Source organism: Crocodylus siamensis, chromosome 9 (assembly GCF_052110815.1).
Source record: "Crocodylus siamensis isolate JL-2025a chromosome 9, ASM5211081v1, whole genome shotgun sequence".
NCBI classification, from domain to species: domain Eukaryota; kingdom Metazoa; phylum Chordata; order Crocodylia; family Crocodylidae; genus Crocodylus; species Crocodylus siamensis.
Genome location: NC_143403.1, coordinates 482,843 through 1,590,077, shown reverse-complemented (window position 1 = coordinate 1,590,077; position 1,107,235 = coordinate 482,843). Strand labels below are relative to the sequence as shown.

Sequence of the window (1,107,235 nt, the reverse complement as noted above, 5' to 3'; positions counted from 1 at the left end):
CAGTAAAGCAGGGTTAGGAAGGATATAGAGAGAGAGGCTGTGAGGAGCGATGACAGAATTGTGCAGCTGGGTAGGGCACCTTGCCACATTAAATGCAAGAGAGCAGCAACATGATTCAGATCTTGTCCCGTGACACCCACCGATTAGGTTGGGACACGTAAACAGCATTGGCTTCTCTTGCCCAGGAGTAACATTATTAACAAGATAAAGCATTTCCAAAGGTTTTTGTTACTCAAACTAATTTTTAAACGTTATTTTTGTGCAGAAAGATCCTCAAGCTTCCAACAGCCTGCTAAATCTACCAGCTTCCATGTGTGCCTGAAACTCCTGGACCCTGCTAGGGGTAGCAGCTCCAGCTGTTGTCACTGACTGCAGAATCTTGAACAACTTTATCTGAGCTCACACATGACAAAATTGAGATTTGAGAACCCATCTCGGGAGACAGTAAAGTCCCATCATTCTCTTAACATTAGTAAGCAGTTATAGCTGAAGTCTAATTTGAAGGCTTTGATACTCCCAGCCATTTAGAATAAATTAATCAACAGATTCATAATGGGCCTTTCATGACATGGACTTGGCCCCCTAAAGGTGGCAGGCAGCTTGATTCAAGGCAAGGGCTTGGCTTTGCAAGTCACTGCCACCCTATCTTGATGGCAGATCTTGTCAGATTCTCTAGATTAAAGAGTACTGGGGCAGGTTGGTGACTCGCTGGGAAATGTGTGCAGAAATTCCCCAGCACTGCAAGAAGCACTCCTGGCCATTTAGTATGTGCTTTGTTCCTTCTGCGTCAGACTTTAACCTGGTGACCTCGCCTGGGATGCAGGAAGCCTCCTGGGAGAGTGCTCCTCTTGGGGATGACATTTGCTAGAGGAGACTCTGGGCCACGTGATGGTCCTGCACAATCGCATGACAGCAGTTACTGGAGGGGAAATGTTAGTCTTGGTATCTCAGTTACTTTTCACCCCAGGTCAATAATGCTCTGGTTGACCCGTCTTTCTCCTTCCTTTTCAGGTGGCAACAATACTCGTCCTTACTTATCCCAAACAATAGCTGTTTTTGTGGTGCTCTAGATATCAGGGAAAATCTCACATGCCTGTAAGGTACCTTGAGCTCTGGTTTGTAAGGGACCTATAGTAACATACGAAATGTTTTGCTGGATGGAGGAGAGGGATCAGGGGAGATAGGAGTGGGCAGTGGGAAGGGTATGTGAGCAGCTTCCCTGCCCAGTTTTGCTGAATCTTTTCTGGGTGTCATCAGCAATTCCCTGTCAGGAAAAGGGTGGGTTTCTCTGTGCCAAAACAAATACCGGGCAGGAAGGGACAAATTACAGTCATGTGTGTGCTTTCTGTCTTAGCTGCCTGATTTATAGACTTTGATTCAGCGATTAGAGATGAAAGAAAACATTCCAGAGACCAAGACCTGCACGTTGCTGGGGTCTCGTGTCTGCCTTTCTGTATGAGTTACTGCAATGAGGATGGGAAACAAAAGAGGAAAATTACGGGGGGCATGCTGGTCACCACACACTGCCTTCTCTCTCGGTATTTACTGAGCGCAATCTGTGCACTTGGCACTGTACAGACCACGGGAAAACAGTCCCTGCCCTAAGGTGCTGGCTGTCGAGCCAGACAAATTATAACATTTCAGACTCCTGTTTGTCTCTGAGAACAGTAACAAGGAATGCGGACTAGAGGATGAATTTATTGCTTTGTTTTGTAGGTAAATAAGTGTGGGCGAACTCTGCTGTCTGCCAGATGATGATGATGATTTATTATGTGTGTTACCATGGGGCTTTGGGGCACCCGCCATGGCCCAAGGACCCCCGTGCTAGGGCTGCACAAAGAGAGCAAAGAAGCAGGTCCTGCCCAAGCAACTTAGTCTAAGAAGGGACAGCAGATGAAGGCAGACAGATGGGGGAACACGAGGAAACGATGAGTCGGTGTTGGGCACCGTGAGAAGCTGTGGTCTTAAGGCACCAGTAGCATAATGCAAGATTCTTGTCATCATCCTGGAAGAGGGCGGTGTAAGGAGTGGTCTGACTGAAGATAATGAGGTGGGTTCGCAGACGTGGGGACCTCCCAAGCATGAGCAGCTGTATGGAGATGTTATGTAGAAAGCACTGGCAAACTTGAAACTTGGCCTGGATACAAGGGCTTACAACGAGGTTCAAGTCAAAGATAATGCCCAGGTTATGGGCTTGGTGACAGGCAGGAGAGTGGTTTTGCTGCAGCTATGGAGAGGAGGTTTTGTGGGATGAAACTGAGAGCTCTGTTTTAGCCATAGCAAGCTTGGGTTGTTGGCCAGGCATCCACGTGGAAATGTGAGAACAATAAGCCAAGCATTTAGCTTGGTCGACAGGAGACGGTTGGAAGGACGAGGGATGAGATGTCCACATAGATATGGTGGCTTCGCTCATGTTTGTGGGTGAGCCAAGCCAGGGATAAAGGGGAGGTGGCAAAGAGGAGGGGTCTGAGTGCAGGCTCCCCTGGGGGATGCCATAGGAGGCTGGGAGGAGGGCAAGGGAACTCCTCTGAATGGTAAATGTAAGAAACAGTTGGGGGAAGAACTAGGAGCAGACAGTTGTGTAAGTCAAGATTTCAAGGATGGCAACGTGGCTGACTGCAGAAGGCAGCTGACAAGTCAAGGAGGAGGACAGAGGACTGGTTCAGAGACACAGCTCAGAAGATGTCACTGAAAGCTTTGTTGGTTGGCTGTACAGACAGCAAAGGGTGGATGGGTGCTGCACCGGAAAAGAAAGGTCAGCATGGAAGAAGGTCATAGGCAGGTTCATGGAGATAGCAGTTTTATGACTCTATATGTCTCTCAGGATGATAGAGAATTGCAGTTGCAGGACACTTCCCCACCTGCACTGCGACAAGGAAGCTCACATATGTGATTTATCCGCAGTGAAACCATGGACAATGTGTGCAGCCATGTGTAACTGCTGTGTATGGCTTACGAGGGCAGAAGCAGAAACTGCTCCTGAGCCCAGAGTCAAAGTGCTCTGTGCCTGCAGAAGGCAAAGGGTAACCATTCAGTATCAGGGCTGTGCATGCTTTGTGAGGCTCAAGACCATGGAATGCACCATCAAGGTGAGTGACTGCCCTTGGACAGGTCTAGCATTGAATCCCTGCGTTACGTGCATGAGGGTAGTTTATCTCCCTCAGGAGGGATACCAAAAGATAGTAAATATGTGCAGTAGGGTTCAGGCATCACGGTGATGAGTAGCAAAACTGGTCTAAAGGAACAGGCAAGTTCTGGAGCAGAGGGCACTGAAGATGCATCTGCAGTCCGTGTGAATGAGACCGAGCCTGGGTTCTCAGGCTAAATGTCTTTATTTCCATTCCTCCTCCTGTCTTAATCAGTTCATCTATACAGTGCCTTTGTTTTCTATTTATTTGATTGTTTTTTGGGCCTGACTCATTTCCTTATTCAGAACCAGTAAACTAGGCAAGTTAAACTAGTCCCTTTGCCAACTCTCAAGGCAAAGCTGCTGCTGCTGTCTGGACTAGACAAGACAGCAGTACTATTTGATTTGAGAGGGACCAATAGAGCTATTTCCTTACCTGCAGTAGCAAAAGATGGTCTTCTTCCTGACCAGAAAGTAACCTAGAAGATCTGTTGCAAAGGTAGGTAGGATTGTCAAGGGGCTAAACACCCAACTGCAACTGCATTTAAGTGGGTCTTCGTGCCCAGCTCCTTTGGATTGCTTTCAAAATCCCAGCAGTTTCACAGTCCTGGCATTACTCTGATGACTGTCTCTGCATTATGTGCAACATCAGCTAGTTTCACAACTAGCATTAGCACTTCTTGTGAGTTGTGGGCTTCAATGGTGAGGCTAAAGATACAAGCCACATGGCCCGCTGCTCACCTTGTTATATGGTTGATTATATTTAATGACTAATTACAAAAAAAATCCTTTTTGCAACAGTTTGCGTGAATAGAAATGGACTAGAACCTCAGGCTCCGACACCTCTCATTTCTGCATTAAACTTTGAAGACATCGTCTTCATCATCGCTTCAGCATGCCGGATAAAAGCAACATCAAAAAAGCCCCCGTCACGTTGCATTTGCCCCAGGGGAAAAACCCAAGTGGCCAAACATGTAATTTTGTGGTTTTCCACATGACCACGGTTTGCTTTGTTTTTCTCCTTTGCTGGTGTTCTGGCACCTAAGCACTTCGGAGATTTGTGAGACAACAAGAGTCGTATTGTGCATATGCAAAAGGACTGGAAACGAACCAGTGATAACGTGTTTCTGCTGGGACTGGAAGCAAGCAACCACCCGGAGACCCCAAAGCAGCACTTCTGTTGTTCGGCTAAAGGAGGCCGCCCCAAAACTAGACCCACCGTTTTATCCACAATCTACTGAAATAGCACAGCGTCGCTCTGGACTACTCAGCTGTGTTTTTTATTTGTTACAGGCTATAAACCTGAACACCTCAGCACTTTGGATCAGGCATCGTGGCTCTGCTTGTTACCGCTTGAACCTTTCTTTAACTTCAATGGCAAAGAAAGGGAAAAGCGGTTGGGCTGGTCCCCTGCTCATGTGGTCAGACTAGCTCAACCGGTAATTGAAGAGATATGCCTTTCCTCTGAAAGGGCAAGGTGGGTTCCCCCCCACGCACACATTTTCCTTCGCTTACTGAACAAACACTAGATCAGTTCGGCAGAGGTAAACCTTGCACAGTGCAAGGCTCGAGACCGGAGGGGCCAGGGCTTTCCAGCCTGGAGAAGGGTGACTGGGGGGACCGACAAAACAGCCACGGCGTGGGGAGAGCGGACTGTGGTTTCATATTTGCCACCTCTCGCAGGGCCGGCCATGCTCGGGAAGCGGGTTTAAAACCAGCAAAAGGAGGTTCTCTTCCACACAGCGTCTGGTTTGCGGTGCGGATGGTTGCCAGACGTTAGTGGGGACATAACCAGATCGAGACAAGAATAGCCCTGGGGTGTTCAGCCCCAGATCTGGCCACCCTGCCTGTGCTGCCAGATGTCCAGACCTGTGGGGCCCGATCCTGATGCGCGGGGCTGGGCTGAGCAGGGATGGAAGCGAGGCTTCGGGGCCTGACTCTTTTCTGTGGGCCAGGTGGGGCTCCAGGGCCCGATCCTGGTATGAGGGGCGGGGCCCTTGGGCCCTATCCTGATACGTTGGCCAGGGCAGGGCCCGATACCGGCGCACAGGCACGAATTCCGGCGTGCTGGGCAGGGCCCGATCCTGACACGTGGGGCGAGGTGGGCGGGGCCCCAGGGCGGCCGGCAGCAAGGCAAGATGGCGGCAGCGGAGCCAGCAGGAGGGGAGCGGACTGCTTTTCCGCCCGCCCTGCCCTCGCCTCATGGTAGAGTCGCAGCTCCGGGACGCCCGCTGATTGGCCGCGCGTCCTGCACGGTGCGGCGCCATTGGCTGCGCGCGGCAAGTCAGCCGCCTCAGATTAGCCGCCCGGAGTGGAACCACAGGCAGCCGCGCGCTGCCGCCGGTGCTCGTCTGCCGTTGGCCGGACGCGAGCTCAGCGGCCATTGGCTGGGGGGCGGGGCTCGGAGACGGCGGCCGCTGCGGGCCAAGGTAGCGGCAAGGCGAAGGGCCGGCGGTGGGATGGGTGCGGAGCCGCGGCGCGAAGCCGGGGCTAGCCCCGTCTTCACCCTGGAGGAGGTGTCGAGGCGGGCCTCGAGCCGGGAGGCCTGGCTGGTCATCCACGGCCGCGTATACGACGTCAGCCGCTTCTTGGCCGAGGTGGGCCCGGGCCCAAGGCTCTGCGGGGGCGGGGCGAGGCAGTGGCAGTTGGCGGGGGCAGGTGAGGGCTGGAGCAGGGGCGGGGCGGGGCGGGGCGGGGGGGTCGGATGCCCGCTTCCTGGAACCTGCTTCTGTTTTCTGAGAAAGTAGCCGAACCTTCGGGTTGATTTCGCTCCGAAGAAATGCTTCAATATTCTAACGTCAGACTCATGAGGCAAAACAAATGCGTGCGGGGTCTTCCTTTTGAGCCGTGTCAGGCAGGGGCAGGACTTTGTGGGGAGACCTCCCGTTATTTATTTGCAGTGGGACATGTTGTGTTTTGCTGTTTACGCCCCATCATCACAGTAGCCTGAGGAGTAGTGCAGGGCTCTTCCACAGGAAGACGTGGTCAAGGGCAGGCAGCTCCCGACAACAAGGTGTCTTTGACCCCGGAGTGGCTTAGGCTGTCCCGTGTCTGCTGTAGTTGCGTACAGCGTTTATAGAGAAATGCAATGGGAAAGTCTTGCTTTTCTCTGTAAGGGTCTCCAGAATCTGGAACACACTCCCAGCAGAGGTGGTACAGTCACTGTCATAGGTCAGGTCGGAAGGGACCTGAGCAGATCATCAAGTCCGACCCCCTGCCAGGGCCTCCTTGGACCTGCTCGAGATGCAGTTGGCCTTCCTGACGGCATCCCCACACTGCCGGCCCATGTTCATCTTGGCATCAGTGATGGCTCCAAGATCTTTTTCTGCCTCTGCACTGATGAGAAGGGAGTTCCCCAGCCTGTAGGTACAGTGCCAGTTGTTCCTCCCCAGGTGCAGCACCTTGCACTTGTCTGTGTTGAAACCCATCCTATTCTCATCCGCCCACCCCTGTAACCTGTCCAGATCTAGTTGTAGCCTGTCCCTCCCTTCTAGCGTACTCACTTCCCCCCTCATTTTAGTGTCATCTGTGAACTTGAACAAGGTGCTTTTCACCCCCTCGTCCAAGTTGCTGATGAAGATGTTGAACAGTCCAGGCCTGAGGACTGAGCCCTCGGGGACCACACTGCCCACATCCCTCCAGGTTGAAAATGACCTGTCCACCACCACTCTCTGGGTGCGTCCCTCCAGCCAATTTGCGACCCATCTGACTGTGTAGGTATCGACACCACAGTCGCCTGATTTTTTTTTAATGAGGATGGGGTGAGAGACAGTGTTGAAAGCCTTCCTAAAGTCCAGAAAGACTACGTCCACCATAACACTTGTGTCCAAGGATTTTGTGACCTTTTTGTAGAAGGCCACCAGGTTGGTCTGACAGGACCTGCCTCTAATGAACCTTTGTTGATTGCCCCTAAGCATAATCTCCCCTGCTGGTCCTTTGCAGATGTGCTCCTGTATAATTTTCTCAAAGAGTTTCCCCAGGACCACAGTAAGACTAATGGCCCTATAGTTTCCTGGGTCCTCTTTCCTCCCTTTTTTGAAAATGGGGACCACATTGGCCCTTTTCCAGTCCTCTGGCACCTTGCCAGAACACCACAAGTGCTCATAAGTGTTCAAGGTGAGGCTAGACAAGGATCTTACAGAGCTCGTGTGAACCCAATAACTTCCTGCCCATGGCAGGGGACCAAGTTGATGATGTAGCAGGTCCCTTCTGGTCCTTTGATTCTATGTTTCGTTGCCAGACTTCCATGGTCTTGGGTCCCAGATCTTTGATGTACCCATGCCTGGCAGCAGACTTGCAGGGTTGCTGTCATATCTGTTATTGTGAGCTGCAGTATCTGAAATGTGGCCTACAGAGGCCACCGTCTTGGGTGTTTATAGGATGGTGCCAATCAACGTGTTTGGTTTTTTTCCCAGGCCTTTCCTGATATCCGGTGTCCAGCCATGTGAGAAATGGTGGGAAGGTGATTTGCAGGAGTCTGGGTGCCTGGTGGCATGTGACAGTAGGTGTATGAAAGAAGTATCAAGTGATACTTTATTATTTATATTCCAGGAGCACCCTGCGTCTCCAACTGAGGGTAGGGCCCCCATGTACTAAGCACTGTGCATATACAGAAAGATGCAGGGCCTGCCCTTTCATACCTTTCAGTCTAAATGTCTGTGAGAGGAAGCAGGCACCTGAAGGCAAGCATCCTAGGTCACGCAGCAGGTAAATAAATGGCAGAACCTCAGTCGCCTGCCTTCTACCTCAGTTTGCTAGACAATCCCCTGTTCCCTAGTTCAAATGCCTGTCACGTTCCTGGAGGAGTCCACAGGCACAGGCAGAACTAGCTGTCCTGGCTAAACTCCACAGCTCAGGTCCCCATTTAAAAAAAACAACAGAGAAACCCAAGAGCAGGCTGCTTGTGAGTGCCTTGCTCACTCCATACCTTTTGAAATAGTGTTAATGCTTTGCCTACCCTTAAGCACTTTGCCATTTTAACTGTGGCATTATTGTTTATTCTTGAACACAGTAATGCTGTGATAGAAATGCTTATACTGCTGCTTTGCTTTCTGAGCTAAGTAACAATAATATAGTGGTACAACTGCAGGACTGGTATAACTAAGGCCGAGCCTGCGCTAAGCCTCCTGCTGAAGGTGACAGCTGGAGTACTGCATCCAGTTTTGGGCTCCACAATTCAAAAAGGATATGGAGAAGCTTGAGAGGGTGCAGAGGAGAGCCACGCACATGATCAGAGGTCAGGAAAACAGACCTTATGATGAGCGGCTGAGAGCCATGGGACTCTTCAGCCTGGAAAAGCGCAGGCTCGGGCGATTTGGTGGCCGGCTATAAATTTATCAGGTGTTCACCAGGATCTGGGGGAATGTCTGTTCACCAAAGTGCCCCAAGGGATGACAAGATTGAATGGTCGCAAACTGTGTTGCGACCGATTCAGGCTGAGCATAAGGAAGTACCTTTTTACTCTCCGAGCCCCCAAGGTCTGGAATAGATGGCCGCCGGAGGTGGTTCAAGTACCCACTTTGAATGCCTTCAGGACACATTTGGATGTTTATCTTGCTGGGATCCTATGATCCCTGCTGACTTCCTGCCCCTTGGCAGGGGGCTGGACTTGATAATCCTCCGGGATCCCTTCCAGCCCAAAAGTCTCTGAAATCTATGATGCATTTTACGTGCGTGTAGGGTTTATGTATGTGTGCATCCATTTATTTCATAGATTTCATAGACATTAGGGCTGGAAGGGACCTCGGAAGATCATAGAGTCCAGCCTCCCACCCAAAGGGCAGGAAGTCAGCTGGGGTCATAGGATCCCAGCAAGATAAGCATCCAATTTGCTCTTGAAGGTGTTAAGAGTAGGTGCGTGAACCACCTCCAACGGCAGACTGTTCCAGACCTTGGGGGCTCGGACAGTAAAGAAATTCTTCCTTATGTCCAGCCTGAAGCAGTCTCGCAGTAGTTTATGATCGTTCGACCTCGTCATCCCTTAGGGCGCTCTGGTGAACAAACGTTCCCCCAGATCCTGGTGGTCACCCCTGATAAACTTATAGGTGGCCACCAGATCACCCCTGAGCCTGCACTTTTCCAGGCTAAAGAGCCCCATGGCTCTCAGTTTGTCGTCGTAAGGTCTGTTTTCCTGACCTCTGATCATGCACGTGGCTCTTCTCTGGACTCTCTCAAGCTTCTCCACATCCTTTTTGAATTGCGGAGCCCCAAACTGGACACAGTACTCCAGCTGTGGACGCACTAAGGCCGAGTACAAGGGGAGAATGACGTCCCGGGATTTCCTTGAGAAGCATCTATGGATGCAAGCCAGGGTTTTGGTCACTTTACTAGTCACAGCATCGCATTGCAGGCTCATGTTCACCTTGTGGTCAATGACGACCCCCAAGTCTCTTTCTTCCGTAGCGCTAGCCAGCGTAGCACTGCCGAGCCTATAAGGATGCTGCAGGTTTTTCTTCCCAAGGTGGAGAACCTTGCATTTTCCGGTGTTAAACACCATCAGGTTCTTGTCTGCGCATTTGCTGACTGTCCAGGTCAGCCTGGATCACCTGCCTTTCATCTGGCATGAATGCTTTGCCCCAAAGTTTGGTGTCATCGGCGAACTTGGCCAGTCCACTGCTGACTCCAATGTCCACGTCATTAATGAAAGTGTTGAACAATATGGGTCTAAGGACAGAGCCTTGGACCCCACTGTTCACAGGACACCATGGTGAGTGTCATCAATTACAACCCTCTGGGTCCGACCTCAGAGCCAATTTCCCAGCCAGCGGATCATGGTGGACCCAAGGCCACAGTTGGCTAGTTTCGCCAAGAGGTGATCATGGGATACCAGATCAAAGGCTTTTTTGAAGTCAAGATAAATGACATCAATCTCATCTCCCTTGTCCAGGTGATAGGTCACCTGGTCGTAGAAGGAAATGAGATTGGTCAAGCAAGACTTACCCACAACAAACCCATGCTGGCTATCCCTTAGGATGTTGACCTCGGCCAGTCCATTAAGGATGGCCTCTTTAATAAACTTTTCTAAGATCTTCCCCAGGATAGAAGTCAGGCTAATGGGCCTATAGTTAGCCACACCCACTTTCCTCCCTTTCTTAAAAATAGGCACCACATTGGCCTTCTTCCAGTCTTTGGGAGCTCTGGTGTAGTGCCAGGAGTTTTTAAAGATCTGTGCCAGGGGCTGGGCTATGACACTAGCCAGCTCCTTGAGTACTCTGGGGTGTAGATTGTTAGGGCCAGCTGACTTGAAGGTATCCAGCTTCTCAAGATGTTCCTTCACAAGGTCAGCATTTATGGAGGGCAGGGGATCTCCCCCACCCAGACCTCCCTGTCCCGTAGCGGGCATGGGTGTCCCCTGGGACTGATGAAAGACTGACGCAAAGTACCCATTTAATAGGTTGGCTTTTTCCTGGGCATCAGTTGTCAGTTGTCCCGTCTGGTTCAGCAGGGGTCCAATGTTGCCCTTGCTTTTTCTCCGGCTCCCCACATATCTGAAAAAGGACTTTTTATTGTCCTTGGTGCTCGAAGCTAGTTGGAGTTCAGTTGCAGCTTTGGCTTTCCTGGTATGCTCCTGCAGGACCGGCCCAGTGCAAAATAATCCTCCTTGGAGGTTAATCCCGTCCTCCATCCTTTGTAGGCTTTTCTTTATTATTTTTCTTTATTCTAAATGAAAATGTTATACCAGCAAAACCCCTAGGCTTGATGTCATTACCAGCACAAAAAGAGCATTTAACCATACAGTTAATTTTTCACAAGGAAGCTACAGTTACTTGTCAAGGCTGCTCTGGCCTGGGGTGGGGTTTGCTAGTATAGCCAGACCAGTAGAAGTCTTCTAGAGTGCGCACAAGCCTGTGCCTACAGTAAAGTCTATGGCATAGTTCTACTGGCAGGAATCACACTGTTTATTGGCACAGCAAAGCTTTTAAGTGTAGATTAGGCCTTAGTTTATTGACCAAAGCAAGTTCTAGCCCTGTTAGTACTGTGTAATCAATACAGGTATTGGAGAGCAATATGGAGACGGTCAGATCCAGGGACTTTAGGCTTGTTTAAAATATATCATAGTGGCTGATAAATTGTTCTGCTTTTAGATCTCTGAATTGCTTTTAACTGCAGCTGTCAGGGGTTCAGCATGGAATGTTCCTCCCAATCCTCTGTAATTGCTTGGGCAATTGCTAATTGCTGCCTGCTCTAGCCCTGGGCCACATGTTATTTGTACAGGATTGCTGAACTCACTGAAGTGCTATCGCAGGGTGATTGCATAAACTCTAGGAGGCCTCTGTTAGGAGATTGTTGAACTCTGCTTCCTGGTCTCCCACTAACCAGGTGTTGGGCAGTCTGAATATTTGAAGTGTGTAGGTTGCAATCTAGATTATTTTAGCCTTTTTTTTTTTTTTTGTAATGTTGCATCACTGATTGCATAATGGGAACAGCAGCTAAGACACTGGACTTGCCCCATGGTAAAAGTCCATTGGGTCATGAGAACTGGATGAAAAGAGGGAGATCTGCAGATTCAGGTGCTGCCTTTGCACACAAAGTCCCTGAGCTGGCTGTTGTCTATCTCTCTCCCCAGGCTGGCTCTGCAGCAGTGGAGGGCATACTTCTGAAGTCTTGGGGTAAAGCACAGCTGTTTTTGTCTGTCCCTCTTGAATATTAAATGCTGTCATTTGGTCTACAGTCTAAATATACTAAACCTAAGGATGCAAGTTACAGTAGTATCTCTGTGCTGCGGTTGCAAAAGTCTTTAAATACCTTATCCTAGTTTTTGATGTAGCTCACAAGTAGAACGAAAAGGGTGGAGGAATTGATCCTCCACCCATGTTGAACAGCTGTGTTGAACAGCCAGGGGGAAGCAGAGGAAGGAGTCAAGGTACCTTTTTTATCATTCTAATCTGTTTTAGCTGTAAACAGCGCTCTTCTGCCAGCCTGCTCCTCTCCAGTTCCTCACCGTGGTCACGCTGCTGTTTCGGGCAGTTAACATCTTCCCCACCATTTGCATTTCTGCTTGTCTTAAACACCTGTATTACAGAAATGGCTGTCGCTCTTTAACATAGATACTCTTACAACCCCTCCCGCAAAGCAGGTATTATCCCTCCCATACAGATGGGGAACTGAGATATGCAAAGGCAAAGGCCCCAGTATTAGGAGTTCAGTTCTGAGTAGGAGTTGGTGCCAAAGGACCTTTGTGTATCTGGATCTAAGTCACTTGCCGAGGTTTGCACTGGAAGCCAATGGAAGGGAATTAGGCTGGGCTTTGGAGAGCCAGGGTTAACGTGCTGACCACTGAGCCATCTTTAACAAGTAAGAGTGTTTGCAACAAACTTATTCTGTCCCTTTGTAAAGAGACCCTACAAATCACAAAGCTGCCTTCTCTGAAGGTTTTTATCTGATGCTATTACAAGCAATACAGCCCTGATATCTATGAAATCTATGAAATGAAGGTGATTGAACAAGATGCTGTACTGTGAATCTGACAGAGCTTTGTGTATGCTCGCTTTCCCTTGGTGTGGCCCTTTGACATATGCAGGGGAGGAGAGAGAAGTTCCTCATGGAAAAGCCTGGCTCTAAAACCACAAGAAATGTCAGGGTGCTCAGATGCAGGTGGAGGAGCGGGGAAGTTTATTTCCTATATGTTTGTGCAAACGGAGTGGGTTTGAAGTCGATGCTAAGTCTGACTCTCTGGGAAGAGTGGCTCCAGTAATGAGAATCCTTGGGCATGGCCTCTTAAGGGATAGGCTGAGGAGGAGCATGTTTTGCCCTCCTCCTTCGCTGACAGATATGACTTCATGAAATCCACTCAATTCAGCTTCGTAATGGAAAGAGCCTAGGCCATAAGCAAGGCAGGCTGGGCAGATTTGCCATAGCTGTATCCTACATGAAGTTGTATTCAAACTAAACCAAAATCAGTGGTGCCCTAAGTGCTACCTTCTGTTTGTGGAATGAAAACCGTGAAGCTAATGAGTGGCCTGTTAGACACTTTCTGGACCGGGACAGAAGCAAAGTTTCTGTCCTGGAAAGGTGAGGGTCAAAGCATCATTAAAAAGCTATTGCATGGCTGATTGTGCCACGGAGCTGAGGGGTACAGCTTCCTGTTTCCGTAGCATGGGCAGCAAGGAATAGGCTAAAGCTGAGGTTTTAAAATCCTCCATGTGTCCCAATGCATTTGTCTCCTGCAGACTCAAAGATGGCTGGGACCAGAGCACTGCGAGGGCTGGTGGCAGGGAGCAAAGGCTGGACTCCTGCTCTTGTTTGTTAGCAGACGTGTTTTCAGATGAACAGTTAATGACCCCCAGAGAAGGGTTCTGTTGCATTTCAACAAGTTTCAGGTAATGAAGAGCCTGCTAGGCCCATGTAAGATGAACACTGCCTGCCTGGGTGGCTCCTGTCCTTGTTCTCTGGCCTTGTTCAGAACTTGCAGGTCATTCTTTCACAACAGTGCTGCTGCCTGTAACATGTTATTACTCCAACACCAGGGACTGGGGATGAAAGCCTCTGCATCTCTCCTCAAGCTAACTGTCACGTGTCCTGTCTGATCCAGTGGCCTAATTAGCCAAAGAGCTTAGTGTCACTTCTGAGCTTGTGTACAGCGTTTATCTTTGGCTTAGTGGGTTGGCAAGAGCTGTTCCCAGCCCCCTGGATGCAGACTGGTATGACAAGCTTGTGTAATGGGAACTCTGGCTTCACTCAGGAGTTCCTGTACCGCATCCTTGTAAGGACCTGTTGCATGTACTGTTTGCCACAGTCCCCCGTCCTCATTGCATGGGATTGGGGTAGGGACATCGACTTGTGTCCCTCCCCCACAGCTTATCTGAATTGCCCAAAAACAGAGAGGCTCACTGTCTGCCCCTGAGCCACTCTTGGGGCTAGTGATGGTAGAGGCTGCCTCAGAAATAGGGTACAAGGGCAAACGGTTTCTGAGATGCCCCCGTACAACAGTAGACGTACATTAAAAGTGAGGGAAAGTTGAATCTGGGAGTACAGCACCTTTCCTTGATCACCTCTGCCCTTGTTCAGGGGAAACAACTGACCTAGAGTTTGATGTCAGAGATCAATATAAACGCTCCTCTCTCAAGCATCTGTTGTGACTTACAGCGGGGTCAGGGCATGAGTGTGTTGAGTCGGTGGCCTGTGTGAGGTCTGGTTGTGGCTCAGGCCTCCATCTCCCAGTCTTCTCTTTCCAGCAGCACTGGTGGTACGCTCCAGCACTAGTAAACGCTTTGCCATTCGGGTGCTGCTGTGCACAGGTGTCAATGGCCCTTGATGTTATTTTATTGCCTATACATTAAGTATGAAGACATCCTACTCCAGCAGGGAAAAGATTCTGGTTGTTAAAGCGCTATTGCTGAGGGAAAGCTGAGTCCTGGCACCAGGCAAAATGCTCACTTATTTGTGTGCATTCCCATTTTTGTTTAATTAAAAAATTTATTAAGAGCTTCATTAACTTCTTCTAGCCTCTTACCTTCTCCTGCGGTGCAGTCTTAATACTGAATCTTGAATACTGCCCAGAGCTTTTTAATTTCCCTGTAGGGGCTGTAGCTTTATGAAGTTTCCTGGAAAACTAACCGATCTCTTACACAAATAGTGTCTGTTTTTGCATTTGCTCTGGTATGACAAGGTAAGAACTGTCTGGCTCCTTTGCTGGGTGTCTAGACTAGGGAGTCAGTTTTAGAAAGGTGATGTCTGGTGATGTCTTCATGAGTGCAAGTCCACTTGGATCAAAGGGCTGATCATGGTGAAGGATGGCTGCACATGTCCACATATAACTTTCTTTTTATTCTTTATTCTTCTTGCATATAACTTTATTTTACATGGTTTTTTAGCAAGTCCATCCAGCAATTTTGTTAGAGAATGTGTCAGTGCATTTCAGACCCAAGAGTGGAAGGATGAGTGAACTGTGCCGATCTAGTCTTCTGCCTGCTGTTTACAAAAGCAGAGTGTTGCTAAAAGGTAACATTTACTCCAGCCTCTGTGGATTCCGCTGTCTGCCCCTGTTTTTTGGGATGGGTGGATTGAAAAAGTAAATTATCTTTGAAAGTAACATCTGGTAGAAGTCCCATGGCTCTGCAAGCAGGGCTCTGACAGAGCTGGAAGGTTGTTCTGGATAACGACATGTAACCTGGCAGTCACCAATGGCCCACTCTATTACAGCGGTGTTGCTTGGCTTTTGTTGAAGTCTAAGACAGCAAATGTCCAATTGCGCCTGCTCCAGGCAGCACAAGCCGCCTATTAATAAGGTTTGTTATGGACCTGGACAGAACTGGGGACTCACCCAGGGCAAGGTACTGAGGGCTGCAGAAGCTGGCTACAATCTGTGACTGGAGCTCAATGATTTGCCTGGTGTTGGGATCACAAACATGGTATGTTTGGTATGACATGTGGTATCCAAGTGGAAAGATCTGGATTTTTGGCAGCAGATTCGGGCAGTCTGGGGGAAGAGGAGGGGCATTAACTACTGCTCTGTGTCTGTGGGAGGAAAGAGAGATTGCAAAGGGAAACAGGTGTTTCTCTGCTGTAATGAATTTACAGTCCCTGTGTATCTTCTCTTCTGCAGGCTCACAGGCTGTGGGGGAAACTTTCAGGTAGCAGAGAGTGGGCCTCACCTTCTTGGTCTACATGTTTGGTTGTGGATGCTCTAGAAAGCCCTGTGCCCAGAGGCACCTAGAGTCCTGATCTCTCTCGAGCTGATTGTTCGCACACTTACTCTTAGGGGGCTGCCCTTAACAGGCCTTTTGGCTGGTGATCTTTGCTGCTGGAGTTCTGTTTCTGGCTTCTGAACTGGCCAGTGCTGGGGTACTGAGAAATGTGTCCAGCCCTTGCAGAAAGAGCACAGCCAGAGAGCTTCCATTAGCAGATACCCCTTGGCCTCTAAGGTTTGGTCTGTGCTAGAAACTTCTGTTAGGATAGGAATATTGATAAGGAGTGTGGCTTTCTAAGAGAGATTCCTGCACCTGCAAAATACTTATATGCAGCCCATGCCATCAAGAAATGGCGCAGACATCTGTAATCGTACACCTAACAGACTATGCTGTCAAAACCTTCTATAGGCATGGGCACACTGGGAGAAAGACTTGTGCTGGTAATCTCTTGTTCTGAAGTGGTTGATTGCCGGTCATTCCAGCTTTCCAGCCATGAGCTGGGAGGTAGGGCTCCACATGAACTAGGGGAGGAAGCCAGGAGCGTGTCCCTAAGGAGAAGGAAACTAGTATCAGACTGAGGTGCTTCAGAGGTGAGTCTTTAAAATTAAGATCAAACAGTAACATTTAGCTTTGCTGCTCTCCCTGGCTGCTGAGTGTTCACAGCTTTCTGGATTTCAAACTAGGCCACATTCCGTGCTGGTATACAGGTTGTTTCAGCGTGCAGGCAGGAGTTGCATCGGCTTATGACATTAGCAGAGTTCACCTCTCTCTCTGTTTCTGTCTCTCTCCTTTATTGCTTTGTGTGGGAAGAGGGCCATAAGCAGCCTATTACTGCAGCATGCTGAGAAGCAAACTGGTAACATCACCCCTACGCACACATGCAGTATCAGTTGCATCTTCCTGAGCAAGCGAGGAAGATGGGACAGAATTCTTTATGGATGGGCAAAATGGGAAATATGAACAGGAGAGAGCCAGGAACAGACATCTCTGCAAGCAAGAGAGTCAGTCTTGCTGTGGGTGGGGTCACAAAGATGCTTGTTCTTTTGTTTTTTCTGGCCTAGATTGGTTGCAGTCTTGAATCAGTGTCCTGTATGGTGTGTTCCATGTGCCAAGCTCTGCAGTGGGGGCTCATAGCTTTATGCTTTGCTTGCTGGATGCTAACTCATGGCTTAATACTGCTGTGTTGTACTGCTGCATTAGCAACCCACAAGTACGTCAGGAGTTGGACCAGCCTGTCTAAGAACTCCAGAGCAGACTTGACCCATAAGCTCAAGTCAGTGGTTCTCTCTGGAAGTTGGGAAACTGCTGTTTGTTGCTGTGGGGATTTTCCTATCAGTAGAGCTGGCAAGGCTGGATTTCAGGGGTGTGCCAGACCCTGCAGTGCCCTTTCATCCCTTTTGACAGCCTGGCTGGGAGATTGGAGAATGGATCTTCAGCGGAGCTTTTCTTGAGTTTTTGGTCTGCAGTGACTGTGCTGAACTGAAAAGGGTAGAAAGTAGCTGTGTGTTTGAGGGAGGGAAAGCTTCTCAAAAATATATTTTTTCTTTTATCCCACAGCACTGTGCTCACTGAATTCCTTCTTTTTCAGCATCCAGGTGGAGAGGAAGTTTTACTTGAGCAGGCTGGGAGAGATGCCACAGAGAGCTTTGAGGATGTTGGACATTCGATAGATGCCAGGGAAATGCTTAAGCAGTGCTACATAGGAGAGGTTCACCCGGTAAGGAGGAACTGGTTGTGATGTCCTTCTGTCCAAGTACATTGCATGTGAAAGAGTGAATGCAGTACTGACTGTAGAGCCCTTTACATAACCCAGCAGGCAGTTTCATCCAGGTCTGTTATCACAGTGATGAGTTGTGTACTACTTTTCCGCAGCAAAAGAGATTACATGATGAAACAGAGGGTACTTAAAATTAAAAGCTGAACCAGTCCTCTCTCTTCCATCATCCAGAAGTGATTTTTGGCTGCAGTTCAGTCCATGGTATTAAAGAAGTCCCTTTGGGCTGATTTAGCACCCTGAACTTTTCCTTATAATGTGAGTCGGGATGTTAAGGTGGTGTGGGATAGCTGGTAATATACCTCTGCCCTCAGCCTGATTTGATTTTTAGCAGGTTAAAGCCAGCGCTTTTTGGGTGCTGAAGGCTTGGTTACATGAGAGATGAAGTCAAAATAATCCAAGCAGTGGCTCAAGCAGTGTCAACTGTGTGCATGCTGATTCTCCCTTGGTGACTGAAAACTTCTTTCCAAAAGGTTAAATTACAGTATTTACCCTATTCTCTTTTCTCTTCTTCCCCCCCTCCCAACAGTGTGACCGTAAAAATGAAGGGTCTAAGGTAAGATCTCAGTGTTCATTTGTTTTGTTTTCTTTGTTTCCTTTCCTGCTTAAAATTAATGTGGAGGGGCTTGTGCTACATTTAGTTAGCAGATGTTCCATTTCCACACTATGTGGCATTAGGCTGCTTTTGTTTTTAACCTAGGTGAGAAATGTTATGTAAAGAACAGAGACTGGGTGGTTTGGTGAAGACCTCTGGAAAGAGCGTGGCGTAAATAGAGTAACCACCTGAACCTGACAGCCTGATCCTCGGTGGGAAGTAGGGGCTCCCTGCAGTGCCAGTACCAGTAGGAAGTGAAACTGGTCTGCTGTTTCTTTTCGTATGGGTATCAGTGGTATTCTCACCTTTTATCCCCAAGACCATTTTTGCACTTTTACTGAGAGTCAGCGCGTTGGCCTTGGTGTCCTCCCACAGTCCAACTCTAGTAACTGGAGCTAACAAAATTGCCTTGAAATGGTAAGGGAGACAGGATCTGTCTTCTTTTCCCATCCTTGGATCTTTTATAATGTTGCTATGCCAGTCCAGGCAATGTAGGTGCCACCTTCCAGCCAGGATTAGCTGTGCTACATTGGCAGGGAAAGTGATTCTTGCATATGATGAGCTGTTAGACAGAAATTCCAATGTTTAGAACAGAAATAAAACTACCAGGGATATCCTAACCCCTCTTCCTTCAGAGTAATGCAGACTCCTCTGGATTTGTTTTGTGAATCCAGTATATAGAGCAAGCCGACTGAACATGGGGGAGGCTTGCAGGGTCAGCACACTTCAGGAGTTCTGCAGCAGACAGCCCAGGTAGATGTAACTTTCTGTACAGTGACCCAAACTGCAAAGCAAGTGGAATTAGTTTTGGTAAAGGTGAGGCATGTTTAATTCTGATCTGGGCACAGAAGTTCTTGCCTGGGCATGGAGAGGAGCCGCTTGCTGGCTTGCAGTCCTGGCTGTAAGAGGTACTAGTCTCCTTCTGTGTTGTTCTATTGCACTAAATAATTCAGTCATTCAGAGGGAGAGATTAGAATAATTGTTCAAACACCAGTTCTGAGCATTATGTGTGTTATCTGTGTATTGTCCTTTCTTTTTTTTTTATCCCTATTCCCCTGCTTGTGTCAATACGGATTTGGAGTGAGCATGATGTCCTAGTTCAGTTTATTGAACTTGTCCTAAGAACATCACCTTTTGATTGTAAACATGATGTCCAGGGAGGTGCCCTGGTAACCCAAAAGATGTTCCCCCCGCAGTCAGGAAAGCCTTAATTGCCCTGTATTTGCAGCCCTTGAAAGGGCTTACGCAGACATATTAATGTCTGGAGAAGCCAGAACAATGCTACATCATTAGGTTAAAGACCTTCAGAAGTGGAAACCAATTGCACCTGTTACACAGTCTATTGCAGACCCCTCAGAGGTACGGTGTCTTACAGTGCCCCAGCAGGTGCACATGTGAGGAGATCCCTGCAGGGTCAGCTGTTTGCATGTTGGTGGCTGGCAAGCTGGAGGGGAGTGCCATGCATTAATACTGTTGTTTGCAAATGCAAGCATATAGTGGTAGGCATTTACCTTGCTTCCTGGCCTAGAAACGTAATTCTGTGATAGTTCATTCTAAGTACAGGACAATATCACTGATATCTGCAGTACAAATGACACAGTGATTGAGTATTTCCCGTTAATCTCTCATGTGTTTCTAAGGTGCCTGTCATCTCAGTATGTGATGCATTGTATTTTAACCCCTTGAGTAACATTTGAGTAACTAGTGTTACCCAACTGGCCTCTTGAATATGACTGGAATCTTCTGGTCCTCTGCAGAAAGGGAAAGGGAGGCTCTCCATCCTAATTTCCCTGGTGCTGGGCCTAGGTTCACATCTTTGCTCACTGCTGATTCAATGCTGGCTTCTTCACTTTAGCTGTGTTTGGGAAAGGGCTCTTGTGTGTCTGGAGAAGTGATAAAATCCTCCACTTACAACTCAAGCAGCAGAGAAATGCAGTGGGGTGCCAAGCAGTGCTCCCACTCTGCCTGTTCCTTTATTAGATACCTCTCAGCCTAGCCCAAGATGAGCGCAAGATATACAAAGTCTGCTCGTTGGCCTTGACCAGCTTCTTCAAATGGTAGCATCAGAAAGGGCTAATGGATCTTTTTTATTGTTCCCATTTAGCATTTTCCTAGCTCCAGTCTTCTCTTGAGAACTTGGTTATCCCCTACAGATGTGCAGGACATACTGACATGTAGTGTGCTCTGGCACACTAACTAGAAAAGATTATGGTGTTTGGATAAGAGTTTAGGTCTTCTTTTGGAGGACTATTAAAAGGAGACTGAGAAAAGCAAGCTGTGGTGCCAGAAGAAGAATAACACCAGAGATTCTGTGGTATGCTTAGATATCTGGAGCCTAAAAACCCCCTTCTCCGCTTGATGTGGAATAGGACAAGCTGTTGAAGACTGCTTTTCCCCTACCCCAGCACATCTTCACTCTGGTAACTGATTTATTGATGTCTTGGGGCCTCGTGTATTCTGTCTTGAGCCCTGTGGGTCTCTAGCTCTGCTCTTTTACACTTCACTTTCTTTCCCCTAGCCACCCTTTGTGGAGGGAAGCATACCTGAAGGATGGCTGGGTTGAACAGGGAACCCTACATGCACAATTTGTGCTTTAGTCACATTGTGTAGCTCAGACAGTGCATTGGGGAGCTGGCAATTCCATGCTTAAGACAATAATTTTCTCTGGCATCAACTTCTTGCCTGAACTTTGGGGAAGTCTTCCAAGAGCACTTGAGCCTCCATTTAAGTACAGCTGTTGCTCTTGGTTGCACTGGTATGCGATCTCATCCTCTGATGTTTAGTAAATGTCCTGAAGACTGCTCTCTAAAACACAGATCTTGGTCCAGATGTGATGAGGCCCCTTTAGTTTGGCTGAGTGTCAACATGCACCTCTTGACCACTGCTGTTCCGTTTCCTTCATACTGGGTAGTTCTGCAGTTGGAGCTGGCATATTTATGCAGCTCTTCAGTTCAGAGCTGGTGCCAGGTGAGAGTGCTGGGAGGAATGGGAATGGAAAAGGGCAGGGGTGATGCATAGGAGATGCATGCGGGTGCAGGTGCACCCCGTAGAAAAAGACACTGCTGACACTTGACACCCCACCAGTGGCACTGCCAGCGGTGTTTGTGGGAGGTCCACAATCCCTGCTGGCTTCCACTGCTGGCAGTGGCTGTGGGTGGTCATTGACCCTTGGTCAGCGCTCCTCCCACCGCCGCAGGTAGCGGCTACAGGAGCTCCTGCTGCCACCACCGCCCTGTCCCCCCAGCCACCGGGGGTACAAGTTGTTCACGGAAAAGGGAAGTGTCTTTTGGCAGACTCTAACCTTGAACCCCATGTTCTGTGGCTAGGAAGCTGCTGATATGCACACTCTGCTCCAGCAGACTCCTCAGACCTGCTCCTTAGGCTTGTCTGCCTCTTGGTTCCTCTCTCTGGTGGCAAACAGACTGTCTTTGTGCTGCCATAACAGTTCTTCTGCCATCACAAGGATAAGCAGACAGACACCTATACTATTTGTCATGGCACGTGTGCCCCACATTTGTGGCTGTGACAGAGGTGGTAATAGTTTCCACTGCTTTATTGGGTCTGTTGGCTTTATGGCATGAGAGTGCAGACAGCTCAGAGCTGGATAGGCACTCTGAGGACTTGAGGGGCTCGATCCCACCCACCCCTTAATTCCCACATAGGATTGGGCCCCTCAAGCCCTGAGAGTGCCTGCCCAGCTTTCCCCTCTTCTGGAGTTGTGCCCCAAAATGTCTGGGGGAACTGTAAGCAGGGAAGATGTCATGTGTTGTCCCACAAGATCAATGGACACATCCTGGCACAGCTTATCTACTTCATTTGGTTACATCTACTTCTAGCTTCTGTGGCACACCAAATTTTCCTCTAGCCAGAGCCGTTTTGTCTGCCTTCATGCCTAGCTTGGAGTTAAGTGAGTCTCCCCTGTCACAGTGAATCCATTGGAGTTACCGGAAGGCTTCCTGTCTGGTTCAGACATCTGCTGTAAGGAGAAGGGGGGTTGCAGGAGACTCTTGCCTTCCTGTTGCATGGGTCGTTCTGCTCAATGACAGTGTGACGCTTTGGAACCTGGTTTATTTTCACAAAGGGATGCTTGGTTTTTAAGTTGTCTTGTTCTGCTCTCTCTCCTATTTTATAATTTTTTTTTTCTCTTGTTGCAAGTTGCTTTGAGCGTTCGTTGAGAAGGGCGGCATATAAATAAATGTCCACTCAGTTCTTCATCCACGGAAACCAGGAAATGCCAATCCTCTGCTGGAAGTCTGTTCCTATAGCACTTGGCTGTGTGTCTGTGCTGAAACAGAGTTAAAATAAAAGAAGTGATGTGAAAAGCCAGTGCATTGGTCTAACAATACTACTCACTTCTAACTGCACTGGCTAGCTTGAGCTGCTCTTCCCTTGGCTAACCCTAATGAAGAAACCCACCAGCAGATGGAAGGGAGAAGAGAGCTGACTTTCTTTGAGTGTGGGTGGTTCCTGTAGGCATGCTGCTGCCAGCGCTGTGTGTGGAATACCCTCCCAGCCTTGGCCAGCAGGCAGTCGCACTTGGCTCATTCTAAATCCTTCCCAAGGACTTTAGTTTTCTGTGCCAAGTGCAAGAAATAAGACTTTAAAACAAAACACAAACCTTGTTAAGTCACCTCACGTTATTCCCTTCTGTTTGAACTTCCCAGTTCTGTCCTACTTGCTCTGCATTGGTCTGTTAGTCTTTGGACCCAAGAACTGATCATCTGTCCTTATTTTTATGTCTCGCATAGCGCTGAATGTCCTGTTGGTGCTTGGCAAACAGTGAGACAGCCCCATGTTACACAAGGGCAGGTTGGGTACTCCAGCTGAGGGGGGCTACATATGGCTCTCAGGTCTTTCAGAACAGTCTCTGATCTGACCAAAGGGGTTACTTCCATGCTCCGCTCTTCCTGAGCTGCCCACCTTGATCCCTGCAGCTTAAACACGGAGGGAGGAAGTTGAGTCACTCACACTTTTGTCCATGGAGTTGAGTTAGTGGTTTCTTGTTTACACAAAACCTGTGATTATTAAATAAACCTTGTAAGCAAATTGGTTTTCTTCTGAAGCTCAGCAGGCACCTCGGCATGCAATGGGAAGTGTTCTCTGTGCCCTCTCCCCCCTGACATCAGCACTGGGTTATTTCCACACCTTGAACCGCAGACCTGTTTGCATCATTCGCTGTGTCCCAATCACTGAACTGTTAGTGTTGTTAGATTTAGCTCTGGAGACATGTACAACCACTTGTGTTTGGCCTTAGAACAAGAATTTTGTGTTTAACATCACTGAGCTGTTAGGATGTAGCTTAAAACTCAGGTAGTCCAGGACCAGCATGGGGCAGTGTACTGGAACACTAATAAGGGGAAGATATGATAGACGCAACCTCATTAAGGAGTTAAATATGTGCTTTGCAGTTGGCTTCTTTTCATGCTTGGCTTGGAGGCTTGGCTTCTAACACTCTGCCTTAGACAACATTTTCATTAGAAATCATTCAGAGTGGGGCTACTGCCAGTAGCCTGGCACCACGAAACAGTAAAGGAACTAGCAGTGCTCTGAAGGGAGAAGCAGCTTAAGTCTCTCCTGGGAGGGTTTGTTTGCTACAACCAGCCTTGGAAAGGGTAGTTCAAGCCAGGTCGTACCCCAGCTTGGCGAGATGGAAGAACTGAAAGGTTTTGCCTGCCCATGGGCCTTCCAGATCCTTCTGTTTCAACGTTTTTTCATAAATGGATGCAGAGCTTGACTACAATGTATGTAGGAGTGGGTGCCAGTCTGGGCATGGTGCTGTATTTACTCAAATCCAAGACAAGATTCCCCCGGGGGGCCTATCTTGGATTCAGGTGTCAGCAGGTGGCTGCTGCAACCCTGGCACCGGGGGCAGGGCCACAGCCTGAAGTCAGCAGCAGCTGTGGGTGGATCCAGGTTCAGGAGCTGGGTGGCAATGTTGAGTCTGTGGGGTGGGGGTGTCCATGAATGGAGGGACACGAGATGGAGAGTCAGGCTGCCCTCCTTCTCCACCACCACTGATGCTTTCCCCATCACAGCGGTGGGGGGGACAAACTTAAGGCAACCCTTCAGTAATTTGATTCTGTACATAGGAAATTATAACAAATTTATAATTTTCCATGTATAGAATCTAATTATCGTGGGGAGAGCCATCTTATTCAAAGTCATTGTGCATTGGGTAAATGCAGTAATTATACAGAGTACTGCTATTTACATATGTCAAAACAGTGGATCTCTGTGGAGTCCTAAGAAATTTAAGGGCTGGGCAGCTCCCTGACAAAGAGAAAATCACTTGGCTATATTTAAGATGCTGCTGCCTGGGGAACAGGAAAAATCTAATCCTTTCTTCTGCTGGGTTCTGAATTTGTAGGATCATCTCAGGAGAGACCTTTCTGCTCTGCTGTAGGCAGCAGTAGCATAACTAAGGCAGGGCGATGGGCAGCAGCTGCATCAGCAACATGGTAACATCTAGGAGTTGCTGCTGCCTCTATGCACTGCACTGTCCTGGGTGCCCAGCTGGTCTGTTATGCCTCAGATAGGCAGGGAAGTAGCACGGTCCAGTGTGATACAGAAAACAGAACAAACAGGTGGTGTTAGAAACAAGATAGAAAATAATGCAGGAAATGGATCATAAAAATATGTTGCCAGCTTTACATCACTTTCTTCTAATGATGGTGGTACCCCACCTTTAAACCAGTGCCCATTCTGGTCACTGACTTTCAAATACAGCATAAATGGTTAAGTGTAACATGTAGAGGGACTGAAAGAGGACTTCAGTGCTTGTGACTCAGACTTTCTTTAAAAAATGTGAGTGTGCTAGCACCCAGCCGTGTGCACCTATCCAAGGCACGGACAGCTGACTGGACACTTGTAGGTACCCTGGAAGACATGTCTTGGGATGATTTGAAGGAGAGGGAAATAGGCTTGAAAATGAGGTCAGAGAAGGTGTACCATGAACACAGAGTGACATAGCTGCAATTGCAAAGATGTTTCTGGGAAGGGGCAGACACAAAGCAGATCAGTAATATAACGATGGAGCCCACGGAAACAATGGTGGGGAGGGAGGGACAGAGTTATGAAGAGACTTGGAGGTGAAGGATAAGGTTAAATGTGATATGGTAGAAGTGGGGTATGTAGCACAGGGACTTGCAGAAGGAACACGTGATATGGGTCGAATAACAGGAGGCCATCTTGACTAGTTTAGAGGGCAGCAGTGATATGTCATGGAGGAGCAGTCATCAAGACAGGAGATGAAGGCAGCCAGAATGCATGGCAGTTGTCTGGACATTAGGAAGGTTGCCTGGAGGTGTGAGACACGTGCAGAGGGGTTGAAATGTCCTAGGTCCTGTGTTTGAATGATGGGAAGGATGGCGATGTGTGCTAGAGTGACTGCAAATGAGATGGTCCAGGGGAACATCAGTTTGGGGAAAGGCTCACAGGTGAGAGATTTGTCTCAGGCCTGGGGGATCCACACATTCTCCTCCACTGTGAATGCAGCAGATTGAATAAGTCACCTGCACAGATATTGGATGGATCTAGAACAAGCTTGTGCTTACATAATAGGTCAGACTAAGGACCAGGATGAGGAGGAAAGAACAAAATGCCCGTGGTGTGGGGAAGGATCTGGGAAGGGCAAGTGGGAGGGTTATTCTGTGTCACCTCCACCTTCCTTTTGTAGCTTTATTAACACCATTTGTATAATATGTCTTTTCCTTTTCCCCCTTCCTTCCTCAGGATCCAGACGCAACACCTGGCAACCAGCTCAGGTATGGTATCTTGTTTAATATGGGAATGTGAAAGTGACAGGGCAGGGTGGTCCATCTAGAGCAGTGATTCTCAACCTTTTTTGGACAAGGACCCACTTGTAAACATCAGTGGCTAGTCCCAGCCCAGTACCCTCGCTCCCAACCTGCTGCCCCCCCAACCCCCCTGTGTGTGGGCAGGGGGGCTCAAGCAGCCCCTCACAGGCTGGAGCTTTGCTAGCCTACTGGGGAAAACCCACAGTTTCCCATGTTTTTCTACTTTGAAGGAGAATCCATTTGTAGAGTTTATTCGCAACCCTTTCATATATTTTTGCGACCCACTTTTGGGTTGTGACTCAGATTGAGAAATGCTGATCTAGGGCACATCTGTCTTGTTCAGTGGGCAAAGCAGAAATCCCAGAACTCGAATGCAGAGCTACTATTTTTAGACTGACTGAATGCAAGATAATTCAGAGCTGTAGGTCACCACTTCAACATGGAGAGGTAGTTAGTCCTTGTGGACAGGTCCCTCCGCACTGAGCTCCATCCTGTCCAAAAGGAGCCTCCTTTCATCCTAGATCTATACTCTCTGGTCCACACCTTCACTTTATTTAGCTGTGGCTGCAATCTATTCTGTTCCGTAGTGGGGTTGATTTAGGTGAACACCACAAATTCATGCCCTGTTGTTTAAGTGGCACTTAGATGTGCACATTCTGGGTCCACCAGAGAGGAGGGGAGCTCTCTGTAGCACTGAATCAGGAGAGGTGCCTACATTTTACCCTTCCATGAGGACACTGGCTGAGAAGTCAGTCTTGTTGAAGGTGAGCATCTACTGGTGTCTAAGTATTTGGTCTCTCACCGACTACTATGAGAGGATTGAGAATTTGCTAGATCAAGGCAGTCATGAATGTAGGGTATGTTAAATAAATTAACTTACTGCTTTCTTCTGTTTTTTGTCTTGTGTGTGGGTTTTTTTCTCCCTTTAGTTCCTGGTCAACATGGCTAATCCCCCTCTTTGGAGCCCTGGTCATAGGTTTAATGTGTCGCTATTACATGTTGGATGGGAAGTCCTCTTGAATTGGCCTCGCTGGAACTTTGAGAAGCATGAGTGAACGCACAGGAATGAGAGACAGTGTATGCACGCACACAGGAGTTGTGGGATTTTGGTTGCCTTAAACCTCGCATATTTTGTTTTTAGTTCCGAGCCTGCTAGCAACACTGATTGCCTGCAGAGCCAAGTTATTGTCAGGCAGTGTCTGTCCTAACTCTGGGACCCACATTCCTTTTGGTGCATGGAGCAAGTGCAACTTCTTACTATTCCAGTACGTGTTCGTGCATGCATCTCTCTCTCTCTTTCTCTTTCTGTAAGTTATGGGCAGCTTTTCTTTCAATGCCTTTTTTTTGTTAAGCCAGAGAACATGAAATAGCTGCTAGTGTGTGAACCTGTGAATTGCTTCAGTTCTTCATATGAGTATCATCAGAGAGAAACTGCCAACTGTCTCCTGTCCTATCCAGCAAAGACGTTCTAGGACTGACTAGTAAAACTGCTTTCCTGGTGCATGCAGGCAAGATTAATGGGAGCAGCAGGAAATTGTTTGCTCTCGCTGCCTTTTTCTGTATGTGTCTGGTTTTAAACGGTTAGGCAAATAGATGTTTGTAGCTTTTAAAAATGCTCCAGTTCACTTTGTAGTATTTGTACCAGCTTTTAAAAATGCTGCAGTTCACTTTGTAGTATTTGTACCTGTCCCTTCTAACCTGCCTGTCCTGTAAAATGAGAGCTCACAGTTGTCATACCTGGGGCCCCAGCTTCCCTGCCTGTTTTTGCTACGTGCAGTAATATTAGGAAACAGCTCTGATAACTGGCCTCTTTGAACAAAGGTCTTCTGTCTGTTCCTGAGCTTCTGGTCTGCTGCATGTACTTGAGAAAAAGCTCAGCCCTATCTAAAATGTGGGGCTAAGCAGGATCCAAAACAGGAAGAAGACTTAAGTCTCCTACCTTGGGAGCAATGTATGATGCTCTTGGGACTGGAACTGGAATGTGATGTTCCACCACTATCTGTTGTGTAGTTGGCCCCATACAAGGAAAAAAGGTGTTTTGTGGATTGCCAGGCCTTATTCTTTCCTGACTTACAGCACAAAGGGAACAGAAGTAATGCTTGTGATTGACATAACAGAACAGCTTATAGGAAAAAGGAATTGGTGTTCTGGTTCTAACATCCCCCCATGGTTCTCTTTACCATTGCTCTGACACTGGATTTCAATAGAGTATCTTAGCAGGTGAGAAATGCCTTCTTTGCTTCTCTCTTGTTGCATGCTTTTCTCCCATATGTAAAGTGTATGTGTGTGTGTCCCCTTGTTCTTTTCTCTTCCTGTGCAGGTAGCAAACTTCCTGGCATTGTGGTTTAGGTGACTTAACCTCAGGGAATTGAAGTGTCATTTTTTAAATGTACAGGGCCATGAGAGAGAGAAAGTAGGAAAGAAAGTCCTCTGGTGTTAGTTATTGAGCTTCCAGGATGGCAGCATTTGGCTTTGTATTGTTGGGATTCCACACAACAGGAGTTTGGTCAAAGACCCTTCTCTTGAGCACTAAGAAGGGTGTAGCTACCATGTTAGTATGGTGTCTGGTATATGAAGCTTCTGATTTCCGTGTGGCATGGCACAAAAGACTGCTAGCAATCCTTAGGCATCCCACCACTGCAAGCTGTCCTTGGTTCACTGCTACAAGGAAATAAATTGGACACATCAGCCCAGTTTCTTTTTTGTTGTGTTCCAAGAGAGATGTAAATTTGAGCCAGATTAAACCCACCAGCAAATTCCCCAATTCCTATCATAAATAAAAAATAAACGGGCAGCCTGAATTAGGACATCCAGTTGACAGGCCTGTAGATCACAGGCAAAATGAGAGCTGAGTGGTACAGGGCTTAGAAAAGTAGATCAGGTTACATTTCAGTCAACTTGGATTTATGGAAAATAGATCTCCAGTTCTTCTCAGACTAACATATCTTTTGATACAAGAGGTTTGACTGATAAAAGTAATAGTCCTGATGTGATGCCTAAACTTCTGTAAAGCAAGAGACTTTGTACTGCAAGACATTTGGATAAATAAAGTGGAATGATACAAAAACCAACACGGCCCATTACATGGATTTAAAATGACCTGATAGATCTCAAAGCACGTATAAAAGGTGACCGTTCATTAAGTGCTTGTGTTTCTAGTGGAGCCCAGTAGGAGTTGGTTCTTGGCATTATGCTATTTAGCATTTATCAAAGACATGAAAGAAAAATAATCAGCAGTAATAAAGTCTATAAAAGACTGAAAGACTGGGGGAATGGCAAACAATGAAGAGGACAACTCGCTGACATCTAGATTGACCGGTGAGCTGCACACAATCAAACAGCATGTCTAAACGTGGCCAAATATCAATTTCTGCAAGTAGGAATGATGGACAGGCCACGATAGTTCTGTAAAGGACTTTGGGGGTCATGATGGATAAGAAACTGAACATGAGCTCCCAGAGAAAAGTAATGAGACTGATTTACTATGGTCCTTTCTGACCTTTATGCACTGAATAATTATGTTAGCCAAGGAGGTTTCTCCACTGCCAATGAGAGCATATAGGATGGAAGGAACTGTCACATCTACTTGTTATAAGCAGCATATTTAATATTTTCTAGATTTCGTCTAATGAGACATACTGTGATTTGTATTTTAAGTGAGAATTTCAGGTCTCACTCCGTTTGCTTTTAGCCTGCACAAAGATGGTATTTCACAGATGCCATTGCCGTTAGCCTTGGAACAAGGCTTTACCACTAATGCTCTGGAATTGGCTGCGCTGAGTTGCTCCTGATTCCTGGGGAAGGGGGGAGAAGAGGGACATGTTCAGCCAGTGCACGTATCTTCTGCTGCTGGAAGCCTGGTTCCAGTACAGTGGGATTCACTTACAGATTGTGCACTAGTCCCTCTTGTTCCACAGATCCATCCAGATGATGTTCTCTGGTAGGCACGTGGCACGGCCTAGAACTAAAATGCAAGGATGCTGCTGGTCAAGATGGAAAACTGGAGCAGGAACACACCTAGCTGTTGCTGGCACTAACATGAGCCTGACTGCAGTCTGCCTGGATCTTTCATAAGCACTTCCTTTTGGAACAGGGGTTATTGGGGTTCATCCTGTTCTTTTCAGTTCACCTGGTGACGGACCCAGTTAGGTTTAACACTTTTTGAATGGACAAAAGCAGTGTTAACAAAGTTTGTTTACCTCTCTTATTTCAGGAATTTTTTCCCTAAACAAATCTTTGTCTTAATGTTGACCTTCTCTCACTGCAGATGTTTGTTACCAGCCCTGCCACACAATAAAGGTACTGTTTCAACTCTCATCTGTGCAAGAAAAATATTTTGCTGAAATGAAAGCTGGGTGTGTGAGGTCTGCTCCCTTCTGGTATTTTGGAAAGGGATCCTGGTAAACTACTGTAACACAGTAGCAAAAGCACTTATTTATGAATGTAACCAAATTAAAACTGGTCTCCAGGGCACCAGTGTAAACAACTGTTGTTGGTAGCTTTTGACTCTTTAAGAACCTAGTTCCTTCACCATCCAAATGCAAAGGATAACAGTGAACTGGCTCCATGAGTGATAAAGACCAGGTTATACAGGTTTGAATCTGTTCCCATCTCTGTTTGAATTTTAGTTGATAAAGATGAGGACTGGAAAGGGAACAAGATACATGCCTCTGTAGAGCCAAGTTTGAAATGTGTTTGTCATCTTAATTGATCCAAGGAAAATACTGGTGGTGGTGGGAAGAATTTAAGCAGCTGCCTGGCCCTGAAGTTGGAATGACTTGTACAATGTGAATTCTTGTCTCTTGATACTGTTTAACACTGCATTGTATACTTGGTTTTGGGGGTGGTTTTGGTTTTTAATAAGCATCTGTACAACTAATGAGCGCACAGTTTTTGTATGGTAACTGTCAGATGTTTCACTAAAGCTGGGTTATTTTACTGCAGACTTGAATCTTTCTTTTTTGCTTATTTTTGTATTTTCCTTATAATTGAACAAGATTTCCTCATTTTTTTACATCTTCCAAATTCCTTGGGTCACATCAGCTGTGTCTGTCTTTTTCAGACACAGGACTGGACACCTCTCCTTTGTGCATCTATGAGTAACAAACAGCCACTTTTTTGGTCTCTGTTGACTTCCTCCTGTGCTTATCCTCAGGTGTATGCACATGTGCTCTTGCTGTCAACATTAGTTGGTTACAAAGTGGGAAATTGTTCTGGCAAGCTGTATAAACAATCTCTACTTCCACAGTTGGGCCAGACAATTTAAAATAGTTCAACCTTTTAATTAAAAATTAAAATGATGTTCCGGGATTTGGGTGTAGACTGCGCAAGTCAGTTGCTGAAGTGACAGTAATAGCATTAAGTTTTGGTTGTCTCGTTTGGCCTTGGCAGTGGCTAGTGCTTGTTCATTCAACAGTACTGCTTGCCAGTGAACGTTAGGCACATCCACTCCATGCTGTAAGGGGCATGTTGGCTCAGCTGTCAAGGCATTTTGCTACAGCTCCAAAGCATGAGCTTGAGTCCCCCTTCAGTCATCCCAGAAGCTGCCCCCAGGTACCTGGTGATTTGGGCTGGTGACTTAAAAGCAACCAGATGTACTGCGAACTGCATTGCTTCCATGTCATCTGCTTGGTTATGGAAACTGAAATGCCTTAACCATGCTAGCCCTGAGGCCTGCCAGGATTGGGGAGGACCTTTGATTCCAGCCTGTTTAGTTGAGGTTATACCCATGCATTTTGAGACCAAGACCATAACTTTCCCAGGCTGCCTGGTGCTATTTCAGGAAGTAGAGTCCTAATTTCTAAAGGTAAGAACTTCAGTATGGGGTGAAATTGGGGGAATTTAACTGCTATAGTAGCGATACATAGCTGCCCATGCACTGAAAGGAAAAAAATGTTTGGTTGGCACCCATTCAGCTAAATCTGTGCTGAAGATACCATTCAGAGCATTGCAACCAAAGAATAAAAGTGTTTCTTGTAAAACATTAGGAACATGGTAATCCAAAGATAAGGCATTGTGCAGGCAATTAAGTCTAATGCTTTCTTGCATAATATAGTAAGGCCACAGTGACCTACATCTTAAAAAACCATTACTAACTTTTTTTTTATTAATGTAATGCATCAGTACACTATATAGGCCTATGAGCTGCATAGATACCGCAGTTAAGGGTACTTAGTGCTCTTAGAGCTGCCACCTGAAAATGGTTCCTGATTTCTTTGGCAACATTATCCTCTTTGAGTGATTTTCTTTTGTCACTAGGCATTATCATATGCCTTCTATCACAGTTCATCACCTCTGAGAGTGACGTTTTCTGTAAGTGAGTAATGATTCTGTACCAAGGATACAGGTTGTAGTCATGTTGGTCTACAGGGAAACGGGATCAGAACTCCAGGTAGAGGTGATTTTTTTTTTTTTTTTTTTTTTTTAATTAGGTAAATAGACCGCTTTAACTTTTCTCACCCTAATTTGCGCAAAATTAACTTTTCCAACCAGGAGATCGTGCAACACCTTCAGCTCTTGTGTAAAATACGAATTTTCATTTCCACCTAGGAGAAATTTTGTGACTTTTGCATTCTCCTATGCCTGAAGAAGGGTGAGCGTGCCCAAAAGCTTGCAAATAAGGAATTTTTTTTTGCAGATAATCTAGTTGGTCTAATAAAAGCTGTCACCTCTACCCAGAGTTCTGATTTGGTACCAATACATTCTTGTTCTAACCACAAATGGAAGAATTTCACACTTTTTCTATTGTGGTATGCCTATCAGTTAGTTTATTTTGCAAACATCTGCTCAAGTTTAGTTGGTTTGCCCAGGAAGGGAGATGTTCAAGTGGCAAATTCGGTACCGATACGAACTTGGTCTGAGGGAATGCCATAAACAACTAGTAACATAAAACTAAATATAGCCTCCTGTCTTTCATGATCAGTATTACCAGAGCTTTCTAGCAGCCCCCACTCTGTGTGTGTAATACAAAGTTGGTAGATTTGGGTTGCTGTTCCAAGGAACTTGGAGAGAAGCTGCCTTTACTGCAAAAACGGTTTTGTTTTTTAAACCACTAATATTATCCCACTGTAGTTTTTAACTGTTAGTGGCAAGGTCAAGTTTTAATATTATATTGCTGCCAAGGACTGATGTTACCTCTCTCTCCTGTTGTTAATAACAACAGTGTCTTGTATTCAGTGGGATGTTTACACAGGAATAGCTAATGTACTTTACTCCACAAGAAGTACACAATTTTTTGGCAGTGAAAAGAAAGCTTTTGACAAGTAAATATATGCACGGTCGCGGTAGAGGAAGCCATGAAATATATGCAAGTTGCACAGATGCTAGTATTCACATATACAAGTGCAAAGAGCACTTTGTGCGCTGAAACCCTTTCATATAGCATCAGAAAACAACTTCCAAATCCATGAGCCCCTGTCTGGTGTTATCGCTCAAAGCACAGATTCAATCTACCCCATCAGGGCACTTATAAAGATTGCCACTTTCAATGAAGTGCTGTGCTATTCATTGGATACTGCATTCCTGCAGGGGGCTGTCCAAGACATTCATCTTGTGAAATGTAATTTTGAAGTGTCCAGATCCAGATCTCAGTCTGTGCAGCTTGACCCATGCTTCTCTGTCAAGGTCACGCCCAATGAAGGACCCGTTTGGTGCTGGCATAAAATGCTGTAGGAATAAGATAACGTGTACATGAAGCTACAGCCTTGCAGCCCCTGTACCCAGCAGGATCCGTGGCTGCGCTACTTTCATCAGAAGCAATGCCTTGCTGATAATGGCTTCAGCTTTCACAGAAAAATGTTTTACTTTATTTCTCCCAGTAGGTGCGGTAGGGAGTGGAAATGAATGTTTACTGTCTTCCCTTGGCTGAGCCTTCCTCAGCAGGAGATTCGGAAGAGGGTGGTACGGGACTATGGCCCGTGAGGTTAGCAATTCCTGGCCTGTCTCTCGCAACAGGTCCCGTTACAACGAATGACCAGAAGCCCCGTGCCTCTGCCTATAGCTGTGGGGCAGCACTTACCTTCCCTTACTAAGAGCTGCAATAAACAGAGCAGCAATGCATACCTCGAGAAGAGGCAGTGCTGAAGATAGCCTCTCTCCCTGCACAGCCTCTGCTGCTGAAGCTACTGGGCTTTTCTCCAGCTGACAGATGGCGATACTGAGGTATTCCTGGCACCGACAGTGTTTTGTAGGGAGTTAATTTTTAGCGAGGACAAGAGGCAGGAGGTCCAAAGTGTTTAACTTGGAGCAGTTATGCCTCTGACTTGCCAGTCAGATTTTTGCAGCTGAATACAAAGGAAATGTATTTCATCCCCCACTGGTGCTGGTGCTAGCTGTCACCCATGTGGTGCTAGAGAGCTTCGCTTCGCAGGGGTTGTCCGGCTGTGACCCATTAGGACGATCTAGTGGACTGACTTATGGAAAGCAAGATTGTGGCACAGACTTGCAGATTCTTCCAGGGAACGGACTGCCTGGCATCTAGTCTGTGACGGACACAAAGAAGTTGCCTGCCTGGATCGTGCTGTCATGAATTGACAGCTCTGGCTGAATTGTGAACTCCGGCACACTGGAGCCAAACTGCTGGCAAGTGGAGTGGAAGCGTGGAGCGTCTCGCAGCTCCCTGTGGCAGAGACAGGCTGACTCACTGGAAGCGATGCGTTCGATCCTAGGCGATGAAAGGGGCCTTTGTACAGCTCCACAGCCTGTTTATTCATGGAGTATGGTTAACTTCATCTCCAGCAGGACCCACACACCTGTCCTTCCTGTTGTAGGTAAGTCACCAGGACAGCTAATCTCTAGACGTGCTTGATCAGAGACCTGGTAAGGGCCACTAAGGTCATTCAGTTGGTGAAGAATCATTAAAGGCTGATTTTGAGATATTAGCATGTAATAAATACTTAAGTGGCTGCACAGTTATAATAACACAAAGGAGCCTAATGCCCTTGTGCTGGCTTTATTCCACCCACAACGAGTTATGTGAGATTACTGGGATGGGGTGGGGAGGCAGATATTTGAGCTGCATTTCTTTGCAGATATCATACTGGTGTCTAAAAATCAGTAAGCCAGATTATTTCCAGGGCTGTAAAAAACTCCTAGTGTGTTCTCATCTGAACATCTTGGTCTTCACGTTGGCAAATATTTCAATAGTTGGATCCAATTTATAAAGAGTTTTAGGAAATGGCTGCAAAAAAAAAAAAAATTTTCCGTTGGAATAATTAAAAATGCCTTCCTTATTCAAAACCAGTCTGCTGCATCTTGTACAGAGAAGGCATCAGGACTGCACTAGCTGTGGATTGTCGTTGATTAATAAAGGCAGCCTGAAATACTGTTCTAAGATTTGTTACAAGTGATCATCTTCTCTTGACATCTTTTATAGCCTCAGGAGATGCCTTTTCTTATTTCACAGACAGTGAAATATGTCTTATGGGGCACAGCAAAAAGTTACTTGCTTCACAAGGTAGGGGGAAAAAATCACAGCTATAATCTTTATTTAGGATATTCTGACATAGGCATCAGCTTGTCTTAAAAAGACTGAAACTAGCCCTGAGAGCTTTCTGTATGGGTTCCACTCTACCATGTCAAATGGAAATACCCCCCGTGCTTCAGAGTCTGGTGGGGTCTTTTGTTAGAATTGTTTGTTAACAAAACCAAGCACATCACGCCCCATAACGTGTGCGCACGCATGCGCGAGTGCATATGTGTCTCAACTGAGTTAAAACGAAGACAAAAATGCTGTTCTATTAAACGGCAAAAAGTTGATCTTGTAAACTCCGGAGGGAGAACATACTGCAGCTATATTTCCAAAATATTGTTGCCTAGAGTTACCTAAAAGTGGCCTCTAAGAATAATGGGAGCTTCATAAATAGACATGGTTTAATTAAGATGCCTAACTTCAGGCACCTGCTTTCAAAATGAAAGTCTAGATAAATGTGATATTTGTATATTTGTACAACAAGAGTTTGATGATATCTGGATAATTCAATGAGATTAAAGGAGGAACTAACAATGACTAATGCTGGATATAGCAAGTAGTCTTATGAGAATGACTAATGCCGGATATAGCAAGTAGTCTTTGTGGGGTTGGACGCGACAATCTGCAAGGTCCCTTCTAGCCCCTACCAATCTATGAATAACCCTCCTATACTCTTATGTTAATACTTATTTATTTAATAAGTTAATAGCAAAAAAGAGATACCTATGCAAACACTCCAAGTGCCCAAAACATTTTACAACAGCAAAATATACTGAACAGTATTACGAAAAGAAAAACAAATAGGAACAAAATTAACTCAAGTAATCAGTGACTTGATTACAGAAGTGATTTTCCAACTTTTCTCCATGTATCTGGCTAAACCAAAGCAATGTCTCTGCACCTTCTCGTATGCATATATTGTATTAATTTATGGTGAGACTTAAGCCATTCACTAATGAGAGGAACTCCTGTGTTGACATGAGAGAAGAGGCGCGTTGGGATCTAGCAAGAGACTTCTCTGTTACTGAAGGAGAGAGGCCAAGTGAGCAAAGATGAGCAACGTGCGGCCTTGTAACAGGAACAGCTGTTAAGGCCACGAGGCCAATATAAGGAATAATGCTGAGTTCTGGAGACAGTATTTGTCTACTTAGAGAGCGTGTCCTCTTCAAGGCCAACTCTACACTGTCCTTATTGGCGGATGTGCGCACAATGCTATTCAACCTGGGTTACTTTCTGGAAAATATAGTTCACTGTTCACTCTGCCACAAACCTGAGCACATTTCAGTTACTCGCCTTTCCTTGGCTTTCTCCATGCCCGAAGCAACCTCTCTGGGCTCTTTGCAGCCCAAAGGCCCCATAATATGCATTGCTGAGTTGTATTAAAAGTAGCTCATTGCCGAGGAAATATTAGTTTTCACTCCTGCAAAATTAATTTTTTATTCTCAGCCCTTTTGGTGTCGGTTAGTCTGGCCTCCACAGTTGTAAGGAACGCTGTGGATTGAAGCTGTGTGTCTCGTGCCCCTCTGTGCCTGGAGGCTGTTGTGCATCCCACACCCCCCGCTCTGCCAGAAGGAAGTGTCCATGGGATAAGGCCTTCGGTTAGTGTCCAGTGGGTAATAGGGCTGTCATGTCTTAAGCCAGCTGTTCCCAACCTTTTTAGACCGTGGACCATTAAGCTGCGGACGAGCAGACTGGAGTTCAGAAGTGACTGGCATTCTGTGGACCAGCAGCCAACCCTTTTTATACTCGGTATAAAAGAGGGTTGGTTGCTGGTCCACAGCAGACTGGTCACTTCTGGACTTTCGGTCTGGCAGCCAGCCCTTTGCAGCCTGGGGGTAGGGAGCCTCTGCCTTAAGCCCATGGTGATGGCCAAAGGAGACTCTGCCTTCCTTGGATCAGTCACAGACTAATGTTTGGAACAGTCTCCTGCCCGTGAAGGGGCAGAGCAGGGTTCAGCTTACGTTCTATGTTTTTGGGAGTCCCGACCCTCCTTTTTGTCCTGTCTGTGAAGAGTGCTGTGATGACCAGATCCTGGTTCACAGCTCAGACATCCTGGCACTGCCACAGAATCAGTGATCAATGATCATCTCAGTGGCATCTTCATTAACTAACCAGCGCGGCTGACTGCCAGTGTTTGGCCCTTCTACAGGGGTGGTAGCCCAAGCCATGTTTTTACCTGCTCTTTTCCCACCTGCCTGCAATGAAACAAAAGCAATTTTTCTCTTGAGACAAAAGCAGTGAATTTAAATATATCTGTTTCAATGGCGTGATGTGCATCCTGATTTTGTAGAAGGCTATTACTGTACAAGGATCCTGGCTCTGAAGGATTTTGGTTATACACATCTTGCTGGTACTCCAAAATCCAAACACAACCCTGGAGCTGCAGTATTTATTTCTGTTGAGCTATTATGTAAAGGAAAGAGCTTCTCCCCCATAATGATCCTAGTCTATATAAAGGTAGAACAAATATATATATTTTTTTACTTTAAAATGTAAGACACCTCCTCAATACTATAACAGGTAAAAATCATAACTTCTTTAAAAAAGACTAAGGAAAAAGATATTTGCAATTAATCCTGCTTGATATGCTGGCCAACATCTACCCTCAGACTGCCACATTTCTCTCCAAGCATTTGCTGATATCTACCTTCCTTGGTGGCAGGAACTCAGAACAACAGTACTTCTAGGTGTGAGTGAATGAAAACAGGTTTATTCTGATAAAAATGAAATAATATGTAATTTTTTTTGTGAATACATAAAACAACAATCTAAGCTCTGCCAAATCCTTTAGTTCTACAGTATGCTTGATGTAGAATACATATTGTATAGCTGAGATTTTATTTTTGGATCTGTATGTCAGCTGGTTTTCTACAACACTACTTTTGAAGATGCCCTGTGATTTTAATATGTAAAAAAACAAAGTTTTTCTCTAGCTTCCACTAAGCCCAGAATGCCATAAGGCCCCTAAGCACCATGCTAGATAAGATTCAGGATTTTTGTTCCATTTGTCCTTCTAGACAGGGCTCATGAACCTAGTTGTTGATTTTAGGATTTAGAAAATTCCTCTTGGAAAGGTCTCAGTTACTGCAACCATGCTAGATTACCAATTAGAAAAACATTCAGTCTGGGGGTTAACATACCACTTTGTAGCGAACATAAAGTACATATTTATATATTTACAGAGCAAGAGGAAAAAAACAATCAAGTTTCTAGCATGTGGTGTGGAAGTTGATACAGACGTGTCTTGTAACAAAAGGCAACCCTAGAATTTTAAATACTGCAGCTTAAAAAAAAAAGTAATTAAGGAATACAATTGCATTTATATTACTACTGCTATCTCAGCTGCTTTTACCTGAGGATCCCAGCACTTTAGAAACATTGCATTTTATAACACTCTTATGAACCAAGTAAGAATTGCATTCATTTAACAGATTGGCAAAATTAAGCAGAAGGATGTGAAGTAATTTTTCCCAAAGTCACACTCTCAGATAGTGACACAGCTGAGGAAAGAATGAGGAGGCTGACTCCTAGTCATGCTTTAACCAATATACAGTATCAGGTGGTAGCTGAACTTTAAGTCTCCAGAAAAGCAGGTGCACAATATGGCAACTAGTCTGTATTTGCAACAGGTTGCACACATCATAGCCTGTCATTTGCATGTACAGTTGATGAGACTGTTTGTGCATTCACATTCATTACATGTGTAAATTAAGTGTGCAGATAAAAAAGACGTGTGCATACAATGCTGTATGCATGTTTCTAAAGAAAAAAATGGGAAATGTGTTTAATGTCTATATTGCTCAGAGGTGGTCAAATAAATACAGCCCACTAGATGCTCTCACTTGTGTTAGTGATGTGTGTAGATGACTGGTTTAACCGTTCAGGTCATCCACTGATTCCAATGGATGCAAGCTGCCAACGTGGCCTGCTGTAGAAGGTCTGAAACAGTTCTGAGCCTCCTTACTTGATTGCCTTTTTCATGTTACTTTGCCATAGAGGGACCGACTTCTATCAGTGTAAGTTCTTGTGTTCTTTCTCTCCACCATCAAATCCCTGGTAACCAGACAAGGGTTCAGAAAAGCAGTAAATTCACAGTTGTAATAATGCTAATGGGTCCAACGCCAAACAACTAGTACTGACTTAACATAAGTCAATTAACATTGAGTTGCAGCCCATCTGTTGCCCTCAGCCCTCTGATGACAATACTAGTGAGAAGTACATTTTAAATTCTGGATTGTATGTAATCCTTATGCTTTGCCACAGCCTGGTGGCTTAGTCACGAGGATACAGTTAACTTGGGTGTCACGTGTTCGGTGTTGTCTCATCTCTAGGGATGCTGCTAGGACAAAGTACTATAAAACAAGTTTCCTGCCAACTTCAGCTTTGGCAGGAAATAGTGACCTGGGAACACGGGAACTGCTGACAAAGCCTAATTATTTTCTTACAGTCTTTCTAACACCAGTTTGAAAATAAAACACTTACATAGTTTCAGAAATTGCAAGTGGAGTTAACATATTAGGCATGCACCTGCTAATTTCCCCACATGATCTTGGTTTAGTGTCCTTCCCACTCACACCTGCTGTTATCCAACTGTTAGTATAGGGAGTGCTTAATTATAAAGAGAGAAAGTGTCTTCATTACACTGAATACATGACTTTGTAATTTGAAATTTCCACTTTCAGTGCCTGGCCTGTTAGTCATTTTTGTCTATTAATCACATTCATTTCATGTATTAAAAATGGAAGTTCAAGGCCTGTGCAGAAAATATCATCACAGCTCATAGACATGGAAGAGACTGCCTTGGTCACACCCCACCAGTGTGGATTGTTCATTGACCTTGGGTGCTTGATCCAAGCAAGGGGGTTCATTAGCTGGAGATAATTCCACAGATCAATCTCATTGCTAGTAAATTTTGCCCAGTAGTGTGTCTCATTTCTCTTTTTCCTGAGCTTCTTTCCACTGTGCTGAGTTGCACCCCGCAAGTTCATCCTAAATAACTGCTTTCCCACCTTGTTGTACTATCTTCACTGACATACTTTTTCACCGATTCTCAAATTATTTTCTGAAGAGTCCATCACAGTGGTCAGCAGAGCGCAGCCCTTTGAGTTGTTACTGGCTCTTCGACACGTTGCGTTCTCGTTACAGAGCTGTCCGCAGAATGACAGCGTTCGAGACCCTGTCACTTACCGTATCCCTTATACTTATTAGACATCAGCAGCCAAGTTATTCATATTTAATTTTTCTAATCTTTAAAAAGTGTTTCCAGACCCAAGATTTTTTTTTTTTTTTGGTCCTTTTCTCTGAAGGCTGTGCAGACTGTCTGTCCATAGTAGTGGTTCTTAATGTTTTTAGACTTGAGGGACCACTTGGAAAATGCCAGCTCCTACTTTTCACTTGATTTTTGACTACAGAAAATAGAGCAATTCTTCTCTTGCAAAGAACTCGGAAAGACTGCAACAAGTCAGAATGATTTTGACACTGGATTCCTGTTTGACGTCTCTGGGTTTATCTTGGGAATCATGCATACACACCTAGCTGTGCTAACTTTGTGGCGCTCCACGGCACCCTGGAAATTATCTAAAGGCACCTTGGTTGAGAATCACTGGTCTGTTTTCTGGCATCAAACAATCCAGAAGTGAATGCAGTATTCCAGGATTTGTATCAGTAAGCCAGTTATCCTTTTCCATCCTGTGACAGCTCCACATGCAAGAACAAACAGTGTATTTGCCACAATAACCCACAAGAAGTTTCACTTAATTTGCTATCCACTGTCACTTTTGGCTTTTTCTTCACTTGCTTGCTTTTGAAAGCTCTCCTTCCTATTGGACCTGTGTTTTATGTTATTTTTCTCTAACTGTATTAGGGTGTATTTTTAGAGATTGAGTCTCAAGGCTATATCTTGTGTGTTTTAAAATCCTTTTCACAGCTCTCAAAATTAATTCATCTTCATGAGAATTTTCAACAATTTCCAGTTGACTATTATTTACTAATTTGTCAAGTTCACTAATGAAGTTAAAGAAAACCAGGACTAAGAGCTTGTCTACACCAGTGGCTTACACTGATGGAAACTCAGTTGCATCCTTCTAAAGAGATGTGTGTCCACTTGCTGGAACTCCTCCCTTCTCTGTAACTGGCAAATTCCTTGAGTGTCGCTCCTGTTAGACTCCGGAGTATTTTCACATCAGACTAAATTATATCACAGCAACAACCATGTGGTCATTTCTGTTCTCCAAGTATTTTGGCTGTCCCCAACTACCTTCCTATGCTACTTCATAACCTGTCTGACAAACCGGTCTTGGAGACATGGGATGAACAAGACAATGCCAAGAAGCTTGAGACCAATGACTCATTCTGCCTGGAGGTACCTGGGAGCCAGGATCTAATAGAGCTGCAGGATCCCAACCAACACCCCACACAGATAAACCTGGACATCTCTGTCCCTATCCCTGTTACAAGTCAGCCTTCCACTCCCCGCAGTGCTCAGACTGCCAGAAGTACCTGCAGAGATGACTGGTAAGCATCATGGATGCACACCTTGCTGGGGTTATTTGACCCCAGCAGTCTTTCCTGCCCAGAGCAAGGGGGCTGGACCCCATGATCTCACAAGGTCCTTTCCAGCCCTAAACATCTCTGAACCTGTACATGAGTCACTGTCTTGCCTTTACTGCAAGGTATCGGTACTGCAGGCTGAGATGTACACCAGCCTCGTTATTCCCAGTGAACGTGGCCCTCCTCCAAAGATAGCGGCCCTGTAAGCACTCGGAATAGTGACTTGTCTGTTGTTGGGTAAAATATATTCTCAGCCTGCCATGCACAGCTCTGCACCCCCTTTCTTTCCAGACCTGTCTTCTGTCCTCCCAAAAATCCATGCCCCCAACATCTGTTGAATCTGGCTTCTCAGCCTCCTCCCAGCCCTTTGCTCCCCCACAACACACACCCCTCACATCACATGCTCAATTACTGATCAAGCCAGATTTAGGGAAAAGAAAAAAGCCAAACTCACTACTTTATCCCAGAAATGTAATTCTTGAGCACCAAGTGTTCTGTACTTCTGTTAAAAAGTACAGGCTGTGTTTTGATTAATTAAGAATTAATTCAGAAAATCAATACAGATTTACCAGTGTTTCCTTTCCAATAAAAATCTTACTAAGGCATTTTTTAAATCAACATAGGTCTTAGTCTTTTTCCACTAAAAGCTTTATCAATGCTTTTTCCCAGTCTATTAAAAACTCATTGCACCAACATGAAAACTATGAATAGAGAACACACTGCACAGCTTGTGCAAGGCACAAACACTCTTAATTTCAGGCAAGGCCTGAAACTCATTGCAAAATAGCACTAATGGCATAGCAAAGGCTGTGCCTATCTGCAGGGGGTAGAAAATGGCACTTCAGATCCAGAACACGTTTTAGCAGACCTCTCCTGCTGCGTGGTTGGGCTGCCGTCTCCTGGCTTCCTAAACAGGTGGCTATTAGGGCTGTGCAAAATTTTGCCAGCTGTTTCGTTTCGACACTTTTGACTCATTTTGAGCTCAAAACAGCGAAATGGAAACGAAACAAAGGGCTTTGAAACAGCCTTGAAACAAAATGAGGCTTCAAGTTTCAAAGCAGCCAGCAGGTGCCAGATGGGGGAGAACCAGGGCTGCACTCCCAGCAGCTCCAGGCTCAGCCAGGAAAGGAGTGTAGCCCTGGCTCTCCCCGCCTCCTGCAGCTGGGCTGCGAGAAGCCTATCATAGTGCAGGGGAAGGAAACTGAGCCCTGAACTCTGGACTGTGCTAGTTTCCCTAGACCAATGGTAGCGCTCAGCTCAGCCCCAGTTCCCTTCCCCGATCAATCCCAGTGCTGGGGAGGCAAACTGAGCAATGGGGCTCAGTTCCCTTTCCCAACTCCCCAGTCCCAAACAACATCCTTCCCTCATCTAGCAGACAGATGGGGGCCTGCAACCCTGGGAGGACTGGCACAGCTGCTGCAGCCCTACTGGGGTTGGGCCCTGATCTGCCTGCTGGATGAGAGAGGCTGTTTCGAGCATCCCTATTATGGCCTATGGGCAAAATGTGAAAACACCCTTGGAACAGCATCGCTGTCTTGACGAAACGGAACAGCAGTTTAAAATCGAAACGAAACGCTGTTCCGACGAAACCTTGAAACGCAAGTCAAAATGGAACAGTGACGTTTCCCACAGCCCTACTGGCTATGCCCCTCCAACCATGCAGAACATATCTTTCTGCTGAATAATAACAATGTGTATCTTGCTGCGTCCCCCTTCGTCTTTGGACACTTCTTTGCTGGTTTGTCAAACGGATTGGGGATAACTTCAATGCTGGGACTGCCTGCAGAAATGCAACCACAATCACCTTTCTTGGCACAGTAGTATTATGCCCACATGCAATGCCCTGATGATGCTGAAATTTGCCCCTGCAGCCTGTGATCCTGTGCAGCCTCCCTAATGTGACATGAAATTCCACAGAGCAGCAATCCAGCAAGCCCCACACATCAGTCAGCTAGCTCCCTGCTGACAGGAATCTGTGAGGACGTCCCATGCATCACAGTTTCAAAGATCATAGGAAGAAAGGTAGGAAAACATGTCCGGTGTCCAGTCTCCCAAAACCAGAAAGACCGTCTCAATGGCATCCCAAAATTGTGGAGCAAACCACATTTTCTCTCTGCTGCCACTCATGCTGTATAAACAATAACTGTTGTTTTTCTGACGTGTTTGGCACCTCCAATACCCAAACTCTGAACTATTGCCTAATAGCTGGCAAACTTGAGAGTTAAAGAAAAAAAGAGGACAAAAGACTGAATAAACCAGGTGGAAGCCTCTGGGAAAGACAGGAGGCATTTCTGAGGTAAGAGAACGAGGTGCCAAGGAAGAGGGCACCAAGGAGCTGGCAGAGAAGCATCGCTCGTTGGTTTGGTTCCAGAGCTGGTGGAAAAGAGGCTTGTGTGGATGGAGCAGAATCTGGCTGTCGCTGAACAGACTATATAGCTGGATGCGCAGAGGCAGCTGATGGAGATAACAAACAGGTGAGCACAGACTGCATGCCCCGCTGAAGGTGCTGTGGCCTTCTACCTCCCCTCCCACCACCCTTCCTTACCCTGCAGTATCCCTCTGCAAGGACTGAAGCCAGAGGTGTCTGGAAAACGTGTCCTGTTGGGAGCAGTAGTTTGGCCCTTTTAGTCTGACAGGGAAAACAGGTCCATGCACAAACTGAGATCCTCCAGCCCAAGCAAGGGTGGCTGCCAGCATACACTGCTCTGGCCCCGCAGATTGCAAGAAGAAAGGCTAGTCTCCACAGCTGTGTACTTTTGCGCTCCAAGCTTTGAACTTAGATCTTCATTACCTCTTAATTTAAAGCCCTGCTGTTTGCATAGTTCTCACTGTTTGCACTTTTGGGACAATAAAGATTTATTTTTGCCCATCAGCAAAAGCACTGCTGTTTGTAAAATTCATTGACCTCTAAAAAGATTCTACAAAACATGTAACAAAACCTGCATCAGACAACAGAGCCACATATGCCTGAAGGTGTAGGTGCTCAATTTAGACATGCTCGTAAAGCTAAAAGTCATATGCTGTTTAAAATTTATGGAAGCACAAAAAGAAAACACAAGAACCCCACAAATCCATAATGCACAACAAGCCTTCCCCCTCCTGTAACTTCAGTGACATTCACACCCTTCTATTAAACATTCATAGATGCATGAATGAGTCACATGCAAAACCAACACCTCATGGCGAAAAGCTACCCAACATGGCTTAATTTGTTGTATAGTGTAAACATTTTATCTTTTGCTCTCGGCAAATCCACAAGGCATTGTGGACAGCGTTATTTAGGAGGAAGCATCCTGTGGGCTGTTCAAAATATCTTGAAAGTCTATGAATCCAACTACCAACTTTCTGTGAGGTCCTCCCCTTTGCTTTTGCATCTATTGTGCAGACGGCATACAGCTCTTATGAGACGGAGGTATGCTCAGCTGCCTCAAGCCTTCCCGTTACAACCTGCCATCTATTCTCCAGGCTCTTCAGTGCACTACTCCACTGCCATTGCGTTTGTGCTTAGGCAGGAGTTAACAGTTCTTTTCTAGGAGCTAAATGACCAGCAAAAGGTTTGTCAACCACGGCAGTTGTAGGTAAGAGAATAAGATCCAGGACACTGACACCAGTAATGCCCGTGTTAATTGTGCTAGCAAACTGCCCTTTTTCATTTGGAAGAACAGGCAGGACATCCAGGAAATTCTGGTATCAAAGTAAACTTTTCCAGACCAACCTGCAAAGATGCTGGTAAACCTACAATGGTGGCCAACCTGGCACTGCAGCACAACGGAGAGCTCTTTCCTGCTGTCATCGCCCAGGCCTGCTACAAGACACAAATAATAATGTTTCATCAACTGCACCAGTGCATCTGGGAAAGGCCACGTGGGCAAAGCCAAAAATGTCCTCAGGGTAACAAGCTTGACAGCCTGCAGTGACAGTAGTTTGTAAATATGAGTGCACACTTATTAACAGCCATCTTAACAGTTGATCTGCTAAACCAAACTGGTCAGCCACTGGGGATGGTGATGATCATGCTTCTGAATGGATAGGGGAACTTTCGTATTGGTGTGTTGCTTCTCTGCACCAGGAAAGCCAGCTTTGTCATGCTGATGCTGCATGCTCACTGCTATCACATAATCCTTTCCATCCACCTGACGCTTTTTTCTTGAGCCTAGAGAGAGCACAAAGTTGGTCCAAGTAAAGTGCCTTTTGCAGCAGCTTTTCAATCACATCCACCTCCTTCTCGTGTGTGTTGTCTGTGGCCAGGCAGCTGGTTTGCAAAGCTGCAGCTGTCTGGCAGCCTGTCAAACATCCATATAAGCAACTGATGCCCCACTGCCAGCATTGCAGCATAGAGAGCTGCTTGTTAATAATAAGCTTCTGTACTTTGAACATGGTGCCACCTAAAAAAAGGAGGCTGTGGGATGGCACAGGAAGAATCCTGGGATTTTTAAAGTGACTCCCCAAATAAGGAACAGGTTTATTTCCACCTTGCTTCTGCAAAATAACCCAGCATACTGAGTGCAGGGAAGATCCTCCTGCATGGAAGGCAGCCTTGAAATAAAAGCTAACTGTTAAGCTGGATGCACCCATTGATGCCAGTTAGTGAGAAGCAGTTATATCAAGCTTTTGGGTATCATAGTACCCTGAGACCTGACGAAGGAGGTAGTGTGATGCACAAAACCTTGTAAAAACCTATCCCAACCACATAGTTGGTTCAGTAAAAGAGATCACCCACAAAAACTTTTGCCTCTCGTAGTGAGATGCGATGACTTTTATTGTCATTTGTTCACAGGCTATTTCCAGATGTGTTTCACTGTGTGGGATGATGCTTACATTCAAATCATTTCTAATTATTTTGAGACATGCTCTGGTAAGGGCTTCCCTAAAATGGATGCAGACTACGGTCTCCTTGAATTAATTTTGTTAGTATCATTAAAGAAAGTAATCATATTTGCCCAGCATAATATTGAGTTATAAATCTGTGCTGCTTATTCATCCTGGTTTCCTTATTGCAGAAGTGGTCACAGATTATTATTACATGCATTTTTAAGGTGGCAATTACTGCAATAATAATTACAAATAAAATGTTCCATTTCCCATCAATTCCCTGAATTGAGAGTAAATGGATTATAGTATTGGGATTTCTACTATTTCCCTATTTTAGGATGACTACATTTGTCTCCCCCAAAAACAAACAAACAAAAGCTGTCCATGATTTGATAAAAATAATTGCAAGTATATCAGCAAATTCAATATTAATCTGCTTAAATCCTTGATATTCATATAATCTGGGCCTGCTTGTTTGTACCGTATTACGTATGTTCCATTTTCCTGTCTGGCCTGTTTTTTTAGTTGTTTGCAGTATGAAATCATAATTATTTTAGTGGCCTATTACTTATTTCACTTGTGGTTTGTTTAACATCAAAAATTTGAAAAGCAGTTTAGGAGCTCATGCAGAGTAACTTCAGACCTGATCATTTTTTTGCCTTCTTACACTTAACTTTTCCTGACATTTGTTTCCTTGTCTTACTTACCTGGCATTAATAAATTCAGCTCATTTTTGCTTTGTTGCCCTTACCATTCTTCTGTAGTTTAACTGGTTTTATAGAATATAATCTTCTTTGGTGTCTTGCCCTTTTACCCCTTCCACCACGGGTCCTTATCTCTTTGGATCGGTATCTTGTCATTCCACATTGACTACTATGTTTCTTGCAGTTCCTCCTCAGCAGAGGGGTACCGGGACCCCACCTTTCCTTTAAACACAGTTTTTTTAATACTTCATGTTACATATTCACTGGATGTTGTAATGCCTGAACATTTGCATTCTTAAAATATGTGTCTTCTGTAAGCCCAGTCTTTAGTATGTTTCATTTAAATGAATCATGATCACTTCCACACTTACTATTCACCTTCAATTGTTTCCCATTCCTCTTAGCAAGAAAATATGCCAAAGCAAAGGCTCCCTTAATCCTATGTTCTTTGCACCATGAAGTTTTCCACTTCCATTAAGTTTAACCAAACGTTTTGTTCAGCAGATGTTTTTCATGGACATCGAACTGCCTATCTTGTGGTCTCCAGCCTGTTGATGACCCAGGAATTTTTCATTCCTCCTTATCTTGGGGCTCTTTCAGAAATGTCAGCAGCAGCTCCCCTCCTCCTCAAATTCTTGCACCCTTTCAAAAACTATTTGTGCTCTTAAGACTGGATGTTTTTCTAAAGAACATGCTCTAGTTCAAACAAGAATTAATTCAGGGAAGCTCTATGGCCTGTGTTATCCAGGAGGTCAGACAAGATAATCACGGTCCCTTCTTGCCTTATAAACTGCTTGTTAAGCTCAAGCTTGTGAAACCTTGCACAAGTCATTTCAACTCTGTGCCCCAGTTTTACCCTTTGTATTATTTAAGTAATGTTTTGTCTTTGTAGAACACTTGGAGATCCTCAGCTGAAAAAAAAATCACATAAATGCAAGTATTTTGTTTTCTTTGCCAAGCACATCAAACGCTGGTACTTTTTAATCATGTTTAATCTTTTTGCCTTTCCTGGACTGATTGATAGATGGTGTCAACATAATGGTTCCAAGGATCAGCTCACCAAGACTGTGATGCCTTCAGCTCTTTTAATAGAGTTGAATACTCTGCCTTTAACGTGTAGAACAGCAGGCAGGAAAGTTTCAGGAAAATGTGTTATTAGAAGAGACTTAGAGATGACATGAACAAGCTAGTCTGCAAGGGGAGGTAAATTTGGGTTTCAGGATGTACGGTTCTGCTCAGAGTTCTTACGACTGGGTAGATACTCTGCAAATTGAAGCACAGTAGGGGCTGACTAGAAAACCACCATTGCTATGTATGTGGCAAGACTTCTAACTCAGTTGTTACAGAGTTGTGGGTTTTACTCACAGCAGGAGACATCCTCTGTGCCCTGTAGGTGTGTCGCTCTCTCACCATTTCTATTTTCTTTATGTGACCCATAACATATTTTGGCCAGGGAGGGGCTCTGTTACCCACAGAAGGACCAGTACTAGCGTCTGTGTGCATATGGTTTATTTAGGATGTGAGATACCCACTGGTTACATTGATCAGATCCAAGCATAGTCACCCTGTAAAAAAAAAAAAAGAAAAAAGAGGAGAAACTGCTATTTTTAAAAACAGAAATTGTAAAATTCTCTTTCCCTTCGGTAGGGCTTGGCTCCAGGGAGCACCTCTTCAGCAAGGAACATGACGAGGCACTATGCTGAATATTTAAACCAGTAGTGCCCAATCTTTTGCCCCAGGGAGTGATCCAAAGTTGGTCCATGGGACGGATGTTGTGCTCCGACTGAGCCCCAAAAGCTTGGATTGGCCCGTGCTGCCAGCTCCATCCCTGTGCACCCAGATCGGGCTCCTCAGCACCCCAGCCCTGTGATCCAAGTGCAGGGCTGTGTTACCTAGCACTTGGTTCGGGGCGGGGGGGTGTTCAGAAACATGGCAGCAGGGGAGCACTTATTAAGGCTACCATTACTTCCTGCTGCCAAACCCGTGGGGAGCCCCTGGGCTGGATGAGGATGATGTGGTTTGTAGACAAGCACCCCGATCTGAACCACCTCCGTTTGCAACCAAACCTTTCCCTGCAAAATACAAGGATCACACGAAGCCATCACCTCACACCTTTGTCCCTCCTGGCTCCCTCAAAGCGCACGCGCGTGGTCTCCCTGGCGAGCTGCTGCCCCCTCCCCCAAAGGCCCGCGGGCATGCGCATGCGCAGGGCGCCGCTCCTCTCCAACCCCCCCTCCTCTCCTTGCCCGGTTGGCGCAGGCGCAATTGCGGCAAGAAGCCCACCTCCCCCTTCTGTTCGCACATGCGCACGCCGCCGGCTGTTCCCCTGGTAACGCCCCCCCTGCAGCCCCGGGGCCGCGCGTGCGCAGAGCATCCGCGGAGGGGGCGGTAGTCCGTGCCGTTGGCAGCCGCCGGATTCCTGTCAGGCCCGGCCCGACGCGACGCGACGCGACGGCTGAGGCGCGCCCGGCCTGGCCCTGTCCGCGCGCAGCGCCTCGTCCGGCCCCGCCCAGCCCCGCCGGAGCGCCCCACTCCCGCGTCCGGCCCGGCGCCCCGCTCCCGCCGCCCCCTCGCCCCTGCCGGGCCGCGGAGCTGCGATGCCCTCGGACTTCATCTCTCTGCTCAGCGCCGACCTCGACCTCGACTCCCCCAAGTCCCTCTACTCCAAGGGTGAGTGCGGCTGGGGCCGGGCCGCGCGGCCTCCTCGGGAACGCGAGCGGTCCGCTTGGCTGCGCCGCCGGGCCTCCCTTCCCCTGCCCGCGGGCCCAGCTCCGGGCACAGATGGGACCGCCCTCTCTCCCCGCTCCGCCCCGGGCAAGGGAGCTCCACGGACTGCCGGGGAAGGGCCCCGCGGGGAGCAAGTGGGGGAAACGAGGGGAAGAGGGGCCTGGGGGGGAGCAAGTGGTGGGGAAAGGGGCCGGCGGCGGCGGGGGAATGAAGGAAAAAGGGACCCATGGGGGGAAATGAGGGGGAAAGGTACCTTGAGGGGGAGCAAATAGGGGGAAAATTAGGAGAAAATGGGTCCGGGGGAGTAAGTGGGGAGCAAGTGGAGGGGAAAAGGGACCCATGGGGGGGAAAATGGGCCCTGGGAGAAGTGTGGGGGGGAAGGGCTCACAGGGGGCTAGCCCCTGCAAGGACCATGCCAGGCAAGCCCGGTGATGTGTGAAATGGCCCGTCCACAGCCACACATGAGGATGCAGCGGAGGAGTGGTGTGCAGGCAGAAATGGGGGCTGAATGCTTTAAAGAAAGTGGGAGGCACTGATGTTGCTGTGGGCAGTTCAGTGAAACCAGCCTCCTGGCAGGGTTAGAGAGTGAATAGTTGCGTGTAAACATGAATGGGCAAGCTTGTGGGTAAAAACACACACTTCAGCCAGTCCCTCCTGGCAGTAACTTCAGGAGTGTTGCAGGGATACTGGGGGTGTTGGTCTAAGGTCGTGGGCAGGCATGGTTCTGTGGGTAAAGGTGATGTCTTTTATTAGACCAGCTAAATAGTCTGCTGGTGTGTGCACTCTTCTGGGTGTAGCATAGGACACTGGGACTCTCTCAGAAACAAGTGTTAAAGCACCAGGAAACTGAGAGTTAAAAAAAAACAAACTCAAAACACCAGGAAACTGAGAGTTAAAGTTAAGTTTAAAAAACAAAAAAATTCACTCACCCAGAGAACTTTAATTCATAGTGAAACCATACAGTAATTATCTCCATAATTGTGTAGTACCAGTTTACATGAGTGCTTATTAAAGACACTGTTGTAGTTTTAATTTTCTCTTCCTCATCCTGTCATTATATGATGAAATAAAGATTATTTGGATACCTTTAAATTTAAATTAATTCAGTTGGAATTGTTGTTTAAATTAGTTCCCCAAAGGGAACTGTGTTAAAGTTTTTTAACTTTTGTGACCGTCTCAGGAGTGTAATCCATGCCAATCCTGACAGCTGTGCCAATAAAACTTTTTAAGTACAGGCCAGGCCTAAATGTACATGGCAATATGGAAGTTTTCTGGTGCCTTGACAGTAATGATTTTGGTTAAAGTGATATAAAATCTAAATTGGATGACAGGCAGATCATTAGTTTGATACTTTACATTGATCTAGAAAAAAATATGAATAATTTAAGTGATTGAGGAAAAGAAATATCATTTTCATTATGTTAAAATCTTGTGTATCGGTAGGAGTTCAGAGTGAACTTTAAAAATGACTCTTCAAGACCATTCAAGATTTGTTTAAGATATTGTAACAAATATCAAGTCTTTGGGTTGCTTGGTAAAGTCGGCTTGCAGCCTCTCTCTCGGCTTGAGTTATATCATTATGTATGCATGTTTTGGGTTTTTTAACATCTTATTCAGTTTCCCTTTACAGATTAGTTTCCTCAAGACACCTTATTATTTAGGTTTCAAGCCTACTGCAAGACTAGCCACAAGTCCCAAAGCTAAAAGTAGTGCCAAGTAGTAATTTTTAGGTCTCCCTAATCCCTGTAGCATCTGAAAACTTGACTGCTGCAACCAAGTAATAAAATCTTCAGCTTTACCAAAAGTTTTTATGTATCCAGAAGCCATTGTCAAAAGAGTGACGGACATCCGTAAAAAAATGATGGAAAAAATAGTTCTAACTCCAGACTGTAAAACTTCCTCTTCAAGATAAAGTAGTTAAAACATTGTCATGTGTAATAAGATTCATCCCTGGCAGTGGGAGTGGTGCCTACTTGTGGACACTATTCCCGTTCCTTACATTTGTACCACCCCATCACACCTTTTATGTCACTATTAGCGTGGGAGGTTGCCTCCAGAGAATGAGAATGTGGTCCTGATTACCTTGTTCTGTGCCGTCTCTCTTGGGGTTCTTGTCCCTCCACCCTGTCTCTCAGGACTGACAGCCGGGTCACCACTTGCTGGGCCTCTGTCAGCCCAATAATACAGCAGTAGACTAGGGCCAGGCGGGCCAAGCCCCTCCTCAGTGGTCTCCTTTCCTCCCCTTTAGCCACTCCCATGCCTGGCAGCCTAAACAGCAAATATAAGCCAAGCAAACACAGTCAAGTGCAGCTGCAGGCCTTTCTCTAAGCTGTTCCCCAAGCTTCCCCTTAGCTTTTCTGGCTTCTCCCAATTTGGGCCCTCCTGGGCCTGCTCACAGTTCCTCCTCCAGTCTCAAGTATTGCTTCTCAGCTTCCTTTCACAGAGAGCTCTTTCAATCAGGGTGAGTCTTCACTTGCTACAGTGCTTTACAGAACTCTCAGCAGTGAGCTGCTTTCTCTTGTTCTGCCCTTTCTGCCACAAGTGCAGGGAACATCTAGTCCCCAGCCTCCCAGGAGCTTCCCTCAAAGACAGACCCCTTTTTCTTACTCTCAGTAACAGGGCAGGGTCCCCTGTTACACATGTAAAAACAAATTAGCAATATAGAATACCAGTCAGTAGAACACATAGTCTGAAAACCTAGAGGTTAGTTGTCCTATGATTTACGGCATCTGCTGAAGTAAGCTATTACTTACAAAACCTTACGCCTCTCCAAATGAATTAGTCTATAACATGGGTGTAAAAAGTACAGCCCAGGGGCCAGAGCCAGCCTGTGGAATCCCATCATTGAATTCCCAGTACTGCTTTTAGCTCTCAGAGATGACCCACAAGTCATGAGATGTGCACTGGACTGGCCCAATGCACAGGGCCTAGGATGTGTGCTGCATGCGGCACCTACTGCAGCTGGTCTAGGACTCAGGTTGCACACAATACCTGCCCTGGCTGGTCTGGGACTGCATTGCACATGGCACCCACTCGAGCTGGGTCGGGACAGTTGTCACATACAGCATGGGTCCTCAATTGGCTGGGACAGGTGCTGCATGCATGCGCAGGTTCTGGAGTGGGCACCACATTGTGACTGTCCCGGACCAGTTGGAGCAGGGGTCATGTGTGTTGAATTCAGTATGTGGTGGGGAGGAATAATCTGCAGGCCTGATCCCGATTCATCATCTAGCCTGTGGACTGGCTCATGCCACTCATTGAGACTGGGGCCTGATCAGTTTGGCAGTCCTGGTCTATAATATGCCACTCTGCCCTGCATTCTGTTCTGTGGATTATAGTACCAAATGCAGCACTTAAATCTAAAAAAATTAAGTAGATGACAAGCTATTCATGGTAGCTACTCAAAGGTCAAAAACAGCTTGTCAAATGACAGGCCCTAAATCCAAAATGATTGGAATCTATTAATTTAGTTAATCCTTTCATTACAGCAATCTTCAACATTTTTAAACCAATTAACAATATTGTGGTCTGTATTCTTTTTACCTAGATTTGTACAGTGCCAGTGCAGTCTTTTCCAGTGTTGCAAGTATGCTTAGAATTGTCTCTCTTTATAATTTATTATCAAATTGCCTGATATAGATGAGTTATAGTAAAGCTGCCTCTGTAAGACCCTTCTTTTCTGTTTTTAAACATTAACTTAGTAGCATATTATTAAGTAGTTTTCTAGGCGCTGCTATTGTGTAATTTAGGTCTGATAGAGTATAAGTGCATATGAAATGTACTTTCTTTTTATACCTTTGGCTTTATAATTTTTGTATGCATTTTATGCAATTGTTGATAGAGCAAGATGAAAGAAGACATCTAGTAAAACATTTACTAGAAGGATGAAACGGTCCAACATAAACTTAGAACTACAAGGTAGTCAGAAAGTACTTAGTTCCATGGTTATTCTTTTGTTGCATGGAATTCTTTTGTTAGGCCAGGGCTGTGCCCATGGGGGGCTTGAACTTTATTTTGTTTGTGGGAAGCCATGCACTGTGTACACCAGATTATTACATTCACAATCTTGTGAAGCAGGCAGCCTGTGGAACTTTGTACCACTTTGATCTTGTCCAAGGTGTGTGGTTTCTCTTTTGATGTGACTATTGGTAAGCAACCCCAGGGGCCCTGGATGTGTGGTTCACCCTGGCCATGTGCATCTGATAAGATGAGATTCAAGCTGTTCTTAGTTGCAGATGAAAGCGGGTGTTTTGCCGTCAGGTATGCAGTAGCACTTAAGGGGGGCGTGTCAGATGGATCCAAAGGTGGATGACTGAGTGAATAATCTTAAGGAAGATGTCCTTCATTATAGAGTAAAATTCTCTGTTTCCTGTGAGATTCACCTCTCTGTCTTCATTTTATCTTTAGGCAGATGTTTTTTACTCTGGTTCTGATATTTAACCTAGACATTGAGAAGAATGGTCCTATTCATATGAAGATGATCTAGGCAGAAGGCAGGGTAGATTTGTACTTTACACTATACATTTCTAATTTAGTTGTCCAAGCAGAGGCTTCATGAAATTCTTGTACTATCCATCTCTTAGTTAGTTAGTCTATAAGGTACAAATCTACCCTGCCTTCTTTTTGCCTGACTTCAGATTAATATGGGTAACTGCCTATATCTACTAAGATCTAGATTAAGATTGTAATGGCATGCTGCTAGCAGTTTAGCTTGAGTTTTCCCCTTTCTTTGCTAGCTTTTCCAAGGTTTGTAGAGATAAGATACAATAATAATACTAAAACAGCACAACATAGAAAATTGCCTGCATCAGAAAAGAGGAAGTGCTGCCAAAACTTGCAGTCCAGGCTTAATATGGGAGGAAAATTAGCCATTTTATGTAATATTTATATATCATCGGCACTCCTTGGAAGTAGGACAGGAATATACTTAGTTATCATCAGCAGAAAATGTATGTGTGTACTTTGCCTATGGACAGGAGGACACAGCATTTTGCCATATTTTCTCACATCCCACATGCCCTCAGATTAGATATCCACCTCATTTGGGGAAGGCAGAATGAAGAAAAAAGTTGTTTTTTTCAGAATTTTACCTACCACAGCATGGATGTACTATTAGAGAGTCCTAGCCATGTGCAGAAGAGGTAGAGTCTACTCCTCAGCTTCACTCACCCTCTCCTTGCAGCTCCATAGCTAACCCTATCACAACTGATAATTCAGACAAAAAGTCTTTTATCTTAATAGCAAATGCTTCTAATGAAGGGATATGTGAGACCAAGTCTTCAAACTTATTCTGAAGAGAAACATATTATATTTTTAATTAGTTTGGGCAAGGATAAAAATCTAGGATTACATACCCCCTGCTCAGTCAACAACAGAACACTTACAGCAACAGAAGGTTTTTACAGAAATAAAAGCTAAAATCTACCCTTTTCTTGGTTACTTGTTCAGTGCAATGCCATGGCATTTTGCATTGCTCCTTAGCCTCACATTTTAGACACGTTACTGTTTATACTTTTTTTTCCCCCTTTTCTCTTCTCCATTTCTTTGCCTTCTCCATGTTCTTGTCAATCTCTTTGAATAGACTCTCAATACCTTTCCACTCCAGTACCAGTATAAATCAAGAAATAGTTAATGCTTCCCTTTTTTTATAGTTTTAACCTTAAAAGGCATAAGGGGAGCAAATTTTGCACCTAAGTAGTTGTCAGGCCGTTTGCTGCATTGCACGACTTATGCTTGTTGTTGTTTGGAAGTTTGGCCTTGAGGCCTGGAAATGAATTTTGAGAAAACTGAGATTAGACAGGTTCTGAAATGCCTCCTGGGTCAAAAGACTACATCCTGTGTACTGGATCTGGGTTGGGGGCTGTTTGTTTGACATCCATTGTGGGCAACAGCCATCATAATAGATAACAGTGTTCCAGTTTAGTCATGAACCTAGTCATGAACCGAACTGTTCTCATGGTTCCTAAATGACATTGCTAAGCATCTTCTTTCAGCTGGAGGGTTCAAGCAAAATATTTTGTAAACAGTGTCCATCATTTAAAAATGATTGGCATTCTGTTTATATTCTTGAATTGGTTGAACCTGTAAACTTTAAAAATAAAATTTGCTTTCTTTCCCTAATTTTCATACCCCATATAAGCCAGCTCATTTTAAGGTGGAGATTTCACAGTTGGGTGTAGGGAGAGAATACTGTTTACTACAGTCTTAATATATTTTAAAAAGATAGCTGTTTTAAGTCATTCAACACTTTTGGTAATCCTAGCAAAAGTAAATGAGTGGCTAAAGTGCAGGTGAAACAATTAAAGGGCATGATCATGGCACTCGCACCCCACCCCCTTTTCCCTTATTTAAAGAGCATGAGAGAGTATACTGTTGAGTCTGCTCTTGGAGTTAAGCATACATGCAAACCCCTTTTCTTATTAAAGTAGAGCAGAGTTATCTGGAATATAGGCACTGACTGACATTGAACATTCAGGGCTTATTTAAATGGTGTAGCAACATGATCCTAATGTGTACACAGTAAAATCTTAAATAGTTGTCATTGTCGAAAATCACTTCTATGCAATGCTCTAAAGGCATTGTGTCATCATGGGTAGAAACTGCTGAATGTTGGTGTGGTTTGAACTTGTTTCATTTTTTTTATGCTGCCCCATGATGGCATAAAACTAGATACTTTTCCATATGTAGCTTCTTGCTTGCATGCATCGGTTTGGTTCACCCAGTTATTTTCTAAATAATTCAGAAAATGTTCAGATTGCCTTACAAAGTTTTAAAGTAGTGCACTAAAAGTTCTCTTGGTTTTCAAAGCAAATTTTGGTAGTAGCACAGTTAATACTGCTATCTCACCTATGCCTGCCAAACAAGCAAGGGACAATAAGTCACATGAATATGCAAGCAAGTTGAAACATGCTAAAGTTGAAACTTGAAGAGAGTAGTGAAAAGTCTCTGATATTGGGGATGCATTTGGCCTTTCTGAAAGACCATATGGAAACAGAATTCTGTTAAAAGCGTTCTTAAGAACGCTTCTCATCTTTTAGTTGCCTGGTACATTGTTTTCCTTGCCAAGATTGGAGGCCAAATTCCTGTGCCAAACTTCTGTAATTGACTGGCAAAGGGAGCATGAAAAAGGACCCACCTTTTCAGGACCCTCATTAAAGGGCCTGATTTGTTGGCAACATCTTGCCTACTAATCTGTACATCAAATACAGAAAAAAAGCAGCAAAGTTCCTGCAGTTTGGTTATGGTACTGAAGACTGATTGGAAAGTGGCAAACTGCAAACCTTAGTCATGCTTGTTAGACTGACACTTTCATCCTGGGTATTGGATGCTTGGTGAATTAAATCCTGTATTTTTTTCTAGGAGCGAGCATTGGGAAGATGGGAGGTACTCTGCCTCCCTGGAGCTCTCATTTTCCTCTAAACCCTTTTTTTAAGGTACCAACTATAACTCTGGGTGTTTGTATTGTTCATAGTTTCATAGTAGGTAGGGTCGGAAGGGACCTGAGCAGCTCATCAAGTCCGACCCCCTGCCATGGCAGGAAAGAATGCTGGGGTCAAATGACCCTGGCTAGATGATTATCATATAAAATACCAGTCCTGTGTTAAATCTTGGTTAGTTTTTGGTTTTGGCATCACTTGGCTAGGAATTTCACTCTGTGTGAAGAATTATTTCCTCATATTGGTTTTGAATTTGCCATCTACCAATTTTTTTTTAAGATGTTGGCTCATTCTTTTCTGTATGTATTTTTTTGTAGCAGGTGAATTACCTGTCTGATTTGTATGTGGGTAAATGCATGACTATTGCCACAACTGTTTTGCATCTTATGTGCAAATTCCAATTGGCAATACAATGTCTTTTGCTTTTCTTATTGGGCATCTAAGTTTTCTACGTGCAGTCAGTTTTTTCTCTTTGGAGCTTAGGTCTGCTATCTGGAATAGAAGTGTGTAGTTTGTAATTTGAAATCTCTTGTTTTCTTACTTTATCATCTGAAAGGATTCAAAGCTGCAGCACTTTGATTTATTAAATTCTGCTTCTTAAATAAAAGGTGCTGCTAGAGGTGTGGTAGCAGGAAAGGGATGGAAAGGGATTATTTTGTTTAGAGTAAACGTAAGTATCGTTTGTCCTGCAGGTGTTTTAGTACATTAACACAACAGCAGAAGAATCCTCTTTTTTTTTTTTTTTAAATTGGCACCTATCTGCCCTTCTGGCAGGTGATCAACAGAACTTCCTTTTTACTGAATTAAGTTTTCATAATAAAGGAAAGAAATTCGTTGCATTCAGGGATTTTGTGTTAGGGTATTAGTTATCCACCAATAGAAATGGCAACGCTGTAGTTCTGTGAAAAACAAGGTCATTGTTTGAATGGAAATGGACACGTTAAACACTGCTTTAATACAATTGCTCAATCTGTAGGTAGTTATGCTCCTCTTTTAGTCGAACAAATAGGAAGAATTTATGTACTTTAACAATAACTTTGATCAGCTCCAATGGAAGCTTTTTGTTGAAGCTAATCCCTTAACTAATTCTTCCACATGATATAACTTGCCCTTGGAAAATTGAGTGACTCTTGAAATATTTGAGCTAGCTGACCTTTTCATAATGCTTGTTTAATTGAGAGGGCCAGATTCACAGCTTGTTCAGTGCTTCCACTTTAGCTTGTTCAACATCTGTTATTTTTTTCATGTGGCTTCTTTTACTTTAACCTTTCCTTGTGCTATTCCAACATTAGATGCAGATAATCTAATTGGTGCAGCTTTTTGGGAACAAGTGCTGCAAGGTGTGCATATCTGCTAGTAAAACCAGTTCTCAATGTGGAACTATGGTTCTTTATTACTTTTTGCTGAAGTTAGGTGGTGCCAGTTTGGCCCGAGGCTGCTTACAAAATAACCCCAACTATGCAAAGAAGTCTTCCCTTCTGTAGTCATCAGGTCTTCAGTTCAATTCAGTCCTATCAGTTGGCACTTGTGATCCAGGTCCAAAAGTAACTTGTGACCTGCATAAGACTTACAGTATGAACTCTGCAAACTGCTTGACTGGCTTTCTGCATGCATTGTTGTAACACCTTTCTTTCCATGTCTCATGTCAGTGATTTATGATGCCTGTTTGAAAGCTCATGCAGAAAACTTTCTTGCTGAACAGATTGCTCAGTGTTTAGCCTGGCCTCAGTTTGGACAGAAAAAAACAACTGGACACAGTGTAAGGAATGTTGGTAGATCTTGGGAGCTTAGTATCCTTTCTCGGAGTTTCCTTTACCTCACTGAAAGGAGGTATTTTATGCCTTCTGAAATTCACTGCTTCTCTCTTAAAAGCTATAGGTGAGAGCAGTATTTCTCAACTCATGATTTGCTACCCAAAAGTGGGTTGCAGGACTATATGAAAGGGTCACAAACAAACTTTAAAAATGAACTGTCCTTTAAAGGAGAAAACTTGGGAAACTGTGGCTTTTCCCTTGCAGGCTTTTGCAGTTCCAGCCTGCAAGAGGCTGCTTGGGGGGGTGCCCCTGCCTCTCCTCTGAGCTCCCCACACTATGGGGCACAGGGGCAGGGGGCAGCAGGTCAGGAGCGAGGGCATTGGGATGGGACAGGCCATCAATGTTTACAAATGGGTCGTGGTCCAAAAATGGTTGAGAACCACTGTGTTAGAGGATGTTGTGACCATCATGGTGTAGAATAACATCAGTATGGATGCCATGAAAAAGCTGCAATAAAGCCTGAACACTGTGCAAGATAGCTTTTGTGCATGTGTTGCACCGTTCATTGTTTCAGTGCTCCTATTCTTCTGTTTCAAGTAACATTTTAATTCCAGTGCAGAATAGCCTTTTTAAGCAAAAGTGGATCTTGGATGCTTATATCAGGCTCCCCATTTATGCCTCGAGCTAAGTACGTGTGGATTTGGGGAAGAATCTGATAAGACTCACTTTTTGCAAAACAAGTCAATCTTAGTATGTTTTCTTATATGAATACTTTCAACTATAATTACAATTCTACAGTTATTTAAGAGAAGTTTTTTCTGATTTGCTCAGCATGCTTCATATTAGTTATACCTAACTTTAATCAAAGTTAAATGAGTGCTCTATATATGTATTGAGTAGTAATGATTTAGAAACAATAGAGAGTTGAAACAAAAGTTTGAATGAGAAAGGGCTACCATGGTTTGTTCGTATTCTTTACAAATACTGTACTTATTAACTTGCACTTTGGTCCATATTTTATGCATATAATGCACTTCAGAAACTTCTTGTGATAATTAATCATTCTGTGGCCCTGCAAATTGTTCCCTGACAGCCATCTTTGTATCAGGCAGTTAATTACAATAAAACAGTCTGATCATAATATCCAAGCTTATTTGGCAAAGACGCAGACCTGCTAGACAAGATTTTAAGTATTCTCAAATTTCAACGTTAGTTTCATTTCATCTGAATCCCTCCTCAGTATTGTTATATTTCAAGCAAGAATGTTGTTGAAAATTGACACTACTTTAAAATCCTACCTTGTGAGCCTGATGCATAATCTTTTTCTTCTACTCTTGAATATAAACACAGGATATAATGGAGAAATGGTTAAAGAAGGCTTGAATGTGTTCATTGCAAGTAGCCTGTGGGTGTCATTAGGTAAATGTGTGAGAACAAGGGTGTCAGATATGGAGCCCATAGAGTCCCTCTGTCCAGCCCACCAAGCAACCAGAAGTTGGGGGCATGATCTGCTGCAGAATCTGGGGCCCTTAGGCCGGAGAAGGGCAAGCTCAAATGCCCATGTAGTCCAAATCTGACTTGTGGCACAGGGTGTTTGACAATCTTACATTGTGTTAGATGTAAAGCATGCCTCCAAGAGGAGCCCTTGTGTCGCATTATAGATAACTGATTAGCCATCTTTACTGTTGGTGGGATGGGCTTTCTTTGTGTGTGGTACGGCTACTGTCCCACAGCATGAGGGTTAGCAGTATTAACATTGAGTACTAGAAGGTAAAACAGAATGAATCTTGCTGTGCCACAGAAATGCTGGTGTCAGTCAGGCTGCTGTATGTCTTTAACTGCTTTTATGTGCATGCCGCTATTTTATTTGAATTTATTAGAAACAGTGTAGTAGGCTCAAATGCCAGGGCTAAGCATCTCTTCATGTTTGTGCTGACACATACTGTTGGTTAAACAGTGGATATTTGTAATAAACTAAATCTACAGTAATATTTAATGTCAACATTGTGCTTGGATTTTAAGCACAAAGATCATGAGGTAGGAAGCATACATATTTCTCAGCTGTTACAACTATAAAATTTAAGGCAAGCTGGTGACCAGGTAAAACAGGATCATTTCAGTTGTTGCAAGCATGCATAGAGTTTTATTATAAATAATGTTATCACATTTTATGTGGAACAATTTTTTCTATTTATTCCAACCGCCACCCCTCTGAAACCAGGCCAAACCCATTCTGCAATTCTCCATGCATCCTTGTAACTTTTGACTGATGCCTGTATGGCAAAATAGGTCACTCTTAGCCTCTCTCTGGAAAGTGTCATGGTGAAGGAGTTGACACCATGGAGTCCTTTTCAGACCTTTGGACTGGGCAAACCTATAGGAATTTAGTTAAAAAAATGAAGTGTGTGTATCTATATAGATAGATATAAAATATATATAATATGCTGAAAAATGGGACTTTGGGACATACCGTGTGTGTGATAGAAGGTGCTGTATGAAAGCTTGGGCCAAACAAAGGGCATGGGTGGCTTCTTTTTCCACATATGCCAGGTCAGACAATAAAACTGAAAATAAGTGTGAAGGTATAAATGCTGCTCCTTTGCTCTTCGTCTGACCACAGGCCCCTTTCCAGATGATGGGCCTACACTTACCTGCCGATGAGGCATCATATATTTGGGATTAGACTGTCCAGGCTATGGTTCTCTCTCCTTGCCATTTCTGTCTGCAGCAGGTCCAGCTGGTCTTTGAGTCTCAGACTTACTTGTGGAAATCTACAACCAGTACAAAAATAGTGGTGCAGGCCATATTGTTCAAAAGAAGATATGATTTACTGTACCACAGGAACAGTGCAAGGAGAGAGAAAAGGGATAAAATTACAAAAACATATCTGCCTGTTAATTTAGCCATTTTAATCCTTCCTTACCACTCTGTATAGGTTTCATCTGCCTCAAGCACTCCTGTACCTCTTTAGCTGATGCCCTGAGGACTTGGGGTTTCATAGAGTTAGTCACAGCACAATACTTCAGAACTATGGTAACACTTCACTTAAATATAGAACTGAAATTCTGGAATCTGTTGGTTTAAGAATAAAACAAAAAATGTCCCTACTCATTTCAAGTGTGAGATCGTGTATGCTTGTAAATTGGCTAAAATGGACACCTCTGTGTCTTGCAACCAGACACAGGTTTAAGCTGGGGAAAGAGGAACCAGTGTCTGAAATCTGTAGTTTATGGTACCTTGTATAAAGTTCAGTGCTGACTACCTTGGAAAGAGGAGAACCACTTTAACTCTTTCTTACCATCACCCCTTATTGGGAATTAAAACTGGTACTTAGTAAGGGGAAAGCAAATGTTTTTTGGAGACTGTTTATTTGGGAAGTAGAAAGTTGGGCAGAGAAAATAAATAGCAATAATCTGGAACTGGACACATGGTAGTGGTGTATGCACTGTTCACCCCATGATTGCAAAGCTCATTTTTGAAAGTTGTTTGGTAACTTGTATGTTTTTATTCTTGCTCCATTTGGAGAAGTTAAATTGTACTTGAACTAGTAGCATTGGCAACTCTGGGAACACAGTGAAACAAGTAGTAGCATACTTGTGTCTTGTTCGGTATTTGTGAATGATATTTTTGCTGAAGACACTAAATCAAAGAAAAAGCTACATTAATATGCAGCTCAATATGTTAAGATGTTTTAACTATTCTGAAACAAAAATTAAAAACCTAGGAAATTTAGAGTTAAGGTTACATTTAAAAGACAGGCATCTGTAGAAATCCACAGCTGAAAGTGTACTCTACCGTGAGGGGACAAATAAGAGAAAATCAGATATCTTTTAAAATTAATCTGGACTCTCAAACCCTAAAATCCCAAAATTGTCATTGTTGCATACAGTCACTTTACAGCAAAATTAGGTTGTTTGAAGACTTTAATTGTGTATTTTCCTGCTGCTGTACACTTGGATGTGTGTTTAAATGTTAACTCTGAAATGCCTTAGTTTAAGAAAATCAAGCATACATACATGTTTTTATTTTTACCGTTTTACATGATTCATGCATACTACTGTGATTAATGCATACTACTGATCCCAACCACCTGGATACAATGGTTTGTCCTAGATTATGCAAATACTTTAGTCTCTATGATTTATATACCAGAAAGAAGCATTTTAGTTGTTATTTCTTGTGGGAAGTAAAGCCTCTTAATGGCTTAGTGCAGGGATGTCAGATGCAGCCCATGGAGCCCTATCATCCGGTGCCCAGTGCTGCCCGTGGTTCTTGGAGTTGACCCACAGGCAGCAGGCAGGGTGCACTGTATGGTGCCAGATGTAGTGGCCACTCTGGTCACTCTGACCGTGCTCCACATGGCTCCTGCTCCAGTATACATCCCAGAACAGCCACAGTGTGCAGCCGGGCCCACACCAGCTGCTCCAGGACACCAGCATGTAGGCCTGGTCTGTGGGTCTGATCGGGCCTATGGACCAGCTTTGCATGACTTCTCTGCTTTTGGCCACATCAGTACTATTTAATAGATTTCCAATCCTGCCATTCCCTTGTTACTTTTGACAGGCTAATATAGAGTTCATAACTATCAAGGACAAAGCTTTTGAAAGTCACTGAATTCCTGTCTTGAAGCAATGATTGCTAAATAGCACTTTTTTGATCAGGAAAGATTGATTTAAATCACCAGGCAGAAAGCCTCAATTTAAATTACTTTTAATCAGCTTTTCCATTTTATTTATTTTCTAAAGAAAGTATCATTATCATTGGTTGGCATAATCATTAAAACATGGATATACAACTAAACAGAGCCTTTACACTAGTTTTGGTGTATCTTTTTGCTGCTTAGGACCTTAATCTAATCTAATTTATTTAAGCAACTGTAGTTTAAAATTTTCAGGTTCTCATTAGTTTTACATTTTATTTTGTTAGAAAGTGGGGAATGATATATGCTCATTTACTAGATAATTAACTTTTGCACATGATTTGTGTCAAGCAGCTGTATTAGATTAGTAACTAGAATTTAACTAAACACACAAAACAGCCTATAAAATTTAGCATATAAAATTAGAGCTCTGGTAGGGAGAATCTATAAAATAGAAGGATGAGACAACCAAGGTAAATTCCTTGAATCATCCTGATAAATCAGAAGCTGAGTTCCAAAGCCTGTAATGATTTTAGCAGTCCTTTGTAGCCAGTAGTACTGTTCCTACATCATGAAAGATCAAGACCTTCATATAATATGTGATCTATTGTGCCATTGTTAATTGCACTTGACCTAAAAAAAAAAAAAAAAAAAAGAATGCCCCTCCCAATTCTTTCTGTGTACAGAAAAATATGACGCTGTGAACTCAGATCTCTTGTTTGATGCTGCATTCATATTTAAATGTTTTTAGAGAGTATATTAAGTTCAGGCTTTAATATCTATTATATTAAATTCAGATTTAATTAAACATTTATTTTAAAAATAAAACATATAATTTAAATAACAAGTGTATAATTTAATCTTTAAAACTGATTTAAGTAAAAAGGATCAACCTTTAAAAAAGATTGATTTTTTTTTTTTTTAAATAAACTGTTCTCTACTTCTAGATTGTGTAAATTGGACACAAACAAGACACAGGATTTATACTGTCTGTCTAAATTATACAATACTCTTTGAGTTGTGAATGGAGATGACTGAAGCACAGCCAGGAAAGCTTTATCTGATATTTGGAAGCATGCCATAAATAGTATTCAGCTAACACATGCCTTTGTCAGTTGTTTAACTTCAACTTTAAAAGGATTAATTTCTCCATTTATCCTGCTGTGTGGAATCCTGAATATTGAGATTAGCAGCCTTTGTAAAAGGACTTGGATAGTACATTAACTGATTTGTTGAATTATAAATTGCTGGCAACATTACCTTTATTACTGGAATATATATTCCAGTAATAAAGGTAATGTTGCCAGCAATTTATTTATTTATTTATATTTTTTGTGTTAACAGTTGCTGGCTTCTTTTTAAAGAAATTTTAAAAAACAATTCCCCCCTGCCCCAACCCTTCAGCCTTAATCTTGTTAAGGTAAAATGCCATCATCTTTTAGACTAGTTACCTGTGATTAAACCCTAATGACTTCGGTAGTCATTAACACTTTACCTATTGGCTTTACTTAGGAATGGATTTCTTTAGGCAAGCTCTGTTCCCTTTTTGCTAACAAATTTGGATCCACAGTAATTCACCCTTGGACAGCTATGCTAATGGTGGTAACTATGGAAGCTGGACTGCAGCAAGGACTTAGCTTGGAGAGCATACCTTTATTGCCACACTCTTGTGCTGTAGCGAGGCCTATTTGTTATATGCTGGTGGTGGGCCTAGTGCCATCAGGAGCTATAAGTTCCCCATAGTGGTTGGAGGGTGTCTACTACATATATAACAATAAATTCTGTGGGGCAGATGAGGAGAGAACAGGAGTACAGGTCAGAGATTGATAACTAGGATGTCAAGAAGGACAATGAGCAGAGAACTCTGACTAGTGCCCACTGCTCGCCCACTGCTCCTTGAATAGTGAGCCAGCGGATGCCACTCAGTGGGACTCTGCCCAGAGATATGCATGGACAAGGGAACAGAAGACAGCTGCATTTGACTGTGAACTTGTGCCTGGTCCATAGCACTTATTTTGTAGTTCTGTATTCTGTAGTACTCAAAAAATATGTCTGCCTGAGCCCCTTGTGCAGTGGTTCTCAAACTTATTAAGGTCAGGGTGCCCTTTGGAAAATACCCGCTCTTAGTTTTTACTCCTTTCTTGACTACTGAAAAATAATAGAGCAATTTTTCGATTGCAGAGAACTCAGAAAGATTGCAACAGGTTCGAATATCTTGATGCTATGAATTTCTTTTAGAAATTTCTACCTTTATCTTGTGAATCATGTATAGCTGTTTGCATACTTAATAGAGTACCTGTTGTGCACACCCTTCAAAGGATCTCACAGTATCCCAGGGTGCCATGGCACCCTGATTGAGAATCGGTGCCATACTTGCTAGCTGATGTGATGACTGCACAAAGGTTGTGGTTATACTGTGGTCTGACTACATTAAATCATGGATCTGTATCAGGTTGAGGAAGCCAACTTTTTTGAAGGCAGTAGCAACCCACATCTAGATTTGTTTGGTGTTTCATTTTCCATGTATTGCTGGAGGTGAATCAGGACAAGCTCCTACATGGGTCCGTGAAGGGGTGCTTCCACATGACAAGTTCCAGAGCCATAAGTCTGCATGATGATGTGACCCAGCACCTTTTGATAGTTGTCCTGCTCAAGCAGTAGTTTGCATCAAAAGAAATCTTCAATAGTTGCAAGCACTAGGAGTTGTCTCTGCTCTTCCTTATCAGCATCCTTCATGATGAGCTCCCTTCCAAGACTGCAGGGTCAGAAACTGATATACCCCCTGTCATCTCCCATTTCCTTCTATTTGCATCCTGCTGGAATAGTTCACTCACAAGCAGGAACAACTCATTCAGCAAAGTAGAACTGGCGCTTGGAGTCAACTTGAGTAGACAGGAGCACAAGTGTGTAAATCCAGAATTGTTTCAGTTCAGTGTGTTGCTGCTCAGAGAACACCTTTCTACAGACACGTTTTCCCATAACACCAGGTAGAACCAGTTGCTAGAGTGGCTTAGGTTAGAAAGTCACTAAGAATCCTGTGTTATGCTACTGGAAGGTCTAGTTTCAGATCTGGGCAACTGCCATGTCTGTATGAACTGTAGGTGGAGGTCCTATGTTGCTCTGCCAGTGCAGGTGAGCTTGGGAAGTATGATGTGCACATACAGGAGCCCAGGCCAAGATGCCCTCTGCAGCGCAGACATACTGACAGTTTGCTGTACTTTTGAACTGGTTAATCGGTGCTAAACTACCGATTTACAGTTTTAGTGAGATTCTAATCCTGTACTTCAAGCCTGGGCCTGGGTTTCAGTGTGGTGCTCATTCTTAGTCAAAATTTTCATTTCAAGGTGACATCTGCTTTGACTATGGAAGATTACCTGAAGCTCTGGGGTGAGGACTCTGGTTGACAGCTCTTCTCTTCGGGCACAATAGAAATGTCCATGGCAAACACAAAGCTTATGTGTGCCAAAGACGGTGCTTTTCTTTGGGGCCTGTCCCAGAGATTTTAGCAACCTTTTCAAACATTGCTACTTCCTGTTCTAGGCACTAGGCATAGTCTGTTAACCTTGTCTTTGCTAGCAAGTATGTGCAGCACATTGGACATGCAGTGATTCCAAACAGTCAATTGAAAAAAACAATATGCCAAAGAAAACTTGCATTACAAAAAGTAAATAGAACTTGTATCTTTCTTTTTAGAAAAAAGGCTTTCATGTAACAAATACCAGTCACATTGCACTAAAGTGCCTTCTTAAAGGTACTTCAGTGCCCTGGTGATGAGTATAGTAAAAGAACCTGAAGGCAACAGCTCTTAAAAACAAACCTATCCTGAAACTCTTAGATGAAATGAGAGTAAAGTGCTCAAGATGCCTTTAGTGTAGTGTTTTTATATGAAGGAATCTGAGGACAGATTGATACACTGAAACGTGGTGGGACTTAATGCATGATTGGGTGGTAAATGTCAAGGGCTATAGGCTGTACAGGAGGGACAGGATAGGAAGGAAAGGTGGGGGTGTGGCACTCTACATTAAGGAGGAATACCCATCCTCTTCAATTAACAAAGAATCGGAGGAAGGGCACTCTGAAGTGCTTTGGGTTAGAATACAAGGCAGTCGAGGGGAAAGAGACTTAACAGTGGGGGTCTACTACAGACTTCCCAACCAAGGGGAAGAGCTCGACCAGGAATTCTTAGGTCAGCTCACGAAGGTAGTGAAGTCTAAGGATGCGGTAGTCATGAGGGACCTGAACTTCCCGGACATCTGCTGGGAAGAGCAGTCAGCCAGAACTGACTACTCACATAGGTTTTTAGCCAGAATGCAGGACCTCCATCTAACCCAGGAGGTGCACAGCCCCACCAGGCGAGACGTCTTGTTGGACCTGGTGCTGGCCACGGGAGATGACCTGGTGAGGGGGCTGCGGGTGCTCAACCACCTGGGTGACAGTGATCATTGCCTGCTGGAATTCACCATCCAGTACAAGGTAGCAAAGGCCTGCAGCAAGGTAGCAGCCCTAGATTTCACGAGGGCAAACTTCAATGAGCTAAGGAGAATAGTCGGGGAAGCACTGAGGTCCAAGGAGAGTGGTCGCTCCTTAAGAAGATGATCCTCCAAGCCCAAAGGGAGGTAATCCCAGTGTGGATCAAAGGGAGCAGGAGGGCACACAAGCCCCCATGGCTCACCAAAAGCATCCGGGAATGTCTCCTAGCTAAAAGGGAGGCGTATATCCAATGGAAGGGAGGGGCCATCACCAGGGATGGCTATACTGCAGTTGCTCGGGGATGTAGTGGACAGTAAGGAAGGCCAAGGCAGAGATGGAATTGGGACTAGCTTCCTGGATTAAGGACAACAAGAAGTCCTTCTTTAAATACATAAGGGGTAAAAAGAAGGTTCCGGGTAATGTGGGGCCCCTGCAGGATACGCTAGGAAATTTGGTCATCACACCAGACGACAAAACCAGCGTATTTAACGATTTGTTTGCCTCCATTTTCCTGAGCAGGGACCAGAACAGTCATGCCCCCGCTGGGCCCCCCCACAGGCTCCAGGGGAGGCACACCTAGGCCAAGGGTTAGTGAAGAACTAGTTAGGGAACTTCTGGAGGGACTGGATGTATTCAAGTCAGCCGGTCCAGACAATCTCCACCTTAGAGTACCAAAGGAATTGGCTAAGGTCATTGCAGGACCCCTGCCATGGCTTTATGAGCACTCGTGGTGCTCTGGTGTGGTGCCAGTGTGTTGACTGGAAGAGGGCCAGTGTGGTTCCCATCTTCAAAATGAAGAAGGAGGACCTGGGAAACTATAGGCCAGTTAGTCTTACCTCAATTCTGGGCAAGCTTTTTGAGAGAATTATTCTGGCACATATCCACAAGGGGCCAGGAGGGGAGGTCATGCTTAGGGGCAACCAACATGGGTTCATTAGCGGGAGGTCCTGTCAGACCAACCTGGTGGCCTTCTATGATCAGATCACCAAATCATTAGATGCAGGGGTAGAGTGGACATAGTCTTCCTGGACTTTCGGAAGGCCTTCGACACTGTCTCTCACCCCGTTCTCATTAAGAAACTGGGGGACTGAGGTGTTGACACCTACACAATCCATTGGGTCTCCAGCTGGCTGGGGGGGCCGCACCCAGAAAGCGGTGGTGAACGGGTCATTTTCAGCCTGGAGGGATGTGGGCAGTGGGGTTCTGCAGGGCTCGGTCTTCAGGCCCGCACTGTTCAACATCTTCATCAGTGACTTGGACGAGGGGGTAAAAAGTACCCTGTTCAAATTTGCCGATGACACTAAGATGTGGGGGGATGTGGGCACGCTAGAAGGGAAGAACAGGCTGCAGTCGGACCTAGGCAGGTTACAAGGGTGGGCGGACGAGAATAGGGTGGGATTCAACACGGACAAGTGCAAAGTCATGCACCTGGGGAGGAAAACCAGCACTGTACCTACAGGCTGGGGAACTCCCTTCTCATCAGCGCAAAGGCAGAAAAGGATCTTGGAGTCGTCATTGACTCCAAGATGAAGATGGGCCGGCAGTGTGGGGATGCAGTCAGGAAGGCCAACCGCACCTTGTCATGCATCCACAGATGCATCTGGAGCAGGTCCAAGGAGGTGATCCTCCCCCTCTATGCGGCACTGGTCAGGCCGCAGCTGGAGTACTGCGTCCAGTTCTGGGCGCCGCACTTCAGGAGGGATGTGGACAACATGGAGAGGGTCCAGAGGAAGGCCACTCACATGATCAGGGGACAGCAGGGAAGGCCTTATGAGGAGAGGCGACGGGACCTGAACCTGTTCAGCCTTCACAAAGAGAAGGCTGAGGGGGTATCTAGTGGCCTGTTACAAACTGGTCAGGGGGGATCAGCAGGCACTGGGGGAATCCCTGTTCCCCTGAGCACTGCCAGGAGCGCCCAGGAATAACAGTCACAAGCTGGCAGAGGGTAGACTCAGACTAGATATAAGGAGGCTCTACCTTACAGTCAGGGCGGCTAGGATCTGGGACCAACTTCCAAGAGAAGTGGTGCTGGCTCCTACCCTGGGGGGCTTTAAGAGGAGGTTAGATGTACACCTTGCTGGGGTCGTTTCACCCCAGTACTCTTTCCTGCCATGGCAGGGGGTTGGACTAGATGATCTACTCAGGTCCCTTCCAACCCTAGAAACTATGAAACTATGAAGATCTTCCTACAGAGAAGACTAATTTTGACTGGATGATGAAGCAGAAATTAATTGCACATTATTCAGCCTTTTATCTTTTGTAAGTTTTCATTAATGGCTGTTGCCTTCAGTTATGCTATAACAATTTACTCCGACTGTGGATCTCGTCCCAGATCCTTGTGTATTTGTTACATTAGTAGGTATACCTTGAATTTGTCATGCTTGCAGATTTTTCTTGATAGGTATGCATGCATGATGTTCTAACGCTAGATACTGGCTTGTATTTACAGTGATATGAGAGTATTTACTGTTTTGGTCTTGGTACTTCGCCTGGTGAGGTATTATTCCACCTAGTTCTGAAACTGTGTAAATTGTAACTGATTGTTTTTCATAAATGTAGGTGGTATGAATGAAAATTTGCAGCATCAAACTGTAATTATACCCTTTTGGTGTGTATTCCATAGAACAGAAAATTGTTTTTCTTTTACATAAACGTGTTGCTGTCATGGACCTTAGATGAGTACTCAGGGCCTCTGGTCAGTATGATTGTATGAAGTATTGCTTTCTGAATTTTCAGGATAGCTGTCAAGAAGATCAAGTTTCAAGCAGCTGACTTCAGATGCAAGACTACAAGGGGCTGGATAATCTGATCAAGGGCATTTGAAGAAATTTGACAGCATCTAAAATATTTTTCACAAATGTGCCCTGTCCCCTTGTGTCCTTGTGTTGCATAGCTGGATTTGCAAAGTATAGAAGCTTCCAGCTAGTTCACTGAAATGTGTGTGGGGCATAGGGTTAGGGAGAACTTGAAATCTTTCTTTAAATATGGTGTCCACTACTTACTTGGATAAACAAGCAAACAAAGTAGTAGTAATGTTGGAAACAATGCAGTGTTGTTCTTCATCTCTAACTTTTTTTTTTTTTTTACAATTTCAAAATTTTGAATGTAGGAATTGATGTTATGGATCAGATTAGTGATTTTTCCTAGTCTAATATTCTGTCCTATGCCCCTGAGTATATAGATTTGTGTCTCTTTCTAAACTATGGGCTATTTTTAAAATCTTTACTATTATAAGTGGATATTGTTTTCAATCTAGAGTAACTTCTACAGTAACCCCCCTCTAGCTAAGTTTCTAGCTGCTTCCTATTTTGTTACTTCTTCATCTACTTCATAGTTCTTGCACTATTTCCCTTCTCCATTTGAACTAGTGCTTTCCTGTTGGGTGCTGTACTACATGCTTTATGGAAGTTTGGTTAGATTTTGGTTGATTTACCACATGGGATATCTGGATCTGGGAGATCAACTATCAAAGAAAAATATATAAGGTTAGTCAAGCACAGTCTACATTCAGTAAATCCACGTTATCACATTTTTCATTCAGGACCCAGCCATTAGCTTTTCTTCAGTGTTTCCTCTAGACCGGTGGTTCTCAGCCCGCGGGCTGCATGCAGCCCAGGCAGCACACTGTTGCGGCCCATGTGACATCCTATTAAAACATTTTTTTAAATGGAAACGCAGGAAGTAAGTTGTGTGGGTATGGCCCACATAACACAGAGCAGCAAGTGTGTCCATCTGTGACAAATAGGTTTAGAACCACTTCTCTAGACACTAACATACTGTGATCAACTAAGGGGTTTTCCCCTTAAACATAGACACTGCTTTTGATGTTCTCTGAATGCATTGCATCATGTCCTTTTTGATAGATAGATTAAAAGTCCTTTTTATTAGGGGTGTACAAAACAGGCTGTATTTGATTTGGATTTGGCCTCATTTGGGGGCAGTGATTTGATACGTTGATTCGGATCACTATTCCCTATTCGATTTGGCCAAATCCAAATCTGAAGATTCAATGCTGATTCAGAGAATTAGCTATTTGGCCATAGATGGAGCTTTAAATGTTTTTTCTACATATCTCAAGGTACCAGGCGTGGCTCGTAAAAGCTATGATGCTGGGGTGGATGGAGCATCCCACTGGGGGGGGTCCCCCCGCGTGCTTGGCGGCAAACCCAGAAGTGGACTGGAAGTACTTCTGGGGAATGCACTGGGGGCCACCCTGAGCCAGAATGGTGCGGGGGGGCCCCTGGTGCACTCCCTGGAAGTGCTTCTGGTCCACTTTCAGGTCTGCTGCTGAGCACGCTGGGGACCCCTCCATGTTCCTGTGGGACGTTCCATGCGCCCCAGCATTGCAGCGTTCAAGAGCTGCCTGGTACCTTCAGGTATGTAGAAAAAACATTTAAAGCTGTGCCTATGTCCAAATTGTCGAATCTCTCTGAATCGATTCGGAGAGATTAAAGGGTCTCCTGATTCAATTTGGATTTGGAGGTCAGCCACTGAACTGGGCTGAATCTCTGCTGAATTGAATCAGGGACCAAAGCTTCGTACAGCCCTACTGGTCAGTGTCTAAACTAGCCTCTCTGTTTAGTTCCTGGTGATCAGGTAAAATTCCAAATGTGGAATGTGGATGTGCTAAAGGCCAGACCTACTCCACCAGCTTTTACCACCATAACCATGTTCGTTCATGGATGTGATGAGGGGCAATTTATGAGCAACAGCCATGCAGGCAAGACTCCAGTGTACGCACCTGTATTGGCAAAGCTGTGCTTGTTTGCTTAGTAGGGGTGGGTGGTGGAATATGCAATACTGGCAAAGCGCTCCTAGTGTACACCTGATCTAAATAATGACTTAAATGCAAGAGGTCAATTCACAACTCAATCAGGCATCTCAATTATGTACAACTATATTATCAAGCAACTCTTCCTCCTAAAGGACTCATCTAATATTAACTTTTTAACATGGGTTCAAAAGGCCTTATTTGCTTACAGGAACTTGATAGCCTTCTGATTATTCTTGCTCTATGGCTTGTTTTTTTTAATAGCATTTCAAACCACACTTCACGTTTTACAGAGCAAACAAAGATAGGATCTCTGACTCAAAGCTTATAATCTCATTTGAGATGTTGTATACAACTAAGCAAAAGAACAGAGGAAAAGGACAAGTAAAGGTGAGGAATATTAGTTTGTTACTCAGTTTAACTATGCACATGATGTGGGTAGGTCAACAATTTGTTTTAAAACTAATTTTTACATCTGTTGTAAGCATCCCTGATCATTGGTGATGCATAGGGAGTGCATGCTGGCCTTCTTGATAGGACCTTTTAAACCCTTTAATCTTTCTGAATTGAATTGGAATGCTTCAAATCAATTCGGAGAGATTTGGAAAGATTCGGACATAGAGACAGCTTTAAATATATTTTCTACATACCTCTAGGTAGCAGGTGGCTCATGAATGCTGCAGTGCTGGGGTGCATGGAGGGCTCCCCAGTGTGCTTGGCAGCAGACCTGGAAGTGGACCAGAAGCACTTCCCAGTCCACCATGGAGTGCGCCGGGGTGGGTGGGGGCCTGGGCCTGTGGCCCCCCCCCCGGCTTGGCAGCTGGTGCCTCCTGGGTCTGGAGGGGCACCTAGGGTCTCCCCACAGCCAATCACCATGCCAGGGGGGTGCAAGTACTTCTGGTACACTTCTGGGTTCAGTGCCCTGCACATGGAAGGACCCCCTGCACTCCTGTGGGACTCTCCTTGCACCCCACCATCGCAGCATTCACAAGCTGCACTGGTACCTTGAGGTATGTAGACAAAACTTTTAAAGCTGTGTCCATGTCTGAGTTGCCAATTTTTCAGACTTGGCATCGAATCTTCAGATTTGGATTTGGCTGAATTGAATTGGGGGGCAATGATCCGAATCAACAAATTTAATCACTGTCCCTGATTCAGGCCGAATCCAAATAGGACTTGCTTCACATAACCCTACTGACCCAGTACTTCAGAAGTCTGAAGTGCTGTGCCTGGTCTGGCTGCTGATTTCTCAAATCTCATCAGGCCTTACGTTTCATTTGCAGGCTGCTTTTCTGCACGCAGCACCATCAGTTCTGAAATGTCAGGGAATGTTCTGGGAGCCACTGGGCAAAACCTTACTGATTTTGTTGAAAGTTGGAAGGAGCGAGCAGGAAATATAGCGCTCCTCTCACCTGGTTAGCAGAGGTAACACTTGAACACTGTGCCCCATTTTTTGGGCAGAGTGCCAAAAACACCTGCAACCTCCACTTGTAAGATGTTGGCATGCCAGGGGTGGGTGGCTGTGGAGCAGTGAGAAGCTCAATCCTTGTTGGGGCAGCACAGCCCTGGCCACTTCTCCACCGTCCACTCTGAGGCATGCGTGCCAAGCAAAATTCTTTCGCGTGCCATGCTGTGGCACCCATGCCGGGGGTTGTGGGACTCTCCATAACACTGTCCAGCATGACAGTACCTCGCATCTTAGTTCTGCCCATCCTCTCAGTTGAATTTAAAATAGTGGCAGCCCACATGAGAAAAGCAAAGACGTCCTTAGTAAAGAGACCTGGCAAATATACCTATAAGCTCTGCCTCTTAGGTGGGCAGAAGACCTTGTCATGGAGGCAATGGTGGATCCTGACTTGGTGTGGAAGAGGGAAATGGTAAAGAACAGAGAATAAGCAAGTAAAAAACTGGAAAGGTTAGAGATTGGGGATACACAGAGGCTCTGGCTTGAAAGGAGATTGAGGGACATTTGTGAGGGAGACTGGGTGGGGTGGTGGTTGAGAATAGGAGCATATTTCAGCATGGGACACACACAGCCTCTGGCATTGAGTGGTGAATGGGACAGTCTTACATGTATGTCACCCCTGACATAAGGGCAGAAGGGGTTTGTAGTAAGCTTCAAAGTAGAGGAAGATGTGGGAATGGCATGCAAAGAGGTTTTAGGGGGACATGGATGAATGCTGGCAACTCCTGGTGGGTGCACAGAGTTCAGGCCACAGGAGCAACACAGAGTGCAACCCACTGATCTTGGAATATGCAGCTACAAAAGTCTGCTAGCTGTGTATACTTATGATCATTGGTGTCGTCATCATGATTTCTAATAATGGTATATTAGAAATATACCAATATTTGAAATGAAGTAAGCCTTGACAAATGCTATAGGATTTTCAGCTGTGAAGACTTAAATCTGTGTAACCTGAGAGCAGGCATTTTCAACAGCAGCAGTGTTAGCATCAGTACCAGGCTTGATGGTATGCCTCTAATGAGCAAGTGAGTTTGTGTTTTCTCTGTATGCATCATTTTTTGGTTTCTGTTCCGACTGTCAGTAACAGAGGTAGATGATACTTCTACATTTCCTGGGAAGTGGAAAGAAAGAATCAGTTCCCTACACACAGGCATCTGAGCAGCTGTAATGTCCTGGTTCCTGGTCAGCATTAGGTTGGGTTGTTGAACCTGCTGTAGAAATGAATGTCTTTTATGCATAACTAACAGTGCTCTGAGCCTGTGCTGATCACTGTCCTTGATCAATATATCTGCCTGCTGATTAAAGTCATAATGTGTTCTTACTACATAAATAAGAAATCAGAGATACAGTAGTGACTGGTACACAGTATATGGAATAGTTTTCATGGAGCTACAATGATCTAAATGTGGCTGATTTGAGTAAGGTTTGGGGCTATCAGAGTCATGCTTTATGTGGGCTGTTTGCTTTGAGTTTCACAGATACATTGCAGAAATTCTAGAGTCTGCAATTCTGGGCTGTTTCAGCTTTAGATTCGTTTGCTTAATGCTGTTTATGGCACTGTATGCATAGTACTAGTGTAGTAAGAGTAAATCACTTTTTATCTGAAACAAGCAATGGAAAATTTCACTTTGAAATCTAATTTGCCTGGGATTGGGCTCAGCACAGAAAGATCTCTTAAATGTACTCCAGATACTTCAAAGGAATTTTGAAGCAGTGGTCTATAATCTAGGTTTAATAAGGGTGCAGTCTGTGTTTTGCCCTTAACTTTTCTTGGAAATTTCAAGAGGTTTTTCTTTTATTCTTTCAACCATTGCTTTCTTGGGCATATGCACTGCTTTACCCTAACAGAAATCACTCTTAAGTGATAATTGCCACTGGTAATTAACACTTTCACATAGATCATATTGGAAGGCTAGGTGAGCAAATAGGCCATACTGTTCAGTGTGAGGGCAAGCCTACACAGAGATGCTCAGGGAAGAGGGCAAGCCTACACAGAGATGCTCAGGGAAGAGTAAGTTAAATTAACTAAAGGTGTGAATTCAGAGTGTATTAATTAAAGCATGGAAACTTCAGTGTGAGCATTCTCATTCAGAAGTTAAGCGTCTTTAATTTGGTTGTATCTTCTTTATGTCTGGATTCTTGAGTTTACCTTGAGCCAGGTGTTTTTCATTCAGGTGTTTGAGAGTCCTGGTTACCTGAGCTGTTTGCACTTTTATGTAAAGAAATGAGAGATGGTGTCATCCATTTTTTGTGACTGTTTTGACCTCAAGTTTAATTATACCTTGCCACTAGATGTTAAATAAGATGGAGGAGAAAGAAGCAGAAGTAGAAAATAGGGATTTTTAGAGTCCTGGCTTGTTTATCATACATGTATAAAATGTATATGATCATGATAAGTATGTTGACTTGCAAGTTGGAATGCAACAGTGTGGTATTCTTATCTTTTTGAGGTCAAACCCACATAGTTATTATGTTTCTCAGGCACACAGCAGTACTTTGATAAAAAATGTTGTGGATGGCAATTTAAAAGTTAATCTACCTGACTGAGCACTCCCCCCTCCCGCATGCCTTGGGGAATGTCTGCTGATGTACAGTCTGTTGTGGGCATGATGAATTAAGAGACTGGGACAAGGAGGGAGAAGGAATGTGAAGGAAGGTAGAAAAGGAAGAGGGCAAGGTGGTAGGTGACTTAAATATTGTTAGGGCAGTGCTACACGGAAATCTAAAAGCAAATTCACTGCGTGTGAAACTTGTGAGAAGTCTTGCTGAGCTGCTAGAGGGAGTGATAATGTTAGACTAGTGAGGGAGAATAGTTTGGCAACATTTTAACTTGTCTGGGGGTAGGGTAGGTATCCATGAAAGTGTGGTGTGGCTCAAATATCAAGTGTATAACTTGGAATTGTCCATCTTTGAGTCTGCTAGTATTTCATGCCATGCGTTTTTAAATGTGTACTAAGGGGATAGACTGTGTTGTAATGTTTTTGCCAAACAATCCTTCAATCTGTAGTATATCCTAGCATACTAGATGATACTGAGAATGCTACTAGTTATTCTTGCCCTTCATAATCTTTTAGAAACACAATACTTTACAAACATGCAATCAATACATTTTCCAGCGGGGATGCCAGCCAGCCATGATGACTGTTAGGCTTAAAGTGTTGCTGACAGAGTGCATGCTGTCTTTCTTCACTATACAGTATGTTGGCAGAATTAAGGTGCATAACCATTCATTTTTCAGAAAGTCTAAAGTGAAACTGCAGCCTTAGGTTGTACTTGCTTCCTTGGGAAGATAAAGAAAAATAATGTTCCTTGTATCTGCTTACAGTTTAAAGTTGGTGCACACTCAGTTTTTGTATCACAGCTCCTAGTAAATCTTCAAGTCTAAATGCATTTGGCAAACAGAAGGCTTGATTCCTTGCTGTACCTTTAGGATCACACATTGCTTTGGCCTGTCCAGTACTAGAAAGATGTAATTTTATTGTTGAAAGTTAATAAGAGAAACACAAGTGGTTGATTGGTTAAAGATAAAATCAGAGCTGTGGACAGCTAAAGCAGCCTACTCCCTTCTTCTGCTTCTGTTTTCCACTACTAAATATATTGAGGTTTGCACATGTGCATGGCTAGTTAATACCTCTCCACCCACGTTGATTGGGGTTTGCACCTGTAATGTAGGTATGCACAAATATCTGTATATTTAAAGTTAAAAAATCCACTGCTAAGGTGTTATTGTGACCTGTAAGACTATGAAACATCTCATTCATATTATTCCAATAGATAGTTTTTACTTTATATTTTGGATTTAAGCATTCGCCTACAGTCCATGGAAGAAAAACATTGTGTCTGCTGCATTAGAACCAGAAAGTAAACTGGACAAAATAAAATTGAGTTTTATGTTGTCCAGCTTTATTTTGTCATAGTCTTCCTAAAGATTGCGTTCATTCAAATCTTTGGATGAGAATCCAAACCCTCAACTCTTTGAATTCCTGAATTAAGATATTCATATGTGAATGCCTGCAATTAACCGGAAAACATTGGCTGTAAAGATACCACAGCGTATTTGGAGAATTTTTTTTTTAGTGTTGGCTCTTTGTCCAAATTTTGATGACTGTTCAGCACAGATATTGCGACCCTGTCCCATTTTCTGCCTGCATTTTTTTCTGTGAAGCCTATTTTGAACTTCTTGATTTATTTAAGTTTTCTCAGACTACATTGTAACAAATAGCAGAAATCTCTGTATAACATGCATTCTTCATACTGTTTCTGGTCTCCCAGATAAGGTATTTCAGTGTACCAGGGAATACCAGTTCCGGTTGTAAAAAGAGAAAGAAGAAATATGTAGGGCTCATTCTTTCTCAATGGTTTTGCATGGTTACTCCTGTCTTTTGTGGTGCTAGTCTTTACTTACACTTGTGAAAGGAAGAGGAGAATTAGGTATATAGTATTATTGAGACTGGTCTGTGTTAGTCTGTCCATACGTAAAGGAAAATTTTGGCCCAGTTGACCAGTCTTTATTTATCTTGGGACCCAGTCAAGAAGGTGGACAAAAGAGTTGTGCTTATTTATTTTGGGATTTTTGTCACTCTAGGCAGGTATACTTCTGCTTTGAGTGGAGGGCCAGAACTGCCCCACTAATCTTACAAGTCTGTAGAAGACTTTGCATTGGGGATGTTGAAACAGCAGTTGTCATCTCAACTTTGGTTCGGTGAAGCTGTTACAGTGCTAAATGAAACCCAGTCGCTTCACTTTCATGTTTTATCCCTTCCCTTTCTTTTTCTGTATTTCATAATTTTGGATAGCAGCCTCTTCAGGGCAGAGAAATTTTGTTCTTGCCTATCTGTAAAATTCCATACTAAACAATGACGGTATATATAAGAAAACAATCATTGCATGATTTAAACTAGCGTCTAGCTTTGTGCACATGATTCCCATTACTGTGCGTTGATTGATGGGTTAAATGTGGGCCCTGAGCTCCCTTTTTTCTTTTTATCTATGTGTTATAGCTTGTACCTTCTGAAAAAAAAAGTACAAAAATACTGTTACTTTAAAACTCTGGCTTGAGAAATAGAAATTACGTATTTAAATCTTTTAGATAGGCTTTTTAATTCTCAAGATATTCAGGTGAGCATATGCTCCTTTTGGTGCAGTATGTTAAGTTTGAAATTTGGGCTTTTTGGAAAGCTTCTACCGATAGTCCTTCATAATTGAAAATAAGCTCAAAGTCTAATTTTGCTTCCCCATTCTTAAGTACAGTTTAGCTGATGAACTGAGGCGATCAAAGTAGTAAACACTAAAATAGACTAATCATCATCTGTTCATCATCTACAAGGGCAAAGTGCTGTATGAGGACTAACAACATTTAGTTAAAAAATGGTGGCTGCAAAATTGTTTCTTGTTACCAGCACTCTTGGAGTAAATAAATAAGGACCTGTAACATTTAGTTTGGCATATGAAGTATGCTTAGGTACCTACTTCTCATTTAAATACTACCATCTTCCCTTCTAAGGTTGTGTAAGTATGGTCAAACCAATAGCTTCTTGTCTTGAATATATACCTGTTTTCTACCTGCAAAGTTTTCAATAATTATGACCTTAAATATATGCTTTTTTAAAAGTCTTCTCTTGTCTTTCAAGGTTTTTACAAGTTTAACAAAACACATTTCAGTCAAGTCAACTTTTTTTAACTTTCACAGGATTCATTCTAAATTCACTCTTATTCTGGCACTTAACATTTCATACCAATAGGGGAAAACTTACAGCAGATAAGGTTGTTTCATAACTAGAACAATAGGGGCTATTTGTAGTTAACTCTGTCCTACGAATAGAAACATTTAAAGAATGCAGTAATGTAAAACACAAAAATTCCCAGCATAGAGTGGCATAGTTAACTTTTGGGACCAGTTTCCAGCATTGATAATATTATGCAAGAATATTGCCCATGATTCTCCTCAAATGCTGAAACAGGGAATTCAGTCCCCTAGTGTCAACAACTTTTATCTACTATTGCATCTGAAAGGCTATGCTGAACAAATGTTAAGGTTTCAGAGTGAAACGCTTGAAAATTAGAAAATGCCAGCATATAGATTGTGTGTTCAGTCTTAATTTGGTTCCTTTGTGCATTTGAATCATGGTATGGTCTTTAATTACATACCATCTCTTGCCTCATTCAGTCCCCAGGAAGGCCCTGCCCTGGAAATGAATCAGCATTATGGAGAAGAAAAACATCCTGAGTATCCTTGCCTCATTTGTTGCAGAAGTTAGCGTATACTGAATGAGGCAGGGAGTTGGAGAAAGAGGTCTGCTTGGCTAAAGCAATAGCTGCTACCCTGAGGAAAGGGACTCTATCTCTGTTTCTGTTGTGGATTAGCTGTGTAATGCAAATTACTTAGAGGAAACTTTTCACAAATAGCCACAAATTTTATATTCCATATTTCCTGTGGGCCTAACTTAAGCCTGTGGTCTCTTTGGCAGAAGTACTTTGAACATATGAAATGCTGTATAGTATTTTTCAGATTTTAAAAGTAGGTCTTAGACCTCTCAGATTGGGCACTCAAAAGTAGCAAAACATCTGACTTTTAATATCTCTGCACTTTAGTTCCCTATTTGTGTAAAATGGGCATAATTCAACCTTCCCTCTCTCAGGGATTTGTGAGGCACACTACTGTAGTGATAAGAGCTGTAGAAAATCCCACGAAGAAATTACTAAGTCTTTGTTCGGAACAAGCTTGAACAACGTGCTGTAAATAGGGACAAGTTTCATACAGTAAAACTGAGATTAAAACAGAATATTGAAGAGTTACCCATTATAGGAACATTATTCATCTTGTGATAACAGCACTGTGAAGAAAACAGAACGTTCTTGTGTAATTAAAGACTATTGTAGTATATATGCTCAAGAAGCCAAATTAGGTTTTCATTGGAAAACGTAAATTTGGCATTTCCTGGCTTTTGCATCTTTTTAATGACAGTGTTCTTTTGACAGTTTTTCAGATGTAATAGATTTAAATTGATGGTCATTAACTATAGAATAAAGTGATGAAAACGCAGCCATACCAACCCTTTTAAATGGAGCAAGCTCCTTAGAGCCCTAATCACTGCAGCAAAGCAAAATAATTGAAAACGTAAACCAATTATATAAACAGTACTTGGAAATATATTTTCTAATCTAGAAACATTTGGACCACTGTCTTTCACCTCTTTTCTGTGTATTCAGTCAATAAAAATTAAGAACTTTTTGTGCTGTATGCCAAAAGGTCTTTAGTGCGCTGACATAAATATAGTTATTTTCTCTATATTAACTCCTAAAACCAATAGGGAAAATTCTAGGTATCCCTAAAGGAGAAAGAGACTGATGCTGCATAAAGCATGTTGACCTAGATCCAGACTGAAGATGTGTCAAATGACCAAGATGAAAGAACAGAGTGCAGGCAGTCCTCGGACTTATGACACAATTGGTTCCTGAAAACCACATCTTAAGTCAAAATGTTGTAACTTGGAACTGATTTTTCCTATCGGAAACAATGTTATAAATGGGGGACTGGTTCCTGAACCAAGGCCCGATAACTTATTTTCACCAAAAATAACCCAGAATTTCATGCTAAATTAATTATAGAAGAGTAGTATTAGCTACATTAATGTGTTTCTATTGTAAATAGCAAACTTGTTAGTTTGGAGGCACTTTGAGGTGACTTTGCTGGACTTTTTGAAGGGCTCTTGGCTGGAGTCTTCTCAGGAGTCTTGGCTCCAGGTTTCTCTGGAGTCTTGTCTGCTTTCTTAAAGAAAGTCTCCAAGGCAGTTTGGACAGATGTTCTCCAGGGAGATGGGCGATGCAGTGAACTTGTTCCCTGGCGTAGCTTCACATCAGATCAAGCATTGTAAAGTCGAAACGGACATCACAGTTGAAACAGGGTGTCAATTTATAAATGTGGTAACTCGAAACATTGTAAACTGAGGACTGCCTGTATTAGAGCTAATAAACACCTGAGATCTACCAGATTAATAACTGTCTGTTCAATGGTATCAAGAGTCTTGTCTCTTTCTCCTGTATTTTGGACTCTAACATCACTCTGCCAGCAAATTAAAAACAGAAGCATCACATTTATTAAAATACTACTTTTTTCCTTTTCAGTGCCCTCTTAACTTTCTTTCCATCAGAAGTTACCAAGTTAATTAATCACTATTCAGGTTCTCTTTTTTTGCTTGTCTTTTTTTCTCCTCTTCCTTTAATTTTAAATGCAAAATATATTTTAATAAACTTTACTCTTTTGTATTCAGCACACTTAAGTTCCTTTCAGTTTGCTAATAAAAGCAAATTTTAAAATGCAGATTTTGTGCATTTTAATTAAATTCTTTTTTACATCCACATGCAGCCTGAAAATGTTGTGAATTAAAACAAAACAACAAAGCATTTATTCACGTTTTCTCTTAACATAATAAAAATGTAAAAATTTAAGAAGCTGAATAAAAATGTAGGAAGCAACATAACTACTTCTGTAAGCACATACAGATATACTGTATTCCTGGTTAGTGAAATGAAATACCAAGTTATATTTGGTATCTCTTATACCAAGAGATTTGTTTCGGTTTTTTTTTTAGAAAAATAACTAATAGCAAACATTAAAATGGGTGTTTGAATCAAGGGTTCTTGCTTGCTGGCGTAAATCATGATTAAAATTAGTTATTTGACTAATTTTGATTTAAGTCACTCTGCCTGAATCAGCCAGTTCAACCTCTTACATTGTTGTTTGAAGAGATGGGAGAAGTGCAGCTTAGATGAAGTCAATATTGTAGTGTTAAGGAAAATGAGAAATTGGGCTCTAACTTTTTCTAATTGTTTTCCTTTTTTAATAAAAGGGTACATTGACCTTTGTTACCCACTTTTGCATATAATAAAGCAGCAGCACATGGTGTGAGCACCTTTCTTTTTCTTTGCTTGCTTTTGCAGTTAACTTTTAAGAATTTCAGTGAACATGATCAAAATGAAATCCTTCTTCCTTCTTCCTAAAGAAGAAGACGTCAAATTTATGATCATTGATCAACTAACTGAATGGGCTGTTGGAAAGTACCTCACTTCTTGTCATTTTTCTGTTGTTGTTTCATAGGGAGTCTCTCTATCAGGTTGTCATACAGACCATAAAAGGGCACAGCCTACGAAGTATCCGTCTTTTGACTAGGTCAGTCAGGATTGATAAACTGACTCAAGGTTGTGTCAGTTGTGTTTGTCTTTGTGTACTTGGCATATTACTAAAGGATCCTTGCACTAAAAAGTGGGTATCATTTAAACGGAACAAAAGAGCTCACTCAAAGGAGCTCACTCAAAAGCTTTGGGAGTGGGCAATGGGCCTAAAATCAAGGTGAGGGAACACCTTGAGGAACTGGACATTTGCAAGTCCGTGGGCCCAGATGGAATACACCCAAGAGCCTTGAAAGAGCTGGCAGACATCATTGCATCCCCCTTGGCAGAGATAGTTGAAAAATTATGGCACTTGGGCAAGGTTCTGGATGACTGGAAAAGAACCAGCGTGGTCCCTATTTACAAGAAAGGGAGGAGGGATGACTTGGGGAACTATAGACCAATCAGTCTTGCATCTGTCCCTAGAAAAATCCTCAAGAAAATTGTCAGGGGAATCCATCAACACCAGACTGATGGAAGGCAAACTTCTGAATGCCAGTCAACATGGCTTTGTGACTGGCAGGTCATGTCTGACCAACCTCATCTGCTTCTATGACCAGGTAACATGTGCCCTGGACAAGGGAGATTACATGGACATCATATACCTGGACTTCAAGAAGGCCTTTGACCTAGTTCCCCATGATGTCCTTATGGTTAAGCTGTGTAACTGTGAGCTTGATCATCATATGGTCTGATGGCTAGGCAACTGGCTATGGGGTCAGACCCAAAGAGTACTAGTTGAAGGGAGCAAATCAACATCACTCAGGGTGACCAGTGGAGTTCCTCAGGGCTCGGTACTTGGGCCGGTACTCTTTAACATCTTTGTTAATGATCTGGATTCGGAGTCAGATGTGAACTCACCAAGTTTGTGGGCGACACCAAATTATGGGGGAGGACGGTCATACTGCAGGGCAGGCTGGGGGTACAGGCTGACTTGGACACAGTCTCAAGGTAGGCCGACCAAAATCTGATTGCTTTTAATGCAGAGAAGCGTAAGGTGCTGCACCTTGGTAGGAAGAACCCCCTGCATACTTACAGGCTAGGTACTACTACGCTCACTGGCACCACGACCGAAAGGGACTTGGGGGTCTTGATTAACCGCAAGATGAATATGAGCCACCAATGTGATGCTGTGGCTGGCAAAGCTAACCAAACTCTGGCATGCATCCACCGTTTCATCTCAAGCAAAGCCAGGGAAGTCATCCTCCTGCTTTACTTGGCCCTGGTGAGACTGCAGCTGGAGTACTGTGTCTAGTATTATGCCCCCTCCCCACTTTAGGGAGGATGTGAAGAAGCTTGAGAGAATCCAGAGGAGAGCCACTCATATGGTCCACGGCCTGGAGGGAAGGCCATAATACAAGGAGAGGCTGAGGGACTTGGGACTCTTCAGGCTGGAGAAGAGAAGGCTCAGGGGGACTCTTCAGCCTGGAGAAGAGAAGGCTCAGGGGGATCTAGTGGCCTGTTACAAACTAGTCAGGGGAGATCAGCAGGCATTGGGGGAGTCCCTGTTCCCCTGCCAGGAGTGCCCAGAAATAACGGTCACAAGCTGGCAGAGGGTAGACTCAGACTAGATATCAGGAGGTGCTACTTCACAGTCAGGGCGGCTAGGATCTGGGACCAGCTTCCAAGCGAAGTGGTGCTGGCTCCTACCCTGGGGGTCTTTAAGAGAAGGCTAGATGTACACCTTGCTGGGGTCGTTTTTGATCCCATTACTCTTTCCTGCCATGGGAGGGGTTTGGACTAGATGATCTACTCATGTCCCTTCCGACCCCAGAAACTATGAAACCTGTTCGCCAGAGCTCCCCAAGGGATAACAAGGTCTAATGGCCATAAACTCCAGGAAGGCTGATTTTAAACTAAACATAGGGAGAAAGTTTTTTATAGTGTGTGTGTCCAGGGTCTGGAACAAACTCCCCCCAGAGGTGGTGCAAGCACCTACTCTGGTTTCCTTCAAAAAACAGGTGGATATATTCCTTGCTGGGGTTACTTGATCCCAGCTCACTTCCTGCCTATGGCGGTGTGGCTGGACTCAGTGATTTCTTAGGGTCCTTTCCAGCCCCTAATGTCTGTGAAATCTATGAAAATACATCTGATTTCCAGCTTGCAAGTATTCCCTCTAAAATATTTTACTCGCATTCCTTGCGAATGAGTTGAATAAAAAGTAAATACTCTAGAAACCGAAATGTCTGCTATTTGTGGGCGTATATGTCCCAAAAACCTCAGTAAGAGTATCCTTATTCTGTCCCATTTTAGGGAGATTTTGAGGTTTAGAATATAAACATGACCTAGACATGTCTTATACTTTTTAATATAATTATTTAGTATTTGTTTTGTCTTAAGCATACAGCTTCTTCATTGCAGTACTAAATCTGTATTAAGCTTTTACTCGCATTGCATTGCCTGCCTGAGTACAGTTCCAAAAAGTTCCTTTTACAAAAGGAATTCCATGCAAATCTAGCTTACTTTTTGTTGGACATCCCAGTTATTTGTTACTGGACAAGTAATAATATGTGCACAGCTGGCATGGCCAGGTAGATATTCAGATACATGTGAAAGCAGAGTTTTCATAAGCCTTTGGTACGCACCTATATTTGCAACTCTAATTGTTAGCATACTCCATTTGCAAGCTTCAGGTGCTGGAAACAGCTATAACATTTCTGCATTACTTTGGAAGAGCTGGCTGTGTACTTGTGCACTAATTTTGTAATAGTCATGTTTTGGTCTTCATGTTATGCGCTAGTAAAACATACTGTAAACTAACTTGATGGCAAATTCTTTTTTTTGACTATATGGGCAATTCAGGGCTGTATTTAAATAGTAATTTAATTGCAGTTAATAGCTTCTGAGCCATCAACGGATGTGTGGAAAAGCTGAGTGAATATGTTGTTAGGAGTAACATTTTGTGTTCTTGCCCTTGTAGTTGTGCTGTGTTTTAATTATTATGGCTGCTTATATACACAATAAATTAATTCAAAATAACTTAAGGTCTTGTACTGCTACACATTATTGTGATGTCTGAAGGCATTCCACACTCAATAGACTGGGAATAGTGTTGCCTCTAGTGGACTCTGCTGTCTCTGGCTCTCTTCTACCTTTTCAGTTTATAGAAATCTTTGTTTGGAATAGGCCTCTTTTTTTCTGGGGATGTGTGAAAAGCAGTGATTCATTGTGAATGTCATTCTGATTATGGTGGGAAAGTTATTTAATAAGAAATCTTTATAGCCTTGCCTAAAGTTGATCACACTTGATTGTGCTACTCTACTCTGGAAGTTTGTTCTACAACCTGACTCTGGACTACAGGTTTCTTGTCACCTCTATCATGTCTTATTCTGGGTTTTGTCTTCTGCATTGTTCCAGATGATTGCAGCTGCCTTGCAGGTTCTCATATGGATCCATTATGCTTTGAAATGGAAAATAAAAAATTGCTCTATCGTGGACACTTCTACTTCAATCTTTTTAAATAAATGTTATTCCAATCCCTAGCATGTTTCAAGAATTCTGCTAATACAGCATTGTAGAGATTCTTGAGATATTGCATGTGTGGCCCACATTTCTAGGCTAAAATATTAAATGTGATCCAGGTGTCGCAATTTGTAAATGCAGAAGTGTGTATTACAGTCTTCTCTCTACCTCCAACAGAATCTGTCTATGACCTTCTCCCAAAGGAGCTGCAGTTACCACCCTCTAGAGAAACATCTGTAGCATCCATGAGCCAAACAAGTGGTGGTGAGGCAGGTTCGCCTCCTCCAGCTGTCGTTGCTGCTGGTAAGGATTCCATTTTATTCTATTATGATATTAAGGTTATAATTTTCTGGCCAACATGAACAGTGATGACAGTTTTGGTGTCTAAGAAAACATCCTGAATCAAAAAATAAGAGCTCATTCTAGGAGACTTCTGATAATGAAACTAAGTATAATTATATAAGTTACTATATATGCCATCTTAAAAGTTAAGTTAATAACACCAGCATTGCATTTGTAATGTATTTAAAAGAAAGATTTAATATTAGTAGTTTTTTTGATTGGTACAGTCTTCAACATTATAGATGTGTATCAACTCCTAGAATGTACTCTTGTCTCTAACTGTAGAAAGCACCAATTTGGAACCGAATCAGTCTGTTGACTGTTTATAAAACAGTGAATTCCAACTAGGATATAAAATGGAATATGAGATCATATTTTGGCCATGAGGCTTTTATCAGGCTACAGAAATAAAAAATACAGTTATCTGGAGGTATTTTTGCAGAGCCTGAAGAAGTTCTCAGGGTTAAATCACATTTGCTTTTGTAGTACATGCTACAGCTTTTTATTTTACACTGAAATGTAAATGTAATTTACTAGTCACTATAAAATTAGAATTAATGTTTTAATTCTAAACTGTAATTTACAAAAAGAATTATGCTCCCCTTGGGGGAAAAATCTAAGGCATGCTGTTTAGTCTTAGTACATTGTACTTACTTTATTTCCCAATAAAGCATATTTTAGAGTAAAATCAGAAAGCCCCTTTCATTGATCTTCATTTTAAAAAATAATAAGAAAGAGGTAGGATGCTGCTAAGAACAAAATTTTGATTTCTGAAGTTGGCAACAGTGTAATTCACTGCTGACTTGCACAGCTGTAATTCCTCTTTAGTCAGCTGGTATGGACTATTAAGGACTTTCACTTTAGCAAAAAAGCAAAGTAATCATTGCACCTGCAGATAATGTATCTTCTCATGATTTGGGATTTTTGGGATAATCTGATCCCTGCAATCTTTATAAAAGTAATATCAAGCTTGTAAAAAAAGAAGTGTGTTGGCCTTAAATTCTACAAAATTAATGTTTGAAATGGGAATGCTGAGAGCTGCATTATAAAGAAAGCACTTGCTGTGTGTTCATATACACATTAACCCTGTATGAGAACATTTCCCCAGAACTGCACAGTGCAATAAGCAGTCTTCCTGGCTGGACACTTAAATGGTTTAAACCTGGTAGAGAAACTTTACAGCAAGGATCACCGTTCATGTTTTGCCAGACATTTTCTAAAAGAATCTGTGGATTTAATTGTGTCCTGTGGAATTCGTTAGTCACTACATTTTATAAGATGTGGTATTCTTTGTAATGTTTGATCCCCAAATAGTCTAGTGCGCCCTTAATTTCAAGGTATTTTAGCTCAGTATTTCATAGTGAATCTGGTTTGATGTTACAGCAGCAACTGAGCATTTTTTCAGAAACAGATAATTTTTTTAAAGGTATTGCTACATTTTTAAATCCACAGATAAAAATTGACTGCCAATTATTTCTTTATTTTTTCCTGAGACAAGTTAAGTAATGAATTTAGATAAATGGAACTAAATGTCTGTTACTTCTAGGCTTTTTGCCAATACTGATACTCAATCCAGTTCCTTTTAAAAAAAAATCTGGAAATACGGTAGCTATGTTTTAGTTTCACTGCAGCACAGACCATTCTTTCCTTAAAAACAAGCAAACAAAAAAACAACTAAAAAACTATTGTACTTTAGAGGTTTATTTTTAAACAGTGGAAGAAAGTACCATATTAATTGAACCTAAAGAACTTTCTAATGTCACCCAGATTCATGTTAATCAGCACTGTGAGAAACCAGTTGAGCCTGCAGTTTTATAAGGTGCAGTTAGGAAGCTGGGTCAAAAATAGTATCCCTGATTCTAAGAGACATAGAGATTTAGACATTCCAAGCTTTATTAAAAAGCAGGATGAAACATTTTAAGTTTTCTTCTCATCACTAATGTTACATTCCTCTAAAAATGAGGATAAGAATGATGGAGTCTTAGTCTTTTCAGTACATTTATATTTGTGTTTAACATTGCCCAAAGCCTAAATCATTGATCAGCCTTCCCCCTTTCCCCTGTTGTATAACAGTGATGAACCCTAAGCCAAAGCTTTTTTGGAAGAATCTTTCAAAGGAACATACAAGGAGTTAAGTGATGCAACCCTGTTGATTTTTCAATGGAAGCTCAGGGTTTTAGGGAGTTAAGCACCTTGAAAATCCCATCTTGTACCCTGTCAGTTTTATCCACTGTTCACTTGTGTCACCTGCTGAAATGACAAGTCCGTCTTCTATTTTATGAAATTAATGATAATGTTAGTATATTTTCCTTTACTCTGCCTTCACCATGCCCTTGAAAGAAAGAAAAAGATGTGCATCTAAGGAGAAGAACTTTCCCTTGGAAAAGAAGACAACGGGGGGAGACTTGCCCCCCTTTTTGCCCCTCTTCTCCCCCCGCCTCCCCCCCACAGAGTGAGAGCTGGGGCTGAAAAAGAGAATCTGTTCTCCTCCTCCCCAAGAATTTGGAACTGTTATGGAAGATGAGGGAGAGAAAAACACCTTTATGTCCTCAGGAACTGCTTGAGTGTGTCTGAGGCCTGATTATGTTAACCCTAATCTGAAACTGGGAAAACAGCTCTCCGCAGAAGAGTGGAGGGTAAGGAGAGGAGGAAAGTGTGGAGCTCTACAGGGAACTCTAGCAGATGGTTACTGATGTTGCACCCAAAGGATGTATTTGCATTTCCCTGACCATACAAGTGATTACTACTGTAAAAACACTTTCCCATTCACTTCCTTGTGCACATCAAAGTCAGAATAAAAAAGCAGCATAGCTGGAGTTTGGGGTGTGTGCTTAGCAGCACTCTGCTTCTGGTGTTTACATCGGTGCATTCCCAAGGCTGCTCTAATAGTGGTTACACCATGTTTTTTGACATTTGGTGTGATCAGAATGAGTGAATGTACTGGGCAAGTCAGATGCGGTACAGACTCTTGTGAGCTCTTCAACCCCCTCCTGCTGCTTTTTCAGAAGGACCACTGGGTCCTGCTGCACGTTTCTTATTTGATCTTCAGAGGTGAGATGAGTTGTACAGTAAAGGTTCTGCACTGAGAACTTGGGATTTATTTTATCCAAAGGTATGTGTTCTGACCAGAGGTATTCGGCTTTGCCTTCCCCCTTCCCTTTGGCCACAAGGAGAGGTGTATGTTACTTCAGCTGGCCTGGGAGGTCTAAGGAATTCGGCATTTGAGAGATGAGTTAATAACCACTTTAACTCTATTTTGGAGGGCTTGATTCTCCAATTTCCAAAGGTGCCCATATGTCTCACGGTGATGACCTCCATTCAACCTGACCATCACTTATAACAAAACAAGGCCTTCAAAAAAGAGGATGTCCACACTTTCATGTGGCTGACACTTGTGTGGGTGGTAGATTTGATAGGGAAGGTGACCTTGGCAGCTTAGAGCTCCAGTCTGTTTGTTCTTGAATCTTTCCTTTGTTTTGTGTAAATCTTTTGTGTCTGATCGTATTTATCCTGAAACTACAGTGTTTTATGGAAATGCTAGGAGGCCAAACTTTTGTTATTGTAGAATAACTAATTGAAATTGACTTGGTTATTATTTTAAGAGATGAAGCAAACCAGAAATGTCAAGTGTCAAGAAAACAGCTGCAGGTACATATTTAAGTGGCAGTGAGAGGATTGAATAATAGACAATGACCAAGTGATCAAAGGTTTTTCCCACCACCTCGTTTAAGATTTAACATAAGTTCATTCTCTTTACCTCACCACAAGGTAGCACAGTATCTGCATAGAAAACTGTTAGCTTAGTCTTTTTCTGTCAGGTGTGTTGATCTAAGGTTTTGTTCCTTACAGTTATGTGTTACATAAAGGTCTTGCTGCAATTAATTCTTCAGATTTTTGAAGGAGCGGGATTAGCTGTTTTCTGTTATAAGGGCCTGGCAGGAGCAGACTTCTAGTTCTTCTATTTAAGATTTGTTTTACAATTTACAGAACTGTTTAAAACTAAAATAAAGGTTGATAATTGGGTTCTCATGAACTTATTTGATTATTTTAATAATAAAACAGGATCTCGTATTCATCAATCCAGGCTGAAGGGGTTTTACCCACTCTTTTAATGTTAATCAGGCAAGTATAACCAACTAGGAATCCAGAGTTTTATGCTGCAACATTTGATGCCCTCAGCTTCTTTCTCAGGCACCTAGATCTGTTGCACTTCCAGAAAACAGAAGACAGCAAAGAGGCTCCCTAGGAGATAGCATTAGACTAACATTGTGGGCTCTCTGTTTATTACTCCCTTTTGTCATGTCTTCATTCAGAGAGCAGTTACAAGAGGAACATGCAAATGAAGTATGTCCCTCACATACCAACATGAGCATATTCCCAAGAGTAAATATGGATCATTTGTGAGGCTCTTCAGTTGCAGATGATAGAGATGAAGGCTTTATACCAAGTAGTTCCAGTGTTGGCTACACTCTGATTTCTCGTTTACAGAGACCGGTGTGGCTGGAGCTCACGTAACCTACTTTCCACCTTTGCCTGTGATTTATAATTTTCATTCCTTTGTAACAAGTGGTGCTTGCTTCTTCAGGTGTATTTCTCAAATGTTGACCAGATTTTTTGCACTGAAGGATACTTTTTGTTCTGCAACGTTGGTTGAAACAAACTGTCATCTTTCTGTTCAGAATGCTAATTTAAGTCTCTCTAACTGCGTGTATTACTAGAAACAAGTCAATAAACCCTCTGCCTTCTATTTGGAATGCTTCAAAAGCCAGTGCCTCTCTATCCTGAAACACTTTAAGCTTTTTGAAAGATAAATGTGGTGTGTGAACCTTACCTCTGAATTAACAGGTGTGATAATTACCCACTACATAGAAAACTGCAAGAGAATCTTGGTTGTGAGCTGTCTTCCTTTTTCTTGTCCCTCCAAAATAATTTTTACAAGGGTAGTTTGCAAGGTGTTGAAGATAAATAAGAATGAATCCTTTCCAGCATATCTCATTATTATTATTATTATTATTATTATTTTTTTTTTTTTAGAGTTCTTGTTCCTCTTACCATTCTGTCACAGTAGGCATTGGGTCCTGCTTCCATGTTTTCCCCTCCCACCCGGCATTAAGAAAAGTCTTCCAACCTACAGCTGATTTTCTGTTAGCTTCCAGTTCCCGTCTCAGTGTGTTTGTTTCTAATGATAATCAAACAGCACACCCTGTAAGCACAGGGTAACACTCACTTAACCATATTCATTTCATCCTTTTAAATTGCATCTGCACATGTAGAATGTAATCAGGTGCGTGTTGCATGATGTATTTTTCTGCTAACAATATCCAGTAAAAAAAAAATTAATATCTTGAAAGAGCATTGCATAGACTTGCATATACAAACCTTACCTGCACTTTCTCATATCCCCTCTCCTGTCCAGAAAGAAAAATGTCTTCTGTGGGATGCTGTTAGTTGCCATCCTGGTGATGTAAGGCATTATGGCATTCCTTTATGCAGAAGTTTGTCCCTCTGAAAGTAGGGTAATGGGAAAATCTACAGTAGTGTAGTATTTGCTAAGTAATTGAGTCTATACCACTGCTGTGGGCTGCTGGACTGTTTCTTTTTTAAAAAGTGTATGTAGCAGGTTTACAGAGGTAATCAAGCTTCTCTATAAAACAAAACAGAAACCCACAACAAATCAAATTCTCAAATACATTTTTGCACATTTCTGTGAAAATTGAATTTTGCCATCTACTTGTTAACCAGTGGAAAAGCTAGATAATTATTTTTCCAGTCTTGAGACCGTAGACTAGAGGAACTAGTTCATTTTATTTTCCTCCATAAAGCTGAAGAAGCTATATAAATTGTACTTGCGCTTAAGTAACTGAAACTTATCTGCAAATAAAACCTCAAAATCCTAGAATCATTAAAAAATGAGGTTTGGAAGGGACCTCAGGAGTTCACATCTAGTCCAGCTCCTTGCTGAAAGCGGGACCAGCCCCGCCTAATTATCCTGGCCAAGGCTTTGTCATAATTTCATAGTAGGTAGGGTCGGAAGGGACCTGAGCAGATCATCAAGTCCGACCCCCTGCCATGGGCAGGAAAGAATGCTGGGGTCAAATGACCCCAGCTAGGTGATCATCTAACCTCCTTTTGAAGACCCCCGGGGTAGAAGCGAGGGGTCTAGCCAGGTCTTAAAAGCCTCCAAGGATGGGAAGTCTGCAGCCTCTCTGAATAACCTATTCCAGTGCTCTGCTACCCTCTTTGTGAGAGTTTTCCTTAATATCCAGCCTCAACTTCCCTGGCTGCAGCTGGAGCTCATTGCTCCTTGTTCTGTCATCTGCCCCCACTGAGAACAGTCCAGCTCCATCTTTTTTGCAGCCCTCCTGCAACAAGTTGAAGGCTGCTTTTCAATCCCGCCAGTCTTCTCTTTCCTTGACTAAAGCCCAGTTCCCTCAGCCTTTCCTCACAAGTCATGTGCCTCAGCCCCTGAACAATTTTCATACCCTCTGCTGGACTCCCCAATTTGTCCACATCCTATCTGCAGTGGGACTTGGATTTTGAATAATTGGAACTAGGGTGTCACATTTTCTTTAAACCTTCCTCCCTGCCCCCTCCCCATGTATTAATAGTGAAGTAAAGGCATAGTTCTGTCCAAACCTAATGGCGTATTGGGCCAGCATGTTTAAGGTACTTGTGAACAGTGTATAAGGAGTCATGCATCTAGCAGCACATCTGCCCACCTTTCACTCCCTACCCTGAATGAGCAAGTACCTGTCCCCCCTTTTTCTTCTTTTTTACCTGGCAGAAGCCTTTCACATGAGTCTGGAGCAGGGCTTATGCTTCTGAAGCTGTGGCTTACTCTGCCATCTTACCCCATCAGTCATAAATATCTGTCATATTTCTCTAGCTCGACAAAGTTGCCCATGTCAATAATCCGTTTCCTCTGGTAAGGAAACAGTTACCAGAATTTTCAAATGCTAATGACAGCCTTGACCCTGTGAGTTTCTAAGGTCATATTGTGACCAGATTATTAGAAATGAAATGTTCAATCAGCATTTCAATTTGGTGGCTAAAGCCTTTGCAAGCTTTGGTTTCTTGCTGTTAAAGGGCCACTGGGTAACAAGTCCCACCAGCTAATAGTTGAACAAGATAGCAATGAGGTTCTATGCCTAGGCACATCTAGGAAAATCAGTTTATTGCACGTGTTTGAACAAGCAACCTTAATTGCTTCTCTCTCTTTGTAGGATTAATATAAATTAGATACTAAAACTCTTTAGGTCAGGGCCTGTGTGGTTCTGTGTATTAGTATGGTGTACAACATCCTAGGGCCTCTGGGCATTAATGCTATAAATAACTCATGAGCAAGATGTTTTAAACTGCGCTTCTGAATAGGTCACTGTTGGGCATGCAGTATCATGAGGGTAGTGCAGGAGAGACCAAGCTGAAACTAGCTGTGTGACCGTTAGGGGAGGGGATCCCTTTTATCCATCTGAAATTGTCTAATGGTGAGAACTCATGCTCTGGGACATGCAAAGTAAAAGTCCTATTAATAGACTTTTTGGGGGGTGGAAGCTGCAGTTGGCAGTGTGCTTGCTCTCCCTCTTCAATAGAAGAAAAAAGTAGACCTTTAATTCTCTCATTGCTGCCTTTGTTATAGTCCCAAGTAGCTTTCTGCCTTTTCTTTCTGATTTGAGGTCCAGCCAGTAGGGCCTTAAGTTCCCAGAGCTCTTGAGTCAGACCCCCTCTTCTTCTATAAACAGGTTCTTGATGGAGGTTTCTTATATTAAGTATTTCTTCCTGTTTCTTGCCAGGTTTGGAATTCAGTTGGTAATTATGAAATTATGCCATTCTTAGCATGTTGCAAAAGACCCTGGAAATAAGGGGTAAACCTGGTGCGCAGTTGCTCAGAAGGAATTTCTTGTAATAGTGGTGGTTAAAAAAAAATAAATAAAAAATCTCCCAGGCCAGCGTGGTTGTATTCTTGAAAGGAACCAGTGGATCTGAGAAACAGCGATAATGTCCCATCTGGAGATGCTTGTAATATAGATCTGCCAGTCAAGAAACCTCACAGTTATTCCTTTAGGATAGTAAGGAAACTGGAGAGATGAAAGGAGAGAGCAGCTGAAGGGATCCAAAAATTCTGACTTGCTTGATTGTATCTGATTACCGCTGTGAGTGGGAAAACCTACTAAACTGAATTGGTGGATATGAGTCACTAACAAAAGTTCCAGGTAAGAAATTACCAGTTATTTATTTCTAAACTTGCGTGTTAACTTAATAAGGGATATTATTTGTATAAAAATGAATTGAATTGTGTATGTGTTCTCAGTATAAAGCACTGCTTGTATCAGCATATGAATGTAAGGGGAATTGAAACTGTTTTTAGCTTAATGTAAATTAAATTAACAAACCTACCTGAGATCTCTTTGTGACTATTTTTTAATAACTGGTGAATTGGATTGCTTGATATATTTGCTGGGACGCTAGTTGTTTTCTCTATTAATACACTTAACTTGCATTCTAGCTCCGCCATTCAGAGACAGGCATCGTGTGGTGGGTTGTGTGACAGTGTCTGTCAGTAGTGAAGACAAATAGTGCCAGAGACACTTAACCCATCCAATCTCACCCAGGGTATAGGTCGGTCTTGTTTTCAGACTTCTTCATAAGTCTCTTTCCTTTCTTTTGTTTCTAAATAGTGGATTGATACTGATTGAAACTAAACTTTTTTTGTAAAGTTTTTGACTTTACACATCAGAAGAAGAAAAGTAGAAATCCAAGGTTGGCATGTGAGGTGTTGAAAGCAGTTTTGCAGCCACTTTGTAAGTTCTGGTTCTCTTAAAACTTCTGGACCTCTTAAAACTTTAGCAACACAAGGTTGATGTTGAAAATTGTGTGTAGAAATCTTCGTTTTATTTTGAAACAGTTATTTTGTGTTCAATGGTTCTACAAATAAATATTCACTGAAAGCCTGAACATTTAATTATCGAACATATAAAACATAAAGTAAATAAACTACATTCACAAAGGCTGTATTCCATTGTGTGAGGCCTGTACAAAATCCAGGTTTCACTCTGTGTGGTGCTAAGTCTTTTTTTCTCACTAAGTGTTTTCTGAACAGCCAGTAGTGGACCACGTGGGATGGATGAGAAATGAGATTTCTTTAAGCGTTTATCATGTGTTGTGGCTGTTCATACACAGGTGATGGAAAAAAAATAAAAAGGGCCCTCTCTAATGTATTTACATTTGAAATCTTGAGTTTTCCACTTTGGGATATAACTTGCTTTGCAGTTAAACTGCAGCTTTAAATGCCGGTAGGGTGGCATTTGTTTTTTTTTCTTAGTCTGAGCATCCTTGTAGTACTGAATAACTTCTGTGGAGAGACACCAAGGTTTTCAGGATTGGCTTCATTTAAGCCTTGTTTGATGAGAGCAACTCCCTAAATGGCAAGCAGTGATCATTTTTAATTTAGAATTTTTTTTAAAGCTAAAAGTCTGTTTAATTTGGTAAGATTATAAAGTATAGAAATATGTATACACAAATTACTTAATAATTTCAGAAGATAATAACACTTTTGCTTTAAAGTGGTTGATCTTCCTGATATTAGCTTGGAAGCATGCATTTATGCCATAATGGCACTGCATCCCATCCTACTCTCTCCTTTTTTGGCTGCTTTTTATTTTCAGAGTGAACCTAAATTATTCCAGTCAGTAGAGGAGGGTGTGGGAATTAGTTTACTTTGCTGTCCTGAAAGTGAGATAGGCACTTGGGACTAATAGGCAGCTTTCAGGCTTTTAGAAGTGAACATACAGCTGCTGAACTGATGTCCTGACCAACTAGAATTCTACATCAGTCCTAGGTACACTGCAAATTAAAGGTGCTTTTTCCTTCTTTTGCATTACAAACTGCAACAGTAACAATTACGATAAATTACAGTTCTCAATTTACTCTAGGTTCTTGCATTTTCAAACCACAGAATTACATCTTGTTAGTGAGTAAATTGTTGTTGAAAATTAAACAGGAAATGACGTGTGTTAAACTGCTTGTTTTGTATTAATCTGCTTGGTTTTACGGAGAAATATTTGCAAAGGAGGAGCAACAAATTTAAGAGAAACGCATATGTAATTTCTTCTTGCTTCATCTAAAGTAGAAGAGGTCATCAGAATAAATTTAGTTTCCAGCAGTGGTACAACTTACTTTGACAGGAAAAAAAATGGAATATAAAGTCCAGTTGCAGGGCTTGTGCAGGCCATGTTTATAGTCCTGTGGTAATGCACCCTTCATGAACTGCACTTGGCTTATTTTATAAATTTGAATTTTAAAATTACTTCATTTTAAGAAGGCGGTATTGAAATATGGAGTAATATTTAGTCTTGTATGTCAAATATAAGTATAGTAACAATAACATCTAAACGATATTTCCATTTGTTGTTATTGGCAAGCACTGTTAATTAAAGCACAGGTAGTAGAGCCATCAGTAACAGAGGCTCCCTAATGTGTGTCTAAAGAATAACTAATGGTCCAAATCAAAAAAGAAATGCTTACGTTGGAAAATGTGTGCCTGTGCTCTAACTCTGCAGAACCTGAAGAGAGTTATTGACTAATGCCGCTGACATTCAGGTGGTTTTTACGCTCATTTTCTGTATTGTTGGGAACAGTACCTTTCCTCTGAGAATTTCTTAAAAGGTTGAAATAGTAAAATGTTTTCATTTTATGAAATAATATCAGTGAAGGATTAAACAATTGAAAACTTGGAATAAAGAGCATGTCTTAATCAAGAGATCCCCTTTATGTATTGGGGATGTGTGCATTAAAAGAGGCTTTGAAATAGTTTAAAAACAAGATGGGAACTGTATAAAATCTGTTTAAGCTTGTTATTCATTACAGTAACTTTATGAATTCATACTTGGCTGACCCTCCTTGTTTATAATTTGAAGTAAGAAGATAAGTTGGCAGGAGGCCTATTGGCCCTACCTGTGAAAACTAAATACTGCTGCTCTTTTAGTGGTACCGTAAGATGGAATGTTTGTAAATCACCAGTGACATTAATTTATTCTGAGAAATGAATTTCAAATTTTCCTGTTTGCACAAAAGCATATCAGCAAGCAATCTGGTTCTTTCATTGGCATTAATGACTTTCATGCTTCTCATATTTTTTAAATTATTACAACACTGATTTGTACATACTTTATGCCAGTTGCGTGCTAGTAGATGGTATTGCTGTGCATTTGAGAGGAGAAGGATATTTGAAGTATATTAAACAAAAATTGTTTAGTTTGTCATTATTATTTCCCTCAATTAAATATCTGCATTACTGACAGCAGGAATACAATATAATCAATCTCTGAAAGACCACAAACTTGCTTAAAAAAACAAAGAAGAAATTTTGGCTTGGAGCCTTAACAGTATTTTCAAATAAGTTTTCACTCTGCACTAATAACCCTAAGGCAGCATGTCCTTTACCAGCTATTTAGTTTTATGCTAATAAGTAGTTTTGTTCAATGAATTTGTACAGGAAATTGAAGGTAAAAAGCAACTCATGGGTTACTCTGCAACGTTCTATACGCAAGATAGGATCACAGTGTCCCAGTGGAGAATCATGTGTAAAGTGTTGCTTTAAAAGAACTTTCTTAATGTTTTACATCTGTTATTTGCTACAAAATAAGTTTACATCAGTAATCTAACTGTTCTGTAGAAAAAAGATTTAGGTTTTTTTCAAATCTAGAAACTTGCTACCTGTTTCACGGGTCAGGTGCATAATCATTACTTCACTTAAGGTCTTGCAGGGTCCAAGAGTTGTTTGTATTATGCATGGTGTTTAGTCATCTGTAAAAAGATGAATGCCTTAGAGAGAGAGAGAGTGTTCTTGTGCAGGAATACAGATCTGCAGCGATTATTATATGCTTCATGTATTCCACTTGCAAACACTGCATGCAGCATGCGTAATGTATGCACACTGCATACTTGTATTCCTGTTAGGGAGTACACAAATACTGAATGGAAACTAATGTTTTATTTTAGCAAAACAAGTTAAAAATCAGCGTATGGTAATAAATGGTCTCAACTCAAAGTGGCTGCAAATCGGCTTCTAAATATATCATTGAAATTAATATCTAGTTTGAATAGTTCTCACAAATTTTGTAAATGTTCCTAAGGAAAAGCATTGCATTAATGCATGACACAAAAAAGATAAATTTGCCTTTAAATTGGAATGCAGTTCACAGTGACTGAATCTTCCAATTTCAGCCACTGCATTTGCCAAAGAACAAACTGGAAAATGGAACTGGTATCATTCAACTGCTCCAGATTCTCCAGGAGATGGGGGAAAGGAACTTCTTTCTACATGGCTGAAAGTAGAGTAATTTATTGATAAACTGTACTGACAACTACATTTCTCTTTAAACCTTACTAGTGCCAGGTTGGGCAATATTTAATTTCACTTAAGGAAGAAAAGCATTACATGGGTTTTTTTTGGTTTTTTACAAGAAACAATTGAATCCCTGTTTTAAGGACTTTTCATAAGTAATGTTTTCCATTTTAATTGCAAATATACTATTTTTAGTAGAGCTGGAGTGTTGTAGCCATAGCCATGAGGGTCCAGGAAATGTATGATGTGAGAGAAGGGAGAATGGTAGTGAAGTATAGGAGCAAAGAGAGATGATCAGAAGTAGCTTCAAAACTAAATATGGTTGAACGGATAACCTAATTATATAGAAAGGGTGTCCTGTTCTCCATCCTTTAAGCAGCTGCTTTCATTTATCTAGAGGTAAACAGAAACCATTTTTTTTCTGTAATTTAGCTAAGCCTGTGTCTGCTTTCTCAGACCTGAAGAAAGGCACTTTGTCCAGAAGCTTGTCAACCATCTTTCCTGACTATACATTTGGTCTAATACAAGATATCACAAAAAATCTTGCCTATTTTTTAAGTTTGTTGTTACTGTTGTTTAAGCCCATAGTTCACAGCTACACAGGCTTTATTTTTTCTTTTTTACTTCTCCGAGATTTCCTCTGTCATTCAACCTGGATTAATAGAAATGATTCCTTCAATTTTCAATTACGCATGAAGAATCTGTTAACTCTTTAATTTGAAAGAATCTTGTCGTCTTGCAAGATAGATACTGTATACTGTACTTCAGTAATGACAATATCTTTAGCTATGATATTCCAAGGTGTGCAGCATCATGCCATGGATATTTACCAAGTTATTCTGTTAAAACGTGTCCAATTCCTATTATTTATTATTTGATTTGTTTGTGTGGCCAACGCTATTTAAACAGAAGAAAATAGTTTATTTCCCAGAATCTTATCATTTAATCTATAATAAGTCCAGTGGACTGTTCTGTAATAAACCTCAATTAAAAATATATCAACTTTAATTTTAAGTCATTTTTGTTTGTTTCACTTGCATGCCTATGGTAAAAGGTTTGAGAGAGATTTGTCCAGAAAGTCTTTTTTAATAGAAATGATTATGTTGCTCTCTTCTGTGTGTTTTTTAACCTCTTAATCCTGCTTTCACGTTTCAAAAGCAGCCTGATCTTTAGAATGCCTGGTTTAGTCAGTCAAATCATCTTTGGGAGTAGGTGGGTGGAGGATCCTATTAATTAATGTTCCTGAAGACACTGAAGCCTGAGCAAACTTTAAGAAATCTGTCCCACATTGCTTTTTTCTCTGTATAAGGGAACTAACAAATTCTAGGGGAGTTTGCCTGAGGCTGCCTCTTCCAACCTCAGATTTTGATTAGAAACCTCTTACATTTTGTACCCAGCATGCTCCAAATCAGATATTTCATTTCCATTCTGACCTTACGCAACCAGGAGTTGTATAGTGACTGGTACCAGTTCCATTTTGCCTACAATTCAGTTGATTTTTCTATTTTATTTCTCATTTTATAATTGATATCTGGAATAATCAGCAGCTCTTTTCTCATTTATTTTCTCATATTTTTATTCCAGGATTTGCCTCTGAAGCAGGGAGTGTCTGCATTAAAAATGACCTGTAGTTCTCTGCTTCATAGGTTAGAAACTTATTTTAATATTTTGTGGCTAAGCACAGTCCCATCTTTTTCAAAAAATTCTATTAATGGTTTAATTGGCATTGAATGTGGACTACAAGCATTTTGCATTGGGGTTTCCATTATTTTTGATAAAATGGCTTACATTCAAATAATTAGTCCTGTTGAGGCAGCAAATACTGTTTACTTGCAGCCATTTTTCTGACTTAAAGTTAAGTTGTTGTTTTTTTTTTTACTTGATTACAGCACAAAAGTTTAAGTACCATTTGGACACTTCAAAAATATTGTATTGCTTAGGCCTTCTGTTGCTTTAAGCATTTATATTTAAACCTTACCAAATTCCAAATATGCATTTGGGGGAAAAATCAGTTTACAAATCATACTATTTCAGTGGGAGTGCTATAGCCAGCACAGATCGCAATAGGTATCTTGTATTTACTTCTGAATTATACACCGCAGATGCTTCTTCAGCTCCCTCCTCTTCCTCCATGGGCGGTGCTTGCAGCTCCTTTACCACCTCTTCCAGTCCTACCATTTACTCTACCTCAGTCACCGACAGCAAGGCTATGCAAGTGGAGAGCTGCTCCTCAGCCGTGGGGGTAAGTAACCGAGGGGTAAGTGAAAAGCAGTTAACCAGTAACACAGTCCAGCAGCAACAGTCAACACCGAAGAGACACACAGTCCTGTACATCTCACCACCACCTGAGGATTTGCTGGATAACAGTCGGATGTCCTGCCAGGATGAAGGGTGTGGATTGGAGTCAGAGCAGAGCTGCAGTATGTGGATGGAGGATTCCCCCTCCAACTTCAGTAACATGAGCACCAGTTCCTACAATGATAACACTGAGGTGCCACGTAAATCACGCAAACGCAATCCAAAGCAGAGGCCAGGGATCAAACGCCGAGATTGTGAAGAATCCAACATGGATATCTTTGATGCTGACAGTGCCAAAGCGCCTCACTATGTCCTTTCTCAGCTCAGCACGGACAGCAAAGGCAACTCAAAAGCAGGAAATGGGTTGGTATCTACATTTTTTAAAGTTCTATAAGCATATGTAAAACCAGACTAATAAAACATTTCTTGATTTTTATTTTTTTTCTCAAGTGTCTTGCTTGGGTTCTCACATAAACAGAGCCTGTCCTGTCATGGTGTTTCTTAATCTATGATAAATTTTGTACTGAAAAAGGCAAAGCTAAGATTTTTTGAAATGCAAGATTCTGAATTTCATTATTCATTCCAGCACTGATGCGATTAGCTAATTTATTTTCACCAGTTGATTGAAGTTCTTAAAAGATAGGAAGTTTTAAGCGAATAACTCCATCTCTGCAAATAAAAGAAAAGAAACTAAGAAAGCCATACATTTTATACAGATCTTACATTTGTTCAGTACTGCTTTTCCAAAATTACCTTGTTAGATATTTATGTGAGGATCTCAGTCTGTACACTTACCTCTGTCTGTCTTTTTCTCTATTTACCAAATAGAGAGAGCCATGGGTATAGAAATTAATGCCTTGTTAAGATCTCTCAGCATTTAAATTAACACCTCTTCCACTTTTTGATAAAATGTTAAGATTATATGCTGAACCAAATTTTGTTTTACGTGTTAATTCAATTCTGTATTTGATTTTTTTCAGAAATAAATCTCTAATCCTGTTTCTCTCTGTGCTTCTGGGTTGTGTGCATGCGTGTGTTTGTATGTGGGCACGCCTGGGTGGTGTTCTCTCATCTCTCCACTTCACACTGTTCACTATATACATTTCAGTAGTTGCTTTAGAGAGAAACTGTACGTCGATTTACAATAGTGTGATTTTTTTTTGTTTTGTTTTGTTTTGACTTGTGGCTTCTTTAATACTTATTTTTATGCTACAGTCTACAGTGGGTACATTTGTTTTTACTTTTATGTATGTGCTTGGAGTATGTTTTAATGTTCACTACTGGTGTGGTGAATATTAAAATAAGACTGAAGGGAAAGATGAGGATTTTTTCATATTCCAAAGGGAAAGAGCCCTTTAGTCTGTATTCACAGGGTCATTGCAGGTCCATACTTAAAATGCCACTAAAACCAATGATACTAAGAAACTCTCCAGAGTGTGCTGCTGCTTTGTAGTATCTTAGAGAAGTCATTTAGTAAGATGGGAACCAGGGTGTAGAATACACACACGTGCCCACTCATCCTCCAACAAAAATACATAACATAACGGGTAATAAAAATGTTAGTCATTTGAGTGAGACCATCCAACCTCTTGTATTTTTACTGGGGTAAAATAATAATTAAGTAAAACATTAAATATTTATAACTTGTTTTGTGACTTCAAAACGGAATACATATTGATATAAGACATTTCCTTGGAAGGAGAGAAAACAGGTAACACCAATCTTAAAAGAAGCCAGTTAATGATCAGTTACCATGGATAGAAATTTTCCCTGAAGTTAAGAGCTGTGCGCTCATAGAAGTCATCTCCAGACAAGATGGAGAGACTTAGAAAGTGCAGACTAATAAATATGACCTATGCAACTTTAAAAGTAAGAAGTTACAACTATAATATTCAGTATTAATGTAGCAACAACTAACCAGCATATATCAATAAAAAAAGAGGTTTTCTAAGGACAACCTTAAATTTTGGATGCGGTTCCAAGTAGTAGATTTGTATTGAGAGGGGCTCTGGAATCAGAAATGCCTAGCATGTGTATAAAAAAAAAACAAAACAAAACCCTTCTGTAGTTACACTGTGGAGGTTCAGCACTAGAAATCCAGGTTGTGGAAATTACTTTTTGTTTAGTTTTGTTTTTTCTGCTTAGTGGAGCTCAGGCAAATGAACTGGCCTCTGGAGAAAGGGACAGAAAGGACACTTGCTATTCTTCCTGATTGCAAAATGGGCACACCATTAGTTTCAGAAGAAACTAATTGTTTTCTCTGAAGGCTATAAATTTAAAAAAAAAATGGGTGGGGAGGTGTTCTTTACAAGGTGTCAGTTTGCAAAGCCTGTTAAAAAGGGGTCAAAATGATTGTCCAGGGGAAAAGGAAAAATTCCTGTTTCTGATTTTGAATTACCTTATCTCATTTTTCACTCTTTCTTTGAACCAGTAGAATGAGCTTGCTAACTTTACTTCAGAATGCTCTGTTTCTGACTAATCTCAATTAATAAATACATATAGGTAAAATATAAGTGTCGCTGTTTGTACTAGCATGGAAAATGTCAAGGCAGCTGATTCTAGCAGAACAAGATAACTAAATTAAAGGGACAGTAGAAATGCTATCTCTTTATAGTTCAGAATCGGGACTGAAGAGAGATTACAGTCGATTGTTTAAAATTCCTCTCAAACAGTTATTTCCAATCTAATTTGCTAATTTCAAGATATTCTGGGAAAAAATTTTAAACATTTGGTAAGCAGTGCCTTTTCAAACAAAAACAGCGCGATATATATGCATATCTATACCCAATCAAGGTAAATCACGTTCAAACATCAAATTATTTAAGGAACTGTCTAGGTAATATCAGAAGTCCCAGCTATTAAATGTGATTATTTTTAGAAGTTGCATGAATGTGACAGTTCTAATGGGCTGCATTTACACTGTTTGTTCTTCCCATCAAAATTCCTATCAGCTTAAAGCCTCCTTTATTAATTGCTTAGCTGGAATTCTGAGCATGTCAAAATGTGTAAGTGATGGCACATCTCTTATCAAGCATTGTCTTGTGACGTTATAGATGACTAGGTGAGCTGTACAGGTCAGGAAAAATCTTGCTGCTTTAAACAGTATGCCTTTGCTTTTATAATAGTTACATTGCTTAGTGTTTCTTTTCAGATTCTCTGTGGGAAGCTAGTATGTTTAATCGCACAACTAAAAATCCTAAATGACATGAAAAAGGAAATTTACTGACTGAAAGATTAATACTTTAACTGCTACTGTACTGGAGTAATGTCCTGACAAACATCTGGAGGACTGAAGGTCTAAAAACCTTTTATTCAATTAGTATTTTTGGTGCAGCATACTGCTGGTATCTTTGTCTTGCATAGTATTTTGTTGGACTTTTATATGTTGTTCCAACTGAAGAAATGTTTCTGTAAAAGAAAAAAGAAAAAAAAATCACCCACTGGATGAAAGCAAAAAGTGGGCTTTTTTGTAACAGCCTGTCTGGCTAAACTGTGGCTGAATAATGAAGAAGCTTGCCAGTATAAGGGTACTGTTGTCATTTTTATGTTTTTATAACCTCTGTGATCTGTATCTTTGCTATTTAATCTGAAAACAAGTATACCAAACAGGTCTGCTTTAGTCAGTGAAGCAGACTGGGTTTCATGCTGTACTCCTGAATAAACAGGCCCACAGGCCACTGTCATCTTTTTGTCATATGTTCTTATCTATGACGAACCTGGTGGATTTAATTTTGTGAAATATCAGGCAGGTAGAGCAACCTTTCTTCCCCCCCAACTCATGGGAGGGCCTCTTGTAGTAGGATCAATGTAGTAGCAGTGGAGGAGGGGAGTTTGAAAATCTGCACACACAATATGCACTTCCTGCATGTGCAGAGTCCTGCTCCAGTCTGTTGTGCAGTGAGAATTTCAGGCAGGGGCTGCTGTGTAGACCTGCCAGTCTGTGAATCCACTGCTAAATAAGAGAGGAAGCAATGCGGACAGCTTCAGTTTTAAGACCAGCAAACTAACTGCGAAGTGGTTCAGCCACCAGTCAATGGCTTTGAGGGAGGGGTGGGTTCGTTTTCCTCTTTGCTTCAACTTCAGAGAAATTGTCCAGCTGCATTGCTGGTGTGGTGCACTTGAAACGGGCTATAAGTATTAGGCAGTTCATAACCTTTCTCTTATTTCAGGCTGTCTTCAGACATAAGAAGGCAACAGTTTATCTGTGTCACAATCAGGTCGCCTTCACAGCTATACTTGCTTAAAACTCTTTCTTTTGGTCAAGTTAGAGATTAAATCCTGCACGAGCCAGTTAAGCCCTCCTTTTGACTGTCCCAGTTACCAGGGAGCATTTCTGTTTGCTACTGGTAAAGGGACGTATCAGACTTTGGTTCATAATTGTTACACAAACCTCTGCTGTGCAAGGTCACTGAGATGCTGACTCTCTCTTGGTCCTTTAAAGTTGACAGAAAAAATGGATTGTGGAATGTTAAACTTTGATGGGCTTCTTCATTCAGGTTTTAACTATGGAACTGATTGCAAGACAATATACTTTTATGACAACATACCTGGGAAGAGACTGTCCTGTTGCATGCAGAGCCTAAAGGACAGGAGAGACACTGAGGTTACAGTTGTGCCAGGCCCCCAAGCTGGATGGGAGAGCATAAAACAGATTCCTCTCTCTTTTCTATTTTTCTCCCTACCAGGATGTATTGGCCCCCCAAATTTCTTTCGGGTCCTGGTTGCATGCACAGCATGCGTTTTAAAGTTAGTAAAATTATGGCAAATTTCTATTGACTGTTTGTCTTAAACAGTATTTTAATATGCATCTCTTAGGCTAGTCTGAAATACTACTTAATATCCAATCTAAATACTACTTAATAGTATTTGGGAAGTTACATAGTTACACAGATTCAGGAGGAGATAGGCAGAAGAATGCTTTTTCTGTAGAAAAGGAAAATTACATCCCTTGTTCTTATTTCTGTCCCCTCTCTCTCTGATAGCTTGGTCTAAGCATTTTTTTCATCCATGTTCTGACTATAAAATATACTTTACCAATAACAGCCCATAAGCCTTCCTCCTGCCTGTTGTTAACTTATTTTACTGCTAATTATTTCTCTTCCTTTACTTGTAATCATTTGCGTTGGATGGAGGAGGCAGGGAATGACCATTCCCTTTGTCCCTTAGGGTTCCTTCCATATCTTGAGATAAGTCTAGTTAAAACATTTGATCTTGCCTCTTACCTGATTATTTGCACTAGTATTGATGGCACTCCCTTGCCTTGATTTGCTTTTATAGGAAAATTTCTTATAACACTTCTCAATGGTTTGCTTTGACTTCTCAGAACATCAGAAAACCAGAAAGGACCTGGAGGGAAGAAGACACCAATGTTGTGTGGACAGTATCCGACTAAAAGTGAGGGGAAGGAGCTGAAGATAGTGGTACAACCAGAGACACAGCACAGAGCTCGGTACCTGACTGAAGGCAGCCGAGGCTCAGTGAAAGACAGGACACAACAAGGTTTTCCAACTGTGAAGGTAGGCTGTTTAGCAATACATTAACATCAGGGAATGCCTCTACAGGAAAACAATTTTGATAGAATCTGCTACTTCTTATTTTTCAAATAGCACATATATTTTTAGATGTAGACTGCTTTCAGGTATATTACTGCTTTAAAAAAAAGTGCAATTTAAAAGTGAAAAAATTGAGGAAATTCCCTGCAACCATCATTCATTATGCCTACCTTATAAGACTGCTTCATGCAGTTTCTGTAAATATATATAAACAAATATTAAAGCTTTTCATATCAGGACTGTTCACTTCAGTTTGTCATGTGAGCATTAAGAAATGATGTAATCTGTGGATTACTAATGGGAGTGGAGGCAGTCATGACATATCTTGTTACTACAGCTAAGGAAGCCAGAAACCCCTGTGCTTTTTGTACATTTCAAGAGGAGCATCAGCACATCTCAATCACAAGCTATCTTGGGCTGCAACTAGTACCCAGTGCTTTTGAGGAATGTGAACCCTCCCCCCCACCCCTTCCTACCAAGAGACCCCCATCACCTATAGAAACAGGCGGGAAAGAATTTCTTTCTGGTCTCATGTAGCAACCTGCAAAGTCCAGAAGCATGAGACAGCCAAGCACCCTGCACTCATCTCCGCAACCTCAGGATTGCATAGTTGGCTCCCATACATCACACCCATCTTCTCTATAATCTCATCTTGGCTCCTTTAATCTTACATAACCAAGCCAGTTGTGGAGCTCTGCTTCATTCTCCTGTTGCTGAGTATGGTTCTCTCCAGTTTCTACCTACTCTTCTCATGATCTCGTGTGAGTGTTTGTGTCTTCATCTTCCAGATTTCTAACATTGCTCTTCCCCAGGCACTCCAGGCATAAGTCATCCCTGACTAGTTCTTATTCAGTCTTTTCTTGAAAACCTCCATGGCAGAGTCCACAGCTTCCCTAGGCATCTATTCTACTGCCTTAAGTAAAGGTGAAAATGTCTTTCCTGATATCCAGTGTAAATCTACTCTGCTGCAGTTGCTATATGTCTTACTATCTGGAGCAAGGGAGAAAGGGTGTTTGCCTTTCTTTATTGGGGTCCCTTTTCTTTATGGTGAGTAGCTACTCACCAGCTCAGGCAGTTGGCCTTAAAACAAGTTTTGGTGGAACAGTTGAGAACCATACACTGCACTCTGGGTCTGGTACCAAATCTTTGCATCTATCAAAAGAAGAGAATGTGGAAACAGGGTTATCCAGAAGGCCTCAAGAACAACATGCGTGTCCTTTCAAACTAATAGCAGCATTGGCATTGTTTCGTTTGGCAACCATCATTTGCTGGTTACCGTACCAGCTATACTAGTATCCTACCAGCTAAGCTTACTGAGTGCTTCCCCAAAGTACAAGAAACTGTAGGAAAGGAAGAACATTTCTTTCATGGTATTGTTTGTTGAATATGCAGCCCAAGACTTCAAGTCAATCAAGAACTGCAGGCAGGCTGACAGAGCTATAGTCTGAGTGGATCTGTGGAAAACTAATGAAAACTGTCATGTCATAAACCCATCCACAGGGGACCCTTGAAGCCCTGAGTTTTCCCCACTGTGCTGCTGCTCACCCCAAGGAACAGATCAAGGTTGCTCTGGGATAGTAGCTCTCTATCCCAGCATGCCTCTGTTCCACTGCCCTAATACTGGACTTTACAGACACAGTGAAGGAATCTTCTTAACTCATATCTAGGTTGAGAAGAAATTTATAGGCCCCATTGAATTGGAGCAAATTCTAGTTGGGCTTCCTCATAGTCAAGTCAGTCAGGACAGTGATTACACCACATGCAAGCCTTAAGGGGTGCTGCACTCACCTGGGTTCATGGACTGTCTGAGGAATCCATTTTGAACAAGAGTAAGCATATATAAACTGGCAAGAGCTTGTGGCAATCCAGTATGGTCTCCAGCCATGCACAGTATACCTTTTTTGTGCTAATTGACAGGCACCCCCCTCTGCCATACTGTATTTTAGCAGACAAAGGGGAACAAATCTGCAGTCTGTCAAAGAGAACCTCACCGCCTGATATTTGTATAGAGTAGAATCTGCAGTGATTAGCTGACTGCACAATCAAAAAAAAGGAGGAGGTTTGAGCCACCTTTGTTCAACTGGCAGAACTTGGATCATACAGAATAGGAACTAGGGCTAGAAGCATTTCATTTCTTGATGAAGGAATTTGATTTCCCAGGATCAGAACTGTTCGGCTTCTACTCGGATAAGGAGATCTCGCTGTTCTTCTCTTGTTGGTAGGATCACAAAGCTGGGCCAACTGTGAGTGCCCTTATGCAGAGATGATGAGAGGGGTGCTTGTGTGCCTTCCCTCTCTTTGTTGTCCTTACTAGAACACTGAGGAAATCAGGAAGGGCATGATACAAGTATTACAGGCAAGGAGACTGTAGCCCTCGGACCAAGTTGATGTGGCAAAGAGATCTTGCTTTTGCCCTTTTTTTCAGAAAGGGATCTGATGCTACAAGGAGTTAATTGTGCATCAAAATTCACACAGCCTGAGTATAACTGTCAGGCTCTTGAACAAAACCTTTTAAGTCCAAGAAGTTACTAAGAAAATGTAATATCCATATTTCCAGCTTCCAAAAGGATCTAACTTGGTTCTGGGACTTGGGGTGAGGTTTCCCTACTGGCATTTCCCCTACATTTGCATTTATTTATTAGCTGTATATGCTATCTTTCCCCAAGAAAAAGCTCAGGGCAGCTTACGATAAAAGACTAAAGCTTATAAAAAAAGACTAAAATATTAAAATAAGATGGTATAACCAAACAATGCTCCCCCAGCCCCAAAGCTACATAGACCATGGGTTCTTTTATTTTCTTCAGAATGGATTATGTTGAATTCGTACAGTCCAACACTCAAAGGTCAAATAGCTGTTTTGTCTAGCATCCTTCGTGCAGTAGACAAGGTAGATTTCATCTTAAACAGTTGTCCAAGTGAGAACAGTATCATTTCTACATTTTGCATACAAATCTTTCATGAGATCTGCACTTGGTTGTCACTGTCATTAGAAGCCCTTCATTTGAGCCACTTCTGAAGAAGTTGCCTTACTTCCTAGCTTTTTAAAGTGGCCTATTATTTAATAGCAGTCCCAGCAATGTATATAGTACCTGAGCTGGGAAGTCTTTCCTTAGAAGCTCAGTACTGTACCTTTTTAAAAAGGCAGAGTAGTACTCAGAACCAGCCATGCTTTCCTAGGAGAGCAAAACTCAAGGCTCCGTAGAGTACAGGAAATTGTCCATCCATTCTTTTGTCGTGCCTCATAGGCAAAGTATGGTGTGCTTTGGACATCTGTTTACTACACTTCTTAGCTCAGAAAGACAAATGCTTTTCTTGTGCTTTATCATCAGAATGGAAGGCTTCAAAATTGTCCATTTCCAGGATAAGCTGTTGTATGCATTATAGAAACATAGAAGTCAAAAAGCATAATTGCATCTGTTGAAATTAGAGCTTGTTTCCTTAGAACTGTAGCAGTTTCAAGGCAGATGGATTATATGCCTCATATAAAGAAACTTACAGAGCAGCTTGTCTGGTCATTAATGTCTTCTTCAGATTCTTGAACCTGGATGACCAGTGGTTTTCTTAGGTGGCCTTTGGTAGATTGGTGCTTCTCTCTGTAATGTCCCAGGAACATCCCAGGAACTGTTACTTTTTCACATATATACACAGCTATACTTCCTCCCCCTCAGTCAATGCTTTGAAGATCCCAGTGGTGTGGTTCTGAAGCCCTCATGAAGAACAGGAATATTTTGTTGCCTGCCCTGAAAATTCTCATATGGAGCAATGCAGTCCATAGAGCTTATCACACTTAAGGGCTGTTAAGAGAAAAAAGATACAAGATTGCTAAGAATAAGAGAAGAAAGATACAGGATACTTCTAATTAATTTCCTTGCTCCTTTGGCATTAATGCTCAATTTTGCTTACTAACATAGCCATCAGAGAGTTTCTAGGGTATGGATGTCTCACAGCTGACAGTGTCCCAGAGCTAGAGTTGCACCTCTTCTGCCACTGACTGTCAAATTTGGTCTGCCTCCAAGACGGACATAAAAGAAACCCAAAGCCATGAATCTGTGGACATTTGCTATTCTTAGAAAAGAAAATTTTGGTTAAAACACAGATAATATTTTCCTAATCAAGATTCCCTTTCTGGAAGATATGCTTTAGTCCAGGGCTGTCCAGCTTTTGAGTGGTCAGAGGCTGCAGTGCCCCTAGCAACACACCATGTCATGCAACACCCACTGTACCACTCTGTACAGGCCTCCAGCTTGTCAGACAAGTCCCCCCCTGCCCTACTGTGAGTCCCCAAAGTATTGTTCAAGTCCCCCCCACTGCACCACACGGGCATGCCACACAACTTGCCCTCCTCTCCTCCTCCACACACCAGCACACTGCAGGCAGCTCCTGTTGCACTACACCAAATTGGACATCACTTGGGCTCCCCAGATTACTCTGAGCTCACCAGCCCCACAGGCTGTGTTGCTCCACATCACCCCACCCTGCCCCCAGGTGTAGACAGATAGCAGAAGCTGAAAGGAGGAGACCCTGTGGCAGCAGCAGAAAGCAAAAAGGGGGGGAGTGGGTCCTGGACCAGGAGCCCAGGGAGCAAAGTTTAACCCTTCAGGGGGACAGTTGAACAGCCTTGCTTTAGTCAAACCCAAGTTAATGGACTTAATACAGGATTAACTGCATAAAATTCTGAGGCCTAAGATTACACAGTAAATCAGGCAGCGTGATCTAATTGTCCTGATCTGAGAAATGTGCAGACTATCTACACATGGAGAAACTTTCTGAAAGTAGAGAGCACTTTTTATTTTAGTAGGTGGAAGCATAACTGTATCCAGTAGATAAAACTGAACTTAGATGCATGGCACAGATCTTAAGTGATGAAAGAAACTGACTTCTTAACAAACCACTCAGGAATGTGAGGAATTCTTCATCATTTCATTTCTTTAATTGAAAACTGGGTATCTTCACAAAATGTGCTGAAGCTCGAACAGAAGTTATGAGCTGGATGCAGAGATTATTGGGAGATGTTTTTTGGACTGTTATGCAGGAAACCAGAGTGGGTAATTGTAATAGCCATATCTAGTTTTAAAATCTGTTGGGTCAAACGCATGCACAGTGACCTTACTTTTCTCTGAAGCTTTGGTTATGCTGTCATTTCTAGTTTGTTTTTAAATGGTCATGTTACAGACTTTTGGGTACAGTAGGAGTAATTAGTCTAAAAATGCTACATTCTTTTTTTTTCTATTACTGTATTTGAAACATTTTCATAATGATCCTTGTTTCAAAGTTAATTAAAAAGCCAAACAAAATAATAAGCCACCTCTGTCTACCCCAAGCATCTCTTTAAAGAACTATAATATAGCAGAATATTAAGACACTTATGTACACAACTTAAAAACCAGGATGAAAGTATCTGACTAAACAAGACTGGAAAAAAGTTTTCAATTCAGATCTAAAAGTTCCATGAGTAAATGTATTCTATATTCAGGGAGCTTTCTAAAATGTCCCTGTTTCCCATAGGTACTACTGTTTTTGTTTTTTTATTTGGATACCACAAAAACTCATGCTGTAGCACAGGAACGTCTTTATTGCTCAATGAAGATGTGCCGAATATATTTTAGAAAGGCATCAGGAATGGAGAGATCAGTACAATTAGCTTTTATCATCTAAATGAATGCACAGAGTGCTGTTTGTGAAGAAGTTTGTCAGGAAGCAGGCAAATTGTACTGTATGTATGTACTGATGTCTAATTAAATATACTGAAAAATCTGTCAAAATTACCAATACAGTCTGTTTGAGTAGTACTGCAGGCAGATAGTTTGAAGATGAGTTTTTTTCTGAACTTGAAAACTTAGGAAGTTGTGACTGGATTTTGGCTCTGGGATAGAATTATACCTGAAGAATCTGGTGAACTAACTTCTCTACCAAGGACTACAACTTGGAATGAATTTTTGATCCGGCTTAACACACACACAAGTCCTTCTCTTCTTAATGGAAACTCTTTCAGTATTTCCAGAACATTTGATCTTAGTAGGCCTGTCTCTAAACCAAGCCTCTAACTAAATTACCATTAAACATAAGGTTAAAAAAAAATGAGAATTCAGTCACTTCATGCATGGAACTGTTAGTAGGTATTTTCCCAAATATATAAAATTCTTCTGACCTAATCCATTAACCTTTCTGAAAACATTTTTCGTTGGTGTCATGTATTGGAGAGTCCTCTACATTGCTTTTGTAAAGTGTGTTTGCTAATTAATATGAAGTTATCTTGGACTGTGATATTACTGTTTGTTAGGATTTACTGAAGTAGCTCTAATAGGATGAGGATTAGTATGTGCAGTGTAAAGATCAGTGTGTCACGATGAATGCGAGTCAGGCATGCGAACAACATGACCTGTCCAGCGAAGTTGGTTTTGGATGATCGTGGTCCCAATGCTGTTGGAATTTGCTTCAGCTAAGACACTGATGTTTGTGCATCTATCCTCCCAGCTTATCTGAAGGATCTTGTGAAGGCACTGTTGGTGGTACTTTTCCAAGTTCTTGAAATCTCTTCTGTATGTGGTCCAAGTTTCCAAGCCATACAGCAGAGTTGGAATGACAGTGGCTCAATAAACCAACAGCTTCATTTCAGCAAGGATGTCATGATTTAAGACTACTCTTACTCAAATGTCCAAAGGCTGTGCTCACACATTTCAAGCGGTGTTGTATTTCCATGTCGATGTCTGCCGTTGATAAAAGATGGCTTGCAAGATTGGCAAAGTGATCCATGTTCTCCAGCAATTCTCCTTTGATTTGAATGGAGGGCAGGGGGGAAGGGTTGTTTCTCCATTTGGAGCATGTTGGTAAAGGAGTTGCATTTTCCTGATGTTTAGAATTAGGCCATTACTCTCGTAGACTTCCGAGAATACATAAAGAATGGTTTGGAGGTCTGTTTCAGATTGAGCAATGACAGCATTGTCATCCGCATGCTGGAGCTCCATTATGGATGTTGTCGTGGTCTTCATTTTGGACTTGAGTCTGAGGTTGAAGTGTCTTCCGTCCGTCCTATACACGATTTCAATTCCAGGTGGGAGCTTTCTGTCAACAGGTGCGTTATGGTGAAGATGAAGCTGGAAGACAAAGTTGAAGTGATGATGCAACCTTGCTTCACTCATTTTCACCTCAAATGATTCTGTTTAATTGCCATTGCTGAGGACCCTTGCTGACACGTTGTCGTGGAGATGTCTCGGAACACCGAACTTGCTTGGGCAGCCAGTTTTGGACAGGATTTTCCACAGGGCTTCACATTTTACAGAATTGAAAGCTTTAGAGAGGTTGATGAAGGCCAAATAGAAAGGTCAATTTTGCTCATGACACTTCTCCTGCCTTTGAGATGCTGTAAAGATCATGTCCAGAGTTCCTCGAGATGGTCTGAAGCCACTTTGAGATTCTGGAAGAATTTCTTCTGCAAGTGGGAGAAGGTGGTTAGTGAGAATATGGGTGATAACTTTCCCAGCACTGGCCAACAAAGAGATGCCTCAGTAGTTTCCGCAATCAGCTCTGTCCCCCTTCTTGAAGATGGTAACAATCAAGGCATCCCTTAGGTCACCTGGAATTTCTTCCTTGTTCCAGATTTTAAGGATGAGGACATGAAGCTGACATGTAAGTTGTTCTCCTCCTCCTTTGAAAATCTCTTCAGGTATTCTGTCAACACTGGCTGCCTTGTTATTCTTCATTTTCCCGGTGGCACTCCTGATCTCTGCCAGGGTAGATGGCAAACCAAGGTCTTCTGTGATTGCTATTTGCGGAAAGTTCTTGATCTTATTTTCATTAACAGTTGAGTCATGATTCAGAAGGTCCTGGAAATGTTCTTTCTAGTGAGCTTTGATTCTGTGTCTTTCAGGAGTGTTGTTCTATCCTTTGATCTTAGAGGATTAAGGCCTTGAGTGCTAGGGCCATAGACAGCTTTGGTAGCACTGAGGAAGCCACCAGTGTCACCGGATGTCAGCAGAGTTGGATTTTTTTTTATTTCTGAATCCACCACTCGTTCTTCAGTTCTTGTGTTCTCTGCACCTCTGATTTTGTTGTTGGCATTCATTTTTCTTGATGGCAGAGTTGATGTCATTCTGCCAGAAATGGAAAGCTTTCCATTTCCTGTTGATGAGACCTTGAATTTCAGTGTCTTTTTTGTCAAACCAGTCTTGATGTTTCCTGGTCTTGTATCCTTCTGGTATTTTCACAGGATGAGAGAATACCTGTCTTGAGTCCCATCCAGTGCCCCTTGACTCCTTCAGGGTGCTCTGTTGGTAGTGTCTTGTTCAGGAGCTGCTGGAATTCTCTCTGCTTGAGTGGGTCCTTCAAGCACTCAATGTTTAACTTGCACCTTATCTGCTTCCTTTGCTTTCTTCGTTTAGGAGCATACCTAATGGACATGCAGGAATGCATGAGGTGGTAGTCAGTCCAGCAGTGATCAGCGCTAGTCATGACTCTCATAATCAGGACATCCTGGCGATTTTGCGAGTCTGAACAATCAATCATGTAGTCAATCAAATGCCGGTGTTTTGATCTAGGGTGCTTCCAGGATGTCTTGAACTTGTTTCTTTGACAGAACAGGGTATTTTGTGATGACAAGTCTGTGTTCTGTGCACTTCATCAGAAGAAGGACCCCATTAGCATTTGAATTTCTAATGCCTTCTTTTCCTATAGTACTATTCCAGAGTTTTGAGTCTCTTCCCACTCTGGCATTAAAATCTCCAAGAAGGATGATCTTATCTTCCCTTGGGATATTTGAGAGGATGGTGTCAAGCTGTGAATAGAAGTTCTCACCCCCAACTTTGCCACCATGGGTGACCCTACCGGGAACATGAAGCTCCCAGTGGTCTTGCTCTCAGGATCATTGGAACATACAAGCCTTTCCATAACTACAAGGTGGCAGTCTGCGGAGAGGATAGCAGGGGTGTCAAACTCATTTGGCCCTGTGGGCTGGATTAGGATCTCTGGGTGGTCTGTGAGCCAGAGTACATCTTGTTTTGAGCTTCTTCGTTTGGACAGATGGGGACAAATTGGAGAAAGTCCATAAAAAGGAAGAGCAATAAAAATTAAAGTCTAAAAAACGTGATGCATGAGGATAGGTTAGATGCATTGTGTTCGTTTAATTTGGGAAAAAAGAAAACTGAGGCAAGATTTGTTAATAACCTACATATGCAACAAAAATTTTTAAACAAGGTTTTACGAACAAGAGGGAAATCCATTATTCTCAATATTGAGATGGGACAGTTTAAGTACAGTAATGGGCTTGAATTGCAAGAAGGGAGATTTAGGTTGGGGATCTATGAAGAATTTTCTAACTATGAGATGAGAGTACTTGAGCAGTAGAACAGACTCCCTAGAGAAGGTTGTGGAATCTACATCACTGGAATTTTTTTGGTACAGGTTAGATGCATTTGTCTGGATGGATTAAACAGGGATGATCCTGCTTGAACAGAGAGTTAGACTAAAGATCTCCTGTGTGGTCCCATCCAGCTGTGTGTTTCTGTGATTCGAAATGTTTCAAAACAGTTCTACCTTGCAAACTGAGAGCGGGCAGCATGCTATCACTAGAGGGCTTTTCTGATATGGGTAAAATACTTTAAATATGAATCATAACATTGATCACAATCCTGCTGTTATGTAGTTTTTATTTTCCATGGAAGAATGTGGTACAAGAAGAACAGTCGATTCAAACTTCTGCTGTGTTTGTAAATTATAAAGTGATTCTCTTGCTTCCCCCCTCCCCAGAAAGTGTTTACTCTGTCACTTTTGTTGGCTGGCTGTCCAGTGCAACAGTCAGGTGCATGTTTTAAAGTGTCTTAATTTATAACTGAATACATTGTAAGGTCAACTAATTATCTGCTTCCTGCTGTTTTGGTTCTAGCTGGAAGGTCACAATGAGTCAGTTGTGCTGCAAGTGTTTGTGGGGAATGACTCTGGTCGAGTGAAGCCACATGGGTTCTATCAGGCCTGTAGAGTAACCGGGCGAAACACAACACCCTGCAAAGAAGTAGACATAGAAGGTACTACGGTCATAGAGGTTGGCCTTGACCCTAGCAACAACATGACACTTGCGTAAGTACTACTTTTTAATACATTATTTTTAGGATAAAACAGTGACTGGTATTTGGGGGAGAGGTGGCACTTCAGAAAAAAAAAGTTTGAAAGTACCATTGATGTTATCTTAAATACTCATCTTTTTTATTTATACATGTATAGCAAGACTAATGATAGACTGACTAACTATATAGCCTGGCATTTACATTTTATGGAAAGAAATTGCTTTTTTGTTTCTTCACTGAATAATTTCCTACAAGAATTCATGAGAAGAGAAGCACTGTGGGGAGATTAAGATTTAAGCAAGTCTGTTCTCAGATAAGCTTTTTATTTTGTTCACCATCATTAACTTGGTTCCAGAAATTCTCTTCTTGAACTTGTTCATCAAACTGTATGAAAGCAGTTAAAAATATGAACAAACTTCAGGCACTTACGGCAAATTAAATTGGCCATCTTCGGTATGAAAACGTTCACTTTTCAGATATATGTATCTAAATAATCCTGTACTGCCACTCAAGAGTCTAGAGATGTCTAAAAGTAAATATGTGAACTATTTGACAGATGCGTAAGATTCAGTTGCCCATTCTGTGTCTAAGTACTTTTTAGTGTGAGATTTGTGTCCTGAATTATGAACTAATGATCTGGGTATCTGACTAATATAACACAAACAAATAACAAGAAAAGAAAGATTAATATCTTTGGGCTCTACAATATTGTTCTCTAAAAGCTTTGGACCTGAAGAAGAATGCTTCTCATTTGAAAGCTTGTCTAACTTTATCCTAACTATAGTGTTAGTCCAGTAAAAGCTATCGCCACAAAAAATCCTTGCCTCTCATAATTCCTGGACTGTCATGGCTATAACATCACTTGAACTCTACTAAAGCTTTTGGGGCTTTTCAGAGACGTGTAGGAGGTGAATTGGAGGTGTCAAATGAGACATTTTAGAGATTGCTGTGGTTTCCACCGCAGGTTACTGCAACTGAAGTAAATCTCAGCATCATTGGTTTGAAGTCTTCAGTTTTCTTCCTGTCCTATTTTTTTCCTTTCCCAGACTGATAAACAGCTGTCATGTTGTATCAAGATTGGGATTCCAGGATAGAGTTCAGTCCTGGTGGTTATTTCTGCCTTTCAGTTCCCCTTCAGGCTCCCACTTTCCAATAATTTTTGTTTCAAGAAGTTGTTAAAATGGGAAGTAGCTCTTGTTAGAATTAGAGAAGATGGATCCTGATCTCAGAAACAATCTTGTCTTTATCCCAAAAGAGATTTTAAGAAGAGAAGCTGGTAGGAGAAAGTTGTCCCTATTTGGATTTAAACTTTCCCGTAGAGGATTCATTCAAGTTGTTGTCAATGCTTTTTCTTCCTGCTTCATTAAAATGCTCTTTTTCTCTTGACCTAAAGATTATATGCCTCCGAGAGACGTTTTTCTTGCCATTGGAAACATTAGTGTTCTTAAAATGGGTCAGGTTCATTATCAATGCTGGATTTTTGTAATGTTTTCTCACGCTAGCTAATAACTTTTCAAGACAGCCTGAGAAGACTGTATAACACACAAAGGCAGTGGCCAACTACTCATGGCATTATATGCAACTGTATCTTTAACTTTTTATTAAACACTGTGTTTGTACAGGGATCTTTACAGTATTTTATTAATTTAGGCTCTTTATCTAATCTATAAAAAATCCAGCTTCTTGATAACTGGTTGTACCTGCTCCTTGTCTTTCCATTTTTAATGAAGGCTCTTATGGCAAGAAAGATATTTCCTGTATTTTACATGTCATGTTATCCAGATGAGTGTCACCTTTCCTCTTGCCATTTCCTTTCTATAAATATTCACTAAAATAATGACTGTTTAGTCATTTATCTCCTTGCTAAGCACTTAATAGTGTAATCCTCATTTCTTGTAACTATGGGTAAAAACTTTCAATGTTAACAAAAATTTTTTCCCTTTTTTTTTTTTTTTTTTTTTTTCCAATACCCTTTTGTATTCTCCTCTCTACACCTAACCCCACACCTCCCTCACTTCACTGCTATCTTAGTGGCTGGACTAGTATTGTGTGGCCATAAAAGAAGCCTTCACCTCCAGGTAGCTTGGTCTATAGAAGATACCTAACAAGCACATTGGCATCTCAAAGAAATGGATCTTCCATTTCATTCTGGCAGGCTCTCATTACGAAGTTCAGACAATAGCTTCCTATCTATTCTATTTTGGAAGACCAGTATTTCTGGGACTGATATAAAAATACTTCGTCTTTTACTGTTCCTATAGCAATTTCTTGATCAAACTGCCTCACCTGCTTGCACTCTTCAGCTTGAATCATAGAAAAGTAGGGCTGAAAGGGACCTCAGGAGGTCATTTAGTCCAATTGCCTGCTCAAGGTGTAATCATTCTTACCTAAGCCATCCTAGACAAGTATTTTTCTAAGCCAGGGTAGTCGAACTTATCTAGTTCTGCAGGGCCAGGCATTTGGCAGCAGAACTGTTGATCACTGCAGCTTCAAGAGCTTAGCAGCTGCCATTCCTCTCACAGCTACATTTCTGACCCTACGGTTAGCCCCATGAGCCAGATGACACAGTACCAGGCTTCAGATCCAGCCTGTGGAGAGCCCCTTGGGCTGGATCTTTGACACCCAGTGGTTTAGCCTATTAAAAAAGCCTCAGGGACAGCCCTCGTATCACTACGAGGCAGAAAGCCTAGAACATCAAAAACTTCCTTTGACCTGCCACAGATGAGTCATTGTGGGCATCTCCTAGGCTTCCAACTGTTGCTCTTCCCAACGTATCCAGGCATTGCTAGTCCTACATCATCCGTGACCAAAGCACGCTCAACTTCTGCTTCAAAATGAGATGGGATTTTTGATACAGATGAGGCCCCCATTTAAAAAAAAAAAAGGAAGCAGTATTCTGTATGGCTCTTATTTGATTCAAAGAAAGTAAAGCAAGGTCTTTCAGACTTCTTCTCAGTAAGACAACTTTCTTTCTGTTGTTTGTACAAATTGCATCCTTTTCTACTAGGAGATGTTCTTGTCATCCAAAGAGAAGCCTCCCCAAACAGCATGCAAGACCTATTATTTTAAATTAAATAATTTTGCTTACGGATGTTGTGTTAGCTAACAAAGTTATCTGCTTGGCTTTGGAATGTGGAATGTTTTTCTATAGTAAATGGTCCAAAATCTGCCTTCACAAACATTCATTTGGTAGCTACCCTCAGGTACTATAGTTAGTGTATATTATTATCTAGGTACTGAAAAGATGAGTGCTTTAGGAATATCTAAGAAAAATTGTTGTTTAAGGTTGTTAACCTCCATATACCATCCAACCAGATTTCAGGACTTTTTCTGAAACTTTAAGCCACATTTTGAACATTGCTGATTTAAATGTTTCAGCTTTTATCTGAATCCAAATCTCTCTTCCCTACCCCCCTACCTCTTTTCTTCCTTGTCTCTTATGCATCTATAAGGTTTTATATAAAAGCATTAAATAGATCGTAGCAAAGTAGGACTGGAAGGGACCTCATAAGGTTTTCTAGTCCAGCCCCCATATTAATGGTCTGTAAGGTATTTTTTATTGTCAGGACAAAGTTCTAGGATTTTCATAATCACTACCATCTCTTTGTAGCAAATGAGGAAAAATGAGAGGTTTATACAGCATGTCATAAATTTTTTCTTGAGTGCTTGGTGGATGTATTGCACTGTGCTATTAGTCCTTGCCTGGGGCTGTATGAGTACTTCTACAAGTCATGGCTGCATCTGCCAGGTCCCAATACTATAAATAAACCATGTGGCTTTCATTCCACGGCTGTCTTGAGTGAGCCCAGAGTTTTGGTAAAGAGCCCAGAGCTACCATTCTGTGCTCCAGGACTTAGTGGGATGTGTGGAGGCAAACTGAGTGCTCAGTAGAGCTACCACGTAATAAACTTTAGTTCTCTAGTTTTCCCTTCCTTCATAGTTTCACATTTTTCTACGTTGCTTCAGCACATGATGCACAGAGCAGTCAGGGATGAGTTGAAGGTAAGGTGATATAAATCCCTTAGCGATGCGGTGGTGTAGGTTGCAGCCATGTTGGTCTAAGGACATAGGCAGACAAGGTTCTTTGGGTGAATCTGATATCTTTTATTTAATTTTGTTTAATAAAAGATATCAGATTCACCCAAAGAACCTTATCTGCTTTAGAGATGCAGTAGCACTCCTATTTCAGGGAGAGTTCAAAGTAATTCAGAATTTCAAGAATGAACTAGCAGCTTGGTTAACAAATCTAAGCAAATTTGTGGAGATGGTAAACCTCTGACCTCCAAACACTGGCAAACGTTCTAATTAACATTTTGGAAAACGATGTTGAATTATTAACTTCTATTTCATGCATTGCTAGGGTTGATTGTGTGGGAATCCTGAAGTTGAGGAATGCGGATGTTGAAGCTCGAATAGGACTTGCGGGTTCAAAGAAGAAAAGCACCCGTGCAAGACTGGTGTTCCGTGTTAACATCCCTCGGAAAGACGGCTCGACACTAACCCTGCAGACACCTTCCTCTCCCATTCTGTGCAGTAAGCATCAAAGTAAAAACTTGGAATAAAAAGGGTATTGGTTTTAATCGTGTCTCAGTTGCTATTACTGTGATCACCGTGTCTATAAACTGACTTCAGGCTTAGTTGATGCAGCTCTAATGTGTGTGCGGCAGATCAGTCCCCCACACATATGTCTTATTCACCCTGAAGCAGAGACTTCCTCGTTTGTTGTTTCTTTAAAAAGCAGGTGCTTTAAACATTTCTAAAAAATTCTTTTGCATTCTTGAATGCTTGGTTTATAATTAAGCCATGTGGTGCCTTTTAAAGGTCAGAAGTCTTTTTCCATGTTCCTCTGATTTGATCACAAAGTGAAGTGACTTTTCTGCCACAGGCACTTAACATCTTTGTCATACTGAGACTGCAGTTGTCACCACCCAGCTTTCCTTAGCAGAAATAACTTATCTGAAGTGGGTGAATGCGAGCTTTGCAGAGTTACAACAGTTCATTAACTTGGAAAGAAATTTGATTCTGATTATGCAAAATTAAGTTTTCCAACTGATTCTTAAAATGTCCTGGTGACATTGAAAATAAGGGAGCTACCACCAGAGGTGGCAGCTACAGGACTGGGAAGGCCTCTCTCTTTCCTGCCTTCCAGCAGCAACAGAGCCCTAGACCTAGATGGAGAGTCTGAGCCTTCAAGTTTTTTACCTTTTTCTTTTAATCTCCTCTTTGTTTAGCTTCTTATTGGCTTGTCAAATTTAAGGTCAAAGTGTAACATGGAAAAAATGCTTCTACCCTGAATCTCACCTCCAGTCACCTGTATTTGAGATATATATTTTTTTTAATTGAAAAGGGGAAATAATTATCCATCAGAGTATAGTGATAGACTGATACTGACTTCTAATTGTTAGGAATTCTTGTAATTTATTTAAGGAAAAAGATGAAGGGATATCTCTAATGCTGATGGCAGTCTTCTGAACTGAAGAAAGGGATTAACAGAAGGGAATTACCCAAGGTTGGGAACAGGAAGTGGAAGTTGGAGGTGGTAGTGGGAGTTGGGAGATCCCAGCTAGAGGAGTGATTTTTTTTTAAATTTTTTTAATTTTTTTTTTTTGGGTGGGGAGCACCCAGATAGAGCCCCCAGGCCATGAATTAACCACTTGCAGACCACATACAGTCTGTGGGCTGCCAGCTGGGCAGCCCTGACCTAGTTGATAATCAAAGTGTTTTGCTGGTAAATTTTAGGTTCTGAGTCTGAAGTAATATTTGCAGTCTGGTGTGTCCCAGCTTGAAGATTGCTACTATTGACCATGATAGTAAGAGATAGTTGAAGAAATCTTCCATTTGTTGAGAAACAGAATTTCATATGAATTTTTCAAAAGTGGAAATTAAAGCCAAATGGTACTACTTTTAAAATTTGCTTTTAGCTCTCTGTGTATCAGGGAGTAGAATCTTTAGGTTTCTTCAGTAATTATCCAAAATCTTAACATTTTTCACATAATAATTTAGATTTATTTTTGTTATTTTTTCAATTGAGACGATAGAATTTTTTATTTAAAAGATAACATTCTATTCTTCCAGCATCCTAGAAATAAATTGCAGGAAAGGTAAAATTTAATATATGCACTTAACCATTGAAAATAAATGTTGGTTTCTGAGATGCAGAAAATTACAGGCCCATATGTATAACACGCCACCTCCATGCTGATTCACAGGGGAGATTAATTGTTTTAGCTCACAGCTCAGAGCAGTGGCTCTCTGGCTCAAGCTGTAGCAGCTTATACCTTTTTAGTTCTGGAGGTTCTGCTTTTAGTTCCTGATATGTCAGTGAAGCCTGTCGCACAATAAAAGGAGAAGTGCTGTGGAAATGACTAGTTTGAAATGTATGTTTTCAGAAGCACAGAACTGAATAAGCTGCTTCATTTAGATCTTTATGGGCTTAAATATACTATTTTATGATGTTCCTATAGGTGTGTATGTTTCTTATGCATCTGTTTGCATGTAGAAAAGAGAAGGATCAGGAGGATTTGGTTTGCTGACTCCAATTTCCTCCAGTGCATTTTTAATGGAAACTGCCTTAGTTGGTTCAGACAGTGCGAGAAGAGTCGATTCCTACAGACCATAAAGATGATCACCTACAGCTTCAGTTTGGTTTCTACAACTGAGTAAATTCCATGCTTCTATATTAGTGGATCATCTAGAGGACTTATTTCTGTCTTAAAGAGCCAGTAAAGTAATTTTTCTCTTAGAAAAAACATTGCAACTACTGTAGTTCTATAACCACTAGGATTCCTGTGGGTGTCTGAAGTAGTACAGTTTTTAAGTTTAATTTGTACATTTGAGGCATTTTATGTAATCATTTTCCGTGCATCCACACAAAAAGGTATTTATAAAAATTCAGAATGTACTGGGCCTTTGGAATTAATTAAAAAGAAACTTGTTTGTTGATTAAAAAGAAGCTATTGTTGTCCCTCTTACTACAAAGCTGGTGGGCTGCTTCAAGAAACTTCAGTTGCAACCATTTCAACTCTTCCTTGTTTGACTTTGCTATTATTTACACACAGATTCGCAAATTTCCATCATAAGGAGTTTTGCACTTACCTCTTCAATAAGAGAAGTGATGCACCTAATTTTTGTCATACTCAGATGCACATTGCTCAGACTTCACAGACTTGATAATTTTGCCATGTTTAATGTGAAAAATTGAAACTACTGGTCCCTAAGTTTTATACTAAAGACAGAAGATTTGTGGGGGAGGTATCTTATTCTTCAGCTTGTAATTCTGTAAGGGAAAGATCTTTTGTTAAGCAGCTTTAGGAGTTCTTTCTGTTTCAAACTGCTTGTCTCTCCAATGTAGCTCAGCCAGCAGGCATTCCAGAGATCCTAAAGAAAAGTCTGCACAGCTGTTCAGTAAAGGGAGAAGAGGAAGTCTTTCTGATTGGCAAGAACTTTCTGAAGGGAACAAAAGTAATCTTCCAAGAGAATATTTCTGGTCAGTATGAAAGCAACAATGGCTTGGGCTGAGGAAAGGAAGAATCTGTTTGGGTTTTATATTCCACTGGTTGTTTTTTGCTGGATTTATTGAGAGCTTATGAAGTAACTGATACTATGGGAGCTATGTCAGGGACAACAAAATAGAATTTTAGTTTGTAGAGACGTGCAATAAAATTGGCTTTTTTGGTCTTTTTAAAACTCAGATGAAAACTCTTGGAAAGCAGAAGCTGAAATAGACATGGAATTATTTCATCAGGTATTTATGATTTTACTGTTCAGTATTTGCATATAAATGTGTAGAAACTCTTCTCATGTCATTCCCCAAGACAGACTTGGGTTCTATGTGTGCTATCATTGTTTGTGAGCAAGGAACAAGAATACAAAAATGTAGAGGACGGGATTAAGGAAATTGAATCAGGATTACTATACTGCACTGCACTGCAGGGATGCTAGGTGTGTGGTAATTCTTATTGTTAAGGTTTAGAGAGATTTTATTTGAATGAAGCGTATTTTCCTAACTTGGAGGAAAAATAGAAAATACAATTTAAGCAAAAGTACTCTGCTTTTTATATGCTTCGTATATAATTTTCCATGCTTACTTTACTCATTAAAATTGTTCTGTGTTCAGACTTTGAAACTTAATGTTCCCTAACAGCTTTTTTGCACTTAATAGATTAGTAATTCAACCATGTAAGCATATCTGTCAGAACTAAGCATTTACCTATAGCTTTGGCAGCACGTAAGTAGTAAGGCACACAGTCAATTCTGAGACTGAAAAAGAATGGACAAGAGGAACAGAGACATATCTAACTTAGTAGTTTTCCGTAGGCCTTTGTAATGTCTGTCTCTAAAGAGAGAGACCATACTAAGGAAGCCTCATGGTACAGAAAACCTGTTCTCTGATGGAACTGCTTCTCCATCTTGAACACCAAAAAAATGAAAACACACATTCTGTTCAGGATTGCTTTGTCCCAGTGATATTTGAGGCATACTGCACCCTTTTCCCAGGACAAAATAGTCTTCATTTGGTGCCCTCTCCTATTAGGGCTTTGTTTGTTTGTTTGTTTGTTTTTGATTATTTCAGTTTTTTAAACTTATGGTTAGCTGTATGGTAAAGCACGTACCTTTTTAGATACCACTCAAATTAAACCCCTAGATATACCCATCCTCCATAAAATACTTTAGGACGAGAAGCTTTATAATGTGATTGTAAAGTTCACCCACCCTAGAATTAACTTTTTTGTTGCGCTGCCAGAGCTGCAGGTTCTTCACTGGAAATAAATACCCCTGAATCAAACACCAGATTTAGCATCAGTTTGTTTAATCGTTCAGTGATAAAAATAAAAGGGGAGTTCTACTCATAAAGTGATTATTATTGTTATTGAACGTGAAATGATTTATCTTGCTGAATCCAGGTCAGCAATGACTACAGGAAAAAAAGCACGTATTTTTATTTGCAAAGTCAGCACCACAAACTTAACCAAGGATCCGAGGCCAGACTTTTTTTTTCTTTCTTGTACATTTATTGCAAGTAATAAAAATTCTGCCTATCAAATTTAACTGATCCATTTTCCTTAGCAAAGGAAGATACAAAGATGCCCTCAAAAACATAAGTAGCTTAGCTCAGGTTTAACTCCTAGATACCACAGCAAGATGTAAAAACCTGCATAGAATGGAATGAGAACATGGTACACTACATTGCTGTGTAATAATTAGAATGCTGCCCTTGTTAGCTGTGCCAGGCTAGCAGGAATAGCTTGTACAGAAAAAGAACGTGTCTGTTTTCATACTTAAAAATAAGCAGAAAAATACAAGGAAGAGATGGGTCAAGTATAACGGGTGCAGCTATTCTACATATTTTTGAGAGTGGAGTTTCATTTCCATGCTGAATGATTGGTAAAACAAAAAAAAAGCACTTTTCTGTAATCTAGTGAAAAATAAGTATCTAAACTTTTGCCCTTGGCACTTACCTAAGGAATTATCAATTTAGTACTAAGGGGGGAAAGTCATTGTATTTGCCATATGATTTGTAGCTATCTGAATTTCCCTTGTTTCAGATTACCTCTCCCAGCTATTTAGCTTGTAAGCTGAATCATTTCTGCTCACAGTACTGACGTGAACAATATCTGACAAATATAGTGTCTTTAAGGCAACTTCCTACAAACACAGTGGTAGAAACAGTTCCTTATTTCTAATGGCTGTATAAAATTGAGACACAAACATTAACTTGTAGACTGACCTTATTGCTGCTGCTGCTGCTGAATGTGCTGTTCTACTATGTGGTGTTAGCTGAATCCTTACAATCCTGTAATTCTGTTTCTTGATTAGGCACGTGTATTAACAACTGGAATACTTTTTTCTGTTGACAAATTATTTACAAGCAGGTTGGGATTTTCACACGTTTGCTAGCTATAATTGTTTGAATCTTTTGTGTAAATAAAAATTGCTGTTCTCAAATGCTAGCAAATTGAATTGGTAGGTTTTAATTTTAAGTGTTTTGGGAGGGTTTTGTAGGGAGAGAGGTATTGAATCATAGTTATAGTACAGTGTTGTATGTGTGTCTTTCCCATCCTATCCCTCTAGCTATGCTATATGTTGCAAATAAAGGCTTCCTAGATGGAACATTCCAGTAGCCTTTTCAGCTTGTTCACTTCTTTCAACAGGATCATAGCCATCACTGTCCCCAAGCTCCTTGTTTTCCTTTTAAATCCTTTTTCTTTTGAAGTGGTTGAGTAGAAACTATCTTTTAAGATAGTGAAAGACTTTTTGACACACTTTCTCTTCCCTCTTGCAATTCAGAATCACCTTATTGTGAAGGTGCCACCATATCATGACCAGCACATAACCTCAGCTGTTTCTGTTGGGATATATGTGGTGACCAATGCTGGAAGATCACACGATGTGCAGCCGTTTACATACACTCCAGATACGTGTACGTACATTTAAAAAGCTAAGGGATGTATATTTTGTGGATTTTTCTGTCCTTATCCAGTACTTTGCCTATATAAGGGCAGTAGCCCAGATATCACTGGGGTCACTCAGCCCTTTGTGCCTTTTGTTCGTGTACAAGGGACACAGTTTGCAGACGTGACCCCCCCAACAAGGCCAAAAGAATCTAAACTTGAGCGTGCTGGGTACATGTACAGCAGTGCTAGGAGGTATAAGAACACCACATCTCGGAGAACTAAGGCTAATAACTCTCTCTCCCTGGGCACATCTACACATACATTAATACACCTTTTGTAATGTGCGTTAAATTTAGTACCTCAAATGTGAAGTACTAAATCAATGGTCATTAAGCTGCACTAATACACAGTAGTGCATTTGCATGCTTTTTTAGTGATGCTTAATGAGCATTAGACTCTTACTGTGCATTAACATAATGTCATGGTTTTTTACACGATGCTTTAATGCACAGTAAAATAGTCTACTGCACTTTAAAATGCATGTGTAGATGCATGCTCTGTATGAGAGTATTTTCAGCATATTAGAAATTCAGCACTATTTTTTGCCCCAACAGCTGGTACTCTGAATGTCATTGTGAAGAAGGAAATCTCCAGCCCAGCACAACCTTGCTCTTTTGAAGAGGCCATAAAAGGTACTAAATTGATCCTTATAGATACTGTTTGAGTGAGCTATAATTTCCTCCATTATTTTTGTTCCAATTGTGCACTGAAAGAGTTGGGTTCTGTGGAAATAAGGTTATGATCATGTACAGCGTGCTTACAATTTTTATGTTTTCTTTTAATGTATTTTAATGTGGGATAGGACAGGATGAAAACAATGTACAGGGTTAAAAAAAATCCATCTGAATACTTTTTCTTTTTCATACCTTATGTTGCAATCTTCCATTAGAACATTTGTAAGGAAGAAAGATGAAAGAAAATGGAGTTTTACAATTTACACAAACCCAACATGCAAATTAGATTTAGGAAGTATAAGTATTAATATAAACAAACTAAGATATGAAGGAGTAAGAACTGCGTCTACAAGCAGCCCTCAATTAATACACTAGATTTGGATATTGTCTCGAGACAGAACAATGTGATTGTGTTGGAGCAGAGCAGAGGCTGTTCTGTTGGTGCCCAGAAGTGATTTTATATTAGTGGTTTTGCTAAGAAGAGTATGGCTCCTTATTAAATCTAATATTTATTCTCTACTCATTCCATTGTGTGTAGGTTCTGTAATGGCTCTGCGTAAGCATGATGTTTGCCTCATTGTCTTCCTGGTATGCAAGTTTAGATTGGTCTAAATTTATAGTGTGAAATTTATTTAGACTTTTCCTGTTAGAATAAGGTAAAAGAGGGAGACCTTTCTTTATTCATTTGTTAAAACTATTTTAGCATGCCAAGGTTAATGGAAATTTCCATAACGTGCTCTGGTGAAGGCAATTTGAAAGGAGAACAGATTAAACAATGTGATCACAAGTTTGATAGGGATCCATAGCTTCAGGTTAAAATCATGAAGTAGGTATTTAAAGTTAATTGTCTTCATATTTCAGCTGTGGCAGTTGGTTTATCTAGAAGTCAAATGTACTCTTAGGAATAGTCAAGAGCAGTAATACAAGATATAATGGGCTGAAACTTGAAGTAAATATTTAGGGAAAATCTCTGAAGAATTTTTTTGAACCAGAGGATGATGAATAATGTCAGTGTGCATCAAGATCGAAAGTGTTGGAAACAGGGGTTGATACACTGCATCAGACATCTCTTGCGATCTCCACCAGTGACCAGCATGAGTACAGAAGAAGGCAGTACCATCTCACTACAGAGAGGGATGAGATAATGTGTCTCTGGTATTAGGTCCGATCCTTGTCTCTGACTTCTGGATTAAGACCTGAAGCATGAGGCTTAATATCAGAAAACTGTGCAAGGAATGTTAATTGAATCTTTCTTTTCTTCTGTATTTTTCTGCTTGTCAGTTCTTTGAGTTCTTGTCGCTGTTCCATTGGGGGTTGTTCATGCACCCCATGCGCCTGAGACCAGAGAATGTAGCAGCCCACATGGTCTGCATGTGTGCCCAAGCTACACTGGATACACTGATATCCAGTGATACTGATATAAGCTGTTAATGCGAACATTGTTAGATCTGCCTCCTCCTATAGTGATAGCTCATGTTCCAGTCTGTGCAAGTGTAATAATAACACTGTTGGGACTTTCAGCTGTTTCAGTAAGAGTTAAAGTTACAGCAATTTAGTTACTTCATGCCTACAGAAATCTGTGGACCTAAGAGTTGCATCTTAACCATGGATATGGGCTTCCCCGAAGCAGCTCTCCTTCCTCTCTTAAAGCAGCTACAAATTGTGTTTGTCCATAGCCTAAGGAGCTTATCTTAAGCTCTCCCCCACACTGCTTTTGTAGTGAGTTGTTTATTATTATTATTAGCATCCAGGTTTTAGGGACTACGTGCACTGTGAGTTTCTTTCCAGTTAACTAGTACTATGAGACCGGTTTGTACTGCTTAAGGAAAATGTACTTCTCTCTCAAATGTAATTTAAGTGTCATTTTCCCAGAGGACTAAGATGTTGTAAAATAGGCTTAAGAATCCTTATGTAGTCAACGGATTTTAGTCCTACAGATGTAGTCTACCAGGAGCCCAGGAAGTGAGTGTCCTTTTAGTCTACTTAGATCAGTTCAGTCCAGGATTCCTCTCCTTAAGCATTTGGCAAAGGAGTCTCTTCCAGAGGAGAATGCTGGGGAGAGAGTCTAAGCTGCTTTATAATGAAGGGAAGAAAAAATGCCTTTAAAACCATCTTTCAAAATGAGGTCAAGATTTCAGTCCCAGTTCAGATCTGATGAGAGTCTATGTTTCATAGTTTCTAGGGTCGGAAGGGACCTGAGTAGATCATCTAGTCCAACCCCCTGCCATGGCAGGAAAGAGTACTGGGGTCAAATGACCCCAGCAAGGTGTTCATCCAGCCTCCTCCTAAAGACCCCCAAACATGTTTTTGCATGTTTATACTTAAAGCTCCTAAAATGCATGATGCTGCTTCAGTGCCTAGAATCTAAGGGCCATATGCTGGAGCTATTGGTATGGGACACCTTTTGCTACTCTTCAGTCAGGCGGTACTGAATAATTGAATCAGTCTACGGCCAAGCACAGCTGCCATATTCAGCAAATGCTTCATCACTGGTAATACGTAATGAAGATGCTACTTCCATTGTCCTATCTGCAGCACTGACCTGATACAATTTGACAGACTTTGAGGAGTTTTAGCCAACTTGAATCCTCATTGCTGTTGGGGAATCTGTTATGTGAAGCTATGCTATAATCAGTCCTATATTTCTCTTCAGTATTGTCCGCTAGCCAGCGGAGTGCCATCATGCCCAATTATCCTTAAGTCTTCCCTTGGATTCAGAGGTGTTTTATTCTTTCTCTGGTTCACAAGGTAGCAGAATATAGTATCTCTTGTTTAGTCTAGTAAAGTTAGTCAAGATGAGATATCCAGAGTATCTCAGCGTTCCAGATATAAGGATTAATGGTCCCCAAGTTTTAGTGTAGTTTTTAACATTGGATCACTTTCCAGTTGCATGTATAATAAGAAGTGGCCATACTGGGACCCTTAGGGAAGGCTCAGAGAGAAAATATATCTCAAAGATTTTTAAATTTTGCAAAAATTAATGAAGAGGATACAAAGGCACTAAAAGCTCCACTGAGAGGTTCACTAAACTCTTCCCAAATTACTGGGCATACATCATAGTTGTATTAATGAAGTGCTCCTGAGAGCCTACAGGGATGGTGTAGTATATACTCCTACCACCACTTCCAGGAAAACTGAACAATACTGTCTGATTCCATGGGGAGGGAGAGGGGAGGGAAATGTATTTTCTTGCCCTTGTCTTGGATTCCCTTATTGTCATAGTGGCTAGGTAAGGGAATAGACAGTGTCAGTCACAGACGGTGCTTTTTGATAAAGATGCTAAATGACTGGACCATCTAGGATGAAAAATTAGAGTGGGTGTATACGTTTTGATCACAAGATACCAAACATTCATGACAGAATACAATTTTATTAACTACAATAAATTAGATGTGTTGATGGCTTGCCCCAGGAAAGCAAGGAATAATTTACGGTAATTACAATTGAACAAATTTTTGATAAGTTTATCATTACAAACAACATTAGACACAGCAAACACTGTCTTGAAATCTAAGATGACTGCTATAGTAATAAAATGCTGTTTGGGGCCTAGGCATTTGCAGATTCCGAATAGAATTGCAGGTAATAGTGCGGGTGTTATCGTTTGAGGACAGCAGTCTTTTCAGCAAGGAGACAGAGGTGTCCTGCACGTTTAAGAGAGACTCAGGCCACACTTCATTCATGAGGATTTTGTATACCTGAAATGAAAAGAGGGTTTGGTAAAATTGCAGTCTTTCCAGAGATGAAAGACATGTTTTCCTTTCCCCTGCCACTAGCGTTCCTATGACTAATTGCAAAACATCACAGGTTACAAATAAACATCCCTAATACTACCAACTATTTCATTCCCATTTTGGCAGGATCCCTGAAAACTCTAGACCAAATATTTCCTTGGATCTAGTGCTCCTTCCCAATATTTCCAGTCTATGTGGAGGACAGATAGGTAATGGAAACTTTCTACTGGACATACAGTTCAGTGTCACACAACACTGAACCCCAGCTCATTTTCAGAGATCCCTCTGGAGAGGCTTCTAAAATAAAAACCAAGTTTTATAATTAGGTGCAGTAGAAACTATACCTCTCCAACACAGAAGGAAAGGTTTTATTTTAGATACTGTTCCCCAAGAAAGGGAAGTAAAGTCCAGTTTTGTATCTCAGATGACTAACTGCATTTCTTCACTATTAGCATGCCCATTCTGAATCTCAGTAAAATACCTGTGCTAGATCATGGAAATTAGCTTGCAGCTATACACAGTGTCTGAGTCATTCCTATTCTGAACTAGTCTCAGTACACAATGATGCCTTTCAGCCTCTCAAAAGCACAAAAAGGGTATTTCTGTAAATGCCTTGACCTATTCATAGGAACCAAACACAGTAGTGCTTTTGTATCCAGAGGTTCAAGAATTGATAACTGCACACCTTCATATCTTCTGCATGAGTGCTCATGGTAAATGGAGATAAGTCCATTTTAACTGAGGCCCAGACTACAGAGTGGATTAAAGCAGAACTGAACTACAGGGCAGCAAAAGCTTGTAAATTAAACAGTTGGCTATACTGCCACAAGATGAGGAGGTGAATAGCTTATTAAAATGATGTTTATAAGACCACAAATCATGTTTCTGATAGCTAGTATGAAATATAAAGGGTACAAGTCAAACACTACTTGCTAATTATAATTTCTGTGTATAAAATGTAATTACGGTGGGGGCTTGAATTAGTCACCCCTGCTGCTGCAGTGGGGAAAGCAGTGGCAGTGGGGAAAGAAGCAGCGGTGAAGGGCAGGCGACTTGACCCTGCCTGTCTCCCTGCCACTTGCTTCCCCCCCCCCCCCCCCCCGTGGTGACTGCATGTCCTCAGTACCTGCCTCCTGTTGCCCCCTGCCCCATTAACACTCACCCCCACCCCCAGTGTGCGCCTTCATGATGACTGCTTTCCTGCCTCCTGTCTTCCCCTGCTGTTTGACCTCCTCCAGTGCCTGCCCCCTTGCTGCTTACCCAGTGTGGCAGTTCCAGCTCTGGCCCTGGCTAGGTAGCAGGCAGGGGTGGTGGCAGCTCCAGTCCTTGTACTTGAACCAAGACTAGATTTTTCTTTCCCCCATGTTGAATGGGGGCGGGAAACTGCCCATCTTGGATTAAAGTCAATACAATATCTGGTTAGCCTTCATACAGAAGCACCCCACCCTGCAGGCTTACAAGGAACAGCTTAAAGAAACGACTGCAGATTTGCTTGTGTAGACTAGATCCTGGCAGTGTCACCCTGTGTTCAGGTGTTTATTACATTAATGCTTCTGTCGCTGCTAGACAAAAAAGGTGAAAAGTTCTAAACGTTGTGCGGTTGCTCTGTAGATGGGATGGCATTCGTCCTAGTGTGGGGATAGGTGGAAACTGGAGTTAATTCCATGTATAATGGCATCAGCATATTGTCGTCTTCTGCGGCTGTCAAGCGTTTTAGTCACTTGAAACGTTAATGCAGTATTTCAAAATCTTTTTTTCAGTGCCCAGTGTAAGATGCCTTGAAGAGACTTTCTTATAAATTTGAGGTTCATAACTCAGTTGTGTACAGTTCTATAATACGGGGAAAGTATATATGTGTAGTCGCATAGTGTGGGACTAGTTTAGAGAACTGCACTCTCATCTGGCGTTGTCTCAACAATACTTAATTTAATTCTGAAATCTCTACACACTAAGGAAATACCTGGACAGGACAATAACCATTCAAAAAGTATAAAGTAACTACCAACTAAGCAAAGAGAAGTATTGCCTTTTTTATTATTTTAAAAACTGATTGTCATTTCATCTATTGGTCTTGATTTTTCCAACCAAATGTGTAAGTAAAAAAAAATTACCATTTATATTTGTTCACTGATATCTCTTTATTAATGTCTAATCCATATACTACTGACATCTTAAAGCTATCTTTGTATTGAAATTACAGTTATCTGCTGCTTCCTTAATCTATTAATTGTTCATTGTTTCTGATAAGCACACAAATTAAGGTTGAACGACAACACTGTATCTAAATCCTGCCTTAATAGTATAAAACCATCCTTATCAGAAATACTTGTCTTTAAATGAATGATATACACCAAATTAACAAAAACATGGAGCTATTTTGTGATGGATTTAATGTTTTGGAGCTCTGGTCTTATCTTAGCCATGTCTCCTGCCAGCAGTCCAACATGTCAAAACCTGTGGTTTAAGTATCTGGAAAAATGCCAAACCTGTAAGTGGACAAATGAGGGGAAGAGCTTATTTGGCTATTGATACTCTTTGTTCAACTCATGGCTGAGGATGTATTACTCAAGATACAAAATGTTCTTTCAGAAGAGATAGTCTGATCTTTTGTAGACTAAATGTACTAGGAGCATGGGTGAGGACCTGTGTAGGGCAGTTTGCAGAAAGCTGTTTACAACTAGTTATCAAGAGGTGTAGGTTACAAGCAAGGGAAATGTTTCATAACCTTGTTTTTGCTCTGGGATGAAGAAAAGATACAGCCCCTTAATAAAAAAAATCACTTCCATAAATGTTAAGGCTTTATAGGCTATTTCTTAGTCTACATGATTGGAGGCCATGTTGCAGCAGACTTGACATTAAGTAAGTCAATTTTTTGTACACATCTAACATTTTCCAGTGGTGGTAGGCGCACACTTCGTAACTACCCTAGAAAGAAGTTAGGACTGAGAATTTCATTCCTGAAGAGACTGCCCACATTATTTACAAAGATAATGGAGACAAAATGAGATCTTGCTTGTGTACAGCATCACAGAGTTGACATACAAATTGAACTGAAGCTTTTGTTTGATAATTTTTCAACTATATGAAAATAAGCAAACTTTTTTAAGCTCTTCATTGTTCAGACATGCCCAAAAGTCTGATTGTTGTCCTACAATCCATGTCAAATTCAAAACAGTTTCATAGATGTTAGGGGCTAGAAGGGACCTTGTGAGATCATTGAGTCCAGCCCCCCCTGCATTAGGTAGGAAAGACAATCTTGGAAATTTCTTTTTAACCCCAGAGTGTATAGTTATTCTTGGCTAAAATTGCTGAAGTTGTTCATCTTGAAAATATTACGTATTTAATTATATATATATATTTTTACCAACTTTTATGTATGCTCCAGGAATGTTTCAGGATTTGTGATTGGCATAGGTGTTTCTTTCCACAATAGCATCCCATCTGTCATGGATGGGAGAGTTTATGGTATGCTAACAAAATTGCACTGGGAAGAGAGCCACCATCTGCCCAGTAATCTGTCACTAAGGCACTGGCATGTTTACCTATAACTTTAACAGCTACAATGCAGGATACTATTTTATCTCTCTCTTCTTTTTATTTTGTATTTGTACCTGCAGCAGTGAATGTTACTGGTTGTAACCTGGATAAGGTAAATATTCTTCCTAGTGCCTTGATAACTCCACTCATGCCAAGCAGTATGATTAAGAGTGAAGAAGTATCTCCAATGGAAGTAACAGCAGAAAAAAGATCTCCTACAGTCTTCAATGTAAGTAAGACTTGTCCCAGGATGTTGACTACCACAACTTGCAGTTCTGATTACCCATCTTTTCTGTAGTAGTAATAACAGAAGAGAGAGAGAGCATGGTTGTGGGGGTGGGGGGAGGAGGACTTTTATGGTCTAGATGATCTTGTACTCTGGATATTCATCCAGTGACAGTTGATGAAGCAGTAGGTGATTTCCTTGAAAGCCACCTTCCTTCTTCCCATGTTCCTGCAGTAGGTTCTTAATGCATCTAATTGCATAATACTGTTCTGCCTCTGTGCCTTTTTTTAACACACAAGCAGCCATACAGTTGTAAGAAACTTGACATTTTTAAATTATTGTTTTCCTAATCTTGTCCTCACATTGCCTTGGTTACAAGTGCATTTGTGATGTGGACATGTTGACAGGCATGGAGAGAGAATTGCAGACATTCAGGCCGTTCAGCTGAGTTTGCCTGAATGTAGCTGGAGAATAGAGGTTTCTGAGCAGGACTCAAGTAATCATATTACTCACTATACAGCCTTTTTTTCCCTTTTAGACTACAAAGGTGGTTGGACCAACTCAGCAAAGTTTAGAAAACAGTATGTCCAGTATATCAACTTCTGCTTCCCGTTTACCTTCTGATAATGAAAACCAACAGCAGATCCAGCCTAAGGTGTATCCAGAGACTCTGACTACTATCCAGACACAGGACATTTCACAGCCTGGTAGCTTTCCAGCCGTCTCTGCTTCTGGCCAGCTGCAAAACAGTGATGCACTATTGCAGCAGGCTGCACAGTTCCAGACTAGAGAGTCCCAGTCCAGAGAGGTATTGCAATCAGATGGCACCGTAGTCACTTTGTCACAGTTGACTGAGGCATCACAGCAACAGCAGTCAAGTCTAGCAGAACCAGCACAGGCATTACAGCAACAGATTTCATCAAGTATTTTTTCATCAGCAGGCAGTGTGAATCAGTTACAGAACACTATACAGCAACTGCAGGCTGGAAATTTTCCAACTAATACTGCCAGTGGCAACAGTGGAAATGTTGACTTGGTCCAGCAAGTCTTGGAAGCTCAGCAGCAGTTGTCTTCTGTTTTGTTTTCTGGGTCAGACAGTAGTGAGGATGTTCAAGAGCAGCTCAATGCAGACATTTTTCAGCAAGTCAGTCAAATACAAAGCAGTGTAAATCCTGGGATATTTTCCTCCTCAGAAACAGCAGTCCATTCCAGGCCAGAGAATCTTTTGTCTGGAAGAGCTGAAAATGTCCATTCTCAGCCTGAGAGTTCATTGTCCAATCAGCAGCAGCAGCAGCAGCAGCAGCAGCAAGCAATGGAAACTTCTGCAGCAATGGTAATGGGAATGCAACAGAATATCTGCCAAGCTGCAACACAGATGCAGTCTGACTTGTTCTCCTCCACTACGTCAGGAAATGGGAACCTCCAGCAGTCCCCAGTTTTCCAACAAGCTTCCCACATGATGAGTGGGCTGTCAACAAGCGAGGACTTGCAGATGCAATGCGAGTTATTCTCTTCATCTTCTGGTGTTTCTGGGACTGAAACTACTGCAACTGCGCAACAGCAAGTCTCGACCAATGGCCCTGCCATGTTTCAGACATCGAGTTCTGCAGATGGTGAAGAAGCTTCAGGACAGAATAAACAGATGCAAAGCAATGTATTTCAGACCATGGTTCAGATGCAACACAGTGGGGAAAATCAGTCTCAAGTCAACCTCTTTTCATCTACAAAAAACATGATGGCTGTTCAGGCAAGTGGAACTCAGCAGCAGGGAGGTGGGCTGTACCAGCAAGGTGGGGAAATGATGTCTATTCAGTCCGGGAGTTTCATGCAGCAGTCTCCACATTCACAGGCTCAGCTCTTTCACTCTCAGAATCCTATTGGTGATGCCCAAAATATATCACAGGAAACACAAGGGTCTATTTTTCACAGTCCAAATTCCATTGTTCACAATCAAACTTCTTCCTCTTCCTCGGACCAATTACAGTCTCCACTGTTCCACTCCCAGAACACGATGGGCGTGCTGCAGAGCTCTTCAGTTTCTCAAGACCAACAGTCAACCAGCATGTTCCTTTCTCAGAGTTCAATGAATAACCCTGCAACTCAGGAAGAACAGATGTCATTCTTTACTGCACAGAATTCCATTTCACCACTTCAGACAGCTACAAACACTGAGCAGCAGACTTCTTTCCAACAACAGACGCAGATATCCCACATCCAGAGCCCAATGCTTCCTCAAGAACAGTCTCAGGCTCAAACCACCCAGCAGGGTTTGTTTCAGTCTCAAGTATCTTTAGGCTCCCTGCAATCCAATACAATGCCCCAGAACCAACAAGGGGCCATCTTCCAGCCTCAGCATTCAATAGTCGCAATTCAGAGTAGCTCTTCATCCCAAGAACAGCAGCAACAGCAGCAGAATATGATGTTCAGCAATCAAAATGCCATGAATACAATTGCTTCTCAAAAACAGAATATGATTTTCAACCCAAATCAAAACCCAATTGCTAATCAGGAGCAGCAAGGCCAGTCAATTTTCCACCCACAAGCCAACATGGCGCCAATGAGTCAGGATCAGCAGCCCATGCAGTTCCAGAATCAAACCACAGTGACTCCACTTCAGAATCCCGGATCCACCCAGGCCGAATCCCAGCAGCCAGCCCTGTTCCATAACTCTCCTCAGATTCAGCTGGTTCAAGGATCACCAAGTTCTCAAGAGCAGCAAGTGACCCTCTTCATCTCCTCAGCCTCCATGTCTGCCTTGCAGAATAGCATGAGCCAGCAAGAGCTGCAGCAATCTCCTATCTACTCTTCACAGAACAGTATGACGGGGATTCAAGGGACGGCTTCACCACCACAGCAGCAGGCTTCTTTGTTTCGCAACACAGCAGGGGGGGCTATCAATCAATTGCAGAATTCTCCTGCTTCATCTCAGCAGACTTCAGGAATATTCCTCTTTGGCATTCAGAACAGTAAGTGTTAGATCCTTGATTCTAATTGTATGATTTAACAAAAGCTGCTACATTGGGGTCTGCTAGACTAATTGGATTTGCATAGCCCTGTGAAGTGCAGTTTAAGAGCCAAGTAGTAATGATTAGTTTTTCCATTGAAAATGTTGATTATTCAGAGGCAATCGGTAAATTATACCCATACATCTGAGAAACTTGGTTGTTGAGTATCAATACAGCATGTACATGTAGGAGTCAATGTAGTTGCCTCTCTGCTGGCTAGACTCCTTTGGTCCAAAATACTGAAGGTTTAACTGTGAAAGTGGGATGGTTGGAAAGGAAAATAGGAGGTCGCGAGGCGGGGAAAGCAACTAGACTTTTGAATTTCCAATTTTTTATTGTATTTACATTCAGAAATAAAGGAACTGAACAAAGGAGATAAATGTTTAATATTTAACCTGAATGAAACAAATATTAAATATGTAGAGTGAGAGAGTTAGAAAACATCCCTTCTCATCACAGAAATGTTATATATGGAAAAGTGGGTCAGCTTCTACTTTCTGATTGGTTATGCTGCATTTGCCTTCTGGGTTAGTTATGTAAGTGTCATGCAGTTGTGTGTTTTGTTAAAAAGGAGCAAGTTATAGGGTAAGGAAGCAGGGCAGCGTAGTATTAAATATAAATAGTGGCTCAGTGAGGAATTTGTTTTGCACCTCTGGGACTTGGAACAAGATGTTTTCATGAATTCTTTCTTCTTTGAAGAGGTAAATTTATTTTATGCCCTCTCAAGAAAATACATGCTGAGAAAAGATGATGATGATTTATCTGTGCAGGAATAGATTCATTTCCCAAATAGCTCATTACCTAGAAAAGGCTGAAAGCAAATAACTCCCCAGAAAATTTGTTGACCATTTGTTAATGTTATTTGTCTTCAGTAATATATAATAGGAGTGCTTAACTGTTGCAGTGCTTTTCATCTGCATAAGCTTAAGGGACTTTGCTATGGACTTAAACCCCTTCTTACAACAGATATCAATTATCGAGCTGGCTGTTGATTAACAAGAAATTTTATTAGCTCTGCTGGTTTAATTGACTTTGTCAACTGGACAGGCTGCGTTACTGGAGGTCTGAGAGTATGAGGATTTCTGCTGTTCTAAAATGACAGGTGCATTGGGATTGCTTCCTCAGAGCATCCACATTAAAATCAGAGAGGGGCATTTCATCTCCAAACTTAAACATGATCAGTGTACACAGCAGGAAAAATGGCCATATCAAGAACATCCTGTTTTTTCACTACAAGCTACCCAGGAAGCTCAAATGTCCAGAAGCGTAGGAGGTCTGTCGTGCTTCATAAACAACGTTCTGCTCCCTCATTTAGAAATTGAGGTTATCTTGATGAAAAAAGATTGGCAGTTCCTTTTGGAAAATCTTTCTCCTAAGTATTCTTGTGGCATCTCTCACTTAAGGAAAACCTCTTTTGTATTGAAATGGGTTACTTTATGTTAGAGGAAACTGAAATTTGTCTGTTAAAAGCCACTGGTGTTGGCCTTGGGGATGATTTTTTTCTCTCCACTTGTGCACACGTTTTTCTTTAAAATTAATGATAATTTGGATTGTGGTTTGTTTGCTTTTTTTAACCACAAAAGTTCTGGAAACAAAGACCATTTGCATGAGCTGTACTTTTCAAACGTAGTATTGCTCTCGTAACAATATGAATACGGTTGAGGAGACACTGTAGTTTGAAAGACCGTGTTTAACCCTTAGATGCATTTCTCCATAAGTTGTGCGAGAGTGAATTTGCTCCATGCCCTATTTAATTTTTGGCTGAATTTACCTCAGCCCCATAAATAACTTTAGTATATGTTCAACATTTTCATTAATGATGTGGACATTGGAGTCAGAAGTGGACTGGCTAAATTCACTGGTGACACCAAACTTTGGGGCAAAGCATCCATACCTGAGGACAGGAGGGCGATTCAGGCTGACCTGGACAGGCTCAGCAAATGGGCGGATGAGAACCTGATGGTGTTTAACACTGAAAAATGCAAGGTTCTCCACCTTGGAAGGAAAAATCTGCAGCATCCTCGGCAGTGCTATGCTGGCTAGTACTACAGAAGAGTCTTGGGGGTCATCATTGACCACAAGATGAACATAAGTCTGCAATGTGATGCTGCGGCTAGTAAAGCGACCAAAACACTGACTTGCATCCATAGATGCTTCTCGGTCAAATCCCGGGATGTCGTTCTCCCCTTGTACTAGGCCTTGGTGAAGCCGCAGCTGGAGTACTGCGTCCAGTTCTGGGCTCCACAATTCAAAAAGGATGTGGAGAAGCTTGAGAGAGTCCAGAGAAGAGCCACGCATGTGATCAGAGGTCAGGAAAACAGACCATACAATGACAGGCTGAGGAGAGCCATGGGGCTCTTTAGCCTGGAAAAGCGCAGGCTCAGGGGTGACATAATGGCCACCTGTAAGTTTATCAGGGGTGACCACCAGTTTCTGGGGGAACGTTTGTTCACCAGAGTGCCCCAAGGGATGACGAGGTTGAACAGTTATAAACTACTACAAGACTGTTTCAGGCTGGACATAAGGAAGAATTTCTTTACTGTCCAAGCCCCCGAGGTCTAGAACAGCCTGCCATCGGAGATGGTTCAAGCATCTACGTTGAACACCTTCAAGAGCAAATTGGATGCTTATCTTGCTGGGATCCTATGACCCCAGCTGACTTCCTGCCCTTTGGGCGGGGGGCTGGACTCGATCTGGAGGGATGTGGGCATCAATCTGGAGGGATGGTGGGCAGTGGGGTCCCCCAGGGCTCAGTCCTCGGGCCCGCACTGTTCCACATCTTCATCAGCGACTTGGACGAGGGGATAAAAAGCACCCTATTCAAACTTGCTGATGACACTAAGATGTGGGGGGATGTGGGCACACTGGAAGGGAGGAATAGGCTTCAATCAGACCTAGACAGGTTATAGGGGTGGGCGGATGAGAATAGGATGGGATTCAACACAGACAAGTGCAAGGTGCTGCACCTGGGGAGGAAGAACCAGCTCCATACCTACAGGCTGGGCAACTCCCTTCTCGTCAGTACAGAAGCGGAAAAGGATCTTGGAGTCATCATTGACTCCCAGATGAACGTGGGCCGGCAGTGTGGGGATGCAGTCAGGAAGGCCAGCCGCACCTTGTCATGCATCCACAGATGCATCTCGAGCAGGTCCAAGGAGGTGATCCTCCCCTTCTGTGCGGCACTGGTCAGGCCACAGCTGGAGTACTGTGTCCAGTTCTGGGCGCCGCACTTCAGGAGGGATGTCGACAGCATGGAGAGGGGCCAGAGGAAGGCCACTCGCATGATCAGGGGACAGCAGGGAAGGCCTTATGAGGAGAGGCTACGGGACCTGAACCTGTTCAGCCTTCACAAAGAGAAGGCTGAGGGGGGATCTAGTGGCCTGTTACAAACTAGTGAGAGGGGACTTAGGGGAGTCCCTGTTCCCCCGAGCACTGCCAGGAGTGACTAGAAATAATGGTCACAAGCTGGCAGAGGGTAGATTTAGGCTAGATATCAGGAGGCGCAACTTCACGGTCAGGGTGGCTAGGATCTGGAACCAACTTCCAAGAGAAGTGGTGCAGGCTCCTACCCTGGGGGTCTTTAAGAGGAGGCTGGATGAACACCTTGCTGGGGTCGTTTGACCCCAGTACTCTTTCCTGCCATGGCAGGGGCTCGGGGCCAGACTTGGTGATCTACTCAGGTCCCTTCCGACCCTAGAAACTATGAAACTATCTTCTGAGGTCCCTTCCAGCCCTAATGTCTGTGAAATCTGTATTTTCTGTTTTGCGTTTAGTTTAGCTATTTGAGTGGCTGGAGGATGGAAGTATAGGATGGAGGTATATTAATATTCTGTCCTCTCAAGGCAGTTTGTGCAGAGTGGTCTCTACAAGAATGAATTTACGTCCCAAATAATTCACTATCTTAGGAGGAGCAAAATCAAGTAACTCCCCACTAAATCTGAAGATCAAGAAGATAGCTCTTTGTGCTGAGACTGAGTTTGAGAAAGTTTATCCCAAAATGTTTTTCAAAAGCTAAGGAGAGGAGGGATGGAGTGAAATCCCAGTTCAACTTTAATTAAGGCTGTAAACAGACATTGCCAAATGAAGCAGATCAGCTGTGTCTAGTTATGTCCCACCCAGCCTGTTGTCTGTTTTCTTGCAGTGGCAGGGGCCTGATCCTGCAAGACAACACTCAATCCACACCTCTGCAAACACAGGAACCTGGGATCTTCTTGCAGAGGCATGCCTGGGATCTCTGATGTGGGGCATATCTACAAACAGGAAAAACTGGACAGGGGCTTCGGGGGCCTGCTGCTGTGTGCCCTGGGAATTCCCTAGGGAATTTATCCCCTGGGAAATTCCTGGGGCATTGGGGCATGCAGGATTGGGCCCTTGAAGCCCCAGGAGTGCTTGCCCAGAGAGGCAGGAGAGCATGGGCTGCTCCAGGCTACTTGCACTCTCCCAATTTAAAACAAAACAGACATCTGCCCTCAAAATAGCAGCACAAATGAATGCTACCTTTTGTCCACACCACAAATTTGGGCATCTGGGTGCAACGGAGGGCATGAACATCTATTTGCTTTGCTTTGTGTTGCTAAAATAATGTTTATGGGGGCAGAAATCCAACATTTGTTTGTAGCCTAAGATTCCCTATTAGCTGAGTCTGCATTCATAACAGCTAACTTTCCTTTTTTTGCTAATGTTCTCTGAGTTAGTTTGTGCGGCTTCCTAGCTGGTAAGTGTGATCTTGTTTAAAGCACTGAATTTTAGGATGCAATAGCTCTGGGTTCAGTCCCTATCCCTTCTTTAGACCCTGTTTGGGACCATAAGTAATGCTCGGAGTATCTGTAACATGGGGATAATAATATTTTCTGGCTTCTGCTCCCCTCAGTCTATTTAGGTTGTAAACTGCTAGAGATAGGATTTTTTTTTCGTAAGCATATGTACCAAACACACTACAGTGCAACTCCAGTCTCATGTAGGCCCCTCAAAACCACCTGTAATTCTCCTGTTTATAGCAATATGCACATATCTGCATTTCTGGATAGCCCCATGCTGAAATGGATGCAGTTCTGTTTCAGAGCCTGATTTCAATAGAGTTTACTCCAGAACCCATAGGTATAAACAGAGTTCTTCAAGTATACACACTTTCTTACAGAGTTTGGTCCACTAACATATGTGTCCAGATCTGGATCTGTGGGCACAGGTGTTAACTCCTCCCAAATTTCTGCACGTGTCGGCAGAAGTGGGGCACATACAGTGCATGTAGTCAATAATCCCATTATGTTTTTCAAACTGCATCCTATACTTATTTACCAAATTGTTCACTTACTCTCTTTGGCCTTCACAAAAAATGTAAAATGCTGACTGAAATGATTGCAGTGCAGCATGATAGTTGAGATTTAAGCACAATTTCAGTTTGTTCTGTGTTTGTATTGTACCTCATAGATTCATAGACACTAGGCCTGGAAGGGACCTCGGAAGATCGAGTCCAGCCGCCTGCCTCAGGGGCAGGAAGTCAGCAGGGGTCATAGGATCCCAGCAAGATAAACATCCAAATGTCTCTTGAAGGCATTCAAAGTAGGTGCTAGAATCACCTCCAGCGGCAGCCTATTCCAAACCTTGGGGGCTTGGACAGTAAAGAAGTTACGTCCAGCCTGAAATGGTCATGGAGGAGTTTGTGACCGTTCGACCTTGTCATCCCTTGGGGTGCCCTGGGGAAGATTTGCTCTTAGGTTACCCAGTTGTTAAAGCTCTCGACATTTTAGTTGTCGAGTGTAAGTGGTGCACAAATAGCTACGTAAACATAGGAAAAATATGTCCCTTCTTTAGACTTTTCTCAAGACTTTCTCAAGACTTCCCCTGTTGGTCTTTCAAACAGAGTCTGCAAATTATGATTATAACTTGAAGTTTTTACAAGTTGTATAATGCAAAACAGTCATTAATAAGATGTGCTAGAAGCCAGGCTTGTGTCTTTACTTTTGTAAGTTTGGTCTATTCAAAATCTACCACTTTGCCTTTTGTTGTGCTCTGATTAATTTATAATACAAGCCTCTTGGGAGAAACCAGTCTGTCTTTCAATATTTTTATAAAATGCTGCCCTCGCCTGTCACAAAGAATTGTCTAGCCTTACATGATACATAAGCAGAAGGCATTATTTCTGCAATCATCTCTATCTCTGCAGATGATATAACCAGGTTCAAAGCAGGATTAGACATTCATGGAAGACAGGTCCATTAATAGCTTATAAACAGAACAGTCAGGGCTGTCTCTTCTGAAACCCTTAAACCAGGGAGGGTCTGACAGAGGATATGCCCAGTTCATCTGTTCTCCCACAGTCAGAGACAGGATCCTAGGCAAGATGGACCATTGGTCTGACCCAGTATGGCACTGCTGATGTTCTTATGCCTCATTTAATTAATTTTGTGACTTTATGTGGACAAGTCGGTAAAACTTACTCTGCAGTTCGATTATTAGATATACTGATGCAGAGGGAAAGCTGATGCACAACGGCAGTTGCAAATTTGTGGAGTACTGGTGATGGAAATGAAAGGGATGCAGCCATACCTATTACTGAAACAGCCTGTGGACACAGTGGAACAGTCTTCAAGCACTGAAGATAATGTTCCTTTTCCATATTTTTCTTCCAGCCAGGTGCTCTCTCTGGCCTACTAGGCTGTTAATAGTGGTTGATTTTTAAAACCAAAACCATTTCTTCACAAGAACATGCACTAACACAGTGGGGGCCAACCTTTTTGACAGGCATGCCATGAATTAATTCTGTGCCCTCCCTGAGTGCCACTCCTATCCCCTTCCCCTGCCTGATCTGCTGCTCTGCTTTCTGCTCCTAGCCCTGTGCTTCCTCATCTCCTCTCCTCTCAGTGCTCTGCTTTCTGCTTCCTTTCCTGTGCTCCCTGCTCAATTTGTTTTACTTTCTGCTTCTTGTCCTATCTACCACTGTGCTGCTTGTGCCCTCCCCAGTCTGTTACAGGCCATACAGAGAGGGTACTGGTGCTACTTAGCACCCTTCTGATTGCAAATGCTTGCACTAACTGAATTTGTTCACTGGGGAAATGGCGCATGTGACTGTCTTGTGAGTAAAAGCATGTCTGTCTTTATATAAGCTCTTAAGTAGATTTCGATCTCAATAAAGAGGTTTGTTAACAAACTTCTTAAATATGGATTTTGCAGCTTCAATTTTCTTCTGTTTCCTTTTAACTTCTTAATAGACTGTGGCCAGCTCTTAACTTCTGGACCAGCTGCATTGCCGGATCAGCTGATGGCTATAAGTCAGTCAGGTCAGCCACAGAATGAGGGGCAACCACCCGTGCCAACACTACTGCCCCAGCAGATATCTGAGAATTCTCCGCTACCTTCAGCGATGACAACCAATCAGAATATGGAGAAAATAGATGACTTGCTTGTGTCATTACAAAACCCGGGGAACAACATGGCTGGCTCATTTTAATTGGCCAAGTAAGTAGTGGATTTGGGTTTTGTGGGTCTGCTTGCCAGTCATGCAGTGCTCAGTAAGGTTTTGTGTATACACCAAAAAGCCACTCTTTTTAATAGATGGCATGACTTGGCACTCCAACATTATGCATATATATGTTTATTGAAATATTTCTGCTCCTCCTAAGCAAGTGTTTAACTGCAGGTAGCTAGAACTAGTAGATGTTTGTGATCGTCAAGGGATCAGAGTCAGGAGAAAATTGTTTGGCCAAGCTTTGGTTTTGACCTGGCCTTTGTTGTTTTTCCTGTACCAGGATAGCCTAATATTTGTATTGGGATAAATTAGATGAATGGATTGCTGTCAGACGGGTGAGGCATCCCTGAGAACTGCCACCAAATCTGGTTTTAGTTCAAAATTATTTCATGTATGTGTCAGATTTCCCTTTAATCTGCAGTCTTCCAAAGCCCCTCCCAAACTTCTTTGGCATGATAGGAGAGCTACTGTAAGTGCGCCATTTCTGAGGTGAGGTTCTGATCACAGATGGGCATTAAATAGGCCATGACTCTAGACTCAGTTTGTTAGCCTGTCTGTATCCTGCTTCTGTAACTACGTTCAGCCTCTCTAAACCGCCCCTCCCCCCCAGTGAAATTTCTGTTGACGACTTCAGACTTGTTTAACGATGTCAAGAACTGGGAAAAAAAATACTCTGGTGTTCCCTCACACAAGATGGCTGCTTTTTGGGACTGAGTGTTTCTTTTTTCCTCTTGATTGTAGAATGCTTTCAGATGAAAGAGCTACCTAAAAGTAAAATGAGACTTAACTAATTACATCTAACTCTGTTTTTTCTCCTCTCAGAAATCCTGCGAAGGAAAAGATGACAGTTTCCAAGTTCTCTCAGACCTTGTGATTCTGGATTAAGCTATATGGAACAGATTCCTTCTGTCAAAGAATGGCCTGTACCCAAGCAAATATGTAAACTTCTCCCTCTTTTTCTAAAGAGCACATATGCTGCCTACTGCAGTTTCTAGCAACTGAGTCTGTAACTGTAGTATTTGAGACTTCTGAAGTCAATAATGGCTGGAAAGTTGGGCTTTGTTTTACCAGGGTGTGGAATGGGACTGTTGCCATATTCCTAGACCCACTGGTCAGTGATGCTTTTTGAATTCAAAGCAGGACTGCTCAGCTATTATTGTTGTTAGAAAATAATACATGTTGCCATGTTTACCTTTTCTTTTCTCTTCCTTCTTCACAAAACCTCTGTCAAGTAGGAAAGCTTGTGAAGCAGGAACATTGTGTGCCCATGGCTTGAGCTGTGATTCACGACATAGCTGTCAGTCAGTGAAAGAATTGCAGTTTTGACAATGGCACTGAAGAGCCATGGCTGCGATGTGTTAGTTACAGCAGGTGGTCGTAAAAGATGATGCGGATAACTCACAGGCAGATTATCTACTACATCTTGCAGAACATCCAGGAAGATGTGGGTGCTTCCCATCGGAGAAAGTGATTAACAGTTTTCGGTGTCTCTGCTGGTAGGCTTACATATGAACTGTACATAGAATAAGAATTAGGTGGCTCTACCAAAATGAAGGAGAACGTCACAGTAATGTATTCTGAAACCTTATCCTCTGAAATACCTTGAACTTGAAGGGAGCAGTCTGCCTGGCTGAGGAAACATCTCCTTCATGTCTCTCACTACAACTGTGTAAATCAGAGCTTGTCAGCTGCATTATCTTTTCTAATACCGATCTGTCCTCCTTCATTCTTTCCATGTTCTTCCTCTTTCCTTCCCTCAACTTTTACATGATCTTTAAACACATAAGGATGCTATTGGCTTTAGAAACTTTTAGGATGCCAAGGCACCTTTGACTGTGGTATCCAGATGCCAAGTCAGTAGAAGTCCTTGACAGGTCAGCAGGGCTTAAGGACAGTGGAAATGCCAGTTTCTTTCCATCCCCCAAATGCAAAAACTTGCCCTGCTTCTCCAATCATTGCTGATTAAAACCTGACTTTTTAATTTTAAACAGGGCAAACAACACATTTCAGTGTTCTTAAAAACTTCACTTCAGCTGGTGCATCTTTGCAGCCTTTTCAGCTCATGACGGGTTGAAGTGCATGGTTTTTTTTACTGATAGTCCCCATATCCTGCAGCTTCTCCCGGGTCATATATTCCATTAAAAAACAGCCTTCTGTTACAGTACATAAAAAGAACCCACTCCAGGCCATATGGCTGCATTGTGAGGCATGCAAGTTCTTTTGGGTGCTCCAGCTACCCCAGGAGGTATGCTGAGCTCTCACTACAACCTCATGCAGACATTTATTCTGTCTTCTCTGTCTCCTGCACGTAGAAAGCTGTTAACGCAGTAGAGCCAAACATGTCATGTATGGCTGTTATGCCTTGGTAAAGTTGGTATTGTGTCATCTTTAATTTTTGTTATTTTAAGTAAAAAAGAATAGCCTGTAAATGGTTTTTAATTTACCCTAGTCTGTTTACCGTGTGTTTTTTCTAACTTGTGTACCTAGTTGAGCTGTGTAGAAATGTTTTTTGGTTTTAATGGTTTTTCCTGTATGTCAATCTTTCAAAATGTTTATTTGCTCTTTCTGTGTGTGTCTCTCTCTTTCTCTCTCATCGAGAGGCATTGAATTACGTTTTCAGTAGTAAGGCTTCTTGCCGATATGAAGGGAACTTTTCAGAAAGAGACCTGCTCTGGGTCATTTAATTTTGAATACAGTTTTCAATCGTTCAAGTTTTGGATGGTTTATATCTAATGTGTGTTTCATTTTTTTGGAAAGCTATATTTTGTATTTAGGAAATGGTATACTATTTTGCTATTTGTACTGAGTGAGTACATTGGCATAAATATAAAAATTTATATATATATCTATATATATATATCTATATATACATATATATGAAATATTCTTTTGCCACACATTTTTGTGGTAAATTTGTGAGTTTGTCTGATGTTCTACCACAACGTGGCGTCTGATAACGGTGGGGGTGGGTTTTGTTATGTCTTTACTAAGTATTTAAGTACTTTTTGCAACATAAATAACTTGTTCATCTCTGGCCATTCCATCAGGCAGTGTATTGTTCCAGTTGGCAGTGGGCAGCTTCACTGTGTTTGATGCGTCTGTCACTCAGCAGTGTGATGTAGTAAGTAAACCCATTTAGGCAACTGTAAAATTATGGGGTTTCATTCAGAATGAGCCATTCAGCTTTTATTCACTGTCATTGTCTATTTAATGTTTTACTATTAGCACCTTTGTGTTATTATTTTTAATTTATAATTACACTAACAATGTTGTTGGAAATTTTAATCACGATAAAGAAAATTTCCCCTACTTCATAATGTTCGGAGCTGCTTTTTAACCCTGAACAAGACACTTTTATTCCTATGAATTTGTTTTCTTTTCCTCGTAAGAAAAAGTAAAATTTTTGTTATGGTTTCTGGAAGAGCAGTCTCGCAACATTGCCTGAACGCTGTCCGATGAGATATAGATGGGTTCTGCGCCTCGTTGGATTGAGCACAGCTTCCAGATGGCTGTGGGAGGCAGTGGCCTGTAACAGTTCTTCGGAAACTATCTGGTGACTTTTGTAAGATCAACTTATTCACAGTTAGTCCCAGGACAAGGATGTTTGATAACATCCTGCTGACTGAGTGGGCCTACTGTGGACTGATGAGAGATGGGGATAATAAACTGATTTGTATGCTGCTTCATTTTGTTCCATTGTTTGGAAGTGGGAGCATCTTCATGCTGAAATGTTGGTCAGAGCCAAGTCACCAGGGACCAGTTTTCCACTGATTGGTGTCCAAAATAGAACCTTTTGCCGGGACTGCTACAGCTCTGGGGCAGGGGAATATTTGACTTGTGCATATTTTAAGGTTGCTTATAACAAAGGCTGTGCGACCATGTTCTCACTACTAAACAGCATCTTTACTTTCTGTTGTGTCAAACTTACTGTGTCCATTTTTAGGTCAATGTTAAATGTACATTTTGAACATGTGATTTGGTTACAAAAAGTATTTGTCTTCTGAATTAAAACCTTGCTCAGTGGTTGACTAGTGCTTGCGCTGCTACTTGCAAACATCTTTTCAGTTGCGTAAAGAGTGAAGTTCAACAATGGCTTTGGAAACAGCTTGCAAGAGTTGTTTCATGGCAGAAGAACCCAAGTATCATGAGAGTCCCATATCTCTACTTCTTCAGACTCCCACCCATGTACTTTCATGATTTCAGCAGTTGATACTGATATTTGGAGCTTACCCTGGTTTTTTGGGTGGTGTTTTTGGCTGGGAAAGGAGGGTGGTATTTTTAATTTGCTGATCTATTTATTCCATGATGCATCTGCACTGGTCTGGGTAGGAGAGAAGGGTATATAGACAGTGTTTGCCTGTCGAGTTTTTATTGGGGTGGGGGGGAGCTATCCAATCCAATCCTGTTTGGTTGGAAAGTTAGGAGTCATTTAAGGTGATGACAATACGTGTATATACGTGTAATTCTTGCCTTGAGTAGTCAATAAAATTTACAATGATTGCCTCCTGCACACTAAACTTAAGAGGCCCATTTGTCTCAAATTACATGCTGGAGAACTTGCTTTTTATATATTTAAGGTAAACATTTACTCTTTTGAAGTGCGTGTTTTTGTAGCTACCTTTACTAGATGCAAAGTGGAAAAGTATAAAGTTGTATTTGTAGCGTGGATTTTCTGTATATTATTTGTCTTTCTCTAATGCCTTGGACCTTTTGTTAAAGCTTCTATAATCCAAAAATTCTATATCTGAATTTAAGTGGTTTTCAGCTTTAAATCCTTTTTGCGCATTACCTTTCCAATCCCCTTTATTTGCTGTCTCAACAGCATCTCTGTTATAAGACTACCTGGAGAAACCTGTCCTTTTAGCCACCACAGTCCATGCTTTTAGCTAGTCCCCTGGTGTCTATATATGAGATATCAGTACTTAAAAATGGACTGTTCTTAATTCATCATTGAAAGAATAATAAGTTATATGAATAACATTTGTGGCATAGAAAATATTAAGATAAATATTAGTTGAGCAGCTCTTGCCAGTGGAAATGTTTATCGACACTTCCCACTTTGCCAGCCAGTCTGTTTGTTGGCACAGATTGGCTTGACACGGTTTGACCCTTTCAATGGCTCATCCACGCCAAATGCTCTTCCATTATTTTCTTTGTCAACACATACAGTTAAAGGAATAGTTTCAGCCCTGATGCTCCGAGGAGACACTTAACCACCAGGCATTTATTTTGCTAATTTTGAGCTATGGGCAGGATGACCAGTGTCCATGGCTGGGTACTTTTTATTAGTTCTAAATCAAAATAAGAGACAAACAGTATAATGTCTGTGAATTTTAACAGTGTCTTAGCCCTAGACTGATGGCTTTTCCAATTGCAAGGGTGCACAATTTAATAGGGACAAGCCTTGACTTTTCTAGTCTTCCGCTGTGATTTCGGGATGTGTTGTCCTGTAAGAAGTAATATCTACTGCTTTGGTTAGATTTTTCCATTCACAAATTGTCCTTCCAACGCCTTCAAAAAGGAAAAACCATTCAGAAGCTCAAGCACCCTCTTTTAATGTAGCATAGACCTTTCCAAGCAGCAAGAACATCTGTTTTGTTTAAAGCTTTATCAGTGGAATAAAGAAATTTAAGTTCACCCAAACAGGCAAAGCTTTAAGAAGTTATTGAAAATGAGGACATCAGAATTTTGTTTTCAATTGCAGCTCACATGTTTCTCTGTTACTTAAAAGTTACTAGGCTACCTAGTCAAAGCATAGATAGATTAGTGCACATGGGTGCAAGTGTATAGCTGAATAATGGAAGTGAGAAGGAGGGGGAGGAATTGCATAGGGTGTTCTGAACCAGGTATTTTAGGTGGAAAGTGAGACCAGGGGTATTTAAGGTGGTTGCTGAAGAGAGAAAAGCAACCTGCTTTAGAGTGGTTTCTGGGAAATAATTTTGCAGGGGGAGTGGTCGAAGGTCAGTGAAGTTTAAAAGTGAGCTAGTTGGTACTCATCCATTTTTTGTCAGTATTCAGTGAGTCTTTGGGACAGGTCGTGAGAACTCCACGCACAAATTCAGATGCAGTTATGGTAACTGTGTGCACAAGTAGTGAGTGAAGCATAGAAAAGCAGGGACATTTCTGTACGTACACTCGTCAGTTTGAGGCCCATCATAGAGAACCTCTGTGCTATATGTAGTGAAATAGAAGAAAAGATGAGACATAACAGATTAAATATAGCAAAAAATGTACTTGCAGTTGTCTAGTTTAGTTTGCGTTTTTGAGAGGCAATGTAGAAAAGGATTTTCCCTTTTATATAATCATTGTGTATATATATGCAAATATGCCACACCTGTATATTCTAGACCTGTACATATGTATATAGCTGAAATCAAATGTCATATATATATTATTTAGTTTATTATATACATGCATAACATACTGTTATATCAACATTTTTATAAAGCTGACATAATTAATTTTTTCATAGTGTGAACTCACTTACCAAGCTCACATCGATAGCTGAGTACTAGTTATGTCTGTGTGTGTAAAATATAATGTACATCTGGAACAGTTAGTAGTATAACAGTAAGTGTTTTCCTAGAGACGTGTTTTGCTTTTCAGCACTTTGCTGCTGTCTGAACCGTTGCTTTCTGCTCTGGTTTTTCCCTAATATTTATTGCTGTTTGGCAAATATGACATTTGAAAAATGTGTGGAACCAACAGCCTGGCAATCCCGGTCCCATGTCCTGGGTCCGGCTCAGCAGGGGCAGCAGCAGCACGTACTTACTGCTTTCCAGACAAGCTGCTGCTTTGCCAGTTTGTCTTGGCCCTTCCAGGAGGGACCATCTTGTGGGATTCATTTTCCACTGGCTTTTCAGTGCTTGGCCAGTAGCACAAGAATGAATGTTGTTTTGCAGGTGCAGGTACAGGTCCATGAGGAACTGAACTGAGGCCAGTTATTCCTGTTCAAGAGGGGCCCCTAACCCCTGTTGGGACACAGACTTCCAGCTGCCACTAGGCTGAGCTGCATTTAAACGAAGGACCTGCACCTACTCCTGGGTCCTCCCTCATCTTTTTTTTAATACCTGTATATAAAGATGCCCCCAGAACAATGTAATGTCATCATAGCATTTTGAGGTGGTTTTGTATGGAAGCAGTCTGACCAAGAACCGTTCCCTGTGGGTGGTCTCAGACTGAGTGGGAGCACTGCTTTTGCGTGTACTTATTTCTTATGTACTTAAGAGATTAAACTCTTAAAAGGAATATTGATTCCTAAAGATAAGAAGCAGTGCATTTTATTTCCCAGGCCACACCAGGAACTTGAGAGCAAGATTATCACCTTGAATCTGGCATGTGCTTGATTCAAACCATCTCTACCAAACCCACCTTTAGTGCTCAGTGCAAGTAACCTGAATGCCCTTCTCTTCCTTATCTTTCCTCCTGTCCCTCACTAATGCTCCCTTCTACAGAGAAACCTTTTAATAGTTTGTGCTCCTCGAGACTATAAAAATTATCCCACAGTATATACACCCCATTCAGGCAGACACGAGGGTGGTGTTGCTCTACCTTGCTGTGAATCCAACCACAGCTCACTCCAAAGAGCTCTCCAACATTTGCTCTGGTGGAACCACCATGTGAGCACTGGATCTTCAGCCAGCACAAAATGCTACAGTTTCATTCAAGTCCATGGTGGTGCCCCCATCAACACCAGCTGAGGGTCTGGCCCAGGATCTGGTCTGCACAGAGTTTCCAGCGGGGAGGGAGGTGGTGTTCTGCAGGTTAGGACCAGGTCCTGGCTCTTGACCTCTGTTTAAAAAAACAAACCAAAATGACAAATTCTGGATTTTGTGGAGTTGGAATCGGGATGCTCTGTCCTGCCAGAAGGGCCACGACCAGTCTGAAGCCTTTTCTATGCTGGCTGCTACTTGATAGGGGATTGGAGTTATGTCCTCTTATTGCTGTTTGCCTTTGGGTAAGCTCCAAGCAGCCCCAGACTAGAACCTTCTACCTCTGTTAATCTCTGCATGAACTCAGCATGCTCATGGTAATCATTCTTTTCCCCCTGCGTAGTTTGTCTGCCATGTTTTGACTAAAGCACACTAATCAACCACTGAGCTGTCTTTTCCCTTGTCCTGCAATGTGAAAGTAGCACCAGATATTTTGTGCATTTCTGTGTATATGGCTTTCGTAGTTGGGATTTTCCGAGCACTGATACCAGGTGTGTTCAGTTTGTTCTAAGAGGGGATATTTCATTTGCATCTATGTTTTTAGCTATCCTGTGATAACTTGTTGAATATTAAAAAAAATATTTTGCTTCTATTGGGACATTTGTATACTCGCAACTATATTTCTGTAAACAGCTGCAGTCAAGAATAAAACATTGAAAGTTTTCACTTTGCAGTGTAAACTCCTGTTGTGTTCTTTCAGACTGTGAGAAGAGAGCTTGATACAGCTGTGGTGCTGGTCATGGTAGCCTCATGGCTTTGAGCTGAGCCAAAACAGGGGAGGTGGAGCCCAGGCTGATCTCCTTTTGGCCACCTGTTTGGAATCGCCACGTAAGCAAACACTTTTTGTACCCTGCCTCCATCCTTTCCCTAAGGCTTTGTCCTGAAAACTGGGTCTCCCATTCCCAAATTTGTCTTTGTCTGACCCCCCTTCCCCTTTGCTTTCTGGGAAACATAAAATTGCCCCCCAGGATTTCCCTTCCTGCGGACTCTCTTCCTTGGACCTGGTCCCTCTCGTTTCCTGTCCCTCCAGGCCTGTAAGGGTGTTCTTTCAGAACGAAGAGGATCAGAAGTGGGCACAGTTGCCCCACACTGACATTACACTTTCAGTATTTCTTCTGCTATCTTTCATGTAGAGCAGTAGCCTGGTGTTTGTTCTTGACCATCAGCATACACTGAACCAAAAGCAGTGAGCGGGCATAGTGGCACTTCTCTATTTACTGTTTTTGCTCGTTGCTGATATTAAATTAAAATGCACTGATGTGTGCGAGTGGGTCAGAGCATTCCTTCTTGCATGCACATCATGTCTTCGGCCACATCGGGTAGCATGAGAACAGATGCAATTCAGCCACTGTGCTCCGGTCTGGAATTCCTCACAGGCTTCACGGGTCTTGACTGAGCAAAATAATTCCCTCAGCTGCAAAATCTCAGGCCAAGATACCATGGCTTCAAGCTGTTCTCATCGTGTATGTAAAAGATCCCCAAAGCCACATGTTCCCCCTCACTGTTGGTCAGAGACTAAATCATTTGTTGCATGCAGTTTAGGAGGAATAAGAAGGGCAAAAAATAATAACAACTTTTGGGTTATGAGGTATAGAAGCACATGGAGACCCTAGTCCCTTGGCTGGCCTGTCAGCTGGGTCCACTTCTTGTACAGGATTCCCAGAGCTGTGTGTTTTCTGTTCTGGTTAATAGGAAGCTGGCAGCCACCTTGGGTTACAATTCCTCTGGAAAACTTTCATATATTCTGCCAATGACAGTTTCAGAAAATGGTCAATATGTGTTTAGCTAGCTGCGTATTCAATCACATATTTGCAATATTTGTGGTATCGTAAAACAAATCCTCTCCCAAACAAGTGATCCGTAAAACAAATCCTCTCCCAAACAAGTGATCTCAGCAATAGTTTTTTCATAGGATGAGTTGTCATTCCTAATTTCAGATTTTTAAACTAGAATACAATATTGTGACTCTTAGCTACTAAGACACCTAGCTATGGAAGAGAGAGAACTGAGTTGTAGAAACAGGAGGGAGACTGTGCTAGGATACAAGTTTTAAATTAATAGCAAAAAAAAACCCAACCAGCCATCAAATCTAGGGTTAAGTAAGTGACCCTTCCTTTTGGAGACAGGCTGGTACACTCTTGGGTTGGTTTTCCCTTTTGAACATACCTGGTGTTGCTTTCAAACAGCCCCTGCAGCTGAGCCAAGAGCAGCAGGGAGGAGTTTGAGCAAGGGGCCTCAGGTGGCAAGACTAGCCTGCTTATCCCAGTCCTGCTCCTAGCACTGCATTGGGTGTGGACATGGGCAGGACCCTACTGCACAAACCCCTTTGAAGTGGGGCTGTGCTGTGAGCCTCTCAGCCAGACTGCCTGGGGGAAGGCAGCACGTTTTCAGGTGCAGTTACAAAGCGGCGGGGAAGTTGCACTGAAACCCTGCGATCTCAGGCTCCAGTTTTCTCTTCTGGGCAGCTTGGCGCTGCAGCAGATAGTTTTGCCACGAGAGGGCAGCTGCAACTGGAGATGGAAGTAGCAGCTGGAGGGAAAAGTGGTTCACCCCAGCAGGGCTAACTACCTACCACTGCCTGTGATGGGGAAAGTAAAGCCTTTGCTTCTATTGCTCAAAGAGGCATGTGGCAGGTCAGGCCCTGAGCTCACTGTACATGTAGGGAGTTAGACTGGTGCTTTGGAAAGAGCCAAAGTAGCCTAGCCATCTTCTGTTTAATTGCCAGCTGCCTCCAGCCCCCTTTCCCGCTGCATGGGGAGTGACCAAGATCCCCCTGCATCCCACTGTGACAGCATTACAGCCAGTGCTGGCTAAATGGCAGCAGGCATCTCAGGAGCTGAGGGCTTTGCACCTTGGTGCTCTTGATAAGTTTACCCTGAGAAATGAGAGTACTGGCATGAGTCTGTCCCCTGGCAGGGAAACTGCACAGACCCCTAGTAGGGGTCTGGCCCACGCTAGGCTGATCCTGTTTGCAAAACAGCAACAGTCAGGATGGGGGCAGAAACGAGGCAAGTTGGCACCATCCTGTGGTCTGGCAGGATTATTTGGGATGCCATGTGGCCTGAGGGCAGGGACACTTCTGGCGTGACAGGGCTCTAGCATGTTTACAGCGTGTGCTCAGAACGTGGCACAGAGCAGACCGTAAAGCTGAACGAGGAGCTTTGGTCACCGGCTTTTCATTCAAACTTCTGTGTAGACAGGCAGAGCCTGCGACGTGCTGAACTAGGTCTTGGCTGTGCAATCCTTATGTCCTGTCTTGCTCATCTTTGCATCAAGGCAGGATCCACATCTCTGCATTCAAATTCAGGCAATTAATTGTGCCTGTTGCTGCTGCTGCCTTAGGCCATTGAAAGAAGGGAAGGGTTTTGTCCTAAGCTGGAGCTCTCTCCAGTCTCTTTCCCTGCCCAACAGGAAACGTTGTCATCGAGTATGAAGCGGCATGTCACAATTGCAGATGAACAGGTTGGATACAAATCTACGAAGGACCCAGGCAGGGAGTGTCTGATAAAGGCCTGCCTGTTAGGTGCTGCTGCCACCCTCTCTCCCACTCTTTATTTCAGTCAAAGGCCAGGTATTCCCCAAAGCTGTCTCCCCCATCCCAATAACCACAAGTCAAACATCAGGCATAAGAACTGCTGTGGCCGGATTTTCCTGGACACATCTGTTTTACCCAGGTGGGCTGAGGCTGTTGGAGCCAGGGAACAGTGCCGGACGTTGCTATTGGCATCAGAGCCTGACTCTTGCCATTTAACCAGTACCTGATTATGGGGACTTCTGTAGCCGAGGACTTTTATCTGCCCCCATGTCTCTCATGGCAGCCACGGATGGGTCACGACTCCCACCGCTACCTCATGTCTCCCCACTGACCTCTCCTCACTGTGCAGATGCAGCGGCAGCAGCATCTGAGACACAGCTGCTCCATTGCTGCGCTCCAGGATTTGTCACTGCAGCCGGCCTGTTGGACGGCCGCTGGACCAGAGCAAAGGAGGGGCTCCCTCCATGGGCCCAGGTACGGTCAGTGATCCTCACATGGGGGAAGGAAAGCGTGCCTAGCCACAGGTTCTGCTAGGGCCTTGCTTGCTTGCCAGCCAGCTGCAGCCTTACCTCAGGGGCCTTTATCTTTCCCTATGGTACCACCCGATCCAATGCAAATGTATCCCACTCACTTGAGATTGTTTTATAAGCTCCCCAGGTATTAGATTCATTGCTGCATTCCAGGGGCCTTAATCAGAGCAATTTCCTTCCCACACCCATGGCAGGGAACAGAAATCCACAGGCAAGGGGGGAAGCAAACCAGCACATCCTTTTTGCTATTCTGCCTCCTGACCCGGTGTCTTCTAACTCGAGCTCTGGGGAACAGGGGGATGGAGGTGCAGCTGCTCTATGACAAGCGCCGCAAGATGACCCCCTTGGCTGCAATAGCAGGATTTCCAGAATCGGGGCCTGAAACGCGAATGGGAGCATTGTACATGCAACACAAAGGGTTGGCTGAATACCTACCTGCCAGCGGAGGAGCAGATGGGCTGACACAGAGATGTCCGAGTGGTCTCTGAACAGGAAAAGATAATATGCAGGAATGGGGTTACTCTAATGACACAGACACACGTGACTGTGGGGAAATGCAGGCTGCAGAGCACCACCTAGCCTGTACTCTCTTGGGAGAGCCATGTAACATAAAGGTCTCTAGGCCACGGCCCAATTTTGGACCAATGTATAGTCGTAATGGGAGGATGCAAGACCATGACAACTCTGAGCTGTTTGCAAGAGAGAGCCAAAAGCCTTTTATTGAGAATCATTATGATCTATGAGCAGAGAGCTTAAGAGTACCGGCACAACTCTGTGCCACAGAGATGAGATCTCCCCCTTGCAGCACTCGCTCAAGTGCTGCAATCCAGCCGCTCACTTGGGCTACCTGATGGGTATAGATGTGGCTTTGCCATGAGTGTGGAGTAGCAAATTAGCAGAATCTGTCCCAGCCTGTAGCCCCTGCTAAAGGTTGGGGTGGGTGGGGGGGACTAGGAGCAGCCAGGTGTGGGAGTCTGCTCATATTTCTGGGGTTTGTGAAACCGTAGAGTACAGGTAGGTTCTCTCAGGAGTCAGACTCCAGACTACTCGCAGTCCATTACCATCACCACAGCAGACCTCAAGACCTGTGGCTTGTGTTTGGACTCTAGTCCCAGCACTATTAGGGGCCTGCAGGACAGAAGGAGCAGTTGTCCGGATGGTCAGGAGGTACAACGGGCCCTGTGCAGTAGACCAGGGTTATTTTAATCTTTCCTGCAGTACCGTGCAGCAGGCATTGCAGCACTGGAGCATCTGCAGGCCCTTCCTTTTACCCGTACAGAGCCAATACATGTAACCAAAGCCAAGTGCATTCTAACAGCATGAAAATTAAGACAAAAGAGACAGGAAATTGTGCAACTGGCCCGTGTGGAGCGCTGAATTGGCAGACACCAGACGGTGTCGCTGTGGAAGCTATTTCCTCCGGGCTTTGACCTGGTTGTCGGGGGGAATGGCCTTCCCCAAGTGCTGGCCCACGGACAACCCGTACTTCTGATCCTTCTGCTGCTCCTGAGCCTCTGCTTTCAGCTTGAAGCCCCCTTTGAAGCTCAGCTCAAAGCTGCTGCTGGGAACAAAACTCAGAGGTGTCTCCTCCCAGATGCTACCCAGGCGCTCCTTCCAGCCCGTCAGGATTTGGGAACGGATGTCTTCAGGCGTGTGGCCAATGCTGTAAGCGATTTGCGGCGCCAAGACTTGGAAGCCGCAGAAGTACAGCGTGCCGTTCTAGGTGAGAAACGCAAGGGAATTGGTGTCTATTTAGGAAGAAGAGACATGGCCTCTTCCATCCAAGGCACGCCGGGTGCTGGAGAAGGCAGTCCTGGGCACCAGCCACCCTGGATATTCGCTGCAGTGTGCCCCATATCCCCCGACTCCCGGCTTGCAACGGAAGTGCACTTGGTCTCCTCAGCAGAGGCATGGCCTTCGTCCCCCCCGTGCTTCAGGAATTTGGGACTAGCTTTTAAATTCCCCAGGATCTGGGTCCTCATGGGCTGGGTTAGTACATCCCGGCCACTACACAGCTGATATTGCACCCGGTGAGTTTAGGCCAAAAAGAAAGCCCCCATTAAGTCGCTGGTTGGCATGGCTGATGTCCTCAGAGGTGTGGGAGTCGAGCCATCTTAGATGCATGGGTAAGCTAAAGCAGCCGGCTCTGAAACTCGAGTTTGTTCAGCTGCCAACATACTGATGTCTACCCTCCTTCCTCCAGCCTGGGCCACGCAGGCAGTTCCCCGCACAGGCTGGACCACAGGAGAGGGAAAGTCCCTTTTCCAGGGTCCAGCACAGGACTGTTGCCTTTCCTGTCTGTCCCCTGGGACCTTTTGAGGAGTAGACACAAATCCGCACTTTCCTCCCCTCCCAACAAGACCATCCCTAGCTTCATCCCACGCTGCCTTTGGGCGCTCAGGCCCCTTCTTGAGAAGGTGTCACTACTGATTCCCTGATGCCCGTTGCCTCCCCGGGTGTAAATCCGGTACCTGTACTGGCCAGAGGAGGATGTTGATGTCCCCGTTGATGCCGTTGGGGGTGTACATGGAGCCCGCCCCGCCCGTGGTGAAGGAGAGCACGGCCTTCTTTCTCTGCGGGAGACGAGCCTCCGTCACATCCTGTGCGGCACCAGGCTACAGGACCGGCACTAAGCCAGAGCACGGGGAACGCCTGACCTGGGGAGTTCAGCTCAGCTATGCCCTCAGATCACATCCCTGCCGGGCTTCCCCACCCCTTTGCCCTTTGAGAGCGCGTGCAAGTGTCCGCACCTAACGGTCTCCCTTGGAGGAGGAGGGAGAGCAGCAGGTCCGCAAAGCGGGTTTGGTGAGACGAGGGCTGGCGGCTGCAGGCGGGTGGGAGCCCCCAGGACAGGCAAGGCAAGGGCAAGGCAAAGCGAGTAACCATCCCCAGCACAACCTACCTGGAAGGGGCCCTGGTCGTACATGCTGGCATAGGAGTAGGCAAAGCCTCCTGTGAAAACCCGGTCAAACCAGCCCTTGAGGATGGCTGGCACCCCAAACCACTGGAGCGGGAACTGAGGAGGAAGGGGGAGAGACGGGGAGATTGCAGGAGGAGGTCAGGAGGCAAGTCCTGCTTTTCTTTCCATCCGCGGCTGTTCCCTCAGCGAGGAAGGCGGTACCTGGAATATCACGAGGTCTGCAGCCTCCAGCTTCTTCTGTTCTGCCACGATGTCGTCACTCAGCCGGCCCTCCTTCCACGCCAAGCCCATCTCTGCCGCGTAGTTGAAGTTGTTGGGATCCTTCGGCTTACCTGAGAGAGGAGGCAAAACAGGACGGAGGTCGGTGCTGGGGACCGGTGCAAAGGAGCTCTGTGCTTCAGGGGGAACAGCGCTGCTCAGTACCAGTGAAGTCTTCCCGGGACAGCACCGGGTTGAACTTCATGGCGTACAGGTCAGACACGACGACGCTCCAGCCTTTCTTCTGCAGCGCGTCAACAGCAGCATCCTTCATGGCGTGGTTGAAGGAGGTCTTCTCCGCGTGCGCCAGCACGATCAGGGCTTTTCTTCCTGGAAGAGAGAGCGAGAGGCTGGAGCGCTGCTTTTACCGGAGGGAAAGGCACCCCAAAATACCAAGTTTCCCCAGTTGCAGCGCTCAGGGGTGAAGCAGGAGATGGCGTCGCAGATGGGGAGGGAAGGCAAGATAGCACAAAGAGGAGTATGGTCGATGGCGTCAAAGGCAGTTGCTGAGTCCAGGGGGTGAGGGTGGGGGGCCAGGTCTGAGCTGCCAACGAGAGCAGTTTCAGTGGACGTATGGACGGGGACCGGGATCAAGAGGAAACACCAGGCTGCAGTGCTGCCTTCATCAGACCACGAAACGAAAAGGGAGGGGCGGCAGTTGCTGGCGATGCACCCAGGGCCACGGCTGGGATCTTCACGTGGGAGCAACTTGGCACCTTTGCAATGTGAGGGGAAGGAGCAGGGGGAGGAGAGCAGGGATGGAGCGGAGAGCCTGATGGGGAGCAACCAAAAGGAATTGCCTGTGGATGCAGCCCTGGGCCAAGGAGCCAGCTGTGGCCAGGGGCAGCCCCGCGAGAGTCCCTGCTCTCTGTACAGCAAGAAAACCAAAGCCCAGGCGCAGCTGTACAGGTTGGCACCTGTCTGGGGGTTATACACACCCACCAAGATCGGGGTGCAAATGAGGAGCCCTCGGGACGCCTCGTTTACCAGGACTGAGGAGGGCTGTGCGGAGGGAAGGCAGCAAGGGACGTGCACAGGGCAGGCGCAGCAGCCGTGGGAAAAGCAGGAGCATTAGGAGCTGTAGCAAGACGAGCAGGAGGAGGAGGCCAAGCTGGCGTTGCCCAAGCCCGGAGCCTCTAGCCTCCGTGAGAACATCAGAGCTGCCACAGACGGATCAGATCCGTGTCTGGTGTCGCACGGGGGCAGGGAGCAGAGGCCTTGCGAGCTGCACGAGTGTGGATCCATGCTCGTGCTAGCTCGGTGTCTGGAGCGGTTGCACCCCGAGTCTACAACCCTCGGGCTGTGCCCCCCGCACAGCTGTGACCCACCACAGAAGGCTGGGCTGGGGGCCAGCGCCGCGAGGTGCCGTGACCGGCTTGTCGCCCCGTCCCCCCCGGGGAGTGGGGTGGAGATCCTGGGACTTTGCTGCAGGCAGCACATCTGCACCCCTTGGGCAGCTCGGAGAGACTCCTGCCCCGGGCTGGCGTCACTCCGAGCGCTCAAACCTGCTTCTCCAGCTACTGAGCTGGGTTAAAAAAAGTCGACGTCGCATGTCCCCCCAGAACCGTGTCTGCCCAAACCTCCGCGACAGTGCTGCTGTGCGCGCAAGAGCTCCCTGGGGTGCCCCCCCGCCCCGCACTTCAGGTGCAGGCAGCCCCAGGGCAGGGCCTTGCCCCTCGCTCCCTGCCCCCTCCTCCGCGGCAGAGGGACCCCCAGGGGCTGCGAGCCCGCGTCCCATCCCCTTGTCTCTTACCAGCCATGGTGGGTCTGGAGGGAGCCGCCGGTCCCAGCCCGCAGCCACCTCCCCGCGGGCGGAGCCAGCTCCATCCCGCCCCGCTCGCAGCAGCCTCCTGGGTCCTTGCGGTGCCTGGCAAGAGCCAGGGAGACAAATCCCCAGTCACTTCCCCTTCTCCCCTTTGCATTTCGTAACCCTCCCCTTCTTGCAGCCTCTCCTGTCTGCCTCCTCCGTGTCCTAGGGAAGCCCCCATCCTCCTCGCTGCCCTGCTCGAGCTCCTGGCTGGGCTGTGGGGTTATCCAGGCGTGGAGGCACTGAGGGGCACATCCTCCCTTTGTCCTCCCATTTGCCTTTTGGACCGCTGTTTTTAGGGACTGCCCCGAGGACCCCGGGCTCTGTTCCCCATGTGGGAACAGCTCACGTCGAGCCCATCCAAGCAGAGGTCGCAGCCGGGTGGACCTATGTTACACTGACATTGAGCTGCCCCTTCGCTCGGTGCCCTGAGGCCCACCTGCCGTGCTCTTCACCATTTTGAATCATTTGGTGTCATCGGCAGACGTGACCACCTCCTTCTCCAGATCATTTATGAACGGGTTACACAGCACTGGCCCCAACACGGACCTGGGGGACACACTGCTTACTTCTTTCCACCCCCAAACTAACCATTTGGACTCGCTTTTTGTTTTCTATCTTTAAGCCACAGGCAGACGTTCCCTGCAATCCCGGACTACCTAACCTCACGGAGAGCAGCTGACAGGGGTGCGGGGCAGGAGCGATACCGAAGTGCTGCTTCTGCACCACGGAGCCAGACGGCAGACCTAGGAAGGGGCTACCGAACAGGTAAACCTGCTACAGGTATGTGACCAAAAACGCCCGAGAGCCCCCTCACACCAGGTCCCCGACCACTGCCTCCCAGGCCTTTCGTAACACCGAGCTGGCTGCTGGCCCATCGCATTAGGTGACTCAGCCGAGTAAATCCTGCCCCCAGACCATATTGTGTTTGCAGTGCTGCACCTGCATTAGGCTGGGCGCGGCTCTACCAAACAGTAATGAACACACACAAAAGATCTTGCTCTGCGGCTGTGGGCGGAGAACAGCATTGCGTGACTCCTGCACACCTGCAGAGCTAAGTCGTGACAGAGGTCATAGCTTTCAAAGGTGTCGACAGTCAGGGGAGTCCAGACTGGCGCACACGTTACGTGCAAGGGCAGCGGCCTTTTTTATTGTTATGGCAATGGGAGAGCTTGAGCAGGAAGACCCTGCACGGGCCTCGGTCGCTGCTATTGCTGTAGCCCTCCCAGGTTGTAAGCAGCGATGGACTGGGTGCTGCGCACACCTGGGTGGGTGCACCTTGCCGATCGCTGCCTAGCCCAGGGGACAGCATAGCAGACCCTGCCACTTCTCTTCCTAAGACCTTTCAAAAGCCAACTGTATGCCCATTTCAGAGCCTGGCTCCAGATGTTCATCTGTGCCGAAGAGCCCGCAGGTCTTTGCGACTGCAGCCGACTTCGAAGCCGGCGCTCAGACGCAAAAGGGACTTTGAACAGTTGAGCCAGGGGGTCTGGCTGCAATCCTGAAATGCCCCTTGCAGACAGCAACCTGGCGCCTTGTGTAGCTCAGTCCGTACCTCGGGAGGGTGCTGGGCTGCTTAGAAATGCACCAGAGGTAAATGAGTTACCTTTTCACTCTCCGTATTGAGCACCCTGTCCTCTAGAGAGCTGCACTAAGTAGCTCTTAAGGGCCAGACCCAGTGTGCAGGCCTGGGACACTGATGCCTAGGACCTGCTGTCCTGCTCAGCCCCAGTAAGAGGGTGTAGGTCAGACCCTGCTTCCACACTAAGTGAAGGGGAGCAGGTCCACGACCCGCAGCCGGGCTTCTCTGGTCTGGTGCGCTGCCCTATAGCTTTTGCTTTGCAGATTGGCCTTACTGACCCCAGCCTGTGAACGAGCGACACGACACGGTGGGGAGCTGGGGCCTGTACCTGGCCGTACTGCAGCTCAGGATGCCGCTGCCCAGTCACAGTGGGGCCCTGGAAACACTTTGTTGACTGCAGTTGGTATCTAGAGTAATAATTAGAGAAACAAGAGGGGGCCCCTGGAGTCCCCCCCTTTTCCCATGGTCCTTAGTCCAGCCACAGGCAGCATAAACAAGCTAATTAAGCACCCGGCGAGTGTGCGCACAAAAGCTCACACCCACGTGCAAGCTTCACTCGGAGGCTGGAGGGCCCAGAGCCCTGCGGCAGCTGCTCAGCCCGATCCCTCTCCTCCTCCTCAGTTGGCCACCAAGGAACTGTCTCTCAGCTCTGAGCAAGGCAGGACCATGCTACCACCAATGTGATAGGAGAGAGGTCAAGGCCTTTCCTGAAACCAGGAGTGCAGAGATTTCCTCCAAGCACCAGCTCAGACCCATGCACTAAAAAGCCATAAGGGAAAAACAGCATCTGGCCTGAGGGAAAGGAAATGAAGAATGATTTACAGCTCAGTGCCCCGGGTTGGCCGTGGAGAATAAAGCTCAGCAATGCAAGCGCCCTCGGCTCCACAAACACCCCTCCTGGCATGCTGCTGGGTCCTGGCACGGCCTAGCTTTAGCAACACCCCTCAGGGGCTTCACGCCAACAAAGCACAAGGGGCAAACTCCACTCTGCCCCACTGCTCTGCTTTCTCCCTCGGCAGGGAACTCCTGTCTTCAAAAAGCACGAGCAAAGGTCTTGCTGAAAGTGAGCAAGTCTGAGTGCAGTCCCGAAACCAGCCACGCACAACTGTCTGCTGAGAGGGGCAATTTCTGCATTTGACAGGAACCTGAGCGCTGTCCTGCCCTGGGCATCTGGGTTGCGACCGAGCTGCTTTCTGTCAGCGCAGAGCAAACGCCATCAAAACTGATAGAGAAAGGAGTGTGGAGCCAAGTTGTTCACACTGAACGGTCACAGCTGGGTTAGCTCCAGGAAGGCTGATGGAGCAGAGAAAGGCGGGCAGGAAAAGGGGTTTTTGAAAACTCTGGAGATGCTTTTTTCCCCACTCATTAACAAGCCACAAGGCCCAGCAGTAAGCTGCCTTCTGTGCCTCACCTGGAAGTGACGATCCAGCCCTAGAAAGGTCCTAAAGGAGGGATCAGTCCTCTCCAGCCTGTCTATGGCCTGGAGCTCTTCTCGAAGAACCAGGGCACTTGGGGACCTGCACAAAGGGCTTTCCCATCAATAGTCTGGTTTGCTCCCAGTTGGAGCCCTCAATCCCAACTCGTCACCCAGTTGCCAAGTCCTTTTGTGCCTGAACGTTGGCTTAGCTTTGCTTGCGGGCCAGGGCACCGATATACAGAAAGCCTCGCTTGTGGCCGCAGCGCTCTCTAAACGGCATCTTTGTTAACCATTCCTTTCCATCGCTTTCTAGCCACTGCTGCTCGGGCTATGTGCGTCAACCTCACATCCAGCCTAGGCCAGGAGAGGAGACACTTGCTCTAAGTTTGCCTCTGCAGCCAAGCCAGCGCACAGGTAAGAAATACCTCGATAGAGAAAACATGGCACTGGCTAGGCCCTGGGGCTGCAGCTGCTACTTCTTACAGGGCACTGTACATTGCTTCAAGCTAGAGCAAAATATTTGCTCCTGCTGTAATATCGGCACATGTTTGAATGTTACTTTGTCAAGCAGAAACAAAGGACAAGTATTTGCCTCCATATCCAGCTCCCGGTTACAGCCTGATGGTGTGGCTCTGGCAGGCAGATCAAAGGGGAGGGCTGCACCTGCCTCTGCCCAGCTGTGGGCCCTTCCTGCACGATACGCTGTCCTTGAGATGGGCAGGTGCGTCCATGCCATGGCAGAGTCCCTTATCCATTAGATTTGCATGCAGCATGCTCCTGCCGCTGGGGTGCTGTGTATCAGCAGGATGCCAGAGAAATCTGGGACTACAAGAAAACTCCAGCAAATTCAGCTGTGGGCAGCTCTACGCTAATTCCAGCACTGGCCCGGACACCTTTGCACCCCAACCGGAGGGCATCCTGCATCTTGTAAACAGGAGCAGGGGGAACCACAGCAAGATGTACAAGCCAAGCACAAGAACCCACGTGTGGCAGTCAGCTGAGCAGCAGCTGCAGTGCCTCAGGACAGATGCTCTTTCTCCACATGCCGTCTCAGAGCATAAGAACGAACCACAGAACTCTCTCAACTGCAAGCGAAACAGCCACGGACTGCCACGACCTTATTTATTAAAAGCATTGAAGTGTCCAACACTGCCACGCAGCTAGAAACAAGCAGAATATACAGCCAGGTCCAGTTCGATAGATGCCTCACATCAGAAGAGGCCCGATGCTCTGTGCACCCAGGTGAGCATGGAAAGCCGTAGCACCGGGGCTTTCCCAGTGCTGCCAGCTTGGGGTCTGCACAGGGAGACCCTGTGAGAGGCCTCACGCTCCCACGCGCATCAGGCAAGAAAACGTGACTTATTGCTCAGCTGACCCAAGCAGACGGCTCTTCCTCTCCCTTCATCGCTTCTTCACAAACTTCCTCATAGCGGCATTGGGATTCACGCGGCGCCGGCCTGCACCCAGAGCTGCATCCCGGATGCGCAGGTTGGCTGCACGGCTGTAGATGTCGTTTTCTGCAAAGGGAGAAACCCCCGCGATGTAGTCAGGGTCGAAGACGTTGGTTTTCTCCCTGGCCTTTCGGGAAAGCCGCTGCTGCGGGAACTGCTGGTCCTCCACGAGGTGAGGGTTGCTGGCGTGCTTCCCCCCTTGGGGAGCAGGCAGGGAGTACTGCAGGGACAACGTGAGTGATCAGAGTGAGAGCACAGCAGCTAGGCAGAGTCTGCTCCAGACTCGGGCCAAGTGCCTCCCAATAAACTCCTAGCACAAATGGCCCAAGGCTCAAGTCTATGCAGGGGAGGAGCCCAAGGCCAAAGATCTGAGACCGCTGCTGCCTAGCAGACTTCGGCTGAGTAGTTCCAAATTGAAGCGGGACTCAGATCAGAAATGGGGTGAACCTGCAGAGGTGGCAGCAAGCCCTGGAACAAGGTGCCATCTCCAGCAATATTTAGAAGTGTGGGTGTAGCAAGAGCTACTCCAATTCGGCCACAGCTACTGGATGTGAAGCAGGAATTGGCTCCACCCGTGCTAAACGGCAGGTCAGACTAAGCGATCCTGATAGTTTCCATCAGCTAGAGCTGGAAAAACTGCTGCAAACAGCAGCGAGACAAGCCCCTACGTTGCTTCGCAGGTGCCATTTGAAACAACCCCTGCTGCCCCAAGCTCACTGCCCAGAGGCCGGCACTCTCCCCTCTTGCGGTTGCGCTCGTTAGGCTGTGTCACAACAGCAGGGCAGCTCCTGTCCCCATGACGAGTGCTTACCCGAAGCCCTCGTGGGTTCAGGACTTTTGGGTTGTGAGAGAAATGCATGTGCAGGCTGCCGTCATCACTCACGCTCACGGCAACCTTCTTCAGCGTCTTGTTGCCGCAGTGTGGGCAGAAGACCTTGGTCATGTCGGATGTCGTCCTGGGAGACAAAGGGAGGGGGAACAGGTCCGCATCAGAGGCAGATCCACCCCGAAGGAATCTCCACCAACACGATCGAGCTTCGGCCGGTCTAGACTCCAGGGCTGAGCTACATTAGGGGAGACGGAACCGCCCCATCTACGCACAGGGGCAGGAAGAGGACGGTGTATTCGCTTAAGTGGCCAGGAATGAAAAGCAGGTGACTTGTTAGCCCAGAAGATAAGCCAGTTTCTTCAGTGCCAACTTAACCCAGCAGGCATTGATCCACAACCCCCTCCCCACCTGGGCCAGGTTACATCCCTGCTCTGGTACCCAGCCCCGAGCCTTCGCTGCTAGAGCCGAGAAGCTTGGAAAACCTCCGCGGCCCTTCTGCCTGGGGAGGGGACCGCAGCGAGCCCGGGAGCGAGGACACAGAGCACGACAGCCCCCGGGCTCCTGGTGCCAGTTCAGTGCTCGTGACACCTACCTGAAGCAGCCATGACAGCGCAGGACGTAGTTTCTGGCCTGGCGGATCAGCATCCCATTGACTGCCAGCACGCGGAGGCCCATCTGGAGCAGAACGTTCTGCAAGAAGAAAGGAGAACCGGGGGGAATGCCCTCCGAGGGGCTGACAACACCGGTACCGAGGCCTCGAGAAGGAACGTAGTAAACCCCTGCCTCGTGCTGCGTGGAGAAAGACCTTCTCGGATACCACAGAAGTAGTTACGGAATAGCTACACGGGCAAGGCCCGGAGGGCTGGTCAGGGAACGGCACTGCTGCTGCTCCTCACAGGCACAGCCACACACGCAGGCTTCCGGTGGAGCAGGCGGCTGGCCACCTAGTCAAGGGACCTCGTTGAAAGCAGCAAGAAAAGAAACCCACAACGAAGACAAAGCATTGCGGTGCCCGGGCGTGGAATGTCGTCCCCCACGGGGACGCTTCTACCCCGAAACCACTGCCCTAGTCTCTTGCCAGCATTCACCTGATGCACTGCCCTCACATAACGGGTGGGTGCCCTAGTGACAGACGTGCTCAAGGAAGTCCTAAACTCTTGACCTCCATCACAGGGCGGCAATTTCCTCCTGTCAGTCGCGTATTTCAGGGACAGGCTCTGTGGCTTTGCATTACGGGAGGAGAACAGTTTTCGCACGCGTTATTTCAGACAGCTCCCACGTCTCCTCTCTGCAGCTCAGCTCCTGTCTCTTGGTCACAACTTTTGCCACAGCCCTGAGCCCCTTCAATCCTGGCTGCCGGTCTACAGGAACAGGGCGCCGCAACCCAGGCCAACATGTGCCGCGTCTGTGAGACTATGTCAGCTTAACTTGCACCGTCGCTGTGGGTTTCACCGGTTACTAAGTGCCGATGAGCCCCTCACTCTGCTAGACCAGTGGTGCTCAGCCTTTTCAGGCTCAAAGCATTCCTCAGACAACACCAGCGCTTCCTTTTCAGGTGGTTTCTGCTTATAAAAAATACTCAGAGACCACAGCAGGGCAGAATGGGTTAAAACACTCCGGGTTCCTGCGTGAGAGCTCTGGGTTCAATCTTCCGAATCACGTTTGCACACCCAGCAGCGCGAGCACGGCCTGGCACGCTTGTGCCCCCCAGAAGGGATCTCAAGGCAGCCCGGGGTACCATGGGACCCTGGCTGAGAATCGCTACTTCAAATTGATGCCACCTGCACCCCCGTTCTGTGCATGCCCCGGCGGGCAGGGCCAGGGCTGCGCAGGTCCTGGCTGCCCAGTGCTCAAGCTGGCAGGGCCGCAGCTCTTCGACTAATTTTTTTAAATGCCAAATTCCACCACCCTCCAGCATCTTGACCAGCACTGGGCATCATTAGCTGTTTTAATGAAGCACCAGGACCCTTCGTTAACCTCTTGCCCATTAAACTGGCAATTTTATTCCTACTTTTCGCCTCGGCTAGTTTTGGGTTCCTCACCCACGCTGCTTGCTCTGAGACGGCCAGCTTTTTGGAAGTCCCTATCCCCAACCCCACGAGATTCGACTTTCCTTCCCTCTGAGAAAGACCCAGTGGCTTTATCCCGAATCACACGTGCTTCGTCTGGCGATTTCCTCGCTCACCTGCATGGCGAAGTCAGTGGTGACGCACCCAACCTGCACGTCCACGGGAGGAGCGTCATCGCAGCGTCCCACGTCCTGCTGGATCTGCTTGATGTTGCTGGGGGTGATCCAGTCCTTGTCGTCGTCGCTGTCCTCCTCGGAGGCACTTCCCTCCTCGCCCGCAGCAACGGAAACCGGATCGGGCTTCGGGGGGGCGAGGGAGACCCCGTCGGCGGTAGCCACGCGGGCGAGGCGAGGAGCAGGGCGAGCGGGCGGGGGCCGCGCTCTGTTGCTCACCAGCAGCTCCTGCAGGTCCTCCTCGATGCTGGGCAGGGGGTTCCTCCAGTAGAGGAAGGAGCCAAACTCGGGGCTCTCGCACGGGCGACCCTCCGAGACGGAGGAAGGCGCCTCTTCCTCCGGGCGCACGCGCTAGGTTTGCACGAACGAAAGGATGTTACCGGGCAGCGCCCCCCGCCCCGCACGGAGCCGCTCGGGGGCTGCCACGCCCGGGCGCCTTACCTTGGACGGCAGGTGAAACCCAGCGACGTGCACGGGGGCCTCCGGGTGCCGGATGCTGGAGCTCAGCGTTACCTGCGGGGCGGGAGCACCGGGTTGCGGCCGCCCCTGCCCCGGGGCAGCACCGCGGTCCCCGCCCCCGCCCCCCCGGCCCGTACCTGGTGCTGGGGCTCGGCCCGCAGGTGCGCGACGCCGCCGGTCTCGGCCTGCAGCTCGTAGGTGAGCGCCAGCACCTGCAGGTCGGCGCGGGACAGCGACGGGAAGTCGCCCGTCTTCTTGGAGAACTCGGTCACTGCGGGCAGGGCAGGGCAGGGCCGGGGTCAGGGGCGTCTGCGTGAAGGGGCGGGGGCCCGGGGCGGGGGGCGGCACTCACCCAGGCGCACGTGCTCGGGCCGCGGCTGGCGGAAGACGAGCGGGACGGGGAGGGCCGCCAGGCGCCGCCGCGCCGCGCGGTCGCGGATCTCGCCCAGCACCTCGCGCACCGTGTACACGCGGCGGCCGATGTCCTGCGGGGAGGCGCCGTCAGTCCCGACCCCCAGTCCCGACCCCGACCCCCCCGGCCCGGAGCTACCTGCAGCGGCGCGGCCCGCAGGAACGCGCCCGCGTCCACCACCACGTGCTCCACCGCCGCCATCTTGACCCCGCTCCGCGGCATGCCGGGAGTCGTAGTCTGGCGTGCCGCGGAGGGGAGGGTGCCGCGCGGGGCACGCCGGGATCGCTATCGCTCCTCCCCGGCCGACCGTCGGGTCAGGTGACCTGCCGGCGTCACATGACCGCCGCGCGCCGAGCCGGAAGTACCGCACCGCAGTCGCCGGTAACCGCGGAGTGGGGGGAGGGGATGGCTGTTGGCGAGTGCCTGGGGAACGGCCGCGAGCTCGACCGTAGTGCGGGTTTCCCCGTCCTTCCCCTCAGGCGGTGGGTGGGTCTGCGCGTGTCCGGCCTGCACGCCCCGAAGCGGGTGCAAGTCGGGCCCAGGGCGGGGGTGCACTGCACTGCGGGGTGTGGGCGCGGAGCCGGGCCTCCCCGGCCCCGCGGTGGGGGGCTGGGGCGGGGTACCCCTTGCAGCCCTGGGGCTTTGTGCCCCCCGCGCTGGGTAGCGACGCCCGCCCCTCGCTGCCGGGCTCGGGGACGGTCGGCGTTTGCGACAGGAAAGGAGGCTCCGCGCCAGCATCTGGAGGAGGTCCTGGCACCCGGCTCGCAGGCCCGGTGCTGAGCGGCGCAGGACAGCAGCCTCCGGCGCCGCTTGCTGTGTCTGGCCCCCAGGCGTCCTGCCGCCCGCCTCGCCCGTGCTCGGCAGCGAGCGCCCTTCGCCCAGGGCATGCCAGCCCCAGAGAGGGGAGAGGTGGTGCGGGGGGCGTTGGCTCCGGCTTCTTGCGTGACCCCTTGGCAGGAGCAACACAGGACGCCTGCGCCCGCGAGGGCTCTGCCCAGCCTGCGGCTGCCTCCAGACTGCGGCCTTTGCCCCACAGGGACTTGGGGCCCAGAGTCGTGCTGCTGCCGCAGCTTGGCTGAGGTCCGGGGCCTTGATCTCGCGCTTGAGGCTGTTTGGGGTTTGTCAGCTGGGTGCCTGCGCCCACCTCCCTCCTGGCTCCTAGCTGGGATGGCACATGCAGCATGATGCGCTGGCGGAGCTGAGGGCAGCAGAGCTCGCCTCACGTGCCAGCCTCGTGGGGGGAGCAGTCTTTTTGGTCCTTCTCTGCTGCCAGGGTGTTTAGCCCGTGCTCCCCACCCCGGCCCTCCATGGCAGGGGTCTTGCCCATTCCCTCCCACTTCCCCGCTGAAGCTCATGGTGTGGGGCAGGCAAGCGCCAGCTGCTCTGTTTGGTGCCTGACTTGGGTTTGTGAGCGCTGTCCTACATGCCGTGCACCTTGGCCCCTGCGCGCCCAGCTCCTTGCCATCATTACACCTGCAGCTAAAGGGGCTGCCAGCCAGCGCAACTTCCTGTATCAGACAAGGGACAAGGTCTGGCAGCCTAAGGCAGCTGGATCCTGATTTAGCTCCACCCTCCCCACCTTGAGCTCTAGAAGCAGTCGCAGCTGGTCAAACAGTGCAGCAGTACAAAAGCTGTGTGTAACCTGGGTCTCGATCTGTACCCAGCCCTGCTCTGGGAAACGGGGCAAGTGGCCTCTTCTGCTGCCATGGGGCTTGCAAGGATAAGCATGTGTGTCTGTGCGGAAGAGAGGTGACCAAGGTATGGAGTGGCAGGACCTGTTCCTGAGGGGCCCGTCACTGCTGCGCGGGCCCTTGCCTTCTACATGCCGTATTTGTGCAGCAGGAAGGTGCAGCCAGCATTGCTGCTCAGCTGCCCCTTACCCCTGAGCACCCAGGCAACTCCTCTTCTCTGGCCAGACAGTTGCGCTGGGGCAGCAGGGCCACGAGATTGATTGCTGGGTCTGTGCGTTGTCCCAGGGCCCTGTTTCTTTGCAGTGCTGGCCCCATGAGGTTCACTGTGTTTTGCTCTCATGTGCTCAGCCTCTATCTCTTGCTGAGGGCTCCTTTATGACACCAAGTGGCCAGGCCTGTGGGGGTCGGGTGCAGCCCCTGCACTGCTCCAGGCCTGTGGTTCAGTGCTGATTTCTGGCTGAGCCTCTGGCATCACTAGGGTCCTCTGGCTATCTGGTAGTGACTAGTCCCAGCCCCACTGGGGTGGTCCTCTCATCAAATGCAGCCTTGGGCTCCCCTGGCTCCTTGTGAACCTTTGCTCATGTGTTGTGCCTGTCTTTGCTTTCCAGACCTGTGGTAATGACATGGCCTCCACCAGCTGCAGCAGGGCTGGGGCAGGGCTGCCCTGTGAGAAATCTCAGCTCTCACTGAAAGGTGAGTGCAGGGCAGGGCCTGGGGAAAGGAGGAGCCCTGTCCAGGCTGGAACACCTTGCTTTCCAGCCATGGGCAGGGATGTTCCTCAGTCCTGTACTCCCTCCTGGTGCCTGGGAGGAGGTGTGATGGGGAGAAGGCTGACATGGCACCAGCTGCACTCGGGGATTGCACAGCTAGGTCCTGAGAGGCACAGAGCCTTCCTGAGTCAGATTTAGCAGCTGCCTCTTGTCAGTGCCCCAATCCCAGCACCAGAGTGGGGCATGATTCCCTAGCCAGGGAGGGCTTGGCCAGAGGAGAGTTGGGGCCCCCGGGCTGTCCCGGGGAGGTGGCTGAGCTGGCTCATGGGCTGGCTTGGGCGGGAGACCCAGGAGGAGCCTTGTGCTGAGCCTTCTGCTCTCCCCCCGCTCCGCTTGGCAGCTAGGAGGTGGAGCCGGTGCTTGCTCCCGAGTGCCGCCAGGGGGCTCCCGACACCTCCGGCTGCTCTCCTGGCTTCTGGCCTGCCCCTGCTCTGGTCGCCCTTCCTGCACCCCAGGGGCTGTAGCCTGACACTGCCTCGCTACCGCAGAGGAGACGCCTCCTTTCTGGGCTCCCCGACACCTCGCTCTTCCCCCTGGGCTGGTGGCTGGAAGCCAGGTTCTTGCAACAGGGCTGGCTTCTCACTTTGGCCATTGCTATGAGGCACCTGGGCCTCCTTGGGCTGGGGCCAGCTGATGCGTTGCCCTGCAAGAGGCTCAGCAGTGCCATAAGCTCAGGGCACAAAGGGGAGCCTCACACAGGAGTGGGGTAAGCCTGTGGAAAGGCAGCTCCAAAGGCCTGGTTTCCCTGTGCCCGGCCATGTGGCGTGGCTGGGGAGACTGGGTCTGCCCCCTCAGCACAGACACCCTGCGCTGGGCTCCTCCCAGCCTCCTCCGCTGATGACGCCTGTGGCACGTGGGGCTGAGGAGTGGGCTGGTGACAGATGTGACTGAACCTCTCCTGTCGGCCTAGTGGTGTCCATGAAGACGAAGTTGCCCACCCGCCAGTCCCGAATCAACAGTTATGTGGAAGTGACGGTGGATGGACTTTCCAGCGAGGCCAAGAGGACGGGGAAGCGGACTGGGAGCTCTGAGCTGCTCTGGAACGAGATCCTCAACCTGTAAGAGCCCCTGCTGCCTCCTAGGGCTGTAAGAAGGGGCGTGGAGCGAGGACAGGCACCTGGGAGAGAGCATTAGAAATCTCAGTTCCCAGGGGAGGGGGTTGTGCTGGGCAGGAAGGTTTGGGGCTGGCAGGAGGGGCTCTGGCTGCTTGGTGTCCCTGTGACAGCACTGATTTCTGGCTGTTTTGCCTGGCCTGTCTGGGGCTTCCCTGCTGGCCACAGCACTGCTCAGTGCCAGCGTGCAGAAGAGAAGCCAGCAGATGCTGATGGCTGTGCTCTTGGCTTCCCTGTCAGGAATGTCACTTCCCAGAGTCTCCTGGATCTGAAGGTTTGGAGCTGCCATGCCCTGAAGAATGAGCTGCTGGGCGTGGCCTCCATCAACCTAGCCATCCTCCTGAAGAACATCAGCGGGAAACGTACGTATGAGCAGCCCGTTTTGCCCCGTCCCTGGCTGGAGAGGGCAGGGAAGAGGCTGTTGGGGGAGGTGGCCTCCTTGCTTGAGCTGGGCCCGGCAGTGCGGCACCCGCCTCTGAGGGGCGCTGCGCTCTTGTCAGCCGCTGCTCCGTGGTCCTGCAGGATTTCCTGCCTCAGTAGGTGTGACACGGAGGAGGAGTAGCTGGCTGGAACAGCTCCCTACTGAAACTCTGGCCCCAAGAGAGAACAAGGCACCATTGTGTGCGGCTGGGCAATCCTGTCAGGAGTGCGGGGCTGGCGTGTGATGGAAGCCATACCTTCATTAGCCAGGGTGCCGCTGCGTGCGCAGAAACACAAACCCTACTGCTATTTGCTGCCATTTGTGGTCACTAGCTTGCGGCTCAAGGCAGCAGCTGCTGCATAAAGGCCTCCATTCAGGTCCCAGGCCTTGCTAGTGGCTGCGCAGGGCAGGAAAAGGCTTGTGCCGTCTCTTCCAAGCTAAGCTCTGCTGGTCTCAAAAGACAGACCAGGTATTGAGAGGGGAGCGGGGCCTCTGGCCTCCCAGGGTGCTGGGGATTGGTGCCTGGGGCTGGCTGGGGTGAATCGCTTCCTTTGGCATTGCCTGTCACACAGTGAGAAACAGCCGTGGTGTCCCCAGCACGCTCCTTGGGGCTCGTGGCTGTGAGCTGGGCCTGACACAGCCTCTGCCATCTGGGCTGGGAGTAGGGTGGGGGTCACAGGGGCAGTGCTGGGGGCAGATTCCTTAATGTGTGGGGGTCTGCCCCTGCCATCCTCTGTTTCTTGGGGCCTTGGGGTTGCCTGTGGCCAGTTACTGAGGCCCTCCTTGCTCTAACGTGGGGCAGGGGTAGGGGGCTGGGTGTCAGCTCTTTGGGGGAAGTAGACTTCTGCCTTCTCCACTGCCTGTGGCCCTGACCCCATTTGTGCCTTGAGCTGTATGTCCCGGCTTGGGTTGCTCTGTCTGGCTGCTCCCAGGGCTGCCTGTCTCTGGGCTTGGTGGAGCACCGCGCGTGTGCTCCCGGTGCTGTGGCCTGCTCCCACCCTACCTGCATGCGTCCCTTTGCTGGGGCACAATCAGCCCTTTCATTAAGCTGTGTCCCTGGGGGGGCCACGTGGAAAATGAATGGAAAAGGCAACTGGCTGTTCTCGCCCGCATGTTAGCACAGCCCAGAAGTGTGAGATTTTTCCTTGACATGGAGGGCGGGTTCTTAAAGTGGCAGCACAGTGCCCTGCAGGAGAGGTGCTGCCTGGGTGGGGAGCTCGTGCTCGTTGCCCTGCTGGGACCTCCACCTGCTCATCTGGCCAGCTGGTGACGTGGGCGGCTTCATCACAGCCTCATCTGCAGGTAGCGTGGCTGCTGTTCCGGGAACCCTCTGATGGCTCTGGGCTTGCTGGCCTCATGGGAGGCTTGCTTCCCGGGTTTGTGGGGGGGCAGAGGCTTGGGCCTGAATGCACTTGCTGCTGGGACAGTGGGCAGGCTCCTCCCTGATGGGAGTTTTCCTGTGGGGCACAACATCCCTCTGAGGCCTCCCCTGCACACAGCATTGCCCTGGCCTGGCTGAGATAGCTGGAGGGTGAGTGCTGTGGCAGGGGTGGCAGGCACCTGCCTGGTGGCGGGGTGGGTGCAGAGCTGTGATATGGCTTCTCTCAGGTGGTCAGCGTGAGCTGACAACCTCAGCCCCACTTTCCTGTGGTCTCTGACAGGCTGGGCAGCCTCAGCAATGGCCCTGAGAGTATCCAGGGGCCCTGCTTGCTGGGGCTGTGCAGGTTTTCCATCCCCGTGCTGTGTGGTGTGCTGCAGCCTGCTGGGAGAAGGACCCTGGGTTTCTGAGGAGCCCAGGTTGTGGGGAAAGGGCTCCACAGTGCGTCTGCCAGGGCTCGGTGCTCAGGCCAGCCTGAGTCAAGGAGCCAGGCTGAGAGGAACAAGCTCCCGAAGCCAGTGCCTGCTGCAAGGGGCAAAGCCACATTTTCCAGTCTCCCTTCTCTCCCCATTCCCTTGGCAGGCTCCTTTGAACTTCCCTGCTCAGCTCTGCTATGGCCAGGCGGCGCCCTTGGTGCTCTGAGTGGGGGTGGGGAGCTGCCTAGGAAGGCAGTGAGTTGGGTAAAAATAGGTTTAATCATGGAAAACAAGCTGCAGCCTTCTGCGGAGCTGCTCCCAGGGCTCCATTAAAACAGCTAATTTACAATGGCATAACCCCTGCCCTGGGCCCCCGCGCTGCTGCTGCCTGCCAGAGAAGGGGCTCTTTGTTCAGAAGCCGCCTGGGCAGGAGGAGGGTCCCTGTGTGGCCCTTCTGTATGCACACCAGTACTGGGCCATGCTGGTTTTGGCCGGTGCCTCCAGCACTCGTGCCACACAGAGCTATGGACAGTAAGGCAATCACTGGAGTGGCTCGGGTTGGCCAAGCTGCAGCAAAAGCTCCTGCTTTTACAACTGACTGTTCAGTTTGCAAGTTATATCAACAGGCTCCTGTTTCCTGAGTGGCATCGTGTGTGTGGGTTACAGCTTGCGCGAAGCCTGTGCTTTCCCTTCAGCCCCACCTTAGGCAGGGCAGTTGGAGCTGCAGCTCTCGGGAGCGCTATCCAGAAGACAGCAGCACCCCAGACCACGGGGAGCAGGGAGCCCCACACCACTTAACAAGGGCACTGTTGGAAAGCAAAGTCAGAGCTCTGGGAAGGCACATGTGCAGGCTGCCTGGCAGGACTCCAACACCCTGGCTCTGGCACTGCTGGCCTCATGCTCCTACAGGCTGCTGGGCCAGACCAGCAGGTCACAGCGGAGGCTGGGCTGAGCCGGCTCTGTGCTGCCCTTCGAAGGTCACTATACTCTGGGAGTGCTGCGGAGCTGACAGCGGCTGGGACTAGGCTGTTAAGGCAGGACTAGATACCTGCCTTTGGCTTCATCTGCTCAGTAGAGCACAGGAGCAAGGAGGCTTCCTTTTCTCTGCTTCAGGGCCCAGTCTCTTGGTCCCTCCCATGGCTGTTCATCAGGGAGCTGGTATCTACTTGAAGCCTGTGGGCTTGCCGCCCCCAACAGTGGGTCAGTGCACAGAGGCATGGGGAGGGGAGAGGGACTGCGCAGCCCCTTGCACTTGCTGACCAGAAGTTGAGATGAGGGGGGGCAGGTGCCACCTGTGACTCCTCCAGCAGGACTCACCCAGCACGGCCTGAAATGCTTTCCCACTCCTGCCTGATCAGCTTTTCTGGCCCTCAGGCTGAAGGACAGAGGCTGGAGCAGCCCTGGCATTGGGGGCTGGTGACACAGCTTGCCGCTGGCCCTGAGAATGAAGACTCTCCCTCTCGAGTCACTTCTTGGGTGAGAGCCCAGCTTCCCGCTGTCTGCCCAGCACTGCAGAGCCCCCCGTCCCCCTTTCTTCCAGATGGTTATAGGGTCTGAGCTGCCCTGGCTTCCATCCTCCGAGCAGGGGGCAGTGTGCTCCGGGGCCAGGCTGCTGGCTGGGCAGCAAAGCCCATTGGGTGATGGCTGCCAGCCACTGCCACGGCTGTGTCTGAGCTGACTGACCTTGCATCCAGTGCGAATGCAGAGGGTAGGACCCTCTGCACAGAAAAGCCCTGTCTGAAGCTCCCTCAGTCTGCATGTGAACTGGCCTGGGCCATCCCTCTGCAGAGAAGAGGTCCTCGGCTGGAGCTGCTCCCCCCGCTTCTAAGTGGAACGTGTTGTGATGCTCATGCCAAGAAGCCGTGTCAGACGCGTGCTGTCACCAGTGCTCCCTGTGGCTCCTGGCTCAGCCCAGAGCCTCTGTTGTGGCTTCTGCTACCAGCCCTGCTCCGGGGACCTGTAAATCCACTTAATGGTCTGGATGGGAATTCCAGATGGCCTGTGCTAAATGAGAGCAGTGATGTCACGTGCAGGGCACCCGCAGCCACTGAACTGAGGCCGTATTCAGGCCCAAGTAGCCCCCGGCCCCTTCCCAGAGTAGCAACCCCATGTGGCTCTGGCTCTGGCTGCTTGCTGGGACACAGGCGGGCTTTGTGCACGGCCGGTCGGGGACCCGCTCTTGGCGTAGCAGCAAGGTCCCTTTGTGCGTCCCGCGTGCTGGGAGGAGATGCTGAACGGGAGGTTCTGCCAGTGTTTATTTTCCTTAAGCAACCAATTTGGAGATGCTTCGCCTTGGCTACTGAGCCATCTTCAGCAGCTTCGCAGTGTGGGCCTGTGCGGCCCCCATCAGAGCAACTGCCTGCAGCCAGGGGACAGAGCCCCAGTGTTTGGTGGGACGGGGCTTCCTGAGGGCTGGCAGAGGCAGGAGAAGCCGGGGACGAGCAGACTTCTGCTCGCCGCAGCATCCTGTGGGCTTGAGAGCATGGGGAGGTGCATCGGGGTTCACCCCTTTGTGCTGCTGGAGAGGGTGAGGCCAGACACATCACTTGCCTGGAGTCCCGCCGGGGATGGGGCCAGTGATGGGGCCTGGGGGAGCTTGAAGTCTTTAGACAGTGGCTGAACAGCACATCACATGTGGGAGACTTCAGTTGGGCCTGGTGGTCTCCAGTCCCCTGGGGCCAGCTGCACAGTAAGCAGGGTCTTGTTTCTCCCTACCCTGAGCAGCCCGGGGTTGGACCTGGCACAGGGGGCAGGAGAAACTGGCTGCCAGCCTAAGACCAGGATGCCCAGCTCTGTGCAGCTGTGGCTTTCCTGCCTGCCAGTGACATGCTTTCCAGCTGGGAGCAGACGCTGGCCTCGCTGGAGACAGATGTGCCTGGAACCGAGCTGCCCTAGCTCCCGTGGCAGTCCATGGGAGCCCTGGCCCAGGCTGCGCAGTGCCTCTGGGGCTAGGGTCAGCTCGCCCCCGGGCTTGGCCCAGCTGGTGCCAGTGATGGGCCTGGTCGTCCTGTCATTGGACAACTGGGAGACTGGCAAACCCGCTGCAGCCCCGGGCTGTTCCTGTCTAGGGCTTATTGCCTCTCCTGAGTGCTGAGCTGAGCTCTGTCACTTCCCCCTTGCCCCCTTCCCCCCCTTGCTTCCAGTCTGGTGTCACCTGCAGGTTTCATAGGGCCCTCAGCCGTCCCCAGAATGCCTCAAAGCAACTGCTCCGCAGCCGTGGTGTGGGCAGATCCAGGTGGTGCAGGACAGGGCAAATGCTGGTGCTGCCATTATTACCCCACCCGGCGCCCTAGAGTGCCATACAGGGTGGCGCTTGGCCTTGTCTGTGGCACTGGCTGGCAGAGCCGTGAGTGGTCCCTTGCTGACAGGGAGGCAGTGTAGATGGGCTGCAGGGGTCCTGAGTGCAACATCCGCAGTGGGGAGCGTGGCGGGGGTGCAGGGAGCGTCCAGCCTGGGAGCAGTATGCGGCAGAAAGCCAAGGACGCGAGCAGCTAGGAGAAGGGGAGCTATAAGTATGCCTGGATGTGCCAGCCAGACTGCTTCTGGCCCCCATCACAGCGCTGCAGCCTCAGCTGCTTGCATATGTGCATGTGTATGTGGGTGCCCCACCCGCTTAGTGGGCCCTGGCCCAACCCCAGCCTGGTGGCTGCTGCAGGGGGAGGCTGGCTGCTAGAGCAGAGCGGGCACGTCACTGAGTCATGCGTGCGCAGTACAAATATTATCTGAGTGAACTCGTCGGGAAGTGTCTGGGGCAGAGTCCCAGGCCAGGTCAGCCACATCCCTCCGGCTGAATCAAGGCAGTTGTGTTCACGTTTCGCCATTGCGGGCGCTTGGCAACGAGCAGCTGCCTTGCCCAGGGTTAGGGATGCTGGTCCGGCTCCTGGCCAGCTTCGTGGTTTGGCCAGGGCCATGCAAGAGACTCTGGGCAGGCAGCAAGAGGGCCTTGGGCTGGGCAGTGCACAGCCCCTGCTCCACCCCTTGCTTGCGCAGGGATCGTGCTGCTTTCTGCTGCGTGGGTGCTGCAGCAAGCTGGCTCATGGCCTGGAGGGTGCTGGGAGAGGCTGCAGGTCTCTGTTCTTGTTATGGAGCAGTTCTCAGAGATGCTCAGCCTCGCCACGCTAATGGCTGACACTCGCCGTCCTGGGCCTACCCGGTGCCACTCTGGCTGTATAGGGGAGAAGAGTAGAGCTGTGTTCACAGGACAAAGCTGAGGTGGCCACATTATGCAAGCCTCAAGCTGCTGAGCACCCTGAGGGCCAGTTCAGAGGGTGTGCAGGCAGTGTGGAGCCCCTCACATGCCAGGCACATTTTGCCAGCCTGCCCTTGGGGCTGGTTCCTGGCTGGGCCCAACTCAGCAGGTCCTATTAGTGCCTGGCACAGGGCTCACTTGCCTTCCTTGTCCAGGATATCTGCCTTGTGCTGGTGCAGCACAGGTCATGTCATGGCTCCACGTAGCCCACGCACCTCGAATGGGGGGTCAGTTCCCTGCTGCCCTCTGGAGAGGGTGAGTCCCCCAGGTTTCCAGGAGCAGGCTGGGTAGTTGTTGTCTGTCTAGGATGGGCCAGGAGCAATCCTGTGTCTGTGCAGGGGTTGGGCTGCAGGCCCCTTCCAGCCTGCAGCAGTTCTGTGAAGAAGCCGTGGCCAGTGGGAGCAGCTTCCTGGGCTGGTTGGGCACGCTGGCTGGGGCTGCATGGGGTGGCAGCCTGTGCTGCTGCTGCTGCTGGTCCTGGCGCTGCAGATGCCTGGGGAGGTGATTTCCTTGTTGAGCCATGCAGGGAGAGGCCACAGGCCAAGGCTGGGGACTGGAACCCCTTGGCAGTGGTTGTGCCCCCTAAGTGACAAGCTGCCTCCAGCGGCAAGTCCAGCTCAGTCTCTTCCTCTGTGTCCCTCTGTCTCCCATAGTAGAGAACACGCAGCTGATCCTGAACCTGCAGACGGAGAACAAAGGCAGCGTTGTCTCTGGTGGAGAGCTGACGATTTTCCTGGACGGGCTGACTGTTGATCTGGGAAGCCTGCCTAATGGCAGTGCTGTGACAGAGGGTGAGTACCGCCCATCTCCACCAGCAGGCCGCAGCTCGGAGCACGAGGTGGTGAATGCCGGGGACAAGGCTGCCGGGCTGAGATGGCAGCTTGGAGGACCTGCCAGCACATCCCCAACCTGTATCCTCTTCCAGAGAAGGCTCCTGTCCCGGCCTGCGTGCCCACAGGACTCAGCCCAGCTGCTGGGAAGTCTTCCTGGGGAGGGCAGCTCCAGGCCTACCATGGATGTGAGGGCATAGGTGTCCTTGGGGCCCTTTGTCCACAGCAAGTCATGACCTGGAGTCTCCCTGTGCTAGAAGGGTGCAGAGCGAGGACAGGTGAAGGGACCCTGGCTGAGAAGCCTTGCAAGGGGACAAGTAGAAGGCATCAGACATTGGACAGTGTTCCTGGCCTGGGATGAGGAGGTTAGGGGCGGACTCCCCACGCCCTGACTTGGAGGGTGTTTGCCTGTTGCTTGTGCTGGGTTCAGACCCACAGCAAGTTGCGGGTGCCAGCACACCCAAGGGCCCAGCATCCTCAGCACAGGGAAGGGTTCTGCAGGCCAGGAGTGGAGCCACATGTATGGGAAGCCCAGAACTAGTCAGGGTTGCAGGAGCTGTCATGGCATGAGTTCCTTGAGGCCTGGCAGAGCTGCATGGTGGGATGTAGCCCAATGCACACCCATGCTCTTGTAGGCCCTGTGCCCTTCGGCAGGTCTTGTCCTTGAGTTCCCTGTGCAGAGGCCCCGGGAGGCAGGGGACACTTGCTCATTGGTGCTTTCCCTTGGACAGGCAGCAGCTGTCACACCTGCCATGGGTCCTTACCTGCTGGCCTGTGTGCATTGATATAGCGCTTGTCTGCTTTCTCATTTCTTTCCCCTTTAATTGCCCAGGGTCCCAGCTGCCCGGACAGGACTCCAGCAGCACCACGGCAGCTGCAGAAAGCTGCCACCAGCCCCTCAGCACCAAATGCTTCGGCAGCAGGTCCAGGTAAGGGCCTGGGCAATGTGCACTACTAACCCATGGATGGGGCAGGTGGGGGTGTCCTGCAGGAGCTTGCAGTGGAGATGTTGGAAGGCTTAGGGCAGGGGCCCGTCTGGTGGGGATGGCTGCCCTGAGGCGAGAAATGGGCTTCATGTACCTGGCCTCTCAGGAGGCATAGGCAGGACTGAGTCAGCCTTTCCCAAGCACAGCGCAGCCACCTCCCTGCAGCAGTGAGGCACGTGGAACCCCCAGCACGTGCCTGTCTTTGCCGCGGCTGGTCAAACACCTGAGGACCGTGGGCAACCCTTGCGGGTCCGTTGTGTGCTTGGCATTCGGGCCTGGGGCAGAGGTGACGTGTGATTCCACCGAGATCCTGACCGCTTGTTAGCAGCTCAGGCCCGGGTCATTCTGGGCCTCATTCTGCAGGGGTCACAATCCGAGTGTGCCAGACCTGAGCAGTGCTTGGCTAGGAGGCCTCCGCTGTGGCTGCAGCCACCTTGGCTGGTGAAATGCTCCCCGCAGGGCGCTGGGGCTGGCTGTGCTGTGACTTGTGGCAGAAGGTCCAGTGACTCATGTCAGGCACTAGAGATCCCACAGCACTTCTTGCTGGGTAGGCATGCATCTGCCTGCATCCAAGTTTAGGTATCTATGTTCTGCCATCTCTGAAATTCAGTCCTCACTGAGCATAGGTGGACTTCTGCATGCTGTAAAACAGCTGTTGTGGCTGCTGTTTTGGTGGCAAGAGCGAGCCCTGCACACACACGAGGGAAGCTTGGGAAAGGCTCCATTTTCATGTACAGCAGGATTTATTTCCATAGGCTCAGTGAGTGCTGCAGACCTCCCTGAAAGGCTGGATGGAAAGAAAAGGGTTACTTGTCCCCCCCAACCAGCTCTTTCTGCCTGGCCTTCTCGAGGGAAATTGCTGGGTCGTTTTCTTCCCAGCACAAGCGGTGCCCTGGGAGCTGCTGGTAAACTTGGGCTTGGGGCGTGAAATTCCACAGTCAACTGTGCGAAGAGAAAATAAAGAGGCAGTCATTTGTGCTGGGGGAGAGGCTGTGAGAGGCTGGCGTTGTGTGAGGGGGGCTGTACTGACCGTGGGGCAGTCCTATCTCTAGTTCTGCTCCCTGCAGCTGGCCGGCTTTCAGCACCTGGGTCTGGGTGTGGGTACGCAGGATTTCACTCCCTCACCCTGGTGCTCGGGGGAGCAGCACAGGTTTAGTGCTGCTGCTTTGTTGGGGCTGAGGCCTTGCTCCCTGGCTAGTGATGGCTTCTGGGGACACCTAGAGCCAGCGCCACTGGGTTGCTCTTCTCCCTGCCTCTGGTTATCCCACGTAGCCCTGGACATGCCCCAGCACTTCGCATGAGGCTCTGCAGCCCTCCCAGCCCCAGAGGCTGGCAGCGAGGCAGCAGACAAAGCCTGCCAGACATCTGGGTCACAGGCGTGTGGTGCAGGGGTAGCGGGAGATGATAGCAGCAGATGATAGCAGAGCTCCTGGTGTCTGGAGAGTGCTCCGAGGGGAGCAGTGATGAGCACAGCTGGGAGGCTGAGAGACTGCAGGCCGGTGCAGGGCTAGGGTGTCCAGCAGCCTGTTCGCACTAGTGAAGCGCCTATGTCCCCAGCCCATGGCTGTCCTTTAGGGAAGAGTCCCTGGCCCTGCCCCATGAGCACCCGCTCTGCCCAAGGGCAGGGGAGGCTGGCGCTGCTCCGTGCCCAAGGCTCTGTGTTGCCGCTCCCTGTCCTGCTGTCTCGCATGGACCAGAGGAATTTCTCAGCTCCACATTCCTGGCCCTGAGGTGTGGCTCTGGGGCTGTGCCTCCCGTGCTCCACCGCTGCCCTGGCATGGGCTCCCTAGCGCTGCTCCTGCCGGCCCAGAGCTGGGTCTGCCGTCTGCCCTTACTCTTCCCAGCTGCCCTGCGGGTGGCCTCTGGGCTGGGTGAGGGCCACGGCACACCACGGCCGCTGCCCCGAGGCCATGGAGGAGCCCTCTCTGTCTGACTCTGAGCACAGAGAGGATTAGGTTAGGCAGGACCCCAAGGAATGGGGGTCTGGGACTGGGCCTCAAGACCTGCCAGGTGGATGAGGCTGGGGTTCTCCTCCCGGCTGGTTCTCGTGTGTGGGTGTGCCGTGTGAAGCCAGGGGCTGGCACCTGCCACGGCTCCCAGCACCGGTCGGCTGCCCGACAGCACTGCGACTTCTGCCAGCCTTGGCCCCACTCCCGCCCCATGGGTGGCTAGCAGGGCTCCGAGAGCCCGTTCCCAGCACTGCTCAGCCTTGTTTTTTCCCTGCTCCTATTTTAAGTGCTTGTTCCCAGCCCAGTCCTTGTCACATGGCTCCACTGGGTGTGTTTCCACGCTGCTATTAAAAGACAATGCCCAGATGGGAGCGTCCGTGGGAGGGCCAGGCTGGCAGCCTGGCTAATTTGGGCCTGGTGACCCTGTGCGGCCGGCTGGCAGCCGGAAAACATCCTGTTTTGGTTTCTAAAAACTCTCCAGGCAGCTTTTAGCTGCTCCGCACAGAGCAGGGTGGAGATAAGGGCCCATCATGTGCCTGAGCATCTCTATGCCCGGGGTGGGGGGGAGGGTGCGGGCTGCCCATCTGGGGTCAGAGCTCTGTCCTAGCGGTTTCTGCTCAGTGAAGCTGAGCCTCAGAGGTGTGCAGTGGCCTTTGCTCCAGCAGGCCCGAGCTGCCTTGGCCTGCTGAGCTGTCCTGCCAGCCCTTTGCAGGCTGTGGGCAGCTGAGAAGGTGGGGGCGAGGTGTGCAAGGGCTCCCGGGGTGAGGACTGACTGCTGGGGCCAGGGAGGGGCAGACCCCTGGCTCCCCTGCCCTCAGGGCCAGGCCACCCTCAGCTCTGCGCACAGCTGCTGAGAGCAGAGTGCCCGGCTGTCCCCAGGGGCTTGTCCCAGCTCTGCGGGTGTGGCACGATTGATGTTCTGGCCCTGTTGCTGCCAAGCTGCCGCCCTGCTTGGCCGAGCCCGGAGACCTCTGGACACATGGAGAGTTTTGCCCTTTTAAGGGGAATTGCTTGGCTAGAATAAACCAGCCCTTTATCACTCCTCTGCCCTTCCCCCCTCCCTGCCCTCTGCTGCCAGCATCTCCGGCCTGAGCAGGCTGAGCTGGTCCATGGGCTGGGGCCGAGGCCTGGCTGCTTCGTCCCATGCCGGCACAGAGCAACGGTAACAACAGAGTCTACTGGAAACTGCTCTGAATGCAAGTCCATGTGCACAGGTTGGCATCCCCGTCCCTGGCTCGGCTCCTGCCAGCCACAGGTCCACCCCACTGCCCACCCTGTTTGTGCTTGTGCTCCCTCCAGCAAGGACAGCTGGGCTCCATGGGGACCTTGGGGTCTAGTCAGCTCCAGGGAAAGGAGGTGATCGTCTTGTCTGCCCTGCAGCCCAGGGCCAGTGTGTCAGCAGTTACAGCCACAGCTGCCTCTCAGCTTGCACCATCAGCACAGCCCTGGGCTGAGACTGGCAGCTGTGGCGTTTCGTAAGCCAACGTCCCACTCTTGCCAGGGGCCTGGACTCGATGATCTCCTGAGGTCCCTTCCAGCCCTAATGTCTATGAAATCATTACTGGTACATGGTTTTTTCCCCAGAGCTAGCTCAGTCCAGACAGGGCCTCTAATCATGTTTGTGTAACCAGGGGCCAGGCATCCCAGACATCCCTAGTTGGTGACTGGTAGGTGAAGACTGGGAAACCCCTGGGCCGTGCCCCAAGGCGCCTCTTCCTCCAGGAAGGGCTGGTGTCAGGAGGACCGTGCAGGCATACGTGACTGCAGAGCAGCGGGTCTGTCAGAGGGCAGGGTTGGGTTGCCTCACAAAGGGGATGGTCAGCAGTTAGGATCTGCCAGAATAGAGGGGCTGGCAGGGTGCATCTGGGGGAGAAAGCCTGGGGACTAAGCACAGCCCCTGGGCAAGAGGGGTGAGGAGCTGCCATCCCAGGCCAGGTGCCCCTCTCACCCACTGCACTGCACGCCTCTACCCACATACAGGACGCACAGACACGCGGCAGGAGCAGCCAGGCAGAATGCGGGGAACGGCGAGGCCAGCCCCAGCACCAGGACGTGGCACCGGCAGCAAGCCAAGAGCCAGGGCTACGGCAGCACAGTGAATGGCACAGGTGAGATGTCCTGAGCAGAGGGCAGCTGGCGAGCGGTGCTTGGGGCACCGGTGAGTGTAGAGGCACTTGCTGCATCCAGCTTTCTCTGCACCGTGTAGTGCGGCCCATGGCTGCCCTTGTTTCACAGGGGCTGTTCCATGAAGACCAGTTCCCAGCATGCCATGCAGTGCCGCTTCTGCATCCAAATAACCAGTCCGCAGCCCGTGCTGGAACCCGCGCTCCCCCCAGGCTGCTCTGTCACATCCAGTGGCAAAGCTCCTCCTCCCACCTGCACCTTGCTGGCTTGTGTGCCACGTGGACACAGCCTGTCCCTGCAAGTGCCACGGTTGTGGACCAGCCAGGCTCGCTGCCACAGAATGGGCCCTGGACCACCCCAGGTCCTGGCCCTGGAGCCTGGTGACACCCAGCATCTGGCCTCTGGGCTGAAACTTCATGCAGACAGGGTGGGTGCACCTTCTGCCCACCATTGAGTGTGTGTGTGTGTGTGTGTGAGCACCAAGGCTGCCCATGCCCACCCTTCTGCTCAGAGGCAGAGCCCAGGCTGGTAGAGGGTCGCAGGGCTGCAACGTTCCCATGTTGAAAAGGGGCCTGAGGCTGTACGTGGATAGGAGCAGGCAGGCAACATCCTGCTGGTGGATGTGCTGCCGGCTCTCTCCTCCCTTCAGCTGCCCCTCTTGGTCCCTGTGGCCTCCCTGCCCTGTTCAGTGGAATCCAGCGCCAAATGGCTGTATCAGGCCTGGGCAGTGTGCTGAGCCTGCCCTTCTCATGATGTGTACCAGCACATTTTTGGCCTCTGCCCTTTGCCTGAATTCACCTGGGCTGTGGGGAGGGGGAGTGCAGGAGAGGGAGTGCCATCATCTCTCTACAACCCCCCTCCAGTGACGTGTTCATCCCACTTGGCCTGTAGATATGGGGTGCAGGCAGCAGCACCAGGTCCTGGCTTGAGATTTTCCCCACCCATGTGGCGCTGGTGTCTCTCCTTTTGCAGAGGGCTGCAAGCTCCCTGAACATGGGGCTGTGAGGGTCCCAGCTTGGAGCTGGGGTTTCAGTAGCAGCAAGCCACCCCTTCCCTCCTTGCTGATCTCTGCCCTCTGCCTTTCCAGTGAATGGCGACTCTGCAGGGGCCACCGACACTGAGGAGGAGCGGTCTGCAGCGGGCACAGCCTCCGCACCAGCAGTGGCAGTGAGTGTGACAGCCAGCTCCACAGCAGCTGCCCTGCCTACTGCAGCTGTGCCCAGGGAAGCAGAGGAGCCAGCCTCTGGCTCGGGCACGCAGCAGCCCCAGGAGGCCACGCAGGCCCTGGAGGCACTCCCACCTGGGTAAGTGGCTCTGTTGCAGGCCTTAGGCTCTCTTTCAGGGCAGCTGTGTCCAGAGGGTGAGACTCTGCTTTGCTTTGCAGGGTGATGGTGCTAGAGACCCCCAGCTCACTCAGAAAGGTGCTTTGGGCAAGGTGACCTGTGGGCCCCTTTCTGGAAGAGCCAGCTCTCGAGAGGCTAGTGAGGCGGGAGTCTGGGTCCGGCACTTGGCAGCTTCCCAGAGCCAGCTCGGAGTAGTGCAGCCTGACAGCTGGGCCCTGCCCTTCCGAGGAGAGTTGTTGGGGAGTAGCACATCCTGCCTCTGTGCCAAGGCTAAATGAGGTGACCCCTGAGGGCCCTCCCACCCTCCAGCCACAGAGCATGAAGAGGGTCTGAGAGCTGCTCCTTCCTTGCAGCTGCAGAGAACTGCGCACACACACGTCAGGTGCCAGGGGGGCGAGAGTGGAAAGCAACCGAGGTCGCTGGCTCCTGCTGCTGCTTTCAGGAGGAGCTGTCGGTCTTGGTTCATTCCCACATGACGCTGCCCCCACTTCAGCGGCACAAAACAACCCTGTCCCTCTGAGCCACGTGGCTGAAGAATGGTTGTGCCATGGGGAGTAGGGACACGAGTCCCTCTCGGGCTCTCAGGGGGTGTCACAAGGTGAGTTTGGTGGGGTCAGGAGAGGAGCGTGGAGCCCCGACAGACCCAGGGCAGGGTGGAGATGTGATACAGAACAATGGGGCTCCCTAGACACCCCAGGACAGGAAGCTGGAAAAATTGTAAAGGAGCCCTTGGAGATGGGGGAATGCCTCGCTGCCCTGTCGCTGTAGAGCAGGGACGTCTGCACTGAGCTGGCCACCCTGGGCAGCAGAGGGGATCAGGGAGAGGCCTCCCTAGGATGCCTCGGCAGCACAGGGCTTGGCAAGAGCGCCAGGCAGCTCCTGGAGGCAGCGTCGCCAGCTTCACCACGTTGCTGTACCAGAGAGCGCGTCAGAATTTGCTCTGCCTCCACGTGGAGTCCTCTGCTCCAGCTGGCTTGGAGTCCTGTCCCAGGCCACTGCCTTCTCTCCCTCCCTCTCTCCCTCCAGGTGCCAGTGAGGGCCCCGACCCCAAGCAGGAAACATGCAGGCCCCAGGGCAGGAACACGGCTTTCTCACACCCTGTCCTGCCACGGTGGCTTTGCAGGGGCATCTGGGGGCAGGGCTGAGGAGAGGAGACGTGTTGCTGAGTGTGGTGTCCCCTGGTTAAAGCTGTATGACCGTCTCTGAGACGGGCCCTGCTCAGCGCCTGACCCCCCAGCTCCATGTGGCACTTCTCCTCCTGGACTCCAAGCACCGCTGTTACTTTGGGGCATGAAGGCAAAGCAGCCAGAGGGGGTTGAAAGGGAAAATGGCCTCCCACATTTCCTATGGAGCGAGCTGTTTATTTTCCTTTCGCAAAGCCAATGCCTGGAAGGTCAGGGCCTCCCTCGTGTGTCAGTCACAGGTAATTAGGGTTAACGGCTCAGTGCGCCTTTATGCGGGGTGTGTGAGGGTTACTGTTCTCGGGGCTCGGGCACTTCCTGTTTCCAGGCAGCTGGAAAAGTCCAGCACTCTGAAAAAGGTCTTTATTTCAGCTGGAGCGTGTGCCTCCCGCCGGACGGCCTCGTTCTCCTCCTGCCCCTGCCGGTCCCAGGTGGCAGCGGGCATTGTCTCTCTCGGCATGCGGAGGTAGCGCATGCTTCACGAATGGGATCTGTGGAGGCCTCTAAAAAGGGGCTGGGGGGATGCTGCAACCTTGCACCAACAGGCTGTCCAGCCACCCCCCCCCCACGCATTGCGGAGCCGGGCCAAAGATGGGGTTGTCGGCCAACCAGGCCCAGCGGTGGACCCCTCTTGGGGCAGAGGTGCGCACCCAGCTCTGCTGCGGGAGGCGGCAAAGGCTCAGCTTCTCCGTTTCTCCCCTCAGTCTGAGGGGCTATAGAGGCAGCTATGCTGCTTTTGGGGCTTTCCCCGTCCCCCCGCCAGCTAGAGGAGCAGCCGGGGTAGGATCGAAGCGCTCACTTGTGCCCGTTACTCAAAACTTGCACTGGGCTGGAGTGAGTCGCCTACCCTGTGCTCTTGAGCATGGAGCCTGGCATGTGACCTCCTGGTGCAGACTCTGGGTCAAGAGAGGCTGGCCTGGGTTTCGAGGGCACTGGTGGCCTGTTTCAGCTCCGGAAAAGAGGTAGAGCTGCCCCAGACCAAACCCAGCCTGATGCTTGGAGCCTCAGGCATGCCTTAGTGGGGCAGGACAGAAGTGGAGGGGTGTCCAGCAGTTCCTGCTCTGCTGGTATGGCCCTGTGCACCACGCTCACGGCCCCAAAGCCCAGGGGTTTGCATTCCCATTGGAGGAAGCCTCCCCAGGTTTCCTTGGAGAGATGCAACAAGTCTGGTCCTCCTCAGCAGCCCCGAGATGTTTCAGCTCTTCTCAGGCGTACCCTGGCAGATGCCCGAAGCCTGCCACACACGCAGCGCACAGGGAGGCTGGGTTCACGTGGGGATGCCGAGCTATTTATTCTGCCCTGATCGCTGTCTCCAAACATCTGCTCCAGATGTGGGGAGCACAAAGGAGTCTCACATTGGCCTGCGAGCTCGCTGGAGGATACTGGAAGGTGGTCTGACCCATGCACTGTCCAGCAGAGCCCAGAATCCCCCTCCCCGCCCCCCCCAATCCACCTGGCCTCGCATGCAGACGTGTTTTCTTGAGACCCGTGTAAACGGAGCTAGAGCACGTGTGCGTGGGCCGAGAGTCGGGAGGTGGCCATGCTGGAAGGCGGTGGGGCCGGGACTCCGTCTTGACACGCGGGTTCCCAGCCGGCTGATAGGGGCAGGAAGGCAGCCGAAGTCACTGGCTTCTGCATCTGGTTCCTATCAGTGATGATCCCGCGCTGGGGACAGAGCACTCATTAACGCGGTGTGTGTACACGGCTCCGTCTCGCGCGCACAAAGAGGCGCATTATGCTGTCTGGCAGGAGGCGCGGGGCTGTGGTTTCTTACATAAGGCAGGGCGTTTTGTTTGGACGTCAGGGTTACCTCTGCGCTGCCATTTCACACCGGCCAGTGCTCCCTGCGGCCGCGGCCTCCTGCAACCATTTCCTGCTGCCAGAGCGGGGCTGGTGCCGGGGGCAGGCCCGGCACGCCCCTCAGCCTCCCAGCGGCGAAGGGACCGGGAAGAAGTGCCGCAGCCCAGGCGCACGGCGGAGCACTGCTGGGGCTGTGGGGCGTCCACATCCCTCGTGGGATGTGACTGTAGGCTGCACCCCCGGGCCTGAGCAGAACCCAGACGCTAGGCTCTTTGCAGCCGGGCGGCGACGCTGTGGCACGGTGCTTCGTTAGCGCGTCTCTCCCCTTTGCCGCCTTATTAACAGCTCACGCCAGAGCGGGTTGAAGCCAGTCGCATCCCAGTGCTGAGGTGGAGAAATAGCTGCATCTTGTGGGACAAGGAGCCTTCATTTGGCCAAAGTCCAGCCTGGAAGTCGGTGTTGAGAGATGAGTGGGGCCTAGCTGCTTGGAGCAGGCAGATCTCAGGCTGCACCCAGGGGCCATGCTCTGTTGAAGCCCTGGCATCGTGTGGCTTCCCAGCATCCTCTGCTTGCCGACCTGGGCACAAGGAGCGCTCGTCTAGGAGATGCACTGAATCGCATCAGGCTCCAGGGAGGGGGTCCTTTTCTGAGCCTGGCCTGGGGGGCTTCGGGGACCAGCCCTGGAGTCACCTGATGAAGTGACCTAGGCAGGGACGAGTGTGACCCAAGGGCATGGTGCCCAGGACTCTCCTTGGCCCTGCGGCGAATCGGACAGGACACGGGGAACGGGTGCTAGTGGTTCCAGCCCAGCTGCTGCGAGGTGCGACTCGTGACGGCAAGCCAAGGAGCTGATTGCAAGTGGAGCAGCACGCTGCTTCGCAGCTTGCCATGGCACTGCCCAGCTGCACAGCACATGCCTGGGATGGGAGGCCCCGAACCCGTCTCTAGCGCAAGCGTCTGAGTGGGGGAAGACCCTTTCTGGAGGGGAAATCCACCTTCACCCATTGCTGGGAGCTGTGCCATCAAGAGGACGTGTCTGGGTTGGTCAGGCGTCGTGCCAGGGTCCCAATACCCAGAGCTAGCTTGGCTCTGGTCTCCAGGTCCCCCTGGAATTGGGACCAGCCCGGGGGCTCCAGCTCAGGTGCCTTTCCCAGGGGCAGGTGCGAGGTGCTCGGCGTCCCAGAGCAGGAGGCTGGTGGGTGCCATTGGTGTGTTCCCTGTGAGGCTGGGCTCCGGGACCCACCGCTGCCCACGCGTCCCACGGGCGTGCCTGCCAGCCCTGACCTGGCCCGCAGGCAGCGACCTTCGCTGGCAGGGCCCGCGGGGCTCTCCCCTCGCCTACCGCACGCCTGGCCAGATCCTGACAGCACTGCCTTCGCCAAGGCGTTGCGTGGCGCTGAGCGTGACCCGGCCAGCTGGGCATGAAGTTTTCCTGTTCCCATCGCATCCTTTCAGGTCTCGCTCGCCAGGGAGAGGCCAAGGGAGAAAACAAACTCAGCAGCCTCGGTGCTTGACCAGGCTGTCCGTGCCGCGGGTGCCGTCAGTCCAGCTGGCCCCTCCACCGAAGAGAACGGCTGTTGTCTCCTGTCCCGCTCCAAGGAGGAGCCAGGCCCAGCATTCGCGACGATCCTTTTTCCCGGACCAGGGTCAGGAGCTTCCGTTTGCTCCTCTCCCCATGCGCTGGGGTGGGAGGTCTCCGAAGCCGGCTCTGTGGTCCCAGTCCTGCCCCTCTTCACAAGGGCTGCTCCCAAGGGAGCAGAGGTCCTGTCTCGGTTGAGGCATCGCCATGCAGCTCCCAAGTTTCTGGGGCTGCCAGCTTGGCTTCCGGCTGGTCGGGGTGTCAGAGGAAGGGCGTTCTTTTGGGCTTCAAAAGATCCTAGTGGGGTCCTGTTGAGAAACTGTGGCCAGACAGACCTGCAGGTCAGAAGGGAGTAGCTGTGAGGGCTGCTCAAGGGGGGATGGGCCGTCACATTGGAGGTGGTTACAGTGGCCCCCATGTTGCTGCAGCCGGACAGCAGCCCCCCTTTGCTTTGTGGTGTGACCTCCGAGTGCTGTTGATGCCGAGTGGGACGGTGGCTTTGCTGAGACCCCTGGAAGGGGTGGCTGGGGGCTGCCTTGCAGTGCCTGGGCCGGGCTGTGGGTGCAGCGATGCCGTGGGTGCGTGTGTGCCCGCCCCAACTTCTGTCTTGGGCGCGTGCTGTTATCAGCTCTCCTCAGCCGCGTGCCCGGGACCTCTGCTTAGACTGGTCCCCGCTCTGTATCCTGTGATGATGCCGTTTGGGGCCATACGTTTGGCACTGCTCCTCTCACGTGAGCAGTGGGGCCTCGGGGGGAAACCCCAGCTCCCCTGAGCCCTTCGATGGGCAGGGGCGGGCTGTGCTGCTGCCCTGGGAGTTGGGAGGCTGCTCTTTCACCCCTGACTGCTACAAAGCCTCCGGTCCTCTGCGCCCGGGGCCCGCTGGGGAGAAGCCGGTTCTGCACCGTGGGGACCAGAGCTCACCTTCCGTCCTGCTGCAAGCTGGTGGCTGCCCTGCTACGCAGCACGGTGCTGTTCCTCGGCGCTGGGATTGAGGACAATGGTTGGGATGAGCGGGTAGCTCCGTGGTGGGATGTCTGCAGCAGAGCGCTGAAGGGGGGCAGTGGCCAGGCCGTGGTGCCTGGCTGGTGGTGTTGCATGCAGTTGCAGTGGTGGGCACATGCTCGGGGCTCTGGGGGCAGAGGGCCTGGACCACGGGGGCTCTTAACTCTTCACCCCTTGCTGCTAAGTCCTGGCAGCAAGAAGGCCCGTGCACGCTGCCTTGATGCAGAGGAGGTATTACATTACCTGGCCCAAGGCACTGCTGGCTTCTCCCTCTGAATTAGCTTTCTGTGTGCTGGGGCTTGTGCCAGCCCCGCTGTCTGCGCAGCCGCCCTGGCCATCACAACACCGCTCTTGTGCACTCCTTTCCTGGGGCATTTTTGGTGATGAATGGGGAGGGGGAGACGGGCCTGAATGCTTTATCCATTGGCATCCGCACTGGAGCCATCCTCGAGGGTGGGATGGAGGCTGGTGGACGGGCCTGCAGTGAGAAATGCACCAGCATTTGTGAATGAGTGACAGTGAAGAGTGCTCCTTGGTGCGACACTGGAGTCTGCCCTCCTCTGTGCACGGTCTCCCTGGGGTCACCTCCGGACACGGGTCTGAAGAGTTGTCAGTGATGGGCTGGGGAACGAGGGAGAGTTTCTACTGCGGCCCAGACGCCAAGGCTTTTCCCTTAGGCTCGTGGAGAGAAACTGAGCAGAAACATCAAGAACCCTTTGGGCACAAAGCTGGCACGGTGTGAAATCCCACCCGGCCCGGCTTCCTACTGTGGGAGGAAACTGGGGATCTGCGCTCCACCCCGCAGCCAGGTCAGAACGCAGCCCTGCTCACGGTGCTGACGCCAGCTCCACCATCGGACCATGCCTCCAGCAGCCCCTGCCCTACCCTCTGCCATTGCCTGGCTGTTGGCACGTAGTTTCCTCGTTGCACTACAACCTCAGCTCGCTTGATCCGTGGAAAGACCAGTGCAGGGGCTGTGAGAGCAGGCCAGGAGCCAGGGGCTCCTAGGGTCTAGTGCCCGTTGGCTCCCCTGGGTCAGTTGTAAGTGGAGCGAGGCGTGCAGCTGCCTCCCCACAGCACTGCAGGGGCTGGTCAGGGTTTGCACAAAGCCCATGGGGGCTAAACACTGAGGAAATGCCCTGCTCAACGCACCGCGAGGGGCCCAGCAGATGGTCATCCTCCACTGTTGGAAGCCACTTGGCTGCAAAGATGGAGGCCACGCCAGCCTTTGGAGGTTGCTGGATCCATGCCTCCTGCCTCCCAGCTGTGTCGGTTAAAAGCTGCTGGATGCGCTGTCCTGCCTGCATTGGGCTTCCCAGTCAAGGGGAGGCCTTCTCTTCCCCGAGTGGGGTTGCAGCCAGCTCTGCTGCCAGCCCCCCAGCAGACGGTGGATAAACGCCCTGGGGCAGCCTCCTATGGAAGGGCCCCTCTGCCCGCGGCAGGCTGCAGAGCACAGCAGCTGGGTTTGGCCGTTGTCAGAATTGCACGTTCAAGGGGCTAGCAGGCTGCTGCAGGCCCGGAGTCATCGCAGCTGGTGGCTGGGTTGGTGGAGACGCGTGCGTCCTGCCCCGTGGAGGCTGCCGCCTCTGAGAGGAGCAGTCACCAGAGCCCTCGTGAAGCGCGGCTCCAGGAGGGACGTCTCCGACGCCAGGCTCATGTCCTCACCCTGGGAGCCGGTCAGGAGCACGTGCTGCCAGCCGGTGTGGGAGGCCGGTGTCTGGCTGCTGTGGCAGGGAGGCAGGGGCTGTTTCCTCCTGCCTGTCGTGGGTTCGAAGCCTGGGCTGCCCAGTGTCCGTGACATCAGTGCGGGCAGGGCAGGTGGGTCTCCCTCCGGTTCCCCTGACTCGCGTAGCCATGTCCCGTTGGCACCAAGCAGTGGGATGCAGCAGCCTCCCATGGGGGGGCCCGGGTGTCGTGGGAGGGAGGGCGACAGGGCTCCCAGCTGTGCTTGCCCCAAGCCCGTCTGTGCCGAATTAACAGGTCCCATCGCCTCTCCTGCGTGCTGGGAGGCAGACTCGATGGTTTGCATCCTTTTCGCTCTTGCAGTAGCACTGCGGCTGCCTCCATCCGCCCACCTCTGCCTTTCTCTTTCAGGTGGGAACAGCGAGAGCTGCCTAATGGGCGGGTTTATTATGTGGACCATAACACCAAGACGACCACCTGGGAGAGACCTCTTCCGCCAGGGTAAGGCGCTGGGCCTCCTGGCCCCCAGACTAGAGCTGCCAGCAGCAGGAGAGGATGGAGGCATGTCTCCCTGTCTAGACAGGGTGCAGGACCCACCTACATCCCCCTCCAGGCTTGGTTCCCCTGGCCCATTCCTGCCTGGTGGACATTGGCGTCTCCTGCTTCGCTTTCCCCTGGGAGGAGACCCCTTCCCGTCTCCACAGCCATGGAGAGCAAAGGCAGCTTAGCCAGAGCACAGTCACTTCTGGGCAGAACAAAGAGGCCTTCAAGGAATGAGAGGTGAAAATCCTGCACAGGATCCCCCGTCCTGCTGCTGCAGCCGACAGGGCTGCGAGCTGGCCTGGTGCCACCTGTGGCCTGGGCTGCTGCGAGTGCTATGGAGATCGCGAGCTCCCACGGGTCAGGGGCAGGACCTGCTCGTCGGTGCCTGTCTGGTCCCTGCAGCCTCCCGGGGAGGCGGGGGGGACTGCCTGACCGCGGCTGGGGCTGCTGGCTCTGCAGTGACCAGTGCCCTGCTCCATGCCGCAGGCTTGGCTGTAGGAGAGCAGCCCTGCCAATAAGGGGTCACATTTTTGGCTGCAGAAGGAAGTTCCCTTAGGCTGTACCCGCACCCTTCCAAGCCTTCTTGCTCCTCCCTTGATCACAGGAATGGGGGCTCTGGGCCGGCTCTCCTGCCCCCTGCCCTCTGTCCTTCGCACCTTGGCCCTGCAGCTGGGGAACCTGCCGCTTTCACCCTCAGCACCATCTAAGATGCTGCAGGGACCCCTTGCTGAGCACCTGGATGTGCTCTGTCCTTCCCTGCCCAGGCTCTGCTGCCAGCTCAGGAGCAGACCAGCCCCGAGGTGATTCCCTGGCAAGTCAGCATGCTCTGCGTCTCAGCCTTCTCGCTGCTGTGCAGGCCTGGCCTGGCTCCAGCCTCTTGCCACGCAGGGGTAGAGCTGATCCAGATGGACATTCTGGGCACGTGGTGCATGGCAGGTCCTTCAGTGGCCTTGGGAGGGCTGCAGCCCAGGCCTGATGCCTTGGGCCAGCCACAGCAGATGACTCCAGGGCCTCTGCCGGGAGGGGTCTCACAAGCCCTGTCCTCGCTGGGCTGTGGCCCATCGAGCCAGTGACAAGGAGACCAGCAGAGCAGAAAAACCTCCTCGGGGCCAGAAGACCCAAGGCCCTGTCCGTGCCCCCTGCTTTGTCCTGGTGCCTCAGGCCAAGACCCCTCCTGTCCTACAGGTGATGGAGAAGCTTCAGAGGAAGCCGGCACGGCCATGACCCATCAGGGCTTTTCTCTAGCTCCTCAACTGTCCCGAAGCAGGGAGACCCCCGGTGTAAGGCTCACACCTACCCACTCAGCACAGAGGTGCCGCTGTGTCCCCCCCAAAGCTGGCTGCCGTGCCTCTTGGATTCATCCTGCCCCTCTGCCCAGTGCTGTGAACTCACAGAAGGGCCTGGGTGGGGGGGGGGCACGCTCCCGAGGTCCCTGGGCACCAGGGATTGGTCCAGGCTGGGTCCTGGGGCCTGGAGCATCCAGGCCAGCCCGTGCACCTGTGTGGCTGGAGCCATCACGCAAGGCGCTGGCGGGGCGCTGGGGAGGGGCCCATCCATGTGCACGAGCGCAGCTGCTGACACGGGCCCCTCTGCGGTGTTGCAGGTGGGAGAAGCGGGTGGACCCCCGCGGCAGGTCCTACTACGTGGACCACAACACCCGCACCACCACCTGGCAGCGCCCCACAGCTGAGTACGTGCGCAACTACGAGCAGTGGCAGTCGCAGCGGAGCCAGCTCCAGGGCGCCATGCAGCAGTTCAGCCAGCGGTTCCTCTACCAGGTGAGGGCGACCGACTTCTGCCCCGACCCAGGGAATCGGGCTCCCACCCGCCACCAGGCCAGTCTGACAGCGCCGTTGGCTGTAACGAGCTGGGCTTCCCATTCCTTCTGTACCTGGCCTGCTGCGTGTTTGGGGGGGTGTGGCAGATCCCTGCCATGTGCCCCACAGAGCCCATGTGCCCAGCCTGCCTGGGCTTTGTGATGATCTTGTGGCTGGGCTCAGGGCACTGCCCAGTGTAGCTTGGCTCCCAGCAACAACCCAAGGGGCTGTGCAGGAGAGGGCATCCCCTCCCTGAGGCCTGGTGCCTCAAGGGCCAAAGAGCACGGCTCAGCTTTGCAGACTCCCCCTGCTCCCTCCTTTTCCCATGCCCTCGCTCCGTTGTTTGGTGGGGTCGCCGAACACCCATCCTCTGGGGACGTGGCGTCTCTGGCCAGGGCCCTGCGGAGAGGGTGACTGGGGAAGGGTGCAGGCCTTCTCCCATTCCTGGTCCCGAGCCTCCAGACCTGGAGGTGCCTGCCCCTGCTTGGCCCTGGAGTGAGGAGGAGGGTTGGCCCCTGGGATGCCCGTGGGAGAAGGGGAGCCTGGAGCCAAGCCCTCCTGCCCCAGGGGATCGTTTGCTAGGGCAGAGCAGGAGCTGTCTCGGAGCCACAGGAACAAGCACCGTCTGTCCCCGCCTGCGCAAGCATCCCTGCTGCAGCATGTGCCTGGTGCGCCTCCAGCCCCTTGGCCCCTCTCACACTCTCCCTCCCCTGTTCAGCCCGGTCCATGGGCTCCTGCCACTCCTGAGCTGGGCTGCCGCAGGCTTTGCTTCCTCCCACATGCCTGCCTCCTCCCACCCAGCTGGGAACAGGATCTGGGAGGGAAGTGCCGGCCCCAAGTGATTTATAGGCAGGGGAATCCTCCAGCACTGAGCTGGGTTATGAGCTTGTCACTCCCTGCAGTGGCTCCTGAAGTGCTGGCCCGGCCGCTCCCGTGGCTCCTGGTGGTGCTCCCGGCGGACGCTGCACAGCGTGGAGCAGGGGCCTCGCCTTCCAAGCTGAGCCCGATGAAACCCCGTGCTGCCTGCCGTCCCGCAGAGGTCTTGGCTCTCTGCTCCCAGCCCCAGGCTCTGGGTCACGGGCGGAGGGGGCGGGAGAGGCAGCCATGCTGGCTGCCATAACATGGGGTTTCTCCAGCTGCAGTTCTGGGGCACAGGGGGCAGGGCCCTACCCCAGAGGCAGTCCCCTTGTGTCTGCTGCCCAGCCCTGACCAGGGGATTTCTCCAAGCCTCCTGCCCTTTGGCTGCCCTGAGTGTGGGCCACTCACTGTTATCCCATGGGAGCGGGGGGATTAGGCTAGTTCCCAGGGGGTGGGGTACCTGGGGGTTGGGAGCCCAAAGCTTGCCCACTCCTGCCCAGGGGACCTGCTGCAGGGAGTTGGGTCCTGCCACTGTCAGCAGCATCGTGGCTGGCTGCTCTGCCCGTTGCTGTGCCTGCTGCGGCCGGCCTGCTCCCCTGTCCTGCCAGGGCACTGGCCAGCCTGTTTGGCACCCCAGCTCCCGGGGCCATGCATGAGGAAGCGCTGCCCATGGGCTTCGGGCAGCTTCGTGGTGCACCTGGCAGCTCTGTAGAGCTGCTTCCCGGTCCTCATGCAGCACTGCTGCCACTTCGCCACCCCGCAGAGGTCGGGACCAGGCTCCCACTCGCGAGGCAGGCTGGTGCCTTCCCTGGCTCAGGTGGGCCAGGGCCGGCTGCGGACCACGGCCCCCTGCTCCAGCCGTGCGGCTCTCGGAGGCGCGATGAAAAGGCCTTTCTCCGTAACAATGCGTTTCTTATGCGGCTGTGGCAACATCCGCTGGCCCCCGCTCCCTGAATCCCCGACTGTTCCGTCTGGCCGCCCATCCCCAGGAGACCCCCCGGCGGTGCCGGGAGGGGGCTAATCTAAACAGTGCCCCTCCGGCCGGGAGCCCTCTCCCTCCCCCGGGCTGGGCGCGGGCCGCCGCGCCGCTCTCCCCGAGTGAGAATAAAGGTGCTTTGTGCAGCGCGGTCCAACCTGCCGGGGCGGGGGGGGGCCGGGGGAGACGCCTGTCTGCGCAGGCATGAATGTTCCCTCAGTCCCCGCGCCTCGCGCACTGCCGCCCGCTTTCACGGCCGGCCGAGGAAGGGGGAGGGGGCCGCCGGGCGAGCCAGGAAGCGCTGGGCGTGGACAGGGCTTGTGGGAATGATTTCATTGGAAAGGCCTGCGATATTTTTTCCCCTCTTGTGTGTGGTTCTTGGAGAAAGTTGGAGGTGTAACCGTGGTGGCAATCTCAGTCGCGCCGGCCGGCGGGAGCTGAGCAGCCGCACACGCCCAGACCTCTCCTGCCGGCCCCTGCCTACTGCTGCCGCGGCGTAGCCTGCGCGTGGGGCTTGGGTTGGCCTTTTCCCCTGCCCTGCGCGTGCAGGGGTTTTGGTTGGTTTTATTTTTAGTGCCTCGGGAGCAGGGTCCTGGTCCCTGCCCTGGCAGCAGGGCTGGGGCAGGCGAGTGGAGAGCGGGGGGCAGGGAGCCCCCCGTGTGCCCCTGCTCTCCGTAACCGCCTGCACCTCCGTTTTTCACTCTGTGCTTCTGCCCTCTCTGTTGTCTCTAGTCGTCCAGCGCCGCATCCGACAATGACCCTCTCGGCTCCCTTCCTCCCGGCTGGGGTAAGTACAAGCTGCCTTGCCTGCGCTCGCACATTGCTGCTCACCTGGCAGCCCCCCCCCCCCCAGTCTCATCTCTGGGACTGGGGCACTACTGCCTCCAGCTGCTATCCGTGGGGAGGGGGCTGCACTGTACACCACTGTGCATGCTGGGAAGGGGATGCCCGTGGCACTGGCTCGGCCAGGCCCAGCACACGCGCTGATCTCCCACCCTGCCCGTGTGCCCAGAGGCTCCCAGTGCCATGCGCTCGCTCCCAGGGCTGCAGGAGGGGCCCGAGGTCCCAGCTTCTCCTGCCCCTGCCTGGGGGCGTCCCTCAAGGGGCTATTCATGGTGGGGGCAGGAGTGCTTGGGCGGGATCGGGGTGCTCTGGGCCTCACCGTGCACCCTGCTTCCCACGTCGTGACTCGGACGGACGGTGCTGGCCCGGAGCGGGCAGTGGGCTCTGGCTGGGCGGTGCGGAACAGCAGGTCTGGAGAGCCTTGGGGGGCTGTGGGAGCAACGGGTGCCGGGACATGCCCCAAGGGCCACTGCACTGGGCTGTGGGGCCAGGAGCATCCCGTGCATGCTGGGGAGTGTCCTGTCAGTGCTGCGGAGGGAGCTGCCCAGTATCCGGGGGTGTTGCACCTGGGCCCTCTGCCCCACTCCCAACAGAGCATGAGGCCCTGCGGGGCAGCCCCCAACCTCGCCTTCCCCACGGAAAGGGCTCTCCAGCCCTGAGCGGGGTGGGGGGCAGAGCCAGGGGCTGCGGGCTTGCCGGTAGCTGCAAGCAGGGTAATGGCGCGCAGCTAAAGGCGAGGGAGCTGCTCCCCGCAGCGAGGAGAGAGGATTTGGGGGTGCAGGCTGAGCTGAGGGGCTGGCAGGGTCAAGGTCGGCAGTTGCTGTGCGCGTGGCCAGGGTGAGCTTGGAGCGTGCGAGTCCCGCGTTGACCCCAGGGAGAGTGAGATGGGCTTGGCATGGCCCCCCCGCCCCCGAGATGGGGCGTCCCGTGGGCCATGCCTGTTGCGCAGGCAGGCAGGGCAGGGCGCTGGCTCTGGGGCCGTGCGCCAAGCAACACAAGGCCTGGGCGCTGGCTCCAGAGTGCCCGCCAGCGCAGGCAGCACGTCGCAGACGCAGGGGCCGTCCGATGGGCCCACGTGGTCAGCTGTGCATGCCGGGCTCCAGGTACACACGGGCTTCGTGTGGGCAAGGCCTCCGCCTGGGTCCCGAGGAGTGTTCACTCGCTGGCGTCCCTCGGTGACTTGTGGCTTCCCGCTTTCCTCCTCGGAGCAGCTGCAGACGCCGGGGCAGGGCAAGGGGTGGGTGCTGGCCCCAGGTGCTCCGCGCCCCAGCCCAGCCAGCTGTCTGGCCGCGTGACCTCAGGGTCTCAGCACAGCGAGCCTGGCGCGTCCTGTGACTGAGCGCGGCCCGGCCCGGCCCAGCCAGCGCCGTGGCGGGGCACGGCAGAGGTGCTGTCGGGAGCTGCCTTCACTTGCCTGCCAGAGGGGGAAGGGAGGGCTGCTTCCAATTAGCACGGCAGGCTGCGCGCCCTCCCGAGCTGAGACGGCCGCCCCTGAGCTTCCACCCTGCGGCTTCTGCCGCAGCAGAGCAGCACCAGGGAGGGCGGGAGCTTGCAGGCTCTGAAGGGGGGCAGGGACCATAAACCTGCCCGCCGTGCAGGAGTGCCGGGAGCTGGGTCTCTGCAGGAGGGCACCACTGCCTTACTGGGCTCCTTTCCACAGCCTGGGCCTGCGCTGTGCACTGACAGTGGGCACAGAGTCTCTAGGGCAAGGATGCACAAGCAGTGGGTACAGTCAGTGTGCATGGGAGTGTGCCTGCGGCCTGGTGTGCAAGCAGGGCTGGAGGACACATTGCACCGGGAGGGCCAGGCGTGCCCGCAGGGAGCTGGCAAGTACGGCTGTGTGTGCCACGGGGGCTCGGTCTGAACCTCCAAGCGTACCGGGCGTGAGGAGCAGCGATGCGTTGGGAGGCAGAGGGGTCGCGAGAGGTGCGCGCGTATCTAAGGAGAAGTGGTTGCCTGGGGGAGGGTGAGTGTGTATACTGGGTGGTTTGCCTACAGGCGTAGGTGGGCAGTGTGGGCACAGAGGTCTGCGCTGGTTGTGCACACGTAGCTCTTTGTTGGGAACATGTGTTTTGTGAACGGCAGCGGAGTGCGCATGGTAGGTGGTGCGTGTACCGTGTGTCTGGGTGCATGGTGGGTGTGTCAGGGAAGCATGTGCATAGAGCAGGCGTCTGTGCATGGTGCACTCACTGGGCATTCATGGGGGGTGTGAGACGTGCACTGGGGAAGTGTATGGGTATGTGTACAGATAATGGGCATAGGAGGGGCACAAGCGTCTGGGTGTCTAATGTACTTGCTCATTTGGAAAGAGATGTATGTGCCTGGGTGGTACACTGAGTGTACAAGGGATATCTGTTGTGTGCAGGAGAGGCTTGGGAAAGATTCATGTGGCTGTATATGGGCATGTTGTGTGTTGTGCATGCAGCAGCAGTGCCTGGGAGAGGTATGGGCACATGCACTGCATGTTTACAGGGGTGTTTGGCAGAGCCGTGTGTGTGCTGGACATACAGCTTGTGTGTACAGGAGAGATGTGTGGGTGCATGCACACAGTGGATGTGTATAGGAGAGGCGTGTGCACCCTACAGGCACTGGGTGTGTACAGGCGGCTCTGTGTGCTACAGACAGCGTATGTGGAGGGGGTTTATGGGAAAGGTGTGTGTGTGTGTGTGTGTGCGCGCTGCACATACAGTTTGTTGTATGCAGGTGAGCTGCGCACATGCTGCACAGACGGGGTGTGCAGGGGAGCTGTGCGTGTGTTGTGCAGGCAAAGACGCGCTGTGCGTGCAGTGAGCATGTCCGGGACGTCGCACCTCTGGGCAGCAGTGCGGGGGCTGCACTGCCGTGCGTGGCAGCAGGGCCCGGGGTCAGTGCCCGTCCCAGGTGCTGCCCATCCAGCTCCCTGTGGCACCGCGTGCCCGGAGCCAGGGCTGCATGTGGAGCGCAGTGGGAGATGGCCACACTTCTGTCCTAGGCTTGAGCCACTGAGGCTGGGGGCAAGGGGAGTGCAAAGAGCCCGAGTCCCTGGATCTGCTCCATGGGAGCTGGGACGGAGGGGCCCTCCTGTGGAGGTGTCCGGGGCAGGCTAACGTGCTGCCCTCTTCTTCCTCCTCCAGAAAAGAGACAGGACAATGGGCGAAGGTATTACGTGAACCACAACACGCGGACCACGCAGTGGGAAGACCCTCGCACACAGGGGTAAGACTCTAGGGCACTGCCGTCTGCCCCATGTGACTGCTTCTGTGACAGCAGCTTTAGGCTTGTAGCTCCCAGCCCAAGAGCCCAGGCTCCTGGACCACAGATCAAGCTTCCCCGGGCCTGGCACACGTCAAGCTCCTGGCATACGTGCACCTCAGGACAGGGGATGCAGGAAGGAAGGCGCCTACAAAGGTCCAGATGCAGCAGCCTCTCCCTTTGGGATGCACAGCTGTCTTGTCTGAGACCTGGGGGGTGGAGCAACTGTTGTGCAGGCCGTGGTGCTAGGGACAGCCGTCACACGTGTCCACAGATCCTGGAGCTAGGCACAACCATCACGCGTCCCCATGTGAGGGGTGGTTGCTGTGTAGTGCTGCGTGTGCTGGGGTGGCTCCGTGCTGGTGCAGGACTCAGAAAGGGGAGCTCCTCTGGTCCCACTTGGCTGGGGGATCCGACCTCACCCCCATGCAGCCCTGTGGAGCTCAGGACTGGGAAGCTCCCTGGCAGTGTAGCGCCACGCCATGGGCCACGCAGAGCTCTTGTCCCGGGGCTCAGCCAGGTGTCCTGGCATTTCGGCTTCCTGTGAGCCACTGCAGAGCTACAGGGCAAGGAAATACCTGCGCATTAAGAAGGCAGCAGAAACAGCGAGGGGCTGGTGGGGGCTTAGGGCAGGCCTGGGCCCCAGCCCCAGCTGAGTGGGTGGGAGAACCGGCCATGCAGGCGAGATAGGTCCCTCTCCCTTGGTATTCCCCGTGCGCACTAACCTGTCCCCGGTGCGGGCAGGATGATGCAGGAGCTGGCCTTGCCCCTGGGCTGGGAGGTGAAGTACACCAATGAAGGTGTGCGCTACTTCGTGGATCACAACACCCGCACCACCACGTTCAAAGACCCGCGCCCCGGGTTCGAGTCCGGGTGAGTTCCTCCCTCCAGGCTGGGGCGCTGGGTCCGTCGTCCCCCCCCCGGCTGGCAGGCAGTCTGGGCCCGGGCAGGGCTGGGAGCAAGGCTGCGGGTGGGCTGGGGCATGTGCTGGTGGGGCGGCTGCCTGAGTGAAGGCCCCTGCACTTGCCATTGCAGGAGCAAGCAGGGAGGCTCGCCGGGGGCTTATGACCGCAGCTTTCGCTGGAAGTACCACCAGTTCCGCTTCCTGTGTCATGTGAGTGCGGGCTATGGGATGGGTCTGCGCTGGGCCGGGGGCCAGGATGTCCCCAGGGTGGGAATTGGCATGGCTACTTGCCAGCTTGAGCCAGCGCTGCTGGTGACCCGGGGGAGCAGCCCTGCCGGCCCTGGCTGAGCCCGGTGCCGTGTTTTCCTCCAGTCGAATGCGCTGCCCAGCCATGTGAAGATCAGCGTTTCCCGGCAGACGCTCTTTGAGGACTCCTTCCAGCAGGTGGGAACCTCCATGCCCTCCCCTTGCACCCTCGTCCTGGGAGACCTGCGGGAGCAGCCCTTGCGTGGGCACTCCTGTGGGTGACGACTTGCTTCCCTCGTGCCCCAGATCATGAACATGAAGCCCTATGACCTGCGGCGCCGGCTGTACATCATCATGCGTGGTGAGGAGGGGCTGGACTACGGCGGCATCGCCCGGTGAGTCCCGGGGGCCTCTGGCTTCCTCCACGGGGCCCGGGGGGCACTGGCAAGGCTGGGCTCAGGCTTGGACCCCTGTTCCTGTCCTCTGGGATGGAGGAGGCTTAGGACATGCCCTGCCAGGGCAGAGCAGGAGCTGGCCTGAATCCTGGGTGCACCCCAGCAACCGAATCAATCTGGAGGCCCCAGGCCAGGCTCTGCCTCCTCCTGGGAGCCCCTGCTCTCCTGGGGTCCTGCCATCTCGGGGAGCCCAGCTGTGGCTGCCACCCACCACCCAGAAACTGGGCCGACCTGTGTGGAGGGGCTCACTGGGCCAGGGTCTTTGGAAAGGCTCTGGGGCCCAGACTGGCTGCGGCCGAGGGAAGGACCAGGCCGGGTGGAGGGGCTCTGCTGTCTCTGAGGAAAGGCTTGCTGAAGCAGCACTGGGGGCTGGGTCTCCGCTGGGCAGGGGAGGGTCCCTGGTCCCCGACAGCTGCAGCTTGGCCATGCCTGGGTGTTCAGCTTGGTGCTGGGTAACTCTTCTTCCTGCCTCCCCCTTCCCGCGCCTGCCATGCCCTGGACCGCTCCTCCGTGGTGACCCCGCTCCCAGCCCCTGGTGCGTGGGCTTCTGCTCTCTCTCTGTGTCCTGCCAGTGGTTTTACCCTATGGTAGGTTACGTCATGCTGTTCTACCACAGGGTAGAACCACGGACGGGATACCGGGGCGCGCGCTGCGTCGGAGGACTCCTCGTCTCCCCGAGCCGCCAGGGAGGAGCCACGGCAGGACCGGGCGCCTCTCCCGGGCTGGGAAGGGGCAGCGTTCCCTGCAGAGGGGGAGGGGGCCGCATGCAAAGAGGCTCGTGGAGTGCGTGTGCAGGGGTAGGAGACAGCGAGGTCCCTTTCAGGAAGGGCACGTGTGGTTGGGCCAGCTACGGCGGTCTCTGAGCAAGTGCAAGGGCACGTAGGTGCCCAGCAGGGGTGCACTTGTCCACGTCCCGGCAGGGGCGTGCATGTGTGCGTGCAAGTGAACATGGGCATTTCTGGAGTCCCCGGCGCCCTCCAGGCCAGGCCCTGCTCTCTCTCTGGCCTCTGGGAGCCCAGTGGGCAGAAGGGGAGTGGGGCAGGCTCTGCCTGGCGCCGGGTGGGCAGCTGGCCTGCAGTCCCTTCACCGTTCCTCGTCCTCCTGTCTCCCCCAGGGAGTGGTTCTTCCTCCTGTCTCATGAGGTGCTCAACCCCATGTACTGCCTCTTCGAGTACGCTGGGAAGAATAACTACTGCCTGCAGATCAACCCTGCCTCCTCCATCAACCCCGACCACCTCACATACTTCCGCTTCATCGGCCGCTTCATCGCCATGGTAGGAGCCTGGGCCCAGCCTCGTTTGCCGATGGATGGGGCAGCGGTGCAGGGAAGGCCCCGGGCAGCTGGCGCCTGCCTTGTGTGCAGGGGGAAGATGGTGGAAGAGCTCTGGAGTGGAGGCAGCCCTGGCCCTGGAGGAGCCTGGGTACCTGGCCGTGGGACAGGACAGGGCCATGGGCTGCGGAGCAGGGTCTTTGCCTCCATGAGCTGCGCTCGGGGACTGAGGTGGGATGGACTCCCTGCTCCTGCCAGGGCCAGGCCCCCGCAGTTGTCCTGGAGGAGGCAGAGAGGGCGTGGGAGCCCTGGGTCTGCACTGTTGGGCCAGGTGCTCAACCCAGGCCACAGCCATATCCCACCACGGCAGCATCCTCCCACATCCTCCGCCTCGGGGACTGCTCCTCAGGGCTTGCCACGGCTGTCGGGCCTTGCGTGGCTGGGTCTGCGGGCAGGGAGCGGGCTGTATGTCTGGAGGGGCGGGGGGGGTTTCTGCAGGGCCAGAGGTGCATGGGGGTGGTGTTTGGGGCAGGGGCATTGCTGTGGGGCCCATTTCCGGGCCTGATGTTGGGGCTGGGCCTGGCTCCCTGGCTGCTGCCTCATTGTCCTGTGTGACAGGCAGCTCTGGGAGCTATTTTTAGCCAGCCCGTGTGGATGTTTCCAGCTGCCCGCACCTCGGTCATCCCTGCTGCCCGGCTCCACTGCTCGCTGAGCACCCCGGGGGCCCAGCCAGGAGTCCCCGTGCATGGGAGGGGGCTGCTCCCAGGGCTCTGGACCCTGCCCCTTGGTGCCAAGTGCAGGAGGCTGCAGCACTGTCCTGGCCTGCCCAGGCCGCCCGAGCAAGGCAGGAGCCCAATAAAACCCCAGACTATTACTCACTGCTGGGCTGTTCCAGACAAGTGTCTGCATTATTCTTGGCTGCCTCTGCCTTGGGGCTCCTGGAAGCCAGGGACTCAGGGAAGCCGCAGCACAGCTCTGTTTAAACAAGTGCTGTTAATAGAGCTGCAAGGGGGGCAGGCGGCGCCGCGCAATCCGGGGCAGGGAGGGGAGCGAGGTGCCTGCGCGCCCGGCTCTGGAGGCAGGAGCCCCTGTTCCCCCAGCAGGGGTGCTGGCCTCGGTCTCTGGGCCTGGGCCACGGTGCCAAGAGGGTGCCAGGCCTTTCTTCTGCGCACACAGTTTTACCTAGCCAAGGAGGAATTTTGGCCCAGGCTTGTGGGACCACCTTCTGCCAGCTCGTTCCTTGGGACCTTCTTGCTCATGGCTGTTCCCAGGATTTTCAGGCCGCAGCCCTCGGCTCCTGGTCCCATAGACATGACCCCCATGTGCTCTCCCCCACAGGCTCTGTACCATGGGAAGTTCATCGACACCGGCTTCACGCTGCCCTTCTACAAGCGCATGCTGAACAAGCGGCCCACGCTGAAGGACCTGGAGTCCATTGACCCTGAGTTCTACAACTCCATCGTCTGGATCAAGTCAGTGCCTGAGCGCAGCTTGCACCCCACCTCAGCCCTGGGCCTGGCTTCTCCTTGGGGAAAAGGATGAGGTGCCCACAGCGGATGGGCTCTGGCTCAGCCTGACACACCAGGCCCCCAGCTTTCAGGCCCTTGGTGGGCTGCAGCTGCGGAGAAACCTTCCCTCCCGAGGCAATCAGATTGGCCATAGGATGCCCCTGCCAGCCATCACTGAGACCCCAGGGTGCCACCAGTGGGGCCCTAGCCCCCAGTCCTCCCTCCCCATTCCCTTCGCACCAAGGCCTGGTCCCCAGGAGGGATAACGCTCCCCGTGTCTCTGCCCACAGGGAGAACAGCCTGGAGGAGTGCGGCCTGGAGCTGTACTTCATCCAGGACATGGAGATCCTGGGCAAGGTGACAACCCATGAGCTGAAGGAGGGTGGCGAGAGCATCCGGGTGACAGAGGAGAACAAGGAAGAGTACATCATGTGAGTGCCGGCCCCTGTGCACTGCTCCAGGCTGGCTGCTCCCTGGGCTGGCTGCGCCATGGGGCATGGCTGCTGGCAGCAGGGGACAGCCGGGACGTGACCCTGGGAGCTGGTGCTGGTGCCAGCACCTGCAGGAGGCAGAATCAAAGCCAGGGAGGGATGCGGCAGCAGGACCCAGCTTCCATTTCAGCTGCCCATCCTGCCTGCCCAGCACTGCCGGTTCAGTGCTGAGCTGGTTGGGATCCTGCGGGAGCTGGTGGGTTCAAGTCAGTGCTTCCCTGCCACTCCCTGGGGACTGGCTGCCTGCACCTCGCCGGTCCCCACATGGCTCTGCAGGCTGACCTGTCAAGGGGCAAGGTTGCTGCCCAGAAGAGCCAGGCTGGGATCTGCCAGGCTCTCCTGTGTCCCCAGCTGCTTCTGCTCCTCTCCACTTACCTGCTGCTCCTGACTGCTTGTCCCTCCCCACTCTGGAGGGGCAGTGGGCAGGGTCAGCAGGAACCTGCCAGGCTCTGGGGAGGGGGGATGCTGCAGCCAGCGCTGCACTCTGCTGAGCAGTCAGTTTGTCCTCCCAGGCTGCTGACAGACTGGAGGTTCACGCGGGGCGTGGAGGAGCAGACCAAGGCCTTCCTGGATGGCTTCAACGAGGTGGTGCCGCTGGAGTGGCTGCGGTACTTTGACGAGAAGGAGCTCGAGGTGAGTCAGGCATCGGGGCAGTGCCTGGCAGTCCTGGCACCTCCTGTTGGATGAGCCACCTCTGGGCCTACCCTTGTCAGCAGAGCTGCCAGGTCTGAATCCTGCCTGGGACACAAGGGCAGCTGGGACCCTCCCACGGCCTGGGAGGAATATTGCTAGCCCATAATCCTGCCCCTGATTTGGCTCCACTGGGGGGAAAAGGAAGGGAACGCATCAGGTGGACACAAGTGAGGCTGCGGGGATGTCCATCCCCCCGGGGGTCACTGTCAGGCTTGCAGAGGAGCTGATCTCCTGCTGGGCCCCACGGCTGGGATGGACCCAAGGTCCTGCTGCCCGTGCCCCATTGCACTGACTCTGGAGAAGCCAGCATGTCTGCTGTGCCAGGCGCCGTCCCTTTCCAAAGCTGGGGGCTGAATGGAGCCTGCAGCTGCTCTCTGACCTGCCCTGTGGTTCCCCAGCTGATGCTGTGCGGCATGCAGGAGATCGACATGAATGACTGGCAGAAGAACACGATCTACCGGCACTACACCAAGAACAGCAAGCAGATCCAGTGGTTCTGGCAGGTGAGCCGGGCACCGGCAGCAGCCTTGGAGCCGTCCAGGCTGCAGCAAGCACGTGTCCCATGAAGAGGCCTTTGGCTGGAGCTGGCAGCAGGCAGCGCTTGGTGGTCAGCCTGTTTCCAGCAGGAGCAGCTGCGTAGGGGGCAGGACAGGAGGTTACTGAATAAAGCAGTGCTCGCTCAGGTGGCTCAGGGGCCGAGAGGGAAGGGGAGTGAAAAGCAGCCCTTGGCCCGGCAGCCCTCAGGGCAGAGCCCATGTCGCTGCGTCACTGGGGGAAGCTGCTCCTTCCAGGGTTTCAGGCCAAGTCTGGATTCAGCTCTGCCCCAAGCCCGTGGACCAGAGCCCATCCTGCGTGAAGGGCTGAGAGGCAGGTGGTGCATTAGGCCTGCTCTCTGCCCTGGGTTGTCGGTTAGCTCCTGCTGCCCTGTGGCAGCTGCTGGGGTTTAGTGGGTCTCTGAGGTTCCTGATGCACCTGGGCGGAGGAGGGTGTCACCAAACCGAGTCGGGCTGGAGAGGCACGCTTTCCATTGCCCCTCCCCAAAGCGGTGACTGGATCCCCACCTTGTAGGTCGTCAAGGAGATGGACAACGAGAAGAGGATCCGGCTGTTGCAGTTTGTGACGGGGACCTGCCGCCTGCCGGTCGGAGGATTCATGGAGCTCATCGGTATTTATGCTCCGGGTCTTTGGGAAGAGGAGGAGAGTTGTGATAAGTCTCCGAGCCCAGTGGTGCTGGAGAGGGGCATGTGGGGGTGGAGGCACATTTCCAGCTCTCGGGTCGGACGTGCTGCTGCAGATAGAGGCTCGGGCTGTCTCGGCGACGCTTACTAAACATTGGCACCTTCCCCTTTGTCCCGTCTTCTGGAGCTTTCCCACTGTTCCAGGACGGGTTAAATCTAAACATCAGAGAGGCAGAATCTCGGCCGGTTCCTTTCAAACTTTGATGGAAGTGACACGATCCTGAATTTTTTTTTTAAATGGTTTAGCGCTCGAAGTTCCTGTTTAAACACCCTGCTTAGCTGGACTAGAGGGTGTTTTGTTACCATGCAAACTTTGACTGGTGCCTTTCAGGGTTTACTGAACATTTCGGCTTCCTCTGAATCATCGTTGACAACTTTCTCCTCAGCATTGACTCATAGAGCGCGGGGGCTGGAAGGGACCTCGGGTGGTCCCGTCTAGTCCAGCCCCTGCTCACAGCAGGACCAGCCCCAGCTAGATCAGCATCTACTGCTAAGATTGCTTCCGCTCCTGATTTATTTCTGAGTTACTTTTTGTAATCCTTTCGCCTCCTGACCATAGACTTTTTCACTGATAATTTCAGCTCCCTTATCAGTAATTTTGATTGTGGTTGGCTTAATCCCTGGAGTTTGAGCAGTACGATGCCTTACCAAGTACACGTTTGTTTTAATTTGTGTAGTTAGGGAGGGTCTTATCCATATCAATCCCCAGTGAGCTTTTGGCTTCAATGAAGTCCTGCAGCAGTGAGTTCCAGGGGTTAGCGGCATTGCCTGAAGTGCCCTTTCTTAGCCTCGGTGTTTCCGGTTTGGTGCTGGAATGAGACATGTTCTGCTTGCGCCCAACAGGAAGCAACGGGCCGCAGAAGTTCTGCATTGATAAGGTTGGCAAGGAGACGTGGCTGCCGCGGAGCCACACCTGGTAAGGCCTGTCCCCTGCACGATGTGTGCAAGTGCCGGGGCACAGACCCCTGGCTTGCCCGTGTTGTTTCGCACCACCCCACGGCGGGTGCGCGGGGATGTGGGCACCTCTCTGCTCAGCAGTGTCCAGTTTGTGCAGCCACGGGGGAGGTCCGTCGTGGGACCTGCGGGGCGGGGAGGACGGGGCGGCCACTCCATTGACAGCCTGTGTTGTCTTGCCAGCTTTAACCGTCTGGACCTTCCCCCCTACAAGAGCTACGAACAGCTGAAGGAGAAGCTGCTTTATGCCATCGAGGAGACCGAGGGCTTTGGCCAGGAGTGAGGGAGCTGGCCTTTCTCCGCCTGACCAGGCTGCTCGAGGGCCCAGCAGGCGCCAGGAACAGGCTGTGTGCTGTGAGCACCTGCTTGGAGTGGAGGCGGGCAGAGCCCATGCCAGTTCCTCTCTCTTTCCTCCCCAGAGGCAGCTGCAGCTGCAGCCAGTGGCAGCCTCTTGTCACTTGTGCCAGCGCTGCCCGAGGGGGCCAGGCCCGTGCTCCCTCCCAGAGCAGTGTGAGCTGCTCTGGGGGGCAGGGAGGGCACCAGCACCTTGCTGAGTGGGGCAGGGGCATCAGGCCCCCTGGAGAGGGGTCTCTGGACATGTTCATGCTAAACTGTCCCTAGCCCAGTGCCTGAGCTCCTGATCGTGGGGTCTGAGGCCCAGGCACAGCGGTGCCCCCTCTCCCACAAATGCCTCCCTATCCCCACATGTGCCCGGGCAGAGCCACCTCACACCAAAGACGCGGGCGCGATTGTTACCTCCCCAGCACGTGGTGTTGCAGGAGTGAGAGGCAGCGGATTCAGAGCACGCCCGGTTACTCCTCTGGGCCGCGTGTTCATGCTTCTCGCATCCCGGAGCTGCAGGGCCACATCCCGGCAGCCCTTTGGGGTGAGGCTTCTGCCTGTAGCCATGGGCAGCCAGAGCTGCTCGGGCCACCGCGGCCGCTTTGCCGAGGGCACTTGCCGCACTCCAGAGCTGGGGTGGGGCTCTGTATAATGAGCTGCAGTTAAAAGGGGAGGAGAGGGGGGCACTGGTTTTCAAAGGGAGCTCTTCTCATGTTTTTCCTGACTCTTGGGGCATCCTGCTACACAGGAGCAAAATGGGAAGTCAGCTCTGGCTTTGGCAGCCTCGGAGTCTTACATATCTGAGCCCTTGGCAGAGGCAAGGCCACAACTCCCACTGGCTTTCCTGGGAAGGGGTCGGGCCCCAGGCCAGGGAGCCACCCTCCCTGACTGCCCTTTTCCTCATGCCACAGCTCACGGGCTCGCCGGGGTCATGCACAGAGTGAGTGGGTTTGTGAATTTGGCCCCCCAGAAGCTCGGGCTGGGGGCGGAGAGGCCTTGGGGGTGGGCTGGCCTGGCCTGGGGCATTGGCTCCGGAGCTCGGGGCTGTGCTGCTTGCTGCATTTTGGTTTGCGAGTGCGTGTGGCCCGTGTGCTCTTTATTTAATGATATGAGTGGGAGGCAGCGCTTGGCCGTGGTGCTCCTCGGTGCGCGCGGCACAGCTCCGTCCCAGTCTGAGCACATAGCACCCCAGTCTCGCCTGTAGCCGGGGGCTGCAAAACAGGCATCTCCATCTCCAACCAGCCACATTAACTTCTTGGAGCAACGACCTTTCCAGCTGCACCCCATGGCCAGCAGCTGAGCACCCTCGCGTGGCCTGGGCCTGGTCTCCGGGCTTAAGTGCAGACTCGGGGCCTGATTCTCCGGATTCACCGCCCCGGTGTGAGTCAGACGCCCAGAACTGAGGCAGAAGCAGGCCCTCTGCCATTGCCGTGATGCCAATTCCTTACGTGGCAGCTTCTGCCAGTCTGAGCCACTGCCCCCGTGCCCTTTCGTGGCAGACTTGCGAGCAGTAGTGCCTGGGTGTGTGTGTGTGAGCGTGCGTGTGTGTGAGCATCTGTGTACATATCTGTACAGAAACGAAGTCTATGGATACAAAAAAAGGCAATAGCTTTTGATGGGTAACCTGGATAGTTTTGTACTGCACCATCCTGCCTCAGTGACGCCGATTTCTTGTGCAATAAACGATAAGCAGCTGCTTGTGCGGTTTGTGCGTGAGTCTGTGACGGGGCGGGGGCCCAGGGAGGCAGCCCGGTCTGTCCGCCCCTCCACGCTGGGGATTGCGGAAGAGAAGGGAAGAGCTGAAGCCACAGCGTGTCTGGCCCACGGTAGCCGGGCTGTCCCTGTGCTTCCCTGTCTCTGCTCCTCCGCGACATCGCTGGTCCATGCCTGGGCGCTGGCGCCACGGGTGCTCCAGCCTGTGCAGCGATCGCCCTTGCTCTTCGGCCCTCGCCTGCGTGCACCGTTGCTGCCTGGAGGTAGGCAGTGTGTGCCCCGCAGGCCGCGGCTCAGAGCGCCGCACTGAATTCGGAGCTGGCTTTGCCTGGGGCCTTGCTGGCTGCCCTGTCCTGATGGGAACTGCCACGGAGGCAGGGGAGGGCCGTGACTACGGTCTCAGCTCTGGCCCTCCGGGTCGAAGGGAACACCCCAGCGCAGGTTAGTCTGGAGAGGGCTGGTGATGAGCCCTGGCAGCCGGGCTTGGAGCCGAGTCAGGGAGCTGGGTGTGGCGTCCCCTGTGCCAGGAAGCCCCTGGCCCCTTGCCCGGAGTGGTACAGGAGGCTACGACTGCAGCAGCCTCTTCCCTGCGTGGGCAGGAGATGGCCAGGCCAGCCCAGGCCGCTGCAGCTAAAGGGAAGGAAGGCCGGAAATGTGCTTGCTGCCCTTGCAGCCTGGGGATGGCAATGGAGACCACAGGGCTTTGCACCCGCCGTCCGGGAGGTGGTGTGGATGGACCTGCACTGAGCGCAGCCGGGTACTGCAGCCTGGGCACTGGGAGGCACGGGCAGCTAAGGTTAGGGCCGAGTAAAGCAGTCCAGGCACAGCGTGCGGGCCGGATGCCGTCGGGCCAGCAGCTCGACCGCAGTCGGCCTGGAGGACAGCAGAGCTTGGCCTGCTGGAGAGCGTGGGGCCTCCTCCCCAGCCCCACGAGCTTCCCTCCCGCTGCCCTGCACCGTGCCAAGGGGGCTGGCGCTGGCGCGCGGCCGTGCTCCGCATGCCCGTGTTTGGTGCGCGAATGGCCAGCGGCTGCGTCCGGCCCACGCGCCAGCGCAAGCCGCGCCAGCCGCCGGGGCTGGAGGTGAGGCCGATGCTGCCCGGAAGGGGCTCCCCCTGCCACCGTCGCCTGTTCCAGGAAGACGAGCGGTTTTACTTGCAAATCCGCCTCTGGGGGCCGAGCGCCAGCCTGGCCACTGCGCTCGGAGCCTGGGCCTCCCGTGGCTTTGCCAAACAAGTTGAGGACCCAGGAGGACAGCCTGGCTTGCTATGGGCCCCAGGCTTGTCCTCCAGGGCTCAGCGCAGGCTGCAGCAACCCCCATCTGCACCTTCTGCTCCAGAACGAGCTGCTAAACTTGACCCCTGCGCACAGGGTCCCTGTGCTCACCCCTGCCCCTGCCTGGGATGAAACCCCAGTGCGAGGGGGGTTACGTGCAGGCGCGCGGGAAGGCCTTTAAAGCCAGAATACCGAGCCCACGTAGAGCAGAGGCAGCGGGAGCCTCTCACCAGTGTGCGGCACAGCCTGTAACAGGCTCTGAAAATGCCACTTCTGAGCTGCAGTGAGGATGATTGCGAGCAACCACAACCAAGCTGGGCCAACCGCTGTGCTCAGTGTTGCACCAGGGGCCCGGCAGGCAGGGTGGTGTAGCACCCACGGGCAATGCAAGCCAGCTGGCCCCCTGCCCCAGGGAAGGGCCTGCCAGCTGGATGGATTGGACAAATGAGGGGGACGAGGCTGCTAATTGCAAGCACAGGATGAAGTGCTGACCAGAGCCGGCAGCTGCTGCGCTTGTGGTTTCAGGTGCTGGCCGGCACAGGCAGGGCTGTGGGAGGAAGCGTTTAGGAGCAGTTTGGAAGAGGTGAGGGTGCACAGGGCGTCTGACGCTACCTCCCCAGCACAACGCGGAGCTGTGGAGGAAGGGCCAGGAACAGGAGCCAAACACCAGGAGTTTCAAATCAATCAATCAGCAATGGTGCTAGAGCACCAGACCCTCCGTGGCCAACAGCTCCGGCTGCTGCCACACCCGCAGCACAGCCAGGCTTGTAGGAGCTGCCTCCCGTGGACAGCCCTTGTATCCCACTCCTGGCCTTGAGCAGCCCCCAAGGCCTGGCCAGCTGCACCTTTCTCCTGACTGGTGAGTGCCCAGTGTTTTCTTTCTGTTCCCCACTATTGCTTGGCCTCCGTTAAGAGTAAGCTGTGTTTTGCGCATGGGGGTAGGAAGTCTGAGTGGTCAAACTGGAAGTCAGGCCAGGAGTTGCAAGCTTAGAGGCAGCTAGAGAAAGGCCAGAGGCCAGGAATGCAGAGGCAAGACCTAAAGCAGCTTTGAAGCTGCTGGGAGGGCACGTCCCCGCAGTGTGGCGCAGCTCCCTATCTCCACTTTGGCTCCCTTGGGCTGGTGGGGGAGCACAGGGGCCGCCAGCCCTGACCTTGAGCAATGCTGAGCGGTCTGCCCCGCAGCAGAGAGCAGCAATGGGGCTAATGCAGCACTTGGCCTTGTGAGATGTAGGCAGTGATGAACCGAAGCGGGGCGAGAGGAAGCTTCTTGTGCCGGGGCGGTCTCAGTTCTCTGCCACTCGTGGCCGATGTCATGACTTGAACATTCATGTGAATGGGGAGCGAGTGGCCAGCCTGTTAAATGAGAGCATTCAAACCACCTTCCTGCTCCTTTCGGAGAACGAGTAGAGTTTAAACCAAGGACAAAATGCTCCTGCCCGACATCTGCCTCACTTGACCCAACCTGTAATCAAGTGGCTTGTGGATGGGTCCAAAACGCCATGCCCGAGGCCGCCGAGCCGAGCCGCTCCGGTTCTGCTCCGTTGGCGCTTGGAGGGACGACGACCTGGAGTCCGCGCGACTCCTCGTCACAGTCCCAGCACGAGGCGCGATGGCGCTTTCACACCAGCCACTGCTGGTCTGAGACTCGGCTGGCAGCTTGCCCCACTGCGGAAAGCCTCTTCTGGATGTCATTAGCATTTGACTGTCCCCCGCCAAACCCTCTTGGAAAGCGTGGAGGCCGATCACTAGCAGGCTTTCTCCGAGCTATTTCCTCTGTAATTACAGGGCCTGGAGTTAGGGACAGCTGTAACTAAACCTTCAGCCCCCAAGCCGAAGTAAACAGCAGAGCTAGACTCCTACGGCCTTGGGAGGCAGGCGGGCAGCCCCCATGCACCTCGGCCAAGCCAGCGCCACAGTGGTGGCGTTCCTGGCTCCCCCAGCTCCGGCGAGACTTCTGCCCAGGGAGGGTCGCGCTACCCACTCACACCTCTGCTGCCCTGGGAGGACGTTAGCCAGCCGTTACTAGAGCACCAGCACAAACACCGAGAGCAAAGGCTCCTTCCCGGGAGGCCTTTTGGAACAGGCTGGTTTGAACGTGAGCACTGGGCGCCCCCTCCCGCGGCTCTTCTGGACTACACCATCCAGCCTGGACGGCGGCTCTGCACAGCTGTAGACCACTGCCCCGGTAGGAGGAAAAGGCCCCAAACAGCCGTGTGGTGGGGACAGCTCTTGCCTTGGTTTTAGTTGGGAAGAAGGGAACCTTGCAGACCCGTTAGAAGTCCGTGTCTCTCGCGCGTTGCAGACGCTCGGTACCTGCTGCATTCACTTTGGGGTTTCTCAGAGCGAGCCCAGATCTGGTTCCTGTCCTGTACACAGAGCAGCTCTTCGATCCCTGCGCTTATGCTGTCCCCCAAGGTTGAGGGAGTGCAATATCGCCTGTGGTATGATGGGGCCAGGCCGTGTCCCCAGAATGGGGGGGGGGCATCAAACTCGTCCGGCTCCGTGGGCCACATAAGTGGTGCAGGGCCAGCTCCAGGGGTGCGATCAGGCCCACAGACTGCCCCCGCAACAAACTAGACCCAGCACATGCTGTGGCCAATCCAGGACTGCTGCGCGTGGCTCACATCCCCACCCATGCTGTCCTGGGCCAGCCAGAGTGGGGGCAGGATCTGGCATGCTGGGGGCCCTGGACTAGCCCCATGATAATGCTACATGCAGTGTGGATCCCTTGCCATGTCTGGCACACACCTCATGGGTCAACCGGAGACTCAGAGGCTGGGTCTGTGGCCTGGATTTGGCCTGCAGGCTGGATCTTGAACTCCCTTGCTCTAGAGTATGCAGAGCTGTGGGGCCAGTGAATGTTTCTGGTGTTGGGTGGAAGGAGAGTTGTCTCTTGCAGTAGTACGTGGCTTCCCTCCATCCTTAAATGAGTGCTTTAGACCTCAGCTCTAGTGTGAGCTGCTCTCAATTCTAATATTGCAGATGACCAATGCCCCAGGAGGTGCTTTGTTCTCCTGTCTGCTGAGGCTGGCACAGGGCTCTGGTGCTAAGAGGGTTTTTTTGTGACTAGTCTGAAGTTGTTATAACCTGGCCTGCTACAGAAAACCCAGTGCCTTCTCCAAGTCACTTCAGTGCCAAGATGGGCAGCTGTCTTGCACAAAGATTGTTAGCCAGGATGCCAGTGCCAGTGGCATTTCTGGATCTTAGCCATGTGCTCTCTTTGCCTTACTGTTAGCTGGGTCTGTGCTCTGCACACTGGTCACTGCTGTCGCTGGTCTTTTAAGAGATATTTAAAAGAAGAAAGACTGATGCCTGTGTTCTGAAAAAAGAGTGTATGAAAAATTATGAATCATGGGGGACTCTGCAAATAGCTTTAGGGGAAAGAATAGGGCACAACTTTGGTTGCCTGGAAGGCGCTTCTTGCACCTAGGAGTAGGTGCTGTTGGGACTTTTTACAGGTTTGACACAAGCAGTTTGAGATGGAGATGAGTTATCTCACAGCACTTTTACCTTGGTGCTACTAGAATGACTTGAAAAGGAGCTAAAAAAGCAGCACTTGTCTGCTCAGGTCGCTGGTAGGGGTTCAAAACCAAACTGAGGCTACAGCTCAAAGATGCATAAAACTTCAGGTAAAACTTGCAGCATTTCCACCAGATCAGTGGTTCCCATGAGACTCCCTCCATATCTTGCTGAACCCCAGAGAAGTAGAGTTGCATGCTGAGATTGCTAAGGATCATGATGTTCTCTGTACAGGTCATGAACATAGACTAATCCACAGCTCTCTGGGAACAGGCTGCAAGGTCAGTCCCCCGAGCCAGCTACCTCCCTCCTGCATTCCTTGCATCGGGAGCATTACAACATATAAATATATGACTTCTAAATGGAGATTCCTTTCAGCTGATGGTACAGTTCCGAACTTCTTGCTCTTCCTCAACGAAGGATGAGTGGGAGTGGGGAGACCCTTCAGAGGGGATACTGGCAGGGTTTGGAAAGGCTAGCACTCTGCAGACATACATTTGCTTCCTGCTTTACCACAGGGCAAATTACTAATGTCCAAATCCACAAAGGGGTTTAGGTTCCTGTTTAACCCTAGAGGCTCCTAAAGTCCTTCAGCATCTTGGTTTCTATTAGTAAGCAACCATCAATCCTTCTGGCTCATGCATGAGAGGTCACCCAGACCTTCAACATGTATGCCTAGGCAGGAGTGGAGGCTGCCCAGATCTTCCACTGCCCCTTCAGACCATGGAGACAGAATCGAGAGTCCAGATGCCCAGTGCCGCGATGGCTGTTGTTCTGCGTCTCCCATGGGCAACCTTGTCTGTGTTGCTCGCAGTGTGATGTAGTAAACGTGTCCTGAGAGTGCCTCTTGAATTGGTCTTGCACAAATGAGTCCCAGGGACAAGATGTTGGCTGGCTTGACATTCTCAGAAGCTGACATTCTTAAGGTGCCTAATTTTCCTCACTCATTATAGTGAGACAATTGGTCAGCTGCCTTGGGACTGAGGTGCTGTGCTGCCTAGGGGAATCCTGAACGTTAACTGTCTGTGCCTGTTCTAATCCTAACACGATAGTGGGATAACAGTGCTGTCTTGCTGGGCAGTCCTGGGGCAAAGGGCTGGGGAACTGAAGAAACACCTAAAGTAGATTTAATTGGACCTGCCTTAGAGAACTTTCTTGCATTAAATAAAACCTCTGACTAGTCCTCATAACTGAACTGTGCCTGACAAATACCACAGCTACTCTGTGTTGCGCTCTGCTCCTCTTGAAGGTCAGCTATGTGGAGGTCATCTCATTCTAGTGTAAATGTCCACACATGGAATTAATCAAAAACAGTATGCTTTATTTGCACACACTGCCTTATTCCAGGCTAACTTTAAGCACAGGCCAGCCCTCTATCCTGTTCCTTGCTCGACATTTTATCATGTTCCTCCCCAAAATGATCTGTAATCAAAGGGACCTCACTGCAGTACACACATAGCAAGTGAAATATGTAACGCTAGTTGGACACTGTAACACTTACCAGCTCATGTACAGTCCATAAGAGAACTGTGAAGCTGCTTGACAGGCTGCCCAGAGAAACAATTGCTGTTGTCTAGCATCCCTTGCCATGCACCTTGTTTCAAGAGAGCCCATTTAGGTACTGCTTTATGTCAAAATTAGCCACATTCCAAGTTTTAATTGCATCACTGGAGATTTAACCTGCTTGTCTTTCAAGTAGCCTCCTTTCCCCGCCCCCCCCCCCCCCCGAGTTCCTAAAAACATGCCCAATGTGTTTGCGTCCTGCTGGCTGCTTGTCAAGGTGGAATTATTGGTGCTGTGCACACTCAAACCCCTTGACTTAACTGAGGCCCCAGCGTATCAGGTACTGCACAAACAAGAGCTTAAATTTCTTTCATGCTAGGCAGTCATCCAGCTCTGCCTGACTTTTTCCACAGCCTCATCTCTTCCCCACCCCCATTGGACATGCCAGAGACTAAGGCATTCATCTTCATGGGCACATCTGTATTCTCTGCTTCCGTTCCTGTTAACACTTCTTCCATCTTGGAACTATGTTCTTCTCTCTGGGATGCCTCACACTCCAGCATATTTGCCTTGAAATCACCTGCCACTTGCTTCCAGGATTAAAAATGACTAGAAGTCCAAGAGTTACAAACCAAACCATTTAATCATCTCTTTGAAAATAAACAATATAGAAGGCCCAACCTCAAGGTCTCCTGAGCAACAGATGGGGCAGGTAAATTCATCCTCTGCACAGAGCCCTCAGAGCAGGATCGAGTGCCAGAGGAACGTTAAGATGGCAAGCAGTGGCAGCACAGGTGCAGGCGTCATGCATTCAGTTTAGCAGTTTTACAGACCACATAGTATAAACCTCAAATAACTTTTAGACCAAAGCCATGCGAAAAGAAGACAGAAGAGCATCTTGGGACGCAGGCCTTTTCCATTGGTAAAGAATGGAAAAAGCGGCAGTTGGTAACCTCGCCTTTACCTCCCCCCTTCTTCCCTCCAGTGCTAAGGACTGAACAGACAGGCCTTCCTAAGAGTAAGGCTGCCTGCTGCTTGCTGTAGCTGCCAGTCTGTGTAGAGCGAGTTCCCTCCCCACACTATTCAGCTATATGCCTGTCAGATGCAGAAGCAAGGGAAGTGCATATGAGAGTGCCTCCCAAAACAGGCAAGAATAGAGAACTCCCCAGTCACTTCAACAGGTGAAAAGAACCCTCTAGCAGCACAGTGATTTTAGATTACAAGATTTTAATTTACAAATAAAAAACTACACATTTCATTTTTTCTCCTTCTTCTCCTCTTTCTTGGCATCACTCTTTTCCTTGTCTTTCTCCTTCTCATCTTTCCTCTCCTTTTTGCTTTCCTCTTTCTCCTGCCCTTCTTTCTTCTCTGCATCCCGGTTGGCAATCTTGTTGTTAATGAGGTTGTGCAGGGCAACCACAGACCGGATAAGAGAAGCCAAGTAGACTACCACCATCTGGTCATTGGTCTTCAGGTAAAAGGCCTTGACAAACTCTTGCAGGTTGACATCTGGCAGCAGGTTAAAGACATCCTGAAGGTGGTAGATGATCTGGTGATTGATGGGTAGTTTGCCCATGGCCACTTTCTCTAGGTAGCTCCTGATGTCCAGAAGCTTGGAGTTCAGTCCCTTCAAACCATGGACCTGGTTTGTGATGCGCTGGGACAGAGTGCCCACTGTTGTGTCCTTAATATCTCTGAAACATCCACAACAGGAAGGAGAAGCATTAGTACACCGCTTTACCGCAGTCATTTATAGGTCTTTCTACCTCGGAAATGAAGTGTTGCTTAGAAGGGAAGATGAATTAAAAACAAGTTCAGTTACTTGACAAAGTGATTCAAGTCAAAGATCAAGAAAAAACTGGCTGACACTGGGTGTATTAAAAATAGAGATCCAAGTTGCTTTTTATGTACAATGGTGTTTTCTTTCTAAATCAGCTTTTCCTAGTTATCCTGGTTTGAGGGACAGAAGACAAGATTCGGGTCCCACTAAATCCTTTGTCAATGCCTCACTGTGTGGATCTGGGCAAGTTGATCTTGTACAGATTGTACACTATATAGTAGGTATAAAAACTCCTTATTACAGCAGGCTTGTGAGACTTCAATTTTCACTGAAGGATCTGAAATCTGCAAAACAATCCAAGTTTTTCTTAAGGGAAACAATGCCCATGTGGTTGTTAAGAACCTCAAAAAGGTAGAAAGGCTACAAAGTCTGCCTTCGCTGACTGTTCCTGATTTCAAAAATAGCAGTTTCCACTATCAATTCAAACAGCAAAAAGGCTTCCACTTTGCACTCATCTATAAAGTAAAGTTCTGAAAACGTCTCAAGCTAACTTCCACCATTCAAGGAACAAGATGAAATTAAAGCTTTTGACATTTTTGGGAAGCAGTCACACTTTTACTAGGAAGGAGCTCAGTAGATGACATACAAATCAATACCTCCCCCTCATCCCCCTGCAAGCAGTCAGCACTCCTAGATTCTGTAGCACGCCATACGACCCTTGAAGGAGTTTTTTGTTAGAAAAAGTTACCGTAACAAGTGTTCAACACCAACTTCCTCCGCTTCCTCGGCTCCAATTTCACTGGTCACGTGTTCAAATGTCTTGGAGGTTGGAGTCCCATCCTTTGAGGTGCAAGAATGGAAGGTGAACAGGGTTACAACTAGAACAGAGTACAGTGTGCGCACACCCTCAAAGTAGCCAGTTTTATGCCTTCTGGATTTGGAAAAGCAGAACGTCTCATACAGACCAACACATTCACAAAACTAGAAATAATCTTATAGTTGTAATAGTAGGGTTCCTAAGAGTAAATAGTTGCTTTTCTCCACAATGAGCCTCAGACACACTGACAGAACCAATTTTTAAAAAATCTGCCTGGAATCTAGCAAAACGCAAAGCTGAATGGAAATCTGTCACTGACCTACTACTGAACACATCCATGTACAGTGGAAGATGAATGATTACTAGAGATAAAAGGCAAGAAACATTTAAAACTAAGATGATGAAAATGCAAATTAGTATCTAATTACTTGAACTATTGCTGTGTCAGCTGCCATTTTTGCATGGGTGCAAGCACGTCAGAAATAGAAGAATAGTGTTCTAAATCTAAACAGTTTAAAAAAGCAACAGAGTTTCTTAGGACAAGTAGGAGAAGCAGTCCTTTTTTCAAGAGGATGAAGAATGGAAATTCTTGGTTCAACAAACTTAAAATTTACAACTGTGGTTTAAATTCTAGCTTCAGCAAACTTAACGTAAAGGCACAGGACCAATTAATGCAACATCCCCTACTGGACCACAACAGGCAAATTGATGCACACCAAGCAATATGTTTTAACTTATCTATTACTCAAAGTATGCTCTCTTTCAGGAAATCCTAAATGAACTCCCAGTATTCTTTCCTGCCATGGCAGGGGGTTGGACTAGATGATCTGCTCAGGTCCCTTCCGACCCTACAAACTATGAAACTATAAAATAACGTGTACTGAACTGTTGAACACTTACATCGTGAACTTCTTCAACTGAAATATAAGCTTCTGTGGGCAGCCCCAGGTCCTTTGGCTTTACATCAATAATTACCAATACCTAGTAGAAAAAACAACAACAAAAAAACATATTTCAGTATGATACAGTTACTCGAAAGACTAGACGAAGGATCTCGCAGTCAACTATTGGTTCTCTAGATGTTACAAGCCTCTCTAGAAGTTTTCACTGTAAGCAAAGGAAAGATCTGTCTCTATGGTAGGAGTTAGATCTGTACTCTCTACTCACTTCATAGCTGTCAGGCTGCATCTTATTGTGTCATGACAGCAAACTGGAGATTGGGCTGGTAGGAACTGCAGATTGCCAGAAGTTCCATAAGCAGAGTTGCAAGAGCGGTACTTACAGAGTTAGGACAGTATCTTTTCATCAGTTCGTTGATAGCAATATCATTCTTATGTAGTTTGGGGCCTGTGTGATACCATCCAACTATTCTTTCCCTAGCTGGGGAAAAACAAACAACCAAAGATTAGAGCCAGAATGACAGGGAAGCATTTCATAGAGGGATACTAAAGCTCAAATATAGCTACTATCTAACCCCAAATTCTGCCCACGCTTTGAAAGAAAAAAAAATGGCTAACTCCACTTCTGTTCTAGATACACATCTGTAAAAAAACCCTGAAAATACTGAAATGGAATTAAGTTAAAATTGAATTGGTGATGGATGAGGCTGAGAGCAGGCTAGGACCTTAATATTCTTAGTTGCAAGGTTTGGTAAATATGGAAGAATGGGTTTCATAAATACATACTGAATGATTTTTGTACCCAAGCACTTTGAGAAATTGGTGCATATTGTATAAGTGAAATGCAGAGCTCTGCTAATGGACAGCACACTCACTTCCTTTGTGCATTCCCCTGAATTAACTCTACAGTACTACATCAGGAGAAGCTTTAGCAATAAAGATGCATCTTGGGCAGTAAACTCAGGCTCTGGAAACCTTCCATAGAAAACAACCTTTATTTAAGTTGGCAAATGGTAGACTTTGGCAGAAGGGCTTCAGCTGAACTCAGTATCCTGACAGCATGTACGGAAGTAGCCACTTCTATGACAGTAATGGTCCAAATCATGAGGGTGTCTTGTTACAATCAACACCTCGACATTCCTTCTCTTTGTTAATCACATGAGCAGTCACATTCTGCTCTTGTCAAAGCTTCTGAGCTGTCTCAAAGGACAGTCTCCCAGAGAAAAGCGTCATGTTTTTGGCTGGCTTATTGCCAAGGCATAGACTCTACATTCACCCTTATGTAACAGTTCTAGAAATGTAGGACTGGAAGCAACCTCCCTGCCAGTGAGTCCAGTTCCACATCACCTATACTGTAGCCTCTCCATATTCAACTAGCCCTGATAATCTTATAAAGCAGGAGTGACCAACCAGCTGCACATGCCAAAAGTAGCACTGGCACGCAACAGATCAAGGAGATGGCAGGTAGCACAGTGGCAGACTGGGCAGGGAGCAGAAAACAGAGCAGCAGATTAGGCGGGGAGAAGGGGATTGGAGTGGCATGTAGGGGCAGGGCTTAATGTGTGACATGCCTGCCAAAAAGTTGGCCCCCAGGAAGTGTTAGCTCTTTATTTCCAAGACCTCTGACATATCAGAAAACTTAGGATTTGTCTATATGTGGAAGTGGGTGAGAAGTAGTCGGAATTTGAAAGGAATACATTTTTGCATTAATTCTCTATATGAACGTTCTAGAGTGCTGAGCATGGTTTACATTAATCCCTGTAAGACACTCGCAGTACAGAATAATGTGTCCACATGAGGAGGCAGTGTGGAATAGCTTATTGTGTCTTTATTTGCACTATAGCTTATCCTGCACTAACTTATCCATGACAAGTTTTAGGAAAACAGCTACTCCCATGAAAAGCTGCACTTACCATTGACTTTTTTAAACATTCCATACATGTTCTCCAGGTAATCATGGTCTAGAAACCAAACACTGTCATCTTTATCATCCTCATCAAAGGGAACTGAAAACAAAACAGAGATCGATATTTAGTAGTTCAAATTTTAGTCTGAAAACTTCCATACAAAAAAATAAAATGCGTTTCGCAAGTTCCTGCATGGCAATGGCAAAAAATAATTTATTTTGAATTGACGGAGTTCAACCACTCTGCTCTATGGGGCTACACAAACTGCTATAAAACTGAATGGCAACATTAACAGATTCTCTCATAGAAAGGTTTTCTGATAATTACAGAATCACTTTTAAGATGATACAAGTAAAAGCAAGGCAACTTGTAAGTTACTTTAGGCGTGCAATAAAGTGTTTCATAATAAACAAAACAATTCATATTGGAGTAATTGACTCAATATTGGTGGGAAAAGACTTCTGATAAACCAAACTCAAGATCTTAACAGAACATGATAGCTCGCTGGATCAGAAGTTTGTATAATGTAAAAGGTAGTCTTCCGTACAAGGCGAATTAAGATGAACAAGCTACACTCCTATGAAGTCTATTAAACAGAAATCGGAGAAGTAGGGCTGGAAAGGACCTTAAGACATCGAGTCCAACTCCCTGCCTGAAGCTGGACAGGTCTCATGTCCCATAGCGGGACTGAACCTGTGACTTTGGCATTATTAGCACCACCTAACCAACTGAGCTAATCAACCACTCATCATTCTTGCTCTAAATAAAGCTACAATTTAAACAATATGTAACGGAATCATTACAGACAAAATGTAATTAGCTTGTTGACCTCTCACTGGGCACTGCTTGAGGAAAAGAGCTGAAATTTAGACACAATATTAGATCTTCCTATAAATATGTAGCATCTCATCTAAAATAGCACCTGCTGGGGTACAACTCAAGTTACACAATAAACACTTGTTTAGGGTAAAAAAGAAGCCTCTAGCATGAACATGAAATAGAGCTGCTTCTGAAGTTTTGTGCACTAGATACTGCTGGGGAAAAGATGTAGAACCAGACTAACTGGAAAAGGGACTGTTTTGTAGGCAGGTAATTAGCATTCTTTGTGGCAAGGTAAATACTGGCTTTATGACTTGTTAGATGTTGTTTTGAGACTTCTTGCCATTTAGCAATTGGTATAGCAGGTAGACTGATGGGTTGTGAACAGGACAGGTCACACACTCACCTGCAAAACTGTTGGATACATCTAATATTTTCTTCTGCCAAGAACCCAGCAACACACCAACAACTCGCTTCTGATTCCCAACCTTTCCTATTCTAAAAAGAAAAGGGTGTCAGTCTGAATTATGGAGAATGTCTCAAATGCAAAAGAAACACTGGTGGATCAAACTAATTCATTCCACCACCTTAGTTTTATAATTGGAAAAAACAGCACGGGTGTGGAAAGACCAGAAGTCAAGAAGGAAATACTTGTTCTATGTTGCTTACACCGAAAGAAGTCATTACCATGAGCTTTAAACCAAAGCTTTTATCTTACAACGTAATCACTGATAGAAAAAACACACAGATGCTTCTGCACAGCTAATGGATGCAAGTGGTGGAAGTGACAAAGAATAGAAGGCAACTATTGCATCTTTCCAGAATGCCAGATTGTAAAAACTGAGTCAACTTTCAAATTATTCAGTATTATCCATCATATACTTTTATAATGGCACATTTTTCTGTTGCTGTATGTTGCCTTGAAGGGGAGAGAGGGGTGGTTTGGTTGTTAAAAAAACAAACAAAAAAAAAAACCACACACACACACAACACATAAGAAGTACTTGTCAGGTGGTGCAATTAAGTTAATTTAGGCACATTGAGCACAAATTGCACTACACGTTTAAAGGAATATAATTTTATTCTCTGCTGTGCAAATTGAAGCTTTAAGCATAACATGTATAGACCGGACAGATGAAAAGTGCCACGTTTCATTATGCTGAAAAACTATTCTTTTGAAGCCAGTCAGGTGTACCTAACAAAATGGTATTTATAACTCATTAGCAGTTTCACAATATTTAAATGTTATTTTAACTCTTGATTTGTTCTTCCCAAACAGGAAATCTATTTGACGAGATAGCTTTTGCCTTCACACGAGCGAGAACTGCTGTTGTTGTAACTCGCTCGATTCCCAGCATACCACCCCGTAACAAGCCATATAACCAGCTACGCTGCACTGGCACATTGGCTCCAAGTCCTAGTGCTAAACGCATCATCCCATTTAACACACGGGTTGTCCCAGCCCTTCGTCTACCATGAAGACTATTACAGTGGTGTCTTACTTTGCAATAAGAAACTGCCCCGCGAGTCTTGAGCTAAACGGGACACCCGTGCACGTGGTTCCTACTCTGTGCTTAGGTGACGTTTGGTCCCAAATCTGCACTCATGCAAAACACAGAGTCATCCGCATACATAATCCAGGACCAAAAGCATGTACCCGAGTGCATAATCCAGAATGAAAACCGCAGATACGGGCGGCCGCCGCCCAGCGGTTTCCACCCTGTGCTCCGCACGGACCCGCACGTTACATCTACGGGGGTCGGTGAATGAGGACCACGATCAATTAAAAGCATGTGGATACCCACGCTTACAATTCAAGGGGGGGCTGCGCCTCCACGGGAATGTTTTTAGGGGTCTGCAAATGAAGAAAGGTTGAAAAACGCTCAAAGTTAGACTGTTCATTTTTCATGCAAGCAACAGATTTGGGAAATCCAGTGTGGCGAGCCTCGCGCTGAGTTTCTACACGCACCTATGGGGCGGAGTGCTCGGTTATGAGACATGAGAACTTGAGACGTGGTTGTCCATGCAAGGAGCAGTGAGACAAGCGCTGTGCCCAAGTGTCTGCGGGGGGGTGGAGCCCTGCACCGGGTCCGGGCGCGCACCAGTGCGGCGCTCTGCAGGGCCCGGCGTCCTCAGATACCCTCTTGTGGCTCGGCGAGTGCAGGAGCTGCACCACCCCACCCCCGCTGCCCTCAGGCCGGGCCGGCCCGGCCGCCCTGGGGCCCGCGGCGGGAGCAGGCCGGGCCCGTGACTCAGCGGCCGCGCCGGGGCCCGGCCTCACCTGTTGAAGTGATCCACCACGCTGAGCAGCACCAGCGGGTGCACCACCACCCGGTCCACGGCCAGCTCCGGCATCGCACCCCCTGCTCGGCCCGCTCCGCCGCGTCCGTCCGCCCGCCCGTCGGTGCCCGCGCAAGGCCAGGCCCAGCTTTCCTCAGCGCGCTCCCAACCTGCACCGCGCCGGGGCGGAGACCGCACAACGCCATCTTGAGGAGGCGGGGTGGGAAATAGGAAGAGGGCGCCATGTTGGGGAGGTCAAAAGAAGGTAGGAGTTGAGGCGTCATGTTGGGGAGGTCAAAGAAAGGCTCGAAGCGAGGTACCATCTTGGGGAGGGCGAGCGGGCGCCATGTTGGGAAGGGCACAACAGCCATTGCGAGGGAGTCCCGCCGCCATCTTGTAAGTTGGCGCCGTGGAGCCTCGGCCTGCGCCGCCATCTTGAGAAGGTCAGTGAGGCCTGTGAGCCTCGTGCGGCCTCGTCCCTCCTGAGGGGAAGGGAGGGGCGGGGCGGGGCACGGGTAGGGGCAGCCGGGGAGTTGTGAAGGGGAGGCCTGGAGATTTCCTGTCTCCAGCCAGCGCCTCCCCCTGACCCTGCGAGGTGTGAGGAAATACCGCAAAAACACAATCTAATGACCGTATACTTACCTAGCAAGGGAGACACTGTGATGGTGATTTTGGCTCGGGTTTTACTGACCTGGTAGGGAAGATGCCCTTGAATGCCGTCGGGTTGGGTTGCTGGAGGGCAAGGGCCTGTCCTGTGCACTGCCCCTTTGAGAATCTGTAATGCCTCTCAGGTGAGGCTCTCGGCTACACAGTTTGTGGCGATGGGGGCATGTTGGATGCCTACCGTGGATTTGGGAGTATCTGAAGCCCCAGGCGGAAGCATCTGAGGGGAGGGTGACCGTTGTAGAGGACAGTCCTGTTGTCATCTGTTCATACAAAACCAGATGCCTTTAAGTCCTCTCTTTTTCCCCTTGAGGACAGAAAAGCATCGGTTTCGTATCAGTAGAGGATAGGGTAGCAGAAAACCAGACTGTCCTCTATGACGGCTGCCGCATTGGGAGGTAGGAGGCTTGCTGGTGGTAGCGCCACGCAGACGCGAATGATTGAATTCTGCTCAGCTGATGGAAAGGATTTAAAACTGATTTGGCCCAGGACAAAAAAATTAAAAACAAACAAACATGTTTATACAGTACTGAGCAATTGACAATTATTATATTAATGATCAATTACCTTGTGTAGCATTATACATTTTCAAAGTGCTGTATAAAAGTTAAGTAATTACTAAGGGTAGATTTCATAGATATAAGGGCTGAAAGGTGCGTCATGAGATCATTGGGTCTAGTCCTTTACCCATGGCGTAGGAAGTCAGCTGGGGTCAGATCACCTGAGCAAGATGAGCATCCAAGTGTTGCACTGATGTACTGATAAAGATTTTCTTGGCTGATACTGATGGCCGATTATTAACCAGCTGTATCAGCCGATACCGATCGAATAGCTGATTTACAGGAATGTAGCTGGGCGGCTTGGAGAGCAGTGTTCTGCCAGTAAGGCGGTGGGGGGGAAGGGGCGTGGGGGAGGAAGGGTGTGTGAACAGCCAGGGTGATGAATGGGACCCCAGGGCAGGGCATGGGGCACTCATCCAGGGGGAGGGGAGTGACTCTCCGCCACTTCATGTAGCCCCAGGGTATGCATGGGGGGCATGTGCCCCCCAGATTTGTGTGTGGGGTGGGAGTGGGCTGTCTGCTGCTGCTTGGGGCCAGGGTCTGTGCCAGCCTCTTCCCAGTGCTGCACAGGGTTGGGGGGGGTTCAGCTGCATGGGGTGGGCAGTGGTGGTGCTGGGAGGGGTGGCTTTGGGATGGCCATAGCCCCTCAAGCCTCCCCCAGGGCCGCCCCTCCCAGTGCTGCTGCCTGCCCCATGCAGCTGAGCCCTCCCCACCTCTGCCCACCCCCAGCGCAGCCCCAGCCACCTTCTCCCCCTCCCCCACACTGGGAAGAGGTCAGTGTAGCCCTTGGCCCTGAGTCCACAGTGGGCAGCCTGCCCTTGCCCAGTACACAAATCCAGGGGGCACATGCCCCCCATGCCTACCCTGGTGGTGCATACAGTGGTGGGGAGCTGCCACCCCACTCTGTGCCCCCTTGACTAGTGTCCCATGCCTTGCCCCAGGGTCCTATTTACTGCCCTGGCTGGGCAGTGCCTACCACTGTCCCATTCCCTCCCTCCCTTGCCACAGGAGCCTTGATCTCCCTTCCCCACTCCCCTTCCCTTCCCCTTACCCCATCCTCCCACACTTATTGGCTGGATGCTGCACACGGCATTTATTGGTGACATTATTGCCCAAAAAATCCCGATTGCTCATAATGTTAATTTTCCTGTTATCAGTGCTGATCCAAAATGCGACTCATATATTGTGTACCTGTACTAATTACTCTTAGGAAGTGGTGAAGTCATGTATCGAATTTCATCAGTTGAAATAAACACATAAGCTCAATATTGAAACAGGAGATTTGGGTTAGCTCTTAGGATAAACTTTACTAGTTAAGTAAAGAGTTAAGCACTGGAATAGATAACCTCTAGAGACAGTGGATTTTCTGCCATTGGACATTTTCAAGAGCAGCCTTTTACTGGAATAATCTAGAAAGGGAAGATTTTTACTTCAGCAAAGATTGACTATTGGGCCCTTTTGAGGTCCTTTCCAGCCCTTTTTTCCCTGGAGATTGTATTACTTAATATTTTTATTAATTTTTTACTTTCACCTGTGGTTGGTCTTTCCAGTGACTGCTCTCAGCTTAGGTTACAGGCAAAGTGTCTATATTTGCACAAGCTCCTGCGTTATTGGCTTTCCTGTGCTTTTTATCATGAATGAAATACTATAGCTGTAAAGTCACAGAACAAACAGGGCTGTACATGTTAGACATCATCTGACAGTTGTATATTTTCTATCTGATGCTTAATGAAAATTATTCTTATTCCTTTTGTAGACATCACCTATGAATGGCTGGAGAGTCTTTTTTCTGGTGACATATAATAATAAAAGTATAATTACTAATAATATTTGGTGCTGACAGTATTCTGGTTAAGAGTCTTAAGGCCATCTAGAATATTTGTTAATTAAACGCATGGCCCCACTGTAAGGTAAATTAGTATTATTATTCCCATTTTATAAAAGGGGAAAGCTGAGGTATAGAGACGTTATTTGCCCAAGGTCATACAGGAAATCTGTAGCAGAACTGGAAATAAAATCCAGATTTCTTCCATCGCTGTGCTTTAATCACCAAGATTTTCTTTGCTGTCCAGCTTCTCATAAGAAAAAAAATATCTATTATATTTTTCCTTCTTTAGGAATTAACTGTCAAGCAAAATCTACCTACACTAGTTTTAATACCCTTAACAAAATGAACTTGCAGCCTGCCTTTAATTCAGGCTATTGATAATCAAACTGAAAAATAAAATTCTAAAGCCAAGTATCTCTTCCCTGAAAATAAAACAAAATAAAATAATCCCACTGCTTAGGAGCCTCTTCTGCTCCACCAGTCTCAGCTGTGGCAGTTGCTGTCCCTCAGCCAACCAGATGTTCCCATCAGTCACAGATGTGCCCATCTCAACCAATGCTGTGGTTTTCTGCATCCTAAAGACACCGAGGTTCATGCTTCCTCCTCATCTTCTGGTGGACTTGAACAGAAGGATGGTTTTGCAATGAACGCATCAGACTGGAACTTGCCAGATCTGAATTTAGTTTCTGCCATCGATTCCTTGTGTGTCCTTGGGCATGTCAGATAATCCCTCTCTGCCTCAGTTCCTCATGCATAAAATAGGGGCAAATAACACTTTCTCCCATTGTTTGTCTGTCTGACTCATCTAGGCAGTAAGGCTTTTGAAGCAGATGTGTTCTCTATGTATGTATTGCACCTAGTGCAGATCTTGCTAAGGACTTATCAGGGCTCAGGGAAGATGCATAATAGTAATGTAATGCCAGTGACATAGAGACCTGGAGATCACGTCAGTACACATCTCTGTACAACTTTAGCAATTGAATTCAGCTGACTTGTCTGGTTCCAAGTCTTTAGGTAACCTTAGCAGTCTCAGCATTGCCACGATGAGGTAAAACAGCAGCTTGATATCATAGGATTGCTGATTCTCTTTGGTGGGGCCATTTTTGGGTTAGCTTGCTTTGCTCAAGTTCTTTGTATAGCGTGGGAGAAAGCAGCCTTGTTCTAGCCCATGTCTTTTTTCATATGACTTCCAAGATGCACTTTCATTGACATAAGAGGAAAAAATGGAGCTGAACGAAAACTCTACATCCTGGGTATTCAGAATTAACCAAGACTGGAAATTCCAAGTTTGCCATCTCTTTTAAGAGAGCCATTCCTAATACGACAGCACCTGATCTGGTCACTCCAAAACGCTGCCATGGTAAGAGATTCATCTGATGATTATTTGAATCTTTCAGGACAACGTCTGTTACTTTCAGACATTTTTCTTGCAATAACAGAGCCTGACAAACTGCACAAAGTTCTAGTTCCGGGCTAAAGCACTGTGTGCCCTCCCCTTGTAAGCTCTACTGAAGTTTTTCTAGCTGTATGCATTATGCATAGAATGAGGGACCTCTTGTGGAGTTTGTCAAAGTTACAGCTTTTAAAATGCTGCTTTAACATCTTTTTATTTTTTGAAGAATGTGTGTTTCTTTCCAGCAGAGGGAGTTGTTTGACCATGGAATTGAACTGTTAACAGTAGGATTCTGCAGCCTGTTTTATCAATATACATATAAAACTCAATGTTCAAATTAACTAGTTCAATAAGTAATTTAGCTCATTGATTTTTGGGCATATCCTAAGTGCCATTACAAGCTACGGATATTTTAAATGCCATTACCTAATAGAAGGAGTGTTTTAAGCACCTTTTATTGATTTTATTACTGCTTTATTTTGCTGTCTTGGTTTAAAATCATTTTAACCACTGTGTAATCAAGAAGAAATATATCGTTGGTGAAATACAGTCAGTTTCCTAAAAACCTTTGCCATCGTTAAATAAGGAATTACAGTTGTTAAATCATGTCAGGCAATAACTGAGGGACAGAAATGATATAAAATTTGGAGCAGTGGGCCAGCATACCAGTAAGCTGTGTTGACCTTTGGCATTCAGACTCTGTATGTGACAATCACACTTCAATTCTCTTCTTGGTTCTTACATTAGTAAGAAGAGATTTAAAATCTCAGCATGCCAGGAAGGTTGTTGAAGGATAGCAGAGTATGATCTAGAGACAATTAAAGGGCATTTTAATGACCTGCTGTGACTTTTTGTTAAAATTACTCTCTAACTTAGCAAATTTGAAGTTTTTATTTGCCAGATTGTATTGCTAGTACTGTAGTATATTGATATTCTTCACAAAAGGAGTAAATTGACTCTGCTTAAAGGGATTTCAGCTACTTCCTTTCCCAGCTTGTTTGACTTGAGAAGATTATCAGTATTATTGGGCTAATCACTTGGTAGATGTAGACCGGGAATACAGGCTATACATTGCTTAATCAAAGAATTGAAAAGTATGTAGTGAATGTTGGAGCTCAATAAAAACTAGCTAATGAGTTGATTGTATTGATGTTTGATATAATTTAACTGTAGAGTGGCAAACATCAATATCTGGGTATAATTTGGTAATGTCTGTTGTGCACAGATTCCGAGTTTAGAGAGAACAGCAGTAAGAGAGCACCTGGCAGCCACCTAAGACAGGGGAGCTGGATTTTGCCCATTAAATGGAATAGGCCAAAAAATCAAATGGTTCAGTCATTAATGATATTTTTTTTCTTTTTAGACAGTTACACCCAGCTCTCTCTAGAATTTAAAAACAAAAAGAAATATGCTCTCTAGGTCTAAAAAATTAGAAGATATAAGAAAAATAAGCTGACAGTATATAAAAATGAATAAGTTATACATCAAATGCATTATAATGTTTTACCTGCTTATGGTATTCACAATATTTATATGTAATGTATACTTACCAATGATTTGCTACTCATAATTTAATATTGACATAAATACAAGAAGAGAAATCAAGAGCAAAGGAGCATTATGCTATATGTAATCTGCTGTTTGTTGTGCTAGATATCCCCTGCATTTAGCCCCAGTTGCAACTTGTCATATAAAAAATCTCAAATCAATTTTATTATTGAAAAATAACACATTCATTTGCCCCAGATAGTATAAGCTGTAATTTAATTCTGATTTTTCATTCTTTCCTTCGTCTCTTCCTGCTTGATTTTATTTCTTAGGCAGTGTCAACTTTTTGTGCCCTTTGGTGCAGTTAATGTTGGTAATATGCAGTGACATCTCTGTAGGACTTTCTGAACCAGAGCTGTGCCAGTGTCAACCACTGTGTCAGCAGCAGGCGGCAGGCTATCGGTGCCTCGTGGCTGAACGGTTCTTTTGTTTAATATGTCAAGCTCTGTCTTCTTCCTGTCATGCTGGAAGTCAGGCACTGCAGAAGTGTGGGGCCAGCCATCAGTAATTAGAATCTGTCTTCAAACACTAAAGCATTTGGATGATTTAGCAGTTTGTTTTTTATTTCTTTCTGTAACATCTGACATTACGTTTGCGGCTGTATCCTCATTAGGGCTTGAACCAGGCTCATCGCAATGGTATTGAAAAGAGTTATCAATCATTGTTCTAGGAAAACTGTGCTTGCCAGCTGTTTTCCATTTTGACTCTTCCTAGCACAATTCTGTCCAAGATAGCAAAAGTCATTTTTAGAAGCCACGCCGATTTAAAATCATGTTAGAGACCATGCATGTCAAACATGTAAGGAGTAGGCTAAATTCTATTTTGTAATTTTGTTCAAGGGCAGGAGTATAAAATATAGGGTTACGTATTGGCCCTGATCCACAGTGAATTTAACTTTATTTTAACTGAGAGTTAGGTGCTGCAGAAACTGAATGGGCAACGTGGGTCACAAAAATACATCAAGCAGCCTGGATTTGGTCCATGGACTGGATGTTTGGCAACTCAGCATAGACTGAAGCCCAGAGCAATCTCTTGTGTGGTTTCTCTGTGCAACACCAGATCCATACTCCTTTGAAGTAAGTGAATCACGCACATTTTCTGTGGAGGGGTGTGCCATACCTATGGCACTGTGTTCCTCCCTGATGAAGAGCAGCCCTCTCTGTACAGTTTGGGGTCTTAACTGCAGGAGGGAGATGGGACTGGGTGAGCAAGGAGGAGTAGTTGATGAACAGGGACACAAATCATCCTTTTACTGACTCCTTGAATCTTAGGTAAGAAAGCTTCAGTCTGTTTATTTTTTTTGTGTAGCCTACAGGTGGCTGTTGTGGATAGGTAGCATCCTTGACTCTAGATTTGGAAGGGGGAAGGGTATGGCCCCAATACAGAAGGTACCTTTTTCCTTTTATTATTATGAATAATAGAAGCAGGCCTTTAAAAAACCAAACCAGTTTGACAGAGGATTTTAAAGACAATGCATCCTTTAACATTCTGTTCCATTTAAGTACTTTCTGAAGTATGCTGAAAACCCATAAGAACTTGAGCTGCCTTTAGATCTGTTACTAGATTGTCACATAATACCTTGGTGCTACTAGTTTGGACAGGAAGTACATTTACTTCTTTATAAATAAATTTAGTTCTGTCCAAATAGCTATGGTTTCCTGTTGGATATTTTTGGCCAGGACATGTGATGAACTGTTTTGGAAGGAATGATATTGTTTGGAATTGGGCTGGGGTAGTGCAAACCATAGAAGGAAAACAGAAAGCCACCACATTAGTCCTAATTTGTCTCCGTCAAATTGTAATTCAGTGTACTGCTAATGCTGTATACTGAATTTACAATGCTCTGTGTGTGCTTTAATACTAACTGTAAAAATTTAAAAATTAAATTACGTATCATTTTGCTTTTGGGGGCCTTGTAAATGTATGAACAATAATCATTTTGCCCCAGTTGGATTGCTTTAAAGTCCAATGTTTATTTAATCTAAAATGCCTACTTTCAAATAAAGTTTTGTCTGTTGGTAACTATAAATGGGTTCATTTGCTCCTGTGTCATCGGACCTGCATGTACTCTTTCTGCTGTATTTATCCCTGTTGCTCAGAGGAGAATTGTCCCTTTACTGAAAAGTGGAGGTGTAAAATCAACTCAAAACACTTACTGTTGTAGTGCTTTTATGAGTACTGCTGTATTTCCTGTCATCTGATTTCAGAATTTCCTTTCCATACCTGTGGGTGAGCTGGCAACAAACGTAATCCTGTCCATCCTCTAATACTATCATAGTGGAATTTAGACTGATCATTTCTGGATGCAGAAATAGTATTTGCTTTGGCTAGAACCGAGGTGGCAGACAAATACGGTCAAATGTCTAACAATAAATCTGTAAAATACCAGCCCCTTTAATACTGCATGCTTTGAATTTGAAGTTCTTTTCCAAACCATAGGGTTAGAGATGCCAGATAGATTTTTAATGACTATGCCAGTGACTCTATTGAAATGTGTAATGCAAAAAAATTAAATTGTTTATTTTTACTATTGTTTTTGCCACAAAATGAGTTTTGAGAATAGAAAAAGGAACAAACAGTTAAAAAAGACAGGTTCCACTTCTCCTCATTTTTCCACACCTTGAGGACTAGCAAATTCTTTAATATGAGACTTTATTTGTACAAAGCAAAACTTCAAAACCACTCAAAAGCTTTCTTATTAACTGCTGTCAGTCCTTTGATTTACAAGGGCAATAAAGATCTGGAGGGGGCACATTTATCATGGAGTTCAGCACACCAGGAGCCATTTTCTCAAGTGGTAAAGCCAAGTGATAAAACGAGTTCTTTTGTTCTATAACCAAGACACATTCCCAATTTTAAAAACTTGTGTGTGTTAGACTTCTTGGCTTGTAGTTTGGCTGTGTTCCTGTAATACTCTATCTACAAGCAATGATGAATCACTAAGGTGTAGATGCTGATGATGCACCTGGAACAATCAGATTGAATGATGCAAATCTAGCTTCAGCTCGGTTAGTTGCCAACATCATTTTTTTCCTCTATTATTAATTTTTATCTAATTTTCATAGCACTCTTTAAGATTGGATGAAAAGAGTTGTTATAATTCCTTTTCTTAGAAAAACAAAAGCAGTCTGGCTTACAACCATTCTGATGACAACAAAGAAACATTGTTCTAAGAAGTCATGCTAGCAAACAAAATCCAGTTGCTTTTTCTCCTTTGTAAAATGACACTGTGTGCTGATTTTGAATTTTGTTCTTCAGTGTTGGCAGATAAATATATTTATTTTAACAGAATTAAATAAACATTTGTTACCTGCATGGACACTTCATTAAAGGCTAGAATGTGTGAAAGGATCTGCTCATATGACAACTCTTACTCATATTTATGAAGGGGCTCATAGTTTGGCTCCCAGGTGAACTTTATCTGGACTTGAATAATAGAGGAAAAAAATATTTAAAGACTGTATCAGCATGCTGCCATCACCCATCATCTTCCCTTTTATCAGCGAAAGTTCTGAAAAACCCATGTGGTACCAGGACAGCAAGCCAGGGCTACTTTTTGGACATTTAAAAAATATTTAATAGAAAAATAGACTTAAGTGCTGCACTAGAAGCTGCTTCTCTTATCAACCTTTTGGACGTGAGGCACCCCTCCGTAACTTGTGAATCAAGTGGCACAAAATTTCAAAAACGAATTTATTTATTCTGGCACATACGTCCTTATAGAGGGACTAGGCAGTAGTGGTGGGGGATCCTTCAGGCCTGAAACTGCATTTATCTGCTTAGTTTATCTGCTTATCTCCTCATACCTTGTTTATCTCTCGTACCTCTTGGCACCCTTGAAATGATCTGGAATCACCTTGGTTGAGAATCACTGTGCTAGCATATCTCTGAATGTTTTCATCTTTAATCCTTACAATCTTGAGAAGATTTGCCTCCAGTATTTCTGTTGGGCCAACTTTATAAAGCGGGGTTGGGTGGCGGTTCGGAAAAAGAAGTTATTCAATCCTATCCATATGGCATCAGAACCAAATTATGGTAACTATGTAATTATAATGGGAAACATAACAATAACCATTACTACAACAGTAATCATTTATCCCCAAATGGATGCAAGGTACAGTGACATCTGTTTAACAGGGATTTTTGATCATGGCTGCACCTACCATGGCATGGTTGCAGAGTCCTATGTAGAGAAAATATTTGAAAAAACACTGTGCCAGTGGATACAACACTGGATAGATAGACTACATTCTCAGCCAGATTTTCATATGGTTTCTCGATATGGTTGTATGTCATAATTTTTAATGGGTTTATGTGTGTACACAAAATGTTATAGCAGCACATACAAATCTGTTCAAATATATGTACAAGAACTAATGCGGATCAGTTTTGCAAGATATATGTGGGGCAAAGCAATTATTTTGCATCCACTGTGATGTGCATAAAATAATTAAGAAGTTGGGGTCACTTGGACATTGAGTTCTGTTACTATCTTAGTTCACATGCCTATGAAGGCATAATACTAAGAAATTCAAGACAGTGCTTCATGATGGCTGACCCTAGGACTTATCCAGAAGGAAGCAGCTGTTGTGATAGCCAAAAGAACCTATTATAACCATCTTGCCAACATCTGGAAAATTAAAGCTTTGGTTGACCTATCATGGCTATCAACCATGGCAAAGGGATTTTTCAGACCTGTTTTCTGTAATTTTATGTTGGTACTTAAAATTTAGCAAGGAAAACATTTTGGCTGGGAGGCCCACCTCTTTTTATATAGCTGTGGAGGGAGTTGCGTATTATTTCTGATGCTTATCATATTGTAAAATCTTTAGTCTCAGATATTTAAGTTGGAAATTATAAGTATTTTTTTTTTTACCCTGGGGGCTCTTTTATATTGTAGTCTCCTGAAAGACCCTAAAGCTTTGAAAAAAAATGAAATACTTTATTTTATGAAGCAGTTTTGGGGTCAGTTTTTCTAAAATGTATGCTTTTATGTTGGATAGTTTAAAGAACATCTGTTAACTGAAACCAACCGTAAGTGAAGTTGCAGTTATGTTTCCTATTAGTCTTGTATCTTTCCTATTAGTCATGTATGAAAGAGTACAGAGACATCCACCAGAACTGAAAACAAAAATTGAAAAAGCAGATGTTGAGACCATGTTGGCTCATTGCTTTTTTTTTACGGGAGCAAGTAATTATTAATGGATCACAAAATACTGTAAGGCTAGTGTTGCAAGCCATTATCAGGAATCGTAGCAAGATGTATTTCTGATTCTCTATTGTGTGTTGCAGATGAAAATTGTAGCATTTTACTTGGAAACACGGAAGAATATTCTAAAAAATAGATGATGAAAGTTATGACTGGAAGCGTACAATGGAAAATAAAATACAAATTTTAAATAGTTATGCACTTCCTAGTCTCTGAGGGTTCATTTATTATGTTGTCATGGTGAGCAGTGAATAAAAAAAATAAAAAGGCTTGTACTTGTGACTTATTGGTAGTTATCTTTACAAGAGTTCCATGCTGACTTAAGTAAAGATCTCTGAGGAAAAAAAAACAAACTTTATTTTTCAAATAAATTCAGCTAAGAGCCCACAGGCTTCCATGACACCACACTGAATTATTATTAATGTGCACTGCTGTGAGAATAACACTTGCTGCTGTTTAACAATAACGTCTTCCTGAGGAATTTCAGAAAGTCAGTAGGAAAATGAAAGGCAGATTTAAGTACTGCAGCAGAATTAAACTGGTCCATTTCATGGCCAGAACATTTTTATCATCATTTCTGTAGAAAGGGAGGGAAAATTGTTAACACTTCCTGTGTTTGCAGGTCCATGTGTTGGCTGAGTATTTTTGAATGGCTTGCGTGTTTAGCAGGAACAGTTTTTCAAAGCCTGAATAAAATTCTTTTAAAGACATTTCCTTTACTGCATTCTCTTTTTCCATCTTTAACTTGGAATCAAATGGCAGGAACATGTGTAATTTTGCCTATAGAGCCCTCTTTTAAATGGATGGTGTCGAGATTACTTATCTTGGTTTACCTATCTCTTTGTAAGGTGATGAAGTCTATTCACTAGATGATGGGACAAAGCAGTGACTAGGAGTTACAGGTTTTGTTTCTGGTTCTGCCACTCACGTGATCTTGGGCAAACAACTTTTCCTTCCTGTGATTGTCTCCATTTAGACAATGTGGATTTACTTATCTGAGAGGGGTGTTGTAAAGCTTAATTATCACTTGAAAGGTGCTTTGAATTCTTGTCTGGAAGGTGCTGTAGAAGTACTGAAAATAGTAATTTAATTGTATTAATGTTGAAATTAATTAGACATAGGAAGCTTCAAAATCATTTGTACTGCTCTCTATTGTGAGAGGTACTGGGGCTTTGTCAGAGAATCATAAGCTATGGATGGCAGAGCCCTGTGACATCTCTTTGCCAATGTAGGATGCTTCCCTGGTATATTCTAATTAGTGCTTTGTTCAGCCTAATTGTTAATGTTTTAAGAGTTGAAACTTGTCTCGCTTCTTTTGTGAGATGGAATGTGGAGCCACACATCTTGGGTAAGAGTTCACCAGCCATATAAGCTTGGTTCTCAGTAAGCATTTTGGCCACATTGTCCTTCATTGTCGTCCAGGAGATTCCAAAACAAAATCATATCAGCCTCCATCAGCTTGGTCTTCGTGTATCTGTCCACATGCACAGGTGAGTTCTGAGAGAGGGAAAGAAAATATTTTGATTCAGTTGTTTTTTATGCAAAATAATTAATAGTTTAAAAGCTGTGTCTATGTCAGAATCGCTGATTCTCCAACTCGGCATTGAATCTTCAGATTTGGTTTTGGCTGAATTGAATTGGGGACAGTGATCTGAATCAACAAATCGAATCACTGTCCCTGATTTGGGCCAAATCCAAATCGAATAGAGCCTGCTTCGCACACCTGTAAAATGATACAACAGAAGAAGAGTAGAAAACATACATAAATATTTAATAGACTCTACCCACTCTGACAAAATTATTAGGATTATCTCCTTACTGTTACCATGGTAGTATCCAGAAGTGTCAAGCCCTAATTGAGGCTCCATTGTTCTAGGCACTATGTACATTTGAAAAAAAATAAAATTAAACTGCCTTTTCCTAAAGTGTGTACAGTCCAATATAGGATGAAGGAAAATGGGTGCTTACAATAAACAGATGAGGTAGCACAAAGTAAAGGTGATGATATGCAGTGATAACAAAGATATTTGCTTGATGCTTTCCTTTGTAATGTATTCAAAGTAGTGACTTACAGATATCTATGTATATTAGCATGACATCTAGGGAATAACTTCCAGTATTTAAGCACTTCTGTGAAATCCACCTGAACAGACAATGGTCTGTGTGTATTGTATTCAGTTTGATATAGTTAAGTATAGATTGGTATATTTGTCCTGTGTGTGTCACTTTCTCTTTGTGTCTGTAGATCTCTTTCAAGTCAGACAGTTGGTTAATTTAGCTTTATTTTTCACTTGAGTCTTATGTATTTTCATCTGTTCCAAATTTTTATAAAGATTTTCAGAAATGCTTAAAAACTATTTTTTTCTGGATGTAATTATTATTTTGTTAAGATAAGTACTGGTTCAAACTATTTGTAATATTACATTTCTATTGTTTTGATAGTTTATTTTAGCTTAGAGCTGGAAACTATAACTGGCAATGAAAAGTTCTTTATGATCTGTCCAAAAGAGAAATAGGAATAGAAGAAATATTCTCCCACTGTCATACTTACAAAATCAATTGTTACTTTCTGTGTTCTGTAATAAGAACAGACCTGAGGTAGACTTTCATCAGTATGTAGGCTAGGAAAATTAGAAGCATAGCCTTTGGGTCAGAGGGCCCTGTCCATATAAACCTGGCAAAAGAAAAGTATGGTACAAGATTGGATGTAATTATTGAAGGAAAACCCTTGGATATGTTGTAATTGATGACCTGGTTGCTTTCCATTTACAAAAGCACTTCTTGCTGTTGGTACATTCTTTTTTCTTATTTAAAAATATATATCATGTCTTTGTTGATATAAAAATGCATATGGCTTCTACTGAAGATTACTTTCTCAATTTCTGGGAAAATGTCATTCAATCTCATCCATTTTCAGACACCAGTGATAGCCCTTTTAATTTCCCCTTGCTCTTATTGGATTTTGGAAAAGGTTAATTAGTTATCCACTGCACTTGGTGGAAGAAGATTTTTTAAAATATAATATTAAGAAATGTCCTATTGGGGTATGAAGGTAACACCACAAGGGGGTACTATAATTTTATCAAATTTGTCCCCGTAAGTTGGTTTATTAAGGTAAAGTGATTACAGCCTGCAGAGTTAATTTTAATATGCTAATACACCACAGCAAGTTGGGAACTTAAATAAAATGATACAATTAATATGAATTTATAGGAGGTAGGGAAGCTTAGTAAGGTCACCGGTATATTATATTAACACTGCAGATAGCCTTATCAGTTTTACAATTCAGTTTTCTTAGACATGAGCTGTAGATGGTTGCTATATACATTTTATTGACCTTTGAATGAGGAAGTGAGCATCACTTTCTATGGTTCTTGGTTCATTATTGTTGAAGAAAAAATATAACCCTTCACTTTCCAAGTAAAGAAAACTAGCCTTGGATATTTATATGTTTTAATGGCTTCAGTAACTTTATGACTGCAGTAAGGAGTTGTACTATATATTAGTAGGACTTGAAATGAAGATTTTGTGGATTTCATTGGAAAAGTATATTCTTGGGTATTCTTCCATTAGGAAAACCATTACTCTTTCCCCAGTTAAACTTTTTGCTGAGATAGTTGAGATTTCTCTTGGTCCATAGTTGCAGATACTATATACTACTAATACTTGGTGGAGGAGAGAGGGCATTGTAAACTAATTAATTTTTTGAATTTTTATGCCATCAGTGTTTTCACTGAAGCTTTTCAAGGACAGGCTGGATAGGCAACTGTCTGAGACTGCTTTCATTGAATCATAAAAAATGAGGGTGGGAAGGGACTTCAGGAGATCACATCTAGTCCAACCCCCTGCTCGCATCATCACAGCCAGGGCTTTGTCTAGCCAGATCTTAAAAACCTCCAAGGATAGAGACTCCACTACCTCTCTGGGTTGCCTGTCCCTGTGTTTTACTACCCTCCTAGTGAGACAATTTTCCCTAATATCTAACTTAAACTTTTCTTGCTGGAACATGAACCCATTGCTCCTTGTTCTGTCATCTGCCACCACTGAGACCAGTTCAGCTCCATCCTCTTCGCAACCCCCCTCCAGGGAGTTGAAGGCTGCTATTCAATCCCCCCTCAGTCTTCTCTTTGCCAGACTAAATGGGTGTCTGTACATGAGCTGGGAGGCTGCTCTGATGCGCTGTAATTAATCGAGCCTCTGTGTCTCTCATATCAGCATCCCTGAAAGTCAAAATGGTGGCAGGTATGCTTTAAGGCTCATTCAGCAAGCTTTACATAAAATGCTCCCACTGCCATGTTGAAGCGCGGGGACATTGATGCACAAAATGCTCCAGGCACTTTAATTAGAGTGGCTTTTGGAGCTCCAAGAGCCACTCTAATTAAAGTGCTTCCCCTCAACTCCTTGAGCATATGTAAAAATACCCAATAAACCCAGTTCCCTCAGCCTGTCTTCAGAAGTGATGTCTCCCAGCACCCCAGTCATTTACATTGCCCTCTGCTGGACTCTCTCCAAATTATCTATGTACTTTCTGTATAGGGGGATCCAAAACTGGACACGTTACTCCAGATGTGGCCTCACCAGTGCTGAACACAGGGGACAAATTGCTTCCCTCAATCTGCCGGCAACTCTTCTACTATTGCAGCCTAGGATGCTGTTAGCCTTCTTTGCAACAAGGGCACATATTCAGCTTCTTCACTGTAATTCCCTGGTCCTTTTCCTCAGAGCTGCTGCCCATCCAGTTGGTCCCCAGCCTGTAGTGGTGCATGAGATGTTTCTGTCTTAAGTGCAGAAATTTGAACATGTCCTTGTTGAAATCTGCACATGTCCTTCTCAAGCAAATCCTGGGACGTCATTCTCCCCTTGTACTCGGCCTTGGTGAGGCTGCAGCTGGAGTACTGCGTCCAGTTTTGGGCTCCGCAATTCAAAAAGGATGTGGAGAAGCTTGAGAGAGTCCAGAGAAGAGCCACGCGCATGATCAGAGGTCAGGAAAACAGACCTTACGACGACAGGCTGAGAGCCATGGGGCTCTTTAGCCTGGAAAAGCGCAGGCTCAGGGGTGATCTGATGGCCACCTATAAGTTTATCGGGGTGGCCACCAGTATCTGGGGGAATGTTTGTTCACCAGAGCATCCCAAGGGATGACGAGGTCGAACGGTCATAAACTACCACAAGACCATTTCAGGCTGGACATAAGGAAGACTTTCTTTACTGTCCGAGCCCCCAAGGTCTGGAACAGCTCGCCATCAGAGGCGGTTCAAGCACCTACATTGAACACCTTCAAGAGCAAATTGGATGCTTATCTTGCTGGGATCCTATGACCCCAGCTGACTTCCTGCCCTTTGGGCAGGGGGCTGAACTTGATGATCTTCCGAGGTCCCTTCCAGCCCTAATGTCTATGAAATATATGAACCTTGTGAGATTTCTTTTGGCCCAGTCCTCCAATTTGTCAAGGTCTCTCTGAATCCTATCCTGACTCCAACATATCTACTACTCCTCCCAGCTTGGTGTCATCTGCAGACTTGCTGAGGGTTTCATAGTTTCATAGTAGCTAGAGTCGGAAGGGACCTAGGTAGATCATCTAGTCCGACCCCCTGCCTTAGCAGGAAAGAGCACCGGGGTCAGATGACCCCGGCAAGGTGCTCATCTAACTTCCTTTTAAAAATCCCCAGGCTAGGAGCCTGCACCACTTCCCCTGGAAGCTGGTTCCAGGCCCTAGCCGCCCTGACTGTGAAGTAGCGCCTCCTAATATCTAATCTAAACTTACCCTCCGCCAGTTTGTGACCGTTATTCCTGGTCACTCCTGGCAGCGCACGGGGGAACAGGGACTCCCCCAATACCTGCTGATCCCCCCTGACCAGTTTGTAGCAGGCCACAAGGTCCCCCCTTAACCTTCTCTTGTGGAGGCTAAACAGGTTCAGGTCCCGTAGCCTCTCCTCATAAGGCCTGCCCTGCTGACCCCTGATCATCCGAGTGGCCCTCCTCTGAACTCTTTCCATGTTGTCCACGTCCCTCTTGAAGTGTGGCGCCCAGAACTGGACGCAGTACTCCAGCTGCGGCCTGACCAGTGCCGCATAGAGGGGGAGGATCACCTCCCTGGACCTGCTCGAGATGCATCTGTGGATGCATGACAGGGTACGGTTGGCCTTCTTGACTGCCTCCCCACACTGCCGGCCCATGTTCATCGTGGAGTCAATGACGACTCCAAGATCCTTTTCCGTCTCCGTGCTGGCAAGAGGGGAGTTCCCCAACCTGTAAGTGTGGTGCCGGTTCTTCCTCCCCATGTGCAACACCTTGCACTTATCAGTGTTAAACCCCATCCTATTCTCATCCGCCCACCGTTGCAACCTGTCAAGGTCAGCTTGTAGCCTATTGCACCCTTCTAGTGCACCCACATCCCCCCACATCTTAGTGTCATCAGCAAACTTGAACAGGGTGCTTTCTACCCCGTCATCCAAGTCACTGATGAAGATGTTGAACAGTGCGGGCCCGAGGACCGAGCCCTGGGGGACCCCACTGCCCACGTCCTTCCAGGTCGAGAAGAACCCATCCACTACCACCCTCTAGGTGCAGCCCTCCAACCAGTTGGCGACCCATTTGACCGTGTGGGCATCGACACCACAGTCTCCCAGCTTTTTGATGAGGACAGGGTGAGAGACAGTGTCGAAAGCCTTCCGGAAGTCCAAAAAGACTACATCCACAGCAACCCCTGCGTCTAATGATTTGGTGACCTGATCGTAAAAGGCCACCAGGTTGGTCTGACAAGACCTGCCACTGATGAACCCATGTTGGTTGCCCCTGAGCATGCATTCCCCCGCAAGGCCCTCCTGGATGTGTGCCAGGATAATTTTTTCAAAGAGCTTACCCGGGATTGAGGTAAGACTAACTGGCCTGTAATTTCCCGGGTCCTCTTTTTTTCCCTTTTTGAAGATAGGGACCACATTGGCCCTCTTCCAGTCCTCCGGCACCTCGCCAGAGCACCACGAGTGCTCATAGAGCCGCGCCAGGGGTCCCGCAATGACCTCGGCCAGTTCCTGTAGAACCCTAGGGTGAAGATCGTCCGGACCAGCGGACTTGAACACGTCCAGCCTCTCCAGAAGTACCCTAACTAACTCCTCGCTAACCCCTGGCCCAGGCGTGTCTCTCTCGGGGCCCGAGGGGGGCCCAGCAGGGAGGTGGCTGAACTGGTCCCTACTTAGGAAGACAGAGGCAAAGAAATCATTAAATATGTTAGCTTTGTCATCTGGCGTGATGACTAAGTTGCCCTTCGTGTCCTGCAGGGGCCCCACATTACCCGGGACCCTCTTTTTACCGCCTATGTATTTGAAGAAGGACTTCTTATTGTCCTTAATCCGGGAAGCTAGTCCTATCTCCAATCCATCCCACCTGCTGCAATCCATCCCACCTGCTGCAGTGCCCACCTGGGAGGGAAAGGTGCTGGCTAGTGGGGCAGCACAAAGGGGGCAGCAGGCAAGATGGTGACTGCCCCAACCCCAGGCCTCTCCACCTATCAGTGCTGAGGAATGAGGCCAGATAAAGGGCAGCCAACATCAAGATTGCAGCTGCCCTGTCATCTGTCTTCCCCCAAGAGGTCTCTCTGCCAATCAGTGCTGAGGGGTGGGGCCACTGTGAAATGCCTGCCAAATGGGCAAAAATGATTTGTCTTGGTCTGAGTTAAGTAGGTCCCTATATACGAGTAAAACTATTCATTAGTTTCAGGTAGAATAGGTTTATTTTATAAAATGGATCTTTTAGCACCGCATCAGACTTTCTTGATTCCAAGTGATTTCAGTAATGGAAAATTGCTTCCTACCTAGTTTAGACTTATTGAAATTTTAAGCAACATTTGAAGAAATGATGTTGTAATTAAGCAGGTTGTGCATGATATACAGTTTCATTTGAGTAGTGTGGGAAATGTACAATTCTCTGCAGTTGGCATCCCAGGTTATTGTTTTGTTTATCCCTGTATGCCTGAAATGTCACTGATTACTGACTGTTTCATCATTAGGCTCTCTGTACTTCCCTTCCTTGATCTTGGATCCAACCAACTACAAAGCTGGGTTGAGGAGTTTATTGCACTATCTTCTTTTTATATCCATAGTATTAACAACTAAGTCACTTAGACCTTGAAATGTGAACTGAGCTATTATAAATATTTCAAAGGTCTGGACCCTCTTAGTAATTTGTGTGGTTTTGGGGTGAGTTTGGCTTTTTACTAAAGCCTTGCATTTTGGCCTGTAGGCCCGCCACAGCTTCCAGCTGGGACCTGGGGGCAGGCTATAAGAGAAACCCTGGCATTTGCTAGCAAGTTCGCATAGCAGTCACTGGCATCGCTTTTGTGCATTAGAAAACTACTGTGTCTGAGTGCAGAGCACCTGAGCGCGCACAGAGCAAAGGCAGCTGACTTTCCAAGTGTTTGATACCACCCAAATTCAGCTTTGATTTGATTCAGGGCCATTGTGATAGTTAAGGTGGGTATATGCCGGTTGCCTAGCCTGCTGGCTGAGGAGCTTCTCAGCTAGTTCTCACAAACAAAACAGTCTTTTAAACCAATACTGGGAGTGGAACTCCACTGGTCCCAGCACAGCAGCCCGCCCCTTTGTATAGCAAGTGGTTCAGGCCACAGTTGCTTCTCTGCTCTTGCTGTTCTTCTGGGAGCTTTTCAGAGATCCTAGCAAGACACTCTGCCTGTCCAAATGTTCTGCAGTGGGGCTTTCTCAATAGGGCTGACCATTCCCTCTTATAGGGACAGGCTGCCTTGCTACAGTGGTCAAAAGGCTACCATTCAGACAGTTACAAATGACATCCTACAAGAATAATTTGGACAAAATATGTACAAATTTACATTTTTAGTAACAAACATATTTATTCAAAGATAGATACATTAACTTAACTTTTGTCCCTAGAAAAGACAAATTAATGCATTCCAGATTTGTATAACGTATATTATTATTAAATTACCAAATTACATGCACAATTACATTTTTATTAAGCAAGATATAATGCTGACAATGTTACAATAATGTTATAAAGTATAACAAGTTTTTAACTTTAACAGCAACACACACAGTGCCTCTGATACACAGGGGACTAATTTTAAAAGTCAGGGCATTCAGTAATTGAAAAGGAAATTATACAATTAGTCACTTGAGTAATTTAAACATGCACATAAGTATCCCAACTGTGTTGATACTAGCTTTTAGTCAAATTTACTAGGGCTGCTTAGACTTTATCACTCTAATTATGCTTGCTTTGTATCAGACTTCAGCATGCAGAAACCCAGAATTATCTGACAGAGGTTTTTTGTAAATGTTGCATTATTATACTGTATATTTACCACTGCAGACAGTCACAAAAACTTATTTCAGTATTTTCCTCCTAACTACCTTAAACATATGCGATCAATAATATTGTATCACTGTTTCTCAGAACAAAAGAGGGATTTGAAGACATTTAAGTTTTATTTCTAGATCTGCTTCAAATTAAGTCCTTACAGCACAATGACTTGATCCTATCAACCCTCCATGTATGGGCATCCTATGTAAATTTAATGGACGTTACACATGGGGAACTGTAGGCTGGTTCTTTATTGTACAAAATAAGTTTACCATTTAAGGCCTTTTATATGGCAATATTTTATTGTGCCTCTAACAAGTTAGAAGAATTATTTGCTAAAATGGTTCATCTCAGTTCAGTGTACAGTTGCTTCCCATCATTTATTTATTAATTGCACCACTGTGCAGTATAAACAGAAACTAAAAAGATCCTTGTTCTGAGGAGCTTGCACTCTGCAAGACAGTGAACAGATGCAGGAGCACAAAGCCACAGTGAGACCCACAGTTTATCTACTCTATCAGCCTCACCAGCAACAAATGCCTTGTAAGCATCATAAAGAGCTGTATTAGTCTGAGGGCAGGCAGAAAGCAGGGTAGAAATGCATTTAATAGACTAACTAGTGCTGTACACTCGTTTGTTTGTTAGCATCATGACAGAGAAGGAGAGCAGGAATCTTCTCTCATGCATTGAGAAAGTGCAGCCGTGTTTGAAAATCAGTGATGAAGGCTGGCATAGCAGAAGGACAAGTTGCAATCTCAGCAGTGTATACAAGATGTTTGTAGAAAATTTCTGTAAGCAAACAGTTAAACCATGTACTAGGCATACCAGTAATACTAAATAGTTGGTCCAGAAACATGCAGGATTCTTTTTTTGCATAGCGTTAACCTTCAACGAATGTGTTTGTGATACAAGATATAAAGAAATACAAGAGAAACCTTTGCACATGAAGGCCATGAGCTCATCTCTGAATTTTCGTTTGTGAACAGCTATCTTGTTGAATTGGGTAGTGAAGAGGAGAGATTTAGTTCTTAATGTCAATGTTTGGATTCTTTCTTTATTAAAGCAGTTATTTATATTTTTATTGTTACGAGTGTACAGTGAGCATAGGGAATGGATGGGTTGTAATCTGAGTCTTTTTTTAGATATACTAGAAATAATAAAAAAACCCGTTCTGATAAATATACAGCGTAGATAAACACACGTGGTTTTTCATGTTTTGGTGTGACATTTTGCATCTTTTTTTCCCCTGTAGCTGTTCAAGGTGATCACGTTTCTCACATAGGGATGGAAACGCAAGTAGATGCTTCTTAATGTTTGTTCAAGATAAAGATGCACATTGTGGCTGCTGCTCTATAAAAAGGTGAGAAAACAAATAAGAACAAGTGTTAATTCATGTACACAGATTTTGCATCTTCACAGCAGGTGAAAATGCTGTATTAATGCTAGAAATGTCCATCCTGCTGTGTAGTTTTCCTGCCTTATTATTACTTCAATTTTTTGGTCTCAATTGAATGCACCATACTTATTTGCATGTTATCACACTGGATCCCTCTTTATTTCCAATTATTCATTTAAAAACCATATTTGCTTCAAATTGGTCTCTATAAAACAATCAAATTAAAATAATTGTTTTAAGAAAATGTGGGTTTTGGTGTGTGTGTGTGTGTGCATGTAAATTCTTAATCTGGAGGGTATCTCTTAATTGCACACAAAAGTAACATTAAAAGAACATTGTTACAGTTATGAAATCAAGCGCTCCTAAGTTAAAAATGCCAGAGTTAAGGCTTTCTGTTCAACTTTAAGTTGACCCCTTGTGCATATTCACTTTTATTTTAATTACGTGATCCTTGAGTAATTACATAATTACTGTTTCCTTCCACAGAATCCCTGCCTCATTCAGTGTGCAGGATGAATGGTGAAAGGAGTAACTGAGAGCAATAGCAGGTGGCAGGATGTGAGGGGTCAGCAATCTATTGGTATCCATAGAAGCTGGTATAAAGCTAAACTTGTTTCTACTCTGCATTGCAGTCACTTCTGCAGTTGCGCTTCTCTAATTTGTCTAGGTCACATAGCTTAAGAAGTTTCATACTGGTTTGAAGGTTTTCTGGTAGGACACATGCTGATTATGTGGATTTTTCTCTACCTTTTGAAGGCATATTTGCAGATTCAGTATGAAAAAATATATTATCAGTTTTTACTGGTATCTTCCAAATTCATATTAATGGATTTTAAGGCTGGAGGGGACCATTAGATCATATAGTCTGACCTCTTACGTACCACAGACCATTAATGTTCATCCAGATACCTCGGCATTGAGCCCAGCAGTTTAACTTTGACACAATTCTTTGTTCCAGAAAGGCATCCAGGATCTACTTTGAAAACCTTGAGAGGGATTTTTCCCATGATAGCTCAGATGGTTTATCACCCTCTGTGTTAAAAATTTGTGCTTAATTGCTTATTTTAATTTGTTTGTTTTCAACTTCCTAGTAGCACAATGAAGTGGGGAAAGGGTATGAAAATATAGAAGCTGCTGGAGTTCTGGATTTTGTTGTGTTGTTTTGTTTTTAATGGAGGAGCATCTCAATTTTTTTGTCCTCATTATTATTCTTGGGTTGGATCTTAGCTAACCATCCAGGCCTCATTTATAGTTTCTGTCATTAAATCATACCGCATCTGCAGTGTAATATTCTATGCAAAGACAGACTAAGCTAGAATATTGCTGCATCAAATCATTGCAAAAGCTCATGTGTGAACCTGAATAGGAATATTTTACTGTAAACTCCTTTTCTTGGGTGGGATACTCATATCATAATCAATACAAGAGTAAGAGGCTATGTTATCTCAGTAGTGATTGTTTGCATGACCATACAAGTCCTGCCTATGACTGTGGATCTGTGAAAATGTCTGGTTTTAGGTGTTTTCTCCTTCCCTGTTCCCCCTAGCATTCAGGCTTGGAATGGGAAAAACCCTTGAATAGAGTGCTTTATTTAAGAATGGGAGGGAAGGGGCTTAGTCTTTTGGGTTAGGCATGAGGCTAGGACTTAGAAGATCTGTGTATAGTTTCAGGCCCTGTCACCGATTTTGCTGTGATCTTTTCCGCAAATCTCTGAGCATCAATTCACAAACTCTGCCCCAAATGCTCGCTATGCATCTTTACAATGACTACAACTACTAAAGCCAATAAAATAGTTACTGTTATATGAAATAATAGTATCTCTTCTTATGCTCTTATGGTTTAAACTTTCTGAACATTAGAATACAGCAATGTGTGAGGTTGTAAATAGACAAGATTTTCCACTGGGCATAGTGCATATTATGAGTTGCTATAAAGATTTGTATACTTCATAGTTCTGAAGTGATAGACATTTTTTTTTATTCTGGTGGCTGATCACCACTTCTTGTTATTGTCCCCTACACTGCTTTCTCTCCTGAAGTATAATGTGGGAAAGTCTTTTTCCCACTGTGAGAACTACAAAATAAATAAAATAAAGAAGTCCAAATAACTTGGTACTTTGCTTTCACTCTCTGCAAAAATTCCCACCCATTCCTTTCCTTTTCTAAGTGAGCCTGATGTGCATACCATTTTAATCCAGAGTTTCAATTAAATATTAAAATAATTCTGTTTTGGACATTATGCAGAACTGGGAGAATGTGGACCTACCTATTCTATAATCCTGGATAATCCTTTGAGAGGGCCAAGCAAGTGGAGTATGTGAAGGAAAATGTTTAAAAAACATGGCAAATGAGTGTAGATAGAAGAAAGTAGCTAACATATAAGGAAAGATGAGCATCCCATCAGTCATTTTAAGTTTCTCTTTCAGACTATTATATCTAATGCTCATATATCTTGCAATTTGTTTTTCTTATGATTCTTGATATTTTACTTGACACATTTGGGTGCCTGGTTTGTACTTTTGTATAGCTGAATCACAAAATGGGATTTTTCTTTTACAGTTTAATGCAGCACAGTGATCTAATGGTGCGCTGGCAGATCAGTAAAGTGTTGTTATAGTCAGGACAGTGAGTGTAAAAATTGCATCATTGGATCCTAGATTTATTCTCTTTTAATGATTCCAGGAAAACTGTGTAGTTTACAACCTGAAATTTGACTTTTCTAACTACTGATTCCATTTGGTGTCTGAAAATACAGCATTTTTCTTTCTGTCTCTTCCATTATCATCCGTAATAAAGGTTCTGCAGTTGGAGCTTAGTGAATGTTTCTGAATATAGTGTGCAAGCCAGAATAGACACCAAGCTATTTTCCCATATACGTATTGCCTCTGCACAGATAAAAAGAGTAAAACTTGTTTTGATCAGTGCAGTAAGCTAAAAATGACTCAATAATGCAAAAAACGTAAGAAAAATCACTTTGAATATCATTACTTTTCTAATCATAACTATAGTTTGAAGGGTGCTTTAAACAGGAAGGTAATTTGGCTTCTAGATACTACATAATACAGCTAAATCAACATAAATGGCAAAACCTCTCCCAGGGAACAATCTGTGTGAACCTGTCATATTGCAAAGATTTACATTTGTCTAATTGCAGCTCAGTCTAAAATCATTGGGTCCAATCTTGATGTCTGCTGTAGCTTATTTATATTAGTTTTCTGATGCCAAACTAATGCAAGCCAACCTGCCTTGTACCTGAGTTCTCTCCCAGCCCCATGCCATCTTTCATGGGCTTCCACTATGGAGGTGCTGTGATTGGAGCCTAGTCCATTTCGATAACTGCCTTGAGCTTGCTCTGAGTTACTCTGGAGATGAAGCCAATGATCAGACTTTACTTACACGCACACACCCACCCACCCCCTCCCCTCTCTTGCACTTAGTGCTTACTGGGTACAGCTGAGAATCTGGGCTATTATTGTTAGGTATTATTCTTTAAGGTCCTTTTGTTTTCCTTGTTTTCACTTCCTGTTCTCAAAAGACCCTGAATCATAAGGATCCCCCTGCTAGAAAGCTAGAATTTATTTTTTATAGCTAGCCTTAGCAATTCTGAATGGATTTATTATAGTGCGATGAGGCATTGTGAATTGCCAAACTTTTAGCTTATCTGCCTGGGCTGATAGAGCTCCTGATGACACATCTGTGATCTCGTATTTCATTAAGGTTTTATAATGACCCAGAATCTGTCATTGAGTATCCAGTGTACTTTATAGAGTAACAGTGGAAATATAAGGAGAGTAATGGCAAAAGAAACATGCCACTGTTTTCAGTTATAGCTCACATGCAAGGGTGGCTTGCCTGTTACAGAAATTAGAGGTGGAGATGCAGCCATTAGCTCTGAGGAAATCCATTTTATTTCACGGTTGCAAAGAGCATGAAGCTGGACTGTTCTCAGTGGTGGCAGATGACAGAACAAGGAGCAATGGGCTTAAGTTGCAGCAAGGGAAGTTGAGGTTAGATATTAGTAGGAAGAACTTTCTCGTGAGGAGGGTAGTAAAGCACTGGAACAAGTTACCCAGAGAGGATGTGGAGTCTCCAGCCTTGGAGATTTTTAAGATCTGGCTAGACAAAGCCTTGGCTGGGATGTTAATTTTCTATGATTGTGTGATTTTCAAAACTTTTAATGACTTTTGTTTACTGTGGAATGAAACTTCTGGGGGCCTGGAAAGAGGGCAGATTGTTAATATTAATGGCTGATATGTACTCTTCTGATTTACTGAATATTTGATCTTCAGCCTACTTATGGCCATCAGTCAGAAGACGGAAATTTTGAATCCAACATATCCTATTCTGAATTAGGCTTTAGGGAACACAATATAGTTTATCCTTTTTTATGGAATGGAACACAGTATAAGAATTGACATTTTTAATTGTGTTCTATCTGGTTAACAACTATGCAGTACCATTATTCGTATAAGCTAATTGACTATTCTGCTTTCCTTTTAGAATTCACGATATCTGAACTGTGCAAAAAATCAAGCAGTATTAATGTATACCTGTATGTGGGATTTCCTTCATGATAGCACTTCATTAATATTTATTTTGAAATATTTGTTTGGAGGATGAAAAATTAATCTCTTACCTGGACTTTAGATCTCTTGTTCCTCAGCTGACACCAGGAGAAATTGAGTACTACTTGTCATCAGACACTTCATTGGGCTGAATGTTTTAAAAAAATCTTTTTTACTGCCAAATCTGTTTTTGTCACATGACAAGGAAAGAAAGTGGCAAATAGCCTTCCTTTATATGTTAATAGTTTCTGTTACAGAGCTCACACTTTGTCATGGAGAAAGCATTTTCACTTGATGCTGGAAAGCAGTTAGTTCACATTCACATTTAAAAGCAAAAAGAATTTTGTTTTAAACCAATCAAATGGATGGACTTGTGTATGCTGATCCAGCAAGTGCTATATATTTAATTGTTTGAAATTTTAGGTTTAGAAAATTACTCAACTGAACATAATCAACTACTTCATGCATGTTCCTATTGACTAGAAGAGTTGGGAGGGGGCTGCTAATGATACATGGTGCATTTCATGTTCTAGGTTGCACCTTTGCTTCTTAGCTGGTCAGATGACTGAGATATCCAAATGGGATGCTGAAGAAAATTGTGCTTGCTTCAGAATTATTAAAGTGATTGGTCTTATCACTGTCATTTTTTATTTGTTTGATATAGTTTCAGCTGTTGTGAAGGAAGATTCAAATGAGTGCCTTTCAGCTGTTCAATACACATTGGAATATTTGACCGTGAGCACGAGATCTGGTTAGTATGGGTTAAAGTATTTCTCCAAATCAAAGTAAGTTGTATCAACAAGAGAAAAATCAATGTTGCCAGATATATTGTCAAAATAAGTTTGAGATATTTAATATAAGGTGAGCCTTCAATACACAAGTAAATTTTGGAGATTTAGGTTAGAATCTTGATTTATTCAGAAGCAAATATGACTCTGAGTCTTATCCAAGGTTTCACTGGACTTTTCACCAAACCACAAAAGCATCACAGAACTATGCCTAGTTTAGTAAAGTTGTTATTCTGTCTAGGGTTCATACAGTTATTAGCATCTTTTGCATATCTCCATTGTGATGCAATGGCAAAGCTCTGAGAGGAGCAAGGAGCAGCTGTGGAATTGTAAGCAAACCTAAGGAGCTGCAAAAGGTAGCAGTATGCCCCTGCTTTCAAGAGTTAGGTGAGGCAACAGTGTGTGCCTACTCTTCTTGGATATGTTGCAGCTGTATCATTTAACTTCCATTTATTCAAAGGGAAAGAATATTGATATATATTTTTAAATATTGTAATTATTCTTGCACATTTTGAGCTCTGCTTGTGTCATGAGCTTCAGTTTGCTGGTTCAATCTGAGCCTGAGTGGAAGGTTAAGTTAGTTAATTTTGGCAGGTTAGCTGTAGATCAGCCAAGAAGACTGAGGATACAAATGAAAAATTGTGGCCTGTAGGCATACTGTGTGTGTCTGTGCTTATCTAAGTACTGCTGGAGCAGGGATGTATTTTTCATAGAGGAGACTTTAATCTACTCATGTCAGAATAAGGTGTTATGAAGAAGGCTAGTATTGCTTCAGTTTACTTTCCTTTTCTTGTTTTTTGTGCTTATTTTATAAATGTGTCTATTAGATATGCTATGGACAGGCTTTAACTATGCTGCTCCTGTTACCATTAATGGCAGTTGTGTTGTCAGCGCTCCATGCATAAAGCTAAGAATGTTGTTGGCCAAGCCTATTCTGTAGCAGTAGTCTTTTCAAATGATATTTGAAGGTTGATATTTTGTCTTCTCTGAATGTTGTATGCATTTTAAAACTGCATGACTGTACTGTGTACCAACAAATTTTAACCTTGTAAGTCAGTAAAAGGCTTGTTATAGACTATATACTCTCCTTTTCCTTATTTTTTCTTACTGTCTTTTTTTCTTTTCTTCTGTCCTTTTCCTTATTCAATACCAACAAAAAGGGGAATTAAAACAGAACAATACATTCCAAAATTTTGCAGGTCTGACTGAAACCAAGTGCATTCAATGTTGAAGACATATCTTGGATTCTTATGGATGAAAAGCAAACTTCTGTAGCTTTTTCAAAGCTAGAACGTTAAAAGGTCTAACTGGCTTTTACTTAGTGCTCTATATCTAAGGCACTTACATATACATAAGGGACTCATAGGCATCTGTGCTGCCATTTTTGTGCTGCCAACCTCTTCCTGTTTGTGGTGAGGGAACTCCAATTCTGAAAAAGTTTGTTGAAGTGCTAAAACACATGCTGGATGGGTAATAAAGTTTTATTTTATTTATTAGGTCAACTAATCAGCATTAGGTTAATCCCTGGATAGATCTAGGCTTTTGAAAAGGGGGAGGCACATAATCATATATAATGCATTTTTCTCCAGTTAAAGAGAAACTAGATGCATTACTAATATACCCGGGGCCTACCACTGCTTTTCAGTTTAAGATCAAAGCAAAAACAAATGTACGTATTGGAATGTGCACTAACTTGCTAGGTTATACATCAAGTTGAAAAATTGCAACAAGTTAAGTAAAAAATAGTCAAAATAGTCCAAAGGTATTGTGTTATTAGTCCTGTAGTCACTGTAGTTAAATATACATGTCTTATTCAAGTCCATGTAACATAGTCAAGCCTTCTGAAGTGTCTTGACAGTGCTTCCAGTATTCACTGTTGGTCATTCTTACACCTAAGCTAATATTACCACACCTGAGTTAAGGCTTTTAGCTAGCACCTGAAACAGACTTCAGGGCTATGAAGTAGAAGAGAGACATTACCAGGAATGGCTAACTGACAGCAAAATTTCAGAAGAAAGAATAGCTTGAATAGTGGAAATCAGGACTGTTAAAAAGGATAGAGGGTCATTTACACCTGTGGGATGGAATGAGATTAGCAGGAATCAGGGAGATGATAATGAGCCATGAAGTCAATTGACTCTGTGAGCACTGCTTGAATAGAAATGCTGCTTTCCCTCCCACACAGTTGGGTTTAAAGTTTGGGTGGAGCAGGAATCAAAGACGGGTCTGCCCCTGGATTACTCTTTGCCAGATAGCCTGCACCTTTCCTTCAGTCTCCTATCACCTCTGTCTGCCATTCCTCTACTTTGGAAAGCTGCTATTAGATGTAGGCAGAACTGACTGTTGCTGTGTTGTATACTTACTGACAAGTGATGAGAAGTTTTTTTTGATGTGCTTACTCAATAGAAAAAGTATCCTCTCTCTCTTCAGTCAATTTTTCAGACACCAAACATTAAACCCAAATGCTTGTTGTAGAAGCAATACAGTGGCTGCCTTAAAAGATTATTTCCATATGTGTTGTCAGGCATGTGAGGTATCCAAAAGTCCGTTAGACACTTTGGACATACAAGTTAGATTGCACATTTAAACAGCTCCTTATGTGTTGCAAAGTAAATAGCCTTTTAAAATGAGCTTTTTAACAACAATTAAATGCTTATTCTTACACTGTACTAAGACATACATGTAGTGTATGTGCATTCTACTAGCTTAAGTGCCAAAGAATAGCACATTGTTATGGACGAAGCAGTCTGCATAATTGTCCGGTTAGCATTAGCCTACCAAACGGCCTGGCATTCAATACTTTTCCCCACCAGAGGGCACAAAAGTCTGGACTGTAAATGAAATTCAAAAAATGCCTTTATTGGAAGAAACCTTCAATTTTTGCTTGATGCTTCTTTCTAAAATGTTAAAAAAGGATATTATTTATTTAAAAAAAGTTCTCAGAAGGAATGTTTTTAATGGTTCACTGACTTTTCTGTACAGTCACTGTAGAGCCTCGGTCATCATTTTTTCCCTTCTCTAGGTCCTAATAATAGCTTCTAATTGTGGATTTAATATTATGGTGCTGCTCTAAGTTCTATGCCTGAGGCAGCTCATTTCCACTGACTCATGGTTTTTAGCTTTTAATGCGTACACAAGGGAAACAAAAAAGGACCAACATTTCACTAGTTGTCTGTGCCAACTTGAAAATGGCTGTGTAAAAGGAAACAAAATGTGTATATCAGCTTTTGAGGCTGCCTGATTATATCTTCTTAGTTTTGTTGCTTCAGCGTACTTCTCTCCCTTTCCCCACCACCCCTTTCCTGTAACAATGTAAATTAGAGGCTGTGATAAAAACCATGTAGGTCTGTGATTCTCAAATAGTCATTCACCCGTCCAGGGATTGTTGCACAGTGTTAGCTCCAACTGTGCTCTGGTGACAACTTGATGTAGAAGAGAGGAAATCTTCTGACAGTTTCAGCTTCTTTGTATTGTAACTGTCATGGAAGTATTTGTGTTTCGTTTTTTGAGGTTTCCTATTACTTGTATAAGTTTGGGAAAGCCAGATAGCAGCTTCAATTGCAGAATTTTTTAAAGAAGTAAATACACTGTGGTTGAAAAGAGCAAAAATGTAAAAATAATAAAACAATTAAGACTCAATTTTTGTTTAAGGCTGATGGTGATTTCTCGCCCCCACCAGGGGGCATGAAATTAAAGGGTATGCACAGAACCAAATAATTGCCTGGGTACCATGTTTTTAGTAGCAATTGTCTCCTTTTCAAGAGTTAGTAATGCTAAGACGAAGTGAGCGGGAACAGTGCAGGTGGCAAATGCTTGATACAAAGAGGATGTTTATATAGCAAAATTGACTGCTCCAGACAAAGTCAGCTGGTAGCGACTTGGTGACAGGCATAGCAAAGAGATGCGAGAAAAGTATCACAGCAGCAGTGCAGGGGCTATCTGTAGCCATGAAAAGTGAGTGGCTACATTATTGTACAATTGCTGTAGACAAATATAGCTCTCCATAGCAAGTCTGTTCTCACCATTGTCATTTAAGAGCACGGGGCCACCCACATCCATCACTATTGAGGTATTTCTAGCCAGAAACAAACAAGTCATTCAAAATGTTTGCTTTTAAGCACCATAACAATTTGCAGCTTTAGGAAAGATTTATTTTTAAATCCCTATTGTTTTACTCATAATTGCAAATACAGATGGCCCAAATGGTATGGAAAGAAATCTAAACCGTAGAAATTTTAGAGTACTCAAAAATTGGGTTGTTCTGGAAATTTCTCCTACTAAAATGTTTCTTTTTTTCAATATTTTCCCCCCAAAGTGAATAATTACAAAAACGTTTACCTGATTGAGGATTAAATATTTCCTTATATAGTAAATTAGTGGTTTTTCTACATAAACTCCATATATTTACTTTGTTACTAATTCTTGCCTGGAGCTTAACATGGTTAGTCTTGGTTCAGTGAGTGATATCACAGTAAACCTGGCAACTTCCCAGCAGCCAGCCCTTTGCAGATGGAAGAAGGACAAACCTGCCTTATAATGCCAGAGCCTAGCATGAAGAGGAATGCACTGAACAGATTTCCCCCCACAAAGGAAACATGAGGAAAACATCTTGTTATAAGAAAGATATTTAATATGTTTTTCATATTTGGAAGGCAGTTAATGTCTGGGAATGTCCTTTTGCTCTGTGGCCAGCATGATTAATATTACTTTTGATCTTTTATTCAGATTAGAAGTGATTTATTTGCAGTAAAACTAACAGCAATTGTTTATGTTAATATTTAACATTATTTTAAACATTATTTTTTGGGAGGGTGACAGTTTAAAAAGGAAATACATTTCAAATTATTTTAGATTAAAATGCATAAATATGAATAGAAGAACAGGAACTCAGGTACTTACAGAAGAAAGGCATAGATATAAAAAGGCCATGTGAAAATGCACATTACACGGAATCAGGCTAATTGGGATGATTCCAGAGTCTCAGCCTATCTAGTAAATGACCTTTCTTGTGGCCTGGCTGGGAATGTTCCCCCCTGCCCAGCTGGTCCAAAATGTACATCTTAGACCATTTAGCTGGGCGGGATAGGGGGAAGGGGACCCTGTGTGGGGAAGAAGCTGGTTGATGTTTGCTGTTGTCTGTTATTATAGCAGTACATACGTACTTGTAGGCATAAAAGATGAATTATGTAAAGGCATGGGGTTGTAATGTTCTAGCAACGTGAGTTTGGGATAAACTCGTTATTCTCAAGTAGCCAAGCTTAGAGTGAGTTATGCAGCTCATTCTAAAGAAGTGCCAATAAAATTTTGTACTACATCACAGCATGTCTTTATCTGTCACATGTAAGTGGAAAAACTATTTTTCAAATAATTTTTCAGCACTTTCTTAAATATCAGAACTATTTTTTGTGTCCTTACTCCTATAAATCCAAGCACTTTAGTCATTTGAATCCAACTGCCTAGAGGTCAGAGGGAACCACAGAAACCTTGAAATATGACTGTAAATAACCTTTCTGTATATATGAAAACATCATTCTTTTATTTTGGGCTCTTTCAGGGCCAGAAGCTGGGAATCTCCTGTTACTGATCTTATGGGGGTATCAAGATAACAGGCTTGAAAGTCACAGCACTTGAATATATAGAAAAGCTGGAATTGACCACGAGTATCTTGCCCATGCTGCATTGGGCTGGTGAAATACTACATTTTGGGAAGAGTGAAGAAAGCCTTTCTGCTCTCATTTAAACGCATCTGTTTGAAGCTATGGGAAGGTGGGATTGTCAAAGGCTCAGATAATTTTTCATGCAGTTTCATAACTGACACAGGACATCACCTCCTTTCAAGCACACAGGTAAACGGCATATTTGTAAGAACCCCAATTAGTATAAATTGCTACTGTTCGAATAGAATCAGTAGACGTATGCTGAATTATACCAGCTGAGGTTCTGGCCCTCAGTGTTGGGAGAGATTCTGCTTTCACATGTGTGTTGAATGAATATAAACAGGATCAGAAGTTGGCCTGTTTTCATATACATTTAATTTTATATACAACCAGTTTTGGTATGTATGGAAGTTCAGGACACTTTCCTGAGAAAAATAAGTAACTTTTTTTGAAGACTAAAATCTGGCTCATACTGTTCTTCCTGAATATCCTTTGATTAACTTGGAGACAATAGAGCTATAATTTTTCACCAAACAACATTTCCAGAACATGCTAAACTGAAGTTGCTTCTTCAAGATAATTGGATATTTTTTCCTAACAACATTCTGAATGTCAGTAGGAATTTCCAGTAGCAAACAGGGAAGTTTTGTTTGCATAATTGCACAGCTGCATATGTATGATAACCCCAGTACTGAATCACTAGCTTGGGTAAAGTCTCAGCTATCCAAAAAGCTTATAGAGAAATGTTGTGAGCATTTTTATTACACGTCATCATGTTACTCATTGTGATAGGTATCAATAGTTGTGATGTTTGCTTCTGATGTTATAATCATCTACGCAGTACATGTAAATAGTGTTTTCTTTTATTCAGTTTACAGTGCCTTTGTAAACACAATTAAACTCTGTAATAAGAAAATCTAATTCCCACAGAATAATATTAATTTTATTAAAATAATCATTTATCTGCCTGTACATCAGATTTGTACCTCTGAAATGTATGTTTCACTTAAAGTTAACAGAACTACACTTTGGTCTATATCTCTTGTTGGTAAAGAAACACTCTTTCATGTTTCTTATTCTATATCATGAATTAAAAAAAAATGTTTAAACATCAGCTCTGCCAGTCAGTTATATGATTTGCTATCACTTGATCAAATTGGCAAGTTGACCTATGGCAACAGTGATTGGTATTATGATTTTTTCTCTGCAAATTTCTAAAGTACCTGTTTTCATAGTATGAAGTGTTTTGGATTATTTTTGTTTACCTGAGTATCTGGATTACTCTCAAATTAATCAGTAGTGTAATTTCACATCTAAGAATACAAAGAAATTATGTCTGTACTTGAGACAACTGAAAATATCAGAAAACTTTGTCATCTTTGCTAAGTTTTGAAACCTCTAAAGAAACCTTCTTTGGTTCCAGGTCTACTGAAGTGTGGTGGATTAAGTAGAAGAAAGAAACTTCCAACAGAATGGTGTGTATTTCTTGGGCAAAGGAATCGGAGATTCCTGTTTCTGAAATTTGTAAGACAAATAATTCATTACAATGGGAAGTGAAAGGAGAATCTCTATGTTCAGGATTTTACAATCCCAGAGTTCAGTCTGGCATAATTTGTACCAGGGCTCTGAGGTCTTGTAAATTTTACAGTGTCAAGAACAGTGGGTCTATAGTAGAGGGGTCACTGTGTTTGACTGAAGAAGACTGCAGGCTGTTTGGTCAGCTGTCTGAAAAGGAGATAGAGAGCGGGATGCCTCGTTAGATTTCTGAAGATAACACATGCTACTAGAATAGGGAGAGACCACCCAGATTCTGACCCCCTGTTCCAGAGGATTTGCTGATGTAGGTAGGAGCTTATTAGTAGCAGTTTGATTTCAGGAATGAGAACAGTTAGAGTGCTGTGTGTCTTATTTTATCTTAATTAAGTTTCTCCATCTCTGCTTATTATACTAGAATGTTCTTAATTAATTTCACAGTGTAAATGCAAGAGTCCTTCTTAGTCTTGCATATGTTTTTTTATAATTAAGTCTTATTAATTTTGACCTGAATAAAAGAAAAAGATTTCTACATAAATTTATTAATTTATGAAAGCACCCATCTTATAGACTTTGTGGGCTCTTATCATTGTTAAGAAATAACATAAAGTGTTGGTTATTGTCAGTAGAAAAGAATTCACATTCAATATTCCAGCTTCAGACCACATGGTATGATCTTCCTGAGGTTGTCTGTAAGTTCCCAGTCTTGTCCACATTTACCATATTTACTCAAATATAAGACAGTCATCAATAATTAGATTTTTGTACATGGATTTTTGTACATATTTTTGTACATATTTTTAAATAATTTTCCAGGTATAGAATCTAATTATCGAAGATTTGCCTTGAATTTTGCCCCCCTCCTACTGCTACAGCAGGGAAAATAATTAGGGGGGATCAGGTACTCCCCTTGTTCTCTGCTCCTCCACCCCAACTTCTTTGCCTCCTCCTTAGTGTCAGATCCTGTTCTTTCTGAGTATGTGGAAGTGAGGAGCAAAATTTACATATTGGCAAATGATAGCAGGTATCCATAGACTTCATTTGGGCAGAATTGGTATAGTTTACCATTTTTTAACCTGCTGCAAGTTGTAGCACAGGTACTCCATAAATGCACTTTTAAGTAGCACTTTGGTACCTACTTATATATAATACAAGTTATGCATTATAGTAGTCCAAAGCCAAAAAGCTCATGATTTACTACATAGTTCATTGGTCTTGGCCCCACCACAGTCAGCAGCATGTCAAGAGATGGTGACCCCACAGCTTAGCACTGCTCATTTAGTATGTATACTTCAGATATACCCATCCCCACCAGGATTCACCTGCTCATTAGCCCCCTACTCGTGATTGGAACCAGGTGTTCTTGTCATGAATCCTGGGATACTCCAAAAATGTATATGCAGGTGAGGCACAGGGCCACCCAGTCTGGCTCCACCTCACAGAGGGTTGCACAATGCTAATCATATGCAACAGGATGAAAGAGGGGCTGGCAGATGGATTCTGGGTGAGCTGTTTGGTGATGTTTGTCAGATATTTAAGGCTGATGAAGAAATGGAAGTAATTGAAAATGGGAAAGAAAGGCACAGCTGGGCTGTAGGAGTGAAGAGGAAGTTGAAATGTATTCGGCGCAGTGGCTGAAGGGGACTTTGCTTAATAGGCCCTACCATGTATTTTATTCAGGTGGGCTGTGCTAACCTATCCTGGTAGTAGGTTCCTATCAGTGCATTTTCATAGAATCATAGAATCAATGAGTCAGAAGGGACCTAGACAGATCATCAAGTCTGACCCCCTGCCATGGGCAGGAATGAGAGCTGAGGGTCGGAGGGGTCATAAGACCCCAGCCAGGTGCCTATCCAGTTTCCTCTTGAAGATTTCCATGGAAGGTGAAAGCACCACCTCTCTGGGAAGCCTATTCCAGGTTCTGGCCACCCTTACAGTGAAGTAGTTCTTCCTAATGTCTAACCTAAACCTATCCCTGTCCTCCCTCAGCTTGTGGCCATTGTTCCTGCTGACTCCAAGGGGGGCCCTGGTGAGTAGGCTTGCCCTGAGTCCCTGCTGCTGGCCCCTGATAAAGTTGTAGGCAGCCACAAGATCCCCCCTCAATCTCCTCTTGCGGAGACTGAAGAGATTCAGGTCCCTCAGCCTTTTTTCATAGGGCTGGCCTCAGAGGCCCCCAACCATATGAGTGGCCCTCCTCAGGACCCTCTCCAGGTTCCCCACGTCCCTCTTGAAGTGTGGCGCCCAGAACTGGACACAAGACTCCAGCTGCGGCCTGACCAGCGCCGCATAGAGGGGAAGCAAGACCTCTCTGGACCTGTTAGTGATGCCCCTGTTGATGCAGGACAGGGTTGGCTCTGGCTATTGCCTCATCGCATTGGCGACTCGTATTCATCCTGGAGTCAATCCTGACTCCAAGATGCCTCTCTGCCTCTGTGCTGCCGAGAGGGTCAGCCCCTGACCTATAACCATAATGCTGGTTCCCTCTCCCCAGGTGCAGCACCTTGCACTTGTCCTTGTTGAGCTGCGTCCTGTTCAGATCGGCCCACTTCTCCAACCTATCCAGGTCTGCCTGGATGCGGTCCCTGCCTGCCAGTGTATTCACTTTACCCCACAGCTTGGTGTCATCAGTGAACTTGAACAGGGTGCTTTCCACACCCTCGTCCAGGTCACTAATGGAGATGTTGAACAGTACCGGCCCAAAGACCGAGCCCTGGGGGACTCCGCTACCCACACCCTCCCAGGTCGACATCGACCCGTCCACCACCACCCTCTGGGTGCGCCCCTGGAGCCAGTTTGCCATCCATGTGACTGCATTCATCGGTGCCACAGTCCCTCAGCTTGCCCATCAGAATTGGGTGAGACACTGTCAAAGGCCTTCTGGAAGTCCAAGATGACATCGACTTCCTCCTTCACATTTAAGCTTTTTGTTACTTGTTATAGAAAGAGACCAGATTAGTCAAGCAAGATTGGCCTGGCGCGAACCCGTGTTGGCCCTCAACATCACTTCCCCTGCAGGGCCCTTGATAATTTTTTCAAAGACCTTCCCCAGGATAGAAGTGAGGTTGACTGGCCTGTAGTTGCCAGGCTCTTCCTTCCTCCCCTTCTTGAAAATAGGGACCACATTGTCCCTTTTCCAGTCCTCAGGGACTTGGCCTGAGCACCAGGAGTTCTTAAACAGCCGTGCCAATGGCTCTGCAATGACACCAGCCAATTCCCTCAGCACCTGTGGATGAAGGTCATCTGGGCCTGCTGACTTGGATACATCTAAGCTCTCCAGGTAACCCTTAACTAGGTCTGAACTAACAGTCAGGGGACTTCCATCCTTCCTGGGCCTCTCTATGCTATCACCCGAGAGCACCCCATTGTCAGCAGACAGGAACACGGAGGCAAAGGACTTGTTGAAGAGTTCTGCCTTCTCTTGCGTGTCCGTCACCAACTGCCCTGCCCTGCCCTGCCCTGCCCTGCCCCATAGGGGTCCAGTGTTAGCCTGAGACTTCTTCTTGCTACCTATATACTTGAAGAAGGGCTTTTTGTTGTCCTTAATCCCAGAAGCTAATCTAAGCTCCAGTGCTTCTTTAGCCTCCCTTTATCAAATCCCTACAAGCTCAGGTCAGGGAGGTGTACTCCTTCTTTGTCCCTGCCCCCTGCTTCCACTGCCAGTACGCTTTTTTCTTTGCCCTCAGGCCAGCCTGGATATCCACACTCAGCCATGAAGGTTTCTCGGACCCTTTTCCTGCCTTCCTGCGCAGTGGAATTGTGTCCTGCTGCACCCTAAGGATAGCCTCCTTGAGGAAGGACCACCTTTCCTGGACCCCCATACTAGCTACACCCTGGGCTCCAAGTGCCTCCCTGGCTACTGCCCTGAGCACATCGAAGTTGGCTTTCCTAAAGTCAAGCATTTGCGCTGTGCTAGTTACCCTCTCCACCTTTCTCTGAACAGCAAACTGGATCATTTCATGATCACTGTCCCCTAGCCTCCCTTGTACTAGCACATCCCCCCACCAGGTCATCCCCAGAGGCTAATACTAGATCCAGTATGACGTTTTCCCTAATGGGGACGAGTACCTCCTGCACAAGGTATAGGTCCTGTACATGCCTCAGGAACCTTTGTGAGTGGCTAAACCTGGCCGACTGCTCCTCCCAGTTGATGTCAGGGTAATTCATATTACCCATGACCACAATATCCTTTGCAAGTATGGCATCCCCAAGCTGCCTGGAAAATTCCAGATCCAGCTCTTCCTCCTGATGTGGTGGCCTGTAGTAAACCCCTACCACTAGATCCCTCTCCCCCTCCATCCTTGAAGTTTAACCCACAGGGTCTCAGTTAAGCCTTCCTTTGGTCCCATTTGGAAGGTAGAACTGGTATACTGTTACCTAACATAGAGCACAACCCTCCCACCTTTTTCCCCCTTCCTATCTCTTCTAAACAACCTATAGCCCTCTGTCTAATGCCCAGTCAAATGTTTCATCCCACCATGTCTCCACTAGGCCAACCAGGTCGATTTTACTATATGCAAATTTTATAATTACCCTAAATGTTGACTGTTTGTAGTCAATTCTTGTTGGTTTCCGTTACTAAGCACATGCTACTTTTGGCAGCAGTTTAAGGATAGACAGTGTATTTAATGAGGTTTCCTTGTATGCAGTTATGAGATTGGGGAGGGGGGAGGGGAACCTCATCTTGTATTTGAATAAATACAACAAGTTCCTTTTAAGGACCACTTCCAGAAATTATAAAAACCTCATTAATGGTGATATAATCTACTTTAGGGGGAAATAATTATGGTAGTTTTATTGGATGTTGATAGAAAAAGAACCCTGACATTACTATGAGACTCATTACATGGCACCACCATGCCAAAGGAGATACTTCTCCACCATTCCTACCTAGAAATTAGATCCATATAAAAAAAAGGCAAAACAAGATGGCACCCAAACTTCTCCCCTGGGCATCTGGTTTTAAAAAAGATGGATGATATCTTTTAAAATTGAACGTATCCATTTTGTTATTTCTTATATATTGGAGCTTAAAGAGCAAGAAGAATAAAAAAGGATTAGGAAAGACAAATGGCTATATTGGTAGTGGACAGAATCAGACTGTTTTTAATCCACTGGAATTTGGGTAGACCTTTACACTTTCCTTAATGGTTTTCTACTTACGGCCTTGACTCATTTAATTCATACTAATGCCATATTATGCAACAAGATCATTCTGTGAGTTAATTATGCATGAATAATCTTAAAGACAAAACCTAAATCCCCTCACTCTGATTTCAAGACATGCTACTGATTTTTTTAATCTTGCATTATATTTTTTTCTTCTTGTATTATCCCCAGTTACATACCACGCATGTGAGCTTTTCAGATTTGCTTAAAGGAGTTTTTGGAATGATTAACAGTTTTCCTATTACTTATAGGAACATTCTGTTATAACACTGCAGAAGCTATTTGGACCTAAGCATTATTTCCATATGACTATCAGATCAATGGGATACGTTTGTTTTATAATAACCATTGAAAGACCACAGTAATGAGTATTTGTAGCAGTTGAGACTAGAGATCTTGGAGAAAAATTTGAAGACGTGTTAAGGTAATATACAAGTGTATTTCAGAAAGTAATGGCAATTGGAAAATAAAACTATTTTGTGTGCAGTGAGTGGGAAACTGCATGACAGCAGGGACCACTGATGGCTGATTGTTGAATGCACCCATTGTTTATAACCATGTACAGAAGTGACGTGGTCCAGTAAATGATAATTGCACACCAAATGGTTCCATTTTGAAATTGCTGTTACTCCATAAAATGTGCACAGGAGACTGGCTAGATCATATGTACACATTTTCTGGGGACTGGCTGTTCCCCAAAGTCTGATACAGGATCTCATGCAAACAAGAGGAAGAATGTGGCTGCAGAGGGACAGCAGGAATGAGATTGCTATGTGAATTGAATCTTGACTTCACCTTGCCATCCTTACTTGAAGGCTGTGTCTTCAGCACAACCCCTCTATACCCACTGAACCATCCCAGAATTTACTTCAGACAGGTGAGTGTCAAGTGTTGATGTGCAAGTGTCAAGTTGTTGTATTAGCAAACAGGTTTGCTAATACAGCATACTCACTATTCCTAAAGCAAAAAGATGGGACAAAAATTAATTTAAATCAGCCTTTCCCATCTTTACTGGCCCATGGATAGCAACATTGAGCAAATAGTCATGCTTTGCTTTTAATCTCAGTTATTTTAATTTCCTTTGGTTGCAAACAACATTAGGGATCTTACAGGCAGCATGTTACCTGCAAGCTATGTACAGAGGACTACCTCTTAAATTAGTTGTTCTCAACCTGCAGCCTGTGGGCCACATGTGGCCCAGTCCCACATTGCTGTGGCCCCTGTGACATCCCGTTGAAACATTTTTTTTAAATAGTTGCGCAGGAAGTCACTTGTATGGGCACAGCCCACATAACACATTGAGAGCTGCAAATGAGCCACTGTAGTAAATAGGTTGAGAACCACTGACTTAAATCAATATGCTACTGTCACTGATCTGTCATGTGTCATGATCACTAGCCTAAAAGCATCAGTGAATTTAAAAGGTCCTGACCGAAGTCTGGGCCATCTGTCAGACCAAAGATAATTTTGCCCTGAACTTAACGTCCCTTATTTGTTGTTATAACATAGTAGTGAGATACCTAGAGTTAATATATATTAAAATAAGCATGTGCTTCTTGATTCTCTCTTCACCTTCCCATTGTCTCTAACTTTCTTGAGGTTTTAGAGCTGAAAGTTTTCTTGTTTGATGTCAGTTCAAAGATTACATTTCTTTGAAAAAAATTAGCACAGTTGTTCCTTTTCTGACTTCTGTGTGTATGAAAATAACTTGGTTCAATACTGTGTATGAAAGTGACCATAAAATGTTTTAAACTAGACATTTAATTTTAGTGTATTTTATAGTTGTCACTGAAGAAAGGAAGGAAACAGAATCCAAGTTTGAGAAAATGAACTATATCTCTAAAATTACCAGACTCAAGCTTGAGTATTTGGGCTTGTGTGTTAGACTGGGTTTTATTTGAAAGTTTGTATGTATTAAAGATGTTATAAAGTAGGGTCCAATCCCCAAAACATGCATCTGAGTAAACTAGATTAACTTAACTTAGAAAAAAAAAGGTTATTTAATCTCTTTCAGGTATGTGTTTTGAGGTACAAAAAATTGTAAGCAACTCCCATTCAATGGCTGCATTAATTCAGTTCCCTCCTTCATCCAGCAAGGGTGGAGAAGGAAGGAATTGTAATCCCTTGAGACTTTCTTAATATGGGACATTTAAGCAACATCCCATTATCTGGCTCTGTCAGAAGGGACAGTCTAGATTCACATTTGTGTCATATAAAGTGCATATCATTTACAGTGTAACCACCTTAACATTTCATTAGAAATGGTGCCACATTCTATCCAATTGTAGTGAAATCAGTAGAGTTGCATAAGCTTAATTAGGGAGTCAAATTTAGCTCCTCATCTTTTAATTTCTTGCATTTTGTGTATTTAATTTCTGAACCTTAATGTGGTCTTAATATTTAGCATTACCCTTTTAATTAGAGTACATAATCAATTATTTATGAAGGTGTGCAGCAGTGATTTATCTTTCTAACACTGGACAATGTAGTATCTGTATTCCACTCAGTGGTAGAGTAGTCTTCTCCACTCAGACCAAAAATTTCTTGCCTTGGGTAGATATAAGTAGTTAGCCTTGTTAGTCTGAAGTCATGCAGAAAGCAGGGCCTGGTGGCACCTTAGGGTCTAACTAGCTGAGAGAGAAAGGCTTTTGTAGGCAACTGCCTACTTTGTCAGATGCTATCTCAAATTAATCTCTTCTTTGGGTTGTGAAAATCCTGAGAAAATCGTTTGGGAGTCCTCGCAAGCTTTTCACTGGAGAATGTATCCAGTTCCCAGTTTTCTACAATGGGAAGGTGATGGGATCCATACATATTCCACATATGGAATATAAACCATTTCCTATGTTTGTGTACTTTATTTTAAACTTTCTTTTTGGCATCGTCATGGACATGAGTCTGTTGTAGCTGAGGATAATAGTGGTGTAATGGAGACAGTCAAGTCAAGCATGATGGGAGCACGGATGACTGTGCACTATGTACAGATAAGCACCTTTTATCTTGTACATTGCAGCAGAAAATCTTATCTGGGTCCCTGGCATGAGCTCAGTTAAAGGTGCCATGGGATCTGATTGCTGATCCCAAGTCATGCCTCTTGCCATGCCACACATGCTTGGCAGAAGGTGCAGTTGTGGAATCGGAGATCAGATGCCAATTGTACCCTTTCTACTTGCTGGTGCAGGAGGAGCCAGGAGTCATAAGTTTGGGCTTCCCCTGCACCAGCAAGTTGAAAGCCAGGACTGTCCCAGGTTTTGTGGATCCTGGCCTGCCTGCTCTGGGGCCAGGGCAGACAATCAGCTGAGTGTCATCCAAGGCAGGGGAGTTGAAGAGCTTCCTCTTCCAGGATCTTAAACCCTGCGCCTAGTAGCTCTGATGAGGCTGCAGGGCACAGGGGATCAGAAGTTCCTGGTGTTAGAGCCAAAGGATGTCCTATACTGGGGACTTTAAAACCTATGCCTGACAACTCTCATTTCCTCCTCCTCACACTGTGCCCGCAGGGCAGCCCCAGGTACAGTTGGAGAGCCAGGGCTACCCTGGGGGCCAGTTCTGACAATATCTGGACCTGGGGCAGCCTCCAGCTGTTCAAAAACTGGGGCTGCCCCAGGCTGGTGCCGACAGTATTGTCAGCATGAAGGTTGGGACTAAGGGTGACCAGGGCTGATTCTGAAAATCAGCTGATTGTCCAACCTGGCCTCCAGGGGAGCTCTGGCTCTCCAACTGGGCCCATAGTGTCTTTGGTCCCATAGTGTCTTTGACTACCAACTCACTAAGGTCCAACCCTTTTGGAAGTGCTGACTGCACAAACTGTATTTTTAAATGCTGGGGTCGTTTTACCCCGGTACTCTTTCCTACCATAGCAGGGATCGGACTCTGATCTGCTCAGGTCCCTTCCAACCCTTGAAACTATGAAATGTGGCTCCATTTTTCCATGCCACAGGAGAGAAAATGTTTATACCGATTTAATATTATCCCCTCAGTTGGCATTGGTGAGGCCACATGTGGAGTCCTGTGTCCAGTTTTGGGCCCCCTACTACAGAAAGGATGTGGAAAAATTGGAGACAGTCCAGTGGAGGGCAACAAAAATAGTTAGTGACCAGAGGAAGATGAGTTGTGAGGAGAGGTTGAGGGAACTGGGCTTATTTAGTCTGGAGAAGAGAAGACTGAGGGGATTTAATAGCAACCTTCAACTACCTGAAGAGGGGTTCAAAAGAGGATGGAGCCGGACTGTTCTCAGCGGGGGCAGATGACAGAGCAAAGAGCAATGGGCTCAAGTTGCAGCAAAGGGAGTTGAGGATGGGTATTGGGAAAAACTCTCTCACTAGGAGGGTGGTGAAGCACTGGAACAGGTTCCCCAGAGAGGTGGTGGAGTCTCCATCCTTAGAGGTTTAGAAGACTTGGCTAGACAAAGCCTTGGCTGGGATGATGTAGCTGAGGCTGGTCCTGCTTTGAGCAAGGGGGCTGGACTAGATGTGAGACCTAAAATACATAACATTGTTATTTTAAGGATTGTTATCTTCAAACATTTTAGGGCTAGAAGCAAGAGCTAGATACATTAGAAAGCTGAGAACCTCTCATTTTGAGTTCCTAATGGATCATAAAATATACTCCTAAAATATGCCACTTTTTTAGACTGCCTATGTTGTGCTTTGGTGTAATGTAATGTGGTGGAATGTCCATTTGGGGAATGGAGTGAAGAAAACTTCTTTTTTTATTGGCAAGGCAGTTTAATTTAGTTACGTGGTAGGTAGCTGAAGCTGCTCAAAGATCTGGTAAGTTACAAATAGCTCTTGTGAAGTTAATGTCAAAGTGTAGGTGAAGAGGACATAGGTGTATGATAAATGCAATTTATCTCATGTCACTGCAATTTAAAAATTGAAATGGCCATCACATTTGTTTGTGCATGTTCCATATGTGTCATATAGCATATGCACTGCTGTAATAAATGAAGTGCAATCAAAGTGTTTTGCATATATTTTTTTATCTGTTTTCCATCCACTGTCATATTGTTGCCTTTGCCATGGGCATTTAAAACAGAGATGTTCTGAAGAGCCCTGCATGAAATTTTAAAGAAGCTGGACCTTTCATCTGCACAACAGCAGGACACCTCACTGTAGGGACAAGAAAGGAAGAGAGAAAAACTGTTTCTGAAGCAATAGCAAAAAATAACAGCAGAAGCAATTATTTCATCAAAGGTATATTTTCTTTTTCGTTTTAAAAAGGACTTAGTTGGAAGTTGGCTACCTTCTTATGTATGTTTAATTTGTGGTTTTCACATGGTCCAGATAAAAAATAAAATAAAGGTGTCTATTTTTAATGAGCAATCACAATGGGGACATCATGTAATAAAATATGCTTTTTTCAGTGAATGTTGGTGCTCAGTGAGAGTCCTGAGACTGGCGTCCTCTTTCTGCAGAACAGGTACAGCAAGGTTCATAGTAATATAAACCTCCCACTCTTATTAGTTCCAGCCCAGATGTACCCTTACCATGACAGGACCTTAAAGGTCAGAAAGGAATTTGGGCCGTATACCCCCTCATGTCTTTATTGCAACAAAGCCCATTGTGGTGACTTTTATGATAAAGATCTGTATGTCATTGGGAACTACACGAAGATGCACCAACTCATTTTTCACAAGCTTCTGAATAGCAGTCATTGTCAACCAGAGCTGGGCTTCAGCTGGCAGCCAAGAGGTGAAACATTTTTATATTGTGTTCCCAGCCCCTGGACTCCTTCAATTCATTCAGCATTCTTTAGTCTACTGAATTACCATATTTACTTGAATATAAGATGAGGTCTTTTCTTCAGTAAGGATGGAGAGCCCCTCATCTTATCTTATATTCACATACCAAGTGGGAGGGTGTAGCGGGGGAAGCAAGTGGCTGCTGTGGATCTGAGTCTGGTTCTGAGCCCAAGCTGGGGCCAGGCAGACCCACAGCAGCCTTTTTCCCCCATGCAGCTTCTGCCCCCTTCCCACCCTCTTCCCTTCCCCTTACTGTCTGGTGCAGCTTGACTTTGGCTTGGGCTGTGGTCTCTGTGGGGCCTGAAGCACTTGAAAACTCCTTCCTCTGCCTGGCCAGTCAGAAGCACCAACACTGCTGTATTGCCTGCCTGGCCAAATCAGCAGTGCTGACACTGCTACATGTCCAGGCAAGGGCTGAGCTTCTATGTGTTGTGCTCAGGACAGCGGGAGCAGCATCTAACAAGGGAGGGGGGAGTGGAAGAGGCAGAGACTGGGGAGTTGGGGTGGGAGAGAAGGGGCAGACACTATGGGGAGCTTGTGGGGGGGAAGAGGCAGAGAGTGGGGGAGGGGGCAGCGGCTGTGGGAAGCTGGGAGTGGGGGGCTACAGGTGGCAAGGGGACAGGAAGACCACAGGGGGATGAAATGCAGCAGCTCTGAGGATCCCAAACAACTCTCCAATACTTGTAATTTATACCTGAAAATTTTTAAACATGCATATATTTATCATATAGAGAATCTAATTATTGGGCGGGGTCTTATAATTGAGTAAATATGGTACTCCCTTCTGTTTTTTGGGTCCCTCCCTGTGCAGGGAATAGGTTGCTTCCATTCCAGCCAGCATGGAGTAATTGTACCAGTTGCATATTAACTCTAGCAATGCCAGTTGATTGAAGGACTGTTGAGTAAGTAAAAATTGTAACACATGGATTTGTTTTAGCTAGGGTGCAGACTGTGGGAGGGAAATGCCTTCCATCTCTGTGCATTTGATGTACAACAGGTTGAAAACAGATTGCAGATTTCACTGGACTGCTTCAGCAGTGGCTTTGGCTCTGAAGCAAGCTCAGGGACGCAGCTGTGGCCTATGTAGTGAAAAGGTGGAGCAAAAACATCGAAGCCAATAAATGATGCTCTGATCATGACTGGGACCAAGAGATTGAGGATTCCTTAGCCAGATGTTAAAACAAATTTGCTGTTGTATCCAAAAGCTGCTGGGTTGTCCCACACATGAGTAAGATAATACAGCGTGGTGGATGTTTTTCTTAAGGATGGAAAGAACAACTTGAGAATTCTGAGGGAAGTAGCGATTGTACCTGATATTCTTCTTGGTTTCAAATTCCTATAACTTATTATAAATTAAATAGGGCGGATGGGCAGAGAAGGCTGGTTGTACTGTCAGTGAACTGGGGCTGGAACCTTGTTTGAATTAAAATGATGTCTGCTAAGTAAGAGTTCTGCAGAGACATATAAGGCTAAAGCTTCTAGCAGTCCATACAGTTTTTACTGAAAGGCATATTTATATCTTCCAGACTAGTAATTAATCACTCAGTAGGATTTTTTGGGACGTGCATTCACAGAAGATCTTTTTGTACTGCCAGGAACCACAAAGCATGGGCACAATTAAAATGCTGATTTAATTTATTACATTGAGGCACAGAATGGGAATGTTTTAAATGATGTTGACAGGCTGGAATTTCAGAACCACCTATTTGTTTTAAATATAAAACAAATGCTGCTCCCTCCAAAAATTAAATTACATTAATAACGGCTTTCTAATGAGTTACTTGGAAGTCAAATAAAGCTCTTGGCAGTAATTAAGACTTGAAGACATGGTATCATTTTTAGTGTACATTTGTGTGTTAAAGGGAGTACGTTTCAAAGTGATCCATTTATGAAAATTAAAAGGAAAAAATTACCCACTGAGTAAGTTTAGTTTAATAGGAAGGCATTTTTCTGAAGGATGTATTTTAAAAAATCATTAATGAGTGTTTATATTTTACTGATTGTTTCTTTTCTGGATAACCTTAAATTATCATTGTTATATGGATTCTGATATTATCACCCAGTCTAAATCCAGTGCCAAAGATTCTGTAAATGGGAAAAACCAGCAGGCTATATTTCGCCTACAGTATGCGGTGCCGTTACAAGCAAAGGGAGAATTTCATGAGCTGGATGCGGTTTGGAGTATGGAGTGCCTAATAACTCTGCAGGAAGAAGTAGCCAAAACAGCCCATTAGCATCCTTTATCTAGCTGTGTCTAATGAATGCTACATTCTCTATCTTGGAATTGCACTTTACTGGTTTGCCACAAGCTAGAAAGTGCCATGAGATAATGGAGTGTCTTATCTCCCATAGCATAGGAGGGCTAATGTAGTCACATCAGAAAGGCCTTCACCTTCAGGTATGTTGTAGAAAGATGAACTTATCTTAGATATTGTTGGGGGAAACTGCTTCTCTGTGTTCTAGGTTTCTGGCTGGGGTATCAATAGTTGACATGGACTTTCAGAAACAGTACTTTGAGGATATGAAAGAAAATGTTTAAGTCCATTCTATCAGGCTGGCTTAAAAATATTTCTTTGCTCCTTCTCTCAAGTTGTCATCCTCTAGAATCTATATGATTAATGGAACAAGTAATGAAATTATAGAAGGTATGGCAGCTGTTTGCTCAGTAAGAAGCTCTGATACATTCTGTGAAAGACAGCAGACTGCATAAAGGTACAGCTCTGTAAAATTTAGTGGCCTTAGTATTATTTCTTTATTTATTATTTACTAGGTGCTGACAGGGCACTCTGAACCAACAGGTAGGAAAAATAAAAGATAACTGTCCCAAAGAGTTCAAAATCTCAGGCAGGAAGACAGCACTATTCAGATATGGTACATAAGCAAGGGGTTGAGTTCTGGTTTAGTGCATCTATGTCAAGTGACTGCCCTTTTAGTTATTGAAGAAATCTTTTAAGAAAGGTCTTGAGTGTAGAGTTAATGCCATGGAAGAAGGGACAAAATTTAAAATGGGACACAATTTAAAAGAGGTTTGTAGAAGTAGCATAATTCACATAAGGGGAATAGGTAGAAATATGAGAAGAGATGTAAAAAGAGGCTGTTTTCTAGTATAAGGGATTTAGAGGATGCTGAGGCAATATTATATATAATTCTATTACTCTAGTCTCCCTTTTTGTTGCATGTCATCATAACTGCTGAAGCACAGGCTGCGATGTTGCAGAAGGTACTACACAGAATTAAATCTTAGAACTGTTGCATGTAAAACTGTTTTATGTATGTATTCACATCTGTTTCTCCTCAAATATATGGAAAAATACAATGTTTTAGTAGGCAAATATTAAGATGCTCACAAACATCATAAATAGAATTTAAAATTCCTGTGAATAACTTTTAAACAAAAGTTAGGTAGTAAGTATATTTATGTTCTGTATAAATACTTTACTACTTTGTTGCTGTTACATAGATTTCAATGCAAAGCTTTAGGTTTTGGCCAATATCATCCTTGCCTCCAATACTAATAGTGAAACTGAAGATGTGTACAGGAGGAGGAGGTTAAATTGGGTAAAAAATGGCTTCCTGATCTAACTTAGTTTGTCCACATTTGGACCTTACACTTGGATCCTTAGTTAGGTCTAACTGAACATCTATACACATATGGGACACAGTACCAGGGCTGAGACAGCCTAACTGGTTCAGCCTTGTGGCTGCACTCTGCCCCCCCACTCCCACCAGGCTGTTTTTAGTCTTCTGACCCAGCCCCCCACCCCTAGACAGACAACCCCCAATAGACCAGCTAGTCCCCACCCACCTGCCAACTCCTTAAACGGCCTCTGGTGCCAGGAGATCAATTAGAATAAATTGGGATGGGAGGAGGGGCAGGTGGCATCAGGGGGGCAGTGGTTGGTCTGCAGGGAGAGGTTGTTCATTTGTGGGTGGGGGGGTTTGGGGAGTTAAAAATAGTTCTGGTTGCAGAGGGAAGAATCTCCCCAATCCCCCCAGACCCCATGAACCCCTCCTACACAGCCACTATGCCCCAATCCTGCTAGCTCCCCATCCATCTGTCCACCCCTCCCCCAACCCTGATTTACTTTGATTGGGCTCTCAGTGAACGCGTGTGAAACTGGAACTGGGAGAAGCTGAGGGGGATTGGAGGTGGCTCAGTGGGTTTGGTGGGATTGGAGAGGCTTTCTAATCCCACCAACACCCCCCTGAATCTCCCCCAACCTCCCCTGCTGACACTGCTAGCCCCTCCCAATCCCACCAAACCCTCCCAGACCTCACCAACCCCCACCATTGATTCTCCCTAGCCTCCCCCCTACAAACACTGTCAACCCCACCAATCTCACCTGCCCCTCCCTCCAGCCCAATTTACTTTGATCAGGTTCCATATATTGGTGACGGTCTGCAACACCAGCGACCAGTCTACAATCTCATGGTTTAAAATATGCCACATGATTGTAGATCAGATCCCAAGAACTTATGTACAGTTCAAGTTGAGAGTTAAATGGGGCAGCCATTTTTTACCCAATCTAACCTCCCAAACGTAGAAGTGTAATGTCTGTGCACACCCTCAATTTATTCTTAACTCCCAAGAAGCTAATACAATGCAGTGTGCTGTCAGAGTGGTACACTGTGTTGGCATGGCATTATTGAATGAGATCCTGTGGATTTTATGTGAAACCCTGAGGGCAAGAATTCATCAGATTCAGTATGTATTACTGCCTTTTGGCTGTCTTGGGCCAGAGAGATGCTATGACACGCTGCTACCTCTTGCCAAATTTCAGATCCAGAGCATGTGGGTGCTTGTCCCTTTCCAGGAATCTAAAGATTTTTGCAAGGTCAAAACGTGTTTTCTTCAAGCCCCGTTCTTGAAAAAAGCTGAACCTTTCTGTCTAAAAATGTCCAAAACTTCAACTTCAGAATTTATTGTTATACAAAACCCTTGAGAAATCGTATAGTTTAAACCTTGCAAGTGAATGGAATAGCTGAAGATATTTCTTGAGTCTTATTAGAAAAACTAATTCAAAATATTTCAAACCAGGTTGTTTTTAATTCTGCATTTAGGGGAAATGTTTGAACAAATTATTTCAGAAAGTAAAATTAAATAGACCTTCGGGATAAGTACTTTTGTGTAAGGTTATTGTATAAATATTTTTCCAGTTCAGTGGAATGCGGAGCTTCAAGGATTACCTTAAAACTTTAATCAAAAAAATGTCTAAACTGTAAACATAGGAAATACTATTTCTTTGATAACTTGAAGTCTGTTTTGTAATGGAACAAATGAAGGCCTGAAGACCTCAAATACCCTAAGTGATGTATAGTACTTCACACTTCTGTCTTCCAAACTTCAGGCAAACAAGGCCGCCTTTAATATTTGTTCAGCTACAAATAGGGTTATCAAAAGTAAAATTGAGGCAATTTTTGTATTATGGATCTTGCTGAGGAAGTAGTTATTTAGTATATCTGTAGTGCTCTTGGCTACACATTGCTTCCGAGACACTGTATTGGAGCACTTGAACTCTGCTCTCTGGTTTATGAAATAGTACCTGCTATAAAAGTTTTCATCATGAAGCATCTTGAAGTTCTTGTGATGTAAGTAAGTAAAGAGCTAGGGGACCTGGATAAATACTTAGTAAGGGGAAACAATAGTGGATGCCCTAGCATCATTTAGTTAACTTGAAGTGTTTACACTCTACTGTGAGAAGCATGGGGAATAAACAGGGAGAATAGGTAGTCTTAGTACAAGAGCAGAATTATGATATAATTGGGATTACAGAGATGTTCGTATGACATGGCATGGTTATGGATGGGTATAACTTGCTAAGGAAGGATAGGTGGGGAAAAAAGAGAGGAGGTGTATATAAAGGCAGTGTATGCATGTTCTGAGATGCAGTACAAAGTGGAAGGGATGCCTGTTGAAAGCTTCTGGATATAGGTTAGAGGGGAAAGCAGCATAAGGGATGTTATGGCAGGCATCTTCTATAGGCCACCAAACCAGGAGGAAGAGGTGGATGAGGCATTCTTCTTTAAATAAGCTTCCAAATTACAGGACCTGCCTGGTTCTCACTGGGGACTTTAGTTATCAGGACATCTACTGGAAGGGCAACACAGCAGTGTGCAAGCAGTCCAGCAAATCATTGGAGTGTCAGTGGTAACTTTTTGATAAAGATGGTAGACAAGCCAACTAGGGGGAAGCTCCTCTTAACTTGCTGAACACAAATAGGGAGGAATTGATTGAGAATGTGAAAGTAGAAGGTAAAAGTGATGATGATACAGAGTTCAAGATCCTACAGGGAAGAGAGAAGGAATCGGCAAAATAAAGACACTGGACTTCACAAAAGCAGACTTTATCAAACTGAAGAAACTGGTGAGTGGGCAGGATCCCCTGAAAGTCGAGTCTGAAGGGAAAAGGAGTCTGGGAGACCTGGCTATATTTTAAGGAGACTCTTTTAAAGGTGCAGGAGCAATCTATCCTGATGCGACAGAAGAATTAGAAGTTTAACAGGAGACCATCCTGGCTAAAAAGTGATCCCTTCAATGAGTTTAAAATCAAAAAGAAATCCTATAAAAAGTGGTTATATTACTGGGAAAGAGTATAAGAGTATATAGGTGTGGAGCTGGGAAATTTGAGATGCAACTGGTAATGGACTTAAAAGGCAATAAAAAAGGATTCCACAAGTATGTCAAGAGCAAGAGGAAGACCAAAGGAACCATAGGTCCTCTGCAGAATGCAGAAAGTAATCTAGTTACTGATTATGCAGATAATGCTGAAGTATTTAATGCCTTTTTTGATTTAGCCTTCACAAATAGGAGTAGCTACCAGATGACGAGTGCAGTTGGCAGCAAAGATTTGAAAGGACACACAGCCTAGGGTAATGGCAGAACAGGTTAGGGATTACTCAGAGAAGCTAGATGCTTTCAAGTTGACAGGGCAGGATGGAATGCACCGTAAGATACTGAAGGAATTGGCTGAGGTAATTCCTGAGGTATTAGCTATTCTCTTTGAGAATTCATGGAGGTTGGATGAAGTCCCAGATCATTGGAAAAAGGCAAACATAGTGCCTGTCTTTAAGAAAAGGAAGAAGAAGCATCTGGGGAATTGCACAACAGTCAGCTTAACCTCAATACCTGGAAGGGTAATGGAGCAGGTTCTCAAGGTGTCTATTGTGAAGCACCTAGAGAACAAGATGATCAGGTCAGGTCATACTGAAGGTATTGTGGGTCTAGACCCACCAAGAGATACTATAAGCTTCCCTTAAAAAGAGAGACCCCTGGGAATACAACAACTAATTGCTTGAGACAAAAAGAAAACAGGAAAGGGTGTGGAGGGAGTCATAGGCTAATAACAATGGATCCAGAAGGGGACATCGAGCAGAGCACACCAACCTTGATGGACTGGCCCAGGCTCACATCCTAAGGGATAGCCAGCACGGATTTGTTGCGGGTAGGTCTTGTTTGACCAATCTCATTTCCTTCTATGACCAGGTGACCTATCACCTGGACAAGGGAGAAGAGATTGAGGTCATATATCTTGACTTCAAAAAAGCCTTTGATCTGGTATCCCATGATCACCTCTTGGCCAAACTGGCCAGTTGTGGCCTTGGCTCCACCACGATCCGCTGGCTGGGAAACTGGCTCCGTGGTCAGACCCAGAGGGTTGTGATTGATGGCAGTCACTCATCGTGGTGCCCTGTGACCAGTGGGGTCCCTCAAGGCTCTGTCCTGGGACCCATACTGTTCAACATCTTCATTAATGATGTGGACATTGGAGTCAGGAGTGGACTGGCCAAGTTCGCTGATGACACCAAACTTTGGGGCAAAGCATCCACGCCAGAAGATAGGCGGGTGATCCAGGCTGACCTGGACAGGCTCAGCAAATGGGCAGACGAGAACCTGATGGTGTTTAACACCGAAAAATGCAAGGTTCTCCACCTTGGGAGGAAAAACCTGCAGCATCCTTATAGGCTTGGCAGTGCTACGTTGGATAGCACTACAGAAGAAAGAGACTTGGGGGTCATCATTGACCACAAGATGAACATGAGCCTGCAATGCGATGCTGCAGCTAGTAAAGCGACCAAAACGCTGGCTTGCATCCATAGATGCTTCTTGAGCAAATCCCGGGACGTCATTCTCCCTTTGTACTTGGCCTTGGTGAGGCTGCAGCTGGAGTACTGCGTCCAGTTCTGGGCTCCACAATTCAAAAAGGATGTGGAGAAGCTTGAGAGAGTCCAGAGGAGAGCCACGCGCATGATCAGAGGTCAGGAAAACAGATTTTATGATGACAGGCTGAGAGCCACGGGACTCTTTAGCCTGGAAAAGCGCAGGCTCAGGGGTGATCTGATGGCCACCTATAAGTTTATCAGGGGTGACCGCCAGGATCTGGGGGAACGTTTGTTCACCAGAGCGCCCCAAGGGATGACGAGGTCAATCGGTCACAAACTCCTGCAAGACCATTTCAGGCTGGACATAAGGAAGACTTTCTTTACTGTCCGAGCCCCCAAGGTCTGGAACAGTCTGCCAGTGGAGGTGGTTCAAGCACCTACATTGAACACCTTCAAGAGTAAATTGGATGCTTATCTTGCTGGGATCCTATGACCCCAGCTGACTTCCTGCCCTTTGGGCAGGGGGCTGGACTCGATGATCTCCCGAGGTCCCTTCCAGCCCTAATGTCTGTGAAATCTATGAAACCAGCATCCACTACTCCCTGAATGAGTCCACGGAGCCTGTGAATGCTGACCGGTGAAACTGCTCAGAGTTGTGAACAGAGGAGTGACAGGAAAACAGCCCCACACTCACCTGGTTTCTCCCTGGCCAGAGACTCCTTCCTGGTCTGATAGATGGACAACTTGGCCAGAATCAAGGGGAGGTTGACCAGGAGGTCCTGGGACTTGGTGGTGCTGTGGACAGAGAGTACATAAAAGAAAAGGTGTAGTGAGAACTGCAGCCAGAACCTCAGGAGGTGGTTTCAGAGGAGGTAGAAAAGGGGCAACAAGGTCATGATGAACAGCCAGCATGGATTCTTTAAGTCATGCCTGACCAACCTTATTTCCTTCTCTGATAAAGTGACAGGTTTTGTGGATGGGGGGAGACCAATGGACATGATATACCTTGACCTTAGCAAGGTTTTTTACACTTGTCTCCAATGAAAGTACTATAAGGTGGATGCATAATACAACATTGGCTGAAATGTGCAAGTACAGCCTTTGGATGCCTGAGGAAACAGGTGTTTGAAGATCACAACAGATTCAAAACCAAGCTCATGGTTTATCAAGCAGTTGTGATCGCTACTGTATTGTACAGAGCTGAGATGTGGGTAACGTATAGGAGACACCTCAAGTCACTGGTGAAGTACCATCAACACAACCTGCAGATGATCCTTTGAATCCAGTGAGAAGACAGCTGCAACAACAACTTATTGGTGTCCTCTTCCAAGTCAAGACCATAAGCATCAAGGCAATGATTATCCAATATCAACTTTGCTGAGGCAGCCATATCACGCAGATGTCCAACTCCAGAAGCAAGTTTTATTCTCTCAGCTCAGGCAAGGCATGCACTCAAGAGGAGGGCAGAGAAAGCACTTCAAGAACATCCTCAAGGCCAGCTTGAAAACATGCAACATCAACATCAACTCGTGGGAGACTGTCACTCAGGACCCCCCAAATAAAGGAAGAGTCTGCTGCAAGGATCTCAGTACTTTGGAACTTTATGACAACAACAGGAACCGGCAGAAACAGCATATCACGGACTTAATGAAGAAGCTGGAACCACCACCCCACATGGAAGTGTGTGCCTAACTTGCAACAGAGCCTGTCAATCCCAGATTGGCCTTGTCAGCCATCTTCGGACCCACAGATAAGACGGTCATGGAAGACAATCATCCTCGACTGTGAGGGATTGCTGAAGAAGAAAAAACTTATTATTTAAACGTTTATCAATGATTTGCGGGTAAAAATAATTACTGGAATAAATTGTGCAGGACCCAGATATTAGGGGCATGCTAAAAATGAAGAGGACTGGATAGATACAGATCAATCTTCCTGGTTGTCTGGGCATAGACAGATAATATGCATTTCCAATGGACCATGAAAGATCTAGGAACAAGGAATGCAGGTGACATTTGCAGGATGGAGGGGTAGCTCTGGAAAAGTGCAGGGTCATAGCAGAATAATCTGTTGAATATGAACTCCTGATGTGGCATTGTGGCTGAAAGGGCTAATGTGGTCCCATGGTGTATAAACAGGGGAATCACAAATAAGAGTAGGAAGGTTATATTACCTCTGTGTTTGGCAGTAGTGTAACCACTGCTGGAATAATGTGCCTAGTTTGGTGTCAGCACCAGAACTGGAAGTTGAGAGACTGGCAGGGGTTCAAGGAAAAGCTGTGAGAATGACTACATGGTTGGAAGACCATTTAGGAGTGAAACATGTGAGGAGCTTGGAGTTTATTAAAGAGAATGTTAAGAGGTTAATTGAACAAAGTCTCTGCATATCGCCACGGGGAACAAAAATTTAACAGGGCAAAGATATAATTAAATCCAGTGCCTAAAAGTTGAAGCTAGATAAATTTAGAATAGGAATAAAGCACACATTTATACAGCAAAAGTAATTAAGCATTAAAATAACAAGGTGTGGATGGACTCTGTCATTGGATGCTCTTAAATAAAAGGCAAATCTTTTCTAAATGATACAGATGCTTCATGTGGAGAATTTGAAGGAGGAATAAATACAGCAAGGTCCTATAACGAGTTCTGCAGGAGGTCAAATTTCCAGTAGATCATTGCAATCATTCCCGCTTACCCTAAAATCAGAATGAGCAACGTGCTGATATTTTTTTTAATAAACAGAAGTTCTTTAATGAAGATGATAAAGGGGTTAGAAAACAAGCCATTTGAGGAAAGGCTATAGGAGCTAGACATGCTTAGTCTGGAGGAAAAACGAGTTTAGGAGACTCATGGCAGTAGTTTTGAAGTACTTGAAAGGCTGTCATATAGAAAATGGAGAAACTTTGTTCTCCCTTGATATGGAAGTGGGAGATGTCAATCTGGGATGGCTGAGGAATAGTGGATTCTGCATGGGTGCAAGGGGTTGGATTGGATGGCCCGTTAGGTCCTGTCTGACCCTCTGATTCTAAGTTCATTTCCTGTTTTCTGAGTCATTCGGGGAACCCATAATAGAAACTTTGTGGCATGACATTTGCTTCTCTCTTCATGAACTAAATTGAGTGATATCTGCTGATTCCATGCATTTGGAGAAGACCTGTCAGCAGCAATACAAAAATACACAGAAAATCAGAATTTAATGGGATTCCAGAAATAATGTAACTTTAAAGTTTTCCTTTATGTTCCTCTGAGGTTCATTTTTACTTTTTTCCCCTGTTCTATTTTTCTCTTGTTTCTGTGCATGTTGTTTGCATTGTCATTTCTGTGCCAGATATGCTAAATATCATGCCATACTAGAATGACAGCGTTAACTTTTAATTTCCCTGTCTTTGGGAGCTTAAGTCAGAACTGTAATGTTTGTCTGATATGCTTTTTGTATTGAACATGTGTGCATGTGTATATCATATTAATTTGATGAAAGAAACCCATGATGGGATTATCTGGAAAGGAGTAAAAGAGAAGTATCAAGAGAAGTAAAGCTTCTGCCTTTTTAATAAGCTGCACACAAGCATATAATGTCAAAAGCAGTAAGTCCCCTTAGCGAAATGTGATGCAGTACTCTGTGAATAATAAGTGACTGAGATCACACAGAAATGCCAGTACTCTAGTGGCACAAACACCCAAACAGTTGATGAACTCTTGTCCTAAGCTGAAAAGAAAATCTTTTGGGAATGCCTTTGAGTGCAATTGAAGGTTATCTTGGACTAGCTTGAATTAATTTGGTAATCCAGTAGCTTCACATTTCAAGTACAGAGGAATTGGTGAATGAATAAATAGTTGAGGAAATTAAAATGTGGTCCACCATCAGCATGCATGGTGCTTTTATGCAGAACATCACCTGACTGACTTATTTTCATCAGAGGATGTGTGCCGAAAGTTCCAGGAGGCTGACAAACACTGAAGAGGGGAGCTAAGGGCTTTGCCTCTTCCAAATCTAATCCCCTGCTGGCTTATCCTGTAAACAAGATTCATCTGAAGAGGAAAGATTCCATTAATATCTTTTCACCAAAGCTGAGAAAAACAGTTCATGTAAATCTCCACTAATGCTGTCAAAGGGTTTTTTCCCCCCACATATTGAGAACTTTGGTCAGGTTTCAAGATTTGGAGCAGTTTACCTGTTCCCCTTGGTAGGAAAGAATAAAGCTACTCAGATTTGTAAGAATTTCATAGTTTTGATTTATTTTGTTGCAGGCATCCTAAATGCATCTACTCACAGCTTTTCATGGCATTTCAAGAGCAAATTGATAGCCTCTTCCCATATAATGTCAGGTGCTGGAGAACTTAGAAAGATGACACAATAGAATCATAATACTTACTTACAGGACTCAGAGAAACCAGGAGACATGGAAAAAAGTCTAGTAGATTTTGTGTGCTGAGTTCTGGATGCAGTTTCAAGGGCTGCAGAAAAGTTAGGGTCAAAGGCAATTTTGGCAGGTGCACTTTTGGACTGGAGCCCATAAGTCTATGTATGAAAATTTGACTAGTGCGTGGAGTTACGTCGGGGAGAATGTCGTTCAGTTAACGTCATTCTTTTGAGTATGAGTCATTGTAGATCCTGTAGCTGTACTTGGAGCTCAGGCACATAGACTATGACTCTTTTAAAGAACTGTGTCTTTTCAGGCTGTACGTGCGTGCTGTGTTTCCTTGTCCTCTGGTAGCAGAGTGTAACAGGCTGAGTGGCAACAACCCTCCTTCAGCTCCCTCATTGCTGTCATTGCTGGTAGTCTTCTAGGGTCCTGTCTGCTTTCACATTTGTCTAAACTTAACAGCTAGTTTGCAAATGAATTAATTTGTTCTCTTGCTTGGTTCTCATTTCCCTTTTAGTTGGACGTTTAAAAAAAAAAGTCAAGCAGAAAGATAGGGGAGACTGTCCTTCCCAGCAGGGCAAAGTTGCCTAACCATCAGAAATGGTGAACATCAGGATTTAAAGCCTGTCCTTCATGCAACCAACAGCCTTATGCCTCTGCCAGACGGGAATACCAGATGCTTCTTCTATCTTTGAGAAGGATGTATTCCATCACCTGCTTTTTCTTCTTTTCTTGCACTCCATAGTCAAGAGACACAGGGTTCAAGCAGTGCATCTTGGAGCTATCCATGAAGTTGGTATAAAACTCCAGAGAAAAGACCCCCTTCCATGTTGGAACCAATGAAGCTACCCCTCATATGCACTGTAGCTACTAGTTACACCTGTGGTTCCAGACAGTAGATCTAAGAAAGTGGCTGAGTTTGCACCAGAGCTTCCCTGCTCTCTTTAAAGAGAAAGTTATGACTTCTTACTTGCAGACTGGTAACTTTTCATAGTTGTTAGAGGCTGGAAGGGACCTTACAGATCATCAGGTCCAGCCCCTCTGCACTTGGGCAGGAAAGACTGCTGCAAACAGATGACTCCAGCAAGATGGGTGTCAAGATGCCTCTTGAAGATCACCAGGGTGGGTGACTGTACCACCTGTGGAGGGAGCCTGTTCCAAAGCCTTGGCACTCGACTTGTAAACAGTTTTTTCCTTATGTCTAGCCCGAAGCGATGTTCAAGTGCTAAAAGAACATCTGACGTCATTGAGCAACCTATGGCAAAGTTATTTGAAGACTTGTGGCACTCAGCATTACACCTTAAATAGTTTAATTGTTGGTAGGGTCAGAAGGGACCTGAGCAGATCGTCAAGTCCGACACCTTAAATCCTAATCTAGACAAGGCATTTTGCATTAGTCTCCCACTTTGCCCCCTGATCTTTCTTCCTTTTCTTGCTAGTCTCAAATTACATCCTCTCCATCCTACTTCTTCAACACCCAGCTGAATTCTCGCTGTTATTGAAGATTATGGTTAGCCCACAGAAGTCAGTAGCAAAGCTCACACTGATTTAGGATTTCGCTGTGGAAATGCTGAAGCATGGAAATAGTAAAGCAATGAGAACCATAAGAACACTTATTTCTAGGCTAACAATGCAGGCAAAAGGCTGCATTAGGAAATGAATAAATGGAAAAGGAATGCAATTTTATTTCTGAGCTCTTAAGAGACTGTTATAAATAGAGTAAAAGACATTTTAAAACTATTGAAAAAATGACAGATTTTTCAAAAAGCAGGTGTATCTTGAACTTAAACCCATTCTACAAACAACATGTAAATACAGTTCTTACATGGGATCTTGAGGGACTCTTTCATTTATAAATTGACCAGATATGTAATTTTTAAATGTACTAGAAACCACAAACAGATTTTGAAACCTGTCTCAGGACAAGTTCAATTTTTGTATGATTTACAAATTTCTGGGGGGAATAGTTCAGAGTGTAAGTCTCTGTTCCTTTTGGGATTGAAAGAGGCATTTGTTATACTTGTTTCCTTATTTAAAGAAGTAGGTATTATACCTTATACTAGTATCAAATGTTTCTATCCCTAAATGGAAAGAGTTTTGTTACATTGTTGATGTCACAGGTCAGGAGGCCAATAAACACCTGTTTGTTTTGTTCTCAATACAAACTCGGCCTGATGACATCTTTTTAGATTTATCCACACGTTGGAATTTATAGATGACAGGCTCTCTGATTTTCTTTTTTTAGATTCATTGCTTGCAAAGATCTGTTTTCTTAATGAACTGTTAATTCATACCAGTGTTTGCTTGTGATATAAAATACAGCTCTGATGCTTTCCAGTCTGCTTTGTGTTGTGATTTAGTTTGTGACCTTTTTTAAGAAAAGAATTTATTTTCTCTTGAGATTGGTACTTTGATTCACTGAATGATCTTTTTTTCCAGACTTGATTCTCCTCACTGTTTGCACCAATATCTTCATAATATAGAGGAAAATAGTTTTGTGTATGTGGTTACATCTTTTCCTATGTGTTATTTACCATACTAAAGATCAGTTACTGCAACCTTCCAAAGCCTACTGTGCCACTCAATATATTTAGCATGGCAATAATTAAGTTTCCCTGTTTTATTTTTGTTGTTTCCCTGACTGTGACTTTGGCTTTCTGGTAACTGCATTAACGCTGATGTGTGAGCTCAGAAATTGAAACAGTTTTTTTCTCTATAATGTTTGTGGATAAGATTACATACCTATTCAAAAATATTTGGCATGAATTACCATCTTAGCTTATCTTGTTGTTTATTTGTATTGTCACTCATTTTTGACCCAATTAATTAGCCAAAATTTGGCATCCTATCATTGTTTCAGGTAGGAAGAGAAATTGATTTTGACAGCAGGTACTCCTTTGTAATTTTCTTTTTTTTTATGGACAGAGTACAAAGTCCTGTTTGCTTTAATACAGAAGGAATCAATGGGAGATATTTTCTCCCTGACAATCCCAAGCATTTTTCAGCCAGCACTTAGCCCCAAAAGCTTTCTCTTCCTTTTTTCAGGGCCATGATCCCAGTGATTGTTCTGTAGTCTTTTGGCTTCTTCCTAGATTCATAATTTATAAGGCTAGAGAGGACCAACATGCTGTTCCAGTTTGGCTATTGAAATCTCCACCTGTATAACGCAGACTACAGGACTTCTTAATTCTAGTTTGAGCTAGAATATATCTCATCAAAATTTACTTCATTTTCATTTTTAAGTTTGCCAGGAATACGGAGTCTTTGGGTGTTTCTGTGGTGGGTTTTTTTTTTTTTGTCACTTTCCTCTTACATGTACCGACAGCTGTTATAACACTCCTACATCTGAGTTTACAGAGCACAGTGGAACTTCCTTGGTGTACATGGCAAAGTCCTATTCTAGCCTTGTATGTTGCCTTGCTTTGGGTGAAGGCACCTATTTTTTTTCAGCAGCCTAGCCAGCAGAGGAGCACACTTGCTTTTTTTTATCTATCCTGAATGAAAGGTAGTTATGAACCCCACCAGTTTCAACAAGATTTAATCTGAACTATAATAGTATTACTATTGTAATGTCCAGAAGCCCCAGTCAGAACTGGTGGAGAGGAGATCCAAAGGAGGACAATAAAATAGTTTTGCAGATGTTTAGCAGTATTTTTTTCAAATAGGGAGGGGCAGCATGGAAGGAAGTATACAGGTTTTTGTTTGAAAATGTAAGAGATGTGTGACACATGGGCTAGTGTCATGGGCTGCTCTGGGATTGAAATTAGTATTTTAATATTAACTCCATGATTATAGTAAAGGTTGGGGTCAGTTGTGAAGGACTTTAAAAGTGAAGAGAAGTTGTGTGATGCAGCAGAGAAGGTCAAACTGATGGAAAGGTATAAAGGGTGAGTTTACATGGTCAAAGCCAGGAGCAGATCCAGGGCTGGCGCAGTGGTGCAGTCACATCCCTCTTTCATTCCTGGTCCATCCAAAATTTAAAACAAACTGCCTGGCAGCAGCAGCATTTCTATTCAGGCAGCAGTAAGGGAGTCACTTGACCTCATGACTCATCATAATCTGCCTGATTCCTTCTAAGCTCTTAATTCCACAGGTGTTAACAACCTTATTTCTTTTTTTAATGGTCTTCATGTTGCACTAATCAAGCTATTCTTTCTTCTGCTGTCTATTAGCTGCTCCTGGTAAAGATTCTCTTATTTCACAGTCATAACTAAAACCATTAACTCAGGTATGGAAATAACTTTCAGTGAAATGTAGGATGCACTGTCAAGATGCTCCAGAAGCATTGCTTGTGTTTGATGAATCTGAAAGATAAGAAAGAAACAGTATATTTTGATTATTTTTTGCCTGGTTTGCTGTGGTTTTTACTACATAGTAAATGATATAGCACATCAATGCACTTTTCAATATTTATTTTGCTTCATTCTTTAACTGAATAATATAGCTGTAGGGCCCTAGCATAGTACTACAGTTTCTAGTTCCTTTATGCCTGGAGAAAAATGTGTTGTGTGATGATGCGCCACAGTATCCGCACCTCCTTTTCAAAATCCTAGATCCTCCTGTGGTCAAAACATAGGAAATAAAAAGTATCTTTATAGCAGTGTTCTAGATGGATATAAGTAGGGCAAGACTGTCAAGGCCAGAGAAGGGGATTTTGGAGCAACTGAAGTTACACCAGGTTTTAAGGCTGCACTCCCCTTTCAGTTCGACGTCTGTAGCTCATTATTTAGCTCCATAGTGCATTTCTTATTTACAAAATGCTCAACTTATCCTGTTATGGTATGTAAAATTAATTATAATTGAGTTTTTAAAACACACAAAATCCTAGCATTGCTTATGCTTTTAAGAAACAAATCTATTTTATCCAGTTCAAGTTCATCTGGAGAATCGTACAGTAAATTCTTTAGTGTTTATTTTGTCATGGATAGGAATAAAACAGACAAAAGAACAAGTTCTATTGTATATTCAAATACCTGCTGTGCAGTTCTGTATTGTATACACAGAGGGAATGTGCTTCCCAACCTCCTACATAGATATAGAAAAAAGCTATTGCACATAGTCTTCTTCCAGTGCTTTCAGTACATAATTCTAATCTGCCTTATTTGTGAACAGCAACAAAAATATATTAAGTTTGTAGACGGGATTCTTCAGTTAGAACTGAAATAAGAAATAATCATGTAAAGAACACGTTGCCTTGATGGTAAGTATGTGTGTCTGAGAAAAGGACTTAGCCGGGGGTGGATGTTTAGTGTGGCTTGGCCTTGGGGAGCACAACTTGATTCCTTGCACTGGTGGATAAAATAGAAATTGTTGGCTACATCGGTAGGACATTCCAGGATGTCACTATCTGCTCTGGGGCAGCAGGTGTCTGAACAACCCTGTGTCCCCAGGTTAGTTTTCCAGCAGCTGGAAAATGAGTAACAGTGAAGATGTTACTGTACCTGCAGGGGTACTGCCCTCATCACAACTAGTGGAAGTTACTGAGGACAGTGATGGATAAATAAAAACAAGAGAGAGGGTGATTGTACTGATATCAAAGATGAATATAAATAGGAAAGAAACCAGAGATAAAAAGGACCATAAGTCCAAAATAGTCCATGGAGATATTACATGTTTATAGAGAGGTCTGTGGGAATAAAGGGTGTTTATAAATAGGTTGAAGGGGATAATGTGTATTGAAATATGAGTCCAGGGGGATAGCGTGTATTCAGAAACCTATCTACTGTATATAGCATAATAATCCCTGTATTTCATAAACTCATAGGAAAGTATTAAATAAAAATAAATTACAAATGTCTGTGGCTTCATTGCAAATCATTTTGGAGAAGGAAAAAAAGTTCTCAAAATGTGGAAACCATCTTGTGTTAAGCAGCGCCAGAAAAAATTATAATTGTAAAAACTAAATGTCAGCTATAGTTATTACAGTGGCTGTGTTGTTTCCAATAACAATTTGGCATTTTATTTAGTCTGTAACAATCTACAATTTAAATTTAAAATAAAGATTTTTCTTTTATTTCCCTCTGAAGTTGTGCGCCAAGCAAAGCAGAACAGAATGTAACATCTGTTGATGATTAAAACAAGCTTTCCTATGGGCCCTGAATACTAAGTAAACATGGATTTTATCCATAGTCAACAGCATTTACAAATGTAAAGGGAGGAAGCTACTGAGTTTTTGAAGAATGAGCTGCTACAGAGGAAATATAAGTATGGAACAGCAGATGGCGATAATTAGTTCCATATCCTGAAAGGCTTCTATTAAAAACAAAAAAGAAAGGGCAGGATCCTGCACTTTGCTGCAGTTTTAGTAAAGCACCTTTTATGTGCTGTCAGTCCTCCCATTCTTCAGAATCTCTGCTTACAGAACAAGCAGGCTGGCCTGGTATTGTTGTAAAATTGGTGTGTATCTTTGGTTCTCATGAAAGTCAAGGACCCATACTAGTGACTTGAGTCACTTGGAACATTTGCATCTTATTCCAGCTTCTCCCCATGTAACACTGCAAACGCATCAGTGCTAACAGCAAAATTAGGAGGAATTCAACATATGCACCAAAAGATAGTAGGGTGACACTAGTAGCCTTATGCTTCTCTTTGCTTTAACTTGGGTGTTACTGCCAGGGTATCAGAGATGAAAGGGTAATGTGAGATGAAATGGTAATGTGAAGACCAGTGCACCCCTTGCGCCCCTGGATTTCTCATTGGGTAAGAGAAGAGTCTAGAACGCTTCCTCATTACAGAATTATCCTGTTCCATGCTCCTACCCTCCTGTATGCCTTTTGGCTGGTGTACGTTTGTCACATTACTCCAGGTCTACTGCCTCAAAATGTTAATAATTGTTCCTGACTGAAGTTAGACAATCTTACTTCTTATTGCTTTATTCAAACTTTTTTTTGGTTTTGATCAGTCCGAGATTTTCCCACTCCTGTTTTGCTTTGATTTTCTTAGGTTTAAATTAATTCAGAGTTTCAAAGCCTAAGTCTGATTTGCCAATTTTTACCTTGATTTGTAGTGAAACCACAAATGTCTTAAAGATTGTTGAAGTAAAAGTATAAATCATCCTTTGCTTTGCTGAAGAGTTTTGGGATTGAGTTTTGAGAGTTTAACAAAGCAAGGCACATTTTCTGTGGTTTGTGTTTTTCTCGGAACATTTGGCAGAGTTTGTCAATACATATTTTAGAATTATGAGCACATTTTAATTGCTGATACTAATTTCCTCACTTCCATCTCCTTCCATTTTTCTTTCCAATTGGCAGCTGTTGCAGTTGAGTTCCCAGTGCAGCCAACAGTAGAACTGTCTGTTCAATTGTGTACAAAGTACCGAGTGTTACTGTCCCCCAGCCCGACTCCCCCTTCATGGCATAATTACCCAAGGTGGTAACAGCTCTTAAGTGCCTGGTCTGTCACCCTGGAACCAAATGCTTTTCACTGGAAATTAAGGAGAGGCTTCTAAAGTTTTGGTTCTTTTAGCAATGACATATAACAGTCCTCCAGTAGTAAGGGTATTTAGATAATGGATCCCATTACACTGAGTAATGTAGGACATAAGTATTCTTTTGTGGTTAAGAGGAAATGTAAAGTATTCAAGACCCTACTTGATTTCACTAATGTGTGAAGCTGGCTGCTAAGTGTGCTTAGTTTGGTGAAAACAGCATATGAATTGTAGGGCTTTGTTGAGATGTGTACAGTCTATATGTACCATATGAAACCTAAATTAACAGCAAACATGTTATTAAAACATTCACCTTACTGCAGAGATCCTTATAATGTTGCTATTTTCAGAAGTGTTAATGAAGTGTCCTTTATACAATGGATCTAGACCACCATTACTATGACAATGACAACTGGAGGGTGGTGAACCAGGAGCTGGTTATTGCTGAATTAAAAGGAAACAATATTAATTTGTTGTTAATTAAAAAATAAATATTCAAATTTTAAATGAAGAAAAGGGAAAACTCTTACAGAATTCTGAATGGACTTTAAAGCTGCCAACAAGAATAAAATGTTTATGGCGTCTTAAGATAAAACAAGACAAAAGAAGAAGCCCAAGGTTCAGGCTGTAGATTTAGGACCAAGGTTGGCAACCTTCTGATGTTATTGAAGCCTTGTTGACATTTGATGTTGTACTTCAAGCTCCATCTCCTGAGGGAAAACAATTGCAGATAAATCTCAGCTTTATTTTTAAAGATGTAGGTTTCTAGCTTTTGTGGATGTATATAGAAACTTGAAAGCATGACCCCAAAGCACCCTATGGTCTCAAAAAACAGAAGGCAAATGTGGAGAATCTCAAATGTATTTAATTATTTTAGGCTAGTCTTATGATTGATTGATTGGGGTTGACTCCTGACTTCTGAATGGTTAAGACCAGCTATACTCCATCACCTGGAGCCTGATAGATCTCTCAGACAGACTTGGGGAGACCCATAATAGTTTGGGTGGAAAGGGCTGAGAGAGACTGGTTCTCTTCCTATTAATGGTTCTGCTGTTTTCCTCTTCCAGGGAAGTTCGGCAGTCCTTGCTGCACTTCTAGGTGCCTTCAATGGTGATGGCAGCTTTTCAGGAGAGCTGGTTATAATATATTTCTTTGCAACCTACTTAAGAGAATAGCCAGTATCCTCTTCCTGTTCAGCTGTCATTTTTCACTTTACTAGTCAAATCATGCTTGATTATACAGTGACACTGTAATTGTGCCTGGCCAGTTTGTAGTTGTGTCTTGCTGTTAAGCTTTATTTAAAGAAAACACAATTTAAACTGCTTATGCATCATACTGTACAGCATCTCCCCAAAGCAGTCTGTGTATATGACAGCTAAATTATTTACAAATAGATTATTGACATTTTGGCCAAGATAATGAAAGTGCAGTGTTCAAAATTACTTTATTGTTTTTATTACCTTGAGCAACATACACTCATAAACACATCTTCTTAAGAAACCCTTCAATCTTATTTTTCCCTTGTCGCTAAATGCTACAGTTGTAGTGGTATAAAAAGCCTCAGACTTCCAAGGAAAACCTCTTGAACCCCATCCCAGGTTGTCTCATCAGAAATAGAATCGTATTTGTTTAACAAGACATATTTTCTACAAAACCATGCTGCCTGGAATTAATTGTATTCCCATCCTTTATTAATCGGATCCCCTATCAGCTCTTATATTATTCTGGCCAGGATTGATGTCAGCCTAAGTGATCTGTGGTTGCCAGATCATCCCGCTTCCTTTTATAAATAGTGGTATGACATTCACAGTCTTCCAGCCTTCTGGAGTTTCCCAGTATTTCACGAGCCAATGACCTCTTTAGTGAATTCTTTTAGGATGTGTGGGTACAGGTTATCCCATCTGGTCGATTTTTGAATTTTTTTTGTCGCTAGTAGATTTCAGCTCCTTGTTTGATACTAAAGGACAAGAATGTAATTTATCATTCTTTTCTATTCTAAATATGTGATACTGCTGCTTTCTAACTTGGAACAGAAATATCTGTAGACCAGTTTTGCTTTTGTTGTGTCATTTTTAACAATGTGTACCATCTCCGTAAGTAATAGGCCTATTCCACTGTTAAAATGTCTTTTTGTTCCTAATGTACATAAATTTTTCCTAATTGTCTTTAGGCCTGCCTTGATGTTTTTTTGCTCCCCTTACAATTTTTTACACTCTGTATCTTCTAATGTACATTGAGTCCTAGTAGTTTCTTCATTTCTATTTTTTAATATATATTTTTATTAATAATTGCTATCTTTATTTTTCTTCTTAATCAAGATGATTTTTCTTCTTCTTCTACAGTTGTGGAATTGTGCCATTTTGGCCATCTCAAATCTTAAACAACTCCCAATTTTTTTATTCACATTTTTCTGTCTAAAGTTTTCTTCTCACTTATTTTAATTCAAAGTCTGCCTTAAATTTTGGGAAAAGTCACTTTTTCAAATTACCTACCATATGCATTTCTAATAGAGTCTGTCCTGTTTTTTTCTTATAAAGAAGTAATATGGGCATGATCATTGGTCCATGGGCAGCTGCCAACTTCTGAACTAGTGATCAAAACATCTGTACCTGTCATAGTGCGATCTAAGGTACTATTACTTTGTGTTGGTTGCAAAGCCTCTTCCAGTTAAAATTTTTTGTCAGTTTAGTCTAGGGGTACTCTTGGGTTTCTTGTTTACTTAGCATCTGTGATTAATACTTTCTAGTATCTCTGATTTGCATGGAGCTCTGTCATACCCTAACAGTGATATATGCCTTCTTCACCTCTTGCTTGGCCTACCCCAGTGCAATGTACTTGGCATAACATCAACAGACATTATTAAATCTTACAAGTAGAAATGGTAGTGGTATATCTTGTCTGCAACATGGGCTACTGTAGATGCATCAGATCTATCCTCTGATCTATGTAGTGGCTTTCCATAGAAGATTGAATCAAGTTCAAGTTCAATCCTTATCTTCAAGGAACTCCATGGCTTGGAGCCACTAAAGCTACCTAAAGCCCTGAGGTGTGGACTGTTGCTAGCAGCTCTACTTGGGCACAGTGGAGCTCTCTGCTATGAGGTTAAAGCTTATCTATGCAAGAAACTGCTCTCTTGTAGGCCAATCCCAGACTGTGCAATGACTTTGTGCAGGAAAAAAGACTTTTCGCCATCTTCTGTGTGCAAGGTGCATGTCTTCAGTCTTGCCTTCAGTAATACGATACATATTTTTTGTGTGTGTTATATATGTGAGAAAGGAAAAGAGCACATATTTGATGCATGTTAGTCGCATCTTTCAGTTGAATTCTGGAAGATATGTGTAGATGATTTTTTCTTTGATTTTATTTATGGCAATTAACTTATTTTACTCTGGATTTTTCCTTTTGTTCATTTAAAAGAGAGGCCCCTCAAAGATTTCTACATGAGACTGTACTGTTACCATCTGAAATTGTGAGGTTAAATGAGCTGGCTTCATGCTGATGCCTATAAGGCCCACAGAAGTGCTTAAGAATAATATGTGTATGTCATTTGAAAACTGATTGTCATCTCTTGAAATTTCTGGGGCTTTACTGTAAACAGCTGATGATTGCACAGTAACATTTTTCTATCAGCCTCTCAAAGGGCACATGAACATGATTCTGGGACCCAATCTACAATCATGTGGCTTACTTTAAGCTGTGTGAGTGTAGGTTGGGTCCCTGCTTGTGCACACATTTGGTAGTGTTGGGAGCTGTTCAGGGAATGTGATACAAACTGAGGGGAGGGAGAGGGGCAGGGAGGATCTGGGGACAGGTAGTGAGTCTGAGAGGGACTTGGGGGGTCTAGGGAGTGTTTGGTAGAATAGGGGAAGGTGGGGCTGGTGACTTGGAGGGCAGGGTTGTCCATCCAGGATTGGGGGCATTGGAGTGCTAAAAATAGCTCAGTTGGGGAGGGGGTCGGGGAAGGAAAAGCACAGCCCTGGGGCTGCGGAAGGAGTGAGTAGCTGAGTTTTCCCAGCTGGTGAGCTGTGCTCTGAACGTGTATACGTGTTTGGTCAGATCAGGCACAGATTAGCCCCATCTACCTAGCACAGCTCAGGTGAACGAAGTTAGATTGGGCTGGCCATTTTTTGCCTACTCTGAACTCCCCAAACATGTACAGTTTGGCACTTGGATCAGCCTAACACTGAGTTTAATGTTTGCACAAACCCAAAGTTTCTTGACTGCTGTTTAGTGGAAAGCAGATACCAGAATTACACAACTAAAACTAGATTAGAGATTTAGGACAATTTCTGTAGAAAGGGAAAGTTGAAAGTACAAGGCTTACACACTGGAGATGCAATTCATGGCATTTGAAATAAATCTTGAGAGTTTTGCTTGAATAAAGACTGTAACATTGGACCTTTTATCAGCACTTCCACATAAGCTTTAAAAGAGGTTAAAAGTGGTACATACATCTTGAATTTCTAAGCCAGGGAATACCAAGTAACGTTAGCTCATATGGTATTGGTGAGTCCATGATGGGACTATTGGGTCCATACTTGAAAAATGATGTTGAAAGGTTAGAAGGGTTTAAAATAAGTGTTATAAATTTTGATAGAAGATGGCTTTTTAGTGTAACATAAAACTATATCTAGTGATTTGAAGTTGAAATTGGGCAAATACAAACTAAAACAAATGTACATTTTTCACAGGTATGGTAATTAAACATTGGAATAACTTGCCCAGGAATAACTTGGTACATCCTGTATGAATCATAGTTTAAATTGGGACTGGATGTGGCTCCTAAAAATATTTCTAAGCTCTCCAGAAGTTATCAACTTGATTTTGGTATCACTGTTGAGGTTCACTGACCTCTGTTATGTAGGAGGTCAACCTGGATGATTTAAATCAATGAAGATATTAACGTGGCTTTTGCTGAATTTTGTCAGAAAAATCTTAAGTGTGGAGTGTTTATTATGTAATATACAAATGTAAATATAAAAAAGTAATATTCAAATCTAAAATATTAGAATGTCTTTTCAGCCATTTTCAAATTCTCAGTTTATCTAAATCTGAGCCAATCATAAATCTAACCAAAGCTGATGCTTTCATTCATGCTATTAAAAATATTTTATTTTGAACACAATGTTATAAAGCAATCCAGGCGGTGGGGAAAAATATGGTTAAAATAAGAAAGCTATTTAATTTACAAAAATGTCTATGATGTTTGCTAGGGACAAATGTTTATTAGAGACTCAGTATGCCTTGATTAATGCTTATGTCTGCCAAGCACATTGACACTATATTTAGTCATTGCTGTTGGTAGGCTGCTCCTTATGGAATCATCCACTGCAAAACAATTATTTAGATAACATTATAATTTTTATGTTAAATAATAGCCTAAGTAGGCCTTAATGCCACTAACATTTATGATTAAGAATCTAGGTGCATGGGAGTCAGAATTTGTGGATTATGAAATCTGCAACTTCACTATGACACAATAGACTGTAAAGTCTCTTAGGAAGTAGTTACTTTACATTGTGCCAGCGATGCACATTATTTATAGTCCATCAGTTTGCTATGATCAAGTGGTATTACACAGCTTAATAGCCGTACATAGCAGGGATTTCTCAAGGTTAAGAAAGCCAAGATGAAATTCACCTGTGCAGCTACAGTGTTATTAGGGCCATTCTGCATTGTCCTCAGTATAAAGTCAAAAAAGGTTAAAGTGCCTTTGTCTAGATGACCTATCAGGCTTCTTTATGATTATGAAAAACACAACTTTTAAATTTTCTCTGCCTGCTTTTGCATTAGGAAAAATTCTGAATTTACATGTCTTTTTTTTTGCTAGATTATTTTGGCAAGAACTTCGCAAGGCCGAAATACTGATTTAAAAAAAAAAAAAAGGGAAGTCTGAGCTATAGATCTTTCCACTGTGGATGTGTTTTTCTATTCTAGGCAATTTCTGCTTGCAGGGAAAGTCTGGTTGGGCTGAGAAATAGAGGGGGTAAAAGGAAAGGGGGCACATGCTACTCATGTGTTGCCACTGTTTAGGTCTAGTTTAGTTTCAGCTGTGAAAGAGAACAGCAAAAGTTGTAGGTAGGGCAGAACTGTTTCACCTTGGCTGTGTTCACACATTCAGGTAACCTGGGACAATTCTCCCAGGTTTATTCTCTTGGTAATGGAACATACCCAGAGCCATGTGTACAGACAGTTGAATGCTGAGGGGTGCATAGAATCAGGCCCCTCAAGCCCCAGGAGTATCTGCCTGGGGTAGTTGGAGAGTGTGGGCAGCTCCTTGTGCCACAGAGCAAATCAATGCCCAGCAATAAAGTGACATTACTTAACACTACCTTTTGTCACACCACTGATGTGGAATGTCAAAGGGCAGGAATGTCTATTTGCTTGCTATTTGTGCCACCATAAAAAATTTTTATGGCGGTATAAATACAACATCAGACAATGTTCCTTTCTACCCTAATCACCCAACTAAAGTTTAGGATCCTAATACCCACTCTGGGCACACATGTGCCCCTATCACAGGAATATGGTTACCCTCCCAGAGATGCACAGATGTCTCCCATTTTCTATAATGGGGGCACTTACATGCTCAGAGGGGATAATATAATTGCATCTAAATATTAGGTAATTCAGTTGGTCACAAGCTGCCCTTTGGTCCTCAACTAGAGGAAATAGGATTCTGCTCATAGTTTCTCAATAATAATAACTTTGCTACACTACGTCCTATACGCTTAATAGCGTAAGTTCTACAATATAAGTAACATTGTTCATTCAATGTCAGGTACTTTAATAGGAGGTATTGAATGCTGGTGCATGTATAAAAATAATATGCTGTGGGAACCTTCACTTGTGTATTTTATGACCTTTTGTTTTAACTGTTCACCTTTAGCATTCTGTTTAGTTTTTTTTGCATTTAAATGATATTTTTCCCGTCTTATCTCTGGGCAAAGTAAGTAGTTCCCTCCTTAACTAATGTGATCAGCTATACACTCTGCTTATCAGTCTTCCAGATGGACATCATATGCTGAGAACTGTTTTTATATACCTTCGGAGGGATTCCGCTGGAAAAATGCCATGAGAAGTTGGACTAAAACCAATACAAAGGAAATTCTGGAAAGATGAAACCTTCATTCTTAATGCACCTTGTTGTCATGCCTCTCTTACAGGAATATGCTAACTGTTGGTGATCTCCAGTGATATATGCATTGCATTTACTAGTTGCAGGTGCGCTCAGATTTTATCAAAGCTCAACAGTCCATCAAAAACCCCCAAGAAAATCAAGCCTCTTTAAATTAAAGGACCCACGATGAGAAGAGCGTGAGATGGGGTCATAAAGAATACATTTTGCTATACAAACTTGGTTCCTTTTAAATGCATTACCAAATTAGCGGATGAAAGGAAGGCAGTGGATGACACATTTGACTTTATTAAAGCTGCTTATGCTGTTCCAGAATATCTTAAAAATTAATTCCAGTTCTCTCTGGGAACTCTATCTTGTGAATAGAAAATTGGCTAAAAGACAAGCAAGCTATCTAGTTAGGGGAGTTGTTGAATGCAGTGTTTACTTCATCTTCCAGCTCTTTATTGAAACTGTAAAGAGCATTTTAATTAAATTCAGGGAATATTAAGTAGCGAAGGACTGTGAGCATCAGTGAATGCAGGAGTAATACCAAAGTGCTTAGGAAAATTAGAAACAAAAAGAAAAATAATAAAATGAGATTCAGCTTGGAATGATGCAGCTAATACGTCTTTATGAATCTAAATGAAATAATCCATAACATGCCCATTCAAGAGGAGGAAGAAGCCAGGGAGGCAGTAATGCTAAAAGACTATTATGGGTAATAGTAGACAGCAAATTAGACATGAGTTTGCAATGTGACATAGCGGGAAAAATGGCCAATCCTATTTTGGGCTGCATGCAGTAGGCTGTTGCATCAAAACGCTGGGAAGTAATAGTCCCCCTCTATATTGCCCTGCCAACGCACATGGAATATTATGTTTAATTCTGGCACAATGTCAGTAGCTTTCTGATAAGAAACTGGAACAAATTCAGAGAAAGACGACAAGGAGGATCAGGAGTCTGAAGGAATTGACTTACAGGAATAGATTAAAAGCTAAATGTGTGCAGCTTGGCTAAGCAGTGACTAAGCAGGTACATAAGTCTACAAAAATGTGAAGGGGGTATAAGGATCAAAAAGGGAGATGAATTATTTATTGGAATACACAAGGGTTTAAACTAAAAATAATGGGATGAAATTAAAAAAGAAAGACTTAGGGGCAATATCAGGAACAATCTCCTGAACCATGAAATCTGTGAGACTGCAGCAGTCCCTCAAGGAAAGATAAGGAAACTTCATTGCATGTAGCTCTTAAAATTAGACTAGATGGAGGTATCAAATGCAGTGTAGAAAATATAGTATAGCTATATGAAAATATTTGATGTCCTCATTCTTCTCAGATGCTGTGTGCAGGTGGCTGCTGGTATGTGTCCTTTGGCATAATATAGACAAACAAATTACATATTTTTACATATTTTTAATTGACATAACTCTGTATCTGGATATTAACTACATTCTATAACTTGATTTCATATACATCCTCATGCACTCACTTCTGTACTACACTCTTTTTCCTCACTGCACTCACCTCCTCAAATTTGCTTTGTCTTTTTATTTTGTTTGAAATTCACCCTCTCCAGCTTGGCAGGACACACTGTCTGGAATAGCAGAGTTAACAACTTCCTCCTCTGCAATCATGTAGAGTTCTAATCTTTCCCCCATGAGGAACCTTTTTGTGCATCTTGGGCACAGATGCTGAGCAGCCCCATTTTGTCTCTGAAATAACTTCCAGACATGTGACAAATGTGGTCAAACTATTTACAAGAAAGTGTCCACAGGAGCAAGCATGCTAGACAGCTGGGAAAACAGAGGTTGACTCGCGAGAAAGTTTCTGTTGCCTTGACCGGTCATAAACAATGAGAAGGCATAAGTAAATACTCCACATCTGGCAGCCTAAATATATGCATATATTTTTCTTGTGCAAAACGAAGCCAAACATTCATCAGCTAACAGGATGGCATTGATAATACACTATGAACTTAAGATACTTAGATTTATATGAGCAGAAGGACCCATTCTTCACCCAACCATTGCAGTGGTTGTTGGGTTTTTTTAATGAACTTAGTATAACATATTTAGGTCAAAAATATTGTTTAACAAACACAGTACAACATATTTAACATGGAACGACATTTCAAATGACATCCAAATGAATAATCTTTATTGTAGAACTTCTTTGTCAATGATGTTCACAGTGTTTCCTGTTGGTGCCAGTATATACTACCCTCTTCAACTACCAACTCAGGAGCAAGCCACATATAACTGTCCGTGTGAAAAGCATTGCTCCTTTAAATAGTCACTGGAAGCCCCAAAAAGGGTCAAGTGAAAAATAACCCGCCTATAATTTTCTTTGGGTGGTATTCAGTGATTTTGGAAGGTTTAGAGTAGATGGGACCAGCCATTCTCGAGTTATAAGTGCACATACATACGTACACTTCATTTTATTTCTCTCTCTCTGTGTCATATATATATATATATAAAATACACAGTTGTTAACCGCCATACTACTGCACAGTCAGCTAATGCAGTTAAGCACCTCGTGTACACGTGCTCAGTGTGTTGCAAAGTGTACACACTTCATTTAACTTCTTATTAAAATCTATAAAAGGAATAAATAATAGATCTCTCTCTCTCTCTCTCCCTTTTATTCCTTTTATAGATTTTAACAACAAGGTAAATGAAGTGTGTAGACACACTGAGCACATGTACACGAGGTGCTTAATTGTGCATTAGCTTAATAACTCTGCAGTAGCATGGCGGTTAACAACTGTGCTAATAGCCTACTGCACAGTGTTATAAGGTTAATGTGCAGTATGTGTCACTAAATAACCAGGTGCTGTTATTACTGTGCAAGTAACTCTAGTTACTGCGCATTCAGTTAGTACTTCATTAAGGAAGTACTAAACTAAATGTGCAGTATCTAAGGTGCATTAATGAACGTGTAGACGTGCCCACTATAGATAATTTACTCTTCTGTCTTAAAAGTACTGGAGCAGGTTAGTTGAAAGTTCTGTGGCAGAAGCTCATATGTGATTATAAAGTTCAGAATGGACATCCTTGCAGGGACCACGGGGGGCGGGGGGACAACTGATCTCCTGCAGAGCTCGCATCAGACTTGGTCAGTCTATATTATTCTTGCTGTTATTGTTTTAGGATGTCTTTATATAAACAGCCACAGTCTCCTCGCATCTGAACAGTGACTGGAAAGGTTTAGTCTGAAGAAGTAGCTTCGCCCCTTGACTTTGTTTCAGGCCATTAACTATACATCAAGTCATTAGGGTTTTGTAAGATATTGGTATGAAGTTATTACTTTGGTCAGTAAAGGTAAAAGATTGAGGCTTCTCATAATAACCAAACAAGTATAAATCTATTTTAAAATATACAAATCTCACTGTAGTATTATGTGCAAGTATTTGTACTGTGGGATGTTCTTATTGGTTCTTTAATACTATGTTTCACTACAAGCAGTATCTTTAAAAAAAAAAATCCTGACCTTATTTTTAGCTTACACAATGCAATAAAAGTAGGAATTTGGGGCTGAGCTTATGAAGAAGAGTGGAGAGTTTATCTAATATGGAATTGAAAGCTTCATTTGCCCTTTCTGATGCTGACCCTTTTCCAATGCTTGGAGAATTGTTTCAAGTAATCCAATAAATACTGCAGCAAATGGTTGGGAACCTTGAGAATGTAACAAAACTTGTTCTTGTGTTTTGAATGTCCCTTTAGTCAATAGCAACTAAATTGTCTGATGCCTTAAGTCCAGACCACACAAACTATTTTTAAACAGGCTGACTCAGCAGCATGTTCTGAAAATGGTTTCTAAAGCCATCAATTCAGACGGTCCATGGTTTCTTAGCCATGTTATTTTTAATGCTTGCAACTGGAAGAAAAAGTTCTTATCACTAAAATGGAATTTAAATTGTGTCCAAATGAAAACTCTTATGTTTTCTTTTCACCGCTCAAGGCAGATAAACATGTATTGCTTTATGCACTTCTATAAAGCACCTTTTGGTTTCTTGGTATCCCTTTTCTACTCCAGTACATCTTAATATACACACACAGACAAAGACACTGCTTTGTTCACGCTTTTCTCCGTTGGCTAAATTATTTATTTATTCATTTATTCCTTAATTTTTCCTTCTGTCTTCTCCCTGCTGGTGTCAAATGAATTCCTCTTTCTCCAGCAGCTCAGTGGGGAGTGGATTAATGCAGCTGGAACATGACTACAGTAGTGTCAGAATGCCGGGGCGACCTCTTCATTGAAAAAAAAATTGAAAAGTATCCAGCTGTCAGAAGTAGAGGGGGGCTAGGGGAGGGACTCTGGATGCATCTGATTAATTTTTATAGCAGAAGGGCTCCTAGCATCGCCCTGCTACTCACTATAGAAAATAGCAAAAATCTTAATGGAAAATAAAATTGCAAGGCAAAAATTATTGACCATGGGACATATTTGAAGAAATCTTAAGTTATGAACTGTCAGACAAAAACAAAAAAAATGAAAACATGAAGTGCTCGGCTTATAGGAATAGTTGTGTGTCCTCTGACATTTCTTATTGTTTCTAGCAGCAAGATACAGCTGAAAGCATCTCCTTTCCTGTTGTCCTGCTAATGGCTTGATGGATTTTGATTATATTGCTATGCTCAAAGCAACTAGTTAGCCACTGAAAGGACACTGTTTTTTCCCCCTTCTGCCAGCTTTCAGGAGCACTTCTTTAATATTCAATGAAATATCTAATGTTAAAAAAATGTTTAGTCCCACAGTCATTATTAAAGTGTACAGTTTTCCTGTTCACTTTTCCTGTGCTATAATGCAGATGCTTTGATCTAAAGTCCTGCAGTTTCTGGAAGGAGCTTGCATGATTACAATAATGTGCAGTGCTCTTTCTGCTATTCCTATAGGGGAAATAAACCCCACATTAGTTCCATATTAGTACCTGACTCTGAGAAGTTAAAAAGCGCCAGAAAAAGGTTAACCAGAGTCAAGTACACGTAAGAGAGCTGTGATTATTAACGTTTAGGGAGCCATTTGAAAAAAACATTTCTGCTTCTACCAAAGAATTTATGGGTGTCTGCTCCTGGCTGCTTTATGCATTTTAATAAAGCAGTAGCAGTGATGAGAGGGTGTAGGAGTTGGTTATAGGCATGTCAAAACAGGGAGTTTATCCATTTGGTTATGCTGCTACCCCTGACTTGAGTCCTCCTTACTCTTCAACTTCACAAGCTGTATATCTGTAAGGATAATCGGTCTGCAACTTTTATTTTCATTCAGAGTGGAAATGAGAGGAATAGGGTTAAGACCATGTAGACATCTTTAGGATACAGTTAAAATTCTGTAACTCTTCACCATCTGGCCTGTATCTATTTGGAAGGCCATTTAGCTAAAACCAATCAATGGTCTTGTATATTTTGCAATTTTCATGCCAAACTTGCTGTTGAAATTTGTTTTGGAAAGCATGCACTCAAATTAAAATAGTTCCTGTGTCAAGACGTGAGCAGAATTTGAATAATCCTCAGGTGTGTATTGGCACCATATTGGATCTAGGTACAGGCATCTTAAAGTACTGTACATGCTCCTATGCTTATTGCATAGTACCTCTAACAAACATACACACAAATAACTTTATCACAGAAGTCCTTAAAAGTTTCTGTGAAGGCTTCAAATATATATTGAAGCCGTGTGCCCAACTCTGGATTACCATTATTCTCAACTTCTATTCCTAAGCAACAGTTTAGCTCTGTTTTGTATTTTATTGGTGTTTTGCTTACATATTTAAATATAAGCAGTGAATGCCACAGGTAAATTGTGTTTAGTCTGTGTATCAGTTCTCTTGCAACTATATCTATAAAGCACACGGTCCCACAACTAATGTAGTTTATATGCTGGCTAACAAAGGAATTTAGTCAAGGCTGTCCATTCTACTTAATCCTCAGCTCCTCCTTTCTGGAACAATGGTCTCTTTGTTGTGCCCATGGTAGTACATCACCTATCCAAGATCTTCTCTTTCTTCCGCTTGTTCTTCTACTGTCAACTTTGCCTCTGTTATCTTTAAGCGTGCTCTACTAGCTGAACCTCTCAAATGTCTCTATCAAATTTCATGTTTCTTATTAAAAGGTCTGTGTTTAATACTCAGTTCCAGTTATCTCAGACTTATTCATGAGTCATATGGTCCATCCACAGCAGTTTTAGCATTCTCTGATAGTACCATAGCTCAAAGGACTGTAGCTTCTTTATGAAAGATTGTTTGAAAGTCTCTGTTTCAAACCTGTCATTTAACACGGATTCAAGTCTTCAGATCCGTGTCCCTCAGATGTTTATTTTTCCAAAAAGTCCTTTGCTTTTGCTATTCTGGCACCAACTTTTGTGTCCTGTCTTCCATCCTCCATAATATGCCTACTAGGGGGCAGTAGGTCCTTTCTTGTATACTTTTCCTGTTCACTTGAATATTGCATAGCTTTTTTTGGTTTTCATCTAGCTTCTATTCAGTTTCACACAATGTTCTTTGGCAGATTTGTACGAAACCTTCACTGATTCTGTCAGATTAGTTTTGATATCCGAAAGAAAAAATAAACATTGTAACATAAATCAAATTCAGTTGTACTCTGTGATATTGTGCGGTTTCGGAGCCCCTGCCCTAAAAGCACCTGCCTCCCTAGTATCAAGATAGCTAAAATGAAAGAAGGAACCAGGCTAGTGGGAACCTTGGTGTAACAATGTGCAGAAAGAGTTGTATTCTCCAGCCTAGGTTGAACCAGGTATGGAATTTTGTAAGCAGTTTATGAATTTCTTGTCAATTATGGGTTTAGAGCAAAGAGATTCTCTGGGGAGACAGAGCACAGGAGCAAAAACATGCAGTGTATCACCTAAGACATACTCAATACTTGTTAAAAGGTATCAAGAGTTGCAGCTGTTTGAAAGAACCAGGTTTTAGAATACAGCTAACCTTGTTCCTTCAGGAGTGCTACACACTCTCTCTGCAGATGTAGCAGAGCCAAAATATATTGTCAGCTGACGGTAAAAGTTTAAAAAAGTATTAATGGAACATCATTTAATGCATCCTTTGGTCTCTAGCTCCTGGTGCCCTTGTTACTCATTGAAAATTGAGGTGCTTAATCCACAGATATCACAGTCCATTGTGTTGGTAGGGGCTTACTAGAGGATTGCACACATTTCTTTTGAACGAGAACATTGCTGTTGTAATTCAAGTTATTGTCACCTCTAGATTGGATGTGTGTAACTCCCTATTTCTAGGGATGGCAAAAGAAATCACTTAGCTATTGTAGATAGTGTATGTAGTAGCCCACTTTTGAGTAAAACGGCTGATAGTCTCTGTTGACCCCTTGTTTGATTGCAGATGTATCACTGCCCATCTGAATTTGCTGGGTCCTGTCTGTTTTAGTGATCCTTTTAATCAATGCCCACTAATACACTTGTGAATGCTGTGAATACTGCAGTCTTGCCTGCTCCGTCCTGTCTCCTTATGTTCCTTGCAAAAGCCAAAAATCCAGGAATTCCCTTATTCTTGCTGGCCTGTGAACCTTGCCAAAAGGGCAGGAGTTCAGCTGGATTTGTTTTATGCTGTCTTGTACAGGCTTTAAGGTTGTGAGTAGCATCCTTCAGAGCCCAGCCTCCTCCCATGCTTTGTCCTCAGCCATTGGGAAGGGCTTCTTTGGAGGCAGGCAATGACGGCAGAGACTGAACTCCCTTCTTCCACAGTAGGAGCTTTCCTCTACACACAGGCATGGAGGGGAGTTCTGACTGTGAAGATATTTTAGCTAATGAGGAAAAAAGGGGAATGAACTCTTACGGATTGGCTTAATTTCTAGTGCCACAAGGAAGGAGACCTAAAATCATATGCTTTCTCAAAACTGCTCTAGAATTCAGTTTACGCTGCCAGTTCAGAACTAATCTTTGTTCTCTGATTTGGTTTTGTTGACTACCCCCAAAAAAACACAGTAATATATTATGATGGAGAGCTCACAATAAATGTATCTGATTTCTTGGTAGTCAAAAGACCTTGCTGAAGCTGATGGGCCTGCCTGCCACCTTTCATTTAATCTAAATGAAGGAACAAGTATGTGTCTCTTTGCTTAGTGATAGTTGAAATCATGAAAAGTACTCAACTACTCAAATATTTGATTGAGAACAAACACAGGAGCTGGAGATTTATCTGAATGCAGTTGACTAGTTGTCTAGAAAAGGGGGCCAGAAAGCAATAGGAGCAGCAGAAAACCAAGAGAAAGCTGACTTTCATCCTTAAAGATGAAAATGATAAATGCAGATAATGGGACTGGGAATACAATTATGGGAATTACCTCGTGTGGCATGGAAGAAAGTTTTCAATTGTTCGATGCAACAAAACGGGGAGCCTGGATAATCTTCCCAACTTATAGAAAAAAATGGTACATGAAAAGCCAACTCCAGTCGCACAGATCTTCAGTGAATCTGTTAGAGGGGGATAGGGGACAGAGATCATCCTACACTATTAATTTGACTTTACCATTATGCAAGATCTTAGATATTGAAGGAAAAATAATCAAGGACAAAGGGGTAAATAGGAAGTGGGATGCATCAAACCATGGTTTTATTTCAGGAATATTGTTTCAGACCAACCTAATATCCTTCTATGACAGGATAACAAACTCCTCAGCTAAGGGCAATACAGTGGACCCAGTCTATCTAATTTTAAACAAAGCTTTGACACTGTGCCTCATGGAAGAAGATCAGTCAGACTGGGGAAGATAGGTGTGTAATCATAAAATGGATAAGAAGCTGTCTAAAAAGGAGGCTACAATGAGTTGCATGAAAAGGTGAGCTGTCAGATTGGAGAGAGGATGCCAGTAGTGTAACTGAGGATTGGTCTTGGGATCCATCCTCTTTAGAACGTTATTTAGTAATCTTGGTGCAGGAACTAGGTATGGATTTATGAAATTTGAGAATGACACAAAGGTTGGGGATGTTGCCTGTACAGAAGCTAATTGGATTATAATACAGGAAGAATAAGATAACTTTGTGCTTTTTGCCCTTTTCTATAGTGTGGGACCTGGTCCTCCTCTTAAAGAAATCTGAGCATATATTAACCTAATAACCTCTCTGTCCTTGCAGTGTCAGGACCCTGACAGCACCCGTGTTTGCATAGCTTTTTTTTAACCTGTGTCATGGTGGAGGGCATTTTTGACATTTTCATAATGGGCATTGTGGGTTGTTATGTGGGGAAGGGCTGGTAGTGAACAGGAGGCTCTTTCTTGAGAGAGGGAGGCTCCTTCTGATTCAGGGGTGGGTTTTTTTTAAGTTCTTAAGCACCAACAGTAAGGTTGACAGAAAAAGCCAAGAGAGAGAGAACTTGGGCAGAGTACTGGCTGGAAAGATAGGTAGGAATTGTAGGTACATTTTGTACATGCTTTGAAAATATATTAAATGGTGTGAGGCAGATTGGTTACCTTTATTAAATAAATGTGTTATGCTTTTATAATTTAATGGGAAGCATTCTGTTTGCTTCTTTAATAACTTGAGTCATGTGCATATTTTAGGTTCATTCATATACTCTTCATCATCCAAATAAACTATGAAGTAAGAAGCTGGTTACTTCCTGGAGAAATGTTAGTTGTGTAAATATTGTTCTTTGGTCAAATGTTGTAAATCTCAGAAAACCTAAGCAGCTAACTTAGAAGTGTATTTACCTGAAGTTATTTAAAAAGAAAGTGACTGCCTTGACCTGATATGAACCTTGAGTTGTGACAGTAGATGGGGATCATTTAACATGGCTGTACTTTGAGAAACAAATTTGGTGCAGCCTTTCTTAGTGTGATTATTGTATGGCTGATGATGAAGGTAACTGGTATATTTCAGTGGAATATTGGAAATATTTGGCTGTTCAGTAAAGTATTTTTATAGAATCAATGAGTATGATTTGCAGTGTTTGCTCTCTTGAATCATTCTGAGCATAAGGGTTTAAGATTTTTAGTGCATTCACTTGAATTAGTGCTCTCTCTTGGTCTGCTTTTTGTTAAGCTCATTTTTCCCTAAGCATGTGTTAGTATTGAGAGCCTTCCAAAACGAAGGTGAAAATGAGGAAAGTATAGCCTCAGAGGTATGTGTTTTTCTTCTTTGCTTCATCCCACTTGACATTGTTTTGGCCTTAAGGAAAAAGTACAGCGTTAGGGTTTGGGGTTTTTTTTGTTGCTGCTCTTGCACTTGCTTATATAAAGGGAAGAAATAGCTTCTTTTTTTTTAAAAAAAAGAAGTCTTTAATAATTCTGTTTTAAGATTTTTTTTCAAGGTACAACATATACCCTGGATTAAAGTAAAGCCATCAGCAATCATACAGTCAGCAGGAATCAAAGCTTCAGTTCACACAAATGCCCATAAGAGTGCTCCAGTAGTAAAAAAATGAAATAACAAGATTTAAGAGCTTGCAGATATCCGATTAATAGCTGGACATCTGAAAGCACTGAGATGGTAACTACATCTGTTTCGGAATTTACACATTTTATACAGTGTGAATTTTTAATCTGGTATGAGTGGAATTCTCACAATACTCAGACCGTATTTCCTGGTTTTGTAGTCTCTCACCAGAAAGTCAGGCTGCAGATTCTGGAATATAATGTATTTTGGTCTCAACCATTTATTAGAGTGGGTAGGCATTAGGTGAACTGAAATTTCATGTGTGACTTTCAGTTTAACTATGTAAAGAGATGCACAGCCATTGCAGAAGAAAAGACACTTTTTCCCCCATGATATGTAATTTATTATCAGACTAAGTATGAAAAAAAATCAACAAAATTATTTTAGATATATATATCTGTTTATATCTATATATCTATCTCTGAAGACATTAAAAATAAAACACTTTCAAGAGATTAAATATAAAACAAATGCTGCACTTGCTAGGGAACTAGATTTAGTCTCTACTGAGTTCAGTTGCACTTGTGGGTTCTTTTACATTTGTATGATCTTGGAAGATGATATTTTTGGCATCATGCATTCAGAGTTGCTGCTGTTTCAGGAAAAACCACAAATGTACAGACTTTTTCTCTCAGAGTAAAAATGGCTGCTCCAGGAGAAAAATAGCCTAGGAGAGTTTCTCTTGGGAGAGCAAATGTCTGTACATGCTATGGTTTCTTTCAGAAGAGAACATAGTTCTCCAGTATTCCCTGCATTCCCTCCCTCCCCCAAGGAGACTGTGCTACTCCAGTAAGGAGCAGAACATGCCCCCTTCCTAATTCCTACATTGTGCTGCAGGAAAACAGAGGCTGACCATGGATAGGCTGGGGTGGCCAATCAGGGCTGTCCTGTGCATTGCTGCCATCTGTTGCCAGGCAGACGAAGGGAGCCTGCAGAGCATGGTGAGATGTGAGCACAACCCCTCCCCCTAGCTACACGGTGTCAGCATTGCAAGTTTTTCAGTCTTTAGGGCTTCAGCAATCAGATATCTGTACACATGGCTCTGGGTAAGTTTTTCTAGCAGGAGAACAAATCTGGGAGAATTTTTCTGTATTATATGAATGTGTGTATGCAGCCTTAGTTAAATTCTTAGGGTGAAATATTGCTTTGCTGATAAGATATCATAGTAAGACACTGCACTTATATATTGACTGTTAGATTTTTATAATCTGCATAATAAACATGATTAGTAAGAGTGCTTATACATAATCATAGTCCTCTTGAAATCCAAAGTTTGCAGGATCAGACCCTTGATTTATATATATGTATTCTAACCCCAATTAAAACATTATTGCTAAGTTTCATATTAAAATTAAAATGTTTTGTGAATTGGCTCTTTTATAATCATTCCTAACTAAATAGGACACACTTTAAGTGGCCTTTCTATTCCAAGATACTTTGGACTAAGATAAAGGATTTTTACATTTTATCACTGTTTTTGAAGGTTCATTGGATACTATGCTACTGATTCTGTAGAATGCCTATAAGGCAAGCAAAAGAGAATATTTGAAGCCTGAAATGAGATATGCAGCTGAAATAATGTAATTATATTATACTTAATGGAAAGAATTTTAAATCCTATTAAGCCCTTTTCCTATTCTCTGGTTTAAGGAAGATGTTCACAAAAGTACCAAACTGTACTTCCACCAATGCAATAGTAGGTGGGAGTCAGAGATGATTTTGTGTAATTGTTGTATAAACATCTCTAAGTTCCAGGTTTAAAAAAGATCTCATGACTATGTTATCATAGTGAATAGAAACAAGACTTTATGGTAAAATACTTAATTCTCAGGATGACTGTATCGGCGATGTCTCCAGATTTTGAGTGGTGCATATTATAATAAAATCCTTTCTGACGTTCCAGGGCTTATGCTGCATGCAGCATGCAGGCTGGACTTGGTGTCATGCACACGGCAAGGGCCTGGAAAAGGGTATGTGCTGTATGTATCCAGTGCCCCACTGGACCAGCCCTGCATGGGGACACAGTGTGGCCCCATCTGTGTCCAGCCCATGTGCCAGAATGGCTCCACATACCACGTGTGGCACATGGAGTCAGTCTGAGACTCAGGGGCCAGATAACAAGCTGATTGTGGTGCACAGGCTGTATCTCTGATGTCCCTGGTCTAAGGAGAAATGACAGTTGCAAGAGACCAACATGGATTTGTTGAGAAAAAAATCATGTCAAATCAATCAGATTTCTTCCTTTGACAGGGTAACTAGTTTAGTGGGCAGAGTGGAAGTAGAAGTTGCAATGTACCTTTACTTTAGTAAGGCTCTTGGCACACTCCCACATGACATTCTCAGAGCAAACTAGGGAAATGTCATCTAGTATAATGGGTGCATACCAAGTAAAGCCATACTCACAGAGTAGTTATCATCAATTAAGAGTCAACCTGGAAAACATTCCAAATAAGGATTGACATGGACCCCTCCTCAATCTGATGCTATTCAGTATTTTCATTAATGGTGACTCAGGGGATGGATACAGAGTGCACTTTTAAAATTTGCACAAATACAAAGCTAACAGGGTTTGCAAGCAGTCCAGAGGACTGCCTTAGAATGTAGAATTATCTTGATTAAGTAGAGCAATGGTCAGATATCAACAAGTAAAATTCATCAGAAGTAAGAACAAAGCACTGACTCAAGAAGGAAAATTCAGTGCATCTGTACAAACTGGGGAATAGCTGGCAAGATAGCAGAACTTCAGAAAAGGATCTGGAGGTTATACTGTACAAAAAACTGCAGATAAGTTGATGACGGTGGTAGTGTGGGTGAAGGTGGAATACTGGAGAAAAGTCAAGGCATTTCTTGAAGGAGAGTATGGAGTAAGAAGATTGTGGAGATGGCAGAGTATAGGGTGTGAATGGGAGAGTGATGAGAAACAAAAGTTGTAGAAAGGGGTATAGCTCTATTGAACCTTGAAGGATGATGATGATGATTTTATTTTGATATGGAAAGCTGCATACTATGCATCAAGTTTAAGGTTTGTGTGTCTTTAAGGCTCTGTATTACCATATTTTCTTGCATATGATACATCCTGGAATAAGATATGCACCTTATTTTTGAAAGGCAGAATGAAGAAGAAAAATCTTTCCATGTAGCAGCACTTAGAGGACTGAGCCTACTCATTGTTCTGCAATGTGCATTATATGGTAGGAAATATGGTAAGAGTAGTAAGAAAGTAAAATCTGTGCATGACTAGCAGAGAAAGTAAAGAAAGTAAAATTTTGTGTTGGAGTCCAAGTTTACAGCATGAGAAAGGAGGAAGCAGCATGCTGAAAACCTGGACTCCAACTCAGACAGCACATGGATCTGTGAAACTTATTACAAGATGTTGCTCCAAAATTGGGCTTGTCAGCCATGAACAGTTCATCAGGCACCTGACTAGACCTCTTATGCATATACTGTGATCCAGAGGATCAGCGGTTGCCTAATAGAAATACACATTGCAGTTTGCAGCAGCCATTTTTTGGAAAAAAGAAAAGGCATGCGTTGTATATGAGAAAGTAATCAATGTATTTATCCTACTCTCATTTTCTTGTCACTGCCTTTAGCCTAGATGTTCCTTTCATCTGCTTATATCATGTTTATTTCCATGCTGTGTCTTATATTGGCATACGTTCTCCAAACTTCTTTCCTCATTTCATTCAGATCTCTAACAGCTCATGTCTGCTGTTCAGTTAACAAAAGAGGAGGTGGTGGGCATGTGACCCTCTCCCAAAACAAATGAAGAACCATCAAGGAGTTCACATACTTGACTGAATAGCCACAAGATCTCATGTTTGTCACTCTCTTGTTTTTCCTTTTTTGGATATCAGTCAAGGGGCTATCAAATTAGGATAGACAATTCCTGTTCTTTATGCGAGAGTGCAGTGAGGCATTTTGGTTAAGAAGCTGCCTTACCATCTCCCCAAGCCCTCCCATGCATGATGTCTTGGCAGACTTAAGGTCTCTGTAACAAGGGAGTAAGGAACATGCCTTTTGTATGTCCCTGGAATACATGGCTCCCCAAAGAAAGCAGGGAAAAAAGATGCAGAGAAATTGTCTTGCAGGAACTGAGCTGCTCCTTACTATCAGCAATGTTTCATGTGCCAAACCTAGTCCTTGGAATGCAAGTTTCCTTGCCCAGGGACCATGCTTTCTACTGCCTACCATGTTTTGGAGTGCTTGAAATATGTGAATAAATGTAGAGATTAGAGCAGAGCAGTAAGAGAAGATTACTTGAATGCCTTCTTCCCAAAAGCATGCAAGGCTACGTCATGCTTTAATTTTGTTAGTGAAATAGCCCAGCTTCATCTACCACTCAGATTCACAAAGTGCACATGGTACACCTTGCAGCAGGATGTGGTGTCTGTGCCTCAGCAGTTCACCCCAAGTAAGGCCACAGGTGGTATTGCAGGCTTCCGTGCAAGCTCTTCTAAGGGAACAGGGTTGGTGAATGGGCTAAACAAGGCATCGTTTGGTTGCCTATAGAGAATGTACCACTATACAGCTTTCAGTTGTGTGACAGGTGCTGGGGCCTTGTGCATCACTAACCCCACTCTGGGCAGACTTTCTGTCTCTGAGGTCCTGTATTATAGGTTCGACCAGATCTGAATCAAATGCAATTACTGTTTGCAAACAAGATGGAAAACTCTAAACTTATGCTAAAAATTTACACTAGATCCCACTGCCCTGCACAAATGCACATGGACACATAGAAAACCACTTCCACTCAAAAACAGTTCCAAATGTGCAAAAGAGAAAAAAGTTGCCCATCACTTAAATTTAGGTAGAGTGTAATAGCTGTTTCAGGCTTTGTACCTGTAATTTTCATGCCTGGTATAAGGTACATCATTTTACCCAAGGGGAAAAATTATGCCAGATTTCTCAGCACAAACTTTTCAGTGTTGGAAAATAATTATTAAAATATTTATAGTTTATTTACGAGGAGGTTGGATAGATATCTGGCTGAGGTATTATGATCCCAGCACTCGTTCCTGCCCAGGGCAGGGAGTCAGACTTGATGATCTGTTCAGGTCCCTTCTGACCCTAGAAACCATGAAACTATAAGACAAACCATTACTGAGAGTGGATAATTTGGATAACTGTCACCTTCTTTATGCCTTTGCTATATTATCAAATGGGAAACAACTCTTATACAGAAAGCCTTAACTTTTGAGAGGGGGAACAGTGACTGTTCGTGGTCAGTGTTGCTGATAAAGAGAAGTGTCCTCACTCTGTACATTGTTCAGAGTTATTTATAATGAATAAAATGAGGCAACATGCCTATTACATGAAATAAAATGATTGTTTTTTAAATGAATTGGAAGATGGCATAATTAGACACTGGGCATTTGTATTCTCACATTATCACCACAGAGCTGCAAAAATGGAAGTAATTTATTTCATCATGGTAATGCTCCTTTCTGGTCCAACAATTTATCAGAAATGTTAATCCAGCAAGCAGTAAGTGTGTGTGTGGCAGGAGGCGGGGGAGATGGAGAGGAAGGAGAGAGAAGGGATTTAAAATTAGCTTGGAAATATTGCACAACTCATTAAAAATGTAATCATGCATAAAATGAGATCAATGAAAATTTATCTAAAAGTGCAAGGAAAAGGCATTTTCTAGTTTGATACTGGATTTAATAGACTGGATTTTAATTTAGTCAGTTTGTAACAAAAATCCCTCCAGGCTAAATAAAACACTTTTGCCTCCCAGTTATTGTATAGACAGCTAATTTTCTGCACCCTTCCTTCTAATATTCAATCTTATCTCCTGCTGGATAGGGGTTTCAGTATATTGCAGTTTGTTTTCTTTACATTTTCCATTACTGCTTTTTCATTTGCATGATAAATGGTCAGAGGTAGAAACATGATAAAACCAAGCAGAACATTTCTTTATTAATTTTGTTTATATTAGTATAACTTCTTATCCATCTTGTTCCTTTCAAACAACATAGAAGTTATTTTATGGTTGCTTGTTTTATGGTTAGGAAAAATGTTATTTTTTTTAAAGTTACCTTTTTCTTAAAATAACATTCTGTGTGTTCTTTAAGTTTAGCATTTGCTTAAAGCAGGAGGCAAATGATAACGTATTGTTCTTTTAAAATTAGTTATTTTTCCTGTTCCAGGACCCATGGAGCGGAAATGGCTTTAAATGTTATATGTATCTCTCTCATATATGTTTTTTTTTCTTTGTGTGTGTGTGTGTGTGTGTGTGTGTGTGTGTACATTTTACACCACAAAGTTTAACTTACTGCTCTTCAGTCCCATGCTATTCTAAATTGATCACAGGAGTGCACTCCAGCCTCTATGCTGGGCTTATTGGAATGCCACAGAAGCGAAGAAGTCAACATACGCAAGCCTTATTGTGGGATCAGTTCCTGTGCCCTTGTTGTTGTTCCCTTAAATTGTAAACTTTTGAAGACTTCCATAAAAAAATCTGACTTCTTCATTGTCATCTTTACCAGGCTTTGCCATGTAGACAGAATTCATTTGCCCTGTTGTTTTAAATATCAGCAGTCCCTTTGGGGAAAAAACCAAAAAATAAACATCATTTTACAGATTCTGCAAATAATATTTGTTATCCCAGCAGAGTTTGGAGGATATGTCCATGAATAATAATATTCAAATGAGCTTAGACAGAGATTTTCTAAGCCAGCTCTAAATGCTTTGGAGTTCAATTCTCCTGAGTATTACTGAAGATTTAGAATATATGTGCCTGTGCTATTCGTATAATAAATTATGAATACATTTAGAATGAATATTTATCTGTTTTCAGTACATCTATAGCACCTGTCATTGTAGTATCTAAGTACAGCATCTTTTGCATCTTTAACGAAGAGGCACTTTGCCTACCAGTACACCTCCTACAGGGCTTATGATGGTACAAATCTTTGAGCATGTGTAAACAGCTGTGATTATTTTAAAATATCTGCTCATCAGAAAATGCCTCTTTTTCCAGGATCTTTTCCTCCACGCCTACCAAATTACAGTAGTTTGAAGTACAGTAACCTGCAAAAATATCAAGTTTAAAACGGAACTCACAGTATCTAGAAGGAGAATCTTTCTAATATAGGGAATGGGAGATTTCCTGCTTTCCAGTTGACATAACTGAGCTAAAGGCTGTTTCTAGGTCAGGGGTGGGCAAAATACGGCCCGTGGGCCAGATCCAGCCAGCCATGTACTTTTATCTGGCTCATAGCTCCCTCCATCAAATTGTGCCCCACCCAGCCCTTCTGCCCACAAGAGTGGGAGTGAGGCACCTACACCCACCCCCAACATATCCTAGTATGCCTCACTCCCACCCTTGTGGGTGGAAGAGCTGGACCTGCTAGCACCAGGTGGAGTTGCTGCTTCAGGGTTCCCTGGCATCGTGTTCCCTCCGCTGCCAGCTGGGTGGGAGCGTGGGGCTGGGGCTGGCAGCAGTGCAGAGTCCTCACCCAGGGGGGCAGCAGCAGCGTGGAGCTCAGGTGGGCAGGGTGTGGGTATAAGGGGGGGTGGGGTATGGGGACCCCTCCCCCCATAGCACATAGCGCCAGCAGGCAGCGGGGGTGGCAGCAGCAGTGAGGGCAGGGGATGGTGCTCTGCTCGGCACTGGTGCTTGGCTCCTGGCTCTGGCCAGTGCTGCGACGAGCGCAGTCCCCATCAGGCCGTTTGTTTCCTCGACGCTCCCCTCATTCGTGGGGCACAGGAGGGAAGCCTCAGGTGCTAGAGATTGCTTACCACATTCCAGTATAAAATATTCTTGTGCATTTTGTTTTAGAAATGTTAACATCTCTTCTGTTTGCAGCAGGACTTTGGAATATGACAGACTGTTTGGAATATGACAACTGTTGAGAGAACTTTTTTTTTTGGTTCCATTAGATTTCATTTAAGTTTGGCTTGGTTATAAACTTTTGCAAATTGCCATTTTCTATCTGTCAGGAAAACTTGGGGAGACCATCAAAATAACAAGTGAATGTTTTAATACAAACCAGGCCTGCCCCCCTGCTTCCATAGCCATATATCACAGTAGAAACCCACACAAGCAGGCAGCTTTGCCAGAAGATGTGGGGTAGATTTTTTTTCCTGCCCTGAAAGTTCCTGTTCAGTCTTAGCACATAAACCCACCACCTAATTTTTCCTCTTGGAAAAACAGCCTTCTCCAGCTGCTAGTTAATGTAGTTTATTTCTGTAGTTTCAGCTGCTCCATGATACTGAAGACTCAGGTGTTAAGCCTGAGTTGATAATGTTTGATGAAGAATTGCTGGTTGTATAAAAGAACTGGTGATTACCTTTACATTAAAAAAAAAGGAAATTACATTTTTTTAAACTTGTGTTAAAACAACATTATATAAATTGAAAATTTAAGACCACAATACACATGAAGTGCCAGAACTCAGGTTCTGCAGCCTCAAAGCACTGTCCAGCATGGCAAGGCTTGAGTAGGAGCAGTTCCATATGATCCAAGGTGGTCTCCTGGAAACAGACTGCAAACATGGATGTTGATTAGATTCTAGCTGCCTGTCTAAATATATGTGGAAAAAAACCAGAATATGAGCCAACTCAGGACATGGACAGACATTAAAAAGAAGTCACAATGGGATCTTATGTGCGGTCCCAACAATTGTGCTTCCTGCCATGCCACAGGTGCATGGCAGGAGGTGCAACTGTGGGATGTAGCATCAGATTTCATCGTGCCATGTTGATGGTGCCAGGTGCACCTGGGATCATGACCCCAGGCTCCCCTTGCACCAACTATCGTTGCACCTGTGGCTGGAGGCCCCGTCAGTTTATAGGAGCTCCCAGGCCTGGAGGCAAACCATGCACTCCTAGGGATGAAAGCTCCAATCAGTCCAATCTTTGCTCCCATGGCTGGGAGCCCTGTCAGTTCATTGGAGCGTCCAACCTGGCAATTGTCTGCTGGAAGTTTATGAAAAATAATCTGAATAATATATGTATAAACTCTGTAGAACATTTTAAATATAATTTGTTGTCTTAATGGATGACATGTATAGAATTCATCAATGGTGTACTGTGATGTAATGTTTTTAAAAACTTAATTGAGAATGGCTAAATTATTCATGAGTGGAGCCCATGAGTGAATTATGCAGCTTGTTCCAATCAAGTGCAGGTAAAACTTTTATTCCATAGATCATGGATCTTGTATACGCTATATAATGAGTTGCTGGAATTGCTGTACTGCATCAGACCAGTGATGGAAATCCCATTATATGATCATAGGAAAAAAGGATGCGTTTAGGACACTGGCCTGGGACTCTTGAAACTTGTGTAAAATTCCCTGTTCTACCAAGGGTTCCTTTCGGGCAAACCGTTCCCCTGTTGTGTGCCTCTGTGTAAAGGGGATAATTGTGCTGTCCTCAGTGGGGTATTATACAGATAAATACAATCAGGATTTTCAGGTACTCACAGTAATAAAGGCCACGTGAGTACTTAAGCTAGACAGATGTTAAAGAACATCTTATAATGCACTACAGGCTACCCCAGGCACTCAGCTGAAACTGCTTTTCTAAAAGTTTCTATTGACCTCTTCTTGGCCATAGCTGAGAACCAGTGTCCTACTCTCCTTCTTGATCGGTCAGCTCCCTTTGACACTGTGAATTACTGTATCTTGCTGTTCTTGAAATCTTGCTGTCTTTACTTCTATGGCTTTGCATCTTGCAGGTTCTCCTCTTCCTTCTGAAAAGTCTTTTTTTAGTAGAGTCCTTTAGAGGATCTTCCTCCAACTCTCTGTGGTTGTTCCTGGGGCTTTATCCTTGGCCTCTTTCTTTGCTTTCCAGTTAGCTCTGGCTAGTAGCATCCACAAACAGAACTTCAGCATCAGCTGCAAACTGACAGCTTACAAAGCTACCTTTTTGTTCCAGATCTGTTGACTTCTATTCATGCAAAAATCTCAAGCTTTCTCTGACCTTTTGTGCTCAAAAGCTTGCAAAGAACAATTTTTCCAGCTATTCAGTTGGTCTAATAAAAGATATCACATCTACCCAAAGAACCTTGTCTGCCTATGTCCCTAGATCAACACGGCTACAAGCCTATGTGATGCAGGATACTCTGCAAAAAGGACCTATGGTCTTATCCAGTAAATGGCAGATTTTATTTTCTTATGTTGAGTCTTGCATTCATAGAACAGGCTCGGAAGCCCAAAGCAGGAGTACCTTGAGTGCACTGCTCACCATGACAGCTCAGAATATTGGTTTGGCTACATGCAGTACTTCCCCTTTGGGAGCTGGTAAGTGCAGCCACCAGAAACAGGATTTTCAGAATGAAGTACTGTTTAATCACAGTAGGAACAAGAGAAAAAGGTTCTAAAACAGCAGAAGCCTACTTGCACATTTAACTCACCTACAGGCTCTTCTTCCCATGCCAGAGACCCTAAGCAGGGTAAATTTCCTCAAGGCATCCAATCTTTGGGCATTCGGGAGGAAGTGAGAGGAGGACAATTCCTCCAGAGCTGTCCTTACCTTTCTGTCTTGCATGCATCAGGCTGTATTTTTATGCACACTTTGTAAGTTCTTTGTTCTAGTTTCCTGCCTGGATTTACTCTTCCTCCATTGCAAGCCAGGGAACTGGACTCAGTTGGTATATCAGTAGGGTGCCAGGTCGTGCCAAGCTGTGCTCTCCAAGCACTGATTCATGAATAGGAAGCATGCCGGTGTAGTATGGTACATGTGTTGGTAAGTTCTTCCTCTCAGCACAGTGATGCATTGAATGATTTTATTACTTCTGGTCTGGGACCTAGTGCATACTGGACAAGCATGGCATGTCTCCGCCTTGCACTGTGTAGGTGTACCCAGGATGGTCAGAGGTGAAATTTCATGGTGAATGGCATTCGCATTGTCTGTTATGTATGAGAATGAACAGAAGTGATTGCCAAACTGTTTTGCTTATTTAGTTGGCCCCTCCTGGAATGGACCCTGACATAATTATCTAGCAATCCATACAATAACAAACAGAACATATAATATCCACAGTATAATGCAGGCAGCTGCCAGGTCCATCTCCTTGACCATAATGCCTGCATAAAATCTTGAAAACTCAGCTGGTGGGCTGACCAGTCATGCCGGGTCTCAATGTTTCCTTGTTATCCACCATTTGTCTGTATCCATCTCTTATGTCTCGTCTCGTACTTTGGGCAGGCGTTGTCTTTTGTTCTGTGTTTTTACAGTGCCTGGCACAGTGGGGTCCTAATCCATAAGCAGGACTCCTGTGAATTGCTGCAGTACAAATGGTTAATAATAATTGTAATAACTACCCAGCTGCCAAATTTCAAAGTCTGATTGAAAACTCTAAAGATACTAGAGCTCTTCAACATGTTTCAAATATTTTTTATATTGCAAAGCGTCAGGCAGCCTAAATATAGGCATTGCTATTGCTCTCCCTCCTCTTACAATAAACATACTTAGGACTTGATTTACCACTATGTTCCTTCACTTTTATGAAGGTGTAACCCCTCTGAGATCAGTGGCATTATGCGCGCATAAAACTAATGTCGTAGAGATGAAGCAGGTCTTAAGGTTTGTATGCCTTGCTGTATTTACATCCAGAGAACTCACTGTTTTTCTATGCAGAAAAGAATTGCCACACATAGGTTTGGGGGACAGGGGTTGGGAAGGGTCTGTAGATGTGTGTCATCAATGCAAAACATGCACTTTTGTACCCTTTGTGGCCTATCAGCAGGGGGAGAAAGCTGGAGAGAGAGTACAGTATCTGTAACAAAATAAAAGACATGCAAAATGGCTGATAGGGCTCCATGAAAAACTTCATGATGAAAGAAAAACAGTGCTGGAAGTGAGAAAATGAGGATGGAATGCAACTAAACAGGAGTGCTTGGTGCAACTAGTAGTCTCAAGAAAAATATGGTAGCAAAGTACAGTAAGTTAGTGTTAGAAGGCTTCAGAGAAATGCGAAGGCCTTTCGAAAGCATACAATAGCAAGGAAAAGAAGGCAGCACAGTATTAGACACTAACTTGTTCAGAAATACTTAAGTGTAAAGGGTTTTGGTAAGTATAAAGGGAAAAGAAGTATTAAGCTAGGACAACTAATAGCTAAAAGTGTGATTTAAAGTCAGTGGAAGGACTTGCACTGATTTTGGTGATCAGGCTTTAAGACGGGATGAAATTAGTGACTGAAAAACTTTAGCAACTGGCTTTTACCAAGGATAAGACAGCAAGGAAGAGAGGCTCATGAAAGGTATAGAAAGGGAAGGGTTTTGTGTGTGATCAACTATATAGTTGGGAGAGATACAGACCATCGTTTGGGTATGAAGTACCCTTCCTCAAGTCTCTGAGGAATAAGCAGACACAGTTTAAGCTATATAGGAGGTAGAGCAAAACTCCACTATCAATTAAATATAGTTTTGTTGCATATTTGAAAGGAAGACCATGGAAAACTGGGCAACAAATTATCGTACTAATTATTATTAACCTGGTTCACTGTTGTTACTCCAGTTTTATACCAGTTGCATTCCATTACTTCCAGTAAAAATTGAGTAACGCAGCATCGAATAAGGTCCTACACCTGAAAAGGTTAGGGGCTGTTAGTAAGCTATTGCTGATGTTCCAGTTTCCAACTCAAGCTAGAACGTATCTAGTTTTCTGTTCTAATGTTCTTGCTGGCTAAGTGCCCACTCCCTTTTGTTTCTTGAAAACCTCAATTATCTTCTTTGAAATGTTTTTATCCATTATTCTTTTCTTTTTAGCATTTCCACACGAGTCAGCTCTTGATGGTTTCTCATTTGTTCTCTTCCCTCCTCTTTCCTACCTTCCTGATGTATCCTGGGTTGTACGCTGTGCTTTTTCTTCCATATATGCTTCGTGGTGTGCTACTCTCAGTTTGGCAAACAAGTTTAAACGTGGTCTATTTAATGCAGCTAAACCTAGCTCAGGGGAGAAGAAAAACAATTTCTCTGGACTTGGATTGTGTGCTTCATCTGCCTCAGTAGCTTTTGATAAATTGTGAAAACAGTGTCATGATTTATTTTTCTCAGCTTCTTCCATTTTGTGTGTCTTTGGAAAATGCCAGAAGGATATACTTTGTAACCCTAAAACTTTTTATCTTAAACCTACAGAAAATGAAAGCCATCCTTTTCCAATCCATGACTTGCCATTCTTCATGCGGTACTTTGGTGTGGTCCACAGCATTGGACACTCATGTAATGATGTTTTCCTTTTAATCTTCTTGTACACAGAAAAACAAGCATTGGCTTCAACACAGACTTCAGTCATCACTTTCCTCTTCCCATGCCATTACCTCTTAACATTGTTTGGCCTATTTAGCTTCTACATTTTATTTGTCTATTCGATTGCTGCTTTTTAGTCACCATACTTAATGTATTAGGCTGCTGTGCTGTGATGTGTCAAATAACCTTTTAAAATCCAAGTAGATTATGTTCAATGCCCTCCCCCCCCCCGGTCTGGTGTCTATGTTACCTCCTTAAAAAATTCCAGCAGATTTGTCAAACAAGATTTACCCTTTATGAGACTCTGCTGGTTACTTTTTATATCAGCTCACATTTCTCCAGATGTTTTGTGATCTCATCCCTTATTCATGTCTCCAGGATTCTGTCTGCTACTGAGTTAGACTTATCACTGGTTACTGTGGTTATGAATTTGTAATCTTCCTTCTCTTCCCTATTAGAACTAATTTGGATGACTTAAGAATCCACTTAGATAATACGGATTTGAACTTTAATCAAAAGAATCCTTTTTTGGCCTATAGTCAGTCTGCAAAATTTGGAGTTATCTTTTTTCTAAACCTATTCCTTTATTGTTTTATTTAATAACTTAGGGTGTCTTTAAATGTGCAGGCATTCCAGTGAAAATACCAAGAGAGTGTTCTTTGCCCTGAATGGTTTGTAGTCTTAAGTGAATCCTTTTCTTGAAAACTTTCTTTCCATTTTCCAGCCCTATCTCCTCATTCCCTTGTGTCTCCCATATCTCCTGTGGTTAACCTCTCCATTGTGTTTTCATCTCCTATACTTACAATTTTTCAGTCCCTGACACGCATCAAATCCCTCATTTGCTTCCTGTTCTGGGCTACTCCCAAAATATTTTACCTCATCTATCAAATTATTACCTCGGCACTGTTGCTGGCACAAAGTAGCACTCTTGTAATGCAGCTGAAAAGACAGGATTTTCTCCGGAGCATTGTTGGTAAAGAAAAGACAGTGGGGAGCCTTGCTCAGTTATTGGTGATGATGGAGAGGGCTCGCATATTTCTGATAACATTTGGAATACTTTTTTTTCTTAGCTAATTAAGTTGCTGTCGCTGGCATTTAACTGGATTCTTGGAACCTCTTCTTGATTTTTTTTTTTTTTTTTTAATTCTGTCTAATTTCCAGAGTGCTAATTTAGATTTTCTACTCTAATGAACACCATTTCTCTATGTCAGTTTTCAGATGGGCTGGCAAAAGTTTAGCATTATAAACCAAACAGCCAACTGGAGAAATGGTCAGACAATCACGTAAGACATCCCTTTTAATTTCCACCCTTCAAATGGAAAAATGTTAGGGAGAATGACAGCACCTAATACTTTGTCGCAAGGTTCCCTCCGGTTTGAGAGCAGAAATAGTTGGAAAGTAGTTATTTCCATGGAACAAGATTTATGGGAAAGTCATAAGCTCCATGAGGTGTATGGCATTTGGATCGTGGACAAGTCAGTCTCTCCATTACATGTCTATAACTTTCTGCATATTTGTGATTATCCTTATAAATTATGTAAACTACCACTTTCAAATAAAAAAGACTTTGAGAAGGAATTAGAAAACTTATTTCAATGTTGGTAGTTAACTTCAAATCTTGAAAGGTGAGACATTTTGTCCAATGGTTCAAGAACCACAATCTTAGCTTGAACCAACCAAATTTCAGGGTAAAAGAGCACAGAATACCCCTTTTTTTCTTGCAGCTACTGGTACTTCAGCGATTAAATTGTTTATGAACATTGAAGGGCAGGTGAGAAGAGCTCATATTAAAGTTATTGTGCAGCACTATAAATGATGGCTTCTTTTTGAGAATGTAAACTCCATAGCTGTATGATTTGGTAGTAACCCTTTAATTGAATGTAGGCTGCTCTGTTGGACTTTGGCATGCTTTACTACATAGTGTTTGTATTTGCTTAACAATTTGGTTCCTTGAACTAGTAGAATCTTTCTTGATTTTTTTTCCAGGGGAATGAACTACATTCATGCATACGGCTTCTGGAGTTTCTCTAACCAGGAAACCCAGCAGGAGGTAAAGATGATGGGAGCCATATAAATGCTTGTAATGAATAAGATATGTCTTTTACTGTTTGTATTTAACAGCTCAGAAGAGGAAGAACCAGTGTGGAGAGAGTATTCAGATAAATTTAGCTAAGTTGCTTGAGAAAAATTGTGCTTTAAAATTCAATTGTGGGACTGCTTTCTGGGTAGGGGTTTCTCAGTGGACAGACTGTCTCATGAGAGACAAATGGAGTATCCTGAGGGTAGTTGTAATCCTGCAGTAAAAAGAACTCTTCTAAGAACTAAAATAAAAGGACAGTGACATGTTTTCTCTTTGCTCTGTTTCAACATGTTAAAGGGGTTTTTTTTAAATGGATCCTGGTTCGTTGCTGCAGTTCTGGTTAGGCGTATTAGGCATGGTCAATTCTCATCATTGCTTTATCTACTGTCAGCGTAATGATTATTATTTGCCTGGGGCAGATGAAAACAACCAACAGAAAATATGAAGAAAATGTCTCATTAGACTGGTAGATTGTTAAAAATATTTCCACTGATTAATAATTTTGCTTAAACTTGTAACAGGTAGTCATGATACTGGAGCACCTGTCAAGCCTGACATAGTTGTCAACCTGTCAGTTTGTAAGATGATTGCCACCTTATACACTGATTTAAAAGGAGACAAATTTTAAATTGTTGAACATCCAAAGGAAAGATGGAAGATTTGGTTCAGGTTAGATTTGGACAGCCCAAATGTAGCTCAGCTGAGTGCTACACTGCTGTCCGCAAGGGTCAGTTTTCATGAAACAGTGTTGCATCCCACATACAGATGTGGAGATGCCACCTGCAGCCCAGAAATTCTTGCATACAGTGCTGAGTGACCTTGAGGTGTTATATGATGAATTTCCCAGTTTCCTTGAACCGTACCTGTATATTAAAGATGAGAACGAGGGGCGCCATTTTTACTTTGACTGGCTTTAAAGCCTGCCCACATGTTGACTGTTCAGATTCTAGATTACCTCTGCGAGACGGTCTGCCTTATCATGTAGCAAAAATCTATTTTATGTCCTTTAGTTCAACCAATTTCAACTCCCATAGCAATTGCACTGTAAGTGGAGAGGTTGGAGAAAGTTAGCTTCTGATTCATCACTTTTATTGAACTTTAAATTCTTTTGTTTTAATGCACACTTGATTAAGCCAACATTTATTGAAGCAGTTATGGTTTGTAGGAGAAAGAGACAGTTGAATAAAGAACAAATGAATCTAACGGAAATCAAGTACTTAATGCTTTTATAGAAACTACAAAGCCTTAAAGGTGTATTCTTAATGGTAATTTTACAAAACTCCACTAGGCAACTTCAATGGAAGTGACAGTGATTGTTTCAGTCTGGAGATGGGTTTCCTTTCACTTGCTAATCACCTGTTCATGCTGATATTTCTCTCCTTAGTTGTAGTCAGTGAATTGAATAATTTATAGAATGAATTTTGTTGTAAGTTTATTGTGTCACAAGCAGGTTGTAATTTCACTAACAGTACACTTAGGTTATTAAGTAAAAAAATAGTGTGGTTGATAGGATAGTGCATTTGGAGTTTTTTCCAACAAGTTCACATCTTATATATTTTCAAAACAAAGTATTTACCTAATTTTTATTCAGAGTCTGATCTGAGAAATAGGGAAAGGACATTAACATAAATGGGATTGCATTTGCACACTGTTGTTGAATCTGGTAGTTGTAAACAAATTACAGAAGATTTTATATAGACAGAAATAGCATTAAAACTGCATAAGTCTGTTGTAGTGCCGCCTTTGTTTCCTATTTGTTTCTGAATAATTGTCCTAGGCTTGAAAATGAAGAAGTGTTGAAGTTACAGGATGATTCTGTGAAGCTTTGCCCTCACTTTGTGATTAAAGTTGTCACTAATCATCACCTGGAAAGTTTCTTCCATCCTAAGTAGCAACATGAGCAAGGGAGCAAAGCAAAATTATACAAGCCTCATCAGTCTAACTCATGCTTGAGATGTCAGATGTACCATCCCCTACATGCTTATGGTGTTCTTTTGATGATAAAAGGAAAGGGTTTTTTTGTTCTTGTTTTTGTCAGACACACCTCTGCTTCATTTCAGTTTTTTCACACTTTGTCACAGAAATACATGGTTTTGGTTTCACGTGGTTTGTGCAGGTTTTCTTTCACTGACATTGGCTAGAGACAGAAGTTACATGTAAACCAGTTCAAGTGATCAGAAAGTGGTTTAAACCTGTAAGAGAACAGAAACTCAGCGTACATAAACCAGTTTCAAAATGGCCGAAACTGGTTTAAGATAAACCTGATTGAATATAGTATCAGACTTAACTGATTTGGGTCAAACTGTTTTATGAAACTTCTGTCCTAGACTCCTCAGTCTACCTTATGACATCTTCTTTCAGAGCCTGCCAACACTGAGCTTTCATGGACAGAGCATCCTACAACAGTTCTGTGATGACAAAGTTTGTGATTTCCATCACTGACAGCTTCTGATTTCAATAAGCAGATTGCATAGTTTTGCAATATCAAAGTCACTCTTCAGGGCCAGATTCCATCAAGAAACTCTTGTTGTCAGTCTCCAGTGAGATTAGGATGCAGTTTAAGGTGCGTGTTTTTAGGAGGTCTTACTGTTTTGCCAAGTCCTCATCTACTCCCTGAAGAGTGGCCAGATCACTGGGACAGGTAGAATTCCTTGGCCCACCTGGCTACTATGGCAGCTTTCACATGGTTGATGGGTATGAGCCTCAGAGCAGCCTGAATAGCCGTGAAGATATATTGTAAACATGCCTATGCTATCCCAGGGGAGAAGCTGCTGCACTGTGCCATGTGGACATACCTTATTAATGTGGAAACCATTATTGTGTTTGAGGTTAGAGTCTACTAGCTGGACCTCTTGTTTTGAGCATCTTGGTTTTGCATTTTAATTTGTATCCCCTCTTCTCTATCCTCTGCTATTACAATTGAAATAAGGTAATAGTGGAACAGTACTTTTCAAATCTGTTTTGATTTATGGTAATAGATGACAACCTATTTAATTTAGAGTTTCCTAATTCTCAGAGACTTTTCATGCAGCCTTCATGGCAGGAGCCTTTAACAGGGCTGCAGTACCTGGAAGTTTTGTTGAATGGCATGAGAGAGAGGGATATGTGACCAGAAAAAGTTATCTTTCTTATCCTTCTTTTTCAGTCTGTTAGCTATTTAGGTTGTCACCACTCGTTAAATACACAAATAGCATTAAAAGAATACTCCTCCACGCTAGTCTAAAAGTGTGACAAAAAGGCTCAGCAGCTGGAGAGCTTCAAAATAAGGTATTTATTCCCTTATGCATCCACCTCAACATTCTCTTTCCAATAATTATTTTTAAACAGACAGATGACTCAAGGGATAAAGTCTAGAAAAATAGAAGTATTATACAACTATTGCTTTAGTAATATTCTATCTTTTTTGCCTGACTTTTTAAAAGAAGTCTTCAGAGTTTAGGTTTTCTTTGCTAGGTGGGTCTTGGGCTATAATAATGAGTTAAAAAGAACAGCTACCTGGCCAATGGAAAGTATTGGTAGGTACACTCGTTTCTGTTCTGGAAATTTTAGATAAATATTGTATTACTACTTAGGCTATGTAATACTTTGGGTTCTCAAAATGCTATGAATTTAAGAATTTAATAAGATGCTTAAGACATGGGTAGACAAAACCTTTTTCTGCTTTTTATAGTGGTAGTACTGAATCGCAGACAGTTTGATCTGCAGAGTGCACCAGGTTCCTCTGAAGCAGAGCCAAAGGTAGAACTCAAAAATGTGTGGCTCTTAGCCTAGTGCTGTGTGCACCAACCCAGTGGTTCTCCACCTCTTTTATACCAGGACCCATTTGTACACATCGATGGTCAGTCCCGACCCAATGCCCCTAACTCCTGACCTGCTGCCCTCAGGCTCTGTGTGTGGGGCAGGGCACCCCCATTCAGCCCCTTGCAGGCTTGAACTCAGCCAGCCTGAAAGGGAAAAGCCACGGTTTCCTACATTTTTTTTCTTTAAAGGAGAATCCGTTTTTAAAGTTTGTTTGAGACCCTTTCATATATTCTTGTGTCCCACAGGTTGAGAAACGCTGCCTAGCCACACCCTCTTTCAGTTCTAATGTCCTCAGTTTTATCAGTCATATTAATGCTGTTCTCCAGCTAAAAGTAATACAAATAAATCCATCTTCCTTAAGTACTCCTCACACTGTTAAATACTGGACAGGTAGATTAAATTACAATAGATTTGTTTCGATAATGTTTGCAGGACTAGGATAGAAGAAGGATTTTATTGTAGTCTGCTATATGGATTTTTGTTTTAGTTACTTTATGTATCTCTAGCTGCATTTCTCCTGTCACAGTAAATCAGAACTAAAATTGTGAAAGCATCTCTACTTTTCATTTCTCAGATTAAATTCCTGTTAGAAATCCTGTGTTGTGTATATGGTTGTGCGTGTTAAATTTTTAATTTGAGTTTCATTTGTCTGTTTGATTGATGTAATTGATGTGCATCCTTTCCGCCCCAGGATACAGGTTAATAACCTCCTAACCCGAGAAGAAAAGAATGATAAAAGGAGAACACCCCATGGTTTAAGGAACCATTTGTAATATTTTATCTTTTTTTAATCTATTCCTTTATTTTATTTTATTTTTACCCTTTTAGCCTGAAGTGTTTTGTGTTTTCAAAACCTTGATGGACATTTAAAAAAATTAATTACTTCAAGTTTTGTTGGAAAAAATCATTCATAGCAAATCTCCAGGAAAGCTAATTCCATTTACCTTTTCCTGAAGGTCTTGCAAAAAGGAAAATGTATATAGCATCAATAATTTGTGTTCACTGCCTGAGAAGTGATTTTTTTGTTGGCTCATAGTGCAGGAGGGGAGGTGCCATGTAAGGCTCTTAGACCATGCAGTATGACTGAAGTGTGAAAAGCAAGTGTTTGGGTGTCATTAAGGGTTCATAAAGGCAGTATGGGCAAGGAGAAAGCAGGAAAAAGCAGAGGAACTTTGGGTGGTGTGACATAGGCAGTAGATGGTTCTAAATACCTATTTTTCTAATGAAAATGTGACTCCTTAATGTTGTCCTTTTAGCATAGTTATGCTCTTGAGTCAGGTTTCCGATGGCTCACAGATGTTATCTAAATTGGTAAAGAGGTGGAGGCCAAGAGATTTTGCTGAATCAGAGCCACAAAGACCAGAAGTCCTGAGAATGCTGGAGGAGAAAAGAGCACCTGTGCTTGCTCCTAAAGAGCCCTTGGAGTCTTGGGAAGCTTCATCCTAGACATCTTCTCAACTGCGCAAAGGAGGGAAGAAACTCCTTTGTGCTGAGCCCAGTGTAAGTTCAGCACTTGTGAATCAGCTCTGGCCACAGAGAAGACTCAGTCCTTTCATGCACAAACGATGTACTGACTCTTCTCAACACTTCTGGAACTGAACAAGAGAATTTTGCAATATTTTTCTTGATCTGCCTAATAATCAGTTACATCTAAAGGATGAAGGCAAGGAAGGTATCTAGCTGCTTTTCTCAGAATAGAGTTGCTAATACATCACACTCCAGGCTAATCTACTCCAGACTGATAAGATTGTGGCTTTAATAGGTGCTTTTAGGATTTGGTAATGCTGGTACATGCACATTTTTTAATGCCACTGCCATTCATTCCTTCATTCTTTATGCAGTGCTTTAAGATTTAAGCCATTAAGAATTTCTCAGATCTTGAAATTCAGAGGAAAATTTGAACCCTCTCCTCTTGTTCTTTTGTCCTTTTGCATTTTACTGTATAAAAGGAAAATAGTCACCTACAGTGAATAAGACCTCCGAAGTAATTGCAGATTTCCTTTAGGTGTTATCTTATGGTACAGTTTCTCAGTTTTTATGCTGGGGAACACCATTTATTTACAGACAGAAGAGGAAACTTAGGCACATAGGATGAGAAGACTAAGAGAACTCCTGGGTCAACTAGTTCAGTTAATAACCAGCAAAGCTCACATGCAAATCTGTATGTAATGTAACATCAATTGGAAAAAAACACTTAAAACTTCTGTTAAAGGATTGGAAACCAATTTCTTTTTCATTTTTTTTTCTTTTCTTTGTTGTGTAGGAATATCACATTTGAATCAAGCAAAACCTGGATTGTTGTATTTGGATGGGGCTATATAGAGGGATTGGTGATGCTTAACATTTATTAACAACCCGTGGAAGGCTATGAACAGGGAAGCTGCAGAATTTGTATAGCACACTGCATTATTTGTCAGTCAAGAACAGAGAAGACTGTGAAGAACCTCAAAATAGCCTAGGTGAGCAGCATGATTATGGCAATTTAAATCAGCATTGACAAATCTAAGATGAGACATGTTTCAAAGAACAATTTGAACTACTTATGCATCTCCCTGTATTCTAAATTAACTCCAACTACCCAAGAAATAGGTTTAGGCATCATTGTGTATAGCTTAGCAAAGGGATCTAATCATTGAGTGCAGGGATCAAGAAAACAAAACAGGTGTTTAATATGTAGTAAGAACAGGGTAAAGATTAACACTTAATACTGTTATATTGATCGGTGGGGTGTGCCCTCATTTGGAGTGCTGTGTTCAGTTCTGAATATCCTGTTTCAAAAAAAAAAAGTGTGAGAGAGATCTGCATCTCTGATGTTAAATCAAACCCTTGCCTCTGTTTCCCTTTTCTGGCAAGTAGTTTATTCATCTGCGCCTCCCCCCCCCCAAAAAAAAAAAAAAAAAAAAAAAAAGGATGATCATCCTAAAACTGAACTAACTTAAATTAAACTGATAGGGAGCGGGGTGGGAAACCTTTAGTCTTTGTTCCAGTTCTTCATCCCCTGGAATTCATCCATCTGTCCTGGGTAAGTGTGAACCTTCGGATTCATGAAAGCTGCTTTTTCGCTCTTGTTAATGCAGGTGTAACGGGTGTAAAAATACCTAACTTGCATGCCTGCCCAGGTTCTCACTTTACCGCAGGGTCTCAGCAACTCCTTCAGCCTTAAAATCTTTTTTTCATTTTCCGTCAGAGTTATTCATATACTTTCCTCTTGGGCCCCCACAGGGCCCTTGTAGGGACCTTATTAGTACGGCTTCTCTTGAGTTCTTCCTTGGATGTCTCAGTTGGCTCCCCCCTGCATATTCCATAGCCTGCATGTGGAAAAGACTTAGAAATTACCATAATATACACGCACAAAGCATAACAATAATAAAATAATGGGTCTAAAACTTTAATTCAAAGACAACCTGTTTGAAACACATAAACGGATTATGCTTAATTGATCTGTGGGTCTTGCTGCCATAAAATGCTTTTATTGAGGTCATGAGTTTAGCAAGTTTAAAAAAAAAAGATTAGACCTATTAAATAAGATAAACATTAAAAGGTATGCAAACCCTCACGTTCCACACCTGAAGTGGAGAAGAAAATTTCCCTGTGGCATCTTATGCCTTGATTGTCCATTATGGGTTCATTTCTAATCCAGTATGGCAGATCCTATATTCATAAGTAACACGTTTGATGTAGCTAAAAGAAAATGTACCTCTTCCTTGTGACGCTATGATCAAGTCTTATTTCCAGATAAACTATTCTGTAGTTCAAATATTAACCAAGTGAACTCAACCTGTGTTTTATCACTCTGCTATTCCAATGCTCTCCATGTATAGGTCAAGGTTAAGAGGGTCTGGAAAAACAGACATCTGTGTTTGTTATGCAGTAAAGTGTAATGAGCACTGGTGACGTTCTAATACACTTCAGCTGGATATGGAAATGAAACTGATTAAACTTGTAACCCATAACTCTATAGGGAGCTGATTGGTAACGAAACTGCAAAGTATTTACTGTAGCTAATGGAAATATTGTTAGATGATTGGAATGTAATATGTTTTTTATTTGCAAATGTGGTGGAGAGCTGGTTAAGAAGTGCAAATGAGGAGGATTTAGTTAATTAGAAATAACCTTCAGATTATGAAACTATTCCCAAATGCACCATTTTGTATGTTTGAAATGTCCTAAATATAAGTTGCTATGTGTGCATGTAGTATGAATGTTCCCAACTTGTATGTAATGAATGATATAGAAAGAGTAGACAGTAAATCTTACTGTTTACTTAGAAAGCTGCCATAATACAATTTATCATGCACTAATTCACTGTAGGTTATCATAAGACTTTAAAAAGAAATAATTTTCCACTGCTTTTCAGTATGTATTTAGGGAGCCGGTATATGTTTGTCAGTCCATATGTGTGTACCTTGGAGGTGTGGAAGCCCATTGTGTAGTTGAGTGTGCCTATAGAAGCACCTGCAAGAGACCTAAAGGCTTATCTTAGATGCTTTTAAGGCCTAATTCACTAGTGTTACTTCAGTTTAGTTCTAGTGTCAATTTACTTAAATTTGTGAAGTGTAAAACTGGACTAGTGCAATCCACAAATTGGTTATTAATTCCTAGAAAATATATTGAAGAGAATTGTTTTCCTTTTAGGCTATACAGCAACAGACTGGATAAAACTCTTTAACTTTAATCTTAAGAATTTGGCTTTAATTGTTTAAAATTAAATAATTGGCTTAGGGGAGATAAAGATTTTTTATGATACTGTTTATTTTTATTTGGTTAGAAGAGCTAGTGGACAATCTTTGGGCATCAATTGCCCTTTCTTGAGTCTAAGCTTAGCGCAGTGGTTCTCAACCTTTTTGTACCATCAATGGCCAGTCCTGACCCTCACTCCCAACCCTTTGCCCCCCCCAGGCTCCAGTACCCAGGTGTGTGGGGCAGGGGAACCCCCAAGCAGCCCCCATCCTGATATAAAATTGAACTGGGGACTCTGGTATCTGAACGTAATGTAGCTACAGACTAAACTAAAGCAGACACTACTTCAGTGGTCTCCAACCTTTTTAAGTAGGAGATCACCTTTAGCATTTAAAAGCAACCCAAGATCTGCTGTGTGCTGCTGCCACCCCCTTTTCTTCCCCCCTGCCCAGCAGGTAAGTTTGTGGGGAGGGAAGTGGGTTGTAGATCGAGGCAGAGGGAGAAAAAAAATATCTGGAGGTGCGCCTCCCCAGCAGGTAAGTGCCACCTCAGGTGGGCCCCCACTTAACTTACCCCTCCTCCTGTGTGTGCAGCACTGTCCCTTACCATGGGACCCTCCGACACTTACCCCGCATTGCACATAGCTCTGGCAGGCAGCAGTGGCAGGAAGGGGTGCTCAGGACACTTGTGCCTGGTGCTGGTGCTTGGCGGCACATGGGTGTGACCAGCACTGCATGTTGTGGCAAGGGTCGTGGTTATGAAAAGGGGTGCAGCCCTGCCAGGCCACTTATATCACTGATGCTCCCTGCTGCCCACGTGCTGCCCCCGAACTCATGGTTCCATCAGAGGGAAGCTCCATGCACTGGAGCCGGCTGCCTTCACTGCTCCCTGCCACACAGGTCCCTGGAAGTAGAGGGGAGCACTGGGTCCTGCTTTCCTGTGAAGTCCCAGGACCTGTGCAGCAGGGAATGGTGAAGGCAGCCGGTTCCAGTGCCTGGTGCATGAGTGTGGGGGTTGCCCATGTTTGGTGAGGAGCTCTGGTGATAGAGATGGCCAAGCAGGGGCTGCTCCCCTTCCACGATGTGCACTGCTGGCTAGAGCTGCATAGGGGGTGGGACTTTTGGTTCCAAGATGGTGACAGGGGGCAGAGCAACTGCTACCCATGCAGTCCTCACCAGCTCACCAAACCTCATTAAACGGTCCTCCACTCGAAATAATAATTACCCACCCCTGCTCTAGAATTAGGTCTTTAAGAAGGAATTGCTAAAACTATCTAGAAATTGGATCTCTAAACTTTGTCCCATTGGGCTGTTTGCCCAGATTATATCTGAGCAGTTGAAATCCCTCTTCTTACTATTTTGTACCTTTGTGGTCTTCTCTAATTAGAATTTTTCTTCAGAAGAATTAGACTAGCTATATTTATAGCGTTACTACCTCACCTTTCTCTAGCTTAGTCTGTCCCACGTAGTTTTCATAGTTTCTAGGGTCAGAAGGGACCTGAGTAGATCATCTAGTCCGACCCCCTGCCATGGCAGGAAGGATTACTGGGGTCAAATGACCCCAGCAAGGTGTTCATCTAACCTCCTCTTAAAGACCCCCAGGGTAGGAGCCAGCATCACTTCTCTTGGAAGTTGGTTCCAGATCCTAGCTGCCCTGATCGTGAAGTCATGCCTCCTGATATCTAGCATAAATCTCCCCTCTGCCAGCTTGGACTGTTATTCCTGGTCACTCCTGGCAGTGCTCGGGGGAACAGGGATTCCCCCAGTGCCTGCTGGTCCCCCCTGACTAGTCTGTAACAGGCCACTAGATCCCCCCTCAGCCTTCTCTTTTGGAGGCTGAACAGGTTCAGGTCCCGTAGCCTCTCCTCGTAGGGCCTGCCCTGCTGCCCCCTAATCATGTGAGTGGCCTTCCTCTGGACCCTCTCCATGTTGTCCACATCCCTCTTGAAGTGCGGCGCCCAGAACTGGATGCAGTACTCCAGCTGTGGCCTGACCAGTGCCGCACAGAGGGGGAGGATCACCTCCCTGGACCTGCTTGAGATGTATCTGTGGATGCATGATAAGGTACGGTTGGCCTTCCTGACTGTGTCCCCACACTGCTGGCCCATGTTCATCTTGGCATCAATGATGACTCCAAGATCCTTTTCCACCTCTGCACTGACAAGAAGGGAGTTCCCCAGCCTGTAGGTATGGTGCCGGTTGTTCCTCCCCAGGTGCATCACTTTGCACTTGTCGGTGTTGAATCCCATCCTATTCTTATCCGCCCACCCCGTAACCTGTCTAGGTCCGAGTGCAGCCTATTCCTACCTTCTAGCGTGCCCACGTCCCCCCACATCTTAGTGTCATCAGCAAATTTGAACAGGGTGCTTTTTACCCCCTCGTCCAAGTCAGTGATGAAGATGTTGAACAGTGCGGGCCTGAGGACCGAGCCCTGGGGAACCCCACTGCCCACATCCCTCCAGGTTGAAAATGACCCATCCACTACCGCTCTCTGGGTGCGGCCCTCCAGCCAGTTGGTGACCCATTTGACTGTGTGGGTGTTGACACCACAGTCCTCCAGTTTCTTAATGAGAACGGGGTGAGAGACAATGTCAAAAGCCTTCCGAAAGTCCAGGAAGACGATGTCCACTGCTACCCCTGCATCTAATGATTTGGTGATCTGATCATAGAAGGCCACCAGGTTGGTCTGACAGGACCTGCCGCTGATGAACCCGTGTTGGTTGCCCCTAAGCATGAAATCCCCTGCTGGCCCCTCGTGGATGTGTGCCAGAATAATTTTCTCGAACAGCTTGCCTAGGATTGAGGTAAGACTAACTGGTCTATAGTTTCCCGGGTCCTCCTTCTTCCCCTTTTTGAAGATGGAAACGACATTGGCCCTCTTCCAGTGCTCTGGCACCACACCAGAGCACCACGAGTGCTTGTAAAGCCGTGCCAGGGGTCCTACAATGACCTCAGCCAATTCCTTTAGTACTCTAGGGTGGAGATCATCTGGACCGGCTGACCTGAATACATCCAATCCCTCCAGAAGCTCCCTAACTAGTTCCTCACTAACCCTTGGCCTAGGTATGCCTCCCCTGGGGCCTGAGGAGGGCCCAGGAGGGGGTGGCTGTTCCGGTCCCTGCTTAGGAAGATGAAGGCAAAGAAATCGTTAAACATGTTGGCTTTGTTGTCTGGTGTGACGACCAAATTTCCTCTGGTGTCCTGCAGGGGCCCCACATTACCAGGAACCTTCTTAACAAGTCTTTTAACAAATATTGCAGTATCCCATTGTTTTTTTTGATGCTGTTATATCAAGGTTCTCTTTCTTTTCAAGTCATTCTAGTTTTTATTTGTTTTTAACCTATTTGTATTGGATATAGACATAATATGGTTTTTATTCTTGACTAGGTGTCTGCTTCTATTTAACTCCTTAATATGTTACCCTGCTGATTGTACAAAATTTAATCTCTGTGTTCTTATCCTGTCCCTTTTCTCATTCAGTTTTAATTTGCACCCTACTGTTTATTGGATACACAGATACCACAGTCTCTAACAGATGTCTCTGTCTGACTCGTGCACTCCTCAGTTCCTGCCAGCTTTACGCCAACAGTAGGTGTACCTATTCCTCCAACATTTTATTTACTCTGTGAATCAGCAGGCTTGTTGCATTTTGATTAGGATGGAGTGCACACCCACTGTGGAAGTTCCCTCTCTTTCACAATTTTCTTTTCTGATTCCCCTTTTTTGCATCATTTTCCAACCAACCACTGAGACAAACCCTTGCTGCACTGCCACGTAGAGATATCCGAGGTGGTTCTGAATGAGCTAGATTGTGTGTTGGAAGCAGCATAGCTGTGGGTGTGAGCACACAATGTATATCCACTGTTTTGAATGTGCAGGGCATGCAGGATGTGTGTTCAGTTCAAGCAGGCTGTTACAAGGTCTTTTGCCACCTTGCGGTCAGGCACTGGAGGAGTGTTTAGTGTTGTTGGCCACTGCCTTCCCCGAGCTGGTCAAGCCATACAATTAGGGCACGAATGTAACTTTTATCAGTGTGCAGGCTGAGAGTTACACCGGTGTCAGTGTGTGGGCACACCCTGTGTTAGCTTGGCATTCAGGCCGATGTAATTTACCCTGCATAACTCCACTGCTAGCTTGTGTATAGCTATCTCAGGTACTTCTACGTGGCACTAAGGTGTGCATTGTAGATGCATCTGTGGGCACGTAGGTAAAAGACTTTCTCAGTGGTTGGGCACGTAGGTAAAAGACTTTCTCAGTGGTTGGGCACGTAGGTAAAAGACTTTCTCAGTGGTTGGGCACGTAGGTAAAAGACTTTCTCAGTGGTTGGGCCTCACTGTTTTCTATAGGAGTCTTCCAGGGCCCCCTTACAGGTCTAGCTAAGCAGGGGAAACTTGCCTTCTCTGACATAAATATACATTTTAAATTGTGTTTCTAGGACTCTTTCTTAGATCCCCATTGGTGATGGATACCAACATGTCTCATGACCATGGTCATGAAAAGTCTAGGCATTCATCTGTGCTTAACCGTAAGCATCAGTGTTGTATTGTTTAAAGCAGTGGTTTTCAACCTGTGGTCCATGGACTGTCTAAGGGCTCTGCAAAAGATGTCTATGATCAATCAAAAGTATGTGAATACCCACACTTTACAATTCAAAGGGCTCTGCACCTCCATTCAAAATTTCCAGAGGGTTCCACCCACTTCATTTGAAATTTTTTAGGAGTCTGCGAATGAATAATGGTTGAAAACCACTGGTTTAGAGGGCACGTGTGTATTATATGAGAAGCAGAAAGTTTTCTACTACCTCTATAGAATTAAAATGGTAGAAATTGCATCTTAACTTGCCTCAAAATATGTAATTCAAATATTAGGAAAACCTTTCTGGCTGTTTGGGTTATGGGTCTCTTGAACAAACTGTGTTGGGACACTATGGAATCTCCTTCACTGGAGTTTTTTAAGAACAGCTTGGACAAATATGTGTTGGGGCTGGTCTAGGTCAGGGGTTCCCAAAGTTTTATGCTGCAGCCCGGCAAACCGCAGCCCAGCAGTTGCAGCTGACTGTGGCTGGAATTTCTGGCTAGAAGATAGGTAAGGATACTCCCCACCCCAGGGCAGGGGGCAAACCCAGTGCTGCTGCGAGCCCTGCAGAAAGAGCCATGGCCTCTCCTCCCAGCTCTGGGGGGCCGTGGTTTGCCAGGCTGCCGTTTGTTGGTCCAGCAGCTGACCCGCTGCGGCCTGGTACCTGGCCATGGCCTGGGGATTGAGAACCCTGGTCTAAGTCAATGGTTCTCAACCTTTTTAGATACAGGGCACCCCTCCACAAGTTCTCAATTTTATGGCACCCCATTAAAAAAAGTAATATAAATATATTATGAATATTATATTACCACTGTAATTGCACCCTTATTTATGAGCTGAACCCAGAAGAGCTAAAGCAGAAGGGGCATGCTTACCTATATAATGTAATGCAGTCAGACATGCTGCCTTTGCTGTTTCTGTGTCTCAGTTGGGCTCCACGTGCCTCCACAAGGATCGGGTCCCTTGCCATCTGCACCTGGCATACCAACTTCTTACAAGTTGAGGTTGCGGGTGTTTTTGGCAGTGACCAAAAATGTTGCTGACCTGTAGTCTAGACTGCATTTCCTCGGCTTACTGATGAGAATGTTGTAGATTCAGGCATTGTTGAAAGCCTTGCTAAGGTCACCTCAGCTGCTATCCACACATCCACAAAGCCAATCACCTTGTAAAAGTAAATCTGGTTGGTCAAACATGACTTGCTCTTGATGAATCTATGTTGGCTGTTCCTGATCACCTTGTTGTCGTCTAGGTATTTAGTTTCCTCTGTGACATACTCCATAGTTTCAAAGTCATACTGATGAATCTATCATTCCCCTTTTCCTGGAAGGTTACTCCAGCATTCTTTCATTTCACAGTTAAAAACTTTTAAATAATTCCTATTTCACTTCTTGCTTGCTTGCTATCCCCTATTCTGGGAACATTAGGGCTAGTTACGGACAGGGTCTCCTTAAGGCAGCTAGAAGTCATACATGTACCGCAAGAGAGACTCAACAAGGGCCAAGAGTTTTAAAATGTCTTTGTCTCTTTAAGGCATCCTGCATATGTGCTATCTCATCACTCTTTAATAAACTTTAACCTCTTGGGGAAAGACGGACCTCTCAAAGGAGCTGAGAACCGAAGGTCTGTACTGGTAATATCCCCCGCTCTACTTTCTTGCTACATCTTGTACGTTGAATGCTTGCTGAATTTGTTAGTAAGGTCAGGGAAAATCATTAAAAGGGCCTAAACAAGCAGTAGCAATATATTTTCAAGAGTATTTCTAATGTGCTGATTAGGCTTTGACTTCTGTACTCCATACTACAATGTGCAGTTCAGCTGACAGCGATGATGTCTTTCTTTCAGTACCCTATGCATTCATTGATTTGTTACAAACACATAGCAGAATTATTACAGTATGAAACAGCTGCTGCTGATATATCTCTGTCAGCTTCTGTGATGGCAGAAAGAGCCTTATGGCTGAATTACCAGATTGCAGGCACTGCTCCCCAAAGTGTACAAAGGGTAGTAAATGAAAGCAACTCCTGACCTTCCTGGCAGAGAGCAAGGTATGTATGTGTCAAGGGCACAATGCACTGTGATGACCTGGGCTGGCAGGGTGGCTGTTCAGGAGTCATTATCCATTGGCACATTAAAAAAGAGCCCTGAGGCTACTCTAACTTGTCAGGAGACAGTTCAGCTCTGGGAGGAGAGCGGAAAGGTGGCACAAGGCATCCCCTCTCTAGAGGTGTATGCAGCACTCCTGTCTGGGGAGGCATGACGAAAACCAACCCGGGCAGTCAGGAGTATTAAAGGCACGTGACAGTAATGAAGCATAGTTAGGTGGTGTCCAGTGAGTCAGGTGCTGTGATGTTTGGTGAAACGAGGAGACATTAATGCCTGCAGGAGGCAAGCAGACAAAAGTACAGTATGCTCTACCACTGCTGGCTGTGTTCTCCAGGAAATTTATATATAACATTTCCTGTTTTCATAAAATTTCTTCATCCAGGCTTATAATTCAGGTATTATAATGTACATGTTACGTATTTATTTAAGTACATAAATAATTTAATTGCTTGAAGAGTCCCATTGAAGTCAGTTGGATGGATTTCCTTTACATTTGTGGAAAACAACTTGTTCTTTGCTTCGGTTCAGGATTAATGTGAAATGCAAGGGTCAGATCCTCACTGGTCATGACTTTGAATTTGAAAAGAGCAGTTGGTTTTCTTAATTCACTCTATCTAGGTGCCTCTATGGCACTGTCCATCACTGTAGTGTTTCAGGACAGCTGATAGTATTCAAATACCACACTGGATTTAGCCAAGTGATGCAAAGGGAAGAATGTTGGAGCATGTTAAAAAGTCCTCGAGCTGCAGTGCCACACATTGTCCAACATACCATGTTAGATGACTTTTGTCTGCACATATCGGTTATCTATATATTTGGTTATATGTATCTTCTTTTAAATGGAAGACGTTGCTATAAACAGGGGCTGTACAAATTATCCAAAATATGGGATGAGCTTAAGAGCACCTATTATGATGGTTCTTTGTTTCTGGAGTTACAGCAAAATGACCACTGTCCTGCCCTTCTCTCTAAACAGCTGGATAAGAACATTGAAATCCTGTGTGAAAAATGATACACCGAGTAGAAGCTCTCTTTTCATCTTCCTGCTAAAGTTTTTAGGAGAATACTTGCAGTGTCTCAGCGTTAACATTCTTTAACTGCTCCTCAAATTACTAATGCTTCACGTTGCTTTAATCCATTCCTCTGTAATAGCTTTATTAGATTAAACTCCCTGTTGAGCAAGTGAGGAACAGTGGGATTATCACACTTCCCTTTGAACTGCCAGTAAAGACAAAATAAATGGTTAACAAAATAGAACAAATTCAGTTTGCAGGTGATCTGCTGTTTTTAACCATCATAGACGATGTAACTGCAGATAGAATCTAAGTGGTCCTATTATTCCTTGCTTGAAAAATGCCTTTTAAGCATCCTGAAGAAATTCGTGAGGCCAAAAAAGAAGTTGTAATGGGAAGAAAGTTCTTTTTTCCCCGCTTTTGATGTGTTGCTAATTGCATCGTACTGACTGCAGGGACAGTGTGATGAAAACCTGAAAACTTTATTTTTTTTAGCTTTACTTTGGACTAAGCCCTAGGTGAGCCAGTAACAGTCCTTTATCAAGTATCTCCCAGAGTGTTGACTCTTAATGATTGATATTTTTTTTTTTAGCAAATCTAATTAACTATTTGAAGTATTTCGTCAAGAGGCTCCCGATTACTGCACACACGCAGTGGGTGGCTCTTCCAGATTCTCTTAAAAACTCAGTTACTTCACAGCATTCTTAAAATCCTCGTCTGCTGGAGCAATTTGAATTTTGTTATTAGTGACTGCTGGAAATCATAATTCAATAAAGACTAACTCATTTAAAAATGTTTCACGCTGAGTGTGCATTAGGTAACTTGGGTAACTTAGGAGACACAGAAAAACATATACTAATATTCAGGTCTACACAGGAAATTGGTATGGCACTGAGCAGTTTGAAGGAGGCTTTTTGTATTTTTTTAAGAAGCTGCAGCAAGGTTGGAGGGAATGTAATTTTTTTTTTTTTTTTTTTTAGCAAATGTATTCCTTCCCTCTCCCTAGCATTTGTTTTTGCTGATCTATTGGCATATGTCCACTATAATAATAGTAAAAAAACCAACATAGCAGAGGATAGTGAAAATGTTTGATAAACATTTTTATAATAATTTTACAGATAAATAAGAACACTGACATGACCCTTTCCTTAAACCCCTTGTAAGTCCCCTGTTACTGGTCTTGAATGAGCTTGGAAGTTTTAAATATCTCTCATCCCCCATCTCTCCTTCTTTCTCTCCTGTTCCCTTTATAGCAATGCTATTATGCCCATAGAATATATAGTCTTGCCATAGGGGAATGTGATTCCTGCTCAGGTTTTTAAAAACTATATCTGCAGATTGCAGCTGCAGCAGTCTCTGAAAAATATTGGTCTTATGAAAGAATGTCATTTTCTAACAATGAATTCTTCTTCACAGGACACTACACCATTTCATTTCTGCCTGCTACTGTCCAGCATTGGTCTCTCTCTGCAGTTTATTTGCTGTTTAAGTTCACCATATGACGCATGGAGGAATATCTCGACCCCCCCACAATCCTTTTTTTCCCCCAAGAGTTTGTTTCATCTTTAGAATCACAACATTTCCCGCCAGCATCACATGTCTCCGTTCCTGTCCCCTTTCTCCTGCGCTCTTTTATCTGTTTTCAGACTCATATATCCCTTCTGTTTCTTACTGGCCCTTTCTTTTATCCCTGGATCCTGTGTCTGTTCTTTCCTCGGTTCAATTCTCCACTTAACCAAGGTTCAGAAAAAATTGCCTTTCCCCCCCTGCTTCTGTCCTTGTGTTCCTATTTCTCTCTTTCCCTCCCTTCTTCTCAATTTTGTCACTTGGTTTTATTTATCACACATTTTTAAACCAGACAAAATGATCCATTTTCATTTTTCCTCTTTTAGGGAAAGGCTGAAAATGAGAATTGGAATCTCTTCTTTTTTTGTCTTCTCTTGCTAATGTTGGGTCAGTGGGGCTGCATTGTCTCTGGTGAGAACGGTCAGCTGAGGAAATGGGCTCTTTCCGCAGGGTGGAGAAGATATGGTTCAAAAATAAGGCTGAAGTAAAATAATCATTGTATGTGTTGCAGCCCTCAATATACAGTAGTTCTGGAGTAAGACTGGCCTAGCCTGAATAATTAGGTTAAAATCTGAGATAAACAGCTAAGGATGAATATTGAGCGCTTTTTTTTTTTTTTCATCCAGGCAAAATGCTGGCTAAAATAAGTGTTATACTGCTGGAGTAAGGAGACCTGGGTTAGGCTGTCCTCTAGGAGCTAGTTTAGAAGGCTTCGCTTCCAGGAACATGCACACTACACCATGAATAGCAAATTCAACACCACACCATGAATAGCAAATTTTCCAGACACAATCATTTGTGCTTACGACCCATTAATACATATATGTTGCCAGCAGAACCCCAAACACAAATCTTTTGACTATTGCATTGTTTTCTTTCAGGCAGAAGAGTCTGTCTTTCTTCCCTTAGTTTAAAATAGTATGATGAGCCATAAAGGAGGAATTCATTATGATCTGTTAAATGGATCCCGTATCTATTAAATTCTGATATATGTGGATGTTACTGCTGACACTCAAGCTCATCTTTAGTTTTGAGGTATTTTTAAGCAATAATTTCTGTTTCCTTAACACTGCTGATGTAGGGAAGGTAGGTAAAGTATACTGGGGAGAGGGCTGAAAACTTTCCCCACTCTGCCCACCTGTTTCGTGTTTCTGCTGCCTTTCTTTTTCTAAAGTGTTACATATGGATTACATATGTCTTCCTGCTGTAGTACTGTGGCAGAAAAAACACACAAGGAAATCAATAAACACCTGTTATTCCCAGATCTGCAGTTATTTGGGCTCAAAAGTGCCTGCAGGCAAAGTTAAAACAGAAATCCCAGTAAGTCTATATTCCTTCACAGATTTCTTCTTGCCTGCATGAGGGTTTTTTATTTTATATTTATTTCATTTTGTTTCATCTTATTTTATCCCAGAGTGGACCTCTGTTATTTTACTGCCCTGAATTTGTTCTCTCCGATGTATATTTCTCTCCTCCCTATGCACCATATTTTGTATTCAGTAAAGTGGAGATTTTTCAAACGGCTGAAGAATGCAACCTTGCTTTAGCCCTCACTGCTTTCACAGCAGGTTTCCTAAGTTAGGTTGCCCCCTGCTGCTTTTGTTCCATTAAAAATAAAGCTGGATATAAAATATGTTTTGGGACCTGCCATTATAAAAGTATATACTTGATGTAATCTACTGGAACCAAATCATTTGAAAGCCAGTTTAAATATAGTAATAAACAGTCAGTAGATACTTGGTGTGATATAGTTATTAAAAAAAAAAAAAGTAATGGATGCGTTAAATATGATTCTTTTTTTCCAGAAAGAAAATTTGTTTTGGAAAAAGATTTTTACACAATTACTGGTTTGAAAGACCAATGTGACTCATACATAGCATATATACCATATACAGCTGAACCCCTTAAACAGGCATATTATCATCCCCTCTTTTTATTTATCAAGGTTTTATAAAATATAAATTCTTTTGATATACAGATCACTTCCTGCTTGAGCTTGTTATTGGTCTGCATTTTATCTTTGGTGAACTAAGACCTCAGGCTTCAATGTATGTCTTTGTTTCTTCCAAGTGTATCTGTTTCTGCAATGGAATGAATGTCTAGCGCTGGTCCTTTTGCCCTAACCCTGCAAAGATTTATAACCTTTTAGGAATCTCACTGAAATTAGCTGGACTGTTCACTTCATGAAGATAAGCCTGTGCATAAACAGCATGCGATTATGCTTATTATGGCCTTATTTTGGGGCTGGAGCGATGTTTATAAAAGTTCTACATAAAATTTACCTTATTGTACCTCCTAGCTACATTGCCATGGTTTAGGTTAGAAAATTACTAGGGGCATAAGGCAGTTAGGAGCTCTTTCCCTGGGATTTGGATTTTCAACCCCTTTAGGTCCTTTTTCAGCCCTATTTATTTCAGCCCTATTTATTATGTGTGCGTTTCTATGCTTTGTGGTTTTTGGATCTGGTTCAAGAGGTGTTGAATATCACCCAAAAAATGCTGAATGCCCTTGTCTCTTCTTTGAAGTCAATCAGAATCAAGGGTGCTCAGCACATCACAGTACATTACAAATGTTTAGCAAATATCCTTAGTGAGCTAGCAAAAAGGCCCCTTTTACAGCTTTGCTGGAATCAGAGGCCTGGATGTAATGACTGAGCTGCAAAATACATTTTTTAAATGTGAAAAAAAATTAAAAAATGATATAGCATTAGACTTAAATTTGAATGCATGCTGAGTAGTTCAGTTATCCCTGTAATGTCGTAATCTCATAACCCAGCCTCCCTTGCCATTTGTCACTGTCTTGAAAATAAATTAGGTTTTTCTTGATTTACAGTCATTTCTATATTTTGCTAATAAACAAAATCTTGCTTAAAATCGCCGCACGCAAGACTGAGAAATGTTTAAAATTATTTTTTGAAAAATATGTATTATTTTGTTATAAGATCCCCACCTTCAAATGTAAAATACAACACAGGAGATGACGGTATAAATCCAAACACAAGGTTTAGGATGGTGAGCCACCAACTGCAAGCCTTTCCATTTTGTCCTTGTGGTTACTGTGTAATCAACTTCCAGTGATATGTGCTTATTTTTTTTAAATTTTGCATACATTTTCATGCTTCTAAGATATTCCTACTGTCAGCCTCTGGGTATGTTAACAATTAAGTTAATAAAACAAAGCGTATTAGCTAAACCAATACTACCTAAAGCAAACCAAATTACTTCCCTACCAAACAATCTCAAAACTCTACTGGCAGTTGCCTTGCTACCATATCAGCTTGAAAGGGCTTCCCTGAAAGCAAACAAACTCTGGCTAGTAATGTCAGAGCAATGTAGTGTATATAGCAGCTTCGTTAATTCCTTGGGAAAATTTGCTAAGACGAGCACAAAATCTTCTCCTTGACCTAATCCTTGATGATGAATAAACTAATGATATTTTACTTGCTTGTTCTTCAGAATATTGCTTGCTTGGACAAACAGGCAAAGGCTGCTGGCTAAATCCGTATCTAAGCTTATTTGCTAGCAAATGCATCCCATGGTCACCATTTTCAAGAAAAGCTAATGCTTTCCAGTGGTTTTTACCATCCAGTGGTACTGTATTCATGACATTGCATGGTTTCCCAGCACTTGCAGGAGGGAGGTCTTTCTGAGCTAACGCAAAAGGTTGCGATGCTGGCCACATCTGTCTTGCTCCTGCAGTCTCGCTCTCTCTGATTGGTGTCAGTTCTGCTTCCCTGAATGCCCAGGACTGCCCCAGTTTGGGCAGCCAGCCTCCCAGCTTCTACCTGAGTCTGTAGGGATCTGGAAGTGCTCCTGCACCTATTTCCGTCGATGGATATACCCTGTGTCCTCCCGCTCAGCAGGCAGGATTTGTTTAGCTGCTGTTCTGAAGTGCCTGGCTCTGCCCAGGCTTTCTCTTACAAGGAGGGTAAGTGTTTAACACAGCTCTGGTTTCTGGTCCAGGTGCTGCAGCACCGAATGTCAGGGGCTTGTGTCCTTTTATTGAAGTACAGAAGGTATGGGCTATGCCATTGCTGTGATGCATTATTTTAGAATGGCTGTGCTGGTAAGCAGGGAAGAAGTTTTCCACCATGCCCTATGGTTGCATCAGGATGCTGTTCTCCAGCCTGTTCCTGTTATCATCCCTTCATTATGTCCTTTAAAAATTCCAGTTTGTGCCCTGTTCCCCCATCCAGTGGTTTGGCAGGTTCTGTTCTCTTTGGGGTTCTCTGCTGTTTTCCCTTATTTCCAAGTAATTTAATCCAGAGACACAAATCCAACTGTCATCGCTCTGCTGACAACGCACACGTTTACCTCTCACCTCCCGACCTGTCTCTGAGCTGTAAAAAGTCCTGGTAATCCCTCTTCTCTACTGCATCAGATATAAGCTGCTTGTCTTCACTTCTGGAGTCCTTCCCCACCCAAGCTATCATCTCTTATGCGGTATCAGGAGGTCAGCTTCCACCTCCGATTGGTCCATAAACAAGCTTTTCATTGCTTCCTTGTTAGATTTCTCAATCAAGCACCTTCATGCTGCCTGTAACTCTTGAGATGAGCTCCCCTATACATCTGTATAGCTACTTTGTAATCCTTCTTCACATGGCTACTTTGCCGGGATCCCCATGAAAAACTTCACCCATGTAACATGCTGGTGATGCTGAGACTGCCCAGCAGTGATCAGCAATCTCACAGTGGCTCTTCGTACCGTTCCATCTGTCTGTAGCCCTTGGTACAATCTTGGCTTGTAATTTGATTAGAAACTCTTTGGGGCAGGGACCAAATTTTATTCTGAGTTTGTAGACCACCTTGTACAATGGGGTTCTGATCCATGGAGTGATCCAGACACCACCCAAACACTATAAAATAATAAGAACTCCACTGAAGTGCAAAATGTCTTCCAGCACAGGTTGTCAGTTGATTGTTAAAATGAGCATAGTGGCTTGGTTAAGGCCTAGAAGACAGAAGTCTTATAACCCAATGTTATATTGGGTTCATTTCTTACTTATATACTTTCAGGACCCTGACACAGTTTTATTCTGGATTTCTCTGCACATCATCTCCATTTTAACTGTATTTAAAAAGTGCTGCGTCACATGAGAACGTATAGTCTGAGATGCTGTGGGCACAGGGACGGACTCCTGGCTGTGTTAATGATGCCAGGTGTTTAGTTTTTCAGAGACTTCATATTTTTCCTCAGCTGCATCTGATTCTTTTAATTCTTTCTTTCTATTCCTGTGAAGTTTCATAGATTTCATAGACATTAGGGCTGGAAGGGACCTCATAAGATCATCAGGTCCTGCTGTCTGCCTCAGGGGCAGGAAGTCAGGTGGGGTCAAAGGATCCCAGCAAGATAAGCATCCAAATATTTCTTAAAAGTGTCCAGAGTAGGTGATTGCACCACCTCTGGGGGCAGTCTATTCCAGCCCTTGTGGGCTCGGCCCGTAAAGAAGTTTTTCCTTATGTCCAGTCTAAAATGGTTTTGCAGGAATTTGTAAGATGAGCCTTGAGTACATCCTTGCATGTACACCCTGCATCTGCCAAGTCCAAGAATGGTGAGGTCTTGGTTCATCCAGTAGATAAGACCAGTGCTCTGGACATCTTATTTTAAAATACTAAATGTCTTGAAGATGTTTGTTAAAACATGGAAGCAGAAAAACAATACCATTATCTGTCTTTCTAACACAAATATGTGTTACACTGGAGAAAGGGGGTCTGGTCTGTAGACATTTCAACTTTATATCGGTATGGACTAAACTCAGACTGGCTCATGAGAGCTGTTTAATCTGATCTGTTCCATCTATTGTCCATATAAAGTAATAGTTGTATAATTTTAATATGGTAAATTACTATGTGTGTTGTGGCAACACTATGGAAATGTTTCTTAGCTGCACCAGAAAAGAAAGGCATTTAATTTTCTGACTTCCTGCTGAATGCAGGGTGGAAAATGTGTTGATTTAACTCTCAAAAAATGCACAGTGGATCAGTAGATGCAAAGGAGAAAAAAAGAGAGAGAAAAAAAGAAACCCTTTACCATATCTAATTTCATTAGTAAACCGTAAATGGAAAATGATGAAGAGGTAAAGTTTCAAAGGGCTGGTAACCCGCACATTTTGTGTAACATTAATCATGTGCTTTTAATTTTTCTACAGTATTATTCTGCAGTGTTATATTCCTGTTTTATGATTCTTAGAGAGCTGGGTTAAAGTATTAAGACAGAAGTGTTTTGCTTGCCCTACTGGGGAGCTGGACATTTCTGCCGTGCAGCTGGGAGTTCAGAAGATGACTTTCTGGTATGCTGTGATGTCATCCTGCGCTGGCAAAGCAGGACTCCAGGCTGCCACTGCCGCCCGGACGGGAACGCCAGACCCGGCCTCATAATGTGCCCCACCCGCCAGAAGGAAATTTATGGCCACGTGTCTGAGGTTTAGTTCCTTTCTGCTAAAACTGATTCTAAACACTCTTGTGTTTTTTTTTTCCTGGCCAATCTCTTGTTTTCTGCTTTACCCTTTCATAGGCTTTTTCTGTTCTTTGCTTTAAAGAGAGCAATGAAAAGAATTGTCTCCATTATGGTAATTAAGCTCCCAGGAAACAGCCTCATTAGACTAATAAAGAGTAAATAAAGCAGACAAGAGTACATTTTTCTTTCCAGTAGTTCAAGGAAGTTGAGCAATGACGTTAACACCCCACCCACTTGCCCACCCACCTACCTACAGCATAGTTTACAGTATATCTTCATGAGCACAATATGAAATAATGATGGACTTTGTGGTAGTTACTGCAGGATTTTCGGTTACACATAGAGCTGCCTTATAATCCCTTGCTTCCATGTACTCACAGGCGTTCTTTACAGAGGAGTTTCCCTTCAGAGTTGAAATTTTCCATACTTGGTCTTAAGTGACAGGTAATGTATTTGTTAATGTTTAAAGAAAATTTGCTGTTGTTTTTTACTTACGGCAAAGTGAAATCTTAATTTAAAGAATGCAAAGAGTTTTTCTGCCTATGAATAATGAAAAAACAAGGTTGGGGCCTGACAGTGCAGTCGGGTCTCCAGGGTAGACCCTGCAGGCGCACGGGCCCCGGCGACTTCCTGACGTTGTGCGCTGGTGCCGGCTGACAAGGTTCTGCTCACGCAGCCCCAGCTGCAACAGCATCCAGGTGCATACGCTTTTAAAAAGCGCTTCTGAGGGGACACCTGGAGCCCCACTTTCTTTGGGACTTGTCTTAGTGGACTGAAAGAATAGTAGGTTCTTCCCATCTGGCACAGACTGACAGTGCTGTTACTTACTCCTGACCATTTACCTTTCTTAAAATGCACCCAGCAAAATGCACCACAAATCAAAAAGATTAAGTTCCTATTCCCTACATGAAGCTACAGTAGATACAGCTTCAACCACTGTGCAGTTATTGTGTTAAGCAAATCTTGCTGAAAACCAAAAAAAAAGTAAGCAGCCCCTTCTTACTGTAACAGCATCATTTACTAAATTCATACTTGTTCCAATGGTACAAATCCAGTCAAGGAGAGGAAGGCGAAGCATGTGTCATAGAGAAATTTGTGACTAAAGCATTTTTTGTTGGTAGAACCTCTCTACACTTTGGTCTGTTGCTACCTGAACATTAAACTGGGATGCAGATGAGCTTTTTATTGGCTGTTCTTTTAAATCCTTAGCTAAAAATTGGAGGCTGATCAGATGTCTTATTTCCTGAAATTAAAATCTCCTTTTATTATTTTTTTGCTGTCAGCATTCAGAAATTTGTGACCAAAATATATGTCTGGTTTCAGTAAGCCTGACCATTTTGAGTGAGAGAGTTTGGAAAGTGAGTATCTGATGGAATTTGGCAGCGCATAACTGCGGTGCTTCAGGTAGTTCGTATCAGCTTGATATGAGTTGCTCATGAGTTGGAACAAACGTAGGAGAACTTTCAATGTGCTCGTTCTTTGGATACATTCAAAAGGAATTGAAGCAATAGATTCTACTTTTTTTTTTCTTTTTAAAATGATATTCAGAGCACAATTTTGGACAGCATTTCTTTCTAAACAGCAACCGCAGTTGAGGCAGGATAGCTCATTCAAGGTGCATACATAGATCCTCCTTAGCTTTTCAGCAGACAGACTGTGATGGGAGAATGAAATTAACAGTAAAAGTATTAAAATATTGATAGCAGTCATTCCATGTCCAGGCTTTGCCAATTAATTATTAATTTTACCTTGAAGGTTAGTGTAAGAGTTGGACTTTGCTTTATCATGCCTTCACTTGGCAAGATGTTTGACTTTGTTTTTTTTAAACATTATCAGATCTCCAGCAAATAGCTCTCATTTTATGTGGTTAGCAGTTGAAATTTACTTTGCAAGCCGTCATAAAATGAGTGAAAAGATTATGTTCTGAAGGTGTAAAAAAGTGAATGCTCTTTCATGTGTCAGTAGTCCTATGGATCTCTACTGTTTCCTAGTCTCCGCTTTCTATACAATACTTGTTGCTTTTCGCATAGTAAAGAAATGCTATCAAAAGTGTACGGAGTAAAGAGGTGCTTTGGTACAGAATTACAATGCGGGCTACGTGTGTATCTTTTCTTCTCTAAAACAAAAGAGCTTTGTAGGTCTCCAGAAAAAGTAGGAGGCCTTGTGTGAGCAGGACTCACTGCCGAACCTCTCCACAAGCCTCCCTCTTTCTGGTATGCAACGAGCAGAGTGTGTGACTGGTTCAGTGGGATTTCGGGTTAGGGTAGGAAGTGTTACCCAAGGGTTGATCTTGTTGATGTACCATTAAACACTTTCTTGTAAGATGACACAGTAGGTGTTTCTTTTTAGGTGCATTTACTGTGGATCTAGACACTCTGTTTTATCTTTTTTAAATCCATGTGTTTATGGAAATCTTATTTAAGTGAATTCCACGAAAAAAAGGTTGAAGTTTTAAAACTGTTGTTATTAATGTCATTCACATGAAATTATATATTTTTTAAATGAGGCAAGGATTTTTAGTTGTGCTTTAGATTTTATAATGAAACAATTATTTCTTAAATGAATGTGCCGACTTATATTAATGCTTCAGACATAAAAGCATTTATGCACATGTGTAACTGTGCTCATGAGAAGCCTGTTGATGTTAGTGGAAGTACCAAAATGAGTAAAATGTGGTGCATATGTAAATGTCATCAAGACTGAGACTGTTTTGGTCAATCTTCTGTATTGCATCACAAAGCTTTAAAGGATCTGTTCTGTCTTCAGGGTAAATGCCTTTCATTTCTGAAGTGATGAAGCAGCATTGTTCTCTGCTGATCCTTACTGAATTTCAGGAAACTGGTATGAAAGTAAGTCTGGTTTTAAGCAGAGAAAAAATTACGAGTTTTATACATCAGACGTATGAGACCCCAGTGTTTAAGGGCTTTGCAGGATTAGGGCCCTAACGCTCTGTCTCTGTCCTACAAACATTTGCATGTGCTTAACTATGAGCACATGAGTAGTTTCACTCCAGTTAATGGGATTGCTCAGATGAGTAAAGACCGCGCATAATTGCTTAGAGGCTCAGGGATTTCTATCTTTCTGAATTCTCAGCCAGGTTCCTGCAAATCCTTAAACTTTTATTGATGAAGAATTGGTGAGCAATTATGTTTTGTTTATTGTGTGAAAACCCAATTTATTTGGTGGTGAAAAGTGTTTATGATTAAAATAAGGTATTTTTGCAATTGGGACAATGTGTGTGAAAGTTTTAGATCTTTTTTGTTTTGTATGCTGGATTTTTGGACATATTTCACTGAGAAAAGTCAACAGTGGCTGATGGTGTATATGTATATATAAAATAAAGGGCAACATATTCATGGGAACTAAAAAAAAGAAAGGAGACTTGAATCTCTGCAGTGGAAGTGATGGAAATGAACACAGGTCTGAGAGGAAATAGATGTTTTGCTACTGAGCATAATATACAATTGATACAAATCCTGGGGAGAAGGGCTGAAACAAATACAGCATTGCTTTGCTTTTGCCACTTTCATATTTACTAACTGCATCTAAACTTGTTTTTCAACTAGGTTGTAAACTATGATACTTTATATGTCCAGAGGGCTTTTATCTTCTGGAGCTCCTCCTCTTATTACATGTTGGTTGATCTATTTATTTTTATTCCCCCCCCCCATAGTCCACATCAGTTTTAGGTGTGTTTATGAGGTTTATGCATGGAACAGCACCAAGGTAAAGTGTTGGTTAAGAGGACAGTCGCAGGGTGTCTTACCTGAACTTAATTACATCTCTCAGGGGTGTGTCTGCCACCTACCAGACTTAGGCAGCCCAACAATAGCAGCAATAAAAAAAGGAGGTACTTCAGGTCTAGCAAGCAAATAAAACCATTGGAGCTTTTAAATTTTAAGATTATTCTCTGTTCACCAAGTACATGTCACATTTATTAAATTAGGTCTTGGTTCTCCTTAAAGCGAAAGACAACATGCAGTATTTTTCTTTAAGTTTTGTATTTCTTCATTGTGTCTCTTGGAAGCTTACTCAGTGTAGGTGCAGGACAGACGGGTATAAGAGTCTGTCCATCAGGAGTCATTGCTTTGTGGCTTCTGTAGCAGGGCTTCTTGCAAAAGAAAGCTGTAGTCCTTACCCAGCAGCAGCTAAAAGTAGCACAGTGGTGTTACTCTGTTAGGCCTCAGCTAATGCGTTTGCCCTGCTTGCACTCAGGATTTTGATGTTAGAAGCATCCAGAGTATGTATATGTGAGATTTAGGGATTCCAGTAAATGGAGTATGGTATGGGTCTTCAATGACATTAAAAAATGGCACCAGTGATGCCAAGGAAGAGAGAACATTTCTACAAACCAGGGCAGATGAGGGAAGCCTCTAAGGGTCTAGGGCAGTGTGGGGGCGGAGGATAGCTCTGATCCAATTTTTAATTTGAAATTAAAAATCTGTTAATTTCCTTGTTCCGGCCTTGGCATCAGTGGCATTAATATAGATCCAGGGCCAAAAGTTTGCTGTGTAATTTATGTTTTCTCTGTGATGTGTTTGTCTCCTTTATGCGCTAGTAGTTATGAAAACAGGCCACCATCCCTTTCGTTTACCATGCAAAGGCCCTGAATGGCTTCATCTCCTTCCATGGCCCCTGCTTCCTTCAGCTCTTGAGGACTGTTTTGCATGACATCTGCTTTACAACACAACTTCTGTGAATTTGGCACTATTAAATTATGATGCTGTTGCTATAGGGGAGAGAGCATCTAATCACATGGCCATGATGTTTGAGCTTGATTTTCAGGTCATTTTGACTGCTGCAGGCTAATAAGTTGATTAGGTTTAAGTGCCACATCTGGGAGAAGATAGCCTATTACTGGGCAATAGTGAGAACAGCAGCGTAATACTAATGAGAAACGTTTTGTTTTGGTTGGGAAGGGAAGAAGTTATGGTGGACAAGCCTGCTTTCTGGCATCTCCTTGAAAAGGAAGGTCACGGCTGTAAAGCCTGGAAGAAGTATAGGTGACTTGGAATTGTTTTATGTGACTGGTATATTTTAAATGGTATTTTTTTCTTCATTAACAGCACTTATTTTTGGAACACACTTGTAGACAGTTCAGAACAAGAAAATACAAAGTTTTCATAGGTAATGAAACATCGTCTTCCTGGACTTCCGGAAGGCTTTCGACACTGTCTCTCACCCCGTTCTCATTAAGAAACTGGGGGGCTGTGGTGTAGACACCCACACAGTCAAATGGGTCGCCAACTGGCTGGAGGGCCTCACCCAGAGGGTGGTAGTGGATGGGTCCTTCTCAACCTGGAAGGACGTGGGCAGTGGGGTCCCCCAGGGCTCGGTCCTCGGGCCCGCACTGTTCAACATCTTCATCAGTGACTTGGACGAGGGGGTAAAAAGCACCCTGTTCAAATTTGCTGATGACACTAAGATGTGGGGGGACGTGGGCACACTGGAAGGGAGGAATAGGCTGCAGTCGGATCTAGACAGGTTACAGGGGTGGGCGGACAAGAATAGGATGGGATTCAACACAGACAAGTGCCAGGTGATGCACCTGGGGAGGAACAACCGGCACCATACCTACAGGTTGGGGAACTCCCCTCTTGTCAGCACGGAGGCAGAAAAGGATCTGGGGGTCATCATTGACTCCAAGATGAACATGGGCCGGCAGTGTGGAGAGGCAGTCAGGAAGGCCAACCGCACCTTGTCATGCGTCCACAGATGCATCTCGAGTAGGTCCAGGGGGGTGATCCTCCCCCTCTATGCGGCACTGGTCAGGCCGCAGCGGGAGTACTGCGTCCAGTTCATAGATTCATAGATTCATAGATGCTAGGGTCGGAAGGGACCTCAATAGATCATCGAGTCCGACCCCCTGCATAAGCAGGAAAGAGTGCTGGGCCTACATTACCCCAGCTAGATACACATCCAACCTTCTCTTGAATACCCCCAGGGTAGGGGAGAGCACCACCTCCCTTGGGAGCCCGTTCCAGAGCTTGGCCACTCGAACTGTGAAGAAGTTCCTCCTAACATCTAATCTAAATCTGCTCTCCTCCAGCTTGTGGCCATTATTTCTTGTAACCCCCGGGGGCGCCTTGGTGAATAAATACTCACCAATTCCCTTCTGTGCCCCCCTGACGAACTTATAGGCAGCCACCAGGTCGCCTCTCAACCTTCTCTTGCGGAGGCTGAAAAGGTCCAGTTTCTCTAATCTCTCCTCTCTGCACTTCAGGAGGGATGTGGACAGCATGGAGAGGGTCCAGAGGAGGCCGCTCGCATGGTCAGGGGACAGCAGGGCAGGACCTACGAGGAGAGGCTGCGGGACCTGAACCTGTTCAGCCTCCACAAGAGAAGGCCGAGGGGGATCTTGTGGCCTGTTACAGACTAGTCAGGGGGGACCAGCAGGCATTGGGGGAGTCACTGTTTCCCCAAGCACCGCCAGGAGTGACCAGGAATAACGGTCACAAGCTGGCAGAGGGGAGATTTAGGTTAGATATCAGGAGGCGCAACTTCACGGTCAGGGCGGCTAGGGTCTGGAACCAGCTTCCAAGAGAAGTGGTGCAGGCTCCTACCCTGGGGGTGTTTAAGAGGAGGTTAGATGAACATCTTGCTGGGGTCGTTTGACTCCAGTACTCTTTCCAGCCATGGCAGGGGGTCGGACTAGATGATCTGCTCAGGTCCCTTCCGACCCTAGAAACTATGAAACTATAGATAACCTGAGCTAACGCAGCAGTGGAGACAAACCCAAGCACAGCTCAGAAACTGGGTGTGAGTGGAAAATAGAGAGACATGTTTGGGAGATGGCACGTATCAATTCTAAGTCAAATCCTTTTCTGGAAAAATTCTTTCCACAGTAGCAGACTTGCAGCTGTTAACTAATCCCATAACAAGTGGTATTTAGCCACACATTTTCCAAATCAAATATGCTTGCATGTTGGACTAGTTTCATACCCTGTAATACAAATACTTTTCCTGCTAGGAAAAAAAAATTAAAACAAAAATTGCCCCGAGCAATATGGAAAGTGGAGAAAGGGAATGGAGTGTGTGTATGTGTGTAAGATTGAGAGAGAGAGAGCACACCAGTATCTGTGTCAGGGAAGTGCAGGGGGATTTTGCAAGTAGCATGGTATTTGTTGGAAGATCTGATGGGTTATCAAGGACTACTCATGCTTAAATTATTAGTTAAGGCTGTGGCATTAAAGAATAGTGATTTGGTCATGGTCTCATGACTGTGTTTTGCCAGAAGGTGTTTGAAAATTCTTGTCTGTGCTGTCATATAATCTGTACTTCCCCCTTTTGTTAAACGTGTTTTTTCCTGGTCATTTGAATAATGTGTTCAGGTCCTTTATTTAATCTGGATTCAGTCCGACAACGTTTGCAAAGCAAGCAATTAATTGCATATTTTGTCAGAACTTGTGTTAGATCCTTTTTGAAGAGGGTTGAGAGCACTCCCCCCTTTGCACATTTTTAAGAATCCCATTAAAAAATTTTCAGGAGCCCCATACAAGCCAAATGTGTTGTTTCCATGGAAACAATTAATGGGGAGAGCAATTTATAAGACTGATGTAAAAAAATGAGCACTTCATCAGACCCCCTGCTGTTCTGATATAGAGTCTCAAGGAAAAAAACTCTGTTGTGAGGTTTGCAGAAGCTATATGCTTAAAGGAGGAAGGAAAAACGAGAGCAAAAGTACCATCCCTTCCCAGTCCAATGAAACACAGCTTCTTTGCCATGCAGACGTTACTAGGTCTTGGAAAAGGCTAGTAAATTCTCATTTCAGGGGGTCTTTTCAGATGCTTTCTCCTTTGAGAACATTTCCCTCTAATTTCAGCTTCTTCAATGTACACAGGCCTTCATTTGGGGAATAGACACATGACTTCTGATATTCAAGGCAGTTGGACCCCCCTTCCTGCAACAGGACCTTCACAAAATTAATGCAGATGTAGTCTACAGTGTTTGCACTTCTGTATTGAAAGGTCTGTGTGCCTAGCGTTACATAAAAGTAGTTTTCATCTACCACTATATGCGTCTCCTGACTGATGCTTGACGTTGCTTTATTCAAATGTAAAAAGTTCTTCCTAATGAGAAGAATTAGAATCCAGTGTCTTGACTTTAGTGAAACAAAATAGGAACTTGCCATTTATGAAAATGAAGGTTAGGAACCTCTGAATAAAACTACAATTACTCCAGTTTCTAAGCACGTGTCCAAACCGGAACAGCTTATTTGGAAAAGTACTTCAAATCTATGCAATTCTGTTGTATATCAGCATGGATACTGGCTTGCTGACTAAATGTATGGCAGAAATTTATGAGCCGATCATAAAATGTTATTCCTGAAATAAAAATAAGTTGTTCATCTATAGTCCACACTATTTAATTTCACTCTATAAGCAAATATATACAGTAATGTAGAAAGATTTTTTACATGTGATTGATGCAGGTGCAGAAGTTAGGAGGAAAATTCAGTACAATGGCTTACCAGTTTGCTTGCTGTAAATTGTATAGATTTGTGTTCATACATTGTGCATAATAGTTGCATGAATGCAAAACCATTTAAGGAACGTTATGCTTCTGTTTTTTTAAGAATCAACTTCTGTTGGCATTTGTCATGCATGAAGTTGAAGCTGATTAGGAGAGCTGCTGAGAAGAGGTTTTTCCCTGCAGAGGGCAGTCTTGATCCACAAAATACCTGGAGTAGCACAGCGGGTCCCCATGAATCCAGAGCAGCATTTGAGCTAACAAAACATGTGTATGTATATATAAAAAAATCTTTAAATTATGAAAGCATATAATTCCCCCATAGTGTATGAGACTATCTGAAAGGGCAGCCAGTATTAAGAAGTCAAAGGAGGAATGGGGGGAGGAAGAGGGACAGGCCTTGTCTCTTCCACGCAGGTGATTGTTTTGCTGGACATTTTTAGAGATTGAAAGTATTAGTGAATAAGCATGGAGCCTGAGAGAGCATCAACGAGGTCCCACATGGTGGGGGCAAATGTGCATCTAAAAATTAGGAGAAAACAAAGCTGAATGTTTGGTTTACAATGTAATGATGCTGAGAATGATACAGGCAAACACTTTAATTAAACCACTATACAGAAAAAGAAAAGCCCCCAGTAGACTAATTTAAAAATACAGAAATTAATATTAGCATTTTTTCTATGTTTGGCTAAGAAAAACATTAGAAAATGGGCATTTATTCCAGCAATCTTTCCTAACAGTTGATTTATAGGGAAGGAGCGAATATAAAAGACAGCCAGTCCAAGGGACTGTCGGGGTCCCTCAGGATGGAGCTCTAAAACAAGTGTAACTGATGCACAAATGAATATTGCAGCGATATTTGGAACCCCTTAGTGGACTGGGCTCTTTGCAAGAGATTCTGTTTGGCACTGAAGGGCACTGCCCATAGACAGATATGCTACGGAGATTGGGTTTTAGGCTTATTTTACAAGGTTGTGGAAGTGATTGTATGCATTATCTTTAACATAACTCATCAACATTGGAAAAAATCTACAGCTCTGTTATAGGTTTGTATATGACTTTCATTTAGTAAAACAAACATCAAAGAATACAAAGAGCATTTTCACAGAATAACCTACCACTCAAAATAACCTAAAAAAATGTATATCTGGAATATTACAGAGCACTGAAGTCAGAATGATTTTCACATTGCTAATGAGAGTTACCAAATACCTCAGTGAATTTCTTTTGTCACCTGCCTCCTCCTTCTTCTTTTTCAGCATCATTGTCTTTGAAACATTTTCTAGCTCTTTTTCTAAATGCGTGCACTTTAAAATATGAATGGACAACTTGTTTATTTTTTTAATATATGATTTGCATTTGCACTTTCTCTTGCTAATTTAAAATAGTATTCAGTTGAAACAAAAGCCACACCATTACTATAAAAGTGTACTCCCTTTATCCAAGGCAACCGAATGTGAATTTTCTTTTTTAAAAACAAAATATGTTTTGGAGGCAGCATTCAAAATCTGTTTTGCAGCTTGTGATGTGTACATACCGATTCAGTTGCAGGTGAAATAGAAGCAACAAAATGGCAGAACAATTACTTGAAGAGAAGATCATGGAGGAATGTTGTCATATTTCTGTAAGAAGTTCTGCCAGATTGTAGTGATACCATCTTCCTTATTATAATAATCCAGATTGTTTTGCAAATATAAATTATGAGCACTTCAACATTTGTGCAACACAAAAGAATTCAAAACTACTAATTCTTTTTGAAGGAGCTGGCATGTTAAAATGTTATTTTATTTTAGCAGGTTTTCAGCTCTGAATTTAAGGAGATAAAACAGCCTATTCTGAATTATAATGGTTGGTGTTATCTGGACTCTTATTTTTAAATTAACCTGTTTTAAATTATTTACCTTGTAATTTCAGGTTTGTAATTCGGCATTCAAAATTTTGTACAAGGTAAAAATACACACACACATGCACACGTACACAGTTTCTATCTGGTTCTGATTTTTTTTTTTGTGCTAACACCTGTGATTTTAAAAAAAAACAAGGTATAATTATTATTTTTAAATAAAGACAAAGTTTATTAGGATTAGATATTCTTTGTACTCATTTTTCAAAAAAACCTCTTTGAATTAAAAATGAAATTAGTATATTTTAATTTTGTGTCATTGCTTCATTCGGTAGTTAGAAAAAACCACAGTTGAGTATATTTTGAAATGGACTCTCTTAACATGTTAATGTTCATCTAGCAAGAGAAAGAAATCAAACATTAACCTTTATCATGTTTGAAGGACAACAAAATATAAAATACTGCTTTTGCTTTTGAACTATCTAGTTAAAATCTATTATTTAAAAATGTGCTGTTCACCCATATTCAAAATACAGCTTTACTTTTGTGGTTTAACAGGTGAATTCATGAAGCTCATAATTCTTACATAACGATAACAATTGATTGCCATATTGATTTTTCATTATGGGGATTAAATGTTTTAAGTATCTGTCTCCTAACTTTAATAACAAAATAAAAACCAGTTTTAATTTTGTAAAAAAACCAAACTGACCCCGTATTCCCCAAAACAACATCACTTGAGAAGTATGATCCAGACTGCCTGCAGGAAGAAATTCAAAGTTAGGGTGGACACCGTGTCTTTAACTTTAATCTGCATTTTGCCCCTCATCCCAGCAATGAAAGCAAAGCCTGGTCTTAGCCCTAACTTGGAATTTCCTAGCACATGGCATTTCAGCTTTTCCTAGACCCGTAGCATTATTTCGGTTCCATTTTGCATTCGATCTTATTACATAGTGATTTACATTTTTTAAACCTTTTTCTTCTTCTTTTTCATTTGTAGATTAAAGGCAAATGCTGAAATGTATCAAAAATAAATAAGATGCAGTAAAGCCCATTCATCACACACCCTTGTTTGCTGGTGCTTTGTTTCTGTTCCATGCTGCGTGCATTACATTACGTTTCAGAACCTCTTTTTTATATTTTTCTTTTGTAGTTTATTAAAATCAGAATATTTTCAGTATGCTGAAATCCCATTTGTTCAGGAAATCTTGCCTTGCAGGGCTTCATAGGACAAAAACAGATTGTTCTGGGCCTAATCCTGGGTATTTGTTTTTATGATGAAATCAAAAATATAATTGTTAAAACCCAATGTGTCTCCTTGTGTCTCAGCCCCAAAATTAGAATAGCTGGTAGCAAAGCTGTGGGGGATATGGAGAGGCAGTGCTGTGCAATCTGCCTGCAGTAGGTCTTGTTTTTAAATGTAAAAGGTACTGCACCTTCAGTATTGTATGGAGCCTGTGTGCATTTGGCACTTGGCAGGTAGATAGGGATACCAGCAGAGCATGACGTAATGGGAATTGTGTGGAGAGTCAATGCAGTAAAATGGCTTCTTTGGCTACTCAATTTGCCTGTATTTAATGCGTGTTTTCCTCTGCACTGTATCTAATTTGCAAGTGGTGAGAAGGAAATACTTGGACTAATCTAAGACGGTGGAACATAAGTAATAAATCCCCCCCCCCCATTCTCCCCCCATTTCAGCAGGGTTAGAACAGTTTGTTATAAAAAAGCCTTTATGCAGGCAACTATTTATTATTATTTTTTGTTTTAAATATTTTTTTCTAATCCCCCCCTTCACTGTTTTTATCTCCTCATTTTATTCTTGTTTCACTTGTACCCCTTCACTGGATAGGTTTCATTTTCCTTAAAGCTGAAGCCATTCCCTCTCTCTGTGTTGGGAGGCTAGGATTATATGCTTTTCTTTTGGACCTGAGGCATTACTATTTCTTAACCATACACCTCATCCAATTGCCTGGATCTATCTGGGTCCTAAATCCTTCCGGAATTGGTTTCATAGCCGGCAGATTTGTGTGTTCCATCTTGTTTTGGGACTGGGCTTTCATATGAATAACTCAGACCATTTTATATTTTTCCAAATGGAAATTTTATTACGTGCAGCCAATCTGCGCATTAGTGGCTAAAATGAGAAGATAAAAGATTGATTGAAAACATGTCAAATTCCAGGTTTTGCCAGGATGTAACAAAACAGATTTTTATTGCAAAAGGAACACTGACAAAAAACCTCTGTTTAAATGAATGGTCTTCTATTGCCCTGTGGTGGAGAAATGGTTAAATTATGCACTCGTTGGAGTATGAAGGCAGTTCTTCTTTGCTGACAGATAGTTTGACCAGTGTCAGGTTATCCTGATGCGTTCAGCATACCTTCATTGCATCATAAATAAAACAGACAAATTACTTTTTTTTTCCTAGGGTGGAAGCACCAGGAGGGGGAGGGATGGGGGTTGGGGGTATATGATGATTTGGAGGGGGGAGTGAAGAATTAGAGGGAAAAGAAAAAAGAGAGAGATCTTTGCAGGCACTCTATGAATCTCTGCATGGCAGCTGAGAACAATGAGAAAAGCAAGCAATTACCTCCAATCTCTTTCCCTTATCCAGACATAGGAAATATATTCCTGCCTGAGCTTTCCTCCTTCTTCTTCTTTTGTTTTTTTGTATACCTAATTTAATTCTTAGAGGAAGGCGAGGCAGATGTAACAAAGGAAGGAGGGTTTGTGTCGATGGGCCACTTACTACTGCAGGTCCAAGCTCTCCTCCATGGGAAACATTCCTTTTAATTCTGTGCCCTAGCAGACTTTTGTAATCTCTGAAGCAGTATCGGTGAAAAATGAGCAAAAAGGCATTTTACAGCCTGAACTCCTATACAAATTCTCCCAAAATAGAGTGGTGTGAATAGTATATCACCGTATTCCAAGTGCAGGGAACTGACATGCTCTTTAGCCCGCAGAAATCCATCCCAAAGGTGTAAATAGAACCTTTTCTCTGGGCTTCTCTAAACTAGTGTATCCAACAGTCATTTACAAGTGGTTTTTGCATCCTTCTGGAACTTCTGTTTGGATTTTGATTTTTCTTGATTCCTCCTTTCCCTCTTGTTCTGAACTGGCCACAACATAGCCAGTCCTGTGGGTTGCAAAGGGAACTGAAAATGGACCAGGCTATCATATTCACAAGTAATTTTTGACCATCCTTTTCACTTGAAGACCTTGCCAAGCAAACTGGAGTGGTATCAAACTCATTCTTCTCTAATGGAGTGAATTACATTTGCTTGATGGTCCCAAGACCACAACTAAAAAGTCAGGATTTTACATTCCCCCCAATCTGCCATGAATCCCGGACCAGTAAGTAAGAGAAGCTGACACACAGATTGAGAATATGGGCCTCATGTTATAGCTATACTTCTAGCTATTTTTGCAATGGAAAAAACCCAACACATTTAATATGTGCGTAAATTTAGCACCCCTGCTTAGTTTTTAATGATACTATTTAGATGTACATCTATCTGACCTTGTTTGCATACATTAGTCTTGCATGTGCGTACATTTGTTTAAAAACTTCCTTCAAAGGCTCCATATTTAATCTTGTTTCAAATTATTTTCCAAAGTGGCTAGCAATTTCTTGTTTCTTCATTTGGGATGTCTTAATTTTGAGACTTTCACAGGGACTGCCTTTCAGCAAGTGTTGAGCGTTCACCCTTTGAGAAGCTGGCACCTTTGAGGCATCTCTAGTTGAGGATTCAAAAACTGATGCAGCAAAAATTAAGCATTAGTAACGTTTGAAAATGTAGTGCAGTGATACTACATACATGAGTAATTACGTGAGTGAGTTTGGCTTGGTAGATATAACCGCCTGCAACCAGCATGACCCAAGCATTTTGAGTTCTTTCAAAGCTTTCTTTCCATTTTGCCGGGCTACACCTGTTTATTATAGTTACACTGATGTGACGATCCTTTTTCCCAAAATGAGTACTGTCTCAGTCACAACTGAATTGTAAGGCTAAGTACAGACAGACAAAAAGCCCAAGGCTGAATTGATTCAATCTTCGTAGGTTAGTCTAAGTGGTGTAGGTTAAACCGATAAGCAAGGGAACAGATGTTTACTTTTGATTCTGGAAATGCCGCCACATACCTGCAGTAACCTAGGCCAGAACCTCCTAGGCCGGAGTATGCTTCCTTGCTCAGCTGGGGCAGACAGTTTGGGCCAAGGTTAGCCCACCCACCCTGCGAAAGGGAGCTTGTGGGGGAGGTGCAAAGCATCGTAGGATGTTGGAGGACTGTGAGTTAACTTGAATCTGGAGGGGATCTGGGACAGAAGTTCAGTAAACCAGTTGAACCTAAATCAATTAAGTCTGATATTACATCCATCCAGGTTTATCTTTAATCGATTACAGCCTTTTTTAAAGCAGTTTGTGCGCTGAACTTCTGTTTTGTTACAGATTTGAACCAGTTTCCGATCACTTATACCAGTTCATTCCTGTCCCTAGCCTTGGGCATCTTTACACATGCTCCAGGGGGAGGAAGGGGGGTGTGTTTTAATAAGAGCGGCTCTCAGAAGCTGCCCTAATTAAAGCACCCACAGCGTCTCATACTTCAAAATGGTGGAGAGGGTACTTTAACTAAAGCTCATTTGACAAGCTTTACTTAAAGCACCCCTACCACCATTTTGAAGCGCAGGGATGCTGAATACACAGTTTGCACACTCCAGCAGACTCGATTAATCAAATCTGCTCTGACACGTGCTTATTAGCACGCATCACAGCAGGCGCCCAGCACATGTGTAAGTGAATCTACCATCCATACAAACCCTTCAGATATTAGCATACTGGGTTGGACCAGTTGTTTAGCTGAGGCTTTCTTCAAGCAGCTTTAAGAGATTAATCCTGAGACCATCAGTAATCTTATAATTCACTAACTCTCTTACAGATTCCAACTTTTCACTGCGTTTGTAATTAAACTCAGATGCTTCTATTGTAATTAAAAAAAATCGGGCATATCATATTTCTGAACCTTTTTTGTTTTTAAAAGAAAGTTACAGATACTTTGGATGGTCAGGATCAAAATGCTATTTCTTAAAGAGTGTTCTTCGACTGTTTTTAAAGCTGGGGCATGTTCAGTGGTGTAACAGAGAATTTAAAGAAAGTGTTTCTTATTAAATCTTCACCTCTTCCACAAGATAACACAGTTCTGTAAATCTGTAAAGTCTTTGTTTACCCATCCCCTAAAAGATTTTATAGGAGCTTGTTGCTTTGCTGCTCATTGGCTGTGTTTTACATAATACCCTTCAGCATCATTGGTATTAACCTTATTGTTGCTATTTACAGTCATATGCTGGTAATGGTAAACTTGAATGGGATTAATAAAATAAATTAAGTGATAGCAATATTAATGCCATTAACAATCAGTAACAATACTTGACAGCACAAGAATAGCTTGCCATTAGCGAAGCTGGATAGAGTCTATCTAGTATATGCATAAAGATTCCTGACACTTTGTTTTGATAAACCTGAAATTAATTTTATTTCAAGAAGCAGCAATTTTCCCCCTTTCCTAAAAACTTTCTCTTGGTATTTGGCTCTTTTCCCTTCCTAATGTCCGTGTCCATTATATGCAGATGGACTGGCTCCAGATCTGGTACTATTATTGTAAAAGTTATTCTTCATGGGCAGAGGTATAGCAAGCTCATTGAGCCTGGGGCTGGTGCCCCATTTGCCCCGCCTTAGTTATGCTGTTATTCCTAGGCCTGGAGTTTTGCCATTGATTTCAATCCGGACAAGATCAAATGCTCTCTGGATTCAACAATAGCAGCTCTTGGTGCACCTTGAATGAATCCTGCAGTCTGTGTACTGTACTCTTTCCTCCTCAAAGTCCGTTCCGGTGGCAGTGCTTGTTGCACTCCCTCTGGCCTTCCTGGCCTCAAGGCTCTCCTTGTTCCTTTGTTTTTCCTTTCCCACTGTCAGGTTGCAGACCATGGGCTAGCCCTCTTCCTTGATGCAAACCGACCCGACATGGTGGATGTTGGCCTGGCTCTCTTTTGCAATGAGCATCCTGAATTTAGGATCCCATAACATTTAAAAGTGGACAAAGAGTTTTCAAAGGGTTGTTTCCATAAGAGCATTTTGAAAATATGAAGCGTTCATGTATTGGGATGCTATTTAAATGCCTCCTCCTTCATTCCCTAGTTTTGTTCTCAGAGTAAGCAAAAGGTGTCCCTTATTTTAGATTCAAATTACCTCTGAGGGACAGCTCTTTGTCTTTGAATATCTGGAGATGTATCTCAGAAATTTTTATGCATTAAATTAAGATTTTTAATACAATCAGTTTTATGCAAAGAGCAGTAATTCTCCAGTGTCATTTCAAGTCTCATGTCTCTCATGTTAGTTTTGTTTTTTTGCAGTATGGGCCGATACTTGGAGGTTACTGGGTTGCAGAGTTTGAATCGGACAAAGAGTATGGCTTGGTTCCTCTGCCTCCCAATTGTGAGAGAACTGTGCTTTGGTTGGAAGAAGATTACCAATGATCAGGTGTACAAGTTGAGCTGATACTTGATTTTAAGAAACAGAGGGTGATTTGAACAGGGATTCTCATATAGGGAATGTAAAGTTTGGGTTTTGAAGTGAGCTAGCTGTGGTTTTGGCAGATCCCTTGAGAACAGAAAAAGAAATGATTTCTTTATTTCACCACATGGACTATTTTTCACTAGAAAGGCTAAAACCTGATCCCAAATTTCTCATTTCCAAGCATGTTTCCTTTGTAATCATATGCTGGCATCCACTGTGGCGTCTGGGGCTCTGATAGCTCATGCACTAAAAGGCTTATTTGGGTAAATTGAAAAGTTTTCAGAAGAATAAGTTGGACAAGGTGTGGTAGAGAAAAGTGCTGCTAATTTTTGTTCTCCTTACAAATGCTTCTTGCCAATCCTTTCCAGCTGGCTCAAAGCTAGGGTTTCTTACAGAGAGAAAGAAAGTGAGGCCATAAATAAACCTGTGCAGCACACCTGGAAAGAATCAAGTGCCCTGTTAGACCTTGCAGAGGACTCCGAATCAATGCATGTCTGGTTGGTGCATGAAAGTGGCATGGGAAAATGAGCAAAGGCTGCGTGAGTAAAAGGCAGTGAAATGCTCTCCATTTCCAACCTTTTGTAACAATTTCTTTGGGAAGAAAGGGAAAGTATCTTTAGAGTATGTATAGTGGTATTTTGTGGATATGTTGGTAGAAGTGGGCTCATTTTTTGTCGTCGTGGTGTAGTTAGTTAATTTGGTAGCTACCTTCTCCCTATCAGCCCAAGTTTTAACTCTGCAATTACTTCTTTCATAAAACACTGATTTTTTTTATGAGATTTTGCCTGTTGCATCTCAGCTAGGCAGAGGTTTTCTGGGTAGTTTGGGGGGAAAAACAGAATCCCAGCTTCAAAGGCCTGGTGTTTTGAAAACCTAGCTGTGTTTTAGTTTTTGAAAGCTGTTTTCATGTTGGTTTGGTTTATTGTGGCTCCCAGCTCTGAGTGTTGTTTCTTTTGCTGTGCCTCTGGAGGAGAAGGATATTTTAACCTTTTTTTTTGTGGTGGGGAGGGAGGGGTTGAAAGAAATAGTTGTTTGCACTGATAGAGAAGAACTTGCTAAACTTCTGTAAAATAAACTTGCTTAGAAGGGATGGTAGACCAGTGAGAATGAATGGACATAGCAGTCTGAAAAATGGCACAGTGGGTTTGTAGTGGAACGGATGACATTTGAGCAAGACACCACAGACCAGAGTTCTCCAAATATTTCTCGGTCTCATTTCGTTGCGCTAGAGCTTGTGTGTCCTTCGGGCACTGACACGTCTGAATTGTGCATCTTTCACCCACACCACATTGTGGGAGAGTATAAAGAAGGTGGATACAGTATGGTCCATGAATGTAAAATATCCTCACCATGGAACATGTTAATACTCATATGCCTCTTTAACCTCTGCCCCTCTCTAGGACCACATTGCTCCCTTTGGACTTGGCCAGTTAACGTCATAATCATCTGCAGGTGTCACCATTATGAGTGATCTCTTGGGCAATTATAGGTAAATAGAGGCTCATTCTCTCTTCCTTAGGTGCCAAAACTTCAAGTGCAAGCACTGACTGGAAGGATACTTTATGAACTAGATATATTCTTACCACAGGTGCATGCATTTCCTGTGCTTCCTTTGTCACTACCACTGACTATCAAGATCTTTTTTAATGCAAGTGTGCGTTTCCTTCTCTTTTAATCTGTCTTTTCCCACTGATTCATTCTCTGATGACACAGTCCAGTACTGGATATCCTCATGCACTCGCCTGAAGTGATTAGAGTGTCCCAGACACCAGATTGTGGTATTACTGAATGAATGGTGATTACAATGCAAACAGTTTTTAATTGCTCGCACACTTCTTGGGAGTACACAGGGAGCCTAATAGGTGATTGGTAAATTCAAGTATTTTTTTAGTAATGTTCCTATATGTGTTTGGTATACTTCAATATCTGCTTACTGATAAAGTGATAGCATACAAGTGTATAGAGGGGAGGGCCTGTGCTTTTGGCTTTGGCATTGCAAAGTAATTTTATGATACTCAAATCATATATTTAACTTTAAAATATGCTGCATTTTTCAAAGGTGACAATATTGTCTAAGGGGGGAAAAAGGAAGATTCACCTTTTAAATCTTTCCAGATCCCTGCTTTTCTTTAAAAGTAGAATTAATTTAATTACAATTAGCATATCTAAAATAAAATGACCACTGCATAAAACACTGGAATAATGGGAGCACATAGTTAACTTGAGACTAAAGGTCTAGTCTAGTCGAAATGTACAGTACCAAGATGATTCTGAAAATATTCCTTCAATAAAAGATGGAAATAATTACAATTACAGTGCCTTCAAAAAGGACCAGAGGTAACATTTCAGTGACGTGCTGCAAATGCTTATAGCACTGCGTTTTGATAATAATATTATTGCTTAACCTTCCAATGGTGTAAATTAGACCTTCTAATCCTCATTTTAGCAGTAAGTAATAATTGAGGATGTCTGATGGTTTTCACTCACATGGGAGAATAAACCGCATAATTTAAGAGCAGTAAAGCTTTGTATCCTACTTATTCCTTCGGCTTTTTAAAGTTTTAAACTTCTTTTTGAAATGATTTAAATATAAGTAGTTCTATAAGTACTAGGCAAAGGGGAACTGATGTCAATAGAGGGTGAATCAATCAATTGCATTTAGCATGTATGGATTTCCTGCAGAATAAATTATTCTGCATTTTCAATCAAAAGCACACTTTATTTGCCAGTTTGCATGCGTCTTGCATAGGAGCATATTGTGAGAAGTATGTGTGTGTGTGTAAAAGCACATGCTTCATTGCTTTGCTGAACTGGGGGATTATAGAATACTAGTTCTATAGATTTGTCCTTGTGTAAAATAAGTTTTGGACAAAATATGACTTCATCTGTTTATGTAAATTGAAAATTATGGCCAGTTACAACACTGGAAATAACAAATCATATTATGAAATTAGGAATGAGACATAGGATTTATTCATCATTGATCTTATTGGGGTTACATCATAGGTGGACAAAATTTATTTTACAGGAGGAGAAATCTATAGAACTAATATTTTATAATTCCTCAAGTTACACACACACGCACATACACGCACACACGTTAAGCTGAAGAACCCCTTTTTAAAAGACTTATTTATATCAGCCCATATCTTGTAAAAAACTTGGAGGTGATATTTAGTCTTGTATTGTATTTAGAATACATAAGAATAAATATGAGGACTTCAGTAAAGAACTATTTCCTGGAGGACTTAAAAAGGCTGCAAGGCTCAGAAAAGGGATATTGGAGAACACAGATATTCACTTCTATTCAGTGAGCCCTGGGCTTCTCTTTAAATGAGATAAAACTGTGAGTGTACACATGAATGGGTCACTTAACTGTATCACTGTACTTTTCTTTTTTGAAAGATAGCCACCATTTCTCATCAGCTGTCCCAGCCCCTGCACAATGCAAACAAATGGTCAGCAAATCAAGGATTTTTTATCTCTCAGTTAAGATTGCAGCTGCGTACAGTCTGTGGGCCATATGGCCCGGGAAGCTGCAGGGCTTTGGTTTTGCCCATGCCCATGATGGTGCTGGGGATAGGCAGCAAGGCACTGTGTGGAGGCCGAGCAACTTTCAGCAGTGCCTGCACCACTGCCGTTTCTCCCCACCCTCCCAGCTCTGATCTGATACCCCTCAGATTACAGTGAACATAATTATTTTTAACTTCTTATCATGCAAGGTCTTTAGCTCCTTCACTTTCCATTGAGTTCAGTGCTCACAGGAAGTACTCAGAACCTTGCACAACTGGACGCTAAGAGTTTTAAAAAAGACATTAAAAGACGCATTTTCTGCTTGGTTAAATGACTATTTTTCCCCCCTGGACTGAGCCTGGATTGGAACTGGATTGGATTGGTGTGTGGCTTTGGCAAGTCACTTAACCTCTTTGCCTGTTTATGCTGTCTGTCACCTGAGGATCATGGTATTTCCCTGCCTTACATGGGTAGTGTGTGCCATGTAAGAGCTATCGTTATTAATAATTTAACACCTACTTTGGCTGGGCCTAACTATAATTGGTTTTATTAGGAAATTATATTGGAAACAGCCATTATAAGTCTTACTAAATATGCACCAAACACTTACTCTTAAAATTTCATAAAGCTTTTTATGACTTCATTATGACTTCAATACATATAGCGATTTAATTTCTAATTAAGTAATTGAACATGCTGCTTATACTATGTAATAAGATGTAATTACACTACTTACACAAATAGAAACTGATTAGATAAAAGGACATTTACACAACAAAAACTTAATTAAAAAGTATGAAGGCCCTAGGAAGGAGAGAGAGCCACAAATGCCAGAAATTCATATTTTAGATTAAGCCTTCAGTGCCTTATGTCTAATGGGACATGGTTTTAATATTATATTTCATGTCAATATAGGACATTCAAATCCTGAACTATGAATGTTCATGCTTTTGTGACTTTGTCTCACAATCCTAACGTTCTTTTAATGTAGTTTTTGTTGTGTAAATCTATATAAGTGCCATCAGCCATCAAACCTGACATCTGATGGCACGATGCAGACCCAGCCTGCATGTATTAGGGCTTTTTGTGTTTGTGCAGTGGAATCTACTTAAACAAATTCCATTGAAGGCATGAACCTGTTAAAGGAATACATTTTCCCTATGCTGAAACAATAGGTTTGTATCAGATGAACAGCAGTGAAAAGCAGAAATCATTTCAAAGGATAAAGTTCCTTTCCTCCAAAAGATAGAATGTAATAATAATTTTGACCCACTGAAGAAACTAATCTGTTGATTTATCAGTGTTGTGTGTAAGCCAAATTGGAAGACAAGTGGTTATTAAAAAAATAACTAATTGGAAATACTCCTAAGGTTTAACACGAATTAAAAAAATAAGGTAGGTGTGAATGACAACATTTTTGACACCCTTAATGCACCTCTATTGTTCCCAGTCCCTGCAGCTGAGCTTATGGCTAAAGCACCATTTGAAAATGTTAAATTATAACTAAAAAACAGCTTCTCCAGAGATTATATTATTTTTAAATGGATGCAAGCTGAAAATAAATTGCACATGGCAGCCATCAAAAATAATGGAATGGTAATGGGAAGGGAAATTAAGAACAGTGGAAACAGTCTAGTCAGGCTTTTGAACCCCACTGGCCCTGGAAATTCCTATAACCTGGTCTTTATGATAGGGGGACCTGTTAGAGGAACAAAGCCCTATGGCTGTCTTTGTCAAGAAAGTCCTAGAATCAGACTTAGCGTAGGTGTCCAGTGTCCAGTTAACCTCAGAAGTTCACTGTCCCATTCAGACAGTAATCCCAAGGCATCACAGAGGCCAGATCCTCCTATCAGGTGCTCAGCTTTAGTTGGTAGGAATAGCAGCGCTGCTACACAGCACCCAAGCTCTGTAAGTAATGCCCAGTACTGCTTTGACTCTTCCCCATGGTTGGGGAGAGCTGGGGTGGAGCAGATGGGTTTCAGATATTTCCTTTGCTCTAAGTATGTTTTATTGCTTTATTGCTGGGTAACTATGGTTGTATGCCATTGCAGGTGGGCTGATTGCCACTGGTACGCAGCAGCACTAATTAGCCCACCCTCAGCACTGCATGGGGTAGTAGCTACTTTGCTTTTGTTTCATCAGGCAGCCACTGTGGTATAGCACAATGAGTCTGAAGGTGCTGCTCTTGGGTACAGGAAGTTTGCAGTGCAGATATGGTCTTTTGTGGGAGGTTCTTTGGAAGGGTTTGTTGGAGAGTCAGATTCTACAATCTGCTCCTTCCAGAACAGCCAATTAATATTTTTCTCTGGGGAGGTGAAGGAGGGATCACATACTTTGTAGAGAAACAGAGCCCAGCCCCTAATACCACAAGTTCCCTCAAAAGCTTCTGAAAAAAAATAGGTCTACCTATACTGACCAAGGTTGCCAACACAAGGAAAAGTCTTTTACTGATAATCTGCAAACTTTTCACTGACAGCCAAACTTTTTTACTAACATATGTTTTATATAATGTAAATGTAAGTCTTTTACCAGGCATTGTACAGCTGTAACAAGGGCTGGGTTTAAATGTAGGGGCTTAATGCCAACTTTTAAAATCTGACATTATACTAAAGCAATAGCATAATTAGAAGCAGGTGAACAGGGCAAGAATGGCAGCCACCACTGCTGTCAGCCTGATGCCACTGCTATCACTTGTCCAGCCAGTGCCATTGCCTTGGCTTTCACTGCCACCCAGAGAACAACACTTCTTAGTTATGCCTTTGGACTAAGAGGAGTGGAGATCGTCTTATGTGACGAGTTAATTTGGACAGTCCATGGACTCTTTAGGCTTTTCCAAAGCTAAATGATAATTAAACTTCTGGGATCTCCCTGAGCAGTCTGTTGAAGGCCCATCCAAATGCCCGGTTGCTAATCCATATCATTTTGAGATGGGTTAGAGAGGCTTCTTCACAGTGCGGTGGGGCATGATATCTCATCAGGTCATTTTCAGTTGCCAGGAAGGGTTTTTTGTCTCCCCAAATCTCAATTTCCTTCCTACTTTAATTCCTTAGGGGCTTTGCAGGGATGATTTTAGAAGAATCTAGCCTATGGTCTGGCAGTTTGAAAGTCAAGAGGCAGAAATAATAGGTTATCATGCAGCAGTCTACCAAGGCCTAAAAGGAAGGACTGTGATGGTTGTCTGGTCTCAGATGGTGATATCACAGAAATTATTTCTGCGCTGTCATTTCAATGTATTTTTTTTGTGGGGGGAGGTCAGTTACTGACTGTGCTAGCATTAGAGCTAAAAAATACTCAGCATAAGGGTTTGCATATACTTGGGTGTCACTTCAGCCAGGTAATCAATCATTGTTGCTAATAATAATACTCTTAGTATTTAGCTTAACTAACGTATTTCAAAATGGTGACCATGTTTCATTTCTGTTTTACAGGTGGGTAAACCAATGTATTGGGGGTTTAAAATCAGGGGTTCATAAAATGCAGCCCACAAGGGCCTTCTTAATGGCCCATTATAATTCTCTATTAAACCACTGTATAACATTAAGAAGGTTGTGATGAGCAACTTTTGTCCTTGCTGTGTGGCAGTTCATTAATCTGTGCATATGCCTCCCTGCTTGGAAAGACTGAGCTGGCTGCATACTTTTGGACTGTTTCCCACTAGTGACAGCCCTCCACTGCAAGTGGGAAGTGGGCCTTGCAAGTGGCTCTTGAGAAAGTTGGAGTTTGTGCACTGATGGTTTAAGTGATCTGCCCCAGGCTGGGGTGTGAGGCAGAAGCAGAGCCCCAGTGTTCCTGCCCAGTGCTCTTTGTAGTACACTGTGCTGCAGTGAGGAAACAGTCGGAGCTAGGTTTTGTTTTGTCGCTGGGCTAAGAGGCATGACAAAGAACCGTTGGAAGAACAATCAGAGACAGGACTGTCCAACTGGTGGCCTGTGAGCGGTTAACGGGTGGCCCTCTGGTTTCCTACCCAGCCACTGCTCTTCCAGCTAGTACTATTGCTGAGGCCTCTAGTGCTCCCCTTCCTCCCTCCCTCAGCTTTCAGTCTCTGCTCTCGCCCTGGCCACAGCACAAGGGAGCTCATGGAGTGGTGCAGAGAGGCAGCTGAGGTTGGGGCTGCCTGGCTGTGCAATGTGGGGCTGCACCACCTGCACAGGCTGTGCAATGGCCACTCACATGTGATGCAAGTGGGGAGGATGCAGCCCACGTGCCCATGGCAAGGGCATATCCTAAGGCGTGCCTTTCCTGGTAGTTGTACTCCCCCTTTGATTCCTGCTCCACCCAAAGTTTAAAAATAACTGCCTAGCAGCAGCAGCATTTCTCTTCAGGCAGCAGTGAGAAAGTCAATTAACTTCATAGCTCGTTGCAATCCACCTGATTCCTGCTAAACACTTGGTTTCACATGTGTTAACAACTGTCTCTCCTTTTCAGTGGTCTTGCTTTTCCAGAAATGAAATGATCCTTTCTTCTGCAGTTCTGCTATCTCTCAGCTCCTACTGGTGATGTAGCTCCTATTTCACAGTCCTACAGACTGTTTTGAGCTCTAGCTAAAGACTAATTCAGGTGAAAATTCAGGTGTGGAAATAACTTTCAGTGAAGCATTGATGCACTGCCAAGATGCTCAAGAGGTCTAGATTTTGTTTTGTGAATCTGCAAAAGAGTTGTACGTTTAACTCTAATGACTACAGGACTAAAGAAACAGCATTTTTAATTATTTTGTTGCCATTTTATTGTTTTTTTTATGTATAATAACACATTAATGCCCATTCCAATAAAGTTACATTTGTTTTGGGTTCAATTTTAAATTAAATAATATAGCCCTAGATGCCTAGCACATTAGGGATGCATCTCATTTCTCTTTACTTGGAGAAAATATTTATTGTGTTATATGGCATGATGCACCACACCATCTGCACCCTTCTTTTCAAAATCCTAGATCTACCCCTGGCTTGTACTAGTGTGTCCCCCACTAGTGCAGAACAAGTGTCACACAGCCCCTGGCCTCTAAGAAGTTGTACAGCCCTGGTTATAGGAACAGATGGTATGCTAGGTATATGCTGTCCTGTCATACAGCTTTAAATATACTTATATTAGTATCTGCTTTTATGTTTAGATTTTTGGACAAATTTTGCCTTCATATAAGTTTGTTTAAATCTTTGGGAGTTGATGTGATTTGTCTCTTTCTGTGGCTTTTTTTTATTCCCTCAACAATCTAATGAAAATTTAAATAGAAAAAATAAGGCATTCTGTATGCTTTTTTTTCAGAATGGTGGATTGAGGGATGGACAGGAGACTTGTACTTGCAGGCTGAAGATTTTATGCACATATACATAGAGGATTTTGAGAGAGAATTTTTCCCTTATGGCATTGGAATGGTTTTCATCATCTCCATTAAAATAGATCTGAAAATACCATTTGTTTTATGTTTAAAACTTAAATTAAGTTTTCCAATAATAAAATGTGCTTATTATAGCCCGATTCTATCAATCACTGAAATGAACAGCACATTGGTGAGTTTAAGCAAGTAAATAAATATGTTACTTTATTAGACATCAGAAAGGTTTATTGGATAGGAGTCTTCCCTCTGAAGTGGAAGGTTGTGGGTTACGCACCACGCCAGGGACCTGTGCTGATGCGGCATGTGCTCTGCTCAGGACAGAGGACTTTGCTGCTGAGATGCTCTTTGATGGAGCTGTAAAATCCTGGTCCTGCTCAAGTAGCAGTTACCTTCACCAATGCGCTTCTGTAAAAGCTAATCGCTGTGCCGCAGGAAAGTTTCCGAGCCTCCATACTGGCATTCTCTGATGCTGTGTAAGACTGTTTTTAAAGCTGATGCTAAGAAGCCTTCCGGTTGCTGCATGTGTCTAGAGTCACTGTGGTATTGAATGGATTTCTTTAGTGAGCGCTTTGAGAAACTTGGAGTATGGAGAGAGTTGTATAAGAATCACTTTGGTTTTGCTCTGGAATCATATATGGGGCTGGAAAGTACTTCCCTTTCTTTGTCATTCAGAGGCTGGTAGTACAATAAGTTAGCAGAAATGGCTTGCAATGTAGGGATCCTTTTTTTGAACGTGGAACCCTTACAGCAAAATTATTGCTTATAAAAAAGGCTGTTGTGTTTGTGTAGAATCGCTGTCCTTCTGACTGAAGAGCTAGTGCCAGATGAATCTCAGACATTTCAGATACGCACCCAAAACGTTCATAGGCTTCTGCAAATTAGCCTGCAAATCACAGGAGAGCGGCGTTTTCAAACCTTCAACAGATCTCCAGTGGAATCATGAGTTAAAGATCCAGGTAGTCTTATTTGCCCTATTTCTGGGACCCCAGATAACATCATGATTTTATGAATTTCTGTAGATCATTGCATTCTTACAAGTGGCAAAGTACCATGAGACCTTATGGATTGGGGCTCATTTCTCCTGAAATGCAGCTGTTAGATTTTTATAGTTCACGAATGCCAATGGGGAAGGGAAGCACGCAGGACATGGAGACAGGATAACAATATGATGGAAAATTTTATTTGTGTGGATAAGTGTAGAATACAAAGGGGTTGTTAGGTCACGGGGTTCACGGTGATCCCTTGCTTTCAAGCCTGAGGGCTTGGTGCAGCTGACCACTGGTAAGTCCCAGACCGGGTAGGCGGCATAGGGTAGCGTACCTAACAAACTAAAGTAAGCTGTAAAAGTCCTTATGAGGTAAAGCTAACACTAAACTGTTTACAGTGCTTAAGCGAAAATGGCACGGCAGCTCACCAGTTCCATCTTTGTTGCTGGAACGAGAAAGATTACTCTGTTCAGCAGGCCTGAAGGTCGCTCGGGGATTCACCCTGGGGGAGGCAGCTCCTGGGTGATCAGTCCAGTCGCTCTTTGTCACTTGAGGTTCGGTCGTGTGGTTCCTCCGACGAGCGCTTGGAGCGTTGCACCTTTTATAAAAAGTTCTGGCGGGAACTTTATCCAATCATTGCAAGTGTGCATACTTGCTATATTTTGTGTTGCTGTGGGTTTTGGCGGGCTCTTGTTTCTTGCTGCGTAACTATAGCTGGTAATTTTTCGCCTGCTCAGAGACTTTTGACCTGGTTGATGGGCCCTGCCAGAGTCTTGCCTGGCCTGGCCATATTCTGAATAGGGATTCTGACAGCGGCCAGCTCAGGGTGGAAATAGAGCAACTCTTCTATACCAGTAACTCTGCTTCCAGGACTAGGGAATGGGAAGTGAAGACCTCCCCTAAGTTCCCTGCCATCATGGATCATTATCACCTAATACGCTAAATGTGGTTTGCCCAAACTACACTAGGTTCAGAGTCCTGACCACCCTTCATCCATGTCTCAAACTAAGCCAGACTCAAACTTTATAACCCAGACTGGAGGAAGGCCTAACAGCTTGTCTAGCAGTTCTTGTAACTATACAGTTGATTCAGTAAAACAGATCACCAAATTCTGCTTCTTACAAGGTTTGAGAGAACTTGAGCCAGCTTCTGCAAGGCCCACCTTCTCGCACAGCTCCTGCTTTTCCCCAGCATCCCCTGTCCCTCTCCTCTTGTTTCTGCCACAGAGTCTTCTGCAGGTACAGGAAAGAGGTCAGAGCACCTATACCTTCAGCAGTCCTCGGGTCTTATATTTTAGTGGAACAAGATTGGCATCATCTCCCTCCAGTGCCTGGCATATTCAGGGGATCAGAAATGGGAGGTCTTCATGGGGAAAACTTCACCTTCTTTTACCCCAAGGCCATAGCACAATCCGATCAGCAACTTTAATCATGATCACCCTTGCTGCATTGGGATAGATGATCCCTTATTGGGAATGTGTCTATGTTATTTAAGGCATTGAATTGTACTCACTGGATAACAGGCAGATAATGAGGACCGTGCTCTGTGATCTGCATTAACACACAGGTGAGAGCCTGTGCTCTTGTGTTCTGTAACACTGTGGCCTATGAGTGTTCTTTGAAAGTAGCCCCAGATAAATCACGTTACAGTAGCATAGCTAGAGGTTGCAAATCTTTTTGAAGAAAAAAAAGCCCCAGTCCTGACCACTGCTGAAACACGAGCTTCCACATGTATCCTGTTAAAAAATGAAATCCATGTTGGAAAACGTATTGACATGTTTGGGCATACCTCAGAGACAGGCAGGGCTACTTGTGCACAGATGACACTTTCCAGATGTCCTCCCCCTCAGCAATTAGTTAGTCGTATCCAGGCTCAGCTTCAGCTTGCTATTCCAGGCCCACTCAGCAAATTTGGCCAAGCTTCTAGACAAGTTCAAATGGTAATTGCCATGCCAGAAGAAGGGTAACATTCTGGCCACTAGACCAAACCTGTGATGTTTTGAGTTGTCCATCATTGGTATGGAGTTAAAATAAAAGCGAACAGGCGTGGAGGTCAGATTCCCCCTGCTTTATGAAAAGCAGAAGGGGAGTCTCCTTTAACTCCCCTGCCTGTGTAAGCAGCATTTTCCCCATAGCTTGTCTTCCTGTTCCAGCCTGTTTTAACAAGCGTATGGGTGTGTGTGTCTGTGTGCGTGCGTGCGTGTGTGCGTGTGCATGCACACTTTTGGTTTTTAGAGCTGGTCAAGTACATAATTTGTTGTGCTCCTCTTTTCACTGCAACAAACTTGACAGGTTCTAGTCCAGTAAAAGGCAGAGAATTTTGTGAGTCAGTCACGACTCATTGACTCACAAAAACGAGATGTTACTCAGTAGTGGGATGTGGGCCCAGCTGATATAAAGTGCATTATCACAGTTGTGTTGGATGACCCAAGTGACTTTAGAGTGGGACTCCTAGGCCATGTGCACATGAGTGTGGGAGTTTGGTTCCCTGGGGACAACTAGTAGCGGGATACCGTGTGCTGCTGCTGCCAGTTGTCCCTGGGGAACACCTGTGCTATGAGCCCTCTGGCATGTGGTAGGTTACCCCAGGGTAGGGAAGGCTGGGGTCAACACTAGGCTGGTCCCAGCAGCCTTGCCTGGGGTCCTGGGGCTGCACCAGCGGCAATCCTGCTGCTCGAAGCCCGGTTGGCAGCTGGAGTGTGGCTCCAGCTGCCCAGGCTTCAGCTTTGTGTGGCACATGCTGCCTCCCGTGTGCCACTCCTCTTTTTTTGTGCACATTTTTTTTTTGCCCCTTGGATATCCAGGGATCAACCCCCACCTCTTCCCATGCTGCTCCCTTGCAGCGCAGAGAACACCTAAACGTGGTACGTGGCGCCACGGACGTGTCTAAGGTGCCACATACCACAAGGCTGCACTCGTCTGGACATGGCCCTGGGTCTTGTAGTTAAAATCTGTCTGATCTATCTGTCTTGTCTAATCAGTGTTATGTATAGGGCACTGATAATGTAGTGTCTGGAAAGTGAAATGTTAAATAAATATTTTCACTTAAATCACTGAAAGAAAAATGTGTGTTATCAAATGACACATGCATCTCTTTGTGAAGTACGATTTGGATCTTGGAGGTGGAATACATCCAGCAGAGTTGAAATGGGTGTTTGGTTTTGCAGAATATATAAAAGCACGGTGAGCAATCAAAAAGCCCACAGAAGTGATAATCCTTACTTTTGGAGAGTTGCTGTTTTTGTTTTTCTGAAACATGAAATATAAGAACTTTGTATCCAAGGTGACAGCATTGTCTTTTTGTCTCCTCGTTTGTCTCTCTGCTTTGCTCAGAGAATCAAGGAACAGCAAAACTTTTCTTAAATGAACCAGTAAAAGATCAACTTCAAGCCTTCAGCATGTGTATAAAGGCCATGTTCCTTAGAAACAAAGTTTTTGTAGTGCTAAATTATCATTCTCTGGACTCGTGTTGTAATTGTGTTCTGTTGTTTGCGACATGATGTGTGCGCTATCACCTAATGTTGATCTGTGCTAGGAACTTGAGCAGAATGCAATGTTAACATGACAAAGTATGATGGAATGCCAAAAGCTAAGGGGAAACATCTGACTTCTGGCTCGGATACCTGCTCTGCCACAGTATCTAATACGAGAGGAGCTGGGATGTGGAAATGGGGTGAACAGTAAGAAGAGAAAAAAAATTGGCACATCTTTTCTTGAAATTCAATCCTCCCTCCCACCTCCCTGCCCACCATGCCCAGAAACCATCTGCAAACTTTTCAATCAGTTTTTAGGATACAGTGAATTATATCATAATTTTGTCAACCAAAACCATATGTGTTCTTTCTATTGACAACATAGAATAACAAAATCATATTTGTTCAGACCATGAGGCAGGTAATAAATAACTGTGGACGCAATGCTGCAACTTAAGGTTCTTCAAAAGAAGTAATGAATGTTACCAAAAGAATTTAATTTGGGAGGTAAAGTAAACTTTTGAAGAGAAAACCATCTGAAAGAAAAGCTTGTGGCTCAATAACTTTTCTTTTCCTGCTAGACCAATTCTCGTTCAGTGTCCTGAGGCCATAATAAAATGGGATCTTCTACAAACTGCACTAGTCCTCCTGCAGCATAGGATGCACATACAAACTGCAGGTAATAGTTATCGCCATGTTCCTGCTGAGTGTGAGTTTTCAGACATTATTGCATTCAGCCATGTTAACTTGGTGCTGGACACCATTTGGGAAGATCCGAATCCCTGAGGTGAAAAGATTAAATGGGGATTGTAGTAGTTTAGGACACATTTCCTCCTAATTCTCCAGCCATGAAATAACTTTCCTTACTAGTACTAGACAGGCTAATCTCTCAAACGTGACAAAATACTGCCACAGCTGTGCAGCGATCTTCACTCTAGAGCGCTGAAATAGTACTGGGGTTTTGATAGCTTTTGGCAGCAGGCCAATATCTGCTTGTCCGTTGGGTCAGAAAAATACCCAGGATGATCTTGAGTGTACAGCAGTTGAACAAAGGCCTCAGAGACTCGGTTTCCTTATTGAGTAGCTCATGTCACTTCTATACACTACATTCAAGTCTTTGTACTTTCAGAGCTCACACCTTTGTATCATAGAAGTGACAAATGGCAGGAATTCAGATGGGCAAAGTTCTTTGGCTAAATTTCATCTCTTTTATTAGACCAACTCAGATAGTTGCAAAAATTCTTCTTTGCAAGCTTTTGGGTGGAAATGTTCTTCTTCAGGCATCAGGAGTGCCTGCTGTTGTTTTGTGCTCTTCCTGAGCAGGACAGAGGCCAGAAGCCAGTGTGCAAGAATGCCAGTCAGTGAACATGCAAATGTGTGGCACACAATGGGTGAGAAACAGGTGGGAGCAAAGAGAAATGGTGACCTAGTGACAAAATGTATCTGGCAAATTGCAGAATTCAGGTTGTAATTTAAAAAAATTGAGTTCAGCTATTTATTTGGTTTTTTGCAAAGTTTATTAATTTATGGTTACAGTATCAGACCGGAAGAAATGTAATTTTATCTCTAATTTGATTTTTGACTTGATTGATCGATCAAATATTCTTAGGTGTTCTGCATCGGGAAGAGTATTTCAAATATCTCTAGCAGCTTTAAAGTTCTTCTTTTGTTGATTTCCCAGTTATAGGTGTGCTGCACAAGGTGTTGTGGATCAAGGCAAGTCGGTCAGCCTATCCCCCTTCTCCATATACTACAGGTATCCCAGTGGCTCTCAACCCTTTGAGATTCAAGGCACCCCTTAAATGCCAGCTCTTAGTTTTAACTTATTTTTGACTGTGAAAATGTAATAGACCAATTCTTCTGTTGCAAAGAACTCAAAAACTCAGGTCAGAATATTTTTGACACTGTGGATTCCTATTTGAAATCTCTGGTTTTATGTCGTGAATCACATGCAGGTGCTTGTGCCCCTAATAGTGCCAGCATTGCACAACGCCCCGCAGCACCCTTGAAAAGGTCTCACAGCACCACAGGGTGTTGTAGCAGCTGGCTGAGAATCAATATCTTATCCACAAGCAGTAGTATCAGGAAGGGCTAGTTCACCTCAAAAAAGATGAGATTCTGGTGTTGGACCAGATACAGGTTTAAACGAAAATACAGGACAAAGGCAAAACAGGAGGGAAGAAAATCAGATTAGAGAAGGGAAAGCTAGAGGAAAAAGTAGATACAGGATAGGAAAAGAAAAGAATAAGGGATGCAGTGCAGTCATCAAAACTGGAATAGAGACAAGTGATGGGGGGTGTATGTACTGTACTTCATATTTATGTAAATTAAAGGTTATGCCCGGTTACAACATTGGAAATAACAAGTCACATGTATGAAATTAGGATTGAGGCCTAGGATTTGCTCATCATTGATTTTTATTGGGGTTACATCACAGATGAATATATTGGCCCTAGAATTATCAGTGATCTGGAAGTATAAATATAGTCATTCCTAATAACAGTTATGGATGACATACAACTGCAGGAATGGAAAGCAGCGATGACAGGACCATTATGGAGTGAGATGGAAACAGATTGCGTTTTAATACTAAACGCCTTCCACAGGCATTACAGTGCCTGGTCCCTGTCTCCGCCTATTGCCGAGCCAGCACGGACCAGCAACACCCATTGCCGCTTCCTGCCCCCCGGCAGCCTCCCTGCCCCTGTACTCCCAGAAGCATGCTGTGCTGCGCGCGTGCACAGATGGGTGGATGTGGGCCAGAGTTTCTGGCCAGGCTTATTCCCCATCACTTCCTCACACCTGCGGCCAGTGGGAGAGGCTCCAGTCACCAGAAGAGTAACTGCAGCGATGGGGCTATGCATACCCCTTCAGGGGCAGGGAGCGGTTAGACTATAGGCAAAGCAGAGCATGATAGGGTCAGGTACTGCCCTTGCTGCCCTTGTCTGGTACCAGCTAAATTTTAGGTCAGAGTTTTTCAATGGGGTGCCACTAAATTTAAAAAATTTATAGAGGGGTGCTGTGAGAACCACTGGACTAGATGTCCTTTAGCCCTTTCTAATCCAAAAATCTGTGAACCTCTGAATAAAAAATCTGTTTTTAATATAAATTTACACTAATAAAGATGTACTTGCTGTATACTTAACAATACTACTCAACAGTAAAATTAAAATATTTTAAACTTAAATAGCATTCAAGATAGTTTTGAAATGTTGTATGAAGTGTGTTGAATAGATTGACTCTAGCAGCAAAGTACTGGATGCAGGAAGTTGCAGGACGAGGTCCTGAAGGAGTTGTGTTGGTCTCACCATGAGTGTGCAACAGAGCTAGGAGGAGAGCTCAGCTCTCTGAACTGCCAGGTCTGTGATTTAACCACAAGATGATGCTTCCTTTAATTTTCACCCAATTTCTCAGAATGGCTCCTCTACATCTCGGTTTAAAAAGGTGACTAAAGTAATAATAGGACTCCTCATTACTAAGCCACTGGAGTAGGGAAGCAGCATCTCAGCTGGAAATGACGGCTGCATTTTGGAACCCTGCCATGAAATGCTGAGATATGGTTAATATGCAGGAAGGTTGCATTTCTCTGCAAAATAGTGATGGAGATAAAAGCCTGTTTATACTGTCAACACTAATACAAAGGACATTTGTTATTACTTTTTCCCTTGGAAAATATGGGGAATGGACTTGGGATTGTTTTAGTCAAAATGGTGCTTTACATATGGATTTCCTAAAGCTCCAAGTGCATTTGGGACTCGTCAGAGTGATGGCATTTATGAAAGGTGCATTTCAGCATGCCTTCTGGTCAGGCAGCTATGCTGTTGCTTTCTGAAATGCAGCGTGCCTTCCAGGATTGGAAATAGTTACAGTCAAATGAGCATTTACATCTATCCACAAAAAAAATATAACGTTGACCCAGAACATCTCTGAATAATCTCTCTAATCCTAATCTTTAGAATAAATTTAATGTAGGAAATGTTTAAAAAATACTCTTTGTCAATCCTACAAGGACGCTGGACCCGACCTACTCTGGAATCTCTCAGAAAGCAAGCGAGTCTTTACCAGATACCTGGGATTAGAGGGTTTCTGGTCAGAAGCTACTTACGGTGTGTTTCTCTGGTAATAAAATAGGAAGCTTCTGTCTTTAAGATACTTTATAAGGAGCAAAAGCATAGTCTTCTGGTTGAGACACAAGCTAAAATGGGCTTGAAGATCTGTATTCTCATCTCTTTTTCTACCACTCACACTATGACCACTGCCTTTTGTGCCTGAGATGTTTGGCAACCAGGCGTCCAGCACTGAGTCTTTGGGAGCCTCTAGGCAGCCTGTTCATCCTTCTATCCCTTTTCAGCTTGCACATATAGTGCTCTTTCAGGGAGAGCCGGATGCATCTCTACCTTTCCTTGCTCTTGGGTCTGAGGAAGCTCTCTGGCGGTCCTATTGATTACACTGCATTCTAGGGTAATGATTTATTCCCTGTACTGCAACAGGTGTATAAATTGCAGAGTTACCCTCACTCGCATCATTTTATTGAGTTCAGTGGGTTGTGGAAGGGAGGTAGGGTGTTCTGAGATTCAGAGATATAAAGTTCAGAAGAGCCACTGTGGTTACTTAGTGGGACACACTGCACAGCACAGTAATTTTTTTAAACAAATACAATGTCTTTTGGGTGAGCTACAGCACATATTTTAGAAAGATAACTAGTCTTGATTTGAAGACTTCCAGTGGAGAATCCTCCATATTGTTTTGTAAGTTGTTGCAGTCATAATTGCCCTCACTGTTATAAATATGCAGCTAAATTGCAGTCAGAATTTATCTAGCCATGGACACTATTATTTTTTTTTCTTTCTTTGCTAAAATAAATGTTTTCTGCTCTCAAGAATCCTCTTGTGCATGTACTTCTAGGACATGATCTGTGACCACTTAACTTTCTTCTGGTTAGGTTAAATTGATTGAGTGTCTTTTGTCTGTCGCCGTAAAGTAGATTTTTATAGAGCTTGAATCTTTCTTGTGCCTCATTTCTGATCGCTTTTTTCTTTTCTGATATCCTTCATAGTTTCATAGTAGCTAGGGTCAGGAGGGACCTGAACAGATCATCTCACCTGACCCCTGCCACAGGCAGGAATGAATGCTGGGTTCACAAGACCCCAGACAGGTGATCACCCAACCTCCTCTTGAATTTGCCCGAAGTAGGGGTGAGGACCACTTCCCTGGGAAGTTGGTTCCAGATTTTGGCCACCCTAACTGTAAAATATTGCCTCCTGATCTCAAACTTAAACCTGTTCTCCATCAGCTTATTACCATTGTTCCTTGTCACCTCAGGTGGTGCTGGGGAGAGAAGGGCTCTTCCTGTTTGCTATTGATCTCCCCTGATGAGTTTGTAGGCAGTCACCAGGTCCCCCCTCAGCCTCTTCTTGCCGAGGCTGAACAGGTTCAGGTCCCTCAGTCCCTCCTTGTAGGGCCCGTCCTGCTGCCCTCTCACCAAGCAGGTGGCCCTCCTCTGAACCCTCTCCAGGTGGGCCACATCCTTTGTGAAGTGCGGCACCCAGTACTGGACGCAGTACTCAAACTGCGGCCTGACCAAAGTTGCATAGAGGGGGAGTATCGCCTCTCTGGACCGGCTTGAGATGCACCTTTGGATGCATGACAAGGATGGCTGGCCTTGCTGGCTGCAGTCTGGCATTGGTGGCTCATGTTCATCTTGGAGTCAATAAAGACTCCAAGATCCCTTTCCTCCTCTGTGCTTGCAAGAGGAGAATGCCAAAACTCAACATCAGAACTGGACAAGGTGTCAAGGTATGCCAGTAATGATTTTACTAATGCTATATACAGAGGAAATACCACTTCTTCATTGCTGCTCCGTATCCTTTGTTTATAATTCCAGATGTTCTTAAAGATATTATTATTTTGGGAAATCCACATTCAGTTTGTGGATTAAATCCTTCTCGGAGTCACTGCCTTCCCTAATATAGATTCATGCTCTGTGATGTACTGTATTTTCTTGCATACCGTATGCCCCCAAGTAAGGTACACACTTTGCTTTTGGGAGGCAGAATATAGAAAAAAAAGATTTTTTCCAGAGTCATGACGTACAGCAGGCTTGTTCATGAAGACACTGTGCTACAGGCTGTGTGCCATTGTGGTGGGTGCCTTCCCTGTTCCATGTATCCCTCATACACTTGTTATGAGATAAAACTTGCCAGAAGCTGGCATCAATTTGAGGGCAACTGTGCAAGGGTTAAGACTGGCCTGCACCCTCTCCTATTTTCTGGCAGGGATAGAGAAGCTGGAAGCTGTTTTGTAGCAAAGTTTCTTTATCCTTTTATGCCCCCACGTAGTGAAGTTCTGGCAAAGAAAATAGCCTTCCCTGCTTAAGACGTGCACTCCAGTTTTGGAGGGCTGATACTTTGGAAAAGGAGTGGAAAAGGGAAGTGTGGTATGCAAGTCAATATGGTCCTACTTTTTATTTGTTTCTCTGATGCGTGAGCCAGGTGTGGTACTGGAGATTCAGTAGGCACTGGGAGGTGGTGGCAGTCCTGGGTGGGATGTATCCTTAGCCAGTCTTTTGTCAGCCAGGGTATTCATGGGTCCTCCACAAGCAAAGCCTTCTTGTGGGGATGAACTTGCTGAATTAAGCTATGTGAATCCCATTAAAGTTTTCCTTTTGGCTTTTGAGCAGCATCGAAATAGCTTTTATCTCTACATCTGACTTCCTGTGTGGCTGCTCTAGAAGACTTTTCCAGTTGTACCTATTATATGAAATAAAGGATTGGTTGATATAAAATTTACATGGAAAAAATGTGTATCCAGCTGATTTGGGAGATTATGACAGGTATTTATTAAAGACACTTTTTTTCTTTTGTCCAAACTTGATCGTAAGAAATGCATTATTTTTGTCCATTGAAGGCCCCATTTTCTATCCATCCTTTGTTTCATCTGGCTGTTACTTTTTTTTAAAAGGCTTTTTTGTGTCCCCCTCTTTCTTTCTATATGAGATGATAAAATGTGATGCCAAGTTTCTCTGTCCAACAACATATGGTCTGTTCTGTGAGAAATATTCTAGCCTAGGAACAGAACTGAAAAATTGCAGCAGCCCTTGTATTCTCGGTAGCTTTGGTGGATTGTAAGTGGAAAGCACCAGTTCCTTCTCTGGAGTGAAAACTGCACATTTTTATTTCTGCAGATTGTCTCATTAACACTTTATTTTCTTGTAAAATTGCCCCCAACTCCTTTCTTCTTTCTGAATGTGGTATAAGCATTTTTTAAAGTGATATATTTTACAAAATGCGTGAACCTGCAGAGTCCATGACTTATTTTTTTCCTTAGCTCTCCTTTCTTAATCTTTTTGTCTGCAGTATAGATTTAAGCAGTTATTGTTAGTCTCTTTTTTAGAATAAATTTTAGTATTGTATCTGATCATTCAAAAGCACAGAACTCTGGAAAATGCCACCAAATGTGTGACGCAGAACTCTGTCTGTGATTTGAGTGGAAATGCTAAGAAGCCTGTTTTTAACAGAAATTCCTGTCTTGTAGCAAAACAAATTACTGCTACAGAAGTGAAGCAATTTCAAGAGGCTTTAGCTGTTTTTCAGGTTTAGGTGCCAATAAATACAAGGGCCCTATTCTCTGTGTGTTTTAAGGAAAACATGATTGCAGTTTCTTCCGCAGCCACCTCTATCTGGATGCTAGAATTTAAAAAAGCCCCTTCCCGGTTCAGGCACTGGAGTGAAATTCCAGCAGGGCCGTTCCAGGGTGGAAGAACGGGGAGCCATGTTATGGGGGTAAGGGCTGGGAGGGGTGGCTTAGTTGAAGAAAGTGCTACTTAAAGTAAATACTAATGATTTAAAATGTTATTCCTTCTGTGCTTTTAGGGGGAAAAAAAAAAATTAAAGCAATAAAGGCTCCCAGCCTGTACCTCATCTCTACTCACTCCAGTGAAATTCCCGAGAGGGCATCCAGGCTCCCCTCTCCCTCTCTAAAAATGGTGGACCTGGAACCACTTACAGGAGAGGTTTAATAAGAGGCAAATGTGTTTTATATTTTGTATCTTGTTAAGTGAAAAAAGATGGATTCTCACAAGTAGTCTCCTGGTGCAGATTTGAGTGGTCTGTGCATGCAAATGTTGTGATGCTTCGCCTGCTAGCATCCCCATTCTGGTCCCCCTTGGCCACTTAAAATCCCACCCCCCCTAGAGCCGGCAGAGATGAAATTGCTTCATTTGTGGAATGGATCTGCAGATCTAGGAAACTTGTTTCTATCTGATTTGCTGATAATTTACTCCTCATTTGATTTAAAAAAAAGAAAAAAGGAAAGAGAGTGGTGTCTTAGCTCACATCTCCTCTTCCCTAAGGAAGAAGGGATTGTTTCATGGAGCTGAGGAGTATGATTGAAAGCAACTGGAAAAATTAATAAAGATCTACACAAAGATTGCACATGTATTAGAAGACAAGAAAAATACTTTGCATCTGAAAAGCTTGAGTAAAATTTTAACTTACATTCTTGCCTGCTGGAAAAGCGGCTAGAAAAATGTAACTGTTAAAAATATACAGTATGTTACATGAATGTGTGGGTTGAACACATTCCCTTTCTGATAATTTTTTTTATGACCTTTTGGTGCAAGATAGTGCCATGCTTACTGTCTGCTTTCACTAGTCAGTGTTGAGGAAACACATTATATCTGTCTTTGATCCAGAGATCTGGATTGCTAAAACTGATGGCCACAATTAAAGACAGTCCTGTTGAAAACCTGACCTCTGTCTGCTCTCAACTTCATGTAAACTTTTCAATATGGATGTAATTTGGTATTAAATTACCCATGCTTTATTGCTTTTTAGCACAGCTCTGTCCTGTTGCCTTTTAAAGATACAAAGACTAACATAAAAGAAAAATTGCAGTGTATCTGCTTAATTATGTAATTATATACTTGTTTTCCTACATTTAGGAACCTTTTTGTGTACTTTATGCATCTATAGAAAATCAGTAATACTTGGGGAGAATAACTTCCCAGCAGTATTCATAGAGCATGTCCAGCACAAATGTGTTACTACAGTTAACATTTGTGATACAGGCTTGAGGAGCTTATGCTGAAATTCATGCTATTCTCAGGATTGCAAAATATGCCCATGAGGTCATTCTTCAGCTTGTAAAGATACTCTTAGCATGTGGTTTTCACCCTGGGGTCTTGGGCTCTCATTTTAAATCAGGACAGGACATCCCTAGCTTTAATATATTTTTAACTCTTACTGGACGTGGTACTAAGAGCCAGTGAAAAACCTCCTTTCAAAGCACACATTGTCTTGTGCAGTCTACTACTGTGTCCTTGCCTTCATCTTTGCTGTCCATTCCTCCTTTATCCTAGTCACCAAAGGAACTATGGCAGGAGAATCATCTGAATATTCTGGCACCTACTTCATCTCATGTTCAACAGGCAGCCTAATTCTTTGGCCATACCTAACCATAAACTATCATTCTAGTTACTTCCTTAATAAAAATAGCATTTGCTCTGTGGTGCCCATCTCAACACTTGGAGTCACTTGATCTTGAAACACTAATTTTCTCAACCACGTGGCCTATATGTGTGGCTTTGCACATTTATAAGGGGACAAGAAAGTTCCTAGATATCTGAAAAACCACACAAAATGGTTCCATTCTGCTCACTGCCTTGGCTTTTGCATAGTGTTTCGCACTGTTCCTGGGTCCTTTTCCCACCTTGAGGTTTTGTCCCAGTTTATTCAGTGCTTTGCAGTTTGCTAGGTGCACAGTAGCTAGTAAGGTCCTTCTGCACAAACTTGAAAAGATGCCTGTCAGACATTTTGGGCCTTTAGACACTAGGTGCTTGGGCACATGCTGTCACAAAAACAGATTCTACCTAAATGCCTGCCTCTGTTTCCATTCCTCCTGGTTATAAGGTGGTACGATGTCAGCTGGAAAGTCAAGTTTTTGATTTTGGATATGTGGCACGTTCTCCCCACCTCCTTCCTGTAGGTTGGTGTGACAGAATGGGATATGTCTGCACCAAATGGCTAACTCCATTTTGCATGATGGTTTCCATTTTGTGGTATGTGCTGGCCAACCCTTGACCAAGGCAATTCCACTAAGCGAATATGATGCCTTGCTAAGAAGCTCTCACAGAGCAATCTGGGGCCCTCAGCTTTGATTGTTTCTCCACTGCTGGCCCAACCCGATGGAGTAAAGATTTCCCACCCAGGGGTGTCAGCATACCGGGTAGACTTGGTTCCTTCAGCCTAGGCACATAGCAAAAAGCGGCTGCATTCATGGGAATGCTTATCCAATGGGGAAAGGCAACTGGCTGAACAGAGAAAGAGGGAAGGCCAGAGTGACTGTTCAGGCTGTGAAATAGAAATGTGGGATTTGGGGGTCAGGATGGGGGTCATCTCAGGACATTTACTATTTTGCAAAGATTATATTATTCACAGGCACTAGAGAATTAAAATGGCTGAGTAAGAAATTCCTTTGCTAAGCACCTTGCTTTCCTACCGCTTTGTCTTCAAAGGAGTTGAACAAGAGTCTTGGAGTGAGCATATCTTAGGAGTGGTCCTGAGACCATGGACATAACTGATGGGGTCTTGGGAAGCTACAAGCATGGCTTTCAAAGTCTCAGGCAGGACCGGAGAGCAGTCATGTAATGAGGAGGGAGGGGGATGCATGGCGGCCTCTGCGTCACTGCCCTGCCAGCCTCGGCACAGCCACCGATTCTGCCGCGTGCATGGCTGTTGCCCAGGGCACTCAAGCAAGCGCCCAGTGATGCCTCTGCTGGACAATCCCATGTACCATGGAAGGGCTCGCATGAGCTCCGTGTGCTTGCATACCCAGAGCTGGAACTGTGCTGTACGCTGGTCCAGCTGGGTTTCATGCAAAGGGGTGCCGAGTCGGATTGTGAGGCCTGGCTTCATCCTTTAGGGACAAATAGTAATTTCAGACTCTTAGCACTGCAGAACTTATTTCTGAAGTTGGGAGCTTGAAGTTTATCTGGATCATGGTATTTCAGTTGGCCACGCTTTTTTCACTTTCTGTTGCTAGGAGGAAACGTCCTTTAGGCAGTGCTTGTTTAGGCTTAATTTGTAACTTAAGAGTCTTTTTTTAAGTTAAACTATACTTTGAGTTAAAAGAATAATATTAAGGTTGCAATGTAAAGCACTCAAAATAGGAAATGCCACAAGGTAGGTTGCCCATGCAACCTTACCTCTTTTTCCATATGCATTATGGGATACAGTATTAAATTACAGAATCATGACCTAATAATTCCACCAGACTTCAGCTGAATTCAGAGCATAGGAGTGGCAACATGAATGACAGCAGGCAAACACAAGTTTCAAGTTTTTCTTAGTCGAACCTGGACAGAATTTCATGGAACAAACTTCTCTGACCCTAGGGCTTTCTCCCTGCTGAGTTTCAAAGGCCTGGTGCAAACAAGGCAGGCATGAGTTTCTCAGAAAGGGTTGGAAGGTATTTTTCTAAATGAAAAGTGTTGGAAGGTATTTTTCTTAATGAAAAGTGTTACACAGCCCAGCCATCTTCCCATATAAGTATATAGTGTAAAATTTGCTTGCTGACCTCTTGGGCCTTATGTGCTTATAGCATATTGTTGTGTGCTGCCTGTTGTTAGGGTGCGTAAGACACAGGATATGAAATTTAGGATGTGTAGGAAATGGAGCCATGTTCTTATTCAGTGCTTGCACACCCCCTAGACCAGTGGTGCCCTGATCCATGACTAGGGCCCGTATGTGCTACATTAATCACATGATAATAACAATACTGAAAATATTACAATGCCATCATAAAAATAAATGGCTTGCCTTCAGTTGGAATGCATTTTTCCATTTTGATCAACCCATCGCAAAAAGGACAAGGCAGAAATAGGAGTTCATATAATAGTAACAAAAAAAATTAAAACCCTAAAAAGATTTCCGTTTTAAGACCGAAATGATTGGGACTCCCAAATTAAAAAAGCTACACAATATAGTAAAAAGTAAAGAAAAGGAACACTGGTAGCTCTTTTTGTTTTTGTTTTTCATGAGAGCAAGGGACCATTAAAAGGAAATGAAAGCAAGCAAACTTAAACCTTGGCAGTAGGTGAAATTTTTGCATGATTAACTGTGGAACTCATTGCCATGTGAGATGACTGAGGCAGAAACTTAATAAGATTCAAAAAATGATTCACCACTTATAAAGAAGGAAAACATTCACTGTTTGTGCTATGTTGGAATACCTTTATTTTTCGGTGTCAGGCTAAACCTACCAAAGTGAGCAGGTTATTCTGCAATTGTTCATTGAGGTGTCTCCTCAGGCTTCCTCGGAAGCACCTGGTGCTCCTGCCAGTAGTGGAAGGAGGGCTGGGAGACCCGCGCACCGACCCCACATGCCCCTGCATCGCTGGCCCCGGCCCCTGTAGGTGCAGAGCCTGGTACTTGCGCTCTGCCTTCCAGTGTTGAAGCTATGGACTGGGTGGATCACTGATCTGTGCCACTGGGGCAGCTCCTAAGCCACTGTGTTGTCATAGGGGTTTTTCATTATTTGGGGGCATATCTCATGAACAGCATTTTAAACACTGAGTTTTACTAAAGACAGTCTATTTTGCTTCATGATTAATATTGTGTTGCAGGCTCTAAGAGACTGGATAGGTTAGAAATGCATTTTGATTTCCAGAAACATGGGATGAGAGAAGTCTTTGAATTGTAGTTTCCTCTGCACTGTCTTTTGTTAAATATACCACAGAAAGATTTTCTAGCACATCCACTCGGGTACCCAAGTGGATAAATAAACAGATATCAAAACAGACAACCCAAGGGAGATAAAATGTGATTCACTAGAAGACCTAAAATATAAAATAATAAGGTAAAAATGTCATTTTAAAATGTATCCACAAGGTGTAGCAATAAAAGAAGAGCTTGGTGCGCTCACCACCTATTCTTTCTGTATCTCCTGCCTTTCCTAAATCAGGCCTTCCAAAACAAATGCAGCTTTACCCAACTAATAATTTACCTATAGCTATTCTGTAAAAATTGCATCCAGTGGAAAACACATGCTGCATGGGATTTTATTGACTTCCATGCAAAGATACAACAGCAGACTATCAGGAAATGGATGGAAATAGGTTTTATATCATTCCTAGCATTATTTATATATTTATTTTTGCGGGGTTCATTTTGTGGGCCAAGAGCACTTTGCAACCAAAGCAAAAACAAACAAATCAAAAGCCAGCTACAGGTGGTGTGTTTTTTTTCCTTCCAAGCTGATGTTTGGATTAGGGTTCATCATTTTTCGTTCAGCCATGCATCACCCGACTCCCTGCTGTTGCATATATTTATTACTAGTACTTCATCTTTACAGACATACTGCAGGTAAACCAGAACATATAAAATGTATGGACAGGTATCAAGAAGCAATCAAGAAGCAACTGTGACAAATCGAATAATACATTTATCTCCCTTATTGAGATCCGGGTAAGTTATATCTTTCCTGGGAGAATGAAACCATGAATGACTTAGGACAGGAAGGTACTTTTTAAAATTGTGGATTAACATTCGTGTTTGTTTCCTTGCTTACTAGGAACAAAGGTCCAGTGTCAGAGAAGTACTTAGGAAGCTGAAATGCCCAATACTAAAGAAAAGGATGGTTTTATTTAGATTTAGGGGTGTAGTGGTGTTACTGTAAAACCAAGGAGTTTGTATTTACTGTTTTTATAAACATCAACATCTGGGAGTAATTTTCCTGTGGACAGATTCCCTGGCTCTTAGAGTACTTTTGTGTCCCGTGAAACCTGTAAAGTAGTTAAGTACCATTATCCTCGTTTTACACATGGGAAACCGAACCACAGAGCTTCAGTGACCTGATGCACATCTTTTTAATTGGGAGACCAATGAAAAAGAGGAAGAGAAAGCTCTGAACATAATTGCTATAATTTTAGCCGTTGACCTGGGATAAGGGAGAATGAGTTCCTGTTGGCAAGGCTTTGGACTTGCATGCAGTGACCTGGGTAAAGACATTTGAAACTGATCCTGCCACTGCAGGTCAGCAGAATTTTGCTATGGTTTTCACTGGTAGAGTAAAATAACCACATGCTTAATTAGGTCAAGAAACAGCTGGCTTGAAGAGTTTAATTGGATTTTTTTCAGTGAAAAATGGCTTGATGATTAAATGGAAATTTCCACAAAATTTAGTCTTTCCTTCAGTTCTTTGAGTTTGTAATGAAAATATCCAAAATTTACAGAAACTGGAGACCAGCAATGGTATCTTTATAACAGCATTAAAGATACTGAAGAAAACTGTTGTTGAAAATGGAAATGTTTTGTCCATTCATTTATTTTCCATAGCAAACATGAAAGAAAGCATTTTTCATGGATTTCATAGACATTTGGGGCTGGAAGGGACCTCGCGAGATCATCGAGTCCAGCCCCCTGCCCCAGGGGCAGGATGTCTCTTTTAAGCAGCTCTAACAGGAAAGTCACATGCTGGAAATGGTCAAGAGCATGCAGGGCCGGCAGGCTGAGGGAGGCCCAGGCAGTCCCAGGGCAGCTGCAAGGGCTGTGGCTCTCAGCAGTGGGCAGAGGGGAGTCCAGGAGCCTGCTGGCTTCGTGCTTTCAGCCTGGCTGGCTGAGTGGAGCGTGGTGGAAACCTCGGCACTGGCCCCCAGCCCTGAGCGGGGCACAGTCCCAGTGGTGAGGTGTGGAGCAAGTGGGCACCATGTGGAGGGAGAAGACAAGGTGAGGCCATGATCTGTGTACCAAACCCCGTTCTCATGTGTGTCTGGTGCTGGGTGCTGCGAAGGGCAGGGATGTGTTTAATGCCACGCAGTTCATTGTAGGCACTAGGCAAAGGTTGGCTCAGGCCTTGAGGCCTGTCAGGTGGGCAGGTACGGGGAGGCAGGCCAGCTTTCACAGCTAAGAGCAGACTGGGGAGCAATGCGTCTGGCAACACACCCAACCACCTGGGGTTTCCCAGCCTGAAGGACCAGGTACCCTTTCATACCTGTGCTGACTTGTGTGGCTTTTAGCACACCTGGCCAAACAAGGGGTGGATACCAGTGCCAGCATTGAAAGGTCTGGCTTTCACGAGCAGATGAGATGAGCAGGCATTTAAATGCTAGCATTTCTGCTGTCTTTCAGTTGTGACACAATTACTTGTGGGCAGATTTAATTGTATGTACAAAAATGGAGGAGTGGTATGAAAATTAGGCCCATTGTACGTGCAGCTTTCTCATGATTCATATTCAGTACTGTGCTAATTTAACCACCACTTTTTGAATCATTTTAACACTTATCAAAACCTGGAAAGGGATTGGCCCTGCAAAGCAGCTTTTATATTTCTTGCCTGTGAGCTCAAGGGATGGTGGGAACACAAGCATCCACACTGGACCAGACCCATGGGCTATCTAGTGCAGTATCTTATTTCTAATGGTATTTGACTTCTTCAGCAGTCAGTTGCAAGGGACCATGTCCAAGTCCTTTGAAATATCTGTACATGTCAACCAGTTCTTTATCCACAACCTTAATATTTTAGAATCTTTTTAACATGTTATCACACAGGCTTTTTCCTTTTGAGAAGCCATATTGATATACAGTATTATCTTATGGTCTACCAGGTGTTTAAAATTTAATCTTAATTTTCATATTAACCAACAAATCTGTTATGGATGTAATGGTTACTGGTCTGCAATGACAAGCATCACCCCTACAGTGTTTTTTAAATGTAGGCGCATTATTTACTGTCTTCCAGTTCTCTGCTTTTAATGAGAGGGGGAAGACTGAGCAGGATTTTCTCCTCCAAGAGACATAGTGAAATTGTAGTTTGGGATATGCCTACTCTGATAAGCTTGTTTTACAGATATGACTTGATGACATGCTTAACATTATCTCCTGTATCTTCTCAACTCGTATCCTTCCAGTTTATTCAAAATACAGCAACTACGGTCCTTTTCCTCACCTGTTGCTCACGTCAGGTCCCTTTCATCTTTGAAATCTCTCCACCTGTTTTCTCTTGCATTGTGAAGTTCAGGGTTCTCACTTTGTTCCATACATTATCAGCCCCGCTATATTGCTGTCTTCATTTCTTACAGTTTGTCGGCAGTCCCTTGATACAAGGATGACAGTCTTCCAGTAAATAGGGAAGTCCATGGACAACTGAGGAAGCTGATTCAAGATCTGCATGTTGGACTGCAGACATGATAAAAAGTTCTGGGCAGGGGGGATAGACCCTAGTGACGCTGAGTCATGGCTTTTCCCCTTTGTCTCTCTCATCCATCTACCTCTGTAGCAGGGGTAGGCAACCCCTGACACGGGTGCCAGAGCATGTCATGCAAAGGCATTTTGCTTGGCATGCGTGCCTTGGAGCACATGGCAAGGAAGGTGCCGGGGCCGCACTGCCACAAGCATTGGGCCCTTTGCGGCTCCCCTGCCATCCGTCCCTGGCATACCAACAGCCAACAAGTCGAGGTTGCGGGTGTTTTTGGCACTCTGCCTAAAAACATTGCCAACCCCTGCTCTGTGGTGAGGCTGGTTTACTCAAAATGATTGATGTTGTGTCGTATGTCACACCACCACTGGGGATGATTCAGTGCTTGAATTCCCAGGTATTTGTGGTAACATCACATGTCTTCAGTACACCTTGGCCTTCAAGGTGTCCTTGAATCTCTTCCTTTGCCTACCTCTGGAGTGGTGACCATCCCCCGAGTTGGGAGAATAGGACCTGTTTTGGGAGTCAGCTCTCAAAAAACATCTCTGTGGCTCTGCCAATGAATATTCAAAGAACATCATTTCAGATCTTTCTTCATCTCTTCCTGCCATTCACATTTTACCTCCTTTTGTACTTCCCCTAGGTTCGGTACTTCTTCTGCATCCCTGTGTTGTGGCTGGCTAACTTCTCTTCACTCGCTTTCCTTTTTAAAATTCATTTTTGCTGCAAGGTCCACAAACACTTAAGTCATGCCATTAAAATGCTGTCATTATGCCTTAATAATGAACTAGGATTAAATAATATATTAAAATGATAAAGGGGACATTTACATACATGACTAGTTCTGTTTGACTTCAAGGGGACTAGTCATGTGAGTGAAGTGACATGTGAATGTGTTTTCGGGAAGAGGACTCCAGCTTGACTACTCCTTGAGCTAGATTTCACATCTTGCTCCTTTTTTTTCATACAGCACGGTGGGGAGTCTTGAGAGAGAATTGGGCATCTGTCACTGAAATCAGTGGGATTACTCATCCCTAAAATCAGGCATGTGATGAAGTGCTTTGGTGAATTGGGTTCCAGATGATCAATAATCCTAGGCCATGAAAGATAATTGGACACTTTACGAATAAGTTTGAAGTGGAAGGAAAGTTAAGCAATTAGCCAATATTTTAAATCAAGAACTACATGTTGTATGAATGAGATTGAACGGCGAAGCATGGATAGATTTATCATCCCACAACAGTGTTTCCCCCTCCTACTGCTGTCAGGTTGGCCTTCTGACATTGTTCTGGATCCTGAATGGTTTGGGGGTGTGCAGGTTTTTTAAATGCACACGCATACTGTTTGGCATTATCTTTCAAAAGACATTGAAAAACAGCAAAGCAGCAACGGCCAGGCAGACCCTATTCACAACACAAGTTGGTTTCTTGTTTAGGATTCTGCACAATAGGAGCTACTTGGTTGAGCACTGGATAACACTGCACTGTGTTCTCCTCTTGTACAACCCAGAAATGGCTTTCTGTTACACATTTAATATTAAAAAGTACATAGATTCCTCTGGGAAAGAGTGAATGTGGTTAGAAATTTTCTACAATGCATACCGCTGTTAATGTTAGCTCTGCAGCTTAAGGAAAGCCTTATGCAAAAGATAATTAAAAAAAGGGAAGAGGAGAGGAAAAACAATACATGCTTTCTGTTTCATCCACAACTGCAGCTTCTGGGAATAAATAACATTTTATGTTTTGTATGAGGTAGGAAAGCTGGTGTATCAATCACCGTTTATCATGCCCGTGGTCCTGTCTTCCCATTCTTGTTCCCAGTGAGGTGGGTTTGCACCGTTCAACAAGTTGCCAACGACAACCTGATTAAAAAAATTAGAATGGGGTGTGCTCTGCAGCAAGAGTGAAGCTATGAAAGGAGATGGAGAAGTGATGCCAAGCTGCTTCGACTTGCTCTGAGATTTAGCTGCCATAGACAGTACATAGTCATCATCATTAATGCTCTTTACTAGGGAAGTCAATTGTTTTCTCTGTTTCCTTAAAAGCTGCACAGATCTCTCTGGAGAGCCTTTGAGACCCCTTGTCAGGATTGCTCTTTGTTTGCTTGAGTTTATTTGGTTCTTTTATTGCATCAGGGGGCATGTGCATCTTGTCTTGTTGCCTCACGTTTGCAATTTGAAAGGAAAGGGCTAGGCATTTATGCTCAAGAAAGGGGATTGTTTTCTCTTTCAGGTTTGATAATAATAGATATGTACTTCAAACTTGCTAACGTACATACCGTTTAGGGCGAGACAATACCTGTATTAGGAGAATCAGGACCTCATTGAGAATCTGGGTTCATCCCTTCTTCCACAGAAAATGTGCATTCATCTTAAAATCTGCAGTTTGTTGCTTTCTAGAAAGTGCATTTTAAAATGTAGAAACTTTCCTAGATAAGCTTCTGAGAGGTAAGCTAGGAAGGTGTGAGGCAAGCTCTCAGTCTCTTGGTACTTGATTCTTTTGATGCAGCCTATTTTGTCAGTTTGCTCTGCAGTAATATGTTACCTTCCTGTGATTCATTTGAAACAGGAGCACGGCAGAAAGGTTTTTCTGTAGCGAAGGAAAATATGATTTGGAAAATATGTATAACATTGTTTTCAAAGACAGCACAATTTGAAACTAAATTAACTCATCTTCAGAACTGCAGCTGAACAGCAAAACTTTCTCTCCAGAATTTGTGATTATTTTCCACTCATTTTCTGGAATTAAACCATGCTGCTGAGCTGGGCCTTCTTGTTGCTGTCTTTAACAGTCCTGCTGCATTGTAGGAGGGTTTTTTTGACATTTTGTGCCAGAGCTGCATATGTAGTTCTTTCTGAATGGTTTTCAAGCCAAAACATCTTAGCTCTCAGTTTGTCTTGGATTAGAAATATCTGGCAGGTTTAAACTCAGCTGAAGCTTTATTAGGATCTTCTGCTCTGGTGCAGTTTTTTTTTAAAATTGCAATTAGCCTTGTAACCCAAGTGGTGCCTCTGATCAGGTTACCTAGTAAAGGAATTGTAAGTGTGGATTTGTGTAACATCTTAGGATCCTAATCATACTTGCAATGCTGAACTATAAAAGGGATTCCTATAGCATTACATCTAAGGCCGCGCTAAATCTGGACACAGCATGCATCCCCAGGTGAGTGATCGGTGAGGTGCACTAGATGAAATTTCTTCCTCTTCACTCCTGTGGCTGCAGCAGCCATTGTGTCATTCTGCCAAATGCTGCCCTTTCCCCAGGAAGTGGTTTTTGCTGGTGGATTCACACAGTTTTAGATGTCTGTCTCCCTGCTCTATCCAGATCCTCTCCCTGCAGGAAGGCTTCATGACAGTGCTCCCTTCTGCAGAGGGGTGGGTTTGGGGGGTGGGGGGGGGGCGCATAGTTAGCTGCTAGCTTCCTGCCCCTTTTTTCTGCAGATTCTTAGGGGACTTGTCCCAAAGGCACCAAGGACACAACAGAGTGTTGTCCTGATGTCTTCTAAATGGCCAAGGGGATTTTGGCTTGTTTTGTGCTTCTTCGCTAATTTGAGTATCTTTAGCTGGGCAGAATAGGGGAGCGTTTTTACTAGAAGAAACTTGGAGTTGCATTAGACTTCAAATGGTAATTCACTTGCTGTTTGCTTTCGTATTCTCCTCTTTGTTCTCAGTCCCAGTTGCTGAAGACCTCGACTGTTTCACTAAGGCCGGTTCTCTGTCAACCGCTGTTCTTTCCCCGTTTCAGCTTGCAGTGGAGCCGTAAACCGGCTGCGTGACATCACGTGCGTTCTCACGTTCACACACTGCTGTGTGTTTATCACAGGATCAAGTGGAAGGAAAAGAAGAACACAAATGTTCTAAGCTGCGGGCAAACGCATTACAGAAACTCGCTATCCAAGTGAAATAACCTCAGGAAGAAACGTGTCCTTCTAAATTTACTACAGCATGAAAGTCTTTTAAGGCTGGCCTGGCTAATGCTGAATGCACGAGTCTCGTGGCGAAATAGATTTTTCCACTAGTGGGAGCTGTAGTGCTTTCAACACGGTTGTGTATGGCTATTTTGATCAGAAGCACAGTATAATATACACTAGAACAGTGAATTTTCTTTTATCGCTGTAGCTCTATCTAGAGGGGTCCTGAGAAAATGTGCCATGGAGTATAACACTGGGAATGATTTTATCAGATTTTCAAACTGAACAATTTTGTAATTATAGCTATTATCTAATTTGTAGTGAAATTAATTTGTATCTGTATTTGTGTTGTCCCATTTGTCTTTTGTTTTACAGATGCTTATTTCAAATAGATAATATTCACAGAATGAAAGGTGCTCAGCTACACGGTACAAATGAACAATATTTCCTGGGGGGAAAAAAATCTTCTGATTTCTATTAAGGAGTAACATTTAATGTAGTTGGCTTGTGTAGTTTGGAGTATGAGATAGAGCAGTCGAGGAGAAGATGTCTATTTGGTATTTAGGGATGGATTTGATGCTTTAATAAGGGAATCCTCTGTCTCCCTCATCCATCATTCGTCATCCTCATCCATCCAAACACCACTGTAAATTTGTCAGAGCCTTTTCCATATTCAGTACTTGTATAAATAATGGCTGTTGTGGATTGAAAAAAGGAACTGTGCATTTTCTATTTCTGTACTATTTCCAATCATGGTCACGGCAATGTTTAGCAGTGTTTGTTTTCTGCTGCCCGTACTCTTATCTTTCAAATACCACTGTTAGGGCAAAATACATTCTAGTGTTGCCCCTTATTTTGGCTAATGCTTACCAGAATGATATCAGTTTGGGGGCTTTCTATAATAGATGAAACAGACTGCTCCCTTACTACACGCATTTATCATAGCTCATCATTTCTTCCTTCTTTTCTGTGCTATCGTAGGGATTATGCAGTTTCTCTGCAATATTCAGAAATTAATCAAAGCAAGCAAAATCTCATGCCATATTATCCATCACTGGAGGAGAATGATTTCCACAATCCAGGCAGCTTTATGTTGTGTCCAGTGACTGCGCTAGAATTGCATTACTAGAAAATGCTAGAAATTCTATTTTTCACAAAACAGAGCAATTCCTTGTTAAATATTCACAAACAGCGACATTTTAGATCTGATACTTCATCTAGCTCTAATCAGAATTCTGTTTCCCTTATTTCAGTAAGGCGCTGAGCAAGGCATGACGTCCACCTCCTTCTTTGAATTTTTGCTCAGCTGAACAGCTGTCTGGTGCTAATGCAGCTGGGCTGGAGAAGCTGTTTTATGCAATGAGATATGTAAAAACTTCAGGGTTGTTTATCCAGATTTTGGTATATTGAATTTATTATATAATCAAGCTCTACAAATAATTTCTTTCAATAAATTGGTAACTGTAGTGCAGATTGGAGACACTTAGTTTGATTGAAAGTAATAAAGGGAGATTATCCATAGGGTTGGTTGAGTGACGGTTCTGACTTGACCCACTGCCCAGAGAGATAAGAATTAATCTTATAAACCTCTCCACACTTCTCCCCTCTCTGATCCTCTGAACAACCTTGCAGGGTTACATTAACTCCCCTTTGTTCTAAGTGCAGTTACAGCTGAAGGCTGGCACTGTAGGTATTGAAATAACCCCTTTGCAATATGTGACAACTAAAAAAATACCCAAATGACAGGGTGCCTAAGACATGTAGCTCAGGTATTTGGTTCCAAAACAGAACTACTCCAGTGTGTCCACTTGGCTTCGTGATGGTCGGTCTTACTGGCATTAAGAGAACTGCAGTAATGTAAGGAAAACACTTTGTGAGCATAAGAAAGATGAGAACTAAGGGGAGAGAAGATGACCCACTGGTGCTGCAGCCATTTCCCTTCATTCTTGCAGGAGATCTTCCTTTTCGTCCCAAGAACTTACTCTACATCCAGTGGGGGCAGGAAGATACGTACTCTGCATCAACAGCTGAGTTGCAGACTGGCGTATCAAACCACAGTTCATTTGGGTTTACATTTGACAGCCGTTCAGCTGGAAATTTCTGCTACAGAATGTTATGTTATTGAAAGGGGGGTGGGGGAATGTAGTATATTGTAAGGTGACCACTACCAATTAACTTGCAGAAAACTAAATGGAAATTTAGGATAATTGTGGTTGATGTAAAGCTATAGTATGTGTTGTCTCCATTTCCTCTGGTAAGCGGAAGGTGGAAAGAAGGAAGAGACTGGGGAGGAGACGGGACTCTCCAAGCACTCTAAAGTGATCGTGTTGCTCTTCCTTCTCACTGTGCATCTCAGCCTTGTGAGCTTTGGCTTCCTCGGTGTGTGGTGTCCAACCCTGCTCTTTGCTCTTCTGACTTTATCATCGGAGGAAGTGTTCCTTCACTAAGTGGCATTTTAACACTATGTCCCAGGTGTTTATCGTTAGGAACTGACTTTATTTGCAATTTTGTGGAAACCACAAAATCCGCAATTGTCTATGAAATCAACCTTAAACCCCCCTCTTAATAATAAGATGCTGGCTTCCCAGTGGGAGTGAGAGATCCTCGTTACCTTGCAGCCTGCTCAGGAGGGGAAGGTGCCGGCTGCCGGGGTGGCACAAAGGGGGCCGGCACCTGAGATGGCGGCCAACCCCTCTTCTGTTCTCCTCCCCTGGGGCCTCTCCGCCAATTGGTGCTGAGGGGCGGGACTTCACGAAGGGCAGCCAGTAGGCAAGAGGGCAGCCACCCCCTTGTCCTTCCTCCCCTCCAGGGCCACTCTGCCAATCAGCGGTGAGGGGCGGGGCTGCCAGGAAACATCCACAAAATAGGCTCTTCATGCAGCAACAGCGCTGAGCAAATTTCTTTGTCTGGCCGCGAATTAAGTAGGTCCCTATTTATGATTTCATAGATTTCATAGACATTAGGGCTGGAAGGGACCTCGGGAGATCATCGAGTCCAGCCCCCCGCCCAAAGGGCAGGAAGTCAGCTGGGGTCATAGGATCCCAGCAAGATAAGCATCCAATTTACTCTTGAAGGTGTTCAGTGTAGGTGCTTGAACCACCTCCACTGGCAGACTGTTCCAGACCTTGGGGGCTCGGACAGTAAAGAAATTCTTCCTTACGTCCAGCCTGAAACGGTCTTGCAGGAGTTTGTGACCGTTCGACCTCGTCATCCCTTGGGGCGCTCTGGTGAACAGACGTTCCCCCAGATCCTGGTGGTCACCCGATAAACTTGTAGGTGGCCATCAGATCACCCCTGAGCCTGCGCTTTTCCAGGATAAAGAGTCCTGTGGCTCTCAGCCTGTCATCGTAAGAACTGTTTTCCTGACCTCTGATCATGCGCGTGGCTCTCCTCTGCAATCTCTCAAGCTTCTCTTCGTTACCTCTGTGCAGTGAAGCACTTAGCAAGAAATAGCTGTTCTTATGGCAATATTGATATCAGCTACTGCATGCCTAACGGCTTTGGTGGTGAGCCTCAGGAAGCCGCTAGCTGTTTCAGGATGGCAGTGCCTGAAAAAGAATGAAACCGAACCTTTGGCGGGGCTTTTTGGGAGAGATGAGACTCAAAATCAAATGTGTGTGTAGTAAGACCAGTGGGGTTTTCAGCAAACAGCAGAAGGTCACCAGATGTAGTGTGGGCCCAGCATCTGCACTGGTCAGCTCTGCAGGTTACATTTAGCACTGGTCAGAGCCTGCAGGAGATGGAGGTAAATGATGGGGCCAGAGATGAGCTTTGAGGTTTGTAAGAGGACCAGAGGTCACGCAACCATGGGCCAGAAGCTCATTCGAGGACAAGGAAGCCAGCCTGGTGACAATGAGAGTAGCTGAGACTCGGGCTCCGAGCTCCCACGAGTGTCTGAGACATGTGCGGAGGGAGGGGGAAGGAAGTTTCCGAGTGCTGTCATTGTCATCCTTCTTCTTCAGTCAGGTTCCCTATGACCACCATGGCCAACAACCAAAGCAAGCTAGCAGGGGTACATATGAGGCATATTTTCAACATGAGGCACACTTGTGTACAAGCCACTAGATTTGTTTGTAAAGGGAAGGGGGTGGTGGGCATGGGGGGTCATCAGCTTTGTGGGCTGGCATAGATACAGGCCTACTTGATGCTTTTGCTTTGCATTTAGATGATGCCAGTACATAACTTTCTTCTTGTTACAGTTGGTATGTTTACAGTGAAATAAAAATTAAACTATAGTCAAATATGCAAGACAATTTTCAACAGCAAAAGTATATTACTCTTTTTAATAGATAGGAGGATATGTTTTGCTGTCTTGTGCTGTTTTTGATTTTTATTATGAAATAAAATTTAAATGTGTTCACTGGGTGTAGAAGCTATCAAACTGCTGTGATGATTATGTTATGTTTCCCAATTTTTGACTTCTTTTACATTTAGAAGATTAGAATAGTAGAAATTTGTAGCTTTAACTATCTCAGCCCACAAAACGCCGAATGCTTCTATCTTTATTTAATGCTTTCCGTTAAGGATGTGCACTGACTTTGTGGAAACACTCCAGTAACTGGTAAGGATGATGTATGAAATCAAAAAGATTTCTATCCACTGTAAGGTGAAGGTAAACTAGAGTTGTGCACTTTTACTGTATTTTTCAGCTGGAACAATTTGCTGTACCAAAAAGTCTCAGATCAAAACAAAAACAATCTTAAAAAAAAAAAAAAAAAAGATTAAAAAAACCACACCAGCCAGTTTTAACCGCTCCCAAATTTTTTCCTCTGGGAGCTAGTTAGCAGGTGATCTTGTGACATTAGCCTTCCTCACATACAAACGTACCTTTGCTTTCAAAAGCCTTTATTGTATGTTCTACTAGTGATAATACCACAGGGTGAATGAACCAACTTTCATGTCTGTGGGCATCTGTTTAAAACCTGTTATGTTTGCTAGTGAAATTGGTATGATGGTGATCTCAACCTAATATATATTGTTTCATATCAGGAAATAATCACATGATTTGACACTAAAGGGAGTCTTTTCTCAGATGTCCAAGCCTGGGGGCCCAATTCTGCAGCACTGAGCGTTCTCGTTTCCCATTGAAGTTAATTAGTGCGCTCACCTCCTTTCACAATAAGGCATTGAAGGAGAAGTACCATATTTACTCAAATACAAGAGAAGGGTTTTTTCTCCCCAATCAGTACTGGGGGGGAGCCCCTCCTCTTATATCTGCGTACAGGGAAACCACATTAGACATATTGTCTGTCTTTGGATGGCTGCTAAAAACAGCATGTGCTCAGTAATGGAAACCAACTATGAAGCTGATTAAATGCAGCCAACATGGAACTTGACTGTAACGTACATGCCCCATATTAGGCAAACATGTGTGGCCCTTAAAAAAACCCAAAAAAACAGTCTGGTGCTTCCTTCACAGGGAATTAGCCCAGGACCCGGAGGTACTGCAATACCAGGCTGCCACTGGGAGGGCCAGAGCCAGCCCTGACACCCTCCCCTTGGTGCCAAAAATGCATTGGATCTTAGCCAGAAGTCTGAGATGCTGCCTTCTATATCTGTGTGGCACTACTACCAGCAAGTATCCTACCTCTTAGACTCATCAGCCTGGGGCATGGGCGAGTGGTGCCGCCTTAGGGCCCATGGCCGATTCTGCTGACCGGGAGCGCCACAGCAATCCACTCCCTGGCCAGCTCTTGGAGGGGGGGCACCCCCGTGCACCCCTTATGCATCGCCACTGACCTAAGGCTTCAGATACTCCCAGATCCAGGGCAGGCATCCTACATGCAAGCCCCAATCCTGGAGGCCTTCTCTTTGACTTCAGACTAACTTGGCTAACTACATCACTTTGCTTAGTATGGGAGTAGTCAGTCTTCTCAGGTCTGGTCCTTAGTCTTATAGATGCAGATGCCTGTGAGAGAGATGATTTACAGGGATGGAAGAGCATTCCACGTTCACAGAATGGAAATGGCAGTGGCACAGTGAATCGTGGCACCACTGCTTTTGGTTTTTGTTTGATGCAAACTACTGTTCACCGAGAAGCCAAACTGAACATCAAGCCTTGGGAATAGCATGTCTGACATCAATGGTGTTGGAGATATCACAATATTTGAATATCATGTTACATAGAATAGGTCTGGATTGCTCAGTCTGATCTGCCTGTCTTAGTTAAGACTCTATGGGGTGGTTGCTGTGGGTTAAAGAAAATAAAAAGGTCAAGTACCATCGAGTTGACCTTAGAGAGTAAACAATTATTTTAAACACCACGGTAGCCTTGGTTTCAATACGAGAGCTTTTGCTTGTAAGCAGTACCCAGGCCTTCATGTATTTAGGTCTCCTTAAAACTATTTCTTCCCCCCACTTGTGTTAATACAGATATTAAGTCTAATAGTATCTACTTAGCATAAACAAGAAGATAAAAATGATTTCTGTGATTGAAATGTTTGTTATTTAGCATTAAGCATCTTCATACTCTCATGCATTTTGCATTTTAATCCATTCTGTGCTTGGTTTTGGGATTGATAGATTAGTTTTAATCCCCTGTCTAATAGTGGAGTACTGGTGAGATTTATTAAACAGGCAGGGTTTGGTACTTGGATTTAAGAGGACTCACATGCTCTGTTCATGCATATTAAATTTGGGAAACCACTAGTTCAGTTTATGAAAGGGCTGCTAGGTGTCCTTTAGGACTGAATGTTAAATTAAGTGAGCATTTATTTAGAAAATGGAAAAAAAGTTTGATTTTGTTTGTCCTTTTTCGTAAATTTAATATTCTGAAGACAGGGTTTTTTTTAATGTATATGATAGCTCTTAACTATTATTAAAATGTTTCACACTTTTTCGGGAGCTTTCTCAAATGCACATGATCCATGCACCGTTGGACTGACCAGAAAACAGAGAAAGGTTACGTCACCTAGAAAAGGACATTTTTTTTAAAACAACTCTTAGCAGAAAACTTTCATTAACTACCACTTTTTTCCTTGAGAAGTCTACATGCTTCATTGGGTGTGATAATTGGCTATCTTTTGATGTTTCACTACATTTCTAGAAGTATGCACCATTTTTTGTCAAAAGCCAAACATGTTTGGTAGGGAGGTCTCCTGTTTTCTTGATAGTTTTACTTTGCATTATGTAGTGATTGCTTACATGTTTCGGAATGCATTAGCAGATGGTTTTTAGCATGTTAATGCATCATAAATTATTTGTATTGTTTTATGAAAAGCACAAATGTAACAAGAGAGCATATATTCAGAATATTAAAAAAAAAATTGAAGATCACTTGAGTTATAAATTCACACCTTGTTGAGGGAAGAGGAGAAACCTTAGCTTGCACTTGAGCTGGTCAGCGTTCCTGCTGATGCACTGAGAAATGAAGAAAATGAAATCTCTTGTTTAATGCAGTTATAACAATATTATTCAAAAGTTGGTCATAGCAGAAGAGGCAGGATAAATTAAATTATTTGATAAGGTAACAAAACAACAGAAAGTTTTATAAGTGATGCTTTACTTCACTGTTGGCTGCTTCAAGAATCTCCCTAGTTGTTTTAGTAGCTTGAACCTGTTGTTTATGAATATAAGTAATTTATATTTTTGAGACGGCAAGGTACATGTGCAAAGCAGACCTTTAAATTGAAGTAAGCTGCAATCAGAATGACTAGTGTAGGGTTACACCCCAGGGCTGGTCGTGGAGTTCAGGTGGTTCGGCCGTCCACTGCAGAACTGTGTTTGGCCGTAGAGAATGGAGGTGTTTCAGTGTATGGAGACAATGGGGAGGAGGAAGGCAGGACTTAGTGATCATACCTGGTCAGAGGCGATAAGGGGGTTTAAAAGTTTGTTATGAATTGGGGAGGGGGGGAGGGAGATTCTGGATAATTAACAATATATTTTTATCTTATTTAGACAAACTGTACTCTGCATACATAATAACAGTGAGAAAAAAGTGAAATTGGCAGCTTTTTGCTATTTTTCTCAGAATCCACAAGTAAGTATAGCTGTTCAGTGACTGAAAAAAATTATTGCCATAAGATTTAAATGATACAGTTTTTCACTGTGTACAATTAACCTTTGGAATTCATTGCAACAAGGCACTCCGACAAAAAGATTGGGGAATCGGGCATTTTTTTGAGGCACATAAGCACATCTGCAGTAAAAAAGAGCTTTTTGATTAAAGGATATAAATTCTCTTGCTTCGGGACATAACCTAAATTCTGACTGATGGAGATTTATGGCACTTACGGCCAGGTTATTTCAGAAGTGTCTAATCATCATAATTTCTTGTACGTTTCTGTGCAGCTGTTGTGGACAAAAAATTAAGGAGCTAGGGAAGGTCAACTGTATTAAAATATCTTGAGGAGACCTCTCTTCATCATTTATAGACTCCCCCCAGAAGTGGTACAATCACCTACTCTGGATATTTTGAAAAAACACCTGGACGCTCACCTTGCTGGGTTTCCTGCCCAAGCGCAGCAGGGCGGGACCTTTTGATCTGGAGATGTCCCTTCCAGCCCCTGACATCTATGGATCTATGAATGAATCTGTGAATCAGAAATTATATTGAAATCCCCATACGTTCCAAACAGCATAAAAATCACTGGACTATTCAGATCTCAGTAGCTTGCAGGTAGGTATATAACACGCAGGGCATACTAGTTCATTAGAGATGGTGAGAGCAATGTTGTACATGGCTGAGGAAGTTTTCAAGGGCTGCCCTTAACATTTCATTTTAAAATGATGCTTTGAGAGAGAGAGAGAGATGGGGGTGGGAGAAAACGTTCCTACTGTTTTGGTGTCTGTTTCCAATTACCAGGTGAAAACTAGCTCAGTGTTGGCTGATGGTAAGTACCTGGTAAACTGTAGTTCATGACAGAAATTTCTTGGATTTTCTTTTTATAAAGTGAGTATTTCATTGTGTGAAGTCCCAAAGAGCTCACCTACTAAAGTAAAAAAGCAAGAGGCAACAGATGAATGCAGACCACTGGAGGGGCAGGGAAACAAGGTGATAATTAATCTTAGAGACACTGGTGTCAGTGGCCCAACTTGTTAGTGTATGGTAGGTGTTATGACAACAAGTATTAGCAAAGGGTTGAAAGAGGAAGCCTTGATAGCCTCAACCGCTGTTTAAGGGGGGTCCATCCCATGCATGAGGGGCAGCATGGGGGAAAGGATGAAGGCACTTGTTTAAAAATGTAGCAAGTGGGCAGTGAAGATTGGCATCATGAGCTAGTCAAAGGCTAGAGTTAATGTCTTGGTATAAAATGACAGATGATATGTGGGGGTAGGACAAGAAAACCTTTGGAAATGAAAACAAGCAGTTTAGAGTTGATGTGATAGAGAAGGAGGGTCAATGGAAGCAGGGTGCCATCAAGGTGATGGGTTGAGAAAATGATTTTTGCATTTGAATAGATATGAGCATTTGTGTAGGCCAGAGAGACTGGTATGACATCAACCAACACATGAGGTCACGACAGCCTGGATGAAAGTTTTAGTTGTGTGGATGGATATGAAAGGCCGTAACACCGAAAGAACTAGCAAGACTTAAACTTTGACCGTGAAGACCTAGCGGGGGTCTGGATTGAAAATAATACCCTGGTGGAGAGCCTACATGACAGAAAGGTGGTGGTGTCCTTAGCAATCAAGACGGGGAGGGAAATTATGGGTGGTGAGTGATTAAGAGCTGTTTTTGTCGTATTGCTCATGTACTGATGGCTAGACATCCATGGGGGATGGAAAAGAGATGGGCAGAGATTTTTAGTGCAGGCAGAAGAGGACAGGTCTAGAGCAGAGAGGTAAATCTGTGAATCTAGCAGCACAGAGGTGGTAGCTCAGTATGTAAGCTGCTGCAATGCTCCCAAGAGCCGGTGTCGTGGGAGAAGAGAAAGGAGCCCAGAACCTTTGACAAACTTTTAATATAAGGAAACTTCTCCCCACCCCTGAGAACTCTGTCTTGGTGTGCCCACGGATCTGACCCTGTGCTTCTCGGCCGGCACAGCCTTTTCCCAAGGAAGGCATTAAGCCAACATAGTTGTTTGCTCTTGTTTTGGTTTTTCATTAGCCGCTGGGTGGTGAAGACAGCAGTGATTAGCGGTAGCTACTCTGCTGCTGAGCTCAGCTGTACAAAGCGTTCCAGCTCACATTGCGGCTGTTTTAAAGATGTCACTCATGAATATAGTCCCAAGATGTTTTTGCTTAACACCAAAATCTTGCTTCTTTCCTCCCCCTCTGCCCACAAACATTATTTTTTCCCTTTGATTATTTACAGAAGTCTTTGTCATGTCAGGCATCTTCTCTGTTTTGTTAATGTAATTCTGGGATGATAGCCCACTCCCTTGTGACTCTTTCCTCTGCTCATAAATTGGGATTAGGTGTTATTTCAGCATATGGTGCAGGGCTGATAATAAACTTGACTCTCAATAGCAGATTTGTTGTTTCCAACTTTTTTACAGTTCAAAAGTTCTAAGCCATCGCAGAGGCCTGATTTAGATTTATATTATCAAATTGATATTGTATACATTTTAATTAACCTATGAATTGATGCGCCCACTGTAAATCTTCCAATGTCTTTCAATGTTGTAGTTAATTTACTATAATTTGAAGCTATAATAAATGATGTCACATGGGTATAAATAAGAAAACATCAGCTTTTCCCATCATTCGGAGCGTGTGCCTATTGCACTTCTGTGATGCTTGTTGTTTAAAGAATAATTCTTTCCATCTTTTTATGTAAACACATAATGTTAAAAAAGGCAAACTGTAAAATGTTAAAAACCCTGTAGGGTATTAAAAATACCAGTCTCAATGCATGTGTTGATTTCTTTCACTTTCTTTTTAGATCACCAATGTTGGTACAAAATGAGCTGGGAGAGGGAGAGAATTCTAATTAGGTTTAAAAAAGAAAAAATATAGCAGTTTATTTTGAGCGCACGTATGATTTGCAAAGGCACATCCCCATTCCCGATGCAGGCACAGTGAATCATTATTACGCATTTATCATCATAAAAATGCTTATTTGGACTTTTTTTTAAAAAGAAAAGGAAAAAATTATAAAAAGGGCAAAGCAAAGAGCCGTCTCTGAAGGGCAGTTATTGCTTGCCCTTGCTTGGAGAAAAAGGGATTACGTCCCCTCTCATAACCTATCAGTCGTCTGATCAGAAATTCATAATGCAGGCCATCTATTTCTCAGCTCTGCAAGGGCTGCATGATTGAATTTAAATAGGCAAATGCCAGACTTGAGCTTTGACATTCTCTCTGTCTCTCTCAATCTTTCTCTTTCTCCTGCCTTTCCAATCATAATGTCTTTTTTTTCTTTTCTTTTCTTTCCTTTTTTACTCCTCCGCGCACCACCATTTTACATTAGGCATGAACTAGCATGATGAGAAGTTATCAGCAAATGGAGGATGGATGTGGAGAGAGAGAGAGACGCACAATGAGGGAGGGAGGGAGGCAGCTTAAGAGAATTGGATGGCAGAACATTGTAAATTGTTGTGGTCATGCTCTCACTGGGACAGTAAAATCTATTTTTAATGCTCCCCCCCAATTTTTTTTCATTTAAAAAAGATATTTCAGGATATATTACTTAGACTGTATCCTCACCCAACCAGTAAGATGTATGTGGACATAAAGCTTCTTGCCTGTGCTCTTTTTTCTTATGTTTTACATACCTGAGAATAAATTCAAATCTGCACATTTCCAGTCATGGCCTATTTTGGTATAGTACGTGGAATTGCTGCCTTGTGATAGTAACTCTGTACCATAGTAGCAAGGAAGACATTTACACTTGTGCTCTGTAACATACAGTTAACGTCTTACTACCTATCCCCCAAAAAATAAACTAGGAAAAGAAATCAGATTTTCAGCTTGCTTTCCCCAAACTTAGCCAAAAGGGCTTTTCTGTGAGGTAGCAAAGAGATTTTTTTGGTAGGGAGTACACAACGTGAAAGTTAGGTTTGGATGGATTTGGAGAATGCTAACAAGACTGTAAGGGTTTTTCTGCCCAGGTCATTAAAATGTTTGTAGAGTTTTAGGATGATGAAAAGTACTAAAATATGTGCTAAGCATTGTTGGTTGTTAATGAAAGCCGAAATTCCAGTGAAGTGGGCTGGCTTATTTTGTTGTCATCTTTTTCTACCTAGCAAAGATATATATATATAACAGTGTGCCCTTGTCACCCTTGTCTCAGGGCACAACAGTATGCCCTTGCTGCCCAGAAGGCTAATGGCATCCTGGGCTGCTTTGGTAGGAGCGCTGCCAGTGGATCGAGGGAAGTGATTATTCCCCTCTATTCAGCACTGGGGAAGCCACATCTGGAGTCCTGTCCAGTTTTGGGCCCCCCACTACAGAAAGGATGTGGACACATTGGAGAGAGTCCAGCAGAGGGTAATGAAAATGGTTGTGGGGCTGGGGGACATGACTGGTGAGGAGAGGCTGAGGGAACTGGGGTGATTTAGTCTGGAGAAGAGAAGACTGAGGGGGGATTTGATAGAAGCCTCCAGCTCCCTGGAGGGGGGCTGCAAAGAGGACAGAGCTGGACTGCTCTCAGTGGGGGCAGATGACAGAACAAGGAGCAATGGGCTCCAGCTGCAGCAAGGGAGGTTGAGGTTGGATAATAGGAAAACTTTCTCACTAGGAGAGTGGTGAAGCACTGGAACAGGTTACCAGGAGAGGTGCTGGGATCTCCATCCTTAGAAGGTTTTAAGACCTGGTTACACAAAGCCTTGGCTGGAATCATAGGCGACACGTAGTGGGGGACGGGGCATGTGCCTCCCCTGAGAGAGGTTGCTGCCAAAGCTGCTGCTGGCTTCTGCGGGTGGTCGCCATCCCCCCTTGCCTCCGACAGCTGCCAGTGGGTGTGGGTGTTCCCCACTTGCTGCCTGCCACTCGCCACCCTCCTCCTCCCCCCCTACCTCCAACATCGCCAGCAGTGTCTGCGGGCAGTCCCCACTTGCCACCGTGGTGCCCCCCCCCAGTCACGGGAGGCACCCATCTTTCATGGCTGGGATGATGTAGTTGAGGCTTGTTCTGCTTGGAGCAGGGGGTTGACTCCCTTCCAACCCCCATTGTCTATGATTCTGTGTAACCTGCAATCATATTAGGCCTAGCAGATAGCTTGCTTTTTCCTAACCCCCATTCACTGTGTAGGAAAGTGATGCTTGAACTGCCGATATACCAGTAGCTGTATTGCTTCGCCCACCCCAACTTGTCATCTCCAGTGCTGTACATGAAAGCAGTTTACAGTCCAAACTATGTCTTGCAGAAAATGGTTTATTTAAAACAAATGCCTTAGAAGTGTGTGTGTCAATTGCAAAAAGCACTTAAATGCTTCAAGACCTATATGGTTAAACAGCATCTACACATTAATGTGCTTTAGGTAATGCACATTAAATCTATTACCTCCAGGCATTTATACACATACCTTTTTGTCCTGTGATGTACTGGAAATCCGGCGGGTCAGAGCAGACTTAATTAATCTTGATTAATTGAGTTTGCTCCGCATGCGAGCTGATGCACACTGCGTTGTGTTGCATGCAGTTGTATAAGCAGCAAAATGTGCATCAGTGCGCAGAAAATGGCAGTGTGTTTTTGAACTAAAACACATTGCATGTTTCTGCCGTTTTCTCAGCTCTGATGTACATTTCACTGCTTAGACAATTGGATGCGCCACAGTACCAGGTACTTTTAAAAGTGCCCAGTGCTGCAGTGCAAGTATGTGTACAAATGCTCCATTATGAAGTACTAGAAAAATGCACATTAGCCTATTTTAATGCGCCTATTTTAGTGAAAGACCACTTTTTTGTGACACTTTGAGTATTGAAATAGGCACTAAAGCACATGTGTAGACATGCCCAATAGCACTTTATTGCTAATCTAACATAAAATGGAAGGACTTACCTCTAGTAAAAGAGGGTAGTTCATTCATTGTTTTAATTACTGCAAATTTTGTTTTGGACCTGATGAGTCAGCTTGGGACAGCTCTTACAGACCCTAAGTCCTGAGAGGATATGGGCATCTAGTCTGACTTCTGTATGTTAAAGACCATCAAGTGTTAGCCAAAAATTGTATGGAGCCCAAAACTAGTATCCCAGGAAGGTGTCCAGCTGAGTTTGAAGACATCAGATCTACTGCTTTTTTCCTTGCTAATAGTTTTCAGTGATTGTCACCCTTGCCATTTAAAACGTACAGTTTCTAATTGGAATTTGCCTGACTTCAGCTTTCAGCCATTGGTTCCTGTTACGCCTTTCTCTACTAAGTTAAAGAACATTTCAGTGCCTAGTTGCTTCACCCCATGAAGGGATTTATACATTGTAAATAAAATCACTTTTCACTCTTCTTTACAATAACCTAAACAGGCGGAGCTCAGGTTCTGGAATAATTTTTATTGTTCTTTTTTCTTTTTCTTTCCTATCTTCAATTAATCTTTTTTTTTAATGCGAACACAAAAACTGGATACAGTATTCCAATCTCATCATTGCTAAATACAGGACTATATTCCCTTCCTATTCACTGTGTCCCTGTTTATGCATCCAGTGACAGCCTTGCTCTTTTACTTCAGTGTCATGCTGGGAGCTCGCGTTTCGTAGCTTGCCCACTGCTTGCTGGATTGGAGTCCCTCTTCTGAATTCCTGCATCTTGGGGGTGTAATGTTCACAGTATGTTCTGCTAAAATGGAATTTGTTAAATGGTCCCCATTTACCAAGTGGTCCAAATGCCCTGTTTGATTGCCTGCCATTATTACTGTGTACCACTTTGCCTGTCTCTGACATCTGCAAATTTTTTTGTCAATAATTTATTTTTTTTTACTTGAAATGGTGTGTAACATCAGGCCCAATACAGATCCCTGGGGAATCCTTCTACAAATACCCTTTGATGATAATTTTCTATTGACAAGTGTTTTATATGATCAGTCAGTAGGCCAGTTCTTATAAGTACAGTCTCAATTTTGCAAAGTGCTATTTTTTTTTCTAACTCAGATGTTAAACTGTAGTCTTATGTCAAACACCTTGTTACAACACCTTGTCCAGGCCAGGTACAGCTGCCTGGTTTCTACCACATGAATTGCTGCAGATGTTGAAGTGTACAGATATTCTGTCTTTTTCTCCTGGAGCAAGATGCGTGTTCCAGGAGAAAAATAACCCAACTCCAACCAGGTAGAAGTTGCTCCCAAGAGAGTTTCTCCTGGGAGAGTGAACATCTGCATCCTCTCCCATGGCTTAACTGGAGACCAGGAGGAACGAAGCTGTGGGAAAAGGCTCCCCTGCCTGCCAGACTGGGGTCAGCCCCATCTAGAGAAGACATGGAGACAGCTGCTCCTGTCCCTCCTGTAGGTAGACTGGCAAGGGTGGGGAGGAGCAGCTGCCAGCTGCTTCTTATGCACCAGAGTCCCTAGAGTGAGACATGGGCAAGAAGAGGGCACATAACTGGAGCAGGGGGAGTGGCACCGTGAATGCCAGCTGTGAGAAGTGGGTAGGGGGTTTTGCCAGGGAATGGGAGGACTGGAGCAGCCCATGCTTTCCTCAGGCTGGGATCAAACAGTCTTGGGAAGAGGGGCCAGTTGCAGACTGAACATCTGTACTGATCTCTTTCCTGGAGCCATTTCTAGTGGTGGACATTTTCACCCAGCCGCAGTTAAGTCTATTAAGCACACACTTCAAAGAATGCCAGGATGCTTATTTGACAGGACCTGTTTTCCCGAGAACCATGTTGATCAGCATTAATTGCATTCCTGTCCTTTAATAATTTCCTTATTTGTTATATCTCCTATCAGCTTTCCCATTACTTTGATGTCAGGCTAACCAGCACATATCATCCTAATCATTTTACTTAATTTTTTTTCACAAACATTCTTCTCAATTACTAATCTCCTGGAAAGTACTTCATCATCCTCATGTGACGAGTTCATCACCATGCTTCTATCCAAATGCAGAGGAAAATGTTTTTTTTAAATGACCATTTCAGCCTTTTCTACTTCACTGTGAACTGCTTTCCCATCTCTGTCTAGTTGTCAGCCTCTACCATTCCTGGGATTTCTTTGGTTCCTAACATAGTATGAAAACTCTTTTCGTTTCTCTCCATAGGTCTGTTAGCCAGGGAGAGTTCCTGGTTATCTTCAGTTTCCCTTTGGAGGATTCTGCAGTTTGCAGATTTAGTTTAGTTTTAATTGCTGTTTCTTTCCCTTTGTTGCCATTTATGTTAATTTTTTTTTTATTTCTAATTGCTGTCTTCACATTGCTACTGAACCAGGATGGCAAAATTGTCCAGTTCTTGATTGTGTAATTGTCTTTGGGGTTATCTAATACATTCTTCTTAAAGATCTCTCAAAGTCCATTCATGCTTATCTCTCTTATTTTTCTTTCCATTCAGTTTGGCTCTTAATTTTCATCACCTTTGGCAAATTAGGGTTGTTGGGGTTTTTTTGTAATTTCAAGTATAGTCATACTGGTGTGGTCTTTCCTCTGTTAAAATGAAGGTATTCTGATTTTAAAAAATTGGAGCTCTTCCCTTTATACTTATGGAGATAAGTACTCCTACACTTCTTCCACAGGTAAGTAGCCTCTCTCAAGGACAGAGGTAGGAAGAACAGTAGGAATACCTAGGCAGAAACAATACAAAAAGCTAAATTTCTAGTTGATGCAAATAGCCCCATATTGCAGGCAGTCACCCCTGGGTTTGTTTAGTGGAATAAAAGAAGCAGAGATGTTAACTAGTATTTCTCAGCGTGAAGCAAACTTTTACAGTGTATGCTATTACCATTAGTAAAAGGAATGTGGCTAAGAATATTTTTCCCATAAGTTTTCAAAATAGTTTACCACAAATTCTGTTGAAAAATACAAGAAGTTGATTTTGATAGATGAGATGACAAGCTGCTGAATGTATAAAGCCAGCTTTGCCACTTGGTAATCATTTATGCTTTTCGTGACACACATTAATTTGTGTTTTCCTGCATTAGTAAAGAAGTTGTGTTGAAGTTACCAAAGGTTGTGTGATGCTTAGTGTACCAGTTTAGTTAACAAATCCTAATAATTTTACCATGCAAAAAGAGAAAGAAAAAAGACAATTTTGTCTTTAGTTACTTTCCAGGTAATAGCTTTGTTTGCTAGACTACGTTTGCTAAACTTGTTCATCCTGAGATGCCAGATATGCTGTTCGTAGTTCTGATATTGTATTGATTTAAAGTCTCTGAAATGTTTCAGTTTTGAATCTACAAAGTGGAAATGTAATGTTCTTATTCCCTGGGCTTTTGGAACAGCTGTATAAAAAATGTCTTGTGGGGGAAAAAAAGTATTTGTAGTTTTGATTATTTGGCCACATAAATATGGAAAGAAAAATGTTCGTACTGTCAACATGCAAGTACAGTAATAGCCCATTTTCCATTAATTACTCAAGATCTTGACACAAAACTTCAGATAAAAACATAGCAATTACATGCATAGGTCAGAAAAAGGGACATGTTAAAAGAATCATTCGAAAATCAAATTTCTGTGAAGATTTGACTAACAAGGGTCTACAAGATGGCTGGATTCGGAAATATGCTGTAGTTGGCTGTATAAGCTGGAAAAATGGTCAGTGTTTGAAGAATTTGCTAGCCCCTTCTCAAAGACCTTCCTCACAATCTTTTTTTTTTTTTTTTAAGAGATCCTCTGGCAGAACCGGAGTCCCAAGTACAGGTCCTATTGGAACGAAACAAGAGATCAGCCCATTTTGTCAGGCTTTTGTTTTGGATGAAAATTGCCCAAACAGATTGTTTTAATCCTTTGTGGGAGGAGGCCATTTTTGTTTTAATAAACCTCAGTTCAAAGTCTTGTTCCATTTTTCATTTAATAGATCACTGTGTTTAGAGTGATAAAGTCAGGTGTCTGCTGCATCTGATTGTTTCCATGGGCAATTGCAAGGGGGTTTTGTCGAGAAGCCTGTAGTGTGGTACAGGTGCACTTTTGAGGTGGGTCTCTTAGGAGCACTACTGTTTGTGTAGACTGTAAGTGTGGGTGAGTTGTGTAATATTTTGATTTACTCAGTATAAATTTTTTATTAGTGATAGGATACTCTCTTGTATAACACACTGTCATCTCCATACGTGTTTTTAAAAACGTTCAAAATACAAATGGCATGAGTAATTGCACTAAAGTTTGTATGTGAAGCTCTATATAGACCTATTTAAAAGTGACTTATTGTTTAATTAAATGAGTTTGGTACAAGTTTACCTATTTGGCTCTATTTTGAAAGAACCATTTTCTGTTGTTCTGTCCATTCAGAAGAGAGGTTTACAAGAGGACCCCCAGTAGTTGAACTCTCTTATAATGTTCTCATATAATGCATTATTTCCTGTACCTGATTTTCCATAGCTTCACATTACTTTTTGTTTAGTGTTGTGAAATACAAAGAAATTGCAGATTATGTTAACTGATCATTTTTTCCCATGCTCTTAGAGAAGCCCTTCTTTATCACGTCTCTGAGGCTTTCTGCTCATCTTCCTCATCTGTATACGTTTAGTCACTATGGGTGTTTATACACGTGTTCTGGGGGGCATTGTGGGGCTGTGCTAATTAAATGTCCCTGGTGTGTCATGTATCAGCATCTCTGTGCTGAAAAATGGTGGTAGGGTGCTTTGAACTAAAACTGGTCGACTGAGCTTTAATTTCAAGTGCTCTGCTGCCCTTTTCCAGCACAGGGACACTGGCGTATGTGGAGGCTGCTGGAGCACATTAATTTCCACGCTCCAGCACGGAATTACAGCATGAGGCTTCCTTCACATGTATAGGAGCCCCATGACCCTGGTAACTGGTCTTCCGCTAGGAAATAAGAACACTGAATTGGGTCACTTCATAGAAAATGCTAAATACTATCACTGATTGTCAGATCATTGGCTGCCACGTGTAGTGATCTCTGGATTAGAAACAAGGTAGGGGGGTGTTTATGATCTCTAATGTTGGTTGGTTTTCACTGTGGGTTTAACTTAAAGTCTCTCTTCAAAATAATTGTGTCCTCACTGGGAGCCATAGCAGCATTACTGTAGGTTACAGCAGCATACCTTTCCATAGATAAGTTTTAAGTCACTAAGAGGGTTGGAAAGTCAACGCAAATTATTTCATTATACAGTAATGCATTAATGCATTAAACCTAACAGCACCTTTTATAACATGTTTTTTTGTAGTGGACCTATTGCAATGTAGGAAAGAGTCATTCTTCCCACATTACAAATGACCAAACTGTTACATAGCAACCTTAAGGAGTTGATAAGGTGTGAACGTGAAGTTCATCTACTGTAATCATGCACATAAATGACCATTCATGGTGGGGTTGTTGTGTTTAACATCAAATGCCAGTATTTTTGTGCACCAGGATTTGCCTATGGTGAGTTTAACGGGCATAAAATGCAAGGGAAACTATAGACTAAATATTAATGATTTTTTTTCTAATAGCATGGCCTTTTAGAATGTGAAACAATCTTCTAAGAAAAGGACTGAAGATCCCATCACTTAAGTGAATCTATAGACTGGATATAGCAATCAGGACTGCCCTCCATGTGCAGTCCAAATGGACCAGTGGGAAAGGACCATGTGATTTGGTTCATAATTTCTCTTCCTTCTCTTAATTCTTGGGACTTTCACCCACTGAATGTTTGGGCCAGACAGGAATTGTCAACCTGTGAACCAGGGAAGGGCCTGTGCATCAAAGAGAGTTTTCCAGTCAGGCTTTCAATCTCCATTTCTTCATGGCTTCAACTTTATTTAATCAAAAGACCTGTTCAGGGTGTGAGTTGTCCCATCTTCTCCCATATCCAGGGCCCTCGGTATTGGGCTCTGAAAGCTGTCCCTGTGGCAGTCCTGGGGAGTCTCTCTGCTCCCTTCCCCTGTAATGTGTTTTCTGCAGGATGACCGGTCGCAGGCTCTCTCCCGAAGAGTCATCAATACAGAGTGGGCTTTGTAGCATGCTGCATGCCACTTGAAGCTCTCCAGCCCGCTGCTCGCTGGATGGCACTCCCCTAGCTTTACACAAAGGGCCCTGCACATCAACCTCAATTCTTGCCTTGGGCCAGGAACTACTAATGAAGCTTCCTGTTTCTCTAGCTGGTTGCTTGTTCTAGTATGGATCCAGTGATCCTCAAGCTGTCACCTGCCCCCCAAATTCCACAGTCGTAGTTGGGAGGCATCTCATTACTCACAGTTGGGAGCGGGGAAGGGTATTCCTCCCTTCCCTGCTGGGCACAACATGTAGTCCTCCAAGGGCCCAGCTCCAGTAGGTATGTTTTGGGCACGCCAAGTGCACATCAGTAGCATTGAGTTCATCACAGTCCATGACTGCTTTCACTCAAAACACAGCTGAAGGAGATGGGGGCAGTGCTGATGTTCACTAACCTAGGAAGTAGGAGACCTGTGTTAGGCTGTCTTCAGACTGAGGGGATTAAAAACTCACGCCACACCTCTCAGGACAATGCTGAAACCACCAGGCCAAATGCTAGGCTGGATGGAGACATCTCTCAGCTCCTGTTGAAGCTGGTTCATTGTACAGCAAAGAACGCAAGGTCCATGGGACCAGAAGCAGAGCAAAGAGGAAGAGTGATTTCATAGCCCTGCAGTAGGACACTTGTGTATGAACAGAGTCCTGAATTAGGCTCTTATGTCCCTGCTCTCGGGACTATTTATGGATTGCATCCAGTGACTGTTTAACGTGAAAGTGCATAAACGGTGCTTTCGGGTTGAGGGCCTAGCACCTAGGAATGCAACTTGCTGAGTGAGCATACTGATTGCTAGGTTTTTATATAAAGGGGACTCAGGTCTTTCAAGGGCTTCCTGCAGGTGCCTACCCTCAGGTGCAGGTTCCAAGCTGAGGGCGGAAATGTCTGCTTTGCCAGAGCTGCCAAGAGGGGTGGGATGCCAGAAGTGCTCCCTGTTCCCTGCTGCCTAGCTCTGGGTGGCTCCGTGGGTACGGTTTTGGATTGCCCTTCTGAGGCACTCTGCTGCATAGAGTGAGCCAAAGTGCTTAACTTGGGGTTTGGGGCTCTATGCTGAAGGACAGGTAGCTAAACTTTAGGCATTGCCTAACTTGTAGGCACTTAAGCCCATTAATTGGATCTCACTCTAAATCCTGCAGAAATTCTTATCGATTTGGGTGTCTTGATTCTTCTGGCTTTGCAAACTGCAGCTGTAATTTTCATTCTCGTTCCTGATTTTTCTTTCATAAAATAGAATGAGTGCACATGTGCCCGCATATGGTTCTTTGTGTGGGGCTACTATTTCCTTAGTTGCATGACCTGGTATATTGGGCAGCAGCTCTTGTATATTTTCCTCCATCCACTGGTTATGGTTGGCAGTTGTCGTCCATACGGTGCCCCCCTGCCCTACCTTCTGCTTAATGTTCGCATGGTATAGAACTTTTAAAAAGAACCTGGCCTTACATATCTGTGCCTACACCCTGGCCTCAGATACAGAGCCATATGTTTACTACTGTTATCTTCGTCACAGTAGTGCCTAGAGACCCTGCCCAAGACCAGTGTTTCCTTGCATTAAGCACTATACACATGTAGTGTATGTAGTAAAATTCCTGGGTTGATATGACCATGGGTTTTAGCGCTGCTGAAACCAATGGCAAAACTACTATTGATTTCAGTGGAGCAAGGATTTCACTGTCTGTCTAATAACTCGAATGGTTATAATCTGAGTAGACAATATAAAGAAAGGGTTGTAGAAATAGAATACGGTTATCCCCATTATACAGGTGGTGAACTGAGACAGTAACATCAAGTAACTTGCAAAGACCAAGCAGGCAGACTGCAACAGAGCTGGGCACTGAACCCTCCTCTTTGACCATAAGGCTTCTCTAATATCTCGATACTTCCCAAAGAGCCACTAAGGCTTCACGCACATCTAGGAGTAAAGATCTAGATATTTTTACATATTAAAATTATATCACAAGGTTTTAACCCTTGTGAATGTTACTTGGAAACAGTAACATGTTCAATTAATTAGTTGCCACGTACCTAAGTAGTGTACCATATGCAACATGATGAGATAAGTGTTAAAACATGGTTTTAATATTTCTGGCAATGGTATGTTTGGTGGATATCTACCGCTAACTTAGACTAAGGGAATTCACCCCTCAATTCTGAGAGGAATGTTCTGAAAATATTCCTGTATCTTTGTTACGAGGGTGTTACGGAAGTGTATTGTTTTAAAGGATTTATTTAGCTGTTTGTCAATTCCTATTTGGATTGGAGGACAGAAAAAGACAGATGATTAAAAGTAAAGAATTATAATTGAGACAGTATTCAGAGACAACAGTAGTTACAGCAGAGGTACAGACGCATTAGATAGCTGTGGTATGTATATATAGTAGATTTGAGTTATGGAAATAACTCTTGGCAATTTGAGAGAAAGTTTTGCCATCATTCTTCATCCTGGCTGAATTGAATTGATTAGGAGGATTCTGTAATATTTCTCCGGCAGGATTCTTGTAGCAAATATTTCTTCTGTAATATTTAATGTTTTAGTGCCCTTTAATGTTTGTTGGACAGAAGTTCCATGTTTAAGAATAGTTTTTAGAAGAAGTATTAGGTAGAACAGACTTTATTAGCTCTCAACTCATAATCTAACTTGAAATGCATCACAGCTGTCAATAAACATCTACCCCGTGTTAGCATTTCCAGTGTAAAAGACAGAAAAACAATCTACAATAGCGCCAACTGGTGACTTCAAATTCTTTAACATGTAAGCAGTCGAGTTAGAAGATGAATGTTGCAGCTACATCCAATGCTATCGAGAAGGAAAAGTATGAGTAGAGCCCTTTCATTGCTCACATTAAACAAGAGGCAACTAGAGTTAACGTAGTTCTTCTTTTAAAGGCTGCACGTTGGATGACGGAGATACGAAATGGAGGGTCGGAAATAAAGAAAGATGTAACTTCGTCTTATTCAGTGTGATTAATTTTGTCCTCGATATCATTTTCAGAGAATGGGAACTGTGGATGATCAAAAGTTCAAAAAATCAGAGCACTTTCATTTAGGTGCCTTAAATATGAATATCATTGCCTAATTTGGGGCATTTGTTTCTGATAATTGTAGTCTTAAACCCACTAGAGCATTGTGCTGGTTCTTATACTCTCTCTCCTTAGGTTTTATACCTGAAAAGTGGAAAGGCTAGCTGCTTTATGGTCTAAATGTCTTAGATTTTGCTCCAGGATCTTGGGATATTGCAACCAATATGAAAGGCATTCTAATTTCTATTTCCATTCAAAGAATGTTTTAAAAATTAACATGCAAAAATGAAGATGAGTTCAGCCCCATAAGGACCCTTTTGTGAAGCGCATATATAATTTGTAACTTGGCTTCTTTTCAGGTGTACGCTTTTAGGATGTGAAGGCTGGGTAGCGAATTTAAGGCTTGCCAGTTTGGCCAGACAGCCTTCTTTAACTTCTTTGTATTTGGCACGTGTAAAACTTTGGATGCGACTTTCCAGTGCAAACTGACCATTGATTCTTTGATGCTTTTTATTTTTAATTTATGCAATCTGATAATAGCCCAGTAGTGTCCACTAGTGTCACCACCATCACGTGTCAGCATTTTTTACCTAAACCCTCTATTTCAAAATATGTAAACTGGTGTTAAACATTCCCTTTGCAAGTGCTTTTTGGCTGTGGGAGGAAGGAAAGCAAACCTGGCAGGGACAGAGGACTGATTCTATAAACATATGTTCAAAGTTGTCAGCTGGCTCCTGTGTCCTGGATGAACACTTAACATACATATGAAGCTTTTTCAGCCACTTGGCTGCTAAGTCCAGTGGCTCTCTCAAGATCTCAAGACCTTCATGCATCCTTCCCAGGCTCTGTTTCTCTTCAACAAGCCGCTCCTGGATTTTTGAGCAAGTGAGTGTCACATTCAGATCAAATGATGAGTGGCTTTGAATCCCAGAACGTTTAGAGATTTGAAGGCGGCATGTTAGAAATGTATTTGGCCAAAAGACCCAGTGGGAAGACTAGCAGAGATCTCATGAATCTCATCCCAGACCCCTTTTCAGACCTGCTGTGAACCCCTTCCCAAGTCATCAGAAATGTTGTCTTGAGCTTTTGGGATGTCGCAGAAGTGCAGCAAATCTGGTACCTATTCTCCTTCCCCATTCAAATGAAGCCTTCTGCCAGAGGTGCATTTACTCCTGGAGTGCACAGAATCGATAGGCACATACTGATGTATTGTGGCATATTTTCATATTTCACCACATCAGTGTGCAAAGACAGCTCCTCCTTACTTGCTGCTAGCAGTTAGCTTTACCAGTCTCTTTAAGAGAATAGGATAAAGTTTTTTTCCTGACTGGGAGAAGATCCTTGGGTTAGGACAGTTGGAGCATTGCTGTGATTCTGATGCTGTCTTGTGAATTTTCCTGGATATCTCTGGTAATGAATATGACTGATTGAATCATGGTTGATTAAAAACAGCAGCAACAAACTCTTGGCTCAGCCGGTCCCACATAAGCACTGTCTTTGCATTTGTACTATCTTCAGAGTTTTATTTATTATTGAACACCTTTCTCAGTGGTGTCTGTACATTGCAGAATGTATCGGCAACTGATTTGCTACTACAAAAAATTACTTCTGATGTTTTTAGCTAGAAATGCAGCATGTTCTCTATTAGGAATATCACTAAATAGCCACTATATGTATTGCTAATGCCTGTAACTCACCTGCCTGCATGCCTGGTGATTGGGCAGGTTAATAAATTAATTGTACAAGTCCACACCACATGAAAAGCTATACATATAGGGGAAGAGACATTTTACTCAAGATCAGTTCTACAGTATTAGTTTAGTTTGTGGTATAAGTGTGTAAAGGAATTGCCTGGGCCAATCTACACTGTATCATCAAGACATGTTCCTTGTTTATTTTCTCAAAAGTATTTACAACTAATGGTTGTGCAGGTGAGGAAAGGCATCCCTTGGGAAAAAATAGGTCAAACATTTCTGCTTTAATTTAATAGGCAAAGCAAATTAAGCAGCAGTCTCTGCTTCCTCCATATAGAATTAGGCTGGCTTGTGGTGGTAGATATCTGGTCTATGATCTGAGCTTTTATTTAAAAAAAAGCAAAAGTGTCAAGCCCTTATGGTTGTAAAGCTAATCTCTAAACTGTCTATCCAGAATTTACTGATACAATCCTAGTCACGAGTAGCCTAGAACAAGTGGACTCATAGGTATCAATTGGTTTCTAATTTTGCAAACTTTAATGTCAGCATTGTCAACAAGTTCGTTGGTGGTCAAAGCCCACAATTTAACAGAAGAGAAGGGTCCTATTGGAAAAGTGGACGGAGAATTTGGTGTTGTGTGGGGACAGAGCCTGGCTTGTCAGAGTAGAGGAGGAGGTTGGTTCATGGGCTGAAATCAGGACATCACCACTCCCATTTCATTCTCTCGCTGTTCCCACAGTTGATTTACAATCCAGAGAGGATTAACGATACAGCAGATTTCCAAATTGTTGATGCCCGTCACCTTACAATTCTCACAAGAACAGACTCGGCTTGCAGTAGGTCCTGTCTCCGCTCCGGACCCCATAGATACCCACATCTAAGGTGCTTTAACTCTGAAGAAATGTAAAACTCTTGGTTCAGAGATGATACCTTTTATTAGACCAACTACAAAATCGTAAAAAAAAAATAATCTTTCTTTGCTTAATTAACTCTGAAGAGCATTTGAGACAAATGAAACTACTCCTGAATAATATGTTGGAAGCCTTTTCTGTCCTCCAAGGCCTGCTCTTGAATACCATATGTCCTTCCTTTAAAATATTACTAACATTTCCTGTGTTCTGACTCTTTGCTATGGAAAAATATCTTATTTTTCTAAAATAGGTTTTTATTTTTGAAAACAGCTCAAATAATAAATAACAGCCTATTAACCCAGCATGCCGTAATGCTCAAAATCTTCATCTAAAGACTACAGAGAGCACAAACATAACATTTAAAAAAATCATGCACAGTTATTTATCCTCACCAAATCTTCTCCCCCATAGTGAATGCAAGCTGTCTCTTTAATAATGCAAAGGAGTAGTAAATTTCAAGCTGAGGATGGGCAATAACCAGGAGAGTTATTTCCACAATGCCCTAGTGTCAGTTGAGTGGCTTAGGAGCACACCTTATTAGTTCTAACAGGCTGGTTAGCATTGGGTCACCTCTGCGGCTTCATCTCCCCTCAGCAGGGTCACTCATCTCCAGGCTATATTTGGGGAGGAGGGGGATGGGAGGTAACATTTAGAGCGTCTCTCATCTCTCAAGCATCTTTAGAGAGGTTTATTTTTATTTGTTCTCCGTGCGCGCTCCCTTTTTATTCTCTCTCTCTCTTTCCCTCCCCTCACCCCGTCTCCCAGTCCGTACATCTTTGCAACCTGCATAAATTCTATGCACTGCGCAAACCCCTTCCATATGAGAGCAAATTAAAGCAGAAACCATGGCACTGGGGCTTTTCAGCAGTATTGCTTTTCAGAAAAGAAATCATTCGGATTTGGTTTGTGTTGGTGTGCGTGGACAAATAAAGAATGGATTGCAAATGTTTAATGCAAGAATGCTCAACATGGTTGCACTTCCAATAAAGCACGACCATCCTGAGTGAATGCATATGTGTGTGTGTGTGTGCATGCATGTATGTGTGTGTGTGTGTGCGCGCGTGCGCCAGAGTTGTATATGTGTGTAGGCTCACACTAAATGCTGTTACAGGTCTGAGGGGCAAAAGAAATAATTTATCAACTCTTTTTTTTTTTTTTTTACATAAGCAAGTTTGAAAGTGTTGTTTATTGAATGAAAATCTTTTTTCCCAAAGAAAGGAATTTCCTGAAAGCCCTGTGTTATGGAAATGTGTATGCAGGTTATTTTATATGAGCCTACCTCCGTCAACCCCTTCCCTCTCCCCTCCCCCATCTGCCGGTTCCCATCCAAAAATGAATGCAAAGAAATACTATTAGGCTGTCTGGTTATGTATTTTTTATGAGGCCATACAAGACACTGCCTGACCCCGTGCAGCTCATGTTATAACCACATTGAAGATGCTTTTCATTTGGGTTCTGCTTTTCAGCCTGGATGACCTCTATTAAATAAAAAAAAAGAAAGAAAGAAAGAAAGAAAAAAATGGCCTAATATGTGACCCCTGGGACTAGTCGCTTCAAGGATTACATTTAATTCATATGATAATATTGAAATATAATGTTTCTGTGTCTAATGTTTTGGATATTTTTTCCTTTTTTCTCTTTATTTCAGTGACTCTTTGAGTCTTGCCTTAGACATTTTTCATCAGTTTGGGGTGGAGAACACTAACTCAGGCACAGTGGTCAGATTCTTAAAATTACCTTTTTTTTTCCTTGGGAGACAGGGCATGAATACAAAACACCTCTTTCCCCACTTTCTCTAAAGGAGAAGAGGAGAGGCACAAAGGCAGAGAAATTAATTTTTCTAAGAATATGTGTCTGCCAAGATCTTTTTCAAATAAAGAAACAATCTTTATTTTGGCATTTGCTTAACCCGTTGTTAACAGCTGCCCCCCCCAACTTCTCCATCGATGTGAATGCTAACCTCTCCTTAACTCCTTCCTGGCTCCTGCCTTCTATTGTTTGTATTCCCCCCATTGTATCATTTCCAGTGGGAAGCCTCGATGTATTTACTGTACACACATGCATGCGAATCTGTCTCGGCTTTCTTCTGTACACGTTAGTATTAAAAATGCGGTGTTAATGCTCTAGTATATGTGTATAATATCCCAGCGTTTCTGTTAAAAGCATATACTTCAGGGGTTTATAACTTGGCCGTAAAAAGTCTGGGATGAAACGTGACATGCAGCATTTCAGCAGAAGAGCAAATTCATATTTGTCTATTTGCAGAAATAAATTGTGCCTCTTCTAATTATGGTGTGTGTAAAAATATTTGATAAAGTTTATTTGTTTTTCTGCCAGTGTAATTAAAATACCCTTTGATTTTAAAATGGAGTTAAAGGATCAATCCGTGATCTGATCTAATAACTTGTATTCTGAAACAGTGATGTCCTCAAAACATTTAAGTTAATGATATTTTTGCAAACAGCTCCTATACATGCGTATTCACTAGATTTTTTTAACAGACGTTTAATTTGGGGTTCTTAGAGGTGGATTTAATCTATGCATGTGACATTAGGCTTGATGCAATAGATTGTAGCACTTCCAAGCAGCCATTACAGTATATTGGGTAAATAATGTGTGTATCAAACTGGATAACAAAAGCTTAAAAAAAATAGGCCTGCACACATGCTTATCCAATCCCATAAACACGTAGTGATGTTATTTTATTATGTCTGAAGGACAAATACCTGAGTCTTTTTCTTTTCTGTTTCTTACTGTCATTAGGAACATCAAATATGAAAACTCACTTGCACAAAAATACGGTTAAATAATGCTAGGGTTGTAATGAAAACAGACCAAGCCCCAAATTTCTACTTAAGGCAGAACCTGCATCTTTAACCATTGTCCCCAAGTACTGCAAAGAATAATATAATGCACGTAAAATGTATTATTATATGGATAGCTAAGCCTTGATAGGAAAACAGGGTAGGTTAAGGATGGAGTTTTCACATTAACTCTGAATATCGCGTATGTTTGCATTGTAGGCTGGACATTATTCACAATTTTTGGCGAAAACCTAATGATGTGTATGTGCATCCATATGTGTGTGTGTTGCGTGTATATGAATTTCAATATTTTGTGTATGGTTTAAAAAAAAAAATCCAGGCTTTTGGTTCCCCTTTGTAAAGCATTAAGCTGTGACCCTCCCCTCCTCTTTTCCCTCCCCCTGTAGCCCTAGACTTCATGATGCCTTGACTGCTAGCTTAACATGGAGTTGTCTTTTTTTTTTTTTATTTTTTTTTTTTTATAAACCCAGTCACAACACAGAAAGAGGAGGAGGAGGAAGAAGAGAGAGAAACAGAAAACTAAAAACCCTGAAGGATGGTTCTCAAAAATTCTAAAGGAACCACAGGGAATTCCTTTTAAGAGCAAGAGAAAGCCAGCCAGCTGAGGTAAGGCAGTTTGAGCTTACCCTTTCTTTCCTTTCTCCTCTCTCCCTCTCTCTTTTTGGTTATAAATTGCTGTTTCTTTATGGAGCAGGGAGGGTAGGTGGGTGGAGAAGACACCTAACTTCTGCACTGCTTAAGCAATCTGAGAATGGAACTCATGTGAATATGCAAATCGGGCTGCTGGGCTGCGTTGCTGACACGTGTATGTGTTGTATCCTTCTCCCCACCTCCCTGTCTTAGTGTCTGATCTTCAACAGATTGCTGTTGTTTCTTGTGATCACCAGCACTGCGTGCTGAAAAGAGAAATGGGGGGGTGGGGGGTCGGGGGGGGTGTTGCAGGGCTGGAAGGCATGGAATCATGACATGATTGCTGTGACTTTTTTATATTAATGTGTGGCTTTTTTCTAGCTCATTTGCATGTCAAAGTGGCGGAGGTGTGAGGGCCGAGATTAGTATGGAGATGACATAATAATGCAATGAATTAAATGTGATCACTTCTGTGAGCAACCTGGGGGGAGGGCGGGAGAGCAAAGGAGAGGCAGGGAGGGGGGGAGACGGGAGAAAGGGCTCTGATTTTTCACCACACGGTTGATTGATGTCAGGGGCTAACAGAATGCATCTTTTTATTGTTACGATGACAATGATTGCAATGATTATACTTATCATTAATGTGAAATTTAAATTTTAAAATGGTCAGTCCTGGATCTTTGGTGTGCATGCATATTTCGAGCATCAATGTAAATCCTCTTACTACAAGACTTTAACTTTCTCATGTTAAAAGACAGCATGCAGGATTCAGAAGATTATTAATTTATGAAATATAGTGGGTTGAATTACAAAGGTTCCTAATGCAGTTCCATTTTTATTGTGAATGTACGAAGAAGAGATGGGTGAAAAGATGGAAAAGACATTTTTGTTATTAAAAGAAAATCTTTTATTGGAGGGATGTTTTAGCAATTTACAGTCAATGAAATTTAATTTTATCCTTTGCTTTTTGCTTTATCCACATTTTAATAAAACAGGCATAAAGAATAAAACTACCACAATGATTGCTGAACAAAGCAGATTCTCAGGCAGTTAGTTGTGGATCTGTGTGTGATTTTAAAATGTTCTCTGAGCCTTATGGCTACTTTAAAATGTACGTGGCTAGAGGGGAAGAGATTATTTCAAGCATAATTAAATAAAAGAAAATAAAAAGTAACTAAAAGATTAAAATGTCCTATGAGCAGACTCAAAGTTTTCTGTCAAAATTTAAAATAATATTTTGTCTGTAGGTATGTTGTTTTCTTGAAAGCTGGGATACATCTGATGTAGCCTTATTTTTTTTTGTATACACATAAAGTCAGTATAGAAGTTTAGCATGGATTTTGACCCCTAACAATAACCCTAATAATATAAATGACCACTTAAAAGTACAGTTAGTACCACTAGTATTAATTTGGGAGGGGAGGAAAGCAACTTCATTCATTTTCCTAGGTATTGCTAGGATCTTTCAAGGAATATATTAATTGGATAATTGGAATTCAGTAGAACTGTAAATTGAAATGACCATGTCTTCATAAGGGGTGGGGCTGAAAGTGACTCTCTGTTAACTGAATAAAAGTCCTTCGTAGGAACGGCCTGATTGATCATCCTATGGCTCACTAAATACAGAAAGACAGCTGCATGTAGAGCTGGAAAGAACCGAGATCAGCAAGAACTAGTGTCTAACCCTTTATAATCCACCGGAGAAATTCACCTGTCCGTGCTCTCTGATTTCCAAAACACTGGACGTTGAACCTTTTCCTTGATCTCTCCTAACTTAAATAGTTGCATCTTCTTCGAGTTTTCACAGAGCTTAACTTTATTTTTAATGCCGTTCTTTATGAACATTAGTTTTCCTCCTGCTAATTTCATTATTCATGTATTCTGGATTTTCCATAAGCTAATGCATGCCATGGGCCGGTTGTATCCATTGCACTGTTAACCTCCCCTATCACACACAAAGGTGCCAGTTGGATGCTGTTTCTGCAAACAGCATTGGCTTCTTTCACCTACATTGTGCATTAAGGTCCTCCAAGTTCAGCACTGCTGTTCTTTTCCGCGTAAAAGACCAATTTAGCAATTCTGCGTATACTTTTTTGACAAAATTGCAACGGTCTCTTCTCCTTGACCACTGTTTCAGAGGAGTTGCTAAGGAATCGGACTTCAGCAGTTTTCACATAATTTCTAAACACCTGTATTCTCTCTTTCTCTCTGTCTTTCTCTGCACCTGAAGTGCTGTGCATTTATACGTACTGCTTTCTCTTTGCTTCAGTCTTCTGTGCCAATAAAGAAGAAAGGCAGGGATGAGGATTGTTGCTATTGATCTGCCCAAGGGGATCATTAGGCATCAGTATCAATCTACAAATCAGTGGGCCTGTGTTACTTGCTTGGGCAGTCATTGCCAATTTGTTCCTATTAGATGGCCGAGCCCGGAGGTGTTTGATGAGCAGATTGGGTCTTTATCTCAGCACTGGAGAGCACGCAGACTTGCAGAGAGACAGTGGAGGTTTAGGGGATTTTTGTTGTTTGTTTGTTTTGTACTGAAAAAAGCTGCATTTTTATTTTGCTCTCTAAAGAGAGTTTCTATGGGTTGAATATGTTTCTAGTTATAGTTAATTCTCCATATCATCATATTAAACATATTGGAAGTCATGGAGAAACTGTTTTAAAATAGTCCACTGCATTTTATTTGGTACGTTTACCAGCAGTTTTCTGTATATTCAGGCCAGACATTAGAACATCTGAAATACAGACCATTTTCTTTCACCTTCCTTGTGCCCAGTCCTTGAGTTTTGTTGGGTTGCTTTTGGTAAAGTGACTATTGGTGTTACATTTAAATCTGTAGTTTAATTAATTTAAAGTTAATACTTTTAGGTCCTTTTATATTTGAAAACATTGCCTACGTTTCGACTCTGAAATCTAAGTAGTTCCAGCTAGCTAATTTATGTAATTTAAAAAAACAATCTTCATGTCCAGAGCATTGGTGGTAAACTCTTAGCATGGAACATATTATAACTTTCTCTACTCAAATTTGCATGTTATTTTTAATTGGTAATTTTTAGCCATACATGAATAAACATGAATTAGCTGAACAAAAATTTGATATACTTCTGAGGGAATAAAAACGGGAGGAAAGAGTGAACTGGAGTAACGGTATTTATGCAACATCTACTCTTCGTTATTTCATGAAAACCTCAATTTTCAACCATGCTTAGTTTCACTCATGACATCAGTATCATGCACAGACTGAATATTTGTCCAAGAGTTACAGACCTGATTGATGCTTAGTTATTGGATTTCCAATTTTCAGGTTTTGTCAGGGGGGTTAACAGACTTGTATGGGTATTTGTACTTTCCTAATGAGCCTATAGTTTGTCATTTGTGCCTCTTACATCACTTTCCCACTGTTTGGTCAGTAGAAATTTTAAACATTGACTTATGTCCTTCTAAATAATTTTAAATTACTTGCTGCAAAATACGTTTACAATAAATACAACTAAACATTATTGTGGACGATGAAGAATTAACTTAATTGTCAGTTTTCACTGCAGTCATAAGGTCTGCTTGTAGTACTTAGTGGTCATATGCCATACTTCAAGTAGTGGAAAATAAGAATTTCTTTCAGAACCTGTAAGTGTTATGAGTAGTGATTGTTACTGTTTGATTAGTGTTTGAGCAAATCTGGCTGGGGGTGTGTGTGTGTGTGTGTGTGTGTGTGTGTGTGTGTGTGTGTGTGTGTGTGTGTGTGTGTGTGTGTGTGTGTGTGTGTGTGTGTGTCTTCACCTTTCAAGAACAATTCACCTTATTCCATGTGACAAGTGTGTTTGTTGTTGTGTTCTCTCCTATCTGCATAGAAATACATCTGTTTGGTATATGTGACTTTTGGAAGAAAAGCAGTTCTAATTTATCATAAACTACATACAACCATCTCACTTTCATCTTTACATTACATGTATAGAAATCAATTTGGAGTGTACTCAGAGGATTTTTTAGAAGGAGTTTGTTCTACAAATATTTATGAACCTTTTCCTTTGTAGTGGGGATTCTGCTTGAAACAACCATCATGCCATTAACAGCAGATTTCATCTTACAGAAAATGTTGCCAAAAGCTATTGTTTATTTAACTGTATGAGGTTTCATATTGAAATTTGCTTTGCTTCTAATTATAAAAATACATGGCTCTTTAGGAAGAAATTCAGGATTTTTCTTACTCTTTAATAAGGGGGAAGAACACGTAGGAGGGTTGGTGTGAGTGAACTTAAACAACTTTTTAATCTATTCAGATTCTGGCTATTTCTGAGTGAAGACACCAGTAGTTGCCCATTCAGAAGACACATGCTGTATATAATGTATTTTGGTTTTACATAACAAATATTGCTCTTTGCAATCTTTTTGTTTATATTGCTTTCCACATAGCTGCTTTTTCCTGCTTGTTTTAGCACGGTTACATATGTGAAATTTCTCCATGAAACGACTGATACATTCTCAGCACGCTGTGGTGAGTGAAAAAAAGCCCTTAGATTAATGGTCAGTGTCTCATACACACAAATTTGTGTTACGATACTACAGAGAAGCTGCGAATTACTGACAAGATCTAGAATAATTCCTAATGCTGTCGAAGGCTTCATTTTCTCCTTCGCATGATGGATGAGGCATAAGAAGTGCTTTCTGAGATCATTAATGTGCATCATTCTGTTAAGTGTTATTAAAGTCCGTCTGTCTTAGGCAGCAGAAACAATATCTTATCCCTTATTTTGCCTCTGTGTTTTTTAAACTATAACTGCAGATCCTGTATGTTACTAATGTGGCCTTTTTTAGTATTCTCTCTCTCCGCTATCTTTCTTTCTCTCTCTCTCTCTTTTTCCTTCTCTTAATGGCTGGCTTCTGCCCTAGCACTTCGTACATTTTTTGGGTTGTATTTCTTCTTTCTCTTCAAAATATTTGTCACGTGTGAGCTAGATGTCATTTCAGGATTACATTATTTATAACCTTTAGATTACAGTGACACTGGAAAGCATCCTTACTAAAATAATATATTTCAAGGCTGAGCATAGAACTGAACTTTTATTCTGAATTGTGTGGAGCTCGCCTGGCGTTTCGGTCTGGTTTGATCCGTGCGAATTCGAGCAGGCTGCCTCTAACCTTAGGTAGAGCAGAGAACAGGCCTCTCCCTTTCTGGTCTGAGTGCTGGAACTGGTGCACAAGGGATAGACATGTTACTTATATACATTTCCATTTTATGCTCATTTGCACTTTATTTTTCAACTTACCATGATCAGTATTTTTATTGGAGGGGGAAATAGATACAGCAGTAAAATATGCAGAAGGTGAAAACTTTTGCACTTCAGTTCCATGTGGACCAGACAACACGCTTGCATGCTACTCCTTTTGGACTTGCCCCACTTCATTGGCTGCAGCACTTGACTTTTTAGGGGTGGGGAGGGGAGGAGAGCGAGGGAGGGAGGCCAGGTACAGATTACAGATGGATCATATTAAATCAAAAGTAATTTTAACCAAACAGGAGAATTCACTTTAAAGGTTTTTAACCTTTCTTAAGAGCCAATTTTTTCCTAAGCCCTGCGATAATAAAATACAATATAATTTATAGAGCGCTTTCCATGGGTATACATTCCTTTTTTTTTTTTTTTTTAAGGTCAGATAAGCCATATCCAACCACTGGGATGATAATCAAGGCAAAACAAAAAGCAACTGATCATAAAGCCGTTTAGAAATGTAACGTTGCTTTTTAAAGAGATTCAGACATACTTGGAAAGCCTCACTTATATACTTTTAATAGAATTATAGAAGTTTGATGCACAGCTGGTAAAAGCTCAGTCATCCAAAGCACAGCTAGTTTTTGAGCATTTAATTTTATATTTGAATAATTCTCCAGATCAGGCTATAATCATGAATGTCATATAAAAAGATTTTTTTCATAAATTACATTATTTCACAGATGTGCAAATACTTCTGAGAAAAAAATTACATTGATCAGTTTTTAATACCCCCCTGTCTCACCCTTCAGTCAAAAGAAAAAATAGCTTTTTTCCCATCTTTGTCTTCAGAAAGGTGCTAGATTGTAAACATCTGAAGGAAATGAAAGGGGGTTGGCCAGTCCACCCCAAATTCTTTCCAGATTTTCATTCCTTTCACCAGCAGCCTTCTGTTCTTAGAAGAGAGGGAGGTACAGAGAGAGAAAGAGAGAAGATGTCTCTGTTTCTTATTAAAATTTAAAGTGAAAAGCATTGCTATAACTTACTAATTTTTAATCTGCTAATTTAGAGAGGCTTGAACAGCTAGAGGCACAGTTTGGACAACATGTGTATTCTGGCAGTTTAGCGAGGTAAACCATTGCAGCCAATTAAGATCTAATTCTGCACCGGAGAGTGTGCGAGAGACGATCTAGTGTGATTTGGATCGTGTCGTTTTCAGAACAAGTGTTTGTAGGTGTTTGAGTTTTCTTAGGAGAATATGCAACCCAAAGCATGTTTGCTTGCGCAGAGCAATAATAGGAAGAAAGTATTTGAGATACAGCACGTTCTCTTCACATTTAGTAAACCTGTTACAGGATTTCCTTTAGGTGACAATATTTAGATGTTTCTGGAAGCCTGTGTTCCCATTCGATACTGTAGGTGTTTTCCCAACATGCACCTATGATCGTGAAGTGTCATTAGGCTTTACTAATGAAACAGGTGCTTTTGCAACAGAATCACAATTTAATTAAAACATCTGAACACATTTTTTCCAATCCTTTTACTTTTTCTGTCCTGGACATTTAATTGAGGACTCATCCTTTATGCACGCTTTGTTACCGGATTCTGCGTTTTTGACAATGCTGTATATTGTTGCGAGTGGAAAAGATTGCCTTAGTGTTTAAATTGGGTGACAGTCCAGATAAACTGTATATTTTGAAGCTTCCTCTAATACTCTATTTAGTCGCTCCTTTAGGGGAAAAACAATTCTAAAAATAACTTAATAAAAATAAAACAAGGTGCTACACCATGACTGCTTGGTGTTAAATCAGAGTTGCATACTTGTTTTTCAGGAAACTTAAGTGCCAGATACACTGAGTGAAAGTAGTTTGAATGCAAGCGTTTATTTTCAGTATGCAAGTGGTATAAAAATATGCAAACCCGATCACAGTGCTATGGAAACTACTCCACAAAAATGTGGAACGAAAGCTGTTGCTGTAAGCGTGGTTCATGTATTGTAACAGCTGTGACAGCCTGATACAGTCTAACGCTTGTTCAATTATCAGAAAAATATTCAAAAGCAAACTTAATTTATGTAAGATTTGTAATAATCCTTTACATTTATTAAAGAAATTGGTAACAATGACCCCTCTTCCCTAGCGTTGTCCCCCAAATTTAAAGTTTCGATTGTCTTTGAGAGTGGACGCATTCCTGCCCCCTCCCCCCAACTCCAGAAGTGTTTTCCAGGGTTTGTGTTACAGCTATTTGCAGATTATTTTAGGCCTGTGTTCTTTTATATCCACTTAGTAACTTGCAAGAAATATTTCAGGGACAGACCATACTTTACGTGCATCCTTTTGGGGGGGCAGGGGGAGGAGGAGATGGATTTAAAAGTGATTATGTATTTATGATAGATGGTTTCTGGTTTACACAAGAAAGCCTGGACTGATACTAGTACAGAGCTGACCACTGTGGCAGTTTGGAGCGTGTTGCTGTACTTGTTCTGTTCAGCGAATTCAGTCGTACACACATGCAGTAAACTTATTTTTATGTCAGCTATGCTAAAATTTGGTGGATACATAGATCATAAGAGATCTGTGAGGAAAAGAACAATTCAGCCTTTATTTTCACTTCATTTAACTTTTTCTCTTCATTATAAGTAGTGGCGAATATCAGGTTTGCAGGAATGTTTAGGCTTAAAGTTACCCTAACTCAATCCATTTTAATTTTTTAATGCAGTTCATTAGTACATTGTAATGACTCTTTCTGGTTGCATAAAATCACTGACTTGAATAGTTCAGAATCCATGAAAGTGTTGGTCCTTCGATTCATACATCATTTTTATTGAAATTGTTTAGTCTACACAGATGTCCTAGTCTTTGCTTTTGTTACTATCTGTACACGTTCTGTATGCTAGAAAACTAGAAAGCCATTCATTGTGTCTTTCTTTTTTCCCCCAGTTTGACTGAAATAATTGTCATGGACTTCTTCATCAGATCCCAGACTTCATATGTAAGGGGCACTGGCCAACATTGATGGGAGTCCCATGCAGTAGACAGGACAATATATTGCCTGTATTACTAAAGCTGTTAAGGGTATAAACACAAAGTTCATATTGAATTAACAGGAGTTTTGCAGCTGTTTTAAAATTTAATGAAACTTTTAACTATGTTGTGCCTTCAAGGGAAATTAAATTCAGAGAGGTCTCAATGATATAAACATATGGACGTACGTGTTGTTTGTTGGTAAGGGACGTGACAATAGACAGGCCCAGGAGAAGTTTTTGTCATTCTACTTTATTCAGTATAGGTGATTTTTTTTTTTTTTCAGATGGGATCCTAAAATCTCCATGTTCTCATCTTTTAAGTAATTTCTGTTACCTGGAATAAAATACAGCCTTAAAAATTATTGTCATAATTGTCCCCCAGAGAATTCCTTAGCAGTCAAAGTGAAATCCAGTGATAAAATCGAGGGCCACCAGGTAAACTACCATTAAAGAGCTTTTTCAATAGAGAAACTCTTTAAAAGCTTAATACTTCATAAGTGTAAAGTTCAGTGATCATGTTTCTATATAACTTTCATAGAGTTTGATCTTTGAGCGTTGTTTAAATAATCCTTCAAAGCTGCTTCGACAGCAGAAGTGCTGTGTCTTACACTGATGACATCACTAATTCAATTTCAGCTTCATTTAAAACCGAAGAGGTTAACAGCAGAGTAGAAATGGGCAAATATCTTGTAGTCATCAGGCCCCAAACAGGCCATTGTCAGTAAAATGCTTGCAATGAATGGTGGGAAGAATGAGCATGACAATGGAGAAAGAGCAGAGGCTTGTCTTGTTTCAGTGTGCTTAAAATTAAGGAATCTTTGCAAATTAGAAGGATTTTTAATGCTGTTTTCTGAAACCAGTAGACGTGTTGATCAAAATTTGTCAGTTCTTGCTTCTGTCCTGGTCCTGCCAAGAGACCCATGCATGCGGACGCAGGGTACAGGCCTGTCTCGTGTAGGCTTTGGTCTTTATTTGTGTTGAAATTAGCAGCAGTTTTGTCTCAGTTGTCCTCCTGAGTACATCCCAGCTTCCTTCTGCACGTGGAAATCCCACTGAAGTCTATTGGATTGTGAGCAGAAATTAAAGGTAGATGTGCCTTAAAAACTGAGGAAAAAAACCCCAACCTGAGAGATTGGTGCATGATGACAGTTGAAATAGGGATGGCAAAACATTGCAACACATAAGGGTGTTATTCTGATCTTTCATTGATATAAATCTGGAGTGATTTCACTGAATATAACTGAGTTAAAATAGTTTAAAAGAAATAGGATTTGGACTTGAAAGTGTGTGGGAGTTTTCTTTCAGTTATCTACAGGTAAAACTGAACAATATCTCATAAAATAAACAGTCTGTTTAAAGACGATTCCTTGTCGAAGGTTAAACAGTTTTCGTTAAGAGAAATAAATAGGCATAAGGATGTCCAATGAAGTATATAGCACAGTGTTTGGTATTTTTGCATACAACTTTTAAGAGTTTTTTGTTAATGAAGCAATAGGTACTTTATTAGATAGAAAGAGTTTAGTAAATCTCGGTGATACTGAGCTCTCCTTTGGTCCCAAGATTTTCTTAAGTGGATCAGTGTATTTATTTACATGTGTGTCTTTTTTAAAAATAAAAAACCCTCCTGTGATCAAAATGGTGTGATGCACCAGAGGGTGCAGGCAAATAACTCAGCTTTGGAAAATAAATGTAGAAGTATCAAAGAATTTTCATGTATATTGTGACAAACTGAACAATCTCCAGAGTGCATCTCTGCTTTGCAGCTCATCCATTATGTGAATGAGATGTGAAAATAGTGCCTTGTTTCTCTGAGATATCAGCAGACCGCACAAGCTGCGTTACTTAAAAAAATACTGGATCTAGTTAAGTTCATCTATAGCCTTATTCTGAATGAGTGAGTATGTGTGGTCCAGCTCATTTAAGGAAAGAAACTTTTTATCAAGGGAAACAAAATGACATGCTATAACAGGGTACCAGAGACTACATGCTGAAAAGATAGCGAGACGTTTGGGGTGGCTGGCTGGTTGAATTTATTTTTGAAGTGTACTTCCAGGATCTCATTTTTTAAAAGTGCGCACAGGTAGCTCATGCGATTGCATTTCTTGAGCTGTTACTTTCATTCTCCCCTCCCACCTCGTGCTGTTTCCACCAGTGTTTATTGCTGGTGTCCCACATTTGACTGTAAGGCCTTTGGGGCAGAGTCTCTGCCTTGCTGTTAGGACCCTGCACACAACAATTAGGCCTCCACCCTGTTGCAGTGTTAGTAAAACAGAAATAAAGAGAGATTGTGGCTCAATCACTTTCTCCCACATCTTATGTATTCTTTTACAACACAAAAGAATACCTAGTTTGAAATTTAAAAAGTTAAGCAATAAACAATAACCCCTTATTCCAGGGAAACTCTGACAGTGCAGCAACTTATTGCCATAAGCTTATTGGAAAGCGTAGGGAGAAAAAGAAAGATGCATCAGTCAGTTCAGTTTTTATTTTTAATGATATATTGATGTCTACAATTTTATTTCCAAGTGCAATAAAAACTTAAGCTATATTTGCATACTAATTACAAAAGAGAGCTGAGGCAGATTTCAAAATGCACATTATTTATGTTGAAAATTGATGCAAAAATAGGCAAGGTTTTTTCTGTAAGTACTTGGTTGTGGCCATGTCACAAATTTCGTGGTTTAATACTTCAAAGGCAGGGCTACTGGGTGGTAAGCATGGCTAAAAGAAATGTACATCAGTCATAAAATAGTGTAGGATTTTAAAAATAAGCTGTCTGGCTGATCTGATGCATAATAGTGTCTAATCATATCTGCTTCATTTTTCCCTTCGTCCTCTCCAGACTTCCAGCACCTTGTAAACAATATCTTCTTTTCTTTTTGTGAGTTATTTCTAAATGGGTCAAAGCAGTTGCTTATAACTGTCTTTACTTTGGAAATGAAGGTTGTGGTTTCCCTTGCCTTTAGTTGTGTTTAATGGTGCAGGGACATGGGATGAGCAGGAACCTCGTGGGCCATGTGGTCCTGTGTCCTGCTGTCCCAGATACCTCCTCATGGGATCCCTTTCCTAAATTTATCCAGAGAGTGCTGCTTAAAAAAGGATTATTTTATACCGTCACTGCTCCCATTGGAAGGCCCTTCCTAAGGATCAGCCTGGAAGTGTCCATGTCCAGCTGATACTCGAAGGCCAGGCCCCTGAAGAAACCGTAGCCCTTAGGCCACTCAGTTGTGCAGCCAACTGATCACCCTTCTCTTTCTTGCCATTGGATTTATTTTTGGATGGTGGCTTTTTATTTTACAGAAGTGAAAAACAGAACAAAGAAAGAACAAAACCGGGGTTGACGGTGATGTTCTTCCAGCACTGGTGGTGTACCGTAATAAATAATATTCCGATGCAAGAGCCTTGATTGGCATGAGTGGACAAGGGGAAAATTGCAAAACTCCACTGAAAGGGTATAAATATACCCTTTTGTATTGACTAGCTGCAAGAAGTCTGGCGTCTAGGACATTGTTATTGCGTAGGCTGTAGGATCAGTGTCCCTGAATACTTTCAGAGTCTTTGTTCATAAATATCTACACGGTTGTAGAAACAGATGCAAATATGAGTTGTAAATTTTAATTCCTTATATTTTGTTTAAAAAGAACTCTACACGTTAGACAGGTGCTGAATCTGTTTCAGGGCCAGTTTCCACTGGTTTGCTGCAGAGAAATGAGGTTTCTTTTACAAAATAAAAAACACGCTAGCTAGAGGCAGCACACAGCGGATGCAACATGGGATATTCTGTCTCTGAGTAGAGACTGAGGTCAAACATGGCCCTGTTGTCTGTACGACACCGTGTTGTGTTAATGCCTGGCCCCCAAAAATGAATAAATGTATTTCTGCTCTGTCTCAGTCGTAGAGTCCCAGCTTTCTTCCTAGCTGTTGCTACTTTCTGTTCACTTTGCTGAACAAAGCAAGGCCTTCTCCTGTCTTTCAGTCAACATCTCCTTCCTCTCCCTACCGGGAAACAGCAGTACTCCCCGTCAAGCGCACCAGTCACACTGTGCTCCTCACTTATTACCTATTGGTGACCCATTTTACCTCCATCTCTCCAGGCTGCAGGAACTATATCGATTCTTCCTTGTCCTTGTCCTGAGCTCCTGATGTGACCTGCTTTGTCCTCTGCTCGTTTCTAGGTTAGTTGAGGGCACAGTGGAAGAGGAGGCCAGGTTCCTGCATTGTAGAAAGGAGGGTGGAGATTGCCCTTTCTTCAAGTGAAATCCTGCCAGCTGGGCCAAAAGAAAGGACGGGTAGACAGTAGAGGTGCTAAGGGGCTCAGATCAGGAGCAGGAAGGTTTTAGGATTGGCTGGCAGTATCCCCTGAGCTCTGAACGCGGTGCGGACAAGAAGGGGCCACGGAGGCAGGCTGAGCGGGTACCCCAAATTCAGCAGAGCTTCTTGCCTACAATCGGCTCATCTTAGAGCTTCTCAGTGTACGTAGTTGGTGGACATCGGCTGGAGGGCGATGACCCTAATCAATAGTGTAGACACAGCTCTTGCCTCTTTGTGCTGCGGTTTTCCTTTTGTAAAATGGTTGGAATCTTTCTTTTCTCTCCTCCTTTGTCTTGTCAGATTTGATTGTAAAGCTCTGTTAGACGTGGTCCTTCTCTGATTTACATGGGAACGTACAATGCTTGCTTGTTGCAACAAGGCCTAAAATGGGTTGATGCCTCCCTGTGCTTCCATGGTACAGTGCGGCGTAGTCCAGTATAGATACAGTCTTGAAGACCACTGAAATGATTTAGGAGAATAGAGACCACTGTGCTGTGGTTTTGACAATTATATCCAGTAATGAAAAGAGTGCTTCAGAGTGTTCACGGACAGTCCATGGAAATCGGCCTGGGCATGGGTAAAAACCCTGCCAGGGGTTAGCTAGTTTCTAAAAGGTGAATCACTGCAGAGATTGGTCAGTAATGCAAATGCACAAAGCCTGGGTGGTCACCCCACGGCAACACTTTTGATCTCTTGTAAAATCCGTGGAGATTTTATTGCAACTTGTACGTTACACAGAGCATCGCAATCGGTGCTGTGATGTCAGGGAGCAGTCCCTGAAATACGAGGAGAACAGCCTATCTCGTCCTATTCTCATCCTTCCCACTAGAGATTCTGATACACACTGCTTATAAAAATCACAAGCTGGAGATTGCAGAGAGGGACACCAAGGTCGCTCACTGCTAGTGATTATTTTTCTGGGTGTTGTTAACTTGTTACTCAGCAGTGGTTGGAGGGAGTTGAAAAGGAGAGGATTTAGCTGGAAATTAAGAAGGAAAATGCTGGGAGGAGATCTCCGAAGCAGAACATAATGAACTATAAAAGGAACTGATGTTTCAGTGACAATTTTTTTCCCCTTTTTGTTCAGTTCAAAATGTTGGATTGGGCATTTTTCCAGTTCATTCTCCCAGTCTTTTAAAACATGAGCTTTTTAGCTAGACTTTAACTTTCCTTTCCCAGTAGATGGCATTGTAGTCTGTCCAGTCGATGGTAAGAAGCTCTTCTAACCTGTAAGACATAGCAGTTCATTTTTCTGAGCTCTTTCCTCCTCCTCCTCCTCCTCCTTTTTTCCCCCTTTATTAAATATTAGCTGAGTATTATAAATAAAACCCTGATTTTTGTCATTACCTGCAACTTTGAAAAATGGATTTTTTAATATTGTGCATTACAGAATTTGAAATCAATGTTTCAAATGAAACAAATATTAAAATTACTGAGGGAGACTGCTTACGTTCACATCTATGGACCTTTTTGAAATTTTGAATTCTACACAATAATAGACCCCTCTGACTTAACTAAGTACTCTTTCAGCTATCAGTGTATACACGGTGTGCATTTCATTGTCAAGAGTGCTTTAGAAGTAGTTTATTTCAGAGGTTTTGCCTTCAAAATACATTGTCCAGTGAGAAACATATATCATTTATAACTTCACATTAATTTGTGCTTGAAAAATAATCCTCACGAATGTTCATCTCAAAGTGTAGCTGAATGTAAATCAAAAGAAAAACAAAGATGAATGATGTCCCACAGTCCTTTGTTATCATCTAATTGCTAAATGTGCATAATGGTATATTTGGATCCTCCTGTTTTAAGAAAGTAAAGTTCTTACAAGCACAGCTGTCGATGTGTGCTTTGGAAGGTGCACTGTACAGCTCGAGGTTTTTGCTGGCTGCGCTCGTATTTCTGCTTCAGGTATTTGTGTTCGTTTTTCATGGGCTTCTTTGATACCTAAGGGAACCATTAATGCAGCCGAAATAACACGAGATCTGATGTTCTGAAGGTATGTCAGTTCCTGGTTTAGGGAAATATGAGAATACAAGATCTCGCGTTATTCTGGCCCCATAAATACCTCCCTCAGGATTTTTTTTTAAAAGCCCATAAAATGCATAAACACAAATACGAAGATATTTGGGTTCCTGCAGAACTTGAATGCACAGCCCTGCTTTCAATCAGGGATATCACTGAGGAGCTTTTCTTACCTTCCAGCCTAGCTGTCCCTCTCCGTCTAGGAAATGACTATTGCTGCTAAATGGAAGAAAATTCTGCGTCCTCCATAAGGGCAAAATGCTCTCCTGATGACCTGTTCATTAGTTACTAACACTGTCTCTTTTTATAAATATATATTATAAAAGTGTTTTTAACGTGCAGTTATTTTCATTAGAAAACATAAATTGTATGCTTAGTTATTAATCAAGTAAATGGTTTCTTTAGCTCTTAGCTACAACAAGATAACATCCCAATATCAGGATTAAGTTTTCATCTGTATCAACTGGCTTAAAAATACTGAACTTGATTCCTTTTGAATTAACTGAGTCTTATTTTATTTTTTTTTCAATATCACCTATCACCATAGTAACCACTAGCTGTCAGTTCAGTTTCTGACATTTTTCTCATTTGGTAAGATTTCAGAATTGCCATCCTCCCTGCCAACATGTCATGAACAAGAAAAAAAAAATTGCATGAAAAATCTAATGGGTGTCTGGTCTGATTGTCCTCACTCGTGGCAGGAAAGACAAAAACTGATGAATTGTGAAATGTATTCAGAGGGATTCAAGAAAAGCAAGTGTCTAGGACCCCCTCCTCACCAACACCTCCTCGTTTTCATCTTGTTATGCTTGATGCACCATACATGCTTGCCCTGACACTTGGGTTTGTAGAAATTTAAGATTAACAGTTTTTACAATCACCCCGCTGATCCCCTTTTTTTAAAGTCGTCATTAAAAATAAAGTTAGCAGGGCTCGTATTTAGCACCGTTTCCCACTCATTGCCAAGATTTCAGCCCTTCCACATTGACTTTGGACATTTAAATTATTTTGATTACCAACAAACAATTCTGTTTGCTCCTGTGTGTTTGTCCAGCTGTGGGTTTTTTGTGTCCATAAAGGAAAACCAGCAGCCAGGCCACATTAAAGAATAAAGGAAATACTGGGTAACTTATTGGTTGATTGTATGCTAACAAGGAAAACTGCAGCACGTAGCAATATTGTACTTTCTTTTTTCACTCATCAGATCAATTTAAAAATTGAAGAAAAATAATATGTAAAATATATATTTTTAAAAAAACCTGGGTTCAATGAGAAAATGTGTGCGCCTTTTCAATGAAATAAATATTAGCTAGAAATATTATTATTAGTGCAAAAAAGGGAAGTAATATCTACTTTTGGTAAAACAGACATTATCAAGTGGAGAGAACGTGTGGGTGCGTAATCTGGATTTGTATGTATACATTACGTGTACACGTACATAAATGAGGACTGCATGTGTGTCTTGCATGTGTGTGTGTTGGTAATTCATAAATAGACACCATATACACAGAGAGAGAGAGAGGAACTTAGCTGTGTTTCCAGAGGTTTTGTTTTGGGCTAGATCAATCTTATCAGAGTATATTTTTTCCTGACTGTCTACAAATTCAGGCTCAGCAGCAGGAACTCATTTCAGAAACATAAAACTGATTTGATAAGCAGCTGCAGTGCTCAGTTCCTTTTTACTAACGGGTGGACAAGCCCCGGATCCTGAGCACAGAGCTCAGCACTGTTTCTGTTTTGGATTTCAAATGCTGTGGGTTCAGTGTTTAAAAAAATGCAAAAACAAATGAAAGTAGTTGAAACCAAACTGCTCCATTTGGCAGCATTTCTTAGGAATTCATATCTGAAAGTATGTTTGCACATAACACAGACGTGTGTGTAACAGGAACAGAAAACTCAGAAGACATATCCCTTTAAATTAAAAATAGATACTTGTAGTCAAAATTAAATCCCAACTATTATTTTGACAGGTTTTTTTCCCTGAATATTGCATTTTTATTCTGCCAAATCCAAGTGTTTTGAATTTTTATTGTATGATAAAAAAGCGTTGTCTAAAATAGCATGCTCTTTGTGTGCATATACCCCATCGTGCTCCAGTATGTGTGTATGTATGTGCTTTTCTATAAAAACATGCACATATTACTCCTGTGTAAAGTATATATGGAAATTAGGTTGGTTTCTTACTTTAACTTAAATAAAAAAAATTGAGAAACAGGTATTATCTCTGCATTTTCCTGATTGTATTATGAACACATTTAATCCTTGAGAAATACCTTTAGAATTATTATGGCATTTTACAACATATTTCTGATCTCTGTATTTGGTAAAATGTAAATATTTTTGAAAAACTTATTCAGAAATGTATTTGATGAAGCAAATCAACTGGAAGAGTATAATTTTCTTAATAAAAATAATATTGTTTTATACTATATTTGAAAAGAAATGATGTAAACAAAATATACCTTAATGTCTTTATGGTTTATAAGATTTATAACAATAATCAGCAAAACATTGTAACATTGTTTGCACCTTGCTTGCCCTTAAGCCATTGGATTATTCAGTTAATTGTATAAATTTCATACACTATGGGAAATCATGATGTATCATTTATATTCAGCTGTGTCAGGTATATAAATATTAAAATATATTAGCCAAAAGATGGCTGATTATCCCTCAAACATTTTGTGATAAATCTTATCCCTTTATGGTTGGGGGGAATGAGACTAAATATTTTATGTTATTTGGAAATATTCTTTAAACAACCTAGATTTATTATTAACATTTATAACTGCCTCAAAAAAATTCTAAAGCTTGGCTCACTTTCCAGGGTAAACTGGACCAAGGTAAAATTATCTTTGCATGCAAATACACCAATGGTAGAGATTATAATATTTATCCAACATGTAGGATGGACCACTCATACAGATTTCATACTGATCTATTTATAAAATAAAGGTGATGATTTGAAATGCTGATGTAGATATTCAAAACCTTGATGCACCAGTGTTGGATATATGTTTTTATTTTTACACACACACACGCACACACACACATATACCCCCCCCCCCCCATGGATCATATTGTTCATCTCTGTTCTTGCTTGGTAATTTGAATGTTACATAAAGCTCTGCAATGTATATGTTTGTATATGTACGTACACAGTCTTTGTGACAACTTGTAATTTTACTGACAATGTTTTTAATTTTTGTATGTGCATAGCTCTGTGAAAATATGTACCACATAGCATACTGTATAAAGATATGAATATGGAAGGACTTTCTGTGGGAATGTGAAGAAAACATGGTGATACATATTTATCGATACTAATGTATGTGTTTAATGAATAAATAAATACAGAGTTGGACAGTGTCGCAAATGTATTTGGCAACTAGCCGTATCCAGTGAGTGTGCACAGTACATTGAGAAGGGAGGAAATGTTGGAACAGGGTCTTATAAATACATGTGGCTGGAAAGAATAAAATAAAAATGATGACTAGCACTGACAGGCAGACTTGGGGTGTATGATATACTTTGTTCATTTGATTCTTAGAACTCAGTCGGGGTTAAATTGGAATCCAGACATCAAAGAATTCTTTCACCAGACCCAAATTTTGTCCGTATAATTTTTTTTCTTACAGTTGTCATAATTTTAGCTAATTTCACAGTGCAGAAAATTTTTGCTGTTTGAAGTATTTTTTTTCTAAATATACATATAACATAGGGATGGAATATATTTTTCATGCAATATATAAACACTCTGAAATACATATCTACGCAGACATACAAATGCTGTACTTTATGGGTGTTAGAAACTTCCGTTTTTTTGGGTGTGCATTTGTTTATATGCACATTCATGTATATACAGCACATAACCACAGAAGTGTAATCCTGGGATTTGAGAGGAGGAAAGAGCTAACCAGTTTAAATAACAACACCTTTGTTTCTTTTTTTTGCCTTTGACTGTTGTGTCTGAAAATGCTTGAAGCATGTGGTGCTGCATATTTGGTGGGTTTGCAGATTTCTGTACGATTTTTATCTGAAGGTCAGGGCCGTGGAAATACATCAGGTTGCGATTTGGGATGTTTGCCGTTTGCCATTTAGCCTCGCTCCTTCTTATCAGATCGCTTTGTAACATGGGCCTAATAAAACAGGGAGCTGTTAGAAAGAGAAGAAATAAATATTGTTCTATTTTTATGCAGTTTCTTTAGCATTATGTGACGTGATTTTTAAAATGTATTTGTTTAACTTTGTCCTTTTGTTGAAGATTTGTTAATATGTAGTAAAATGTTTAATGGTGCTGGTTTATAATTTCATTGGTAATTTGCATATTCCAAATAAATATTTTGAAACAAAATCTTTTATCTTTTCTTTGTGTTTTTAGAAAACACATGGCAACAGGATGGCTGTACTATAAAGAAAGCTCTAGTTGATAACTTTTGCATGCACTCTATAGACCAGTTTACAATGTAAAAAATCTTTTCCACAAGGAAGCTTTCTTTTACATGCATTTATTGCATTAGATTTTAAAAGTCAGTTTGTAGTTGACCATTGTCCCTGTTTGAACTCTTTTTTTACCCTCATGTAAGGCTGTTTAATTTGGCTGCAGTACCCTGTAGTAAACACAGCACAATTAACCAAGATGTGGCTAACGTATCACTGCATTAGTATTGTTTATGGAAGCCCCAGATGGTGAGAGGGGTTTTTTTTATATGGTGAATGGCAGAGATTAAAGTCATTAAAGCTAACTGTCCAATTTCCATCACTTCATACAGAATTCAGTCTGAATGTATGTTAAAGGAAAGGCTAGTTTTTTATCCATGAGCACTGGGGAAAGAGCCTCACTTTCTGCATATACCTTGAAAGGCTGAAAGAAAGGAATCGTTGGTAAATTAATAGCCTTAAGGCTGCACAGTTTGTCACATTGACCATGGCTTTTCAGACAGGGTATGCAGCACAACTAACCTACACCTTTGTGTCCGTTGGCTTATTTGTAAATGATGGTTTTAATTTACAGCGTTCCAAATAGCTTCAGTCTACAATTAAAAATTAAGGGTGCGAGTGAGTTTGTCAGCTGGCTAAGGAAGCGTGCCATTTGGCATCTTTATTTAGGCACTCGGTACCTATGGACCGGCGTGAGGCGACACAATGGCTTTACACGAATTCCGGCGCACGTGGCATTTCTCATCGGGGTGGATGCTGACAGAAGGGCTCAGCCTGGGATTCTTTGAGGAAACCAAGGCTTATCATTTCCTGAGTGCACGCACAGAGATAGTTCAGGTAGTTTGGAAATTGTTTGTTGCTTCCAGGCAGTTATTAACAGTTCCATTTGCACAAAGCCGTCCCAGCTGTGGTCTCAGCACAAAATGCTTTGCTTATTATTGCCTCATGGCTAAAGCCTGTCCGATACCAGGAGTTTATTTTTCCTTCGATTGGGAAGAGGGGGAGGCAGAAGGACCACCACCATCTTCGTGGAAACGAGATTTTCTTGTTTTACTCTTTGTTAAAGATAAACATTTGCTTTCCATGTTTGATACCTTTTAGGTTTTTATTATTTTGTTGCTAATTTATTTAACCATTAGCAAATTAAGGTAGATTACTGCCTGGATGCATTAAAAGCACCAAGGAGTTGCGGTCCTCGTGGCTATTTCGGGCAATGTCATAAGCGCACTCTTTTTTTTTATTGTCCTCTCAGGGAGCAGAATTTGAACTTAATATTCCATGAAATAAGCCATTGTAATCACGTTGGGTTAATAGAAGAAGTAAAATTGCCTCTCCTCTCACAAGACATTAGAGCAAGGCTGCATTATTAAAGTTTTCTTGCGGACAGGCGGTTTAAAATATATCCTCAGTGGCTGACGCAAGTCTTTTCAGTGGGGATGACAGCTTTTCAGATCTTAATAGGCTGTTCATTTCTGGCCTACGAGTTTTCAGCATTTCTTCTTTTCAAGCCAGGCTGTGACATGATGGCTAAAAACTGACATAAAGAAGTGCCATGTACTGTGAAAACCTTTATTCACTAAGTGGCTCCATGTAAATTGGTGTCAATAAGCAAACAATTAGAACTTTAAAAATTGTTGGTTTAAAACCTTTTTCCTCTTAATCATTTGACCTAAAATTCTCTCTCTCTCTTGCTCGCTTGCTCGCTCTCTCTCTCTTTCTCTCTCTCTTGCTCGCTCTCTTTTTATTTTTTATTTTTTTACTTCTTTGGATCTGGTGCATATAAAACACATGACAGAGTGTTTAGCAAGTTAAAGTAGATCAGATCTTTATTATAAATTGGTGCAAAAGTGATTTGTTAAGGTGAGTATGTTATAGATTTTTTTCTTTCAAACGAATTTTATAGTAAGCTAAACTTAGGTGAAAGGTGAGAGGAGAAAGATGCTGTTTTTTTCCTTCTTTCTCTCTTTCCTTCCCCAAAAAGCACTGTCCAGGGTTTCAGAAACATACCGAATAAACAGCAATAACAGCCTCCTGCTTCTGTGAGCTTGGCTGATCTTGAGAAGCCTGGTGGTGTGTTCACACTGTCTGGTGATTGTTTTCCTTGTATTATTTGCACAAAAGGTACTTTTTTGTGTCAGTACTACTTACAGGAACATAGTAGTACTTCATGCTTTGCCTGCTCTTCAGGTGGAGGGGCTTGGAAGAATTATAGAAGAGCTTTCTGTGTCTTTGTTTTAATTTATGATTTCTCCTTTTTTTATATAACTCTTCTCCTTTTCTCTTTCATTCCCCTTTATGCATCTTGCCTTCATCTGAACATGAAAATGAATAGCCTGCTCTGGTGGCTCCAAGGGTTGGCTGCAGGCAGTGCTTTGTTAGTGGTGTAGCACTTAGTCTCCTTGAGACCAAACGTGTCACTTCTGCAACTTGCTGAATGCCCACTGGTCTAGGGGGAAGAGACTTCGGAGTCTCTGGTGTTAAGAAGCTAATCCTTCACTTGGCTTTACTGAGCTCTTTGGAGGTGTAACGTACTGCAGTCTTTCACAGTGGGTGTTCCAGGCACAGTGGTGGTCCTCTAAAAAAAACAGTGAGTTGCTATTGCTAATTAAATTAATTTACCTTAGTTTTTCTTTATTCTAGGCATTCCCTACATTACAACCTATAAACATGAATACAGGTAAAATACTACACAATCAGAGGGAACCGTATCTATTTCTCTAATGAAAAATGGGTACCATAAATGTTTGTGCGGTCACGTGCACCAACCCTGTCTGCATTCAGAAGATTGCTGCGCAATGTGCATTTCTTCCTTTCCTCATATAAAAAGCGGCTAAGCACAGCTATCATAACGCCCTGCATTAGCTCCTGAGACTTGGATTCTGATGATGCCATCAATCTTGGCTTTTTTTCCCCAAGAAACAGTCTCTGGCTCTAAAGGTGTGAACCATCTAACTAGGATGACCAGATGTCCCAGTTTGGCTGGGACAGTCCCAGATTTCTTATGCCGGTCCTGGCCAGTTGATGAAAATTGAAACAGAAGTCCTGGAATTGCAGAGGTGTAGTCCGGTGGGGAGGCAGAGCCCCATGGTGCGGCGGGTGGGCAGGCACCGCTGTAGAGTACCACTGCCTGGAGCAGCACTGCTGGCTTTGTGTGGGGTGGGGGCAGTGTCCTGGATTTCCTTAAAAGTAATATAGCCGATGGAGGGGCATCCACCTGAGATGGTAACTCTCAGTGGGTGTGAATTGATCCATTCATCTCAATACAGTGTTAACTCTGGGGCCCAGTATCTCAGTGATGCCATCAATGCCGACCTAGCAGAGTACCTGATGACAGGAGGAGATGAGGACAGTGAGCCTGGACTGTATGCCTTGCTTTCTCTGCTGCCACTCTCTAATCCCAGAGTCTATATATCCTGCATTGCAGGGCCATACTACTATGATGGGGTGTGGAGTTGGGTGTAAAGTCTTAGGAGACCATGTTGCACTGTGCATCACTGTAGTCCACTTCTATCAATCTCCAAGTCTTGTCCTGCCACAAAAGGAGCAGAAAGGGCTTGGTGTGCAAGTCGAATGGCTGGATGATGACTCAGCTCAGCAGGATTTGATTCCTAATGGTAAATGGCGAGGTCACCTCACACTTGCAGACCAATGAAAAAATATTTCTATTGGTAATAATCAAAATTTATAGAAAGGGAACATACGAATAGGCTGGTGCTGTAGTGCCCAGGTAGGCTTCTGCCAAGCAGCAGCTAGAGGCAGGCAGTGGGGAGGCTACGGATTTTGTGTGCATGTCTGTCCGTCCGCCCCTACTTCCCAGCTTGGTGCCAGCCAGCCCGGCCCTGCTTTGCAAACTCGGATGGGAGCCAGCCTCAGGTGCCAGGTGGGCAGGTGCCACAGCAGTATCTGGAGGTTTCCTTGCTAGGTGGGAGGTGAGGTGGGAGACCGTGACTGCCCTGGGACAAAGGAGAGCGGGCGCTGAGCTCAGCAGTGCTGTGCACGGGACTGGGGCAGGCTGACAACTTCCCCCGTGCCTGCTGTGTGCTGGGCTGGAGGAGGCAGTGGGCATGTTTGTGCATGTACGTCCCCCCACCTTTAATTTTGCACAATCCTGAAAATGTAAACGAATAAAAATGAAATAAATGCTTACAAATAAAAATCGGTATTATCTGTTGACATTATTAAAAAATAAAAATCGACTTCTGCCAAGCTTAATTATGACCGTGTGCATTTCTTCAGTGTGGTTTTTGGAGCCCAAGACTCTGGTGCACTGGCCACGTTATTACAAAGTTGTTTTTCAGCACCTTTTACAGGGGGAAAAAATAAACACCTGGTAGCAACACCATGTGGAATAGATGGTGGATAAGACATGGAGCTGCTGCTGCTTTTGTTGCTCTTTTAAGGCTCCAGTGGAGGATAGGTGTAGTGGAGCTCCAGTCATCCATGCTTCTTCCTTTGCTCTTCCCTTCTCTGGAGTGCCCTTCAAGGGTGGCCGGTGGGAAAGGATCTGGCTGTGGCAGCTTCACACATCCAGGAATTCCCCATCAGCAGATTGACTGAAGTGTGCCCACAAGTACCAGGAGGGAATCAGTTTGCCCTGTCTGAGGGGTGCCAGGAGGCCACATCCCATTGTCCTTGCCCCCAAGATTACAGCATAGATTGCCCAGAACAACAGTCCTTTGTTCCCAGAGTCCTTGGATTGCAAGGGCTCTCTTTTGAGGACAGTTTTTCCTTAGGATACCAGTAACTCTTAGTGTTGGGGTATGTCTATAGATCTTGGAGATGGACTATCTTTGGCGCCAGCAAGCTCTGCATAATGGAATAATTGTATGATATGTGCATAACTAACCGACTATATACGCTCTGTGCAGTAGTTTTTGCTTGTGAACTTTCCTTGCAATTCGTTGCCTTTTTCCTGCTGAGGTACAATTATTAATTTTCATCTGATTTAGTTTTTCATATTGCCTCTAAAAATCTACTTGCAAAACCTTCCACTTGGGCTCTGTAGAGTACTGAATGTGGTATGGTCATTTCCTTTAGCCCCCCACATCATTTTTTTTTTTTTTTAAGAGCCTTCATTAAAGCACTGCCTTTTAAAAATGCTAAAGTTTGTGGTCTGTAAGTGAAAAGCCCTTCTGTGCTAGTGCATTTACAACAGGCTTAGGCTATGCATGTCCCAAATTAACTTAAAGAAAAAGAATGCAGAGGGAGGCTCAGGCATATTTGAGAAGGGGCATTTATGGCCTATGATCATTACTTTCTGGGCTTTCAGATATATTATTATTCTTTAGCTTCAGCTTAACTTAAATGTGGGAAGACAATACTCATAATAAATATGTAAGTAATATTTTATACCAAAGCTGCTGCGTGTAGAGGATTGCATAAACAACCCATAAATTAACAATAAATAATAATTATTAATTAATCAATTAATACTTAATAAATCCAAACACTTTTATCATTTGGGTTTTTAGCACCATTTTGCAAGTGGGGAGAGATGCTGAAGTGGAGGGGTTGGACCAAGGTTACCCAGTAAAAAGACCAGGACAGAACCCCGGTCTAAATAAAAACTGTATTTGTGAAGAGGGTGCTTTTGGTGCTAGATGGTCTTGTGGTTAAAACCTAGATGAACAGTTGAATGATCTGGGTTCAGTTCTTGGCTCTGCTACAGGCCCCCAGATTTCTGACTGTTGTGTGGCTTGGTTTCTTAGCTGTAATTCTGGATAATAACATTTTTTCTCTTCAGTCCTGCCATTTGGATTTTGAGCACTGTGAAGTGGGGATGTAGCACAAAGGGTCCCTCATCTTGGTCTGGGGCTCTGTGGACTACTCTAGCACAAGTAATATAATAATTAATGTTGATGACCAGGCATTGAAGGTTCAGGAAATAAATGTAAGGCATATATTTCAAACCCATTTGCTTTGTAAATAAAAATGTAAGTAGTTAAAAGGCTCTAGGCTATTTAGATGTAATAGGTGCATGCCTGGTGCACAAACAGGAGTACTGGATAGACGTTATCCAGGGCGCTGCGCTGCATGGGCTCCATGTAATGTAGGACCACATGAAACTTTTTGTAAATATGTGGCCTGGACTCCTTACCACACTGAAAGGTTTCGTCAAGAGTCCGATTGACTTCAGAGGGAGCAGGGTTTCACCCGTTCTGTTTGCACATGGTTAATTTGATCTCAGTTGCTTGGTATTTCTGGCCAAATGAGAAGTTATTGATCTATTGGTGGCTCTAAGTCTTCATTTACTTTAGAAGTAACGTTTCATCATACGAATGTTTGAGCCTGGGTGTTGCAATAATAGGAAGAAGATAGGAACTATACAGCTTGTGAAAGGAGGTTATGGAAAGGAAAAACGGCTTTCAGTTTATAAAAAGTTCACAGCAATCGCACCCACCGATTCACCCACATTAAAATGTGTGCAACCAAAGAGAAAGGTGGCAGCTGAATGTGCCATCCAACCGGGGTAGTTTGTTCTGTTCTACTTTCAGAGAGCTACGGACTAGTCCTATTCAAAACCCTCCAAATTCAACGTTTTTAGTGAGCGCTGTCTCAAAGATGGGATAGGAAATACATAAAACAGGCTCCAGATCTGTTCAGGATCTGCATTTTTTTCTTTTCCTTTTTTTACAAAGATATAAGTGAGATCTCCCTATAAAGACTATAATGGATCCATGAGAATTGTTGTATTAGGCAAAAGGTCTTTTACTCTTCGTATGCAGCATTAGTATTAGAAACATATGTTGTAGGCTCAAGTCATTTTCTTTACAGACAATGAATCTTGGGACTAGTTTTAACAATTTTTTTCTGGTCTTAGGGTTTACCAGAAATGCACAGACTAGGAAAATCATAAGTAAAATTAAATAAAGGGGAAACTTAATGAAAGATTTTTGTGAGTTTGTGGAACTAAATCAGCAAGATGCTCCTTAAAGATGCCCGAGAAGCGTTTTAATTTATTTAGAAATTATTATACTTCTGGGGCATCTTTGGTTACAGTCAGAACATAATTTGAACAAAACGATGTCTACCATTTGCAACAATTTTCAATGATTTGATAATTTTTCAACATTTGGTAGTTTAAAAAAAATGATTGCTATTATTTTCTCTTTCCACTTGAAGCAGTGGACAATTGTGCATCAATATATTCTTCAAAGGTCAGTTGCCCTGACACCGTGTGTGTGCGTATTGCAATATTTTGTAGTGATCAAGGCAGCGTCTTTAAATAAAAGTGAAAAGTTATGTGACCTTCGCTGTCAGACTCAATTTAGACTGTGCCACAACACTTTGCTTTTTATTTTTTAAATTAGCTATTACCATCTTTTGCAGTTGGTCTATAAGCTGAGAGAACCACGCAAGATATAAATATAAATGGGAGGTTTTTATTTTGGAGGTAGATTTTTCCTTGCTAACAGATATCGTGATGTTTAAGAGCCTTAAATTGTTGCACGGCAGTTGACCTGGTTTTGTTCTGTTTTGTTTTATTTCTTGATCTTGGTTTTCGTGCAAAATCTTCTTTTGGGTTATTTATTTATTTATTGTCCAAAGATTCATTTTCTGGGTTTAAAAAAAAAAACGTTGGGCTGTTTTACATTTTTATATTTCTTTTCTCATTCTACGTTATCATGAAACACATGGCTAGATAGATGTTTAAGTGTAGTATTTACACTGGAATTGAGAGTTGTGCATATTAAAACCACTTAAAGGTGGTCAGAGCAGTGATAACATCAGATCGCAAGAATTCACTTATTCTGTTGGGGATCTAGCGAGGAGGCAGAACCTGAATCCATCTGCTTATTACCCAACCCCAGCCAGAAATGCAGTGTTGCCCGGGACCCGGGCTTTTGGCTGGCTTGATCGTCCTAATACATCACATGCTTGTGGCCATATTGACCGACAAGATCCTTTTTGTCTCGATAGCTTGGTGGGGGCTGTCGCTGGGTGAGAGAAGCAACTTGGTTCTTCCAGAGTCACTCCTAATCCTCTCTTGTACTTGTTTCTTTCTTCTTCTTCTAAGCTGAAATTTGGAAAGTTGAGTTGTATAGCGGCCCTGAATTCCAGGAGCATTGCCATTTAAGTATCATATGTTTCTGCTTCATTGTTTTTTGATGGATAAACTAGTTGAATCCAGTGAAACAATGTACAAACAAATGCAAGCTAGAAACCAGAACAACCGTAAAATACGTTGTTTCGCACATCAAAAAAGCTGAACTACTGCTCTTTTGATGATATTATAAAAGGGCTAATTAGATATTTTTATTCATGCAGAATAAGAATTTTGTATTTATTAATAGCAAAATACAAACCCCACAAATGATCTAAATGTGATGTGAGGAAGCACAAGAGTAACATGGCACAAAACAAAGTTCCAGATGCAGCGCGCTGTTCTGCATATTCAAATCAGGGAGGGGAAAGGATGAGGAAGGGCCACAATCCAGTTCCCTCCCCTACCCCATTTCCCCTGGGAATCTGATTTTCATCTGTTCCCCCCGCCCCCCCTTCCAGGTTTTGCAATGCATCTTCAAGAGCGTTGCCGTGTTCACGAGCCTGTCAGAATAACGTCTTGCGTTTAGACATTTGTTTTGTGCAGTGTAGTAGGAGAAAGCAGAAGATTAACATTGAAATCATTTGTGGTGGTGGAGTTTTTGCCATTCATAAGTACCAAATTCTTATTCCACGTAAATACAAATCTCAAACGAGCCCTTTTATAATGGGTCTTCCAAGATGCTGTCTTCAGTGTGAGAGGTGGAATGCTACAAAGAGTTTTATGACAGTAACACAACACCATGCAAGTTGCTAAACTGCAATACAGTACAGGATAGAGGAGCCTGCATTTAACCATGCAAGTAAAATTATTTCCTTTCAAAGCATCAGTGTTGTGATGCACAAGTATGCGATCAGTGGGGATTCTCCTTTTTTTCATCAAGCCATCTAAAAAGCCTAATGAGGAACAACAGACTGGTGAGAAATTCATCACCAGACTGGCTTATCCTTCTACAGAGTTATGCAAGGTGCCTTTGGCATGGCATTAGACTCTTTCTTTCTGTGTTTTCCTAATTTTCCATTACATTATCTGAGTACTGTGAGTATGCACTGGCCTTGAATCTGTTTTGGCAGTATAGCATGAAAGTGTACACAGCAGTATATAATGCATGGAGATGGATGTTACAGGGTTGCCTTATCTTCTCCTTGAACATATTTTATTCCTGTATTATTATATCAAAAATGAGTTGTAATACAATACCGTAGGAAACTAAAGGCCCTATTCAGAGATTACTTGCACCCCATGGAAGGGTGCTTTTCATGTACTGGAAGTCTGATTAAAAAAAAAAACAACAGCCCTACGTGACTCTCCCATATACTGTAACCTGCACAAAAATGGGCAGTTCTTGAGGTTTCCTGTATCAGTATCTGCTCCTTTGACATGCCTGGCACAAACCCGACAGGGTCTCATTGTGGCATTTTTATTAAGAAAGAGGATGCTGATTCTTTTTTCTCTGTCAGCTGCCGAAATAAGAAGGTTTTAAGAACAAAGGGAAGAATTGTGCCAAGGAGAGAGACAAGAGGATTATCACCTCCTAAAGAAAGGGGATGTCCTGCACACCAAGAGATTTGCTGTCCTAATGAGCAGGCAGTTTTTTCAAGGCTGGTAAATATATTTAGGGCGAAGAACATTTGGGTGCCATCTTTACTCATTTATTCATCACACTGTAATGCTGCACATTTTGGGTTTCAGTATATTGCATTTTAAAACTAATGATGCATTCATTCTCAGAGCAAATCTTATTTCTAAGCCCTAATTTAATAGAATTAAACTCTAAGCTGAATTGGTTTTATGAGATAAAACTCTGAAGTTGATAACTGCATTTAGGAATAGTTCAGGTATTGAGTTTCTAATTTGCTTCCTGAGCATGGAAATCCCTCAGATAGTCAATATTGACGACCTTTAATTGGTAGGAGAGGCTCTTGCTGAGTTTCCTCTCTCTTGCTGCAAGGATGGCTGTGTGCAGAAGACAGCGATTCTGTAGCAGTGCGGGGTCCTGCTCTGCTGGGTCGGTCACATCTCGACAGCTTGAGTCCTGACACAGTTGAGTTTAGCTCGTGTTTCCGATCTGCTCACCACAGTCCTATCCCGCGTCTGTCCTAATCGTCTCGTCTGCAAGGAGGAAGTTAGCCAGAGCCCTCTCTTTCCCTGGAATTCAGCTCTGATACAGGGCCTCTATTTAGTTCTGGATATTCCATGTTTCCTCGCTGGGTGATATGGTTTTTGGCAGCATCAACACCTCACGGTTTGGTTGAGAAGGGTCCTCTTAAACATGAACAAGAATTGCCTGGCAAAGAGCAGAGGTTGGGAGAGACGGCCATTTCTTTTGAGGCAAAGTATTTGAACGGAAGAGGCAGCTTTTCGGGCTAATGACAAGCCAAGCTTTCTCGTGATCCCAAAACATTACATCAATTCTAGCTTCATCACTGAAACCCAGTAGCTTTGGATGTTGAAGGTACAACCTGCAAATCATTCTGTGAAAATCCCGAGGAAGTGAGTGGCCATTGTTTCAGCAAAATTCAGCAAAATTTCTCAAATTCCTGAAATCTGTGATAGGTGGGTTTTTTTTTTTAAAAAAGCATTACTTTTATCTTTGGTCTCACACTGACCTTTTTCCTCTCCCGAAAGAATGGGGCATTTTAATAAACAGCCCACACGCTATTAAATAAATGAAGAATTCTAATGCTACCTGGAAATGACTTGATTTCACTTTGATATCAGATGGAAAAAAGGTTTTAATTCTGCTCTTTTGAAGTAAATTGGAAAAATCTTGCTGGCATTGCTAGTTATTTGGTGAAGCTTTTACTCTTGCTACTGCATGTCACTTTTTTATTTGGTTACAAAATTCTTGATTGCACAAATGAAATCCTTGGTTTCTTTTAAACCAGTGCTTGTAGGATAGCCAGTTCCTGTGGACTTTGTCCACTGAACTGTCCTCTGGGATTTATGTCCCCTTCACAGCTACATTTTCCAAAATGCTACCATGGAGTCAGTCGATTCACCTAAATTGACCAATAAGCGTGTGGCACTGTTTCCATGGGCCACCACGAGTACACAATACTTTCTGTCCGGGGCAACAGCTCTGCATGTTACTGGATGTGGGTGGTGGTGTGCTGTAAAAATGTGCACCTGGGAGCCTACAGGTTGCTAGATGAAAGTGTGTTCACATGACAATGCCGTGCTGCTTTGTGGAAAAATAGGTCACTGTGTGGCATCGCGGCTAATGTGAAATCCCATTGTCAGCAGTGAGGAAATAAACTTTGGTCCAGGTTGCTCCCAGCATAAGTACTTCCATTATCCTTTAAATGCCTGTCCCAGAAGCTGGAGATGGCAGAGCTGTCTCCTGGGGAGCAGGGACTCGACGGCGGATTCGGGGCAGAATTCTCAGTCTCCAGAGAGCAATACAAGGTGGTCAAGAACCCTTTCATTTTTTGGCAACTAATTAATCACTCCCATAACATTTTCTGCTTTATTTTTCAATGCTAACTCTTTATTTACTTATTTTTTTCATAGAATATGTTTAACTCTCCTTTGCTCTTATCCACCCCACAAAGATTATAGAAAATATCTGGAGGCAAACAAACCAGCGTAGTGGTAAAGCTGGAGAAGGCACTGCGCAGACCCAGGAAGCGCGAGGTGAGTAAAGCTTGTGACAGGCGGTTGGGGAAGGTGGTAAACGCAGGCTCCTGTGAACCAACTTGCAGGACAGGCTGCTTCTCCCAAATCCCAGGGTGTCCACAGATCAAACAGCAGTGCCTGTACTTCTAGAGAGTCTGAAGGGTATGTAATTAGCTGTGGGTCCACCACTACTCCAGATGCTATGATACCTTGCAGTAGTAAGGTTCTTAGATAGTCTCATAAAGGCCTTTTTAATTAAAAGTAAAAAAAAAAAAAAAATAGCCTCAAGTGCAGGTAAGAGTCACAAGGCAATTTTGGATATGACAAACAGCAAGGAGCCAGGGAAAGCCAACTTGGCAAGGAAAATTCTCATGACAATGACAACAGTCCACCAAAGGGAACAGGGACCAGCTTAGAGCACCATTCATCTGGTCTGTTGGGTCATCAGCCAGCCCTGGGACTGCTTTTCAGAGGAAACCCTCTCCTCGTTGGCCCGGCCAGTTCTGTTCGTGCTCTGCACATCCCACGTCTGCTCTGAGAGAGAGTACAGCTGTGCAGATTGCAAAGGGGTCACCCTGAGATTATCACCTGGCGAATGAAGAGGATGCTAAAAACCTCTCCAGACAGTCACAGTGCCATCGGATATTCATGGTATGTCACCCACAGGGGGAAGGAAATGAGATTCAGTTGCCAGGTGGATCCAGATTTGTACCGGAGAGGAACCTGAGATGGGAGGTCTGCGTTCACTCCAGTATCATGGCAGATCCATTTCATATGTCTGGTCAGTGCAGAAAACTTTGTGCACGATTGCCAGAGCAGAGCCATGCTGTTACCCTTGAGAATACCACGCACATTTTTACAAAATGCCAGCTGACCAACGCCATCCTCTGCCCAAGCAGCCCTTGAGTATGTTGTCCTACCACGCCCTGAAACAAGCTCTCTTACCTCCTGTGTTCTTTACTTTGCACTTTCTTCTTGAGGATCTCACTGCCAGCCGCATCCCGACTGTACTGGACCACAGAACAGGGCTTTGATGGCAAAAATAAGATGTCCTTGTCTGTTCATTTCATTTAATTTCTCCACTAATCTGGCCCATTTTCTCTTTTCTTTTTTGCTCAGAATTCTTCAATCTTCAGTTCTTCATGGTGTTCAAGTGGTGGGGCTACCGTTTTCCCCCTTCTTACTGATTGATACAAGTGTGTTGCAACACCTAGAACAATAGGGCCCCGTTTCTGACGGGGGCCTTTCAGGTGCTGCCTTAGTATCAACACTGAGAGTAATTTAGAGGCAAAACAGTATAGCGCTCAGGCTAGTGGCTGGGTTCCTGTCACAGTTGCCTACAGCCTACTACAAAGGGAACTCAAGTAACTGCATTGTACCACATGACATGCTTTCTTTAAAAACCTGAATCGACAGATGAGAACCAGCTTTCTTTCTGCCTGCTACATTGCCACATAGTTTCCCAGGGAAAAGCATTCTCCCCTCCCCAAAACCCTATTGTGCAGTGTTGCTGCTGCTGACCGGGGGGGCAGGATGGCTGCTGCTTTGCCACGTACCGAGGTGGCTGGACGCCAGTGGTGTGTCAACCAGTGCTGCGCACAGGTTATAAAGCTTAGGGGGAAACTTTCTAGATAAAGGGTGCTACATTAATGCACTTTAGTTGGATGTTTGTTTTACTTAAAGTGTGCACTTGTTCCTAAAGATGTGGTTTGTATTTGCTAAAATGTATTTGCAAAAGAAAAGTAGATCTGGAAATTGATTTCCTGTAAGTATCAAATATATATTTCATTCCTACATGCATGTGGCCATAAGAAAATGAGCTTAAATTTGTGATTAATTTGGAACAGTGTTTGAAAGATTTCCACGGGTCCATTTACACAGCAGCTAATCTCCCATCCTTTTATTAGGCTGAATTTTTAAGGCCTTTTTGGAAAAGCTCACCCACCACTGCTTTGAGGAGGAAGTGAACAAAGACAAGGAGAGAAGAAAATAGATTGGAAAAAAAGAGCTCCATTTTGCTTCAGTGATGCTGAAATTAGTCCTTCCAGGGGCAGTGGAAGAATTATCCAAGCCATTAGATAAATAATGGACTAATAAACTTCTGTGCACCAGGCTAACACACTTTTTTCTTGAGCCTACCTGTCGGAGTAGCTGTACACATCTTATCCCAGATGTGGTTTTTGATGGGATTTCTTTGTGACTCGGCTTATCCCACTGGTTCCTGGTTTGGTGCACTGCAGCGTAATCTAGGCTTATTCTGTTCACACTTTTTCTCTTGCAAGGAGCTGGAATGTTTCTTTTTAGCAGAAACACCTCATACAAATGGGTGAGAGAATCAAGAGTGATGCTGATGTGCTGTTCCTCTTCTGCACACGCTGTATTTTGTTATTAATGGTTAGTGTTTACTTGATTTTGTTTTCATTTTTCATGTACGGTTATATATTCTCACCTGGAGAAATCACAGTTAGCATTCTCATGACAAGTCTGTGTATATATCTACATATACATCTCCTGGGGGCAAAGTGCTATGGTGACAATTTTATTTTACTTCATTAGTTTTCTGAGATGCGAATAGCTGGTGGCCCTGCATGGAAATCAGATCTACAGGTTGTCAAGTTCTAAAAATAAATAAAATAAAAGCCAACCACTTGTGCTGTTTAAAGGAAAAAAAGAGAGAATTGGGTGGGGAGGGGGTGGAGGGTGGAGAGGAAAAGGGGCAGATGGAACTGGCGCAGTTTTCATTTAAATTGCTTGAATGAGAGAGTTGGAAAGAGAGAGACTGCTAACCTAAATCCCCAGTTTCTTAAGATATAAAAACGCAAGCAGAAATGCTCACAGGAGAATTTGACTTCCTCATTATGTTGATGAAATTCTATTGTAATTTATTTCCAACTCTCCACCCACTGCTCCTAGTTGCCCTCACTAAATTTAAAGTACACTGTACAATAGTGTGCAGAAATAATCAGAATACCAAAAAGATTAATTCTGCCATCTCTTCTCCGGTATCCAGGTCTGAAGCCACTAAGGACATGTCTGTACCACCAAAGGGCTGCAGCAGGGAGTGCCCTAGTGTGGTCCAGTACAGCCCACCCCTCCCTTTCTGCAGCCGCGGCAGCCGAGCAGGATGCAGCAAGGCCACTCTTGGTGCAGTGCTAGGTGCGTGTCCTTGGCTTTCTGCCTGGAACTATACCTGGTGCAGCACTAAGGATCCATGGCATCTTTTCTGGGGTGGCACATACACAGAGTAGGCGTGCCGTGTTTCACCGTATGCTGCTGCACTCCTTTAACAATGTAGATGTGCCCTTGGAAAGCCATAGCTTGAGAACAGTGCTTGAAACCCACGTGGGAACTAACAGGCAGCGGGTGGAGATAATGGAGTTAACAATGTTTTTGTCAAGTTCAGCATAGTAAGTGGATGGCCACATTCTTCAATGACTCCATTTTTGAATTATTTGATGCCATAATCCAACTGGAGAGGCAAAAGGCAGAGAGAACTGTACTAAGGTTGGCCACCGAAGGAAAGGGCCACGCTTGGGGGACTGCTGCCAGTGGAGCAGCGTGGGGTAATGAAGGATTCCTGTTTGCGCACTCGTGTTAAAAACTGCAGGTTCACAGCATTGATGAGACATGCTGCTACAATTCCAAGCACTTCATGCAGTTGCCTCCCTGCATTATCCAAAGCTACTTTTGGCTTATCTGGATTAGCCTTCAGCCAGGTAGCCCTGTGCAGGCCTCACATCAAGAGCAGTGCCGACGGGCTCAGGAGGACTAGAGTTAGAGTCTGGTGTTGTTAGAAAGCTGCAGGCAGTACGAACCAGGTCTTCTTATTCGGTTTCTCCATGGCTTCAAACACACTGACTGGGCAGTAGGATGACTGCGTAGAAGGGGTTGCTGCTTCCTCTTCTAACAGAGGTTTCAGTCTGCACTCGCAGAAATTAAAGTTTCTTTTCTCTTTAAGTATAATCAAGTCTGCTGTTTAGCTATAAACTGTTACAAATGATAAATAAATCAATATTTGTAAATGTTATGATGCTCCAGCATCTATCAGATACGCATGGAATGATTTATAGAGTACAGCATTTCAAGCCTGACCCTTGCAGGTCTCAGAAAGCACTTAAAAAATAAATTTACCCTGGCCTCTCTCACCCCATTTCAAAAAGGGTGACAAAGATGAAGTAATTTATAAGTCACACTTTTATTAATGCTTTTAACTTTCATATACTTGGCTTTGTTGCCCTCTGAGCAGCTAAGTGCAGCTCTTGGTCGAATGGTAACCTTTGGTGCTTTGAGGGGGGTTTTGTACAAATGATCAACTCATAAATAGGTGCTGTGCTCCACATTATCCTGCCATAAATTCACAGGACCTTTCAAGTACATCAAGAAAGAGCAACTTGAACTAGGCGTTTTGCTCTGAGTTTACAGACTAATGCAGTACTAATGAGCAGCTGGGCAAAGGGTTTCCAGAAGCATGTCTAATGCTTTATATTGTGATACCATGCTTATTGCCTGGCTGGAGTAGACCTCATAAGACAGAAGGGGAGTGGACAATACAGTTCCTTTTTAGTGACTTGAGCTCTGTGTCCCAAGCAGGGCCCTTTGGTTCTTGCTTACAGAAAAATTGTGGAGCGTAAGAAACATAAGCGGAACTGGGTCCATTAGTCTTGCTTATGATTTTAGGCATTATTAAAATATTTGATATAAAGAAAACCCAAGTATAGACAAGTTTCACAGGATTTGCCATTTTCTTAAAGAACTTTGAATCTTTCAGGGTTAGCAATGTTAAGAAACCCTTTCAGCTTTGGCCAGGCTGCTTACCAGAATTTTTGGAATCACTCATGTTTGATAACAATGAGAAAACATTTGAGGCCAGGTCCTGCTGAAGCTCAGTTAACCGGTCTCTGCACATGAGCTGTGTGGCTGTTGTCATCATTGGCAGTCCCTCAGTACAAGGATGACCATCTTCCAGTCAGTAGAGGTTGTTGCTGAGTCCATAGATAACTAAGGAGGCTTTTTTTATAGCCTTATGTTTGGTTGCAAACGTGGCAAGTAATTTGTCAGGAGGAAGACATAGATCCTTGTGTTGTCGAACCACAGCTCTTTCCAGTTCTCTTCTCTGTCCGATCCCATGGTAAGGCATGTTCCCTCAAAATGATCGATGCCTTGTCTTATATCCTGGGGCCACTGGGGATGATTCAGTGTTTGAGTCCCCTAGGTATTGATGGCAATATTGCATCTCTTCATATAGCTTCAGGATGTGCTTGAGCATCTTCCTTTGGCCATCTCAAGAGTGGCGACCACTGGTGAGTTAGGAGCATTGAACCTGTTTTGGGAGTCACCTTATGATACGTCGTGTCCAACAGAGCTTGTGCTGCATGATCATGGCTTCTCTGCTGGTGATGTTTGCTGGAGCCAGGATGCTGCCATTCGTTCTTCTGACTGATAGGGAGGATTTTCTGAAGCCATCACAGGTAGTGCTCCAAAGCTTTTGAGTGTTTCTGGTCTGTCGTCTAAGTTTTGCACACATGCAACAGGATAGGGATGACAGCAGCCTGGTAGATGAAAAAGTTTGGTTTGGGTCCTCATGCCATGATCAGTGAAGATGCAGTTTTGGAGCTTTCAGAGTTAGCATTGGCAGATTTTTTCGGGTGTTAAATATTGTCATCTATGTTTACTTTTTGGGAAAGGTGGCTACCCTGGTAGGGGGAATGCTCAACATCCTCCAAGGCTCTCCCTCCAATTGTACTGTGTGGAGGAGCAGATGGTTATTTTGGGGTGGGTTGATAAAGTGTCCTGGTTTTTGTGAAGTTGACAGTGCATCCAAGCATTTCATATGCTTCACAGAAGCAGTTGAGAGTGACTTGGAGCTCCTTAATTGAGTGGGCACACATGACACAATCATCTGCATATTGAAGATCAACAATGGTGATATTGGTTATCTTGGATTTGGAATGTAGCCAGGCGATGTTAGAGAGATTCCTGTCCGTGCAGTATTGGATGCTGACTCCAGATAAAAGTCTATTGGCAACGGTATGCAGAATAGCTGCAGTATGGATGGAAAATGAAGTTGGTGAGATCACACATCCTTGCTTGACTCCAGTTCCAATAGTGAAGGGTCTGTTTCTGAGCTGTTGTTTGGGACGGTTGTAGTCATATTGTCATGAAGGGGTCTGCTAATAGTAACAAATTATGGTGGGCATCCAGATCTCATCAAGCTCTTCCATAGTGCCTCTTTTGATTGACTCAAAGGGCTTGGGACGGTCATTGAAGGCCACATAAAGATCTTGAGGCTGCTTGAGGCACTTGCCCTGCAGCTCTCTAGCAACAAAAATCATATCTGTTGTACTTCTGAGTGGTCAGAAACCACGCTGGGATTTGGGCAGAATCTCCTCAGCAAGAAAAGTGTGCCTGTTGAGTAGAAAGTGGGCAAGGATCTTCCCAGCTATGGACAAGAGTGCAATACCACGATAACTGCTGTAATCTGATCTGTCTCTGTCCTTGAGTACGGTAATGGTTCTGGGACTGCTTCAGTCACTGGGAATCTGTTTTCATGTTTCCAGATTTCTGTAATAATGATACATAGTCATTGAGGGAGCTTATTTCCACTTCACTTATAAATTTTGGCTGGTATTTCATCAGGACCATATGCTTTGTTGTTCTTCATCCACTCAGCAGCCTTCAAAGCCTCTTGATTAGTTGATGGATCATCAAGGTAGTCCTTAATGGGGTCTTGTGGAGTGGCTTCAGTGGTGTCACCTTCAACATGAGACTCTTGGTTCAGGAGCTCTTGAAAGTGCTCCTTGCACCCTGCATTGGTGATGGAGCTGTCTTTAAGGAGTGTCGTTCCATTCCTGGACCTCAGAGGGACGGCTTCTCATGTGCTTAGCCCATAGGTAGCTTTGGTTACACTGAAGGAATCACATGTTATGGCTACTGGCAAACTTTTGCATCTCTTTTGCTTTATCCTTTGTCCTTCCACCACTTGTTCTTTTGCTGTCAAATTTTCCTTCTGAATCAGTCTTTGCACTAGATGTGTGTGGCAATGGTGACATCGGGGCTGTAGAAATTCCATGAGAGGAGCAAAAGGCAAAACCAGGAGAAGATATATTCCTCAAAGTAGCCACAGAGAAAAGGACTTTGCTTACCATGGAGTCAGAGTTTTATTTTATAAATGAGGTGATCTGCAAGGAAGCACAAATTAAAAATTAAAATGTTTAAATTCCATTTTGGAGACTTTTAAAACTTTTTTTCTCCAAAAATTGTATTGGAAGAGATATCTGAGATGACAGATGCATTTCTCTGCTAATTGGGTTTGCAACAGAGCAACATATTAAAAGTGGAAAGAATTTAAAGAAGCAAATGGGGTTTCCTTAACTCTGTTCTTCTTGAAATCAATGCTGCACGTTCTTTAAGAGCCACAGTTACATCACCCAATAAATTGTAGCTTCAATTTAAATCATGTTTGGAACAAGTAAAACTCGATTTAAGCAAACATTAAAACATAACCTCCCAAACAAAAGATCTAATCTGGCCTCAAGGCAGAACACACCCACTGGAGAGAAATAAGACCTGCTTAAGCACGTGCACTTTTCTTCCTGGTGGACCCTTGAATGTCAACTAATTTATTGTGTATGTGATGTAAAATGGCTGGGAGCTCTCCTGATGACCATTGGAGCTATTAGAAAAAGAAAAACTGTTAGAGCAATGAAGGGAAAATGCTCTTCCTTAAGGTGCAGATAAGGCTTTTTGTAAAAATGCTCAGGCTAGTTAAAAAAAACAACCCACCATGATGTCACCAAGGTGTGCCTGGTTGCTGCATAACTTGCAGGTGGCTTGGTTGTTTTGTGGCTGAGCTGAAAGAAGAGTTTGCATTACTACTGAACTTGTTTAAGCAACCTAATAGTCATTCCTTGTATGAAAAGAATGTAATCTTTGTTTGTGGGTAGCCCGCTCTACTTGGTCTGGAAGTGTGGGCTGCTTGCACCTCACCAATCTCGATCTAAGCCTATCAAACTACTGTTTACTACTTCCCTCGTGATGCTCCCAATTTATTAAGGGTAGGTTTTCTCCTGACAGTTATATTTCCCAGAGAAAAATTGTCGGAGAGAGTTTTGTTTAATCATGCGTAAACACCTGGTTCCATGGAGTTTATGGCCATACTCGGACAGACTCGAGTGGGACAAGCACTCTCAGCAGGTAGCATTTCAGAAACTGTGCAGGACGGAAGGGCAAGAGGTTGCACCACAAGTGAAAGGCTGAGGTTTGGCCAATGATGGGGTCGCAGTTCCCACACAAGCATGAGGAAGAGGGAAAAGCAGAAAAAATCATGCTTAAAGAGTCCCTAAGTATGTTTGAGAAAGGAGGGGAGAACCACACAGCCTGTCTCTTTGATTTGTTCCTTGTGCTTGAGCAGGGAGGTGGGAAGGCTTCTGAGTTTGGACTCTGGCCGGATCGTGGAGTTGTGGCTTGTAGCTGATGTTCAAGGTATTGCTTCTCACCACGCAGGCACACCAGTGACCCACTTCTCTGCAAAGGCTGCTTATTTGCATGACCTTTTGGCCAGCTTTCAAACTCCAGGAACTGGACACTGGATCCTGTTGCTCAGTACAGCTAGTTGGTGGCGTTGGAAATGTTTCCTGGCCTCTGCCGGCCTTGGTGTCCAGGCAGCAAAACAGACTTCCCTTGTGGGTAGAGGATTTTGCAAAGTTGGTGTGCAATGGAAGCATGGCCAGTGTTGGATTTCCCAGTTGATCTTTCCTGCATAATCCCTCCACAGCTCGAGTAATGAGAACCTGTCTTGAACTAGAGTGAGACCTATTCTAATTGTGACCATTTTGCACGATTGAAACAGCTTGTGATCAGGCTTTGAAAGTTTCCACTGTGCTTCTCTGGTCTCAGCCTGCCTCTCTTGCTGACATCCTCGGCATCTTGTTTCCAAGAGCTGTTGACAATATTGTTTTGCAGACGCTCAGTATCTTTAGTAAGATTTTACTGGATTTCTGTGCTGCACTTAGAGTTGTGATGGAAAATTTGATTTGAGGATCAATCCTGAAACCTTGCATCAGTGAGAAAATAGACTTCAGTATGTATCCAGTGTTCTGTGTGCTTATTGTGGTTGATGAATAATGGTACAAGGGGATTCTCAGACTTTTGCTTCCCTTTTTTTTCCTCCATGCAAGTGGAAAATTTGTTTCCTAAGATATTCATTCCAATATCACCCTTGGAAATGTCAGCATCCTGTACCTTTAAATGCCTGTCCTTTTACTCCGTGGTAGCTGAGTGCTAGGAAAGGTCTTCTGCACCTGATTCTAGCTGGTGACTGGCTGAATAATCAACAGAATATAATTGAAACACATTTTATTTTTGCATGAAAACAACTTATCTTTGCTAAGTCAGACCTGTTACCATTAAGGTATAGATGGACAAACAGTATTGAAATAAAGGGGGAGACTACCAGCTATCAGCTGTTCCATGGTAACTGTTTTTGTAGAGTGGGGAAGTATTAGTCTGAAGGCAGGCGGAAGGCAGGGTCGATATTGTCTACACGATCTGTGGCAAGTGGAATTCAACCTGAGGCAACTATCTCATTTAATTAAATTCACAGAGTGGAAGTTAAACCAACACAGTTTGCTCCCATTTCATTCATGGCTGAAGTGTGCCAGTTTAGCTTCTGCTTACTGTGGAAAGGGGGGTAGACACACAACGGCTACTGCAGAGCAGCTGATGAGCAGTGAGCCTGACCCCACCACAGATGGCGCGAGAATTTGTATGTCTGTCCAAATCTTAAGTGCAGTGAAATCTGCATTGACTCCGGAGTAACACCATAGTCACTTCAGAGAGCTGGGTGAGCATCTTCCTTGAGCATCAGTCGTCAGGACAGCAGTAGCGGTTCTGCAGCAGAAGCGAGGTGAAAGGGCTCCACGACTTCAGGAGCTTTGAACACCACTGACTCTACACACACACTGTTATTATCCAGTATGTGGCAAACCTGTAAATGTGGCATAAAGCAATTGTAGCTTGAACATGCAGATTACTTTTCTCTGAAACACAGCTCAGGTGTGCTAAACAGAGGAGGAATAAAAACTGCTCTCTGGGTTTGTAGTACTTCTGCAGAAAGGACAGATAGGAGCATGGGAAGTGCAAACTCCGTTTTCAAGCTGTTAGTGTTCTCTGTACATTGATAACTAAATTGCTTTGCACAGTTTTGTACAAAAAAGATTGTTATATTTGGATCAGTTCTGGATGGTTGCTGATTGTAGGTGGTCATACAGTGGTACAGGCAATAACTATATCACTCTGAACGGTGTAGGAAAGCCTTGGGGTTGTCATGTGGAACAGGTGCTTTTTAACACAGACTCCCTGATAGACGTTGCCCTTTTTTGTCCAAGAAAGTGAAACAAAAGTAGTGAGGAAACCTGTTTTGAACACTAATGCTGAATAGTGACTCAAGAAGTTATAGCTCTTATTTTCTTGCTGACTGGTTGCGGTAATGGGAATGTTACAAGTTGGGTGGTAATGAGTTTGTCTTAATGGGGAGAAAGCAACTGAAAGTCAATGGGATTATGCTTCTAAATCACCACCTTGTTTCTGAAAATCCTACTTGTGGACTTTCCGTAGTCGGGGGGAAATGTCCACTACAGCCATCATTGTGTCCTTTGGCTTCCAGTGGGTCTGTGCCACTATCCTTCACCAGAGACTTGTCAAGAGTTCAGGTTTTCTGTGTCAGATGGACATCGCTGTGCAGTTTCACAACTGCTTTTGGGCACTCCTATCTCAAGCCATGCTGTGGAGCTTCGAGATTGCACTGAGGTGGGTCCAAGAAGTGTGAAGCCTTAGTGTGCTTTTGTGCATCTCGAAGCAGCCAAGAAACACCCAGCTACGGAGCACAGTGAAGGAACTTGAACACCTGCCAGGCCGTCGGGTGTTGTTTAAAGAGAGCAACATTTTCTTGCTTTTTTTTCTTGCTGTTGCACTCCTGTGGGGGGAGGTAAAAAATATAAATGAAAAAGCCATCAGCACTGAAACAAAGCAAAGACACTGAGGGAAACCAGCCTTATCTCTGAACTTCTTTCTGTTTATCTGCTCCAGTCAGCATATGTCAAGGCAGTTGGCTTTGTATTTGAAAGCCTTCTGTTCTGAGGGGCGTCTCAGTCAATGTAATTCCAGTGTTAATGATTTAAATGATGAAGTGTGCTCGGGGAGAACGCGAACCGTGAAACAGACGGGACTGTCTTCAGCGCAGGACATAAATCCGTGAAAACTCAAGGCTCTGCGGTTGAGCATCTTGAGTGGATTAGCAGCTACACAAGGAAGCCCGGCTGCAGGTAGAGACATTTACTTCCATCAGCCAAGCGGGAGCATTTTACCCACGCTGCTGCAGCTCAGACTTCCAGCCTCGCGTCAAAAACCCAAACAGGAAAGGCAGTGCCGTACCTAGACTCCTGGCGAACTTTTAGTGGCAGGCCCCCTTTGCCAGAGATGACGATTTTTTGTTGCAAAAGTCTTTATCACATCTGTGGTATTGATGTCCTTAAATAGCTCATTCTCAATTCATAACATTGTCGTAGATGCGCAATGTTAAAACTTTTTTTGCAATTGTGATTTTTTTTTTTCATTTTCAGGCTGCTTTTCTGTCGGGGCCCTGGGCGGCCACCCAGTTCGCCCATGCCTGAGTCCGGGTCTGAATAAAGGAAAGGAAGTTTTGTCTGTTTTATCTGTGCATTGCACCTCCAGCTCTCACATCTGAAGCAGGCAAAAGGGCCGGTTTCTTACATGAATATCTCTTATAGTCTCAACGCTTGCACTCTCCATATCCACATCCAGGTCCTCTTCCATTTAATTTAATTTTCTGCTAAGCTTCCCTGGAGAGACCAGGCATATCTTCAATCTGGTGGTCACTGCTCCACTGAATTCTGGTTTGGGCCTTCTCCCAGCTGCCTTTACATTTCACTGAGGGGATGTTTAATTTCAGACTGGCCAAACCCAGGAATTTCTGAATGGAAGTCTCCACCTTATATGCACCCTCTGTCATCTTAAAAGAGTGTTATCCTGTCTTTCTTCCTCAACTTCTTCATCTGTAAAATGGGCCTAATAATATTCCTGGGTTGAAAGGGAGAACAAATGATCACTTCTTACCACAGCATGAAAGTGCTGACAAAGAAACTAATCAAGAGAGAGGAACAGAAGAAATGCTAAAGAGAAGAGCCTGGGTAATAAGCCAGATGCCAAGAATGGCTCATTGGAAAGTCTGTGTGGCACCAGGTGGTTCTGTATTGAGAGTCTGCATGAATTAGCTTGGGTACTGGGTACCTGAAGCAGTATAGTCCTACTGGCACCCTGCATTAATTAGCCCCACGGAGGGAGGTGCTGATGCAGGTTCATCCAGAGAAAGCTTGGCTTTATCCAGATTAAAGCTACTGCACTGGTAAGAATGATGTGCCCGCAAGTATGAAAGGTAATGGGTGCAGTGTGGATAACTGCAGCCCGACAAATCCAAGGCAAAACGCGAGCAATGGAGAGGCCGGTAGGGAATGTGATATAGAATTAAAGGACGGTAATGTAGGTAATGACAGTCAACATGGGGTCATGAAGACTTGAACTTGTTACAGCAACTTGTCACCTTTTGCAGAGATTATAACGGTTGTTGATAAAGGTAAGAGTGTGGATGTAATGCACTTTGCCTTCTGCTGCGTAGTTGCCTGCGTACCACACAGTGTTTTGGTTTAGAGACTAGAATTATCTGAAATCACCCGATGTACAAATGCAACCCAGTCGTGCAGCTAGGAACAAAGGGCGCAGGAGCTTGGAAGACTCTTGGGGAAGTAGTGACTTGGAAAAGACTTAGGGCTCGTAGTAGGGATGTAGCTGAACATGAGTTCCTGAAAGGGCTAATGTGATTCTTGACACTTAAAAACAGGGAATATTGAGTAAAAGCAGAGATATTGTAGTAGCTCAGTATTTGGTACTGGTGGGTGTCCAGTTCAGATGTCCATACTTCAGGATGGATGCTCCATGGTTTACAGAAATGCCATGGGGGTTACTGAAGAACTGGAAAGCTTGTCCTATAGTGAAGAGTCCAGTTTTGTTTAGCGCATCAAAAAGAAAGTTCAGAAGTAACATGGTTATGATCTGAAAGTGCCTGTATGGAGATCAGAGTTTGATAATCGAGGGCCCCTCAATTTAGCAAGCAGAGGTATAATACAATTTAGTGGCTGGAAGCTGAAACTAGACAAATTCAGACTAGAAATAATATACGATTTTTAATAATAAGGTAATTAGCCATTGGAATAATGGTTAACAGATCCTCCATCTGTGGAAGTTTTGACCATGGCTGGATATGTGTCTAGAAGCTCAGTGCTAATTCTGCCACAGCCCTTGGGCTCAAAGCAAGGGCTAATTCGTAGACGTCCTGAGGTCTGTGTTTTGCAGGACGTTGGAATAGATGATCACAATGGTCCTTCTGCTCTCATAATCTCCGAATCCATGCTAATTAGCTATGATTTGTAACACATTTTGAGAATGAAAACACTCAATATATGGTAGACAGAACCATTAAAGGACACATTGATTATAGTAAGTTGGAAGTCAGCAGCAAAAGTCCTACTGAAATCATTTGGAGAAGAAAGAAGTAAGGGCACAGTGGAGTGCTTCTGAAAATCCCATTTATGAACATTTTTGAAAACAGGTGGTATTGCATGAATGGCATTAAGTGGAGTCGATCCTTTGTCACTGTGTATCCAATAAATGTTGTTTAAGAAAAATAGGAGCGAACCAGCACGGGTTCATCAGTGGCAGGTCCTGTCAGACCAACCTGGTGGCCTTTTATGATCAGATCACCAGATCACTAGACGCAGGGGTAGCAGTGGACATCGTCTTCCTGGACTTCCGGAAGGCTTTTGACACGGTCTCTCACCCCGTTCTCATTAAGAGATTGGGGGGCTGTGGTGTAGACACCCACACAGTCAATTGGGTCGCCAACTGGCTGGAGGGCCGCACCCAGAGAGTGGTGGTGGATGGGTCCTTCTCAACCTGGAAGGACGTGGGCAGTGGGGTCCCCCAGGGCTCGGTCCTCGGGCCCGCACTGTTCAACATCTTCATCAGCGACTTGGACGAGGGGGTAAAAAGCACCTGTTCAAATTTGCTGATGACACTAAGATGTGGGGGGACGTGGGCACACTGGAAGGATGCAACAGGCTTCAATCAGACCTCGACAGGTCACAAGGGTGGGCGGACGAGAATAGGATGGGATTCAACACAGACAAGTGCCAGGTGATGCACCTGGGGAGGAACAACCGGCACCATACCTACAGGTTAGGGAACTCCCCTCTTGTCAGCACGGAGGTGGAAAGGGATCTGGGGGTCATCACTGACTCCAAGATGAACATGGGCCGGCAGTGTGGGGATGCGGTCAGGAAGGCCAACCGCACCTTGTCATGCATCCACAGATGCATCTCGAGCAGGTCCAGGGGGGTGATCCTCCCCCTCTACGTGGCACTGGTCAGGCCGCAGCTGGAGTACTGCGTCCAGTTCTGGGCACTGCACTTCCAGAGGGATGTGGACAGCATGGAGAGGGTCCAGAGGAGGCCACTCGTATAGTCAGGGGACAGCAGGGCAGGCCCTACAAGGAGAGGCTGCGGGACCTGAACCTGTTCAGCCTCCACAAGAGAAGGCCGAGGGGGGATCTAGTGGCCTGTTATAAACCAGTCGGGGGGACCAGCAGGCACTGGGGGAGTCCCTGTTCCCCCGAGCACCGCCAGGAGTGACCAGGAATAACGGTCACGAGCTGGCAGAGGGGAGATTCAGGCTCGACATCAGGAGGCGCTACTTCACGGTCAGGGCGGCTAGGGTCTGGGACCAGCTTCCAAGAGAAGTGGTGCAGGCTTCTACCCTGGAGGTGTTTAAGAGGAGGTTTGATGCACATCTTGCTGGGGTCATTTGACCCCAGTACTCTTTCCTGCCATGGCAGGGGGTCGGACTAGATGATCTGCTCAGGTCCCTTCCGACCCCTAGAAACTATGAAACTATGAGTACTACAGGTACCAGTTACAGGCAACATCTTTATCTGGTTGGTCACAGGCCAGTTTCTGTCACAGTCTCAGAGGTCCTGAAACAAGGCCATGCCAACTAACAATAATTTGAAAAGATCTGTTATTTGTCAGATTTCCTAGTGCATCTCTGAAGCAAGCAGGGTGGCCTCGGTAACACCATCGCACGCCGGCGGGGCCTTGGCTTCCCTGTTGCTCACTAATGTTTCCTTAAACCGTTTTATGTGGAATCTCAGCCAAACACATCCATGCCTCTATGGTTTTCCTCCTTTGTCTGTGATTTGAAAAAAATCCAGAGGTAAGAGGATTGAAAACGTATAGATCAAAGCTTTCATTTAGATATTCTGGACCCAGGTGCTAGTTTTAATGTAAACAATACATGTGTATAATATGCACTAATGGCATCCGAACTTGTGTCCTGCTTAGCTCTCAAAATCCCATCCTCGTGTGTTTCCTATGTCCTGCATCCTGTTGTCCGTCTGTCCACGTGTTGCGTTTCCTCTCAGTCGGATCATAAACTCGTCAGAGACGGGATCGTTTATTCTGTGTTTGTTCAACATCTCGTACAGCTGGGCCCTGTCTCAGTCAGGGCCTTTAAGTACCACTGTAATACACATCACAGTAACGACAGCCATCAGAAATGATGGCCATCTCATCCTCATCCGTGTCTGGGGGGCCAAAGGACTGCTTTATTGCTGCACCGCGGTGCGGTGCAGAGGCACAGGATCGGCGGGGTGCAGTCTGTTGTGTGGGGCCAGTGTCTGGGATCGCTTTGTAGCCTACACAGGTCCATGTTGGATCAGGTCAGCCGCCAAGTAGCTGGGGAGTCTCCTTCTGCCCGTGGCCAGCAGTAGCTGCTTTGCAAGAAGATGCAATAAACTCTATAATGGACAGTTATGGAATTTACCTGTCCACAGGGAAAATTTCGTCCTAACCCCAGGCTGTTAGTAGTTTGCTTATGCCCTGAAGCATGAAGGTTTATATCCCTTATAAATTTTTCATTTTATATAATCTAACTGTGGATGTATTTTTAATAACAAAATGTTTTTTTAAATTTTGCTGAGCCCTTGACTTCCATATCTTATGACAGCGAGTTCCAGAAGCTGTTCTGCACAATGGCCAGCCATCTTACCTGTTTTAAATTCATTGCATCTTAATTTAATCGGGTGTTCTCCATTTCTAGCATTTGGACAAGGTACACTGGACCTCTTACTTGCCTACTTTACATACCTGCGTATGTACTTGTTACTTGTGATCTGTTTTCTCTCTGATGTATAATCCCAGCCTTTTAAATGTCTTCTCATATAAAGTATTTCCTGACTTCTGTTCATTTTTATTGCTTGTCTATGGACTCTTTCAGCTATACTTTTTTTTGAAGCACAAAATGGAACACAATTTTAAGGTGAACCATGTGCCGTTGATTTCCATACGGGCATTTATAATATATTTACTGGCATTCTTTCTTTCTCTCTCTTCCTTGAAGGAACATTTTATGTGCTTGTTTGAAGACCTGCTCACACTGAGCAGATGGTTTCATTCAGATTTCTCGCTCTAGATGCCTAGGTGGGTTTCCTTCACAGTTAGGAATGTCTTCAATATGTATAAATAGTTGAAATAGTTTCTTCCAAAGTGTAACGTATTTTACTAATCTTTCTTAAATTATCTCTGCTTTTGTGTTGCCCAGGCTTCTAGTTTAGTTCAGGACTTCTGTTTCTCTTTGCAGTCTTCTCCAGTGCATATTATCTTGCATAATTCTGTCATTCACAAAATTTTGGCCTTCATCTTGCTATGCCAAATCTCTGATTGTAAAATGGGGCTGATGATGTACCCAAGGCCACAGAGAGCTCATGAGGATAGCATCATTTGAAGTACTCTAAGACAAGGATAAGAGTGCTGTAGATACAGCCATGAAGACTTTAATGATTCTGCTTTCTGTGCGGGGCTTGGCTTCTGCACGTAGCAAAAGGTTCATGGTCTCGCACAAAATTAAATGAATAAGAAGAAGCGGCGAATAACTGCCCCTTCACTGAATGAGACTGAGGTCCTGTGGAAAAATCATGGGAGTGTGTATGCATAAGGAAGCCATATTAAGGTGAGGGGTGTTTATACTTAGGAGGTATTTAACCCAATTTAATGGGTTAAATACCTACATTTAACTCGATGAAATTTGGATGCTCCTAGGTTGCACCTAAGAGCCTTAGCATTGTGTCAGGTGCTGCGCAACCACAGGTGCACAGTCTGCCTTAATTCTGCTGTTCACTGACTTTGGGTACTTGAAATCACAATTTAATATTCTCTTACCTCCATTTAATATACAGGCAACCCCCACTTACTGCTCTTAATTGGTTCCTGAAAAACTGAGCGTTAAGCAAAACTGGAAGTGTTTGACGATCCAAGAAGGTGACCCCAATTGTTTTTAATGACCCAAGATGGTGACCGCGAGTGTTATAACCAAACTTGCTGAGCACTAAGTGAAATCAGGTATCAATTTAAAATGAGCGTTATAGCGAAATAGTGCTAAGTGAAACAGCATGAAGCGGGGGTTGCCTGTAGTTGTAAAATATGTGATTAAATATGTAGTTGAGCACTGTGATCGTAGTATAGAGACTGGAAGCAACTTCTGTTAATGGATCTATGGGGATCTGGATTGTCTGCAAATAAAATGCACCCCAGCTTCCACCAGATGGTTTTGGGGAAAAACGTGTGACTGTATGTGAGAAGATGAGGTGTTATTGTCCCACTTTACAGGTTGGGAGCTGAGGCACAGCCCTTGCTCAGGAAACGCATGTGGCCCGTGTCTAAGTCCTGAGCCTGGCATTGAACCATGGTTGTGTGAATCCTTGTCCGTGCTCTTCAACACGAGAGCGCTCTTCACTTCCCTTCAGTGGGGCAAGCACTGCAAGAGCAGCAAACCAGTTCAGAGCTGGAATTGCCCAAGAAATCCCCATCTGGCTGCTGCTTCTCCTGAGACTGCTGTGAGGTATACAGTGAACTGGAATTTGTAAATCCCAGCATGCAACAGTAATTTTCTCCTTAAATTTTAGCTGCATGAACCCATTTCAAACCAGATTTATAACCATTTAATCTAATGTAAGTGTAAATGAGGCCTTTCCTTACCCCTTAGTTGTCTAGATGTTTTTGGAGTGATTAGGACTCAAACAGAATGAAAAACGGGCACAGGACAAGCCGGCTCTAATGACATGACTCCTTAGTCGTTGTCCCGCGACAGATATGGAACATGTCCCAAAGCACCAGCAGCCTTGGCTTACGGGGTATGGAAGTGAAGGGGACACAATTTGGTAATGCAATCCAGAGAAGATTGTGTCAACTTCCCACGTGTCAAAGGTTTGCACGCCTTGCCTAGGCACTGTGTCCCCTCCGCACCGGCTTTGGAGCCAAACCTAACTTCTCGGGGATGAATCACTAAAAGTTGCTTCAGAAAAGTCCTCCAAATGTGCAGTTCAGTTTTGGAGAAGAATGCTTATTAAAAAGTGAGTTAGCACTTCCCGAAAGCAAACTGTGATTTCACACACAGGGAAATGTTGCACAGCTACAAAGTGCAAAGAAACGAGAGGCTGGCATTAGCTGCTAATGTTCTGCTCTCTTCCCTTCGGGATTCGAGCCCTGAACGTGTTTGCTTTGCTTCTTTTTTAGACATGTGTCCTAAACTGCAGCACCCGAACATGTTCTTGCTCTTCCACCCTGCACTGGCTGCTGGGGCTGCCGAGCCAGGAACATAATGGCCCACTCTTTTTAGTTAAAAAAAAAAAAAAAAAAAAAAAAAATAGTTAACCAGAAAAACACTGACTGTTTTTCAATGTCATTTCTTTACTATTATATGTTCCTGCTATTACTATTGAATGGGAGTCATTCAGATGTGCTACTGATGTGGCAGTGGTTCAGCAGCATCATAAAATCAGTTGGTTTCCAAACCAGGCGTTGGGATTTTCATCTAAGCTGCTTCTGTGCATGTCCTGGAAGGAAGTAAAAATCGGGGGCCAGCAGAACATTTTGGTTGCTGACCAGCCTTCAAAGGGAACGGCCACTGAATAGTGATATTCTCTTGGCTGTTACCTTCTGTTGGCAGCACAAAGAAATACAAAATTATACGAAAAAGGTAAGTGCCTTCAGAATCATATAACATCTCTAACATTGATTTAGCTTCTGAACAAGTGAGCTGTGGTGAATGGCAGCGATTTCCACAGCATTTCAAGGGAATGCCACTTAATTTCAATTTTGCCCCAATTCCTGTATGCCTCATTTTATCTGGGTGTACCACTGGTTTTAAAGATTAAGCCAGACAATTTGTCCCTGCTATAGGAATCCTATACCCCATGTGTTTTAGAGCATATTCTGTTTGCTGCAAATCATGGCTCTTGTATACATACAGCATGTGTAGATATAGTGAAGATTAGTAACTACCTGACAGCAAAATGCTGATAAGCAATAGTGCAGGGGATCCAGAAGGCCCCGAGAATCAGCGTCTCATTTTCTGCCTGTTGTGTTGTGTGTGTGAGAATGAGACCCACAGAATATTTACTGGGTTGCTGTGGATGATTACCCACATCTTTTTGACCTTGGAGTCAGGCTGGAAATTTCTGTGAGCTCTTCCTTTTTGTGTAAGATTTCAGGCATTTCTTGTTTTGGGCAGGAGTACCGCAAGGTCAGTCAGCATTTGCTGGAGAATTTCAGGGGAGCGAGTGCCCTGGTCCAGGCTAAAATCACTGAATGAAAAAGGCAGAGCAGCACATGTAAAAGGAAGATTAATCCCCAGCCCAGCAGGCATCTGGGATGTCTGTTTCTAACCTGAAATGAGCCCATGGTCTGTACATGTGCAGCCTCCTGCCTTACACTCAGACTAGCACCCGGCTCCTGTCCTGGGGGGCGAAGACTTTTGCATCGCAGAAGACTCCCAAATCCTACTTGTCTAAGGGTGTCTCATCCATGCGTGACACTTCCTACTTCAAGTCCAGCTCGTGGCTAATGCACAGCAGCCACTACCGTCACCATCCGCATTATGCTCTTCCAATGAGAAAGAAGAACAAGGAAGTAAAGCACGCTTCAGCTGCACTTTTGCTGCATTCTTGTATATTTAGATAAATTGAGTATTTATGTGCTTAGATGACCGTGCTTTTTGTCCAAGGTGCAACAATATTAAAAGGAAAATGAAGCAATGGTAAGATGAATTCCTGTTCAGTCTGGCAGGATTCATAAATACCCCTTTAAATTGCTCAGACCTTTCTTAGGTCATAAAACCCCCAGACCTCGAGCTTGCCCTAGGACTTTTTATTGGACAAAAAGAAGTGAGTTGCAGAGTCCTTGTTTAATCCCTGGGGATGTTGGTTTGAGTATCTCAGCTGATTTCAACTGTTCGGTGGTGAATGAGAAGAGGTGATTTTTCAGTTACCCAGAGCCCACATGTTTCGGGTCCATCGATTAAAACCAACACCTTGAATTGTGTCTGGAAATGAATCGCAGATCATGGGGTGCTACCAAGAAAACAGTTCCCTGCTGGAGGTCTGCTGTTGCCCCTGTGTCGAGCACACCGCAGTCGCCTAGTCCTGTGACGATAAAGCGACATCCTGCATCTGAAGGAACCTCCCTGCAGCAGCCAAGATCCACGCCTGCTTCTACTTGAGGGAGAAGAGATGATAGTAAATAATAGTCAAGGGAGAAGCAAAGCCACATATCAGTGAGAACAGTTTTAAAAGACAAACTAAGCCAGGTCTTCCAGAGATTTACACACACTGACATTTTTCAGGTGCAATGAAAAAAGCATAAATTATTTCAGACTGTCACTTGCCCTCCTTTCTCATGTAAACGCAGGCCGCTGCTTATGCAGGCAGGCACTTTCTCTTTCACATACATTGTGTTTCCTTTTATAATGTAAATGGTGGTGACTTGGCCATTAGCCCTCCTAACAAGACAAGTTTATCCTATTGTTTAGGACCGCACTGTTTCTTCCGTGTATATACAGTGCTCAATGCTCTCATATTTCTGTTTCACCAAACATACCACATATACAAATAACATATTAACAGGCCTCTACAGTAGGCTGTGCTGGGCGCTTCTTTATATCACCCACATGGACTGGGAGAGAGTCTCTCCTCCGGTCCTGCCCTTTTGTGATGCTGCCATGGCATCAAGGGCTGGAAGCTGCTGAGTCTCAGGAGTTGCTAATTCCCAGGATTTCATTGGGAATCTTGAAGATATTGGTGTTTGCTTGAAAGCCTGGCTCCTGCTCTCAGTAATAGTGTACAAGAAGTTGAGCTTTCATAAAACAGGAATGAAAAGTATATATATGTGTGTGTTGTGTTTTGTATGTATTAGTGTGTGCATATATGTGTGTATATATACATGTATGTATATATGTATTCACGTGTGTAGATATACATGCATATATGTGTATGTGAGTGTGTGTGTGTGTATATATATATATGTAAGTGTATATACATATATATATGTTTTGTATATATATATATATGTATGTTTGTATGTATAAATACATTTAAACATTTTGGCATTTTAGTTGCTTTCTAATTTTTGGAGGAGATGTGTGTGTGTGTGTGTGTGTGTGTGTGTGTGTGTGTCCTCCAAAAATTAGAAAGTAACTAAAAAGCCAAAATCAAAATGTTGTAATATGTTTTTGGCAAATCACATGATTGTAGGGGCTCAACTCCAACATTTGAATGCTGGAGTTGTCAGTACTGGACCTGCCTCTGAAAAATCCTCTTTCATGGAGAGTGCTGTTAGGCGGCACAGAGTCGAGCTGTTGGGGTTATGCTGGAGCTGAAGTGAAGCTGCAAACCAGGCAGCTGCAGCTAGGTCCTCTGCACACCTCCTCCTGCCTCTGCTCTTTCTGTTGCACTCAGGATTGCCCTGGAATCAGACCAGATGTTTTTATAAATGCAGTGGGGCTGATAACTTGCATAAAGATCGAGGCAAAGTGTTGTTCCCAGTGAATTATGGCTCAGTTTGTTGAAAACGTGGTAGGAAAATTGTCCTCTCCTGCCCCTCGGCCTTGTTGGTTTTCACTTGCCAGCTTTGCCTTTGTCCCACTCCCTCTGCCAAGGGCCTTGCTGCAGCGGTCGGGCTCCTCGTCCAGCCGAGGATGTTGCCTGTCTCGGGTCCCCACCTGGAAGGACCTGGAGGTACGGCTGTCCGTCACAATGGGGGGCGGCCGGTTTACAGGGCTGGCTGCAGACAGCCTGGCAGAGGCGGCCCAGTGGCCCATCGTCCTTGTAGAGCGATTGAATCTGGCCGTGACATTTCATTATGTTGATTTTAACTGGCGTGAGTAAAACTTGTGGACAGGCTCCAGTAAGGGGGGGAAACCAGGAAAAAGCAAACCATAAATTAAAATAATAACAGTATGGACCAACAAACAGAATACACTTGTACAACAACACAGTCACCCTAATAAATACATTCACTTTGATTTATATTACTATGATAATCCTTACAGTCATCCTTTCAGTAGTTGGGGTTTTTTTTTCATGTGTGGTGATGAAGGACAAAATCAATGTAGGGTCTTTTCATTCTTTTAATAAGGAGAATATAATTCCCTCTCTGTGCTCTGCCAGTCTTGGGACTTGGCTTCAAAACCCATATAAATCTGTAAAATGTATTACTGTCTTAGGATTTTCTTCCTCCTCTTCCTGGAGGAGGGCTTTCCTGGAGATATTTGTCTGTGAGCTTTGGCTCATAAACCTGGTTGCTCAAATACAGTCTTCCTGTGCCCTTCACATACCTGTAAATCGAGTCCATAATTACCCACCTTTCTGCTGTGATCTAGCACTGGGAGCACTGATGGGATGTAGGTTTGTGTGCCTGAATCGTGGGGAGGAGGGTGGACCATTATGAGGAAGGCGAGACAAACTACTTGGTAATAGCCAGAGCTGCCAGAAAAGTGCAAATATTTTCTGTCTGCAACTTTATAAAATAATAGGAATACTACTGACATGCAAGTAATATAGATATAGTGTTGTTTATCTGGAAGTATGCTAAAGCTCATCTCCCATGATAAACATAGACTTGCTGAAATGCAGCTGCCTTTGGGATGCAGTGCATTAACCAGCTCAGAACGTAATACACAACCATGGGGGAAAGAGAAAGTTTAGCTACAGACATGAGAAAAAACCCTTACATTTATGGCAAGTCACTCCAGGGGTACTTTGCATCCCATCTGAAAGACCCAAATGGTTAAAGGCATGGTGTCCCATTTAATTGAGGTGGGTGAGCGGCTGTTCAGCCTCGCTGGCTGAAGTTCTGCCCAAGTAAAATGGGAAGCAACTGGAAGAAATGGCAAGAATTACATGTGCCCCTTTCTGTGTGTGGCTGCTGTTCATTTTTGGAAATTGAAATGTGGGGCAACGTTGGGTCTTTAGCTGCTCTTAAAATGGTCAGACATCTCATTTACCCCTGAACTGAGAAGTGCAACCATTTCTTTCGCTTGTAGATCCAGTTTTGTTAAACCTCTTCTCTTACCTGCTGAGATGCATTTTAAATCCTTTTGGAAACTAAAACCCATACAAAATGCAGCAGGTTGTTGAAGCAGTGTGTTTTTTCTGGGAGCGTGCAACACCAGAGCTGCTTGTTTCCAGGTGGAATTTAAAATGTTGATTTTAATACAGAAAGCCCTGAATGGCCTGGTATTGCCTATTTGAGAGATTACGTTCCCAGTGCCAAGCTAGTTTTGTACCCCTTGGTGGGGTTGACAAGTTGGTCAATTGCCTGCGTATTTTTCATAGATTTCATAGACATCAGGGCTGGAAGGGACCTCGGGAGATCATCGAGTCCAGCCCCCTGCCCAAAGGGCAGGAAGTCAGCTGGGGTCATAGGATCCCAGCAAGATAAGCATCCAATTTACTCCTGAAGGTGTTCAATGCAGGTGCTTGAACCACCTCCAATGGCAGACTGTTCCAGACCTTGGGGGCTCGGACAGTAAAGAAATTCTTCCTTATGTCCAGCCTGAAGCGGTCTTGCAGGAGTTTGTGACCGTTCGACCTCGTCATCCCTTGGGGCGCTCTGGTGAACAGACGTTCCCCCAGATCCTGGTGGTCACCCCGGATAAACTTGTAGGTGGCCATCAGATCACCCCTGAGCCTGCGCTTTTCCAGGCTAAAGAGCCCCGTGGCTCTCAGCCTGTCGTCGTAAGATCTGTTTTCCTGACCTCTGATCATGCGCGTGGCTCTCCTCTGGACTCTCTCAAGCTTCTCCACATCCTTTTTGAATTGTGGGGCCCAAAAGTGGACGCAGTACTCCAGCCGCGGCCTCACCAAGGCCTACTGTTGACTGTCATTACCTACATTACCGTCCTTTAATTCTATATCACATTCCCTACCGGCCTCTCCATTGCTCGTGTTTTGCCTTGGATTTGCCTGGCTGCAGTTATCCACACTGCACCCATTACCTTTCATACTTGCGGGCACATCATTCTTACCAGTGCAGTAGCTTTAATCTGGATAAAGCCAAGCTTTCTCTGGATGAACCTGCATCAGCACCTCCCTCCGTGGGGCTAATTAATGCAGGGTGCCAGTAGGACTATACTGCTTCAGGTACCCAGTACCCAAGCTAATTCATGCAGACTCTCAATACAGAACCACCTGGTGCCACACAGACTTTCCAATGAGCCATTCTTGGCATCTGGCTTATTACCCAGGCTCTTCTCTTTAGAATTTCTTCTGTTCCTCTTTCTTGATTAGTTTTTGTTACTGGTTACAGCAATTTTACAAAAAACCCCTAAATTTTTTGTAGTTTTCTTGACAGAATATGATTATTTATTGTTTTTTGACACATTAATGGAAAATTTGTGCTTTTTCTGGGTATTATTTGGACCTATTTTTTATGATTTTTGACTGATATTTGACCAGTCAGTTGACCAAACTTTTTTTGACTGGTCAAATACCCAAACCTACCTCTTGGTTAAAAAAAGAAACAAAAAGCAAAGAAAGGGAGCTTCAAGCAGGACACAAGGAGATGTAAGCTTAGGGAATTTGCCACCCCTGCCTGGTCCAGAAATCATCCAAATCTGCTGACGTGCAGGAAATCCTGTGAAGTCCCTCTCTTCCCCCAACCCTTAGAGAGAGGAGATTTCATAGATTTTTCATAGACATTAGGGCTGGAAGGGACCTTGGAAGATCATCGAGTCCAGCCCCACACCCAAAGGGCAGGAAGTCAGCTGAGGTCATAGGATCCCAGCAAGATAAGCATCCAATTTGCTCTTGAAGGTGTTCAATGTAGGTGCTTGAACCGCCTCCGCTGGCAGGCTGTTCCAGATTTTGGGGGCTCAGACAGTAAAGAAATTCTTCCTTATGTCCAGCCTGAAATGGTAAAGATGTACAGCTACGGCTGGGATTTGTGGCTGTCATGCTCTGTCGGTGTTTCTTCCTTATGCTGTGAGGCTGCTGGGGTTTGGCTTGTACTAGGACAATGTACTTTTAATATATATTTCATTCTCTTGAAGTGTATTATCTGAGCTTTTAGATGCTGTGAAAACTGGAGAGTTTGATTATATAGACCAAGTTTGCATATAGTTTGGGTATGCTGTCATGGGAGATTTTCAGCATGCAGTTGCTGCAGTTACACATGCAAATAATGCACCAATTTAATGCTGCTGTCTGCTTTTTCGATGGTGTTTAGTGCCAAAGGCCCAGGTGCCTAGACTATATGCTTTATTGCCAACAAGACTCATCAGTGTAAGCCTAGCAAAGAAGCTTTTCCTTTGCTTTGTGTGTGACATAGAGAAGCCACCTTCGCGGTACATGTCCATTATGGCATGCTTTCTCCCCTTATATGTAGGCATCAGGTTCATTGGTGGGTTCTGTTAATGATTAAGAAATAATGGATATTAAATTTGTATACATCCAGGTGAGAGTATTGTGCCTCTCAGACTTAGAAATCAAAAGCCTTGCAGTAGGGATTTGCAGGGGACGATTAGCATGGTTATGGAGCCGTGAGACTGGAGCGCGATGCAGGCACATAGGCGCTGCAGTTGAAGTTTGAAGTTTGGTGGGTCTGAGAGGAGGCTGCAGGCAGGCTCAGACTGGCCAGGTGCCCCTTCCCACGTGCACACGGCAGTGTTAGAGGATCTCCTGGCTGAGACTGTGGCTGTTACGGTGCATTGCATCCTGGATCCGAACTGTTCCTGTCCCGATCTTGATTCAGAACCAGTTTTCTGCATTCGGGAAAAGCGGTAGGCTGTTTAAATCACTTCCCCGTGGCCTTTAACCCGAAAAGATTACCTTTAACCCGAAAAGATTACCTTTAACCCGAAAAGATTTTTTTTTTTTTTTTGAAAACTGCACAGGAGAAGCCTCCTGTCAGAGCAGAAAATCAGATTTTTTTGATGTGATGTTGCTGCATTAAAAGGGCCAATCTTGTGTCATGTAACACGTGAATAATGGGTCTAGCATGTGATGTCAAAAATTTCCAACCACCTCGTAAATAAATCCGGTCACGCCCCTCCCCCCACCGCTCCCACCGAAAGGTCGTCCAGGTCAGCCCCTCACCTTGCATCCCGAATTAAGAATGTGTTCGAGTCAAGGTTAAAGGTACAGTATCCCCTTTCAAAAGGCGCATGTCAGTGTCTCTTGCTGAGAATGATGAATAACGTTTGAAGCAGGCTATCAATTTTCAAGGGCCCTTCCCCCCTTTTTGCAAAGCAAACTTTATTGAAGGCCTGATTCTCAGGAAGGGAGCAGATATTGTTCAGCATGGAGCTCTGTCTCAGTGCAGTTTCTTAATTTCTTCAGCACAGTCTGCTTGAGCTAGCTGCTGGAAAAGGAAAACCTTCACCTCCGCAGATGGCCGTTACTGCAGCGTCTCTTCAGTTTGGATGTTGTGTAGCAGTACACAAACACTGTTACCCCTAGGAGTAAAACCAAGCAAAACGTTTTAGCTCTTTAACTGCATATATTTAATTCTTTAGAGGAGTATATTTATGTTACATCCCGAAGCCTAAGTTGAACGATGTTAAAATTGCAGAAATCAAGCACGCAATGTCAGAATTAAGGGTTCCCATGCTGCCTTAATTTTCCTCTTGTGTGTGGATGCTTTATGGTACGGTCTTTAATGACTTGCTCACATGCAGTATTTCCACAGGACCCTGGTCTGATTTAGTGAACGGGATGGATGGTGCTTACTGAACGCCTTGCTGTTCTACTCCTCGTTCAGCGCCCCGTGCATTCGTTCTTGCACGCTGACCCAGTTAAGCATTTGGTGCATAGTTAGTAATTTCTCCATGGGTGCTAGTGATGCTGTCTCTCATACCCATGCAACATTACAGAACTTATTTTCGCCATGTCCTTGTGAAGTGAGGTGTTGCACAGGGTTTAATCCTTGTTATTGCCTTTTTACACACAGAAAAAACGTGAGCTACTTGAGTCATAGGATCACAGACGATGAGGGTAGGAAAGGAGCTCAGGAGATCACATCTAGTCCAGCCCCCTGCTCCAAGCAGGACCAGCCCCAACTACATCATCCCAGCCAAGGCCTTGTCTAGCCAAGTTTTGAAAACCCCCACCATCTCTCTGGGTCACCTGTTCCAGTGTTTTACTACCCTCTTAGTGAGAAAATTCATCCTAATATCTGTTCTAAACTTCCCTTGATGCAATGTGAGACCATTGCTCCCTTTTCCATCATCTGCCACCACTATGAACAGTGAAATTAAGGTCCAAATATCTAAAGCTGTCCACTAGCGTTGGCTCTCCAGCTTTTGCAGCAAATGAGGTCCTACAAACACCGTGTTAAATAACTGCACAGCTCTTCTCCATCCCCAAAGCGTGGTCTGTCCTGGCAGTAGGTGAGGGGGTGGTCCTATGGAAAGGCAGCCCATCACTATTGTATCAATAAGAAGTGAATATTGATGTGTTTGCACGAGGGGCCTGAATGAAGGTTGTCTTTGGAGTGCTGCAGCCCTAATTTTCTTTTAAAAATTTTAAATTTATTTTCCTGTGTTCTTTTACTGGCCAAACTAAAACCCCAGAAATCCCATGATGGAGAACCATGTCGAAGCCCACCTCCAACATCCGTGGGAGCACGATCTTTGGGCGCACAGCACAGATCTCAGCACCAAAGGTGTAGCTGGTAGCAACAGAAGGTTTTTCTCTTCTGTGTGGTCCAGCCAGTATAGGAAGATGAGATTGTCTTTTGCCAGTGGGTTACGCAGCTGTTTGTCAGACAGCATTGAAGCTTGGAGACTAGATTTCTAGGTGCATTTCTTAGTTCCCCCCAGAGTGTATTTTAGGGTGTAATTACCTTCTGCTGCTGCCCCTAGCCTTGCACTTCCCCTTTTGCCTTTATGCTGCCCAGCTGCTGCCCATGCACTGCCCAGCTCCTTCTCTGGCCTTTGTTCTTGTCCCACTCCAACTTTTCATGCTTTCACCGCTGTCCCCAGCTCCTGTTGTGGTCTCCTCTGATGCTTCTGTTCTTGGTAGCTCCTGCCTTCAGGTTCAGGTTCATCCATGGTGGGACGGAGGGCCAGCCTATGAGGCCAGTTAATGTTTTCAGAGGCACCTGATTGACTTGAGTGTGTTGGAAACCGTTACCCACAAAGGTAAAGGCAAGATTCAGGTTCTCATAAATTGGCAATGACGAGGAGCAGGTGGTGGTCCAGATGAGAGCAGCTCCTTTTATCGAACCCAACAGTGTTGGAGAACGTGGAGTGGATCCTGAGTGAATGGGATCTCCGCTGCCTCAGCAGAGAGCAGCACGGGAAACATGCTGATGTCCCGGTGGCAGGGATGCTTTGTCTGCGTGGCCAGTGCCCAGAACCATTTACGAAACCTCCATTGAGTTGGGAAGTGGTGCCAGGTAAGGCCACTATCCCTCCAAAATCCTGAACCCACATTCAGGGTGGGAGAGAGGTGAAGAGACTCACTGCCATTAGCCTTACAGTGACCGCCAGCAGAAGTTTACATGAATCAACACGTGTCACAGATTTCCATGTACTTTGACTAAAACTGGCTGTGATGAACTAGGTGGTATCTGTTGGCGTGTGTTGATTTTTTTTAATAGTGACTATTGTAAACCAGCCACGTCACTCAGAGTTCAACAAACGCAAAGTTTTTCGGTCACCTTAACAGCAAAAAATGTTTGAAGAACAAAAAATGTTCATTAATTTTTTTAGCGTTTTATGAATTTGAATGACTATATGTGTATATATATATCTGTATCTATAGATTTATATATGAAAGAGAGTGAGCGAGCTAGGTATATGTATGTATGTATATGTGTGTGTGTGTATATGTATGTATGTATGTTTGTGGCAAAGAGCTCTCTTTAGGAAGTTTTCCTACTTTGCTTCGCCAGCGGTAGGGTATTCTGTACCAGTATCGTCCTGTTAGTTAAAAAGACTCTTGTATAAAACAGTGCTTTGGCTAGTGGTGGGAAAACAGTCAGGTACAGCAGCAACAAATGTATCTTTAAATGGAAGGGAACATATTTTTGATGAACTGGGTCATCAAAAAAGCTAGAAATCGATGCGGGGCTTAATGCTTCAAATGGAAAGGGTGAATTTCAGTCCATTTACGTATAGACTTACTTTCTGCTGACCTCTCTTCCTTCTTGGCTGAACCAAACCTGGGCTCTGTGGACAATGCCGGGTGTGTGTCAGAAGCTCTGGTCTGGGAACGAGTATGGTGACCTGCTCTGTGTAACAGCCGTCAACCCCAAACTATACAGAAGTAGCTACATCTGTTTTGGCTTTGTTCGCAAGGCAGAGGGGAGGGGGGTGCGCTCTGTGGTCAAGGGCCAAACTACATGTCATATTTCATTACCTTCATTAGCTACTACAGAAGGCCGCGTTAAAAAGAGAAGGGTTGTAGTTAACTCCTCGGCTGCCAGCTCTTTTAAAATTCATTTTTAATTTCACTTCCTGTTCTTCTCAATTTGTCTTTGCCTTTGTTTTTGGCTTATCAAAACTATAAATCAACCTTATACCCAAGATTTTGCCCTCTTAATGTAAGAGGCAGCAGGCTACTGTTTCATTCTTAGCTAGCTACTTAGATGATTACTGGAACATCTGGAAGCTGTTAGGGGGAACGGTAGTGTAAGCCCAAAAGGGAAAGTGTATTTAGCATTAATAAAATGTTCCTTTTTTATTTTGTCCACAGTTGTCTTTTCCTTTTCCACCTCACATTATTTCTGTGATTTAATGTTGCCGATTTCTTTTGGTGGGGTATGAATAGGTGGGTTGTTTTATTTTGCTAAGGTAAGGGGTGAGCTGGACTGCTGACTAAATAGTCTTCCTTTTTTTTATCCTTACATGAAAGAAATAGAAAAACAATTTCACGTTTGGAATAAATAAAAGATTCAGGACATTTAAAGTATACTGGTGAGTATGTCAATACATTTAGTGTAGATGGTCAACTTCAGCAGTGTCTGAAATAAATGTCATCAGCCCACTGCTCAGTAAACCTTGATCTACTTTACTGTGCCGTACACTACCGTTCAGCTAACGAGAACACCACCTTGCTTGATAACATTTAAAATATATTTTAGTTACTATCAAACATAATTTGTTGATGCTGTTAGGATCTAAAAATATTTCTAGAACTGAGGAAGACTGTCTTTGCTTTGATTTGGGGATCTTCTTACATCGATGAAGTTGGTCCTGAGGGAGTGGGGCTTGAACCGAACAAGACTCTGGTCTTAACTTTAATGCACCAGCTGCTGTGTTGGCCTGCGGGCTTAGACACTGCTTCTCTTTTTGGGGGTGAAGGAACTGAGGAAGTCTTTAAAAATGTCTTAATACAATGGCTAGGTACAAACATGACACAGGAACTGGTATAAGTGATCAGAAACTGGTCTGAATCTATAACCAAACAGAAGTTCAGTGCACAAGGACTGGTCTAAAAATGGCAGAATCTGGTGTAAGATCGACGTGGATGCTGTCGTATCAGATTGAATCAGCGTAGGTTAGACCGGTCTGTTGAACTTCTGTCCTAGATCCCCTCCCGACTCAAACTACGTCGCAGTCCCCCAGCATCCCAGGATGCTTTGTGGTTCTCCCACTAGTCCCCCTGGCAGGGCAGGCAGGCTAGCCTCCATCCAGGCTTGTCTGCTCTGGCCAAGCTCCAGGCTGGCCCTACCCCTGGGCTGTCACAGAGCCGAGGCAGCAAAGCCTCCACGCCCGGCCCTGCGCCTCTCAGCCAGGTGGAGCAGTGTGGGGTGGACGAGGAGGGGGAACGGAGCCCCCCACCCCCTGAGCTGGGGTGTGCTGAGCCGGGGGGCCACGTAGGGAGGGGGAGCTGGGAGGGCCGCCCTCTCCCTGCCCTCAGTCCCCAGCGCGGCGGAGAGCTGGCGGCTCCTGTCTGCAGCTGTCAGGCGGGCGGGGGAGAAGACCCCTCCGCTGCAAGGCCCCGGCCCCGAGCAAGCACAGCCCGTCCCTGACAGGTGGGTATATCTCATGTAATTTCCCCATGTAGTCTTCAAATCCCCGTCTCACTCCCAGGCAAGTCCCTGTTTGCAACTTCTTCTGAAATACAGGCACAGAAGTGGCAAGACTTCGTCTGCAGAGAGGCAGGGCTGCAGTGCAGGTGACAGGCTTTTACCTGGTGCCCCGGTATTGTGGTGTTTTCATGGTTATTTTATGAAATGCCAAAAAGCATTTAAGGGATTCTGCAATCACAAGAATGCCGAAGCACTTGGAGAAGGAAGAAGAACTTTCTTTCTGGAACAGGAAGGTTTATAACTTTAAAACACGTTTTGTCTTCTCCAAATGTAACTGATGAAGATCTGATGAAGAATGTCTTGCGTTCAAAATCTTATCTAACTCTAGCCAAACTATCCAGTTAGCTTAATAAAAGATATCACCCTAAGAAATCTTTGCTTCTTGAAAAATTTAACCAAAATTTTAATTCTGGGATGAGACCTTTCATGGCAAGTTTAAGCCCAGAGCAAACTTCTGCAGCTGAATTATAAACCTTTAAAAATTGGGGTTTATAATGGAAATGCTGACACAACCTTAACTGTAGCGGCATGAGTGCAATGTGATAATAAATGAGGCAGAACAGCAAAGTGCTGCTTTTAATTTATCATTTAGTAGTAGAAAAAGGCTTGTTTACTTCTTTTTCTTTTTCATCTTCTCTGCTCCTAAGACTTTCAGCCGTTATTTTGAAATGTATTTTATAATAAAACCTCAGTGGTTATGTTGCCTAGGGCTTTAGTGTCCATTTTTGAGAGAGAGGGAGAGAGAATTTTTAAGCTTAAAAAATATTCTGTTGACTGATTACGTTTCAGCGTTTTCCTTAGATGTTGTTGCCTTGCAGTATATTTATTAAAGCAAAGATTAAAAATAATTCTGAAGGCCCTCTGAATTGAAGAGGTCTCGTCATTCTGAGACTTTAGTTATGGGAATCTGTAAAACTGAGTTTAATTTTGTATGGTCCGTGTATACTATGTTTGAAAAACCCCAAAGCAGATCCCCCCTCCCCGGCCTTTTCCTCTCAGAGGTAGCCGGGGGGGTGGTGAACAACTCAGCTGGAAGGCTAAAAGTTTCGGCGGTGAGCTGGGCAGGGCGAGCGAGCGCTCGGGGGCAGACATGGCCGGGTTGCCAGCAGGCCACATAATGTTTCTAGGGTCACCACCTGGGAAGAGCGGCCCTTGGGGGCCCAAACTCCGCAGCTACATTGGAAAATCTGGTAGATGACACATCACCCTTTTGTCTGGGAAGGCGAAGTTGGTGGCTTGATGGGAATTTCTAACAGGCTCGGTGCAACAGCTGTGAGTGAGGAACGTTGCAAACCCCAAACAGACACTGCACCAGCCCTCAGGTAAAACTTCAGGCCCCTCAAAATGGCATCAGTTGTCGTAGCGTGCTACGTGTTTGGTATTAGTATGGGTATTTCGGCAGTGTCCAGAGGCACCAACCAGAACCATTGCATTAAAATCTGCATATGCATATAGTAAGAGACCGTCCTTGGCCCAAGGAGCTTGTGGTTTAAAGTGACAACAGAGATGGAAAGTGGGAGGGAGAACAATGGTGGGGAGCAGTTAAGTGCCTTGACTGAGGTTACACAGCAGATTGGTAGCTGGGCTGGAAGTAGACCTTTCTCTTCTGTGGCTGTGCTGCTTTTCCGTATTCGTCAGGGTGAAAATACTTGAAACATTTTTTCCCATTTCCCTGCAATAAAAAAATTCCATCTGAAAGGTGAGGAAGCTCTCTTCTAAACTCAACTGCTGGGATGGAAACATGGCAGAGGGGGAAAAATAAGATGCACATCATAAATAAGACAGGCATAAATCAGACTTTTGCAGGGTTACCTATCTAGTGCATGTGCTAACACTATGAAGTCGTGCAAGTATCCTGTGCTGTGGGCTGTTGGGATCTCCCAATTTGCTTGTGAGAGCAGCTAATGACCCCCTGGGTCTGTAGAGCTAGCAAGGAGGAGGCGAAGTCACTCCCACCACATTAGGCTTCTTGCTTTGGGGCTCTGCTCATGCAGCCACCCTTCCTTGCCCGGCCGTGTCTACGTCAAGGAACTCGGGGAGGAACAGTAACAAGAATAAGTAAAAGGGCATTGTCTGTCTGCCAGGCAGCGGCAGAAGAGTCACAGCTGCTGTGTTGTCTTGCTCAGTCGGCCGCTAATTAGGGGCATGGGACTAAGGGTAACATTTTCAGAAGTGGCCTAAGCTTTTGGGCCCCAACTTGAAACACCCTGCGCCTGATTTGCAGAAATGATGAATACCCGCCTCTCCGGCTGAAGGCAGCAGGGGGTAAGACTGCTCACCCCTTCTCAGCCCTTTAATGCAAGGCTGAAAATTGCTTACTTTAGGACTGAGACTTCTCCAATCGATGACCAACCTTTGAAGATAGGGGTTTAACTTTTTTTTCCCTCTGTCCATCAGTCTCTTGTGTATAATAGACAAATAATATTGACAGTGCTTTGTAAAATGCCTTCATCTTGATCCCTGTATACATGTAAATCTTTATTGTTACTGTTATTTTAATACCATTTGACTTCCCTGGGTAGGTGGGTACCAAACCTTTTATAAAATTGCTACATATTTTACCAGCAGCGTTTCCTCTGATCCGGGAGATCAGACTGAGGAGCCCTGACACAACCGGGCAGGGCCTGGGCACGGTGGGTGGTTGTGAGTGAGAGGTGTTGTGAGAGTACGCTTCCCTTCTGCCTTTAACTGGATTGCTTGCAAAACGAGCAGGTTTAAATTAAAAGCGAAGCTAAAAGAAACCTGAATGCATCTGGGACTTGTCAGCAGCCTCATTCAGATACATTATTGTCACATTTTTCCAAGTCTCAAGCTGGTATTATAGAAGATAATTATCCCGTTCGATACACAAGTCTACTTGTTCCTTATACTAGTCATTCCTATCTCCAAGCAATTCCAGTCTCTCCTTTCCTTAGTTAAGGAGTGCAACAGGCTTATCAGCCGTAAATATCCCGTTTGCATATGCTGCTAACACAGACGTTTTGTGAAGTTGCCTTTGCCTGAGTCCACCTCTTCCAAGATCTTCTTATCAGTCTCAGGCAGATTGCACATTTCATTATGCGTCCTAGATTAGCAAGTCTGTCACGCCGGTCCCGCAGCGTTCAAGTTGGATTCCGTTTGCTCTGTGAAGCCAAGTCTCTTGCAGAAGTTACACCAGCTCCATTGTGAACGTAATGGGTCCCCGGCTTGCTGTCAAAGGGATGGCACTCGAGGACTCTCGAAGTCTGTGTAAGCCCGCGGGTGGCCAGCAAAGCTATTTGGCCAGACAAATTACCATGGCCCATTACAGAGCTCCCTTTCTCTTGGCAGCTGTGGCTGTAGGTCCCCAGATCTGGTCGCACTATATAATGACAGTGCTGGATGCCATTCAGCTCTAGCTCTGCTCCAGGTCTTCTGAGGGCAGGGACTCATGAGGATCGTAAGTTGGGCTACATACATGGCTATTGCCGTGGTCCACTGGACTCGACTATGACTTAATGAAAGCTCGTGCAGTTACTGCCACCTCCCACTGCATCCAGCGGTCAGCACCTTGCTGCATTCTCGTCATGGTCGTCTTTGGGCCCTAAATATCATCAGAGCAGCAAACAGTAGAAACCGTCGGGTGTCTGGACATGACAGCGGACTATGCCATTGCTGGGAAACCTCACAGGATAGGCGTCGGTAGTCCATTGCCCTCAATGTTATTCTTATTTTATCCTTAACAATTCTCAAGCGCTAGCTTCGGGATATAACTGCTGAATTACAAGGCTGCAGGTAACGGTGCCCGCTGGCGTGCAGAGGCACAGTCCGCCAGCGCGTCTTAGAAGCATGTGCCGATAGTCATAGCACTCCTCCGTGTTTCCCAAGAGAGACTGCCCTGCCAGGAAATGTCCCACTGCAAGATGATGTCGAGACCTGGGGCCTCACCCTGAATAGAGGGATTTGCCAAGTATCACTGTGGGGAAGGGAGGCTTGGTTGCATAGCTGTGCCTTGGTTTTCATACTAGACATGCAATAATCTCTGCAATGGAAGAGAAAAGAGAGCCGAAGAGATGGACCCATACTGATTAAGACGAAAATATACATATTACTTTACAGTTGGAGGGGAGAAGAGGAAAGAGATGGATCTGCTTTGCATTAAGAGGAGAAAATGAAGATACATTTTGCTAGTGGGGTCCAGTTGTCTTGTCTGGAGTCGAAGGTAGATTTGTTTCCGGTGAGTACAGTGTAGGGATATAAATCCGATAGGATTGCATTAAAAAAAAAAAAAAGCCTTCCTGATTGCTTATATGGACAGCTGGCACACCTTAAGAAGTAAGAAAGGTTCAGACAGGAATATAATAAGGCCCAGGAAAGTGGCAGCATGAAAGGGATGACCTTTATTTGCAATCATAGCTGAGATTTACAGTTTATTACTGATAGCTTTTATAAAGAGCCATTCAGTTCAGAGGTGAGAGGTTTGTCATCTGGAAATGCAATTAACTTTAGCCTTATCCCAATCCCCCTGGTCTTAGTGTGAGAGCAGCACTTCAGCAATATCATGATTTTCCCTCTAATTTCTTTTTTTATTTTTTTCATTTTTGTCTCTTGCATCCATTGTTCCTGAGCATTAACACAGTTGCATGTTTTTATGGCTGTTATTTTATTATTATTGCTTTGTCGTATCATCGGTAGCTAAAATACACTTGTGATCTGTTATGAGATCTTTCTTTCTTGATTTTTTTTTTGAAGGAAGGGACCTCAAAGTGAGAGACATTAAGCCTGAAAATAATTAGGGAACAGCATGGAGTTATGCAACGTGTATGCAAAATTAATTACAGGAATGGAGAATCTCAAAAAGCAGCTGTTGGTTTTTAAGTAAAAGATGATCTCCTGCCCCCTCACACTTGGTGCGTTCCCAGTATACTGACATGTGCCCCATGTGCACTTGAGCATGCACAAATCCATACTTGGATATACAGTTATCTACAGCCCACATAAAAGCTGTGCAGATATACTGTACATGCACACATACATGCACACTAAAGAAGCGTTTGAAACATGAACAAATGAAAGCAGTTTTGGCATCCCTGCTGTGTATGTATGAGAAATCCCTAAAGGTCTATTTTTGTTTCACAGGTTCAGTTTTATGACCCTCTCTTGTCTGTTAAGTCAGGTCTGTAGGAATTTAAGAGCCAGACACAAAAGCAAGAATTTAGTACACTTGGCCAGTTGGTTTAGGTTATTTGAAATATAGCCCAGTATATTTTCCACAGTAGGCTGCTGCCAGATAGATCAGAGAAGGGAGAGCGATCCAGAGCCTGTGTCAACAAATGTTAACCTCTGTGGAGTGGAGGGACCGGGGCGCGATTCTGCTGAGATTCGTCGTGCTTCTCCGTCCGCAGGCCATGGCCACGGCCAGCGAACTAGGAGCCTGCCGCCGTACACCTGTGTTATACAACACCCAACTGGAGGGACTTTTAAAATTCCTACAGGCTCTATTTGAAAACTATTTACTTGGGGCTAAACTGGAGCAAAATAATTACTACCACTGTGTTTTTCATCCCTATTTTATTGTGGCTATTATTTTCATCAGTGTTAGAGGCTAATATTCCTATTTTTCTCCTCCACTGCCTGAATACAATTGGGGCTCAGCACATAGTCAAACCAGGTAGAAGAGGAAATAGCACAGTCTCCAAGATGGGTTCAGATTAAACCATCTCTAATGAGGGTATTTGGCCCTGGGGTAGGAATTACCCTCTTGGAGCTTGTCCTGGTATCAAATAGAATTAGGCCTACTGTATAGGATTTCTTTTCTGATCTCAGGAAAAAAAGACAAATATTCAATACAGCGTGAAGCAATCTAGTTGTTGAATTGTGTGTAGGCAAGACTGCAGCAGAAGAGTATTGCATTAAAAATATACTTCTATTATCTATCTAATCTAATCTAGTCTATCTAGGGTATTAGTAAGACATCTGTCCCAGTGGTTTCTAAGTGTCTAATAAGTGGAGAAACAGGCAGCCCAGTTTTGGTGTCCTGAAAAACACCTTTCTCTGGTGCAAACAAGTGTTAATATGAAGGGGGAGATTGCCTCAAGCAACATGCTACTAAACTGGAGAAGTAAATTGCCCCTTCCTGCAGGAAGCTTTTTTTCTCAGGGGCTCTTAATTTTGATATTCCTGTCCAAAAATCCTCCTCCCTGGCTTTTGCTACAAAGAAAAATGTCTCAGTTGTTTTTGTAGAATTTTTTTACAGATCCAGGGGCAGGGGTGTCCTTGGTGAGAATTGGGTGTTCGTGTTTTTTTAACAAGGGTACTTTTCTCCCCAACCATTTTGGTTACACAGGGCAGCAGTGCCTCTTGCAACGTGTTAATTTTGTGTTTTGGGAGCCGAAGGTCTAGTTTCTGCCACTTGAGCCGTGGGATCAACTTCTAGGTTCTGAGTTAAAAGCATTCTCTCGAGAAGAAAAGGGGAGAGAAATAGGGCGGTTATCATATATGATGGCTGAAAGATGGTTTCAAAGTTTTAGTTTTTACAGTGATTATCTGGAATGTCATCAGTTCTTTAATACAATTCTGGTAATGTGAATTCTAAATAAATGAAAAATGTCTGTTATCTTTTCTTAATGTCCCAAGCTAACTGATCAGTCTTGTCTTTCATTTGTTTTTCCGTTCTGAGTAGCTGGGCAAAGAGAAGTTGGCTCTCGCTTTGACAAGCAAGTAGTTAATTTTTTTGACCTTTCAGAAGAAAATGTATTTCCACAATACCTTCTACAATGGGTGCCTGGGATTTTACAAAACTTCCACAGGAACAAAACAGACTGTACTGAAAGTTGAACCAAACATATCTTTCACGATGTCTCTCAGGTTCCTGGATGTGGGCTCCCAGGTGCTTCACTAGAGCACCCGGGCATTAAACATCACCTCGTGAGAGCTGCTGGATGCCCAGCACTTTTGGAGATCAGCCCCCTGACCTGAGTGTGTCTGCACATGGACTTAGAAATCTAACTTGAGGCACTTACTTTATTAACTTGGGTGCTTGGTCTGAGTGTGATTGAGTGCTTGGTCTCCCTGCCCATCCTTGCTGCTGTCTCCAGTTGTTCTTGGGGCCAGGGGAGCTCCACAACCTCTCCTGCCCACTCCAGCTGGGCTCTGAGCAAATCTGGGCTCAGCCAGAGACAGCGGCAGCAGCGGTCAGGTTCCTTCTCCACCTGGTCTTCCAGGGTGGTCCCTGTCAGCCCAGGAGCAGGAGCAGGGAACCCACCAGCTGAGCCTGGCTCCACCTGCAGTTCCGCTCGGCCCCAGGCCAGCTGGGGACAGCAGCGATGGATTGAGGAAGGGGAGAATGGGAGAGGAATGAGGGAGGAAATGAGCTGCTAAAGACAAAGGGTTAGGGAGTGGGGAGGAAAGACGGTTACCCGCTTGGAGGACTTAAAAAAAAAAGCCCCTGCTCCAGCTGCTGCTCCTGCCACGAGGTCTGCACGCCTGGGAGTGTTGGGTGTGGGAGCGGGGGGATGCAGCCACCCCTGCAGTGTGGGTTCCTGCTCCCGCAGGACTTCTGGATCCGCACATGATCATCTCCAACGTGTTAATTGTAGTTTATTGTATTTAGTAACACGTTCCTGGGTGCTGTGTCCTCCTTTTGTGAGCACCACAAAACTGTGCGGTAAGGGCTCTTGCTTTACTCCTCATTTTTGCTATCAGCCCACAGATGTTTATCATAGCGTTACTTTTATATATGGATGGAAATAAACACGTGGAAATAAAACAAAAGGTACAAATATGCTTTATAAATATATATTTTATGAACTGGTGAAGTCAGGGCAGTGATAGGCACTATATTGATGAGGCTAGCTAAGATAAGATAAAAATAGTTTAGCGTGGAATAGCTATTAGTTGATGGCAGAAATTGGAGGGTTATTATTAGCAAGGCCACCAACTGGGGAAAAGTATTAAGTGGAGACCTATAGGGATCAGTATTGGACTTACAGTTTATTATTTAACATTTTCATTAAAGATCTTGACAAAGGTGGAAATTCAAACATGATTAATTTTGTTGATGACCTCAATATTGGAAGGGTAACAAACACCCTGGAGTACAGGAACCAATTGCAGTGACCAGGAGAAATTAGAAAGGTGAACTGCAGGCAATGAGATGTGATTCAGTGGAAATAAATGTAGCCCTACATCTAGACAGAAGACAAAATACATCAGATGTCCAACTGGCAGACAAGCTCTCTGGAAAGCAGAGAAGACCTAGAGCAGAGAGCAAACAAAGCATGGCAGAGTTATTTCCATGTAGGAATATAGAGTAGGGTCACTTATGAAACTAAGGGATTGATGGTATGTTCTGCATAGGTGCGGTATCCATTTTGGCATGTTTTGGGTCATTTTAGGAAGGACAAAGGGAAAATATAAAGCACACAGACAACCCAAGGATAGACTGATGCTGCTTGGAGAGCTTCTCTCAGCCTAGAAGCTCTGGAAGGACCGAGCCACAGTAGTCACTTTGGGCAGGGAGAGGGAGAGGAGAGTTAACTAACTAAGAGAAGCACAAATGGGGGGTTTCGGTGCATGTTTTATTTTAAACGGTATTGTATAAAGCTCTCTCAACATTTCTGATTCAATCATGGAAGAGTGGAACTGCACAAAACCAAAACAAAACACATGGGTTTCATGTTGCTAATTCTCTTCAGGTGACTACATGTAAGGCAAAAATCAGTGATTATGTACATGTCGTAGGCTAGGGACAAACATTACTCAGAAACCAGTTCAAGTGATCAGAAACTGGTTTAAACCTATAACAGAACATAAGTTCAGTGCACGCAAACCGGTTTCAAAATGGCTGAAACTGGTTTAAGATACTACATTCAACCAGGTTTATCAGACTTAACTGGTTTGGGTCAAACCGGTTTATGCAATGTCTGTCCCAGACCCCTGTGTGGCCATGTGTGATTGCCTTACATGGGTGAGAGGCTGCCCTGACTTTTGCTTAAATGGGTGATAACAGCTGGAATTAAACAAAGTTTTAAAAAATCCCTAAATGTTAGGGACCTGTGGCTGTTCTTTGATATTCCTCCTGCACAGTGTAGTTTGCTGAATTAAGAGACCACTGCTCAGAAACTGTAGCATACCCAAAGGCCTCTGCATACCTTATCTGACATCCTTTAATGAGCGGATGGAGAGGGAGGGAAAGGAAAGAGTTACAGTCGTGTCTGAGTGGGCCTTTTGGTGATGCTTTTTGGTAATTCTTTGGCAGAACTTCGGCATAAAGGAGAGGTAAGGAGCTAAGATCTGAGTGATGAACGCATATTGAAACCCTAACCCCTTTGCTTGCTGCAGTCTGTTGTTTCCTCCTCTGGCGGCTCCAGAGTGCCCTGGCGTTCCTGTGAAGTGTGGACACAGCATGTACATTTTGCTCTGACTGGCAGGTGTACATGGCAGCCAGCAAACAGTTAATGTGCCCTGTTTCTCATGGCTTTATCTATCCTGTGAAAAAGCACCATTGCTGCCTCAGTACAGTAGGGAGCCCTGCTAATTTTTCTTATTTTTAACTAATCAAAAAATACATCTAAATAAAAAAAATGCTCAGAGTCGGAGATTTTTCACAACCCACATCTTTCAAATGAAGTGAGACGGGAGAAATCCTAAGAGTAGAAACGGCCACGAGCTCTACTGCACCGTGCCTGGTCCTGCTCGTTTTCCTCACTTTCATCCGTGTTCTCTTCCTACCTTCGTTAACCCGCTCTGGGACCCGATTTATGAGCCTACCTTGTACAATGAGCAGGCGCAGTGTCTGGTGGGCGTTTTGCAGTGTGCTACCACCAAATGCATTTGAAATCAGAATCTAGCCAGTACTTTCAAAACTCTTCCAGTTGCTTCTTGAGGCTGCCGGTGTTTGCTTGTTCGGTGGCAGATCCTGGCAGCACTTTGCCTTTCCATGGCAGGCTGGGAGTTCTGCTTCCAGTTTTCTACTTGCAGGCTGCGGACCACGACTTGTTGCATTTATGTTTTTCTTGGAAGTGTGAAGCATTAACTTCAATCCATTTTTCAGGTATACCCGCAGCCCAATTTTGTATTTGTATTTTTCCCCCTTCCATGGTGAATGAACTCAGTTTCTCCTGTTTTCCGTGTGATTTACATCTTAAGATACAAACTAGTTTTGGAGGCTGTGTCTTTTTGAGCACACATTTTTTTTTTTATAAACAAGTCATTTAAAAAAATGCAAGTAATGTAAGACTGACTCTTAACTGGAAGTGTGGTTTGGGGTTTCAGGTAGGGCTATTGCAAGTTTTCAGTGCAGCAAGAGCTGGTTGTTGGGTTTTACTTTTTTTTTTTGGCAGAGATTGTAATTTTCTTTGCCAAATACAGACACTTCTGCTATGTCACCATGACTCTGACAGATGTCATGGTGCTGGCAGTGCCCTCTGATTGCATGGGGTATTGATCTTACAAGCTGGCTGGAATCCACCTAGAGGAAGGAGGCTCCTCTTCTCAGTAAAGAAGAGTTAAAGTTGGCCAGTAAAATAAATATATTTTATACAGTATAATTTACCTCACCTATTTGCAAATGAACATAAATGGATTCCTGCAAGATGTGGATAATAACCAAGACATGGTAGGAAATTAATTAGAATTTATTTGTAATTACACTCTTAACTCAAGCCTATTAGTTACACTTTCTGTTTTTTAATTGCATTCATTTTGTGATTTTCTTCTGACTTTTAAATATGCGATAACATATAATTTAAGCACTCAGAAGCTCATACACAGAAACACATGATAAATCTGTGTCCAAATAGGGTAATATTTTTAACTAACAAATTATATTTTAAAACATTTAGCGTAGCGTGCTTTAAATACTTACATTTTGCTAAGTCATGTCCCGAGGACTTTAAGCTGTGGAAATGCACAGTTCTGCTGAAAAGAAGGGAATCTATCACTAACGGAGCTAATTTTCAGACTACCCTTTCTTTTTTCAACCCTATACAAATGGCAGAGCTGTCCAAAGGGAAAGTTTTTGTGTGAATCCTAGTGTTTTAAGATTTCAAAATTTGACTTTGTTGCAAATTGTAACAAAACCCAAAATTTCAAAGTAATCTACAAATTAATTACCTTTAATTTTAATAAGTCTTTAATAATTGATTTGCATTTCTCAAAATATGTTGTTTCAAATCCTGTCTTTTAAAATGCTTTCTAGAAGATAATTTTAAAATAGAAAATTGAAATGCTTTATTCAGAAATATCAAAAAGAGATAGTTCATCATTATAAAAATAATTTGTTTTTTAAATTCAGAACAAAATTATGGTGGAATCTACATTGTTTTGCAAAGCCTTTCAGACTTGAACTGCATTCTCCTATGGAATATCTGTCCATCAAATTTTATTCAGTGACCTTTAGCTAATAGCTAGCTCTTCTTTCTACCCAGAGAACGGTGCCTGGGTAGAATTGTGTAGAATCTTTCAAATTTGGGAAAGTACAAAACGTCGTAATTTCTCTGGGTCATTCCAAATGCATTAGTGTCATTTCCAATCCTGTTTATGAAAAGTTTATGCACACATATCAAGAAATTCAGTGTATTTTTGAAGAGATTTGATGTAATTTTGAGACTCTTAACTTTAAACCATTAAAGAAGTGAACGTGAATGACTGAATAAATGTCTTCATTTTAAGATTGATCTAGTGCTAAGCATAGACTAGGGTCTATAAAACTTCTTCTGGAGGAAGTAAACTATCTCTGTAATCATTCATGTTATTTATAGATGAGTCTCTGTCACTCGACCCACTTGTACAAAATTAAAAGGTGAGACTGATTTATCATACAGGCATTTATGGAGGTGTCTGTGGCATCAAAACTTGTGTAAGATCAGGGGAGTTAGATATGGCCTATTATTAGGCTGAGAGACAAAACAACAGTTGAAATGAAAAAACCCTGTGTTGAAACAGGGTTTACCTGTACTCTAAAATACTTCCTTGTGCTTGTAGAGGCCTACGCTATTTATGTTGGTGTTCCTCCATGGGACTTCCTGTTCTCCCTGCCTCGTAAGGGAAAAAAGGGGACATGCAACGAAAATAAGTGGCAGCAAGTTCAAAATTGAGGAAAACAAATATTCTTTCATACAACAAACTAGAAGTTATTGCCATTGGGCGTTGTTGAAGCCAAGATTATATATCAAGGTTACAGGAAGAATTGGTCATTTAAATGTATAGCCCAAAGACCCCATGCTAAGAATTTTTTTTTGCAAAAGGACATCAAAGATGAACTTTGGGGTTTAAATCAATTTTGAAAGCCTGGGGATTAGAATTAGATGTTCACTTTCACGGAGATTGGATCATCCCGCCGCTGTCAGCTCTGGGGCTTCTTGCACCTTTCTCTGCTGCATCCAGTGCCGTCCCCTGGGCTTGCTAAGTGCTCATAATCGTGCACCGTGCACTTTGCACCGACTGTCTCAAAGAATGGCTTTAAGGAACTGATGCTATTGCTTTCTATAGATGGCTCTCTTATTCCTTAGCTCCCTTTCATCAAAATTCCCAGTTAGGCTTGAAGGTGACTGTGGAGAAAACATTTTGTGTTTTTGAGAAATTAGGACAAAGGGAAATGTTATACAGAGGTAAGTCACGTGGTTCTGGTAGCATGTGAAAAACAATTACTCCACTACCTTTCATGTAGGATTGGGAAGTTGTTGTTAGGTAGCTTTCTGTAGAGCAGGAGCAGAAGAGGTAATCAGACTAACTGTTCAATTATGTAATACTTTCCAACAGCACAAGGTACTCGTTACTAAGCTCTGCTGGAAATAGAATAAGACAATCATCTGAGGTACAACAATTTGTTTTTATAGCGTGCTAATTTGCTCGGTTATTTTCAGGAGACAGAAAGATGCAGGTCTTGTCCATGAAAGCCTGCAGTGTCAGGCTGCAGACCTGTCATTGGCTTCCACCAGCACGGGCCCGATCCCCACGCAGGGAGTTGATGGAGGCAGGGCCCCCACGTCTTCTGGAGCTGAGGGAGGCCTGACAACATAGGGGCTCCCCGTGCGAATTGCACCCAGAGCAATAGGCCTTTAGGCAAGTAAAGGGCTAAGGGCGAAAGAGCAGGCGGAGGAAGCCTGTAAATCTTTCTTGTTCCCATTTTTAGGCACAATCACAGTTGTGGTTTTAGGCAGTTTTCAGAGGGGTTCAAATGAAGTGAGGCTTGACACTTGACAAGCTGCTTTGGCGAGGGATTGCGAAGGGGAGGGGGGCAGCATGTAAAACGGTGCGGGGTGATTTGTAAGAGGAGGGGAAAAAATCATTGGCGGTAAAAGCAAGTCACTTGGTAATGTATGACAGGTGTCCTTTCCAGCGCTGTGCTCTGAGCCAAGGCAGGATTCATGTGGCTTCCTACCAGCCTAAAACCTGTTGTTCATTTTCCTTTTGTCTGGCGTTTTGTGTGTAGCCAACTGCTTGCTTAGACACTTGAGTACATAAAATGATCATGAAAGACTTGTAGTGTGGGTGGGTGGGTGTACACATCACATCTGTGTCAAAAAGCCAAAAGGATCGGGAAACCTGGACGCCGTTCCCACTCTCATTCATCCCGCTCTCTGTGAGCCGGTATTGTCACATCAGTGGTGGTCAGTGAAGAGCTCGTCCCCTTCCCCTGCCCGATCGGCTGCTCTGTTTCCATGCACATCTGGTTTGCTTGATGTGTTCTTTGGTCCTTTACCATCTTCATTCCATCAAGAAGGAAATGCTCTACAAGCCACAGCCCATTTCCCCTTTCCAGCAGACAACGGGGGACACACCTCTTTTCGGTTTTAGTGGGTCGAGTGGTTCGGTGCTCATGAATAGACTGACGTTCTTGGCGCTAGGGGAACCAGAACTTGAAATCTTATTATATAACGATGCTACATTATTAAAAGGTTGGCCTGCTAGATTTGTTCACACTGATAACTTCCAGAAGTTCTTTTTAAAGCAGCATAGAAATAGCGTGAAGAATTATTCATACATTATGTTCTATCCTGAAAAATTGTCTGGTACCCTATCTCCTTATTGATATAATTAAAACTGGATTAGTTGGATGGATTATAGAGTTTTCTAAAGTCATTAGGGAGTTTTCAGTCTCTCTTGCCAGCCCCCTGCCCCCAAATTTAAGTATATTATTAACTGGTTTGTACCAGTAAGATCCTGCTACACTTCATCCTTAACCCTTTTCCCCTAGTTTCTTGCTGATGTAAGAGCGGTTTGAATGTTGCTGTATTTTACTGGAGCCATGCGTAGATAGGAAACCTTATTCTGCCTTCTATTTCTGATTTAAATCTTAACGTCCATATAGGATGGAAACCAAAATACAAAACAATTTTGTCTTCTGGAAATAGACTAAAAGGTTCTCTTATAATTAGATTTCCAGGCAGATGGAGGCAGAGTGTGCCCAGGTAGCAAGTGTCTTGGCAAAGTGCATTATTGCTTTCTTGCCTATTTTTGGCACGTGGTAGTGCTCACTGTTGAGGTAAATAGAAATAATTTGTAACCTTGGGGAATCATCAGTGCTAAAATCCAATACCAAATTTAGATGATAAGGACTTTAGAATAGGCACCATGTTTTATCCTTATTCTGTAAAGCAGCGATTTATAACTCTACATAAATAATGTATAATAGGAAGTTTTAGGATTGAGCGGGAGGGGTTCATCTGACAACTGTTCAAGTAATGTTAGTATTGGACTGCCTGTGCATGGCCTAATTTCAAGGTAGCTACGTGTTTGCAGCAGCTTGGGAAGAAAAAACAAAAGCTTAAAACCTTTCAGGCAGTTTACTTCTCAAGAGGCAGAAGCTGAAAGACAGCATGGGCGATGCTTTTCTTTCCTCTTTCCAGTCCCTGGAACTGAGAGGTGCTACACACAGATGTTTGCTTTTACTTCCTACTTTCTCCCCCCCCGCATTGAGGAGAAGAATAGGGTGCCGGGGAAGGCTGTTCACAGCGCCAGTGCGAGGTGAGTGCTGCATGTCCGCAGGAATAAATGTGCGTCTTTCATGGAGCTTTTAAAATATTCACGATTTTGGAGGAACTGTTGATTAATATTGGAGAAACAGATAACTGAACATCGTCATCTGAAGCCTGTATTTACCAAGGTAAACATTTATTTTGCAAGAAAATAATTCTTAAGTAGAAATATTTCTAAATCCCAGGTCTGGAAGATAGTGGATCATGCTTTAGCAGCACAGTAGCAATACCAAGCAGACTCCAGAAATATGCTGTAAGTACACATTCATTATAGGAACTACCAGGTCACCTGTAATCACCTTAGTAGATTCAGCCTCAGTCACATCATTTGGTTCAGTACTCTGGGTCAGAAAAACTTCACTTTTGTTTTTATTAATGAATGAATACCCATCTTGGGAAATGCCTTTCCAAACTGCTGTGAGTTAGAATCACAGGATCACTGAGTCGGGAGGGACCTAGACAGATCATCGAGTCCAACCCCCCGCCATGGGCAGGAAGGAGCACTGGGGGTGGCAGGGGTCATAAGACCCCAGCCAGGTCCTCTTGACGATGTCCAGGGAAGGTGAGAGCACCACCTCTCTGGGAAGCCTATTCCAGGCTCGGGCCACCCTTACAGTGAAGTAGTTCTTCCTAATATCCAACCTAAACCTATCCCTATCCTCCCTCAGCTTGTGGCCGTTGTTCCTAGTGACCCCAAGGGGGGCCCTGGGGAACAGACGTTCCCCGAGTCCCTGCTGCTGGCCCCTGAGAAGGCTGTAGCAGCCACGAGATCCCCCCTCAGTCTCCTCTTGCGGAGACTGAAGAGATTCAGGTCCCTCAGCCTCTCCTCATAGGGCTGGCCCCGGAGGCCCTCAACCACACGAGTGGCCTCCTCTGGACCCTCTCCAGGTTCCCCGCGTCCCTCCTGAAGTGCGGCGCCCAGAACTGGACACAGGACTCCAGCTGCGGCCGGACCAGCGCTGCATAGAGGGGGAGCAAGACCTCTCGGGACCTGTTAGTGCTGCCCCTGCTGATGCAGGACAGGGTGCGGTTGGCTCTGCCTATTGCCTCGTCGCATTGGTGACTCGTATTTGTCCTGGAGTCAATCCTGACTCCAAGATCCCTCTCTGCCTCTGTGCTGCGGAGAGGGTCAGCCCCTGACCTATAACCGTAATGCTGGTTCCCTCTCCCCAGTTGTGGCAACCAAGGCAGCATGCATACATTTGCCACCCAGATGAGTTCTGTAAAGACTCAAGTTTTGGGCTGCATTAACAGAAGTCTCGTGTGAAAGGCATGGGAGGTGAGTGTACCACTAACTCAAGACTGGTGAGGCATGAGCCGGAGGATTGGGCTCAGGTGTTGGACTCCTGGTATAGGTGGATCTGCTGAAACAGAAGCAGAGCGTACTAGTGCAGGGGTGGCAGGTCAGGGATGGGATGGCCGAACGCTGGCAGATCCGGCAGGCAGCACGGCGTGGGAAGCACAGCAGAACAGCAACAGGTTGGGCAAGGAGTATGAGGCAGGACACAGAAAACCGAGCAGCAGATGGGACAGGTGAAGGGGATTGGAGTGGCGTTTGGGGAGGGTGTGGAGCTTAATTTGTGGCACCCCTGCCAGAAAGGTCAGCCCCCACTGTACTAGTACATCTGAGAGAATTCCTGGTTCCAAACCAAAGGGTTAAATGATGAATATGAGCAGAGTAGGTGCCAGCAGACCAAAATGTAGGCCACCACAACCGAAACTTCTGCAAACGTTAGAAGGGAAAGGACTTGGCACTTGTGGTCCCGGCCCTGGACAGGATTTCCCTTGCTGGTCAGACTCAGCTTGCAGGAGGGAGGGAGGCACGTGCGGAGGTGAGCAAAAGTCACTTTGTACCACCTCTGCAGCTGCTTGGGTGCTTCTTCAGCTCACAAAATAGGAAAGCCTCAAGTCTCCTCTAGCTTGCAGCTGCTGGCCCAGGGAACGCACAAGCAGGCAGAGGTATTTGGAGCGCTCAAGGCATGACTTTCCATCATGCTGCAAGGATGCTGTTGGGACAAAGTTGGCCGTGGTGTCTCCATGTCTCCTGGGCTCTCCCTTTGCTCGGCGGTCTCTAGGACCGGTTCTGCTGGATTTTCTAGCACAAGGAGGCTGTCACAGGATGGAGTGCCATACTCTGTTTTTCTACTTCGGGCAGTGATCATATGACTTCCCAAAGTGCTTCTCTAAGCTGATACAACTTAAGCGTCATAAAAATAATGCCTGTTGACCTCTGAAAGAGGATGTGAATTGTCAAAGTTCCCTCTTGTTCCATCCTATGGGTGGTCACAAGCAGCCTCCTGCCCCCTCTCCTTCTTGAAGGTGAGAGGTCTGGGCAGTGGCCACACAAACACAGTGCTGCAGCACAGGCATAATGAGAAATACTCACTGCAAGGGGATGCAGGGGTGAGGTGGAGACCAAGGACTCTACTGAGACAAGCTGTCAGCTCAAGGGTTAAAAAATGTTACGGAGATCATTTTACTCCAGTTTCAAAGGATCCCAACCTCAGTCACAGAAATGAATAAAGAAAAACTGCCCAGCTTTAAACATAAATGTCCTAAGGTGCTAATGAGCTAGAAAGAGAAGTGATAGGTTCACTGCGGAGGTGAGACTTAGGAATTTACACTTTCCCAGGGAGACGCTCCAGATTGAGGCAGAGCTCAAGAGACGGCAGTCTTTTCAGGATAGCAAAAGAAAAGGTCTTTCAAATATCAGAAATGTATTTTATAACCAGAAAAGCCCATGATGAATGGGGTAATAATATTCCACACTGCCTATAAAGATAAGTGGTATGGACATTATTGCTTATTTGGACACTGGAGCAACTGTATCACTCATTTCTGAGAGGTTGTCAAAAAAAATTGAAGGGTTTAAATATATGACCTTTTACAGGAATTACTTCAACAATAGTTTATTCTACTGAGTCAACTACAGTTGGTGTTGTAACAATGAATTCCACTTTGAGAAATGCAAATTGAGATCCTAATTGTGAGATTTAATCCACTCTGTGCTGGGCAATAATCTCCTAAGGGTCTGGTTCCTGCTAAAACATGGTGGGTTCCTGCTAAAACCAAGCACACCGTTCCAAAGTTTAAAATGTTAGACAAGGGTGAAAAAAGCGAACAAAGGGAGGTGGGGGGTGGGGGGAATAAAAGGATTAAATGGTCTTGCTTCGTGCAAACACAGCTCTTAATGAAAAAAAAGGCTTGCATTTTGCTGGAGCTGGACAGTGAAGCCTCTTAGATATATAGGGCCAGAATTTCAGATCCTTTGTCAGCGTGCCTCGAGGGACGATGGGAGCACCTTTTTGCATGCACCAAAAGTCCACATCAGTGGATGCTTATCCAGACACCAGTGTGTGCGAGCACCGTTTCTCAGGTTGCACCTGCACATAGGCATTTTAACGGAAGTCCAAGGAAACTGTGGCCCATCACCTGCCAACTTCCAGCTAAAGACTGAAAAGGAAAAAGCCCTTTGTGAAGGAGGGCAGTCCTGTATCAAAATCAGAAAGAACAAAAAAATCTCACGTGAAACAAAGCCAGAATATATTTTCCTTTTGGTGATAAAGTGTGAAGGAACGAAGGAAATATCTCCGGTGGGTGATAAGTGCCATGTTTTCAGTGCTGAAGGAGAAGTTTAAGAAGATTTAGCTGGACTGTTCTCAGCGGTGGCAGATGACAGGACAAGGAGCAACGGGCTCCAGTTGCAGCGGGGGAAGTCGAGGTTGGATGTTAGGAAACACTTTCTCATGAGAAGGGTGGTGAAGCACTGGAACAGGCTCCCCAGAGGTGGTGACATCTCCATCCTTGGAGGCTTTTAATCCCCAGCTCAACAAAGCCCTGGCTGGGATGATGTAGCTGGGGTGGGTCCTGCTTTGAGCAGGGGTTGGACTAGATGTGCCCTCCTGAGGTCCCCTCCCGCCCTCGTTGTCTGTGATTCTGTGATTCTATTTGCTCAACAAATTGTTTATTACAAGTGATCAAGTCTCACATTTGTTATCTGTGGGCTTTGCCAGCTATATAACACTATCTCAATCCATCGGTAAACTCCAGATGTGCATGAACTGATATAACTAAATGATGTCATCGATGAAGATGAGTACTCATTGATAACGCCTTGGATTTTCTTGGGCATGCTAGGTATTAGAGCGCTTTTGACTTACCTAAAGGCTACTGCCAAATACGTTTAGATAACGAGTGCAAATCAACAACTACTTTTGTATATCAGAAGATATCGTTGTATTTCAGTGTTATGCCCGTTGGGTTAACAAATGTAACCGGAATGTTTTAGAGATTAATGAGCTGTCTCACAAAGATTAATTTGCAAAACTTCTGTTGTATATTTATGTGGAGTCACACAAGCATTGCTGCGTTAGAGAAACACCTGTAAGGCGGCAGTAAAAAGAAACACAACATCCAGAATGGCTCACACCTGAAGTGACTATACTGTTGCCAAGGAAAATGCAGTTCTTGGGTGAGATGGGGGGGCGTTTCCCGTGATAGCCTGCCCCCTTCCCGGGCACAGGAGAGGGCAGGCTGTCAATGAAGGGGCTCCCCTAAGGACAGGAGTGATTTGGGGTCCCTGCTGGCTGCAGAGCTTGCCTGAGCAGCTCTCCAACCGGTTGGCTCCATGGGCCGGATGAGTGCTACAGGGCTCCTTTGCAGTCTGGATCAGGCCCCAGGCACCAGACAGGGCTCCGCATGGCCTCAGTTGGCCCCCACATCTCTGCATGTGCTGAAATTGGGCTCCTGGCCCCCACCCCCACCTAGTCCTGTGCGCCACGACCAAGATCCAGGATCCCATGCTGCCCCTGCCTGCCAGGATTGGGCCCTGTGCTTTGCTGAGCACCCAATCTGGTGCTCAGGGCTACAGCCCGGGGGGCTTTTCACAGGCCCGAGAGAGCCCTGCAGGCTGGGCGACACGGTGCCAGGAGCTGGATTTGGTCTGTGGGTGGGGGGGCAAGCACCCCTGGCCTAGCTGACTGTCTGTACAGTCCAGCTCCCGCAAGAAACGTCTGTACACTGCCTAACCGAGGGAGCAATCCAGTACCCTTTGTTCGCTGCTACCCGAAACAAGAGAAGCCAAGGCCAGTGCAAAAGCTGAGCCTCGTGGCCACCCTTGGCTGTTGGTTTTGGTTTGGGAAGACCCTGGCTATTGATACATTCACTTCTACACCTGGGGCAGAATGCGAAAATTTCCCAAAATGTCACATTCCCTGCCATGAATTTTGTACTCACTAAAATTAAAAAAAATAAGCAGTTGCTATTCCAACAAAGGAAAAACAGCTTAGTATTTCAAGACAAAGCCATCTCCATTTGGAGTCTATGGCAAATTTTCAGCGTTCATGGTAGAGGTGATATACCTTTAGCAAAATTTGTGTTGCAAACTGGCATTATTTCATTCAAATTTTTACTTTTAAGTTCTGTTTTTAAACGCTGGTTTTCCAGTATTTAAGTTGCTAGAAATATGTTAAGTTGTAAATAGTTTTTGTTTAATCTTGTATGATGATAACAGTTGTTTTTGCCTCCAAAGGCTACAGATAATTTCTTTTTGGTGGTGGTGCCTGTAAAAATCAGGGACTGGTGGATAGCTGTAAAAAAATCATTTTCATGTGAAAACAATTCTATTGTTAAATAATCTGGTAGAGCTTTTTCATTGATAATCTTTATAAATGATATTGATTTTCCCATTTCTGATTTTAAAGTCAGGAGTCGGGTATTGAGTGAGCTTAGAAAGGTTTGTGCTTTCTCTGAAGAAGTTCGAAGGGGTGTCATTAGTGGGAATTGCTGCCTTTTCCTAATAAAGTACCTGCTTATTGTCATGTATTTAAATAAGCTGCTTTTCCCCTCAAACAGTAGCTGTCCCCACAAGTCTCTAACAACTCCATTTTACCCCTTCATATTTTGATTTTAGACAGCTGCCAGAATTAGTATTTTACAGAGAGCTGAGCTCATGGAGTGCAGTGTAAAGCAGGACAATTGTGCCTCTATTTTGGAAATCGTGTAGGGCTGGAGTTTGAATGCCAACTGAAAGGAAGAGCCTTTTGTACCAAGTGCCAGCCTTATTAGCCAGCTGGATATCCTAAAAAGGTTTCTATTGGCAGACAGCCTGCACGGAGGCAAGTCAGAGGGGAGCGCGCTGGTTATTGAATTGGTAAATAACTAAGCAGCTCCCCGGAGGAAGCGTCCCCTGAATAGGATGTAAAAGCTATCCTGCCCGCGTTTCCCCGGTCCCGCCAGCTGACATGCCTATGCAGGGGGGACACCTCACAGAATGGCTCTCTGTTTGTCCTCCCCGTCTCTCTTTGCTTCGCACGCTGCAGGATTCGGTTTCACTGAATAAATCTTAGAGCCGTTTCATGAAAATTAGATGGTCTGCAAAATGAAATGTTAGCATCTGGCAGATGGCTCGTAAAACCAAATCTAGGGAGCCACCTGGACTTTCGGGATCGCCATTACCTGAACTAAAGGAAAGCTTTACTAGCACTCCTGATATTACGTGCGACTTGCTTTGGAAACCTGATGGGAAATCAGTTTTACAGATGTTAGGCTTTCTCCCGGGTATTGCCTGTTCTGTAAAGGTATGGAAATGGTGCCCCCGTCCCGTGATTGCCTCCTGAAAGAGAAGATTTACAACTAGCTTAGAAAATTTATGAGACACACCGAGTTTGTCGGAAAGGCTGTTTATCTGGGGATGACCCAGGTAACCAAGTCTCTTTGACCTGGTCTCCAGAGGGCCCATGTGCAATAGGACCTGGTGTCCTTTTCTTCCCTGCTGGCGCTAAATCAACCCCAGTTTGGAGGGAAGACTGACACGGTTGAATCATGAATTACCATGGGCCACTTAACTGGGAAAACACTCCCCATTTTTATTTCAGTCCTATCAAGCCCGGGGACTGTGAATTAGTCCAGGTGCGACTGTAATTACCAAACAGACATCACTGAGCGAGGCCAATTCGTGTTGTATGAGAGCACCGTAAATTTAGGGTAGGTTTTTAATGAATGTTTCCTCTTTACAAAGAAACAAAGACAAACAAATGCTTGGGGAATTGCGTGCAGCAGTCTCAGTGTTTCAAATCATGGGATATGACCTCTCCAAGTCTGTAAGCATTATGGCTTTGTCCCGGGAGACGTGAATCTTGTGCCACATCCTCTCTTGCTGCCAACCCGCTACATAACCGGGAGCACCATTTCTGAGTTTACAGGGGGGTAAGAAAGATGAAGTGTGTACGGGTGAGGCTAGCCAGCTTTCCTAGGTTTTCCTCTGGTGCCCGGCATTGTAGTACTGAAAACTGGGCTAAAACTCCTAGTTTGTTTTATTTTGGTGGTTGTTTTTCCTCCTGACAAACTCCTGCTCCTCTTTTTCTTTGTTGCCTGTCACCTGTTATTTCAGAAACTTTACTTCAAGAGTTTGGAGTGTCTTGTTATACTTTGTACATCATTGGTTTATGTGTATGAGCTGCAGTAAAGTGCAGCGATTGCTTAAAAACACTATAGTTACTTAGAAGAGATGACTTTGATTGTGTATTTTTTGTTCCCATCACAATAACACTTTGCAGGTGATTATTAAATTAGAGATTTTCTTTGTTTTTCTAACAAAAAAACCCCCTTTTCATGTCAGCGCCAATTATGAGTGGTAATTTTTCACATTTTACAAAAGAATTTTCTGTCCTACCTCCACGCCCTCCCCCCAGTAAAGAAGGGCTTTGACACGCTATGACAAGGATTTTTTTTTTTGCATACACAGTGCTTTTGACTTTTCTTTAAAAAATCTGTTGACTCTATTGAAATGTGACAGGGCAATATTTAACCTGAATAGAGGCATGTTGACTCCTCTTATTAAAACTGACAGTTAAGGACATTTCTCTCTTTATTCCTTCTGATACATGCAGACAAGTCTTCACTGCTAACTAGTATACAAAATCAAAAACAAAAAAATACCGAGCGAGGAGATGAGTACCTTATAAACAATATATGAATGACAATTGCAAGTTTAATCTAGCAAAGAAACCTTTTTTTATCCTTTAAGAAAATTAAAGCCCTTTCAAATTAGCTTGATATATGAAGACAGGCTGACATCGTTAATTTTCAAGTATTCATTCTTCCTCTTCTCTTTCCCCCTTGCACGCAGATGTGCAATGCTCCACCATGTTCTGGCTAGGCCCACAGCGACACCTATAGCTAAAGGTGGAGTTTGCTTTGGCTGCTGTGGAGGAAGATGAAGCCAGGAGTCTGAGGTCTCTTCTGCACCTTCCTTCCTTGCTTTGGTTTGGCCTGTTTTTATTTTTGATGTTCAGCAGGAGCTGGTGCTGCCGATAGCAGGCTGGTTCTCCTTTGAGGGGAACTTGCCTGTTGATCTTCAGGAGGGAGCTCCCGTGGTAATCGCATTGATGTCCCTCCTACCCCAGTATAACACAACCTCTAAATGCTGGAAAGGCCAAAGTCCCAGGTGCTTTACTTTAAGATACTTTTATGAGTTAAGAGTTGGCAAAGAATGAGGCAACGGGTATCTTTGAGCGTGGGTACTTGGGCTGGCCTCTCTTCACGTCCTCTGCTCCTTCCCAGTCTGGAGATGATGGGGAAAATGCTCTCCCTGCTGCCTACAGCACTGTAGCAGCGCAGGCAAAGCCATCACCCCATCTGCTTCTCCACTCTTTACTTCCACCCGCGCGTATTGGAGTTGGAAGGGCTTTTCTGTGCATGCCTCGCTTCAGGAGAACCAGCCAAGCTCCGTCGGCTCTTCTAGATGATGGCGATGAATTCTGCAGCAGCCAGGGGAAAGCTAACTCTGATGGTCTTTTACCCACAGGTAGTAATCAGACATGTGCATTCACTAAGACATTATTGAATGGGGAGAAGAAAGCTTCTGGTTTATCTGCTCGGGTCATGCACCTGGAGTTTGGGAGCGTATGTTGGCCTGTTACGCAGGGTCTCTGTCCCCAGGCTGAGAGGGAGAGAAGTGAAGGAGGAGCAGGAAAGCTTCACTTGGAACTTTTCTCCGTCCTGGCTCTAACGCGTGGCAGGCGGCAGTCCCGCTCATGTGGTCCTAGAAAATGTTTGCGATTCTGCAAGATATTTGGATTCAGAGTAGGATTAAATAGGAACGTATGCCCTGAAACCCCGGGCGTGTGAGCAGTAGGTGCTCAAGCAACAGAGCTTCCCTCTTGTAGCATTATTCATTGTGTTTGTTGTCCTTTTTAACAGGGCCAGAGGTGAAGCTCAGCAGGAGATGCAAGTGTCTTAGAGCAGGTTAGCCCGGCCTTGTGAATCCTTTCTCCTCCCATCAGTCAGTACCTTTAAAAGACAAAAGTCGGTTGCATACTTTGTGCTAGTCCCAGGTGAGATTAGGAGGATCTATAATGCCCTAAGGCAGACAATTCAGACTTTTACAAGCAATGGTCTGCCGCACCACATGCCATCCTAGCCCCACAGCTGAATTTGGGGCCTCTTGATACTTTTACATATGTGTGAGAAAAGGATTATCAGACCCTCAGCTTTATAGATGAGGAAATCCTGACAAGGCCGATAAACTCGTAACAGTCGTGCATATCACTGGTGAAGACTGACAAAAGAAACACGTGACACAAAACTCTAGATTATAGGAGCAGTGTTGGACAGTTTGCAGATCAAGCTGAACTTAAAGTACGGAAGTTTTCTAGTGGGAGTCACATTGTCGAATAATACTCTGATTAAAAGTAATGTTTTACTGGAGAATCCTGCTGACTCCCCAGGTGGATTTATGTATGATGTTAGGTGTCCAGGCTGGAAAAGGAGAGCTTTTGGCATATGAAAAGCTCTGGTCTATATTGGCCTATTTCAATAAAAGATGATATGGAGGAGGGTGGTATTTGACGAAGGACGTAACATAGCTGGAAGATGCACCACGCCTCGTAGACCAAAGAGCAAAAGGAAGTCCTGCTGATGACAAATAAGCAGAGGGGAAACAAGATGTTTTTGGTAAAGAAAAGACATTGATATTATTCCAAACCAGCCTTCATACAATATTACTATTATTATTATTTATATTCTTGCAGGATCTACAAGTCTTGCTGGTGAATCACTGTATTAAGTGCTGAATAAACATTAAATAACTGTCCCGGTAGCAAAAAGCTTAGTTTTGAATTTAAGTCACAAGAAGTAAAAGTCACATAGACGCAGAGGGCAGACAAGACAAGAAGGCTGGCACAGTAAGAGTGGGACTGTTGTACAGCTGGGGGAATACAAAAAACCCAAATGTGTCCTTTTATGGCTCCCAGTTCCTGCAGGAGCTTGCACGCTACAGAGTCAGACATGTTTGTTGCCTGAGTAAGTTCACATTACTGCTGTCGTGAAATTGTGGTTGTTATGCTCTCTCCCTAGAAGTTTCTGGAGGAAAATTATGATGTGTGTGGCCCTAGTTGACTAAATTTAAAGAGCTCTATATACATGAAAAATGCAAACTGTAACTTCCTCCTCATATACATGGGTAAACTCATCTTCCAACGGCTCTCTCTGTTGTTTTTGTGTTAATAATTTACAAACCAGGCCCTGAATAGAGACATAATCTCTTATCTTTCAAACTAAGTTCTTGGCATCTCTTTCTGGCAGACCCTCGCGGATAGCCATGAAAATTAGCATGGATGGGGCTGAGCAGAAAACTTGTCTTCCAGATTTTCCTCTCCGCTTGCTTTGTTTGTCATGATGATTCCCAACAAGATCTTCCCTGTTGCTCAGCCCAGTACCCGGCTGTACTTTTGACATCGTTTCTAGTGTCGGCTCACTTGTGTCCAGACTGTAGTTAATTGTTCTCTTCTCGACGCCCCCGCCCCAAGATCTGGTGCTCCCCACCTGCTCACTCTGCCAGCACTCTTGCCTCAGCCGCGATCACCTTGCTTCTGGATTGCTATAACCTCTTTGAAGGATTCAGCCTTGCTCCTCTCGAGTCCATTAAAGATGCAGCTGCCTGGACTATCTGTGTGGCTCTGGCTGCATCACACCCTCCGTAAGGCTGTCCGTGGACTCCTCTGCTATCACTGCATCCAGCAAAAGCATTGTCCCCACTTTCAAAGCCCTCTGTAACTTAGCTGCAGCTTGCCTCTCCTTCTCTCGAGTTTGAGTCCCACCTTCATTCCACCAGTGATGCCAGGGTCAGTGACTTGCTTCTTTGTCAAATCCCTTTGTGCCTTCTCCTGTACTGCCAACAGGAGCACGATCAGAGCTCCCAAGGATGCCCCTGGTCTTCCTCCAGGTCTCTGTCCAAAATCCACCTCTGCTGCCATGTGAACCAGAAGCAGCAGCCTGACAAGGGGGAGCAGGAGGTGAGTTGTGATCACTGCAGATATAAACTCTTAATACCATGGTTTGGTAGTACCGGCGTGATGGTCCAGGACGCATGCAGGAGGGTGTGCATTGCATTCAAAAGCTTGTTTAGGTCTATCCCAACCATGCAGTCGGTCCAATACAAGATAGCACACAAAAACTGAAGTCCACAATTGCTATTTATGATGTTGGCATGGTGCCTCCCACAGTGGAGATCTCCACTTTGCAGATATTTAAATGAGAGATTCAGGAAGAAAAAACAAAGGGAGACGTCTTGGTTTGTTCTGCAAATGAATTCAGCACCCACATAGACCAGTGGTGCTCTGCGGGCCAGGTGGGTGAGGCCTGGTACATCAGTGGGCTGCATCTGACTGATGGGCCCTATCTGGCAGGCCTAGCGGGGCACAGAGGGCAGCCTGCCTGTGATCCAGCCCCAGAGTAAGGGGGCAAGGCGTGGGCCCAGTCCAGTCATGCAGGAGGACTGGGCATGGCCCGGGCCCTGTCTGGCCATAGAGGGGTTGGGAATTTGGCAGCAGGGGAGGGGTGACAGTATTAATTGCCACGGCTCCCCTACTACCAAATTCCCCTTCCTGCGGGGATCCTTGCAGGCCAGATATGGTCCAGAGGTCGAGGGGTGAGCACCCCAATACAGACAAAAGCCAACCATAAAAAGTGAGGAATAAAGGCATAACCCTGGCTCAAAGACGATGGTCATCAGTAGACACTACCTCCAGTTCATATCTGTTCATCTTCTGCCTGAGTTTTTCTTTCAGGGTTGTATGTTGTGCTTTACTGAAGTCCCAAAAGTTCAGTATTAGTTTTTGCTGCATCTGTCATTGGATCCTTTTGGTTTTGTGGCTGGGTCTAAGCACAGGAGCTTCTTGCTGTCATCTCTGAACAGGAGTCTAAAGTGATGAGGCTGGAGAGAGGTCCAAGTGTGGTTTCTACGTGGAGTTTCATAGAATCACAGAATCACAGCAGTCAGGTCGAAGGATACTTGTAGATCTTCAAGTCTGACCCCCCGCCTGGGCAGGAGAAAAACTGGGCTCAAATGATCCCAGCTAGGTAGGCATCAAGCCTCCTCTTAAAGACCCCCAGGGTAGGAGCCAGCACCACTTCCCTTGGAAGTTGGTTCCAGATCCTAGCCGCCCTGACCGTGAAGTAGTTCTTGCGGATGTCTGATCTAAGCCTCCTCTCCAACAACTTGTGGCCGTTATTCCTTGTTATGCCAGGGGCGCTGAGGGAAACAAGGTCTCTCCCAAACCCTTCTGGTCCCCCCCTAGTGAGTTTATAGACGGTCACCAGGTCCCCCTTCAGCCTTCTCTTGTGAAGGCTGGACCGGTTCAGGTCCCGTCGCCTCTCCTCATAAGGCCTTCCCTGCTGTCCCCTGATCATGAGAGTGTCCCTCCTCTGGACCCTCTCCATGTTGCCCACATCCCGCCTGAAGTGCGGCGCCCAGAGCTGGACACAGTACTCCAGCTGTGGCCTGACCAGTGCCGCATAGAGGGGGAGGATCACCCCCCTGGACCTGCTCGAGATGCACCTGTGGATGCAGGACAAGGTGTAGTTAGCCCTGCCAACCGTGACCTCGTATTGTCGGCCCATGTTCATCTTGGAGTCAGTAATGACTCCAAGATCGCTTTCTGCCTCCGTGCTGTCAAGAAGGGAGTTTCCCGTTCTATAAGTGTGCTGCTGGTTTCTACTGCCCACGTGCAGCACCCTGCACTTGTCAGTATTGAAACGCATCCTGTTTTTGTTAGCCCACCCCTGTAACCTATCTAGGTCTTGCTGCAGTCTTTCCCTCCCTATTAGTGTGCTCACCTCACCCCAAATTTTGGTATCATCAGTGAATTTAAACAGGGTGCTTTTCACCCCATCATCCAAATCGCCGATAAAGAGATTGAACAGTGTGGGCCCAAGGACCGAGCCCTGGGGGACTCCACTGCCCACTTCCCCCCAGGTCGAATATGACCCGTCCACCACCACCCACCGGGTACGACCTTTCAGCCAATCTGCAATCCATCCGACTGGGTAGGCATCAATGCCACAGTTGCCTAGTTTTTTAATGAGGATGGGGTGGGAGACGGTGTCAAAGGCCTTGCTGAAGTCCAGAAAGACTACATCCACAGTGACACCTGCATTCATTGCCTTTGTGACCTGATCATAAAAGGCAATCAGGTTGGTCTGACATGACCTGCCCCTAATGAAACCGTGCTGGTTGCCCTTGAGCATCATCTCTGAGGCTGGCCCATCGCAGATGTGCTCCTTGATGATCTTCTCAAAGAGTTTCCCTGGGATTGAGGTAAGACTGATGGGCCTGTAGTTGCCCGGGTCCTCCCTCCTCCCTTTTTTGAAGATGGGGACCACATTAGCTATCTTCCAATCATCCAGCACCTGGCCCGAGCACCACGAGCGCTCGTAAAGCCATGCCAAAGGCCCTGCAATAACCCCTGCTAGCTCCCTCAACACCCTGGGGTGGAGAGCATCTGGACCCTCTGATTTGAACACGTCCAGCTCCTCCAGAAGCTCTCTGACCTGATCCTCCCCAACCTGAGGTCTGGAGGTGTTCCCCTCAAGTCCGCCTTGCATCACGGTGGGGAAGTCCCAGTCCCTGCACAAGAAAATGGAGGTGAAGAATTGGTTAAAGAGGTCTGCTTTCTCCTCTGCCGCAGCCACGAGATTGCCTAGCGGATCTTGCAGGAAAGCATGTTTCCCGGTGCTTTCTTCATCCTCCCTATATATTTGAAAAAGGACTTTTTATTATCTTTGGATGCTAGTCCTAGCTCTATGTCCACCTTAGCTTTCCTGACAGCCCCCCTGCAGGCCCGAGCAGAGGAGGTAAACTCCTTGTTGGAGATAGCACCCCCCTTCCACCAGTTGTACGTCGCCTTTTTGGCAATCAGGCATTCCCAGATGCCCTTGGTGAGCCAGGGTGGCTTTCGGGCACTCCTGTCCCCCTTGCTTCTTGTTGGGATGGTCACCCGTTGGGCCCTGAGTATCGTCTCCTTAAGGAACGACCACTCACCTTGGGCACTGAGCTCCCCTGCTCTCGGGACCCCCAGCGCCTCTCCCACTAATCTCCTCAACTCGTTGAAGTTGGCCCTCTTGAAGTCTAGGGCTACTGCCTTGCTTCAGGCCCTCGACACCCTGCACTGGATGGTGAACTTGTCACCCAGGTGGTCGAGGACCTGGAGGCCCCTCACCAGGTCGTCACCTGTGGCCAGGACCGGGTCCAACAGGGCATTTCCTCTGGTGGGACCGTGCACCTCCCAAATTAAGTGCAGATCCTGTATCTCAGCCAGGAACCCCCTGGCTGACTGTTCCTCCCAGCAGATGTCGGGTAATTTAAATCACCCATGACAACTACATCCCTCGCCTTAAGTGCCTCTGCAAGCTGACCCAAAAATTCCCAGTCCAGCACCTCCCCTTGGTTGGGGGGTCGGTAGTAGACCCCCACCATTAGATCCCTCTCCCCACGGCTCCCTTGTATCTTGACGCAGAGCACTTCAACTTGCCCCTCCTCTGACCCCATTTCTCAGCTCCTTGAAACCCCAGTTTCAAGGAGCTGAGATCTTAGCCCACGGTAGAGAGGGGCCCGAATCACACCATCGAGTTGGCTCAGCCCTAATGTTTCTGTTCTAGCCAAGAGAGAGACAAGCAATTTAAACTCCTTCCCCTGATTGTGCTCTTGTGCTTCGTGGCCAGGTACACGGCTGCTGTGAGGACTGATGTGCCACGGTCCAGGCACCGAATTTTGTGGACAGAAAATTGTAAGTGACTGACAGTACGGACTGGCAACTGCTAACGATGCCCGCCACCACCTGTGTCTCTATCCCGCAGCACCTGAGTCGCTTCCTGTCTGCAAATCTTTCTATGGACACCTTTCTTCCGTCTTTACTTTCAGATAGGCTTTCCCTGCAGAGAATGGCTCGGTACTTTGCCCTAAGGATGCCGCACAAAAAAGACAGGAGTGCGGAGTGCAAGTGAAAGACGGGGCAGTGCCCCTTGCTAGCCGACAGCGCAACATCAGCCGGCCAACTCCAGCCTGACTAAAGGGCAGCGTATACAATGAGGCAGACAGAAGTTTGATCTCAGCCAATTTCTGGTTGTTTTAGCTTTCTTTGACTCTCAAACATACATAGCTGTAGTAATTACAAAAATAAATTGTTGACTGTGAGTTGTTCAGTAGTCTGAGTCATGGACCACCCTAAGAATCAGTTCAAGAGCTAGAAGAGTTTCTCCACATCCTTCTTCTGTTTTGCAGTTAGTATGGGGACACTTGAGAAATGATGAATTTCCTGCCTGGAGAAAATTAAATAAAAAATATTATGGTTCATAAATATAAACATTCCTCTTGAGTGAATGAGATAACCAGTGATATCTAATAATGTCTACTGTTTTTTTCAACTTGGCTACGTAGGAATAAAGCATGTTCTTCATCCTTCTCCCAAAGTCAAGATATTGTTATAGACCTTCCAGTTTGAGACATCAGGGGGAATGAACTTCAGTATCGCCACATTATACCAAATGGGGATTTTAGCTTGTCACTACCTGGGGTCCTCAGGTCAACCTCTTTAATTAGGCTTTGTAATGCTATGCGTGAACCCAGTACCTATCAGAGCTAACACTTTTCCTGCCCTGCTTTTATCAGCATGCCCAATTTTCCACCTGGAATTTGTTTTAACAAAGCCCAAATCAGCTTCAGGCTACATGGAACATTTTGCCATTTGGTCTGTTATCCACGCTTCGAAACTCAGGACAAACAAGCTGGAAGCCACATTTTGATGTCAGGTTAAGCTATTATGGTACAAATTGTGTTTAATATATTTTTAAATACTTGCTTTAATATTTTATAGGGGGGTTTCTATTGAATTAGCAGTAAAACAGCAGTGCTTCATATTTTAGATCCTTTTCCACCTTTCAGAGGCCTGTGTTGCACATGATCTGGTTACCAGCTGGACAGCCAGGGGCTGAACACAGAAGAAGGAGCAGCAGACTTCAGTTCTGTCCTGGTATTCAAGCAGTGTGCTTGTACCTGCAGTTTCTGCTCTTCTCACAAATAATCTGCTGCTTACATTTTTGCTTTTTCGTTCTTCATTCCTCAGAAATATAACCTGGAAGCTTCTTTCACTGATTCTTCTATCTTTTGCAGTGCTAACCATTAAAAACAAAGACATTCAGCCTCTGATTTTTTACCTGAGAGATTTTGCAGCCTATCACTGGTCTCACATGTACATTTAAACAGCTGTTTAAATTTACATACTCATTTTTGCTTGTATCTTCAAAGAAGAGCAGTCTGGTCTTCCTCATTATTACTTGTGAATGCCTGCAGTGTGTCTCAAGTAGGGATGGCAACCCAGTCAAGCGACTGGTCAAATATTGTCTATTGACTGCATATTTTTGGTAGGTCAAAAGATTATAGCAATTTTACCCAAAAAAAATATACATTTTTTTGGTAGATTTCTTGACAGAAATATGATTTTTATTGTTTTTTGACCCATGTCTAAATGGAAAATTTGTGCTTTTTCTGTGTATTATTTAGACCTATTGGCAGTTTTTTTATAGTTTTTGACTGATATGTGACCAGTTGATTGGCTGAACTTTATTTAACAGATCAAATACCCAACCTGGATTAGTCTAAAACGTAGGTCAAATTGCCCCACATACCTATAATCACTGCCAGCCACAACAACACTAAAATAGGCAAGGCTGCTGAAACATGAGGTTTGAGCCTCAACAGATTTTATGTTTTTGATAAAATAGAGAAGAATGAACTGGACAAGAGCCCACAGACCACCTGAGTTGTGTTGGAAGGTCAGGTGAACCTTTGGTCCCTAAAATATGAGAGAGCAAATACTAAGGCTAGGCAGGCACCAGATACTCGGTTAAATGCAACCTCTTTAGCAAGGGTGTGGAAGTACATTGCCCCTGGAGAAGAACCAGGAGGCTTTGCAGACCACAGGAAAGACCCAGGTGCGTGGTGGAAGCATGCAACACTGCTGCCTCTCATTAAGGGGAGCCACGCGTACCCTTTGGCGTGAGCAGAAGTCACTGTTCTGCCTGTTCTTTGCACCTTTCTGCACTTCCCTGTCCTTATCGCGAGCCAGGTGCCCCCAGAGAAGTAATTAGGAAGCAGTCCTCATGCTCATCTGCCTGCCCCTTTTGCGGGCTGTGCAAGTTGAAGGAGGTTCCTTGTGTCCTCAGCTACTGTGTACAGTACGAGGGTGCACCAGGATCAAGAGGGGAGCAAAGCAGTGAATAATCAACAGGAAGGAAATAAAAGCTTTCTCATTTTAGAAGGAAAACATCATTACTTTTTGGTGCCAATTGCAAAATGAATGGACAAAGGAAAGACATTAGCTTATGGTTCGGGTTAGTGATCTGTGTGAGCGCATGCTTGAGAGGCGACCGCATCCAAGGGCAGAGCGTGGACTAGCAACAAACGCTTCTTAAAGAATTTTCAAGACTGTGGTTGCTCTGAAAAGTGGCTGTGAAATGCCATTTTGGGGCTCCCTGGTTATGATCTCTCAACGATTTCTATACCAGATGAGCTCAGCTCAAACACAAAAAGAAAATAACATTTCTTGTGTTAGATCTGCTGCACCACCCTGAGCTCTTAGGACTTGCGGGCATTGGAAAACTTGACCAGTTTAACAAGCATTCATCTTGTTAAGTAGACATGCACCAGTAAGGAAGACACACTGGGGCTAGTTCATTTTCCTTCATTAAGCTAAATTAAGAAGCTGTTTAAGCCAGCTTCAGTGTGCTTACTTTGGTGTAACCAGCTCAGTTTGAGATAGGCTGATGCCAGTTTAATATAAGCAAGGCCTTAGAATTAAGTCCTGCATTTTTCTTGTTGCTGTTATTTGTAATATCTCAAGTATCATTACCATAATAAAATGTAATTAGACCTGTATTGATTAATATATATGATTCGGTTGTGTTCAGTGGATTTCCACTGGTGTCGCTGACTGGATCTTAGGAAACTATTCCACCATTGATGCAAGAGAAAGAAATAGCATTCATCTCACTCAGCCTTCATTGTGTTGGCTTTGAAGGGTTAAAAAAAGGTCAGTAAATAGCTATTTTTGTCACTAGTATCAGTGGATCTGGTCTTGGGTGTGTGTAAGACCTGTTGTGTAAGAAGAAGCTGGTTTTTATATAGTCGGTTCTCAGAGTAAACCACACCTTCATATTACCCTCATTTTTCCAAACGAGTGAAGGAGAAGGATGGATAGGATGCATGTGCTGTATGTATCAAGTAAACTACAAATTGACTCTGAAAACTAACCTGGAAACTTCAAATAATTGAGCCATCCTGCTTCCAGCACATGTTCATCTTGTGATCTTGGTGAACTTAAGACTGTTTAAAATGAACAAAGTAAAAAAAAACAACGTGATTTTTCTGTGGGCTGGTTTTTCCAACTCTTCCAGTCCTAATGTTTTTACTGTACTTGGTATATTTAAACAGCAGCAGCATATGTGCCTGTGCTCTTTTGTGTATGCATCTGTTTATGGGTGAGTGTGCATGTGTCTGAACATATGTATGAATTAAGTAGAGTGGAATATTGGCTAAATGAGGGAAACATAAGGTAGCCACCTGTTCTGACACAATATTGGGTACACATGCACCAAAGAGAAGGTGAAAAAACATAACAATCTGGAATATCCGTGTTGGAGCAAAAGAACAAACAAACTAATTTTTCCCTTAGGATGCTGATTAATTGACAGAATTATCCTGCTATTGAAATTTGGCTGGTTGCTCGCGCAGCAGAGTGTGTTGCATAATAACCGTAATAGCCACTTCTCTACGTGTGATAAATTAGCCGGAATTCTTTAGTCCGCTGCATCTGTACTGTAAAACTCATTTTCACTCTCTTGAAAAATCAGGGCCATCTTTGATTTTCTTTTGCTACTTCAAGCAGGCAGGAGGCTCAGTGCTGTCTTTAGTTACAGGTCAGTAGCATGGCCCTATAAAGAATTAAGGAGGATTATAAGGACGGATTCTACAGTAACTCGGTTTCCTTGATAACAGCTGCTCTTACTCATTTGTCTTCTTCCAAGATTTGAACATGTTCCTAAGGAAGCATTGCCATTTGTCTACTATAAGCAACAGTGTGAATTAACTTATGCAAATATATATTTACATGAGAGTGCCCATGTAGTTGATTAGGGCAGTGGGGTGTATTTTTAATATTTAGCTTTTTTTGGTGGACTTAGAGCTGAAAGGGAACGGCTAAGAGTACAACAGGAGAACTGAATAAATATAAATCAGCTGGTTTGGTGACTGTGGATCATAGATCAAGCAGGGAATGAACTAAACAGCTTTCAGTACTGAACCACTAACAGCTACCCCACTGACTGTGCCTCCGTGTATAATAAAGGTTTCCAAGGTTTGGGAAGCAGCACGCCCAGGGCAGCACGGTGCCTCTAGCACCCTAATTTAGCAGCATAGTCATGCCTTAAGAGTGCCTTTGAGCTAGATGCACACTCCATGTCCAGAGTGAAAGAAGCTACCTTGAACTTGATGTGCGCTAGGAGGGCCCACATGGAAAGCTAGTGCAGAATAACTAGCGTGTGGCAGATTCACACTCAAGCCTCCTGCAAGAGACCTTCCCCATGCAGACAAGTTGTAAGACATGCTACCACTTGGGACACTTGGAAGTGGAATGAGGCAGGAATGACGGATCTCGGTCCTGAGCTTGGATGCAACCCATTGTGCAAGAAGTTCAGCCTCAAGAAGACGCGGTGGGAGAAGGGGAGAGAACCTAACCACAGGGTGCCAGGCTTCAGCGCAGGGAGCAGCAGCTGGCATTGAAAGGGGCAGTGATGCTTTTATTTTGCATGTGGTAGGTGCGAGGAGGCTGTGATTTGCTCAGGTTGGATTGGATTTGGCTCCATTTGGTTTATCTGCGCAGCAAAGTGCAGCATGAGGAAGAGATACCCACAAGCTAGCTCTGGTACAAGAAGCTGAATAGCTGCACTAGTTGTGTTGGGCCAACGTGCCCCACTTCTCTGGTGCAGTCAGATGGCTTGAATGCCCCCGGATGGTGCTGTGCAGAAAACCCTGAGGGGGGCCGGATCCAGTCCCACCAACATGCTTTCCATCAACTATTGCCTGCCCTCAACTGTGAGGAGTAAAAGAAGGGTGTGGACAGATAGACAGATTGCAGCAAGATAAAAGGGCAGGATGGAGAGACTTAAAATGCTTTGGCTGTTTTATATGTCCGTTCTTATCCTGTAGTTGGTGGAAAGAAACTAGTCTAGTTTACTTCCCTTAATCCCACTCAACTTTTAACTCAGCATTTGATTTATCTGCTCATATGCTAAATTTATCATCTTCCCTTCCAGGCTAGGAACAAAAATAACACACAAACCGGTATAAGTGATTGGAAACCGGTTCAACTCTGTAACACAACAGAAGTTCACTGCACATAAATTACTTTCAGTGGCCAAAACTGGTTGAAGATACACCTGTATGGAGGTAATATCAGACTTAACTGATTGAGGTTAAATCGGTTTGTTGAATTTCTGTCCCAGGATCCCTCCAGATTCAAGCTAACTCACAGTCCCCCAGCATCCCAGGATGCTTTGCACCTCCCCTGTAGCCCCCTGCAGGGTGGGTGGACTAGCCTTGGCCCAAGCTGTCTGCTCCAGCTGAGCCAGGAGCTGTGCTCCGGCGCCTCCCAGCTTGTGGCCTGAGCCACTGCAGGCATGTGGCTGCATTTCCGGAGCGCAGAGTGAATGCATGTTCACTCCTCGGTTCACTCTACTCAGCTTAGACTAACCTGGGAAGATTGAATTGAGTCAGCCTCAGGCTTTTTGACCGTCTGTACTTAGCCCCTGCGCTGCCTTCAGTGCACCATGCCATGAAGGCATGCCCACAGTTTAATCAAATGCTTCATAGAGGATCCAACCTACCTCTGACCTTCCTAGCTCTCTTTGGCATGTATCAACCTGTGCCATTATTTGAATACAGGATTGCTGTTTTTTGTGGCTTCAATACACATTAGTTGCAAGGAGGCCTGTGACAATTGCATGCAGTTGCTCCCTGTTTTACTCATAATTTGTCTAGTGAAATTGCCATATATTCCCAGTTCCTATATTAATAGCCAGGTCTACGGATTTCATGTGGCCTGAGCAACCTCTGCAGTCACAAGAAAGCAGATAGTTGCCCTGTAACACTTATGCGTTTGCAAATGCTTATGCCAGAGTGGGAAAAATGGGCAATTTTTTGTCTTTCAGTGTCAGCCTTCCTGGAGTAGGGGATGGCGGGGGTTGAATTTTATCCTAACAAGTGTTCTTACAAAAAGCACCACTTGGAAACAAACTTCACAGATCCCTCACTCTCTACTGAGAGCAAACTTGCTGCTTTTCATTAGGCGGTTTGATTGCTATCGAGCTGCTTGTGTCAGTGCCAAAGGCGGCCTGGGCTTTATACAAAGTGCTGTGTAATTGTGCCGATTCTGTGGTCCGCCTTTGGAACAATGTCTCGTAAAAATCTTAAGCAGCTATCACTTTTCATGGCTAATGAACTGAGGATCTGGGAATTAGATCCAGAGCCAATTCTTGGATTAAACCTTCTGAGCCCAAAACAAGGCTGTCTTCAGGAATAAAAAACAGCCCTGGGCCCTTGGAATAGGGCACTACACACTCTGACCTTCAAGATGTGAGATAAGTGACCAACACGAAGGGTGCAGCAAAGACTAATCAAGGAGGAGGCATGAATACCAAAAGGCTTGTTTGAGAGTCAGTAATGCAGTTTGGGAGGTTTTGTTTGTTTTTAGATGCGATTTCTAAAAGGCTTTTTTTATTTTCAGAAATATTTGAAGTAAGTATCCCTGAACATTCACATGCTGATCAGGGGCAGAATTAGTTTAGTGGCCTTAGCCTGCCCCTGGCGAACAGGGAGTGGAAAAAAAAACACAAAACCATTCGGTGCACAAAAGAGTGGAGTGCAATGGTAATCTCTGCAGAGGGTGGGTGGTCTGGATTCAGAATTAGGTTTAAAGGCAGATTTCATTCCCTAGACCCGCGATACTTAATAACTGCCGCGCAGCCCCCCGGTGCCCCACCACCCCAAAAGCCCAAGAAAATGCCTGCCTGGACTGTAGATTTCACCGCTGCCAGAGAAACGAGGACCTGGGGAGCCCGTGGACAAGCTGCAAATACCTGTTTTAAAAGGAACACCCTGGATTGTGTTCAAAATAAATTAGCTACTAGAAAGCGTCTCTCTTCTCCCTTAGAAATTTTGAATTTCCTTTCGTCTCTCAGCTGACAGCATTTGCACTAATTTCTGGTAGGGAGCGTGACCATTCTTTTTTATGGCAAGGTGAAAATAATTTTATTTTCATCACTCCCCCCCTCCCCCCCTCCTGTGATGGATTTACTTGAAAAAAAATAATGACGGGCTTCACAAACTGGCCTGACAGTTGTGATGCGGGGAGTGAGCTGGCTGAGCAGGGACAGTGAGGCATCTCTGTACCTATTATGGCAAAAATCGATAATGCTTTCTGTAAATTGCTCCTCCCAAAGGAGATGAACAAATGCAAGAGACAAGGGAAGCCATCATTCTGTGTGAAAGCCTCTGCACATTTGGACCAGTGCAATTATCAGCAGGGTTGTGTGTGTGGGGGGGGGGGGGTTGCTTTTTCGTTTTGTTTTTTTGGCTAGAACAGAAAGCAACATCTCGTTCCTCTGAAAGGTTTGAATTTAGGGCTTGCATTCTGTGAATGGCTCAGAGCAGGCCAGGGCTTGGGGGCAAGAGAGAAATAAGCACAAGTTTCTGCAGTACTTGCAGCGCCAATGAGATTTGATGAACTTATGCATTCAGACCCGTTCGTTTAATTGTTTTTGACAAGTGACAGTTCTCTCCACTAATGGCTTGGGACCACACTGTCATCCTCATCGGGACACATGCCCTGTCACCCGGGTGGGGACTCCACAGCATGCTGCCCGGGACAGCAGGGATTGTGTGCATGCCATGGAGTTGTGGAAATGTGAGTTGGCTCAGTGTGGAAGGAAACCTGGGAGCAGAGTAGAGATCCTGGGGACGTGCGAGCAATGTAATCTCACTTGCATCCCTTTGCCTTGTCCTTGATGCCTGTCACCGGTGTTTGGAAGGGCAAAGATAAAGTAAATCTTTGAGCAAGACAAAATGGAGGGAGTAAGGGTGGCAGGATCCTCCTGCAGATGCCGGGGCTGATTGGCAGGAATCTCCTTGGGTGACAAAGCTGGCGTGCCCTGGGTGGTAGCTGCACTTCGCAAATGTGTAAGGCAAGTGCTGGTGGATCCTGTTTGCTCATTGCAGCATGACAATATTCCCTGTGTGGCCGTGTCCTTTCCGTGTAGGCTGTGTGGTCTAGTGGTCGGACCATCGTGCTGGGATATATCTTGGTGACTGTCCCTGCCTCACAGGGTAAACTTGGACAAATCCCTTTAATCCCTCTGGGTCTCAGATTCCTCCCCATCAAAAGTGAATAGTAATAGTAATGCCTTCTCGTGATTGTCAGGTGCCTTGCGTCTGCAGGTGAAACGTGCTGACTGAGGGCTGAGTATTATTTATTTGTGCTGCATAAAAACAGCGTGTCCTAATGTTCAGAAATCTCAGGACAGACTTTTCAGTGCTATGGAGTGAAACGAATCGGAGGGCGCTCGACCTGAAACCGAAATTCCCGGATTTCCACGTTTTGTAAGCAGACCCTCAGGAATGGTGTTTCCTGCGCCAGCCATCCTCCGAGCGAGCAGGGCAGGCAGTGTGGCCGCGTGAAAGGAGGCAAGACCAGGCCCCTCAGTTCCCAGTGGCTCCGGTCTGTGGGAAGGTCACCAAGGCATCATGGTGGGGCACCACAACGTGGAGTAGCTCTTTGTCCTACCCGTCATCAGGCCACTGCCAAACCGTTCTGTACGTGACAAGATCTGAGGGGAGCAAAGCCATCCATTAGCCGTGCCAGGCTCACCAAGTGAAACCCCAAGATCTGTCCGTTGATCAAGAAGGCTTAACCTGAGGAATCGTGCCCGAGACAGAGAGGTTGCACTGGGACTGGCATTTGTGTTTCCTTGCTAGGAATTCCCTGCCCGCCCTTTGCGACCACAGACCCGCGCTTCCTTTTTCCATCAGGTGAAGACAGAAAGTTTGTGTCTGTGAAAACATTTTGTGATCTTACTCCCTGCCTTTGGGCTAGTAGCAGTCAATTCCTGGATAGCCCAAAGGAAGAAAATTGAGTAAAACAATGCTTCGAAACTGGGGCAGTTCTATAAAATCCTTCTCTGTCTTGGCATTTCTCTGGCATCCGACCCAATAGGGTTTTGGTGCAACCTGCAGTAACTAAACCTACCTGACTGCTGTCTTGGGGAGAAAAAGTTGCTGAGATGGTCTAGAAGGAGGGAGAGTCACTCTTCTTGAGTGTGGTCAGAAGAAAGGTGGGGGAAGAAAAATTACCAGGTGCATATTGTGAGAGATCCTCGTGTCTGTAAGTGCCCGAGGATGGGAAAGGAGATGCAGCTGTGGTGGGTGAAGAAGTGCAGCATCCATCACTTTGGATCATACCCTGGACCCAGTAATGAAAGGAGGGACGTTGGAGGAGGAGGACTGCACCTCTCCCTGTGAGCACAGTCACTCATCCTGTGGGGCAGGAGTGCCACATGTAGAGACGTTACTCTTGGCAAGATTTGGTAGAAACTAGGAAAGTGTCAGTCCTGTCGGTCTGTGCTAGTATGATACATATTGGGGGGGACAACTAAACAGCCTTTCCTACAAGACCTGTTTGTAAGGAAGTGACTGAAGAATAATGACTGAGAGGAGAGGTTTTATCTGAGCAGCAGCGATGGGAAATCTCACCATGGAGGCAAAAATGGGACTTGGAGGGAAGGAGTGAATGGGGCAGGAGGTTTGTGGACAACGTATAGGTGTTGTTGCACGTGGGGAGGAGAGAAGCCTGCTCTGAGCGATGTGAAATGTGAGCAACATGGCAAAGGCCAGGACATGGCTGTGCATACAAGTATCCCCAAAATGTGGGGATGAGGCCATGGTGTCCTGACGTGCAGGCAGCTTTGAAGCTTTCTCCAAGCTCGGGGTACTGTCAAATGCAGAAAAATAATAGAAGGAAAGCGCGCCTGAGGAATAGGCAGCATTCAACAGATAGTCCTGTCAGTCATGTGGATTATCTAATTTTTGTTTTCTACAACTTGAATTCTTGTCTCTTAGTTGCCATCCGTTTCTTTAGTCAGTATTTTGCCCACGTACTGCATGTGTTTTTAGATCTGTAATAATTATTTGAGACTTTGTGAAAAGTCATGATGGAAGGTATGCGTTTGTCATGCCAGGAAGCATTCCCTTCAATGCAGCGTCGTGATTCTTAAACACAATTATTTTAATTTTCTGCGTGCAGTGTGCAGCGCCCAGGTCCCGTCTTGCGCCGACTGTCTTTTTCTACCAATTGCAGTATGAGTTTGCAGTTGTTTTATATGAAGACACACGAGGCAATTTACAGAGGAACCTGCTTGATTCTAGGAAGGCATTACTTCAGTACTTCCAGGGTGGAATCCACTTTCACAGATTCACGGATTTGTTTCTTCCTCTACTTCTGAAGTGAAAAGTAAAACTAAATCACGGCAAGCGGAGGGGCAGGCCGTCAGCTGTGAAGTGACCTCTTCCATTGCACCTGTTTCTGCTGGCGGGCTGTGGCATCAGAGACGGGGCAGGAAGTGAGGATGCGCTGGGTTAAGACGGGGGTACTGTCTCCCCCGCCTGGTGCAATGAAGCACGGTTTTGTTGTTTAGACCAGTGGAAAAATGGAGCAGGGAGAAACCATTTGTTAAAATCAATAAACTTCATATGATCGTATTGTATTTTCATCGCATCTGAAATAGTTCAAGAAAAGAGTTTAAAAAGCTACAAATCGGGGTCGCAAATAATGCACGTTTTAAATAATTAAACTGCAGAACGCCACTGAAGAATAAAGGCCGGTAATTGTAGGCACTAAGTAGACGCCTGGTAACCCAGTGTGCTGCAGGTCAGAAAAGGGCAGCGAGGAAGGTAACATCCATCAAGCCTATGCCAGCGGCTGGGTATTGGTGATCTGCTTCTGCTAGCAGTAGTTATTCTTCTGAAGGGAAAGCCTTCTAAACAAGGCTGTGAATTGGTTTTCATGCTCGCATTGACAGATTGGGAAAGCAGTTTGTTCTACCAAATTTAACAATGATATATCATTATCACAACTTTGGGGGAAATCTATAAAATCAATAAGTTTGTAGCCTGAACAGGATTTGTATCGCTCGCTTGCTGTGCCGGTGTCAAAGCATGAGCATATGGATTGAGTCACAGCCTGAGATCAATGGAATTTGTGGACAGTAAGCTCAATAACAAGCCCTTCTGAAAAGAAATAGATGTAAAAAGCAAATTTACTAGAGTATAAAAAAAAAGCTAATATCTTTTCCGCGCCTGGCTGTAAAGTGCTGTTTGGCTGCCGTTGGCTGCTGGTACTTTGAAAGCTGTCTAGGGTATGTGCTTGCAATGCTGAGTGCTGCTGCTCCAGCTCCATGCATTGCATGTACAGTTGGATGCTTCTGTTTGTAGGGCTTGTATTAGGAAACTAGCCAAGAATAGGAGGAGGGGGAAAAATAGCCCTTTATATTGTAAACTGAATAAAGAATAAAAACAGTCAGTGTGTCTGCTGGGGAAAGACCATGGTGGCTTTATTTACTTTGTGCTGGCAGGGCTTGCTAATGGAGAAAAATAAAAAGGCATAATTAAATAGTTTAATGAATTTGCAGCTCTTTTGTTTGAGTGGGGCTGGGAATGCATGTTCCAGAGGGCCTCACAAAGAGCTCGGCTGGTAGTGAGTTAAAAGTAGGAAATCAGTCCTTTGAAGGCATTTTTATACTTCATTATCCCAGCATGTAAAATGACTTGTACTAAACGATTGAGGATTTTTTTTTCACTCTCTCTCTTTCTCTCTTCTTTTTCTAAACAAAGGAGAGCATCAGGGCGGCTGGAGCAGAATTCCCCTCGGTGTCCTAGAGCCAATAGATCAGGCTGTCAGCGAGCTGGTGGGCCTGCGCTTGTGCTGGGGAAAAGTGTGGGGCTCTGGGAAGGACAGAGAGCCTCTCAACCGCCACCAGCCCCCACACGCACGCCGCACGGGCTCCTGCGGGACCTGGGGCGATAACGCCTCCTCTCTCTCCGCCGGCTTTTGCTGGGAGCCAGGATTCACTCTTCCAGCGTTCTCGTGAATTCAAACCAAGAAAACTGCCTTTTTTCCCATTCTCTGTTTTTATTTCCTTCCTGTTGAGCCCGGGCTGGTACGCCGGGATCAGCGAAGGTGTTTTTCTCTCTCCCAGCACGCCCAGCGGTGGCATGTGAGATTTTAATCAAAGCGAGAGCATTTTATTGCAATTCTTCGGTGGCTCTGGCACGTTTTCGCGCTGGGGGAGGCGAGGGGCTGTGGGCTGGCCGCTCCGGCAGCCTGCCTGTGCCTTGACCCTCTGCCTCCCCTGTCCGCCCGGCGCACGCAGGCCCGGTCCCGTGGTGATTCTGCTGTTCCCACACAGCCGTGGCGGTGCCCCCCGCGTCGGCTGCAGCACCCCTCGTTCCTGCAGCCGGGAGCGTCCGGTGCAGGACGGCTCCCATCCCACGCGGCTCTGCCAGCCCCGTTGGGCACGCGTGGCTGCCCTCTCCTGTGGTACCAGGGGTCGTGCCCCGTGTGGCCACGTCTTGTCCGTACCGGTATCGCGGTGGGGGTGCTGGAGAAATAGCCAGGCTCTGCTGCAGCTCCCCTTGATGGGGGAAGTAGGCTGCATTCCTGCGCCGAGGCTGAGTGCCGTCGTTTCTTGTTAAATGAGACTTTGGCCCGAGACCAAGCGCTGGAGCTCGGCTGCCCTGAACTCGGCGAAGCTCGAGCCAGGCCGAGCGGCGCGGGACAGGCGGTGTTTACCAGCTCCTTTTGGCCGACCGTGTGGTGGGAGCATTGCAAGGGGGGTGGCTGCATGCAGCCCGTGCTGCCAGATCTTGTTGCCGCACAAATGCGCGTGCGTTTCCCCGCGCAGCCTGCCGGGGAGCGAGCCGTGGGGCTGGGCCCGCTCGGGGCCCTGCCTGCGCGTGAGAGCCAGCTGCCGCCGCGGGGAGCTCCCCCGCGGACCCGGTCTGGCCCGCAGACTGGCATTTACAAAGCATTCCCCATTTTTTACAGCTTGCTTTTGCTTATAAACCACACTAGCTGTTTGTTTCTTGTTAAAATTTACCTCATAAACAAATTTTACTGTGCGAGTTCAAGCCAGTAATTGTTTAATCCTGACTTTCTCATACCTATAATACTCTGGCTATAAACCTGAGGTTTACACTAGATAGGATTTTTCTGTGGCTCCCGTCAGGGAGAGAGGTGCGATATGTCCCAGGGAGCAGAGCCAGGGCCGGAGCGGAGGCAAGCCAGTCTGGGGGAAGGTAGGGCAGGAAGCGCAGCACCGGCCACGTGCCTTTGCTTTCTCTGGGGAGAATCAAAGCAGACGAAGCCCCAGAAGAACTAAAAATGAAGCTTATTGGTGAATTTTAGCCCATGCCATGATGTAATATTTAGGCTCCCCGGTAATTTACAGCCGATAGCAGCTTGTATCGTCCTTCTTGCTGAGTAGCAGGGAAATGTTGTAGAAGTGACTGCTTATATTGATTAGTGAGACTAGAGAGAGTTAGAGACCCTCAGCACTGCCACTTAAAGTGGGCAGGAAACCCAAATTGACCAGTAATAAAGTGTTTGAGGTTGTACAAGGCAGCTCCTGGGGACACGGCCTTCTCGGAGTGGGGATGCCGGGGAAGGGAAGCTGTCAATTACCCTCGGCTGATGCAGACGAACGAAACTTGCAGCCGGCGCGGCCCCCGCCCCTGCAGCTGCACAGGGATGGTCCCAGACATCTGGCCGGGCTGCTACCACCACCAAATACTGGGAGGTTTTTGGACGTAGTTCAACAAACAAACTTACGTTTTGGCTCCTCGCCCTGCTTTCATCTTCTCTGTCACAATCTTATTTGCAGACAGAGGAGAAAAGGAGTAAAAACTTTGTTAGTGCCAAGTGCGCCGGAAGGCGAGGAAACGGGCATGCTTCTTGCAGCATATGTTTTTAGTGTTTGTGGTTGTTAGGGGGGAAGCACAGAGCCGACGTAAAACATTGCGGACAAAAGAAGGGAAGGGGTAACCAGGCGATGGATGAAGCGAGAAATAATGAATCAACAACATGCGTGCAACCTCCGTCGAACATGGTACCTGAGGTAGCAGCGTGTTTGTAATTCCAGTTAGTTTAAACTACCCCCAGTGCTTCTGCGCTGATAGCTGCTTGTTATCTGTATCTAAGCCTGATATTTCACTCAGAATTTTTTTTTAAAAGTGATGCCTGAAGTGTTGCGTCCTCCATAGTTTACGTGTCTCCTTCGGTGAAGACTTCCAAACTCCTACTTCAGCTAGCCTGGTACAGGGTGGCTGCCAAATGCAAGGGTTTGACAACCAGCGTGACAAGAGGCAACAAGGGTGGGAGCCTGGGAAGAAGACAGAACTAATTAAAACATTTATGTTCCTCCTAAATGCTGGGCCAGCGCAGACGGGAAGGATGAACTAGAGGTGGACCCAAACTCCAACAGCCCTCAGGCTGGGGAAACGGCGGAAGGGGCCGTTCAGTAATGCCGATGCGGAGCGCTGGGACTGCTTTCGTCTTTAGATTGTTTTTCTGCTTTTAAATTTAAAACTGTTTTAATACGGGGGAAATTGCAAAGAAAGACCCAGGTGGAATCAATGAGAGCGGGACACAGCGGCAGAAAGTGTAGCGGAGAAAATCTATTTAAATGACACAACTGATTAATCTTCTAAGTACCTGACACCAGCATATCTCAAGGTACTTGATATGAAACATCCAGTGATTTCAGGATGCCGCCTGCGTGCTGCATCGGCCAACCCACAAATGAAGGCAAAGGGAAACGAGTCTCAGTGCTGGATCGAGCTGGACTTCGCACATGGGATGCACGCTCGTTGTTGGATCCTGTAGATTGGCTGAACTATGCCAGATCTGTTTTCCTCCATGGAAATATTAACCAGAAAAGTTTAGTCAGGAACCACAGCTTTGTCTTCCCTTCGTTCCACTTGTAGATGTTGCCGCTGAATAGACACAGGCGCTCAGACGTTCACTCCTCGCTGAAGCAAATCTCTTATTCAGGTCAGTCAAGGCTTTGGCTAAAAAAGGACTGAAAAAATGGCCTGTAATGAGGATTCTCTTAGCGGCTTTACGGGATTATTTTGTGTTCTTTCGTGTTAGTTTTGGCCCAGTTCTGGTGTCCTTTTCAGTGAAAGAAGACGCCTGCACTGGATATTGAAATCCTCTTTCAGTGCTTTAACTAGGGTGTTAGAGCTCAGGGTCTTGGGTCTCATGCTGCCAGGGAACAGGCAGCACCGATCGCCTGCCAACAGTAGATGTTTACTACTCTGATTCCTGCTAGACTGCTCTCTGGCCATCCACATCCACAATTGTATACTACTACGCCCATGAATTGCCATAAAAATACAATATTTGCTTTGGGAAGATGGTTCTTCAGTACTTGTTTTAATTAGGCCACCATGCCCCACTTCTGTGTGGGGATGGGGATGGGGATGGGGATGTGTTGTGCTGTGCTCCTGCAAGTGGAAGTATGAAGGGGTCTCTCGGAAGAACAAGAGGAAAGGTTTCTTGCTGCAGCAGCCGTAGTTCTTTTCTTCACATTGTCTTTGCGGATTCACTCTACCCGCTTGCCTCCCTCTCCTTCAGAGCTTCCTTTCCTCAGGAGCTCTGAAGTGGAGCAGGAGCAGCCGAGGCAGTTACGAAACCCCCGGCTTTGCCTAGTGCGGTGTGTTCCCAGCAGGTAGTGGGCCTCTCTGGTGGGATGGTTTCAGGTGAAGGAGGATGCATCTCATAGGCATGCTTGGAGAGGCAGTGCTCTCACAGAGTCCTGGCGTTATGGAAGTTTTATGCCTTCCTCCAAAGCCTCTTGGGTCAGGATGGCCCATTATTCTTTCTTGAGACGAGTTCTGTCCCAAGAGGAGACACTCTCTCCATCGGTCTTTCCACCGGCCCAATTCCCCAGTGTTCCCATGAGCAGCAAGCCTCTCCAGCAGGCGAGGTCTTCCTCCAAACTCCCAAAGGGCTACGCCTGGGTTTTTCCCTGCGTACCAGCCTGGGCATAGTTTGTCGCGAGCCTGGGGGGAGACGCAGTAGAAAATGTAAGCATGAAGGTCCCAGTTTGCTTCGTTCAACAAGCAAGCTGGCTTCTTTGGCGCTGTGCAGTTCTACATGGCGGGGATCTCAATAAAAGGACTGCTTGGAAAGTCTGGCGGGGGCTGTTCAACGACCGCGCTATGTCTTAACCGAAAGCATCTTCGGACAGGCATTGTCCCTCTAATGCGGCGGCATAGCCCAGGGTCTGCCAGGAACCCGCTGGGATCCCTAAATCTTTCTAATTTGGGAAGCAGTTCAGAGAGATGCAGCAAACCAGTGTCCACTCTGCTCCTCATTATTAGCTTGGTATAGGCAAAGTTTCATGTCTCTCTCATGATATTTCTGAGATTACAGGCTTTCTACCTTTTTGCGTGTCCTGGAGCCCATCCTCTCACTTTGGCATCACAAAGTGCACCATCTAATATTACCATCTAATATGATTAAATGGCATTTCTTATTGGAAGGAGATCCTCTCCTTTTAATGAGGGCTTTAATGCTAGTAGTTCATGTCACTGTCTGGGGAGCCCCTTTACCTTTGTTCATAATGAGGAACACCTCATTTGCACTGTCCCTAGATTTATGGAAGGAGAGGAAAAAACCTTCAATTTATTACATCTTAAATGAACTGCTCCCAAAGCAAAAACAAAAAGGGTAGTAAAGTAGTGTCTCTGTGCTGGATAGTCTGATTTTTATTGAGCAGTGTCATGGTGTCCTGACTAGGCGAAGGACGGTAAGCAGGGTCTATAATTCCCTGTAGTGAACCCCGCTTCCTGATAACCCCCGTGGCCCCTACCTGTCCAGTCTGTTGAACCTGTCAGCTAGGATATTTTATTTTCCTTCCATGGATACTGTCCTGCAATGTTGAAAGCAAGGAAAAGCACTCTTGGTTTTTATACCCTTCGCTGGCAGGAACGGGGTGCCCTCCTAGGATCTGCAAGTGGGAAACTTTTTGGGCATTGTTTGGACTTCACCCTTTTAACGGCATTTTGAACTCCTTTTGGAGCTCCAGCCTGCCGCCTTCAGTAATGATGTACTGGTCTCAGCCTTCCCATGCTGTACCTCTTTGACCGGACCCCGGAGGGATCCCAGCTCTGGGGCCGGCAGTTCCCCTTGGATGTCACAAGAGTGGGTGAGAGAGATCGGTTCCCATTGACAAAAGTCCCTTTTTAGAAACAAGAGTTTAAGGGCCCAAGACTCTCTGAAAAGTGAACAAGTAGTGGCCGGTTACAGCACCCTGTTTTTAATATAATATTAAATTCAGATTCCCGAGTGCAAGATTATTTTTGAAGAAGTTTGCTGTTTTTTGCTTCACATTCATGTAGAAATTAAGTATAATTTTCTTTGATGCACTTGATTTAAAAACAGTTGAAGGGGAGGAGAGAGGACCTCTTCTTCTTGCGGTGACAGTCCACCATGTCCAGGGAGAGGAAGCCATTTAAAACGTATTTCTCAAATGCATGTTAACAATCTGAATCCTATAGGTAATCTCCAGCTTTGAGACAGTAGCTGCGTGCAGCAATGGAGACGATAGCAACCTCTGTCTGGTGCCTCCCTGCTTTTGCTGTGCATGTATGTGGATGTGTGCACGCTTTTTATCTGCGGTTCAAAGGTTATGTAAATTATTTCAGACAAATTCCAGCTACAAATAAAGCTTCTCTTTTTGGTTTTTTTTCATAAAAACTTAAAACCTTTTTATTTATTTCATTTTTTTTGTATGTGTAAGATAAGGAGCCTCCATCTACCCAGTCAGGTTTTTTTTAGACTTTTAAACTTCAGAATATTTTCAATATCTGCAACATTATCTTTTGAATAATAATTACCTCTTATATTAAATTATAAGACAGCAGGATTCAGGATTAGATCTCTCCATATTATTCTAGTGAAGGAAATTATGACAGGGGTCATTTTTTAGAATTATGTAGGAGGGTAAAAGGTCCCAGGCAGCATTAGAAGGGAAGGCGTTTATAATTAAATTGTAATTTAGGCCTATGATTTATAGTTTTCTCAATGAAAAATTTGGTGCTGCAGAGAGATCCTAGGAGGAACTTTAGTGAGATACAACTTAATGAAATAATAAAAAGAAAAATTATTCTGGAATAGACTGTATTATAGTGGCACCCGGTAGCACAACTACAGTATAGCTAATGCTCTGTCAGTATTTCCATTATAAACCCTGTTTGTCAGGGGTTTATATCTAGGCAATAAAATTTTGTTCCAGGCTAAAACTTGGCTTGCAAGGGCTCTGACCAGGAGCAGTTTTGTGACAATACAAGGGTTTTTTTTTAAACTCGTTCAAACTTATGCAAAAAATGAAAACATACATGTTTATCCGTTGCAGACGAGGTCGCGGCTTGCGGCGGCGGTGGTGTTAATGGGCTACTGGCATGGCTTGGCAAACGGGGCCAGATTGTTGTTTCCACCCTGTTCTGTTATTAGTGTAGAAGCAAGCAGTGAACTGGGGCGCGTTATTTAGACTCGGCCGTGTTTGTGTCACGAATGCAGGACGGACATGCATTTCTCTGCCTACTTAGGAATACTGGAATGAAAACAGGATAATTTTTCTGATGATTTTAATGGATCAGCCCAACGCCCCCCCTCACAGAGAAATATCATTACTTGCATTTTGCCAACAGGTTCACGTTGTCGAAGAAGGGTCGAAACATGGGCCCAAAGCCACACGGTGAGTTTGGCGTTGATCTGGCAGCAGATGCCAGGATCGATGACCCGACATGCTCTTGGCATTAAGCCGTGTTAACGGGCTAGTTTATAAGCATGTTGAACGGTTATCTTTGCCGAATGGGTTAAACACAGCTACTTGGTCGGTGAGGACCAAACCCTGTGTTTTTGGCAAAATGTGATTTTAAGTTCCTACTGGATTGACAAGCAGTGTTTAAATCTTATTAGCAGAAAGCAGGTTTAAACCTGATCTCAGAACGAATCCACCAAAATGGTTTTAGGTTCAACAGAGACGGGTCAGCTCTCCTGATACAACTAGTCCAGTCTCGGCACTGACTCACCGTGCAGCACTGGGTGGGTCACTTAACAGTGATTTTCCAAATGTCCAGCGGTGACCGCGCAGGATGAACATGTCAAAATTGTTTGATGTGCATGAATAGGATAGCACTTATGGATACTGAAATATTGCTAGTTAAACGTAAATAGTAAGCTGGATACCAAGGGGCCATTTGCTGATGCAGTTACCTGATACAAGTGTGGAATCACAGCAACTCCATGCCCAAATCTGTCACACGTGTTCACAGGAGCATGTGTTGAAGCCTAGCCCCTTGACCTTACTGTATGGCAGTTTAGGTGACCTGGACTTTCCACCTTTAAACTGTCAATCCCAACACCTGGTAGTGATGAACATAGCGTTACCTGATTCTGCACTTTGGGGAAGAGGCCCCTGTTTAAGTGCTTTTTGAATCCGGACCTAAATATAAAATGATACCTTCAAATTTAGAGGATTATTTAGCTTAAATACATCGTAAATTTGTTTTAACACCCTTGTATGAGAGAGAATAAAAGCGAGAGGTATGTGAAATCTCTGTATGAGAAAGCAACAGAATTATTTATAAGTAGGAAAGGACATATCCTACACTTGGTTTCACCCTATGCTCCAGGGTTGAAATAATTTATCTTAGCAGAGGTTCAGCTAATGTGGTTTTATTTCCTGTATTGGTGAATCTTCACTTGTTCTTGCTGTTTATTCCCGAACCGCAGCGAGAATGCGTAAACCTCTCTTTCTGGTATCCCAGAGTGCTTATGATGTTGCAAGAAAAGAAGGGACATCTTCAAGTGGAGTAAAAGAGGGATACATCCGTAACTAAAGATGAAGATGATGCTGTTTGGCAAATGTCCCTTTGTTATGCAGAACAAGGGCACAGAAAAAAAGGAAGAGCAGAAAGATTTCTAACATGACTTTAGTCTAACATTTTGGATGAAGTCAGAAGTTCTTCAAACAAATCGGCTTTGTCAGAGTAGACGATGCAGTGGTGAAGCCAATTTTGTTATTTAGGGAAAAATTTTAAGATTTGAGAGCTTTAATTCAGTATGTGCTGCACCTGGGAAGAAACTAGTTTTCATAAAGATTTTTTACCATGCGTAATTTAAGCTCTGATTTAAAACTATCTAAATATCTATTTATCCGATAGGGTGTAATAGATTCTTCACAAAACACCTAATTTGTTGAGCAAATAACACATGGTTTTAAAAAATTCTGTGTGTTTTACATAATACATCCTTAGTTACGGTTAAGCAAATAATTTGCGTGTTACAAATTCTTTAAATGCCTTTATTCAGTAGCAGAAATAATTTACCATCTACTGAGTAAATAATATGCACTTTGGAAATTGTCTAAATACATAGCTACGTGATAGAGTATAACGTCTCTAAAGGAGCCCATTAAAGTTTATCATGTCAAAACTTATACACTTCCAGGAGAGATTTTATTTTGTCTTTTCCCTTTTTTAAGCCAACATAAAAAGGAAAGTAAAAAGGCAGATATTAAAAGGGGGACTCTTTCACCTGACACAGACCCAAAAAAGAGTTTACCCACAATTTTCTGTGTGAATCTTGAAATAATGGCTAATTATGAAAATATCTGTTTGAAATCTAAGCTTTCTTCATTATAACTAGGTTTTCCCCCCTTTCTCCTTGACCCTGGGTGTGTGCATGTGCATTTGTGTGCATGCATGTGCACGCGCGTGTGTGTGTCTCGTGTTCTGGAAAAGTCTGTGATCATGTAATTAATTGGGCATTTTGACACCACTCTTGGAACAGGGAGAAGCTTTTATTTAGAAATCAAAAGTCTTTGATGCTGCAAAAGTAATAAACCCCCAAGAAGGTATGTTACAGTGGATGGAGATGTGCTTTCTTTTAGCTGACAGCAGTTCCACCCAGCTGGAAGCCGTAGGAATACTAGCATTGCTATCACGGATCTGCCTCTGTCCGTCTTCCTAAGCAACCTGCACCAGACACGTCATAAGCAACATATCTTGCAAGAGACTATATGAAGTAACCTGCCCCAGGGAACACCTCCCAATAACCCCCATCAGCGAGAAGTCGGCTTACCCCTCGATCCAACTTTTGAAAGAAAAATTAAACCAACAAATGACAGGATTTTGTTGTAGGGACAGGTACTGTGCAATGCCTTCTGTAGGGATGAAGTACCTCCATCAAAGCTGGTCCTTTTCAGAGCTGCCTGAATTCCTCCAGAGATGTATGAAACCCACCAGCAAAGCAGGGGCCTCACCTCCTCTGCTGCTGGCCCAGGCGGCGTAGACCCCGGCCTGCCCTCCAACGCGGTGGGGGAACCCGCACGGTGGTTATAGGGGTGCTGTGTGCCAGGTGTGCAAGCTTCACCATCTGAGAGTGCTGGCTGCTCTGAGCAGGCATTCTTCAACACCTGAGAAAGCCTGTGCTGTCGGTGACCCAGAAGAACGTGGTTGAGATTGCAAAGCAGGGGGTGAAGGGTTCAGACCTGCCAGCGTTGGGCTACTCATGCAACTGGAGTTCAGCCCCCTTCGGGCATCCGTGGTGCAGAACAGCTTCAGGTACACAACTGCAACCTGCTGGTTTTCCTGCGACGCTGTCCCATGCGGGGCAGGGCGTGTGGACCATGCTCGGGCGAGGTAGTGAAGCAGGCAGCTGTCCGTGGGATGCCAGCCACACACGGTGCAGAGTTGAAGTGTGAGTGGGGAGTGCAAGGAGACAAGGCATAGCCTCATGGCTAAAGACCTGAGTATCTATCAGGTGACCTTATTCTCTCCCTGCTTTTGCCAGAGGTTTCCTCCTAAGTGATACTTGGCGAGTGTGCTAAGTTGTGCGTTGCTGCATGTTTCTGTCTTTCTGGTGCCTGGTATCTCATCTGCAGAATTGCTGAATGCTTACAGCTGTCATTGAAATTGGTGTGAAACAAAGTGCTACATAATGCTAATTTCTCTAAAAAGTAAGGCCAAATCATTTTAAATTGTGTACCCAAAATAGTAGAAAATGTTGACCTCCATCCTGGTGTATAACTGGCATTTTGTTTCTGTTGAATACTTGATTTTGCAACCCTGGTGTTCTTATAACACAGATTTTTGTGGTTGATATCATAGGTTTTTTAAAAAAGCAAACATAAAAATTTCTAACAAGAAAAATGGAGCAATTAGGCACCCAGAATTAGCAAATGTTTTTGACCTTGATCCTACTGAAAATAGATTAATGCTTGTGAAGCGCTCAGATTTCATGGAGATGAGCACCATTTAAAAGACCTTGAGGAAATTAAACTTCTGTATTCAGAGCAGTGTTTGCAAATAAATAGGGAAAGAATCACATGATGAACAAGAAGAATAAAGAAAAATATTTAGTGATCTGCCTTGTATCAGCATTCACTGCCTTGTACTGTGGCTTTGCGGTACATGATTGCCTAATTAAAGTAGTCTCATAATGCGGATGCACAAGTGGGCTGAAGTAGGGTTGCCTGTGCAACTTGAATTCTGGCTTTTCCTAACTTTGAAGTGCTTGACTCTGCAACCTCACTTCTTTAAACCCAAGTGGGTGTGTGCGCGCGTGTGTTCACATGTGTGGTGTTACAGATCTATTAAAAAAAAGCAAAATCTGCAAAACAGCCATGTGACCTGTAGGTCAGTCTCAAAATTATACCCTGATGTTTATTGCTTAATTTTTTTAGGGTTGTTTGGAAAGAAAGAGCCTTATTTCTTCCCTTCTTGACCAACACAGTATCTGACCGAGCTGTCTGCTGTTGGCACGATGACCGTGACTTGCTTTCTCGTGTCTCTTGCACGTGGAATTGTAGGGGAGGAGCCCTGCACTCCTGTGCAGCCCCACACATGGTCGCGGGTAGGGCTGAGGCCTTACAGGTGTAGAAATAATGGTGAAACAAACCCAAGTTTTCCCCTTGGGGAAAGCCGCAGTTGTTTCCAGATGAGAGCTGGTTTTATGAGTGTAGGCTGTGTGTAATTCTGTCATTCCCCTTTTCAGGTGGTGAAGGTACAAGGCGCTTCCCAGGGACATTTACTTTTAAAAATGTTTATATACTGTGTACAGGGACTTCCAGTCCCCTGAGTATTTGACAATCCTGTCTTACACTCTTCCTATTCAAAAGAAGGAATCAAAACATGTGAAAAGTTACATACAAAAGAAGTGTGCATATAATCATTTCTAGATGTATATTTGGTATTCGTTTAATTGCTTTTACTGATTTGTTTGTGAAATCAGTATCTGAGACTAGGTCTCTGAAGAAACTGTTTGAAGACTCGCTCCTAATTTAGTGGGGGAAAAGCTGTGTAGAAATGAACAATAGTCAGTTTTCTTCACCTGCCTTTTAAGTCTAGTTTTGTGATGAGGAATCTCGCAGATCAGGAGAATTCGTTGCTTGAGAGCACTTACTTTAGCCCCACATCTTATCCAACTCTAGGAACTTGAACTTGTCATTATCAGACATCGAAGGTCAATGCATTAGCCATTGTACCGGCTCTTTCATGTGGCCTTTCTGAAGAGGAAAAAACCCAGCTTTAATCTTCCCCTTTATAAAATACTGTGTGTACTGGATGCAGCCGAACTTGTCATTTTCTTGCCTGTCTTAGTACCGGGAGCTATCTGGAGACGTTTTGTGATGCCACAGAAACACACACGTCTGCAGAGGCCTAATCTGAAGTGAATCTTCTATAAATAATAAACAACAAATAGGTTCCACTTAGTTATAGGAACCCCCAAATAGGTCACGTACATTGTTTTAAATGCAAACATAACAATAAAACAAATTCCCTAGGCACAGCATTTGATGTGTACGTGCAGATTTTCTGGACATAGTACCAAAAAAAAGCCAACACCTATATTTTACCACTTAAAATATTTATATATCGTCTTTTAAAGTGCTATTTTTGAAATGTTGTTTATAATAAACACCGTGCTCAAGAGCTCCAAGTTGCAGCATAAACACCTCTAATTTCTGTTGACATAATTGCAAAGTAGTTTTTACTAAACTTAATGTACAGTCTTGGGAACTAATGCTGTCATCAGAAAAGTTGTCACCTTTACAACAGTTTTCTTCTTATATAATGCTGATTAACTATCAAAACAATTTTGATTTTCACTGTTTGTGCTAATTTCGGGGGTTTTGTCTGCACCAGTCAAAACAAGGTGGCATGAATTAATGAGCTGATTTACAGGCCACCAATGACATTTTTATATACTGAAACTGCAAATAAAAAAACACACAAAGACAACATCCTCTAACTGATATCCTTTTAAAATGCTGATCTGCAAAAAACTTTAAATTGCAGAAGTGTAACCTATGGATAGGAAAAAAAATTACACTTGGAAGATAACCTTAAACAGCAGCAATTATTTAAGAAGGTTATATAGAGAATTATCTAACTTGCAAGGGCTTATCTTTACATCCAAGTTTAATTGTCTGATACCACATAGCTAGAACCAGACATATTAGATGCTCATTTTGCAAAGTAATTAATAGTAAAATGATTTTCTGAAATTAGACTAAAATTTGGTACGTTGAGCAAGTCAGTACCTCTGTGTTGCAATGAACAAGCGAGTGAGCTGAAACAGGGAGGCCCAGTGACAAGAAAACCAAATTGTGTTCATTGTGCTGGAGTGCGCTCCTCTATACACTGGTAATCCCCAGATCGCTCTCGCTGAATCTAGGAACTAAAACATTACCTGCTTTGGGTGGGCATCAGACACAGGTGGGCAAGTCTGGAGCGTAGGTGGTTTACACCGAGTGTTGTTAGAAGAGCTTCTTGGAATTAAATTGGCTCTAATCTCTTTTGTATTGGTGCTTGCCCCAATGTGGCCCAGGTACTGGTTGAGTGCCAGCATCATACGAATAATCTGTGCAGGGAATAGGATGGCCATGTTAATTAGGGAAAAGATAAAATGTCTAGGATTTTACTGGGAAGTGTTGTGACTTGTCTCTGCCAGCAGCAGAAGGAGCCAGCACGTGATGTCCATCATAGCACAGAAAGCAATGGTCTGCCTGCTGGAAATAGCTATCATGTCTGCTTCTCTGCTTCCAGTCAGCCTCTGAGCACATTACGTGTCTAGATCCAGAACCGGAGAAGTTTCAGGTCCATTCGTGACAGAGCCCAGTAACTAAACTCGTCATTGGTGTTGCTGGCATGGTTTCACGGAGATGAGTCCTGCTAGAACGTAGCATGAATGAGAAGCAAACCTGTGCATGCGAATGGTTTTCCAAGACACACATGCTGGTCTCGTCTTGGCACAGTATTTTGTTATCTCCTTGTTTCTATACTCCGTCAAACTATTCTGTGTCTTGAGCTGTTGCTGAATGTGAGCGAAGGAAAACTTTCCAGGCACATCGCATCACCTTCCGAGGTATTTGGAGGGTGATACTTCGATGAGTATCTCTGTGCCAGCACTAGTAGTCCAGCATTGTTTTCAATTCCTTTTTTTCAGTTTGGAATTTTTCGACCCTTCCTGCTTCTCCCGCCTCCCCAACCTGTTTGGTTATTTATTACCCAATATGTTCTTGATTCACGCATGTAAGACGCCCGCAGTGGAAGTGGAACCGTCTGTAGCTTCAGTCTTTATGGCACGTAGCCTTCAGCGCAGCATTCCCAGACTTGAGAAGCAGGAAGGATTCAGGTTTAGGCAAAAAGATAAGAGAATTGTTGTCATAGGATTATCACCGGATCAAATACTCCACAGGTACCTTAGTTCTTGACATCAGTTTTTGTCTCCCTCCAGGAAAGGCCCAGTACATCTTCATTGAGGGCAGTGGTGTGACCGGATTTTTCCTGGATTGCTCTCGGGCACTGGCACTGCGTTCCTCTTCCAAATGGGCTGGTCTTGTGGCCCGTCATGCCACGGGATGTAGCAGCATTTGCTCACCACCCCTTCTCTGTGGAAGAACGTGGGAGATTTCTGAGAGGACTATAGAAGTAACCAAGCTCTTTGTTCGGTGGTTTTATCTTTTTTTATTACATAAAATGTTTATAGATATTATTGCTGTAAGTTTTCAGATAGTGGTTTCATAATCTCATCTGTGGATTGAACCTAAGATATCCTTGCCGTTGGTATGCAACTGGTACCCTTCACGTGAATGTGATGTTTACTGAAATCCTGCGACGATGGTCTTGCTGTGTGGTTGCAGACAGACAAGTAATCTGGGGAGCTTTCTACAAGCTTTAAGTGAATGGTTGTAAAGACTGTAAACCTTTCTTACGTTATTGTAGCATTTTATCCATCAAGATGCTAGGATTAGGAAATCCAGGTAAGTGGGTCTCTCTGACCGTAAATCTGTTGATTCATGTGGCTCATCATTTGTTGATAAACCACATATATGGATCCATATCTGCCATCTTTGGGAATATTTCATCGTTCCTTGGAATCAAATTATTCTGAGACACTAAACATACCGAGATACTGTGATGGAGGCCATGCAAAAGTTTCTCCATGTAAAATGTTTTACAATTATTAAATCTTTCAAAGAACATCCTTTTGAAAGAACTTCCCTCCTTGCTGCAGGCTCTGCCAGCCGATACGACCTCGTGTGCCGTTTTGCATCTTTGTGGTTTACTCTGGGTGCTAATTACCAGTGTGGAGCATCGTTCAGTGCACACTTCACTGCAACTGGGGCTATTACTTTAAAGGCAAGCTTTGCTCTGTTTGCCCAATGAAATAATATGAATATAGACGTGGTGATGGATGCTTCTCAACCATATAGACTGTCATACACATTTCATAATGGGAAACCTAATCACAGTTGGCATTCCTGAAGGTGTTGCTCTCTGCAGCCATCTACTGCAAAATGGCACTAATTATTGCTGAATTGGGTGCCCATTGTGTGAAACTAAAACGTTGCTAAAATGAGACTTGTCCCTTTGATCAGAAAGGGAGACCATAACAGGCCTGGCCCCCATCCTTTTTTCTCTGCCCCAGTCCATCTTCCATCCAGTTCAGAATTGCTGCCCGCCCCACTCCAGCCCCATTTCACATTTGTCTCTTGGTTCATTTTGCTCCTTTTCTGGGAGCTTGTTTCCAGCTGTCTCGACCCCCGCTGCATCCTTGGACCGCACTTCCCTGATGCCCCAGGGGTTTAGTCACGGTCCCCCTTCGCTCTGGCCCCTCTCTGCAGCTCTCAGGAGTTGGGGACCACGCTTTCACTTGAGCTCTGGAAGCCTGGTCTGTTTGGATCTCCTTCTTTTTTCTCCCTCCTTGTTGGGACTCATTTTTCTCTTGAGCTTGTGCTGCCTTTAGTGGCACAGCATTTTCTGATACGGTATTAACTCCTCAGGAAACTTAGCATCTTCTGGGGAGGTGAGAAGGCTGGTGACTGCTACAAGGTCAGGTGGGTTGGGACTCTTCCTTCTCCATCTTCCCACCTGGAAACTACTTGTTGTGTATGGAAAGTTGACCCCTGTCACCTCTGTTATGAGCCGCTCTCCCCTTCCCTTATTCAAGGAAGGGTGCTCACGCTCCGGAAGCGGAGGTCCGAGTGGCTGGGACATTTTAGGCATGAAACTCAAAGCAGTTTGCTCAAGAGCAGACCAGTAGCTGAGGAGGGGTGGGCAGGACAGTGACCCTGGCTCCAGTGTTTCAAGCAAGCCTGGTAGGATTTGGGGAACCGGGAAGGGGGGAGTATTGTGCTGCAATGGGGCACACATGGAGGGAGAGGCGCCCAGTGTCACAGCATTGAACCGCAGCAGATCGGTTCAGTTAACTGAGACTATCTGTGCTGTGGCTCGAGTTTCCACCCTTATGTAAGAACAAAGCCTCCTCCTTTCATGCGGCCTTGATTATGGCATCCCCAAGACAAACAAGTCTGGCCCTTTGTGCAAGCAGAGTTCTGTATGTGTTTGTGCCCACGGAGGCATCTAACGTGTTGTTGATGTTTTAATAGATGTAGACTCTTGTGCACGTTCACCAGCCAGGGCAGAAGGGTATAGTCCCAGATACAGTCTTATCACCCCCCTTTTTTGTGACTTATTATTATTCTTTGATATCAGCTAGCAACCAGAGGACTTGAGCAGAGCACTGAAAAGTAGCTTGTAGGCCACCCACGGCCTTTTCAGTCCCTGCCTCGTATAGAGAAAAGACAGACCCTTCCCTGGAGAGCTGTGGTAGGGTTCCCTAACCGTCTGCTGCCACGTCCTAAGAGGCAGGAGACCGCACGTCTGTCTTCCTGTCGTGAGCGTCCCTTAATCACGTGTGCTGCCACTACAGCTGACACTTTTAAAGGTTTCAAGGACTGAACAAGGCAACCAGGGCCAAGTGCCCTATTGTGCTAAAGGCCTAATGAAAAACCAGGGGACCATCGTGGCTTCACAGTCGGAAGAAAACTTTAACAGAGCAGTTTTTTCAGGAGCTGAGCCTTCAGTCGCACGTGATACCGCTTTTCAATGTGATCAGTAGCAAATAATAGTAGAAATTATGATTAAACTATGATTAAAAAATCTAGTACAGTTCAGGGTTTATAAATGGCAAGAAGTGTTTAGATTGAAGCGATAGCGCATAAAATAGCACACCCGCTCATGTCCATCCTTTAATATGTGCTTTTTTATTATTTTACTACAGTTTGCTGAAGAATCCACGTCACTTTAGCCTGGTTTTTTTCTACCTTTCTGTTGATTTCCTTCCACTTCTGGCAGCTCCCTATCTTCAGTCTTGGCCTAAGGGGTGTAATCTTCATCCCCTTTTCTGGTTCAAATGTCCCTCTCCTGGTAAATGCCTCTGTGGTCAGAAAGAATTTATGGATGCCTTGCTGCAACCACAAATGTTATTTTGTCTATTTGAATAATGAATTTGGGGATTAGGATGTGAGGAGCTGATACCTTTCAGCCTTCAGATATGCTCACGCATGACACATGCAGGCAAGACAAGTGACAGATATCTGAAAAATTTGGCTTGATGTGAATTGTAGCACAATTCACGGATTGTGGTGTTGGATAAAAGCAAACTCGTTGCAAGGTTGCACTGAAGCCACCAAAATGGACTCGATTTTGGGGGCTGGACTCGATGATCTCCTGAGGTCCCTTCCAGCCCTGATGTCTATGGAAAAAAAAAAAAAATCAATTTTGCAGTCACTTATGGGGAGGGAGGTGCAATCCCCACTCAGTACCCACTGGAGTGACCCCCTAACCTCACAGTCCTGCAAAGATAAGTGGGTGATCTTCCCAAAATTGTTTTTCCAGCCTTGGCAGCCACCCCTATTCCAGCCTCTGTTCCTCAGTCTCCAGCCGTCCCTGCCAGCCCCGGGGTCTAGAGAGGACTCCAACTACTCAAGAGCCTTCCATTGTTTTTCCAGATGGGAAAGGATGTGTCAGAGGAGGGAAGGGGAGAGAGGAACCGTACAAGCTGTAGGAGTCAAGCTCTGCAGAAGCAGCTTCCTTTATTCCTTCTCCTGCCTCTCCATGGGAGGGGACGCGTGGGCTGCAGCCGCCTGGAAAGAGAGTCTTTTCTGCCTTCTCCTGCCCAGCCATCAAGCTGCTGCTGTTTCCTGTGTTTTGGATCACCCTGGGATGCAGAGGGACAGGCAGGCTGATCTTGAGCATAAATTTGATGCCTGTATTATGCAGGTATCCAATTTACACTTGATTAGTTACTGAGCAGTAACAAATGTGTTGACATCTTACTACACAGTAACTGTGTATATGTGGACTGACTTGGGACTAACTTGAGTCATAACTCAAACCACACACAGCGTTAATGCGGTTTAACACCTGCATGTGTAGACTCTGGCCTATTCCTACTTACTGCTCAGTAATATACTACACAGTAAATGTAAGCTGGCATAACGCTCGTGTAAACACGCCCAGATTGGTATAAATGGTACAACTGCTATGGAACGCAAACTCCAGGATCTTTCACTTTGATCCCCAAATTATTTAAAAAACAGATGAACCAAACATTTCAGAAAGGTAAAACCTACCTACAGTTCAAACTCAGCCAAAACTCCAAGGTGCTGAAGACGGACAAAGGTTCAGTTAACTATTTTTGAATATTCATGACTCCTTTTTGGATATAGGAGCCTGTTGTCTTAATGTTTGAGCTTCTTCCTCTGACAGTTGCACAAACTGGCAAAAGGTTTTGTTGCTTGTTCACAAGCGAGCACAGCTAAAGGTGTGCTGTTTCCCTTACCTATGCCAGGTATCTTCTGGATTTATCGTGGACAAGAAGTGGAAGAACTGAAATAGTGTCCAGGAGCTGGTTCTGGCATCACCACCTGAAGTCAGTCAGTCCTTCAAAACTGGTGAGACGTTCTTTTCCCATCCTTTCCCATCTGAGTCCAAATCAGAGGGGTTCAGAAAAATTTAGATGAGCCTCAGATAAGCATCTCAACTTTTTGTTCTTTATAAAAACTAAATCCCTCAATTTTTTGAATTATGGTCATCAATAATTTGACCTTAAGTTTCCATCTCACAGATCTGTCTGTAGCTATTTTCTGAATATGTCTGGATATTTCAACTTCATAAGAGGATCCAGGCAATAGTAACCCTTGAGTAAGCTGAAATGAAGCCCATGCAGTGCTGACCATCTTGTTGCTATTTGAGAGACAGCTGTAATGTGTCCTGCCCTTGTTCATTCTTGGGGGTGGGAGGGGTGCCCACCCGTGTATGCACATGGGGGTCCCCCACAACGTGTTTTTTTTTGCAAGGGGGGAGGTTTTTCCCAGAATTTTGTAGCTGTCCAGGAAGATGAATTCATGAAGGATAGAATACAAATGCAAGCAAGCAAATAAAATGCTGAGATAAGTGTGTGCTAGTTGGTTGATTGTTGTAGTGTAGCTCTTCCTACTTCAAGCTTGCTGGTTGTTGTAATCAATACTGTATTATGTAATACTCAATATTATAAAATACCCTGTATTATGAAATACGCTAATGAAACATGGACAAAATATATCTTGAAACAAACATGGACAAAGTAGACCTATAAAACAAAGAAGAGTATTTTCTCTTTACCTAATATTGAGAATTTTATACTTCTCTGTCATTGGTGCAGCTGGTGAGCTAGTTGGACAGTGAAATTTTAGTCCTTTTACCTGAATCTTTCAACAGATAATACAGAAGTTGTCTCTTTTCTCTGTAGTAATGGTATAGGCAGGTGCTGTGAATCACTGCAGCAAATTGTAGATGACGTATCACGTGAAAAATTCCTGTCCGGTACACAGAGCTAGTACAGCCAGTAGCACTATGTGTTTCAATATTATCCCAGATATATAGCAACTTTTACTTTTTTTAAAAACTCGTGTGCTCCCTATCATCACTGTGGCTTTTGAGACAAAGAGGCCCAGGAACAGAAACAGGTCTCTCAAGAAATAAACATTTAAAAAGTGTTAGCAATGGACATCAGAAATGTCTTCCATAGAGTCTTCCTCCTGTTTTTACCTGCGAGTATACAGCACTTCTGCAAATCAGACACCAGCTACCGAAGCTGAGCACCCAGACAATGAGGAGCGTGCTGCTGCTGCTATCGATAACAGCAACACTAGTAGTAATGTTTCCTCTCTTAAAGGAGATCTAAGGGAAATAGAAATTTTGAACTAGTTAGCTTAACTTTGAACTCCCCTGAGACCTCGGCAGTTTAGTCTAAGGATTTTCTCATTAAAATATTGACTCGTGGTTTTTGTGAAAGAATGATAGTGCTCTGTCCAGGTACATGACTCGGACGCGGGCTCCAGTAATGGAAGCTCATGTGTTACTATCTTTTCCTTACTCCTCTCTCTGACCACTTACTTATCTGTCTGCCTGCCAGCATACTTGCCTCTTCCCAGTTCACATTCCCGTTTGCCTCCCACATAATGTTGCCCAGTTTGAGAAACCTGGGCTGTGTTAAGCTTTCACCTTTTAGAGTAGCTCTGCTGCGGCAGGGAATCCAGAGAGTTGGGCCACGTATGGCATCCAGAGGATGCAAAACACAGTGTTTGAAAGAAAAAGGGGGGAAAAAGAAAAGCAAGTCAGGGTTGCTATTCTGAAACATCCACCTCCTGAAATCTTGGAAATCTTAAAACTGCAAGAGGGTTTCTGTTTTATTTATGATTCATAAGTGGATCAGGCTTATTAAAATCCACAGGAGCCTTTTGTTCATTTAGTTAGTCCAAGGGCCACCCATCAGTCACTTCCATACCACTGTTCTGCACACGAGCATCCTTCTGGTGTTTCCAGCTGTTTATTAAATAATCCCTTGGTAGAAACCAACTAATTATGCCACTGGAATACAAAGGTAATCGGTAACATAAAGGATTTTTGCATATTACATTTATAAAGTTACATATAGAAATGATTTCTCAGAAACAGGAAACAAGGTATAATCTCTCTTTCCTTGCTGAGTGGTTGCTTGGGTATGAGTCTCATCCTCTGGACTCATGATTTTGCTGGATTTTATAAACTGATTAGTTGTCAGTCCTTCCAGTTAATATGGAACTGAATTAGCATAGGAAAGAAATCTATAAATTGTGATATTTAGTCTCTCGGAAGAAAACATTTTTATAAAGACGTGGGAAGCACTTTCACTGTTAGTGCTGACTTACCTGCATTTTCTCCCCTCGGCTTTTCCCCCTCTCCAGTCAAAATGTATGCTTCCAGCAGCCCTGTCCTCCTCTGGACACCCTCGAAGTGGCTAATAATGGCGAGCTGCAAGCAGACGGTGCTCAGTGCCTCGGAGGCAGCAGCTCCCACTTCCGAAGGTCAGCCTTCCTCTTTTCCCAGGTGCTTCCTGGACTTCCGACATTTAGTATTTGGAGCATCTTGTTTTCATATACATAGCTTCCCGATTCCTTCATTTAGTATTTGGCACGTAGGAGTAGTCTGACGGGGACAGAGTGATACCCCATCTAGTCTGGTGTCCTGCCTTCCTCGAGGAAGGATTGCTTGACAAGTAGCTCTCTCTGCCTAACCCTGGAGGTGTTCAGTTTTCACGCACGGGCTTTTGCTTCCGTTTTGTCGATCTGCTCCTTCGAGGGCAGGGAATTGGCACTCGTTTGATGCAGGCTGAGGGGTGCACAGTATAATGTACTCTGTGTGCCAACCCAGCAAGTGGTACGTAGTCGCCTGTGGTCTCTGAATTGGTTCAAATTCTGGTTCTGGCTACTAGCAAGTACCTTACAGACCCTGGGCCTTAAAGCCTAGAATTGCAATGAGGATGCCCTGGGAATTCGCTTAAAGAGCTGGAAGGTGAGCAACAGTTTGATGCCAGTGAGTAACAGGAGGAAGAGCACAGAAGGGCATTTGTGTCCTTTCCCTTCCCCAGTGGGAGGCTTTGGGGAGATGAGAGTAGGCATTGCTACCTGCAAGTATTAGCAGTTTAGGACTATTTACTCAAAAGCATTGAGCACTATCTGTTCCAGCTGAAGTTAGTGGGAATGACTCATTGCATATACTCGGTGTCAGTCAATTTGGACAGCACACATTCAGAGGAAGGTTTAGGGACAGTTGGCCATGGGGAAGCATTATTGCAGAGAACAGTAGTCATGCAGGAAGTACTGATAGTGAAAGGACTGTCCCTCACCTGGATACAGCCAAAGATGGGTGAGAAACAATTGAAACTTTTGTATGCTAATGTTAGGAGCTTGGGGAACAAAACAGAGAAGCTTGAATTATTGGTGCACGACACAAAACCAGGTGTTATAGCAGGAAGATGGGAGCTGGGCCTGGAAGACTTGCACTGAAGAGCAATGCAGGCTCTAAGAAAGGCATAAATAAGGGTACAGGTGATAGGTGCATGTTAATGATGATCGCTGCACAGAAATAAGAAGGGGTAGCATAGATCAAATAGAGTTGTTTGGGGTCAAATCACTGCAGAGGAGGATGGTGGAAGTGATTCTGCTGGGGTAGCGCTGGTCTGGTATCGACCAGGGTCAGATGTGGATATTACTAGAAAACCTCTGTATCTTAATGAGAAAGAGAGACTTCCTACTTCCTAACTTCCCAGACACACACTGGAGAACAAATGCTGTGAATAACGGTAGAGCCCAGCCCTTCCTGGGTGTGATACCCAGTAAACCAGAAAGAGGGGTCGATGCCCACGGGTTGGTCTTCACAACTTGCAAATTATATCGGTAGCAGCTTTCAGCAAATCAAAAGTCCCAATAATAAGCATAGTTTTAAGCTGCGCATTTGTACCCCCTTTCCAAGCCCCTTAGTGCTTTATAAGCATCTGTGCTCATTCTTTCCAAAAAAGAAGGAAAAGCTGTTTCTTGGCTGGACTCCTTACCTTCCCATTCCCTTTTGTCAAAAATTAAAGAATGGGAAGTTGAGTCTATACCAATATGATAAAATGTCCCTGTGAAATTGCCTTTGTATTTTCGCCTTAAATTGCAGGCAAAATGAAGTTGTTCGCTTTCAGTGCTGCTTTGTTTTTGACCCCTTTTTATGAATTCTCAGAGGAAAGAAACATATTCCCATCTTTTATAGTAATCAAATTTATCTGGCATCTCTCAGCCTCTTGAATTACTTATGCTACAGTTGGCCAGCCTCAGGAAGGCTTTAGCTGGTTTATTTATTTATTGTTCTAAAGTGAGGGTTTTTGACATGAGGTCCCCACATCATCCTAGGGGACTAGAGAAGAAAAATGGAAAGTGCTTTCTGACATTATTTTATATAGTTATTTTTTTGCGTAAATGTAAAAAACATTCAACTATCAAGAGAAAAAAATACTTCCTATTCTTATCTATTTGATATTTATTCTAATGTTTTCCCTATCTCCTTGAGAGGGGTCAGTAAAGCTGGTGTCATTGTCATTAATTACAGAGAAAGAAAATATGCAAAAAGGAAAAAAGTGTTTTATAATTGCACATAAGTGCTAATGACAATTCTTAAAACATGTTTAGTAAACAGCTTTAACATGCCTGTGTTTTTACTAAATTGTACTAAATAGATGAGAGTAGGCATCGCTACCTGCAAGTATTAGCAATTTAGGGCTATTTACTCAAAAGCGTTGAGCACTATGCGTTCCAGCTGAAATTAGTGGGAATGACTCATTGCATATACAGGGAGTCAGACAATTTGGACAGTACATATTCGGGGTGCATGCTACGAAAAAACCTTTTGAAAAGTATTAGGTCTGTGTTCACAAAACACAGAAAGTTCAATATATATAAAGAAGCAGGCACTCCAGTTGCCAAACACATTTTTCCCCTACCAGTAAATGAGACGTGCAATAAATCAAACACCCATCAAACTGGACTCTGCTCCACATGCTGGAATTAATCATTACAAAATAACATGAATTTTAAGCATGAAAGCTGCATATGAGCACACATGGGAAAAGAATCTACAACTGGGTAACATTTATTTAGTAACTATCACTTATAAAGAAAGCCAACATGTTTTGCTTTTAATTTGTTTAAAATGATATTTCCAGGTGAGTTTATTTTCCAAAAGTGAATGTGTAAGTTTGAAAAATCAGATTTGAATGTGTAAGGTTAAAATAACACTAGGAAGTGTCACTGCGGCATGCAGCCGAGATTAAATGAAATCAAAGCCCTGAAATCAAAATGAGTAGATTTCAGTTTAAAGGTAAAACAATTATTTTGCAGCTGTGCACCTGCAGCTTGAGTTCTGCTGAAAACAGCCAGTGGGGAAGAAAGCAGAAAGGAGCTGACAGCGTTGCAGCAGGAAAGAGCTGTGTGTTACCATACAGCCTGGGTTTTATTGGGTGTTACCACCGAGCGCTGTTTGCCTTTGAGCTTTCACGGGAGATTTGAAATATACACCCATTAGATAATTTTCTTATTTAGAAGATGGACTTGAGAAATAAGTCTATTAGTGTTATTCCTAGACCTCCACGGGGGTGCACGACGTGCAAAATTCTGTGCCCCCTTTGCAAGGAGCTTACAACATCAGGGCCTGAGCCAGCCGGTTGTGCATCTTCAGTAACTGCCCCTATTTGGCAGAACATTTTTTAAACGTGCACCCTTTTAAAAGGCCTGAAATGTATAATCTATGTTAATGTTTTTACCCAAGACACTGCAATGTTTGTAAATGGGGTAATATCCCATAGTGTTAATTGTAACAGCCTGGGAGCTCCCCTGCAACACTGAGGGAGCAGCAAAACAGAATAAGCACCAGGGACGTGTGTCGCAGTGGAGTTTAGCTGAAATAAACACAAGTGAAAGGCAGGCCGTTCAGAGTCGAGATGCATTTTCATATGATCCAGGTAGCCTGAAGAGGAGAGCAGTGCATTGGCAGGGATCTGAGAGCAATACGAATGTTAATCCTTTGTGCGTCGCTGTACTTGGCCATAGTCCAGAGTTAGATTTAAATTTTCCCTGTTGTATGTGAGTGGATTCTCTAGCGCATTTGATAACTTTTGTTTAGAGAGCCTGAAAGGGTTAAGAAGCAAAGGAAAAAACCTGTAGATTTTTGGTGTGAAAATGAAAGCGTTTGTTGGATATACTTAGGGTACGTGCACACGTTACACTTAGGCTGATCTAACTTGGGTTAAGTGCTGATCTGCACAGATGTTTGGGGAAGTTAGATTGGCCAAACTATAGCCGACTCAAGCTGACTTAGTTCACCCGAGGAGGTGAACTAGATTAGATCGGGAATGAGTTAACCCGATCTACTGAACATCTGCATGGGTTGGGAGTGCAGCCCCAGGGCCAGGAAAGCCCAGCCCCAGGACTGTGCTTTTCCTACCCGCCCCCCCCCCCCCCCCCCCAACTGGGCTATTTTTAGCTCCCCAACTCCCCCATCTCCAGACAGACACCCCTGCAGACCCCCCAACCCACCAAACACCCCATGGACCTGCTAGACCCTGCCCGATCCTGCCCACCTCTCCCCCACCCTGACTGACTTGGATTGCATTCCTGGCACGGCTCCCGGCACCGCGAACATGTGTACACCCAGGACCCGGTCTACAATCACACAGCTTAAAGTACGCGTGTGATCCTAGATCGGGTCCTGCCAACACGTACATGTACCTTTAGTTTGTTTTCCTTGAGCTGCAAATCTATTTCTGTCATCATAAAGCCAAAAACTACACACTAATTTTAATAGAGCTCTTCAATGTTTTTCTGTTGCCTTTTGTTAATTGATTTTTATATTTCAAAATGTGCAGTGCCAGTTACGCAAGGAGATTGTCTTTACCAGGGATCTCATGTCATGAGACCGACAAAGGCTGACCTGCCCATCCTTCTTGTTTTCTACTTTGTTCCTCCCAATATGGTCTCGGTCTCACAATTTTTTTCTCTCTCCAACTCTGTGTTCCTATGAAATTCTCCCTCCGGGGGATAAGCAGCAGTAGTACGTATGTGTTTGCTTTACCTTTTTAGATGAATATGCCAATGCAGATGGATTCTGTTCCAGGGAAATAAATCAAAACGTTGTCACCTAAACTGCTAATTAAGTTTTACAAATGTATAGTATACATTTAATACAAAGAAAATTTAGGAAGTGATACAATGCTTTTAATTATAATGGCCAAGCTAATTCTATCAGTCTAATTTTTTTAATTCATGTTTATTTTCATTGTTTTATTTATTATTAAACAAGCTTTCAGTGGAAGATATGCTCTCTGTCAAGAAGACGAATCAAGTATTGTGAAATATTTCCACCCGCATAAACTGGTATGCGTATCACATGCCTCATGCATGGCTGCTCTGCAGAAACAGATACACGCATTCTTGCCCAACAGACATGCACATACGCACAAACATGGGCACTTCACACAGGTCCGTGTAGCAGCCGAAGAAATGTGGGCCGGTATGAAGCAATGGTGTGCAATATTCTAGGCGTCGGGGTTGTCTGTGCATTCACACACAGGAGGCTGCAGCGCGAGAGAGGCTCCAGTCCGGTCCGGCGTCCGGCTCCGACAGCCCGTTCATCGGAGAGCGGTGGCCAGGGGTTGCCCTGAGAAGATTCTCTGGGCAGTATCATCAGAAAAACTTGTAGAAATGGCCGGCTGATCCCAGAATGAGCTTCTGCTCTTGTCCTTCTAGCAGTCAAAGAAGCCAGGTGGATGTTGTGCCCAGGCCCGTTAAAAGGGGTCGGCCATTCTGCCTGCACCACACACCGGCGGGCACGGTGCCCCTGTCGGAACGAACCTGCCCCCTGCACAGCACGAGGACGTGGGGTGGAGAGAGGGACTTCCAGACAGGCCGGTTGTGACAGCGTCTTCATCAGCGAAGGAGCCGAAAGGTTTTCTTGTTCCCACTTATTAACATGCCACAAGGATGTCGGGCAAGTTCATGCAGCACGTTACCTTCCTGGTAGGCGCTTGCCTGCGAATAACAAGATCTGATCAGTCGGGTTTCTTTGTGCCGTCATTTTTTTCCTTTAAGTTTTCCTTCTGACACAAAACTGACACTGCTGATCCAGCACGAGGTGTCTGTGATCTTAGGATCCTGGAAGACATGAGAACTGTGTGGAAGTGTTTAACGTTTCTTTTTCTTTCGCTTTCTGTTCCTTTTCCGTTTTTGTTCGTTTTTCAGGCTTTACATCTTTCCAGTATTTTCACGTGCACGCTGTGTTTCCCGCTAATGCGCCGCAGGAAATGTAATGAACAACTTCTATCCCTATTTTTCTTTTGCAAGCTACAGTTCGTTTCAGATAAATAGAGTTTAAAAACAAATGTTTCAAATGACAATAGCATTAAATCACATTGTGTTTGTAGGTATAGTAATAATTGGGGAAATAACTATAATAAACATAAACACGGTAGGTTAGAATACATGCAGTTTTCTTTAATACTCTTCTTATACTTCAAAGCTTTTCATTCTTTCTTATCCACTTTTAAGCAGTTTATTCCAATTCATTGTTTGAAAATGGATTTACTCTTAAAAACAGCACAGAGCTGTTACACAAATAATTTAAAGGAGAATAATTAAAATAATTCCCATAAACCAAGCTAAGTATTTTCAGCTGTGAACCCCTTTCTATAGCAAACAGAAATGTGTTCAAACAGCTGAATGTGTAAAGGCACTGCGATGCCACAGGGTTTTTCTGTATGTCCCTTGCTTGGTCTTTCTTTCAGTGCAAGCTGTTTATAGACAGTCTCTTTCCATATGATCTATGTATCTTGGCGTTTATTTTCAGTGCAGATATGATTATAAATATCTGTTCATTACTGTGCTGAGCACAGGGTGAAAGAATGTTGTTGCTACAAGTAAATAAAATGAGTATGTATATACTGTATAGGAGACGCTTAATTGGGTGATACGCTCAAACCTAGACATGACAAAGCATTCCTAAATATTGGATAGGAGCCAGTCCTGTATTGACCGGGAGGTGGAGTGATGAGCCCACGCCAACTGTGCTTTTATATTTCTAATCTCTCTGATATTTCTACAGATAGTTTTAAATAGTATACGAGGAAGATAGCATTCTACATCATAGAAAAAACATACTTAAGCCTTGATCCTGCAAAGATTAAGGCAAGAGTTTATCTTTACTGCCAAAGATGGTCCAAGAACAAAGTCGCGTGCACACGATAGTATGGCTGGAGCACTTATATACAATGGAAACAATTTTGTCGTCTTTGTACTGCAGCCTTTTCATAACCATGCACAATCCAAATATTAAAAAAGATTGTTAGAATATGTATGTTGACATTAGAATTAAAATGTTGTTAGGTTTGGCTAAAAAGGGACAAAGCGGAGCATACATAACTATTTCTTAGAGCAGGAAATTACTACATAAGTAATAAATACGCTGTATCTGCAGCATGGTACAACGCTGACTATAAAGTATTCTGGGCTACAGCATTGCAGTAGATACTGTAGTTAAGGTTGAGATGAGGTTTCTCTTCTAGCCCTCTTTTTAAACTTTATAATAACTTTCTGAAAATAATTCCATTTGGACTTAAATTTCACATTTGTGGTCTTAGCCCACAGATGAAATTTTGTTTTGAGAGATTAAACGTAATCTGTTCACTCATTTTTGAGCCAGGAAAGCATGAAAAACGCTGTTTAATATTTATGCACTTTAAAAAGTGTTCAGTCATTGAGTTGTTGAAGTGTAGAACACAAGTGACTGATTTTTAAAAATTCAGACTTGACGTGGCTTTTGCTAAATGAGGAAGTTGCTTTCTTAAGTATGACTGTTTCTTCAAAAATAAGTTGCACTTAATAGACAGATTGCATTGGGAGCATACCACATATTTTCCTTTGCTGACAGTGGGTAGTACTTGGTTTACAGAGAGCCCCCAACCTCAAACGACGCCTCTCAAGCGACAGCTTATTCCCATCTTCACCGAAGCGCCAGGCCTTGCCTGAGACCCAAAAGCCAGTTTGAACTGGGAATTGTGAAGATGAAATCATCCAGGAGCTGGGTTGTGTTAAGTATGGTTTAACCGGGGGGCTGCGGGTTCTTCTCCAGGACCTGGACGTTGGGTTTTCTTCTTGTCCAGAGCTCCCTCCCCCTCCCCCCTTCCCACCTCGTGGACCCAAATCACCGACTCCACTTCACACGTGCTCCATGCTTGTACTTTCACAGCATCTGATGAAGTGAGCTCAAGTTCATGAAAGCTTATGCTCTCTATATAATTTACCTAGTCTAAAAGGTGCGTATCTACCCTGACTTAGGTTGGTTGCACCACCATCATTTCAGTCTCAGGGCCCTTCTCGTCCTGTACACTGCTTTTTTCCCTCCTAAATTCTCTCTTTCTGCCATTTGAGGTAGCACTGACATTATCTTACCATGTCCAAAGGCCCTTGGACGGTCTAATTTCAAATTCTGCATATTCTCTGTGCACTGATCACCTCCCTTTAGCTGCCTAGCTCTCTTTGCTCTCAGCTGCAGGAACTATTCTAAACCCCCGCTCCTTCCCATGCCACCTGCCCTCATACGCATGGCGATAGTTTGTGTGGATGTCAAGAATAAAGGATGAATTCACATTGCTTGTTGAGGGGAATGAGGAATAAAATGACCACTGACCATTTCAGGGAGGTGAAAGGGTAAAGCAGTGAAAAAATTGCAGCCACAAACTCCTGCTGCAAAGTGCCGAGCAGCTGGTAATAGAGTTTGACTGCCTGAGAGGAGTAATTGCTGAGCTTTAAATGGAAGACGGAAGAAAGCTGGATCCGGCCAGAGAAGGGAGCAGAATGAAGCCAGCAAACAGACAGTCCCTTTCAAAGATGGTAAACCCAGGGGCAGGATGCTTCTGTAAAAAAAAATAATAATAATAATACTAGGAAGATGGCGAACACCCAGAAAGCATCCAGGGTTTTAGGGGACTGCTCCGGCCGTTCCCACGTTGGCCTTTCCCGGTCAGCCGCGGTCCCTCTGCTTGCTGCCTCCCTAGGGTGTGATGACCGGGAACGTGCTGCAAAGCACAGGACAGAGACGTGGAGAAGCCTGTGGGGAGAGGATACTGCTCTCCAGCCCTTCGGTGCATCCGTGTAGCTGGCAGCCGGGCTTTTCTGCGTGCTCAGCCCAGTTCTTCCCACTTTACCAATTGACAGATGAGGCTCAGCACTGAACACGCTGCTTTGCCCCGTTTCTCAATGCAGGGAATATCAGTTACCCTGTCACTTTTCCATGGACCAGTATTGTCCCTTCCTCCGCCCTTTTACGGGGCTCGTGAATGGCTACAAGAGCAGCCTTGTTTTTGGCGAGTTCTTTGTCCCACAGTGTCTCCACAAATGCACTCGTTAGGAATCTTAGCCTCAGAGGTTGCAAGAGAAGAGAGGAAAAGCGAAGGCCGGTGTCCACCAGAGATGCTTTGGGAGAGGTCTGAACGCTGGTGCCCATCACGGCACGGAAACCAAGAAGCCAAGCGAAATATGACAGAGCTGATCTTTTTGTGCATCCGAAACAAAAATCAGGGATCCTGTTTGACCCTTAATCGACATCTCCGGTACATCGCTGGGGATTAGCTGGGTAGCCCACACACTTACACTGATTACGTATTACTTTAAAACACCGGCTCTTTGCGATAGAGTGCAGCAAGGGGAAATGAAATAACTTGAGATCCTTATTGTTAGGTTTCTTTTCCAGAAATAGTACAGTACCCTAATTTTTAAGGTGAACAAGAATCGTGGTTAAAGTCAGTGCAGTTTCTTTTGGGAGGATGCTGACTGAGGTTTTGATAACCATTAGGGTAACTAGTGAATTTTCAACTTAATTAACTCGGAATGATTATTAATGTTAATAGATGAATGCAGTTGGCTTTTCAGAAGAAAATGCAGTTTGTTAAATATAATTCAGCTATGGGAAGATCGTGGACTGATTGTGAACTACTAAAGTCCTGGGACCAGTTAAAAATAATTCCTCAATTTCTGCGTATCAAGTGCATTAATTCTGTGGAAAACAAAAGGGGTAAATACTTTCCGTTAGTTTAATGGGATAATGGCACTAGCAGATCGTTTCTCTGGTGTATAATAATTGCACATTTTATTTAGGGAATAAAATACTTAGATACTGTTAAGAAATAAGAACTGTTCATGGTAACAAGTATTGTAAACAGTCATAGATTTAATCAAAAGAAATGCTTGTTGTTTCATAAAGTAAATAGTTACTGGTAATTCTCTTAAGAGAATTTGGAAAAGATATTTAAAACCTTAAAAGAAGGATAATTTACAGCTCAGAATTAAAGAAGCGTTGGCCTGTTTCATTGCCTTGGTCCAGTGGACAGTAATGATTTTGGGTTCCTGAGTTTTTGTAGCCATCAGGTTTGATAACGTTTATGTATGGCCATGAAAGTCCTAGGATTTCAACTGGCAACTGTATTTGCTTCCGGTTGATCACTGCTATAATCCAGATGCTTATATTTCTGCTTGTCAGGTTAGTCCTCGCCATGAGAGGTGTCGGACCGTATCAGATCAACCGCCTGTCCCGTCGGTATCCTGTCTCATGCAGTGGCCAGTACAAGATGCTTCAGGGCCAAAATCAAGAAATTCTGCAAATGAAAACATGAAATCAGATTTGTTTGACAAACCCTGACTTTCAGAAAGCCACGATACCATTGCATTAATTATGTCACCACCCGTTGATTCTGTCATGACCGAAACACAGATCAGCTCTTCCGTGTTTTAGCAAGTATTTTTAGTGCCTCTATCAAGTTGGCATTGATAGATTTGGAGAGTAGCGAATGTCTGATACCTTTTTTATGAAGGGAAAAGATGTCATCCAGGCAACTTTAGGCCTGGCAGTCTACCCTTGATAATATTTGAGGCTTTAGAATGAATTTTGAGGGGGAAAACAGTTAGGGAAATGGAGAAGGGACCAAACATATTATGTGTTTTTACCAAAGGAAGACTGGCAATAACCCGTTACGTATCATAGTCTAAAAATCAGTTACTTTATCAAGGAAATTCAGTTGATCTTGTTTCAAAAAATGCGTTGAATACGTTTCCACATGGGACATCTTTAGTGGATCTGGAGAAGATGGGGATTAGTAGAGCGTCTGTGGGGTGGGAGCAAGGGGAGACAGGGGGAAGATGAATTCAGACCCAAACACTGCAGAGTCGGGCTCCTAGGATGGCGAGGGGAAGTGACACCAGAGCGCTAGAGGAGGCTGGGTGCTCCAGTCCAGCAAAGCAAAGGCGAGGAAGGATGGGATTGCCAGCTGGAAATGCGTCGGGGGCAGCACCAACAGCGGAGAAGAGCCGGTTACGCTACAGGACTGTGTTGGCACAAGAAGAGGTGTGCGTGCGTGAACTGGCCAGCAACGCGCTGAGGCTGCACGTGAGGGCGTCCTGACTCTTGCAGCAGCGCGGTTCTGGAGCAGCCTCACCACGGGCATGGTAGGGGCGAAAATCCTAATTACTTAAGGTGAAGCTCGTTATGTTAACGAAGGGGATGGTCTGGTGTGGTGCCTGCGTGGCAAGACGCTGTACTTGGTAACCCAGCAGGTTCCCTTCCTGCATTGATGGCTAGGTACAGACATTCAAAAAGCCCGCGGCGGATCGGATCTAAGTTGTGCAGTTTTCTGTAGCAGTGTAGTTTAGATCGGTCGTGAACAGCACATCCCCCTTTGATTGCGGGGTGGGGGGATTTTGGATTGGGTTCCACCATTTTTACACTTGTCTACGTGTGCTGAACTTCTGCTCTGTTATGGGCATAGACCCGTTTTATCTGTTAGGGGTATAGGCCGGTTGCCAATCACTTATACCAGTCAAAGTGCGACGTCTGTATCTGGCCGATATTCTTGCTGGGGAGGAGGTTAAAAGGGCCTCCAGCGTCTCGCTTGTGAACCGTTCTGCCCTTACAACTGGGAGAAGTTTACTGCCCCCCTGAGAAATGGGTTCACTACCCATGGGGAGGTCTTCCCAAAATTTTGCAAGAAAGTCTTCATAGGCAGGCATGGCTCATGCGTTTTTTTGCTGCCCAAATCAGCACAAATGAGTTCTCTCTGTAAACTGGGAAGAAATTCTGACTGCAAGTCCAAGGTCCATCCATTAATCTATGTGTACATTTAATTTTTTAAATACACATTAGTGCCAACATGATATTTGACCTCTAAGGAGGCCCAGCGCAGGAAGATGGTGCGCACATTTGTGTAATTTTGTGGAAATTATAATGTATTTGTCAATAATTGATGCTAGTGGTTATTGCAGTGATACTCTTCTTAAGTATACTCCAGTAGTACTCACACAAATTGCAAATCAAGGAGTTTCTCTCTTCAAGGTCAAGCTGTGTCTCGTGCATTTCTTTACAAAGTTAACTAGATTCCCGACAAAGGGCAACGTCCTGTAGAATTAGGGGGAAAGTGAACTGTTGAAAGGGAGCAACACTAAGCAAGATGTGCAGGCTGGCTCCAGAGGCTGCCTTGGGAAAGAAGAAATAACTTTCCCCTGGTTTGGGACAGAAATAGAAAAAGTAATTCAGCGGGCTTATACAACTTAACCTTCTGGGGGGGCAGGATGGTATTTTCTATTATTTATGTCAGCACAGTATGGGAGAAATGTAGCTAAAACTTTATATTCAGGTTTCACTTGTAAGTAGTTTATAAAACATTAATAAGTGATTGATGTTTTAAAAATTGGTTAATCACTATTGTCCTTTTATATAGAGTCCAATATATCAGTGGATTGCTTATAGTTATGGCTTAGAGCCATCTCTAATACCTTCTACTGGTGCCCGGATAACCATTAATAACAGACTCTTTCTGTAACATGATTAAAACAGTGAACACTCATTTGTTAACCCTTTATAAGCAACTTATTAATGGAGTCCTGAGATAAAGCATGACCCTTTTTTGTATGTAATCATACCTTTTCTTTCTGGAGCTGGAGGTTTCTGTATTTTATTGGTTGCAAAAATCTGGCGGCATAATTACTGGTGAGACAGAGAGCAGGCGGATACATTTATTGAAATGAGAACCCAAAAAACAACCAAATGAAATGTAAGCAGGAGGGGAAGTTGTGTCTTCTTTTATGTTGCAGTTTGAAGCACTGAATTTTCTTAGATTTTAGTCAGCAGTTTTGTGGCCATATGATGTTGCTTGTAGCTGAATATCTTCTGTTTTCTCTTTTTAAACATTAATCAGTAGTACATAGAAATTAAAGCTCTACATTGCATCAGAGAAAGTGCTTTCTGGTCTGCACATGCTACTGACATTGCCTTCCTATTTAAAAATCCCTATGCTAACACTTCCCTTCTCTGACCTCAGGGTTAAACTGCTATATGCTGGCGGATATTTTTTTAATATATATATAAAAAAATTAATTTAACTGAAAATCTCTACGACTTGTATTGTTGGCTTTGGTGCAAGGCATGAAATAATTTTTCCATCTTACCCCACCATTCTTCGAAGGTCAGACTTTAAATTGGGCTGTTACTGTCTTGCTGCAGAGTTTCCAAGCTACGTTAATTTTTGGTCTGCCATTGATGGATGGAGCAGTTTGAATTCTGACATGCAGCAGCCTGACTTGAATGACCTGCGGAGGCAGATGTCAGCCTGTTATTTCATGCCCGTTTGTCAGGAAGGAAAAAAAGCAGCTTTTTTTAGTAGTTTTTCATTTACCCATGCAGTGGGGCTTTTGGTTGCATGCATTCATGTGTGCGCATGTGTGTGTGCATGTGCAAAAGACCATGTATGCAGATTGCATATAATGGACTTGTGAATGCATAAGTCTCTCAGATCTGGAGTGGTGATTGAGGGGACAGCAATAGTTACTGCACACATTTTGCAGTAACTGCATATTACAGCAGGGCGCAGAGTATAAGATCCTGTGTCTCTGTATGGATTGCATAATTAGGCATTGTGTTCACACAGAGATTGGGAATGTGAGCATACCTCTTTCTCAGAGCAGACACGTGGTTACACCGTTATGTTAGTTTACTTTGTAATAATATTTTCAGCATTCATAATTTCCTAAAACTATCTAGAGCCCACCAACAGAGCACCTGTCTTTGGCACTGACATTTTCAATCCTTTTTCTGTGTGCAAGAAGGATTTTTTAAATGTTTTCCCCAAATTCTTAAATCTGTCTCTGATGTGAAAAATAAGGGGAGGAATGGACTTTTTCCCCATTAAAAAGAAAAGGAAAACAACAACAACACAGAAAGAAGTTTTTAGGACAGAGTCCAACAGAAACAGCTAAGGTTTGGAATTTGAAACTTGGCATTGGTGAAGACTAATATCTTTGTCTGGAAGAATTAGAGCACTTTAAGGGCTTCAAAATCACTTCCAAACGTGCTCTGTATGAGAGTCCTATGAAGCCTTTCACCCTTTGTGCCACCACAGTGCACACAAAGATGAAAAAATGAACCGTGAATTGGCAGGGTCAGGGGCTCTGATCCCGGGCTGTGCCTGGGACATTCACATGAAGTTGAGGGAAATGAAAGCATTGTAGATCCGTGGAGCGAAATCTTGAGCCCAGTGAAATTGGTGGAAGTTTTGCCATTGACTTCAGTGGGGTCAAGATTTCACCCTGTCATTTTTGTGGCTTTACGCAGGTTTTGTTGCATTCTCTAATATTCTTTAAATTCTAGGTTTTCATTTTGAAATCTTTCCCGGCTCCTTTTCTATTGTCTTGAGACAGCAGTAGAGAACATACCCGGCGATCGCACACACGTCTCACCTCAATCAACCTAATGGGAACTGCTGCTAAAATGTGCAGATGATGCAAAAATGAGGGAGAGGCACATAATGATGTGGACGGGATAGTTAAACAGACCAGCCTGGCTTGCTCGGTCAGGCGGTCTTATTTGAACATGCATTTTAACACCACCATACATGAAGCCATAGAGGTAGGAAAAAAGAATGTAGGTCAGACTTATAAGATGGGGGATAGTATCCAGGAAGGCAGTGGCTCTGAAAGGATTTAGAGATCACAGTAGATACCCAATTGAGCAAGAGCTCCCAGTGTTATGCTCTAGCTAAGAGGGCAGATGCAGTCCTTGGATGTGTAAGGCGGCAAATATCAAATAGGAGAAGGGAGGTGGCATTGCTTCTGTATGCAGCGTTAGTGAGACCATTACTGGAAGCGATGCCTATTTCTGGTGTCATAGTCTGCGACAGAGGTTGAAAACCTGGAAAGAGGTCAGAAAAGAGCTACAGTAATGATTCAAGGTCTGGAAAACTTGCCTGGCAGTGAGAAACATAAGCAGCTCAATCTATTTAGCTTATCCAAAAGGTTAAGCAGTCGCTTGATCATGGTCTAGAATTACCTGCACAAGGAGAAGTTTCCTGAGAGTAGACGGCTGTTTAATTTAGCAGAAAAATCATAATGAGATCCAGTGGTTGGAAGCTAAATTCAGACTAATTGAGATTAGGGATAAGGTGCAAATTTTTAACAGTGGGAGGTAATTAACCACTAGAAAGGCTTGCACCGGGATATGGTTGCGTCTCCATCACTTGCACTCTTCAAATCAAGCCTGGATATATTTTTAAAAGATGTGTAGAAGTTACGGACTCAATGAAAAAATATTATGTGAGGTTCTTTGGTCTATTTTATGTAAGACAGGAGATCAACTTAGATTATTATAATGGTCCCTTCTGGACTCAAAATCTATTAATCTGTAGCAGTTTTTTCAATTCTTACTTTTTAAAATGAATAAATTAACTGCAAAAAGCTACATTAATGCAACGTGAGCTGGTAAACTTTAGCTGGTCTTTGTTCCTCCTGCACATGGCATATAATGACTTCCAAGAAGTCAGCTGGCTGTAAAATTACTGCTTGTTGTAAAACATGTTCTACAGACACAGAGGAAGAGTTGATTATTCAGCTAGGGCTTTTTGTTTGTTTAAGATGCTTTAATTTTGGGTGCACCCCCAAAAGAAAAAAAATATCTGGCAGTAAAATAGTATCTAGCAGAAAATGCACAGTGAGCCTGGAAGTCAGCTGAGAGCAGAGCTGTTCTAAAAGCACAGTGGAGAAAAATCATTAAGGTTTTCCCAAAAGAAAGCAGAAGGAAATGATAATTGAAAAAGTATATGCATGAGAGGAACAAAGTCAGGGATGTTGAAACAACAAGGGATTTGCAAAATTGCCTCTTCTGAAACATGGATTCAGTGTTTGTGATGACATTGGGTTCCTCTGTGGAGCCGACGTACCTACTTTATCTGCTGCAAAGGGTTTGTGGTTCGGGGGCTGGACTTCCAGGAGAAGGGGACTTCACAGCTCTGGGAGTCTGCTTCCTCAGGAGAGGTCTGGCAGCTGCAGAACTGGCCGAAGAGCACGGGGTCACTAAGACGCAGCACCCGGAGAGACGCCCACACTGGCTTTCTGTTTATGGAGCAAGATTTCCAGCCGCTTAAGTACGAACAAAACGTTTTCCTAGCACGACACAAAATCTGACTTGCTTTCCAGAAAGAGGCAGCCCGTTTCAGGGGACCCTGGGCACTGGAGTGGGTCTTCAGTATCCTTGTTCTCTTCACTTGGTAGAGCTTGTTGTGTGCACCACCACGCCATCTGCTCGACCTGGGGAGTGAGGATAGCTTTCCGCACGTGTCTTGTGTGGATGACTCTTTTTGGAAGAGGGATTAAAAGATGCACACAGGCCGAGTTTCCGAAGTTCAGCTTTGATGGTCCCTTTTGTATATTTTAGGTTGCCAATACACAAAGTAACATAACTTTTGTATTATTTTGCCATGTTTCTTTTCTTTTAACCTAATGGCATGGTTTGAACTAGCAATAAGTTGCTATGAGGAGAAATCTGGGTTTGCCTCTACTCATCATGGTCCTTCAGGGGCAGAGAAGATGGCTAAACTATTCAGCTGCCCCAACATGCATGTCTATCTGCTTTAAATGTATTTTCTTGATTGCTCTTCTCCACTGGCATGTGCCATTTGCAACCATTTGCCTGCATAGAGGATATGACAGACGGTTTTCTCACTCCAGTACAAAATCAACTAGGAGTAGAAATATATGTAAAGCCGAATGAGTGTGAAAAATGAAACCTATCTGGGATAATAGCTGCTGAAAGTGGTGTAGAGAGTATGGAGCCAGTCCTGTTGAGTACACGTTTCTGTTGACAGCCAGAACTGTTTCTGCTGTTACCTTTATTGTGTTTTACAGGAGCAGATGTTAGTATGAATTTTATTACGTTTGAGTGAAGACTGAGGGTCCATTACAATAAGCTTTTACTAAAGGGATCTGATTCATGTTCACTTTTAAACAGGTATTGTCTGCTGCAGTTATAGATGGCTCTGGAATTTTAGTTCACACGTCCACGTTGCCTTTTAATTTAAATGGTGTAATTTAGCTGTAAAGGCCTCGAGGCTTTGCTTATAGGTATATATACAGGCATATTGTTATTAGGATTGTGGATTCTAGTAACTGAGAATAAAGCACTGTTTTACAGACCAAAGTAAGGCATCTAGAATAACTTACATCGCCTTGGCGGTTCCAAGGGCAGTCTTTGCCAGCGCTATCTTGGTATGGTGTGATGGAGCATCGCATAAAGGGAAATGCTCCAGATTCTCTACTAGTAAGTTAATATTCAACTTGAATCATTGTCTGGGCTCCAAATTCTAACACATAAAATGACTTTCCTTTGTTATCCCAATCAAAAGGAAGAAAGCTGTAACCAGAGCCGGGCCACGGACCAGGCTTGGGCTCCTTGGGTTGAAGGCTTGGGGAGATTGATCCTTTGTCCCAGCGTCATCTGGTCCTGGAAAGCAGCCACTAGTCCCTTTCACCTGGTCTTATTGGGTTGCCAGCCCTTTGTACCACTGCAGGCTTAAACCTTGGTCCACCGGCAGCTGATTATGGGTGACCTCGCAGGTCTAAAGTTTCATTTTAGTCCGGAAAGGTCATTCTTGTGGATGGGCCCTCCAGCAGTCCATCCGCTCTGTCCATCGCAGGGGAAAGTCACATGCAGGAGCTCTGCCGTTGCTTCCAGTGAGACGTGTTGTACCTGGCTCCGCCGTCAATTTGCCATCCAGGACCAAGAGGGATGCTCTTAGGATTCCCTCACTCACACCCTACCACACATACACACTTTTTGAATCCCTAACCTCTAGTTCAAGCTGGCTGACGTTATCCTTTTTCTCTGTACCTATGCGCTTCCCATTGAAATGGGCATTTCTTCAGCAAAGAGTCCTGTTGCAGGCATGTTGAGCAGCATGGGAAGCGACTGGTTGATGGGTAAGCCCTAGAGAGAGAACAGTAGCAGTCCTAACTCATACCTGCCCTCCCTCTTGGACTCAGGACCAAGGACTATGTCTGAGTTGTTCTTCACTCATTCCTTTCTGAACTGCAGTGCAGCATTTTCCACTAGTACACAATTTTTCCTCCCCTCTTTCCTTGTTAAAAAAAATCCTCTCTGAAGACCTTGCCTCAATTTATTTAATTCCTTTGGAAAGAAATTTTCAAAAAAAATTATACAAGAAAACGCTGGCAGTTAGCAATATTTCTTTTATACCAGAAAAGGACTATTCCTTTTAAAGTTAAGCTGCTACCTAACTAGGAAAACCACTCACATTTTCTTTGAGGAAATGATTAGTGAATTGAAAGCAAAAATTGCACAGATTATCTTGTTGTTGTACTCTGTAGAGCAGGGTTTTTTTAAATAGTTTTGCGGGGTATTCATAAAAATACACATGTACGTCCTCAGACAGCAGCCAGTGGCCAGTGTGATGTGACCAGCAGCCTTTCAGCTACCCTCTCAGAGACGCGTGTGTCAGCGGTCTTGCAGCAGGTATTCGAAAATGGGCCTACCTTCCCAAGTGCCTGGAGGTTCAGGTTTGCTTGGCCGTTCACGTTTGCATGGACCTGCCCGTGAGTGGTGCTTCCAGTTTGCTCATAGGAGCCACCTTAAAAGATGCAGTTTGGTCGGGGCAGGTGTTTAATCCCTAGTATCAGAAGTAATAAATGGGGACATGCAAAACTTCCCTTCTGTACTTCCTTTCCCTTCTGCTGTCAATCCCAGGACAAAATCCTTCTCACTTTAACAAGCTCGGTGTAAATGGCTCTGTTTGAAGCTGACCACTCCACAGTCAAAGGGATTTGCTGTTGTCTCTGGTTGTTTGAAACGAGTGACAGAAACCCAAGTCAGTTCAAACTTTCTTGGGATCCCACTACAAAGTAGGTGTTTGGGGGTTTTAGCCCCATTTCAGGTCTTGTCCTTGTTCTCTGACCAGGTGTAGAAGCAATGACATTTTACAGGATGTTTCCCAGTTCAAACTGCAGAACAGGATAGAAAAGTGTCATTTGCAATGCTACTTCCATTTACCTTCATGAAAGGTTTCTTGGAGTTTTGCTAATGGACTCGGATCCATTGCTCATTGGAACCAACCTTACTTCCCCCAGCTGATATTTCTTAGCTATTAGCCAAAACGGAATTGGTGTTTCTATTTCTGGTTGAACTATATCAGAGAGATAGCAGCTGCGCTCATTTTTTTTCCAGTTGTTTTTTTTTTTATTTATTGTTATTTAGTTGCATGTGAATCATATTTTCTTGATTTGAAATTGGAAGAAAATAGACCTCAGGCCCACATTCTTCAGGTTGTGGAATATGTTTGTAACAGCTGGTATATTCTGCAAGACTACTCAGATATGTAATTTAGATGAGGAACCCGGGCACGCTTGGATTGGGCAGAAAGCGCTAGTGTGCTTGGGAGGATAGTGCTAGATCAGTGGGATGCTACAGCTGTTTGGAAAATGGGATTTCTATCCTTCAGAAAATTCCCAGTGTCTTGTCATACATATTTGTTCTGATTCAGGACAGAATTTGAAATACTGGAAATGCTGTGGTTTAAAAAATTCTGGAAAGCATGCCTTTGGAACTGCTGCAATTACAATTTTAAACAATCTGTCAGAACAAAATGGTTCGACGTTTCAATACAATTTTACATTTCACAGGTCAATTCAGAACAATTTTCATTTAATTTAAAATGTCATTTTTTTCTGATGAAAAATTGAAATATTTGTTTGAATATATATACATTCTAGGGGAAATATTGATTTCTACAAAACTACCCTCTTACAGGAAAATATTTTGCTTGCAAAAATTTCAGGGGGTTTTACAAAGCTGACGTAGGACCAGTTTTGCTCACATTTTCATTGTCGTCAGGCACTTCCAACCAACAACAGTGTTGAAATGACCACAATAAGATTTCTGCTGAGCCGGGTGAAGGGCCATGCAGGTGCCCTGGCACTTGCCTACCTATTGTTTTGTCTCTCACCTTCTTGACCAAAAGGGCACAGAGTTGCCCAATATCATGTACAGCGGTGCATCCTCTGGGCCTGAATTTAGATCAATGTGTGTATGTCGGGAGCTCTCAGAAGGAAAGAAATGGGCAGACTGCCTTTTTTTTGGTCTCAGGGTAGCTGATTCTGTGGCTGCTGTTCAGAGGTAGAATTTGCTGTCGCCAGCTATCCTGGGTTTATGTGAAAGAGGGTAAGGCAAGCGTATACAGTTGGAGGGGTTTCTTAAACAGAAACCTAGCCTCCATTTAGGCTTACACTCCAGGAGAGTAGATCAAACAGAAATGAGACTTAGTGCAGGTCAGAGTGTAGATGGATACCAGATGGTTCCTAAAAGCATGGGAGTGTACTACGGTTTAAAGAGCCTTAATTGCAACTTCCCCCATTCAGGCTGTCTGCAGGTGCCGCACAGCGTGGCACAGTGCAAGCCGCCGTCCTCTTTTCAGTGGGTACCACCCTTGGTCCCTGTTTTTCCTTCTACACAGATGTAGCCTCCTTACCCACACGCGCAACTTCAGACACCATGTTGACAGTCTCTCACAACGCAGCATCTCAGCTTGTCTTCTCATATGTGTGTAGCTTCCTGCCTGTGTGCATGGGAAAACATAGTCCAGTGCAACGTAAGAGCAACCGGGAAGCTGCGTTACTGGCTCCAGATGCATACATACGTACCACGGTCTGCCAGATCACGGTTATCTAGCCTTTGTCACGGTGATATCCTTTCTGAAGAGGTTACATACTTCAATACCAGGCTCTAACCTTGAAGCAAATGAACGGACTCTCATCTGTTGGGGCATATTCCTGCAAGACGTACCGGTTTCCCAGTTGTGTCATTAAAATTGATGACATATTGTTTGCACATTCATGTTATCCTTTTCAGTATGCTGCCTCAGGGAATGCACGTGGGTTTAACCTGGTGAATTAATGTAGTCAGTAGCCCCAGCGCAGTTAGGAAGTGGCCATAGTCACAGCTCACTTTTGAAGGGAAAGAGATGTGGCATGTCTTGTGTTCCAGGTCACTTAGGTGCTTTTGGAAATCCTGCCTGTACTGGATTTTCAAAGTAGGTCGTCACAGAAACACTGGCACACGGGATCTATCGGACCATCAGCTTGTTGAAATGAACCCAGCTCCATACGCAGAACAGTGAGCATTGCTGTGGGCTTGGTCTGGTGCGACTCTGTTCACGCTCGGTTTCCACCTCGCGTGCCGCTAGATCGTGCCGCGGCTGTAGCTCTTCTGTAAGTCAAAACTGATGACTAAACTTTAGTATCTCTTTGCATCTCCCTCATATTTCTGGTGGTCCTCTGTGTTGCTGCCTGTTCTCAACAGGGCAGGGAGGGATGTATGTGCTTCCTGCAGCTGTTTCCAAAACATTGTCGGTGCTGTTGACGGTGTCGTAGAGGGACTGCTATACAAACACCAAGCGTGCTTTGTTCCTGTCCGCAGCCAGTTTATGTGCGGGGCCTTTGCTAATCAGAAATAAATAATAAAGAGCAGCAACAGAAACACCACATGGCAGCATGGGACAACAATCCCTATGGCAAATTTTCTTGATACAAAACTTCCTGACAAATATCCCATCATTTGGCTAATGTAGCATGGCAACATCAAAACCATACAGAGGAGCACACATTATTGCCACCAGATTATGGTGTCTTCCTCGCTGTCAGATTTATTGAGAATCTCCTGTCCTGCACTAACTACCTGTCACCCAAACATTCGTCAGCAACACGATTTTCTCGCCATTGCACTGCGGTGCTGCAGGCAAGAGCGCGGTTTAGAAGTGAAGTCTTAATGTGAGGAGCCAGCAGTTGTATGTTGAGTGGCGCTGCTGCAATATCAGTGTCTGCGTGCGGCAGGGCAGCCCTGTGCTCTCGTGAGGCTGCACAGTGGGAGTCACTTGCTTTGGCCAGTCATTGCCTCAGGGTTAGGTGGGTTTGTACATGGACGTGGTCTTTCAAGGCTGAGCAGTAGGTCTGTGCAAAGTGGCTAGTGTTCACTTCGGATTCATATTTCTTCCGATTCAGGGGACAGTGATTCGAATCGCTGTCCTGAGTCGATTCAACCGAATCTGATTTGCAGATTTGGCCACTGCCGAATTGGCCGAATGTCCAAATTGACCCCATCCCCTGCCCGTTCTCTCAGCCTGGCAATGGGTGCCCTGCCCGCCCCAGATCCCGGCTCTTTGGAAGAAAAAGCCCAGTACTCACCAGCTACTGCCAGGCGGGGGGTGATCCCCACTGCCCCACACTGCATGGGGGGGCTCTGCACAAGCCCCCACCCCCGCCCACTCAAAGTTGTGAAACACAAACAACTTTGATATTTTTCATAAAAATCCTTATTTTCTGACCACACGCAGCTGTGAATGCCATAGTCCAGGCAGATATCTAAGGTATTAAAATATCCAGTGAATAGGAGCATGCACAGTATAAGGTTTTAAAATGTTCTCTGTCTAGCAAGTGGTTGCTTTTAGTACTGATCCTGCCTGTGTCCAGTGACTACCACTAGACATCAAGTTGATGGCCATCTGTCCACAGAATATCTTGGTCAAGTTGGAAATGCCATGTGCTATGGTTATTATAGTCATTACTGCTCCTCCTGCCTCTTTTTAAATACGGGGCTGGGGTGGCGCGGGCACCAAGGTGCACGGTTGAGGCCGTAGCAGAAGCGGTCACAGCGCAGCCATATCGGAGTCCAACGAATCTACGAGTTACCTTGTCACAAGGACACGTCCAAGGAAGGAAGGAAGGAAAGGAAAGGACTTCTTTTAAATGATTTATGAGACTGCACCCAGGGAGGTGAGCAATGGCTTCCTCAGTGACAAGAAAGCCCTGCTGACCTGTGTAGCTGCCATAGGAGTACATGATACTCATCTTGGGCTTTGGATGCCTACTAAAAACTGGAATGGGTATCTGGGCTGAGTCCTGGACTCTGCACCATTTGGGTTGTGCTCAGACAACGTACACTGCATACGAGGTTGCTATCCCTGCATACGATGCTGTGGCAGGCTAAGTTTGACATCTTCAGCAAACCTTAGGTTCCCAACACGGCTTCACCTGGGTCTTTGACAGGTGACGAATGAAGAGATTATCTAGATGGCCTCAGCAAGGTGGTGCTGTCATGCTTGAGGAGTAAGGTTCTGTGTTAAAACCAGTAGTGTGCTTGAGGCGCCCAATCAAAAGTAATTGTGTTGTCCTAGTGTCACAACGTGTTGGCTTCTGCGTGGCTATCGGAGATATATGTGTGTCAGCATGTAGGTTGCCCTGAGACAGTGGGCTGATTGCAATTACAGATTATCATTCATGAAAGGTATAGTTTTGAGCTGTACTTGAATCTAGGAGCATAGGAAAGGCCATTCAAGGCATTCGGGAGGCTCCCCAAAGCTGCTGCAGCTCCAGAGTCCCGCGTGGGTTTCTGATGGGCAGCACGACCGCCGCGCACCTCCGTGGCAAGCAGAAGTGTGGACTAAGCTCCACTCGGCGCTGAAAAGCCATAAGGGTTGAGCTGCAGGACATGAAGCGCCAGGCCAGTGGCTTTGAAAGCTGCCCGGTGGTGCTGTGCCAGGGTGCTCAGTGGCTGCTGGGCAAAGACCCGTGAATTCAGCCTGCTGGGTTGGAGCATCATCTTCCCTGGTTATGACTAGGTGCCAGTGGTGAGCGTGACAAGACCCCTGACGCCTTGCTCCTTGCATGCGAAGTACAGAAGAGCACAGTGCCGTGTCCTACCGTGGGAACATGTAACCAGGAGGCACGGTCCTGTCTCCTGCTTCAAAAATACCTGCCAGGGGGACTTGCATCACACGTCTGCAAGCTCCGTGTCAACCTGGGTGCCAGGGTGAGACAAGAGCCCAGCCTGTGTTTGTGGCAGCTGCGTAGTACTTGGTGTGAAAGCTCTGGATCTCGGGGAAAACTGTCTTGCTAGGGAGCCCCCAATACCTCCTGCTGCCATGAAAGCTGGGAAGCACAGATCGCCTGTAGCACACCAGCTTACAGTGGGTCCACCATTTACCTCTCCCATTCGAACCCGTGTCAACGTGAGTGAAAGAACTTAAAATCTCTGGAGCCTAGCGTTTTAGGGGAGCCAGAGCATCACTTCCAGTTTGCTGCGGGCTTCACTTGCATCCCAGTTATAATTAGCAAAATGCAGGCAGCCTGTACACATTGCAAAGCGACCGCTTGTACAACTCGCTTCCTGCCTGCCAGGAAAATAACGTTCATTCCTCTGTCTTGCCCTTGCTCCCCCAGACAAGTCAGGTACAGAAACACACATTTAAATAAGAGTAAGGTTGGTATTTAAGCTGATAACAGGCAGGAAATTAAAAGTTAAGGCCTCCCCGACCCCTTAACTCAGTGCGCGCACGTTCCTCTTCTCCGCAGCGGTGCCGATGAAGGAGGACGCCTCGTCCTGCGCTTCCAATTTCCTGCCCGTTGTCTGTCGCAGTGTCGTTGTCGTCCAACTTCATTTCTGAGAAGAGATTCATGTGCAGTGTGTGCGCTCCAGCATCCCCGTCCCTGAGGAGTGCGCAGGGGCAGGCTCCAGATAGTTTATAGAGGGGTCGTATTTTATCTACAAGTAACTTAATTAATATTGTGTTGACTAAAGTGAGGGGAAATTTTTATTCTACATTAACATTGAAAACATGCGTTGGTCCTCAGTTGCGTGTTCGAATCTTTTCCATGGTTTTTTAAAGCTGGTAGTAGTGAAATGATGTTTCAGAGGATGCTGTCAAAACTTCAACTTCCTGAACCGAGGACAGGCTTAGGCCAACACGGTTACCACCGAAAACCCTGCCGAAGACCACACCTGGCAAATTCTTGGGACCAAAGACTGCGGGAGGGGTGACTAAGGGGCGGTGACTGTTAGCCACCGCTTGTACCAATGCTGCGTTCAAGGAGCTTTTCTTAATTTCCTAAAAGGCAATTGGGAGTGGCGTAGGGAAGTTGCAGTTGAGCCCCACACAGCACCGGGCATCGTCAACCTGCTCTTTCAAAAACATAAGTCCAATATTGCACGAAAGCCAGACGGCGCTTTGGGGTGCCCTTCTTGAGTAGTTGAATCCCGAGCGTTTGGCCTTGGGGTTTGCCACCCGCTTTGGGCCAGGCCTTTTCTGCTCTTGGTGCCTAAGTTGTTGTCTATTCTGGGTTACTTCAAAGTCTCTCTTCCGTTCCTGTTTTCTTCCCTTCAGGGGGAAAGGGGACGGCAGAGTTTTTATTGTGTTTTAAATTCATCCCATTATGTCCATCGCTCAGGGATGGGAGATAGATGTGCCATAATTTTTTTTTCATATCAATTCATAATTTTTCTGGTTCTAACTTTGCTCAGTCTCCATCTCCCTCCCAGTCTATCAGCGGTCAGGCTTGTGGCAGGTGCATCTTTCTTTATTGCCTTGAAAAATATGGTGCCTTTATTCTTATTAAACTCACAATATCTTAAATGAAATTCAGATTTATATGTGGAAGTCCCACTATTTGTAATATGAATCATAAACGTCAGTAATGCAATTTTAAGGAGCTGTTTTCCCATATAAGAAGAAAAATCTTTGAATCTAGCAATCCAGCTTACCTGCTCTGAACAAAGGTTCTGGTAATATCTTTCCCTATCCTGTGCAATGGTTTAACAGTACAAAGATAGAGGGGGGAGAGAAACCTTGTAAGAAAGATGGGGTTTTCTCGATATTTACTTATACATATATCATGTGTGTTTGGTGTTTATACATATGTATGAGCTTTGCATCTGTAGACACATGCTAACGCAAACATGGGTATACAGGCACAGGCAGAGAGAGAAAGAAAGAGGTAGATTTAAATACATACGAATACTTCATGCTGCCGCTGTCTGTCCTGTGGCATCTGCATGGCCTGTAAGAGGAGGGGATGGCTTTGCTTTGCACTTGTGCTCGTGCGCGCGCGTTGCTCTGGTATCAGTGGCTGTCTTGTGGGCACGTTCAGAGGCCGGAAACAGCTTTTTGAGGGTTGACTTGCCTTTTTTCCCCCTCTTTTTTAATATTGGGAGGAAAGCGTGTTTTTGGTAGGAACTCTTTCAAGGTCTAATCTCTGGGATTTTCTCCCGCACTTGCCATTATAGTATCTGAGTACTCAGTCAGCCTTTGTCCTGGGAACACACTAGGGAAGCAGCCGGACCAGTTCACAGACTAATCTCTCTGTCCTCCTTACATCCAGACATGGTCTCCAGCCTCCATTTCTTCTCTATTCGATGACATTTATTCTCTAATTTTGGACTGAATCTTCGCTTTGCTTTGCTTGATTCAAGAAGTAGATCCCAGTAAATCTGTTCTTGAGTAAGGAGGAGGGATTGCCACTGTAGATAGGAGTGGTATTCTTTTATGTTCCTATAGAGGATTGCATCTAGTATTTCCTTTAATTTTGAATATCTCAGAACATTTTGTATGGCTGCGTTTTTCACCATTGCAGCAGGGGACACAAACCCAGCAAGGAAAATGACTAAGGAAACAGGAACCGATTTGCCTCCTTTCATAGTGTGAACACAAGAAATGCAAAAGTATATAAGCAAGCAAGCAGCGTCCCTTCCCCTGTTCTTTCAGCTGTAGAAACCCAAGACGTGGCTGAAGTGGGGGCTCTGGGACCTGGCTCTGTTTGCGCTTCTGCCCCTTGCAGGCGGGTGACCCTTGAGGAGCTGTTCCATTTCCCTGGGCCTTAGTTTTCCCCATTGTAAAATGGGGATAAAGACATCAGCCTCCTCTGTAAAGAGCTTTCATATTTACTGCTGTAAGTGCTACGTAAGAGAAAGGTATTATTATTAATAATAGCATGCTCTTGCAGTGATTTGACAAAGTGGAACGTAATAATTACTAGTTTAGTAGATTTGTTTTCTTAATGAACGCAATTTTTCTCCCGAGTGTGTTTCTTTACAAAACCTCCATATGCTCGCTAGGTATGAACCCAGCAGAAAATATGCCGTGTAATCAAATGGTGGACACACACACGAGGAGATTTTATATTATTTTTCTCAAATTACTGCTGAATTTTCCTACAAAAGAGAACCAACTCCATGAAATCCCTAAGCAGAAGTTAACAAAGAGACACCGGTGCAATCACAGAAGGGGAAGGATAAACAGTTTGATTTTTTTTTTAACTGCACATTTCCCTGAAATTGTTATAAAACCAGCAAAGTGGCTGCAGTCCAAAGGGGTCAGAGGTGAAGTCCTGCCTCTCACATTGTTGTGGCCCAGTGATAGAGACCTGGCTAAGCACGTCTTTAGGCCCAATTCAGCGAGACACTGAGTGCCTTCTGTGTCCTGTAACGCACCAAAATCAATGGAAACGAGGTATTTTAGTACCTGGAAGGAGTGGGCACAAGTGATGCAGGCGATCCGGCAAGCACACACACGGTAGCCTTGTGTTTATAACCTTCCTGCTGGATAGCATCCTTTTTTTTTTATCCGTGCACTAGGTAAAATGGGGTTCCCTGAAGAATGATATGTGCCGCCAATATGGTCTATATGCATAATAGATCTCTTAAGTGTGACTGCCGATGTCTACGCAGCAGAGATATGGAGACGGGAGGGGAGAACATGAATATCATCCAACAAATCATTTGTAGCCCAGCCACACCAACTGCACAGGGAAACCTGAGCTGCATTTGTGGCTGGGGACTTCTTGCTGTGACCTGCTGCTAAATTGGATCAGGCTTTCCCCCAGCAGCAGTGTTAAACTCGCACCTTTGATGAAATGTGCACACAGAGCTGGCATATTTGACTGCTTATTTTTCGGGGATAGGTTCTTTATTGTCTCCTGAATTCATTCCACTCTGTCAATTTTATATAAAGAAATGATGGACATTCTATAATTTTGTTTTCCATATCAATTCATAATTCTCGCTGTTCTTCCTCTGGTTCCCATCTCCCTCCCTGTTCAGCAGCTGGGCTGGTGGCAGCTGCATTTTTCCTTATTGCCTTAGAAAACTGCAGGCCTTTTTTTCATATTAAGCCCACAATATCTGCAATGAAATTCAGATTTATAGCTGGAAATAGCCCTATTTGTAATATGAAATATAAACAGTAAAACCGTTTGAGGAAGCATAGGGGATTTTTGCTCTGTATTTTTTCTCTCTCTGAACTTTGCTGCTTGGGTCCCCTAAAAGTGCTATTTTAAAATTTTCTGGCAACATGTTATAATTGATAATGGTATTTAAGCAGCATCTAATACCATCCTGTGTGATGCAGAGTGAGCCATCATAGGAGATGAGCTTAAAAAAATTGCATTAACACTTAGAGAAAATGAAATTTTTATACTTGATTTGCTCATGGTTGGACGGATGCAACTAAACACGATTTGAGCTGTCAGTTCACAACAAAAAAAAAAAAAATATGCAATTTTGGAATGTTTCAAATGAGCCTGATATTAGATTCTATAACTCAGAATGACACAGGAAATGGTATTTGCAACATGATTGGTTCATTAATATTTGGTAATTGTACTCCATCATTTTCAAGGGGGGGTTAGCACGCAAACAAATCTCAGCAGCCAGCAGTCCCTGCATCGAAGCTGTCATCCCTTGGAAGGGGTTTAGGAGACACAACTTGTGTATTTGGAGGCTTTTATTTTTCCCCTCCCCTTTATCATTTCAGGGGAATGATTTTCATCATAAACTAACATGTCAGCCAAAGCATCTACATTTAAAAAAAATATTATTTCACGATTTTCCACATGCACATTTGATGTAAACCCTGGAGGTGTATTCCCTGAGTACCTATTACCTCCATTTTAGGGAAATTACATTAAATTATTAGTGACAAATTTACTTGTCTGCCAATGTGTTTTTCTGGAATTTTACTACAACATCAATACTTGGCTGTTTTATATGGGCCCTCATTTACCTGTCTTTGAAGGCAGTCACCCCTCTGGGAGCTCTGCCTGTCACTAACAGGCACTAGGAACAGTCTTTAAGTTTAACATTCACTGTTTTGAATTAGAGGAAAAAAATATGTTGCATTTTAAAAATATAACATGCCTTTCCAACAAGTCATTGTAATGTCTACTGTCTGCTTTGGCAGAGAGTGACCCCACCGCGCATGCAGCGGGGACATTGTCTTTGAGCGCACACAGGTGCTCCCCAGGAGCACGTGCCTGGAGCAAGGGACTTGCACTGTTTCCATCCTCCTTGTACTTGCTTTTGGGGAATGTGTGGGCTCTGCCTGGGTTTGCTTCTCCCCGAGAACTCCTTTCGAGTCCAATGTAAAAATACAGGCAGATAGAGAAAATGTCAGACTGAGAGCAAAGGTCAAGTACTCTGCTTTAGATCCCCATTAAATACATATAAAGAACAGCAGTTATGAGGCAAATGGAAGAGGTGGTTTTCTTCGAGCAGAAATGGTTTGAGAGAAAGTGTATTTGCCTTTTTTTCCCTTTTAAATCCATACAGTCTGTCTATTCAAACATAATTGAGGTTAAACTCGGAGCATAGAGGTGTTTTTGTTTTCTCTATGCTCTGCTCGTGGTTGTATCTTCATTTGTTTCTGTTAATTAAAACCTGAAGTTATGGGGTTTCCCTCTTCCTCCCACTGAATACCAGGCATCAAAGTGTACGTGTAAAGGAAGGTAGAAAGTCTCCCATGAGTTGTGCTCCTAGCAAGACGTGCCTCTAGCACTGCCACCATCTGCCATCATCCCTTCCGGTCTTGGAAGTTAAACAAGGTTGTGGGGCGGGAGACGTCCAGGGAATACTAAGTGCCATAGCAAATGTTACTAGACACGGGACGGTCCTTCCCTGTGTCCTAAAGTGTTGCACTCTGGTAATAAAAGCTGATACCTTCCACCCCAGAAGTGGATGCATTTTAGCGATGGGTGAGGCTATCCCTATAACTCACATCCCTCGGGCATTTTCCTTGCGCATTGCTTTGAGAGGTGGTATGGGAACCCAGCTGCTTTCCAGCTGCACTGCTGATGACTGCAGCACCATATTGAGCTGCAAGCAATGTTGGCATCTTACCTTTGCTTAGTGTTTCAGCACCCTCTGCAGTGGCACCATGTGCATTTTAGGGCCATGACTCATCTTCTACTCAGTTCCCATGTGTTACAATGACTTGTTCCGTCTTTTTAAAACGAGGATTGGAAGCGATTGGGGCAGAGACCGTACGCTGGGTTTTCAGCCAGTGCAAACTGGTGGGACCCCATGACAGTGCAGTGCACAAGCTCAGTCTTCCCGCGAGCTGTGCATGTGTTTGGACAGGACCCTGGGGCCCCGAGGGGGTTACCACTGCTTAAATAATCAAGAAGGACAGTACTGGGTCCTCTGGTCAAGTTCCAGCAACTGGGGTCCCCAGTGCAGGGGCATCGGGTTTTGGGAAATTGTCCTACTTGGGAGGGCTGGTGATCTGGAACAAGACTAGCATTGGAGTTGAACCGTCTATCCCCAACGAGCAAAGTTGTTTAAGTGCTTGGTTATCTTCAGCTGGCTTCAGTGGAACTGGAGCACCACGTGCTTAAAGGCTTTCCTGAAATGGGCCCTTGAAAAATGTAAGTGGGGATGCTGACCACCACAGGGGCGGGGGGAGGAGGAAGCAAAGGGCAGCACGAATATTAAAGCCAAATTTCTGTTTTAAATACAAGGGACCCTGAAAAGAGGGAAGGGTAATGCCAATGGTATTTTTATTATAGTCTTCATCAGAGCCCTACTGTAGTCGGTACTGCACTGACGTGTGCCATGAAGGCTAAAAAGATTGGCCCTGCCCCACAGAGCATGTGATGGCGCGGGTGGGGGCAGACAAGGTAAAAGTGACACAGCTGTGCTCACTACCACGTATCTCAACTTCAGTTTGCTACCAAGTTGATGCTGAAGCAGTAGCCATGCTTGTTGTATGCGGGGTTTCAGTTTGACCGGCGTGCCCCGTTCACGGTATTAGTGCAGAGATGCTGTGTCCCTTCCCTGGTGCGAGCAGCTCTCCGTTCGTGGTGCTCCGGCCGGGTGGGGAGTACGAGTACTGCCGCTTCGCCTCCACCACGTCCAACGGCCCGAACAGCTGGGGGGTGGATTCAGGGCGCTCCTCTGAATTCATTTCAGCTCATTCCATCACTGTGTTAAAGGGATTGTGTAGATCAATCCTGTTTTTAACTCATTAACTCCAAAACATTTTAATTTTAAAAACGTACACTTGGCTTTCCAGGAAAAAAAAAAGTCTTTGCATTATTTTGCCTGACTTTTTATCTCAGTCCTGAACAAAAGAAAAGATGCAGCCCTGTCATTAAATAAAATTTGATGAGGAAATTACCTCCCACTTGCTACTCTCCACGTTCTTTGTTGAAAGTTGCTCTGTGAACATTATTTGGTGCCAGCTGGGAAGGCTATGGAATATTTTTTGTCTAAAGAGAAATTGAGAAAGCGAGAGAGATTCTGCTCCTCGTTGCAGTGGCTCCCTTCTATGCAACGTACTTTGACTGTTCAAAGAGAGTTTTGCCCTTTTTTTTGGAGAGTCAAGTAGAAATTTTTGAAGGATCTCTTAAAAATGTTCTGATAGTGTCTGGGAGGAGTTCTTCACTCCTGAGTGAGGCCCCCTCGGAGAAAGGCTATTCATTTCTCTCCTTTTCTTTTCATTAACTCTCCTTTCCGCGTGCATAACTCCACAGTCCAGACATCCGCTCTGAGCAGGTAGCTGTCAACCAAGCAACAATGGCTGTAGTTTTGCTTCCTTCTTGCACGACCTGCCCCAGAGGGAGCGTGAGGGGGATGAGCCCGGCGGCCTTCCTGGCCTCTTCGCTGCTCCACGTATGTTAGCAGTCGGGGCTGTTGGGGGCCTGCCAGGCCCAGCTCACAGCACGTCGCCAGGCAATGCAGGGCTTTTAGCACATTCATTTTCAGTGGAATATGTTGAAACACTTTTCCAGTGAATGAAGATTTTTCCTTTTCTGTTTGTTACTCTTTCTAGGGGTGAACCCCTGCCAAGTAGCAGAGGTGCAGCAAGCTCCTTGAGCGCCCCAGGGGCGCCGGGGTTGGGGCCGGGGGCAGTGGTGAGGGGAAGGGAAGTCTTACCTTCCCAGGCAGCTGCTGCTGCTGCCAAAGCTGCCGTGGACGCGTCAGCTCTGCTCAGATAGCGGCAGCCGTGTGGTCGGGCTCCTGGAGCCAACCCTGGTGCCCCGCTTGCTCGCTCCGTCCCCCAGCAAGCATGTTGGGCGCTGACTCTGGCAGAGGACAGGGGCCCACCGTGCCGTTTGTCCCGCTCGCCTCCTGCCAGATGCGCTGCCTGGCTCTGGGAGAGGGGATTCTGGAGCGCCCTCCAAGCTGCCCCGCTCGCCGTGCCCTGGCAGTGAATCGGGACACTGGGGTCTGTTGCGTTCAGGGCCGCACCCACCGATTGGCTAGTTTAGCTGCTCTGCTCTGCAGTTTCCCAGGCTTTAAAATGAGGCTAATGTCCGACGTGGGTTGTGGGATTTATGGAACATCTCAAAAGACCTTTGACCATTTCTGCCGCGTGCGAAAGAACTTGGGGCTGTTCTGGACTGTGCGTTATTATACGGGCGCTATGGATGTCATATCCCGGACCGGGTGGGCTCCTCTAGGCTGCCGGGGCCCTTCGGTGATTTGACGGTGGGCTACATAAGCACAAGCTAATGAGCATTTAAAAGGCACTAGCAGCATATTACTGGCCAATTCACGTATGTCTGGATTCAGCAAAGGGCTAACCTCGTGTTTAACTTTGATCACTTAAGTAATTTCATCCCTGTTCAACAAAGCACCTAAGCTCATGCTTCCCTTTAAGCATATGCTAAGTCCCATCCGTGAAGTCAATGTTTTGTTTAATTGGGGACTAGGTAACTTGCAGTGTAGCCCTGTGCATCTCAGGTAAAGAATTCCTGTACAGTAAAACCGAGCCACAGGATTGACTGGGAAACATGTGGAGTCGCCACACAAGACAACATCTGGCAGCTCTCTGAGGGTCTCTTTTCGTCTGCATGCTCAGAATTGATACTGGGATCCTTTTGTTTCATGGTTCCTGTCGGCCTAGCAGGTTACGACTACGCACAAGATGTTACCTTAATTACTTAAGCTTGTTAAATATTTTTAGCACATGCATTTAAGGAACAGTTCAGTAAATCATTTAACGTTTGTGACAATTAATTACAAATGCAAGATAAAACTATAGTCAAGAAATAAAATGATTGAACATGCCTTTCCTTCTTAATAAATTACCTAAATATCCAGTGATAATTGTTTCAATTGCAAATAAAATTTTCTTACAGAAATGTATATTGAGTCTGTTTGAACAGCTTTATTAAAACATGTCATATGATTCTTAGCTCAGGACAAAGAATGGATATTACAGCAACTTTTTATGTTTTTTCGTCTTTAACTAGATTTTGATATTTTTACCGTTGCGGCTTAACGTACACTGCTTACTGTTGCCTGCTCTCTCTGTCTGTCTCATACGCAGACGGACAGACCGTGCACACTCTGCGTGCGTGTGTGAAAGATCCCCTCCAGAAGGATTCTCATTCAACATCTTTACATTTCTATTCATGTCACCTGGTTTTTCTATATGTCTTCTTATTATCTGTCCTGGATACAGGTCTCAATTGTCCAATTAGATCAGTAGCTAGATTCCTGTTTCCTAGGCAGTCTACCTTATAAATTATAGCTAATATTATTACCCCTTCTCACAATACAAAGAATGTGCCTGAAATGGGGAAGGGATGCGTTCCGTTTTGAGCAAGAAAGGAACTTCCTCTATGTATTTCTGTGCACCTAATCTCTTGTTTCAGCTCAAGATGGAGGGTTTATGATTAATACAGTTGATGCAGAAAATGGCCGATTGCTTGGTTTCTTTTAAATATATCATGCTCAATGCACACAGGCTCTGAGCATCAGTTAGAGAGAAGTGACAGCAGACTTGACCTTTTTCTTCAAATCATATGTGGAAAAAGAATTAGCATGAAACAACAGCCCTTGTTTTAACTTACTGGTTTCTTCTTTAGAGATGCTTATGTGCCCTGGAAATGTAAAATTGCTTCCGAGAACGTGCGGCCATATATTATTTTAAATCAGACTTTGCACGTTATTTACTGTGCGCGCTAGGAGGTGATTTTTGAGGAATTCGCTGACATGTTATTGCTCCTACGAGGTCAACAAAAATATTTGGCTTCTTTTTGTCTCTCTGCTGTTTGAGAGAATGGACCAATACTGAATTGCGAGTCATCCCACTGAATATTTTAGGGACTGGTTAGACTGCTCATAAGCAGGCACGAACAATAGGTCCTATACGTAGGAAGGTGTTAGTTATAAAAGGGCTTAAATTGGCTTTAGTGTAACTGGAAACCAAATAAATGGTTGTGGAAACTAACACAAGGAGATTTAGCAGGTTTTTTCCATAGTCACCAATTACTGCCATTAGAAAGTCTAATATGCACAGCGTGGACCTGCAACAGCTGTGATTGATACAAAGCTTGGCCAATCACATTGTTTCCCTGTCAGCTCTTATTAGTCTGTGATCAATTACCGGGATTTTAGACCCACTTGAATGAAAAGTAAAAACACATTGTTACCACAAATTTCATCAAGTAAATATGCTGTATAAGGAAATATATCAGCTATGACCTCTTTGACATTTTCAAAATGTTTAAAAGCTGAAGTTAATTCTTAGTGATGTCCTTTCATCTTCAGTTGACAACAGAGAGACCTGGAGTGGTGACAGGCCTTGTCAAGTGGGTCTGTCTCATCAGAAACAATACCCTCAAGATCTTTCAAGCCAAATATTCAAATATAAGATAATTGCATTTAAAATTTCATGTAGCTTTTATGTCTTTCCCTGAACCTTCCTTATATTAAGTAACCAAACTTTTCACTCACCACTTTTTACTCTGAAATTTAAAGGATTTTATTGGTAGTAAAAATATTATTTAAATTACTATCAGGTACAAGGCAGAAATCAAGTGCAAGAGACAAAAGCCTGATGATATATTTTACTTCTAGGTTTCTGAGTAAGGTTTTAAATTGATTGTTTCTGTCCTTTTTTGTTTTTGGTTTTTGTGAAGCTCTTCACATTTGTTCTTCCAGATTTCATCAGCCCCTCTTGTCAGTAGTTCCTGTCTTTACAGCACTTACGGCTACAAACAGACATCACATTTGTCCCAGGGTAAACCAGTGTATCTCAGGACAAAGTGCATATGTTCAGCTGTCCATATCCATTGTCCTGGGATAAAGCCTAGAAAGGTTCATGAGATAAGCAGCCCTAACCTTTTATCCCAGGACATCCTAAAATGTGTCTGACTGATTGTCCTGCAGTTGCAAAATTGAATCTGTGGCAGAAAAGCTGTGGTGCGCTCAGCCACTCACTAAACCACAAGTAGAAGGGTGAAGTGTGCATGCCAGTCCCGGGACATTTCTTCCTGGGGCAAACACACGCACAACTTGTCGAGGGACAAATACAACGTCTGTTCCTAACCTTGGTAAATCTCCTATAGGGCTACTGTTTTGGCTGGGCATTTTCTGTCCTGAATGATTAAGCAAGTAATTGAGTCTGCTCGAATTGGAAGGCATTGGAGCACGTGTATAGGCAGGCCCCCTTTTGATGTCCTTCCACAGCAACTGATGAAGTGGACTGGAGTCCACAAAAACCTCTGCTCTCTATACATCTGTGGTTAGTCTGTAAGGTGCATATCTACCCTGCCTTCTGCCAGATTACCCTTAGTCTTTTGCAGTATTAATTAATTTGTTTTTTAATTAAAAACCAGTCACAAGTACAAAAGTGATAGTGAGAGGAAGTTGTCCATGTAACAAAAGACAGTGCTTTTGAACCTTTTTGCAAATGAATGGATCCGGAGCTGGGAAGGCTCCCATAGCTGACCTGTTGATTGTGGGGTATTTTAGCCATTCGTGGAAAAATCTTTGGTTTTGTTTTCTAGCCTGGTTAGACTGAACATTTTCTCCTCTGTTTTTGCAAGCTGTCTGCTTCTTAAGGGGGTGCCTTTACATACACTGTGGCAGTAACTCCTAACACTGTCTGCTGCATCAGTAAAAAAATTGAAAATAAAAGTTTCAGGCCTGAATTATTCATGATATGTGATTAATAAAGAGAATCTTGAAATTCAATACTAGTTGGTAAGTATCTGGTTTCTTTTGCTTGATTTCTCCCTGTCCTCTATTCCAGTGCCAGATCTTTATCAATAAGCGCACTTGAGTCTTTCAGGAACATACCCAGCCAAGAGTATCCAAACCTAACGTGCTGTTCATGTCACCGTGTTGAAAATGGAAGCAGTAAAAGGTGGACCACATTGCAGGGGCAGTTGTCTAGAGCAGTGGTTTTCAACCTGTGGTCTACAGACCCCCACGGGTCTGCAGACTGTCTGAGGGGTCCATGAAAGATGACTGTGATGATCAAAAGCATGTGAATACCCACACTTACCATTCAAAGGGGTCCGCACCTCCATTTGAAATTTCCAAATGGGTCTGCACCTCGGTTCGAGATTTTTTTAGGGGTCCACAAATGAAAAAAGGGTTGAAAACCACCCATCTAAGAGAAGAGACGGTTCTAATGGAAACCAGCAGCTTGCTGGGGCTGTAGGAGTCTGATGGCAGTGGGGGAGTTTATTAGGATATTAATGCCACAGTGCGTGCCCCCTCCGCTCCCGTGCTGGCACACGCATGCAGTTCTGCAAAAGTAATGGGTGCAGCATTGTTGACACAACATCCGCCACTAGCTGCAAACATTCAGGTTTGGGTGATAAAGGCTGGATCCAAGTCCCAGTGTACTATGGATACGGTGGCTCTTACTGAACTGCAGAACTCTCGATTTAAGGGTATCCTGGTGACAAAAGAACCAAAATCTTACAAAAAAATTTTGCACGCAAATGTTAGCCAAATGTCTCGAGTCCACACAATTGGATTATAGAGCTGATGGAGCAAGGTTTCCTGTAAGATTTCTGGAACTTCCTGGGTTGAAATCGGTCAGAAATAGCCCAGGAGGAGCTCTGCCGCCTGCGGTGCTTCTCAGGTCCTCCCAGAACCAGGAAGTCCAGTATAGACCCCAAAATGGGTAGTAGTGATGGGGAAGTCACCAAAGCTTGTTCATACCTTGCAGAAGATTTGATTGCTAGATCATTTTTCATTGTACTAGGCTGGTCTCATCCTTCCCTGTGTTTCTTTATGTAGACTACCAATGCCTGAATATCCTGGGGGCATGTGAGTGTTTCTCCAGTTAAGGTTTAGGATCATACAGACTGTACTGTGATGCAACCTGAGCAAGTTTCCTTCTTTTCTGTACCATCGAAGCAAATTCAGTTTGCTAATAAATTGAATCTGGGTGAAATTACTTTCCTTCCTTAGCTGTTATGTTCTCAGACATATACTTGTATTTCGTGTAGGATTCGCGTTTAGTTTTCCTGTCTGCTGCATTTTCAGAATTATCAAAATGTTTCCTTGAAACCTCCTCTCTCATATAGCCTCCTTGGCTTTCTCTTCCTCTTTTCTTCATTAAACTCTACCACATGCTGTTTTCCTTCTTATGTTCACTGTCTCGCATCTAGTTTGCTTTTCTTTCTTTTTGCCATGTTTGGCACTTTCATGTTACCATTTTATCCTAATTTTTCTTTCACTTCTTGTTTATGGACAGTGCCGCCTGGACTCCACCAGTTCTTTAGTTAAAAGCTGTGCTTAACTGTACCTGCATCACTTTAAGTTTTGTTTCAAGTCACTTCTTCTCCTAAAAAACAGACTTGAGCAAAGCGTTTAAATTCAGGGTCTATGATATTTTTTCTCCTTGGCCTGCCCCCTATTATTAGGTGTTTTAATTTTAGGCTGCAAGCTTTGCTTTAAAAGGTGGGTTCTGTGGCCCAAAACCTTAGCAACTGAGCTGTTTTGGAAAGCAAAATACAAACTCAAAGGTCCCTGCTACAAGTTTTACCATTTAGAAAGTTTCCAGAAGACAAAGCTAGGTCACAGTTTCAGCATACCAAGCAAAATTTTACTTTGTGCTTATCTCATGTACAGTAGGTAATTTATTAAGTTAAACTGGAAAATTGAATGAAAATTCATACCTCTGACATTAAGACTATTGCTGCTTATTCATTACAACCCCATTTAAAAATGCAGGTAATTTTGGTTGCTCAGGGCTGGGGACTGAGCTGTATCTTCTGAGCTTTCAGCCCAGAATGAGAGCTCTTTATGGGCTGATTTTTCTCCCGATTTTAAAAGCATACACATTTTTTTACCATTTACGAAGTTGGAATAAGACCAAAAATGTTTCAAAAACTGTAACAACTGGGAGCCTTTTTTTACACTTATGTAAACAATGGTTCTGCGTAGGAAGGAGTTAGACACGTCATCAATGTGAAATGAAGCTAATTTTTTGCTGTTTTGAAGCAAAACAGCTGAACAGGTTGGTTCCTAAATTTAGACACTTACTTATCCTTTTTGTTGCGAGTGTGGGGGCTTTCTATAACACATGCATTATATATCCTGAATATTTATTTAAAATGCTTCTGAAAAATACCTGCTACTTTTTAATAAAAGTCTGAGAATAAAGATGATATTTGTGCCTTTAAGTAAGGAAAGGAAATTTTAGACAAGTTCAGGAACTCTATTAACCCTCCTTATTTTTTAAAGGGGAAATCATTATGAAAATGATAGCTGGGTACCCCCAAATTTTATGAAATAAATGCATAAAGTTAATGCTGAATTTCCATTCTTAACACAAGCTATAGGCTAGGACTAGTTAACCCTTCTTCTCCCTAGTAAATGCTAGTAAGCCCTTCTTCTGTATTTGTTCTCCCTTTGGCGTGTGTCAGAGCTAGAGGGTACATACAAGTGTAACATGAAGATCAACCGAACCAGGTTAGACTGAGCTAAATGCCCGCTCGTGCAGGCATTCACAGGGCTGAAATGGGGCAAAACATGGCGTGCCCAATCTACGTTAGTTCACCTGAGGAAGTGCACTAACTTCGATTGACAAGGGGTTAGGAATCTGAGCTGGGAATTGCCCGATCTGGTGAATGCCTGCACGCATCCTCAGCACAGCCCCAGGGCTAGGAAAGCCCAGCCGGTTGCCTCAGCCATGGGGTGGTGCTGTTCCTCCCCCCAATCCCGATTGGGCTATTTTAGCCCCCAACTCTCCCCCAGACCCGCCAGCTCCCCTTGACTCACTAGTCTCCCCCAAACCTACCAGTCCCTTCCCCCACCCCAAATTACCTCGGGCTGCTGGCACTGCTCCCGGGAGCAGCAAACAGTTGCACGTGCTGCTCCTGATCTAGGTCTAGGCGGCTTAAAGCAAGCTGCCTAAACCTAGACCAGGCGTGGTGAGCATTTGCGCGTGCCCAGAGACTGCAGCCCTTAGAAGTGCACTGCACACGCTTTCCTGAAGTCAGAGGGGATCCTATGTGCATGAGGTCTGTAGGATCCTGTAGTGGCAGTCGTCATTCTTAACTTTCTGGTCCTGGTTGTTATCTAGCCCAACCACATTTTCTTCTCCCAAGTAGAATTTGTTATATTTTTCCTAAGACGTTTAGACTATGTTTGGAACATAATATACATAGGTGTGCTCAAATGCATTCTCATTACTGGGCACATTTGAACCTGGCTGGGTAAAGTGAGAACTTGGGCTGGAGAACAATTCTTCGTTAAGTGAAAACCCTTGGTGCTTTCATCGTGACTACGACCACTTCAGTGCTAAGCCTTGAGACAGACTGATTGCCCTGTTTAGCCCCCTGCCCTTACCCATACCTTTTACCCAGTTTATTTCTTCATCAGGTATTGGTGCGAGGAAGAGTTTCTCCTGCAGAAATGAGTACTGACATAAACAAGTGCATAAAACCGTATTGATTGCAGAAATGCATTCTAGCAAGAGGTCTAACAAACAAGTGCATTGCAGACACTCCAGTGTTTTTACTTGGAGACGTCTTTAACAAACCTATTTCTTTATCAAAGGCCTGCTTAGCCCAGTTGCACAATAAATTCAGGAGGTGCAGAGTAATGGACACAGTAATTTAGTAGTAACTGATTTATTCTTCTATCAGGTATTCCAGTTAGAAGGCTGAAGGTACCAAGAGTTTGCTTTTCCTATGGGTAAACAGGAAAAGGCTGCAAGCAATTTTATTTGTAGTAAATTGTTACGTTTTAAGGGCAAGAAAAACTCAAGGGGGGAGAAGGAACACATACACATACATGTAATTTATGTATTTATTGTTAATGCCTACATACATACGTAGAATTTTTAACTAATCAAATGATTTCCATGAATGACTCTTTTAATTCACAAGTGAAAATGAACATCCATTTCCCTGACACCAGCATTAGATTTTATATTGGATTCTTTAAAGTTTAATTTTATTGAAATGAATTTAATTAATAACCCTAAAGATTGTCATGCTAAAAAGAACTGCGTGTTTATTGCCGTTTCTGAACAACAGCAGATCTTTAACTCCAGTACGCCCCCCCCGCGCCCAGCGCTCAGCCTCTGCAATGCGAAGTAGTCCCGGGCTCTCTGGCAGGGGAAACCCTTCGCGAGAGCTGCCCCGCTTCGCAACAGTCGTCCTCTCCACGTGCTGTAATACTGTACATATTTACCACATTTAAATACATATTTACATACTTCAGATTGACCCAATTGAATGTAATGACTCCCGAGGCGCCTTTTATAGTCTATTAGGTAAATAGTAAGCATCGTGGAAAACTGTTTCTCTTTGCACAGTCGGCTGTAACGTGCTTAGGTTTGGAGCGGACTAACTTTGTAGCGGGTCTGTGCGTCATTGTTCGGTTTTCACGTTGCTGCCCAAAGTTATTTCTTTCTTTCTATTCCAAGTGTTTTTCCTGGTGCTGTGCTTTTCGTTTGGGGGGGTTGTTTGTTCATTTGTTTGTTTGCTTACAAAGACTTTTGTTGGCTTCTCAAATGCTGAAGGGAGTATATATTACCGCAGGCACACATACTTCAGTTGAAATGAATATGCACAGTCCTTATTCTGACGGTAAGCCCAATTTCCTAATTCCTTCTGACATTCCAGACCATCCTTCAAGTGACCTGCAAAGGAGGTTAAAAAATGGGATTGCCGTTTTTGCTGCTTCATGAACAATAAAAAAATCAGGTTTTATTTTTTCTTTTAAATATGCAAGTTTTCTTCTGTTTTTCTGCTCTTTCATGGATACTAGGTTTGCTCTACCAAGTTATGCTGGAAGAGGGCTGGGCTGAAACAGACTCACCCTCGCATGCTCTGACACCTACTAAATCTTAACAAACGTGCTTTTTCAAACTGTTTACTAGCTAGTACCATTCAGTAAGAGTTAAAAAACTCTAACACCGTATTTTGTAGGAAACGTCTTCCTTTTAAATCTCTGCAGCTCTCAACTCTTTAATCTTTGTGATCTCCTTGCCTTAGTAATACCTCCATGATCATGCATTCATCCAGGACAGATCAGACCTGAATGTCTTATATAAAAAAAAATCAAAACCAAAATTGTTAAAAAACCCAGCAACCACAACAGCAATACTCCAGGCCTTCCTTGTAAATAATAAAGAAGGGAAAAAAGGAGTATAATCCCCATTACTTTTCAGGTTGCATGTCACTCTGGATTTTTAATGAGAGTGCCCAGAGAAACAGTGTTTTCTAGACCTGAGTAAAATGTCCATTTGGGATTTTGGAACCAAAGGGGAAATGGTTCTCTCCAGATTTCACATAAGGCAGTAAAGAAAATGATGCTGGCTATGTTTCAGAATATCTATTTAAAAGTCACTAAAAACCAGATGTGCTGTGCCATACTGAAAGACACAAGTATAATATCAGAGGAAATATGAATTTGATCCTTTTTTCTGCACCAGCAAGAACCATAGTTTAAGACTCAATAAGACCAAGTGTATAATTATGATGGGCCAACACGGACTCATTCACCTGTTACATTTAACATCCCAATACATTATTTTTTGTGTGTTATTTTCTCTTTTTAGCTTTCTTACATAATTATAAAGCATGCAATGGAGAAGAGATGTTTCTTGCACTGGTCATTAGTTAAGGATGGGCAGCATGGCAGTATTTGGCTGACCTGCAAAAGATTGCTTTCTGCATTGGAGCTTCCTTCATCGTTGGACAAGGAGTTTCTGGCGCGCCATGAGATCAGGCCCCAGGACATGGGACAGCTTCTCCTGGGCTTGTAGCCGCAGAGATTTTTAGTTCTTATGATTTTCATCAAAGGGAAGCGAGTATTTTTAAGGTAGTTATCTTGGAGGGGAAACTGAGCCACAGCGAGGAGACGTGACTTGTTTCTAGTTGCACAGGTGGTCGGTCTCAGAGAGAGAATTGAAGTCTCTTGGGTTCTGGTCGAAAGCAGCGGGCATTATACTTCATGGCTTCCCTTTCCTCTCTTCTAGCCAGAAATATTCCAAATTTTGTAGCTGGCCAACCTCAAGCCACCTTAGTAGAAAGGGCAGCAAAAGAATAGGGAAAATCTTTCAGGTGTTTCCTCCATCCAGTCAACCATACCTCTGCTTTATCAAGCTGAACATTAACAAACTGTCTGCAGTCTTGGCAAGACTAGTATAAAACGGTAACTTAGGGTAAAACAGATGCTTTGACCTTCTGAAAATAAGTGAGGAGCAGTTGTTTACACAGGCAGCTTGAATGGCAATTAACTCAAATTAGCTGCAACTGTCCCCAGGAAAAAAGTGTTATCTTGGATACTTCAAAGGTACTTAAAGTGCAACAATAGCCTTATTATGTTTGTAGGATCCCAGGATAAAAGGCTTTGTCCCAAGACAAACCCCACCATCTGTCTGTAGCCTTACCCTTACCGTCACTGGACAAGTTACCAGAGGGAGCAGTGCAAAATTAAATGCTTTGGACCAGTTTCTTCTCAGGTGTTTGAACTAGACAGTCATGGTTATGGGACGTCAGGTGGGAAGGACCCGTGTAGGTATGGAGGCCCGTCACTACGCGCTGGTGTCAGGACAAGAACGCAAGAGCAGAGGCACTTCGCTGGGACCCTCCCTCCTCGCCACAGCTGGGCCGCCAGCACTTCATGGCCAGCATGCCCGTTTACGTGGGTTAGCATTTTAGCTCAGTTTGGTGATTTATGCCACATGGGGTCTGGCTTAAAGTCTTTTCTTCCACCGGATCTCATGCATCGATGTTGGTGATCACTTCAAATTTAGTCGTCACCCGTTACTTTTATGTGCATGACCCCGGTATACAGCAACGTGTAAAAAGCCAAGACATCTGCCCCAGAGAGCTGCCAGTCTGATTTTAGACGCTGTGCAACCAGACAGAAAGAGGATCACAGTGATAAGATCACAGATAGGTTCAGCTATCTGTTAGGTCCCACCAGTACAGATACATTCTGAAGGATATTTTTTTATAGATTAAGTACTGGTATGTTATTTCTGTAGGCAAAAATGCAGAAGAGAATTTAAAGGAGAAGAGAAGGTGTCTGAAATAATTGCTGGTACAAAACCCATGATGGATGTCAGTGGGAATAAGGGTGAGGTGAGAGATGTAGATGATGAAGTGAGAGGTGCAGTGACTGGGGACATAAGCTGTGCTGAGAGGTACGGTGACAGGGTACAGGACAAGGTGACAGCTGTGGTAACAGGGTCACGGTGGGAGGTGAGAGGTACGGTGACCCTCGGCGGCAGCGTGAGATGACACATCTTGTGCCTGGTGGGAAACAAGACCTGGTGACACATTTAGTGCCTGGGATGGGACAGTGGGTGATTTCGAAGGATGCAGTGAAGTCCCGAAGACGGGCAGAGTTCGGAAACAGGTAGTTTGTGAATGGGACGCTACTAGCGGTTGGCTTGCCAGCAGTCGGGTTTTCTTCTGGGAGAAGTCGAGAGCGGAAGACTGAACAGGAGCCGCGGGACACAAGGTTCACGTGTTGCACCGCATCATAAAGAAGAGTTTTTCCTACGGGGACCTGGCTTCACGTCCAGAGGATTTGGGCTTCTAGTCATTCAACACATTGTTAAAAAGCAGGAAAAAAGCCAAACTCCTAACATCAAGGAACAGAAGTTCTGTGTTGATGATCTTTCTGTTCACCGCCTGCAGACTTAGCGAGCCTCTGTGTGTTAGGGTTTTTGTAAAGATTTGTATTTGAACGTAGAGTTTTGATGTCAAATCTCCCCGCTGGACGGCGCCCTGATATCTCCTGCCCCTCAGGAGCAGCTCAGTTTGGTCAGTAAGGGGCAATGCACAAACAGAATGGACCTTGCATTTCCTGGGATTTCAGAAGTAATTCCCAAGAGATGAGTCATTACCCACAATTAAAGATCTGCTGCTAGGTTAACATCTGATGTGAGGCTGACACAATCAATCCGTCAAAAAATCAGGTGTTAATTGTCAGGAGAAAAGGTCATTTTTGGTATTAAAAACCACTGTTCAGAGCAGGGTGTTGAATGCATCCGTATTATGGAGTTAGAGAGGAGATGCCTCTTCCCTGCTTCTTTCCTACAGGGTCCCTGCTGCTTTGCACCTATTTGAATGCAGGACACACTTGGCTGGATTGATAATATTTATTCAAGTGCTTTTTAAAGGACATGGAAAAATGTGCACCTTTTCGTCTTGAATTTATCACCCTCAGTCTGATAGCAAGCGGGGATATGAGTGAAATTCAAAGAGTAAAAATGATGAAAGAAAAATGTACAGGATATTCCAGGTATTTTATAAGCTGTTTCAAAGTAACCTTGTGCATGGTAATGTACTTTGTCCAGAGCTTTCGCAGAAGCCGGGATAGCGTCTCTTTGGTAGGCAAGTGCATGCTGAGGATGTCAACAAGTGACATGATGCCTTCTCTCCCTTCTGTGCTGGGGTTTGTCTCATATCTTCAGCAATTATGCATTCAAATAAAAGCAAGTTTGTACTTTGGGGACAGGTTTGGCAACGTCCATCTGTTGCTTTGGTCACCAACTGATGGAGCGCCATGGGTGTTATTTGCAATAAAATACAGAGTGGGTCTGGGTTCGTTTCTCAGCTTTCCTGAGCGGTACCAAGATTCGTCAGACCTTTTTCTGTATGAAGCCTCTGGGTGTGCAAAGGGGAATGGACACCCACACGTCAGGAGATTTGATTGTTGGAGAGAGATGTGTGCTTACAGGACACACTGTTTATCATGGGCTCCTTCAAGAAAAGCTGTACAGAGGAGGTTTAAGACCCAAAGCTGCTAGCAGAAGATGTCTATAGCACTACATACATTTTAACAGAAGCAGTGTGAAAACCAGTTACTCTCTGGCTTACCTAGAGAAATCTGAATTTAGGGTTCTGTGTTTTCTCTATGAAACGGCATGCTTCGTGGACTACGAAAGCAGCAAAGGCGTACAAGGCAATACTCTGCCTTAGGCCAGCAAACAAAAAAGACCAGCCCACGTAGCCGGTGGGAGCGGGAGCTGCTCCATGGCAAGTTGGCTTTTTCCCAGCGTCGCCAAAGCAGCACCACCGTGTGCAGCACGCGTGCTTCCAGGCGGAGTACGGAGGGACGTGAAACAAGGGAGTATTGCTGTTTGTGGGCAAGCAGTGCATTTCTCTCCGACGTGTCGGCTCGAGCTGTACCTGAATGGGTCAGCTCTGTGCAAAGAGACACACGCAGCTGCACGCAACTTATTTAAGTTCTGAATAAGTCTTCTGGTAATTTAGGATCCCAAGCACTCTGGGATTGCATTGGTGCTGGAGAATGAGAAAGTGAACCTGACTCAAATTAGATGGTCCCAGCTTTGCTGCTGACGCGTCCTGAAGTGCAAAAAGATAAGCAAACCCCACCAGCGTTGGAGAGGAAATAAGATCGCTCATCATCTTTGTTTCATCACCTAGAGTAGCTGTAATCGCTCAGGAGACTGATTCTTTCTGATCGCCGCCTTTGTTTTCCACGTTTGCTTTGTTATGCTGGTTTGTACCATCCCCTATAACGGATATGTCTAAAATCAGATGCCTTTGCTCTTGCAGAAGGCAGGGTAGATTTGCACCTTATAGACTGACTAAATCAGAGATGGATAGCATACGCTGTGGTAAGCAGAGGGCTCGTGCTGTGAGGGGACTGTAACCACAGAAGTATTTGTCCCATTCTTCCCATGCAAATGAATTGGATGAATGGAAATTTTGGGAACGTGCTCTTCACAAGTAGAGTGTGCTGGATCCAGAGCTGCGTCCTGAATTTAGTATGTCAGGAGAGAACATCCTTGTAAAACTGATGTTGGTGTGACTACACACGGATACTTGTCCACGTGAAATACCGTTAATACAGTTGCTAAACAGATGGCTGTTTTGAGAAGTCTCATAGCTGCATTTTGCCTTCTCAGGATACCTCGTATTAATTAGATGTTTTTAAAAGTTTGTCCAAATAGTGATAAGTGTGTGTTTGTTTCCTTCTAATTAAAGTCTGCTGTTTTTCTTTCTAGATGTCTGTGTGTCTATGCAGGCAGGGGGATTTTAAAGGCAGAAGCAAACAGGCATAATCACTTGGTGGTGAATATATTGGAGAATATATTCATTTTCTGTCCCTTGTGTAATTCTAGCATGCAGATACAGAAATATATAAAAATAAAATACAATAACTCAAAAAAAAACCCTTGAAAGGAAGGGAGATCACTGCTCCCTTGTCTTTCTGCAGAGAGAGGTTTCCTTATGCATTGCTGGAAAGTCTTTTGCAATGTCTGTGTCATGGAAATGTATGAAGTGCATTTTTCTGGAGGAAAAAAAGATGTTTGCAAAGGAGCTGCTAATAGGGAAGGATAAAATGGGTGTGAGCGGGTGCATCTTTTGCATGAGCTGCTTTTTGAAATTCCCCACATTCTTAAGAAATAAAAATAAGAATAAAAAACATCTCCTTTCTTACCAAAGGTTTGTCTGTCAGTGATCAGGTGTCATGGAGACCAACACTTGAAATGTGTTCTGATTCCTCGGTCACATGTACGTGGACACGTGTGTGTACACACACACACACACACACACACACGGGGTCCATGTACGCACTTGGTTGTAGCTAGGTTGTGTGTGTGTGTATACAGTATAAGATAATCAAGCTGTTGGTATTTGAGAGAGAATTTTTTTTAATGGTGAGATTGTAGATGTCTGTGAAAAATGCAGAAAAGATCTTTTTTCATAAGGGAGAATTTAAAACTGCATTAAAATTAATGCCAAAGGAAAGAATCTCTCTTCCCCTGAGTGACACTTAGCAGGTCCATGTGTGTGATTTATACACACCCGCCATGTGAAAATGCCTCCGCTGTGTATGCACTGCACAATACAAATGAGATTCAAATATAGGCTGTAAGACATTTTAGAGGGAGAAACCGAGGCAAATTTATAGGAATCTGAAGTAAAGCGAAAGGTCTCCGTGGGTTGGATGCTTCCATACGTCTTTGTTGTCTTCTTGGTTTGGAACGTGTCATTTCTGTGCGACGTTGCAGGGAGGACCCTGCCCAGCACAGGGGAGTTGTCTGCACACATGTATGTTCAAACGAAAAAAATACGAGGGATGTTGCCTGGGTCACTGGCCATTAACAGCTCCTGAGCTGGGTGTGCAAATAGTTTTTCTGGCACAGGCTTCACTTTCTGGGTTTTTTTCCCCCTTTGTAACAGTTCTGTTTCCAAATGCTGTAGTGAATGAAACCTGCCGCAGTGAAAGGTGCATTATCTATTCCTGCCCACTCTCCAGGTCCTTGGTTGTCCTAATGTCTAGTGTGTTGAGGGGTAAATATTTGACCACTCTGCTAGCCACTGCTGCGCAGCCCCCCGAGTGACCCTGCATTAATTAGCTGGGAATTTCAGGGCTTTGAATCTGATTGAATCAAAATATTGTTTTTACAAGTTGATGAAGGCTTGATTGATGTGGGCTCTGCTGATTCTTTACAGGATTAAATTGTATGTACAGATTACAGAGTCCTGCCTGTCACTGCTTAAATGGGAATTGTTTTTTAACAAAGCTAAAATAAGTGCTGTGTGTTCCTTTAAAAAAAAAAAAATAGTCCCCTCCACTGTTGTTTCTCCCCCTCGCTGTCCTGGGGGGTGGGGGCCTGCATTCAACCCCGGAGTGTGTTTCCAGGCCAGTATCGCGCCCCCTCCCCCAGTGCAATGTCATCCTGGTCCCAAGCTCGGAGGAGCCGGAGCGCACAATTCAGCACCGAAGGGGGAAGAAGGGGAGGAGGGATGCACTGAGATGCAGCCCCTTCTGCCTGCTGACCCGCCGAGTCCCATGGGCAAATCGCTGCAACAGCTATCCAGCATCTAGCCCTTCTGCAGAGAGGGCCGGGCCGGAGGGGAACAAATAAATACCCCAAAGAGGATGTGAAGGGGATCGCATGCTGGCAGGTTTGCAGGAGGAACCTGCTTCGCTGTGCTGCATGTTAGACAGCGCGGGAAGGTGTGCTGGGCACCGCGTCCCTTTTCTGCATGTACAGGACGTGTGCTTTTTATCCCCGAGATGCATAATCTTACATGCAGCGCAAAGCAGTTCAAGTGAAGAGGGGACCCTGCACGGTGCGGTGAATCGACCCCCATAAACCTGTAGAAGAAACAAGGCTCGGGATGGTCGGTGCGGGCCCGGCCGAAGGACACAAAGGCTGAATCGCCCTGATTCGCTATTTAAAACGTCCCCGTGTCCGTGGTCAGAATGGCTGCGCTCAGATTTACTGTTGCCGCTGAGGCTCTTTGGGAGCGTGAGATACGGCTGGGGCTGCCCTCCAGTCACCTGGGCCAGGGGTGAGCCCCTCCAAGAGCGGGGCAAGGAGGAAAATGCGGGGCGCGGGTGTGTTTAAAAGCCATTGAGGGAAGAGAGAGGGTTGTATAACAGCAAGCGCATCACCATAATTGCCTGACATTTCACCCAAAGCGCATCAAACACAAGAATTAGTGGCTCCTCGAGGAAGAGAAAGAAACAAAGTTTCCCGAATGGAAACCCTGGGAAAGCAGGTCCCAGAGCAGGGCCCCGGGGTAACCCCTGCCCCCAGGGGTAATTCTCCACCCTCTCGGGAGGCTGGGAGGGGATTGGAGCTATCTCGATGTTTTACTTCTCTTTGAAAAGGCAGCAGCCCTTGTTTAGCTCTCGTGTAAAGATGTCTTGTACCCAGGCATCCTTCCGCTCGCTGTCTGCCATCAGTGCATGAATAATGGATCTCGCCCTCCCAGCCTGTTCGTACCTCTGGAAACCACAGTTGTGGAAACAATGAAATAAAACTCTCACAGAAGTCAAACAACTGTGAATAAAAAGTAACAAAATATAAATGAACCCTAAACTGCCAAGCCTCTCAAGTATACAAAAGACCGTCTTCGAGGGAGGAGCCAGGAATTTGTTAGGGAAGGGAAAACATGATGAGAATAACCTCCGACATTGCAAGGAAACGAAAGGCAAACGTTGGAGGAACCAGGGCTGAGGCTGTTTGGAGGGTGCACGGCTTTGCAGTGATTTGTCCAGGAAGCAGATTTACGTATTTGTGCCCTCCCTCATCTGCGATCCTGCCGGGATTCCTGCCTGAAACCGTATTTTGGATCCGTTCCGACTGGTCTCGTTGCAGGGCTGATGTGAAGGGTAGGGCTGGAGCGATGGCGGGCCGTGTCTGGAAGGGGCTGAGCACTCTTTGGGCTCAGGCGAAGCCACATGGAGTTTTCTTTTTGTTTTTGCGACTGCTCTCGGGGGACGCCCTCCCAGACGTAGGTGTCCCTCTCCCGTACTGCAGAAATACAAGCAGGCCGTGCTCCACGTGGACCTGGGCTGCAAGGAATTTGGAATGAAATAAGATATTTCCCTTGAAATGCAGGACGGGCCGGCATCCGAGCCATTGTAAACCAACTAGGGCTCTCTTTGGCTCTCTATCCTGCATTTACATAACTCTAGGCCAAGGGGGTTTTCAAGTGTGGCCCAGAGCTGACCTCTATACTACGAAGCTATAACCAAATTATAAATCCCTTCATTCAGTCCTCTCCTAGACAATTAGGTCTGAGTGGCTGAGATATACTGTCTATGGCAACACCTCCATAGTGAAAATGAAAATCTCTGTAAACTGCTTCTTTTTAGGCAGATTAGATGTTGCCCTTGGTTTCTGAGCATATTCCTGGTCAGCATATGGACTTTGCTCAGCGTGTAGACGCCTGCAAGACATGTTTGTGCAGGTTAATAGTTGTATGTTGTTACATGAAGCACCGACGTGTCCTCCACACAACTGAATTGCTACGTCTGAAAAATGCACTTCCGGTCGTCTTTGAGAGATTGGCTTTTCTTCGGCTGCTTTACAGCAGAGCAGGTTTTGCCTCCTGAAAGTAGGCAAGAGACACTGAGCGGTACAGCTAGGCCAACCTACACCAGGTGTCTGTGGTGTAGCAGGAAATGTGTAATGACGGGCGTGTGCACTGCTTCAAGCACGTGCTAGGGAATAACTCAGCCCTCTCTCCCCGGGAAAACCATCTGCTTAGTAAAACCTCCAAGTGGCTATTTCTTCCATAAAGACTTGCAAAGGCAAAACTAGCATTTAGTTGTACATTGCTGTTGCCTTTGTCCCTAAAATTTACACCTGTTAATCACTAAACCTTCAATATCCCGTGAGATATGTAATAGTGTAATGTGTATTTTGCAGAAAAGCAGATGTGTCCAAAGGCAGCGGAGAAACACACGCCAGAGTTTGCAATAGATGTCCAGCGTTCCTGATTCCCAGGCACATGTTCGGGCCGTATGGCGAGCGGTGCCATGAAGCACGCACTGCGACGTACAGAAATGCCCGTCTTGTTGCTGTAAATAGGTTGGCCATCACCACGCCATGACCGTGCCCTCAAAAATTTCTGGCCCATCATGAGTTTTCATTTGGGCTGATATTTTCTGATGGTTCTCACACCACTGCATTTTATCGGCACGTCTGGGTGTTCTAGTTATACTGGAAAACACCGTGGGAAGCTGTTAATGTTTGGTCTTTCCCCCTTGGAAACTGTGTGGGGAAGTTGTAGGTTGCTTAGTGTCGTGCAGCTTCTTGGCTGTCACCGTGAATCTGTGCGTGAAGAGTCTGCAGAAACCTGGTCCATTTTAGTCCTTGCTTATACTTCTTTGCCTGGCAGGCGGCTGTGCGGAGGGCTGGTCAGCAGGTTGCTGCATCTTGGAACGTGCACATTTCCCAGAGTTGCCAACCCCAATATGGTGTATAATGTGCACAACACATAACGCGATCACTCGCAGGACTGTTGTAGCGTAGGTCTGCCACTCCATGTTTTGGTGAGTTAAGCAGCAAACCAAACCGTATCTTTTACCCACCACAAGCTTTTTAGGCTAAGAGACCCCTTTTTAAATAAGTGAAATTATGCTGATCAAGCTCTGGGATTGTGCTTCTGCTTGAGCTGTGCTTTTGCTCTCGCTGCCCACTTCCGTCTGATCAGAAAACATTCGTTTGTGTTCGTCTCCTAGCCCTGGACTGGCACCCCAAGGCCTGTTTCTCCAAACACAAACTCATTTCTTTCTGTATTTTCTGTAATACTTGTTCACGATAGTATGAAAATAGATAGATTGTTTTAGATTTGGAATTGAAACAAGAAATCTCATGTTTGTAGCAAATTCTTATTTTTGCCATAAACTATTTTCCATTCAAATAATTAGCTCCCCAAAGTGAAATCTTCTATTTTAGTGACTTTTAGTATAGGAAATCTAGATCTAATAATAAATTTGCATGGATTGCATGTATTTCAGTATTTTTTCTTAAATTGTGTGTGTGTTGAGATGCGTAGGATAAACAGTTACACAAGATGCAAACTGACTTTAATAACAAATAAAGGAGCAGTTCATATTCAGCTTAAAATAGCCCACAGCTAAATTCAGGGAAATATTGTTGAAGCCAAACTGAAAAGTACAGGAAATGGGTTTAATCATTTAGCCTCTAGATTACAAGTTAAGACATTTTAAAGGATTTTTAAAATACAGATCCATACTTTGGGATTTGCTTATTACTTGTATAAATCACGTTTTGTGTAGTACAGCGAGCAATTCTTTAAATTCTCTCTCTCTTATGCTGAGTGTTAGAGTTCGTTTTTTTGCCATTCTTACCCCAGACAAGAGAAGAAAAAACGCACTTGTAATTGTTTAAAATTGTCAGTAACATTTAATTTCTATCAACAATTTCTTAATTGTTGCTTTAAAAAGCAAAGCTTCAATGTGTCAGTCTAAATTGCAATACAAAGGGCTTTTTTAAGAAATTACAAATTATGCTTCTAACATTTACCATTTTCAGATACTACTGATTAGATTAGAGATAATTATTCCTCATAATTTCACTACTGAAAAAGCTATATGTCTAGTCATATCAGAACATCTAAACGAAATTATAGAGAAACAATTTCTTAGCACAATGTTTGCAGATGTATTCAAAATGAAAGAGTGAAGGTTCTCATTTTGCCCAGGATTTCCTTAATTAACATCTGTTTGCTGAATTTTAAAGTTTTAGATCTGGTTTGGTTTTTCTAGCACAAAACAGCACAATCTTTTTAGTACAATTTGTAGCTGTGATTTTTGGAATACAATTAAATGAGATATATCTAATTGTAATGTATATTTCTATTCTTTTTTTATTTCATTCTTCCAAGCATATCCCAGTATAAAACTGAAAAAAGTGTCACTAACAATAATATCTGCCCAGATATCTTCCCCCCTGATTAATTGAAAAGCAAATAATTTTAGTGGGCTGAAATCCATGGCTCCAAAGAGAAGTAACAAGGTTTAGTCAGTGCTGCTGTTTTAACATGGAAATTTGGCTGAGCTTCTTTTTTCATGTTTTAAATATTTCAAATGAAATCTTTTAACGCCAGTGTGAAGAAGTCAAAGAATGGCATTAATCCTAAAAAAGTGCCCTGCTTCCGCAACAAAAATCTTTGACTTTACTTAAGATATCAGGACTATTATCAAAATTAGAAATGTCATTTTCTGCATTATTTTAATGGAAAGCTTACCTTAGGTAGAGCAAGTCCTTTCTGACATGATATAAATGTTTTAAAATAAAAAAGCATTGAGGGAGTCAGAGAAACATTTTAATCTTAATTATTCATAAATAGCTACCTCAAGTCCATTTTCACAAAATGTCAGTTGACCAAGAACCATGCTTATTTTGCATGAGAAAAAGAAGATTGTGCTATAAAAGGAGGCTAAATCAATGTATATTTCACTTAAAATGAAATTTGCAAATCAGAAACAGCCATCTATCACAAAAGTGCATTAACGCTGCAGCGGTTGCTACAGAAAACCCAGCAGTGTTACACATTTGTTAACTCTTTTGCAAGCTGACTGCAGAAAGCCTGTGGTCAAGGACTATTATTCTTTCTCAGGAATTTGTCAGGAATTCCTCGATAACTTTCTCTTCCGTGTTCACCTGGACTCTGGCAGTTCAGCTGGTTTACAAATATACATTGCTAGCGGTCCCAAATGGAAGGACTGTACCAGCCACCTTCGTTTTGGGGATGCTTTATAGTAATCTCCCCGTCCTAATGAGAAGAAATGGACCGACAACCAGAGGTCGGAATAACCGATGTCTTTCTAAGACGACTGTGTTTGGTCTGTAGATATGCCTAGGAAGAGATGGTATATGCCATTTCCACACAATTTTCACAACAAATGATTGCTTTGTTCTTTTTACCTTTGCAGATCCAGGCAATAAAACAGGACTTTGTGGAGTTTACAAGAGGAATTAATTGTTCCTCTCAACCCTCCTCATACCCATAATATTTGTGTTCATGCTGTCCTGCATGGTTGCTTGTATGTTTGTATATACAGGTTTCATTGGCAGACCTAATTTCAGAATACATAATGCATGATTTTGAAACCAATTTGTTATTGTAATAAAATATTTTTAGGAATGCATGGAGGTACTTGAGAGGAGAATGTTAAATTATACATGTATTGTGGCCGAGTGCATTCATTTAGCTCAGTGTGCAGGTGAATCTCCCCGTGACCTTGGCACTCGCAGGGTAGTATAGAATAACAATCAAAGCTCGGATTGGAAATCCTACCATTTCCAAATATTAACAACTTCTTTCAAAGGAAATGCTGATTTCAGCATTTATGTTAATGGAAACATCAGTATCTCTTTCAGAGAACTTAAAAAAGAAGCCATGATCTTAATAGGATTAAAAGCCATGCTTTTTATTTTCAAAATGCTAATTTGTTTTCTCCATTCTGTTTTCATATCAGGTCTTGTTATTCAGTACACTGAGATCCAGAGGACACTGAAAGCTGCCAGAAATGCATTGGTAATGATAGGAAAGCTACATAAAAGGTTTCTGTCTGAAAGGAATTGTATATTCTTTCCAAGCAGATTTCCTCCTTTTCTGCAAGGCAGTTAGAGAAACTAAATGCAGCCGTGCTGCTGAGGTGGGGTGCACGGAGGATTTTGCTTTATGTTTCGACTTTGTGTTTCCCTCGATTTATCCCCTTACCATTAAGGAGCGAACGTTAGTTATTAGAGGGGCATTAATTGAAAAAGCCTGTGACCCATGCTAGTGAGATGAACTGATTCGGCCAGAGAAGTTTGGCTGTGAAATTCAGAGTAGCCCGAGGCACCTGACATCCTGTAATCTGCTTATCTTGCAGGCTTTCACTAGCAGCTCTGCCATCGCTGTTCATGCCGAACAGTGGGGTGTAGAGAGGAGGCCAGAACAGAGATAATAATTTACCATGTAATTTGTTTTGAGATTCCTTTGATAGATTTCAAAACCGAAGCATCCTGCAAGAGAACAGGGCCCTTAAAACCTTTAAGTCAAGCCAATTCTGTGCTTGGTGGTGGGTTATGTAGTGTGTCTCAGCAGGAGGCCACCTTAACGAATGGACACCCAAGGCACTGACCACTATCAGTGGGGACCCTCTATTTATTTAATGGCTTTTAAACATTGCTTCTATTCCTTTTTCTCCTACAATGACTCTTATACTCTGTACTGTAAATTTGGGGAAACAGTGAAAGTGCAGCGCAGCGCAGATTGATGAAAACCATTTGCTGCAATCAAGAGGGGCAGGTAATTTTCTGGACAGATTTGTTTTGTAAATGAGGTGTTCCATTTGGGGAGCGCCGGCGCTGGGCTTTGCTGGCGAGCAGGTGTGCTGATGCAAGACAGCTTGCTTTCATTCTGCACTAGTTAAGACATATTTCTCCAGCCCACAAACTTTTGTTTTAATGCCTTTGTGGAGGCATAAAACGTAAGAAAAACTCGGGGATTTTATATTTAAAACTCTCACCCAGAAGGGAACAGGATCAAAAGGGAAGGTGGTGGGTTTCGTGTTCTCTTGTGGTTTTAATACTTGTTAAGTGACCTATAAACTGGCATTTCTAAGTAAAGAAACATAAGGGTATTTTGTTATAGAAAAATCTACCGTGAATCATCCCCAGCTGCTGTCAGAAATAGGAGAGGCTATTTCCACTCTTGCTTTCAAAGACAAATGTCCAATCTTCCACATACCTTTTCTTTGTTTCTGAGCTGCCCTTGTGTTCAAGCATCCATCCTGCTTATCTTGCTTACTACATTTCTAAAAGATTTTTCCCCATTTGGAAGAGCTGCTCTTGACGTTTTCCCCAGTTGTAAGCCGAGGCACGTGAGGAGAAATTGTTGTCTTCATTGTGTTACTTTTTTAGTGCAGTTGTTTCCAGTTAAAGTCATTGTGACTTGCTTTATTAACCCGTGTTTTAAAAACCCAGGGCCCAAATAAATACAAAAATCTCACCCCTAACTCTTATGCAGATGACATCACAACCTGGTGCCACTGTCATCCCTAGAGGCTGCTCTTTACATGAACATAGCTGTGCCCGAAAAACTGCAAGTCTGGGATTTAGTGGGGAAAGCTGGGGAACAACGCTTAGGAAAGGCCTGTTAGAATGGTTGCGTATTGTTAATTGAATGTGTTGATTAAGTGCTTTGAGAGCGCAGGTTCAGAGCCGAGCTGGCGCCTTCCCGTGTGTTCGATGCCGCATCCCATCCACCCAGCGGGCTTCTGCGTGCACCCTTCTCCTGATGACGACGACGACGACGACGATGAACGCAATGTGCTATTTCATGCTGCGTCATGTATTACATGACATATTGTCATGGCTTAAAATGGTCTCAAAAATACCCGTTCTAGCAGAGTTTGATGATAGTATTCAACCAAATATTATGGTTTTTAACAAAACTGTGGGTTGAGACAGCGTAGTAAAATACTACTAGAAAATAACACTACTGTTTGGTTTGCCAGTCGGGAGGTACAGTCGAATACCAGCAAGGAGAAGCAAAGTGGATGCCAAAGGGCAATAGCCTTAGTTTAGCAAGCGGTCCCTATATGCCTGCAGCAGTCACTAATACGGATGTAGATACACCCAAGTCAAGAAGGTGGGCCCCGCTAGGCTGACAGCATGCTTTTCGACAAAACCAAGAGTTGCAGAATCAGAAAGCAGACAGCTATAAACCCACGCGCAATGACCACACAGTCCAGGCCTGGGGGAAGCCGGGGACCCACTGACGTACTCCAGCGGTCCTGAGAAGAGCAGGAATCGTATCTCGTAGTGGGGGTGGACCCCCGTTGCCAAATGGAAAGCAGGACTTCAAGTCCCGTGCTTGCCAGTTCGATTCACTGTCCCCCGGCACAAACCAGTTCCCACAGACCTCAGTTTCAGGCATTGCCTGTGCAGCAGAGAATTTTTTTTTAGTTTAGGAGAAGTTACTTTGGCTTTTTTTTACCATGTGATTTTGGAAAAAGCAAGCAAACAACAGCCATTCTAGTTGTGTGATCCAAGGGTGTTATTGATTATTGCAAAGTAAAAAAATGTCCAATTCCCCATCTGTCATCTTAGGTCGGACGCAGCTGGTGCGTGATGTGCTCCGCTGGCAGGGGCATACAAGGTATCACGTCACACAGGGGCTGCTCCCGGCCCTCTTACACGTTCCCGCTGAGGCACTCTGGCTCAGACCCCTGCTAAGGGATTAGAGGTGCCCTCCTGCATATGCTAGGACTTTCCCCAAGCTTTGGTCTGTATTTTCGAGTTGGTAATAGGTAGCTTATCATAGAGCGGGAGGACGTTTAAGAGCTTTGAAGCTATACCTGCGAATCGTCTTCTGGCTAGAAGTGTCGCTTGGCCTAAAATCAGGCGGTCCTGATGCCTGAGTGCTGCTTCATAGGTGTAGTATTGCCATCCTCCTCTCTCTTTTCCTGGGTTCCTGAGAGCCAGCGATTGCCCAAATGGAAACAGATTTGTAATTCTGGTGTTCATCAGCGAGTTTCTTTCTGCCTAGATTTATTCAATTTTGAAAAGGCTTCTCTTGGAAAGCAGACAGAGAGATATTCCCATGGCTCTGTCTGGGTTTCAGTCCCATATAATTTTGAGATTCATCTGTATCATTAATAAAATGATTGCAAGTTAGTTTTATGTAACAACATTTCAGCATAATTAGCTTAATTAAGAAACATTCCTCTTTAATATGTCTCACTTTGTAGGAAGTATTGGATGCTGCTGCATAGCAGAAATTTTCCAGACCCATATTTTATGTCAATGGGTTTAGAAATCAGCGGAATGGTTTACAGTATATCAGAGAAGTCTCCCTTATTTGCGGGAAGGATTTTCTGCTTATCTCTCTGTAATGGTGCAGTAGCTTTGCTAGGGGGTGGATTCTGAAGTATCACTTAACATCAATCCATTTCCTTAAGATTTTTGATAACGTGGTTTGTATTTCACCACTAATAAATAAGCCAGGTTTCTTAGCAAAGCTTAAAGAACAACAACGGGAACCTCTGCGTTCACCTGACTTTTTCAAAACCCTTTTTCTTTTAGAATGGGGTTATTTCTCAGGGCTTGTGTTTCCCTTTTTTAAACTCTCAACTGGGGGAAGCTTGTGTTTCCTCCCCATCTCCCTCTTTCTCGATTGGGGTTTGCCGCTGCCTGTTGTCTTCGTCTTTCCCCGTTCCTGGATTATCCAGGCCCGCTGCCAGCCACGTCTCGAGTTCACGCAGCCCCCGGCTGGCTGGGCCCGGGCATCTTGCGGCGTAGTTTCCAACCCAAACTGCAGCAACAGAAACGCGATCCCCAAATGCATGAGACCAGTTAGCCTAATATTTAATTTTGCAGCAAGCAGTGTTATGGCAGCAGCTCTTGACCAACTGCTCTTCGATATGAAAAACTCCCTCCCGTGAGCAGAAGCGGCGTGCGCCACGGGGCTTGAGTTTGTTCTTTCTCCGTGGTGTTTTAGACTGTGGCCTAGTTACACCGATTCACGCACGAGCCCCTTGTTTCTCATTTGTCAAAGGAGAAACGTCTGCGATTCGGTTTCAGACTGTAGGAAAGACGCGGGGAGCTGCAGCTCAGCCCTTCTGATGCACACCAAGGTGCACGTACTCAGATGTGCACAGAGCACGGAGAGGGATCAAATCCCTCGCACGCTGAGGGAAGAACATAGCAGCCCACGGGAACTTACTTTCTCTATCAAGTGAGTTTTCTAAAATACAATAAATAATAAATGGAAACTGGTGAGTTTTAATTCAAATACTGTGAAATGGTATGTAACAAGCAGCAGGCGTGTCCTAAAGAACAGGAATCGTCCCATGAGCAGAGTAGTGTTGACCACGGTTATCTCTGACCCTGCGTGCATAGTGCAACGCCAGTGCGAGAAGTGGAGCTATCCCCGGTGTGAGTCTGGCCTTTACCATACGGTGTGTCCCAGCGGACTATTGCTTACATTTGATTTTACCTCTTACGCCCACTCTGTATGACCCAAAAAAGAGCCGATTTTTCCTTTAAATTTAAACGAAGGAAAATTTCATAAGAAGAGAAGGGACTGCTGTGGATGGAAACTGGGAAGTGGCCTTTCCTATCTTGTGAAGTGCTGGGTACAACAGGGCAGAAAATACAAGTGAAAAGCAGGTTTCTGACGGACAGGCTCAAGGCTGAGAACATTTTTTCCTTAGGTCTTTAGGAGACGAAATGTCAAGTGAAACGAGCCCTTTTAATTTCTTCTCTTACATCCAGCTTTTAATACCAAGGAGTGCAGGAACGGGAACAGATAATGTTTGTCTTATAAACCATAGCGGCAGTTCCCGTTCTGAACGCAGATCTGGGTGCAGGACTTTGTTGTGGGCTCGTGGCTGACAAGTTTGCAGATGCTACGGCTTGTTACCTAATCGGAGCCAGATGCTGCTCCGGAGCAACTTTCTCCCTGTGTCCACATCCCCTATGCCGAGGACGGGATGGCCAGACTGCACCACAGACCTTTTTGTTCTGGCCGGTCCTGCCATATTTTTCTTTCTTTTAATTCTCTGTTTGCTTTTAACTGAAGGGGTTTGCACTGGCCACGGGTACAAGAGGGGGCATGGAGAGAAGCGATGGCCATAGGACATCTGCTTAAATTCAACAGACAGAGAGAGAGGGAAGCCCGTGCGCTGCCAGTTTGTTCTCGGGAAATGGCCTGCAGCAAAAGGAGCGTATTTCGTTTAAGAATTCATTAGACAATTCTGCACATTGCCGTTCAAGTGGTACACAGGCCTGCGAGAAGACTTTCGGTAAAATTAAACATTTCAGTGGGGCTGCAGCTGGCGTCAGGCTTTTCAGACGGCGCCAACACAGAGCGGTTTGTACCCACGCCGAACTGCAAATGGGTGTTGTATTTTGTTTGAGGTCTGAGGAAGCAGCAGAGGGATCCTGATTCCGGGAAGGAAGAGGAGGTCTGCTTGAGGTTTTTGTATCCCTGTTTGCTTTACCTTTTGTACCATGCTTCCCCTGACTTCTCCCACAGAGCAAACGACTCTGGACGAGACGCTGATTGCTCGTTATTAGCAGCACCGGAGCTTTGTGTGTTTAATTGACTTGTTCCCATCTGCTCTGGAAATGGCAGCACGCAGCCCCGCCGTCCAGCTCGCTGCATTGTGGCGCACACCCCTCGGTTCAGTCCTGTCTGGGGCTCGGCCTCCACGTGGCCAAGGATGCCAAGCGTCGCGTAGCAGGCAGAGCCGCCGAGCTCTTTTCATGCTGGAAATTGCCCTGGTGCTAAACAGTTGGTACACGAAAGGTTTAGGGGTTGGAGTTGCCCCCGTTTACAGAGGGATCTGCTTTCTTTCTTTCTCTCTTGAAGAAACCTGCCAGGCAGCGGGCAATAAAACTGAAAATAAAGATCTGAGCCAATGGAAATGCTGTAATGTTTCTCAGCAGAAGCATTAGAGACTGCCCATAAACCGGGCAGTATCTGAAATTCGGACCCTGTTTCTGTGCCCTGCAGTCCCTCTGGGCTCTCTTTTCTCCACCGACAGACTTTGTGGGGGTTTTATTCCCAGCACCTCGGTGCTTTGAGCTTGTGCTCGTGATCCCCCTTTCGCGGAGACCCGGCTTCTCGTGCTCTGGCGATGGTTGGGGCTTTGTCCGTCGTGCTTTACTGCTGCCACTTTTCTGGGCTCAGTCTGAAGCATAAACTCCTCCACCTCCCCCTGAAGCCATGAACGAGGCTGGAGCAGACAGCCCCTAATGAGCAGTTTGAGAGGAGCATTGGTCTAATTTGTACGGCTGGAGCTGGTGGTGATCTCGGGTTGATCCTGCAAGGGGGTCGTATTTTAGACTTTATCCTCGCGCCTGCCGGTAGCACGGGCCCGCTGGGTTTGGTTTGGGGGGCCGTTTTGTCCTGCTGTCTTGCTTAGCGAGCTATTTCTTCACCTGGGTGCCTCTCACTGAAATGTGGAGTTGCCGACGGTTTTCTCTGGCACCTGCGTTGTGGCAAGTAAATTTGCAGAAGTGACTAGCTCAGGAATCAGAGCGAATGCAGCTCAGTTCGTCCCCTCGCCTCGCCTCCCCTGTACAGCCAGGCCTGCCTCTCGCAGACAGACGGCTCCATTTTTAAACAAACTTCATCTCTGAGGACATTTGACAGGAGGGGTCAGGGAGGTCTGCAGAATCATCCTCTCGAAACAAAACCCCCAGAAACATTTGAATTAAGTCACCTCTTGCAATTCCCTCCCCCAGCCTCCACACCCCCAAAAATGGGCCGGGGTTTTCTCCGGAGAACAATGAGCCTTCTCCTTTTTCGGTGCCTGTCCGGCGTAGAAAGAGAAGGACGAGGTCAAAGTGCCAGGCTGTACAGCTTTCTTTTGAGCCAAACAGATGGTGAAGGTTAAGTGACAGCTCTGTGACTGCCTCTTTTGAAGTAATTGGAGATAATTTGTATTTTGAATCCGAACTTGACCACTGTCAGAAGGGAGGAAGGTTAATATGTAAACGATTTTACATTAGCCCCTGTTTCTTGGGGTTTTTTTCCCTTTTTCCCCCCACTCTGGATCCTTGTTTCTCTAATCCTTGCTCCAGGCTATCGGTAAGATTGTCTCTGGGCTCGGTGTGACTTGTTGGAGGCTGCGGTTGTTATGAAAGCCAACAGCAGCTTATTAAGGCCAGTGATAATCTCTGCTACTGATGCATTGTTGCTTTCCCGCGGTCTGGTTAAGGCTGTGCATCCGAACAAGACTCTGGAAACCCGAGGCCTCTTACCTAGAGCAGTTTACAAACAAATCCTGGAGCCACTGTCCCACTGCCGCGCTGGAACGCAGCCTGCCTCCACCTTGCAGGCGGCTGGGCTGCATTTAAGATGCTCTTGTTTTGCAGCCCTTTTTAGTGATCCTAATTGTGGAGCAGGTTTCCTTTCTTGCCTTAATTGTTTCTGAAGTCTTAGGGACTTTTTTTTTTACACCTATTGCAATATCAGGACAGAAAATAAGAATGAAGGTCTGTTTTTTTTTCCCAAAAGTCCTCTTTAAAATAAAGCATGCATTGTGTGCACTGAGGATAGGACTTAAACTGCTGAAAGGGTTGATCAGCAAGTGTCTGTGTGTGCTCTCAAGGTTGCAAGTGAACAGCTAAAGAAGCTGGAAATAATTCATTTCAGAGCAGGAAAAGGTACTGGAAACATTGCTTCCCTGGCAGTTCTTGTTAATTTACCCATGCAGACCCAGCAGCACTTCAGCCCTGATCCCGGTGCCGGTGCAGGCAGGCTGTGCTAAAGCAAGCAGAAACCAGCCAGAATTTCCTAGTCCAGTCTATTTTTTTTTTAAAATGTGGTCTCTGAAAAATATTGTTCATCCCAACCGGTGTGCTGAGGCTTTTGCAAATGGCAGGGTAAAGGGCAGCTATTTTCAGATTCTTCTACTTCTGTTTAAATAGTATTATTTAGTAGCCTCTGTATTTCTCAAATGAGAACTTTACCTTTTTACAGCAGACATTAGTAGCCTGAGCATCACATGAATATGCTACTAAGAAGTAACTCGTATCTTCATGGGGTAGGATTAATAGGATCATTTTTCTGTCCTGTCCCCAAAAGATTTTTTGCACACTGAATCGCAGGGAGTAGTGGAGAGGAAACCAGAACAAAAAGTCGGTGCTGTTTTTAGTGCATTTAAGTGCTGTTTCCACAAGAGTACAGGAGGCAATATTGTACTTTATTCATATACATCAGGTTTATTATGAAACACATTTTTTCACTAACTTGAAGGAGGAAAAAGAAATATTGGCTTGTTATTCCTGCCTTTTTCTTAACCAGGCAAAGTAAAGAAATGGTTGCAAAACCTTTAGAAGCATTCAAGTACCTCAGTGACTTTCATCAGATGTTCTCTGTACAAGAAAAAGAAAAAAATCGTTCTATCTTTTTATTTTTACTTTGCTTTAATCTTATTTGATGATGTCTCAACAGGCTGGGACATGCTTTCTTGGATGGCAATTTCACTGCACCATATGTGTCTCTCACAAGATAGCAGAGTGAAATGAGTCTTGGCAGGAAGAGAACTAAACACATCGACAAAGAAAAGAAAAAATTTATTTACTTAACTCCCTGTTGCCTGCATACATTTTTCCTGGGCCTGCATCTGGCGCAGCAATTCCAAGTTCGTTTCTTAAAATGCCTCTGTGAAATGCAGGGCACATTTTATCACTTTTTCTAGCCATCTGCTCTAGTTTTTTTCCCCCCTGAAATCTTGTGTTAAGTTTTTCACTGGCTAGATGATGACCAAGTTAAAAAAGAGGGAAAAATCCGTTTTTACCCCAGAATATCCATGCTACATGAATGTCAGCCCTGAGCACAGGGGAGACCTGGTTTTTCCTAAGCTGCCAGAAAGCTACTGTCTTCCTGTTAAAAAAAAAAACCAACGAAAAAGAAAGTTATTTAACAATGTGAAATTCTTGATCCACTCGACAGCGTTCTGCCCGGATCCTCCCCGGCAGTCTTACTGGGAGCTTCAGTTTTGACATTTAAACTGGGTGCCAGATACAAGAACCATTGATTGGGGGAGGCCTGGCCTTGCCAAAGGGCTCCCTATCAGTGGGGTGAAGATTACAGGTGCTTATCTTGATTGCTAAGAGACTCCACTTCTGTGCAATGAAGTCTTACAGTGCACACGTTTGATATATTCATGAATACGGGTGATGGCTTTCTCCGGGTTCAGATGTGTATTGCAGGGGAAATGTTTGCCAGGCCAAAGCCAACCGGCTAGGCAAAACGTGTAACTTTGATAGCCACGGGTTCCTAAGAGAAACGTGCGGCTGTTCGTCAGGGGCACGGAGAGCCGGCTCGCACACGTAGGAGAACGCGTGTTCCCACGCTTGCCTTAATGGGCCTTCACTCAGCGGAAAGGGGAGGAAATAGCCATTTTATTTTCTGAGGAAAACTATACAAGTCCATGTATTACTGCGTACTCCAAACCCTTACAACAGCGCATTGTCTTCTGCTTTTATTTGTTCCCAGTTATGATTTCAGATCTGTTTGTAAAATACATATTTGTATAGTTGGATATTTAAGGAAAAATCAATACAATTTCACAGTGACCTTGTTGGTTAGTATGGAAGTATCCTGCAAAAATCAGAACACAAGATCAAAGCATGTTATTAGTGTCAATAAATAATAAAAAAGGAAAAGAGCTTAGTAATCAGGTTTTGCCAAAGTATATCTTTAATTAAAACCAGCAAAAAAAATCTTTGTGTGTGTGCACGTGCATGCATGCGCGCGTGTGTATTATCTGTGTATGTATCTGTCTTGCAGATATTCTTCTGTGAAATAGTTAAAAACATTTCAAAAAATTATTCTGAGACGTTAGAAAGCTGGCATATATTTTATGTGAGGCTGCAGTTTCTGTGGGTGAGGAACATACTGTATGTATATGCAGACTGTTATGGGTATGCAGGGCATGAAACATAATTGTTAGAAGAGTACTGTCAAGGTACTGGAGTACTTGGGCGAGATGTTTTCCAGTAGATCTGCATTGTAGGTTTATGGAGGATTAATGGTACTTATTGGGCATTTTCCGATGTTTATGCTGCATGGATTTTTTTGTATAAGTCTCATTTCCAGACATGAGGGGGTGGCTCTTATTGCTCAAGGGAGGACTTCCCTCAAGAAAATCCATAATAACCAGTTAGACATAAAAGGCAGGATCATATTGATGCAACTTTTAGGGGATTTTAATTATTTACTTTTAAAAAGATCTTCCATAGACTCCTTCTAAATTAAGTGCTCAGCGGTTAGAGATTTTGGATTCATATTTTGATCCTATACACTCATTTTTCTTAAAGAAATGGGCACATTTTGCAGTACACAAAATATCCATTGTTATGCACCTTAAGTGATTGTTCTAATCGGATTCCTGTTGTGAGCACAAAAGTGCAAGGGTCAGGGTGTGATTAACAGGCTATATGCCAAATTGAAATAGCTAATTTGATCTAGTTTTGTTGAAAGAATGGTGGAAATAAATTTTGGCTAAAATCTGTTCAAATTCAAAAGCAAATTTTGCTTTCGCCCAAATCCTTTGTATTCCATTCCTGTGAGCACGGACCACTTAAAGTTCAAACAGGAATTGGGACCTGTCACGCTGGTGCTGTACACACGACGAAGAGTCTCTCTTCCCTAAAGAGCTCGCTGTCTAAGTAAATCTAAGGATAGAAAGATAAGGAAAGAATTGAGCTCAAACACCCCCTAACTTGATGACATTCAGTAATAACATGAATCGCTTGCACACGGTGATGGGTTGAGGCTCAATCCTGCGGTAAAGCCGCGAAGCGGACACCCGTGCATGCTCCGAATCCACTTCTCTGCAGGAGTCTGCTGAGGACACTGGCGGATCGCATGCAGGACAGAGCTGTGGTCAGTCCAACAAGCGATAAGACCACAGGATCACTTGACGCTGTGATAGTTTTCAGCATTGGCAGATGATCTACAAACCAGAAATTAACTGATAAGAAATTAGGAAATAATTTGAAAAGTTTCACAGCGTAGCTGCAAATGCTTTGTGAACAGAAGTGAAATCTGTGGGGTGACTGGTTGGGGATTGTGTGTTCGTTGTGGTGAGTTCCTGCGCCCTTGGGATTTGTGAGTTACTTACAGGAAGAAGTGTTTCACTCCTAAATTTACTTTTTAATCCGAATATTTAAAAGCAGTAATTTCAGCGAGGCAGGTCTGCATTGGCAATATGAGATGTTGAAATGAATCTGTGCACTTGTCGTTGTGGAGATCCTGAGGTTGAGCAGAAAGAAAGGGAGGTGAGAGAAACGTAGTGCAAAGGGGAGCTACGGGCGAGGCTCCAGGCGGTGATGCAGAGCCCTTTGGACAGTCCAGGTTCGCCATCACCAGGCCCGGTGAAAATCGCTGGATTTCAGCCCTAACAAATAAGGGGAATTATGTTTAATTTTGAAAAGAATTTCCAGGCGATTAGAACTGCTTTTTCTTTGCTGTGCCTTTTCTAAACCTTTTGATATACTAAATAATCACTTGCACGCACTTTGTTCACTGCTGTACTGCGCACTCGTGTCCTATGAACGTGCCTGCAGAGAACACGGGGACCTTGTACATCAGTGCAGCCTAACAGTTCAGACACTGCAGGATAATAGTTGGTGATAGGCTCTACCTTACATATTGTTTTAATCATATCACTGAAGAATAACCGAGTTTCAGGAGATAATTATTGTAATCTATGTTCCAAAGAGGGCATTACCAGATTCCAAGTTCAAGACACTTTGCACAATCTGAAGAAATGCAAGAATCACTTCGAAAACTATTGTCACAATGACGATAGGAAAAAGGTTCCTTCTGTTTCCATATTCTTAGGAGAGGAACATTAGCTAAATTAGTAAGAAATGTGAAGCTAAGTCATTTTGTGTTTTTTTTAATGGCTTTTTTAAAAAAAATAGCTGTAAATGTGAACAAGCATAAAGGTTAAAAATGCATTAGTAGCAACAAATATAGAATTTCTTTTGTAAAAAGCCTTTCAGGTTTGACTGAAATATGACTTGTGTTTGAATGCACTGATATTTTCTTTAGATGTGTCACACTTTGTTAGATGTTAGGTAAAGAAATATCCCACAGCTATTTCAACATATTTTCTTATTAAAGAAGTATTTAATAATGGAGGATAGGTTTTGTTTTAAATTAATTTTATTATGTATTTAGCCACTTCTTAACTTGTTAAACATGTATATTTGTGATGTGTTTTTTTGGGATGAAGATACTGTTTCAGTTGAGCATTTTAAGAAATTATCAGTTTCCAACTGCATGGACTGTTTAAAATTCTATATCATTTCCTTTTTTAATGCAGTATCAGTTAATTCTCCAGAGGAAAAGAGATAAGGTGTTAAAATTGGGATAAAAGCTTCATAATGCCAGAAAATCTGCTCTGTCAAACCTGAGCCCTCTATTTTTTTTTGCTGGTGGAAAAGCTGAAAAAGTAAACACTAGTGAGCTCTTGTGTAACAGAAGATTTAAATATAATTTGTTTAAATAGTAGCAATACGATGATTAATATTTATTTGAAAACATCTATTAGCCAGGTCTGTATTTCTGGATAGTTACTGCTTTTTGTTTCTTTTTGGGAGCTTGAATTTGTTTCAGACTAATTGGTCCCATGATGAGAAAATACAGTTGACTTTAGTATTCTCCATTTTTGATGATTTTATTTTTGCAATGTGACACAAAATAAACCACTATTCGAAACTACCTGGAAAATATTGCAGTCAAAATGGAGTTGATTTGCTAGAAATCCTTTCTTTCTGAGCCCAGAAGGACTTCTTTGTTCTTTCCCCCAGAAGGTAATAAGAAATGGATTTCAAACTGCCCAGACCGTAGCAATGGCACTTAGAGGAATGAAATCAAAGCAAAAAATGAAGATGACAAAATGGCAGAGTCCATTTCTTTAGCCACACGGAGAGTTTGACTCAGTTCCTGAGAGTATTTGTAGAAGGATTTCTGCCCTGTTATTCTTCCTTTGATGAAACTGCATCATGGAAGTGGTTTTAGTTTTGTATTTTAACCTCCCCTGTCCAAAAAGGGCCAGTCCCTGGCCCGCTCGGACACAGAGATGCCCGATGGGCTCTGGCTGGGAGTGGGTCGGGTCCCGGGTGCGCGGGGCGCAGGCCGTATCCCGCGCCATGGCACGTTGTCAACGGAGCAGTGTCCAGTCTGTCCTGTCAAGTTTATCGTCCACTCCATCAAAGGGTCTAATGGTCAGCAGAGAGGGCTAAATGTGTCCCCGGTGACCTGACATTAACAGAGTGGACTTGTTTAAGTGTTACTGAGGGTGTCTCAGAATGATTTGGACGCCAATACCCGTTTCCCTCAATGAGCAGTCATTTGGATCATGACTCAATACAGCTTTCCACTGACATGGCCAAGCCCCGAAGTGCTCCTCGGGGAGCTGCCCTCACCTCTGAGACCAGCAGAAAGAAGGGCTGATCAATGCCCTCTGACAACAAGTGAAACAATCACCTCTCCCCCACCCCCCTTCTGTCTGACCAGCTTGGAAATGATAAAGATAAATGGTTTTATCTCAACGTAGAGCCGATGCTGGAAAAAAAGTCTGGAGGCGAATCTAATTGGGTCCCCGCATAGTCCTGGAAACCCTGCTTTTCTACTTTTGCCTACGTACAGTATCGTTCGACAAAGCAAATGTCGAGCAGGATTAATCCAGATTGCACCATTTGGAGCCACTCGAATCGCTGGACCTTTTTATCTCGAGGAAAGCTGCTGCATATGAAAGTGTCTGTTCAAGTAGATGGGTTTTGTTCTTGGGGAGAGTAAATGATGCCTGTTTAGTCTCTTTGCTATTGCAGGAGACAAGCCCCAAGAAAGTTGCCAGCTTTCAAGAAGCATTTATAGCATTTTAAAATAGTTTGTGGTTATCCTTTGATAGTTTAATTTATTTAATAATCATGTACAAATTCTGTACTTCACATTACCCTCTCCTACAGGAAAGAAACCTCGTTTCACTGGTACTACTCACTCCTTCTTTAGACGCCTGTACTTCTAAAGGCATGCAATAAAAAGAGGAATACCCCACACTTTCAAATTAGACCAACTGAAACGGGTACCCAAATACGTGTATTAAAGATAAAAACTGTCTGTTGGTAATTAGTACGCTGTATAACCATAATTTTGTTTCTCATAGTCATTTTAAATGCAACATTTCCTTGTTAGGTGAATGTTTAAGTATTTTCCCTTTGTGCTGGAAAAAAAGCAAGCGATTTTCAGCAGATTAACTTGACGATTGAAAATTTGATTTCTCCAATCTAACTGAATAATTGTGTGCGGCAGGTAAGCGTTTTAGGGGAAATACTTTCAAATTAATAATGAATAATTTCATATCATGATTTTTTAGCAATTTTAAAACTCTTTTGTTTTTCTAAATATTTTCTGGAAAGAATCTGAAAATGTTTGTGCAAGTTAGTGCATAATTAAAGAAAACTCTTTGTTTGACTCTCTCATTTCTAAATGTGTTGACAGATAGCAAGCATGTTTCTGAACCCGTCTTCCTGCTTTCTGACTTGTGACTAGGGATAAAAGTTGCAGGGAAATATGAGCCAAAAAATTGATTTTTGATGGGGAATTGTTGTTTGTCAGAGCTTTTTGTCATTGAGATGACTAATTTATATAAATAAATCAGAAAACACATTGTATTAACATAATTATTTACATAAAATATCTTTACTTTTTCAGCTCTTATTAACCATTTCTTATTTTGTTTGCAGCTTCCAATGCAGCATAGTAAATACTTTGTGTATATATCTATTTCTGAGTGTTGCCTCAAAAATGTTTGAGAATATCCGTTTCCTAAAGATGATGTTTATAAGATGCACATAGTTGTGTGAATTATTTATAACAAAAGAATGAAGTAGATTTGATGCTTTCTACAGCAACACTAACAACAGATTCACTACTTCTTTGGAAACACAAATATTTATTATATTATTGTATTTTTAAAAAAGCTAAGCCTCTGAAGTGTCAAAAGTCAAGCTTAACAAATTTAAAAGCAATGAAATGAAAACCCAGTTAGGCACAAAGGGTCTTTTCTGAATTTACTGAAAGGCTGTTGCAAGAACTAAAGAGGACAAGATCTGTGTCTCTAGTATCCTGTTTATTAGGTCTAATGATCTTCTTCAAAGGAATATCACTGTTACGTGGTATTTAAGCATTTACAAAAATTCGATGTATTTTAGTGCTTTTAGTCAGAATATGTCCACGTATAGTTAATCCGTGAAAAATTATTTATTGTTCTGAAGTCTTTGTCTCCTCCAAGAGTATACAATACATGTAGTAAGTATTCAGTATAAAGACAGATAGGCACCTATGTGTGTGTGTGTATGTGTATGCGTCTATATAGCTATAGATAGATATATGTTATATAAAATAAAAATAGGTGGTCAGAATAAATATAATACCATCTTTTATGCACAAAAGCTTGCAGTTTGTCATATCCACGGACCCTGTTCTTTATTCATATCTTGCTGTGCAAGATTTACATGCAGATGTTTAAAAAAATTTGGGAAGAACAATCTTGGTGTTTATGTTGGTGATTATTTAGTCTGTCCAGAGACTCGGAGACCCAAATGCGCACACATGCGTGCGCATGCACATACACAGTCACTTCAGCTCTACTTAAGGCATGGAGTCTATCTGAAAACAGTGTGGCAAGTAATATCCAGCATCCACAAAACAAAGTGCAGATTCAGGACCGGGCACAGAAGTACCAGCCGGTGCTTACTTAAGAAATATAAACAGCAATGCCCTTCTCTATGGCAGTTTTAAACGTGCTTTTTAAAGTATTTGGGAATTAATCAAATTCTTGCAAAAATGTCAGCTCTCTGCGTTAAAAAATTAAAACCACTTCATAAAATTAATTTGCAAAAGATGCATCTTCCTTCCTGTTTTCCAAATGCGAGTCCTGGTCCTAGGGGTGCAGCTGAGGGCCGAAAGCTGGCAGTGAATCTTAAGAGCCCACATTGAGGAGAAAGGTGCTCCTCGTTATGAGAAGTGCTGGAGGAATAAATCCTGAGGAGGCAACCTGTCTGGAGACAGAGTTGGAAAGATGGAGCTAGGAACTTCATATAAACGAAATGAAGTAACCTTTAATCTGAACCAGGGCTCCAGTGTCTTTCATTAGCTTTGATTGTCCATAAGAAATTTCATACTCCTTTTAACATCAGTTCTAGCCAAGAAGCTTCAATTGCAAATATAAAAAAATATGCTTCAAAGGTGAAAGTGTGCATGGGCAATGAATTGGGGAAAGCAGCCTGCTAAATAGCTGCCTTAATTCTTATGGAAGAAACAGGTCTCCTGGTGCCATGCTGTTAGAGCACAAGTGCATTTTGTTTTTTATCATTTTAATATTATGAACAGAAAATCAGGCCTCTCTGGCTGAGCCTGCTGCTCTGGAAACGTTGGGTGTGTTGTTGTTATAAAACACGGTTATATTCTCGGTCTCCTGCATTAACAATGGGGATAGGGTAGGGGGTGGGTCGGAGGGGCCTGAAATGACAGAATGAGAGAGGGACACACAATAGGATGACCGTGACTTTGAACAAATAAATAAAACATGCGAATCTCATTCTCTGCTCTCTCCTACCCCCAGCCCCCATCCAACTGTGATTAAATTTGCTGTGGTCATTTCCCAAATGTCTGCCTGATAAAAAAGCACCCATAGCCTTTTCTCACACCGTGGCTTAAAGCAGGGGCCCTTCCTGTGGCTAGCAATCTGCAATCCTGCCAATCACACACACTTGCACAGACATGCATGCCGCTTTCATTAGCAAAAATGCTTCGCATTTGATTGTGGCCCAAAAAGAAAAGGGAAAAAAAATCTGTAACTCCAATTTTACCCCCTTCATAAACAACCTCTCCCTCTCGCCTCTCACTGTGCAGCTGTAATGGGGTTTCCTGCACCCCCCTGCCAGGCACACCCACCCAGCGACCCTGCAAACTGTGTGGTGCGCCGTGCAAAAGAATACATTTTAATAAGCCTTGAAAAAAAGAAAAATGAGTTTTGCTCTGCAGTCCTGTTCTTTAGGAACAGAGAAAGGTGAGCATGTTGTGGGGCAGGGAGGGGAAATTTAATATTGCAAAAGATAATGGCAACTATGTTAATATCCGGAATTTTCAATGTACCATAAGTACATTTTGTTTTTCCTTTTAGCACGATTTATAATTAAAGATTTTAATCTGGCTTCACATTGAGTTAATAAGCCCTTTGATTGATTAGGATTCATAAAATTGCCATTTCCCGCTGACGCTTTGTGTTTCTGGGGATGTTCTTTTGAAAAGCCGGGTTAAGGTGAATAGGAAGCAGCCATTGTTTAGGCTGAGCTCTGCCAATTCTGGGAACTCGGAACCGCTTTATTCAGAGTTTGTCCCCGGCAATATCTTGTTGTTCAGCCAAATTAATGCAGATAGAATCTGCTGAGCTACGTTTTAGCCATTTTTAGGGGAAACTTTTTTTTCCCCCCAGTTCCAGCAGGTGTTCCACACAATTGCTGCCTTTCTTTCCTGACCTATCCTCGATGAAATAATATTGCACGTAGAAGCAGGAGGTTAAACTGTTTTAACCACAGAAGGAAAAGTATTACAAAACAAAAACATGGAAATACATCAAAGCCTCAAAATCTTGGTCCTCGCTTCTCTTTTAAAAGCCAGCTCCCAGGTCTGCGTTCTTAGCAGCGTCTCCTCCTTTCTCATTAGGGGTCATTGCAGCAATGTGGCTCTCTGGGAAAGGTGCTCATTACAAAGGTAAATACAGCCGCAGAGAGACGCCGTGTTAATGCTCTTTGACCACATTGCATGGCTCTCTTTTTTTTTTCCCCCAACCTAAAAATAAATGATGGTAAATTCCAAACTCTAAACAAAAAAACAGCGAGAGAGAAAGGTAGCAGTTTTAAAAGTCCTGTCAAGTGGAGGCAGGACGGCTTCTCCAATTAGTGTGTGTGTATGCATGTACATGTGTGTGTGCATGTGCACGTGTGTGCATGTGTGCGTGTGCTCGTGCAAGAGAGTGAGAGAGAGGGAGAGAGAGAGAGAGGGAGAAAATGTCTTTTTTCCCCTTATTTTTAGCCAGGGTAAAAAGTGACCCTCTTTAGCCCCAGAGGGGCCTCACTGTGTGGATTGAATCAGAGCAAATTCCCTTTGTGTTTTGTGCTCTGAAGGGACACGCTATTGTCCAGCGCGGGGCCTCTTGTAACACCGAGCAGTGCTGGACTGCGAGCAAATCCTCTCCAGATAACACTCAAGTTGTTTCACAATCAATACTCGCTCCCCTCCCCCATCATTCACCCCAATTTACTTGGCACAACTATCATTTCCTTTTCCTTTTATTACCATTCAGGCGCTCTATGAATGCAAACATTTAGGGCACAAGAAAAGACCTGGGTGAAGTGGGGGCTGCGGTGGCAGTGCGGGGAGAGCACCGTCCGAGCCAGCCCAAAGCAGACGCTTGGTCAGGACGGAGCAGCCAGCTTTAAATGTCGTTATGTGCAGGGATTTTAATTGGATTGATTTTCTGACGTCAAATATATATTTTCTGTTTCCATTTTGCAGAAGATATCTTTTTAACAAATATTTTTAATCCTGCCCCATTCATTCTCCTGCAGCGCCCAAGAGGGTTTTATGTTTAGATATCTTTCACCGGCACAAATCGACAGTGATGGAAAGATGAAAACCTTGCAATAACACAGGGTTTTGCTTACAAATTGACAAAAATGTCCCTGCCAATCCCTGGTAATTTCCTGCATCTCCATAACTGACCTCATGCATTCAGCATCTTAAGAGCTGATTGGTGGAGTTATAATGTGAACAATGAAGAAAATCTATCCTGAGGAAGAAAAACAAAAAACCCACCACCAAAAATAATTTGATTAATAATCGTATACAGTCCGACATACAAGTTTTTGTGACATTACTGAATTAATAGAAATTTAAAACAAACTCCATTTTTTTTTCTAAACCAGGTCCTAGGCAATGACGAGCAGAGTAAGAATAATTCCCGGTGCAGTGTTTTACATCAGTTAAAGGTACCTTTGAATGAATGTCAGCTCCTTTCTACCTTAGTGCTGGCCGATCGATGCTTCATTAGGCCGAATTGTCTTTTGCCCATGCAACCTTGAAAACAGTCCCTTTAATTACCTGTGAGGAAGTCGGGGACCCTTCTCTCTCTTTCTCTCTCCTCTATGTCCCTCCTTTCTCTCTCTCTCTAGCAGGAGGCTCGGGGAAGTGGGGGTGGGTGGATGGGGGTCACTTACATTTATTCACAGTCAGCCTGAGTACATCACTGCTTGATAGAGAAGCTGGGAGAAGGGAGAGTGGGGGCAGGGGAGTTAGGGAGAATAAAAAAAAAAAAGAAAGAAATATCGGACCCCGAGGTGAGAGGGCAGGGTTCAAGTCCAGACTACAGATCTATTGAAGAGGTTTCAGACAGCCAGGCCTCCACTTGACTTTCTCATCAGCCAGCCCCACGATTCTTCAGCTGCTTCCTTTGCGCGGCGGCTGCTGCTAACTCCTTCATAGTGCTAATTACCTCCGGCTCTGAAGCCGCGCAGCCCAGGCCCGGCAGCGCCCAAGGAGATGTGCTGGGCTCCGGTGACAGGCGTCCTTCATCCGGCTCTCCGCACGCAGGGAGCTGCGTGCTGAGCGGTTTAGAGAGGGAGGTGCGCGGCACGGAGAGCCGTAAGTGCAGCCCAATTTCAGACCTTCCCCGAAAGGGAAGGGGCTGTAAGGAACCGTAGGCCCGGCAAGCAGAGTGCTGAAGAAAGTGCATACCTAATCGTGTTTGTTATGCACTATTAAAAATTCAGAAAGATTTTAAATTCCAGCAATAATCTGGTCATCCTGAGGGATGGGTTTATATTTAAGAGCCAGGTGTTTTACCTATTCCGTTACGATGGAAAATATTATAATGAAGCGATAAACCAAAGCATAGAAATGTTAATCGTGTATGCGTGTTGTAAGAGCAGCCTTGAAAACACCGGCCCCTGTGGGGCTCCCAGCCTGTCCCTACCGGTAACCCGACGAGTTCGGCTAATTTAGGACTTGGGACCGTGCACGTGGACCCCGGGTCACCGTTCTTAATAACGGGAAGCTCGTTGGGCTGCGTTATTGTCTCCCGCTGCATTTCCCACCCCCCGGCCGGCCGTTGAATTTGTATCCTCCGCTATTTCATTGTTTCCCGTTTAAGAAGCAGCACGGAACAAAATCCCTGGGACCGTAAAGGCCATTTGGCACCTGAAATAAAAGGCTGAGGGCAAACACAAATAGATGAAAAGTTGCCGATGGGTTTTTAAGTAACTAGAAAAAAAATCATGTCGTGTTTTTATTTGAATACAAATGTTTTCCTGGCTGGTCTATGATGCTGAAAAATGAGATGTCACCCAGCGCTCAGACACCTCTGCTCTGTTGAGAACCATCTCATTCAGTCTTGACATATAAACCCCACCAATTCAAGTGCTCACAATGGGCAGGTGCCTACCCATTCAAGTCTGCTGTATAAAAATGAACACACTTAATAAAAGCCCCCCTCCCCCTCAATCCCACCCTCGGCTTACACACACAGGCACACACTGAGCTGTCACCCGCATATTGCAGCACAACTGGATCAACCCGGAGCAGAGAAATCTCCGCACGCCCTGCGCCAGAGCACCGCAGCTTACGCTATAGTGATGAGCAATAAATATTAGACCTCACTAAACCCCATCATTTGAAAGTGATCAGCGGAGCCGTATTCTGCATGCGCTGCGAGGGCTTTATCTCACTCCGAGAGCTGTGATGTCACCACATTAAGCTAAAATAACCACTGAACATGAGAACAAGGGAGACGGGGGTGGGAGAGAGAGAGAGAGAGAGAGAGAAATAGGAGCAGGCATATTACAACTCATGTATGTGGATCACACAGCCAGATTGTGAGCAATCCCTGCGCTCAAAGTATCTTCTTAACAGAAAAGAGAGAGGGAGAGAAAGGGAGCCAGAAGCCAGTCTTCAATCCCTACCACTGAGAGCTCTCGTGCATACACTTGGCCAGGGTGTCTGAGGGCGTGAGTGCATTTTTCATTTCTTAGCCTTTATGCGGTCTGCCAAATAAATAGGATTCTGTCTCTATTGACATGTGTTTGGGTAATTGTTCTGTGTATGTTGAGACTGGATTGGAGCGGGCATTGCCACATCAACTCTCTTTCTCACATACACGCTTACATATATGTATTAGCAATGCGCCTATCAATATCTAGAGGCAGGGCACATCCCAGATAGGCTGAGATTCAGGTGTCCGTGCAAGCCGCCTGGCTGACGTCCCTGGTGAGCCCTTCCTTCTGGCGCCGGGGCGGGAGGGCAGGGCAGGGCAGGGCAGGGCAGGGCAGGGGGTCTCCCTGTTCTGGGCGGAAACGGCTCTGATCCGGGCTGGACGCTGCCGTCGCGCCATCCCAGGAAGTCTTGCTAGCGCGAGGGGACCATTCAAGATGGTGACCGGAGGCGTGCACAGCGTCCCTCCATGGGTCACCAGTACCCCAGCATTTGAAAAATGTGCCCACACCAGTTCTAGTGCATTCATTTACGGAAGCATGTGTGCCACCACTTTGTCTGTATTTGTGCATTTGCATGTAAGTGTGTGCACACGCATGTGTGAGGTGTGCACGTCTGCTGCACGCTTGCAGCGGCTCAGTGCGGAAGGATCCGGCATCTGCAGGATTGTCGGCTACTAAAGGGAAGCAATGCAAGTCCCCCCCCTTTGCCGTAACTGTCATTTCTGGACCAGGCGGATCAAAAGCGGGTGAAAGACCTCTCCCGAGGAAAAAAATGACGGTTCCACGGCAGCAGGTCGGCAAAATGGAAAAGGCGCTAACATGGAGGTGCTTTGCCCCAGCCCTTCTTGAGCAGAAACGGAAGAGGGAGAACATCCCCCAGTGCCGTGGGAAACAGCGCGGCCTGCTAGGGCAGGAGAAGGAGTCCCAGCTAGGACTAGGGTCTCTTCGGCCCTCGACTGAGTAAGAGCCGTGGCTTCTTGGAGACGGGAGCCAGCGCGACCCACCAACACCGCTGTGGCAGGCCCGCGGAGACGGTGGTCTTTGCTCCTCTTTTCTCAGCACGTTGCCAGATCCACGACACGTATCCCTCTGCCTGCAGGGCCCGTGGACCATGTGTTGGCCCCCAGCTTGTTGCAGAGGCGCGTGCTGCACTTGGTGGGATTGTATCCCCGCTTCTTCCAAGCGGCGTCTCCACGGCAGTAGGATTCTGCACACGCTTGAGGTGACGTCTGCGAGGAAGGGCAGACGAAGCGTCCAAAGCAAAGAGCAGTGGTAAGGGACCATGCTGTGCGATAACGAGGAGCCGTGGATGACTGATTCGAATCCAGCGTGCTGGGAGCAGAGGGACGCTGAATGAGGGACTCGGAAGATGGCCACCATGTGAGAGATGTCTTTGTACGCAGGTTCCTGAAAGAAAATATTAATAATTTAACTGGGGAGCTGTGATATTGTTGCCTGCCACTTCTTGGGGAAGGGGGGAATGGTGCATCGTGGTGCGTCGCCATATTTCTCAGACCTGGGATAACCCTCTAAGTCAATATTACGTGTGAGCCGTGGCTGCCCTGCGTGATGAGGGTGTGCACCTGTGTGTGCGCACCTGTGTACGTGCACGCGGATGCATGTCCTGTCTGCCATCTACTATATATGCACGTGGCTAGCTGCTATCTGGATGGTGTGTGCCTTTCCCCCCTGCCACAGGGGGTGTGTTCACATGTGCCACACCGGCTGCACGGGGAGTGCCATGTGAGTGCACAGTCACAACTGCTGATGGGAGATGCGTCATGTGTCAAAGCACATGCTGCCAGCAGGCTGGGTTGTACGTGGAAGTAGCTAGTGTTTGCATGGGTCTGTGTCATGTACCACGTGCTTTCCCACATGAGTTAGGACACGCTGTTTCTCTGCTAATCCTCAGCGTCCCAGAGGGGCTTCTTGCTTTACTGAGCATCATGTATTTAATAACTGCGCAGGTATTTGTGCACGAATTTCTGAAATGGCTTCAAAATCTTAGCTCAAGATAGCAGGGCAGCCCAGGCCATGCTTATACAGCGCGCCTCCCTCCGCACGCCGGTGTGTCTGGACACATGCGTGCAGACAGGCGAAGAACTGTCTCCCTTTACTACCTAGCATCAAACAAGGTCAGTGATGCTGCTTGTGCTGCTGCCTTCTTTTATTGCCCGTGTTATCGAGGACACCTGTAAAAGCGCTTGCTTTTGATATTGTGACCCACAGTGTTGCTCACGTGCTGCCTTGTGGTTTAGAGATTTAAAGAAACAGAGAGGGAAAGCGGGAGAGAGAGAGTTTGCCTTAGGTGATAAGCGGCTGTGGAAGGCCAGAGGCCTTATCAAAAATGAAGGCGGAAGGTAGGAAATGCTCCTGGGGCTTCATGTTATCAGTAGTTATTGCAAATCGTGAAAGGGGCTCTTACACACTCAGGCACGTGCAGACACACTCTGACACACCCACAAGCACCTCTGAACAGGGATCCATTTATCTGCACTTGTGCAGATCCATGCGGCAGTGATGGCATTACCCCGGCCGTCTCAGACCGCTCCCTCGCCCCGGCGGTGTACGGGTGTCGGCCTCTCCGGGTGCTGCACGGCTCTCTCACGGTAAGCTTCGCCCCCTCCCAGCATCAGAGCCACCCTTGCCTGGCGCTGGGCTGCTGCTTCTCTCAGCCCGATCCCCAACTTAAACACCATTTCTCTTCTAAGATCGTACCCTTGTTTTTCCACCTGCTGGGAGCGACGCAGTTTGTTTGCAGGTGCGAGCAGTGTGCCGCGTAACCGTACCGTGGCTGGTGCCGGCGGTTGGCCTGGGGCAGGACTGAATTTGTTTGGTGGTGCAGGTGATCTGGGAGGTCAGAGAGACGGTCTCCGTCTGCGTGTTTTTTCCCACTGCTTCTGTATGTACCATCAGCATGGGCGTCGAGCTGCCAAGCTTTCCTGCTACCGGGGGAAGCATCTCCGGCTCGTATCACCGGGTAAATAGAAGGAGCAGAAGAAAGTAGAAGCTTTTTACTGGTGAACAGGAATGCTTTCGTTGTGAGGGTGCGTGGCCAGGAGCCGCTCTCTCCATTGCTGCAAGGCCTTGCTTTTGTGTTAAAACAGAGTGAGACAGAAAACGGAAGCAACTTTTCCAACTAGAAACTACTTCATGCCTAAAATGAAAATCTTCATTTTGGATACACAAACAAATTGCTGTTGGATCAAACGAACGTTGCCCACTAGCTCTGGAGCTGCATCCTGGACTGTCTCGGACACGGGCAGTTCAGCTCGACCACGTCCCCCTGTTCGGGAGCCCTCCACAGCCCATCCTCAAAACCAGGCATGAGACGCAAAGGCTGAGGCATGGGCAAGAAGTGTGCAGTTGTTTACCACTCCCCATGCCAGCCCGTGCAGTGAGAGTCGAACGAATGTACTCAGCGTTGATTATGTGAAAGCCCACGGCATGTGCGTTGAAGTACCACATTTCATAGGCTTTCTCCACTTCTGTTCTGCTGCCTGGTGCTGATCATTTCTCCTGGGTTCCTAAGATTAGAAACAGGGGGATAGTGAAAGGCCCAGCAATTGCATTTCAAAGTATTGCTAAAGGTCACTGGCTCCCAGCCGTATCTGGAGGAGGACTCTCTCACCGCAGAGGCCTCCATCCCTGTGACCCGGCGCAGGCAGTCTGCACGCTGCTCTCAGATGCCGCCAGGGCTGTGCCGCTTGCACATGTGAGCATCGACAGGTGATCGAGATACGGTGCCCATTCAGGGGACGTGGTTAGTAGTTTGCCAGGCCTACGCTTAACTTGCACTTGTACAAGACCCTCGTTCCAATCTCAAATAGGCCTAGAGATGATGCCTATCAGCAGCCTGCGGGCTCTTCAGATCAACAGGAAATTGCACAGGCTCAACCTCTCTAACACGTGGAAGTGTTCTGCTTGGTGCGGCGTTGTTGACAGCGTTTGGCTGGGCCGTAGGTAAAGGTGATGCTTTGCCACGGGCAGTTCAGGATGAGGTGCCTGCTTGAAGCCTGTCCTAATGCCCTGGGTTGGAGGAATGGGCAAGGGGGAAGGGCACCAGGGCGAGAGCTGCCGTGGCCTTGCAGTTCCTATTGATGCTTCTTTTGGGACTGCAGGTGCTGCATGCCTCGGAAAATCAGTGCGCGTTACCACTCCATCCAGGAAGAGCACGGACCATTCGCAGATGCTCCCGCAGCCTGACGACAGGCGTTTGTGCCCGAAAGCTTGCTGAGAAGAATTTTTCCAACTATTTGAGTTGGTCTAATAAAAGATACCGGATTTACCCAAAGAAACTTTGTTGGAAAATCAGGGCCGTTATGTGCAGACAGACCGTGCTTACACTGGAGTTGTGTCAGCTCTCCATGTGAACACGTACACTCGAGGCAAACCTCTTGCGATCACTGTAATGTGGGAGAAGAGTTCCTCAGCTGCCCCTCGTTCCCTTGGCACCGCGGACAGAAGCCCAGCTCAAGCTGTGAGACCCTGTGCTTGCTGACTGACTTCTGGACTTTGGTAGAAGAACCTGGTTTCGAGCCAGCAGACCAGTCGTAACAAGGGCCAGCCCCTCACTGCGTCGGTGCGAGCCGTGCGGCTCTGGGTGTGGCAGCACCAAATCAGTGCAGCGTGGCATGGCAGGCTAGCGCTGTCTCCGGGCAAAATGAGACAGGTGTGCACGGCGCCGTGTGCCACAGCCCCGTTAATCAGGGAGTGGATTACTGCTTCAGAAAGCCTGACCTTCTTGTAAGTCCTCGGGAGTCCCGTTATTGTTCACAAACAAGCGAAGCGGAGCCAGGAGCTCTGTAAACATTGCAGCAGTACAAGTGAATGGTTGGGGAGCAATGAAACCCTGTGAAATGGCAGATGGGAAAAGAGCATGGGACATGCCACGAGGGAAGCAAAATGGCAGAAATTCATCTCGGTTGCTCGGCGAACGAGGAAGATGATAAAGCGCGCGGGGTAGCCAGAGGAATGGGACTGGAGGGATTGCAGTCTGCGTGCGGCTCTGCACTCTTCAGCCACATCTACCGCAACGCTTCGGAGAGGCACGAGCTGTCGTGGAGAGATCACAGCCATGGGCATCAGAGAGGCCTGATTTCTTCATCCTTTACATCACTGACTTTTTGAGCAACTTTTATTCATTATTATTAACCATAACAGTTCAGCAGTACTACCCTGGATAAATCAGTTAACCTTCCTTTCTGTTTCCCATCAGTGAAATGGAGTGGAGCTTACCCCCTTTTGCAGAGAGTCTGAGAACTTCAAATGCAAAGTACAATGTATATTCAAAATAGTAATATTATTTCTTGTGCTGTATAGAGTGAAATGAGGTTAGATGGGAATATTGGCACTTCCTCGCTGGATGCCTGAAGATGTTCAGTGTCATGCTTCAGAAGAAGCCGGGGTATATGGGATGGGTAATTGCAGTATCTGTTACACCTTAGAACTTGCAGCTAGAAAGGGACCATTAGCATTTAACAATATAGTTAGTGGAGACACCACAGCCAAAAGAGCGGGCTGATTAAGATAGACAGCTGGAGGAGAGTGAGACCTGCTCTCAGCACCAGCTGTAACTTGCTCCGCAAAAGAATATTATGGAGAAGACGAAACGGGCTCGTAGACGTGCAGCTCGTCGTCTGCGATGGCAGCTGGCAGCCAGATTCAGCCAGGCAGTGAAGTTTTCCCATCCCCGGTTGCAGGCTGTGGCGGGCTGCCAGGGAAGGCACCCCCATAGCTGACGGAGCTGCCTATACTGGAAGCCCAGCGCGTGGGCAATGTCCCAGCGGCACAGAGGTGGCACAGCCGCTCTGACCCGGCTAGAGCCGAGCCTTTCCTGCAGACCCGGAGGCCCGTAGCTGCCTGCTGACGTTCAGGAGGTGGCACAGCTGCTGTCTGGTAGCCCTGGGGCTGCTCTGGCTGGTGCTTCAGCACACCGCTGCTCCAGGCTCGGGGCGGCAAGCGTGACTTAAAGCCACCTTTGCAACTTGCTTCTGAGTTGCATCAGTTCCCGTCAAGGATCGGGGCCGCTCTGTGTGCCCCTCGTCAGAGACCTGGTGCGGAAGGGCTCTGGGGAGGGGTCTAAACAGGTAGGAGCCTGAGCTTTTCTTTTACACCCCCTACATCACACGGAGAAACCTGACGGGTTGGAGATCCAGAGTTTATGAATCTAGTCCATGGCCTGGCTTCAAATTCACAACGCTCCTTTCTTCTTCTCTCACTCGCAGTCCTACACGTGCCTTGGTGTGTGCACCCCCCCCCCCACACACACACACATGCGTGCTGTGTATTCCCTAAGAAAATAGAAGTGCATTTTGTTGGGAAACGTCAAATGAATTCCTGTGGCTTTTGGTGGAAACCCAGCTCACAGTCACTGCTAATGTGCAGTGTAAAAGAAGAGAGCGGCTCAGATGGAGAAATGCGGGCGGAGGTGGACTGTATTCACCACTAAGCACTGGCAAAGGGTTGTCGCCAGCCAAAGGCCATTTATAATGTCTCTGGCAGTGGCAGCCGTGCTCTGAGAGGCGGTGGAGAGGATAGCTCTGTTCCCACAGCAGATCAAATGGAAACTTTGCCTCTTGCGCTGGAGAAAGTCGCTGAAAATGAACCTGGATCCACTCGTGTTTATCAGTCGTCAGTGGTTTATAAGGGATGCGGTCGGGGATGTCTGCTCAACGCCCTGCCGGGGAGCCCGGGTCAGGAGGGGCCTGGCTTTGTTTCCGCTCCCGGCAGGGTGCGCAGGCCAGGCCCCGGCTGGCTGTGTCGTGAGCAATGCCGGGGCCCACCGTTTGCTTGGGGCCTTTGTGTGCACGAGGCCCAGTCCGTTTACAGGGCTCGGGGCAATATGTTTTTGCTGCTCTCGAAGTGTGTAATTAATGACAAATGGTTCGCTCTCGTGTTACCATTCAGGGCCAGGCAATAAATTAGGGTGAGGAGGAGGGAAATGGAAAGACAAAGACCAGCGGAAAGCGGAGGCCAGCACCCTGGTCATTTCCAAGTCCGGATGCAACGCGCCGTGCTCGACGGTCTCCAAAATCGAGCAGAAGTGCGATGCTCGGGGGGTCAGGGCGTTAGATCTTTGCGGGGTGAAACGGCGATCAGGGTTCAGATTTGGCTCCTCCCTGCTCGGCAACATTTATTTTCCAGTGCTTCTGTCTAATTAATATAAGGCCTGCTCAAGCACACCAGCCCTCATTGGACATGTCACTCGTTAATCATGCGACCCTCCTCGCCTTGGGTAATGACCTTGAAAGAATATATCAGCCCATGATGGCGGGAGTGAGGAATTAAATTGTTTCTCTGAGTGCTTATGGTCATTGCTGACAATTTATATGACACAGCTGCCCTAAGCCATCCGCGCCGGCCATTGTGTGGTAATCATTTTCCCAGCCAGGAATGGATTGCAGGCCAGACAGCGAGTGGCCCAAGCAGCCTCCTGTCCTGCTTTTCTTTGGGGTTTTGTTCTTTGTTGGTGACGGAGGGGCTGCAGGACCTGGGCAGCTTTGTTGAGGTTGCTGAGACTCGGGATGCGGGGCGGCCTCTGCCTTGCAGTGTACGCAGCTTTGCCCTTGGTTTTAACATGCTTAAAATGGCACTAGCCTGAGAAGCGCAGGAAAAGAGGAAGACGAGGTTTTTGGGGTAAATGCAATATCTTTTATTAGACCAACTCAATAGCTGGGGGGAAATGAGCTTTGCACACTGTCGGGGACACGCTTTCAACTATACACCCAGGCTGCAGAGAGCAGCCGAGCGATGCGACCGGGCCCAGGCGGCCCGTTGGCCATGGGTGAGGGCTGGAAGACCCGGGAAAGCTTTCGCTCCTGTGGGGTGTGAGTGGGGCGTTTGGGTCTGCGGGTCTGGGTAGTAGTGGCTTTTGGGTGACTGTTCAGGCATCGACATGCCATCACGTATGGGCGAGCGCGTGCGGACCTGAAGTTGGATGTGACCCTTGACGATCGCGAGCCCTTCCCGGGGCGCTTGAGGAAATCCCAGGAAGCGCCCCTGCAACGCGAGCTGAAAGCCGACTGTCAGCATTTTTGGTGGGTTTGTTTGGTGTTCAGGATTAATGGAGAGAGACTTACTTTTCTTAGAGGCGTAATGAGTATATATCATGCCTAGTTATGTACTGGTATCTACTTTCAGACTGACTTAAAAAAATGTTTATTATCACTGGATTTCATTATTTAGGGAAAATATGTAGCTGAGGGTGTAAATATCAGATTGTGCTGCTCTGGCCATATGGGCTGTTTTTCTCTAAATATAAACAGTCAGTAATTAGCACTAGAAGTATTGGCTAAAAATCGTAAAGTAGGCCAAGAACAAATAAAAACGGCATTTTTCGTTAACACAGTAAAAATGAAGTAGACGTATTTGTTTATGCCTTCAGTAAATTTGCCTCTGTTTTTACTCAGCCATAAGGTTTGTTCCTGTTATGAAAAGAAATATTTTCTATGCAGGGTTGAATATGTTTTAGTCTGCTGCCGTGTGCAGATCCCAACGAGAGACGTTGTGCATGTAGCGGATCTGCACAGACTTGAGTGAGCAAGTGTGTGTGCATGAGTCATCACGTGTGCCCGTTAGGACGTCTGTGTCTTTGTACGCTCATTCTGTTTGCTTGTGTACACCATCACTTTGTGGGTGGTGGTGGTGATAGGGCTGTCTCAGGAGCGAGGGCGTTGAAACCGAGCGTTCGGATGCACGTCCGAAAGACACGCATCTTCTGCTCTTGACCACATCAACCCTCCTCCATGGTGGGGGTCACTTCTCCTAGAAGGACGTGCCAGGGAACGCTGTCATCACTGGAGTTATAACTTGGTCATCTTCCAAATACTACGTGCTAAGTAAAAAAGTATTTTCTTTTATCAGTTTTAAATGCGCTGCCTTTCAATTTCCCTGAATGTCATCTTTTTCTTGTATTATGTCAGAGGATAAATAGGAGTGCCCAGTTTACCTTTTTCAATACTGCTCATTATTTTGTGCTTTTCTATCATACTGCCTCTTATTCATCTTTTTGTTGGTCTGCTCAAAGATTTCTGGTAGATTAGAGAGGCACAATTTTCCTTTACAGAAATCCTGCTGACTTGCCCTATTGCGCCATGTTTACCCAGGTGTTTTATCATTCTAGTTTAATGATCCTTTCAGCCAGTTTGCTTGGTACCAGGCTTGTTGATTTAAAATTTTTAGACTTGCCTCTAGTGGGTTTTTTTTTAAAAATCGGTGCATGTGCTGCCCTTTGGCCCGCTGGTATAGAAGCTGGGGATTTTTTAAAGCGGAAATGGCATGTTTGTGTTAGCAGATTAGCCACTTCAATCTCTGATGCCCCCCAAACGCCTGGCTTTTGCATCTGGCCCTTGTGACTTGCTGCTCCTTCATTTCTCGTTGGCGCAAGACCCCTGCTTTCGCTACCTCGCTCTCTGGCTGTCTGTCTCCTTTCCGTCTTTAAACACAAGAGGAACAGGCCCTGGGTAGCTGTCCTCTCAGCATCCTCTCTAAGGTTATCACTTTTAGAGACAATTATGCAAGTGAACAGTATCTGTACATAAAACCTCTATGTGGAAAAGGGAGGAGAAAATGTCGTGAAACTAAGGCAAGGGCGCGCTGACCCCATGGGAAATAATCTTTTCGTTTGGAGAACGTGAGGCGTGCGGTGCAGCAGAGTGGTTAGAGCTTGGCACTGCCGTTTTGGGCTCATTTTGCTGCTCTGCCGCTACCTCGCTGTGTGACAGAGGACAAATCGACTCATCCCTCTGCCTTGCTTTTCCACCTGCTTCTGCCTTGTGGAGGGAAGGCGTTCTGAAAGATTGCTACTGATATCATTATCATCATTATATTGATTTCTTCTCTGATAATCTTCCTCCTAAAAGTCTCATTAAAAGTTAGCTGAAGAGAAGGCAAAGGCCTGGCACATAATGACTCCAAGTGGAAATTCCAGCATTAGGGGTATGCATATTTCTGTACTCGGACCCAAGCTTTCTGTGCATTACAATGCAGGCTTTAATGATGTGGTTGCATGCTGCTTCGCACATAATTCAGTGTAATACCATGCACTGTTTTCTACCCCCTTGGATAGTAATACCACGCGCTGTTTTCTACCACCTTGGATACCCACTTTACATCTTTTAGCACGTATGCGTTTGGCAAACGAACAGGCAAATTCATAGAAAGCTAAATGTACCCACCCTACTGCTGATTGCGAGAGAACACCAAGTAATAATAAAAACGTGCTGGCATAGGCAGGGGCTTTAGTCTGCAGCTGCGTTAGCCCCGCGCGCTCATTGTAGCCTTTCCTCTTGGGAACGAGGAGGAGAGCGAAGTTGGTGGGAAGCAGCTTTACCACCCGCGGGAGGCGGGGAAGTGTGTCGAGGCAGGGCTTGGTGTGAAGGGAAGGCCGCGTGCCGTGTTGGTGCCCCAGGCTCAGGTCTACCTGCACGGCAGCGTGAGGATTTCGGGTTGTGCATCTCGCAGGGGTGGACGGTCTGCAGTCTTGCCTCCTGGGTGGGCACGGGGGCTCTTCCGTCGTTTTGAGCGCTCCTCAGCTGTCCTGTTTCACGGTGGACGATACCTTGTGGCGGGGGCGCTGGTGGCTCGGCTTCCTGGGAGAAGAGAACCGTAAGTACGCCCTCAACTTTGCAGTCAAGCTAGGCGTTACAGTCGCGTTCGTTATTTGAAAAAGAGGAGGTGGAAAACGACAGTGAAAGGGAAGGCAAGCACACTGCAGGCTCCATTCCCCGTGCTGCGCTCTCCACAGTGACGTCAGCTTTCTCCGAGAGACGAGAATATTTTTAATTTGTTTATCTTGACAATATCAGGTGATTCAGGCGCTGGCGTGCTGCACCGGCACAGCACAGCACCGAGTATATACATATATATTTATATTTAGCAGTTTTTTTCCTAGTATGTTCAGCTGAAAAGGCTTGGCTTGATTAATATTTTCCGCTGTCCGGTAACCATGGCAATGGGGTCAGCAGATATAATACTTAATTTAATCTTTCAACTGCCTCAGTGTGCATCACCAGTGTCCCGAATAATAGAAAGCCTTTTGCTTCTCTCTCTCTCTCTCTCTCTCCCCCCTCTCATTCTCTTGCCTTGTATATTATTATCTTTGCCAGTGGCTCCCTCACATGACCCAAAAGGAATAAACTGTTTTCTTCATTCAGAATATGCTGTTAAACGCGCCCCCCCCCCTTCTGGCCAACCCTCCCCACCCAGCCAACCCCCCCCAATCCACCAGCCAGTCCACCCCCTCCCCACCACCACTCCCACAGCCGATCTCCACGGCATGACAGGGGACGTGGGAAGATTGTGAGAGCTTTCGTAGCAGCACCGTGGAGGTTTCTGAAACGCTCTTCGGCCAAAAGAGCCCATGCGGATTTTCCTCCCCGTCGCCAACGCCAGGTGACTGGCTAACAGAGACTGGATGGCCTGTTTTGCTCTCCAGGTGGGTCCAGTGCATTGCTTTGTCTTCGTTTGGCCCAGTTCCCTCTTTGTCTCATTTATTTTCACCTCCTCTTTCCCTCCCCAGGGTTTTTGGGTTTAGTTTTTTTTGGAAGCTGCCATCTTTGCACAGTGCACGTGCACGCGCATGCTCTGCACGGGTTCTGTGCAACGGGCCCACTTCGGTTTGGGGTCCCAGGCAGATTTAGCAATACTAAGAGAAAAGCATAACGATGTAAGGGAGGTGTTGTTATTTCACGTGCAAAGAGTGGCCATGAATTCTGTGCAGGGAGTTAATCTGCTACCTTTCCCCCTTTTATCTCTAGCAGGAAATATTCATTAGGATTAAAGAGGCGCTGTCCCCAAGATCGAGATGTGTTCAAGGATAGGAGGCCCCCTTGGAGTTTGGCTCGTAGGAGCCCATACCCCCAGCTCTCGTATTTGTGACTATTTATTAATTCGCCTTTGCTCCCCTCGTTGAATGAGATAAGAGTGCTTCTGATTCTTCATGGCTGGAGTTCAGGGGACAGAATTATTTCGAGAACAGGACAAGTAGACTAGTGAATTTATTTTTTCTTTTTCTTAAGTCAGGGAGAGTGAGTTTGTGTATATTAGTTGCTAATTGCCTTCAACATGGTTCCTTCAAATGTAAGGCAGAAGGCCAAGCAGAGGCCATTAAGGTCTCAGCAGAGTTTTCACTCTGATCTTGCTCACTGCAGTTTGTCAAAGGCTATCAGACAAGTTGTTTTGACTCCATCTGACCTGGGTGTTGAGTGGCGGTGGAAAGGACGGAGACGCTGGAAAAGCCAAAGTTCGTTGCATCAACCCTGGTCTGAACACGGATTTGTTCCTGTGCTTGGTCCCTGCATCCTTTCCCGTGAGGGGACTGGGCTTCCTGAGGCATCACCTTGACAAGCACGTTGGTGCAAGCAGATGTAAAACTATCTTGAACCAAAGACAAAAAACCGAAAACCCAACCTAGTGGTTTTACCAAGACCTGGCCCTGGTCAGCTCAGCAGCCTGCCCACATACAAACGGGGGAGAGAAAGTCTCTCTCTCTCACAACCGCTTTTGAGCTCTTTTAAAATACATGCTTTTTGCACAGAGCCACAACATTTCAAAGCACTTTTGTGAATTCGAAGCATCCTTCTCATTGTGTACCTCATTTGCGTTTCATGTTTGAGCATACTAGTTGCTGGTCGGCGCATCTAATGTTGTTCAGAGACTATTCAGCGGCCCTTTCTCCCCTGGGAAGCTAATCCTGCCTGCCTTCAGGAGGGCACCTCCCCGGGAGCAGGCCTGGCTCTGCTGCGGGGCCTGGGGAGGCAAGGTGTTGTGAAGCACTCGGTCGCGTGGGGCCGGAGCCCAGGTCGTGGGGGCTCTTCTGCAGGCCTCCCAAGTATATCAAGGGCGTTGAGACCGCCCCAACAGAGCCTTCTTACAGGAGTTCGAGATCATGTGCATCTCTGATTGCTTTCCTGGGCAAATGGGCAGCGCTGGGCATGTTCGCCACTGAAGTTGCATGCATTTTCAGGAGATCACATGGAGATCGTGCAGAACCACATACTTTATATTTGATGCTTTCAGATGTTTCCGTCATAAAATGAAGCGGCTTTTCCATTTGGTAGCCGTGCTTGGTGTAGAAAACCTGACCATCATTAGAGAACATATAACGATGGAGAGGTGTTGTGGGACTCGGTCGTAAGGCAAGATAGCAAAGGACCAGTGAGATGAATGTCCTGAAGGGTGATAATCCCTTAGAAATGCATGGTCTGTAATACGGTGGTGTGCCTGTGCAATCAAAGGAAGCAAACGCCTGGCAGTGGAGGCCTTATTTGACAGCTAGGCTGAGTCTCCATGCTCAGCATGCTCAAGCTGTATGTGCTTGTGTCCTGTAGGGACCTTGATCAGTGTCTTATACCATTTCCTCGAGATTTCTATAGTGACTTCACACGTGGTACAGCGAGATAACTTGTTCCATCGGGAAGCACAGTCTGTCAAAGTAAGCAAGCGGTGTTTTGTGCAGGAAAAACCGGTCCTGCTGTCTCAGACCTAAGGACTAGCTTATTTTGACTGCAGTGAGTCATTACTGTCCCAGTCGAGAGCGAGCTGCTTTTCACCAAGTGTGTTGCTTTTCATCAGGCCAGACACAGAAGGCAAGATGCGCCTCGCAAGATGCTTCTCCTTTCTGCAGGAGCTGAATGGACTTCTTCCATTCAAAAGAGGCCTTTCTTTCAAATTTCTTTTAATTTCTCTAATTAATTGTGAGAACTCTTTGAGATTTTCCATTTTGTTCACAGTTTGATTCTTGCTCTGAGGTGTTCTCAGTAAATGCTGGGGAGTCTTTAGGAGAATGCTTTAGTTTAATGGATCCTTCGAAAGAGACTCCAATTCTCTTTAATTTAGATGCTTGCTCTGATTGTCACTTCCATTCCCACTATTGGCTTGATTATCGACTGATAGCGGTAAATCATAGACACGCCAAACAGCATCGGAGAGAGGGAAAGGGCCAACTTCCAGTTGGTTAAATGTTTCATAATGACGAGTTTTGGGTTTGATACAATGCATGTCTATTAATTTCTACAGTAAATAAATCTGCTTTTCTGAGTTAATATAGATCCAGGATGTGTTATATTCACCCCTCGCTCTCCTCTTGCTTCTTTTACACTTTGTACCGGTCTTAGAGGGGACACAAATATTTGTGTTTTCCTTGTGAAGAGGAAACAACCCATCAAGGTGGATTTCAAATCTGTATTGACATGATTACATTACACCTTAATTCCAAACTCTTTTCTCCTGTTGAATTGGCCTCTATTCATGCTGTTTGTAAAGGGGCCTTCCTGGCTACTTAAGAAGAACCTGCCATATATCTATAGGTATGTACCGCCTTGTCTGAAAAAATATACACATACAGTTGGTCCTTGCGCGCGCACACACACACACACACACACACACACACACATCCTTAAAACACCATACAGTATACACACAGTCAGTCCATATGTATATGGATCAATTGTATGCATGTGTATATATCTTTTGGTCCATATATATGTGCACACACACACAGATATATGGGGACCAATTGCGGGTATACTGCATGTTGCTTTAAGGATGTGACCCAATACAGTCATAATCACATGCTGCCTGTTTGCAGCCATGTCGGCACGCACCCATTCCTTCGCTGTTTTCTCCCGTCTCTCCACAGACACCCCAGGGAGTGGACTGGCTCCCCTCCACACACCTTCACATCTAGCCACACTTGCACACGCTTTACCCCAACAGCACATATACATAGCCCACAGGCTGTCCAGGTACAGCTACCTTCCCTGGCACTACTTACACTCAGGCTTGCTGCTACCACCATACAAGCACACTTGCATATCCACCCCACTGCACCCATACACCACCGCTCTCGCACATACCACACACCTATCTATCTGTATATGTATACAATATTTGTATACATATGTACATGTATACGTATATGCACTTGCATGCTCACCATCTACAAGCAGTATTCCCTGCTACTGCACACACCTAACAAATGCAGTCACATCTTGCTCCTATATAGGTCTCTGTTTACAAATATATATCCATGGCCTCTGGCAGGTCTTACAACTAAGACGCAAATAACCTGTTCATTGTGCCATAAATAGTAACCCTGCCACTCATTTAAGGACTGAATGGCCCACCAAAACAAGATGTTTGTTTCCACCCAGGACTTCCCATGGTTAGCCAGGCTGTGAGCTGACTTTCAACCTGTTGGTGCAGGGTGGGCCTGGGTTAACAGGATCCCCCTGCCCTGGAAGCGATAACGGTGCCGTTGGGATCTGATCCCACCTGTGGCATGGCATGAAGCATGACCATTGGGATTGGGGCCAGATCCCATTGTGCTGTCAGATGAACCGGTGCCAGGGGCCCACGTGTCCAGACATATAGCTCACAGATACGTGCTGACTGGTGCACTGCAGGTTGTATTTGCCTAGTTTTTTTGTGCACTCTTTTTTTGTGGAATCAGTCGTTCATCTCAGACCGCTTGCGAAAACAAGCAGGGTCCCTACAATGCTGATCGTTTCCCTTGACCCCAATACTTTCTATTCCAGGGAAACTCTGGAAGGCAGCCTGGATCAGGATGAACTCCATACATGGGGCAATGGCAGTTTTGTGCCACTCTCCTCCCAGCAGGCAGAAACGACTCCTAGTTGGACCAGTTACTAATGCCAACAACAACGGGAATGGAGCTGTAGTCTGCTGGATGGGCAGGCAGGGGCCGTGAGGCTTGGCCCCTCACTCCAGCCTGTCTACTGCTTGCGAATGCAGCCCTGTACCGTAGGATTTACAGGCTATCCAAACCCCGTAAATCAGTGCTGTATGCTCAGGATGTGATAGTCCGCAAATTCCAAACACACACGTTGCTCCCTTTTTGTGTAGCATCATATTTATGGACAGTTTCCATAAATTTTGCTCTAAACACCTGCAGCACAGACGTAGCGAGATTATGATGGATAAAGCAGATAATTAATAAAAGACAATACCGCAGGCAGGAGACTGAAACCAGTGGCATAGCATGGTTAAAGGTATGGCAGTTCGAAATGTTTCTCAATAAAATATCCTATATCCACCTGCTGACACAGCCCAGCTCACCTCTCCGCTCCCCAGGGGGACACCAGACGGGGAAGAGCCGTTCGTAAGGGACGGGCGCGTGCGAGTAGCAGTGCCGCAGCGATGTCTGACTCCTCCTGTGTTCTCGTGCGTTAAGATCGGTGGGAGTTTCGGTGTCCAGCAAACGGAGGATGAGGCACGCACTTTTCTCCAGTGTCTCCATCTCTCCAAAACAAGGCCCCAGGAGTCATGCCGCCAGAGCAGGGTAGGCTTATTAGAGGTCACTCTCAGGGGCAGGGGGCACTCCCATCGGCTTTCTGAGGACATCCCCAGGGCACTGTAGCAGGGAGTTGTGCCATTTAGTGCCTCTGAAAACCCTATTGATATTCTGGAGTCTGTCAGCGAATTCAAGCAGCAGCCCTTAGTGGTGAAGAGCTAAGGCTGCGTTCAGCGCACGTCTTAGACTTTCAGGACAGGTCCTGCGCATTTCTAGTCCAATGCAAGTATTGTGCTGCTTAGGTGCAGAAGCTGGACAAGCATGCGGCTCCTTCCTGTGCGTCTACGTTTTTAAATTTTGGTTCAATTAGTTTAATTTTCGGCCCCTGCTGCAGCATGTAACATCACAACATCCTTCAGGGAGAGAGGAGGGGTGGAAGTCAGGTCCGCTCGCTGCAGAGCACATTCGAGTATTAAGTCATCCCAGTTCTCAGTGGGTGAAATCCACCTGCATCTGTTGAAGACAATGGGAGTTTTGCCACGGATTTAAATGAGCCCAGGACTTCACCGAGAGACGCGGTGCTCCGTAATGGTAACAAGCACATGTAGGAGCTATGCTGATGCGTGCGCTAGCCCCCACACAGAGCAATGCCGGTGCCCTCCTCTCCTCTATCCATCCACATGCTGGGCCATCTGTTCTCCGTCTTGTGTTATTTCTTAGAAGCCCCCGATTCTGCTAAGCACAGTCCAGTGCCCAAAAGGCAAGCGCGCAATCTCTGCTCGGAGCTGTTTCATTTGAGATGGGAAGGGAAAAATACTGCCAGAAGCAGAAGACTAGGATTTTGCTATGTGTCGTTTTCCTCGGGAGTGCCAAGGGCATCCTCACAGACACTGAACTTGGGATAAAAGCCCCTGCCCTGAGGAGCTAGTCATTATGAGCATTTATTTGTTAATGTGTTTACCAGATCACCCATAGGCTCGCGTCCGGTCTGGGCCCATGTGCCGGGCGCTGTACGCACACGTTCAGGCCGAGAAGCAAGAAGGTACAGCTCCAAGGGATGCTCGGGGGAGAGAGGGCACGCACACCGCTGGCTCGTCCAGCTGTGTGTGAAGCATCGCTCTTTGTGTTTTGCCCTGTTTTACACCTGGGCTTTAGACCGTGCTCTTATTCCTTTACCAACAGGCATTTTTGCACTTGAGTTTTAGCCAGTTTCTGCTTTTGTTCGATAATGATCACGTACATGTTTTAAACCTTGCCTTCTTTCTAGCTTTATTCAAGCTGAGTACTTCCCGTGTTTTCCAATTTATTTTTACCCTTCTACTGTTTGTAGCTCACCAATGCAGTCGAGAGAGCCAGGAGACAGCAAGTGCAAGAGGGGTTGGGAGTGAAAGGATGAGGACGGCAGTGAGAGCTATGGAGAAATCCTCTCTTTATGCATACCTCCGTTCCTTTTTATTGTTGCTAGTGCTAAGGTTAAGGGAGCAAAGTCAGGCAGAAGGGCGAGAGCGGCAGAGCGGAGGTCTGTGTCAGAAGCTCACCAGAAAGAGCATGTCTGGAGGACAGATTGAAGGAGAAGAGTGGGTCTGGAAAGTGCCCGTCTGCCATCTCCTGTTGCCTGGATGCTTCCGTAAAGTAGCTGCGCGCGCGTCTGTGTTTCTTTTTTCAGCCACATCTCCATTAGCCGAGAGAACCCTTGGAGGCAGCCCCTCCATCCTGTAGGCATTTGCTTTACGTAAACCAGCTAGCAAACCGCTCTGTTAGTATTGATGTAGACATTACCACAAATCGCCACTTAGGGACTTGAAAGAATTGACTAACTGGTTTCAGATCCAATACACATAACTTGATCAGACGCAAACTTTAAGTACACTTGCAGGCGTGCCAACTGCACCTACACGGGAAGTGACTCTTCTGCTGGCTGTTTAAAGAGGCCCTGAGGGGAAACCATGAAAAAATAAAGATCTGGGGTTAAGACATTTACTATGGTGGTTTGAAGATGGAGAGTTAGTCTAAGTCTGAAAAAGTAAAACAGGACTGTTCTCGAGGAGAGAGGTGCTTTCCTACGCAAACTGGTTTTAATTTTTCTCCGCACACTTGAGAAAACGCGCATCGATTCATTTTTCCCATCTGTTGCGGCAGCTCTGAGCTCCTGAGCTTGCGTGGTCTGGGGCTCGTTTACATGAACGCCCCTTCACACTTTCTCAGTGTTAACGTGCATGGCAAGGTGCCTTTGCACTGCTGGCGTGGTGTAAAGGGCTGTTGTGTGAATGAGAATGAGGCCCCTGGTGTCAGGGCACGTGGGAAAGAGGTGAGCTCCCTTCGCACCATCGCGGCTGGCCAGGCAGCACCTCTGCCTGCACCCCTCTGCCAGGCTGCCCGAGATCAAGACCAGCTGGATGCTTGTCTTAATTATCTCCCGCGAACCGAGGAAGAGAAAGCCAGTGGGAAAGCCCAGGGCTGAATGGAGAGGGGCGTTTTGCGTCTTAGCTCCCAGCACAGGCGCAGGGGTGGGGCTGTGAGCGGGAAGAGGACTTGTCTGGGAATTTTCCTGCAAAACCAGATTTTATTGGAAAATCTGAACTGAAGCTTTATGGAAACTTGCTGGTTTCAACAAACTTTAGGCAAGTCTCTGGTGAAAAACCTCCTTTATTTCGTACTAGCTCACCTGGCAGTTGTCTCGAGACCCCAGATTCCCTCGGTGTGGAGCGAGGCTCGGTTGCAATACGGAGACCGGCTCTGGGTCCCAGACCCCCAGGACCCTTGGCTCTGGCATAGCCCCAGGTGCCTCGTGCCCAGAACGGAGGACCCCGTGGCTTCCAGGCCCCCGCCCAAGGGGGCTGGGATTTGTGGTTTTGCAGCGAAGACTGGTTCCCAGCGCTTTTAGACTCTGCCTCACAGAGCTGAGAGCTCACGGTTGTTTTTGAGCTTTCTGTCCGTGGGCTGCTGGAGGGTGGCGGCAGGGATAGTGAGGTCTCCCGGGCGCTCTTGTCATTTCAGGTCCCGGTTTATAGCGTGCAAAGCAGGAGTGAGCATGGGTGGCAGTCCGGAGAGCTCCATAGAGGCAGGGCAGAGATGCCCTGCGTCCCTGTAGTCACCTGTTTCCTCCCAGCACGGAAAGTGCTGCTTCTGCCCGTGTCTGCACGTGGCTCAGTCTCGTTAGCAGTGAGAAGTTCAGTGCTCGCCGCAGGCCTGTGCTCTGTTGGGATTCACAGAGGATGCATGCCCCCGTACCGCCCAAGGGGCCCGCTCTGGTAGACCTGCCCGGAGCCTGCTTGCCGCGCGCCTTCGGGACCAGGCTCTGCACAGCAGCAGCTGCCGCCTCCATGCAGAAACTCAGAGCGAGGGTGGTGGGACTGGTGCCCCGTCTCGCCATACGGTAGCAGCCCCGCAGGATGTGGGGTGCCACTCTGCTTGCTCCCACCTCCCTGGAGGTGCCCTCACCATCGCGCAGTGGGCTGTTTGGGGTGAGGGCACCCTGAATCGCTCATGCCGAAGCTGTTCGACTTTGCATAACAGGATTGGAGACTCCTTGGGCCAGAGAGATGGAGCATGACTTTTTAGCCCGGTGGTTCGGGCACCTACTTGGGAGTGGGAGAGACCTGCGATCTGGGCCTTGCTCCAAGGACCGTTTATTTAATTATTGGGCTGTTGTCTGAAAGGGAGGCACCACCGCTGCCCACTCTCCCTTCTGCTTCTCCCACAACAACTGGGCACTAAAGGAAAGGGGCGACCTGTGCTCTGGTTGTGGAAAGATGGGGCTGAGACATCGGGCTCCAGGAGAGGGTGCCACGCTGTGAGGTCCAGGCTGGAGCGAGGGCTCCTCGGCACCGGGGAGAGGGTGGATGTCAGCCAGATCTGCTCTCGCCTGAGTTTGTTGGCTCTGTGCGCAGCGCGGGGCTGCTCTGAATCCCATCCAGGGGCACCCAGCGCCATGCATGGGGCACCTCACTTACGCCTGTGGATCCTGCTCCAGGGGCCAGGCCCCAACAGGTTAGGCCTTGGGACATGTGGCATTGCAATACCCACATCCCTTCGTGAAGCTAGTCCTTGGTTCGACTGTTTCCCACGCACGCTTGGAGGCCTTTCCTGGACTCCCACACGACTGTTACGTATACGAGTCCTGTCCATAGAGAGCTGTGATTGCCTTAGTCTCTGAACCGTTAAGATATAGTGCTTCTCTCCCACCTTTATGCCTGAGCCTGCCCTTGCTGTAGAATACGTGACCCAAACCCGGAGGGATGCACTGGTTTGGTCCTCCTTGCGTGGCGCGGGGCTGTCCCCCTGCCAGGCCTGCTAGCGCACCCGGCTTTTAACCTGTCCCTTTTCCAGAGCATGCAGCAGGGATCCCAGCCTGTTCCTTCCACAGTTCAGCTGTCATTTCTGTTCGGTCCTTCAGCCCTGGCATTTAGGAGGAAAGGAATAAAATTTTAAACAAGCTTGTTAGCAGCCAGGCGACTAAATAAAGCCCGTGTATAGGACAGAGGGAATACAGATGGATGTTTTCCCCACGATGCCACCTTTCCTTCTCCATTAACCGTGGTCCCCTTGTTTACACCTCGAAGTATGCAGAAAGCAGTGTCGGGAGGAAAGCAGGATTTGTGCATCAAGTCTCGGGGTCGCTGGGCTTTCCCATCACCCCGGGGGCAGGAAGGGCCGGGGCTGAGGGTGTCCCAGCAGGCCTGTGCGTGGAGAGTTGCCTCGATGCACCCGTTCTCAGCGCAGCATCACCGTAGGACCCGGCAGGCCACACCTGCGCAGCCGGAAGGTGAAGATCGTGGAGAGTCCAAACTTCCAACTCTCAGGTGGGAGCTGAAGTTTGAGGTTGTGAAAGTTTTCGGCATGGGTTTGCGGCTTCCCGGCTTGGGCTCCATGTCGGAGACCTGGTGGCAGTGACTTTTTGGAGGACTGTAACAGCCGTGTGTTAGTCTGCACCCTGCATTTGGGACTGTGACCTGGCCAGGGAGGGGTGAAAGACAAAATAAAACTGCGGATGGAAATGGCAGCTCTTTGTGCGGTAAATCGAGGTGTTCCTATCCTTACAGAACAAAACAGCCGCTCCCACGAAGAGTAATAGCAGAAGGGTTTTTTCCCTTGCCTTTGACTCAGGTAGCTGGAGGCCACACATGGCCAGACAGCAATGTCTTACCGGTTGTTGCATCTGGTCGTACAACGTGGATATCGCTGTCCCGTACATTGTGTTCCCCAGAACTGAATATTGCTGCGGAAAGCTCGAGCCTAGCCCAGCAGGGGACTGAAGACTGTTTTCTTATTACTAAACAGAAAGGTATTAACAGCACAATATAAAAATAAAAAAGGGGGAAAGAAAGAAAAGCAAAGCAGAGACAGCCGCCTGCTCTTTTCTTCTTGGCATTATTATTTGTGACAAAGCCCTTGGTCCATTTTTCTTCATAATTTGCAGGACTCCTAATGGGAACAGCACCTCCCAATTACCATGGCTGCCAAAGGCTAATTTGGTTACCCTCAGGATCCTCAATAGAGAAACTGTGTTGGCCCTTTGTAGATATTTGCATACTATACATACCAGGAATGTAAAACAGCTGCCTAGCCCCTATTCCACTATCATGGCAATTATGGGTCATTAGCTCCCCCCTCACACGCACACTCCTTTTCTTTCTTGCTTTCTTCCCTGCTTCCCTTCTTTTCCCTTCTTGCCTTCTTCTCTCTTTCTTTTCTTTCTAGCTCTCTTTTATTCCTCTCTCTCTCTCTCTCCCTTCCTGACTCTGTCAGGTCATAGACCCAGCTGACATTTTTGCAGGGACAGAGGCGGTGAGTAAGAGGAGCTGCCTTGTGTTATTGTTAGCCTGGAAGTCTTACAAACGGTCATTGGGGTGGTGTTGGCATGGCCCTGCTCTTTTATTTTTTGACTACCTCGTTCTTTCTTGCCTTTCTTCGCTTTTGCCCCCTCCCCTCTTTTTGGAAGCCCCATCGCCAAAAGCATTTGTGTGCAGCGTGCGTGTGTGTGTGTGCGCGCGTGTGTGTGTGCGCGCGCACACGCCTTGTGCTGGCTATTAAAGGGTCTCGCGTAGTGACTGTAAGGAGCGAGTTTCCTAGTGGTGACAGCAAAAGCATGTGGCAGTGAGTGGGAGGGTGTGCACGCACCCGCCGGGCGTGACCCACCAGACATCTCCTGTCAACACTTTCCTTCTCCCAGGGACACTCGGACGCTTCTTCTGAAACTCGTGCGGGTTCTTCGGGGCTCAGGAATTAAAGTGGGTAAAAGGCAACTTTGCCTTAATGTGCTGTGCGTTCAGCTTGTCAAATGTTCAGAGCCTTTTAATAGTTTCACTCTCTTCTGAACAGCACTTACAGCCTCGTGGTAGTTTACACGGAAGTGATGGTTTTGCATATGCATTTTTTTGTATAAGCTGCTAATTTTATTGACAATATGGATAGATTGAAAGACCCAAAGCTTTTCTGTTGTTTTGTTAAAGCAAATAAGCAAAGCACAAATGTAAATTACATCTCCAGGTTCACATTAGAGGTTTGCAAATAATACTGAGCTAATGGTTATTGCAAAGGAAAATAGCACTGGGATCAATATTCTATACAGTACAATGCAATACCTCTCTCTCTTTTAATCACCTCATTGCAGAAATGGCATTGAAATTTGAAATCTCATTTTCTCCATTTGTAGAAATTGAACATAAATCATTGTGAGTGAGGGGACGTGGCAAACAACTTCACTCTTGGCAGGATTGCATTACTAATTAGTGCTGGGGAAGATGTGCAGATAGGGAGAACTCAACTGGACCTTCCCGCCAGGAGCAGGTGGTTTTGTAGACAAAGAGCCAGGGAGGCAGGAGGGGCATGTGCTGTTCCCTCTTCACGCTTTGTGTTGCTTTCCTCTTTCCATACACAGAAGGAAATGATGGCGTCTGAACAAAAATGGACAAATAATTACACTCAAAGGCTAAATCATTGTGGTAAGGGTTGAGAGTCTACCTGATGTGGGGCAAAAAGCAATGGAGGCCACCATACTGTCCCCGAAAGCTTATGTTGTAAGTGGGAATCATGCCATACCGAAGGGGAGCAGCCTTTACTGTGTTGTACGTCTTTATGTGCCATGGCTGCCTCCAATGCAACCGACCCCTTGAAGTCTTCCATTCCTAGAAGAGACAAGCGCGCGACTGGTAGCGAACGCAGCGTCCGTGCTCCTTCGGCAGCCCCAGAACGATTCAGGACACCAGAAACATGTGGTTAAGTGAGATGGTCGCTGGGTGGCTGATACAGGCCCAGGAGCCGCAATGAGATCTGGAGGAGAGGGGTTTAGAGAAACAGGGTTTGAGTTATTTATGTGCAGAGTGTTATGAAATGTTATGCTATGAGCGTTATGAAAGCACGAGCCTGGGGACCAGCAAAGACTCACTTGGCGTGGGCAGGTATAAAGTGTAGCCCCTCACCAAGACTCATCTATTCCCTCGCTGTCCCGGAGATTTATCGCTGCCTCTGTATTTTGTTCCATCACTTCCTTGTGTTCCCGACCACTGCGATAGGTAACATTATAGCAGGAACTGTCATTAGGGCTCGTTATCTACATTTGTTCTTCCCAATTTCAATAGCTGAAAGTGGAGACAATACATCGGGTAGCCCTGGAAGGTGAGGGACAAGCAGTGAGAGCTTCTAGCCAGGAAGAACCGACTCCGGCCATCTGAGACCAAGGGCAGACCGCTCCGAATCCGACCAGGCGCACTGTCGAAGGGCTCAGACAGCGGAAAGGAGATGGACATCATGGTGGATTGAAGGAAAAGCTATTGAGCATGTCTACTCAAACCTTTGGGGAAAGTAAGAAACATTATGCTAGAAAAAGCTTGTTCACCCCTAAATTAATCTGTTGTTCTGGATCTATTGGAATCAGAAGGAAGATCGCTGTACGTCACGGCCAAGCTGTGCCCTTCCAGAAGAGCTGTTCCTGCTCCCGTATGAAATCTAGAAACACGTACGACTCCTGCCGGGTCTTCGTCACAGGGACTGCCCAGCAAGTGCCAGAGGTCTCGGGACCCTCCGAAGAGCGATGCCATCGAGGCGCTTGCCTTTCTAGTTCCACGTCTTTCTAGCAGAGGCCTGTCTACAAACCCTTGCAGCCCTGGAGCGGCTAACCGTGCTCCTTTTAACGTCCCACTCCCCCAGGCGGTCCTGTATAACCACCTCATCTGCCCAACCCCCGGACTGGAGCATCTCACAACAGGGACACGGGGAAATTCCCATCAGATCTGCTGCCAGGACATTCAGGTCCGTGCTAGGCCAGGTCCAGTCATCTGCCCTGTGCTGGGTACATCTGAAGAACTCCAAAACTACTCAGAAAACCTTCATTTTCATTGAAGTCTGATGAAAAATATCCCTTACGCTAGGAAGAGGGAAATGGAGGGGAGGGGATCTAAATTCAAAACCCGGTGCGACTCTGGCAGCTGGCTGGCAGGGTTGGTATTGTGACACCGCAGTTTACAGCACATGACAGTGCAGGTGCATATGTACTTATTTTAATATTTTATACAGGATGTGTTGAGCAATGTGTAAACGTGCCTGTCACGCAGTTTCTGTTGCTTGTGTGAAAAAACATTTTAAAGTTATGTAACCTGCTTAACAGATATAACTGAAAGAGACTCCGGCATTAAAACCCCTTAATTTCCTCAGACTCAACCCTGGGGGCAAAAGCACAATTAGCTCTTCCCTGCAGGGTGACAGACCTGGATTCTGCCAGACTGCCGAGAATAAAATCTCAGAGCTGACGATCCGCCCCAGCGTGTCCTCCACGCCGCACGTGCGCCGGTCTAGGGCCTGTTGCTCTCCGTGGCTGCTCGCAGAAATACCCAGCTCGTTGCAGCTGTCGCTGCAGCGTGAGGAAGAGGAGCCCAGAGACAGGCAGGGCAGGGGGTCAGGTGGGGCTAGTTTATGGCACCTCTGCAAGTCGGTGTTTGCAGTCTGTCATCTTGCGCGCCAGAGCCTAAGCTTTCATTAGAAGAAGGGGAGAGAAATCTAGCCCTTCTGCCTGCGAAGCAAGTGTAAATGAAGCAGCAATATCTGCCTGAGGCTGCAGACAGGCTTAAACAATAGTTCTGAGAGGTGTGAACTGTCCACTGTTCATCTCAGCGGGGCGTTTCTGAAGCATAAGAATGATAATTAAAGTGTTACATTTTTAATTATATCCCTGCTCATTGAAGCATGCAGAAAAGAATAGGGATGCTCATATCTGAGGATCTGTGCCCCCTACCATGCGCAGCAGCTCGCTTCGGCGGCTCGAGCGGCCTGAGCTCGCTTTCTGGGAAGACCTGGGGACCGGTCCACTGCATCCTTTCAACTGGACACCGTGGCCCAGGCCGAAGCGTCCCAGCTCCGCGAGTCCCGGCTTCACCTGCCACCTTGAAATCCACCCGGCAATGAATAAAGCTTCGCCTGCTCTCCGGGGTCTTGGCGGCGGCGTTGCTAAGCTCATTTAATGTAGACAAAGGCCTAAGAAACCAGGTCAGCCTTGTGTACACTTCACCTTACCAAAAGAAACACAGAGCTGCGTGTGATCGCCTGGTCGTCCAGTCATCTCGGTTTCTCCCAGAGGAACTTCATATCCATGATGAAAGAAAAGGGATTACAGACCTGCGGAGCCCTGCAGGAGAGAATCATTGCATCAATAATAATAAGCACTTAATAGCCCTTTTCACCTTCAGTCTATGGCACACGTGCCAGCTGGTGAATTCTCCCAGGGGACCCTACGCGGTAGGTGTGAATGACCCCATCTTACAGGTGGAGATGCTGAGGCAGCAAGGTGTAGTGGCCCGTCTGTTGACCCCACACACCATGCTTCTGGTGGAGACACCCAGGTATTCCTCATTTCCAGTTATTTAAACCATGCAGCCAAGCGGGCAGTGCCCAACAGCAGCTTCTGGGATCAAGCTGGAGGGATAACCTTTAAGCTGCTGAAATGGGACCCCATCCACACTGCCTGAAGTCTCCAGAAGAGACGGTGCAGCCCCGTGGTCAGTGGTGTCACAGGTCGAACAGAATCAGGACGGAGCAGTGACCGGCGTTGGTGACAAGGAGATCCCATCCCGTGAAACCCTCGTGTCATGTCGCGTCGGCGCTGGACGCCAGGCTGGGGGGTTATCAGGTGCGAGAAGCAGAGCGGCTTTGGGAGCAGCTTCTCAGCAACCAGATGCGGGACAGTTTGTCAAGTACAAAGTGCAGATGAAAATTTCCTGTGACGCTTGGCGCAGCACTTAACTTTCTGTTGCGTTGTATTGTCTTTGAGGAGCACCAACCAACTTTACAGGTTTCTCAACCAGCGGGCTGTTTGACATTTCAAAACACAGTTCACAGTTTGGACTTCCTGGCTATAAAACCTGGCCTTTGATACGCTAGCTTGGAAATGTGACTCTTGTTGCCACTTGGTACCCAACTTTTGCTCTATACCAGTGGTTTTCAACCTGTGGTCCACGAACCCCTTGGGGTTCGCAGACTGTCTCAAGGCTCCTCAAAAGATGACTATGATCAGTCAAAAGTATGTGACTACCCGCACTTACCATTCAGAAGGGTCCTCACCTCCATTTGAAATTTCCAAAGGGGTCTGCACCTCCATTCAAAATTTTTTAGAGATCCACAAATGAAAAAAGGTGGAAACCCGCTGCTGTGTTCGTTAAAGGTGTGTCTATTAAAGAGCAGAATGAGAAACGATCCATTTGCCAGTTCCTCTTCTGAATGGAAATCTATGTGCGTGTGTGTAGCTAGATTAGATAGACAATTCATGATGGAGTGAGGGTGGTAATGAGATTTTTTTTGGTGAGGTTGAGGTCATTTTATTGGTGAGGCAGAGATGTCTGATACCCGTGAATAGCAAAGCCATCATTGGATGTATTGCAGCTCGTCCCAGATGAACGCCTGTAAATCCTTTATATCAAACTACATCTTCATGTGCTCCATATATGCTGCACATTTTACATAAGAACTATTTTGGAAAAGTTTTAGAGAGTTTTTTAACTTTTTTTTTTTTTTTTTTTTTTTTTTTTTAAATCGGTAGCATTTTTCATATACCCCTTCCAGTAAAGCCAGACTGCTACTGTTACTAGAGGTCCAATTCTCTAGGGCTCAGGGTAGAGAAAACTGTTAATAACAAAAAGTATTGAAAATAGACTTTTCATCTGTAATAATGTGATGATTTTTCACGTCTGATGTCTTCTAAGTCCTGAACCAGTGACACACTCAGTGTCTATTCATCTTTTGAAAAAATACAGCAGGAATCAGGAATTTTACATCCGTAAGGGGAATGTCCCAGATTTTCAAGGCTCCTAGGCCTGGTCAACCATAAAATGGCAGCACTCTCATGTATGAAAAGCCATCGTGAACACCAGGTATTTTGCCTTTCGCTGAGATTCCTGTATGGTTGCTGGATGCACGCAGCCAGATTTTGGAAAATAAAATAGAAATAAATACATCCTGTTGTGGAACATCGGCTTTCCTTTGTTCGGGTTGTTGCCATTTTCAAAGGTGTATTCTGCCATGAGCTATGACTTGCTGTCCTCATGATCCAGATCCCACGGGTGCGTGTTGTGCATGAAAACTGTATACCTCTTCATCATTTCATTTGCAACCAGCATCAGATGTGAAACTGGGTCTAGGAAGGTGAGAGGCTCTGGCAGTAACCCCTGTACCACCACAGGCCCTCGACTTGTATCCCGCGAACAGATCGCAGCTCATAAATGTTGTGCTCACACATCCTCTGCAGAGCTCCAGCATCTGGGTGCAATGTCAGAGGAGCAGCGTGATGGCTCCATCGCTGCAGAAAAGGGGCACGGCTGCTGTACCGTGCCAGCGGGCCCAGCCCCCGGAGTTGGGAGGCCAATGTTGAATGAATCCCCTCTTGATTTCACGTGGGAGCCCAGCGCACTTCTAGATCAAAGTTGTGGCTCATATGCGCTGCTGGGGCTGCTCCTTTAATAATTCTGCTGCCCAACGTGCCCTTCACGTCAGCGCGGGGCAGGACGGAGTGATGGAAAATAACTATTTATTAACTCAGAGAATTGAAATCAGAGGAGTGGGATGAATAATTCCCTGTGTTTCTGGCAGTATTAAAGTCTCCTTCCCAGTGCCGCCGCCTGTGAGCAGATGAGGCTAACAAACAAGAACTCATTTGGTTCAAGCCTTTTCTCGTAATGGTTGTGCAGGATATACCCTTCTCATTTTAATTTCTCTCTCTCTCTCACCGACGAGGCTGAGACTTAGCCGCCGCGCTCCCAGCAACGGCGCGGGGCTCCGTCCCCTCCAGGTGCTCGAGGAGGCGTCCACGGAATAAAGTTTTTCTGTGCGACAGAGGAATGGGAAGGCAGGGGAAGGGGACCCGGGGCTGAGGCAAGCCCCAAGTTAGCCCACGATCTCCCTCGGTGTGCTCATCCCCAAGCGCAGCTGTGACATTAACAGCCAGACATTCAAAGCATAATAATAATTCTGCAGATCAAAGCAGCCCTTCTTCAGACAATTACAGTAAAATTGAAGCTCTCCTCCAAGAGAAATGCATGCCCTTGTTGTGGTTTTCTTTTTTTTTTTCCCTCCTTTTTCTTTTCTTTTTTTTTTATTCTTTATGAGCAAATTGGTTTTTCAGGGCTATAGAAAGAGCTGATTGGAAGCTGAAATCCTCCCTTCTGCCCAGGGGTGGGATTCCCAGGGTTAGACATGTAACATCTGAAGGCTGATTTTTTTTTTTTAAATTGATATCCAAGAATAAAAGAGAGAATAGTAGGAGAAGCTGATCAGGAATGAATAAAGTCTCCTTTTAAGCTGAAATACCCCCTCCCCATTTTCCCTCCAGAAAAGCCGGACTGTAATTGCTTGCAATCACTCGTCACAAATTGTCTGCTCGTATTTGCTTTTTAATTTTGTATAATCTGGTCCATTTCGCTCTCTCTGCCTTTGAGCTTAACCTCTCTGTTTTTGCCCTCTTTCTCTCTGTCTTGCATGCCTTCCCTTTCTCCCTTGCTTTAATTCTTCAGTGCTGTTAAAAAAAGTAGTAATAATTCCCAATGGCTTTTACTAAGCAAAGGCACTTAAAAAAAGAGAGAGAGACTGAATAGGCACGAGGTACATCTGGTTAGATTTCCTTGTTGTCCTTGAAGTTTTTGTTTGCTTGTGTACTTATTTTATTTCTGATTCCCCAGGACAAGAAGGTATTTTAATAAAGATATAGAATGACTCTAGAGTCAACCAAGCACGAGGCTCTTTTTTGCCCCCTGCAAGAACGACAGTGTCCCAGGAAACCAGAGACGTGTCTCCAACTCGTGGCATATGATTGAATTTCCCAGTATACCTTCTGCCTACCTCTCTTTATTAGGGACCCCCTGGTTTCAGGCATACATTAACATCCTGCCTACGTGGACCAGGCATTTTCTCCCTCTTATTGCTGTAAATTATTTACATTAAAGACTATGATTGTGAAGCTGAGGTCATTGCAAACACTGCTGATGTTAAAGCGCTGGGAGAGGGAAGCAGAGTGGGAAACATCCTAGGAGGGAGAGAATCCGAACGCACCCAGAGAAGGGCGAAAACCAGGGTACGTGGGAGAGGAAAGACTCAGCGAGCAGGACGAAACCGAGATTAGTGGCAGTCAGGCTGGTCTTCAGCCAATCCCACTTTCTACCCGCTTTCCAGTTGCGGCACGGAGGTTGCGCGCGCTCTTCTGCTCGGTACTGCGCTGCGAGTGTGCGCTTGTGTAAACTCCAGGTGGGCTGCGATGTTCCCCGACAAGTGCTGACGCTGCCCGCGTCCAGCCCTCAAGGATCGCGCTGTGCAGTAGCCACTCGCATGGGCAGACGTTGAGGTTGCAGTCAAGTTTTGCATCGGTCTTCTCTCATACAAATTTCTGCAGGAGCCAGCTCCTCAGGCTTAGAGTGGAAGCATATTTTATATTCTCAAATATATTTCATTGCACTAGAAAACAGAGGCAGAGGGGCCTGAGAGGAGAGATCTCCGTCGGAAAGTGTAGCAACAGCATGTTTTCTAAGCCCAGCTGTCAGAGAGACGAGAGCTTCTTTTCACTAATACTTCTTGTAAAGCAGAGTCTCTCTCGCTTCAGCAGCACCTCGGGAACAGCTGGGAGATCAAAGGGACAGAGGATCCTACCCCACTGCAACCTGGAAAATATTTCTTTAGCAGCTGCTTCCCTGGGCCAGCTTGGCAGCTGCTGCTCTCATCCCAGGGCTGCGCCCCCGCGCCATGCTGCCTCGCCTGCAGTAGAAAGCGAGCACAACCCTCTCCTCCCCGGGCTCAGCCATCGGGCTGCAGCTGCTCACCTGGGAGCCGTACCCCCTGCTCCTCCTAGCAGCTACCTGTTTGCCTTACCAAAAGGGTGCCAACACGCTCTGGCTTATCGTGCCTGGTTGAGTTGCCTCTTGACAGCTGAGACCCCTTGAGCTGGAGGCCTTCTCATTCTTCCCAGCTGATGGAGATTCCTCGTTAGCTCAGGGGCTACAGGCCCGGCTTTGGGAGCTTTCCTTGCAGGCTCAGTCCCCAGCTGTGGTCTGCAGCGTGCGGGTGGCAGTCCCTCTCCGTCCGCTCCAAGCCACAGCCACGCTGCAGCCAGGCCCTGTTGGTGGATATAGCAGAGCGGCATTTGGGCTCACCTGTAATTCATTACTGTTGCTGTCCAAAGCAGGGTGTCTCAATGGAGCAGGGCTTTGATAACCTCCTGGTAGGGCCTTGCATGTAGGTGTTCTTCCTGGAAATGAGCTCATGTTTTAATCCCTTCAAAATAATGCTAAGGAGCTCTTCTTTTTATTTTTAGGCATTGCAAGGGACAAGCCTGACCAGCCATGGCGATGTCTTTTTCCAAGCCCTGTGGGCCACGGCTCGGTAGTGCCTTGCTGAGGGCGGACGCGGCTTGAGCCGGGTTGGGAGAGCTCTGCCTTGGCTGCTCGACCGAGAGGTCTCCTCTGGAGCTGTTCTGGGATGGGACCCGGTGCTCAGCACCACCTCTCCTCTCCGTGGGGAATCCTCCACAGGTAAATAGCTTTTTTTCTCTCTCTTTTTTAACTCCTAAATGCCTGTTTTAATGTACATAGGGCAGAGCTTGCAGAGCAAACGTTGCATGCCCTGGTGCTCTCCCTTTACAAGCTGTTTGTGAGCCAAACGGAGACGTCTCGGAGGCCTTCACTCTTGAAGCAGATGCAGACTTGCTCTCTAAAAACAAATAGTTGCCAGTTCCTAGCAAACAAACCTTTAGGAAAAAAAGTGCAATTTAAAAAAGAAAATTGCATGTATATTTTTCTTGACACATTTTTAAGGGCTGTTTGTGACGGATTTACAATGCTCATATTATTCAGTTTTACATTTGAAATTCTAATCATCCCTTTGAATGGGCTGGTGCTAGCTGGGAAGTAGCAGGAATAAAATATTTCCATTGAATTATGATTTTTGCTGACATCCTCATTCTCTGGCCCCAGACCATCCTTGGCATGGCCTTAGTCATTTGTCATAGAGTACATTGAAACGCAGGAAGCTGTAGGAATAGAGGATGAACTGATACCCTTCCTGCTTTACCGCAACACCCCTAAAAATGTGGCTTGGGAGGAGTTGGGAATTTATCCAGGTTCCTTTTGGATTTACTTCCCCACTCCTAGACCACAAAGAAAACAGTTTTCTCCCAAGTGCCGCGGTATCTTTCCTAATGGCCGAGCCCTTTGCTGCAAGTTTTGAGATGTAGCCGGACCTGACTGAAAAGATAAGGCCAGCTTCTCAACACCTGGTATTTATTTTATGTCTGTAGTAAATACAACAAGCTTTGTCAAAACACATGGTCCAAGAAGATTGCTGCAGTTGAATTTAATAGAGGTTTAAACATCTGCTTGATGCCCTTTGAGGTTATTCATAGTTTAATGAGTAAATAGCAGAACCACTAGCATTTCTCTTTGGAGAAAGGGAGCCTCTTCCAGGGGGCGAGGACTGAAGCGAGTGTCTCTGGCCCGGACCGTTGTAGCATCCCCATTGCCCCTGGAAATGAAGGCTGCGTCAGGGTTTTCTGGATAAAGCCTTCATTTTGTTTCAGTTAGAAAACCTACCGTGGGTATTCTGGCTAAATAGTAACTCTCCTAGGAAACCCTGGTTTGGTGGCAGCTGCCTGAAATGTTGTTTGGATTTTACTGCTTATTTTGTTAGTTTTTAAGACCAAATGTGAAATTTTTCTCTAAAAGGAAACCTTGTGAAAAGGTGTCATTTATAGCACAATTGTTACTGTCTGTCACTTAATTCTAGCCTTTTTCTTGTTGATCCTTGTGGTTCCTTGTGACAAAATGTAAAAAAGAAATGAATGAGGGGGGAAAGAGAGGGGCAATCCCCAAACCAAGAGCATCAGAGCAAGTCTGATCAATGCTAGCTCCAAAAACTTTTGGAAAACTGAAGAGCTGGACTAGACTTCCCAGGGAGGGGTGCAGTCCCCAGCCTGGGAAGTCTTCAAGGGGAGACCGGACGGACACCGCACGGGGATCACTCGATCTCTATAGTGTTTCTGCCCCGAGCAGCGTGGACTCGATGATCTTTCAAGGTCCCTTCCAGCACTTACGAGTCTATGAAAATGTCCCGTAAAATATTCTGTAAAATAAGACATTTTGAAAAACTTAAAAATGACTCCTTTTCTAAGGCTGTGGAAAGAAAATTAATTCAAGATATGTGAAAATGAGGTGTATTTTCAAACAAGCTGTACACAGCAGCAGGCATGAATTTGTAGATGTGCGTCTCCATACACAGGAACGAGTAGCGAGCGTCAGTGCCTTTGTGTCACCACGGTGTCAACCGTCTTCGGCTCCCTGCCAGATTGCTCTTCTGGTTACTTGTCCACGAACTCTGCGAAGAGAGGCGGTTAGCTATCCTGATGCTACGCAGCTCTGATTTAGTTAGTCTGTGAGGTGCGTGCTCTGCCAGGATGCATCCAGAGGCGTTGTCGCAGCCGCTCTGAAGCGTCTCTAAAACGTGGTGCCTGCCTGGTCCCCGGTCCCACGGTATCGGAGTCCCTCGCCCTCTCTGGTGCATTTATCCTCCCCGGCATTACACCCGTTTTGCACCGACCGGCGTGAGGTCGTCTCCCAGGTCTGCCCCAGCCAGCAACTGGGGCCCCACTGGGCACTTGGAGCAGAGCGCATGGTGCAAGCACCGGGGCAGAGACGAGCGGAGCAAAGAGGCGCACGGGGCGGGTACGGGCCAGCACTGTGCAGACCTCAGGGTAGCGGTGAGCTTTTGAGGAAGGATTTGAATGCGTGGCTTTGCCCATTTGCACTGGCAGCCCTTCCTTGTGACACGGGGCATACGGGAGACAGACCGCGGAAAGCTCGCCCGGTCGGCGCTGGCAGAGCAGAAGCGGTACCTGGGGGCCGCGAGCCGGGGAGGGGGCCGGGTCAAGAGTGACTGGACAGGCGGGGGGGAGCAGGACTTACCCAGGCTAGACCTAATCCTTAACCAGCATGGCCCTCCTCCACGTAACAGCCGAGCGGTGGGTACCTCCAGAGCTGGGTGCTGGATTTCCAAGCCTGGGAGACCCAGGCTTCTTACTTGGTTTTCATGTTAAAAGGGACTTAATGACAAATATAAATCAGCTCCCGCCCGATGAGCATGAGAGACCCTTGATACCTGACTGTTTGGACCCGTTCCTTCCCTGGGGCGGTCTCTTCACAACAGACGTTTCAGTGTCTTTCAGCCACTTAGAAAAGTTCATTATATTTTTAATGCGATTTTAAAAAATTAAAATAATGATTTGATATACAGGCATTGATGAAAGATGTATTTTTAAAGCAGTAAATTAAAATCTCATTAATATTTCAGTGAGAATATTTTGTGCTTATCTGTTTCATCTCTATTTTTGACCTATGGCTCGGAGTTCACAGCATGAAGGAGATGGTGAAATCTGTTCACCATAAAATGTTAATTATAAGTAAATTACAGCACAAACGTTCAATCAGCCACATTAATTCTACATAAAGTGAATTATTGTAGCAGAAAATTTTAAAATGTGACTGAATTTTATAATCTGCATCCTCCATTTTCTACCTTTGCTTTCAGTGCTGAGCCTGCTGTGTTCTGCCCCAGCATGGCTGAGCCCTTTGTGAGCGAATAGCAAGCGCTTTCCACTTAGGACATGTTAAAAATTCAGAAGGACAATTTGATCCATTTGCTTGCAACCTACTAAATGGGTCTTAATTACATAAAATTCCCTTTGCCCATTGGCAAAATGTAATAGGAATTTGAACTGTTTAACCACTCGCTTCTAAAACACGAAGCGGAGAAGGCCTTCCTCCCGGGCGCGGGAACATGACATGATTTCCCTTGCTTTACTGAGGCAGGCGGCAGGGCCGTGGCAGGGGGGAAAAGCGTGAGACCAGCCCAGCGGACCGATGGGCAGCAAGGTGCATGTCCAAAACGCTGCCGCGGGGCTAGTCTGAGACGCTGGAGGAAGGTCTTCAGTGCTCTTTGGAAGTTGAGAGGTGGGATTGCTGGCTTCTCGACTCCGGAGGAGACAGAGGCCTCTTTTAATACTGCAGCTAGATGCAATACAACTTCCTAAATAAATCCAAGTACTGTTAAAGCACCGCAGAAAATGTACAAAGAGAAGAACTGTCTGGCAGCAAGCGCTGAATATGCCATCTGTGCCTGGAGCATATCTGAGAGGTCGAGTAAGCACACGACACGAGGCTTCGAATCCCAGTAGCTTGCAGGGAGAGAAAAGGTTTCTATTTGGTGAAGAATTGCACCAACGCGCTCCTCCCCCTGAAAAAGGGTATGTGCTGCAATAAATATACTGCTAAAGAATGAGGTCTTTTTACTGGCTCAAGTGCCAGATCTGGAAAAACATTTGTGCTTGCTCTCTCCTCTCCCTTCATGCAGTCTCTGATCCAGATTTCAAAGGCTTATATTTCAGGTGTTAAAAGTTTAGGGGCTCTAATATGGTTGTAATCCCAGGCGATATATTAAAATGTTTTCTGAGGAAAGTAAATGAAGGCTTTTGTTGCAACTCCCCCACCGTTGGCTCCAAAATGCTATAAGATGTTTTCTGATTTAAAAAAATAAATTTGAATTTAGATTTTTTTTCTTAAATCTTCTTAATGTTAAGAAATGGCCAGCGGGTGCATTCTTGTGATACTGAAACAGTGACATTTTACTGCCTTTGTGCTCAAAAGTTTTCTCTAACGTTGTAACAATAAAACTTTTGTTTTTTCTGGAGAGCTTCCCATTTGAACAGTTCTCTGTTATGCATTTGCCCCAAATAAATACTTATTTTTATACCTGAACATAGCATTTGTTTGCACATTAATTCGATGCAGGTCTCCTCTTTGCCATTACCAGGAGGCTTATAGGCCAGGAACCTGATTGCTGATCGGGAATAGAAACAGCTAATCAACCTGGTCCAGTTTGGCTGCCCAGTTATCTTCCTGGTCTAAAGCTATGGTTGACCGGTATCAGGATTTCCTAATTCAGTAACCCAGTATAATTTACATCTGAGATTTTGAATGGCCTGTTACACCCAAAATAAAACAGCACCCCTCCAGACTAATCCCTAATCAAGGTTGGTGATCATTGCTGAGTAGTTGAAGGCTTACCATATGAGATCATGTCATCCCTATTACAATTCTGGATTCTGGATTTGCTGTTGAATAGTGAAGCTGCATGTTCATGTTGTGAAAATCAGATATTTGTCCCAAACCAGTGTGGCTCAGCTTATCCCATAAGGAGAACAGGACGAGGGGACTTTGCCCTATTTCTTCAGCTCAACCATTGCACTGAAATCCAGAGCCCTACCCAATGGCTGCAGCCCTTTGGCAAAGATTGAAATGCTTTTCCTGGTAGTAAAGACCGCTCAGAAATTGAAATCCTAACGCCTTTATGAAAGGAAGAAAAATCCATCTATAAAAGTGTGTTGGGGGGGAGGGGGGGTGTGAGAAATTTCCAATTTGCTAATGGCAGGAGCTGCTAATCTGCAAATGTATGCAGGAGCTGGTGATCCCACACCAGTGTGAGAGAACCTTGAGGATTAGAGCGTCTCAGAGGAAGGTGTTGGGAAGCTGGTCCCATTGGGAGAAGGAGCACTGGGATCAGGGCAGGCTGGACCTTCCTGGCAGGAAGTCAGTTGCACAGACGAGCGGTGGAGTATTTTGTTTTCCCAAGTCGGGTTTGAGCAGCGATTCTTGAGGAGACCTACTGCTCGTATCAGGGAGATCCAGGCAGCTTGCTGCCTGTCCAGGGCAGGGCTCCTGAAGAAGTACGCACGGGCCGTAGCAACAGATCGAAGCAACCGCATGCTGTAGTGATGGGATGTAATTGGTGCAATATCTGCACGACTGATGGGAAGCAAAGGACCCCATTTAAGAGCTCAATCCTGCAAAGTGTTAGCACTCTCAACCCCCAGTGACTTCAGTAACGGATCAGGGCACTCGGATCTGGAGACCTAATGCCAGTGAAGACCAGCTTGTGCCCTGGACACTTGGGTTCCAGGTAGCTTCGATGGTCAGAGTATTTCTCAGCTGGGTCTCGATAGCCACTGTGGAAATACCTAGGATAGAAACAAACAGGGAATTTATTGGGCTTCAACTCTGATTCCCTGTAAAATCTTACCATAAAATAATAAACTGTTATAGGGGAATTAGAGATTGGGTTATGCACATACACAAACTACCAGTAATAACCACCCTGATGCAAGAAACCAGATCTGTTTGTTAATATTTTTATTAGACCAAGCATATGGTTGGGAGAAGTGTCCAATAAAAAAAAAATTACAGAACAAACTCTGCTTCTGGCATATTCCCTGGGCCCTAATGGCTACAGCAACACCACTCTGCATTTTCAGCAATAGGCAGAGAGAACAGAGCTGGCACCCAGCTGACCGACTGCATGCATAGATGCTACGATGCAGCACAAATTGCACATGTACACTTATTTTCGGCCTATCTGTGCCCTGATCGTTTTAAATTTACGTTCTGGGCTGCATCCATACCTTGCCTCCGTTGTGACTGGCAGAGCAAGCGCTAGAAGGTGGTGGCTAATGCAGCTCCACAAGATACGACGGGCTGTTCAAGACCTGCTCTGCCCCTAGCCAGAGCTCAGTGCGTGCGCGCGTCTGTGCGTCTTCACGTGTGTGAGCTTTGCTAACCAGTTGTAGTGTATAAACGGCATGAGTGTACTGCATGGGCTTATTTGTGCTTGATTTAGTGGGCAGACTTATTTGGCAGAGGTGTACACCTCTGTGTACTTGGATTTTAACAGATACACGTGCAAGTTAAATGCTGCTGTCAAGGTGCACACTATGCTTTAAAGAACAGGTGGGGAAAGGAATTCATCCCAGGAACTGCGAGATCACCAGGACTTCGATGGCAGATCTGTTAGAGCGGTCTGAAACGTGAGGAGATGGGTGGTTTTGATTTGTTCTGCCATCTTTTATTATGTACCCAACACTTAATAATTTAAAGGCGCAGTACAAGAGCAAAATCAGAGTCTGGCAGCTTCTCTTGATCAAACCCTCCTTTTGGCCCCGCTGCTGCCCAATCTAGGACAGAGGTGACCTAACAAAATGACAAGTAAAAGTATTACCCTATTCTTAAAGGTTTTTATTGGGTTTCTTGCAGCTGCCTCTGTCAGATAAATTATTAATGGTAAACACAGATCTGTTTCTTCTATCCTGTTTTCCTACCCCACCAGCAGCTGGCTGGATGTGTCATGTCATCCATCACGTGCAGACCTGGATCCCATTCCAGCAATAAATATACCTGCGTGTCAGACTCTCCAAGAAGTGGCTTAAAGGGGAGATTCACTAGGATGTTCAAAAAAATCAGTGGATCAGCAAAGCTGTTTGCAGTGGCAAAGAAAGAGAGCGAGAGGGAACAGGATGGATGCTAAGAGCCCTTGTTTTCCAGTAAGCAGCGTGATTGGCAGCAGAAATAAACACTAACGGGAAGCTTGTGTATCAATCTAATTGTATAATTGCGGGTTGCTTTCTGCATGGTTTGATGTGCAGATTGTAGTAATGTGCAGTGTCTCTGTAGCAATTGCTGTTTGGTCTAACACTAGGAAGTAGTTCAGTGGCTTCCTGCGCAGCCGCCTGCCGCTCGCGTGCGACTGAGCTCCAGCATGGTCACCGCCCAAGCTAAGCCTGTATTTTAACACACTTTTGGTGGTTGTTGCCTGCTGGGTGCCTGGAGTTTTACCTGCGAGTGCAAGCCGGCGAGCTGGGAAGAGAAGTGAGTGCAGTGTTATAGTCACTGCCGAGCTCTGCGAGCAGCGATCGTGAGCCCCTTCGAAGTTCCCGCAGGTAGAAACATGTCACGTGTAATCGTTGCTGTCAGCACACTTCGTGTGTCGCTTCCGCACCCGGCGCTTGTGGGACCCCGCGAGGGAGAGGAGCGCTTGCCGGATGCTGTCCTGGGGTGGACGCAGAATGAACCTCTCAAAGCTCAGCCACGTCTGGTCCTGTTCAGGTCTGCAGGTGCGTCCGCACCATTGCACGATAAATAGGCCAGTGGGGCTCGTGTCTGCCAGGTCCAGCTGTTGCCAGGGATGGAGAAGTATCCAGGACAGACTCGGCGCCACCACCCACGCCAATAAGGGTCTGGGGTGCCTGCATACTCCTGTGGTCACTGCTTTGTCCCTGGTTTTAACCCATAGAAGATTTTATGTTGGTAAATGATTGGCTGCATTATCAATGCTGCGGAGAGCATGCCTTAGATGACAAACTAACCCCTGGCTGCTGCGGTTGGAAATCCCATATCCATCACCTAACCCGGTGTACATTTTAACCCTTGTTACATCCGCCTGAGCTGCTTTGAGGAGGGCTGGACCACGACTGGGCAAATCCACCAGCATCTTATCTTGCACGCGCTGGAGCGAAAGGGTGGAAGATTTCCCAAAGATGTCTCGGTTGGACACGGCTTGAGAGACCGACGAAGGCAGAGTGCTGGATGCAGCCAACTCCTTTAAGTTGCATCAACCTCCGCTGAGTTTTGCAGTAGATGGGTGAAGGGTTTTACTGTCCGATCAAGCTGACCCAGCAAGCCCGTGTCTCTCACAGTCTCTAAATGCATAACCCTTTTTTCCAAGCGGGGGGAGCAGCACGTACATGTGTGTGTCTGTGCTGCTCTCTGCTGCTTTGTGTTTTGGAAAGGAAAACCCAGGTTGTTGTAGAAACAGAGAATTTGAAGGAAAATAATGAAACAAGACTAGACTGTTTACTATTTGGCCATTTTTTCACTAATAGTTGTCATGATAACACATCTCCGTATTCCCACAGAACCAGTCTCTATATAGATAATACAGCACTTCAATATTTATGAAGCTTTCAGTAAATATAGAACATTAGTAATTATCATTGTGCTAAAAATATCTACTTATCATTTCCTTTCATGCTATCTATATTGGTTTTTTCTCCCCTTTTTTTCCTCTTTATTTTCTGCTTCTCCACATGACAGACTCAGTAACACGAGTTCTCATGTCCAAGGGGTGGCTAAGCCATTTTGAGAAGATAACAGCTGCTTCATTTAACTGCACAGTCTTTGCGCCCTCAGCATTTAAGCGCTGTTAGGTATGTCGAGTATGAAAGGCGCTGTAGAGAGCCTGCTTCTATTCTCTTTATTGCGATGCAAAATCTGATGCAATTAATTTTTATTATTTTTGCCAAGCTGTACCTTTAAAAAAGAAATGGTAAAAGCTGTAGCCGTCGCATGCTGGTTACCATGCCCAAAAGACTGACTGGTTTTGGCTCTGCCAAGTGCTCCTTGGCGGATAACGATAAGCGACACCGAGCGTCGGATCAGAAGCTTTTGCCAGCCAAATGAATCTGTCCCTCTCCCGTGGTAATTATCCATGCTCAGACTCCTCGTAGCAGCAGCTAAAGTGTTTCTAGGCAGTTTGCAGTCACTGTCATTGTTTGCAACTTTGGGTTGCACAGTTAACATGACCCTCTGAGTCTTGTAGGAAAAAGCAGTTCTTCTTTCCTGGGCAACTATTTCAAACCTCACCACTTTCCGCTCCAAGTGCAAGGCACGGCACACTTCTGCCGTGCCCGCGCTGAGCTAACAAACACGTGGTGCGTCATAAATTTTAAAAAAACAGCCCACACAACACGGCTTCCTCCCAGGAAGATGGCAAAAACCAGATGTGACAGATGCTAGTCAGCTTGCTTAATACACCTCGGAAAGGTGCAGACGCACGTTCGAGGGACACGGTCTGTCACTCTAAACCAAGTGGAGCAGAAGCGGGTGCTTTCTTTCGACTTATCCCTGACCAGGCACACGAACAAAAACGTAATGTGCTGCAGTGGTGCGATGATACGGAGTGAGGAATAGGTGAAATCCAGTTCCTAAATATTTGGTGGAATCGTCTGAGCTTTTATACATGTCTTCGAACCATCCTACAGAAATAAATAGTGACTTCGGATCTTGGTCTGGAACGAAATAGGCCAGGCCCAAATTCCAGGGCTTGTCTTTCCAACCGTAAAGTTTTGAGAGTAATTGTGTTTAAATTGCTACAGGAGCCTGTCGGGTTTCATTCCTGTTAATTACTATAAGACTTTTCCATATGGCTTAGTCTCTGTCTTAATCAGCCTTAGATTTTTTTTCTATAGTATCTTTTGCCATAGTAACAGTACTAATTTAATATTTCTTTATAGTATAGTTAAATAATGTTTTATCCCATTTAGTTTAGGGTATGTAGGAAGACAAAACTCGCATCCATTAATGTTGCCGATGTGTCTTCTCCTGAGCTTATGGAAAATAATAGGGTAATAGATGGATGATTGTGTTTGCCCTGATACATGGAATATTCTTGCGGCTATGCTGAGGAAACGGGGGACTGTTTAGTCAGACTGCAAATCCGCAGTAGACCAGTGGGTAGACCGAGCCACAATAAATAGTATTTTCAGCTGCATATTGATAGTTGATAACTATTGACCATTAGTCCTGACAGAGTTGCAAAGGTTAGGTCGGGTCAGGGGCACTAGGGAAATGTCCTGGTCTTGGTACAACATCTCTGCTGTCATGTGAAGTGGTGCATCAATAACGGAGACACCTGTGTGATTCGGGGGCTTTTTTCCTCCCCCCGGCAGTGCCTTGACATAACCTCAGTGTAGCCTTGTCCTATCTCGCGTAGACACTGATTGCATCCCCAAAACTTAACCTTTGAACTCCCCAAGGTTATGTTCAAGCCAAAGATCACCGAGCTTTTAAAGATCAAGAGGAAGGCAGCAAGGAGGGCTGGCATGCATTCAGGCCTGTGATAAGCTTTAGACACTCATTACTCCAAACGAAGCGCTTGGAAATGCAGGCAGAATCTCAGCTCAGCAAAGTGCAGCGAAACGCGCTCGCTGCATCCGATTATCTTGAAAATGGCTCCTCCTCGTTTGGGACTGGCAAATGGCATTATCGAGAGAGGAGCTGTGTCTGTCTAATGTTCCCATGAGGCGAGCCGGGTCCTCACTTTTGCATATACAAACCACTCTTGGCAAGCAGAAGTTTAATTAAAAGCCTCTCTGAAACTAGCCGTGCTGGGCATTAGTAGCCGTGAGGGGCCCTAGCAAGCAGATTGGAAAACATACCGAGAAAAAGGTTTGATTTCTGGTAAATGTCATCAGGCTTCTGTCTCACTTTGTACCGCTCTGGCGTGCGTGTGTTTTTAATACAGTTGCACTTTGTCTACCTGGAATATGCAAATAGTATTCAAATTAGGCCTCCACGTACAGACTGTCAGCACATACCCCACAGCTCCCCTCTAGCAAGTGACTAATGGGAACATGTGTTCTTTCTATTTTTGTAAGGCTGGGAGAAGAAGGGGAAAGGAGGTCTGAGCTGTGGGGATTAAAATGCAGCATCTCTTTTTCCTGAGGTCTTTTTTCTGTCTGCGGAGAGTCTGTTGGCAGAGCCGTAGCAGGGGCGCCGAGATCCCTGCCTGCTCGTGCTCCCCTGGACCCCGTATGACCGGTGCCCCACAGCCCTGGGCGCATCTGCAGAGGCCGCGGCACGCCGTGCTGCGTCCGACACGCCGCCGGTTCTCTGCCCTCCGTCTCGTAATTGCAGAGACCACCTCCTTTCCCTTCGGGAATGAAAGAATATTCCTGTGGTGACTCCTTAGCAGCCTGTGTGGAAAAGTAATGTTAGGACGGGACTTAATTCACTGTGAGCCGCCTTCGTGCCGTTTAGCGACCAGAAGCAAGGAGGAGAGAGCGGCACGCAGGTGACAAGCCAGTTGGACACGGGACTCTGGGGCCGCTCGGCAGGCCGCTTGCCACGGATCCCAGGTTGGGCACCTCTGCTGCCAATGTCACATGGCTTTCTCATAGCCCCATCTCCCTGGCCTTGTCTTTCAAACCGTTCACTCTTTATGGCAGGGACCCTCTGAGTTTGGAAAATGCTTAGGATTCGCAGAGTCTGCCCTGCGTGATGATACTGCATGGTTATTGTGTGAGGGGTTCAGGCATTCCCAGAGAAGTGCCAGCCCGGTGCCATCTTTGTGCCTCATACAGCTGCAATCCCCCTGTCCCTCTGCCCAGGCAGGTCCGTTTGCTGGCTAGCTGTAGTGGGTCCAGGCGGATGCACTTGGAGAGGACGGCTACTTGTACGTGCCGTCTAGAATCTGATGTTCTCGGTGGTTTGGTCGACACGAACCCCATCATCTCCACCCTCGTCCTGCTTTTCAGTCCTCCTCAACACAAACTTTGAGTTGCAAGGGGCTAAGGGCAGATCCAGCTGCCCTGGCCGTTCAGCCCTCGCGTGGGAGCCCAGGCAGTCGCAGGGCATTTGCACAGCCCCAGTGGACGTGGCTGCTCACGCGCTGCCTCGAGTGCTTGAGCTGAGATCCGTGCTGACGACCTCTCCGAGACGCAGGGGTACTTTAGGATAAGTGACCGCTTTTTTGGGGTGGCCAGTTTGAAATGCCCTGGGTCCCCATCTCTCAGAGTCCTTAACCCTGTACATTCGAGCTCAGCTCTACTCGCGTCGGCTGTGATTATGAGCGCTCAATACTTTTGTGCATCAGACTTTAGGGTCCCAAGCTGGACGCTCAGTTTAGGGTCCAGACACCACATAGACAACTGCTTGACAGGAGCAGGAGTAGAGCCACTTTGGGATAATAACTTGGTTGAGCTTTCTTTGTTTCTTGTTGCCACCGTTGCTTGAGAACAGATTTGTTTCCCCGTGCATCTTGGCAAGGTGCAGACCAGCTAGCAGGATCCGGGCTGGGGGTCAAACGTGGGAGGAGAAACCCTTCGTGCCAGGCTCTCTAAGAGTAGTCTGGTGTTTCTCTTCATGTCTCTTCTTTCTACCCCCGTCAGTCTTACCCTGCAGCATTCAGCTGCTGCATGCAAACTCCCAGCTTCATCGCAACCCTGTATGAGCCCATCCTTTATTATACACCTAATTAAAACTGGCAAATACTCAGACCACAAAGAGCAGTCTTCTGCAGAGGAAACAGATTCCATATGTTAGACTGATGTGCACATGGATGAGTTTGTGTGTGATAAACGGCCTCCTTTAATAGAGAAGCACCAGTGTTAGCCCCGAGTCCCACAGAAAGGCCTCACGCTGCTGCACCTGGACTCGGCATGTAGATAACTGGGTAAATCCAGGTCCTGGCGAGAGCATCGCTCCACCTTAGCGAGCGGGGACTCTGCCACGCTGAAAGGTGTTGCTGAATCCTGCGTGCCACATCCCCAAATGAGCCGTGCCTCAAAGTCCGAGAAACTTTGCAGGCTCTCTGGCCCCTCCTCTGTCTTTCCCACATTGCTGACACTTGCAAGTTTGGTGAATGGTTTTCTGCATGAGGCACTAGACTGCAGGCCGTGTTTGTCAGATAGAAGCATTATCGAGGTGTTTCCTTCTGCTATTAATAAGATTGTCAGCACTCCTTTCTGTTCTGAATAAGTGGAGGAGCACGGATACGGCAGCCAGAATGGGAAGCTCACTCTTCTTAATTAGCGCTAATGCAGTGAAGGTTGTTTTCTGGCCCTGGCAGAGGAGAATAGTAATTAATATGGCAGGGAGACAGTGAGGAGACAGACGGAGAGTTCAAGGCCAGCATGTGTGCCCCTGACCCAGGGGTCAGTGGAGAAGGGGGGCTGTGGGCCGGCAGAGCTTGCATCTATAGGCCACTGAAGACAATAGCCTGGTTCCCACAGGGCTGGACAAAGCTACTGCTGTATTTCTGCAATCACAGCTCACAACTGCTGCATTACAAATAAATTCTGCCCTTCCTCTTCCTTAACGTGACCGGCTTTTCTGACCCCCAATTTAGGTGCTTTGTGTGTCCTAATGAACGACTTTCTTCACACTTCTAAACACAGCCTTAGGGGTCTGTCCGCCTCTCGATGCGCATGTGTGCCTCCACATTAACGCTAATGGGAGCTACGTCTGCAAAGCAAACAGCCAGAGGAGAATGGCCGCCTCCGTCTCCCCACCTTCACGCTCAAAATCTCCTTCTGGCACCAGGCCGAATTTCTCACGGAGCCTGGGACAGGCCTGGGGGATGAGGTGGGGCTAAGGGGGCAGGTCTTGTCTGGCTCCAAAAGGGCAGAATATTCCTATGGGGCCACCTGGTCCAGTTCCCAAATATCACGAATGGAAAACGCGCGCACGCCGGGGGTAGCGTGGCCGAGCGGGAGCGCGCCTGCCCAGGCGAGCGGGAGCACGTTTCCCTGGGTGAAGATGCCCGTGTCGCTTAGGAGTGGCGCAGGGTTGTCACGAACGAAAATCTTCCTGCTCTCCCCCGCGGTCCTGCCGCGGCGGTGTCAGCGAGGAGACCGGGGCCGGCCTGGGAGGCCTCGTGTGTGTTCTCCACATTTGTGAAGCGCCGTTCGCTTTGGGATTAGGACTTTTCAGCAATCTCTTCTGTGTCGGGCACACGCATGCGGCCGCCAGCTCGCCGTTTTAACGTGTTTGGAAGAAAGGCCACGAAGGGGAGAGGGAGGGAGCGCACCCACGCGCGATGTGCTCCCTGCCGCTCCCCACGCTCGTGCCTGTTCGGAGCCGGGTGAAGTGCTCGGTTGTCCGTTTCTCTCGTTTCGCTGAAGTTTTTCTGCATTATAAACAGCCCCTAGCATACAGCTTAAATCTGAGTATTAATGTTTTCAGCAAAGACGAGGTGGTGGGAAGAGAACCTCCAAACACGCAGTTAACACGCAAACGCGGCTGCCGTGTCAGTTATGAAGTCACACTTGCGTGGGTGTGTGTCGTACGATGGGTTGCGATGCACGCGTGCAAGGAGGGGTTGCATACATGTCACCTGTGTTAGCTACACTTCTGGTTCGATCTCTGGCTGTCACGGTACCTCTGAGGAGCAAGGAGCTCTTTGGCCCTGCCTGCGGTGGCCCCCGTGCTCCCTGTTTGCAGCCATACGTGCGGCTTTTTCCAGTCTGACCTAATTCCTTTCCCTGCAAGACGCCGGTCGGAGAGGACGGCGTCTTCCTCTGCTGCCCCCCGCCCCCACTCGCCTTTGCACGGTTTGCGGGTGGTGCTTTCTCAGTGTTTCCTTGGCCTCTTTCTCTCTCATTAACTCTCCGTGGCTCTTGAGGACCATTCAAAGAGGAGTTCACTTACATGAGTCACATGAAAGGGCTCGTGGTGACCTCCCCCTACATACATATGCAGACGTGGTCACTTAGGAGACTGAAACGTGATTAATTGAACTGGCCAGATTGCGAGCACAGCCTACGGTTTGGGGCTCGCTCGTTTTTACCCTCCGAACCGGGTTACCTGGGGCCGGCAGGCATGGCCGTGCTAGCCAGCTGGCACTTGCCACCCCGCTCCAGGCAGTAGCCAGCCAGTGCAGGCGCGACCCCACGGTGCGAGGGAAATTTGGAGCGCGCATGTCATGTAAAATGCCGGTCGCTACCCGGACGGTAGAAATGGAAGGATCCCGCAGAAAGCGACTTCCCAGTAAATAGCAGGGTTTGTACGGCCGCTGAGACTTGTCATTTTAGCTAGTAGGGAGGTCAGCCAAACCCTGAGAAGGAGATTTGCCCAGCTTCGTGGGAGCTAGACAAACCAGATAAACGGGAGAGCTGCAAGATTTACTCCTTAAATGTTCCAATAAAAAATGGTTTAGCAGAGGTATTGACTTCCTCAATTAGATGGCCTTGAAATCACTTTTTTAAAAGCTAGGCGGTATTTAAAATACTGAAGAAAAGCAGTAAGTGGTGCGGCAATGCCTTTGTGTATAGACAGCAGCATCCCTGAAATCAACTTGGTAAACTGCGATAGACCCATGTTACCCGACCTGATGATACCTCTTTCAATATTTAATGATCAAATAGAGGTAACTCCATTTGTATTACCAAAAAAAAGAAGCAGCAGCAAACCCTGGGGTTATTTTTAGATTTCTGCCCATGAAAAAAACGTGACTGAAAACATAAAGCTGATCTGATTACTGGATGGAGCAGCACAAGTTTTTTCCTGGAAGTTTTTGTTGTTTTCTTGATTTCATTAATTATCGTGTTCGATCCCTGAACGAAGAAATGAAATGCTCAAATCCCACTAAACTGTGCATGGGAACACCTGGGAGCAAAACGTGTAGCTCTGCTCGCACTGAACCGCAGCTCGGCGAATGCATCTTTCTGGGATGGTGGGAAAAGTAATCTCTCAGTTTGATTTTGTCCCCGCTCTGACTTTGGAGTGATGAGTCCAGGCTGCTTTCCTCCTGGCTGGCAGAGGATTTGTCTGGCTGGTGAGTGTTTTGTTGTTCTTGTTCTTCGAGCTGACGTCCTTATTCACTAGATGAGAGAAATCATAAACCTGATCCTTCATCGCCGAGTGGCCTGTGACGGGGGCCGCCGGCTCTGGAGGAAGGATCGTTCGTCCCCTCCCGCCCCACGTCCCAAGTGCCGAAGCAATGCGAGAAGCCCTTGTATCGTTCGGTCTCGTCCTGACCATCGAGACCCGGGCAGATGCCGAGGTGCTCGCGTCACTTCAGACCGAAGTTGGAGTAGGGTCAAAGGAGGTGAAGAGGCAATGGGCTATCCATTAAGCAACCTAAGGCATTTGGATTTGTGCCCGATCAGCAAACTCTAAATCATTATATCCCAACTGGGGGATTTATGGCAGAATTACAAAGATGATAATTTATTTCAGCTCTTGCGCTTAGACATTTTTTTCTTTTGATTTTTATCGGCGTAGAATGTTTTACACTTTTTAAATGCGTGTCACAATGAGCGAGAGCGTTAGATGTTGCTTGTAAAAGAGACGTCATATAAAATATATATATCATTTGAAGAAACCATTCTGTAGGCTTTAACCAAAGACCTTAATTTTTTAAATGCCTAGGCAGTGTCTCTTTATATTTTGCTAATCGTATGCAGATATGAAAATCACACATACTAAATATGTGAAATATTATAAATAGTATTTAAAAATATCACTTATAAAATACATTAGCCATGTCAAAATATCAATTTCTGCACAAAATTGGTTTGAAGAAAAATAGCTAATCGTAGCACCCTGTGAAAACAGCATTTTCTAGTATCATTTAATTTTCCAGTACAAGCAGTTTGGGCAGCTATTTCACTTTGCTCCATTCAATCCTGCACTGGTATCAGTTGACTTCATACCAAAAAGCTATAAATGATTTAAATGGATTAGGTTTAATTAGGTAAATTAATGGTTAAGCACATTATATACAAACCTGTTCTATTTTTACAACTTTTACTCTGATAATTTAGTGCCAGAATAGCATGTACCTGAGCAAAATTGCAATGCAGCAAAGTAGATTAATTGGGGGGAAAGATGACAGTTGCTGGGATGAAGCTGGGCGAGCACTCAAACCTGCGCTTGCAACATTATCTCCGCTGTTTTAAAAATATACCCGAGCAGTTAGCAGAGATCAGCTCGATAATCACGGGACGATATTTATTACCACTGGAAGGCATTGCTTGCCGTGCCCCCTCGCCTGCCCCGGAAGAGGTCAGGATGTTTCCATGTCTCTGTTAAATGTTAAGCAGCTGTTGGAGACGTACGTCCTGGCCGTTACGTAGCCTCGTGATGTTTGCCACCTCCAGCAGCAAGATTTGTTCCCACTTCTTGCGGGCACGGCGTCTTGGAAAGCCCCCTCTTGCCTGGCTGGGAAGTGCTGAAGCCAAGTCTTTCAGCTTTCACCCGGGGGAATGGGGCACTGTCTTCTAATGGCTTGACCATGGGATTGGGTCCCTCGCTCTGCCACTAATTCACTGGGTGACTCTGGCAAGTCACTTAGGGCCCGTGTTGTGCCAACTCTCGTGCTCATGAGATCGCTCGTGGCAGATTTGAATGCAACGGCTCGTATGACTGACGCTCTTGGCACGCGGGTGGGCTGACCGGCTCTGCACCCGCTTGCAAAGGCCCCAGTTCGTGGCTGCCCGTGAAGCAGATTCTGTAGCCCGGTGGCCTTCTCTTCGCATCTTGCGGCTTCACGCTAGGTGACGCCGTACTTTGTTGCTCGGGGATTGCAAAAGCGCCATATTGATAAAAGGAGGCTTTGCAAGGAGTGACAGTTTTCTAACATGACGATTAATGGCAGCTGAGAATTTTCCAATTTAGAGGGGAGTCCGCACAATAGATTGATGCACTGGATATGAAGTGCTACAAAGGAGGCTTTCAGTTTGCGAGCAAGTTTAATCCAATGCTTAAACAACCTCCCCTTGCAGAAAATGTAAGTGATATTCCCCAAGAAGTTGGTGGTTGCCATTAGTTAACAACTGGTTTCTTAGTTAATGGTCGAAGGTGTAGTAATGTGTAGTTAGTGCTCCAGTCAGCCTGCGCGATCATTTGATTTCAAGTGAACTATTGCTGATTTAATTGTTGTTCAGCTGTGTGTGGAGCAGTGACATCCTTAAAACAGAAGGGCAGTATACGTTACAGCATTTCTTCTTAACAAGTTTGCCTGTCTTTTTATCATGTTTAGGCTTATAAAACGGAAAACAAAGATTTAAAGTGCTTCACTCCCTACGGCTGAGTGCACCTAACCTTAAAAAATAAAGCTCTGACATCATCGCTTAGTCTCATTTTTTAAAAATGGAAGCCTATTTGCATCTACAACCAGACCTTTTTACTGCAAGACAGGGGCATGGGTAATCGCGTCGCTGCACGCCGTGGTGCGCTTTGAAATCTGCAAAGGAAGAGAGCTGGGTAGGAGCTAAGTGTGATTTATTAATAATTGATGGTTGCCATAGACTGTGTCCATCCGGCCTTCTGCAAGCTGCCCTTTGCCAGGTGCCTTTGTGTGAGAATTAGCCCGTTTGGTCAGCGAGAGCTTTGTTATTCCCGCTCGCTGTAACTACAGAAAAAACTCACAAATTTCCACGCATTTGCACCGAGTGACATTTCACCACAGGCGGATCCAAAGCCTGTTGGACTTGGTGGGAATCTTTCGATTTAGTTCATCGGGCTTTGCATACATCCCCCATTTCTACGGCAAAACCTCTCCGCGCGTCCAGTTTCGGAGCCACCTCACGTCCCAGTGGAAAGTTCAGAAAAAATGTAGGTGAAATGGCAAAGTACTTCCCCCCCCCCCCCCGATCTGTGCATTAGAAAATGCTTCCTATGATGTCAAACGCAACACCGAACCTGCTTTCCTCTGGAGGAATCTAGTCTGTTTGAGGCTTTTAGAGAGAGACCGTGCGGCTAATATCCCTGGTCTTTCTGGCCCCGCAGAATGACGTGGACGTGGAGTATTAGGGTTAAGGAGGGAAGAGCTGCGGTCCTGCCTCTGCTCCTCTCATCCTGAATTTCTTGCCTATATTGCTTGGTGTTGTCGCTTTAATGCTGTTTTAATGTCATTCTTGGCGGGGAGGAGGGGGGAAATTTTGTTTTGTAATTAAATAATCTCTGGATTATTTTCAGTCCATCAAATACAATTGCTTGCTACCTGAATATGGCTGAGGGGACAAAAATCCCACTCCCGGGCTGTGATGTGGCCGGCATAAACATGCTCCACACCTGTGCACCAGGCCCACTTCTGCATTTTCGGTGCTATCTTTCAGTTGAAAAAATTAATTCGATTTTACGTAAATGTGACCACAGTCGGTGACCACATCCTTGTATCGGACAAAGTCTCCATTTCATCTTGAATTAGACGTTTTAAATATGCAAACTTCCCTCTTCCTCCCCCCTTCGCCCTTTAGAGGTGTTGGAGTGCAAAGGGAGTTGTGCAGTTTTCTTCAAATCTAAAAACTAAAATGAAAAAGATCGCCCGTGCAGAGGCCTTTCGGACAACCTTGGGCCTGTTGCCCATTGGCGTGGTGAACTGTAAACCCTGGAAGTTGGCGTCTCCTGACTTTGCACAGCTCTTTGAACCTGCCCCTGCCCCTGCCCCTCCACGTCTCCCTGGGCCCTTGCAGCTGGGCAGAGGGGCGGACGCCCAGCGTGATGGAGACCAGGGAAGGCACTTCCACTCCCCGCCAGATTGATGAGCTTTGCAGTCTGGCTCCGTGTGAGGTGGACGCAAACCCCCCAAAGTCTGACTTCTCCGCAAAGGAAAATTAAATTGCTAACTAAATGAATAAAAGGTCAGGATCCACTGTTTTAGTTTTTCTGTTTGATTTTGATGTAACTTGGCTTTGATGCTTTTTATTGTGTTCCGAGTTAAAAGAGAAAGTAAAACAAAAGGAAAAAGCGAGAAATGAAAGGTTTCGTTCTGAACCAGTTTAAATGATGGGTTTTGCCCCCGTCCCTCCCTGCCCCGTGCAGCTACGGTGATGCCGACACAACCCCGTGATGTGTTTCAAGCGAGGGAAAAGTGCAGCAGAAAATGGTTGTGCCCCTGTTTTTCAAACACCGCCGCGTTGGATTGCACTCCTCGTTGTCCGAGCACCGCCCTCGGTCTAGACATGGGGAGCGGGCTGCTGACTGCCTCCCCCTCCTTGGATGTTGGCTGTTGCTTGGGCAAACCCAAATCGAAGCCCCAGTGCTGCAGGCGCTTCTCCGAGCGGGTGCCGCGCCGGCACGCAGGGTCTGCCCGGGCGGGCCCCCTTGCACACACAGGGCCGCGTTACTTTCTCTCCACGCGCACGCCTGAGATCGTTCTTTCTGTTGCCGTGGGTAGACATGGTCCTCCTCGCCAACGGGGTGAGATTCACCGCTCCTCGTGGCAGGTTTGTTCTCCCAGTTATAATCCTGGCCTAGGATCGTTTTCTCGGCATCTATTTTTGATGGCGGCTACAACAATAGACTCATGTTTCCTCTGCGTCTCTTCCAATCTGAGACAGTTTAATGCAGTAGTGCCTACAGGGGCTTGGAAAGAGCAGTCATATTTTTGGCTAGGCCACTTTCTTTCATCCGTGCAGAAAGATCAGCTGCATTTACTGGCTTTTACTTTTAGAGCTTTTCCTGTCCCTTAGTCGCTCTCCTGTGGAGTGAGTCTCCCATTCCTTTCAGAGGAGAAGGGTGCATTTTACTCATCTGCTTTTTGTTTTGCCTAAGCCTCTGGGACTTGCAGGAGGGGGAGGAATTGATAAAAGCAAAGCATTTTGCCATAAAAAGAAACTAAGAGGGCAGTGGAAGGCCATTTGTGTAATTCCCCAGGCTGCGTCTCTTTGAAAGCGAAGGTCTGGCAGAGTCTACATAACCGCTGAGTTTGGAGCTCCCGTGTTGTTTTACCGTGGGCAGGATGTCCTTGTTTATAAATTAAAGTATAAAGGCACCTTAACCCGTGTTTCTTTTTTGCAGCTTTGTTTGGTAGCAAGTTGGTGAAGTGGCATTTCCAACCAGATAGAGGTGTAAAACACACGCCCCTCTCCATCGGAAATGCCAGTCTGCCCATGCATTTATATAGCGTGTGAGTTTGTCTACAGGCCTTTCCTGCCTGGAAGGCTTATTGACATAGAAACAGGGCTCGGCGCTGCTCAGAAACGGCCTCTTGGGCGTGGGAAAACTGAGATGCAGAGAGGGGAAGTCGCTGGTCCCAGGGGTGCGCGGCAGGGGCAGGTTTCAGTAGCCCGACATCCCCAACCAGTACGTCCCGCTATCCAAAGCCAGACCGTTGAAGGGACATTGTTCTCGGGTGAACAGACAAGTGATGGTTTGGAGGCATCTTCTTTTCCCTTCAGACCTAAAAGTGTTCTCTGCCTTCACTTTAATGCCCAAATACTGCATGAAAGGGGAGCTGCTTTTGTGAGGCTCCTTTTGCAGATGCGACATGAAGCAAACAGTGCTGTTGTTGGCCATGGTGAGGAGATTCAAGAAGGGAGTCTTTTGTGATTTTTTTTTTTTTTTCCCTCCTCATTTTCCTTCTCGTGATTTGTGAGACTTTTTAGACATCGCACCCGGTGCTTGGGGACTGCTGGGTCATGCCACGTGTTTAAACACCAGCGGGAGGAGGAGGTCGAGACGGAAGGAGGTTGGATGAGAAGGAAGACGCTCAGATCATACGGTTACTTATGGGAGCAACGCGCGGCTCAGAGGCAGGGCGATGGGAGAGCGTGGAGGTGGTAGTCGGGCAAGCCGGGTGAGCTGGTGAGGCAGGCCGCGCAAGAAGGACCCAAGGATCTCAACATCAAGCTTGTGATTCAGTTGAACGTGAAGCACAACAGCCATCAGGGAAGAAGCTTCCTCGGGAGCTAGATGTCACGATGGGCAGGGCTTCCTCCAGGTCAGTTGAGCAGGTTTCTATGCAGATACGTGGTGCTCCACGCAGAAGGGGCAGCCTGGAAAGCTTTGCAGCCATAAGGGCCAATGCAATTTGGGATGGCGTTGCCCCAGAGGGCCAAGAGATGCAACCCGCTCTCTGCATGCCCTGGCGCGGCCCCACCTCGAATAGCGAGCTCAGTTCTGAGCACCTCGGCAGTAGAAAGGTATTGATAAACTGGAGGGAGATTAGGGAAGAGCAACAAAAAGGATTAAGGGGCTGAAGGGATTGATTTATGAGCAAAGATGAAAAGAGCTAAATGCGCACATCTCAGCAGAAACAACCATGGGAAGGCACGATAACAGTCTACAAATATTTGAGGGACGTCAACGCAAGAGGCTGATCCTACATCCCTCCTTTGGTAGTTCAGCTAAATCCGTAGGATCTTGGTATGATGTCTGCAGAGTGGGGCCCCAAGAGCAAGTGAAATGTAGCAGCAAGCAGCAAGAGCACGAAAAGAAGAGGGGTGGGAAAAATGAGGTTGACCATCAGCAGCAACGTCCTGATGTTGATTTGCCAGAGGATTATCCCTTAAGGCATGGACCTTTAAAACTGGTCGGAAAGGAGCATGGAGCACAATCCTGTAAGTGCAAGGTGATAATGTGGCTCATCTACTGAGATCCTCCCTGTGAATTAGCATTGGAGGCCTGGACACCTATATATGTATCTGAGAGCAGAAATTCGACCTGAATTTTCTTCTGTAACGCTAGGAGTGCACGGCTCAGGATATCGCAGCATAGGAAAGAATAGGAAACTGTTTAATCCAACAACAGAGAGGGAAGATTCAGGTTTCCCATCAGGAGTAGCAAGAGCTCCAGCATCTGGATTATTTTAACAGTGGTTGTTTTAGACTTTTCTTGTGATTTCACGTTGGAGAAATCGGGGATCGCTGGCTCTTCTCCTAGCACGCGGTGCTTGCAGCTGCCTCTCTAAAATCGAAGGCCTCGATGGAGTTGCTTGCAGGGCACTGTCCAAGGGACACTTTCTGAGTGGAGGCAGAGGATTTCATTGCTGTCTCTCCATCTTCAGTGGGTCGAGCCATTTCCTCTCCTTTCAAAAAGACTCCAAATAAACATAAATCTCTCTCCAGCTCTGACAGCCCACAGTCATCTGTTTACCAAAATAAACTTTAAGCATACATTGAAAAATAATTTCTAGTGAAATATGCATCCCCATGGCATTCAAGCCTGGTATTTAATGCCTTTTTTATGGTTAATAATGCATCAAAAGCATTTCCAGTCTTGAGCTGTCATTACATCACATGCATGATGTGCTGGGCCCCTGTCAGCGACTAAAAAACTTGGAGTCAGTTTTTATTTTTAAAAGTACTGATACATGATTACCAAGACCTGCGTCTCTTCATCTATATCTTTTAATAAATTGGTTGTTTAAATAGGTCAGTCCATCGAAAATGCCTACAGAAGGGCTAGTTTTAAGTATATGGAGAGGCCACACATATAGCAGCTACAAAATCTGCTTATTAGAATCGCTTTTCCGCTGTGGCGTCTCTGCCTTTTAGGTTTTCCTAGAGTGAAATCACAGTCGTACAGACAAAGGTTCCCGGGACCATCCCATTCGTGTTCCCGAAAGACCAAAGAACATCCTTTCCTGTCCTTGCAGTGTTTTGTAGCCCTCGGGGGAATCCCTCCTTCCAGACACAAAGGGGCTCTTTCCTTTCCAGGATCTTCAGGTTAACAGGCACAGCTGGTGAACGGGGAGGTTCAGTGGCTGTTCTGGGGTCTTTCGGCTCATGCAGGTCGAACGTTTCTGCCCAGGTCCTCAAACATATAAGTATTACTATTTGTTCTGCTGTGGTGGCGGCGCTTACCGGAGCGGGTGACACTCGCGTCTGCTGCAAGCCCGCGGGGCTGGGTTTCACTGCTAACGAGACTGGGGCAGCCGGAGCCCGCTCCGCAGGCCGGGCGGGCTGCGCTCCGGCCCCGTACGCGCTGATCGGCGTGTCCCGGGCTGCGGGGATCGGTCCGGCCCGTCTTGGGCCCCGTCCAGAGCCAGGGCTCCGCTTGGTTCAGATGCTGCACAGACTCCGGGGACCCTGAAGAGTTAGAGAAGACCAGGGTGCACGAAGGGAAGAGATGGACCGTGGAAATGACTGCTGTCATGTACAAATGCACACACGTACGTGTTTTTGGCTTACAGCTTTTTGTGCTACATACATCAAGGCCCAGTGGTCCCCTCCCCAGACTTCCCCTGGGCCCAGTGGTCATGCGTTGGCTGCTTTCTGGGAGGACTTGCAGCAGGCACGCGGGTGCGCTAGCAGCGGTCCAGGCCTTTGGTTTTAATATCGAGGACTTTGCTCTGGTCTGGTTCGTGGCACTCGGCCCTCTTTGCCCCCTTCACTATCCGCTCTGCTTCTGTGTCTCTAATCTGCTGCGATTGTTTTGAGAAACGTTTCAGCCTGATACCCAAGTGCTAGGTGCCTTCCTTTTAGACAGCTGTGGTGGTGTTCGCGCGAGAGTGTTTGAGTGCACAGTCCTTGCTAGACGTCAGAGCAAGTCGCTTTTGCAGTAGGGAGGTGCATCTCTGCTAATAAATACTTATGAAATAGCTGCTTTGGGGGCTCTGCTGAAAGAGAGAGAAAACAACGGGCATTAATACTTGACCAGGGTGCGCACATGCATGCAGCATCACGCAGGTGTACACGGGATGCATGCAGACATGTGCACAGGCCCACAAGGACTCAGGATGCTTGCTCACTTGCTCTCCTTGGCTCTCTTGCACACATGCATATTGCAGAGTTGGTCTAATGTTAATGTTTCCAGGTCAGAAGTGACAGGATATTGCAGAGGGCCAGTCACTTAATGAACCCCTGTGGGACCAGCCTGAGTTACTAACAATTTCTCTCCAACTCATCAAGCAGGGGAGTCGCAGCCCTCACTGTTTCACTCCATCACTTCCCTCCACTGCCTTTTCCGCCTGAGCCGCCTGCTCACTCCGCACAAACAAACCAATTATCGCCGAAGATACAAATTGGGCCCCTTTTCCACGAATGCCCCTGCTTCAGCTTTCCACTCACCTCCCAAATCAATCACGGGCGCTTGCAAACGCACATTGTCACTCACGCACACCCACGAATGTGCCCATGTTCTTCCAGGCAAACCTATGCACAAACAAACAAGCTTACACTCGTGTTCGCAGATGCGCATTGTAGGCTTGTAAGAGGACGCCACCCTGGCGACACATGCGTGCGTGTGTGTGTGTGCGCACATGTAGGCTTGTAAAAACACTTGCACGTTTTAGAGTTGGTGGCACTCTCCAGCGCTGCTTTTTCCCTTTGTTACATCCAGAGGTAGTGTCCTGCCTTCACGTCCCAGAGACACGGTGCCAAATGCACGTGTAGTTATCTGTGTGGACAAGGGTCACGTGCCGCGTGGCACACAACAGGGCGGTTTTGAAGGCTCACCTGGGACTTCAACTTTTGAAAATACGCACCTTCCTGTGACAGTCTACCTGTCAGCTGGTGCATGAGGTGACAGCGGCGGTGAGCTGAAATCCTTCTCCGTCAAACTGTGGAATCGTGTCCCGGTTGAAACATTTGTCTGTGGAAGTTTGGTCGTTTCCGTGATTCAAGTACGAAGTCGGATTGACCGATACAACCAAGTCTTCCAGCAGGCTCAGCCCAGCCATTCTCATTCCCGCTTTTAGGAACGTATTCACTTGCGGGTTCAAGTAGTTCAACCTAAATATGGGGCACCCCCCTGTTTCAAAGAGGTAAGGAGCTGAACGTTTTTGCTAGCACCCACAGGTGATCGTTCAGACAAAGCTCCAGGGCCCTTTATTAAGTGTTGTTTTGAAACAACAGCCCTTTCTCATCCATGCCTGGACGCGCAGCCTCCTGGCAGGACCAGCCTAGCATTAAGGACGCTGGCAGCTCCCCAGTCGCCCACTGAGGGTTCAGGCGGTGCTGCCGCCGAGCAAGGAAACATAAAAATTAGAGGCAGCGTGAGGAAATGCCTCTTGATGCTCTCGTCCCATAGTCGCAGCTGGTGTCCGCACAAGGCCTTGTTCACTAACCTAGCGTTCCCCACGCTCTGGTCGCATTCCTGGAGAGACGTGAAGGCCTCCCCATGGAAACCTGCTGTGCGTGTGCGAGCCGTTCCAGCGAATCCTGCTCCAGACCCCAAGGGGTCTGCGGTCCACGGTTCCTCACTCCTACTCCCTCTGCACTATTGATAGCCCTGTTATCTGCAGCTGTATTCAGACAGATACGTCGTCTGAAAATCATAATTAGGCCGATGCTATAGTGACACATCACTCAGACACAGAAGCCTCCAACGCAAACCAGCACTCAATTCAGCTCTGGGTAGCCACTACCCACTCAAGCATGGCAGGAGGCAGACTGAATGCTTTAGTGCATTACAGCTTGTCAATACCCCTGAATAAACTAATCAACCCATTTGCACCTTTATGAAAATGCATTTCGGAGTCAATGGAATCGATGCAGTCAGCACAAACGGGGAGACGTTGGATGATAGAGGGGAGCAAACCAATCAAGTCCTTAAAACAAAGGGTAAACGAGCAGGCTTTAAACCTTGGAGGTTTTTTGCCGAACGCTACACCTACATGAGAGTGTTTCTTGCTGGCTGTGTCCTGGCAGGACGTGCCCGGGCTCTTGCTCTGGTTCAGACATGAGTCGTCCCCTGCTCTCTGGCTTGGTCCTCCAGACTGAGGCCTGGGACAAGGCTATTGCTCATTCCCCAGCATTTAGATGGGAATTGTCCCTTATCTAGGCAATTGGTGGTTTCTAGGACCAGTATTTACCCAGTCCCTGAAGGGATGATCCTCTTGGACTCCTGCACTGCTTCACCCTCGGTCCCATTGGCGTTCCCCATGCTCCTTTGAGGGGGAGGCCCTATTTGTTTGCTTCCGAAACTGTTCAGTGCAGGTAGGAGGTAGGAGATGGGCTACGCTTCAGTCAGTGGCTGTGAGAAGCTCTCGCACGTACACTAAATGGAGTCAGTCATTAGAGAAATCTTTGTTCCTGCCCCATATTCCTTGCATGAAAAGATTAGCAGGAGAAGGACATTGTGCAGAGCCCCTTCGTGGCAGCTCCAGGGGAAGTTGGAGGGCGGGAAGGGGTTAACCACTTACATAGACATAACTATTCATATGTTTAAAATATAATAAAATACATACATTTGTGTTTATTTATCTTAGTATCCCATCCGAGTAAGGGGGTGCTGCTGTTGAGCAGGAGAGTCTGCGCAGTCATTAAACCTGCCTTGAGTTGCTGCCGCGGAGAGCAAGGTCTTGCAGCGCGGCACTAGCATAACCTCGGGAAGCTGCGTTCTGAGTGCACGTTTGTACATGGCTGGTTTTATTTCTTTTTTAAACAACTTGTTGGTGTTTTTCTTCCTTTTTGCTGCAAGTGCACTGGGGAGCTGCACTCCCTTCCCTTTTTCCAAGGGAAATGAGAGAGGGCACAGCTGTCTCTCTCCGGCTGTCAGTCACCACGAGAAATGTGACTTTCGAAGATTCCTGTGCCCAGGAGTTACAACATGTCGCCTCTCTTGAAAAAGCCTCTTTCCCACAGGCTGTCCATCTGCATGGGTTTCTTTCACAGAGTGAAAACCGCACGTGCCTCTCAGAAATGGTCTTCGGAGGAGACGCGTTAGACATTTTATACTTACTGAGCAACAGAGATAATATTCTCCTTGTAAAAATGAAGCATGAGAAGGGTCCAAGTCCCGGTAGCATTTTAGCTGCATTACCACAGAGGGGTGGGTCTCATCCTCTTCAGACTTGGGGCACTCCTTGTCAGGCTTGAGGCCCCCTTCATAATTTTTGTGGATTGAGGGGCACCCCATTTCAAAAACCAGCTTATCCATTAGGGTGTGTGCCACCGTGCAGGGGCTTGCGGGAGCTGCCAGGCAGGGAGAGCTTGAGCCTGCCCTTATCTCCTCACACCTGAAGCCGGAGCCTGCCTCTGTTTGCTCATCTCCTCTCACTTCCAGAGGTGCCTTCAAAGGGTCTCATGGCACCCGGTTGAGAATCGCCATCTGGAAACTCCAGACAGCTTTTGAGGTATGTTGTACATGCATAGGGCAAGCGCCTATACCTGTCCCAAAGAGCTTGCAAACTAAAGAGAAGAGACGAGGTGGGATGGAAAGAAAGACTAGACAGGCCAAAGGTAGGGAGCCAATGTCCCAAATGATTAGGGCCCCAGTTCTGCAACGATTGGCACATATAATTGAACCATATGACAAATAGACTGCTTACATCCTTGGAGCTTAAATATGTGTGTAAACCTTGGCAGATTCAGAGCCTAAGTGATTTGCCCGCATTGTGCAGCGAGTCTGTGGCAGAGCTGGAAGTAGATGCCAGATCTCTTGAGTCTCAGTCCCAGCACAAGATGGTTCGTGTTCTCTCCATCAGCAGTAAATCGCAGCTTGGACAGTCTTGTCATCACTCCTCTTGCTTGCACCGTGTACTCATAAATAGTGCGTCTTCTTGTGGAGACAAAGCTCGAATGCCCTCCGGAAGCAGCGGGAAGCTCCCCAGCAATTGTGATCCAATTTCTGTGAATCTGTCCCTACGGCCGGGGATTTTCTGATGGGGACACCCGTCAGTAGTGTCCGCTGAAATCAGTAGCCTGCTCATGTTAGTAAGTACTTGACGGACCGTGCCCGTAGCTTGTGAGCGGGTCCTGGCAGGGGCAGTGCTATCTTCTCTGCCTGGAAAGCACCATTCACCAGGATGGCACTATTAAATCATATTAACGCCACACTGGGGGGCATGTTTTGTTGGAGGTTTTGCTGGCGACATGGTGCTGCACCAAAGAATGAGGTTTTCTGACATTTGAAAGACCGTCTCACACTTCAGCCTGTTTCTGCACTGGAGATGGCAGGTACCAGCCTGATGTTTCTGAGGCACATGGCTACTGGACCTGCTGCAGAAAGGGGTGACTGGAGACGAGTCATTCTGTCGGTAGTGAAATTCCTATTTTAATGCAATTTTACAGACCCTGATTCCCTGTCCCTTAACTGCAGCTTGTTATTTCTGGCATTAGAGGGTAAAAAAAATAGCTCCTGGGCATGTGACACTATTCACAGGCCTTTAATGTCAGAAATAATGATCATGTTAAATTGGAGCTCATTACAACGAAATGAGACCTCATTGAGCCCTCTTTTTGGGGGGTTGTTTAATGATTTTTCGTTTTCTTTTTTTTTCTTTCTAAGTGGCTCCGAATTAGTATACTGGGGGAGAAGCTGGGGCTTGGGTGGCAAATTTAAATTACAAGAAATGTATACCTTTAAAATGTAAGAAAAAGGCTTGATTTTTCCACTGTTCTCACCAAATACTCTGTTCCTTTGTTACATTTTCAGTTATAGAAATTTCTTGAGCCTCTTAAAGCCACTAATAATAGTCGTATCTAAGGCAGCTACAAAACACATTTAGGACTTTATTTCAAGCCCTGCTTTTCCTATAATGAACATGAGGCTTCCATTTTCTGATTTTTCTGAAGCTTCCTCCTGTGACAGCGGCTTGGCGGTAGGTGTGAGGCTGTGGCCGCGCCTGCGTGTCTCCTTCCAGGCCGCGCTGTGCCGGGTCCCAGGGCCCGGGCCTCGGGTCTCCCCGCCCCGCTGTGCTCCAGCCCACGCCGAGAGCCGCGTGCACGAGCCACCCTGCGCCCTTACGCAGAGCCGCGGGCTCCCGTTGCGACCCGCCGAGTATTGAGAGGATTAGTAGCGCTAGGAAACACGATGCTTTACCCTGTTTTGTGGCATCCCCTCCCATCCCGTCTGAATTTGCCACAAGACTGTCCATAAAAAATCTCAGTTTCCTGCTCTCTGCCCATTTTGCTTTCTCCAGTGGTTTTCCATTAACTTCCCCATCAGGTTTAAACTCTTTTTTTCAGACAATAAAGGCCCTACTCAACTCTGCCTCTGCCTGCGTCTCATCTCTTGCCTCGGTCCCTGGGATCCGGCAGCCGGACTTCTCTTGGGGTTTTGACTGTGTGCTATTCTTCCAGATTTTGTCGTGCTGTCGCCTTCATCTTCCAAGGATCCCGTGTGCTGTTTAACCGACTGCTTCTGCCATTGGCTTTATGCCCGTTCCAGGTGTGCATAAAATGTACTCAAAATACCTACAACTGGGCGGAGAACCGTGCACCGCAGCTCGAGTGCCCTCTTTGCCACCTCGCACCCTGCCATCCCTCCAGTGCCACAAGATTACACGCTCCTCCGGACACGAACGGGGGGGTGTTTGCTCGTAAAAGGCCCGCTCGCCGATTGTGCTGCAGTGGGATACGGCGCTGGGGTCATGTTGCCATTGAGATCGTTTTCTTCAACAGCTGCTTTGACCAAATCACCCCCTTCTCAGCATCCCCTGCTTCCCCCTCTTCTCTGCCACCCCAGACACAAGCTCTTTGTCTTCCAAGCCCTTTGTGGCCTGTCTGCGCAGATGCTACCTGTCATCTCCCTCTTCCAGCTGACCCGTGGGGCCGGCCTTCTCCATCGCCTCCACGTTTCCAAACGGGCGTCTGTGGCCGTCTCCCACGCTGCCTCCCGCAGGAGAAGGGGCTCCCAAGAGGCATCCTCAGACCCGCTTTAGCATTCGTTCTTCCCGTCTCTCCTCGCATCTCTCTTTCTCCACATTGCCTGCAAAGAATGGGCAACTGGTGGGCAGCTGCTGGGCTGAGGGTCATCGGGGGCCGACTCTTACACCGCGTCCTTGTTCTCATTTTCTGCGTCTGTCCTTTTGCCTCCTACCGTAGGTTGCAAGCTCTTTAGTTGAGGACGGTCCTTTTGTTCAGCCCTTGCACGTGGGGTCTGAACCCACGATCGGGGGCCTCCACGGGGTGTTATAGCACAAGTAATTCAGAACAGGACAGGGTTATGACAGTGTAGTTGCTCCTGTTGGGAAGGGAGCTGGCATCAAGGTGAAGGATCGTGGCTGGGAAGCTGTGGCCGAACGGTACAGAGCCATCCCCTCGAATTGTCTGGTAACTGCTGGCCCAGCCCCGTGGGGCGATAGGTTTTTTTCTTTATTTGCACTAGCACGACGGATAAAGCTGCTGTTGCATCTCAGTTCAGATCCTCGGTGAAAGGCAGAGAGACTGTACTGAAGGAGGAGTGTTGTTTTCCTGAGAAAGGGGTCCATCTATTATACTCGGGAAGAAGTGACTGGTGAGGAGGAGGCGGCAGGAGGGGCTCCACCCAGCCAGAAACACCGGCTCACTTGAGTGGTGAGTTCACGCTAAGAGGTGGCACATCTCAGGGTTTTATTTTCCAAACCTGTAACTCTCTAGTACTTACAAGAGCAAAGTGATTGTGTATCAGAATTTATGTATTTGTTTGCTAAACTTCTGTTTCTTGCTTTCCAACCACGTTGTCCCCAGAAGGGCTAAACAGAGACCAGCGTACCCACCGCCCGTTTGGAAAGCTTAGATAAGATGTGTAAAAACTGAAGGGCCTTGGTAGGTTGGAGGCACTGGTTTGGGGAGCTGGAGCAGCTGGAAGGCAGAGTCTGGCCCCCAGAAAGGGCTCATCAGATGAGAAATGTGTGTCCCAGAGCCACAAGCAGTAATTACACAGCATGTAATTAACCCATGGAACTCGTCACCACGGGAGGTTGCAGAGGCCAGCCGTTTAACGAGGTTCAAAAGGATTCGACAGATTCGTGCCGGATGGGTCCATCAGTGAAGACGAGACACCTCCACGCTAGGACTCCCGACCCCTGCGAACGGGGCTGCTGTGCAGGCGACGGGGTGGGGGGCGATGGGTCTGGATAGGCCTTGCAGAAATACTCCTCCCCTTACCACCCGCTCTGCACCCCGCGAGACAGGTCCCCGGGCCGGCCGGACCTGCGATTCGACCCAGTAGGCCATTTCATGTGTTGCCACGGCCCAGTTCAGACCCAGTCTGCGGTGACGCTCGTACGGCAAATACAGGGTCCATTTCCTATAAGAATTTCTAAGACTCTTGAATTCGGGTTCGCGTCTTTCGTCCTCTCCCCTTCCCTGTCAAAATCGCCCCCTCCCTCCATCTCTCCGCCCGGGCCAGCATGGAACCGGGAGGAATTCAGCTCCCCGCTCGGTCTGTTTTTGGGCAGTATCTTATCGGCGCGCCTGCTCGAGCAGCCGAGCAGCATCCCTACTGCCATTTACTGCTCGGCTGTGCAGAGCTGCCTGTAGTGGCCATTTTGTCACATCCAAGCAGAGAGAAAGCAAAGCCTTCCTGAGCATCTCTAAAGTGTAGTGTGTAGTAGCACTGGGGGTTTTTTTCCAATCATCTCTAAGTAGAGGTTTCTTCCTCCCTCCTCCCAGCTCAGCACCCAAGCAGGCAATAAGCGTGCCCTGCATTTGAAATGTAACGTCTCACTCTCTCTCTCTCTTCCTCTCCCTCTCTTCGGCTTGGCAAAGCGCTTAAAAAATCGCTGTCTCTCTAGGTAGGCAAGCTCCCCTTCTGCTGGGAGATGACCTTTTACACAGGAGATAGGGCTGTCATATAAGTGATTTCTGGTATATAAAGTAGTTTTTCTGTTGCATTCTTAAGAGAGACAATATTTCACCCAACAAACATCCTTCTGCGCTGTGTATAATGTGTATCAGTGTGGGTGCAGATAGCGATCTGTATATAAAACTAAAGTTTCGTATTTGTGTGTGCCTATGCGTTTTAGAGAGTGTGACTGGTTGTTTGTTCTCTCCACTAACATTTCAGTGTAATTTTTACAATCGCCTGTCATTTTGGCTGGGTTTTTCCGTCCTGATTCTGCTTCTCTATTGCGAACGGAGCATTATTTGTTTTCCATTTTTTATTTTTAAACCGTCGTTCTTCAGTTCTGCGGGAGACTGAAACCAGAAAAACACTAAGTTCGACGTCTAACGGAAATGTTATGGCTGTGTTCCCAGGGCAGCGACACAGCTACCATAATACTTGTGTTAATATGCTTCAGCATTAAGACCTAAATATTTGCTACATTTTTAAATATTATACTGTATATGTAAATGTGTTATTAGCATGCCACAAAAACAGACTGCTGCAATTACGTCTAATCTGCTGTCGGGTATAATGGAAATATTTGGTGAACTGCTGACTTGCTCCAGTTCCCCTCTGTTTTGTCAGATGAGCACTAATCCCTGTAACGCTGGCTGTTAGGGTAGCTGGAAACCTCCTGACACACTGATCCTTAACAGTGCCACTGAAGATATTTTATACTGTCTTTGTATACTCTTTTATTTGATGGTGGAGAACGGGACGGTTTCCATAACTGCACGCCGAGCGGGGTTGTCTGTAGAAAAGAAGAAACAACCCCCGTTGTACCCTTTGCAGATCTTCTGGCTACGTCCAGTCCTAGCCCTGGAGACTTGCAGACAAGCTCCAGCACCGAGAGCTCGCCCTGCCTTGGAGAGAGCCGAAAGGTGGGCAAGGAGGGGGAGCAATGTCCCGCTGGACGCTCGGGGCGAGTGGGGCAGAGGAGTTGAAGGGGCGATGACAGCCGTGGGCAGGGAGAGGTGGCATATCCTCGCCGTTCGGTCTGTGGGGAGGAGTGGACAAGGGAGTGTTTGCGCCAGACTGTCCGGCCCAGAGGACTTTGAATTACTCCCGTGGAGGGCAAAGCGTTGTCTGCTGTTCGAGTTGCTGATGGAGTCTTTTCTTGCGAAGCCTAACCTCAGGCCATAGTTCATATGCGACTGAAGGTGCATGGTCTCCATACGTATCTGAAAGCGCTAAACCTACCCAGAAACAGGCACTGTTGGAGGAAGTAAATCAATTTTATTACTTCACTTTGCCCATGCATTTCCAGCAGCATAAGGATGACTGTTATTTAGCTCAGGGAATACAGCAGTTGAGTTGCGTTCATCAGATTCCAGTTTAAAGGAATACCATGAACAATTATGTGAATCCAAATTGTTTTCTGTTCTTTAGTAGACACTTTTTCAGACTTCAGATATGTTGTTTTCTGCAAGTGCTGCATAATAAATTAATTGTGTAATTAGTAATAGATGTGTCACTCTTGGGAGTAAATCCTTACTTTGAACAACTAGAATCAGATGCCACTTTCATGTTTAACGCGTTGGCTTTAAGATTTTTACCTCCTTTTTAAATATATGTAGTTTAGTAGATCAGATGATGCCTTAAACTATTGTCAGTGTTTGTGTGAGATCTCACGGTGTAGTTTGGAGCAAACAACAGAGACACTTTTTGGCTTTAATTAGCAATGAGAACAGGTAGGATTTAGACGTTCCTCTTGCCCTCTAGATCTCAGCACAAAGCCACTAATCATAAGCAAAAAATTGAGTGGTGCCTTCCCAGCACTCGTTCTTGTGGCTTAGGCGTGCAGGTCCTAGCTAGCACCAAGAGACCCTGACCTAGTAATGGGCCCTTCTGGCACAAGAATAATTAGTGAATAATAACTGTGCACTTGGCAGAGAAATAGGCCATTAATTCTGGGTTGTTTAGGAGTATTCTTATTTTTAAATGGTGTGATGATCAAGGCATTTTTATTTTTTGTGACCAGGAAGCCTTTGCCTAGAGCACCAGCCTCTGGGCTCTGTCATGTTACCACCAATAACTCCCGGGTCCAGCAAGTCCGTGTTGGACATTGCTGTGGAAACACTTGCCAAAAAATACTGCTGGAAAAAACCACTGGATTCCTAGCAGAGCTGATCACAGTTTAGTGGAATGATTTTCAGTTTTGTCAAAATCAAAATATTTTGTAGGAGTGTGTCAATTATTATGTTTTTCATGAGGAAAGAGTCTAAATGATTTTTTTCCATACTGTCAATTTCTTTCAGCTTAAAATAATAAGTTAAATGAAAGTTGTTATATTTATAATGGTTCAGGTTCTACAAATGAATACACTAGAAAAGCCCAAATGAAATGTTTCAGTACTATCTGAATGAAACATCACTTTACGCTCTTAAAATGACACTTTTCAGTATTTTCAGTCTTTACAGTTTTTGTTCTGTGGGAAATTTTAACTTTTACATTCCAAAATAAGTTTTACAATTGTGAAAATATTGGAATTTTCCTGCAGAATGCAAATACTTATTCTCTGATAGCTCTTGGTATTTGCTCTACCCCACAATAAAAGTGTTTCTTAAATGGCATCTTGGGGTACTAAAAGAAGTTTCACTCGTGCTACCACAGTTTGTGATGTATACATTTGTGTTATAGATAGATAGATAGATAGATTATACATTTGTGATATATAAGAGAAGCGATGCTAGTTCATTTCTCTCTCTGTGCGTGGACGGTGTGATAATAGTCATGTAGGGAAAGTGAGATGATAGTGGTGCTAAACCCCGTAGGTAATGCAGTGCTATCAAATGATGATTTTATACTTCTGGAGTCTTGGAGATGGATAGATGGGGGGGAGGGTATGTGTATAGACACAATTTTTATATATAATTTTTTTTTTTTCAAATCCATAATGAGTTTCTAGAAAGTTGTGGGTTTTGACAAACAATTTGGAAAGAAAGAAGCCTTATTACTCCTATTAGAAGACAGGAGTTATCAAGACTTTACTATGGAATTATGTTACGTCTAAGTATTTTCTCTCTAAATACGGAAAAGTTTATAATCATGAAAACATTGCACGTTATTTTGTATACTTGTTCATACCAAATGAGAAAGATGCTTCATAACAAATTGTAATATATACATACATACAAACATCTATCTATCTATCTATATGTGTGTGTGTGTGTGTGTAAACTGTGTGTGTGTGTAATGTATTATAAAACCAATTGAAATAACTGGGTTAAAGTAATTTAATAACTAAATTTAGTAACAAGCCAATAACATCTGTAGATGTGGAAGTCAGAGGGAAGTAGATACAAGCTCTAATTTCATCTAAGCACAATGGAAATAGGGAGCGGGGCGATGAGCTGGTTGTGACTGAAGCGTAACGCCTCCGAGAGCCAGACAAGAGCAAAGAGAAGGATCCGGAGATGGGGTGCACGAAGGAGGCAGGCGCTGTCTGAGAGTGATTGTATGCCATAAGGAGGACGGAGATAAGGAAACAGCCCTGCGTGGGAAGGATGGTACTATGCGCTGTGGACAGACATGGAGAGAAAGCAGGAATCTGGTGTTTGGGAAACTCATGCAACAGGCTGGGAAGCGTTAGGATTTACCATAAATTCCTGCATACCATGTACACCCCCCCAAGTAAGGAACACCTTGTTTTTTGGGAGGCCAAATGTAAGAAGATTTTTCCAGAGTCCTGGTCAGCTGTGTGCCATTGAGTAAGTCCTCCTGGAAACGGTGTCCAGGAAGCCTGGTGTCCCCGGGGCTGACCTGGGTGAAGCAGCAGGAGCTGCCTGGTGCGGCAGGACAGCGGCAAGGCTGGCGCGAACCCTGGCAAGAGCAGGAGCCAGACCATTACTGCGAATCGTTCTTGATTATTATTTCCAAGAGCTTCTATAAAGTGCTGTTTTCACACCACAGGCCTCTCGTTTGCTGCCTCAGGGGCAAACGACAGAGCTCAGCTAATCACTGCTACAAATTCTTTAGTGGCCGTGAACGGGTTTACTGTGGATGCCCCCCCTTCTGCTTACTGGCAGCCAGTTTGGGAGCCATTAGTCAACAGTGCCTCCATGCTTCTGTTCCAGAGAGGAAGTACCAGCTTCCCCAATTAGTGTGTGCCCCCACAAGTGTGTAGGGTTGGCTTTGGGGGTGGAAGGATGCATGGTATACGCAAGTATATGCTATAAGCACAGAGAGGTAAGAAGTTAATGGACAAACACCTGGGGCTCCTGCATCCATTGGGGGTCTTAGGGGAGAGGTGACCTGATCCCAGTGCTGGGCAGGGAAAGGGGAGAGTGAGGACCCGAAGACAGCAGAGGCACGGGTATCTGGGCAAAGTGGAAGAGGGGGTTGCTTGAGGCAGGATGGGATAAGAGCTACTTTGCAGGCGTTGAAGGTGTGGGAAGCAAAAGGGAGTTGGGAGAGCAGAGGATGAAGAAAGATGCAGGAGGGGATATGGGCTTTGTGGGCACAGTAACGCGACTGATGCCCATTGTCTGAATTATCACGGCAGGACATAAACAGGTTCGCTTAAAGAAGCCACCGTGCTGTGGGCTGATTGCAGGGACAGACGCGATGCCTTGGGGCGGGAGAATCTTCTTCCTTCGAATCTGTCCATGTAGCTGCTGAGCGCTTGCGGAGGGGACAGGACCCGATGAATGGGTTATTGGCAGCAACTCGCATTGTCCAGATGCAAAAATGTTCCTTTCTTTACGGCCCAGAACCGTGCCGCCCCCGGCCCATCCCACGCACGTGGAGCGGTGATGCCTGTACACCCCAATGAGGGTAAGGCTCCTTTACACGCCACTTCCCTGGTGAAGGCATTTACCTGGAGGAAGGGATGGGTCTGGCGTGGGGCAGAGCTGCGCTATGCCAGGTTGAAGCACTGATGTGCGCAGGATGTAAAATAGGCAGGAGCACGCTGCGTGGAAACCTTCATCAAGTTTGGCTCTGTTGAGATGCCGTCCTCGACTGCCCGCGTGCCGCTCCCCGTCCGGCTTGGTCGCGTGTGTCCTGTGTCCAAATGAAGGAGAGAATCCGGAAGGAGTGAACGAGTCTGTCCATCTGTCTGTCTGCGTGTCTCATTATTTCTTTTTCATATGTCATGTTCTCCTTGGTGAGGAAGAGTGAATGCAGTATTTATCAGTATGGAGCAAATGAGCAAAAGATGGTGCCATTAAAGCTTAATGTGTATGTGGGGAGAGGTGAAAGGTCACCACTCATTACCATTGAAAAGAAATAGGAAATTGAACAGGCCATTTCACGTTTGATGGCTGTGCAGATGTTTTTCAGATAATCATATGGGACACTGCAGAATTAGATTAATAAAAACGCTGATAAATATTCATTCGGCGCCTAGTTTCTCCATGTGTGCATCCCTCTGCAAGCCTGTGTGTCGAGGCGCGCACTTCTTTTTGCAGGTGAGGGCACCACCGTGGTGCGTTGCAGTACACTAGGTGACCGTGGTTGTGCACGTGCACTGGAAAGGAGGCACCCATGCGTCTTCGCTGGACCAGGGCACGGAGCAAAGGGTGAACACCCATGTGCTGCATACCAGGCGCTATGTCTCTCAAAGGAGAGTTGTACCCCTAAATCGCAAGATCTTGTGGGCAGATGTGCACTGGCTCAGAGGGCGATCTGGGAGGCACTGTGCCTCTGGCTAGCTTGTGCATCCTGCCATCATCTGCTCGATGGCTGAATGAGAGGGAGGGCCCTGTCAGAGCTCACCTGTGCTCAGAGGAGCGCGCCTGCTGCACCAGCTCTTTGGAGGTTACAGCTCTGCCCTACACCGCTAGCCACCTCTGCTGCCAGCATTTTGCTTTTGCACATCCTTTCGGGGACCAGCTACAACCTGCCTTCTGGGTGTGTGTGGGGATAGGCAGTGTATCTGCAGAGGGAGGGTGTCTGCTGGAGAGACTGGGGTCTCCATCCTTGGCACACCTCAGCCGGCGGGCTGTGTACACGTGTCGTGTGCAGCAGGGCTGGGACGGGAAGAGGACTTGCTGCCCGTTCTGTGTGCAATGGGATACGGGTGCCGTGTGCCAGGGCCCTGTACCGTACTCCTGATGTACGTGTGCGGTGGAGGTTGTGCAGCTGTGTGCATAGTGGCTCAAGTAAGTGGAAGTGAGTGCATATTTTAAGGTCAGGGAAACATTGATCTCCAAACACAGTTGTTGTGGGAGTTGCTAATATGGCAAGTTACAGCATTAAAGATTCAGCATGGCTGTGTATTGATCACAGGGCAGGTCTTGTTAGACAGGGTTTTTTAATGATCAAACAAATATAGGATTAAAAAAAAAGTATAAGGAGTGTCTGCCAAATTCGAAGGATAAGCCCAGAACCCTGCACCGTTTAAGGGCTGCTGACTGAGCGCTCGGTCCTTCCTGGGCCGGCCGCCGCTCGTATTTAGGGTCAGTAATTCTCAGCGCCTGGGGTAGAAAAGCCAGTGTTTCTTCCCCCTCTCCAAGAAGGCTCGCGAAGGGAGGCACTTCAGGTGTGGTGGGTTAGAAATGCAAGCCCCTCTCTGCTCCGAGCCACCCGAAGGCCTTCAGCTGCGTTCGCGTCACCCGCCCAACCGCCTTCTGATGAAAAACAAATAATAATTTGGAGTCAGGCTGGATCTGAACGTGTGGCTCAGGGGTGAGAGATGCCTTATTGCACCCGCCCCCAGTCCAGCTTCTCTTGTTCCTCTGGCTGTTGTCGTCTTTCCAAGCGGTTGACAGCAAAGATAGCTGTATGCAAAGTGCTGTAATAGGCTCCGAGCTCCAACAGCTGTCGGAGATCCAGCCCCATTTAGCTGGTCTTCACAAAATGCGTGCAGCGTTTTTAAGAGACCGGATAAAGGGTAAAGGCAAACTGTGCCCATTTAGAAGAGGGCAGCGTGTGACAGCTGACATAGTGACAGTGGGCCCCTGAACGCTCCAGCAGGAGGCCCTGAAATGCCCATTTTAATTTAAATGTTATTTTCAAATAAAATTGCCACTTCAGAATAATTGCTTCTTACTATGTAACTTGGAGAACACAGTACTGAGCAAAGTGGGCGTAGCTTCCTCTATTGTTGCTGTTCTTATTAATTATTACGTAGTGCCACATGTGTCCACAGTGCTGTCCTATACGTGGGCCTGAAACCGCCTCCTGCCTTAATAAGCCTCGTGTTCCGGGTTTTCTTGGGGGTTTTTGGTTTGGTTTGGGGTTTTTTAAAGTAAAAACCTTTCTTTCATGTAAGGTAGGTAACATGGAGCGAGCGGATTTCAGTCCTGCACGCCGATCGTTTCTTTGCGGTGGTTTTTCTGGCAATGGGAAACTACGATGGTGGACGTAACACCAATGTGCAAAATAAATCACGTCTCCAAGACCCTCTGCAGCTGAAAGGGCTCCTATATGATCTGGCTTACTATCATTTTCCTGCCTCTTCCTTGGACTAGGGCGCAAACCATTGGACAGAAGTGCGAAGCCCAGTATTTCTAACACAGTTTTGTAAATGGAGCCAGCATGGATGCATGTTCTCTTTATCCAAAAATGCCATCAGATGAGGAGGAAAATATTGTTTCAAATCGTTAAATGCTTAGCTATTCTGGCAGTGGTGCTGGGGGATGGTGTTGATTCTCTTTTTTTTGGTACCCTGAGGCTCGGTGTGTCTCAGGATGTCCTGGTAATAGAGTGAGGAGGTCAGAAGAACAGCGGTGAGAGACGCTATCTAATTCACACCTTGGCACCGGCACACTGGGGCTGACACGTCCAATTTACTGTGGCACTGTTTGACAGGTGTCGAGATTCGACAGTCACACAGAAATACACACGACTGCAGAATCAGAGAGGGAGAAGATGATTGAACATCCTGCAAATGAGACACCCGGGAAAAAAAAGCCACACACACAAAACAATTCAATAGAAAATCTAGGCTAATTAACGCCCGCTGTTGCCTGATGCGTGGCATGGCCCCTCAAGGACTCCTCGCCATTTGGGAGTTGAAAACATGTCAGGAGGCTCCTCTGTTCCTTTTGCATGAGAAATATTATGACATTTTAGTGCTAAAAAAGTTCTGAGAACTTTCTCAGTTTTCACAGTGAGTTGTAAAACTCATTGAGTGTCAGCTCTGCCAGGCCCTGTCCCTCACCTCCCGAGGTTGCCCTTGGCCTCCATCCAACGGGCGTTGGCGGTGCATGACTTCCCATCCCCGGGCGCTGCCCCCTCCCGGCGTGACGCGCCTCCCCGGGGAAGGAGGTGGCCGTTTCTGCTGCCAGGGAAGACCTTGACGATCCGGTCGCTGAGTAACTAGGACAGGGCTGTAAACTCGTTTTCCAGGGACCCGATCCTGCTTGGCCCATGGGACACGCGTGGCAGAAGTAGCTGCTGTCATCGGCTGTAGCAGAAAGGCCCCCGCGTACTCAGACACGTCTCTTTGGCTGCTGGTCCATCCACGTGCCCTTGGCTACTTGCGCGCACACGTCAGCAGCATTCGTGGCTGATGAAAATGCAGGAAAGGAGAAAGGCCTGATTGTTTCTCGGGAGTCGAGGTTTTTTGGGGGCAGGTGCTGGGTTTGTACAACGAGGTGCTGGCCCTGGACCTGCTGGTATCCAAACAGTAGCTGTTCTTCAAAGGCTGGGGTGTGTCTGGAGTGAAACACGAGGATGAAACATGCACCGTCTCCATGGGGCTTTGCTGGTCATGATCCAACAAGGTCTGCCCCAGTGCGGCGCCAGGAGAAGATTTCCTCACTCCTTTAATTCACCCAGAAGACTGCTCACCTCCGAGAAATGCAGATCAAACCCAGGTCTCGGCTTGTGACCTTCCTGCCATGGCTCCTGTGGCAAATCCGTGCGCTTGGCTTTGGGTCCGAGAGGGGGATCGTGACCCTCGAGATGCGCCCGATGTGGGAGGCTCTCGTCGTTCGGGGAAACGGCCCCGCGCAGTGTTGCAAATCAATGGGGCACGGCCTGGTCCTGCTGAGAAAGTCCGCGGAGCCAAAAGGGAACGAGCAAAGCTTTTCTTCTTATTATTCATGCCAGGAGCCCGTTGGGAAAATCTTTATCTGCATTAAAACATACATAAGAAGGGGCAAGAAGAAAAGGCCAACAAGAGTGTGTACTACAAAGTGGCTCTTTGAGCTCAGCTCTGCTCCTCTCCGAAGGTCTCCTGCCCGGCTCTTCACCCAGACGGACGTGGGTCCAAGGTTGCATTGCCGACGGCTCCTGCTGGAACGTGTATCCCCTGAACACACCTCCAGGAGATTATCCCGTCATTAAATATTTGTAGGATAACAGGAGAAGCCTAATTTAGTTTTTGTTTCTTTCTCTCTGTGGTTTAATCACAGATGAAAGAGACTAATAGCACTACAGAGCTTTCTGGTGATCAAAGGCCAATCAATCCTCTTTGTGGAGTAATTAACTATTTGCTAAACTTGCGGAATTGATTTCCATTTAGGGCTAAGAGAGAGGGTTTTAAATGAAGACCGATTTACCAGGCATGAGGAGGGAATCTCAGCACTGATGCCAGGAGATATTCAGGGTGATGAATTGGAGCCTACTAATTGGAGCCTGAAAAATACGGCTGGAACCTGGCCCTGTTCACTCCTACTTTGGGGAGAAAATGGGCAAAAGGAAATAAGGCAGAGGATCTGATAGACAGCTCTCGGCACTTGCAGCAGGGAAGGGATGGGGCAGGCAGCATCGGAGGAAATATGGATGTAGCCAGCTCAGATGTGGGGGAAATCCTGCTCCACCCAAACATTTCATCTGAATAAATGCTTACCATTTATTTCTGTCTGCCCACGTGGGACTTGCAGCCAACCGTCTTGCTGGAAACGTGCGGTTGCTGCGCTCTGTCTCCGGTACAAGACCACATTTCCAATTTTGCCCTGATAGACATGCAGTTTAGTAGGGAGATCCTGGTAGCACCAGGGAAATGGGGAAGTTATGAAATGCTAGTGAAATGGATTGTGTGGAATAAGCCTTGGGAAGGGAAGGTTGAAACCTAGGAGTTGTTTGAAAATGAGGGACTAAGTGAATGGGAGATTGCTAGTGGTACGCGGAGCCTTTCACCTCCTTGGCCCTGATGTAGTAATGTCCCGGGCCAACAGCAGCCCAAACCCGTTCACATCTGGTCTTTGGGGGTATTTCACTCCTGTTCTTAGAGGGCAGATGTCTATATTATATCTATATTATAAAAATATACCACCTTCACAATTGTCGCTGGGTTGGTTTTCTTTTTCCCTCCTTGCTCCCCACCTCGTGCCCTGTACTGACACTCACAACTGGCGGCTCTTCAGAGAGACTGAATTTCCCATTTGGTCCTAGAAATACTTCCTTCATAACAAAGCGTGTACCCCCAGGAGCATCCCCAGTGCAAACGCTGACGTGCCTTGTCCCGGTATCCTACTTCCTTCCTGCAGCTGGACGCTGGCCCCATTCACTCCTGCTCCAGAGCGGAGACGGGCAAGAGAAGATAAGGCAGAGGATCTAGTAGACAGGTTTCTGCATACAGTCAACGGCCAGTGTATCGGCTAACTATGCAAAATGTTGATCATCAGCCACTGCTGAGTCATGGGAGGAAACGTGGCACCTTCACGGTGCTGCCCTGCCCTCCCTTCTGCCCGTGCTTCCTTCGGGTTCCCACGGCCACGTCGCGTGGCACAGCACGGTGTTACTGTATGGTATTGGTCCCTAACACCATTGAATGAAGCTCCAGTGGGTGCAGTGGCTTTCGGAAGTAGTCGGTGCAGCGTGGAAGCGTGGGAGCTCCTAAACTTCCCGCTGGTTATAAAAACATGCTTCTGAAGAGACATTTTTGCTGCTGCTCTTAAACATTACAAAACTGGATAGATAAGTTCCAGGGTGGCACTGCAGATGCATATGTATTGGAAACACCCCTTTGAGGACCACCCCCCCAACCTTTTGGGTGACAAACATCTCAGAACTGGCCTTACTCTCATGTGATGGGTACATAAATGAAATCTTTGCATTTCCATCCTAAATTAATCTGTAGGCACAGACAGGTTCAGCTAAATCTCTCCCGGGGCGGGGGGAAGCTGCGTGTTGATCTTCCAAGGGATGATGAGCTGGTGTGTGTTGGACCTTATAGCGAAGTGCTTTGAAATGACTTCAATGTTCAGGCGCGGAGCAGTTTGTTCTGCGTCGTGTTGTACGAGTTGTCGCGCCGAAGGAAGCTGGCGCTGTATTCTGGTTGAACAGCTTCGCTTCAAGGCCTGGCGGTCTGTATAAGGAGCAAACCAGCAAAGAGGCTGGAGGGTTCGGTGCCACGTGGCAACAGAGCAGCCGCCTGGCAGATGGCTCGTATTTTGTTCTGGAGTAGCCAGGAGGCCGGAGAGTTTGTGTTTGCCTGAAAACCTGAAGGCTGCAGAATAGTCTTGAGAGGGGGTCGGTTGCATGGCAAGATGAGCTGCATTGCGGCAGTAGTGCAAGAAGCCGCAGGCTCATAGCGTGCGTGCGTGCGTGCATGTGCGCGCATATCGTGTGAAACCAGTGTGGTCCATGTCATGGCTTGTGTTTAGCAGCACCTTTTGTGGAGTGAAAAAGGTTCTGCTTTATTGTGGGGTAGCAGTAACTTCGTGATGAGTGAGCGAGTGTATGTGCGTGTTGTAAATTAAATTCACTTGATTTTTCATGGGCACACGAACTGAAGGGAAAGTTTCTTCTGATGTCTCTGTAGACCTCTTAAAACGGGGACATAATGACTCTTGGTTGAGAGAGAGCAAAAAAAATTCCATTGCTCTTTAAATGATTAAAAAAGCAGCTGTGTTTGGAGGAGAAGCTGAGGCACTGGTTGTAACCTCTCCTCTCAGCTGACCAGCAGCTTTTAAATGCAGGGGCTGCCATGAACTGACTCACTGCAGGATAATTACGTTAGGGACCAATACGGCCTGTTGAAAATCAATTCTGGTGGACCAGTGTGTTTGTTCGGAAATCCACTCAGCCAATTCAGGAGTACATTAGGCTGCAGGCCCATTGCGCTGACCTCTCCAGGATTGGGGTTGACACTTGAACGAAGGCGTTTGTCCAGTTAAAGGACAGTACTACCAGCAGACTCTTATCTCCCCTAAATTGGATTACTCAGATCTGCTTGTTCTCTTTAAAGATAGCTACTCCAGGTTTTTTTCCTCTCTTTCCGTCTGTCTGAGACCGGTTACTTAGTGATTACTGTTTAATGTGCCGTTTTTAGCTATTCCTGGACAGTTAACACTTAATACCGCCGCCAGCTCTTCCTTCCACGCGGGGAGCAGCGCTGTCTTTTAGCGGTCTGAATTTTGCAGAGCGGTTTTTCCCGGCCCCTTTCCTCTAGGAGCAGCCTGCTGTTTGCCCGTGCAGCAGCATTTGTAGAGCTAGGGCTGGATATCGGCAAAGAAAAGCCCTGTTCCTTACCCAAGGTAGGCTCGTGAGACCACATCGTGTTCAGGGCTCTCGTTTTGTTGAACGACGAGGTCTTCCAGGGGTAGAGGGGAAGGGGGGCATCGGTTAGGGCACTGACCCGGGAGTCTAGTTCCCTGCTCCGCCCCGACCCCCTCGTAGTCCTGTAGCCCCTTGGGGCCTTCCTGTAAAATAGGACGGGAGCACTTCTCTGCCTCACAGGGATGCTGTGAAAAGAACCGGATGAAAGGCTTCTACGATGCTGTTGGCAGATGGATGGATGTCCTTCGAACAGATTACCCTTTTGCACCAAACACTGAATATGCTGCCCTGATCTCCCCGGGCCAGCACCCTGTAGGGAAGCTGCGCGCCGTAGGTGAAGAGGAGGGAAGGGTCCCTCCTGGGACCTCTAAGGAGTTGCCTTCACCCAGTAACCGCGTGGGGTTGCGAAGTCGTGAAGATGCAGGTTCTTCTGCCATAAATGTTTTCCCCAAAGGAGACCGAGCCACGTTTGGGGAGGAGCTTGTGGAGAAGACGTGCAGGATCCACAGGGCCCTTTCATGTCACCTGCTGCAAGAAACTTGAAGCACTCGGTGCTGGATCTAGTCTACTGTGAACAGTAGTGATATAAAAGCAGTGGCCGTGTTACACGCTTGTTTAACACAGGTCACTTCAGTTGTAGAGGTGCTGGCGCTTGCAAGTTACGGCCCTGTCGCCCAAGCCCACCCCACCCCACCTCCCCGGACAGAGGAATAATCAGCAGTTTGCATTTGAAGCCAATGCATTGACCATTGACTGGAAAGGAGCCATCCATTGAGAGAAGGCAACCCTACCAAACGCAATAGCAAATTTTTAAGACGCAGTGGCACAGGGATCTGTCGTGACTCCCTGCTGATTAAAACTTGGGGAGATGGGGAGCCTAATTTGGTCCCAACTAATCAAAGAGAAAACACAACAAGATTCTCCACCATGACATCCAGAGGAGTTATTGATACCTGTGCAGAGAGGTTGCAAAACAATACCTTTGCAAAGGCTGTAATGGTCGTACAAATACAACAGTGGAGACCCAGGCCTGCCTGCTTCAGAAACGATCATCTGAGCTGGTGCTTGCTCCAAATCTGTCTTTGAAACCCACTTTGTTCATGTACCCATTGGATGCCGTAGAGCACAAGAGGACCAGCTAACGCGTTTCATTTTTAAACTCCACCGTCTGCTCATGGGCCCTCACAGTTGGCAACAGCACTAAAGCATGTGCCTGGTAGCATCTGAATTGAGGGTAGAAGAGATTTTTGTGCGTGCATCAGGCTGCAATTTGATTGTAAGTGTATGGAGAGCAGGAAATAAAGCTGAGGGAGAAAGGAGTGGGCTGCGTCCTCAGAGAAGCGCCTTCCACTTGGGAGGAGAGTGAAGAAACCCTGGACCTGATCCTGTTGAAGGGCCAGCTTCGGATTTTGCTTTCATGGAGCGTCTTTCCTCTCTTGCGTTGGCCAGTGCCTTTTGTCATTGTTTTAAGTAGCCGTTCTCTCTGCTGACCCAAGCAGTGGTCTCCTGGACGCAGTTGTTGCGGTTTGGCTGCTGTCTTGGCTAGCAGAGACGCGTAACTTTGTAAGGACCTAGGGTCATATTTCTATGGGGACAGCCGAAGGCAGGGCAGGGTGGCACCTTGGCGACTAACTCATTCAGAAAGGCGTAAGCTTTCGTGGGCAACAGCCTACTCCATCCGATGCTGTGAATGGACTGGCAGAGAGCCGGGGCACTAAACAGAAAGGAACAAAGTCATTTAAATACAAAGGGTAGGGACAGGGGCACTGCGGAGAGGTGAAGGTGGGTCGAAAGGATCAAAAGGGGTGAACGAAGCCGTAGCGAGAGCAGAACAGCAAGACGGAGAAGGCAGTGATGTGGATTTGGGAATTGTGCCTAGACACCGCAATGAGAAGTTCATTAGAAATGGATGCAGTAAGAAGGAGAAGCAAGCAGACTGGCCATTAAGACGCAGCTTGTGAACTTTGTTTTTATACTGAGATGTCTTCGTGTAAAGAAAATACTTAAACATCAAAAGTTTTAAGTCTTTTCTGTGTATATGCAAAATACCCGCCAAAAGCCCCAATGGGAGTCAAAGTTCTTGCTTAGCATACAAAGGCTTATGAGTTTTATAGTGTTCAGACCCTTAATCTACAAAGCGTAATTTAATCCTCTTTTAGCTAGCTGCACCACAGAGCCCCAGTTGTAAATAAACCATACGGTTACGTGGATGCAGCCACAGCTTCTGCTTCCATCACCCGCCCTTGGTAAATATTTCTGCAAAACAGATTAAATTAACTACTGTAGCAGATAGAGAACAAGGTTTGCAGAGCAAACGTTGTAACGCAGCAATCGAGCTTAAACACAACTGATAGCTCTGAGTTTCTGCTCAGTTGCCTGCCAATATCAATGATTTTCTGTTTTCCTGAGTCCGAGCACCTGCCCGTCTGTCCAAGTCCATACAGAGTCGGGAAAGCTAAAAAAAAAAAAATCCTCCAGGCTAACTTTATTATCTTCCTAGTTTACGGGATCGGATTGAAACTCTTTTCGGTTCAGCTTGAAACTGAAACCAAATGAAACCCGATGGCGCTGAAACACGCCAAGCCCCGTGCGGGCGGCGACTACCCCTCCGCGTCCGTCCTCTGCCGGCAGGCGCCGGTGCAGGTGTGTCTGTCCTGCGGCCGTCGTGGGGCCAGGGCCCCGCGGGACAGCCTCACGCCGAAATCACGGGGGCACCGGGGTGCACTGGACTGCCTGCCAAGCCCTCCTTTTTCTGGAGTGCGTCTGCGGGGTGAAGCTGCCTGGCGAGGCAAAGTGTTCTTCGGGGTTTGGAAGAACAGTTCTTTACAAGGGACCAAGAGGTGATTTTGCAGATGAGCCGCTGTATTTTCTCATCGCCGCCGCCTTATTTTGTGGTTGGGGAACCGTTAAGTCCTTTCTTTCACTGCCGCCCCATGCCAGTTTTCCAAATGAGCATGCCAAACGTGTCAATAGATGCCTTAAGGATAATTCCTTCGGTGGGACTTGGAGCCATTGCAGGTCCTCTGAGGAAGCACAGGCTGAAATCAGACCTCCTTTAATGGCACTCAGTCCGTTTCCAATCTATGCGAGAGGAGGAGACTGCCATTCAGTACAACGAAAGTCTCTGGCATAAGGAATTATCTAATCTTTATGGGGGAAAAATGAATGAATATAGTGCTGGTGAAAGGCGACAGGCTGATGTTCTTGGAGATGGAATTCCTCTGTTTATCGACAAAAGGAGCAGCCGCGGGCAGCGGCGGTGTGCGCTCCCGGTGTGCCCTGCACGTACGCTTCAACCGTGTCGTGCATGGGAGCTTCGGAGAGCTTCTTAGGAGTTTTCTCAGCATTAGGGCAGTGGCGACGAGAGGAAAGGACCCCTCCTTCAGGGGCTTATAGCGAGGTTACATATGGGAGGCCGTCGGTTATCGCCTAACCATGTTGTATACATAACTGGGAGCAGCTCATGGCTTCAGGGAAAGAAAAGGCTCACTTTACTCTCCTAGAGGCCTATGCACCTCTGAGGACTTTTTTCTGCCTTTATTGAAGCCCTGTGATGGAAGCAGGCTTGCTGGATGGGGCATGATAAAGGTCACCCCAGGAGAACTGTGCCATATTCCTATCGAGCAGCACTGCGATTGCACTTGGCATCTTTCTTTTGCTAGTGGTCCTTTCCCCGCCTGTCTGGGCGCTCCCGGGACGTCCGTGAGTCTACCGCGTCCTGAAGGCAGTGCTCCTCAAGCTCATGGAGCCAAGAACGGCCTTGGGGCAGGCAGCCGTTGAATTGTGCCCGCGGACCCCGCTCTCACACCTAAATGCATTGCATCATGTATCCACCCTCGATTTTACCTTTTTCCCTCCTTCCATGTTTTTACAGCCGTGTCCCACTGCGACCTTGATGGTGTGGGCATGGCGTGGCGTGGCTGCCCTCTCCCTGTCCTGCTTGCCACGCAGCCCGAGCTCTGTGCAGCCCACACAATGACAACCTCGATACTGGTGAAGGATGAATAATAAGAATTGCTGCCGTTGGTCCCAGAAGAGCCTGCTAAGGAGGTTTGTTTTGGAATAATGAGTATGGAAATTCTGCATCCGTAATGAACTGCAAGCAGTCTTCCAACTCACTCGTGCCGAAAATTCACACTTGCCTTTCCCATAACTTGTCACTTGTGGTTTTTTTTATTGTTCGATATGTAAACAAGGCCAGGAAACCCTTTGTTCCTTTGTGCCTACTTAGATTTGCCCATTAATCCCACCCCCACCCCCCCTTTCCCACCAATGCACGCAGGATTACACAAAGCAAAAGTCATTAATTTTTATCTCCGACTATCTGTAGGGTTTTTAATGTGGCCTGGTTTGCTTATGCACCACCAATTACATGTCATAAGTGCTTGTAGATGCTGGAGCAGTATCGTAGGCTGATGAATCACTGCCTTCTCCTCTGATTAGTATGCAAGGGGCCGTGCTCTTCTTTGAGCAGCTGGCATGCCAATGAGGATCCGGCTCTGCCGGTCAAGGCATCTGGACATGAATTCAATATGGATTGCTTTAATTAAATGGCTAAGCGCAGAAGAAGCTAAGAAACAACTTCATCATTGAGTGAAACTTGAAAATATAGTTGAGACAAGAGCAGAGCCAGAAGGGACTGTTGAAACACCTGTTGTTTCGCCTGGAAGCCCCAGGTTTCCTCTGTCGCGCGTGAAGATGCTACAAGTGTGCCACGCTGAAATTCCTCAGAGAAGGTCCCGTCGACAGAAGTTCATCAGTAAGATGAGAAATCAAAACATCATCAGCTGGAGTCCAGTTTCTCCACCTCTTTGTGGGTTTTATTATAGCTACATATTAAGGTTATTCAAATTGCCATAGCAGTATTTTGCAAAGTAAGGTGGTGTACCGGGGGCAGTCTGCTCTTCCCTTTTACTCTCACCACAGAAAAGCATTAATTAATTAAATCCCCTGTTCATTCACTGGGAAAGGAAAGGGAAGTGTCATAACTGGATCCGTGTCCAGCTTGAATGGCCTTTGTGTACCTCAAGCTCTGAGGTGCCACAGAGAATCGTTTTATCTCTCTGCATAACCGTGGCACAGAAATGCATCTGTTTGGATTTACCTTGCAGTCCTGTCGCTTTAATTCTGCTGCATCGTGTCTCAAACACACGCCCCATTTTATTAGGCTTCGATCTGTCTGGTCGATTACAAGACCCCATCAACTTGAAAAACCTCATTTCCATCTAAAAATTTGAGCCAGCTATTGTTACAAGTAACAACAAATGCCTTTATGTAAATCAGTATGCTTATTTTAGCGCGAATTCCCTGAGTATAGTAGACTGGACCTCGGCTTACTATAGCGGGCAGGAATTAAAGAATTTGTGTTTCCCTCTCCAACGTCCTTTATACTTCATGCATTTGGTAGCACTTTGCAAAGAGGGAGTTTAGCCCTGTGGCAATGACGTGTCCTCCCTCCGTCGCCCCGTACAAACTTTCCTACCAGTCCTTGACGTGGCGCACCCCAAGGCGTTGAGGAACAGGCAGGTACGAGCGGCAAGAGAAAGGAGCCTGAGCATGCTGTCAGACCTACCCTGACAAGGCTTATAAATAAAAAAAGAGGCAAGCAGGCATCTTTTACTATTCTTTTAAGAAATGAAAAATAAATCAGTTCAGATCGTTGAACAGGCGTCTCTCACAAAATGGCTTTTTTGTTTTTAAACTGATTGGCAAATTTGAAAACATTGGAGTAGAAATGTCTCCTTAAAGATTTTTGCAGAAGCGTCACAAAATGCATCATTTAATGCGTGGCGTAGACGGTGTGTAGCCATGGGATAACAGCTGCTTATTTACTGTGAACAAGATGCAAAACCCTATGCCAATCAAAACCAGACTACTGAACTACAGAGAAAAACTCAAGGGCTGCGTCAGGATGTGGTTGCAGGGTCTGTACAAAACCCTTGCTGCGTGGGGAGTAGGCCGCCCCGTGGGTGAGGCACCAGACCAGGACTCAAGAAACTTGGATGCCATTTCAGGATCTGGTACTGGCGGCTGGGCGGCCTTGGGCCAGTCGCAGCATTGCTCTGCATCTCTGCTCCCCTTTGTGAAATGGGGGAAATGATATTGGCCTCTCAGATGAAACCAGCTATCTATGAAAGCTGGGTGCTGTTGATATCTAGTCCAGCCGAAATTGGAAAGAATCAAAGAAACTCCTCAAAACCAGTCAGGACGATTTGTGCACACTCATAGTTTTAAAGCAGGCTACAGGTAGAACGATGATATTACTTCAGTGCAATTCCTGCTTTCGTCGTGCTGCGATGTACTGACTCAAACAAGCCATGTCAACATCTTGAAAGTCCTCTAATAACAATATCAAAGGAAGCAAAACGCATGCAACGAGTGGACGTTTGGTCAAATCAAAGAAAACTAAGGTGTCGAACTGCGGTAGCAAATCTTAGACCATTTTCATTGCACAACAGCTAGGGATTGCCCAGCAGTGGAAACGGGTTTCCACGTGTCTGAACGGGTGGTAAGGGAGGCTTCAGGTAAAGATGTTAGCATTTGCTGCACCAGATTTATTGCAGACACCAACCAGAGGCTACACCGGACAAAAGTGTGTGCCGTTGTGCGACTCCTTGTTGAAGGAGATGTGCATCCCAACGACCCCCTTAAAAATTCATGACATGGCAGAGGCCGTCTTGATTTATTCCCTTGTAAAGAAACTGCAGCCAGGGAGGAATCAGTTGTGGAAGACCAGGCTAAATGGCTTCCATTTCTACACTGCCTGTGTAACCTGGAGGTGTCCGTGCCTGTGGGGTGACTACTGAAAGATTGGAGGCTACTCTGATTTTTGCCCTCCTTGCCATACCCTGGTTGCTCAAATACGCTTAGAAATCTTTTTCTTTTTTTTAAATTGGGCCCCTCAGCATGACCTTCACGTTAGGCCGGGGGAGGTTGAAAGTTATGTGCAACGTCCCTCCCACCCTGAGTCGCAGAGACGGTTTCTCCGGTTCCTTTATAGAGCCAGTCTCAGGCAGGCAACTTTCACTCGGGAAATCGTGATAAAGGAAGAGGTGGAGAGGCAGGGGTACCTCTTCATGGCAACGCTTACCTGCTTGCTCGCTGTCATTTTTCGCTCCCTCCTTCACGTTCGCTTGTTGTTGTTAATAATAACAATAGTGGCATTCAGTTAGAGAAGCCAAAGGCCATGGAGCATCTTAACGGCTGGCAGCTGAAATGATAATTCCCAGTAAGTCGGCAACGGGTTAGTTAAATCCAGCAGAGCAAGCAAAGCATGAGAGGCTCTAGTGCAACACTTAGGACACTCTTTTGTCCTCTCGAGCTTGTTCCTTTGCCATTCAGCATTTCCACCCACCCTCCTTAAATCCCATTGCTGATCTAGGCCAGAGAGCAACAAGGGGTCCCTCAGTTGGAGGGGTCCTTTGTTATCTACCTTTACAGCTTTAAATATTTATACTGAACTCGGCCGCTCAGTCGCTGAATAATAGCAAAGCCAGGAGTCCAGGTTCCACACAAACCTCAACTCCAGAAACCCAATTGCCTGCATTTATTTTGCACTGGCTGCTTCATCTTTGGCAGCCAGGTTGGTATGATACAAGAAATGGTTTCCTGCGGACACAGGGGGATCGATTAACACCCCTCAATGGCTATATCAGGCCCATCAAGGGTTAAAAAGCTTGGGTCGGGGTGCGGGTACAACGAAGTGACACGAAGACAAGAATCACAAATACCAGTGTCTCTGTACGTGCTGAATAGGCGGTGCAGAGCAGAGCAAAGAGTCCGGGGCATTTGCGAGAGCAGAATTGATTTGTGTTTTGCCCCCTGCGCCGTCCTCGGAATATAACTGGCACGCGCGCGCGTGTGTGTTTAGACGGTAATACTCGTGCAGGGCAGCTCTGGCCCTGTCGCACGACACCGCCTGGAACATGGCTGCTGCCCTTTGCTGCACGGAAAGCCCAGGGCAAACCGGGGAGGCACGAGGGCGCGTGCAAGCTTTCGGGTGGTTTCTGGTCCATTGTGAGTTTCTTGGCTGATGTCATCGTCCTTTGCACTCCTCCGCCCCCGTGCACTGCGTGACCAGGAGGACGGTCATCCAGCCCTTCCTCTGGAGAGGAGCGGACGCGGAGTTGGTTATCAAGCGCGGTCGAACGTGGCCACGGCAGGGGCACGCGGAGCGAAGGAAAACAGCCCTTCGTTCTGCACTGCGAGGGATGTTGCTTTGATGCCTTTCGGTTGGGAAATCATGAGTTTCAGCCTCAGCCTACCTCGGGGATTAATGTGCCTAACGATTTCATACACTTTGTAGTTATTTTGGTCCTCGGGAGGATACATGAGTGCAGCTGTCATGATAGCTTGATAGACACCAGAAGGTTTCTTTTTTTCACATACAGTTTACCATCCTCATGAGCTGATTATTGCCCACTGTGTTTCGGGGTGAGGGACAAAGATAATATTTTGTCAGTAGATGTAAAGATCCCATTCCAGCTGTGATATCTTAGAAACGTGGGGGCTTTGCACCATCCGGTGTAGGTCTCCGCATGGCCTCCAGGCGCAGATAGCACGCTGGTGCGGGTCAGTTGTCCTCTCCACGTTGGGAGGGACATCCCAGGGACACGGGCACGCTGAAGTGCAGGTTTGAGGATGAGGGATATTGAAACTGTTCTGTGGCCTTTAAAGAAGCTTAGAAACCCTGGAAGAGAGGAGACGGAAGAACCGTTAGCAAACGAAGGGCAGCGTGGGACATACGCAGGGATGAGCACGTGTACATGGAAGTGGATGCTGGCGGTGTTCTGGGTTTGACTCGGCCGTACATAGCAAACTAGGCGTGCAGGAGTTTGTGCTTGAAAACTGTCCCCAGTCCTGGCTTGTAAGCTTGGCATTACCACTGAGCTAAAATAATATTCAAGTAAAGCTTAGGAAAGAGAGTGCTTGCCTGTCTCTTCAAGCACTTCCACAGGCAGACTTGAATTGAATGGGTACTGGTAACCCAGGTGTGCTGTGGTTTTTCTTTAATTGTGGGTGGTATGCTGTTGATACCTCAGTTGTCCGGGGCATCACGGATATGCGACGTAACCAAAGGAAATCTTCCCCTCTTCCAGCACAATGATGGAAAACCGGGGGAGGTGTTCTCCAGGCTTATCAGCATGTGCCGTGTTATCAGAGAAAGGGGTTTTCAGTCTTTTCAAATTAGAATAAGGGCATCACAGAAAATGTCTGAATGGTGTTGCTGTTATGCAATCTTGGCCTTCATTCCCATTAAATAAATGCTGCACAATTTACTGTTCTCAGTAGTTGTTAGAAGGATTAAATAAGGGTAGCAAACTGCATGATTGCACCTAACTACTTCAATGGCTGTTTTTTTTTTTAATTTTAGTTGTAATGCAATTTTGTTTTTTATAGACAGAAGCTCCAGTGGGTTCATTTGGTAGGTTGGGGTTTTTTGCACAGCTTTGCAGGGGTCATTTGTCAAGAGCCCGACATCCTCTTGAGCGCTACTGATGCATTGAAGCCAGCGTCCAGCTTATGAAGGCAAATCTGATGTCAAAACAAAACTTCATTTGTCCTCCACACGCTGTCCCCTCTTCCAGACGCAGCAGAGCTCTCCCTGCTCCTCGCCGCCGTGCTCCTCCTGGCTTGTCCTGTGTGGCCGCGGCTGCCCCAGCTCCCGCTGCAGAGAAAGCCTTATGCTGGCATGTAGGATACGCTCCTTAGTGCAACCCAGTTTACTCTCATCATTTTAATAGTGGACCTAAGGTATGTTGCCATGTGAACAAGTCATCATGTCTCCATAGCAACCAGCCAGATTGCAGCACAGCAGTCTGAGTGGACTTTTTTTTCCCCCTAGCTTGGGCTTTTTCTTTTGTTAAATTCGCTGAAGGGCTCACAATAGGAGGATGCCGGCTGCTTTTCCAAGCAGCGTTTCATTTAAACCTGGAAGTTGTTGTATAAACAGAAAGGCCAGCGTGCCACTAGACTCACTTTCAAGGCAGACTTGATGAGGGCTTTGAACTGAGACTTCGGCGTGCTTTGCAGTTTGATCAGAACTGAGACGATGACTTGTCTTGGCCCCTTTCAGACTCTTCCCCGCGCTCCTCTGCGCCGCTCCGGGGGGGATCCCTGTCTGGCACGTAGATCGGGTGATTTCCGGGTATCCCTTCGCTCTTGCTCTCGGCCATGTTTTGCTAACCAAGTGCTCACTGGGGCCAAAACTAGACATGCTGAGCGACTCGGTTGTGCTTTTCCATCCCACGTACCTTGTAACTTGTGCAGCTCGAAAGGCCGGCTGGTTCGGGCATCCAGCTGCAAGCCACAGAGGACTGTGGGCAGGTAGGTGGACAGAGGGCTAGTCATAGCGTGGCTGGGCATCTAGAAAGACCAACTGAACCATAAAACTACATGCAAAAAAAAAGGAGAATGTGCAAGTAAGATACAAACCTGAACTGCAGAATCATTGCCGATTCCTTTATATATTTAAATCCAAATAAGGCAGCCATACAGTCTTGAAGCCACCCGTCTCAAATGTGATAGCCCTGTAGTTGGGATGTGAGGTTTCGCTCAGGCAGACGGCTCTGAAATACTGCTAACCCTACAAGAATAGCTCTCACGTGGGATCAGGTGGATCTCCGGAGCTGAAGAAGTAGCTGCAGTGGAGACCATGCCTGGTGCAAGGCTGGTGGGAGACGTCCCAGCCCCGGTGTACTTGTGGTGTGTCTGCAGGGGCTTGTGATGTGTGGTGGTACGTTGTTAGAAAAACCCTCAAAGCCAAAACCCCCCCATAGCGTTACCCTTTCTGCAGCTCAAGTGTCGCTGTCTTTGTGGCGGTCATGCCCCCGCACGCGGTGCAGTCATTATGCACGCTGCGCCACGCCAGCCACCGTTCTTGACCTTCCCGGCCGAACATGCCCCGACAGACGTATAAAGCAGGTCGGGCTTGCGTTCGTACAGGACGTCTTCACCCAGGCCAGGATTTGGTAAGGTGAATTGCCCTCCACAGGCAACAGGGACCAGTTCTGCTTTGTGCATAAAATTACAGCAAACAAGCCTCAAATGACGCAGGACACTTTCATAATTGATTTATGCCGGGGCTCTGAAGTTCTATTACCTTTTGTTTAGCTCAGGGGGCCTGACTCTGTGCAATCCATTGCTGAAACTAATTACAAGATATAATTAAACTGTGACACGAAGATATTATACCGTTAGTTTACTAATGACACCGCGAAGCTGTACCACCAGCACAGGACAGTGATTATGCTTCATTCATTATTTATCCTTTTGCTAAATGAGACGCTGACATTTTCAAAAATTACTTTGAGGTTTCTTAATTGTCGGCAGCAGGATGGACTAGAAGGAGCTCTCCTTCCTCTTACTTACTTATCCAAACCTCAGAAGTGTTATTAGCAAAAAATAAATAATAAATAAAATGCAATCTATAGCCTTTCTGATGGCTGTTGATTTTTGTGAAGGCAGGAGCTGCAGTGTTTGGTCAGCATTTGCACTGAGCAGAAGGTTTTGGTGGCAACCCAGGTCCTCCAGTGAACGGCTTCCTTGCTGTCACCTAGCAGAGAGCCTAGGTTAATTTGGTAACTTGGAGTAGAAATGTTATATCAAGTTTTGGGTGCTTTGGTCCAAACTGACAAAAAACCATCCCACCCTTGTCCGTGGGTGATTTTAAAACAGCTACTTGCAGCTCTGACTGTTCTCTCAGTAACATTTTTGCACTTTATTGATTGGTAATTTAATTTCCTTGTTAGCATTACTAACAAGGGAGCATTTACATATCAGACGCTCGAACACCAAATAGACATGTTGCAATCAGAAGGAAATCGGGCTGCTAATTTGTCTGTCTGTCCATCTCCCCGTCGGTGACTGATGCTGGTGCTCGGTTTTATATTCTGGTAATGCCGGGTGCTGAATGAACAGACCCAAAGGAAGTCACGGTTCCTCCTCAAAGGGCTTGCCACGTGGAGACTCTCAACATGTGCACAGTCTATATTTTTTTAATAAAAAAATTGTATCGTTTTTGCAAATGAGCATCAGGGCGCAGTCTCATACCAAAATCAGTGAGATTTAAGTATGTGCTTATAGTTAAGTACTTTATGTGCTTAAATTCTTTGCTGGTCCTAAGCAGGTTTCACATCTTTTTCTTTTGGGTGCAAGATGCAGGGACGTAGTCTAAGACATGGCAGCTCAGCTTATTCCTCCCTGAGTCTCAAATGAACTCTTTCAATGGTTTTCCAACAATCGAACATTGCGCCGGCTCTCACTTTTTCCTCCTTCCAAGTCCCGTGTTACCCCGAGTCCATCGGCTGACTGGTTTTGCCCTCTGGAAGAGGACTGGGGGTTGGGTTTCCGTCTCTCGGCTCTGGAGACCTGGGTTCTGTGGACACGGTTTATTTACAATTGTTACATCTCTGTTTATTAACCTGGCTTTATTACGCTATCATTTATTGCATTCTCGGAACAATAAAAGATTCATTTACTGGCTGCGATTTGATGAGTTTTTGATGTTCTCTCTGTGTGCATCTTTCTTTCTCTCCCCTCCCCACTCCTCACCGCTCCTCGGGGTCAGAGATCCTACAAGGTGCATTTGGTCCTGTATGGCCGCTAACCTTTCCGTAACCCCGCTGGTAATGCAATCTGCTTGTTTTCATCAGGGGCACCGCTGGACGGCTTAAGACAAGGTTTAATTTCTTCTGAGTGTAATGGCATCCGGCATCTATAATTATGCTATTTTCTCTCCTGTGCTGATTAAATACGATTTACCCAGAGAACTAAATGATGAATATTTGAGTGGAGTGTGTTGAGCCAATAGCTGGTAAAATAGCCATAATAAATAAACTTGGAAGGAGGAGGGGGAGGAAGGTTTAAGAGTCTGTTAGGTAACATTAGCAGGTGCAAGAGGACGGGGAATGAGATTAACACTGAAGGCAGGAAAATACTCCCAGGAAAAGTCGTCCGCAAAGCGAGTCTCTAAGGGAGATCTTCCCACCATCCACCAGCTTGGGCAGTATTTTCTCTTGTTAGTTGTTCATTTTAGGAATGATTTTTATCTAGCACCACAGAGAGACAGAGACTCCTGCTGTACTGGATTTCTGTAATCCTTACGTTTAATTTGGGGGAAGCGGGGTAGCTAATTCATCAGCTGACATATTACCTGAGTCAAAGGTAGGATCCGCTTTGCTTCATGAGATTATACCATCATCTGAACCAGGTTTGGGCCAGCCGTGTGCGCTGCGGCTCTCCCAGAGGAAAAAGCACAGAGCGAATCAGAAACCCGCCATCTGCCTCCTGGTTCCTGTGACCCCCCGAGGAAGGCGTGGGCGCAGCCGGAGGCCCGGGCCCGCGCCGGGGAACGGGGGCTCATCAAGGCTTTGCTCACCCGAACTCCCCTTGCAGCAGGGGATGCAGTGGAGGCTGCCGCTCCATTGCTGCAGGGCAGGGAGCCGGCACGGGGCGCAAGGGGGCCCTCGTGGCTCCCCGTTCCCCCGCACGCACGCGCCTCTCGTGGTCCTGCCGCCGTCGCTTCTGCACAGAACAGTCCTGCTCATCCACGCGCTCCCAGGCCTTTGAAGCATCAAGCGACTCAGTTATCACCTGAGCGAGTCTGGGCCACGGACCCTGTTTCCTACCTCGGGCACGTAAAGGGGGTTGTCTTGCATCCAGGTGCTCAAGCAAGTACTCGGGCAGGTGGTTGTGCGCTGGCAGACCTGAAGGACTTGTTCTTGATGACAGGAGGAGAAAGCACTTTTGTAGAAAACAAACGAACAAGAAAAAAAGAAGTGCAACAAAAGACTTTTGCTAGACGTCCCAGCTGAGGGTAACTCCACAAGCTGGCCTTCGCTTGTCTCCAGGCAGGATTTCTAGCAATTGGACTAGCCTGTAGGACAGCAGCCTGGCGGGAGCCTAGGCCTCAGACTTAGATGTTTATAAGCACTGGCTTGCCTGTGCTCATCGTTTCCACAGGAGTTTGTGTGAATGGACCTTCTCTTGAATCCTCTTTCAGTGGGAGATGTCTTTCTGGCACTGAAAGGACCACTCTCTCCCCATGTTCATGTCCTGTCGCCAGCACCAGGAGTCATGGTTTCAATGCTAGAGGTCAGAAACAAGCTTCTAACCGAGATGACCGCAGTAGGGGTGAGGCCCGTTGAGAAGATCTTGCTTCTCATTCATTGTTCTTAGTGGTTTTTGAGTCACGGTGCAGGAAGAAAAGCATTGGGAATTCCCTGGGTGTCCTGCGGTCTTGCATCTGCTCTGAAGTTCAAGGGTCGTTTAGGGAAGATCAGGCTAGCAATGCATTTCAGCAATCTGGGCAGCATTGCTGGGGCTAAATGATGTCTTCCCCCCAGGAGTGCGTGTCCTATTGTCCTAGGGACAGTCCAAGACGTTCACTGCCACTCAGGCATCCTGCTGCTGGCCCTGGCCTGAAGCCTGGAGGGTGCAAGTGTGCGTGTTGCACGCGTAGAGCTTGTTCTTGATAACACGCCGGGTCTGTAATGCCACGTAGGCCGATACCTCGGGAGCGGAGGGATGAAGTGAAACCTCTTGCAGATCCGTAGAGCCCTCCTGTCTCCTAATCCACTCGTAACACTCCCAGGAAAACGAGAGATGCAGGCACGGTGCTTCTCTGTGAGGAGAGAAGAACGAGGTGCACGTGCTACTCAGCAGGCATCAAAATGAGAAGTCGGTGAGCTGTAACTTGGACAGGGACCTCTTCTTCAGGAATAGGTTGGGCAGGTCGTCTTTCTCGGGTATCTCCCCTCGTGTGTCCACACCTCTGGCTTGTTTCTGTATACTTTCTCTCTCTCTGCTAAATCTTTGTTTGCTAGGGCTTTGTTCCTGAGGACTTGCCACAAAAAATATTAACTCCTCTTTTGGCTAGTTTTTAAGATGGGTTCTTAGGCTCCGTTTATAACCGTTTTATTTATTTCTCTCTTTGAATCTTCATGCGTTGCCCTGAGTGCTGTTGTTGCTTCATACAGATTTGCCAAAGAAAAGAAGTTTTTAACGATGACCTTAAATAAACTGCCAGGAATACTGTACGAAAGAGGGCAGATGAAAAATTAAGCCAAACATTGTCTAGCCTTAGGTCTATTAGGCTGTCCAATAACTTTGCGATTCTGTTTCAGAGTTATTTAAAGTAAGGCCAGGCAAAATGTTTGGAAATGAGCGGTAGGGAGCAATCAGACCTTTACAGGATACAGACAAGATGGCCAAATAGACCTTCACCGCCCGTCTCGAATTGCCAAGTGTTTCGTCTACACACAGCCAAAGATTTCAATACGTGGAGGTTCCTTCCATCTTGAAGGAAATACGATTTGCCGTTGTGGCTTTTGAATATCACTCCTGTGTTCGGGTTGTCCTGGCTGGGATCAAAGCAAAGCCCACCCGGGCCTGCGCGACTCAGGCGCTAACCACCCGTGCGTTGCAGCGAGGATGGGACAGTCCTCGACACGGGGCAAGTCTAGCCGTGCCGTTCCCCAAGCAGGAGTCTAGATCAAGCCCAGCACGCACCGTTGTTCCAGCTATCCGGATTCAGTCGTTCACTGAAACTTCCCAGGGCTGCCCTGGTTTTCCTCCCGGGGTTCAAAGCTACTGCTGGGATTGCAGGCTCTTGTGTCCTTCGCCCCCGCCCCCCGTGAATTGCCAGACTCGAAATACAGGTCACTCCAAGCAATTAGGAAAGCGCTGCTGTTGCTGAAGGATATTCAGCAGGCAGGAAGCCCAGTTTCCAAACGAGTTATCAGGTGATATGACGTCCGGCCTGAGTCAGTAAGATTGACAGAGGGCCTCCGTGCTCACAGATGCATCATTTAAACATGGTGAGATATAAGAGATCTTCTGCACTAATTACTTGGAAGGCTGTATTAATCACAAGACGCTTTAATACCCGATCAATACTTGCATTTATCAACGACCTTGTAAATCACCTCCACTTTAACTCTGCTGTGTGGCAAAAACAGCTTCTTGACATCTTTGGGGTGTGCTGGGTTTGAGAGGGTGCGTGCCAGACCCCTTGATGCACAGAGCTGTGTATTTAGGAGGCTCAGCTCCATTGATGACTTTCCAATCCTAAAATGTTGAGATGGAAAGCAGCTGGGAAGATGGCTTGGTAAAGGTTGCCTTATCGTTGTATTCTGAGCACAACACCAACCTGTTTTTGTGTGAACTGAGCAACAGGTATGCTGATGAGCGGGTTATCCTACACCAGCGGAGTCGGGCAGCATATCTGGCAGTGCAAATGCGTGTGATACAACCTCATGTGAGGGCTGACTGGAGACCTTGGGGTAGTGCTGGACCCCTCCAGTGCAGATCCGACAACATTTTAAGGCTGAGGATGTGAATCGTGGCACTAGTTGTCTGCCATGTGAAACCTAATACACTTTAAATGTTAGGGATGTGAATGCTGGTACTTTCATAAGGGCAAAAGAAGACAGGAAAATAAGGTGAGATGCCACTCTCGAATGACAGGCCAGGCAAACCTCAATGGGAAAAGTGGACTGGACAATATTTTATCCTTAAATATGATGCAGTGAGCTGGAAGAAAGGAACAGACAGGGGGAGAAATTCAAGTGCATTATGGCTTCATATTTAGCTGGGATTGTCACTTCAAATCCTGACAGAGCTAGATAGACCACAGTAGGTCCGGTCTTTAGGGTGAGGAGGAGGATGCAGTGTGAGCAGGTAGTTCTCATTTTCCCAATTTGCCTGAACTGCCACAAGTGGTAATATTGTCCCTGCCTGTACTAACGTAACGGGAGTCTTCCACACCTTGGTTCCTGCATCTCTTCTCGCTGAAGACCTGTTCGCCGGTCGCACCGTGGATAGATCGAGGCCTTGTGCTCGCGGCTGTAAGTCAAGGAGGGGTGGGTTTGCTGGAGTAGTTCACCAAAGTACGTACGGCACCACCAGAAAATAATAACCAGACTCTCACTTAAAACTTCTGCTTAGAATTGAATCCCACACTGAGAAATCGTTGTATATCCTGCATCTTAGCCCCTACTCCTCATAGCAGTTACTAATTTTCAGACAGGTGAGACTGATCTGTCGGCATGCCCTTCTGCAGCGGCGTTAGCACAGGCTCTGATTTCACAGAGGCATCCTTCATGGGACCAGTGCTTTGCTTCTCGTATCTCCAGCGTGGCCGTTCTGGAAGAAAGAATTAGGTGATGGTGGCGTTTGAACCCCTCTGTCTGTCTGCCTTCCTCACGGTGCATACATGACTCTGTTCCTGGCAGTTTTATCTCGGATCCATTTTTTGATGGCCCCGAGGAAATCTTCATTCTGTAAAATACAAAAAACTGCCGCCTTCCCATCCAAACTTTGCTCCTGTCGTACAGTCGCTCCTGTCGTCTCAGAAGCTGCTTAGCTGCAGAGAGAGGTGAGTTCAGTGCTTTCCCTCTGCTCTCAGGCCATTTTTCCTGTGCTGCTTTTTTATTATTTTATTTTATTTGTGGTCCCTGTCATTCTGCCGGGGCAAAGGGGTAAAGAGATCTGACACTAAGTGCGGGGAAATGCTGTATCTGGAATCTATCTTCCAGACGGCAAAAGAATAAAAATTCATGGCAGGACAGCAGCTGCTGACACGTTCCCAAAGACATATTGCAGGTAGCATTATTTATTGTGGCACGGAGTTCATAGAAGTGCTACCTCAAAGCACCCTGAGAGATCCTAAAAAGCCCATCTCCCATCAGGTAAGGCAGATTTATGATGGCTGCTGGTGGAGGGGGTCAGGCAGCACAGTGCAGGGAAGCAAGCTCCTTGCTGAAAGCCTGGTTTCTCTCTAACGTATTCAATGCAGCTTGATTGGTTCAAAGGAGGACTTGAGCCTGTAATGTTGACCATAAAATTGCAGTGACACGCTGCCTTAGATAAAGAGTGCTGGAGGGGAGGGGACAGGGAGAGTTGTGGGAGCAGAAACACTGGGGGCTAGCGCGTGCACTCATATTTTAGGTTAATGTACAGGAAAGAGCAGTGGGGGATGGGGATGGGGACAGATTGATGGTCTCACGAGGGAGAGCTGAACTTACCGCACCGGAGACGCACGCACATACACACACACACACACACACACACACACACACACACACACACACACGGCCCGGTCGCAGCGCAGAATAATATGCTGGACCCAAACAGACCAATTTGACCTCGCTGTTGTCTAAGCTATGGAAGGGAAAGGGCTGTTTTACTTGCAACCCCCGCAGGCTTGAGCAGGTGTCTAATAGGCTTGTCATCAGCCAGATTAAAATGGTGTTATTTCACCAGGCGTCAGGGCTAAGCAGCCTTATAACCAGAGAGCCCACGGGGTGACAGTGGGCCGGCGGGGCATGAGCGGGGCTCCAGCACAGCGATGGCAGCACGGGGTCGAGGGAGAAGTGCAGGTTCGGGTCGATCAGCCGCCCTGCTGACAGGCACGAGACCTCGACGTGGTGGCAGCGGTAGGATGTACGAGGCAAAGTCCTCCCGTGTTTTCAGTTGTGAAGGTGAGCTAGCCGCATCTGGCTTGGTTTCCACAGGAAGCTCTTTGGTCTTCCCGCTGAAGGAGATTGGGAAGAAGAGAGAAATGCACTGGATTTTTCCTAACGCGGGGCATAAGTGATTGTGAAGGCATTAAGCCGAGGCTCAGAACCCATCCCTCGAAGGCGGTGGTGTCGGAGCAACAGGCTGCGTGGCTCGTCACCGCGAGGCCACCGGTTTGAATCTGCATAATAATGTTCATTGGCCTTTGTGAGATGAAATGTGACTCTTGGAGCGGCTCCAAGAACGTCTGATACTGTACTGTAGGCATTCGCATCATGGGAACCGCGACCCCGGCTGGCTTTAAATGGCTGGAAGTGTCGTGAGAGGGCGGTTTTGGAAGCAGCGCTAGACGGGGAGCTAATCGAGGACGGCGGGTCATAAATAGAGCAAGGGAGCAGGTGATCCGGGGTGGGCATTTTGCACGGTCTCTGCCATGCCGTACCTGTTTTGCGGATAAACTGAGAAATCCCGCTACCGGGGCTGTCACCCTGTCACCTTTCAGTTCTTGTGAATTCCCTTCAAAAAGGAAGGAGGCTAAATAAAAATGGAATAACCATTTCTGGAGGCTTGTGACCCCTTAAAGCAAAAGCTACCTGGGGGCATTCTTCAAAATCCTGTTTGAATTCAGCCTGCCATCCCAGAGCCTGCTGCACTGTCATCTCATTGCTTTTCAGTTGCTGTGGGTGAGAGTAGGACTCGGGGGGATTCATTTGCAGTCACAGGATTGTACTGCACCTTCTGTGGACAATTGGGGTTGTATCCTGCCCGGTTATGCAAGTGGTACGAGGTTCGGGGAGGGGGCTAAGAGCATCCTTGCTCAAGAAGCTGTTTTGCCTTTGTGGTGCTGCTCGTGCCCTACCCTGGGTTTTAAACTTTAGAGACTTGCAAACTTTAAAGGTCATTAAGGAGAAAGATGCTCACCCGTTTCCTCTCAAACTATTTCAATATATGACAGATGCCTCACCGCACCTCGCAGGCATGCTGAGCGCAGCCTCCCTACTCGTTGCCTCTGCAGTCCTCTGTTCCCTTGTTCATTATTGTATTTCGTCATTGCAATCTGAATCTGAAGATGAGCCCGTGTGCCTAGCTCGACGAGCCCTGGCAATTATCTAAACTGGCAACCCAGACAAAGAGCAGTGACCAGCAGCGAGGCCCTGCACTGTCACAACAAGAATTACATTAAGTCAGCCAGGCAGTAATTCAGAACAGCGGACTATGCACCAAGCACCCGCCCACGCCACCGGTGCTGCCCCCAAATCCACCAGATTTGGGCTATTTCAGGAAAAAGAGGCACTTGGCTATAGTAGTAGAGACTCCATTTTCTCTCCCTCTTCATTAGAGGTTTGTGTGTCTCGTTGCAGCCCTCTGAATGGCAAGGGTCTAGCAGGTCCCCCTTGTCCAGTCCCTGCCCTTCCTCAGCGTCACAGACGCGGTGCTGAGTGCAAGGGTCCTGTTCTTCCCCTGTGTATCTGGCTGGTGCCCCTCAGCTTTTCTAGCCATTGCACTTGTACAAACCGTCCCTTTTCAGGTCCCAGAGCTGAAACGTGTCCTGTGACCTCCACCTTGGACGGGAGGCTGGAGGAAGTCTTGGAAGCTGGAAGACGCCGACGGCCTCGTCGTCTTCAGCTTGGCAGCGCGGAGCCCAGGCGGCCGCCCTGCCTGTTGCTTTTTGCAGGCCTCCTTCGCCTGCCATGGCTGACCCCTCGAGGTCTAGCACTTGCCCTCATTGATACAAAAGGGGAGGAAGCTAAGTGAATGTTTTCACAGTCTCCGTTTTTTTCCAGGCCAACTGGAGGTTATCAAGGCCAGAGGCTGCTTTCCAGCTTCATAAACCTCTTACGTTATTCGGAGTCATGATTCTCTTATTCAACTGTCTGTGCTTTTCCTTGGGACGACTAATCCCTCAGCGTGACTGGTGGAAGCCGCAGTATTGATTTCTGTGTCTCTCTAAACCTCAGTTGTGTTCAACGCTTGTTAGACATCTGAAGGAATATCCACTGGGCTCTGGGGGCAATTTGAGAGTAGAGCTCAATAGGCTGCACTTGAGAGAAGTTTCCGTAAGGTTACTGGGCAAGCCAACCGAAAGGATTAAAAAGAGAGAGCGGGAAGAAAAGCTCCCGTCTCCCCCCGCCCCAGTAAAACTTTTGAAGGATTTAAACCTGCCTGGCACTTTTGTCTCGCTCTCCTGTCATTAATAAAAGAGCGCTTTATTTGCTTGGCTTGGAGGAGTTGGAGGTCCACTCGAGGACATACCGGTGTTGTCTGGGACAAGGCAGACGTGTTTGATCCCCCGCGTGCATCTGCAGCTCTGGGAGCCGTGTGGGCAAGGGGCCGTGCCGACATGTGTCCGACTGTGAGCCCGGGCGCTGCCTCGTGACGAAGGAGGGCTGTCGGAGAGCCCGAAACCTTTACACTCGTCATCAGTAATCAGCGACTGCATCTTCTTCCTGGAGCGTCTCCTGTTTCGAGTTTGCTGTTGTGAGGCACGAGAGGTCCTGGAGTTCACGGGTCCTGCGCGAAGGACACCGGTGACTTCCTTTCCTCTCCCGGGAGGTTAATGAAGTGAATTTGAGCTGAAGCAATGTGATGCCCAGGCTGTGAGATCTGGCATCCTACCCACAGGGCTGCTGGGGGGAGACGGCCGCCCTCTACTTGTCTCTCCTTCAAGTCTCGCGAGCGAGCCGCTCTCTTCTGCGGAGGGAGAGCGCTGGAGGAGAGCGGGGCGGCCATTTGGATACCAAAGTCATGGCTGGCAATTTGGATGGGGGAAGATAAGTGGCCTGCCTCCTGGGGAGGGGATGCAGGGGGATTAAACACACCTGATTAAAACACTGAGCTCTCTCTCCTGTCACCACCTGGATGCCTCTGTATATTGTGTCCCTTTTCTGCTCTTCTCAACCTTATCTATTTAAATTATTCACTCTCAGGCCAGGGATTGGATTTATTTCAGTGTCTGGAAAATGCCTGACAGACTTCTGAGTGTGATCATGGCCTAAATACCAGTGAAAATACCCACGCCACAGCCCCGGTGCTATCTTACGCTTACCTGCTTTCTTAAAAAAATACTTATAATAAATAACTCAGGCTTGTCAAATAAGTGTAGGTGTTCACAGTCTTACTCACTTTATTCTTATGTGGCCTGCAGTGCTGGGTCCCTTTTCCGAAGCAGGAAACGGAGACCCAGGTTCATTAACCGCTCATCGGATGCAGCGGAGGAGGTCGGCGTTGGCGGCGGCAGCATGGCTCTGTTCTGGAGCACGCGATGCTGAGCGCCACTGTCTCTGGGCATCTTCCAGCACTACTTTAACAGCACGACTAACTGTTGCCGGGGGGTTGTTTAGTTTTATTTGGATTACAGTGAAACTCAGGGGCTCCTGGCACCTAGGCCTGGGCTTCGTTCTGCGTCAGCAGGGAATGAAATAATCCCACGTGCATGTGAGTTGGGAAAAGTGCTTTGCCCTCCTTTGCAATGAAAGGCATGAGTAGTGGAAGTCCAGGTTGTGGCAACCTTACCTTGGCTTGGTTAGTTTATAGTACAGTCGTTGCTACAGGTATTGATGTTTTCTTGTGTTTGCTTAAAAATTGATGTAGTATTATAAATTTTATGTTTTCACCTCTTGGCTAAAGTGTCATTTAGATGGGATCACCATCTAAACGATCTTCTTTGCCTCCATTTTCCTGAGCATGTTCAAATCAGCTGGTCCGGACGATCTCCACCCCCGAGCGCTGCGGGAATTGGCTGCGGTCATTGCGGGACCCCCGGCACGGCTGTACGAGCACTCGTGGGGCTCTGGTGTGGGGCCGGAGAACTGGAAGAGGCCAACGTGGTCCCCATCTTCAAAAAGGGGAACAAGGAGGACCAGGGGAACTAGTTAGTTTTACCTTGATCCTGGGTAAGCTTTTTGAGAGAATTATCCTGGCGCATGTCCATGAGGGGCTGTGGGGGGAGGTCATGCTTAGGGGCAACCAACAGGGGTTCATTAGAGGCAGGTCCTGTCAGACCAACCTGGTGCCTTCTGCGGCCAGGTCACCAAATCCTTAGAGGCAGGGGGAGCAGTGGACACAGTTTTCCTGGACTTCCAGAAGGCCTCGACACTCCCCGTCTCTCACCCCGTTCTCATTAAGAAACTGGGGGGCTGTGGTGTCGACACCCACACAGTCAGATGTGTCGCCAACTGGCCGGAGGGCCGCACCCAGAGGGTGGTAGTGGATGGGTTATGTTCGACCTGGAGGGACGTGGGCAGTGGGGTCCCCCAGGGCTCGGTCCTCGGGCCCGCACTGCTCAACATCTTCATCAGCGACTTGGACGAGGGGGTAAAAAGCACCTGTTCAAATTTGCTGATGACACTAAGATGTGGGGGGACGTGGGCACACTGGAAGGGTGCAACAGGCTACAGTCAGACCTAGACAGGTTACAGGGGTGGGCGGACGAGAATAGGATGGGTTTCAACACAGACAAGTGCAAGGTGACGCACCTGGGGAGGAACAACCGGCACCACACCTACAGCTTAGGGGAACTCCCCTCCTGTCAGCACGGAGGCGGAAAGGGATCTGGGGGTCATCATTGACTCCAAGATGAACATGGGCCGGCAGTGTGGGGACGCGGTCAGGAAGGCCAACCGCACCTTGTCCTGCATCCACAGATGCATCTTGAGCAGGTCCAAGGAGGTGATCCTCCCCCTCTGTGCGGCACTGGTCAGGCCGCAGCAGGAGTCCTGCGTCCAGTTCTGGGCACCGCACTTCAGGAGGGATGTGGACAGCATGGAGAGGGGCCAGAGGAGGCCACTCGCATGGTCAGGGGCAGCAGGGCAGGCCCTACGAGGAGAGGCTACGGGACCTGAACCTGTTCAGCCTCCACAAGAGAAGGCCGAGGGGGATCTTGTGGCCTGTTACAGACTAGTCGGGGGGACCAGCAGGCACTGGGGGGGTCTCTGTTCCCCCGAGCACCGCCAGGAGTGACCAGGAATAACAGTCACAAGCTGGCAGAGGGCAGGTTTAGGCTGGATATCAGGAGGCGCGACTTCACGGTCAGGGCGGCTGGGGTCTGGAACCAGCTTCCAAGAGAAGTGGTGCTGGCTCCTACCCTGGGGGTGTTTAAGAGGAGGCTGGATGAACACCTTGCTGGGGTCATTTCACCCCAGTGCTCTTTCCTGCCGTGGCAGGGGGTCGGACTTGATGATCTACTCAGGTCCCTTCCGACCCTATTAAGTATGAAACTATGAAACCAATATTTTAAGTTTGAGCATCTAAATTCTAGCACCCAGTGTTCATCCAGCTTTTTACTGCATGTTATAATAGCAGAGATATATTGTACATATCAAGGAGATATTTTTCACCGTGCTACATCGAGTTTGAGGAACACAACTCCTGTTGGACACCGTATGGAAAATTAACTTTATGTCAGCAATGTCATTACGCAGAATCTATCAGCTCTTCCTTCCTGAACCCTTTCTGAGATATTCATTAGGAAATTATCAACAGTTTATTCTGAGCTAAAGATTTAGCCCACACAGTCCCTGCTGCGGGGTGCTTATGAGAGAGATTGATCCTTTCTCTGTTCAGATTTGTTTTTAAAATGAGTTTCTAGGAGTTTGGCCCATTGGATAATCCAGCTGCTTGTGTTGCGTTTCTGTATCAGACTTTCCATAGCTGCAAATACTGAAGTTATAAGATGCACGAGCAATGCGGCTTTTTTCAGAAGTGTCAGGAAGCAGTTAAACCTAATGCTAGGAGTCTCTAATAACGTGTGACTATAGATAAGTGTGGCTACTGCGGAGGACGGGGGGTAGGATGGGAAGGATGCAGTGGACAGATGCTGAGAGTTGCAGCGGTCGCTCAGGAGGCTTCCCTGCCCGGCCCTATTTACTAGTGGCATTTCCCTGTACCATTTTGTTATCCTCTGCTCTCCCCCTCCCCAGCTTTGATTGGAGTTTGGCTGTTTTCAAAAAGCAAGTATTAAACCTAGATTGGAATCAAAGCTGTGGTGACTAAGCCACAAGTTCCAAAATACCTCCGGGAAGTTATGAAATCCGCCCCCGAGCCCGCCAGCCTGGCGTGACTGCCTCCGGGGCAGGAGTGTCGCAAGCCGAGGAGCCGGCACAACTGAACCAGCGACAAGTGGAGCCTGGATTGTGCAGCGCAGACCCACCTCTTCCCCTCCGCTTTACGTCCGTCCGTTAGGTAAGTCCTGCGTTGCTCCGATCAGGTCTGATGCTATTTCCCTGCCCTAATTTCACCTCCCCTTCCATCATTAATCACGGATCCCCTTCTCCTCTAGCTTTGCAAAGCCGCACAGCTGTCCATCAGATAAGTAACACGCTGAACTCGGCATAAACGGCACCACTGTGTTCTGGTCCATTTGGGGCAGACGCTGCTGTCCCGGGGGGAGGAAAGCAAGGCGCTTTCGAGAGCTTCACAGCAAACCCGACAGTTTTCCAGCCCCTTCCCCCCTGCGTACTGTAGGTTTTCTCCTCCAAGCTCTGTGTTGCTGGCTTGATCTCCACAGACAGGATCGGTCTAACTTTGTTGGTGCCCTGTCTGTAGCACAGAGGTGGGTAAGACATCGTTTGGGAAACGAGTGGCCTCTCGCCCTGGCAGGCATGCACTGGCTGGCACTGTACCTGGTCCAGCGGTCCATTGAAGTCTGCAGTGTTAGCAAACATGTTTCCCAAATCCTTTGGTTGATCGTTTGGTTTGCTGGATCTTTTCGTCGACCAGCTTCTTCAGCGAGGGAAGAAGAGCTGAGAAGTGCAGATGGCAGCCATATTTCTGAGCTTCTAATCAGGAGATAGCAGATGCTTTTCCAATCCGCTCCATGTTGAAAGGCTGCTAATGTAAAAATTAGTATTTTTGTTGCTGCTGCCAGAATACAGGATTTATATTATCTCCACCGCGTATCCCTAGAGAAGTGGAAGATAATCTTAGAACCGATGAGAGGCCAATAAGCCCCCAGCCAGGGGACAATTTTTGTTTTCCACAAATTTTCATGTCATGTTGCCTAATCGCTCAAGACTCAGATGGCCAAAAATCGAAGGTCTGGTTCTGAGAGATCTTTTAGGGCTCTTCTTCGTCCACACGGTGCACATCCTTTCCCTTCCACTGCTTGCACTGGGCAAGATCTCACGTGGCCAGGCGTGACCCTCTGTGTGGTGCCGTGCCTGCTGCCACACCATGTACCGTTGGGCCCTCCGTGGAGTCACGACAATCGAAAGAAACATTGGGTGCCGTCTTCGCGCCGGGTGAAGAAAAAGTGTCCTTTTCAAAGGGAATTCAGCAAACCTGGCGAGCAGCTGTTGTGTTTTCCTTTGTATTCAGAAAAGTCGTGACCACTTGCAAATGTGTCGGGTTGCCCTTGGTTTCCCCAAACATGGTTCTTTTGACTTGTATCCGGCATTCAGATGCATACTGGGCACGTGTGCACACGCACGCCTTTGTCTGCTGTCCTCCTCGCAGCACACTTGTATTGCAGGCGTCCTTGACCAGGCTGTCCTGAGTTTGCTTTGCAGAGACCAGATACTCTTCGATATCAGCAGGCGGGAACCTTGTGTTCGTTATTCAGCTAGTGCACAGAAATAGTGGTGTTGGCTCTCGTGGAGTGCCAGCCCTGAGTGGGGGTCAACTACACGAGTCACCCCTTCCCGCTGCTTTACAGAAACGGCCGTGGTGCCATGCGAGTGGTGCCGGCAGGGTTTCCTTTCCCACTAACCAGAGCCCCAACAACTCATTTCAGCGGAGATGTGGGTCTGAACCAGCTCTTACATTGCAGAAATGAAGGGCGAGTGCCTGGTTTCTGAGCCACCCAGACTCCCCACGTCCTCTCCCCATTAGCAGCTGGGACTGTAGCATGCAAGTGTAATAGGGTGAGCAGCACTTTACAGCACCAGCTAAAATCACACATTTGATTTGTTCACTTTGATGGTGCATTCGCTCAGCCACAGTTATCTTGAGAAGACTCTGATCTTCCTTAGCCACATGGCCCTTTAAATATCCCATTTCAAATAGGAAGGAAAAAGCGGTCTGGTGGAGCTCTTCTCTTCCTTAGGATCCAAGCCCTTATTAAGGCTTTGCTTTCCGTATATCTATTACTTTCTTCCTTTCTGAAGGAGTCAGGTTGATTCAGTACTTTTGGGACTTGGTTGACATTAATGTATCTGTTTTATGTAACATGGAGTCATTATTAACAGAATCCTAGATAATAAAAAAGGTATAACAAGAGACAAGGAGGGTTTTTTCCCCTTGAAGATAATAGCAGTCATGCTGAAGAAGAGGAGGGCAGAGGTCAGAGAGCCGGTTCCTGATTGGTTGCTCACGCTCTGCATTGACATTTCTGCAGTTTCATCAGAAATTCTAAATAATCCATGTGAAAACTGAGGGTTATTTACAGAAGATATATACGCGCTGCATGAGCTGGTAAGATGCTGAAGACATAATCTTGGCTCTTGGTGCCTCCTTTTGTACAGCAGTTCCTCTGCGGTGATGTAGAGGCGCACGTCGCCCGTGCAGCTGTGCAGGGAGCCACGGTATCGGGGAAAAAACCCAGGAGTTTGGCCATGCTAGGATGAAAGCAGTAAACATCTGCAGAGAGAAAGGGGGACACAGGTAAGCAGACACCAAGGGCTACTGGAGTGAGTGAAAGCAGGAGACTGCGGGAAGCCCGGTCTCCCGGGATGTCCCCACGGCAGGTTTACGTACGCAGGGCTCGGGTCGATCGTAGCCACCCGCACGCAACACCCGTATGCCCCGGTGCTCTGTAGTTTGAGCATGCGCTTGTTGGCACCCCCGGCACGGGGTAAATATGGCTTTCCCTTTATAAAGCAGACTCCAACCCCTCCACGTCTCCGCGAGGATGCGGCAGAGCTCCAGTGCCATCTGACAGCCCCTCTCCGCTCCTTGCCCACTTGGCCCGGGCACACGGACCTGGCTGGGGCCGCCCGTCCCTTCCCTGCCGAGCTCGGCTTGTCCCGGAGACGCAGCCTGGCGCGCTCCCAGCCGGCCGGGAGAGCGCACCGGGGTTGCGGGTGACCCCCGCGCGCCCGCGGCAAGGAGCGTGATTTTGAGAAGCCTCCAGTGGGATGGGAGCGCGTCGGAGAGGCTGACGGGCTGGGAGCCTCGTGCCCAGCCAGCGCGGGCAAGGCAGAAGATGGCAGCTCCCCATCTACTTGCCTCTGCACCAGGGAGCTGAGATGGCCCTCGCCCCCGAGGACGGAGCTGGCTCTTCGGCACGGCAGGCTCATGAGCGGGCCCGACGGCAGGACCGCGGCAGACGGCACCGGAGGAAACTCCGGCAGCGAGCGGCGCTGGAGCAGCTGGGCCGTCTTCTGAGGGAGACCCCAGGCCCGGCGTGGAGAGGGTCAGCCCTGGAGCCGGAGCTGGAGCCGGGCGAGTGGCGCTCCCAGCTTTGCCGTCATTTGGAGGGAAGTTGCAGCAAACGTGGGAGCGATTCTGGGCTGTAACCAGTAGCGCTATTGCTGCGTTATTGCAGCTTCGCTCAGTGAGCAGGTGCCAGGCCGTGCTCCTTCGCTCCTGCCTCCCTCCTCGTCCTCCCCCTCCGCACCACTGGCAGGGAGGACAAGCCACGTGAAGGTACAGGAGTTGGGTTGGTAGTTAAACACCCCATGCATGTCCATCCTAGAGGCAGAGCCAGCTCCATGCCTGGGGCAGCCGATCGCCCACTGCTGCGGTCATGGCTGTTTTCGCACCCCCACAGGGGTGGGACCTGGTTGCCCCCTTCGTTACGTTGCTGGCCCGTCCAAACCTTCCCCTGTGCCCGACTCATCTCGAGGAGACCAAACCGCCGTAAGCTTCTCCGGTTCTCGCTGTCCTCCGGGCAGCAGGTGCTGAGAAGTCTTTGTGCAAATGCAGCGTCCCAAATCCAGTCCGCTGTAATTGCTCCTTCCTTCCGGTCTGGGCTCCAGCTAACGAGCATCCTCTGAGGCGTCGGTGGTCTGCACTCACGCTGGATCTAGCAGCAGCAGCAGCTCCTGGGCTGACTGCTCCACCCCGCCTTTGCAAACAGGTCTACAACATTTAACAGTGCCGAAAATGCTGACCGGCTTTCTAAGGGATGAACGTAGAGGTGAAATCACGGAAGTGTTGGAGTGTCTAGTTCAACCCGCTGCACAAATGTAGGATTTGCTGTTCACAATATTGTCCTGGGGCCTTGCCATGATACAGCACGTTAAAAGGAAATTGTTTCTTTTATCTTTTTCCCCATGAATGAAAAACTAATGTGGTCTTTAACTTCTTTGGCAGACCCCCTGTAGCCATGGGATCCAGGACTCTTGGGGAGAGTAGCCTGAATCGGTAGGAGAAAAGGGAAAGACACGCTGCAGGACATGCGTGACGACTTTGGGCACAGATGACTCAGGGAGAGGAGAGGCAGGACATGGAAGAGAGGAAGTCTGAAGGCGAAAGGAGCGGTCACGTGGAAGCTCAGGCGAGATGAAGAGGAGGAACAAACGCAGCCAAAGGAGCCGTTCGTGCCCGTGCCCCGAGCGTCCTCCCGGGCGCGCGTGGGGACTCCTCTCCACCCCGCCGTGCTCTTCAGCTGTTGCGTTCTGGTTTGGGCGGCGACCTGCTCCCGGGCTTGCGGTGGAAGGAGCGGTCTCCGTCCACGTCCTGCCTCCATGCAACGTGCACGTCAGGGTGGGGAGGAAAGGTGCACTGCTGATGTCCAGCTGCACTGACAGTGAGACGGCGGCGGTTGCGTGTGACCTCATGGTGCACTTCTGCACGTTTGCACTTTTCCCCACCTTTTTCCTTGTTATCTATTTGGTTGCAGACAGCTGGAAAGCCTGCAGTGCTTTGGAAAACACTCCATTTAACACTTCTTTATTTGAATATAATGAATGGGGTTGGTTGTTAGGATGGTGGCATGCGAGCTGGAAGGGTCAAGACATATCCAGTTTTAATAAAGTATTAAACTTTCTTGTAGTCGCATAGAAGCAGGTATAAATTCAATGTGTAGAGAGCAACACCTGCCCCCAGCGCTGCTCTGCGGTCCTTTCTTCCCTTGCATGTGTGGGACCAGTCCCTGTTGATGGCAGGTGCGCTTCCCGGTTGCCTCTCCTGGCTTTGCAAACCAGAGCGCACCTGAACCCACTGTGCAACACGAGGCGTTGACTAGCAAACTCCAAGCTAGTGGGCAGGTACCTATAGCAGCCCACTGCACTCCTGACAGCAGCACCAACCTGCCTCTGGCCTGGGCTGGCCTCTGCCACTTGCACGCCTTAGAGCAAGTGGACCAGGGCAAGCTCTGGAAAGGTCTGCTTCCTCATCTTGAGTCTTCAGAGGGGCAGCTGGGCATCCCAGTTTGGCATGACAGTGTGACTCCACCACTGTGCCACCTGAATGGCCCCAGACGTCGTTCTACACGAGAGGAGTGTGCAGCGGGCAATGGGCATCTCCACTGGCACATTAGTATTTGGCATGAACAGTCTCATTCTGCGGCTTGGCTGAAATGCTGCTACCATCTCCAGTGCCTTCTCTCTGCAGCAGCAGGCAGCCGTGAGCAGGAATCGCTCATCCATCTGGACCCTGGGCATGGCACCTGCTGGCATGGACAGGCACGAGGACTGTGCAGAGCTGGAAATGCGCAGAGGCTTCCTCACGAGGGCTGGATGAATGGACAGTGATGAATTGGCTACCCCTCTTCCCACCCGATCCCCAACCACCAACCAGTCTCCTGTAATTGAAGCTGAGGAGAGCAAACGCGCATGAGCAGCCAGACCTGGGTCCACTGTGCAGTGCAGGTCCCTGAATGTGACCACGATCTAGTTGCAAGAAATTGCAAATGAAATGCATCTACCTGCCTGCATCACTTATCCAATTCCTGTTCTAGGAGAGGCTTAGGGGCTGGAGGCTTCAGACTCCTCTTCTCTGCTACATATTTCATGAACCTCTTTTATCTCCGTTTCTCTCATTTTATCCCGTCAATCGGTGGTTTTCAACCCTTTTTCATTTGCAGACCCCTAAAAAATTTTGAATGCAGGCGCAGACCCCTTTGAATTGTAAGGGTAGGTATTCACATACTTCTGATTGATCGTGGTCGTCTTTTGCGGACCCCTTAGACATCGTCTGTGCACCCCCAGGGGTCTGCAGACCACAGGTTGAAAACCACGGCTCTAAATCAAATGTAGTGGCTGGCAAAGAGTGTAAGAAAATCTTCCCCCTCTCCCATGTGGTGGTGCCGAAGCAAGGACTGTTAGCAAGCTCCCAGCATTTCCAGCTCTTCCTGAGAGTGAGACTACTGGGATAATGCAAAGGGTCCGATCATTAGCATGGAATAGGCATTGCATCCCATCCCCGATCGCAGCTCTTCTCCTCACACGGGACAGCGGACAGTGCAATTCCTTAGTTCTCCAGACCTGAGCAGAAACCAGGTCGGCGGTCGAAGAGGGGGAAGGTTCGTTACATACAATGCAGCTCACCACACGAAGTACTGCCCGCTGATATTTTGACGTCGGAGAAGCCCCGTTCTGGGGCGTGGGCCCAGTCCTGTATTAGGTTACAGACATCGCCGCTGAGATGTACAGAGGTGCAGAACTGTCCATGCAAATAATGTGACGTGTACACAGCGTACACTTCGCACACATAGGCTCCAAAGTAGTGGGGGATTTATGGTAATGCCAATTTGAAAATGGAGTTAGTCCCTCACTATCGCAAGATCGCATAAAAAATCAAAGCATTAAAAAAGAGAATTTTTGTTCCTTTTATCTACTGGTTTCTAAGCCTTTAATGCTTTTCTCTAACCATGAGAACACTAGGAACTACTATTTTTTTTAAAGTGAAACCTGAGTTTTCCCTATTACCGTGTGACTCCAGGAGTGACGGCCTTAAAAAAAATATCACTAGATATGATGAGAGAAAACCAGTGGTAACATCTTGAGAGTTGTCAGCACTGAGTGTGGGTGTCCCAGTAAAGAGCTCATGCTTGCAACCCAAGGCACAGGCCTCAAAATTGCATACTAGCCCTAGTCTGCAAAAAAACAAAACAAAAAAGAGTCTCTAAAGCAGAAAGAGTTCAGTGTCACTTGAAGCTTTTGGTTATAAAAACCTTCTTTCAAATTGCTTTGAAATTAAACTTGGCCACAAGGTCACAGCCTAGGGGGAAATTTTGGATGAATTTTCAAAGCAGTCTGTTTGGACATTTTTCAACTATTTAAAAACAAATGAATAAATAATTACAGTATGTTTTGACTCGGATTCTTTTTATGCGCTACTCTAACTAAAAACTATTTTAGTTTAAAAATACACAAATTGTCATGCAATTAGTGCATGTCTTCACTGCAGCTGGTACTTTGGAAAGTGAGTTATCAATTTAAGGAAGGGGCCACTTAGCACTTTGTACCTTCTGGTCTTTGTTTGCCTCCGTATCTACGGCTTGCTGGGCTCTTTCGGATGAATGAAAGTGTCACAGACCAGGGAATAATGTACCTTTAAAAACAGCCGAAAGTGTGTATTAAATATCAATCAAGGGATACAATAATGAATAATTCCCTACAGTGGGACAGATCCTTCAGCGCTCTGAAAGGCCACAACTACGCTGACTACAAAAGAGCCACGCGCCCTTCGCAAGATGAGGATCTGACCTCAGGCACGGGGCGAATTGTGTACATCTGCAGAGACCTGCGCCTTGTCGGGAAGATGCTCCTTCAAGGAGGTGGCTTGCAAAACCCCTGAAGATTGTGCCCAGGAGCCTTTTTGGGAAGGGCAGCGTATACATTGAAATGAATGAATAAATCACATTTAAAAAGACAAAGCAAGGCAAAGGTACAAGCCAGCCAGCCAAGCCTGGACCTTAATAGCTTATTTTCATCCAGTCTCAGGGAACTAAGTGGGTACCCAAAAATATGAAAATCATGCCGACTTTTCCATGCAAATCGTTTTATTTGCTGAAAAATACAATTTTCTGCCAAATGAAACTGCTTGTGAATTCTGGTTGAATTTGGAAAAAGAGTCAACTGAAAAAAGAATAAGAGAAATATATATATTTTTAAATAGAGCGACTACTTCGGTTCAGTTCAGAGTGACGTTTCATCTTGAAATGGAGCTAACTTTGGAAATATAAAAACCACCCCAAAATGTTTTATTTAACCCAAAATGATTTTGTTAGTGAAAAAAAAAGCTGGGAAATGAATCATTTCTGGTTTACCTGAAATCTTAGTTGTATTTTTCTGTTTGGCAGCGAAACCAAAGCAGCAGTTCTTTGCACAGCTCCGCTCGTGTAACCAGCGCACACGTTCCAGCTTTCCATGCGAGGATCTGCTAACGGCACGCTGAGACAGGCTCACAAAAGAGCGCCAAGCCGGGGATCGGGATGACCCCTTGTCCTTGGCGTGCCTCACTGGGTCATTTGATACCATCCTGTGATCGAGTGGAGGTGTCGCACACCACCGTGACTTCCCTGTCTTTTTTCAAATGGTCTCATCTCCTCCCCATTATCCCTGGTTGATTTTGTTGTTTAATGCTATAATGGGGCGGTCTCTTTCCCGTTGGGTATAAATGGTCACAGTAAGACTGCTGGGCCTTTCAGTTGCACTGCAGTGAATCCCTTAATCTCTTTAAGTAGCTACCCTTTTCTCATCTCCTCCTGGCCATTACCTCGCATCGGATCTATATTGTTATCTTAATCTGGAGTAGAGAGTAAGGTTTGTACTTCTGTTCTACCTTCAGTCCAGCGTACCACACCAGAAGAAGCCGAAAGCAGGGGTACTTCTCTTAGTTGCACGTATTTATAAGATTTAAGCATTTCCTTTGGCACTGAGCAATTGGGTAGGTCAGCGCGATGAACACCACACCTACGAGGCGGCCAGGAACATTGTATAAGTCCATGCTCTGCCACAGGCGTCCATTGTAACCTTGGGCAAATCACCAATTCCCCTTGTGCCTTCGTTCACAGCTGCGTTCCCCGGCCGCAGAGGGATGTTATGAGGGTTAGTGTGTTAAAGACTGCGGGGGTCTCAGTATGTGGTCAGTGGGGGTCACAGTATTATCTAAAAGTTTAACTTACGCAGGCATTGGGATTAAGTACATACTTAAGTGCTTTGCTGAACCGGAGGCATAGTATCTTCATGTAATATATACTGATCGCCTTTTTCTAACGGGCTAGGTCTACGGTGCCTTTGCTTCCACATCTGGTGTTAGTATTGATACCTACAGATTTGATCCATAAGTATTTAGAGCACAGGAAAGGGGGGAGAAGAGGAGGCTATCCAATTTAGAATGGCTGTGCCAGAATCCTAACGAGATCATTTCACTTTTAAGGAAAAAAAGACATTTTTTTCATGCATTTTATTGATTTTCAATATTGTACAAACCCAAGCCATGTAAAGCAATAACACAGAAAAAGATACAGCCATTGAAAAACAATTACAGATCAAATGCCCAGTTCCTTAAATCAAACTGTACAACCAACTTACCCTCACTGGGTCAGGGAATATAAATTATACAGACAAATGGGATAGAAACCCGAGTGTAAAAATTCCCATGTAGATGTGCTGTTTGCATGGTACATTGCAGGAACCTTCCTCCCTGCGATGCTGATGCTCTGCGCTCCTCCCGTGTACTCAGGAGCTGACTGTCTCTCCCGGTGCATCCTCCTCTCACACTTTTGGCATCATAATGCTGCAGTGGAGCAGCGTGTGATGCTTTCCACGTGACGCTCATCAGGTTCCTCTTTCTGCCGGAGACCAGAGGCTGCTCTTTTGAAGAGACGTGTTTAACTTGGCAACATCTTGCTTTTTGTTCTACCTCCTCGTTTGCACAGAAACGTGCGTCAGCCCCACAGTTCAGCAAAGAGCGAGTCTCGTAGCACAATAACGAGGCTTAACTAGTTGAGCAGAAGAGGCCCTGCACTCATTTCAGCAGCTTTTCTCTGGGGCGTAAGGCCCAGGTACACGGCTGCCTTCGCCTAAATAAGCAACGAGGCGCATGACGCGAGTCGCGCTAAAACGTGGCCCTTTTTACCAAGCGCATCATAGCGCATTTCCTGATTCGTTATGAATCTGCTTCAATGCTACATAAAACTAGACTATAGTTATCAATGTCCATCGGTGTGCTTTGCTTGGCGATGCATTTTAGCCGTGTTTGTTCATATACGTGCTAATCTGACAGTTTCAAGGCAGGGCAGGGCAGCACCTTATAGACCAACTTGTTCAGAGATGCATGAGCCTTGGTAGGCTTCAGCCTAGTCGCTCTCACGGTTTTAGCAATTCACAGCATTGTCCTTATCATTAGTTTGAATTACTGAGGTTCTGCCACATACGATAAATACAGGATTGAACAATCGGAGATGTCTGGATGGTGAAACATGGAGGAACCCTTTAAATGGAAGTTATCACGGTGGGCTCGGGAAAGCAAAAAATCTTCCTGAAATTGCCCAGCCAGATTTATATCGGGCAGTGATTCTGTCATCCAGCCCAGGGAAATCGCCACTTAGAGCAATAAAGACGGATGCTAGTTCAGCGCGCAGAGTCCGGGATGCCTTTCTACCACCGGCTCAGCGGCGTCGGCTTGTAACGTTGCCCCGCGGCCGCGCGCCGGGGTGATGAAAGCGACCCAGGTCCGGAGACGTGGTTTGAAGCAGAAGCCCGGCCGGCTGCGTATGGACAGGGCGTGTCGTGCCACTCGCTGCTTTGAGACCCCGGCGATATCCAGGCACGACGGAGAGCGGGTTGACAGAGGGAGGACTCTCCCTCCCTCCAGTGGCCACTCTTCTGCACTGAGAAATGATGGCTCCATTGGCGAGCTGCTCGTTGGAGAAATCCTCCGTGTTTAAAGGAGTAGGTGTCGGGCAGCCGGGGCCGTGCAATGCTAACAGCACTGGTTGTTTTCTTTCCATTTTCCTCTCAAGCTTTTTGAAGATGTTATATCTAGTCAGACGAGTGCAAGCCGGGAACATTTCTGCCCTGAGAACATTTGTTTAAACATCCGTGCAGTTTCAGAGAAGCGAAGAAGGGTCTGACGGTGGTTATAACATTTAGTGGCATATTCTGCTTTAGCTTTTCATGTCGTTGCTAGACTCTTTTTTTTTTTTTTTTTATTATTTGTGTTGCTGTTGGAGAGGTCGGTAGCACGGGTGCATTTGGCAGTTTCCAGCATCTCGAAAGCACTGGGTTTTTCTAACCCGGCAGTCGGTCCCTGGGAGTAAGAAGAGCCGTTTGTGTTGTGCGTGCACGCACACATCTGCACACGCACATGACCGTACGAGATGGCATCTGCACCCTCCAGTGCCTCTACGGTTATTTCCAACAAAAAGGAAAACATGCATTAAAACTTCCACCCGCGCGCTCTTTTGAAACAAAAGCCTAATGAAAGGGTCGGCCTGCCCCGGGGTCCTCTGTGACTAGCTGTAATTCTTGGCAGGGTGTGACATGCTCATCCTCCTGAATTAGTGCAGGGCACAAGGAATTTAGCACGGTGCTAATTGCGATCAGATGAAAACAAGCGGCCTCAGTATGTGGGCATGAAACAAGACAAAACAGATGCCTAAGCTTTTCAGAGCGGTGCCCCACAACAGGAGCTGCCAGACAGCCCCATGCACAAAGACAGCCGGGGGTGCTTTCTACATGTCATTCTCCGGCGGGCAGAGTGTCTGGGCAACCGCCTACCTTTTCTCCCTGCCTGGGAGAGGTTTTTCTCTCTGCTTCTCTGTCCACATCTTTATATTATAGGAGATTATGCACCCTCAGACGCTGCGCCGTTTGCTTCGGCACAGCTGAAATTTAACTCGCCGTGTCCCTGTCGTGCCGTCCGAGGGGGGCTTCGTAGGGCCAGAAAATCCCCGCTGATGAAGAAAGAGATGCAGCAGCAAGGACAGGGCAGCGGGGACTTGCTCCAAAGGCTCCCTACAGCAAGCCTGGGGGCGAGAGGCAGCATCAAACAACGCCTTGCTCGGGGCAGGCCCATAACAATCCCTTTCTCCGGAGGGAGAAGCAGACAGGGGAGGTCAGCGTGGGCCCAGAGACGAGTGTATTCCCCCACCGCTGCGACACCCTCTCCTCTGGGAGCGGGAAGAGCACGAGCCAGCATCCCTGCCCCGGTGCTTGCCCTTCTCTTGCCGAGCCTGGCTGCGGTCTGGGCCCTCGCTGGGTCTCCGCTGGCTTTGCCTGGGGACGCAAGAGGACGTGGCCCGCGTCGGGGGGGAAGAGGCACTGGGTACGTGGCACGGTGCAGGAGAAGGGTTTCCCTTCCCATCTGGCTGATCCGGCAGGGCGTGCGGTGACGATGGCGGGGTTGTTCTCCCTCCTCCCGCTGCAGGTGTAATCCAGAGAGGGAGCATGTACCCCCAACCCCCAGATTATCTGCTGGGGCAAAGCCGTTCATCCTCTTCCTGGTAAGATGCTGCTCCCCGTAAGGATGTGGGCTTGCCAGTCCCTGCAAATGAGCTGTCAGAGATGCAGGGCAACTCTAGTCCCAGTGATGTTCAAAAGTTGAAGGATTTCCCTTTCCCACCAGTCTGAGAAAGGTGCGGTGCTTTGTGCCCCCAAGCCAGGGAGTCTGCGGGGGCCTGTGGGGTAACCCTCCTGCCGTCTCCTGGAAAAGGGGGTTCACACCCTCAACAACTGCTTGAGGTGGCAGAGGGGTTTGGAGCTCTTTAACCTCCTTCCTTGCAAAGGGATGTGTCCGTGGAGAAAGAGTATCATGGGGCTAAGGGGACAGAAAAAACAGTAACGTTTCAACACAACTACTGTGAGAAAAAAGGCAAGGATGGAGAGCAACAGACACCCTGATTCAGTATGTCCAGGACATAAAGCCCTTAGAAGAAGGCATTTCTAATGAAGTCATATTTCAGGTTTAGGGTTATGAGAAGGTTGTGGGATGCAGTTATTTCTCAATGTGGCGTGGTACTGTGCCAGTACCCAAGAGTGTCATAGCCCTGTTGTCCGGGATGCTGCAAGAACAAATTGTGGCCCTTGGCCAGAGTCGTCGCAGCCTAGGATTTAGACCAGATGCAATGCCACCGGAGGAGAGGATCGAGCCAGACTGGTGACTGTGGAGAGGGGGTTTGGGGGAGATCCCAAGAGCGCTTATCCAGGACGTTGCTAGGTTGACAGCCTTGAACACTGCTGTCTCCACACATGATACTAATTTGTAGCGTGACAAGGGGGAGGTGAGTGGTGCCAACTCCGGGCATCAGCTTGGAGGGTGCCCAGTGTCGGCTGCTGCTGCCCAAGATGCAAAAACACCATGTTACACCTCTGCCAGTTTGTCTCGTCGCTTTACTGTGGAAACGCCAGTAAAATTTGTCATTCTGGCCAGTGTAGGTCGTGGCTTTGCTGCTACAGCGGCCAGCAGAAAAGCTAATGAATGCAGTCATCTGAATCACTAAAACTGGGTTGAGCCTTTTTGTGGGGGGGGCAGGTGGCATATAAATCTGAGGAATGAAATGAAAAAAATCTTGGTGGGCTAATGATGCGGATGCCTGATGATCCTCAGCTGCTTTATTTTGTATGAGTATTTGCATGAAAGTAGTGATCAGTGAAATGCATTGCCTGTCTTCGCTATCTTTCTTTATACCGGTCTTAAAAGAAAATATTATGGCAGGCCTTTTGCCTCTGTTTAGTCGCTTCTCTTTGTGGCTCTGGGAGGTAACTCGTACTTCCTGTGTCCCAGGTTGGGTGTCCTGTCTCCAAAGCAAGCATTTAAATATATTCTTTCCTATTATGGGATTCATAGCATTTATCCATCATGTTGGCTCATTTTGCCTTTTCTGATGTAATTTTTGCATTGCTGTCAAGTGCCATGGATGTGAATGGCATTTTATAGGCATATTAGAAACAAGAGAGGTAAAATGAGTACCAGCATTACAAAGACAGAGCAGGGGGGGATTAAGCTCGTGGCAATACGGGGAGAAGGGAAGACATCATTTGAGCAATGCAGCTTTTAGTAGGTTTCTGAGATTTTCTCTTAAACTAAATCTCATGCAGGGGTGAGGGTGGCAATGAAGATCATCCCAGAGCAGAGGTGAGGGGATGCTTTCACATCCTTGGGTTGTGGCTGTACCGTCACATTCAAGGCTTCATCTAAACCCTCATTGTGCATCGAATGGTGGTGGAGGCTGCAATGTGCTTCGCACGAAGCACGTGTTGCAAAGCCGTAGGCTCTCGGGACCCCGACCCTTTATTCCGATGCCGCTTTTCTCTTCTTCTCCCTCCTTGGATGCCAAGTGTCCCCTGTGTTAGCCAAGGACTAGGGTTCAGCCGGAATCGATGGAAGATGAAAGCTGGGATTGTGGGCCTGTTGTCCAAACCTAGCACCGATTTGGAAGTTTCTTTGTTGAGGCCATAGAGTACAGACGTGCCCCAGGATTTCCCCTTGCTATTAGACGAGCTAAACGCAGCCGGCACCGCTCGGGGTCTCCTGAAATCCTTGCCCACGGTAGCAGCCTAGGGAGGTGGCTGTGGCTGTGGCGGTTACAGGACACAGCGCTCACGCAGGATAGAGACATGCCACTTCCAGGCGGCGTGGAGAAGCAAAGCCCTTTGGCTGGACGAGTAGGAACGCTGTCTGAATTGGAAAAAGGTGCGGGTCCCTCCACCCCTACAGCAAGAGCTCGGTCTGCGCTCTGATTTGGAGCGGCCCTGCTCCAGCCCCTGCCCGTGTCGTGTATCTTGTTATTTTATTTATTCAAATTTCTTCATAGGCTTTATTTTTTTTATTTCCAGGTGCTGATTTGGACCGTCTATGTCGACTCATTTTTATCTGAATAAGAGCCACAGTTTATTCTCCAGTCCTTGGCAGTGCCCGGAGCTCTCCATATCTGCCTGTTGAGGTAGGGAAAGCTTTCACCTACTTGCCTGAAGACTTGTAAAAATGATTTTTATGTTGATAGCTGTCCAAGGATGTGTAATATAAAGAATATGGATTAAGAGAGGTGTGCTTACAGATAAAGCAGCTGCTATTTGCTATTTTAAACCAGAGATTTCCAAAGCTTTCTGTGGCATTTTTACTGTTTGCTAGTTAACATCAATATTTGATTTATTTTTCTCTCCTGATTATATGCTTTTTACAGGGACCATTTACATAAAATACTCTTTAGCACCTGTCCTGCTAGATGTTCTTCTCTGTTGGGTAGGACGCTGAGTTGTGGCATTGACTGAGCTAATAGTAGTAAATTTTTCTTGATTTTAAAGAAGTCTTTGAGGTAATCTCCCTCTTTCCTGGGCAGGGTGGCACCTTAGAGACCAACTGGCTCAGAGAGGCGATGTGCTTTTATAAGCCACAGCCTACTGCAGAGTTGCTGTGACCAAGACTGGGGGGACGGTCATTGCTGAGAGAGGCTAAAAATGAGTCGATTCGGTCAGAAGGGGTAAATAAGGCTGTTAACACCTTGAGGGATGTTGCAAAAAAGGGACTTCATAAAAAGCTGCTGCTGACTACGAAAGGGGTGATTTGTTTCCTTGAAACCCTGGGAGTGAGAAACCACAGAGCAGGTGGAGGTGAGTTATGGCGGAAGGACGCTGCGACACGGAGAAGGATTTGGGAGTGGCCGTAGATCCCAAAGAGGTTTGCAGCAGAAGAGAAAGGTCCCAAGCGGGGACCCGGGCCTGGGGCGAGGGGGTGCTTATTGCCGCCGTTCTTCGGCGCCTCGCTCTTTACTGTCAACGGACATAATTTAGCAGGGATGTGTCTGCTTGCGCCAGTGGTGAATTTGGCCCTCATCTTTGTGACCGGCGTCTCATCGCGCTGGCGTAACGTGGGACACCTCTCAAAAATAATGGTGGCTACATGATAAATAATCTGCCTGGTCCTGTACTAAATTTGTGCTCCTTTAAGGGATCTGCCATTCTTCTGCAAAGAGAATTACCCTAGACAATACTTAAAATACTTCTAGTCAAGCTTGGGGACGGAGTTTATTTGTTGGGGTTTTTTTATGGTTGTTTCCTGTATTTATTGATTCTAAAGCAATTTGTTCAGGGTCTTACATTTCCAGCACAAAAGCCCCCGTTCTCCAAGTTCACTGTTTCATCCAAGGTTCATTTTTCTTGATACAGTTGTTTAACTGGAATTGCCTGTGTCATCCCAAAGTGCCTCTTTTTAATCTGTCCATATATCTTGGCGTTTTCGACTGCCACCAATCACCGTGGGGTTGAAGCATCTCCCATGTAAAAATGAGAACAGCAGCAAAGTTTATAGTGGACTTCATAGATCGCCATTTATTTCCCTCTCATTAGAATAAGATTGTGCTTGGGGTAGGGCTTGGGGATTTTTATTATTAATTTTCTTTTACTGGGGGCTGTATATCCCTTAAGCAGTCTTCCTTGATGTGTTTTATCTCAAGTCTTCTGTTTACATCGACGGCACCCTTCAGCGTCCTGAGACTCATTGTACTCACGGATGAGTTGGAAACTTTGGGCAATCCTGAAATGGACAGCGAGGTCCTCTTGGTTCAGAATATCCCAGAGGATCCCAAATTAAGTACCCATGCCTTTTTTCATTTAGGCTGGAGACTCCCTCTACCAGTTTTGTCTGTGGCGTGTTATACTTAAAAAATTAAATCCAACGAGTTGAAGCAGGGATATTGGCATGGAAATACCACCTTCCCTGAGCTTTAACTGATACCCGTGACTTTGATCTGAGAGAGAGATTAGCAGAACAGGGAGAGAGGGAAGACAAGTGAAATGACACCAAGAAAGGGAGGAAGGAGGCTAGAGTACAGAGAAATATGAAAATCCTAATCTTCCAGCAGGAGCGGGTTGGGGAGGAGCTGCAGGCTGCATCTATCTGGCATTAGCTTCTTTGTGCCGTAGCTCGGGCAGTTCTGGCATACTATAAATTTGATTTATTTTTCAAAAAAAATCAATATTTAAAAATGAATATAACGCAATACACTGAGGCAGCAAGTCAGCCCGGGAATGCCCAGAACCACTCAGCCACCTCTCTCTCTCCGAGGAAGCCGAGGCACCAAAGGCATTCGGCAGCGTCCCATGGAAATCCAGAAATTGGAGTGCTGCTGGATTTTCCTAGGAGAGAAGTGAATTTTATATCTGAAGAGCATTCAGAGCAGTACTTTATGCCACCTTGTTATGAGAAGAGTTAAGAAATGCCATGCATGGGGTCAGACCGGCATCCTGTCTCTCGCGGCGTTGCGGGGTGCGTGTTGGGGAGATGGTGAGCAAGGCACCGCCGCCGCCTCCTCCTCCCCCCCGTGCAGCTTCCAGCCGCCAGAGGGTGAAGAGGTTTTGAATGAGAGGCCGCCCCTCTACCGACCCTGCCCAGCACCTACTGGTGGAGCGTCCGTCCAGCCCCCGTCTCACAGATTTCACAGACGCGACCTCGTAAGTTCATCGGGTCCAGCCCCCGCCTTAGTTGTGGCCTACTTAGTCTCTCCTCCCAGGGAGGTCCCTCTTGATCAAGGTAGCTGCAGAAATCGAAGTAGCGTCTACCCCGCTCTCCATGGGGTGCTGAGCTGCAGCCGCTCTCAAGGAGCCGTTGCAGCCCCTGGAGACTGGTGTAATCCGACCCTGGGCCAGGTGTCGTCCTTTCCCAGCGGTGTCTGGGACACGCTCCGAACCCTGGTCCTGTGACCCGGAGCGAGCCATGCTGGGCCTGGGGGCCTTGGTGCCATCCGCTCTGCAGAGAGATTTCACAAGAAGTCAATCCCATGAGCTGTCCCATGTGTCCCACAAGGGCACAATTGATGCAAGGACCTGGCACAACACCTTTCCATTGAGAATACTCCGCCACCGACTTCCAAATATCAATTAATCTATGTTTGCCTGAAAACCTGGGCTGTTGTTATACCATATGGACCCCCCAATATTTTTGTATTCAGGAACTGAGACCCCACAAAGCAGCTGGCTGGAGAACTGGGAGTGAGAAGCTATGAATGACATTTGAGAGGGGAATGAGGGGGTGAGTGAATATAATCAGTAGGGCTTAGAGCTGTTAGCTTTAGTGTCTCTGCTGATTGCAATGGCCAGCTTACACTACTGCAAAAAGATGTCTAAAAAATATATATTGTAGAAGCCAGGCCATGAAAAGATTAATAGGTTAAATATCAAAATGCAGCTGCAAATAAATAGGAAGCCTGCTCAATTTTTGACGCACAAGCAAAAAGCACCACGGAGCAAGTAGTCTGTTGCTCTTGTTACTAAAAATAAAAATATTATATTTCATATTATAGGAGTGGGTGCAACTGCTCTTACTGAGGCTGCCCAAGTTCTTTCATTGCAACTTGTTCTTTTTAGTTTCTCATAATAACTCTTCAAAACTTTTCAGGCTGAGATTTTCCATATCTTTGGTCTCTGACTGAGCATGGTTTTTCAAGTTGGAACAAACTTGTCTCTGCTGTATTTGAAAATGACGACAGTAAAATATTATACTTTTCCATTATTAAGAAATATCTTTGTCTCTTCCTCAAAGCCGTTCTAATGCTGAAGTAACTCAATTGAAATTTGGCAGAGAAAAAGCCTTAACAGTGGAAAAAAGCCTTTGAATGTCCTGGTGAAAATTGAGTTTGATTTAGCTGAGTTACAAGCCTTTGAAAGTTGTCCTTTGAGCATGCACAGGAAAACTGTTAGGCTCATTTACCAAAGCTCTCATTAGGAGCAGGCTGCACAGCACATGCACCTGTGACTTGCTACACAATAAACTCGAGTCCCGGATCCCCGGAATAACCTCAAAACTAACTTGAATCAACATTCAAATGTTTCAACGAAACAGAAGATCTGCTAAAAGGAATTTTCCTCTTGCTGAAGTCCTGTCCCCTATGTCTTGGAGAGCATGCAAAGAGCAAGAAGTTAAATTCTCTGCCCCTGATTGAATGTAATAATTCCCTGCATTTCAAATGGTATATTTAATGAAGCCTCATACAGGGGGAACAAATGTCATTTCTCCAATGTTATTGATTGGCTAATTAGAGTACAGCCTAAACTCTGGCATTTCATTGTTTTGCACGCATGCCTACGCTCTCAAGTGTGATGCTTTCTGTTCTGTGTTGTGTGTGCGTGCGCTTGGGTATGTGTGTATATAAAAGAGACAGCGCGCTACACACCAAAGAGTTGAAAATCTAAATTATTTGCATCTCTGTGAGATTAAAAATGGGCAAAGGAAATGGATGGATGGAGAAATAAATTAACTGAATGAGGTTATGTGATCACTTGGATGATACAGGCTGCAGTTTGCTAGTTTCTGGAGCCAGGTAGGGGATTTGGACATCTGAGGTAGCTTAACGTGTTTCTTTGTAAATATGTATTGTCTAAAGAGAATCAGAGGATCATGGTTTGAGATATTCTGAAAAAGAGGTTGAGGAGCGATTCGCATTCTGCAACAAATGCAATGGCAGTTGTTTTCCAGGATAGCTCGATGTGGATCCCATTGCTGTCCCCTGGTCCAGAGGTCACAGAAAACTGGGGATGATGTTGATGTCCAACAAGAGCGGACAGCCTCCTAACCAACTACAAATAGGAAAAAACAATGTAGGTTTCTGAAGATCCAGCAGCCGTTGAGGTCACAATAGCAATAGATTGGGTTTCAGTTGGATGTTAGTAATGTTGGTTTCTGGCTGCATATGTTTTCCCCTTGGATCTAAAATATTTGCTCTCGGATGAAGGCTTAAAGTGATTCCTTCTTTCCTTCAAGAAAAGAGGAAATCTGTGTCTGTTTCCTGCTGGACTCATCCAATACCTTGTTATATAGAAATATAATAATTACCTTGTTTTTGGAGGGTAATAAGCATTCATAACGCATGAGCAAAGATATGAAGAGCACAAGGTAGCTTTGTTAGTAATGTATGCAATTGTAAGGTTTTGTAAATTGGGTGGGTCGGGTCTCATCGTTTCACTGAAGTTTCACGGAAGCCCCTGTTTGGGGTTTTTTGCATGGGGGGGGGAAGCATCACAAGATTTCCACGGTGCAGGAGAAGGAAAGTGGTGGGAGAGTGAGAAATGCCACTGCTCGTGGACTAGCTCTGCTGCCCGAAAGAAAGCGTTGACTCTGCATCAGCGCGCCGCAGTTCACTAGGAGGATGCGCTCCATTAAGAGGCTGCGTTCCTGCTTTATTGCAGCCACGCTAGCAGTGGTGGTTACAACTGCAGGGCCTCGTTTGCTTTGAATGACCCTTTCTGCCCATCTCGGTGACAACTGCTGCGCTCAGGGGAGATTCATCGTCTTTTTCGGGGGGCAGCTGTTGGTTGCATTGCTACTTTTGCTCAGAGGTGCCACCAAGACAAGAACTGTTTTTATTTGCAGTTGGGACTCTCTGGAAAAGCCCTGACAATAGAAATGCTCTGAAGCAGCTCACTCTTGGACAAACCTGGCTCCCGTCTCTTCCTGCCAGCATCCCCTGCTCTTGGGAAGACGGGTGGTCGCGCAGCCAGCTCGTCCGGGCAGTCTCATCTCCGGGGGCTTGAGCCTTGGGATGTGTTACAAAAAGCCCAAATAACCAGGGCTGAGTCTAGTTCAGGCAATATAATAAAACGTCTTGTCCCACTAAGGCAAATATTCCCATTTCCAAATCTTGACTTGGCCATTCATTAGCTAGGATTAAAGAAAAAGATGAACATCTCAAAGAAAATATTACCCTCTGGTTTGATAATGGCTACGACACACACCAAAACTATGTTCTTCTATTTTATTTCAGTGTTTAAAGAACATCAGGGTCTACTGGCAACGGTGTATAACTGATACCTGTTGCAAGCAACTTTTTACCATTTTTTCCACTACTGAAGACGGCGATGGGATACAGGGACTACCTTGGAGCACATGGCAGCTGAGACAGACGTAGTGATATCTGTTGGCATCACGGATCTGTGTAGCGCTTGCAGGCATTTACAAAATATATTGTGGCAAATGGTCCAGGACACTTATAGAAGCTGCAGTGAAACTCAAGAACCTTTTGGTCTATAATGAAACGTCTGAAGCAAGTGGAACAATACTAAATACAGTCTTTTCCACACTGTCCAGACTATTCATGAAATAATAAAAGGGGAGGGTTGCTGTTTTAGGGGGACTTTTTGTAAAGTATAAGTATATCCCCTCAGACTCTGAAGGTGCATAGGTGCGAAGACAGCAGTTAGCAACTGGAATTTTTCTTCAACCTGAGATATTTTTCTTTGTCTCTGGGAAATCATAATGTACCAATTAATGTGTAGATAAAACATTTAAAAATCTAGCTACTTAGCTCTGCTATGTCAGCTTCTTTCCCAGAGACCTGAAGCAAGGGAACCGTGGTACCCGAAAGCTTAGCTATGTGTAGCTGAGAAGGCAAGGTAGATGGGCCCCTTACAGACTACCTAAGTCAGAGTTGGTCCAATAAAAGACCTCACCCACAGAAATCCTTGCCTAAAATTTCAGGTACTTAAAACGTGTTTAAAACAAAGATCCTCAGCCTGTGTAAATGGACATTGTTCCAGTGGGGTTACACCGATTCATAACAGCGGGGCGTCTCAGAGGCTCGCATCCGCTTCCACTCATACGAGCCAGCCTTGCCAGGAACGACATGGGGACAACATCTGTTCAGGGGCTCTGAAAGTAAACCAAGTGCTGTGGCTTTTTCTGGGAAATGGACACATTTTCTTTCTCGTCCTCCCAAACATCCCTGCTTCCTTGAAATATAACGTATTGGGGGTATTTTGAAGTCACGAGGTTCTTGCAACGGTGGCGTTTTGGGAGATGCGGTATCAGATTCCTTCACTCGGACGTGAACATCGGGGGAATCCCTGGGCTGATCAAATGGCCCCGCGCTCTCCCTCGACCCTCGTGCGCTAGAGAGACAGGAGCCTGAGGCAGGGAGACGGACAAGGGGAGCTTGGGGCCGATTGCTTCCTCCTGTGTATTCGTGTCTTGTACTAACCACTGTCCTAGCAGAAATATAGGCCTTGCCTCCTTGACCTCCTCATCCTCCCCCCCTCCGATAAACCATCACTGTTTTCAGAGATTATGTCTGGGTTTGCCCCTACTTATTATAAAAGGCCATGCAGGGATGGACCCTGCTTATTCTCTTTCACAATGTGGCAGTTTCCAGGGGGGAATCGTGGGATTATTTTTTTGAAACACAAAAGAGGCACAAGAGAAATTTTGCTGCACGTAGCACTGAGTCGGGGCCGGCACCGGCACCGTGGCTGTGGCCATGCCCGCTCCCCGAGCGCTGGTGCATCGGTATGGGAGCCCTGCCTTTACCTGGAGCTCTCTCGTGCAGCATAGATCAACATAAAAGTGTTTCCTTCCTTCAGGGGATGCCCTGACCATTTTGTGCACAAGATGAATGCTTATTTCAAAACGAAAGGAAAGCTGTGCATGTGACCGGATGATTTAGGGAGAATCGTTCAACATTTGCAGCTGCTAAAACTTCTTTCTAATTAAAAATAGAAGAGAAGGAAGGGTGGCGATGATGATAATGGCATTAACAGCAGCTAGAACAGGAACAATCGAGCGTTTCCCTCCTTGCTGTATTTCAACATCCTCTTCTGTGTTTTATAGGACGGTATTACCGCGACGTTGTCATGTGCACGGCAGTCGTACTCGGGCGACTGGCAGAATGGACACGGGGCTCCAGACATTTCCCAGGCTGTCAGCTTCTCTTTTATTTTTTTTTTTCTGGTCCCAATACTGTAAGTCCCCTCCTTTGGCTATCACTGTGTTTAAAGAGACCGTTCGTTTTCATGACCGCTCCTTGAAGCTCTACCTTCCCTTCTCATTAATGAATTTCCAGGCTTTGACTAAAAAACAGAAACAAAATATGAACAAAAAAAAAGAGATCTGACAAAGGACGGGGCTAAATATCCAGCAGGCTCTGCTGCGCCAGCCTGGGAGAAGAGATGGCCATTTGCTGATTGCCTGGGGTTGACATGACTTGGTTAGTATGCTAATTTAGTCCTCTGCATTTAAGATTCAGATCAGGTCTGCGCGGGGTCTCCAGAGCCGCGGCGCGCAGGAATGGGTGTCTGCTGTGCAGCATTCACCATTCTGCGCATGAATTACATAAATACCCAAACACTCGGTCTGCTCCTGTCGTGCTCGCGCGCTCCCCACTTCCCAGCCACGCACGCAATATACCATCCAAACAGCTTTTGGCAAATGCTGCAAAAAAATGAAACGTGAAAAATTCCTCTGTGATTGGTTAATTCCTCTTCCTCTCTGTCCCCAAAGGCTCTTGCTTGCACACTATTTCTTCTGCTGAAGGAGCTCGGAGCGCGAGGGCCAAAATTCAGCAGTAATGAAGCGACGCGGAGCTTGCAATCCGGAACAGAGGTGACACCTGCAAACGCCTCTGTCTGCAAAATCCCCAGAAGATTTGTTCCCCTCACCCACGCTCCCAGCCTCAGCAGCTGAGAAGGAGCCTTGAGCTCTGTGCCCTTAGTGCAGAAATGCAAACGCACACCCGGGAAGAAAACCGGCTGCCAGTATTTCAGGGGGTTGCCAGCTTTCCACAGGCATTTGGAGCCCCTGCTTGCAGCTCCTGTCCTGTTAGGGTCCCCAGAACTACGGAAGGGCTTAAATCCAGAACCAGTGGGAGTGATCGAGTCCAGCTGGCACAGATGATAACCTGCTCTGTGTTCTGGATCACCGGTCTACGGAGAATATAATTACCCAAACCTCCCTTTTCCTTATCTCTCTGCAGTGTTGCAGCAGTTCCCAAGAAACAAGTGAAGAATCATCATCAGCTTCTACTTGTGTTTAGCAGATTTTGGACGTTGTTTTAATAGACTAAATCAGGTGTGAGCAAAATGAGGCTCCAATTAAATGCATAAAAGGCTCTTCCAGCTCCGTCTCTGTCCCCCTCATCTCCTTCTCCACGCTGCTGCTTGGCTCTGTCCCCGGGTGCCAAGGTGTGCTGCACCCGCAGCCCGTGCACCAGGAAATGCCTCGCCACGTCCCCAACGGCAGCAACCGGCGCTTGCTCCGCACCTTCCCATTTGCTTGTCGTTGGGGGGGGCTGGCTCTGGTCCAAGATGTTTTCCTGTCATCGTTTCACTGTCTTTTCTTGTAATCTCTTTTTTAAACATCAGTAACAATTAGCTGACCCCCTCTCACATCCACACACACACATGCATGCGCTCGCTCTCTCTCTCTCTCACCACTGAGTCCCATCACTGCCTTCTTCTGCCTTTTAAGTCTAAGAAATTACAGCTCCTCGTTAGCTGGAGAGCACATTTTGAAAGGCTTGGTGTTTACTCACTTTGCAAATGTTGCTGGCCCTTTTAATTATTCTCCTTTTTGCATACCATAAAAAAGCAGCGAGCTGCTCAAGTCAGCCCGGGCGACAGCATATTCCCAGGAAGGCAGGAGGCAGGATCGTGTTTTACCTCACTGCTGCTGCTTTCTTCCTTTCCTGTCAGCGAGCCAAGGAATCCCCCCAATGCTCTTACGTAGCAGATACCAAAACTGTGAGTCACTTTGCACTCCCCGAGCTAGAAGTCCACTGCCGCCGTGTACGTAACGGTAAGCACAAGGCTGGGAATTTCCCCGAGCCACCAGCGTGCCCCGGAACCAGTTTTCCAGCCGTGCCTTGGTCTTCCTTGCTATCGCTGGCTCTCTTCGGCTCCCTCCTCTCTTCTTGCCTTTTCCCGCCTTTCCTTTTTCTTTCTTTCCTCCTCTCCATCCATCTCTGTGTTGCCAGCAGCAGCAAGCCCAGCGAGAGCCAGGTCCCTCTCGCCTCCTGTTATTTTTTTTTACTGCAGCAGCCTTTGGCTGCTCCCTCTGCCAGGTTGGATCACCAAAGACACACGGCTCGCTCACAATGAATAATCAATACAGATATTGATCTGCGGAAAATGTTTGTAAATTCCTGAAAGGGAATCAGGACCGGGGGACAGGGAGGCTCGTGGGGGACGACCGTGCGGTGCGAGCGGCGGCTGGAGGCAGAACCTCGTTTGGATCCCGAGTCTCGCCGACGCCGAGGTGACGGGTGCAGGAATGTGTGCGCACGCGGCGGGCGTGCAGGGGGTGCTCTGTATTTTCATGTCTCTACAGCTGCTTTCTGTGAAGAATCGAGAGGCGAACGGCTGAGAGGCCCCCATCAGTGCCATGCCTTGGCTGCAGGCCAGCACTGTTTTGTTTCCATCATCGCACGCTACTTGTACATTTGCATAAACACAAGGTTATTTTTTATCCCGTGGCCAAAAAGGGGGTTTTGAAACAGAGAGGTATTATGTAAAGAGGTGGTGCTGTCTGATCACGATTGCTGAGGATTAACCTTCCCATCTATGTACTTGAGAAAGAGGATGAGAAATGCCGGGGTATTAAGTGTGTGGAAGATCCAGCCATTATAGACTTACATCCCGGAGCAGGGAAGTTGCGGGCAACTTTTTTTCGTGCAGCCGGACCCTGATTTGAACTGTGGAACCAGATTTGTTCCCACATCTGTCTCGGCTCAGCTGGGCCGATCCATGTAACTAAGAAGTGAATGAGGTTCATGGAAAATAAACGTGATGTCCGTGAGACACGAGAGAAGGTGCCACCCCTCTCGTGGAGCGCCACGTCCTGCCTGCGGCACTGGCAGCCTTTCTGTGCCCGGCGTGGCTCGGGCAAGGTGTTGGCAGCGCCCGGTTGAATTTCGTAGCTGCGCAGTGATGCGAGGAGGCTGTGCTCTTTGCATGGGGAGCTCTCCTCCTCCTTTCCCCACCCTCCGGGGGTCTGTCTTTCAGCGAGGTGGCACAGCCAAGCCTGGCGTATTGCCGACTGTGCTCTCAGGGCCACCGAGCCTTTCAACTTTTTTAAGGTGGGCAGAAAATCTGGAGGCTGAGAGCAGGGGATGTCTCTTTAATTCCCCCATGCCACGGCCCACGCCCGCTCTGGCGGTGGTGCCTGCGTCGATGAATCGGATCGCCGTTGCAGCGGCGCTGATGCTCACTTCCTCGGCCGTGCGTGCTGTTTTGGTGTCATTTGCAAAAAGTGCCCTGGTCGGGAGCACCGTGATTTATCTAACAACCTCTAGCTCCGGGCAGCTTGTTGGTATGGCGTTTTCCTTCCACACCTCCCCCACCTCTCTCCTCTCTCGCTCCCTCTCCCCCGTTTTGACTGGTAATAAAATCTTCCCTGGATGATTACATTCCTCCCTCCCATTGCTTCCTTTCCTTTGCATTCACACTGCTCCTGGTCTCATGACAGAAGTTGGAGTAACCTTTGAGATAGCAATCTTGAGTGAGACCTCCATGTGAGGATTCAATTCCAATGTCTCCTTTCCGGAGAGGAGCTGTCCGCTTTATCAGCCGGCACCAGCAGGAGGGAGACTGATTTTTTTATTCTTTCTCTGGCTTCTGATTAGCTCCAGCAATCCAATTAGCAGAGGCATTTATATCACAAGGGGCTGAGGAGCCCCTGCTCATCACGGCAGCTCAGACCCAGTCATAAATTCTACCGACACTACATCTTCCCTGTGACATGGATTAATTACAGCTGTGGGCCTCCAGCACAGGTTTGCAAAGGAAGGTGCACGTGAATATCAGAATTAAAGAGGAGGCGAGAAAGGGAGCGAGTTTCCCCGTGCATGGAGGACTGGGCCAGCGGCTTCGTGCCCAAAGGCTACCCACCTGCGGCTGGGCTGGGGGAGGAGCCGGGAGGCAGGTGGAGCGGGTGCGCACTTCACTAGGGCAAATGGGAGCAGGCAGCAACTGGCTGGAGACCTGAGAGTAAATTATGAGCCGAGTGTCTGTGGCCCGGCTGGGAAACTCCTTCCAGCAGTTCTTGTGCTTCGGTGCAGGTGCTAAACGTGATGTGGGAAGAAACTGGGCTCTTGGGGGGTGGTTAAGATGTTGCAGGCCTCCTCAGTGACGTGCAGGGAGATGGGCGCCGCGACGTGGCCGGGGCGTGCTGCGCAGTGTTGCCGGACGTGCTGTTTGCCTGCAGGCGGGATCCCCCACTCGCTGTTTGCCAGAAGTTTGGTCACATTGAAGATGGCTTTCCTGCAAATGGTACTTCTGCCCCAGAAACGGTGGTTTGCTGATGCCATAGTATCACTTCCAAAAACGCTGCTTTCTTGAGAGGCTGTTTCTGATCTTGATTTCCTGGGGCTATCGCATAAAATTTTCTGAAATTATGCTAAGGCGAGTTGGGTATAGGGAATAAGGATATCCAGATGAATACAGGGTTTAGGTATACTTTGTATATCTCTGCTTACCCTCACCTACATCTATATTTCTCTATTCCTTCATTAACCTACAGTATCTATCCATTCATCTAAATCTATCTGTTCATCTCTGTATCAACTATTTATTCAACTATCCGTATGTCTATATATTTATCTCTCTATTTATTAAAACTATATGTCTGTATATATATCTATCCATCATCTGCTGATCTATGACTCTATTTCTCTCTTTGTCTGATCTCTCTTTTTTTATTGAATCACGTGTCGATTTAACCATTCATCTATATTATCCATCTTCCTCTCAATTTTTAATTTAGTCATCAGTCTTTCCATCGATGTATTCCTCCATCCATTCATCTCTCAGATCTGTTCTTATTAGGTTTCTATTAGTTCATACAAATATCTATTTTTAAAATAGCTATGGCTCAGTAAGCCCCACAAATATACATTTTAAAACTTAATTTGCTAAAATATCAATTTCAAAATCAGGATCCTCATCAAAAATCCCTGTGTATCGGTACACCTAGTACATCAACTTTGATTAATTTATTCTGGTCTATTAACATAATGCATAAGAAAATACAGTTCTGTCTGGATGCAGGTATTTTTTTGAAATGTATGAAAACATATTTAGCCAAGATATTACCCTAGCGATGAAAAAGTTAGGCCCTTTTCGAGACAAATATTTTAAAAAATATATGCACCATTTCAGATTTAAAGCAGAATCCTGATGCAGCAATTACTGGGTGAAATTCTTAGCCTAGATGATCATAATGGCTCTTTCTGGCTTTAAAAGCAATTAATTTACAAATCCCTATGGAAACCTGGGTTAAATTTGGTCCAAAGTCAAGTTGTCCCGCTCCCAGCTTAGCATCAGCCCAGTGAGCGAGTCTTCTTGCTCGTTGCTTGTGCCTCTCCCCTTGTTTCCAGTTGAACAAGACTGCTCATTAGTTCGATGGATTTAGTTACCAGTGTGGCCTTCTTTTCCCACTTCTTAGCAGGACATCAAATGATGCAATTACTGTGGTTTTATGGAGTTTTTGGGGCAAAACTTTGGCTTGTATTCCACTGCTGTTGAATAGAGAAAAGGACAAAAACCTTCATCCCCCTTTCCACACGTTTTTTCTGTTATTTCTCTTTAGTGGAGCTACTTTAAACAATGTCAGCAGTACCTTTATTCACTTAGTAGATAGGGCTAGTTAGATGTCTGAAATCAGGCAGGGTAGGGTGGTACCTTACAGACTAACTGGTTCAGAGAGGCATACACTTTTTTGGCGACAACCTACATTCCTGTATGCCTATGCAAGCATATGCCAGCCTGATCCAGTGAGTCTCTAAAGTGTCGTGCTGCCTTGCCTTCTGTGTTTTTCACTGAAAAATGGGATTTTATCACAGCAAAACAGTCACATTTGAAATTATTTCAATTTAGGGGGAGAAGAAATTTAAATAAGTAGTTTAATTTCTTTGAGAGTTCCTTGTTTTGTATCAAGTTTTTTGTTCTGAGTTGAGTGTTTTGGTCAGTGCTTTCCTGCAGTGTCTCGCGTTATCCTCTGTATTGTCTGGTTGGCTGAGTGGACCATTTTCATGAACCATGTTGAAAATAAGCAAACATTTCAGCATTTTGCGAGGAAACAGTTTGTGTATTTATTTACTGGGTTGTTTTTTTTTTACTGGAAATTCCTATACAATTTCAAAACAATATTTCAGCGGTTCAGAAATGACTTGTTTTCAGAATTCTGTTTTGAAAAAATAGGTGCATTTCTGGGATTATGGGGGATAAAACAGAATTTCAAAATTGTCAATTTTTGTATTTAAATGGAAATTTTATTTGTCAGCTAACTACTGTCTGTATGCCGTCTTAAAAACAGGTCCTTGACTGTCGTACGGGCAGCCTATCCTTAACCAAGGACAAAGCCTACTAGATACCATGGAATCCATTTTATTTATCAAAATTGTTTTTCTTAGGGTGAATATTCAAACATGCAAACATACTTGAAGTGGCAGCATGGAAACTATTCAATTTTTAAAGAGATTTTATATGGGGAAATTGAATACATCCATCACACTCTCTCCTGTTTCTTTTCCTTAGGGTGGTTTTAGACACCAAGAGCTAATTGGTGAAGCTTGTTGAAAACTTACCCCTGTTGGGATGGGGTAATGTGTAAGTGCTGGCTGAAGTGGGTAAAGCAGGAGGGGGCCAGAACTTGCAGGTGCAAATATTTTCCAATATGCTGCAGGGCTTCACCTCAATCCTTGTACCAAAGTCGGCACATGGAACAGACTTTTGTTTGCTTTCATTATATAAAGTATGTTCTGTTTTCAAGGGAACACCTCATTTGTTGCAATACAAGAAAAAGTTTGCAGGCCACATGTTTGGGGAGTTAAAACAGCACAGCCTCTCTTGGCACATCTACACATGCATTAATGCACCGTAGTTACTGCACATTAAGTGCAGCACCTGTAATATGTACTAACTAAATGCACAGTAACTGGCTTGACTGCACAGTAGCACTAGCACACTCCTTTTAAGTGATGTTAATGCACAGTGGACTAATTCGACTGTGCATTTAGCGTCTCATGTAGACGCACCCACTTAAGTCTGTACCTTATAGCCGTGTGTGCTGCATGGTGGCGGCTGAACAGAAACGAACAAGTTGGTAACGAGCCAAGCTGACAAAGCAGTCGGACAACGTTCTTGCTGATTGCTCTTGTGCATTTGTTGCTTGTGACACGAGTGATCCATTTTTCTCCTGGCCTCATTCCTGCAGGGACTTCATGCTTTGCTTAGGAAAACATATACATTGATTTAGTTTTACTTTATTTTCTAATTCCTGTATTTCTATTTATTGGCATCATCCTGCATAGCCTGTCATGGCTACTCCCTTTATTTAAGCACCCCAATTTGAGGTGGTTGTTTGGGTGGTTAGGTACCCGTGAGAAATGCACAAAATCAGCATTTCCCCTCTCAGATCTCCATTATGTCTTTGATAGTTAGAGAGAGACGTGCCTTGAATCCTTCACCTTGACCCATATTCTCCATCCCAGTTGATGATTTTATTCTTTTATAAATCAGGCCTTCATGAATTCCTTTGAAAAAACAGGTTAAAGGGAATATTGTCAAAAAATTCTGTCTCTCTCTTTACTATATTATCCCCTCATTTTTTTTGTCATTTAACTCCAATTATGGGATGCTAAGTGCTTTTGGAAATTTCATTGTTAATATCTTCTTACAGTGCTATTAACGTAAATCAACTTTAATAGTGTCCCAGCAAGTGTAAAAGCAATCAAAAATTCAGTACTCACGAATCATTCTGTAATTTCAGCATAAAATGTTAATAGAAATAATATCCAATACCATAAAATATCGGCAAATTCAACTTTAAATATATGTGATAAATGACTTTACCATCATGCAGTGTCCTGTGGACTTTGGCAACCAGAACATTTTATTGGCAAACTTTGCCTTAATCATGCAAGGACTAAAAGACACCTTCCTGCCTTTTGTCTCACTATTCCCAGCACGAGGTATATGTGCAACCCTTTTTTTTTCCAGTATCTTAAAAATCCATCTTTAGTTAAAAGGTATCATCTGTGTAGAGTTGTTTAGTGGCAATGCAAGAAGGAATCTCCCAGGTAGCAGCTGACTGATTTCTAACTCACCTGCTACCTCAGTGCCCCAAGGCTGCCTAGAAAAGCTTTTAACTGTATTAACTGGGACTGAAATTGGGACTTCCTCAAAAAAAAAAAAAAAAGACATCTAAAATTAAAGTTGTAAAGATGTATCAGCCAATTAATGACAAATTCTTAAGAGAATACTGTAGATTTCTGAAAAACACATAAAAGTTTGAATTAAAAAAACAGCACTTAATTTACAGATGTTATACAGATGATAACATCTCTAAATGTTAGTCCTGGTCCAAGCAAGCTTTTCTTCTTCCTCCTTTTCTTCTTTCCTTTTTTGGTGCTAAAGTTCCTTACTTTTTAAAAAACACTGAAGACTTTCTTCGTGACTTAAGTCCCTGCGGTGTCCGCAGACGGCGGCGATAGATCTCGCCTCCCTGGGTCCCCAGGGCCGCAGCTCTCCTACGTCCTGGGGCTCTGTTCGACAGGGAAGAAGAAAACTACAATGGCAAGGGAGGCATTCAAAGTTAATTTCTTAAGGTAAGGCCTCCTGGCCACTTTTCATTTGTAGTTTAGTCTGCTTTCCTCTCCCCTCCAGTGTAGCCTGGCGTTCAGCGAGCCCTGGATTAGTCGGTCTCCTTTTAACCCAGCTGGCTCTCTCCCTCTCTATATGGAGCCTTCCTTGTAGACCCCGTGGAGTCATTTGCACAAGGTCAGGTAGCCCTTTGAATGCTGTGCTGGGTTCACGTGGCATTAAATACCCTCATGAAGGCCATAGGAAGTTAAGTTTCTGTGGAGACTTGTAGCTTCAAATTCTGCCAGAAACATTTCTCTGCCCATACTTAGAATTATTCTAGGGTATCGCATGTTTCCAAGACCAAGAGAAAGCGTGTAAGTTTTTGTTGGCTCGTTGTGCTCGATGAGTAGTCATCAATGGCTCTCTGTCTTGTCTGGAGGAGGTTTCACAAGGGGTTCTCCAAGGGCCTGTCCTTGGTCCGGTATTGTGTAATGTCTTTATTAACAATTTGGATGATGGGATTGAGTGCACACTTAGCAGATTTGCAGATGACATCCAGTTGGATGGAGCTGCAGACACTCTGGAGGGCAGGGCTTGGATCGAGAATGACCTGGATAGACTGGAGAAATGGGCTGAAATGCATCAGAAATTCAGCAAGGACAAGTGCGAAATCTTGCCCTCGGGATGAAATAATTGCATGCACAATTACGGACTGGGGAATGATTGGTTAAGCTGCAGTACTGCAGAGAAGGACCTGGGGGCCATAGTGGACCATAAGCTGAATATGAGTCTACAGTGTATTCGTTTACGGTATTTGCAAAAAAAGAAAAAAGCCAACAGCAAGCTGGGTCGTATTAACAGGAGTCGCTTGTGAATCCGGGGAAGTGACTCTTCCACTCTGCTGAGCACCGGGGAGGCCACACAAGCAATTTGCTCACGGGGTCCCTTCCAGCCCTGATTTCCAGTGGTCCTAGGTTAAGCATTTTGAAGTTGTGCTCTGCAAGCTAAGATAATATTCTAGAAATTAAGTCATCTGATACAGTGAACCATCAAGCGATCTTATTTATTTATTTATTCCTTCATTCAATATATATGCCACTCTTCCCAGCAAGGCTTACAATAAGAGAAGCAGAATATTTATAGAACAGGAGAAAAAACCACTTAAATGGAAAATTAAATATCTGCCTACTTCTTTGTCCCATTTCGCTTAAGCTTTTGAAACCAGCTCTGATCTTTTGGGTGGATTTGATTTAGTTTTGATGACAGTGCACAGTTGTCAAAATTGTGCTTAAAATGGATAGATTTTGTAGATGTATTTTGAGAGAGTAGTGCCTCAGCTGCTCAGCAGGGCGGCAGCTCGGGAATGGAGTTCAGGGGGGCTGGGGCGGCCGTGTCGGGGGCGGGCGGCCGTGTCGGGGGCAGGCCTGCTATCCCATAGCTGCTGTTATCCCAGCTCCGTTCCCCCCATAGCCTGGCGCGATTCGCCTGTGCCGGCTATCCCGGTGTTTACATCCAGCCTCTCTGGCAATGGAGTGCAAAGCAGATGCATCTCAGGAGAGAATTTAAACACTTTTATTTCTTAACATATTTTAGTTTTCTTTGTTACACAAAATTTCATGTTGACTTAAGCAAAACTACCTGGGAATCAATGTCTTTATACCCTCCCAGTGAGCTACTTTCAAAAGGGACAAAATAATGGTAAGAATCTTTATCTCACGTGATTAAAGTCAGTGAAAGTTTTCCTATTGATTTCACTAAGGGCAGAATCAGTCCCCAGAATTATATCTGAAACTGATTTTTACAATCAATGCTTTTATCTCTTTTAATAAAATTGCTAGCTTTGGAGTCTGAAATGATAATATCTTAATAGGAAGACTTTTATTTTAATGCTAAAAATCATGGCATATAAGGGTTTTCTGTTTAAAACAAATCTTTGGCACCTAGAGCTTAATAACGAATCCATTGACTTCACTGGGAATCTTTACTTTGACTTGAGTTGGCTTTGCAAAGAGGCAGGACTAGACACGTTGGCTTGAAATTTGGGTAAGCACGTGTGTTAGGAATTGGTTCTCCGGACGTGCCAGTGTGTTGGAGGCTGTAAAAGAGACTGCTGTGTTTCCTCACATACAAGCAACTTTGACCCCAAAATCAACCCCCCAAAATTGAGGTGCGTGTATTAAGTGAAGATGCGGATTTTCTGCCCAGGAGAGAAGCACCTGCTTCAACTCCTGCGCCGCGCTGCAGCATCTATCGCATTCAAGCAGCTGAGGGAGTCAGTTGACTTAACAACTCGTTGTTCTTCACTCCAGAAGTGTTAACGATTGTCTGTCCTTTTTAATGAGCTGGATGCTCCACTGATCAAGCACATCTTTCTTGGGGCAATCTGCCAGCTGCTCTTGGTCTCTCTCCTCCTCTTTCACAGCTTTGGAGGCTCGTTAGCTTTTCTCGGAAACATAGATCCACCCACAGAGACCAGTATTCAGCAGCAGGTTGGGAAGCTGAGTCAACTGAGAGGGAGGATAAATCTGTCCCTGCTCTACATGGCCACAATGCCAGAAAAGTCTTTTTTCCTTCATTCCACCTTTCAGAAATAAGGTGCATATTATATACGCAGGGGTGTACTGTATACAAGAAGATACGGTATTTGGAAATCGGACATTTCCAATGGTTCCTCTTCCCGTTGTCTCCATCTTGTTATGAATTGGAAATGTATATTTTTCCAAGTTACTTTCAGATTGGATCTCCGCAGTAAAGGCCACAACATGTGTTTTGCTGATGTGAACCTGCCCAGAAAAACGCAAGTGAACATGGTGCTATAGTAGGTACTTTGAATCATGGTCTGTGCACCAAAAGATTGTGGAATTACTTTTTCATTTCTGACAAAACACACAGACACTTTTTTCCTGTAACATTTCACTCATCTGGACTGACAATATTGCCTTCTCACTTAAATAAGTGAGAATTTATATAATTTATATCTAGAAGTTCGGATTTGCTGTTTTCTTGGTCTATAGTAAATGTATAAAGATAATGAGAAAAACAGCAGTGTTTTGATGATACGTTTTAAAATATAATGCATCATTATGATCATTATATGAATGTATTATTCCAATAATAACATCATTCAAGAAGCAGTGATATTTTCAGTACCATTTTCAGAAATAGCAGTTTTATTTTGCCGATCTCGGGGTACCAAGTTGATAGGATGAAAGATTCCTGGCAACAGCCATATTTAAATACCGTATTGTCGTTACAGACGCTACAAGCCACTGTCATGACATCGTAACGGTGACGTGCTGGACCCAGACTAGGACTAGCGGAAACAGCTAGCATGCTCCAGGGATGCAAGGAGCGTTGTTACTCAGATGGGCCAATTCCTGGTCTTCAATACACCGGTGTAAATCGGAAGTGATTTCTTTGTCTTGAATGTAGTTATAGCAGTGTAGCTAAGAACAGAGTTTTGACCACTATTTTTATGTGCGTAATCATAAAAAGTAGATTGGGAGAAAACCCTGCAACAGTCCAATTTAAAAGGTGGTTGGGAAGCGAAATGCTGCAAGGTTCGTTCAGAAAGTAGTTAATATTAGAACAGGATAATACAAGGTTGTAAGGGAAGTGAAACGTTATTAGGGAAGAAAAATATAAACATGTGATCTTAAAACAGTAATTGAAATACAGCATAGCCTTAGCCTTACCAATAAAGTGAACTGGCTGGTTACTGCATCAAGCAGAGCCCCAAATCGGGGTTTTTTCTCTGCAAGAAACAAGGCCTTCAAAACTCCTAATGCAAAGAGCTAGGACTTCTCAGCAAGTGATGCTGCATTTACAATGTTTGAAAGCTTTATCATACACACTTTCCCAGACAAAACTCCCAGAGGTTAAGAGAGCTTCTGAAAATATAAATCCCTACGAAAGTGTGAGCTGGTATCGTTCCACGTCCTGTGGCAGGCCTCGGTAAAGAAATGAACTTCTGCAGGCAGAGCCGAGTCCTGCATTCAGTCTTACGTAAAGGAAACGAGTACAGTTTTTTTCAGATCCTTAAAAATGTAGTTTTAATTTTTATAGTGCACTCAACCTGTTAAAAAATGATCGCCAGAAACATCTTTAAACGTTTCTGGTGACAACGTCGCAGCCGAGGGAAGGGGCTGGGTGAGGGCATTCGGGTGGATTTTTTTTTACATCAGCAGTTCATGACTGGGATAGACTCAGTAGCGTCCGTCAGAAGTTCGTGTCGACTTTAGACGACAATCTTTTGTCCAGTTTAAATGAATCCCCCACCATGGGGAGCCCCGGAAAGGGGCATCCCGACCTCGCCGCGGTCCTGAAGTTTCCTGTGCTCTTCTGCAAACACGGAGGCATATTCTGTGCCCAGAGCGCAAGAGATCACCTTTTTATGAGGAAGTAAGAGAAACAATCTTTAATCCTTTCAAAGCCCAATAATATTATGTATATTGACTGAAACCCTATGGAGTGGGCCTGACAGGGCTTTTTCATTACCACGGTACATTGTAACCTAGCTACCTTGGAAAAGTAACCAATATTGAGAGCCACTTGACATTTGCAAAGGATTATGGGTGTCCTCTCTATCTCTTCTCAAGTTCCCAAATTTACAATGGTCTTAATTTAAAAGTTAAGCCCCGGGATCAGTTGCTTAGTCGGGTGCTGGGCTGCCCTTTAAAAAAAGGTGTGTGTTGGGAGGGCTGGGGGGAGCTACCTTGTGTGCTGATGTGACTGAGTTTCAATTTTGGGGTCTGATTGATTGTTTTAATGTTGTCTTACCTTTTCCATAATTAAAAATTTCTAAACTAGAATTAGATGGATACAGCTGGGAGGTTTCATTCCTGCAGGTGTTGCTGAAATGCACAAAGCAGCAGCAGCTGGTAATGAGTTGGTGAAAATGAAAAAGGGACATAAGTAGCTTCTTTAGCAAATCCCCTGGAAATGACATGGAGCCTCTGGGATCGATAAGATCGATCTGTTCAAGGGCTGCAGGCCTCACTCATCCAACTGCTGGCATATCTCCCCGCACAAGGAAAGCAGCAGTGTTATTACCAGTAAAACGGGTACAGAATCTCCCAAGAAAACGACACGGCGCTCTTGCTCCTTCCCTGCAGAGGGATGCAACATCTGGCGTAGCGTCAGAGCCCAATTCCAGGGCACGAAAGCATCTGTAAGGGGAAGCCCACCGTCCGCTCCAACGGGCCGTGCATCAGGAGTGCGAGTTCTGGCCCTAGCAATACGATAATCCAAAGTCTTTGGAGTCTGAATCCTGCGGGTGTTATCGTTTGGTTATGAGATGTCGCTGCCGCAGTTGCACAGCCTGCGACATGTTGGATACTGAGCCTTCTTGCGCCACGCTTCATTTGTCCCGGTAAAACAGAAAGACCTTTGATAGTAAAGGAGCCCGAGATCCCTTCTAAAACTGGAGCTAGCGCAGCCTTCAGCAGCTAGTGCCGTTTCTGTGATGTCTCCAGGTCAGCATCTAAAAAGATGATATCACCTTAGAAGTGCTGAATGGACAAGAATTGCTGTAAAAAGACTGGGTGGGACAATCATGGACTTGCGAGGAGTGGTGTTGGGAACAGCTGCCAGCCACATGACCATGTGGTTTAAATTTATTGCATTGTGTGCAATACATCTGTGGGATTTTGTTTGGCATCTGCTTTTTGAATGGGTGGAGGCAGGGGAGAGAAGGAGCTGTCATGAAAAAGCAATGAGAGAAAAGAGGAGTTGGCCCCGGTCCTTGGGAAGGGTTCCTTAATCAACTCTTGACATATGCCTGGTCTTTCCTAGATGTGGAAGTATGGGGAGCCCATATTTTGGTGATGATTTGATCAATTTGCTTTTCTTGGAGTCATGTTTTTAAGTTGCTTAATCCCTTGTTTATGGTCAAGCTCAAGTTTGCATGCTGCACCTTATAGAAAGCATTTCAGTTCTTCAGTCAGTGAATCAGTTGTTTAACGAAACTTTGTGGTGGTCTTGGAGGAAAATGGTCTTCAGAGACTGGTCATGACAACTTTTCTGAGCTCTCACGGAGATTAATAATAGCAACATTTCTCCAAGACACTGGAAAGAAAATGGTCCCAAGTATCTAAGTTATGTTCCTAAATGTATAGGACCTGGATCTCAGGTAAATAATTATTCATCTTGCATCAGTTCATTGGTGCAAAAAAACGCTATACTTGGTCAAGCCAGTGAGCTTTAGTGTTCCTTAGAGCGAGGAATCCCAAGGTGATGCAGCCAACTCTGTATTTCAGTGTACAAATATGGAAAATAAGCTACAGGGGAGAAATTATCACCCACTTGTGCCCACCATGATTTTAATGGAGAGAGGTTAAGGACCTGGTTTTCATGGGTGCTCGGCTCCCTCCGCAGGGTCGAGCGAAGTTATAGGCTGTTAGCATCTCAGAGCATCTGTCTGCAAGAGATGTGTGCGTGTTCATAGCTGGTCTTTTCAGTAAACCCACAGCAACTCCTGCCTCCCATCTGTTGCTAGATTACTTCACAACACTGCCTCTCGAGCGAACTGAAATGCCTGGACGATACAAGTCCAGAAGAGAATGAAATGAACTGCAGATCTATAGCAGCATCCCTGGGATTGTAATGTCATTTGTCTGTAACTGCCGAAGATGGAAAATGGGCTGGTGTCCATTCACTTCAAGCTCAGAAAGTATTTAAATTCACCTACAGGTCTTTAGTGTTTGAAAAACTTGTGGTTGCTCTTCCTTGATGTTGAATAGCACTGATAGGTTCAGGCATAACTGAGAATTGCATGCCTCGCTGAGTAGTTCTCAACTTCCTTAGGCTGCAGGTGCCCCACGATAGACTGGAGGCACCCCTCAGAAAATGCCAGCTTCTAGTTTTCACTCTTTTTTTTAACTAAAAAAAATCCTAGATCAATTCTTTTGTTGCGAAGAACTTGGAAAGCTTACAACGGGTTTGATGTTCTGGATTCCTGTCTGAACTCTCTGGGTTTATCTTGTGAACTGTGTTTGCACCCCTAAGCGTGCTAACATTGCATGTCATGCTGAGGCACCCCTGAAAGGATCTCAAGGTACCCCAGGTCCTTCAATACACTGGCTGAGGATCGCTAACACAGGTTGTAGGTTTTCTTCCTAAGACAATGCAACTATCACAAATTTGAAACCATTTTTTCATTTTAGTGCCTGGCTGATGACATCAGAAAAGGACAAACCCATTCAGACAAATCTCTCTGTAGCAGCAAGTTGCTGTGCACGATAATCCAATTTTGAATCCTAAGCCTGACAAAGCCCAAGGTGTTGGGACTATCCCAGTGTCAATACTGGTGGCTCCAGAGGGAGGCAGTTGTGGTATTGCTAGAATAACTCTTTAAACCTGCCATGGTTGCATTGCACCAGAAATCAAAATAGGTGACAATCGACTGAGACATGTCTGTATTTTGTTGTGCATTGCAGCATAATTAGCTTGGTATTCGTCATTTAACAACAGAATTTCTTTGCAAGGATGTTTTCTCAATGTGAAGAAAGTATTATTAGAAAACACAGTTTAAAAAGTATTCAGTCACATGCAGCCATAAGCCATCCCTTGTTGTTGACATGGCTTGAGTGTGGGGTGCGCAGGAGCCAGGGACTGGTGGAGCAAATGGAAGGGTGAGTGGGCAAGCGGGCACAAAACCAAGCAAGTTTGTTATATTTCTTGAGGTTGACACACGCCTGTGCAACATTTCACTTTTGACAGATTTGATGGGAAAATCTTCCTTTGGAAAACTTCCAACTAACTTCCCTGCTGGACTCACTGGCAGCACAGAGCAGTGCGCAGAATTTGAGTTCACTGGGCATGGCACTGTTCACAGCTGCATATGTCTTCATCACCATCAAACTGAATCTTGTAGAAGAACATCATCTTCTTTTTGGATCTGTAAAATCCAAGTACATCACTGTCCAAAATGTCTTGATTTATAAATAACAGGCAGGTAGCTAAGTGATGGGGTACTATGCAGCTGGAAAGTTTAGGCCTGGATTTTTTCATTAGCGAGTGGTGATTGTCATAGTGTATCTCGGCACACGGCAAAGACCACTTTAGTAAATGACAACCCACCATGATCTTTTCCTCTTGAAAAAGGTTCCAATTAATGACTCTTTACTGGTCTCTATATTTAGAAAAAAGTCCTCAAGGTAAAATTGTGTTTGCATAACTGTTTGGATGAAGGGATTTCAGTGACCAACAAGAGATCAGACTTCTGAAATTGAAACCCTGCGCCCTAAACCCCAGACAGAGGACGGCACGGTTGAGACGTGCTCAGGGAATATCCTGCTTTCTTCTTACAATGCGCCATGCTGATTACTCTGAACACATCTACATTCTGCCTTTTACTCTGTAGCAGGAAATAAGACACACAAGTCTGGGGAAGGGCCTGCAAAGCAGAGAAGGCGCTTTAGGGATATTTTCTTGTCCTTATTCTAATACAGGTTTAATAACGAACGCAGCCATTTCTGTGACTCTTTGCCAGTCTGGCATTTGACAGTCAGTTCATTACCCACAGCATCTTAATTTAGTGGAGTCGGCCCACTTCTGCTCTTATTAAGAAAGGGGAAAGGAGCGCTCATGATGAACAGTGAAATGGGAAGACAATGCCAGAAAAAAGTGTTAAAAAACACATCTCTTTTGGATGAAGACAAAAATCTTCTTGTCTCAAATTTCCTTTTACTGATTGAGCCTGTTGCAGTTCCCCTGAATACTAGAGGGAAAGTTGCAAACGACCATAAAACTGTGGGATAAATGCAAATGAAGAGCAAAAATTCAACAGCAAAAATCAAATTTCTCAAGCAGAACAGCAGTATCAGAGCGGGGAAAAATCAAGGCTCTTATTCTGAGGGAGCTATATTTGTATACAGAGCTTACAGGTGGCGGTCGCGTGATAGTCTGAAGGCTCAGAAGCAACACGATGACCTCTGCTGATATATGGTTGCCTTATGCTTTTTATATTTCCTTACTTTCTCTGCTGGTTCTGCGGTCTTTGTTTCTCGTGTTTTCATACCAGCTGGTTCCATGTGACACCGTGACGTGATGAGAAAATGCTGGAAATCTGCTTCCTGAAAGAGTGGTTGGAAGCGAAACGACGCGGTCTGGCTGACCAGCCTGTCCGTGGCAGCAGTCCCAAACCGGAGGCACGAGGCAACAGCCTCTGAGGATGGAGCAGATCCACGTCTGCTCCCGTCGCCTCTGAATCTTCTTCCCTGCTTAGGCTGGAGCATCAATCTCAGTCTTTAACCTCGTGAACTTTGCAATGGCAATTCTGAGAGCGAAATCATAGAGTGCCTCTTCCTGCACCGATGAGTCAATAAGAACTTGACCATCGATTCCAGGGGGAGCCGATCAAGTCCTAACTAGCTGCAGATTAAGACATGGCAGTAATAGTCTGAGAAATGCCATCTTATTACACTGCACAGTTACCAAAGGACCAGTATCTGACTTCACCCGTTTTTTTAATTAATCTCTGCCTCATCCTCCAATCAGAGATGATCCATTTTACTCGTATCATTAAGGTTTAAAAGTAAATCCTCGCTGCTCAGAAATTTATATAACTCCTTCGTGAACCACATTCAATACCACTGGCTAAGTCTTTCTGGTCTGTTGCTTGCAAATACTCAAGAAATATAAATCTAGCCTTTTACAGGACTTTCTTAAGAAACGTTATACCCCTGCCTGCTTCCTCTCCTGCCCCTTTTATTTCCCCTCACAGCCCCACCAATTTCCCTGCTTGCTTAAATTTTATCTCTATTATCCTTTATGTCAGAAAAGTCTGGCAGCTTTTAGAAAACTCTTGACACTTCGGGCTGTGCTGTAATATGCTGAGTTGAAACCCTGCTCTGTATGCTACAGGTTATTAGGGTTAGCAGAAAGAATGTGCATTTATTTACTGAAGGTACTTTATAAATCAATACCTTGTTTTTGAACTCAGGTCAATAGGAATAACTCAGAAACACAACCAACAACTACAGCAACCCTAAAACAGCACTTTCAACGTATTGATTTTTAGAAGAGTATCTTTTCCTGGCATTATTCACACAACCTTGATAAGCTATTCAGTGCAATCAAAAAATTGTAAAGAACTGGGGGGGAGGGGTGTGCATGCATGTGTGTGTGTGTGTAAAATGCAAAAAAACCAAACAAACCCCCCAAACCCCAACATAAAGCCATGTGATAGTTAAGGTTCTTATAAGATCATTCCTGTTCTGCTCTGTACTATGCAGCACGGAGCATACTGTTGTGGGTCAGTAAATAGTAATATCATGAACTTGGTCTTATCACACACTCACATATTTTATGGTAACTATTTAATGACTTTAAACCTCCAGAAAAAGCAGGGGAAAACAGGGGAAAAAAACCCAAGCACACATGTTCAGCCCATGTAGAAACCTTGATGTTTGCTTTTCCTAACTTTTTTAAATGATCGCTATTTTAGGTCTCAACTCTGCCATGACATAGCAAAGCTTTTGCAATTAATTTTATGCAGGTGTTTCTTTTCAGTGCTATGATGCACAGGCCCTTTAAGAAGTATGTGCCTGAAAGGTACTTGTGCAGCACTTCCAGGAAGCACACCCCTGCCTCTAGGAAATCCTCAGGGGACCAGGCTGCACACTTGCATCTCACCAGCCAGAGGTTTCAGATCCATGCCTTTGCCAAAGTGGAAAAGGTTTCTTGTCACACGGAGATTTTGGTCAGGACTAGCCCAGGGGTACTTAGAGGCACACCCCAGCTTTAGCTGGCACATTCAACATAAAGCGATGTGTGCAAGTATTGGGTTCGCTAGCTTCCCTCGTCCTACTCCCTTCTGATGTGGATGCAGAGAATTGTCCCGTGGGCTGTGGTCTTTCTGTATTGCTCAAACTTCTCGAAAGTTTAAAGCAGAATTGTCCAAATCAGTGGCAAGTCCTAGTGGCTTCCCAGTGCCCTGGGCATCGGTGGGGATTGTGCACGCTCTCTTGAATCTTAGCACATACACACTTTGCAGACATTTCCTTTGCTGGTGTAACTCCAGAGGCTTTAAAGGACACGTGTTGCTGTACCCGGGGATGTTGAATGCATCCGACCATGCAGGCTGGAGCTGGAACATGGATCATTGTCATCTGGCCCTCGGGACTGCAAATTTGATAGTGGCTGTGTTATTGCACTGGAAATTTGGTAGCCAGCTCTCCTCCCAGGGCCCTCCCTGAGGGCCAGGAGACACAGCTCTGCTCTCCAGATCCTACCCCGTATTTTTGGATTTTGCAGGATGAAAATTTGGCGGTGGGACATTAATTGCCATGGCTCCAGGAGCTGCAGCTATTAACACTGCCACCGCTCCTCCCAGCACCACATATGCAGCCCTACGGGAAGCCCCACGGCCTGGATGTGACCTGCAGGCGGGATCTTTGATGAAGTGTGAATCTATACTTAAGTGCTTAATTCCCACCCTTTCTGCAGAAACTCAAGTATTTTTTTCCATTTTGTACCTGGAAGTTTTAACCAGAAGATTAAGTGATGAATTTGATCTGGGCTACAGGGGGCTGAAAATGGGAATTAGTCCTGTGCCCGGTGCCATTGAGCCGCCCATGTTGTGGCAAGAAAGGAGAGCGCCTGCCCGCATAGCAGAGAAAGAGCCCAGCTTCGGGACTTGGTGGGGCAGTTTGCAAGAAACCAAGCATCAGCCGTGGCAGCTTGAATATCACTGCTGTCTGGGCCCAGTGTGGCCAGATCAAGGCAGAGGTTTCTCTGAAGTTTACTATAGACCTTGCTATGCAAATCCTGTGTAGCTGGGAAGCAGTTAGATTTAACACTGATGGGTGCTATGTTAAACCCAAAAAATGGTTAATTGATTGATTCCCTGAAGAATGCAGAGATTATAATGTCATGAAATGTCTTTAATCTTGGCAAAATATGATCATCTTAATCTTGGAAATGATTCCAGTTTGTCTTTCTAGCATCAGTGGTAGCCAACAGTGTCCCACCTCCACGCTTAGCCAACCAGGGCAAACTTTGAGTCGGAGAGTGGGATACTCCATACATCCCCCTCTGTCATGCCAAGGACATGTTGGTAGGAGCAGAGCTGTCTGCGAACTTCTTCTGAGCCAGGCTGAATGTGACTGAATTGCTTTCAGTCCTTCTTCCAAAATAATGGGAAGCCTTTACCCCAAAGAGAGATGCGTAGGATGAAAAAAAAGGCCTTAATGGGGGGAAAAAAGCTTAATGTTACATTTAACATTGCATAATGAAGATTAATAACCACAGGCGTCCTCTTCTTTAGGTTGGCGCTCTGAGCCAGACCTGTCTACAGTCTCGTAGCTCAGGCCTCCCTTCCTTGAGCCACCATGTCCTAACCCAGACTCGATGATCTTTCTCTCGCCAGCAGTTCGATTTCCTGGGGCCTTCCTCAGGCTGGATCTCCAGAGCTTCCTCCTCTACCTTCAGGCCCAGAAAGCTGGCAGGCTCCTCTTCTCCTTCAAGCTGCATCACTAAAACTTCCCTTGCTCCCCGTAACTCCGGGGATGCAGACCGCCCAGTTCCCCAGGAGGGTTTCCTGGTCCTGCTCCTCCCCAGCCGGGGCCCTGCCTGACGGAAGAGAAGGGACGCGACCAGAGCATCAGCCTGTAATAACCCGGAAAGCCGGAGCCGCTCAGGCACCCACTGAAAAGACAATAGTGGTGTTTCCGAAGTCCATTACAATATATTAAAAATCTAAAACCACAAGATTTTTTTTAAAAGTGTGATACGTCTTGCTTCTCCCTCACAACTCAAGGATGTGTGGCAAATATCCCGTAATTCCTGATACCCTGGAAGAATGCAGTAAGCTCCTGTAGTCTCCTGGCTTTGCTTCTGTGGCTTTAGAGTGAGTATTAACTGTTTAACTAGATTGCCCGTTGGCAATATTACTGCATGCTCCTTGAGCAAACTCGCTTGATGATTCATGTCCAGGGCAGCTCATGCAAGCTACGGTGCGCCGTGTGGCACTCGGCTAGAAGAAGAAAGGACAACCCAGCTCCAAGACAGTTAAAGCTAACATTTCCCCCCCTCCGTTCAGACGTGATAATGCAAAAAAGAAAGAAAGAACGGGCTCCAAAATGTTAGCATAAACTCACTCATTAGACCAATGCTATTAACTTGGGGCTCCCATACATGATGAGAGAGAGCATTTCAGCACCCTGGGAAAATGGAGATTTCTTCAGATTGTTTGTTCAGTTTTGTGGCTCTTTTATTTCCACATTAGAATACATTTTAGAGCATGTAATTGGATGTTAAATAATATGGGTATGAAATGGTTCAAAAGGCTACACCTAAGAAAGATAAGTAATTGGTAAGTAATCTAACAGATTAAAAAAAAAAGGAGTTCCATTTCCTCCCTGGAAAGAGGCACTGAAGAATATCACGTGTGCTAATATTAGCATTAATCCACACGTGATATTCTTCAGTGCCATTTTCCAGGGAGGAAATGGAACTCCTTTTTTAAAATCTGTTAGATTTTCACTCATGAAATAGTGTCCCTGTGTACCCCAGTCTTGGAGTGCACAAATCCTTTCTGCTCCATTTCACATTCTCATGGGCAGCATTGCCTTTTGAGCTGTGCTGACACCCTGGTAATCCCCATCCCTGGACAAAAGCCGTGGAGCAAGCCCAGGCATCTCCCCGTTCCCTCTCATCTCCTGTGGGTATGAGTCAGAGCAGTAGGAGCTTCTAGCGATTACACTTGCCATTTCTGTGCATAGAGTTTTGATCGGCGTTTGTGTTAATCGGGCAGCTTGTAGTTATTTGTTCTCCTCTCCTTTTAAAAAATGAAAAGACTCTTTTTTTCTTGGTTAGTTATTAAGACTTCCCTTATACCGAGTTCTGTCTTTGTAGCTAAGCAAAGTCTCCTGGCTTTAAAACCTGCTCCGCACTGCTGAAGAATGCACCTGTCCTTGGGAAACGTTTCTGAAAATGTGCCTCTTGCAAATCACTCCAGAAGGCAAGAGATGCTCACCGTACACTTTTTTGTTAGCGAGATGGAGGTGATCCTCCAGAGATCTGGGAAACGGTGCAGGTAACAGGCCAGAAGAAGCCACTTCTTGAAGTGCTGTAAGTCTGTCATAAATCACAGTGGTGGGTATAACATGTTGGTGCCCTCAGATGACATTTTCCAAGGCCAATATAAAGCTGCAGGTTGGGGGGGAAAGGGGAGACAAAGAAGTACTGCTCTTCTAAGGCCACCTCATCCTCTTCAAGGGCTGCTCAAGACCCTGGCATGAGTCCCACTGAGCTCCCTGTCTCAGGACCAAATTCACAGTGGTGATATTCTCAGTACTGACATCGTCCTCGGTGCTCGCTGCAACTGCATCCCTTTGCTCCCAGTCATTCCTAAAGTGAGCAATTAAAAGCGCGAGGCTCTGGGGAAGAGGATCTGCATGCTGAAGAACAACAGATAACAGCATCTCTGTCATCTTCTTCCCTGGGTGACGTACAGAGGATATTCTCCAGTGCCAGTGATAGATGAGAGGAGGGTTGGGACACATTTCTGGACTTGCAACTGCTATCCACAGCTTGAAGATCGGGATGGTAACACTTGCCTCTATAATACCCTCATTAGATCCATAGGACCAAATTCCCCCAGGCTTTTTATAGCTTACATAGATGAAGGGTCAGGCAGTATTGACCCAGACAGATTACCTAACTGGATTTCCAGTTGTATTAGAGGGTGTTATGAATTAGTGGAATTAGACTTTTCAGTAAAGATTAGGGCTCGTTTCATCAGGACGCAGGCAGCGACTGCAGGTTCCTTGAGGAGTCTACCTGTTTCAGAGTTGGGAAGCAGCATGGGAGTCCATTTACCCAACATTGCTCCCCCTTAGAGGCGTCAAGATGTGGCATGCATTTCGACAGGGCTGTCCGTCCATCACTCTTCAGACATGCTAAGCACATGCCGCTGATGCTTCCTCTTGTGAGTCCCCAATCAAAACCAAACAGACACGGCAAGCACTTGAAGGAAGCAGTCGGTTAAGCACAGAGTAGTAGAGGTCTTTTGATGTGCACTTCTTGTGATCCATCTTCTTCCCCCAGTAACACGAAGCCTACGGACTAGTGGTTATCATAATTCAGTGGTTTTCAACCTTTGTTCATTTGAGGATCCCTAAAACGTTTCAAAGGGAAGTGCAGACCCCTTTTGGGACTCTTGCATGGAGGTGCAGACCCCATTGAATTGTAAGTGTGGATAGTCACATACTTTTGGTCGGTCACAGTCCTCTTTCGCAGAGCCCCAAGACATTGTCTGTGGACAGGTTGAAACCCACCATCCTAGTTAACTGCGACAGCAGCAGGCTAAACCCAGTATCCGGTCAGCTGCTATAGAGGGGACGTCTATTATAAATCCTTGTTTTTGACTGCATTCCTTTGCTGGTACTTATGGGCTACATGTAGCAATACGTTGTGCGGTACAAAGCTGGTCTAATTCAACATAGCTAAGTAGCGAGCACATCTTGATGGTTCAGTGTATTACACACCTCAGGCTACTCAAATTTCCTCCTTGACTACCAAGTTTACCGATCTGTCATCTTTTCCGGAGAGCTCGTTGCCTATCTTTGGTATCCCAAGTGAACTACATGCTCTCACCCGGAGGTGTTAAGAATTGCTAAGGGCTATCAGAACTTGTGTAAATTACAGCGATGCAGACAGCATGCTGAAAAATCAATAAGTAATGAAATAGTACTGCAGTGAAGTAGCCAGGAGAGCAATGGGTGGAAAAATCCCAAGGACTCAGTTTCATTTTGTCAAAGTATAAAAGATGATGTTCTGGAGTGATACTATAAAATTATCCCCACCGGCCAGAGAAAATTGAAATACAAAAAGGAATCGAGAGGGTGTGGCATGTGCCTCTCCGATTCGTGTGACTCTCTTACCTTTCGTAAGAATGCAGTAACTCCACTTGATTCTCCTGTGGTGGACCGAAGAAACGATTTGCATTTTGTTAATGAAGAAATGGAAATGGTTTTCCGTCTTCATTTGTTCTGGACTCAGACACGGTCTGCCTTGTTGCATCGTTCGCGTCTGCTCAGGAATCCCCGTGACGTGATCTGGTTGGGTCTCTCGGGTCACAGACAGCAAGGCTGGGAGGGACCAACTCCTGCCAGAGGCAGAATCATCCTTATCCAAACCATCGCATACGAATCCTTGTCTAACCTGTTACTAAAATGACACGCTCAGCCCTGCCGCACAAGGACGCGGCAGAGCACCCACACCTGCCGCAGGTGAAGCAGAGGGACAGTGGAGGTTGGTGTCCTGCTGTTGCGAGAGGTGTTCAAATAAGATGCAGGGGAAAGGGGGTGGTTGGGAGTCATGGGAGATGCCTGAGCGATGCAGGAAGGGGGTGGCTTGTGTGTCAAACTTTGGCTGATCCTGTCACAAACCGGTTGCGTCGCAAGCACGAGGAGGCTCCGACACACTGCAGGAGAGGCCTGTCGGATGGGGGCAGTCGAGACTTTCCCTCCAGTTTCAGTGCCGGCTGCTCCGTGCCGTGGCGTGTCTGCGTCCCCAGTGAAACCCATGTCCCTGCTCTGGGGCTAACTCGGCCTGCGGTACCGAAGGAGACTGTTATTCCTCGGACCGGGGCACCTTAGCTTCAGCAGCCAGAAGGCCCGGCGTGAGCAATGCTGGGCACAGCAGCAGGACCCTGGGGGCGACAGCCTCCTCCCCCCACTCCCCCAGCCCCCTCACGGGTGCCAGCTCCGGCCCTTTAAGAAAAGAAAACAACCAAGAAAAGCCCCAGGACTCACAGCTCCTGCAGCGGCCTGCGGGGGCTCGTGCAGAGCCCCCCACATGGCATGAGGGAGTGGGGGGCAGTGGGGCTCACCCACACCAGCAGAAACAGTGAGTCGGGGGGGGTTCAGTTTATTTTGTTTTCTAAAAGGGCCAAAGCTGGCTTGGGCGGGGCATGCGGGGGGGTGGGGAAGTGAGGGGAGGGGAGGGGGTCAGGGGGCTCATGTACAGCCCCCCATGCAGCGTGGGGCAGTGGGCGGCAGCGGGGATCGCCCCCCTCCTGGCAGCACCAGGTGGGCGCCGGGGGTTTTTTCCCCAAGTGCCAGGAGCTGGGGCAGGCGGGGCAGCCATTGCCAGACTGGGAGAGGGGCAGGAGATGGGCCGGGCCTGGCCTGGCTGATGTGGAGATTCAGCAGCAGCCCAGTCTCCAAATCAGATTCGCCCGAATCGAATCGGGACAGTGACTCGAATCACCAAATCGAATCACTGTCTCCCGAATCAGCCGAATCTGAATCCAAAGTGAATGCTAGCCACTTTGCTGGGGTGAGCAAGCACCCATCCCTTCTGTAGTGAATGAGGTGGGGTCCATGGAGAACAAAGACTGGGTGACAGTGTAATTAGCCACTGCCGTGATATGTATGCACAAGGGGAGCAAATTACAGATGTATAGGGATCCTCACTTCTGGCATCTGCTATCCCTTGGGTACTTTTTGACTTTGCAAGTTAACATCCTTTTATGTAGCTTTTTATATCTAATATGTAGATAGAGCGGTCAGGGTTATGCGTAGCCACATCCTGGGCTAACATCAGCTTGATCGCTTAGACAAGATAATAGAAGTAGATTTTTAGGAGAGATTTAAATGTGTTCAGGGGAGGTCAGCATGGGAGAAAGCAGGGAGAAGCTTAACTCCATATTTGGACTTTGTGCTTTTATGTGTATATATATTTATCATGGGCAAGATGTTGAGGAATGATAGGAATGAGAAAGATAATAGATGCAACAGTAAAAGAAGGCAAAGATGGACATTGAGTGCAATGAGGAAAGAAAACAAGAGTGAAGAGGGGCATGGAAGAAGGCAAGGATGGTGAGGCCACCAGTGAAGGGACTTCCTGGGACTGAATTTGGAGCGCTCAGAAGAAACAAAGACAGGCGTCCAAAGCTCAAAATGAAAAATAGAAAAATAGAGCCCACACAGCCTGGTCTGGGACTGGTAAATCCTGGCAGGACATCGTACTCTTGCTAGCTGGCCCGGCTCGCAGGATCTCCTGCTTTGTCTCTACCACCTCCTGAGGCTGTAGAGGTGGAGCGCTTCATCTGTGTGTCCCCGGAGAGGAGCCGTGTTCACACCAGAGGCAATGTAATGTCCAGGGCAGCCAGGATGGCACCAGATTGGCATCTCTCTTGCCCTGCTCCAGCTTCCACCTCTCACCAGGGAGAGCCTCTGCCTCCCGAAGCGCGTGCTCGTCCCGAGCGGACTACGTCCCTGTCCTAGGAGTGCCTGGGGTAAGACAGCGGAGGGCATTTCTTGATGAAGTGCAAGGCAGTGCTGACTGCTCGGATTCAGAGAGTGGGTTCAAAGATAATTTTTTGGGAATAGTTTATTCCAATGAAACAACCCATGAATAGTCTATAAAAGCAGAAGCTTCCAATGTTTTTAATGCAGTTTGACATTTCCCCGTGTTGACTTTCCCCAGAAGTTGGTATCCTTGACCCGCAGATCAAAGTGCAAATTTATTTTGGCTCTTGGGGTAGGAGCTTGTCATTGCTGGCCTAATCTAGAGACACAAGACTTGGAACAGGAAAAGAAAGGGGTGGAAGATCTAGGAGCCCCAGAGCAGAGGGTGTCTGGTGAAGAAGATGTGGTGTTACAGCATCTTTCTGCTTGCTTTTTTTTGTGGGGGGGAGGGGGGTTGTTTAGTTTTTATTAAGAACAGATACGTTAGCAGGGGGCTTGAAACAGCAGCTTGATAGCATGGCAGGGAAGAAAGATAATTTTGTCAGAAGATATTTGGCCTGATCGGAGGACAAAGTGGATGGTCAAGGAGCTGGGGAGGAGATGACTGTATGTCACCATGTACACGCACACAAGTCTGGACTTGACCTGTGCACTACATGTGCACGTACACAGCAACATACAGCCATCTCCTCCCCAGTTCCTTGACCATCCACCTTGTGCTCCAGTCAGTCCAAATATCTTCTGACAAAATTATCTTTCTTCCCTGCCATGCTATCATGCCATCTCAAGCCCCCTGCTAACTCCCCCGCCTCTCTGCAGAAAATTAAAGTTTCATGTCCTTGCCGTAAAGTCCCCGTCATTCATCTCCCGTCTCCATCGCTACAATGGTCTCCATTCACGTTTCCCTCTGCGTTCTGTCAGTGCCATCAGCCTTGTCAGCTCCTTTGTCTCCTCCCCGTGTGTACGTTTAAAATTCAATTTTTGCAAACGTTTATGCTAGCAGTCCTGAAATTTGTGCCGGTACAATCCAATTGCATAAATAATTGGCAAAAAGTAAACATAGAGCGGGTATGAGCATGACAAAGCACCTTCACTGCTCAATCCACGCTAGTATATGCAGAAGTCTGTCTGCAATATTCACCCAGCTTTTCTGCCAACTAAATCAACACTGTTGCCAGACAAAGAGAGGATAAGCATGATCAACCTTTGTAATAAAGAGTGTGACAACCTGAGCAGACCTTTTTAATGAATTCAGAAAACAGTTCCTGTATCTGACATCTAGATAATTCACATACGCTATTGCCAGCCAAGGGTCCAAAGACGGAGGTCAGAAGGTTGAATGTTTGATACTAGAATCCCCCTTTGTGGTTCCTGGCTTCTGGTTCCACCTCTCCCAAACACCGCGTCCCCTCGGAGAGAGAGGCCTGTGGTTGAATGCAAAGGAGGACATCGCAGAGGTGCTGAGCCCAGCTCTGGAGGGGACTCTTTTCATCCTTGGTCATGGTGATTTGTAGCGTAATTCTCAGCGTGCCCTTTGCAACGAACTTCTAGGTGCCTACAAAGGAAAGGGCAATATCTTGTTAGCCAGAGGTATGGTGTTACTTTACAACCACCAAAAAAGAAAAGAAAAGAAAGAAAACAAATGGGAAGATAATCAGATTTAAAAAACTCCTGTGCCATTTTCTGGTTGGAAGTCTAAAATCTTGAAGCGTTACCGTCAAAGCTTTTCTGAATGACTTGATGAGGGGCTTTTTTTTGTTGTTTTGGTTGCTGCACTCTTGGGACTCATTGGAGTGGCAGGATAAAAATTAATTAGAGGCTGTTTGGAGGGGGCTTTGGAAGATCGCCTCGGGCTACACTTCCGTCTGGTTGTTAGAAGCAATATCATCACTGCCTCCTCTCCCAGTGAACAGCCCGGCACTGGTGCAGCTGGGGGGAACCACAGAACATGCAACACAGACATCAGAGCAAAGACTTCCTCCCAGAGAGATTACTTACCACAAAACCAGTGGATCTACCTGCTGACAACCCTAGAAATATGTCTTGTTTCATTTTCCGGTTTCTAACAGAGGCTGCTTATGAAGCTCATAGAAGCCCAATGAAACATCCATAGGAGGAGGCATATTTTTCTCCCTCTTTACCATGAATTATGCTGATCAGGGGGTCTGGGGGGAGATGATAGAGCGGGCTGTATTTCAGCATTGGGTTTTCTTTTGTAGGGGTGGATAGATATGTCAGGGCATGAAGAAAGCTGACAAATAACCATTTCAAACCAAAAGATCATATATGAAAAAGCTCAGTCGTTTCTCTCTACTTCTCCCCCGCTCCCATATGATTTGAATCCCAACTGCACCATCTCCGTCTGCTGTTGTTAGGACAAGTCAATCTGGAGCTGCACCCCTGGAAATCGGTGCTTTGTCACCTTGGTTTTGAAACCTGCGTCCTGTTGGGGGGCGTCTGCCGATAGACCCCCGGGGCACCCCTCTGCCGTCCCCCGAGCCGTGTCTCAAGGTTTCATCAGACTTCTGCATAAACCAGCCTCTGCCGCTAACCCAGGCAACAGATGCTTAGTTAATTAATTTTCTTATTTAGATCCATTTAACAGAATCGAAACTAATTTTAGCTTTTAGGACGATGCTTCCATTGACTTCAGTGGAGCTGATTCTTCATACTTTTTAATTTTTACTTGAATAGGCGCCTGTATCACGGAAACGGGAGATGAAGTCCGGCGTGTCTATATGATCGGTAGAAAAAGGTAAACATGCCCAAAATGTGTAAATACTTTTTAATAAGTTGATGAAGCAGTTCTTTCAATGGTGTCACTAGGAATCAGTACATATCGTCATGCCTCAGCTCCCTTCTAGTTTTTCGTTTGGCCTCACTCACGGTACTAATCAAAATTACTTGGAAACACAAAAAGGGATGATGGGACTCGTTATCTGTTCAGCCTCCAAAGAAGGGAGAGGACTGTTATGTAACTTAACTACACAAGGACATCGTTCCTTGTGCAGCTCTTCACAGTTCATCCTGTGCGGGAGCCCTGAAATCTCTCTGGCTCTGGTGTGATTTCTGCCGGCAGTCCGAGTGCCGGCTGCTGTCTCCGCAGTACGCAGGACCAGCCGCTCTGCAGCGTCCCCATATCCAAATGTTAACACTGAGCTGGAGGCGTTGTCCTTTCTTCAGGTAGATATGGCCATAGGGACAATAATGTTATTGTTTGTACTAAATCCCTTAGTGACGGACTCTCGGAAATATAGATTCACTGTGAATTTACAAGCAGCCTTGCCTCTCCCCCCGGCCCCTGCGTCAACTTTCTTAGGTTGCTACACCATCAATTGATGTCTAATTTAAAAGGGTATAATATTAAAACATCAAATTTACCATATATATAAAAATAGACGCACATTGTTTTCGATCAAGAAGAACAACATCAGGTAAAATAAAAATTGCTGGTGACAGAGTAGAATTTCAACATTTTTTGAAGTGGGAAGAGAGGCGAAACTGGATGTTTCAGGGACACAGTAACAAAAGCTGGATTGTTTTCCTGCTTAGCATCTAATAGAAAACTAGGAATGGACAGGGTTTTTGTAATGGGGAGTTTTGGTGAGAATTTAAAATGTGATAAAACTCCTTCGTAGGTTTTCAGCAATCAACAGGACCATTTCTTAAATCGATCCATTAGTTTGTAGGAATCAAGAATGCAGGTTACGACTATAGGATGAGGGACTATCTCCTGGAAAATACTGGCTGCAAAGACTTTGGGGTCATGATTACCCAGCTGAATAATCTCTTCCCCATTTAAATACTGGCTATACTTGGATATTAAATCAGAATAGGGGGGTGTTACCGTGTGGTGTGTACTTCTGGTGAGACTGATAGCGTCTGTCCTGATCATAGGTTCACAGTTTTAAAGAAATGGGAAAGGGTTCAAGAAAAGCCATCGTGTTTGTGTTGTGCAGCAAGTAAAACCAGATGATCACAAAGGCTTGTTCTGCAGTGGGCAGCGTTTTATAAAATCAGTGATTAAACACCACTGCATCAATTTTTCCATCCTCCTTGGTGCTGGGGAATTGTTTGGAGAACATAAGAAGTGCTATACTAGGTCAGACCCACGGTCCGTCGAGCCCAGTATCCTGCCTCCGGCTGCTTTAGATGTTATCAGGCCATCTCCAGCATGATGCAATGTATTTACTGGGGCTGCTTTGAGTTTTGCTGTCAAATCACCAACAGATGAGTGCAAAGTAGGGAAAATAAAGGATGTAGCCACTGTTGGCCAATCCGAAGCCTATTTATGAGACCTTTATTTTAATACTGAAGCTTCATGGTCATAAGAGCACAGTTTGTTTTATTTTAATATATTTACAGTGACCAAAAGTGTGCAAAGCTCTCTAACCTAAAGACCTCGCAGTTTAGATTTTCGAGCTGGCACATGAAAGTGGAGGAAGAGTGAGGAAGAACAAGTTTTACAGGAGTAATGAATGCTCAATGTAGCCACACCTGGACCATGATGATTTGGGTGGGTTGTTTGCTAATTTAATACTTCTTAAAGGTACAGTAGCAGAAGTGAATGTGAGGAGGTGCTTGAGTGAAAGGAGGACGGCAGCAGTATCATGGGCTGGTTTTGCAATAGATGAGGCTGAAAATGTTGTAGCTAAATACACATTTGGCACCACATCTATGGAAATGGCCAAGTCAGTTCAGCACTACTAATTGTACTTCTGAAGTCAGTAAGAAACCTGTTGGAAAAGACCCGCAAAGCACTTGTTAAAAAATAATTCACTAGCAAAATGAAGGTGATTGTCTGAATTAATAATGAGTCTCCTTCAGGCTATTCAGCGTCAATATGTAAATACTTCCCCAGGACAGAGACCAAGCTAGGGGGGCAAGATGCATGCACACTCTGGTTCATTTTGATCAGCATAAAAGTGGTCCTTGAGTGGTGAGAGCCCATGATAATGTCGACCAAGCAGAGGACAGGTCAAGACACACAAGCTGTTTCATTTCCTTCCAGAAGCAGTTCCTCGCCAGCAAAGATCATGAGTCAATAAATTGTCCAGTGTGACCAAAATGATCAACTGTCAACTGACTACATCAGGAGATCGTTAGTCATCCTAATTAGTTCCATCTCAGCCTAAACAAGGGTTGAAGACCATTTAAAATGCCCTTGGTATTACCTGATTCTGAGTAGCCAGTACGTATGAGTTGCCATCCGCAGAAAGAGGAGGCTGAAGACAGGGGTGCGCCTGCCAAGCGCCCGCCGGAGGGAGAGCGGCCAGCGTGTGAAACTGCCACGCCGTTCCTCTGGCTCACCCCGACTGATACTGGCTCCCTGCCGCAGCCAAGCCTTCCCTTCTTCGTATGCCTTAAATAAATGACAAGTGAATTAATGCTCTGCAGTTTTTGCTTAAACCAAGTTTTTCCTAAACTCATTGCAGCATTAGCCTTGACTTGACCTCTGCCAGTGCTCACAAATGAGCACCTCTTTTCTCCTGTCTTTCTGCGACTCCCGGAGAGACAGACAGTCGGGAGGAAAGACCTCCAGGATTGAAAACAAAACCTGTAGGAATATGGGACCATATTACCATCCTAATTCACGTGGCCTTAAAAAGAGGGGCAAAGATTGTACAGCAGAGAGAGGTGGTATAATCTGCCTCCATGCAAATGTTATGCTAATCCCCAGCAAAGTTAAACTAGTGTTGAGGGGTTTTGTCCCCAAAATTCTTGGTTTGATTTACTTTTATAACCCTAGATAGGTCATTATTTACTGAAATATTTGATCTTAGTAACCTCCTGTTCCTCAGACTATCTACCCGTTGAGTGGAAAGGTATTCCTGCTAAACTGCTGAGCAGTAAGAAATTAGTGCTTCCTGTATTTATCAGAAACGGTCCATTATAGTAAGAGATTTTTATGGAGGTCTTGTCTCAATGAGAAAAACAGGGAAAGAAAGGGAAGAAAAAAAATAGAAAGAAAAAATCAAACCAACATGCAGGAATATAGAGAATATAATATAGAGAACTAATGAGTTTTTCAGCCTGAAATATTTCTCATGAGATAATCAGGATGAAATTCTGCCAATTTTATCAGTTGGGGTGTCAAAAAAGTTAGAACATTTTATTCTAAATAATATTCTCCCTCCTACCAACATATATTCCAGGAGAACAACATCTACTTTTCCTGAATTTTATTTATTGCTAAACAGGTGTCAGGTCTAAGAAGATTTAAGTTATACTAACACATTAGCAGAACCTTTCCTGCGAGAGCCATTGCATTTCTCCCACTCTGGACCTCTTCCCTTTTTGCACTAAAAGCAAACAGAATTCATTATCTCGTCTCGCCATTGAAGCTTTTTAAGTTCAATGTCAATAGCTAGTTAGGAAAGGGCAGGAGGGTCAGGGATTAGGACTCCAAACTGTCCTTGACGTTCCTCTGTAGGATCATCTGCTGTTTGCATCAACCTAATAAAAAAAAATCCCTGTCCACTATCTCAGGAATGATCAGGACAGGAAAATGTCAGTTTTGGGACTGACAGGACTCTGATAAGAATGAGCTGGAAATGAGACGGAGAGAGAAAAAGTAAATACTGTCATACTAAGTTTGTAATGTACTTTTTAAATGCCTTTTCTTGTGCATGCATGTATGTTCACCAACCAGGCTTTAGTCTTTCGGCTGCTTTTCAGAGCAGCTTTACTGTAAGTCTCTGTCTATTTTTGTTTGATTTGATTTTTACAGTCTTTCCACAACCTTTTAAAGATCTGGAAGGGTCAGTCTTCCTGGCCTGGAAGCTGTGAACACATTCACTCCCACAGAATTCCTTCCTAGCACAGAAATAGTTTCCATTTTCAGAATTATCTATACATATTTCTAGAGTTACCAACATGGTCTGAATTCTCAGGCTTAATCTAACACAGGATGGAAACATACCATTCAGACAGAAAACTTTCAAAGTAGGATGAACTCTGAGTATAAATGCAGTTCCTATTTTTTAAAAACTTGTGTTTAATAATGAGGTTTCCTTATTTTTCCTTTTCATTTTTATTGCAACTTTAATAGTAGAGGAAAAGTGTAGTATTTATTATTCACACCGGGGTACAGTGTTTTCTTTGTGGCGTCTATCCCGCCCCAAAGAGATGTCTCACGTGTAGACATGCCTTTTCTTACTATATTTCATTCATAAAGATATTTCATGAAGGTTTCTCACCCATGTAGCGTGTCTTGCCCATAGGGAAATCTTCCTTTTCAAAATAAGGCAAACACCTGTTTTAGAACGAAATTGCAAAGTGAGTTAAGATCTGTGTCAAAGTCCCCAGGACGTATTCTTGTGTAGGTGGGTTACAATGGAAGCTGTTTCCTGCCAAGACAACTTGTGATTTTATTACTCGGTGAAGTTAGTGTGCGCATACCTCCCGACCAGGGGCGCCTCATCAGTGTACGCTGAGATCCGGATTAGGTATACCGAAATAATTGCGAACTGGGGTCTCCCAGAAACCCTGGAGTGGAGTCTCTGAGCACAGTCTTTATTTCCTTTTTTCCAAAGCTCAAATCAGACATGTGGATGGGACAGCTCTTCCCTGAATCTTGTAATTACTTCTGGGACACCTGGAAAAACTCCAGGTATATCAGGAATAACCTTAGTTTGTTCCTACGTTCTCTTTAATTTTTTTAATGACATCTTATGAACTTGCATCAGATGTTCTCAAATCGTAGTCCGTGGCCCACTGGTGATGTGATCAGCACAGCAGATGATGGCAGTTTGAAGATGTAGCTGATCACAAGGTGTTGGCTTTCCTCTCTCTCCAACTGTTTACATCACATTAAAAGAGGCTAAAAATGTGAAATGGTTCCTATCATTGCTGTTTTGTTGAAAGCAGTTGCTGTAGTTTCCCTAGTGTGTGGTACAGTCACAGATGTAAGGAGAAGTAATTCATGTGATTTCAGTGGCAGTGGAAATAATCCATATGAAAATCTTTTTGTTGAATGAGGTGGGCCACACTGTAAAAAAAAAAAAAAAAAAAAAAAAAAAAATTAAGAATAATTAATTCACTATAGCATATTTTTACATGTATGAGTTTCCTTGTTTTCCTTTTGGCCTCTGCAGTGAAATGTTGTTATATCTCAAATTACTGCATGGTTATTGAAATTAAACTCAAACAATTGGTACCCATTGATTCTGTCCGTTGTCCAAACATTGGCCCAATAACTGCAGAGATTTATGTTCTTGCCAAAAGTAGATCCTTTTATTTGAGGACATTGTTTTCAACAATTGTATTTTGTCTTTCTACCTGATGTTTAATAATGTTGCTGAGCTTTCTCTCTCCCTCCTTCTCTCCTTTTATAACTCCCTTTTGTCTAGATATCCAATTACAATTTCTCTTGGAGAAACCCAATAGAAAAATCTCAAAATATTAATTTTCCCAGACACTAATTGGTACTTTTCTATAAACAATAGCATCTACCATAGTTTGCATTTGAGAATAATTTCAATATCAATGAGATTTTCCCTGTAGAGCCTGATGCTTCATTGTATAATTTGGCAGAAAATTGGTGCAACAGAGTGGATCCGGCCAGTGGAGTTTAAAAAAATATTTTAGATGACAGATGAAAACTTAGATGGCTACAAAGACGGGGCTTTCACTGCATAGCCAGGGAGCCAGGTTGGCAGATGGCCTATGCTTTCACTCTTCATCATCTTGGTAATATTATGATATCAAAGTAAAGGGCCCACATAACTGGGTTTTTGCATGCCGTGATGGACTTCAGGGCCTATCTACAGTGGATACGGGAAAGGCATTCAGCTTTTTAGTGAACTGTGTGCAACAAAATCCTAATATGGAGCTAAATCCAAGAATAGGAATTTTTATTAAAAATAGTGAAATCTTCCTGTGAAAAGCAATGCCAGTTGAATTATAGAATCATAGAAAACTAGGGTTCATCCCAGCCAAGGCGTTGTCCAGTCGAGTCTTAAAAACCTTCAAGGATGGAGAGACCACCACCTCTTTGGGTGACCTGCTCCAGTGCTTCACCACCTTCCTAGTGAGAGAGTTTTGCCTAATATCCAAACACAACTTCCCTTGCTGCAACTTGAGCCCGTTGCTACTTGTCCTGCCATCTGCCCCCAGTGAGGACAGTCCAGCTCCATCCTCTTTATTCACCTTCTTGGCACTGAGGGCGTGCTGCCGGCTCCTGTTCAGCTTCTTGCCCACTGTCACCCCCAGGTCCTTTTCTGCAGAGCTGCTGCTTGGCCGGTTGACCCCCAGCCTGTACCAGTGCAGGGTCGTACATGAGATGCATAGGCATCCAATTATGGAAGATATTTAATTTGTAGACAGTTAAATTAGTAGACAGACTAAGTTATCTTCTTTTTTTTAAATGCCTCTTTTAGCTCCAAGTACAGTCATATAGCAATATTACATACAATCATAGAGCAATATTGGCTTTCTCCTTTCTACATCCTAATATCACGTTAGAGATTTCAAGGACTAGCGTGCACTTTCCTGCCTGCTTGACAGATATCAGAGTCTTAGGACTTGCAGAGATCTCTCTCGAAGCAGGCATTTCCACCATCTGAACATCCTGAATGAGGTTTCCTGTATCCTTGAAGAAAACAGGACTGCTAGTGGCAGTCATATCATCCAGAAACAGTTAAATCCATACCTTGATGGCTGACTTTCTTACACAGACCTTCATATGCCCATACCCTACTCTGTCAATTTGTCTTTCTTTTCCCTTAATCTTTCCTTTTACTTAGGAGGATAGGCCGCTACCTTTTAGAGGTGCCTTTTTGCTGAACGGTAACAGATTTTGAGGCTTTGCAATTGCTAATTTTCCCAGTGGGAGAGAAATTTGACACAGGTTCACAGTTTTCTGAGTCTTGTATACCTTGAACAGAAGTGGCCAAAACTGGGCGCAGGGGAGTCTGCTAAAAAATGCAGGTCAATATACCACTGAGTTTTACCCAGCTGCCAAGAAACATCTCCTCCCTTCGTACCCTCGATTTATTTCTAATATATTGCCTGTTTCTTTCACCTGTTCCCTGGACCTTTCCCCTGGAAGCCCTTTAGCTTTAAGGTCGCCAGCATTAACCCCTTGTATCCCAGAAGCTAAATGCAGACCATTTCGGGTGGGCCTTGCTGCTGATCCTCCTGGGATTTCAGAGCAGTTGCACAGATAGAAACTTTTGCTCTGCTCGCTGTCCCCCAGAACCCGTTCCTCTCCTCATCTCCGTCTTGACAAACAACAGATGTTTGAACCAGCAATTAACTCCAGCACCCAGACAGGAGAGGCTGCTTTAGTCCGCTCACAGGAAGCCTCAGGTCCGTTATGTTTAACCCTTTCTTTCATATTTCATATTTGTATTGACAGGTCATGACAGATTTCATTGGTGTCTGTGCTAGAACCGGGTGCACGAGTGTGTGAATAAAATATAGAAATAAGGAAATAAAATCCACTTAGGAATCTAGCTATTTATAGTTCCCCTAGATGCTGCAGCTCTTAGAAACACGTCTGAAGGAAAAGCAAACTCAACTCCTGGGTTTCTCTGAAGGAGTTAGACTGTGCGTTCAAACCGTTTGTGACCTTGCCGGGTTCCCGGTACCTGGGGCCTCCTGGTATCGTTCGCCAGATGAAAAGCATCTTCCCCAGCATGCCCGCGCAGTGTTTATCATAGCGAGAGATCCTGCCGCTGATTTTATACATGGATGAAGAATTACTTCTTTATTTATCTAGAGCCGATGCCCAAGTCTGAAGAACAAACTTAACATTTTTATTTAGCTAGGGGTTTTTTTAGATCCGCTTCTTTTAGAGGTTAATTTCCCAGTTCAGTGGATTAAACAAACAATAAGGAGAAAGAAGGCTTCTTAAGTAAGATTGTCAGTATAAATCCACCTCTCCCACTGCTTTTCCCACTTCTTTGGTGCCTTACCTTAAGTATATCTGAATAAATGGAAAGGTACTTGGTTACTTTTATATTTTCGGACCCTAATGTTCAGCGCCCTGGGAAAATGTTCACACAATCCACAGCCTCAGTGGTTATAAGCTGCCCCGTCTACAGGAACACGTGTCGCCAGAGCATGGTTTGCTACCAGCAACCTTCTCAATGATCTCCGGGTTATTTTTTCCAACTGTTTTTAGTTCAAAAGGCTCCAGCAGACAAGAGCAAGTGCAAAGTAACCCTATCTTCAGATGGTCTAGTCACCGTCGCAGTCGCACACTATTAATTTAATTTCCCCTTTAGTTGAAACTGTCAACATCCCAGTGGTCTTTCAAGGTAGAAGCTGAACGTTAATAAATTAGAAGTGTGTCAACCAACTTCAGACCATTAACATGGACTTCAACCACTGACAAAAACCTGCAGAAGGATTCCTTTTCCGAAAATGAGCATCTCGTCATAGTTACTAGAGCAATTACAGATCCCAGAATCGTAGAGAAATGGGGCTGGAAGGGACCCGCAAAGGTCATCTAGTCCAACCCCTACTCAGGGCCGGGTCATCCCTGTCTAACCGTTCCAGACCAGTCATGAAATCATATGTATGATTTTAAAACTTTCTTTTGGGGGGAAAAAACCCACAAAATACTTCTTAAGATTATGTGAAGTGCTTAAAATCACACAAGATTCCTTCAGCCCCTCTAAGTAACCCAGAATATTAGGAGAGCTTAAATCTTTTAATCTGCAGCTTTATTTCTGGCCCTCTTAATTGCAATAGCCAACATCATAAGCAGTGGAAAAATCTAGCGGCCCCATTAGGTACAAATAAATAAAAGTCCATTTAAATGGTTCAGATGACTTAATTTCTTATTCTTAAGTCTTGCAAAAGCCAACAGATATTCTATTTGATTCTGTAAATACATGACAAGTTAAAATACATTGACCAAAATTAAATGAAAAGGGTAAAATCCTTCCTTACAAGAGGCCACTAGATGACACCACCATGTTTGTCAGCTGTTGGGGGAGCGAAGTTGAGGGGAAGTGGAAGAGAAAAGCAGCTCTGAAATGTAAGGGTTTGCTGTGTCTTCCTGCTCTCTACAAGCTGCATTTTACAGCATCAGAATAAGACCTGTCCTGTTTGGAACGGACTCATTGACAAGCCCCCATCGCTAGCTGCGCCTTGGGAGCTGCCGTTCAGTGGAGTCCAGCGAGACGAGTCTGAACCAAATTCTTGGCCATACCACACAGATGACTTAAATCAGCTAACAGGGTTTCCACATCGAGCAAATCTCTGGCTGGAATAGGGGCCAGTACAGCAGCTCTTAGGTTGACACTTCCCGACCCCATACAGAGGCACGGCTGGGAAATGGGGCATAGCCTGTGAATCACGATCTCTGCCTGGCCCCAGGCTGCCAGAAACCGTCCTCAAGGCTGTCATGCCAGCCAGCTCTGTGGGACCGGGGCTGCCGACGGGAGCCCAAGATTGGGGATGGCGTAAAAGGAGGGGTTTCAGCTAACTGTAATTGATGCCAGTCTCTGCACATGCAGCCTCAAGTGTTTGGATCCTGGTTAGCATCAACGCCTAAGAAGTGCGTCCCCTAAACCTGTTGCCAAAGCCGCTCAATGAGACGAGAAGAGGACGAGCATTCAGTGAAATGCCGAATCCTTCTGGAAGTGCGAGTGGAAACACAGGTACTTCTACTGCACAGAAGTTTTGTTTCTGCACATGCAATACCCAGCATTAAATACAGAGTTTCTCCAAATTTTTGTCAAAAATATCCCCAAATGACAACTTCCTTTCACTCTACGTAGTCCTGTCCCTGAAGATCCTATTTGCAGATAATTTGTAAAATAATGAGAAAAATATTTCAAATGCCTTTTCTATTATGTGTGCCTGCTAGAGATAAAATTGAACAAAAAATGTACAGAAAATGAAAAGAAAATATATTTGATATCTTTGAATTGGCTTAATAAATCATTATTATTGTAATCATCATCACTATTATTGGTCTGGATTAGCATAGCACCAAGAGACCCCCCAACAGGAACGGAGTCTCCCTTGTGTGCTAGGCACGGTAAAATCACATAGTACGAGATGATCTCCATCCCAAATAGCTTATGTTCTAAATGCATATATTAAGCAAGGTTAGACAGGGAAACAGGGGTATGGAGAGAGAAGGAAACTCGCCCAAAATCGTGCAGAAGGTCCGCGGCAGCCAACAGTACCGGCCCGCTCTTTCTTTACAGTCTCCTGATTTATCTGCAAGACCACCCTGATTTTCATGGAATTATTTATGTGTGGAGAATTAGTCTTTGTCTTCCCGCCTAGGACCGGTGAATCCGTGAGACCAAAACCAATCTCTCAGTGAAACCAACCAGTCTCGACAGCAGTTTGTCATGGAAAAAGAAGCTTCTATTCCTGGGCCTTTTAGAAAAGCAGGTGTCTTGCGTACTGCGTAGCAGGGCCGGCCAGCTCGCCCCGCCGCCCAGGCCGGAGCTGGACACCGTGGTGGTGAGTGGCATGAGGGCAAGCGGTGGTTGCTGGAGTCGGTGCAGCCCACCACCAGCACGCATGCACCTTGGGGCTCCGGCCCTGGGTTTAGGCAGCAGGGCTGCCCACGCTCGCCCGGTTTCTGAATTTCCAGACCCTCTACCAGCCCTGCGGACTGCGAGTTGGACACGCCAGCTGCATACGGTCACAAACTGCCAGTCTTGGCACTGTCTTGGATCCTTGTGGCTGTAACCATCACCCCTTACACTCGATATGTCCAACTAATTCTTGCTCGCTCCCAACACTTTTTTTTTTTTTTAAAAGGCTGTGGTGCAGCCTGGCTCTCTTCTTGTGAGGTTGTGATTTGTTTCTTTGTCTAAAAGATGCTTTTTCATCCAAAGGCAAATGTGTGCACTGGAAGCAATTCAGAGGAAGAGCGAAAGAGCAGTCAAGCATGACCACTATCAAGTTAAGCATAACTTCCTCTGAAAAGGTCTTGGTGCTGTTCAGGACTCGAGACGGTGCGGGACGCCTGACCTGTAACATCAGCAGCCTCCGGAGGAAGGTGGGAAGCGGCGGACTCACGACGCAGAGCAGCCAGCAGTGCCCTGCCGTAGGAACGCAGCCTGTGAATCTCTTGAGAAGAGGCGACTGCGTATGTCAGCCCATAGTTTCCATGCAGAGGAACCTGGGAAAGTTACACTGGCGTTATGCTGACCCTATATTCAAGTTAACTAACACGATGATGATTTTAACATACTTATTTTGAATGTTCGTCAAATCCTTTTTCTTCTAGACTCTAGAAAATAGTCATAGTGCCTAAATCTTGAAACCCATGTCTGGCATTATAGAAACTGGATAAGCAGTACAATCCTAACACTTTATCATTTTTTATTTGTAATGTTTTATTTTCTGAAACAGCCCCGTAGAACATCGTCCCTTCTCTTCAGAGGCACCGGTATGAAGAGCTGTATTTGATGGAGACTGGTTTGGGCTCTGTAATCGCAGCATCTTTCATCCCATTGTACAGGCTTTCTGGAGTTGTTATTTTAATACTTGTGGGAAACACATATATCATCTGGAAGCGGACTAGATGCTCTTAGGAGGTAATTTGCATTTGCCTCCAATATCCTCCATTATATTCTCCTACACATTAATTGTCCAACATGGAGTATTAGGAAGCAAGTTCCCACGTACCTACGAAGAGCACCAAGTAAAGCATCTGTGATCTCACCATGAGCACGTGCACAGAACTAACCAGTTAAATAGCCAGAATATCCACACACCGAAATGAGTAATAAATAAAATGCCTATGATATTTCTCCACAGATCAACACCAATTTAGCAAATAACTATATGTGACTAATAAACAGTCTGCTGAAGTTGAAATAAAAGTAAAAAAATGCAATAAGAGGCTCCAGCTCGAATGAATCAGAACCTTTTAGATCATTTTCTATTCCTTCTTTTAACTAGTCCCGATAAGCATATGCACAGTCCATGTAAGCTGATTAAAGTTACTTACTTTCTTTGCAAACCCCTCAATCAGAGCTGGCCAAATGCAGAAATAAGTAGGTAAGATTGAAAGCATACCAAGCAGCGTCATGCAGCCTTTGCATGCCTCTTTCTTAGTGCTGTTTATATAATATCTTGTAGAAGTCTGTAATTTTTAATCAGTAAATATCTCCCTTGATTTATAGTCTTCTATTAACATGGCAGTAATTCAAGCAGTCAGAGTAAAAGCTGGACTCTGTTTCTTTTTTTCTATGTATAGCTTCTGTTTGATTTTTCTCAGTCCACTTCACTAATTGGGCCTCTCTGACACTATTTGTGGAAGACAGCTGTGGTCACAGGTCAGTAGACTACCTTTAAAAGGACAGGATGTTTAAACTGAGGGGAAACAACCACCTCATCTAGAGTTTACTGAAATCAGAGCAGATAACAGACCGATGAGACGTTAAGTCCTTCGTTTTAAGCATGCACACGCGCGTACCTGCAGACAGGGACAGGTTTAACGCCTCTCGCTCACGTTTACGGAGGGATGGCGAGGACAGAGATCAAGCTGGACGAGAAATTGGGGGCTCGAGATTTCAGTAGATTTCCAATATAGATCTCAGTGGAGAGATCTGTGTGTGTTATATTTATCTAAAGTGCTTGAACTGGACACTATGACACTAAGATGTGGGGGGATGTGGGTGCACTAGAAGGGTGCAATAGGCTACAAGCTGACCTTGACAGGTTGCAACGGTGGGCGGATGAGAATAGGATGGGGTTTAACACTGATAAGTGCAAGGTGTTGCACATGGGGAGGAAGAACCGGCACCACACTTACAGGTTGGGGAACTCCCCTCTTGCCAGCACGGAGACGGAAAAGGATCTTGGAGTCGTCATTGACTCCACGATGAACATGGGCCGGCAGTGTGGGGAGGCAGTCAAGAAGGCCAACCGTACCCTGTCATGCATCCACAGATGCATCTCGAGCAGGTCCAGGGAGGTGATCCTCCCCCTCTATGCGGCACTGGTCAGGCCGCAGCTGGAGTACTGCGTCCAGTTCTGGGCGCCACACTTCAAGAGGGACGTGGACAACATGGAAAGAGTTCAGAGGAGGGCCACTCGGATGATCAGGGGTCAGCAGGGCAGGCCTTATGAGGAGAGGCTACGGGACCTGAACCTGTTTAGCCTCCACAAGAGAAGGTTAAGGGGGGACCTTGTGGCCTGCTACAAACTGGTCAGGGGGGATCAGCAGGTATTGGGGGAGTCCCTGTTCCCCCGTGCGCTGCCAGGAGTGACCAGGAATAACGGTCACAAACTGGCGGAGGGTAAGTTTAGATTAGATATTAGGAGGCGCTACTTCACAGTCAGGGCGGCTAGGGCCTGGAACCGGCTTCCAGGGGAAGTGGTGCAGGCTCCTAGCCTGGGGATTTTTAAAAGGAAGTTAGATGAGCACCTTGCCGGGGTCATCTGACCCCGGTGCTCTTTCCTGCTAAGGCAGGGGGTCGGACTAGATGATCTACCTAGGTCCCTTCCGACTCTAGCTACTATGAAACTATGAAACTATGAAACTATGGAAATCTGGAGCCCAGAATTTCTTGCCTGGAAATCTGTACTGGGAGAGACCTGGATAAGCTTGAATCTTGTGACATGTGAAGCGCAATATAAGACGCCTCTTTTCTCCAGCCCTTCCTTGACGGTAGTGGTGTAGGATAATGCAGCAGTGTTTACCACAAAGCCAATCAAGAGAAGCCCGTATTAGCTATGACCGATGCCATCAACCAACAAAAATGAAATATTTTTCAAGTGTGTTATGTTTTTATTAATAGCACAGTTTAGTTTATCCAAATGCCTTGTAATTAGTATATGATTATTCTCCCCTTATATCATCTGACTTTCTGATGCATCTCATCCACATGGATAAATTTATTGTTTCCTTTTTTAGGTTGCCTTGTGCACGTAGTAAAGGGGAACTGGCTTCTGTCTCTCCATCCTTTCATAGAAGTGAAGCCAGAAAAAGTCCAATACACTGTCTAGTCTGATTTCTTGTAAAGCGCAGGCCATCCATTTTCACCCAGATACCCCTGCCATACATTTGTATGCTACAGGTATCATAAAACATCCCGGTTCTCGTGAGAATAAACTGAATGATGCAGGCAGAGAACGGGAGAAACCAAGGGGTCACCAGTGCTACGGCCCACGGGACATGGGGAAATATGGGAAGGCGTCCTTGCCTCCTGCTGTGGCGGAAGGCAAAAACACCCAAGGTCAAAGTCCCCGCCAGTCTGATGCAAGGGAGAAGGCCTCCCTGAAGCCCGATCTGGTTGTTAGAACAACCTTGACCGTGTGAGCAAGACACAACAGCCAGGCCTCTGGGAAAGAGGATTTCTGTACCGCTTGACAGTACCAGTCCTCCCAGTCCAGTTGTCTGTCTTTAGCCAGGGCCATTCTCTTATTTCAGAGAAAATACCAGATACCTTCTCTGTGATGCGGTGTGATGGAGTCACCCCTCTGTCTTCCCCTTGGTAAGCTGAAGGTGAGCTCCTTAAGACTCGCATCCCGAAGGTTTGTGTTCTGGCTCCGGAGTCTGTATTCGTTTTTGCCCCTAGCATTGTACCGAGGCATGGACAAGTGATAATCTATGAAGACCCCTGATCCTCCTCTGAATCTCTGCTTTTCGAGACAGGCTCCCATCGTCCAACCTGCATTCTAGGTTCTTGCCGCTGTTTTCTTGCTCTTGGTTATTTTAAAGCCTGTTACTGGATTGTGACCATGGAACTACGTCATCCAAATGGCTCCGTATCAATAACCTGTCTTTGTCGCATTTACTACCCCACAATCGGTGTCATCTGCACATTTTACAGTATCTGTTTATCTAAAGAAAAATGGCAAGTTGGATCAAAGCCCAAGTGGGAAGAGAAGCTAATCTGGAAAAAGGCACCATTTGTGCCAGAGGTTACTTTCTGAGATATATTCATTAGATGCAGAAATCTTGGTGAGAAGTTATATTTGCTTTTTTATTCATCTTCATGGGAGTTGTAATTGGAAATGATTGCTTGACTCACTTTTATGGAGATGATGAAACTGGATAGGTATGCTGTATTTGATCTTCACCATGGCTTAGGCTGAAAGACCAACTTGATGATTATTTTCTCATTAAATCAGACTTTTCATTATTTCTAGGGCAGTCATAATGTATCAAGCCTCATTGGGGCTGTACTGTGGGTTTTTAAACCACAGTGCATTTTAAGGGAGAATTTGGAAATATTTCACATCTGCAGGCGTTCGAGCAAGCACTCGGCTACCGAAGCCAGCTGTTATAATCGGCTGCTGCACGGTCCTGTGAAGAGAGATTTAGGGGTATTTTTTCAGTGGATGTGGGGGTTATGATTATATACAAATTCTTCAGTCACCTGTTGCCTCACTTGGCTAATGAATAATCCCCTGTACTGCAGATTGCCTCAATGCCCAAGTGGGAAAAGGAAAATAATTTTGCTTATCTTCATTTCTGTAGGACCTTAAAAATTCATAGGCTGACAGATTAAAAGATATGCTTTGCCCCAGTGGCTATGCTGAAGGTATCATTTAATCTGTAACCTCATTAAGCATTTTGAATGTCTCATAAAAATGAAGTGAAATGTATTTTCTTCCCTGGTCTCAGAAACACGCCCAAAAATAAAGCGAGGAGAAGAAAAAAACTGCCATTTTTGAAGGTTACTCTATAATTGTCTGCTGTGGGGATTGTGGTATTTTCTGAGCGTGGTGCACGAGGTTGGAGGGACCACTGGGTCTGCCTGATCCAGTCGAGCAATGACACTGCTCCCCCTGAGCCACTCGTTGTGGAGCAGATTGTGTGCCTGTTACACCGGTGCACATCCAGAGTGGCCCCGAGCCCACATCTCCCTTCAAACCTTAGGAAACTGCAGTGTGCGTTTAAACAATTGCAAGGCCAGAAAACCACCTTTGTCTAAGCAGAAGTATTTATGGTTAATGGGGTCATCTTGAGGCCTGTCCTGTGCCCGTCGCCAGACATGGTCGTAACACGGAGCTTGGCAGTAGATCTAGTTCAGGATGAAAGCCGTTGGCGTGGAGAGCTGGTTGGTTTCTGATAGAAGGGGGTGGCCATGGGCTCACTGCAAACTTTCACCATGGTGTCCAAGACACTGATTTGTCGGACAGGTATTCCAGAGGGAGATTGGTGAAGGGGTGGAAGATGACTTCATCAGTGACTTGGATGAGGGGGTAGAAAGCACCCTGTTCAAGTTTGCTGATGACACTAAGATGTGGGGGGATGTGGGCGCACTAGAAGGGTGCAATAGGCTACAAGCTGACCTTGACAGGTTGCAACGGTGGGCGGATGAGAATAGGATGGGGTTTAACACTGATAAGTGCAAGGTGTTGCACATGGGGAGGAAGAACCGGCACCACACTTACAGGTTGGGGAACTCCCCTCTTGCCAGCACGGAGACGGAAAAGGATCTTGGAGTCGTCATTGACTCCACGATGAACATGGGCCGGCAGTGTGGGGAGGCAGTCAAGAAGGCCAGCCGTACCCTGTCATGCATCCACAGATGCATCTCGAGCAGGTCCAGGGAGGTGATCCTCCCCCTCTATGCGGCACTGGTCAGGCCGCAGCTGGAGTACTGCGTCCAGTTCTGGGCGCCACACTTCAAGAGGGATGTGGACAATATGGAAAGAGTTCAGAGGAGGGCCACTCGTATGATCGGGGTCAGCAGGGCAGGCCTTATGAGGAGAGGCTACGGGACCTGAACCTGTTTAGCCTCCACAAGAGAAGGTTAAGGGGGGACCTTGTGGCCTGCTACAAACTGGTCAGGGGGGATCAGCAGGTATTGGGGGAGTCCCTGTTCCCCCGTGCGCTGCCAGGAGTGACCAGGAATAACGGTCACAAACTGGCGGAGGGTAAGTTTAGATTAGATATTAGGAGGCGCTACTTCACAGTCAGGGCGGCTAGGGCCTGGAACCGGCTTCCAGGGGAAGTGGTGCAGGCTCCTAGCCTGGGGATTTTTAAAAGGAAGTTAGATGAGCACCTTGCCGGGGTCATCTGACCCCGGTGCTCTTTCCTGCTAAGGCAGGGGGTCGGACTAGATGATCTACCTAGGTCCCTTCCGACTCTAGCTACTATGAAACTATGAAACTATGTAAAAGTCTTGGTGGGATTTGTCAGGAGACTCCCTTCCACGTGCTACATCGGTCATTGATGTGTCTTCGGTGTAGCGGATGGAAGAGAGGGCATCTGCAGAGGAAGCAGACTTCTCGGTCTGTCATAAATATATTGGCATACTGGGGGGCCAGATGTGTGCCTGTGGCAATGCCATTCATTTGTAGGTAGAGGGAGTCCCCAGATCTCAACTCGTTGTGTGAAGACAAAGTGGGAGCGTGTGATGGAAACAGAAGCAGTGTTCTCCTTGGGACTAATGTTGTTTATGGCTTGTTGCCCACCCTGCTGGGGGATGTTGGTGTACAGATGTGTGACACACATGGTAGCTAATAGAGCGGCTTCTGGAAGCTCGTCAGTGGGGCTTAGTTTCCCTAGGTCATTGTCGTTGTTGGCAGCAACCTCAGTTTGAGGATGATCTCTACCACGGCTCATTGACGGGTCATGAGATGACTTAAGAGTCCAGTCCTTGAACCACAGATCAGTCCCCAGGAGCTGCAGATCTTCCCACGGGGGAGAGCAGGCTGCAGGCTGGGATTCCTCTCCTTTTCCTACCTCCGCGCTTTCTTCTGGGCTTTGAGGGCAAGATGTGTTACCTCAAAATGGGCTGCCACTTGGTTGAGACTGCGGCACTATTGGACCCAACTTCTCCCAACTCTTGACCTTGGCATCCATTTTCTTGAGGTATGCTTCCAATGTGTCCTTGTTTCCTTAGGAAAGCTGCGGTGTCTTTCAAATAGCTGGATGCTCCAACGGTGCATGGCAATAAGATAGCACCAACGTACCCTGAAACACCCTCCATGATGGTGCCAGGGCCAGAGACAGTGGCACACCCTGCATTGCCAAGTTTGTGGATCTTGGGTAATAAGAAAAAGTTGCCTGCCCTGAGTTCCCAGGGGAGGGAAATAGTAATCCTCACTTGTGTTTCCAGAAGTAGGTCCTTTAAGAGTTGATCTGGTTCCTCCTGGTATTATGCCATGGGGTCTTCTGTCAGGAGTTGTCAAGCTCCCTGTTGGAAAGTTGTCTCTTGGCTTCCTGTGTGTGTGCTGCTTTGCCCATGACAGCAGTGGCACCCCCATTATCAGCCTGTTTAGGATGATATCAGGGCTGTTTTTAAGGCTGAATGTGGCTCTACTTTCTGCATGACCAAAGTTGTAATGTAAGCACTATTTTTTGGCAATCTTAGAGTGGGCACAGAGGTGGAAACAGTTTGTGGCTCTGGTCTGTGGTCGGTTGAGCAGCGCACGGCTTCTTGTCCTTAGTCATGGGCAGTAAAACAAGCCTTGAATTTCCCCACAGCTGCAACTTATTGAGGTGAACGGGGACCTTACTGGCAGTCCAGTAGATGAACGAGTACTCCAGCGTTATCTTGAGGGGCAAGTGTTTCAGTGTATTGCTATTGGGTCATATTGCTATGCTAAGCAAAGCATGCTTGGCCCTTTCCAGACAACGAAGGCATCAAGATTTCTGTTCCAAATAATGTATAATCTAAATGAACAACCCATTGGCAAAGGATGGGAGATAGGATACAACAAAAGAGAAGTGAGTACGTGGTAAATTTGGGCAGAAATCTTTCTCAGTTCGCTGAATTTTGTGTTGATTATGGCAACACTTCTCTTTGGGGAAATCTGTGATCTCTCTGCTTAAGAGTTGTCCATAACATCTCTCACTTGTCTAGGTTCAAAATGCAGTTAGAAGCCCAGCTCCTCTTTAAGCATCCAGGCTCCCAGTGAACTTTCAGGGGCCTAACTACCATTTTTTACCTGAGTCTGTGTGGAAGAGCTGTGTTTTGAGCAGATACTTTGAAAGAGGAGAAGATGAAGATATGATGGACTAGCTCAAGGAAGAAATCCCACGACTGCATGTGAGGAAGGATTGTCATTTGGTGACAAGGGCGGGTAACTAGGAGTCGGAGAGCCCTTGTTCAGTCCTCAGCCTTAGCATGCACATACTGTAGGACCGCTGTGTGCCTCAGTGCACCTGCCTGCAGAATGGAGAGAATAACTTATCCCACAAAGGCTAGGAGACTTAATGAATGAATGTTTTTAAAACATTCACAAATCTTTGAATGAAGCATCTCATATCAGTGAAAAGGCTGTTGTTGTTCTGATTGTTAGACGTAAAACAAAGTCCTGGACAGCTTGAATCAGTACTGAGTATGTGGTATTTTTTACCAGGGGGATGGGCCAGTGTCCCGACCCGATTCCATCTAGAAAAGGATGGCACGTGAAATAAGGTAACTGGAACTAGCTCGGCATCCTCGACAATCCCCATAGATGCTTCCCCAAAAAGCAGGCTGCCAGGAAGAAATGAGAGACAGGAAAAAATCCGCAGCAAAACGAGGGAGATGCATACGCTCACCGACTGAGGCACCAGCACTGTCTGTTGGGATAGCGTGGGAGAGGGTCCATAGCTGTGACATCCACGCCACGCGGATCAGTGCAGAGTAGGTTCAACTGTCCCAAACGTTCAGACTTTCAGTGCGTGTGCGCCTCGTACCTTTTGTGAGGCTGTTGAAGAAGCAGGGCATGGCCCTCTCAGGACAAGGGATCCCCGTTTAATGGAGAGAAGGAAGCATCCAAACCATCTGAAGGACATGTACTTCATCCATTGATAGTGGAGGTTTGGGCAACTTATTTCGCAGCTTTTTCTTCCTGGCCCTTCTTGCCTTCCCAGCGGGAGCGCGGCGGCGCTGTGTCGTAGAGCTGAAGCCACGGCTCTGCTGAGCTGGAGGGGCCGAGCAAGAGCCCTTTGGGGTATTGGCTGTGCTACTTATTAATTCATGTGGGAATTGCAGGGAATACAGATTTCAACACTGGAAAGTGGGAAAAAAACCAAAGCTTTGAGGTATCAGGTAGTGAAACCTCAAAGGGAGCTGAGGAAAAGGAGTGCTGGAGTAGGGGAAGGGGCTGGACCATCAAATGTCAGTGATTTAGCGAATCAACTGGGTGCCGCCTTTGGAGAAAAGTGAGACCATTTGCATCCAGCTTAGGTAACGGATAAAACTGTTATAAATAAACTGTGAATATGATCAAATGAGCATGGATGCTCCAGTGTGGGCATGCCGTGGCACGCGGGAAGTGCAGCTCTGAAGAAGCACAAAGGGCTTCGGTCCGAGGCAGCGAGGTGCATCTAATCATATGTCAGCGAGAGCTGCTTAGGAGCACACGACTCGCCCCTCTCTTCCCGGAGGCCCGTCAGCGCCCCAGTCCTAGAGACACCGAGGAATTGCGAGGGCATCGCAGAAAACACGGTTGTTATTTTCCCATAGCTGTGAAAAAAAATGGCAAAGGCTTCCTTGTCTGTTCTCTTCCTCCTCCCAGTAACTCCCATTAGGGAGGAAAAAAAAACAGAAACAACTAAGCCAAAATAATCCCGACCGCCATGAGAAATGAAGGCCGTCAGAATGACATTTGACACCATCAGGCCACAGCTGAAGAACAAGGGAAAAGTTTTCGGACGACTGTCACTGACCCATAGTCCCTCACTCCTAACCTTGCTCTCCAACATATGTTTCTCATTTCCTTGCTTATAGCTGGTCCAAGCTAATGATATGTGTTTTGGCAGCCATCCCGTGCTTGGCATAGTGCCTGCCTTGTTCTCATTGTCCCAGCTACTTACAGAAACCCCTTTCTCTGTCTTTTTCTCTCTCTCAGAAAACCAGCTTTATAGAGCAGTAAATATGCAAAGCAGCCTTGCTCTGTGCAGCTACCATCTTGAATAGTCCGCTCCCCCACCCGCCGCACGCCCCATAGCGGCATGAAGACACGGCCCACAAGTGAGGGGTAAGTTCATACAAAACCAGTGGAAATGCAAGCATTCTGGCCCATCGAGCCTTGCATTGCTATAAATATGAGGAACACGGCTATTTTGAGGGACGATGGCATGGGAAAGTGCTGCCTGGAATCTGTCAGAGGAGACGGATCCGTCCGGCAGACATGGGAAGAAGGACCGAGCGCTCGGCACAGGGCGCAAGAGGGCATCAGACTTGGCAACAGCCAGGACTGGTTAAAATAGGAGTGGGAGATGCCAACATCTTTGGTTTTCTGCCTCTGTACTTGCTAACGGCCTGCAAAGTGATCAAGTCAGGCAGGAGGGTGCCGCGATGGATAAGGGATCGGCCTGGGACGCAGGAGCCCCAGCTTCACTGACTGTTGGCGTGGCCTCGGTCCTCCCGAACGGCTCTTGGTGTGTCTGCCTCACAGGTGTGTTGCGAAGGTGAATCTGGCTATGAATTAACTAGCAAGTTTAATGATAAGGCCGTAGAAGTATCTAGACACAAAGGCGTTTGGCTTTTGGTTTCTTGTTGGCATGGGGGCGAGTATCGGATAAAATAGATCGTTCCGTTTTAATGCCCTTTTCCTGGATGCTCGGGGCATTTTGACACGTGCTCTGGGAGGCGCGGGAGGGGGCACTTTAATTAGCGATCCACACTAATTAAAGGGCCCGGGCGCCACGTGTATCAGTGTCCCCCTCTCTGAAAAATGGCAGCAGGGTGCTTTGAATTACAGCTCATCAGATGGGCTTTAGTTCAGAGCGCCTCGCTGCCATTGTCTGGTGCAGGGACGCTGGTGCACGTGATGCCAGAGTCTGCTGGAGCGCCGTCACTTTTGTGCTCCAACAGACTCAGGTAGTCGAGTCTGCTCTGACACGCTGGGTTTCCAGAGCCGGCTCCCGCACGTCTGTAGGCGCCCCCGGGTTCCCTACGAAATCGTGTCGCCCCGTTGCTGTCACACAGCAGACGTGCCTGTATAGGCCAGTGAGTAACACACCTTTAGCAAGGACACTCACATGTGCCTGTTGATAGCAATGCATTAAAATTAAACAACGTGTGACAGTGAAGCCGACAGCCTGCGAGGCACAGACTGCTGATGGCAAAGGGGCTCTGTTGTGCGAGGACCACGGGAGGGCAGGTGGGCAGCCTTTTGGACAGGGCTTCGCTGTCCTCACTCCTGCTCCCGACTGCAGAGAGGGATGTGGGGCCCCAGCTCCCGAACCTTCGGGGTGAGTATCGTCACAGGACACGCAGCCCGTGACCAGGCCTGCATTGCTCTCCGCTGCAGCTGCATCGTGCAGGCATGAAAGGGAGAGGGAAGACTTCTTGATCCTCCTGGCCTATTTCACGCTGGCAGAGGGTCAGGCAGTCTGGCCCTGAGCCTCTTTCTTTTCCAGTATGTTGAACATATTATGCGCTCTCTGTATTTTTATTGAGATTTTTGTTTTAAAGTTTTGCACACTAACTTTTTGGTGCAGGTAGAGATTTGCGCATGGCTTAATTTACACATTGCTTCAGTACTAAGCCAAAAAATCCTCCAGCTTTGACTCTGCAACCTCACTGAAAACTTGTTCCTCTTTCAGGCAAAGCAGCAGGTCCTAAAAACCATGAAATGTAGGATCTTGAGGAGCTCATAATGATAAGGCAGTATGAATAGCCTCTCTTTGGAAACTAAAAAGCTCACTATTATAAATGTGCCTCCTGATCACCTTTGCCTCAAAACTGCATTAACAGAGGGCCAGTCTAAAAGCAGATAGGGCTCACATCATTTAGTGCTTTATAAATTAAAGGCAGTGCCTTAAACATAACCTGTAAGTCAACCGGGAAGCAGAGCAAATGACAGAAGACAAATACAACCCATGTTTAGTAAGAGACTGGTTGCATTCACCACTCGATGCAATTAAATATTACACTAACCGAACATTAAGGTGATATAAATTGGAGGTGACAAAGGTAAGGATAGCATGGTGAGAAATGTGGCCGCACATAAATGAGGAAACATTTCTGACACCCTTGCAACCAAAACCAGTGGCAGCAGATAGGAGTCTAACAAGACCACCAGGCCATAAGAATGCATAGAAAATGAAAGGCATGCCCACTCAGAAAGATTGCTAATAAAGCCTGTCATCTTCTTCTTGTTGCTTTTCTCACTATATAAATATAATTTCTATTTTGGCTGGGCCCTTCTCCAACCCCCGTCTTATTTAAAAACTAGGCAGAGTTTTCAGCAGCAGGGGCTCAGTCTGAAGAGGCAGAGACATGCCACTGTATTTGATCCACATGCCGAATACTGCACAGCCAGTGTTTCCACTAATTCTGCTACTGACCCCATATCAGCATCATTCAAGCACAAGATGCACATACCCTGGGTTAGTGCCCAGACTTTATTAACAAGATAACTCTAAAGATGATAATGTTAAACTCTAGCGCAAGCTCTCCGGGTTCAGTTATTTGCTAGAATAACTTTCTTATGATTTTTACCTCCCATCCTGTATTTCGAAGGCTGTTGCAACCTGCCTTATATTCACAATGGAGTTAACAAACCACCCCAGGTCCAGTAAACCATTAAAATTTAATCTGCAGCAACAGTAGAGTCAGGACATTTTTCACAGCAGAGAAGGTACCTGCGTCGAAAGCTGCAGTCACTGGGCAGCATCTACTGCAAACTACACAATTTGGTTGCTGAAATACTGGGCATTAGCATTTCATCAGCCATGAGGATATCAGACTGGCCTGACGGTGTCACTACGCGAGACGACAAAGACACAACAAGATCCAAGTTGAAGCTGGTGATTCCAATGGAAGATGAGGTGTAGATTTTGAAGAAGGAAGTTAGCCATTGCAACAGGTTCAGTGCGACGTGGCAAATCCTCTCTCACTTGGCGTCTTTAAGTCAGAACCGGTGTTGGTCTCGGGTACTCACTCCAGCATCAGCCCCGTAGCTCTTCTGGAGCCAGAGTCACTGGATGAGCTGCTAAGACCTGTTATGAAGAATGTGGTCAATTCTGGCCCTAAAATCAGTGTTGAAATGGAGGTTAAGAGGGGAGGCTGAAAGTAGCTCTAAGCCTCCCTAATACTTCCAGGATGTGGGGATGCTGTGGGTGCTGGCGTTGCTCTTGGAGTAGGGCTTTTTTATGGGTGACTTCAGGTTATAGCTGTCAAGAATCTCCTCTCAATCAATGCACCAAATGCACTCATGAAAACTATTAATCAGTCAGCAAACTTTATAACGAGCGCTCGCTGAATGATGCTAAAGGACACAAACGCCCAGCCACCAGCGTGAGAACACTTTAGAAAGACTTCACAGGCTGCGGACTCGAGAGAAAGCTGCGCAATCCCTGCAGAACATGAGCCCCATGGCATCGCGAAGATGAGTCCAGCGCAGCGGCCCCGCATGCTGACTTGGGTAGGAGAGCCAGGAGTTGCCACGGCCCAGGCTCCACCTCTGAGTGAGCCACGAAATTCATAACTTTCCTGGACACCGATTGCTCTGTACGTGGTCCTTAGCTCCTGATGGTGTCTCTGCTCCACCAGTTTACTGCGCTCCTCCCCTGACTGTTTTCATTTACATAATGGGGTTTAAAAAGAAGTAGTAACTGTTTTTCCTGCTGTTTAACGTAAGTGTCACCTGCTTCTCTCCCAGACCTGGTGGAGGGCCATTTGTGCCCGAAAGCTTATCTAATCTCTCTTCCGACTGTACACTTGACCCAGTGAAAGATATTACCAAACAACCCTTGCTTTTCACAGGACTCTCTGTAGCTAGCAGAGATGTGCCCACCTTCCTCCGTCGCGCCTGGAGGCTGCACGTGCACGTCGCAGCGCTGTTCAGGAGGAGCGGTCCCCTCCAGGGCTCAGTCGGCCCCTGTGTGCCACTCGCACAAGTTCCTAGCAGGAGACACAATGACTCCTCTGAGGCTACTGACTTTCAAACCTTTACTGAGAAGGTGGTGGATTTCTTAAATGCAAAGGGACTCTTCTATGGGGAGCATTTAATGGAGAATACCCCATCACAGATGCCTTGGGAAGTGTCAGGTCTGGAGAAATGGGTCCCACACTGGAGACAGCATTGAAGAGGAGAACTGGCATATCAGTGGTTAAAATATCACCACGTTTCACTTGCCTTGGATTTCCCATAAACATTCAGCGAAGCTATTTCACTCAATCATGCATATTAACTACTTAAGTTCCCCTCTCCAAGGATGTGGATTGTTATTTTATGCCAAATGTGCTGTAATTAAGTTTGACATAAGCACATGGATTAAATATGTGGTTTGGGGGGCAGTGGGAGATGCCTTTTTCCTTTTTTAGCCAGATGGCGAATGCAACCAAATAATATACATTTTTTTAAATGCCCTATTTTGTTTCTTTTTTTCCATTGTAATCAAACCACACAGGTTAATCCACGAGCTGCTGCAGTTCCAAGGCCAGTTTCTTTTCACTAATTTGAAAAAAAAAGAACGATAAAAATTACCAAGGTTTTCATTACACTCCACGTGAAAGCTCCCTATATGAAGTGTATGTATTGCAGGCTAGAGCTTATTGGAAATAGCATCTGTTGGCAGAGAATGGATTATTACTGAACGAGGAGTGGTGATTGTTCTTCAGTTTGCCCAGATTAACTGGAATCTTTTTTAAGTTTCAGAACTTTAATGAGGACACTCTGTATTTCAGTTTAATTAATTATATTGTTATGCATTTTATGATTCACTTCACTCTGTAGTGAGGAAGTTACCTGCTTTTAATGTTGAAAAGCCCTCAGGTGATCTTTAGAGCAGGCCCTACCTAATTACTTTATTTACTATTGCTATTACATATTATTGCTTATTATTTTTACTACAATAGCACCCAAATCCAGAGACAGGCTTCATTGTGTTCGGTGCCGCGCACACGCGTAGAGGAAGACATCTCGAACAGGGATAATAAACGGTGAGGAGTGGAGGAGATAGAGAAGGTGGCACAATGAAGCAATACGAGGTGCAGTTATACAAACAAAGAATGTGCGCCATGGAATAGCTTGAGATCATTTAAACTTATTTTAATTACCGTCTTCACAAATGCGTTTCACATCATAACCTTCTGCATTCCTATAAACTCTACCTCCCCTAGAAGAATTGGACCGGGAGGCAGTTATGTCTCTACTAAACAATCTATTGTTTCTTTGCTTTCCCCTAGCCTGTATATTCCCTGTTTTCCCTCTACTTATTATTATTTGTTCCCTTGGCTAAAGGAAACCCATCTTGCCATTTTTTTTAATTCAGTGACCAAGATATTCAAAAGTGACTGGTATTGCTGGGACACCTCCGAAGGACCTGGCTTTGGTGGGGAGGGGAGCAAACCAACTAAACGCGAAACCTGAGAGTGAGGGAGGCTGCGGCCCAGAGAGCTAATAGACTTCTTGGCTGGGTATTAAAAGGCAGAGGGAGGCCCTGTGACCTCTGTGCATGCCACGGGGGAGAGCAGAGCACTGCTGAAGAGGTGAGTCCGGTTCTGCTGTCCACGCGTCCAAAGCTAATTAAGCTGGGTTTAGGGAAAAAAATTGCAAGACTGACTGGCGGTCTGGAAAAGCTGCTTTGCAGTGAGGCACATCAATCTATTTAGCTTATGCAAGACAAGGTTCAGAAATGTACCATGATCTACAAGTGTATCCATAAAATATCTCTGGTGGTAGAAAAAAGGGGAAAGGTCTGCCTGGATGTAGACGGCCCAGCGAGCTAACATGATTAAAGCATGCTAGTTTGTCTTCCCCAGTAGCACGTAAGGGAGTGATCTGTGATCTGGCTAGCATTGCATTGGACCACAGGATTTTCCAGCCTGCATGACCAAAAACATATTTACTGCTGGGTCAGCTGTGACGATAGAGGCACCATTATTTTAGTAGTCAAAACACTGCAAGATTCAGTAGCTGGAGGCTGAAGGCAGACAAACTGGGACTTGAAATAAAATGTGAATTTTAAGAGTGAAGGTAAGACCATGATCATGGACGTGACCTGATGTGTGTTTGGTTCAAAGTTTCTAACAGCTGGCTCGTGAACAAGTTGGTAAGGACATAGCAGACCATTTCAGAAAAGCCAAATGAATACTGCTTTCTTCAGAGGCTCCAGAAGTCTGAGTATATTGCTATTTGGGGTCAATCCTGAGGGTTGCCTGCAGCTATCCTGAACCACATGAGCTGCACTTCCCCAATCAAGAGCTCAGCTGCTCTTGAACATTTGTCGGCTCGGCCCTTTGAAGTGTTTCAAAGGCATTTGAGACATTTCAGTTGTTACTTCTGTCCATACCCTCCACTTCAGGTGAATTGTTTCTCAACATTCATAAATGCTTATAAGATGGCACTTATAGGCAAATTCTTACGGTCATATTCACTTTCTGCAAATTGGTACTTATAAAAAGGTTACCGGTTTGAGAGGGATGGCCGTGTCTATGTTCCATCTCGTTTCTGGTCCTCGAGAGATTGTGAACAAACAGAACAGTTCTGGACCTGCAATTCTTCAGCAAACACCTGAGAAAGTTCAGGTGCAACGTGGAGATCTTGAACTATATATTTGATAGACTATTGCCAAGGAATTTCCTCTTTTCAAGCTTTCTGGAAGATTCCTATCTCTCCATCTCTTTTCCTATCTGAGTACCTCATGCTTTGTTTTCCATTCAGGTACCACCATTTCTACCACCAAAGTCTGTGCTGCTTAGCGTTTGTGACCTAGTGGTGCTTACCAAAGTCTTAGTAGCACTAACAGTGGCCCTAAGGCAAAGGGCCATTCATTCACACATATCCATTTCCCTATGACCTATTGATTTGAGCACGATCTATAGTTCTTGGTAACTCATCTCCCAGTGGTTAATTAGGCTCTCTTTAAAACATAAGCAACAAAACAGGATTTTAGGAGGATGCATGATACCCAGAAGCACCAAGTGACAATTCGTGATGCTTTTCAGCCTGAAGACCCAGGGCTGTCAGCCTGCCAAGGAGTCGCCGAGCACAGTCCCACCGGGGGAGTCTCAGCCGTGTCCACGCACTGCTTTCGGATTCAGTAAACAGGTGATTACGCTTGGTTCAGCACAGACACCTTTTCATAATATGCTGAGGGCCTCAATCAGCGATCAGCAACCTTTTCAGTTTGCAGGTCGGATTGACCCAGCTTGGACCGGGGGCAGGTGGGCGCCGGGATCCAGCCACCCCCACTGCTTTTCCCGGCAGTGCCCTGGGGCAAGCACGCACTGCTGAGACCCCCCCACTGACTGCCTCTGACACACCACGTCTGCAGTCGGATCAAGTAGGTCGATGGGCTGGATCCAGCCCACGGGACACGTGTTGCCAACCTCTGGTCGAGCTCAACGAACAGGGCGTCCGTTCCACTGGTTCCTGGAGGAATGATTTTTCCCTTTGCAAAGGCAAAGATGCTGTGATCAAGTCAGCTTTTCACCTCTTCTTTGATAAACTGAAGACATTGTGCTCCTTCAGGATCTCACTGCAATTTGAAAGGCATGGTTTAAAGATTTTCTTTTCTATATTTCCAAATGTTTCATTAGCCTTTTTGGCCACAGCGTGTGATAGGCGGCATGTTTTCACAGGCCTGTTTCCGACAATCCCCAAGTCCTTTTGGGAGTCGCTGCTTTCCAGGATGGTGCCCGTGTCCTTTATGTGTAGCCTGCGTGCTTTGTTTCTAGATGTATGTATGGCTTTGCTTATAGCTGTATTTAAAACCATGTTATTTATTTGCCTTCCTCTTGCCAAGTGTTTGAGTATCGGTGATCTGTCTAATGTGATCCTTTGATGTATAGAGGGGAATGGGAACAGAGAGTGATTTCGCCTCGGTATGCAGCCCTGGGAAGAATGACAATGTAATATTATGCCCAGCTCTGGTGTCCAAATATTAATAAAGATGTTGAAAAATCAGAAAGGGTACAGTGGAGTCACGAAAAATGACTGGCATTGGGAGATTTCAGGAGCTCAGTCTTCCTACCTTTCAAGAGGACAATTGAATGGTGATTTGATTATGCTATATAAAAAGTTCCTGGAAGGAAAATATGAGGTATTGGAAGGTTCTGAAACAGCAAGAACAAATGGCTAGAAGTTAAAAGATAAATTTAACTTAAAAATAAGGAACACATTTTTAGCAGATGGCTCTCAACCCCTGCAACAAGCTAGCACGGGAAGTGATGGAGTCTCCTTTCTTGAAGTCTTCAGATGAAGATTAATAACTTTCTAAGAGACCTGCTTCAGTCAGACACACAGTCCTGAGCTCAATGTAGGGATAGCTGCATGAAATTAAAAAAAACCAGTATCAGGATAATTTGACAAGACTTATTTTTCATGAAAACTTTTGGTTAGTATTAAGTGCATCTTCCTCCTTAATTGTTGAATGGTATGGTCCCATATCGAGGGGCCTCTCTTGCCTAGGTCAAAGCTGCGTGTCCTTTTTAAACTGTGATGCACAACTGGCTTTCTTCCCATCTGGAACTTTCCCAAGTTTCCAAAAAGTATTGAGAATTAACAAAATCCTCTTGAGAGCTCCACAGCCAGCTCATTTAAAATTAAAATGATCCAGGCCTGCTGATTAAAAAAAGAAGAAATGTTTGAATTTAGCAAATGCTATTAATACCCACCTTAATTACTACAACATCATCATTGTTATGTGCTTGCATCGCCCAGCTTCATTCCAGGTGGAAAACAAGTGTTTATTGAACTTGAGTCTCTGCATTGTTGTTGATGGGGTTACCATCTCTATTCAGTCATAACCCAAGTAATTGCTAGGATTTCTTTTGCTCCTGAAATTTCAGAAACATTTGAAAAAATCCCTTGTTACTGTTCTTAGCCCTGTTAGGTATAGACCTAGGTTCTCTTAGCAGTTGTCTCTCTTTCTTAATTTATGATTGCTGTTTTTATAACTGCTTCCACTTCCTTTAAGCCAACGTGATTTTAACCCCTTTATGAGAAGTTCTAAAATTGTAGCCTTTCATGCATTATTTAAGCATTTTTAAACCATTCCCAATTTTCATTCACATTCTTCTGTTTATATTTTTCCTTCTAGTCCATAGGGGTTTTTTAGTTCTGGGAAACCTGTCTCTTGCAGTGACCAGAAGTACTAATGTGTGCATGCAGTACTCATTGGAAGATTTTGGTTTTGGGTTTGTGTGGGTGTGTAAGACTCAGTTCAATGATCAATTCGTCAGACTGGAATCTAATATAGTGTTCTTCTGCAATGACCTCTCCTTGCCATAGTATTACAGCTGGTTATAACTACTACTGTCTTTTATAAAGTCCAGGTCCTAATGCAATTGGCTAAAAATTATACTATTTTTTAATATAAACACCTCAGTTTTGACTGTTCAGTGCAGTGTTGAAAAATACTGTAATAACGGTAGTATTTAATTCCTTACATTTGGGATTTTCCTGTAAATCCCTTGACAAAAGAACCTAAAGACTCAGCTAGTAGGACACAGTTTGAATGACAGCACATTGTTATTGTACTTTATGATTTCTACCGTGTACATTTGTTATATTGAATGATCAGCTATTTGTGATATGATCCATGGGAAAATAGCATTTAAGAGTTCTTGGAAGAGCATAAACACCTTGCAAATGCAATCCTTTTAAGTTTGCATAAGTAATAATCTGTTTGTGAGCTGGGTTGCAAAACAAGCCCCAAATTGCAATTTCTTTGGAAGGATTTAAAAATTGTATTAAAATTTACAATACATGAAATAGCAGCATGAAGGCTCATGCCCAGTCTTACTAAGAGGCTCCGAGGCTCAAAAAACAGGAAAAGGTGGTTTAAAGAATCAATATTGTTATTTAACTTTAAAGATTTTTTCCTGTACTTAACTTTTCAAAGCAAATACTATTATGAATTGTTGAGTTTCTGAATATAGTAAATGACTCGAGTATCTGGATAGTCGGTTCTGGTTTGCCAGATTGACCTCCATTGAGCATGGGAGGCAGGCAAGGAGCCTCGTGTCTATTCCAGTCTCTGGCACTTAAGCAATAGTAATGTTTTGGAGACAAACATACCAGCTAAAATTACTTTTCTAGTTTGTAAAACTGTCATACTTTTGAAAATGGGAGCTTTATTTGGAATAAAGTGAATGCCTAAAGAAAGTAGCTTAATTCATGTATTACAGAGGGCATCAGTATGAGAAAAGTTGAGACCAAACTGCAAGGAATAGGAACTATAGTATATTGTCACATGGCAGAGAGAGAAGACTTTGTTTAATTGTAATTACTTGTCCTGTAAAATATTCTTCCCGTCTCCCAAAATCTGGTGTGGGTCAGACTCCCCCCATGGCGAAGGACCGCAGCCTTTTGTTCCAGGTAAAGAAATGTGAAGTTACCGTGAATATTGCTGGGGACCGTGTTGTTACTTGGGCTGTGTAGTTCTTGCTTCGCCTTTGGTGGATAAAGGCAGCTTCTTGCCTATTTTTTTTTTTTAATGTCAGGGTTAGGATAACAGAGTATTATAGGATTTCTTACAGGTTTTTTACCTCCCTTGACTGATGTCTCTGTCTTCCTTTTCTAGGCCTATTTTTGTTTCTTTCCAAAAAAATACATTTTTTAATTCACAGTCTTTACAAATCCAGCCAAATAACACCAAGGATAGGCTTATTAACAATGAGATTAAAATGGGATGTTTTCAAGCTGGATGACACAAAATCCAGCTTCATTTCATATTTGAAAATATTTAATCAGACATAAATAGTTGCCTTTTTTTCCATTCTGTAAAGTCCAAACTCATGAGCTCATACTGATGCCCTCTGTAATACAAGAAGGTCCCGGGTAATGTGGCGCCCTTGCAGGACGCGATGGGAAACTTGGTTGTCACACCAGACAGCAAAGCTAACGTGTTTAACGATTTCTTTGCCTCCGTCTTCCTAAGTAGGGACCAGAACAGCCACTTCCCTGCTGGGCCCCCCTCAGGCCCCACAGGAGGCCCACCTGGGCCACGGGTTAGCAAGGATTTAGTTAGGGAGCTTCTGGAGGGGTTGGACGTATTCAAGTCAGCCGGCCCGGACGATCTCCACCCTAGAGTACTAAAGGAACTGGCCGAGGTCATTGCAAGTCCCCTGACACGGCTTTACGAGCACTCGTGGTGCTCTGGTGAGGTACCGGAGGACTGGAAGAGGGCCAACGTGGTCCCCATCTTCAAAAAAGGCAGGAAGGAGGACCCGGGAAACTATAGGCCAGTTAGTCTTACCTCGATCCTAGGCAAGCTGTTCGAGAAAATTATGCTGGCACACATCCAGGAGGGGCCAGCAGGGGACTGCATGCTTAGGGGCAACCAACACAGGTTCATCAGTGGCAGGTCCTGTCACACCAACCTGGTGGCCTTTTACGATCAGATCACCAGATCATTAGATGCAGGGGCAGCAGTGGACATCGTCTTCCTGGACTTCTGGAAGTCTTTCGACACTGTCTCTCACCCCGTTCTCATTAAGAAACTGGGGGGCTGTGGTGTAGACACCCACACAGTCAATCGGATCGCCAACTAGCTGGAGGGCCGCACCCAGAAGGTGGTAGTGGATGGGTCCTTCTCAGCCTGGAAGGACGTGGGCAGCGGGGTCCCCCAGGGCTCGGTCCTCGGGCCCGCACTGTTCAACATCTTCATCAGCGATTTGGACGAGGGGGTAAAAAGCACCTGTTCAGATTTGCTGATGACACTAAGATGTGGGGGGTCGTGGGCACACTGGAAGGATGCAACAGGCTGCAATCAGACCTCGACAGGTTACAAGGGTGGGCGGACGAGAATAGGATGGGTTTCAACACGGACAAGTGCAAGGTGATGGACCTGTGGAGGAACAACCGGCACCATACCTACAGGTTGGGGAACTCCCCTCTTGTCAGCATGGAGGCGGAAAGGGATCTGGGGGTCATCACTGACTCCAAGATGAACATGGGCCGGCAGTGTGGGGACGCGGTCAGGAAGGCCGACCGCACCTTGTCGTGCATCCACAGATGCATCTTGAGCAGGTCCAAGGAGGTGATCCTCCCCCTCTGTGCGGCACTGGTCAGGCCACAGCTGGAGTACTGCGTCCAGGTCTGGGCGCTGCACTTCAGGAGGGACGTGGACAGCATGGAGAGGGGCCAGAGGAGGCCACTTGCATGGTCGGGGGCAGCAGGGCAGGCCCTACAAGGAGAGGCGACGGGACCTGAACCTGTTCAGCCTCCACAAGAGAAGGCTGAGCGGGGATCTAGTGGCCTGTTACAAACTAGTCAGGGGGGACCAGCAGGCATTGGGGGAGTCACTGTTTCCCCAAGCACCGCCAGGAGTGACCAGGAATAACGGTCACAAGCTGGCAGAGGGTCGGTTTAGGTTAGACATCAGGAGGCGCGACTTCACGGTCAGGGCGGCTAGGGTCTGGAACCAGCTTCCAAGAGAAGTGGTGCAGGCTCCTACCCTGGGGGTGTTTAAGAGGAGGTTTGATGCACATCTTGCTGGGGTCGTTTGACCCCAGTATTATTTCCTGCCTTGGCAGGGGGTCAGACTAAATGATCTGCTCGGGTCCCTTCCAACGCTAGAAACTATGAAACTATGAGCTGCTAAAAGTTAGTGAATTGACTCCTTTCTGGAAAGAGTTTTGACAGACTTGCTAGTGTGGTTATCTATAGCATGGCTTTTGCTGACATGGTTGTTTTTAAAAAAATCCTTACCACACTAGCACAATTCTGCTTTCACCATGAACGGGTCCCTGTTTATACACCAGTACATTTGTACTTACTTGGAAAACACTACGACCACAATTGGAAGGCATTTGATGTCTGTATGGAGGAAGTAGCCCACATTGTAAACTGTCTGTTTGTATTAAAACATATTAAAAAATTAACTGGCAAGGCTAAGGCCAGAAATCACACTCTGACCTTATTTTTCGGGCAGCAAATGAACAGTGTTCGCCCGACCTCAACAAGGAGCCTGACACTTTGGTGCTTTTACCTCGTGTAGCCACGGACACCTGTGTGCGAGGAGTGGAAGCCATTTGAAACGCGGTAAAGCTTTGGGCCCGCTTTGCCCAGTTGTAAATAGTGACAGGTGGTGCAAGTCACTGGAGGATCTGGCCCATTATCTTTTATGAGCCTCGGAGTAATGGTGTGAGCGCAGAGGAAGTGCTGAAAAAAGGAACAGGAAACAGATGGGAGATGAGATCTTTTAAAACTACACAAATTCTGAGAAATTTTCTGCTGGCCTCACACCTGAGGATTTACTGGTAGCAAAGGGCAAATATTACTCTTTGCACAGATAGAAAGAAAACAGAAATGTGGAGGGGGGAAATGAACTCCAAGTTAATTACAAATGAGCACAAAAGCGCACTCCAATTCTTCCCTGTGGCTGTGCGAGGTGGAAAATGTTGATGAACTAAAACCACATTAGTGTCAAATATATAGGGCATCACATCAGTCTTTCAATTCATTTAGCAGGAGCAGGAAGGCAGGACTCGAATGGAGCCTCTCTCCACGTAGGAAGGCGCAGGCGAGAGGGGAGCTGCTGGGAGGAGCGCGTGGCTGTCTCTAGAAACAAGGGGAAGAAAAGTAAGTTGCTTTTCATTCGTCTCTACCGTTTGGCCACGCTGCGTGGAAGGCAAAGCGTGAACAGGAAGGGGAACAGCAGTGACACCGTGTCGCAACAACAAAGAATACAAATCGGTTCACAAAACCTTCCTCTACCACGCGGTGGCTTTGCACATTTTGCACTGCTGTTTGCGATACCAACTTTTGACGTCACGCTTGTGTCTTGTGGGGCTTTCTCATGCTTTCTTGTCTGAGTGAGGCTGGGCCTTCGAACCAGGAGAAGTTCAATCTTCTTGCTGATAAGATGGTAAAATCTTGCAATCCAGCTGCCCTCTTCCAAACAAATCCCAAGAGCGAGGCTGTCCTGAAATCCAAGACACCCTTCCCCCTCTTCTGCAACTGCATTTCACTTGTGACCTTACACAGCCTGTGGTCAGACAAGATCCTTTGAACACATCCCCAGAGCTGCGGTGATTAGAAGCTCTTTGATTACCCGGCTCAGCTGGTCCTCTGGTCTCCATAATGCTCGCTCTCTCCCTGCCCCCTCCTCAAGCTCAGGCAATATTTAAAGTCAGAGCTCCCCCCTTTTCATTTTCCTATAACGTATTAAACCTCAAGATGTAGTTAACACTAATCCTGATTTATTTAGGATTTATCTGCATTATTAATTCCAGTTGTGTTGGGAAAAAGTGCTAAAGGTTCCAGTCTGTATATAAAGTTTGCTTGTTTATGAGAGAAGAGAGTCCTTTAAAGCTTATCTTTTAGGCAAAATCTCAGATTTTTTTTTTTTAATAATTCAGGTGGAAATTGTCCATAATAATTTGATTTCCCCCCCCAAGTAAATACCCTGTCGGGCTATTTCATGCATTAATCTGGATTTGATGTGGATTTAAACATTTACAATGCAAAATAATTTGGGTTAAAAATAATCCCCCCTGATAAAGCTAGGAGCCCCCCTCCCCAACTGTCATCATCTTTGACAGCCAGGCATCAAATGAGATTCTTGAATATGCAAATTAAGGAAAGAAAAACTGAGCAGGAAAGACTGAGCATGGTATGTTTTATTTGATTCTGCAGTCAATCAAATGTTTTGACTGACTGAATGGGCGAGGAGGCTGGGTCCTGAGTCCCAGAGTCTCGCCCCCAATGTCCCTGGGCATCCTTGTCTTCACGCGGTGCCAGACTGCACCCCGCGCGTGCCCGGACACCTGAGTCTGGGATTTGTAGTAAGAAGCAAGGCTGGTTTGGGTGGGATGTCCTGGGCCACCGTGCCCAATCCTTGCTGTCACAGGCACCCACTTCGTAAAGCCTCTTTCCTGCCCAGTCTTAGGCTAGGGAACTGAACCTGCTCTGTCTTAAAACCAGTTAGGCTTCTTGCCCCCACTTCTCTTTCTAATGGTAGAAACCTTCTTCTAATTTCCAGTATAAATCTTTCCATAGAGTTTATAACCACTGAGCACTGGTGCCAGTGCGCTTCTCTGGGTTAGGTGCCTCTGTTGCCTCTCGGGGAAAGTACAGCTAGCGTGCGGTCCCGTTATGGAGCCAGCCCACGGTTGGAGTTGGAGCCTCAGGAGCTACTTGTCTTTTGATTCAGTCTTGGCATCTTTTTTGTGGAAAGACTTCTCTTCTCACATCAGTTTTGCACCGGTGTAACTCCACCAAGTTCACTGAGTTACTTTTGATTTGTGCAAGCATGAGAGCAAAATGAGACCCAACAATGGCCAGATTTCCCACTGCCTTGGACACTGAAACCCATCCCAAGAGGATATAACATGCCATTAAACCTGATACCACTTGACACCCATCGTTCAGGGTTGTAAGTGGATGCACCAGATGCAAGTTCAGTCCTTAGTTTCACGGCAGTGGGTATGGAGAGGAGTACAGGGACGCTGCCTGGCATTTCTTGGCAAGCCCTGCTCTTATAACTGTGGCTTTTTATAGCGTCGTGGGTCCTGAGGTGTCACGCAGGAGATACGGTTGGTGCACACCAACAGTAGTAACAGAGTCACAATGCTTTAGTCTCTCTGTGTTCACACTCATCATTTGCATGCACTGACATCTATTCTGACTTGCAGCTAACAGATAATAATGCCTCAAAAACTCTTTAGGAGGCACTGCTCGCACAGTGCGATAAGCAGATAGATGTGCCTGGAAACCATACCGTTCAACCGCTATCTTCCCAGTGAGGACCCTTTCGCCACTGCACGTGCTTCCAAGTGGGGGGTTGAAAATGGGCCCGTCACTCTGATATTGGCAGTGCTGGCGCAACGGGGCGACGGTCAGCTGTAACGCCTTCAAATCAAAGTGCATTTAATCAAAGTGCTATTCAGTGACAGTAATAAACTCTGAAACCTTTTGAAGAATGCAAGGCACGGTGGCCCACCATACATTCGTGGCCTCCCAGGTAATTTAGGTATTTGCTGTAACCCATTCAGTGACAGTACCGTCCCGATACTGCCGCTTTCAGGATTTCAGTGGGGAAATGCTATTGTTATACGCTGAGGACACCACACCGGTGTCTTCCTGCATGGGCATTCATCAGCAGCAGACTGGAAACTGTACCAAGTCTTTCTCCCCGATGTGCAAGAGAGTGCTTTCCTGAAAGGTGATTCATAACATGATCTAGAATATACCAAAAACCTAAATCCTGTTAAACCTGAGGTTACTGAATTCTTCCATATTGTATTAATGCTCATCACCTCCTTTTTTTGCAATCAGCCTTGGCTTTTTAAAAATAAATTGCAGATGGTGTTGTTGAGGATGGTCAAGAATGTGTATGTATCCCCCACAGTGTGACATTACCTTGCATAGTCGTCTCAAAAGCTCATTAGATCCATCCTTCACATTTTAAGGAGTTGAATTTGACTCCGGAAGCGGGTTACGTTAGTCCCTGGTTGTTGCTGCGTGCATGGGGAAGGATAGCCCGGATCTGTCTGGGAATCGCTAGGCTGTCATGCTAGCCAGCTACTTTTCTTACCGAACAATACACAGCTGCATGTAAAGCTTGCGAGAGATTTGTCAAGTGAGGAAAACCCAGTCATCAATAAGCAGCTCTGTGGGGTCAGTCAATGAACTGCCTTTCAGATGGTTACCGACCACTGAACTGGTTCTCCAGCAACAATCAAACAGTCTTTAGCTGCTATCAGCCACTTCCATCACCTCCGAGACTGGCAGTTTTCCAATAAAGCCAATATCCCCCTCCCCCAGGGTAGGGCCATCAGCAGGAGGTGGGCATTGTCTTTTTACTCCAGCAATTTGACAACAATGTTAGCTTACACTCTATTAGCAGGCAGCTACACCCTGACCTCTGCCCCTGACATTGACCGCAGACAGCCCACTCGCAGAATGGGCGCCGCTCGTTTAAGGTGGACCGGCGACGTTCGCCAGAGCGGCCCTGCAGCGCGAGCGCGGGACGAGGTCCGTCGGGGGGCCGTGTGCGGGTGCACTCGAGAGCGAACAGATGTGAAGTGGCGCGGTTCGGAAGCGCGTCGCCGCCGAGTTCAGGCCGGCAGTGCCGCGGCCTGGGCTCCTGGTTGAGAACCACGGATCGCCGTCACTGGACAGGTAGAGAGGAAGTGGCTCCATGTGCTTCAGAAGATTAAAGCGGGCAGCAAACTACGCGAGGTGTCCACGTTACAACCGCAGACGATGGAGAGATGCCGGGTGCGGCACGTTTGTGACGTGCGCACAGTGCTTCAGTCTGGGGGGCGGCACGTGAGGAACGAGGAACACGTTTGGATGCAGCTTCGGTAGCCTGAGCCCGAACAGGGTATCGGGGTACGTGATACCCCGGGGCCTGGGGGGTGGACAGGACATAGCACGGCCATAAGTTTAAGAGAACGTTCCCTCAATCTGCTCCCGAGTCGTGGTGGACGTAACACGTCGAACGTTTTCCCTATTGAGGACTTACAGCCCTTCCCCCATCAATAAAAAACATTAGCTCACTAAACATCCTGATGGCTTTGCTTTTCTGGATTAACCCTTTGGGAGCTGGGGTTTCCTTCGTATTTGTAAAGGTATTGATCAGAGATCATGTTTGCCTTTCACACCCTCGCTCTCCTTAGGCTTGATGGATAGTTGCAGTGCTGAAGCTGAGCAGGGAAGTCGCCGCAGCTGCCGAGCAAAGGGAGGCTCAGGGAAACGCCGCTGTAACTGGTTTTGGTGGTTTTCACTGGTTGCTTGTGTGGCCAAAGAGAAGACTCGTAGCAATAGAAAGTGATCTGCTGATTGCCAGCGTTGGGAGCACCCGCTTGATGATTGTTACAGGTAATTCTTCAGCGCAGTACTGTATTAGCAAAAGTTGAAAAGTTATGTCATTCCTGATTAATTAGACTGTTATAAGTCTAAATTGGCTATGACGTTGCTAAACTCTGTTAGAAATGCTGCTTTGTCTTAAGAGAGACACCGCATAAGGAATATTACTGGTAGTTAACAGGTGTTAATAAAACCAGAGTAAAGCATTAAAAAAAAAAAGCACCTGGTTGAGTGAAGGTGGAAGGTGAGATGCTTTCACTGCTGCAAGTTAAGTTCAGGTTAAAGAAGCTGTGAGGAGCATGATGTTAGGAGGAGATTTGCAAAGTAAAAACCCTGTCTTTTATGAATCGGGTATACTTTCGGTGGCCTGGCTGGCTAAGAAAGATTATAAGAACTACCCACCTAACTCTTCTCCCTTTGCTTTGCATTTGACAATTTGTTCTTTCAGTGCACAGAGCTTGGCAGATAACCTGGAACAGAAACCGCGTGTTCACCTGAACTGAGACCATTTTCCTCTTGCACTTCTTACAAGCCGTCCCTCTTCCATGCCCGGTCATAAGAAAGAGTAATGGCTTGTCTGGTTCTGCTGTGGACTGAGAAGAGTTGGGATTATCAGGGCAATATCATCCGGTGATTGAGCCCCTGGGACATTTGCTGCTGGAACTGTCTCTTTGCAGCCCCTTCATAATTTTCAGTGAGTCTACCGGCTCTTTTTGTTAGGCTGAGTACCAGGCCTGTCATCTGTTCGTCTAGTGTCTGGTTCAAGATCCCTTCAGTTTTCCTACTTTCCCCATCTTAAGCTTGAAGAATGAAAAAAACAACCAAAAGTCCAGCTGAGGCTGCTTGTGCATAGCTTCCTTGCAAAGCTGGGTCTACAAAGGTAGTCCGTGCACTGTGCAAAGTCCAGACTCACCCCATTCCTAGGGTTTATTTTTATCTGCAAAGAAAGTAACAGTAAGGTAATATAGACATTCACTCAAACCTCCTCTGAGCCTCAGTTGCTCCCTGGTTTCCTTGTTCAGCACACAGAGATGATCCCCTAGATCCACTTTCCTTAGGCGGGTGGGATGTTTCAGGCAAAGACAGCCAGCCTATTAAGAGCCCATTATTGTAAGATAATGAGACGTGACTGTATAGGCCACAGTCTTCAGACACGTGTGGTGTAACAGGCAGCCAAAAGAGATGCCCTTGCAGCAGCTCCAAGGTCTTTCCTGTCTCTGCTCTTTTGCCTTTCTGGGGCTGGAAGGCCGTCTCGCCCGGCTCCCTGCCCAAGCCGGGATTATCCCTGGCGAAACCATCCAGCCATGCCTAACCTGCAGGGTTTCCACAGCTGCCCCGGGAGCCTCCTCCAGGGCTTCACTGCCCCCACGGGCAGATGCTTCGTTTTAAGTGTCCTCCTTGTCACCTAAACCCGCGCCTTGCGGCCTGGCCCGTTTTGCACGTTACTGATCATCGTCTTTTGGTGCCGATGGCTGAATTGTCTCATTGTTTTCAGGATTCACAGCACAATTCTTCAAGATTTGCAGCATAGCATTGTGAGGAAATTGTCTTTTACCTTTAACAGTACAGAAAATGGCTGAAAACATTTCAGCCCACTTTGTAAATGGGTGTCCTTATCTACCTGCCAACAGGCCATTTCTGTGCCTGGAAACGGTTTCCGCACAATAGTTCTGCATAGTTTCCACACAATATTTTCCATTTCTTTAAAACTGTGGCCTCAGCCTAAAAGGGACGTGTCTCTCCCTTTACGACATGCCCATCAGAGAGGCAACCCCTGAGAGACAGCAGGTTTCGGAGGAATAATTAGGAGGCTGCTCCAAGCCCACCCCTGCCACCGATTGTCTGCATAGCCCTCAGGAAGTCATGTCACTTCCTTGCTGCGGAGGTGGTAACGTGTTGTCCCTTATCTCGAGGAAGGGTTGAGAGGGTTAAGTGCATATTCCGAATGCCGTATCAATATTAAAGTACACCGTATTGTTACGGGCAGCTGCAGCATGAATAATTACACTGTGCACTAGACTCATCGATCAGGCGTCTTCCTGCGAGCAGCGTGATGATCACCTGCCCCGCCATGGGTCTGGTCCGAGAGGTAACGCATCCATTTCCCCGGCCCGGCCCGTTAGGGTTTGTGTAGGAGGATTGCTCTCCTCCCGCACGGATGCTGGCAACTGCACCAGTCAAGGTGGGGGCAGATTATGAGATCCTGATTGATGGACTGTAATCCCTGTGCTATACTGATCTGATCTGGGGAAGATTATATTGAAGGTAGCAGCTCATCTCCAGTGCAGAGAATGGGGCTCAGCCCATAAATAGGGGTTTAATGAGATCTGACAAGCATGATTTCTCTGGTGATATAGTAAAACAACATGGCCAATTCTGATGGCTTGGGAGTCCTGACCTTTAACAAGGACTCGTGACGTGGAGCACGCTGCCCAGGAGAGGGAGCAGGGCAGGAGGCCAGAGGGGCAAGGTCAACAGATAATGAAGTGGTCAGCATTGGATTTCTGTCACTCAGGCGGGTCGAGCGTAGGACGGAAGGAGCCTAGCGAAAGAAATCGGAGAGGAGCGTCCATGCACACACAAGCGACGTGGGTCCTTCAGGAGGCCCACAACGCACGTTAATCTGTCTGCCGAGGGGCTGATCTCGGAGCTCACCACGGTAATGTCGGCGCGACTCTGCGATGGGACAATACCAGCCAAGGGGGAAGTCGGGAGCCTTCTCTGTGTTTCCAGGGCACAGGAGCGTGCAAGGAAAGCGGGAGATGAAAAAGCCTGGAAACATTCAGGGGGAATGGCAGGATGTTGGGTTTTTTCAGCTTGGAGTGGGGAAAAGGAAGGGACTTCAGGCAAACTCTTAGCTTAAACCTAATGTTGTAGTTAGGTATTGAAACTAGGAGAATGGAAAGGAAATGAGCAGCCTGGATCCGAGTGGAGCGAGCATCCTCCATTGCAGAGTCTAGCAGACGGCTTAAAAGAAAGCTGGAGTCTTCCCGCTCTTGAGATGCCGGTCAGGACATCCCTTCGTGACATAACACCCCCTGGTCGCGGCCTTTCTGGGCCGGGCAGAGTCCACGAGTGGAGAAAAGGAAAATCCCTGCCATGCCTCCTCTCTGTGCTGGCACGCGCTCTTCTACGCCGATCTCTGCCCGAGGCCGGGCGTCCTTCGCAGGGGGCAGCTGGGTCGTGGCTTTCCTCGAATCTCTTTGTGCCCCTGAAGCTTTATTGCAAGCGAAAGCTGCCGAAGAAAACCTCGCATTTTGTGCCGATCGGCCGAGAATTCAGACAGCAGGACGGTGGACAAAGACCCGCTGTTGAAGAAACACCGCCGGGTGATTTGCCTTTTTTTTTTTTCCCAAAAATTGGTGCTATAAATCCTAATTTTAGGATAAATTTTTTAATCATATATTTCCTGTAACATTTTAACCCATATGCAATAGTTAAAAATGTGTTTGGCCCCAACCTTGCAGACTTGTACCCCTGTGTAAAAGTCCATAAGTGAAATAGGATGCAAATGGACATGGTAAATCTGGATATATTATCCAACCTAAATCAACAGGAAAAACTAAATAAAAATCATGAGTGCTGAACAGAAAAATAGAAACTATTTGGAAACTCTTTAAGATACACAGTAATAGCCCCAGATAGCAGTAGTTATACAAGGGAAGAAATTTGTTTTCTAATATGTTATTTTAATATTGGCTATCCTTTTTAAATTTTTCAAAAGGCAAGGCCTCCAGGGGTTAAAACGAGCCCTCTACAAAAGTGCCCTATGCATGTTAACCCTTTAGACATGGACACTTCGCTAAGAATTGGACCAAAATGAACACTACATCGGCAGCGTGCCCCTGCATCAGTTGAGCCAGTGAGCCAGGAAAAGTGGGATATGTTACCTCTTTCATTTTTCTTCCTTTTATTTTCCAAGAGGGGTGTCGTACGGTTGCTTGCTTTCTTTGTGTAGTAGTGAGCACTGAAGGCAGGCAGCCTGTTAGTGAGTTGAACTGTATGATTACATTGCGGTGTTTTAATTTGTCTTTGGATGAATTCTCATAAGCTTTCATGAAATCTCCCAGTAGATGTATTCATTTAATTTAAAGACAGTTGGGAAAGGATGTGCTGAGATGACAGATGGAGGAACGTGGGTGTCTTATGGGGAGAGCGAGCGCTTTTTGTATTTACATTTTTGTAGTGCACAGTTGCTATTCTCATCTGTTCCCATTGCTTGCCTTTCTACACACTTTTTTTTCAATATTTCTTAGAAATCCCTCTAAATTTAACAGACTTTACTGCTTTCTTCTGTGCTGTGTGAAAATACACAAAAATACACAGCATTAAAACACAAGAACATATGACAGTGCGGACAGGCAGACTGGCATGAAGGCGAGATAGAAAAATAGGCAGAGCCTCAGCAAGTGGGTCTCAGCTCAGTTTTGTGCGGCAGGATATTTTCCAGAGATGGGGGAAAGGCGAACCAATTTGTCCGTGAGATCTGCTCGCTGTGTATCGAGCACGATGGCCGAAAGTGGGATGTGGAGGCGTCCTTCAGACTGTTCGCGGCTACTCTGAAGCTTTCGTTCTGCAATTAAAGGGACATTATGAGGGGGTGACTGAAGCTTCAAATTTGAGATTTGTTGAAATCGGTGATAAAAGCTGTTATCAATGAGAATTTTTTTATGACTGTTCGAAAAACAATTCTGTAAAAAAACAGCATTGTAAATTGTATGCAAATATGCTCTTGTAAATGTTTGCAACACAGGCGTTGCAGCATTAAGCTGCTGTGCAGGAGCCAGGCAGCTGTACCGATGTCAATTGTAATTAGTGAAGGAAATGGGGAAGTTGTTTGGTTTTTATATACACAGACCTATATAGAAAAACATATATAAGCATGAGCATGCCCAAGAGAATAGTCCCATGGCTGACAAATGTTTCCCACATCTGTTCCATGGTTTGTGACTTGTACCCCATCATAGGATTTTCGATATAACACCAAGTAATAACAATAACATGTCCTTTCAAAATACCCAGGTATGGGGCTACTGGGCACTTTCACAGAAATAACAAAATCCAGTTTTTAATAAGCAAAACAAAATCTTTCAAAAATAATCATTGAGTCACTTCTGTGTGTCCTTAGGCTATATAAAACTTCTTCCAGTTGGCAATTCATGGAGCTGGGTTAGTACAGCGTGTAGGCCCAAAATTTCAAAAGCTGACAGCTGACAGGCGCTCCCGTCTCATGGATAGGAATCCATCACCTACGTTTCTCCCTCGCCTACGCTCGTGCTGCGCCCAGCCAAGGCGACCGAGGGGTTCGTCCCCAGTGCAAAGGAGGAAACACAGGGCCTCGGGCAGAGCTTGTAACTCTGCTTTGGAGTTTTAAACTTAACGTGCACAAAACCGAACTTCTTTTTCCCCGCAGCTCGCTCCTACCGCTTTCATCACTGTTGACAACGCCAGCATCCACGTACCACTCCTCATATATTCAGGTCATATTCAAGTCTTGCTGCTTCTTGTTTAACATTTTCCATAAATTCTGACTTTCTTCTCTGTCCAGACAACAGCAATTCTTGTCCAAGCCTCCAGCCCCTCACCTGTTATCTTGATTACTGTAACCACCCCCCCCGTGGACTTACTGACACCCGCATTACTGAACGCCATCCGTACAACACACACTTCCAGCACCATCTTCCTTGCCTTTGATCTGACCGGGTCCCTTCACTGCGTGCCCTTTCCTCCACCCCACCAAGTCCAAGCTCCAGGTTCACACCCATCGGTCTTCCTTCTCCTTGTTTGCGAACACTTTTATCGCTGCAGCATGCCCAACCCCTCCACTTCACCAGTGATACCAGCCGTGGACACTCATTCTTAGCTTCTCAAACGAACTGCTCCACATCTCCTTTTGCACACCTTCTTGCACAATTCACACCCTCTCCTCTTGACGTGTGTATTGAAATCAGTCGTGTCTTGTTGGAACACCACTTCCAGTAAACAGTACATACAGCCAGCGTAATGTTGTAAGTGAAGAGCTCAATAAGGAGATGCGGGGGTCTGGACTCAGTCCCCACTCGCACAGGAAGGAGCCATGTGCTACGTGGCAGCAGCGTCCAAGGCAAGTTTCACCCCAGGCATTGTTGGCGTTTTGGGCACAGCTCTTGTTCCTCGTGGGTCCTGGGTATGACCATAAACTGCATCCGACTGGGGGGGCTGGTGGCAACGTGGTGGGGCAACTCGTGGCAGGGTAGCTCCAATGAAATACGACATGTTACATCCTCCAGAGTAAGGCAAGTATAGGGGATCTGAAACCCGTAGCCCCCACAGCCTTTCTCCAGCCAAGGAGGACCCACGAGGCAAAGGGATGTTGCCCCGACAGAAACGTGCTCTCGCTGAGGCATCAGGCAGTCGGCAGCAGTTCTTCTCTCTTGCTCTCACAGAAGCTCCCGCTGTCGAGGCGTTGAACATCTGGGCTTGGTCTGGCCTTTGGACTCTCTCGATGGTCTGAAGGAGGGATGGTGGGTACAGGGCAGCCTCCACTCCTCCATACTCTTGCCTACACAAATGTGCTGAAGGTCCTGATGTGATAGTTGCACAGACTTTTGCATGTACGCCACGATCTAGAGGATCGACAGTTGCCAAAAAGGTCCTAGGTAGGTTTCCATCGGGGTTGTGCTGGTGGAGGTTGACCAGACGCACATCTTCTTCAGACCCATGCCCCATCCTTCCCGTGCCAGCTCTTCCCACTCTCTGGGACGCGTTAACTCGTTACAGGCCCCTCGCCCACTTTGGGGAGCAGGAGCTGCTGTTGCATACGCTCCGTCTCCAGGTAAACTTCCTGCCATGAGAGGCCCCTAAACGGCATTGCACTCGCAGTCTGTAGGAAGAGTTAGCTGGGCAAGCACTTCCTACATCTCTCTCTCCCTACCCTCCTGATTTATTACTTCAAAGAATAATAAAACTTTAAATAGGTTGAACCTGAACCGAAACTGTGAGTGTGACACTATTAATCAAGCTGTTGGAGAATCGTTTTACACTGTGCGCCTTGAGCACTGATCCAGTCCACTAAAAGTTGGCCTGAAACGTACTGAATGTGGGATCCAGGAAACACGGCTCTCCTGCTTTCGACCACTTTGTGTTCTCGTACAATATGCAGCCGTGCAGCATAACAGACCATAAAGCAGAACTAATCCGAGCAATTGAGAGAGGAAGACAACCAGGAACTGCCCTGACCTGATTCGCGCGGGAAGCGAGCGAACGGCACAGGGAGAGTTGACCAGCCTTTTCCCCGCACCAGTCGGTGCTGAAGTTAGAGAACAGTAACTTGCATCTTAAGCACCTTTCCTTCAGAAGGATCCCACAATATTTTGCATCATTTATCCCCTGATTATATGCAGAGATGAAGGTCTGCGACCTCTGGGCAGGACCTGCGGAGCAACACAAAGCAGCGTTACACACTAGTTTTGGACAGCGAACAAAAAATGCCAGACGCGGCCGGCGGTATTCCCGCCGCGGGACGCATCTTGCCCGCTTTTTGGAATGGCTTGCAGGCAGCCGTCGCTCCCACAAGCCGCCGTTGCATTAGTCCTTACGGAGGGGACTGGAAAGAAGTCCCCGACGGTTGGTGCTCTTACGTTGCTACCTAAAGAGCCTCCCGCCGGAGGTCGAGTATGTGTGCTGCCGCTTTGGTCCCCGCGAGCGATCCTGCCTGGCTCCTCACCGCGGCGGGGAGCAGCAGACGTTACGCAAGGCCTTTCTGTCTCTGAAGCGGGTAGCCCTTCGCTCGCCGGCGGCAGACGTCCCTGAGTGGAGGTGTGTGCTGAGCTCAGCAGGGTGCTCAGGGGCTTCCCTGCGCCGGCACCGCCGCACGTGTCTTTGTTAGCTCACCTGCCGATGCCTGGCGCTCGCTTGATGTCTCAGTTCCGGAGCAGAGACGCTCCAGCTGCTATCTGGGAAGGCTCTGGCCCCCAAAATATTTAGTTAGCAGCCATTCGCTTAAGTGGAATTGACTTTTTATCGGCTTTCCTCTGTACGGCTGCCACCAGCAAAGGCCGTTTCCTCCTTCGCTCTTCTCTGCCTGTCAGTTCACTCCACATTCCTATCGGCAGCCTTTAGCTCTGATCAATACTAACCGCTGTGTAACAGCTCACGCACGGCTGCTTTAGTTTGCATCGATCAGACCCTTCTTCCAACAGGTAGCCAGCTATTTGAGGCAATGACTTGAGATAAACACCTACTTTTACTTCAGGCTGATTCATTACAGAGGGATTTCAAGCAGGCCTTGTGCCCTGTTTCTAAGAGAGTCATAGAGATCAGATATTCGAGAACAACTTGAGATTATAAGAGACCTTTGTTTCCTTCCCTGTCCTTTCTGAAACGTAGCCTGTAGAAATGATGCCATCCAAATCATTGCGAAAGCCACAGACTGAAAATTACACTTCAAGCCATTTTACTTTTAATTAGATGGATCTGGTACTCGTGAAACCGAAGAGCTAGTGGAGATCACAGGAGCTAGGGGTAGGATGGCTCTGACCTTTTATCTTCCTTCAAGCAACTCTGCCAAATCTTCTTCTCGTGTGTAGCACCTCTCGCCGTTCCTGCCCAGGGTCCCACCGGCGCCGGTCTGCAAACCCACTCCCCTGCTGTAAAACACGCCGATAGCTCGGCGCTGACTCCCGGCGCCGGTCTTGCGGAGCCCCTGCGTGCCGGCCCATGGCAATGCGCGGGGAGCAAAGCGATCGTTTTCAAACGTACCTAAGAAACCATCGAGCTGGTTTGTCGCTAAGAAGATGAGTCTACCTGACTGGGTCACGCGCAAATCTCCTTCCACGCCGCGCTGTCTGAGCCCCAGGACTTGTAACGCCTGTCACACCGTGGTGAGCACACAGACCCTCGAAGTGTAGATAACACTTCAGCAGCCGTGTAGTGGTAATCTTTCTTCTAGTCTTCACCTCCCTGCCACCGCGCTAACAAGTACCGAGCACTGAGGTACGTAGAAAGCATTTTATAGGGGGTCCTGATAGAAAGGTGGGGCCCGGTATTGGAAGAGGTAGGAGGCGCTGATCGCCACGTGGAAGTACTTCGTTATTTGTGCCACACGTGTCTTTAGTGTGGCTAAGGATGGGCTTGTGATTAAGGTACCAGACTGGAGATCTGGATTCACTTTTCAGCTCTGGTACAAATACCAGTATAAAACTCCTGCGTACAAACTGGTTGTGATGAATTTATGCTGGAAATTATTTTTTAAACCAGATCCAGACTTCTCCTCCCACAATGTGGACTTTGGAACAAGTTTCCAGACTTGTGTAGGAACCATGCCCAATGTAGGGTTCCTAGAGTCCTTCCCCCACCCCTTTGTAATGCGTAATCATGTTTCCGAAGGGCACCGTGGTGCTTGTGCATTATAGTACGTCCACGTGCTGTTTTTAATTTCCAAACAGTGATATCGTGATGCTGCATGGCAGGTAGCTTTGCTCTACGTGGGTCCTTTCAGCAGCACACGGCGAGATTGCTGTTTCTCCCTCGGCATGGGCAGCCTCCGTGCATGGTGCAGGACGGGTGAGGGAGGAAGGAGGCAGCACGGCAGCAGGTAAGGCAGGAACAGAAGGCAGAGCAGAAGATCAGGCAGAGAGCACAGGGTCGGGAGTGGAAGGCAGAGCAGGAGATCAAGCAGAGGAAGAGGCCTGGAGTGGCACTCGGGGAGGGTTTGCGGCTGATTTATGGCACGCTTGCCAAAAAGGTTGGCCCACTTTGTCTTTATGGGGATGTAGGTCTACAAGAGACTTGCTGGGGCATCAGGTCAAGCCCCCTGCTACCACAGGCACCCCTGCATATCATTCCTGTCATACACGTGCTAAGCTCCACCTTGAAATGAGTGGGGTTTCTTGATCCCAACATTGTGACTGTTTGAGTCCAGAGCTCATTCCTCTGATGGCTAGAAACCTTTTCTAATTCTCAGACTGAATGTGTGGCCAGTTTTAATGCCTGTTTTTTTCTTGTGCCAGCGCTGTCCTGTGCCTTGCATATGTCTTCTTCCGTACCCTACAGTGTATTTAGAGAGCCATCGTATCCCCATACAGTGGCTAGGCTTACTTATGAGACTGTCTCATAGAAATATAGAAAAGTGAGGCTGGAGGGGACCTCGGGAGGTCACATCTTATCCAACCCCTGCTCAAAGCAAGACAAGCCCCAGCTACATCCTCCCAGCCAAGGCTTTGTCCAGCCAGGTGTTAAACACCTCCGAGGATGGAGACTGCACCCCCTCTCCGGGCAACCTGTTCCAGCGCTTCACCACCCTCCTAGTCAGAGAGATTTTCCTAATATTTAAGAGTCAGTACCATGCCCCTTGTCCCACCTCAGCTAACGCGTGTACACATTTCTAAATGTAGAAATTTGGATTTGCATTTGTAATGCAAATCCTGCTCCATCTCCTTCATCCACCTTTTTGGGGCACACTGGGCAAAGATCCAGCAACACCCTTTCCATTGCCCATGAAAAACTGCTAGTTGGATACTTCCCTTTTGCAGCAATAGCAAGGATTCATGCTGCCACCCCCCTGAATTGCCCCACAGGTACCGGCCCTAGAAAGCAGCGTGTCCGCAGCGAGGCTGGGCCTTGCGCTGCGTGCACGTGGGTTTGGCCCCCAGCAGACAGTGGGGAGCAGAGCGGCCCGTTGCAGAGGTGCAAAGAGCTGTTTGCACTGCGCTCTCTGTGGGAGCCCTGCAAGGGCTGCAGAGACCGCTCCGCACACAACAGGCCTGTGTAGTTTTCTCTCTCTCGCTTTAACACATGCACACTCGACAATAAAAACACTTAACCAGAGCCCTACTTTACAGCCCTTATTTTAGGATGGGGAAGGGGTGGGGGGAGCAAACAAAGACAAGTAAGAGCCTTGGGCAAACATAAATTCTATAGCAGTCCTTAATCAGCTTGTTAAATGTCCCATAGATCCTGCGCCCCAAACCCGAACCCTCCTTACAGAAGGAGGTGGCATCCAGTCTAAAGCAAACACTCGGCCACTTCCAGGTCTCGTGTCGCTGCCCCGTGCACGAGGCCTGCAGGGCCGTTTTAGCTGTTGCAAACTTTCCAGTGAAGTGAGTGTTTATTATTGTTGTCGGTTTGATGCGGTTCCCAAAAGGGCCTAATCAACAAGTAATAAGGCCTCAAGAGAGCAATTAGAAACCTCAACTTTAACTCCCTTGTAACCGGAGTGTAGGGAGTTACCGGTGCCTCTGCTCCCGAGCTATGCAACACAACGTCGCGTCGAGGAAGCAGTGCTGAGACTCCGAAATCGAATTTTGTTTGGTACCAGCGTTTGAGCCCGAGAAGCAAAACGCACAAGATGACTTTCTTCTAGCTGTGCATGAATACCCTTGACGGTCTCATCCTTTAATGCTAGGGAGAGGAGACCTGCCTTCAATCTTGGTTTTTTTACGGGCTTCCTCTCTGGCCTTGTACAAGCTACTTAGGTAGTTGGGTGCCTACATACCTTTAAAAATATCTGGCCCTTGAGTTGTTCTGTGCCTCAGTTTCCCACATGTAAAAGGGAGGTGATACTTGCCTGTTCAAAGAAGACTGCAAGGCTTAATTAGCCAGTGTCTGAAAGTACTCTGAAAACCTTGAATGGAAGTCAGCAGAGAAGAGCCAAGTACTAAATACTTCTCACATTTTAGCAAATTATCCGACTCCCCAAATGCAGGAGGTTTCTGCAGCAGGACAGAATTGAACAGGACAGCCACCAGCGCCGGGACTGGCTCATATTCCCAATCCTCTGGCAAAACACTAATGCAGGAAGATGTTGCCAATATTACAGGGACTTTGAAACACACAGAGTTTATCTTAGTACGCTGAAATGACTAGTATGGCAAGAAGGAGAAGTAGAGGATCATTCTCATATTGTTAACCTATTCTTGAGCAGAATGACCACCAGTCCAGTCTGCTATAGCAACTCCTATGTGCCTACAAGTAACCCAACAGCTGCATGTAGATATTGAGTAGGACAGGAGAGAATTGAACCTTTGGATGCCCCGTGCCTGAGGTGATAGCAGAGACCTCTGTGAACGTCGCAGAAGTGCCGGGCTGGGAGGGACCGCCATCCTGCTCGAGGTGGGATCATCCCCGTCACAGACAAGTGTTCATCTAACCTGGTCTTAAACACGTAGTGAACAACACCCACACAAACACCAGGCACAATGCCTGAAACATCACAGCACCCGAACTTGCCATAGGGGGAATAAGGATACTGCCCGAGCCCTGCCTTTGCAAGGACAGGAGGTGGTTGATCTCTTGCTCAAGAGATCAAGGAAGAGGGCCATGACCCCCAGTAACCAGGCTGGTCCTTTCGCTCTGTGGCTTGGATCAGGGATTATCCGTGAGAGTCATTAACATAGAAAAAGTACAAAAAGTAACTTTTAGGGGTCTTGTGCACAGAAGGCCATCTCCTTGCGGGGGGTTAACACGGCCTCAACCTGCCAAAACAGGACTCCTACGGTTTCTCCCCAAGGCCACCTTTCTCTATCACCATCAAAAACATCACCGTCTCGCTTGTCACTCAGGCCTGTATCTGGGCGTTATTTTTTACTTGATGCTCTGTCTAACTCCTTACATCCAGGTTGTATCTAAACCCTACTGAAGCTTTCGACACTATATCTGTAAGTTTTTTGTCTAAGTGTTTAAAACTTGTCCCGGCTCTCAACATTTCACATTTCAATTACTGCAACATCCTCTTTAGTTTTGACAAATCTCACCTCTCCCCACTTGTGTTAATTCCAAATCCTGCTGCAAAAGTCTTTGAGTCTTTCACTGTATAGCAGTAGTACATTTACCAATGTTTGATTCATTTTTGTGGTTCTTCTTTGAATCCTCTCCAGTATGTCAGCTTCCTTTTTGAAGAGCCCAGAAGTGGGTATTATATGCTGGTAGCAGTCATGTCAATGCCAAATAGAAATATACTATAACCTATCTACTCCTACTCAGTATTCCCCTTTATATATCCAAGGATCACATTAGTGCTCTGAGCCATATCATCAAGACGGGAGTTCATGTTCATCTGATCATGATCCGATTGCATGTAATATAGGTAAAAAGAGGATAGTCCCAACCAGCAATATATGGACTCAGGTGTCTTCCAGAATTCTTAAAGTAGGGGAAAATGATGAAACTGGCAGGGAGAAAAAAAAAGGAAAGAGAAATGTGAATGAAAATAAGGAATTCTTTAGGAACATTTGATTAGACAACCTAGAAGCTGGAATACTATCATAAAAAAGAAGACTACTTCAGCTAGAAGCCCGTCCTTGTTCTGTGGGAAAGTAAAAGTTGCAATTATAAAAATATCTGTGTGTGTAATAAGTGGAAAAGGGACACATAGTAGTTGATATGAATTAGAAAATTGACACCATGAGAAAAAAATCCGTGATTGGCAGGACCAAGAAAAGTATGAAGGTATTTTAAATATGCTAGGAACAAAAGAAATTCTAGCAACTGTATAGCCCCATTAGTGAATTAGAGATGTTAAATTATTAACAATGATGCAGAAAATATGAAAGTGTTCCATAAATATTTCTGTTATATATTTAGAAAGGGCAGGATAATGTGTTTCCATCACATGAAGGTAATGAAGTACTTTCTACCTCAGCATCTACTACTGATATCTGCAGGCTCAAATGAATTAAATCCAAGAGTCCGAAAAGAACTGGATGAGGAAATATCCGGCCCAGTGATATCCGCTTTTAAAAGTCTTGGAATAACATAGAAATTCCCAGAAGTCTAGAAGAGTACTAATGTTGGCCAGCTATTCAGAAAAGGAAAAGTAGGAAGACCTGGGTTACTATAGGCCAGTTAGCCCAGCATCACTCAGGGATAAAATAATGGAAAGGCGTATATGAGACTCAGTAAAGAATTAAAGCATAGGAATATAAATAATATGGAGACATGTTTTATATAAAAAAAAAAAAAAAAAAAAAAAGCAAGTCCATTCTTTGGGCCACAACCTGCACAGGAAACAGCACACCCCTGCACAGCCCGTCCCGTCAGTCTGCCACAAGGCAGTGAACATGTCCGTACTGGGGTCCTGGTCCAGGAGATGGAGCCCGCTTGGCGGCAAAGACTGGTCGAGTGAGCCGTTACCTGACATCGTACGTCTGAGGTCTGGCCATACCCTTCAACTCTTGTAAAGCATTTGACTTAGGACCGTATGATATTCTGATTTTAAAAAAAATAGTGCCACACACTGTTGATAAAGCACATGTTAAATGGACTGATTAATTGGCAGATCTCAAAAAGCGGTTGCAATGGGAATCGTCGTTGAATGCAAGTGTTTCTAGTGAGGTTCTGCAGGGATCAGTACTAGGCCTGCTGCTACTCAATGTTTTCATCAATCATCTAAAAGTAAATAGAAAATCACTGCTGATAAAATTTATGGATGACAAAAGACTGGCAGAATAGTAAATGGAGACAAGGCAGTCATACCGAGCAACCTGCCTCTCTTGGTAAGCTGGGAACCGTTCAGATAATAATGAGTTTTAATATAACAGTGAAAATTATACATCAAGGAGCGAAGGAATCCCCTCCACACCAACAGCATGAGGAACTGTATCATGAAAAGCAGAGGACCCGAGCAGGAGAACAAGTCTAGCATGCAAGTATCTGAACACGAATAAGGAGTGCAACGTGACGGCAAAAAGGGTTCGCGGCAGCGGGTTGCAGGCCTGCGCCTCCTTGAATGCTGCTCTGATCCCCTGCCCCTGCTCTGTCTGCTGTGTGCCGTGCACACGGGCTGCCCTTGCCACACGTGGCAGGGGTCCCACAGGTTGCCGTCCCGCTTGGCCTCAGCCGCATAAGCAGGAGATGGAGAGTACGAGTGGGACACGCGTGGCACGGGTGCTAGAATGCTCTGTCCTGTTCTGGCACCCACACTTTTAAAAGGATGGTGAAAAACTGGAGAGTGCAGAAAAGAAGCACAAAAATATTCCTAGGGTTGAAGAAAATTGAGGCGAAAGGTGTAGGAACTCAGTCTGTTCAGCTTATCAGAAACAGGGTTGAGAGGTGACCTCATTACGATGTACAAGCACTTTCGGGGGGAAATACTGGGCACTAAAAGGTGTTTAATATAGCAGTGAAAGACATAAGCAGCAGCATGGGTGGAAGCAGAGACTGGACAAATTCAGATTAGTAATTAAGGTGCAGTTGTTTAAAAGTGAGGTTGACTAACCATTGGATTAAACATTTCCAGGGCAGAGGGTAGCTGCTTCCTTTCCCAAATTTTTTCAGGTCAAGACCAGGTGATGTGGACGATTTGCTGTAGTCAAGCACACATCAATGGGTGAGTGAAGGTCATTACTGCTACAATGCCAATCCTGAGACAAGGACAATAGATTCCCTTTGGCTGTCACCTTTGGCTTGAACACCTTGGACACATCATTAAAGACCTTCAACCCTTCCTGGAAAATGACAATTTAGCCATGTGGGACAAACCTGCCCCGGGGTGCAGACAGCCTCAAACCAGGTTTCCCAAGCTGCCTGACTCCCATCTCACCGAGGCACCAGGCCTTGCTATGGACCCAGATGCCAGCTGTGCCCCCACAGCATTGCTGGGGCAACTAGCATGGATTATAACATTGGAGGTTCATGTACCTGCCCCTCTACCAGTGTCATTTACACCAGAACCTGTGGACCGTGTCCCTCTGCTGTGTACATCGGATGGATGGGGAGGTCGGTGTGTCATTTATGGACATGCAGCTCATGTTCTTTCTGGAAAGACACGTAGCCTGTGGCAGAGCGTGTTAGCCTGCCTGGACATCCCATTGCTGACCTCAGTGTGGCTGTTCTTAAACAACAAAACTTTAGAAACCAGCTTGAACGCAAAATTATGCAACGAGAAGTCATCCAGAAACTGGATTGTGTTAAGTATGGTCTAAACAGGGGCTGCAGATCCTTATCCCATTACCTACATTGGCTTTTCTGACCCCTTTGTTCCTAGGGGCTTATTACTTGCTTGCTTCTCCCAGCACCGCCCCACTCCTCTCCCTTCTTCCCTCCCTCGCTCCCTTCCCTGTCTTTTGGACTCAAGTCACTCCTTTATTTGATAGACTGCTCTGTGCATGTCCTTTCACAGCATCTAAGAAGTGAGCTTACACAGCTTGGGTTTAGTTAGTCTATAAGGGCATTTATACACATATGTCTGTCTGCTCTGACAGGCTGGAGATCCAGCACGTTGGAGCAGATTGGATTAACTGAGTCTTCTTCGCATGCAAGCTTGCGCCCAGCGCTGCATTGCATGCATTTGTATAGGTGGCAAAATGCACATCAGCATTGAGAAAATGGCAGCGGTGCACTCCTGAACGAAAACACCTTCACTGTGTTTTAATTCAAAAGCGCACCCCTGCCATTTTCTCAGCGCTGATGCGCATTTTGCCGCTTATACAAATGCATGATCTGCAGCCTGGGGTGCACTTAAAAGCACCCGGCTCTGCGGCGCAAGCATGTGTACAAATGCCCTGGGGTGCATCTCTACCCTGATTTTTTCTTCCAAATCATAGAAAAAGATATTAAATCTCGTTGGACCAAAACCCTATAGAAACGCCCCGTTGGATGATGATTCCACAGTCACAATGACTAGTTAGCTAGTTTTTAATCTACTTAATATATGTGGAATCGATTTTGCACAGTGCTAATGTTTAATCAGAAAGTCATGCTAATCTGTTCTATCACCAGCAGATACTCTTAATTCCCCTCCCCACGCAAGCACTGTGCCAAGCGGAAAGCCCTGATTGACGTAAAATTAGACAAAGTGTTCAGCGATGCTGACTTTTGAGGATAGTTCTTAGCTGCGTTCTGCAGACGATCTGTCCTTGCCGTTGTCATGTTTTCCAGTCAGCGAGCGTGTTTATTTATGTCGGTATTGATTGCCTGATTGATTGGATTTGATTTCCATGCTGGCCTCCCCCGGGGAGGTGTCCCAGCTGGATCCCAAGACAGCCATTGCTCAGCCACCGGCCTGGCCGGGGGTCCTCGTCTCGGAGACTGCCCGGTGCCGTCCGCTGCGCCGTACCTGGAGTCCAGCCGATGCGTGCACGCTGCCTTCCCACATCTTGTCACCCGGCCTGATTCCTGGTCGCTAGCCCTGGCTGCTTTATCTCTTGTCCAACATCTTCACTTTGTGACTCCAGGTCCTGACCTTGAAATGCCTTCTGGCCCTTGGCTCCTGGCTCCTAACTCCTTGGCTCGATGTGCTGGCTGAAGACTTCAGGCATCTTGGATCTGCCTCTAGCCCCTGGATTTGGCATCTAGGACGGCTGATGTCTGCCTGACTCGTGGCCTGAAGAGACCTCGGAGTCCGTGCGGTCCGACCCCCTGCATGAGACAGGCATGCTGGTCCCAAATCGTCCTGGTCAAACGTTTGTGCGAGCTCCTCTCGGCAGTGCACCATTTGTTGTAACGGCGTGACGTGGTTCCTGGTGTGCAGGCAGTGGGTCGGCCTGAGACCCTGCCGGGGCCCGCGGCTCTAGCCGGGAAGCTGAGCCGCCCTCCCCTTCCCGGCAGACGCTGTCTCAGGCCTCTGCAGACTCAGGCAGGTGATGCACGAGTGGAGCGGTTTCTAAGCTGTCATGGTAATCCTGTCAGCACCAGGACTAGGAATGTCATGTCTTTTCAAAATGCTACACCAGGATGTCATTCTTTTGGCTGCAAGATCCCAAAATATATTCAGGGTGCAGGTCCACGCTCTCCTCTTTAGGGATAAAAAGGCCTGTGTTTTTCTATCTAAAGTACTTCCGTTTCTTAGTGGCTTGTGTAATATACCTAGTTACTGTGGCTTTTTTCCTGAGAAGTGCGTGGTTGTACACGCACACTGTTCACTCAGAGCAGACGCCCTTCAAAGACTGAACTTTCCTTCTCCTACTGAGAGGGAATCTCTTGGGCAGAAGTGAGCGGTCGTTATGTTTGGGATACAGAAGTATCAAGACTTGTTAAAACAATCTGCAAAGTGCATTAGTCAGGTTGTAAACCTCTAACCCCCCAGACCTTTCTCTCTCCAGTGGAGTGAAAAAACAGCGGTTGGGGAGGGGGCACCGCAGAGGACCACGGAGTTTGCAGCAGCCTTTCTCCTTCCCGTGGCTGCTTTGCTGCTCGTGAAAGGGCGGTGCTGGCGGCAATGCTTAAACTCAGGCACAATCTGGAAGAAGCTGCAGGCACCCCGTACATTTCCCCCCCAGCCTGCAGCACAGCGTGGTTTGCCTGCTCTTCCCCTCCACGGCTGCACTCACTTATGCCTCCTGATCCTGGCGGGACACTTCCAGCTATTTTCCTGCCTGGTGTCCTTTCCTCGCAGCCAGCAGTGCCCCTCGACCTCGGCACTGCTTCCACGCTGCCTGCATTGAACTTAGAGGCTTAGATAGCGTGGGGGCAGGAAACGTATGAACCTGAAAGAGAGCGACTTGCTGCTATGCAAAACTCTACGTGGATGAATGTCCGCTGGGCCCTGGCCAGAGACTACCAGCTTTCTTTCACGTGTGACCTCTGTTAAATATGAACCCAGGAAAAGCCTGAAGCCAAAGGCTTGCTGCACCTGCTGTTGCCCCCAGATGGCATGCACTCCTTTCCGACTGTGCGATGAGCTGCAGGCGAGCTCTGAAGCGGGGCCCGGAGTGCTTCTCCCACTTCTCACGTGTTGCATCTGTCGAGGCTATTTCCTACCAGTAGTCCTCAAACTGCAAAGACATTAGATGCAAACAGGGGTAAATAGAGCCCCTATGTAAGCTATCTTTTCATTGGATGTTCACCCATTGTGCAAAGTTCAGAATTAGAAGTGACAAGAGATTTTCTTATACGCAGTCACACACCTGTGTAACAATATGGCCGGTGTCAGGTAAAGTGAAAGGACTGACTCAGTGAGTGTGTCTACACGTGCATTTATGCCAGCTTAAATTTACCACGAAGTAAGCCGGAATAGGCCAGCATCTACACGTGCAGGCATGAAGGTGTATCAGTGCTGTGTGTCAAATGATTTAGGACTAAAGTTAGTCCCGAGTCAATCCATACATACAGGGTTACTGCACAGTAAGGCGTCTACATGTGCATTACTGCACAGTAACTAATCAGGTGTAAATTTGATACCTGTATCATGCAGGTATCAAATTTATGCCCCAAGTTGGTGTAAGTTGTCATAGTTACTGTGCAGTACGGGCATGCACGTGTAGATGGGCACTTGTCCTGCACAGTAATTTAGGTTACTGCACAGCAACTGCATGTGTAGACGTGCCCAGCATGGAGTCCACAGCTGGCAGAACTGTGTGACCAGTGGGTGGCAGCTTTCATCTAAAGCACCATCAAGGGAGACCTCCCCCCAAGAACAGCGGTGATGCCCTAAAACGGGGGGCTCAACCCCTGGACCATGGGTCAGATGTGGCCTGCAGACCCCTGTTATCCAGGCTTCCCACGAGCTTGGAAATTTGGCAGCGGGGAGCAGTGGCAGCTAACTGCCTGTCCTCTGCTGTCACATTTCCGGACCGGGGGGAGCCCTGCAGGCCAGACAGCGTGGCCCTGCACGCGGCATTCAGTACACGGGACCAAACGGGGCAAGGCCGGGCCAAACGAGGCAGTGCAGAGCGTCACAGGACCGATCCTGACGTGCGGGGCCCAGTCCAGCTCGTGGACTGGCCTTGCATCACTTCTCCCTCGGGGGGGCCAAAAGGTTGAGCAGCGCTGCCCTGAGACAGGTACATTCCAGTGCCCACAGTCCCTGTAGGCAGGAGGGGTCCACACATATCTTTTTAAAACAAAGTGTGTACAGTTAAGTTTGTAAGGTTAACGTGGTGCAAACTAGGGTTGAAAAATAGTATTAAAAACTAACAAAACAGGGAATATTTTGTAACGCTCCAAAAAGCTTGCGTGATGCAATGGATCAGATGTTTCTTTTTATGATTAACACAAGCTAAAATATCAAGGTAAGAGTCCTGGATGCCCGGCTTTGCTTCTGTAGTAAACAGCGAGTGCGTTTTGCTCTCCACGGTAAAAGGAGGTTCTTAGAGGTGCAGGTCTGAATTGATCTGTCTGGCACAGTTTACATGCAGATTGTGCTTTTAACATATATGAATTTTGCAAGTCAGTTGGGTGGGTTAAGTGCTGGAACAGGCTAAAAAGACTGGAAATCATCAGAGCAGCCCTTATGATATGGCACGCCATGGAGGAAGTTCACAGCCGTGACTTTCTGAGGGATGCTTACCACTCCAGTTAAATCACCAGGAATTGCAGGTTCTCAGCACCTCTGAAATTCAGGCCCTTGATGTCTTGGAGACAGGAGGCTGGTGCTGTGAATATATGCTTCTGTTGTTCTGCGCTTTATCTGCTCGCTTCTCCGTTGACGTGTCATGCCTGTAGGGCATAGCTGAGATTCACCAGTACCTCATCCCCCTGTGTAACCAGGTCACACACCGAGCAATTGTCCCCTTTCTGAGCGTGAGCCTCCTCTCCAGACACTGCTGTGCTACCTGCACAGCTGCATCATAATGCTGTATAAAATGGTATAATATTATGTTGCATTATAATAGGCAGAAAGGGCCTGGGCAAAATCCTAGAGGCGATGCTTTTCTTTTTCCTCTGGATTTTACCGTATGTCTTGTGACCCCTCCAAATGTTCTGGGATTGTTTAAACGGAGAATTCCCAGTATGTTTTATTTTTCCTTCTGCCATCTGTTTGCATGTGCACAGGATGCGCATAACAAGCCTAAAAGTGTGACGAGGTTCTTCTACTACCCCACTTTATTAGCGAATGTTGGATCTCGTGCAGCTTTCTGAAGGGATCTGATGGGAGCCAGAAGGGTAAGTCAGCAGGAAGCCTTGTGGACTGGAGCAGTTGTCTGGTCCTGGATAAGGCCAGGGCCTCTTCTCTTTCTGTGCAATGAAACAAAGCACAAATTCCGCACAAAGCGAGTTTGGGAAACAAAATATGATGCAGACGGTCGGCAAAGAGTCCCAAGTCGGCGCGCGGGTCTCCTGAGCTCTGCATCGCATTCCAGTCGCCAGGTGCCGGGAGCTGGACTTTCTGTTTCCCAACACGCCTGGACGCCTTCCAGCGTTTACAGCCTCCCCTTCCCAACACCCCACGTCCTCTTGCTGACCAGAAGCTTTACAGCTTTAAAAAAAATGTTTTCTTTGAATTTGAGGCTCTTTGTGCGTGAATTGTGAACGTGTTCTAGTAAGTGCAAATCGAACTGGCACTCCCAGTGGCTGTGTGGAAAACTGTTTGTGGGATTTGTTTAAAACAAGAGCTTTCTTCCCTTGCAATGAGCTTGTGTTTGTGCCTGTATTAAGCTTTCCTGTATCAGTCTGGACTTCTGTATGGATGAAAAACGGAGTAGCCACCAAAGTATCGGGAAGGTAAAAATGAGTAGAAAATGGCATGTGGCCAATGTTTATAAATCTTTGAATAGGATCATAAAATCATAAAAATAATCACCAAAAGGTAAATAAATTACCCAGGTTACTACTTATTTTCACGTACAGTTTGACACAAAAGCTGAAGCCATGAATGATTTATACATGTTTTAACAATAATACTCATTTTCCTGAAAGATGGTCAGCGCTAAGGCTGCTGTGGGCACAGTGCCAGTTGTTGAAAGGTTAATGTTTCAGCGGCAATACATTAAATTATGAATAATACTCGTCCCAAAATGGAAAGTTATTAGCTCGGTGAGCTTAATTAGCCCAGCTAGAACTTTGCCATCAGCGAGCAGTGCCCACCGCTACGGCGTGGCTCTGCGTACAGCGGGGTTAGAAACCAGAGGCAAAGCTAAAGGAGCCTCTTCTTTCGCACAGCCTGACCTTGGGTCACGGGGCTCACTTCTCGTGCGGCCGCGCTAGCTGCTGGTGCTTGCGGCACCTCTTCAGGGACGGTCCAGATCACGCCCGCGCTGAGAAGTCAAGGCCCAGAGGCGGTGGTTGCAGCCCGTTTGGGTCCAGCGTTGCCGGTTTCTTGGGCACTCAATGGAGACGGGCTTAAAAATCTTTTCTCTGTGGAGTCGCAGGCACAAGTTCTGCTGCCAGAGGACGCTATGAACTGTAGTGCAAGTTACTGGCACGTGAATCCTTTGATGTACGTGAAACGTATGGGTTCGTTATATGGGTGAATTTAATCAGGTTGGCCTCACCCTGCTGACCGGTGGATGTGTGGCTATATCCTCCGAAGAGCCATAAAAATGGCCATGCCAGAAAGGAAGAGAGACAGCGGGCCCAACCCATACGTGAATACAGGCGTGTGCCAGAGAGGAGGCTCCTCCTCAAGAGATGTCCACAGTAGCAGGAGGCACTAGCAGGCTCGTAGTAGGAGCGTAGGGGTGTTACAGGCTTGGCTTGTGATGTTCAGGTGTAATTAGTGAAGAATGGATTTATTTGCAAAGCATTTTTCTTCATTAACGCTTGTTCTTGCCTGCAGTATTTAGGCCTTTACTTCCACAGGCATTTACCTCTTTTACTCATTCATTTATGTAAGGAGCAAAGCGTAGATTTTGTTGCTCTTGGTTTATTAGCCAGGATGAAGCATTGCTTTCAAAATACAAACCACTAAGTCTTATAGAATGATTACTGTTTATTCTGTCGTGGTAGACTATCCTGCCAACGGAGCCGGAGGTGCAGCACGCGACCCCGGGCACGTGCTGCACTTGTGAGAGCCCGGCTCAGTCTGTCGTGTCTTCTCGTTCTTCTAGGTTGGGACAACTTTGCCGAAGAGGAAGTGGAGAACTGCACAAGCTCTGAACCATAACGGCACAGTAAGATGTGGAAGTGATTTATTCGTTCCCATTCCACCACCATTTATGAGAATTAAAAGATGTTTTAATACACAAGAGAGACTGGGCCAAGCATCGTAAGAGAAATCCACCAAGAAGCTGAACTGCAGAAACGAGGCCACTTGTTTTTGCTGACTCTACGTGTGCATCTTTTCATATTCTGAATGGAAAGGAGGAGTCCGGAGGAGAAGAACAAGACGTTCCCATCCACATAAGAGACAACACCAGGTAGGGAGCTGATTCTTCTTCTTCAGTTATTTCATTGCTTTATTAGTTCCTTCTTATCCCTCTCTGATACTTTGCTGATGGGTGATCGCAATTTGTGCTTGTTGCAGTAGGCGATGTGTTGTGAGAGTGACTGGCTTGGAAAACTACAGTGATGTCTTTTTATAGTGCGGAGCCGGTCTTGAGGACAGAGAGAAGAGGGTAGCGTGGTGAGAAATAATTTAATCGCAGCGTGGATGTAAGAGCGCGGGGTATGGTGCAGGTACCCCTTGTTGCATATGTAGGTGACAGGAAGGATTGTAGTGGATGTGACCGTGATGGAGAACAGAGGACTAGGAGGGGGTGTAGGGAGGGAGGGATAGAGAGTTCATTTTTAGGCATGTTTAGTTTGAATTGACAATGAGCCATCCAGGAGGAAATACCAGAGAGATGACCTGAAACGTGAGATTGAGCAGGGAGCACTGGGCTGCTGCGGAGAAACTGTCCTGCAAAGATAACTAGACCAGAGCATGAACATTTGTTTTCGAACCCAGTTACTGTAGTTCCAGTTTGCCATATTATGGCATAACCAGGCTAAAGCATTAGAAGAAAACAAGAAGGAGGGGAGGAGAGAGGATGTGTAAACTTGTACAAACCAGTTCCCCTTTGTAATTAGTCCTGGAGAGCAGGGAAGCAGAAGCTCGTTGTGCATGTGTGGTCATTCAAATTTACTGTTGTTCTTATTAAAGCCCAGTTCTGCAATAATCTTATACCCAGGTAAGGGTAAAAAGAGAGCCAGATGCCCCTAAGCAACCCATAAATAGTGGAGTGAAGACAAAGTGTTTATTACTTAGCCTCATGAAGGCCACATAAGTGCTCTCCCAGGGTGTGTATATGCCTGTGTCCCAGCTGCCAGGTCTGGCTTAGCTTTATTTCTCAAAACACTATAAAACTGGAAATCATTGTAATACTTGATTTTATCTGACTAGTCTCATACGGTATCTTCAGCCACTTAGCTTCTCTTTTGTAGGAGCAACAGGGTCCTCATCTCCCCTGCCTTTCTCACAAGATCTCTTGCAGCATCATTGCCACGGTCTGCCCCTCTCCGGCACCCTTCCCCAGGCAGCCCCCGCACCAGGACGCACTCTCCACGTAGAGGCACCATGCAGGTTATGGTTGATGCCCCTTTTTATTTACAAGCCAAGTTTCCTTTCATTCCAGCACACACTCCTTCTCACCCGCTCACATGTGCATGCATGCATAGTCCACCGTGGAAAACCTCTACGCTTCTCCTAAAGGACTCCCACGGTTTTTCTGTGTGCGGATGCCAGTTCTTTTTGGTTCCCTTGCCAGAGAAAGAGGCTGCCAGTTGTTCAGAAAGCTGGCGAATTGTAGAGGCTCGGGGAAAGAAGTCCGGGCGAGCAGGAAAAGTAGAGAGCTGCTGTCCCGGACCAAGCAATGTTCTTGGTTTCTGCAAATATCTTGAGACCACAGCGCCTTCCTCCATTGGTCTGAGCCGCATCCTGCCACGTTTTCTTTCCAGCACGTTATGAGAGAGCTGCAGAAAGGCGCGCTGATACGGATGAAGCTGCAGAGCTCGGACGCGGTGGAGCGTCTCTGTAGATGCCGACCCTTCCAAGAAAATTTAGCTTTCCTTTCCTATCCCACAGCCCTCAAAAGGAAAGTTTCAGTCTTCGTTTTGGAAAAAAAAACAAACCCAACTGCTTGAATACGGATAAGTGCCACACTCTTGCAGATAGCCCGAAACAGCCTCTCCGAGAGAGGTGTGAACTTCCCCATTAATCACAGAAGAGTGATTATTTTGAGGCCTCAAGTTGACAGTTTAAATGGCAATGCTGGTAAATATTTAATTGCTGAGACATATATGGCATACGTGATGGTGTGGCATAAAGGTCCTATCAGCATGACTTGAGGAGGTCCCCATTACATGTGAATGGAGACACCACGAGTGAATTATGCTGGCTACCCTAAATGCTTGCTGGTCAAACCTTAATACCCGTATTACATGATTGTGTGTTCTGTATAAAACATACGTTGCAGGAAAGCTATTTTAGGAATGTTTTAGAGATTTTATTGGGACGATTTTTCGCATCCATCCCTCTTGCTATAAAGCCAGGTGCCTTTGTTACCATGAGTCCAACTGCACAAGACCAGAGGGGCCTATAAAAATGTCGTTAAATGACAAAGTGGCTTTCATAACTAAAAATGTCACAGGCATGAAGTCAGATAGGCCAAGATCTTCTGGGGCTAGAAGCAGGTGCTGGGTCTCATTGGGAAGCTGCAAATCTCCCCTTCCAGTGGGATAAAGCTCCATTTCTAATCCGACAGGCTTGCAGGATATTGCATTTTGACATCATTACGTTTTTATGAATCGAAAAGCTGGCACTCACCTGGCCTGGGCCTTTGCTAGGGATAATTTTGAGGGAAATACCATCCTTGATGAGAAGGAGGAAAGAGTTTTCAGTAGGTTAATTTATTTTTATAAGCTCCAGTGTTTGAAACCGTTAAGGGACTTGATTTGTTAGAGTATCTGTGTTTGGCGCAATCGTGATCGGGCTGTGAGCAAAGGGCAAGGGAGAGTGATCAAAGGAGCACAGACAATAGCTGTTGTGGCAGGGTGATCATCATCTGTGCATCACTATGTAAGCACCTCAAAATCGATAAAACGTTATTTAAATAAGCCTCTCGATTCCTTCTGCTCCCTCTCAGAGAAAACTAGTGTCATTCCTGCAGTAGAGATAGGAAGCCAAGGCATGGAGTAGTTCAGAGGCGTTTTACAACTCCCCCCCAGCCCTGTCAACCTTGTGTCTGGGGACCACAGGCCAGACGATGAGTCTGCGGCCGAACTGGGAAGAGAGGCCACAAGTCCCTGGTCCGATGTGCACATCCTTAACGGTATGTAGGCACCTCGCTCCTGCTGAAAGGAATGGCAGTCAGGCCCCTCGCTTCTGCTGGGGGTTTGGGCACAAGCCTGAAGACTCGAGACCGTTCCCTCTCCTGAAGCAGCTTGCAAGACCAAGCCCGTATGCGCTGAAATAGGTTTTGCAAAGGGATCTCGTGCAAGGTGTCTCAGCTCCTGCCTGGCTCCGTTCAACACCAGGTTTGGAAGGAGCTGTGCTTGGCCGTGCTTTAGTGAAGCTTTCAAACGCAACAGAGTTGGCAGCGAGGATGGGAAAGGGCATCATGTTTTTTTCCTTCTTCAGGGTAGGTAGGGATTTTTATTCCTTTCTCTCTGTGGGAACAACAGTGGTCAGACGAAAACCAAAAGACCACCATAAAGAAACAGTAATATGACATGAACAGGAGACCATGCCATTGATAAAGAATGGCAAAACTGAATTTAGCATCCTTTTCGGCTAACCATGAAAAACAGGATGCTCTACTGGATCTCAAAGACCTTTTGTATCTTCTTCATTTTTTATTGCAACTTCCCTCTTTCAGGTATGAATGGTTTAGATTTACAAAACAGTGAGACCTTTATTGCTGGCCAGTTTACTAATCAGTTATTAGTCTTTAACACATTAATGTGAAAGCAGTATCCAGAAACCTGTCAGGATTGGTCCCCGTCATGCTGGCACTTTTGCAAAAGCTAACAAAAGAACAACCTCTGCCAACGCACGGAGGGTGATATTTTAAGGGTGGAAGAAGACAAATACATAAAATACACACTTTTTTCCCCTAAAAGTATTGTTATTTTTGTAAGTAGACAAAGAATCAGTTCTTCCCTTACTCCTAGCCACCATTAATTGACTAACTTCATATAATCCAATTTATTCTTTATATTGAGATATTCCCTAAAACGTGAACAGAACTTTCCAGAAAGAGGAGGGCATGGGCCCTGCTCCAAAAACTGAACATCGTACAAAAAGGAAGGCAAGGATTTTGTGGCTGATGTCTCTGATTGGACCAGCGACGTGGCTGGGATAGGGCTGTACCAGATGTCGAACGCTATGCATGCCTCGTCCCAGAGACCCGGGGCACAGCCTTGCCTCTTGCATCTTCCCTGGCCCATCCCAGCTACGCCATCGCTCCAGCGCGACTGAAAAGAGAGAGTCAGACAGAGAAAGGCAGAAAGCAATACAGGAGTCTAGCAAAGGCATCAGAGGACAGGAGCTTATTCATCCCATACTAAGCTTTTTTGGGGAACACTTCTAAATGGAGCAACCTCCCACTTCTGGCAGAGCCGGCTCCCCCGCCGGCCTGGCGCGCCAGCACCAGCTGCTCCCCCCGCCTCGTTCCCATTCCCGGCGCCCTGCCTCCCTACCGACGAGCAGGTTGAATCGCAAGATAAGTTAACAAAATAGAGAGGCAGGAAGTGAGTTGGCTATTTCCTCGGTATTGCAGAAGTGGGTCCAAGGAAGAGTTTGCAGGGTTTTGTGGATGTTGATTGCTCCGGGGCTCACAGGAGCAATCGTGGCTGGGGACCCTTGTGGGAAAGCACCCCTTTGTGCCCGGCTCCAGGCGAAAGGCACACGGCTGCCTTGAAACTTGGAGGTGTTTCTCCTCTCTCCGTCCATCCGGTGCAAAGTGGTAAATGTGCCTATTAAAGTGCTAATGTCCTACAAGTGGAATCCCACCTCCAAGTGTGTTAGGGTAATGAGTTCACACCTAACTAATGGAGACTTAATAGACTCACTAATGGGCTGCCTTTTCCCCAACAGTTTATGACCCCTCAGGATGGCAGTTGTTAGGGCAGAGCGAGGTTAGAGGCTGAGCGCTGTCCTCCAGCCCGTGCAGCAGCTCCCTTTGATCCCCCTGGTCTCGCAGCCCCTGGCCTCGCTGACTTGCTCTGGCTCTGGAGGCAGTTTCCAGGGACACCGTCTCTCCACCTTTCTGCGAGGAAAAATAAACAGTTTGAGGCTCCCGTGTCTTTATTAAACATTTCCTTTAAACTGCATACTTTGGCGCCGTGCCCAACTGCACCAAGAAAGCTTCCACAGAGCAGCGCGAGCCTCCGGCTTGGCCGCATGGTTCCCAGGATAAATGACGCTTTGAGAGAGCACGCACCTGCGGCGGGAGCCCTCCCCGGCTCGGGCCCCGCCGGGCATCCCACGGAGTCCCCTCGGCTCCCTGCCACACGGGAGCCTCCGGGCGTGTTTGGGGAAGAGACGAGGGTGACTGAGGCGTGCCTCGCGCGCTTGTGCGGGTGCCTGCGCCCACCTGGCAGAGAGGCCCGGAGGCCTACCGAACGCAGCGAGCTTTCATCCTGGCGCGGAGGGAAAGCAGGGGGCTCAGGAGCTACAAAGGGGAAGTCCCTTCGGAGAGAAAGCGCACCCTTAAATCCACTGCGCACAGAAATGAAGCGCTGGTGCTTCTGCGCGTCCCTACCTGCCCTCCTGGGCCCCGCAGGGGACCCGCCTCACTTCCAGCATAGCTACCTGCTAGCGAGACGGGGGGGCTTCGCGGTCTTACACGGGCTTCTTCCCATGCCCCTGCGCTCTTGGCAATAGGGCAGAGGGAGGGAAGAGTGCGAGAGCCCGCGTGCAGGGAGAGGGAATCGGCCAGATGGTGAAAGCAGAGACGGGAGAGGGAGGCTCGGCAGGCGTGGGGCAGGGGTGGGAGAGGAGGAGTGCGGGAACATGTACCAGAGAGCGCGTGTGAGCGTGCGAGCGAGCGGAGGGAGGGAGGGAGCGCGCGCGAGAGACGCAGTGATGTCAGCATTTCCTTGCGGACTGGTCATGTGGTGCTTGCCAGGTAAACAGTCTAGAAATAGATGGGAGGAAGGCAGCGTATTGCGTGGAGAGCAGGGCCCGAGGAGCTCGGGCTTCACCCTTTCCTCACCGCTGCATCCCACACAGGCCGCTTCCCGCAGCTCAGACAGGCTGGCCCGAAACACAACAAGGACGACAAAACCGCGGCTGCCAGATTAAATTACAGTCTCCAGCATGTCATGTCATGTTGATTTGAAAGCGCTGGCAAATCAAGGAGAGTGATTTTGTTAATTTGCAAGGCCCTGGTTACAGCGCATCCCTTTCAGCCCCTCTTTTGGTGGCTGGGTTGTACTGCCCTGCAGCGAGCACAGCTGCAGGACCCAGGGAGCTTGGGACGGGCGGAGGACTGCGTTTCCTTCCAGGCAGCAATCAGAAAGCTGTAAACTTTAAGGGGACTCGGTAGAAAGCGCCCAACTGCCGTAGGGGTTTGGTAAAGTAGAAGGAAATCAGTTGCCGTCAAACGTGGATTTTAAGTACTTTCATGAGACGCGTATCCAGCAAATGAGGCCCTAGCAGATTGTGCATATAAAGCTCTGGGAAACCCTAGAAATAGTCTCCACACTGCTGTTTACCTCCCTCTCACCACTCAGATCCCTCCTTGAAACGTACTTCTCCTCCGAAGCCTTTTCTGCAGTAAGCTGCTGTTGAAATTAATAACAAGAGCTGCCTGCATTGTTTGGAGACTGCGACGTCTAATCTTCGGCCATCCTCTAGATCCTGCTTGGACTACTGTACCCTCTGTTCAGTTGAAAACCTGGCCTCTAGTTTACTTTGATTCTGGGGGAGGAAAAGATGCTCGGTCCTTTGCCGGGTTGTGCCGTTAAATTGGAGGTACCCGGGGCAAGGAGCCGTATCTGCTTCTAGCATTCTGGATTTGTATTCGTATTGCACAGTAATTGTAAGTAAGCCATTTTGAAGCGTTGGAGGAAAACTGAAGGAGCAGAGAGCTGGGGAAAGTAAACAGGGCTAGCACGGGTGACCAGGTCCCTTGCTTTCTACCTGGCCCTTTCTTTCGCCCAACACAAATCCCACAAAACAAAGCTTCTGTGCCCCTTAAATGCCTTGTATTCTGCGAGTGGTAATTTTACAAGGACTCAAATAAAGTTGGACTGCAGGGTGCAGCACTGCCTTGAAAGGGAACCGCAGACACTTCCCCCTCGGAGCCAGTTTCCCCTTTGGAGCAGTTCATAGCTGAAGCCGAGTGTCAGATTGTGGCATAAATATACTATCAGCCTTCGGGTTGAAAGATGGATACTTGATACCTCTCCCTGTTGCTGAAATGCACCGCATACATCACTCAGACGCGATTCCTAGATCTTAGTACGGTTATTTTTTGAAGCATTATGTAACTGGATTGCATGGTCAGTGGCGCTTCCTTAACAAGCCTTTCAGCAAACCCTCTGTCTGCCTCCGTCGGTCCGCAGCTCTGACACGCTTATTCGTGCAGGCTCCGTTCAGAGCCAACTCCCTGCTAAACACAGCTAGGAGACAGAGGGAGGCAGGCTCTGAACAGCTCATCCGCTCCCCTCGCTACGTGGATTTCTTAAGGGCAGTCCTCAGCACGGACCTGGGTCTCATCCTGCCAGTACCAGCACGGGCTAGCACCGGCATTTCTGAACGGAAAAGGACATAGACTTTCTTCCTTCCCCGTGGGAAAAACCTTTCAACGAGGAATCCAGTGGAGATCTACCTTTTATATTCAAAACCTCTGGGCAGGCCAACAGGAGAGCTTCAGTTCCTGCTTCCCTTCCTCTCTCTCACAGGCATATAGGTTTTCCCACGCTGCAGCAGAGCCGTGGGTCAGCTTCTGCCTCTGGCACAAGTTCATGCTTGATGCTTCAGAAAAAGGTATAAAATCCCTACAGCAGGCTTAGGTCCTTTCCCACCAAGGTATTCAGGTCCGAGTTTTGCCTGGAGGCGAGGCCCCTAAACACATTTGTACATTTGGCCCTTGGCTGGCAAGGCAGTACAGTGCAAATCGGTGGGGTAAGAGGGGAGAATGCTTTGCCAACCCGTTTGTCCTTAATTCGTGTTTTACAGGACTTTATTGTTCTTGTCCTACTTGCGTCAGTGCGTTGGTTATGGCCGTGCCTGTCATTGCTTCCTGTCTCTGATTGCTGACTATTGCACCAGCCCTTGCAGAATTGATCCAAGATATTAAAAAGTGTGAACTTCCCCAGGGGCCAAACGGCAGAAGTGGGACTGTGCCACGAAATACCCCCCAGTTGATGACTGTCTAAAGGGAGGCAGAATGCTAGAAAAACCCTGGTAGCTGCAGGAATTAGAAAAATATTGCCCCAATCCTGCCTTAGCCTCCTAGCAAAATCTGAATCCAAATTGTAATTGCTTCTTGGTCTCCACCACACTCCCTGGCCCTGCTGTACCCTCCTTCTCAGCCTGCTCACTTCATCCTTCTAGCCCGGGTTTCTTCTCCACTGCTTGCGAGGAGTTAAAGCCTTTCTTCCCGCTGCAACCAATGACTGCCTCGCCTTAGCAAGTGTCATGTGACGCTGTGCAAGAAGGACGCTTTGGAAAGCATAGCAAATTGTCCTGTTATGTCCATTTCCTTGGTGGAAAATGCTGCTGGGGGCAAAGAGTCAAAGTGTAGGGAGTACGAGCTCTTCCTGATAGTATAGACCTACCTGCATGCAGGCGCAGCTTTTAAAACTATGCTAAAGTTTGTCCTCGAACGTTGCCCTGCGTGGCTGATGTGGGTAGTTAGCAGCATTTTCCCTACATCATTCCTAACCCGAACTGCCAGAAGCCTTACCTGTAGTTTCACCGCTTGGTTTGATTATTTTGATGCCTCCAGAGTCTGTTTCTTCTTTTGTTGTCAATCCTTTTTATCTAAGGCTTCCCATTTCTGCCTGCAGTCAATGCTAACTAGAAGATACAGACTGGAAATAAGGCCACAAGCAATTGGGCTCGATGCAGGAATTAGGAGGTGAAATCCCGTGGCCTGTATGTCACAGGAGGACACGAGATATAATGACAGCTGTCCCTTTTCGACTGCTTGTGTGATTGCTTTTAGCTGACAGAAATGACTAATTTTGGTACCAGAGCCTTAGACTGTTTTTACCCTGACAGGCTGGAGCGCTAGCAGAGAAAGTATATGTTCATAAATAGTTGTTGGTTATTTCTCCAGATCCCAAACGTGGGATTCCTATAGACAGATCGGGGGTGGAGGAGGCGACTGTAGTGAACACACAACACAGTTCAAGTTGGCAAAGAGCCCTTTCTTGAAGAATGTAAGTTTAACCTTTAGCATTCAAGTGTCTGGGCTGAAGTGTCATTACGAGCAATACTTTCCTCCAGCATAGCTTCTCCCGGCTCTGTGAGGAGGGTTCCCTACAAGCCCACCCACTTTCCCCTTTCCTTTCCTGAAAATTAAAAAAAAAAAGCTTCAGCCACCTCTAGGCCTGTTTGTAGCAATGACAATTTCTTTCTAACAACACCGAGATGCCCTGGCATCCGCGCGTGCTGGACTACCCGGAGGGGCTCTGGGCTTGCTGCAGCTCACAGAGCAAACACTTTGCAAGACCTCCAGTTGGAAACATGACCTTTGACCCAAACTTAGGCTTACAGTTTGAATCAAATGGTTGGACTTTCCCCCCTTTTTTTTTTAATCAGTCCTTCACAGTCTGGATCGCAGATTAGACGATTATAAAATGATCTGCAGCAGATACCTATTACAGTTTTTTTTTTTCAGGGGAGGGGAGGGGAGGGACGAGAGAAGAAAGAGGCAAAAAGCAGCTGATGAAAAATGGCTTTTCAGGAAACGATCTAAAACGGGGCTCAGCTCTTCCCCCTCTCTAGCACAGAAGACTTAATCAAAATGTGAGGTTACGGCAACATTTGAAATATTAGAAAGACATCAAGAGACGAACATCAGACCCTGCTGCAAACGGACAGACTAGATGTGCCCCCAAATAGTCTCCATCTGTAAAACACTTCAGGACTGATAGAAAACACACGCATCCCAGGCATAAGCGTTCCAACAGAAGGGGGGGTGCAGGGGGCAGCGAAGGAAACGCGAACCGAGGAGAAAAGGAGGAATTCCTGGGCTGATCTGGGTGCTGAGAAGGGAGTCCCTTAAGTGAGGCACTTCCTTTCAGACCTGCCATGTATTTGCATCCCATCCATCCTCTTCAGCCTGGGTGCCGAGCTGTTTTAAGGAGCGTTTTGCTGATCCGAACAATTGGTCAGGGAGGAGCAGGACCCTCCCTCTGCAGTTTCTGTAGCTCCCTGGTGTTCAGTTCCCATAGCACGGCCCTCGGAGGGCACAAATCAAAGCCGCGATACTGCCTAATAGGGGAGGGTCAGGGTTAGCTGCAGGGTACATCACTGATTGAAGTCACACACGGCATCCTGTCTTCAAATAAGCATGTCTCATATAGGAGACTTACAAATGTCAAATATGCCTACGTTCAAGATGGGCAATATTTGGAAACTTAGGGCGGTGCAATTCTTTGAAATGTCTCGTCTGATAAATTTCACAACACACACACACGTGTGGGAATTCGTAAAAAGAAGAGCCAGTCTTTGGGAACGCACCTTTTTCCCAGCAGACTTTTTTATGCAGTTATAATTTGTGCCCTTAGACAATTTTCTTTTCTTAAATAAAAAGATGAGATGAATGTAATTTAATTCAAGGGGATGCAGATGTACTTTGTCTCCATCCATCACAGCAGGTTGGTTTCTCACCATTTTCTAACTTCAGTGTGGGGAACAAGGTTGCTGTAAAGCCAGAAGGGCCTGCACAGGTGGCTAAGGTAGAGGAGAATGACTCAGTCGTGCACATGCTCCCTCCCTCCGTCTTCATCTCAATTCTGAAACAAATCTAGGAGGGAAGACTTTCAAAGGCAGAAAGGCCAGCTAGGTGCCTGATTCCCATTGCAAACCTTTGAAGATGTAAAGATTTGGAAGGCTGTGAACTTGTTCCTGGCGTGTATTTGGGGAAGTTTCTGTGACTTGTGAGCCCTTAAGAAGGAGGGGCTCTTATTCACAGGTGGAAGGGCCCTTCTTGCACTGAAAAGATGCAAAATATCTTACTGCATTTGATACAGTCATGCTGAATTTTGTGGAGGCTACTTGGAAAAGAGGCTTGAAAACAAACTCTTTCCCCTCCCCCCCCCAAAAAAATTAATTAAACAATTTGTTTTAGAATTCTGTTAGTTTGTAATTAAATCTTTGCTTTCCCTTTTAAGGTTGTTCCAATACATTTGAGTTTTATTGAGGTTTTTGTATTTAAGAGTGAGGAAATTGAACATGACAGTGGTTTAAAAAATGTTTATTAATTTCTGATCTTGATGACAACACAGGAGGCACAAGGTTAAACAGGCATTAAAAAGTGCAGTTGTAAGATACATCCATAGAGTATTTTGAGCAGAAACCCCAGGTCACAAAGCCATGATGCTCAGGATTTATCTGGTTAGTGCGTCCGAATTAAATGCCAAGACTTTTTCCTGATTTTTCTTTTAAATTAGAGTTGGGTATATAGCTACATAGGAAGCGTTCATTGTTCCCCTTGCAGGAAAGTCTGACAGACCTTGAATTAAGGCCTGGAAAATAGGAAAGCGGTTGTCTTAGAAATGTGCCAGAGCCCTAAGACGTATCCATGCAGTGACATACCCGGGAGGGTGAGGCGGCTGGACCAGCCCACCGATGTCCCCTCATACCTAACGGCTCAGATAATCCAGTGGTCTAAAAAAAGAAAAGAAAGATTCAGATATCCATTTTTAAAAAGATGTTACTGAATTTTAAAAAAGAGAGAGAGAGAGAGATCATACAGCTCCCTGATTTTCTTTACTGCAGATCCTCTTGCAAATCTTACACCACGTCTCTCTCAAGAAATGCATCCATCCATCCCTCTGGCATGTACATTTCTTAGCGGTGCCCATGACACAACACGCACATGCCTCCAGAAGACACTCGCACGTCTGTCTGGGGCTGCTCAGCAGTATGCCTCTCCAGCCCTGCTGAAATTCTGCATCCTGACAATGAACGTGCTGCTGTTGGCGTCTCTCTTCTCATGCCGCTTGCTAGGCATGTTCAAACGGGCGCCATGTACGAGATCGCTTTTGCCCCTCGCTTAGCTCTTTCGCAGTCAGGTCGGTTGCTTCGATCCTCTACGCTGCTTGTACCTTTTTGAACCCTTAAATTAACGCACCGACTCTGAGGTTTCGTTTTAACCCGTCCCCCCCACCCCCCATTCAGCTGGATGTAAACAAACTTTCTCAATAAAAATACAATCCGAGCCTTGTGCAGGTAAATTGAAGTAATAAATGCTGAGAAAACCGCAGCCCCTTTCCAACTCGAGTACCAAGGTTTGATCCCAGATTTCATTGCAAAAGAGCAGAGGGAACTGGAAACCTGACAAATGCCTTCAAATTGACCTGTCTTCTCACAATGCACACTGTGTTTAACATGAATGGCAGACTTTATCATTTGGAGCTACTTCAAGGACTCTGGCCCTTCATGTTTTGTTTTAATTCTCTAGACATATTTCCAAGAAGCAGAAAACGATACTAACAGTTCCTATCCAAGCTCTTTCTAAACAGCGTTATGTTTTACAATTATTTATTGTCCTTCTTAAGACAGAGGTTAAAAAACAGCCTGGAATTTCCCCCGACACACAGGCACCATGCTCACGTCCCGGTCCCCAGCATCAGCGGGCCAGATCGTCCAGTAGGTCCCTCGGATCTTTAACTCCGAGTGGTATTTCCGGGTCTTGCTGATGGGGGTCTACAGTTAATTTGGTGCGCGGCCCATTGAATTCAGGGGCCGTTCCTTGCCCTTCATCCCACTCGTGTTTTGGGGAAAAGCTTTTTCATCCTGAACTGCTGGATAGCCAGACTATTTCCAGTCCGGGGGACTGTATGCACCTACAGAATGAAGGGAACCTGGACACATTCACCCCAGCACACGTGGAGACCTACGTGCTCCTCATCGCACTAGTAAGGACCTTGCAGCCTGGTCATCTCTAATCCTCTTGTCTTTACCAGCTTGTTAAAGAAAAGTTAGCTCACTAAGTAAGTTCAGTCTCAAGTTGTATAACGCTGTATCCAGCATTTGCTCCACCAGTGCAACGGTGGAATTGCGAACACACACATCTGAGACCAGACAAAGGTGAAACGTGTCGTACTACTTGATCCAGTGACCGAAGTGTTCGGCCAGCTCTTGCTGGATGAAAATACCTATTCTCTTTTCAAGGCTGACTAGGGGCTGGAAACCTCCCTGCTGCTAAGCACATTCAAGAGACCCACACAAAAGATACTGGGCATTTATACCCATGAAGGTGTGTGCGAGCATACAAATAAAATGGAAACAGCCACGGTGATGCATAGTTGAGATTTCCACTTAAACAGGATTAAAATTTCCCCTCTCTTTTTTTTATTTTTTTGCACTTTAATAACGGAACGTCGTTCCCCCCCACAGCACAATAACTCTTTCCAGGACAGCCGAATTTCCTAGGCAGCACCTAGAGCCAACGTGTGCCTAGTCACACGGCACGCACTGTCTGCCGTTTGTCACCACTCTCTGCAATCGTCTCAGCCGTCTGTAGTCTGCTCCCCCGATTTCAGTGTTTGTGCAGCGGGACAACGGCAGGACAGGTCGGCTCACCGGCAGGCTCCGTCCCCCTGCCCTTCTGCCCCAAGCGGAAGTGGGAAGTCCTCTCCCTGCCCCCCCCAAAGTCATACTCGCCTGTCACCAGGGCGAGGGACAACTCTGCCTCCTCTCCTCCGCCAACTTCTGCAGTGCTCTTCCCCTCGTGTTCTGCCCCGAGCGGCTGCGGCTTGACCCCGCGCTGCGCTGCCTGCGGCCGTGGGAAGGGCGAGGCGTAAGAGCGCTCCTCGCTCTGGCTTTGCTGCTGACCCCAGGGGCTGCCGCGGGAGGGGCGGGCTGCGGTAGCACCTCTGACCCCAGGAGCTGCAGCTGCCCTCCTCCTTTTCCGGTCACTTTGAGCGCAGAAACAAGGACAAGAACGCAGGAGCTGCGAGCGCGAGGGGAGAAGAGCACGGCAGAGCCGGGGGCCGTTTGGTTTGCGTGAACTACCCAGACAGACGCGCTCCCGCGTGTTTGCGTTTGTGGAGTCCACGCGTCCCCGTGGCGGGGAGCGAGGGGGCAGAGCCTGCCGCGAAGGTGCGAGGGAGCGCGGCCGGCAGTCTCCGTAACGGTGCCGTGTTTCCCCGGCCCTCTCGCCGCACGCGCGCGTGTAAACAGGCAGAACCCATCCCCCGCGCGGGCCCACGCCAGGGGAAGTGTCCCCCGCCTAGACGGAGCGCGAGCAGCTCCAAGTTGGTGGCTCCGCTCGCCAGAGGCAGCGCGATGGGGCTAGGGGGGCTTGGCTGTTTGTTAAATTAAGAAGTGGACAAGTGGACTTCTCCAGCTCTGCTCCTCACGCGAGGCGCGGCCAGCCCCCCGTGCACGGAGCGACGCGCGGGTCGGGTCACAACCTCCAAATAAATGTCACACTTACGCTGCGGTCGCTCGGCCGGCCCGCTCCGCTGTCCCGGGGACGCCTAGGAGGGGAAAACACGCGGGTTAGTCGGCCGGACACGGACACGCACGCCCCCCGCCCCCGCCCCCACCCCCACGGCGGGGGCGGCCCGGCCCGGCCCGGCGGGGCAGCGCGTGAGGCGAGGCGAGGCGAGAGCCCCGAGAGCGGGGGAGGGGAGGCGGCGGCGGCGGCGGCGGCCCATTGTGCGGCCTGACAAAGGCGCGGCGCGTCGTGCGGACTCTCCGCTCCGCTCCGCGCAACTTTCCCGGGCGCAGGTGGAGGCGGAGGCGGAGGAGGGGACGCGGAGGAAGGGGAAGGGGAAGGGACGGGGAGGAAGGAGGCCGGCCGGCGGGGGCAGGTGCCCGCTCCCCCCGGCGGGGCCGCCCCAAGTTTGGGCTCCGCCCGCCCGTCCCCCCCCGCGCGGGCGGGCTCGCTCGCATTGATCCAGAAGGTGGCTAATTAGCCCTTCCCGTCGTGCCTGGGTAATGAGGCACATGCGCACTGCACTAATCAGCCATTTTTTGCAGGAAACTAATTAGCAGAATAAAGATCCAAAGAGTTTCCCCCCCCCCCGTGCGAGCGCGCCCCCTCCCCCGCCCGCCGCCGCTCGCCCGCCCGCTCCCGCCGCCGCCGTCGCCCGCTCACAGCGGAGTCCGGGCGCTCCCGCTCCGCGCCCGCCGCCCGCCCGCTCCGCTCCGCTCCGCGCCCGCCCGCCCGCTCCGCCCCGCGCGGCTCGGCTCGGCTCGGCTCGGCCCGGCCGCTCCACCATGCTGCTGCTGGGCAGCGGCGGCGGCGGCGGCGGCTCCCGCCCGGCTCCGGCCCCGGCTCCGGCTCCCCGCGCCCGCTGCTGCCGCCGCCGCCCCGGGCTGGCCCGCCGGCCGCCCCGCTGCCGCTGCCGCTGCCTCCGCCTCCGCCTGCGCCTCCGCCTCCTCCGCCTGCCCGCGGCCGCCCGGCACTGAGGGCGCCGCCGCCGCGTAAGTGACAACTTTCCCCTTCCCGCGGCTCCTCCTCGGGCTGCTTTGCATGGCGCCGGGCCGCCCCCTCCTCTCCTCCCCGGCCCGGCCCGCAACTCCGCGCCGGGACGCTCGGCCTGGCCCGGCCCGGCCCGGCCCGGCCCGACCCGCAGGTGCCGCCCGGCCCGGCCCGGCCCGACCTCCCTGCCCGGCCCTGCCCGCGGGCCGCAACAAAGGGCAGCGCCCCGTCCCGTGCCCCGGCCCCGGCCCCGGCCCCGGCTCTGCCCAGGCCCGCGGGGGAGGCCCGGCGCGCCCCTCGGCCGGGGGAAGGCGGCGGCGCGGGCGGCTCTGGCCCCGGACTCGAGGGCAGGGCTCCTCGCTCCGTCTCCGCCGCTCCCCCAGGGCCGGCCGCGGGCACGGAACTCCCACGGCCGCTTCCAAAACACGCGTGTACAGAGAGAGGATCAGGTCGGGCTACGACTCGCAGCCTCCCCTGCCCTGCCCTGCCCTCCCCTTCCCTTCCCTGCCAGGTATTTGCTTTGTAGCTTCCAGCTTTCCCTCCCCCCGCCCCCCTCTTCCCGCAAGGAAGAAAAAAAAAGTATGTGTGTGTGTTGGGGGGGGGGGGAATAAAACCATTGAGTTTAGGCAAATAAGGCTCGGTCTCCGTGTCCTATTACAAAGCACTTTGAATATGCAAGACGTCGTCGCACAAGACCAGTTATTCCAGTTAGGACAAAGTTAAAAAGCGAGAGAAAAGCCAGGCGTGTGTAGATGGTAATTTGTTGGCGAGGCGGTCGTCCGTGCAGCTCTGCCCCGTTTAATTTGCCCCTCGTCTGGACCGGTGTTCAGCCGTGACTCCGAAGCCCCGTCCCGTCCCGTCCCCCCCACCCCGTGTCTTGGCGGAGCTTGGGAGGATTGCTGCAAGCAACGCGTTTTCTGTCTTTTTGTTGCCGTGTCTCGGAGGAGAGTTGGCAGGGGTGGTGTGGTTTGCAGTTGCACAATATGTTATCATGTTTTTAATCACTAAATCATTGCAGCGGTTATAGATTTACAGTCGTAGGGTATTACCGAGAGGAGCGGCGGAGGCGATGTGCGTTTGCTGTGCGTCTGGGTGTGCGTGTGCCTCGGTGAACTTTTACGTGCTGGGATCTGTCCCCTGCTCTGCGGACGAGGAGAAAGTTGCCGTTCCCCCCATCCGCGGAGCGAAGCGGTTTAAAACCTGGCAGGCGGCCGAGCGGAGTTGGAAGGACGGGTGCGGGAGACGCAGCGTGACCCCGTTGCCTGGGCGGGGGTCGGGGAAGGCGGGCCAGCCGCTCCAGTTCGCAGCTCGGCCACCTGTGCTGGGACTCGGGGCCGGCTGGAAGCTGCAGCGTGGGGAGCAGGACCGCGCGCCCGGGCAGGCGGTGACCCGGTGCGTCGTGTCGCCGCGAGCCCCCTTCCCGCTCCTGGTTTTCATACGGTTATGTAACAGAATCCTTGGCAGCATTAAAAATTCAGTATTACAAGCCGATTGTAATGCTCCCTCATTAGGGAGCACTGTCTGGTCCTGTATTAAGTGAAACGCAGAGCGTGGCGTTTGGATTATAAACACCAATAAATATTAAATATCGGCAGAGGAGCGAACGGAGGCAGCTGTGCTCTGCCCACTCCCCGGCTGGCCGGCCCGCCCGTCCGTCCATCCTTCCCCGGCCCGCGCCGGGCCTCTGTTTTCCCGCGGCGCGGCTGGTCCGGCTCTCCGGCGGCGACGCTTTCTCGGGAGAGGGCTCGGGGCCGCACAAAAGGTTTCGAAGTTTGTTTTGTTTTGATCTCTATTAACCAGGTCCTTCAGTTTGCTGATGTCATTTCCTTTCATATTTGAGCTGTTTGTTGTGCCTCCCCCCGTCTCAGCTGGAGCCTACGGCGGTGCGGGGAAGTGCAGCCGCCGAGCAAGTTCTGGGTTCAAAGGCTGAGGGTCAAGTAGTGCCTTTCCGTCACTCTCACATTTGCCTGCTCGGGAAGGAGCTGCGATCCCAGGATCTGGTTAAAGGCTCGGGCATCTACTTTCTGTGGCCTGTCCATGGGCTGCCGTGGCAGGCGATGATTCATCTCAATTTCCTTTTCTCTCCCTTGCTCCCCGTCTTAATGTCTTTAATACTCTCCTCTGTCCCTCCCTCCCTCCCCCCTCCACAAAAAAAAAGTTCTAATGACGACTTCAATTCACTTGCAAATCTGAGGCCAGCATTAGTGGGGCTCCCGCTGTGAAAAGAAGGAAAGTGTTGCAAGGCTTTTTCCCTTAATTTCTTTCCTCGTCTTCATCTCCAGTTTAACATTTTTAAGTGGTTTTTTCCTCTCCCTGGTCAGCTGGCTGACTCGGAGATAGGGATCCAGTTTTCCTGATGTTACTAATATTACCATCCAGCCCCGCTCTCCTCCGCGAGCAGCCTTCGGTCAGTAACAAAAGCAAACAAAAGAAGCAGAAGGGAGGAAAAAGAAACTAATTGTGCTAACTGCAAAGGTGGTGCTTCATTTTATTTTATTTTATTTATTTTATTTTTTTTTAAGGTCTGACTGTACTAGGAAGAGTGGCCATTAGGAACTTTGCTTCAGCTTTTCTGCAACCAAGCTCTGGTGAAAAATGAACCAGCACTGACACTTGGCTTGATGTGACACCCCCGGGTAACCTCTTTCACTTTCCACGGCGCTGGCCTTTTGTTCCCGAAGAACTGAGCTAAGGTGCTTTTCAGTCAGACCAAAGGCAGCACAAGAAGTCTCCGCGTGTGCTTGGCTCCTTTGGATGGCCTTCTCGTGGTTATTGTCAGAGCCGAGTCTAGCAAACAATCACGCTGGTGAGACACAAAAGCAAAAACATTTGTCCATGGTTTTTAATCTCTTCGGTTTAGAATTTTTTTTCTTCTTCTTCTTCTTCAAATTTCGCAGTTTGTTTGTGTCTGGGGAGAGAGCAGTGGAATAGCACGGAGCAGATTTACTCTGGGCCTGGCCAGCAGTTGAACAGCTTCAGCAGAAATCGCTAAATCCTCAACTGATGGACATATGGCTGACTGCATTAGTCTCTCTTAACGTTTGCTTCCGCTTTTCAGCACAGCAGTTCTGGTATCCCGAAAAAGCAGGAAGGGAAATGCCAGGCTCCTGTGTTAACTTTCGGTAGGCACCGTTTTTGTTGACATCTTCCTCCCTTGCATGTGCGTCCCTCGCTCCTGTCAGTCCCAGGTCTGCTCGTCCGCTGTGGAGGAATTGTTAGGCAACCATCTTATTCCTGGCTGTGCTGTTGCTGGAACGAGCGGTGTTTCTGCTACGGTCATTTAATGATAAAAGTGTCTTACCCAACATTGAAGAGATCGGTGGGTTTTAGAAAAGGCTACTTCCCCCCCACCCCAACCTCCTAAGCCCGTCAACTTTGTTTTGAGCGGAGCGCATCCCGCCTTTAGCCTTTGTGTGGGTTATGTGAGGCTGAATGGAGACGCATGTGTCGGACGGGAGAGATGGTCCATGAAAAAAGCAGGAGTCCCGTTCCCTCCCTGCCTCCTTCCCCACATCTGCACCGGGCGTGCAGCTGTACTTCCAGGTCTGTCGGTGCTTTTTGTTCTCGGTCCCTGGGTTTCGGACGCCGCACCGCAGGCAGAGCCTTCCGTGGCCGAGGCGAGGTGTCCGGGGTGTGTGCAGGACGACTCCATTTTCTCTTCCTCCCCCTTCTGGAATCGCACCGTAGCCCGTTAGTCCCCGATGGCAGGCTTACACCTCTGCGTTAGGAAGAAGGGAAAAGTAAAGCAGACGGAAGAAATTCTGCTGGAAACGGGCACTGTTTTCAGCACCTGCCTAGGGCTGCCTGTGCTTCCTCCTCCTATTTTCTGTCGTTTGAAATCTGGGTAGGATTTTCAGTCTGTGGAACTAATGTTGGCACGATAGAGTTGTTGAGGGTTGTCGTGGCAGGAGAATGGGAATCGAAACATCTGTGCATAGGCCTCGGCACAGCAGACTCTAATGGTTTTGACGGAGCTGTTGTGGTCTGTTGTCTGGAAAATCTGCATTCTACATAGCGCCCGAGGGGGGCCTCGGCACCACAGACCGTAACGTGTACCTAAATAGGACTGCCTAGGCACAATGGGGCGAGGTGAGGGCAGGGGGATCTTCGCTCAACATCCTGCCTCTTGGCTTGCTCTGGATTTACAATTTTTTTTTTGTAAGCACAGGGAATGATTTAATGCAAGAATAAGCGTAACCAGGCTCAATTGCACTAAAAGAAGAAAAAAGTGGTGGGGGGGAGAGAGGAAATACCAAAGGTTTCCCTTTTTCGTGGAAATGGTGGAGCTGGTCATCTTTGTCCCTTATTTCAGAGGTTGTCTCTGCCTTGGAAGTGCAAGAATGTGAACGGGATGTACGTGTACTCGCTGCATGTGTATAAAGAAACCTGGCTGGTGCAGTTGTATCTGAGTGGGACTTCCCAGCTGGCGCAGGTGCTCAGCCTCCCGTTCTGGAAATGGAGGGGCTAGTGAAAGCCAGTGCTTTCTGTTTCTGTTTTTGTTTCGTTTTCTTAACGCTTGTCTTGCCCGTCAGTCCATGCGTTCGGACGAAACACGACTGACTGGCTTCCAGAGAAGTGGAGCTGTCGGAGTGACCGTTCCCATTTTCCTGGGGGTGGCACAGGACACAGGCGTCCATCTGTCAGCGTTGCAGGGGCGAAGTGTTGATCTCCCCAGCAGCCACTGCTTAAAGAACGTATTTGTTAAGAATGGCCTTTTAGACCAGGACTGCATTATGTCTGCTTTCAGAGAGAGGGTATACTGTACAGTTCAAAGCTCTTTCTGATTTGGAATGATTTTTTAATTTGGGGGTATTGAGAAGGGAGCCGTCTGATTCGGTTGTGGAGCACCGCGGCCTTCAGGTTGTGTGCCTGCTGCTGCTTGGAGCCCAGAGCCTGCTTGCAGTGTGCATCCGCGGGGATGGGAGGCTGCTGGAGGGGCCTGGGCGGTGGAAGAAGCAGATTGTAATGGCCATTGTTCAGGACCCTCTCCCTGCTGAAGGATCCTGACCTTGTCTTGTGGCCCTCTGGGCTCTTTTACATTTTCCTCTTGAAGTCATTGTTGCATTTAAGATATTTAACTGTTGACTGGCTGTTTTTTGTGGTGTGATCCCATTATTAATATGCCCCTTGTTTAATAAAAGTTCAAGCGAAACAGCAGAATTAGGTTTTCTCAAAGCAGAAACATTTTTCTGTCGTCCCTAATTCATTCTACAACATGCGTTCCTGGGAAGGTGGAAAGAGCAAGCCCAGAGAAATCAGGCTTTCAGGTCTCGGGTTTCAGAAAAGATTGGGGTTTGGAGAAAGGAAGGTAGCTTCTCTCTCAAGTTTGGGGAGGGGGTGGGGCTGGAGATATCGGTAGCGATAGGACCGCAACAGACAGTATTATTACTGTTCATGGAGGATTCTTCCTCCCCCCATGGGAAAGTTAAAATTATGTGTTTTGTGCAGTATTTAGCCCTGTCTGAGCACTTGCTCTGAGGACATGAATGCACCTGTAGAAAAATCATCATGCCCTAGAAATGAATGAAATAGGCAGGTCCTGGGAAGTAAGAGTTTGCTGTGATGCTGTTCTTTCTTTGTGTGAATACTCTGCCTGCTCCATTCTCCCTCCCAGTGTACCGATAACCTAGGATGGCTGGCTAGAAAGTTTGTCGAATCACTGCCTCTCTGGAATAAATACAGATACGTGCTTCGCAGGGCTTGCCTGGTGTCTGCATGAGAAGCCGAGAGAGAACCGCAATTCTTTCCATCAGCAATAAACTAATTGCAGAATGGCCTGTTAGTGTGCCGAGTTTTAGATGCCCCCCTCCCCCCCCATCATACCATAAGCAAGCTTGTTCAGGCGTACTGCCGCACATATGAATCCCAAACCCTGTCTGGTCTTACGGTGGTGGGCACAACACAAATACTCTCTGCGTTATTTTGGCACCTGTGCTATTGCTGTTCAGTGTATACCCATACTGTTTTCTGGGTTTTTGCCTACCTCTTACGAAACAACGGTGGGGAAAAACAGAATAGATGGATGGGTGTTGGAGGCACTTGCAGCCTGAAGGGGTTGCAGTCAGAAACAGCCCTAAGTGGGCCGGTGTATGATCCACTTTGGCCTACCAAAGCCCTTGTGTCTTGGTGAGAGATTGAACGCTTGGAGGATGTGGCTGTAGTGCTGGGATTTGACTTGGGAGGCTGGCTGTAAGGGGGCATGCAAACTAATGCACCTGTAAGAAATCCAGGAAGGAGGGAACTGCTGATTTCTGGGGATAGTGGCGTGCATTTGGGTCATGGCAGGTCAGTGTTCGGAGCTGTTTCAGCATCTGAACGTTGTTCTGCAGCTGGCTTGGTTGCAATACATCCTCTTCACTTATTGCATCTGTGTTGTAGACGTGCCTGAGGGCTACAGTCCTAGACCAAGATCCCACCGCCCTAAACATTGTTAGAAACACAGGGCAAAAGGATGCGTTAAGGCCCCAAGCTGCTTGTCTAGGTAATATCCCACAATCTGGTTGCTGAGGTGGTCGGATGCGACTCCAGTTGCTTTTAAAAGGGGAAAGAGGTCTCTCCAGTGGAAAGCACAAAACATCAGCGTGCACCAGGAGGAGCCAGTTTCATCCCAGTTTACACTGCCTCGTGCGCTGTCGGTCGTGGTGATTCTCCAAGCCGAGAGAAATCTGCCAGTGGGTCGCGGGCATGGCTCGGCCTTCTGGGGACTTTGGGCGCCCATGAGGTCTGTGCCAGGTCGTCTTTCCTGCAGACGCGTGTCCGTTTCCGAGGCTGAAGTGGATGTGCGCGTGCTTGGTTTGTGTGCTAGCGAAAGCTTTTCTGAGCGGCCGTGCAGTCACTGAAGGAGCGCGAGAGCTCCCGGCTGCTGTGTACCCAACGTCCTTGCATGCATTTCCGATTAGCAGCCCCTTACTGTGCCAGACAGAACTGTAGATGTCAGGCTTTGCACAGAAAGGAGAGCGAGGCATGAGGGTGAGGGAGAGACAAGCACACGAGCAGCAGGGCTGTGAGTTTCAAATTAACCTTCTGCTTTGTTGATGTCTAACGTGAAGCCCCCCCTTTCCTCGGCCCCCTCCCAGTGCAGTCCTACCGGCACATTGTGAGAGCTGGACGGCATTTACATAAAGCTATTACAAGAAGCTGGGCAGCAGGAAGGCTGCATTCAGGCGGCAGCCTCTGGGGGCTGGGAACTGGATGCCTTGCGCCGACTGGGCACATCCAGCCCTGGGGGAGGGAGTTTCCCTTCCCAGGAATATTGGGGGGCGGAGGGAGGAGAGCAAATGCCCCGCACGCCGCTCAGCGTAATCGCGGCAGTGGAATATGGGAAGACCTCTGGGATCATCGTGTGCATCTCGCAGGGCCCCGTGCGGGATTGTTTCCTGGCAGGATATTGCCTGCTGTTTTTTTCCAGTCCAGTTTTAAGCAGTGGGGATGTCGCCCTTTCCTTGCGGAGGCGATACCACGGCCTGCATGCCTCCATTCCTAGAAAGTTCACTGGGGGGGAACCTCACTTTTTCCTCTCAGTGTCACTCGTTCTAGTTAGAAACTTTCCTAGCCTGAATATTTCTCTGGCTTTGCTGTTTACATCCTTCAAGTGCTTGCGGGCTGTTAGAAATGCAGCTGGCTGACGTGAACGTGGCGGCGGGGTCGCGAAGGCCTGTATTCATTGTAATGCTGGCTGCGGGCAAGTAGTCGAATCTTTGTGCCTCTGTTCCCGTGTATAAGGAGGAGATGTTTACCTCGCCACAGGATCGGTGATAAAAGATCTGCAGGGTGGTTTGGAAGTGGAAATCTGTGTTGTGTCCCCTACCTTGTGCATTTGGGCATTTCATCTTCCCTCCCAGGCTGCTCGTCGCTGTCGGTTGGGCAGGTGCTTGGACCTGCAGTGTCCTAGGGATGGGCACACTAGTTGCTGCAAGAGGGACGCTGCTCCCTCCTTGATCCATAATGCGTGTTTGTAGATGAAGCTGTTTCTTTGCTTCCCTCATTTCCCTGGTACATGGACGTATTTGGGCCTTATGAATTTATTCTGGCATCTTGGCATGGAAAGAAGGCCAACTTGGATAACAAGGTTTGGGAGCTGTGGCTGTTCTGCAGGGGTGTCAGACCTAGGAGACGCATTTACTCGGAGATGCAGAAGTCTGCCTGGGCTCCCTTCCCCTCTCGGTTGGAGAAAGGCGGTGCACTTGGATCCTCTGGCTAGGAGTTTTTGCCTTTCTCCTCTTCCCTGATGTTGTGGTAGTTGCTTCCACTCCCTGTATTGCTCTTGGCCTTCTTTCAGCAGGATTGTTCTCGGCCGGGAGGACCAGGACCTGTCCCGAGCTGTGTGACCTAGTCTACAGAGCTGCTGGTGGGGTCAAAAATCTGGTGGCGGGGGGAGTGGCAGCTGCCTTGGCTCCAGGGACTTGTAGCAGGTAATGCTGCTGCCAGATTCCAGTCTTGCAGGCCAGGTGAATGCCGCCCCATGCTCCAGGACCAGCCTTTGCTGGGATCAGGCCTGTGCCACTCATCTGGCCTGCTGGGCTCCATGTGTTGTAGGCAGGTGCCTGTAGCCCTGGTATAGTTGACCTTCAGTCTGGCGAAGGGGGAAGCATGAATCTCCAGCTTGTACCGGCTGTGCTGGGATCCGAGCGGAGCACGCCGTGCATGGTCCGGTCAGCACGTGTTGCCTTTTCCGGGAGAAGAGGCTGCAAAATGCTCATGTCCTGGTTGCAGCACGCCTGCCGGAGGCGACGGGTCAGTCAGCGGCACAGAGGGCTCTCTGGAGGGTCGGCTGCAAGCCAGGCCCTGGGGAAAGGGTTGCTTTGGATGTCTGCTCTCGCAGTGCAGAATTGTAGACAGGCTTTTAATATCTCCAAACGAGCCCTCTGCAATGCATGGAGGACTCGGCAGCAGACCTAGCGCGTCCGTGCTGAGTCACGGCACTGAGTCAGGGGAGAGTGGAGGGTCCTGCTGTAGCCGCCGGGGGAGGCGCGTGCCGCACGCCTGTGCTGCTAGTCAGGGGGCTGGGGGCAGGCCCGTCTGTTTGCTGCACCACAGCAGAGCCGTGCCGGGGGCAGAAGTGGAGGGTGGCGTTGCTGCAACTCCTCCTGACTCTGTGGCACCGGAGACTGGGCAAGGTGGACCTGTGGTCTGACCCAGCGAACGAATGGCAATTCGCATGTTCTTGTGCAAGGAGAGAGACGGGGCAGAGCACCAGGTGTCTGGGGTTTCATGTCTCTTGCTGGGTGGGAGCTGGATGCGTGCCTGCCGCATGCTGCCGGAGCGATGCCTGGCTCCCGGGAATGGACCGCAGACAGTTGCTCTGCCCCGCTGCTGCTTTAGCGTCCCGTTGCCTTGGCCTGCAGCGGTGTCTGCTGGGAAAGAACCGCCGCAACCACCTCCTTGGTCGTCTTGTTATTTTAATCAGCCTCTCCACTGTTTCCTCTTTGTTTTGAGCAGGCAGGAGCTCTTGTTGGTCAGCAGGAGATCCTGGAAATACCTGACGTGGGTCTGATGCCAGAGCAGCCCTGCTTGAAAAGCTGCCTTGGTTGCAGGCTTACTGCAGTTCCACCTGAAATGGCAACTGTTTAAGCAACGTTTTGGGAGAGTCCAGGGACCTGCTTGAAACAAATGGCCAAAAGAGGCTTAATTCTGTGCTGAGTAGCAGGTCTCTGACTTCTGCGGCAGTTTGCAGGGGCAGCGAAACCCGTCTTTCCCCAGAAGTGTAAACCTCTTGGCTTTGGTTGTGTTGGTCTCCTAGTGTTTTTTGAAAATTGCTGCTCTTGGATCCAGAGCCTTGAACCTGGCTGGCAGCTGCTCCACCTCTGGTTCGTGCTTGCTGCTGGCAGCTGCTCTAGGAAGTATCTTGAATAAACTGCAACCGTCTCATTCACGAGCTTTTGTGTGAAGCTGCTTCCTCTTGTTGCCCGCTGCTTTGTGATGTGCAGGGTTTCTTTTTTCGGGGGGTCGGGGAAGGAGATGCAGGTTTTGTGGAAGGTGGGTAAATGGCAGCTAATTAGAAATGAAAGTCTGTTGCCCCTTTTCCTCGGCGAGCCCGGGAGGTCACTAGGCCATGAGGCAGGCATTTCTTTAGGCAGCATGTGCACTGTCAGGCTTCTGGCTTGCTTGCTTTGGTTTCCTCTCCTTTCACCCCTTCCCTGTTCACTCCTGCATCTGAAGGTCACGATACAGTTGGGAAATACAAAGATTAATGAGAAGCCTTTGATGTGAATGCCTCCAGAGAGGAATTGGACATCCCTAGGGGATCTTGAAACATGTAGCTGCTTGGTCACTGGGCTTCAGCAATGATATATCTCCCCCCTACACTTAGTCCTCTATCATCAAAGGGGCTTTGGGGCTTAACTGGCAGGACACCAAAGGTCAACCAAAAGGAGGGCACAGTGTGACGCCTCTTCTGTGTCCGCCCCCCCCCCACACTCCTCCAGCAACTTCCAGAGGCTGAAGAAACTGGAGCACGCAGGGTCTAGAAGAAAGCCAAGAGCTTGGCAAGGCCACCTCTGCGTCTCCTGGCCTGGCACGGACTTAAGGTGCTGGGTCCTTCACAGGACTTGGACCTCTCGGGTTTAAACTAAACGTACTGTGCGAGAGCTGGGTTTTGCCTGCATGGGGTGGAAGGGAGTTCCTGTAGCTGCGGGTGCGCGGGGAAAGGCTCCAAACGCAAACGGGGACGGCATGTGCAATAACAGGGGAGTTTTCACTTCCTGCTGATCTGGTGCCATGTCCTAATGGTGCAGTCAGTCTCAAGTCTCCGATTCGTTTTCCTGCTGAAGCTGAGTGCTTTTCCCCTGTGCTTCTCTCTAGCAAGGGTTAGTGACCGCTCTGCTCTGCACGCTGGGAGAGGGGGAGTGGACTGGTGGAGCCAGAGGAGCGGTCAGCATGTTGTTTTCTGAGAGCGCTCTTGACTGGGTTTGGTGATCCTGGTGTCTGAGAAACCGCACACGTGTAGAGGACCGAGAGGACAATTCCTCCTGCCCTGGGGTCAGCAGAGATCTGTCTGGCCCTGGAGGCTCCCACCTGTGCCTGGCAGGATCCTCTGGCCATCCATGCCCAAAAAATGGCAACAAAACAAGGTGCGAGTCCTAAGAGCAGGAGTCTTGAGCATTGCTTTCGAAGCAATAGAAAAATAGGGTTTTTTATCCTGTTTAATTTGCCTTCATTCTTTTTCTATAGAAATATTTGGATTATCAAATGTCTTTCCTGCTTTGTTGCTGTAGCTCTCCTTGGTGGACAGGAGAGCAGGAATGGGATCTTTCGTGCCCCTCAGATGAAGGGTGATGTGTTTAATAATAAAGATGCTCTCAATTGTTTATCAAGCCGTTGAATGAATTGGCATTAATACATGGATACCTAAATAGCCTCCAACTCCTTTCCCTTCCATTCTCATTTGTTCAGGCTTCAGTCTCTAGATATTGCACTGTGGGGTCATCTTGCTAGTTTTCCAATCTTTTGTGAAATCTTCTGGTGAAGGCGAGCTAGACGAGACCTGAATTTTGAAGGCTAAAAATTCTTTTGCTGAAGAGGGCCAGTTGGGGGGAGTTGGTGATGGTTGCTTTTAAATAGCAGAAAGCAACACAAAGGCAAAGCTTTTTCCCTCTTCTTTTGCAGATCCCTCATCCTTAAAAGGTGTGACACAAATGTATGAATCCAATCCTGACATTGAGTTACAAAGATTAGAGCATTGATGATATTGTAAATTATTCATTTTTCCTCTTCCTAGTTTTTAAAGGGCAAAGCAGTCTCAAAATTTCACTGTTGTCTGAAAACTGATGGAAGCAATACTTAAGGTTATTATAACAGAAAGGATGAAGACTAATTTTTTATGGCGGTGTTTTCATTGTACCTTGGAAAGTGTTTTTATGTCTAATTTGTTTCTCTGGTTAGTTGGTTTCCTTATTGTGTGGGTTTTTTACAGGGCGGAGGGAAGAGAAACATTTAAACAAATATGTAACATGTGTTTCCTAAAACAGAATTTCCCTGTTGGATCTGAAATTACTTGTGACTTGGATTTGAGGTGGACTTGATCTCAGACTGGTGCGATCCTTTAAGTGAAGCAAACAATTGAAATATTCCATTCCAAAAAGTGTCTCGTAAAAATGCTCTAGGAAGTCTCCATGGCTATTATTTCAAATATTCCTATATAAAAGCATGCTCCCTGTTCTCGCTGGCATCCCTGCAAACTCGCCCTATGCTCTGAGAGACGAGCTGAGTGTTTTATTTCCCTTGTCGAAGTAATAGCAGTATGCAGGTCAAGGTAGGTCACCAGTCAGAGCTATGTTATGCCTATTGGCTTTGCATGCATGAGTTATCAGAAGTTAGGCCTTTGCTATGTAAAAAAAAAAAAAAATTGGTTTTAATTTAGATGATTTGAAGAACTGATTTACCTAACCCCTCGAGCTTAATCATGTTGGAAACCATTTTTAATCCAAACCCAAATAAGCTACTTCTGAATTGAAATGCAGTGTCCACCTAAGGGTTTACACTAGGTGAAGTAAATCAGTTTGACTACACGTAGGTTGAATTGGTGCACCTTTCCCATGTAGACAAGCTGTTAGTAAGTAAACTGGTTGCTGATAGATGAGCAGAAATCGGATCCAGCTCACTTGACCTTTGCTGGGCTGATTGCACAGGGCTGACGGGGTAGGAAGACGCGCTTTGTGGCCGACATTGGCAGTGCTGATGGTATGCATGAGGAGTTTGAGCTGAATAGAAAAGGTTGTCTGTAAAGATGCATTAATTTAATCAAAGGATTTTGGTAGGCCTGTATAGGGCTTGCCTTAAAGGCTATAACTCTGCTAAGCCCTGCACAGCTTTGGGATGGGGAAGCTGGCTTATTCTGCCTGTGGACCCCTTCTTGGGTGGGGGCAGCCCCCATTGCAATTTCTTTTTGTGGCTAAAAACAGGGACAGAAGCTGCAATGGAAATGCTTCGCTAGGAGGCTGTGCACGGTGCTCATCTAATGGCTGAAGTTCCCTCCTGAGCCTCCTTGTTGCTGGAGTGGATGTGCTGACATGGCAAACCTGGCTTGAGGCTAGGGCAGATCTGCAGCCTGAGGTCGTGTTGGCTGCCGTGTGCTTGTGCTTGGTTTTTTGTAGACGTGCGGCTGCATCGGTGTAGCTGCACTTCTGCACACCTGTCCTGGAGGTGAGAGGTCCCGATGTCTGTCCACAGTGATGCGCGCTGCCGAGCCTTACCCTTGCCAGAGCCGGGCGTAGGGAGCAGCTGGGAGAGGAGTTTTCCCCACCTGCTTTGCAGTACTGTTGGTCAGCGTGAACTTGGCGTGCTGTTCTCAGCACCAGCCCAGGGGCCTCACCCCCCGGTCCTTCCTCTTCCTCCTCAGGCGCTTTCACTTCTTTAATGCAGCAGTTTTTAAAAACCACCCTGTTACTTTCTGCAGTTGGAGAATTTCTCTCTGGGCGTCTCATGTGTTTTGCCTCTTTCCTGTTCTGAAACGAGATTTTGCTGCAGGTTTTAGCCCTGCATTAGTCTTTGAAAGCTGGTACGCTTGCATCTACACGGGCACTGTAAAGACTGCCGTGTAACCAGACACGGATGAAAGGGAAAATATGGATTCAGATAAAATGGGATCTGGGGAGGAGACTTGCAGGACCTTTTTCTGGTGGCAGATCAGTGAGGTTCAGTTGTGTTGCTGGACATCAGCCGTGTCTGGGTGGAGTTGTGTTGTCTTTTTAAGCTCTGTCAGGGGTGGCAAGCTGCTCTTTTCTGTTGTGTCTTTAACTCTGAGCTGCTGAAAAGCTGGCACAGTGTTTGCCCCAAAAGACACCTTATTGAGAAATGGGGGTGACTTGGGTTTGCGCCAGTGTAATACAAGAGACATCTGTGCAGTTACTTCTCGCTCACGCTGTTGTGGCATTAGAATGGGACCTGGCATCTGTGAAGCTGGTTATATAACCTGTCATTTCTTATATCCGCTGTGCCGAGGTACGTCCCAGCCGTAGTGATCCACAGCTGGAGTCGTGTGGCAAGGCCTCGTTTGGGTGAGAAAACTGTCCGAGACTGCCCAGAGAGATCACGATAGCAACTGATGACGTGAACTGCACGGATGCTCTGGCTTGGGTTTGAGTGCCTCGCACCTCTTTGCTTAAGCTGAGGCTTAAATTGAAACGAGCATCCAGGCAAAGAAGTTGCACCCTTGTAACGTCCTCAAGCGCTGTAGTGCTTTAGGTAGGTGGATCAACATTAGTGCGTCTACAAGGCCCAAGTGGTGTGTGCAACTGCGACTGCCATTCTGCTGGTGTCCCAAAAGGGCATCTTCCTGTAGACCCCATCTCTCTATCTGTTCAAGAAAAATGCCAGCGTTAAACCATTGCTTTCTAATTGCTCCAGCTAATTACAAAGAGTAGATCACTAAGAAATGTTTCTAGTGTCTTGTGTGTAATAAGGAATGAATAATTAACACTCGAGCAGGAAGGTGTGATCTGAACAATTGGTTGCAAAGTAGGGCTGAGGGGACTAGTTTTCCCACAAGAAAGCCAGGGAAGGGCAGTTTCCAGAGAAGATGGCAGGAGGTAAAGGACAAGGCAGATTAATTTCCAGATGTTCTGGTAAGGTGAGTTCTGTATGTAAGATTTGGCTTAATTGAAAAATGTGTCAATTTAGCCTTTTTAGTAATATTTTAAAAATCTGGACCTCAGGCTTTTGAATGGAAAAGTTGACTGTTCTAGTCCTACCCGGTTATTAAACTTGGCTCCTGCTGAGTTGCGTTACAGCACCGCTATCTCTGGGATAACAGGCAAGCACTCTGAGTAAAGAGGTAAAACCAGGGTCAGTGACTTCTAACAGTTGTACTGAAAACTCGTGGTATGCATCATTTCAATAAATACATCCTATCTAAGGAAGCCCTCCATTCATTTCAGAGGACCGAGCATCCAGGCCATAGGCGATTACAGAAGGTGGAGGAGGGAAGTGTTCATTGCGTCCTGCTGTTGCCTAGGAAGATGCTGGAGCCGTCTGCAGCCTCAGGACTGTGCCCCTCGGCGGGCTTGCACACTGCCAGCCTTCACACTTATAATGGAGAGAAATGTTAGTTTTCTGTATCATGAACGCTCATATTGTAGAGGGTGCTTGCCAAGGAGCATTTCCTACTTGACATTAGTGAGTGGATTTTTCAAGCTCTGGCACAAGCTCGTAATCAGCAGGGTTTTCCTCTAAATTAGATTATAATTAGGAAGAACAGTGGAAGGACACAGGATGGGCTTGGTGTGAGAGGAAGCGGAGAAAGGGTGTCCCTCTGTCTGCAGTAATGGGTACCTTGTTAGGCAGCGCAGATAGAGAGGTAATTCAGATCCCTTGTACTGCACCCCCGGGAGGAGGAAGGTGTCTCAGAGCTGTGCTATTGAATGCACCTGCAGTCTGTGATGTTGAAAAGTGCTGAAATCCTCAGCAGCAGGGCTGGGAATTGAAGGATGAAATGCTGAAGGAGAAATCGGGTTGCACGCTTATTGGGAGAGAAGGGTGGCTGCCCAGCAGAAATCAAGACCAAGGGAAGTGCAGAGGTAGTCCAGGGTTTTGTGGTGCTTGGCTTGCTTCACCGTGCCCACCACTGTGGCTTGTGAGTGCTTGTCAGTGCCGCGCTGAGCAGCGTGCCTGGCATCTCCCACCTGGGGTTCCCCTGTCCCTCTGCCCGTGGTGCCTCTGGTCATGTTAAACGTTACGGAGCCAGACAGGCGTCCAGTTCTCCCGGCTCCCAAGCGCACGTCAATTGACGTTCCCCGTTGGGCTGTTGTTTTACAGCTGTGTGCGTGAGCATTTGTTGCGGTCGCTTCCTGTGTGGATTTGTATGAAACCTTTCCTGACACAGCTCCTGGCCCTTTCCAGCCGGCGCTCACGGGAACAGAAACGAAAGCCCCGCTCCACTGCTGGTCAGCTCCTGCCCGTCAGCGCAGGGGTCGAGTCCTGGCGAAGCGTGTCGCCATGCCACCCTATGGTGCCCGATGACCGATGGCACTCAGACTCTCTGACCACTGCACCCATTCTGCCTCGGCAGGGCTTGCTTTTCTGACCCTCATGCTGTGTTTGGTATTTTTAGGTAGGGACCATTTGTTTCTGAGGAGCCACATTTTTTCATTTTTTTCCTTTGCAGACCTGCTCTTGCTTTGCATTTAAACCTCCAGTCTCACTTATCCTGCTCCTCTTACTGGGCTTTGATAATGTTTCCTAACCCTGCTTCTGGCACTGGACTTAGCAGTGACAGAAGCAGGGTGAAGAAACACTGTCTGTCTGGGTACAGACCCTTCCTCTCCCCCCCAGGAAGTTGGCAGCCTGCCTCCGAAGTGAACAGCTCGTCTCAATGACCCACCTAGAGCGGCTGTCCAGGCTGGATTTGTATATGCTAATAGGCCTGACTTGTCCTAGCTTGTTTGTAGTGATTTGTGGCTGCATTTATATGCAAATACTAACAACTTGCTGCTGAGTTAATTAGCGTTTTTTCTCTTTGCTTCCTGCAGCTTTAGGAAAATGTCTTTATTCTCTTTATCCCAGTCCTCTGACCTTACCCACCCACCCATGCGTTCGCCAGCATTGCCGATGTGAAGGGTTCCCGATCACACCTTCCCAGTGTAGGAGGGATGGAGGGGCACCGGAGCCGCGTTCTTAATACAAGCCCTTGTTAAATGGCATGCCGTGACCGCTCTGGGCGTTAACGTCTGCGCGATGGAGATCGTTGGCACTGGTGTCCCGGCAGTACTGCTGCTTTCCCCGGTTGAGTGTGGTTGCTCAAGGCAACTGAGGACCACTGCCTTGCACCTTCTGGGAGGGTGGTTGTGCACGATTTCAAAGTGTTGGTCTGGGGCGTTCTGGTTCTTTGCTTCCATGGTAGTGTATGGCTATGGGTCTACTAGTCACAGCACCACAAACGGATGTCTTTGGGATCTAAAAGACCAAACAAAAAAGGCTTTTGATTCAGAAAACACCAGATCGCTGCTTTGGATGATGTTTCTGAGATCTCCAAATGCAATGAAATGAGTGACTCCCCGAAAGGAGGAGATTTCATGGGCGTGCTTTGTGGGTCAGAGTTGCAGGTTTTGAGGGTGTGCTTGCATGCAGCGGAAGCGAGCCCCTGGCTGAGGCTTTGCATGTTGCTTTTAGGAGCTGGCTACGTCCCCTTAGAAGGGGAGCAGAGGTGTCTTTTGGGCTGGACTTGAGGATTTTACTCTTTTGAATGTACCTTTGTCTGATTTTTACCTCCCTTGTAAAGCATGGGGGGTCGGTAGGGAGAAGCCTTGGCTGCAACCAGGGAGTAAGATCTTCCCGTGTGCTGTTGTCCCGCGGTGCCCGAGCAGATGACTGTGCTGGGTGCAGTTCCCGAGTTGAGTGCCTTCTCGCCACGCCGTGTATCTTGCGCTGTGTGCTCATTTCCCTCTTGCTGGTCCCTCCCTTCTTTCCTCCCTCCTTTCTGCCCTGAAGCGAAGTCTTTTTCACAGTTACTGAGTCAGTGAGAACAGTTTTTTTTTAAAGCCTTTGTTTTTACTCTTGAAAGGTAGGGCCGTGGCTCCACAGCTGCAGGCTTGGAGCAGAAGAGACTGAGCTCACTGCAGCCTCTAATCTCTGCTCACGCGCTTGCCTCTGTGTGGGAGCTGCACAGCCGCTCGGTCCGTCCGGGGCTGCCAGGCTCCCTGTTCTGTTGCTCGAGTTCGCAGTTCAGCCGCTCCGGCTAATGTGAGGTCCGGCGCTCCTTTTCGTTGGGCAAAGGGGTGCTGATCTGACGGGGTGGCAGGAGTATGAGAGGCGTGGAGTAGAGTCCCTGAAGAGAAAGCTCAGTGCCTCTCCCCTGCGTGGCTGCAGCCGAGAGGCTGGAGCTGTTGCACACGCTGATTCCCTTTGTCCCACCTCTTCTTTTACGGTGTTTGCTTAGGCTGCACGCGCTTCGGGCAGCGAGGTGCCTTCCAGCTAGTAGCATGTTTTGGGACACGGGTTATACGATGGAAAGAGAAGCAGACAGAAGCCTGAGGCAAGAGAGTGCAGAAGTGGTAAAAGGTGGTGAGCCCCTGTCCCAGTGTTGCCTTTTTTCCTCATTGCTTCCTTGTGTTGTAGTGTTTTCTGTACAACTGCAGGGGCAAGGGAAGCTTACAGCGAAGTGGCGCCTATTGCGTGGGCCCCATAATGAAAAGGGCAGCCCTCGAGTTGGGTGAGGAACAACTGTGCTCTTGCATCAAGGCTGGTGGGGTGCAAGGAAATTGGGTGGCTTGCAAGCCGCCAAGGGGGCGAGGGGGAAAGCGGTCCCCGGCCACGTCGCTGCCTGAAGGGTGTTTATACCATGACAGGAGCTTGGATTTCTGGGGGGTTTCCCCTAGTTTCGCTGCTCACTCGTTTTATTCCCCCACAGTTCACTAGTGCTCAGGACTGCTTTTTTGACCCCAGCGATAGGCTTTCCTTTTTTAAATCCTTTTCTCCTTCTCCTGCTTTTATTTTCTCATTTCATATCTTCAAAGACAAAAGGACCTAGGAGCACAGACCTGTCCTGCTGCATTCCTGAGTAATTTGGGTTTGATTAATTGAAGGGGAGAGAAGTTGGTTTCTCTTAGCAGCGGCAGGGATCAAGGTTCAGGAGAGGCAGTTTTTCCTGCACCACCAGGCTTTTCTTGCCTTGTTAAGTCCCATCCTTGGGCAGGTTAGTTCTGATTTTTCTGGTTTGTTTTATTGGACCAACTATATACCTGGGGGAGAATTAGGCAGGCTTTTGAGCACGAGCGGTCTGACACCTCTCCCAGATACACAGCTGGTCCAAGAAAAGGTACTTCAGACAAGCCTTTGCCTCTTGAGAGCTCTGTTTTAAGCCCTGGGGTGGGTCTTCCACACGTGGGCACCTTTTTGTGTAGGAGAAAATGAAGCAATGGACAGTAACGGTGAACTGGGCAGTTTCCTCCGTGTGTTGGGACGGCTCTGAGTTGCCAGGTTGAGGTTAGATGGGAAGAGTGGCCGGGGGCGAGTGCCTGCCAGGAAGAATTAGGCAACTTCCCTGTTCCCTTCCCCAGAGTTTAATTCCTGATGCCATCAGGAGTGTTTGACTTCGGTCTGCGTGGGCGACAGCAGATGAATTGTCTGCTGGGAATGACCTTCCTAGACTGACGGCCTCTCCCGGTTAGATTCAAGGTGCTCTTTGGAAAATGCTGCCTCTTGGCTTTCACTGGTTTTGTGGTCACAGAAGAACACGGCGATCTCGGAGGCCCCCTCTACACGTTACATGTATCACTCGATTACCAAGTTAATTGTGCAATTAATTTAGACTGGCTACACATGCAAACTAACTATCACACCATGAAAAGGTCCAACCAGCTATAAAGTTAGAGCTGGGAAATGTGGAATAATTTTATGGCTGGTTGGTGTCCAGCTTTAATTTGCATGTGTAGCAGGGTCCCCGCCCTGCGGCTGGGAGCCTCGTCAGCTGTTGGGAGCTTTCTGCTCGCCAGTGCAGGGGGTGCCTGGGATGGCGACCCCCGTGCCAGCGATAAGGTGTGATAGGATTGCATGCGTCATGCCACAGTCACGCCTCCTGCCATGCACTCTGGGATCCTATTTGAAATCTCTGGGCTTATCTTGTGAATCGTGTGCACACCTAACTGTGCTAGATGGTGTGGTTCCCCACGGCACCCCTGAAAGGGTTGCAAGCACCCTGGTTGAGACCCACTGGTATGGACTGGTTTTTCTTCTAGATCATCCTTGCCTCTTCCAGAAGGAAGCTCCATAGTTTTTACGCATTCGTGGTCAGTAGGAAAATTTGTTCACTTTTTAAAACAATAATAATAAAACAGTGTTAAAACCACTGTTAGCTTTCCCCTTTTTGTCTTTATCCTCTCCGTTGTTGCCTTGTGTTGTCTTGAATTGGGACTAAAACTTTCTCGTAAAAGAAAACTTCAGTTCAGCCACAAGTGATGCAAGAAGTATGTTGTGGAAATCTGGCACATTTTATAGAGAAGGTCAGACCTGGGCCAGCAAGGATCAATCATGGTTTGCTAAAATATAAATGTCAGTCTGCGTGGACAGACCTTTACAGGCAGCGTTGGTCCGGGAGTAAATATCTCTATGCCCAGAGTACGCTGTGGTCTCACTAAGATGGAAACCTTACTAGCTGCGTGCTCTGGTTTTGGGAGATTGCTGAACCGTGGACTTATGGAAGCTGTGACATGATTAGACTCCAGAGGCATCTGAAGCAGTGCACCGGGACTAACCTTCATATAAAAGTTAGCTCAAACAAAAAAATGGAAAAACAAAAACCTAAACAAACTGAAAAATTGGTCGGTGATGATGCTGCAGATGAAGTTTCAGCCAGTCTTCTGGGTGTGCCTCTTGGGGGATGCAAGCCAGATGACCCCAGCTGTAAGAGTCTTGCTCTTCAGAGCTGATCTTGTGTTTGAGACGGGTTTTGGCTTGGGTCAGGGCCAGGACTTCCCAGTCCAGTAATGGTGCAGCGAGCCTGCCCCATCTCCACCTGAAGTGTTGTGCGAGGGCTTGCTTTCTGTGTCCTCCACCTCCAAGGAGAGGAGGGGGCCAGGCGAATGCCTCCGTGGTGGAGTTGGCATTCGGGTCCTAAGAGGTTCTTGGAAGGAGTGACCCCAGGCGTTTGCACACATCAGCAGTGGGGAGTGCATCGGTTTCCATGCAGAGCGTGGGCACCAGTCCTAGCTGCACCCTTCGTCTTGGCCGAAAGCTTAGGGGATGGAGACAGGAGCTGCATCTAGATGGACTCGCTGTAAAGCTGGCACAGCTTTCCCTATACTGATGAAGTTGCGATGTCGGAGCAGAGTGCCTGACGGCGTGCGGCAGGAGCACCCACCGTGTGCCGCTGCCCTGAGCAGGACAGGGTGATTCGGTAGAACGGGGGAGCAGATTGGTTTCGTTCGGTCGGCAGTGATGTCCGGTGCTGCGGCACTGCTGGAAGATTCCCCTGCCTTGCGGGTGTTTGCAAGCGAGCGAGTTGGCCAAGGTCACTTAAGGCATCTGTGGCAGGTCTGGAAACAGAGCCCCAATCTCTTGAGCCTCAGTGGGTAGCTTTGACCATGAGGTCATCCTTACCAAAATACCGTCCTATGGGAGGAAACCCCCCAAATGTCTGTTTGCTACGTGCTCAGGGGCTCATTAAGCTGCTTTATCTTACTTTTCTCCCTTGGGAGAAATAGGTAAAGCGCTTCTTTGAGCAGCTGCCTCCTGCATTAGGTATCCTGGCATCAGCCTCGCTAGGTAGAGCATGCTCTGGATGGCAGGGTACCGCCAAAGGGGCTGCCGTTCCGATGGCACCCGCGCAGGTAGACACCTCCCCGAGCACCCTGTGGACCTGGGCGGGGAAGGGCGCTTGGGCCTTTTCTGGAAGGAGGATTTCATTGCTGCAAAGGGAGCTCCCGCCCTTGCATGGAAACACCAAACTCCGCATCCGTGTCCTCCTCCCTGTTCCCCGTGGAGGATTTGGGGCCGGCCCAGTCTCCTGGCCCGTCTGTGTGGAGCTGTGGCCTGCGCCCTCGAGGAATGAAGCGGTCTCTGCGTGTCGCTGCCCGGGTTTGGAGGGAGACCGCAGCTGAATGGTCCTGGCGCCTGGTCCCTGCTGGGGTTGGGGGAGCTGCAGCTGCCTGACCCTGGGTGAAAAGTTCAAATCTGCATTTAAAAAGAGGAGAGCCATTAAGTGGCTGGGACAGTCTCCAGTCAAGTTGAAACCGTTCTTTTTTTTTTTCAAAAGGACGTTTAGCTGGTCTCTTGTTTGACCTGGCGTGTGCAGGCAGTAGGCCGCAGAGCCCGCGGGGCTGCGTGGCACGGAGAAACAGGGAGGGTGCTGCCTCGCCGTGCTTGAGGCTTGCGGACAGCCCTCCGCCCTGAAACCACCTTCTGAGGAGGATGCAGATCTAACCTGGTACTCCTGGGCTTCTCCCAGTGTCTCTTCCCAGCAATCTCCAAGCACGGTGGAGAGGTCCTTGCAAAAGTTGGTGTTGTAGCCAAAGCCGGGCGGGCATGGTGAGTCGGTTCTCCCCAGGGCTGGGCTGGGCCGGGCCGGGCGCGTCCCTCAGCGCCGGGGGGGGGGGGGGGCTCCATAGCAACCGTCCCCTCCCCTCCCCTCCCCCGCAGCAGATCCGGGCGGCTGTCACCATGGCGATCCGCTTGCCCCGCCAGAGGGGGCCGGGGCAGGCCTGTTTTGCTGGGAGAAGCCCGTCCTCCCCCGCGCGGAGATGGGGCAGGTCTTGCCCGCGTCTGTAAACCGCCCGGCGCTGAGGGAGGCGGCCGGAGGCCTCGCTGCGCGGGCGGGCCTCGTGCCCGCGCATCGGGTGGACGTCCCGTGGCCGCGCTGCATGAGCGCGCCCCTCTTTCTCTCCAGCCCCAAAAGGCCGTGCGGGGGATGCGAGCGGCACCTAGCAGCCCTGGTTTGTTTACAAGTGCTAGACAAATGTGAGCAGTCCCGTCTCTCCTCCTGGCATCGTGTTACCTCCGTTAAACCCTCTTGAGTGTGACTGAATAGAGATTAAGGAGCCCTCCCCCCTCCCAGGGTTTCATTTACCATTCCTGCTCCATTTTGATGCTAAACAGTTGGTCTGTAACCTGCCAGGAGTGAGATACAGCCCTGTTTCTTCTATAGTGTTTCAGGACCCTGCCCTCTGGGCTGCACAGCTATAAAGAAATGAGTTTCCTGACCCTGGTTTGCATGCGGCAGCCAGGAGCCAGAGGAAGCGTCTCCCGGCGCGTCGGGCTCCACCGCTTCACCTGCCGGCGGGAGGATGGAAAGCTCGTCACCCAGTTTGGTCGTCACCTGTTGACAGACGTAGCTGCGAGCTGAACTTCCATCCATTTCAAAGGCAAAAAATGACTCCAGCGGGATCTTCGGTTCTTCATTTTAGCACACGCGTATCTCAAGGTTTCCAGCTAGATTTCTGCGCTGAGTAAGTTCTGGGGAGAGATGTAGGCTCCCAGCTTGCCTAGGGCAGGCTGGCAAGTGAGCCGTGAAGGGGACCCGCAGACTCAGACATTTGGGCCGTTATCCACAGGTTCGTATCGGTGCCCTCAGGAGAGGCGGCCCAGTGGTGTGGGTTTTCGTCTTTGCACATCTTCTGTTGTCGTCCTGATTTCCTGGGTTGCATTGTGCTCTGGAGCCAGTTATCCGGCAGGCAGCAGTAGACGTCCCTGTAGGACCTTGTCTGCACAGGCGTTTGAGCAGACCTGCACCTGTGCATCTCCCTTGGGGGTGACGCTGGTAGGAGTTCTGGTGCCGGGCAGCGTTTTACCCCTGTGACTCGAACCAGCTGAACTGGAGATGACGCCAGGTGCTGTGGGGTGGTCCCTAGTGTAGTCAGGGCCTCTGTAGCATGCCGATCTTAAGTAGCTCCCTGTACGCTGGTTTCACCCGCAGCAGTGTTACAGCGAGCAAAGGACGGTGCTAGGAGTGCTCCGGCTGCCGGATGAAATGTGTGAATCAAAGTGATGGGTTGTCTCCCCGCGCCTGCCGGGTTTTGTGTGCTCCTCGCTGTGGCCGTGTCGGCCTGCGGCCTCAGCAGCGTCCGGGGCGCTGGGAGGAGTCTGGTTCTCAGCGGGATGGGATGCTCCTTCCCGTTGCCGTTTGGGGGCAGCAGCTGCTCCCGAGGACCAGGGCTGGGCACTTCCTTCTCTGTTAAGGTCAGTTATGCCAGCAAAGGGCAATTTAATTAGCAGTGCTTTCGTCATTAGTGAGTTATTGTTTTTGTCTGGAAATACTTAAGTATTGTTTACCCCCCGTCTCAACGAAATGCAAAACAGCAATTAAGCAGAATTTTTTTGGCATGAGACAGGGGCCAATATAGATAGTGAAAACCAGGTTGTATTTCTCCCCGCCACTCCCTTGCTTCCCCCCAAAAGGCTCCTCCTGCTGCCATTGCCTCCTCCTGACTGTCTGGTTGTGATCTGTTGAGCTGAGCTGCTTTGCGCTCCAGTCTTCACGTTTCTCCCCGTGTCTGGCAGCAGCAAGTTCAGGGCTTTGTTCCCTACTTTGTGTGACGGCATGGAGGGGGACGTTCCCCTCCAGATCTCCTGTTAGCAGACCTCCGGGCGCGGGGAGAGATGGTGCAACGCTCTCTTCCCTTGCACATCTGATGAGGTGCAGGGAAGCCGAGTTGAGCCTCTGCAGAGTCCACGCACTGGCCTGAATTTGGGACTTGAGTGTCTAAATGTCGAGTCTCCTGCCCAAAGTGTACTAGCTGTGCATGAGGGATTGCTCCTGTCCTAGCGGTTATCTCTGTGCTAGAGGCCTGCATAAAGAGAGCAACTTGAAAAGGCTGAATGTGGCATGTGAGGAAGCAAGTTAGCTCTTAATCATATCATATATTAGCCTCCTTTGCAGTAGATATGTCTGCTGTAAAACGCTTAGTGCTGAGATCCTGATTGGGCAGCCCATGCTAAGTGTTCAAGCTCCTGCCTGCCTTTTTTCTTCAAACAATATCTTCTGGCTTCCAGATTTCTGATAAATTGATAAGAGGAATTGCGTGAGTCAATAGAGTTGTAGACACTTTGCCAATATAACCCTAGCGCTATTGATCTGCCAGTAAATTAAAGTCTTACTTAGAGGCTGCCGATATTTCTAATCTCCTGCCTCACCAATTACAACCTTCCAGCTACCTGGGAACGACAGCGCCGGGAGCCAGGCGCGGAGACGCTCCCCAGCGGGGCGGCGGCAGTGGTGCCGCGGGGGGCAGGCGGCCCGGGGGCTCCCTACCAGTCCTCTGGGCAGGAGGCGTATTGCTGCCCGTACCCCCGATTTCTGCATCACCTTGCAGGCGTGGTTGCCTGTCCAGGAGAGCTGAGCAGGCCCTCCTCCGCCCCGCGGGGAAAGTTTTCTCGCGGGGCAGAATTTTAGGATCCTTTCCCAGACTGAATCGGAGCCGAGGCAGAGGAGCGCGCCGTCCCTTCCCCCATTGAGTCTTTCGTGGTGTGTTAATTATTCGGGTCGCCTAAGCTGTAAGCGGTGCTGTTCCGGTGGCGATGGCAAAGACGGGCTCAGCTTTGGGAAATGGGACGTTGCGTGTGTATCCGGAAAAGATGGAGAGGCCTGAACCAAGTGGTGTTTTTTCTGGAATGAAGGAAACGTGGGGAACCCCTTCCTCGTTTTTGCCCCGTCTCTGTCACTCCTGTTCTCCGTTCCCTGCCCTCTTGACTGCTTGTTTGAAGTTGGGCAACAATCACAGTTGCTTTCAGATGTCCGAGGAGGAACAATGGGATCATAGAGCTCCCTGCTGGGGCTCCTACTTTCAGTGATGATGGTTTCAGCAGATCGTTCGTCCGATAAGCTCCTTTCAAGTCTCATTTACGTTTGAAAGTCCGCAGTTGGCTTTGGGAAGAAATCTCCAGATAAATGCTGTGTTCTTTCTAATACCCCAGAGCGAAAATCAATGGGAGGGATAATTCCTTCCCTTGTCCTACACAGACTTTCATGTATTTCTACCTCCAGCAGCACCTTTTAAATAAAAGAAAAAAGGCCGTCCCTTCCATACGATGTCTTTGGGGCAGGGGCTGGGTTTCTGCTAAGAGTGACCCCTAATTGCAGAGTGGAGTAGGCGCATCAGAAACTGAATTTACATCTGGTTCGAAGACGGATTTGACTGCGTCATCGCAGGTGGAGCTGCAGGTGCCAAGCCTGAGGCAAATGCTACACAGAGCCCGTGACGTGGAGAGGCACAATGGTCTGATGGGTGGCAGAGAGGACTGGGAGGCTCTGGGTGACCTTGGAAGAGTAACTTGAATTTCTGTTGGTTTTACTTCTGTTGTAAAATGAGGATATTTCTACACTCCTGTCCATTGGTACTGTGCTTAAGTAGGGCAGTGTGTATGCAAGCACAGAAAACTTGGGCTAATTCACCATTCTGTAAGGAATGAAAATAACAGCAAATTATCCTTCTGGAAGGAGGTGACTTTTCCTTGCTGTGTCTGAGCAGGCACAGCTTCCCTGGAGGCATTGAGATGTTGGCCACAGCTAATGCTTGGGGTTTTGGAGTGGGTGCACTGATGGTCCTGCCAGTACTGGAAAGGTGAGGGGGTTTTGCTCTTCTGTTCAAGGTCCTGTCAACTGCCAAATGTGAAGCTGGGAAGCAGTTTTTCCCCCAGGTGAGGTTGGCGTGGACTGTGGCAGTATTTGCTGTCCTCTGTAGCATGGTGCCAGGTTCTTCTCCGTCGAGTGCATATTAACCAGGGCGTTGCGATGACGGGGCATTGGCACCACTTTTGTGTCTCCTGCTTTTACCTATGGCACGTCTGTAGGGTGATCCTGCTGTTCTGGATATTGTTCATCGTCGTTGGGGGTGGGGGTTTGAAATGGCCCTTTTGGGGGATTTCTTCAGTTAACTGTGGTCCGTGAAGGCAAGGGACTGGACTCAGTGGTCCAGCTTGCCTCTCCTAGCCCCAAGCTTCCTTACTACTGTCCAGAACTGGCCATTAGGGACCAGACCTGCTCCAGGTGGTGTTTGTTTGAGGGAGGTGTTAAAAATCCTTTTGATAAGGGATTGCAGGTGCCAAACTGGGGTGAGGCCTGACACTATCTGGCTGCTGCATGTAGGGGAGAAGGGAGGTAGATGCACACCTTTATGCCTCTGGGGAAACACATGAGCGTTGGAGCTGACTCTGCATCAGGATTTTTCTTAATTTCTAAGAGTTGCACCTCCACTAGTGCCAGCAGAGACCAGACACCAGCATTTTAATTATGCTGTTGTCTAATTCTGCTCGGAGCAGGACTGAGCATTTAAAATGCCTCCGCGGTGCCCTTTGGACTCCCATTTGGCTGTCTCCGGACAAGCTGAAAGGGTGGCGATGTTGTGCGGGAAAACTTGGAGGAGAATCCTGTTGTGTTGCTAGGGCAGAGGGTTTGAGAGTGGCGGTGAGCAACTGTGCTTGGGTGGTGCATTGTACTGTGTGAGGTTTCTGAAACCTGTCCACGCCTGTTGCTGAAGATGCTCTGGCCCAGATGTGGATTGAGAAAGGGGGGGGTCCATTCTTGCTGCGACAATTCTTGCTACAAAAGTTTGTGTTTTTTGTAAAACTTACTAATGTTCGAGTACCCAGATATTAGGTGGTCTCAAAGGAGCGTTCTGAACACTATCTGCTGCTTTCTGCTCTTACATTGTCCTGGTAAATACGGCAGAGATCTGGGCACTCTCTTTTTACCGTGGTTCAAGTAATTTTGTGACCAGGCTTAGTGCTTCTTTGGGGACTAAAGCTAATAATTCTTGCTAACCTAAACTTGTGCACAGCTGTTATTCAAAACTGTTGTCTCCCCATCCCTGGGTGTGGTAGGACTGGCTGCACAATACCCTTTTCGCTCGGGCAGGAGAACAAGCGCTGGGAGTCTTTCCATCTTCTCTGTGTCCTGGTTGCTCAGTGTGGAGGGAGGGGAACAGTCTCCTTCATTAGCAGCAAAACCAGCCCTCAGCAGAGTCTTTGTGTTCCCTTGGGTTTGTTTTACTCTATAGTGAGGGCTGTAGAGTAACTCCTGGCCAAGCCATGGGGTTTTCTCATCAGTTATTCACAGAAAAGAGCTCAGTATTTCAGAATCTGAGGGGAAAAAAAGCAAAGGCTGGCCGCAAGACTAAGTGCTTTAACTAATCCGAGCAGGGGGCTGAGTCATTTGGGGGACTTGTGTAGGTAATAAGAGAGAGGTCAAAATTAACCTCTGCCAGAATTTGGGGGGGATTTTACTTTGAGATAATTTATCCTTTGTGCCCAGTTTTACTTGATAATTTAGACAGCACTCCTGGCTTATCCCCATAAGATGGGGAGTGTCTCTATTGTAAGATGTTTTCAACAAAAATCATTTTACAAAAATAAAGCTCAGCAAATGTCTAGCAATTTATGTGTTCCAAGACTAGATTGGATGAGACATTTGCTAGTGTGATATTGGTGTCTGATAAAGTCCCATGCAAGATGCTTCAGGAGAGGAGACCAAAAATACCCCACTGCAGGCAGCTGTGAAGTGATTAGCCCAAAGATTAGCTTTTTGCTAACCCACCACTTAATATTGGCCTCTGCACTAAAGGAGCAGGGCGTACACCTTCCTAAAACAATTATCCTGTGTGCATAAATGGGTGCAGTTTGGAATATTTGAATCTTTCCAATTTCTCGCCGTCAGTGCAACTAAGTGGCAGAGTCCATGTGCTTTATCTAGATGATGTTTTTCAATGTCATTACTTGCCTACTTGATTGGAAATAGGTCAGAGCTTTCTTCCTAAAGAGGACTTTCCATGCCTCCAAAAATTTCCTCTGATCTTCCTCTGTTCCTAGTCTGCTTTTTGAGATAAGGGGGGTGACACTGGGCGCAGTATTGCAAACAAAAGTGTTCCCTTGATCCGTGGCTTGGAGCTGCGCTGTACCACCCATGCTTCTTGCAGTGCTTCCCTTCGCTTCCCAGGGAGCTGTGCAGCAAGGCACTTGATGCATCCCAGCCATGGGGACTCTGGGATCCAGGAAACGCTCCCTGATCCAAGTGTCCCCATGCACCAGGATCTTTAAAAACAGCATGTGTAGCCCCGTTGTGCACACTGTTTTCTGATATCCTCAGCACACAGGGGCTGCTTCCCCATCCCAGGACCCTGGCACTGGAGGACCTTAAACTGCCTGTGCAGTTGGGCTGCATGCGGGATTTCTGACGTCTCAGCGCATGGAGTGCTGGGACCGGCCCCGGCGTGGTCCTGGGACTGGACCTGCAATGCGTTGATTGTCATTCCCAGCCCTGGGACCTCTCGGGAGTCTCCAGCTGGCTCCACCATGGTCCTGGGGCTGAGACCCACAGCCAGCCGATGGCCAGTCCTGGCCCCAGGACAGCATGAGGTCACATCGGGCTGTGGGCACCAGGTTATCAATTTGCCAGTGCAGGGGAGCCTGGGACTGTGATTCCAGAAGTAACGGAGCAGTTGGGATCTGATCCCCAAATGGCTTGTCTTGCTATGTGTGCGCACCATGGCTGGAGGCGTGACTTTTTGGGATCGGGAATCCCATTGTGCCGTTAAATGAATGTCTGCCAGGGGTCTGTGTTATCTACATGGGCAGCTAGATCCTCTCCCTGAAAGGCTGCAGGTAATTAAAAACCCAGCAGTGCGTATGAGTAATTCATATACATTCTTGCAGTGTGCGTCAGCTTGTAATCATCTTACTGCTAGTTAGTTTTGTTGGAGGTCTCAAGTTACTCACAGTCTATCTAGTCTTGACTAATCTAGATAATTGTCGTCTTTGGATTTAGCTTCCTCCCTCTTTGGATTTAGCTTCCTCCCTGTGATGCATTTTCCTCAGATCGCTGGTATATTAAAAAAACCTTGCCAGTTGTAGTATGTAATCCTGTAGCACCCGCTAAATTAATGCCACGTCAAATGTTTGCCATTTATTGCTACTCTGCCTCTGTTGCTTGTCCTGGTTTATGTTTGATCTTCCATGAAAAATGGAAAATTAGGATTAGATTTAAATACTGGAATCTTTGAAAAATGGTAAATACTGGGTCAAAAAATGCTGCACATCTGGGAAAGAGCTCATCTGCTTTAGGCACAGGCTTAAACCTGCTTCATGTAGGAGGTGAAAAGGCGTTGGACTTAACACAATTAACTTCGCACTGCTCACTCTTCCTTTCCTGTTTCGACTTCCATGGCATGCACTTGAGCAGAAATGTGTGCAATTTCTTGGGAATGAAGATAGACGCAGAAGGGTGGAGAGGGAGAGCGTGTGGGTTTGTAAGAGCGTCCTCTAAGCTATCTGTGGTGGCGCAGCCTGTAAAATATTGCCCCTTGCGGCCTAGCGGTGGTGCGGTGTTGAGCTATAAAGAGTGCAAGACGCCCAGCAGTGTATTAAACACTAGTTGAGTACAGGAGGGCAGCATATCACAGGAGAGAGATAAGCAAAGTTCTCTGATTGTGGATCAATAAAGGTTAGTGACATCATATCTCAATGTGAGAGAACCTGCTTTCTGCAGAGCCATTTATCAGATTGCAGGCTGGAGCAGAGTTAACCTGTTCCTAGCCACAGCGCGGTTCCTCCTCTGACTCCAGGGAGAATACCCTTCCCCATCCGCTGGAGCAGATTGCCCGATCTTGCCTTCACCATCCCAGCAGTTGTCTGGTGTGAGGGTGGCTGGAGCCTGTCGTGGCGCAGCTCCAGCTGGCTCCCTTCATGGCCCTCTTCAACCCACCGTGCCCATGAGGACGGTGCTGTGCAGATACCTGGCTGGATTGTAAGCAGGCAAACCCCATGCATGCTGCACCGGGAAGCAGAGATCCATTCCCTCTGCTGGGTCAAGGCGTCCCACAGCGCTGCGCCCCTGGGGGAGCATTTGCCCCGCAGTCGCGGTGTGACTGGGCCTGGCTAGCTTGGTACTAATGACGGTGAAGATTTGGCCCCATGTTTTCTGGAGCAGGCTGGGACATACCGGGCACGTGATGGTACAGTTAGCCTGTACTGTGCCAGCACGTCTTCTCTGCCGCCAGTGACACGCTAGATCCCTGCCGGGGACCTGCGCTGCAGTTACACTTCCTGACCTCAGCCGAGACGGGTCTCGTTGGGGCGCCAGCTTTGCGGGCTTTCCACAGCGGCAAGGCCTCTGGCTATAAAGACCATGCGGGACGCTTCTGACCCGAAGAGGAGCTGAGCGTACAGCACTGGTCTAGTCGGCTCCACCACCCTCGCTTTGTGGCCTGCTTAGGCAAAATGTTTGAGGCAGCCGTAGGATATCACAGTGGACATCTCCTTTTCCGGTGTCCTGGTTTTGATGGCCGCGCCAGTGCTCCAGGTAAACGCACTTCCTGTCATTCTGCACAGCTTGGCTCGAGATGATTCGGTTGTACATTTCGCATTCAAATATGTAGCCTGTGCCTTGGACCACATGTTCAATTATAATAAACACAAAGCAACAACAATGTCTGTTGTGTCTCCTTTATTGCTCCCTCTTCTCCCCCAGCTTCCTTGCTGAGCTGCACTGGACCATCAGGGAGCCGCTGTGAACGTCACTGCGGGCAGTGGCAGCAGCAACGAGCCTCTGGGGACCTGCACTCTTGCTCCATTTGCACGCCTGCCCTTCCCCTGCAAATCATGCATGCAACTCCTGGACTCCTCTTCCCCTGTCCTCTTCCTCTGAGAGTTGACTTTCTTCAGGGTCATGCAATACCCGGGTTTCCTGGCCACGGTGCGAACAGTAGAAGAAGCCGTTAGACTTCTGTGGGAGGGAGCGGCAGCTGTCTCTTACCAGCACTTTTTAATCTCTTCCACGTGCACACTGGATCCACGGTCCAGCAGTGCTTTGGCCCACTGGCAGATGCTGTTGCCTGTAACTTTTAGAAGAGCTAATTTAAAAAATTGTCTTATAACAGCAGTTGCCGGACTCATAGCTCACAGGCCACATCTGCTTGGCTCCAGTAGTAGATTCAGTTCTTACAGATTATAACATTTTGTTTTTATTTTTTTAAAATTAAACTTCCAGTCATGGGTTTGAGAACCCTTCAGGGTTCCTGATGTTTCAGGCTAGGACAGCCCTACAACTTTGAAAGGCGTGAAAGACTGAATTCGGTGCAGCATTAGGCTGAAGTCTCACTATGCTTTAAAGGGGACAGATCTTCAAATCGCATAGATGGGTTTCAGGCATAATTTTTACTTGTAAAATGGCAAACTTGCTTAACTTTTTGAAGTGTGTTTCCATCTGTGGATGAAAAGAGCACGACAAGTGCAGAAGGTTTAGTATTCAAGATAAGAACTGACCAGTCCCTAATAGTTGTGTCCGAGCGGATGGGCAGCCTAGCAGTCCCCCAGGATGGATTTTCATAGTGGTACCAGAGCACAAACAAAGCATAAGCTGGTGAAAATAAAGGACTTCAAGGGCAGCCATCAGAGCGCTCTCGGTTCATGTACCCAGAAGGAGCTCTAGCTGCCTGTCTGAACCTAGCGGTGACGGCCCGTTGTGGCATAAAAACATTGATGTGCCCGTTTCTGTGGTGCGATGCATGCGTGTGGCTCGTCAGATGATTGCGAGGACAGCCTACAATGCAAGGTAGATGATGTGAAAAGGGAGTACAGTGGGGCACAGGGTTGTTTCCCAGAATGAACCTTTAATCCCGAGCGAGGAAATGCCGGTGCTCTTCACCAGCTGCTGAGCTGCTTTTCATACAGCCGTGGGCCACTTTTGTTCCTGTCCAGTGGTGAGTCTTGTCCACGGGTGATGTGCTACTGGGAGAGGAAGCCCTTTGCTGCGACGAGATTTTGCCTGCGCCCTGACAAGACACGGAGGGCAATGCTGGTGACACATCTTAGTGGCTGGGGGATGATGCTTATGATTCTAGCCCAGGGTAATGGGCTGATGTCCAAGTGGAAAGTATTTTCAATGAGGAAGTGCTGAGATATTAGTGGAGCCTGGATTACTCTGTGATTGTGCTGTCAATACCGCTGTATTGAGTCTGAGAGAGCCTGCACAACACAGGGAAACACTTAGCTCACTGCTGCTGCTTATTGAGAAGCCAATAGCAATTTACTTGCTGACACTTGACATCAAATCCATTCCCAGAGGTGCAGCTCCTACTAAACCATTTTCAAGCTCTCCTTAACACCTGCCCCCCTACCTTAACTTCAAGGGTGTAGGTGGAAGAGAACCCGGACGACCGTCTTTTTTTGCTCGGCGTGTCGGTCTGCCGGGAAGCGAGGATCTCCGTTTCAGTGGGACTTGAGGCCTCTTTCAGAAAATGCCAGCTCTTAGTCCTCGCTTGGTTTTTTTGCCTGTGGGAAAATAGTTTTCTATTGCAGAGAACTCGGCCCACAGCAGAGCGGAGGTTTCCATCGCTCTGTGTGTACTTTGCAAATCGCACATCGATGTTTGCACACCCGACCGTGCTAATATCGTGTGGCCCCCCGTGGCATCCTTCAGAGGACCTCGGGCACCCTTGCTGAGGATTACGGAGGTGGGATCTCCTCTGTCCCCCCTTTTCCCCTGCCTTGCTCCCTTCCTGGGAGATCAGTGCTGCGAGCTAATATTCAAAGCTCTCCGAGGTGAGGGGGTGGGTTACCTGAGAGAGTTTCATCTGGGGTTAAACTTGCACAACGGTATTTCTCCTTCCCACACGCCCGAGGTGAAGAGCCGTTCAGGAGTACAGGGAGGTTTGAACTTCTCCTTCAGCTTGGGGAAGGTTTGAGTGCTGAGATCTGTGTGCCAAAATAAATGGATTTCTTCCTGCCAGGCTGTGCTTTCCCCGTGGGACGGAGACGAGCCCTGACATGCCTGCGCTCGTTGTCCGCGTGCATCAGGGAGTGCTCGTTACTGCAAAATCTCTACTGTGTGCTGGGCGCTTTGCCCGCCGCTGCAGGGCCCGGGCGCTTTCTCTGAAGGGTTAACTCTCCAAAACGGAGCACAGTGCATGAAAGACTAGGGGATGCGTGTGTTATATCGAATGACCCAAGGTGGGTGGGAGGCAGGGGGCAACTTGGCCTGTTCCTGTCTCGCCCCTGCGTGACGTATAAAGAGGTTGGGGTCTGGGAGAGTTTCTGCTTGGCTTCCCTGTGGCTGCAAGAGTTTTCTCTTTGGAGGATTCAGAAAATGTAAGTGGGAAGTTTTCTTGGCCTCTTGCAACTTTCACAAAGTCTGTCTGCCAGTGTCTCCTGGCAGGTCTCCACTTGTTATAGAGCCTGCCAGGAGAGAAGAGAGAAGAGACCTTCCCTCTGAATGTGAAAGCCACACAGAATGAAACCCTTTTGGTTTCCGAATGAAGACAATTTGAGCCATCTTTTTAACCCTTCCAGAGCAGAAAAAGAAGTGCGCAAATGGTCTCTGGTTGCAGGTCACACGTAAGCGTGGCTGCTCAGTCCCACATGCCTAGCGTGTGTGTGTTTTGTGTGTTAACTCTGTGCCCTGCAGAGTGTGCAGCAGATGTGATGGATTTGCAACTAGAAGCGACTTGAAAGCAAGAACAAGGCAGAGGGCAAAGGAGGCAGGAGATGCCGTGCACCCGTGGGGAGCCCCCGTTCAGGAGAGTTACCTGTTCATAAACTAAAGGCAGCTACGCGGGGCTGCCAAGGACAGAAGGCGTGCAGGGAAGCTGGAATTCGGAGCGGTGTTTTTCCAGCAGGCGCTGGTTCTGCTTTCGGAAAGAACCTTGTTTGTTCTTCCGTTCACGTGTCTTTTCAGCTGCCTTCAGGAAAAGGTACTCGCGGTAAAGGTAAACGCTTGGCAGGGCCTACCTGGAAATCCTCGTCACTCCGCTATGCCCAAGTTCGTTCTTTTCCCGCCTTCCTCTACCCTTCTGTCTGGGGCCTAGGACTTGAACCCATGTGGATATGGCCCTTGGTGGGATGAGCTGAACCAGGACGATAGGCAGTTGTGGTCTCTGAAAGCTTGTAGCTCTGCTTGGTGGCTTTAAACAGGGGCTGGGGTGTCCCCAACAGAAGGGACCTTGGAGTGCCCCACGCTCGAAAGCTAGTCGAAGTTTACCCCAGCCATGCATGTGGTCCAGTAAAAGATACCACCCCCCAAAACCCCTGCCTCGTTTCCTGGACTATCACAGCTACAACATCACTCCAGCACAACCACAAATTATTACCGTACTGGTCTAAATCTACCCCCCGACCCTTGCAGATCACTTATATGCAGGGTCACCCTGTAATCAGGTTCCCCTGCTTGACTTTCATAATTGCAGTATTTTTCTATTCTCCATACAAGATCAGAAAGTTAGAAATGTTTTGTGTGTGTGTGTGTGTTTGTTTTTTTTTTTCTTTTAGTACATGTCATGCACTTAATATTTCAGGTCCTTTCCTTGGACATATGATTCCCCTTTAAGCGTTCAAGGTTTTGAACTGTAGTTATCAACTAACATTCAAGGAAGAAGCTGTTTTTGCTAGAATTAAACCTGAAAATGTGAGGTTGACTTCTAATCGAGACAATATGGTGTTGCACGTAGACTGGTGTGTCCTGAGGCTTATACCGTGACTGCCAGAACGGCATTTCTCTAAAGCTGGACTCAATAAGAGGAAAACAGAAGAATTTACTTGTTATATGTACAGAACAACATGCAGTCCTTTAATTGCTGTGCTGTGACAGTATGTAAATAGGCTGCTGGGATGGTAATTGCTGTTGCACATCTGAAAATACTCAGGGTTGAATACTAGGCTAAAGGCTTGTGGGTGCTGCTGCCTCCTCTTCCCGCGCCCCTCCGAACAAACGCTGCTGCATGCCAGCTCCCAGACATCACCTGGCTCTGGCCACAGCTGCCCAGGCCTCTTCTGAGCAAAAGCAGCTGACTGAGAGCTGCATTGTAGCTTCCTCTGTTCGTGTCCAGCGTGCACGCGTTGGACATCTCAAGTTAACCTTGTGCTGCTCTGAATTCGACTCCCCAGGCTCCTGGGTCAGGGGTTGGCAACCAACAGCCCACAGCTGGATCCAAGAGCCGGTGGATCCGACCCAGAGCTGGGGGCTTTGCGCGCTGTGCCCCACAGCTGGGCAGCAAGGAGAAGCAGATCCTGGCATCCCCCGACCTCGGACTGGAGCTGGGTCCTTCTGGCCAGAAAAGCGTTGCCAACTGCTATCCCAGGCCCTTGATCTTTGTCAGCAGGGCGGTTTTGGACGAGTGCTGGAAGGGCTCCAGTCCCGTGCAGGAAGGCCAGGGACTCGGATACAAGATCCCGCAGGCTAGAGGTGCTAAGCAAGGCCATGGGAAAGGCTATCTCCGGGCTCTGATAGGGATGTGAAGGACACAAGGCGAAAGAAGAGCATTGATCTGAAGACTGGCTGGGCCAGGCCTGGACAGAGTAAGATGTTTCCTGACAGCAAGGATGACTCACGTCAGGAAAGTTCATGTCCTTTGGGAAAGGACGGTCTGCGCAGGGAAAGCGCTGGTCTGGGCTGTAAGTGCAAACTGTGGAGCAGAAGGGCACGCAGCTCGAGTGCAGATGGGCGCGTAACTCTTCGGTACTGTAAAGGAGGGAGGGAGGAGTTGGGGTGCTCCCCCCAACCACAGATTGTGGTTCCCTGGCCTTGAAGGTTGGGGCACCTGAGGGGTTTTGAGTGGTGGGTAAGGAGGCGTGTGTCCCAAACGGGCGGTGAATCCGTGATGTGCGTGGGCTGGCAGGGGGCATTGTGGAAGGCAGCCGTGGCATTTCAAACGCACGTGGAAGCATGGCTTGTAAAGCAGCAGTGGAGCGCGCTCACCTTGACGTTCTCAGATGGGGATAAGACCCCTTGCAAAGACATCCATGCTTGGAGCGTAGTAAAACCAGGCGTGTTTCTGTACAGTGGTGTTGCTCCGCAGCAGATAGTTGGAAACAAAATTCTCTGAGGTTTCCTCTGTACGTTCCACTTTTTGGATGTGCCCCCTTCCATTGCTGGTGCACGCTGCCAGCTTTGTGAAAGCAGTGTCGAGGGGATCCTCATCTGAATTACCTGGACTCATTCGCTGTTGTCGTCCTTTCCTTTTCAGACTTGAGGTGTTGTCATTCCTGAGTCCTTAGGAGCTGTACTCTAGGGTTTTGCGTAGAGCTGGAAGCTGTCAAGTAATCTTCACCCATTTACATCTCTGCCAAATGGCTGTATACTGCCACATAGTCCATCTATACCTGCAATAAAGTTGTACCTCAAAAATTACAAGAAACAAGGAGAAAGGCATTTGGGAATGCATTTAAACTTTTTGTAGCTGTAGAGCTCTGTTTAAAAGGAATGTCGTTTCCTTGCAAAACTACCAGAATTGTTTGGATTATATAATGAGATATAGATATCTGCTGCTAGTGAACAGGAGAGCTTTTGTAGCAGAAGGGGGCTTGTGGACTTTAATTCTTTCTTCTTGAAGGTTAGGGGGTGAGAAAATGTTGAGGCAGCACTACCAACGACCAAAGGAAGAGAGGAGATGTGAAGGTTTCTGGGCACAGAAGCTGAGAGAGAGATTTTTCCTTGAGTGCCTGACAAGAAATCATTTGTTGTCTGATGGACTCCACTGAAAAGAAGATCCAAGGAGCTGGGAAGCAGCTAGAGAGTTTGCAAGGGCATTTGGAGAGTTTTGCAGGGGGGAAAGAAGAGAGAAGGCTGTATACCAGCTCATGGGCTGATCGAGAGGACACGGAAGGCAGACTTCTAGAGGAGAAGAGGGTGAGCTATGGAAGAAAATAGCCATGAGGACAAGTCTGAGGGAGTCTGCAGGGAAAAGCCGAGTTGACTTGGATTAGTACCTTACAGAGCAAGGAGAAGCAGGTAGAAGACAGAGTGATAAGAAAGAAGGGAAGGAACCGTTTCGGCACAAGGACGGACGAAGGTAGTCGAGACCTGGAGGCCTAGAAGAGTAGATGGGGCGAGCCTGCAGTTCATGCCAACTCGACAAACCTGATGCGGGTCTGCAGAAGCAAGGGCTGCTTTCTGAGATGAACAGGTAGGTCTGTCGCGAGCAGGTGGACCTTCTGTCTTGATCAAAGGTTTGAGATGCGGACCTGATGCTGGAAAAAATCGTTATGAGAGCAGGGAGCAGTCCAGCATTTGTCCTTAAGAGAGAAACGGTGAGACTGCCAGATTCTCTTTGCAATAGATGTCAAGCCGGGTGGGAAAACACTGAGAAATGCCAACTTCACCGACTTCTTCCTTTCCCTAGAGAAAGATGACAAAGGTGCGACAAGGTAATGGAGATCCACAGGTAACTCCCAAGATTGGTGCTGTGATAGATGCTCTGTTACATTTGAGCCCTGGGAGTTGTCATGATATGAGGAGTTTTCTTGATGGATTGATTTTACCTGAACACAAGGCTGGCACAACTAATAAGAGCTTTAAACTCAGAAATAGAGGAAAAACAGTGGGAGGGACTCCTCCACACATGGGTTTAATGCACAGGTCGAGGGAAAGTAAGTAAAAGAGGACGGAAAGAGAGATACTAGCGAATGAGAAATTGTGTGGGAGCAGTTGAGAGGGAAGCAACTCGGTGAAAGAGCTGTGATTAATCTAGCTGGGAAATTGGGTGATGTCCTACAGGCACTAGCGTATAAACACCTTGGTAGTTTAAGGAGCTTGAATGACCAAATGGAAGAACTGAACTACCGGTGCCGGCTATAAAGCTGAATGTGGTGGGATAGCCATCGCACCTGGGACCACAGGCATTGAAGTAGGGGCTCTTGATGAGCGATGCATGTAGGAAAAGTGGTGAGGTAGTGTTGTTTACACCGTGCTGCATAGGTGTCGAGCGTATGGGCTGGATCCAGCCTGCAGAACCGCTCCATCCAGGCTGCCGGACTACCGGTGGGCACCCAGAAGTTGGTGGCAAGGTCTGTCGCAGGATTCAGGGCCCCGGGATGTCGGCGGTCAGAGTTGAGCGAGGTCTGCACAGATAAAGCCTTCGCTCACCCTGCAGTGACTTGGCCCCACTGCTGGCTCTTGGCCCTGCCACTGCCCCTGGACGTGCCTCGGTTGCCACCAGCCCTGTGGATCCTGCCTGGGAGGAGCCACAAGGTCCAAATCGGGCCTGGGGCGAGTTTGACACCCCTGCTCCACTGCATCACCGATTTAGAGAACTCAGTGATGGGACAACTTGGTTTGGACCAAAATCACTTTGGGGAGCTGTTGTAAAAGATAATTCTCCTGGGTAGTACTGGGCTGGGGGGTGTCTACTGTACACCCTTGTGTAGGGTTAGGGTGTTGGTAGTAGGCAACCGTCAATCCTCTGGATCCTGGTGCGCACGTAAGAGGCCTAGTCGGGTGCCTGATGAGTCCCTCTGTAGCTGACAAGGCCAACTTGAGAGTGACGCAGCTCGTTACAACTTTCACAGATCCGTGTGTTGCCTGAGTTGGAGTCCACGTTTGCAGCGGCTGCTTCCTCCTTTCTCGCTGGGCTTCCATCCGCCGGATCCAAGCCGCACCACGTTGAGCTGGTGCTAGATATTCCCTCCCGACCGGATGGGATTCTGCATGCTCCTCCCAGCTTTCTACCTTTTGTTGAATGACTTTATCATTTTACAAGGGTAACATGGAAGATATCAAATTAACCTTGTTCATATTGTTTTTGCACGCATCGTGGTACCACCATCAAGAACGATCCCGGTTTCTACAGCTGTCTCGAATCACGCTATTCAAAATATTTTTGGGGATACAGTCTTCTCCATTCTCCTGATGTGGTCAGTCCATTGCAACCTCCTCTCTTTGATAGTAGTCTCCAAACATGTCAGTCCTCCAGTACCTCCGTGTTTGGTTTTCTTCTGTATTTTCAGGCTCTTACACAGATATCTCATGTGGAAGCTGTTCAGTCTCTTGATGTGCCTAGCATGTGTAGTCCATGTTTCTGTCCATACTTTGCTGTTATTCCATGCACGTTTCTGTAATAGCCCAAAATTCGTAGCGGCTTTTCTGATTCTGTTAGTTCAGTCCAAGGGTCAAGATTCCCGCTGATCGTATTGGTCATGATCTCTCGTACTGTGGAAGCATTACTGGATATTGTCATTATGAGAGACTGGAACTTTCTACAGTGATTAACATCCTAACGTTGGAGGAGCTGCCTGATCTCTGTTGCAGGATACTAGAAAAGCTGGTGTACAGAATTGCAGGTCTGCTAGCAAGACATATTCAGTCTGTCAAGTCGGGTGCGGTGTCATATGACCGTACCACACAAATGGAAAACTTGCATTTGTGTGGTACAGCAGGAAAAGTAATGGATTCTACCCACCCATGAATATGAATGGCTTCAACCCTGTTCTTGAAGGAGTAAATGTTAGCATTTAGAAGTCAAGAAATCAGGCTAAAAGGCAGCATGGTGTAGACTAACCTGATCACCTTCGATTGATAATAAATTAGGTTTTTTAGGAGAGGAAAAAGCAGTAGGCCTTAATCTGTCCACATTTCAGTAAAACATCTGATAGTGCTCTATGTGGAAGATTATCAGTGAAACTGGAGATGGGGATTAGTGCAATATAACTGTATGGTGGGGAGGAACTGAGTAATGGGAAGTAAAAAATGCTAAAGGGGAAACATCTGGGTGGAGGGAGGTTACTAGTGGCATTCCTCAAGCATCGATCTGTTGGAGGTGACAGAGGAGGGTAAGGATCTAGATGTATTGCTCAGTCATGGGATGACTGTGACCCACCAGTGCAATGTGGCTGTGCAAAAAGGTATTTCTGGTAGAACCGGTGAAAGACTAATGCACTTGCAAAAGGCACAGGTGAGACCTCACTTGTCATCAACAGGAGTTGGATGGTTGCGGTCACTTGTGTTCGGGGTAGATGAACTCCAGCAAGAACAGCTGGAGTGAAAGCAACAAGGTGATCAAGGGATTGGCTGTCTTAGGAAAGGAGATTAATTGGACCTGCCTTGTTGTGCCTAGTGGGACAAGAGCTGAGGCGGGGATAGGTTTGCTCTTCATAAATACATGGGGAATGAGCACTGGAAAGATAGAAAAGCTGTTTAAGCTAAAGGGCAAAGTTTATACAAGAAATAGGATTAAACTGACCACAAATACATTTCAGCTGGAAATTAGAGGTCTTTAACCATCAAAGGAGCGAAGTTCTAGAATAACCTGTCAGCAGTAGTAGGGATTGCACACAACTAGATTTCAGGTGGCGCGAGCTTGATCAGTCTGTAAAAGAGAGCAGGGGGACTAGATCACATGCCCTAGGAAGTCCCTTTCCAGCCCTGCATTTTCAGCTATAAAGGGCTATAAAAGTATCTGACAGCATAGACTGCCTGCCTCAATGTTCCTATCTGAAGTTAGGCACCAGTTTTCTTGGCACTATCATCTTTGCATGTGGATCTGATAGTTGCTTTGGGAAGGGAGTTCTGCAGTCTTCATGGAGTTAGAAATGGTTATCCACTTTCCTGCGATGGTGGGACGGAGGATTGTACTGCTATCTGAGAGCATGTAGTGACTGTCTCAGACAGATAACTAAACTGCTGCTTCTGCATCTCTTACCGTCTTCCCACTTCCCTGCATACTACTTAGATGCCCCACACCTGGCTTTTCTGTGCTTGGCATGGTTAGGTTGTCGACAAGCCTTGCTAAATGTTTCCTTTGCCTTACTAGCACTATTTCTGGTGCCTTATGGGCTACGGACAGACAGTCAAAAAGCACAAGGCTGAATCAATTCAGTCTTTGCAGGCTAGTTTAAGCTGCATAGATTGAACCAATAAACAAATGAACAGACATTCACTTTTGATTCAGGCCTGCAGTACCTCAAGCCAGAAGCCGGGGGTGAGGGGGTGCTAGAGCATGGCTCTCTGGCATGTAGCCATCACAGGCTGTGTGTTTGTTTGCTCCCTCTTCCTGCTGCCCCCAAGGTCCCTGGGATTTGCAGTCCCCAATCACAGCAGCAGGACTCTGTAGGGTTGCTCATCACTTCCTCTTCCTGCTTCCAGGTGCTTCTGGGATTTGTACTCCACAGTTGCAGTAAGCAGTAAGTTTAGCAGGGTGGGGGAAGGCAGCTTCCTATTTGGGGGAAGGTGAGTTTAACCCCCCTCCCTGGCCCCAGACCCCAACCAGGGTTCGTCTGTGGGGCCAGTGAGCCAGCCATCACTGGTTCAGCTAGGGAGCAGAGGGGCAGGGCCAGTCCTGCTCTCTGGAGAAGATGGCCCGGCCCAGCCCAGGGCTGCAAAGTATGCCGGGAGACTCTGATTTTTAACTTGAACCATGAAGGGGTCTGGGACAGAAGTTTCATAAACCAGTTTGACCTAAGTAAGTTAAGGGTGATACTACATTCAACCAGGTTTATCTTAAACCAGTTTCAGCCATTTTGAAACTGGTTTATGTGCACTTATCTGTTCTGTTACTGGTTTAAACTGATTTCTGATCACTTAAACCAGTTTATGCGCAACTTCTGTCCCTAGCCATGTTGAGCTTCACTTACCTTACTGCTGCCTCCAGACCTGGCCTACCAGGCCCCTTGCTGTCTGGATTCAGCCAGGGGGATACAGTTGAGTTTGCCACCCTTGATTTAGCATGTTGGCAGTATTTCAGCTTGATCTCTCTATGTAGGCAGAAGGTCTGGATTAATTCTTATGGGGAAACCATCTGTGCATGAGTAATCCTGGAAAAGCTGCCTATCACCGGAAATCTATGGAAATGTGTGATATCTAAATTAATGCTGGTACTTTAGCGATCAGTGCACTTTCTTTTATCTAGAAGAGCAGTACAGCGTGGTCAGCTGCGTTGAATGATACAGACAAGTTGCAGCAATGCTGACCGTTAAGGTTTGGTCTCTGTTTCGGGAAGGCAGTCGCTATTTTGTCTGTTTGCCTGAGCAACTGGGGTTGCTTACTTGCAGAAGTGGGGGCAGAGATTTGTCTTTGTGTGCGTTTCCTTGGGATTAGCTCAGCACAACCTGTTTTGAGGCTTCTGTAGGTTGTCGTCTTTGGAGCAGGTGTGAGTCATCCTGGTGGGCTGTGGTGCGAGCGGCACATGTCCTCAAAAGCTTCCAGCACCTTTGCTTGCTTGGTCCCACTTCTGGGACGATTGGTAGGGGCATCTCTTATCTCCTCTAGTGTGATGTTTCTGGAGAGGCTGTTCTGTATTCGGGTGATACTTTAATAATGCGTCGGACACTAGAGTCAGGGATTGGGAAAAAGTCTAGCCAGCTTATATATACTTCAGCAAAGACTGTAGTGGAGAATAGGCTCTCTAACTCTTTCATAACCGTGGCGTCTTCCTGTGATCAATTCTTACAGTGCTGTAGTTACTAGATGGAGCTGCAGTGGGGCTTGTGGCATACCTGTGAAGTCTTCTGCATTTGTTTCCTGGGAGGTGGAGAACGGTGAACAAGGCGGGTGGTTTGGGAGGCATGGTCTCTGGCTAGGGTGTCAGTGGTTGAAGGCTAAAATGTACAGCCGTGTTGTACAATGACTTTAATTTTGCATTAGAATGAATGTTTGTTGTTCTTTTCTGAGCTCTTCTTTGTGTCAGGGCTGTACCTACCATAGCATGTAGCATTCCTGGCATGGTCCCATTGAAGTTTTACTGATGGAGATGATTGCCTCTCTGCTCCATATGATGCTACTGTGCATGCAACCCAATGTTTTGTTGGCTTTTTTCTGCCATATTGCAGTGCAGACTCATTCAACTGTCTCGGTTGTCCCCAATCTGTTTTTCAACCCCTCTGTTTCCCAGGTTTCTCCTTGCTATTGACTAAATGCTAAGAGTGTGTTTCCTCTAGACGAGTATTACCTTTCGCATGTTAAAGGTGAATGTTGGGTAGGTCATGGACTCCACTCGACTAGGTCTCGGTACCCTCACCCGTTGGAATCGGAGGCTTCTAAGAAGGTATCAGCGCTCCACCTTCGCGCAACAAGACTTCTCGTGATCTGCATCTTGTGCACTGGCATGTTGAGGTATCCAGAAACTGTAGTGTCTTTTGCATCACTTTGAGGTGCTGCAAAATTTTCTGTTTTTTCCTAATTAGCATTTTTATTCAGATCTTTCAGTGGCAGCACTTGATAGTGCTAGCGTAGGTGGCTGACAGCAACTGCTGTGCTTTTTTGCCTTGCTCTGAGCAGGTTGGATGACCTAGTGAAGATGCCCACTCTCTGTGCTGCAGCTTACGCCAGGATGGACCAAGATGCAACCCCCCAGAGCTGTGTCATTTGGCCTGTGGGTCTAGAAATGTGGCAGCAGGGGAGCAGTAGCAGCATTAATTGCTGCTGTTCCTAAAACCAGATTGGGCCTATGGACCAACCCTGCAGCACTCATCCATCCTGCAAGATTGAGTTGGGCATCACTGGCTTACACCATCCATGACACTGACAAATCTGTGCTGGGGATGAAAAAAGTCTGGAGGTCTTTCCAAGTGTCAAGGCAGTGAAACTAAGCTTCCTCCTAAAAGGATGTCTGAGGAGTTGGTGTTGTAGAAGTAATGGTTTTTAGAAGTTGTGTTGGTATATGGTGTTGCCCTAAAATTACCAACTTGTCTATTATTGTCCAAATGGGGAAAAATATAAGCCAACATTTGTTGCTTGGACCAGTGCACAGCAGAGTGCTGCTGTTAAAAAGATATCCTAGAGGAAACGGCAGTATCAAAGGGAATTTGATAATGCCGTTGTGTCATCGAGACATCATTGGTCCTCGCACAGGTAAGTGCCCCAGATCACCCACCTGTTGGGTGACAACGGCCAAATACAGGTGTCATTTGAGGAGGTAAGGCACGTACCTTTTGTTATACCATCCTCTTCCTGGACCCTGTCTCTACAGTCGTGAGTCCTTTTCCGTTTGACTGCGTGAGCCGGAGTCCTGCAATGCTCCCCACCCTGCGTTAAACGTGACTGAGCCAATGGCTACCCTTGGCACCATAATGACCTGTATTGGTGCAGAAAATACACGTGTGGCAGTTCACCTCTGGCTGGTCCCAAATGCTCCAGAGCTCGTGCTCGTATGCAAGAGCCTGTCCTAGAAAGCCGAGATCTTGGAAGTGTTGAGAAACGCATGTGGGCTCGCAGCCAGGCTGGCAGCCTGGATTACACAAACTTGGGTGCTGCGAAGGTTGGAAGGGAGCTGATGGCCTGAGGCTGCCACAGGAGCGGGCAGGGTGCCACGGCCGTTCAGAGCTCTTGTAGCCATGTGTCTCAGGCAGCAGCACGGGGTTTCCAGCTCTGAAGTCTGCTCGTTCTGCCCACCGGCATGCTCCGGCGAAGACTCCTGGGTGGGCAGGATCTCGGGGACGTTAAACCTGAGTCTGCAGAACATCCTCCTGTTCTTTCCGTCTCTGCTGGCTGGTTTTGAGTGGTGCTCTGAGAAGTGCAAATACAGTGGTCTTTGGAAGAGGAAGTGCAGTTTACTGACCACGAGGGAAATGTGCTCTGAGAACAAGACTAGCAGAGGAACTTCCACCTGCCTCTGCTTGTCCTGCTTGGTAGCTCTCGTGGTATTTGGGACAGAGGGGTACCTGCTCCCACCAGGCTGAGATTGTGGAAGGAAATGGAGGAGTTGGTGGCTGTAAGGAAGTGGTCCTGGGAACTGCGAAGACCAACACACTTTACCTGTACATTTTTCAAGCAAAGTGTATGATGATACTTTTGCTAACTAGATTTCTGGAAGCAGTCATAATGAAAGAGAGAGGAAGAAAGGGAAGAAACCATAGCAACAAGAGGCAGAATTGGGTAATTTGGCACCCAAATTTAAGTTTTGTGCGCCAACCTTGAGGAGCTTTCAAGATCTAATGTCCAAAGCTACAGCTACCATTAAATGGCACTGAAATGTGAACGTAGCGCCCTCAGTCCAGCCGTCCAGCACTGTGCTTAGGAGGAGACCCAGAGGTGAAAGGGAGACTAGTTTCTTCATTTTTTTTAGCTGACTGAGATGCGACAGGTTGGATTTACAAATAAAACTGGCATTTGTAATCAAGATTTCAAATTGTGGTCTTTGGACTGAAGGCTGGTCATATCCCAATGACTTTTTTCCCCCTCCTTGTTCCCAACTTCTATACCTAGTATATTGAAATGAAGGTAAAACGCATCATTCTTTCCCACCCTGGCTCTTCCATGCCTGAAATCTCTGTAGCTACCAGGAATGCTCGCAGAATTACAAACAGAAGGGGAATCGTCCGTGGAATAATCTTTATTAAAATATAGCCCACATCATGAAATAGTTTACAATCGCTTGTCTCAGGCCACAGAGGAAAGGAAATGTTATTTTTATAAATTTTTAGCCAGCCAAGCTTCTTCAAGAGCTTATAGGCAAGGGAAAAGATTTGGTACAGATTTGAAGAGAGCATGTTCATGTTCGGTGATATCCAGGACGACTGTTCCAGATGGCAGGAGCTTCAGAGAAAACCCTTGCATCGTCAGTGGTGAGAAACAAATCACACATTTTACTGAACCCTGTTGTCTCTGGTTGGACTGGTTTCAAAGATTTGCATTCTGGTTTTATGGCCCCCTAGGAGTTGAGAGACCAAGTGTAGGCTGGCTGGGATCCAGCTGACTCTCGCTGCATTTTGGCTGGTGGTATCACAAAGGGGAAGGACCAGAAGCAAGCTTGGGGATACAGGGAAGGAAATTCCTGCAGACAGGAGGACGATCCCGATGGTCTGAAAGTGCCACAAATTCATATTTCAAGAAAAGCCTGCAAGTACAAACTGATGCAGTGACCTAGGAAACAAAATGCAGATGTGGCCAGCTGTGGCTTTTCTTCAAATACTGCTTATGACTGGAAATCAAAGCAAGCAAACGGGGTCGTGGAGCCTGACCTTCTCAGAGGCATTGTTTCCCAAGTAGCTAATTTATTGGCTTTCTCCAGGGTGTATGTGCAAGGGCAGCCGGAAGTGTAGTTGTGTGAAAGGAAGTTAGGTTTTGTTATGTTGCTGAACTGAAGAAAAGGAGATTTGGGTCAATTCCCAACTCTCCCATAGGTTTCTTGTATGAAGTTGGGCAAACAAACCACTTCATCGTTCTGCCTCAGTTCTCCACCTGAAAAATGAGGGTAATTCATCTCCGCCTCATGGGACTGGTGCCTTAATAACCAGGGGTAACCCACTGAGATTCACCCTTCCGCCGCATCCCAGATCCCTTGGTACCCTAAACTTCTGTGTTGTTTGCCTGATGTACAAGGCAGGGGTAGTAAAAGCCCGTGCAATGCAGCTCCTAGAGAGAATGTGTGAATAGGAAAAGCTTGCAAGCATTCCTATAGAAAGAGTCCAGATATTTGGGGCTTTGGGGAGTAGATTCCTAGCAACAAGATTCTATTATGGTCTTATTTTTAATTAAACTAATTGCATATGCTGGTGTTGGGGCTGGCTGCCCTTGCTCCCATCCACTACATTATATTAAGGACAGCTAAGAAATGCATGTATAATATTTGCTATGTAAGCAATTACTGTAGTTGCCACAGGAGTGCCCTGTAACCAAGAGGTGGTCCCATAACGATCTTTATTAAACTAGGCTGTGCATAAGAGAGGGTGCCAGTTTTGTTTCCACTTCTGCCATTTACTGTATAGCCCTCAACAAATCGGGGGTAATACTTTTATGGTTGGAAACAAAATCATTTGGCACTATTAGTCTTTCAGGTTTTTTGCTTGGCATGACTGCTGTATTGCTTTTGGATTTGTGATGGAGTTTCTTCCAGGGGGGCTGTTGCAAGTAGCAGAAGAATTCGCCGCTTGCCTTCATAGCTATCTGGCATCAACTCTTGGGGCTGAGTTGCTTTCAGGGAAGCAGGGACTAGTATTTGAACTGAGGCTTCTCAGAGAAGGGATTGCGCGCCGTGTGACCAGCTGTAGTAACGGCTGATATTTTATACTATGTACAAATTGGATCAAGCCACCACCTGCACCACCCATTGCTGATTTCTCTTTCTGTTGGAAGTCTGTCTGCAAGGTGCTGATGTTTGCTGCTGTTCAGTAAAGTGGCGGTGTAGTAACCCAGGGCTTGGAAAAACCCACTGTCCCATTTCCCCTGTTAAGTTGTCTACAGAAAAGCCCACTAACAGCGGCTGCCTTGGAAATTCTGCATCAGGACAGGGTTCTTCAAGGTGGTATAGATATGAAACCTGATCCTGACTGTCTGCAAGAGGTGACGGCACAGGGATAGGGAGAGGCACAAGCAGAAAAGTGGATAATCCTGCTCTTAAAGTATTACCTTGGGCACCTTGCAGAGGAAGGAGCTGGAGACAAGCCGTCCAAAGCAAGATCCCTTGAGAACAGGGAAACTTGAAGGAAGTGGCATGGTTCAGAGGGTCATGGGAGAGGGCCTGCCCTGTCACTGTGCGCAGAACTCTCCAATCATGTTGTCTTTTGGATTTAATGCATTTTAAATACGGATTATGCTATTAATTAAGTCCAGGCAAAGAGGGATTACTGCAACTGGCATGCTCTCTCCCTGGTGCTCTCCCCCTCGCTAGCTATAAATCACTCTGTTTCAGGTCACACCTTCCTTTGTCTTAGCAGCTGATGTCTGCTGCAGTCTGCACTTCACGTGTGATTTGTGGCACAGGTCCTTTCCATGCTTGAATGCAGTGGTTTTCAACTTCTTTAGACTCTCCCCTCTCAAAGTGCCAGCTTGTAGCGGTCGTTCATTTTTTTGATTATGGAAAAACAATACGGCAGGTCTTCTGTTCCCGAGAACTCGGACCATGATGGGGCAGACAGAAAGGGTTTGATGCTTGGATTCCTGTTTTGAAGTCTGAGTATCTTGTGAATGGTGTAGGTGTTTGCACACTTACTCTTGCGTAGCCTTCGCCCTGCCTTGTCACCATTAAAAGGACCTCGTGGCACCCCGGGTGAGAACCGTGTTCCTCTAATCGAGTGTGCAAGCGTTGCACTTTCTCGAGGTGCACACCTTGCTACCTCTTTGACCTTTATCTTCCCTGCTCCTTGTTCAGCCTGTTTTGTTTCACTCTTGTTCTCCTCCTCTTTTTCCCTGTGGACATTTATTCCAAACCTCTTACACTAGCTTTATTTCCAGCCCCAGAATCCCCATATTTATTATTAGGCTTTTTCCTTGCAGTTTTCTTCCTTTGAGGTTTTATCCTTTCCTCCTTTCGCTTCTTAATCAGGCACCCTTAACTTCTTGTTTCTTGCACACTGGATTGATTTCATTTTATTCATTTATTCCTGTCGTCTTGGATATCACTCCTTTTACTTTCTGCAGAGCAAATCAAGTTGTTGCTTGTTGTTTGACTGGCGAGAATTTATTGCAGGAATAAGAGGACTAGTGGAAGTGCACTAATTACTCCAGAAAACAGGGTTGTGTCTGGAACAGTGCCCAAACGGGGAGATGCTCTGGAAGAGCTGTTTCAGAGTAGCTTATTTCCCAGTAGCTATTCTAGTCAGCTTCCCCATGGGAAAAAGCCCTGTGACTTGGCTTGTGTCTAGTTTTGCTTATTTTAACTTGTTTTTTAAAAACCAGCAGCCCGGTTTGAACGGCAGGTAGGCCACCGCTGCCTGGATCTCTAGCTACTTTGTGGAGAGGGAGAAAGGGAGAGCGGCAGCTCTTCATGGACCAGCATCTCAGTGCTGCCTTCTTTACAAATTGGTATAGAAACGCTTTCCTTTCCCCTTCCCAAAACTCATCACGGCCTCTTCATCCCATTCCTGCTGAAAGATGCCCAAGCATGGTCCACTGTAGAGAAGGGACATGCCCTCATCTTCCACCTCCCAACTCCCCCAGGCCATGGCCTTCCCTGCCCTTCAGTCCTCTCGCCCAGGTGATTTCGAGGCTTGGATTGATCTGTTGTGTGCTGGTGCTGTGACGTGATCCAACAGACCGGTGGAGGAGGATGCCCTCTGGGGTTCAGGCCCCTGAGGACAAATGTTCCCATCTGCACACCTCTCCCCCTCGGGTCAGGATTTCCAGCAGGTGTAATTCAAGTCTGTGGGCAGTATGCACTTAGTTGCTTTCCTTCTCATTTGTACAGAGTTATTGAGGAAATGCTTTGTGCAGTGATGAGGTTCAGTAGTACAGAATTACCCCTGGACACTGAGAATGTAGACCTGGAAAGGTGTTTGCTCTCGGACCCTTCCTCGGGTATCGGTGACGCACCGACCTGGTGGGCAGGGCCATCGGGGAAGATGGATTCTCACTTCGGTGGTTGAAGAGGGTAGGAAAGCTGATGGTACCTACTCGTGCTGCTTTCCTTCTTGCCTCACATGTTTGTCTCTGTCCCTGGAATTGCTCTAGCTCTTCAGTCTCCTGCTGCCGTGGACCTTCAGAGGAAGGAAGACAGCCTCTACAGAGATGGATTTAATTTAGGTCTCTCTGGTTTATCTTTGGCCATTGCATTGAGGGTTGCTTGCCTCAAAGTCCTTTAGCCCTTGATCTTTGTTCAGGTGTATTCATGTCTCTTACACAAATGTCTATTTTAGCTCAGTTGTGACATGACTTGATCATGATCTCCTTTATCTGAGATTTTGCTTGTTTGTTTTCTCTGGGAGTTTTCAAGATCAAAGATGTTGTGTTGCTATTACGTTGGCATTTTGTCTCTAACAAAGAGAGCAAGCTGCCTATTTGGATGAATCGGTAAGTCTTCCCCACACTGCGTTGCAAAAGTTTGCTTGGCTGGCTGCTCCAACGTCAGTCCATGCTCCTTTGTAGGCAGGGAAGCATCTCCTGTGTCCAGAACCCGTGTGGCCACGGTGAAAGATGTCGCCCGGTCTGCCTAGCTAGTGAACGGGCTGTGGAAGCGACCGCGAGCTCAGCACCGTGGCGGACAAGGAATCTGTGCCAAGCTCTCCCGCTCTGAGTAGCTTCATTTCTAGAGGCATTTGGCATAGGCTGTTGGTGCAAGTAGCATCGTTTTCTCATTTTTTTCACTTTTTTTATACACCTGGGCCCCTGACAAAACACAGCAATGGGAGGGGTAATTTGATTTATGTTCTTTTATTACATGTTAGGTTTGTTTCCCTCTCCCCCCACCCTTGTTAAAAAAGAGGCTCTGGGTGGCTTGCAGTAAAAACCAGATGCATTATATAGAGTGGCGCTCCTGTGAAGTGTTGCACCCAAAGGGATTTGCTCTGGGAGCAGCAGGCTGAATTGCCATGCTGTATGCGCACCCGAGGGATGCAGTTACACCTGTTAGCCCAGTCATCTTTCCAGCAGCTCTCCTTCCCAAGATGGCTCATCAAGCCGTGAGCACGGAGGCACAAAGACAAATGTTGGCAAAGGATTTCTTCCCTGTGCCCGAGACGTTGGCTGTCAGAGCCCTCTACCTGTTGGAGAGGAGCCACGTGTTTCCAGGTTTGGGAGCCAGCACTGTCCCCCTTGGGCTCTTGGAGCACGTCCCAGTCTCCGCATGTTCATCTCTTCCTCTGCCTGCACCTTCCCTTGCCGGGAGCCAAAGCAAGAAGCCAAGAACTAACTGTTTTTGGTTGCGTGGATTTTGCTGCTGTTTCTTCCCCCGCCGTGTTGCATCATTGACTGATGAGTATCTGGGTTGATTGGACACTGAAGACTTTCACTTTCTTTTTCCTCTCTGGAGATAAATGTCAGTGATGCCGGGTGCGGAGAGCTAAGTAAATATTTTGAATGCAGAGCAAAGGAGAAGGACTAATTTAGAAGCAGGCCCTTTGATTTATGCAGCTGCAAGATCCCCACAGCATGAGAATTAGGGGCTGTACAGTCATCCATGGATACTAATATTTAGCATCACCTTTTTTAACCCTTTACATGTTGGTAACTTCTAAATACGCTTGCATGCCACAGTAAGTATGGGAAGTGCTCAGTGCTGTTCTTATGATAAATCCCACGCTAATCTTGGACAAAGAAAATGGTGGTGATGCCAGTGCTTATGTATAAGAACTTTTATTCGGTTTTGTTGGGTTGTTTGAGTATTGTAAACTTTTCTGTAAAGAAAAAGGCCACTTTGGTTCTCCCAGGCTCTTCCGGGTGCCGTGTGATCACGCTGGGAAGCGTTGCACTGGAACTTGCCGGCTTCTGGTAGGTTATCTGGACGGCATGGTACAGTTCCTCATAGAGGAATGTTTCTTTTTGAACTGTGTGAAATGGATTTACAAATAAATGTGAATCCAAAATATGTATTTTCCCCCCAAATAAGATAAATGAACTTTGCAGAATTAGGCCTTTGGGGCCAGGAAGCAATGGCTAGAGAGGAAATTGGGGATGGGGGGAAGGTGGTAAACAGTCCTGGGATGAAGGGAGAAGGGAAAGAGGAAGTGAGCAAGCGAGAACGTGACGGTTTAGAAGATTTGAGTATTTCTCTGGGGTTACTTGGGAAAACATATTCGTACAGAAGCTGCCAGGCTTGGCAGGTTTCCATGTTCCCTAGACTTGAGATACGGCGAAAGAGAGCGAGTGAGATGCACCTTCTGTGTTTCAGACCCCAAGCTTGAGACTGACTCTGGTCGCTGCCACAGGGTTTGTCACTGAAGCCAGCAAGAGAGGAGGAATCTGAATGAAAGAAAAATGTGATGCTTTGAGTTCATATTCAGTAGCAATTGAAACAATGCCAGGTGAAAACTCGCTCTATCTATCTGTCTGATTTTAATATTACAGATGTATGTGTATAATACCATTGATTTAGCAGACTTACGACTCGGTGTCTAAATTGTTCATGGGTGTCTAAAAATTCGCAAGTACGTGAATTTCAAGCTCCCAGACCTGACGTGGGACGGGATGGAAGGAGTGGCCGTGTGGGATGGGAGCGTTTCTTGCCCGGTGTCTCCCTGCAGATCTCGGGTTTGGAGCGCGTGGGCTTTGCGAACGGTTTCTACCAGGTTCGTAGTGGCGCGGTGTACCTGAGCGCTTGGTGAACCGACGCCAGCGTGCAGGCCCGTGCTGATTGCCGTCAAATGAGAGAAGCTGGAGCTCTTCTTATGTTGTTCCCGTTGGAAACCTGGATGTGAGGCTGATTTGTGCATGCACTCCTCTCGTGCGCAGGCCTTGCGTGCACTGCTCGGCTGCTCAGACGAGCCCTTTCCTCGGTGTTTCCTTGGCAAACTGCCTTCTGGCTGGAGGAGCGGGAGCTGGGGTGACGTGTGGCTCGTCCAGTTGAACATATTGGAGCACTCTGTTGCCATGATTTGTTTTTGGTGTCTCTCTGGATGTAATCTCCATGGAAGTCTCATTTCATCTGGGGTTTTTCTCTGATCTTGGGTTTGAGTGTGTGGGCAAGCACAGCTATCTAGACTGGGGACTTTCCTTTAGTGGGAAGGGCATGACAAGCCTTGAATTGCTCCGAAGGTGGCAGGAAGCAGCAGGCCAGTCAGCACGTGGGCAGGGCAGGGAGGCAGAAGGCCGCCTTCCTCGGGAGCGCTTGGGCTCAGTCGTTTCTGAACTTGGCTGACACCTCCAGAGCGGGCAGCTGCCCTGGGCATTGCCGAAAGATGACCCCCCCCTCCTCCAGGGAGTGTGCTGGGGACCAGACAACTCACCTTTTAGACCTGCGAGAAAATTGTTTTGGGAGATGAGAGAAGCTCCCTCTGCAGACTCTTTTAATTATCTTTTTGGGAGTAGGATCTTCCTTCAGCTCTGAGGGTCAGGCTGCTGCAAACGTGCTCATTAAAAGTACTGATGCCAATGAAGAAAACGGGCGCGAGGACAGCAGCCTGCTGGCCCTGGCCCTCCTGCAGGTGGGCCACGCGGTGCTCAGCCGGGCGGGCCTCGTCAGGCTGGCACGGGGAGGCTGGCCGTGTCCGAACGGCGCTGCACGTGGCAGCGGGCGGAGGCGCCGCGAGCAGACTTGCGCGCAGGATCGCTGTCTGCAGGGCTGACGGCAGCTCGGGGTGGACGGAGGCTGTCGCGAAGAGGGAGCGCTCTCGCCCCGCAGGGTGGCAGGTGGTTTCTGCCCACGGCGCGGTGGGAGACGCTGGCGTGGCACAGGCGTTTGCAGGGGGAGCGCTCGGTGAGAGTCGCTTGGGCGCTTCACGGCTCTGGGTACATAGTGGTGTCCGGTGCTGGCGCCGTCCTGAGAATACCTGCTTTGCCGTGGCAAACTCCTGACTGCCTTCTAGGCTTCCATTTATTAACTTCTCCTAGCTGCCTTTTCCTTACCCTCAGTCCCAGTTTAATTAAAACCAGGGAAAGTGCTGGCGTCTCACAGAAATGTTGCTGAGTCCCTCCTTTTGAATGTGAGCAGATGCCTGTGTGTGTGGGTTAGGGTCCCCAGCAGGGCTCCCTGGGGAGTCTTTGCAATCTTGGTCCAGCGTAGTTAGAAGCTGCAATTACTGCTCTGGCACTAATTACCTTGCCTAACATTAGATCAGTTTACATGGGGAGCTTGGAGACTGTCAGCAAAGGTCAGCTTGAGGGCTTCTAACTAAACAGCCCTCCTGCGATAACTCTTTGAGCACAAGAAAAAAGACAGCAGTAGCAATCAGGGAAGCTTGTGAAGACTCCCTCATTCAGTAACCCTTTCCATCCGCTGCTCCTTGTCCCTTAGCCGGGGGTGGGCTACCGTCCGGAGATGGGGAAGGTGGCCCCGGAGCTGCTCAAATTGTTAGAGATGGGAGAACTTTTCAGGGAGACTTGTGCTTTTAAAAGAAAGGCTTGCATTAATTAAATCTCAAACCCATGTTCATCCTGGGCTTCTCCTATGAAGACAGCTCTGCATGCTGGGTGCGAAGCCCAGGCTCCAGCTTTGGTTCTTGATCCTTTTTCACTTTAAAGGGACAAAGTAGGTGGTTGGCAAGTTGGTTTTTAAACCAGGCTAGATGTGGAAGAAGTACATCATGCAGTGCCCACAAAGAAGAGCTGTATAGAAGTGGTGACGAGCACACCAGTGCCAGCAACGCAGGGGCTTCTCTTGCAAGAGGCATGGCCAAGTAATACTCATGACACGGTGCTGATCCCAAACGCTGTTACACACGTTTTGGATATTTTTGCTCCGGTTCTTACGGAGTCTGTTCAGCACCCATGTGCCTTGAGTGGGCAAAAGCAAAACTATGTTAGCAGCATCCAGATTAATTCCTTTTTACTTCCAGGCCCTCCGAGAGAAGTGTCAGTCTGATGCACTGAGCCATGCTGCGGCACTGGCTGCTTTGGGCAAAACCAGACCTTACCTTTGCTCACGGCTCCTATCTGAGCGGGAGCGAAGGGGGAACCTTGGCTGGCCTGGAAAGACTTGAGGCTCCTTCCTTTTGCTGCTCCGCGTCTCTGAACTGACACGTGAACCAGCTAAGGGGAAGGGAAGCCTTTTGTGCGAGTACCTGATACAAAGCAGGGGTCGGTCACTCTCCCAATGCCATTTGGCACCATTAATGTTGCAGAGTGAATTTCTACCAGTTTAAGATGGGAAGCAAATGACTATCATATAGCTGATGAGTGCAGGTAGATTTTAGGGAGGCTGCATGACATTACTCATGCTGGCTCCAGTGCTCTGGTCAGAGTCCAACATCCCTTTGCCTGGCAAAGGTCCCATAATGACAAATGCTTGGCTCATCTGTCTTGTGTCTTATCTAGAAGACGGTATTTTCAGCAGTGCTACAGCCCTGGCTGGCTAATTTGTGGGAGAGGTGAGTCTTGGGAGAAGGGTTTGGATGAGAGCAGTGGAGGGACCTGCTGAACTGGGAAATTATTCCGTGGCAAGAGAGCAGTATGAAAGGGGGCGTGGGGACGAGAGAAGAGTCAAACCTCTGCCTAGTCCTGGGGAGCTGCTAACTGGGATCTGCTCTGATACAGTAGTAAATGTCTTCACAGGTACAGAGTTTATTTCCAAGTGCCACCTGTAATTACTTACAGGTAATGAGCCGGATGGTGTCAAGCAGTCGGCAGGAACAGCAGTAGAGTGCATTCATCTCTTTGGATGAGAATACAGATCTTGCTAACAAGTTGATATCAGTTTGTCCCTAGGCTATTGTAGGCACTTATCTGACTCCTTGCAATGTTTGTGTTTTCTCCTCTCACCATTTGGTGAAGTGGAAAAGTTATCCCCATTGTACGGATGGGGAGCTGAGGCAGAGAGATGGAAGCAGTAAGCAGTATCTGTAAAATAAAATAAATCATCAATCTAAGAACTGTTTAACTTGCAAAAATCAGGTATCATTGGGGAATCTTCCATGATTTTTTTCCCCCCCCAGTGGGTTCCACATGAATTGGTACTACACTCGGACATCCCCCATTTTCATCAGTGACCCTATAGGAGATAATTTTTTAATATATTTGGAGATCGTGTAGCGACTAGCAGACTGGTAAATGACGATGAGCATGGGGCAGTCTTGCAGAGAGATCTGGATCACTTGGTTAGCTGGAACTGTTCAAACACCAGGTGCCAATGGCAAAAGTGACATCTAGAAGCCGGGGGTGCAGACCACCGCCCCAGCGCGCAGCCTTGTTCTCTGCGAAATGGACTCGGAAAAGCGTCTCGGGTCCAACTGGACAGACAGCTCCCAGGGTGAGGCTGAGAAAACAAGGAGTTATGTGATCCTGGCATGTAATGGGAATCTCAAGTAGGAATCTGGAGGCAGTTTCATTTCTGGGAATGGTGAGGGCAAGACAGCTATCATATACCACGTGCATTTGATATCTGTTGTTGTTGTTTTAAAGGATGTTAAAAATTGGAGATGAGCCAAACAAATTATTTGAAGCGCGGAGGGAATGCTGTCTAGTGAGGGTTTTAAGGCGCTTGATCTGTTTAGCTGATCCACAAGAAGATTGAGGCAACTTTATTAGGATGTGCAAGCCCCTTCGTGGGGAGAAGATACTGGGTATTAAGGGGCTCTGTAATCTAGTGGGGAGAGGTCTGTTGAGAGCCAGAGACTAGATGCGGAAAGCCAGGCAAATCACAGGGAAGGTGATTAATTATTGGATCAAACCCCCTGGAGTGCTGACACTTATCCTGGCCAATTTACACCTTTACCAGGATAGCTAGTTGATCTCAGACGGGTCAGCATGGGATTCCTGTACTGGCACGAAGCACGGCTGTCCAGGTGAACCCATGGGCACAGTCTGGTACTTTTCTCGCACAACACAGCATCTGTCGAACCCAAACGCCCAGGCCCAGCACGGTGGAAAGGAGGTGGGCCGCAGCGCACGGGAGGTCAGACGTGGTAAGACGGGAACTTGACCTCAGGTCTCCCAGCTCTCGAGGACGTGCCTGAATCGCTGCATCGGCCTCCCTGTGTCACCAAAATTACTGCTGGGGTTGCCTTGGTGGCCTCTTCTGGCATCCCTGGTTCAGAGTAGGAGGGAGTGCTGCCATCTGGGGAGAGTGCAGGTCTTCGTACAGCAGACTTGTGTTATGTTTGCCTCCATCCGCCCATCTCTAAAAAGCGCGTTTCAGTCCTTCCCAGCCACGAGCTCCAAATTAGTCTGGACTTTCACGTAATCTCGGGTTTCTTGGAACTGAGTATCCACTATAACTAGAGCTAGCTGCAGATGGGAAACGTGCCAGTATTTCCTAATTGGCACAGAAAGTGGGGTTGGCCCCGGACGTGTTTCTAAGCCTCTTCCTCTCCTCCATTTCTCCTCCAGGAGCTGGGTGGATAGGGAGAGGCATGAGGGGGGGTGAACGGTTCAGGACCCGGCTCTCCAGGAGCACGACCCTGGGTGTCACAGCGGCACCTCGGAGATGAAGATGAAGCCAACGCCGGTCGCTGCTTTGGCGTGGCAGGGTGCGAAGGACTCCGGTTCCGGTTCGAAGGGTTTCAGACAGAAGGTTATGGCCTGGCAGTTCTTTATTATTTTTTGTAAAAGGCTCAAGGAAGCACTAGGAGCATCTTGCAGGCACCCTGCAATTATCATAATAAACAGTTTTATCATCTGCTTGGCAATCAATAATGTGGCTTATGCTGCTTTAGTATCTCAGTGGTATTGATTACCTTAACAACTGTGCTGCGGTCAGCTTCTGTTAACCCCTGCTCTGCCGAGAGGGGGAGAGGCAGCCCCGCGGGCCAGTTTGAAAGCACAGGGGCCTCTGTCCAGAGAGGCTTGACTTGGTTTTAGCACTGGGAATGGGGAGCCTTGCTGCATACTCCCTCTACCTGAGATTTAAAACAATTAGAGCAGTAACATTAAAATGGGACTCCGAATTTGAATATCGGAAGCTAAATGATCTCTTTTGGCTTCCCCTGCCTGGTAGATTTTGACTGTCGCAGTAGCGGCTGTGTTGTGCCTTCCTGGAACAGGGTTTACCCAAGCATGGGACATGGCTTGAGATCCCCGTGTCTTGCTTCTGTGTTGGCCCTGGGATTACCAGATAGCTCTTTATCTGGAGAGCAAAGACCCAGTGGAGCTGGGCATGAGCAGGAGCTCAGAACTGGAAGGGAAGCTTGTCGGACATGGCCTGCCTTAGCACAGGAGTTTCTTCCATTCAGAGACTGCCTGAGAACTGGTTAAATTGCTGGCGCGGTGCTGCATCTCTGCTAGCTTGGTCTACAGGAATGTGCTATCCATTAGGCGCAGAAACGGGAGCTCACTCTTGAGACCTTCTTGATCCTGCAGTAGCAGACCCGAGCGTGGACAGGGGAAGGAGGGTGTTTCCCGCAGCCATGATGGGCCAGGAGACACACGGGAGGCAAGGGTTTGGAGAGCTAAGTTATGCTGTGAGAGAGATTTTTCCATGTTGACTAAGTGAACCCTTGGGGGCATTTTAACAGCCTTGCCATGCTCCGCTCCGCTCCCAGCAGAGCCGTCTGTGTGTAACAATAGCAGGCTAGTTGCTCATTCCAGTTTGGGAGGAAGGAGGATTTCTTTGCTGGCGTTCCTGTCCGGAGGCAGGGCTGCCTCCCGGGCCCCGGGTGCAGGCAGGTACTCGGGTCCCGCGGCCCACTCGTTCCCCTAATGGAGCTTCCCATCATCTACTGCCCTGCTGATTTCTGATCAATGAAAATGAAATTGCATCACCTCCTCAGAGGCTCCACGTATGGCTGCAGCTTCCAGCTGTGTCAGTTCCGGTAAGATAATCTCATCAGGCGTGCGCGAGGCTAATAGGAAATAAAAATAAACCCCCACAATTAGCGAACAGCAGAGTAACGCTTTCGGTCCTAGAGACCGGGGGGGAGAGACGATGACTGTCCGCACCCCACCCTCTTAGGTGTCTGGCCCGCGTGGGGGTGTTCCTGCATTTGGCATGGATCCATTCGGGGGGCCCCGTGGCGCCTCTCTCTGTTCAGGATTCAGGTGACCTATTGGATGGGTGAGGATGGAAAGTTTGACAAGGGATCACTTGGCTTGAAAGTCCTACAGAGACCTGGTACCAGCTGAAGGGAGACAGTCTGCCGTGGACTCCTGAGCCCGGCCTCCAGACTTGGAGCCACTTGAACAGGATTGAGCATGGTGGCTGCACGCAGGGGCATCAGTTTGGTAAGGTGGAGGAGACGCCAAGCCCAGACCCCAGCAGTAGGTGCCCTGCTCCTAGTGACAGAAAAGCTGTTGTGGAAACCGCTCTCTTTAGGTCAGCGAGGAAGTTTTGCACACAAGTGCAGGCTCTCTCAGCCGTAGCGTCAACTTTACACCGGCATGTGGCTGTGTCAGTATAACTTTCCCTGTGGGAAGGAAAGGTACTGTTTTGGCTTATCTTAAACCAAAGCCATGTTGAACGAACCTTGAAAAGCCCCGACGTGCTGGAGCGTGCCTGCGGGGGAACTGCAGCTGAATTCATACCTGTGGCTGCTTCTGGAACTGTTGAATGTGGACAAGCTTTCGCTTCATCCTTAAGGAAGGAAATAAAAACAGTGATTTCAAAGGGGGACGTCTTTTCTTCCCACTCCCTAAACACTTTCGTACCCAGGATTTCTCCAGCTGAGCTATTGCTTCCCCTGGGAACTCCAGGTCACGTTAGTCCTCCAGCTGAAGCGGTCTCGCTGCAGCGGACCTGTTCTGCCTCTGCAGCACGCTTGCATGGGAGCACGGCTAGGGCCATCGCGTAAAACTCACTCGTCTTGGAAAACAAAATGACTGTCTGCGGATGTGTCCTGGTGCCACGGGGAGTGGGTTATGGGGGCTGCACAGTGCCGGCATATCATGCTTGATGTCTGTGATGCCAAGGCTGAACTCTCTCGCTACCTGTTCTACGTACAGGCTTTCGCCGGGTGGGAAGTGAGGTTTGAGCCTTGACCTCTGCAGCTGGGCTGTTTTCTAGCAAGTGGATCTGAGTCCTGGCCGACGTAACCTCTAAGCCTTGTGGCTTGCATGTGGCCTTTGATGGGAGCACGTTTGTGGTGCAGGCAGGCTGGTGGGAGAGGGAAGGAAAATGCTACGTGAAGGCACTGCTTCGGTGGTCCAGACTAAAGGAATATTTGGTGGGTTTTTAACAAGCTGTGGGGCCTGGAGAGACTGGCTGTGTGGACGGGTATGTTTGTGTAGCAGTGAAAATGTCTGCAGTATTTATCCGAGAGGGGAGAGAATGAGCAGCCCGGCGTGGCACAGGCTGTGGGGATGGTGGGACTGCTCGAATCCCAGGCATGTTTGAAAAGTGGGGAACTAAAACTTTCCAGGGTCATCGGTGCTACTTGGAGTACGCAGTCCGATGGTGATCCTGTTGAGGGAAGGGGAAGTGAATTTTGCAACCTAACCAGCGTTTTAACACGGTGTTTTGTATGCAATTGCATCTGCTTTTTAAAAGGAAAAGAGAGACTCTGTAGCTGTGCCACGTCAGGCTGTGATAGTACGTGGCCTTGCAAGAGGAGTAGCGTCATGCTGAGAGCGCTTGGATGGTGGCTTCCACGAGAGGCTGCGGGAAGCGCTGCCAGCAATATATGGATCGACCGGTGCTGAGTATTGCATGTCCTTGGGGAACTGGTGAAGGCACCGTCTTCTGGATGCTACAGACTTCTTGAGTAGAAGGGGCTGTACTGTTATCTGGTACAGCAGGGCCCCATGTGTGACCCAAGGGCCAGAGCAATGGTGATCTTCAAAGAAAATCTGGCCCAAGGAAGAACATCGCTGCCAAACTCCTCCAACCTGGATGCAGTGCATCTGCCTCTTGGTTGAGCCTGGAGACAGAATGGGGATCCTGGTCCACACGCGCTCACCCCACTGCACAACAGTCCTGACCAAGCTGTCCCAGCTGGTCTCTGAGGACACCTGGACTTCCCGTCTTGGCCGACTTCAGCATCCACACTCAGCCTGGCTTTTCAGGCCTGGAGCGGGACTTCATCGCCTCTGTGACGGCGACGGAGCTATCCCAACTAGTAACTGGGCCGGCACGTGAGGCTGGGCAGCCTACGGGCCCGACGTTTTGCATCCGCCTGGATACAGGGCCCAGTTTCAGTGGGGGTCACTGAGATACCTCTGTCCTGGTTGGACCACTGTTGTCTGAGGAGGCAGATGCCCGTCCCTCGGTGCCCCCACTGCGGTGGTGGCCCAGCTGTGCTGATCCACCCCCAGAGGCCCCTGGAGCCAATGGGATTCCCAGTAACCTCGACAGCTACTCTGCCGAGGGCCTGGACGGTTTGTGGGGGGAAAAATCAAAAAGGCAAATTCTGTAATGGGAGGGTCGAGGCCTCGGCGCGTGGGGAATATGCCGAGAGACGCGGGTGTGGAACTGCAGACTTTGCAGGCCCAAGGGGTGCAAGTGCAATAATTTCTTAGTTACTTCTTCAAGTTGATTTTCAGACCTGGGTCTGCCATGTGGTAGTGAATTGTGCTTGGTTCGTGGCAAGGATACCTCTGAGAGAGAGGGCTGGAAGTAAATGAAGGCTTGGATTTTGGGGCAAAGGCGCCGTTTCTACAACTCTAGGATCCTGCCATGTGCAGGCTCTGGGTAAAAAGCAACACGGAAACGTGTGCGCGCCGAGTCCCTCCGTGAAGCTGTCCGAACGAGTGCCAGGTCCTGCGAGCCTGGATGATGCGTGTCACTTTTAAACCCCAGCTGCCTTATTTTCTGTCTTGTAGAGAAGTGTGATTGACCTTCATTTGCTGCTTTCACCAAAACGCCTGTTTTCTGCGGGGGATAAATGCACATAACTGCCAGCTTTTTGTCAGGCCCCCTTTGGCACAAGTTCTAGGTCATTTGGGTCTCAGAGGGCAGCAAGTTGATTTTTGCGTGGTGCAATTGCTGGGTTAAAGGTTCAGCAAATATCGGGCCAAAGTTAATACCAAAAGCTTGATGAGAACGAGGAGCTGCGTTTGAGCTTCCCCATGCTCCGGTTCAGGCTTTGGCAGCCTCTGCCCAGCCGCAGGCTGCCGCTTGGGACCCGGCTGCCAGCGCTGCCTCCCTCTGTCCCTGCCACCTTGTGCCACAGGTGTCCTGGCTCCAGCGTGTGGGCCAGAGGTTGCTGACCCCTGCTTCGGTCGGTCTGCGAGGGGCAGAGATGCCACGCAAGAGCTGTGCGTGGCCCATCTGTTCAAGTGGGGACCCTTTCTCCTATTTCCTTGCCAGCCCCCGAGCCCCACAGCTTCCAGTCCTGTCGTGTTTAGCATTTCTTTGCTTCCTGCAGCTTGGAAAGCTGTTTATGCTAATGATGCCGTGAAGATCAGAGGGACTGGCTGTGCCTAAGCATGTGAGCCCGGTTGCGTGTCCTGCCCCATTAATGAGCATGCACAGGACAACACTTGTTTGTGTTGTCAGCGTGCCAGTTCTGGAGCCCTGTGCCAGAGCCAGCTGCCCACGGCAAACCCGCGACATGGCTTTCTTCCTGCTGGAAGGAGAAAAACGCTTTGGAGGTGCCTGTTGCGAGCCTTGCCTTGCCTTGCCTTTCCTCAGGCAGTCTTTCATGGCCTCCTCTCCCAGTGCCTCGTGCCCTCTGGCACTGGCTGGCAGGTCTCCCGCAGAACGTGGCTGGACACAGAAAGCTCCTGGGAAGCCTGTGGTTTCCGACGTCTGGACAGGCAGCAGGCTGGTTCGTGAAAGGGGGACGCTGCCACGGGAAGGCCAGGCTGTCGTCAGCCGGTGCTGAACTGCTGAAGAGCAATGCCGATTCGACTCGGCAGGACGAGCAGAGATTGCTAATGGCACCCTGGATTTAAGGGGCTGTTTGGCCACTTGGAATGACAGCCTGGCACAGAGAAGTGTGCAGGGAAACCTGTGGAGCAGCGAAGGGTAGGAAGGAAGCATCCCCGGTTAGGGTTTGCTTTTGCTCTTTGGATCATCAGTAAAGCCAAACACACCAGCGTGTCTGTAACTTTGGGTGAGCAGCCGCGCCGGTCCTGCTCGTCACGGGACGGACATGACCGGCCAGCCAGCACTTAAGAGCACGTTGGCCCCTGGACTGCGCTCGCTCGTCCTTTTGTCCCTTAAGGGCAGCAGGAAGCGTCTCTTGCCTTGTCTGATCCTTGGGGCACTTTGGGGAAGAGACTGTCGTGTGAAACGAGTTTCTCTCCTCTTAGTGAATAAATGAGCTGGCTGGTTTGTTTCCTCATTTGGAAGCGCTTGGTACGAGTGCTAGAGAGCCAGCGCAAGGAAATGGTGGAAATCCCTTTGGCACACGTATGCCCCTTGTAAGCTTCACAAGTAGTCATACATTTTGGTCTCTAAGCACCATCTTTATCCCCGTTTTCCGAGGCATGTTGTGGATTCCTCCATTTTCACTTGAATGGTAAGAATACCTGCCAGCTTCTCCAGCCTGTTTTATGAGGGGTGAAGACCTGGGTTGTCCCTTCTCTAGTACATAAGAAAGACGGCACCTGGCGAAGCTAGAAATTGAGAGTAGAGGGTGCATGAGGTTGTGTAGCCTGAACCGCTGGCGTTTCGGCCGATTCTGGGAGTTAAACGAGAGTGCCTCCTGGGCAAGATACCAACCTCCCGTTACTGTCCAAGAGGACCGTATTTAAGCTGCATGGGCCAGACTTGTAAAGGAAGAGTGCTTGGCCTTGCAGCCTAAATAACCAGTCTGGACATCTTTCTGCACATAATTTTTTCCTTTCAAGCAACACAGGAAAAGTGAAAACAAATGCTGTTATGCGCATGTGTAACCCAGCCTCAGTAGGGCACAGAGCCCAAAGTTTCAGCTCTGCAGTGCAGCTTTGCCCACTCGTTACAAGACTGAACTTGCAGCAGGTGAGGGCTGTTGTCCCGATACGGACTGGAGCGATGGGGCTGGAGCTGGGATTCTGGAGGAGTCTGGCTTGGCGCTCTTCCCTTCCCCTCTTTCCTCTCCAACGAGCTATCTGGCGGCTCCCAGTTGTCACCAGTCCAGCATCTGTTTGGTCAGCACAGGCCAGGACAGGAGCGTGCTTGCAGTGGTGCGGGCAGACTGCCCTCCGCACCAGCATGCATGTGCAGGGGACAGAAGGGACTTTCGAATCGTCCACATCTCGGCGGCATACGTCCCACGTCTCGTCACACAGTGAGAGGAGCTGCTCGGATCTGAGGACTTTTGCTGGGCAAATTGCACCAAGCTGATGAAAGACGTTGGCTTTCCCTAAAATGTCGCAAGGTCTTTCACGCTGGAACGTGCCCTCCCCTGGCAAAAGACGTGGTCTGCTGCCTGCCTCCTCCAGGGTCCACGGGTTTCCCGCTGCCGTAGGTGGTTGTGTGGTGTCTTGGAAAACGCTTCGTTCTTCGCACCTCTGTTTCCCGACACCTGCTCTGCATGCCCTGTCGTGGCATGCACTGCTGTCCCCTTAGCGTTTGTGGGAATCGGGGATTTTTCCAGTGCCAGAGGTCGGCGCAAGCGCAGCCGGGTTTTGGGAGCCCCACAGCAGTGCTAGGAGATTGTATGGGAGGCTCCTGGGCTCAGGGGTGCCCATGCTTGCACGTGTATGATTTTGGGGGCATAGTAGATGTCCCTCCCTCCCTCGCCCCACCTGTTTGCAGGAAGAGCGCTGCTGCGAGCGCTGCCTTGGAAGAGTCTCCCTCGATACTGGCACCTCGTCCCTGTCCCTCTGTCCAGATCCCGTGTGACACCTCGGATGCGACGCCTCCCCCTGCTTCGCGCGCCCTTCCTCCTCCCCTGCCGGTGCCGGCGTGCTCGGAGCGCCTTGGTACAGCTCCAGGGTTGCCCTGCGTTCAGAGCACGGCACTCGGGGTCCAGCTGACAGGTGTGTTAAGGCTGGATGCTAATTCAGGGCACTCTTGCAGTACACATTTGCTCTATTGATTTATAGAGTGCTTCTTGGCCTAACAGCGAGGTGCATATTTACAAAGTTAAAGCCGGGCTTACATAACTTCCCACAATGGGGAGCACTCAAGAGCTGTTGCTGCCCGTCGGCACATTTGCCGCAGGCCGTGTTTTTCTCCAGCACGGAGCGGGCGCCGGAAGCTGGGCAGACGGGGCGACGGCAGGGCGCGGGGCTGGCCGGTGGGCCCCGCGGAGGTCGGGCTGTCCTGGGCGCTCGGGTGGGGGCAGCCCGTCTGGGCGCCTGCCAGGGGCACGGCCGCAGCATCTGCCGCTGTCTCTTACTCGGCCCCCGCTCCCCCTTCCCTGGTGCCGTGCGGGTCATTAGCACAGGAACAGTTTCTCACTGTCTCCTTCTCCTTTTGTTTTCCTCCCTCCTCATTGCTTTGAGTCTTGGTTTACTGCCAAACAGCCTCTTGTGAAAGGGCCGCCTAATTAACCCTGTGCTAATTAACAATTTAAAATTACACAGCACGGCTGTTCGTATTTAATTCTCGGGAAGTCTGGGCAACAGCAGGACCCCCCTTCTCCCCCTGCCTCCCCTCGCTGGTGCAGGCTCGGCCCTTGCGGGGCGTGGGTCCAGCCCAGGGCCGAGCGCCGGGCTGAGCCAAGGAGACTCGTCCTGGCAATGCCGGAGGTGGCCGACGTGCAGGGAGCCAGGGCTCGGGTGCAGGGGGCCTTCCAGCGGGAGCTGGGGTTGACGCTGTGCGTTTTGGCTGCAAAAGAGACGGCTGGGCTTCGTGGGGACTCTGGAGGCATGCAGTCAGGATGGTTTGTTGTAATGTCTCGCTCACGTGCCTCCCACTTGAATGCAGCTTAGTCCTAAGCAGGGCACTGCTCCGGGGGTGAAGATAACCACCCCGTCATTCCTCGGTCCCAGGATCTGGGATTGGGCAAGCCTGGTGAAAAGGGGCCCGGATCCGTGCTTGAGGTGCCCAGAGATGGAGGTAAAGGGAGAGATGCAGGGGGTGGAAAAGCGTTTAGAGCTGAACCAGAGCCGGGGGCGGCGGACATCCGACGGACGGTCGAGGTGGTGGAGGAGAGGCCGGCGGAGCGACTGAAGGAGAGCTCTTCCCTCCAGCTCGCTGCTGCGTGTGTGCACGTGGAGGCTTTGGGTTCTCAGACTGTTCTCTCTATGACTGAAGTTCATTGATTTTACGGGAAACCATGTTTACAGACAGTGCTGATCGACCTGACGAGTTGACTTCTGCCTCCTTTAAGTAAGAACTACCTTTTCTTATTGACTGGCTGATAAACAGAGAGAAAGGAGGGAGAGATGGGAAGAGGATGGGGAACTGCTGGATGCAGAAAGGATCTGCCTGTCCTCAACTACGTTCTGCCCCTGTGCCGAGCCGGTCGGAGGGTGTTAAACTTCGTGGGGCCAGGGGTGGAAGAAAAGGCAAGACGTTAGCATCACACTGATGAACCAGCAGTCCCCATTGCTGCCGGGTTTGCTTGAACCAGAATATTTGAGTCCTTGCACTAAGGGGCTGGTGTCGGCAGTTTGCACGCACGGGGAAGTGGATCTTCCTGTTTTCCTGCCTCAGCCCCGCTGGGCAGAGTTGCTCGTGTCCTGAAGGCGAGCAAGGAAACTCAGCAGCAGAGGACTGAAATCTGTCCCGGGGCTGCTGGAAGCGGTGCTGGCAGGTGAAGGTTTGCTTGCCAGAGATGGCTTCTGAGTTTCAGGACATGGAAGAAGAAAGCAAAGTTCTTGAAAGCAGCATTTCCTTCGCTGCTTAACTTGTTGAGTAGGGGAAGAGTTGTTAGAGCAACACAGAGGCAGAAAAGCCCACCAATTAATTGGTAAACGCTTGCAGGTTTCTCTGGCCTGGCCTGGCTTGGAGAGGAGATTGGCTTTCCTGTCAATAAACAAGTCCCCAGTGCAGCATCAAAGCCGCAGTCCTTTATCAATCGCGGCCTCCTCTTCCCGCATGTTCCTGTAACTTACCAAGCATTTATGACATTGATTTTACAATCAGGCTGTTAACCCTCCCGCCCCATCGGCTCTGCTAACCCTCTTGGCCCAACTGTCAATCAGGCGTCCTTCCCTGCTCAGGTGCGGTCCCCGCGACAGCGCCACGTCGGCTGGCCGCTGCGGAGCGGGGTAGCGCGGTTCCTGGGAGCCTGTTGCGTTCTCCAGGCTTGGGCCCGTCCCTGTTGTTTTGGGCTTTGTGTAAATGAATAATATTGCATAAATGAGACCCATCACTTGTTCGTGCTTAAGAGGTTACAAACAGAGCGAGTTTCTTGTACACCGTCAGTTTTAGTTGCAAGGGGTTGATTCCCACGTGAGTAGAGACGGCTAGCTTTCTGGGAGGAAGGTGCGACTGTCTTCTGCTGTGCTTTCCGGCCTAGATGCGCGTTCCCAGAAGAGAGCTGCTTTCTCAAGGAAACGAGCAGTTGCTGCCTGAAGGGGATACAGGATTTGGTGTGGGTTTCTATTAGTTTGTCTTGATTTTTTCGTGTGCAGACAACTTGCGCTCCTGTTGGTTTGGCTGGGAGCCTCATCCATTTTCAATCCATGCGGCAGAAGTAACGTGAACAAAAGCAGCGTGTCAGGTGTTCGGGACTGACTAAGCACCTCACATGGAGCCAACAGGAATCGGTCTGGGAAAAGGGCCAGCAGACCCAAATATTTATTGGGCTGAGTCTGGTCAGTGCAGGTCATTCTAGTCGCAGCGTTAAAACTCTGCATCCCGGGGTGAGGAGCTATTTGCCTGTGGCAGGTGCCTTTCCAAGTTTCTGCTTCAGGATAATTTAATTTTTGAGCCTTCGTTAAGGTTGGAGCCACGAGGGTGAAGTTGGGCGGCACCGCGGTCTCTGCTTTTGTTCCGGCTTGTCCGAGGCGCGGCGCAGCGCAGCGCGGACGGGCCAGGTGCCTGCAGGGCAGCGCGGCTCGCGGTCGTCGATGCCGATGTAGATCAGACCCGGGCGCGTTTCGTTCTGGCAGTGCGCAGATGCTGGAATAGCAGTGCGGGTTGTCACATTTCGTAGGCGTCTCAGAGTTTTTCCTTCTGCCACCAAGGGCCACGTAAAGAGATCTTGACTAGAAAGTGCATTGACAGTGGTGTTTTTCAATACGGTGTGCTCCCCCCAGGATGAGATGGTGGCGGGGGCTGTTTCAGTACTCCTTTCAGTTGCAGACTTGAGTCTTTGGAAGGCCGTGGCCGCATGGTTGTTTTTGCATCACGGCTACTAGATTCACAACTCAGGCTAGAAGATGTCGGATGAATTTTAAAACTCTGATTATAACACTTAGCATTTACATAGCACTTTTAATCATCAAAGCACTGATTAGTTAGTGTTGAAAGAGACCAACACATGGTAGCAGGCGGCTAATTAGAGTGATGGTCAAAGTAGAAAACGCAAATGCAATACTGGATTGTATTTCAGCAAGCTTTGTATCTATAGATCAGTGAAGCTGAACTCCTCTGGACGGCCCAGCATGACCAGACCAAGTTTGTGTTCAGTTTGGGACTCCACGCAAGTAGAAAACTATTGACTAATTAGAGGGAGGAACATCATAGGCCAAGGATCTGTGACCATTGAAAACAATTACGTGGATATGAATGTGTTACTTAGGTTGGTACAATGAGACTTAATTAGGAACAATGGTATATTATTAAGAAGTGGAGGAAAAAAAAAAAAGGCATTGACCACTAGCAAGAACTCCTGATAAGGATGCATTTGAACAAGGACTTTGAGACGACAGCCTCCCGAAACGGTAGACATGGCAGTACTCTAGGCTGGACTAGTCCACAGAAAATGCACTGTAGGGAAAAATCCTGCAATAGTAGAAGCATCTCCTAGGTGACTTGGGTTTTTGAGCTCTGATTTCTGTGGTTTTTGGCAACGAGATGATTTTAAAGGGACCACTGTATTTCCAGTGGAGTAGTACCAATGCTGTACAGAGAGGAAGCGCGCATCTCCCCGGGCGGAGGGGAGGGGAAGGGGGAAAGAGACAATGGGAGGTCATCTGTCTGTACAGGTCCTACCCACAGCTCTCTTTTCTTTTTGCTATCTGTATCATTCAGCAAACTCCCAGTACTTTGCAATCCATTATTAGTGGTTGGTGATGGTTATAGTGTGGTAGTGCCTACAGAGCCTAGTCGTGGCTGGTCCCTTTATGCCTGTAAGTACAATAAAGGTATCGCCTGCCCCAAAGAGCTGACTATCAAAGTAGAGCACGAGAAAGCGTGTAATGCAGGAAACCAGGAGCACGAGGAACCAGCGAGACTGTTGTTCTTGGGGAGCTGATCGGTGATCACAGCTCACGGCGGGGGGTGCCCTGCCAGGGTTCTTTAGACATCGTACCTTTGGTGGGTCTCGAGGAGGGAGCTGCGGTCATGCATTGGCCTTAAGGGTCTTTACAGGGTGCTAAGGGAGAAGCATGAAGGGGCTTGCTGGAAAGGGACATTTCTGAAGGGAAATCAGAGGTAGGGCGTTGATGGTTGTGTTCCTCTGCAAGAGGCGCAGGAACAAAACAGTCCATGAAGGACCTTAAATATCACGACCAAATAGCTCATGTTTGTTAAGGGAGGGGAGGGAAATCTGGGGAGGGATGCAGAGGGGCATGGGGATGAATGGCTCATGTGGTAGGAAGGTGACTTCAGTGCTCGTGACCAGGCTGGCGTAGTACACCGAAAGGGAGAAGTTGTGATAGGAGAGTTACGGGGCACTGAGGACCTGGAAGAGTTTGGGCTTTGTTGGTAGCAGAAAGACCAGGTCTCAGTGTTGCCAAGAAGGTGCAGGAAGCTTTCTTTATACATCCTGTATCTGCAGGTCTGGAGGGAGGGCAGAGTTGAACGCAGCTGGGACCAAGGGAGAGAGGTCGGGGGCAGTCATGAGCACAGTTTTGGCCGTGTTGAACTTGAGTTGCCGGCTAAACGTGCAAAGAAGGGAAAGGGCAGGCAGCAGTTTGTCTGCATGGAAGGAGACTTATCCCAGTCAGCAAGGTGCATTTGAGTCATTGGCTTAGCAGCGATCCAGCCCCGTTTCTGAATGACGGGATGCTGGGGGGAGCCGGAAACGGGGTCCCAGGGGCTCCCTGCTAAAACCTGCAGCGGAGCTGGCTCGAGGCTTCTCTCTCCAAAGGCTCTTCCGGCTTGAAATGCTTATGTTAATATTTTTTAAAGGCTCTCAGCTGTTTGGGGTGAAACGCTGCGACTACCGTCTTCAGCAGGGGTTAGACACACGCCACCGTGCTCCTTTCCAGTCTCTTCAGGAGTCTCATGCTTTTCTGACTTCTGTAGCGAATGGCAAAAAGAGGGGCATGGCCCCCTCCTCTTCCTCCTCGTGACGGACGGGTTGCAGCGGTCCCTTGACCCAGGTGTGCTCGGTGGTTTTGCTGGCTTCATTCTTCGGCCTTATCCTGGTTGCTTTAAGCCAGCCCTGCACTTCAGGAGCTTGTTAGTGAGCCACGCGCTGTCCTGCAGACCCCGGCCCGCGCGGGATGATGACCGTTCTGTGCGGGCTGTGCCTTCTCGCTGACTTGCTCGCCTTTCTGATTCTTTCTTTCTCCCCCCTTCTGTTTGCCTTTCAGGTCCACGCCGTACTGGGTGCAATGAAAGCTCCATGCAGGCCTTACCATGGAAGGCTGTGACTCGCCTGTCATCTCTGGGAAGGACAATGGGTGTAGCATCCCTCAGCACCAGCAATGGACTGAACTTAACAGCACCCACCTCCCTGACAAACCCAGTACTATGGAGCAGTCCACAACGGAAAACCATGGGCCCCTGGACAGCCTGAGGGTCCCCTTTAATGAGCGCATCCCAGACAGCACCAACTCAGCTGGCCCCAATACGGAGTCCACAAGCAAAGAGGTCAGCTGCAACGAATGCTCAGCCTCCTTCGCCAGTTTACAGACCTACATGGAGCACCATTGCCCCAGTGCCCGCCCACCGCCTCCGCTAAAGGAGGAGAGTGGGAGCGACACCAGTGAGGAGGGGGACGAGGAGAGTGATGTGGAGAACCTGGCTGGTGAAATCGTCTACCAGCCAGATGGCTCGGCATACATTGTCGAAAGCGTCAGCCAGTTGATCCAAAGCGGGGGAGCCTGTAGCAGTGGCAATGGCAACAGCAGTGGGGCTCTCCCTTCGCTCTTTATGAACTCTCTACCCAATGCGGGGGGCAAGCAAGGGGAACCCTCCTCTGCTGCCCCCGTCTACCCACAGATCATTAATACTTTCCACATAGCCTCATCCTTCGGGAAATGGTTTGAGGGCTCAGACCAGTCCTTCCCGAATACCTCAGCCCTGACGGGCATCAGCCCCGTCCTGCACAGCTTCCGCGTTTTCGATGTGCGACACAAAAGCAACAAGGATTACCTGAACAGCGACGGTTCTGCCAAAAGTTCCTGTGTATCCAAAGATGTTCCCAACAATGTGGACCTGTCCAAATTTGATGGCTTTGTACTCTATGGGAAGAGGAAGCCCATCCTGATGTGTTTCTTGTGCAAGCTGTCCTTTGGGTATGTCCGCTCGTTTGTGACCCATGCAGTGCATGACCATCGAATGACTCTAAGTGAGGAGGAGCGGAAAATTCTTAGCAATAAGAACATCTCCGCTATCATCCAAGGGATAGGCAAAGACAAGGAGCCCCTTGTAAGTTTTCTGGAACCAAAAAACAAAACCTTTCAACACCCTTTAGTTTCCACAGCTAACCTCATAGGCCCTGGACACAGTTTTTACGGTAAATTCAGTGGCATTCGAATGGAAGGTGAAGAGGCTCTCCAGGCCGGGGCTGCCGGTGGAGCAGAGCAGCCACAGTCGGGCATCTTGGCGCCTGGTGCCCTCTTGAACCTTGGTGGGCTGACCAGCTCGGCTCTGAAGACCCCAATTACCTCAGTCCCCCTGGGCCCACTGGCTTCCAGTCCTACCAAATCCTCAGAGGGAAAGGACCCTGGGGTAGCAGAGAGTGAGAAGCAAGAAATGGGTGACCAGGATAGCCTCTCGGAAAAGGCAGAGCCAGCTGAGGAGGTGGAGGAGGACGAAGAGGAGGATGTGGAGGAGGAGGAGGAGGAGGAGGAGGAGGAAGAGGAGGAAGAGGAAGATGATGATGAGGGTTGCAAAGGACTGTTTCCGAGCGAGTTGGAGGACGAACTGGAGGACAGGCCCCATGAAGAGTCTGGGGCTGTGGCAGGTAGCAGCAGCAAAAAGGACCTTGCTCTCTCAAACCAAAGCATTTCTAACTCTCCCTTAATGCCTAATGTGCTCCAGACCCTGTCCCGGGGCACAGCTTCTACTAGTTCTAATTCTGCTTCTTCCTTTGTCTTTGATGGTGCAAGCAGGAGGAATCATTTAAGCTTTAACAGTGAGGGTGGTGGAGCCAGTGTGGCAGAGGGCGGCAGGAGGTTGGACTTTATCGATGAAAGTGCCAATAAAGACAATGCCACAGCACCAGAACCAAATGAGAGTGCAGAGGGCGACGACGGGAGCTACCTCTCCCATCACCAGCATGCTGGCCCCCTCTGTGAGCTTGGGGGTGGGGAGTGCCCCTCGGGGAGTGGTGTGGAGTGCCCCAAGTGTGACACTGTCCTGGGCTCCTCACGATCGCTAGGCGGCCATATGACCATGATGCATTCTCGCAACTCATGTAAAACGCTGAAGTGTCCCAAGTGCAATTGGCACTACAAGTACCAGCAGACACTTGAAGCGCACATGAAGGAGAAACACCCCGAGCCCGGTGGCTCATGTGTCTACTGCAAAAGTGGGCAGCCACACCCACGGTTGGCACGGGGCGAGAGCTACACTTGTGGTTACAAGCCTTTCCGTTGCGAGGTCTGTAACTACTCCACTACTACCAAAGGCAACCTCAGTATTCATATGCAGTCCGACAAGCATCTCAACAACATGCAAAACCTGCAGAACGGAGGGGGAGAGCAAGTCTTCAGCCACACTGCTGGGGCGGCGGCGGCGGCTGCGGCGGCGGCAGCGGCGGCAGCAGCAAACATTGGTAGCACCTGTGGGGCCCCCTCCCCCACCAAACCAAAAACCAAACCCACCTGGCGGTGTGAGGTATGCGACTATGAGACCAATGTAGCTAGGAACCTTCGCATTCACATGACCAGTGAGAAACACATGCACAATATGATGCTGCTGCAGCAGAACATGTCCCAAATCCAACACAACCGGCACCTGGGCCTCGGCAGCCTGCCCTCGCCGGCTGAGGCTGAGCTTTACCAGTACTACCTGGCGCAAAACATGAATCTGCCCAACCTGAAGATGGAAAGCACTTCCTCTGATGCACAGTTCATGATGGGCGGATTCCAGCTCGATCCGACCAACCCTATGGCAACTATGGCTCCATCTCTAGGTGAGGTTCAACTGTTTTGATAATGTGATGTCTGTGTGTGGGGAGGAGTTTCCTATCCTGGGAGGCCCGGCGGGTGGATGGGATGCTGTCCAGCAGGCCGGCTTTCCCCAGTCCCGCAGTTGTAGCCTCCCAGGTCATTCGTGCATAGTGCGGTAGGGCTCCATCCCTGCTGGACACATTTTCTCATCTTAAGATATTTCAGAGCATCCTTTTGTGTTTCTCTCTCTTTTTTTTTTTTTCCCCGTGAATTTTGGAGACCTCTGGCTGGATTGAAATTGGGAGGGATGCTGTGGGTAATCCCTGCCAGCGCACATTACATGTTCTTCGACGCCCCCAGCAAGGAGGCCTCTGTGACGCCTTCCACTCACGTTGTCTTCATTTGGAGAGGGAGGTGCTCGTTGGTGTTTTCTTTTTAAATCACCCCATGCTGGTGGGTTTGGGGAGAGTGCGGCACTTGCCAGCCAGACTCTGTTAACGAGGGTGTGTGTTAGGTTACTTAATTGCGGGAAAGTTGAGTTGCACAAAGGTGTTGCCCTGATTGGCTGGTAAGGGTAAACGAGATGGAGAAGTGCACAGGATGTTTGTAAAACGCATTTTGTGTTGGTGGAGCCATTCCACTGGATGCTGGTTGGAGGTACGAGACGCTCGGACTTGACTGGTTGGGCAAAGAAGGATTGGCCAGACTACTTGTGCATGGGAAGAAGAGAGAGCCTGTCTTTTTGAAGGGGTTTGTCGTCCATACAGGATGTTCATTGAATGGATATTTCCCCCTTGCACCCAAGTTCCTGGCCGGAAAATGGGACATTAATTTGTATCTGTGCACAGCACCAGTTGGTGCAGCGAGACTGTGTAAAGTCGTAGTCTCTAACCTGGGGAAGTTAACCTGAGACTGAGGTTAATATCCGGGGTGGTGGGTCAGCCCCTAGACTGCTAGAGCGGCACGTCAGTAGACAGGAGTGGCGACCACCTCTTCCCCTCGGAGCACTTACTCATTCGCCCGTGCATCCATACGTGTCGGTGCTGCCCAGTGCCAGTCCAGATGAAACGAGGCCGCGTGGCAGAACCCACCGCAGCTGGGGCAAGTGCAAGGGAGTTGACACGGCGCTTCCTTTCCACCCATTACACTAAAGCACTCCATTTTCGGAAGGAAACCATCTGCTTTAGCTGCATCCCTGTGAACTAATCCTGCTCCTGTATTCTCTGCCATTTGTAACCTTTTCCACCCATTGAAATGGGATAGATTGTCTTGGTCAACGTCCATTATTGCTAATGCATTGTAATCCTAGCTCTGAGAGCCCATGCCTCTTCCCTTTTCCTTCTCTTGTGCACTATAGCAGTAGTTACTGTTGCACAGAGGGGTCTAAGAAGCTTAAGTTTTAAGACAAAAACAACAAGTTGAATAGATATGCATATAGATATGGAGGAATGCAAGTAGTTATAAGCGAAATGCAAGCAGTTCTAGATGAATGTAATTACAGGGTTTTTTTCCATGCGCCTCTGCTGTCCTGGTTTGCATCGCTCAGATTGGTAGCGGGATGTTGTCTATGAGTGTTTTTTCTCATGTTGGCAATAGAAATAATTCCTACTTGTTTGGTTTGTGCCTTATTGCCTGTAGTGTTCCTAGCGGTAGCCAGGCTGTTGAGATTTCCTGAGAGAGACTCTGTCCCCAGCTCACCTGCCTAAAGCCAGAGGGAAGCTTTCAAGAGAGGAAATGGGAGTATCTTAACTAAGGTCTCATTCTTCAATGACTCCAACTGAATGCAGAGATCTTGAATGCATCTAAGCTTATTTGGGGAGTGATTTATGACTCAGGCACTTGATGACTACAGGTCTTGAGCCTGAATCAGGGGAGGGGGCTTTCCATGTCAATAAGCACTTGGCACAAATCCAGCTATTCGGATAAATCTTTTACTTTGGCTCTGTTGCAATTGGTTTTGCGCTGTACGAATGCATCTTGAACCTCTTATCCCTTCTCCTGCAGTCATCTGTCACCTCTTTTCTTCATTTTTGTTTGCTGAGATATAAAAACATGGTTTTTGTTTTGCCATGTAAGCAGACAAGGTGGTTTGCCTTTTTCAAGCCTTTTTCAGCAGATTTGGCTCCGAGTGGAAGAGTCACGGCTTGTTCAGCGGGCTCCATTTCCATTCAGTTGACACCTGGTTGGGAGCAGACGGATTCAAAGCAGTAATTTAAGTTACATGTCAGAGAAATCATTCTGGTGGGGTGGGAAGTGATGGAAAAACTGATGAAGCCCATTGTAGGATGCTACAAGTGAGCAGGCCACGTACCTCAGTAAGTGCCCTGGCGTATCTCTCTGTGCCCTGGCAGAGAGGGAGTAGATTAAACAGTGCAGCGTTGGGGTTGTGAGTAGGTAGGTGGAGGAAGGGGCTCCTGTTCTGGGTGAGCTCTGGCATGTGGGAAGGAGTCGTGTATGTGGGGGCTAGCCCCTCACTACCCTTTCCTCCTGTGCTTTATGGCAGTGGTTTTCATCCTGTGTCCATGGAGGCTGTGTCCAAGGGACCCGCAAAAGATGACCATTATCAGTCAAAAGTATGTGAATACCCACACTTACAATTCAGAGAGGTGTGCACATTCATTCAAAGTTTTTTATGGGTCCACAAATGAAAAGGTTGGAAAGCACTGGTTTATGGGCATGGTTTTATACTCCAGTAACCTGGGCCTTGCATCCATAATGTACCAACTATTCCAGTTCCCTTCCCTTGCTAGAACTGTAGCAATTATTATTGAATTGCACTTTGCATAGCACATGTCATACAAGACAGGCATTGAAGGCTGGAGAGCTTCAACCTAAACCACTCAGAAACACTTGCTCTAGAAAGAGTGCATGCTGGCTTCTGGATTTTGCAGAGTCCACAAGCCAGCTCTTCAGATGTAGCCGACTTCCACTGGTGGCTGTGCCTCCGTAAACCGCTGATTGCATGGAAAGGAAAATAAGGAATAGCATCTCCTCTCCTTTTATTTTTATTTTTTTGAGCCAGTGTCTTGGAGGTTGCTCGGATCTAAAACACCACCCCCCAGGCAAGCAGGGACAGAGTCAGGGTTAAGTACTGAAGGGGAGAAATCATCCCACGGCAGCTGAGACGTCAGGGGAGGAAGGAAGAGCGCAGTCCCTCAGGAGAGGCTCGTGGTTGGGTTCTGTGTTTAGCCATGAGATCCCAGGTAATGGAGAGCAAGCCTCCCCTCTGTCCACATCCTTAGGCCTTTCTAATGACATAAATAAGAGCTTGCTGTATTAATTTGCTGTAAGTGAATGGAGGTCAGCTCTTGGTTTAGCTGGGTCAATGATGATTTGAAGAGCAGGGATATGACAGTGAGCGAGGGAGCATGCTTCTTACGGGCTCTCCCTGACACACGTACTCGTGCACTTCCCTGATCATTAGCCATCAGTCTTTCCTGGGCATGCAGTCTCTCCTCAGCCAGCCTCTCCTCTGAGGCTCTCGGCCATTTTGCATCATTTAGCTCTGACGGGTGCCGAGGTCAGATACGAAGGAGCCTCACATTTGGGAAGCAGCTGCTTCCTGCTCTTGCCAGTTGCTTCCTCCTGACATTGCAGCACCTTGAGGCCCGACATGCCGCACCTGTATCACTCGTACCTTGGCACCGGGGCGAGAGATTCTCTCTTGCTCGGCGGGGCCCAGCTTTGGAGGTAGCAGGAGGTGGCTTAATGGGATCTCTTCCCTGCTTTCTTGCCACCATGAGCAAGCAGGAGAGCCTGGTGGCATGTTTCACTGCAGTCCTGCAGAGACCCGACTCGGTAAGGAGTCAGATTTTTCTGGTCTCTCTGATGAGCAAGAGGCCGTGTGGCGAGTGCAGGGCTGGGCAGCAAGGGCTTCTCAGCTCTGCAAAATCCGAGGGCCGGCACTTTGTTCCTAGAACAGGGCAGAGGCTTGGGCAGGGGAAAGAAGGACTGATGTATGTTGCTTTGGGCGCAGGGCCTGACAGGTGGTGGTACAGGGCACGCGGTGGGAGGGAGCGGTCTGGTTTGATCCTCTCGGTGGGTCAGCACAAGCTTTTCTAACTTTTTTTCCCTCTCCTTTGTGCAGTGGGTGGAGAGATCCCCCTGGACATGCGGCTGGGGGGCGGGCAGCTGGTGTCCGAGGAGCTGATGAACCTGGGCGAGAGCTTCACGCAAACAAACGATCCTTCCCTGAAGCTCTTCCAGTGTGCCGTGTGCAACAAGTTCACTACCGATAACCTGGACATGCTGGGGCTGCACATGAACGTGGAGCGCAGCCTCCCCGAGGAGGAGTGGAAGGCGGTGATGGGGGACTCGTACCAGTGCAAGCTGTGTCGCTACAACACGCAGCTCAAGGCAAACTTCCAGCTCCACTGTAAGACGGACAAGCATGTGCAGAAATACCAGCTGGTAGCACACATCAAAGAGGGTGGCAAGGCCAACGAGTGGCGGCTGAAGTGTGTGGCCATTGGGAACCCTGTACATCTCAAGTGCAATGCCTGCGACTACTACACTAATAGTCTGGAGAAGCTGCGTCTTCATACAGTTAACTCCAGGCATGAGGCGAGCCTGAAGCTCTACAAGGTAAGGGATGGCTTCTCTAACTTTTCCTTGTGGGGAAACGTCTAAGAAACTGTTTTGAACCAGAGTGGAGAGGGAGCTTAAATCCTTGGAGGGGATTTGGCCTTAGTCTCTTGCAAGCGGGATCCAGCCAGCTGGTATCATTCATCTCCTCAGCTTGCATTTTGCTAGCAATTCCCTTGAGCTCTCGTCTCCTCAGGCCAGGCTTTTCAGGAGTGACTAGCAATTCGGATTATCCATTTTGAGGTGCCTTAAGTGGATCTGATTTTTCAGGAGGTGCTGAGCCTCTGTCACCTGAAGACCTAGTCCAGTAAGACCTGTCATGTCGACCATCCAAAAAGCAGCATCACTGCTGAGTATCTTGGTCGAAAGCACTGTTCTCCATTACCGATCCGGGAAGGGCCGTGCCTCTGAGGCTGTGCCCGCAAAACTTGGAGACCGCTGCTCCCGTCCTAGCGCTGTGTGGTCGTGCTGGCATGCAGAAGGCATGTGGGCAAGCTCCCATTTCTTTTGCACTGTTTGGATAGGGCTGGTGGTTTGTAATTTAAACTGCTGATTGAGCCTACATGTGGAAGAGGGCAAAAAGGAGGGAAGACAAGTTCTGCCTGGATGTGCACGTTGTTGACGAGAGGCGCTCTGCCCGTCTTGGCCTTCCATTCGCCACGCGTGCTAAGAATTGGCCCACCACCGCCATCTCGGTTTGTCTTTCCCCCACTTGTCTCCAATTTTCTGTCCTCCCTGTAAGCACCTTCTCCTGCCCTGCCTTGCTACTGCTCCCCCGTGGCCACCCTCTCTGAACCCTGTGGGCTGTAACCCAAGAGGAGCGCCGGATACAGTAAATAGTCCTTTCACTCGCGCTGCAGAATTGCTCCAGACGTTTCTATTGATTTTCACTGGACTTAAAGCTTCACCTTTTTCTCTAATCATCCCATAATGGCTTTAGTATGAACAGTCAGGTACAAAATGCCATAAATCTAAGCAGGCTCGCTGCACATACCTTCCACTCACACATGCCCTGTCTTTCTTGCTGTCTTCTCATTTTGCTCAATTTTTGTATTATCTTTTTCTCCCTTCCTTCCCTGATATCTAAAGAGCTATTCAATATTTTTATAGACTTCAAGCACTCCCGTTTTGTATCCTGTATCTCCTTTTCTTCTCCTTGCTCTTCCTTGCTTTCTTTTTCTGTTTGAGCACTATTTTCTTACGTCAGGTGAGTTCAGACCTTGTGTAGCCCCCGTCACGCTGAGAAGGGAAGCATGCCTGGTGTGAATGCATGCAGTTTTTCAGGAGATGGACCACGACGAGGATGTCCAGGAGGAAAGGGGAAGCGGTGGGATGGCGCGGCCGGCTGGTCTCACCCCGGCAGCTGGAGTCCTTGCTAACTCTGATCGGACTCTCTGGGAAGCGCCACCGGGCTCCTGTGAGCTCTGCTGCCAAGATGACTAAATCCTCTCCTAGCTCTTTGCTTCCATATGTCCTCTTTCATGAAAGTTGAAAGAAGAAATACATGAGGATGAATTGAGGCTGGAAGTCGGGCAAGGTGGAGCCCCAGGGGCTGGGTGAAGGTATCTGGGAGGCAGTTCTGTTTTCAGGAGTCAAGCATCAGCATGTCTAAACTTTAATAGTCTGTTTAGATGGTTTTATTGGTTCTGAACAAGAAAAAGTACTTATTTAATTTTTAGATTTATATCCCCACCCCACCCCCCAATGTCTCAAGGGAGTTGCCACACTTAAAAAAAAAATTCTTAAATTCTTAGTTCAGATTTTCTGGTTTTGCTGTGCTCTTTGGGGGGAAAAGTAGTGAAGACGACAGCTTTGTGCCCCGCACCCTGGGAAGAGGAAAGCTGCAAAGAGAGGAGGCGGCAGGAGCTGTTTCAGGAGTTGGTTTAGGAAACACCGTCCCCGGGGCAGGGAGAGGGAGCTCGTTGTGACGGGCACGCGGTGGAGTCAGTGGAAGCCCCGGATGCTCCTTAAAATGATCACAATGTTCTTCGCCTCTGAGGTAAAAGTTCCCGTAAAACCCCAGGCAGAGGCAGAAACTGCTTTGGTTTCAAATACTTACTGCTGGCGTCCGCCCGTCTGCCAGGGCAGGTGTATGAACGTCACGGGTGTTGCACACCCACGGTGCTTGCAGTAGTGGGACGGACTCGACTGCCCTGAGATGCCCCCAACCCACTTCACTGTGAACTTTGATTTGTGTTGCTCCACTTTAGTAACTGTTGGGCTGTCCAAGGAGCAGGGAGGCTGCAAGGCCCAGCCTAGCGTGCGCTACCCCGGCGCTGGGTTTCATGGAAGAAGGTGGCTGCGGATGGACCCATTCACTAAGGTCTTGTTCTGGCCCTTCCTCTGCCGAGAGCGGCTTTGATGCCACGGGTCCTTGATAACTGAAGCATTTGAGAGGAGTAGGAGTGGGGGTGGTTCATGGACCAGTTTCTCTTCTCTCAGACCTTGGTGTGGTCTGCAGTAAATTGAGATTGATTGGATGTTATTTTTCCTCTTGCTAATGTAATCCATTAGCCTGGCACATGCATAATCAGTTTAGAGCACAGTTAACTGGATGTAATCGAGTTCTTCCCTGTCTGCTGGAGAAAATCCTCTCCAGATGCTGCCTGGGTGAGAGCACGCACTAGGCTTATCACACACACAATCCTCCTTACTCTGCCATTTTCCTTTTAAATCGCGTGTTATTGGCTGCTTGGCTTGCCCAAGAGCCACTTCCCGCTCTGCCACTTGCTGCTGAAAATGCAATCCCAAGACCTCGTGACGGCCCTCTGAGTCCTCCCCGGGAAGAACATCCGGTGACGTTGGGGGACGATGAAGCGAGTTGGAGCTTCGCCCCCAGCGTCGGGTGCGTTGCATTCACTTCTCCCCGCAAAGCACCGGTGACGTGGGGGGGCTCCGAGACCGGTGTTTCCATCAGCGCTTCTCACGGGCATCGAGAACTGGGGAAGGTCTGACGAACTTCCCCCGCGCCATAAAGCCCAGACGGGCGCTGAAACCCCAGGGCAGCCTGGTGCCAAGAGCAGGCAGTGAAACGCCCCTCTGTTTCACCACTGTGGTCTCCTTCCCTTTGCCCCATGCTCAAACCCAGAACGTGCCCATGCTCACCTTTGTTTCAGTTTAAATATTTGGGGAGGAGTGAAGAAAACGTGCTGGTTCTCGGGCCGTAGTTAACAGTGTGAGACCCTTCTTCTCTAGTTGAAGCGCCAAGGTCTGCTCGAGAAGGCAGGGCTGGGAGTCGAGATACGGGCTCTGTCTGGCTTTGCGGCTGACTTGCTGAATGGCCATCTCGGTGAAATGGGGGCGGTAATGCTCGAACTCCTTTTTCTGAAGTGCGGGGAGATTTTTGGATGAAAAGTGCAGAGTGTTTCTGAGGTAACTGGTGTCAGCAGCAGAGTGAGAAACCTGAGCATGCACAGATAGCAACTTTTCCTCCAAATTTAGTTCAGGTTCACCAGAAGCGAGGCCCTTCTGGTGAAATGTTGGGGGGGGATCTGCGTGGTCAGTGCTTTGGGCACAGCCGGGGCCTTCTGCGGGCAATTCAGCACATGGGGACCAAAGGCTGTTGGGTCTCCAGCTTCTTGTGGTGGTCCTGCACCCCACGTACTTGCCTGAGGGGCTTGTGTCCGGTGCAAATGAGTGCGCTGGACAAGGAGCAGTGGAAGGGGACGGGACTGCGGTCAAACTGCCTCTGCACCTGGGAGGGGGCTGCGCTTCCCACCCCCACTCCAGTCCCCTTCCCCTTCCCCTTCCCCGTCTCCTGCTCTGCCTCCTATCCCCAGCCCGGAGCTGCGTGGCTGCTCTGCTGCCTTTCCTGCGTTCCCTGCTCTCTCCCCGCTCTGCCGTGTGCCACGGGCACGGAGGCCGCCAGGGCCGGCCCTGCGTCCGCGCCGCAGATCGGCCAGCCCTGCTAGAGACGTGCAGGGGCTCCGCTGACGCAGCCAGGGTGAGCTTGCGAGCCGGCACCGCCGCGCGGCCGCTTTGGAGGGAGCGAGCAGGGCCGGGGCACGGTGCCATATGACAGCTGCTTGCCTATTAAACCCGTCGTCTTGGTCAGCAGTTTTTGCCCAGACGGCTCGGCGAAGGCCTGGTCTGACTGCTGCGTGCGATCCCGTGGGGGTCAGGAGCAGTACGCGGGCAGCTTGGATGCGTGGGTACTTTCACTACGAGAGAGCTGGGGCAAAGCGGTTATCTGCAGGGAAAGGGTCAGTAGGGGGAAGATTTTGAAAGGAATTTGTCCCCTTGAGCAGGAGCCACGGCTGACCGCATCCCACGGCAGGCGTTAAAGCAGGTCATCTACAAGTCTCCTATCAGAGCACCAAGGGCCTGGTTTGGGGGCCGCCAGAGGAGTGCGCTGCCTGGCGTGTGTGCCGCAGGGCACAAGCACATCCCGAGTCTTCCCGACCTTCGCAGCTGGTAACTCGCCCCTCGGCAAAGGGGGAAGCAGGAGGGGACCAAAGATGACCCGCTGCCCGGGAGCGGTTGCATGTAGAGCGTCTTCGTTATAAGTTGGGGGAAACGATTCAGTCGGCGCCTGTGGCGTTGACCACCAGACTTTCCTTTCCTTTCCTTTCCTTTCCTTTCCTCCGCGCTATTGCCTAGCTGCCCGGGTGCCGCGCTGGAGACCTGCCGGCTGGAGGCGGGCGTGGCGCTGCTGTCTGCGTGCAGAGCGCTGTGGAAGCTGGGAGCCTGTTGCAGAGCTAGTTGCTAATTAGCTGATCTTTAATTGCTCCTGTTTATTCAAAGGAGGAACTGGTCTAAACCAATTGTCATGGTCTTGTTTTCTGTAGGGACCGCAGCATGGCTGTGCATCTCCTGGATGCTCTGTGGGAGGTTTGTTGTTTTGGAGGCTTCCTCCTCGTACTGTTTTCTCTCTTAGTCAGTTTGTTTCACCAAAAGAGAGAACTGAACATTGGGTACGAGGTTGCAGGAGCCGTGCAGGGGCCAGCGGCGCTCCTGAGAGACAAGTGCTCAGACCCTGGGGTGGGCATCAGAAAAGTCCTCGGAGAGAAGACCAGGGACGTCCTTCCTCGGGGCTTTCACCTGCCGATGGTGCGCAGTCGGTGCTGTTGCCAAGAGCGGCCTTTCCTGCATTATCGAAGCCAGCTCTTTCTGTCGAATTCGTTGGCAGCAGAGCGGTTCCACATGCTTTGCAAGTGAGTAGTCATGGCAAGCCCCACTTGAAGGGCAGCTATTTCTCCAAGCTTTACACAACAGTTTGGGACGAGAAGACGGGGAGAATCAGTCAGAGAATCGCAGAGAGCTGCTCAGGACGCAGAAAGGAAATCCTCAGCTTGGAGCTGGCCCAAATGACTGAAGTCTGAGCCTCTGCTCTTGCAAAAAGTGACGCCGGGGCTGTAGTGACTGAGCAGCGCCCTCCCACGGCCCGGCCCGCGGGGCGCGCGCTCACGTCAGCTTGGCCCGCGGGTTGTCCTGGCTCAGAAAAGATTCCTGTTTTCTAAATCACCAGCAGTGACTTCTTGCTGCCCCTTGCTTGTCTTTAGAGGCCTCTCATTCAAGTAGTGGCTGCTCATCCAAAATTTCTTGGCCTCAGCATCAGTGCTTTTATTCCCAGTAGAGCGCAGGCTAGAGAAGAGAGAATTTGTCTGCTTATGGAAATGCAGTTACTGTTCGTTCCCCTTACAAATCAGTGTCGCCGAGCCGAGCGTGACACTGTTTGCTTCGTTCCATGCAAGAAGTGACTCTCATCCAGTGCTGGTTTGGTTTTTTTGTTGGCAGTAGACTTTACCCTGGGACCCTGGGACTCGAAGTCTCTGAATGGTGCTGTGCTTCCCCAGGCAGGGGCCTTAGGGCCAAGTATGGTTCACGTAAAAGTTTTTTTTTAAAAGGAAAGAAACTTAGAAAATTAACATTTTTTTTTCTTGCCTTTGGGCCAAAGTTATGAAAGACTGGAGAGAAGAGGAAACTGAAGCCCCCTGAGCTGGCACTGAGTAGGGAGTAGGGAGCTGGCACTGGCCTCGCTGTCTGGAGGGGCAGGTGAAGAACCGATGGCGGAAGAGGTGGGATTTGGGGAGACCCAACCCTTGGGTGGTGCGAGCTCAGTGACTGCTTTGCCCGAGCCCTAGGGACCAGGTCTGGCCCCAGGCTGTGTAGAGCTGCCACAGGAAGGCCTGTCACCCCTGGGTGATGGGGCTGGATGGCAAGTGGGAACAGGCTGGCGTCTTTTCCCCTAAACTTTCTTCCCTCTCTGTCTTGTTGGGGTTCTTGGAACATGGAGCTGGCCATGTAGCATCCGTCCTGCCCAGCCCAGGAGAGTCCAGCTACGTCCACCTTGACTTACTCTCTGCTTGGCTGTTTGATTTTTGCAGCCTCCTCCGCCATGCTGCGCTGCATCCAAAGCACCCCGGTTCCGGCTCAGGCATCGTGCCGTGTGTGTCAGGAGTTGTAACTGTAAAAAGTTTCCTGCAAGATCTTTAAATTCCAGCAGGACCATAGTGGAGTGAGCCCACCTTTATAAATCCCCTGTGAGGTGAAAGTGCTTCAGACCTTCCGCTGAAATCTGCCAGCGTTTAGTCATTGTGGGTTATGAGAACTGCAGTGTGGCCCCAGGACAAGCGAACTCGAGTCTAGAACAAGCTGCCGCTCACAGTGGGAGCATCACCTGAACTGTACCTGGGCTGGGGTGAATCCCGGGCCAGTCTGGCCTAGTCCCACACGGTGCGTCTCCGACGCCAGCGAGCCCCGCACCTTCTTCCAGGCCGACAGGTGACCCACCGCCTCGGAGCCCGGACCCAAAGGAGAAGCATCTGCATCGTGGCGTGTTCGGCGTAAGGGCGGTTACAAGCAGGAACCGACCCTGCAGTAAATACCCTGCAGTTCAGTCCTACTTTCCTGTCCTTTGGGACTCGTTAAGGAGCTTAAATTCAAGTAAAATACGTGATTCACTTAACCCTTTCAGAAACCTCCCCTTGGTCTCATGCTCAGCGACAGACTGCTCTGGCAGTGAAGTAAGCTGCTGCACTTGGCATTTTTGATACAGAAATATCAGTAAAAATCAACAGCTTCCTACTGTGATGTTGCTCCTTGGGTGGAAGTGAGAGAAGTGAGACCACAGAACCGCCTGCTCGGTCTTTCACGTGGCTTCGTCCGCTTGGTTTACAAGTCTGCGCGGCGATCACGTCTCTGCTTTGCTGCCTCCTAGTGTGTCCCCAAGCACGTCCGGCCAGCATCCTAGTAAAGAAACAGCTTGAATACTAACTCAATTAAAACAAAAGCTACAACAAGAGAGCAGAGGGACTGCAGTGGTAACGGGAACAAGCCATCACGAGTCCAGAAGTCGGGATTTGTGACAGGGGTGTCCCATCCAGCCTTCCAACTTGTTCAAGTGAATTCAACCCTAAGCTGCCGAGCAAGGTTTAGCACTCCAGCCAAACTATTTATTTAAGGGCGGGTAAACACTGAAAGTTAAGTTAGAAGAGGTTCTTTCATTCCCTCTGCAAAATCACTTCACAACTTCAGCGCTAAACAACTCTTTGATCTTGGTTTCTCTTCATATCACGGGAGCCAGAGTGTGTGGGGATGGAGTAGCTTAGAGGGCCTTGCATCCCATCCCAGGGCCTTGGGTACCAGCACCGCAACTAGGCATCGGGACTGGGGTGCAAGATGACCCCGGAAGGCACCTCCCCATGGGCTGAGCCAGCCTTCGCTCAAGTTAACGCTTCAGTGTTAGTCAACATTTGCTTAAACTCCGCAAACAAGGTATTACCTGTTTGCCCAACCATGCCACATCTGGAGGCAGGGATCTCCCTTCTGCCAGAGTCGGGCTCGAGTAGCACTGTCAGCGCCAGCCGTCGCCATGCGAAGGGAAGTGGAAGTAGGGCAGCCTCCTCGGACAGACCAATTAAACCATGATTCATCAGCATTGGTAACGAGCAGCGGAGAAATCATCTGACGATTGTGGTAGCTGCTGGGGTCATCAGGCACCTGCTCTGGGACCCTGGGCCAGGTGAGAAGAGCTCTGGGCTTTCTCCACGTCTGCTGCTTTTTCTTGCAGCAAGCGAGTGTGTCAAGTCCGCCGCAGGAGCGTGAAGCCAGCGCAGAGGGATGCGGTGGTGCGCAGTTGTTTGCTCAGACTACGACCGCAGAGACGTTCTGCTCGGGTGACTTGGGCTGTGCGGGGTGTGGCGTCGGACAGCCTTATCCCTGAACCCGCTTGGACACCCGCGGCCGGGGCAGCTCTCGGAGGTGAAGGGAGACCGGTACGCATACGAGATCGAAGTAGGCACATACAGATGCGTACTTCTGAGCATGCGAGGGCTGTGAGCCATCTGCTCGGCATCTAGTCTGCTCAGAAGATCTAGACTCATCCGTTTCCATCTGCTTCATTATTCCAGAGCTCCAAACAAGTGGGCCGGGGCCGTGCTGTCACGTGCCTCTCTTGCATCGTGCGAAATGACAGGCTTGAGAGATGCTGCCTGGAGTGTTACTGCTCGTCTCCTTTCTTCTGTCTGGGAAAACAACTTCATTCGTTTTACCTGGAAGGTAACAGTGGTCATGCCAAAATACGAGCTCCAACACCTGCAGGCAGCAGGACGGGGCAATTTTGCTGGGGTTTGCCCTTTCCTGCTCTTCCCCTGCTTGTATGTATGTACTTATTAACCCCTCAGCCTCTGATGTCGTCGGAGCTTGAGCCTTTTGTGCTCTGCTCCTCTAGAAGATGGTTGGTATCCTGGTCCCGTGGAGTTAATCGCACTTTCTTTAAATCACAGGCGTGGATTTGTCCCTGCTCTTCCAAGTGGCCGTCTCTTAATGGCCGTTTTCGGTACCAGGCAGGCCCTCGAGTACGTTCCACTAAGTGGGTTCGGTGCCACGTGAACTTGGCTTTTGATTCCTGTTGCGGTTTGCTAGCAGCGCCACTTTGCAGCTGCTTCCGTATCCTGTGCAGTCTCCCAAGGTGGGCTTTCGTTTGGTCTTTGGACAGTGCTCCGTGCACTAATTGCAGTGAAAAGTCACTGAAAACGGCATGCAGGCTTCAGCGCTCACTCTGTGATCTGTATGAAGCGTTAACGGCTGGAGATGCTTTTCTTAGCTGTGAGCCCGGTCAGCCGCTGAAGGACTCGGGGTTCCTCTCCTCTCGTGCATCACTGGTTTCTATCCGGTTCTGCAAAGCAAATTAGGCCATGAGTTATACCCCAGTTGTCTGAGAGTTAGCCTCGGCTATACCACTGCAGCAGGGCCCAACAGGAGTAAAAGGCAATAAATACTGATTTCACAGATTTCATAGGCTGGAAGGGACCTCGGGAGATCATCGAGTCTAGCCCTCCACCCAAAGGGCAGGAAGTCAGCTGGGGTCATAGGATCCCAGCAAGATAAGCATCCAATTTGCTCTTGACTGACTGAACTGGCTGGTTTGACCAAATAGTTTCCCGCTGTGAATCTCTCCACTTCCCCTGTGCGCAGGATGGCTCCTCGTCCCCACCCTGCCGGGGCAGCAGAGCAGCGCAGATGTTCCTGCCAAGGCGCAGACCAGGGAGAAGCTCCAGGGATGCATTTGGGGTAAAAGTCAGTGTAGGTGCTTTCTTGATTTCTGTCCGAGCCATCTCGCAGCACCTTTCTTTTGCTACCCACCACAAAGTGAAGTCTTGCTTCACCCCTTCTTTCTCCCTGTGCTGTCTTTAAAAACAACCAAGCAAGGAGGGTTGTTACGGAGACTCCTCTTCCAGTCGTCTGGGTTGGAGACGGCCTCCAGGCCCTGGCTTTTCGCACCGTCCCAGCCATTAGCCAGATCCCAGCTGTGGTTGGAGCAGCGCTGTGCAAGGGCGTGGGGGCTGAGTTGGTGACTTTCCGCCCCCCCAGAATCGGCGTCCTCGGTTCTTGCGTCTGCCGGCTCCGTGCCTGTCAGACGCTCCTTCTCACGGGCTCGAGGCAGCCAGTCCCGGGCAGCAGGAGGATCGGGGAGAGAGGAGTCAGGCTCTGCCGGCAGCTCGTGAGGCCTGGTGCTTTCATGCCCCTCGTTCCCGGGGTGCTTGGGGAAGGAGGTAACGTTTCCTGCCCTGCTGCCGGTCGCTGTGCCGTGCCGTCTGCTGGTATCTGTGCCGTACGGGTGCGCTGCCCGTCTCCCGAGCGTCCCTGCCCCGCTCGCTCCTCCTGTTCTTTCTCCTGCTCCAAGAATGATGGTTTTAAAAAAAAAAAAAAAAAAAAAAAGTCACCTGGGGAAGTTTCCAGCAACAGTAACAAAGGCTGTCTCCACAGAGGGGAGGCTAATTACACAGCTAATTAATCCAACAGATGTCACTTTAAATGCCTGCTTCTTTGTGATTCTGTTGCACATGTCGTGCTGGTTAGACAGACTTCACGGGCCCCATTCAGATGCCAGCGCAGGCTTTGGACGCTGCCGCTTCAGCCCTGGTGTGCCTTGTGCCTCGTTACGTCTCGGAGGCTTGTGTCTAGGGCCTAGGCCTGGTGAGCTGAGTCTAGACGTTATTCAAAGTAGGTTGCAGTCAGAAGTAACGGCTCTCTAATGGCTATGATTCATTTAGAAGATCTGAAATATTATTATAGCTACCAAGTAGCCTTCCTCCCAGCACTAAAGTATTGATCCTTTACCTTCTTACTCTAAAGCTCTTGGCAATTAGGCTGCAGTAAAACAAAAGGAGCCCCTGCCTGCTGCACCAGAGGCACTAGCAGGCTAAAGGACAAAAGCGGGACCCGGAGCCACTGGTATTTGCATTGCTGAGACCCCGTCTCTCCGGGTCCAGGAACCGTCCGCGCACCGGGGGTCAGCCAGGACCGCTCGGCTCCTCGGAAAGAGAGGCAAGGTGTCGGCGGGCCTGTCGCACCTGGGCAGAGCTTGTCTTTGCAGACGGGGCCAGGGCAGGGCCGGCTGGGGACGGAGGTGCGCTTCAAGCTCTGTTACACCGCACCTTGTTATCACCAACTTCACTCTGGAAGTTGATTCGTTTTTATCTCCCCAGCAGCAGTCAAATCCCCCCTTGCTCCTCAGAGCCCCGTTCAGCTGCCTTTTGTAGGAAGGCCAGAGACATGGGTCGTCCCAGGAAAATTCCCAGCTTAATAATGCTGGTATAGGGCCGAATGTGGATGGTCCGACTCCAGAAGATGAGTAGCTGTTGAGTAGAGGGCCTGACCCTTCGGGGACACTGCTAACTCGGTCTCCCGTTGGAGGCAGCTGAACCACCAGAGGCTCGCGGGTGTCAGTTCGTTAGCTGGCTCCTTTATGAGCTCTCATCCGAGTGGAGAGAGTCCATGGGAAGAAAAATAGGACACAACAATAGCCTTGCAGAAAGAGCTGTGCTGAAGGCTGTGGCGGGTCCAGTTGCCTGCGTTGCAGCAAACGCTGGCTGGTGGTCCTGTGCTAGCTCTCTCAGTAGACGCAGCTCTACTTGCAGTATGTTTTGTAGCTTGTCTTTCCACTGTGCACACATTTATTGTATTTTTTTCTTAGGCTGACATTATTTCTGAGCCTGGCAGGTCAGGCAAGGGGTGCGAGTGCATCTTGAGGCAACAGCATTTAGCTTTCAGGTTGGGGGGAGCCTCCAATAAGTGCCAGCAGCACGCTATTGCCAAGTAAGGCTACAGCCAGGTGAATTCTGCATTTGGGAATAAGGCTGGGACTTGTTTGCAGGTGCCGTCCGTGCTGCTTTGGGATATTCATTGCAATCTAGATCAACTACACTGGCAAACAGCTCTGCTCCTCTTCCTCATTGAGAAGTTACTTCTGGGGCAGAAAGGTCCATGCAGAAGGATCCAGCGTTGGTGGAAGTGGTGGGCATGTATTGTGTGTGGGGCAAGTGCTAGAGGTGGGAAGAAAGCAAGCGCAGTCCGGCCATGGTTAGGACGGGGCTGTCCCCTGGCCATCGCTCAGCTGCCTTAGCACCCAGAGTCCCCAAGCCCCCCTTGCCCCTTCCTGCCTGTGCCCCAGGGCAGGGCAGGGCAGTGGGGTGGGGATCCGGGGCAGGAATTGCACCCGCTCTTGTGCTGTGCAGCAGAGAGGGGGGAGCGTCCACGCAGCATGCTCGGTGTGGCCTGTGTGCAGTGTGGCCCCATAGGAGTTGGACAGCCCTGGGTTAAAATAGATGGTAGGCTGCAGAGAGCAGTTCATGGCCTGAGCTGTTTGGAGGGGGAACATGGCAAAGGAGTCCTGGGGAGAGGGGTGCTTTTCTTGGGGTCTGGCTGTCTTCAGTAAATGAGTTACCGCAGTTGATTCAGCGTAATGGATGTGTCCTCATTTCCCACAGCTGATGGGGATTATATCAGCTTGGTTTAACAGTCTCATTTTCTACTCCCAATGCACGCTTGTTTTAATGTGTTTCAGTTAATGAGGTAGAAGAGAGAATGAGGTGTTACTGTTTATACACAGACAGCGAGTCTGTGGAGAGGGCTCTCTTCGAGCCTGTGCAGCCGTTCCTCGTGCTCTCCAAGGGCCAGCTCTGTGAAAGCATTAGCTGGCACTGGCACTTACACACACGTTATGGCTAGGTTCAGCTGCTAGTCTCAGTAGCTTTGCTGGCGCATGCTTCTCCTCCATTTCCGCGGGTTTCCTTTTGCATCGGAGGGATGTTACGTCACCGACAGCCGGGCACTCGCGCTGGCTCGGTCCACGGCTCAGCGTCACCCACCTCTTTCAGCAAGGGCCACAAGCATTGGGAAAAGCCACTGGGATCTCTCTGGGGTAAAAGGTTCACGTAAGCACTAACTTAATTTATACCTGCACCACCTCCGGTCTCCATTGTTTTGTTGCAGAGGCGCTCGCAGGCCCCAGACGTGAACGTAGTCAGGGCCACTTTGCCAAGCTTTGTACAAACAGGCAGATACAAAGTGGTCCCGGTCCTGGGTGTTGCTGTCGCTCAGAGAACAGGTGCTTTCTCCCCTGGCCAACGTGAGGGCGATTAGTAAGATCTAGTGGAGGCGAGGCATTCAGTAGTTTTCATGCAAGGCAGATGCCAGTTTTCTGCGGGCTCTTCCCTCTGTGAAAATGCTACCGGCTGCCTCATTGCCACTAGTATCTGGCCACGTGTCAGCCAAGGTAAGAGCGTACCGGCTATTCCCACGTGAGTTCGCAGCATTTCTCTGCTCGTCCCGGAGGCTTGGCCTGATGCCGCATGCAAGAGAGCATTGGAGAAGCCGGTTTGCTGCTGCCCTCCGGACGGTTGCTCTGAGCAGGAAGCCAGGATCCTGCCCTTGGGGGCGACCCATCTGCACTGGGGTTTAAAACCGTTTGTGAAACGGGTCTCTGGTTCCCAGCAAGCCAGTGGTCCTGAGGGCGAAGACAGATGCGTGGTGTGCGCGTTGCAGCGGGGGGAAGGGGAAAGGACAGAGTATCTCCTGCAGCCGTGGATTTTGTCAGTGAGACTTGGCCATAAATAGTTAAACCTGTTATCTAACTTCTGGCCCCATGCCAGCTGCTGGCATCAGTTGGCTGACAGCGCAGCCCGAAAGGCCCCGCGCGGTGTGCTGCTGAAGGCAAAGCGGCTGTTGGTTTAAGCAGGAATTAAACAATTACCAAGTCTTAGTTCTCTCCACCTTCAGTGGATTGACTCTATAAATTGTCAGCCTGTTGACATTTTAATGTGAATTATGTCATCTGGTATCCCCTTTGATTTCAACATGCCTCAGTTTGTAAATACATGAGCTTCTCAAAAGATTGTGGTTAGCATACACACAGGAGGCCTCAGGGTTTTTGGTGGGGAATGAGACAATGCCTGCGTCTCAGCAGCTAGCGCGCCTGGCATTGAAAGTCTTGCAGCTACACAGCGTGATCTCGGCGCGTGTGTGACGGGGGCTGTTCTTCACCACCGGTGTCCCATATGGCTCCTGTCACTGCTGCTCCATCTGCTCCGACCCTGCAGCACTCCCCTGGCTGCGCCCTCGCCAGGCCGCGGGGCTCGCGCGCCCCATATCCGCCCGCCCGGGAAGCTTACGCTGTCTTCCCCGGGCCTCTGGCTCGCTCAGCCCTGATGAAAGTGGGACCGATTGTCCTCCACTGCTTACTACTGCAATAGCACTGAGGAGCCAACTAAGAAATAGGGCCGCATTTGTGCAGCACCTTGCACAGCAAGGAGTAGTGTCCAGTCCCTGTCCTGAATAACTGGCAGCCTGAGTAGGAAGTGGACAAGACAGAGCCCAGGGGCCGGAGTGGACGGGGGCAGAGCGCACGGTCGTGACGCAGTGGAGAGCGTGGCAGTGCTGGTGGCTTGGGGTGGGTTTCGTTGGGAGGAAATCTGCTAAAGGGAAAAAAGAGAGAGGGGGAGGGAGGGAGGAGACGATTGGAGTGAAACTAGATCCCGACGGAGGGGCAGGAGAAACCTCGCTGCACAAGGCCAGGGTGGTCTCGCTGGCGCTGTCGTCTCTTGAGCGTCCACGTGTCCGAAGCTGCCTGGACTTTCTGCATGGCTCTGCTCGGACATTTTCCACCCCGCTCGCCATGGGGGGACAGCCCATGTGTGTGCTAGGAGCCAGGAAGTGTGCGTTTGCGTGCAGGGAATCTCTTGCAACTAGACAGTCTGGACACTTGTGTCACTTTGCGACCGTGGGGTTTGTATTTGTGAAGGGCCCAAGTGTGCATCAGAACCTCACACTCGATCAGTGCGTGTGTAAGGAGAGATGTGGTGGGGGAGAAGCCCCTTTCTCAAGGCTCTTGGAGTCAAGTTCAGTGCCAGGAGGATGAGAGCCAGGGCCACAGCTTGGAGCAAGCAGACGCATATCTCTTCCAAAACCTTGAGCCTCTGGAATGACAGTCTGCTCCTCGGGGCACAGGATAATTGAAGGTGAATGGGCACGCGGATCTTGTAAGGGTTCTTCAATACTTCTTCTTCTTTACTTTAGCTAGCACAAGACATGCACAGACCTACACGAAATAATCAGCGTACCTATATCTATTTCTCTGCCTCGGTTTGCTCATTATTCATCATTTTTGGGAGCTAGATCTTGGTACTTGAAGGAGTTCAGGATTCTTCCTCTCCCATACATGCCTTGTCCTCTTCTGTAACCTTCAGACCTCTGTCAGGTGACCCGTGACCACCCTTGTCACTTGATCAAAGTCAAGTCCCTTCCAAGTAACCGTTGCCTGGTTACCAGCTCATTTGGCAGAACTCGTTTTCTTGTTTGCTTTTTGATTTGGCCAGGTCCTTTAGCCTATCCATTTTATTGCCCAGGTAAATCTATTCAAATGTCAACAAGTCTTGATGGTCCACTTTTTGACCCAGACCTGAGGGGAGGGGAGGGGTGGGAGGGAGAGATGCAAATGTGCGTGTGCACACAAGTGCATGGACAGAGTTGGCAAGCAGCTCAAAGTAACTCGGGTAAACTGAGTCGCATATAATATTTCATTAAAATAATGCAAAAATACTACATTCTCCACCTGGCTTTTTTCTTGCAATGTGTGAACAGGATTATGCTGTTTTTTCCTGTGTTGTGACGCACAGTGCTAAATTTTATGTTGCCCTTCGGTGTGTGCTCATGTGTACGTGCACATGCTTCTTTGGGACTGCAGCCTCCGAACTTCTAAAGCAAATAATCCTCGTGCCTGGCTGTTCTGAGTAGCAACTTTACCCGCACAGGACAAATATTTAACAGAAAGGTGGACAGAGGCACTTGAACAACTTGACCCAAGGAAGGGGGCACAGCATGTACATTAAAACTGATCCTATGCATGGATTTAGCGTGGGATTAAAGTTCAGAAAAATGTATCTGATATTTAAGATAAAAGAACAGCCTTTATGTGGGTGTTGTAATTATTCCAAAATTAAGCACTATAAATACCGGAAACTAGGCTTAAAGTTCAGTAGAAAACCAGATATGCTAAGGCACCCTGCCCACTTCTCATAATTTCACTATTCAAGCCATGGGTTAGAGAACAAAGAGATGGTCCTTCCTAAAGAGTTTACTTTCTTGATAAATCCATACCCGCTGTTGAGTTTAAAATCAGAAGAGACCATTGCAGTTGCCCAGTCTGACTTCCCGTTCACCCAGGCCACCCATTTCTTTCTGTTTTAAGCCCATAAGCTCTATATTGATGTATAGAATAACCTTAGAAGATGCACGGTCTTGATTTAACAACTCCTGATGATGAAGAATCTGCCAGACCGCTTGGTAAGTCGTTTGAGTAGTTAATTATCCTCACTGTTCAGAATTCATGCAGTATTTCTTGTCTGAATTTATCTGGCTTCAGCTTCCACGCACCAGATCTTGCTCTGCCATTTTCTGATAGATTAAAGAGCACTCTCCTACAGAAGTCTTCCCCCCACACCAGGTGTTTGACTATGATTAAGTCCCCTCTTAATTTCTTGTGGATAAAGAAAATAGACTGAGCTTCTGAAAGTCTCTTATTATAGGGTTTATTTAATTCTGCCCTGTACCGATGACATTCAATAACCATAAATCCAGATTTTGGTACACATTAGTGTCTGTTGTCTTGGATTACTTGAACTTGATTTTTAAACGCACGTTAAGATTTTTCATATATTTTTCCTCCCAGTGTCATTACAGGGCAGAGCTAAGGTTGTCTGGGTCACTTAACTGCATTGTCATATCTTAATGCGCTTGAATTTATTTAAACTTCTTTCTGTTTCCTGGGTTTATAATACTTGCTGTGAGGAGGGAAGTATTCTTTTACTTTTTTTAATGCTCTGTGAGTATAACTCTTGCTTGGAATTTTTTAAAGGTGCAATGAAAAAATAAGCCAACCCCCCCCCCAAATAAATATATAAAACTTGCATGGGACATTTCTAATGAAGCTCTTTAGCAGGGGTAGGCAGCATTTTTTGGCCAGAGTGCCAAAAAAACCACAGTGTCTACCTTGGAAGTTGCTGGAGTGCCGGCATGCCAGAAAAACAAAGCGAGGGTGAGGGGGGTACACGGCAGGATGTGCTGCGTATTAGTATAGTAAACTATTGTTGTATGTAAAGTAAATAAGAGTTTTAAAATGCTTAAGGAGCTTCATTTAAAATTAAATTAAAATGCAGATCTTACCAGTTTAGTGTGCTCCTTGCCCTTGCTTTTCTGGGGCTGGGGCGAGGAGGCAGCTGGGGCCGGGGCAGGGAAACAACATTTTCCCTCCAGGGGAAGGGGATGATGTGCACACTCGCGGGTGTGCGCCAACTAAAATCTCGCGTGCCACCTTTGGCGCACATGCCATAGGCTGCCAGCCCCTGCTCTATAGGATCAGCCCTCAATCCTTTCTTATAATTTTAGCTTTTAGGGTTAGACTCCGGTATGGTCAAGCAGCAAAAGCAGCTGGAACGGACTGGCCGGTTCTGCTGGATTTATAGCTGCTTTGTATTGCCGGAGCAGCAAGAGAACAGTAGGTTCATATGACAGTTTCCCCTTCCACAGTGCATGCCTCCGGCATAGCCCTGCTCACGCTCTCCTCCTCGTTTCACTCTGGCACGAGCAGATCTCCAGTCTCCCCTCCTTCCTGCCCCCGAGTAGATGCGGTGCAGTTGGAAGTTTTCTTAAAATAAATATTTAACATGAGGGGTACTTCATTCTTTGTAACTGAAAGGTTCTCCTTCAGCTGAAGTGGGAGCTTAATATTTTACCCTTCAGGGGAAGTCAGAGAGGCTGAAAGCGACCTCCATTACCTGCTGTTTTGAAAAGGCAGGATCCGCGAGCTTGTAGCCACTGTTTTGTGTTCTTCCCAGGGAGCGTGCGGAGACAAGCTTGCCTCAACGCAGACAGTGGCTGCGTACACGCATTCAAATAATCTGGGAGAATTCTCCCAGGTATGTTTTCCGGGTAGACAAACTTATCCCGAGGCAATCCATGCTGGTTGCCCTGCTTTCGGTGCTTCCCTTCGCACGCCCACAGACCCAGCACTTGTGCTGTGTTGCTCTAGAAGCACCCAGAGCAGCGGTGAACTTTACCAGGCGTTTCAGCTGAGCGTGTGCGGGGCAGACGTTTTTCTGTGGCTTTCTTGAGTTGGAAATGGGATCGAGAGTTTCAGAAGTTCTGGGAACGTGCATTAGGCTGCGGCTAACCCATGGGACATGGGTAGCACTCAGGAGAGATTTGTGGTCGCTGTAGATGGATCCCTCCGCACAGGATCTTTGTGTCTGCTAAACCTTACTGTCACAGGTCACTTGGACTAGTGTGCATCTCAGGAAACAACAATGCTGCAAGCCAGGGGATGAGGAGCGTGGTCCAGCGGGATACTTTAAGGCACACTGGCACCAGCCTCAGCTCTCCTCCTCGTGCGCAGGGCTCGACTTCTCTCACACCGTTGGGCCTGCTGGAGAGCTGCGTGGACAAGGGAAGGAGGAAGTAGGTTCAGATGCAATACTGACCTTTCTTTCGGTTGGTTTCTATGATTTTTCAGGGTTCTTTTTCATGTGAGCCTGTTCTAGCCCCTAGTTATTAGGAAGCTGAGGTTTAGCACCTACAGGAAGGATGTCCAAGGTCTTGTCTACATGGGGCATGTGTTGTGCACAGAGGCGAGGGTGCACTGACGCCCTGTGCAGAGGCCGGTAGTCTGCTGAGGGCAGCGTGCCTTTGTGTGAGGTCACTTGCTCCACTTAGAAAGTGGAATAAGCTCCCCTACGCTTGGCGCACACGGGGCGCATCTGCATAGGTGCTTGTTCGGGCGCTTCCCGGCATAGACCACCCTGAAGCATCCTCTGTTCTTTGATGCTGTGTAGCCCCCGCACGCGGTTCCCTACACAGAGGTGGTAGCACTTGGCAGCACTGTGTTTCGAGGAACAGGCTCACACCTGGGACCCTGAGACCAGGCTCTTTCTTTGCTGCCCTTGATCCAAAATAAGCTTAATGGTTGAAAAATAAGGGCAAGGGATATATGAGGAGGATTTATGGGAAGGAGAAGTGGAGAGGGTTTCAGGTGGGGCTCCTCCTAGGCTGTCTGAAAAACTGCTGGGTACAGACTGACTTTGTTGATTTAGTAGACTGTAAAGGGGATGCTTCAGACAGCCGTGAACGCTTTGCCGGGGTGGTCCCAGCCCTCACCCCACCACCTCAATCCCCAGGGTTACATGGGTTCAACAAGACCCTGTCCCAGTCTCCCCCAGCGGTCCTCTGAAATCAGGGCTCTGACCCCTTAGGTGGGAAGGGTGGCTGACCCAGATTTTGTTCTGGTTTACTTCTGCTTTACGAACATGGGGCTGGAGGGGTTCTCCTGGGTTGTCAACTCTAGTCCTGGCTAGCACAGCAGGAGCTTGGCTTCCTTGACCCGGGAAGTCAGAGGCAAGGCACAGAACATCCCCGTCCAGTTAGCGCTTCCTCGTGTGATCAGTTTGCCATCCGTGATGAGTCCACGGCTGCTTCCCTGCTCTCCTCCGGGAGCTGGAGACCTCTCTTTCGGCAGACGAGCGCAGCCTGGAGCTGGGGCCACTGCCTGCAGGGAGGAGCGATTTAATCTGCAGCCTGGCTGCGAGAGCGCGGCTTGCTGCGTCTCTCCCGTGGCAGGAGCTTTATTCAGCTGGGGTCTGCTGGAATTTCCCCTCTGGCTCTTCCTGCAGACTGACGACTTCTGCCACATTCCCAGCGCGTACAAGCCCTGAAGTGACAATGTTGGCTCAGCAAAACCTTGCAGTGGAAAAGGCAGGCTCTGGTGATTGAAGCTCTGTGTTATTGGCCTTGTGCCGTCTCATCCTGCAGGAAAAAGGGAGGTGCAGAGCTACTCTGTGCGTTTCTGTTCGGACAACGGTCCTGGCCTCTGGTGCTGGCAAAGATCCCGTGACACCCTTCACAAGACCAGGAAAAAATCAGTCTGCTTGGACGGCATGCCCACGTTAATGGCATCCCACCTACTTGAGAGAGAAAACGGCAGGAGAGATTTTTCCCTGTAACCCATGTGTATTTGTAAGCTGTTATAGCGGTTGTTTAATTTACCATGAAGGAGGCTGCATTTTAGAGGTGGGGAGAATGCTCTCTCCATGTATTTTTAATTTGAGAACACAAGTGTTTTTGTCATCCCTTTGCAGCCCTTTGCCATACTTGTTCTTTAAAGTCTTTTCCAAAATACCGGTTGACTCTTCTCATGATCTCCAGAGGACGTTCCTATTTTTCAGAGTGTGAAACTGAGGCCTAGAAGTGGAGTGTCGTGTTAAACAAGACAGTCGGAGCTGTTTCCACAGGCATCTCTGAACCAATGCTGACGGGCGCCAGGGAAGGTGATGAGCGGGGGACAGATCGCTCTCAGTATACCTTCTTCAGATGATCTCCCTCTACAGCATCCACCTTGGCCACCACTGGAGACGGGATACTGGCCTGACCCAGTGTGATGCTTGTTATGTTCGTGGCCCAAAGGCAGAGAGGGAGCAAATTCAGAACTGGGAGAAGATCTCGGGTGTAGGTCGTAGGCTAAGGCCACAGTCTTCTCAGCACCAACATGATTTGGCCTTCAGCGCTGCAGCCCTCTCAGAAGCAGGGGCTGCCACTGAAGAAGAGTGTTTTAGTCTGGCTTTTGGCGATCACTTGCGGTGCCTAGTGCCCTCCCCAAGAAGGGCACAGCGCCATTAACCAGCAGCGGTGACAGACTGGGACATGGGTTATGCGTCCCCTTGGTAGAAAAGTGTGCACTGGCCCTGCTTGGTGCTGGCTAGTAAAGGCAGCTGTTTTGCCCGGACTCAGTGGGCACCTATACACGTGCAGCACGTTGGAGCAGATTTGCCTAATCGCGTCTGCTGGAGCGTGGTAATTACCGTGCTCCAGCAGACTCCAGTGTCTCGTGTATCAGCATCCCTGTGCTGAAAAATGGTGGCAGGGCCACTTTAACTAAAGTTCCTTCAATGAGGTTTAGTTGAAGTGCCCCTGTCACCACTTTTCAGTGCGGAGATGCTGATACATGAGACATTGCATGGGTCACTAAGAAGCCAACGTTTGGTCTCGGTTTCCTTTGGACAAGGCCCCAGCACATACAGCGGGGCCTGAGACCACCATGGATCAAGGGGACAACACAAAAAGGCACATGGGACGTGGTGACCCCAGGCATGCTGTTGCTTCCCCTGCTCCCCACCTTGACTTCTTTCCATGGGTGTGCACCGCTGAGACACTAATCCAGTGGCTAGGCCTGGGTAGGACAGATGCCCATGTCTGCTCTGTGCTTCAGAAGTGGTTTCCTTTTGTACCCAGTGTGTCGAACCCTTGCAGAGAGGTTTTCCAAAGACTTCGTCCTCCAGCTTCTCTTCCCCCTCTTATTCTCTTGGCTGCGCCATGCCATGGATTCAGCTTCTCCACCCTTGAGATTGGGGCTTGTTTTGTGTGTCTGTCAGGCCTGGTCGTGTGGGGTTAGGAAGCAGAAAATCTCTGGCTGAAGCAGAGCCTTGGTTGACCTTCCCCACCGCCAGGTTCGGAGAAGCCCGCTTGGAGGACATGAGTTGTGTTTCTGAGATGGCTGCCTATAAGTTCGTCAGGGGGGCACAGAAGGGAATTGGTGAGTATTTATTCACCAAGGCGCCCCCGGGGGTTACAAGAAATAATGGCCACAAGCTAGAGGAGAGCAGATTTAGATTGGATATTAGGAGGAACTTCTTCACAGTTCGAGTGGCCAAGGTCTGGAATGGGCTCCCAAGGGAGGTGGTGCTCTCCCCTACCCTGGGGGTCTTCAAGAGAAGGTTGGATGTGTATCTAGCTGGGGTAATGTAGGCCCAGCACTCTTTCCTGCTTATGCAGGGGGTCAGACTCGATGATCTATTGAGGTCCCTTCCGACCCTAGCATCTATGAATCTATGAATCTATGAGATCCCGTCTGCATTCACAGTCCTGCTCTCGTAGCCATGACGTTTGTGCGTATGGATAAACTCACTCTCCTGGTTGGCAGTCGGCCTCGGTGACATTACGTGGACGGATTAGAAGAGGCTTCTCTACTCCCTTCCTCCACTCGCTGTGTTTTACACCAACAAGATGGCTCCACTGCCGGTACTAATGTGATTTGACAGGACCACTCTCCCAGCCAGTCCACCCTAGTGTGGACCTGGCCTTGGCAGGATGTGGAAATGTCCTGCAGCAATGCGTCACGCACGCACACGAACATGAACAACAGCCCATGTCCTCAGATACAAGCAGAGGCCGTGCGTTCAGCATCCAGGGAAGGTGCCGCGTCTGTCGCTCCAGTGCAGAGGCAGAGCCGAGGTCTGAATTCGGATCCAGTCGCCGGGTTCTCAGCCTGCAGCTCCGTTGGCTTGGTGTAAACTCCATGAGCCGTAGCGCACCCGTCTCTTAGCTTTTTCCCCTCTCTGGCTTTGTGGCAAGGCATGGGGAAAAGGGGCCATGCTTGTCAGCACCTTCCAGCTACTGAGCCTGCTTCAGGCTTGGTTCCTGGCGGAGGAACGGGAGAGCTGAAGCCTTTGCTTTTCTGCCTGGATCCCCCATTCCAGGGCAAGCTCAAATAAGAGCACTTCTCTGGTGTTCAGAGTGGGAATTCCTGAAGCCTGCTGGTTTGCCTTCTGCAAGCAGTTGATAACAGACCCCTTGCCTGTGCCGTTCGTTGAGAGTTTCCCGCGCGTGCAAGATGCACACTTCGTGCTCCCGGACTGCAGTGCTGGAAGCCCCAGACCCCACAGCAGAGTCACGGGGGGAGCAGGGATGTCAGAACTGGATCTCTCCTGTCCTCTCCAGCAGGTTGTATCGTGGGGTGGCATCAACAAGCCTGTGACGGGTCTGTTTGAAACATCCCCCATCGCAGCTGTTACAGTCTAGTAAACATCCCTTTGCATCCTTGCGGCATGGGGTGCGAACTGCAGAGTGCTCAGGACCACCTCGTCCCAGCAGTGTACTGTGGTCCCGTACGGTCCAGAACTTGTCACGCCGAAAAGCTTCATGCTGTACTTGAGAGTGTGCTGAGACTCGACTGAGGCTGCACAACCTACCCGCACACGCATGTGTTCCCTGCACTCTCGGGTATTAGACTAAATGATACAAGAAGACAGACCCTAACATCATTACTAGCAGAGATGACAAAAATCACCTGCTCCACCGGCTGCTAACTGAAGACCTGAACAGATGGAGGTTTAAGAGGCTTCAGAGTCATAAACCGTTCGTACGTGAAGCCCACAAGCTCCTGGAAGAGACTGAGGATGCTGAACCAAACCTGTGGGCAGCAACAGGGGGCCGATCACTGGGAAAAGTCAAACCCATTCCTACAACTTTTGTACCAATGCCAAACAGTTCCCCACTGGGCACCGGCTTGACAGAGATGTGTGGGACAGACCGAGAGTAGATTCAGGCTGGACATCAGGAGGCAATACTTCAGTCAGGGCGGCTAGGGTCTGGAACCAGCTTCCAAGGGAGGTGGTGCTGGCTCCTACCCTGGGGGTCTTCAAAAGGAGGCTGGATAATCACCTCACCGGGGTCGTCTAACCCCAGCATCCTTTCCTGCCGTGGCAGGGGGTTGGACTTGATGATCTGCTCAGATCCCTTCCAACCCGACCAACTATGAAACTGAGATCTGGAGGCGGACGCTTCAAAACAGCACTTCCCAGGCTGAACATCTTAGACACCCCCAGGCGAATGCAGTGCCCAACGAACAGTGCAGCACTTGGTCGAAAGCGGCAGCCTTTCCAAATGCCCCGACGGGGCAGAGGGAACCCGCGCGTGAGCGATCGCACCGACGGGGGCTCAGGGTTTGGAAGCTGGTCTCTGATGCCACGTTACAGAGAGCTCCAGAGGGTCTGTGAGCTGCAGCCTTTACTGTGCAGACAGAAACCTGAGCGTTTGAAGAGTATTTTCCTGAGAGCCTGAAGTAGCTCCAAAATGCTGGGCCAGGCCCGTTGGTAGCCCTCTCTTCAGGGAGAGACGTGGGTGTCTTGCTTTGGTGGTATTGCATGCGCTGCTTCCTGGTCGAAGGCAAGGTCAGAGAGAGGCCCCTGGCGCTGAGTGGGCGACGAGGGTGGGGACGGTCTGGTCTGGTGGGAGCGCATCCGGCAGGCTTGAGCCGACCCCAAGAGCATTTGGGCTGCTGCAGACGCGCGTTACCCGCCTTGTAGAAATTCTCAACTACCCTCTTCATCCAGGACTCTTACAGGACCCCCTAGATATCCTGGCCTGGGCTTGGGTTTCGAGCACTTTAGCGGCCTTGACTTTGATCCCGTGGGCTCACGGGAGCGTCCTACGGCTCTAGCCCACAGAGGCGTGATACCTGGCCTGCAGGCCGGGTCTTGGTTTGGAAGACCCAACTTTGGATCCTGCTTCACGGGCCAGAAATTCAGCGGCAGGGTGAGCAATGGTGGCATGAACCCCACGGCCGGTAGATGCTGTCGGTGGTGCCGGTTCACGGGGAGGTGACGCCACCGCTGCTCACCCTGCCGCTGGGGTTGGGTTGTCCAGCCCGTGACAAGCCCTGCAGCCCAGGTCTGGCCCGCAGGGCCAAGCAGGTTTGACACCTGGTCTCTGAGTTCAGTGTGGGGGGAGCAGGACAAATTGGATGCGCTTCCGGACACCAGTGTTGCCAAGATGGGCTCCAGCCTTCTGCACTAGTTGAGTCCTGACATCCAAGTACGTTGCAGCGCCGTGCTGCAGCCAGGTGATGGGGGTACCCTGGCCTCAGTCACTTGTGCTGCCAGGTGCCAGGATAGGACGCGTCTTGCAGTCGGGACGGCACGGATGTTAGGAAGCAGTGCCCCAGACGCTCCCGTGCGAGCCGCGCGTCAGCCAGGACGGCCGAGGAAGCACTGCCCCAGTTCTGGTGCTTTTAAATGCAGCCCTTGTTGATAGCTTTGTAGGAAGGGTCATGTCCTCCCTCTCCACGATATTGGCGTTCTTCGATTTATGGAGAGAGTAAAAATGTAATAGTCTGGTGTACTGTGGCTACTGTAGGGCTATCTGTTGGGATTCACTAAAGTACATTGCTGTAGGAAGTTATAAAGAAACTATATGAAAACAAGGAACTCTTCAGTCTCTCATAGCACTTGTAGCTTCTCTTGAGATAGATGAAACAATAAATACTGAGAAAGTGAAGTAAATCTGGGCCCACAGTATTGTATTAAATAAAATGAGTTCAGTGTAGTTGGCTGTGCCTGGCTCTGGTTTCTCATATGGAGCATTATTGCACTGACCCGCTGTTGCGAAGTGTCAGAGTCTGCAGGAATCTCCTGCAGGTACTCAGACAGTCATTTGATCACAAAGGCAGTGTCTTGGCATAGTCCTAGAGGGTCTGAGAGAGGGCATGCCTTTCATATTGTGCATACAGTTCTGCTGCATAGCTTTCAACCAGCATGATCAGGCAGTGCTGCTAGTGAATGGAGAACACAACAGTCCCATAGCGGGAGAGGCAAGCTACTCTGCCCTACTTCATCTTCCTCTGATTCCCCTTGATCAAGCAAGAGGTTGAAATGACATTTTAGAGCTGACTTCTGGCTCCAGCTGTGTTTCCTGTCCGTTGTTGCTTGGTTCCAGCGCGTGGTATTGGGATTCCTATTATTCCTTAAACCAGTGTACAGTTCAGGAGCATCTCATCACTGATGCTCCTTTTCTACTGATGCTCTGTCTTCCCTTGACCTGAGTCTCCTGTAGTAGTCCAGTGTGTTACCTTGCTGCTTTTTTCCTAGCCTGCTTCCCTTTGTGCTTCAGCTGGACTGGTCCTTTTGCTGCCTGTCTTTGATCTCTTCCTCTTGGCTTGGATTCGTGTAAGCAACTCCTTCTCAGAGTTCAGGGGATACGGGCACTCGCGATACCTGCGTACTGTGGCAACTCCTCCTTCATTTTCGGAAGGGCATTTCCAGGGGCGCTGTGCTGGTCAGGAGGGCCACTCGCTGGTAGATGCTCAGCTGGTTCCCAGGTATAATTACAGGTCACTTGGCATGGTGTAGTGCCGCAGGGGGGATGCGCTGGGCTTTGAACGTTTTTAACTGAAAGGAGTGAAATGATAGGGACTATTTACCTTGGGGGTAGCGGGATAAATAAGGAGGAATATGGTAAAATGAGTGTGTGGGTGTATGTGTGTACAAGGCATGTCTAATGTAATCCATCCCCTGTCACATCTGCCCGGCATCCACCATCATTGGTGTAGGCGTGCCAGGGCTGCGCCACTGACAGTTTTATTTAATAACGTTCATGGATTTATCATCCATGAGTGCATCTGGTCCCTTTTTTAAGCCTGGCTGTACGATCTGCCTCGACAACCGCCTGTGCCAATGAGTTCCGCAAGTTAATTATGTGCTGTGGAAACAAGGACTTGGATTCAAAATGCTGAGATTTGGTTGAATGAGTGCCGTGTCGTGGCAGCCAAAAGTGGGCTAGAGCAAGACAGAGGGTAATGATGAATAGCAGTGATGTCTAGGTGGTACAAAACTGGGTGGTAAAGACCAGTGTTCATTAACAGCTCCATTAATGAACTAGAGCAGAAGAAGGAATGAGCAGCATATGGATGAAATTCCTTGATGACATTAAATTGATAAGGACAGAAAAATGATTTTAAGCAACGTAACAGATTGCAACAAATGGGCAAAAAAAATAAGAAATGAGATGCAGCACCTATAACGAAGACATTCAGTGCAAAAGACAGCTAGAGAAGCAGTAATGCAAAAACAAATAGGGTGATGGTGAACTATGAATTGTGATGTAGCAGCAAAAAACCCATTACAGTATTGGGTTACAAGTGCAGAAGTTTCATTGGGTTGTCGCCTGGTCCAGGTCTGTGGACAGGAAATGCCAGCATTTTGCTTCCTGCTGCTTATGGTAATTTCCTAGCAGATGCAAACCTTTCTGTACCTGAGCAGATCCTTTATCTGCCTCCCCCGTCCCCTCCTCACTGCTCCAAGATGCAGGAGGCATGCCTTCCATCTCTCTTCTGAATTTGTAAGTTCACCTTCTTATGAACCTGGAGCAAAACTCTTAGTTTTCGCACAATTTTTTAAAAATAAAGTTTGCCCTTTTAAATATTGTTAAATTAGCTATCATTGGTTATAAACTCATGTGCTTAATTTTGAATATTAGGAAGTTATTTCAAAATGAATTGAGACTCTAGAAAGCCACAGTGGAGGTCTCACAAAGTTGTCTTAATGTTGAGCCTGTGTAAGCATGCACCCAGTGCGGCTAATCTGGGGGTAGTTTTGTACTGCGTCTTTGGATGTGAAGTCCCCTTGTGCGCATCCTTTCAGTGTAGCGCTGTGAATCAATTCAAGATGGCTGTTAGAGAAAATAATACATCATCAAGGCCCACAAAAGGCCTTTGTGTGTGGAAGGCTTAACAATTAACCCTCTTCCCCACTTGAAACCCCCGTCCTTTCCTAACTACCAGACATCTGCAAGCCAATATGGACAGTGAGCCTTATGCCTCTACCTCTTGCAGGCGTAGGCCACTGCTGCACACTTCACACCAGCCACTGATACTGCCCCAGCTGTTCACAGGGGATCTAACCAAATCTTACCTGCTTCAGCTGCATAGGAAATGGCTAGGTAGCAGGATCTTTGTACCCAGGCCTGGCTGTGACCACTGCTTTCTCTCCACCTCCAAGCAGCCCCCTGTGTTGTTCTCCTCCCCAGCATGGGAGAGAAGGGGCTCTTTGCATCCCCTGACTCCTCTCTGTTGAGTGAAGGGTCAAAAGAAGTGCAGGGAGGAAGGACCTGTGTTACCCTTCGGTGTTGGCACAGTGAAGTGGTGTAAGAGTCTGCAGGATTTAATTCTGGGTGCCATCTCTTAAAACATAAGCTTTCCTATTGCATTGTTTAAAAATAGTGTATCGCTTCTTCTGCCACACTGAGGACCAGTTGTTTGGAAAGCATGAAATGTTGGTAAACTGTGCTTAATTGTGATGAGCAAAACCCTTTCAGTTGTGGTTAGTCTTGGATTTGCAGGGGCAAAAATCGCCCACTGAAACCAAACATTTGCAAATGTCGCAATATTTGCAGTAGCAAAAGGTAACGTAAGTGCTGGGGATGTCGAGTGTGAGATGTCTGTCTTGTTCTAGCCGTGTCACTGCCACATTCATAGCTAAGCTCTATGGTCTGTTTTGAAAATTTACCTGAAATGTTGTCAGTTCGTATAAAATAGACATCACCTGTCATACTCTTCCCATGGTATTTTAATTTCTGGGCTTCAGTGATTCAAGCTTCCTTTGTTAGTTTTGATAGATATACACGTTCTTGTTTGTTCTTGTTGCAGTTTACAATTCTGGCAAACATTTTTCCGCAGAAATGTAAACTGATGTGAAATTAAGTTGCCTGCAAACAGCACTGCTCTTTCACCTCTCCCACTAAACAGTAAAGAAGTTTCGATGGAAAAGGTAGATGATCTGCTACTCCTGCTTCGACCACGGAAGGGGAAGAAGTAGCTCATGACGAGATCTGTAATGTGTAAAGAAAGCAGTAGGCATGTTGCCAGATGCCATGATGCCTGCACCAATGATAGCTGGTGTTTTCCTTGAATTCACAGCACCCAGTATCCTGACAATCTAAGCTTCCATTTGAAAAGGAAGCAAATTTTTGATAGTCTCCCTGTTTGCAGAAAGCCTGAACATCTGGTTTCTTCAGAGATCAGAAGACGGATTTTTAAAAAGTACGAACTTTTCCCCCTAGAGTTTAATAACCATCAGCCCGTTGTGATTTGTTAGCGGGCCTCGCAGTTGACTTTTGGGTGCTTGGAGCTGGTTGTCCTGAGTAGAGGGGGCAGAATCGTGGGAGAACCAGACCATTGAGCACAAAGGGACCTGTGTGTGTAAGATGTGCCCCCGAGTCTGCCTCGTCGCTCCGCTGCTGCTACAGTGGTAGTTATAGACACGTATATAAGGATGGCCAGCAACAAGGAAGAGAGGAAGGTCCAGGAACTTTAATGGAATTCCCCAAGATTTAGTTAAAATGTTGGTCCTGCGTCTTTGTATTGTTTAAATGTTGGGGTTCGAAGAGCGTGCAATAAAGGCTTGATGAAACAGATCTTGAGATTTGAGAGCAACGCTGGCCGTAACAGGCTTGAGCTGCCTATGTGGTGACAGTAGGAAACGTCGTCACCTGGGGTTGTGTTGTCTCATTTACTCATTATGGAGCTTACTAATTGCAGTAACATATTCCTGGACTTACCTGAGCAGGTACTGAAGCGTGCACCTCTTGGGCCTTCCGAGAAGCTGTTGCAGGCGGAAGGGAACTGGAAAGCTCTTGGACCTTGGAAGGGATTGCTCCGGCGTGGCTGCCGATCCGCTCATGGAGGAGCAAAGGGCCGTGGCTGTAAGCTAGTTGGCACCTGCATAGAGCCCCTTCGCTCTGCCCTCTGCCTGGGCTGTGAGCGCACTACCAAACACGCCTGGATCCTGGTCTGTGAGCTGGGCCCGAAGTAATGCTTCGAGGTCCAGGACATCTCGCAGGGCGTAGGGATGCAGCTTCTGCCGCCACCCACCGCCGAGCTGTTGGCTCCGCTGCCCTGTAGCACGGCGGTGCCTCCCTTCTGCCCACGGTTGTTCAGGGCAAGGAAATGGCTGTCAGGTAGAGTTGGGCAGGCAAGAGGTTTTCCAGTGGACTTTGTTCTTGAAGAAGTAGGTGGGAGGGATCCTTGTGAAGCTTTTACACATTTAATGAGCATGCAGAGTCTTTCACATATCCGAATCTCCTGTAATGAATGATTAATTAGTGCTCTCAGGCCGCCTGCACAATTAAGAAAAGGAGAGAGGGGGAAGTCCAAGTTAAACCTAATTTGGCCCCATCTTGTTTTCTGTTAATCTATGTTGTTGTGTGTCCATCTGTCCCTGGGGAATGGGGAAGGTTGCTGCTCACTGGAGCCTGCATAAACAATGTCCTCGTTAAGAGCTGATCCGTTTAGCAGGGCCATGTGAAGAAGCCAGCCTGCCAAAGACAGGCGAAAGCTAGGGCTGTTGCCTCCCTCTGGGCTTTAGCCCCTCCTCATTAAGCTGGTCCAGGCTATTGATTGGAAGCTTGTGTTTGGAAGAGTCTTACTTACTCCATGCATTATCTTGACAGATTGATCAGACCTGATTGAGAACCTCTTAAAGGAACGAACAGCTGTAATGGGAAAGTTGGACTCTGTCATCCGTTAGGATGATTCTGGGAGCGAGAAGAACAAGGCTGACATCTTGGAGCAATTGTATTTACAATTAACATGGCTGAAAACGATTGCCTCTATTGATCCCCCCTTCCTGCAATTACAGCCCCATTGTTTACATTCCAGCACTTCGGTTATAAAAAGGAAATTCAATAATTATTGCATTATTTAAAGTTAAAGTGCCACAGAGTTTGCTGGCTACGCTTGCTGGTTGATTTAACGTTCAGTAAAATCCATGCTGAGCTCTCCATCTTTAAGCTGAACAATATTGGCTTTTAATGAGACTTAAAGGGGTGGGGGAGCAAAACCCAGTCTGCTGGGTGTTTTGTCTGGGTTGTTTATGGGGCATCCCAAAAGCATTGCAGAGCCGCCAACGGGATTGTCGTCTTCCCTTCACCGCAAGCACCGGCTTACGGTCATCGGGGAAAACGCCTCTGCCCTGGTCGCCCACCGTCTTGTTCCAGGCCTTAGAAAGGAAACCTGCCTTCCCTTGCTCTCTTCTAGGAGCGCCTGCGAATGGTGATGGTCACCACGCTGAGTTTCAGTAAAACACTTGCTAGAGGTCCACGGGCGAGCAGGGCTGATTGAAAGCACCGGTGAATATGGCCTGCTACGGGCCTTCCTCCCAATCACAAAAAAGGACAGGTGGGGCAGTTCAGTGAGTGCTTCTGAGTGTCTGTCTGGGAAAGAGGTCTCGCTTTTGCTGCTCCTGTGTCTGTCACCATCCCCGGCCAGGCCATCAAGGGGTTTTTAGGGGGTTGATACCGGTAGGAAGGTACATCGTGATTCCTGCCACGTCAGGCCGCTGGATGGATTCAGTTGGCTCTGATCGGGATTAAAGCGCAGGAGACGCTTCCTCAGGAGCAAGCGGCTGGAATCCAGGCCAGAGGGTCTGCAGAGGACCTCCAGTTGAGCCACTGGCTCTTCACCTCAGTCATGCAGTCGCATCAAAGGTGTAGGCGTCGTTTGGGTGGAAAAAAGGTAAATTGCTAGACCCTGTAGCTACAGAGGAAAACAGAGACAAAGCTCACAACCTGAAAGGCAGATAAGAGCCACATTTCTTGTTTAAAAATACAACTTTTAAATGTTTAGTGATGGCACGTTAGGGAACATCTGGGTCTGGGGAGAAAGTGGTGGCTGAAGGGTGCCTGGGTGTCCAGGGGACAGTGACGCTGCGCTGCGGGAGGGTGCGGGGCAGCGGGTCTGGATGCACTGCAGCATGTGCACGGCTGGGAACCGGGCAGGAACTACCCCCGCCGTCCCGCTGTGCTGCGTAGTGCCGGAGGCTGAGGGTTTCCGAGGCGAGGGTGTGGATCTGCGCTCCCAGGGCAGTGAGCAGTTTAGGGACAGGGGAGGAAATCTGAAGAGCGTGAAAGTTCATCTTTTGAGCCTGCCGCAGTGAAAAGCAATCCTTCGTCCTTGCAGAGGTCTGGACAGGCAGGCCCGCCCTCTCGGTGTCAGGCCAGCACTACTCCCGCTGCGTGCTGCCTCCCCGGCCTCGCGGACGGCTCCAGGAAATTCCAGCGCGGGCTGCAGGTGTGAGAGGAGAGCGAGACGGATTGAGCCAGCTCCGACTGTTATGCAGCGCTTGGAGCAGGCCAGCATCAGACAGCTGCTCCACATGACTTTTTCATTAGCGGTCCAAATTCTTGTGCGAGGAGGTTGCATGATTGATCTGGTGCAGCGTATGGGATCAGCACTGCGCTGGGGGAGCTCGCGGGGTTTCTGTGCCAGACCCCGATTCCTTCCTGTGGCAGTGTTGTTCTGCACACGTGGATCCCGGCTGAGGACGCGTGTGTGCAGTTACAGCCAGGGAACGCAGAATCCGTGCTGTGGCACTCGTCCCGCCGGCCTGTCTGCTCTGTTCACTGAGAAGCTTGTACTTTAAAAGCCAAATTCTTTCTTCCGTGGCCCTGTGCAGCCCTGTAGTACTGAAGCAGAAATAAAGCTCAGAGAAGCGTATTTGGGAATCTGCTCTCTCTCTTCAGTTCTTAGTGGGTACAGGGTTTTGTTGGGTGGTTTTTGTTCTGTTTTGGGGGGGGTTTCTGTTTGGTTTCATTTCTTGAATGCTGTGTTTTGAGATGTCCATGTATGATTTGGCATCTGACACATTAGCCTGGTCGAGCTGCGGGAGGGATACCCCCTTTCCATTAGTGCCACGGTGCTGCCCTGGCCGTGGGGTTCACATGCGAACCTTTCCCACTTAGGGTGGAAGGGACTGAGACTGGCACGTGTACCCACTGACGTGCTAAGTGGGGAGCATTTGCCAGTGGATGAGCATGTGTGTACAAGGGCTTTTAAAACGGCCTGCGTTCTTGGATTTGCCTGGAGTCCCCCCTCTGACAGGGATTTGGGAGCACAGAAATGTGCCTGTAGGGTAGAGGTCGCTGCGAGCTCTGTGAGGGCTGATGGGGTGCCGTGTGCCACCACCGTTCGCCTACTCCGCTCGCCCTCTGCTAGCCACCTTTGCTTAGTCTTTTTAACATCTTTTATTAACTAGACATGTTTTAACAGCACTTACTCCTTTATATTGAATCTGATGCTTGTGAATACCCTCTGAGATGGAAAAGGTGCAATCCTTTGCCTCTATTCCCTTCTGTTGCAAGACATCCTAAGGGAAACCACTGCCTAAGACTTAAAGAAAAGAGTAAAGCCCCTTCTTTGGACATAATCTTCCATTCACAGGAAGGTGCAAGGTGATGTTCGCTCAGCTAGTGCCCTCTGTGTGAAAAGCTTCCGAGTGTACGTGTGTATATTCATTTAGTCCTGTGAGGCCTCTGCCGATTTAAACTGGATCACGTGCGGTGAGAAGGAAGGACCGCCGTTACTCCTGTTTACGGTAAGAGGTGGTGGTGGAGCATCGCGGTGCATCATCCTGGTTGTGTATACTGGAGTCAACTACAATGGTCCCTTTTAGGCTCGTAGCATCAGAGGAGAGCAGGGCTGGAAGGGACGCCCCGCTGCTCGAGGCAGGAGCGTCCCTGGCTCGGCCGTGCCGGCCAAGTGTCTGTCCAGCCTGCTCGTGACGGTGTCTGGATGGAGGTTCCCCGACTCCTGGAGGGAGGTCCTCCTCGCAACCAATCCAAATTTCCTTTGCCGCAGTTTGAGACCATTGCTCCTAGTCCTGTCCCCTACAGCCACAGAGAAAAGCTCATTTGCATCCTTCCTGTAATCACCCTTCAGGGATTTGAAGGGGTATCAAATTCCCCACCAGTCTTTTCTTCTCCAAGCTAAATACCCTTTGCTTTTTCAGCCTTTCCTAAGTCATGTTTTCCAGACTGATCATTTTTGTCACTCTCTGCTGGACTTTTCAACCTGTCTGCATCCTTTGTGAAGTGGGGCTCAAAACTGAACACAGTACCCCAAGTGAGGCCTCGCCTGTGCCAAATAGCGTGGGAGAATCCCTTCCCTTTACTGCAAGCAACACTCCTGTTAACACAACTGAATACACTGTTGGCTTTTTTGCAACAAGAGCACACAGTCGACTCCAGTTCAGTCTCTTCTCTGCTGTAATCCCCAATTCCTTCTCTCTAGTACTGCAGCCTGGCCAATTATTCCCCAGTTTCTATTTGTGCATGCAGCTATTCTGATCCAGTTGCAGGACTTCGTAGTTATCCTTGTTGCACTTCATCTGATTGATTTTGGACCATTTCTCCAGTTCACCCAGGTCATTATGGGTCCTAGCCCTCCCTTCCAGAGCGTCAACAACGCCACCCAACTTGGTGTTATCCACGAATTAGCATGCACTCAGTCCTATTGTCCAAGTCATTAATGAAGAAGTTAAACAAAGCCAAACCCCTCGTGAGCCCCACTTGAAACCTGCTTCCATCTAGACGTTGAGCCATTGATGACTACTCACTGAGCATGATGATCCAGCCATTTCTGGATCTGCCTTGCAGTACATTCATTGTAATCTGCATGTCTTCAGCTAATTAATGAGACTGTCATGGGAGATGGTGTGAAAAGCCTTGATAAAACCAAGGTACATCACATCTGCCATTTGCCCCCCATCCACAGAGTCTGTCATCTTATCGTAGGAGGACATCAGGTGCATCAGGCATGACCTCTGCTCTTGCTGTGGCCGTGCTGACTATTCCTGATCACCTTGCTCTTGATGACAACGTAAATGGGTTCCTTGAGGACCTGCTCCCTGATCTTTCCAGATACTGAGCTCAGGCTGACTGGTCTGTAGCTCCCTGGGTCTTCCTTGTTCCGTTTAATAAAGATGGGCACTGTATTTGCCCCTTTTTTCCAGTCACACAAGATGTCACCAAACCTCCGCAAGTTCTCAGAGGTGGTTGCTCGTTGTTCTGAGATTACCTCCGCCAAGTCGTTGAGCACTCGGGTGCATCCCGTCCTGCTCTGCTGACTCGAAAGCATCCAGCTTCTCTATGTGACCCCTACCCTGTTCTGCCGCTACTCTAGGCTCTTTGCCTCTTTCCCCATTTGGTTGCACATGTCATCTGGTAGCTGACTTTATTCACGAAGACTGAAGCAAAAAAGGCATTTAAAACTTCAGCCTTCTCTGCATCATCCCTCACTAGATCACTATTTGAATTCTGCGCAGGACCTCCTTTTCTTTGGACTTCCTCTTATTTCTAGTGTCCTAGATTATAGACGTCTTGTTTTATTGCCTTATTCCGCTGGCTCTCAGCCTCACTAGGCCATCATGCTTGGTGCTGTGTAGCATAAGACGTGGTCCCTCTCCTGGGAGGAGTTTGCAGCCTGCAAGTACCAGGTGCAACGCGGGCCGTGATGAAGGGGAATCATGTGCAAGCAGAAGGACCAGTGCTGTGGCTTTGGGCTTTTTGGTGATGATGATTAGAAAATCTTGGGGGTGAGATTTGTTAGGAGGCGACTACCCGAACAGAAGGGTGAAGAGAGGCAAGGGAAGAGGAAGATACGGAGTATAGTGCTGTCCTCTTTCTGTGTAAATATCGCACGCATTGAGGGTCACGGGCTGTAAATACTTGTTGTTCTAATAAGCTCTAATTGTTACTTGAGCAAGGTGGGAATGATACAAATGCAGCAGAACTGCCCCAAGGTTAACACTGTTTCATCCAGGGTTAAGGTTTGAGCAGTTCTGCTGCATTTGTGTCATTCCTGGCTTGTCCCCAGGTCACAGTTCAAAGGTAACTGCTACTGCCCTTGTGCAGTGGCCCCCGGCCGCCTGCGTCCGTACCCTCGGTGCCCCCTGCCCGACCTACTGTCTCCCTGCCATCCGCGGCGCCTGTGCGCGATACCCCGGCTCCCTTCCTTGGCCCGCCCCGTGTCCGCCACTGCAAGTTCACGTCTGCTGCTGTTGCGCGTGCGCCGTGCCTAGGACAAGCATCTCTGCCCCGTTCTTCACTGTGCACTACTGTAGTCACTGGCATTAAGGCATTTCTCCATTGGTCTTTGCCTGACCTTTGCATTTATGAATCACATGTGCATGCCAGCTTGCTTAACCCAGTTCTTTAGAAAGCAATGCATAATATTATTTTTTAATCAGTCTGAGAGGCCATGCTATGGCGACTCTTTGGGGCAAAGTTAGTTGGGATATTTTGGTGTGCAACTGTGGAAGCAAGCCCTCAGCTCTTTCCTGATTTCCAGTCTCTGTCTGTTTTTTTCTTAAACACTAATCTTGAAAAGTAATGGCAGGCTCAGTGATTGGTGGTCACAGCTTTTCTATAATCTGTTATTTGGAATTGCTGTGTGACGGTATCTTTCTGTCCTAGCAGACTTCCACTTCTGACTTCCAAGGAGATGATAACGGTAGATTCTTCCACAGTCTGACTTGCATACAAAGTTTGTCTAAAGGAGATCATCCCAGCCACATCCCACCCCTTTGTTCCTTCCTGACCCAGCCTTTCCTATGGATCAGGATACTGGCGCATGTTTGCAGAGGTGAGGATAAAATAATATAGTAGAAACCTGCTTCTGTGAGCTTGGGATCTTCATTTTTGTAAGTAGCTTTTCTCGTGAACTGCCAATAGGCAAATCACATTTAGGGCGCACATTGTGTGGTGAAGATGTTGGGGAGAGTGTTTCAGAGGATGGGTATTTAATTGAGGGCTTGAGAATTTTTCTAGTACTAAAAGCACCTGCAAATAAATGACACGGGACACCTTCAGCATTAGGATCCTTTTCCCATAGGGACCGACAAGAGCATTGCGGCCAGACCTGGCGTGTTTCTCAAGCAGAGGAGGGGCAGACTGGATTTTGAATTGAGTGCAGGCATGGAGAGAGGTGTTGTGAGCAGTGTGTGTCACGGTGTGGTTAGTGTGTGCACAGTCGCAGGCCTTTTCCCCTGGGAAGTCTCACTTGTGAGCCTTACGGTTTCTATCAGAGCGTACTTCTGTCTGTGTCTGCTTTCAAGTGGAGCTTTGCCTAAACCAGATCAATATTTTGCATTCCATGCGTGAAGAACCAGATGTTAGAAGTTTCCTATTGTTGGAAGGGGGTGAGTACCCCCTCCTGATTTGCAGAGATCAATGCTGTCTGACAGGAGCTGGTTGGTTTTCCTTAGGAACAATATATATTCTTTTGATTTTCAAGTTGAATTTTCTTCTAATGAGCGTTCTTGTTTAGTATTTTGAATGTGTGTTTGTGCAAGGAGGGGAATTCTCTTCTGGGGAAAGCTTTACAGCATGATGGACTATAACTACACATACCTGTCCTGTGTTTCATCATTCTCAGTAATGCGCCGGCCAATAACTGCCGGAGTGATGTGCTTGCCTGCTTTTCCCCTGGTATACTTGTGCAGTAAAATCACAGTACTGTAAGTGTGACATCACTGCCACATCCATGCCAGACTCATAGGCTGTCTAGGTATTGGGCTGTGTGTGCGTTGTGACCGAAGAGGGGGGATCCTGACTGCACCTACACCCTTGGGATGGGAGGGAAGGGAACAGCCCTGCAGCAGACAGAGATGTACAAAGTTGCTTAAAATAAATGGTTTCCTGAAGTCTGCCTTTAATCAGAGCAGCGAGAATTGTTCCTGTGGTCGTCATAGAGAGCTTACTCTCAAATCTTCCCTTAAACCGGGTATGTAGCGCCCCAGATCGGGGAATGCCTCGTGGGTGACCTCCCCTGAACCAGGTGTCAGTTGTATTACCACCTGGCAGGCAGAGCAAAAGGAAACTCCCTCGTGGTCGAGGTTTTCCATACGTGCCTGCTTGGGGTTTCTTGCACCTTGTGGTACAGGCTGCTTTCAGAGGCAGGATGCAAGTGGTCCTGGTTTGGGAGTGCTGCATCTTTCCTGGGCTCTCCGTTGTCTGCTCAGGACTTGGGAGGCTTCTGCCTGCCGGAGGTTGGTGCCCTCGGGGAGATGAGTGCTTTTGCCACAGTCCCGAACTCTTGCCCGCGTGAGACCCGAGTCCGCAGAGCGCATGGACTGGGCTGGCTGAGCTGAGCACAACACTGCGACATCCCCGTTTCCTTCCATCAGTCTTGGCTTTCCTTCCGTCTTTTTGGCAAAAGCTTATGCTAGGGCACAAACAGAAGAGAAATGAGCGTGCAGGTGGGAGAAGTAAAGGTCTCCCCAGAGAAAGCAACAGTAAGATCCTTTGAGGGCAGCAGTGGCACAAGTGTCTTGGTGGGTCCTACAAATTTAATTAAATGGATCGTGATTCCCCAAGAGGCTCTTCTGATTAGCAGCACCGGGATGAGCGTGTCCTTCTCCCGACCCTTCCAGGTGCAAGCAGCAGCTCCCGGTCCTGTCCTGCGCCTTAAACAGTTCTTGGCTCAGAGAGATCGCCTATGTCTTTGGGCCCTTAGCTGACAACACTTAGTGGCTGGAGCTCTGAGCACGCGACCGTAGCGAACGTGCTTCAGTTCACCCAAACCAGGATGTGTCGGGTGCGGTGTCCCCGGGTTTGCGCAGGCGATGAGGTGGTGTTGGGGGCTGCGGTGAGATGAGCACTTCCAAGCACGTAGCGAGGGCTGGTGCTGCAGTCCAGTGCCACGGGCTGAGAGGTCGTCCTCGCCCTCCGGCTGCGTCCCTCTGTCCCCGTGCGCTGGCTGCCGTGCTGCTGTGGCGTTTCGGGGAGCAGCCTGAGCTCTAGCCATGCCACGCAGGGCTCGCCGCATGCTCTGCGCAGCTGGGAGAGTGAATTCACGCCTGTCTTTCCACTTGTGTTTCACTCCAGCCAGCGGGAATCCCAGAGACCTGGCAAATAACAGTTGGCGCCTTGTGCCAGCGTGATCCGGTGGGGCTCTGTGCCAGAGAGTCGACAGGTGTCCTCAGACAACCGAGTGATCGCTCCTGTTTTATCCTTGGTTTTAGTTGCGTGTTTCTCCCGTGTAATTTGTGCTGTGCAGCGTTGGTGGCAGCTCTGCGGAGCCTGAGTCTTGCTGTTCGTAGGGTGCAGGCGGGGTTTAACAGTGGAGTCTTCCAGTAAAAAAGGAGATCCGTCTTTCTGGCTTGGCTGCTGGAGCCAGCACAGGAGCAGCATGTGCTGCCTTCCCCAGCTCCTTCGCGTAGGGCAAAAGAGTTGGACGCTGTGTTTCAGCAGGATGAGGAGACCCATTGGTTTCAGCCGTTCCGTATTTCTCACTTTTCCCCCTTCTTCTTTCTCTTCCTCTCATACGACAGGCAAAATGCACGTGGCCTCCTGCAAGGTGTCAGCTGTGGGAGAGGAGCAGTGAGGCACAGTGCTCCCCTTTGCCCGCGAGGTCCTGTGCGTTTATACACCCCATTGCTCCTGTCCTCTGCTTGACACATGGTATTCCTGGCCGTCAAACCACCTTCACGCACAGCCTTCAACCCTTCCAGGCTCGACGGCGTGGCGAGGGCTCAGGGAGGGGGACACAGCATGGAGGCGCTCGATGCCCCGCAGGGTAGGGTGTGATATTAGGCTTCTCGTTTCAGCTGCACGTTTCTGAGGAGCTCAGTTCCCCGATTTCATATTTCTGCCGGCAGTGATGGACTCTGACAGGCAGCAAGTTACTGAAGGCTTGAGCAGCACCTTTTCGTGAGAGGCGGAGGTCAACTTCAGAAAGGGTCTTTTTGAGGGCTGTCAAGGTGCTCTGTGTCTGTAAGGGGGATTCAGGACCCGGGGGGCTGAGAAGTTGTCCTCTGCTGTCTTTATTCCCCAGAGTCCTCGCTCTGCAGCAAAAGACAGACTTTCCTTTGCTTCACACCCACCCCATGACATGCCTTTTTCCCACCAGACCTGCAGACTGATAACCCACCTCCTTCAAGTCCTTCTATAGACCCGTCCACTCGAAAAAGAAACTCTGGGATGTTTGCTCCTCTCGGGTCTCCGGGCCCGTGTGGAACTGGAGGGTTTTGTCCACGCTCTTCAGTTACAGACTCCTGCGTTTGGGGCCTGGGTTGTCTCTCGTACGCTGTTGAGCGCGGTCGGCCCTTTCAGAAGACACGGCAACAATTCCTTGCCCATGTTGATCCTTCCTCTTTCCGCATGCAGCCCAATCTCTCTGTAAGTTGCTGTCGGTCAGTACAGTGGTGCCAGGTAAATTCCTACTCGTGGTACCTTCATAGTAACCACCCGAGGGTCTGGCTCTTGGATTTTGTTCAGTGTTTTCCCTGGCGTTGAGTTCCAAGTTACCTATCAGCAGCTTGCTGTGCTGTAACCGTAGAGGCTGGGGAAGGGGTATAGACAACTTCAACTTTATCCTGTACGTCTCTGCTTTGTTCTTCACAGCACCTTCAGCATCATGAGAGTGGGGTCGAGGGTGAAAGCTGCTATTATCACTGTGTCCTCTGCAACTACTCCACCAAGGCCAAACTGAACCTCATCCAGCACGTGCGCTCCATGAAACATCAGCGGAGTGAGAGTCTGCGCAAACTGCAGCGTCTCCAGAAGGGCCTCCCTGAGGAAGAGGAAGACTTGGGGCAGATCTTCACCATTCGGAAGTGTCCAACAGCTGATGCTGGTGAGTAGTGCTTTTCCAATGTGAAAAGAAGTTGGCTGTTGCAGTTGACCATTATATGACCCTTGATATTTGACTTGTACACAAAGCTTCATGACGAGCTCCGGACTTTTCTTGTCGTGGTCTCCTTTCCCCTAGAGCAGTGATGTTTTTACATTTATAGTAGTACGGAGCAGGGGTCCTTAGTGCAAGGCGCTGTGCACGCACATCCGAGAAGATAATCTTTGCCTCAAGGAGCTCCCAGTCGAAGCTCCTGAATTTAGGGGGTTGTAAGCATGAGAGTAGCCCCATCAGTTTCAATGGGAGTCATTACGCGTGTAAAGTTACCCGCATACGTGAGCGTCTGCAGACTGGTGACTAAGACTGCTGGAGATGAAGGGGAGGCTAAGACGTAATCAAATTCAAGCAACTGTAATGGATGGACCATTTACATTTTATCAGATAAATATCAATCTATGTGATTAGGGCCAGGTAGCCTCCTGTGGCCCCATGCAATCGCTGACTGATTTCCTACAAATATTGTGACTTCAGGAGGAATCTGTTCAGGAAAAATGTTCCTAAGGGGGCTGGATGGGAAAACATGGAGATGTTTATGCCAGATTTTGGCAAGCAGCAGCCAAGGCTGGCATAGTTCATAGCGCAGAGGAAGGAGGAAGCGCTCAGGAAGAACTGAGCAGACAAATTGGGAATGGGCAGAGGAGGGAATTGAAGGAGGATTCCCAGAGGGGGTGGTTAGGCTGCCCAGAAAACAGGATTCTGTTTCACGGGGGCAGAAAAAAGAGAGGTTTCAAAATTCATTTTCATTCCCTGTTTGGAACAGAGCCAAGACATGGCAAAATATCTCATGGAAAAATAAATGAACACCCCAGAAGCCGGGTCATTAAGACAGTCACCTAGGAAATGAGAGAGGCAGGTAAACATTGGCTTGTTCACCTGTGCTCCGATACAAAATCCGCCTGTGCTTCCCTGGTGGAAGTTTTGCTGAAATTGATAATATTCCCCAAACGGTTTCAGTTCTGGAGTACCGACGTGTCCTCCAGCGAAGAGATGCTTTGTGGGGGTGGGCTTCCTGCCTGGCTCCAGGCATGGCGAAGTCATTGTGACAGGGCAGGGAGCAGCTCCTGGGTTGCAGCAGTTGAGACAGGAGGTCAGTCCCTGAGTGAAAACATTGTGTGGATGGAGATAAAAATGCAGATCTTGCACCGCTGTTGGTGGATGGAGGATTCAGTTGCTGAAATGCATCTTGCTTCACGAGGAACTGAGATTTGTTTTAAAAGTGAAGCCAAAGACATCAGCTCATTAGAGTCCAATTAAGCCTACGCGCTCCATCTGAGAGGCAGATCTGTGGGCTTGCATTTCATGGAGGCAGGAGGCATGGAGTCATCCCTCCTCACCTAGGGAGGTCCTCTGCGGGTGCCGCAGCTCGGAGGGGCCAGTTGCACTTGCATCTCCTCCGTGCCACAGAACTGCTGGAGGACTGGGTGCAACTGTAGCCAAAAGAGGCCCTTTCAGTGTCGAAAAAATCTGCACTGATTTGTAGTTTATGGACCTGTAAATACTGTGGTGTCTGTGCATTCTTGTAGCAGTGAAATGTGAAGAGAGAGAAATTGGCTGGGTGCCCTTTTCTACCAGAAAGAGGCTGGAAAATCTTATTTTAGAAAACATATTTCTGTTTCTCTCAGTTTAGAAATTCAGGCAGGACTTATCACTTCTTTCCTCGAAGGCTTTATGAATAACTGGAGATCTGTCAGGATTATGCCGTCACGAATACTGCAGAGGTGGAAGCTGAGGAGCTGGGAGGGAAAGGGACTGATGAAGAGTTGAGATCTGTGCGTGTACGAGCTCGCGTTCCAGTCTCCACCCTTTCAAACCCGTCTGATAGCGCTTCACGCCGGTTCGCTGCCTCGTCCGCAGCAGCCACCCTCAAACAGGAGAACAAAAATGACAGGCACGCTCCTGCAGCAGGGCTGGAGCCTTGTAGCCGTGACGGTCCAGGAAGCGCACAAGAGGCCAAGGGGGTTTTGCGATGCCTTGTACTGGACCGACTGTGCAGTCGGGAGAGCTGTCGGACAGGTTTTTCAGGCATCAGTGACCTTGGGGTTTGGTAACCTGCAGAACAGCACTGAAAGCATTTAACACCTCTCACAGCCGCACAGTTGGTCTAGTAAGAGGTATCACAAGAAATCCTTGCCTCCTACAAAAATATTTAGCTCTCCTGAGGTTAAAAAAGTCAGGAAAGAAACCTCTTAGATCAATAAAGATTCAGAAGAGAGCACTGTCTGCTTTGCCAGTCCCCAGCTGGGATGTTGCACTTTGTTTTTAAGGAGATTTCAGCCCACCCATGCGAGAAGGCAGGCAGAGGAGAACCTTTATCCTCTCGGGTGGTGGCTGGTGTATTAGTTGTTCTCCCCAGCGTTTGGTCTTGTTTCAGTTCCTAGAAGTTTAGAGACCAAGTACCCCTGCAGGGTCCCATCTGGCCTGTGCCCGAGCTGTTCCTTGCAACGTTTACACCAGTGTCATGTCCAGTTGCACATCCAGCAGTTCACCTGCTGGTCTCCCAGGGCTGCCTGCGGAGGTGTTTGCACAGCCCCACGGGTCGTATTTCACTTGCCTCCTGCGCAGAACGTGCCTCCCTGGGCTGACAAGTCTCTGTCAGCTGGGCTTCCAGCACCAGTCCATTGCAGTACATGTTCACAATTAGTTTGATGCATGCTGTCATTGCTCAGTTGTCTTCAGCTTTGTTCATTACTTTCTCTCTTGTTGGTTATCTTTGCTTTACATCCGGGGTGTCAAAGATATGGCCTGTGGGCTGGATCTGACCCTGTGTGCTGCATGTAGCATAGGGGGCTGCTTGAGGGCACACGCAGCACATGATGCCCATGCTGGCCTGACCCTTTGTGCTGGTTTGGGCCCACAGACTGTCCCCGAGTGCTGGAGCCAGCATGCAGGGCCAGGCAGGTACAGGTGCCACGTGCCCCATGCACATGGGCTGTACTGGGCACGCAGACTGCACACAGGATAGGGGGCTGGACTGGCCCTGCATGCTGGCTTCACATCCAGACTGGATCGGGCCCGCAGATGAGAGCCAGCATGCGGGGCCAGTCTGTCATGGGCATCTCACGCAGCGCACAGCCTGGGGTGGCTCTGCACCGGGTCCCGACTGGGGCCAGCCCATGCTGCATGCGGCGCGTCGGGCTGGTCTGGGGTGTGCACTGCGCGAGCTGCCTGCACCGACCCTGTGCACGGGCACTGGGGCATGGGGCTGTTGTGCCTGCGGGCTGACCCTGCACCCCTCGCTGGCCTGCAGGGCCACATGTTTGACACCTTGCCTTAGATGCTACTTTTGCTTATGAGCACAGGCTGATACTGGGCTTCCCCGAGTGAATCCCACTTCGTCATCTCCAGCTTAGCTTTCTGATTTCCTGCCGGGTCCCCTTAGAGCCCCCCACGCTAAATCCTGCCGGCACGGGGTCTGCCCAGGGCCCCTGCTTGCACGCAGCGCCCAAGCTGCTGCTGTTTGCTCACGCCTTCTGCCGTCCCCCCGCGGTTCTGCAGCAGGCGGAGGGAGGGGTAGGGCTTTCCTTGCTGGAGGTATGCCACAGCGCTGATGACCGCATAGCTCCCCCTCACCACCGTGATCCCGAATCCGCCCGTGGCAGAAGGATGTCCTTGGCATCCTTCGGCACTGCGCAAGTCATCGGCACACACTGCGTAACTACTAAACAGGAATCTCGCCCAGGGCAGCCTAAGAGCCCTGGGCCGGGACTCGAGCAGCTTGGCTTCTGCTCTGGCTCTTCCACTGCTCTGCCGGGTTATTTCAGCTCCAAGTGGGCCTTGCAAACATGGATAACAGCGCTGACTTCCAGTGCATGCTAGTGCAGCCCGAACCTCGTCCCTCTTCTCCAAATATCCCTGTTAATAAACTTGAGCAGTCAGCAGCTCTGCATGGTGTGCGCGTGTTGTGGCTGTCGGTGTTGGGCTGTCTCAGCCCTGCGAGGCTGTGCCACCTTTGAGCTGTAATGACGGGATGCTCCAAGCTGCGCTGATGGGCCTTGCACTGAGCTTGCCTCTGAGGGTTAGACTGTGGTGTTGGATGGGGGTGGCGGTGGTTAGGGTATCTGGGGACTCAAGTGGTGGGCAGAGGGGGATAGGAAATGCGCTCTTGTTCCTGGTGTCTGTCGGTGCACAAACGTTGTGGGCAGGGCAGTTTCTAGACCTGTCTCGGGACCCAGAACACAATCGTGAGTGTCCTTGTGAAACGAAACCTTCACTTGTTCTGGTTCAGAATCAGATGCATGAATCTACAGCCAGACGAGGAACGGGATTTGTGCGCTTGGGCAGGGGTGAGCAGGGAGCGAAGTCCGGGGCTCCCAGTTGTTCTCTCTCCCTTGAAGTGTTTGCTCTTTGGGGCAGACTTGCTGCTCTCGGTGCACCAAGCCCGTGGTCTTTGGGAAGCTGCTGGTATCTCCGTAGCGTGTTCCCCAGCCCGTGCGGCTCGTTTCAGCGCTGGCACAGAGGTCTGGCTGGTCTGCATGCGAGAGGCATGGGCACTTGGGGTTTGGTCCAGCACAGGCCTTGCTTCCAGCCTGGCAGTCTTGTTCCCAGAGCCAGTTTCCCCGTGCCGGTTTGGTTAGCTCTCACCCCAGAGTATGCAGTTATAGTCCCTGCGGGGGTCTGCTTCATTGCTTCATTCTGGGTCCATGATGGAGCTGCTCGACTGTTGTAGGGCCCAGCTCTTTCCCTCGTGGTCGCCGGCGTTGCCTCCTCTCGGGACCGTGGCTCTTCTGCCTGAGAGCTGTCGGGGCCTCTCGTTGCAGGTCCGTGCGGGGGGAAGTGCCGTCGTGGGACTTCTGCCGCGTGCCCTGTGCTCAGCTGATGTAGGCGCCGGGCGGGCCGAGCAGCTCAGGCTGGCTGCCCTAAGAAGAGGGCAAATGTTCGTTGAGAGAAAGCAGAGGCGGGGAAAGCAGTTGCGGTTCTGGTGCTGACTCTCGCTGGCAGCCTTGCTGCTGCAGACGCATGGGCTCAACGCAGCTCTGTAGTTTAAACCACAGCAAAGGAGATTTAGGTCAAATCACTGAAAAATTCCCTGACGGGAAGAGCAGTAGGACAGTGGAACAGACTGCCCACAGAAATGACGGACTCGCCTTCCCCGAAGGCTTTCAAGAGGAGGCTGAATAAGTATCTGTCTGGGATGGCTTAGGAACGGCAGCCCTGCATCTCTGCAGGGCCTTGGACTAGATGGCTCTTGAGGTCCCTTCCAACCCTATTATTTGCTTTTTGATCTGGCAAACTTTTACCAGTGTCTGGCTCTTTCAGACATTGCTTTTAGCTTGGCTTTCTGGACACAGCCTCACAGCACTGTAGGCAGAGTTATCATAGTCGGCTAATCCAGCCTCTTCTGAAGCATAAAGCAGAGGAGGAGCGGTGAGAAAGATGAGACATGAAGAGGGCAGGAAGGGAAGAAAAATGGCAGTGAGCGTGGGGGTGAGAATAGGAGTGTAAGTCTTGGGATTTAGTTAAAGCTAATGAAAGTGGTGATGTCTTTGGCCAGTGCATCAAGACACCAGGGAGTTGATGGATTCGTGTCACGATGGATCCTGGGATCTGAGGAGATGCTCGTTTCGGTAGCCCCAGCGGCATTGCTGGCTCTTTCCACGTGCCCGCTACTATGGCCTTCCCCAGGCGAGCCACATCCCAAAGCAGGGCTGCAGCGTCATCCCATTAAGATGAAGTAATCCTAGCCTATTTGGGGTAGTTCAGCTATAAACGGTTCTTCTCAAGTGTTTCACCAGGAGGTTTGAGACGCCACACTTCTGACTTAATGCTCCAGCTTGTACCAGCTGGTCTCCAGTTTTCATCTTTGCAGCAGGCTCATTTGGCCTTTTGATGCTTTGGGCATCTGAAAATCTTGTCTGTGCACACCAGGCCGTGGGGTTCACGGGTGTACCTGGTTTATCTGTGTGCGTGCACTGCTTGTGTGTCGGTATTTCCGTGTGTGTCTGTGCATCTCAATCTCCTGTTGGGAAAGAGTGCCTGATTTTACCTTAATTAGTCCTCTAACAATCTGCAAAGGTCAGTGCCAATTGCCTGTTCATTTACATTTGTAATTGTGATGGTTCCTGATTGCACGTTAGGAGCAACTCGTTCCTCCCGCCCCCTTGCAACACACACACGCACGCATGCACGCAGCGCAGTCCAGGCAGCGGTCGCAGAGACACAGAAACCTTTGTCTTCTCGCTTGTGCCAGTGATGGCCCTCATGAGAACCGCTGTTTCTGTTACAGAAAAGAGCTCCAGAAGCTCTCGTGCACTTCCAGTAGGGGATAATGAAGTCATTGGCGGGGAAATTACATGGACACCAGGCAAGAAACCGGAGCATCCTTGAGCTGAGTAATTAAAGACAATTAAACTTTCCTGCTTGCTCTGTGCAGACAGTGCAAACGAAGCAGCAGGCAGGAAGGTGGACTCGGCCTTGGTGCTTAGTTACTGTCACCAGCCGGAAAGAGCGTTTTCGGGGTACTTGCCTTGCACGGCTATTTGAGGGCACCTTTCGCTGTGGTCTCGCCACAGTATCTTTGGGCTTCTGCCATAGCTGTTGTCTGCCACTGGGTGCAGATGCCTCTTCCCTCGGGCTAGTTTGTTTTTAATCCCAGTCACTTAACCCCCGATATACTTGAGCGGTGCTTGGACATTGCGGTGGCTGATGTCAAATAGGTAGCTAGGTAACAATAGAGATAAATGCATAGAAAAACGTGGAATGAATAAATAACTGCTTATACCAAATCCTCATCCTTCCTCGGACATGCCTCCAATTCACCAGCTACTGATGCAAGCCAGCCCGTTTCCAAGCCCAGCTCAGATGTGTGCTTGGAGCTGCCCCTCTCTGTGGCCCTGGGTTTATGCCCGTAAACGTGTGAGCTTCGTACAGGTATTTGTATTCAGCTGGTCGGCGCATGCCACGTCCCTGTACCGCACCGTTTCGGAGTTGTTACAGGCCCAGCTCCAGTGCCTGGCCTTTAGACCCATGCTGTCCCCCTATTAATTGCTTTTTCCTTCCTTTCTTCTCAGTTCTTTCCCTCTTTATGTCTGCTTGCGCCTCGTACCTTCTTCACCTCCTTGTGTCCTCTCCCCGTGCTCTTGTGGAAGGGCTGGCAGCATTTGCATTTCTTCTTAGACAAGTTACTAAAATCTCTCTCCCTCCACCTCCCCCCAGGGTCGCGGAGGGCTCCCACACTTAGGTCCGTGTGCCCGACTCAGGTGTCATCCTGCTGCTGTTCCTCCTGTTGACGTTGGGTTCAGACTCTCCATGGTCGCTTCGGGGCATCCTTGAGTCCTGGATCTGAGAGGAGAGCCCACCTCTTAGAGCTGGCTTGCGTTCATTAGGAGACTCGTTGGGTCCAGGTGTGAGTGGGGCCTGGGTCTGGAGGAGCAGGTATCCTTTCCGATGCCAGCAAGATTCACTTTGGCCCTGTGCTCTTCATGGGGACAAAATTCCCTGGGACCCTCCCCTGGTATTTGTAGCGGGGGAGCAACTCGCCTGGTGCCTGCGGCTTCGCTCCCCATCTCGGTAAGGCAGAGCAATGCCCTCGCACTGTCTCGTGCAGCGTGGCCTTGTGCGTCGTCACCGTAAGGGTCCCTTCCTCCTAGCGATGCACCGAGTGTGGGGGACAACGGGGCGTCTAGTTGCTGATCTTTGGTCTGACCTGAGGACAGCTTTTGGAGGGGGGGATGTGCAGGGGACAGGTTGTCAGGGGCTGTGAAACACCCCCAGAGTATTGTGCCGTCTCCATACGACGCCCTCTGAGACAGGGGAGTGCCGTTCTCCCCGTCGCACGGGGGACAGGGAGAAAGGCCAGGTGATGTGCTGAGGGTCATTGGGACGCCTTTGGCAAAGCCGGGACTTGAACTGCTGTCTCCCAAGGCCTTGGACAACTCTTAACGACTGCACTATCCCTCCTGTCGTCTTGTTCTCCTGGAGGGTGTTGGCTGCTGTGGTGGGAAGGGCAGTGGGCTGTGGGAACACAATGGGGCTGGCATTAAGCAGAAGCTTTATTGCTTTCTGTTTGTTTGGGGCACAGTATAGTAACTGCTTATTGCCTAGAGAGTCCCGGACTAAAACACCAATGAAACTGGGGGTTTGGGGTGGAATCTGCAATTGGAAGACATTTCCCTGGAAAAAAGTTCAGGGGTGTTTGAATTTCATTGACAGATTTCTGTATTTTACTGACCAAGTCAATGGTGGTTTTCAGGCACCAAATTAGAGCCTTAATGGATTTAAGTGTAGTGTTTTATTTTGAGTTTTTTAGAAAGTCTGTATAGCACTAAGACAGCTCCCTTGGGGTTGATAGTATGGACAGTGCTTCAGTGACAGGTCATAGTTTATAGTTAGTCGGGTCAGAAGGGACCTGAGCAGATCATCGAGTCCGACCCCCTGCCATGGCAGGAAAGAGTAATGGGGTCAAACGACCCCAGCAAGGTGTTCGTCCAGCCTCCTCTTAAAGCCCCCCAGGGTAGGAGCCAGCACCACTTCTCTTGGAAGCTGGTCCCAGACCCTAGCCGCCCTGACTGTGAAGTCGCGCCTCCAGATGTCTAGCCTAAACCGACCCTCTGCCAGCTTGTGACCGCTATTCCTGGTCACTCCTGGCACCGCTCGGGGGAACAGGGACTCCCCCAGTTCCTGCTGATCCCCTCTGTCCCTGCCCAGAGCGTTAACGACCGAGCCGAGACCATCACCTTCCAGCCGAGGAAGACCGTGGACACCCTCTCTTTCTCTGCCCTGTCCTCCCCGGCACAGTTGTGGATGCAAACACCACAGTTGTTCGGAGCAGGGGGGCAGCCAGGAGGACTCGCTGGGTTTCTCCAAAAAGTGAAACCAAAGAAGTGAGTTTTGGGGAGGGACTTGACAGAGGGCTTTGAGGCTATCGATGTGGGAGAGTCCAGACCTGTTTGACAGGAAATTACCATCCGTAGGTTTTGCAATTCGTCCTGTAGATTGTGCTGCAGAAGTTTGTATGAAGGACGCGTGAGGCCTGTCTGTGGGGAGTGTCTCCCGGAGTAAGCCTCTGCACCTTGCTGGACTCCTGTGCGAAGGGGATGCAGCCGCCTCGCATTCCCTTGCAAAGGGCCAATCCCCCATGGTGGACGTATTGTTTCAGCAGTTCTGCTAATCTCTGCCAAATCCTCCGCAGCCATCTTCTTCCAACACACACAGGCATTGTTGTGGGCTCTTGCATACGAAGAATGAGCGCGGACTCTTTGGAAGGAGTTGCTGAACTAAGCCAAGTGTATTCAAAAGAACCTTTGTTTGGACAGGAAAAGGGCTGGGACATGGTGTCAGCAAGCGAGCTCTTAGCCTTGTGCCTTCCCTTGTCTGCCCTGGCCTCGCTGGAGCTCCCGTTCTGATCCCCCTGTCAGCGGTGACCTAGGGGACTGCCATTCTCCTCTCGCTTGGGGCAGATTGATTGCCAGCCCCTTGGGCTGATGTCTCTTAGCATACAAGTCTGCGCTCTCAGCGACCATGGGAAAGTGCTTCTGCTCTTCAAGCTGTCCGGCAGGCAAATTCCCTGTCATTTCACCATGCGAGTCCTTTGCAGCTGGCACAACTGTTCAGCGGACTGCAAGGGGGGTGGCGGGGGGTACACGTCCATCTACATGCTCCTCGTGTTTCTGTGCTCAGCTTTCTGAAATGATTCACGCTGCAGCCAGAAACGGGAGTGTTAATTTTTAATGAACACCAAATGTGTAGATGAAATGGATTTAGTTATAATTAAGGCTGTTGCCAGATAAGATGACCCCACAACATGATTTGACGCTGGGGTTTCCAAACTGCTCTGGAATCCCCTTGCTGGCAGTTGCCGACAGCCGGATGCTTGCATGGTGCTTGCTCCTTCTTGTTTAATTGTATTAAGAGAAGACTGGACATTAAATGACTTCCTAGTGCTATTTTTTTAGTGTAAGCCATTCCCAGTTACAACGGGGTGGTACGGTATTGTGCTTGGGAGGGGAAATCACGGTGCTAGGCAGGGTGGGAAGCCAGGTCTGCCTGCCTGTGAAAGGGAGCAGAATCCTGTAGGAAAAAGATGACACGTGGTCAACGCTGTTCGAAAGTTGGAGTGGTCAAGATGCAGGTTGCTGTGATCAGAAGCACGCCGTGGTGCCAGCTGTGCTGTGGGTGCTCTGCAGAGGTCTGGGAGCGCGCCCTGCGGCTGTCTCGACCCCCTCCATCCAGGCTGCCCTTGTGCTTGGTAGCCGTTCCCTGGGTGCGCAGACGAAATGGGCAGTCTGGTGCAGACTGTGGATCTGGGAGGAACCTGTCACCAGGTCTGCGCCGGGAGAACGAAGAGGGATTGCAGTGGAGCCTCTTGTCCTGCCACCCTGAAACATGGGGGAGGCACTTCTGATCTGTGAGTGTCAAGTGCTGCCTAAGAGCTAATGAGGATGACAATTACTGAAGCAGAGGTTTGCTGCATGCCTGCTTTGGATTGGTTTTTTGCCTGATCCCAGCCTTCACTTGGGTTGCAGCTCTCTTGAGCTTCATCCACATGAGGAATCTGCCCTGATTCCAGCTACTTGCTGAGCTGCCACGGTGCCAAGCCTGGGCGCAGAGAAAAGCAGCCACAGGTTTCAGCGGTGGAGAGCTCACCCCTGCTTGAAGTCAGGACCGCTGTAGTGGCTGCAGCCGCACCGTGCCGTGTGGGCAGGGAGTTCGAGGCACCACACGTGTGGACAAAAGACTTGGCTGAATTCATAGTTTCATAGTTTCATAGTAGCTAGAGTCGGAAGGGACCTAGGTAGATCATCTAGTCCGACCCCCTGCCTTAGCAGGAAAGAGCACCGGGGTCAGATGACCCCGGCAAGGTGCTCATCTAACTTCCTTTTAAAAATCCCCAGGCTAGGAGCCTGCACCACTTCCCCTGGAAGCCGGTTCCAGGCCCTAGCCGCCCTGACTGTGAAGTAGCGCCTCCTAATATCTAATCTAAACTTACCCTCCGCCAGCTTGTGACAGTTATTCCTGGTCACTCCTGGCAGCGCACGGGGGAACAGGGACTCCCCCAATACCTGCTGATCCCCCCTGACCAGTTTGTAGCAGGCCGCAAGGTCCCCCCTTAACCTTCTCTTGTGGAGGCTAAACAGGTTCAGGTCCCGTAGCCTCTCCTCATAAGGCCTGCCCTGCTGACCCCTGATCATCCGAGTGGCCCTCCTCTGAACTCTTTCCATATTGTCCACGTCCCTCTTGAAGTGTGGCGCCCAGAACTGGACGCAGTACTCCAGCTGCGGCCTGACCAGTGCCGCATAGAGAGGGAGGATCACCTCCCTGGACCTGCTCGAGATGCATCTGTGGATGCATGACAGGGTACGGTTGGCCTTCTTGACTGCCTCCCCACACTGCCGGCCCATGTTCATCGTGGAGTCAATGACGACTCCAAGATCCTTTTCCGTCTCCGTGCTGGCAAGAGGGGAGTTCCCCAACCTGTAGGTGTGGTGCCGGTTCTTCCTCCCCATGTGCAACACCTTGCACTTATCAGTGTTAAACCCCATCCTATTCTCATCCGCCCACCGTTGCAACCTGTCAAGATCAGCTTGTAGCCTATTGCACCCTTCTAGTGCGCCCACATCCCCCCACATCTTAGTGTCATCAGCAAACTTGAACAGGGTGCTTTCTACCCCCTCGTCCAAGTCACTGATGAAGATGTTGAACAGTGCGGGCCCAAGGACCGAGCCCTGGGGGACCCCACTGCCCACGTCCTTCCAGGTCGAGAAGAACCCATCCACTACCACCCTCTGGGTGCGGCCCTCCAACCAGTTGGCGACCCATTTGACTGTGTGGGCATCGACACCACAGTCTCCCAGCTTTTTGATGAGGACAGGGTGAGAGACAGTGTCGAAAGCCTTCCGGAAGTCCAAAAAGACTACATCCACAGCAACCCCTGCGTCTAATGATTTGGTGACCTGATCGTAAAAGGCCACCAGGTTGGTCTGACAAGACCTGCCACTGATGAACCCATGTTGGTTGCCCCTGAGCATGCATTCCCCCGCAAGGCCCTCCTGGATGTGTGCCAGGATAATTTTTTCAAAGAGCTTACCCGGGATTGAGGTCAGACTAACTGGCCTGTAATTTCCCGGGTCCTCTTTTTTTCCCTTTTTGAAGATAGGGACCACATTGGCCCTCTTCCAGTCCTCCGGCACCTCGCCAGAGCACCACGAGTGCTCATAGAGCCGCGCCAGGGGTCCCGCAATGACCTCGGCCAGTTCCTGTAGAACCCTAGGGTGAAGATCGTCCGGACCAGCGGACTTGAACACGTCCAGCCTCTCCAGAAGTACCCTAACTAACTCCTCGCTAACCCCTGGCCCAGGCGTGTCTCTCTCGGGAATTGTTTGCCAGAAATGTGTAGACCGGTCTGTCTGTTTGGAAGAGCTGCTCGGATGCCCTGATGTGAGGGCAGGGGTGGCAGGGAGTGTGCAGGGAGCAATGTGAGAACACGGGTGTGGAGTGCTAGAGCCTGAAATCCCACCGCTCATGCAGGGAGGTGTTTCCCTCCGGGCAAAGGTGAATCTGTTGATGAATCATGGTCAGAAGCTCCCCTTGGGAGCAACCCCAGTTTCGCCTACATGTTACTTTCCATGAGCATGTTTAAAATGCATCTCTTCCCACTCTGTTCTGTGCCAGCCAGGTCATTGCCCTGCACCCTGCCACGCTCGTTCTCTTCCTTGAAAGCCCTCCAGTAAACCAAATCTTGCCTTGAGCAGGGGGCTGAACTGGGAAACCACATGAGGTCCTCCAAGTCCTTGGAGCCTGTGAGCTGCATTGGCCCTTGCACAGTCCCACAAGAGAATCAAAGGGTTAAATGCCCTAAAAATGCCAGAATAAAAGCTGCCCTGGATACAGGTTTGATTTGGCATTTGCATTGCATACACAAGAACGCCGAAGGCCCGCAAGTCAAGACTGTCAGGAGCTCGATTATAGGTCAACCTCGCATGTAAGTTGAGTGCAGTTTTATGGTTCTTCAGATGAGGAAGAAAGGTCAGCTTTATAATCGGAGCAGCGTGGTAGTTTTTCTTTACCTCTGAAGCTGTACGAATGTGGTGCTGTATGAATACAATCACATGGCTGGTACACGGGCCCTAAGGGACTTGCCATGAGATAACTGGATTGCCCAGTCTGTGCGGTTACCCAAGACTGGACTAGGAAATTGCTGCTAGGTAGCTCGTGTCTGTGCCCAGTTTTGGGGTAGTGTTTCAACCCCCTGCCTTCTGCAAGTCCATGTGTAGCATCTGACCAAGTGTAGGGTGTTGTCTACAAGAGCTGATGCCTCTGAGCCAGTTCATCTCAAAGGTGCCACCTGGCCCTGCCTTAAGGCTGCTGCCACTAACTATGTCTCTCTACATGTGGCTCTGTCGGGGGCATGTAATAGCATTGGTATCTGAAGAGGAAATGCTTTTCTGCTGTCTTGTTGCCAGGTCACGAGGAGTGAGGCAGCTGTTGTCTTGTTTGGAGAGAGCTATAATACATGAAATAGCCTCACAGAGAAAGCGGCTCCTGGCAGAATTTCCCCCTGTGCAGACTTCTAGTCCGTGGGCCGTGCCCCTCTGGACACCCCATGAACCCTAGCGGCGTGTCCGTGCCCGCTTCGCTTCCTGCTGGGATCTCGAGGCGGTCGGTCACTTCCCGAGCCCTGGTGCAGCTCACCTGTCCAGCGTCCACAGGGACAGGTGGGATCTTGCTGTGCTGGGAGTATCCTTCTCCTCCAAGACGTGGGTCACACTCCAGGTGATTGAAACCTGTTGCTCTCCAAAAGGAGGATCAGGAACTGGTGCAGCAAGCACGTTCAATTCTGCCTTAGCCTTGGAAAATATTGTTTTGCAATATTGAAAACCTGGAAAATGGGTTTGGTGGTGGCTTTGTGGCAGGGTTGCTCCTGACAGTAATGTTGGTGAGAGACGTGGCAGAGGCAACTGTCCTAGCTGTGCAAGTGCCATCGAAGAGATGACTCCAGTCTATGTCTCCGTAAAGAAACCTAGGCCTGTCCTTGTCCTCTGGCCTGACCTCAATCTGCTCATCTCCCGGCCCTCTCTTCCCCGAAATGAGCAGAGATTATTCAGCCTTTGGCTGCCTTTTTCTGTCCTTAATGCGGATGCAGAGTTGAGGCCTGTTGCTGAGAGCAGAGGGATAACGTTTGTTCCTCTTTAATATCTGTCAGAGGCAGATTTCCCTTTTTTATTTATTTTTTGGTTTGTTTTTTAATTTAAAAGCAAGCGGCTGTGCCCCAGCTCCCATTTGGCCAGTCAGCAGTGAGGAGATGATCTCTAAAGGATATGAAAGGTTTAATCATTTTAATTTTATTTTTATTAAAGTTTATCATAACTTTTTTCCATGTGCCCCTGGTAAGGCATGAGAGGCAGACGGAGGGGTAATATAAATATACACAAAGCCCGAAGCATTCGCCTAATGAAAGTCTCTAATGGGAGGCGCCTGGCGGGAAGGAAGTGGTTAGATAGCTGAGCTAGGGAAGGCAGACCAAAGGCACGCTGTAATATCGCTGAAACGTGGCAGGAATCTCATAAACTCCCCATCTAGCTCCAGCAGACACTTGTCATTGGGAGCTCATGGCTTTCATTAAGCAGAAAGAGAGGAAGCTCCGACTGCTGACTTGTTCCAGAATGTTTTTCTTGTTCAGCTGCATCTTAAAGCCTTTTCCACTTAAAAAAAACACATACAGACACGCACACACACGTGCCACAATGAGCAGCTGCTGCAGCGAAGTGCCGGGAAGATTTGGAAAGATTTGGGGTCCCTCTGCTGGGCTTTTTTCTCTCTCCATCAAAACAAATCCTGGTGCTAGGCTGGAATCAGCCTGGAAGTCCTGCCAGCCGTCGTGTCTGCTGGGCCAGGCGGGTTGCGAGGCAGCGCGCCTGCTGCGCCCGAGACGGACCCCTTCCGCAGGTGCCAGACCCTGATTCAGACCGGCTCCCGTGCCTGGTGGCTCTGCTCAGCCCCGTCCTCCGGGTGCAGAGCCGGGGACGCCGTCCTCGCTCGTCAGGCTTCGCCCCACGCTTCGGTAGGGAGGTTCAGCAAAGCAGCGAGGAAGCGGAGGGCCGGGTGGCCAAAGGCCCGGCCCTCTTCCTCAAGAGCCGCGTGTGGAGCAGGGTTAGGAGCGAGGCCAACTAGACGATGGCCTCAGCACGTCGTTCTTCTTGGCACCGACCTGGTCTTGGCAGCTTTGCCCCTCTTTCTGCACGTGGCGTTGTCCTCCGCTCTTCTGAGAAGACCGAGCCTCCGGCGCGGCACCTGTCAGGAGAGCCCGGCCTCTCCTCCTGGTCCGGCAGGGCCGTGCCGTCTCGTGGCACCGGGTTTCTGCAGCTCAGCCCTCCCGGCGCATGCCCTGCAAGCTCCGCGCTCGCGGCTGGCTGTGCCGGACCATCGCCGCAGCACTCTCTGCAAGGACTCGGGCAAAATGCATCAAGGCCGGCTCTAACTTGTTCTACAGTAAAGGGGTAATGAGTGTGGGATTTGCTTCGCCCACATGCTTTTGCTTGTACATTAACTCTGGGCTCTTTCCTTATCCGGCTGCTCAGCAGAACGGCCAAGTGCTGAGCTGCTGCTGCCTGCACGCTGGCCTTCCCCGTTTACACGTGCACACTGACACGCGTGCTTCACGTCTGTAGGAGCAGAAGAGCAGAGGTTCGGCTGGGCTGGGCAGCGGGGGTCCAAGGGCATGTTTGCCCTGTTGGTGATAAGTAATTAATGGGGGAGGACACAAGGGGTGGGGGCTTGCATTCAGTCCCTTACTGCAGTGGTTCCCGGCATTTTTAGACTTGAGGAGCTGCTGGATAAACTTGAGGCACCCTCAGAAAATGCCAGCTCTTAGTTCTCACTCTTTTTTTGCCTACAGAAAAATAAGAGACCGTTTTTTCTGTTGCAAAGAACTTGGAAAGACCACAGCTATGGAAGCCCGTTTGAAATCTGCGGGTTTATCTTGTGTATCGGGTGTGCACACCTAACCGTGCTCACGTGGCGTGGCACCCCGCAGCACCCTTGAAAGGCTCTCGAGGCATCCCGGTTGAGAATCACTGCCTTGCTGAGTCTGTGCCGGTGCTGCGCGGCAAGAGCGGGGCGGGCTGATGCTTGCAAGAAGACTGGGCCTATGTGGTGGCACAGGGCACAAACTCAACTTCACAGCAAATGTTTGACTGTGCTGGAGAGAGAGAGCACACCTCCTACTCAGTCGCCACCTTGCACGCTTCCTGCTCAGCGCTGCGGTCCCCTTGGGCTGCGTCGTTGCCCCTCGCCCAGTTCTGCTGCCAGGAGGGAGGCACCAGGCAGATCCCCGGGGCGAGGAGGGTTGTGGAGAGCACAAGAGCAGCCATGCCCCGTGCAGCCTCCAGCACAGCAGCGCCGGCCGTGCCAGGAGGGGAGAGAGAGGGAGGGAGCGTGGCCTGAGCTGCCAGACAGTTCCTTGGGGATTGTTGCAGGCCAGGCAAGCCGTACCCAGCGTTACTGCTGGTGCCTTCATTGTGAAGCACTTGGGGTTCTCCCCGAATAGATGTCGTACAGAGAGTTGGTAGCGTCTTTGAGTGAATGGCACTTTACAACCCCTCGTCCTTGCATGGCGCAGACTCACTCGTAAAGAGCATTTGTATTAGAGACGTGTCGTGTTGGATTTTAAGGCACACTTGACTTTTAAAATCGCTGTTGACCGTGCAGGAGCGGATGCCCCACGTCCGCTCTTTGGGACACCCTAGTACTTTAGTGTTGCCATTGCAATGGGGTCCACCCTGCCTGTGTCGCGTGCATCTGCAGCACTTCTGCCAGATGCATTTCTGCCCCTTTGACCTGGTAAGAGCACAGATCTTCCCCGAGCGCCTAATGTACTGTGAGCCGGGACATGATTGCAGCCAGGTAGGCCGTGCCCCCGTTACACCTTATCCTACAGCCGTCTGCAGGTGCGTGCTGGGCCTGGCAGTGGTGCGAGATGCAGCAAGAGGAGGAAAGTGTGCAGACCCCTCGTGCTAACAGCACCTAGGATTTCCTTGTGTGCTGCGCTGTGTCCTGGGGTGTTCTTGCCCACACACACCCCTGTTATTTTACCCAGTCGGTCCGTTCCTAGCCTGTGGAGTAGCCAGACAGGCTGAGAGAGGCTTCTTTCTCCGTAGGCCGTATCCTGTAAGGTAGGACGCTGGGAAAAGCACAGCGCCTTCCCTTCACAAGGTCTAGCCCGGTGGGTCTCGGCCTTGTAGACTCGAGGCACCCCTCAGAAAATGCCACTCTTCATTTTCATTTTTCTTGACTACAGAAAGGGACTAGAGCAATTCTTTTGTTGCAAAGAACCCGGAAAGGTCACAGCAGGGCAGGGTGGTTTCAGCACTCTGGATTTGTACATAAAATCCTGGGTTTACCTTGTGAATCACACTTGCACAACTAACAGCATCTTTGAAAGGCTCTCGAGCACCCCAGGACGCCGTGGCACCTGCCTGAGAATTGCTAGGTCCTTATCTCCACGCAGGACTCCATTTGCCTTGCGTCCTCTTCCCCAGATTTTGCACTTGTCCCCGTTTCACCAGGGCCTTCTGCCTAATGTAGTAAAGTTTCCTCCTCCTCTCACCTGTTTCCTGCTCACCTGCATGTCATGAGCATTTTGGTTGATTTCTGTGATAACTGGAGAACGCAAGAGCTGTATGTGAAGCCAAAAATCAGTCCTTGGTTTGTGTATTTGGACTTGGTAGAGTTGGTGAAGAACCTGAAGCAAATGTGTGCGAATTGCCTGGAAGAGGAACAGGAAGAGCGGGTGCTGGAGAGGTTCAGTCCCAACCCATCTGGACGCGGTGGCGGCCGTGCTGCAGTGGCTCCTGCTCCGTTTCTCCGAAGGCAGAAGATCAAAGGTGACTCACAGGGTCATAAGCCCCATATAAAGACCTAGAAACTGCACGTTTGGAGGTAATTGCTTGGGGCAGGGTTATAGCCAGGAACTCAGAATATCCCTTTTTTCTATTGCTTATATTTTGTGAATTCAATAGACTATAGGTGAGAGAGGTCTGTGATGGGACAAATAACTTCCCATTAGTGTGCTAGGACCAGCGTACTTCATTGAGGCTGGTTACTGAAAGTGAGAAATGCCAGTGTAGTGCAAGGGCTAAATTTTCAAGGCTGGTGGGTCAGCCCAGGTGGCATTTCTGAGTCTTATTGGGCTCATGTTCTGCTGCAGTGAAGCGCTGCAGGCTGGAAAACTTTCTGTTGTTTCCTATCCACGTTCTGGCTGCTTTGTCAGTTGAGGAGAGAAGGAAGTTGTGACCATATGTGCATCTTGGGTAGCTTTTTTGCGCAGCCTAGACTCAGCCATACAAAAGTAGGATTCACTTCTGGGTGAAACCCTCTTGGACTGCAGTGATGCATGCTGAAGAAGGAAGCAAAGCCAAGTTGCCTTTGGTTGGTGGACTTTGTGGGTTTAAGGAGCCGGCGTCCAGACCATCACATGCTTTTCAGGCTGCAGTAGTTTGTGTTCGTCATCACGTAGCGCCATGCACGTGATACCGGTGTTGAGGTCTATCCGACCCCTTTTCTACTTGAGAGAAGCTGCAGGCAGGCTCACGTTGTAGGTCCTCCTGGACCTCTCTGACTCTGTGCTGCTGCCCGGGGGTTTCTGGAGTGAGCGAGGTGAAAGCTCAGTATGGCCAGAGCTCTCGTCCAGGTGTTTGCCGTGTTAAATAAATAATAGTGAGCAGTTACTGCATCAGCAGGTGGAAGGAAGTAACAAATCGTTCAAAGGCCATTGCTGGGCCTTGAATTCGCAGAGATGCGAAGTGCGCTCCGTGGCAGCAGGTTTGTCTGCAGTGTTTGACACGTTTTGGATTTTGAGGGGGCCAGTGTCACACAATGTTTTGATAGCTCCTGGTGACTACGGAGAGAAGTATCAGTCTTATAGCTAGACCTGGACAGGGACTCCAGAGATCTGACTCTGGGTCAAGTACCTAAAACTTCCTGTTGCCCAGTTCCACCGGCCGCCTGCGTTCCCGGCACTTGCGACGCCAGTTCTTTGGTGTGAAAAGGCAGTCCCTGGCCCCCCTCGCCGCATGCACAGGAGCATGGAGATGTGTAGAAGCACGCGGTCCCTGGAGCAGTGGTACAACACCCAGTGGGGTGGGGAGGGAGGGAAGTACCGTGCTTAAAAGCCAGTGAGGTGTCGTGTGTAATTTAGCCATGGTATCTGGTGGTGGACACGCAAGATAACACAATCCCAAACGTCTTAAATGCAGCTGGGAAGGTATGCAGAACCACTGGACTCGTGTACATGCTCAGTGTCTTGGGTTGCTCATGTGAATCACTTCTTGCATGTTCACGTGCACATCTGTGCACTCTCGCATACTTGTACATGCCCTTATCCTCACACAGGTAACACTACACTTGCTCACACTTTCCAGTAGATATGAATGGACATGTTCTCGTGCAATGACCTCTCACGTGCAGGCTCATTAGTGCCTGCTAAGCATACAGGCCTGCTGTGGGTGCAGCGTGGGTTAATACAGGAAATGACATTAGGAGACATGCAGCATAGAATGGAAAACAATACCAAAAACCACGATGTAAATCCACGAAGGTCCCTCACCTGGAGCAGAGCGTTTCATTTTGGTCACCTTTTGTGGAAGTGATGTGCAATAATAGAAGGGTTGAGAGACTGGGAACAAAAATGATGGATTGATTAAAGGCCTGGAGCAAATTTTACATGAGGAGAGTTTTACATGACGGGGGAGATGAATGAGACAGCACAGGATATGGAGGTAGCCACGATAACGTGTGCTACAGAGAGGGTAAATCGGATGTACCTGCTCGTTCCCTCAGTGCAGGAATGAGGGCACGTTCACCGGGGCCAAGGCTAGAATTAGAAATGGCCACGTGAAGCGCATCAGCCGTGCAGGATGCATCCCAACACAGCTTGTCCGCTCAACTGGATGAAACACCCATCGCCTGCTGTCCAGCCTGTTGATCTCGTGGGACAGCGGGTCGTGTGTTCTTGCACTCCCATGTCTGGCATTTCCAGAGATGTGTGTGCTTTACACTGCACAGGTGTGCTCACACGTTCACCAGCGATCCCGCCGTCACCTGTGCGCTCCCATGTGCCCATTTCCCCTCTGGCTCGCAGATGTCCAGGCACGCCAAAGCAAATGCATCTTGTGCTGATTCCACTAACGGCCTTGGAGTTGCACAGGAATTAACAGATGGACATTTGCCGTACCAGGCGACCGGCACCAGCTGCTTCAGGAGAAGGTGGAAGAAATCCAGCAAGTGGTTATGGCATAACACACCCGAAGGAAAAGGGTAAAGGCTGTCTGATGCCCTGAAACGGGAGCATCCCTGGTTTTTCCAAAACGATTGAGTGGGTTTGTTCTTTGGGGGTTTTTTTTTCAAAACCTCATGGTGATAACTCTCTAGAAATGCTGGCCTGCGTGTATGTGCATGTGTATGTATGTATGCACCTGCTTTAATGCTGCTTGGTTGCAGCGATGCCCTGTGGGAGCGAGGTCCACAGGCTAACAGTGAGTTGCGTGTTCACTTTTACCTGCTCTGAATTTGCTGCCTCACACTTTCACCGATTGTCCCACTACAAACGTGAATAGATGACAAATCAACCTTCTCCGAACCGGCCATTTTTCATACTTCCCTCCTACCTTTTATTTCATCTCTAAATAAGTAGCTCCATCTTTTTCATTATATCCCTGTATGGAAGTCTGTCCAGGCCTCTAGCTGGTCTATTCACGCATTTCAGAGCCAGATTACTTATAAGGGATGTAGAATTTTTTTCATCCAGGTGCAGTACGCGTTCTGCCATTCGTTTCTTTCCAACCACCGTTGACCGTCAAGCTGAGGTTTCCCTCGAGCCGGCCACAGGAATGCCCAGGTCTTTCCCAAGTTGTTTAATTTAGCACGCCCTGCGCTCCCCCAGCTTGGAGCCATCCTGCGCGGGTCCTGGACAGAAGATGGGGACAGACCTGCGAACACTTTTTTCTTCCCTTTCTGATTTGCTGGTATTCACGCCAAATAGAAGCTTCTGCTTCTTTTCTGGGAACTCGGTTTCTTTGCCATTTAACCGAGGCATTCTGGAGTTTTCCTTCCTCCTTTTTGTCGCTGTGAAGGGTGAAGCAGGGCTTGCTGTTTGGGATTGTTCTCTGCCCTCCGCTGCTACTTTGCTGCCTCCTTTGTGGCAGGACAATGGCATTAATTTCAGCCTTTGCAGGCAGGCAGTCTGGCAGCGCACAGTGCCTGTCCGTTCCACTTCACTTGTGCAGCCGCCTCGCCTTTCCACATCACCTACTCACTTCTCTCCTCCCTTTCTTTTGTGTGTGTGGGGTGGGGGGTTGTTTGGGGTTTATTCTGCTCCAGCCCGGGGGAGGTCAGAGGTCTGTGCTTGGATCCAGCGCACAGGGAAGCAGGCATGTGGGTAAATTAAAGCAAGCAGAACTTGCCCCCACTGTGCGTGCCTTTCCCCGGAGCTGACACTCAAGCTCCTTTGCCTGTCCTGGATACCAGATTGCTGCTGCTGACACTTGCAAGTCAGAAGACTTTTGATGACGGCGGGCGTGGGCTGGGCCGTAGCTCTCCACTGAACAATTCCTTCCCCCTGTGCTTAGCAATGCCCTGGAAGAGGAGCACTTGCCTGGGAGAGGGGAATGCGTGCGGAGGTGCAAGCCCCCGTTTGTCCAAATGGATTCAGGAAAGTCCTTTTGGAAAGCGGCAGCTTGGTGCCGATCAGAGAAAATGAGCCTCTCTCAAGCCTTTCTGCACCCCCCTCCCGCAGGCCACAGAGGAAGAGCAGCATTGAAAGCCCTGACCTGCCGGGGAGGGAATAAAGGAGCCGTGTACAAAGCCCCGAAAGGGGAAGCGGCCAAAGCCTCCTCGTCCATTCTCACACACGTGGGAACCGTCTCTGTGTCGAGGGCGTTTCTTTGAAAGAGGCAGCACGTCCGTCTCGGAGGGCTGCCGTCAGCATCGCAGAAGCAGGCGGCAGCTTCGACTTCGCCCCTCTGGGATGGCGAGCTCGGCGCTTGGCTCCCTGGTTGGGTGCTCCGATAAACGCGGGCTCTCGCCCGCCTTTCTGAACCCGGCTATGGAGCCCAGCCGAGACTGTCTGGTTGGAAGCAGCGTGGCAACGAGTGGGCTACCTCGCCTCTCTCAGCTGCCCTTTGCATCAACCAAATGCATAAATGAGATACCCCCCTCTTCCCCCAGTCAACTGTTTCCTTTCTTCTGCACAAATTGGCAAGGACTAACCTTGTCATATTTAGTACAGCGCTAACGGGCGCCTGCCTCCAAGGGGTAATCATGCAGGCATAAATTCGGAAAGTTGCTAAGCTATGAGCAGTCTTATGAGCATTAAAAGTGTCCTCTTTGCCAGAAAGGTCATTCATAACTTGGCTGCGCCGCTGATGTACAGTCAGTGATATTGATTGATTAATGTATAAAAAGCACCAAATCCATTTGCTTCTATGAAAGAGAATAAAGTGCAGTCGACTCTCTCTTTATTTTCACCTCATCCTTTTGTTTGAAGGACGTTTTTTTTCCTCTTTTTGTTTTGCCGGCTAGGTTTAAGGGGGTTACAAAGAGCCAGTTTCTGCCAAGTAATGCGTTCACAAAGGGAACATTGATTCACATCAGTGTCGCTTGAATTACCCTTAAAGGTTTGCCAAGGAGTTGTTCTTATATTAACCTTCTGTTCATCAAAGATGAAATAAATAAGTCGCAAAGTTAGCTCCACGGCTTTTGGGTGGGAATCGGATGCAAAACAGGAATTTCTTCTTCTGCAAACTCTTGGAAAAGGGATTGCCATCTTCCGCCTGCTGCACGCCCCTGCAGCCTTGCCCCTCCGTCCAGCCTCACCGTCCAGCAGGCCACATTTCCCTTGGCCCCCATGCTGGGGGTCTTCTCCTTTCTCCCACTGCCTCCCTGCGCCGTGCACCCCCTCCTCCAGGGACTCGCCCAGCCCCATGCGACAGGACCGAGTGGAGAATTTACTTCCAGCGCAGAGATTAGTTCTGTCTGGCTGCCTTTGCTTTCACACTGGCTGGAAACCGAAGGAGAAGTGAATGACTTGGGTTCTCAAAGGACATCTCCAACCTGGCTCAAACTCACCCCATGAGGGGTGCCCGAAGAGGCAGAAGTGAGCCCAGGGAAGGGCCCTTCACCTGGCTGGCTCTGCTCTTCTGCAAGGGGGCTCGATCCCGGGGCAGGGAGGAACTGCCTCTGTGCGTATGGTCCTTCTCGTGGAAGTCCACGATGCTGCTCCTGCTGCCGTGGCTATCCTGGGCGGTCAGACATTCGATCGGCTGTTTACTAATCCACACATCTTCTGCTTGCAGTGCTCTCCTGTAACGGTGATATTCTCACCTCTCTCTGGATGTTAACCACTTAATCCTCAGAGCGTGTTGATCCAGTGGTGAGGAACACCCTCGTTTGTTTGTGTTTGCTGTACACGCTTCATATGAAATGCAGGTTTAATCGCTGGAGCCTTAATTAAGAAGATATCGGAGCCGTCCCTCACTTCTACACAAAAGGTTTGCTGCCCAGCCAACAGGCCCTGCTTCTGCAGTTTGGCCCAGCATCTCCGCGCTTCATCCCGAGGTCTTGTGTCTAGGTGCTGGGTAATCCTTTCTTTGATCACTGATCACTTTTAGGTTACTACTACTTCCTTTTTTCTTTTTTTTGACTCCACTTAATTCTCGTGGGCACCGTGAAACAAGCTGTCCTTGAGTCCATGAAGTGGGTGTGCAGCGCCAGTGCACAGGCTGCCACGTTCCCTTCCACAATGACTGGTAAGGGGACAGGCCGTAAGTGGTATTTGGCATTGCTGTCAGCAGAGAGGGTGTCGGGCAGCTGTTTCTGCCCTCTATCGGAAACCAGACTGGTTTCTTCAGTCGCAGATAATTTGTGCCGTACTTCAATTTTCTCACTAGTGTTTGCACCAAAAGCCAGGAAGAACCGTGTCTTCTGCCCTTGGATTGGTCATGCTGCCTCCTCCCGGGGAATGTCTCGTGCTCAAGGTCACCAAACCTCCTGGGTTTTGCCTTCTGTGCACGGCCGGCTCCCTGCCATCTGGACAGGCTCTGCAGTAGCTGTCTGCACCTGACCAGAGTGCGAGAGGAGCCCGTCGGCACGGGAGTCTCTTGAAGGCTTCCCAGTCTTGTCACTTGAGATCATCTTTGCTCTTCAGCCACGAGCAGTGCAGGATTCCCAGCTCAACCACGGTGCGTGTTGTGCATCTGCATCCGCCGGTGGCCTTCCCTTCGTCCCTGAAACGTGGGCACCTGCAACTTGCAGCTCCTCCGAGTCCCGTCTAGAGCTGGTGATTTGCAGTGCCGGGCAAAGCCCAATGTGGAGCAAATTGCAGGCCAGCATTGGGCACCCGCTCACTCGACTCGGTTGTTCTGGGGAGATGTTAGTTGCTAATACTTCACTGAGCACACGAGCCCATCAGGAGCACGGGGAGGTGTCGCGCGACGTGGTCTTGCGTGTTGTCCCCCTCAGCGAAGAACAGGTATTTTGCCCTACGGTTCCTTAGTTGCGGGCCTTGAATAATGGAAGGACCAGCTGAGCTGCCCTCCCCGCATGCAGGTTTGCTCGCAGGACTTGCACCAGTTTCTCCGTGTCCTTTTTTCTGGTGTCATACCCAAGCTGTGGGGTGCCAACAAACTTGTGCTGTTGATTCTGCCATTCCAGCGAAGTGGACCCCGCAGACCTTGGCACACCGTCAGTAGCGATTAAAAGCAAGGGATAACACCTAGCACTCCCCAGGAAAAGCTTTATTTTTTCTCTTACTACTGTAAAAGCGGAGCGCAAAACATCTCCTTGTTATTTGAAAACCCTCTCTGCGGCTCTGGGAGAATTGCAGACCCCTGCCTTCCCCTCCCCCTCGGCGAGGTGATGGGGAGCAGATCAGAAGATACAGAGTGAGCACGCTGAGAATGAATCCATTTTCTCTCCTCCATCTCCGCAGAATAAATTAGAATTTGCCTGATTTAATAAAATGGCTTCATCTCTCTGCCATCTTTCCCATCTCCCATGCGCTCCCTCCCTGCCCCCACCGCACAATAATAGATCTCGGCTCCATATCTCCTTATTATGGGCTAGCAATTTAACATGTAGGGAGTGTGTGCATGCGTGCACGCATGCACACATACGTGCACAGTCTGTGCTCGGGGATCCTGGGGACCGAAGGGGCCGGGAATTTGTCACTATCTCATTTTCCTTATTGTCAATGGTGATGGTTATAATTGATGCGGGGGTCAGTAGAATTTACCGTCCGCCTGCTCTTGGCCTGACCTCTCCGCCTGGATGTGACGGCAATATAGGAATTATTTTGGGGAATGGGGGTGGGTAGTGATAGGAAATTTTATAGCACATATTTGCCTCAGCCACTTTTATTTTTAATTGGTGCCCATTTATCTCGGCGGCCTGAGAAATTGTGGCTCCCTTGCCCAGCCGGTTGGTTGGGGGGTTATTCTTACAGTTTCGACCAGCTCCGCTGTATCTGGACCGTTTCCCCAACTCGCATCAGTGTGTTAATTTCTATTTCCTAGGCTGATATTTTTTTTTTTTCTTTTTCTTTCCCCCTTTCCGTTCTGACACTAATTATGCCAGGCGCATTGGGAGCGCTTGCTGCTGAGAGGTACCCAGCTAAGTGTTAAGAAAGGTTTTAAAAACAGACTGAACTCTTTCTTAATGAGGCTCAATCGTGCTCTCCTCCGGGTGGTTTTGTTTTGCTGATCTGTCAGTTTTTCAAGGATTTAATTGCACTTTTTTCATATTAGTCTTTGAAATGAGACTAAGCAGCTTCTGTAAAATGGAATCTGAAAAGAGGAAGAAGTTCCTGGCTTTTCTTTTCTGTTTTCTGGGGGGGGGTGGTTTTGGTCATCTTTGCTCCAGGATTATCTTCTGGCTCTCGGGACCGAAGGTTGTAATGACTGGCAGCTGTCAGGATGGCAGACCCTTGCAAGCAATTTGCTTTGCCTCTCGAGCTTCCCAGTTTGGGCTCCCGCCCCGTTGTTGCACGTGCGAATCTTGGCAGAGCCTCTCAAAGGCTCATTTTGGACAGGGAGGGCGGGAAGGAGGGGCCAGGAGGGAGCCGGGCCCGGCTGGTAGGAAGTGGCCCTGGTTCCCTGCAGGAGCAATGGCAAAGCGGGTCCAACCGAAGCGCCCGGGAGCATCTCTGTAATATGCCGAGTGTATGAAAAGCGGAATCCTGTCCACAAGATGGGAAGGAGAAGTTGGCAGGTTGGCGGGGGTGGGGAGAGAGGCTGTATCCTTTATGCTATTATCTTTATGGCATAGAAAAACATGCTTGAAGCAATCAGCATGAAATCCTTAATTGCTTCGCTTACTTCTGCTCCCCTCTTGGGACAGATTGTGCAGATGCAGGAACTGCCAGGACCCTCATGTTAGCGCACTGTCCCTGCTGTACAAACTATTTTTAACTAGAGCTTTGTTTTGCAAAGATGCACAACGCTTTTGCCTTTTCTTTTTTTTCCAAGGATGCTAATAAACAGCAGAGGCAATAAAGAGCTGTTCTAGCCAACCTGACAGTGACTGCACTTTATTAGGCTGCAATTCATGCTCCCTCCCCTTTGCCTGTAGGTTTTTTTTATTTCACTTTCTTTTCTTTTCCTTTAGCTTCAGCTCTTCCTTTCTTTCCACATATTTATCCCTTAACTATTTTCAGGGCCGTCTGACTGTTTTCTCTCTCTGCCCTCAGTGCGACCAAAATCCCTTGTTCCTTTCTTTCTTCAGATGTGTATTTTCCTCTTGTAGTTTCCAGCACATCTCTCTTGAGGATGTAAAATCCAAGAACCAGATCTCTGAGATTTCAAAATAAAATAAAAGTAAACTCTGCTTTAAAAACACTTTAGCAGGAAAGCCAGGCTAATTGTAAATCAATGGGTCTTAAAATGCAGCATTGATCTCCAGTTAGAAGTTTGAAGGGGAAAGCAGTAATTACTGCACCGAAGGTAGTTTTTTCTCTTAGTAAGTTCTGGGCAGAAAGAAGGCTCATTAGGGCAGCACTTCGGAATCTGAGTAATTAGTTTAAAAAGTACTTTTGTGGTGTTATTCCCTTGGCTAGAAATTATCGGAGTCTTCACAGATTTATAGTTCAGCTCTGATAAGGTTTGATTTATTATTGTGTTTGGTGTGGAAGATCCTTACTATATAATCACCTGAGTGAAGATCCAGAGCCGTGTGGATTAGACAGCGAAGCACTGTATTATCTTTTAACCCTGGCTGCATTTTAACGGGCACTGGCAGGTAACCCCAATCTCTCTGCGCGATCACGCGCCTGACACGACAGCACGACTCCCCGGGCTCCCCTGAAGGCATTATTGTCGCAGGGGCTATTGCGGCCCTGGCACCATCTTGCAGGGTAGCGCGAGCCCCTTGCAGCTGCCTGTGCTTGAGGTGCCTCGGGGTCCCTTTCACAGGCAGAGCCGGGGTTCAGGTTGGGTTTTGTAAGATCCTGGCTTGGTCGAAAACGAGCGTTTCATTATGCAACGAGCCCCCTTTCCCCAGGAAGAGAAGATGCCAGCGCTCTTGACGGCTAGGTTGCCAGAAGGAGCGCGTCCTTCCATCTTCAGGGGATAGTTTTGTCTCGTCTTATTCTGTTTCTGGTTGTTTCTCACCACGGATTTCGAGGAGTAGCAGCAGTGTTTCTCTTTAAGGGCACGTGAAAGGTGTCTCGGCGCTGCATGTGCACGTGCATCTTGGAGCTGTGGTACCTTTGTAATATAAATCTGATTTCTTTTCTTTTAAAGAAAACACATCCTGATTTCCCCCAGCAGAAACTTTTCTCTTGAAATTATGCTTACCCCAGCTCATCCCAGGGTGAAATTTTCTGGTAAATTCAGTGAAAATTGGAAGAGGATGTTTTCCAGACAGGGCCACAATTCCTTCTTGGCACTTGGACTCCACGTCTCTGGGGTGAGGTTTGTTTTGGGGCTGTTGGCAGTGCGGCAGGGGAGCTAGCGGGCAAGCAGAGACAGGGAAGGAGGTGGCGAGGGGCTAGCTCGCTCGAGCAGGACAGAAATAGAAGTCACAGGAAGGCTGGAGGAAGAGGAAATGCTCTGTCTCAAGGCCAAGGCGAAAGAGGAACTGAGAAGAGGACCATCTTGTAATGCTTCACAGGCATTGCTAGTTAAGGCCCTTCGCCATTTTGTTGTTTGAATCTGCTGCTTTGCTCCTTGGCTTTACTTTTGACGTGGAGAAGAGAAGCCCAGTCCTGGCCTCCGCGCACGGGGCCTGGTAGAGGGAAAGGATCCGAGACATCCCCACACGCGTCGTAGCGGCAGGTTACAGATCCCGTTCCCCGCTCTTCTCCTTTTGTCGTCTGTGGCTTCCGGGGCCGAGGCCATGTTCCCGCTGGGTTTTTTCCATGTGTGCAGAGACTGTTATTTTAAGAATATTTGTTAGTAAAAAATGGAATCTGCCACTAACTCCTGGTGTAGGTGGACCAGGCGGTCAGCAGAGAGTCTGATTACCAAGTCCAATTGTCTTACGGAAAAATGTTTCATTGATGAGGTGTTCAGATCCGTTAGCAGTCTCCTAGCCTTTGTGCGACTTGGTGGGCAGACATGACCTCTCAGCTGCTGATGGCGGCGGGCTTAGCCCACTGCATTATCGAGCCTGGCTATGTTTTCTTCTGTATCCCGTACTGCTGGAAGGCTTATCGGACAAGCTCTTAAAAACGTCTCTTGATGGAGATGAGACCGCTTGGTTGAGATCCTTAGGTCATCAGTGAAGCCTACAAGTAGGTCTCTTCAGCAACCAGCTCACTTTCTACGAATGCCATAAGTCTCGCTCGTTGTGTGATGAGAGCCGCACCATGGCCTCCTTGTTGTCTGTTCGTACCTTCTCAAAATTTAACCGGCTGGATATATAGGTGGTAGCAGCAGCAGCAACAACTTCGCACTGTGGTCTCCTACCAGTAGAAAACAATATTGAGTACTTTCTCAAACCTCTCCAAGATGCTTTGCTCTGAAAATGCTGTAGGTTAATAGATGTGCGAACCTTGAGATGCAGGACAAAGAAAGTTTCTGCAAGTCACAATGCATGTTTCTATTCCTTTGAAGAGTTTTTGCCCCTTTTTCAATTTGACCGCATGTTCCTTTACTCTTAAGTTATGCTATAGCAAGATCAGAAGCTCCCCCTCCATCTTCTCTAAACCAGTCGTTGTTTTATGTGCTTTTAGCACATCCCCTGTTTGTGTCTCTCTCTGCAGAAAACAATCTCAGGCTTTCGGTTTCTCTCCCCATGAAAGGTTCTTCAGACCCTTAATCACTGTTTTCACCACTTCCCAAACCCTTTGTAATTCTCCCATTTTCTTGTGGAGTAAGGTTGGGAATCCGAGCAAAAGATCAGTTTTGTGGTGGGCCCAGCAAATGTTTCTTCCTCTTACTACCCTTCCTTACTCTGCATGGCTTGCTTTTTGGCCACTCTTTGAGGATAAGTTGCCCCCTGCACTGTCGTTGTGGGCATTGGAAAAACTGGCCTTCTTGCATTTTAAGCCTCTACCCTCCCACCTGAGAGGTGATGGCACAGTGTGTACGGTTTATACGTCATCTTCTCCAAAAGGATCGAGGGCCTTTTCCATATGAGTGAGGCAGAATACTTCTTATAATTGGACAAATGGGGAAAGGAAGGTGGGAATTGCTTTCACTGTCCTCGTCTCTAGATGACTCCATTTGTGGGTCATCCGCATCCCGTGAGCGTTCAAGGTCATCTTTAAAGCCGGCCAGGCAGGCAGCTCAGAGGTCCTCTGTCTGGTCAGGACTCGCAGAGCCGGCAGGAGTTGGGGAGCTCACCCAGCCCTGCTCCAAATGCCCCTTCTGACATCTTTCAGGACTGTGAGCCAATTTATCATTTTAACCCAAAGTATAGTTCAGGGCAGCAGCAGTTGAATTGAAGAAAACCTGGCTGACAATTAAGTGCAGTAAATGATGTAGATTAGTGGCAGCCTCTGGGATGCCCAAGTGCTTGGCAGTAGTAGATGCTCACCAAGAACTGTAGTTGTATCTTTATCTGGATGACTAGCTATATGAGCTTGATGAAACCCAAAGTGTAATTTGGCCCTATTCTGTACAGTAAACACCAGTTAAATTTCCTATGATATAATTTGCTGCTCTTTGGATTTTCTCCTAGCCTCCACACAGTTTATACGTTCAACACTTTGCCTAATTTGTCACTTCGGTTAATTGGCGATTCACTGCATAGTGTCGGTATGCAAAAACAAGTGGAAACAGGCCTGTTCTGGCTAATGGGTCACTGTGGTTACCACCAACATGCGATCGGCATGTGGTAGAAGAGGTGGTCACACGAGGAAGCGAGCGAATGAGTGAGAGATAGTATCAGAGTCACCTTGTCAACACGAGCAAATGCACTTTGAGAAACTGGCTGTGACTGAATGGGAAAGAGAAGGGCGCTTTATACACGTTCTCTGGGAGGGGAGGATGCTTTAATTAGAGTGCCTGGAGGGTCACATGTATCAGCATCCCTGTGCTGAAAAGCGGCGGTCGGGGCACTTTAACTGAAGCTTGTCGAACAAGCTTTAATTAAGCACCCCCGCCGCCATTTTTCACCACGGGGATGCTGATGCACGTGATGCTGGAGTTTGCTGGAGCGCAGTAATTACCAGCCTCAATTAACTGAGTCTGCTCCGATGCTCTGTAATTACAGTGCGTAGGAGCAACCTCAGTGCATGTGTATAGACACCTGAAGTGCCCAGGTCATTTGGGGTTTCATGTTCACCTTTGAGCAGCTGGCTCAGAAATGAAGGTAGAGTCTTTGGCTCTGTCTTTGAGTTTGGATGGGAAGCGTATATGGACTGCTGTCCGAAATGACAGGTGCGTGTATGCCAGCATGCACGTGAAGCTGTTTGAAATGACTCATCTTGCGACAGGTCCATCAAGCACAAGTGAGCGGCATTCTCACAAATGGACCGATTTTAGCAAACGAGGTGGTTTGGTTTTTAGTTCAGCTGGGCATCACAGATTTCAAATGCAGTGAAGGATGGTTAGAGCGCTTTAAGGCATGTCATAATGTCGATTAAATAAGCGTGCAGTAAGGAAAAGCGTGTCTGTCAGTAATGTGCAGTGGTGGAAAGGTACAAAGCTGCTGTCAACTCTGCACAGGTGTAGGCTGTGCAAGGTGGACAAAACAGGCCTTTTTTTTTACCAAGCGCTACCCAACAGGAACGTGGTGTTCAAAGGACAGCAGTGTGGTTAGCACAGTAGATGATGTTTGACCATCCTGCTAATGGCTAATTTGGAGGGAGTGATGAGAGAGCCACTGGTGACTAAGAAGCCTAAGCATCTCTGCTGTGTCACGAGTGCGAAATGTCTGTCTGTCTACTGTGCCATTCATAAAAAGGCTTGAATGGGGAACCATATATTTGAGCAGTTCATTGTGATTTTTTTTTTCCCCCTGCAGGGATGGCCTTGCACAAAAGAAAGCAGCATTGATATTGGATAGTTGTCCACCTCATTCAATAATGATAGTGGCTTGATGGCTGTTCAGTTAGAGTTTTTACCTCCTAACACTACGTCACAAACGCAACCAACGGACAGTGGTGGGACCATAGATTTCAGTAGTTACCCTTATTATTAGCTCGTGAGCAGGCTGCTGGTTGCCTTTGACACCGGCTCCTGATGCTCTTCTGGCAATCCAGCTCATAAAGCAAGCTTGAGACTTGGTGCAATCATCAGCTGGTTTCTCTGTGCCAGATTTATTACCGGGAATGAGGTGCTGCCTGGCGGGGGTAATCCAGAAGAGTCCAGAGAGTCAGCTTCTCACCTGGGTGGCCTTTCTGCATGACTTCACGGTGCAGACTCGTGGCCACCAAACTCGAAACCACGTGTTCATTCCTTTTGATGAATCTGTGCACGTAACGGAGTAGTCGAATGGTGATGATGATGTGGCAGCAGCAAAGGGTAGCAATGGCAATGAAGGCGGTGACGAAGACTTCCCAACCGCATGCCAAGGGGATTGATGTAGTTAGAGCGCAGGATGCTCCTCAGCTTTTCTTACTCGGGTGGAGAGAGTGATGTTCAGCCATTGAACTGGGCAGAGTTGTCTTCTGGCTTAGCCCCCAGGCATTGAAGAATGCAAAGCAGAAGTTTGCCATTGATTTCTTTCATCGTGTGCGATCCCTGAGACAACATGCCTTCTTTTAAATGCATCAGTTTTTGCAAGCGAGTCCTGAATCCAGCTGGTCAGCCAAAACGGCTTCGCCAGGGTCCTGTGGAAAGGCGCAGTTGTTCTGGTTCACCTTGGTGGCAGAGCAGCTTAGGAGTGTTAAAGACTTCGGGCACTTCTGGCATAGCTGAGGTGGAGGGGGGGACATGAACCCTGCAGTTACGCCTCGCACGGATGCAAGGGGTGTCCTTTGTCTGACTGCCGTGCTCCCCACCTGTCTCGCCTTGGTCTAGAAAGTACTGCGGGTGTGCTTCATCTGTGGTATCCCATGCCTTCTCCTCTTACTCTGATCGCTTGCTCGGAGACCTTTTGCCTTTCTACCTGCGTCACCTGGTAAATGTCTTCACAGAAATCATTTTGTTTCAGTTTAAATTGCAGTGACTGAGAAAGATCTGATTTTTGCAACTGGAAAAGGAAAAGTCTTGTGAGGCAGAAAACCCCCTTGTGCCAGAAAGCCTGCTGGGAAGTCTGTTCAAGAAGAATTAGAAACCCTTTAAATAAATGCTTACTTGACATGGCTCTGTCTTCCACCTCCTAACAAGCAGGGAAGCGAATGGCAGCCGCTGGCCAGAAATTGATTGCATTAATTGATATGCCAATAAGAGAGCTTGTTACATCCGCCATTGGTTAGGAGGCCGGCTAACAAGTCCAGCTGATCAATGGAACCAATAAAGATTTCATCCATTAATGAGCAACATGGTAATTAATGTTATCCATAAACCAATTAGCCTGGGTAGCTAATGTGCTGGTTAGCACAGTGAGTAGCAGAGAAATGGGTGTGCAGAGACTAGCCATCCGGTGAGAAGAGGGGACTTCGGGCCCTCGTGGAATTGCGGCATTTTAAAAGAAAAAAAGAAAAATGGCTTCTCCAGGCCTCTTCCGAAGGACAGAAGTTGAAGGACTGCGGCAACAAAGACGAACGGGCATTCGTCTTCACTTCATGGGGCAATTTGAGCAGCGTGTGTTACCTTCTTCAAGCAGTAAAGCTTAATTTCTTTTCTGATTGCAGCTGTTGCTTCTCTGTGTAAGCAAACCTCTCCAGCCCTGTCTCTATTTGGCACGATGGGATGCCCGTGTCTGCCTGGTCTGAGCTGCCAGAGAGCGGTTTGCGTCAGAACTGGATGTATTCTCCGTTGAGCGTGCCCCGCATCCAGCTCGCAACCATTGGAGTGCTATGCTCACCTCTCCAAAAATGTCCGCTATTTAATGCTGGTTCAGCAGCATCCATGGTATCAAGGACAGTGGCATTCGTGTGGACCAGTGATTCTCAATCAGAGTGCCAGGGCACCGTGAGGTGCCTTAAGATCCTTTCAAAGGTGCCATACAGTGTCATCACAGTTAGGTGTGCTAACGTGATCCACAAAATAGACCCAGAGATTTCCAGTAGAAATCCAGAGTGGTAAAAACATGCTAACCTGCTTTATCTTTGCAACAGAAGATCTCCCTCTGTTTTTTGCAGTCAAAATGAGTGAAAAACAAGAGCTGGCACTTTCCAAGGGGTGCCTGGGGTCTACAAAGGTTGAGAACCACTGGTGTAGACAAAACTCCCGGTGGCCACAAGCATGCTAAGGGCTGTTGTCTAAAACTGCAGGCCGCTCTGGAAGGCGCGGGCGGGACCCCTGTACAGGACGGTGCTGTCGTGGCCCCTACCCCGGAGGAGCTGAGCCACCATTAGCAGCAGTGGGAAAGAGCCCGGCCCGGGCAGGGCTCTGGGAGAGCAGGCGTCCTCTGCCCTCGAGAGAGAAAAGCACAGCAGTGGGTAGAGCAGAGAGGCAGGTTGCCCCCCAGGGTCGGGGCCTTGGTTGGCAGATTTGGGGGAAAAGCAGAACAGCAAGAGGAGCGAAGTCTGGGGTGGAGGGTCCGGAGACAGGCCCAGACAACCTTTCACAGCGTCAAGCCCAATATTGCAGTGCGGAGTTGCCTTCTCATTGTTAGGTATTGACCCTGGGAGACCCCTCGTGGATTCCCTAATTGAAAATTAATACTAGATCAATGCCATGGGCAATTTGCATATTGATCATAAACAACTTTGAAGGCACCAAGTGTGTGTTGGATCAATAGGGCTCTTGAGCAGGCTGCAGTGGGAGTGCATCCCCGCGCACTGCACTCGGAGAGAGGTTAATGATTTGGGAAGTCCCGTAACTGCCTGGTGCTGGCGAGGGCAGCAGTGGCAGCGCGCAGGCGGGAGCTGGGGCCGGGTGGAGACGGCTGAACGAACGGGGCGGGGGTCCTGCCTCGCTGCGGGAGCAGGAGGCTGCAGCTGTGTGCGAGCAGGGGAGCTTCCCCCCTTCCTGCTACGCAGGACCGCTTGGGTGCTCGGAGCCCCTGGCCCATTCGCACGTGGTAAGAGGTAGGGGCTGCCAGGTCACTCACTTCGCAAGCAGCTGTTGTCCATCGGTGGGATGTTGGACTGCCTGGAAGGCGGCGAGGGACCCCGGGTTTTCATCCAGGGGGGACGAGTTGGTCCATTTCCTTCATGCTGCGTCCACGCTCCGTGGATGCAGCAAGTTGGCTGTGTCTGTAAAGCCATTTCCAGCATGCCCCTCTCCAGTGGTGTCTGGCCTGAAATAACTCCTCCGGCCCATTGGAGACGACCCAGTGGGCTCTTTGCAGGATAAACAAAGCCCTTTTCCTTGTCCCCCCCGGCTACACGTGCTGCAGTGTCCTGGTCTGTGGATTCACATTGGTCCCTCCCCCCGTATGGGCCAAGCGTACAGGAGGGACACGTTGCACTTCACAGCGAAGTCCGATCTGCCCCTTGGGCCTTTTGTGAGTGGAGAGTTGGGGAGAAGTTGGGAACTTGCTTTGGTTTCAGAACTGCGGCAGCTCTGTGCATGTGTGCGTGCACATGCGTGCGTGCAAGCCTGTGTGTGTGTGTGTGTGTGTGTGTGTGGCCAGCAAATTCCAGGAAGTTGCTGTGCATCTGATTACTTCATTATAGGGCTTTTCATTGACTTGGCTGCACTGCACTGATGAACTGAGACTGGGGGCAAGAGCACATAATTGAGAGAAATAAATTCTTATCACAGACCTCGCTGGAGTCGCCGCCTGTGTGTCTGTCTCTGTCCAGCTTTCAGGAATGCTTCAAGCCTTTGGAGCGCCACCTGGTCCTCTCCCCGGAGCGGTCCAGGAGCGCTGCTCAAGTGAGCTGCAGGGATCGTGACCTCTTTTGCGGTGCCGGCACAACTCCACGCTCTCCAGGGCGACCCAGCCATGACTGACGTGCTTCTGTCCAGCTGCTTGTCTGGAAGCTGTAGCTGCGAGCCAGGGGCTGTATGGTGGTGTGCTGGGAACCCTGCCATGCTCTTCCCATCTCGCTTGGTCCTCTGCCTTTCCTTCAGTCGTTACAGCGGCTTTTTCCTCCTCATTCCTCGCTTCCCATCTTCTGTGCCAGTCGAGCAGCCTGCAAAGTCCTGGTGCCTGAAGGGACGAGTGGAGGTGGAAAGGGAAATTCGGTTAGGTGCCGTCCTGGTATTGCTACCCCACCTTGCCCGCAGCATGGCTTTCCAAGAGGAGCCAGAGCGGGTTCAGGAGAATTTCCCCAGAGATGCTCCCGTGTGAAAACACGTACTTCAAGACGGGGGAATGTGGGGACGAGCAGGTGGCTCCATTTCAAATCTCCCCCGTCTTCCACTCCCCCCAATAACCCGACAGGATCCTCTGTTGCCCGTTTCCTGGAGGCAGGCGCCTCGCACTCCTGCCGTGTCTCCGTAGTTGGGGGCCGGCGTGGCCAGTAGCATTTCCTGGCACTCCTGCGCTGTGCTCCAGGCTGAGGCGAGAGGCTGCCTCCGGTAACGCGAAGCTGGTGGCATTGAGACGAATGGAAAGGACTTGCTTGACATTGTGTGACCTCGCAGGGTGCAGCTGAGTACCAGAGAGCCGGCTCTGAAATTGCAGTCACTTTCGATTATTCGGAGCTGGGAGAGGCAGAGAAAAAGGGCCTGTTGGCTTCAGGAAGCTGAAATCTGCTGCTGAAAAGCTTATTAGTAGAGGAGGAAAGGCAATTACTGCCATTCAGCTAGTGCCACTAATCCAGGCCGGGAAGGGAGCAGCTCGGCCTCCAGGGCCCGTCCTCTTCCTCCGGCCAGCGCTCGGTTTTGGGCCACGGGGAGCCCCTGGCTTTCCACGTGGAGCTTGCCTTGGCTCGCCGGTGGGCCAGCAAGAGCTGAGCCCTCCTTTATTTCTTTAAAATGCTGGTCCAGACTTTTGTTCTGTCCCGTTTCCTCTGGAGCTGTCGTAGGAGTGTCGGGCTGAGGGGCCCCAGGAGATTCGTACCCCGTCTTACCCCGTCGCCTGTGTTTAGGCAGAGCCAAGAGTCGTTGGCCACCACCCGAGAGACTGAAGGGCGCAGCTCGTGAGAGAGGAGCAGAGTGCTTACGCCCCAGCCACAGCTTCCTCCACGGCACCGTGGCATGGCGCTCGTCTGCCAGAGACGGCATCTCGCGGTGCGGGTCCTTCCGCTTGCGGAGCTCCAAGCACTAGTTCAGCCTCCGTCTTCCTCGTGTTGCTAATAGGAAAGGCCAGGCCCGGAGAGAGGACAGCTCGCTGGGGAGGGGTAGCAGAGCCGCAAACTGAACTTGGGTCTCCTGGTTGCGTGGCTAGAGTGGAGCATCAGCCTCCCCCTGGCAGACTGCCCTGAGCCTGGTTTCCACGTCCTGCCCTCGCGGGGAACTGCACTAGACACGAGGAGCGAAGTCAGGGAAGTGCAGTGAGTTCATCTCGAGCAGGCGCCATGCAGGCAGAGGCTGGGATCGGAGCAAGCGCTGCAGTTGGGGGCAGGAAGGGATTTTCCCCAGGGTCAGGTTGGTGCAGACTGGGAAGGGGTAGAGGGGCCTGTACCTGGGACCTCTCGAGCGTATATTAACAACCTCTTGTAGAAGCAGGGCGCTGGCTGCAGTGGTCCTGCTCCACCTGTGGCAGGTTGCAAGGTTGGCATTGGTCTTGCAAGGAGTTTAGATAGATGATGGTCGCATGGGATTGTTTGGAGAGGGCTGATCCTCAGACAAGAGACCTCTGGAAGCCCCGCTTCTCTCTGAAGATTTCTGTGCTAGGCTCAGGTACCCGTAACCCCCAGCAAGAAAGCGTCTTCCCTTGATGCCCAGAGCCACCGGTGGCCAGCGTGAGTCGGTGCCGGGCTGGGGGCACCGACGCCGGTGAGCATGCTGCACAGGAGGGGCGCGATGCCCCGGGAGCCTGCACGGCTGGGGTGGGTGGTCACTCACCACGTGGGCTGTGGACTTCAAGAGCCGCAGGATTTTTTCTAGCTGTAGGCTTCTGGTAAGGCAGGAAATCAGCAAACAGTGGAAATGAACTAGTATTGATTTGGGGGTATTAATGTTCTGGGATTAATTACTAGAAATCAGAACCAGAGGATTTTGAGTTTGAAGGGCTGGTTGCTCCCATCTAGTCCATCCCTGGGTGTCAGGGCTGATTGGTCCCTGTCGGGTATTTCTTCTTATGCCTTGAACTACGGTAGACAGTGTGCAAAACAGCTCCATTTGGCAGTCTGATGTACAGCCAAACGTGTGTGTCTTATCAAAAAAAGTTAAATCTGGGCTATTTAAAATTATATCTGATTACTCTGAGTTCTGCTCCTTATCATACCCTAAGTAATTCCTTTCCCTCCTTGTTTTATGCTTTCTACACATTTGCAGATACCTAGTTCACCCCCTCTTTGCTTTCACCATCACTTTGCTGTATTTTATGCGTGCACTTCTTTGACTCTTCCATCATAAATTTATCCTTCCATTTCCTGATCATCTTTATTGCTGCTCTGAACCTCCTCCAGTGTGTTCACAGTAGGCCAGAACTGCAGAGATCTCACTGATGCCATGTCGAAGCGAGTCTGTCACCATCTGTTCTTTGCAACCTGATGCCTTTTCTTGTCTGGCTGCCAAATCGTGGCTCACGCTCAGACCCGGGGCTGTCGCGGCAGCCTGTCTGGGGATCTGAGCTGGCGAGGAGTGGGCACTGGTTGGGAACCTCAGTGCTACCCCGTATTCCCGACTGAACTGGTGCGATTTTTGACCTGGCTGCATAGGGGAGGGATCTAGTCACAACTGAGAATCTCTCAGCAGCTTTCTCTGCCATTGAGTTGAGGCAGTATTGACTTGCCAGTGGGCCTGGCTGAGGTCAACACACTTAAAGCGTCTTTCCTCTCCTTTCCCGTAGGACCCAGAGGGTTGAGCTGACCACTTGCTCTCCAGGGTCACGAGTCCCACGGGGTTTCCAGTAACAGCATTATTAACCCACTTGGAAACTCCTTGTATGCGATTGTGCAAAGTTCTTGGAGGCTGAGATGATGCATTTGTAATTTGAGAGCCGCCACGGGTGCCCAAGCCCTGGGGACCGTCCTCGCAATGTTTGCACTCTGCCATCAGGCCGCCGGTACTGGATCAGCCTCCCTCTGCACTGCTCTGATGGTGCCGTTTCTCTTGCCCTTGCCCTCTGCTAATCCCCACAGCTCCAGAGGCCCACGGTTTGAAGGCCCACATTACCCCATGGTCTCTTCCAGCTTCATGGCCTCCCAGCTTTCTCCAGCACATGGATTCCTTGTCCTTTGGATGCATTTTTCTGTAGAAGTTTTCCAGTTGAAACTATCAGCTGCTGTTCTCTAGCTGAGTCTGTCTTTGACCCAGAGTATGATCATGTCCAGGTCTCATAGACACCAAGGAATTTAATTTCTCCACACTCTAGAGAGGCAGGGGGAGATGATCATCTCCATTTCACAGTGCGGAAGGAGACCAGAGGAGTTGAGGGGTTGCTCGATGCCCAGGTTTCAACTTTGCATCGCTGCCTTCATACTTTTTGGCCAGCGGTCACTTGGTCTATGGTTTGTCTCATTTCTAGCGGTGGACATTTCTGAGACGGTTGCACCACTAGGAACATTTCTGGGAGTGGTACCCTGATAGCTGCTACTGGGAGAGTGGCAATTCTGGTAGAAACATCATCTGTATGTGGCCAGAAACTGAACCTGGTCTAGTGCCTTAACCCACAAAATTCGCTGGTGAAATCGCCGGTGTGCCATGTATCCTCCTCTTGACCATTCATGAAGATGCTGAAAGGAACCTAAATTGATCCTAGCTGCTCCACAAGACACACATTTCCCCCTGTCTTCAGTCTGATGGAGAAAGATTGGAAAACAGCATGCTCACATTTATTCACGTGCATGTTTATTCCCCTGGAATAAGGTTAGGTAAAACCTTGGCTCGAAGCATCTGTTCCAGCTCCAGTTGAGGTTAAGTTCAGTTTTATGCTTAAAGGTTCGGTTTTTGGCTATATGTGAAGAATACAACATACTTTCCCCAAGATTCCCAAAATGACAGCACTGGATCTTTGAGAGTAGGATATAATTTCTGAGAATTTAAAAGCCAATCTGGTTAGTAAGTTTAGTAGTGTACATAACGTTCAAATGAGTCCTTTCCAAAATTTAGCAGCCGAGCGGCATTTTCTATGGCAGTTCTGAATGGTCTGAAGAACCGAGCGCACACTTCAGGTTTCCAGATCGAGTAACAGAACTCTTGCGTAGGGGCGGTTTTGAAGAGTAAATTATTTTTCTCCTGTTCTTCATGATGGAAACGTTTCTTCTCCATCAGAGGCTAAAGAATAATGCTTGGCTGTAAACGGAGAAGCCCGTGAACGCTGCCTCCGCCCCAGTAGGCAACGCTGTGCCGAGGCTCTCGAGGATGCTGAACCCACAGGCTGCTCTTGGGTCACCTTGGGTGGAAGGGCATCATCTCCATCGCTCTGTTCTCACTGCCTCCGCCACCTTCCCTGTGCTTACCCCCATGGGGAGCTCAATCCAGTTTTGTGAAGCAAGCTTCTTGCAGCAGCCTCTGCTGACACAAGCTTTGGTTACGAAAGTAATCGTAAAAACTGTCGCTGATGCTAACTATTTGTTTGTGGAAGTCGTGCACTGCAGCAGGGAGGACAGGAGGGAAGGGAAGGCGGAAAGTCCGTGTCTTGCGAGGGGATGCAGGGGGGGCAAAGGGGAGCTGGGTGCACGACCATGCGAAGTAGCTGCAGAGCCGGGCTCCCGAGCTTGTGAGCTCCAGCACTCGGTGCTGCCCCAAAGCAGCTTGAAGGAGCCTGGGTGCTCCAGTCAAAATGGCTGCAGAAGCTGCATGCACAAGAAAATATCGGGTTGCTTTCTATCTTCAAATTGTCATGAGTGTCACGTGGTAACGGCCTTCTGCTCTTCATGTAAGACAGTTTAAATTAAAAAATGTGGGAATTTGTGGATAAGAGCTGCATGAGGATAGTGTTACAGTGGAAAGTGCATTTCAGTAATTTGGGATACCATATTTTACGTGGTCATTGTAAATATCCCCAAGCCAAGCAGTACAAGTTCGTGAGCTGCAGAATTGCAGCAGAGCTTAAAAGAAACCCAAATGTGGGATGGGGAGGCAGGGCCCTACAACAACGTGAATCGCCCCCACCTTCGGTGATGACGGAAAGGGGAAAGCAGAGCTTTAAAATCAGATCATTCAGCCACCAACACGGTGCCCCAGTTACACTGCTGCGTAGTGCGGCTGCAGGGCAGAGTTGAGGTGGCTGAGAGGGTCACCCCATGAGTGCGTTTCCCGACCTCATGGTAAACTTGGACGTGCTTGGTCTGAAATGCCGAGTTTTCCATGTTTAGATCATTGGGCTTTCGCAGAGTCTCGACACCCACGGGATGTGTTTTATCCCAACGTAGCGATAAGGATTGTGACTTTTAAACCTGCGGTAGCACAGTTTTTGTGTAGGAACAAAGGAAGGGTTGTAAGAGTAAACTCTGCATTGTGGGTCAGAGTCTAAACTGGGGTCGTTCAGGAACACAGCCTGTGGCCTTTGCCTCTGTCAGGTGAGATGCTTTAAACAATTAAGTCTGCAGCCTTGAATAGGGACGTCTGTCTGCCAGCTTCCAGCCTGCTCCTTCTGTTCGTGGCCTGGGTGGATTATGCAGATCGTGCAGCATCTCAGCTTTCATTTTTCTAAAAATGTACGATAGTCTCTCGCAGCTGCAGTCCAACGTGCGCAGACACTTTCCAGAAACGCACTCGGCTTAACCAAGAGGGTGCCGTTTGCCTGAGTCTGCAGGCAGCCTGAAACCGTGGCTGTGACGCACGGTCACCCCACCAGCCTCCCGAATGACGGCACAAGAATGTCGGCATGAACGGGTTCATCGCTGGGACTCTGGAAAATGGAAAGGGGTGGGAGCGAAGCCTGCAGGGGTCAGGGGGAAAATGTTAGTTACTGCAGGGACGGAAGAAAAGAGGGAGGAGAAGTACTGGCAGGAAGGGAGGCGGGAACCAGAGTGCGGAGTTGGAGGGAGCAGATTTCCCCCGTAAACAATGTTGAATGAAACAATAAGGGGCTGAATGAATAATGAGAATAACTCAGTGCTCGGTTACTATATAAAAGCTAGAGCCTCCCTCCCCTTGATCTCTGTGCAGACCTGTCAGTGACCCCTTTGTGGGCTGTGCTGGGAACGGGGGGGTGGCACGCTGAGCCGTGTATCAGCGCGCCGAGCGGGACGCACCCCCTCATTTCATGTGTGTGACACCCGTCATCTGGAGGAGCTCGGCTGGCCACCATCTCTTCTCCCCGTCTCCGCCTTCCCACCCCCCATGCACCTGCTTGTGGTCACCCCTCTCTGCCGCCTCTACCTTCATCCTCCCTTCCAGCACTTTCCTCTTTGTTTTCTCACCCTCCCCCACATCCCCCCAGCCCACTTTCCCCCAGTTTGGGGGCCGAGCTCTCCTTTCCCTCCAGACCTGAAGCTGGATTTGGGCTTTTTCTTTTGTTTGGCTGCTTGGTCCTGATTTGTGTTTTGCATGATTCTCCTTTCCAGCTGATTCCGGTTTGGAGCTAGGTTAAACTGTGCAAAATACTGTTTAAAAGAAAAAAAGAAAGGAACTTGTCAAGATGCATTTGTTAGATCACATTTAAAATGAAATAGAATTGAAGGTAGTTTTTGTCCAAAGAAAGGAAAAAACCCTGAAAAGCCGTCAAGCCGCAGGAGAAAGCCCCTCCTTTGTTGTCCTCCTGACATTGAAGTGTAATTTTTCATGGTTATTTGGACTGGAAAATGGGGGGGAAAGGGAGAGATGGGCTTGCGATTATTTCCCATAAATGACAGCACAATCACATCACGCTCCACTACAAACATGCTCAGGGAATTTGCCTTTTTTTTTATATTTCATGTGTGAAAATAACAGCAACGATTCTAGTTGTGCTGAAATTCAAGGGGGACAAATCCCTGCTGGATTGCACTGACTCCAGATTTAGTGCAGTTTGCACAAAATAAATACGTAACAAAAGAGCCCCACGCAACCTAGGACTGTTTCAGAGAACTGGTTCTTGAACTGCTTTGTACTTATTCCCACTTAAAAAACAAAAAACCCCTTCAGGTGTATTTTTAGTCACAGTCAGGTGGGCTTATGCTAATGAGCCCTCAGAAAGGTAAACTAGATAGCAATTAGTGTTCATCAAAACTGAGGGCAGAGCATTCTCTCATTGATTAGTTGACTTCAGCCGCCCTATCAGTAGATCTGTCCTGGGCTGGCTGACCGGGAAGGTAAGTGCCCAACTCACTTGGCTGTGAACCTCTCCCAGGCAGCTTACATGCCCGGCATCGTAGACACGCTTGTCATGGTGAGTTGTTCAGACGCCTCCCTGGCCCCCACCCTGTTAGTTAGATGCAGCCATCAGTGAGGGCCTGTAAAATGGGACCATTGCAGACTCCCTGGTTTTGCGTTAGAAAGCAAATCTGCATTCATTTCTTCAGGTTTAAATTCCTGTTCAACATGCCAGAGAAATGCAGGTTTCCAAAGCAATCCAGGTCCTGTTGGCAGCTTGTTCTCTGAAGTCCAAATCTGTTCAAGTCAGTGGGACTCCCTATGCACTTAGGTGCGTGTGTCATCTTGGCAGGATTGGGCCTATTTCAGCAATGGCAAATTGAGAAGAGAAGGCAAAAGCCCTGAATTTTGCTCCAGAGGGTTGTGTTGCTGCCTCTTCCTGTGCTGACAGTAACTGCATGAGGGAAGGGGCTTGTTTCTGCCAAATATCCTGTTTTTCTTGTTTCTTTAAAACAGCAGGGAGAGCATCACTCCCATAAACAAGGCAGAAATTGTGCCTCTGCTGATTACCCATTTTAATAAATAATGCTGCAGTGCCCTGCTCGCTCTTGCCTCAGCCTTTTGCCCGAGCTGCGGAGCAGGGGTGTGTGTGGCGAGCTCAGCTTGTCCTCTGGTGGGTGTCCTGCACGGCACCCTTGCTGCTGGTGTTTTCCAGCCTCTTGAATCTCCCGGGATTGGGCTCCCAGCAGGATCTGGCAAATGAGATAATACAGCAAAGTGGCAAAAATAATAATCAAGTTAATCAAAATGGTTTCCATCAAAAAGGAAAGCTGCGAATGTCGGAGAAGGTGGCAGCCAGCTCGCTTTACCCGGCGAAGCTCGTGTTTCAGGGCGGTCAGGGGCCCGACTGGATTGACAGGATCTTAGCTGAAGTGTTCGTGTAGCGGGGGCGGCGGGAGGGGTATGATCGCTACCGCACCGTGGGGTTGGGGTGGCGCAGGCACGAAGGCGCGTGGTTCGCAGCCCAGAGCTTGCTCGTTTGAGGCCCTAGCAAAGCGCTCGTGGTGCGGCCTGCCGGATACCAGCGCACCTGCGAATTGTGCCGAGTCCCTCGTCGCGGGGATGCGACGGGAGGAAGGGAGGACTGCCACATGGGACGGGTGCACGGATGGACCGCCACACCAGTTTAGTGGGGCATGTCCACATCTGCTGGAGTTTCTTCGTGCAGAAGGGAAATCGAAACTTCATGGCTCAACCACAAGCTCATCTGGTTTCCGTCCCTGGCCCCTTTCTCCAGGGTCGCCTTCCCGCTTGCCCCCGTGCCACGTAAAACACCTTTGCCTCCAGGGCGGCCGTCTAGAGGTGTTTCCGGGGGGGGGCTCGTGCTCACCATCGGCAATGTCCTCCTCCTCCTCCTCTTCTTCCTTCTCCAGCGAGGGCACGTGGGTGCCCCAGAAATGCAAATCGCCATTAACCCAAGATCAGCAGAAGGATGTCTTAGGCAGGCTGCGGGACTCACCCCCACAAGGCTGGTGCCCTAGGGCTGGCCTCTGACTCCTCTGGGGCCTGTGTTTTTCCCTTCTGTCCCTCAGGCCCTGCCTTTTCTTTTGGGTGAAATAGAAATAAGTAGAGAGCGACCCCCGGCCTCCTGAGAGCCACGCAAAGCGTGTGCATCCCTGCGCCCATCTGAGGGTTGGGGCAGCCCGGCTGCATCAGACCCTGGTTCCCAGGGAGGGTCTGCTAGTGCGATTCCGGGTGGAGGGCTGGAGATCCAGGACGTCTGCAGAAACGGCAGTCGTCGAGTTGTTTTGAGGACATCGTGCCTTGCGTTTCGAGCATCAGTCAGGACGTTGACCCGGCTCGCTGTTTCCCATTAGAAATGGTCATGAAGCCTGCGGACTCGAGAGACTGCTGTGCAGATGAGTGATGGACCCGGCCCTTCACGGTCTCTGTCCTCCTGACGTGGGCTCCCGTACCCCCGCCCTCACTTCCACCCGCCCAGCCCAGGCAGAGAGAGCTCGGCTGTACCCATCCCAGCCTGGGCCGTGGAGGTGTCGGCTCGTGTGCCTGCTCCGTGCCCTTACTCTGCTCGCCTGAAGCAGGGCGTGCGTGGCAGGTCCCTTGAAACACCTGGCATTTCGAAATGTGGAGTCCAGTGCGGTGACATCTCGTACATGCTCATGGTCTTGTGTCATGGGGGACTGAAGTTGCGAGTGCCCGTGGTGGTGAAGCCCCGCAGCTTTGGCAGTAGTGCCCAGCGGTGTAGCGGTCCCGTCACTGTTTGAGACTGCAGGTATCATTTAGGCAGATGCTTTATTCTTACCTAATTTGAAATGCAGGCAGAGCTCCAAAGGTGGCACCCTGCCTTTTATCACACGTAGTATCCGGGCGTCTTGTGTGACGAACAACCCCTGCCCGAGGCAGCGTGCTACCTCCCGATGGCCAGCACGCCCTGCTGCTGCTCCTGGGCACCCTCGTGGCCAGAGCCCAGCGGTGACACTGTCCCTGCGGGGAGCGCGCAGCTGTGCAGCCGGCACGTGGACGATGCCCAGATGGGAGCCGAAGTCTCTGCGGGGGGTTCCTCCAGTCCCGCTGCAGTCCCTCCCCGGCGGCCCTGAGGGGACACTGCCCTTCCCGTGGCCCTCGCCTTCTCTCGCGATTCATGGGGCCGTTGAGTGAAACGAATGCTAACTAGGGTAGGCGATTGCGCTGGACCGCAGGTTGGCGGAGGCAAGAGTGCAGCTCCTAGAAGGCTGTGACGGGGGGTATTCGTGTGACTTGGGGGGCAGAACGCCTGCCCCGCCAGCGTGGAGGCAGGGAGCGGCCGTCCGGCCCTCGGGCTCTGAGCTGGCCTCGTGCACGTGAACGCGTGGACTGGAGCCAACGGCAGAGAGGACCTTCCTCTTGCTACCATTCCTCTTGCTTCCTCCACCGCAGCATGAAAACTTCCCCTGGACTGCTGTGATAAGGCCTTCAAGTGAGCGTGGGCACACACGAGCGTGTGCACGTGTGGTCCCGCAGTCAGAAGAGGAGGGTAGCTGTAGCCAGTCTTTCCCGGCGTCGGCAGTACTGTGGCTGCCTCGGCTCCCTGTGCCCATGGGTCTTGCTGGCTCGCCGCGTCGAAGAAGAGGGGTGGCGGGGACTTTTTTTGTTTCAAAGAAGAGGCCCTGTGTACAATTAAAACTTGTTTCTGGTAAACCTCATTCCAGGAAAGATGAGCTTTTAACAAAAGGCTTTTGACAGCTGCAGGGTATTTCATTTTTTTAATGCCGAATGAAAAATCAATACATTTTTCTGGGTTATACATATTCAGAACAGGCTTGATATTTCCATTATAATGGAAAATGGGTGTCTGTGCACATCTCGCCTGTCAGAGCTGCACCATCGCATTTTCCAAGCCACTGCTAAATATTTCAAACCTGATTTGATTGTGGTTCATGACAGCTAATGTTTCTCAGCTCTTGAGCCTGCTGGAGGGTGGGAGGCGAACACGCTCTTTCTCTCCCCTCCCCGTCGTCCCTCCCCGCTCCCCGCAGCACCCCCGTCCTTGGGACCTGACGCACGGGTTTTGAGGAAATATGGCTGAAAGGGAGAGTTCAGGAGACTCAGACTGCTCGGCCTGGCGCAATTCCAGCTGGGATTTGGTGACTTCTCACACTATTTTAAGCTTTTCTTTTCTGGGTTTTGGAAGGGGCAGAAATGATGCATTTTGTTCCTATAAAGTTTGGGGACTGGGGCATATTTTTGCTGCTTTGTCAGGCTTTGGGAGTTGTCTGAATTTGGCTGAGGCCAGAAGATACTCGTACTTTTCCAAACTGCCACTTCCCTGCTCCTTCTCTTTAGTGACTAGTTAAATTACCAATTAAATGCAAATGCCATTGTCTAACTTAATTCACTTACGGGGGGGGGGGGGGGGAACTCCATCCCAGGACTTCCAGGGGTGGGTTTCGAGGGACTGAGGGCAGATTTCCCGGCATCCGAGCGCCATGTGGCGGTAGCGTCTGGCCCAGGGATTTGTGGAGCGGTTGTGAGACCACATCCAAGGCACCGAGCATGTGCTGCGTGCTTCATGGGTGGTGTCAAGGCAGTACTGCCTTTTGGGCGGAGAGGTTTGTTTGTGAAACCGTCTCCTTCGCAGCAGGCCCTGGCCCTCTACCTGGGCAGGGAAGGCCCCCAGCCCTTCCCAAGTCGCAGCCGGGTGTTCGGGGCTCTCGGGGGACATGGCGCAGGTTGCGGGAGCCGCTCCGTAACAGAGACGCCCGCCTCACTCTGTCTTCCTGTAAAACGGGCTCTTCTCGTCGGTGCACTGGAGCAGCAGCTGCCACCTTGCAGAGCCACTTGCGGAGGCTGGAGCCTCCCCAAAGTGCATTTTGAGTTGGGTGTGTGTGATCCTGGACGTGTGCCCCGTTGACCAGGAGATGCTGAGACCAGGGAAGAGGCTCTCAAAGCCTTGCAGGGCCTCTGCAAGGAGCTTCCTCGGCAGGCATGGCCTCCGGCTCAGGGTTTAGGGCGAGTGTGCTTGGCTGCAAGAGGGGTGAGGCTCCATCAGCCGGACTGAGACTGCTCAAAATACCTCTGGAAACACAGCCGAGGCGTAGCCGTCACACAGGGATCAATGTGGCTGTGGTGGGTGGCGCGAAGGTGAGCTGTCTTTGAGCCTTGGGGGACAAGTGGAACAAACCTTCTAGATGGGGATCCCTGGGGTGTTTTCCAGGCACAAAATACCTCCAGCTTGACATGAGAAATGGTGAATGAGAGTCACGCTGCATGCAGGGCAGAAGGGTACTCGGCAGCCCCGCCTGGGTGCAGCAAGCGACTGCCATGACCTCGGGATATTATAGCTAATAAATGGGAAAAGAAACTCGTGCCTTAACATCACCTTGGTGTCACAGAACGTGAAAAGCAGGAAGGGGGATGAAACCCTTCCCCTGTGAGATCTGTAACCTCATTGTTTCAGTGCGCGAGAGGGAAGGAGGGTGGGAGAGTGCTGCCTCCGGTCTTTGCAGGCCTTGCTCTGCAGGCTCAGAGTAGTTAGTGGGGCACTGCAGATGTGAACAGCTGGAGAGCAAGGGCCTTTGGGGAGAGGAAAGGTCCTTTGGTGCATCTCCTTTTGCTTGGGGAGGCGGGCTGTGTTGAATGGATCAAATCACTGGTCCATCCAGGAGCCCAGCCCTGATAGAGGCCAATTCCTGGTGTTTCAGAGGCAGATGCAAAACCCAACGGCAGTACACGTAGCAGCTACACCTGACCAGCCCCATGGTTAAATCGTGCTGAGAAGCCTGTGATAATGATTCCCATGATCGTAGCAAGCAGAGGGGTTATCAAAAGCACTGGGCGGGAAGGGGCTGCAAGCCAGCTCCTTCCTCCTGGGGGAGGTCCGCGCCGGCGCTCGGGACCCCTCCTGTGGAGGGAGCGTGCTGGGGTGAGCGGGAGAAGGAAGGGGCCCTGAGGGCATGGACGCAAGGTGGGACGGGGTGCTCTTTTGTTCCTGTATCGCTGCACTCCTGCCGCAGCCCCCTGGGCCAAGTGAAGATGGTGGGACCGGTCTTCCGAGGGCCGGGGGATCTCCGAGTTGCCCTCGGAAAGGCTGGTGCCATCCTATGGAAGAGCACATCCCCTGCAACTTTTTTTCCGCTGCCTCTCCCCTCCCCTCTGAAAGCAGCGAGCCTTGCAGAAGCTTTCTGCCGTGTTAGCAATAAAATCAAAGCAGAGATAAAGCCCTGGTCCTGTGGTCCAGAGCTTGTCGGTCCAAGCAGGCAGAGCAGACTTGAGGCTCAGATGAGAGCCAAGTTTCCAGTGCCAGGGGCTCGGCGAGTTCCCAGGGCAAGTTCCCGGCCGGTGGCTTTGTTTTCGAGAGGCTGACCGATAAAACAGGCTGCGCCTCTGCGTTGGGATGGGCTACACACTGAGCAGGGAGAGGAATTTGCAGTTTGTATCCTTGTTTTTTAATCATTTTTCTACCTTTATTGGTATTCATAGCTCACATTTTTCCGGTTACTGTCAGCCTGGGCTCTCATCCATTTTAAAGAGCTATTTTTTCCCCTTGTTGTTGATGATGATGGTATAAAGACAGATGGTGTAACTGCTTATGAATGTCCTATTTTATTTCTCCAGAACCAGACAGTTCACTTGAAGACGTATATTATTTCCACATGCTCAGGTTAGGCAGCCCAGACAGTGTCTGCATCCAGCTGCTGGGTAGCCTCGGTCTTCCTCGCCATGCAGATGCTGACACCTCTGGGTTGTCGGAGGGATTGCACCGAGCTCAGCTCTTTGTTGCTAGCCAGGGAGGTTGTCGGCAGCCTCGCTGGCACGCGGAGGGCTTCCGCCCGGGACCTCGCTGCCCTCCCCGACCTCTGAAATAAGAGCGCCACCTTTCTGGCTGTTGGCGGGAGCAAAGGAGTCAGGGTCAGGAGAGCCAGATCTATGTTGATGCCTGTTGCTGTGTCCCAGGTCTTTAACCCAGAGTCTTGCTCTGTGCCTCAGCTTTCTAGTCTGCGAAATGGGGATGGGGATTGACTGACCTCTCGTTAAAATAGCTTGTGTTGCTCAGATAAGAGGTGCTACGTAAGTGCACATTTTTGAGTTGCCAGCAGGACTCCTGGCCCGCCTCGCTGTACAATTATAGTTCGTCTGGAATGTCTTGGAACGAGGCATCGCGGAGACGATTGAGTCAGGGACGGAAAAAAGCCGAGTTTGCGTTCCAGTATAAAACTCATTAAATAATTACCAGCTTGTCCCAGCCTCTCCTGTTAAACAGAAACTTTCTCCACCCTATGGCTTGTCGCTTCTCTTAGACAGTAAAAAAAAATCCGTCTCCTTGCTAAGGTTTTTCTCAGAGGAGGGAGAACTTGTGGAATTTCAGTTCCCAAAATACGACTTTACGTGCTGATCCCACAGCCCTGCCCTCCAGCAAACTCCCTGCTGCTCAGCCCCCAAGGGGACAGTCTCTGCATCCATCACTTCCACTTTTCTGCCTATTGCTGAAATATATTTTTTTCTCTAAAGGTACCAGGGGCTTGTGCAAGGAGTACGAGACCCCTTAAACTCAGACAGCTCTAAAGAGTTTGGGCTCTGGAGAGCACTGCTGGCAGGAGAGATTGAGCCAAGTCCCTTGTTGCACCTCACGTTGCTGCCCCGAGGGTCCTGGTGCAGGCGTCTGTGCTGCTCCTCTCGCTGTAGCCTCTCATTCGAGGCCTGTCTTCACTAGGAGAGAGGATGCGTGTCAGGTCCCCCTCCAGCCCTATCTCAGGGTATCCAACTAATGCAACTTCAGACTGTCTTTTCCTGCCTGTGCTACAGTTACAATAGTTAAAAATACGCGTTTTCCCAGTGCAGACCTGACCCTAGTCGGTGTGTACTACCGGTAGGGTACAAAAGCTGCAAGACCTTTGCCCCCTCATTCGGCAGTGCTTTGCTTGCATGATGCCCTGGCACTCAGCTCTTTTCTTATCCTTCACCAGTGAATTCGCTCTGGCACTAAGTCGTTTCATCTCAGCACCTCTCCTCCTACTTGGCTGTTGTCTTAACGACTTCCTGGTGCTGGGATGAAAGGAAGGCCACTAGCAGTGTCGTGCCATGTCCGTGTGTCACGAAAAGCAGCAGTGCTCTTGCTTCAGCTGCCTGTTGTGCAGGAATGGTGGGGAGGAGCGGCGAGCCCTCCCAGCAGCACACAAGGGATCCTCAGCCGCCTGCCCGGGGCAGCCCAGAGGCTTCTCGGGACCGTCCTGGAAGCAGAAGCCGGGTGCCCAGGTATCAGCACTCTGCTGCAAGGCCACGCTGTCCTTCGGCCGGCTCCAAGGGTGCTTCCCTGTCTGGTATCCCGCCATCTCCGTGCCCCAGCCCCTTGATGCACCCGGGCTCTTGGCGCTTGAGGTCGGTGGCACTGAGCTCCAGTTCATCAGAGGAGCTGACGCCTCCGTGACCTGCGCCAGCAGCCCGCTAACGTCCCCTGTCCAGGCCCTCCCTCGGGCCGGGTGATTTCTTTAAACTCTCCACCTCGGGTTTCGGAGCGGCCCACTTGGGCCTTCAGTGCGTGTCCCATGCGATGGGTCTCCCCAGGGCTGCTCTCATTCCTTATTCATGAAGGAAACGAGCTGCTTTGCAACGTGTGAACTGCTGCAGGCCATTGCCCGGAGCAGCCGCCCACTGGAACCTATCCTGGGATAAGTCCCTGCTTGTTTTTCTCTGCCGGGGTTAGTATTGGCTGAACGCAGGCAGCTCCCAGGTAAGGGGGTGGCGTTACGTGGAAGAGGCCAGGCTATTGGCAGGAGCACACAGCAACCTCCAGCACTAGCAATGTTGAAACAGGCAGTAAATGCCGCTGCACGCCTGTCATCCAGGTACACCCGCCTCTGCTCCATTCAGCAGGAAGGCCCATCCTCACTCCAGCAGCAGCGAGGCCTTGAGAAGGCAGGGCTCCTCTTCCTGTTTCTATTATTTCACAGTTCTTTGTTTCATTTCTCTTGAAAGTATAGCCAGCCTTGAGACGAAGCGAGTTTGTGCCTAGAAATGCTCCATGCAGCTCTGTGTTGGAGTCTGAGCCGTGGGTGGGTGGATGTCTGGTCAGGATTTGTCCTCGGGACAGCAGCAGCTTGAACAGGCCAGGAAAAATGCTAGTGTCCTGCATTCCCAGCCCTTGAGGCTTACGAGGCAACGCAGCCCAGCAAGGACCCATCCAGTTAGCTCAGCTTCTGTGCGCATCTCATCACAAAGTAGTTGTGTATGTGAATCAGAATCACTGGGCGCAGCCGTGACGTCGTTTCACGCGTGCACTGCGGGGATGGGATGGTACTGAGCTCTTCAGCTGTGTAGACCTTCCTGTCACTGCTTCTGCTCTTACTGGTTTTCTCTCGCTGCTTGCATTTCAGAAGAAGCAGTTGAAGATGTGGAGGGGGCCAGTGAGACAGCTGCCGACCCTGAAGAGCCTGCTAAGGAGCAAGAGAGTGGCAGTGATAAAGACCCGAGCAAATGGACAGGTAGGCTCTGCTCCCTTGCTCCGAGCCAGCTCGAGTGGAGGGTAGCTGGACAGCTGGCTCGCAAAGTGCTGCCCCGTGGAAACCCACACTTTCGTTTTCTTCCATTTATATTTCCTTTTGAAAAAGAACATTCCAGCGCCTTAGCTTTCCCACAGCTGTTTCGGCTTCTAGCCATTCATCTCTCCCCGTTAGTTCATGTTACCGCTGGAAAATGTTGGTCTCATTTTAGCCTGAAAACATGAATTCAGTGCCACAGTGTGCGTTAGGCTTTGCAAACAGTTGAGAGAGAAGAAAGGAGGGGTCATGAAAATAGCAGGTCCCGAGCGTATGTGGTCCTTCTCCAAATTAGTCGTAACGACACAGGGGAAGCAGAAAGTTACAGAGGAAGCAAGCTGCTGCTTTACTTAAATGACGTTGTTAGGCAATACTGTCAGCGTGGCATGAGGGCGTAAGGCTCCCGCTTTCCATTAACACTTTGCTGTCAAGACTGACAGAACGGCACTTTGTTTTCTAGAGCCCCTAGCCTCGCTGGCCTGCTCTCCGCTGTGCAGAAACGGCTTCTGCCCCAAAGACCTTGCAAGCAGAGTTTCAGCTGCGTACTTCCCTTTTCCCCTGGAGATGTGTGGAACCGAGCGCAAAATCGAAAATACGCGGGAAGGTTCAAATCTAAAGGTCCCTTTTGCATGCATGTCGTTCACATACAAATGCGCGGCTCTGCCGCTTCCCTGGCTAGGGGCTCGCTACCACGGAAAAGATCTCATAGAATCACAACCCCTAATGGGAGGGCTGGATGGGACCCCGGTCCAACCCTCTGCTCAAGGCAGGCCCATCCCTGACTTGACCATCCCAGCCCAGGATGGTTAAAAAGCTCCTGAAAGTCTTTATGGTGCTGAGCAGGAAACCGCGTCGAGTAGCTCCCTGCAGGCAGATGCGCTTCTCTGTCCAGCTGGGAGCCTGCTGACTAGCCGGGGCCACTTGCAGGTTGGGAAGAGAGAGGGATTTTTCTCCTTGGTGTAGAGACCAGTCTGAGCAGCTCTGGCTTTCCTCCGTGGCAAAGTGAGAGAGCCAGTGTGCCCCCCCACCCCCTTCGCTGGGGGAACATAAATGATCCAGACATGTTCCCTTGTCTACAGAGTAACCAAAGAAACCACACAAACATCTGGTCCCTTAGTGCCGTGCTTTTCCTGGCTTGCAGAGCCAGCACTTTCCCTGCCAGCCTCCCTTTCTGAGAGAGGGCCCACTCCAGCGAGGGCTGCCTGCCGACAAGCCACAACTGAAGAGAGAGCCTTTCCGCCCAGGTCTTGCAGGCATCACGGGGCAGAGCATGACCTCTGGTTTCAGCTCCATGAAGAGGTTTGAGCCCTTCGCTGCCACAGGGCCTGTCAAGACCAAGAGGATCAGTTGTACTTTGGCACGTGCTGTGTAAACCCCAGCAGGCAAAACTGCTTGAGCGTGGGTGTCGAGACTGCCCCGTGCGACTGTGTGCGGTGCCACCCTGACCTGTGGCCAGGCCCCGTAGGGCTAGTGCGGTAGGGGCAATTAACAGTGGGGATCCAGCTAGGAGCATGGGCAGCAACATTGAAGGTGAAGTTCAGTGCCAACAAGTACAAGGACCTGTTTGAACGATTTAAAATGTTAAGGGGCTCCCCGTATCTCAAGGCCCAGCATGATGCTTTTGTGGTGGTGGTTGCAGCAGTTCAGAGGAGAGTTTCCACATGGGCAGTTTTTTAGGGATGCATTTAAAAGAAATGGTTTTGAAATCCCTGTTTCATGCACAAAATCTGGATGTTGGGGTTAGATTTCTGACTTTCTTGTTGCCTTGTGAAATCCCAAGCCAGTTCTCGGTGCTAGCTCCATTCAGTGCATGAATAGGAAGCCTGCCGGACAGCAGCTCCAAATCTGGCTAGCTGTAAAAATTGTCTGCGGGCCTAAATCCCGTAACTGGGTCCACATAGGCAGACCCCTGCACCTAGACAACCTCGTTGAGGTCTGTCCAGAGCAAGTTGCAAGGTCAGGGCTTGACTTCAGAGGAGTTTAAGCATGTGCTGAAGTGATCTGTTTGGAGCCCAGCTCCTTGGCACATAATCCCCTATCCAGTTATTCCAGAGAAATACAACTGTAAAGCACGTGTCGTCATACAGCAGAGTCCCGCATGGTTTCTGCTTCCCAAACTCCCTCGACAACAGTGAGAGAGCAGGACAAGGAGGAAATGCAGGCCCAAGCCCTCCTGTGAGCTAGTAAATAGGATTTTGAACGGGAAGCCAGGAGAGTGGGTTCTGCTCCTCGCTCTGTTGTTGGCTTATTGTGGCCCTTAGCCATCTGTTTAACTGTTGTTTTGTGCATTCAGTTTCCCACCTGTAGACTGGAGTAAATACCATCCACTTTTGCATAGCATTGTGAGGCCCTTGCATGAAAAGCTGCTGTGGAAACGTCAAGTTTTACGACGGTGGTTTGCAGAGGCAGGGCAGTAGTCCATCAGGACAGCACCGGCTACTTGGCAGGGAGCGGCAGAGGTAGACTTGTTGTGAAGGGGAAAAACTTCTTCACTTTGGTATTTCCTATTTCATTGCAAATTTATAACAACGGTCCATTTTCAGAACAGACCTTTGAAAATTTCCTGAATTTCTAATTTGAAAATAGGATATTCTTGAACAGAGAAGTTCTGTTTTCAAGTAACCTCCCAGAAGCATTCAACATCTTGTACATGTATGAAGATTCATTTTCAAATCAAAATGCATAATTTAGAATTTGTGCTCCTTATGACGCGAGTCCAGTCCCCTCTAACAGACTGGGCAAAAAGCAACAGTTCTGGGTCACGGGGTCCCAGTCGATGACATGACGTTTCACCAAAAAAGTCTCTTTTTGGCATTCCCCAATCAGAAAGCTGTCTGCAGGCCCATACCTGGGAACCTGGCCAGAGGCTCATAAGAATCAGCAACTTCTCATAGGGATTCAGAATGGTGCGTGACTTTTTTAAATCAATTATTTATTGGTTTAGCAGCAAATTGCTAATGTTTCCTGTTTCTGGATTGGGCCTGTTCCTTTCTGTTTCTCACTCCAGTACTAAGATTAAACAGCTTCTAAGCACTCAAGTGATGCAGGCTGAGTGCTTCTGGAGGTGGAGCTTCCTGCTTCCTTCTTTCCAATTTTAGTGCCGGAGGAGAAAGGCAGTTCTCAAATCTCAGCCACTGAGCAAAGACTCGTATCGTGATTCACATGAGATTCGTCCCACATAAGCAAGGAGAATGCAATTGCTGCCTGACATTGTTTGCACTGTATAAAAATACGACTGCATTCAGGATGCTCATGTTTGCTAGTGGACGTGTTGGTTTCCACCTAAAGCCCCGAGTTGGATCCGGGGAGACTAATTTGAGACTTCAAGAATTTTGGGTTTGTTTTAATATTTTTAAGCAGAAAATATGAAAGACCACCTCAATCCCCCAGCGACCCCACTGCATGAGAGACTTTCTTGGCATGTTATCAATTGTATAGACTTAGTATGTCAGCATTTTTTAAAAATATCCCTACTTAAAAGTATAGATTGAAATGAAATATTTCTAGAGGAGTAGCCTGAAGGGTTTTTTTTTTTAAATTATTATTTTTTTTTAATTTTTTTTTAAATCCATGATGCTCACCTAACACAGAGCAATTAGTGCAATGGAGCATCCCTGATTCCAATCCATGGTAGATTGCTATTAAAGGAGGTATTAACGGGCTGCCAAGAGCTGGGAAATTGTTGCAGAAAAGTGTGTTTATGGAGTCTGGTGCTGGCAGGCATGATTTCCATCGGATTTGACATGTTTAACATAAATGTATACTGCACAGCTCCTGCAGCTTATGAATAATTCCTACAGGCCCACTGCCTTTCTAATTACTGAAATTGAAAAAAACAGGTCAGGCACATCCTGACGGAAATCTATTACCACCCCTCCCCCTGCCCTTTTTTAATATACGTCGTTTTGTCGAGCACTTAATGGCTAAGATACTCTGCTGAGAAGGAGATAAGGCTCAAGGATGGGAAAGGAGAGAAAAGGGGGCACGGCGGAGCAGCTCGGGATCTTCAGGCTGTAGGCAGTTGGGCAGCTCGGTGTCATTCCTCTTCATCCCTGAGGTGCCAGGGATTTCCAAAGTGCCTCGAGCTCCTGTGGCGGGGGTTGGCATCCTCCGTCCCCCAGCCCATAGCTGCACCGTGCCGCCCGTCCCCTCCGCGCACATACCCTGGCTGCAGAGGGGCCGGGGTCGGCGGCGAGGGTAAAGGTGCCGGCCCCATCCCAGGGAAGTCCAGCAGCAGTCAGGTGCCAAGGTGCCCTGCATACCTTGGGGCCAGTCTCCACCCCGCGCCGCAGGAAGTTTAGCTGCAGTGGGGCGCTGCAGCCACCCCTTAGCCCAAGACTTATCGTCACTAGCTGGTGTTACTTGTGTGTCTTGGGATCCAAGCAGTGGAGACATGGTCCTCTCGGCACTGGGCTCGCTGTTTTCTGGTCCTAGGACTGCAGGAGCTGGGGGAGCCCTGGCCCCCAGCCCAGAGCCCGGCTCAGCCAGTCCTCCCAGGGCAGGGCCTAGCAGATTGTCTGCCACGCGGTGAGACTCCACCGCTCCTGCCAGAGCCTCTTCCGCAGCGTCTTGCAGGGACGCTCCCACGTGCCTCAGCTCTTCCCACTGTCCTGGCTACACCCACCTGCCCGTTGGGTAACTCCTGTCTGGCTGGTTGTGTCTAGTGCTGCCGATCGAAGCGCGGAGACTGCTGCTTGCCTCCCTTGCGTGGGGCCGCGTAGCCGTGCCGCACACCTTGAGCTCTCTGGTCATTTCTCCTAGCAGTCAGTTTTGTTGCTCTTCTCTGAACTTCCTCGGTTTATTGGCGTCTCTCGGGCAGCGTGGCGCTCGGGGTCCCCAGTGCCGTCTTGCCGGAGCTCTGCAGCGAGGGCCGTCTCCTCCGCGCTCTGAGATGGGAGGCGTTTCTGTGTGGAGCCGCAGGTGACTGTTGGCCTTCTCGGCGGTCCTCTCGCATTACAAACCCACATCTGGGTTGGTAATGTGCTGCCACCCTGGCATCTCACCTGTGCGGCAGGTGCTGATGTAAAATAGAGAATAGCCCCTCTCCCAGCATGGTTAAAACACAGTTTAGTCTTGTACCCACCCCTGCTGTGTTGTATTTTCAGGACTTTAACATGGAATAAAAATGTGATTGAAACAAGTTGAGCCCTGTTCACACTGCAGAATTACACTAGGTTTCATCTATTTCCCCTTTGCTTTCCTCCCTGGTAGAGGAGCCCGTAGTACCCTCTACGCAGTTGGTCGGGCCGCAGCTGGAGTCCTGTGTCCAGTCCTGGGCGCCGCACTTCAGGAGGGACGCGGGGAACCTGGAGAGGGTCCAGAGGAGGCCGCTCATATGGTCGGGGGCCTCCGTGGCCAGCCCTATGAGGAGAGGCTGACGGACCTGAATCTCTTCAGTCTCCGCAAGAGGAGGCTGAGGGGGATCTCATGGCTGCTACAACCTTATCGGGGCCAGCAGCAGGGACTCGGGGAACGTCTGTTCCCCAGGGCCCCCCTTGGAGTCACCAGGAGCAATGGCCACAAGCTGCGGGAGGAGAGGTTTAGGTTGGATATTAGGAAGAACTACTTCACGGTAAGGGTGGCCAGAGCCTGGAACAGGCTCCCAGAGAGGGGGTGCTCTCACCTTCCCTGGACATCTTCAAGAGGAGACTGGACAGGCACCTGGCTGCACCCTGGTCCCTTGGTCTCCTGCTGCATCACGCTGCACCGTGATGCGGTCTGCTCGGCCCTCGCACGAGCTTTGGTCATCCCCTTGCACTTCCCCGCGTAGTCCCCACCTTCCGGTCTCTGCTCCTGCAAGTCCCTCTGCTGCGGTGCCAGCAATGCTTTGTGCCTCATCTGGCGAGCGCTGGGGGGAGTCTGGAGTTTTGGTTGACATAAGAATCAGACTTTTCATGTGTTGTTTGCCATCTTTGTAAGCTCTTCAATGCATAGACCTCTGTAATTGAAAGTTAGGGCCATACATAGCAGAACAAGCCCTCATCCTAACTGAGGCCTCTGGGTACCGTGATGTAAATATTTAATTAACAAATCAGCTGTTCAGAGTCGCAGCAGGCTGGAAGGTATGCCGCGGCAGCGGACGAACAAGTCCAGTTGACTGTTCCCAAGGCCTTACTTTCAAAAGCCAGAGGAGAAAGGTCTGTGCAGAAGTGCACTTGCAAATATCTGTGTCCTGACTTCCATCTGTGTACGATCGTGTTATTTATCAAATATGGGTTTGAAAAAATCCTGTAGGGCAACAGGCGATGTACAATCCTGTTAGTGTGGCTACAGCGTCTCATTAGAAGGAATGGGACCTTTGGGGAATAGGGAATGTAAACGGACAGTGTTTCAGAAAGAAACATCCTAACCATATATTATTAACACAAAAAGGAACAAATATGCAGTAATGCTGCCGTGTTAGACAAGGAAATTCCATTTCGGTGAGGCTTGAGCTCTGCTCTCATGGCTGCTTATGTCACGAGACTCCCGCAATGGCATGATTGCCTTGGATTTATTCTTTGATATTAATGTATGTCGTGCGCTCTCCTTCTGGACTCGGAGAAAGTGGCTGCACTGGGCGAAGCTGGGTGAGGGCACGACCTGGCGGCTACAGGACCGCTCTTGCCACCTCAGCCGGAGCAGGAGGGAGAAGGCTCCAAAACATGTGGGAATAAGAAGGAATGAGGTAGCCCTGTGGCCTCTCTGAGCACGGGATCTCCAAAAACCAGCAGTTCCTTCAAGGAGCCCCTGAACAATTGCAGCATCTTGCCCAGCTCCGTCATAAGCAGCTGTAGCCACAGAGAAGGCGGCCGGACTTCACTCTGTGGGCTAACGTTCGGTGCAAAGTTTTGTGATCCTGCGCGGGTCATTCCTAGAATATTTTTGGAGGAGGTCTGAAGGACCTTTTCACTGGAGAGGAAGCCCCCTCTATTGCCGTGGGATCTCAGCTGCCAGCAGACCAGGGGAGTGTGGCGTTGTAGCGCGGCTGAAAAGTTCGCCAAGGCTGGCTGCTGAGCTAGGAGGAAGGGATTTTTTTTTCCTAATCAATGGAGATGGCAAAAACCCTGCTGTAAATTTCTAAGGCAGGTGGCGAGCTGGTTTACGGAATGCAGGGAGATGAGAACCTCGGGCTTACGGAAAGCAGCATGAATTAATAATCATTTAATTGGCTCCTCCATTATGTTGCTGGGTTGGGAGATGGAAGTTTAGATGAAGGGGCTGTCAGTGGTACTTTAGCTGAGAGAGTCTGATGGTTGAAAGGTGGGGGGTGGCGACTGCCTTTGGCCTCCCACAAGGATCAAGTGTAGCTGGCTCTTTGGGACCCTCCAGGCTCGCTGACAGAGACAGGCGCACGCTTCTCAGGGACGCTTTACCCTGTAAGACGGAGGAGGAAGAAAATCCTCCACGCCGCTGAAAAGCAAGTCACGGCAGGAGCCAGCAACAGGAGTGGCCCTCGGCAGCCTGTCTTGCAGCCACGCCGGTCCTTTCCTGCGTGGTGGTGAAATGTTTATTTTCAGTCTTTCTTTCTACGTGCATTGAAGTTAACAGGCCTGACGCTGATTCTTCAAATGCTTCTGGTCCTTTAACTCTTTAAAGGGGCCCATCTCCATACACATTCCCCTGGACTCGGGGCACCTGTCACCTTGGTTCATTTCTTCCAGGAATCCTGCTCTCTTCCCAAATGCCAGCCGTGGCACAGGTCTGTGCTGCATCCCTTCTGCAGCAGAGACTTGGAGGAAAGTGAGAACTAAGTTTTTTGGCTTGTTCTGGGCCACAGAGTCCAGCCCACGCGCGGATCTGTGGGCCGTGCAGTCTGCAGGGTGTGCTGGCAAGTAATGCTGCCTGTCTCTTTGGAGAGTCCTTCACTCCTCCGTTGCGGACACTTCCATCGACTCCACAGTAGCGGACCCTGAGATCATTTGTGTACTCAGCTGCGACAGAGTAGACTCGTTTGGTTGTTGGCCAGCAGGAAGCCGTGGTCCCACTGTTGGTAGCCCAATGGGTGTTTTTACCTTTAAAAGGACCCTTAGCACTAGCGTTCCAGCATGTTTTCAGACAGTGCTGAAAGCGTAGCCACTCATGCCTCTCCCCCCTGCTCTGGAGTAGGCAGGCATTCATATTGCTGCTTTAGAGAGATCAAGGTTTACGGGCCAGATCAGCTGCATGTCACAGCTGGGGAAAGTGAATGGATGTGTTTGAATTGCCCTTCGCTTTCCCCGATTCCGGGATTAGCGCCAGCCTGGTGTGCTGCACAAGTCAGAGTGATGGGGAGGGGTCACCTGGGGGCCCCAGACCCATGTCCAGCCAGATACCCTGCACTGCCTGCAAAGGAGAGGCTGCTGAGGGCCACCCTGTTCAACAGGAGTCTCCAAAAGCAGGTTGCATAGTCTGTAGGGAAGCCCCGTGCCCACAGGCAATGTGGAGCTGCCAGCTCAGCCCAGGAGTCTAGATCCATCCCTGGAGGTTTTAAAGACCCGGGTAGACAAAGCCTTGGCTGGGATGATATAGCTGGTCCTGGTCCTGGTCCTGGTCCTGGTCCTGGTCCTGGTCCTGGTCCTGGTCCTGGTCCTGGTCCTGGTCCTGGTCCTGGTCGGAGCAGGGGGTTGGACTAGAAGTGACCTCCTGAGCTCCTTTCCAGCCCTCGTTGTCTGTGATTCTTGATCCAGTTTGGCCAACGTAGGATGCATGCTTCAGACAGCTGCAGCTTGATGTTCAGAGTTGCTGGGGGTTCACGACACCAGACTGACGTCAGAAAGAATTGCTTTTGTTCAACACCTCCACGAACAAAGTCCCATCAAGGCTCCCAAAAATGACCGACTACTTCTGAAAATGCAGTTGTTAGCAACATGTCCAGGGTTGCAAACGCACGGAGTTAGAGGCACCACCTAGACGAGAGCCCGGGGCCGCCTCTTGTCTGGGAGGCACTACCCCAAGTCTTGCTGTTGAAGGAGAGGAGGTCACGTTTTGGAAGTTTCTAAAAGCTTGTTTTTACCATGCATTGGCTCTGAAACAGTGATTTGTTTTTCTGACACATCCAGTTGTGCCAGTATTTGGCCCTTGCTTTGTTTATAAAGCAGTTGGGTTCTTAGACTTGGAAAAGTGTCGATAGCAACTTCCCCATAGCTGCATTAATCATTCTTTCACCGCAGCATGGTCCTTGTTCCCCTGTCGTGTGCCGTGTTGGCGATTTCCACCTGTAACTCTCAGTAGCACTAATCAGTAGTTTCGTAGAATAACCGAGATTCAGAGCCTTGACACACAAGTTGATGGATACAGAGCCCAGAGAGTTCCTCCCAAAACCACGCAGCAGACCAAATTCCCAGCCCAAGCTGAGCAATGTGCTGTGCAGGGATCCTAAATCTTGGAGGAGCCGGTTGTTTGAGCCTCTAGCAACAGGGAAGGGAGCGTAGCTCGTGCTAGTCCCTAGCCACACGCAGACGCGGCTTGGGGATCGTCAGCCTGACTCCGTACTGATGCCCGACTTCCTGATTGTGGTTGACATTTTAAAGTCTGAGGTCAAATGGAGGAGTGGACCATGTCAGCAGTAGTTAACCTCCTTATTGGGTCTGCTCTGCTCACATTGCACAAAGATCAACCAAGGTAATTTAGCACTGGATCGTCCTCTACCTGCTGCGGCAAATGGGCTCTTGCTAGGGATTCTCTGTGTCCGTCTTCTTGCGGTGGGGGCTCATCAAACACAGCCTGCCCCTTGGTGCTGTTTGCCGCCAGTGCTTTCAGTCAGATGTGAATTGCTGTTTTCCTCTGTCAGGGGGTGGGAAATATAGGCAGCTTTCACCTGCAGACTTGATACCCCATTTTGTACCGTGCGATGATACTGTTATTGGGGAGGAAAAGAAGTAAATTTCAGATGTGTAGAAACCTTTTTAATGAATTTCCAGCTGTAACCCACAAGGGAGATTTTAGATTCGGGTAGCAAGCGTAGACCTGGAGTCCATCTCTCTCGCAGGGAGCAGAATGGTGCTGTGTTTTGACGTCTGTAGATTTACCGCGATAGCATTGACATATTCTGTGCTAATAAACTGCAGGGTTGGCCTCCTCTTGGCAGGACGAGCAGCAGAAAGGTCTTAGTCCCAGCCCGGGGGCTAGGACTAAGCACGCTGTGCTTTTCCAGGTGTGGACTTCAGTTGGACCCGGGTGCATTAGAAACAGAGCGCTGGGGAGACATGTCTGGGGTGCAGCAGGACAGAAGTGGTGTGCGTTGACAGAGCCACCGGATGAAACCCTGAGCTGTGACTCTGGCCACTTGGACCGGGTCAGGAGCCCCACTGTTCATCAGGTCCCACGAGAGCAGCATGAAGTCTCTTAATTTTTTTTTCTCCATTTGTAGTATCTGACTTCCATTTCCTGGAGGTGGTTTCATGCTCTCTGTATTGTAAATACTGCTTAGAGCTGGGGTTTGGAGGAGGAGAGGATGGAGGCTAGATGCGTGGATTGTATTTCTGGCTTGCACGAGGCACGTTTTTCAATAAATCCCACCCTGGTCGCTGTGCAAGGGTCTTGGATATGGGAATAGCATACCTGAGCTGTGCTCCAGTTGCATCTTCTGAGCGTGGCTGTAGACAGTCCCACAACAAAGCTCGGGCGCAGGGCGTGGGGGAGCCAGCCTGAGAACGGTGCAGCACCTAGTTAATCGGCAGCCAATCCATCATGTTAAATATCCAGCTGTCATGTATTACCTTTCAAGTGAAAATGAATAACTCCCATTAAGAACGAAATGGGTTTGAAGTCGATTCAAGACAGATTAAAGTACTGTTATGAATGTGTGTTTGGGGGGGCTCTGTAATATACTTGTCCTTATAGTTTTTAAATAATAGATGTCCTACAAACTAGCATACTCCAGGCTACCAAGCCACGGGGTTAAAGGTCACCCACTGGGCATTCTGGGAAGCGTACCAACTTCCTGGAATAATTTCTAAGCAGGTTCTGGTTTTGTTCGCTGTTTTTGACTTCAAGGAATAAAAATTGGTTTTTCATTAATGGGTTCTGGTTTGCATCCAGCACAACTTGGCGTCTGTGTCCAAACAGTCTCTACGTGAGCAGCAGCCCACATTGTGCTGCCCAGCTGCACGGGGATTTCGGTGGGACTGCCCGCTGTGGTGTCCCACCAGGCCCCGCAGCCCTCTCCAGGATCGGGGCCTCCTTCCATGCTGACCTCCAGCTGCGGTCAAAGAAAGTGGGACCAATCCCACGACCCAGGCGTGAATCTTCGTGTCGTGCTGTTGTGGTCCTTGATTGACTTGCACACCATCATATTGCACGGTGCTTGCTGCACTGTCTGGGACCCTCCGCACGCTCAGGGTGGCAGTGTGAATCCTGCTTTTGACCCATATGCATCCACCTGCCTGTGGAAGGGGTTAGAAAACCCAGCCAAATGTTCTCAGGTGTAAATGCCAGGGAAGATGCCTCTCCGTCTACTGGCTTGTAATCTGGTTTGAGCATGCCCAAGTGGGCGAGTGTGATTTTTTTTTTTTTTTTTTTTTTTTCTGTTTATAGCAAAGAATCCGTCACGGTGCCCTTATTTCTTAGTGCCAGTAATGGGAGATAGCAAGAAGGAAATGCTCAGGTTCTCTCAGCAAGTGTGGTAAGATGCAGGTTAGCCCAGAAGTTCATCCTCTCTCAAATCCTGCGCATGCATTGTGAGAAAATGGAAGAGTACAAATGGAATTACTGATGTTTGCATCCAGTGTAAACCTCTTTGGGGATGTCATAATGCAAATCTATCTTTCTTTTTTCTTTTTTTTTTTTTGTGTTGCAGCACCAGCAGCCAGCCAGGCAGAAAAGGAGCTGACAGAGTCCCCAGCATCCTCCAAACGCATGTCATTTCCCAGCAGCTCTGAATCACCTCTGTCCTCTAAATGGTCAAAAACTTCAGAGGAGACCAAACCGGAGCAGGTGAGGCACAGGAGGGAAGCAGTACTTGCTGGAAAGCTGTAAACACCTAGAGGCAGTTGATTTGCTTTGTAGGTGTCAGGAGCAAAAAAGGAAAATAAAATTAGGTGATGATGAAGAGGTGATGATTGGATGGTGGGAAAAAGGCACAGGTTATTACTGGAGTCGAGCGATAAGGAAGGAGAAAGTGAGTGGTGACTATGGCAGTCGCGTGCTTTAGTCAGTGCGGTGTGTATCGTCTCACCCTGCAGATGTACCAGTGTCCGTACTGCAAGTACAGTAACACAGATGTGAACCGGCTGCGGGTCCATGCCATGACCCAGCACTCGGTGCAGCCCATGCTCCGCTGCCCGCTCTGCCAGGACATGCTCAACAACAAGATCCATCTGCAGCTGCACCTCACACACCTGCACAGCGTGTCACCCGACTGCGTGGAGAAACTCATCATGACGGTAAGTGTCTGGGCATCTGAGGGCAGCTGCTGCCTCCCCTGGGAAGCAAGGCGGTTTCAGCATTGCCAGATGCCACAGACCAGTGCTGTAATGCGTGGGAGCAGGCAGCTTCCTGCTCCAGCCAGAGCTGTGGCTGCTTGCATTTTCCCACCCTGTGCTGTGCTGGCTGTGGAGACCAGCGCTCTGCGGGGTTCTGCGCCGTCAGGGAACTGGATTAAAGGAGAAATCTCTTCCTCGGAGACCCCAGGGCAGTTATTCAATAAAAACACCCCCTTAACAATCACTGAAGAGGATCAACTTCTGGGAGATGCACCCATTGATCTGTGAGTGAGTGGTTCCCAAGTGCTGCTGTGTCCACACATGCTTGCCAAACAGGCTAGTCAGGGTCATTAGAGTAACAGATTGCAGGAAATCAGGGATCAGGTTTCTGTTTAAAACGCAGTTTTGGGAAGTGGTATGATTGCTTCCCTTCTCAGGCTTGTCCTGAGCACAGGCTGGGACTGTCGTGGGATTCGGTGCTGTGACGACTGTCACACTCTGTGCTCCAGTCATTTATCCAAGATCATTATCAGGGGAGTAAATGGTACATCTGCTTTGTTGCTTCTGTGAGAAATTGGTAGTCAGTCCAAAGCGGCAATATTTGTCCTGTGTAACAGGTTACTTTTTTTATGGGTCGTTTTAACAACAGTGGAGACAGCCTGCAGCTGGCACAGGTGAGGTGGAATACTGCATGGCTATAGAGGCCCTTAAAGTCACTGGTTAAAACGCCAGTGTTTAAATTTGCATCAAAACCTGTAGTTCAGAATGGAGCCATTTTTGTGATGCTCTCCCCAGGGTGGCTGTACCGTCACGTGGCTGTCTGTCTGCACCAGTGCCATTTCTCCACGCCCATAGCGAAAGCCTGAGGTCAGTTGAGTATGGTTCGGTACCAAGATGTTCATGTCAAACTTCTTTTCTTTTCTCTCTTCTGCATTGCTGCTGTAGGTGTCAGACCTGGGAGTCCTGCTCTCACGTGGTCTCTGATGGAGGCTTTTCTCCAGCTAACTTGAGAAGGAAGTTGTCTTTACAGCACATGGTGGGAAATGTCTGTAGCTTCAGCAGATCCTCTTTTTCTGAGTGACAGTCAGTGGTGGACTAGCTAAAAGGGACTTCTCCCCTACATGGGTGTGCAGGTCTTGCACAGTGGTTGAGCTATAGATCCGTGGGCCTAGAGATCTCTGCAGCTTCCCGACCTGTGGTGGAGGCCAGCAGGAGATGCCCAGATTTCCCCCAAGATGTTTTCTTCGTGCAGTGTATACTACATGTTTCGGGCTAATGCTCTTTTCCTCTCTCCAGTGCCAGGTTTAAATGCAGGCACAATTAGAGGCACACTTTAGAAGACAGTCTCTAAATCCTGCCTGCAATTAGGACATAACTGGATTTCTAAATTGTGTTGTTTGTGAGTGCAGTTTTAGAAGCCAGGTTTTCCACCTCTAGCATTTGGCTTGGTCTGTCTAAAACGAAAAGGATACAAGTTGCTTTTTGCTTCCCATTCCCCGTCATCCTGTTCCCATCCTGATTTTCCTTGTTTCTCATGTGCACTTGCTGCTTTTCTTAGCTGTGAAGAATGGAGGGACCCCTGAAGTCAGTCGGGCATGCTGTATTCAAATTGACACGTGCCAGCCAGCAACTGGATAAGAGTGCCTTGTCACCCTGAGATACAGCCTTCTCCCAACCATTTTCGAGTGCCTGTGCAAGGGAGAAGCCCTGATGTACCTGTATCGGTTTCAGAAGTGATTTGGTTAGGTCCGTGCAACTCGTGCATAGGAAGGGCCTGTCCTGGGGCATGTTCAGGCCTTCTGCCAAGATTGGGAAAGAAAGGCCGGGCCCTGCTGCTTGTCTTGGCTTATATGGACGTTCCCCTGAGGTTGTGCCCTGTGGTCTGGGGGCATTGCCCTTGGGAGGGGGGGTTGTGCTTTGAATCGAACCAGGCAGATGCGGTCCTGTGCTCCATGAGACACGCCGGGAGAGCAGCGTCCCCAGCGCAATCCCCATCTCGGCCTGCCGCGGCTGGCTCTGTGCCGCTGCGGGGAAGTCGCGGCCCTGGTCCCTTCCGACGCGTTTGGAGGAGGCTCCAGTTAATAACACCTTATCAGACGCCTCGCAGGAACCTGCGGTGTCTAATATGTCTGTTGCCATAGTAACGGCTGCTTGCGTACGCTCCGCATCTCCGATCCGCGCTTCTCAGGCCCCTGCGCCTCGCGGCGGCGGCAGCCCGGTGCCTGTCCCGTGGGAGCGGTCCCTCCCCTCCCCTCCGAGCTCGCGCTCCCCGCGTGCCCTGCCCTGCCCGCCGCTCGGCCGGAGAGGCGTCCCGAGCAGAGGAGCGTGCGGCGGCCCTGACGCCCGGGAAGACAGCGCCACGGCGGGGGTCACGTGGGCAGCAGAGCTCCCCGAATCTCTCCCGCGCGCCCTGCGAGTCCAGGAGGGCGGGAAGCCGGGCAGCTCCGGCCCGTCCCCGTGACACGAAGCGGTTGCGCACATGTGGCACGTTTACGTCGGTGGCATTTTGGCTGCTCCAAGCCCGTCTAATCGTTGTCTTCCTGCATAACGGCCACTTCTCTGCTCGCGGGCCTGCGCCGCTTCGGCAGAGAGCTCCTTAATGAGGGTGAAGTGCAGTTCGCGGCGGCCGCCGATTGACAAGACTGATGGGCTCCCAATAGAAGAAGGGCCTGCTCGCCCAGCAGCCTGCCGAGATGGGGAATTTCCCTCCCCCTCGGCTTCCTTCATCTCTCCGCGCTTTCCTCTCCCCCTCCATTTAATCCTGTGTCAGTTTTCCTCTCCCGTGTTTAAGGTGTCTTTCCAGTGTTTCCTGTTTCCAGCTGTCTTTTCATCTCTCTCCTCTCCCGCTCCCCAAGTAATTCTTTCCTATCTCTGCCATCCTCACTTCTCTCTCGCTGTCTTTACAGTCTTTTCTCCGTTTCCATTGTCTCTTCTTATTGCTCTCTCCCTTCTGCTGTCATTCAATTTTTCTCTCTCCCTCCCTCTCGCCCCCTCTTCCTCCCCCCTTTCCCTCTTACTCTGTGTCTCATTCTCCATCTCGGATGAAGGTAATGAAAATAATCGGGCTTCATTAATTCTGAGCCCTGTGAGATGATAGCCATTTGGAGCCATGTTTGCCAATTAGATGGTCTAAATTAGAAGTGACCTTGGTATACTGCCATCGCTTTGCCTCTCTGAGTCTAATGAAGCTTTTCACTCCAGCACCCTCTCCCTCTCTCTCTCTCTCTCTCTCTCTCTCTCTCTCTCTCTCTCTCTCTCTCTCTCTTTGTAATGGAAATTACCTCCTTTGTCTGGTCCGGGAACCTTGCACTGCATGTGCATTCCCCCTGGTTGCATGGACATAGGGGGAGTAATGTATTTCCTCAGACCCTTTCAAGAGATTTTATTTTTAAAGCTAAATGTGTCCAGCCATTTTGGGGAAGCCATGAAGAGCAGCCTGGAGCCTCCCTGGGATTGGTCCCATGCCCCAGGCAGGCGCGGGGAAGGCACAGGTGAGGCACTAAAGACCAGGCTGTTGTCACTGCTCAGCGGTGGGCCGTTGGCTGCGGGCTCTCCCAGACCCGTGTTGTGCAGCCAGAGTCAGTATAGAGAGGGTGCCTTTGGCACGGACACGCTGCCTTACAAGACAGACCTGCCGAAGCTGGCCGCAGAGGACAGCTCAGGCCTGGGATGGATCGGGGCTGTCTAAAAACCCAAGCGAGGTGCTTTGCTGAAGCCTAGGGAGCTCGGCAGCGGGGGGAACGTGAGAGAGCAATGATTCGCTGCCATTTAGCAAAGCCAGCACTGCTGGCAGGGCACTAGCTGCACCCAGCCCCACGCGCCAGCACCTGGATCCCACGGCACGGTCCCTCGCCTGCCTGTCCGTTTCAGCAGGGCTCGTCCTTCCAGCAGCTGCCGGAGTCTCCCCACGGAGGAGCAAACGCACCCCCAGGTTGCAGGGGATATTTAAGACAGGCAGGGGCAGACCCCAGCCTCTGACTGACATTTCCCTCTCCTCACAGTTATGTTGTGATTTCTGCGGCTTTGCTGCTGCCACCCCAAGAGTGGCTGCATCTCTGTGAATTTACCTAGGAGTCAGTTTTGTTGCTCTGGCTGGTAAAGGGGCCTTTAGCGCTTCCGAGGGAAGGGCGCCGCGTGTGCGTGAGTGTTGTTACGTTGAGGTTTTCCGAACTCCGAGCTCTGTATGTGCTGCATCCTAGCTGCCGAGGTGCAGATTTAACCTGCCAGGAAATGGAGGTAGCCCGATCTTCCCATTCATGCAGCAAGTCTGCACTGGCGGCGAGAACGGAGAGGGTGACCTGACGGCTCTTCCCCATCTTTAATTTCTATTATACAAAAATTCCTCGCTTCAGACAGGGAGGTCAAGAGAGTGACCCAGCTCAAGGGGACCATTCATATCCTGCTCAATAGCATTGTATGGAAGGATGACCTCTGAGAGACCTGGGAAATGTTAGCATGTGCTCCTCCGGGACATGTGCCGTGGCTCCTGCAGGCTACAGTCAGGTTAGGAACTCGAGAGTTATTTTCTAGAGCCTAAAGGTTCGTGCCTGCTGCCTGACAGCACAGACCACCACTTGCCCCAGCCCAGGGCACCATGGTCTGTGTCCAGTGTGGCAAATGGAGTGTGGGGAAGAACTGAGACAGGCGGGGAAGGGAGTGGAGAGAAGCTGCAAGCGCTTTGGGACAAGGACTCTCTTTTTGCTCTGCTTTGCAGCGCCTTGCACAGCTCCCTGACTGAGGCTCTTGGTATCGTAAATAACAATATAAGTAAGGTCTGTGGTTAGAACAGGCTGACACAGCTACACAGCCTATATCCTGTGTATTGCTGTTACTAATGGCTCATATGGGCTTGCATGTTGTGGATGTGCGAAAGCAGTCTTAAATGGAGCAGAGCAGCACTGGGGACCAGGGAGAGCCGATACCCAAGTCGCGGTCTTCCTCTGGCTTGCCCAGGGAAGTGATGAGCTGTGACTGCGTGAGACCTACACCTGAGTGAGCTTACCCTGCACTGGGGGTAAATGCAACTCTCTCTCTCTTTAAATATGTCATGAGTGTGTCATACATCACATAATGTGGGGTCCGGATGATCACGGGATCATGTGAGGCTGTCAGCCAGCACGCGGCACCGTGCAGTACTCCTGTTCACATCTGCTCCAGAAGCAGCTGCAGTGTCCTAGGTACTTCCCATGCACGCGTCCACGTGTGCGTGCACAAAGGGAGCCTGTCCCTGCTCCTCAGGTTAACGGTGTAAAAAGACAAAGCGGTGGAAGGGGGAGCCTTACAGAAGTGACCAGGGCAGTGTGCGACCCTCTCACTGTTCTTGCTCGGGCAGCTCCTTTGCCCAGTGAGACTGGCTGGGCACGGGGGGGGGCTAGCTCAAGTGTGCTAACTTTGTCGGTGACTGAAGGGGGGCGACTGGGCCTGGAGCCACACAGAGACCCTCGCTTTCAGCACCTCTGGCCACTGACCCCCGTGCATGGTTTTCTGGCACACCTGTAGGCGCCTTACGTGCACATCTGGAATGTCTTTGTGCTCTTCCAGGCTTTTGCCTGTTTGCCTCTGGGGAATCATCTGCCTGCACCAGTTTCATTTACCTCCGCTTGTTTTTTGGTGGAGGGAGGGTGGGAGGAGACGCAGGGGCTGAGCTCTGCTACGGAGATGCAGGTAGATAAAGGTAATTACTTAAACACAGATAGGGCAGGACTTCTGGGTTTGGAGGCCTGGATTAAGATGCAGAGGAGCATGTGGGGTTGATGATTATATTTCGGGGAGAGTTAATTGACGGAAGGTGAAGGCAGACAAAGAACCGCTGCTTACTGCCTTCTTGAATCCCAATCAGGAATTATGATTAAAGACGCGTCGAGACAACAGAGGCCTGATGAATTGGTGTCTTTTTTTTTTCTTTTTTGCCGTCATTCACACTTGATTGACTTCAACCTTTCAAGTGCAAAAGTCTCTCTTTTCCATTATTATTCATAGCCATCTGAGTTTTTCTAATTAAAGTGTATGAAAACAATTACTGATCCATCGTACTGAGTCTGTTAGTAGCGATGACTGCCTTACTGTAATGCGTATAAAAAGCCCACAGTTTTCTATAATGATGTGCAGTTGAGGTGTTAGATAATTTTATTCTTTTTCTACTCTGCTGGGGGGGGCGTTAATTTCTCATAATTTATTTTTCATAATTCCTAAAGATCTGGGAAAGCACTTTCCCTGCTGATAAAACCGAGAGGGACAGCTCCTCTTTCTGTCTGTCCTTTCTGCTCCCCACCTCGTTCCCCCTTCTTGGTGTTTGGTTACTATAAATTAATCAGTGGCCTTTCACTTCTTGGTGACTCACTACCCACAGCCATCTGAATGCTTTCTGCTGGGAAAAAGGTGGGTTGAGTTTGGTGTTCTCAGCCCCTTTCTATGTGATTTTGGCAGCGGCAGGTGCCTTTTCATGAGGGTCCAGATGCCTGGAGCACAAATGGCTGCGCTGGTGGCTCCCTCGCTCACCTGCTCTGCACCTGCTCTAGCAGCGAGCGCGGCTCACAGCACACCTTGGTCAGGCTGCCTGCCGTCCCGGTCCCTCCGCTCAGACCTCTGTGTCTGCGACTCTGCGGATTGGCTCCTGTTTCCTTTCACCACGGCAGGACTGGGCCCCACGATGCAGGTCTTGCACCAGTGCAGGTAGAAAGACCCCAAGTCCTGTTTAGAGGTGTTCAGTCTTTCAGCTGCAGCCTGCTAACAGTTCACAGGTCGTCCAAATCTACCATCTCTGTGCCCTCAACTCATCGCTTAACCTATGCGGTGCATCCCCTGAATACCTTGGAGGGGAGGGGAGGGGAGGGGAGCCTTTTCTTTCCACAGGTAAACAAAATGGAGTATTGCAGTCTCACTCGGCCTTGCTTTTTTAGCCATCTGTAGCTGGACCAGCAGGAGACCACGAGCCCAGGGATGGCAAGAGTGTCCCCTTGGCAGGTGGGAGGAAGTTCACAGCCCGTCAGAGCTCCAGGATTATTTTCTGGCACTCATGATGAAGTGCGCGTGCTGCTGTGTGGTCGGGAGCGTTAAGAGCTCTAGACCCGTCTCCTGAGTCGGTGCGGCGGGGCCGCAGGGGCCGACGAGCAGCTTGCTCTGCAGGAGGCTGCTCAGACTGATGCTGGCACCTGGTGCAGGGGGTAGCTGCTGCCTGGTCTCGATTGCAGCGCGGACTGTGGGCCAGGTGCTCAGAAGTGGCGGATGTTTTGTGGGGGCCAAGCCTGAGATCCTGTTAAGGGGCTTCATCTGTTGAGACTGAAAACTTGGCTCCTTCAGCATCTCAGGCTTGGAACTGGAGCATCCAAACGCACCATTTCCTTAGCCTTCGAATCATGGGCTGATAATGGTGATACAGCTTTCCAGTACAATCTTGAAGAAAGCCAAGAGGAAGCTTCAGGGTTTTTTGCCATCAATCAAAGCCTGTAAAGGGTTACAGAAAGCTTTCTGTATTGCAGACAGTTTGCTGTCTCCTTTGAGTCTTTCCTTATTCATCCTTTCTCTTGTCATCTTTTTCCTTATTTGTACTTTTCCTTTCTCATGCCCCTCCTTTTCCTGCATCAGTACACTTTGAAAACAGTGCTGCAATGCTCCCTAGTTCAAGATTACAGTGTACTTTACGAGGTATGATTTAATTAGGGGCCTTATTATGTTTTCAGCAGCTTAAGGTGGGCCTTTCAACTTATCTACCTAATTGGTTGCACAAGAAGTTTCACAGCCCATGACAAAACATTGTCAGTGATCAAAGTCTGGATTCTGCATAAAGAAAAAATATTAATAATAAGATTATTCTTCAAGTGTGTAGTGCTAATTATGTCCAGAATGCAACTGTAGAAACACTTTTGACTGACGCAAGCTTTGTCTAATAAACACAAGTCTTCAGTGAGCTATGAAAAGTGACACCTCTGGCTTTGCAGTGCTGGAGCCTAATTTTGCTGCTTAAAGATTTTTAAATGTGTTCCTATTTTTGTTTTTCTTCTCTCTACCCCCATCCTCAGGTGACGACACCTGAGGTGATGATGCCCAGCAGTATGTTTCTTCCAGCATCCACTCCAGAAAGAGATGGGAACCCCAACACTGAAGAGACGGGGAAGCAGCCTGGTTAGTGTCTGTATGAAGCCGGTGTTAGATGAATCATGTTCTTCTGGCTGGCGTGTGCACGGGGAGGCAAAGTCCTCGGTGTCGTTGCTCGCCCGAGCAGTTCATGTGCCTGTGGCTCACTCGTACTGAAGGAAGCTAGTGCCGAGGGCAGGATGTCTGAGAGGTGGACGGCACATGCTTGGGTCCGAAGGGGACTCGGATCACGAGCCCCGTGTCTGAGGGCCTGATTCACGGCTCCGCCTAGCGCTGCTTGCTCTGTCTGGGCTGGGTTGTTATGTGACCAAGGTGTGGACCGGGGCGCCACTGCACCCGGCTGGGCCCCAGCTGCCAGACAGCCCCGAGCACCCACGGGCAGCCCGCGCGCAGGAGAGCCGTCTTCAGGCTGCTCAGCTGGGTGCCATGTCCTGGCTCAGATGACTCCAAATCGGGATAGTGGGGAAGTAGCTTAAAGTCACCCCTTAAGGTTTTTGTCGAGCCCTGCTCATCTGGAGCACAGATGCAGAGCCAGTAGCCCTGGAGAAGAGGGTCCAGCTTCCTTAAAAACAGGAGCTAAAACAAATTAAAACTGAGGGACTGGAGAGCTCCGAGGCTGGTAGTGAGATCGGCAGCTGTTTACCCGCTACACCGGTCGCCTCGCCCCGTCCTGGGCCGGGTGCTTTCTGCCCTGTCTGGTGTGGATCTGAAGTCGGTCGGTTGACCTCACGGAAGCTGCTTAGCATTTCTGCTTGGTGACGGCTCAGCAGCACCAGGGCTTTTAGCCATCTGCCTCCTCTTCTAGGCATATGTGACCTGAATAGAGTCCAGGTGTTCGCATCACCACAGCAGCCACTCAGCACCCTCTTAGGACGAGTCGGTGAAAAGGCCAAAGGCTAATTGGGCCACGGGGGATGAACTGCGGACCTTGTCACTGAGGCGTGGTCTCTCCCAATCGTGGCTGAGATTCATAAGCAAGGCAATTCAGGGAAGTTTGCACTGCTGCTCTCAAGTTGCAGCTGCATATCCAGCCCAGAACTACCTTGGCGGTTTTTACCCTGGCACTGTGTTGCCCTATTTGTGATAGCAGCCACCTAATTAGACCGGAGCGTTTAGTGTTACATGGCTCCAAGAAAAGGATAGTGATGTCCTGAGCTGCCTATGCAGAAACTTCTAAACTCCAGGAGGGAGGTGATAATAGTCTCTGGCCGGAGTCCCAACAGGGTAGAAGACGCTGATGAAGGGCTTCCAGAGAGAGAAGTCTAGAAGGAAATTTGAGATTTAGACAACTGTCCCTTCCTTTGTGAGACAGGGTTTGCAGGTAGCCAGCTCAGTTCTGCGTGGACACTATTGTCTTAGCTGGAGCAGCTAGAAACGCGCTGGTTCATCAGATCCTGTTTTCAGCACGTGCCAGTGCAACAGCCCTGCCTGTCCTGGCAAGACCGCTCTGCCTAGAGCCCGGCAGAAAGGTGGTGCAGTATTCTCTTCCCACGGACCTGAATCTCCCTCCGGCCACAGTAGCCTTCAGTGAAGTCTGTCCGGCAGCCACCGATTTTCGTTCCCTCTCTGAGGCAAGAATATTTGTGAGTGCTATCTTCTATCAGACCAGCTGCATGGTTAGGATGCAAGTTTCTGAGTGCAGCGCATTCTTCTGCAGGTCTGAGGAATTTCCTTTCTTTGCAACGTTGGCAGAGCCGTGCCCTGGTTATTGTGTTGGGACTGGGCACTTTCTCATCCCAAAGGTTGTGGCCAACGGCAAGGGCATCAGGGAAAAGTGATGGAGCTCATTGGGTGGCTGGACAGCTTAATTTATGAGGAAGATTTAGATATTCAAAGGAAGAATAACCAGGAGGAGAAATTGCATGGAATTGGCAGCGGGGGGAATAGCATCAAGGGGATGAAGTTCAAAAATGAAAATACAGGAAAAATATTAGGGATAACTTCTGTCCTGCTTGGGGATAATGTTTTGGTGCCCGCCAGTTTGCCAACGAGCAAATGAGCAGTCTGTGACCCCCACCTAAAAGTCCTTGTGGCAATAGGAAAAGCCTCTATTCATGGTCAGGGCAGAGGAAGTAACAGATCGGAATCCAAATCAAGAAATAGGCGTGCGATCGTTACAGAGATCATAGACGCCTGGCCGAGACGAGCCTGGTCTGCACGGCTGCAGATATTCTCCTGCTACCTCTTCATCCTTTTCCTCTTTTGTTCTGTTTCAGAGACCTGCGAGGAGTCGGGAAAGAGCCTCTTGTCGGCTGAGAACACAGAGCACGGCGGGGACCCCAAGTCGGCCTCTGCCGATCAGAGCTCCACCAGAGAGGACTCTGGCTTCCTGTGCTGGAAGAAGGGGTGTAACCAGGTGTTCAAAAGTTCAGCAGCCCTCCAGACACATTTCAATGAGGTTCATGCCAAACGGCCACAACTGCCAGTGTCCGACCGGCACGTCTACAAATACCGTTGCAACCAGTGCAGCCTGGCCTTCAAAACCATTGAGAAGCTGCAGCTCCATTCTCAATACCACGTCATCAGAGCAGCCACAATGTGTTGTCTTTGCCAGCGCAGTTTCCGGACTTTCCAAGCTCTGAAGAAGCACCTGGAGACCAGTCACCTGGAGCTGAGCGAAGCAGATATTCAGCAGCTTTACGGAGGGCTTCTAGTGAACGGAGACCTCTTGGCAATGGGTGATCCCTCGCTAGCGGAAGACCACACTATAATTGTGGAGGAGGATAAGGAGGAGGAGAGCGACCTGGAAGATAAACAAAGTCCTACTGGCAGCGATTCTGGATCAGTGCAAGAAGACTCTGGCTCGGAGCCAAAGAGGGCCTTGCCCTTCAGGAAAGGTCCTAACTTCACCATGGAGAAGTTTCTGGACCCATCTCGCCCTTACAAGTGCACAGTTTGCAAGGAGTCTTTCACACAAAAGAACATTCTTTTGGTCCATTACAATTCAGTTTCTCACTTGCATAAACTGAAACGAGCCCTCCAGGAGTCTGCTACTGGGCAGCCCGAACCTACCAGCAGCCCAGACAACAAACCTTTTAAGTGTAACACCTGCAACGTGGCCTACAGCCAGAGCTCCACCCTGGAGATCCACATGAGGTCTGTCCTGCACCAGACCAAGGCCCGGGCTGCCAAACTGGAGGCAGCCAGTGGCAGTGGCAATAGCAACGGAGCTGGTAACACTGGGAGCAGCAGCAGCAGTAGTATCTCTCTGGGCTCATCCACACCGAGCCCAGTGAACACTAGTAGCTCCAACGCCTTCACAACCACCAACACCAGTAACACTGCCACAGCACCGATCCCCAGCTTGCTCAACCAGGTATCCAGTGACAACATGGGAATCCCACCTTTAAGCAACCCCATTAGCGCCAACATCTCCCCTTCTGAGCCCAAGGAGGTAAACCGGAAGAAGCTGGCGGATATGATTGCATCCAGGCAGCAGCAGCAGCAGCAGCAGCAACAGCAGCAGCAGCAGCAGCAGCAGCAAGCTCAGACGTTGGCACAGGCTCAAGCCCAAGTCCAGGCCCACCTGCAACAAGAGCTCCAGCAGCAGGCTGCCCTCCTGCAGTCCCAGCTGTTCAACCCCACTCTGCTGCCACACTTCCCAATGACCACGGAGACCCTGCTCCAGCTGCAGCAGCAGCAGCATCTTCTCTTCCCGTTTTACATCCCGAGCGCCGAGTTCCAGCTCAGCCCTGAAGTCAGTCTGCCTGTGACCAGCGGGGCGCTGACGCTGACGGGTAGCGGGCCGAGTCTGCTGGAGGATTTGAAGGCTCAGGTCCAGCTCCCCCAGCAGAGTCACACACAGATACTGCAGCAGCAGCAAGGGCAGCTTTCCCTCTCGCAGTCTCACTCGGTCCTCGTCCAGCAGAGCCAGCACTCGGAGAAGAAGAACAAATCCATCGTGAAGGAGAAGGAGAAAGAAAGCCAGAGGGAGAGGGACAGCACGGAGAGGGTGGACAGCAGCTCAGGGTCCAAGGAGCCTCTGCCTGACAGCCTCAAGCCCAAAGACAAGAAGGACTTTGCGCCGGGCACCAGCGCAGAGCCCTCCTTGCTGCCCCCACGCATCGCCTCTGATGCAAGAGGGAACGCTACCAAAGCCTTGCTGGAGAACTTCGGCTTCGAGCTGGTCATTCAGTACAACGAGAACAAGCAGAAGGTGCAGAAGAAGAACGGGAAGACGGAGCAGGGCGAGAACTTGGAAAAGCTGGAGTGCGACACGTGCGGCAAGTTCTTCTCAAACATCCTCATTCTGAAGAGCCACCAAGAGCACGTGCACCAACACTACTTCCCCTTCAAGCAGCTGGAGAGATTTGCCAAGCAGTACAGAGAGCATTACGATAAGCTGTATCCCCTGCGGCCCCAGACGCCAGAGCCCCCGCCGCCGCCCCCCCCGCCGCCGCCCCCGCTCCCTCCAGCACCGCCGCAGCCAGCTTCCACTCCAACCATTCCAGCCTCCGCCCCGCCGATAACCCCTCCGACGATCGCACCAGCTCAGCCGTCTGTGCCGCTCACCCAGCTCTCCATGCCAATGGAGCTGCCCATCTTTTCTCCACTGATGATGCAAACGATGCCGCTGCAAACGTTGCCTGCTCAGTTGCCGCCCCAGCTTGGGCCGGTAGACCCTCTGCCGGCAGACCTGGCCCAGCTCTACCAGCACCAGCTGAACCCCAGCCTCCTCCAGCAGCAGCAGAACAAGAGGCCGCGCACTCGCATCACGGACGACCAGCTCCGAGTGCTTCGGCAGTATTTTGATATCAACAATTCCCCAAGTGAGGAGCAGATCAAAGAGATGGCTGACAAGTCTGGGCTGCCACAGAAAGTGATCAAGCACTGGTTCAGAAACACCCTGTTCAAAGAACGCCAGCGCAACAAAGATTCCCCCTACAACTTCAGCAACCCTCCCATTACCAGCCTGGAAGAGCTGAAGATCGACTCGCGACCTCCCTCTCCTGAGCCTCAGAAGCAGGAGTACTGGGGTAGCAAGCGGTCCTCCAGGACACGGTTTACAGATTACCAACTTCGGGTGCTGCAGGACTTCTTCGATGCCAATGCTTATCCAAAGGATGATGAATTCGAGCAACTTTCTAACTTGCTGAACCTCCCTACGCGCGTTATAGTGGTCTGGTTCCAGAACGCCCGCCAGAAAGCTAGGAAAAACTATGAGAATCAGGGAGAAGGCAAAGACGGGGAACGGCGGGAGCTGACGAACGACAGATACATTCGAACGAGCAACTTGAACTACCAGTGCAAAAAGTGCAGTCTAGTCTTTCAGCGCATTTTTGATCTTATCAAACACCAGAAGAAGCTTTGTTACAAAGATGAGGATGAGGATGGACAGGACGACAGCCAGAACGAAGACTCGATGGACGCAACGGAGCTCTTGACTCCGACCAGCTCCTCCTGCAGCACGCCGATGCCCTCGCAAGCGTATAGCACCCCAACCTCCGCCGCTAATGCAACCTCTTCAGCTTTCTTACAGCTCACCACTGAGGCGGAGGACTCTTCCACCTATACTTGTAAAGCTACAGAAGCTACAGATGAGAAACCAAAGCAGCCTGAACCTCCCAGTACACAGCAAAACCAAACTCAAGAGAAGCAAGTGCAACCAAAGCAAGAGCCTCAGCAGCAGCAGGACCAAGGAGAACAGAAGACCAGTTTGACACACCAAAAGCTCTCTCAGTTATCCTCCCCCAGCTCATTACAGCAACAGCCACCCCTCCCACAGACACCCCAGTGCTCTTTGCCTCCATCGAGTCCAAGCCCATCTCAGCTCTCGCATCTTTCCCTCAAGCCCCTTCATACGTCTACCCCTCAGCAGCTGGCAAACCTACCTCCTCAATTAATCCCATACCAGTGTGACCAGTGCAAACTGGCCTTCCCTTCCTTCGAGCATTGGCAGGAGCATCAGCAGCTTCATTTTCTGAGTGCACAGAACCAGTTTATACACCCCCAGTTCCTGGACAGGACGCTAGATATGCCTTTCATGCTTTTTGACCCCAGTAATCCACTACTTGCGAGCCAGCTGTTATCGGGAGCCCTGCCTCAGATTCCAGCCAGCTCGGCCACTTCGCCCTCAACACCAACATCTACAATGAACACGCTGAAGAGAAAGCTGGAGGAAAAGGCCAGTGCAAGCCCCGGGGAAAACGACAGCGGGACGGGGGGAGAAGAGCCTCAGCGAGACAAGCGGCTGAGGACAACGATTACCCCCGAACAGCTGGAGATCCTTTACCAGAAGTACTTGCTGGACTCCAACCCAACGCGGAAGATGTTGGATCACATTGCACACGAAGTGGGCTTGAAGAAGCGCGTCGTGCAGGTCTGGTTTCAGAACACGCGAGCCCGGGAAAGGAAGGGACAGTTCAGAGCGGTGGGGCCTGCCCAAGCCCACAGGCGCTGCCCTTTCTGCCGAGCGCTCTTTAAAGCCAAGACGGCTCTGGAAGCGCACATCCGATCCCGTCATTGGCACGAGGCCAAGAGAGCTGGCTACAACTTGACTCTGTCTGCTATGCTTTTAGACTGTGACGGGGGGCTCCAAATGAAGGGAGACATCTTTGATGGAGCAAGCAGCTTTTCCCACATGCCGCCAACTGGCAGCGACAGTCAGGGTGTTCCCCTCTCGCCGGTGAACAAAAGCATGGAGCTGTCGCCCAGAACGCTGCTTAGTCCGTCCTCCATTAAGGTAGAAGGGATAGAAGACTTCGAAAGTCCCTCCATGTCCTCGGTTAACCTGAGTTTTGACCAAACGAAGCTGGACAATGACGACTGTTCTTCTGTCAACACTGCGATCACAGACACTACAACTGGAGACGAAGGCAATGCAGACAACGATAGTGCCACGGGGATTGCAACTGAAACCAAATCAACATCAGGACCCAGCGAGGGTCTGACAAAGGCTGCCATGATAGCAATGTCTGAGTATGAAGATCGGTTGTCTTCTGGCCTAGTCAGCCCAGCTCCCAGCTTTTACAGCAAAGAGTACGATAATGAAGGTACTGTGGACTATAGTGAAACATCCAGCCTTGCAGACCCCTGCTCACCCAGCCCCGGTGCAAGTGGTTCGGCCAGCAAGTCTGGAGAGAGCGGGGATCGGCCAGGGCAGAAGCGTTTTCGCACTCAGATGACTAATCTCCAGCTCAAGGTTCTGAAGTCATGCTTTAATGACTACAGGACACCCACCATGCTGGAGTGTGAGGTCCTGGGCAATGACATTGGACTGCCAAAGAGAGTTGTTCAGGTCTGGTTCCAGAATGCTAGGGCCAAGGAGAAGAAATCCAAGCTCAGCATGGCCAAGCATTTTGGCATAAACCAAACAAGTTATGAGGGACCCAAAACAGAGTGCACTTTGTGTGGCATCAAGTACAGCGCTCGGCTGTCTGTACGTGACCATATCTTCTCTCAACAGCATATCTCCAAAGTTAAAGAAACCATTGGAAGCCAGTTGGATAAGGAGAAGGAGTACTTTGACCCAGCAACCGTACGTCAGTTGATGGCTCAGCAGGAGTTGGACCGGATCAAGAAAGCCAATGAGGTTCTTGGTCTGGCAGCTCAGCAGCAGGGCATGTTTGATAATACCCCTCTGCAAGCTCTGAACCTTCCTACTGCGTACCCGGCACTGCAGGGCATCCCTCCCGTCTTGCTCCCAGGCCTCAACAGCCCGTCCTTGCCAGGCTTCACTCCATCCAACACAGGTGGGTGCCGGAGCAGTCGTCTCCTTGCGCAGACGTGTAGCTTTCCCTAGTGTGCGCCTGTGGCACAATGGACATTTCCACAGAAATGTCTGAAATCGGGCTTACCATGCTCCAGTCCACAGTGTCATCAGCAGGGCACAAGGCAAAGTTACTGTACCTTTGATTCCCTAAGCCAGGCGCTCTAGCAGCCGCAGCCTGGTTCTCTCCAGCCCCTGGGAGCCACGGCTCCAGGGCCGCTTGGCACACGCTATAAATTCTGCAGCATCCTCAAGGAAACTTGGAAGCTGAGGTCTTTGTTGCGTTGTGTCTGAACAGGGGTAGCACGCTCAGTGCACTGTTCCTTGTGTCATTGCTTTTGATAGAAAATTCAGTTCATGTTCTACTCACCTCCAATTCCCAATTACACTGCAGGTGCTTTATTAATGATACAGATGTGTAGGAGAAAAGGTGATGGGCAATCTGGAGGTTCTTGCGCATGCTGTTGTCTTTATGGTAACCTGCAGTAACCGTTGCTTGCGTGGCTGCATGGCCAGTGATCCGTTTTGAGCAATAGTTGGCTATGAAAGGGCCAGCACTGTTCTCTTGTGTCCTATATTCAACAGATCAACAGTAGGAACATCCCTCCCCCTCTGCCAGTTGGAGCAGGTGGGGAACAAACATCCCTTTTCAGTTCAGTCTGTTGTTAATTAGACAGAAAATATACAGATTATTTTCCTACTTCATTCAGTTCTTTTGAAACTTTAGATACTTGAGCCATGTTCAGGCTTGCTTCAGGCGTCTCAGACAGCAGGTGCAACTGCTCTTCCTCTTGGCCTGCTGAAGACGGGCACGAACAGTGGAGGTCATGCTTCTTGGGGAAAACGTTTCCCTGCAGAAGCTGGTGTTTTCTCAGAAGGGCCAAAGAACCAAAAGATTTGCTCCAGAAGCTGATCTTATGAGCGTCTCTGGTTGTGCACGAGTAAGGGATCCCCAAAAGGGGGTCCGCCAGGCACAAACAGCATGGCTGCCAATCCTTCCTAGACGTCGCAGCCTGGTGCAGGAAGGGAAGACCCTCCTTTGTAAAGGAGCTCCCAAGGGAAGCGGAGACAGGTTGCGCCGGCTGAGGATCCACCCCAGCCACGAGGTCTCTGGATGGACCAGCATCCAGCAGTGCTGCCATTAGCCATCCTGTGATAGAGAGTGCATTAGCACGCGTGTGACTTCCCTGGACTCTGGGGCCTCAACAGATGGGGTCTCGTCAGAACTCAACATGTGTTACAGCAAAGACACGGGACCAGAGGTTATGTTCAGGAGCCAAAATGCCCAGCAAGCCCCTTTCTCTTGGGCTGCAGGAAAGGGCTCCCTTTCCCACTCCTCCTTACCCTCGAGAACGCGTCCTTCTTACACCCGCACGTTGAACTTTCCCCTGTGAAAGCAGCTGGGTGGTTCCCCTGATGGCACAGATGCTGGCTGGCTAAGCCCGATACGTATTTCCCTACCGGCTTTGTCATCTTTTTTTGGATTCACAATCCTAAACATCTAATAAAAGTCGATCTTTTCCTCAGGACATTGAGGCAGTCCTGCCAACATCCAGAAAACCTCCCAGTTCAGTTGCAGAGGCATTGGCTTGGGTCTCTGCCCTCTCTCTGGCCACACAACAGTTTGGTCCTGGTCGTGGTCTGCTTCACCAGTCTTGGAGCCTGCCGTGGCCTTGCTGGAACTACTCTTACAGCTCTTGCACGTAGCTGTCCTCCCGCGCAGGGTTTGCTGATGCTTGGAACTTGAATTTGGCTTTTTCCATCCCTACAAGGGGGAATCTTGGAGCCCATGGGACCCTTCTCTTGATGACCCCTCCTGCCGATGGTCTCATTTTCAGTGCCCATTACCATGGCCAGGAGAGTCTGGGTTGCAGATCTTGTTGCAACCCACCTTATACAAAGTGGTAGTACTTAAATTACAGCCGTATTTTTTTTTTAAGATTTTCAGTTCGATCTGCAGCTTTGTCTTTATTTTTCCCAAAGCCCCAGTGGGGATGAAGCTACCAACCCTGCGTGTGAGAAGCAGTCAGTTGCTACTTAGATGGGACTAAAGTATTTCGAAAGGCAAAAAAGCTGTGACCTTTGGATAAAGTGTTGACTTTTGCACAGCTATAACTTGGATAGACCAACTGCTACAAGGAGTATAGATAGGGTCGGCGTTTTCCTCTCCAGCCTCCTTCACAGTAGACTCACTTTCCTGCTCCATCCGTGGTGGGAACAGTGGTCGGGAGGACGGCTGACGCTAGCACCTTGCCTGAAGCAGCACTCCCACTTCTGCTAGCTCCAGTGGGAATCTGGAGGGGGAAAACCCTTGTGTAGACGAGACCCTCAGTTCAACAACCTTGTGTTCTTCCAGCTTGCTGAGTTTAGGGCCTTACATAGGTACTTAGCTATTTTTATCTTTTTCACTCTGGAGAAAATGCCGAAGGACAAGAGGGTCTTATACCCTCCTCAGAAATGATGGCTGCCACCTTGTTTTGTACATCCAAGTAGCCACCCAGGAGGACAAATGAGCTATATTCTGGGCAGGAAATGGGGTCCCTTTTTTTTCTAGAGCTGCCTCGGAAGGGAACCACCGCGGTGACTAGAAGGGCTTTGCTACGAGTATGTGAGCTGAGTGAATAATTGATTGTGAGTAACTTATTCAGCACACTTTGCCTTTTTTCAGCTTGTATTCTGCCCACAAACGGACAGTGGGGTTCTTTTCTCTCTTGCCTGCTTGTCATAAATGTTCCAGTGAGATTTTTTGCAAACGTCTCGTACTCTCGTTACCTGAGTTGTGGTATGTCGCAGAAAGCACAGGTAGTTACTCCTGTGTCCTTGGCGGATGAGTTTAACCTTCAGAGTCTGGCTTATGGTAAGAAGGCTTTCAGGAAACTCCCTGCAAGGGCCCACACAAGTAATAGTTGAATGCTGCCACGATGCAGCCAGAAGAGCAGCGAATCTAGGCAAATTCATTTAGCTTTCACATGAATGTTCAGCCAGCTTTAGTCTAATCTTTTTTGCAGGGAACAAAATGGAAGCACAGGAACATTCAGCCTGGGTCAAAGACAGGTCTTTCTAGTCCTGTGCACTGTCTTTGATAGCAGACAATGCCATCTGCTTCAAAAGAAAGGTGAAAGAAGCCCTTGCAGTAGGCAGTTGTGGGAGAACTTGTTCTTCTAGCCCCAGTGCTCAGAGCTGCGTGTATGCCGCTGGCTTGCGGTGGAGATGTCCTTGTCGTTGAAACCTGGCATTCCCTGCCTGGGTCGTGAACTGGGACAAAGTTGGTCCTGGGCAGAGTGACTCTCAGGAAGGCACATGTGGGAGCATCTGTTTGGCCAGCACCAAAACGGGAAGAGGAAAAACAACGTCATGCCTTGAGGGGCCTGGGCATAGCTCCCGGTTGGGACGGGGCAGAGAACAGGAGCGTTCAGCACCGAGCGGGGCAGAGAGCCCTCTCATCATATCCCTCATGAACGGGGTCCCCTGCATCATGTCTTCGTTCACCCAGTCCCTTTGACTGGTCCAGTGCTGAGAAAGCAAGCAGTGCCCTCAGCACCACAGCGTGGCATGGGCCGCACCCAGAGCAGCCACGGCCTGTCTCTTACGGCAGCTTTGGCAGGGTCCGTTCCTTTTCTTCTTGCCCACTAACGTGCCCCGTGTCGCTGCCGCCCCCCGAGTGCATGGTGGTTCCTGTCGCAGAGACCAGCGGGTCAGGGATGTGGGATGGGAGTTGTGGCTGCAGAGTCCACAGCGCAGTAGGCACGGTACCGGCAGGGGCATTAGCTCAGGAAGCACGGACGCGAGTCTGCACCGTGGCTGTTCGGCACATGGCAATGCCCAGCCTTTGGAAGTGGAGGCATCCGCCACTCGGTGCTAGCCTGGAGTGGTGGGTGGGTGAGGGGAAGGGGTGTAGCTTGGTGCTCCTGCCTTCCTGGCAGTCAGGGTTTCTAGCCCGTTCAGCGTGGGGGTTTTCTCACCACCCCACCTACTAACTGTTCTCGGTTTGGACTGGCTGGCTAACGAGGCAGGGTGCTTTGGCAGTGAGCGGGTGTCGCGCTGTGGAAAGGTCTTCCTGTTCCGCGTGCCTCGCCGGGCCTGTGGCTGGACACAGCAAACGTTTACTCTGCATAGCCCGAATGCACAAGTTACAATGCAAGTGCTGCTGCTCTTGCTGCCCTCGCCCGTTTCCCCTGGCTGATCGCTCTCTGAACTTTTGGACGCTCTCCAGGAGCTCCCAGCTAGCAGGCGTTGGTCTGTCCTGGCTTTCCAAGCATCCAGGTTATGGAGGGGGCACTGCATTTCATATCCGTGAGAATATTTCCGAGGAAAGCAGAGCCATTGCCAGCGCTCTGTACCCGTAAGAAGGTGGGTTGTGCCAGACAGGGAGAGGGGGGTGTCTGCCAGAGCCTGGAAATCGGCAGCGGAGGAAGGCAGCTGGAATGAAGAGGGCTTCTCGTGTCCTCCTCCGCTCTTCGGCTCTGCCTTGCTCCTTTCCTGTCCCACCTCTCCCTCTTCCCTCCTCTTCTTCCCTGCAGGTTTTCACGTATTTGAAAATGGTTTGTAGGCAAACGCCCTTTGTTAGCACCCGGCCACCCCTGCCCTGTGCTGCCGGGTCGGCACTCCTGGTTTAATGACCGACGCGGCCCCTGGTTTGGGGGTGCCCGGTCAGGCAGGTCAGACCCTTGCCCAGTCAGGTGGAGGGAGGCAGGAGGCTGCTGGTTCCAGGTGTTAGGCAGCTAAATATATTGTCCATCTGCGCGAGATTGGGCAGATGACAGACAGACTCTTAGCTCTGTGGTGGGTAGCGGGCCCCTGGCCGCAGCGTCCGTGCACCTCCCGGTCCGTGTCACGCTACTTGTGCTGCCCAACGGCTGGGGCACCGGTGGTCCCCGTGCTGCTGGGGTGCCCCGGGGCTTGCTCAAGGCCCCCAAGCCCCGGGCTGGCTTGCTGGCCTCGCATTTCTAAAGCACTGAATAGATGAGAAGCGCAGCCGTTGCTGAGCGGAGCTGCCGGCTGCCCTCGCTTGCAGCGACCGCCTGTCCCCCGCCCGCCCGCACGGCCCTCGCGCTTTCCGCCGGTCGCGCCTGTTGTTTCACCGGTTCTCTCTCCCCCTCTCTCTAGCTTTAACTTCTCCAAAACCCAACCTGATGGGTCTGCCCACCGCAAGCGTCCCCTCGCCCGGCCTCCCCACGTCTGGATTACCAAATAAACAGCCCTCGGCCTCGCTGAGCTCGCCGACCCCAGCACAGCCCACGGTGGCCATGGCCCCCCAGCAGCAGCAGCCGCAGCAGCAGCAGCCGCCGCCGCCACAGCGCAAGGAAAAGGAAAGTGAGAAGATTAAAGAGAAGGAGAAGGCACCTAAAGGGAAAGGAGATTCCCTGGCGGGGCCCAAGAAGGAGAAAGGAGAGGCACCTGCAGCCACCCTGTCGGCCCCCCTGCCCACCATGGAGTACGCAGTGGAGCCTGCCCAGCTTCAGGCGCTGCAGGCTGCCTTGAATTCAGATCCAACCACCTTGCTTACAAGCCAGTTCCTTCCCTACTTTGTCCCAGGCTTTTCTCCCTATTACGCCCCTCAGATCCCGGGGGCCTTGCAGAGCGGGTACCTGCAGCCCATGTACGGCATGGAAGGCCTGTTCCCCTACAGCCCTGCTCTGTCGCAGGCTCTGCTCGGCCTGTCCCCCAGCTCCCTGCTGCAGCAGTACCAGCAATATCAGCAGAGCCTGCAGGAGGCATTGCAGCAGCAGCAGCGGCAAGTGCAGCAGCAGCAGCAGCAGCAGCAGCAGCAGCAGCAGAAGGTGCAGCAGCAGCAGCAGCAGCAACAGCCCAAAGGAAGCCAAACCCCAGTCCCTGCGGGGGCTGCTACCCCAGACAAAGACCCTGCCAAAGAATCCCCCAAACAAGAAGAGCAGAAAAACGCACCCCGTGAGGTGTCCCCCCTCCTGCCCAAACCCCAAGAAGAGCCCGAAGCAGAAAGCAAAAGTGCGGACTCCCTGTGTGACCCCTTCATTGTTCCAAAGGTGCAGTACAAGCTGGTCTGTCGCAAGTGCCAGGCGGGCTTCAGCGACCAGGAGGCGGCCAGCAACCACCTGAAGTCCCTCTGCTTCTTCGGCCAGTCTGTGGTGAATCTGCAAGAGATGGTGCTTCATGTGCCCACTGGCAGCAGCGGCAAGGGCAGCGGCTCGTACCAGTGCGTGGCGTGCGAGAGCACGGTGTGTGGGGACGAAGCCCTGAGTCAGCATCTCGAGTCAGCCCCGCACAAACACCGAACAATCACAAGAGCAGCAAGAAACGCCAAAGAGCACCCCAGTCTATTACCTCACTCTGCCTGCCTCCCCGATCCTAGCACCGCATCTACCTCGCAGTCTGCCGCTCACACAAACGACAGCCCCCCGCCCTCTCTGTCCTCCTCCTCGGCTTCCCCCCACGCCTCCAGAAAGTCTTGGCCCCAAGTGGTCTCCCGGGCTCCCCTTGGGAAGCCGCCTCCTCCTTCTTTCCCTCCTCTCTCCTCATCTTCAACGGTTACCTCAAGTTCATGCAGCACCTCAGGGGTTCAGCCCTCGATGCCAACAGACGACTATTTGGAGGAGTCTGACACGGATCTTAGCCAAAAGTCAGATGGACCGGCTAGCCCGGTGGAGGGGCCTAAGGACCCCAGCTGCCCTAAGGACAGTGGTCTAACTAGTGTAGGAATGGACACCTTCAGATTGTAAGCTTTGAAGATGAACAATAAAAATGAATTTAAATAAAAAAAAATTAATAACAAACCAATTTCAAAAATAGACTAACTGCAATTCCAAAGCTTCTAACCAAAAAAAGAAAAAGAAAAAAAGAAAAAGTGTGGGTTGTTTTCCCATATAACAATGCCGGTGGGTTTTACATTTTTTTTTTTTCCTTTTAATAAAAAATTTTAAAAAAAGCTGTTACATTTGTCCTTTTGAAGGTACTGTTGGTCTGGGAGACGAGTCTATACTGCCTCCTTAATGTCTTTGGAGCTTAAACCCCTTGTATATTGCCCTTTTTCAATAATGCCCCTCACTGATAGCACAGCAGAGGCCGGCACGCACTGTATGGGAAAGCAGCCCACCTTGTTACAGTTTTAAATTTCTTGCTATCTTAGCATTCAGATACCAATGGCTTGCTAAAAGAAAAAAGAAATGTAATGTCTTTTTATTCTCAGGTCAATCGCTCACACTTTGTTCTGTTTTCAGAATCATTGTTTTTATATATATATAGATATATATACACACTCGCACATGCACACGTGTGCGTGTGTGTGTGCATGTGTGTGTATGTATGTATATACATGCATGTGTATATATATATGCACACACACACACGCATATATATGTATATATATAAATATATATATATATATAATTTTGTTTGTTTTGGGGGTTTTTGTTTTGTTTGTTTTTGTTCCAGAAAAGGATTGGTTTGTTTTTTTTTTCTTAATTTAAAATGGGCAGAAAGTATTCAAGAGAAAAACAATGTGAACTGCTTTAGCTTTCTGGGGATTTTAAGGGTAGCTTTTCTGCTGAAGCCAATTTCAAGGGGAAAAGTTAAGCACTCCCACTTTTCAGAAAAAAAAACACACAAAGAGTGTTGAGGACTTGGAGCTTAAAAAATAAGTTTTAAAACAACTGACTTTCTGTATTTATGATAGATATGACCATTTTTGGTGTTGAGTAGATTGTTGCATTGGAAATGAACTGAAGCAGTATGGTAGATTTAAAAGAAAAAACCCTTTTGTGTACATTTAGCTTTTGTATGGTCCAGCTGACGGCTTCTCATTTGATGTTGTCTTGTTCATTCCTAGCCAGATAGATTGCAATCCATTGACTCACCTAAGCTTTTCTCCCCTTTGTACCTTTATTCCCCTTTCTCCCCATCCTGTAATCTTCCATTTATGGTTGCTGCCTTCATTTCTTAGAGGGTGGTTGCATAATTATTTTATAAAAACTAAAGAAAGAAGTTCAAAGGGTTTTTGGGGTCAGTAGGATCCCTTGCAGAATATTTTTTGTTGGGGGTTTGAAACTTTTTAAGGCGTATACATACGATTTACCTATGTCTGTTACCCTTGTGCACTTATCTTTCTTATTTTTCATTTTCTTTTTTCCTCCTTCCTTTCCTCATTTTGTAAATGCTTCAAAGACTCTGTTCCTAAACTATAAGCATTTGTTTCTGTTTGTGTAATTAGGCTGCACTCTTGTTCTTTTAAAGTAAGTTTTGGTTACATTTTTTTTTCCAAAAAAAATTCATGCTTTAAATAAAATCCAAAGACATACCCTTTCACCACTGGTGCAGAATGAGCAAAAAGGATTCTTTTTACTTGAGAATTTGTTTCTAATTTAAACACACAAAAATAAGCTTAAATAAAGAAGAAAAAAAAACTAAAAAGCACCCAGGTTGTTACCTGTGCTTCTTCTGCAAGCAGAGAGGCAACTCTTAATGAAAATTCAACATACCAAAAGACAAGTTTTTACTTCAAAGTTTTGTCCTTGTGTTAGGCAGTCTGAGTGGTGAGTGACCCAGAGGTGCAGCCTGCAAAGAATCAGATAGCAATGTACAGAAAGCAAAAAAAGAAACCGTATGTGAGGCACTTGTGTTTATGTTAATCTCTGTGTTCCTGGTGATGGAAAGTACTCTCGCTCGCTCGCTCGCTCGTTTTTTCTCTCTTTCTCTCCCCGTCTCTCTCTCTCTCTCTCTCTCTCTCTCTCTCTCTCTCTCTCTCTCTCTCATGCGCACACATGCACACTATCTTATATGGTCTGGACTTTGGAAGGAAGATTTTGTGCTGCTAAAATGTAGATTTTGGAGACAAATAGATGCTTGCTGTTTCACTTCCGTAGCCAAACGTCAACAGAAACAGTCTTCTTTCCCCTCTCCCCGCCCCGAACGTATGAAATGCTTCTCCCTTTCATCTTCATCCTCCTTATGTTTCAAAAGGGAACTTCGAAGACTGTGAATGCAGGTTCCATTGTTCACCTTCTGGCTTCCTTTCCCAGTGCCGAAGCCGCTCGTCGACTCCGCGAGAGACTGGAGCATTCCGAGATACGAGAAACGGATTTCATTTTTTAGCCGGGACTCCTTTATTTTTATGGATTTTTGTTTTTAGTTTAATGAAAGACTAGATCCTGAACTGTTGTACATATTTCTAACTAGGCTGATGCACAGTGCAGATTCCTTTTTTAATTGTTTTTTTTAAGTAGACAATACTAAAGAGTACCATCTAATATTCCTACCAGTATCCAGTTGTAGCATAAGGTGTCAAAAACAACAAGTACACAAAGCATTTGCTGTTTTAACAAACTGTTTTCTTTTAACAAAAGTTCTTGTATTTCTCCCCGTGTTTGAGATGAACATTTTTTAAATTCTAAAGTTGTACAGTTTTTTTTGTTTTCCATTATTTTATCTTGTTTGTAATTCTATGAAATATATATATATATATATATTTTTTTTTTTTGGTTTTGTTTTGCCATTTAACTGTTGTATGTTACTCTGTCTGTATCATATAGAAATTTTTTGTTTTGTTTTTGGTTCTCTATGTGATACAAGTTAACAATTTAACACTAGATTTATCTGTCAAATTCTGCTAGGTCTCTTTTGAAATCTTTTTTGTTTTGTTTTTTTGTTTTGTTTTTTTAATTATATTGCTTGGCCATAGTGCAATTTCTCTCTCCTCCTTCCCCTTCTTCCTTCCCGCCCACTAAAAAGTTTTATGAACTCATTTCCTTGTATTTTTTCTAAATGTTTCTAGAGACTCTTTTAGCCTGAGATTGCTTGTCTCCAGGCAGTGCCATGCAGCGGTGGCTGCCGAGTCAGCCCCCTTCCTGCAGCCCCGGCTACGCTGCGGGTCCCCACGTACGTGGGCCCGACGAGCAGCAGAGCAGGCAGGTCAGGCTGGTAAGTCTGATCCCGGTCAGAGGGGAAGGCGTTATCTGGACTGCTGAGTTCTAGTCCCACTTCAGTTGCAGTTAGTCATGCTTGGATCAGGTCCTTGGAGGATAACTTTCCCATCACATTGCTATTCTCCCCTTTCCCCCACCCCTCGTAACGCATCGCGGTACAAGTAGCAACCTCTGCTCGGGAGAGGCTCAGCGCTAGAGCAGCAGACGCTCAAAGTCAGGGTTGAGATGCACGCGGAGCTGTGCGCGGGCCCCGGCTGCCAACACCGAGCCTTACCGCTAGCACTGTTCGTCTGTCACTTCCATGGGCACGAAAACTTGTGCCAGTAGTTCAATATATGTCCGTACTACTTCCCTTCACGCTGGCTCTTGCTTGAGAATTTGTTCTTGTCTTCTCCTTCAGAAGCTATGGGAGGGGAGTGATTTTTTTTTTTTTTTTTGAAGCCTTTTTAAAATTTATCCCTTAATATTGTTTGTTTGTTTGTTCGTTTCTGACGAAAAACCACGCAACACGGCCTGGTGCTGGACACCCAGCCCCAGGGAGAGCGAGACTGGAGTAGCTGGGTCTATTCAGCCAGTTTCATGCAGCACCCACCAAAACCCTAGAGCTTCAGGGGAGTGGGAAGGGGTGGGAGGGTCTCCCTTTTACTTTCTCTAGAAGGAAAGGGGAAAAAAACACAAGGAAAGGATTTTAAACACAGCACTGAGCAGGTTTCTGTTTGTTTTAATTTAAAAGCTCTTTAAAGTGGTGGAGATGGCCAAAGTTTTACGATTGAGAATAAAGTCAAACATAAGGCACGTGTTCAGTAGGGTGACCGGAGCCCGTTCAGCAGGCAGGGCAGGAAGATGCAGGCAAGAGAGACGCATTAACACAAGCCAGCACACTTGATGTTCATGGAAATATATTTTGCTTTTTTAAATAAAAATAAATTAAACATTTTAAATAGAAGCAGAAATTGGGTTGGTTGGTTGGTTTGTTGGCGCTGAGATACTGCCCACTGTGAAACACAAAGCTTTGACTATTTTTTTGTTTGTTTTATTTTTGGGGGGCAAGTTTGGGTAGAACAGAAAGCATAAATGAGGTGAAGAGGTATATGAACAGCCTTTGCAATGTACAAAAAAAATAGAGCAAGTGAAACCAAAAATGATGTTCTTGGTGTTTTTCTATAATGTAGTCTTGTTAGCTTTTTTTTGTTACTGTAACAATGCTGATCTCGAACTGTACCAAAATACATGGAGACTAACAGAAACAGAAACCACATGGAACTTTCAAAACTTTAAAAAAAATTTGTCACAAAAAACTTTGTTGTCATAGTTAAGTTGATTGTAGATGGTAATTGAATATACTCCTTTGAAAATATTTCATCAAGTATGTTTCCTGCTCATTGTGATACATTAAAAAAAAAATGAGCAAAAGCTCTCGTCTCCGATGTTCCCGGATGAATGAAGCAGACTGGGTGTGTGTGCGTGTGCGCTTTTGCATGCGTGTATGCACGCATTGGTTGGGGGTGTGCACATTTGGGCATCTATTTTTGTGCGTACAGTTAGACATTCGTGGAGATGCATACGTGCACAAGTGTTGTGTGGGTGGGGTGTGTGTATGTGCATGTCCATGTTCTTTCACAAGTACGTGGGTGCTGGTACCCACGGGCACTGCTTGCATTCATTTGACAGTAGAGGGGGTGGTGCTGCCAATCGGCTATCCTGGATCCGCAGCCCAAATATTGAACTGGGAAAAATAGGGCAAATGGCTCCATGCATGTTGTGGCTTGGGCTGCACAGGATATAAAAATGACCTGATATGGTTTTTTAATTTCACCAAATGACTGCACCAAGTACTCTGGGCACTTGACTGTAATGATGGATAAAGAAATAGCTTGATGCCTTATGAGTGGAAGTCAATCTGACATCTGTAAGCTAAAAATAACACAAAATAGCATCTTTTCTTTTTTTTTTTTTCCTACTGATTAAATCAGAAGCAAAGGCAGGTAAGAAAGGTAAGTAGACAATTCACTTGCTGCCCTTTCCTTCGCCACCAGACCCCCCCCCAGCCGAGACTGAAAAGGGAGCAAAACTTGATAAACTGCTGAGTGTAACATACACCGTTCTCTTCTCAAAAAATTGCCCCTTGCAGCAGAAAATGCTTGAAATTCATTAATAAGGACCACATCCAAAAGAGAGCCCAGGGGCCTCCTATTCATCTCTAATTTATAACTACAGCAATAAATAATTTAAAAAAAACTATTGCAGGTGGGATCTGAAGGCTGCTTAGTAGGATAGCATCCTTGGAAGGCCTGCAGACTTCCCCTAGCAAGGGGCATGCTCTGCTTCCCCGGGGGTGGGTTCATCATGCTCCTGAGTATAAGTCAGCAAGAAGGAGTCTTGCAGCTAGAGAAGATCTGTGTTTTCTGTAATTAATAAGGTTGGAGCATTGACTAACTAACCAGGAAATTCAATCAGAGGGTTGACAATGCCCCTTCAGGCCAAGATTTTTTTTTTTTTTTTAATTCCTGATTTAGGTTTGTAAAAGACTTGGATGATTTATCAAATGTGGTGTTCACCCAGAAACTCCCAGGGCTTCAGTTAAACCTGCTATAGATGGGAGGGGAAGAGTGTCAAATCAGCACTTTTAACACCAGACTACCTATTGCTTAATACCCTGACCCTGGGGCTCAATGTCATCCTGGATGTGGCACCAGTAGATAACCCTGAGCACGCACTCTTGTGCAGTCCGCAAGTGGCTGGTCTTGAATGCAGACTGCTTTCAGGTGCTACTCAGGCTCTGTTTTATTCAAAAGAAAAGATGATGCTTTTGCAGGGCTTTGCGTTTTCTGGTTCTTGCAGGTTTGTGCCTTAACTCACTGTTGTTTACATGTTTTCCTCCCCTTCAAGGAGCATGTCAGTAAGCACTAATATTTTGTGGAAGCAGGCGCACATTTCTACCAAGCCAGGTCACCCTGCAGGTACGTATGGACATAGACTGCATCTGGGGGAGAGAAAAACACAACTTGCTGCCCCTTGTTTCTTCCCTGTGGATGTCGATTCAGTTAAGTGAGAAATGTGCATATTTTTTAGTTTTAAAATTGCAACGACTGTAGTTGAAGCTTTTTTTTTTTTTTTTAAATGGAAAAGGTGCCATCTTCCACTTTTGGTTGCAAAGTGACAGACTTCCCAGGACAATGGTCAATTTAACGAATACACATTAACAGCAGGCTGCCAGACAATGCTTTAGATATTTCAGTACAGGCCTGGAAAAAAAATTAAATCCTTGTTTAAAATTTAGCTGATACTTTTGGCTTAAAAAAAGAATCAAAGCAAACTATTATTTGGAAACCAGAGAGAGATCTAAAAAGGCAGCTGTAATGAACCTCCTGGACCTGGGGCAGCAGTGCTGGAGCTGCTGGCTTTGTTCTCGGGGCAGAGGCCAGAGAGGAGTTGTGCCGTGCAGGGGAGGAGGGGCGGCAGACTGGCACATGTGCCCCAAGTGCACCGGCAGCATCTGTGCGGCACGCGGCACGCTGGAGGGAGGAGGGGAGCAGCAGTAGGGTTGCAGACCGGGCAGGAAGCGAAAGCAGAGCAGCAGGCTGGGCAAAGAAAAGGGAGAGGACTGGCACTTAGGGAGCGAGAGTGTGGCACACGTGCCAAAAAGCCTGTAGTGCACTGGGGGAAACACAGCGGGTGGGAATGCGTTGTGTTGTCTGTGCCGCGCCTGTCTGCACATGGCGGTGTGCAGCACAGCCCAGCTGGCTGCCTCTGAGCATGGCGCATGGCGGAAGCAGGACAGCCCCTGTCCTCAGTCCTCAGGAGCCGTGCAGTGCGCGCGGTGAGCAAACTGAGGCAGGACTTCCCCAGCATGAGCGCGAGGTTTCTCTGAGGTTTTACTCCCTCTGCGCAGGCACCGACTTTACAGTCTGTGAGGCCTGTGTCCAGTAGCACGGGTCAGCTCTGCATGGAGGAGGTATTGAGCCATTCAAAAAAGGACAGAAAGGGGAAAAAAGTCTACTGGACTTAATGAGAGAGGGAGTGCACGCAATGAGCCTTGCTATTAGAGTCCAAGCCTGGCTGCCCCGCAGCATCAGTGAAGCAGCTGAACGTGCAAGCGCTCGGATACGGTGCAAGTGAAACGAGTGTGAAAGCGTTCTGGTCTCTGCTGACACTCCAGTCCCAGCACTGCTGGTTTCCCAACAGAGATGGCCGCAGGATTTGCCCTGAAAATGAAACCAAAAAAGAGCACAGCAGGAAGGAGAGAGAGGAAGTATAGGAGACGCAGCTGACCATTTCCCTCGTCCACCCCTCCGGCGAAGTCTGGGTCTCCTGTCCCCTAAACTCAGCCTTTCTTTTCCCTTCCACCCCCACACTCGGCCAAGGTACGGACAAGTTCAATCCAAGCGGCGTGGTTTTCACTGGTAGCAAACCGCGCGTACGCCCCCGCTTTGGTCGGGGTGGGCGTGAATCTTAGACTGGGCTCCACTGTTTTTAAGCCAGTCTGTGCGCGCCGAACTTCTGTTGTCATGGCTACGAGCTGGTTTTGCACGTCAGACCTCTGTTCTCTTACAGGCGTAGAACAGTTTCCGATTGCCTGTACCAGTAACGGTGTCACGCCTGTACCTGGCCTCAGTGGTCTAGTCTGCAGGCTTGGTCTGAGCCAGCCCAGGAACAGGGCCAGCTAGCTCCTGCGCTCTCTCCTCCCCAAGCCTGGCTGCTCACTTGCTTTCCTTTACACATCCACACCGAACAAAATGGGTGGAATGTTTCAATTTTCCCTTTTTTTTTTTTTTAGTGGCAAATACCAATTTAATGTTTTCTGCAAACTGGCAACAATTCTGAGAACAATAACCAAGCAACTCCCCCATAGCCAGCATTTTTTACTGTGCCGAGTTGATGACTTCACTGGGGTCAGGGAACCCCTTTTGAAAGTTTATTAAATCCTGTTGCTGCTCCTTTCAGATGTTATTGAGGCTGTTGTGAAAGGGTCACGTAAATACCAAGAGAAGGTAGCCCATCCGAGCGCTTGGCCTGCAGCCTTCCTGCGGCAGAGACACAGCCATGCTGAGCGACCCAGAGTGAACAGGTAGGGAGGCTTTTCCATCGCTGCGCAAATTCCTAGCTGGAGTCTTTACAATCCTCTTCCTGCTCGTAGAGAACGGCAACAAACTGAAGTAGTGCAAGCCTCTGACACCACTACAGAGACCTTCCTGCTCTCCCTGATGCTAGTAAAATGAGAGCAGGCGAGAATATCTTCCGCTGGCATCACTTAAAGGGGAAGGAAGAGATTTAACTCTTAACAGTACAGTAAAAAATGAACAGCGTAATAAAAATACACACGCAACTGAAAGCCAGGCTAGCGTGAGAAGAGCAGGCTTCTTAGGGATGCTTTCAAAGGAGGCTAACATAGGATCTCATCCTGTCTTTGTTACCGTTGGCACAAAGAAAAGCACGACTGTCTTCCAGGGTAGAGAGCCTGTCTTGTCTGGTAACGTGGAGCCAGATGTTGCCAGGGCCTGTGACTTGCTCCATGCAGGATGGTCTCTTGCTGGTCAGGCTGTGGCTTGCTGGCCGCAAAGGAGAAGGGCATTGTTGCTTCGTTCACTTCTGAGCCTGTGACGGATGTTTCCAAACAGACAACTCGGTCACAGGCGCAGAAGAGAGAAGCTTTGATTCTGCGGTGACCGACCCGCGAGGGAGGAAGGGCAGGAGGATGCTGGTGTGGTTCAGCTGGGCACCACTGACAGACGGAAGAGGCCCCTTCCATTAGCAGGGGAGGATGGACAGCAGGCCCCGCCAGTCTGAGATGGTGAGAGCAGGTCAGCAAATCAGTGCATTATGTAATGGAGGGTGCGGGGGGCTGAAGAAAGGTAACGATGATACTTCGGGGAGATGCTCTCATTCTCATAGACTTCTCACTCTGTCTCTCCACCTCCTGCTCTCTCCATGCCGCCTTGGGGAGGGGGGTTAAAGAACTAGCGCTTGAGCATTCACGCACCCATTCTGCCTCCCTTTCCTATAACACCCGCTGCTTTACTGTTACGGCCTTCCTTCCTGTTTTCTGGGACGCTAATCCCCTCTCCTGTGTGCCCTGTGGCTGCCTGCATCAGGTATGTGATTCTCAGCCTCTGATGATGATGTCCCTGGATTTGCTTTCAACTTCCATTACTAGCCAACACCTCTGTTGTGCCTTAATAAATCCATGGTAGTGAGCCACCAGTCAGTGTCTTTGCCACGTGGAAATGAAGGGAAACAAAGCCTGATTTGGGGGACAAGGGACCAAAGGAAGAGAGCACAAATCATGGGATTCAGCTTAGCTATAACGACACCCAGCACCATAAAGCACTGGCTGGTGCAAAGTGTCCTGTAGGAGCAGCTCAGTGATGCTGAAGGAAAGCCACTGCATTTGAGAACAACTCAAGCAGTGCGTGGGGTGGGGAAAGAGCTAGATGGACTTCTTGGCCCTTGCCCATCCCTAACATTACCGCAGTTGTGATGATTTCCCACGTGCTCACTGAAGTGGACAGACAGAAATCTCCCTGGCTCCAGCTTAAAACGACTGCATCCAAAGTGCGGCTAGTACCTCAGCTTGTAAAATGCATCCAATGACCTGAATAAGGAGAGTGCTGTGTTTCACACCACAAACCCGGCTTTAGCCTAGCAGCAGGCTTGAGGAGCTCCGGAGTTTCAGCAGTGGGTTGGAGCACAGGTCCATGTAGCTGAGCAGCCAGTCTCTATCTGGCGCTTCAGGGCCAGGTATAAAAACCATCCGGTGTGTCCAGGCATGGGCAGGGGAGCTCATTCGTATCTTTAAAATTCACTCTGCGCAGCTACACAAGCTGCAGTCTCACCTTCGACGGCAGCGTAAACCAGTTCCGAGTCTCCGTGAGTGTGACTGACTCGCTCAGGTCTCTGCAAAGACACTGCTCTTTATTTTGTATAACGAGGTTAGCATTAGCTATTTGTATTGCATTATAAAGTGCCTGTTGCATCTCGTCCTCAGACTGACGGAGGGGCAGAGCAGCAGTCGGCCATTGCTGGGCCCCTGGTAACGGGGTACTGTAAGCAAATCCTCTCTCAGAACGGCTCACGGTTTTCAAGAAGCAGAATCCTAAGGTTTGGCTCTTGTGTCTCGCGTTCGTGTACCTGGAGGAGGCTCTGATCACCTGCAGCTGGCAGGGGTCACAGTGAGAGCTACATCAGTCAACATACAGTTGCTTTAAAATTGATTTGGGAGCTTAACCACAGGCTTATGCTTTCTAAAAACCACACTCCTGGTCAAAACTAAAACGAAAAAGCCAGGAGCTCTTTGTGTGTGAAAGCAACATCACACACAATGTTTTTACATAATTAATCATCAGGCTGTTTTAGGTCTGAATATTGTAGATGGCGCTGTGAATGCAGAAGAGAAAAACTTTCAGCTGAGAGCGTTGTCAATCTGCCAACCCACCATTCAGCCGCTACGCTCTCGAGAGAACATAAAGTTTCTCAAAAGCACCTCAGTGGTTTTGGGACCCCATCGCATACGATTTTGGGTGCCTGGAGATCCACAGAAGACCCAGGTGGGATTTGCAAAAGCATGTGGGCACCTCTGTCTGAACAGAGTCGTTGAAAACGTTGCCGTGCTCCTTCAGGTTTGTACTGGGCCCTGGCTGCCTCGGGCACCTCTGCCCTGCTGGGAGCCGCTCTGCGTGCCGCAGGAGCCCCGGGACCGACTGTTGCTTCACCAGCTGTATTTTACGCTGGCTTTTGAACACGGCGTCGTGGCTCCAAGCAGCCGTGGATGCACATGCATGGCTGATAGAGCCCGTTCTCGAGGCTGAGGCTAGAAAGGACCCGGCATTAATCGGTTCCCACTCCTAAGTGGTCCCCTGTGCAACAACTTGCCAAGAAATCGCAGACGGCTGTTCTTAGAAACTGCCACTGGCATCTGCAGACGCCCTGGTCGCAGGGAGGAACAAACGCCATTGGTGCTCACGCCACGGCAGAGAGCTTGTGCCAGCCTGCAAGCTTGTTACTGGCGTATGCATGGTGATCCGTAGCACGAGAGTTGCTGTCATTAATGCTTGCTGGAGGGAAGGTGGCGAGACGCTCCTGCTGTGCCAGTGACTTGCTGTCGCGCCGCATTGGTGCCCGCACACCGAGGCGCTGAGCGAGGCTGGCTCGGCGGCAAGGGTGGCTCGCAGCCTCCCCCTGCTGGACGCCCGCTGTTGAGCACCCCCTTGCCAGAGGCAGCTGGTGCTGTGGGGCCAGGGCCTGCACTGGAAACCAGTATCTTCTTCCTCTTCCAGCTGAGCACTGGATATGGTGTGCTTGAAGATGCAGTGGCTACAGACCAGTGGAGTCCTGGTGCACGGAGCTCAGGCGTGGCAGGCACCATCGTGCCTTGCCACTTCAGGTGTCGTCTGCCCTCATCACGGCAGCAGCTGAAAGGCCCCAGGTAGCTTTGCCCTTCTTCAAAATGGCTGCCGCCTGCTGCCCCCAGTGGGCTAAAGCCAGCAAAATGGCCTCCATTCCCCTGCTCTTAAGGTGGTGGTTGTAGGTGACAGTGGGTGGGTGGGACTGCCGATTAGCACTGTCTGCAGTGAGGTGGAGGCGAGCAAAGCAAAAGTGTGTGGTGGTGGTGGGCCTGCCCTTACCAAAGATGCCTGCCACTCCCCTGTCTTCAGTGGCGCTGAAGGGAGCAGACAAAATGGCCGCCCTTGCCCAGGTCTCGGGGGCGTGGGCAGGCGATGGTGGGCCTGCACGTGGTCAAGATGGCTGCCACTCCCCCGTGTTGAGGGGCGCAGCTGCAAGGGCTGCCCGGGGCTGTGGCGGGCCGTGGGAGTTCGCAGGCGCCGCAGCCGAGAGCTGGAGCTGCCACTTCAGGTAGCACCGGGGCTCCGGGACCCCAGACCCCGACCTTGTCCCCGGGGGCCTGCCCACACGGGGCCGTGTGACCGGGGCGAGACGAGGCCCTGCACGTGGTCTGGCGGGGGTGGATGGGTTGACAGGGCGCCACGCAACGTGCCAGCGGGCGCAGCGGTCTAAAGCGCAGGTGCTGGTGCCTGGGGGGAGCCATGTTCCTGTTCCAAGGAGGGCCGGACCGCCGAGACCCCCGCAAGCTTTGTTTTTCAGCAGCGGTGTCTTGCACGACGTTTCATTTCGGCAACACTGACATGCTTCGCCGTGCCCAGAGCAAATGGTGGCTGCAGGGCAGGGCAGGGCAGGGCTGGGCACCGAGGCTGCCTGGGCCCAAGGAGCACGGACGCGTTCCCTACCCGGGTGCCTCCTTGCACCGTGCACGAGCTGCGTCTCCGCGTGCAAAGTCTTCCTCTGCTTCCCCTTTGCCCTGGTGAGTGGTCAAGGTCCAGGCTGAGCCACGCTTGGCATCAGCCCCGCTGCCCAGGCGTTGGAGGTTGCCAAACTGTGGCGTGGCGGCCCCTCGGGGCTCCCTGTTTAAGCGCTGTCTTGCTGCGGGGCCAACACAGCTTTGGTGGTCGTTTGGCTGCGGTACGTTAAGCCCCTGCCCCACTCGACAGCCTGTTCCCTGTCTGCCTCTAGGTGTGTAGTCGCGGTTTGAGCCGCCCCCCGGGCACTGCAGCGTTCCCACTGCCATGGTGCAAATGCGGACGTGTGTTTGCACCTTTTTATCTGGGCTGGTGCACTGGGAGCACGTAGGAGGCTTTCCTCCGCCACCTCCCAGCAGCAGCGCTGGCAGATCCCACGCTGCATGTGATGCCTGGAAGAAACCCCTGCTAGTGCTTTCTGGGAAGAGAAGAGTCCTGCCTGCCCGGTGGAAGGAGCACTTGCAGTTTCTTGGGTAGGGGTTGAGTGATGCTGCACACCGAACAGAGGCATTCAGCCCCTTCATTATGTTTGAAGAATAAAGTGTATCTTCCTCAAACATCTAGCACTTAGGGACAGAATTAATTTTCTGAGAATTTGCATGTAAATTGGTCAATTAGAGTTAAAATTAATTTTAAAAGTGATCTTGTAAGAAATTCACTAAGCAGTAACAGGCTATTTCTTTACACGTGTTTCCAATTCCCCAATGGCTAAAACTCACTCTCGTGTGCTGGGTAGGTTTGAGGGCTTGGTGTTAGTATTCATTAATAGTGACCCAGTTGGAAGGGGGAAATGACTGTGTTAGAGACCCAGTTCATTGCACCTGGAGGTCTAGCGTGGAAGGGCAGACTGAGCCGTAAGGCCGTTGCAGCGAGGTGGGACCGACTGCACGTAGCAAAGGGCTGAGTTAAGGGTGTTTATTGCATTTCTAGATCTTGAGATATTTGAATGTCTTTTAAACTTGACGCTGTCTGAATTTCCTGGGTGTAAAAATGCACTCTCAGCTCTGGCTTCATGTTTATCCCATGCATATTTGCATAAGGTTCGTATAAGGAGCCTAAAGTGGTTATTTGATGACTTTAGTCATCCTATGCACCATGAGTGGAAGATTCTGCTTGTGTAAACCCCCCAAAGGCTGATACTCCATTTAATAACCCTTCCTTTCCAAAAAGCAAGCCCCTGCCTTTCAGATGCACCATTCACACTAATGGGAACTTCTTGCTCCTCGGTGCTCCTAATAGGTATAAAGATTTTCATCTGGGTGCCGTCCATGCAAGCCCAGCCCCCCTTAGGAGGGTTAACAACGGTTGCCTGCTGATGGAGCCACGGTGGCCCTGATGCGAGGTGAGCTGCAGCCCGTGTCGCGTTGCTTTGTACTTGCCTGACAACGCCAGCCTCTGCATGTTGCTTCAGCGCCCGGAGCCGGGGGTCTCTGATCCTGGTCAGCTGGGGCAGCAGGCGTCAGAGCGGGGTGCATGCTGTACCCTGCAAGAGCTGGGGCTGTTTTCATTCCTTGCAATACAGTGGCAGTGGGCAGCAAGGGTTGAAGAAAAATCAAATGTAGAGCAAAAATCCATGTTCAGATTTCCTAAAAAAGCTCTTGGTACTTTGGGGCCAAGTTTGTGAATCCAGGGGGGATTTGCTGGCTGATTTGAGGGGGGGATTGGCCGCTTTGGTGTTTTTGTCTTCAGCTCCCCCCTTCCGGAGGAGAGTGGCTCAACATGGCGCATTGATGCCTTTTAATAAGGGAAGTCCCCCACTACTTTCCTCAAGGCAGTTTCATTGAAAGAAAACCCCCAACACAAGCGAGACGTCGGCGTGGAGGGGAAAGCGGAGCCTGTTGGCAGGAGCGCGGTCCCGAAGCGCCTGGGATCTGGGCGCAGTCTCCGTCCGAGTTTTCACGGTGCCTTCTGTTTTCACTTTGCTGGCGAGCTGGGTACATCAGAAGGGTTGGAGGGAGGTTAAAGCCAAATCAGAATTGACAGAAAATTATTAGCAGGGCCGAGCCAGGGAAGCGCTCCCCCTTCCCGCCTGTAATCAGGTTAATGTGTGCGCAGAATGCCGAGCGTTGCGGCCAAGCTGCTTTTTAAGTAGAAATTCAGTTTCCATTATGTGCCGCGGCCTCCATTCCTGCTCTGGCAGGGCCTTTGATCAGCCAGCTCCATGGGGGAGAAGGGCAGAGGCATATTAATAACTTCAACATGTGGCCCCTCGGCCCAGCTGCACCTCCTCCTGGACGGCGGCCAGGCGAAGGGGTGGCCGGGGGGACGAGGGGCAGAAAGCTGCTCCCGCAATGCCCGCCGCTCCGGCTTTGCCCCACCTGGCTCCGGGCAGGTCGAGGGCCCACAGCGATGGGCTCCAGCGCTCGCTCCCCTTGCCCCTCCGGCGGGTGACGGGAAGATTAAAGCAGACTTTACAAACACTGTTGGGACACGGCTGGAGGGAGGTGGAGACCGCAGCCCTGTGCGGGGCGGTTAATGGGAGCCAGGTGTCTGACACGGGAGCTCGGGGCCCAGCCTGCTAGAGATCTTGCTCCTTCCTCTCTGTACAGGGCTCGTGGCGGCCGGGTTGTGTCCTGCTAGCGCATCAGGCCTGGCTGCATTTCGCTGCCGCGGCTTGTACGTGCGGGTGGTTGAGAGAGACAGCGACTTCCCCGCCAGGGAAGGGCCGGTGCACTCATCCACGGCCTCAAAGGATAAAAAGCCTGGTGCAAACTGCTGCCTCCTGGGCATGGCTTGCGATGCTGTGCTCGGTGATGCTCCACCCAGAAGGCGCGTGCTGTTCCCTCCACGAGGGTCAGATCTCGCCCTGCCGCATGTGGCGCAGGCGGAGGAGGAGCAGGGAGCCGCCAGCAGACAGGAGGAGGTGGCGTAGCCGCAGGGTAAATAGCTCCGAGGGGAAGTGGTCCGGAGAAGCCGGGGCCTGGTTCTGCTCCGGGGATTTCATGCTGGTTGGGATGCGGTAAGGAATAGAGCCTAAAATTGGCGCTTATGGCTCGGGTGCTTATGGAAGAGCGTATGGTCTGTCCCTGCAAAAATCTACTTTGTCTTAAAGTCTGCCTCCTTCCCCTGTGGCCCAGCCTGCAGCCCTGGGCTAGTCGCCTCTAGAGTCCAGAAATGACCTGCAAAAGATACTAGTCTTGAAGCAAAAATAGCGGGGCTGGGGAGAAACGTGCTGTGACTATAGAAGTGAGGTGGTGGTGTCAGCTGCCCCGAGCAGCCGTTCGGCAGCAGAAGCCCTTGACAGCGCCGGGCAGGAGGGAAGAGCTAGCTCGGGCGGTGAGGACGCACCCAGGCCACAGGGAGCGGTGTCTGCAAGTTGGGCAGGGCCCGGCGCCCGTCCCGGGGCACTCCGGTTTGCCTCTGAGCCCCCTTCGGTTTGTTTCAGTCTCTTAGAGAAATGGTCTAAGGACCCCAGACCAGACCAAGCCTAAGTCTGGCACAGGTGCCAGCAGGACTGTCCAGTAGCAGAGCTAATGGATCTGAATCGTTAACCTCAGCTGATTAAAGCTAGTAGTAAGCACCTTATCCTTGCCAGCTGGCAGCCCCCCTGTACAGAGCAAACACAGTCAGGTCTGGTTGACTTTTGCACTTCTCTGCCCAGCTGCTCAAGAGAGACCAGGGCCTTGGGCCGATGACATGGGAGAGGGGAGGCGGGTGAAAGGCACTTGGGCCCCCCGCACCCGGGAGATGCAAGGAGAAGGTGGCATTTGCTCTGCACTGGGCCGTGTCAGTGAGATTAGGGTACGTCTTTGCTCCACTCACTTTTCTCTGACAAATGTGAACTGTTTGTGGCTATTTGATTTCCAGGTAGTTAATCCTCATAACACCCTTGTCCCGTGATGAGCAGTTGTCATTCCCCGTGGCACTGAAGCCCCATAGAGGGTGGGTGGTACAGGCATGGCAGGCAGCAAGCTCCAGATCTGTGCCCCGGGGCTCCCAAAGCATTGGCAGGACGGCTCCTGGTGCTCCTCGTACTTCATTCTGCATTTCCATTTGAACTGGGCACTGAGCAGTAGCATATTGTCTGGGGAAAGAGCTAAACCACAGCTGGCCTCTCCGTGGAGGAGATGGTGTCTCAGGCCCAACAAGAGTTAAGATGTTAATGAAACCCTTATTTGCTGTTCTGTTAAACAGCTAAGTGGTCTGGGACTTTGTCAAGCCACCACTTGCTCGCTTCTGTTGGAGCCTTTTTCTTGGTAAAGGAAAGGAAGGAAAACGATGATAATGCAGTTGAAGCGTAAAGTACTAAGGGATTTTAATCTTCACAGTATTTCTCACTCTTTCACTTGTAGCTGCAGAAAGGTTGGAGCAGTGATTGTCAACCAGGCTGTTGTGGCATGCTGGGGTGCCTTGTGATCCTTTCCAGGGGGCTGCGGGGTGCCACCCAACGTTAGCGCTGCTAGTGTGCAAACATGAGTCACGAGATGAACCCAGAGATTTCAAACAGGAACCCGTACAGTTAAACCAGCCCTGCTGTGGTCTTTCTGAGTTCTTTGCAACAAAAAAAAGTGTGAAAACTAAGAGCTGCCATTTTCCAAGGGTGTCTGGAGTCTAAAAAGGTTGAGCACCTCTGGTCTAGGGGTGAGCCTCCCACTTCACAGTCTGTTAAATACTATCAGAGATGATCTCTGTCCCGTTTTGAGGAGGAGAGGTCATGTTAGGTAAGATGGTCTGGAGCTGCTGCTCCTGCTGCTGACGTTCGATCCTGGTTTCTTTAAGACAAGACAAATGCACACAAAAGGGAAGAGGAAAGAACAGCAAACGCAGCTTTTGGCTTTGACTTCACTTGCAGCCTCGGTGCAGGAGAATGAGGGCCTTGGTGAGGCCGCAGCGGGAGTCCTGCGTCCAGTTTTGGGCTCCACAATTCAAAAAGGATGTGGAGAAGCTTGAGAGAGTCCAGAGGAGAGCCACGCGCATGATCAGAGGTCAGGAAAACAGACCTTACGATGACAGGCTGAGAGCCACGGGACTCTTTAGCCTGGAAAAGCGCAGGCTCAGGGGTGATCTGATGGCCACCTATAAGTTTATTGGGGTGACCACCAGGATCTGGGGGAACGTCTGTTCACCAGAGCGCCCCAAGGGATGACGAGGTCGAACGGTCACAAACCCCTGCAAGACCGTTTCAGGCTGGACATAAGGAAGAATTTCTTTACTGTCCGAGCCCCCAAGGTCTGGAACAGTCTGCCAGCGGAGGTGGTTCAAGCACCTACATTGAACACCTTCAAGAGTAAATTGGATGCTTATCTTGCTGGGATCCTATGACCCCAGCTGACTTCCTGCCCTTTGGGCAGGGGGCTGGACTCGATGATCTCCCGAGGTCCCTTCCAGCCCTGATGTCTATGAAATCTATGAAATCTATGAAGTGCACCGCTTTACCTGGCAGCCGGGGATGGGGCAGCTCTGGACGTTGTTTCTTGGCAGCCTCTGTGGTTATGTACAAAAGGGGGAGTTTTGGCTGGCTCAAGCAGACCCTCTTTACAGAGAGGCAAAAGCAGAGAAGTGGGAAAGAGGGAAAAATAGGAGGGGAAGGAAAAGGGAGGGTGAGAGCAGGAGCAGCCAGGTTTCGTGTCCCAGGTGGATTTGAAGGTTTATGTGGAGGCGGCAGAGGTGGCAGGGACATCCGTTCCCGCTCTCCGGAGCGGTCTGGTCGCGGCGTCTCATTGCATCGGGGCAGGGAAGTGCCAGGGAAGGGGGAGGCGCGGCTGTGGCGGCAACGCTCCTTCTGCCCACGTCCCTCCCAGCTTGTGATGCCCAGATAGGCAGTGCGTGGGGAGGGGCGGCAGCCTCACCCCATTTGCCTCGGCCTCTCCAGACCGATGTTGGTAAGTTTGACTTCGAACAGTTCTGGAAAGCTTCAGCTCATCATCATGCCAGTTTGTGGCTTTGCCAAGGACGCTGCCTACCCCCGAGCACAGTTCTTTGAACTGAAGCTGTCCCCCTTGCTCCAGTCTGTTGGTCTTGTATATTTTAGATAACAGGGAGCTTTGGACTCGTCCTGCCTTGGCCAACACAGGTTTTTGCACAAGACCTTTCCATCTGCTAGCTACGCAGTCGATTTAAGGCTTTTGGAGATGCCGTTGGTGAGTGGGGCTGAGTGCTGGGCTCTATAGATGCGCATGTCGAGTGTGAAGCAGAAGCACGAGGGTGTGCTTACACACCACGTGGTGTGCTGTGGTCGCCATCCCAGGCCCCGGCAGTCCTGACTTCATAGCTCAGAGCCAGCTGGCACATCTCCAGCCTGCAGATCCCCGCTCGGGCTGGGGCAACAGAGGCCCACACAGACTACTGGACCGTGCTCTCTAAAAGAGCAGATGAGCCAGCGTGGATCGGTGCAGCGTTGCGGCTGGCCTGCCCCCGGTACCGATGGTGCTGCAGGGCAGTCTCGGCAGAGGGCCACCCCTGAAGCAGGTCCCTGCTCCTGCCAGAGCCGCCCTGCGGCCCGCCACGGGGAGGGGAAGCGGTGCCTGCGCGCAGCTGTGGCCCTGGCCCAGGGCGAAGCCCCACCGCAGCAGGCGCAGAGCCGATCCAGGGATGGAGAGCCTGAGGCAGGACGAGAGGGGACGGGGTTGTCCTCTGCGCATCAGCAGGGCTTAAATCCCAGGGAAGGAGAAGAGCTAGTTAAGCTAACAGACGAGAACGAATGCGTGCGACTCGGGACTTGGTGGGCCGGGACCGGGAAGCCGAGGGAGGTTTCTGGCTGGCGGAGCGGGGCCGCAGCCCGGGTCTCTGCCCTGGGGAGGCCTCCCGTGGCCCAGGGTCCCCTCCAGCCTTGCTCCCCTGGGTCCCTCCTTAAATGCAGGCAGCGAGCGCCAGGCATCTTGTGCCCCTCCCCGTCTCTCCTGCGCTCGGGGCTCCGGAAAACGTGCGAAGGTCTCGAGCACCCGGGATTTCTTTCTGGCAAAATGGGACCGTGCAGTCGGCTCTTTAATGCAGCCGTGTTCCCCATCTCGTCCTCTCTCTCTTTCCACTGCCCCTTCTCGCAGGACCCGTCATCAAGGACTATCTCGGGATACGGCCTGGTGGGTTTGCTTTAAAATAACAATAACAAACAAAACTGGAAAGCGGAAGAGAGAAATGTGCCCTCTCCCCCCCATGAAACAACTTCTTTCCGTTGTCTGCGCTCCCCGCAGACGGCAGGTTTCTTTTCCGTTATTCCCCCACTTTAATATATTATTTTTTGACTATCTGTCCTCATTTGTAATGAGGTGTGATGTATGGAGCTCGGCCTGTTACCATGGCGATGCAGGTCCTCCATTTCTTATCAGAGAGGCGCACTATCGTCTCGTGTCAGCGGCGAGGGGATGACAAAGGCTCCCCGAGAGCCCGGCTCTGCCATTACTGAGCGATCAGGAGCCGTTCCTAATAGAGCACGTCCGGGTCCATGGCCGCTCTCCCTCTTCCGGAGCGTGCGCGGCTCTGTCGCGGCGAGGCCGGTCTGGACCGTAGAAACAGACCGTTTATTGGGAGCGTGCTTGTCTGCACCGATGTTTTTTCCTTCCCGAGGTTTTCAGATGTTCTCTGTGCTGGCAGCTAGGATGTGGGAAGTCCCTAGCTGGGCTTTGCTCTGGATCCCTTTGCACTTTCTGACTTGGATAAAGTATTTTCTCTTGGCCTGAGCAGTGCTGGCTGTTGGGATTCGCCTGGGCCTGGTGAAGCCCTGCGCTTCATTGCAGCTCTCCTGCACAATGCAGGTCTAGCAGCCCTTCCCAGTCCAGCACGGCTGGCTTCGTAGAGGGGGAGCGACCCGGCGATGCCGGCACGGGCTGGTGTGACCTCCTCAGGCACGGGGAGATGCCTACCCCAAGACGCCTGGTGCACCGCCGTGCCCTCCTGGCCGGCAGGCTTTGCCAGCCTAGCTGACTTGCCTTTGATTTGCCTGCTCAAAGCATCTGCCCTTCTTTTGACGGCGTGATCAGAGACGTTACTGGAGGAGACGAGCATGACGTGAATTTTTCATCCTTGTTTCCATGCCCCTCCGGCTGGCGCTGCTAGGTCCAAGAGCTTGCTTTCTCTCCAGCCGAGCCAGTGCCCTGGGTTCCCACGGCCCTTGTCGCTGGTGGCGCTGTGCGAGTCCCTTTGCCTCGCAGCCCTGGAGCTGCACCCGGGCTCTGCAGACGCCTGCCCGGGACGCTGCGAGGAGCGCGCAGAGAAGCAGAGGTTGAAGTCAGCTGCTAAGAGCAGCGGGAACTTCCCCTTCCCTTTCTAGCTTGGGAGAGCTCCCCTCTCTCCATGGCGGGTGTCACGAGATCCTCCTGTCTCAGTCTGCTCTGATCCCTTGTATACAGACGTATGGTGTCTCTCCCTCATGGGACTGAGTGTGCGTCCTGCTTCCCAGCCTGTAATCCTATAGTTTCATAGTTTCATAGTAGCTAGAGTCGGAAGGGACCTAGGTAGATCATCTAGTCCGACCCCCTGCCTTAGCAGGAAAGAGCACCGGGGTCAGATGACCCCGGCAAGGTGCTCATCTAACTTCCTTTTAAAAATCCCCAGGCTAGGAGCCTGCACCACTTCCCCTGGAAGCCGGTTCCAGGCCCTAGCCACCCTGACTGTGAAGTAGCGCCTCCTAATATCTAATCGAAACCTACCCTCCGCCAGTTTGTGACCGTTATTCCTGGTCACTCCTGGCAGCGCACGGGGGAACAGGGACTCCCCCAATACCTGCTGATCCCCCCTGACCAGTTTGTAGCAGGCCACAAGGTCCCCCCTTAACCTTCTCTTGTGGAGGCTAAACAGGTTCAGGTCCCGTAGCCTCTCCTCATAAGGCCTGCCCTGCTGACCCCTGATCATACGAGTGGCCCTCCTCTGAACTCTTTCCATATCGTCCACGTCCCTCTTGAAGTGTGGCGCCCAGAGCTGGACGCAGTACTCCAGCTGCGGCCTGACCAGTGCCGCATAGAGGGGGAGGATCACCTCCCTGGACCTGCTCGAGATGCATCTGTGGATGCATGACAGGGTACGATTGGCCTTCTTGACTGCCTCCCCACACTGCCGGCCCATGTTCATCGTGGAGTCAATGACGACTCCAAGATCCTTTTCCGTCTCCGTGCTGGCAAGAGGGGAGTTCCCCAACCTGTAAGTGTGGTGCCGGTTCTTCCTCCCCATGTGCAACACCTTGGTGGGCTTCCTGACATGTGTGTCCTCTGTTCCTGCCTGCTCGGCCCCCAGCGCAGCACCGGGGTAATGCCTTGGCAGAGGCGGGTTCCTGCTGCCACCTGTCTTGGCGATGTAGCTGGGCTGGTGAGTTGTCGTGCGCAAAGCCGCTGGGTGCAGAGTGAAATGCAAGGCTGCAGCATGACAGCAGCTGAGAAGGGCACACCCTGCCCGCTCATAGCGTGGCCAGTCCCCAGCCACACTCCTGCCCTGCTCAGGGCAGGAAGCCTGATTAATCTGTGCCCCTGTGTTTGGGGGTGCTAGTTAGACAGGTGGGCCTGAGCGTGTCAGTGAAGAAAAGAAGACAGGAGTCCAGGTGCTCTCAGTGGGCACTGGCCCTGCCCGAGTGGTCCTGGGTGCTTGGAGGTTTACTTGGCGCCAGGAGTTTGAAATGGTGCAGATTGTGACTGCGACCTCTTGTCTTGCTGGATAAATGAGATGAGTGGCCAGCTAAGACGACTGCTGCAAGAAAGAGTCTGCAAGGAAAAGGTAGCGCATCAGTCTAGAAATGGGGGTCTCTCCAAAGGGAGGACTGTGTGTTAGGGGCAGGCCTAGCGTGACAGTGGAATAGAAACTGGAGCTGCAACTGGCTTTGGCAGCAGCGAGGAAGTGGGATCTGCCGGTCTGTCCTGACGCTGGCAAAGGGCCCTGGGGACGTGTTGCAGTGATGTAGCCAAACCAGGGAAAAGGTGCGTTTTGTGGATGCTCTTTTCTGTATCTGAACTAAGAGGAGGTTACTCTGCTACAAGAGCAGTCAAACCAGAGTGGTGTGCATGCATGCACGCAGAGCACTGCACCAGTTTAACTGAATCGGTGCCACGGCTTTCTGTTCTGACAGTTGGGGTCCTCCTGGATCCGCTCTTGCTCAGTGAATCTGGAGCACCGAGGAGAGGAAACGCTCCTGTCGGGCTGCCGTGTTCATGGTTAACTTCAACTTTGGCTGGGACCTTAACATGAAAGAAGTGAGACCCCCCGTTGTGAAGCAGGAGTGCTCCAGTTTATGGTCCGTCTCTGTCCTGTTGCTCAAGTAGCTAGCAGCCACGTTGGTCCTACTGGGGCCCGGACCCCGTAGTGGAAGTGTCCCTCAGCACTTCTATGGAAGGGGCTGGAAGAGGGTGTTTGTGTTTTTGGACTAATCAGTGCCAAAGCCATTGATGCACGTGTTGTGTGCCCTGGCGAAGGAGCAGTTGGAAGTTCTGGGACGTTGGTTAAAACCGCAGTCAGTAAGGAGAGGAAACCCCCTCTGCTCTTTCTGTGGGGGGCACATGCCCCACAGTGTGTCCTGCCCCCGACCCCACGTCAGCTCACTGGGGCCCTCGAGTGCTGGGCAGGGACTTGACTACGGAGGGCACAGTGCAACGTGTGCACACAGGCACGCACATGCTTTGCGTCGCTGTGAGAGGGGCAGAGCACGGGCACTAGCTTCACGTGCTCTGCCCTGGAGGGATAATGCTTTATTTTTGCACCCCTGGCAGCCGCCCCGTGCAGAGGTCAGGGAGGTGCAAGTGCAGCGTCCTGACCCCGTCGCTCGCACAGGGCAGCCCTGTGCTAGGGAGCCTGCGCTGATGATTTCAGCCCAGGTTTTTAATAATGAGACAGAGATAAAAATTCTGTATTTTCATTACTCCCTATTTTCATAGTCCACTGAACAAAAACACAAAGCAATTCTCCTGCTGCCCCTTGCTCCCTGGCCCTGCCTTCTTCCCCTGTGGAGTTCAAATTAAAGAAAGGCGAAAATTGAAGCTGTTGTACGCAAGGCGATGGCAACATGCATATTTGATTTTTATGATGGATCTAAATTGCTGAATAAGGCCATGGAACAAAGGGAGTCTGCGGCTTCCTGCCCATCACAGGCAGCCAGCGAAGGCAGAACAAAAGCTCCAGCCATTAGGGGCTCAGCAGGGAGACACATTATATAAATGACTTTGTCTTCTCTGCCCCCTTCCCCCCCACTGGGTGCACTGGACAGGGCTGGGGGCTGGGGGCTGCGTGATTTGCTGGTGCAGGAGATGAGGATCCCAGGGAGCAGCGATGGGATGCAAGGACGGTGTGAGCTCGGATACAAAAGGCTGTGACTCCTCCCCGGTCCTTGTGCCGGCCACGGGGAGAGCTGGGCTCACAGCGCCACCTAAGAACGGGATCGCCGCCACAACGTGGCTTCAGGGATTCTGTCTTTCTTTCTTCTTCTTCTTTGTGGGTTGCCTTCCCCTCTCCCTTCTTCCCGTTTCTTTGCTCGGGTCAGTGAAAGGCAAGGAGGGTCGTTTGCTGATGCCCTGCCCCAGGGTTCGTTGTGGCATTAGGAGAGACGCCTTCCCCGTGCAAATGCCAGGCTCCTCACCTGAGAGCTAAAGGATGTGGTTTAAAGCCATTTCCTCCCCTCTGCTGGCGCTCGTCTGCTCAGCCTCCGCGTCCTGCCCGTGGCGGGGTGGGGAGTCTGCTGGCCTCGGGCAGGAGGGGCTGGGGCAGGCTGGGAGACGTGCAGTGCCAGTCAGCAGGCAGAAGGCACCTCTCCTCCCCGGGCCGGCCAGGCCCCCTGGTCAAGCAGGGGGACGTGCTCTGGCGGCCCAACCCCAGGGCCAGGCGTTTTCAGGGACTCCCGTCTGTGTAGCATCAGGGCTGGCCTTCAGCTACAGCAGAGCCACTGCCAGGACCTGATGCCACAGTTACGGGAGTCCCTGGAAGCGCCTAGCCCGGGGCAGTCGTGCCCGGGTCCGTGAATGGACCACCAGCTGCCTGGTGCAGCTCTGCCTGCGGAGACCACTTCGCAGAGAGAAGGCCTGGCTGTTTCCCGTGACAGTCCCAGCTCCCTGGGCCTGCGGCACTGGAGCGAGCAAGCCGAGGTTGTGTCTTGCACTCCGAGTCCAGCTGAGCTGCAGGGAGGTTACTGAGCACAGTAGTGTGGTTTTTGGCTCCATTTCTTTTTTTTCAACTGAAATTAGCTGGGGTGGTCCTGTGCATGCTCCCCTGAAATGATCTGCTCTCCAGGCCTTCCCGGCTCCAAGACTGGGAGGTCACTGATGGGCCTTTGCCTGTCCTGTATCTCGGAGTGGATGGATCAGACTGTGATCAGTGCTTGGAAATGGATGGAGGACAGGATGGCCGGTCTGCTGGCCAGGCTCTGCCATCTCCTCCCTGTACTGTGATGAGGTGGTCCGTATGCATCTAACAGCAATCCCCCTTCTTGCTAAGAGTCTTGGAGCATCCTGGAGACACATTCCTCAATAAAAGCCTGCACACTTTGAAATGGGACTGCAGGGATGATCCATTTGATGTACCCATGGCCTGTGGACTAGCTCTTAAATGAGCAGAACTGCATATTACTGCTACAAATGTAAACGGACAACACCCTGGCTTACCCCAAAGATGTCTGAGTATAGGAGGCCTCTGCGTGATCAGCCCATGCCACCTTTCCCCTGCGAGCATCCTGGGAAGGAGTGGGACTTTGGGAGGGATGAGGGCAGAGAGCAGGGGCGTCTTGGCAGCTGAGCTGCTTGGAGCCTGGGAGGTAGGCTGGGGATCTTGGAGGTGGTGTGGCAGGTGAGAGGGACCCAGTCCAAGGAAAGTGAGCTGGAAAGCAGGCAATGCCTGGGCTGGAGTGGAGGAAGAGCAGATAAACTGGGACTTGCCAAGCAGTGGTTCAGATTCTCTTACCCCTTGTTTGAAAGAGGGAACATAGCTTCGCCCAAGCACTGGATTGACCGGCTCTGCCTGTCAAGGGGACGTGCATCTGGCTGCAGACATCCTTTTCAGTGGCGAATGAGTGTAGCTCCACCTGCGGCCCGTGGTAGCTGCATGACTGGTGCCTGGATACTGTTCAAAATCTTCAGAGAGATCCCAGCTTCACTTCAGTGCCGCTCCGTCATCTGGTGTCGCAGGAAGGCAGCAACCCTGCACGAGAGAGAATTAGCGAGCCGTGAATGTTGTTTTGAAGAATAGTCTGTGCTACGGTGTAACCCAGCACTGAAGGGGTTAGCGAGGTCCAGAGTATGTGTGCACGGGCCACTGACCGGTGGTGCACGCGAATGGCTGTATTCTTGCTAGCTAGGTGCGTCCCGGATTGTCCTCTGCGGATTACCTGCCAGAGAGGGGCCGTCCGTCTGTGTTTGTCAGAGCAGAGGGGCGGTGCGGTGACTGTTGTGATCCACAGCTCATTGGGATCTTCATTTTGTGTTGAATAAAATGAAGCGTTTGTTAACGAAACTCCAAGCGGAAGCTCTGCGCTTTGTCAGCCCGGGACGGAGGTGTGTGACAGGGGTGGACTCTGGTTAGGCTCAGCTTGGATCGGGCAGAGCTTTCCCCTGTCAGCGAGGACGTAGGCCGCCTTAGCTGAAATGCTGGGTTTGCCAAGGAAGTGCTGAGATGGCTGTGCTTGCTGCAGCAGGCAGAGGAGCACGCGGGCAGGGTTTTCTCCACCAGCGAGATGGTACAAGGCAGTTGTGCTGGAGTCGGTGGAGAGAAAAAAGGGGAAGCTGCCCTTTGGATAAAGATGCACTCGCTCCCTGGGCAAGGAGCAGGTCTGTGGGAGACTTGCACAATTGTTTCCCACACATGCGAGCTGCTCCCAGTGACCTCTGTGGCGCAGTACAAGGCCCCACACTTAGGTGCCGTGGTGATGGATGCCCTAGAAAGGCATCAGCCAGAGAGAGAGAGAGCTGACCAGCTTGTGAAGAAGAGGGTGGTCTTTATCATTATGCAATAAGAAGTAAGGTTGCCCTTAGGGTTTGCATCCTTGGGGGCTGCTTCAGGCTGGAATGATCCAGGTCTGATTCCTGTCTGACCAGGAATTCTTGGGAAATTTAAGCAAATAAGTTTGATCTTTTCTAAGCAGAAAGGGACTGAAAAAGGAGACTTCTCCTTCAGAAAACCAAGGTCTGTCTCTGCGGTGGGCATGGATACTAAAGGTCCAGAGGCTTGACTGGGAGTGTCAGTGAAAGTCTGTTTTGATTCACGGCCTCACGTGCATCCAAAACGGCACCTTGCCTCCTGCGCGGGCTCTGCGCCTGTCTGCTCGTGGACAGGCCGTGTTCTAGGCTGCGCGAGCGCGCTTGTGCGGATTAGCGTGTCCGCACAATGGCATTGCAAAATGAACCCGAGGGCAGCACGCTGGGCGCCGGGCAGGCTGGGCGCTTGAGTGATTCTGTACCTTGGAGGGTTATAGAAGGAGGCCCTGACTGCCTTGAGACAGAAAACTGTTCCTCATTGAACCAGGCACCTTTGCCGCCACTGTGTAATCAGCTCTGTGGGGTGCCTCCAGCGTGGGGAACTTTTCTGGTGCTTCCTTCCTATCGCTGCATATTGTGTGATTCCTCCGATTAGGTTTTCCTTTAAAACATAATAATAATAAAGGAACTCTTCTACTGAAATCTGCTGAGGAAGCGCTACAGCTGCAATGCGGTCAGGAAATGCTCACAAAACCTTAATTTTTGGCAAGTGTGACTGCCCCCTGTATACGTGTCACAAAACAGACTGATCTTTTGCTTTTCTTTCTGAAAGGCCCCTGCCTCACCCCGTGTGCAGGGACTGCATGGGCTCTTATAAAGACAGGCTTTATTGCAGCCAAGTTCAAGGTGAAATCACTGCAGTCACTGGGTGAAGAATCCAGCAGAAAAGGGCTTGGGCCCATGGTGTGATTGGCACGCAGTGCATGTGGCAGCACTAAGAGGCCGTGGACTTGACATAGGTCAGGGAAACCATGCTTCGTTCAGCATGAAGGCTGGACAGCACGTCACTCAACTTGCAGCCTTTTATTAGGCTCCCTGTGACTTCAGCCTTGGCCCCTCTGAGCTTGCTACTTGGTTATGTCCCGTCGTGCTCCAGGCTTAAACCCACGGAAGGAGAGGAGAGAAGTTAACCAAAGCCGTGAGAAGGGCTCTCCTTTGTTCGTATGTTTTGGAGAGCAGAGGAATACACCCAGGGAGTCATGAGGGAGCATGTGTCATGAACAGGACCCCACAGGCCTTTTTTCCCATGTTTTCTGGGTATGGGGCCAGGTGATGACTCGGACTTCCCCTCTCCCTAGCCTTCATCTCGCTAACCAATACAGAGCTCATGGTAAAGGTCAGAGCTGCCATGCTGCACACTGGCAGTTGGCTCCAAACACAGGGGTGGGGGGGGAAGCAATATGCCAGTTCTGCCAAGATGCACATTCACGTCCACCCCGCCCTGTGGGGGAGACTTCCCTCTCCCTCCACCCCCACGTACCTTGCATATATACCTGCCTCCTTTCCGTGGAAGCTGCTGCAGGAGGAAGAAACTGTTCCATGCTTTAGGCCTGGAGGAGGCTCTAACCAAGCGATGAAGCCTGAAGAAGTTTCTGTGATATGAAGATGCAGCTTGCTCTGGTATGCAGGATGAAACATCCCTGGCCAAAATGCAAATCCTGACCCGCAGCTGCAGGAGTGTCAGCATGGGGACTGAGCAGGACAGCTGGGTATGGTGTGAAAACACAACTGGAGCGGGAATAGGGACTCTGTGTGCTATGGGTTAGTGATTGCACATGTTTTTTCTTTGTTTGGGTCATTTTTTGTTTAAATTCCCCAAACCCTTCACCTGTGCGCCTGTTGCTCCCATCAAAGCTACTCCCCAGCCCCAAGTTGGGTTGTTTTTCCCCTGCTAAGTAGCTAAACTGAGATGCTGTGTGTAAGAAATGGAAAGTGACAAGATATGACCGAAGCATTGGAAATCAATCCAAACTAAATGTGCTTCTTAACTATAAGTGAACAGTTGAAAACAATCCTCTTTTATAGCCATGGAGATAAATACTCTGTTTTTATTAGGAAAAAATTGCTTTGGACTGAATAAAGTCGTTTGATTAACAAGTCAAAGCAGATGGTTTATTGATGTTTCAGAAAAGAGTTTACAAGGTCTACTGAAAAAAGAGACCCAGCTCTGAATTAACAAATTACCCTGGTATACAGGACATTGACAGTTCACTGCTAATAGATTTATGGGCTACTGCTGGGTGTTTCATCCCCATTTGGTTTATTATGATAAAATATTGGGGCATGGGTAACCTATAGCCTTGTTGCAATATACTATATCGACCCTTGACCCTAAGGACCTGACAGCAAACCTATGTATTAGATTCTTAATTTGTCTTAATCTAACAGGATCAGCTTCCATGTTGTAATTATTTTCCAGAGGCAGTTTAGTGTGTGTGTATGCGCGCGTGTGTGTGCAGGTGTATCCCTGTCTACTGCACTGGATATACATTTGTAGCATGGTGAAGATGTGAGATCACTGCAGGAGTGACAGAAGAGCATCACTAGCCTGTGCAACACGAGATGACACTGATAAATAAGATAATTCCCGGGTGCTGTAAGTTGCACACAGAAAATGCGCTGTGACGACTGAGAGCGCTCTGGAGACGTCTGTCAGTTCAGAGGCATACCGGAAATGCAGAAACTAAAACAGTCGGCCCAGAAGTCCCCCTTATTTATTGTGATATTAAATTCAGTTGCTTGCACTTTCCCTGTCTCTTTAGCATTTCAGTGTACCATGGATTTTTTATTTGCAATGATAGCTTAGTTGCAGTATTTGAAGGCTGTGTTGCCTGAGAATTTGTGCATGGTATTTGGGGAGTAAAAAACGTTAGCTAGATTTTTCTGTAAAAAGACAGTGGTGAAATAGCTAATGGCCTAGGCATTTCCACTGTCATCTTTAGGTTTCAGAGTCAACAACCTACCTGAGATGAATGTGGACCACCCACAGCTCTTGGAGCTACTGTTTCAGACTGGCAGCAGCATGCGGGTCATTGCTGTATTGGCCTTTGCTCAGGTCACAGTTACTGAGTTGCCTTGGCAGTCACAAGGGCAAGCAATGACATCCTTCTGAGATGAAAGCTCAGGCTTTGAAGTATGATTCTGTGACTGTGGACTATGGAGACTCGGCCTGCAGTAGCCCAGTGCAAATTGTTGATCTGAAAGTTAAGTGCCTCTGAGCACAGGTGACGACCTGATTCCTGGAAAAAAAACAACCGCTGCTGCGCTTAGAAGTGTTTCTTAAAATAAAGCAGGGGCAGCATGGTGAAGAAGAGTGCGCTTTCCCTGAATGCCCATGGGGCCCTAACTTTGCCAGAGGCAGCATTTCCCTTTTCAGCCATTCCTTCTGGAGTACTGGCAACCCCTGTGCGCGTGCACATGCATACATGCGTGTACGCGCACACAGGTGAGGCACCTTATGTTCATTTCCTTTAAATTCTTAGTATGAGAGCATGAATTTGACATGCCTGTGAAATATATTTTTATAAGCCTGCCGGCCAGGGACCTTGCTCCTTCTCCCCCCACCTGCCCCTGAAGTTCTTTAAAAGAAAATCCTGCTGAGTTGGGGGTAGGAGCTTGAAGTTAACTTGTCCTGGTCCCTGGATTTATTGTGAGCCTGCCAGAGCAGTGGAGATCCTCCTGGGCTGGGCACCCCTGTGTGTGCAGCTTTGAGCTGCTGCCCATCCCTGCCAAGGAGCCCCAGCAATTGCAGCATGTGAGTGGTGTGCCTTGTGCGAGATCTCCCTTCTTCCAAACATGAGAGCAGTGGTGCAGCATGTGGCAGGTACAGCATGCCTCTTCTGATCCTGACTCGCAGCTCTTCTGCTAATCCAGTGTAGGGCACCTGTCCCCACCTCACACACCCACAGCCCTGGCTTGGGACCACATTTAGCTCATCGTGGGCACCTCTGCCTGGTCCTTTGTGGCTACCATGGCTCTGACAGTGCGCCCCAGCCCTCATCTCCTGTAGACAACTGTTTTATGGCTTTTCCTGGGTGGCGGGTGCCATCTTGGTCAGCTTGCAGTATTTTGCATGGGAGTTTGGCCTGTGATGCTTTTCTTTATGTAAGGTATTTTTCACATTTGTGTTTCATTCACGCTGTCTCCTGATGTTGGCTCGGCACTGCCGTGTGCAAGACACCATGCTTGCCAGCAGGGAAAGGGAACAAAAGGGAGAAAAAGCAGCAGCAAACACATGAGATTTCCCTAGAAAAAGGCGGCAGGACTGGGGGGGGGGCAACCTGGTGAATGAACTGGGGGGGAGAAGGAGGAATACTGTGGAGTTAGAGTATGTGTTAATTTTCACCCATGCCCAGCTCTGCTAAACAATATCTGCATGCATCTGAAGATGACATGGTGATGAATGGGACACGAATGCATCTTTTATTGCCTTCACGGTGCACTTGCATTCTCTCTTCTTCTTTTTTTTTTTTTTAAGGACTGGCGGACAGCTGGATACAGGAATTCATATGATTTGTTCTGCAGCCATTTCTCCTTTCTCTCCTGTAATAGGATCTGCAGAAATAATTTAAAAAGCTGAAAGGTAATTTAGTATCGTCTTTTCCTTTCCCCCAACACTTCCTATGAGTTCACCAGGTACCCTCCAGATGAACTAATCCTACTGTAAAATATTTCAGGGCTTTATTCGTCTAATTTATTAACTGTCTGCAGTTTTATTTACAGGGTTCTGGATTAACTCTGAGAGCAGTTACTTTACGATGTTCCTCCTCGCGTGTTCTTCTCTCACTGTCTTTTGGTTTCTGTTTATTGTCTCTCTTTGTAAAGAGGGGTTCATTCATAAACTGAATTTCATGAGACTTAGCTGGTATTCAACAGAATCCCCTGTCCTTGCTAGCAATTAGTAACTGTCTGATACCTAATAAGGATTAACAGCAAATTTCCCTGTAGGCATCAATCCTGCTCTTCACCCTTCCCCTTGAAGTGAAAGGAGAATGACAGAATCTTTATCCTGACTGAAGCCACAAAATTTCATCTGGGCCCATGAAGGATGTTGGAGCTATGGTGCTTTAGACCAGGGAAGGAGCTGTTTCTTCCCTTCCTTCCCCTTTGAGTCTTTGAGCATACAGGCCTGCATATTCCATTTACCCTTATTTCTCTGCTTGCCCCTCGCTGTGGAGATTGCCACCAGGAGAAACAGCTGGATCCCATATGTATCGCTCGTTCCAGGTCTTTCTGCAGCACTGTTCTGCTTATGCTGATGTTCAGGGCACCTCAAGTGAATACAACTGAATGTAAACGGTGGTTTAAGGAGAATTTGCTGGCCCTCCAGTTTGGGGAGAAGAGCCTGAGGCAGATCCCTGCAGGTCCCAAAGTGGAGGATATAAACAGACTTCCAAACGTGGTGGTGTAAACACCTCTGGATCATGTCATCTATGGGCATGTCTACACGTGCAGTGAATGCGACTGAAACTCTGGTGCTATTTGAGCCAGAGTGTACTAACCTCGCGGTCATCTATACGTGTGCTTTAAGCGCAGTACTTTACTCTTGCCATCGGCTAGTACCAGTGTCTGACGGGACTATCCTACACTGGAGTAAATTAAGCTGCTGCACCATAATTGTGGCACACGTGTACATGGTGATGCTTTACTGTGTAGTAAGCTAGTGTACTGTGCAATATAGTGCACATGTAGACGCACCCTATGACAGCTGGGTGTGGGCGACACAGCACTTTTGCTCTGACACTTAACAAAGCTGGTCACTGTGAAAGCAGGGCTGGGCAGCAACTTGTGACAGCTGGCATCTATATTGGTTTGTAGTAACTGAAAAACAGATGAAAAGGCCAGCCCTTTCAGGTTATTCACTTGTCTCTTGTATACAAGTCATCTGTCTTTTGCTTGGCACTTCTTTCATTGATTCGGAGAGCTCAAGCATGGAAGGGGGGCCAGTTAGTCATCTGTTTTGACATCCTTGTGACAGGTCGCTGAAGGTCATCTAGTTACCCTGGTATTAAACCTAGTGCTTTTCCTCCTAAGCTCTTTCTACACTAGGTTTGTTTAAACTAACTGTTGAGGGATTCTCTGCTGTGGGGAGAGGGAATGAAGATCTCGAACATAGGTCACTATTGATGGGCATCTTGTAATAAATAAGCATGCGGGAAAATTTGAATGAGAAGAAGAATGGCGACCTATTGACCTGGGCCTTGACGGTAATCCTCAGACAGGGAGCAGCAGCATGCAAAATGCCGTCATCATCATGAGATTTGGTGAAAGATGAAACTGTGAGGAGGTACAAGATGAGGTACTGGGTTAGTCGCATCTGTCTTTGACCGAACTCTGAAAAAGAAGAATCTCCAGGGACAGACAGGAGTTTTCTCTGAATGAGCAATTACCTGGGAGCAGGTGAGGGAAGATCCTATGCACATGCCATGACCTGTTCTTAAGAAACTTGTTGAATCTTTCAGGTGCTTATTCCAACTGCAGAGGTGCCTCAAAAAGCACCTCCCGAGGACACCAGTAAGAATGGTACAAGCATGGTACCTAAGCATGGCTCAAGTGCTGCCGGGACCAGCATTGAGCTGCAGCTTGTACGCACAGTCAGGAGAAGCTGGTGTATCCTGGCCTCATTCTTCAGGAGGAGGGCATATTGTGGAGGAGTGTTTAGCACCAGTGACCACATGATGTTCCCCAGTAACCTTTTCAATTCAGGAGTGCCCTGGATTCTGTGCTTTCTCATCAAGGAGATGACAGGTTTATATCCCCACGCAGCAGAGACCAAAAGCATCAAAAAACAACCCTGCAATGCTTTTGGACCTTCTGAAGGTCAAAGGCAAGAGGGAAGTATCCATGGGCTACCAGGGGGTACTTGTAATGCTTCCTACAACCCTTCATGTGCTGGAAAACTCCCCAGGACAGGCATCTTTTTCTGGTAGGCTGTGCCCAACATGCATAGAAACACATCAGACGTGAAAGACTCATTGTGCTAAGAGCAGGCACGCTATTTTAAATGCCATGTAGCTGACTTTAAACTGGTAGGATTATGACACATTGGGTTTTTCATTCTTAAATAAGGGGTGGAACAGATGGTGCAGTGATGTGTGTTACATTGCAATGTAACATGGATCAGAAGGGAAGTCACTGGCTCTGTAATGTACTTTCAGTGTCTGGACAGTCTCAGAGCAGAGAACTCAGTGCATTATAACTCACTGTAATGGCCTTTGCTGGATTAAAGTGCACTGAAGGAGCTGGCACACAGGAACAGTTTGTACTGTGGGAATGAGTGGAAGTCCAAGTTACAGCATTACATGCTGAGTCTGTCACAAGAGGCTGCTTGCAGACTTTTAGATTATCTGGCCTCCCTGAAACGCACGAGTGAAACTACAAAGCTCTATAAAGTCAGACACGGCTGGCTTAGAAATTGCCCCCCTTCCCCATCCTGTCGTAAGGGTTGTGACTGGCAGCCCCTCTTCTCTTGGTCCTGGATTGAACTGCTGGGGACCAGCATCCAAGCATTTTATAAAGCTCCAGGTTCTGGAACTCAGCTCTCAACCTCCTGGGACGCTGCAGTGTCATTTGTCATCTGGGATGCATCTGGATGGTGTAGCTGTGCCCTGCAGGCCAGTAACTAAACCAGTTTTGTTTGACACTGTGTGTGGATAGTATTACAGTTGGTAGAGGTGCAGATGGAAACACAAGCAATCCTAGGGAATAACTAACAAATAAAGCCCCAGGACTTGTGCACAGAAGGCTGTGGAAGAAGCAAAGAAACTTTACTTGCAGCTGAGAGAGTCACAGCGACAAAGAGGGAAGCAGCTCAGTGCAAGTAGCCACTTGGGTGCTGTCTGTGTTTGGGCTTGACAGCAGCTGGGAACCCTGAAGATGGGAAGCGTCACTGAGAACCACTTGATCCCTACCACAGCTCACTGATGAGTCTTGAGGTGACTCCAATCCCTGAGCCACAGATCTGTCCACAGAAGTTGCAGGTCTTTCTACAGGGGAGAGCAGGCTGCAGCTGGGATTCCTCTCCTCTTCCTTCCTCCATACTCTCTCCTCTGCTTTGAGGGCAGGATGCTTTACCTTGAAATGGGCTGCTTGGTTTAAGGTTGCGGCACCACTGGAGTTGATTGGCATCCAGTTTCTCCCAACTCTTGATGCTGGCATCCATTTTCTGCCTTCAAAGTACCCTTGTAGCATTTCTTCTGGATGCTGCAAAATCTCAGGCCACTACTAAGCTAGGAATACTGCACTTGTTTTGGGAGTTGGGAGTCAGGCATCCGCACACAACGTCTGGTCCAGGGAAGCTGGTACTTGAGGATCACTGACTCAATGCTGGTAAAATTGGCTTCAGCAAGGATGATGGTGCTGGTGTGGCAATATTTCCATTAGATGTGGAAGATTGTCCGGAGGTATCATAGGTGACACCTCTCCAGGCTCTTGAAAAGATGACAGCTAGTAACCCACATTTCACATCTGTAGGGGAGAGTGGGAATGATGGGAGCACTGTAGACCTGGATCTTGGTATCTTTCCAGAGATCACGATGAGTAAAGACATGCCTACATAATTTGTGCATTAGGTCTCTTCATCAATGTTTGTCTCCGAGTGGTGGCTCCTGAGGTTGAGGAAGTGCTCAACTACCTCCAGGGTCTTTCCCTTGATGGTAATTTAGAGAGGGAGGTCACATTCATGGTTTGGGGCAGGCTGATGGAGAACTTTCATTGTCTCAAGTTGACAGAAGGGCCCAGAAATCAGTAGGCTTCTCCAGCATGGCCTGGAGGTTTTCCTCAGTGTGCGCAAGGATGGCGCAGTCATCAGCATAATGAAGGCTAAGGATGGTTATTTTGAATACTTTGGTCTTTGAGTAAAAACATCCTAGATTGAAGAGCTCCCCTCATCCATTTGGTATTCAATGCCAGTTCCAGAAGGAAGGTAGTCCTTAATGAGAACCAGGATGACTATCAAATAAATGGAGAACAGATTTGGGGCAATGATGCATCTTTGCCTGACCCCATTTCAGATGACAAATGGATCTGTTTCCAAGCAGGTGACAGTCCTCTGGTCATGGAGAAGTCTTAGGCCCTTGATGTACTTTTCAGGACATCCAAATCTGGCCAGTATTCCCCACAGGGCTTTGCAATTGATAAAATCAAAGGCCTTAGTAAGGTCAGCACAGGCCATATCCAAGTCCTGATGTTGTTCCCAACACTTTTCTTGGATCTGGTGGGCAACGAAGATCATGTGAAATGCCCCATGGGCTGGTTCGAAACCACACTGAAATTCCAGCAGGACTCCCTCAGGAAGAGGTGGAAGAAGGTTTAGGAGAATGTGGAAGAAAATATTCCCTGCTATGGAAAGGAGGGTGATACCTCAATAGCTCCCCCACACAGACTTACCTCCTAGTCCGGGATCTCTTCATTATTCCAAATTGGGAGAATAAATTCATAGTCTCAGTACTAGTTCCTCGCCATCAGCCTTATAGGTTTCAACAGGAATGCATTGGTCCGGTAGCTTTTTTGTTCTTGGTTTCCTTGATGACATGCCAGACTTCTAGGGTAGGAGGGTCAGTGAGGGATCCCGTTCTGGGGAAAAGACTCTATGGGTATCCATCACAGTCAACTTGCAGTTCAGGAATGCCTCAAAGTACTATTTCCATCTAGCTTGGATGTATTCATTGTCTTTGAGTGTTGAGGCATTTTGTGGTTGCTGGAAAGTAGGACCATGGGAAGTTGGGCTACCGATGGCTTTCATTGCCTGGAAAAAGCTATGTGTGTCATGTTTGTCAGCATAGAGCTGGATCTCCTTGGGTTTATCTTGCCACCGCTGATTTTTGATTTCCTAGTTCCTCCTCTGAGCTTTGGCTTTCAGGAGCTAATATGTCTCCATATTGTGCTGAAATGTGGTGTCATCTTGCCAAGCAGATTGAGCCCTTCTCTTCTGGCTGAGGGGGGCTTGGATCTTGGCATCACTCTCACTGAACCAGTCTTGATGCTGATGGGTGGTATGGCCAGTCAATTTGGCACAGGCCATATGGATGGTGGTTTAAAACCCCTTCCAGAGTTCCTCAGTGTTGCCTTTGCTTGTGGACAGGGCAGAGGTTTTCATGGAGATGCTGTCAGGATAGCCTTATGGGCCTTCTGGTCTTGAAGAGATTTGCAGTTGAGAGTCCTTCGCATTTTTTGTAGTGGCTTTTGGTGTTTTGGACCAAGCTGGATGTTCATAATGGATCTGACAAGACAGTAATCTGTCCAGCAGTCATTGGTTCCTTGCCTGGCTTGCTTAATATGAATATCCATTTGATCACAAGCTCCAACAAGAGCATAGTCAAGGAGGTGCTAGTGCTTAGAGCAAGGGTGTCTCCAGGTGGTGTTGCATTTGTACTTGAAGATGGTGTTCGTGATGACAAGCCCGTGCTCCATGCATTTGCTTAGGAGAAGGATGCCATTGGCTTTCCCTAGTCCTTCCTTCCCAAAGGTGCCATCCCAGAGTTCCAGGTCACATCCAACTCTGGTGTTAAGTCACTGAGAAGAGTGATCCTGTCCTCCTTGCTAGTATTAGTCAGAACATAGTCAAGATCGGAGTAAACCTGTTCTTTGGCATCAGCTTCAAGCATTGGGGCGGTGGCATACTGGTGCTTATGGCACACTGATGATGGTGGCATACTGATTTTTGCTGAGCTTAAGAGGGAGGGTCATAAGATGTGCATTAATGCCCACAGGAAACTGTAAGCTGGCCGATGATTCTTGATGGCGAAGCTGCCATCATGAACACAGCTGTCCTGGTTTTCCCCTTCTTCCCTCAACTGACCCTTTTCCAGTTGTCTCGTCTCCCTCAGAGCTGCAACGTTGATGCATCTTGCTAGTTCCCTGGAGATGATGGCAGTCCTTCTTTCTGGTCACTTATTGTCTTGGTTATCAATCAAGGTGTGAAGGTTCCTTGTTGCAAAAATCATTGTCTCCTTTTATCATTTTCGACCTCAGAGAGTAATCCTGCTAGATGTAGTTATCCAGCCAGGAGCAGATAACACAGCCTAGGTTTAGGGCACCTTTTCAAGCCCCCTCCTCATATGGGATGAGTAGAGGGGATCCTTAAGAGGACTGCTTAGTCACAGTAGCAGCTGCTGAACTGCACCCCTGTCTCAACCCAGGTGCCAGACGACCATCAGGTTACCACCACCTCCATGCATATTAGTCTGCTGGATTCACTAGTCCTGTCTCTGTCACCATTCATCCATCGCCACAGGGCTTTTCCAGATTGGTACAGGAGTGCGTATTTCCTGTGGTAGAAGCCTGTTCATGACTCAGTTCAACGTGAGGAGGCTGGTGCACAGAAATGGCAACTGCACAGTCTTGACAAGCTGGGCCCAGTGGGAAGAGAACCCGAGGTAACAGGCAACCTACATCTTGCTGCAGCCTCCTTCCACCATTACAGCCATTGAAGAACCTGACATCTTCCACCTGACCTGCTGTGGAGGACTCTGGGGTTGGACGGTAGTTTGTCTGGAACCCACCCTCTGGCCCACTTGCCATGAGTGACCCTGCCATGAATGTGGGACTCTGGGCAACCTAGCTCTGAGGATTGTTGGGACACACAAGCCCCTCCACCACTGCAAGATCTTGGACCATGGAGAGGAGATAGGAAACGAGATTACAGATTGCATGACTGTAACTGCAAGCATCATGTTGGAAAGGGTACTGGCAGCTGTTCTCTGATGGATAAGGCTATCTTTTCCTGGGCACTTCTTTCAGGAGAGTGGAAATGTATCAGATTTCCATTTCAATCAAAATATTTATGTGGTTTTTTGTTACAAACTCTGTTCAAATCCCCATTGCTATGTGGAACAGAATTTGCCCTCTTCCCAGGATCCAGCAGCCCAGTGGAATGAGCGTTCGGTGTCATGAGCAGCATTTGGAGGTTGGATGTGCACAGACCATTTCAAAGCTGTTCTCTTGCTCACAGTTGAATGCTTGTGCTCGTTCACACGTGAAGTTACTGGAAAACATCTTCCTCTTTGAGATTGCAGAGAGAATGACAAGCCAGTAGCAGTGATGCCAGCACAGAGGTTTTTAAAAGGTACCTCTCTTGGAGGATTTCATGACCTGAACCATGTTTCCTTGGAAGTCTGGATTTTGCAACATGACTCTCTCACTGGTAGTGGATCTGGCTGGTGCTTGGAGTTGCACTGACGTGCTTCCCTGAGGGTGTATCCAACCCTCCTCTGCTGAGAGGAACAACTCCAGAGGACTGGCCCGTACTGAAGCAGCAAGTTCCCGGTATTTGGAGCACTTTAAATCCTTGTGTGTTCTTGTCCCTGGCTGCTCCTTTTCTTCCCTCCACCTTCATCCTGTGCTTGAGCAAATATTGTAAAAACGGCTTCAGCAGTTACGGCAGCATCCGTGACCTGGGCCCCGACTCCCTGGTGTGTCCACATCCTCAGCTAGAGTCAATGACCCTAGTCCTTTAATGGTAAAACTGTGGGCTTCTTTTTCTAATAATACAGTCCGATATCATACAAAGTGTCTTTATTGATTCAGACACATTGTGAAGCCTGCCAAGCACCTGCAGTTTCCACTGATTTCAGTGTCTGGGGATTTCTCTCTTAGAAGTTTTTTGTGTGAAGTTCTTTTTGCTTCAAGGGCTGGAATCCCAGTGTTTCCCAGCATCCTTGGACCTTGTTTTGAAGGGGATGCTTTCCTTTGTGACACAAATGTATGTCAGGTAACTTATTCTGGCACTATTTCAGCACTCTTGTAGAGGACTGCAAGGTGGGGTGGTCTTGAGACGTAGACAGACAGCTCTTATCTACGTCTCTTGGACTGTATCCCTCTCCTCTACCCTTCACGAGTTACATGGTGTAAACCAAGTCGAGTCTTTGGAACAAGAACTGTGCCTTTGTATGCATGTGTTTTTACAGGCAGAGCCTCTAGGAGCCCAATCCTGTCTGAGCCCTCTAGCGTAACGTGCAACAGCAAGGCACCAGCAGAACTATCTTGTTTTTCATGTCATTGTTACTTAAGCTCCGGTCATAAAGCTTGCCTGAGAAGGTAAAATAAACAACAGAGACCAAACACCATTTCCTTAATGGTTGCAAATGTTTACTGATATTTATGTAGAAACTGTACTTCTCTGCACAGGCAGCTTTCAAGTCAGACACACGTGCAGTGAATACATTTCCACTGGTGCGCTGTCGCCATTTGGGCTCTTCCCCTCCATCTGCTGCTGCCACCTGTTGTCTGTTGTCTCAGGGTTAAACAGCAAGTGTTTTGGAGTGAGTGTCATCTTGGGGACGTTTATACAGTACCTGGCACAGTGGGACTCCAGTCCATGACTGGAGCCTTTGTGTATCAGCATAATACAAGGGGCAACAATAACGGATTTCCCCCCCCGCCATAAATTAGCTTAAAGATGGCAGCATGTTCCCAGATGCAAATTGTTGAATTTCATTAAGGTGTAACTTTATTTACAGAAAGCTGTATTAATGAAACACTGTTGTGTTGTGTTCATGAATGTGATCATCTAATTCTAAACTCCTGACTATAGCAGCATATTTTCACTATCACTGTCTTCTTTAAGATCCCCAGTAGGGTGTTGGCTAACTGGCAATTACTGGGTACTTCTCATATGAACCCTTTTAATGGACTCTGGTCCACACTGCCTGGTAGACTGCTACCAGAAGCAAGAAAAAAGTGTGAGGTGCTATGTTGTAATGACCAAAAAATAGCCTGTAATGCAGTGATGCAGACACACAAGGGGCAGAGGTAAGGGCTCTGCATACAGTCTTGGCATGCAGGGGTTCGAGTGTCTGACTACAAACCTAAAGCCTCTTAACAGAGCCTTTGCTGTGACACTTGCAAGGGTGGTTCAGGACAAGATGGATGGATCCTGGAGTCCCGCCGGCTTCTGGAGAAATGCTAGCAGAACATGTAGTCGCTTGGCTCAGGCTCCTTGTCTCAGCTCTGCCACTCCTCTGTGCCTTTCACTTTAGTTCAAGCTGTCAAATGCCTGTTTTAACTTGCCCGTTTGCACCCAGCAGGTCTGCTGACCCATATCCCTTTTTGTTTATGTGGGGATAGAGCCTTCACCTATACAGGTTATAACACTAGAAGAGTCCTTGCCACAGGGCCTCACCATGGGAATTCAGCCATTCCCACGGCTGATGCAGCAGCTATATACATGCACATGCAGCATGGGCTTCCTCAGGTGCACTCAATTCTGTTGTCCTATATGCTTCTGGTACTGACCACTTTCCAGTTGTGCATGAAGTGATGAGACCATAATATGTCACAATATGTCTGTCACATATGTGTTCTTCCGTCTTATTCCCTGAGGATAGGCAGTGGAGTGGTTTTATTTTGGCAGCACATGTGATATAGCTACATGCATTTTTCTGGTTTGTTTGTTAGGGGGAGTGTGTGAGAGAAAGGGAAAGAACTGTGCAAATGCTCATGTTGCAATGCAATTTTACAAGCGGGCAGGGGACCAGGAGAGAGAGAACTGCAAATGGCACATTTTATTACCTATGCGTGTTGGAGAAGGCAGGGAGGCCAGGAAGAGGTCCATCCTAGACCACCAGGATCAGGTGCTGGAGAGGGATCCAGGAGGAGGAAGAATATCTTCCACTGTCCTTTGACAGGAGATCATTCACCAGTGGGTCTCTAGTGATTTCAGTTTCATGTCTTGGCTTGACTCCCGATTGAAATAGGTTGCTGGTTCTTTGTTTCAACTCGATGAGTTTGAAGTTGGCTGTGGCTAGCTTCTCTCCTGAGTTTGCTCAGGAATGGAATATTTGACATTGGATGGTCGCTGACTGGAACAGATCTATCCAGGCTGGCTCTGTTTGATGGATGAATCTGCTATTTCAGCTATGAGTTAATTATCTCAGTAAAAACTACCTTAATGCAACTACTCATGAATGCCAGATCAGAAACAAATTATTCTGTGGTAAGTCCATGTTTTGCTCAGAGTGGATTATTTCCACACTGCCCATTTTCAGTTTTCACACTTACACACTGCAGCTGAAGAAGTTTTAAAAGAAGAAAGAATTTTAAAAGATTGGAAAGTCTTTGTTTGAAAGTTGAGAGTAACTGGAAAAGAGAGCTATAATGGAAACCATGATGGAACCTTCTAATGAGCAGCGAGCAGCTCTGCTTATAATTATCCTCTAATGCTTATGTGGTTCTTGCTTATTTACTGCCCAGATAGAATCCGTCAGTGTAAATATTAGCCCTGACATCCAGCTGGTAGAAAGAAAAAAAAGGACCAGGCCTAGATTCCTTGAGTGCGTGCCATTCACAGCCCTGTCCCACAACCCAACCAGTTGATTTCAGCCAGTTGTTGGAACATGCTTGCATTTGGTGTGTGCAACAGCTCTGCAGCTGGGATGGGGCTATGTTGTGGTGCGGCTCCTCTGGCATGGCCTGAATGGGCTGGTGATCAGGTTCTGCTCAGGTTGGTTCTGTTGCTTGGCCTGGGGATGAACTGCATGAAAGCGTTTAAGGCTCATCCATAGTGAGACCTGCCCTGTCTGTTATTTCTTAAGCTTCCTGTGTGCCTGTGGCTAGCTTGGTAAGTGCAGGATTGGTGTGCACACATGCATGGCTTATAAAACAACTTTGACTACAAGTTCCCCCCAAAAGAATATGGCTTTTTTAATACAGAAAAACATGTGTTTTCCTTCATTTTTGTTAAAGTAGGAGACAAAGTTCCAGGCATTGTCTTGTTCTGCTGTCACACATCAATATCAGAGACAGACAGGGAGGGAAGTTTGCGCTCCTTCTCCTTTGAGTTAATAATTTGTCCTTCATTTTGTTTCTGAATTGTGCCCCACTTCCCTTGTGCACTACTTGCATTGGCCCAGATAGCCTGTTGCACGCATGGAGGAGCCCAACCTTGGCCAGTGGTTGTTATCTCCTCTGCAAGATGAGTTCACAGCCTCAGTGGTTTCCTAAAGATTTTCCTTTGCTGGATTTCTCTGACTCCCACCATTGCACAAAGTGCTTTCAGCAGTACCGTCCCTTATCCAGGCCAAGCACAACTTCACCTGGATAACGCCACCTGATAGCAGCATGGCAGGCATCTGGCAGGGATTCCAGGGGGTTTGTTTTGGGGGTTTTTAAGGTACCTTTATGGTTTTAAAAGGCTTGACAGCATGTGCCTATGTAGAAACACAGACACTATTGTCTCCTTCATCCTTCTCCTTGCTTGTGAAACTAACTGTTAAAACTGTCTTAACTTAAATTGCAGTTTTCCTCAACCAAAGGCTTTCTTTTTTTTTGGTCTGTATTCATACAGTGCACAGCACAAATCCCAGCCTGGAATGGGGAGCATTTATTAGACTACTATATAAACAATAATACACTGTCCAGAGCTAAAACTCAA

The 1,107,235-nt window shown here is 46.7% G+C and overlaps 7 protein-coding genes and 3 long non-coding RNA genes across 28 annotated transcripts; 5 read left to right on the top strand and 5 right to left on the bottom strand.

The window, feature by feature from the left end:
* The first annotated feature begins 5,250 nt into the window (after positions 1-5,250).
* CYB5B (cytochrome b5 type B) lies at positions 5,251-30,238 on the top strand. 2 transcript variants are annotated; one of them, XM_090064031.1, is made up of 5 exons: positions 5,251-5,382; positions 17,345-17,473; positions 18,060-18,086; positions 25,857-25,888; positions 26,851-30,238. In XM_090064031.1, the coding sequence occupies exons 1-5, from the start codon at positions 5,266-5,268 to the stop codon at positions 26,939-26,941; spliced, it is 396 nt and encodes a 131-aa protein (XP_089920157.1). In that variant the 5' UTR covers positions 5,251-5,265; the 3' UTR covers positions 26,942-30,238. The 2 variants fall into 2 exon arrangements, with proteins under 2 accessions (XP_089920157.1, XP_089920156.1); XM_090064030.1 differs by lacking the exon at positions 5,251-5,382 and adding an exon at positions 5,563-5,724.
* Positions 30,239-49,745: 19,507 nt separating this feature from the next.
* NFAT5 (nuclear factor of activated T cells 5) lies at positions 49,746-155,417 on the top strand. Of its 6 annotated transcripts, none has more exons than XM_090063846.1 (15): positions 50,113-50,125; positions 87,525-87,650; positions 101,617-101,678; positions 102,135-102,274; positions 107,654-107,846; positions 117,760-117,950; positions 122,298-122,470; positions 125,289-125,423; positions 125,629-125,681; positions 128,225-128,357; positions 128,946-129,023; positions 136,417-136,565; positions 137,101-139,528; positions 146,776-147,022; positions 147,855-155,417. In XM_090063846.1, the coding sequence occupies exons 4-14, from the start codon at positions 102,135-102,137 to the stop codon at positions 147,012-147,014; spliced, it is 3,912 nt and encodes a 1,303-aa protein (XP_089919972.1). In that variant the 5' UTR covers positions 50,113-50,125; positions 87,525-87,650; positions 101,617-101,678; the 3' UTR covers positions 147,015-147,022; positions 147,855-155,417. The 6 variants fall into 6 exon arrangements, with proteins under 6 accessions (XP_089919969.1, XP_089919972.1, XP_089919970.1 ...); XM_090063844.1 differs by having other exon boundaries at positions 102,135-102,693; XM_090063847.1 differs by lacking the exon at positions 50,113-50,125 and adding an exon at positions 96,193-96,305 and having other exon boundaries at positions 87,550-87,650.
* A 4,082-nt stretch (positions 155,418-159,499) lies between these two features.
* NQO1 (NAD(P)H quinone dehydrogenase 1) lies at positions 159,500-163,864 on the bottom strand. Its single transcript, XM_090063373.1, has 6 exons — positions 163,741-163,864; positions 162,153-162,317; positions 161,931-162,061; positions 161,712-161,825; positions 161,281-161,382; positions 159,500-160,528 (listed from the first exon to the last, which is right to left on the bottom strand). Exons 1-6 carry the CDS (start codon positions 163,745-163,747, stop codon positions 160,220-160,222), a joined length of 828 nt encoding a protein of 275 aa, XP_089919499.1. The 5' UTR covers positions 163,748-163,864; the 3' UTR covers positions 159,500-160,219.
* Positions 163,865-164,024: 160 nt separating this feature from the next.
* Positions 164,025-167,736, top strand: LOC149856983 (uncharacterized). The gene is made up of 3 exons (XR_016444277.1): positions 164,025-164,577; positions 167,107-167,207; positions 167,398-167,736. It is a non-coding gene; the product is annotated as an uncharacterized LOC149856983 (long non-coding RNA).
* Positions 167,737-167,879: 143 nt separating this feature from the next.
* NOB1 (NIN1 (RPN12) binding protein 1 homolog) lies at positions 167,880-172,480 on the bottom strand. Of its 3 annotated transcripts, XM_090063371.1 has the most exons (9): positions 172,325-172,480; positions 172,127-172,259; positions 171,912-172,045; positions 171,757-171,828; positions 171,535-171,666; positions 171,259-171,441; positions 169,666-169,763; positions 169,056-169,200; positions 167,880-168,464 (listed from the first exon to the last, which is right to left on the bottom strand). In XM_090063371.1, the coding sequence occupies exons 1-9, from the start codon at positions 172,406-172,408 to the stop codon at positions 168,195-168,197; spliced, it is 1,251 nt and encodes a 416-aa protein (XP_089919497.1). In that variant the 5' UTR covers positions 172,409-172,480; the 3' UTR covers positions 167,880-168,194. The 3 variants fall into 3 exon arrangements, with proteins under 3 accessions (XP_089919497.1, XP_089919495.1, XP_089919498.1); XM_090063369.1 differs by having other exon boundaries at positions 171,259-171,666; XM_090063372.1 differs by having other exon boundaries at positions 167,880-168,310; positions 171,259-171,666.
* Positions 172,481-172,507: 27 nt separating this feature from the next.
* WWP2 (WW domain containing E3 ubiquitin protein ligase 2) lies at positions 172,508-214,767 on the top strand. Of its 2 annotated transcripts, XM_090063367.1 has the most exons (24): positions 172,508-172,567; positions 174,486-174,570; positions 175,558-175,705; positions 176,000-176,121; positions 182,877-183,014; positions 183,886-183,982; positions 187,969-188,096; positions 189,200-189,416; positions 197,112-197,201; positions 198,847-199,021; positions 201,627-201,681; positions 204,851-204,932; positions 205,713-205,841; positions 206,004-206,082; positions 206,245-206,316; positions 206,425-206,513; positions 207,688-207,847; positions 209,182-209,315; positions 209,642-209,782; positions 210,355-210,475; positions 210,934-211,038; positions 211,604-211,700; positions 212,617-212,689; positions 212,911-214,767. In XM_090063367.1, exons 1-24 carry the CDS (start codon positions 172,523-172,525, stop codon positions 213,008-213,010), a joined length of 2,682 nt encoding a protein of 893 aa, XP_089919493.1. In that variant the 5' UTR covers positions 172,508-172,522; the 3' UTR covers positions 213,011-214,767. The 2 variants fall into 2 exon arrangements, with proteins under 2 accessions (XP_089919493.1, XP_089919494.1); XM_090063368.1 differs by lacking the exons at positions 172,508-172,567; positions 174,486-174,570; positions 175,558-175,705; ... (5 more) ...; positions 197,112-197,201; positions 198,847-199,021 and adding an exon at positions 201,199-201,451.
* Positions 214,768-221,701: 6,934 nt separating this feature from the next.
* PSMD7 (proteasome 26S subunit, non-ATPase 7) lies at positions 221,702-229,769 on the bottom strand. Its single transcript, XM_090063374.1, has 7 exons — positions 229,581-229,769; positions 227,706-227,797; positions 226,487-226,579; positions 224,957-225,054; positions 224,575-224,655; positions 223,606-223,697; positions 221,702-222,771 (listed from the first exon to the last, which is right to left on the bottom strand). The coding sequence occupies exons 1-7, from the start codon at positions 229,652-229,654 to the stop codon at positions 222,333-222,335; spliced, it is 969 nt and encodes a 322-aa protein (XP_089919500.1). The 5' UTR covers positions 229,655-229,769; the 3' UTR covers positions 221,702-222,332.
* Positions 229,770-233,824: 4,055 nt separating this feature from the next.
* ZFHX3 (zinc finger homeobox 3) lies at positions 233,825-1,066,509 on the top strand. 10 transcript variants are annotated; one of them, XM_090063359.1, is made up of 19 exons: positions 233,825-233,990; positions 251,366-251,473; positions 256,738-256,824; positions 262,416-262,707; positions 263,942-263,993; positions 274,249-274,406; positions 430,979-431,114; positions 662,493-662,709; positions 746,394-746,500; positions 845,380-845,688; positions 930,680-933,450; positions 937,515-938,011; positions 977,567-977,798; positions 1,029,445-1,029,552; positions 1,041,365-1,041,501; positions 1,041,750-1,041,950; positions 1,050,008-1,050,110; positions 1,052,300-1,057,774; positions 1,062,898-1,066,509. In XM_090063359.1, exons 11-19 carry the CDS (start codon positions 930,726-930,728, stop codon positions 1,064,484-1,064,486), a joined length of 11,067 nt encoding a protein of 3,688 aa, XP_089919485.1. In that variant the 5' UTR covers positions 233,825-233,990; positions 251,366-251,473; positions 256,738-256,824; positions 262,416-262,707; positions 263,942-263,993; positions 274,249-274,406; positions 430,979-431,114; positions 662,493-662,709; positions 746,394-746,500; positions 845,380-845,688; positions 930,680-930,725; the 3' UTR covers positions 1,064,487-1,066,509. The 10 variants fall into 10 exon arrangements, with proteins under 10 accessions (XP_089919485.1, XP_089919487.1, XP_089919491.1 ...); XM_090063357.1 differs by lacking the exons at positions 233,825-233,990; positions 251,366-251,473; positions 256,738-256,824; ... (1 more) ...; positions 263,942-263,993; positions 274,249-274,406 and adding exons at positions 333,738-333,903; positions 553,894-553,996; XM_090063361.1 differs by lacking the exons at positions 233,825-233,990; positions 251,366-251,473; positions 256,738-256,824; ... (1 more) ...; positions 263,942-263,993; positions 274,249-274,406 and adding an exon at positions 333,708-333,903.
* Positions 409,358-431,403, bottom strand: LOC149856979 (uncharacterized). Its single transcript, XR_016444278.1, has 3 exons — positions 431,135-431,403; positions 410,556-410,650; positions 409,358-409,478 (listed from the first exon to the last, which is right to left on the bottom strand). It is a non-coding gene; the product is annotated as an uncharacterized LOC149856979 (long non-coding RNA).
* Positions 654,150-657,402, bottom strand: LOC149856978 (uncharacterized). Its single transcript, XR_016444272.1, has 3 exons — positions 657,221-657,402; positions 654,755-654,985; positions 654,150-654,609 (listed from the first exon to the last, which is right to left on the bottom strand). It is a non-coding gene; the product is annotated as an uncharacterized LOC149856978 (long non-coding RNA).
* Positions 1,066,510-1,107,235: the final 40,726 nt, after the last annotated feature.

Excerpts from the sequence above, each read along its gene's own strand:
- ZFHX3 (XM_090063359.1), top strand. The coding sequence starts at position 930,726 with ATGGAAGGCTGTGACTCGCCTGTCATCTCTGGGAAGGACAATGGGTGT. Across the intron at positions 938,012-977,566 it reads CGAGCCTGAAGCTCTACAAG|CACCTTCAGCATCATGAGAG; the intron begins GTAAGGGATGGC and ends TGTTCTTCACAG. Across the intron at positions 1,057,775-1,062,897 it reads CTTCACTCCATCCAACACAG|CTTTAACTTCTCCAAAACCC; the intron begins GTGGGTGCCGGA and ends CCCTCTCTCTAG.
- NOB1 (XM_090063369.1), bottom strand. The coding sequence starts at position 172,408 with ATGCCGCGGAGCGGGGTCAAGATGGCGGCGGTGGAGCACGTGGTGGTG. Across the intron at positions 172,046-172,126 it reads GCCCGAGCACGTGCGCCTGG|TGACCGAGTTCTCCAAGAAG; the intron begins GTGAGTGCCGCC and ends CCCTGCCCGCAG. Across the intron at positions 169,764-171,258 it reads CCACTGACTTCGCCATGCAG|AACGTTCTGCTCCAGATGGG; the intron begins GTGAGCGAGGAA and ends TTCTTCTTGCAG.
- CYB5B (XM_090064030.1), top strand. The coding sequence starts at position 5,587 with ATGGGTGCGGAGCCGCGGCGCGAAGCCGGGGCTAGCCCCGTCTTCACC. Across the intron at positions 17,474-18,059 it reads ACATAGGAGAGGTTCACCCG|TGTGACCGTAAAAATGAAGG; the intron begins GTAAGGAGGAAC and ends CCCTCCCAACAG. Across the intron at positions 18,087-25,856 it reads GTAAAAATGAAGGGTCTAAG|GATCCAGACGCAACACCTGG; the intron begins GTAAGATCTCAG and ends TTCCTTCCTCAG.
- NQO1 (XM_090063373.1), bottom strand. Across the intron at positions 162,062-162,152 it reads GTCCCGGGAAGACTTCACTG|GTAAGCCGAAGGATCCCAAC; the intron begins GTACTGAGCAGC and ends CTCCTCTCTCAG. Across the intron at positions 161,826-161,930 it reads CAGACCTCGTGATATTCCAG|TTCCCGCTCCAGTGGTTTGG; the intron begins GTACCGCCTTCC and ends CTTCCTCCTCAG.
- PSMD7 (XM_090063374.1), bottom strand. The coding sequence starts at position 229,654 with ATGCCGGAGCTGGCCGTGGACCGGGTGGTGGTGCACCCGCTGGTGCTG. Across the intron at positions 227,798-229,580 it reads GTGGTGGATCACTTCAACAG|AATAGGAAAGGTTGGGAATC; the intron begins GTGAGGCCGGGC and ends TTTTCTTTTTAG. Across the intron at positions 223,698-224,574 it reads CAGTTGAAGAAGTTCACGAT|GATGGGACTCCAACCTCCAA; the intron begins GTAAGTGTTCAA and ends TGCACCTCAAAG.
- NFAT5 (XM_090063843.1), top strand. The coding sequence starts at position 50,053 with ATGCCCTCGGACTTCATCTCTCTGCTCAGCGCCGACCTCGACCTCGAC. Across the intron at positions 50,126-87,524 it reads CAAGTCCCTCTACTCCAAGG|AATCTGTCTATGACCTTCTC; the intron begins GTGAGTGCGGCT and ends TACCTCCAACAG. Across the intron at positions 125,424-125,628 it reads CTTCCAAGAGAATATTTCTG|ATGAAAACTCTTGGAAAGCA; the intron begins GTCAGTATGAAA and ends TTTAAAACTCAG.
- WWP2 (XM_090063367.1), top strand. The coding sequence starts at position 172,523 with ATGACCGCCGCGCGCCGAGCCGGAAGTACCGCACCGCAGTCGCCG. Across the intron at positions 206,514-207,687 it reads GACTACGGCGGCATCGCCCG|GGAGTGGTTCTTCCTCCTGT; the intron begins GTGAGTCCCGGG and ends TGTCTCCCCCAG. Across the intron at positions 211,701-212,616 it reads AGGATTCATGGAGCTCATCG|GAAGCAACGGGCCGCAGAAG; the intron begins GTATTTATGCTC and ends TGCGCCCAACAG.